Genomic DNA, 1,134,319 nt, shown 5'->3' with positions numbered 1-1,134,319 from the left:
CCTTTCTCAACAATGTGCAAACAAATCCCAACAGTGCTCGTTGCACAGGGGTGGAAAAGAACCAGTATATCCCACTCTCCTGACAAAAGCACACTTGAGAAAGCCCCACATATAAGGTTCAGGCGCACAGGACTGACTCCACAAGAGAGAGCCAAGGAACGTCAAGACACCCCTGCCCCATCCGCTAGCCCTTCTGTGAGCCTGCCCCAGTCCAGCAGCAGCCTAGCCCGCAAGCGGGCTAGGAGACGAATGTAGACAATGACCCTGTCCCCCTTCATGCGGGCACACAAGAAAGCAGCCCCAGGCCCTCCTGAAAGCAGGAACACAGAAGAGCCTTCCAGCACTCCGGGCCCCATACTAGTGCGAGGGAGCCGTGCCCACCACTCAGCTCCCACTGGGGCTGGCTCAACACTCCACACTCATGACCTGGTAGAATAAACAGCATGAGCTTTCTAGGCATAAATACTGTTTGCCTCAGTCACTACTATCCTGTTACACACAAGGTCCTGCATTCAGTAAATTTGGGAGATACAGAGGAAGAGCAGGGGAGGGTGGTGATGGAGGACCCTGAGTTCACCTTATCGCATAGACACACGGGGGCAGTGAGGACAGAGTGCAGCCTGCTCTGAAAAACCACCCGAAGAGTGGCAGAGTGGCTATTCCACAGCTAAAACCATACAGAAGACCCCTTCAAGAAGGGGCAGAGAGGCCGGCAGGGACCAATATCCTGGCACCGCGGTGGGTTTCCTGCCACAAGGAGAAGACTGTCACAAGCACCGTGGTCCTCCCTGAGGAGCCAGGGACCAAACCTCACATGGGGCACCCCCCCCCATCCTGGGGATCTGCACTGGGAAGATGAGCCCCCATGATGTATGGCTTTGAAAATCCGTGAGGCAGAACTCTGGGAGAGCTGGAGGGCCGAAGGAAACCAAGGGTCCACCTTTAAAGGGCCAGTGTGCTGTATCACTCAGTCTCAGGCCCCTGCATGGGAGCAACAGTTGGAAGAGCACCTAGCCTATACATGAAGATGTACTGACTACTTTTAGCATGTTTGCTAAGCCAGCAGGGATCTGCAGGAGATTTCTCCAGGTACAGAAGTGCTGGTGATGCCCTTTTTCTTGTCCTTCAGCCTGCTGGATGTGTGAGAGCCACTTCTGATACTTCCTCTACCCCCCCACCAGCATTCCCCTGGAGACCCACACCACTCAGCCCACCTGTCCTAGCACGTATCCTCCAAAGTGGCGCCTGTCCCAGCACTCCCAGCAGGTGGCCTCGGCTGGGACTGGCACCCTTCCAAAGTGACTCTTGCCTTGGGGAAGCAGAGAGCCAGCACCATACCCCAGCATGCCTGCAGTGGCTACAGCTAGGCCCTTCAGCCAGCTGTGCCAGGAGCTAACCCCATACACCAGCATACCTGCAGCAGCTACACTGGGCTTTCTTAGCCAGCTGTACCGGGTCTAAGCCAGCCCGCCTCACCAGTGTGCCTGTGTAGCCAGTGGGGCTGGCCCATCTGTGCACCTGCAGCAGCTATGACCAGGCCACTCAGGCAGCCACACAAGTTGTGGCCAATCACAACAGTAAGGTACAAACAGCCCACATAAGGGACACCCCTTGAATGCCTGGTTCTGGTGAGCAGGAGAGATTGTACTACTAGGTCCTATAGGTGCCTTCTACAAAAGGCCCTACTGAATACACAGAAGCCAACAGAGTCATAAGCCAACAGAGACATAATGAAGATACAGAAGAATGTACTCCAAACCAAAGAAGATGACAGGACCTCAGAAAAAGAACTAAGCAAAGAACTAAGATCGGCAATCTACCTGCTAAGGAGTTCAAAGTAACAGTCATAGGATGCTCACTGAGAAGAATGGGTGAGCTCAGAGACAATGTTACCAAAGAGAAAATACAAAAAGGCACAAATTAGAGCAGAATAATCACTGAAAAATACAATAGAGGAAATCAACAGGGGATTAGAGGATGCAAAAGAACAGATCAGCAATCTGGAAGACAAGGTAGTGGAAAGCACCCACACTGAACAGCAAAAAGAAAAAGAAGTTTAAAAATGAGGATAGATTAATGGACCTCTGAAACAACATCAAGTGTACCAACATTCACATTAAAGGGGTGCCCGAGGGGCACCTGAGTGGCTTAGTGGGTTAAAGCCTCTACCTTCGGCTCAGGTCATGATCCCAGGGTCCTGGGATCGAGCCCCATGTCGGGCTCTCTGCTCAGCAGGGAGCCTGTTTCCCTTCCTCTCTCTCTGCCTGCCTCTCTGCCTACTTGTGATCTCTGTCAAATAAATAAAATCTTTATTTTAAAAAAGGGGGGGGTGCCTAAAAGAGAGGAGAGAATGGGGCAGAAGACTTATTTGAAGAAATAGTAGCTGAAAATTTCCCTAACCTGGGGAAGAAAACAGACATCCAAGGTCCAGGAAGCTCAAAAAGTCCCTAACGAGAGGCACCCAGAATGTTCACATAAAGGCACATAATAATTGAAATGGCAAAAATTAAAGAGAATCATAAAAGCAGGAAGAAAAAAGCAAATAGTTACATAAAAGGAGAAATCCCACAAAGCTATTACCAGATTTTTCAGCAGAAATTTTGCAGAAAGAAGGGAGTGACATGATACTTTCAAAGTGTTGAAAGGAAAAACCTACAACCAAGAATACTCTATCTGGCAAGGTTATTGTTCAGAATTAAAGGAGAGTTGGTTTCTCAGGCAAATAAAAGTTGAAAATGGGGGCGCCTGGGTGGCTCAGTGGGTTGAGCCACTGCCTTTGGCTCGGGTCATGATCTCTGGGTCCTGGGATCGAGTCCCGCATCGGGCTCTCTGCTCGGCAGGGAGCCTGCTTCCCTCTCTCTCTCTGCCTGCCTCTCCATCTACTTGTGATTTCTCTCTGTCAAATAAATATATAAAATCTTAAAAAAAAAAAAAAGTTGAAAATGTTTATCACCTCTAGGCCAACCTCGTTAAAGGGATCTCTTTAAGAGGAAAATAAAAGGTCATAACTAGAAGAATATTATAAAGGAAACAGTATCACTGGTAAAAGCAAACAGAAAGGTAGAAATCACTTATAAAGCTAGTATGAAGGTAAACGACAAAATTAACAAAATCAATTATATCTACAAAAATTAGTTAAGGGATACACAAAAAGATATAAAATACGATGTCCTATACATTAAAAGATGGAGGAGGGGAGTAAAAATGTAATTTCAGAATATGTTCAAAGTTAAGTGGCCACCAACTTAGTATAGATTGTTACATACATAGGATGTTATATATAAGCTTTACGTAACCACAAACCAAAAATGTATAATACACAAAAATAAGCACAAAGGCATCTAAGTATAACACTAAAAAAGAAGTCATCAAATTACAAGGGAAGAGAGCAAGAGAAAAAAGAGAGAAGAACTACCAAAACAACCAGAAAATAATTGACAAAGTGGCAACGAGTGCACACCTATCAATAATTACTTTAAATGTAAGTGTGTAAATGCTTCAGTGAAAAGGTACAGGATGACTGAATGGGTCAAAAGCATAAGACCCGTCTATACGCTATCTACAACAGACTCACTTCAGACCTAAAGACCCATGCAGACTAAAAGTGAACGGGTGGAAAAAGGTATTTCATGAGAATGGAAGAAGAGAGAGAGAGAAAGAAAGAGAGAGGAGAGGAAAGGAAGGAAGAAAGGAAGGGGGAAAGGGGGAAAGCCAGGGCAGCAATACTTCCATTAGACAAAATGGACTTTAAAACAAGGACTATAACAAGAGAAAGCATTACTTAGTGACAAAGGGATCAATCCAACAAGAGAATGTAAAAATATCTAAGCATGATATAGGAGGACCTAAATATATGAAACAAATATTAACAAAGAGGGAGAAACTGACAGTAATGCCATAATAACAGAAGACTTTACAATCCCACTTACACCAATGGAGAGATCATCCATGCAAAAGATCAATAAAGAAACAGTGATTTTTATTATTTTTTTTTAATTTTAAAGATTTTATTTATTTAGTTGACAGAGACACAGTGAGAGAGGAAACACAAGCGGGGAGTGGGAAAGGGAGAAGCAGGCTTCCCGCCAAGCAGGGAGCCCCATGCGGGGTTTGATCCCAGGACCCTGGGACCCTGACCTGAGCCGAAGGCAGATGCCCAATGACTGAGCCATGCAGGCACCCCAGGAAAGTGGTTTTTAGTGGCACATTAGACCAGATAGACTTAACAGATATATACAGAACATCCCATCCAAAACCAACAGAATACACATTCTTTTCAGGTGCACATGGAATGTTCTCCAAGACAGTTCTCACATTAGGCCACAAAATAAGTTTCAATTAAGGGATGCCTGGGTGGCGCAGTTGGTTGGACGACTGCCTTCGGCTCAGGGCGTGATCCTGGAGTCCCGGAATCGAGTCCCACATCAGGCTCCCAGCTCCATGGGGAGTCTGCTTCGCTCTCTGACCTTCTCCTCGCTCATGCTCTCTCTCACTGTCTCTCTCTCAAATAAATAAATAAAAATCTTTAAAAAAAAAAAATCCTATCAAGCATCTTTTCTAACCATGATGGTATGGCACTAGAAATCAATTAAGAAAAGTCTGGAAGGGTGCCTGGGTGGCTCAGCTCGTTAAATGACTGCCTTCCACTCAAGTCCTGATCCTGGAGTCCCGAATCAGGCTCCCTACTCGGAGGGGAGCCTGCTTCTCCCCCTGACCTTTCCCCTCTCATGCTCTTTCTCTCTCAAATAAATAAATAAATAAATAAATCTTTAAAAGATTTTTTTTCCTTGTCTGGTAGAAAGACAACCATCGTGACTAAATAACAGGCTAGTAAACAACCAATAGGTCAATGAAGAAATAAAAGAGGAAATTAAAAAAAAAAACAAAAAACCCAGAGACGAATGAAAATGGACACACAATGGTTCAAAATCTTTGGGGCTTAGCAAAAGCAGTTCTAAGAGGGAAGTTCATAGCAATACAGTCCTACCTCAAGAAACAAAAAAATCTCAAATAACCAATCTAACTAGAAAAAGAAGAAGCCCAAAGTCAATAGAAGAAAGGAATTAATAAATACCAGAGCAGAAATAAATAAAATAAAGCCTTGAAAGAAAAGAAAAGATCAGTGAAAGTAGGAGCTGGTTCTTCAAAAAGATAAAATTGATAAACCTTTAGCCAGATTCATCAAGAAAAAAGCAAACAAAATCACAAATGAAAGAGAAATTTCAACAAACACTACAGAATACAAAGGATTATGAGGCCACTATGAAAAATCATACGCCTGCAAATTGAAACACCTAGAAGTGGGTAAGTTCCTTAGAAACATACAATTTTGCAAGACTGACTCAGGAAGAAAAAAGAAGTCTGAACAGACCTATTACCAGTAATGAAATCAAATCAGTAATGACAAAACTCTCAACAAACAAAAGTACAGGACCAGATATTTTCACAGGTGAATTCTAACCAGAATTCTAACCAGATAATACCTATCCTTCTCAAACTATTCCAAAAAACAGAAGAGAAAGGAATGCTTCCAAATTCATTCTATGAAGCCAGCATTACCCTGATACCAAAACCAGACAAAGATACTATAAGAAGATTATAGACCAGGGACGCCTGGGTGGCTCAGTTGGTTAAGCAGCTGCCTTCGGCTGAGGTCATGATCCCAGTGTCTTGGGATCGAGTCCCACGTTGGGCTCCTTGCTCAGCAGGAAGCCTGCTTCTCCCTCTGCCTCTGCCTGCCATTCTGTCTGCCTGTGCTCGCGCTCTCTCCCTCTCTCTCTCTGATAAATAAATAAAATCTTTAAAAAAAAAAAAGATTATAAACCAATATCCCTGATGAACATATATGCAAAAATCCTCAACAAAATATTAGCAAACAATATACTAAAAGGATCATTCACCATAATCAAGCGGGATATATCCCAGGGATGTAAGGCTAGTTCAATATTTACAAATCAGTTAACCTGAAACACCGTATTAACAAAATGAAGGATAAAAATCATACGATCATCTCAAAAGATGCAGAAAAAAAATTTAACAAAACTCAACATCTACTCATGATGAAAAAAACAAAACTCAACAAAGTGGGTATAGGGGGAACATACCTCAAGATAATAATAGCTGTATATGACGCACCCACAGCTAACATCATATCAATGGTGAAAAGCTGAACACTTGCCCTCTCAGATGAGAAACAAAAGATGTCCACTCTTACCACTTTTACTAAACATAGTACCAGAAGTCCTAGCCATAGCACTCAGATTTAAAAAAGAAAGAAAGAAAAAAAAGAAAAGAAAGAAAAGGCACCCAAATCAGTAAAGAAAAAGTATAACTGTCACGATTTGCAGATGGCATGATAATACGTACAGGAAACCCTAAAGATTAAAACACCCTATTAGAACTAATAAATGAATTCGAAACCCTATTAGAACTGATAAATGAATTCTGTAAAGTTTCAGGATACAAAAATTACTATACAGAACGCTGTTGAGTTTCTATACACTAATAATGAACTGGCAGAAAGAGAAATTAAGAAAACAATTGCATCAAAAAGAATAAGATACCTAGGAATAAACTTAATCAAGGAGCTCAAAGACCTGTACTCTGAACTATAAGATCTCAATGAAAGAAACTGGAGATGACACAGAGAAATGGAAAAAGATATACCATGGTCATGGGTTTGAAGAATTAATATCCTTAAAATGTTCATGCATCCCAAAGCAATCTGCAGATTTAGTGCAATCCCTACCAAAGTAACAGTAGCATTTTTTACAGAACTAGAACAAATAATCCTCACATTTGTAGGGGACCATAAAAGATCCTGAATACTCAAAGCAAAACTGAGAAAGAACAAAAAGCTGGAGGTATCATGGGTCCAGATTTCAAACTATACTACAAAGCCAGAGTAATGAGAACAGGATGGTACCGGTACAAAAACACATAGATCAGTGGAACAGAATAGAGAGCCCAGAAATAAAACTATGTTTATGGTCAATTTGTCTATGACAAAGGAGTCAAAAATATCCAATATACAAAAAAATAATAAATAGTGTTGAGGGGGGTGCCTGGGTGGCTCAGTGGGTTAATGCCTCTGCCTTCAGCTCAGGTCATGATCCCGGGGTCCTGGGATTGAGCCCCGCATTGGGCTCTCTGCTCAGCAGGGAGCTTGCTTCCCCCCGCTCTCTGTCTGCCTCTCTGCCTACTTGTGATCTCTGTCAAATAAATAAATAAAATCTTTAAAAATAAACAAATAGTGTTGGGAAAATGGGGCAGCCACATTGAAAAGAATGGAACTGGGCTACTTTCTTACACCATACACAAAAATAAACTCAAAATGGATCAGAGACCTAAATGTAAGATGTAAAACCATAAGAAAAAGTACAGCATAGGAAATATAGTCAATAATACTGCGATAACTTTGTATGAAAGTTGATGAAAACCAGAGGACACTGAAAACCACCATGAGCATTCTGTGATGAGTTAATTCTTGAATCAACATACAGTAAATCTGAAACTAGTATTGTATACTTACAACTAAAATTAAAAATAATAAATATTGAGACAGAAAAGAACAAGAAAAGGAAATGACTCATTATCAAAAGATAAAGTAGTTGACAGAACCAGACCAAGGTAGGACCCATCCAGATATCAGAACTGTCAAACAAAGACATCAAAATAACCAAGTTTCACATTTTACAAGACTTAGTTGAAAAGGTGGGCGACATGTTGAGCAGATAGGGGATTGCAGCAAAAATTGGAAACTTAGAAATGCTAAAAAAAAAAAAAAATGATCAGAGGGGCGCCTGGGTGGCTCTATCAGTTAAGCATCTGCCTTTGGCTCAGGCCATGATCCCAGGGTCCTGGGATGGAGACCAGAAGCAGGCTCTCTGTTCAGTGGGGAGCCTGCTTCTTCCGTCCCTCTGGTTACTGCTCTGCCTACTTATCCTCTCTCTCTGTCAAATAAATAAAATCTTAAAAAAAAAAAAAGTGATCAGAAATGAATAATTTGGTTACAGCAGAAAAGAATGCAAATTTGAGGGACGCCTGGGTGGCTCAGTTGGTTAAGCAGCTGCCTTCGGCTCAGGTCATGATCCCGGCGTCCTGGGGTCGAGTCCCGCATCGGGCTCCTTGCTCGGCGGGGAGCCTGCTTCTCCCTCTGCCTCTGCCTGCCTCTCTGTCTGCCTGTGCTCGCTCTCTCTCTCTCCCTCTCTCTCTGACAAATAAATAAATAAAATCTTAAAAAGAAAAAAAAAGAATGCAAATTTGAAAATGCAAATTAGGTTAATAGGACTTACCCAAATGGAAATAATATAAAGGGGAGAAAGAGTGAGAGAGTAAGGAGAAAAGAGAAGAGCTAACAGCCACAGGATGATATCAAACTATCTAGAGTTAAGATCACTGGAATCCCAGTAGGGAGAGGTATACAAGGAAAAAGGAGACAGGAAAGGTGGGGGGCAGGGTGAAAGGAAGAAAGGGAGAGAGAGAGAGAAGGGCAAAGAGAAAACAGAGGAGAAAAATATTTAAAGAGATCATTGCTGAGACGCTTCCAAAATTAATCTAAGATAAAACATCACAGATCCAAGAAGCTTAGAGCACCCCATGCAAAATTTAAAAAACAAAACAAAACACATCTAAGTACATGATAGTCAAATTGCAGAAATCCCAAGAAAAAATCATCAAGACAGCCAGCCAAAAAAAGAAACATACACAGAAGGGACGCCTGGGTGGCGCAGTTGGTTGGACGACTGCCTCCGGCTCAGGGCGTGATCCTGGAGTCCCGGGATCGAGTCCCACATCGGGCTCCCAGCTCCATGGGGAGTCTGCTTCGCTCTCTGACCTTCTCCTCGCTCATGCTCTCTCTCACTGTCTCTCTCTCTCAAATAAATAAATAAAATCTTTAAAAAAAAAAAAAAAAAAAAAAAAAGAAACATACACAGAAGAAAAAATACAAGAGTGACAACAAACTTCTCATCAAAAAACATGCAATCCAGAAGCTAATGGAAGGACAACTGTGAAGCATTGAAATGGTGGGGGAGAAATCCAGTAAACTTATTAACTCTCTCTCCCCAGTGAACCTGTCTTTCAAATATGAAGGAGAATTACATCTTCAGAGAAACAAAAGCTGATGATATCTATTGCCCATGGATCCGCACTGCAAGATACGTTAAAGGAAGTTCTTCAGGCAAAAGAAGTACAACACCAGCTAGAAATGTCAATCTATTCCAAAAAGAGAGAGAGAGAGAGAGAGAGCAATGGAAATGGTAAAAATGTGCGCGTATGAATTTCTGATGACTGTTGTAACAAATGACCATAAACTTCGTGGCTTAAAACAACACAAATTTATTCCCCTCCAGTTCTGGAGGCTGACAGTTTGAAAGTAGTTTGAAACCCTTTCACTGGGTTAAAGTCAAGGTGTCAGCAGGACTAGCTCCTTCTAAAAGCTTCTAAGAGCTAGAACATGGGTATCATGGGAGGCAACTGTGAAGCCTACCATAGGGGGTAAATACAACACACTTTCCCCCCTTTGTTTTCATTTGTCTTTTTTAATCTGGGAATTATTATATTTTTATTCAAATATAACATACAGTGTTACATTAGTTTCAGGTGTCCAGTACAATGACTCAACAATTCTATACCTTTCACTTGACGACAGAGAACTGAGTGTTGATGGAAGGAGGGGTGTGGTGGATGGGTCAGATGGTGATGGGTATTTAGGAGGGCACTTGTTATGATGAGAACTGGGTGTTACATGTAACTGACGAACCCCTAAATTCAACTCCTATACACTGTATGTTAACGAGAATTTCAATAAAAATTGAACAAAAAGAAAAAAAATTAAATGTAATCCTACTCAGAATCTAGTTTACAGCAGTTATAAAGAATTTTTATAATAAAAGCTTCCCTTAAAAAGAGTAAGTGTACTCTTAATCTCCTTTATCTTTTTCACCCATGCCCCCACCCACCTCCCTTCTTACATATAAAATGGGATATTACTCAGCCGTAAAAAAGGATAAAATCTTGCCATTGGCAACAACATGGAGGAATCGAGAGGGTAGGATGCAAAGTGAAACAAGACAGAGAAAGATAGGGACCATATAATTTCACTAATATGTGGAATTTAAGAAACAAAACAAATGAACAAAGAAAAAAAGAAGCGAAATCCAGACTCCCCTTATTTTTAATCTCTTTGGAATATAATTGACTGTCTAAAGCTAAAATAGTAAATATACAATAGGATTTATAATATATGTGACATTAAAATGTACATAACAGGGGCGCCTGGGTGACTCAGTGGGTTAAGCCTCTGCCTTCAGCTCGGGTTATGATCCCGGGGTCCTGGGATGGAGCCCCGCATCGGGCTCTCTGCTCAGCAGGGAGCCTGCTTCCCCTTCTCTCTCTGCCTGCCTCTCTGCCTACTTGTAATCTCTGTCAAATAGGTGAATAAAATCTTTTAAAAAAATAAAATGTACATAACGATAACAACACCAAGAGTAGAATATTTTCATAAGGCATTTATACCATACACAAAGAGGCACGACATTTGTTGAAGGTGTACTGTGGTAAGTGAAAGATATAACTGTAAACCTTACCACAATCATTAAAAACTAAATAAATCAGACAATAATTGCAGCTAATAAGACAACAGTGGAGATAAAATATTGTAAAATAATCAAAAGAGATCATAAAAGAAAATAAAAAGAGGAAAACTCAAATATATGCTGTCTGCACCAAAAAACTACTTTCAATATACAGACATAATAAAAAATGGAAAAAAAAGATGCACCACATAAAAAGCATATCAAAACAGTATACAAGGGGCACTTGGGTGGCTCAGTGGGTCGGCTCAGGTCATGATCTCAGGATCCATGGATCGAGCCCCGAATTGGGCTCTCTGTTCAGCAGGGAGCCTGCTTCCCCGTTTCTCTCTGCCTGCCTCAGTGCCTACTTGTGATCTCTGTCAAATAAATAAATAAAATCTTTTTTAAAAAGTATACAAAAAAAAAAGAATTAGCATGACTACATCAATATCAGACAATGTAGACTTCATTTTACCAAGGTTAAAAAGACATTTCAAGATGATAAAGGGGCCAATTTGTCATAAAGACAAAATAATTCTAAATATGTAAGCGCCTCATAGAGCTTCAAAATCATGAAGCACAAATTGATAGAACTGAAAGGAGAAATGAATAAATAATCACATTTGGAGACTTCAACACTCCCTATTCTCAATAAGAAATAAACCCAGGCAAAAAATCAGTAAGAATACAGAAAAATCAACATTAGGTACAAATTGATCTAATTAACACTTATTATTGAACACCAAACAACAGCAGAACACATGATCTTTCCAAATATACCTCACTAAGGGAGACCTGATTCTGGGCCATGATAAAACTCTCAACAAATGTAAAAGGCTGAAGTGATACAAAGTGTGTTCTCTGTCCACAAAAACAAAACAGAACAAAACAAAAACACTGATTCAGAAATAAATAAAAAATCTGTATCTGAAAAATCTGTAAGAAATTAAGCGATACACTTCTACATAATTCATGAGTCAAAGAAGACATCACAAGAAAAATTAAAATTTTGCCCTGAATGAAAATGAAAACACAAGAGACCAAAATGAGTGGAATTCAGGTGAAGCCGAGCTTTGACAAACTATATGGCATTACAATGCTTATATTAGGAAAGTCAGAGCTCAAATTTATGACCTATACTTTTACCTTTAAAAAATATCAGAAAGAAAATCAATCCCCCAGTCATCATAGAAATAAATAACAGAAATAAGATTGAAAACATGTTTAAAAGTAGGGGCGTCTGGTTGGCTCAGTGGGTTAAAGCCTCTGCCTTTAGCTCAGGTCATGATCCCAGGGTCCTAGGATCGAGCCCGGCATCAGGCTCTCTGCTCGGCAGGGAGCCTACTTCCCCCTCTCTCTCTGCCTGCCTCTCTGCCTACTTGTGATCTCTGTCTGTCAAATAAATAAAATCTTTAAAGAAAAAGAAAACGTGTTTAAAAGTAAAAAAATAAATAAATAAACCCAAAATTTGGTTCTTTAAAACAGTAAGATAATAAACCTCTGCCCAAAGAAAAGAGAAGTGACACAAATTACCAACATTGGCAATGACAGAGGAGGAATCACTTGCTACCTATTCTACAGACAACTATAAGACAATAACTATAAGACAATATAAGGATAACGTGGAAATTTTGTGCCCAAAAAAAATGTGATAACTGAAAGACAGATTCTCAGAGCTGACTCAAGAACTATGTTACCTCAATAGCTATACATATCTATTAGAGACTGAATTCATTATCTAAACTCTTCTCACAGAGAAAACTTTAGACTTCATTGGTAAAATCTAAGAAACAGCCAAGATGGAATAATACCAATTCTATAGAAAACAGAAGAATAGAGAACCGTCTCCCACTTATTTTTAGAACACCAGCATTAACCTGTTACCAAAACCAAACACGTCACAAGAAGGCGACAGACCAACATCCATCATGAACAGAGATGCAAACATCCTTAACAAAATTTCAGCAAATCCAGTCCATCAACATACACCGTGACCACCCAGAGTTTAACCCAGTGATGTGAAGTCGGCTCAACAGGAGAAAATTAATCAATGTATTCTGTCATATTAAGAAACCAAAAGAGAAAAACCATGTGATCATCTTATTGCAGAAAGTGTTTGGTGATATTCCATATTCCGTCCATAAAGTCTCTGTGTACTCAAGGAATCAAAGAGAACTTCCTGATAAGGAACATCTGTGAGATACCTATTGCTAGCTTTGTGCTAAACAGCGTAAGGCCAAAAGCTTTCCCCCTGAGATCAGGAACAAGGCAAGTATATTCGCTGTCACCACTTATTCAACACTGTGTGAAGGTTCTAACCAGCACTTTTTTAAAAGATTTTATTTATTTATTTGACAGACAGAGATCACAAGTAGGCAGAGAGGCAGGCAGAGAGAGGAGGAAGCAGGCTCCCCGCTGAGCAGAGAGCCCGATGTGGAGCTTGATCCCAGGACCCTGAGATCATGACCTGAGCCGAAGGCAGAGGCTTTAACCCACTGAGCCACCCAGGCACCCTCTAACCAGCATTTTAAGGTTAATTAATTACTATAAAAGTAAAAGGCATACAGATTAGAAAGAATTAGAAATGTCCTTTTTTACAAATAACATGATCATCTACATAGAAATCCCCAAGAAATTTACAAAGGCGACTGGAATAAGTGAATTTAGCAAGGTCACAGGATACAAGGTCAACATACAAAAGCAACTGTATTTTTATATACTATTAATGACTGGCAGTTTAAATGTAAAAAGCGGGTGCGCCTGGGTGACTCAGTCATTAAGCGTCTGCCTTCGGCTCAGGTCATGATCCCAGGGTCCTGGGATCGAGCCCCACATCAGGCTCCCTGCTCGGCGGGAAGCCTGCTTCTCCCTCTCCCGCTTCCCCTGCTTGTGTTCCCTCTCTCTCTCTCTCTCTCTGTCAAATAAATAAAAATCTTTTAAAATAAATAAATAAAAATTTTTAAATGTAAAAAGTGTAATAAAGACTGAGTTTATTTTTGATGCTTGATCACTGATAGCTTTAAGCTCCATGCCTCTCCCTTTCCCTGTATCTGAGCAAGTCAGTAAGAAAGCCCCGCCATTCCTGTGCTGTGGGGGCAGGGAGGGGGCCTTTCAAATCTGGCAACTCCAGCCCACCTTGGTTCCACACCCACACCACAGTAAAAACCAGAGCCATCCAGCCTTCCCTTCACTCAGGCTATCCCAGACCAACTTGGGTTTGTCTGCACTGCTCTCCCCCAGAAAACCCCATTATGGAAAAATACGGCTTTTCAGAGAGCTACTTGATATATGTGTGGTATCATCAGCCTCCAATTTCTAACACATTCTGGGTGGTGGTAGGGTACGGTTGATACCGTGGGGTAACAACAAAACAAAACAATACCATTTACAAGAGCACCAAGAAATACGAAATACTTAGGAGCAGATGTAACAAAATACGTGCAAGACTTATACAATGAGAACTACAACACGGTTGATAAAAAGTCAAGATAACCTAAATAAACAGAAAGAGACAGCATGAACAGGAAGACCTAACCTTGCTATGATGTCAATACTCTCGAAACTGATTTATAGATAAGATGTAATGCCAATCAAATATCGGGATTTTTTTTTCTAGAAATTGATATGCTGACTCCCACATGTATATGGAAATTATCAAGGCCACAGAAAGTTGTAGGAGGGTCATACAAAGAAATGCCATAGAACAGTGAAGATGAAGGGACCCAGAAACTCACATCAACACAAATGAATCTTGGAAATATACTCAACTATAAAAAGCAAACTATGCACAGTAGGACCTAAAGAAAACCTTTATATAAATACAGGGTTTTTTTTAAAGATTTTATTTATTTATTTGCCAGAGAGAGAGAGAGAAATCAAAATAGGCAGAGAGGCAGGCAGAGAAGGGGGTGGGGGAGAAGCAGGCTTCCTGCTGAGCAAAGAGCCCCACGTGGGGCTTGATCCCAGGAGCCTGAGATCATGACCTAAGCCGAAGGCAGAGGCTTAACCCACTGAGCCACCCGGGCGCCCCTATAAGTACGGTTTTAAAATGTGTAATTCATACGTGTACCTAATACCAGAGCCCCAAAATATCTGAAGCAAACGCTAACGGATCTGAAGGGAATAATAGACAATTCTACCGTAGTAAGGGGCAATTTCTGTACTCGGATTTCAATGACCAACAGGATACCTAGATAGATCAACAGGCAGTGGCTGACTTGATTAACGCTACAACCCCACTGGCCCTAGGACACTCCACCGAACAATGGCAGGTCAGACGTTCTTCTCAAGTACTCATGGAACCTTCTTCCAGGACAGACATATAATAGGCCACAAATCTTAAAAATTTAAAAAGACTGAAATCACACAAAGTATCTTTTCTAATCATAATGGAATGAAAATAGAAATCAACATCCAAAGGAAAACTAGAAAATTCACAAATATGTAGAAATTGAACAACACTCTTAAAACAACCACTTTGTCGAAGAAAAAATCGCAAGGGATATTAGAGACCAATGAGGAAAACAACACATGGAAACTTATGAGATGGAACAAAAGCAGCATGAAGAGGGAAATTTTTAGTTGCAAATGCATATGTTAAAAAAGAAGAAAGTTCTCAAAAAAAGAAAACCCAAAAAACCCTAATTTTACATCTTAAGGTACTAGAAAAAGAAGAGCAAAGTCAGCCCAGAGTTATCAGAAGGAAGGAAATAATAGATTAGAACAGAGATAAATTAAATAAGGAACGAAAAAGCAATAGAGAAAATCAAGCCAAAAGTTGTTCTTCAAACTAACAAAACAAAATAACAAAGGACAAGCCTTTAAGTTGACTGGATAAGAAAAAAGAGAGAAGGCTCCAATTAGTAAAATCAGCAATGAAAGCAGGGACATGGCTATTGTCTTACAGAAATAAAAAGGACCATAAGAGCACTAGGAATAACGATGCCAACAAATTAGATGACCTAGATGAAAATTCCAAACCAACTCCCAGAAATACAGCATCTCCCCGAACTGAGTTATAAAGAAATAGAAAATAAGAATACAGTTAGAATTAGGATGTCTGAACTAAAATTTAAAGAAAGGAAAAGAATGAGTGTTGACAAGGATATAGAGAAATTCGAACTCCTGGGCGCTATTGGCTGAAGCGTAAAATGGTCCAGTCACTACGGAAAAACAAAAAAAAAACTAGTTTGACGGTTCCTCAAAAAGTTAAACACAGAATTACCATACGGTCTGGCAGTTCCATTTCCAGATATACACCCAAAAGAACGGACAGCAGGGTCTCAGATATTGGCGATATTCCATATTCCGTCCATAAAATCTGTGTGTGCACCTGCACTGCAGTGTTTCCAGCAGAATCATTCACAACAGCAGAAAGGGAGGAACAAGGCAAGCGCCAGCCAAGAGGTAACTGAAGGAACAAGGTGCGGGAGATCCGTGAAACGGAGTATTACTCAGCCTTCAATAGGAACAGGATCCTAATACATGCTACGACATGGACGAATCTTCTTCTTTTTTTTTTTAAGGTTTTATTTATTGATTTGAGAGAGCGTGTATATGAGAGAGGGGAGGGGCAGAGAGAGAAGCGGCCTCCCCGAGCTGAGCTGGGAGCTGGACGTGGGACTCGATCCTGAGACTCCAGGATCATGACCTGAGCTGAGGGGGCAGTCACTTAACCAACAGAGCCGACCAGGAGCCCTAACATGGATGAATCTTGAAAACCCTATGTGAAGTGAAATCAGTCCGTCATAAAAATACGGCTGCTGTGTGGTTCCGCTTATATGAGAGAAATGCAAAGAGAGAGAAAGGAGATTCGAGGTGACCAGAGGTTGGGAGAGAGGAAATGGCGAGTCACAAGCATGCCTCTCAGATATGGCAGGTTTGGTTCCAGGTCGACACAATAAAGCAAATTTCACAATAAAGTGAGTCAAATGAAGCTTTCGGTTTCCCAGTGCGTGTTAAAGTGCTGTTCAGGGCGCCTGGGTGGCTCAGTAGTTAAACCTCTGCCTTCGGCTCAGGTCGTGATCTCAGGGTCCTGGGATCGAGTCCCGCATCAGGCTCTCTGCTCAGTGGGGAGCCTGCTTCTCCCTCTCCCACTCCCCCTGCTTATGTTCCCTCTCTCGCTGTGTCTCTGTCAAATAAATAAATAAAATCTTAAAAAAAAAAAGTGCTGTTCACCCTGTATTATAGTCTGTGAAGTATGTAATAGCATTATGCTTTTAAAAAACCAATGTATACACCTTAATTTAAAAATATTTTTTTAACTAAAAAATGCTAACCATCATCTGAGTTTACGGAGAGTCATCCTCTCTGGGCTGGCGGAGGGCCCTGCCTCCACATGGACGGCTGCTGACCACTCAGGGCGGTGGTTCCCCACCTTGAGGGGTGGCTGTGGCGATTTCTTAAGTAGGACAAGAGAGAAGTTTGCCGCACTGAGTGACTCTCGCTTTCACAAATGGTTTCCCCGTAGCATGCGACGCGTCTGGTGGCATTTCACCCACAGCAGAACCTCTCTGAAAACTGGAGTCGATCTTCTCACACCCCACTGCTGCTTATCAACTAAGTGTACGTGATATTCTAAGTCCTTTGTGGTCACTTCAAAAATCATCATGGCACCCTCCCCTGGAAGGGATTCCAGCTCAAGAAACCACTTTCTTTGCTCACCCCTGAGAGGCAACTCCTCATCCATTCAAGGTGTTTTGTTTTGTTTTATTTGACAGAGAGAGACACAGCAAGAGAAGGAACAAAAGCAGAGGGAGAGGGAGAAGCAGGCTCCCCGCTGAGCAGGGAACCCGATGCGGGGCTCGATCCCAGGACCCTGAGATCATGACCTGAGCCGAAGGCAGAGGCTTAACCCACTGAGCCACCCAGGCGCCCCTCATCTGTTCATGTTTCGTCGTGAGAGGGCAGCGATGCTGCGCCATCTCCAGGCTCCACTTCTAACTCTGGGTCTCCTGCTGCTTCCACTACATCTCAAGTCACTTCCTCCACAGAACTCTCGAGGCCCTCAAAGTCTTCAAAGTCGAGGGCAGGAATCCGCTTCTTCCAACTCCCACTCAGCAGCTGATATTCTGACCTCCTCTCATGCCTCGCACATGTTCTTCATGGCGTCTAGACGGTGAATTCTTTCCAGAGGACTTTTTAATTGACTTTGCCAGATCCATCAGGGGAATCACGGTCTCTGGCAGCTTCCGACTTAGGAAACACAGTTCTTAAATAATAAGACTCAACCGTTGAAATTGCTCCGCGAACCAGGGGCTGAAGAATAGACGTCGTGTTAGTGGACAGCAAAACGCCATGAATCTTGGTGTGTGTCTCCATGAGGATTCCCGGGTGACCGGGCACTTTGTCAGTGAGCAGCCATGTTTTGAAAAGAATTTTCTTTTTCAGGGCACTAGGGTCTCAATCGTGGGATTAAAATATTCAGTAAACCATGTCGTAAACAGAGAAGTGGACATCCAGGCTTTGCTGTTTCCTTCCAGAGCACAGACAAGCATTATTCTTCGGGACCCTGGGACTTTCCAAAGGGAAAATGAGCATCAGCTTCACCTTCGAGTGCCGGGTACATTCACCACTAAAAAGAGAGTCGGCTTAGAAGCTTAGAAGCCAGGCATTGACTTCTCTTCTCCAGCCATGAAAGCCCTAGATGGCATCTTCTCCCAACAGGAGGCTGTTACATCTACGCTGAAACCCTGTTGTTGGGTGTCGCTGCCTTTCTGAATTCGCTGAGCTGGACCTTCCGGATAATTTGCTGCTGCTTCTCCGTCAGCACCGGCTGCTTCTTGTACTTTCATGTTCTTCCCTTCTGCCTCGTGAACCCACCTGGGCGAGCTTCGGACCGTTCTCCTGCAGCCTGCCCGCCCGGCTCAGCCTCCACAGAACGGAAGAGAAGGTGGGCCTTGCTCTGGCTTGGGCTTTGGCGTAAGGGAATGTGGTGGCTGCCTTGATCTCCTCTCCAGGCCCCTCAGACCTTCTCCATCACAGCGAGAAGGCTGTGTCGCTTTCTTAGCACTCGCGTGTTCACCGAAGAAGCACTTCTAACATATGGTTTTTAAAAAAGATCTTATTGATTTACTTGACAGAGATCAGAAGCAGGCACAGAGGCAGGCAGAGGGAGAGGAAGCAGGTTCCCCGATGAGCAGAGAGCCCGACGCGGAACTCGATCCCAGGACCCTGAGACCATGACCTGAGCCGAAGGCAGAGGCTTTAACCCACTGAGCCACCCAGGCGCCCCGAAGGAGCACTTTTAATCTCCCTCAAGGACCTCCTCTGTGCTCACAACGTGGCTGGCAGTTTGGCTCACGGGCCTAGCTTCCGGGCCGTCTCAGCTTGCAGTAGGCCTTCCTCGCTGAGCTCCATCCTTCCTGGCTTTTGATTTAAACTGAGGAGGGACGTGGATCTCTTCCTTTCAGAGGCCATTGGGGGGTTATGAATTGGCCTGAGTTCCCTAGCGTTTGTCTCAAGGAATGGGAAGCGCCAAGGAGAGAGTGGGAGAAGGGGAACTGGGGCGGGCCACTGGGGCGGTCAGGCCACGCCACGTTCATGGGCGGAGTTCACGGCCTCACAGCGCGGCTCGTGGAAGTCCAAGACAAAGACAACAGCACATCAGAGAGCCCGGGCCACAGATCACCGTAAGGGACATGGAAATTGGGAATCCTGCAGGAATTAGCCAACAGTGACACAGAGACATGTGGCGAACAGATGCTGTTGGAAAAAGGGCATCAAAAGACGTCGCCTGCCGCGGGGTTGCCGCAAACTTCCATTTTTGAGAACCGAATCTGCGAAGCACCAAAATTAGAGCAAAGCCCGTACTGTTTGGCGGGTATGGAACCTCTGTTTGAGGTGCTGGAACATTCCGGGAATGGACAGCAGTGATGGTTGCACAGCATTAATGTACTTAATTTCACTTAACTATATACACTTACAAATGGTTATACCGGTCATTTTTGTGTTAGTATATTTTGTCATAATAAATTAAAAAAAGAAACTGCAAAAAACTCTCCCGTATCATATACAGTACAATTCTGGATGTTGCTGAGGGATGCAAACCTGTGACTGAGGAAAGTATAAAGAAGTCCAGGATCCTGCCCCAGGTGTCCTCCCTTGTACCTGCCTCGCTCTGTGTCTTGATCCAGCCCACAGCTCCACTGAAGGTTGGAAATACGTGAGAACAGAGGTCAACAGGATTAGGAAGCAATGCGGTGCCTTGACCAGGAGGCACTGAGCCTACTGTGGAGCAGTGAAGACAGGGCCCTTATTCATGGGGTGAGAGCAGGTCACTTACTCTCCTGGACCCCCGTCACTCCAAACCCCATCTCCTACCACAGCTCTGCCTCCAACACCCCCTCCATGTGCTCCCCCACAGAGGAACCTTTCACTGCTCTCAAAGCTCTGGGTCTGACCTTCAAGTCAGCACACATGTCTCCGGCCTCTGGGCAGGGGCAGACTGAACTGGGATCCATCTGGTCCCCACCTCTGTTGAAATCGGGAAAGTCCCTTGGGCACCTCTGCCTCCCACCCCTGCCTCCTCCAAGAATCCCTGGCCCAGACTTTGCTGAATAATGGGGACAGGAAAGTGCAATGCACTCTCACTTCCCCTTCTCAGGAGGCATGTGGTCCAGCTGTCTGCCCCACGGCCAGGGCTGGGGCGGGCTGGGCTTCCCTCTCTTCTGCAGGCAGACAGGCTTAGTGCCCAGGCCCTAGGCCGCTCCTGCCCTAGAGCAACATGTCCCTGTTCCTGAGACCCATCTGAGGGGGCCGGCTCCCTCCCCTCAGAGGGCAGGTCAGGGCTGGGGGCACAGAGGAGACACAGCTCCTGGCTCACAGTGTTGGAAAGTGACAGGTCCTCCAACACACTCACTGCATGCAAGAGAATAAGGGTGTAGTGGGAATGGAGGTGCAGAGGGAGGGCTCACTACCCAAACGGAGCTCCTTAGGGACAGGGACCCCCTCATCCCCTACAGTGCCCTCAGGTTTCCAGACCAAGTGGGTGGACAGACGGACCAACAAGGGAAGTAGCCCTTCCTACTTTGCTACCTGGGGCGGGGGGGGGTCCCTGGTATTGGCCATGTGGAGAGTGAGGGGTGGGGTGGAGAAAGCCAGGATAGCACGTGTGTCCATTTGAGGAAGCGGGGAGAGTGTGTGTGTGTGTGTGTGTGTGTGTGCATACTGGGGGGTGGGTGTGGAGTCCTACCACAGGTCGGTGGCATCTAAGGCTTCCTTCTGAGTCTGGGGGCCTACACCCCTGACCCACCTGTTTCCCGGGACAAAACCCTGGCTCTGTTTAGGGCCCTCCCTGTCCACTCTTGGGCTCCGAACAGGAGAGGAAAGGGCAAGCGGAGACGTCCATCTGTTCTGCCTCCCAGTCCAGGGGAGAAGACCCGGGGCACAGGGCGGTCACACCGAGCCAGCCCCTCCATTGGGCCCGTCAGCCTGGGACTGGCCCTGTGGCACTTCTGCCAGCGAAGCGAGGTCCTGGTCGGTTCAGACCCCCACCCCCAGCCCGTGACGGCCACAGCAGACAGGCCGAGCGCAGAGACGACACTTGGTGAGGAGGGCAGCGAATGCAGGAGCCAGCCCCCCTGTGAAGTCTCACTAGAAACCTTCATCACCGTGGTACTTGGTGCCAACTAACGACTCTCATTTCAAGTTCTAAAACCAGCCGGTGGCTATGTGTGTTGAGTAACTTGCCAAATTTCACCATCAGAATTTCTGGTAGAACAACAAATTTCCATGTAATTTTGAGCTCGTGACCAAGTGTCCAGCGAGTTCGATCATTTTGGTGGCACCAAACTGCCACGGAAGTCTTCCCAGAGTAAAATGCTTACCTGGCACCTCAGGAGTGCCCACACTGGGGACAGAGTCTACCTCCAAAGTCACATGGCTGGAGAACCAACCAAACTTTCTGAAACAACACTTCTAACGGGTTCTTCACGATTTCCTAACATGCATGTTTGTGTGTGTGTGTGTGTGTGTGTGTGTCCATTCCAGCCTCTGGCCTGTGCGGTGTACTGGGCTAGGACCAGGCTCTTTGGGCCACCGAAGTCCTGGTTTTCGTTGGTAACCCAGGAAGAGATGACCATTCTGGGGAGGGAGCAAGCAGTTCCAGGCTACTCCGGCCTTCGAGAAGCTCCACCGGGGCAAGGCCAATGACAGTGAATCTGCTTTGGGCACAGGTACGGAGTGTGCAAACCTTTCCGGAAGGGAATGGACACATCCGGGCTTTAAAGGGCCGCCTTTCATCTCCACGATCTCACTTCTTGGAATTTAACCAGAAGAGAAGTCTTCACGACTACAAAAAGGCAAGCAGAAGAGGTCCGACCCAAGCGGTTTCCGCCGCCAGCAAGCAATGATAAAACCTAACTGTCAGGGCGCCTGGGTGGCTCAGTGGGTTAAGCCTCTGCCTTCGGCTCAGGTCATGATCCCAGGGTCTTGGAATCGAGCCCCACATCGGGCTCTCTGCTCAGCAGGAGCCTGCTTCCCTTCCTCTCTCTCTGCCTGCTCCTCTGCCTGCCTCTGATCTCTATCTGTCAAATTAATAAATTAAAAAAAAAATCTTAAAAAACAAAAACAAAAACCTAACCGTCTACCAAGAGGGGATGGTGGAGTGAAAGAATGGGCCCAGCCACAGCAAAGGACCTGTTAATCTTTTAAACAGTGACCGTGTAGACACAGCCTGAGCAGACCCGAGCACGAAGCTCGGCTCCTAGGGACCGTGGAGGCCCTTAGTGCCCCACGGGAGGCACTGTCCCTGGAGGTACCCCCTTCACACCTGGTTCTGTGCCCTCAGATGCCAGGAGGTAACAGCAGTCACCCCATATCTGGGGGGGGTCCCCCATCCGATCAGGAGAGACACCACACCGACGAAATCCCCTTGCCTAAACACTCAAACCTGAATCTGCTCACATTTCTCGATCCAACCACCAATTCAGAAGAAAGTCAGAGGAGCACCGAAAAGGCCACCTAGAAACACGGTCAGGGGAATGCCACACATCTCTTCAAGAACAGATTCCAGTGAAAAATAAGTGAGACTAGGGGAGAGGAGTGAAGAAATCTCAAGACTAACTCATGATCTTACTTAGATCCTGGGAACGTGAACACCGGCTGAATTTTTGAGGAGGGTAAGAAAATCCCTGCTTGTTGGATGGGACACTGACAACAGTTATGGCATCTGAAACCCACCTCCCACCCAGATATGACCGGATGCAGGAGAGCCAGCCCACACGCTGCTGCCGATGGTCTGGGGAAGATAAGCACAGAATCGGAAGTCAGAGTTTAGAAACCTTCAGCAATTTCACACAGTGACTTTGTCTGTGGGGTCCCCTCGTATAATGATGGGCTTTCTGAAAAGGAAAGGAGCTGCTGGCCAAGGTCCTTGGGTTCCAGCCCCAAAGCGGTCACTGCACTTGGCTTATTTAGCCCCTCTGGATCTCAGTTTTCCCATCTATACAATGGGAACAGAGCCATGTCTTTCTCAGGTTTGCTGGGAGAGCAAAAGTTAGTAAGAGCCAAAAAACACCCTTCAAAAAATGAAAAGTGCCAAACCAAAGCCCATGGCGACTTTGTCACACCCCAGTGTGGCCAGGGTCCTGTCCTCGCCCCAATCCCCACATAACCCCACTCGCCCTGCCTCCTCCTCCGTCAGGTGCCACCAGGGCCAATAATAATACCACTGATAATAGATTAATTCATGTATCACCAGTCAAAACATAGATCATCAACCCTGCTCTGTGCACCCGGAGTCTCCAGTAATCCTCCCAAGAGCACCCCGTGGACAGATGGGGCTTGGGGAGAACAGCGGTCCCTGCCCCCGTGTCCCAACCAGCTTCAGGCTGCCGGGTGACAACACAGGCCAACACCGTGCAGGTGCACATGGGCCGGGACCTCACGGGCCTTCCTCCTGGGACAGGCCCAAGTCCTAGTGCACTGTTCTGGGCCCACCCCTCCTCATAGCAGCAGAGCAGGTCATCTCCGCTGTGTGGCCCTGCGGGGAACAGTGGGGTGCGGTGAGAGCCTTCCGTGTGGCTTCCCGTTGACTCAAAGCAGACTTTGACCCTGCAAAGCTCAACCAGCCGGAGCAGAGGGGTCAGAGGGCTACCGAGGGCAGGGGTGCGCCCAACGGCCACAGGTCCCAGCTCAGGTGGGCCGCTGAGGCCCTGGGAAGCTGCCAGAAACTGCTTGCTCTTCACGAGACAATGAGTCCACTGTTGACTGGCCGAGGCCTTGATTAATATTTGCAAAAGGAGCACAGTGGAAAATTCCATCTGGGCGGAGGCGGGCCACAGGGCATGTCAACAACCTCAACGGCCTTGTTCTCGCAGGGATGGATGAGGCTGAGAAAACAAAGGCCTGACAGAGGTGACAGGACCTGAGCTGTCAGGGCCCTTGGGTCCAGAGGAAGTCCCTTACTTGGGTCCCAGAGGCACTAATGTGGTTTTTTGTCCTGCCTTCCCTGACCCCAAATTTACACGGCATCTTGAAACCCTTCAACTTTCTTCCTATCTCCTCAGAGTCTCCAACAGACCTGCCCCCGCCCGGAGAGGAGATGTGTCTGCCCCAGGTCACAGACAGGGAAACTGGGGCTCCACGGGCAGCAGCTGGTGCACAGCACAGCCAGGCAAGCCCTGGCCTCCCAGAGCCTGTCCCGGGGAGTCTGGGGTCAGGACCCCCAGGCACGAGTGGCCGTCTTGCGGGCTCCGGGAGGGGCCCTGACCATCAGTCCGGCAGAGGAGGAGGAAGAGGCGAAAGAGGAAGAAGCCCAGAGCGGCTCTCCTGGGTAGCCAGGTTCGTAAGCACCACCTGGGGGGAAGGGGTGCATCCACAGGGCCTCCTAAATCCCTTGCACTGACGCCCTTTGACAAACCCCAAACAGGCAGAATTCCTGGCTGAAGGGCCCCGGGCCCGAGGACGTGCAAGGTTCCTTCCCTCCCAGGCTCGGCTCACCTCTCCAGCGGACGGCACTTCACTCTCTTCTCCGCCCCATGGTACAGGAAAGGAAAGTGGGGCTCTGGGAAGAGCAGTGACTTGCCACAGGTCACAGAGAGAAAGGGGACATGGAGACCACTGGGGATTCAGTGGCCCTGCCTCTGGTTTATAAAACCCTCACGTGGGGCGCCTGGGTGGCTCAGTCGTTAAGCGTCTGCCTTCCGCTCAGGTCAGGATCCCAGGGTTCTGGGATCAAGCCCTGCCTCAGGCTCCTTGCTCAGCCGGAAGCCTGCTTCTCCCTCTCCCACTCCCCCTGCTTGTGTTCCCTCTCTCGCTATCTCTCTGTCAAATAAATAAATAAAAATAAAATAAAGCCACAGCGTTTTTGGACCTATGTAGCCAAACAAATGGTGTCCCTTTCAGCAGGGCCCTCAAAGGCTCCATGCTTGATCCACAAGGACACTTTTTGGAATGACCTTCCAAGCCAGTGTGGACCCCCGGCCCCTGCCCAAGAAAACAGGCAGCCATAGCTTGCTTGCCCACAGGGAACATCAGCTGTGGCTGCGGGGCCTTCCTCTCCACACCTCACCCCGCAGTCCTGTGTGCAGAGCCGGCCGTGGGCATCCACACCATCCGGGAGCCCCAGAGGGTCAGGGCGGTGTCGGCACCATGCCCCAGACCTCCTCCCCCAGGGCCCCTCCATCCAACCCCTCCACCCCATGCTCAGTGACCTCCACACCAAACTCACCTCCCCCCCTTCAGCCACCAGCTCCTTCCCCTGTACAAGGAACCCCCACCTCTTCTTTTCTTAAAACCACCCCTACCCCACTCCCATCTCTGAACCCACTTTCTCCCCTTCTTGCCAAAGCCACCCCTGATGGCCAGTGATATAAGTCAGGCCAACCCTGACCATTTGATCCAGGGGGACTGCTCCCTCACCCCTGGATTTGCTCCCCCCAAATACGTCTGACTCATAAACCCTACCTCCCGGTTTCATCTCTGTAACCCTGCTTGTCCCCGAAACCCTCGCACTCAGCCCCGCGCTCCCACAGCAAGGCTTGCTGGGGCACACAGCTGTATACAGCCGGCGCAGCTCAGAGCCTGGCGCATGACACTCAGCTGTTCACCAAGGGAATATGTACCTTCTTGCTGGTCTCGGGAGGGGCAGGCCCCCCATGGCCCTGCACAGCCACCCAGGTGGCCTTTATAAGGCTTAAAACTGTCCCCCCACCTAAAACTCGGCTGTCGCTCCTTGGCACCACGGGACAAAGTTCATGATCTCCACCTGGCCTGTGAGGCGGTCTCCAACAGCAATTTCACGGCAGGGCAGGAACACATGCCCTTGAACGTGCACTCATCTCATTCATTCTTGGCCCGAGGGTGCCCATCTGCCAGCAACTGTGTGTCATTCACCTTTGCACCCCAGGACTGGCACCCTACTGGTGTTTGCTGAGAAGACAGATAATTATCGGGGCTGGAAATGGTCTCACGGACCACAGGGCTCAGAGCAATTCGGAGAGGTTGAGTAAGGGGCGGAGGGTGAGGCAGCCCCAGGCAAGGATGAGCCAACGGCCTCACCTGAACCCTTCCCCCTGGTCAGGAATTAGACCAGTCCTCTAGAGACATCACCTGGAGCCCCGCACGGACGCAGGCGAGAGCCTCAGGTGACCTTGAGGCTGGGTCCAGTCCACGCAGGCCCAAATCTGAACCCCACAGGTGAGCCAGGCTTGGCACACAGTAGGACCGCAGCAAAGAGAAACAAACAAAAAACAGCTGTTTGACAAAGTCAACCTCTCCCCAGCTCACAGCTCCCTCCAGAAGTCTCACTGCCCTCCCTAGGCCTTGGTCTCTTCATCTGTAGAATGGCACTAACAAGGCCTGCAAGTTCAAGTGGCCTTGAGTGGGTCCCCCTAACCTTGTCCTTTGCAAGCAGAGGGGACCGAAGCAGCAGAGTTTCGAGCTCTGCGATCCACTGGCAGCCTAATTTTTGTTAACCTGTCCTCACATCACTGTGTCTCAAAGGATGGTTTCAGCAGCCTGCTGGCGTCAAAACAGCGGAACCCAGGGGTCCCCTCGGAATCTGAGGGCGGGCCCGGGTTTTGCATTTAAGGCGGCGCGGAGACTCCTGGGCGCAGTGAAACCCGCGCGGCGGCGCGGCTGCAAGCCCACAGCAGCCCCGGCTTCCGCCTTCCGAGACCCAAGAGTTCGTGTCAGACCTCGTTTTGTGGACATAAACACACACCAGAGAAGCTGGGGGTGGGGAAGGGGGGATTTCGATCACCCGAACAACACACAACTTAGTTCCTGCGAAGAACTAGTTCTCCAAAGAACTCCACGAGGCTTCGGATGCCCGCGTCCCCCGCCCCCCCCCCGGCAGCCCTTTGGTTTCGGGGGCTGGGCCTCTGCGTAAAGTGGGGCTCCAGCCTCGGCGGCCAGCCCGGCTCTTCCCGACTCCCCCGCTCCCCGGCCCGAGGCCGCCCGGGGCTCCCGGACTGCGGTCAGGCCAGAGGGCGGGCGGCCGGCGGGTCGGAGGGTCGGGGCATGTCCCCCGCTACTTACCCTCGGCGGCCGGAACGGGGGACTGCGGCGGAGCGGGCTGCGGCGGAGCGGGCGGCAGCGAAGCGGCCCCGAGCCCCGCTCCCCTCTAACTGGCGGCGCCGGCGTCCAGCGCGCTCTCCGCGGCCTGCAGGGGAACCGCGGGCGGGCTGGCGGGCGGTTCGGCTCGGGCCCGCCCGAGGGCGCGTGTGCAATCGCGCACCTGGCTCAGTGCTCGCACGTGTGCGCGGGGCCCCGGGAGCGCCGCGCCGTCTGGTGCTGGGCCCGTCAGGTGCCCCGCGGTGCTGGGACGCGGCCCATCCCGGCGAGCCCCGGCAGGCCTGGGCGCTCCTGCGTTCCCCACCCAGGGAGGGGTCCGCCCTCGGCCCCGAGCGTCGGGCCGGGGCGGTGCTGTGGGAGGCGGGGCCCCCGAGGGGTGGCCCGGGGCGCCGAGTTAAGAGCGCGGCCGCCTGGAGGCTGGCCGGGGCTTCGCGATGTCGCTCGTGCTGCTGAGCCTGGCTACGCTGTGCTGGGGAGCGGCGTCCCCGGAGCCGGTAAGCCTCCGCCCGTGCCCCTTTCCTGCGTTCGGTCCCTCCAGCCCGGACCTCGACGGCGTCCGATGCCCCCCGCCCTCCCCCGCGCGCCCCAACTCATGCTGGTTTACGGAGGGCCGCCTGGAGGGGGCACGTCCGCATCTCCTGGGGCGGCCCGAAGGGTCCTGGCCAGGCTGCCCTGGGCTTCAGGTTGCTGGAGCTAGGGGCGTCGTCAGATGGACCCGGACTCAAATAACAGCCAGCGTTCTAGACTCAGTCATTCATGCTCCCCGAGGCTCCGTGTCCTCGTCTATAAAGGGAAGAGCCCTACCCAGCTCACTCGGATCTAGTGAGAAACAGCAACAGGGCGTGCAAGACGGCCGCAAAGAGCGTGGCACGTAGTAGGTGCTCAACATTGTTATTGTTCGCAGTCTTGAGGGCTGCCCAACTTTGGACGCAAGAACCTTATCTCCATCACCACTTGCCCTTTTTGCCATGTTGATGCCCGCTGGGGTAATATGACCCTGGAGCTGGGGAGCTTTCAGACTCTGGCCGGGTTTCCTTTCTTCCCCAGTGCCCTGAAGGATTGAGGGAACTTTCTGGGTTACCAATGAAGGAGAATCTCCCAAAGAGCGTTTCAACGTATATCTCTGCCCTCCTAGCATAGCATAGCGCATAAAAGCTGGTGGTAACTTGTTGATGGTTATGGAAAGATAAGCCGCATTCATGTTACCTGATGTCTCCCCCTACTATCCTTGTTGCTTTGCTTCTTCCAAAATTTGTCTCTCCAGCCCTTTGAACTCAGCTCCCACTATAGTGGCTTGTTCTAAAAAAAAAAAAAAAAAAAGTCTGATATTACATGGAATTCAGCTGTAAAAAGACAAAGATGAGGGACTAACAAACCCAGATTACTCAAACCGTCAAAAGTCTTGCCTTCTTTCATACAAGATTTTGGAAATGTTCAGGCTGAGAGGTATCAGATAGCAAATCGGTGGCCTTTTAGCCTATAGGGTTGTATTATTGGAACTTGCTGCTGCCTGAAAGTTAACTATTTTAGGTCCAGCATTTTATTCCAAAACGAAAGTACTAATTATTATTATTATTACTATTATTATTATTATTAATTTTTATTTATTTATTTGTTGTTTAAAAAGACATGAGCCATTACCTCCAAGGGATGTAGTACTGGCCTTTCTTGTACACTAATGATACATACTTATTTTTTAAAAGCTCTTTTATCTTTTAAAAAGATAACAGGATGAAATCAGTCACAGCTGAGTTCGTATCAGAGGAGGACTATTTTAAAGGCCCTGGGAAGGCACCATGGCCTGCCTGCATTTATGGCTTGCTTCTGTTTATCTTCTTCACACAGCTTGGTCCTTAACCTGGGGAGAATCAATAAATACTCTAGATGGTCCTGAAAATCTGCAGTTGAACAACAGAGTGTGAAGGGGTCTTCATGACAGTCCAGAGTCACCCCTGCTTATAGCAGGGGAAGTGGGGTGAGGCACAGAGAGGGGCGGAGACCCATCTCTAGTTTTTAAGTGAGGTGATGAGCAGGCTTGAAGATCAAGTACGTAATAGCTAATGTCAGGTTCATCGTAGCCCACAAAGCTTAGCTCAGTCTCCCCCAAACTGAAGTGGAATCACCCCAGCTTTTCTCCAAAAGTTTGCCATTTATATATGCATTTTAAGAAAAAAGATGGTTTTAGGGCCCCCCTGGGTGGCTCAGTCGGTTATGTGTCTGCCTCAGCTCAGGTCATGATCCCAGAGTCCTGGGATCAAGTCCCGCATTGGCTCTCTGCTCAGTGGGGAGTCTGCTTCTCCCTCTGCCTCTGCCTGCTGCTCCCCTACTTGTGCTCTGTCAAATAAATAAAATCTTTAAAAAAGAAAAGGAAAAAGATGGTGTTTTGTCTAATTTGGCAAATGAAGGCTTAGGGTTTGCTAGCATTCAACATGACACTTTCTTTCTCTCTTGCAGACGATTCAGTGTGGCTCTGAGCCCGGTAGGTGTGCTAGGGAATGGGTATTTGGGGCTTTACACTGACAGAGCCGTTGGACTTTTAGGGGGTCCAAGTCCAGGCAATGGGTCATTGGAGACCAGGTACAGAGTGAAACATTGCTTCGTTAGCTGATGTGGGCGAAGTGTCTCCCTGGCAAGGCAGAGCTCCCAGTGTTTCATATGGGCTGGCTCCCTGGCCAATAAGAGGGGCACGGGCAGCAGCAATCACCATTTAGGGGGGAAGGAAGCGGGCCACTTCTGGGAGATCAAATGCTGTGATAGGCAGTCACTTACAGTTGAGAACAGGAAGCCAGTGTTTCAGAGAAGAAGGAGTGTTTGAGATGGTGGTATTTGAAGGGTGGGTGGGGTCTTGCCCAAGAAATATGGATAGGAAGGATGAGCTGGAGGAGAGATGGTACCGGCGAGGATTAGGAGGTAGGAAGGGCAGGTGTGCGCCAGCTGGCCGGAGTGCAGGCTGAGGTGCTCCGAAGGCAGGACCGACCTAACAAGCAGGTCAGATTCATGGGACAGGCCTGTGGAGCGGTCCTGAGTGCCCTGTGGGCTGGAGCCTGAAATCTCCGCTATAAATCAGGCAAGCGCTAAGAAAGATCAGGCCTGGCCTGCCTTAGCAGCAGGAAGAGATGAATCATGACTGAAGGACGGGTCAGGGTGGGTCGCTGAGATGAGATGGCACTGGACGGGGCCAGGAGAAGAGTGTCCCAAGCAGTTTTGCCTCTTCCCAGGACCATCTCCAGAGTGGATGGTCCAACACACTCTGACCCCAGGAGACTTGGGGGACCTCCGAGTGGAGCCCGTTACAAGCGGCGTTGCAATGGACAACTATTCCATCTCGATGAACATCAGCTGGAGACTCCGGGCTGATGGTAAGTTGGTACCAAGCAATAAAGCCTGAAGCATCTAGTAGAGCAGAGAAGTGCAGACTGTGCAGCCCAGTAAGCCCACCCCTGGCAGAAACCCAATAATACAGACAACGGCGCACCCAACGCCTCCTACCGTGGTCTCCCCTCATCCGTGGTCTTGCTTTCCGTGGCTAAATGTGGGGCCAGCCGGAGTCTGGAAGCGATGAGCCTCCTTCTGACCTGCCTTCTGCGGGTCCACAGGGGCCTAACGCTCTGTCACCGGGTATCTGCCATTCACCTCCTTTACCTCCTTGCGCAGAAGGGCAAGCACAGCACAATCAGACCGTTTCAGAGAGACCACATTCACGAAACTTCTATTACCGTCTGTTGTTAGAACGGTTCTATTGTTATTAATGCTCACTCTTGCTGCGTGGGGTTTATAAACTTTAGCAGAGGTATGTATGTGGAGGAAAACACGGAGTATATTTTAGAGTTCGGGACTTCCCACGGCTTCAGGCCTCCACTGTGGGTCTTGGAACATGTGCCCTGCAGACAAGAGGGGACTACTGTTCTAGGTGATTCCTGGTAGCATTATTCTAATAACAGTCCCAGACTGGGACACATCAGAGGCCTGCCGACAGGAGAATTACAAAACCAATCCAGGGCAGCGATGAGCGTGAACGACCTGTAGCTAAACCCAGTGCGGGTGAATCTCACAGACCAGAGGGGCCAGACCCAAGAGTCCACACGCACATCTGAACGCAAACCCGAGCGGCTAGAAGTCACGGCCGTGGTGACTCTTGGCTCGGGAGCATTGCAGGAAGCATGAAGGGCACTCCTAGGCTGTTTCTTGGCCTCGGTGCTGACTGCAGGAGTGCGATCCCTCACCATGGGGTCTACTTTGGATCTGTGTTCTCTCCTGTATGTCCTTTTACTTCATGGAGGAAAACAGAGTAAGTGCTGAGATGATCGCCCCTGAGTTTAGGGCAAGTGCTGGCTCAGCTTCATTACTCTTCCGTTTCCCACATGGCATCGTGAAGGTTCTGGCATTGCCCCAAGGCAGCTTGTGAGTTCCTCCCGTGAACCAGCCCTGCGGACCGAGAGCCCGTTACCCTGGTTTCCACTGGCTTGATTCTGTTAAAATCCACCGCGTCAGGCATCCAGGAGGGCCTGGCACAGACAGGGGAGGCGGCTACTGTTACCACGCCGGAGGGCTCTCAGGGGGCTGGGGGCGGCACGCTCAGCCACAGGGGCACAGGGGCACAGGGGCATGCGCTCCTTGTCCCGGGCACCTGGAAAGGGGCTGTGCTCCATCTGAGTGGGACAGGGCCAGGGCGAGCAGGAGAGGGCCCTCAGGAGGGGCAGGAGGGCAGGGGCCCCGTGCCTCGCACAGGGCAGGCACCAGCATTTGTTAGCTGCTGTTCCTGGGGAGCTGGGCCCTGAAGGAGTAGTGAGCCTTAGGCAGGGAATGGGGGAGAGCAGGGGTGCTCAGAACTGGCATGGTCTGGGGGTGCCGCTCTGGGCGGGGAGCCTGTTCTCCCTGACAGACTCCCACAGTAGTGCAGAGCTGGAGTCCCCTTGGCAGGACCCTGTGAGACTGGGGCTTCCCTGTGAGGAGAAAAGAGTGTGGTCTTTTTTAAAAGAGTTTATTTATTTATTTGACAGACAGAGATCACAAGAAGGCAGAGAGGCAGGCAGGGAGTTGGGGGAGCAGACTCCCTGCTGATCCCTCGATCCCAGGACTCTGAGATCATGACCTGAGCCGAAGGCAAAGGCTTAACCCACTGAGCCACCCAGGCGCCCCAAGAGTGTGGTCTTGAGAGCTGAGTCCACGTCTACTGCTGAGGAGCTCTGTAAGCTTAGGCAGGGCTCCCCGAAATCCCCCCACGCCTCCCGCACCTCCCTTGTTACACGGGCACTGGGGCGCCTGCCTTCCGGGCCCGTTGTATGAACTGAGATGGGTGGTGAGGCGTTCTAGCATCCGGCGGGCCAGGAGTAGCTGCTCCATCAACAACAGCCCTCTTGCCTTTCCCTACAGCCAGCATTCGCTTTCTGAAGGCCACCAAGATCTGCGTGACAGGCAAGAGCAGCGCGCAGTCCTACAGCTGCGTGAGATGCAATTACACGGAAGCTTTCCAGACTCAGACCCCACGGACCGGCGGCAGGGTGAGCACGTGGAGGGAGGCCCTGGCTAACCGTCCTTTTGGCCGGCCCCATCGCTTGGTGGGGAGGCGGTGACCACCTGGAGCTGGCTGCCTGACCACTTCCGGCCTGTATGCCTTGGGCAAGTCAGCGTCTCCGGGCCTCAGTTTCCCCATCAGCAAAGTGAGGGGTGCTGAACTTAAATTCGATCCTGGCTCTAAAAGCTTACGCTTTTCTGATTCTGCGACTTACCCTGGCAAACTGTGCGGGCTACGTTCCCATAGCAGACCTCGGCTGGAGACCTCAGTGTCAGCAGTAGGTTCAGGACAGGCAATTATAAATGAGAAGGGCAGCACACGAAGGTGCTGTGTCTCTGCGTGGCGGTGTTTCGGAAATTCAGGGGCTCTTTGCTTTGCCTTTCAGTGGACGTTTTCCTACACAGGCTTCCCTGTAGAGCCAAACACAGTCTATTTCATCGGGGCCCACAATATCCCCAATGCCAATATGAATGAAGACCCCCCCTCCGTGTCTGTGAACTTCACCTCGCCAGGTAAGCCCCCTCTTCCCTCTGTCTGGCTGGGATGCCTGCCGCGGGGCGTGTGGTTTGGTTCAGAGAGGCTGGGGGGCCTTGGAAAAAGCCTTTGGCCCCGCCGAGTCTGGTTTCCTCATCTGTGATGTACAGACGTAGTAACCGCACAGTAACTGTGTCTCCCTCTCAGAGCGGGGGAGAGGAGTAAGTCCGATCAGACGTAGGGGACAGCCCATTCCTGCGTCGGACCCCGTGCTGAGCGTCTGACATGCAGCCTCTCACCGAAGCTTCCAACAACCCTGAAACGGGGAGAGCCCCATTGCACAGATAAAGACCCGGAGAGCTTCAGAAATTTGCCCTGGGTCACACATACACAGCCCAAGTGATGCTGGCATTCCCACGCTGGTCGTTCTCAGTCAATGACTTTCCCTGCTCTTAACGTTGAGGCAAAATGTTTCCTGCACAAAGTCTGTTCAGTCTGGGTTAGCAGGCTGTGGGGTCTGAGGAGCGGCTGGGTCTCAGCCTCCAGAGGACCCGGGGCTGTCAGCGAGAGGCAGAGTGGCACCGAGCTGAACACTGAGTCATCTCCGCTACCCCACAGCCCACAAGCAACCCTCGAGTGTCACACCTGCAGCGTCACACATGGGGCTGCCAGGAGCGAGACAGACCATCACGTGTCATGTGGGGAGGGTCCAGCACGGTGCCTGGCTACAGCAGTCCCCATGTCACCCTCACCTAGGCTGGGTCACTTCTTCTGTCCTCCAGTCCTGTCCTCTGTCCCTGGCGAAGCATCTAAGCCAAAGGGGGGCAATTCCCAATTCCTTGCTGTTCTTTGAACTTGAGGCCCAGGGTGTTCCAGATTTCTTGATGAGACCAAACCTCATTTTAAAAAATAGAAATGTCTGATTTTGGAATAAATTTGCAAAGATAGTACCAAGAGTGGTGTAGATGTCTAAAGCCTTCCCACAGGGCTCTCACCCCGTGTCCCGCATCATAACCTGTCACATTACTGTGGTTACATGTGTCAAAACTAAGAAACCCACAGGGGTACACTTCCATTAACTAAACTCCAGACTTTATTGGGATGTCACCTGCTTTTCCGTGAATGCCCGCTTTCTGCTCCAGTCACATTTAGTCCTTGCATCACCTGTCTCCTCTGGTTGTGACAGGCTTCGAGTCTTAAGTCCTCGTGACCTTGACAATCTGGAGGGGTGGCCGGGCATCCTAAGAATGTCCCCTAGTCTGGGTCTGTCTGATGTTCGTCTGCTGATGAGTCTGGGGATGTGGGTTTTTGGAGACCGTGCAGAGGTGGAGTGTCCTTCCCACTGCCTCCTAGCAGGGGTGGGTGACGTCACCACGATGTCGCTGCTATCTGCCTGCCAGCCATCTCCACTGACATCTACTGGCTTTCCATTTCTCTACTCCAGTGTTTGAAGACAAGTGACTCAATCTGCCCCACTCTGGGGTTGTGGGTGTGGCATGTGGGTTAAGCTCCACCTCCTGGAAGGGGCAGTAGTTTCATATATTGTCAAGGTTGAGTCTTCTCCTGGGGCTCACAGGTACTATTCTGATAAAGATTGTTTTAAAATCAGACTCTGGCTATCACTTTGTGGGTGATCTGCTTAACAGTCAAATGTGAACGTCCCATTTAAATTCGCTTTCTGAACCTCGCATCTTGAACGTTCTGGTCGTGCGTTGCAAGTGTGGCAAGACTGTGTTGTGTGTACTTGTTGGCAAGGAAGTGGGGCAGAGATACCTTTTTCTAAAACAAAACTTTCATTCAAATCTCCAGGCTGCCTAAGCCGCATAATGAGATACAAAAAAAAGTGCGTCGAGGCAGGTAAGTAAATATAGCATTTGCCTTTGTTACTAGAAGAAACTGGAGCCCACACAGCTCAGTCCATCTTCCACGAAGAAACTGAGGCCTAGAGTTGCACAGAGCAGTCTGCCCCCCGGCCGGCACTGAGCCCACTGAATCAGCCTGTCCAGAGAAGGGCCGACTCTGAGTAGGTGTAGGCAGTGAGCGGCGGTCATAGGAGAACACCCACCGCCTTGGCGGAATGATAATTTCTGTCCCAACTGCACTGCTGGTGGTGCTGGCAGAAGGCCCTCCTGGTTGGAAGGGAATCCCCGAGTCCTTGCCCCTTCTCAAACAGCAACACCACTGACCTCTGGCCACGGGGGGGCCTGGGAGCCCCCTGCTTGGATTAGCCAACATTCAAGGTGGGCGTGTTAGCTCAAGTCATGACCCAGAAGCGTATTCATCATCCGGGCTTCCCCTCTCACATGCTAGGCTATTAGAATCTGCCACTACCCTTTGAATTTTGGAGTAAGTCCCTTCAGGATAACCAGTCCCGAGTGTCTCATTCCCAAGGGTCTTACAAGGGTGTGTGTAAATTTCTGAGAAACAGGGTCTTGGGACGCTCAGGAGGCTGGTGGGATATGAGGGATCCATCCCTATCTTTTAGGTACCCCAACCCCACAAGGCATCCCCGCGCACCCTGTCAGACTGAGCCCCATGTGGCCTCCTCGGCGCAAGGCCGACTTGGAGCTTTGTGTCTCTGCTCTGGCCCCCCACCAGGAGACATCTGGACTGTGGGGGGCACGGTGAGTGTGAGGAGCTCTGAGGACCTGCAGTCAGTCCTAGAGTCCCCACTCCTAAAGACAGTTCTGAGCTAGGGCCCGAAATGCTCTCCCAGGTGGGGGAAACAATCCATGCTATCATCTCTCATGTTCCTGGAAATGAACCTGGTGCTGATTTGCAAGTCACAACAATCAACTTTTTCCCACAGAGCAGGCTTGTCCAAGTACCTGCTAAGCGAGGAGGCATTTCCTTATTTCTTCACATTCAGTATGAACCCAGAATGTTCTAGTAGCTGCAGTTCTGACCCTGAATTCACTTGCTCTATAATCTTAGCCCTATCTTGTGGCCTGTGGCTCCTCCTCCCCATCCTGGAAAGGAGAAAACGCTGACCCTACCCTTGACTCAAAATGGATGTTGAGAATAGAAGTGAGTAGTAGAACCGGATCTGTGGCTCCCACCACCCCCAGCCCACGGAAGCTATCTTATGCAAAGCAGTGACATGGGGCCCCTAAACTTTCGTGGGCAGCAGGTACTTTGAGGTTCTGGGAGCAAGGATTAGTATAAAGTACACTGCGCAGTCAAGCCCGTATCTCTTGGCTGCAAGTACGCCTGAGAACTTAGATTTTTGTCAAGCCCTTTGGGGGCTTCAATGAGCGACGCTTTGCAACTCCATCCCTGTGGTTCTCTCTTGACTCAGGAAGTCTGTGGGATCCCAACATCACCGCTTGCAAGAAGAACGGGACAGCAGTAGAAGTGAATTTTACAACCAGCCCCCTTGGAAACAAATACATGGCTCTCATCCAAAATAACATTGTAATTGGGTTTTCTAACGTGCTGGAGGTACTTCTTCCCTTCATTTCCTAACACCACCCCCGTCCTCGACCTCCAACCTTCCTCACCTTGGTGATGAAAAATGTAGAAACTCTAGGATGCCCTGGACAGGCTCTCAATGCCAACTGAGCGCAGACAGGACTGTCCGTTGTCCTAACGTGCTGGGCTCTTTAGATTGTTAGAGAAACAAGTCCTGGGGAACATCCCTGGAAATGGCCCCAAGAATCCAAAACCAACAAAAGCAGACATTTTCTAAGTAGGAAGTGGATGCTTGTTCACATGGTCTAGTGAACTGAGAGTCTGGGAAGAGCAGTTCCCTCACTGGCTGGTTGCTGTCCTCATTCATATGCTTCACGATGATTCTCCATTTTGTCTCATGTCACCTGCACCAGAACACACCCCCAAGTCGCACTTCGGTGGTGATCCCAGTGACCGGGGAAAGTGAAGGTGCTGCGGTCCAGGTAAGGCTTAAGGAGGTGTTGTGGGGCGGGGCGTGGGGGGAGCTGGACACACAGAGCTGGGCTGCTGTACATTGCTGCTTCCAGCGGCTTCCATGAGCTCCCTCCTGCAACACTCTCCTGCCCACCACCTGGCACTCAGGGACCTCTGCAGGGGTCCCTGTCTCGGGGGCTACAGAAGTGAGGGTGGGGCCAGAGCCAGGTCACGGTCCCTTTTGCTTTTATTCCTGGCTGTTGACTTTCCGTTTTTAGTCACTGAGCCTCACAGTCATTCTGAAACAGGAGTACCATTTAATTGTCCCAACTGCAAAACGAAGCAACAAAGCATTGGAAAGCAGAGGGTTTGGGTTGCAATCAGTGTAGGAACTTTGAAGGGCAGCTGCCACCTTTGACTCTGCTGGGAACAGGATGTTGGACTAGCAGATGCTCTCGGGTCTCTTTCAGCTCCAGGTTTATGACGTGGGGACATGGAGGGTCATAGTGGGACACAGCCATGCCCAAGATCGAAGGAGCTTTTTTTTCTCATCCCTGGAATATAAAGGCAGTACTCAGACGCGCCGGAGGGAGCAGGTTCCTGTCAGCATATTATGACCGCATGACCGCGCCCCTTTTCCCGGGAACTAGACTTTCCTAGTCCCCGGGGAGGTGTCTGTCTCTAGGAGCTCTGCTGCTCTGGGTTTTTTTAGAGGAAGTATTTGCATATGAATTAGGATGTGACCAACCCTTTTAGATAAGGAAACCAGCATGGTAGCAACACGTACAAAGTTTAGGTTCACTATTCAGGAGTCGGAAGGTGTTCCGTCTTGGGTCCCTAGTTTAGATTTTAGGGCTTTGTTATGAAAGTGTGCCCAAGGGAAAAATACCTCATTACCATGCTGGGGTGGGGGCCCCGTTCAAACCAGAAGAGAAGGAGTTTTGGTGGGAAAAGGCATCGGGCTGAGGTTTTGCTCTGAAGCATGATGGGAACCTCCTGAGCCTCTTGTGTTTCCCTCAGCTGACTCCGTACTTCCACACTTGTGGCAATGACTGCATCAGACGCAAAGGAACAGTTGTGCTCTGCCCGTCAGCAGGCACGTCCTTCCCCTGGGATAGTCGTAAGTGCCCAGCCTTTTCTGCAGGGTTGCCAGAGAGGTTCAGGGCCCGAGGGGCCCCACCAGTGGCGCCCTATTCGCTGTGTACCATGGCGTGCACCAGCCCCACGGGAGGGTGAGGGAATCCTGCCCGGGCACACAGGGTTGGGGTGCGGGGCCAGAGGTCGAAGCTGCCCCAGACTGAGAATGAAGGCTTGGTGTATGAATTCACCGCAGGATCCTTTACGAAACAGGGTACACACAGGAAGGGGGTGGGGAATAAACAGCGCAAAATGGATGTGCGGAGTGCTACAGGGACGGGCCGGAAAGTCAGCGGCCTTAGAGGACTGAGTGCGGAGGAGAAGGGACCTTTCATGGCACTGTGGTTTTCTGACCAGACTCAGTGGCCCTGGCCTGCCTGTGACAGTAGCATGGTGTGGTCACATAGCCAACATTTGGATGACAAATGAGGACTATGAGCCCCAAAAGACACGCCTCACTGATGCCTGACAGCAGTAGTTTGGCAAAATGTCTCTCTGCATTCAGAGGTGTCAGTTCTCTCGCTACAGATAGGCAAATTATAAAAATGTTCCCAGAACTAGCTTTTTTTGACACCGGGTAGAGTCAAAAGTTAGAGAGTGGTATTCTGAGAAACTCAGCCGCATGAACTGACAACCCAGGTGCCTGATAATCCTGACTTCGGTGTGGGCACAGTGCCTGGGAGTTCCTGAGCTTACCTGACCCACAAGCCTGTGGGGGTGCCACTACCCCCCAGGTTTGTCCTACAAAACAGCCTTTAAAAACAGCATGCACACGTACTATGTATTACGTAATCGTGCCCACAACATCAATTCATCAAAGAACAAAAAAACCGAATGCGAACTCTGTTACCATGGTGAAAATGCCTGCGTGTATGTGGAGTAAAAAGCCAAAATGATTTTGGGGGAACTTTCTTAAACCTCCTGGGTCCCCTATCCCTTTTGAGAATCTGATGCATGGCCTGCACACTCTGTGGGAAAACGCACCAATCTGCAGACCCCCTAGAGATAATACCAGCCCTTGGTTTTATAGGAATCTAAACTTTTACAAAGTATAGAGTGAAAATCTTAAGCTTCAGAAAAAGGAGATAAATTTGGTTTTGTTTTGCTGAAGGTAAATAAACTTTGTTTTCTCCAGGCAGAGGCATGCTGGGTGGCTGGCTGCCTCTCCTCTCCGCTCTGCTGGTGGCCACATGGGTGCTGGCCGCTGGGATCTGTCTCATGTGGAGGCGCGGTAAGTGGTACAATTCCATTCTTTAAAGAAATCCAAAGGAGCAAATAAGACTTGGAACCTTTTTTTTAAAGGCAATCACATTTTGGTGTTAGGACAAGAGTCAGGTCGCCCTGATGTAATGCCGAGGAGCTCTCCAAAAATACTGGTAAGATGCCAGGGCCACACCTCCCAAGGCAAAGCAGGGATGGGGGCCTCCCAATCTGGTGATGACCACTGGTTTCATTTTTACCACTGAGGCATCTACAAGGACTGCAATGGGCAAAAGATAGCTAATAACAAATTGCATTTTGCCTCTAATGGGTACTCCAAAGCTAGTTCCTAGTTTTTAAAAATAATTCTTCCGTGGTCTAAGAACAACACTCGCTTGAATTCATATACTCTAGGGAGCTTGCCAGCTCTAAAATATCAAGGATTTGAATATGGAATCAGAGTATTTATACCGATACACTGAAAACCTCTGCTTTTCCTTTCCTCCACATGGAGACAAAATATAAATGCACCCTTTGGGTCATTTGTGATGTTGTTGATAGAACAAAATCAGTATCCTAACCTAAGTAAGAAAACCATGTGGAACCTTGACCTTGGGAATACCACTATTTAGGGGATATGGTTTGGCCTGTTAATAGTTACAATACTTTCATAGGTAGTTTCTGTTCTAGAGCACACACAGCATTCCAGTTCGGTTCCAGCTGAAATGGGGTACCGGCTAATCTTATGCAACTATAAAAAACACCTTTACCACCTGCAGATAGAAGTTGGTCCAATCACTGAGCTGACCTGACTCAAAACATGATGTGAAGGACAAGTCAGTGGCCCTGTTTGTATAGGACACTAAGGGTAGGACAATTATAACCACCCACCTAAAACAAAGTACCTCAAACCTAAACCTCCTCAATGAATTTACTTGAAAAGATAAGGCTGAAGAGGACCTATTTAGTATAGAAACTTGGAAAACACATCTTTTAAAGCATCTCTAAGGTTTAGACATCAGTGTGTTTCCGGTGATATGTTTAAAAGGAACACTAGGGACATTTTCCTTTGACAGGAACAATGTCCCTGGTGCTCCGCCAGCCTTTCCTAGCAAGGGATCATTTATTGTTGGTGGTTCAGACCAGAGTGAAAGCCTGCTATTTGCTGTGCACAAATTTGCTGACAACAAATGCTTTCTCTCCCCACAGAAAGCACCAGGAAGGCTCCCTTCCCTACTACCACACTCCTGCCCCCCATTAAGGTTCTTGTGGTCTACCCATGTGAAATATGTTTCCATCACACGGTTTGTCACTTCACTGAGTTTCTTCAGAACCACTGCAGAAGTGAGGTTATCCTTGAAGAGTGGCAGAAAAAGAAAATAGCAGAGATGGGTCCGGTGCAATGGCTCACCACTCAGAAGAAAGCAGTGGATAAAGTCATCTTCCTCCTTTCCAATGACGTCAGCCCCAGGTGCGATGGCACCTGTGGCAGGAGTGATGGCAGCCTCCATGAGAATTCCCAAGACCTGTTCCCCCTGGCCTTTAACCTCTTCTGTAGTGATCTGAGAAGCCAGACTCCCCTTCACAAATACATGGTGGTCTATTTTAGAGAGGCTGATACCAAAGACGAATACAGCGCGCTCAGCGTCTGCCCTAGGTACCACCTCATGAAGGATGCGCCTGCTTTCTGTACAGAACTACTCCGTGTCAAGCAGGAGGTGTCAGCAGGAAAGAGGCTGACGGCCTGTTCCCTGTAGCCCACCCGTGAGAAGTGAGGGGCCTTGAAGCCTTCCTACTCCTCCAGTTACAGGTGGAAAGTATCTCAGATGATTGTGAAGTTTCCTGGGTGGGCTATGTGCAGGGAGACGTCACAGACACCTGCTGTATTTAGCATCAGGAGCAGGAAGGATTCCTAAATGAATACATACGTCAAAACGTTTATGCCTGGAAAAACTGTTACAAATACTACTAACTACTGTAGCATTAACTGAAGACAGAAACTAAATTTACAAAGCTAAATCAACTTCACTCCTAAAAGTCAAGGAGAACTGTAAGGCAGAACTATAAGCATTCTGACAACACAATGATAAACACCCTCCAGCTGACCATCCAGTCCTGAATAGCCCATGCACTGCACAGTAACTAGAACTACTTATTTCTCGGACACTCTAAACTTGGTAAATACCGAAGTAAAGCCTTTGTTCATTCACTCAGTAAGTTCATGGGTAAAAAAAACCTTCTATTAGATCCAAAAGCCATTTTTAAAACAGAATAGGGAGTAACAAGCCAAAATCCTCTCTGCTGACCAGATGATGCAGGATACGTGCAGCCACTTGTATTATTGGGGCTTGCAGAGGACCTGCTCCCTCTGAACTAGATTCATGTCTTAGCCAAATCTTGTACAGGTGACTTTTAACGTAGATACCGACACCCATTACCTGCAGACCTGATGTCTACTTTTGCCCAAAGTTACCTATTAAAGGTTATTATCAAGAAATCAGAGTTTCTTGTTTACTATGCGACTTCTCATGTTCAAAACACAAATAATTCCTGCTCTGTTCAAAGTCAGCCCTCTTGGGGAGCCTGGGTGGCTCAGTGGGTTAAGCCGCTGCCTTCCGCTTGGGTCATGATCTCGGGGTCCTGGGATCGAGTCCCGCATCAGGCTCTCTGCTCAGCGGGGAGCCTGCTTCCCTCTCTCTCTCTCTGCCTGACTCTCCATCTACTTGTGATTTCTCTCTGTCAAATAAATAAAATCTTAAAAAAAAAAAAAAAGTCAGCCCTCTTGAAGTAATCTTTTTATAAATAAGTTATAGTAATAGTTTACTTAAATAAAAAATTACCAGAACTAGATATGTATGGTATTTTATGTCTTCCAACTTTTTCCTTTAAAAGTATCTTTTTTGGGGCACCTGAGTGGCTCAGTGGGTTAAAGCCTCTGCCTTCAGCTCCGGTCATGATCCCAGGGTCCTAGGACCAAGCCCCCTATCAGGCTTTCTGCTCAGCAGGGAGCCTGCTTCCCCTCCTCTTTCTCTGCCTGCCTCTCTGCCTACTTTTGATCTCTGTCAAATAAATAAATAAAATCTTAAAAAAAAAAAAAAGTATCTTTTTCTCTGAATGCTTGTCTCTCTCAAACAGTACAATACTGAATCTGCCCTAGAATGTGGGTCAGCTTCCTTGGATGCCTGTCAGTATGTATTTGTAAAGGGTTAAAACTATCCTTAAAGAACCAGGTCTTATGGATAAAATAAAAACCAAAATAAGGAAGCACAGAGTAAAAACTCACCATGTCCAACTTCAGAAGTAGACACTTAGTAATGGCTGAGGCAGTATGTTTAATGTGGTTAAGATCATTTACTTGCATGACCAGTTTTCACATTTATAAGCGCTGGTAACAGAAAGACAAGGCTTATGTCAAAACTTGGACCAGAAACCAACTTCCTCTGAATCAACACCTACCAGTTATAAGAACAATAGGTTGGTTACACTATGTTTAAACACACACACACACACACACACACACACACACACACACACAAAAATACATTTTGCTTTTGGAACTAGGGAGCCATGAATAAATTGTGTTGAAACAGCCCAGAAACAAAATCAATATTGTATAAATTTATTTTGTTAAAAAGCTAAAAAAATAAAGAGCATACAATCTTCAGATTGAAGGCACATATCTTCCATAGTACCCACAAGGTAAAATCCTTTTGTTATTGGGATGGACTCTTCTTCGTTCCTCGCCTACTGATCACATACGTGGGAAACTCATATGCTAATGCCCCAGGACCAGCGTTTCTCCAAGCCCTGAGACTTCCAGCCATCCTGTTCTTTCTATATTCCACTCTTACCTCCATCTCTTTTCAGCCCTACTTTTGTCAACCTCCCTCCCCCTCTGCCACTCCCATTCCACTCCCGTTATCTCCAGTATCTCCAGTTTGGGATGTGCAGATGGTGGACGCAGATGCCCAGCAGGGAGTGGCAGGAATCAGGCATCCCCCCGGTGCTCCCAGCTCTCTGAGCCCATGGGCTGTGCTCACTGACAGCTTCTGTCTCCAGGCAATGGTGTCTCTTCCTCTGACCAGGGGCTCGGAAAGCTTCATCAGAGCCTGGACCACAGGAGCCAGGACCACAGGAGCTAATAGCTGTCTGTAGTTAGATTTTGCTTCAGATCTTTCGCAGATGAAGGTCAAATGAGCTTATTGAGCACAAAGAGTTCCAGAACTTTTCTCTTGGTTCTTCAGAAAAAGGAAAATTGGGGGCTTGATGACTAAGCTGGTAAGCAGCAGCCACCTTATTTATTAGGTAAGGTACGGACGGCAGTCACCTTATTTACCTGCACAAGTGAACAATTACACCTGAATTGTTTCTATTTGGCTTTAGGAAGGAAATGGGTTTTCCTTTTCAGTTTTTGTTCTGTTTTGGTCAGATACGGACTGTCCTCTTTCCCCAAGCCCACCCTGAAGCATGTCGAGTAACAAAGTCAGCCAGCTCAGCCTTAAGTCTTTGCCTCTGGAAATCCAGAGCTCAACTGGTCACCGTCATTTTTATAATCCAACAAAAAAAGAAAAAAAGGACCTTTTCTCTCCCCATTTAGAATTCTAAGAGCACACGAGTCAAAAACAATGTGTACCTGCTGTTAACACACGAGGAAAATGGCACGGCCGGACAGTGAGTCACACACCCACCCTTTGTGGCTGTGTAAGACTGTCTGATGACACTGAGGTCAACCTAAACCAAGGCATGCCAAAACATTTCACATCATCAGGGAGCTCCTGCGACCCTGAGAAAGGGGCAGGAGAATTTACCACTGAAAACTAAGTTCATATTTATTGGTAAATGACCTGGCTACAAAAGCAGGTTATAATTTCACACCAATATCCTGTTGTCAACGTAAAAGTTAAAATTCATTTATTTTCCATGAAACATAAGCATCTAAGTCAATAAATTAAAATATATATATTCTTTAAGAGTCTTTTATACCAGGAGGCCTGTTTTTGGTCTTCTAGTGACTTCCTACCCATTTTTACCAGACGAAAGCAGCTCGCTCTCGTAACATGCGGACACCAAAGCGCTGCCACTCTCTCTGGTAGATCCACAGTTCCTGTGTGGTGTCCAAACAAGCCAGCACGGCCCCTCCTTTCCATGCGATCAGCCGGGGATCCATGTCCTAGGGAAGTGAAGAAAATATTTCAGCAAAAGTAGACAAGACGTATACTTAATCATTTCCTTGAATTTGGGGGCTAAAAAACCCCTGCTGAGTCAATACCTCAAAAGCCGGATTTTTCAACCTGCATTAAAGACTCATCCATAGAGGACCAATGAACTACAGACAACTTTCTGTTCCAACTGATAAGAGAACTTCAGTGTTTATTACTGAAAATGCTACTATTCACTGTTATTCCACAAACAGGCGCCCATATGCAGGAACATACATAAGGAAATCATTATTCTGAAGTTAGAATGGAATAAATATATCCCATTACCCCTTCCTCAGGATTAAAATTAAATAAGAACATCCCCAGGAACTGTTTGTGGGATATAATGAGATACAGACAACAGTCTCTTTCTAAATTCCAGGGTCTGTGTTTCTTTCCGAGATAGTTCAAGCCAGAAGGATCTGTAAATATGCCCTGGTCCAGGACCAGCAACAAATCCTTGATATGAAAGCGAAAACTGGAGTTGTTCTGGCTGACGGGAGACCAGCCAGTCTTCTTGCCCCTACCCAGTTCTTTCCAAAGGCATGGCTTTTGGAAGTCAGTCATGCGAGTCTTGAAGAGCACAGGAGGGACACCCAGGGGTCTGGAGTCCTGGGAACACCCAGGACTCCGGGCCCCTAGCCCAAAGCTCCTTGCACCAAATCTGTGACCTACTGAAATTTTTCCACTTGCCCAAACCTTTAATTAAGAGCTGCCCAGATGCAAGCTCATGGCTCCCAGGATTTTATCTGTCCACATACAACATTATAATTAGAAAGAATCAGTCCTGGTTTCATGTACATATAATTCAACTGCACCATGAACAACAGACCTTGGGCCTTGTGATCACATCCACATTCTCAATAATTCGCCTGAATGAAGGTGGCATTTTGTTGAGAATTCTGTGTTGCAGAAATTCTTGAGCTTTATGAAACATCAAACCACCTCCCACCACGAGGATGGAACTGTACATCTTCTTTTTGGTATCATCAGATGCTGAAAAGACAATGATATTCCTTCAACTTTTTCTCTCCATATCCACCACCACCCTGGGCCAAGTCACCACCATCTTTTGCTTGTTTAAGAGCCTCCTCAAAGATCTCTCTCCAACCCATCCTCAGCAATGCAGACAGAAGAATCTGGCAAAACACCAACGTGAACAAGTTGCTACCATACCACACCCTGCTACTTGCAGGATTAGGACCAAAATCTCCACAGGGACCTACGACATCCAATGTGGCACGTATACATGGCTTCTCTAGCTCCATCCTGGCCCCAGCCCCCCAGCCACACTGCCTCCACACAGGCCTCTTCCTCTGCCCGGAATGCCATCCTGTCTGTGACAGGCTAACCCCCATTCACCTCCTAGATCTCTCAAGTGGCTCTTCCCCAAGGAAGGCTTCCCTGGCAAGCCTCCCACCTTCCACACTTCTTTCTCCTAATAAAAATCCCTTACTAAATCCTATCAGAAGCTCTGAAAGCCAGTATCCTTTAGTTCGACTTTGCAGCCCCTGCTACAGTTGTAATTTCCAATTTGTGCGGCAATTTAACTTCTTCGGTCTCCTCTAGTAGGCTATATGCCCAACAAGGCCAGGAACCAACTCCTAATACCAGACAATGCGAGCACAAAGCAGGAGCTCCACAGTTTTTCAATGCATATGCAATGCTGCAAAACCACACTCTAGCTTGGCCGCCTTCACCCAACCAGCTTCCAAACCATACTTACAACAGCAGTCAATGCTGTGAAGAATGGCTTTATCCAGGCCCAGGGCTTTCCCTTCAAATAGCGAGATGGCAGTCTTCCTGGACATCAGTGCTGTGAGAGCCTCCTCAGATTCATTGCCAGCCATCAGACAGTCTCCCTGGGAGGATCCCAAATCCACCTCCTGGGCATGGAGTCTTTCTGGAAGATCGGAAGACTGGCCACGAAGATCCCCCTCAAATCCAATGGGTTTGGATGCAGACTTTCGGTCAGCAGTAGCTTTGGCAGACTTTAAATCAAGCAAAAGGACAATCAAGTGGATGGTTGGACTGTAACAGAACAGTGTGGATGTTTCCCAGCTAGACGCCACCCCTCCCTGGGGCACTATTTACACCACCATAAAACAAAGGTGCATCACTGTGGTGCAAGGGAACGGCATATCAGTTCATAGCCAACCACCCAGACCCACTCCCAGCTTGCCTGGTACTGAAACGTGGTGTGCAAAAGAGGAGGATGTGCTGACAATTCCAAAGTAGTCAATAACAGTCAGGGCAAGTCTCATGACCTTACTATCACCCATTGGATTTTAAAATTGATACGTCAGCGTACATGGGCATTTCCCCCTTGAACAGAATTTTTAAGTGGTGTATTTCAGTAGGATTCTTGCGCCTGTAGCTACTGTGGAACCCTCATTTTCAGATCTTATCTAACCACCTCATGCTCAGGGACAAGGTCTAGAAAAGGTTTAGAGCTCTCCTCTCTCCATCATGAGCTGCTGTTTCATTGGCAGGGAAGAGCTTTTTGTGCCCCTATATCAGACATCCTATTACTGGGACCATTAGCTCTGGACAAAAGAATTCAGTTTTGTGCCTAGACCACATACTGTTTAAGTTATAATTTTTAAAATAGGTGAGATTTTACTGAGAACATGCCCTACTGAATAAAAAAGAAATAATGTATACACCAAAAAGAAGTATCTTCATTAAACTAACTTTTAAATGTATGAACTGGTATTCTGAAAATTGAATTAATGTCTGCTGAAGGAAGAAATCTGTCATCTGGATTTTAAATTTGGACTTCATTTCATATACAGTTCTAAAAACAGTATTAGCTTTAGCATGCAGTCATATTGCAGTGACTGCCAATGATCCATTAATGACAGGCAAACTGCTGCAGCGGCAAGACTGTCCCCTCTCACACTGGAATCACTGCAGACCTGTTCCTGCTTGCTCTGCGTGGCTAGCAGGTAATGCTCATCATGAGGATCCTCAGGGTCTCCCTGGGATCTGTGCTGCAAAGTTGTCATTTTCTGTCCCACAATTCCAAAAGTTGCAGGGTAAAACAAAGCCATTGGAGCCTGTGCAAGGAAGGAAAAAAGAATGATCAACCAAGGACACTGCCTTCTGAAAAAACTGATCCATTAAATTCTGTTCTTCCCAAAACAAAACTGGCAGATCAGATCCTAGAAGGCAGACTAAATAAGCATTTGCTTTTGGGAGTAGCATTATTTCCTCATTGCACAAGAGGCCAGAAAACTTACAGAAATCATCCAACTGAGTGAGTGATATGACACCAGAGAGAAATGTCAAAGCAAATGTAATGCAAGTGCTGGGATGCCTGGGTGGCTCAGATGTCTGCCTTCTGCTCAGGTCATAACTCAGGGGTCCCAGGATCGAACCCCACATGTGGCTCCTTGAGTAGGAAGTCTGCTTCTCCCGCTCCCTGCTCCTTCTCTCTCAATAAATAAAATTTTTTAAAAAATGTAATGCAAGTACACAATAAGCTACTTTATAATTTCTTAGAACAGTACTCCTCTCTCTAAATAATAACTAATCATGTAGTGGCTAATTAAAAAGTCGATCCTCGGAACTATTCTAATCTGTATTCTACTGGTGGCTTAAAAGCTGGTTTAGTGAACAATCTAAGCCAGTCAGCACTCCGACTTCATGAGGTTTCAGACAAGTACACTTTCTCTCAGTCTCATTGAACCTGGCTGGCTTTCTTTCTGTCCATGAAAATATACAGCCATATATTACCTGGAGTTTTTCATCTCCTAATCGAAACTGGTAAAGTAGGGCAGGGGAATCTGGATGGCGAATCTGAAACTCGTGATCCTGAAGTCCAGAGATGTCCTGATTCCAGGAAAAGATGCTATCAGTGAAGAGTGCATGTAAACTCCTCAAATGACAGTTAAGCCTCTCCACCATCTGAATTACCTACATCAAGGCTGCCCTGCAATTTTCTGCCATCCGCCCCCCCCGCCCCCCGGTACAACTGGAACTTAATAAAACAAGAGTCCAAAAATACCCTGCTTCCCTTTCAACGTTTCTGAAATTTCTACCATCTTCAACAAGGACCCAAATCAGTAAGTCAATTCCCTTAGTAACTGGGAAATGATACCCAGTCTTAGGTTTCTCAAAATTTTGTTATTTAGAATTAGATTGCTTGAAAAGTGTCAGGGAAAAGAAAAGACCTGAAATAGAGAGCATAAGAAGGTAGGAGTACACATATGGCAATGGTAACATGTTGACTGTTCACAACACTAAGAAAGTGCTTCAACTGATGCCATTCTTTTAAATGTCCATACCTATGCATTCATTACACCTGACATCTTCTAAAGAGAGACAAATTTGCTAAATACTTTCTCTTTGAAAAGCCAGCTGTATTTTCCAGAACCTGAGACTACCTAACAGCGCTGACCTTACCAAAACACTCTCACTCCTTAAGAACTTCAAGTCCCTCTCAACTTAAGTTGAAAGGTTAGCATAATACTATTACATTTTTAATTGCCTTTGAATTATCTTAAAATTTTCCCAGAAACAAAAATAACCAGCACTTTTGATTTTGCTCTCACCTGATCTAAATGACAGAAAGTTTCTTTAAGGTGCTGCAGAAGAAGACAATCCATTTTGTTCGTTAGCTGGCATTCTCGGTAAGGGAACCCGGCTCGCTGCATCAGCCAGTAGAAACACCTCGACACGTCAGACCCCCCATAGGCCAGACAGAGTCTAGAGTTAGAAGAAAAGGCAGGTGGGTAATCTGTTGGTCAAGAAGGTACAAAGGGCATTTCAAAAACTCAATCCGGCACAGTGAAACATGACAAGTCTCAAAAGATGTTTACAGTAGGAATAAAAATGAAAGGACAGGGGGCGCCTGAGTGGCTCACTGGGTTGAGCCTCTGCCTTCGGCTCGGGTCATGATCTCAGGGTTCTGGGATCGAGCCCCACATCAGGTTCTCTGCTCAGCGGGGAGTCTGCTTCCTCCTCTCCCTCTACCTGCCTCTCTACCTTCTCATGATCTCTCTGTCAAACAAATAAATAAAATCTTTAAAAAAAAAAGAAAGGACAGGATGGATGGATGGGAGGTAGAAATGGAACTCTGGCAAGCGACCAGTGGTGGGCATCTAGCAGCAGTCATGCTATTTGCAAAAAAGTTTCCAAGAAACAGAATACTCACAACTAAATGCAACTCATTTCTAAGACACTCTGTTTACTGTATGAGAGTTGTCTGCCTGTCCATACTCACCAGTATATCAAGTTGACAGGCAATAACACCACAAGACAAACTCATAGGAGAAAACTTTAAAAAGAGTATACTACCCACTAACTGAATGCGTCTAGGGTTTGGGAAAAGCCCTGCATGTTATTTTAGAGGTGGGAGACCCAGGCCCAGTGTTTTCTCCATGTTCTGAGAACCAATAGCATTAAGTAACACATAAGCAATGGACGAGCCAAATGAATGTATGCTGGATTTTAGAATGCATCATAATCTGGGGTGCGAGGCAACAGATCAACCTTTCTTATGAACTGCTTAGCTCCTCTTTTAAATGTTTCTATACCCTGCATCTCGAACTATCAACGTGAGGGATAGGAAGAACTCAGCATCCTGAAGAAGCCTTCCTGGGAGCACAAAATTACTGCAGAGATCTTGTGCACTGCCTGAGTGTGCTCACCTGTGCTGGGCTTGTCGCAGGAAGGAGAAGCAGCAAACCTGCTCCTGAGAGTTATTTTATTACCTCAGTGATGGTATCAGTGATGACATCACGAAGGGACTTGACCAGAAAGCTACTAATCACTCACCGAATAACTACAACAAAAGCAAATACTCACAATGCTAGAAAGAGAATTCGGAAAACCTCTTTTCCCCGACATGACCTGCCTAAATGAAGCTTTGCTATGAGCAAACTGGTATGTCTACAGCAGACCACAGCAAGACAAAGAGCTGCTTCTGTGGGAAAGCACACAATGCAAGCCAGGATTTTCAGGAGCTGCTGATGTGAACTCACAGTGGAGAGTTCTAACAGGAAGGATAAAATCAGTGGTTTATAGAATTTGCACTTCCACAATCTGGGTATACTATGCAAACTTTGAATATATAATTCCTTATAAAAATTTTCTTTTTAGCTTCTGATTCTTTATAGCAGAACAGGCTGTAAGGGGAAAAGGAGCAGAGAACGCAACTTTCCAAGGTTCTTACCGAGTATTCCGATGCGAGACCCCATCCTCCACACAGCACACACTTGTCTTCTGGTCTCCAACATCTACGATACATGTGCTGCTTAAACCACTTCCGAAGGTGGCACAGACAGACTCCTGATGGACCACAATCCCTGAAACACAAAGGCAGAGGAACAATCAGCTAGGGAGCAGTAAAGAGCTGAGGACGAATCATCAGTTAAATTCTGGGAACACCTGGGCAATTGTCTAAGCAAGACTGAGACACTCAGAATAAGCATTTCAATACAGCACTGACTTAAATTAATGTCAGTAAAAAAGAAAAACAAATCTCATTTCAAGCAGCTTTCTCTGGAATATCCAGACTTACCTGAAAAACCCATCTTCATTAGGATCATATTCACTAATTCTTTCACGTGCTGTTTATTATAGATATCAGGAATTAGCAAGATACATCTATAATACTTAAAAAGAAGAAGAACAACAAAAAAAGTTAATATTAAAATCCGGCCAAAATAAATGTCATTATACTGATCTTCAGAGAGAATTCTCTCTAAAGGATGGCAGCAATGGTTAGAGGCCCAGAACAAAAGCTCAAACCTCTCTGCTATCTTATAGGTTTAACAAAAAAATAGAAAAATTTGAAATTGTGTGGGTTTTTCCCCCCTTTAAATTATTAAAAACTTGTGAAATGGTATCACAATCCCAGATTTCAAGATATACTACAAAGCTATAATAATCAAAACAGTATGGTAAAGGCACAAAAATACACAGATCAATGGAACACAACAGAGCCCAAAAACAGATCCACACTTAAGCAATAAATTGATCTCCGACAAAGGCAGCAAGAATATGCAATGGGAAAGACAGTGTCTTCAATAAATGGTGCTGGGAAAACTGGACAGCTACATGAAAAAGAATGAAAGTAGACCACTTTCTCACACCATGACAAAAATAAACTCAAAATGGGTTAAACACATAAGTATGAGACCTGAATCCATAAACTCCTAGAAGAAAACATAGGCAAGTTCTTTGACAACAGCCCCAATTTTTCTAGAGATGTCTCCTGAGACAAGGAAACAAAAACAAAAATAAACTAGTAGGACTACACCAAAACAAAAAGTTTGCACAGAGAAGGAAACCATCAACAAAATAAAAAGACGACCTACTTAGTTGGAGAAGATATCTGCAAATGATATTTGATAAGAGATTAATATATTGTCAAAATATATAAAGAACTTACATAACTCAACCAGAAAAACAAATAATCCAATTAAAAATACAGGCAGAGGATCTGAATAGACATTTCCCAAAGAACATAGGCAGATGGCCAACAGACACGGAGAGATGCTCAACATCACTTATTAACAGGGAAATGCAAGCTCAAAACCACAATGAGGGGGCGCCTGGGTGGCTCAGTGGGTTAAGCCGCTGCCTTCGGCTCAGGTCATGATTTCAGGGTCCTGGGATCGAGTCCCGCATCGGGCCCTCTGCTCAGCAGGGAGCCTGCTTCCTTCTCTCTCTCTGCCTGCCTCTCCATCTACTTGTGATTTCTCTCTGTCAAATAAATAAATAAAATCTTTAAAAAAAAAAAAACAAAAACACCACAATGAGCTATCACCTCGCACCTGTCAGAATGATTACTACCAAACAAACAAGAAATAGTAAGTGTTGGGGAGGATGTGGAGAAAAAGTGGGAAGGTAAATTGGTATAGCTACTATGGAAAACAGAATGGAGAGTCCTAAAAAATTAAAAATAGAAATAATACATGACCCAGTAATTCCACTACTGGCTATTACCCAAAGAAAATTAAAACAGTAATTTGAAAGAATACATGTACAGCCATGTTCACTGCAACAGTGTTTACAACAGCCCAGATATGGAAGAAACCTCAGTGTACGTCAATAGATTAATGGGTATAGAAGATGTGGTATGGGACGACTGGGTGATTCAATGGGTTAAAGCCTCTGCCTTCAGCTCAGGTCATGATCTCAGGGTCCTGGGATCGAGTCCCACATCGGGCTCTCTGCTGAACAGGGAGCCTGCTTCCCCCTCTCGCTGCCTGTCTCTCTCTGTCAAATAAATAAATAAAATCTTAAAAAAAAAAAGATGTGGTATGTATATACAATGGAATATGACTCAACCATAAAAAGTAGTAAGATCTTGCCATTTGCAACAACTTGGGTGGACCTTATGCTAAGTGAAATTGGTCAGAGAAAAACAATTACCACACAAATTCACTTATATGCGGAATCCAAAAAAAAAAAAAAAACAAAAACAAAAAAAGCAGAAACAGACCCATAAATACAGAGAATAAACTGGGGGCTGTCAGAGTGGAGAAAGGGAGGGAGATGGGCAAAATGGGTGAAAGGGAGTTGGAGGTAACGGCCAGTTATGGAATGAATAAGCCATGGGGATGAAAGATACCTCAGCACAAGGAGTACAGTCAATAGTACTGTAATAGCACTGTGTGGTGACAGATGGTAACTACACTTGGGGCAACAACATTATGTACAAGGTTGTCCAATCACTGTGTTTGACACCTAAAACTGATAAAACCTTGTGTCTCATCTGTATTTCAGCCAAAAAAGAAAAAAAAAACAAAACCCAAAAAACCTTGTGAAATTAAAAATAAGACAACAAATGTGAACTGAAAAAGGTCCAAAGAGAAGATATAAACATGAGCAAGGCTTCTGGTTGCAGAGCAGTAGATAGGCCACAACAGAAAAAAACAAAATAAGAAAAAGAGAAATCACCAGAGATGAAGTCAGTGAAGAAGGAAAGCTATCCTCAACACCTTAGGATGAGAATGCTTCAAGGACACTAGATTACAAACAACTCACTAATATGTACTTTTACTGATCAAGACTCTTTTTTTTTTTTTCCAGTTTATTTATTTTCAGAAAAACAGTATCTGATCAAGACTCTTAACGTCAGTTCAGGTAACTGAATTTAGCTCACCTTTAAATCTTTCAGCGGGATTTCCAAGTATTTTTGGATTGCATGAGACCATATTACTTCAATATCTGCCAGAACAGCAGTAAGGGAGCCCCCAGGTCCTGGGTGAATATTTAACTGACCTCTTCTGATAGGCCAGTGAATATTGTAACAGTCCAATGGATTAACGTACAAGGCCTAGAAAAGACAGGGAGATGAATACATTATTAAAACTTCTCTTGGGCATTTTCTGGATCCACATTAAAAAAATCTAGGGCCAGAGTTATGATTTACATTTGCTGACTATTCCAAATGTTGAGAGTGGAGTATCTAACATCACAGGAGCCAGTGTGAGTATCTGGGCCTGCAAGAGAGATTATGAACTCTAGGAAACAACTAGAACTGGACGGCACTGCAAATGTGCCTACCTCTTCTCCCACCAAAAACTCCGGATGATGAGATGTGTTTGTCCACTTATTTCCAGAACAGTGATCTAAAATTGCAGGTCGCATCTGCTTGTTGTAGGAGCGTGCCTGAAACAACAAAATTATCTGAATTTATGTAAGAAAAAGGAGGGAGGAGAAGAGAAATGTAGTATGAATCCTCTTTTCTCCGCTCTCATAGACCAGATACAGTAGCAAAACTAAATCACAAATCCTAAATATTTGGCAAAATAATAACTATTCACAAAAAGATTCTTTTGGCCTTTTCCAAAATTGTGATTTTTTTTCCCCTGTGGTTTTAATATCTAGGCTGTGATTCATAGCCAGTCCAAAATTAATACTGCACTCTGTTTAAAGCTGAATATACATTTATGTATCATACCAACTCATGTCCATTTCTTTTTCTTTTTTTTAAAAGATTTTATTTATTTATTTGACAGATAGAGATCACAAGTAGGCAGAGAGGCAGGCAGAGAGAGAGGAGGAAGCAGGCTCCCTGCTGAGCAGAGAGCCTGATGCGGGGCTCGATCCCAGGACCCTGGGATCATGACCTAAGCCGAAGGCAGAGGCTTTAACCCACTGAGCCACCCAGGCACCCCCTCATGTCCATTTCTAATAGTATTTTTTATCATATTAAAATGGCACATGTAGTAAGAATATTGCTTCCCACCAAGATCCTGGAATTACACACTTTTAAGACTCTCAAGTACACTATAAATTTTTATCAACTTGCCAAAGAAACACCATCTTTTAAATTATTCATCTTGCCCAAGCATTTGTGACACCGATTTGGTTATTATGTAGGTGGTTAAGAATGGTTTTCTTCCTTTTTTAAAGAAATCTCATCTTTAGTTTGCATAATGAAATCATGAATAGCACTTATAGACAGAACAGCGGTGACAGAATGAATATGAAGAAAGAGTGAAGACTGAACCTGTTCAGGGGACACGGGAATCCGTCTTGTACCATTTGACATCTTTTTAGACCATATTGCTTGATCCACCATTTTAAGGCCATTTTGTCTTTGTTCATTACTTTCTGGTTTCTGGGGAGAAAAGTGAAAGATGAGCGGCACAAAGGATTTAGTGAAAAAAGAACACAATGTGGCAAACTACTGACTTAATCCATCAAGAGGAAATGTCTGCTCATAAACAAGTAGCTGCATTTCCTTAATTTCTGCCATATATATCAATCTTTAGGATTCAAAGTAATCTTTTTATTATTTATAAATAAAAAATCAGAAAGGAACCCTTACCATAAACCAACTATTTGCAAAAATCTACAACAACCTTAAGTGAAGTTTGAGTGATAAAACTGTTCATGGCACTAAGCACTGGATAGCTACTGAGTATTTACAGAGTATTTTAGAGACTTTTCCAAACATTTCCATAATTCTCATATATAATTCTCATATAATTTTGTAACAATGTTTTATTCACTCAGGTTATTTTGTTTATTCAGCAGGTATTCCACTCCCTGTAAAGAACACATCTATAAATATCTCCATGGAAAAGTTACTGTTTTCTATCAACTTTTACTCCTGAGATTTATGTCCTATTGTAGAAGTGTAAGATCCAAAGACAGAAATGGATTTAGACTCTTACACCCTCAAGTTACACTTAAGCTTAGAGATGGACTTAGGTAGTCTTGCTAAAAAAAGTGGAACCTTAAAGCTTACTAACAGAAGTACAGAAACTTCAAGTTCCTAAAACTATCATTTAAAACTTAAATGTGGATTACAAAGCAATACGCATATTTTCACATCTACCATGAAAAATGTTTCTGATAATTACTATCTGCAAGGTAGGATAAAGTAAATGCTAACTGCAAGGATATATACAGTCTTGCCTTTATATTATAATTTGATCTAAAACTGGAGAAGGCAATTATAACAATTCAATTTGCTTATGGACTGAAAATACAAACTCAATATAAATTCTAAGTATCTGAAAGAGAAAAATATGTCTGTTAAGAGACCTTAATACATCAGTAAGTGAGTGACAATTCTATACCTTCCATTAAAAATCACCTTCATCAATACCCAATTCACACTGATGGGTTAAAATAATTTGATTTGCTTTTGTCATAATTATTTCTCTACAATCTAAAACCACTAGCTCACATGAAAAATGCTACTTGTAACCCTGAATGTTATTATTGTGAAGCACATTAAAGCTATGAAGATGTTAATTCAAGTATACACAGCATACTTGAAAGTCCAAGCTCTCCCAGGAAAATCACCTTGGGCTTTCTCTCCAGATCCTTCATTTCTTTTCTTTTTCTTTCTTTCTTTCTTTCTTTTTTAAGATTTTATTTATTTGAGAGAGAGAGAGAATGAGAGAACCAGAGAGAGAGAGAGTGAGCGAGCATGAGAAGGGGGAGAGTCAGAGGGAGAAGCAGACTTTCTGCTGAGCAGGGAGCCTGATATAGGACTCCTGATCCTGGGACTCCAGGATCACGACCTGAGCCAAAGGCAGTCGCTTAACAAACTGAGCCACCCAGGTGCTCCAGATCCTCCAGTTCTGACTTACATTTAATCCTTCCCTTAGGAGCCAGCTGTCCTTATATAGTGGCTGCCCTTGTTGTTTGTGCCTTCGTGCGATGACATGAGGAATGCTGGCAGGAAGTGTGTCTGTGGCTCGACCAATCCTTAAGGTTGTTGAACCTGGATGTATGACAACAATGAAGTTGCTCTGGATTTGCTGCGAATATAAAACATGGGAGCGTGACCTTAGTAAATAACATACAGGTAACAGGCTAGACTAACAAGTGAGTCTCCTGTAAAGACTATCAGACTCAGGTATCAAAATAATTCAGTGAAGGTAGCTCTCTGAGAGGCAACCAATTACTGCTCTCTGCAGAATGCAAACTCTTTTCCAGTATCTGTGCTCCCAGGATCTGACTCACAGTACACAGGTCAACATCTGTTCAAATGAACAGAACGATAAATATCCAATATAAGTTAACTTACAATTACTGAGCATTTCTGTGCCAGTACTGGGGGTACAATGGTGAACCAAGACAAAATCCCAACCACCAGAGACCTTTTACTCTACTAGGGGAAACAGACAAGGAGTAAGCATAGGGAATACTATGACTAGCAAAATACTAGTTATATCTGAATCACCTAAAGATGCTTGTAGATTTAAAAAAAAAAAAAAGCTAGACTCTAAGCATACACTACAAATTTTCTGATTCAGAATTTTCAGAGAGGGAACCTAAGTATCTGCAACTTTCAAAAGTTCCTGAGGTGATCATCATGACCACTCAGGTTTACCAACCACTGATCAAACAGGTTAGGGAAGAAATTCACATAAGCACAGAATTATTATTTTGTAATGCTGGAAAGTAAGGCGTTATACTTCAACTACTTCTGAGTGTATGCATAAACCACATTTTGGTCATTGTTTTGTTTTTGTTTTTGTTTTTTTATTTGACAGAAATCATAAGCAGGGAGGGAGGCAGGCCCCCCGCCGAGCAGAGAGCCTGACTCGGGGCTTTCTGGTCTCTTTAACCTTCTTAATCTAGAACTCTCTCGATATCTTAACTCACCATCATGACTTCTAGGTCCGCACACAGGTTAACTCCCTTTGCCTGCCATGTCCTTTCTCCCTGGTAAACCTTACTTCTCCCTTCAGTTCTGAAGTTAAATGTTATTAGACTAGGGTTGTTTTCCCTGTGCAATATAATTTTCACGGCAACTGTCATGCTTGTAATTAGTTACTGTCTGCCCCCCCAACAGACAAAAACCTTCATGTAAGAAGGGATCACCTGTGTCTTGTTCACTACTCTGTGCCTAGCAGAAGACACACAGGAGCCTAGAAAGTGTCTGCTGAATGCACCTCTTCCGTGGGGTTGGCATGATGTTAAATAGGACTTCCCGAGCTTTTCTGGAATATGGCTGACATCTGTCCAGTAGACTGCAGTAAAAAGATGAAGCCGCTTGCCATCAGGGACACCTGTACCTCATTTACAGCACATAGGCTGCAGCACATTGACTGGAAAGTTCTGGGGTTAGGAATGGCAGTTTCCCAAAAGTGTGGACAAATAATTTTTAATAATTCCATATTTATATTAACAAATTAGGAAAAAAACTAGCTGGTAGGTCCCACAAATCATTTCCCAGAATAGTACCGCTTAAATAAGACTGAGTAAAAAGGTACTAACTAACAAAAGGATGTTTAACAACAAACTAACTAAACTAACTAACAAACTAAAGGGTATTCTAAAACGACTGAGGAAATGCCGCTACAGTGATTAAGGGCCCAGGCTATGGATTCACAGACTTGGCTTCCAATTCATACTGCAGCACTTTCTTCCTCTGGATGAAGCTCCCACCTCACCGTTATTGCGAGGATTCAGCCAGTTTATCAGTCTGGCTAGCTCTTCCAAAGTTCTCCACCGCCTTCCAGAAGAGACCCGACTCTGGCTTTGAGACTCTTGTGATAGGCTCTGCTAAGATCTCCAGCGTCACCTTTTGCACCTTCTTCCTCACTTCCAGACATCCTGATCGCCAAAACTTCGTATGATCACCAAAACTTCACATTCTCTCCTGGCCCAGGTCACTTCCACACTGTTCTCCTTCCCTGAGATTCCCCCTGACTCCTGATCATTCTTCAGGTCTTGGTCCTGAGGTCACTTCCTTTTCAACCACCCCAGGCCATCAGGGCTAAGGGGGTACCGGCGGTGCATGCCCAACACCTCCCTATGGCCTTCCGCACTAGCCGGTCCCACGCCATGCCCTCATACCTGCTGCCCCCTGCCCAACTGTGAGCTCTACCCTCCAGCCTCCCACTCACAGAATGAGAGAATCCTAGAGGGTGAGAACCGGCAAGGCCCTACAGACCAGCCACTCTGCTGCCTCAACTCCATGGGTGGAGAAACTGAGGCCTGTACCACAGGAAGAACCACCCTGGGGGGTTTACGGGGACAGGGTGCTGTATATATCCTACTGCTGCCTGGCCGGCGGGGTGTTATGCTTAACCCACCCACCAGTTAGGGAACTGCCTGAGACGTCAACATGAAACTGAACATTTCAATGCCTTCTTACTTTTGCTGTGAATTTGCCCATTTTCCTACGGGAACGTTGATTTTTCTCACTGATCAGTAAGCACACACACGCGCACGCGCGCACACACACGTGCTCCGTGCCTGCCCTGCAACTCCAAATAATTCTTTCTGGTGAGCAGGATTTGCTCTTGCTCTGTCTGGTTCTGACACACAAACTCTTCACGTCTACTCAGACAGTCGCCTGCCTTGGATTTTCCTAGCGTTCTGCTTGAACTGGACTCCACGCCCTGACGTCTCTCCTTCACAAAGGAATACGCCTGCCCCGCCAACTGTCTCTGCCGGGTGCCAAACTACCTGCGGTCAAGGACACCCCACGGCAGCGTGGAAGGCGGGTGAAAGCCCGGTCCCGGTTCCGGTTCCGCGGCCGGCCGGCGACGGAACTACCCCGTGCACGAGCCACCAAGGTGTGTGTGTGTGTGTGTCGGGGGGAGGCCCGGAAGCCTCGCGTCACCACCTCCCTCCCTTCCCCCGCCTGCCTCCCCTCCCCCGCCTGCCTCCCCTCCCCCGCCTGCCTCCCCTCCCCCGCCTGCCTCCCCTCCCCCGCCCGCCCGGAAGGCCCTCAGCGAGACCCGCCCCCGGCGCCGCGTCTCACCTCCTGCAGCGACTCCGGCACTAGAGCGGGCACGATGGGCCTTTTCACACCGCGCTGCTCCTTCTCCTTCTCCCCGCCCTTCTCCTTCCCGTTCTCCCCGTCCCCCTTCTCCGCCTGGGTCATTGCGGCGGCGGACGCCTACCGGCTTCCACCCTCAGGGACGCGCCGCGCCGCGCCGCTGGAGCTGGAGGGCCCCCGCGCACGCGCAACCTGCCAGCCGGCTTCTCGGCAACCAAGATGGCCGCCGGGCAGCTACCCCGGAGACTTCCGAGAAAGCGGAGGGGCGGAGCCACCCGGAGGAGGGGGCGGGGAGGGGGTGGGGCGTGATGGGTGAGTGTTGCTGCGATTGGTCCTGGCGGTAGCATGCCCACTGCCGACTTGTTATTATTTCGAGGGCTTACGCAGAAGCAGCGGGTACGCGGCTTTTGGCTTAGCTCACGGCTTCTTTACTGGCTTCCAAGACCCCACGCATATTCTAGTTCTCATACAGCGCTGGTGATGCTCAGTCCAGCCTCTGATGTTAAGGTGTTCTTGAATTAGGGCGCCTCACTCCACATCCCTTGCGCCAATTTATCCAGTTTCGTGGCTTTACATATGAAGATAACTCCCAAATACGTGATTCCCGTCTGGAAGTCTCCCTGAGATCCGGACTGACAACCAGTTGCCTGGTATCTCCATTTGGATATCCACAAGGCATTGGAAACTTAAATGAGCCCAAACTGACTCTTGATCCGTTCGCCCCCACACCCCAACACAACGGTCTCTCTCACCATCTCAGTAAATAACACTTCGATTCTTCAGTTGTCCAATCCATCAGCAAATCCTGTTGTCGCTAAAATACATCTTGAGCGAACGCACTTTTCCATTCCTACTGCTACTACTTAGCCCAAACTACCATCTCACCGGGTAACAGCCTTTTAACCCAACTCTCTGCTTGGTCTTGTCCTCCCCTTCAGTCTGTTCTTCAGTCGGTCGCCCAAGTGTCAAGTTTTAAAGTATGTAGTTAAGACAATCAGTACTACATACCCAGCACTCCATATAATAGCACCAATGAGTATTCTCAAAAATTAAACCCATGCTTTGTTTCTTGGCTCATGGAACAGAATCTAAACTAACTACAGCCTAGAAAGCCATTCTTAATCCAGTCCCTGCTACATCACTAAATTCACCTCATCTCTCTCCTTCTGTTGGCATTTCCAGCTACACTTACTTTCAGCCTCTCAGATATGTCAAGCCCCTCCCATCACTGAGCCACCACTCATGCTGTTGCCTTTTGCCTGGGGTTCTCTTCCTTCAGTGTGCTCATTTTCAGCCCGTCTCAACCCAAATGTCACCTCAGAGAAGCCTCCCTGTTATCTTACTACCTCTGAACCAGATTAAGTCTGTACTTGCCTGCTCACCGTTTCCCACACTAAAAAGTAAGTTCCATGAGGAGGAACTTTGTCTTACTCTCCACCATCATCTTCAGCACATAGTAGGCACCCAATAAATATTGGTGGACTAAATACTGCTGAATGAAGAATCCCTTGAAGAAGGAATTTAATCCCACTTCATAGAGGAGTACACTGGGATAGAACGACATGACTTAGTCAAGAACATAAGCTATTGAGTAGCAAAGACAATAAGTGAACACTGGCCACTTAACAGGCTACTTTCTGCCCTACAGTGGTCTACCTCATGCTCAGAGAGAGAGAGCTAAATACCAGAGGCAGTCGGGACTGTAGAATAGCCCTAAAAAAAATAGAGTCCTGCAGAGGAGTTAGGGGGAGGGGGAGGAGCACAGGATCATGAATCACATGCACAGAGAAGCCATCACGTCCTGAGACTACCCAGGTCTTCTCCCCACTTAAGTGCTTTGACAGAATGACCTCTGCCATTCGCTAGCCACACAATCACAAAACTTTGCTGAGTCCTTGCTTGTTATCTGTATAATGCAAGTATCCTCTACCTACTGTAGTGTCAGAATATGTAAAAGATAAAATGTCTGACACAGACTTGAATGATCAATAACTGTCTCTATTATCCTTAACCTGAAAATTGTAATTGCCCCTTCCCTTATGTTGGAAGATCAGTAGCTCATGCCACCACATCTCCACTTCCTGGCAAACAGGGTTGAATAAATACATCCAAGTAAATATAAAAATGCCTTTACCCAGGGTACCTGGGTGCCTCAGTTGGCTAAGCCTCTGCTTTCAGCTCAGGTCATGATCCCAGGGTCCAGGGTTTGAGCCCAGTGTTAGGGTCCCTCCTCTTCCTTTGCACAACCAGCCACCCCCCCCACCAAGTTGTGTGCTCATTCATTCTCTCAAAATCTTAAAAAAAATGCTTTTACCTGAACACTTTGGTTCAAAGACTGTTAAACACAAAGCAGAATTATCTGTATTATTCATCTTTCCAACAGATAATTTAGTGCCTATCACATGCAGTCACTATTCACAGCACTTCGGTAAAAAAGACAAAATCCCAACCTCATCGAGCTTCCATTCTAGTCATAGAATGTGAGTTATCAGCATTCACAGGGTGTGTGTATGTGTGTGTGTGAAAGCTAACAGGCAGTATCTTAAGCAATGTTTTAGAATTCAAATTTGTCAGTATAACACAGAAGTCTATGATTTTAAAGACCACCTAGCCAATCTTCATTTTGTAACTCAGGTTTGTCGATTATGGCTTTATAATTACCCCGATAATTATATATGATAGCAAATCTGATACTCTGTATTAAAGATTCATAGGACAAATACGTTTCAAGATAAAATTGTATGCATACTACTGGAATAAATACAATGTGATTTATTTATAAATGAGAACAAATTAACAATGAATACTATTTCAAGTTAAAAAGGTGACACTATATTCAATACAGAATACACAACCTTTTATTTTTCTTCAAATTTGGAGTTTTTTAATTATACAAAGATGAGAAGTCAAGGTCTGTAACCTAAAAATATTTACTTATTAAAACTATATTAATACTTTCATAAACTATACAAAAAAGATAATGAGACAAACATGTACATTTATAGAAGAACTGCATGTCAGTCATGCCAGATCCCTGGGAAGGGAATTCCCAGCACAACCTCATTCGTCTGTGAGGACACAGAGCAATCCCTGTCAGGCACACACATTCAATTCCTTGTTCAGCATGGTGAGCACTCTACTTCTTGATGGTTTCCCTCTGTTACGAATGTGCATGTCCAGTTGTCTGCTTCTTAGAGCAGACATTTACCTAAAAGAAAGTGTCATAACAATCAGTTACTAGTTATTAATTTGGGTTTGCACCAAAAAATCCAACAATCCCATTTTTTTTAACTGTTTTTCAAAAGACACTTTGATAATAAAATACAATAAATTTTTCAAGGGTTAAGATATAATTATTTTTCCACATAAGATGTCTGAATAGTAACAAAATATTGGATAAGTTCTGTTTTCTTAAAAAAAACTTTCCCTAAGAGGATATTTCAAAATGAAATCTTTGCAGAGTAATTTCAAATATTAAGTTACCTTCCTCATCCACCAGCCATTGGAGGAGGACTAGGGCCACGCAGATGATTAATTCGACCCATTCTTCTGGGAGGGTTGCCTGGTGGCCTAATAAAAGAAAATTTAATTTCTGCTGTTTAGTAGACATCAAGCGATTCCTTCCAAACACTCGAACAGACTATTTAAAATAGGAACTGCCAATTAGGTCAGGAGTTGAGAACATTCAAATACAGGGTCCCAACACTTAATGCACATGAGAAAAGTGAGTCAAGCAAGGAACTGTGATGATCTGAATAGTCCTCCCTGTAAATGAAAGCCCAAATGAAACCCAGCTCCCTGGAAATGTAAGCCCAACTTCATGCCGCTTCATCTTCTCTGGTTTTCTTTACCAGTGGGAATCCAGATTCTAAAGTAAAATCTCTAGATTTAAGGGTTGTCATCAGTTTTCATCCTCTAATTTGGACTTTTCCCATAGGATATTTGATACACATTTTAGCTTTGTCAAAGTGACTCTAATGATCAAATCAGAAGCAACTTGACTTAATTTACAGCAATGCATTAATTTTATGAAATAGAATTTAAACCTTTATTTCCATGAGCCTATGCCTATCCACCTATAATTTTAACTTAATTAAAATTACAGAGTGGTAAAAATATCTATTATCAATTTAAAAAGCTCTACCCTCTTCCATCATCGTATCTGGAATCAGAGGAACTTCCATAGCCTCTTCTCTTTTTCACATCTTGCTGAAGCAGAGTCTTGAAACTGAAACAAGGGGCAGAAAACAAAAATATCACTTTCAACATTATAAAATGTATCTCCATAGTTTCAGTTATGTATGTGAGCAATGACTAAAGTAAACCAACTTAGTTCCAACCCCACATTTCTTGAAGCCACCTGGACAACAGCACGTAGCACGTATCCACACAGGTGCCATGTTGTGTGGAAGGAAGCCCCCATTCCTTGTCTTTCTTACATGCTAATAACTCTCCTTGACGGAGTCTAGGAGTGACTCTGAAACCAGAGCCATCCCCAACTTCCTTTCTCCACTTTACATCAGCTGTCAGGCCTCAGTGTCTGTTCCTACAGCACTGCACATTCATTTCCCCCACATTTCCCCTGTCAACAGTCTGTCCAATGTTACCCTGCTGAGGGAGGAGCCTAGGGTGGTGTGCCAGAAGCACAGGGCTTCTGGGAAACCATCTGTATGGAATTTTCTTTACTTGTGGAGGGGGAAGAAGTTAAAACAATGTTTTAAAAAAAATAATAGGGAGTAGGTGAGATGTGCGAGACTTTAAGGAAGTTTTGTATTGGGTAACTTAATGCCCCTCTGTCCCACTGTATTTTTCTACAGAACGATCTCTTCCATCCACCCCCCCTCTACTTATGCTACATGCAGCCTTCAGATTAAATCACAGTGACAATTCAATTAAGTATAAAGATCGCAGTCTGCTATTCAAACCTCTCTGCCATCTTTCCTGTGTTTCCTCCACTTGGAGTAACTTGCTCTGATGTCCACCTCCCACAGTCATGCCCAGCCCAACACCCACTGTAATACGAATTAAAGTAAATGAAGGGGCAGTCTCCCACATCTCTGCATCCATGCAGCTCTCTGCCATGTGACGTTCAAATATATACATATATTCCAACTTAGCATGAGTAAGACTTGTCGATAGGTGATGAATAATTTTCACAAAACAAATAGTATGGGAAAGACCAAAAAATGCATTTAACTAAAAGTTGCTTGAAATTATGGTAAAGTTTAAATTTTTGGCTTCTGTGTCAATTCTAACAATTTAAAAAACAATTTTATTACTTGGGATATTTTGTATCAAGATCAAATACCCCTCCTTGGCTTATTGTATAATCTGGAGTAACAGCTGCACATACACACTAGAGCTGAAACAGCAGAGAGAAAGTGGGGCACTGTCATTTGGCATTAGAATGGGGAGGCCCAGCCCCATAGATGCAGACTGAAATGGTGACAACACCAAGGCTAAGCCACAGTCAAGCTTCTAAACTATCATATTCATACTTGTTAGATGTATAAGTCAGCTTTACCACCACAAAAGTCTTCATTTTCCTTAGCAAAGCTAATAATTAAAAAATATATATTATAATTAAAAACTGTTTTGGAAAAGCTCAGCTTAAGAACCTCAACATAACGTACCTAATGTACTTCCGTTAACTTAAATAACAGGGCTATTAAGAGCACTGTTAACACTTACAACAAAACCACGAACTCTGCTATTCCCCAGAAGAAATCTGTTATCAAAGATAATCTCCATGGGGACTGACTCCGGCTGTCCAATACTTGTCCTACAGACAAAAAAAAAAAGAAACTTCAGTTAGTACTATAAATCTCTGACACAAGATGTATTACCATTCTTAGGGCATTACCATTGAATTACCATTGCTTAGGGAACAGTAAGACTCAGTTTTCAACTTGTTCGCTGTTCCAGATGGCCAACACAAGGAAAGGTTTGTTATCTGTGCGTCCTTCAAAAGAAGGGTTCAGGGAAGTAAATAAAGCTCTTTGATCTATGGGTCTTTTAATATGTCAAATGTTTTCCTATGTTCCTAATTTTGGTGAGCGGCAATTCAAGTATTTTTTTCCTCTTTCTAAATTGTGGTAAAATACAAATTAAAAATTCCCATTTTAACCATCTTTAAGTGTATAGTTCTATGGTATTAAGTACATTCACACTGTTGTACAACCGTCACCATCATCCATCTCCAGACCTTTCTGAATCTTCCCCTAACTGAAACTCACTCTCATTCAGCACTAACTCCCCTTTTCTCCCTTCCCCTACTTCCTGGCAACCACCCTTTTACTTTCTGTCTCTATGAATTTGACTGCTCTAGGAACCTCATGTGAGGAATCACACATTATTTTTACTTTGATGACAGGCTTATGTCTTCATGTCTCACCCATGTTACATTGCAGGTATGTCAAACTTACCCCCACCTTTTTTAAGGCTAATATTCCATCATGTGTATATGCCGCATTTTGTTATGCATACATCTGTTGATAGGACACCTGGGTTCCTTCCACCCATTGGCTATTGTGACAATGCTGGTATGAATGCCAGTGCATGAATCTCTGTTTATTCAAGTATTTTGAGGAAACAAATGGAACGAGTAAATATAAAAGAATATTCACACCACTTGAATGTGAAATTGTAAAATATTTCACAATGTGAAATGTGAAAACATTTTTCACCTGCAAAGTCTCTTTCCTGTATAAAAAAAAGTTGTTTATACACACCCTTAAGATCTTTACAGTTACGGGGCACCTGGGTGGTTTAGTGGGATAAAGCCTCGCCTTCGGCTCAGGTCATGATCTCAGGATCCTGGGATCAAGCCCCAAATGGGGTTCTCTGCTCAGCAGGGAGCCTGCTCCCGCCCCCACGCCTGTCTCTCTGCCTACTTGTGATCTCTGAAAATAAAGAAATAAAATCTTTAAAAATAATCTTTATAGTTATGTTAAAATTTCCATAAATCAAAGAGTCTGGGTATTCTAAGTACTGAAGAGAACTTGCCCTGTTCATTAAAATAGCCACAATTTTTCTGTAATTCCACTGTAATGGGATGCTGTTGATTCTAATTATGGATTCCATGTTTGTTTGTTTTTTAAGAGTTATTTATTTACTTGAGAGAAGGAGAAAGGAACAAGCAGACTCCCCACTAAGCGTGGAGCCTGACACGCTAAACCCAGGATCCTCAGATCATGACTTAAGCCAAAATCAAGACTTGGACACCTAACTGACTGAGCCAGCCAGGCGCCCCTATGGACTCGTTTTATCTTAAGCAAAAATGAGGATCTGTTTTTCAAACCACTTTAAATAGTGGAAGCTACAACATGAAAAGTTAGAGCTCTAGAGTTTTAGCCTTGATAATTAAGAGGTCAGAATATTTTGAAAGAACAGCTGTCAAACACCTCTCCTCTCCATTTTCTCAAGGGCTTCACCACACTGACGTCCGCCCCCTCAGTCAGGGTCTACAATTCCTCTTTTGACTGCCTTACTTCCAAGGATCCATCTGGATCTGAGCTCTCAACAGAGCTATTGACAAAAAAGGGATAAACTTCAAGCCAATGTGTGGGTGATACGCTCTGGTTCTGCCTCTTACTAGCTCTGCTTCATTGGCTGATGTGATATTTTCCTGCTCTGAGAAAAAGTATTTCAAAGCTCGTCAACATTTAGGATTGCTGAAGAAAAAGTCATGTGATAGCAAGAGAAATGTTCTGTCACTGTGAAGTGCTAATAAATTCAATCCTCCAAAGAGAGATCTAACCAGAACACAACAATTTTTCTTTGGGACTCTAAAGAATCCTCTGCATGCACTTGCACTGTTCTATCTTGCTTTAGCATTTTTCCCTCCTAGCTTCTGAAGGCAGAAAGCTCCCCTCCCAATATCTGCAGAGGGAAGTAAGTTGCTTGGATATAACTGGCATTTCTCAACTATAAAGGTGAGATAAAAGGCCTTAATAGAACCTTTATGTTATTTATGTGGATCCACTACTGAGTAAGGGACAGGTGAGGCTAGGTCGGGAGAGGTAGGTAGCGAGCTACGGGATCAGACTCACAAAAATCACAAAAAATGTGGAGGTGTGAGGGAACCAGAGAGAAGGGAACAAACTTGACCACCCTGCCCTAGGTGTCAGAAGTGGGGTCTTGTTATAACAGCTACTTGTGACCAACAAAGAATTACCTGACCCTAAAAAGAAAGTAAGCCATTGAAGGTGTTCTTACTAGTCCTTATTCTATGGTGTTATCAATAGAGATGTTAGAAGGATTTAAGTTCCCTGGTTAGCTTTCTATAAAAGAGCAGCCCTAAAACCCCTCAGTGGCAACCCTGTTGGGACCCCTCTCACTCCTGAAAGCTTTTTCTGTATCCTCACTTAATGAAACTCCTATCACTTGACTCATTCTTCTATGTCCACGATTCAATTTTCAACTGCGTGAGATACAAACCTCACTCTCCCACTTCACTATGACAATGCACGTACTACAAAAGACGTACTACAAAGAACAACTCCATAATGCATACATAGAAGCTGCCAGCCTTACCAATAAAGGATATAGCACAAAGTATGCTAAAAAAAAGTGCTCCAAATAAGATGAAACTCTGATGCTTTTGGGTAGTGTTCATCACCCCACTTGTTTCTGAGATTTTTAATTGGAGGAGGCAGCGGGAAGGCATATTTGAAGAGAAATGCAAAATGCACTCAGACAGAAGACTTCTCCCTCGTCACCTGCATCCTCTCTGAAGATAAACAGATGATTCAAATAGAACAAGGACCTAGCTCCAGGGATCCTGCTTGCTAAGACTGCACCAAATATCACATGATTCCACCTGAGTCAACCAGGTGGCAGAGGGTTTTGGCATTGGTCTGACTCAGTCATATTGTGTCTTTCCTTTTCAAACACTTAACTATTATTAAGATTCATTTGTTTTGGGGTGCCTGGGTGGCTCAGTGGATTAAGCCTCTGCCTTTGGCCCAAGTCATGATCTCAGGGTCCTGAGATCCAGTCCTGCATCGGGCTCTCTGCTCAGCGGGCTCTCTGCTCAGCAGGGAGCCTGCTTCTCCCTCTCTCTCTGCCTGCCTCTCTGCCTACTTGTGATCTCTGTCTGTCAAATAAATAAATAAAAATTAAAAAAAAAAAGATTCATTTGTTTTGTTGAAAGGGCGAGCTAGCAAGCGAGCGCAGAGGGTAGGGACAAAGGGAGTGAGAATTCCAAGCCAACTCCCCGCTGAGCGCGGAGCCCCGGGCAGGGCAGATCCCACCACCCTCAGTTCATAACATGAGTCAAATCAAGTGTCCGGTAACGCTCAACCGACTGAGCCACCCAGGCGACACTTTCTTTGTGGAATCGCAGAACGAAGTCACTTTCAGATTCTCTACTCCAGGAATAGTTACCTTTGTTCCTACAGGGGGCGGTGCTTCTTCCTGCGCCCCCTGGAATTAGGGCAAAGAAAAAAATTGCGTGTATGACTAGCTACCTACTCCTGGGGGCGGGAGAGGGGGGAAGGGAAGGCTATCCCATTTATTTAATTCTCCTTATACATTATAAAGACCGTCTAGTAGGTAACAGCAAGGACGCGGACAACAGTCATCTCCGCTCGAAAGCCGACTGAGCCATCCTTAACTACCTTCGTGCGGCCAGGCAACCTACTGGACCTAGCTGCGTCTCAGAATCTCCGCCCCTAAAATCAGGTAACTAAATAACGACCTGAACAGGGCTGCTGCAGAGACGGAATGGGTTAATAGCGCGAAAGTTACAACAGCGCCCAGACACAGGCGCTACGCAGACAGACGGCGCTAACCCTGTTGTCATTACTAGCTAAGGACGCGGGCGCTCGAGAGCAAAGAGCGCGTTAGCGACGAAGCTGGGCGAGGGCGCCGGGCAGCCGGCACCGTCGTCAGCACCGGGACCTCGGCCCCCCGCCTCCGACCTCAGAGACGCTCGGCTGACGCGGCGCGGGGCCCAGCGACTTCGGGAAATAGGTGCTGCGCCGGCGCGCGAGGATGGAAGAAACCCGGGTCCGGCCTCCCAGGCCAGCGGCCGCCCCCCAAGACCCTGCAACTCACCATTCGAGATGTAAACCATCTTCGCCGCTTGTTGCCGGCTTCCGGAGCGACTGAGGGGCTTGGCTCCTCTCGGCCTCGGTATCTCCCTCTGCGCCACGCCCTTGAACGTCACAGTCCGCGGTTAGACCAACCAGCGACGGAGGAAGGAGGTGGACAGAACCCATTGGCTGCTGGGAGGGACACGCACACGACTGCCGCTTTTTGCGTCGTCACGCGGGCGACTTCCGGTCGAGCGAAGGCTGCGGGGCAGGTGACCGGAAGTGATGTTTGGGATTTAACCCGTAAGCGCGCGCTTACCTGCCAGTTTTTTGGGAATGGAGCCTGAAGGGTTCGTATTCACCGCCCGGTGAAGAGAAACTGTTTTCTGGTTGCTTGCTGGACCCAGGGACGGGAAGGCGAAGCTGTACAGTGGCTTGAAGAAGTGCTGGCAGGAGGAAGTTCCTGAGAATATTCCAGAAGTGTTGATATTTGAGGGTGTGGAGGGCAGTGCTCTCGGGCCCAGGCGGTGACCAAACCCGACGGAGCTTTAGTGTCCTGTTTTCGGAATACATAGACAGGCACCCGTTAGATGTTCATTATTTGTAAAACCAGTGTTTCTGCTCTCGGTTGCCCAGAAGCGAATGGGGTTCCTAGCTCTTGTGAGGCAACCGTGGAAATAAATATGTAGCGCGAGACCATTCTCTTGTTCTTCCTGGTGGCCACGTGGCAATCTCAGTCCTGTCTCAAGACCTTTGTACTTGGCTGCCCTACCCCAAGTCATAATGACTGTGACACCTCCTCCCACCCCCACCTTTCCCCCACTCCCAGGTCCCAAGTGCTCAAGCCACGTGTCAGCTCGAAAAGGTTACCCCCTCCGGATAATTAGTAGTGTTGGTTAAGATTTTAAGTATGTCCTCAAGCCAAGAGCAAACATTTAATTTAATATTGACTTTTTGAGGAGCAATTACCCCCCTCCAAATTGTGTAATAGGACGATATCCTTTACTTTTTTTGAGATTATTTTTTAAAATATTTTTATTTATTCGACACAGAGAGCGAGCGAGAACAAGTAGGCAGAGCAGCAGGCAGAGGGAGAAGCAGACTCCCCACTGAGCTGGGAGCCCTGTGTGGCTCTTGATCTCAGGACTCTGACCTGAGCGGAAGGGCCACACAAATGTCCCTTCTTTTGAGACTTTTGCAGCACAATCATAAAGGATCATTTTTGCAAAAATAGTGGGGAAGGTCATTAATTGTACCAAAGACCGTTTTTTGTTGTTTTGTTTTGTTTTTGTTTTTTTAAAGATTTTTATTATTTATTTGACAGAGATCACAAGTAGGCAGAGAAGCAGGCAGAGAGAGAGGAGGAAGCAGGCTCCCTGCTGAGCAGAGAGCCCCATGCAGTGCTTGATCCCAGGACCCTGGGATCATGACCTGAGCAGAGGCTTTAACCCACTGAGCCACCCAGGCGACATTTTTTAACCTGGACCATGTCCCTATCATCCCTGACCTGCTCTACTCTCCTTGCCTTCTAATTGAAATTCCAGCTTCCACCTTTGACAGCCTTAACCAGTTTTTCAAACTGCAGCAGGAATGCTTTTTTTTTTTTTTTTTTTAAAGATTTTTATTTATTTATTTGAGAGAGAGACAGTGAGAGAGAGCATGAGTGAGGAGAAGGTCAGAGAGTGAAGCAGACTCCCCATGGAGCTGGGAGCCTGATGTGGGACTCGATCCCGGGACTCCAGGATCACGCCCTGAGCCGGAGGCAGTTGTCCAACCAACTGCGCCACCCAGGCGTCCCAGCAGGAATGCTTTTTTAAAAAATAAAAATCATCTCATTCCCTTGTAGCTTTAAGACGCTAAGATTTAGTGATTTCCTATTGCTCTTAGAATGAAATCCAGTTTCTTTTTATGGCCTACAGTCTCTTCACGACCTGTCCACTTGCTCACGCCTTTCGCTGTACCTTCTGCCCCAGTCCCCACCCATATTGTGCTCTCCCAACATTGTTCTTTTAGTTTCTGGAGCCACCCCCATGTTCTTTCATGCCTCCAAGACCTTGCATGCGCTTTTCCCTCCACCTGGAGTACTCTTCCCCTGGTTCCTCGCATTCCTCACAGATAGCTCCTTTTATCCTTTTGATCTCAGTGTACGTGTCACCACTTCTGAGTACCTTTTCCTGGTCATTCATCTCCATGATCATTTTCTCCATAGTGCTTAACAATGGGAAATTATTTTATTTATCTGATCATTGATTTTTGTCTCTTTTGAGAAAATAAAGGATCTAAGAAGTCAGGAACCCCACCTACCTTGTTGCCTTTTAGACCTTCAATTTCTATCATGACCCTTGGCAGATAGAAGGTACTCAAATATTTGTTGGTTGACCTGGGGGTAGGGGGGATTGGTGGGATTGCTGTCTTTCTAAAAGTTCCCTGAAAAATTCACCAGTCAAGAAAGGAGGAAGGGAACTAACATCGGGATCTCTTGAGTACCAGACTCTGCTAAGTTACTCTTCCTTTCCATTTCTCTGTCTTGATCATTTCTTCCCGAGATTTAATGCAGTGATCTCCTAGTGAACTACCTTTAGCTTGTCCCACTCCATTTTATGGTGTACGTAACTGCCAGTTTAATCCAATTTTGCCTCCTTCCTTCTACCAACCTTCACTTTCTCCCATCCCTGCCACCTAATAATGCCCAGCCTCCCTGGTGTAGCACTGATGGATTCCCTGATGGAGCTCACATTTATCTTCCTGACTTCTAATTTCCTGATAGACCCCTTGTTGTCCGGCCTGTTGCTCCTGCTCATGTGTTTCTTCTTGATGAAAATTTTCCCCACTTCGTAAAATCTAATCCGTCCTTCAAAGTGAGACATGTTCCTATCAAATGACATAATGAATGTGAAGGGACTTTGCAAATTGAAAAAAAAAAAGTGTAATTAGTAGCAAGGTGGGTGGGGGACAAAGATAAGATTTCCTCTACTTCCCTAACCTACAATGTCTAGAACTGTATGTTTGCTAGCCACATGTGGCTGTTGAGCAGCTGAAATGTGGTTAGGCTGAATTCATATGTGCTGTGCATACAAAATACACAGTAGATTATAAGGATTTAAAAGGAAAAAAAGGCAAAGCATCTTATCTTCTTTCTAATATTGATTACATGTTGAAATTATATTATTTTGGCTATCAGATTACATAAGATATTTTAAGATATTTTATTAAGAGTCCCTTTGCCTGTTTCTTTTTGCTTCTTTAATGTGACTGCTAGAAAATTTTAAATTACATACTTGGCTTACATTTATGGTTCACATTACATTTCTGTTGGATACTGCTGGTCTAGAATGAAGATAATTGGCTTGGCGCAGAAAAGGCACCCAGTGGGGCACCTTGGTGGCTCAGTGGGTTAAAGCCTCTGCCTTCAGCTCAGGTCATGATCTCAGGGTCCTGGGATCGAGCCCCACATTGGGCTCTCTGCTCCGAAGGGAGACTGCCTCCCCCACCTCTCTGCCTGCCTCTCTGCCTACTTGTGATCTCTGTCTGTCAAGTAAATAAGTAAAATCTTAAAAGAAAAGAAAAGAAAAGGCATCTGATGAGGGACCAGGAGGCTGGCTGAGGACAAAGCAAAAGCTGGCACCTTGCATCCCCTCTCCACCCACTCCCCTCAGTAATATGTGTCACATTCCTCAGGCACCCCTGACTGCCCTAAAAGAAAAACAAATAGTTAACTTGTGGAGATCACAATCCTGCAAGGCAGGAGTCTTCCTTGGTTTACAAATGACCTTGAGATTTACAACAAAGAAGTTACCTTATCAATAGCCCAATTTCCAAAGGCACATAACTCAATTTCTCAAGCCCTAATGTCACCCTTTTCCATAAAAACTGAAGGAGGCTGAGGTAGAAGGAAAAGTAAATAAAGTTAAATTTCTTCTAAACCCAAATCTCACTAACAAGGACACTTGATAGGAGAAATGTGAAGCTTTATCTCTGGATCTCCAAGATAGTGTTGAGAATCATTCCCAAGCATATGGCCCACTGATAGACATCTAAAGGGACTCACAAGAAGATTTTTACTACTAGTAATGAATAACCTTCCTCCCAACAATAGCTAGCCCCTCAAGGTCCTGGAGACCTTGCTACCAAAATTCCTTAGAGAATAACATCACCCTCTTTGTCCTCACCTACCCAACTCCTGTGTATATAATCAGCCATTCCTCAGGATAACGGCGCAGCACCATCTCCGTCTGCCCACGGGTCCTGTCCCCGTGTTCTAATAAACCACCTTTTTGCCCCAAAGAAATCTTAAGAATTCTTTCTTAGCGGTTGGCTCCGAACCTCACCCCATTGAACTTCACTTGGGTTCAAGAACTTCATCAGCACCCAGTAAATATTTGTTGAATGAATGAATGGTCTTAATACTGGATAATATTTTAGTCTATGTGCTGCCAATGTCAGCATCACAATGAATAATACACAGGGTTTTATATATTCTGTATGTCAGACACTGTTCTATGCACTTTATTTATTACTTCATTTAATCCTTACAATAATAATGATAGCTAACATTTATATAGCACTTACCCTGTGCCATGCAATATTCTAAGTGCTTTTCATGTATTTATTCATTTACACTTCAATCTTATTAAGTGGGTTCTACTCTAATTCCCATTTACAGATGAGGAAACTGAGTCACAAATAGCCCAAGTGATCTGTCAAGGTCATACAGCTAGTTAAGCAAAGCAGAGGTTAAGACCAAGAGTGTGGCTCTGTAGCTTGTGCTCTTGACTCCTGTACTATAATATGTCTCCACTCAGTAACAGTTATTAAAACAGTAGTACACAGCATAGAAGGGGAGGTGGTTTCTGGAGATTGAATGTGTCTCAGTTTTCTCGAAGTTGCAAAGTAGCTTCCCCTGGGTTTTCTTTTCTAAACATCCCAATGCATAAAATTCCCTGGGGCATCAAAGTTAATCACCTTCCCATCTCTGCACCAATCCCCTGGCCAGAGGGCTGGGCTGTTGTGAAAGACAGCTACCTGAGGAGCTGGGGTCAATCCCACTGAAACTATGTGGTTTGGGAATTGAAGAGGGGTATGTTTACCACAAGGTAGTGAAGGGAAGCTGGGTTGCATCAAAACAACAAGACGCCCTCAATACTGCCTTTAGGGAACATGGAAGATACTTGACAGATATATTCATTATTAACTTTTTATGGGTTTATTTTTACAGTTAATGTCTTGTATTCTTTATTGCGTTCAGGCTCAGAAATCTTAGCTCTTTCATTGTCTCATTTTTTGACTAATCCTTAAAAGCAGATTTTTGGTATTTTTAGACTTGCATTCCCTAGTACAAAAAAAGTATTGCTTTCTCAGCCTTATCTCTAGATCCTGAAAAATGGAGTAAAGAAATGGAAATGTGCATTCTATTGTGTTTATACCTCTCAAGATATCATTGACTTTTTTATTAATTATTTTATTAACATATAATGTATTATTTGTCCCAGGGGTACAGGTCTGTGAATTGTCAGGCTTACACACTTCACAGCGCTCACCATATCACATACCCTCCCCAATGTCCATCACCCCACCACCCTCTCCCTAACCTCCTCCCCCCAGCAACCCTCAGTTTGTTTTGTGAGATTAAAAGTCTGTTATGGTTTGCCTTGAAAAATAGATATAGGCCCATTGATTTCAAGGAACATATGATTCATTATTCTTCTTCACTAAATGGGTCAGAACAGAGCATTTAATAATAGTCCTTAGATTTGTTTTTGTTTTAATGTGATTCCTGAGCGGGGCACCTGGGTAGCTCAGCTGGTTAAGCGTCTGCCTAGGGCTCAGGTCATGACCTGGGATCTAGCCCCACTTTGTGCTCCCTCCTCAGTGGAGAGTCCTCCCTTTCTGCTTCTGCCCCTTCCCTATGCCCCGCTTGTGCACGCATGTTGGTGCATACTCTCTCTCTCAAGTAAAATCTTAAAAAAAAAAAAAAAAAGTGATACCTGAGCATGATATAAAAAAATCAAAAGATACAGATACTCCATGAAGAACACGTCTCCTTTCTTCCCCTGTAACTCAGGATGCTAAACTTTGATCCCCCAGGTTAGCAAGGATGTTGTAAGCACTGCTCGGCAAATTCCTCTGGGGCAGTAGTAACCTTCATGGCAGACTCACCTTTCTCAAGTTCATCTCTTAGATCTTTATCGAGAAATTCCTCACTCAATTATTAGCTCTCTTTTAAGTTTTGAAGATGTCTTTTTTTTATTATTATTACTTCAGCCAGATTCTTTTTAGTTATCCTCTGAAGGAATTTCATAGCAAATTACTTAATCCTCCATAGCAGAAGTCCCGTCGATGCATTTATTTAACCAATCAAAGGGACAATTTAGGTTAAGTCGTAAACTCTGCTTTGCCTTTGAGTTTAAAGATTCTCTGATGGATGTATAAATAAATTTTTTAGAACAACTGTTTTCCTAATATAGTCAAAACACATTATTTCTCGTGAGCAGAAAGGGCCATTATAAATAGTAAGTTAAATGTGTGGGTGATTAAAAAAATTATTTTGCCAATAAACATACTGCTTTTCGTCTTTCCACAACCAAACAGATAAATAAAACCATACTAAACTTGACATTCTTGGTTCCTTCATTGGCAGATTCATTGGAAAAGGGTTTATTTTGTAGCCTCTTTTTAAAAAAATTTTTTAAATATATTTTTAAAATATTTTATTTATTTATTTGACGGAGATTGCAAGTAGGCAGAGAGGCAGGCAGAGAGAGAGAGAGGTGGAAGCAGCTCCCTGTTGAGCAGAGATCCCAGTTGGGGGGCTCGATCCCAGGACCCTGGGATCATGACCTGAGTGGAAGGCAGAGGTTTTAACCCACTGAGCCACACAGGTGCCCCGATTTTGTAGCCTCTTAAAGGAAATTTCTTTATGGCCCAGTGATGAATGTCCTTTGGAAAGATTGTTAGCCAGGCTCAAAAGGATACTGAAGGAGGTCGTTGTCACCTCAACTCAGTGGCCAGACAGTCTATTGCTGATGTCTCAACATCTTTTTTCCTTACTAATTGTATAACACATTAGCTTGGTTCCTATCACCCAAGGTCAATATAGAGCTTAACTTCACAAATTCATCTTTCACAATGATCAGTAATTCATCTCTTTTGCTATAAAACCCTAACTCGTTTTTGATGGGAAGTATGAAACAGAGACTCTGAAAATGGAATCTGGCAACTGAAGAAGTGTTGCTTGATATTATTTTCTCATTTCAATTTGAATGTATTTAGCTTCTTCTTAGTGGCACCCAGTCTTTCACGTTCAGACTGAGACATTTCACAAGTGTGCTGAAGACCATATGCCCAGAAAAGTAGAGAAGCAAGCAGAAATGGATAGAGTGACCTTGGGTCTCTGACCCGTTTGATCTCTGCAGTTCCTGTGCCATAGTCAGCTGGCTGGCAGGGGAGCCGAGCAGATGTCGATGCTGCCAGCAGGGCTGACACACGAGACTGAGGGGCTGTCGCACAGGCTTACAGCTGCAGCAGAAGTGGCAGAACAAACAGGTCACACTGGGGCTTAATCAGCTAACCAGGTACCGGGGAGTTCAGCTTCGGGACGGAGGGAAGCCTAGTGACTAGTGATTTCACGGGAGTCACTGCTTTTAGACATGCAAAATTCCAAAGAAACCAAGCTCAATTATATTTTCCATCGGAAGATTCGAAAATGTTCATATCCTTAACCCAACATTTCCATGGCTGGAATTTCTAAAGAAACGATGAGAGTTCAGATTTATGTGCAAGGATCTTTACCCCCGGTTATTTGGAATGAAGAAATGGAAACCACTGACTGCCACAATGGGGACTGGCTAGGTTTTAGAATACAATAGCATATTGTCCATCAAGGTAATGGGAAACCATTCATGCCATGTTCAGTGAAAAAAGCATATTACAAAGTATGTACAGTATATTAGTGCAAAAAAAAAGAGAGAGAAAGAAATGCATGTATATGGAAATACACTAAAAATGGGATTATGAGAGCTCTAATATTTTAAAAAAGATTTTATTTATTTGACAGATGGAGATCACAAGTATGCAGAGAGGCAGGCAGAGAGAGAGAGAGGAGGAAGCAGGCTCCCTGCTGAGTGAAGAGCCTGATGTGGAGCTCCATCCCAGGACCCTGGGAACATGACCTGAGCTGAAGGCAGAGGCTTTAACTCACTGAGCCACCCAGGCATCCTGAGAGCTCTAATTTTTAAATTTTTTTCTTTGTGCTTTTCTCTAGCTCTCAAATTTTTGACAATACATTTTTTTGTTATTAGAAATAAAAATATCAAATAGCAATAAAAATCAATCAAAATATCCATAATTTTTAAAAGTTAAACATTTGTTAGAAAGTGAGGGTTCATCTTTGGTTTCATTGAATGGTTTGGGCAATTCTTTAAAAATTGCCCCAATTATTTTTTTCTCTCCGAGAAAAAAAGTGATAGGCAATTAATAACTAAAGGATTTTCTCAGGTAGTTGTTAACTTTTGGAGTACAACTTAAAGGACATTTTATTTAATAAAGTTGTGTTTGCTATCCCTAAGTGCTCTCATACACAAAAGTATATGCAGAATACCTGTGAAAGTCCACACCTGGGATAAATTCCCAGCAAGTGAGAGAATTTGCAAAGGATCCACAAAATCTGGGTTTAGAGAATACCAACTCAGATTTTGCAGGACTATAGGTAAGAAGTTTTCCAGTCCTCTTTGCTTCCCTTCCCATCGCTGGGTGAGTCTGTGACCACAGTAAGCCAGCTCCAGGAGGTGGAGGAAAAAGCTGGACTATGGACAAGAAGGAACCACCTAGTCACAGACACTTCCTGCCTACAGCAAACCTCATGTGTTTGTCAATATTTTTTGGTTTCCCTTGAGTCCCAACAGAGTCTGGCAAGAATCAAGTAAACATAGTTTCAAAGTCCGTGCTAGTTAGCTCAAAATAATCCTGACAGCTGATCAAAGTGGAGACCAATCTGCACGTCCAAATTGTGCGAATGATCCACTGGCAAGGTTACTGAACAGAAACGTTGGTTTTAAACATGTGTTTTTTCAGAGTCCTCACATACTACTAAATAAAAAAGAAAACTTAAAAAAAAATCTTATTTATTTATTTGACAGAGAGAGAGAGAGATCACAAGTAGGCAGAGAGGCAGGCAGAGAGAGAGAGAAAGAGAAGCAGGCTCCCTGCTGAGCAGAGAGCGGATGCGGGGCTTGATCCCAGGACCCTGAGACCATGACCTGAGCCAAAGACAGAGGCTTAACCCCCTGAGCCACCCAGGCACCCCAAGAAATTTTTTTTAAAGCATTCAAAAGGGGTTATGGCCCTTTATAGACCTTGAACCCTTCTTTTGGGTAGCTGATTGTTGACAGACAGTAGAATCATCCTACCAGTGTTTGGACCATACTGGAAAAAAAAAAATGGACTGTTAATCTAGAAAATTTATGGAATTTTATATAATGGCAAATGACTTGAACCCTGCCCCCCCATCAAAGCCTCAAAAACAAAACAAAACAAACTCAAAAGTTTGTTGTATCAGAGTTTGATCTAACAACCTTTCCTTTGATAGAATTGAGATGTTATAAAAAATATGCTGTGGCAACTTTCTTACTTTCAGGGGAATAAATCAGAATTCAGCTCAATGATTTTTGCCTCCGAGCTAGAAGGCACTCTCTGGAAATAGCATACTGGGAGTCGACACTGAAAATAAGCCAAGTTCTTTTAAATTCATATACAGTAAAATGCAAGACTTAAGCTGCCTTCTAAAACAGAGCAGAGGAGGGCTGCAGAGACCGTGGGTTGTGCCTACGTTCTACAAAAGTCCAAGAAATCTGGCAGGTTCTGTCTGCGCAGTGCCCACCAAGTGTGCTCTGGAATATTCTCTATGGGCAGTTCGTTTTCTTTAGTTCTCTCACAAATAAGCAGTGTTTCAGTCTTAGGGCTAAAGAAATTACTGTTGATGGGGCGCCTGGATGGCTCAGTCATTAAGCATCTGCCTTTGGCTCAGGTCATGATCTCAGGGTCCTGGGATTGAGCCCCGCATGGGCTCCCTGCTCAGCTGGAAGCCAGCTTCTCCCTCTCCCACTCCCCCTGCTTTTGTTCCCTCTTGCTGTCTCTCTCTGTCAAATAAATAAATAAATAAATAAAATCTTTTAAAAAATGACTGTTGAAATTTAAGACTAGTGAAGCAAATGATTTCCTTTGATCCTCTGGGTGATGTGGAGCCTATTTTAGGGCCTGTCTAGTTTTTATGATATAAGCCAGAAAAAAAAGACCTTGGGATGCCATAGGGTATTCTCTTTTTATCCTTTTTAATGAGCTGTAGATTTCAGGAGAGGCCCTCAGAAAAGTTCTGGACCCTTTACTTTTTGCTCTAGATCTTAAAGATCCATTAAGTTATTCAATTACCACTACTATGAGTTCAGTTTAACTTGATAAAACATTTATTAGGCTCTTACTGTGTACAAATCATTATGCTAGGCAACGGCACAGGTAGTAATAATAGCTCATATTTATTTAGGACTTGCTATATGCCAGGTACTATTCTGAGCACTTCTGATAAGTATCATTGTATTGAGCAAGCTCGATCTATGGGTCCTGATAATAATTTTATTTTTGTCTCTCAATACTTTACATTTTCTTCAGTGGGGCTAGTTCTTCTCTGTGCATAAATGAAAATTTGGGTGTGTCCCATAACTTCTTCAGTTTCTCACAGGTCACACTATCCAAATTTAATAAGAAAAATGTCCATTTATAAGTAATAGTAAAACCCCTGATCTCGATGGAAAATTAAGGCTTTTCCCTTCCTCAGGTGAGGTTTGCTATAGGCAGGAAATGTCTATGACTTGGTGTTCCCTCTTCTTGTTATCAGTCCAGCTTTTTCCTCCACCTCTTGGAGCTGCTTACTGTGACTTCAGACGCATCTAAGGATGGGAGAGGAAGCAAAGAGGACCAGAAAACCTCTTACTTATGGTCCTCCATAATCTGAGTTGGTGTTTTCTAAACCCAGATTTTGTGGGTCCTTTGGAAATTCTTTCAATTGAATCACAAAAAAACCCTTGATAAGACCAAAAACATTGGGGTGCATGGGTGCTTCAGTGGGTTAAATCCTTTGCCTTCAGCTCAGGTCCTGATCCCAGGATCCTGGAATCAAGCCCCACACCAGGCTCCCTGCTCAGGGAGTCTGTGCTTCTCCCTCTGCCTCTGCTGCTCCCCATGCTTGTGCTCTCTCTCTCTCTGGCTTTCTCTCTCTTTCACTCAAATAAATAAAAAACAAAAACAATAACAATAACAAAACAAACAAACAAGACGAAAACATCTCAATTTCTGATATCAGCTTGCTCAGAGCTCATTCCTCTGCTTCGGATAATCTATGTTTTACCTCCAGCCTTTTCTGCTGATGGCCCTGCTCCCTGCCAGGCTACCAGGTCAACATAATCCCAGGCCCTTCCCACATCCTTTGCTTGCCACATTTTGGGAGTGCCAGCCCAGTCAACATAGGAGCAACAATGCCTTCAGTCCTGCTTTTAAGGCAGCCATCCAGACCATTCCTCCACTTTTAGGTTTTCCAGGCAGAAATCGGATACTGTTATGTGAGAAATTACCTTGATGCAGAGATAGCTTCTGGTATACCATCCGGCAAAGCTATCTCAGAGGTTACAAAATAGAATCACTCATAGATAAAAATAGGCTCCTCAAACGACATGATTTAGTCAATCAATCTAAAACACACAATGAAGGACAAAGGAAACACATGGGTAGGTTTATCACACCTCGGGGCAGTGTACAAGCAGGGAAGAAAGACTGCATGATCTGAATCTTCTGTTTCTCATCATTCATCTGTCCCCTCTCAGCCCCAGTTCTCTTGCCACGTAAGTTTCGCCATTGGTGGTGTGGTTATAAGAACCAGATCTGAAAATGAGCAAAGAGGCTCAGTGCTTAGAGCCAAGATGCTTGCTCTGTCAGAGACACACTTGAGCCATTAGCTTGCCACTTAGCTTGTTGAGCAGCACTGGGTTCTACGTGCACATCTTGGGAAGAACACTGGGTTCACAGTAGGACCAAAAAGGGTATCACCAGTGGATGAACAATTTAGGGGTAACACAGTTGTCAGTCTGGAGATGGTATGATCCACTCCCTACCTTACAACTTGGCCTTTCCAACCTTTTCTATCCTAAGATGTATTCTTGTATATTTCATTAAAAAAATGATATAGTCCGTTATTCCCTTTATCTTTAACACATTTTAGATGTTACTAACATACTATCTTTCTAACAGACACCCTGTTTGTTTTTCTTGTCTTTTATCAGAGAACTGCAACTTTTTAATATAATCAACACACCTAACAGTCTTTCCCAGAACTCAGGGGGTACATCTGCATCTTTCTAGGTGGTTTCCTTAAAGCCTCCCTCTGGTGACTCGAGATGAAAGAAGGGAAGCTCCCTACCCATTCTCCTTGGAATGGGAATCACAGAATAACTAATCCCAAAGAAATTCACCTTTTAAAAATTTCCTCCCTGAACCCTTTTGCATTCTTATGTGAAGAAAGGCGAGGGAGTTCAGAACTGGTTGTCAGACACATTCAGGGTGACATGGCTGGCAGCAGCAGCTGACAAGGAGCTGGTTTTCAGATGGCTACTTTGAAAAGATACATCTTGCTCTAGTTCCTTTTGCAAAATGTTATGTTTGTTCTATCCAGACACTGAAGTCAAAATTTCCATCTTAACATGTCTGACTTCAGCGAATCCTCCTAATAACGCTTTGAAATTGGGTGATTATCATGTCCATTTCATAAATGAGGACACTGAGGCTTAGAGAGATTTAGTAATTTGTTCACAGGTAACAAGTGGTTGAGCAGGACTAGAAACCAAGGCAGTCTGGCTGCAGAGTCTCTGCCCCTAAGGACCTTCCATTCTCTGCAGGGAAAAGGGGATTAATGAAAGCACAAATAACTCCTGTAAGATGGTCACGTGCCCTAGAACCACACAGGAAGTGCCCCTGGGATGTGGTGGAGGGAGAGTGCCTGTTCCCTGGCTGGAGTCAGAGAAGAATTCCAGAGAAGTGGCAGCTGACGTTAATCTTGTAAAGAGTATCTTGGGAGGAACAGTAGGAGCTAGAGATGAAATGAAGGATGCCCGAGATTGCGAATGTCACTCAGAAATCCTCCCACTTTAGCCCGATCTCTAAGTGTTCACATGCCTTAAACCTAGGAAGATTTATGGTTGGTGAGTTAACTGTATTTTGAAGTTTTAATTTAGGGGTTTGGACTGGGTGGCTCAGTCTGTTAAATGGCTGGCTGCCTTTGGGTCAGGTCATGATCCTAGGGTCCTGGGATGGAGCCCCATATCGGGCTCCCAGCTGAGCAGAGAGCCTGCTCTTCCCTCTCCCTCTGCCTGCCACTCTGCCTACTTTCTGTCAAATAAATAAATAAAATCCTTTTTTAAAAAATAACATTTTGAGAAGGCACCTGGGTGGCTCAGAGGATTAAGCCTCTGCCTTCGGCTCAGGTCATGATCTCAGGGTCCTGGGATCGAACCCCGAATCAGGCTCTCTGCTCAGCGGGGAGCCTGCTTCCCCTCCACCCTCTCCCTCCCTGCCTCTCTGCCTACTTGTGATCTCTATCAAATAAATAAATAAAATCTTTAAAAAATAATTAAAAATAACATTTTTGTTTAAATTCCAGTTAGTTAACATACAATATAATATTGTATATATTAGGTTTATAATACAACGATTAAACACTTCCATATAACACCCCATGATCACAGAAAGTGCACTTCTTAACTGAATTGACTTTTTTAAAGCACCTGTTTCCATAGTTTATCTTATGAAAGACAATTGCTCTGTCATTGACGTAGCTTTGCTGTCTGCCTGTTGAAGCCTAGCTGATAGACTGTCACCTTAGAAGTGTTGTAACTGGCATCAAGTCTTACATAAGATATTTTCCTGTCTCGTTCAAATTTTTTGTACATGGGTGAAATGTTACATCTTAAACCATTTTTGTTCTTCAGAACAAAGTGTCTAGCTCCATCGTACATTGATTAAACTCAAGTAAATTAATTTTTTTAAATTTTTAGATTTTATTTATTTATTTGACAGAGAGAGACACAGGGAGAGAGAGAGAGGGAGCACAAGCAGGGGGAGTGGGAGAGGGAAAAGCAGGCTTCCTGCTGAGTAGGGAGCCCAGTGCAGGACTCGATCCCAGGACCCTGGGATCATGACATGAGCCAAAGGCAGACAGACACTGGCTGAGCCACCCAAGTGCCCCTCAAGTAAATTACTGATTACTTTTCATTTCATCCCCCATTGTCAACAAGGTTTTGAAGCACCGCAAGACAGAAATGGCACATTTGGGTGACTGCAAAGGCCAGGAAAATGGGACCTATGGCAAATGGAGAGTCCCTTTCCTCTCTAAAGGGTACAGAAACTTTTCCATTCCAGCCAGTTGTCACTGTGTGGGATGTAGGTCCAGTGCAGCCGGAACTTCTGATGGCTTCAAGACAAGCTTGAAATCTGGATGATTATCTGAAATTTCCATGTCTAAAGCATTAGAATGTTGGTAACTAATTCATATCTTTTAAAAAAAAAGATTTTATTTGTTTATTTGACACACAGAGATCACAAGTAGGCAGAGAGACGGGGGTGGGGGAAAGCTTTCCCCCTTTGAGCAGAAAGCCCGATGCGGGACTTGATCCCAGGCCCTTGGGATCATGACCCAAGCTGAAGGCAGAGGCTTTAACCCGCTGAGCCACCCAGAAGCCCAACTAATTCATCTTAAAAACAAAACAAAACCAGTGCTAGCTACACAAAACATGGCTCTGGGTCAAATATAACCCAAGGACCACCAGTTTACAAGGTTTGTTTTAAGATATATCCCCTAGAAATGGCTAAAATTCCTCACAGGTTCAGGCTTGAAGAAATGTCACATTACAAACAACAATAACAACAACGTGCCAAGTCTTTTATGATGGAAGCTTCAAACAATGAAAAGCAGATTAGTATAACTTGGTATCCATTACCCAGTTTAGACAATTATCAGCTCATAGTTAGTCTTGCTTCATGAATACTTTCATCTACTTTCCTTGTTTTCCTCAGATTATTTTGAAATAATTCCTAGACATGATGTAGTTTTATTTGAAATACTTCAGTGTGGGGGCGTTTGGCTGGTTCAGTGGGTTAAAGCCTCTACCTTCGGCTCAGGTCATGGTCTCAGGGTCCTGGGATTGAGCCAGGACAGATTTTAAATAAAATCTTAAAAAAAAAAAAGAAATACTTCAGTGTGCATTTCTAAAAGACAAGAGCTTTTAAAAATACAAATAACTGCAATGTTAATTTCCCACCAACAAAAAATTAATGATTTCTCAACATCATTAAACATCCAATGTTCAAAATCCCCTCCTAATTGTCACTTTTCTTTTTCAGTTTTCATTTTTCAAATCAGGATTGATATACATTGTAGTTAGTTGGTCTTTCTTGATAAATCTCTTTTAATCTATCAAACACAACATTTTTTTTTAAAGATTTTATTTATTTATTTGACAGACAGAGATCACAAGTAGGCAGAGAGGCAAGCAGAGAGAGAGAGGAGGAAGCAGGCTCCCCACGGAGCAGAGAGCCCGATACGGGACTCGATCCCAGAACCCTGGGATCATGACCTGAGCGGAAGGCAGAGGCTTTAACCCACTGAGCCACCCAGGCGCCCCTCAAACACAACATTTAATAAAAATAAAAATTTAATAAAGAAGAGAAAACAACAAAACTTATACCCATGGGAGAAAAATCCGCTGTTCTGGTAATGTGATGAATGATAATGTGATAAGATTTCCAGGAATTAGGGAAATATCAAATACCATGTAGATAGCCCCACATCCCTTTATTACCACAGTACTTTTTAAGAAGTACTTTTTAACTTAAAAAAATCATAAAAATAGGGGCGCCTGGGTGGCTCAGTGTGTTAAGCCGCTGCCTTCGGCTCAGGTCATGATCTCAGGGTCCTGGGATCGAGTCCGCATCGGGCTCTCTGCTCAGCGGGGAACCTGCTTCCCTTCCTCTCTCTCTGCCTGCCTCTCTGCTACTTGTGGTCTCTCTCTGTCAATAAATAAATAAATAAATCTTTAAAAAAAATCATAAAAATAATACACTTTCTAGAAAGGCATCAGCCAAAATAGTGAAGTAAGAATCTCTAAAAATTCTCTTCAACTTGAAAGCAATGAGAAAACTAGCCAAAACGGGCAGAATCAACTTTTTCAGAACTGTGTGGAAATTAACCAAAGGCTTGCAGCAATCTGGAGAGCATGTAATCAAGAAAAGTGAGTGAATCTTAGTAAGAATAGCAATCTTTCTGGCATGTTAACTTGTCCTATTTCCATCCTTCCTCTCGAGCTCTGCCGTTAGTCTGGGGAGATGAGAGCCTGACCACCATACAGGGTTGGGATGGGGTTGGTGCTTCATTATGGCCTCATTCATAGAAAATGGTCGTTGTTTGACCCGTCTGGAGGTTCCCTATAAAACACCAATTGCGGGGCGCCTGGGTGGCTCAGTGGGTTAAGCCCTCTGCCTTCGACTCAGGTCATGATCCCAGGGTCCTGGGACTGAGCCCCGCATCGGGGTTCTCTGCTCAGCAGGAAGCCTACCTACACCCCTCTCCCTGCCTGCCTCTCTGCCTACTTGTGATCTGTCAAATAAATAAATAAAATATTTTTTTTAAAAAAAACCACCAATTGCAAGGCTGCTGGAACTCAGAGAGTATAGGAAAGACTTTCCCTGGGGGCATTTGTTGAAAACAGTTAAAAGTAATGCCTTAATTTTGTGACCACCTGTGTCAGCAAATAACAGTTGGGACAAACAATAGGCTAACCAAAAACTTAAAGGGAAAAACCGGGGAGCGAGATGACCATAGGGGCTTTGAAGAGCCCTGACAGGTTCTTGGCAATCTAGAAGGTCACCTTGTATGACGAGGGCTGTGCCCATGCCCATGCCCACGTGCGGTCAGGAAACACCCCAGAAGGCCCTAAGTTCTCAGCCCTCAATGATCTTGAGACCCCGCACAAGCAGGAAGTAAAGGGTAAGGCAGAACCACCGACTGCCTGACTGAATGCTGAAGACAGGCCCCAACACACAGAGGGCTTCGGCACAGTGGGAAACTTAACGGGTTTCAAACATTGAAAAAAATGTCTAATCACTAAGCTAACTGGTCAGGGACGTCAGTGATGTCACATGACAAAGGATAAAGCCTTTACAGGATTCCTTCCAGAAAGTCACTAAACAAACAACAAACAGCAACAACAAAGTAGAGGAAGGAGAAGAAGCATGTTTGTGGAGTTGCCACGGTATATTATTGGAAATGTCTGGTTTCCAACAAAAAAAAATTGGTGGCTTATGGCCATATTTAACCTGCAAACTGGAACGGGATAAAAATTCACAGGTCAACGCACTCAGACAACTCATGGATCTGAACAGCTGGAGATACCAAGGGTTTTGCAGTCAGCCGGAGTCTGCTTCATGGGACCCAATGACGTTTGGCAGATTCATTATCAGGGTTATGATAAAATCTTCAGATGTATTGAGGCAAAATCAGATTTCAATCACCACATTTATTGTACATCGACTATATGTGAGACACTATGTTGTAGTTCAAAACTGATTTTGCTGAGGCTGATTATGTTTATAATGAGACTCGACAGGAAACAGAGTAAAAGGAAAATTAGGAATGTCTTGAAATGTATCATATCACTGAAGATAGTTTTATTTTTTTAATTTGAATTTTCTGAAAAATTCTTTTTTTTTTTTTAAGTTTATTTGAGAGAGAGTGAACAAGTGGGGGAAGGGGCAGAGGACAAAGCAGATTCCCTGCAGAGCAGGGAGCCCAATGTGGGCTTGGATCCCAGGTCCCTGGGATCATGACCTGAGCTGGAAGCAGATGCTTAACCGACTGAGACACCCAGGCGTCCCCTGAATATAGTTTAAGAACACATAAATTTCTTATTGTGGGTTAAATTTTGTACCTCTCAAAATTCGTATTTTTAAGTTCTAACCCCCAGCATCTCAGAATGTGACCTTATTTGGAGATGGGGCCTTTACAGAGAGAATTAAATTAAAGTGAGGTAATTAGAGTGGGACCTTATTTATTTATTTATTTAGAAGGGTTTTTTGTTGTTGTTGTTGTTGTTTTTGTTTTTTAATTTATTTGACAGACAGAGATCACAAGTAGGTAGAGAGGCAGACAGAGAGAGAGGGGAAAACAGGCTCCCCACTCAGCAGAGAGCTGATGCAGGGTTCCATCCCAGGACCCTGATATCATGACCTGAGCCGAAGGCAGAGGCTTAACCCACTGAGCCACCCAGGCACCCCAAGGAGTGGGTCCTAATTTAATGTGACCGGTGCTCTTACAAAAAGGGGGCAACTGGGCACAGAGATACACACAGAGAGAAGATGGCATGAAGATACATAGGAAAAAAATAGCCATCACCAGCCAAGGGGAAAAGGCTCCGAACAGATCCTTCTCTCGAAAGAAACCAGCTCTTCTAATGTCCTGATTCTGGACCTTAAGCTTCCTGAACAGTGAGACGGTCCATTTTTGCTGTCTAAGCCCCGCAGTGTGTGATACTTTGTTATGACAGCCCTAGCAAACCGACACATTACTCACAAGCCAACCAACTCTTCAACAATGCTCTAGAAGGCTACAAGAAATGGGAATATTTTGTGACTATTTTCATTTTGCCACTTTTAAAGTTGATGAGAATTTACAGATCACTTCTGTGTCGGGCATCTTTTCCCAGTGGAGATCTACTTTCATGCAATGAGGAAATAAATACCACCTTTGCCTCCTTTCTTCCCATTATTTACAGAGTCCTGTGACATAATGCCACTGGCTAAGCTTCTCCTTGAACGTGTCCCACGCAGGAGGAAGCTCACTTTTGATGTTGTTCTACTTATGGCTCATCAAAGGTCTCAGAGCTTCTGTACATTACGGCTCTCAGCAGAATTCACCTGCAACGTAGCTGAGGCCTGAAAGCCATCTTCCCTCGCAGGGCCTTGCAGACTGATTTGTAGGTTGCTGAATGTAGCTAAATTGAAAACTGCTCTATTTGAAAGGTAATGGATGCCGTCAATCCTTCCAGAATAGCAAGAGCCACAGGATAGATTGCTCACAAAATACAGCGACTGCCTAGAAAACCACCTGTAGAATGGCGGCAAGGACATCCTACTGAATTTTAATCATCCACTTGGCCTATTTGCTATGGAATCATTTAATTTTGAGAGCCACTTTCTTCACTTCACAGCCCGTGGGATAACTTGCACAGACAAAGAAAGAGACAAAGAGACAAAGAAAGAGACAAAGAAAGACCTCCCAGCCTTGTGGAACTTCTCCGTGATACTTTCACTAAATTGTGGCCCACATTCTATTATATTTCTCAGAGCCAAATAGACAGACAGACAGACAGGAAGAAATGAGCTTCTTCCAACATTATGTGACTCAAGTGGATGGCTGTGGCCTGAGCTTTTTAATTTTTTTAATTAAATCATTTTTAATTTATTTTCAGCATAACAGTATTCATTGTTTTTGTACCACACCCAGTGCTCCATGCAATCCGTGCCCTCTCTAATACCCACCACCAGTGCTCGCTTCGGCAGCACATATACTCTAATACCCACCACCTGGTTCCCCCAACTTCCCACGCCCCACCACTTCAAACCCCTCAGAATGTTTTTCAGAGTCCATAGTCTCTCATGGTTCACGTCCACTTCCAATTTCCCCCAACTCCCTTCTTGAGTCTCCTATTTCCAGGTTCTTTGATGGAATGGTGCCTCCAAAATTTTTTGGTGTATCCGAGTCTCCTGAATTCCTAAGTTCACCCAGAGATACATGCTTTTGGGGGGAAATGTGGGTTTGCCAACTCCTTTCAAATGTGTTGAGATTATTATCAAGCTGCAGAGGGAACTTCACTTGTGGGAGGACTTGGAATTTTTATGCAATGACTAAGAGAATCAAATCTTCTGTTGAAATGCCCAGGATGAGGTTGTGGTATGTGAACACTGTTTGCTATGGAGATGAGTGACTTAGAGGTACAGATATGGCTTGATATCTCTTGGGAAGACTTGGGACAGGACTCGGAGGCAGACAAGGGAGCTTCCTCATCTTACCCTATCTGTTTCAATTTGGTTTGGGTATTTTTTTTTTTTTTTAATGAAGAGTATGTGTTATGTCATTTAAACTCTTCGGCAGCACATATACTAAACTCAATGGAGATAAAAAATATAAATCTTGAACTAAAATGAAAACAACCCCCCACATACTTGGCTAATTAACACCAAACATTTTGGACACTTTTTGGGAAAATGAGAAGTGGGTGTGGACTGATGAACAGAAACATAATTTTCTTGTTTTCTCTTTCCTGATTCTCATGCTACACTTTTAAAAAGTCTGTCGCCACAATCCATAAAAAGTAACAGTGGCCTGCACTTCACGGAGCACTTACTAAATGTGCTGGAAACTGTGTGTTAAAAAAGTCTTTACCTCCAGTCCTCACCAGAATCTTAGGAAGGAAAAAGGGTGAATGTCAGAGGGTTAACCACATAGGTATTATCTACAACTACTGTACCAAATGCGTTATTTTTATTTTATTTTTATTTCTTGTCAGAGAGACAGAGCACACAAGCAGGGGGAGCAGCAGGGAGAGGAAGAAGCAGAACTGACCCCTCCCCACCCCACTGAGCAGGGAGCCCAAAGCAGGACTCGATTCCAGGACTATGGGATCACGACCTGAGCCGAAGGCAGATGCTCAACCGATTGAGCCACTCAGGGGCCCCTCAAATATGTTATTCTTAGGAATAGGTCATAAATACCAAACTCCACAAAACACCGTTTGGTCTTTCATTGGGTTTACTACTCATTTCATGGACTGTTCAAACAGAAATAGACATAATTTTCTTTTTCCCTTTTAGTCATTCTGTCGCTGCTACATCATAAATCCCTGATGGGCGCATCAGGAGGTCTCTCATACACCTCTAGAAATAATGGATGTTTTGGAGTCTCGGCTTGAAGATCATATTCCAGGCTAAAAGAAACGAAATGTCAAGATGTATTCAGAAGTGAATTTAATAATATATGAAATTCTGAAAGAGACGGAGCTGTCCCACATGGTAAATTCTTCAGATAACTGATATTCCAACACCAGCACTTTTAAAGATTTATTCTTTCTATTGGAAGTCTTTGAAATTATTTATAATGCCTTGTAGTAAACAGTATACTGCTTGTAATTTAATCTTTTTGTACTTTAAAAAAAAAAAGATTTTATTTATTTATTTGACAGAGATTGCCAGTAGGCAGAGAGGCAGGCGGGGGCAGGGGGAGCAGCCTCCCTGCTGAACTGAGAGTCTGATTTGGGACTTGATCCCAGGACCCTGAGATCATGACCTGAGCAGAAGGCAGAGGCCTTAACCTACTGAGCTACCCAGGCACCCTTATAATTTAATCTTGATAACACAAGCTTATCATTATGAACATCCATTATTGTTCTCTGCCAGAATGGGAAAGAACATAATTACTTTAGAAGGCTCTTTTAATGTCTACCTCCAGTTGCATAAGGTCCTTTTCAAAATAGTTGGTTATCTTGTGAGCTTTTATATTATTCTGGCAATGCTGTTCCTGTGTACAACATGTTTGAAATTCTTCCTTTCAATTGCCCTACTTAGCCTTAGTCATATTGCTTCAAATGTCCGTAGTGATGGAATGATCTCATCTGTTGAAGGTAAACTTGATTTTTGGAAGTCCATTGTACTGATTGGAACCAAGTCTAAATTACCATCTGAGGTCAGAAACAAACTGTAATTATCAAGAGAAGAATGCAATTGGTTTCTTGCCTTAGGTTTTTGTATTTTTAGTCACTTCTACCTTTGATATCTACATTTAAGATCTCCCTTTTTATTAGAAAAAAGCAGATACATTTCCTCACATTCTGGAACAGGAGAACAATGCATGAGTATAGTGACAAGTTAGGTGTGGGACTTAAGGAACTAGAAGAGTAGAGGTTTTTTTAGAAGGTTTTTCTGTATGCTGTGTCTTTATTTTGTATTTTTTTGTTGATAATTTTTAAAAAAGATTTTTCTTTATTTATTCAACAGACAGAGATCACAAGTAGGCAGAGAGGCAGGCAGAGAGAGAGGAGGAAGCAGGCTCCCCACTGAGCAGAGAGCCCGATGCAGGGCTCATTCCCAAGACCCTGAGATCATGACCCAAGCCGAAGGCAGAGGCTTAACCCACTGAGCCACCCAGGTGCCCCTCTGTGTGCTGTGTCTTAAGTGGTCCCTCCCAAAAGATCTTCAATAAAGACTCATACAATTTTCCTCAACATTTTATGATGACATTTTTCAAATGTACAGAAAAGTCTAAAGAATGCTAGAGTGAACACCCATATATCTACTGCCTATTTTCAACTGTTAATATTTTATTATACTTGCTTTGTCTTTCCACCAATCTCTTCGTTCCTGGACCCATCCATCAGCATTTCATTTTTTTTTATTCATTTCAAACTTCCAATTTTGTTCTTCCTTTTCAAGATTTATTCGGATATTCTAGGTCCTTTCCACTTCTTCTTCTTTTTTTTTTTAGATTCTATTTATTTATTTGACAGAGAGAAATCACAAGTAGATGGAGAGGCAGGCAGAGAGAGAGGGAAGCAGGCTCCCTGCTGAGCAGAAAGCCCGATGCGGGACTCGATCCCAGGACCCTGAGATCATGACCTGAGCGAAGGCAGTGGCTTAACCCACTGAGCCACCCAGGCGCCCTGGTCCTTTCCACTTCTATATACATTTTAGACTCAGCTTTTCAATTTCTACAAAAAAAAAAAAAGGCTGCTGGAACTATAACTGAAATTGTGTTAAATCTATAGATCAGTGTGGGAAGAATTCACATGCTAATAAGACTGAATCCTCCAATCTGCTGAGCATGGTACAGTTATCTTTAAATTCTCTCAGAGTGTGTCATGGTTGTCACTATAGAGATCATACAAGAAGTCTTCCTTTTACCCTCTTAGGTTCTGTGCTGGACCTAAGGATTAAACTGATAGAAGACAAATTAACAGGAAAAAACCCCACATTATATTTCATATTTTTAGGTATATACAAGTATCTTCAGGAGGAAAATGAAGACTTGAGGAAGCCATTAGAACCCAACTATTGCATACCCTTTTAAAGAAAAACAATAAATTGTGGGGTTGTAATAAGGCAAAGGGGCTTGGTGAAGGGACAGTAAATTGTGGGAGAGTGACTATGGGATATTTGGAGGGAAGCGACTAGAAGATAAGCTTGTTTTAGTAGGGTTTTGTTTTTTTTTTTTAAGATTTTATTTATTTGTCAGAGAGAGAGAGAGAGAGCACAAGCAGGCGGAGTGGCAGGCAGAGGTAGAGAGAGAAGCAGGACTCCATCCCAGTACGCTGGGATCATGAACTGAGCCGAAGGCAACGGCTTAACCGACTGAGCCACCCAGGCACCCCGTTAGTAGGTTTTTATTTGTGGTCCATCCCAGTGTCTGGTAATAAGCATGCTTTCTTCCTGACATAGGGTAGTCTTACTGGAAAATTTATAACGTGCTTTTAGATACAAAGAGAGAGGTCAGAGAACGCTTCCCACATCTGTTGTTTCTCGAAAGTGTTCAGCTCAAAATAGTCAATATAGCAAAGTGGCGTAGTTTGGGGCAGCATGTTCTGAACTCCTTCGTAAACAAGCATGGTATGTAGAGACAGTTTCGCTTCTTCCCTTCCAATCTATGCCTTTTAATTTCTTTTTCCTTGCCTTATTGCACAGGCTAGGACTTCTGGTACGTTGATGAATAGATGTGAGAAGACACATCCTTATTTTGTTCATAATCTTAGTCTTAATATTTCACTACTAAGAATGATCTGAAACCTTGCGGTACACTATCAACAATGGTCAAATTATGAAAAGAGCCCAAATGTCCATTGACGGATGAATGGATAAAGGGGACACACACACACACACACACACACACACTCTGGACTATTACTTGGCAATCAACAAAGAATGAAATCTTGCCATTTGCAACACCCCAAAAGGTATTATGCTAATCAAAGTCGGTCAGTCAGAGAAAGACAAATACCATATGATTTCACTCATGTGTGGAATTTAAGAAACAAAACAGATGAACACAGGGGAAGGGAGGGAAAAATAAAATAAGATAAAAACAAAGAGGGAGGCAAGCCATAAGAGACTTAAATACAGAGAACAGACAGAGGTGAGTGGGAGAAAGGGCTAAATGGGTGATGGGCATTAAAGAAGGCACTTGTTGGGAGGGGCACTGGGTGTTGCATGTGAGTAGTGAGCCACTGGATTCTGCTCCTGAAATCAGTGCTGCACTGTATGTTAATGATCTTGAAATTAAATAAAAAAGAAGGAAAGAAGAAAAGAAAAAAAGAAAGTAGTAAAGAAAGAAGTAAAGGAAGAGAAGATATAAAAAAGTAGTGCACAGAAAAATAAGTAAATTGTTAAGAAACTTGAAAAAAAAAGAATGATCTTATCTGTAGGTTTATTGTAGATAAACTTTATTTTCTCTTGATAAAATAGAACAGAAGCCCACTTGAGAAAGTGGGGTTCTATCCCTAATTTTCTGAGTTGTTAAAAAAAACCATGAATTGGATTTTGTTGAGGGCTTTTTCTACCTATGTTGAAATGATTATATGGATTTTCTCTCTTATTATCTTAATTATCTATTAAGATAGTTATCTCTTATTATTTCTTATTATCTTAATATTGTGAATTACATCGATTAATTTTGTATTTTTTTTAGGAAGACTTATTTATTTATTTGGCAGAGGGAAAGAGAGCACAAGAAGGCAGAGTGGCAGGCGGAGGGAGAGGGAGAGGGAGAAGCAGACTCTCCACTAAGCAGGCAGCCTGAGGTGGGGCTTGATCCCAGGACCCTGAGATCATGACCTGAGGAGAAGGCAGCCGCTTAATCAACTGAGCCACCCAGGCACCCCTGATTTTTGTATGTTAAGACAAACTTGCATCTTGAGAGAAATCACCTTTGATCATGATATATTTTTCTTTTATATATTTTCAGACTCAAATATTTCATACAATTCACAGGTCTATTGTAAAAATGGGCACCTAAGTGGTTCAGTAGCTTAAAGCCTGTGCCTTCAGCTCAGATCATGATCCCAGGGTCCTGAGATCGAGCCCCACATTGGGCTCTCTGCTCAGCGGGAAGCCTGCTTCCTCCTTTCTCTCTGCCTGCCTCTCTGCCCACTTGTGATCTGTCTAAATAAATAAAATCTTAAAAAAAAAAGAGAGAGATTTCAAAATAGAGCAAGCAAATCTAGCTACATGTCTTTTAAAAGAGGGTCAGGAGGCCGTAAGGGAAGATGGAGTTTTGCCTGTCCCCGTCAGAGGAACAGGAACTTCTTGCCCTGGCCAACCCTGGACTCCCTCCACCCCTTAACACCTGGATCTTTGGTATTCTATGGAGTTGGCTTCTTTTGCCTTTTTCACTCGGAAAAGAGCCAATTCGATTTGACAATTTTCAGTCTCTCATTTGCAAATGAACCCAACCAATCCCCATTAACTGAGTTTCGATCCCTGGTTTACAGAGAGGATCATTCCTCTGTAACTCCATCCCTTCTTTGTCTTTCCTGGTTTCTCCCAGACCTCAAGTCTCCTGAATTGCAATTCTCATTGCCCAAATAATGCCTCGTCGCTTAAATGGTCCACGAATTCTTTCTGGGGTGATGATACGCTTCAGTTTCTGAAGGACATTTTTCTGTTTTTATAAATAAATAAAGGGGTCCGCTGAATAGTTTGGATCTTCCAAAATTCACTGTAATAGTTTTGTTTTTTTGTTTTTTTAAAAACAACTATCTTGGAGTACTTTAAAGTTGGAACCTGAGTGGGACTGTGAGGAGGTGTGATATAATAACAAATAAATGACTGAGCTTCGTCCCAACTTTCTGGCACACAGCTCCTCAAACCTTTGGAATCTCAGGAGCGACAACGATGTAGGGAAGACCTTAGGGTTTGAAGCCCAGGGCCCAGAAAGAATTCTTGAGATGTCTTTGGTGCAAAAAGGTGGTTTTCTTAAAGCACAGGGACAGGACCCATGGGCAGAAAGAGATGCACTGGGATCCTGATGAAGCGCCAGGGCTAGGTGCTTGTCTTACAGAATTAAAGAATGAAACCTCGTGGACAAAGGAGAGTGAATAAAGTGATACAGTTTTTATTAAACAAGGGTACAGGGGGGAGAAAAGCCCTCAGGAGTGACAGGGGTCCCCACAGGGTTGTCACTGAGGGCTTTTGGGGTTGGTCTTTTATTGAAGGCTAGCCCCGGACCTTAAATCCTTCTAACATCTGTATTGATAGCACCATTGAGGAAGGACTAATGATAAGACCTTCACTGGCTTACTTTCTTTTTAGGGTACGGTAATTCTTTGTCTGTCACAAGTAGCTGTTATAACAAGCCCACACCTCTGACACCTAGGGCAGGGTCTTCAGGTTTGTTCCCTTATCTCTGGTTCTCTCATACCTTCACATTTTTGTGGTTTTTGTGAGCCTGATCACCTAGTCCTCTACCTAGCCCTGCCTGTCCCCTACTCCAGGAGGAGTGGACAATTACAGACTTTCAAGCTGGGAGGAGATTAGGGAGGATGAACATTTCTAAGGAGTTTTGGAAGCAAAGTTTCCTGGACCTTGAGGGGACTAGTTGTTGATAGGAAAAGGTCGTTTATTGTTATCTAATAAAGCCTTAGTCACAAGACCCTTCAGATGTATATCGGTGGTCACGTTCTTGGGGTATGACTGACAACATATATCTCAGGGAGTAGCGATAAAGGAAGTTTCCAAAGGGATTCTTATAGGTTAAAATAGACTTACAGGGAGTAAGTCTAACTTACTGGGGGTTGGTCTAAGATTGCCTTTGCCCTTAGCAAAATTTTAACATTGAGGCAGCTGCGTTCCTAGAGGAATGTCAACTCTGCCTGTTTCCAGTTCTTGTCAGTGGGTTAGAGGTAGTAAGGAAATTTAATTTTTCCTTTGTCTTTGTTTCCCACCTCAACAAGAGTGTCCTTTGTACGCTGTTGAGATGACTGGTGGCTGGGGGCTCCTACATCACGTCCGTACGAGAGCTGGTCTTCATACCCGAAAGACCAGACACGATGAGAGGATTGGAGGTTTCAGTCCCCCTCCCTGACCTCTAGAGATTGAGCTTAATCACTGATGGCCAATGATAGCCAATGACTGATTAATCAGATGTGCTTATGTAAGAGAACCTTCGTAAAGCTCCCTAAAAATGGGGCTCAGAGAACCTCTGGATTGGTGAACTTGGCCGCATGCTGGGAGGGTGGCCTGCCCCAACTCCACGGGAAACTGAGACATGGGCTCCAGCCCCTTCTAGACCTGGTCATACATACTCCTTCATCTGCCTGTTCATTTATATTATAAAAGCTGTATCCTCTATAATATCCTTTATAATAAAAGTGTTTTATAATAAAAGTAAGTAAAGTGTTTCCTGAGTTCTGCAAGATGTTCTGGTGAGTTATTGAGCCTGAGGAGAGGTTGTGGGAACCCCAGAATATATTGTCAGTTGGTTGGAAGTGATAACCCGGGACTTGACTGGCATCTGAAGTGGGGTAGTCTTGTGGGACGGATACTACTCCAGGTAGACAGGGTGAGAATTGAGTGGAATTACAGGACACTTAGCTGGTCTCAGGGAGCTGGAAAAGTGTTATTTAAAAGGTAGTATGTGTTTGGTGTCCAAAGTGCTATGCGTGACCACAGTCTGGAGATGACAAAGGGTCTTGAGTTCCTCCTACCTTTCCTCTCATTTTAATTCTCGTCCTTCCCACCCCCAGGCTCTATCTTTCTCCCCACCACTGTGTTTGCTCCATTTTTCTCAGAGTCTAGACCTCCTCTAGTTGCTGTAACCATACGAGGAACTCTTGAGGTCATCCAGTTTGGATCCCATGTCTCAGTTCCCCTTCTAGCTTCTTTGTAAGTCAGTTGGTCTCAGCTCTACCTTCCTCAGAAGGTCAGCATGGCTCTAACTATTACCCGTGTCAGTGATTTGCACTTGGCCTGTGTTATTAAGGGCTGCGGAAAGTCTTCCAGTGCCAAAGGAATGAGCTACAAAGATGGAAATCCAGGCACTGATATATAGGGGCGAGGAAAAGAAATATTTGAGAAGCAGAGAAGTTTTTCCAGCTTCCCTAGTATGCGACTAAATAGGCTGTTTCTTAGCACGCCTCTCCTTAATCCCCCTGGCCAGCAGCGGGGCTACTTGCTTTACCTGCCTTAGGCATTCCAGTCTTTGCATGGCTGGATTCCGGGCTTCTCCTGGGCCTCAGAGGAGTGTCATTTCTGTGGGGGTGGTGTTTTGGACAGAGCAGGGTTTACCGACATCACACCTCTCCACCTTATTCAGATCGTAAATATTTTAAAAGGAGAAAAGGCTCCATTTGTTACCAGCAAGGAAGGAAACTCACAAGAACTTTTAAACGGGACCTCGTGCCCCACCCCAAGGTGCATTTTCTGTAACCTTCATCCGAAGAGTCACCCAAAGCACAAATGTTGTCAGGTTCCTGCTCCCCTTCTTTCTCCCACTAGGTGTCGCTACATGACACAGCAACGCCAGGAAACGACCGTGGAGCATGACAGGCTTCCAGACCTGGGAGCAATGGTTGCATTTAGGTTAGCAGCACAGTGGGCATACTTGGTTTATTTAATAAACTGTACCTTTAAGATAGGAAAGTCCCATAAAATCAGGCCAGAGAGTCAGTTTACCTCTTTTCATTCACTCTCTTAAAATGTGATCAGTCCCAGAAACCCCAGCTGAGAGCCGTTTAGAGTGACTTACTCGATCTGTCCACAGGCTTGGCTGGATTAGATCCGCTGATGACCCTGCACGGCTGAGTGGATCTCACCCCTCAGGTTGGCAAGTCTCTTTGTTGAGAGGCTGGATTACCGCTAGATCTCTTTTTTATCACTAGCGCTGAGCTCTTGCGGCTGCTGGGGATTAGACACAATCCTTCTCCATCCACGGGGCTTTAGCTCCCGCCGGCCTCCTGGCATATCCTTTGTGGTCACTCTTCTGTGAAGGCGAAGATAAGATGCTGGAGATAAGGGAGGAGTGAACACGGCAGCCTCCGCAGCATCTCATTTCCAACACCCCGTTCGCCAAGCTGTCCCGCTGGAAATATAAAATATCCTTCCTATTCCCTGAGCATCCGCTCTGCCGGCCCAGGCCCGTGGATATCAGCTTGACCTCCAGTCTAATTTAGGATATTGGGATGCTCGCTGAAAAGCAAAACACAGCTCATTCTAGGTATCACACAGGATGAGTGATAAATGCTTGTGAATGTACCTTAGTCTAATGAAGCTAAGCTCCGCTAAGCTGACCCCTTCTATCTCCAAGACAGGGCTCTCTGGGCACCACCATCTAACTTCCTGTGGATGATGATTTAACATCCAGGGTTCAAAAGCTGGTAGAGTCAGTGATCACTCTGCGTTCTGTTCTTTGGCAAGGACGAGATGCCACGAACATCTGGCCTTCCTGTTGGTGCAAGGTTTAACGTTGGCATTTCAGCCGGGTCATCTGAGATTGCTGTAAGAATGTCCTGGAAGTTTGCAGGCTCTCAGAAGGAAAGCCAATGAGCATCAGGAGCATCAATAAGTTACTCCCTGTTTTTACTGTGGGGCCGGAGGGGTCTTAAATATATTTTGCATGAAATAGAACATCTTCTCTCTCACACTTCTAAATGAAATCTCAAGCAGAACCAGGGCCGCCGCATACACTTGTGCACAACTCCAGGGGGTGCTGTCTGCCTTTGTTGGCCGCGTGACTGGTCAGTGGGAAATACCCTTTTGATGAAAATAAAAATCTGAATTCACGAGCTATGCTTTTGTCAGCATCTCAGGCCATGCAGATAAGCAGTGGAAATTTTAAGGACACTTTAATCAAACAGATCCAGACGCTCATAAATAAGAATAACAGGGATTACATATTTTGAAATTTGGGTGTTCTTTGCAGAGGGGAAGAAGACAATACCTAGCAAATACACATAGTGTTTAACACAGAAATCCACTTCTGGGATGTTATCAGATGTAGTCTCAAACATGAAAAATAACCTACAGACAGTTATTCATGGCTGCATTATTGGTAACAATCTAAATATCTGTGGGGGACAAATCACACAATGGAGTATGTGGCCGCCCTCACAAAGAAATGAGGAAGCTGTGTATGTGGGGTGGTTTCTAGGACAGGGTCCCGGGAGAAGAGCAAGGTGCAGATATGTGTGAATAACATATAACCTTGAATCTCTGTGTGTGTGTGTGTGTGTGTTTCTCTGCTTGTATATGCATGAGAAATTTCTGGAAAGATATCCAAGAAACTAATAGCACACTTTTCTCCAGGGCAAGATGCTGACTGCATGGGCAGAGATAGAAGGTGCTTATTGGATACCTATTGTACCTTCTGAATTTTGAACTACACAAATGTATTACCTAGTCCAATAACAATAATAATAGTAATATTTACAGTGGCCAGATTTCTCTTGTGACCCTCCCCATCCCCTCCCCTCAAGACGTGTCATAATCACTATAGAAATCTCACATATAGTATTCTCCCAGAGTGGCCAACCCATTGCTGATTCACATGCGTGGTACAGCTTCTTGACTAACATGACCATGTAATTTAGTGCTGGGGTTAAATTCTGCCTCTGTTACTTATTAGTTGTGTGACCCAGGGCAGATCTACTTAGTTTCTCTGTGCCTCGGTTCTCTGTTTAATAGATGATGACAAATCCTACGTTGAAGGGTTATTGAGAGAAATTGACGAGTTGGGCTCTGTTAAGTGTTCAAAGAAATGTTTCAAAAGATCCAAAGAGAACAAAGAGCCCCACGGTGCCTGGCTTTAGTTGTGATGTGCCTGGACCTGGTGATCGGACTGGTAAGCCAGAGAATACAAGTGTAGTCCTTGGCGCTTAACAAACATCTATTCCCTCCTCACCCGCAATTAACTGGGCTGCCAGGAGCTTTATAGACTCTCTCTGAGCAGACTGAGTAGTAATTTTCTACTGGACATATTTGTGATCTCTTCACTTTAGTCTGCAGATGGACCCTTTGAGCTGTCTCAGACTGGGTCAGGTGCTTTTAAAATGGAGAAACTGTTTTCCTCTATTATTTTCATGTCAGTTTCATCTAAGCAAACATCTCTCTCTCTCTCTCTCTCCATATATATATATATATATATATATATATATATATATATATATTTTTTTTTTTTCCTTCCTACCCAAGATTACGTGGCTTAAGTTGTTGCAGTGGAAATGTGCCAGGCTGTGAAATGGAAAAATCTTTAGGCATAAATTGAAAGAAAGGTACAAGGTAATTATATGAATAATTCTCAGGAAAATGGAAATAAAACCAAAGGTAAATAGCCAACATTTTTAGAATGTTAGGGATCATGCCAAATATTTCACAAATTTTATCATTAACCCCTTTGAGTTAATTACTACTACGAGTCCTAGTGTACACTTGAGGAAACTGAGGCAACTTGTTCAAGGTTACAAGGAAGTGAATAACAGACATAGGATTTAAATCTAAATTGGGATAATTTCATGTTCCAGGTTTTGTGTACACTCTTTTTCCCCGGAGCCAAATTATCATCGAATGAAATTCATAAGCCTTAAGCGGAAATTGCTAATTGATTTTAGGATGCAGTTTTCTTTTCCTTTTTTAAAAATTTATTTATTTATTTGAGAGGAAGAGAGAGAGAGAGAGAGAGAGCAGGGCAGGGAGGGGCAGAGGGAGAGGGAGGGGGAGAATCTTAAGCAGACTCCCCACTGAGTGCAGAGCCCAACACCTGGTTCCATCTCGTGACCTTGAGATCATGTCCTGAGTCGAAATCAAGAGTTGGACACTTAACCAACTGAGCAACTCAGGTGCCCAGAGATGTAGTTTTCTAAGTAAGGAAGAGGCTATCATATATATACTGTTTTTTATAATTCTTACATTTACTCTGTGAGTTAGGGATTGTCCTCATCATTCATGTAAGGAATCCAAGACTCAGAGAAGTTAGGTAACTTGCCTATGGTTACACAGCAAGTAAAGAAGAGGGTGTTTAAACCGAAGTCTCTCTACATCCATAGCCCTGAGACTTAACAGTTCTTAAGAACTTCAAGTCACCTTTAGTCTTGTCTTGTTTTCTCTCACCCCCCTGCTGAGGCACAAGTTCAAAGAACAGTTTATGCATGGTCCCAGTGCCTGAAATCGGTCTCATGGAATTCTGTTTCTCCTTGTCTGACGCCCCTGTGACTCAGAGTAAAAAACAAACCTTCACATGGAAGTAAATCTGTCTTGCTGTGTCTTGATTCTCTCTCTTCTCTTTCGATCTGATACAATATTTCTTTTTAGAACACAGATTTGTGACATGATTCTTAAAACAATGCAATAGTTTTACTTTGTCAGTGCCTTCAATTAGGTGGAACCCAGACTTCCTTTCAGATTAGGAGTATCTGACGGGGTTTGTTTGGATTTCCTTGACGCGGCTGTTCCCAGCCAGATTCTCTCTGTCTGAGCACCCAGCACCTAAGGGCACTGACAAGGGACAAGAGAGACCCCCGCAGGCACCCTCGTTCAGAAGATACTGGAGCGGGGAGGTGGGGGGAGAGGTCCCTGAAGGTGTAGAGGGAGACCAGAATGGTTGGAGCTCTGGGCTCTGGACTGAGTTTCACCATCGTGGTTCTGGAACTCCACAGCTGGAGAAGGAGGGTGGGTCAAGTGGTCTGTAAAGGAGGTATGAAACCAGGAATTATGGTCTCTCACTGGATTATGGTCTCTCACAGAAGGGAGAGGAATTCTTCCCATATACTAACTGAGTGCTCGCCACGGGGCCAAACACAGTTGAGCCCACTTCAGGGACAACTGCTAGAATCCTCCTAACAACCCAATGAGAGTGGTTTTGCAAGTACCCTTATGTCACAGATGAAAACCCCGAGACCCTGAGAGCTTCAGTCATCTCACTGATGTCCTACAAGCCAAGAAGAGGCAGAGTGAGGACTCAGAAGCAGGCCAGCTGGCACGGGGCCTTGGGTCTTAACCCCCTAGCTCCACAGCGCTGCAGCCAGTAGAATTACCCATCATTCCATTGCCCGGAGAGAGCCCATTCTTTGTGCAAACGCATCCACGTGCACACAGTAGCCAAAACCGGATCCTTCTACGTGTGCTGTTTGTAACGGGTTTTTCTCTTAACAATATGCTCACAAGTTTATCTCCCTTTTCAAGGTAAATCCCTCACCCCCCCCCCCCCACCTCCTGTGGGGTTCTCCGTGTACAACGAGGTAGACGGAAGGGTGGAATGCCGAGAAGGGCTCAAGGGCGGTGTGGGACTCGTGCTAACGGTCCGTGCCAGAGCCTTTCAGTGACCCCCAAGCAGCCAGATCCTATTTAGCAAAGGGAGTGAAAAAGAATTTTCTTGGCTTTGTTTTATAGCTTCCATTAGCTTAACTGTCATCAAGAACAATGCTGAGTCAGGGCCCGAATTATCTTTTCCTCTGCTTAGGTTCTTGCCTTTGGCGTGCTGCCATTCTCTGCGTGCTACGAGGGATGAAGACAGGTCTCACCACCTCATCCATCTCCCAAGAAAGCGGATAGGTATTCTCTATAATTTAATGGGAGAGCAGCAGAACATACGAGTTAGAGGGATGTGTTCCAGTCCTCATTCCAACTGCTGTCGAGCAGTGTGTCCTTGAGCCCGTCATTTACTTCAGAGCCCGGGTTTCTTCATGCATTCAGTACAGATCCGGACACTGCCTCCGTCCTCGGGCCATTGTCCCCCGGGGGGATGAGCTAGGCATGGAGGATGCTCGGCTCAGTGTCCGTACACCAGTCCCACACTTGGCTGGGGACATTACACCTCTGTGTCCTTCAGAGCCACCTGGGATCATGTTGCTGTTCCAAGCCACTGGGTAAGGATCACTCTGTCCAGACAAACCTTGCCACACGAGCCCTGGGGAACTCTGGGTTTTGTGACCTATGAGCTCCCTGGGGACAAGGGCATCGCTCTTCCTTTCTCAAATATCCTAAATTATCTAGAGGAGATCCGTCTTCCTCTTCACCAGGCATTTGGTCACAATGATGGGGTACAGGGCCCCCTTCTCAAGGGATGTATCGGCACCTACCCCACCCCCCCCCCATCTTTTTCCCACTTGCTCCTTCCCTCCCAGCTTGGGGGATTTTGGAGCAGGAGAGAGCGAGTACTATTGGACGGGATAAGCCATTCCCTTGTTCCCTACCATACGTTCTTGCAAATCTTTTGACTAATGTAAGGAGATGTTTTTGAAACTCAAAAGCCAAATATTGATCCCTATTTTTGTTATGTTCTACTGTTTCAAAATGGTATCCTGACATAGGATTAGGGCTTTACTTTATGGAGAATGCTAAGAACTCCCTACTTTTGGTTGCCTGGCTAATACCAGTACAGGTTAGCTTTTAAAACTTTCATGTGAGCACTGCCATGAGAAGCCTTTGAACTCCTCAATCTTTGGCACCCAGCATAGTGTCTGGTATACAGTAAGCACTTCATACATGCCTGTTAAATGACAGCCTATCTAAACCAAGAGATATACTTCTCCTACTTGTTAAATGTGATTTTAAAGGTCCTCAGTGGTAGTTTTTATGCACAAAGGAGATTATTGATAAGTAGCATGATTTTTAATCTTTGATACATTAAAGTAAGAATAAAAATAACTCTTGTATTTCTTAGGCTTTTAAGTTTATATTAGAAATCTTATTATTTTGCATATAAGCCTATTTTGCATATAAGTCACTTTTAAGGGGCCTTTGATTAATGTTTGGTCCTATTTACAAACTTGGTTAAACTCTTTTTAAACTGTTTTTAAAAATTTAATATATTCAATTTCCTTTTAAGTACTATAACTGTCTGGCTTAACAAAATCTTCTTAAATACTTAAATAACTCTTTTAAATCTAATACATTAAACTTATAAATATGTTCAGCCTTCAGTTCTATTGAATTATTCAGTTCCATAATAAACTTACTATGATTTGAACTTAAAATCACAAGCTTAAATCAAGCACACATTTAAAATTAGAATCACAAGGATGACCTCTCGCTTCATTAGGCTGAATTCTCTTAAACATAAATACATAAAAGACCAAAAATGCACAGACCTCTTAACCTGAAAAATATTAATACTATATATTTGAGATTCTTAAATATGCCTATAGCTATTTTAAAATCATCCCAGAGATAAAAGACAGTGATGCACCGAGAAAATAACCATGCCATCCTGAACAACTTTCCTTGTCTTTTTTCTCCTCCATACATCTGTTTTCCTGACTACCTTTCAGTGAAGACCTTGCCATCAAGTGCCTCGGTGACCTTCACAAAAGCCATTTCCATCTCACGGTTTTTGTTCTCTTTATCTATTAAAAATAGAATTAGCTTAGATGGTCTTTAATGTCTTAACCGCAAAATTCTGGAATTTGTATTTTTCCGTTTACTTACAAGTAGGTTTTTTCCATTTAGGTAATGGGAATGCAGAAAACTACTAAACATAGGAGCATATACTGCCCATGGAAAGTCCTCATCACAGACAATGCTCACTATTGCACATATTATGTTTGAACTCCACTCCTGCTCAATGACACCCATTTGGTTGCATGGACCCTAATGATTTTTGGACTTTTTGACTTCAGAGGATAGTCAAGAAGTCACATTGGAAAACATCTAGGAAGAATTTTAAAGCCAAGAGGATCCATTTGTAAAGTATATGTTCCAGTTTATTTTGCACATCATGTGCCTGGTAGATGGATGATGTCATTGCTATGACTTCTGAGAACTGGGCTGAATGAACATCGTCATGCCTGCCATTGGATGCCTGGTTTCTCCACCAGCATATTGAGTAAGAAATGAATGGGAGGCACATGCATCATAGTAAAGGTTGAAGGTATGAACTAGACCTTCTTTTGTTTAAATCCAAGAGTCACTCCTTAAAATCACGTGACTTTGAGGGCCAATTTTATACAAACGAATTTGATAAATTGGATGAAAAGGACAAATTCCTAGATAGACACAAGCTAACTGTCTGAAGTAGAAATTTTAAAAAACAAAATGAACCTATAATAAGTAAATAAATTGAATGAGTGATCAAAAATTTTTGCACAGAAAAAATCCTGGGCTAGACAGTTTCACTGGTGAATTTTCAATTTCACTATTTGCAGAAAAAATAATCCCCATACTGCACAAACTCTTCTAGAAAATAAAAGACAATGAAATCTTCCCAACTCACTCTTTGAAACCAGTATCACACAAATGCCATGGCATGAAAAAGACATCATAAGAAAGGAAACCTAAAGACCGATACTGCATATAAATACAGATTTGAAAATCCTCAATAAAATATTAGCCAAATCCAACAATATACCAAAAAGATTATGCACCATGATCAAGTAGGAGTTATCCCAGGAATGCAAGGTTGGTTTAAGACCTAAAAATCAACAAAGGTAATACAGAAAAAAACATATGATCATCTCAGTGGGCACAGAAAATACATTTGCCAATATTCAATATCCTATGTGATAAAGCAAACAAATAAAACTCTTAGTGAACTTGGAGTATAAGGGAACTTCTTCAGTCTGTTAAAGGGCATCTAGGAAGAAAAAAATCAATGAAAAGGGCATCATTGAAAAATCACACTAAATGGTGAAAGACTGAATGCTTTCTTCCTAACATGAGGACCAAAGCAATGATATCTGTTGTCAGTTTTTTTTTTTTAACATGGTCTTGGCAGTTCTAGTCAGTGAAACCAGGGAAGAAAAAGAAATAAAAGACATGCAGATTGGAAGGAAAGAAGTAAAAATTTTTTTTAATTGACAGATGATGTGACCCTGTATTTAGAATATTCTATATAACTACACATTCTACACACACACACACACACACACACACGTGCGTGCACACTCACGCACACACACATGCATGCACGCATTATTAGAACTAATAAACAAGTACAGCAAGGTTGCAGGATATAAGATCAACGTATAGAAATCAATTTTTGTGTATACAAGCAAGCAATGAGCAGTCCAAAAATGAAATTAGAACACACTTTAATATCAAAAATAGTAAAATACTAAGCAATAAATTTTTAAAAAGAAATTCAACAGTTATATGCTGAAAATAATAAAACTTTGCTGAAGAAAATTAAAGAAGATTTAAGTAAATGGAGAGACATTTCATGTCCATGAGTTGGAAGACACAATATTGTTAAGATGTCAATTATCTCTAAATTGGTCTGTAGATACAGTGCAATTTTTGTCAAAATCCCAGCACACCTTTTGGGAGCAAAATTGACAAAGGGATCCTAAACTTTATATGGAAAGACTTAGACTAGCCAAAGCAAATTTGAGGAAGAAGAATGAAATTGAAGGATTTTCATCCCCCGATTTCAAAACTTACTATTAAGCTACAGTTATCAATAAACTGTGATATTATTACAAGGATAGATATATAAATCAAAGGAATAGAATTGAGAGTCTAGAAATAAATCTTTATATCTATAATCAATTATTTTTTTGTTTTTTACAGATGCCAAGGAAATTTACTGGGAAGTGGATAGTCTGTTCAACAAAAGGGACCAAGATAAGTAGATATCCACATGCAGGAGATAAGCTTAGACTTTCACCTAATATCATACACAAAAATTAACTTAAAATGGATTAGAGACTTAAATGCAAGGGTTAAAACAATAAAACTCTTAGGAAAAAAAATGTGCAAGAGGATCGTCAAGACCATGAGTGAGGCAAAGATTTCTTAGGTACAATACAAAGAAAACATAGTCAGTAAAAGGAAAAAAATGATAATTTAGATCTCATCAAAATTCAAAAATTTTTTTGCCCTTCAAAAAAGACACCATTAAGAAAATGAAAAGACAGGAATCAGACTGGGAGAAAATATTGGCAAAACGCATATCCAATCAAGGACTTGTATTAAGAATTTGCAAACATCCATTTGCAAAGAGGTGGACGGAACTAGAGGGTGTATGCTAAGTGAAATAAGTCAGTTGATCAGAAAGGGACAATTATCAAATGATCTCAGTGATTTGAGGCATTTGAGAAATAAGACAGAGGATCGTAGGGGAAGGGAGGGAAAAATGAAACAAGAGGAAACCAGAGAGGGAGACAAAGCTTAAGAGACTCCTGGTCTCAGAAAACCAACTGAGGGTTGCTGGGAAGTGGCGGGGGAGGGAGAGGGTGGCTGGGTGATGGACACTGGGGAGGGTATGTGCTATGGTGAGAGCTGTGAATTGTGTAAGCCTGATGATTCACAGACCTGTACCTCTGGGGCAAATAATACATTATATGCTAAATTAAAAAAAAAGAATTTACAAACCTACAAGCATGCTTGAGTTATAAGATAAATAACCAAATCAAAAAAGAAAGGGCAAAGATATAAACAAGCATCACACACACACCCCTACACACACACAGAGAAGAATGACTAAGCAAAGATGCTCAACATGATTAGTCATTAGGGAAATGCAAATACAAACCACACTGAGACCCCATTTCACACTCGCCAGAAGGGCTGTAAGAAAGAAGACAGTAACAAATGCTGGTGAAGGTGGGGAGAGATAGGAGCGCTCACACACTGCCGATGGAATGTAAAATAGTACAGTCCCTTTGAAAACCTTCTGGCAGTTTCAAAAAGATAAATAGAAAACCAATGTAGAATATGCAGTTCCACTCCTAGGTAGAGAGAAAGGAAAAGGAAAACAAAAAAAAAAATACGCATGAATGTTCATATTTGTGTTATTCATAATAGCCCTGAATTGGAGCAACCAAAACATCTATCAGCTGGAGAGTGGGAAAGATAAAAGAGACATTTATATAAAATCTTTGTAAATATATATATATGTATGTATACATAATGTATATACACACACACAATGGAATACTGTTCAGCAATAAAAAACAGTGAACTACTGACATATGCTAATTGTGAGTGAACTTCAAACACATTATGCTAAATGAAAGAAGCCAGACACAAGAGGCCACATATGGTATGATTTCACTTACAAGAAATGTTCAGAAATACAGAAGCAGAAACTAGATGAGTGCTTGCCTGTGGTTCAGGATAATAACAAGGATTAACTACAAATGGGCAGGAGGGATGTTACTGGGAGGATGGAGATGTTCCAGAACATTATGGTGATGGTGGCACCACTTTGTAAAGTTAACTAAAAATTATTGAACACTTGAATGGAGACAATTTTATGATATGTGGAATATACCTCAATAAAGTTGTTTAAGAAAAAACACATGACCTTGGAGAGGAAAGTAACTTCTCAATGCTTTAGCTTGTCATCTGTAAAACAAAAACAATGAGATTACTTACCTTGCAGATCATTGGACAGGTCCAATGAGAAAATATGTATGTAATGTGTAAAGTTACAGTGCCTGGCACATAGTAAACACTCTTTTAAATATGAGCTTCTATGATTATTTTCAAACATCAGAACAAGGGTCTGAAAGAATAAGAAGTTTGTTCCTTTTATGGATGATACTGGTGTATTAAAAACCACTTGAAAAGACAGGCAGTAACCTTAAATGCCTATTACTAGGTGAAAGAAGCCAATTTGGAAAGACTGCATATTGTCTAATTCCAACCACATGACATTCTGGAAAAGACAAAGTATAGAGACATCAGTGGTTGCCCGAGGGCGGAGGGTGGGGTAAAGGGGATGAGTCACTGGACCACAGAGGATTTTTTTAAGTCAGTGAAAATACTCTTACGATAGCATAATGATGGATCTATGTCAGACATTTGTCCAAACCTATGGGATGTATAACACCAGGAGTGAACCATAATGTGAACTGTGGATTTGGGGTGAATGTGGTGTCAATGTAGGTTCATCCATTGGAACAACTGTACCTCTGTGCTGGGGGTTGTTGATGATAGGGGGGCTGTGGATCTGTATGCAGCCCAAGGGTATGTGGGAATTCTATACCTTCTTCTCAGTTTTCCTGAGAAAACTATTCTTAATAATAAAAGAACAACTCCCCAAAACCCACATTTTTTCCCCCAACACTAAGCTATCTGTAGCACAGAAAACCTGGAAGGTGAGGAACGAACACTTGTGATAAATACAAATTTTTGGCTTAACAGATCAAATAGGTAAAAAAATTCAGTTTCAGGAATAATGAAACCAGATTCATCCTTTCCATTGATGAGATTCCAAGGTAGGTAAAGTGAAAGATTTTGTTAGCTAAAGTAAACTTCCATCAAGACCCAGGGAATGTTTTTGTTTTTGTCTAAAACATTTAAGTATGCAAAACATTCATAGGGTTCCCGAGTCCAAAACTACCCAGTAAAGTAGTTCTAGAAATCTAGCTTCTATCCCCATCGCCGTTTACTCCTCCTTGTCCCCTTCCTTCTTCTCGAGGTAATCACTTAAAAAAATTTGGGGGGGGGATTATTCTATTTCAATTATTCATTTTCACTTCAATCACTTCATTTTTTAAAAAGGTTTTTATATATTTATTTATTTTTTTGTCAGAGAGAGAGAGAGAGCGAGCACAAGCAGGCAGAATTGTAGGCAGAGGCAGAGAAAGAAGCAGGCTCCTGGCTGAGCAGAGAGCCCAATGTGGGACTCAATCTCAGGACCCTGGGATCATGACCTGAGCCAAAGGCAACTGAGCCACCCAGGTGTCCCCAATCCTTTCATTTTTTGACAATTTAAGTTAACATGTACTTTTTACTTTTTTCCTCCTCCTTTCTTGCCAAAAGGTGCCATACTATAAACCTTGTCTCCCTGCTCCTTTTGTCCCCCCTTTGTCCTAGTGATTATGCTATGGGGGGGAAACGTGGTGCCCATTCCTTTGTCACTGGCATAGTACGCCCTGGTATAGATGCACTGTGGTTTTATCCGGCCAGTTTCTTGGTTGTGATCATTTGGATTGTTTCCAGTCTTTTGCTATTATACATAATGCGCAGTGCATAGCCTTGAAGTTGCAGTAAATTTAAGGTGTAAACTACAAACATCCCTTGGCATCTGAACACATTTGTCCTTTGGCAAGCCAAATCGGCTATAGCTTATATAACGAACTCAGTACTGTTCGTGAAGAAATTCCACTTGGGGTACGTGTTGGTTTAAATCACTTTAAAATTATTCATTTTCCTAAGCTCCTAAAATATTTTGGGAGCAAGTCCTTGATAGCAAAGTACCCTTCTTATTAACTATCACAGGCAAATACTGAATTGTTTAATACCTACAACCAAACTGCTTGATTATCTTGAATATTTCTGGGAACTTCCATTTTATTGGACGAGTTATCAATTCTGTGAGCCATCTTTCACTTGTTAAAGTGTGGAAATTTGGGGTCTAACAAAATCGACCAAGTTCAATGTTGGGTACTTGCAGTTTGACAGAACCTTAGATATATTTTGCAAAGACTTTCAAATATCTTGAGTCTTTTACAAACATTTATATTTTTAACTTTATTGATTTTTTAAAAATAAGGTATCTCTGATCAGTAGAGAAAAATTAGGAAGTTCAGACAAGCAGAATGAAAAAAAAAACCAAAAACCAAAAAGCTACCTATAATCCCCAACCCCCAGTGATAACAATATTTCGTAGACTTTTTCAGTGAGCACAAACAACTTGCCTCCCCTAACATATACATGCACATGTAATTTCTTCTCTCTTACGCATTATGTAATCCAAGATTTCAACTTTTCTATTTATTACCTATTATCCTTTAACTTTTTTGTTTGCTTTGTATACCATATAAATGTTTTTTTCTATTTCTCCATCAAAGTTAGTCATTTTGCATTTCTCTCTATAGTGTATACCTTAGAAACAAAAAAATCAAGTTTTTCTTTTTTTTTTCCCTGGGTAAATAAGTTAAAAATCTGCAAGATTTGTCTCCATGGTGCTCTAAGGCCTTGAACTGCCCTCTGTGTGTTTGCCCAGGGCAGTTTACTGACTTCTAAAGGGACATAAGGATATGAGATGGCTGGAGCCCTGTCCTTGGAGAGACTGGTTATGCAGAAATGAAGGTCAAACAGATGCTCCTTGCTTATTATTTTGCTATTCAAAATATTTGCTGGGGAAAAAAAAACCCCAACAATTCTTGCAAGTGCTTTCTGTGATCATGATAGCTTTATATCTTTTTCTAACTACTGACATTGCATTTCTAAAACTTGAAAAGTTTAAATATCTGGATGTTTCAGTGTCATGTCCCCAAAATAGTTTCTGATAATGAAATGAATTTAACATTTTCTATGTGGTTGTATTTTGACATTTTGTACCCTAGAGTTGTGTATCTGGGGTGAAAGTGAAACATTTTTCCCTGCCATGGGTCACTGAAATCAAAGGTCACATGAAAGTAACTTAATATTGTGTTTTATGACTTTTTTTTTTCCTTAGAAAGTAGGACATAAGAAAGATAAAGTTAAAAAAAAAGAAAAAAAGATAAAACTATCTGATTATTTATTTAATATGTGGAAACAGAGAACTTCATTCATAATGAGTTAAAATTTTAAATATGCCTTTATGTCATGTTATAGTCAGGTAAACTGGTGGTAAAATGATGTTGGGGTAAATGTAGTCTGAGGTGGGGGTGGGTAGACAAGGAAGATAGAAGAATGAAAAGGAGGAGGGAAAGGTGAAGAAGACAGATAAGATGGGGAGAGGGTAGGGAGACAGCTGAAACACCAGTTCCAAAGCAAGAAAGGAACACTGGCAGAGCAGAAGAAATGGATTATGAAAGTCAGTTTGAGGGCTATTGGGCAGTGTCTATCAAATATTTGCCTTCCTAGTTCTTCAACCCCCGCAGCAGTACTTCTGGGCATTTTCACTCCAGGAGTACTTACTCATACAAGGATGTTTCCAGCAGTGTCCTTACAACAGCAAAAAAACTGTAACAGCCAAAAATGGTACACAAAATGTGGCACAGTGGGAAAAAGGTTAAATAGATAAAAGAACATTTATTCAGTGACATTCTAGGCAGTCTTCAAAAAGAATAAGGATGGGGCACCTGGGTGGCTCTGTGGGCTAATGCCTCTGCCTTCAGCTCAGGTCGTGATCCCAGGGTCCTGGGATAGAGCCCCGTATCGGGCTTCCTGCTCAGCGGGGATCCTGCTTCCCTTCCCCTCTCTCTGCCTACCTCTCTGCCTACTTGTGATCTCTGTCAAATAAATAAATAAAATCTTAAAAAAAAACCCAAAAAGAATAAGGAAGAATAGTAGCAATATCCACTGTAGCCAGACTGTGGAAGGAGCCAAGATGCCCTTCCACAGATGAATGGACAAAGAAGATGTGGTCCATATACAGAATGGAATATTATTCAGCCACCAGAAAGGATGAATACCCAACTTTTGTGTCAGCATGGATGGGACTGGAGGGGATTATGCTGAGTGAAATAAGTCAAGCAGAGAAAGGCAATTATCATACGGTTTCACTCATGTGTGGAACATAAGGACTAGTGAAGAGGACCACGGAAGGGAGGGAAAACTCAATGGGAAGAAATCAGAGAGAAAGACAAACCATGAGAGACTCTGGACTCTGGGAGACAAACTGAGGGTTACACAAGGGAAGGGGGTGGAGGGATGGGGTAACCAGGTGATGGGTACTAAGGAGGGCATGTGTGGTGATGAGCAACTAATGAATCGTTGAACACTTCATCAAAAACTAATGATGTGCCATTATATATATCCTGGCTAACTGAACATAGCAATAATAATAAAAAAAATAAGGAAGAGTTATGTATACTGATGTGGAAAGATAGGCACTCTGATCAAACAATAATAGTGTGTTGCAGATCATGGACTGTGTGATTCCAGCTTTGTGAAAACAAGAAGTGTGCGTGTATGTGAGTATACTTTGAAACACAGTCCAGACGGATACATGCTAAACTGTGGATCTGGAAGGGAACGTTTGACTTTTGCAATGCTATTTATTAGTCTCCTGAGAAGACGAAAATGAGAGAATAAGTCATGTGTCTGGATGCATGAAGAGATTTTGCAGATGGAATGGGGCTGGTAGGAGCCCAGACAGATTCAGTTGAGGGCTGAGCCAAACCTGTGGCTCTCTTGTTTCCCGAATCTCATGGACACCATAGAGCTCACTGGACAGACAGCCCAGACTCACGTAATTCTGTTCCTGGATATTTACAGGCTATTTTCATTACAGTTGTGGGATTTGGGAGTGTGTCTCTGAAGGAAAGGAGATTTCCTCATCTATCATTTGAGGACAACAATAATCCTTGCCTTCAAGGATTATTTTGAGTGTTAAATGTAGTAACATGTTAAAAAAATGCTTAGCTCAGTGCTTGGGACATGGTCAGGATTCATAAATGGAAGTCACTACTACTATCAACATTTTAGAAAGATTCAGAATCAAATCTCCATTTTTTAAGCCTTCATTTTCTTTATTTATGCTTCCCACTCTTGTAGCATTAGAAAGCAATTTGATATACGGAATTGGAAGTAGACAAAATACCTAAGATTTTATGCTAAGCCATCACAGCTATGTTCTAAGTCTGTACGAGGAAGAATCTTTTGTTCATTTTGACTCCTCTCTCATCACAGCCCAATTACTTATCTGATCCTTTGTATTTGTCATTAAGGCTTCCCTTCCCACCCCAAAGGATCTGTTCCTTTCCCAAGCATAGACTTTTAATTTTAAAATGTCTTATATAATCTTTGGACATTTTTGTTATTTTTAAATGAAACAACTTTTGACACATTAAATTCATTCCGGGAGATGGCATTAGGCCGTGTTCCTGCGTCTGCCCTCTTGGGTAGAATTAATGCACTTCCATCTTCTTCAAACGTTTTTATAATAGCTTCGTAATTACAAGTGATGCTTTTGCAAAGTGTCGTCCTACCAAAACAGAGTTACTCTGACTTGCAGTTTTTACGAATTTTGCTAGCTCCTTAATGCTTCAGCTTTAACCAGAATGTAGGAAGGAAAAGGTCACATCACACAAGCAGCCAGTTCAGCTGTAAAAGTTCAGAGAGTCAGGAAGCATTTATATACAGGGTTACTGTGTATCCTAGCAAGGAGGCTGTTGTGTTCTTTCCTTGATTTATTTAATCATTTCATTTAATCATGGAGAAGACTAGGTACTTAGAAAAACAATTGCCCTTCAGCGAAGAAATGTAAATAGTACATTTGTACTTTTGAAACCATTTGTTTCCAACAAAGGACTAAGGATTTCTTTAAGTGTAACAATTATCCGGTACCCTTTCTCCAATATTATCAACATCAGATGCATTATCATTGGTTTGATGCCTAAGAGGTACTGGTTCTTGGCCCCTCCAATCCTACTCCCACCCACTCCTTACCCCACATACCCCTGCACCGTCCCCCACCACCCCCACTCCCCTGCCACACATCCATGACGGGCATCACCAAACAGTCAGTAACTCTTTTCCCACTGAGCTAAGTATGATCTCAGAAGACCTTTAAATAGGGGAGCTCCTGGGGCGCCTGCGTGGCTCAGTTGGTTAAGTGGGTGACTCAGTCGGTTAAGTGGCTGCCTTCAGCTCTTAAGGCATGATCCTAGGGTTCTGGGATCGAGTCCCACCCTAACTCAGCGGGGAGCCTGCTTCTCCCTGTTCTCTGCCGCTCCCCCTGCTTGTGCTCTCTCTCTCTCTCTCTGTCAAATAAATAAATAAAACCTTAAAAATAAATAAATAAATAGGGGACCTCCTGGGACTTGCAGTCAGCTGCTACAGAGGAGGAAACTCGTCAAACTTCCAAGATTTATCAAATACTGACAACATAACTAGCCAGTTCAGGCAGGTCAGTTCATTAAAAAAAAATAGCCAAATTATTTTGGGCACCATGTAAACAAAAATAATTGATTTTGGGGCAAAGACATTTACTTTCCAAATGAGTGTTTCAGTGCAACATTGGTAAAGTCCAAACAACAAACTCTATCATTAAATACAATGTATGAGGAGCATTACATGAAATAAAGTTAATTGCAAAACAGCTGATGTTTAGGCAGGCTCTTATCGGCAAGTGTGAATGTGCCCTGAACTTCTCTTGCTTTGAAACAGATTTCTCACTGACCTTCGTTCTTTGCTGTCCTCCTGGTGTATATAGGATAGTTGTTCTTTTCCGTCCCATGAAAATTCATCACCATGTCCCAGCGTTGTGGCAGATGGGAGATCTGTGGCCCGGCATCTTTTTTGGAGATCTTCCCTGTCTATTCAGTACTGCTGAGTAGTTTTACAATGTGGGATCATTTAGGATGGAAGGGGAAATAAATCTGACTCTCATGCCATATACCAATCATGGGCATGAAAACACCTTCGATCCATCTCTAGCAGCATGGTGCATGGTACCTTCGGCGTAGCTCGTTTGTGCAGCACATCCTGAACGCTCCTGTTAATGAGAAGGTAGAGATCCTCTCCTCTCACTCTATTTGCATCCAGCCGAATGTGCAGAAGAACATGCTGTTCAGTGTTCAAGGTCAGGGGCTCTGGGGTGGTGGAAGTATCTCCTCTGAAACAGAGTGTCCGGATGGCAGGCCTTGATCTCCTAGGCATGCTGGCTGTGCAAGGAAAGGAAGAGCTACAGATAGTTGCTAAGCTAGTTGCTATGATAGAAGAACTTGCTCCCCATAGATCCCAGCAATGGATGCTTTGTCCAGCCGTCCAGTCAGCTGCTCCTGGACTCCCAGTATAAGAGTAAGTTCCCCCAAGAAATGTATGTCTCCATCACCGTCTCTGAGTCTTGTCTTTTCTTCTTCTTTTTTATTTTTTGTAATAGATTTTATTTGAGAGAGAGAGTGAGCAGGAGAGAGAGCTCACAGGAGTAGCAGGCAGAGGGAGAGAGAGAGTCAGGCTCTTTTGCTGAGCAGGGAGCCCAACACGGGGCTCGATCCCAGGACCCTGAGATCATGACCTGAGCAGAAAGCAGACGCTTAACGACTAAGCCACTCAGGTACCCCTCTCTGAGTCTTTTCTTTGGCCTTACCAGACTGTCATCCACCTAGGCTTAAGAGGCCGCTGGGGTGTGGCTGTACATATGGTCAAGGTAAGCGGCACTTGGGAGCTATGGCATGTGTTTTGTCCTTTTCTTCCAACACTCTGTTGGCTTTGTACTAGGATTTACAAAAACTAGGTGTCCTAGAGTGGACACCTGGGGATTCAGACTCCCCGCTGTTCCCCTTTGGCTCTGCCCTCTCAGTCTCCTTTGATAGGGACAGAAACTGAGTTAGGAGGCCAGGGGTGCTGCTGTTCCCCCAAGCACAGTCTCTCGACTTTAGACCATGGGGAAAGGATGAAGAGAAATAGTACGAAATAAACACATGAAATGAAGAGAGAAGATGTTCAAAAGAGGGGTTCCATTTTTAGATGCTTGCTTCTTTACCACCTCTGGGGCCTGTCCCTGTCCTCAGAGTCCCCATCCCAGGGCATAATCACCTTAGTCTTAGCCCCTGGCTATGCCTCTGACTGACCTTTTTGTATGGATGTGCACCACCTGCCTATTCCTGAACTGGAGACCTACTGCAGGTATAGACACGGCCCAGCAGATCTCGGGACCAGTGCACTGAGTACACTGTGTTCCTTCTGCAAGAGCTGCCAATTCCTCTCTTCTTCCCTGCCCCCTAAGGTGCCCTGGCAGCCTAAAGCTTGAAGACAGCACCCCAGTTTGTGAATTGAGTTTGTGGCTCAATTTCTCAGGCAATGAAGGGCATGTATGACAATTAATTCTCTTTTATTTTGAAAATTAGAGAATTTTTTTAAAAAGATTTTATTTATTTACTTGACAGACAGATCACAAGTAGGCAGAGAGTCAGGCAGAGAGATGGGGAAACAGGCTCTCCACTGAGCAGAAAGCCCAACGCAGGGCTTGATCCCAGCACCCCGGGATCATGACCCAAGCAGAAGGCAAAGGCCCAACCCACTGAGCCACCCAGGTACCCCCAAAACTAGAGAATTTTTAAAAAGATTTTTAAAATTATTCATTTGACAGAGAAACACAGCAAGAGAGGGAACACAAGCAGGGGGAGTGGGAGAGGGAGAAGCAGGCTTTCTGCAGAGCAGGGAGCCTGATGCGGGGCTCGATCCCAGGACCCTGGGATCATGACCCAAGCTGAAGGCAGATGTTTAACGACTGAGCCACCCAGGCACCCGAGACATTTTTATTAAAGTAAATTTCATGCAACAGGACTTTGGTCTCAATTGTGTCTTAGTCTTGTGTTTGATAAATAATTAATGGTCCATTGTTCACACAAGTCTATGATTACTAATGCATCATTTGCCTATGGAATTAATATGCCCTGTGATTGGTCCAAACATTTAAGCCTAAGGCAACAGGAGGAGGCATGTTGATTTGAGCAGAAGTTTAGGTTGCCATGGGATAAACTACTGGGTTTGTATTTGTATTTTGATGCTCTAATGGCAGGGCTGAGGGCAAGGAACAAGGACAAATTTGGGGGGAATAAAAAAATGTAGTAAGAGACTTGTCCTGAATATCAGGTGCCATGAAGATCAACCTATCATTCAACAAATATTTATTAAATTCCTCCTGTGCACATACCACTGGGTCGAGAGCACCTGTGCCCAAAGCACCAGCTATCCTAATGGTTGTTAGGAATACAGTAAAGAAAACGAAAATGTAACCCCACTTTAATATGGAATTGTTTCCTAGATCCCAATCACAGACTATTATCAGTGCTTTCAAATTCTCTGGCTGCGGGACATTTGCCAGCATTTGACAGTGAGCCCGTTAACCAAAACCTTTTCCCCCTGGATCTTAGTGTGTCTTCAATAAGGATTATCAATTATGATTAAGTCCATCATCAGTATTCTGTTAACAAGCAAACCATTTTGTTATATAATTCAAATTCTAAAGCTCATTTTTTTAAATTAATGTAAGAATTATACATCAAGGGCACCTAGGTGGCTCAGTCGGTTAAACATCTGCCTTTGGCTCAGGTCATGATCTCAGGGTCCTGGGATCAAGTCCTGCATCGGGCTCCCTGCTCAGCAGGAAGCCTGATTCTCCATCTCTATCTGCTGCTCCCCCTGCTTCTGCTCTCTCATTCTCTGTCAAATAAATAAACAAATCTTAAAAAAAAAACATATAGATTAGTATTCATTCCTTACCATATTGTGGTGGACTTCTATAAATCTTTCAAAAGTAGAACCTGACGGGTTAGGAAGTACATCAAATAAACTCCAGCTTGAGTGTTAATGCCAGTCATCTCCTTAAACAATAATGTTATTATTTCTTCTTTTGGTGGGGGCATTGAGGAGGATACTTTCAGTTTTAAGAGGGCCATGTACCAGTCATAGCAGGCAATATTATGCTGTGGCAACTATAGGAATAATTCTCCCCTTACCCTTTTGAGTTCTTGGTTGAGACCCCAGTAATAAAAGACAAATTCACAAGAGAAGAACAGACAAGTTCATTGGCATGTATATGGGAGATACCCTGGAAAATGAGTAGCTCTCTGAGGTGGCTTAGAATTTGGGATTAAATATCATCTTAATAGGGAAAGAGGGGGCATTTTGGCCTCTTAGGGGGACTAAATGACTTTTACGAAAGATAAGCGGGCCCTTAGAAGAGTAAGTGGGAGGTATGGAAGTTTGTAGCTAAGTTTGTCTGGGTATGATACTGACCATGAGTCTCCTCTCCTGGGATAAGAGTCAGTTTTTCCTGTTTTCCCAGGGAGGGGATTTATGATCACTGGGTTTCTTTTGGAGGCTCTGTCTTTGGGAAGATAAGGGGAGATCAGAGAGAGCCTCTCCTTGTACATACTGTTTTCAGATGACTACATTTCAAAATAATCCATATACAAAGGAGGCATATTCCAGAATGACATGTCAATTCCTACGGTCATATATTAGGATGACATATTCTGTTACTGTCCATAATAAGTAGTCCCCAGTATCACTGGCTTAGCATAACAAAACTTTCTTTCTTTTTAAAGTTTTATTTATGTATATGACGAAGAGAGACACAGTGAGAGAGGGAACACTAGCAGGGGGAGTGGGAGAGGGAGAGGGAGAAGCAGGCTTCCTGCTTAGTAGGGAGTCTGATGCGGGGCTCGGTCCCAGGACCCTGGGATCCTGACCCGAGCAGAAGGCAGATGCCCAACGACTGAACCACCCAGGCACCCCAAAATTTTATTTCTCACTCATGCAAAATCTGTGGTAAGTCAGAGCAACTTTCCAAAGCAGCTGCCCTCAGTGTGTTGACTCATCATTCATCATTCCAGAAAGTGTCAATCTTTTGCCACATCCGTGCTAATATGCTCTTCTGTGATCACTGTGTCAGGGAAAGGAGGTCTGGGGAGCGGAGCAATAATGTTGCATGCTCTTAGCAATGAAATGCAGCAGAAGAGCTGTGTGCCACTTCCGGGCTTATGGAAGAATTGCAGGTCCCGTTCATCTCCCGTTGGCCACGTTCATCTTCCGGGAGTGAGATGTTGTCCTTCCATGAAACTGAAAATAGGTGATGTCCGGACATTGACGGGCAGGATGCTTGTCAATTGGCCTCCTTCAGGTCATTAGAAAAATTCAGGAGAACTTTTGTTTCTCCTTTGATTAGTAAACTGGAAAAACAAATAAATATCCCTGATGAGATTTTCTTTATCGCGATGGTGATGAAATAAGTGAGAAATTCTTCTCAATTCTTTTTTTTTTTTTAAGATTTATTTATTTATTTTAGAGAGAGAGTGCACATACAAGTTGCAGGGGGGCAGAGGGAAAGAGAAGCTCAAGTTCTGCTGAGCACAGAGCCTGATGTGGGTTCTATCTCAGGACCCTGAGATCATGATCTGAGCTGAATCCCAGAGTCAGACACTTTAACTGATTGAGCCACTCAGGTGCCCCAATGCTTCTCGATTTCCAAAGTGGCTGTGCCACAGAAGTCAAAAGTAATTCCTGATTATCTACATATTTGGATATCTTCAGAACTCATGGACTTCCTCTTAGAGGGCTCATGTGTTGTTGTTTGCAGAATGATGGATCCATACCCACACACACACACCCCATGCCCATGCCCCAGTCTGTGGAAGCTGTGAATTTGTTGTATGTGTTATAGGGTAAGGAGGACTTTGGGCTGCAGACAGAACGTCATCAGGTGACTTTAAGATAAGGAAATCATCCTGGCTTACTTGGATGGGGCCACTATAATCACAAGGATCATTTAGGGTAGAAGAGGGAGGTCAGGAGCAGAGAGATGACAGCATGAAGAAGACTTAGACTGATATGGCTGGTTTTGAAGATGGAGGAAGGGGGGCCACAAGCCAAGGAATGTGGGTAGGCTCTAGAACCTGGCAAAAGGCCAGGAAGTCGATTCTCCCCAACAGCCTCCAGAAATAATGCAGCCCTTCTGATACCTTGATTTAGTCCAGGGAGACACTGATATCAGACTTCTGACACTTATAACTATCACACAATGAACCTGTTGATTTAAGCCACTAACCCTACAGTAGTGGGAAACTAATAGATGTCCCAAGTTCTCCAGAAGGATTGGGGCAAAGGTTGGCATTTCCTGGAAAGCTATGCATGGAAACTGTGGAATTATATTCTCTTCTTGTCCATATCTCTCCAAGCAGCCTCAAACAGCCTTCTTCCTGGAGGAAGGAGAGAAAGCTGGAAAAGCACATTTTCTGGGAAAATTATAAAGCTGAATCTTTTCTATTTTCCTCTAAGTAGGCTCATCGATTTGCTGAGAAATGTCTGCAGAATGTCAGGAAAAAAAGGAGAAAGGAAAGCACTGATTTTGTAAGAATTTCACATGGCATTGGAAGAACTAAGCTTGGGGCTAAAATTGAGCAGATGTTCAGTGGAATGCCTATTAGGGGGCTTTGAGGGCTGGGGTGGATAAACCAGAAAATGACTTCATGGGAGATGCTTTATTTGGTTTAGGAAAGAAAAGTGTAGGATTATGGATCATGTGCACAACCTGTCTGTCTTGAACCTAAGGTGTAGCCAAGGTGAATGGCAGAGTTCCTAGTTTCCAAAGAAGATTGGGTATGCCAAAAAACCCTATCTTTGCATTAATGCATGACTATCTAGTTTATATATGTGAATATATATGACTATATAAAAGTATATATAATAAATACATACAATAACTAATATATATAAACTTTACATAAAGTTTATATATATTAATTATTGTATATATTTATACAAACTTTATATATGTAAAGTTTATATATATATATATATATATTCCTAAACAAAGAAAAATATATATATATATTCCTAAACAAAGAATGGAAAAATACAGCAAAGCTGTTACTTGGCATATACATGTATAGTGAGACAAGAATTTGACCCAGCATAAAAAACTATTGAAGACTGTTCGTTGAGTGGCTCTGAAGATCAATGCTAGACATCAATGCTATGCTAGACATCCAGCTAGTTTGGTTGTAACAGTCATTTATCTTTTACCAGGTCCTGATATACAAGCATCATTATCTATTCTAGTTGCTAAAACGCTGCCTTGAACAGAATTAGAAAATACTCCTAAAGCTCCTTTCTGTCCATGCTAACGTAGACCGCTTGTCATTTTCTCCCCCCTGCTTCCTATCCTAGTTAGCGGGAGCCGTGTTCTACTCGAGAGTGTTATTTTTTTTTTTTTAAAGATTTTATTTATTTATTTGAGAGAGAGAGACAGTGAGAGAGCATGAGCGAGGAGAAGGTCAGAGAGCGAAGCAGACTCCCCATGGAGCTGGGAGCCTGATGTGGGACTCGATCCCGGGACTCCAGGATCACGCCCTGAGCCGGAGGCAGTCGTCCAACCAACTGCGCCACCCAGGCATCCCGAGAGTGTTATATTTTAGTCATTAGTAGCTGCTTTACTATAATTATGGCAAGAGATAGCTAATAGTTCTATTATGTATTTATTTCCATCCCTGACTTGTTCCAAATAGGATTGAAGGGGGGTTGCATATGCCCTACAACAAGATGAAATGAAGATTAGCAAAGTGAGGAAATCAGGGTAAAGGAAGATAAAGGTGGGAAAATAAGAAAATGGGAGTATAAAATGTACATGTTCCATGAGGCTCTGAGCCTTGGCCAGGGGTGGACCCCAACTTTGGCCCTGGCTTCCTAGCAACCAGTTCAAAAAGAGGAAATGATGGGTCCCATGAGTCACGCGTCAGTCGGTCAGAAGCAGCTCAGTAATTCCTGGAACTTCGACCAGAGAAAAATTTCTTCCACCAGGCTGCACAAAGAGGACCCCTGTGGAATTCTGCCAGCTGAATCCTTAGCAACATCCTCCCGAAAGAAATGACAAATTCCCTGGGGCTGTGTCTTATCACTTGTATCTGCCTGCAACATTATTCCCCAGTCAGAATTCAGCAGAAACTCCCTGCAGAGATCAAAGGGAGGTATTTCAGGTTCTCTGTGCATTGCTGGTTGCAACAGAGGCGTAGATGAAGAGATGGGGAAGCAATGCTCCATAGACACTGTTTCTTCTCAGCCGAGCCCTAAAGGAGTGAAATGTGTGTGTGTGCACATTCTTTCCTGTGCTTTTGTGAAGGGGTAAGTGGTCAAAGGCATTTACAGAGAGAATCAAGGTCTGGGAAAGAGCTTCATTCTCCCTTTTTGTGTTTGAGAGCTTTAAAAGGAGAACCCATCAGGCCCGGCAGAAGATGCTGGGAGGAAGGAAGGGTGCCTGGGCATATGTGATGTGTTGCAAGGGGTTGGAGGTGGTCTTGTGGTAGCTGGCTCTCGTGCTTCTCCAAGGTCAGTCCTCTTCCAGCACCAAGGTCATTCAGGTCTTCACAGTTGCCTTGAAGGTTGCCTGGGTCCACGACTCAGAAGGCTGAGCAAGTTGGCTCGGTGTGCTGAGGATCCTGATGGGTGACACATGAGCCTGGTTGGCTGGTGCCCATTGGCCATCAGCAAGGGCCGGAGGTCCTCATCTCAGACTCCCTCCTACAGGCAGGCCTACTCTGAGGCCCTGGGTGTTCATCTGATGTCCTGACATGTTGTAAACCAAGACCACCAATGCTGTCCTCCAGCAGCCTAGCACCTGCTTCTCAAGACCTCCTGAAGCCTTCATGGGGTTTGGGGCCCCTCCGCGCTCCAGCAGTAGGGCCACTCACATCTCTCCAGTGGCATTGTCCTTGTACATTTCTGGCAGGAAGAGGACAAAATGAACATGTGTTTCTTCCAAGAAGACTCTAATGCACTCTCCACACTCCAGGCACCATGGTCATTCTAAATCGTCAAGTCTCACCATGTCACTTCCTTAATGAAAACCTGTGCCCCTCAGGAGGAAGCCGCAGGTCTGAGTATGCTTACTGGCCCCTCAGCTGCTCTCCAGACTCGACCCTCCCCATGGCTCACCGCTGCAGCTCTGCACTTGTCCATGCTTTTCCGTTCCTTGAGCTTCCCAAATGCTCCTTCTTCTTCTGGGCCCAGGCATGTGCTATTCCTTCCTTTAGGAAAACTGTTGTTAGCCTTTTTCACCCATTAAATTGGCCTCTGCCTCCTTATGTTTCAGGTTCCATCCCAGAAATCAATCCCTTGGGGAGTGGTCCCGGTGGCACGCCATAGCTTCCTTTGATTTCCCCAACCCTAGCATTGTAGGAGTTTGGCAAATGCCAGTGGCAAAGACAAATCTCAAGACCTCAGTGGCTTTGTGCAATAGAATTTTATTTCTCCCTCATCTAAACATGTGGTGCAGGTGATCCTGGCTGTTAGGCCGGGGTGATTCAAAGCATCATGCTCGAAGCCAGGGTGATTCCTGGCTGTTCTCTCCAGGGTGATTTGAAGCCTCAAGCTCTTTCCATATTATGGCCCTGCCATGTTCCAGAGGCTCCAGTCCTCAGCATCCAGCCAGGGCAGAAGGAGTGAGAGGGGCTTGCGGGCACATGTGCTCCCTCGTGCCTCGCTACAAAGGCCCCCTGAGTTCCATCTGTCCCCCTTCTGTTGGCATGATCATGCTGTTGCCTCGTTGCCAGGGGCAGCTGCCATTCAGGGACAGTTATAACACAGAAGGAACGGTATGGATTTTGGTAGACACACAAGCTCCTGGAGCATTTATTTTAATGACCTGTGATTCCACTCGACTCCGAGCTCAGTGAGGGGAAAGAAGGAGGCAGGACTGCTCACTCTTCTGCCCTTTGCCAGTGCCGTGCCTGGCCCTGGGGAGAGGGGATCGCCTGATGAGTAAGAGCGGCCTGTCGTGCTTGGCTGGAGGGGGGGAGGGGGTCACAGAGACCAGTGTCCTCTTGAAGCCCCCTTCCCCCCACCCCACACAGGGGCAGGACAGGCGGGGAGAGAGCCAACAAGCAGTTAGGGTTCCCTCGCTGTCTCTGCCAACCAAGCCCCTCTGAGCGCACTGCTTCCTTCCACAGAAAGGCATTCACTGAGCGCAGAGAGGGTCGTCATCACAGGTGCCCGTAAAGGCATGAGCCTCCTTTGAGCTGATGAGGCTTTCTGATTAGAGACTTGTTATTGGTACTTTGTGGGGCAGAGAGAAAACGCGCTGCCATCCGTCCTGGCACAGCGGTTCCCTAGCACATCTGGCACCTGTCTCCGAGTCCAAGGAGATGGGCGCTGAATGCATGTTTTTCCCTCTTTAGAAGCCAGCTATGTCTTTATAAAGTGTCTCTTCTCAAGTCTGTTTTTGTGCATATATTGGTGTGAGCACATCATGGCAAGAAAGCAATCACCTATCAGATTGTCTGGGGAGAAAAGAAGGAATGAATAGACATGATGTCTAATTGATTTGTGAAATTGGGGAACGAGAATTCACTGTTCTTAAGCAGTGTGGTTCTAGTTCGGACAATCCTCAGATAGGAGCATAGCGCCTTGACTTGTGAAATGGGGGCCTGGCACTTTATATGGTCCAAGACCCCCCCCCCCAAAAAAAGTGACCCAAGGTAGTCAGTGGAAACTCTGGAGCACTCCAAACCCACAGTCCCATATGGGGAGGGAGTCTGGTACTTCTCTTCCCAAGGCCCTGCTCTTCCAGTAAGTCCAAGAATCCTACGGCTGACTCAGTTCAAAGGGTTCAAAATGATCAGTCTCCATTGCCTTTGGTGTTTCTGCAGCAAACTGACAGTCCAGGGACCCTAGTGGTAGAGTCCAGGAACCGTGATCTAAAATATAGCATGCAAACATGTTGACTATTTCAAGCAGGAGGGTCACTCTGACCTCCTCCCCACTCTTGCCCTCCACCCCTGGAACAGGTCATAAACCTTCCATCTGACAGGGGTACCCGGAGGAAAGGAGCATCATTACCCGCGAAAACCAAGGGGTCCCAAGAAGGGTCTGAACGAAACTCTGGGTTAGAGCCCTGACTTCCTACTCCACTTTTCATCCAACGTATACATATACAGGTCTCACGGATTCCTAAGGTTTTCATCTCCTTATGAAGCCTTTTGTGTCCTGTAAAACTTACATTAAATAGCTTTGTATGCTCTTGTCCCGTTTACCTGTCTTTGTCAATTTACTTCTCAGACCCAGCCAGGGGCTCTCAGAGGATCAAGGGAACTGTCTTCCCCCCTACATTGGGCAGCTTCTCCCCAGGGCAGGGGGCAAGGCAGGGACCCAGCTGCAAGTTGCTGCGTCTGGTCTTGCCAGTTCGCTCCGGGTTTGAGAAAGGAGGAAGCCTCCCCTCTCCCGGGCCGGTGGTCCGCTCCTCCGTGGGCACTGCAGGCCACGTGGACAGCAGGGAGTTTCCAGCTCTCTAGTGAGACCATCCTGTTCAGGACAGTCCCATCTCTGCCTCCAGGGGAGCCAGAGCAGTGCAGAAAGACATCGCTTTGGTAATGGAAAAACTGTTTGGCGGACCAAACCAGCAAGGGAATTCCAGTTCCCGTGTGTCTCAAGGCCCATCTGGGTTCTTCGTCGCTGCTCCCTTCACGCATGCGCACAAGGTATCGCGTATGCGGAAGTAGAAGGGGGTAAATCACCTTCCTTGCTCGTGCTCTGGGCTCAGACCTTTTGAGAACTCTCTCTTCTGAACCTGGTGGTGTTAAATCAACCTCCGATCCTCCAAAGTCTCCGCGTGCTGCTTGCCTCTTCCGTCAAGGATCCAGTCCAGGTCCCCTGACCAGGACACCCACCCGCACTGGTCCATTGGGTGATGGAGTGGAGCGGAGAAGGTGCACCCTGCCTGATCTTCGGCTGTCTCCCACCTGGTCGCCTCGAATGGGCCCTGCTCCGCTCTTCCCGCCTGGACTCAAAGGAGACTTGGCAGGTGAGGACCTGGTCCTGACATCGGATTCTGGTAAGCAAACCCCCCCCCCCCCGCCCCTCGCCCCTCGCCCCGGGGCCCAGTCAGGCCCACCCATCAGGCTGGAAGGGGAAACTGATCACCTCCCAGAGACCTCTTAGCGGTGTCACAGCGGGGGAGATTCCTCAGGTCAGGAATCCCCCCCCCCCAAAGGGGGGACAGGAAGGAATTTCCAAAAGGAATTCCCCAGGTCAGGGCCTCCTGGGGTGCCCAGGTAGGGGAGGAACTGAAGTAACTTCGGTGTGAATGCGTGAGTGAATGTGCAGTTTGACCTGGCTTGTCAGGCAGGCTGAATCTGTGGCTCCACAGTGGGGACCTTTAAGGTCCCCAGAGGCCTACAGAGTCAAGTGGGCCCTAACCTTTAACGTGGTAACCTCATAAGGTCTAAAGCGAGTCCTTCCGGGCACCAGTCCTGGGGTTTATACAGACTCACAAGAGGCACCCAGGTCTCCTCCAGGAGGGCGGACCGGTGGTTATCTGACTGGTCTCTCCTCTGGAGGGACACCTACCCTTTATCTTTAGGCCAGTGACACAGGGAGGGAACACACAGGGTGGACAGGAGAACCCCTGCTGATCATGGGTGGGAACTCTTCAAAGCCTATGGTCTTGACTGTGTGCTCGAAAAGTTTAAGAAGGGATTCTTAGGAGACTATGGGATCAAAACATCTTCTAGAAAATTAGGCACATTATGTGAACTGGAATGGGCCGCCTTTGGGGTCGACTGGCCCTCTGGGGGTGCCCTGAGATCTACCCACTGTCCAGGCCATTTACAAAATTATGTTCGGGACTCCAGACACCCTGATCAATTCCCATATATTGATTCTTGGATTCAGGTGGCCCAAACTCCCCCCCGCCAACGGGTCTGATTCTGTGCTAATAGGAAGGACCAAAGTAGGGTATTTGTAATCCAAGTAAATGAGCCCAAAGGCTGTAAAGGAAGCAAAGCCTGTCAGGGAGGCACCTTCCGGGAGCATCACAGGTAGCAACTCGGATGAGCTCTGCACAAGGATGAGCCCGTCAGGAAGTGCAGGGACCGCAGGCCTCTGACCTGTGGCCTAAAGCTGAGCTGCAGGAAGACAGTGCTCCTGCTGCTTCTAAGTGGCAAGTGTGGTGAGATATCTAATTTAGCAGCTCCAACAGCCCACAGGAAACCTGATCCAGACAGAAACGGGATGTAAAATAATAGGAGCTCTTGTACTTATGTTTAAGAGAAAGGTGTGGGGGGGCTTGGGGGTTCAGTTGGTTAAGCATCTGCCTTCCACTCAGGTCACGATCCCAGGAGTCCTTCAGGAAAGGGACTTTAAGGAATAGTCCCAAGCAGCTGTCAAAACTCCCTTTGCTTCCAGGAAATTCCCTATCTTCTCTGGCCTGACAGGGACTGCCTATCCCCACCCCACCCCCGTTGGCGGGAAAATATGGCATCGGCTCCTCTGTTGGAGATAATGAACTCCTGAACCAGCAATCCTTTTTCCCTTTTTCCTCTGGCAGCACTTTGTCTCTTTCGCCTCCCCCTCCCCCTTTTCCTGGGTTCTGGACCACCTTAGGTGTGGCCTGCATTATGGCTTCTAGACCATTGTTGGAGCCTCAGGCATCATGGCTCCTCCCTTCACCATCAAGGGGTAAGAAGAGCATCAACCACCCCCAGCCTAGCACCACCCACTCCAGATTTCCCCACTGTCTCAGGTAAAAATTGACCTTGGGGAAGATCCAGGTGGAACATGATTCAGTATTCAAATTAAGTTAAGTGTGTTGGTTTAATTAAGATAGATGTGTCTTTTAAGTTATCAGCAGTAAACAGGAAACTTTTATTCTATCAAGGTTTACTGAAGGTCAAATAAGCTCATGTTATCTCTGTTGCAATTTGTAAGCAAAAAAATGACTAAACTAATAGTTAATTGTCTCAAAGTTTTCTTGGGTAATTAAAATAGCTTTCAAAGTCTTTGGTAAACTAAATTTGGTAAACTAAATCCAAGTTTTGCTTGGATGATAAATGGAATTAAATTCACAGGACATCTAGGTCTTTTCCAAATAGTGCTAAGTCATTAATTACTGGATATAGGGTTGTGCTTTTGACTTCTTACTGCAAAGAAACTAAGGATATTTAAATCTGTTGGTAAACATGTTTTATGCTTAACTGAATCATAAATTTGCCATCTAAAGAATTCTGTTGTAATAGTTCACAACTGGTTACTCCTTAGTGTTCACTGGAGATTAAGGTTTCCAAAGAGTGCAAAAGTCTGCTCACCTCACTGTAGCTAAGACTGATGGAAATAATGAAACAACTCTGTATGTAGAAAAGTAGGAGATATGTAAGAAAGATAAGGAATGAGAATGCATTTTGTTGAAGGTAAAAGAAGGTAATTTTGTCCTAAATGAGATGGCTTTTTGGAAAGAAATGGCTTGGGACAAAGTCAGACTTCGACAAAATCAGAATGCGAGGGAAAGTTGTAGGTTTATGGAGGGAAAACTTTAGAATGGAATTTTAGATGTGGTCCGGACGGACCAAGATTGAAATGAATGGATTTTAAAGTACATCGGTATAAGATTGAAAGTCTGCTTTCTCTCTGTTCAAAAACACAAAGCATTCTCCAGTTGTTGCTCTGCTCTTGATAAGAAAATGCAAATAGCTGTCTTCTCTCCACCTGCCCAGAAAAAACAGTTTCTATGTCTTGCCTTTATTAGGTCTTTAACATCCCTAATCCTATTAAGGCATGTGCTTTAAAACCTTCCCAAAACAAAAATAAACTTCCCCAAGATTTGAATCATGAACAAAGTCTTGTTGACTAATTAGGCTTGCTTGTTTGGTATGTTACCTTCTGGTTCTGGCTATTGAAGTGTTATGTGTCAGAGAATAACTGAGTTTCCTTGTTAATCGTATCATAGTGACTCTCCTATCAGCTCATTAACAATGCCCATTTCTGAATTTTGTTGTCATTTATAATTCTTGTAATTCTCTTGGAAAATGAGATTCATATTCAAGGAAGTTCATAAAAAGGACTCTTAAGACAAATACAGGTGTTTGATATCTTTAAAATCCTAAAACTGAAATCAGTAAGAATTTCCAGAACTAACTAAAGCTGCATTCCAACTGAACAAAAATCAGTAACATGGGACTAAATGAACTAAAAATACAATTATAGTTTTGTGGTTCTTGTTAGAAATATTGCTGGTCTTCTAACGTTTACTCCCTTTCCCGCATGCACCAAAAGTACCAAGTAGACGGAAGTAGAAGGGTATAAATTACCCTCCTTGCTTGTGCTCTGGGCTTAGACCTTTGGAGAACTCTCTCCTCTGAGCCTATCAGTTTAAATCAAGCTCTGATCCTCCAAAGTCTCTGAGTGCTGCTTGGTTCTTCCATCAGGATCCAGTCCAGGTTCCATAGCAGCTTGATGCCCACTCTGCTCATAGCTGGAGAGCCAGCCCTCTGGACCTGGTTCAGTGGACTCTGAGGTCAAGCTGATGCTCATCTCCCTGGCCCTCCCTGGCCCTGAACCGTAGTTATAGCCCCTCCAGGCCCCAATATGCACCTGTGGCTTTGAACCTCAGAGGCTTTCTTGGTTCTTTCTCTGCAGGAAGTCTCAGTCATCTTGATCTTGGACATCTGAATCTCCAGAATTATGAGGAATAAAAGTTTGTTGCTTAACCCACCCAGGCTGTGGTATTTTTGTTAAACAAGCCTGAAGGAACTAGGAGAACTACCTTTTATCCTTATAGCCTCTCAAGACCCTGCATGTTTCCTTTGTTTTGTTGGATTGGTGGGTGTTTGGCTTTGAAATGGCTTCCCAGGGACTAGCTCTCTCTGAACAAGGGGTTCCCGCAGGCACAACCACTAATATTCCTAATATTTATGAGCATTTACTATGTGCAGGCCTTGTCTTCAGTCTTTTATATGGATTGGTTCACTTAATCTTCACACATACTCTATCAAGTTGGCCTTAATAGCATCTTCATTTTCTGTAGGAGGAAATTAAGGCACAGAGAAAGTAATTGCCCAAAATCATGTAGTGCCTGGCTTGAACCCACCCTGCCCATGATGGCTTCTTAGAGATTCCTTGCTGGTCCATTTACAGCAAGTGCTGATTCTTAGAACACAGATGGGCTCCAAAGCCACTGGACCAGCTGCTATCATTATTGAAAATGTAAATGATGAAGTTTAAAAGTATTATGAAGTATTTTTTCTTCCCTGGCAAGAGTAAATCCTCCCAACCCCTACTTATTCATTTCTCATGCAAAAGCCCTCGCACCTTCCTGGGCACCTTCCTGGGCTCATAAGTCAGAGAGGTCTTCCCTGACCATCTTCCCAAAGGTAGCAGTCCTGCTTGGGACTGGATGTTTGTATCCCCTCCCATATATATGTTGAAATCCTAGTCCCTAAGGTGGTGGTATTAAGAGGCAAGTTCTTTGGGAGGTGGTTAGGTCGAGAGGGTGGAGTCTTGATGAATAATGGGATTAGGGCCCTTCTTCACCCCTTCCATTGAGAGGACACAGTTGGGAGGATGGCATTCTATGAACCAGGAAGCAGACTCTCATTAGACAGGGAGTGGACTGGCATCTTGATCTTGGACTCTCCGACCTCCAGAACTATGAGGAATAAAAGTTTGTTGTTTAACCCACTCAGGCTCTGGTATTTTTGTACACAAGCCTGGAGGAACAAGAAGAACCCCTTCCCATCTTTACAACCTCTTAAGACCCTGTGTTTCCTTTGTTATATGGGATTGGTGGGTGTTTGGCTTTGAAATGGACCTACCGACAAATTAATTCCACGCGACACCCTGGGGGTGGCTCACTAGCATATGAGGAGTCCTACTCAGAATCAGCCCCTTAGGCCTGGTTAATAAGCATAGGAAGATTAGAAGTAATGTTTGGGGTGAAAACTGTGGTCGTTAGGCTATGCCAGATGGGCTACACAGTTTGCTGAGTTCAGCACAAAATGAAAATATAGGGCCCCTTGTTTAAAAAAGCAGGGGAAAGTGCCGTTAAAGATACCGAGACATAATGCTTGTTCCTTTTGCCCATTGTCTGTCTCTTGACCTGTCATGGTATTTTACAAATTTCTTATTTAATTCTGTACTCCCTCAACAACAGGTACATGTAGAGGGGTGCCAACCCACACGGGCACCCAGGTGGGGGTGAGCGGTCTCCCTCTATGACTCAGTTTGCTCAGAGGGCCCACTGACTTCTCGTTTCCTTTCCTGCCAATCTCTGTCCCAGTGCACTGTGCCACTGGGAGCCAGACATCTCCTCTTTCCATGGACCTACTGCCTAGCCCACACTGGGTGAGTGCCCTCCTCTGAAGTATTACAACTGCTGGCCAGCACATGCTAGGTATCTGATTGGGCTGGGCAAAAAGCTTGCCCCAGTGACATTACCAACTTGGGATAGGGACAGTCATGCCATGTTCCAAGCAGAAACACTGCAGGGCACCTACACCTATCCCAACAATCTCCACACTCTTACCCTGAATCCCCAGTGGAGGCAAAGGGTGGCAATAGTCATAGGGTGGGACGAGTCCTGGAGGAGGAGGCCAGGGCTGAGAACCTGTCCTCAGGAGGCAATAGGAGGTCCGACCATGGCTCTAAGCCTCTGGCATCTATTCCATTGTCCTTTTACACTTCACTTGCCAAACACAAATACTAAGATAAAAATATTGGGAATTCAGTATGGTGACTGCAGAACATTAAGCCCAAGTGTGAGCTCTCCTCTGCGTGCTTGCACTGTTGGCCCACCTATGATGCTGGCCCTGAGGTCCCGATAGCTCAGGAGTAAGGTGGCCAGGCAGGATAAGGTGTGGGAAGTGGGAAGCCCAGCACCTGGATCCACTCAGGGCTTCAGGGGTCCTGTTGCAAAGTCTACAGATCTTGCCCTAAGTCTCCTAAGTGTCTTTCACAGCAAAGTGCTGCCCCCCATACCAGAGGCAGAAAGGGGGCTCTCCTTGCCTACTAACAGGCTGGGGAGTCTTCCTGCTTGGCAAGAAAAAGTCTATTCATGCTCTGAATTTGATCTAGATTTGTTCTCAGTGTACCTAGTAGCAAGGTTGTAGCAGTGGGGGTTCGCAGCACACCCCGCTGTGTTTAACCACCCAAAGTCACTGATATTCCCAAAAGGAACTTGAGGCAGCTTTGCCACATCTTTCTAGTCCTTCTCCTGATTGGTGATTACATTAGGTAACTTCTTAACTTAGCTATTGTCAGTCTGTCCTTTGTATTGTAAACATCCTGAAGGCAGTGGCTTTGGCTGCTTCCCATTGTCTCTTCAGGGCTCGGCAATCTGTCTGGCCCTGATTATGGCTCTGTACAATGCCGGGGGGTCCTCCAGTATGAAGCCAGGTAGTCAGACACTCAGTTTGTCATGGGGAGAAAGGAGGGGAGGCCGGTTTCGTGAATGTCCTTAATTAAGGACTGTCCAGCCTACCAGTTGTCTGTTTGGCTCTGTCTACTTGTTCACGCTAGTATTGCCTTTAGGTTGTATATTTACGCTTTTGAATATTCTAGGCAGAGATCAAAATAATGTTTGCTTCCATATATAGAATTCTCCTGCCTTCATCCTTTTCCGAGACTTAAATTTTTCTGAGATGGAACAAAATGCTGACAAATTTCTGTGTGCTGTGATAGGACCCAGCAGGAGGAACAGGGATATAATATCAGACAGACAAAAATTTGTATTCTGTCCTTTCCATTAAACTTAACAACAGCATCTTGCGTGCGTGTGTGTATAGCTTTTTTTGAATCCAGAATCCCTTTGTAAAGTAGGGATAATGACACTATTTTGGAGGAAGATTAAACAAGATCATGCATATTAAGATACCACTACAGTTCCTGGTACACAGCAGGCCATCTGTATACAGAGCAGCTCATATTACCTTTGGCATAAGGAAAACTAAGTGACATTTGATTTGTATTTTCCATTCGTTGCTCTCTTGCTCTCATTACTGATATTAGCACCATAAATGGAAAGCAGAGAAATAAGCCTAAAATATTAACAGCCTAAGATAAGATGGTTTTCTCCCTGTCCTACATGTCCAGGGTTGGTGGACTGAGTACAGTCCTTCATGTCTAGGGTTGGGGGACGGAGTACTCTGCTCCACATCACTGTCATCCTCTCTCAGACCCAGGCCAGGGGAACTTAGCAGGTTGCTGTGTGGCAGAGCGAGCTCTGGAGGGTCTCATAGCAGCAACCAATACTCGGCCTGAGAGTCATTGCTCTCACAGATCATTGACTAAAACTGGTCACGTGTTTTCACTCAGTGGCAGGAGAACAGGAAGTATAAACTTCCCATGTGCTCAGAAGGTAGAAAAACAGAATACTCAGTGAGCAGCATTAATGACAACTACGTAACAGTAACCACTACTTATTGAGTGCTTCTGCTAAGGACTGAATGTTTCTGTCACCTTCCATCTCTAATTCATGCATAGAAACCTAATCTCCTAATAATGATATTAGGAGGTGGGGCCTTTGGGAGGTAATTAGGTCACCATGTATTAGGGAAGAGCCCTCCTGAATGGGATTAGTACCCTTGACTCTCCTGCCATGAAAGGTCATGGAGAAGATGACCACTTATGGAGCATGAAGTGGGTTCTCATTAGATACCGAATCTGCTGGTACCTTTACCTTGGGTTTCCTAGCCTCCAGAACTGTGAGGGAAAAAAGTTGGTCCTTAGGCCACTCAGTCTAGGGTATCCTGTTACAGCAGGCAGAACCAAGACAGCCTCCTGCATGCCAGGTACCGTACGATGTACTTGACACCCACAGAACCACAGACTCCCCTGAGTTTATTGCCAGTGAGAGAAGGGCTTTGGTTTTGCTCCGTGGCTTATGCTCTGCACCGCTGTGGAAGGAATCACAAGCTCTGTGAGGCACTGCATCAAACCAGGGTACCCATGTGCTCTCTCCTCTCTTTGCCCAGCGTTTCCTGCAGGAGGAGGGAAGATCTTCCTTGCTATGTCTGCCTCAGGGGCTTCTCTCTCAAGAGCAACTTGTCTCCAGTAGTGTACTTTCCCTGTGAGATGTTCCAGTGAGACCTAAAATGGTGGAAGCCTGGACAATGAGACCATTTGCTTCCTGGTCACTGGAACTTCAGGTGTTAGGAAGGGTTACCCCCTGCCCTGGACAGCAGATTTTTGGATTATAATTCTCCCGTGTGCATTTTGAGTATTTCATGGTTGGCAGAGTTTCTCACCAGCATCCAGGGGCTGAGAACAGCTCTGGGGGGTTGAGAGAGGGAGGCAGCATCAGTATGGTTCCTGTGGTTCAGGCAACTGGGTAAGTCAGGGAGGGCAGAGCAATGTGGTTGTGTTCGGCCCCTCCCTCCTCACGCACACCCCCAAGCCCTCTACTGATGAGGTATTTTAAATGCAGCTAAGGAAGCTCTCAAGGGAAAATTCCTCCTCTTAAAGTTTATTCTGTTCCCCCATACTTGGTCATTCTGGCTCTTTAGAATGTAATACAATTGTGATCTGCTTTGTGGAAGGAAAGATTATTTTATTTAAGTGTCAGATTTACAAAAGAATTAAATTAGGAATTGATTTTAAGAAGACTTACCTGCAAGCTTTCTTTAAACAGAAAGGTACCTTGGAGGCATTTCAAATGATTTAATTTGCACACAACCTTTCAGGAAGGTATAAGGCAGAGAGAGGAAGGTAGACACCCTGTGATTTGTGTGGGCACAAATCGGTACAGCTTCTAAACCTTGTACATATTTCTGTGATTCAATCTATCGTACTCTATATGTTGTGATCATTTGTTCTCATGTCTATTATTACCGTTATAATGTGAGTCCCTTGCTTGTAGGGAGCCCATCTCCATCATCTGTGTATCTCCAATATCCAGCAGGGTGGTTGACAGCGGGACTCGTGCCTTACTTTCTTTCTATCCTTGGCACCTGGTTTAGGGACTGGCATTTGGGGACATTCGGAAAATATTTGTTGAATTGAAATGGCTAAAGATAAGCTTCCCTCTTTGGAAATAGTGTGGATGTTTTTGCCCTTGTAAAAATCCTCTGTTGGTATAGTCTGTGAAAACAATTGCTGTATTTAATGTCCCCAGTCATTGGCTGTCTGCTGGCACTCTGGCTTCCCACTGATGAGTTCATTTGTTGCATGCCTATGACATGCCAGACACTGAACTAGTAGCTGGGGATATGGTGAGCAAGGCAGATTGGGTTTCTGACCTTGTGGTGCTCACGGTCAAGGCCAGGCAGAGGAATAAGAAATAACAAGACTGTGGTACGTGCCAATATGGTGGAGAGCAGGACAAGAACAGAAGTGATATTTGACCTAAGATCTGAAGGACAAGGAAGCATTAGTCAGGTAATATGGATGAGAAAGAGGTTCCAGGTGCAAGGTTTCAGGTTCTGAAATGAGGTAGAGCCAGAGCCTAGAGAGAAATGTGCAGAGAAGTGAGAGGCAGCAGTGGAAGTTGACCAGGGTAGGTTGGGAGAGGCCATGTTTCCTCGGTGGTCATGTTTGAAATGGATATTGAGGAGGGGAAGCAGGAAGGTGGCTCTGACCACAGAATGGAAGATGAATTGGAGATACCAACACCTCGGGCAGGTGGGATTCTTAGTATCCAGGGAGCACTTAATTAATTAATTAATTAGTTTTTTAAGATTCCATTTATTTATTTGACAGAGAGAGAGATCCCAAGTAGGCAGAGAGGCAGGCAGAGAGAGAGGGGGAAGCAGGCTCCTCGCTGACCAGAGAGCGGGTCTCGATCCCGGGACCCTGGGATCATTTCTTCAGAGTTTCCTATATAAGGGGGTCTTCCACTATGACTTGTGTTTCCACAGATGCTCAATGGCAGGCAGAGGAATGGGAAAGCTTTGGAGTGGGAATAAGGGGAAGAGGCTTTAGATAAATCCTGAGCCACCACAGTTGGCATGGGGAGCTGTAGATAGATCAACTAGAAGGGGGCTGTCCTATAGGACTGGTTAGGGGTGCATATTTGTTTTTTTTCTAGTTAGTCTTATATTGGAAGCAGAAACAAGCATCAGGAAAGCTATCAGTGATTCATTGCATCCTGGCCACTTTGGGTTGATTGTTACAGAAGTTATTGTTTGACTTCTTGGATTGTTACTAGAGATAGCAGTCTGACCTAGAAGTCTCATTCCTAGGAGGCCAGTCTGCTTGGCTGGTTATTGCAGAGAAGGTGTTGTTTTTCTGGGCAGGTGACTGCAGATTATGGATCGAAGTCCCATTTTTATAAAAACATATCTATTTTTATGTATGGTGTGAACGTTTTCTGTGTATAGAGTGTCTTGTTATCCTTAGGGGAACCTATTTACAGTCGCAGGTATTTAAATTAGAGTTGCAAATAAGAGCAATCACTTTCATTAATGTGTGTTAAATTCTCCTAAACATTTATCCCTAATTATACCATTCACCAATTAAATGGTCTTAAACACATTATACTACATGCGTAGATTTATTTAATGCATTTTACTTCTTTCAAGCATTCCAAATGCCTGATTGGGAAGACTTACACCCCTCACAGGCAACAGCTTCTTGAGCATTGAAGCATTTCTTGCAAGTATAATAAAATAAAATCTTAAGTATCACAGGCCATATTATTTTAAGCCATTCTAAAAACCTTTATCAGCCTGGTCAAATTTTAATGCATCTTTTAAAGTTAAAAAAAATCGGGGCGCCTGGGTGGCTCAGTGGGTTGGGCCGCTGCCGTCGGCTCAGGTCATGATCTCAGAGTCCTGGGATCGAGTCCCGCATCGGGCTCTCTGCTCAGCAGGGAGCCTGCTTCCCTCTCTCTCTCTCTGCCTGCCTCTCTGCCTACTTGTGATTTCTCTCTGTCAAATAAATAAATAAAATCTTTAAAAAAAAAAAAATCTCCCATCTGTAGTAAATTAATTGCATAGGTCCACCAATATGCCATATCAGTCATTGCATTTTAAATAACAAATAACATCTTGTCCTGAAGATGATAAGACTTAGTCCTCTTAGTAGCATTAAATTATGGGGTTAAGGTACTTCTTTCAAAACTATCTCAGTTTGTAAAGTCACTTACTCAAGTTAAGAGAAGCAGTTTTGCCACCTTAGGCAGGCTTGGGTGCTAGGTCAAAAAAATCATGACCAAAATATTGTTACTTCTCAGTCATAGGGACCTGGTACTATAGACCTTCTAGATGATTCTACCCATAGCACTGAGGAACACACTGGGTGGGCCCTTTCTTAGAGGAGTTTCTGATTTCTGTTGTTGGTGGATGCTTTCCATGGCCATACCTTCCACTGGGATTTATTGTAACCTAGTGCATTTCATTTCTCATGGGAGGCTCTCACCATTGCTCATGATTTCCCTTCACTTCCTTTTAACTCATTACCTGTGCAGTGGCTAATTTGTTATCACTTGATTGGATTAAATTATTCTTTTTACAGTCCCATTGGATTCTGAATTCCTTGTATGTTTTGCTTGGCAGTCTCTTCAGGGAGTCAGGTTAGGAGGCTGCCATGGTCAGAGGCAGCTATGGTGGGTGGCCTGGATTGGTGGGTGGATCTAGGCAATCTCAAAGGTACTTAGAGGACAGATAAGATGTATTTATTTTTTACAAAAGATTTTATTTATTTGAAAGAAAGAGAGAGAGAGAGAGCACACAGGGGGAAGAGCAGAAGGAAAGGGAGAAGCAGGCTCTGTGTTGAGTGTGGAGCCTGATGTGGGGCTCGATCCCACAACCCTGAGATCTATGATCTGAGCTGAAATCAAGAGTCAGATGCTTACCCAACTGAGCCACCCAGGTGCCCCAGAACAGGTAAGATTTAATGACTGATTAGATGTTGGGAAAGGGGGTGTTGAAGGGAGAGGAAGGAACCAGAGATGTTGCCCAGATTTCTGGTTTGGACAACTGAGTAGAAATATGTTTTACATAAAAAATCCCTGACCACTTATTGAATATTAACTCCTTATGTAAGACTGATATAATTAGCTAAACATGTGGTAATTTGTCAACAGGCAGATGCTAATGGCAACGAGTTGGGGCAAAGACACCCAGAGTGGGAATCAGGCAACTAGGCTCTTTTCCCAGTTTGGCTACTGATTTTCTAGTTACGTGCTGGACAGATCCTGCCTCTTCCCCAGGCTTTCCTTCTCTTGAATAAGCATGTGCATGAAAAGTCAGAGTCCTCTTAGCTCTAAAATGCATGAATTTGCCAAATGAAAGAGTTGGATTAGACAAAGGTTCACAAGTTTCTTTGATAATTAGATGAACACCAAGGACCCTCTCCCTAGGAAAATGCATGAAGTGTTCACACGCTCTTTCATGGAATTTACCCCTTCTCACACTCAACACTCATGGATTAGATGGTCTCCCAAGCTCTTTGTCAGGTTCTTAAATTCTCTGATTTTATGATTCTGTGAACAAAGGCATGCCTCTTCAGCATTTTAAATCACCTTACCTCTTCCAAAGAAACAAAGATAAAAATGGTTCTGCTTTTCTTAGCTTCTAGGTTCTTGCTTTCTCCTTTGAATTACCCGGCCATCTATTTGGAGTGGAGTCCCAGGGGCAGAGGCTGTCTTTCTCTGTCTTTGTATTTGTTCCAGTGGCTAGAGTGCAGTTGGATGCTTAATAATGCCTAATTATAATACTATGGCTTACAGTGTAATGTCATCTGAAAACCACGATAAATTCAGCACAGATTCTTAATATCTTAAAAACCTGCACAGAATAGGTGGACGGGGCACCTGGGTGGCTCAGTGGGTTAAGCCACTGCCTTCAGCTCAGGTCATGATCCTGGAGTTTCTGGATCAAGTCCCGCTTCGGGCTCTCAGCTCCGAGAGGAGTTTGCTTCTCTCTCTGACCTTCTCCCTTTTCATGCTCTCTCTCACTCTCAAATAAATAAATAATATATAAGAAAAAAATAGGTGGACAACATGTAAAGGGTGTATATATATACATATGTATATATAAGCTCCTGAGAATGTCCCAGTAACCCTATATTGTAACATGGAATATTTACAATGTAGGGTTACTAGTACATTCCCAGAGCTTATCTCTAGGAACCTATGTGTCACAGAATATCAGAATATATTTAAGAATATATAAGTATATATATATATATATATATGTATATGGAGAGAGAGAGAGAGAGCGAGCGAGAGAATATATTCATGGGTTATATATTGAATATATATATATATCCCAGAATTATTTGAAGATATCCAGATTAATCATTAAACTTACTGTTCTTTAAAACCCTTTCATATTCAAGGTTGGCTTTCTATATACTACTGGAACCTTATGGAAATACTCAGCTTAGATCATCTAATTTGCTGAGAATTTACCTCTTGGAGTGTGAAATCTTTTCTTTTTCTTTAACTATTTTACAGAGATATCTTTCTGAAATGTACTATTTACTTAAGTGGCTTCTTAAAACATTATCTGAAACATACCCCCCCATAGCATTCATTATTATATTATGTGCCAGTCTTTAATAATCTGTAGTCTTAGGTAATCTTACTGCCTACTGAATTATATGCAGAATTGTTTGCCCCTGGGCAACAGATTTTTTAGTTTCATTCAAGTTCCAAAGACACTTATTTCAAAGAGACAAGTTCTGTAAGGTTTGTTAGGAAAAACACTGGTCCCCAGCCTGCCTTGCCCCTAGTGCCCCACCCCCATAGGGAAGCACTTTTAAATGTTTTAGCTGACTTAAAAGTTTCCTTCCAGATCTGTAAATAACATGGTTGTATGCTCCTTGTTTATTTTTCTTTTTTTGGCTCTCTCTACTGCCTTCCCATGGCGGAAGATGAGGATTTAACTCTTGCTTTTTCTCATTCCTACCACACATGCTCACTTCCCATCCTCCAAAGATCATTTATCATAATTTCAGTTAAATCAACATTCAGTGTTTACATTATTATGACTCTATATGCTATTCACGGCTCAACCATGGAGAAAACAATAATTGCTTTTCCTTTCCTGTGCAATTTTGTTTTCTTTCAAGTCAATAATTGTCTTTTTTTTTATAATTTGCTTCAGTTTCCTGTGTATTTATTTCTGATTCAACCTATTGTGTAAATTAGTGCTTCTCAAACTGTGATGAAGGACTAGCTCTTTTTTTTAAAATTTCTAATCTGTCACAGATAGATACTTATAAAATACAACAACCACAAAAATACATTTCTGGAACAGTTCATAGATCACACCAGTCCACCCACCATGCTTTGTGTGGCATGGAAAGATCTCTTATTATCATATTTAAACACACTGAGCATTCTGTCAGTTTTGCCTTCTTGAAAGAGCCTCTTCAAAGCCTTCTGACATGCCGGTATGGACTAATACCAGCTTTCTGTATACCAGGTATGCAGCTGTTCGTGGATCTGAGTTCTCCTCCTTAAGCCTCAGTCAACCTTTTTATTCTGGTTCCCGTGCCCTCCTCATTCTTGATTTCCTCCCTTGTTTTTATGGAGCATATCCTCCCATAGCTTCCTGGAAAAGGGTGTGTGGAAAATAAATATCGAGACCTCAAATGTCAAAGACTGAGAAAATTCCTGTTTTCTCAGGAATTTGTTTTACTCTTTCAGCCTATTCATTTGGCTGCGTATGGAATTCTTGGGTGGAACTCCCTTTTCTTCAGAAAACCTTTCTTGTCTTCCAGCTCCCAGTGGCCTAAAACCATGCTGTTTCCAGAACCTTTTGATATGCTCTGTTTTTATTTGTGGAAGTCTGTAAGATACTTCACGCATGGTATGGATTTATTTGTGTTCATTATGGTGGGCCCTTGGTGAACCGTTTTGGTGGTAGGAAACATTCCCGATTGATTTCTTTCATTCTCCTTCCTTTGTTTCCTCTTGCTGGCAGTGTCATTATTTGGGTGTTGGCTCTGCAACAAGCTCTGTCCAGATGGGGATTCTCCATGCAAACGGACAGAGTTCTCTGCCGACATGGGAATCAGCATTCTCCCAGCTGCTAAGTGACTTGCCCTTCTGACTTCCCAAATTATGTGTTCTTGTCTCCTCTCCTGTCCTCCAGATCCAGGTAGTAATTCTTTTAATGATAATTTTAGTGGGGATTCAGAAGGAAGCAAAATTAGAGAGGTGTGTTCAGTCGGCTGCCTTTCCCCAGTACCTGCTGTCTGCTTTCTAAATACTGGTGTCTGCTTTGCATGGTGCTCCAGCTGCCGGCGGTGCCTTCCCTTCTGCCCAGGAACATATTGGTTGAGGATGCAGCTGTTGGCTTTCAAAGACCTTGGTGGCCAGCCTCACTGACTTCACCTACCAGTTGTGTGACTTTGGCCGAATCACTTCACTTTCACAAAATCACTTACTTCATATGTCTGATGGGAAGAATAATCCTACCTACCCCATGTGATTATAGTGGGGACTGGAGAACTGGACATGGCACTCGGGACAAGGTCACCTCTCCGTAAATGGCAGCTGGTATTGCTGCTACTGCTAAGGCTTGACCCTTCTCCCTTCCTCCTCTCTATCACAAATAGTCTGTGAACTAGAAAATTGAACTGCCATTCATGTTAGACTGAAGTAAGACTCCCAGGGGGGCTCTCCTAAGGTATAAGGGAAAATGTTATTCCGTGGACTTGGTGGCATCTAGTTTGGCTGCCTAGAGACTCAGATATTGGCTTTCGCTATTCTTCCCAGTTCATCCAGGGTCTTTTCTCCCAGATGCAGATCTTTTTTTTTTTTTTTTAAGATTATTTATTTATTTATTTGACAGAGAGAGAGAGAGAGAGAGATAACAAGTAGGCAGAGAGGCAGGCAGAGAGAGGAGGAAGCAGTCTCCTCACTGAGCAGAGAGCCTGATGCGGGGCTCAATCCCAGGACCCTGAGATCATGACCTAAGCCAAAGGCAGAGGCTTAACCCACTAAGCCACCCAGGTGCTCCCCAGATGCAAATCTTATTACTGAGTCTCCTGAGCCTTTATGATGCAGGCCAACTCTTCCCAAGATGGCCACAGGTCTTCCTGGATCTCTAGCACCTTGTCTCTACCTCCCCCACCGGTGGTTCATAGTAATTACATCCTTGTCCTCCGAGTTCTGCTTGGCAGCCCTGTAGACCCCAAAGCCTATCCTGTTCTTCCAACAAGAATTAGATCAGCTCTCAGCCTTTTCGGGAAGCTTTTCCTGGCTTCTCCTGGCCGCCCCTCCCTGACAGCTGTCTCTCAGAGCCCACTTTGGGTTAGTGAGTTTTATGTGCCTCATCATATCTGTCATACCTCCATCAAAACATTTGTGAATCTCTACTGTATATTTCTCATCTACAAAACTGTAAGTGCTCTGTAGCCAGAGGACGTGATTTTCTTATTATCTCAATCTTGGCACCCAAAATGGTGCTGGTACATCCTAAGTGTACACAGTTTTTGAAGTGAAATAATATTTGTTGAGCAAATGAATGAAAAGATCTCGAATAATAGTTTGGCATGCACATCCTTAAAGAATGAAATCCTCGAATCAAGGAACTTAAAAATGTAATTCTCTTCGCAAGTCTTCAGGGTTTAAAACCTCCCCCCACACAGCAATCTTTACTTGGCATTGCCCTTAAAAGCCTTGAGCAGTGAAATCCTTTGGGTACCAAAATTGTAGTTTCAGGTGCTCTAAATGCTCTTATCCTCTTCTTCCTACTCCCTAGCGGCTGGGTGCAGCTATCACGAGAGCAATCACCCTATTACAATTGTCCAAAAGCAGACACAGGCAGCTTTGTAACGTCTCTAATCAGTCCAGCAATAATATTTCGGTCACATTCCTGGGTGCTCATTGCCCTTCCTAAAATACAAACGATCTGCATGCTGTTTCTAGCCAAATTAAGACGGGGCAAGCTTTACATGTCTAATGAAGGAACAGCTCAAAAGATTAGGAACAAAGCATTTCGGTCTCACCAACATGCATGGCAGACATGTGAGGGCAGGGAGTTCTGTTCCTCCACCAATAGGGTCTGTCAGCCCCGGCTTTTATCCTCCTTGCTCCTGAAGGAATCTGGATTAACATAATGAGGGGGCTCATGAACCAGCTCATTATCATTTTAGAAAACTTCAGGGCCGAATAAAACACCAGACTTTATGTTCAAGCTGTACTACCGGCAGACATTTATTTAATGAACTATTTTCCGCTTACAGATGGAGGTTGAAGTAGCACTCACATGCTCTGAATGTCAGCCTACGTCTTTAGACTTGGAGGGAGGAGGAAAAGACAAAACAGGGCACTCTGAACTTCGCTATGTTATCCCAAAGATGGGCATCCAGCTTCTGGTAGCATACCCTTATTTCTTTCTTGGCCTCACTGATGGAGGAGAAGCCAAGACAGGGATTCTGCAAACGGAGGCAGAAGCAAGTCACCCATCAGAGGTCTGATTAGGGCTGTCATTTCAAATGTAAATAATACCAAGCAGCCCTCTGGATTTGAGGTGAGAACGACACTCTTCACAGATACGGGTTTTATCCGCGGCTGTACTCAGCAAATTGGACAATCTCGAATTGTATATCGTCGGGAAATGTTTCATCTCTCAACATGTATTCATGTTTTACCCAAAGAGCGGGAAGATCCATCCGTAGCCATCATTTAGGAAGGTCACAGGAAACTGGCAAAGCAAGACGCAAATTGCAAAATTGACATTGAGGAACAATGTGAAGCAGCCTTATCATTATTAAAAAGAATAAAAAGTCATTAAATGCATAAAAACCCAAAGCTAAATTGATCAGAAGAGTTAATCACCCTCATCAAGTTACATTTCTGGAAGTGCCCTCTGGGCGCAAGTTATCACTGCTGTTGGACACTGGCTGTTCCTCTCTTCAAGGGCAGAACACTCAGAGCCCTGAGCCCCCCTGATCTTCGGTTGGGGCTCAGGAGGAGGAGAGAGAAGAGGATCATTGGCCAGATGGATTCCATTTATGCTGCTCAAGATGTCCGTGGTTCCACTGACTCCAACCAGTTTGCACCCATAGGTATTAAAAAATAATCTCTGTGTTTAAAGGGCTTTTAGTGTCTTCTGGGGAGGTGTGACATGTCTTTGTATTTCAGGTAAATTGGATTTAGTTGTTGAGTCTGTGAGCCACGTGCAGACAGGGAGCTTTATTGAAGAGTGACGTTGATTGATTCACAATCCCTTGGCCTCAGGAAAGGCATGAGGGAGAGCTAATGACGGCCAGCCAAGTGTGTCCTTCGCACTCTCTGCTGCCCTGGGCAGGAGCTGGTGGAGTATGGATCCAGCTCTCCTTAAGGCATTCAGAGTCCCCAGACTTGTCCTAATGTTGCGCTATTTTTGCTCCTCTCCTATGAACTGGATGTAAAGTAGCATTATATCTTAGACATTTAAAATACAGTATTCTGTTGTTTTAGAAAACTGAGAGAATAGTTACTATTTATCCATTGCCTATAGTCCAGGCGCTTGCTCATCGTCATGTGCATCTGTAATCAAATCTTCACATCCTCAAGATAGATTTTATTCTTTCCATTTCATAGACGAGGAAACTGGAGCTCAGTGAGATGAAGTGATTTGCCCAAGATCTAGTAGGTGTTGCAGCCAGGATTTATACCTAGGTCTGTCTGAATTGAAGGGCCTTCTCTTTCCACACTGGTTCAATAAAAGATCATGTGTGAGTGTGTGTGTGTGTGTGTGTGTGGTGTGTCTATATATTTATTTATATAAAATTGGGGCCATAGTTTATATACAGAGAAAGTCTAGATTTCTTACAAAGTCAAACACAGAATTACCATATGACCCAGCAATTCCACTCCTAAGTATAGACCCAAAAGAACCAAGAATAGGGACTCAGATACTTACATACTAATGTTCGTTGCAGCATTATTCACAGTGGCCAAAAGGTGGAAATAACCCAAATGTCCACTGATGGACGAATGGCTAAACAAAATATGGTATAGACATGCAATGTAAGATTATCCAACTTTAAAAAGGGGTGACGTTCTGATACGTGTACCATGTGGATGAACCTTGAAGACATTATGCTAAGTGAAAGAAACCAGTTACAAGAGGAAAATATTGTGTAATTCTACTTTCATGAGGTATCCAGAATAGGAAAATCCATAGAGAGAGAAAGCAGAATAGAGGATATCAGGGGCAAGGGGAGGGGGACTATGGGATCATTGGATTATAGAATTTCCATTTTGAGCCTTGAAAAAGTTTTGGAAATAGATGGCGGTGATAGTTACACAACATTGTGAGTGGCCTTGATGATACTGAATTGTATACTTAAAAATGGTTAACATGGTAAACTTCTTGTTATATCTATTTTTACTATAATAAAAAAAGAAAGTTCTGGCAGGATGGAAAGAGTCAAGCAGACATAGGTGTGAATCACAGATTGTCCTCCTACCTGTATGAATTGGGCAAGGGACTTGGTATCTCTGAATCTTTATTTTCTCATTTTAAAATGGAGACGATAATGCCTAGCTCAGGAGGTGGGTAGGATGTGAACTATGTAGCCAATATTTAGCACAAAGTATGATTTTCAGCTCTGGAGTTGCATACCAGAACCCCAGACACATGGGTGGCGAGCATTTCCCACTACACACACCGAGGAATGGTTAAATGATAACTGGGATTTTGTTCTTATTTTGGAAGAACTTTTAAAGACAGGATGCCAATAAAGAACCAGGTGTTTGAGAAATGTGGCTGTGTTAAGTTAAATGAGTCCCCCCCCCTTGAACACTAGATAGGATCATAAAGCTATTTGAAACCCCAATGCTCTTTCCTGGTTGATGCTCAGATAACTGAGAAATGACCGGCCACAGCGCAGAGGAGCTGCCCACATGCTTGGGCTGCTGGCTCCTTTGCTGCTGTTTCGGAAAAGAAGAGAAGTTAGAGCAAAAACTCATAACCTTTGAAAAGAAGAGGCTTGTGATAAGAGGCCCCTGAGATAGCCTTTCATCATGGCTTTGCTGAGGCGCTAGGCTAATCACAGGGCTTGTGGATGACTCCCTTCTGCTGAATGGAGTCCTCCTTTGCCTCTTGTATCAGGAAATGGACCTCTGGGGTGACAGAAGAGGAGATATCTACCTAATTAGGGAAGACCCACAGAAAGCTTTTAAATACAGCTGTTAGACTGTTGAATTTTTGTGTCCTGTGAAGTGGATGATCAGTCTCCCCTTTCCATATATATTAAATCTCCTTTCCACGTACGTTAGCATTTTCTTGAATAAGTTCACGCCAAATTCTTACAGATATTGACTGTAGCTCCCTAATAAAGCACAGCTGTAGACCTGGAAACTTGTCCTTTGAACATTTGGAAACAGCTCTGCAGGCTCTTTACTTTGCTTGAGACACATATGGCCCCTGGAAAATAATACGCCTTTGTATTTAACCCTTAGGGTCTTAAAGGAACGGTTTTGTGGAGTTGAGCTTTAATTTATTTAGCCATTCCCTAATGATCTGCAAGAGTGAATATAGCCTCCTAAACGTCCCCTTAGGTCCTTCCGTGCTCCCCGTGTGCCATGTAGCCTTCAGGGATGGCTAGCTATTCCTTTCTGTTTCTCCCTGCTCAGCTGGAAGCGAAGGTGTTTAGGTCGTACTTAGTGTCTCACACAGGTCAGATGCATAATAGCTGTTCATGATATGAAATCAATCAGATATTCTGCATAGAAAACACAGGCTAAGGAAGCCTGCTGATACCTATAAGTAATTCGACTACTTCTAGACAACTACTGTTACATTTTGGGGTATAACTCTTCAGACTTTTTTCAATACATAAAGATCAATTTTCATCTTTTAAAAAAATGAGATTATACTGTGCACAGCACTTTTAAACCTGCTTTTTATCAAATACCAATATATTGTAACCCCTATCTGTATAGTATAAATAGTATAAATGGCTACTTAGATTTTATCATGTGAATTGAAAAGTCCTGTTGGACTTTTAGGTTGTTAATCCCATGTACAAGCTAGAAGTCAGCTCAGCTTTATTTACAGAAAATTCCAAACAGCAGACGCTTAAACAAGGTGGGTGTTTTTCCTTCTTAATGCAAAAAATAGTCCAGCGGTGGCTGGTATGGGAGCCATCCAGAGATTCAGGCTTCTTTCCCCTTTTCACCCTATCATTTTTCTGGATAGCTTCCATCCTTAGGGTCACTTCTTGGCCCAAAATGACTACAGGAGCTCTGGACATCACATCCAAATTCTAAGTAGCACAGACGAGAAAGGAAGGCAGGCTCCAAAAGGCTCCTCCCCAACCTTTAAATAGCCTCCCTAGAAGTTCCATCTAACACTTCCACTTTCTCAAAGTTGGGCTGATTCATCTGCAGGTGGACTGAAGGGGAGTCAAAGAGTTCTGCGAAAAGGAAAAAAAAAATGGTGCAGCAACCAGTGGTTCCTGCAACACCACTTTGTGCCCTTGCAATTGATGCTGTCGTGTATGCCCTCTAGCTAAATGCTTTCACACACCTGTGACTATTAGAATTTATGCTAAGGAAATATTCATGCTAGGTCAAGGGGGAGCACGTTAAAAATATAAAAATATTTTCTATTTTTTTAAAAGATTTTATTTATTTGACACAAAGAGAGATCACAAGTAGGCAGACCAGCAGGCAGAGAGAGGGGGTGGGAAGCAGGCTCCCTGCTGAGTAGAGAGCCCGAAGTGGGGCTCGATCCCAGGACCCTGAGATCATAACCTGAGCTGAAGGCAGAGGCTTAATCCACTGAGCCACCCAGGCGCCCGTTCTATTTTTTTTTTTAATTGTTGCACCCAGGCGCCCCATGTCTCCTGTTTTAATACACATCACCACTCTGAAATGTGCCAATCCAATTTAATTAGCAGCATAGGAAAGAGTCAATGTCAGTATATTCTCACCACTTTCCTGTGGCCCTGTTGTCTTATCAACTGGTCTAATAAGTTTAAAAATGTATTAATTTGTACTTTTTTGGTGGCTCACCAATTGCCTATTGAGATCCTTTGCCCACTTTTTTAAAAAATTGTGACACTCATTTAAAAAATAGTTTTAAAAAGGTTCTTTCCATATTTAATATTTACTTGATGATTATTATGTGTTCTAATGCTCTTCCAAATGGTCGCCTTCTTTTAACTTCATTTACAGTGTTTTTGCCATGTGAAAAATGTAAGCTTTATGCACTCAAATCTGTTTCTCTTTTCTCACAAGGCTTACCCTGTGGTGTAAGCACTAACACTCAAATACAATGTTTTTTGTTTTCTTGGGGAAAATTAGAAAGCTCTGCGTTGGATTTGGACTTAAGGTCTAAGTGTGGAGAGCCAGGCAGGGTAAGATGGGCAGCTGGAGAAGAGGTACTCTTCCCCCTTGCTCCCAAGCACGGAGCCTTGTATGGATCACCCGAGGGGCCAAAATCCAAGGGTGTCTCCACAATAACGCAGTACAGGTGAGCCTCGTTTTCTGCAATACTCAGGTTTCTGAGGCCTGGAATGTAAACGATGTCTTTGTTTCGCTAGAATGCTATTTTTCCTTTAACCTACATTATACCTAATTTCAGGGAAATAGTTCACAAATGAGCTCCCTAAATATTTATTAATTTAAATCGAGCCTCCCTGTGCCTGAGAAGGGTGTGGGAATGCGAGAAAGACAGGAGCCTGGAAACCTCCACGTCAAACTCCTGGGTTGAAATCTTACCAGTTCTTACCACTTCTGGAACCTCAGGCAGGTCACGTGACCTGCAAGGGCTTCAGGCAAGCAGGAGGATGTGGAGAAATAATTGATGTGAAAGCACCTAACCCCAACATTAGCTCATAGTGATGGATGTGGCACCCTTCTGCCCAGAAACAAGTTTATGTGTATTGCTGCTTGATAATCTCTTTGGTACAAGAATTCCTTTATAGGGGGCGCCTGGGTGGCTCAGTGGGTTAAGCCTCTGCCTTTAGCTCAGGTCAAGGTCTCAGGGTCCTGGGATCAAGCCCCGCATCCAGCTCTCTGCTCAGCAGGGAGCCTGCTTTCTCCTCTTTCTCTGCCTGCCTCTCTGTTGTGATCTCTCTCTCTCTGTCAAATAAATAAATAAAATAAAATAAAAAAGAATTTCTTTATAATGCAAATAATCACCTCTTACTTTTTCTGCTTGGTGGTTCACATTTTTAAAATTTATTTATTTTTAAATTTTTTTAAAGATTTTACTTATTTATTTGACAGAGAGAGAGACACAGGGAGAGGGAACAGAAGCAGGGTGGGTGGGAGAGAGAGAAGCAGGCTTCCCGCAGAGCAGGGAGCCCAATGCGGGGCTCGATCCCAGGACCCTGGGATCATGACCCGAGCTGAAGGCAGAGGCTTTAACCCACTGAGCCACCCAGGTGCCCCATTTTTTATTTTTATTTTTTAATTTTTTTTATTTTTTAGTTTTTGTTTTTTTAAGGATTTTATTTATTTATTTACTTGTCAGAGAGAGAGAGAGAGTACACACAAGCAGGCAGAGTGGCAGGCAGAGGCAACGAGAGAAGCAGGCTTCCTGCTGAGCAAGGAACCCGATTGTGGGACTCAATCCCAGGATCCTGGGATCATGACCCAAGCTGAAGGCAGCGGCTTAATCTACAGATCCACCCAGGCGTCCTGGGCCAGGAGTTTTTGTGGATGCTCTGGACCTGGAGAAACTGAGGCGCAGGGACAGAAAGAACCTGTGTAGTTAGTGGTGGGCCTGGACGCAGGCCTGCAGCTTTATCAACCCCTCCCTGCCCTCCCGGTCCCTTGCTGCTGATGACCTGACTTGGTGAATAGCTCCCAAGTTTGCACATCAGAGGTCAAGATATCCATTAGATGCAACCTTGAGAAGAGCCATTTCACATCCAAGGGGAATAATATGCCAGATGAATAGGAACATTAGTGATTTTCATTTGCTATGCACTAATTTCTCTTGAGAAAGGTGAGCGGATTTTTTAAAGCCACAAGCTGGCAGATCTCACTCTGTGCTATTTCTGAGGTCTTGGCAGCAGAGCTGACTCTCCATCCCAGATCTCTGAGAACTCCAAAGAATCTGGTGCAGGGTGTTCCTGTGAATTAAGATTTTGACAAGCGTCAACAGAATCTGGGTGAGTGGAGTGGAACGGGAACGCTTGGTCAGCTGCTCAGGCCCCCGAGCCCACAGAGTCTTCCGGCGAATGAGCAACAGCCAAAGGACTCAGGAAAACCATCTGTGGGGCTCTTACTGCCGAGATGGGCATGGAGGGGGCGTGGGAGTGGGGCCCGCTGGAGTGGGTGACCTGCCATGAGCCACCCAGGTTTCCCCAGCTGTGGAAAGCATTTTCATAAATATCAATTACCAATTTTCCATCAGTGCCTGGCAGGTTCCATGAATTTACAAGCAAAATAGCTTTAATAATTTCATGTCTGGAATTCACTCACCTGGAGCTTTTGTTTATTCTCCAGGAAGGTCATACACATTTGTGTGAGAAGTGGGTGGGTTGACCCCAGAATTTATTAGTAAATTCAGGATTGTAAACCAACGACTCAGACCCTAGCACAGTCTTCTCTGTGGCTCTTGCATCGTTTTGGAATGCCCACGCTGTGGAGTTGGTTCAGGTCATCCTGACTCTATGCCCTACATCTCTAGCTCCGTCTGCTTGGGGGTATATGGGGTAAAGCCTCTTGGAAACAGCCCAGAGGTCATGTTCCCTCTCTCTGTTTCAGAGGGGGGCCTTCTGAACTACTCTCCCCTTGTACCCCTGTCCCTTGTATTTTATCAAGGTGCCTAGCCTCACAATGGTGGTGGCTAACTGAGGAGCAGGAGTCCAGGCTGGGCCGGTGGTGGGGATTCTGACCGTTCCGGGTGTATCTGATGAGTTAGTGGGGCAGGTGGCCAGCCTGTGTCTCTCTGAGGAAATTAATTTACACAGGCAAGGCAGACTTGCTCAGGGAGGAAGTTGTACAGCTGGGAAGAGATGGGGAGGACAGGAGAACAGCATGTTGTATGTTTTAAGCGTGAGTCCTCCCACAGGGCCCCTGGGCCTCATCAGTGCCCTTTGGAGTGGCCTACAGGCCCAAGCCAAGCAGCAGTTTTCATTAGGACGGTGGCCTGTGGCAGCACCAGCATGCCCCTTCGAGGCCCAGGAGACTCAGGACAGCACAGAATGGGACAGAGGGGTGCCGTGGAGAGCTGCTTTGCTGTGATGAAAATGCCGTGAAACTAGCTTGCATTGGTGCCTGCAGGAGTGTCCCTCCGGGACGGTCTCAGTGAGCACTTGGGGCATGGTCACATTCCCATGGCGAGTGGGCAGCGACAATAGGACAGCTGGCATCATCGGGGGGCTCAAGTATGACTCCAAAGGGCTGATAGTGATTCAGGCAAGACACCTGAGGATGTCTTAGAAGTCTCTGGATAAGACTTTGTGTGGGACAAGGGCCAGTGAATTTGGGACCCTATTCATATGAGTTGCAAGGTGCCTGGGAAATCTCAGGCTACTCAGAAGTCTCTCCCTTCCTCAAGAAGAACAGCCAGTGAGTGTGGGGTGTGGTGGCCATGATAACAGTCTCTGGCTTTGACTCCCCATCCACAGTCTTTGGAACCCAATACCCTCAAGCCCTGTCCTTGCCTTCCTTTCCCAGGTTTCTGGAACTTTCTTCAAGTTGTCATTAAAGTTTTCTGCCTGCCACGTTCTGCTGCTCACTCTTTCTCACCGCCTTCTACACTGTCCTTCTACACTGTCCTTCTACACTGGCTTCTTGATGGTGTCGTCAAGGTTTTACCTAATTGCTTTTTCCTGCTGCGCTGACTCCAGTTTCTTGAACCTGTGTTGGTGTTTCTACCATTGTAGACCTTGATGCCAAAGCCATCCCTGATGAGGCAGGGAGTCCTCTAGAGCCATCAGAGTTAAACTTTTCCTGGGTTCTTCAAAATAAGCTCTTTTGCCCCAAATCATCTCCTCCTCCTCCCTCTCCTTCTTCTTTGTCTCTGTCTTCATCTTCTTCTTCCTCCTCTCCCTCACCATTCTCCTCCCCCTCGCCCTCCTCCTCCTCCTTCCTCCTCCTCTTACTCCCTCCTCCTCCTTTTCCTCCTTCTCCTTCTTTAAAGATTTATTTATTTATTTTAGAGAGAGAGCACACAAGTGGGAAGGGCAGAGGAAGAGAAACTCTGAAGCAGACTCTGCTGAGCACAAATCAAACTCAGGCCATAATCTCAGGATCCCAAGATCATGACCTGAGCCAAAACCAAGAGTTAGCTGCTTAATAAACTGAGCCACCCAGCACTCCTGCTCCCACGTCCTCTGATAGCCTCCCCATGCAATGGACTTAAGAGCAAGTTACCACCAAGAGTGGTTGCACAACACGTGAACAGCTTTGCAGTGTCTCATGGAAAAGTTCTCTGCACACTCATAGTTCGAGAGGGTCATCTCAAGTTCCCTCTGCTATGGGAGAATTCTCTACTCACGCCCCTCTGCTCATTGCTCATTTTTCACATTCATTTTATGAATTCACGATTCTAAACCTTTGGCATTTCTCCTTCCAGACTGGAATTCCATGAAACAGTCTAGTGCTCTGCTTCAGAAGATTTTCCTTATGAAATATCTGGCAGTTGTTTCTGTTTGTTTAAACTTCGAAAAATCAATGATTTCAAATTGTAAATTCAGTTAAGATCTACTTTGTGATAATGTTGTAGGATAATATTGCCAGAGTTTGGAAGCAGAAAGCAAATGAGGCAGGAAAACAAGATAATCGAGAGGATGATAGAACAGGATCTCTGATTAGTGAAGCACAATTACACGGAATAAATACGATATCGATTTTTGTGTAAAAATCACCCACAGAAGGGAAGAAAAAGGAGGATGTTTGTCATCTTTCCTTTTTTTAATTTCCACTTTTTGAGACATTTTCGACTTTTCTGAACTGGATGAGGTGGGTTTTTCTTTTTTTAAACACAATTCTGATTTAGATGATTGATAACTGCTTTAAATGCCTTTGGTATTCCCTATTTGGAAATATGTTTCATCAGAACCCCCACAACTCTGTGTCAGTTCTACTCTTTGGCCGTTCCTCACTTCCTACATGGTGTTACTGGTATTTGTGTCTGTGACTTCACTCCTTTGCTAGATTGTGAATTTATTGAGAGTAGACACAGACTTGTATGTGCTTTATCAACAGTGAATTCTCCAGTGGCATGAGTAGGTGGAGTTTTTATTTTAAGAATATGATTTTTTAAATTGAACTGTAAAATAATTTTATAATGAGAAAATGTCTCACGGAATGCATGTTTTGGTGACTCTGAGATAGAGAATTCAAAGTCCATTTATATCTTTAATAATTTGTAGGAGGAAGAGAAGGATGTTTCATCGGTAAGCCATTTTTTTTTTTACTTATGTTTGTTTATGATTCCCAGGAAATATGTAAAATTTAAAGAGACACAGAAACACACTTATACACACACACACACACACACACACACACACCCTGACCTTTGAAGAGAGTGGGGATCCTATGGTGCTCTGTGGGAGGAGAACAGATGTGTTCGTAATTCCGACACTGAGTAGAAGGTTTGCCATTCCCAGAGGGCTAGGGAATCACGGCTCCCCAGGGATGAGTTTGATTACAGGGCTGTGCTGGTGTCTAGAGGTAAGAACCTCCTGGGAAAAAGGGAGGGCTGGCTGTGGCTTTGGTTGACCAGAAAGCCCATTTGTGTTCCAAATGAGAACACCAAAAAAAAAATGCAGAGTTAGTCCTACTTCTTTTCTCTGTTTATATTTTGACATTTGATGTTTTTGAATTTGTCTGAGGACTCTTCACCTGGTTTTTAGCTTAGCCTTTTTGAACTCACGGTTTCTGTGGAAATTTTATTGGGTAAGTGACTTTACAGAAAGCATCTTGGGTATACTTTTGGCATCTTTATGGAAGACCATTGCTAGAGGAGAATACCTCACTTAACTGGAATTGTACACTCCAATGTGTTAATTTCTTAAGTAGACAGTATGAAGAGTGGAGGTCAATCAGGTGCTCAGGGCCTAGAGCCAATCAATTTTTGGATTAGGGCTTCCCCACACAATAGCTCTGCCCACACCTGTTTATCAGGAGCTGGGAATAATTCAAGTTTAGGGTGCCTCCTTCCCTGGAGGAGAGGTGGATACTGAGCAGCAAATTGTAACAAAAAGTTTCAGGTCATATCAAATGAACTCAGTAACGGAAAGATCAATCTTATTCATTCATTTAGCAAAAAGGAAATATCAACTAGAAATAATGAAGAAGCACTTGGAATTTTGATAATTCAGTTAATGAAGAGGAGAGAATCAAATAGCATGTTGGGCAAATATTTATTTATTTATTTTAAAAGATTTTATTTATTTATTTGACAGACAGCGATCACAAGTAGGCAGAGAAGCAGGCAGAGAGAGAGGGGAAAGCGAGCTCCCTGCTGAGCAGAGAGTCTGATGCAGGACTCGATCCCAGGACCTGGGATCATGACCTGAGCCCAGGGCAGAGGCTTAACCCACTGAGCCCCACAGGCGCCCCATTGGGAGAATATTTAAATTACTTGTTGATTTGACATAGAACAAAGATAACATAAAATTCATACATACATCATTTAAGTGATGATGTCTTTTGACAGCAAACAGGTTGATTGGTGTTGTCAGCTCAGTGGTATTGATTCAAGATTGGTCATTGACAAGGAAAGTTAAAGTGCCCTGAAATGTTTATGGCTCAGATACGAAAGAGACTCAATAGAGCTTTTACCCAAATTTGATGACAACCGTAAGGAATTTCCTACAATCATCTATAATGAATCATGAAGCTAAAAGGTATTTCCTCATCTATCAATTAAAAAAGAAAATTTTGATCAACCACAATACAGGAAAGATAAATCATCTTTTCTCTTTATAGAAAAAATACAGTCAACAAATGCAGGGGATAATATGATAGAGCTATGTCAGGCAGATGATAAAAATTAGTTATTTTTCCAGATTTCATGATACTTATAATACTTTTACTTTTGTGATTTGTTGCAATTTCTTTCCTCATCTTAAGTAAATACTCTCTTATATACCTAAATTTTTTTTAAAAAATTTCATTTATTTATTTGACAGAGAGAGAGAGAGATCACAAGCAGGCAGAGAGGCAGGCGGGGGGCCTGGTTGGGGAGCAGGCTCCCCACTGAGCAGAAAGCCTGATGCGGGGCCCAATCCCAGGACCCCGAGATCATGACCTGAGCCAAAGGCAGAGGCTTAACCCACTGAGCCACCCAGGTGCCCCTATACCTAAATTTATATTTGGAGTTTTGTGTTCCTTTCCTTAAATCAGGGATCCTCAAACTGTATCAGTTTCAGGTTCTATAAAACCTGAATCTGCCTTATAGCTAGCTAACCCTGGAGAAATGATGCCAGTGTTTGAATCTCAGTTTTCTCATAACAGCGAGGATCGTATGGATTCCCAGTTATCAGGTCAAGAAGCTTATGTGAGATAACGAGGATGAAGAATTTAGCACAGAATCTGGAATGTGGCAAACACTCCTTATCAGTACATCCATCCATTAGTTGAGTAGACTAATTCAGCACCTGAATGTTCAGGTACCACGGATTCAGCAGGGAACAAGATAGACAAAGTATCTGCTCTTAAAAAGGTTCTAGTTTATTCTAATCATTTTTTTTTTAAACTACTCTTGTTACTGGGTCTCTTTGTGGTCTTACTAGAAATGTTATTGGCTCCTTACCTTTTTCACATGATGTGGATTGAAGTTCGTTTGTTTTGAAAATTATACGCCACCCTTTAGACATCTGGTCCTTCCAGTGATGTTGCAAAACCAGTGTTGGAAACTGACAACTCAGGGTTCTTTCTAATCCTGCGGTAGGGTGGGGGGGGCATTCACAGTTTGTGACTTGGCCTTCTGAGTGGTTAATGATGGAGACGGAGCGGAGCGGCTCACAGGGGCGCTCATCAGAGCATCTTGAAAGAGGGCTGTGGCTCTCACTCCCAGCTTCCCTTAGAACCTCAGGGTAGAAGAGACTTCTTGGAACTAGGACAAAGCACTCGTTCACTTCTCTATGGGACTACCTATTTTTGCATAGTTTTCTGGGGTAACTCATCATTTTGAAAATACTGTTTTCTGCACTAATAGCTTCCCAAAGCACAGCTTTCTAAAGCTGGAGAGAGGTCAGGGAAGAAGGCAGCATGCAGATTCTGAGGACCAGAGGGTTGGCTTTCCACTTGGACTCTGAGTCCAAGCATCTGCTGGAATTTATTTATAGGTTTACAGAAAGGGTCTTAGTTATTCTACTGCAGAAGCCCAGTGTACTGGCTTTGGTCCAGTTTTGGAAAGCTAAAATGTTTGACTCTTTTTGTTTTATTTTAGGCGTGTACTATACTGGTGGAATCAAACGAGGAAGGAGTGAGTTGTGAACACCATGTGGGGGTTTTGTTTTTTGTTTTTGCTTTTTTTTTTTGTTTTGTTTTTTGTTTTTAATATGGATGACTTGCTCAGAGGTCTGATAATCATTTGGTCATTTAGTGGCAGCTACACTGAGTTCTTAAGAGAATCTATTCAATCTCTTCTTGTGCTGAGATTCTGTTTTTGACACCTGAGATTTGACTAATAGATGGTATTCTGGGTGCCTTCTTTTGAACAACCTTGGATACAGACTGTGAGCCCCTTCAGAGAAGGAACCTCATGTGCCAAACCCTCGGAAGCAGCAGGATGTCTGGTACTTAATAGGTCCTCAATAAATTTTTCTAAGTGAAGGAATGAATGATGAATGAATAAAGGAGTGTGTAAAGTGAACAGCATTTCCATGACAGAGAAGGCCTCTTCCACCAGAATAAGTCATATGGTATTCATTTAAAGCATGCTAAGAAAACTCTGTTAAATACAAAGTTCCCTTCAAAAATCAATGTTGTGTTTTGAGAATAAATCGCTTCTTGTATTGGTAGGTAACAAACTGCTTTGCAGCTCCAGCTACATTTCTCCAAACAGGAAACATTCAAATATGTGTCAGAGTATCTGAACTGTTTGCTAGGGCTTGGTATACAGGCCTCTGACTCGGGTCATGGGATTTAAGTCAGAGAACTTGGGCTCTAAAGCTAGTTCTGACACACACCAGCTCCCTGGTCTTGGCTACGCTACCTAAGCTCTCTGAGTTTTCTCATCTGTATAATGGGGGTAATAAGAACGACTTCATAAAGTTCTTGGAAAGATTGAATGGACAGTGGTTGCACAAAGTAAGTGTCCAGTAAAAAGTTCTCCCCCTCCACCTTCCTCCTATTCCTTCCTCTTTCTCATCCCTTCCCTCCTGCTAACTAAGCTGGCCAGAGGCAATTTCTCCTGCTTACTTCCTCAGCCGATCTGCCCTGGAAGCAAGGTAGAGTATGGAGAAACTTCCTGGAGGCCACCATTCAGTCCCACCTGGCAGTAACATTTTGGCATTGCTTTTGAATGTTCAGAGAGGAAGCACATAGAGATTTTGTATCCCTAGATTTTATAAAAGAGTTCAGCACTTAGATTTTTGCTCATTTACTTAGTGGCTGTCCCCCTCCTACATCCACCCTCCCCGCCAAGTTGGATCTCACCAGCATTCCAAATCCCCTGGGATTGCTCTGAGCTCCTTTTTCTTCTTGGAAGTTAAGCCTGCTTTTATTTTCCTTTTCAGGGATTTTACTAGGTGAGAAATTGACATTGAAGACAGTTTCCTTAGGGCTTCGGCCTTGAAGGTGACTGACTTCTTACAAGCTATTAGTGATGTAGAGAAGCCAAGCAAAACCTGCCCTTCTGGAGAGAGCCCACACCTCTCCAAAGCTGCCCTTTCTCCTGGCTCCACCCACCGTGACAGTCCAAGGTCAAGCTCATCCATGGCAGCGGCTTGATTTTGCTCATTTTGTACATTATTTATGTAACATGCGGGTTGCGAGGGAGTGTGGATGTAGATGATTCATAGGCACAAGCAGTTGGAAACAGATTGCAGAGGCCCGACTCCTTCACTTGGGTGTCCCCCCACCCCCTGCCCCCCGAGTTGCTTCATGTGCTACCTCCTGCCTGCCCTGCCCTGGCTGCTCAGGCTAGATGCCGTCCTGGGCCCCCACAGCCCTTAAGGAGCAGGGAGCACGCTGGCCCTTTAAGGCGCTAAACCTGCGACAGATTCTGGGGACACACCCACTTCCTCAGATGTAATTCTCATTAAAAAAAAAACCCTACACCATAAAATAGCATAAGGAATTCTGAAAAAGTTAGGATGACTACTTCAGTGCCTATTTTTTGAAATATCAAGTTCTTTAAAAAAATTTTCATTTTCATGTTGCTGCCCCTCCTTTCTTGGCATGCCTGGCGCAATGCTTTGCTTGCCTCTTGGGCAGCCCCATGACAGTAGGCATGCTGTTCTCTACAGCTAAACTGCAAGGGAACCCTTTCTTAACTTGCTAAGAGCTCTGTCCCACCTGGGAGACCTGCCCTCTGGTGACATCTAACACAGTGTGGTGCATTGTGGGGCACAGACTGTGAAGTCAGACAGGTTTTGTCAGACGACTCGTTAGTTCTGTATATCAACCAGCAATTGTGAAAATAATGCCTAGGAACAATACCTCATAGAACAAAACCTCTATGACACACAAAGCATTTATCACTCACACTTCAGGGATGGTTAGCTAGGGAGCTCTGTTGATCTTAATAATCTTCGCATTTAGGATGGCCTAGGCCAGGGTAATGGGATGTCTTGACTCTGTGCCACTTACCTCCCAGCCTCCAGAAGGCTAGCCTGGGAATGCTGTCATGGCAGTGGTAGACTAGGACTGAGAATATCCCCAGTCACTCAGGCACTGCGTAAGCATCACATTTGCTAACATCTCAGAGGCTGAAGCAAGCCATGTGGCTGAACCCAGCTTTGGGGTAGATGGAACCCTACAAAGTTAGGTGGCTAAGAGCTTAGAAACAGAAAGAGGTGAAGAATTTGGATCATTTTTCCAATCTACTATACTGTGTGACCTTGGGAAGGTTAATTGACCTCTCTGAATGTGACTTTCCTTTTCTTTTGAAATAGAACACTCACGATCCCTAAGCCATCAAGGCTGTGTGGGGATCAAAGGAGGGTTCTGGATTGAATGGGTGTGATTCATAGCTATTTAAGCTCACAGAAGTGCAATGAAACTGGTATTAGCCAAGTTTCCAGGCTAAAGAGGGTACATACATACTGCTGTGGCTAGTTTCTCCATTAGCAGCTCAGGTGCTATATTATTCAGGGTTGTTCTGAGAAACAGAAACAACAGGATGTATATATACAGGGAGAGTGAAGTTTATTTTAAAGGAAGTGTATCATGTGATTGCAGAGGCTTGGAGGGTCTAAAATCTGTAGGGCAGGTAGGCAGGAGATTTAGGGGACAGTTGTAGTCAAGTCCAAGGGCAGTGTGCTGGCAGAATTCCTTCTTGTTCAGGGGAGGTCAGTCTTTTTTTAAATTTTTTTAAAAAGATTTTATTTATTTGTCAGAGAGAGAGGGAGAGAGAGCAAGCACAGGCAGACAGAATGGCAGGCAGAGGCAGAGGGAGAAGCAGGCTCCCTGCCGAGCAAGGAGCCCAATGTGGGACTCGATCCCAGGATGCTGGGATCATGACCTGAGCCGAAGGCAGCTGCTTAACCAACTGAGCCACCCAGGCGTTCCAGAGAAGGTCAGTCTTATTCTATGAATAGGGTCTTCAACTGATTGGTTGCGGCCCATCCACTTAATGGAGGGCAAGTTACTTTACTCAAGGTCCACAGATTTAAATGTTCATTTCATCCAAAAACACTCCAAAAAAACACAGGAACATCCGAATAATGTTAGCAAATACCTGTGTGCCATGGCCCAGCCAAGTTGATACCTAAAATTAACTATATATATATATGCACTATGGGTCTGGGTCTAACTTAATTATGAGTTCAATGAATATTTAAGGAGTGCCTACTGTGTGCCTGGAACTGGGTGTTACCCACTGGAATAAAGCAGGTAATAAGCTGCCAATCCCGTCTTCAAAGAATTGGCAATCTTGTAAGCAGTAACTAGGCAGGTAAGATAATGAGCCCGGTGAATGCTGTGGAGAGCTTGTGGGGGAGTGTGCTTCTGCTCTGAAGGAAGCTTTTGGCGTGCATCATCTCATTCAACCCCCTCAGCAAGCCCAGGAGGCAGGCATTGTCGTCCCTAGGGTGCAGATGAGGAAGAGGAGGCCTGGAAGGATCCGGCGAGCTGTGCAGCGGGTCACTTAGCTAGTGCGTGTGGAGCCCAGACTGAGGCCATCCCTCCCCGCTGCCCTGATGGAACCCTGAGGACACCAGGAGAAGCTGGGGGAGCTCAGCTGTTCTCCGGAAGCCCAGGCCTCCCGCCCCAGCGGGCTGGTTTGCCTTGCCACTTCCTGAGCCTCTGGGATGTGGGCGGCAAACAGGCCACCAGTATTCTCCTGGAGTCTGCAAGTCCATCTTGGGAAACAACCCTCTCAGTATCCTCGTCTTTAAAGGGACAAATGAGCATGTGTCTGTGTGTAGGTAGGGAGAGGGACGATCTGAGCTTTTTCCAGGAAAGCCACCCCTTCATGCATTCCGCTCAGGGACATGCTCTGGGTGAGTGTGTGTACAGACATACATATGTAATATTTTCAGACTTTATCCACTTCCAAACTGCTCCCAGCAGGGGTGCAGATGGAGCTATATGCTAATGGACGTGGGAGAAACACGCTTCCCACAAGAGGACTGCTCCTATGTATGTCGAAAGCAAGCTCGCCTCCAAGGGGCTTTTCTCCCCTAGTGGTTAGCGGGCCCTCCGTGGTTATGCACACACTGGCTGCTGGTTTGGTGCTTGCTGGCCCGAAGCCTGACCCGACCCGCAGATGAGGAACCTGTGGAGGCGAGGGAGAAGGGGGCGCTTTATGTAAGTGGTTTTTAGACAGATGGAAGGCTCATTTTAATTGCATAAGAAGCAATCTTTCCTAAGTAGAGATGTAGGTCCTCTTGCAGACCTGTGCTAGACAAATCTTTGCTGCGGCATCTTTTCGAAATGCACCTTTCTTTCCATGAGGGTTGCTCATTGGTGTGCTGAGTTGTATCTGGGGCGTTTGCTGCTCCTAGAGGCTCAGCAGCCCTCCACATGCCCCCTACTCAGTGCAAGTTCACCCCAGTGCTGATGATGTCTTCTCAAGAGTCTGGAGCCTGGGAGGAACCAAAATGGTGGTTTTTGAGAATGGACGGGTGGATGTTCATAACATGGGCCAGTGGGCTGTTTGAACAAAACAAGGTCAGAGTGATGGTTTTCAAGTCATGGTCCTGTGGGTGGCCCAGCTTCCGGGAACCCATCAGGTTCTTTATCTTTGCCCCATTAGAGTCCACCATCGACAGAGCGTCCACGTTCTCCCAGAATAGGCCCCCGAGACCGAGAGGACTCTGGGTCTCAGCATCTCCATCTTCAGAGCTCATGCTGGAAGCCAACGTCAGGGCCCTCAACTCAGGGACCTAAAAGGAGAGCCTGGCTTCCTGGATATACAGTTGGGCTGAAGAATTATGAGTATAACAAGAAAAATACCAGCTTCGATCTTGGGTTTCCTAGGCAGCTGTACTCAAGCTTGAAATCATGTGTCCCGGCTGTTTATTTTATCAGCGGCAAGTGAGTAAAACCTGGTCTTCTTCAGCAGGAAGCAGCTCATGCAAGCTCATGCTCTGTGGGATGAGATTTTCTCAAGAAAGGACAAACCAGTTTGAGGTAGCTTAGAGGGAGAGCCTGTCCCCAAGGTCATTGCATGCGCGAGGGACAGGAAGGAAGTTCATCTCAGGTGCGGATTTTGGCCGGCACTGTGCCATTTGTTAATCTCTGGCTAGCTGGTGGGCTTCATTGAGAGGCACACAATAGATGTTTGATAGGAGGGTGAATGATTCTGTTGAGAGCAGCTGGAACGGAGGCGGTCTCAACCAAAATAATCCTTCCCAACTATAAACCAGCGCGCGAAACCAAAGTTCCTGTGCAGGTTACTGGCGTTGGCTGTCTCGGGGAAGAAGGAGGGGAGCAGAGCTTCCTGGCCAATGTCACCAGCCCCTCCATACTGCCAGTCCGAGATCTGACGAAGTCGAAATGTCCTTCTCTGGCCTGTGCATCCGTACCAGGTTATTTCTTCCTTGGAACTTTGGCTTCCCCCGTAAGTAGCACATGGTTTTTTCTCTCCAAGTCTTTGCACGCATTGTTACCTCTTCCAGGAATGCCTCCCCCAACCTGGTGGTCCCTGACCTGGCCTCCATCACACACCTCATGCTTCTGTGCAGGTGGGCCGGTGTGGACGGGGGCCCTCAGGCTCAGGAGCCGGCTGCTTGGACTTTCGTGATGGGGTTGCTACTTCTTACTTGTGACCTTGGCCGATTGTCCAAGCCACCCAATCATTCTGGACCTCCATTTTTTTTTTTTTTTTTTTTTGGTCTGGAAAATAGGAATTCTAGTACCCAAGGCAGAGGACTGTTTTAGGATTGAATTAGTGAGTACACAGAACAGAGCCTGGAACATGGCTCCTAGTTCCCATCAGCCTCCATGTCTCTTGACTTCGGTACCCGTGTTTGAGTTGTTTTCTCCTTTACCTCCACCATTTTGTTCTCCCCTCTTTCCAAATGGGCACCTTGGCTGGCCCACTTCCTTATTCAGTGACTCGCAGGGGCCCTCCAACACCTACCCAATGACGCTCAAAATCTCCTTAGCAGAGTCCAAGGCTTTCCATTTTCCAGGCCAGCCAATTTTGCTGATCTCCTTCCTCTACGTTTCCTGCCCCACACCTAATGTTTCTGCCTAATTGCACTTTAGCTTTATTCCTACACAGGCTCTGCTCTCTTTCACGTCCTTGCTCTGGCTGGCCCTGTTCTCGTCCTGCCTCTGCCTGCTCAGACCTTGGCACATGGGAGGGAGAAGCAGCAGGCCAAATTTCAGGGCTCACCTTCCTTGACCTGCAGGCTTCAGATACTCTTAGCTTGTCTTTGGAGGTCAGATTCCGCACTCACATTAGAAAGGTAGTACGTCCTGGGATCATATTCAGAGGTACATCTGTACATTGTAGCAAACTGAACTCCATCATTTTTCACGCTTATAAAAGGTTAATGTTCCCTCATCACCCAAAGTACCCTGATTTGCTTGCCTCCGCGTGACATGGGTTTTATTACACCAAATTTGGTTACTTCCAGGGCCAGGATTGGTCATCTTGAGGGATTTTAATTTAGAAAATATGGAGGAGGCAACTTAGGCTATAGAGAGGGTCACTGAACCCTATTTGTCCCTGCATATGTACGGCTTTGGAAATCACCATTTAGTAATTCCTTTATTGCAGAAAATGCTTATTATATGATGTTAGCTGAAAAAACCCAGAATACAAAATTGCATTTACAATATGATTATAACTGTACAAATCATGTGGGTCAGGACTGGAAGAAGCTATGGTCAAATGACAATAGTTTGATTTTTGGGGGAAATGGGATGAGAGACAACTTTTTTTTTTTTTACCATCACTGTGTTAATGTTTCTACTATTATGCAAAATGGAAAGTACCAACTAATGTTGATAGCTACCATTTGTTCTTATATGAGTAATACAGTATAAATGTATGTTCGAGCTGAGCCACTGAATTCTGCATTTTCTCATTTAATCTTCCTGGCACATCTGTGAGGTGGGATATGTATCTCTGGCTTGTGGACAAGAGCTAAAAGGGTCTCCCAAGTGGCACAGCCAGTGTGGACACTGACGAGCAAACCTTCCACACCATGGCTTCTCTCACTTTAAACTTTCTTATTAAAATAAAACCAAACAACTTGCCACGAATCAATTTAGAACAGTTACAGAAGGAAGAAATTTACAAAGGAAAAAAAAAACCCACTTTGAAATAAAGAGTAGCCTGTAATGTCAACACTGGGAAATCCGTGTGTACGTCTTGGACGTACACTCTAGGGCATTTTTTCCCATGGCTGCCATGGTGATTCTCCCGCACATCTCTCACTGGGAGCTGTTAGTATGTTTCCCCCATTTGGGAAGTACAGAAAAAGGAGAAATACTTGTTCCAGAGGCTAGAGCCTAGAAAAATCATGAAAATACTGTTGGAAGGCAGAATTTCCTAAAGTCTAATAAGATAAGAATGGCTGAGGAATTGGAGCTTTGGATGGAATGAATCAACTCTACAAGATAGAATGAGGCAGGTGATAGTGTCCATGGGGCTGTTCTAACTCTCATATTTCCAAGGGGAGCAGATATATTCCAGAAACTCATGAAAATCTTTTTAAACTAAAATTTGATCTTTAAACAACGTAGGCATATCAGGATGAAGAATGGAGACCATGTCATACTTTTTTTTTTTTTAAAGATTTTATTTATTTATTTGTCAGAGACAGAGGGAGAGAGAATGAGCAAGCACAGGCAGACAGAGAGGCAGGCAGAAGCAGAGGGAGAAGCAGGCTCCCTGCTGAGCAAGGAGCCTGATGTGGGACTCGATCCCAGGACCCCGGGATCATGACCTGAGCCGAAGGCAGCCACTTAACCAACTGAGCCACCCAGGCGTCCCATTTCATACTTTTTTTAAATAACTTTTTATTTTTTTATGAACACATAATGTATTATTAGCCCCAGGGGTACAGGTCTGTGAATCGCCAGGTTTACACACTTCACAGCACTCACCATAACACATACCCTCCCCAATGTCCATAACCCACCACCCTCTCCCTACTTCCCTCCCCCCGGCAACCTTCAGTTTGTTTTGTGAGATTAAGAGTCTCTTATGGTTTGCCTCCCTCCCCATCCCATCTTGTTTCCTACCCCCCAAACTCCCCACGTTGCATTTCCACTTCCTCATATCAGGGAGATCATATGATAGTTGTCTTTCTCTGACTGACTTATTTCGCTAAGCATGATACCCTCTAGTTCCATCCACGTCATCGCGAATGGCAAGATTTCATTTCTTTTGATGTCTGCATCGTATTCCATTGTGTGTGTGTATGTGTGTGTGTGTGTGTGTGTGTATATATATATATATAACATCTTCTTTATCCATTCGTCTGTTGATGGACATCTGGGTTCTTTCCATAGTTTGGCTATTGTGGACATTGCTGCTATAAACATTCGGGTACACATGCCCCTTTGGATCACTACATTTGTATCTTTAGGGTAAATACCCAGTAGTGCAATTGCTGGGTCGTAGGGAAGCTCTATTTTCAACGTTTTGAGGAACCTCCATGCTGTTTTCCAGAGTGGTTGCCCCAGCTTGCATTCCCACCAACAGTGTAGGAGGGTGCCCCTTTCTCCGCATCCTCGCCAGCATCTGTCATTTCCTAATTTGTTAATTTGAGCCATTCTGACTGGTGTGAGATGGTTTCTCATTGTGGTTTTGATTTGTATTTCCCTGATGCCGAGTGATGTGGAGCACTTTTTCATGTGTCTGTTGGCCATCTGGATGTCTTCTTTGCAGAAATGTCTGTTCATGTCCCTGCCCATTTCTTGATTGGATTATTTGTTCTTTGGGTGTTGAGTTTGATAAGTTCTTTATAGATTTTGGATCTATTCGATATGTCATTTATCTGATATGTCGTTTGCAAATATCTTCTCCCATTCTGTCAGTTGTCTTTTGGTTTTGTTAACTGTTTCCTTTGCTGTGCAAAAGCTTTTGATCTTGATGAAGTCCCAATAGTTCACTTTTGCCCTTGCTTCCCTTGCCTTTGGCAATGTTCCTAGGAAGAAGTTGCTGTGGCTGAGGTTGAAGAGGTTGTTGCCTGTGTTCTCCTTAAGGATTTTGATGGATTCCTTTCTCACATTGAGGTCCTTCATCTATTTTGAGTCTATTTTCATGTGTGATGTAAGGAAATGAGACCATGTCATTCTAAAAACTCCATAAAATTGTAAGCGATTAAGTAGCACTCAAGGACTCATGGTTTTCCTATATTGCTGGTGCCATCAGGAGATAATCTTGACTTTCCTAATATTTTCATTTGATTAAAAAAAGCTAATATCTTCTGTACTGTTTAGGTTTATGTAAAAAGAATTTCTTTATTGGTCCAGCAATGATTGCCATCTTCACTGGGCATTTAGTTCTATCATTCCAACAAGTTTATGAAGGGTTGTGTGTTGGCAATGTGACTGAGCTGTTAGAGATTTATCTTTTATTCATTCATTTATTCATTTACTTATTAATTCATCTAGTAAATATTTGTTGAAAAACAACCACATAAAAACCTTTCCTTGTGCATTCATTATAAAAATTATGGTCAAGGGCATTTCCACATGAAAAGTTTCTTCAAGGATTAAGTTCCAGAAAAACACTTTAAGCTCTTCTGAGTTATACAAGCTTTCTCCTTTCTGATAATAGCCATTTATTGCTATGTTTCCCACTTTGCCCCAGCTGTCAGGAAGTTGAGAGATACTCGTAATGTTCAGTCATAAACATTGTATTAACCTCGTGGTTGGTATATTTATCCCTTTTTCTTTTCCTGGCCCTGATTTTCTGCTTTATTAACTTTAGTATATATCTATTCCTTTGACAGGCCACCTCAATTCTTTTTGGAAAAAGTTGGGGAGTGGGGCATAGCTCAAGGCAGTGCTAGACATCCACTTCAGATGCCTTTCAGTTGGGACTTAGGTGGAAGGGATGGTTGCACAAGACTGTGAATGAAATAAATGCCACTGACCTGTACACATTAAAATGGTTGATTTTATATTAGGTGAATTTTACCCTAATAAAAAAAAATTTGAAAACTCCTATCAGTGACTTTGATGACAATAATGCTGATGTTGATGACTAGGCATGAATTGAAGTCAGAATGTTTTCCATAATGGCCAGTGGGAACCCTGGGAAAGTCATCCAAGGAATCTGCCTCATCGCTTTAGAAGAGCAGTAATTAACACTGGCGTGTGTACAAGGCATTTGCACAGCTGGCTTTGAGAACGAGAACTCCCTTTCCCATCCCCATCCCTTCTCCGGCCATCTTTTAAAAAAAAAAAAAAGTAACAGAAGAGTTTTGTTATTTTAAAATTACATAAAAAGAAATGTTCATTGTGGGAGAAATCACAGATAATAATAATGATAAAGATAACCATAAAGGTCACCTGTATTTTTTTTTAAGATTTTATTTATTTATTTGACAGATGGAGATCACAAATAGGCAGAGAGGCAGGCAGAGAGAGAGGAGGAAGCAGGCTCCCCGCTGAGCAGAGTGCCTGATGCGGGGCTCTATCCCAGGACCCTGAGATCATGACCTGAGCTGAAGGCAGAGGCTTAACCCACTGAGCCACCCAGGCACCCCCACCTGTATTTTTAATAGCCAGAAAGAACCCCTGTTAACATTTCGTGCATACCTTCTAGACATCTGTATTTGTTCCTTGATGCATCCCTTCAATCATCCCTCTGTCTACCTTTTCCAGAGTATGGTCCCTGGAACACCCATCTCATGATTAATGAAGCCTACAGATGGGTCACTGAAGCACCTCCTCTTGGAGGTTCATGGTGGACTTTAGCATGCTCTAAGATTTGAGAAATGGAGTAGCTAGAACAGCATTCACTATGATTAATCTAGAGTTTTTCCAATGTGCTTGGACGTGGAATCCTTCTTTTCTGCAACTCAAGGCATGAATGTGATGTTTCGCTGAAACTGAGGGAGCTAAGGTACACTTGACTGTTAAAGTCCTAGTTCATATTTAGTCTATGTAGTCATACTAGAGGGACTGCCTGTGTTGATTCTATGGAGTAAATTTCTCTCCGTGTCAGTTCCATACTCCTGAAACATCATTCTTAATGGCTGCATAGAATTCTGTTGTATGGGTGTCCCATGGCTTCCAGAATCAATATCTCATTGCTGAGATTTGGATTTTTCCCATTTTGGGACTTATAATGAACATTATTATTGCTAAGGTCCACCTCTAGAACATTGCTTCCTATGAAGTTTGGTTTTCCTGGGGAGTATCTGCAGATTCTCCATGAGCATTTTTTTGTTTTTTTTGCTTTTATCTCTACTTTATTTATTTATTTTATTTTTAAAAAAGGTTTTATTTATTTATTTATTTGACAGGGAGATAGAGAGCACAAGCAGTCAGAGTGGCAGGAAGAGGGAGAGGGAGAAGCAGGCTCTCTGTTGAGCAGGGAGTCTGATGTGGAGCTCGATCCCAGGGCCCTGGGATCATGACCTGAACCGAAGGCAGCTGCTTAACCCATTGAGCCACCCAGGCACTCCTTTGCCTCTATTTAAAGGAAAACTTTGGAAAGAGAGAAAGGGGTAAAATAGGAGGAGTAGAAGGGTAGGAAGAGGGGATGGTTTGCCACCAAATTGGATTTTTAAAAGCTTTCTAGAAAATGTGTATTTTTACATCTTGTATGTCTATGGCCAGAATTCTAGTCTAGCTCCTACCCAGTCCAGGAAGGGCCTGATGTTCTGGGACAGCTGAGCTTAGATTTTCTGGATTTTCTAGTTTAGATTTGTAGGTCTAGAGCTTCAAGTAAGGGTTAGGCACTCATGGAATGGGGGAACAATTTGTGAGTAGTGTGATATGAACCTTTCAATGAGCACACACCCAATGTTTAGAGAGTGGCATTAGCCACACTGGTATATAGAGGGATCGCTGGTATAGAAGATGAGTTTTCAGTGGGGGTCTGTGTGCATGGATCATGTGATGCAAGGAGAATAATTTCCTTTTTTCTTTTTTAAAGATTTATTTATTTGGGAGAGAGAGAGAGAGAGAGAGAGAGCAAGTGAGCATGAGCAGGGGGTGGAGGGGCAGAAGGAGAGAGAGAGAAGCAGACTCCCCACTGAGCAGGGAGCCCAATGTGGGGCTCGACCCCAGGACTCTGGGATCATGATCTGAGCGGAAGGCAGACGCTTACTACTGACCCAGGAGCCCCTTTATTTTATTTTATTTTTTTTAGAGAGAGAGAAAGTGCAAGTTGTCAGGGCAGAGGGAGAGGGAGAGAATCTTAAGCAGGCTCCATGCTGGGAGCCTGGGCATGGAGCCCAGTGATGTAGGGGTCAATGTCACAACCCTGAGATCATGACCTGAGATGAAATCAAGAGTTGGACACTTAGCCAACTGAGCCACCCAGGGGCCCAACAGTGTGAGCTCTTTATAACTGTATCTTTGTATGATTATCACTCAGGAATCCATTTTGGGTCATCAGTCTGGTTTTCTTCCTTCTTTCTCATCTACTTCCAACTGCCTGGGGGAGCCAAGGAAAACTTTGCACAGTAGGGACATGTAGCTGGGTGAGTGAGCATTTGCCATGTAATAAAGAGTGGGCACACAGACCCCTTGAGTGGCCGACCTCCACTGCAGGGCACTGTCAGCCTTTCCTTTATCACAAGGGAAATTGCTTATAATGGGAAGTATTAGCACTTGGAGCTAAGAAGTAGAGAAGAATTCACTGAAAAACAGTTTGGCCAATGAAACTATTTGGGAATTGGAGAAATATTTTTCCCTTCTCCTCTGGTAGCTGGGACAGCAAATAGCCCTAGCAGAGATCTACAAATAACAGTAATAACAACTAAAGCCCTCGCACAAGACCAAAGGAGGATACCAGCTTTAAGAAGGGAAAGACAAAGGGCTAAGAGTGGAACAAAGCAAAGAAATGTAGGTTTAAGCCCATGAGGCACAGGTGGGATTTTTATATTAAGTGAGTGAAAGACTACAGGGGGTGGGGAGAGCAGGAGGACTTTATTTTTTTACGACAGAATCAATACAATCTAATCAAGTTTTGAATGCAATCAGAGTAAGACAAGAAATACCAAGTAGGTTCCCAGAGGCAGTAACCAGAAGAATCATGTCCAGAAGGGATTACCAGAGTGATAGTCCACATTTCTCTCCAAGCCCTGCTGGGGAGACTCTGAAATTAAGGAAAGGTGACACGAATTCAAGTTCATGGCCCCAGAATTTTGATGCCCTGTTTTATGTTGGATTCTTCTTCCTCAGAGAACTCCTCTGGGACCAGGCTTTCCACTACCAAAGTAAAGAGAGGTGTCCTTTTGAAGGAAGGGAGTGGTGACTGTCACAGGTCACATTGTAGGGTGCACAGACTCAGACTACAGACCCTCAACTGGAAGGTAATGAGAACTGGGGACTCCACAAACTCCTTTATAATCTCCACACACACTGAGCCCGAGTCACCCCATATACCAATAATCCCAGCAAAGACAGACCACCTACTATGCTAATAATGCCGCTTCGAGCTCCTGCTAACAGTCACGCAAGAGCAGACTACTTGAAACAAGCCTGCTGATCTCCATGGGCTGTTCTGAAGCACTCGGGTGCCCCTCTGAAGCACCCACCATAGAGGAATTCTGAAACCACCATTGGGAGGTGATTAAGGTCCGAAATTTGTTAAATCTGTTGATTACATGAAAAACAGGAGAAAAAAATGTAAAACTACATACGGACACTGGTTCCAATAGCTACTTTAATCATACAGGATCTGGCTTATGAGGATTCGCTGCCAGGTCCTGGGAGATAGGGCTGGGGTAGGAGCCATCCTCATCCTGGGGAGCCCTGTCAGAGTCTAAGTGAGCGACAGACACATAGTCAATGACGTGATGCGATCCAATCAGACTGTGATCGCGGACCTTGGCCCAGGGCTGTCCAAGTCAGAGGAGGCTATATCCAGCTGTGGTTGGGGCAGGGAGCAGGGAAGGGAAGGAAGGATTATGAGTGGGCATAAATTTCCTCCATGTTTTATTCCCAACAGTGGTCTCAGGCCACACAACCCTATAAGGGAGGTGTTGCTACTTTAGACACATAGCAGTTGTTCAAGAAACATTTGTGACTATTTGCATGAATGAAGAAACAATGTCTCCAGGAAAGAAACTGGGCCTCTGAGAAGAAATACCTTATCTAAATCACACAGTTTATCAATAGCAAAACTAAAGTTCAGACCTAAGAACCTCTTTCTCTTTCAATCACACAGCATTTGCCGGGTGCCAGTGTGGAAAGAGCTAGAAAACCCAGGCAACCATAGGGAGAACTCAATAGGAACCATCCAAGATTAGGATTTGCAGAAGACAGGGTATCAGCCGTTACTCACAGAAGTCTGATTCCCTCTTACGGGCAAGTTCATGAGAGCCAGTAAGCACACTGCTGATGCATATTAACGTTTGTCTCTAAAAAGACAAAAACAAAAAATGATGGTATTCTATCTTCACTCTCCATGGACAGCTCTGGTGCTATAAATCCGAATTAGTCCTTTAAAAATAAGCCCCTTTCAGCCCACCTCGTTTGGATATTTGATATAGAAACAACTAATGAAGTCCATTTGCCATATGGGTAAGGGAACTTTTTTTTAAAGTAGGTGTTTTGCCTCCCTGCAGCTCCGGGATCTGTTGTCATAGTAACATTTCCCCCTCTGCTTGCAGAATGCACGGTCCCCGGGAGCCAATGGCGATGTAGGTCATGAATGAAAAGGGGTTCAGTGGCTTTGCCTCAGTTTGGCAGAGCTGGGGATTGTTCACACTCGGGGCTCCAGGGGGGCTCACATTCCTCAGAATGCTGTGTAGTAGGACTGAGTCAGAAGAGATACAGGGGATGGAGGGTAGTGGTGGAAACAGGAGGCCGAAGTGGTGAAAGGAGGCTAGCAGAAACTCTGCCCCTGCGTGGAGATCCAGAAAGTCCCAAGGGCCCAGGAGGACCTGAGACAGGTCACCAAGGAAGAGGGGACCATGTGAGGCTCTGGGGGCTGACTGTCCCAGCCGCCTAGTGGGAATTGGTGCCTCTGCAATCCAGAACCTTCCAGAATTGTGTATGAAGACCCACATCAATTACCGATACAGAAATTGTGGCTGCAGGAGACCTCCGCTTTATATACAGTTTATATACCCGTTGGAATGTGTTCCAGAAACTTGTATTTATTCATCTATGCATGTAGCAAACACTTGCCAGGCCCCTCTTCTGTACCAGGCAGTCCCTGCTTCTTGGGTGAGCACCCCGTGCCCTTGAACAAGGAGGACCCCATGCTCTTAGTTTAATCACGCTTAGTCTAATGCTCTGCTGTTGCTGTCTTGAAATTCATAATCATTTCCAAACTAGGGCCCGCTGAAAGTGAGTGTTGTGGAAGACCTGTGCAGGCTTTCGAGAAAGGAGGGCAATTTCCCCCTCAAGGTTATGAAGATTAGAAGGGTATCTACTTGTCAAAGCGAGTGCTTTGGGTGCAACCCTGTTTCTCTTTTCCTTTTCTAGAGTTTTCTCTTTTAACTTATTAGTTTGACATAATTTCAGTCTTACAGACATGTAGAAAGAAGAGTACAAAGTGTTTCTATAGATCCTTCATCCAAGATGTTACATTTTATTATGTTGGTCTTATCTCTGTATCCAGCCACCATCCACCCATCCTCAGAAGGAAATCCAGAGAGCTTTACTAGATATGAATATTTTGATTGAGAAACAAAGTGTTCCTGGACATGGAGATGTCAAACCCACAGGTATGAAGCACAGCAGTATGACATTATGGGCTGGCTTACATAGTGAAAATAAGGAAGTTGCTTCAAATTTAGAATGATGGGCTATTTCAGTGGAGTTTTTCAGATGGAGGGATCGGTGAAAGTGATTATCTTATATAATTTTAGGGAGAGGCCTTAAGTGTTGTTATGATTATCAGAGGCATTGACAACAGATGACCCAAGTTAAGTTTTGCTTACATTGATGAAATAAACTAGAATAAGCTTTGCCTATGTGGCTTACCTGCTTTTGTCTGCTAGAGGGTTGGCAAGCCCGGTCTCCACTTTATTTTAAATACTATCCATCCATCCAGCCGTTCATTCATCCATTTTTCCAATCTCTCTATCCATTTACTGTTTGATCTTAAGTTGTAGACATGATAAAATGTCCCTTTGCTGCTCAATACCAGTTTCTATTTCCTGAAAACTTCTCTTCCATAAGCATAGTATAGTTATCAAAATCAGGAAATTAACATTTACACCATATTATTCATTTACACAAATCTTATTCAGATTTCACCCATTGTCCCAATAATGTCCTTTATAGCAAAAAGAAATAATCTGGGCACCTGGGTGGCTCAGTGGGTTAAGCCTCTGCCTTCAGCTCAGGTCATGATCTCAGGGTCCTAGGATTGAGTCCCTCATCGGGCTCACTGCTCAGGGGGGAGCCTGCTTCTCCTTCTCTCTCTGCCTGCCTCTCTGCCTACTTGTGATCTTTCTGTCAAATAAATAAATAAAATCTTTAACAACAACAACAACAAAAAAGGAAATAATCTATCCCATGTTGTATTCACAGTCTCCTATGATCTGGAATATTTCCTAATCTTTGTTTTCTCTGACATTGCCACCTGGAGGGAGTTCAGGTCAGTTATTTTTTAAAAATCAGGTGTATCAAAGTGTCATTTTTATACATTAAAATTCATCCTTTTAGATGTATACTTCTCAGGCCAGTTATCTTACAGAAGGGCCTTTACACTGGATCTGTCTGATGTTTCCCCATGATTGGATTCAGACTATGATTCCTTTAGCAGAAATACCCCAGAAAGGATGTTGCATTTTTCTCAATGCATCACATCAAGAAGCCCATAGTTTGGTTCCCCCAGTACAACTGATGCTATTGGAGACTGTGCAAATATTCTGCTACTCCTCAAACTTTCACCCACTTTCACCTCCAAAACTTTCACCTCAAACTTTTCATTCAATGATAGCTTTTGCTTGAACGTGACTAGTATGGTAGTTGCCTAATGGTGTTGTCTTAAGTCCTTTGTTCCTTTTACATTACATTATTGTCTTTCTACTGTAAGGTAGACAACATCTCCCCCAACTAATTAATAAATTAAGTGTGGGCTTACTCATTTTTATTTTATGCAAAATAAAAGGTTCAACTCTTCTCTTATCATTACTTGTTGTGATGTTTGCATTGTCTCAAATTTGGCCCCTTCAAGCTGGGCCATGTTTTGACCCGTCCCCCATCATTCTTTGATTCTCCCTTCTAGCACAAGATGTTCCAAGTTCCTTTTGTACTTCCTGTGCCCCAGCCTTGGAGTCAACTGCTTCTCCAGGGAAGGGTGAAACTCTGGGAAGGTGCACATGTTGCCTGAATCATTTCAATCTCGAAATGCTTTCCAAGTCATGTGGTATAAACAGAAAGGGGAGGACTCTCCATGTACAGTTTTTTTTTTTTTAATATTTTATTTATTTATTTCACAGAGAGGGAGAGCAAGCACAAACAGGGGGAGGAGCAGGCAGAGAGAGAGGGAGAAGCAGGCTCCCAGCTGAGCAAGGAGCCTGATGCGGGGCTTGATCCCAGGACCCTGAGATCATGACCTGAGCCAAAGGCAGAGGCTCCACTGACTGAGCCACCCAGGTGCCCTCAATGTACAGTTTTATTCAGGATATTTGTCTGGCTCTTCCCCGCTCCTTCTTGATTGAATTTCAAGGAACTTACCAAAAAACTCATGCAAAAAAATTATGAAATAAGAATTTTCAAAGGGGAAAAAAGTGGTAGAAAAAGGAGGAAAATAGATATGCCAGTAACAAAAGTTGCTGGGCTTGCCCAGAATAACTTGGTGTTCAACACTCTGGCATCTGAGTTAAAGAAGAAACTGCATGGGGAGAAGATGAGATGCCCAGTGCTCACAGAACACCTTCTGGGACTCTGACCTGCTGGCAAAGGCACACGTGGCAGCAAAGGGCTGGGCTGGCACTGCGCTGGGGGAGTGAAGAGGCTTTCACAATGACATTCCAACCAGGCAGACATGGGCTAGGCTATGGAGAGGATGCAGCAGGGCCAGGATTTTTTTTTATTATTTTCCTCTTGAAAGCAATGTAGGGTATATTTTAGCTCTTGGACCCGAAATCAGTGAGACCCGACAGCTAGGAAAGAATGGGTATTTAAGAGCCCTACAATTACTCCTTCACTCATTCACTGTCTCATTTGGTGATGTTCTAGCAAATATTTATTAGGAGCTGTGTAGGTATCAATCCTGGGGGAAACAGAGACAACTAAGGTTTAGACCCTGCCCAACAGGTCCACTAGGCAGGGAAGCTTGACCGTGAATGATGGCATATGTGATGAAACACTGACCGGGGGCTGTAGGGGCATGCACCAGCAAGGCATCTCTTCTAGCTGAAGGGACCGTTCTGAAGGAGCTGCTATGTTGTTAAAACCTGGAGCTTCTGATCTGCAAAAGCGCCTTACAGGGTATCCTGGCCAGTGGCCCCATTAGGTGTTTGAATTTATTCAGCCACCGGACCTTCTGGGTGAATTGCCATTTGATAGAGGTAGGGGTCTAGATCCTTCACTTACTAATTCATTTACTCAGTGACTGTCTACTGAGGCCCTATTATGTTGTTGGCACTGGGTTAGATGCTGGTGAGCAAAAGTGCACTCACTATCTGCCCTCCTGGCACTTGAGATCTAATGGGAAAGTGGAAATTAATTAGATCAATCAAAATATATGTTTATTATTACAAATTGCTCCAAGGGCTTGGATTAGGTGGGGTCAAGGAAGAATTTCAGCTTTATCTGTAATGTCTTAATTTTACTACGTGAACTTTCAAACATATACAAAAATAGGATGCTGTAGTCAACTCCCAAGTACCTGTTACCCACACAGTCCCTCCTCCAGGATTATTTGTAAGCACCTTCCAGACAATGTATTCCATTCATGAATATTTCTGTAAGTATCTCCAATAGATAAAGACTCGTTGAGAAAGCATAACTATAATGCCAGGATCACACCTAAGAATACCACTAATAATTCCTTAGAATGATCAGATACCCAACCAGTGTTCACATATCCCTGTCTTGTAATTACTATTTGTTCAGATTCGGACCCAAATAAGGTTCATACATTGCAATTGGTTTAGAGTCTCTTCCTGTGTCTCTTGATGTGCAATCTTGGCAGTGTGTGTCCAGGACAGGTTGCTTGAAGTGACTTTTTTGGGTCATGTGTGATTTTGCGGTTCTAAGAGGCCCCACTACAGAGCTGTAGCAGTTCCTGCTCCCCCCCACCCCCCACCCCCGCCACTGAAGGGCCTGCCCATTTCCCCTGAGCCTAACCCACAGATACTACTATCAAACTTTGGGACTTTTGCCAATCTGATAGATGAGATGTGGTATCTCATTGTAATTTTCATTTCTTTAAATTAAATTTCAAAAGAAAATGGGCTCAGGGTGGATTCTGAGCCTGCAGAGGAAAGAAGCAATTTGCATAGAAATAATAATATTGCCAACTACCATCCAGCACCCCTGTTATTTTATTTTACTTAATCCTCAATCCTCCAAGGATGAAAAGTCCTAGTACCCTTTACGGGGACGAAATGTCTAGGGTCCCACGGCAAGGAAGTGGAGGCCAGACGTGAGCCATGGTGGTGTGTCTGGGGAGGGTTTCTGAGCTGCTCGGCTAACCTGATGTGCCTAACCTGAAGGACTGCACAACCCCAGGGTGTGAACCTCCCCCGAGGTCCGGTTCTTTTTTCTTACTTGAGGCCACTTTACAGAGCTCCTGGCAACAGCAGTCATCTGTCCCAGCAGCTTGAAGGGCCAGGAGAGGACATCACAGGCAATTTCTGGATGGTAGCGGCTAGGTCCATGGCGGCCTGGACCAGCTTGCGGTCAGCGGGGCTCAGGCCCAGGAGGATGAGGCCTGGGTTTTGGGAAATGGGGAGCCACCCCTGCGAAGGTTCCGGGGTACACTTTGGAACCCCTGTTATTATATTAGAATGCGTGTTTCTACCCCCCCTTTTTTTAAGAAGACATGAAAATAAAGCAAGAATGAATTTTAGAAAAGAGAAACCAGCTCAGAAATGCAAACGTACCAAATCCGGACTTCTAAGTGAGTGCCCTTCTGCCTGGTGCCTTTTGTTTCCCGAAATACTGCTTCGTGCACCTCACTCTCCACATACACTATCTGGTTTTAATGTTAGAGAATTCCTCCAGCGGGCGAGAATGGCTGCCCCTTCTGGATCCTTCTGACTTTCCAGCTCCTTCCAGCTCCTTCCGGCTCCTTCCAGCAAATTCTGCCCGTGCTGTAGAGGGAGACTGAGTTAAAGGTGTTCTCAGGGGCTCTGCTGGCCAGAAGCGGACCAAATGCAGCCCCTCTAGGGAGTGCCAGCCAGGGTTCTCCACAACATGGATTTTGATCTGAGTTGGGCTATTAGAGAAAACAAGCCTCCTTGCCTGCTTCATTTAGCACCGGGAGGGTGCTATAGGGATTTCTGCAACGTCGTCATCTGTCTTGAGTCCTCAGGACCAGGCTGGGTTTGAGGGATACAGTGGGGATCGGTGCACAGGCCAGCCTTCCAGGGCTGGGGTGGGGGAAGGGTGGGCATAGGAGGGGGTGATAAAGTAGAAGACAGTCATAACCCTAGCTCCCTCCGGTACATCCACATGCCGGCATGCACGGTACCAACATGCTAGAGGAGCCTCAGGAGAGGAGGGATTGAGCTCTGAGCTGTCGCTTCCTGGCTCTGTGGTTTGGGGCCAAGTCCCTTACCCATCTAAGTCCCAGTCACTTCCTCTGGAAGATAGACTTTCTGCCCCGGGGGTGCTGTGAGAGGAGACTAAATAAAGTAGAGGAGGGCCAGAGGGCATGGTTAGGACAGGGCCTGGTGCACTGGACATGCAAGCGGAGTGCCACCCAGGGAGCCTTGTAACTGCTGGAAGCCAAGGGCTCTTGCAGGTCCAGTAGTCATGCTCCTCTTTATCATCGGGAGGTGTGTGTGGGGAGGAGCCGGTGCCTTGCCTGGCTCTGGGGCTCTAGAAAGCCGCCTTCCGACCCTCATTCCAGGCCTACATTGCCAGGCCAGACCTGGCTCCTCAGCACACATGGCCTTTGTGTGAGTGTGTTCACACCGCACTCCCATCTCTGTTCTCTGGGTGCCAAGCCCTCACCCCCAACGCACAGACCTTTCAGCAGCCTAACAGAGGATGGCTCGGCGCTTTTGTCTTTGAATATGTTTTGAATCATTTGCTTGTCTTTACCAGGTGGGATTTGGGTGTTTTGTCCACTTCCCACTTCTATCTATCAATCATGAATGCTAGCAAAAATTCATTTCTGGGTTGTAAAGAGAGAGAGTTAGTGGGTAAACCTCAACAACCATACTACCTCCCTCCCAAATCCTCAACAACAGTGACCCTCCCTCTCCCAAGTGGACAAACCAGGCCCTTCCCTCTCCAAGGGCTCTAGGAGAAAGAGCCGGAGAATTACTCTGGGTTCTGGCAGGACTTCAGATTCTTTTGTTTTTTCCCAGTCAAAGCTCAATAATTCTTGAGATCCAAATTTAGAAGCCTGTATGGAGAGCCCTGAGAAATCAGTAGTAAGACAGCCAGCCTAACTTTTTTTTCCCCAAGCAATCTAATAAAGCTATTGCACAATCATTTCCCAAGGTCAATTTTCTGCTTTTAATAGTTTTAATGAGCTGTTTAAAAGGCTCCTCAACTTGTGTTCATCCAAGCTTGCACGTGTTTGGGTGTAAGGAGAAAAGGAAGGGACAAAGAGAGAAGGATGAGGAGGGCACAGGAGAGGGGGTTCTGGCCCACTAACTGGGGTGCAGGAAAGGGACCAGCTTGCAGGTGAGTGTCCTTCTAGGATGTCCCCAGGATGCTCAGGGAGTACTGTCTCAGCCTTGAGATCAGATCTAAGTAACTCAGACACCTGAGGGCCAATCACCACTTCTCCTGGGAAGCGGGACCCCTGAGTGCCCCCCAACCCTAGAAATAATGCAGGAAGGTGAGTGAGATCTTAGAGTTGGAGGGAGGTGAGGAACACAGAGGAGGAGCGGAGAGAGAAGAGCCTTCAGTGTTCAGTGAATGCTTGCGTTTGATAAGGGACTGAGGATGAGGAAGAAGGCCCTGCTCAGGGGGAGTGGTGCTCCCTGCACACCGAGGCCCCTGTGTGAAGCGGTCTGATGCTAATAGTCACCATCGCCTCTGTGTGACGCTAGTGAGGCCCCGTGCTCTCCACCCTGGTCCCCATGGACCGGGCCCGAGGCTACACACGTTGCAGGTTTTTGCTCCCTCGATGCTCAAGCTGCTGGCGAGGTAGGTTCTGCTGCTCCCATGACACAGCTTGGGAGAAGGCCTGTCACGCAGGAGAAAGCATTGGTCCAAGGTCATCCAGTTTGTAAGGCTGATCCACACCGAGACAGCCTGGCTCCAAATCTGGGATCATTATATCCTCCACCCTTATTTTGCATATCACCTGAGGACAATATGGAAATTTCCAGAAAATCCAGATACCAATATAAAGAAGGAAATTAAAATACCCCTAAGCTGACTTCATGTCATTGTCACAGCCACTTGAGAATTTCGGTGCAGCTGGCCAGTACCTCAGACTGTCCACCAAAAGCCATTCTTTTTCTGTAGCAATGAATTGATGGCCAGTCCTCACCCATTCAGCTGGACAGCCTTGCCCAGCCTCTCTGGCAGTTAAGTGATGCAATTATCAGCTCTGGAGCCTGAGTGGAGGTGATATAGACCATCCACGGGCCTGGGGGTGACAGCGGGGCTAAGTCCTCTGCGCTCATCCCCCTTCCTGCTGGCTCGATACCCGCACGCCCGGCCCTCCAGCTTCAGCTGTGTTTGTGATGGCAGCACCAGGGCGGGGGCCCACAGTGCACAGAGAGATGCCCACCTCGTGCGTGCACTGCCCACCTTCACCTTGACACTGTTACAACAGCGAGAGAGAAATACAATTCTTTGTTCTTCAGGTCACGGTATGATTGCCTCCCTCTGTTACAGCAGCTTTCTCTGATGATGATGGTATGTTTCTTTCTAATGTTCTTCCTTTGGAATATGCACCGTCATTTTTCACATGCCGGCCCCCTTAGGGATTTGTTCTTTTGCTCATATTTTATGACCCTCGTTAGGGACCAATGGGCCCAGACGCACCATCAAATTCCAGTATAATAATAATTAAAAATGACGCTCAAGCTACAAACCACCCATTGTACGCCTCTCCTCTGGTTGGAGAAGTCCTTCCAACCTCGGGTGCTCAGTGGGCGGAATGCAGTTCCCCCAGGATCATCAGGTACATCTGAGGTTAAGAGTCTAGCATAGCGCAGCCATCTCTCAGCGATGTGCGAGCCTGAAACCTGGTCCTTTTGTCTGTGCCATGGTGGGCAAGGCCCTGGGAACACCGGTTTCCTCATGTTGAGTCTCCCGTCAGCACTACCCTAGTTAGGTCCCAGTATTTCTGTTTAGAGGTGAGGGCACAAAGGTTCAGGGAGAATCTGTTTTTCTGGCTCTACGTCTGGTCCAGAATCCATGCCTGGCCAGGAATGAACCATGAAGGCCAGATCCCATACTTTGCAGCGTTGATCCCCAAACTAGGACCTTGAAAAAATGTTTTAAAAAATTCTTTTCCTTACATTTTCAAAACTGATTTGTGTTCAGTGTGCACACTATCTCAACAGAGGCCGAAAGAGGCCGAAAGAGGCCTTTTTATGTAATAAAAAGACAAATAACCTGGTTTTTAAAGACAGGTAGAGATTTGAAAGGCATTTTTTCATGGACACATTTTTTTTTAAATAAAATTAAAAATCACCAGACTTCAAACTCTATTACAAAGCTGTCATCATCAAGACAGTATGGTACTGACACAAAAACAGACACATAGATCAATGGAACAGAACAGAGAGCCCAGAAATAGACCCTCAACTCTATGGTCAAGTAATCTTCAACAAAGCAGGAAAGAATATCCAATGGAAAAAAGACAGCCTCTTCAACAAATGGTGTTGGGAAAATTGGACAACCACATGCAGAAAAATGAAACTGGATCATTTCCTCATACCACACATGAAAATAGACTCAAAATGGATGAAGGACCTCAAAGTGAGACAGGAATCCATCAAAATCCTTAAGGAGAACACAGGCAGCAACCTCTTCAACCTCAGCCACAGCAACTTCTTCCTAGGAACATCACCAAAGGCAAGGGAAGCAAGGGCAAAAATGAACTATTGGGACTTCATCAAGATCAAAAGCTTTTGCACAGCAAAGGAAACGGTTAACAAAACCAAAAGACAACTGACAGAATGGGAGAAGATATTTGCGAATGACGTATCAGATGAAGGTCTAGTATCCAAACTCTATAAAGAGCTGATCAAACTCAACACCCAAAGAACAAATAATCCAATCAAGAAATGGGCAGGGAAGGGCACCTGGGTGGCTCAGTGGGTTAAGCCGCTGCCTTCGGCTCAGGTCATGATCTCAGGGTCCTGGGATCGAGTCCCGCATCGGGCTCTCTGCTCGGTGGGGAGCCTGCTTCCTCCTCTCTCTCTCTCTGTCTGCCTCTCTGCCTACTTGTGATCTCTCTGTCAAATAAATAAATAAAATCTTAAAAAAAAAAAAAAGAAATGGGCAGGGACATGAACAGACATTTCTGCAAAGAAGACATCCAGATGGCCAACAGACACATGAAAAAGTGCTCCACATCACTCGGCATCAGGGAAATACGAATCGAAACCACGATGAGATAACACCTCACACCAGTCAGAATGGCTCAAATTAACAAGTCAGGAAATGACAGATGCTGGCGAGGATACAGAGAAAGGGGAACCCTCCTACACTGTTGGTGGGAATGCAAGCTGGTGCAACCACTCTGGAAAACAACATGGAGGTTCCTCAAAACGTTGAAAATAGAGCTACCTTACGACCCAGCAATTGCACTACTGGGTATTTACCCTAAAGATACAAACGTAGTGGTCCGAAGTGCCACGTGCACAAGAATATTTGTAGCAGCAATGTCCACAGTAGCTAAACTATGGAAAAAACCTAAATGTCCATCAACAGATGAATGGATAAAGAAGATGCGGTGTATATATACAATGGAATACTATGCAAGCATCAAAAGAAATGAAATCCTGCCATTTGTGACAACGTGGATGGAACTAGAGGGTATTATGGTTATCAAAAAAGTCAATCGGAGAAAGACAACTATCATATGATCTCCCTGATATGAGGAAGTGGAAATGCAACGTGGGGGTTTTTGGGGGTAGGAAAAGAATAAATGAAACAAGATGGGATCGGGAGGGAGGCAAACCATAAGAGACTCTTAATCTCACAAAACAAACTGAGGGTTACTAGGGGGAGGTGGGTAGGGAGAGGGTGGTGGGGTTATAGACACTGGGGAGGGTATGTGCTATGGTAAGGGCTGTGAAGTATAAACCTGGCGATTCACAGACTTGTACCCCTGGGGCTAATAATACATTATATGTTTATTAAAAAATATATTAAAAAAATTAAATAAAAAATCAGTTTATTCTTTTTACACACTTTGCAAATTGACTCCCCCTCCCCCCAACGTGTCATGGACATCTAGACGCGTCTGTGACCTTCACCTCCTGAGGGAGAGCTCACTTTGCTGGTGTTTATTTACTCCTTCAGCACTTACTTAGTGAGCCCCAGCTATAATGACAGCTATAATGATCATGGACAGGACAGACCAAAAACAGGGGTGTGTCCTGGTTCACAGGGGATGGGAGAGGATGAGGAAAGCCCAGTCCTGACCTCAGGAAAAGCTTGGAATCTGTCTGGGGATCTCTAGGAGAGGGATTTCAGGACCTACTCTCAGAAGCAGGGTGGCCCCAGGGGTCAGGAGGCTGCAGACCCCCAGGCACCCTTTGTAATCAAACTCTAACGGCTCTGATTACAGCTGCTGGCTCTACGTCTGCCTCTACCAAGGGCTGGCTTGCTGGCGACAATGCCTACCTCCGATTCTGCGTGGGGTGGTTCCATTCTTGGGCTCTGCACATAATGTAAATGTAATTAATCATGTCTATGGTGGTTTATAATTTAGTATTTTTTTTCATTTTTAGCAGTCTAATTAAATTCGTTTGAGCTTTATAAGTAGTTATTTTAGAATTTTTCTTTGTACCCCCACTGTTGGAGTGCTGGAAACTCACAATAAATATGTCTCAAGGTGGCTACTGCTGTTTTCAAAATGAATCTTAGAGGCTATTCAAGTGAAAAGTATTTTTGTGTTACTACAACTTAAATTAGTCACAGAAAAAAACTGGAGGACTGCTTCTTGTTTTTTTCTCCTTAAAAACTTTACAGTGCTTTTAAGAATTAGGATGGGAGCTGCTAGGAGCTGAGGGAACAGTTTGGCGAGGTCCTTACCCACCCAGGATGAGTGGGGACACAGAGGTGATACGAGCTTCTAGGAGGTGGCCTTGGCTTTCAGCTTCGACTTTAAAAAAGAAACTACACACGCTCTTCTCTGTCTGTCAGACAAAAGCCCATTTCCAGAAACATTGTGCGGAGCTCATTTTAATGGCATAGTAATTAAGTTAGAAATATGTCGTGCTTATCCCTTTTCTGAATGTCCTACTCACTGATGACAAATTCTCTCTTAAAGTCATAGAAAAGTTATTTAAAATAAGGATTTTTAAGAACTCTAGTAATAATTTAGAAATGCAAAGGAAGGCAACAGCAAGATGCCATTTTTCTCCCACCCGACTCTCAAAAATTCGTATCAATGATTAATACTCTGGAATCGGCAGAAGTTTGCATAGCTGCAATCTTTGTGGGAATAATTCAAACAGTAACAAGATCCGTACTTTTGGGTAAGGTTTTTGGGGGGTTTTTTGTTTTGTTTTGTTTTTGCGTAACCTTTGATCCAGAAACCCCACCCTTCAGTCTGCATCCTAATGAAGTACGCAGTTTTTGAAGGGTGATCGAAGGAGGTGCGTGGGGCATGGGCTAAATGGGTGATGGGCATTAAGGAGGGCACATGACATGATGAGCACTGGGTGTTGTGTGTAAGTGATGAATCACTGATTTCTGCTCCTGAAACCAATAGTGCATTGTATGTGAACTGGCTAGGACTTGAATAAAAATTAGAAAAGAAAAAGAAAACAAAGTACAGAGTTTAGGGAAATATGTAGATCAGAGGATTCTTATTCATCCATTATTATTATTCTGTATTTTCTAAAAGTTTTTTTTTTTAACAGTTTATTTATTTGTTAGACAGAGGTCACAAGTAGGCAGAGATGCAGGCAGAGAGCGAGAGGGAAACAGGCTCCCCCGCTGAGCAGAGGACCTCCTGGGATCATGACCTGAGCCGAAGGGAGAGGCTTCAGCCCACTGAGCCACTCATGTACCCCTGCTAAAAGTTTTTAAAAAGAAAGTTGTTGTTGTTGTTGTTTTAATTCTTCTTTTCTGTGTTATCTTGTAAGTAATTCATGCCAGTTCCCCCAGAGGAGCCAGGTTGGAAATGACGGGTGAGCCCCTTTGAGAACCACCCAGATTCTGGCCCTGGGAACCGTGATGTGACTTTGGACAAGATGGACGAGTCTTCTCCACTTGATTTCTTCACTGCTGTTATTTGTTCCTGAAAGTATCTTGTTCATTCTTTTACTCATTTTCTGGGTACCTGTTCTAGAAAGGTCAGCCCTGTAAGGGTAGGGACCGGTCAGGGCTGCTGATCACTGAGTTTGTGGAGCTCAGGTGCAGTGGCAGTATCGTAGCCAATGAGGTTTATCTGAGGCGCGATTATTGCTAATTGTGGAGCTCAGGTTATTGACTCCTTGACAGTGCTGGGCCTCCGTTTCCTCAGACACAAATAGGGGTAGTGACAATACCTACTTACCCCGTGTCATAGGAGTTTAATACATGCAGAATGCGCGGAACAGTGTCCCTAAGCGCTCGATGAACAGTGGGTAGGACTGAATTTTGTAGTCTCCCAAATTACTGAGAAAAACCTGGTGGGGAATGAAGTTAATGGAGATAAAAGGAGAGATGAAAGCATTTCTAAGGAGATTATCATTTCTGCAGCCTTGGATGCTGAATCCCCGTTGCTGTCTGGCTCTCTCTACACAATGAATCAAGCTTTGCTGGGAGCTGGGGTGTGGGGGTGGGGGCTTCCTGTCCCACGGTCCATGGTGACTCCGGTCTCCTGGGAGCCTAAGCTCATTGACATTCAACTTCATGTAGAATCAGTACTTGGGGTAAAGATTTTGTGAAGTCATCATGTCTGGTGTGGGAGGCACTGCAGCCCTTCACCAGCCTTGCTTAGAAGGATTCCCTCCCACCCCCACCATGAATCTGTTTTGGTACCTCAGTAAGGAAAGGCATCGCTTGAAGCAAATTCTGGCTCTTTCCCTTGGCTTCTATGACTCAAGCAGTCAAGTGCCATTGGGTTAGACCTTGGCATCAATCCCCAGAGGAGGAAGGACAGGAGGGGTGCTTGGCAGCTTGTTTGGCCTTTCACGGAGGCAGCTGACTTTGGTGCTAGATGGGAAGCTAGAGATCTTGTTAGTCCCCCATTAGCAGAGTGGGACACCGAGGACAAAGCAATGGCTTGTCCAGGGGTATTCAGTTGGCTTGGGGCAGAATGGCCCCAACTCCTCAGAGGCTGAGCTAATCTACTTCCCACCAAGTCTAGCTTCCTCATTTTGTCGGCAGGAGAGATGAGGGCAAGGGAAGCAGCCTGCTGGTACAGGAAAGGCTCTAGCCAGAGAGGAGCTGCTGGATTTGGGAATGTTCTCTGGACAATGACCTCAGCCCTTGGCCTTACACACCTGTATGTACCCTGAATGCTAGAAAGGCACTTCGTCATGGTTTCGTCGGTATCGTTTCAGCATGTTGAAATTCAAATTTCTGGTTCTGTCTAAGAATAATGCAAATTTATTTTGCTTTTAGACTCAGGTGGTATCAAAAGGTAACACCAGAATTCAGTCTTGTGTATCATGTTAAAATGGATTCGTGTTAACTGGGATTCCATTTTCTTTTGTGTGGAAGAAAATTGTGCCTATGTGAATCCATTCCTGTGTTTCTTCAGCAAAGATTTTTTAGACTTAAAAATGGTCCCTTTTCTACTCCCAGCTTTTCTATTCTCTCTCTCCCAACTGTTCTCATTGATGCATTTGTCTGTTCTTTTTTTTTTTTTTTGTATTTTTCCCCATTCAGTAAAATTAGTGGAGAACCTCCCATGTGCCAGGAACTGTGGCTGGTCCTGGTGATGCAGGGCTGAAATAAACATTTAGAAACACATCTTGCCTTCAGCACACCTTGCCTCATTCTAAGGAAGGAAGAAAGACATTGAACGAGTTAAATAATTTCAAAATATCAAGCACCATGAAGGAAACGAGTATTTCTAAGTATCTTTGAGACAAGTCCTCCTAGATGACTGTCTACAACCTCACAATAGTCAGTCAAAATAAAACTCGTTTTTTCCCCCCTCAGTCTGATTTCCCTCCCTGACTGCTAGGTGTTTATTAGCAATGTTAGCACATAAGAGTGATTTTTTAACATTTTCAAACACTTTTGAGAACCCACTGAAGGGTATGGAGGCTCATGGTCTTGTGCATATATAGTCACAGGAAGCTTCCCGGTTCCTAGTTAAGGATTCCTATCCTGGAGGATGACATGGGGAATGGAGCCCAGCTCAGCCAGAGCATCTGTTCCCTGGGGCTGAACACTGGTGGGAGAGAGTACTTACGCTGACTTCCCGCTATAGCACTTAAAATTCCTTGAACTCTTGGTATTGAAAAACTTTTCTCCATCTCACAGATTTCTCAACCCCTTCATATTTAGAAATGATTTTCATATGTCCCACAGATGATTTACTCGGTACAAACAGGAACAAGTAACTTCACGGTGGAGAAGTCATGGTTAGCCCTTTCACCAAGTAATCCAACTTGTTGGAGCAGGAGGACGGGCGCCTCCTGATGTCAGGGACTGAGAAAAAACCCAGCAGCTGTGGTGCCATGCTCTTGCCAGAAAGTGTCACCTAAATCTAACGATGAGGAATAACTCAGGCAAATACAAATCGAAGGGTATTATGTAAAACAACTAGCTTGAATTCTTTTAAAATATTGATGTCATGAAAAGCAATGCGAAACAAAGATGGGGAACTGTTCCAGACTAGAGAGGCAGATAAGTAACTGCCATATTGATTGGGTCCTGGATCAAAACAAAAACAAAAAATAAAAGCCAACCCTGACATAAAAGACACTGAGGGAAAGAACAGCTCACAGTTTTTTTTTCTGGGCAGTGTTTAATGATGTCATGTATTAGGAATTTGATTTGCAAACCCTAAGCCTTAGAAAAGTGTGAGCTTCTTTAGAATAATTTGTATTGTATTTCTGTTGACCTTAAGAAGAATAGACACAAAATAGGTCCATATCATATTAATTAATTCTTTTATTCATTCAATATGTATTTATTGGTCTGAGGTGCAAAGGAGTACATTGACTTGCCCAAGGTCACCAGTTCAATTACTAAGCAGAAGCAGAACTATAGCCCAGGTCTTCTTGTCCTCTAGAGAACATGGGGCAATGTTCATGGAAGATCGTGGGTGTTGTTCATGCGGATGGTAGTAGGTAAGGTGATGGTGTTGATGATGGTAGTGGCAACAATAGTGTTAGTGGTGTTGGTAACTGTGGAATGATGAGGTTGGTGGTGCTGGTCGTGGCCGTGATGGGATTGGTGGTGGTGATGCTGTAGGGTAATATGGCAGAATAATGATGGGCATTGGAGATGAACCTGAATGCGATCAATAAGATAGAAAGGTAAAGTTTAGGAAATGCAAAAGCAGGTATTCTTGCTGCTTTTCCAGAACTTTCTTTGCATTTCCTGTTTTTTCTTTCTTTCTTTATCTCCCACATTCTTGGTATCACAGGTATCTGATTTCATCTAGGAGTTCTCTTTACTCTTTACTGAGATTTGCTTATTATGCCTAGAATAAAAGTATACGTTATTAGGATGGTGGACCATGTATCTTCGCTTTGCTTTATAAATCATGACAGTGTTCTATTGTTCTGGAACAAATGGCTGCATTCTATAAAATGCAGTCTTTTCAGGACAAAGCTCTTAAATCTCCAGGACTTCCTTTCCACTTGTGTTTTGTTGTACATAACCTAACAAGCTGCAATTGGAGGGCACTCAAATGGGGAGGCTGATAGCTGCCATAATAATGACCCACGGGGTATGTCAGACACCCTTTACTATTCCCTCCGCATCAGTGTTAACACTTGTGGGATGAATCTGCCCTTCTTCTCCGGCTGGCATTAATACCAGGAAAGGTTCAAACCAAATGGCTATCAAGTTGGTATATTTTTGGAGACACTGGTAGGTCTGTTATCATTGTCAGACCAACTGCTAGTATTGTGTTTGCATTTAGTCTCTAGTTGCTGTCTTATTCAGTGTTGTTTTCTTTCTTTTTTTTTTTTGGAGCTGAGTGGGTGAGTACATTGATGGCATGCTGATCAGATTTCCAGGCTGCCATGGGGCTGTGAGTAGAGCTAATAGACTGGATGAAAGAATAATGAGCCAAAACAATGTTTTTAGGCTGGGATGCAATCCGATCCATGGCAGGGACAAAGTGTAGCACTTGGGTCCGAATGGCAGGTATGGGATGCAGCCTAGGCATCTGGGAAGGAATCATACATGGTAGCCAACGGCAACCTCGAAGTAAGGTGGGTGCCAAGAAAGTGAAGTTGGGGGTGTGACAATGGAGAGGACACAGCTCTGTTTTGAGCAGCTTTCAAAGGGCGCACGGGGCGGCATGTGGGGTTTTCTTCACTGCACCTGACTAACAGGGATTGTGTTGAGGAGACAGGTTAGGATGGTGGGGCTGAGGTCGGGGCTCAAAATGTCATACCAATCTAGGCAGATGGAACCTACAGCTCTGGTGAGCAGTTACTGGTTAAGATGTGTTCCATTACAGCTTACAGAAAGCTCAGCTCCCAGTGGTTAGATCATCTAATGCTGCTCCAGGGTGAGCAGTGGCTTACTGGTATCTTCTAAAGCCTAGGCTCCTTCTAGGCTTACATTTTGCATTCTTGACATGTTGGCTTCTTGAACTTAAGTTTGTCACCTCATGGAACCAAGATGGTTGCCAGAAACCCAAGCATCATACTTCACGCAACAGCATTCAAGGGAGGAGTGGGAAGAGGCAGAGCCAGTGGGCTCTTTCAAATCATCAGGGACCCAAAACATTCTCAGAATTTTCTTAACAGGCTTCCCTTCTATCTCTAGCTAGGTTGTTTCAGATGCCTATCCCTTTGGTCCTTCAGTTTCAAAGACAGACTAAACCTCATCTGTGGGGCTGGAAAAGGGATGTCTTTTTGCATGGGTGTATTTCTGCCATATCATAAGGAAATGAAACTGGTGTTCTCTTAGCTCAGATAGAGGAGGTGTGAGAAATGGCAGTCAGGTGGGCAACTGAGTGTATCTGTCACTGGGTATAGCTTACTTTGCAAATATGAAAAGATACTTCTCCTTGGTATGCAGAAAAGGGTTTCTAAGGTTGCAGACACAAAGTCTGGGTAGGTGTTGTGTCAAGTGGTGGACTTAAGGAGGAAGCCAATTTTTAGTCCTACTTGGGTCAAGATTTCTTGATGGCTATAGTTATCCAGAAATGGTAGGCGCTGCTTTAATGGAGGTGGGATGCAGAATCAGCATCTACTTGGTAGGCACACAGTAAAGGGGATTCCTATACTGGTTGGGGGTTGGGGAGGACAAGGGGAGAGGGTGGGCATTTATACTGACCTGTGAGTTTCCTTGCAACCCAGAGAACCTGGGATCCTAGTAATTAGTTTTTTCCCTTTGAATGTTCATTGGTTAATTATGCTAATTTGATATAATGTTTCTACTAAGTGAAGTACAGTTTCAAGTTGAAAGTATTTTTTATCTTTAGCATCACTGCATGAGGTGCAGAGTTTGCCTTGGACCTGGACCCGCACTTTGTTTGAAATTCTTACTTTTATGAGGACAAAGCAAGAGGGACACATTTTTGAGTAAGGTTATAGATAATGTGCACACTGGCCCACAGACTGGCACCGTAAGTACCAATACCCATGGCCCCACAAACGTTGTTGGACTTGCCACACTGAGGCTGAGTATCAACTGGGCAATATGGCCTTCTTTCACTTTCACTATCCTCTGTCTAATAGGATAGCAACAACCTCATATGGATTAGGGTATCAAGGAGAAAAGGTTGAATCCAACCCTTTAAAAGGACTTGTTAAATCCATTTCCAAATGAGATATTTCTAGTGGTTTCCAGTATTCATGGCAAACACCATCTCTTGTCTGAAGCTTCTGGAAGCTTCTTGAACATTGTTCTCAATTCCCTTGCTGTTCCTTAGTAAGAAGAAGGGATGAACTTGATTTAGACACTCTTTGGGCATGCTCTTTCCCCATCCTCTTGGAAACTAATCCTTCTACTGCCTGATGTAGTCTTAACTATTCATTCTGTATTGAGGGGGCTGCTCCCTTCTCATGATCATTGCTGGTGGGACCATGGGTGTTCATCTGACCAATCAGATTTTCTTCTCAGGGAATTTGGAAATGGAACAAGAAGTAGTTAATCAGTTATGTTGGATGTCTGGTCATAGAAACAACATGGGTCACCACCTCCTACTCTGAACTGAGAGAAGCCAAAAGGAAAGGTTCAGGGAGAGATCCGGTGGCCAAAGAGAGGCTGAGGCCTTCCCTGCCGCATCCGCCATACTAGCTGGCTCCAGCCCAGCTTCCCCCAAGGCCCCTGGACATTTACTAGCCTCCTATTCTGTGCTGCACTCAGAGTCCATTCTATAACCCCTTCCCCGTTTTGTTTAAGCTGGTTTGCACAGATATTTGTCGTTTATAGCAACCTGAGAGGATCCCAACCTCAGAAGGGCCCGATAGAAAGTTAATATGAACTTTAAAAAGAACTTTGCTCCTTTCTGCAAATATAAAATTATAAATGCTTATTGTAAAAAAATAGAAAAGTTTTATCTTTGAATGTGCAAATTCCCACAACACTCCCAAAAGGTGATTGCTCCCAGTATTTTGGAGGCAAGAGCAAGGAGCATGACCAGGCACAAACCAGCAAGCACCCATCTTTGTTGGGCCCTGAGGAGACACACATTGTTTCAAGCCCTTTGTTTGCATTAACTCTTAGGGTCCTTATTATGAGGCAGGGGTGGGTGTGGGGGTCTAGTCCTATCCTTGTGTTAAAGCTGAAGAACTGTAGTATTAGAGAGGTCAGGTAGAGAGCTGGGGAGCAGAATTCGAGCCCAGGCAGTTGGACTCCAGAGCCTGGGCCCTTAACCACCAGACAGTATAGCCTCTTGTTTTATTACTGTTGCTGCTTACTTTTGTTTTCTGTTGCTGTGTAACAAATTACCATAAACTTCAGGACTTAAGGAAACACGCATTTATCATCTCACATGTTCTGCAGGTCGGGAGCCCATGTGTAGCCTGCTGGACCCTTCCCTCAGGGTCTTGCCAGCCCATAACGAAGGTGTTGTGTGGGACTCCCCTGAGACGGGGCTGGGGATGGACCCACTTCCAAGTGCACATGGTTGTTGGCGGTCCCTGTGAACCCCTGGACTGAGGATGGCCTCAGACCCTCACTGGCTATTGGCAGAGGCTGCTCGCAGTTCCTTGCTGCGTGGGCTTCTCCCTGGCGACTGGCTTCATCAGAGCCAGCAAGAGAGAGAGCCTGCCAGTCTGGACGTTACTATCTGATGTCACCTAATCACAAAGGGACATCCCATTACTCTTGCCTTATTCTACTGGTTGTAAGCAAGTCCCCAGGCGAGACTGCATTCAAGGGGACTAGCCTATATTCAATCACACAATTGAATTGGTATTTGTATTTGGTTAAAGTTATACAAATATCAATTATTAATACCTTTAACTTTTATATTTTTCACAGCTTTCTGGTAATGGCTGGATTGGAGCAGTTGGTTCAGGTTAAGGCCAAATGGCAACTAGGAGTAATGAGACTCATAGCAGGGCAAGGCTGGCCTGATCCCCACTCCCTGGTGCAGGAGGAGGTCGAGCTGAACAGAGAGAGAGAGAGAAAGAGAGAGAAGGGTAGGTCTGCTTCCCTCTCCTTGCCCCATCCTAGTGGTTTCCCACCTAGGGATAGGAAGCCTAGGGAAGGGGCCGAGAGGTAACCTGAGAGGGGGTGACCACCTGCCACACCCGAGAGCAGGTGGCTCAAGATCCGGGAGGACTTGGGTTCTTTTCCTCACTTCCCTGCTCTTTAGGAAACATGGCGCAGGGCATGGCCAGCTGTCTTGGAGAGGCACAAGCCAGGGGCAAGTCGGGGATGGAGACAGAACTGCGAGGTATTTGCTACAGGACTCCTCCCTGCATGTAGAGTGAAGAGGAGGAGGAGAGGATCCCTGACCTGGATCCCGCGGCGAATCTTGCACCTTGCTTTTCTCAATAAGCCATACATTTGGGTGTCTTTCTGTGTCAAAACATGCGGATCTGATTCATGCCTTTTTGTGGCTGCTCAGTATTCCACTGTGTGGGTGGCCTGGTGGAACCTGATCTCTAGAGCTTTGGACGCTCACCCAACTCCATTTGAAGACTGTCATTTCTGGGGGGAGGGGCTCAGGGTGCTCTGTCATTGTTGCATTGTGTGCTCTAAGCAGAAGCCCCCTCCAAATTAGTCTTTCTGAGTTTGGTGTGTGTGTGTCCTCCACGGGCTCTCACAGCCAAAGGGGGCTGCTGAGGCATTCCATTAACAGGCAGGCTGCAGGAGTGTCTCGGTAGAGGCCCTGGGGCCATTGAAGGAAACACAGCCAAGCCCTCACCCCTTTTAGAGGGCTGAGGAACTCTGCATCTGAAAAGGCTGGTATGTGAAACCAAGGTTAACATCCCTGTATTAGCTCCTCTTGCACCAAGTGAAAGGAGGTGTTATTTCCTTTCAAGCAGCTTTACCTTTAGCCCCCCTACACTTGCTTCCATTCCATGCTCAGCACACTCTTTCCCTGGGCTTGGCGCAATTAGCAATGTCTGTTTCATGAGTGCCACTCCAGTAACAAGCTGCAGATAGGCTCTCATCTCCCCTTGGCTTTGTTCAGAGTTCTCATCAATAACCTATTCCTTCACTTATCTTTTCTTCCCTACAAAATCCAGAATCCTCTAATGTGACTTCTGCATACCACTCAGCTCCCTTTCACTGCTCTCCTCTTGTTCATTTCAAGTAGCTGGAGTGTTGCCTTCATTAGTCGCAATAGTTGGTGGTTATTTAGTGAGGTTTTAGCGTGCACGGGGCCATGTGCTAAATGCTGTGTAGGAGAAAGCTCTTGGAGCTTCACTACAGATAGCCCTCTGAGATGATGTTGTCATCCCTGGGTTACAGAGGAGGAGACCACGGTGGTGGCGCTGTCTCCTTCAAAGACAGCTTGCTAGAAAGTGGCTGGATGGAGCTACACCACTTAGAAAACCAAACTCTGAAGCCCTCTGCCATTCAGAATTATGGCCCTGACTCCTCCGCGGGTTCACAGTGGGTCCCTCTAAGAACAAGGTTATTCAGCTTCTCAGGAGGACGAGGAGAAATTGGAGAGCCTCCAGGGAAGGTCTTGGAAAGTGATTAAGAGGACAAGAATAGCACTGGTGAGAAGGCTCAGAGGAATAAGAGTAATTTAATCTGGAGGAATAAATTCCAGGGCCTAATTAATGGCAGTCTACTGATGTCTTCATGAGAATCAATTAAAAATATTTTAAAACAGAAGCCAGTCTGCTGGCTTTATTATACAATGTCAGAGGAATGATTTAACTATTATTTTATTTAATGAATTCAACAAATCTATAGTAAGCAGTCCCCATGGCTTCCATGCACAGTCGGCAAGACAGGCAAGGACCCTCCTCTGGTAAGACTTAGAGTTTGGTGGCAGGGGTGGGGAGAGAGGGAAGAGGGATGGGCTATAAACCTAGGAAACCATACAGAGAGAGGATCATGCTAGTCAATGATAAATGCAGTGAAGACATCAAGGCAAGACGATGGGCAGCAAATGTTAGAGGTGAGCTTCTCTGCGTGGGGTGAGGGGTTGGCATTTGAGCTGAGGCTGTATGTGAGCCTATGGGGATGGAGTGGTCTGGACAGAGGGGACCTTGGGGTGGGAACGAGTTTGGCAGATACAAGGGATAAAAAACAAGAGGGTAAGTCTGGCAGTGGAGAGTGGTGAGCGATGGGCTGGGAGATCCCATGGGCAGTGGAGGGTAGGCCTGTTTAGCTCTCCTTGCCGCTTCCTACTGGTTTCCCTTCTCACCCTTTGGTGAGGGCTGCCATGTGGCTTGGAGTAGGTGGGAGGTGGGTCAGGTGGAAAGAAATGGACCTTTGCATCTCTCTCTCTTGTGCTCAAATGACAGGTAATCATGGCGGATGAGGTGTGGGGTTGGGGTAGAGATGAGAGGAAGAGAAGACTCAAGAATGGCCATGAGAGCTTTAGAAAAAGAATCAACTATTTATTTTGCTGTCATTTTACTGGGAGAAGGAGGATTTGAGGTACCTTGCTTGGCAGTTTTAAGCTGATATTCCTGGACCATCAATTCTAAGTAGTATTTTGGATCTCAGTATACTTTCTAGCGAGAAGGTCCACACCTCCCCTCTGTTTCTTAAAGGGGAAAGCCTCCCATTCCCCACATCCCAACAATGAGAAGGTTGAGTCTGATCTAGGCCAAGCTGTCCACATTCCATCTCATTTTGCAAGCAGGGAAACCAAGCCTTTGAGACTAGTTTGCAGCCTTCATACCCCATCTAGCTCTTGGTGGAGTCTCGGGTCTCCTGACTCCTCAGCCAGGACACTCTCTACCATTTGAGCTGTCTTGTGGCACAGGGAAGCAGAGATTTGAACAAACAATTCCGTCCCTCCTAACCTGGACAAAACCGACAGTCCTTGCTATTATTAGGAGTCTGTTCTCGGAATTGGTGGCCTCATAACCCTCTCTTTGGCCAACCTAGTAAAACAGGTCAGTTTCTAGAAAATGTCCTCAATATTCAAGTGTCTATAAAATGCAAAAGATCCAGGTGTGACTGGGACTGAAACCGAGCAGCAGTGAGGTATGTGTGCTGATCTATTTCGGGGTGCAGGTCACCAAGGTTTGGGACCCTGGGCAGGGGGAGGGTAAGCTCCTCTGGGACATGATCCCTCAGTGGTTTTTCAGTAAGCCCTGTATTATAGTCCATCAGACAGGATCTTGAACAGAACACTCCATGGTGGTAATATTGCTCTGCACCTTTCAAAAGCAGGAGGTAGAGTGTTGGGAGTAACCCAAGGTGAAATGAATACCCGATTTTTTTTTTTTTTTCCATCTGGGCTTTGCATACATCAGGCACACTTTTATGGGTCAGTCTCTGAAGGTCAGCTAAAGAAAACAGAAGAGAAAAAAGAAGTTCCTTTAAAAAGCTTGGAGCCATAATGTTTCTAAAAGTGTAGATTGATAAAATAGGGACTTCCAGAAATTTCCAAAAAAAAAGAACTTTATAATGATGTTTTTATGCAGCCTGGTGAGAAAATGCACAACATGATGAAAGCATTGCAATTAAAATTCCCCCTACCCAGAAGCTTAATGCAACATGGCAGGAATTCAGATGTATCTACAGCCACATTTCTTGTGGAATCCTAGCTGTCTCAAGACCCAAGGCCAATGTTTATGGTATGGTGTACTTTTAGCCAAACTGAAACTGATAGGATTTCTAGGACAAAGACATAACTTCTCAACCAAACTTACTCCACCAGAATTTTTAGATGTACTTCTTTTGTGTTGAGGCAGATAGATTGTCTCAAAGAGGCCTCTGCTTAAATAATACACATTATTTGGGAAATGCTGTGATGGACAAGCATGAGTGACATTATCAGGTTAGTTAGTTGACTGGGTGGTTGGCAAAGATCTGAGGGAATAGGCCATACAACAGATAAGCTTTGATACATTAAGGAAGGGAAGAAAAACCCCGAGGTTGGAGGTCTACTTGGGTTGGAGAGCTTCTGTAGTGAGGAGCACTGGAGAGGCTATTGCTATAACTGGAAATCAAGCCAGTCTCCTGGTCTAGCCCTGTTGGGACTGGTCAAAGCATTGTCTTTGCCAACAGCTTAGTTCCTTTTGAAAGGACACGGAAGCTTGGAGTTAGACGGTTTGCTTAAAGCTTCAGGCATGGTGTTTACCACTCCGGGAGTGTGGGTTAGGGTATAACATGCTCGAATGGCAATTGGCATGTCTCCTGCTGGGTGGCAGTCTACCAGGCATGAGCTGGAGGAGCACCTAGAATTAAGTCACCTCCCCAAACGGGGCCACTTCATCCCGTGAAAAGATTGCTATCCTCATTCGGGTGCTGGAGAGAAGCTAGTCAATCTCCACTTCTCCATTTTTAGCTTAGTTCACTGAGTAGTAGAACAGGGATGACTGTGTCAGCAAAATATATTCTGGGAGTAAAATGTTTACTACACGAAGGCAAATTTACCTCTAAAAAGGGATGGTTTCTCTTAGTCTCAGAGCTTGTACAGTTGAGTTGTAGTGTTCCAGCCACAAAATGCTGGGAAACCATATTATACCCCTAGGACCCCTGGATGACTATCAGTCATGCCTAGAAAACTCAAGGTATTACTGGTGTTGCAATAAGAAATAATGAGAAGATCACAGGAGTCTAATGCTTGTTGAATGTTTACTCTGAATGGATAAGTAAACCATGATTCAGAGAGTTTAACTGTTCATTCAATCCAGAAACCAATGCAACTAGGGTTTGAACTCAGATCCATCTGCTATAAAACCAACCCCATTTTCACTATCCTGTGTTTGATAAGATCAAATAGCAGGGAGCTGGTAGCTATGGTGGGGGCAGGACAGGAAGATATGCCAGAGGATTTATAAGCAATTTGGTCCTGACCTATCAGAGCATTGCATTCTTCCCAGCTACAGCCATTGGTTTGGAAATGGGCATTTGAGCCAAGCAGTGCCCTTGGGGAAAGCGCTCTCTCTCTCTCTCTCTCTCTTTCTTTCTTTCTTTTTTTTTTTTTTTTTAGATTTTATTTAAATAAAAGTAGGCAGAGAGGCAGGCAGAGAGACCTGCTGAGCAGAGAGACCAGATGTGGGGCTCAATCCCGGGGCTCTGAGATCACGACCTAAGCTGTAGGCAGAGGTTTAACACACTGAGCCACCCAGGTGCCCCGGGAAAGGCTCTTTTCTGCTAGATTTGAAGCTGTGATTAGCACACAAGCTGCTGAGGGCAATCACATAAGAAGAGAGCGGCATAGAGATTAGAACCATGACACAGGGAGCTTGAGGCTGGGTGATCTGCTGGCACTTCCCAAGCCCTGGGTCCAATCACACTTGACCTTTCCAGGATGGATCAGTTCCTCAGCCATTCTATTATCTCCCTCTTTTGATTATGTCATGGGTGGGGTACAGTTTTTCACTTGTCACCAAAAGAATACTGACTCATATAAGCAATCAGAATGAAGAAGGACTGAATGAAACAAAATGAAAGCAACTACAGGTTCAATGGCATGCTTGCTACCACATGTCCTGTTGCAATTTTCTACGTCATCAATCTTTACCCACTCAATTTTAGAATGAACGAATCAATAAGCAGTCGTGGGGGCCAGAGACATGGGGAGAGTGAACCAAGATTCAGCCAAAATACAAGAACAACTGGTGAAAGGTCTTAGGGTTACACCACCAGCTGAGCTAGAGCTACATGTTGTTTTCCATATAATGTTTAAGTTAATGTAACCATAACTTACATTATGAGTATATATCACAATGAGTATATATCACAATGCAATTTTTGCAAATAAACGCATTACCTGTAAATTATTTTTCGTTCAGCTGTGGTCCAGCTTGAATTCTTCCCGAATGCCGAGGCTCAATTATCATTGCAGGAGTGATTGTACCATTATAGCTAGGCTTGGTTTGGAAGCTTTATACTAGTTGTGAAGAAGAAAAAAAGAAACACATTTCATAAGACAGACAATAACATGAACATTTCAATAAGTATTTTCAGTATTGAGTTTTCTTTGCTTCATTTTCAAATTCATAGTAATTATTATACTCCCTTACTCAACTGAATTCAGAAAGAATGAATGAATAGAAAATTTACATAATTTAGGACTGAAAACTCAACTCAAAATGGTTGAACTATCAGAGAGTAATGGCTCTAGAAAACTGAGAAGTCCGGAAGACCAGATGTGCAGTCAATGTTGATTTAGATAGTAAGATGAAGTCCTTCATGATGTTCCCCATCATGAAATGACCCATTTCCCCCCAGTTTTCCCCATGGAGCAGTATCTCCAACCATAGACTTCACACAGCAGAACTGGCCACCCAGTTTCTCTTGGGGAGAGCAAAATAGCCACAGAACACCTCACCAAAGAAGATACATAGATGGCCAATAAGCATATGGCAAGACGATCTATGTATCGCTTGGTGTTACAAATCATCACGGAAATGTGAATTAGAACAGCAATGAGATCCCACTACACACCTATTAGAATGGCCAAAGTTTGGAACACTGACAACACCGAATCCTGGAGAGAATGTGGAGCAACAGGAACTCTAATTCATTGTTGGTAAGAATCCAAAATGGCCCAAACCACTTTGGAATATAGTTTGACAATGTCTTACAAACCTAAACACTCTTATTACACAATCCAGCAATGACACTTCTTGGTATCTACCCAAAGATGTTGAAAACTGGTGTTCACATGAAAACCTGCACATGGATGTTTATAGGAGCTTTATTCATAATTGCCAGAACTTGAAAACGACCAAGATGTCTATCAGTAGGTGAATGGATACCCTGTGGTGCATTCAGACAGTAGGAATATTATTTAGCTCTAAAAAGAAGCACTGTCAAGCCATGAAAAGCCATGAAAAACTTGAATGCATCTTCCTAAGTGAAAGAAGCCAATGTGAAAACTGTATGATTCTAACTATAGAACATTCTGGAAAAGCCAAAACTATAGTGGCAATAACACGATCAGTGGTTGCTGGGGGTCGGTGGGGAGGGAGAGATGATAGGAGAGATATGGAGGATTTTTAGGGTGGTGAAACTGTTCTGTATGATATATTACTCTGAATGATGTAATAGTAGATACCTGTCATTATACATGTGTCCAAACCCATGTAGTGGACAATACCAAGAGTAACCTGTAATGTCGGCTATGAACTTTAGTAATTGACGTTGTCAGTGTAGGTTCATTGTTCATAAAAAATGTACTGCTCTGGTGTGGAATGTTGATAATGGGTGAGGCTGAGTATGTATGGGGCCAGGGGTACAGGGGAAATCTCTGTCTCTTCTCAATTTTGCAGAGAACCTAAAACAGTTCTTAAAAAAAAAAAAGCTGTGATCTCCAGGCTGAGTGAGAGGGTCTTTTGAGGAATCAATCCTTTGTTTGCTAGAAGCACTGCCTCCTCCTGTGTGCCAGTGGCCAGTCACTGGAGCCAGAGGGTCAGGAGTATTTATCGGCCTAAGCCAATCTGGGCTCCCACACTGATGGGCTTTCTGTCTCCACTACATCACATGGCTGGCTCTAGAATCTAAGTTTCTAACCACGCATTGAGGGTTGCTGGAGGGGAGGTGGGTGGGGAAGGGGTAACTGGGTGATGGTCATTAAGGAGGACATGTGATGTGTTGAGCACTGGGCATTAAATGCAACTGATGAACCACAGAGCTCTACCTCTAAAAATACACTATATGTTGATTAAATTTAAATAAAATTAAAGAAATAATAAGAAAATAATTTTAAAAAATAAATCACATAGCTGGGCTCAGAGGAGGGTGGTTTCCCAAAGGAAATGTGGGAAGATTATTCCAAGGAAGTGGGTGAATGAATGATGGGTCACAGATGGCCTCTGTAAATGGGCAGTTTATTTTCTGAATATCCCCATTTCTCAAGAGTGGCATTTCTCTCAAGAGTCCTTCGTTTAATTTTGGCAAGTTGAGCTGGTCTGTAAGGGATGTAGACAATCCGCAACAGATATTGCTGAAAGACAGAAAGGTAAAGAAAGACAGACTATTGATAAAATAGCACTAGTTTTAGCATCAAATCCCCATGTTTCAGTGGCTTAACACCATGAGTGAGTCCCTTCTCCTCTAAAGGTGCTCATGCTCTGATTCAGAGACCCAGGTTTTTCTGCCTTGTACCTCATCAAAGACCTCAGAACTCTTCAGTTCCACATGTAGATGGGAAAAAGAGTGGAAGAGTCTTGAGGTTTTGACATACATCACTTCTGCTCACATTCTGTTGGGCAGAACCCAGTCACGAGGCTGTGTCCTGCCCGCAGGGGAGACCGGGAGATGTAGTCCAGCTGGGTGTTGGCGATGGGGGCCCAACCTAGAAGAAAGGGAAAGAAGCAAGGCATTGAAAGCAATTCCATTCACCTAGTGCATTTACTGGTACAGAAAATCTTCCACCTCAGTTAAAAATCCTAGAACAGAAGGTGAAGATTGTTGTAGATTATATGGCGTAAGCATGTTAACGCTATTTTAAGACTTTTTTTTTCCAATTTATTTATTTTCAGAAAAACAGTATTCATTATTTTTTCACCACACCCAGTGCTCCATGCAAGCCGTGCCCTCTATAAAAGTCGACCTCTAGGGAGCTGACACGGACAAGAGGCAATTTCTCAGAGTTCAATTAAGAATAATTCAACTTGAAATCTAGGACATGGTGAAGCCAAAAACATATTGGGAGCATTGAATGTCATGGTATTTTATTTTTTTAAGATTTTATTTATTCATTTGACAGAGAGAGAGAGAGAGAGGCGCAGAGAGAGGGAAGCAGGCTCCCCGCTGAGCAGAGAGCCCAATGTGGGGCTCAATCCCAGGACGCTGAGATCATGACCTGAGCTGAAGACAGAGGCTTAACCCACTGAGCCACCCAGGCTCCACATGATATTTTATTTTTGAAACAATTTGTTCTGAGATATAATTTACATATGATAAGATGCTGGCATCTTTGATGTAGAGTTTGATGGGTTTCAATAACCCTATTATTGCATCTTTGATGTGGAAAATGGAGAGGGAAGGAGGCCCATACTACCACTCTGCAAAGGCAGTATGTAGGGAATGTCTGGAAACAAAACAATTTCTGTTTCTTTGAATTAATTAATAGTTAAAAAGGAATTTTGTCCAAAACAATGAGTTTATCACTTTGATTTGTTTAACCAGGACAGATGTGACTTCAGCCTTTGATAGCAAGAATATGCATGTAAATAACAGGTTCCTCGTAAGCACGTGGGCCACAGATGATGAACCACAGAGCCTGGCCTTTGGCTTTAGATGACCTGGGGTTGGGTTCTGGCTCAGGCACTTTCAACCTGTGTTGATCTTGGGTATTTTAAACCTCAGGTTTTTCTTCCGTGAAATAGAACTTAAACTGTCACTTACTTTGTAAGGTTGGTTTGAAGCTTAAGAGAAATAAAGCATGAAAGCATTTGGTATATGGCTGGAAAACAGTAAGTGCTCAATTTGCATTAGCTGCTATTATTAATTATTTATCACCCATGAGAAGATACCCACTCCTGCAGAACCTCTGATTTTATACATTACATGCCACTCGAAGGCTCCCAAAGAAATCATGTTCAACTTGACTTTCTGCATCGCTTTTTATTCACCACCCCATTATTTTTTATCAGATATTCTGAATTCCCCCTGGAAGCAAGAACCATAGTAACAAGCTTTCAGCTTCATTTTGCTTCTGAGATGATCATTAAAGGAGTTATTTTGATACTTTTTTTTTTTTACAAGACAGCTTTAAGCTTAACTACAAATGCCTTTAAAAACTCCTTGATTTATTTAAAAAAAAAAAAAAAACCAAAAAACTCTCCCTGATTTATTTTTCTGTTCAGCTGAACTCTTATGTTTTTGTCTTCATATGTTTTTGATGAATGGATGATGCTGTCTTTAGATGTTCTCAACCATCCTGGTGGGCACATTAAAATCACCCAATGACTCTCATCAAATGAAAGACAAGAAGGAGAAATCCAAGAAAAAGCGCAGGCTCTGTTTTCTGGGACATACATGCACCTGCTAAGGGACTAGTGTTAGGAAACTTACAAAGTCAGCCTCTGATTATAAAGATTCTTCCTTAAGGAGAAAAGGAAAAAAAAAAAAAAGCAAAAAAACACATTTACTTCAAAGAACTCCTGTCTGATTGAGCGGAGAAAAAGTAGCCTCATTGCTTTGATCCTTTCACTGGGAGAAACAACATGAAAAGAAAAGAGAAAACAAGGCTCAAAATATGGGCTTTTGTTGAGAGTATCATTAGGAGTGTTTATTGGCTGCAGCAAACACACATCACAGCTCTGGAACATTCCGTAGGGCTTTGCCAGCTTCTGCCTGGAAGGCCAGCCAGTTGATTCTGGGCCACATTCTTTTTTCAGTGAGGGAGCAGGGACTGTAAGTCTCAAACCCCCTTGACCTTTAGCGAGTTCAGGCTTTAGAAATAAACTTAATTTTTTTTTTTTTTAAGGCTTGGGTTTGTTTACCTTTGGTAAACACTGTCTGATTCTTTTTTCCCCTTGAAGAGAAAAGCTCTTCACAAAACTGATGAAAAGGCTTTTTGCACATCAGCTTCTTCAAAACAACATTGTGATGAGTTAAGTGCAAACAAATCAGGATCAGATGAATTGCATTTTCCCTTTAAAATACAGAGTTGAACAGATTTAAGGTGGTGGGGAAGTGTTTTTGCAAAAGTACTCTTCACATCCAGAATACTGAGCGGTAGTCGATTTCAGAGTATGGACAGAAATTTGCCTTCCTACTCTTCTGGGACGTTATTTCTTAGATGGTGTGCATGGCCTCGGTCCTTTACAGGTGAACCGTCGGATTTTGATGAATGCATGAAGTCAATTTGTTCTAACAGGAAATTCCCAGCATAGCAACTGGGCGGATGGAGTGCAAAGCTGAGTACAGGTCTACTGTCTGCTATGAGGTGGTAAAAGGTACAATTTAATTGTAAATGGCACCAAAGAAAGATGGTGTAATATGGGGAAGGTATGAGGTTTGGGCTTCATGAGCATATAAAATAGTGTGGTCAGAGCAAGAAACAATTCTATGAAAACAGCTTTGCTGTAAATTCCATGAAGGCTGACTGAAGCTCAAGGTTTCCCGTAGAACTGGGTGTCCACTGCCTAGCACGGGTTTAGCATAGTAACCACGCAGGCCCCGTCAAGTGGAGCCAAAATTAACCATCCCAGTCGCCAGGAGACAAGGCTCTGTTGAGAGGCCTGCTCTGAAACTAGGCCAGAAAAGCAAAAGGCTAAGAACCTTCGTTTTGAGCAGGACTAAGCCCTGTCTTTTCTACAGTCTTCTCCTGGAATGGTGTATTTTCTTGTTTTGCCTCCCTCCTGGCCTGGAAGCTCCCTGCTTGTCTCACCAGGGTTTTCTACTCCCCGGAGTGGTGCAGGACACGTGACACCACGTAACTGTGAACCCAGGAAGAATCCAGCCTGTCGTCCCCTTCATCACCGGCACAATCCTCTTTCTTCTCTTTCGTTGATTTCATTTTGCATTGAGACAGCGTTGTGCTGATTTCTAAGTTCTTGCATATGCATGGTCCTGCTGTTGGGGGACATATTCGCACTCTGGTCCGATGTGGTTGGCATTTAGGGACTGGTCTGCACTGGCCCCTCTTTTACAGCATCGGCCACTGGTTCCACTAGTGCTCTAGGCACATCTTTAGGCACAAGTAGCTTAGGTGTAGTGAGGAAACCTATCTCGGGAAACAAAAGCTAATGTTCATTAGTTAAATGGTTTACAAAAATAAATGATTCAAACAGTCTCTAATAAAAATGGGACTAGAGCTGATTTGTGTCTGGTTGGACTGTTCTGCTTTGACCCTCTTGTGGCCAGCGCTTTCCATGGAGAATGCCCCAATTCTTAAATATCACATTAATCCCTTCTTGCTCTTAACAAGGTAACAAAGAACGATGCCTGTAAAGATGGTGAGAGCAACCTTCCAGTCCCACTGACATCAGTGTAAGGAAAGATACCTTTTGCTGCAATGGATCTTGCCTTTGAAAAGTGCCACAAATGCCTTCATTTCATCCTTTTGGATTCTTTTCTGGTTTTTGGAGCTCCCGTCTTTTTTCTTTTTCTCTCTGGTTAGTTCTGTCAAAAGCATGAAGTGGAGATTCGTGGAAACTTAGAGCAAGTTCTTTTGCTTTTGGGTAAATTCTGTGGGTAGATTTGGGGGGAAGAAATTCAAGTAACTCAACCTCTTACCCCAAGAGGGAGAACTGCTTTGAGACTGGTCTAAAATGAACAATATTTGGGACCCTTTACAAAATTTAATTAAATTGGGGCACCTGGATGGCTCAGTCAGTAAGTGCCTGCCTTTGGCTCAGGTCATGATCCTAGGGTCTTGAGATCAAGTCCTGCAACAGGCTCCCTGCTCAGTGGGGAGCCTGCTTCTCCCTCTCCCTCTGTTTGTGTTTTCTCTGTGTCAAATAAATAAAATCTTTAAAAATTTTTAAATTAAATTAATTGCTTTTTTTTTTAATGGGCCTTTTAAAGGAAGAATGATCCTAGAACCACACCCCTACCCCCACCCAAGTGTGGACTTTTACTCTTTGTATTGTAAGAGTACTTAAACATATATTGCAGAAAAGTAGGTAGACATATGTTTGTAGTTCTTATAAAACTGTAAAAGAAAAATAAAGTGAATTTATAGGTCACATTAAAACCAAACAATAAAATCAGTAAAATTCAAATTGACAACTTTAATGTTAAAGAGGATGTGGTTTTTCTGGAACTAAATCCTTGCTCGGAACAAGATGCTGACCACCCTGGCTTCTTGAGAGCTCCTTTGGCACACAAGCAACACTCCAGTGTTTCAACCAATTCTGTTCTTTACTCCCTAGCCCTTGACAAAGCACTACCATTGGGTGCCAAGAGAAATGGAAATACTGATGTAAACTTGGTCTTTGGCATTGCCTCCCATGTGCTGGCCGTCCAAGTTATACAGACTATGCTAATATTGATTGATTTTTTTTAATCATCAACATGAAAACCCCAAATTAAAAACTCCCCTTTAGAAACTTCACAGCTACCCATAAATTCATCCCAGTAACCCAGTAAATATGGGGTTAGAGTTCAACTACTTAACCCAGGTTTATAATGAAAAGGTTTTGATTATCACACCATGACCTTTAAGCATTTCTAGGGTGATTTTGTACTTTTATGTGGGGCCATTAAGTTTACTTACACTTTACCAAATGCGGAATGATTGTCTCAACAGGAACACAAAGGCCTTTGAATGAATTCAAAGTCTCTTCTTTTTTTTTTTTCCCCCCTTCTGTATAGTCAGTATAGGCTGGTTATGCTGCAGTAACAACAACCCCAAATCACAGTGGCTTGACTTACCGAAGGGCATCTCTCCAGTGCTGTTTAGGAGTAGACCTCTGCTCATGGTGTTCACTTAAGGACTCACAGTGATGGAGCTTTGACCTTGACATGTGCTTCCACCACCTCCTTGGCTGCAGAAGGGGGTGTAATGACCTGGATGTAGCTCTCTAAACTTCTACTTGGAGGTGATACGTCACTTGTATATACGAAGCATAGGCCACGGGCAGTCATATAACCATCCTATTTCAAAGAAGTGCAGTCTCCCCACATGCTCACAGAGGAGAACCAGAACATTTGTGTCCCATCCTAGGGCCTGCTACCTCGTCCTTTAGCATCTCTCACTTATCCCAGAGGCAGAACCTGCAGGGGGAGATATCACCTCTGATGTATCTATTAGGTTGTCTGGCTTTATTAATCTACAAGTGCCCTTGCCATTTTAAAGAGTAAATGAGTAATGTGAAATAAGATCAATTTATTACTTTTGGGGGGGGAAGAAAAGGAAGAAGTATATAGGTGAGCAAAGCATGAACAAAAATTGTAAATTTTATGTTTAAATGTAATTAATAAAAATGATACCATCTTCCTTCCTGCCATAAAACTTCTCTCAAATGGGTCTGATTGCAGGAAGGTTATCTTTGGAATTTTAATCCTATTGTAGATCCTCTAGTAGAGGAAACAGGACCCTCCAACATGTAAGGGGTACACGAACCATTTAGGGGTTACTTGATAATTTTTACTTTTTTTGGTAACTGTAGTTATGGAGAAAGAAAAACTTTGTGAGTATTTCATATTTTCACTTTTTAATTTTATTTTTAAGTGGCAGTGGAGATCAAGGGTAATTATGCATGTAGTTTGTATTTAAATAAAGCATGTGAGTGGAAATATCACTTAATTTTCCTCTCAGAAATCAGTTTTCACTCTCGATGTTGGAATGTGCCATTAAAAGTACCTCATGCTATGATAATTAAGTATTATGTTTTCCAAAGATGCTAAATGATATCTCCTGAGGGTCTCACAATTTGCAAGTGTTTCTATTTTATATAATGGGACTTGAAAATGAGCAAGAATAACTATTTCATAAACTGAGGATTTAGAACAAACATTGGACATACTCGTGCTCTCAAGATATTCTGTTCTATTACATGACCAATGAAAAATCCATAACTACAGGGATATAGCACATAAAGACTAGAAATGTTCATCTTTTCCAATAGAGTATGTTAGATATGCTACTTCTAGTTTTCTTTGGACCATTATATTAAACAAATTAAAAAGCCTCTTTTGTGACAGGAAGTGTAAAGATGGAAATGTGTATAAATGGAAAACACACCTATTGCCTTTGATGTCTAATCATAACAAGTAAAATATATTCATTGTAGGAAAGTCAGGAAGTACTGAAGAACATAAAACACCAAATCCAACCGAACTGAACAGAATTGAAACTCTAGTAATAACCCCCACCTAGAAGCAAGCTTTTAACTTTGTACTTTTCTTGCCAGTCTTTCCTTAAATGTGTGTGTGTGTGTGTGTGTGTGTGCGCGTGCGTGTGCATATATGGGTGTTTCACTCAGTTGGCATCATGTATAAGGAATTTTATTTTCTGCATTTTTCAACTGACATTAGAATATTTGGGGGGCAGTGATGGTAAAGAATATATCAGCCCCTGTTCCTAAAGTTTTTCTCAGAATTAAGTATTCATCACCCAGATTCCAGAACAATATTCTACCTGGGATAAAGGCAATAATCCTTAGGCACAAGGAAGTATCCAGCATGTTGCTTTTGGAAGCAGATGTCAGAAAACCTGGCTCAAAATGGCTTGAACAAAAAGGAAATTTATGATCTCGCTTTATAAGAAGTCCAGAGGTAATTCCGGGTTGCTTGATCTAGTGACATAACAAATATGGTCAAGGACCAAGTTTTTTCCCATCTGGTCTCTTTGCTGTCCACCCAACTGGCTTCATCCCATGGCTGACAGCAGCAATTAGGTCAACAGGCTTCCTTTTTTATGCCTAGAGGGAGAGAAAGACCTCTCCCCATTGTAGGGTGAACTTCCTCCCATCCTTTAGGGGTCTGACTGGTCTAGTTTAAGTTGCATTCCTAGTCTGGTCCTTCTGCAGTACTTAAACCAGGGATCTGGAAGGATTGAGGTAGACCTATTGGAACCTACCCCTGGAGCTGGGGGTGGTGTCCTCTTTTCCTGCATTACATAAGCTGTATGGAGGAGGTTGAATACCCATACAAAATTAGAATTCTATTGAGAAAGTTGGGTTAGATGCTGGATAGGCATCCAACGTTGTCTAGCAAAAAAAGTCCCTTACAGTATTACTCCTGTCTACCCAGACCTTCTAGTTTCACTTCGTACTATTTTCCCCATTCTTTTTTGATTTCAGTTTCTACTCTTGTGGTCATTTTCTCCACCTCAGGGCCTTTGTACAAGCTGTCTCCCTTCTTGGGCTGCTATTCCCTCCTCTCCTCTTTTTTCTTAGTTAAAATCCTACTCCTCTTTCAAATGTCAGCTTAGTTTCCATTTACTTCAACTAGGCGAAATCCCTGCTTTTCTTTCTAGCATGTGTTAGCCTCAGTCTTTAGTGAATAGAGTCTTTTTAAAAAAGATTTTATTAATTTACTTGTCAGAGAGAGAGAGAGAGAATACAAGCAGGGGGAGTGGCAGACAGAGGGAGAAGCGGGTTCCCCGCTGAGCAAGGAGACTAATGTAGAACTCAGTACCAGGACCCTGGGATCATGACCTGAGCTAAAGACAGATGCTTAACCAACTGAACCACCCAGGTGTCCCAATAGTCTTTTTTTTTTAAATAACATGTTTCCCTCCCTGCCACCCCACCACTAACTCTGGGCTCCCCTCTGGGCAGAGATTACCTCAACATCATTTTTATTTTTTGGCCCTAATACAGTGCTTGAAATGCGTAAAGTATAAATAATTTTTCTAAATTAAAAATGAGAGACTGAAGCTCGTTCTAAACAGAGGTTAGATGTCAGTGTATCAGGATGAAATACAACGTTCAAAGTATAAAATAAGTGTTTATCCTGTTCCCTGCAAGTATTTTCTTATAGAGTAATAGAAATGATATTTCACAGTTGACAGCACTGGAGGGACTCAGAACATGGAGGCAGGGAAAGGAGAGGATGTAGTAATTGCTTGCGATACCACGTGGTTAAATGACACTTACCACACTATCCTGGCAGCTCTCACGGGGACAGAAGATAACCCTATTCCCCCTTTCTCTTTCTTACTTTGTCACCTGATGAAGGTAGATGTCTTTTTTATTCCTGTGAAGAAAGAGAAAGTCAGGGATATAGATTTTTTTTTAAAGATTTTTATTTATTTATTTGAGAAAGAGAGACAGTGAGAGAGAGCACGAGCGAGGAGAAGGTCAGAGAGCGAAGCAGACTCCCCATGGAGCTGGGAGCCTGATGCGGGACTCGATCCCGGGACTCCAGGATCACGCCCTGAGCCGAAGGCAGTCGTCCAGCCAACTGAGCCACCCAGGCGTCCCAGGGATATAGATTTTGATGAGAAATGAGAATATAGTCAAGATAGGGGATTTCTTGGGTGTAGTATTTTTGTTTTATTCAGTGCAGAAATGTAGATGCTGTGTTCAGAAAAAAGACAGGGGTGTTTGGGTGGCTCAGTCGGTTAAGCATCTGGCTCTTGATTTTGGCTCAGGTCCTGATCTCACGGTTATGAGATCGAGCCCTGCTCAGGGTCTGTGCTCAGTTGTGGGAGTCTGTTTAAGATTCTCCCTCTTCCTCTCTCACTGCCCCTCCCCCCACCCAGTTGTACAGTACACATGCACTCTCTCTCAAATAAAATATGTTTTTAAAAAAATTAACGAGTTTATGTGATTTGAACCTTTAATATATGTGAAGAGTATTTATGAAAATACTAGTAACTCACTAGGTTTCAAAGAATTAATAACAAACTTCTATCAGTAAAAATACTAATACAAATGGTCATGGGTGTAATAGATAAAAGAAGTTAATTCTGCACAGAAAAGCCATTCATCGATAGTTTTCCTATATACCTAAACACTCTTGTTTATATTATCTTTTTTTTTTTTTAAAGATTTTATTTATTTATTTGACAGAGAGAAATCACAAGTAGATGGAGAGGCAGGCAGAGAGAGAGGGAAGCAGGCTCCCTACTGAGCAGAGAGCCCGATGCGGGACTCGATCCCAGGACCCTGAGATCATGACCCGAGCCGAAGGCAGCGGCTCAACCCACTGAGCCACCCAGGCGCCCTTGTTTATATTATCTTAATGTTTGCCTACTATCTCGTGTCTGGACATGCCATATCAAGCTTTACTTGTTAGGACATTTCATTCCCCTCCCCATCTCTTGCTATAATAAGAAATGCTCAGATAACCTTGTCGCACCTAAATCTCAAGGAAAATTCACATTCCAGGTTATGTCCTCCAGATTCCCAGAAATAGTGTTACTGGGATCTCCACTTTTAACCTCCACTTTGAAAGCCTTCTGTGAATTCAATATTCTAAAAGTGTGCTGGCTTACCACAGTTCTGAAATTGGAGAAGAGAAAACAGGAGATGAGGTGTCTAGCTCAGGGCATGGCACGGATTCACTGGCGATACTCAACAACGGGGGACTCTAAAAATGTGCCAGAGGCAGGGGCATTGGGACCCAGCCAGATACGTGGATTGTCATTCAGAAAGGTGGGGAAATTTCTCGCTCAGACTCAAGGGTGTGAGAGCCCTGAGGGAAACCCAGGTGGAGTCTGTGTCAGCAGCCCACCTTTGAGTATTGGACTTGGGATGTGATCAATCAGCAAGCCACGAGGGAGGAAGTATAAATAAAACATGTCCCTCGCAAAGAGGGCAAAGCTGCAATTTGCCAAGTGCACTGTAATTGCTTCTGGTTAATTATCTCAGTGGTGAGCTGGGAGCACCAAAGGCACACATTTACATCCACATTGTGGATAAAAATAATGCCACTCCTTGGATAATTCTGATTTTGTCGTTGAGATGTGGACAATGCATACCCGGTTCTCTTGGATGGTGAGAGACAGAGAGTGACTTTATATGCTCTCCTTTTTGGGCCATCAATTCTTATCATCATAGTAATTACTTTTAATCATTTTAGTAATATGGTTATTAATAATAAGTCCTAATAATTACAATAATCCTTACCAAACTGTAGTTGCTGGGCTATCTACTTCACAGGCAAGAGTTGACTGAATGTTCCCAACAACCCTATGAGGGAGGATTATTCTCTTAATGTTCAGACTTGGGAACTAAGGCTTTGAGAGGTTGAGGGACTTGCTCAAGGTCACACAACTGACATTAAATCCCAGCTGTTGGGCCCCCTGGGTGGCTCAGTCGGTTAAGCATCTGACTTTGGCTCAGGTCCTGACTCTGGGGTCCTGGGCTAGAGCCCCATGTTGGGCTCCCTGCTCAGCCAGGAGTCTGCTGCTCTCTCTTAAACAAACAAACAAACAAACAAACAAATAAATCTTTTTAAAAAATCCCAGTTGTTATGCTAGGATCTAGAGAACTTTCTCTTAACCACCATAGCAGACATCTTGGTGCCCCTTCTAGATCTCTTGGGACCCCTTTGACCATTCAGTGCAGCCATCCTGCAATGCTTGAGTGTTGGTGTTAACAGCTCGCCCCTGAAGCCCTTTGGGGAGTATGGCTTTTCAGAGACTAGACCCACTTGGCTTGGAAGTACCTGGGAGTAATGACACCTGTCCTGGACCAGCCTGTAGCTAATAACTAGGTGCAGCAAAAGCTTGAAAGCCCAGAAACCTTGTCCTAAGGGGACTCAAGACCTGTGATACAGATGTGCTCTACTCTAGAGCTCTCTCCAGAATCAGGTTATGGCCAGACACTACCATCAGCTGAACTCCATTCTTGCTTAATTTCTCTTCCTTCTTATCCTATTTCCCTCCCCACCATACAGCATCTCCTGACATCATTCCCTTAATAAAAACCTTTTAAACAAACCCTCTCTTGGGTTTTGCTTCTAGGGAACCTAACCAAGGACAGCACACTATGCTAAGTGTACTGATTTGCTGAAGGAGTTTTTTCCAAGGAAGCAGTATCACCATGCCTTTTCTACATGACCTTGTGTGAGTCCCTGACATTACAGGGCCTCACATCCCTTCTCTACAAGATGAGCAGAATAGACTGGAGTGTCCCCAGAGCCTCTTCTGGTCCTGAGAGCCACTGACATTTCCACCTTCTAAAAATCCATTTGTTTGTAGATAGCTTTATGACTGTGTCCAAAAAGGGACAGTTGGTTTGGCAGTTTGCCCTGGTGGGATGACTCCCAGGGAGTGTGAGCTTGTTTTTCTCCACCTTTTTCCATCCCTACTGCAGGAGACTCCTGAAGAGAGTGGAACCCACTAGCCCACTAGGTCTTTGTGTGTGTGACCCTAAATGCTGGAGTATTCTGTAAAACCTGAAATGTCTTTAGGAAGAAATGGTATTCCTAAGGTTAGGCAATAAGATCAGCATCCCCCAGGGCAGGAAAGTTACTGACTCGGGTGGGTGCAGGGTCAAGCATTCCATGTCTGGAATGGGTAAGGTGAGCACAGTGGGTGTATTGTTGGATTTATCAAGATGGAGGTCACTGGTGTCTTTGACAAGAGTAGATTCAGTGGAGTGAGTTAAATAGAGAAAAGGAGGTGAAGAAGTGGAGTAGGTCAGATAGCAGGGAGACAGGCCATCCATGGAAGGAGGAAGGCAGTGTACATGGTCTAGCTAACAAGATTGGTGGACTCATTGGAGTAATGACAGAGTCCCATCTTCTAAATGCTCTTCTAAACAGGCATAAATTGGGGGTGAGAAAAGGCAGAAAGTGGAGTGATTTAAGGAGAAAGGACTTAACAAAATTTTCCTAGTTGTGGCCAGTTGGGGTTCTGAGGTTGAGAGGTATATGGACTCCTTTGGGGTATCTGGGTGTGCACAGGGGAGTCATAACTGGAACTTGTAAGGAAAACAGTTCAGTCATTACTTATATGCTGATGCTTCCCAGTCTACCTGTAATCCAAAGACAACTTTTAAGCCCAGAGTTGTATATTCAAGTGCCCATTAGATCCCTCCATATCCTCTAGGCAAACCTGACTCAAAATCTCCAAAATTGAACTCATCATTTCCCCCTTAAAATCCACTATAAAAAAATTAAGATAGGGGCACCTAGGTGGCTCAGTTGATTAAGTGTCCAACTCTTGATCTCAGTTCGGGTCTTGATCTCAGGGTCATGAGTTCAAACCCCACATTTGACTCCATGCTTGGCGTAGAGCCTACTTTAAAAAAAAATAAAGAGAAAGGAGAAGTTCTGATAATAGTCTTGAGGGCTTGGAAGCAGATTTCCTAGGGAAATTTCTAGGCACCTCAAAGATACAGAGCTATGTAGTTAAAGTGAGACCTGTTAGTATGGTATATTACCCTGTAGCCAAATTCAGTAGCTCACATGCAGAGTTGGGTGGTTTGGGCTTAACTAGGATTGGCTTTTGCTGAAGTGATTTGATAAGCAGGCTAGAGAGGTAGGAAGTTGAGAACAGAGTGAAGGAATTAGTGAAGTGATGGGCTGTGGTATCTAAGCAGAGAAATGAAAGCAGAAAGGACCTGATGAATAATCAAAAGCTAAAAGGTTAATGGACTTCAGCTCCTGGTAGATTCAAAGAATGTGGGTATCATTGAGTAAGTGAGCTGGAGACTCTGGAAGTGGTGTTCAGCAAGCAGACTGGATGCTGCTGAGGCATTGAGGGGGTGCTAATATTGGAAACGTCAAGGTCTAGGGCATGCTGAGAGAAGGTGGCTGAGATGGGGTGGAGGAACAGATGTACAGGTCAAGGAACAATGCTAAGGTGCTAGACAGTCATTTGTGCAAATGTTGAAGTCACTGAGGATGATGAGGAGAGGAGATGTGGGGAGGAAGACAGTGATCAAGGGGATTACAATCTCTAATGAAGTAATAATTGTCTAAAAAATTCAAAAGATTCTGAAAAAAAAAAGCTGTCTAAAAATGGAGAGAGAGAATGGTCTAGGCTTCAGAGGAGTTGGGAATTTTGAGAGAAAGGAGGGGAAATGGTCTAGATGTGGCAATGAGGAGCAAAGAGGATACCGGCCCCATCTTTGGGAAATAAAGCAGATCTCACCTTGAGAGACCTGCGGGAAAGGTGTGCTTTCAGAAGCAGACAGTGTTCATAGATTCCCTTAGCTCCCACTTAGTGCTCTTAGGAGGGAAAGAGCAGTTGATCAGGGCACCATGTTGGAGAATTTCTACCAGAAGATCACTTGCCAGGCTGTTGTGGAAATGGAAGACTGGCTCTCTGCATCAATTCTGACCTCCTTACAGTATGTCTTCCTGTACTGGGGGGGCTGGAAAGGTGAAGAAGGAATTTCCCAGACTCCCTTGCAGCTAGGTTTCCAGATGTGCTCCAACTTCAGCTAAGCACACAAGCTTAAGTAGAATCCAGGAGGTAGAAATGAGGCAGAGGCCATGTTTCCATAGCGTCTGCTGACAGCACCGGTGATGGAGCTGTGGAGGATGGTGAGGGAGGCGTCAGGTTACCATGGGCTTTGAGTATATTAAGAGGCATTGCATGGGGCACTCATTTCAGCACTGCAGGTTGTAGTGGGCAGTGAGGTTGTAGAGTTGGCAGCAGCAGTGGAAACTTCCTGACTACAGTGGTTCTCTGATCATGGTAGTGGTTCCATGGCTATGGGCCCAACAGTTAGAATGGAGGTTTCTGGATTAAGCAGGATTTCCTTGTCATGGAAGAGGCAGCAGTCATTGGGATGGTCCATTTCTGCCATTTGAGAAAACTTAAGCTATTTTCTTCAAGTCTCTAGTGATTCTGTAAGCCATTCCGTACCCTGAAATAAATTGCTTCTACTTAAGGATTGCCAGAGTATGTTCACTATTCTACCACTGAACTCTGATGGGAACATGGAACCAAGTTAAATAGTGGAAACAAAGATGCCCTACAAACATAAAGTCATGCCTCAATATAAACCACTGGATCCCTAGGGAATAGGAATTTCCCAAGAGCAGGTCTTCTTAGTGTGCCCGGCATCATTTTGATGTCTCACATAGCTGTATGGTGCAGACTTGGTCATTGCATTGTGTAAATGAGGAAATTACAGCACAAAGAAGCTGCTTCTTTTTAAGGTCACACAGCAGGGAGATAGCAAAACCAGGTCTGATAAATTGTCATTATACTATGCTGTCCCATTGGGTAGGGACTGCTCTCTCTCAGAAACAAATACCTGAAAAAGTTCCTAAGTACAGAAAGGTGTTTTGTTTTGTTTTGTGCTAAGAAATATCTCTGGGGGTGCATTCTTATCTCTAAAAAACTTCAGTAAATTGGAGTAACTTTATTATGTGAAAGGTTAGATGTGCTTCCTTTTGGCCAACTTACTAACTCACAACGATTCCTAGATGGTAAGGATTTGAAGATGAGAAGGGATGTGGGAATCCTCGGCTCCCAAGAACGGAGAGGAAAAGAGAGGGCTATTTTAGTAAAGGAAAGTAAAGGTGCTGAGCTCGGCTGTACAGAGGGGTGATGTGACAGATGTTCAGTTAAGCTTGAAGTCTGAGGCAGAAGTAGAAGAAGTCATGGGCTCAGCGAAGAAATGGAAGATGGTAGGGGGAGAAGAGCCAGCACCACCTCTCAGAAGGTGTTCTGCACAAGGTCACCATCCCAGCTCCAGAGTGAGGAGAGTCCTACAGACGCAGGGTTGGCTGCAGTTTCTTGGGGGGAAGGGGAGGAGAGAAACCTACTTAGAACAGATGACAGGAAAGGAAAGCAAAATCAGGAAGCGGAGGAGAAAGTGACCAAGAACAAAGGCCCTTGCGGTGTGGTGAAGCTTTAATTGGCCCTTCTCAGCATTTTTCTCGACTCTGACCCGTCTGGTTCAGCCATCCCTGGACCTGATTGTCATGACCTTAATCTTGACACGGTCCTCCGGAGGCCACACGCCTTCCTTCAAGGCAGCACTTCCCTGTCACCCAGCTCGTGATTTTCTGTTTCTTTCGCTGCTAATGACACAGAGGCTTGGACCCAGGGTGTGTGAGGCTGGGCCAGCCGTGCAACTTTGGGAGAGTTACCCAACTTCTCTGAACCTGTTTCCCATCAGGAAAATGAGAAATATAATCATACTCATCGTATAGCTTATTTTATTTTATTTAAAGATTTTATTTATTTATCAGAGAGAGAATGTGAGAGAAAGAGCACAAGCAGGGGGAGCGGCAGGTAGAGGAAGAGAGGCTCCCCGCTGAGCAAGGACTTCCCCCCTCCAATGTGGGGGGCTATTGCAGGACCCTGGGGTCATGACCTGAGTCCAAGGCAGATGCTTAACCGACTGAGCCACCCAGGCACCCCATTTTCAATGAGATAATACATGAGAAAGGCCCATCAAAGGGCTTGGTACCCAGGAAGTTCTCAATCAACGCTAACTTTTGTTATCATTATTTAGTGCCCTATACTTTCTCTCTATACTCTTAGCTGGCAAGCTAGAAAATATTAAGATGAAAGAATCTGGATTCCTACTTGTTTCTCCCACTTACTTGCTATATGCTTTGGGAAAGTCTCCAGACCTCTTTTGGCCTCAATTTTCTTATCTCTGAAAGAGCACAGATGAAAAAGTTGAAATGAATGAGGTCTGTCCTTGGCAGGGTTTTGTAATTTATATTCCGAAGAGACACCCTTGGAAAGTCAGAGTTAATGCCTACCTTCCGCGAAGGTGGAGGCAGTATTCTGGGGCTCTGCGCCGAACCGGTGCAGAGCCTGGCTTCGCTTGTACCAGGCATGGGGTCAGATGCTGAGGGTAGGAGTGGAGAGGTTGATCTCAAGTCGCTGCCCTTCAGGTGCTCATGTCTAGTGGAAAAAATAGGAAGAAATACAAGGCTAATTTCTACCCACGGTGGTGCAGGCAGTAATGGCCGTGGCACAAGACAGAGATGGAGTGTGGAAAATCGATAGATTTGCTTGCTGCAGGGGTGGGAAAGGGCTTCACAGAGAAAATGAGAAAGAGCCCCTTTGCTGTTTGGTGGGAAAAAATATAGAACAAATAGAAAAACATACGGAGGAAAAAAAATCCTGTTTTGGCGCACGTGTGTTCTTCCGGTCCTATGTGTGACAAGACGGGGGACATAACCAAATGGAGATTAAAATTTGCATAGTGTGTTGTCGCTTGTTTTTCAGGTTTTAGCAAAATGCCCTGAAAATGAACAGGAGTTCATTGAAGGCAAGCAGGGAAATGGGGAGAAGGGGGCGGCAACCTTCCAAGCAGCCAGGACAGCATGGGAGATAGTAGCTTTCGCTTCGTACTTAAAAGTTGGTGCATTTCTTTGCCGCCTACAGTGCAGTAGTGACGGGCAATGATGCATTTTATCTGCACGGGTCTGAGTTTCAGGTTATAGGGACTCTGGCAGCAACTGGCTCTCTACTTACTCAGCACTAGAGAAGAACCTAGTTCAAAATCAAATAAGCCACCATGCTTCAAAGAGCCCCATAGCTCTTCCCTAGCACGGCGAGATGAAGGAGCTTCCGTGCAAGACAGGATTTGTGGCCCTCCAAAGGCCTGCTGTGCCCACATCATGTTTCAAGGAAGGACATTCCAAGAGGCTCCCTCTCCTTCGGGTTGTTAGACTCCGGCTATGTATGTCTCTGGGAACTCTGCAATTTCAGGCACAACCAGCTGGACCAGGGAGTATAGCCTGAGCTGTGACCGTCAGATGTGGGCTGGTCCCAAGGGAGGCCAGCTCAGGCCCAGCTTGTCTTGGTGCAAACCTTCCATGTTCCATGATGCTGGGTGTTCGGAGCTGGGTCACAGCAGGGTCAGACTGTCTCCACAACCAAGCATATCATTCCAGTTCTTCAAAGGACTCAATATCTGTTCTTTCCCTAAAAAGTAAGCCTCTGACTGATGCGGGGCTACCCCACTTCCTAGCCCGTCATTACACTGAATCCCCACCCCTGGGATGATCCATGTCTGATTCTTGCTTGAAATCCAAATGACTCAGTTACAACTGTTTTTCCTGACCTGACTTAATGGGGTGCTGGCCTGGCTTATACTGGCTTGTAAGAGCTGATAGTTAGGTTTTGGGGACTCTGATAAGGTAGTTATTACACACAGTCATTATTAAACATTGAATTATATATGTGTGTATGTATGGGTGTGTGTAACTAAATTATATTAAAACAAAAGTAATACATATTCAAAATTCATTTCTACCCAGTTATTTTATACATTTCGCTCTTATCTATGCCTTTGAGGTTATTTATATGTATTCCTATCTATATGTTATCTATATAATGGTGTGCTATGGCACAGGTCTCTTCCCAAGGTCTCTTCAGTGACTTCATGTCGGTAGCTTGCAATCAGGCATGGTGGGAGTATGGACCCCTCTGAAATCAGCAAATGTTACAAATCACGGCTTTCCCCCTTGCGAGCTGGTTGTTAGACCTTTACCAGCACACCGCTGCCTGCAGGCACTGGAGGAAAGTGGGCTTCCCGAAGGTGCATTATCAGAGAACACGGAAACCGTGCTCAATGCCCCGGCCAGTCAGCAGGGCCCGCAGGCAGGAAGCTGTTCTGTATTTGTCACCCACGTATTAATACAATTTGCCCACAGCAAAGGTTTCCCAGTCCGTTTCTAAGAGGCAGATACACTTGATTCGCCCGTGGGACTGTTATCAGCACGGCATTGCTGTTTGGCTTTTTACAATTTAATGAACGCGGAGCAGCCAGGATACCTCTTCTCGCTATCTGCTTGCTCCCCTGAAGCACTGTCTGAGCAGAAACTAGGGAAGTGCTCAGTGCCTGGGCCACTTGCTGCTAAGGGCAGGACGGCGTGTGGACCCAAGCAGACTTCATGGGGAAACAATTCCACACCGCCCCTCCCCGCCCCAGCTCCATGGAGAAGATAGTGCTGAGACCCCCCCTGCCCTGCCTTGCCAGCTGTGCACCAGATGCCAGGCAGTCCATGGGCTGGCCCTTTCTCCCCAGAGGTGTAGGATGGGATTACTTGTGATGTCACAGAGAACATTAGTTAACTGCTCTGTTGTAATCTCCCATATCCACACCCGGGCTGCTGGCATGGGTGGAGGTAGCGAAGCGACCGGCAGCCTTTAAATAAGACCCTGGTTATCACTGCAGAACAGTATATCCCCCGAGCAATGGACGGGGAAGCCTCACAGTGCTGCCATGTGTCCGCTCGCCCCTGAGCTGGTCGGTGTGGACCAAGGAAGGGAACAGACCTGGCTTGGAGTGAGGAGTGGAGAATGGCAGGAGGTGGGCTGGGAAACTTTCAGGGGCAGTGGGAAGCACTTTGCTTTTATTTCTGAAATAAACCCACAGAATCCAAGTGACCCTGAGGCTTAGGAGTACTTTTTGTAAACAGGATCCCAGGTGGGGAAAGGTCCTGGCCTAAGTGTGAGGGGCCTCAGTATGCAGACAAGGTCAAGGGGACGGGCTTGGAGGCCAGCATTTAGGTTCATATCCCAACTCTGTCCTCACCATCTCAGTCAGGTTCAGCTTCATCATCTCAACCAGGGAGGAGAATAGTAATCCTGGCCACATAGGGTTGTTCTGTGGATTAAATACAGAATGTAAAAAGCCTGGCCCCTTGTCAGTGCTCAATAAATAGTGGGGCCAATGGACAGGGATGGGAGAAGAACATTTCACAGTAAATTCTTTCATATTGGTTGCATTTTTTTTTTGAAGATTTTATGTTTATAGTACCTATTTTTTAAGGTGAGAAAAATAATGCTCCACAAGAAAAGTTGTCATGGATTGGAAAAAGGATGAGAAAGTTCCACAAATCTCCCTCCTAAGAGTCATTTTACCTGACCTGTAAAAGAACAGCACCAGTATCACTGGGTGTTTGTGAAGAAGGTTCAGCCCAGTGCCTGACATGTGGTTTGCTTGCCCTTATTAATGAAAAGCCCATGACCCGAGGTCCTGCATATAGCCTGCTCTTCTAGCCTTATGTCTGCCTTCCTCAGAACCAGTATTAGGGAAATCTCTACAGAGTGGGGAGCCAGTTCTTAGCAGGGGAACCCCTGCAACTGGTCTTGGCAGGAACCTCAGGGCTCATTGCTGAGTCTGAGCCTCCTAGACGGGATGGCTGAAGTCCCTAGGGTCACCAGTTTCTCGAAGGTTCCAGAGGTGCTTCTGGCTTGTCCCGACTCTGGTAACCTGTAGGCAAGAGTGCAGGATTTAGGAAGACAAAGGGAGCTCTGGGATCTTTTTGTTGGGCAGGAATGAAAGGTCTGGCAGGGAAGTTAGGAGGCATGGGCTAATTGTGGGAGGGAAGGCTTAAGTGGTTGAGAAGCTTTCCACTGCAATTCCACTGTAACCTCCTTGAGGTAACTGAGAAATCCAGGGGCATTGGGTTTCAGGCTCAGCTGGATCCAGGGATTCAAACAATGTTACCATTTCTCAGTTCCATTCTCCTTATTGGCCTCCTTCCCAGAGAAGGTGACTGCCCGGGGCTCTATGTGTGTACCCTGGCAGGTTCAAGCCCAGTGAGAGGTGAAAGGTCATTTCTCTGCCAGCCACCATGGAAATCCCAACACAACTTTTTGACTTAATCAGGTCCCAAGCCCATTCTTGAACCAATCATGCTGTCAGGGGAATTTAATCAGAGGTAACTGAATTCTACCCAAAACCCATGGGGCAGTAGGAGAGAGCAGCATTCACCAGAGGGAAATTGAGGCACCATCAGCAAAGTGGATAAAGAGGTGGAAACGCAGCCATGTCCACTGCACAGGGAAGCCCCAAAAGTCAGAAGTTAATGGTGGTGGTTCAGTAACAAGTCCCAGAGCCTCCTGGGCTTTCTCTCTGTGGGGCTCTTTGACCAGTAGTTTTGGATTGGCTTCTGGCTTCAGGGTTGTTTTCAGGTCATAAAAGCACTACCCTCCTCCACCCTGCGGAGGCAACTAAGAACCTCACCTCCCAGTAGGCTCTTAAGAATAGCCTCACTATTCCCCCTACTGTATCAGCGGGGGCTTGTGTCCAGTTCCCAGAAGGACACATGGAAATGACAGAGCCATAGACGGGAAGGACTGCATGGAGGTCCCACCCAGGCACTGTGACTCTCCTCCTCAGCTAAGATCCCTAGACCCAGAGAAGCAGAAGAGCCTCTAGCTCCCATGCAGCATGCTGGCTTGGCTCTGAAGAGCAGCAGTGATCAATGGTGGCCAAAGGCAGGAAGGCCCTCACCAAAATGTTCCAGACCAGACATGATCGGAACCTTCAAATGGCTCCAGTGGAAGGAGGGAGGTTCCTGAGAACAAGCCTTCAGGATGGCTTAAATTGAATTTGCCATATTTCTCACCATCTTGGTGATTGGGAAGTTGGAGTTAGATTTCATTTGATTGAGCAAAACAAAATCATGTGATGTTTACTTCAGAGCATTTGAGTGGAATGAAAATCAAACCTACCTGACCAGTATTTACAGAGCTCATCCTTCACTACAAGGCTGGATCAGCTTTTACATAAAGGATCCTGTTGAAGGGTCTTTGGAGATGGGGAGGCCTTCTCTTTTGTGACTATTTCCCTTTGTTTCTCAGCCTTCCTGAAAAGGGAGTTATCCTGCAGTGTTACATGCAATCTTCCCCTTTGCTCTTAGCCTGTCCTCATTGGGGACGGAGATCGATTCTTTACTTTTAGTCATCCTGCTTAAATTCTTCTGTTCCTCTCCTAGGCTGCAGAAGCAGGATCTTGTTATGGGTTGAACTGTATTCCTCACGTCACACCCTCCCACTGAAAAAAAGATACACAGTAGCCCTCATGCCCAGTATCTCAGAAAGTGGCCTTATTTGGAGATAGGATCTTTACAGAGGGAAGGAGTCAAAATGAGGGTCCTAATCCAACAGACTGATGTCTTTATAAGGAGGGGAATTTGGCTACAAAGACAGTCACTCAGGCACACAGGGAGCACCATGTGAAGAGACATGGGTGAAGATGACCTGCTCTTCCCTCACAACCCTCAGAAGGGACCAACCCTGTCGATGCCTTGGTCTTGAACTTCTAGACTCCATAATTGTGAGATCATGAATGTTTATTGTTTAAGTACTTTATAGCACTTTGGTGTGTGGTACTACACATGATGTTTGTAAAACTTTGTTACAGCAGTGCTAGCACACTGACAGAGAGTGCAGTGTCCTTGAAGATCTTTACTTGAAGAGCACCTTTCTTTTTCATTTTTTTTTTAGATTTTATTTATTTATTTGACAGAGAGAGAGAGAGAGAGAGTGGGAGATCACAAGCAGACAGGAGGAGAGAGGGGGAAGCAGGCTCCCTGCTGAGCAGAGAGCCTGATGCAGGGCTCAATCCCAGGACCCCCCGAGATCATGACCTGAGCTGAAGGCAGAGGCTTAACCCACTGAGCCACCCAGGCGCCCCCAAAGAGCACCTTTCTTATTCTAATCTCTGTTGGTTGTAAGAGAGGAAACCTAACTCAAATTGGCATACACATAAGGGAATCGAGTGATGCCGGTCATTGAAAAGCTGATTCCTGCCAGGGTGTCCCAACTTCAGGTGTGGCTGGGTCAAGTGTTAATATTCCACCCGTCTCTCTTTGCATCCCTTGGGCAGGCTTTTTCCATGATGGCTGCTGGCAGCCTGAGCCTTGCCTCCTATGAGCTTGGTAATGACAGTGGAAAATGCTGGCAGGAGAATCCAGGGGAGAGCAGTTGATTGGCCCAGCTTAGGCCAGGTGCCCATGATGGGACATTTCCGCTTAGCCCCATATTGAGTGTGTTCTCTCTGGAAAAGAAGTTCTGTTCCCCAGTGAAGGGGCATGATTTGCTGGCCAGGGAAAACCAGCACGTGTCCCACCAAAGTGCTTCGTGATGGTTGTTTGGCTAAGCACGTGGGCCCCGGAAGCAGGTGGCCTGGGTGCCAGCCTCGGTGCCATCAATTACCAGCTGGGGGAGTTCCTTGGCCTTAAACAAAAATGAGAGCATTCCTCTGTTTGGAGGTTATGGGGAACACTGACTCTGTGTAACCACGTACAGCACTCCACAGCACTTGGCACGCAGAGCCTTCCTAATGCCTGTGTTTTCTTCTCCAGGTTCTCTAGTATGTCTTGACTGTGGGGCCCTGTGTTAGTCTGGATTCTTCCAGAAACAGATGCCAAGATGGGATTAAACATGCAGGGATTTTATTATGGTAAACATTTGTGAGAGAAGTTGGGAAGGGAGCTAAGGTGCCTAGGGAGCCCTCAGACCATGAGCCAGTCTGGCCCAGAGAGGAGGAGAAAAAAGAGGGAAGGAGTGTGGAGTGGCCCCCTTTTAGACCTCCGTGTTGTAGCAGAGTCCTCTAGACGCAGTAGGCCATCCAGGGAGTCCACAGGGTCTCCCTGGCACGGGCCTGCGTTGGTATGCTGGTCACACTGACTGGAGGCTGGGAGCAGGCTTATCTTCACAGCCCTGGAGATCCCTCTAGGCCTTGAGTTCCTTGCGGGGCCCTGCCTTCCCCCACTTGCTGTTAACTCTGAGACCCACATAAATATTCCTAGTGTTTGTGACCAGCAAGCAGGAGCGGTTTGTAGCCCAGATGTGGGGCCAGCGGAGTTTCGAGGCTGGTTTGCTTACAGGGACGAGAGCTCCAGAGTATTCTTCTCAATGTCCTTTCTTTGTAGAAATTAATGAAATGGCTCCATCTGAGCTTGGCCAGCTGCTCCACACTTTTCTCTCTGAGCAGAAAGTCCTTTCATGTGGAAACTGCCCCCAATGCCTTCCCAACTTTGTACCCCCCTCCCCAGCATCTAAGAATCAGTCCCCTGCAATGAATGGCTCTCTTGCCAATAAACCACCAAAGCTACAAGTGAAAATCAAAGAACATTTTTAATGAAAAAGAACCCTTTACATCCCTTTTTCTGCAAACCCACTGCAATAACTTTGAGCTCGTTAGTGACATTTAAACCCTTCTAGATATTCCGAGGCTAGAGGGAGGCTGTTCTTGCAACATAGTCTCAAATAGTAAAATCTCTTTACATTTTACCTGTGACCTTTCCTTTCACATAATGTCAACAATATATAAAACAAATGTTTGAAGTTGCCAAGACAGGTCTGGGCGCTTGGGTAACCAGTGTTTCTTGCCATTATCCACTTTCATTATTCAGTAAGTGTCTTTGGAGTACCTTTTTTTTTTTTTTTTTTACAAGGTTAATTTGCCTATGTATGTCTCTTTTGTACTTCATGCTATCCAAGCATGGCTCAAACTCACTTTTCTTTTTTAAATAACTATCCTCTCACATTATGATAGCATTAAGAGGGATTTCTTAAATTAAGCATCCTGACTTCCTTGGTGAAGCATGGGAGGGATGGCTGGTATTTGAAAAACAAGTCAGTCCAGAACAAAGAAAGCAAGGTTCTCTTCTGCATGGATGAGTAATAGGCAATAGATTGCTTCTTGGCAATCTTGTTTGGAACCGACATCTAAGCATTTCTAAGCATCTACGAGTGCAAGAATTTTGTCTGCCTTATTTTGTTTCTTCCTCACAGCATCCCTGGATATTAAGGGTTAAGGTTCCCATTTTCCAGATGAGGAAAGTGAGGCTCAGAGAGATGGGTTAACTGGTCTATTGTCTTTGGGTTAGTAAGTCGCAGGGCGGCATCCTGCTCTCAGCACTGCCTGAATGCTCAGTCTTCCTCTCCCTCTCCCTCTGCCCCTTCTCCCTGCTCTCTCTCTCTCTCTCTCTCAAAATAAATAAATAAATCTTAAAAAAAAAAAAAAAAAAAAAGCCCTCCTCATCCCACATGATCCCCTTGTGCAGCTAGGGGTGTTGGGGAATGATGGCTCTGAGAGACGTAAACCCAGCTCCGGAGGCAGAACTTGGCTGGAGCTTGGAGGTTTAGTTTGAAACATTATATCTTCTGCACATGGACTGGGCTACAGTTGTGCTGCTTAGGGAGGGAGAGAAAACAAAGGTGTTGATGGTTAAAAGGGGATGGGTTAAGTTTGGGCTGGAGAAATAAGCAAGATGTGCTTCCTGCCAGGAAGGGAAAGTTAATAGACGTGATTTGTGTTATTCCCCAAATCCACCCATCCTTTTGGTAAGGGCACTCTGATCGTGTTTAGGGGGGAGCCAAAACCCCTCCCTCACTCTGTGGAAGACATAGTCATGTGACCCAGGCCTGGCCGGTCAGGACATGGTATCCCCCAGCTCAGTGATTTGTTCAGGATGGACACAGGACCCAAGCCAACCAGCCAGGTCTCATCAGCCCAACTGGATGCTTTGGTTGGATTTCCAAAGAGATGTACTCTTTCTTTTTTCCCCTGAGACTTGGATCTGCAAGAGCGTGGAGCTGTCGGGAGGCATCTTGGTTTCATAAGGGAAGAGTGTGTCTAACAATGGAGTCAACACAGATATGAGAGAGAGCTGAGAGATAGAGGGAGACCAACTCCTGCATTGTTTGGGTTTTGGACCAGTTGAAACTCTGCTTATAAACTTCATAGTTATGAAAGACAGTAATCTCCCTTTGTGCTCAAGACAGTTTGCTTTGCCTTTTTTTTTTTTTTTTTTTTTTTTGTCACTTACATCTGAAAAGAATTCCAACTGACCCAGGATATCAGACATCAGACTCACATGAATCTAAATAAAGGAAATACGCTTTTCTGGTAGCAATTACATCTACTCATTCATTCCATAAATATTTATTGAGCTTCTGCTATGTGCCATTCACTCTCCTACGTGCTGTGGGAGATTCAGGAGCAGCTCTCAAGGGACAGATGGCCTGATTGAAAGAGGATTTCAAGCAGAAGACAAGGGTAAAACAAGGTGGGAAGGGAAGATGTCCCAAGAGTTGTAGATCATATGCTAGAGGGATCCAGTGGGGGAGCACCCACACCAAGGGAGGGCTTCTCTTCCAATCACGGGACCATTTCTTACGTCCTCTGAATCCAGATGCTTAGCTCAGCACTTGGCACAGGATGAGTGCTCAGTGAATCCTCAAAGGATGAATGGCTTTGTGGAGGGTGTAACACTAAGCAAGAGGACAGCTGAACTCTTGATCCAGGCAACAAGGCAGCAAGGTGGGAAGTCACAGACCCCTGCCCGTGGTTCCTGTTGACTCAGTGCTCCGGTGGAAGAGGGGAAGCTTTACTAATCAAAGGGCAGAGGAGCTAATACACTTCCAACTGCGTGTTCAGCAGCCAACTGATTTTTATCTTCAGGTTGTATGGGAACTTCCCAGGATTAATCTTTGTCCTTGGGTTTCTTGATAAATATCCCCCCCCTCCACTTTTTTTAAGAAAGAGAATTGTCATGATTGATTCTTTTCTTGATTATCATTTTTCTGTGCTTACAAAATTTTCACTGAGTACGTACAAGTATAAAGAAGAAACAAAGTCATAATTCTGCCACTAAGAGATAACCACTGCTAACGCGTGCACACACAGAGATGGAACTGTACTGATTTAATCCACTTTCCCATTATGTCATATCTTTCCTTGTCAACAAACAGAGCTGTACATTATTGTTTTAATGGCCACTGAGTATTCCATTATAGGGACGAACCAAAATTAATTGAACCAATTTTCTGCTGTTGGACATCTAGGTTGATTCTAGTTGTACGCTATTATAAAAACACTGAGTGAATGAACATCCTCATAGCTTAAATAGTGTACATTTTAAATCATTTCTTTTGGATAAATTCCTAGAAGTGGAATTGCTAGGTCAAATGAAATGAATGCTTTTAAAACTCTGTGACACACTCTGCCAGTCTGACTTCTGGATTTTACTCTCAAAAGGGCCTACTCCTCTACTCTCTCCAATACTGGTTGTTACCATTTTTCTTTCTCTTTTGTGCCTCTGAAGGGCAAGAAGGTGTAACCTTGCCAACAGTGTTGGGCAGAGGGTCATGATGGTCCGTCCTGTCCCTTCCCATACAGCTCCCTGACAAGGAGACCTTTCTCCTAGACATGGGTCTGATGAGAACAGCAGGCGCCCCCTGTAGGAGCCCAGCCCTTAGGTTTAGAGAGGCCAGGAGCCTCAGTTTCCCAGTTTCAGTTTCCAGGAAAATTACCTCCTTCTTCCATTAGTACCAGGACACTATTCTTCTGAGAGCTCAGGGTTCCAAGTTCCTGACACAGTGTAGATACTAGAGAAGGGTAAACGTGAGGACCCAGGAGCTGACGGGGAAGAACTGGGAGTTTTCAAGTGACACGGTGACAGTAAAGTCTTTCATCATGCCACAGTCCCACCTGCTTTCAAGAGATGCAAGCAGATCAGGCATGATTGCAGCATGAGTTTTGTTAGAACAAAGCCTAGTTTATTCTTGCCCTAATTACTATTTTTCCCTCTTTCTCACCATGAAAATTTAATGCTACACTCTCAGCAAGGAGGCTTTTTCTTAATTGATGGGCACTCCATTAAGTGAACCATCTCAGGGGATGCCAGATGATAGCCACGAACAGACTCAGTGTGAACAAGCCCCCTTAACCAAGAGGTGTTCTCCTGGAAGTCTGAAGGCCAAATCTGGAACCAGTATCCCTTGATCATCTGACAACTAATGACTGAAGGCCCGTGTTGAGTCATACCATGAGCTGGCACAGAGTTAGTTCAGGAAGATCATCGTTGTCCATGTTCTCTTTTTTATTTTTAAAAAATTCAATTTATTTATTTGAGAGGGAAAAAGAGAGAGAATGAGCTGGGGGTGGGGGTGGTCAGAGGAAGGGGAAGGGAGAAGGGGGAAGCAGACTCCGTGCTGAGTGGTGGAGCCTGATGCCCACCCATTCCAGGACCTGAGATCATGACCTGAGCCAAAGTCAGATGCTCAATCCACTAAGGCAGCTAGGCACCCCACCCATGTTCTTTTAAAAGAATGTTCTCCAAATTTCTGGAGCGCCATCATACCGAAGTTCTACGGTATAGGGAAAAATCCCAGTCCTTGGAGTTATGTGGACCTGGACTTCATTCTTGTTTGGATGGAGTTGCTGACATTCATCATTTCTCCTCTTGGAAACACAGCCTCCTCATCTGTGAAATGGGGATGGTAATGATCTCAACTTTGTAGAGATGTGAGGACTGAGCAAGGTGACCTGTGCAAAGTGCTTAGCATAGACCTTCATGCATAGTCGGTACTCAGTCAATCTTAGCTCTGTACAGGTGATTATCATCTGTAAAATGGAGAAAATGATGCTAATCATAGAGAGCGATTTTAAAGATGAAAGGAAACAAAGCTTGTTAAGAATGTGGAACCTGGAAAGTTTCATGAAATGGCCTTTTTGGGTTAATTCTCTGTGATAGAAATATCACCCTCAAGAAGTGAGGAATGTAGAGGGACAGGAAGATGCAGGTCTAAGGGAGCAGTTGAATTTTTTTCTTAAAAGATTTTATTTATTCATTTGACAGAGAGAAATCACAAGTAGATGGAAAGGCAGGCAGAGAGAGAGAGGGGGAAGCAGGCTCCCTGCTGAGCTGAGAGCCCAATGCAGGGCTCGATCCCAGGACCCTGAGATAATGACCTGAGCCGAAGGCAGCGGCTTAACCCACTGAGCCACCCAGGCGCCCAGCAGTTGAATTTTTGAAACAGAAGTTGTAGATGTTACCTTTAAAGTAGGCTCCTCTTCTTGAAGAGTTTCCAGTAAATGTGCAACTGGGAGGAAATAACTGCTATTTGAGAACACGAAATATCTGTAGTTGCTTTTTGGATGATAGAGTAACAGTGGAATTCATGTGGCGAAAAAGAGGAAGTCTTTTAGTGATGAGAGAAAAGGGACCAGTGACCCAAGGCCTCAAACAGATGACAACTAGTACGGGAGTCTTAGTCAGGGGCCAGCTGATGGATTCTCAGTAACCATCCCTGCCCCGCATTCTGCTGGTGTCCCTCTCCGACCTCTCCCACCTCTGTTTAGTGCTGTGGTTACCTTCTGTTGACTCCAGATTCGAGGCAGGTCTAGTATACACAGAGTCTGGATTGATGGCACCTGGGAAATGAAAGTGACGTAGCTTTGCTCATGCTTGAGAAGAAGGGGCTGGATGTGTGAGTTCCAAGCAGGAACTCAGAGCAAGAGGAGACCAGAACCTGTGTCCTTGAACTGTTGGGAAAGCTTTGGGCCTGTCACCAACAGGGGAAGGACACTGTAGGTCATCATAGTTGGCTGTTAAAATAAAGGGTGACTATCCCAGAAGGTTGAGGAAATTCGAATAAATTCAGATAAACCTTCAGGACAAGTTATTTTATTAAGTAGGTTTTTAGGAAGGTCTCCTGGAATCCAAAGTACTTGAAAACAAAACAAAACAACATGCAACATATGCACAAGTGTCTGGAGAGTACCAGGCGCCAATTTTTTTTGAGAAGCCAAAGCTATTGGCGATTTCTGCCATAATAGAGAGATGAGTTTTGAGGACTCAAAAATGTGTGTACATCAGCCTCAAACATGGTTTCCAAAATGCTTTTCTACTCACAGAGGGACCAATTTGGCACCCGGGACACACATTTTCTGTGTGCTACCCCAAGCTTTGGCATCATAATTAATGAAGAGGAGCTCAATGATGAATTAGAACATTCCCTTTGGGGATAAATTACCTGTCATTTAAAACACAAACTAGAAAGTCCTTATTTTGCCAGTTGGTTGTGTAAAAGCCACCAGCCTTCTCCAGATTTGAGCCAGGCTGGAGTGAATGGATATTTGTTGAAGAGGCAAGAGTGTCCTGGATTTTTTCCCCTTAGTAATCTAGCTGGATGATTTCCTCCTTCCGCTTGGCACTGCAAGGGATTGTTAAATATATCACATGGCAAAATGGGAAGGAGGAGGAGGGAAGAATATGGGAATTGAGAGAAACCTCACGAATCCACGACCTACAAGTCAGAAAGAGAAACGTGGGGAAAACGGGAGCAACACTTAGTTTCAAGCAGGGAAGAAGAGAAGAAGTAGGATAATTAAGCATAAAGATTTGTAACAATAATGTGCAAATAGCTGATGTTTTACTAGAACCTACTATTTCTAGCACTGGGCTAGCAAAGTCGGCCATGTAGAGCATGATTGTTCCCTGTTCTGCTGGAGCTGCCCCTCTTGGCTCTACTTCATTGAGGTAGGTAGCTGCGGCAAAGGTCATGTCCACTGCCAGGCTGGGACATCCCCAACTTCACCTGGCATGACTCTCTTGCCTATCTTTCCCCTTCGGTCATTCTGGAATCATCTCAGTTCTTCCATCCTGCCAGGTTGTCCTCATCCCTGCTGGTCTTCATTCCTACTCTCCATGGCCTAGATGTTCTTTGTGTGGCTCTCTCCATTTCAACTCCCTTCGCTGGGGAAGCTTCGCTGGGGAAACTCTCCCTTCGCTGGGGAAGCTTCCCTAATCCCAGACTGGGTTTGATCCTCCTGCTAGATGTTCCCATATTCTCCTGTATTGTTTAATTCATAATTAGTAACTATTGGCCTCAGATCTGTCTTCCCTACTGCTCTGTGGGTCCATGAAGGCTGGTACAGAGTCTATTTCCTTCTTTAGCTCCTCGGCCTGGGCCTGGTTCATATTAGAGACTTGATAAACATGGGAAAGCAAAAGGTTAATTCCTTATAGCCTAGAAGATACAAGTCTTAATTGAATTTCATTTTTAATCTTTGATTATCAGTCCTTTTTTTTCCTGCTTCTGGGACATCTAGCTTTTTCTTTATTAGTACATCTAGTTTTTACCCACATCACTCAGGCAAAACAAAGGAGAAATGCAGCCAAAGAAATAAGCAAATTTTCTTCTGACATAATAAGCAGGTCTTAAGAGGATGGAAAATTTTCTGGAGAATCGGTAAAGATGTTGCTCTAAATCTGAGACTTGGACAGACACTTCATTTTAAACCTCGTATTATTAATCTATGATGATGACTTTTCTCATTTCTCACATTTGAGAAGGAAATACCCATTGTTATTGTGACTTTAGATTACATGCAAGAAAATCTTCGCTAGAAGAATGTAAGCAAGAAAATATGCTTTCATGATGCTGTTGTGTGAGGCTGGATCAGTGAGGGGAGGTGATTTCTATGTAAAGGGCACACACTTGAGTGCCAGGCAGCACCTAGATTTACTAGCCTGAAGGAAAATTAACCAGTGCCAGAGTCTATTCTACCACAGAGTGTCAACAGAATGAAATGCAATCTTCTTTAACATGGCCTTCCAGAAACTACAGCTCCCTGCTGATGGTTAACATAGGCACTGACCGAAAATGGCGGTCACCGTGTTTGCAGGTGATTTCATTAAACTGAGCAGTGGCTAAAATTGCTGGTAACCACGTGAGGATCTAATGGGGCAGGAGAAGAGGTTCAAGAGCATTTGAAGACCCACAGGCCAGGATTTCACTGTACAGCCTACAACAGAGGGGACCTTGGGCAGGTCGCTCATCTGCAGACTTCACTTTCCTCTCTGCAAATGGGTTTAATAATACCTCCAGGCACAGGGTTGCTCCGTAGAACACGCAGGAGGACCTGGCTCTAGTAAATGCTCAGCAGGGGAAATGGGTATGCCCCTCTGTTCCCTCAGCTGTCCTGGAAGGCCACAGGTCCCTAACCCAGAGGCATGTGGTGAGGGAGTCAGGAGAAAGTCCAAGCTGGGCTCTCCAGTTGAGTCTCAATTTTAAAGACAGTCAGCAGAGTTAGGAAACTGTTTTCTTCCACTTTCCAGGTTTGGTTTATTAGGAGCAGGACCCTCAGAGGATTCCTAGGGCCATTAGGAAGTTCAAATACTGTCTTGAGAACAATGCAAAGACTTGTGTGTGTCAATTTTTCCTCCAACTAAATGCACTTAAGAGAGCATGGGGCGGGCAAGGAGACTACAATGAGAAAAACATTGAAAGGAAAAGCGGGGGAAGGTTGTGAACCAGGCTGACCAGAGATTACTTAAAAAATTTTTTTTTTCTTTAAATCAGTTAGATCACCAGCCGCTTTGTTCGCCTGGCAGCTCAGAGGGGAAGCATGTTTCTGTGGACAGTCAGGGCGTCCACACCCGCGGCTGTGAGTCCACAGGGTGCGCGGGGGACCCGGGACCTGGGTGTGCGAGCTCAGGGGTGACCCTACACGACCTCCAGATGCCCCCTTGGGTGGCCCCTGGAGCCTGGGCGCTGAGCTTGCTCTCTGGAATCGCCAGCCCGCCACTAGTTGCGCCACATCCTTGCTGATGGCTTTTCTTCCCCGCGCCCCCTGCGACAGGGCACCGCCCGGCTCTCTCCGCTGCTCCCACCTGGGTCCCGAGACCCGGTTTCTGAACCCCGACGTCCCGTCCAGCGAAAAACCAAAGCGTTCCAACATGTGGCCAAACGGCCACCCGGCAAGCCCGCGACAGGCCCCCTGCAGGTCCGGAGATGGGAGGCACTAAGCGCTCTTGAGGGCAGCAGTGAGTGCCCCAAGCCCATCCCCTGCCCCGCCTCCCAGCCCCGGCCCCCCCCCCCCGCCCCGCCCTGCCCAACCCCGAGTCCCTGGTTTCTAGCAGCGGACGTGTGTGTGTGCAGTCTGCCGGCAGTTCTAGGCGATTTGGAGCTACCACCCCAGCGTTTGTTAAATGAAGGAAGCTTTGCATCCCGTAAAGCGCAGACAGCAGCAAGTGACTGCAGCCAGCCTGGGAGAATTCGTGCGTCTCTGGTTGAACCCAGTCTTCGGAGCACCTTCCTGGCGCCAGACTCTGGGGTGTGACTTGCATGTGTCTCATGCAGCCCTCCTGGTACACCTCGCAGGTGGGTGCATCACGCCGCCGCCGCCCCCCCCCCACCAACGCCGGCGTCACAATGAACAGGGAGGGGCTCAGGAACTAATACCTGGTTTTCCCAGCGGCCATCCCTCTAACTTTTCTCTTGGGGAATTTTCTTCCCTTACTCCCAGCAGGTTTGCATGGGGGCAAGCTCATTCCCATGAGGATCAGATGGGTAAGGGGCTCCATTGACCCAAGTCCATCCATACATCCTACCCAGGCCATGGGGACTGGGGCAGGGCAGGAGTGTCACTGGCAGGGGCTGCGGAGCGCTAACCAAGCAATGGCCCTTCTGTTGGAGGAGAGTCGTTTCCTTTGACTCAACTGGGATAGGGGATGAGATGCTGTGTTTGGAGGCGGAGGGAGGTGAGGAGAAAGCCAGCCCAGGGTGAGAGACTCCGGACTTAATTTATTTAAAGCTTCCCAGCTTTTTAAAGAAAGGAAATTTTATATCCTTGTCATAAAAAACAAAACTGAATGGCTTGTCATACATGACTATATTGAAAATAAAACCATATCCTTAAATTCTTGTTTGATCATGCTGCTAACTACAGTTGAACCTAAGGCTCATTTTCTCTCTCCCTCCCTTTCTTTCTTTCCTCCTTCCTTCCTTCTTTCCTTTCTTTCATCTGATTATTTGAGAGAGAGAGAGAGAGCTAACAGGGACAGTAGCAGAGGGAGAAAGGACAAGCAGACTCCCTACTGAGCACAGAGCTCGACTTGGGGCTTAATCATGACCCTGAGATTATGACCTCAGATGAAATCAAGAGTCAGTGGCTTGGTGGCTTAACTGACTGAGCCACCCAGGTGCCCCGTTCTCTCTTTCTGAAGATTAGATTCTACAAGTTATTAGAGAGATGTCAAAGACTATCCCCAAATGAGGCTTGTTCCTGGAGTAATATGAAGGATTAAAAGAGAATCCATTTAGTGACATGTTCACCTTCCACCCAAATCTTCTCACAGGTCTCCCTTGGTAGGTGTCTCACACCAGAGGCAAAGTATCCATACTTAGTAGAGATGATATACATTAAGAAACACATCAGGGGCACCTGGGTGGCTCAGTTGGTTCGGCATGTTCCTTCGGCTCATGTCATGATCCCGGGATCCTGGGATTGAGCCTCGTGTGGGGCTCCCTGTGCAGTGGGGAACCTGCTGCTGCTTCTCCCTTTGCCCCTCTCCCTGGTCTCTGTCTCTCTCAAATAAATAAATACATAGAATCTTAAAGAAAGAATGAAACACATTAAACATGGAAGGTTCTAGAAAGATCGTTTTATGAAGGATCTATTGCAGATAGAATTCTCCTACCTCTGGCCATTTGGAATGGCCACCCAAGACCATACCCTACAGCTTATAAAATTAAAAAAATATTTAAAAAAAATTCATTGTATATTGAATGCCTAGATGCAAAGCAGAACTATAGCCCTATGTTTAATGTTTTTTTTCCTAAGTAAGTAATTTAGCCCCTTAGTCATAGATTCTTTTTCTGTATATTATTAATAATAGACTAGTAGCCTGTGCTAGACACAGGCTACCACAACCCTCTAATTTACTAGTGGGGACACCCACTAGTAAAATCTAGTGAGCCTACTGGACTGGTGGGGGGGTGGATACAGTTTTAAGGTAGAAGAGACAAAGAGGTGGCACTTTCTTCATGTATCTCTCATGACCTCCACCATAGCCTCCTTCTGCACCAGTTCCTGGTACTGACTGCTTTAACAGTTGACTGGTTAGCATTATTTTAGCATGAAGGCCATATCGTCTGAAATAATTCTGAGTTATCTGCTAGATAGAGCTGAGGCATTTCAATAGGAATGCGTCCATGGGAGACATGCTCTGTCATGAATGAATTTATTGGTTAGTGTATAGTCATATATTGCTGTGTAACAAATCATCCCAAAATTAGGGGCTTTAAAAAACAACAACGTCGAAGTTTCTGCGAATCAGAAATCTGGGCACAGCTCAGGTCCCGCCCACGCTGCAGTCAAGGGGTTGGCTGAGGCTGTGGTCATCTCAGGGCTCCACAGTAGAAGAATCTACTTCCCAATCTCACTGACTTAGTGGGTGGGAGGACTCAGTTTCCTGTGGGCTGTGGGCTGTGGGCTATAGGCCAGTTCTTTACTGGCTGTTGGGTAGAGAACACCTTTAGTTCCTGGCCTTTCCATAAGGACCTTTCCATAGTGTAGCTCAGAACAGCTTGCTTTATCAGAACAAGTGAGAGAGAAGACAAGAGAAGTATCAACAGACCAAAGTTATGGTCTTGTGTGAGTTTGAGAAGTGACATTCCATCACTCTTGCCACATTCTTTGCCCAAGAAACGAGTCCCCATGTCCAGCCCATATCCAAGGGGTGGGGATCAAAGACGAGTATGAATACCAGGGCAGAGATCACTGAAGCCAACAGAAGGCTGTCTATCACATTTAGTTCATTCATTCAATCTAGAGCTCTCCGGGCACTGGACATTCACCTTTTTCAACGCATAAAGCTAAACTAGTTTATCTCGGTCACTCAGATCTAAACTTCATGTTCCATGGGAATTTTTTAAGGATTAGAAATTGGGATTAGAACTATTGCTACTTTCCTATTTTATAATTTCTCACCCTGTTTGAGAAAAAAACACATGAATTAATTTTTCTTTCCATGTATATAAAAAATACTTTTCCTGACTTAAAAAAAAATGTTTCTCTGATTCACTCTGTGAAGCTAAGACATTTACTGAAGGAATAAAAAACACAATTCCATACATGAAAACTGAATAAGGAGAGAAATCTGTTTAAATAAATAAGATGATGTAGGTTGATTCACTTAACTAAATTATGGTTATTTCATTAACTCTTCAATTGAATTCCAAGTCCCCATTCTATTTGCTGAGGTAAATTTGTTTAACATGAAGCCTTGACATCCTTTAAAATAATTACGCTTCTAAATGAAAGTTTAATTTTTAATCATTTGCTTTGCTAAAATAGAAGCAAATGAGAGGATAATATGACAATTTAAAGGATTTGCAATAGATCCCCTTGAGCTGGAAGAGACATGAATTTTTCCTGATGCTGCTGACTAGTGGAGGAATTTTAAATACTGTAATAGAACTGCTTCCACCCAATGTTTGCTTCTTTGATGGAAATGAAACCAAAGGGAATAGAAACCAACAGGGGTGAGGCAGGGCAATGCTACCCGATCAATGGCTGACCTTAATGGGAACTCCCATCTCCCATCCAGAAGACTTTCTCCTTATAGACTCAGGGACTACCATGCCAGTCCCAGGATGAAAAAGAGCCAATTCCCAGCAAAACAAGTGAAAACAATTTTCAACTTAGAATGGGAGAGGCAAGCACTACAGTGCATTTGCAAACACTGAAATCTACACAGAGGAGAGACAGGTAGGTTAGTTTCAACTTTTGGATAAAGGGCCTGATTTTTCCTTTGTTTGCTCTTTAAATCACATCTCAGCATTTGAATGTATCATCTACCCAGTTCAGGTTAGGAATGTGAGTTTTTGTAAGATGTTTTTAAGCAGAATTACCAAGTGGTCAATGAAAAAGGAAGCTCCTCTCTCTTTTTTTTTTTTTAAGATTTTTAAATTTATTTGACAGACAGAGAGCACTAGTAGGCAGAGAGGCAGGTAGGGGGTGGGGGGGGAGGTGGGGGGTTGTGGGGAGCAGGCTTCCCACCGAAGCAGAGAGGCCGATGTGGGACTACAAGGATCCGAGGACCCCAGGATCACGACCCGAGTCAAAGGCAGCAGCTTAACCCACTGAGCCACCCAGGTGCCCCAAAGCTTCTCTTAATAGCTCTCTAGATGATGGGCCCCATCAAGGAGGAGTGACTCCCTCCTTCACTGAAATATAATCTTGCGGGGGCACCTGGGTGGCTCAGTGGGTTAAAGCCTCTGCCTTCAGCTCAGGTCATGATCTTAGGGTCCTGGGATCGAGCCCCGCATTGGGCTCTCTGCTCAGCAGAGAGCCTGCTTCCTCCTCTCTCTCTCTGCCTGCCTCTCTGCCTAAATGTGATCTCTGTCTGTCAAATAAATAAATAAAATCTTTAAAAAAAAAAGAAATACAATCTTGCAGATAACCAAATTTTTTTTTTTGTCTCCGGAAACTGTGAATTGTGAGGATTCTCTTTACCTCCTCCAAGTCCTCATTGGGTTACATGGTAGAGGGTAAGATTTTCAATAATACCTCACGTGCTTATTTCCTTTAAGTAAAATGGACAAAGGCATAGAAGGTAAATGTAATTGTGATTCTGTTTTATTCTGGGGGGTAGGGGTGGCCGGGGGGATGGGGTTGAGGCATTGAGCTCAGAGGTGAGGGTTCTTTTTGCAATGGCCTTGACTTTGTAGTCTGTGTTTTGTTTGTTTGATTAATTTTCTCTGGTCTTTTTAGAACCAGTGAGGGTGCAATGACATTCATGGTAGTCAGAGTTTTTTAGAATTCATATATGATTTTTTAAAAAAGCTTACTATTATTATTTATTGAACAATCTTATAGTACTATTAATATAAATCAAAATGAAAAAAGTTCATTCATTATCCTACTAAAATTTTTTCCATTTTTCAAGTTCCCTCCCAAATCTTGGTTATGTACAGTATTTTTCACACAGTTGCAATAGAAAGGTAGGTAAAGTTTTGCATTTTACTTTTAAATGGAAAGTAGCATACACATTTTTCAGTATTTCATTTTGTTCTTCACAATTAAAATGCTAATATCTGAATAATATTCCTTTGAATGGTGGAGCCATAATTGTACTAATCATTTTTCAATTATGAATATTTAGATGAAATATATTGTAGTATATAAATATTGCTACAAAGTGTATTTTTATTGCATAATTTAGAAAAGTTCTTTTGGATTATCTCCTTGGTGTAAAGTCCCCAAAGTCAAAGGATATGAATATTTTTATCCTTTTTAGAATATTGCAAATTTGTGTCCTTAATGAGTTGTATTCATTTACACTGCAATTTTTGACCATATCAGTTTTACTAGTTAGCATTGGGAATTCTCATTAAAATTTTTTTTTCTTTTTGAATGGCTGGAAAGTGGGCACCTTTTGATGTCATTGTATCATTCTTTGTCGGTAGACAAAGGATATTATTTCCAAGTCTTCACTCTTGCTCTCTGGGGAAAGAATATGATGATGGTTTCCTCAATTCTTTACTCATCATTTCTTAAACTAATAATTAGAACACAACCCAGGGAAATACTATTTAGATGTATTAGCATAATTTAATTTCTCATATTCCCTCACTTTCTTTTGTCTGTTGTTAGCTGGAACATTAGAAGTAGAAAGAGGCCACAGCTGGGACTGAAGGGGGAGGCAGTGTTGATCTTCCCCAAGGTGTTCACTCGTTGCTCTGTCATTTCCCCGTATCTTTGCTTACTTTCTCCATTTGCCTGGAAAGTTCTTTCCTTCCATCTCCATTTTAATGACTGTGGCAGGGGGAATGCTAAAAATGGCTCCCAAGACTCCAGTGCTCTAATCCCTAGAACCTATGAATATGATGAATTATCACTCCCATGACTGTGCAGCATTTGAATGTATTTGAATGTCATATGGCACAGTTAACTTTGGTAGGTTTCTCTGGGTTGAATCTGAGCTAATCACATGAGCTCTTTTAAAAGCAGACTTTTCTGGTAGCAGAAGAGGAGGTCATGGATTTGAAGCATGAGGGGAATTTGACACATCATTGCTGGTGTGAAATGGAGAAGACTGCACGCCAAGGAATATGGACAGCTTTTGGGAGTAATCCCAGCTGACATCTAGCAAGGAAATGGGGACTTCAGACCTACGACTGCAAGGAACAGCATTTGACCAACAACTTGAAGGAGTATGGAAGCAGAGTCTTCCCTAGAACTTCTGTAATGGTGAGCACTCTGGACTCTGAACTTCTGGATAAGAGACCAGCTTGCCCACGCCTTGATTTTGGTAATATCTTTGTGAGACCCTAAAGGGAGGACCCAGTTGAGCCCACCTAGGACTTCTGATCTTCCAATCTGTGAGATAAATCGTGGGGGCTACTTTAAGCTGCTGAGTTGTGGTAATTTGCTATAGCAACAATAGAAAATGAATCCCATGACATAGGAAGAAGGTTGTTGAGCACAGTAGGTATCACTTTTAACCAACTTGTTGGGCTTAATAGATTCCATGTGTAAGAATTGCTTCTGGAGGGACGCCTGGGTGGCTCAGTTGGTTGGGCAGCTGCCTTCGGCTCGGGTCATGATCCCGGCGTCCTGGGATCAAGTCCCGCATCGGGCTCCTTGCTCAGCGGGGAGCCTGCTTCTCCCTCTGCCTCTGCCTGCCATTCTGTCTGCCTGTGCTCGCTCGCTCTCCCTCTCTCTCTCTGATAAATAAATAAAATCTTTAAAAAAAAAAAAAAAAAAAAGAATTGTTCTGGAAGCCCTCAGCAGGCAGCCAGAACACTTCCACTGCGGGCCACCAGAAGATACTCCTGTCCTCTCTACAGCTGCTGGGTGAGTCATCGGCTCCCCAAACTCTGGACAGGTTATTGTAGTTACATGTTTATATGTGTTTAAGTATTATGTCAACTGGGATGTAAGAGTGAACGTGAAAAGTGTCCAACTTTCTACCAAGATAAAATTCAATGTTTTGTAGTGACTGGATACATGGGAGAGTCCCTAAAAAATGCTATGCAATTAGGTGCACGAGGTAGAAGACCAGAAAAGAATAGTAAGGTTCTAGAAGGTTTTTCCAAATTCTTTGTCCTGGGTAAAGAGTTTTGAAACTAGGAGTTGTTCCTAATGCTTTCAGAGGATGGTTTATGCAAGAATACTGGTGTGGCACTCTCTCGGCAATGTCACACCTGAAGGAAAGGCCTTGGCCCTACACCAGAAGAGTGGCAAATGAAGGAACATGACTTTTTAATAAAAATAAGGATTTTAGGCATTGGTTTTTATTATATTTGAAGATTCCTCCCTTTGACTGATTTTTTTTTTTTCTTCTTAAAGTAGGGGAGCCCAACACAGGGCTTGAACTCATGACCCAGATCAGGACTGGAGCTGAGATCAAGACTCAGACATTTAACTGACTGAGCCATCCAGGCATCCCTGATTGATCTTTCTTTCTTTCTTTCTTTCTTTCTTTCTTTCTCTCTCACCTTCTTTCTTTCTTTCTCTTTTGTTACTGATGGACTAGCTAGTACTTCTGATTATGTCAGATAAGAGACTCTCTGTTGTAATGTTAGGTGTGTACATGCACACATACACACACACACACACATACACCCAGTGGGGTAAGCAGGTTGCAACTCAAATCATGAAGTATGATCCCTTCATGTTTTTTGTATGGGGTGTGTGTGTGTGTGTGTGTGTATGTGAAAAACCCATATTCCTAGGAAAAAATGGTACTACCCTTGATAGTTATATCTGAGTTATAGAATTATGGGAAGTTTGCTTATGTATATTTTCTATAATACAAACGTATTTCCTTTGAAATAAGGCAATAAAAGAAAATAATGATAATAGAGGAATAACTCCTAGTTATCCTTCAAAGTCAGGGTCCAAAAAAGCCAAAAAAACAAAAAACAAAAACTCCTCCCTAGGGCACCTGGGTGACTCAGTCAAATAAGCATCTGCCTTTGGCTCAGGTCATGATCCCAACGTCCTGGGATGGAGTCCCGAGTCAAGCTCTCTGCTGCTCCCCCTGCTTGTGCTCTTTCTTGCTCCCTCTCAAATAAATACATAAAATCTCAAAGACTTCCTTCCTCCCTGAATTTTCAGGATCCATACGAGGCTCACCTTTTCGGGCTCCTGTAGCTCCTCACTTGGACTTCTGGCTGCACACTCCAGTAGTTGTGATGTTTAGCTTGGCCAACTGTACCTTTCCCTCTCATATGAGAGCAGGGACCATGGTTTATGACTACCCATGATCCATCAGGCCGAGCACCCTGCTGTCGTCATAAATATGCCAGAATGTTGAAAACGACCACCCAGGACTCTCTCAGCGTCTGCTGGTAAGTAGTTTTACCATCGCGCTCTGGCCCCTGTGATCCAGGTCGTGTGTTTTAGCATCTTGTATCATTGGAAAGTGAAGGCGACACACCCGGGCCTTGAGCAGAGCCTTGCTGTACAAAATGAGAACAGCTTCATCACAAACAAAGGCACACTTGGCACTGGGTGCTCAGGCCCCATGCCAGATGTTTGCCAGGCTCTGGACGAATCTACAGGTGGGATGCTCTCTTGACATTGCCCTCCTGTTCTTCGTCTAGACTGCCCGGTACACAAACCCCCTGGGCGTGTAGGAGAACATTTGCGAAGCGTTTTCCAGTTTGCCTCTCCTGTGAGCAGACTGGGCTGTGTCCTCATTGTGTTCATCACGATGGCTGAAAACGGAGGGGTCAATTAACAGGCAGCGTCACTGCCTCCTGACGGATCTGCTTCTCCCAACACGAGTGCCATGGTGATGGACTGGCAGAATCTTGAACGTGCAAAGGTGTGTTTCCACAAATATTTTGCATAAACAGGAATTTGCTTGCAAATGTGACTCATTTTCCTTCGTGTTTTTTATTTGTTATCCTGTACTGTTTGCCATGCATCTTTCGGCACACGTGGGGCCCTCCCTGGAGGGCTCTGATCAGTGATTCCGTGGGGAAGCCAGAGGAAGCTTGGGGTTGTCTCTGTGCCCGCCCACCCGTGTTTCTAGAGTTATCCCTCTGCTTCTAAGCTCCTGCAGAAGGGGAGGAGAAGGGGCAAAATCCTCAACGGAGAACCAAACATCCCACTGGGGCGAGGAAAGCTCTGGGCCTGGGGCGAGGGTAGTTCTTTTTTTACTAGAAAGACGTCTGTTTAGTGACTTTAAAACTCCCTGCCATGGGGGGTTCAAGAGAGGGGAGATGCTGGAGATGAATAGGCAGACCACAAAGAGTTTAGGGCAATGCAAATGCTGTCTGTGATATAATAATGGATTTATGTCACTACCCTCTTGTCCAAATCCATAGAATGTACACCACCAGGAAGATGGGAACAACACCGACCATGGTGAATATTGTGTAATGTATGGAATTGTTAAATCATTTTGTTGTATACCTGAAACTAATATACATTTTGTGTTTACTATACTTTAGCTTTAAAAAAGAGTTGAAATAGAAAGAAAAGAAGGGACGTCTGGGTGGCTCAGTGCCTTCGGCTCAGGTCATAATCCCGGGGCCTGGGATCGAGTCCCGCATCGGGCTCCTTGCTCGGCAGGGAGCCTGCTTCTCTCTCCACCTTTGCCTGACTCTCTGCCTGCTTGTGTGGACTCTCTCTTTCTTTCTCTCTGGCAAATAAATAAATAAAATCTTAAAAAAAAAAAAAAAGAAAGAAAAGAAAAAGAGTGAACTCTAAGGTAAATGATGGACTTTGGGTGATTCATGTGTGTCAATGTAGGTTCTTTTTTGGCAAAAAAATGTACCATTCTGGTGGAGGATACATTTCACAGAGATAGCTAGGTGCATATATGGGCAGGGGGTACTTCCTCTCAATTTTGTTGTAAGCCTAAAACTGATCTTAAAAATGAAGTATTTTGGGAATGCCTGGGTGTCTCAGTCAGTTAAGCATCTGCCTTAGGCTCAGGTCGTGATTCCGGGGTCCTGGGATCAAGTCCCGCTTCTCCGTCTTCCTCTGCCTGCCACTCCCCTCTCCTGTGTGCATACTTTCTCTTTCTCTCTTTCTGTCAAATAAAATCTTTTAAAAAATGAAATCTTTTTGAAAAGTTTTTATTTTACCTTTTTTATGGAGATATAATAGACATTAGTTTCAAGTATAAGACATCATGATTCAATGTGTGTATGTATTGCAAAATGATCACTCCAGTAAACCTTGTTAATATCACTGTATATAACTACATTTTTTTCCCTGTGATAAGAACTTGTAAGATTTACTCTTTTAGTGGGGCCCTTGGGTGGCTCAGTTGGTTAAGTGTCTGTCTGTTGCTCCTATCATGATCTCAGGATTCTGGGATGGAGGTCTGCATCAGGCTCCATACTGGGCGTGGAGCCTGCTTAAAGACTCTCTCTCTTCCTCTGCCCCTTCCCAACTCATTTTCTCTCTCAAATAAATAAATAGAACTATAAAAAAAAAAACCAAACATACAAATGTTTACTCTCTTAGTAACTTATAAATACGTAATATTGTATTATTAACTATAGTCACCATGCTGATCAGATATCTGTATGATTTATTTATTTTATAACAGGAATTTTGGAACTTTTCACCACCTTTACCATTCTGCCCACCCTGCCCCTCTCTTCCCTCAGAATAAAGTCTTTTTTTTTTTTAAAGATTTTATTTATTTCTTTGACAGAGAGAGAGAGAGAGATCACAAGTAGGCAGAGAAGCAGGCAGATAGGGAGGGAAAGCAGGTTCCCCACCGAGCAGAGAACCTGACACAGGGCTCAATCCCAGGACCCTGGGATCATGACCTGAGCCAAAGGCAGAGGCTTAACCCACTGAGCCACCCAGGCGCCCCAGAATAAAGTCTTTAAAAACACCTCCCTGCCTTCTTTCCCTTTGTCATTGAAACATTAAATGACTGCTCCTTACATTGCCTCCCAATGTCTAGAAAAACCAGATCCAGAGTGAATGGTTTTACCCACTAACCACTGGACCCAACACCCTAGATAGCTGAACCGTGATGTGTTTCCAGGGATTGGAACCCAAACATTCTAGTACAGCATTCCAATAAGAACTTTAGGAAATGCACTCAGCTGGAGATAATGTCTCCCTAGGAGAGGAGATGCATTAAGAACCTTGCCCAACAGGTCAACAAACCTGATGGATTCCTAAGAGAATGGGATGCCACTGGGAGAAGGGCCAAGATTAGTTACTTATGAGATATTAGGAACCAAGGCATTTGAATGGAGAGAGAGCACCACACACCACCAATGACCACCCCTTCTCCATGACTGTAGAGTCCTATTCTCATTTACTCCGGCCCTATAGATGCCCATCTGTTGGTTCTACCTGCCCCAATATCTGTTCCTCCTCCTGCTAGTGGTTGCTCTGATTTTCCTTGGGGAAGGCTCTGCTCAGCACTCTTAGATTTAGGTTTGGATGAAGTTGACTTCACCTCTGACCTCTGGGGTGGGCCTGTGATCCAGGTCTAGCAAGGAGGGCCACACTCTCTCCCCGACCAATATAGAGATGCGTGTCTGACCCTATCAGCAGATGTTCAATTATTATACATTGGGTGATTTAAAAATTCTGCCAGAATTCTATATATGGAGGACTTTCTTGGTTGTATCATGTAAAAATCTCCCTAGCAACATTCCTTTCATTATGCTTAATATTTGTCTCTTTGGTTGTTGTTCTTGTTGTTCAATATTAGAGAATTTGTAATGCTTTGAGTTAACACACACAATACTTAGCAGCCTGGGGGCGGGGGTTAAAGATAGTTAACCAGCTGGGAGAAGAACTCATTGTCTAGCTTAATATTCAGAAAATGTGAAGACGGGGTACTTTTGGTGGTGGAGCATTCTAAGATAAATGGACCTTGTAAGAAATGAGACTTGCAAACTCAAGGCCAGCAGATTGCTTCAACCAGATCTGGTTAGCTGTAAACATCATTAGCTTAAAATGTTCTCTCCTACCCCTGGTGCCTGTGATAAGATAGGCCTCTTAAAAGGAAAAGTGCTGTTCTTTCACATTTTAACTCCTTCTGGGGGTGTTAAAGCTAGCTGAAATCAGGCTTCCTGCAAGCTACATTAAACTTGTGTTCCTCCTCCAGGCCAGAAGGGAAATCGTGATGTCTCTTCCGGGCTTGGAGGTTCCAGCAGCGGGGCAGCTTTCTTCGCCATCTCAGGTCTTAGATAACCAAAGTGAGCCGATCTGGGTCCATCTACCTGTATTATAGTTTCAAGACATTTTTCTACTATTCCCTCCACCCCACCTTATACCCCCACCCCCATTACCTTCTTGATGTCCAAAATCAAGATTTGCAAAATTTTGGTGTTTAAAGATGAATCTGACGTTGTGTTTGGGAATGATGATTTTTTTGCTGTGAGTTCTTTGGTGGTTTTCTCAAACCATTGTTTAAATTGTCAGGAAACACTTCCAGAACAGCTGACCAAATGTCTTTCAGTCAATACATTATGAAAAAAAATTTAAAGAAAATAGTGATGGTGATGATGGGAACTGTTCTAGATTTTAAAATGATTAGGTTTTAGAAATTCATTTAATTTAAGGTCAGTTGGACCTTATGTGGATCCCAGTTTAAACAAATAACTGCAAAATGCATTTTGAGGATACATAAGGTAAATGTGAATGTGGTCTAAGTATTTGATGATATTAAGAAATTATATTTAATATTCTAAAGTACAAAAATAGTTTTGTGGTTATGTAAGAAGATGTCCTTTTTTAAAAGAAATGCATGCTGAAGTATTTGGGGATGAAATCGCATAATGTTTATTTACTTTTTTTTAATTTAAGATTTTATTTATTTATTTATTTATTTGACACAGAGAGAGAGAGAGAGATCACAAGTAGGCAGAGAGGCAGGCAGAGGGGAAGGGGGAAGCAGGGTCCCTGCTGAGCAGAGAGCCCCATGTGGGGCTTGATCCCAGGACCCTAGGATCATGACCTGAGCCAGAGGCAGAAGCTTAACCCACTAAGCCACCCTGACCCCCCCCAAGATTTTATTCATTTATTTGAGAGGCAGAGAAAGAGCATGAGTGTGAGCAGCAGGGGCAAAGGGAGAAGCAGACTCCTCCCTGCGCCGGGAGCTCATGCAGGGCTTGGTCCCAAAACTCTGGGATGGTGACCTAAGTAGAAGGCAAATGCTTAATGGACTGAGCATCCCTCATAACCTTTAATTGATTTTTTTAAGAGCTGAAGCAAATATGGCAAAATGTTTGTTAAATCTAGGTTATGGTTACACAAAGTCCACTAAAGAATTCTCTATTTTTATATGTGCTTGAAATATAATACAAAGGCTTCTTTTAAAGGACAAATAAATTTTCCATGGATTCCTCTTCTACATGTATTTTAAGAAACCAATATAAACACCATCTCTGATGGAAACTATAGAATAAATCTCCAAATGTAAGTTAGTTGGATTGAAACGACTTTAAAGACATTCTCTGCTTTTGGAATATAAAATTATGCAGCATTTATAAGTAAAAGTTCATGAAGCTCTCTTAATTCATCCATGTTCTGTGGGTGGGTGGGGATAAATGAATAATAAGAGCACTGCCTGTTGAAGGAATAACATTTCAACTCATAAATTGAACTCCATGAAAATTATTTAAAGTACTTGTAAGTATAATAGGTTCACCAGAAATAGTTCTCATTTGCATGATAGCATTTCCTATAAATGAGCAGAAAGTAATATACAGTCATTGTAAAAAAAAAAAAAAAAACCAGATAATCCATGAAAAGGAAAAAATCTCCCATACTTTCACCCCCTGTTACAAATATGTTGACATGCTTTTATCCAGTATATTTTGGAGCATAGGTATGTATCTGTCTTCTTTCTTTACTTTCTTCCCTCCATTTCTTACTGATCTTTTCCCTTCTGTCTCTATTTTCCCAGACTACCATTAGACATGGCAATAAAACTAGAAACAGGAAAAGTGGCTACACCTGAGTATTGAGTCCACTTGTGACAAGAGCATTCCACTCCTAGAGTAAAGGCTGTCTTCACTTTGCTGATTTAGGGCATTAAAAAAAAAGTTCTTAAGAATTTTTTTTAAAAGACTATTTATTTATTTATTTATTTATTTGACAGACAGAGAGATCACAAGTAGACAGAGAGGCAGGCAGAGAGAGGAGGGAGGCAGGCTCCCTGCTGAGCAGAGAGCTCGAATTGGGGCTCAATCCCAGGACCCTGAGATCATGACCTGAGCTGAAGGCAGAGGCTTAACCCGCTGAGCCACCCAGGCACCCCGTTTTTAAGAATTCTTATGTATAAGGGCGATCAGCCCTTTGTCAGAAAGATGAGTTACAAATATTTCCCCAGTCTGCTGATTGTCATTTTTAAATGTTTCACAACTTTATTATTGGAATTGATCACATTTATGAAGATTGCATAAAGTTACAAGCAATTATAATATAAAAAAACCCACAAAAACCAGTTACCATAATGCAAGGGAGTCCATCAGCATCTTTTTTTTTTTTTTTAACAGATATTTATTTATTTATTTATTTGAGAGAGTGAGAGCAAGAGAGGTGACAAAGGGAGAGGTAGAAACAGACTTGCCACTGAGCAGAAAGCCTGATGCGGGGGCTCAATGCCAAGACCCCCAGATCATGAGCCAAAGGCATCTGTTTAACTGACTGAGCCACCCACGTACCCCCCAACAGCATCTCTTAAAAACAAGGGTATAATTGCTGAGTAACAATATTGCACAAAGAAATCTATTAATCATTTTTTTTCATTGAGGCATAATTGACATGCAATAAAATGCACGGGTTTTAACTGCTCCATTTTATGAGTTTTGGCAATAGTATTCACCACCCAAAACAAAATGTGGCGTATTTTCATCACCCCACAAAGTATCTTTGTGCCCTTTCCAGAAAATTACCCAATGTCTCCCAACTGGGCAAGCGTTCTATTTGTCACCACTGACTAGTTTTTATTTGCTTCTGGACTTCGCAAAGAGTATCTATACTCTTTTGTACCCAGCTTTTCTCACCCAAGCGTAATGTTTTTGAGGTTCATTTATGTCGTTTGCACTTGTCTTTGTAATTGACGTTCAGTGCTGAGTAGTATTTCAGTGTACTAATATACTACTGTTTGTGTATCGAATGACCTATTAACCGACACTTGGGCTGTTTTCAGTTAGGGGCTAGGAGCATTTGTGTATAATTTGTAGGTGTTTGTTTTTATTTTTGTCAAGTAAATACTTAGGAATTTCTAGGCTACAGGGAGGGCTTATGTTTATAAGGAATTGTTTAAGTATTTTTCAAAATGATTGTACTCAGGAGACTTCCATTTTCTCTACACCCTCACCAACACTTAGTACTGTCTGGCTTTTCAATTCTAACTCTTCCAGTGATGTGTGGTGTTCTTATCGTGCTTTCAAATTTATATTTCCCTGTTGATAATGGCAATGAGTTAATGTTCAGATGTTTTCTTTGCCATCCATAAATCTTCATTTGTGAAGTGTCTGCTCAAATCTTTTGTCCATTCATAAACTATGTATCTTCTTAATATTGAGATGTAGAAATTCTAAATATATTCTAGATACTTCTGTTATATGCTGTCATCTCATTTTCTTGTCTTTCAAGCAGTAGGTGTTTTTAATTTTGATGAAGTCAAAACCATTGTATTTTTCTTTTTTTGGTTAGTGCTTGTTGGGTGCATTAAGTGAGGTTTGCCTAAGCCAGGGTAATAAAATTTTTCTTATATTCTAGAAATTTTAGTTTTAGTTTTTCGACTTATATGTATGATTGACTCGAGTTAATTCTTATGTATAGTGGGATGCAAGGGCTGTGTTCCTTTTTTTCCATATGGATTCCAGGGGTGCAAGGAACTCTTCTTTCTCCCATTGAATTACCTTGGAATCTTTTTTGAAAATCAATTGACCTTGTAAGTATGGGTCTATTTCCAGGTTCTCTGTTTATTCTATTTGTGTCTACACCTGTACCAGTACAACATTGTCTTGAACTGAACCTTTAGAATAAGTTTTTTTTTTTTAAGATTTTATTTATTTATTTAACAGAGATACTCACAGCGAGAGAGGGAACACAAGCAGGGCGAGTGGGAGAGGGAGAAGCAGGTTTCCCACCAAGCAGGGAGCCCCATGTGGGGGCTGGATCCCAGGACCCTGAGATCATGACCTGAGCCAAAGGTAGTGGCTTAATGACTGAGCCACCAAGGCGCCCCTAGAATAAGTTTTAAAATTGGACTATATAAGTTTTCTACCTTTGTTCTCTTTCAAAATCTATTATAGTTTTTTATGTTTGTATTTTTAGAATCAGCTTTTCAACTTCGGTTAAAGTGTCTTCTGAGATTTTGTTTGGGCCTAGGATTTCATGCAAGAACGTTTTGTTGTTTTCAGTACAGAGGCTTTACACATCTTTTCTTAGATTTATTATTAGCTATTTTTGTTACTTTTTAAATTTCATTTTTAATTGTTTACTAGTAATATATAGAAATGCCAGGGCGCCTGGGTGGTTCAGTGGGATAAGCCTCTGCCTTTGGCCCAGGTTGTGATCCCAGGGTCCTGGGATGGAGCCCCGCATCGGGCTCTCTGCTCAGTGGGGAGCCTGCTTCCCCCTCTCTCTCCACCTGCCTCTCTGTCTACTTGTGATCTCTCTCTCTGTCAAATAAATTAAAAAAAAAAAAGAAATGCAGTTGATTTTTATATGTTGACTTTGTGTCTGTCACCTTGATAAGTTCACTTATTAGTTTTGGTACTTTTTATTATACATCTATATGCATATTTTTAGATTTTATATGTATATAACCAATATATATGCAAATCATGAACATTTTACTTCTTTCTTTCCAGTATTTTTCTTGCCTTATTGCATTGGTTGAGAATGCCAATACAGTGTTAAGTAGAAATGGTGAGAATGGACATCCTTGCCCATTCCCAGTTGGAAGGGGAAAGTGTTTGATATTTCACCATTTATCTGTTATCTGTAGTTGTTTAAAAGAAAAAATTTTTTTAATTTATCAAGTTTTTATTTAGATTATAGTTAGTTAACATATAGTGTATTTTAGCTTCAGGAGTAGAATTTAGTGGTTCATCACTCACATATAACACCAGTGCTTGTCACAACAAGTGCACTCCTTAATACCCATTGTCTATGTAACCCATCCCCCATTTGACCCATGCCCCACCCACCACCCTTGCCCATAGTTTTTCCTAGAGAATCTTTATCGTGCCCATTTACACATGCCCATATCAGGCCCTATAAATGCTCCTAATGTTTCTGCCCCTTTGGCCCTTACTTGTATTTTATAGTCTGTACACTACATCTGACTTTAAGTTTTGATGAAAATAAGTTTGTGGATTTTTAAAAATCTTTGTTGCTTTTTTATGATTCCTCTTTGAAAGAAAAAAAAGGGTGAATTGATATAGCCATGTTCCTACCTAAAGTCTGTTTTCTCTGTGAGTCCAGACACCCTGCCTGGTTTCACAGAGACTGATTATAATAAAGTACATAGCCATCTGTTATTGTAAATGTGACTTTTGGGTCTCGGTTTTTATAATTAATCTGTAAATAAAGCCTGGAAGAATGACTTCTGAGGTGCAAACATTATAAACCTCGACAAGGTAAAAATTGTTATATATATATATATATTTGCAAATATTCCTATTTGAAGAGGAGAGAGTGCAAAAGGGAGGGTAAGTGCATGAACTTGAAAGCCCTCTTTCACTGTGGTGTGTCCAACGATACTGGGTAGAGCAGCATCCCTTGGACACTAAACTCTGCCAGGCACAGGCTGCCTCATACGCCCTCACATCCATGGCATTTGGAGTCACAGCAGCACATGTTAAGGATTCTGCAAAAACAGCTAAGCTGATGACTACATAAATAAAAAATGCTGAAATACAGATATACTCTTTAAAGTTCCAATGAGAATCACAAAAATCATTAAAAATAGAAATTGTGAACAATGATTTCTTTGAGTCTTTTTGTTTTTAGTTTTTTATTTCAAGAGAAGGGAGACTTTGCATATCATTACTTTTCTGTACTGGTTGAAGTCTTTTAAAAACTGTTCGCCCATCGCTTCTATAATTTAAAAGAAATGATTGCATAAAAAAGAGAGAAAAGCCAAAGGAGTTTTCACCAACAATAATTACTTTCAAGAGCTTTTTATTGTTTATGCTTTCATTGGTAGTAACTATTCTGAAGCACTGGATTGTTACACACATGTTTATAAGATTTTTAAAGTTATTTTTTCATAATTAAGGTGTCAACATCATTTTTAAAATCAGCTGCATAATATTACATGAATCAACTGTGATTTATTTAACCAATACCCTGTGTTTAGGCATTTCAGTGGTTTCTTATTTTTTCTCTTAGATAATATAGCGGCACATATTCTCATAGCTAAATATTTTTATGCTCATGAATTATTTCTCTAAGATAAATTCTTAAGATTCAGATGTGCAAAGCGTTTACAAAATTTTGATTAATTGATATTGTCACTTTAATTTACATCCTAACAAGCAATTTTGTCAAATGAAATTTAATTATTCAAGTTAGTGTGAGATTAGGCCCCATGGTCCTTAACTTTAAACATTTCTCCTTAAATATATGATTCCTACGATCTGCTACAGAAATGACTCTGTTTATCTGACCACTTAGAATATTTGAATAATTGGCTTATTTTCATGTGATGAGGGATCACCCCTCCCCAAACCATATAATAGGAAATGCTTTGAAGCAAAGTCATGACAGAATGAAATGCTCATCCAGTGAAGGGACTTTATGCTCTCTAAGTGAGCTGAAGAATAAGAGTTCCTGTGCCTGCAAGAGGAAGTTACTGCCAGCTCTAGTCCATGAGAAAAAGAGCTATAGACAATGAGCACTCAAAAACTCAAACCCAGGGGCACCTGGGTGGCTCAGTGGGTTAAGCCGCTGCCTTCGGCTCAGGTCATGATCTCGGGGTCCTGGGATCGAGTCCCGCATCAGGTTCTCTGCTCAGCAGGGAGCCTGCTTCTCTCTCTCTCTGCCTGCCTCTCCATCTACTTGTGATTTCTCTCTGTCAAATAAATAAATAAAATCTTTAAAAAAACAAAAAAAACTCAAACCCATACTTGATATTTGCTTTCAGAACATATGTGTGTTTAAATAGATCATTTACCAACCTAAAGGAATTTTACTGATCCTATTTAAAAATTAAATTTTAAGTTAAATTTTACTGATCCTATTAAAAAATTTTCCAAAGTGTAGCCTTACTGAATCATGGGGGGAAGTTGCTAGCCCTCGGGAAGCTAACCTGGGATGTGAAGTTGGGGTAAATCATCCAAAAATTGGCTTCAAACAGAAGGTTTAGAACATCTATACTTGAAACCTGATTATTTCATGCCAACTTTCAAATGCTATATTTATCTTTACTATAAAATAGTAAAATAGCAGAAAACAATGTCTCGCTTTGATTATTATTGAAATTCCTGGAATCTAAATACCTTATGGCCCTCCCCAAAACACAGTTGGTGAAACAATTGTTTTCACGTGTAACAGATACTTGCATAATTGCAAGTCAGCATTTCAAGAACAGTTGTTAGCAGTGAAAGCCACAAATGCATACACTGCCTTGGAGGGTGGGGGGCCTTGCCACTCTACCATCTGTGCCTGCTGACGGGGTCACGTTTCTCAGTTGAGAAGACATGTATCATTTCCTCAAGAGAGGACTTGGCTCTGAGGATCGACCTCTTCTCCTCCTGCTCATTCATTAACAATGACGGGTCTTCCTTCCTGCCTCGTCAGGATACTGAAAACAGGTGATCACACACAAGGCATCTTGGAAAATCTGTTGTTTGGAAGTTTCCTGTAATAACATCTACAGTCATACTATCTTCTACTCTCCATGCTTTTGTAAAGATTCAAACAATAACGAAATATTGAAATTAAAAAAAAAAAAGAAATGTTGAAATTAGAAAGTGAAATGTTTCCTTTCCCAAACGTATCACAATTTTCCCGATCCTGTTGTCTAGAGGAAACCAAGCATTAACAGTTTAGTGTGTGACCTTCCAATCTGTTCCATGCTTCCACACTCAGAAGGCATAGAGTGATATATCTACACCTTTACTTAGATCTATACCTATATTTATGTTTCTAAAAAACAAAAATGGGTTTATACTACACATTCTGCTCTACAACCTATTGTTTTTTTTCCATTTAACGCTTTCGCTTATCATGGACAGCTTGCCGCGTGGGCATGTCAGTTCATAGAAGTCACCTTGTCCTTTTTAAAGGCTTTATGAAATTCCATTATATGATAAACTGTGATTAATTTAACCAGTTCCCATTTGATGGACACTTGGAGACCTTGTAATTTCTTAACGGTATTCTCAAAGAAATGGATCCAATCCCAGAAGGACCTTTTCTTCTAGCCCTCAACTCTAGAAGGCAGCCTGCCCTCTCTGAAAACAGGCAACTTCGGATTCAGAGAGGTAGCAGTGTGTTATGTGGGAACACTTTCCTCTTCTTCCCCATCTTGCTCAATGTTTTGGATGTAAAACAAAACCAGAAGAGTAGCCATGGCATACAGTAGCCATGACGTATGTCGCAACTGTTCATTTAAGGGCTCCTCTTGCCACACTTTCTTCTTTTGACCAGAGAGTGGCTGCTGAAAGTCTGTGTCACTGTGTGTGCAAGGGTGGTTGTGTGAGTATGAAGCCACCATTCTCCAGGGATGAGGGTAGAGGTTGCTTTAAAGGGCTCCCCTCAATTGAATGCTAGAGCTGTCTTACCCTAGAACAGACTACCTTTTGCAAACAAGACAACTGCAAGGCTAGGGTAACTGCATTCGCACACACACTTATGCATGCAGCGCACATATATGTGCAAAAAAAAATCACAATTATATACTCACACATTCACATACGCATACAGGCACTCACACGGTCACATACACAGATCCTCACATACACACTCATACCTTATATACTCATACCGACACATAGAGACATATTCTCATGGATGTGTGTATATGCATTATATGTAACGTGTATATATTATATACAAACGTATATACATGACTTATAATGGATATATATTATATACAAAGGTGTATATACATTCTGTGTATATACGTGTATATATGTACATTCAATATATACATTCTATGTGTATATACATTGCATGTAATATATACCATATTATATACACACAGGATATGTACACATACACACACACACACACACACAGAAACACTTTATTCAATAAAAAGTTATGAGGGTTCACAGTGTGCTAGGGTGTGGGTTTGGGGACAGGGAGGGGAGGAGAGGGCTGGAGGAGCACATAGCCTCCAAAGCTCAGTTCCTGCCCGAGTAGGATAGTAAGAGGGACAAGCTGCCTACAATATCTGTGGGCCAAAAGATCGCTAGGCTTGGGTGAGCTGCTCTGTGGCCTGCTGATCCCTTCAGGTCCTTCCCTTCTCAGATTTGGGATCGGCTCTTGGATGGTGGGGGGACATCTAATGCAAAGTACTTCCCCATCCGTTGCCTTTTCCTGTGTCAACTCAAGAGCCCTCCTTTTTCAGTGGAAGATTTAGAAATGTTTGAAAGGTCATCCAGTTTGGCTGAAGTCAGGTGAAGCAGGCTTCACATCCACTCCCTGCAGGGAGCTTTGGCAGAGTAAATGGACACTATCTTTCCCAACGACTGCATTTCAGACATATTCAAACCGTTCCCAAAAGCAGAACATTCTTCAGTGCTCTTGGTGGTCTCTCTTGCATCTGTGTCCTGAGCAGCACTGTGGGGCTAGAAATTATGTCACTGTTATACGGTCAATAGAATTTTTCTTTTTTTTTTTGAGAGACTGAGAATGAGAGAGAGAGCATGAGAGGGGGGAGGGCCAGAGGCAGAAGCAGACTCCCTGCTGAGCAGGGAGCCTGATGTGGGACTCGATCCTGGGACTCCAGGATCATGACCTGAGCCAAAGGCAGTTGCTTAACCAACTGAGCCACCCAGGCGCCCCGGTCAATAGAATTTTGAAGACAACTAAGTTTCTTTCTGCTAATTGTTTAAAATACAGCATTCTGTATGGTGTGTTCCCAGTGTCTTTAAAACTTGGAGACATCTTCCTTATTTCTCTTCTTCTTTCTCCAATCAGCATCTTCCTACAGAGCTGTGACCGAGAAATTTGCAGAAAAACGGTTTCCTCGATTCTCTCCTTAGCAAATCTAGTGCTTATTAAAAGACTCTGTGTCTTGGGTGAGGTGAATGCTGGAGCCCGAGAAAGAAGGAAACAGGCGGAATCCTACACTTGATCTTAGCCAAAAGGCCGAGAAACGATTAGGCGGGATCCTAAGAGAAAGGAATTTCAGGCTGACATCCATTCTGGCCGTTCCATTGATGTTTATGGAGCCCTGGTAATATCAAAGGCCTTGCTGAAGCCATTACAGTCACAATGATGAAAAGTTGGACACGACCCATCCAATGGGGGAGGCGCAATGGAAACAAATAAATCACTCTATCGGTTAGTGATAACTGCTAGGAAGAAAAATGGAGAAAGGTAAAAGCATAGGGCTATATGGGTGTGTGTGTGAGAGTGCGTGTATGTGTTTCTCTTTTACCTGGTGTGGTCAGGGCAGTTCTCCCCATAGAGGGGATATTTGAACAGAAGCCTGAGCACAGTACAAAACAGCCCTGGGGCCATCTGGGGGAAGAGTGATCCAGGCAGAGGGCACAGCACACACGGAGGCCCAAGGTGGAAACAAGCTCAGCATTTTCCAGTAATTCCAAGGAGACAGGTGGGAGCACAGTGAGCAGTGGGGAGAGGGAGGGGAAATGAGGCTTCTGGGGGTGGGAATCAAGGGCCTTGTGTGCCTTGGTGGAGAGTCTGCATTTTAATTTAAAACAGAAACCGCTAGAGGATTTTTGGGCAGGGGGATGCTTATAGTCTGATTTTTGTTTTTAAAAAGAGAGCTCTGGTTACTGGAAGAAGAGGAATGTGTTCGAAAGGGGCAAGAGAAGAAGGGATGTCTTATTAGGAGTTGGTCATAGGAGTTTAGGGAGGAGATGATAGAGGTTGGGCTAGGCCAAGTGTGGTGGGATGGAGAGATGGGGTGTGTGGGGGTGGGGGTGAGCAGGAAGCTGGGTTTCAGCTGAGGACTCTGTGGCTTTGACACTCTGAGGCATAGTGAGAGCAGAGCAATAGCCCAGGTGTGGGAACACTTGCTGTGTCTGCAGAACGGAAGTCGTAGCCAACGCTGGTTGAATACTGAGCTGTACTCCCCATTCCACCTTCTTCAAGGCTCAGTTTTCCATCTTTTGCAGTTGGGAAAAGGCTGGCTCCAAGAGGACAGACAACCTGCTCAATTCTCACAGAGGGCATGAGGGTGAGCTGATGGCCTGAACCTCGGTTTGTTTGACCCTGAAGTTTATAATATGACCAGGCTTGCCGTGACACTTCATGTATGAAATACCTTGTGCTCAGGGCACCTGAGTGGCTCAGTGGGTTAAAGCCTCTGCCTTCGGCTCAGGTCGTGATCCCAGAGTCCTCAGAATGAGCCCTGCATCAGGCTCTCTGCTCGGCAGGGAGCCTGCTTCCTCCTCTCTCTCTCTCTCTCTCTCTCTGCCTGCCTCTCTATTTGTGATCTCTGTCAAATAAATAAAATCTTTTTAAAAAAGAAAAAGAAATGCCTTGTGCTTGCAAAAAGTGGTCCATGGCCACCTGCAGCAGAATCCTTGGATGGGCTTATCAGAAAGAAAGATCCCCTTCCACCTCCTGCCCCAACTTGAACTTACTGAATCAGAACCACTGAGGGTTTGAGATCCACTTCTGTAGGGGATCAAGGGCTTGAATTCTGCTCCACATTTCCTCCCAAAGACCTTTCCCTCTACCCCAGTTTAGGCCCCAGTATCTAAACTGTTATAAGAGCTATTGAATATTTACAATCTTACTGTTTTGAATAAGTGATACATTCACAAGGCTCAAAAATCAAAATGATTTAAAGCGATAAACATTGTGAAACGTCACTTTCAGTCCTGTCCCCATTTGCCTGTTCCTCCTAACCCCCTAACAAGTACTACCTATTGTAGTTTCTTGTGTATTTTCCATGTTTTAAGCAAATAAAAATACATATCCTTTTCTACCTTTCTTAGAAAAAAAATATGTATATATCCTCGAGATCTTTTCACAACCATATATAGAAAGCATCCTTGTTTTTTAAATAGTTGCATAATAACTCTATTGTGTGGATGCATACTTAACTAATGGCCACCTGGGTGGTTTCCAGTCTTCTGCTTTTATTTTATTTTTATTATTTTTTAAAAGATTTTATTTATTTATTTGATAGACAGAGATCACAAGTAGGCAGAGAGGTAGGCAGAGAGAGAGGAAGGGAAGCAGGCTCCCCGCTGAGCAGAGAGCCCGATGCGGGGCTCGATCCCAGGACCCTGGGATCATGACCTGAGCCGAAGGTAGAGGCTTAACTGAGCCACCCAGGTACCCCCAGTCTTCTGCTTTTAGAGATAATGCAGAAATGAATAACTGTATATGTATGCAATTACTAACTGCAAGATAAATTCCTATAAAAGGGATCAGTAGGTCAAAGTTTAATGCAGGGTGAAGCATTTTGTATCCCTCTCTGAGCAACAGCACAGCCTTTTAGCCCATCTCCCTTTCTGATCTGGAGCAGATCTTTACCCAGGTAGACCCAACACCCTCTTTGCCATCTCGATTTGAAATTCTGAGACACTGTAACCTACTCAGTCAGAATTTTTTCTTAAAAAAAAAAAAATCAATATGATGATTTATCTGGTAATATCCAAGAGAAATACAAGTAATTTATAATAAAACAAGAGATATTTCACTATGTGAAGCACTCATGCAAGATTACACTGCAAGATGTTATGAATTCATTAGAAGCTCGCACCTGTATGCAGACCAACTGTGACTGCCACACTCGAATGCTGACCAATACAGCTGGTCTCCGCTGGTGACTCAGGGCCTGGGAGCAGAGCTGCCACTGCAGGATTGATTTTCCAAAATGGTACAACAAACAAACAAACACACACCTCTGGCTAATCTTCTATATGATAGGGATGACAAGCCTCCCTTTATTTACACAGGAGTTGCCTTTCTGAAAAATTCAGAGATTGCGAAAGCCATGCATAAGCTCCTTTGTATTTTTATATAAAATGGGTTTAGGATCTAGATTCAGATAATGATGACCAGGTTTTTCTCCTACCTGAATGTCTAGGTATTTGACATTCCTCCTATTTGAAAGTCCTGTGGGGACACAGGACAGTTCTTCCCTGCGTGGGACTGTCCTCTCTCCATCTACTAAATGCCAGTAGGATTCCAAGTCATTGTGACAAAGAGAAAAAATGTTCAATTTTTTGAATTGAATGTTCAATTTGCTGCTGGGGGCATTGTCCTCTCCTGTCCTGAGAACTGCTTTGGGGTCTCCTCTGGAGTCCATTCCATAGACCAGGACCCGGTGAACATTTCTGAAACATTTCACCATGTTTCATTTCTGTTCAAAGCCCTACAGCCGCTCCACATTGTAAGACTAATACAGCATCCTCTGCCGATGGGGACAGAGCATGCAAGTCAGCCAGTGGAGGGTTCATCTGGCTGGATTCAATGCTTCAACTGAGAGCGGGGTGTTGAAATACAGGCTTTTGGGTGAGAATGGCAAGTAGGACCCAGTGCCTAATGCTGCAATTGGTATGTTGCAAGGTGCCTCTGGTTCCTTACCCTGGCATAGCTCACAAATCCCAAATCCTCTGACACTTTGAGCTCTGAATTTATTGGTATTAGAGTTTGATACACGAAATATTTTTATTTTTGACAGTAAGAAATGTTCAGTGGGATTCATCTTAAACATATTGTGCATCATGCTGTTTACACTGGTTCATGTTATAATAAGATAGTTCAAGGTTATAAATGCTAAGATGCCACCTCTTGGGACTGTGATTCCATGTGCCAGGGCTCCTCTCCTGGCTACACTCCAGTTGCCCAGAATGCCTGTGAAATTCAGGGTGACAGAGCATAATAACTTTATAAAATATCATCTTGACTTTGGTGTTCAAGTGGCCCTCAATATAGCCCAGATGTCCAGGGGTTGCTCATATACGCCTAAGCTGTGCCTCAGTTCTCCCATCAGTTAATAGGGAAAACAATACTATGGATGCTACAGGTACTTTTTTTTTTATATATGCACTGTAATTGATCTCTTATCAAAGTTTATTATCATGCATTCACCATTTCTGGCTTTTTGAATAAAGCCTGCATCCCTTGCTAGGTAGCCTATGAGGCAGGTGTCATGTTTTGCCTGCTGGGTCTCCAGCATATATCCTATCACACAGATACTGACAATTCCCTGGATGACTGAGTGAATGCGTGAAGGGCTATTATCATATAGCTTCCATATAGCTAACAACAGCTGAGGGCTAGTATGGTCCCCTCCTTTCCTCACTCATTCTTTCATTTAGAAAGAAGGGTCCTGGGCTGACAGGAGAAATAATTTTCTCCCAGCCCCCAGTCTGAGCAGCAAAGCCATCCGGACCACTTGCCCCGAGGTCAGGCCACGCTTGGCTCGATTTGGAACTGCTAGCACGCTTCCAATGACGGGAGGTGTGCACAGAAGCGGAGAATTCATTATAACCGGTTAGTCATCCGTAGAGGGTGGGGGTCGGCGTGGACGCTGCCCGTGGGCGGGACGCACCTGGCGTTTCCCCGGTGGGGCCTGTTTCGGGCGCGGAGCCCCAGGTGGGAGCGCGACCGGCCCACGGGAGCCCGGGGTCTGATCAAGCCAAGCCCGATCAAGCCCAGCATCGGCTGGCGTGATTGTTTCGAGGGGACACGGGCCAGGAGGGCCGGCTTGGGTTCTCGCCCGACCACCCCCGGGCGGCTGGGGCAGCCCACTGTCACTCGCTCCCCCGCCGCCCGAGGTCGCCGAGGCTGCAGGCGGCCCGCGCGCAGGAGCGCACGCCCGGGTTGCGGAGGCACGCGAACCAGCCCGGCCCGGGCGGTGGACGCACGAGAGACCCCGCGGCGTCGGGAGCGCGCGACTCGCCAGGGGCCACTCGAGGTGCGCTCGGCAGGTCGAGGATGACTCAGCCTCCCTCGGGTCGGTCTTCACTGCCGGTCGGCGCGAGCGCCCCGTAAAGTTCCCAGTCACACCCCTGACGTCGCGCGCGGGCCGGGGGCTCCTACAGCCAGGTTCTGGGGGGAGGGCGGCCGAAAAGGCCAGGGGGCAAGCCGGGTCCTCTGAGCGCCCAGGGCTTCCCCGACTTCCTCTGGTCTCGCCCGTTCTTCAGCGCGCGGCCGGAAAGCGCCGCCGGCCCAAGGGGGTGGGGGTCGGCGTGGGAGAGCGGGTGGCCTCCGGGCCTCCGAGGAATCTCGCCTTCCCGAAATCTAGGGGGTCCGCCGGTCAGGAGAGACCGGGCGCCGCAGTGGCTTCCCTTCCCGGCCCTGACAGCCCGGCCGCCGCCGCAGTCGCGCGGACCCCGGGCTGCGGCGCGCTCGAGCGCCAGCAGCTCGGAAGCCCGGGCCGGGCTCCGGGCGCTTCAGGGGCGGCCCCGCTGCGGCCGGAGCCGGAGCCCAGCGCTCGCGAGCCAGCGCCGCCCTTCGCGCCCTCCCCTGTCAGGCGCCGCGGCCGGGGGAGCAGCCGCGGGCGGCCACGCAGCAGCGCCCTAGCCGGGACCCGCGGAGCCCCCAGTCCCGTCCCCGCCCCGGCCCCTGCCCCTTCCGCAGACTTTTGCCTCTCCGCCGGCCCCTTCCCTCCCGAGAATCCTCTGAGGCTCGCCGGCACCCGCCCCCGCCGCCCCCGCCTCAGTCGCCCGCGTGCGCACCCCCTCCTCCCACCCCCCGTCCCCCCACAAGCAACCCCGGCCGCCGGGGTCGGGGCACAGCCCGGGGCCAGTCCGAGAGTCGCTCCCGCGGCGGCGGACTGCGGAGTTGTAAAGAACTCGGCGGCCGCAGTGGCCGGGCGGGGCAGGGCGCGCTCCGCCGCCGCCAAGGACACTGGAGTTTGCGAGTCCCCGCCCGCGCGGCGCCTCCCGCCCTCCCGCCGGGGCCAGCCGGACTCCCCCGGGCCGCCGAGGCGGGGCCGGGCGGCCGCTGTGCGAGAGGCGCGGCTCCCTCCCTCCTCCCCCGCCTGCCTCCCTCTCCCCTCCCTTCGCTCCCTCCTCCTCCTCCCCGCCCTCCCCCACCCCCCGCTCCTTTTTCTGCTCCCCAAGTGAGCCCGGCGCGCGAGAGGCAGGCGGGGCGGCGCGGAGCAGGCAGCCCAGCGCGCTCGCCCACCGCCCGCTCCGCGCAGCTCGCCGTGGCCGCTCTTGTCGCCGCCGCCGGCGCGTCGGAGGGAGCCCAGCATGGCCGGGCCGGGTTCGCAGCGGCGCGCGTCCCGGGGGGCCTCGGCGCTCCTCGCCGCCGCGCTTCTCTACGCAGCGCTGGGGGCCGTGGTGCGCTCGGAGCAGCAGATCCCGCTCTCCGTGTAAGTGCCGGCTCCTGCGCCGCCCGGGGAGGGGACCCGGCCGCCCGCGACCCGCCGTGCCCAAGTTTGGGCGCCTGCAGGTGCGGCCCGGCAGGACCTGCCGCGGGCGTCGGCCTCGCCTCTCGAACCTATCTTCCAGGACGGGCATGGGGCTGCGAGGCTGGGGTGGGATGCTCTAGCCTCCTCGCTCGGGTCGGCGAGGGAGACCTGGAGAGGTTCACCTCAAGTGACAGCTCCAACTTTGAAGCCTGTTTACCGAATCCAACTTCCACGGGCCGTTTATTTATTCCCGCTTCGCTGTCTTGCCATCTCACTTCTTTTTGGGGAGGGGGGGGATGGGTGGGTTTCTTCCGACTAGTGTTTGCCAGGTGATGCCCGGTTTGGGTGATCAAGTTCTCACACAATTATTCACATAAAACCCGGTGATCTTTTCAGAGGGCTTGGGAGACTTTGCGCATTTTGAACTGTGTGACCCCCCTCGAGCCCCCTCCCGCGTTGCGCTCTGCAGTTTGGTGCTGGCAGTTTCTACCCAGCCGCTTTTTCCATCTTTTTTTTTTTTTTTCCCCCTCCAATGTTGCATCGCCCGGCTCCTTCAGCCACAGCCCCGTGTGTGCGTGCGTGTTGACTGTGACAGGGGTGTTACATTTGTTCCTGTGCCCTTTCTCACTGTAGGGTGAAGCTCTGGGCCTCCGCTTTTGGTGGGGAGATAAAATCCATTGCTGCTAAGTACTCCGGCTCCCAGCTTCTGCAAAAGGTAAGGTTTCTGTGGTGGCAGGAAGCGATGATTTTTTCCAGCACAGAAAATGGAGGCAGATTGAGTTTTCCAAACAAACGTGAACCCCGAGCAGCATCAGTTATCAGAGGTGTCTCTGATCCCCTGGTGTCTTGGTAGTGTACCGGGCAATGATTTCTCCCTACCAACCGGTTATTTTTAGATGACACTTGATTCTAAACACAAAGAAAAGCAGGATCCTCACTAGCACTGTCCTGGCTGAGGCTCGGAAACTGAGTGTGTTTGCACGGCTCTCCTTCCAGTGTCGGTATTGCTGTTCCTGTGTGAGAGCAGATGCTTCTCTGGCCAAAAAAACGCTAACTTCATCCAAGGGGCAGCCTCGGTGCCTGTTTTAAGATATCTTTCACCTTGCCTGGCTTGGAGACTGGGGTTCAGCGTATCTGAGAAAGACGCTGCACTATTGTTTGTCATCCCTGCGGTTGTACAATCCCATTATTCCCCAATCATCTAGACCCAGGGCTGGGATGCATTACATCATTACAGATAAGGAGAATGAATGTGGTTATCTTTCCACTCAGCTGCACTGCCGGGTAATAACCTATGAGAGTAGTCCACAAACTTAAGAAATTGGTCTGCGTCCATATAATTCTGGAGAGTAATGAGAATGGAGAATTGATTATTAGGCTTTTATCAGAAACTGCATCAATTTTAATTTAAACAGGCAGCATTATGCTTAAAATTACCTTGTGAGATATATGGTCCTTTGCCCTCCCCTTCAAGAAAAAAAAAAAAGAAAGAAAGAAAGAAAAAAAAAACAGGCTGGGAAGGAAAGAGTACAAGGGCTCAAAGAATTTCAAGTTAAGAAATCAACAGGATCAATCCAAGTATTCTCTCAAAGATAGAAAATAAAATTGGCCTTTAGGGGATAATTCTCTGAAAATGGGTACAAACAGATTAAATTGTCAAGTTAACTTTTCAGCATTTTTAAATGTGCTTTTTGGGCCAATGTAACATATGTGTTAATGTATGCTGCCTGGTAACCAAGTACGTATTTTATTTATGGCATTCAGCTTCAGAGAGTCGCGTTTTTGGGGACATTATATGAAACAGTTTGTCACATGAAATCCAAATATCGTAATAAGGCATCAGCCCACCATGGAATGAGGGAAGTTATTCTTAAAAATTGCCAATAGCTATATTCTTTGAAACTGTGGAAGGACTGTTTGCTCCACTCTGTTAATTGGGGAAGGAGTTCATTGAATTCGGGGCAGCTGATAAAAACTTGAGGCTGCGATGTGCCTTTATGGAAAATGATGATTTACATACCTGAGACCCACCTGTCAGTTTATAGGACTTGCCTCTTCTGCTAGTATTTGAATCTGGACCAGTCTGTATCCTGCTCTGGCATCTTGCCTGCGTGTCAGATGTTTCCTGTGAAGAGTTTTGGACTGTCGCTGCTGTCTGCATTGCATTGATTGTGTATTTTCCTTATGCTTTTAAAGAAGAGAACATTTTTGTATAACTTTAAAGGAATATTTTTCATCTGCATGTTGTCGTTTAGTTGTAGCAACTCTGAAACTATCCCTTCAGAGCCTGTGAATGTTGTTTCTGTTGTGCTTACATAGCTCTTATCTCACATTTTGTAGGAGCGCAGGAGATGGGCCCTCCGAAGTTAGCACACACACACACACAGTGCACAAAGCCCCATCAGTCATATTATTGGCTACGCTATAATAGCAAATTGGAAACAGCTAAAATGCTCCTCTTACCTTCTCATCAGCATCCTTTCTGATATTGAATTCACAAGCCTAGCTTTGCTTTTGCCCTGTTTGCAGCTTGACAATTGTGTAATTATTTCCAGCTGTTTATGGCTTTGTTGTCGTTCCTTGCTGTTGCCTGGCATTTTGTAATCTGATGCAAGGGGAAGGTGGGGTGTTGCTCTGCATTTGGTTCTGGGGTGGATACCTGCTCTTCTTGCATTTCCAAAGCAGTCTTCTGCCCAGGAGTCCTGAGGCACCTATGGCTTTGGATTGATAGGCAAGGACTTCCATGAATGATGGGCAGGACATGTCAGGCAAATTGGGGAGTACTTTTGCAGGTACCTTTTGGCCATCTTGGTCCATTGCCTCCAAATATGATGGATTTTTTTTTTAATTAGCAAAAAACATTGATTTAGATAGTTCAGAGTAGAAGAAAGTATAAGAAATGATCTAAGGTGCTCAGAGTGACATCATTTGGAAAAGCAAGGAGACTGTTGCCTTTCCCTCGCTTATTTTCAAGTTTCTGACCATTTGCCTGAAGAGATACTCCTCTAAGTCAAAACTCTGTGCATCTTCCCGTCACATCGCTGCATCCTTAACAATCCAGAGACTTTGAAAGTGAGTTAAAAAGAAAACACTTGGCTGAAAAACGAAGTTAACACTGTATTAAGGGGACTCAAAGGTGACGATACCATGTTGCATAACAGACTGTAATGACACTTTTAAGGCACGGACATTTAAATTTGATTTTCAGTGAAGTAGGCATACTGTATACCACTGTATAATTTTACATATTCTATGTAGTTTCTCTAGTTAACACTTCATTGTGTTGTGAATTAATGTAGTATGTCCATTTTTAGAATGGGGGTTTAGTAATTTCTGCACTAAGGCAAAAACTTTTCAAAACAGCTATTGTGACTATGAGTTAAATAACAATTGGCCATTTATTTTAAGGTGTTTGGAGACTGGGAAAACTGCCATTTTGGTAAGGTTTTTTATTAGCTCATATAATTGGAGTGGTAGAATTATCACCAACTTCATCAACATAAATACGAGTGCTTAACAATGTACCTCACTGTCATGGCTTCAAAAAGGAGAGTATTGCCCCAATTGTTTCTATGTTTCATACCATGGCTTTTGCTACTTTACCTTATGACAATATGTTAGGTATTCTCTGCCAGACTCCCCCCTCCCCCCGCCTTTTTTTCCCCTCCTTTTTGTCTTTGCTGAGCACAGGAATAGGAACCTATTCGTTTCTTTAAAAAAGGATATTTGAATTTGTAGAACGCCATTGTCGTGCATTAGCAAAGTGGTATGTTTTCAGGATGGTGTGGAAGAACCTGAGACTTGTACGTTGGACTCAGAGTCAATCTTGAAAGGTTGTTCCAGAACAACGGCCCGGAAAGGGATGCTCTGGTGAGCTGCTGTGTGTCTGTCTCCCGCCTTCCTCGGCCGGCAGATACTGCAGAGCTTTAAATTGACTTCAACTTTTAATTAACTTTCCTATTTGACATATCCATGCCAGTATCCAGCTGCCTCTATCTTGCTTCATTTTCCTCAGAGAATGCACATTGTTTGGATTCTTTTGCAGAGGCATAGTTTTATTACCTCTCTATTTTGGGATTTAGTGTCCAGCGTTCCAGTAGGTCCCGTAGCCTAAGCTGTTAAACTCATGGGCTCCACACCCCAAACGCTCACAGTAAAAGGTATTAAAGTGTGGTGATTCTCATTTCCATCCTCCTTAGGAAGACTCTGGCAGAAGCTGGGTTTTTTCATTCTGTTTAGTACCGCATTCAGAGATTGCTGTGTTTTGGGGGGACGAAGGGTTCCAATGACATTTTCCAGCATCGGGATGGTAAATACACAGCGGAAATACAGGTTCTGTGGTCCTGTATGTCTCTGCCATTAATGCGAGGAAAATAATGGACCTTTACCTTGGATGCCTCATGCAACATTTACCAAACATGCATTTCTTGGAATGCACAGCCAGGTTTTTGCGTTATCAACTATTTATTGAGAGGGCGGCTTTCATACATAAACGTGCTGTCTCTTTCCACAAGACAGAGTCAGCAAAGTAAAAGGTTGGTTCTTTAACCCATTTTGATAATTATGACTTTTCATCAATGTGGAAATCGATGGACTTTTAAATAATTAAATAGGAGTATTCACTTATCAGGAACAGTGCTGTGCTGCCCTAGGAAGCCTGATACTCTACAGATCGCTTTTCTAGGGGAGGTGCTCCTTCGCTGAACATTTTTGTTGAGTAAACACGGTTTTTTGTCATTCTGCAAGATTAATGCATTCAGCCCACACCACCAATGGCCAAGGCTTTACTTCACAGCAACACTTCAATTACTGGACTTTTCTCTGGCAGCTTATTTTTAAAAGTCTTGAAATCTCAGAAATGACAGTTTTCAGTGTTTCGGGACAGTTTATTGGTCTCATTATCACAGTCAGCAGCACATTAGCAGGACAGGGCGAACCAGCTGGAATTCAGTGATGCATCTTACCCTTACATGTATCTAACTGCATTTGTAAACTCACACTCTGTGCCTCTCGGACCCAATGAAGTCCTTTTTGTGTGGCTTCACTAAATTTTTGTCTGAGCTCCTTTTGTTCATGTCTTTTTCCTTCTTCCAAAATTTCTTTGCTGCCGGATATATTTCTGCTTTGCTTTTTTCTCTCATTGGGAGCTGCTGCAGCCTCTGTTGCTCGATTTACAGATGCTAGTCAAAATTAAGGGGAATGAAAATAGAGACATTGTTTTCCTGTCGGAGGCAAACTCAGATGTTTATTTCAATGTGGTTATAATTTTGATCAATTACTATGGGGAATCTCATGCTGGCTTTTTATTTCATTTTGTGTTTTATCTTATTCTAATACCAGTGTGCTTTGAGGCACACACACGAGTACCCAATCACCTAATAATTATGAAATCTGTCGGGCGTGTGCAAGCGCAATTAATGTTTCCATTTCGTGTTGAAGACCTAGCCGTGTACGCGGATGAACCAAAGTAAAAGAAAAGTGGAATCCTTACCCCAAGCACCTGTGGTCCCGCCGGGGGTTGAACTGTCCTGCAGGCTAAGGACATATTCACAGAAGTGCACGTTTGAGGTTTGAGCCCTTTTCCAGTCTTGGATGGCTCCTCAGTTTGGGGCAGGGGGCGGTACTCACACTTGTGCCCATCAATACATGACTTGGTGTGCTGAGCTTCCTTAAAGAAGGGTACATTCTCTCCAGGATCTTTTTTTTGTCCGGTGTGTCACTCATCCAGATTTACCATTGTAGATGCCAACAAATAGGCTTTTTCTTTATCCACGTTCACGTCTGTCAAGGGTCCCCCATCTTCTGCAGTCACAGTGTTTTACTGAAATTGCCTCGTTTGCTGAGACCCAGAGCATCTTCTAGACAGAGGCTTTGAGCAGATTGTGTTCCCCCGGGACACTGGGATCTGACTGGGAGGTTTGCTATGGCTGAGACTGAGGAAAAAAAAAAAAAAAAAAAGAAAGAAACATGTGTTGTCAATGCCAGCCTCTGGATTAACCTATGAGATCCTTTTAATGAAGTTTTTATACAAGAGACATAATGTCTCTGTGTTTTCTGTCAAGTGAGTGCAGTCCTGCTATTGTGTATCATTCAAAAAGTGAAAAAGTTCTCATGTCAGGCTTCTGGAAACATTGATAGGATCTTTATCAGCCCTCTTTGGTCCATGAAACAAAAGTTAGCCTCTCCTTCAAAGGAGGGAAAGGATATAGAGGGAGAGGAGGGTTGCTTGATCTCCTTCGATTTTCCTGAGTATTTAGTGACCAGAAGATTGAGGTGGTTGTTCCTGAAATGTCAAGCCAGGCTCAAAGACCCCTCCGTGACGCAGTCCTCTGCCTGGCCATGGCTCCCCCCCGACAGAGTAGGCGTCTGCATAGCTGCTGTATTTTCAGGAGATTTGTGTGTGCATAGCCAGCATGTCTGCTTTTCAGAAGAAAGTTATTTTACCGACACAGCTTTGAAAAGAGTCCAGTGCGTTTTCAATAAACGGTAAACATTTCAATTTCCATTTGCTTTGAACAACACTCATTGGGTGTTCATTCCAAGGCTGTTTAAATAAGGCATTAAATTTATAAGGTGTATTAAATTTGTATGTTACATAGCTTCCTGGTGACCTCAAATCAAGATTATGAAAATAACTCCAAAGCCAAACTAGTAATGGGCATTTCAAGGCCATATTGGAAAGGAGAGCATTATCTCTTGACAAGAAATAGATGGCTATTTCTTCACTTTGTGTGCTTCAGAGTGTTTATCTTGGCACTTGATATTGGAAAACAGTACCCTTCCAAGGTTAAAAGAGCTGTTATCCATGTAAATGATGGGGACAGGGAAGCTGGGCAGGGCCACGAGTGGCTGTGGGTTCACAGAGCAGACCTCTGGTTATGCATTTTAGGAGAAGTGACCACCCCCTGCTATCAGAGCTCGCACGTGTTATTACCATTGTACTTACTAACTGCGTGCACGGGTGCGTATGCCCATAGAAACAGATGCTGCTCATCACAGAGTCTGCCAGATGCCGCCTGCTGATGGAGAAGACAGTGCTTGTCCTCTTGGTCTTCTGGAGAGCGTGGCTTGAGGGACCCAACCAGGTCTGCTGGGACAGGACCGGTCCACCGGGCACCTGAGATCCTACAGACGGTTGGAAGCTGAGGATCTGCTGGGACCAGGACCAGCTCCGTAATTGGCAGGGCCCCGTGAGTGAGGAGAATATGGGACTCTTTGTTCAAAAACTATGAAGAATGTGAAGATGATGACAGCAGAGCATTAAAGCACAGCGCCTGTCGGCCCAGGGCAAAGTCCCCTATGGGGCTGCCCATCCTCATTTTGGCTTTCCCCTGCCGAGGTGGGGGGGTTGTCCTCTCGGCCTGATTGAACATTCAGGCCACACTCAGTCTATGAGGCATCCTTTGCCCCTCTTTGTTCATCGTCATAGTAGGTGGAGAGCTTGGGGCATTTTCAGAGACGCACATCTTTGGAGAGGTGGTGTTGTTAAAGGAGAGGTCATTGGCCTAGAAGCTGTGGCATCTGCGTTTTTATCTTTTCTGTAGGTGTTTCCTGAGTGGATTTGGGAAAATTGCTTAATCTCTTAGTAAAAACAGGTGGCCTTCACTCATTCACTCTGGTTCCTACATTCCAGGTACCGTGATAAAGATTTTATGTGTGCCATCCCATTATATTCTCCCAACAACCTAATAAGTCAGGGACTACAACCCACCAACCCCCCCAACCCCTTTTACAGATTTGGAAGTTGAGACTCCCAGAAGTTAAGCAGCCGTTCCAAGGGGACTGAGTCTGTTTACGCGGTCACTGTGCTGCAGTGTCCCCTCCTCTCTGTGTGATCTTTTCTGGCCTCCGTTCCTGTTTGAGAAAAGTGTGGTTAATACCTGTGTTTCTCTAGCTCACGGGTATTTGGGAGGATTCAATGAGGCAGCAGCTGAGAGGTTCCTTCAGAAGCTGAAAGCTTGAGCTAACAGCAGAGAAGACAGGTGTGGAGTCGGAGGGACTTGGATTAGAGTCCCAGATCTGCCATTCCCTACCCGGGTTGTCTTGTTTGTTTGACATTTCTGAACCTCGCCTGTGAAAGGAGACCAATACCTTCTACCTTGGAGGCTGTGATGAAGATGAAATGAAATAATGTACAAAAAGCACTTAGCATGGTGCCTGGCACCTGAAAGCCTCCTGCCAGGGAGTTGCCGAGGTCATTACTGGCTGCATGATACAACTAGAAGGTTTTTAGTTAACCTTCGCTGAGCACCTGTGGGCACCGGCTGCACAGAACTGTGTGACCGCGAGAATGAGCAAAGGCACGGATGGGTGGGTGCGTTGGCAGCTGGTCCCACCAGGCACCTGACAGGAGGGAGCTTGTGGACCCAAGCGGGAGGAGGCAGTATGGACACAACCTCTGCCCAGACATTTCCCTCTCCTCCTTGAGGTCAGCTCTCTGGTCCCTGAGGGTCAGGAGAAGAACCCCTCGCACGAGGAATCAGGCTGGAAAAACTATGTCCGGGTACCCCTGTTCCCTCCTCCCTGACTCTGCCCTGCCATGGGGGCGGTGGGTCAGGCTGCAGAGTGGCTGGGTGTGCCGCCAGGTTCCCAGTGCGGCTGGTGCTGCGGGAGAGCACAGGCATCCAGCGAGCCCCCTGCTATGGGGGTGCATCCAGGAGCCAGCCCTGGGCACTCATGAATCCAGGTGCCCCCTTGGACAGCATTCCAGGCATTTCCTCCCATGAATATCCCATCTGCTGGACTTCTCCCAATGACTTCCCGGGCGGGGGGGGGGGGTCTTGGGGGTGGTCCTGGAGACCAACAGGAGACAGGGCATCTCACTGGGTGGGGAGAGGGAGTTCTTTCCTCCAGCACGGATAGGGAGGTGCAGTGGTGCATGGGGACTGCCATCTGCCCCCAAGTCTCAGGAGGCACTGAAGGGCATCCTGTGTCCCTTGGCCCTTCTCACTGGCCCTGCCTGCCTCTGCTTCAAGGCTTGCTTGGCACATTCTGTTGTGTTTGGCTTGGGAGCATCTGCAGTTCTCTGCTGATCTCCTTGAAGATGTTGAAGGAGTGACATGGGCTACCCTTGTTGGTGGCAAACATAGGCACCAGTACTTGGAAATCATGCTGGAGGGGGTGCTAGTGTAGCTGCACACATTAGGAACATTGTTTATGTATGAAGCCGTTATAATCAGCAGTGAAAGTCCGTAAGAAGTCAGGAATGAAAGGAGACATGCAAATCTGTGCTGGTACCACTTGGGCCGGGTAGTTTAGACAAGTGCCCAAGAACCGTCTGTGCCCAGGAATGTTACAGAACATCAGAGTCTGACTGTACTGGCAGCTTCTTAAAATCCACCAAGGTCATAACCAGCTTAGGTAAACAGATGGTTGATGGGGGCTGGATAGGAAGGAAATGGACTTTTTTCTTTCGGTGTTCAGTATGAGCCAAGCATTCTTCGTAGGAAAATAGATCACGTTAGGCATCTGATGTGGTCCTTGGTTCTCTCTGGAGCTGGCCCCCATTACCTATCGCTCGCAGGGAACTCTTGCGGCTCAGGGAGATGGGGCAGCTGGCCACGTCGTGGGGCTGGGACTCACACTGGCTTGTTTCGACCCCCCAAAGCCTGGGATTATCCTTTAATAGGACAGACCACCTGTGTGGTCTGATCCCACCTGAGCTCGGTCTTCAGTGGGGTCTGCAGGACTGCAGCAGGAAGGGAAGGGCTGGGTAGTCTGGGGTTCCCAGAGCCCTCGCCTCTTTCTTTCCCCCAGACATGTTTCCTCAGGTGGGGTATCGGGATGTGTACTTTTTGGGCAGCGAGGCTAGGAAGGACTCTAAACTCCGGTGTGGGCTTGTGCCTGCGGGGGGACAAAAAATGGTCCCTAGAGGAGAGCGGGCAGCGTTGGCTGGTCTGGCCCTGGCTGTTGGGAGAGGGGGCAGTATGGGGCGGGCACCTTCACCCCTCTTCTCAGCCTGGAGGGCGGAGCTGCCAGGGAGAGAACAGTCTGGTGGGATCCCCAGGCAGGATGCTGTCTCAGCTAAGATGAGAGGATTCAGCCGTCCATGAAAAAGTGGGAAGCATTTCCCTTCATGTTTTCCCTGAAAAGTCAAACCTGCTCTTCTCTGTTTGCTCAGGTCTCTCACTATGGCAAATACGGTGTCATACACTTAACGATTTGACATCTTTTCCCAAGACTTTCACATTTTGCATGAAAATAGAATGAAAGGTGTAATCTGGCCTGTTGGAATTCCACCGAGTCTAGACCTTCCCATGATGTAACTTGACCCTGCATTTCCTTCTTGATAGATGCTAACTCTTGGCTCCCAGGAGGGAATGAAGTGTCTGGTTTTCGAAAAATCTAGATTTCTTTTTTTTTTTTTTAACATTTTATTTATTTGTTTGACAGAGATCACGAGTAGAGAGGCAGGCAGAGAGAGGGGGGAAGCAGGCTCCCCACTGAGCAGGGAGCCCGATGTGGGGCTCCATCCCAGGACTCTGAGGCCATGACCTGAGCTAAAGGCAGGTTTTTAACCCACTGAGCCTCCCAGGCGCCCCCCAAAATCTAGATTTCTATTACAGGGAACATGCACAGCTGAAGAGAGATTTTTAAAAAGAGCACGGGCCTTGGAGGTGAAGTCTGCTCTGCCAGTCACTGTTTCTACCTCCCTAGGGCTTGGTTTGCTCATCGGCAAACTAGAACTACTAATAAAAGCACCCGTGTTATAGGGCATCGGGGAGCGTTAAGTGATATAACCCATATGAAGTAGTTTAGAACAATATGTGGCACATGGGAAGGCTTACTTCTCTGGCTACCCTCTCATTTATGGTGTCCAACTTCATTTTTAATGAAGAGCAAAAGAGATTCTTGGAATTTTAGTCACTTAGACCACATGATGGGTTCATAAAATAGAGACAATGAATGGCACACTCATTTAACGTTGACAAAGGCATGATGGCAAACAAAAGCATTCATGTTTTCCCCCAAGGAGGTGGGTTTCTCTTGCTTTCTTTCCCAAATTCTTCTAATCTGGTCCCTTGTACGGTAAAGGTGGGCAGTTTGGGGATTCAAGTTCGTTCTTGCTATAATATTGTGCGGTAATTTGCAAAGCAAGGGGAGAGTCGGAAACACCGGGTGGGGTTTTGGGTCTTTGTACCTGCACCACCAGTAATGCCTTTCCTATTGTGCTTTGTTGAGGCAGAGGCGGAAAAATGTTGTAAAAAGAACAATGGGTGTGGGAGGCGATAAATCCATGAGAAGTAGGTAATCTTTGGCCCCAAGTCATAACATATAGCTTTACTCTTTGCTTCCTACCACTTTCCATTATCTGTGAAATTTCTATGAACACAACATGATCACGTCGTGTATCAGCAGCTCAGTGGGCAAGGGTTTTGCCCCACTGACAGTTCTTTGGCTTCTCAGAGGCTAATGCTGAAGGCTGAGTGTTCTTCTTGGTTTTGGCCTGTGCCCCTCAGAAGGCTGTTCATTGGCAAATCAGCACAGAGGACCCTGTTTCAGGGAATCGCCTTCAGACAACCAGTAAAAGAGAGAGAGAGAGAGAGAGAGAGAGTGTGTGTGTGTGTGTATGTGTATGTGTTTTAATATACATGGGCTGTTTCCTTTTGTAAATAAAAACTGAGGTCTGCTTTAAAATCCCAAGGTCTGTGGCCAAGTTTGAGTTTTTCAGAGCATCAGGATCATCTGATGGTCACCCCGAAACTTCTTTCCTCTGTAATCCTCTCAGGAAAAGGGCTCGCAGCTCACTAATCTTTTGAAAAAAGCCAACAGTATACATTTCCCAGGACAGGCATTTTAGAATTATGGAGCCATAGCTGGATTTTCTACTTAAATAGCAAGATTTTCATGTTGGTTTTTTTTTTTGTTTCTGTTTTTTGGTTTTAGTTTTTGCATGAAGCAAATGTCCTAGGAATGTTAGGAAAAATATATAGACTTAGAAATCAGGGGATTATTGATCTTCAAAAGTTTACTTTTAAGGCAGGCGGTTGGTCTCGGGAAGGCAGAAATGTGTAGGGGAAGGTCAGGATTTGACTCAGGCTAATTCACATTTGAATCCAGGGCTACCCTGAGAAGTCAGTTGTGAAACCTCACAGTTTCTATCTGCCAAATGGACACGATGATAATAACTTCTAGGCTGGATCTGAGAAGTCCAAATGACAAGATGGACGTAGGATACTTAGCAATCAGTGGCTCACGGGAAGTGTTTAGAAAAGGTGGGCTTGGGGTGCCTGGGTGGCTCAGTTGGTTAAGCAACTGCCTTCGGCTCTGGTCATGATCCCAGAGTCCTGGGATCGAACCTCGCATCGGGCTCTCTGCTCAGCGAGAGGCATGCTTCTCCCTCTCCCACTCCCTTTGCTTGTGTTCTCTCTCTCACTATCTCTCTCTCTCTGTCAAATAAATAAAATCTTAAGAAAAAAAAAAAAAGGTAGGCTCCAGCCGTCATTCCTCAGGAGCTGTTCCCACATCCTGGTCTTGTTGGCTGCTGCAGAGAGTTGTCCGTCTGCTGTGGGGAGAGCTAACATCAGGCCACCTGGAGACCTTCTCTGGAGACCTCCATTAAAGCTGCCCAGCACTGAGCTCCACAAAGGCATCTTGGACAGTCATTGTAATGATGCAGGCGCTTGGTGTGTTGTGCTGTGTTTTGTTTGTATTCTTTAAGTCCTCATAATCACTCCTGAGGTCAGTTCTGTCATCCCCTCCATTTTAGACAGACAGAAACCAAAACAGAGGATATAGATTTGCCCAAGGTTACCCAGCTCCAAGTGGCAAAGGCAGGCTTGGAGCCTGGGTCTTGAGCGTCCTGTTCAGGTGCCTGGGCTGGGGCTCCTGATAATTCCAGAACCAGCATGTTTTGGGCAGGACTGGTGGTAGAAACTTCTTCTTCATCCTTAATCCTTTCCCCTTTGGAATTCTTTGTCTTATTTGGATTCATTGTCATTTACTTTTATAATACAGAATTAGGGGCACCTGGATGGCTCAGTGGGTTAAAGCCTCTGCCTTCGGCTCAAGTCATAAGCTCAGGGTCCTGGGATTGAGCCCCGCATTGGGCTCCCTGCTCAGCAGGGAGCTTGCTTCCCGTCCTCTCTCTCTGCCTGCCTCTCTGCCTACTTGTGATCTCTGTCTGTCAAATAAAAAAATTCTTTTTATAATACAGAATTAAAGGGGAGGGGGCAATGATGAGGGGAGGGCCCAGTAACCCTTTTAGCTTTCTGCAGTTTTCTCTTTTATTATAATAACACGATGCTGCTGGTCTTTGGTTCCTTTGAGGGTCAGCCAGCCCTCTCCACATCAGCCCTGAATCTTAAGAAGCCTTTCTGAGAACCTCATTGAATTTGGTTTGGTTTCCCTTTTTGTATTCCCCATGATGGTAACGGGGGGTCATGGGGAGGACCCTGGTACAAGATGGATCTGGCTGGAGACCCAGTTGTCTTCCTTACCTTTAGTTCTGGGCCTCAGGTTCCTTACCTGTAAAATGGGGTCATGGGGAAGATTAGCTGTGTCAGCCTGTGATGGTCTTCATGACCCGTAAATTTCGGCTCCTTGGTTTTTGATATGCTCATTCTTTGTCTCTCTTCCCTGGGTGTTTGTTGGTGCTTATTTTTTATCTTTTTTTTTCAAGGAAGAAACACAGTTCTGTTTTTTTGCTTGATTGACAGCCAGCTTGAAGGCCACAGCCCTTGGACCCAATAGGGTCAGTTTTATTTTGCATGGAATGAGTCTGGCAGATCTCTTCATGCCCCTGGCAGTCCTGGGGATCTGTGATATCCTGAGGACCCCTTATCTCTTTCTGTATGGGGTGTCAGGAAGGAGACAGGCAAATAGACCTTAAATTGTCCAAGGGCAGACTTGCTCTTTCTGACTGGAGAGGTTCCTCCCTTGACACTTGGAACAGAGCCACCTTTGGGTGGGGTTCAGTGGTCATTTGTGGGATGTACAGATTAAAACAAAGGAGGAACCTTGCTGTATCTTTTTTCCTGGTGCTCCTGTGCTGGTGATCAGAGTAAGAACAGTGTGGCATACAGGCCAAGAACTAGGTCCTTCACATCTCTTTCTGCACTTACTCTCTAGCACTGGGTTTTATGAATCCCTGGAATCAGGCGCCGATGCCTGCTGGCTGCAGCAATCCGGCTCTGAAGCCCTGCGGGTGGGTCCCTCGCCCACAACCCTCTTGGTGCCCACAGGGACAGCCAAACATCCGAGCCAGCTGGTCCTTACCCTTCTAGCTAGCCAGCCCCCCTCGCCCCCAGGGAGCATCCCGGCAGCATCCCCAACACACGACTGAGTCTCTCCCAGAAGCCTCCCAGCCTGGCGGAGGGGTCCCGGCACCTCCGCGGCGCGGAGCGCAGCTGCTGCGGCGGGAGCACCGCAGTGTCGCGCGGGAGCACCGCAGTGCCGCGCGGGTGCACGAGGAGCACCAAGCGAGACTGATGGGGCCTCCGCCGCAGCCGCCACCATCAACCTGGGGGAGGCAACTCGGCAGAGGCAATTAGGGAGCTGCTACAGCTAATTCCATGAAGTGCTCGGATGCCACATTCCCAGTGACATCAGGGAGAGATGAGAATTTTAATTTTATCCCTTTCACCACCTCCAAGGCCCCGCTGGCGTGGGGATGCCACATAGCCTTTGCTGGGCTTGATTTCACTTTCTCTGTGCAGCTTGCTGTATTTTATATTTGTCTGTTTATTCTTTATGTCCCCGGAATGGGTCTGTGCGTGTGCACTGAGGGCTGTCCGCTGCGGGCCTCCGTGCCAAACTGCAGCATCCACGGGGCACTGTTCCTGCTCCTGGACAGCGTCCTGGCTGCAGCCTGCAAGGCTGGTTCCCCCACCTCCACGGAGCAGGAAACTGTGCAGGAGGCCATACAGCCAGTGGGGGAGGGGGGCTCTTTGCATTTGCTTTTTTGTACTGTAGGTGCGGTTGTCTGCCTTCTTCCCCAGGCCTGGCCCGTGGATATGCGGAAAGCTCGCACCAAGCACAGCTCCTCTGAGATGAGGGGAGCAGCTGGTTGGGAAGTGGGAATTAAATGATGTGGCTTTAATGGGGGGCAGTTTTGCCAGAAGACGTTCAGCTCCGGCCCCACTAGCTCTAGTATCAGGCCCAACAGTATTGCATTGGGAGGCTCACGGAGGAGTCTCTGTCCAGCTCCTGCTCGAATGTCCCTGTGCGGAGGCTGCAAGGCTTCCTCGGATGGGCTTTGCTCCACGTAGCCCCACAATGACCATAATCTGATGCCCGCTTTCTCCCTTCCTGCTGAGCCTGACCACTCAGAGGGGAGGGAGAGAGCCTCCACCTGGGAGAGATCTTGGGAACCCAGGCCCTCTAGCTCTGGGTGCTGGGGCCTGGAGGCATGTCCCGTGGCACAGTGGATCAGGAACAGGCCAGGCCGGGAGCACGGGCCGTTTTGACTGCCAGCTCTTGCATTCATGAGGGCATTGAGACCGCAGAGGGAAGGAAAGCTCTGCGTCCCATAGTAGGCTTCTTAGAGGAGGGGGAGAGAGAGCCGCTAGCCCCAGGCTGCCCCGGACCTGTCAGAGCTCCCCTGCTGGATCCCACAGGAACCTTGCTTTGTGCAGCCTGTCCTCCAGTCCAGCCACACTGAAGCCTGAGTTTCACCTGGTGAAAATGTTCCCCAATGTGTCTGTGTTAAATAAATTATTTTTAAATTTATTTTGAGCAAGAGACTGTGCACAGTGCACGTGCATGAATTGGGGGAGGGGCAGAGAGAGAGAGGGAGGGAGGGAGTGGAGTCCAAAGGAGGCTCAATCTCAGGACCCCGAGATCATGACCTGAGCCGAAATCAAGAGTCAGACATTTAACCCACTGTACCATCCAGGTGCCCCAATGTGTCTGTTTTTAACAGTCAGAATATTTTGTCCCAGTGCGTCTTGGGGAATAGTCCCCTTATTAGCATGATCTACGTTGATTTGCAGGGAGCAGGAGACAGAACAATTAGTCAACAAATTGTTGACTAATTTATTCAACATTGAGAAGCCTGTCTGAAAACCCAAGGCCTCATCCTTCTCCTTTTTCCACAACAGAGGTGCACATGACCAACTGCTTCATTTTGGGTAGAACACCATGGTTTGGGAAAATCTTCAGCTGTCTTAACAGACCCACAAGAACACATTTGCTTTTGACCAAATGTTGGAAATGTTTTCTTCCTTCCTTCCCTCACTCTCTTCCTGCCTCAACAAACACCCATGGAACACGCAGGGCCACATGTGGGCTGTGTTAGGTGCCCAAATCCCCTTGCTGGTGTGACCACCTTCAGTGACATCACCCTGAATGCTTCAGTGACAGCACACGCTCACACTCCCCAAGCTCGTCAGGCGGTGTCACGCCTCTGTGCCTCGGGCCATGCCAGTCCCGCTGTCCACACTGCTGACCCCGTTGCCCTTGGCTGACTGCTGAGCCCTGCCTCTCATGGATGTCAAGACTGTTGCCTGCTGAAGTATCACCTGGGGGCCTTCTGCAATGCGTTCTTTCAGGGTTGCTCCCCAGGTGATTCAGATTCTGTAAGTCTGGCGCAGGGCCCGGGCACCTGCTTCCTAACAAACATCTGAGGTCATTCTGATGCCAGTGGTCCAGGGACCATGCTTGGAGAAACACTGCTTGTATCCCAGCTCTGGGAAGGCTTCTGGATTCCCCTAAAGAGACCGAATTATTCCTTCTCTTTCCCACTGAGAGGAAAGGTGCAGATCTTCTCGCCGTAGTTTGCTTAAGTATCCGCGTGCATAAAGTCTGTGCTGGCCTGGGCCAGAGGCTGTGGCTGCTCAGTTCCCAAACCCAGCTTCCTCGGTGTGGATGGCATGAATGGAGATTTTCTCTGCAGTAGGACTGGGGGCTTTGGAACAAGTCAGGCATTTTATCTTTTAAGTGAGAAGGTACCCAGGAGCATGTCTGATTGTTGAAGCAGTTTATTTAGAAATCACTAAGCAGAGTTGAAGAGGCCATTCTCCAATTTGTAAGATGGAGAGAAATTTGTTGATCTGTCACCAATGGCTTTTCTTCCTACCAAATAGGTTACTGGGACCTTTAAAAGAAAATTGTTTGGTGAACATCAGTATGAAAGATGCCATCTGCTTCCCATAAAAGGGCTGCTCCTAATCTCCCTGGTACAAAAATTGCTCCCCCAGGGACCTGTTGGGCACAAGACTGCATTTTTCCTAAGTCAGCGGCTTTCATACTTTTTTGACCATGACCCAAAGTAAGAAATACATGGTTCAGTGCAACCGATTGCCTACACCTTCACATGTGCAATGCAAGTTTCATGCAGCATTACTTAGCTTTTTTTTTTTTTAAAGATTTTATTTATTTATTTGATAGAGAGAGGTCACAAGTAGATGGAGAGGCAGGCAGAGAGAGAGAGAGATGGAAGCAGGCTCCCTGCTGAGCAGAGAGCCCGATGCGGGACTCGATCCCAGGACCCTGAGATCATGACCTGAGCCGAAGGCAGCGGCTTAACCCACTGAGCCACCCAGGTGCCCATTTTACTTAGCTTTCTTCTCTGCAATGCAATCTGGTCTATTTGTTCAACTGGACTGGACTCTTATTAGATTTTTTTCTATTCTGTTCTATTCTATTCCACTCTCTTTTACTCATTTCTAACCTACTCTGCTCCTTCTATTCATTTTGGAAGTCTGGCTGTGGCCAATACATTGTTTTTACAGTGTCATAAATATGTTAAGAGAGGAACTGTGCCCTCAGTGTTACCAGAGTAAATTATAGGCTAGTTCATTTTCATTCTGGGAGGTGCGGCATTGATTTGGAGATTAAAGCTATATTTTCCTTAATAATAATGATAGTGGAGGATAACATTGGTAAGCCAGTTGCGATGCTAAGCTTCTCATCTATCCCATGACACAGGAACTTTGACAGCACCATTTCCTAGATAAGGACACTGAGGTTCAAGGAGGTGAAGTGAATTGACCAATGTCACATAGTTCACGAGTGGTGGCATTGGTTCCTGAATTCAGGGCTGTCTGACCGTGACCCTGTTCTTACCAGTTTGCACTTGCCTTTCCTCTTGCCAGCAGCGAGCTTAGTTGGTCACAGATGTTACACTATGGGTAGCCCAGCTAGAGGCAATATGTGGATGGCATGATGGGGAGCAATGGGGAGGAAATGTGAGAGACAGGGAGGAGAGGAGAAAAGGCAGGTTTGGGAAGCACAGGGTGAGCACTGGGCTTCAAGACACCCGATATTTTGCTTAGCACTTAGTGGAATTTACAAGGAGTTTGCCCATCTATGTTATATTGGCCTCGGAGTTTGCCCATCTATGTTATATTGGCCTCGGAGTTTGCCCATCTATGTTATATTGGCCTCGGAGTTTGCCCATCTATGTTATATTGGCCTCCTGCTCTTAGAGCATCCCTGCATCTGGTGTTTGTTAGTGTACCTGCCAGGCATTTACTTGTTTTCTCATCATCTTCTCTGACCAGGTGTTGATTGTCTCTCTGAGGCCGGGAATGATGCCTTTTCCTTCTTGGCACAGCCAGGACCTGGCCTGGGGAGATGCTCCGCGAGTGTTTGGGGAATGAGCCAGTGCATAAAGAGACCCTGTGACTTCATCCTCACAACTAGCCCATGAGTAGAACCTCGTCCTCATGTTGTATTTGAGAAAACAGAGCCCAAGATCATGAAGCTAATGATGGAGGAGCCAGGTGGAGGGCACCCCCCGCCCCATGCAGCTATGACTGTTAAGTTCATATTTGTCTGTTGAAGATTGATTTGGTGATTCCACCTCCTCCCAAGAATTTTTCCTACCATTTGGATTTGGCTTTTCTGAGCTTGGTTTCTAGTTCTGCTTCTGCCCTCCCCCCCGCCCCTTTTGGTTATTTGGCTGGGATGTGGTTGGAGCAGAGGGTCACAGGGCTGGAGAGGGCAGGACCCTGCCTGGAAGCGGGAGGTCCAGGTTCCAGCCTGGGCTGTGATGCTGCTGAGTTCGCAGACTGGGAGCAGCGTGCTTCATCTCCCTGTGCGTGATAGAGCTCAAAGGTCCCTTCATGCTAAGACTCAGCATGCTTCCGGAGGAGGGCAGAGCCCACCTCATTTCCCAGTATGCTCCACCATGAGATGCATGGGTGCTCTGTCCATGTTGTGCCAGCATCTGTACATCCTGCCCATGTGGGCTGCCCTGCCTCTGTCCCCAGCAGGTGCCTGTGGGGGGAGGGCGTACCGTGATCTCCTGGCCACACCAGGGTACTTGGAGTCTAGCAGGGCCAGTGATGCACACCAGCGCAGACTCTTGTAGGTGATGAGACAGACTTAGCCGAATAGCCAAGGGAAGACAGTGGTGTCGAGGTCAGAGGAGACCAAAATGACATCCCATCCTGGTAAAATCCTCCTCTCCATTTTTGCCAGTGTATTTCCCAAGTGTTCTTGTACCACAGACTCATTCTGAAAGTCGTGTCAGGGAAGGGAGTCATCCTTGGATATAAAAAGCAAAAATAAAAGGGACTAAAATATTTGACATATGATGAAGTTCTGTGATATTTTAGACAGTGAGTAAATTGACATTTATGTAACCCGGTATATTCATTTCCCCCTATCCACCCTCCCTTGAATGGTGACTTAATAACACGCCCGACTAAATGACGTTAATTGCTTTAAACTGCCAAATTAAAAAAAAAAAAAAAAAAAAGCTAGCATTCATTCAACAAGTGTGCTGTGTTCTTTTCAGGCTGCAGCCAGGAGAGGAGCTGGGGTCTCTTGGGGGAGGGAAGGCTGAGATGGAACCTGAGCAACATGGGGAAAGCGGGCTTGTACGTTCTAGAAACCCCGAGCAGATGGGCGCCACGTAAGTGGTGGAGCTGAGAGTTCGGGTCCTGGCACTGGAGCTACCTGTGGATGGTTGATGGCCTTGTGCGGCCACTTCATTTCAGGGTTCCCTCTTCTTTAAGTGATCCCTATCTCACTGGACAGTTGTAAAGATTTTTTTTTTTTAAACAAGATTTTATTTATTTATTTGAGAGAGAGAGAGTGAGAGAGCTTGAGAAGCAAGAAGGTCAGAGGGAGAAGCAGACTCCCCATGGAGCTGGGAGCCTGATGCGGGACTCGATCCTGGGACTGCGGGATCATGACCCGAGCCCGAAGGCAGTTGCTCAACCAACTGGGCCACCCAGATGCCCCCTGTTGTAAAGATATTTACCTTAGCTCACGACTGCAAAATTGAGCTCTGTATCTGGCAGTCGTAGGAATTCAATGGAAGGCAGCAACCATTATGGTAATTCTTACTTTCTTGGAGTCATATACTCAACCCCTTGGGTTGGTGGTGCTGCCTCCCCCGGAGGACATTCACGCTCCAGGGCAAGACCTGTGGCTTGTTCGTTCTTCTCTTTCTGGCTCCCATGCTAGTCTCTATCAGTAAACATTTGTGGAGTACACGAGTGAGTGCCGGCAACGAGTGAACTTGGTAGGCTGAGAAAACGGAGGCCCCGAGAGGCCAGCCAGATCCTAAAACGGATCAGAGGTGCACACCAGCTCTCCTCTGTCCTCAGCTACGACCCTCATTGAATAGCGGCTGTCGTCTCCCCAGTAAAGAGTTACCTAAATTTGCAGGAGAAACACCACTTGTTCCCCTGCTCTCTGAAGGTGAGGCAGGTGGGGATATGCTCACGTGTGTGTGCGTGCCCGTAAACTTTCCAGGATGGCATCCCAAGAAGTTAGGTCATATTAGAGGTAGCCTCATGGCTGTGTAGAAACTAATGATTTGGTTAGTGTTCATTTTGGGGCAAAATGACAGACTGCTAAACCTTTATCTCCTTAGGAAGAAAGCTCCTTAAAAGTGCTTACATTCTGAATTAGCTGCGAAGACCCACTACGATGTTGAAAGAGCCTAGACCCATCAAGCCCCATTCAAAGTGCTTTATCTGAGAGAAAGCTTTCCCTGCTGATCTATGCTGATCTGCCTGTGTGTGTGTGTGTGTGTGTGTGTGTGTCCTCTTTCTCATGTGTGTTGCAGAGGAGATTAAACCTCTCAGCTCAGCCCCAAAGCCATGGACACTCCTACTGCAATGGGCTAGGAAGCTTCACGGTGCCCTCTCTTTCTTAGATCTGGTTTGTGGGCAAGCTTCTGGGTTGAGAGAGCAGGAGAGAGAGCAACAGAGGGGCTGAAGAGTGGAGAGAGTCCCTTTCTGTTCTCTTTTGAAAAGTCCTTGAATTCAGCCCTTGGATAGTGCAGTATAAATTTGAGAGATGATGGCTATTAATACTTTGCTTCTTGTGCAGCAGCTTTTAGGCCAGGATGTCAAAATACATCAATAACACATTTTTTCTCCATTTCTCCGTTTCACGTGGAGGGAGGAAGTGGAGAGCATCTCCAGAGAGCACATGGCTGCCTTGGACCATGACTGGTCCCTGGCAGGAGCACAAGAAAACAGTCTGAATTTGATGATTTCAATCATTCATTCATCATTCAACAGAACAGGTGTTTTGGTGTCTTGTTACTCCATCTCAGGTATTGTGCTGGCTTTGGGGATATAGGACAAGAAGAATCAGAAAGTCAGCACCTTCATGGAGATGACAGTCTTGTGCAGAAATCAGGCATTTCTCAAAGAATTAGAGTTAGAGGACCACATGCAAGTCTCCCTGCGGTGACAGCATGGGACCTGAAGACCTGCTCTGGCCCGGGGTCAGAGGAGGCTTGGTGAAAGGGACCAACTTTAGCTGAGACCAGAAGACTGGCGGGAATTAATATGACAAAGAAGTAGAGGAAGGGACCCTGGGTCCTTGGTGCTGCCTCCTCACCCATCCTGGCCCAGCCTTACCCTCACCACCCTGAGCACACCCATGCCTCACCTCCTACTTGAGTTCTGGATCCCAAAAACTCATCCCCTACTTTTCTCTTGGTCTTTGCTTTCCCCGCTCCTACCTGCGGACAAGCTGCTCAATTATGATCCTTAACCGATGAAGAAACTGAGGCACAGAGACTATTAATTAACCTTCTCAAAGTCACTTGGCTAAGAAGTGATAGAGCCAGGATTCCAGGCAAGCCTTGCACCATCCTTCCTTCCTGGCATGGTGTGCACCTGTCGGGGGACCCTCGGGAACTGACTGTGCTAGTTAGTGACAGGTGCGAGGTGCCCTTCTCCAAGAGTGTGCGCCAGGACAGTGGCCCTGAGTGGTAAAGGAGCAACCAGTTACCACTGGTCCTCCGAGTATCACGAGAAGACAGTGGTGACTAGATTCCTTGCCCCAGAATTTGTTCCCATCACAGGAAGTAGGGAGCTGATGTGCGCATCAGTCATCCCAGGAGCCCTGCTGGGATCTGGCCAGATTCTTTCTCCCTAGTTGCTTTTCTTCCCAGGATCGAAGAAATCCCTAGACCAGACCAAGTTGTCGGGTAGGTGACTTCTCAACAGAAATGCCCAGTTCACACTCACAGGTGCAGATGCTTGGTGCAACCACATGACCTTCAAAAGGGGGCAGAGACAAGCTTTCCTTCCCCTACAGTGTTCCAGATTTTATGCTGGATGACCACGAGGAAGAAAGTATAACTTAGGACAAACGATTGCCTTTTACATTACAAAGCATTATCTGTTTATTATGGAAATTTTTTGAAATACAGATAAATAAAGAGCCAATATAAACAATTGCGATTCCTGCCCTATCAATGTTAAGTTTTGGGTGCATTTCTTCTAGTCTTTTTTCCTTTGAATATGTGTGTGTATGCATACCTGTGTATTTACTTTACATAAATGGGATCGTAGTGTACCAACTATTTCATAATGACAAGACGTTTTCAAGTGGATTCAGGCAGGGTAGGGGCCACTTGAAATGATTCTTTTCCCAAGAAAAATAAAATTCATTCTCTTCTTTGAAAACTTGGAAAGTACCAAATGACATAAGAAGAAAAGAATTCTTCCTAATCTCATGCTGTATGAATAACCACATTAAAATTTTTTAACATTTCTTTTGGGCTGCTTGAAGTTGGAATTAAACTGTAGATACGAAATTCTTTTTCCCTCCTAACTTTATAGCAGGAACTTGTCCTCTTATCATTTAGCCTTCTTTAGAGTGATTTGTCTTCTGGCTACAAAACCTTTCATCATGCGAACATGGGGTGATATGTCACTTTCCCCCAATTCCAACATGAAGGTTTTCTAGCACAGGTTTCCCTCCCAGTGTGAATAATACTTGCATGAACATCCCTGTCTGTCTGCCCGTCCCGGTTTTGACTATGCCCTTGGAGCTGTCATTTCAAGGGGAGTCACCGTGCCAGAGCACGTGAGCTTTGCCAGCGATCTCCTTTCTTGCTGCCGTGCGAGTGTGTCTTTGCACGTACTGTGTGCGTGTGCTTATTTGCCTTCTTTGTTTCTCCTGTAGCCTTCAGCTCTGTTCCATGCCCAGGCTTGCCTGGGAGACCAGATGGCATCGGTTGGACTAAGTGACCTTTGTTTTTCCCTACATGTGCGGGACAAATGACTTGGGGCTCAAAGCAAGGCTCTGCGGTCAGACGTACCTGGGCTCAAGTCTGTGCTGCTTATTGGATGTGCGGGCTTGAGTAAGAGATTCAGCCTCCCTGAGTCTCCATTTACTAAGAGAAAAATAATATCCCCTTATTAGTTGTATTAGGAGGATTACGTAAAATAATATGTAAGTGTAGCATGTAGAAAGGACTCAGTAATGGCAAATGTCATTATGATTATTTTTACTATTTATTCTAACAGTCAGAGTTTAGGACTATAGGAATTTGATTCAGTGTAAAAAGCATTCATACAGCTAGAGCTTTGAAACATCCCAGAGATCAGTTGCATGTGTATTTTAGAGATCCTGTGTGTGGGTTAGAGGGAGGTGTTGGGATATTCAGTGTCATTTTAAATATCATCATTTGGGATACCCCAAATAATTTGAGATTTTGGATTGGCTCCTACCCTAAAAGACTGGCTTTAAAAAAATAGACCAGGATCTAAGTGTTGGCTGGGGGAGAGAAAACTGCCTCCTTAATCTCCCAAATGCAGTTGTTTAGAAGTCAAATAAATTAAGGGTAGCAGTAATAATAGGAATTAACAATGACTAATTATGAAATGAGTTATATTGCCAATTATGGAGCGGTATCTAAACCCGAGAGGAAATGGAGGTATTTGCAGATGCGAGCTTGCACTGCACGGCGTCAGGAGACGGAGGGGTTGCCTTTGGGTAATGAAAGCACAGACTTCTGGAAACCGGGTGCCACACCAGAAACTGTTCACTCCTCACTTGAAAAACTGGGACTCCACTGTTGTAAAGAGTTACATTTTTTTTTTCTTTTAGGGAACTGTCCGCTTTATTCATTTATTCATTTAGTATCACGAAAATGTATAAGAAAGAAGAGAGACAATCCAAACATTTTCTGAATGCGAGTGGTCCTGAATAGCAGAGCCTAGTTCTGCCGCGGGATATCCCTGTACCCCGGGGGCCTCTCCAGGGAAGCATGTGACATAGCAGAGCACCCCAACACTGGTGGGAAGAGAGACGTCACCGTGTGGCGGGCGGAGAGGGTGAGGCTGCAGGACGGTGCGGGGTTGGTGCCTGTTCCTGATCTTTGATCTTCGTGTGGCTGTGGCGGGGGTGGGAGGGTGGGGTTGGGGGGTGCTGCTGTGGTCAGGTGATGATAGTCCCTTTCCACGCGTGAGCTCTGTTCACCCCCAGCACCTCAAACACCCAGCAGGGCCCAAGGGAGCCAGCGCGAAGGTGGTGTCTGTCTTCAGATGACACTGAATCTCGAGCCCTGTTTCTCTCTTATCTCCAGAAATAAGGGGCAGGTTGCACCTGCCCGGAAGGGGGTTGTTAGGAGGATGAAGTGACTCAGTGGTGTTTTGTGAGCTGCCCTTGGGGGCAAAGATCTCGGTGGCAGTCGTCCACATCTGTAGCCCTTGGGGACTCGTGTGGCTGCTTTGGAAAGGCTTGGAGGCAGCCACTGGACACCCAGAACATGTCAAAGCCTTCACCTTTCCTGTTGTTCAGAGTCCTTGGCTGCTTCTCAAACCATTGCCGTGGATCAATTAGCAGAAGTCCTGGGAGTAGGAGACCAATAGTTTTGATTGCCACCCCTTGGTCCCCTCCAGGTGACCGATGCCTTTTGCTGCTTGGATCAGCCTTTGACTGTTCTCTGTTCCCATCGATGTTTTGCTGTTCTGTTGTGGAAATCTCTTTTCTCAAAGGAGACATCCGGTGAGATGGTTTGTAGCCTGGTGGGAGATGCTGGGAGATGGTTCTCTGTTCTTCCGCTGAGGACAAATCCAGGATCCCGTGGTTAGCTCGGTGGGAGCCCCTTTTGGAGGAGACAAGAAGCTGGAGCCCCGCTTCCCCTGCTGTGGAGTTTTGGTGAGGCACGTTTGGGGATGCCTGGCCTGAGGCTCTCCTCCACCATGGGCAGGAGTCAAGCTTGCATCCCTCTCCAGCAGCCTGCCTTTTGGAGGGGGCAGCATTCTCCGTCAGTGAGCATTTATCCGCTAAGTCTTCTCTGAGCAGGACGGTGTGCTCAGCCCTCCACTTGCATGTTGAATAGACATCCCCCTGAGAGAGATGTACTCCTATCCGACCTTCCTTATAGATGGGAAACTGAGGCAGGAGCCTCCAAGTAACTTGCTCAATGTCCCGCAGTCAGTAAGTGACTCTGGAGAAACAGAAGCAAGAGGGGAGCTTGATTAGCTCAAACCTGGAGCATGTGGAGTCTGAGGGAGGTACCGTGCTCAGGGTAACTAGCCAGCGATGGCCAGCCTGTAATTGCTCACCACTGCGCAGGAGGGATCCACATTCTTCTCACTGAGTCCTCCTGAGGACCCGGGGAGCAGGTGTGGTGACTCCCAGCAAAGAGACCAGGAGCTGTGCTTCGGGAGGACAGTTGGCCGGTCTGGGTCCCCCACGGAAGGAGCTGCAGGGGGGGTTTATATGCGCATCTGTGCAATTGTTCTATGCTCTGTCTATACCCAAGATGAAGCCTCTGGGTTTTCCCCTATGACTCCAAAGTCTTGCTGTGAAAAATAAGTCTGCACCACAGAGTGCATTTACGAGAGAGTGTGGCCGGAGAGTTTGGCTTCCAGAAAGGTATGGGCCCAGTCGGAGGTGCATTCTCTGTGGCCATCATGTCCTGTGGGGCTCATGGGGGTCTTTTCCCTCCCCCATAGGACAGGTGGGAGCAGGGTCAGTGAGTCTCCAAGGTCTTGGTGATGGCGTCTGGTGGGGCACCCAGAAACTGGCCCTGGAGCCTTGGGACATCACTCCTTGGAGGACTTAAGTCCATGTGCCCCCACAGAGGAGGCTAGGGCTTCCTTGGGGCCTATGGCTCTCTTGTCTTCCTTGGTCCCCATACCCTGCTTGGCCATGTGGCTTTCCCACCCACAGCTGGGATCTGCAGGGGGAGACGCTAAGGGCTCCTGCAGGGGAGTCCTTGTGGGGGACCACCCTGTCTGTCCCTGACCCACTGGTCCTCCGTGCTCCCTGCCTGTGATTGCCGCAGTTGGTCACAGGGTGGCAGCAAGAGTCAGATGCCGAGGCTGCAGCTGGGCTCTGGGTAGCCCTGGACAGAACCCGGCTCCCACTGTCCTAGGCCCAGCCTCTTCTTGGGGCCTTTTCTTGCCTGCATCTCAGGTTCAGGGAAGAATGAAAATATACCCTTTTTAGTGAATGATGCTAATAATAGATTTGATTTCTAATTAGTCTTTTCTGCCTCCCAAACCCGTCCTTTTCTGGGAAAGCCAGTGCATAGCTACCAGAAAAGGCGGAAAGCGAATGTCAGGGTAAGAGGGAACAGCTGCGCGCATCCCCTGCATTGTTGGCTGGCTCGTCCCTTGGACATGTGGTTTTGCTCCTCAGGGCCTTGGGGTCTCCATCTGTAAAATGGGGAATTAGCTTCAGCATCATGAGGTCATGGTGAGGAGTACATGAATTTAAGGCAATTGCCATAGTGCTTGGCGTAGAAGAATCATTAACTAACTTCCCTGATTCTTTAAGAACTAGTGTTTGATTGGGACGCCTGGGTGGCTTAGTTGGTTAAGTGTCTGCCTGTGGCTCAGGTCATGATCTCAGGGTCCTGGGATCAAACCCTGTGTCAGGGTCTACACTCAGTGGGAAGTCTGCTTCTACCCCTGCTCATGCTCTCTCTCCCTCTCTCTCAAGTAAATAAGTAAAATCTTTTAAAAAATTAAAAAAAACAAAAAACAAAAACACCTCATCTTTGGTGAATATAACATTAGCATGTGAATAACATCACAGGAGCCCTTGCTTGGAGCATTTCCCAGTAAGGTCCAGTAAAGAAAGGACCAAAACAGATCCTTCCCTGTTCTTCTCCACTACTGTCAGTGGTTTTGTATAGAAGAAAATGCAACAGGCTTTGGAGCCAAATGACCTGGATTAGATCCTGACTCTTCCAGCCTCTGTGTGATCTTGTGCAAGTTACACAACCACTTGGTGCCCCTGTTTTCCTCATCTGTGAAATGGGCATAGCTGTAAGACTTCTGTGAGGATTACGGTGTTAATGCAGGTGCATCTGGCACGTGGTGAACACTGTGTTGCTGTTTGCTTTCATCGTCCTGCTTGGTGTCTGCTTGAGGGTCAAGGCGAGCTTTTCCGAAGGTTTCAGGAATAGTTATGATTAGAATGCTCTTATACCCCTAGCTTCCACGGAGTAGGATCCTTGAAGTGTCCAGGGACTCTCGGCCTCAAATATCTCCTCCATTCTGCACATGGGCTGGGAGGCAGAGACCAGGCTGGGGCTCACAGGGCAGTAGGACAGGTGGATACAAAATCTGACTTTGGAATAGTCAGAAATGTCTCCCAGTACAGATGGCAGCCCCAGAGAGAAAAGCCACCTGATTAAATTTTCCTGAGAGGCCTTGGGGTGTAGGAGACTCAAAAAGGGGGTGACGGTTGAGCCAACAAAGTCTTGGCAGCTGGAATGGGCTTGCCAAATGGAAGTTGCATTTGGGCTGGGGGTGGGGGCAGCGTGGGGCACTGCCATGTTTGCAGGAGGTGGGGTGGGATGGGGATAAGGAGTCTGCCGTGGTCCGAGCCCTGCCTCTGGGTCCAGAAAAAAAGAGATGGAGCCGGCAGGGTGAGAGGGTAAGCGGGAACAGCTGCACGCATCCCCTGCATTGTTGGCTGGCTCGTCCCTTGGGCATGTGGCTTTGCTCTTCAGGGCCTTGGGATCTCCATCTGTAAAATGGGGATGCAACCTAGGCATCATGAGGTCATGGTGAGGAGTCCATGAATTTAAGGCAATCGCCATAGTGCTTGGCATAGAGGAATCATTAACTTCTCTGATTCTTGAAGAACTAGTGTTTGATTGGGACGCCTGGGTGGCTTCGTGGGTTAGGTGTCTGCCTTTGGCTCAGGTCGTGATATCAGGGTCCTGGGATCAAACCTCTCTAGTTGGTACTAGAACAGGTCATAAGAAGACATGGGGAGACCTGGGGAGAGCCAGGAGGTCTGGTGATGAAGGTTTTATACCAGGGCAACAAGGACTGGGAGAATGGGCACCAGTGAGATGTGTCAAAGGCAGAATCCACATCGGTCCTTAGCATTTGTGGACTCAGGGATGGAGCAGAAATGGAGGGTCTGTGGCCTCTTTTCTTCCCCTACCCCCTCCTGGCTCTCATTGGCTGTGTGTGGGGTCTCACACAAACATGTGGGGACACCCCAGCTGGAACATCTGTGCCCGCCCCCCTTTCTGCAACCAGCACCTCTTGGCTACCCTGGGGCTGCTGCACACTAGGCTAGTGGCTGCCCTCAGAAGGACCACTTGGGGAAGGGACCCACACAGATCCTGGAAGCAGGCTCAGGGAAGACATTTGGGGCAGGGAATTTCAGGATCCCAGGTACGTGGAACTGAGTATAAAAGGGGAAGAATGTTGGTTTTGGGTGGGCACAATCCCTTGGTTTTTTAAATTTTTATTTTTTAATTTCTAAAGATTTATTTATTTATTAAATATTTTATTTATTTGTCAGAGAGAGAGGGAGAGAGAGCGAGCACAGGCAGACAGAATGGCAGGCAGAGGCAGAGGCAGAGGGAGAAGCAGGCTCCCTGCCGAGCAAGGAGCCCGATGTGGGACTCGATCCCAGGATGCTGGGATCATGACCTGAGCCGAAGACAGCTGCTTAACCAACTGAGCCACCCAGGCGTCCCTAAGATTTATTTATTTAACAGAGACAGAGGGAGAGGGAACACAAGCAGGGGGAACTGGAGTGGGAGAAGCAGGCTTCCCGCTGAGCAGGGAACCTGATGTGGGGCTCGATCCCAGGACCCTGGGATCATGACGTGAGCCGAAGACAGGCGCTTAACGACTGAGCCACCCAGGCGCCCCTCCCTTGGGTCTTTAGAACCTTCTCTGCTTTGGAAGGACACGGCTTCGGGAAGGCTAGAGAGAGACCCTGTGATGCTTGGGGCCCAGTGCAGGGCCTTCACTGTTGGATGGTCTCAGGAGCCAACCAAGGAACGTAGGAGGAGAGCAGATTGTAGAGTGAGGATGACAAGCTTGGCTCCGAGCCGATGCGTCTGGGTTGCCCATCGGACGTTCTCGGATGCTTGCTGGTGCTCTGGGTTTGTCCGAAGTCTGGTTACGGGGAAGGTGGATTTGGTGTCTGGCTCTTAAATGGGTGTTGCACTTCTTATTATTTTATTAACATGCAGTAAGATTTCCTAAAGGTAATTCCCTCCCTCCCTCTCCCCTCCTCACAGCGGTCGTGTGTGTCTCCTAGGCAGATACGTAACAACACACACAGAGATTTGCTCTTCTCTGTGGAACTTCAGGTTTGAGGGTCTCCTTCCCTCCATAGGAATAGAAAAGATTTCTGATGGTCCTTGGGGAGAAAAAAACCCAAAACCCAAACCCTGGAATATCCCTAAAACTCTGATGAATTAATATGCAGCTTTCCTGTTGGCAACTGAATTTATCATTTTCTAGTGTCTAGTTTCCTCCTTTCAGTTTTAACTTTAAGTGCGCATGGCCTAAGCTTTCCAGGAAGTGCTTTGATAATTTTAAAGGAAAAATAGAGTGAAAAAAGAAGGCAGATGGGATAGCTTTATTCCCTGGGCAGGAGGAGAGTAGGAATGAATGAGAGCCAGGCATTCCTGCCCAGCTCCCTCCCCTCTCCTGAGAACATGGGTAGGAGCTGGGCAAGCCTGGCCCCTCCATTCTGGCCTTGCTTCTTCAACACAGTGTGCCCATGGCATCTAAGCTGGGGATGAGTCTGGTGTCTCTAGGAACCCTTCGGAAGCTTCACCAGATAATCTGGGATAAGGTCAATTCTCTGCAAATGGTAACATCATTAGTATTTCTACTATTGTAATTACTATAACTTAGTTCCCTTATATAGTAGAGTTTATTGTCACATTACTCTGGGAGATGCATGCGTCATATAGGAAAACAAAAATATTACAGAGGAATAAATCAAAGGATAATTAAAATTCAGCCAGACTTGGAGAGTATTCTACAACGAGATAGCTCTTGAAGTAGCTGCTTTGTGGGTGCTTAAGATATGATGGGTAAGTGGATGGGGGAAGGGAGGGAGGGAGAGACAGAGGAATGAGTGAATGGGTGGATGGAGCGAGGGAGGGAGGGAGGGAGAGAGGGAATACATGGGTGGAGAAATGAATGGATGCAGAGGAGAGGAAGGGAGGGAGGGTGGATGCAGGATGGAGGGTTGGATGAAGAGCTAGATGGATGGATGGGGAGATGGATGATTGGGAAGGCAGACGGATGGATGGAGGAAGGGGTACATGGTGGAGAAGTGAATGGTTGGAGCAGAGAGGAAGAAAGGGAAGATGGATGGACGGATGGAAGGAGGGAGGGAGGGATGCAGCCAAAATGGTTTTGAACACAAGTAGTTCTTCTATTCCCAGGGGCTTTGGAATTCTTGGCCCTTCTCCTGGGAAGTTGTTCTGTTCCCCCATCCAAGTTGATATATCCACCTACTTGGCCAGTGCTGGTCCATGGGGGCTGGGTGACACCCATGAAAAGGGGTGTTTTGTTGAGTCCATGCTGAGAAAATGACCAGTCCAGGGACCAGGAACATGCTTGGCTTCAGCCCCGGCATAATGCTGTGGTGTGGTCTGCAGTGTGCTTCCTATTCCTGTGTCGTCAGGGTGTCACACACAACACTCCCCACAACTTTCTTTTCTTACTTCCTTACCCCCTCTCCTATCCCCAGGAAGAAACTCCTTTCCCTTAAAAGGTTATATACTTTTCCCTCTTCTCGTTGTCATCCATCCAGTTCCCTGGCAAACCCGCTCAGAGTTATTAATATTCCTGACACCTTTGTAGGCTCTGCTCCAGTATTACCTTTTCTATGAAACCTTTGATAGGCTCCTTGAAGGGGTTAGAATTAGAAGTGTGTTTATACCACTGTGCTTCTGCAGGACCCATCTACACCACTGTCGCAGACACTCATGAGCATTGATTCAAGGTTGCCTGATGTTTGGCTATTTCTGTCCTTGGCATCTCTTTCAAGACACTGAGATCTGGAGGGAAGGACCCCTCTGGTTCACTCCTGTCTCTCAAAGGGCCTGGCACCAACCTGTAGTGGTTAATATTCCATCCTTGAAGCAAATGACATTCAAAGAAACATTGTCATCTCAGGAGAGGGGCTGCTGTGCTGAGGCTGAGTTTATATCAAATGCCACACCTGGGATGTTTTGGCCATTGAGCTCATGTCTGTTTCTTTAAAAGTATTTCTGTTGGGTGCCTGGGTGGTTCAGTGGGTTAAAGCCTCTGCCTTCAGCTTGGGTCATGATCCCAGGATCCTGGGATCAAGTCCCACATTGGGCTCTCTGCTCAGTGGGGAGCCTGCTTCTCCCTCTCTCTCTCTGCCTGCCTCTCTGCCTACTCGTGATCTCTGTTTGTCCAATAAATCAATAAATAAAATCTTTTTAAAAATAAATATATTTCTATTGATGGATCCCTCTTATTTGGTGGAACTTTTAAGTGATGCTCACATAAAAAAAATCCATTAGAGAGTTCAACTTCCTTTCAAAACCCTCATCGATTAAATGCATACAAACTCAAATCTCACACAATCTAGCACCTAGTAGGTACCTCAGATATTTCTCTGAAGTTGATTATTTGTCTACTCTGTGGGCCAGGGAACCATGGGTTGGGAGATGGATAAACCGAGGGAGATATGAATCCCTCAAGGCTCAAGAGAGAGGAGAGACAAAGGCAAAATGAAACCTCAGAAGGTCATTGTCCCATCTTCCCTTCTTAATTTTTAATAGTGTTTCTAGAAGAAACCCATGGGAAGGTATTTTTAAAGAGACATTTGTAGACATTTTTAACTGTAACCTATGATTGCTCTTTTTAATACTTGAATTTTTATCTAAGTATGAGGACAACCAAGTGTGGTTGTGTGACTTGGTGCTTATTTATCGTAAGTAGACTGTTGAGGCAGCTTCTGTTCCCTGAACTGCCGGTGAAGCAAAGATGTCCCATGGGAAGGAGCTTTTATTGACATTCAGCTCATCCGGGTGACACTAGGGATGGGGTCAGGAATCCGGGGTCTTGGGAAAGCCTCCTAACACTGAGTCTGCTCATGAGTTCATTGTGTATATAAATGGGCCACAGGCTCGCTGAGACCCCAGTGTCCCTTTGGAGGAGAAGATAGGGAGTTTCCTATGGGTTGAATACCCATAGACCATAGACAATGCAGGGTGTAGTGTACTATACATGTAAAGGGACATGGGGTAGCTCTATGACCTCAAGCAGGTTAAGTCACTACTCCGGGCCTCAAGGATCACATCTGTGACAAGAGGACATTGATCATTGGGGGAAGGTTAGGATTACAGATGTAAGTGCTGGTTCTGTACTTGATAGAGCCACGGGTCAATGTCTGCAGCCCACCTGAATCCTGTAGTTGAAAACACTGAAAGGAAACTGCAAAGGAGAAGTGCGTATAATTTACTTTGGAGTCAGAATAAATATGCTAACTGAAAAATGGGTCGGATCTCTCTTTTTTTTTTTTTAAGATTTTATTTATTTGACAGAGATCACAAGTAGGCAGAGAGGCAGGCAGAGAGGAGGAAGCAGGCTCCCTGCTGAGCAAAGAGCCCAATGTCGGGCTCGATCCCAGAACCCTGGGATCATGACTCGAGCTGAAGGCAGAGGCTTTAACCCACTGAGTCACCCAAGCGCCCCTCGTTCTTTTTTTTTTTTTAAGATTTTTCTTTCTTTCTTTCTTTTTTAATTTGACAGAGATCACAAGTAGGCAGAGAGAGGAGGAAGCAGGCTCCCCACCGAGCAGAGAGCCTGGTGTGGGACTTGATCCAGGACCTAGGGATCATGACCTGGGCTGAAGGCAGAGGCTTTAACCCACTGAGCCACCCAGGCGCCCCCGGGCCTCGTTCTTGTGGGACTTGTGAAATAAGTTAAGTCTCCTTTATTGAATCAACATTACAGAGTACGGGCTGTGTGTCCGCACTATGCTTGTGCCGTAGTTTATAAATGGCGAACAAGGCAGAGGTGACCTCAAGACATTGGGTTGGGTGCGGGTGGCAGGCTGGACAGGTGCTAAGTCAAGGAATACACATAGAACGACATCACGATGAAGAGAAAAAAGGGGCTGGAGTCTTTCTTTAGAACTTTTTAACATGACCCACAGTAAGAAATGTATTTACATGGCAAATGTGTGTGTGTGCTCAGTAATTGTTTTTCATTATATACATTACATCGATGTTTTCATTCTACTTATTTAGAAACTGGTCGTTCCAACCCACTAAATTAATTTTATTACCCGTTGTTGGATTGCCACTTGCAGCCTGAAAAACTTGTGTAGAAAAAGCCTTAACATTTTTTTGCCGGCACTTGGCTCTGGTGTATGCGTCCCTCACTGTAAAATGAAATGCAACCTAAAATCCTTTCGGATCCTCTGTATTGCATCACGTGGGCCTTTAGCCAGTGAAGAATCAGAGGCTAAGTAATGGGGTAGATTATAATCAAATCCTGAGTTTTAGACCTAGTTTCCAGCTTTTTAGCTGCAAAATATGGGGATTTGTATCAGCCTAAGATTGTTAGCAGGGGTGTGTGTGTGTGTGTGTGTGTTAGATCTCTGGAATGGATGCCCCAAATGGCTCTTTTTAAAAATAAAGCAATTTATTTATTTGAGGGAGAACACGAGAGAGCACATGCATGGTGGGGAGGGATAGAGGGAGAAGGGGAGGGAGAATCTTCAGCAGACACCCCACTGAGCATGGAGCCTGAGGCCAGTCTTGATCTCACCATCCTGAGATTATGACCTGAACCCAAATCAAGAGTCAGACCCTCGGCTGACTGAGCCACCCAGATGCCCCCCAAATGTCTCTTTTAACCCAAGGAGCTAATTTGAATGCTGTTTCCATTTTAGTCCTTATTTTCTTTCATTCAAATTCAAATTTTACTAAGGTCCTACCATGTATCAGGGTTTTATTTATTTATTTATTTATTAAAAGATTTATTTATTTATTTATTTGACAGACAGAGATCACAAGTAGGCAGAGAGGCAGGCAGAGATGAGGAAGCAGGCTCCCTGCTGAGCAGAGAGCCTGATGCGGGGCTCAATCCCAGGACCCTGGGATCATGACCTGAGCTGAAGGCAGAGGCTTTAACCCTCTGAGCCACCCAGACGCCCCTCGTTTTTTTTTTTAATGAAAAATGTGAAGTTAATATTTCCTAGCATTTGTTATGTGCAAGGCACTAAAGAAAGCACTTTTATGTAATTACTCATTTGATGCTCTGGATAACCTGATTAGGGAGATACTCTTGTTACCCCCATTTTACAGGTGAGAACCGAGCTCAGGGAGGTAAAACAAAGGGCCTAACATCACGTGATGCAGTTACATTTGAGTCCAGAGCTCTTGGGCCCAGGATTGTGTTTTTAACCCTCTGTTGTTTGCTAGTGTGTTTGTTAAAGCAGTACATGTACATTCTATGCCTTGAATGCCCCTTACTATTTTTTTCCCTCCAAATTATTATTATTTCCTCAATTATAATTTGAATATGCCTGTTTAATTTTTTTTCTCTTACAGGTTGCCTGTCCCAAGGACAGCCCCTCTTCTTGAATTCTGCACTCTGGCCTTATTTACTCAGTTTACCCCGTAGTGCCTGGCCAAACGAGGTTTTGCCCCACCTGATTCTGAGCTCATGTGACATGATGCCCTACGGTCACATTAAAATACCCGTGATCTTTTTGCTGATATACAGTTCAGACCCGCAAAAAAAAGAACATGCTTCTGTGATTCCCTCTCCCTCTGCAAGGTCAAAGCCATGTTCCCGGGGCGCCTGGGTGGCTCAGTGGGTTAAGCCTCTGCCTTCAGGTCAGGTCATGATCTAGGGTCCTGGGATTGAGCCCCGCATCAGGCTCTCTGCTCAGCAGGGAGCCTGCTTCCCCCCCCCTTCTCTTTCCTGCCTCTCTGCCTACTTGTGATCTCTGTCAAATAAATAAAATCTTCAATTAAAAAAAAAAAAGCCATGTTCCCTACATTTCAGTTATTTGGTTTCTTGCCTTTTCCTGATAGTTGCTATTTTTCCATAAATTGACTTCCTTTTTTTAACTTTAATAAAATTAGTCAAATAGAGATCTTGCATCAGTGCTATAAATACATAGCAAACTATTATCACCTGCCACAGTGTGAGTAGCTGCTGTGAAAACAAAACAATTGTATTAGATTCTGTTTTTGCCCGCTGAAGGCACTGTGCTGGAGGCCTGTTCTATCTTTTAGGAAGGGCCTTTAGAGAGGTGGTTTTATGGGTCAGGCTATGCTACACTCTGTTGCAATAATAAATATGCCTTGGAATCTCACGGCGTACTCTTAACACAGCTTTGCCTGTGGTGCACACACAGCCTGCTGAGAGCCGATGAGCCTCCAGGCAGTGTCCATCCTGAATCTCCACTCAGGCCTCTGGGCCACTTCCGTCCTGGCTCTACCTGCACACCTCGTGGCCTGTCTGGTTGCTGTAGGAGGAGGAGAGAGAGGGAAGGGATGCTCCCTGGCTGTATCTGCCTGGGCTTGGATGGGATACACATAACTTCTTCTCAACTCCATTGTCCAGAACCAATTCTGTGGCCTCAGCCTAGTGACAAGAGATGTGCATATGTTGTTAAAGCTAACCTTGGATACAGCATTGTTGTTTGTTTGTTTGTTTCTTTCTTTCTTTTTCTTAATGTGAGCAAAAGAATTCAAAGCAAGTTGAGAGGAAACTGCCTCGTGGTGTGGATGAATGACATTTCACGTCGGCTCATCACTCCTGCCCAATGTGCCGGAAGATGCTGTGCGCAGATCCCAGCGCCAGAGATGGGGCTATGGGGTCGTTGAAGGAAGGTCATTCAGGTGGAGGGCTGTTTCCTAGAGCAGAGGTTCAACACGAACGCATTTTTATTCAAATGGTTTGTTTGAGAAATAGATACATTTCAGAACTTTTATTTATTGTAGTTTAAAAATACGCAGAATGTCATTTTTATTGTTACTCTACTGAAAATCCTCTGCTTTTCATGTTATCTTGTCCAATGTATTCTCTTTCGGAACATAATTGCTAGTATAAGTCTCTAGCTTGTTTTTCGAGGCTGTGCAGCCTGATGTAGGTGCCTACGTGATGTCTCCCCAGCTAAAAGAAAGCTCCAAGGATACAGGAAACTTTTTAGTCTCCTCGTTGCCTTAGGTTGGGTTCCAGCGGCAGACCCTGGGTTAGTGATAGGAGAGCAAATAGCTTCTTTGTAAGAGGCACCTAGGAGACACCATCTCTGGGGTACAGAAGTGAGGAAGAGATGTGAAAGCATGCAGGAAAGGGGGCTTTCTCAAGCCAGTCACCACGGGAACGTGGTTGGCTGGGGGACTCTGGCAGTCAGTGCAGCGCACCCAACTGTGGAATTTTCCATCTCAGAGGGTGATGGAACAGAGGCCTTTGTGTCCTAGTGCCTACCAGCCTTTTGAGGGCTGCTCCCAGGATGCAATCAGTCCTTAGAACTTCCCGCCATTTGGGATTTGGGGGGGATTGTGGGTGAGGGACCAGTTATATCTGCCATACTCGTAGTGCCTAACGGTCAGTCTCTTTGACTCCCCGGGAGTCAAGACTCCAAGAGGTCCCCCTTGCTTCCTGACCTTCAGGCTCTTAAACAATCTTTTCCCACCCTGAATCAGGGTGGGCCTTTCCTGGTGGACGTGGTGATGTGTGACCTCCGAGGCTTGGTCTCTACTTCGGTGTCCTGGTTGTCTTGCCCTGGGAGAGCTAGGCCCCTGCCATGCAGGGCCGGAGTAGAGGGGAGCTAAAGCCCCTGGCCAACAGCGGACACAGCCTTGGTAGCCAGGGCCCATGAGCCCAGCCATGAGCCCCATCGAAAGTGCAGCCTCTTGCATAGTCTTTGAGCGAGGGCACCCCCGCTGAGAACGGATGGCACCCACTTGGGAGACCCCACATGAGACCTGCTCAGCTGAACCCTTCCCTGTTCCCAACCCACAGAAATTGCGAGACACAAGAAGTTATCATTACTGTTTCAGTCCAGTAGGTTTTAGGGTGACTTGTTGAACAGCCAGAGATAATGTCTGTGCTCACCAAAGTCTCGGAGTGCTTTGCAAGCCCCCCGTGCTGGGGTGATTTCTTCTTTCACTGAGGAATGACACATGTGTTGAATAAAGCTGGTGATTTAGGAGGGAACAGACAGAAGAAAGGAGAAATTCTCTGTGCAGAGGCTCTTGCCAGTTAGCAACTTGCTAGTAATCATTGCATTCAAAAATTTTCTGGGGAAAACGGAGAACTACAAATAATTTTAAAAGGAACTGCAGAAGGAAATTACCACCAGGGTGGGGAACAGAGCAGCTCTAGGATGCTGGAAGCCCCAGAGATTGTCTCTTGTGCTGCTGTTGTCAGTAATCTCGGCTGCAAATTTCCAGTTTCCCCAGCGGGGCTGCTAGAGCTCTGTGATTCTCTTGCAGGGGGTAGGATGGGATTAGGAGCCCCCTAGCTTGCAATTTCTGTGGGCTTTTATTTGGTCTCTCTAGGGGGTGTGTTTTCCAGTGACAGCTCTGAGGTCAGGCTGGGCGAGGGAGGAAGATCCCCTAGTTGTTAATTTAGCTCCCTTTGTGAGCTGTTTTGTTTCAGATGTCTCCTGTGGAAACTTCGTTCCAGACCAACTTGAACAGGTTTTCAGTATCCATTCTGTCTTTGAACAATATATGGAGTCCATCACTTGCCAGGAAAGAGGGAGCCGGTATGAGCTTTCAGAACAGGGGTGGGGTCTTCTCTGCATCCAGCCTTGCCCAGGCAGAATCAAGTGGTAGAGCTCCTTTCCAGGATAAACCGACTCTTCCTTTTTGCATAAAACCTAATCTCTTGAATAACAAGAGAGTGGCAGCTGTATTGGCTTCTTGGAATTGGATGGCCTTGCTGTTTTCCCAAAGTTAGTGGTGGTTTTTCTCTCAGTTTCCTTCCTTCCTTCCTTCCTTCCTTCCTTCCTTCCTTTCTTTCTTTCTTTCTTTCTTTCTTTCTTTCTTTCTTTCTTTCTTTCTTTCTTTTTTCCTGAAGGTTTGATGGAGGTCCCACCTGCTGTGCTTGCTTCTGTGTTCTTTGAGGGCGTGGAGAGAGGGTGCTTCCTTTTGTGGAAATATTTCTTATGTGTTAACTCAGCAAAAACTTCTGGAATTTGTGCCACTCAAGCTTTGGGCAGACTCACTCATGTGCATAAATGTGAAAGAAATCGGCCTTCTGGATCCTCCCCCTGTGATGGTCCCCAGTGATGTTTGCAGATGGTTCATGTGTCCTTCCTCAGGTGGCACGATGAATCGTTCTTCCCGTGCTGTTGATGTGAAGTGTGGCCATGTCACGGCTTTTGGCCAGTGGAATAGGAGTGGAGATGATGTGTGCTGCTTCCAGGGAGAAGCCTGTAGGAATCACATGTCTGATGAGCCAGCACAGCAACTGTAGGGTTTCTGTCTTAGAGGCTCTGTCAATCTGTCCCTTTCAAATCATCCCTCTGACCTGAGTCCTCTTCAGACCATCCCCTCTGCCTGGACAGAGTCCTGGCTGGTTCAGACACCATCAAACTAGTACGTGATTGTTCATGAAAATCTGAAAAATGGGGAAACAGAGAAAAAAAAACCCATAATTTTATACCCAGACATCACTATTATTAACATGTCTTTTTTGTCCCCCATATACTTTGTTCCTTGCCCAGTGCAGATTTTTTTTTTTAACTCAGATACAGTCATTTGGTATCTACAATCTTGTCTCCTTTCTCATTCTCAGAGTTATTTTTAAGATGTACTTATTTATTTTCGAGAGAGATAAGTAATCGTTAAAATTTGTTTATTTTAGAGAGAGAGAGAGGGGACTCAGCAGAGAGTCTGCTTGAGATTCTCTCCCTCCCCCTCTGCCCCTTCCCTGCTTGGGAGTGTGGAGACCTAACATAGGGCTTGATCCCACAACCCTGAGATCATGACCTGAGCCAAAATCAAGAGTCAGACCTTAACCGAATGAGTCATCTGGGCATCCCCATCCTCAGTGTTCTTATACACTTTTCTTAAGAGTCCTTCTTGGGTGCCTGGATGGCTCAGTGGGTTAAAGCCTCTGCCTTTGGCACGGGTCATGATCTTAGGGTCCTGGGATCGAGTCCATCATTGGGCTCTCTGCTCAGCAGGGAGCCTGCTCCCCCCCCCCGCCTCTCTGCCTGCCTCTCTGTCTACTTGTGATCTCTGTCAAATAAATAAATAAAATCTTCAAAAAAATAAAAAGAGTCCTTCTTAATGACAGGGAGTAAGGGATATAGTTTAAATAAAAAAGACTTTTTAAATTTCAAAGTCATAAAATTACATTTTGCATAATCGTCATATATCCAGTGGTAGAGGAGGAGGCAAGTGAAAAATAAAAAAACAAATAAAATAGATTTAACGCATTTCTCACACATGCCTCTTGTGGATCAGGACTGTGCTGGGTATGGAGGCCAACATGGCAGAATACTCACATTCCTACAGGCCTGATGCTGATAAACGTTGATTCTATTTCTTTCTTTCTTTTTTTTTTTAAAAAAATTTGTTTATTTGACAGACAGAGATCACAAGTAGGCAGAGAGGCAGGCAGATGGAGAGGGGGAAGCAGGCTCCCTGCTCGATTCCAGGACCCTGGATCGACCCTGGGATCATGACCTGAGCCGAAAGCAGAGGCTTCAAACCACCGAGCCACCCAGGCGCCCCAATCTATTTCTAATCCTTTTCTTTTTTTTGACTAGTTTGGATTCATTGCCCAGTGAGTTCTTTGTCTTCCTTGGCTAATGGAATCTACCTGTTTTGAAAAACAACACGCACAGAAATTCTGGAGGACCCCAGAATATATGGTTTGGGGAGTACACTTTATGAAAAAGAACACAAAGTGGCAAATAGAAAAGAAATCACCGCAGTTTGTTTACTTGAAAAGTTGAAAGTGTCATTTGTGTAACAAACATACCACAAACGTAACAAAACCCAGAAAATGACACAAAATTATTCTTATTATTCTTGTCATTTTAATTAACTGCCTGACGGGCTCCGTAATCTCCTTACGGTTTTTGGCTGAATGCTCGTTGATCAACGGGCTCTTCATATGATGATGACTTTGTAATACCGTTTTCTATGGAGAGAATGGAAAGATGATTCAATCTTGTTGGCAGGGGTTCTTTACACAGGATGCCCCATAGAATAATTTGGGAACTATTAAGATTCCTGAAGCTCACGTTGCTCCCTAGACCAATGGAGTCAGAATTGCTGGGACACGGGCATTAGTCTTCGGTAAAACCACGGGTGAGAACCTCAGCTCTGGACAGATGGTGGAAATTCGACTTTTATTTATTTATTTATTTTAAAAAAGATTTTATTTATTCATTGGACAGAGAGACAGATCACAAGTAGGCAGAGAGGCAGGGAGAGAGAGGGGGAAGCAGGCTCCCCACTGAGCAGAGAGCCTGGTGCAGGGCTCAATCCTGGGACTCTTGAGACCATGACCTGAGCCGAAGGCAGAGGCTTAACCCACTGAGCCACCCAGGCACCCCAACATTCGACTTTTATTATTGACGGCTTAGCAAACCTTCTTTCAACTTCACTGCTTGTTACTGGTATGGTCGCGTATATTTTTAGGCCTGTTGTCCAATCTGGGAAAAGCCCCATCACATCTCTCTCATCCGCGTGCTGTGAGGCCGCCGTAGGGCATTTCAGACTTTCCGTGCCGTGGCTAGTCTTAAATGTTCTTTGAATGGAAGACACTCATTCACCGGTTTGTCATCGGTGTCCTCATTTCATCCAGGCATTTAGCGAGATGTATGCTATTTTTCAATGAGGTCAGTATTTCGTGTCAAAGGAATAAGAAATCAAATGGCCTGAAGCAGTGTGATTGGATGAGAGCGTCGCAGCTGAAGGAAGAAAGTGTGCAAAGGCCAAGTCCAGCTGGCGAGTGCGGTGTAGATAGAGGGCAGTGGGTCGGTGGGGCAGCTGGGGGCCCTGCAATTAGGCCAGGGAGCCCAGGCACAGGTGGGAAAGTGCCACTTGCTGGCAAGTGCTGGAGGATGGACCCTCTGCTTTTTAGTGAAGGGATCAATAAGCATATGGAAGATAGTCCCTTGGAGGGCTAATATTATTCCCTTCAGAGACATTGCAAAGCTTTGTGTGAATGCCACAATATTACTAATTACTAAACACTAATGATTATCCACGGAAACTAGACATATGTATAGTCCCCTTCACGGGATCTCCCAACACCACTTGCCCTTCACTGCACCCCTGCAAACCCTTGGCCACACCAGTGCCCCGTGCCAGGAGGAGTGGTGTTCCCGAGGGTAAATTGGTAGAAAGAAGACAGTGGTCTTAACCAGTTGAGGTTAAAACCTCTTTTTTGTTAACTTGGCAAACACATATGAATGTGAACACAGTCCTGAGTTTTCTGGAGGGCACCCCTGCCAGGGAGGGCTCCTGGAGGTTGAGTCGTAGCTTCCCAGTGTACCCACTCGTCCTTTAGCATGTGAATTAGTGACTTAATGTCATGTGGGAGGGTTTATGAGGGAATGACAGAGCAGCTGATGACCAAGTTTCAGCCCTAGGACCTTAAAGAACCATTCAGACTTTTGTGTCTGTCCTTCCATTTTCATTATAGGAGAAAAGATTGTTGCTTTTTGAGGCAGCAGCCTCACACAGTCTGTAGATACCATGATATGAAAATCATCACTCTTAGGATGCCATCCTGTTTCCATTGTGGACCTTGACTAGAGGCTCCTTTAGGAAGTAGAGCAAAGGCTGAACCAAAGCCAGGCTGGCTAGGGGTTCTGAGTGTTGTTATTCCCTGACATTAAGACAGGGATGATCACTCCTTGGGGAGTAGCCACTCTGTGGTTTCGTACCCTACTAGCCACAGGTGCAGAGGTTCATTGGCTCATAATCTGGGCTCACATCCATGGTCATGGCTGTTTCTGGGATGTTCCCTGGAGCCCCAGGAGTCCTGGAGGGGCTCAGATCACAGACAGCACTCTTCCCCAGCTCTTGTTGGAGACAGGCAAAGGATGGAAGTTAGCCTAATCTGAAAGCAAGGACACTGAGCCAGAGCTGTCTTCCACGCAGGGTTATTGATTATGTGCCCACTGTATGCTGGTTTTGGGTCATATGCTCGGCATGGAGATATTTTGGTTACTATTTTGCTGAGTGACAACAGTACCCCAGAACTTCATGGTACAAAACAGCATTTTGTCCTACTCATGGATTCTGGAGTAAGGAATTTGAACATAGCAGAGTCACTTGTTTTTTGCTGGGACCTCATCTGGGAAGACTGGGGATGACTTGGTGGCTGAGGGTTGGAGTTTTCTGGAGTCAGCTCCACTCTTGTGTGTATCCCAGCACCTCAGTTGGCCTCTGGGAGCCCTACATGTGGCCCATCCGTGGGGTCTCTCTGCATAGAATGGATTGGACTCCCTTAGAATGTGACAGTTGAGTTCCAAAAGAATAAGAAGTGAATGGTACCTTAGGACCTCATTTGAAAAATCTTGATTGGCCTCAGTTGGCTTCACTTCTGCCACATTGGTTGACTCAGTAAAGGTCTGTCCACATTCAAGATGAAGGAGTGGTAAGATTTTTTAAAAAAACATGTGGGATGGGAAATATTGTTGGGGGCCATCTTTGGAAAATGCAGTCTGTCTCAGAGGGGCCCAGGTGCTGGCCTCATGGAGCTTATAACTTGGTGGGTAAGGCAGCCAGTCATTGAATTATTCAACAAATATTTATTGAGTACCTGAAATCTGCCAGGTTCTGTCCTGAGTGATGGGGATTCAGAGATAAATAAGATGGATGTACTCTCTGACAATGGAGTCTAACTGCTGATGGTAGAAACTGTTAAGAAATAGTTAAAATTAATACATAATGTAATGTCATGTAGTGATTAATTGAAATAAAATGTACGTTGGGTAAGGGGACAGGACACAATGGGAGGGGCTGTGTTAGGGCAACTAGAGAAGTAGAGAAGACTTAGTGATTAGGCGTTTCCTAGGCTGAGGGAAGAAGAAGTGCAAGGTCCAGAGGCAGAAATACCATCGACATGTTTGAAAAATGTTCAGAAGGCTGGCATAGTTGGAGCAGAATGAGTAAGGACAAGAGTGGCTAAAATGAAGTTGGAGAAATAGTCAAGGGTCAGATGTTATGGGGCCCAGCTGTGGTGCTGACTGTGGGTTTGTCATTGAGTGCAATGGGAGCTTGTAACAGTTAGCTTTTGCTGGGTTATGCTGCAGTAACAACCAAATCTCGGTGACCTACGACAACTAATTGTGAGAAGTTCTGGGATTGGCTATAGTTCACCTTTTAAACACTTAACCAAGACTGTTATGGTTAACTTCATGGGTCAGCCATGGCTCTGCTCCACGTCCTCTTCATCCCAGGATCCAGGCTGAGTCATCCTTCTCTGGGAAAGTGCTATCCTGGTGGTAGAAGGAGAAAGCAGTAGTGGAATCTGTGACGGCTCATAGAGCTATTGCTTTGAAGTAGGCATGTCACTTCCTTTGACATTTCATTGGCCAAAGGAAGTCATATAGTCAAGCCTGATGTCAGTGGGATGGGAGTGACAGTCCTCCCAGAGGAAGGGGTAGAAATCAGTTATGAACAAACAATACGCTTTACCTAAGCCATTGGAGGCTTTGAGTGAGCAATGACATCTTGCTGTTTCAGAAGATTCCCTGGAGAAACAAATGTAACACTGCTGTTGAAATGAGAGCTGGATAGGATAGAGTGCGGTGCTGTAAATCCTGGAGTGACAGCTGAGCAGAGATCTGCAGGAAGAGGAAGTGTCAATGGATCTATGTAGCCCGCATGGTGGGCACGATGTCAGATGCTGCAAGAAGTGCTCAGCCCCTTCCCACACGGACCACATGGTCTAGCTGGGGAAAAGACTAGTGAACAGTCAATTTCAGTATAGTGTGGTCGGTTCCTGGCTCAAAGGTCAGGCCAGAGGGCTATGGCAGCACCCAGTAGGGTGTCTAATCCAATCAGGATGTCAGGGCAGGAGATGACTCCTTGACTGAGACTCAACATTAAGTAGGAGTTGGCCAAGTGAGGAGACAGGAACAGGGGATAGACAGAGGGACCAGCATCAGCAAAGTTTCCTAGGTGAGAAGGATGGCTTTGTGTCGCCTGCTCTTAGGGGAGCAGGCGAATAAGGGGAATTAGCTAAGATCTGAGTGTCGCTGCCCTTCCTCATCCTTCATCTCTCCAGGAGCCCCACATGTCTGTCTGGTAGGTATCCTGGTTCCACGGGTATTAAAGCTGTAAGTCTCAACCTTAGGAGTACCTCCACACTAACGATGTGTGAACAAATAGCTCTCCGCCCATGGCTGGGATTAACACACTGAGCAAGCTGTGAGAGCTCATCCCAAGACTGGGCTTTCTACCATATTCTCCTCCTCCTGGAGGTGCAGTTGGAATTTTGTCATTTTGTTTTCTTGGCTCTGCAGGTTCCATTCAGACTTGTGTACCTGACCTTTGTCCATTCAGCTCCTGAGCCTCTGAAAGAGCTTTTTCCTCCTCTGGATTCAATTTTCAAACCCTTTGAAGGGAAGGGAAGACTTGGTAATCTTCTAGTCCTTGCTTTTTTCCCAAAGGTCTTAGGAGGTGGGTAATTTGCAGTGAGGGGAGGGATGGCTGGGTGTATCCTCAGCCTCTCCTCAAAAGTCCTTTATGTGGTGTGGACTGTGGTGCCCAGTTTGCCACTTCCAGGCTCTGCAGCCTCTGACAAGTTAGTTACCCTCTCTCTGATTTTGATTCCCTTCTCAGGAACCTTGTGCAGGTTCAGTGAAGTAAAGTATGCAAAGCACTTAACCTAGGACCATGGTAAAGGCTCAGTAAACAATGCCTACCACCTCTGTTACAGCCGTGTCTAGCTTTCCTAGTGGCAGAATAGGGAGAAGCAGCCAGAAAACCCGAGTTCTGCTCCCAACTGGCTTTCTTTCTTTCTTTTTTTTTTTTTTAAGATTTTATTTATTTATTTGACAGAGAGAGATTACAAGTAGGCAGAGAGGCAGGTAGAGAGAGAAGGAGGAGGAAGCAGGCTCCCTGCTGAGCAGAGAGACCGATGCGGGACTCGATCCCAGGACCCCGAGATCATGACCTGAGCCGAAGGCAGCGGCTTAACCCACTGAGCGACCCAGGCGCCCCCCAACTGGCTTTCTTAACCAGCTGGCTGAACTAGGGTAAGGGTCTCAACTTCTCTGAATCGTCTCTTTCTTTTGTATCAAACAAGATGAATGAAGATCAGTCTTTTTTAACGGAAACTTTAATGGCATTTGAGGAGGGACAGGAGTTGGTTCTGTGTTCACGCTAAATGCCGGTGGCCTCCCTGCACTGTAACAATCCCAAATAGCACCCCACCAAATATTTCTGAGTGTCCCCTGGAGGGGGTGATGGTACTGGCCCTTAAGAAGTACTAAGGAAACAAGCTCGTCCTGAGCCTAGGTTCTGGCAAAGTGAGGATCTTCTAGGGCGGTTAGACGAGAAGTAGTCCACAGGTGCCCTCTGCTCTGATGATTCTGAGATGGTTTCATTTCCTCTGATTCCAAAGCTCCTGGACCCCCATAAATAGAGGAAAGAAGGGGTCTCCAAGAAATGAAAACACAAACCAGATTTTGTTCTAAGAATGCCTCTTTGTCCCTAGTCACATTCTTGGCAATTGATAAATGAGGTCCTCCTGGGACAGTTGGGGAGGTGACTGTGTGATCACCAAAAATACATTTGACCTCCAGTGGTGTAACTTGGAGTATGCATCTCAGAAAAAGGAACCACGGCAGGATGGGGTTTGGGGCGGTGGGGGGAAGTCTGGTGTGCTCTGTTAAGAGGGGAGCCCAGGCATGTGGACCACAGCCTAGTTCCTGAATTCCTGCTTGCCCTGTTTGCCAAGAATCATCGAGATGGGCAGTGTGGATCCCAGTGGCGCTGGCCATGTTTCTGTTCAGAATGTCTCCATATTTCATACAGGACGTCCGAGGCTGGAAATTTGACCGTGGTGGACTTTCCTTTTCCAGCCGGTGTTTTGTGGTCTTGTGGACCACTGGCAGCTTGAGTCCCTCATGTCCCTTTGCCCAATTATTCTCCTGAGGTTGACAGTCCTAAATTATAATGCTCCTTGCTGTGTGCCATTAATCTTAAGCAAGCAACTTACTGCAAGTTATTAGCTGCTCACCTTGAAATCCTGTGAATAGAGAAGAAAATTACCCTACTGTCCAGAGCCCTTTATTAATTGAATGTGCGGCAGAAGACTACAGAGAGTGCCATTAATTTCGAGATATGGGAGTTTGTTGTCCCTTTTTATTTTTATTTTGTCCCTGGATGTTCATCTAATTAAAATATTTAAATTTGGTAGTTTGGAGAAAGGTTTTCCTTTCTTCCCTGGTACCTTTATCACAAACGTCTCCAGCGATGTCCTGCCTCTGCTTATTTTATAGATGATGAATTTTGAAGTTTGTTGCCTTTATCAGATAATTTTATGAACCTTTTGGAACGTTTTTAATGAGTTTTTATGAGACTTTCTTTGACACTATTCTGAACATCTCTTTAGTGCAGAGAGATGAAGATTGCTGACTTGATGGCCTGAAAAATTCTGACATTTTTATTTACATTTGACTGGTGATAGATTTTAGGTCATTTCTTCTATCAAAGATATCCTGACAAAAGTTAACATTTGGTGGAAGGTTTTATGAGTTATTACCTGGATTACTACTTACCTGGTAAGAAAGGTTTGGGGGAAAAAGTTGTGATTTGGTCTTTGGTTTAGGGGGAATTTTCTCTCATTCCCTATAAAGAACGAGCATTCCTACTTACACAGTACATGCTGGTTCCTGTCTTACACGTACTTCTCTTACGTTGAGTTATTTCCTCATCCCTTTCATTATGGAGACCCACTAGGGGGTAAGCTCTCTGATAGTGTGTAGACGTTCCCAAACCAGGCACACAGTTGGCCCATGGTCGAATGTTTCCAGTAAAGGTTTGATTAAGTGCAGAGCCAACTTTTAGCATCAGAGAGTGTGGGAGGCAAGGGATGGGCTCTTGAGCTCATCTTGTTCATCACTTCCATTGTGGGTGGGGAATGGATGTCCAGTAGCGGTAAGTTGGACAGAGCGACCTGGTGGGAGAGTGAGTCTCTCTCCCTGGAGAGGCTCAGGCAGAAACTGGAATGGAAGCCCATTTGGTTGTGTCTGTTATAAGAAGTTTCAGGTGTTGGGGTGAGGCAGTCTGGGGAGGGTGTTGGAGCAGAGGACCTTAAAGGATTCCCTTTAGATTCTGAACAATTGGCTCACGTTTTTCTTAATTAGAGGATGAGGACTGGGTTTCTAGATTTTTTTTGGCTTTTACTTTCTCCTATGTCTGGCAGTCTTTTCTTTGTCTTCTTCTTCTTCTATTTTTTAAACCAGGACTTTCTTCTTCAGTCCACCCTCTTCTCATTTTACTCTCATCCCTTTCAGTCACTTCTTTTTAATTTTTTTTTTTTTTTAATGTACATTTCTTTCTCTCCTTTCCTATATTTGGCTTGTTAGTGAGCCCTTCCACCGGGCACAGCGAGACTGTTCTCTTTGGCTCCTGGTGATTGACGGAATAGTCTTGCGGAGGGGGAAGAATCGGAGCAAGTGGTGGTGAAAACCAGGTCAGTGGGAGCCTCCGGCACCGAATCTGGGACACGCAGGTTCTCCGTAAAGGCTTGTGGAGTGAATGAGTTTGTAACTTTTATTCACTTCCGCTGACATTATTTCACATTTGCAACAGGGGGAGTGTATTTTGTTTTGTCGATTCATGCAAAAATACCCTTTGACTTCTCTTTCTGATCGGGGTACTTATGAAATGAGAAGATCAGTGAATAATCGGAAGGCAATGTGGAACAGGTTAGGGTGTTTTGGGGTAGAAGTTGTTCAGAGCCTTAAGTGGAGAGCCTGGATTTGGAATGCAAGGATGCTCACCTCCCTCAGAGCTGTGGGTGCTGAGAAGCCATTTGATGAAGGCTGGTCGAATTCTATTTACAATCAAAATGAACTTCCAGACACATTTGCCAAGGTCCGCAGCCTTCTCCGCATTCCTGCCCATGTTACTGTGGCCGGCCCAGGAGCACCTGGCCAAGGCCAGACTTCTAGAGCATGATTGTCGACTCTCTGGAGTTTGCTTATGCAAATGAATTCATGAATTGATGCAAATGAGAAAGGAAGGAAAGGCCCTGTCTGGCGGCTTGGGCCAGCACTCCCTCCGGAGTCCGAGGCTCAGCAGACCAGATTGGGGGGGCCTTACCTATTTTACTGTTCAGTGTCGGGAACTCTGATGTTCCGAGAGCGGCTTCCCCAGGACTTGAAGCTCAACAGTCGCTGCCTTGCCAGGATGTGCGTCTGTGCGTTGGCCTGAAATTCCCTCTCAGTTTGGGTTTATGTTGTGTCATGTCCGAGACACAGATTGAAACGGACATTTCAGGACCATCAGGAATCTGATCAGGAAGGTGCTTCAAAACCTGCAGAGGGGAAGTTGCTTATTATAGGAGATGGGTCATAAGCGGTTGGTGTGCTGTGGGAAAAGAGTCCTTAAGAGACACTGGTCTTAAAAACACAAAACTGAAAAGCTAACAAACAAACAAAAACACGGTTCTTCAGATTTCAGCGGAAGTATCAGGGCCCGTAAAGAGAACAGTAGCCTGTGGGGGGAGTGGGGGTGTTCTCTGGGGGGAGGGGCAGAGCCCTGAATGTGCCCAGCTCAAATAAAGCAGATTTATTTTTAGGATATAGAGCTTTTTTTCTAGACTCTAAAGACTGAAAATTGTGCCTCATGGTCTGTGAAAAGGAATCAGGAACCAAGTTACATTTTGCTCAGTGGACCGTGGTCTCTCATTTCTGGTTGTTCTTCATGCATTTATTTTGCAGTTTATTATTGTATTTTTACCATGGAGGAGACCCATGCCCTCAAGGAGCTTACAGTCTTTTGGCAGAAACAGAAAATAAGTAAATAAAAATTTGAAATTAAATTGTGACAAACGCAATAAAGGTAATAAGGAATAGTGATAGAGAATGTGTGTGTGTGTATGTGTGTGTTGATGGTGTGTTAAAGGAAGATGCATTTTCTTATATTAGGTAGTGAAGGAAGACCTCTCTCTGGGGAGCAAAAACTCAGCTAAGACTAGAAGGATGAGAATGAGCTATCCAGGTAGAAAGTAGGGAGAGAAGGTGGTCTGGGTATAGCCACAGGTTTTGCTAGAGACCCAGAGGGAAAGGGACCTGGGCCATCTGCCTTCACATAGAGGTTTTCACATCGTACGCATTAGAAGCAGACATTTTCTGATTCCTGATACAAAATAGATCATGAATAAAATTCAAATCACGATTAAAAATTAAACAACATGATGAACAACATGGTAAACATATTCCTTATTCACGTAAGTCTTAATGATCAAATTTGGGGGCGCTCTGAGGCACAGTTTGGAATTTCAGAATATTGCTGGTGTGGACTTCTTCCGTATTGACTTTTTGCTCTGAGAGAGTCAAGAAATGTCCCCCCCCTTCCCTCCTCCTTGTTGCCGTTCACCGATATTGCCCCAGGGTGGATCAGTGAGAAAACCTTTCTCATATCGGAATCAATTTTGTTCAGTAAAAGCTTTTTATATGAAGTCTGGCAAGTGTACATTTTAAAGCTTCTGTTCTACTTAAGAAACCAAATTTTTGTCAGACTTGAACTCAGCTGGAAAGATGAGTAGATTTTATAATTTTTGCTATACCAGTAGATTTCAGTCTTGCTGTAGGCTTTAATTTAAAATTAAATTTAAAAAAAGGATAGATGGAGTCATTTCATGAAAACCTTAGACAAAGTAATCAGAGACTCTACATACTGATGGAAAGACTTTGGACAGCTGATCTGACAGTGTAGCGGGCGGGGGGCAGAGAGAGAAGGTGTGTGGACCAGAAACTCTTTTTTTTTTTTAAGATTTTATTTATTTATTTGAGAGAGAGAGTATGAGAGGGGAGATGGCCAGAGGGAGAAGCAGACTCCCCAGTGAGCAGGGAGCCTGATGTGGGACTCAATCCTGGGACTCCAGGATCATGGCCTGAGCTGAAAGCAACTGCTTAACCAACTAAGCCACCAAGGCACCCCAGAAACTCTTAAAGGACCTTATAGTAGTCTGGAGCTTTGAGGATTCTCTATTTTGGGCATGTTTGTGGAACTGTTTAAGGAAACTTGTGTTTACTTTCTAAGATGATAGCCATTTCTTAGGAGTAGCTAAATGTTGGGTGAACTTACTGGTTGAGGGCTTTTCTGAACTGTCTAATTATCTTTTACAAAAGGGTAACTTCCACTCAGTTGTCTGACCTTCTCTTGTGTCTGTGGTTTCTTAAAAATAATGAGCCTAAAATAATTAATACGCCAAGCATATTTTGGGGTGTCAGAATTTGCTTCCCAATACCCACATTCTAGATGTGAAATATCTTCTGTCCAAACTGATCCAAGAAATGACCACCTAAAATGAAGGTTAGGGTCACCTGGGTAGCTCATTTGTTAAGTGTCTGCCTTTGGCTCAGGTCATGATCTCGGGGTCCTGGGATCGAGCCCCGCATCGGGCTCCCTGCTCCGTGGGAAGCCTGCTTCTCCTTCTTGCACTCCCCCTGCTTGTGCTCCCTCTCTCGCTGTCTCTCTCTCTCTCTGTCAAATAAATAAATAAAACCTTAAAAAAAATAAAATGAAGGTTAATTAAGGAAACTCAGATGTCCCTTGGCACTTAGAAACACAGATGATTAGGTAAGGTGAACTCCCCAGCAGCTCAAAGGCTTGAAGGCAGCACTTGTAGGCCAGCAGAGTTTGAGGAGGGCAGCTCCTTCTCTACACTTCAAAATGTTTAGCCAGCGTGGTCAAGGACTGTTGGCTGTTGAAGAAAGAAAAGGCATGTTATTTCCCTAAGTCTTTCTGTTAAAATCTGAATGATTCTAGGCTGAAATCCTTGCGTCTATCTCTCCCTATGTATCTGTCTAGTCTTCCTTCTCTCTTTCTGTCCGTCTCCCTCTCTCTTCTGTTCTTGTCTGTTTGCATGTCTAACCCTCATTTCTGTCTGTTGTTGGGTGTTCTTCCTTCCTCAACCAGAGTCCAGAGAGCCTCCTTTCCCCTCTCCCGTATCCTCTAAATTGTCAGTCAATGAGAAAGCTCCCTCTTGCCTCCACAAATGACCAGTCTTTGGAGAAAGCACCACCGATCCATCAGACATTCCCACTGCCCCCATGCCTTTGCACAGCAAAGTGACCTAGCCGTTCTGCCCCCGTGCCTCTCTTGAGGCATTCTCTGCTTCCACTCCTCTTTCCGGATGCAGTACTGCACTTAAATCCATATTGAAAGGTGTTCATTTGAACAAGATGGGATCAGGAGGGAGACAAACCATAAGCGACTCTTAATCTCGGGAAAACAAACTGAGGACTGCTGGAGGGGAAGGGAATGGGAGGGAGAGGATGGCTGGGTTATGGACCTTGGGGAGGGTATGTGCTATGATGAGTGCTGTGAAGTGTGTAAGCCTAATGATTCACAGACCTCTACCCCTGGGACAAATAATACATTATATGTTAATAAAAAAAAGAAAAAAAAAAAAGAAAGGTGTTCATTTGATTTGGCAGAGGATGTGTTAACTCATATAGGGTCCTTATACTTATTTTCTATTGAGCCTTTGACATGTCGTCTTTGACACGCCCTGGTTCTACACACAGCAACATTTGGGTATGGCAATAGCATGGGATTTTCCTCTCTGGCCTGTGAATGTTGGCCTCCTCTCCATACTTGGCATAGTAAAGGGTGGTCTCACTGTGGGTGTGGCCCTTTAAATCTTGGTTAAGGGGATGTAAACCCAGTGGGGCAAAGCTTTTGACATGTAATTGTGGGCTTAGTACCTAATGGTGAGTATGTGGGTGGAGGAAGTGGCTACAAACTGTAAATATTTTGCACATGAAAACCTCACTTCTAGAGTAAAACTGTGTACATTAGGTTGAAACTTGAAATTCCCAATATAGGACTATTTCTGACCTATAAAAATGGTGATTTTTTATGGCTCAACCTAGTAGTATTGAATGAATAGGGAAAATGTGCCTATTTAAAGGATTCTCTGATTTCGGTTTCATTAAGGGGTTTATTCAAGACACGCCCGTGTAGCACATTTCCCATTCTAAGCATTTTGGTAGGTGTTGCGGTTACAAAAGGAAATTGATCTGTCCCCTGCCCTCTATCCAAGAAAGCCACACTCAACTAACTCTCCTCCAGGTGTCAGGGGTTCTGAGGAAAGTCTTTTCGTGTCTGAGGGCACAGTGGGGTGACCGTCTGGGTTTGCCGCAGACTGTCCTGGTTTTAACTGAAAGTCCCGGAGAATTGGATCAGATTACTGTAGGTCATGAGGGCGGGAGTGTGGAATGGCAGTTATGGTTCTGTGTTTAGGACTGGAAATGAAGCCCACCCCTCCAGAGAGAGTCAAGAAGCGTATTAGGAAAATAAAGGCTCTGTGAAGTCTCCGCTTAGAGAACTGTTTAATTTATTTAATCAGGATTTCTCCAACTTATTTGACTTTGGAACTCTTTTTTGTATTTAACATCCTGTGAACCTCTTTGGGTTCTCTCCTCTTTGTCCTTTGGGGAAAAAATTGCATCATTCTCCTTCCTAAAGTGCACATTATTGCCTTATATTATTAGTCTTATCCATGATTCGGGCAACAATTAGTATTTAAATAGCCCATCACGAGGAAATGTAATAATAATGCAATCTTGGGATTAAAAGGTTTTTCAGAAGGGTTGCTAATGTGCTGTGGCGGGTCGTGAGGTACCGCGAGGCTATTTTTTTCTGGCTGACATGCACAGAGCCTGGCTGGCTGCTCACCTCTTTCTGCAAGTGGGTTTTTTGCACCGGATGCTGAACCAAGTTGTTATGGAAACAGAAACTGTCTCCCCTGCCTGAGAATGGTGCCTTGCTAATAATTAGAGAGCATGGCTGAGCAAACTTTAGTGGAAATGATTAATCTTTGCAAAGCACAGGTAAGCCTAAAAGATTGAACAGGTGTTTTTTGGCCTTTGCACTGTACAGCCCTAGAAAATTTTAATTTGGAAATAGCCCAGCAAGTCCAGCCTTTGAGTTTTTCCTTCCTTCCAAAAGGAAAGCCACTCTTTAATATTATGGTAATTGGCCTTTAATATTAAACACTTTAAAGGCGTCTCTTAAGCCTGTAGAGTTTTTCAGAAGGTTTTGTCACCTTCTTCCAGCTCGTGAAAATGCAGACCACAACTCTCGAGACCCACTCAGTCCAACCATCATGGGGAGGTCCCAGAATTTGATTCTGTAACGAGCCCTCTATAGAATTTGATGCTTGCTTGTGAAAGTTAGGTTTGCTTTAGGATCGGGCAAACTTTCTCTATAAAGTAGAGAGAGAGTAGCTTAGGCTTTGCAGCTCTGTCCTTGTAACTTGAAATGATATGTAAGGAAACAGGCATGGCCGAGTTTCACTACCGCCTGCGTCAGGCAGTGGCGGATTTGGACCTCGGCTGTCATTTATGGACCGTTGCTCCAGAATCTTCCAAGTGCTGTGCACTTAATGGGACTCCTGCTTTCAAGGGTGTTTGTGCTAGAAGTCAGCCACTCGTCCAGATACCCCCCCTTCCTTTCTGGCTTGAAGACAGGCAGAAGGAGAATATGCGTTTGACGGGGAGTGGCAGGGAGGGAATCAAAACAATTTGCTGGTCCCTTGGGTTCTGATAACCACATTTGCTGACACGAGTTTTGGGGTGGGATAGGACTCTCCTTCACACCCATCTGGATTGTGGATAAGGTGATTTCCTGGTTGGGGGGCTAGCATAGAAGGGAACAGATGAACTTGGATCTGTTTTGAAGCAGAGCTTCGGGTTTCTCCCGAGGGAGGAGACGGGAGGTTTGGTGTTGGTGGGGGCTGGTTTGAGAGGGACGGTTTCAACTTCTTGTTCTCGGCCCTGCTCGCTGCTTCGGTCCCTTCTGTGGGAATTCCTGCTGTGTCTCTTGGACCTGGCCTTTGGAGCCAAGGCAAAGCTGCCCTCATCCTCAGAGCGATGCTGGACTTCAGGTAACATTGAACTCTTCTTTGAGAGTACACCTAAGGCCAGCGACCTGTGTTTCCCTTATTCCTTTCAAGTGCCACCCTGGCCTGCTCTGTGTTACATTTTTGCAGCTAAGTTTAAGAACTTAAAAGGCTTTCGATGTGGAAGGGGGCTCTGTTGGGTCAGTGTCAGTCCTGAGCACCAGGGAATGGACTCACCTTGCACACTTCCTTGTGTTGTGCGGGGCCAGGGGTTTCACTGTCCCAGCTGCGTCCATCCAGCCAGATTCTGAGCTCTCCTGCTTCCCTTGTTCCAGGATTCTGTTTTCCCCAAAGAGTTTGCTTTGTTTCAAGTTTTCTTTTTCTGTGTTTAAGGAAGAAATTGCTCCTCTGGACCACAGCCACGAACGCATGGGCTAATATGGCTCTCAGAGTGTGTGTCTGTTCACATCCCCGAAGCCTCGCTTCTTTGTGCTGCTGCAATCCCTTGCTATTATCTTATTTTCTGATTTCTTTTGAAGGGGTAATGATGGTGGCCAATTTGTGCATTTTATGATTTTAATTCAGTTACGCTCACACTGCAGCTGGAAACATAATGGCACACACACCTGAGTTGTTCTCTTTGATTCAGCCTTAAAATCTGTGGCCCACGTGATTCCAGTCTGTATATTATGGTGTCATTAGCTCGTGTCGCTTTGGGATGTCATTGTCATCGTGTGTTATCAAATACAAGAACATTTTCTTTCAGTATATTTGTACCCACTTCCAAAACAACTTTGCATTCACATATCACAAAGCGATTTGAAGACTTCTCTAGTTCATTGTTGTTTATTTTTTCAAAAGCTTTGGCTTTTATATATTTTTTAAATATGAAAATTTATGCTTTGCATCTGTTGTATGTCATTTTCTCTCTTGATTTTTTAGAAAAATGTCTTCTTTCCGATAGATTTTTACTTTCCATCCAGAAAACATTTACACAGTGCTTTCTATGGGCAACAAATGTTCTTCAAGTCATTGACACAGACGTTTTCCTAGAGGTTGTACCTTCTCCTTTGGTTGGTGGCCTTTGGGGTGAGCATTTCTACAACCTGGTGAGGGCTTAGGAGGCTTGGAGTCAGCAGTGGGAAGGGTCTGGGTTTTCAGTGCAACCCTGATTCCCTGGCAGGTGACCTGGAGCCTCAGGCCCCTTGTCTGTAATGGCAAAGGTGATAATACCTTTCTCGGAGGGTATCACACTTCATGCCTGTAAAATGTTAGCTTATGCCTGCCAGGGAGTCAGTGCCCTAGAAGCAGGAGCTGTTACCATGATAACGAGGAGAGGTGGATGAATCCTTTCTATCTGCTCCACAACCAAGTCCCTTCCCATCTCCTGAGGAAGAAATGCCATCTCTCTGAATATGCCAGTTCCTATGAGCCCTGCCTGTTCTCAACCGGGATGCTGTGATTCGTTACATTTTCAGCTTGCAAATTCAGGATCTTTCTCTGTGGCTCGCTATTTTGGGTATTGGACCCACAGTTATTTCACAAGAAGGATTTGGCAGAATGTGTTCAGTTTCCTCAGTTTCACTCCTTGTAACAGAAACGGTAGGTGCAATAGTCACATTTCATGGCCAGGTCAGTCTAGGGCGAGGCTGGGCAGGGGGTGTGGGGTAGGGAGTGGGGGCTGGGGACAGGTTCCATCACGTCAGCGATGGAGGCTCATTGGGCCCTTTTATGGGATAGTCAGCTTTGAGATTTCCTGCCTTCGGAAGATAATCCTATTGCTGCACTTCATTCTTCCCATTGTAAAGCTTCTGAAGTTTTTAGGAAACATCTTTACTTTTTGTTGTGCAAACTGTGCAACATGTAACAATGCCTTTACAAAGTTGATGAAGGACCCAAGACCAAACCATGGGGTGGGCGCGGCCGATCCTACTTCAGGCTCTTGTGATAGCTGCTGAGGTGGCCTTTTCTTAATTTCACCAGTTTCCTGTGGGGCTGGCTTCTTGCTTCTTGGTCCCAACATTTATCTTGAACCTCAAGAGTATGTTGTTGCTTGTGTAACTTACGGGCCACGTACACTCTCAAGTTTCAGCTCTGTGAAAGTGGTGGAAAATTAGGTGAAAAGAATTTTTTTTTTAGACGATTACCTTATTTAAAAATATTACCTTATTTCCGCTGATCTGTCATCTGTTTCCATGGAAATAGAATTAGGAGATAGTTTCTGACGATCGCTTTCGGGGCTGGCTTCTCATTCCCACTCCAGTTTCCATAGAGATGGAAGCAAACGGGTGAAGACAAGGTAGAAAAGATTCTATCAAGTGAGGAGATGCCGTGGAACTGTGGCCCGGACCTTCCTCTGGAGGTTCCTGTGTGCTCAGTTGGGTCATGAACTCTCTGTGATGCTGATATTTGCTGCAAGCTCAGGAAATACCCAGAAAATAGCCTTCACCCTAGCAGGAGAGGCTCTGATGTTTTCCACATTTCCTTTGTCTTCTAGAAGCTTTAGAGACAGCTTTGCCTTTCCTGGATACTTACGATTGCCTTCTTCTTCTTCTTCTTTATTTTTCTTTTTAAATTATTTATTTATTTTAAAATTTCTTTTCAGTGCTCCAGAATTCCATTGTTTATGATATGATTGCCTTCTTTTTAGACTCGTCTCTAGAGCAGTTGACATAATCGGGTATTACTTGCCTGGCAGTCTTGGTATCTCTGGTCTCCCAAGGCAGACAGAAGGAGAGAAACCAGCTTTTGTCTGCCAGGAGTTCAGCCTCCTTGAGTCCACACCTGGGCAGAAGCTTTCAGATTTTCTGTCTGCTTTAGTGAAGCAGACGCAGGAACAAAAAGGCGAGGTCAAGTAGCGCTGTCACAAACAGCCTATTGCTATTTCTGGGGGCTGTTCTGTTTCGGTTGTTTACCTGGAAATGATGAAATTACTGTTATGCTTTTACTTAAATTCAGTTGATCTGCACTTTGACCAGAACAGTTGGTCAGGAGCCCACTAACTGATACCATTAGCAGAAATTATCTGTCAAAAAAAAAAAAAAAAGATGTCTTTGAAGAAAACAGTTTAAAAATAAGTAAGGATAAAATGGGATGTTTGAATGGGCTTCTCCTCTTCTGGATCTTGGGCTTTTGGCTCTGGGCTACAGAGGGGCAGGGTCTGGGACCTTAACCCATGAGGCTACTTGGTGAGGGTTTGGTTTCCAGGATCTCTTGATTCTTCTGTTGGGAAGGCACTTTAGGTCCTGGTCTGGAAGTGTTTGCACAGCAAGCTCGTTTCTTAAACTTCCGCGTGGAGATTGGTTTGAGTTGCTGGCTGATGGTACCTGCACTGTGTCCCCCTGCATGGTCACCCCTTTTTGGGAGAGGAGGAGAGAGAGCAATGGCTTGAAGTGCTCCCCTGGGAGGCTGTACACAGGTCATCCCTGGGAAGGCAGTAACAAACAGCCATTGAGTCTAGTGAGGATTAAACTGCTTGACCCAAAGCAGGAATGCTAAGGTGCATGTTCTGTCAGCACCTTGGTAGCTGTGTGCACAGGACTGATGAGCAGAGAAACTGAGAAAGCCAGGCCTTCAGGCAGCCTAGCTCTCTTCTTGCTCCCCAGGGAAGCTCTTTCTGTAGGAACACTGCTGCTGCTCTTGGGGCACATGTTCCCCATTCTTCAACTTGGACCCAGGTTGATCTTGACTTTCCAGTTTGCTTGTCTGAATGGTCTGGACCTCCACTTCTCTGATGGCGGAGGAACCTCACCTCGGTGGAGTTTTGCTGAGGTTCTCCGAAGTTCTTCATCTGGGTCTGGTTGGGGCCCCTTTCAGACCAGGCCCATCTTTATCTGTGCCATGGATTTTCTTCACTTTTGTTTCTGAGAGGTTCTTTCTTTTCCTTTTCTTCCCATTCTATGTTTTAACTTTTTTTTTTTTTTTTTTTTTGGCTTTTTGTTAAGACTTGATTAGGAGAGGAGAAGGAAAATCATTCCTAAATATGGATGGAACGTGAAGAACAGCTTTAGCTTGGCACAGTGACTACGTTTCTGAGGCTTGGCCAACAGTGCTGGGAGCTGGGGAGAGTGTGGAGGTTCTCAGGTTAACAGATGGGGCCATGCCTAGGTGTGTGTGTTGCACACTTGCTCTCGGCCAGGTGGGATACAGAGTGTGACCTCACTTAATGCCCAGGACCTTGAGTGAGTGTGCGACAAAGACGTGTCCTGTGGGGGCATGAATGTTAGCATCTGCATTTCACAGACAGAGTGACTAACGCTCCTGACTGGCATGAGACCAGCTCTATAAACCCCAAAACCACACAGTCCCTGAAATATGTGAACTCACTTCTGAAGTGAGGGGCCCACCCAGGGCTCCTTCAGTCTAAGAAGGCCCCAGCTCCTTGTGTCCACAGCGGCTGCTCCCACCCTCCAGCCTCATGAGCAGCTCCCTGTGAAGCTATCGCCCTGTCTTCCTTCAAGACCCAGGTCATACGTTGCTTCCTCTCTGGTGTCGTCCAAGAACCATGTTTGCCTCCTGCGTCAGCAGGCCCGTCGGCTCCCCTGCTGATGTCTTGGGGTCTCTGCGGTCAGTGAGCCTAGAGCAGTGGGGTATGCCCTGCACTAAGCCTGTACTTGTCTGTCCAGCCTCCTAGCCAGGGAGGTCCTTGAGGGCCAGGCTGGCATCTTCCACCCCCACATCCAGCAGGTGCTCAGGAAATGTTTGTGGAAGGAAGGGACCCTATAGGTGTTAACTCTGAGTAGATTCTGGAAGCCGGCAAGCCATCTGATTGACCCCATAGTGATACACAAAGGCGGTTTCCTATAGCCCCTGCCCCTTCCACATATAGCTGGAGTGGTCCCTTTTCTCTGTGACCAGTGGATGGTCCTAGCCTAAGTGGAAACAGCAGAACAGCTGACACTTACAATATTCACCCTTCACTTACTATGTAAAAGGGTTTGATTGTAGGGTCATTAATCACGCTGTCAGGTAGAACATGAAGGTCTTATTTATTCTATAAGGGGGTACTTTATAAAGAAATTGAGCTGCAGTGATGAATAGGTATTGGACACCAATTATGTTGCTGCTATTAATCAAGATATTCATATTTAGCAGTAACAGCTACCGTGAGGGGTTGTAAAAGTAAATAAACTTCCCCAAGGATGAATTATACCATTTAATGATTAACATTCTATTAAGGACACTGGTTGTTTACAATTAAACTTTTAAAAAAGTAATAACTCTGCATTTAAACAATAGTTCTGGTTGGGCATACCGACAGAAGGAGACATTGCTAATTACTTTCAGTTAATTATAAATAAATTATTGGATTTAAAACGTATGCTCCTGTGAAAATCTGTCCTAGAAAGTCACATGACTTGCCTCAGTGTCACAGCCGATGAGCAGGGTCAGGATTGGAGCCCATCACCTTTAATTAATAATGTTTTTCAAGTGCTTTGCCATATTTACTTTGTAAGCAATTCTTGGGAGCTGGCCCGAGTTTCACATGCGTTTTATTGAGGAGGAAGTGGGTTGTCTGTGGACACGGGGGCTGGAGCTGATTCTTCTGTCCTTGTGTTCTGGTGTTAGGTGCCCCTCGGGGCATGAGGGGAGGGGAAACCGTGGATGTCCTGGGCACAGAGTCTGGCACATAGTAAACTGTCAGAACATGTGAGCTGCTTTTTTAAATGATGTTTTTAGTGGTTTGAAGCAAAGATCTAAATTTGGAAGCTGGTTTTGATACCTCAAATAATCCAGTGGGCTTGAAATGGTCGATAAATAAACCCTTCTGGAAATGTGTTTAGAGGCAACAATATTTATCAAACGTAGGCTTTATTTTGCCCCCAAACTGAAGTTATAAAGTAATTTTAGTGCAAATACTTTCTATGCCAGGAACTGATGAAAAATGAGGGTGTTTCGTGTAAGCCACTTAGCAGTACAACTTTCTCCAGCCGTCACGGAGGAGAGCTCATCAGCATTCAATAACCCCGTCAGACTGGAAGAGTCTATTTGCTTTAAATGAGATTTTGCTTGATTGCTATTTTTATTTTGAAAATCCAATTTTAGCTTTTTTGTCTCACATAATAATGAGTTTTTTGATAAATATTGTCACCCTTTATTATAAGTGTAAAGGAGAGGTAACAAACAGCTTTCTGCAATGAGACTGGGTGATAAATAAAATCAGATGCTGGGAATCCGCTTGTCCCCAGCGTAAGTAAATACATTCTTTCTTAATGGACAGAGGGGAAGAGCGTGCTAGTGTAACTCGGGAGAAATTTGATGCTGCCTTGGAAAATCCAGAGGCTGAAGTCTGCAGTGAATGCTCCTACCTTATTTGATTTAGAGTGGCTAAATTAGATAAGTTTCACAATTAATTCTGCTTGGGTTTCTGGTTACTATGGCTGAGTGCTCTTCGTAGGCTGGCAGTGCTTACCCGGGAAGTGGGCCCTTGGCGATCCCTTCCTCGCTGTAGGTTTCCTTTGGGATGGCAGAGACTGCTTATCGTAGCACAGGACAGAAAATAAATCCTGGAAGCCCCATAGAGCTCAAGTGACAATTCGAAAATAACAATCAGAGCAGTGAATAGAGGCTGAGACACAAATTCAGTTAACAGAGGAGCTAATCTGTCGGGCATTGGTAGGAAAGCCTATTTCTGAGTTTATTTCACAGCCCATTATGACAACAGTTCTTTAAATCACAATTCATCTCCATTAAAAAAAAAATAATCTACATGTCATTATGGGAAATAATCAGAGATGAAGCTTCCCTATTCTTTTCCCCCCCTGAAGTTGACCTTGTCCTCCCAAAGAACATTTTTGCACTGCGAAATGTAATTTACTTATACCCAACGAAATTGAAATAAAAACCACCACAGTTACCGGGGAGCAAGAGAGTGAAATTGGGTTTTGGAGAATCGGAGATTAAAAAACGAATTATTTTTTGCCGTTCAGAAAATAAATATACCCAAAGAAAAGCAAGGAAACTCCACCTTTCCATAGTAGTTCATACCCATTTCTGGGTCATAGCATGGTGTATGTTGAGGGTAATGGGTAGTCCTGGAGCTTTTGGTGGTCTCCCTCCTGGCTCAGCTGCGGGGACCGTGGATCCCAGGAAGGAGAGGCAGCTGCTAAGGGTCACATGGCTGCTCTGGGAGCAGGGCTGGATCTGCACACTGGTTCCGGTACTCAAGGCTCTTTGCTAAGATACCCTTTGCCTTGCTAGAGCTTTTCTTTTGAGGAAGCCTGTAGGGCTTTGTTGTTGTTGTTGTTGTTTGTTTGTTTGTTTTTTTATACCTTGGTGCATTGTGTTCTCTGTTTCTACGTTCACATTTACCGGAGTTTAACAGGAGCCACAAAATAAGAAACTCTTCAGCAAAGCCTTCCAGCAGTGACTGATGGAAGCACTTCTCTTGTCTTGGACTGACTTCCTTTCAGTTCAGGGAAATGCCTCAGACTGTAGAGTCACCTGCTTTTCTCAGGTCATCTGTCCTTGTGCATTTGTGATGGTCGTAGATGAGACTCCTCTGTCAGAGGTCAAGTTCAAAGGGGGCGTAGTTGTTGTGAGCACAAGAACATGTAGTTGTCAGTCTCTTTGAGTGCAGGACGCAAGTGTGCTTACAGAGCTAGGGGATCAGAGTGACCAGAGGTTCTGGCTAGTTGGGAAAAGCCAGAGCCCCAAAAGAGTCGGTCTGAACATTTTTCACACGCAACAGACCCTTGAGGGCAGATGCTGGGGCCTTGGCATTTGCTCCATCCCCAGAGTGTGCTAGGCGTTCATCCCTCATCTGAGTGGATATCATCCACCTCTGTGATTACTTACTGTGTACCAGGCTCTGTGCTAAAGCCTTATGGTCCCCCTCCCCTTCTCCAATTTCAGAGGCATAGACACAGGGTCTAAGAGTCTGTGTCACCAGCCCCAAGTCTGTATATCTGGATTCTAATTTGCATTGTGCCCTGTATCAGGAATAGGAGAACAGGGCATTTGTGCCCCCTAGCACAGTTGTCTCCCCTCCCAGCCTTATTTCCCCCCTTACCTTCATAGTCGATTCCTCTGTGAAATGAGCCATCCCCTGTGGAAGCTCTTTATGGTTTATACAGGTTATTATTACACCAGATGGAATTGAATCCATTTTGGGAGATGAGCGCCTCTCCTAACCGTGTTTCATGTTCTCATCCCTTCTTGGCTTGCATTTCTATTTTTCCTTTGATTGAGAGTAGTGAATGTGGGCGAGAACGGAGAGAGGTTTTCTCTGGAACTGGGATTCCGGAGTTTTCCAGAGCTCATAGCGGCGTGCTACAGTGTTTTTTTCTGTCAGCAAGATTCTGTGCGAGGTGAGAATCCCAGCCATTACCACCGGTTCCATTCAATGAGGAAAATGACTTTCGCGGGTGCCGTGGGGTGGAGACCATTCATGTGTTCACTGGGTATTGTATTCTTAATACACCGAGGGCCCGAGCCAGAGGGCCCCACGCCTTGGATGTGGGAGGGTTTTGTTTGTTTTCTGTTTGTTTTAATTTTTATTTCTGGTAGGTTCTATTCATAAATGTTGGGATTCTGTTCACAGGGCAGTAATGAGCCCATTGGTTTGAGAGGTGAAGTAATGGAAAAACCTGTTTCAGTACTACAAAGTTGTGATTCTTGTACTTTTTAGGTTAGTTTTTCCAAATGGCTCACTGAGTCCAGAGGTTTCCAAGCTATGTTTTATCCTGAACATAGTTTCTTTTGGATACAAAAAGAAATACATATGTTAGAATTAAATGGCTTTCTTGGGGCGCCTGGGTGGCTCAGTGGGTTGAGGCCTCTGCCTTCAGCCGGGTCATGTTCCCAGGGTCCTGGGATCGAGCCCCACATTGAGCCCCACATCAGGCTCTCTGCTCAGCAGGGAGCCTGCTTCCCTTCCTCTCTCTGCCTGCCTCTCTGCCTACTTGTGATCTCTTTCTCTGTCAAATAAATAAATAAAATCTTAAAAAAAAATTAAATGGCTTTCTTGCAAAAGAGAGGATCTTCACAAAAGGAGTTTTTTGAAAGATGACTTTGGGAAATTCTACTTTCTCAGTTTTTTTCTTGGCAATTGTGCATTTGCATATTAAAGTCTCTGAAAAGTCCTGAGGAAAGAAACCTGTTTAATTTTGTCTCCTGGCATTTTCCAATCTTATTTACCACCCCAAATTTTAATTTGTTTGAAGCACACCTCTAGAAATGGGGTTTTAAATACTCAGAAGTCAGTCACACAACATCTAAAGGTTAAATTATATTCGCAAGCCTTTTAGTCTAGGTATTCAAAGCCAGATCCTTTACAATAGGGATCAACAAACTTTTTCTTTAAAGGTCCAAATTTTAAGTATCTTGGACTTTGTAGGCTGTGAGGCCTCTGTTGCAATTCTGCCATTATAGGGTGAAAGCAGTAAATAAATGAATGGACATAGTTGTATTCCAATAGAACTTTATTTATAAAAACACAGGTGGCAGCCTGGATTTGGCCTGTTGGTCATAGTTTGCCCATCCATAGTAGATCCCTGATCTCCAATTACTTTATTGCACATTCTGTGCTGTCCCTCTGGCTGTAAAGCATGCCTTGATTTAATAGCTCCTACTCAGTCTCCCTCCTAGAAGCCTTCTTGGAGTCCCAGGACAGCTTGAGACCTGCCCTCCATGGCCTCCTCTATCATAGCCCTAAGGAATGTGCTGTCGTCACTCATTCCCTTCCCTCCCGTCTCTGGTCCAACTTCCAGCTCTTGGGGCAAAGACCTTTTTGCTCGTGTGTATCTTCAGCTCAGACAATGAGGACAGTGTATCAGGCACACTGCAGGACCTCCCTGGGAGCTTATTGGATAAATAGGGTGTTGTGATAGCTTGATACAGCGTTTTGTTTGGGAAACTCTTAGAGTTCATCGTAAGTACAGCAGGAGGAAATGCTCTTTCCCAACAAAAATTTCAAGTTTCCTCAAGGACATGGATCATTTGAATGAAGCTGGGGATGAATTTCACATCCTCCCAGAATATAAGCTTCTCAAGCAAAGAAAGGAAGAAATGAGGCTCCTGTGCACTGTGGTAAATTATGCATGTGGAACAGAAAAGCTGAGTGAAAATGATAATTTAGGGGGCAGTGGGGAAGTATTTGAAAGATCTGAAGGCGTATTTTTCTCCTTCTTTCTTCATGTATTAGAGATTAAGTGATATAGACCTTTTTCTCTTTTCACCCAGGTCTTTAAAATATTTTTTTCCTGGTAATTTCTCTTCATATTACATGACTGCTCTAATTACATCTCTAGTTTTAAGATAATAGAACTGCATTTTTAATGTGCTCTCTGCTGTATCTGGATTTATGAGATCTCTCCTTCCTTACACCTTCTGGAAAAAAATTTAACTGAGTTAATATTAAAATAAAGTAGGTGAATTAAAAGGGAATGAGCCTTTAAAAATCTCAGATCCAGCCCAAGTGCTCATTCAATGACTGTCCTCTCCATCTCTGAAATCATGATAGCCTCACTCTCACCTGCCTCCTTGATGAGAAGCTCTGCTGACTTCTAGGCATGGTTGTGATCCTGAGCTAGCCTGGTGAGTGGGGGGGAGGAAGGCTGGCCTGACATTCCCTAGAGTCTAAAGTGCCTTCATCTAGAAAAGACATCATGGCTGTCCCAGAGTCCACTGGTGGGAATCCAATAATCTCTCAGCATTTTGACCCCCTTTTGCTGCTGTCTCTAGGAACACTGCGGGGTGTAGTGACTTTCCATGTCCTGGCGAGCTGGGCGGGTCCTATCTTGATGCCACTGCTGATGAATAGGGTGACCTTGGGAGAGTCATCTGACATCTTGGCCTTCAGCCTCCAGATGACTCCATCTGTGTCTACAGTGATTGATTGCCCTTCTTGTTTGTTTTCGATGTTAGCAAATAAAACTCCATGTACCCAGTTGAATATTAAATACCATCATGTCTGTGTCTCACTTTGATCTTATAGGAACTAGGTAGAAGGAAACTAGAGATTTTAAAGCCTTGACAATTGAAATAATTGGATACCATTTTGTGTTCTTATAAGTCCTTTCTTCAAGGAGCTAATATTGGAATAAAGGAAGTAGACACACAAACTCAGAACTTCAGGGCTAGGGGATAACAATGTATAAATCACTGTGGGGGTGTGGAGGAAGGCATCACTGTGTGTCTGTCTGGAAATGGCAACTAGGCAGTCAGGAAAGGCTTCCCAGGTGAGGTCACGATTGACTTGGATGTTTAAGGAAGACCTGATGTTCACTATATAGAGGGGCAGGGTACCAGACATTCCTCACAAAGAAAGTAGAACTCCCAAATAACTGTAAGGTCCACTGATACAGCACCAGGGTAATAATGGGGTGGGGGGCTCGTGCTTTCCCAGTCAGCCACTTAGAAGAACATTTATAGCTATGGAGCATATGTCCTGAGAACTCATTATGTAGGTTGCTAAACATAGGTCATGGTTATGCTTGTTCCATTTTTTCCCCCATTGTTACATCCACTTTTATCAAGTGTAAAAGATGAACTAAGAAAAACTGGGAGTAGCTGCTGAGGACGTGCAGGAATTACCCTGAAGGAACAAGGCTGCCAGGTGACAGTTCAGCACCAAGGACAGCGACACACAACCCAGCTGAACCTAGCAAAGCCTCTGTTGATGATGCCATAGGTGTTGAATACAAGAATGGCATTCTTTGCAAAGAGTCTGTGTTTACCATGCACTCAGGACTGTACTCAAGCCACCTTTGACCATCTGTCATAGATTAGGATGTGATCACCCTCTGATGGAAGCCAAGTATCAGAGTCTACATTCCTTTGGTAAGGCTGCTTGGAGTTAGAATGAGACCATAAGTGTTCTCCTGCTCCTGAAACAAATGAAAGGTCATACTTGCTGTTTTCTGCCAGACAGTAGTCCCAAGATAATACTTTTACTCTCTATTCCTTTTCCAGGTCATAGATAATGGACAGATCCCAAATTTCCAAAATGGCTAGTTTCTCTGTTTATCAGTTGAGTGACATTAGTAGAGATATTAACCACCAAAATGTGTGGAGTGCCACTCATTTAGTTGTTGGCAGGCCACTCTGTTGTCATTTGTGGTGTTTGTCCCCCCAGCAACTTAAGATAATGGATTTGGCCTTTTACTGACTTTGATAGGTCAGTAGAATTTTCTCCACCCTTCCCTCAATACATCTAGCCTCAGCCAGAAGTGAAACCAAGGTGTCTGAGCCTTTGGCATGCCTCTGCATATTTTATTGGAAACCGTAGCTAATGGAACCCCTTTACATTTTACTTTGGAAATGAGGACTCAAACTTGTTGAAAGAATCCTTAGATTTTATGATCAGAAACTTTGATTTTTCCATTCCACCTGGCCAGGTTGTCAACTGGGAAGCCTTTGGATAAGGACTGGGTTCCCCGAAGAGACCCAGTGGAAAGTTATATTTGTATAATCATAGCTAAAAGGATTAAAAAGAGGCTTTCCTTGAAACCAGCCTGCTGATCCCATATGTGGTATCTCTAGTCCAAACGGGTTTGTGTCTTTAATACACAATTTTATATGAATATTTCAAAACAAGAGAGAATTGCACTCATGGACTTTTATAGTTTGGTGTAATCAGGACAGCTTCACGAACGTGTGTCCTGTGCAGTCACAGAGGGCCCCACACTGAGAGGGACCCACCTTTGCTTTAATACTCTACTGCCACCTTCTTGAAATTCTTCATCACTTTTGAATAAGGGGCTCTACATTTTCATTTCACATGCAGTTCCATAAATTATGAAGTCAGTCCTGGGCATAATCTAGTGAGGAAAGAGAATAACAACTAGAATACCAGGACCTTGTAGAGACTTGATGAGTTCTGAGTCCATAGAGGTACAAGGGATTTTAATAGATGTTCTATCCATTATAAAGATTACGTAACTGTTCACCTTGATAGATAGCTTTAGCGTAAGACCAGGGAAGGGTAGAACCAAATTTGAACACAAAGGCAGTTAGTGGTCTGTGGATCTCCAGCTGGCCTTATTCCTCACTCCCCCATACCTCCAACCATCTTTTGAGATCTAGAGCCCAGGAGGCAACAAGGAGGAGGAGTCCTCGCTCTCCCAGGGGGCACGCACTAGACCAATGTGCCATGTGAGGTGGGATGAGGGCTGCTTCTCACCCAGCTTTAGGAGGAAGTTGTGTGGGGCTGTGAGAGTTTGAGGTGGCCTGGTGGAAGCTCTTCCCACCCCACTGAGTGTGAAACAAAGGCAAGAAAGCCAGACGCCCAATCTCAGCAGCTGGATTCCACGGGGCAGGCCTGTCTTCCCTATTAGCAGAATTCAAGCCCTCTACACCTTCACCTTAGAAGTTTTGCAAAGGGAACTTTTTATTCTTGTGTCATGAAGGCTAATGCACACAGATAATTTTCTACTTTTCAGTCTTTACATACAGCAATCCATCCTCCTAAAATCTAGAGGTAGGTTATTACAAAGCGTTAGTGGCAGGTAAAGGACAAGTGTTTCTGAAAATCCTCTTCCCTGTAGAGAAGGCAGAGAGGTAAAGGCGGTGGATACAAGATTTAGGACCTCCTGCCAGTGCTTCGAAGGTTATGTTCTAGGTGAGTGACGCTTCTCTCAGCCCTTCCACTGGCCCCCGTGCCACTTTCCTCCTTCCTGAAATCTAGGGATTTAAAACCTCAAATCCTTATAACTTTGATTTTCACTCCAGCTTAAATCTCAAGCCTGTCACTCTCAGAGATCCCGTCTGTAGAAAGCTTTGAATGTGGACCTCAAAGTGATCCTCCTGGTGTGTTTTCTCATCTTTTTCACAATGACGCCACTGACAGTAAAAGCCACTGTGCTTCCAGGGAAAGCAAATTTCTTTCTTCCTACTCTCCCTGTAAGATCATATAGGATTCTAAGTAAAATGTTCTAGCAACATTTTCCCAGCATCTCTTATGACATCAGAGGTGTTACAGTCCAGCAGGCAGAACACAGGGTTAGAATCTGTAGAGCTGCTTTCGAATTCCGACGCTGCCATTTGGTAGTCCTACGATCTTGAACAAAACATTGAACCTCTTTGAGCCTCAGTTTTTCTCATCTGTAAAATGGGGACCACTATCTAAAATGACAGAAAGCCCTTCAAGGACTGTCCCTGGGACCAAGGCAAATAATATCAGAACCTGGTGTGGTGTGTGCTGCTTGACCAAGGTTGGTGGAAGCTGAAGGAAACGTTCCCTTTGTTGAGTTGGATTTGCCTCAGTTACAGTGAACCAACTCAGAGGCAGTTGTGGAGAACTCCCGTGGAGTTCACATCCTGCTTTGGGGAAATGGAGGGTAGCCCCAAAGCTTAGACACAGCAGCCATTCCGTCCCCTGAATGACAAACAGAATTCAAGCGGCTTCAACAAGCTGGGTTAGGGGACAAACATGTAATCGTCAATGTCTTTTTGTAATGAGAGATCACATCAGATTAATGATTTTAAAATGAGAATTGTTCTGCCTTCTGGCCATATTTAATGTTCTAACGCCTTTTTCTTTTTTTTTTAAAACATCATCAGCAATGATATTATCATAATATTACTTTGCTTAGTATTTTTGGTTTTATAATCATGCTGAACCATCCAAACCGTTAAATGGACTTCTAATCTGGTATCCAGGGAGCTCCTTGGAAAGAGATGGGCTGTTTTTTTGTCTGTGTTTTCACATTGAACTGACCGAGTATGTGGAACTGGGTGACATGGTCTCTGCCCGTGTGTGTGTGTGTGTGTGTGTGTGTGTGTGTTTAGTCCTACTCTGGACAGTTTGATTTTAAAGAGCTAGGCTTGGGAAAAGTTATGTAATTTCTCTGGGATTCTGTTTTCTGATATTTGGGGATAATGATGGATAATGACACCGGCCTCCACAGGGCTGTGGCAGAAAGGAAGAGAGAACGTAGGTAGAACGCAGAGCTGGAGGGCAAGGAAGTTCTCTGTAAACATGAACTGCTGCTCTTGCCAGTATTCTTGTACATGGATACCTCCTCTGCTGTTTCTACCCTGAATTTGAAAGTGGAAGGTTCTGGGATACATTGACATTGAGGGACTTTGTTTGGAGATTTGGGTTTATTGGGGATGTGACAGCTGCCTTTGAGTGCATTCATGTTCTCCCTGCAACTTGTCTTTAGAAAGTTGTATGCCATTGATGATGATAAAACCTGGTATGCTGTGTTTTTTTTTTTAATTCCCTGTCAGTCAGGAGTGCCAAGTGATTCAAGAGTGGGTGGCCCTTCATCCTCCCACTTCCAGAAAGTTCTTTTAGAGATTGCTTGGGGGTGGAGGGGAAGACTTCTCTTTTTAACATAAATGATGTGTTTTGACAAAAATATATGCCCGTGGTGAGTTTATGCTAAATGGGAAATGCTTGCTGTTACAAACAGTGGTTATTTTTTCTTCTGCAAAGAGGACTTGACACTTGTTTCCCCATGCAACCTGTGGGTGACAAGTTCTGACTGAGGCAGGGTGAGTGTGATCTGTACACACATCTCTGGCAAAGTCATGGAAACCACAGCAATGCCCAGACAGACTCCTGAGACCTACAGGAGTGTGCAGGAGCCCACTGTGAACACATGCTTCAGAATGTCGGTGTCTTAGGTCCTGGCACTGCCTCCACTGTGGGGTCTTTGGTTATGTGGCCATGGGGAAGTTACTGCCTTTTTGTGCCCTCTTATCTAAGATGGGAGAAGGGTATCTACCTCACTGGGATGTTGAGCTCTTAGGGTCTGACCGACAGTCAGCTCACAATATGTAGGAACTATCACTAAATTCACAACTGAGAAGCAGAGACCTGATGGTGGGAATATCTTCCAGTTGCCTCAGCTAGAAACCCAAACCCTGTTTTCTTTCCTGCATCTCTTCTACTTTATCTTTCCAACGTTTTGTCTGGAATATTTCTCCTGGCTGTTTACCATATGGAGGGGGCCCTTACCAGTTAAGTCGAACTGCCTCCTACCCAGCCTCCCTGTCTCTGCTTGTGCCTCCTCTGACCCATTTACCATATGACCACCAGGTTGCTCTGCCAGCAAAGCACACCTGACCTGGTCACTTAACAGCCAGCTGTTGTGGAACCTCACAGGACTTCAGAATCCATGGGGGAAGTCACCTAATCCACACATTCTGGGGCCTCCCCCACTGCAGACTTCTAGTTCAGCACATCTGGGTTAGGCTGTCCACCTGCTGTCCCAGGTGGTTCTGATGCATGAGATCTGGGCTGGAACACTGACCCATGAGGATCAAGTCCAAGGTCCTAAACACACTTCCTCAGCCTGGCTTATTTCTGTCCACATGCCTTTGCTAGGCCATCTACTCTGTTCCCTGCCTCTGCTTCCCCTTCCATCTGGCTTTAGATTTAGCTCTGAGAGAGACTGACACAAAGACGCAGTGATAATCATGGTGGCTAGTATTTATGGAAGCCTCATTGTGTGCTGGTGGAAGCTTTTAAAAGTAGTAAACCATTGGGGCCTCACAGCCCTCTGAGCTCCACGCAGTTCTTGTCCCCACTTCCACAGATGTCAAAAGTGATATGTCCAAAGGTGGGTAATGAGGAAAGGAGGAGACTGGGCTGTCCAGCTCTTAGCCAGGTGGGTGGGGGAGGCACCTTCTGTTGGCCAACTCTATAGCCCTGGCTCAGCATGTCAGCCCTGTTTCTGGAGACATTGTCCCCTGTCCCTCATGACTAGCAGATAGTCTGCTGGATGTTCATGCAGGTGAAAAACCTGTTCATAATCGAATTTGAGCCTCGAATCTAATCTAAACACACTTTTTTTTTTTTTAAGATTTTATTTGTTTATTTGACAGGGAGGGAGATCACAAGCAGGCAGAGAGGCAGGCAGAGAGAGATGTGAGGAAGCAGGCTCCCTGCTGAGCAGAGAGCCTGACTCAGGGCTCAATCACAGGACCCTGAGATCACGACCCTAGTCAAAGGCAGAGTCTTAATCCACTGAGCCACCCAGGTGCCCCTAAACACACTTTTGAAAGAAGTTTTCTGGCATTCCTACACACGGAGTTTTCCTGGGGCATGAACACCATGAGTCATCAGTAGCTCTTTGTGTTTTGGGGCAGTCACATCTCCGAGGACAATATTAATAGTCATAAAGACACATCCGCGTCCACCTGCACGGGGAGCAGTCGCATTTTTGGTGATTCCTAGTAGAGATACAAGCATTTGATTGTTTCCGTTTTTTAGTGTGGCTGTGCCTAAGTGTTTAACTACCTTAATACATAGTGCTTTACCATAAACCACTTGCCTTTGATTCTCTTTTATGAGACAGGTCAGGAATATTACCAATTAAAAAAAATATGTTGATATTATCTGAATTTCATTTCAGGATAGTAAAGGAGGTGGTGATTCCCAAGTGGTGATTTAAAAAGGGGGGCTTTTGTTTTATCAGATTAAGAATGCATAATCTGGCCTCTGAAGGGAGGGGTGGGCAATGAGTTCCCAGGACAGACGCCTGGACACTTCCGGGGTAGATCCTCACAGGAGAGTTGTTCAAATACGCCTTTGCTAGACCTCAGCTTGCCTCCTGCCTACACATCATTGCCCTCCCTGTTCTTTTTGAGATGTTAATTTGTTGCTCTGAAAATTATCTTGTCACTGACAAACCGAATCTGGAAGAATCAGCTCTTCTTATAAAGCGGTTCCTATGGCGTCTGCAGGGCTTTGTCAGTTGGTGAGTTATGAATATTTATGTCTCGGAAAAAATTCCTCATTTAAATTGCATTTTCGGTAATTTCCCACTTAATTTGCCACAGAAAATAATGACATTTCCAGCCTCTGCCCAGGCGAATGTCTTCAGAGATGGCCATTTTTGCATGTGGGATCAAGGTGGTATCGGGATTTACTGAATTCCAAACCCGGATGAGGGGCTGCTGCCTTGCAGTTGCGTCCGTGGAATAATGCAAGTGCCCGATACATTATCGACAAATGCCAGGCGTGATTATGGTAAATTAGACCTTTTGCATTATTTATGAGATCCACAGTAAAACGTGTTTCACTTTTCCCCATTAAAGTTTATATAAAACCTGTTGTGGGACTTATTAGTAAACAATTTTAAAATTTATTATACAAAGGGCCAAGTCTGAAAGGCTGTTCTAGCTCAGGTTTTCCTCATCTTCATTCATGAGCTGTTAAGGCAGAATAGAGTATCTGTTAACAGGGTTCGTCAGGTCCTGGAGAAGCTAAACATGTGTATGGTGGGAAATAAGTTCACTGCAGACCCAAGTCCGCCAGCCCCGGCCACGGGCACTTGAGCGTCTGCAGGATGGTGATGGCATCTGCCTCATGTCCTTGTCCCTTCTCAGTGCCCAGAAAACATGGTATGCCAGAACCCAGTGTGGAACCACCTTAAGCACTTTTTCCATTTCAAAACTTATCAGAAGCTCTTTTCATTCATTCGTGCACTCATCATTCATTGTGGTACCACTCTCCCCTCGCCCTCCCTGTCTGGTCTTACACTGATGTCTTAGGGGAGCCGAGGAGGAGGAGCTGGTGGATACAGTTCCTTCCTTGAGCTGTGTGTCATCACAATGGAAGTCATCACCGTGATGGCTTCCACTTGTTTCGGATCTTACAGCTTCAGAACTTCTGTGTGTGAGCATCTCTGATGCACAGGGCGTTGAGAGGAGCTGTCCCGTGAGTGGAAAGGGACCATTGAGGGACTGGCTGAACAGGGACGGTCACTGAGCCCATCCTTTCCGTATTCATTCCTCCATTTCCTGGTTTCCTGAACATTCTTTGGTGGGCCATGTCTGAAACCCCTCCTTTCCCATTTCCTCACCGTCTCCAACCTGGAGTTAAATGTGTCTAGCCTTTGAGGTGTCAGAGACCCACTTGAGAACCACTTTCTCTAAAGAAGTGAGAATCTTGGGTTTGGGCTTTGATTAGGGAAGTGATATTGTGTGTATCTTTGGACACCTTCACGATGAAAGTCAGAACAGCGTGTATGAAGTTCTAAGGAAGGAGAGGGACCAGAGGCTACATTGGTGACTCTTATCAGACTTTTCTTTTTTTAACCTTTAAGATCTAAAAAGCTGGTTCTGTTCTGTACCTGTGCATAACAAAGAAGAGGGGCCTTTTGTGATTCTTTGTGTGTCTTTGTCTTTGTAATACCTAAAAGAGCCTCCATCCTAATAGGCTCCTTGTGGCCCCACCCGAGAGGTCTCCTGCAGTGAACCCACTGTTGCCAGAAAGGCCTGACTTCTGTTTGCCTGGTAGAGCCTCTCCGAGAGCATTTTAACGTGCATTGAACCCTCTTCTTGCGAACCAGCGAGGGCCAGCAGCCTGGTGTGAGGCCAGAGCCTCCGGCTTCCTGTGGCCCAGGGTATTTCTGTAAACCAGCTGGCAGCGTCTGGCCAGGCTCCCTCAATACGATGTTGATGGGCCAGTGGCTCTGCGGGGCTCTCTTTGCTCATTTATACCATTTGCTCACTTTTTATGCTTCAGTTCCAGTATGTCTGGACAATGAAATTAAACCGGCCCATTTCTAGCGCATTAAAAGGCTTTGTTCTCCTGCTTTGGCACTGAGCCTCACGTGGAATTGTATAAAAGGAAGACACTCTGCTTGGGAGCTCCGTGGAATTCAAGGTTTCCTATCTGTCCGTTCAAGGCTGTGGTTTTGTCCCTCAGGCTCCGGGGGGTGACGGGCTCTCTGGGTTTGCCTGGTGGCATCATCCGCAGCCCAGGCTTAGAGAGGCCTCCCTGCGCTAGACCCCGAGTGCATGGGTCTGGCAGGGACCATCCATCAAAACCTCTATTCTTTGGCTGATTTTCCTGTACTAAGTAGTGGCCAAGAGCTCCTAAGTACCTGGCTCCTTACGTTTGTCGTGGAATAGAAGGCCATTGGCTTTCTGAGATTTATTGCATTTTTCTTATTCCCGTTCCCCTTTGTTTTCGCCCCTCTCCTTCCTTTTAAACCCTTACGTTCCTTCTTTACCTTCTTCTTGACCCCCCTCCTCAGCCTAACGATCATATTCCCTGTTTTGGTTTTACTTATGGATTTCTTTTTATTGTGGACATCTTACAACACATACAAAACAGAATAATAAAATCTTCCAAGTTCAACGGTTCAACTCTTGGCCAAGTCTGGTTTCATCTGTACCCCTGCCGTTCCCCTCCTCTGCCTCCTGCATTATTTTGAGGCAGTTTTCACATATCACATCACTTTATCTCTCAGTATTTCAGAGGGCATCTCTAAGAGTCTCTTGCTCTCTCTCTTTTTTATGACAAAAGAATCTTAAAGGAGGACACCAGAGAAACTTGATTCTTCCGAGGCTGTTAACTGTCATTAAAAGCAGCATTTCTCCAAGTGCAGTGTACAAGACCACTGAGGTGGTCTGTGATCGTTTAAAAATTATCATATATTGGGGCGCCTGGGTGGCTCAGTGGGTTGAGCCGCTGCCTTCGGCTCAGGTCATGATCTCAGGGTCCTGGGATCGAGTCCCGCATCGGGCTCTCTGCTCAGCAGGGAGCCTGCTTCCTCCTCTCTCTCTCTCTCTCTGCCTGCCTCTCTGCCTACTTGTGACCTCTCTCTGTCAAATAAATAAATAAAATCTTAAAAAAAAAATTATCATATATTTGTGTTCCTGAATATATTCTATATATAGAAAGTGATACTGCTATTCCCTTAGTGATATTAACATTAATAAAGTGAATCAATTTGAAAGTAAAAATACAGGTACATAGTAGCAGAGGACAGGGGGTCAGAATCTATGATCTGAGGATTAAATCCAGCCTGGTGCTTGTGCTTTGTAAATAAAGTTTTATTGGAACAAAGTTTCTCTCATCTGTTTACATATTGTTTATGGCTGCTTTCATTCAGCGATGACGGAGTTGAGCAGCTGTGACAGAGATTATCCTACAAAGTTGAAAACATTTACTACTGGCTCTTCACAGGAAGATGTTTGCTGACCCATGGTATAGGAAGTAGGTGGATACAGCTTCCATCACAACCTGGGCCCATAAATAGTGAAGTGTGGGAAATGCCCGTCAGACCCAACCACCCGCTTGCTTTGTGTCTGATGCAGCTGAGCAGGCAGGGATTTGCTGTGAGTCACACAATTGGGAGCCCGGTGGGGACATTGACTGTACCGCCCACACTCTAAGCTCCCATCCCTGGCCTTTTCCCACCTTAAGATCCCGCCCCAGGCTTTGTGCTAATATCTCTAAGCATTCTGCATTGGCTTCTTGTTGGGCAGTTGTTTATTTCAGAGCAGACATAATTTCTCATTTTCAGTAATTTAGTATAAAATGCTTTGTACTAAGTCTATGTTGCTGTAGCCCCTCAAATTATTGTACTGACTAGGAGAAAAATAATTTCAAAAATGTAAGAAGGGTGTTTGTGAAGTTGAATAATTTGCCACCAAATAAAATACACCGAGGGTTTCTGAGCATAGAATGCTGAGCTGATGTTCTCTGTGATACCAATTTCATTTCCTAGCTTTCGTGGAGGATATCCAGCTGGGAGGAAAGCACCAGGTAAAATAAAATGTAAAAGATCTCTAGTATGTACTTGTGATTTTTCTCATTTCAGTATCCACTCCTGCCTTAATTGTCAGAGCAGGTGCAATGCTGTAGGGAGAGCTGTTCTTGGGTGCTATAGTTCATATTATTCTGTGACTTAGGGTCCAATGGCTGTGAGATTTTATTGACCCATAGATTTTTCTGATGTTTTCCCATTTTTTCCCCCCATTTTAGGCAAGTGTTTAGGAAAATAGGAATATTTTCTGGCTGGGATGTCAGGATTTTGGTGTGAAAGTATTTTCCTTATTGATAGTTCAAAATTATTATTATTGTATTTCATGGGAGACACAATTTGCTAAAATGAGTCTGTGGTTTACTTAGTACTGCACAGTCTTATTTCATAGCCATGGGGCCACTGCTCACTACAGAGTACTTGAAATATGACTGGTGTCCGTGGAGATATTGTTTAAATGTGAAATAAACCATAGATTTTGAAAACATAGTACCACTAAAAGAATGTGAACTATCTCATAATTTAAAGATATTGATTACATGTTGAAATGATAACATTTTGGATGTATTTGATTAAACCAGGTGTGTTATTGAAATTGATTTCACTTTTTTTTTCTTAACTTTTAAATGTGGCTACTAGAAAATTAAAAATTACACATGTAATTATCAGATATTTATCTTGGAACATGCTGAGAATTAAGGTGAGAATAAGTACATTTTGAACAATTCAGGCAATGATGAGGAAGCTTGAGTTATTTGATACTGAAGACTATTGCCATAGTGTTTGAAACTACAGTAACAAAAATGGTATAGCATTGGCTCAGGAATCATAGATTGATGGAATAAAGTATCTAGCTTAGAAACCAACTCTTGCATTTGTGTTTAGTAAAGGTAAATGTGGTCTGAGATCACTAGGAAAGTGTAAGGTTATTAATAAACAGTGCACAACTGGTTAACTATTGGGTAAAAGATTTGAGTTTCAGCCTCCTGTTAATTTAATCCAAAATAAATTCTAGATAGATTAAGGAAGTAAATGTAAGAAATGGAACTATTAAATAGAGCCGGAACATCATCTAGTCAGATGTGTTTTTGATTTCAGAATTAAAGCAGTAGAAGAAGTTGTAAAGGAAAAAACTGACTTGACAACAGAGAAATTGGGTTCCATTCTTTAGAAGAAATCAAATAGAATTAAAAAGTTGAACAGGGGTGCCTGGGTGGCTCAGTGGGTTAAAGCCTCTGCCTTCGGCTCAGGTCATGATCCCAGGGTCCTGGGATCGAGCCCCGCCATCGGGCTCTCTGCTCAGCAGGGAGCCTGCTTCCTCTTCTCTCTCTGGCTGCCTCTCTGCCTACTTGTGATCTCTGTCAAATAAATAAATAAAATATTAAAAAAGAAAAAAGTTGAACAAGTCAGGTGTAAAAACAGGGGACTCATCTCAGCTTCTCCTGACCACCCTTAGTGGACATCAGGATGCTGTGAATTTCAAGTATTTTCCCCCCAGTCCTCTGTTCATCAGGTGATCAGATTTAACAAATAAAAATATGGCACTCTCCATTAAATTCGAATTTCAGATGAACAACGAACAATTTTTAGTGTATAAGCATGTCTCACACAGTATTTGGGACATAGTTTTACTAAAAAATTTTTGTTATTTATCTGAAATTCAAATTTAACTAGGCATCCTCTGTTTTATTTGGCAATCCTAAGTTGGAGGGTTTCAACCCCCAGTATACAGAAGGAGGAGGGAGGGTCAGAACATGGTGGGCGTGGGGGAAGAAAGGACCTGGGGTCCCAGGGCTCTGTAACTAGGCTTTCAGTGGATTGCCTTTTTGAGCTCTGCATTTCATCTCTGGCTCCTGGAAAACAGGACACCTTTGTGTTTTTTGTTTTAAGGTTGTATTTATTTATTTGTCAGAGAGAGAGAGATTGAGAGAGAGAGAGAGAGAGGGAGGGAGAGGGAGAGAGAACACAAGCAGGGGGAGCAGCAGGCAGGGAGGAAGCAGGCTCCCCGCTGAGCAAGGAGCCCGATGCAGGACTCCATCCCAGGACCCAGGGATCATGACCAGAGCTGAAGGCAGATGCTAAACTGCCTGAGCCATCCAGGCATCCCTCTGTGTTTTAAACCTACCCAGGATTCTACATGATCAGCTGGGTGCAACTTCTGCAGGCAGTTAAGAGAGTGGAGGGATCCAGCCCTAAGGCCCAGTTACCATGGCATCTTCTAAAATACATGAATCTTGTTGCTCTAGCCCCTCCCCATCCCATACCCTTAAGTTTATAGACTCACTTTATTCCTTTACTATCTTCTAATGTGGTTTGAGAAAGAGGAGAAAAGGGCATGTGGTCTATTTACTGTGGTTAATAGAAAGGCAGCCTTAATCAGAACATGTATTTTAATTATCCAGTTATACATGGATTCACTTTTGTTGAAAGAAAAATAATACGTACAAAGTGAGAGTTCTGTTGATTCCTCAGTTCCTGGCAGACAATCAGGAAATAGGAAAAGAGATCTGGGTAAGTCCTGGGATAGTCCTAGGATAGTCCTGGTCTATGCCTGATGTCCCTGTGGTTATGAATGGTTATTAATTGTAGGCATTAATAGTGTCACTTTTCTTCCCTGAACTTTATTCTCTAAGGGGTCTCTGTTTGGATAGGAAATTATACCATCAAGTTAGTCCTAGGAGAGAGTGCATGTGAAGTGCAGAGAATGTGCTCACCAGGTAGAAGGTGCAAAGGTTGCTTTCTGGTGAAAAGACTGGCTCTGAGGAAACCCAGTAGCTCACACACACCTAGAGAGCTTCCATTTGGTTTTAGGGGTCCAGTCCTTTATGAATAGACATTCAAGGATAACCAGAGTTAAAACAACTAACCTGAAGGAGACAGGACAAACAACGGAGAAGGAGAAATCCCAGAGAAATGCAGAAACAGAAGACAAAAAAAATTTTTAAAAACTTACCATAAAAATTAAAAAAAAGCCACATTGAGGATAAATAGCAAGATTAGAAAACTATAAAAGAATATGAAGAAAAAGGAAAAAGTCCTTAGAATTGAAAAGGGATAGCCAAGATGAAAAATTCAATAGATGGTTTGGAAGACAATATTTTTTTTTTTTAAATTTTATTTATTTTATTTGACAGAGAGAGAGATCGCAAGTAGGCAGAGAGGCAGGCAGAGACTGAGGGGGAAGCAGGCTCCCCGCTGAGCAGAGAGCCTGATGCGGGGCTCGATCCCAGGACACTGAGATCATGACCCGAGCCGAAGGCAGCGGCTTAATCCACTGAGCCACCCAGGCGCCCCTGTTTGGAAGACAGTATTAAGAACATTACTTATAAGTAGAGTAAAATGTCAAAGACCTAGAAACAGATAGGAAAAGAATAGAAAGGGGACACGTGGGTGGCACAGTCCGTGAAGCATCCAACTCTTGGTTTTGGCTCAGGTTGTGACCTCAGGATCATGATCTCAGGGTTGTGGATGAATAACATGGATGCGTCTTGGAACATTGTCCTAGGGACGCCTGGCTGGCTTAGTTGGTAGGGCATGAGACTCTTGATCTCAGGGTTATGAGTTCAGACCACACACTGGGTGTGATACCTACTTAAAAAAAAAAAAAAGGAGGGGTGCCTGGGTGGCTTAGTTGGTTGAATATCTGACCCTTGGTTTCATCTCAGGTCGTGATCTTGGGGTTATGGGATCTGGTCCTATGTTGGGCTCCATGATTGGCTGGGCATCTGCTTAAGACTTTCTCTCCCTCTCTCTCAGTCCCTCTCTCCCCCAACTGCTCAAATAAATAAACAAATAAATAATAAATCTTAAAAAAAGAGAAAGAGATAGAAAATCAGGAGATTGATCTAGGTGGTATAACATTTCACCATTCATAGGCCCACAAAACAGAAGGGTGGAAATTATTACAGCTATAAAAGACAGTTTTTTAGAACTGAAGACAGAGTCTCAAGATGGGAAAATCTCACCTAGCATAATGGGGGACAGTGATAAGTGAGGAGCCCATACCTAGGCACATGAGAGTGAGATTTGAAACACTGGAGATAGAAAGACCATTCTTATGTTTGGCATCAAAGTTTTCAGTAGTAACAGTGGGCAGCTAATAGATCATCTACTCGGAATGTAATTTCCAATTTCATGTCTGTGCTCTAATAAACTCTCAGTCAAGAGCAGGGGTAGAGTAGTAATAGAAGTGACTAGAGCAAAAACTCACCCTTTTTCTTCTTTGTCAAGTGGAGGATATCTCATCTAGTGGACATCCAGTCCAATGTAGGCCCCAGGAAGCTCCGTCATGATGGGCTGGAGATGCCATTTTGGCTGGAGCAGGAAGAAGGAGGGAACCAGAGTGAAGTCTTCAGGAGAAAAAGGAAATGGGGCTGGTAAATCATATGATGTGATAGGAGCAATAAAATCCTTCTTTGACTTAGCAGTGAGTAGTGTGTTCATGGTCAGTGTTTTCAAGGAGTGAGTTGGGACCTCCACTCTTCTCTTCTGGAGGCTCTCCTCCTCCCAAAAGACTACCAGAGCCCTTACTTCAGCAGGACCCACTCTATGGACCAGCTGTGGACAAAGAGACCTAGACACAGGGTACAAGAGATGTTTCAGGGGCCAGGACAGAATGTGATATACATCGTGTCTGCTCCCATTCAATGGCCAGAATGTGGCCATATGGCCCCGACTTCATTGCAGAGGAGGCTGGGAAATATGGTCCTCTTGAGTTCCTAGGAAGAAGAATAGGTTTAACCAAGCTTGTAGGCACTGTCTGCATAAGAGCTATTGTGTGCTGAGTTCTCACTGTAACATATGAACTATATACTAAATCATTTATATACACCATCTCACTGATCCTGGGAGATCTGTTCTAAGGTCTCTCTTCCTCACCAGGAAAGTGAAGTTCAGAAATGTTGCCATTTGCCACAGTCGCACACCTAGCAAGTGGGACTTGCTAGGGACTTCATCTATTTGCATTTTAATCATTTATTTAAAAAGAAAGTGCACCGAGCGTGAATTTAGGACATGTTCAAAAATCTCTCTTGGTTGAATTCTTTTGCTCTTTTCCATACCGTGTCTGAAGCTTGGAACAATGCATCTCTCTCCCTTGCAACCAACCCACTGCCAACTTTTCTGGATGAATGGATATTGTTGTAAGATTCCTGGTGATAGTCTTCCTGGCCAGCAGAGAGGAGAAACTTGCATCTGTCTGAGTTCCCTCAGGAATGTCAGGTACCAGGCTCTGCACGTTGCACCAAATGGGGAGTGGGCCCTGGAGCGTGGTCACTAGAGAGTGAGGAACAGTGCTGGTGGCATGAAGGGAAAGTGACAAATCTCTTCTCTCTGTAACTTCATCACGAGGGTGGTGAGATGGAGCCCCTTGACAGAAAGCATTTCCACAAGATTACTTTGGATTAACTTCCCTGGGTGCAAATGTACCCACGACACTTATCCATTATCCAGAAAAGTGATCTATAGCCCAGCTGGCTGAATGGCTGCCTAGGTGTGAGTTCTGCTTCTCATGTCCTCCTCGGTCAATCCGGCCCAGTGATTCACAGCCCCTTTTGACACTGGGGTAGTTCAGCGTCATTGACTTGTTTTGGTGATGCCTTTCCTCTCCTTTTTTTTCCTGAAAAAGTCTGAGTGGTGAGTGTGTTCTGGAACTTCTGTAGTAGGTTGTTCTTGTCTACCAACTGCCTTTCAAGATGTTGGTCTGCCTTGAGGATCTTCTAGGAGGAGCTGGCTCTCCAGCAAGCCCACTTAAATGGTTTAGGAAGGTTCCAGCTTGGTGGCATGGGTTGGTCCCTGAATATCCCCCACATTGGCCCTGGATAGCCTGCAGTGCTGACCGGGGACTTGGGTGGCACCTTCCCCTTCCTCCAGGTAGGGGCTATCTGGTCCTGGTTCTAGACTGGGCTTGCTTGTGTCCATCCCCTCTCACTCCACGAGTGTCTCTGCTTTTGGTGGTAAGTGGCATCTGGGGCCCCTCCAGTGGGCTCCTCCATGCCTCTTTCCTTTTGGAGTGGCATATCCAGTTCTGGTCTATACAGGTTTTCCTTCCTTGTGCAAGAGCATCACTGTATGGTGGTAGTATAATTTCCCCTCCAATTATACCAATATATTTAGTGTAGAGAATGAGGTGGGGAGGAAAGTTTCAGTGTATATTGGGTTCACCATCTTGAACCGAGGGCTCATACACTTTCTAGAGAATTTCAAGATACGCATTGAAATAATTGGCAACCCCTGAAGATGCAGCAAGAGAAGATTGGAGATAATTTTGGCCCCTTACAAGCCCTTTAATAAGGTCAGTTGTCCATCATGCCTCACCCGCCCATCCCTTTGTTTATACCTGGTGATCTTGCGGCAGACTGGAGATCTGACTGGGGCTGCATCTCAGGGGATATGAAAACTTTGCATGGAACTTTTAACTAATGAAAATAGAGGTCAGAAGTAATTATTCCTGTATCCATTCTGTACTGAGTGAAGCTGGAGGGAGTTCACCCATTAAATTACATTTCCAGTGCTCTGTTCCAATGTATGCTCTTTTACAACTTTATTTAAAGAAAGCGTAATGTGAAAGGCTTTTAACTCTGATGGAAGAAAGACAGGGCCTTAGTCAGTAATGGTAGAATCTCTCATCGCATCGTCTGTTCTGAGAACAAAGATCTTTTTAAAACCTGGTCCCAGGCCATCCCGTGGATTATATTAATGGAACATACCTTAATAGATCCCTCCAGGGGATAATCTGAAGTCTGAGTTCGCTTTCTCTAAACACCTCTGATCTTAAACTTTCTATTATTTTGTTGCAGAAGTTTTCTGTGCTCTTCTTGCCTTTATTACTTTATCAAATGTCTAAGTGTGTTTGAAAAGTCAGAATCCCTTTAGAGATGAATGGTGCATGTGAGTTATCCTTTACCCAGTGGAGATTTTTGATCTTTGAGTTTGAAATGCATTTAGCAAGTTATTTCTTGAGCCTCTGCTATGTTCCATGTCCTGTTTGAGACCCTTAGGATTCACCAGTGGACAGGAAAGAAGATCCATGCCCTGGTAGGGCTTACAGTCTAGTGAGGGGATGCCTGACAATAAAGATAAGCATAATAAGTAAGAAAAACACAAAGAACACAAAGTTTGTTAGCAGGGGGTAGGTGATGTGGAAACACAAAAGTAGAGACGTAAGGAAGAATTGAAGTCCTTGAGGGTAGGATGGTGGTGGGCATAGGAACACACGAGGCCAGAGGCAGCCCCTGTGGTCAGCCCTTAACTTTCCATCATGTAACATTAGAATGTTGAGACATGACTTCGAAATTTACTTTAACAACGAGGTAGCTTCTAAAAACAAATTGTCCTGTGAGGTTAACTAGACACCTAGGTAAAAGGACCTAGTGTATTTCTTTGTAGGAAAATCAACAAATAGAGTTTAAAAATCTATTCAAATACCATGCAAAAATATGTAGCCCATGGTATAAGACAGCTGAAATTGGCCAAAGAATAAAGTCTGTGTTTTTTTTAAATATGGGTTTATGTGTCAATGTGAGAAGGACACCGGACTTCTGTAGACCCAGTTTCCTCATATGTCAGGTATGACTCAGGTTTTGTAAGAGTACATGAGGTAAAGGACATGAAAAGACTGTGAAATACAGCTCATCGGGTCCTGGAGTGAAGCTGTGTGGGGATTCACAGCCATTCATGAAAGCCTCTGGGGGAGGATGGAGTAAACTCATCAGGTTTCTCTGCTCAGGACCTGGTGTCCATTGCCAGATTCCCCTGTGTGCCCTCCCCCCAGGCCTGCCAGCCCCCTGAAGCTTCCCATCCAGGTTTACCTTCCCACCTTCCAACCTTTGCTGAGGCCCTGAGTCAGGCAGAAGAGAGAGGTAGTGAATTCCAGTAGTTCTTGATAGTGTGTAAATGACTGATAGACTGTACCCTGAGAAGGGGGACTAAGTACTGATAATTTAGAAAGGGGATTTGTTAATAGAAACATATATATAATGATGGGGGATTCTAGACTACATTCAGTGTTTGAAATAGGCAATGCACTTGACGAAAACATCAAAAAAGCATAAAGTGGCACACAGAAAACGTTTATTTCTTACCTGTGTTTTCCATTTGCCCAGTTTCTACCTCCCAGCCATATAGGTAATAACTGCTGTTAATTTGTCCTTCTAGATATATGCTCGTGCATATATACAAGTCACCACAAGTATCTATTCTTAATTTCCCTCTTTTTTACATAAACAACAGCACAGTATACATGTTGCTATCTGCCCTACTTTTTTCCATTTAAGAATGCATTTTGTATTGCTCAGCCTTCAAAAAGAATGAAGTCTTGCCATTTGCAACATTGTGGGTGGAACTAGAGGGTATTATGCTAAGTGAAATAAGTCAGTCATGGGGCACGTGGGTGGCTCAGTGGGGTAAGCCTCTGCCTTTGGCTTAGGTCATGATCCCAGGGTCCCGGGATAGAGCCCCACATCGGGTTCTCTGCTCAGCAGGGAGCCTGCTTCCCCATCTCTCTCTCTCTGCCTGCCTCTCTGCCTACTTGTGATCTCTGTCAAATAAATAAATAAAATCTAAAAAATATATATTAAAAAAAAGAAATAAGTCAAAGACAAGTATCATATGATTTTACTCATGTGGAATTTAAGAAACAAAACTGATGAACACAGGGGAGGGGAAGGGAAACTAAGACAAAAGATAGGGAGAAAAACCACAAGAGACTCTTAATCACAGGAAACAAACTGAGGGTTGCTGGAGGGGAGATGGGTGGGGGGTGGGGTAACTGGGTGACGGGCATTAAGGAGGACAGATGATGGGATGAGCACTGGGTGTCATATGTAACTGACAAGTCCCAGTATTCTACCCCTGAAGTGAATAATACATGTTAAACTAAAATTGAGTTTAAAAAAATGTTAAAGTAAACTAAATTGAATTAAAAAAAAATGTATTTTGGAAGCTTTCCCATATTAAAGCACAAATACTTCCTCGGTTCTTTTTATAGCTATACAGTAGGGCATTGTACGAACGGGTCATTATCATTTTTTTTTTTAAAGATTTTTTATTTATTTATTTGACAGAGAGAGATCACAAGTAGGCAGAGAGGCAGGCAGAGAGAGAGAGGAGGAAGCAGGCTCCCTGCTGAGCAGAGAGCCCGATGCGGGACTTGATCCCAGGACCCTGAGATCAGGACCCTGAGATCATGACCCGAGCCGAAGGCAGCGGCTTAACCCACTGAGCCACCCAGGCGCCCGGGTCATTATCATTTTAACCAGGTCCCTCTGAGAGACCTACCTTCTGCTGTCATCCACACACACTGCTGTGACTACCTTGCACAGACATCATCTCACATGTGGCACCTCTAGTTTAAGTAGAAGTGGATGTGTAGGAAGGAAGGCTGAATGCATTGGTAGTGTTGATAGATTTTGCTAAATTAACCAATTTATACCCCACCGGCCATGAAGGCTATCATATGTTTCCCCACCGTCCTGCCAGGATTGAATGCTAGCGAGCTTTTGGACTTTTGGCCTCCTGCTTTATAAAAAGGGAAGCAGTTTTTAGAAGGAGGGGTTTCCTGAATCCCTCCTGCCCTCTGGACTGCCAGCTTCTCTTTGTTCTGCATCCCCGCCAGGAAGGGCAGGTTACCAGCACCTCGGAACCCTACCCCCGAACCCCATAATCTGCTCTGTGATACATATATTCCTTGAATTTGTATGCAAAACTCAGACCCATTTATTTTTTACATGCTGCTTACTTTCCTCCTCCTGTCGAGGTGTTCTTAATTGCTGTCTTAGTTGACAATGACTGAATTCTTTCATTTTCTCTGCCATTAGTCTCTTCGCTGCAGTTGATAGTCATCTATGAATTAATGACTAATTAATGAAAGGGAACCTGTTATTTAAAATTACTTACAAATTGTTTCATGAAAATATGTAAGATACAGATTATTTTGCTCTTTTTCTTTCCTTTTTTTCTTTTATATTTTTCTTTCTTTCTTTCTTTCTTTCTTTCTTTCTTTCTTTCTTTCTTTCTTTTACATCATAGGCCCTTAGGCATTGTATTTGTTACAAAATGGAGGTGAGGTGCCCAATGAGGCAAAGGTACCATGGAAGTCAGATGAGTTTATTCAACTAGGAAGACCACAGCAAACACTGCAGAGATCTTGGCTCTACTCACTTCTGTCTTGCCAAGGTATCCTCCAGACACTTTGAGGAATTCTACACTTTTAAGGCTCAGGGAATGGGAAAACCCTCTCACCAACAGTGCTGAGATAAGCCAGCTTAGAGCCCAGAGTGTGTGTTCTGTGCTCAGATAGGTTTGGGGGTAAGGGAGGTCTCAGCCTCTGGCTCCAGGCCTCAGTGTCCTCATCTGTGAAATGGGGATGATAATAGTAACTTCCTCAGGGGCTGTTCTCCTTGGATAAATGAGGTGACATGTGATGCCCTTAGAGCAGGGCGTGGGATCAGGAGATACTTCCAGGCCTCCTTATTACCCCTCCTTGTAAACTGGCCACTTGGATCTCCATGATTTCTCACAAGGAGTCTCTAACCTGTGCATACAATGTAGATGTTGTTGATCTAAGGTCAGAGTGTCCACTGTCCCCTGTTCTTGTGAAGTCTGCAGGGGACCTGCTTCAGGGGCTGGGAAGAGGGCCCAGAGCTCACAAATGCATCCACACATGGCTGTTGGTGGCTGAAACTGGGTCACATTTCCTTCCTTTAGGAAAATGCTCAGGCCATTTGCTTCCTGAAAACCTGATTTTTCACCCCTTTGAAAGGTTGTTAATGGGACTGTTTGAATAGAAATGAGAAAACCTCTTTTCTTCAGGCCCTCTCTGGCTGTATTAATTAGTATATTTCTATAATGTTAATGTAGCTATTTACCTGGGTTTGGGCCATTAAATCCCCCCCCCCACCTCAGGGAACATCAATAATACAGGAACAGTTGCTCCCTTGGTCTTTTTCCTGGGTCACAGCTTATTGTTCCTTTAATGGATGTCTCCGTCAGAGTCTGCTTGTGGAAGATAATAACATTCTTCTGTCCTCTGTGGCCCTCGCCTTAAGGATGGTCCCTGTCCTTGTGCTGCTCAGACTTTGTAGGCTGAATTAAGGGATTTCTGGAGACAGGATGCTAAATCGGCGGGGTGGCTTGCTACTGTTGCATGGCCAAATGCAGGGACTGGATGCGGAACACGGTCCGCGACAGAATCAAACAGCATACAGTTGTCAGGTTTTCCTCTAATAAGGGGGGAAAGATAGGCATGAGGACCTATGTTAATGGCAGAAGACATTAGGATAGAAGTAAAAGTGGAATCCAAGTGGATATTTATTTTCCTCGGTGTCCTGCTTGGATCAGGTGGGAGAGGGGTGGGGAGGAACCTTAAGCCTTTGATGCCTCTGGCCTGGATTTCCGCTTGGTCCCTGCTGTTGACAGAGCCCGTTCAGTAGCAGAGTGCCAGAAGAAGAGAGGCCCCAAGAATCAGATGAGTGGCTGGTCCACCCACTGGCTCAACCCTTCCTTGCTGGGAGTGCTCTGAGTCTTGGCATTTTAAATGGGAATACTGTGATAAAGGTGTTTGCTGAGATCCTTTGGGTCCTGGAGTGTAAGCCTGTTGGAATGGTGCCTTGGAGCCTCTAGTGATGTCTCATAAAGACTTGAGAGGCCTCTGGCAGGGAGAAAACTGGCATTTAAATAATTCTCATGGGGGAAATTCTTATATTCCAGGAGACTCCGGCTGAGTTAATCAATTCGTTAGAGCGGTCGTTTATCCTGACTCAAGGATCCAGCATTAACATTTTGTCTCTCCCAAGTATTTCCAAGTGCCACAATATTAATATTTTCTATACCTTTCTTTTGATTAGTAAACACACAGAGGAGCTCTGAAATTCATCTTGAAGTCACAGCCATCAAGAGAGACAAGTGGGAGGTCCAGCCTCTCTGGTCTCTAAGCCGCACAATCTGGAGGAAAAGGCAGGGCCTGGTTAGTACCTAGTGGGTGGTCACTAAAGGCAAATTGGAGAAGCGAGTGGGTGTAATCTGCTGTGGCCCTTGTCACTGATGACCAGTGCGTTCTGCTATAGGTCTTAGGGGGATGTACACAAGGTGCCTGTATTAGAGCTTTGAGAGGAGGGGGTTGGTTCTCCTGTTAACACTAAACAGTTCACAGTTACAGAACCCTGTAACGTCCCGGGGCACGAGAAGGCCATCCCAGCACAATCAGAAAGAAGCAGCTCTGATCTGTGTCCCATGCCAGTGTCTAGAGATGACAATTCCAGATCAAAATGGCAACACTAGTGTTTTTATGTCTCGTAATCCCTAACTGCTAGTAATAATGACCCAATAATGGTCAGAATGGTGAGAATCAGTCCCCATGGTTTTGGGGTTCAGATGGTAACCCCAACAAGGGCTGGGGTGCAGGACCCAGACCCTCTGTCCTTTGGCTGGAGTCTTTTCACAAGCCTGATGGGAGCAGGCAGTCTGCAGAAAGCATAGTGCCCTGGAGGAGGGATCCTCAGAGGTGACATCTGCCAAGCATCCATCAGTGGGCTTGTGGCTGGGACGTCATCCCACCCACTCACGTCCCCTCCCGTGCACGCTGCATCCTCCCTACCCTCTCTCTCCGCCCGTGTCAGCTCCCCAGAGTAGCCACAGTCCTCCCAAGGCCCTGGGTTGATGTGGGAGTGAAAGGTTCTGCCCCACTTCGTCTCCCTTCAAATACTCTTATGTACATGTAGACTTGACCTTTTGATTTTAGAAGGCAAGATGTATTTTGTCTTTGTTTGCTGGGTTTACCTTGCCTTCCTGGGGGTAGACGTCCCTCTTTTCCAAGTGAGTAAAGCTGGTGGGGGATGGGAGCTCGGACTACCACATTCTTTACTTTACTGTCACTCGGGTTTTCACAAGTAATTTCCAAACTCAGGTCCATAGGCCAGCTCCTGCTGGTATGAAAAATATTTCCGCTGGTCTCAATGAACCAAAAAGAAAAATGAATAGTGCAGGGGTGTGGGGGGTGTGTACATACATGCAAACATACCCCGTTGGAGGGCTAAGCTTATTTATTTTGAGCTTGCTCTTCTTTTTGATTTAAAAAAAAAAAAAATCAAAGGGTGCCTCGGTGGCTCAGTGGGTTAAGCCTCTGTCTTCGGCTCAGGTCATGATCCCCGTGTCCTGGGATTGAGCCCGCATCGGGCTCTCTGCTCAGTAAGGGAGCCTGCTTCCCCCTCTTCACTCTGCCTGCTGCTCTGCTTACGTGTGATCTCTCTCTCACTGTCCAGTAAATAAATAAAATCTTAAAAAAATAAAATAAAAAAATAAAATAAAATTAGAGAAATGATCATAATAATAGGCAGTAGGGGTGTGTGTGCATTCCCTTTTTAATTTACCTACTTTGTTAAATAAAATCTCAGTAGTCCTGGGCTGGGCCACTAAATAAGGTGATCTTCACCTTTTTGGGTTGTGGACTCTTTTGATATCTGTGCCTCTGTTCTTCTCTGTTTTATATTCCCTTTCCCACTTTTAATTTCCAGGAGGTTGGGAGGGGCATACAATTTAAGAAGCCTGACACCTACCCTTTGCAGAAGATATTTTAGAGCTGAGGAAGCAGAGGCCTTGAAAGATGGGACTCTTTGTATTCCAAACTTAACAACTTCTTAGTATTGATCTTCTTGCAATAAAACATTGTTTCACATTTTAATGATTTTTAAAAATTCATGTTTTCATGATGTTTAAGGAGTCCAAGTACAGATGTATTTCATATAATCTAGACAAAAGCTAATATTTGTTGAATTGTTGAAATATCCCGTTTTCCTTTGAAGTTTGCACGGATAGGTTGCCGTCCCCCAAGAGGGACGGGGGTTGGCTGTGAGTACCCCAGGGCCACACCTGCAATCGAGCTTCTGGATTAATATCAACATTTGAAACTAATTAGGTAAGGAAAAAGCGTTTCAAAGAAAACATAATGGCTTTTGCACTCCAGCTGGAAGGCAGCACCATATAATTGTCTGGTTAGAAAAGCTTTTTAACATTAGTGCTTTAACGGAGCACATTTGAAGGAAACCCAGGAATAATGTATTAACTATTTTATTTTTGTCAAAAATGAGCCCAGGTGGAAGACAGCAGTACCCAGGCAGGACTTGAAATCATCCTCGTGGTGTGAAATGGGGAAACCATTCATTTGCCTTTGATTATTTGGAGCACCAGCCCTGTGGGCCTGGAGGCCGCAGCAAGATTAAGCTGGACAAGGTCCCCTGGTTTCCTGGAGCTTCTGTTTGGTGGAGGGGGACAAAGAGGGACAAGGTAGAACAAGAAGAGTAATTCTAGGTAGTGACAAGGGGCAAAAGGGAGGGAAGATAAGATAGCTCTGATGTTAGGTAGCAGGTTGGGGAAGGCCTTTTCAAAGATGTCCTTTCTGGGCTGAGAAAGGGGAGCCCATCCTGTAGGGGAGTAAAAGGAGGCAGTGGGTGGGTGAGGGGAGGGGAGGGGAGAGGGCAGCCCTGCGGTCTGAGAGGGATGCAGGGTTGTATTTCTGGTGTGATGGGGAAGCAGCCAGAGGATTTTCCAACAGGGCAATGACTGAGAGGGCAAGAGGGGTCTCTGGGCACGGGGAGCCTGGCTCCTAAGTCTCTCCTACCCCCTCATATTGGCAGCCTCCGTCTGTGATGGGGTTCCTTCCCCTGGCTCTTCCCTGGGCTAGGGGGTTAATGGACACTGAAGTAGGTTGAATAATGGACACCAAGGATAACAAGTCTTAATCCCTGGCATTTGTAAATGTCACCAAATTTGGAAAAAGGGTCTTTGTAGGTGTAGTGAAGGGTTTTAAGATGAGGAGATGGCCCTGGATTATTCAAATGGGCCCTAAATGCCATCACAAGTGTCCTTATGAGAGAGAGGCAAAGGGAGATACAGACATCCAAGGAGGGGAGGAGGTGAAGACAGAGCCAAGAAATGCCGATAGCCACCAGAAGCTGGAGGGGGCAAGGACTGGATTCTCTTCGAGAGCCTTTGGAGGGAACGTGGCCCTATTGACATCTGGATTTCAGGCTTCTGGTCTCCAGAACGGCGAGAGAGTAAGTGTCTTGTTTTGAGCCACAAGTTGGGGCAGCTTGTTACGGCAGACCCAGCAAACTAACACAGGCTCCTGGGAGAAATGGGGGGATGGAGGTGTGCGTCCCCTCCTCTCTTCTTTGGAACTCTCAACACTCATGTGGGGATGGAAGGGGAGGAAGGGTTGAGGGTGATGAGAGACCACCTTCCCACTTTGTGGGACTTTCCTCTCATCTCTGCCTTCTTTATGTGCCAGCCAAGTTCAGTGTAGAGCAGGGGTTTCCTACTTTCATACACCAGGGACCAGACAGGCCATTCCTTGTTGATGAAGGTAGCAGGTAGGGGAACTACATCTCCCCTCTGCTGATGTGTTGCCCTATGAGTTGTGGGGTCAGTGGGTTTAGATGTCCTGATTTTCTCAGACAAGCCTGAAAAAAAACTGCTTTTTTTTTTTTAAAAAAAGCATGAAATTTCCTGCTGTGGAAAGCTGTTTTTCATACTTGCAGGTCTGAGTTGACTCTGGGGTGAGGTGAAAGGCTCTATTTTTGTGACTTTTGTCTTACAGTTTGTATTTGTCCCCAGTATTAGCATATGGATTTCTACCTGTATTTTTATGAGTCTGGGGTTTTAGTCAGCATATTAGTTTCTTACTGCTATTGTAACAAATAACCACAAAACTACTTGCTTAAAACAATACAGATTTCGTATTTTATAGTTCTAGAGGTCAGAAGTCGAAAATAGTTGTTATAGGGCTCAAATCAAGGTGTTTGCAGAGCTATGCTCCTGCTGGTGGCTCTGGGGAAAATCTGATCCTTGCCTTTTCAGCTCCCAGAGGTCATCCTTGACTCATGGTTCCTTTCCATGGCACACTCTGACCTCTGTCATATCTCCTCTGTCATCTCGCTTTCTCCCCTTAAGGACCCTTGTGACTCCATAATCCAGGATAATCTCCCCATCTCAAGATCCTTAACTTAATCATATCTGGGGAGTCTATTTTGCCATGTGAGGTGACATATTTATAGGTTCTGGGATTAGGATGTGGACATCTTTGAGTGCCATTATAATGCCTTCCAGATAGGTAAGTAACCAGTACTTACCTGTAGATCTGCATATGAAAGACCTCTGTGACTGCCTTGTCTCCCTCTTACCCATTCCAGTTTGTGCTGAAGCTGACTGATACCAGGTCTTAAGAGCCCACTGTGCTTGTCGGTTCCCAGTTTCATGTTTAGTGACTTCATGGTGGAAGCTTGCAGTTGACTGGGGTAGTGTATTTACACCGTGGAAATTGGCAAATGTTATAATTCAGGGCTCTCCACCCAGCCTCCTTCCATTCTTTGTCCTGGGGAGCTGGATGTTTAACATTTATCATTCCCCCAGTGACTTCCACATCCTCCATTTGGTCTAAGATTCCTGTTTTCTGGGACACCCTTCCCATTTTTCCATGGATACGTTTGGAGAGATGGATAAGGATGCCTCAGAAGCTTTACAGGGATCTCGGTATGAAAACCGTTATTGACACCTGTTGGAACTCTGTAAGTTTGGGTAATAAACCATGGGCCCTTTGGGTTTTCCTTCCTTCAAAGGAATCTGGAGGATTTATGCTCATTCCTAGCAGGCATTACAACCCTCCATTCTTCACAGAAAGGAAATATTAAATATTTGCTGTCTTTGAATAAATGACCTCCTCCTTCATAAGCATTTTGGACCTATTTCCTGTGTGTCCCAATATTAAGGGACTGTCAGTATCCCTACTAGTGTTTTGACTTTGATAGATGAATGCAGTCCTGCTGAAAATTTGGTGATTGTGCTCCTTAGTCATCCACAGAGCCTGGTAGAATAGGGCACATCTTGAAGCATGCTGACAAGTTGGGGGAATTAATTAAGGATTCTTCTTATTAAAACTCTCTCTCTTTCCTGAAAGATTCTTGTAAATATTCTAACAAAACCTCAATCTTGTTTTGCACTTGGCATTTTACCATGCTAACTATGCCTTTTGAGTCTCTAAAATTGTTTTTGCTATTTTCTTTTCTAATGGGATTTCAAGCAGGTTTTTTATCAAGAACTTTCATACAGTGGCCTATCTGAAATATTACAAAATTACAGTTTTCTCCTATTATGTCAGTATTTGGATAATTGTTTCTTGGTGACTTCTATGAAAATTTCTTCCATCTTTGTTTTTGGTCAGGGCTCTGATAGGACCAGTATCTTCATTATACACATGGCTAGCATGTTTGGGACACAATTGCTCTTATCAGTTAGGTTCTTAGGAAAGCCTGTTAATTAGGTGTGTGATTATTGTATAATATTCCCTTTGTAGATAGTTTCTTTCTTGTTTTTTTTTTTTACCTTTTTTTAATGGCAGCAATATTTGTTTTATTTTATTTTACTTTTATATTTTTATTAATTATGTTAGTCACCATACAGTTTGTTCCAGGAACTCTTTGTGCCTTCTCTTTTATTTTGGTTTAAAATGTATGTGATTTAGGGGCACCTTGGTGGCTCAGTGGGTTAAGCCTCTGCCTTCAACTCAGGTCTTGATCTCAGGATTCTGGGATCGAGTCCCGCATCGGGCTCTCTGCTCGGCGGGGAGCCTGCTTCCTCCTTTCTCTCTCTCTCTGCTTGCCTCTCTGCCTATTTGTGATCTTTCTCTGTCAAATAAATAAAATCTTTAAAAAAAAATTAAAAATGAAAAATAAAAAATAAAATGTATGTGATTTGGAAGATACCATGTGACCTTTGCCAGAACTGAATTTCTACCTGGAGCTCAGACACCAGGGACAATAGAATAATGCACTCTCAGAACTTCAAGGGCGTAAAGAGATTTGGTTCATTCTCCTGATTTTATAGTTCAAAAGTGGAGACCTGTTTAGAGGTCTACATTTTGAGCCTTAACAGATCTGCCATTTGGTTTCCTTAGCAGGATGGATGGGGGAACAGAAGCCTGGGTTCAAAACTTCGCTCTGCCACTTAACTGGGTGTGATTTTATGGAGAGATCTGACATCTTTGAGTTTTTATTCATCACTTGCGAAATGGGGATAATACTTGCCTTCCACTGAGAATTAGACATAATGTACATCAGTCACCTGGCCCAGGGCACCACTAAATGATGTTAGAGTGATTGAACAAATATTTATGGACTCTGACCGGATTCTTTGGTGGGAACATGGGTTCTATGTTTGAGGAGGTAGCCACAGTGTAGCAGTGATCTCTTTATTAATTTCATAAGGATTTGAGTCTATTTCAAGTCTTTTTATTTCACACTTGGAATTCAGACCTTGATCAGAACCCTAAGAACAAGAACCTGTGACCTATTTTACCTGCAATTTTATTCTATCCCCATTATTGCTCTCAGCAGGTCCCTCCTGATTTGTACTAAGGTGTTCACTGTGGTGACCAGACAATATCCTCACAGTCTGAGTTGAGAGATGGCAGAATCACTGTTTCACAGATGGGGGATAAAGATGAAGCATTACTGCCTGTATTGTCTTAAGAGGAGATTAGGTTTTCAGTTTGGGCTTTCACATATGGGTTTCAGATATGCCACTAGGAGCTTGCTTTTTTGTTTCTTTGTTTTAATGGAAGAACTTGACATCTTTCTAGAGGCCACTGGCCCCTAAAGATTTGTGTGTCTTGGGCACCTCTGGGGGCCAAATTTGTTTCTTCCACTGTGCCAGACCTATCTTTGTGCTATGTTGAAACATCAGAAACGGATCAGACATTTCTTGAACTGACAATGCGGCTGTGTCCAGTCTGGGCAGAATTGATTCTCTTTCTTGTTTGGGCCTTTTGTTCTATAACATTTGTGGGTTCTCATGCCACAAAGCTTTCGGGGAACAAAAGCTACTGAGAGCAAACCTAAGCAGATTACTTAGCCTGGCCCCAGCAAGGGTGGTGCAGTTCTGCCTCGGGTAAAGACATTTGAGAATCACAGCAACAGGCCCCTCTCACAGAAGATCAGCAAGAACATCCAGGCAAGATCAAGTTTACCATTCAAAGAGAACTGCAGAACTAACGCTCTAGGGGAATACAGCATATAGAATTCATAGCTTTTTCCCCCTTTAGTTTTTCAAAGTTGAAATCTTAGCATTTTATTTCTTTTTCTTTTTTTCTAATTTTTCCTCTTTCCTATTTTAACCAACATCTTACCTTATAAATACCTTTTTAAAAATCTTTTTTAAAATTTTCATTTCTACAGTCATATGCCATCACTTCATCATATTTACCCTTATTTGTATGTGTGTGTATGTTTTTCTTTCTTTAAAATTTTGAGAGGCAGTTTCTTCTAATAGACCTAAATATACCCAAAATCAAGTGTGTAGCTCTGTTCTATTCACCAGCCTAATCAGTTTTTTCCCCTTCTTTCCCCGCCCTGGTTTCTGGTCCCTTATGATTCATTTAATTATATTTTTCTGGGGTTGTGGATACCCTTTTAGCATTTTGTTCTTTCATTGATCTATTCTTCTCTGGACAAAATGTCAATCCAGAAAAACTTACCTCAAAAAAAAAAAAAAAAAAAAAGAGGCAGTACTAACTGCTAGGAACCTAAACAATATGGACATTAGTAAGATATTGGAACTAGAGTTCAGAATGGTGATTATAAAGATATTAGCTGGGCTTCAAAAAAGCATAGAAGATACTAGAGAAACCCTTTCTGGAGAAAATAAGAACTAAAATCTAACCAAGTTGAAATCAAAAAAGCTATTAATGAGGAACAACCAAAAATGGAGACTCTTACTGCTCAGCTAAATGAGGCAGAAGAGAGAATTAGTGATATAGAAGACCAAATGATGGAGAATAAAGAAGCTGAGAAAAAGAAAGGTAAACAACTACTGGATCATGAGGGGAGAATTCAAGAGATAAGTGATACCGTAAGACAAAACAATATTAAAATATTGGGGCCCCAGAAGAAGAAGGACAGAAGGGACAGAAGGTATATTGAAGCAAATTATAGTGGAAAACTTCCCTTAATCTGGGGGAGGAAATTGGCATCAATATCAAGGAGACATAGAGAACCCCCCCCACAAATCAATAAAAATAGGTCCACACCCTGTCATCTACTAGGAAAACTTACAAGTCTCAGAGACCAAGAGAAAATCCTGAAAGTAGCTTGGGACAAGAGGTCAGTAACCTACAATGGTAGAAATATTAGAATTCTTTTTTTTTTTTTAAGATTTTATTTATTTATTTGGCAGACAGAGATCACAAGTAGGCAGAGAAGCAGGCAGAGAGAGAGGAGGAAGCAGGCTCCCTGCTGAGCAGAGAGTCCGATGTGGGGCTCGATCCCAGGACCCTGGGATCATGACCTGAGCAGAAGACAGAGGCTTTAACCCACTGAGCCACCCAGGTGCCCCGAAATATTAGAATTCTAATAGCAGACCTATTCACAGAGACCTGGCAGGCCAGAAAGTCCTGGCATGAAATATTTAGAGCATTAACAAGAAAAATATGCAGCCAAGAATACTACATCCAGATAGGCTCTCATTGAAAATAGAAGGAGAAATAAAAAGCTTCCAGGACAAACAAAAACTAAAAGAATTTGCAAACACCAAACCTGCCCTACAGGAAATATTGAAAGGGGTCCTCTAAGCAAAGAGAGAGTCTAAAAATAATACAGACCAGAAATGAACAGAGACAATGTGCAATAACAGTCACCTTACAGACAATACAATGGCATTAAATTCATATCTTTCAATAGTTACCCTGACTGTAAATGGGCTAAATGCCCCAATAAAAAGACACAGGGTCAGAATGGATGGGAAAAAAAACCAAAAAACAAAACAAAAAACAAACAAAACAAACCAACCAAGACTCATCGATATGCTGTTTGCAAGAAACTCATTTTACACCCAAAGACACTACCAGATTTAAAGTGGGGGTTTGGATTGGAAAATAATTTACCATGCTAAAGAACATCAAAAGAAAGCTGGGGTGGCAATCCTTATATCAGACAAATTATACTTTAAGCCAAAGACTATAATAAGAGATGAGGAAGGACACTGTATCATACTTAAAGGGTCTGTACAACAAAAGATTGAACAATTTTAAATGTCTATGCCCCTAACATGGGAGTAGCCAATTATATAAACCAATTAATAACAAAAACAAAGAGACACATTGACAATAACACAATAATAGTAGGGGACTTTAACACCCCCCTCACTGAAACAGAAGATCACCTAAGCAAAAGATCAACAAGGAAATAAATGACACCCTGGACCAGATGGACATCATAGATATATTCAGAACATTCCATCCCAAAGCAACAAAATACACATTCTTCTCTAGTAAACATGGAACATTCTTTAGAATAGATCGCATCCTGGGTCACAAATCAGGTCTCAACTGGTACCAAAAGATTAGGATCATTCCCTGCATATTTTCAGACCACAGTGCTTTGCAACTAGAGGTCAACCACAAGGGGAAAGTCGGAAAGAACTCAAATACATGGAAGCTAAAGAGCATCCTACCAAAGAATGAATGGGTCAACCAGGAACTTAAAGAAGAATTTCAGAAATTCATGGAAACAAGTGAAAATGATAACACAACTGTTCAAAACCTTTGGGAAGCAGCAATGGTGGTCCTGAGAGGAAGTATATAGCAATACAAGCCTTTCTTAAGAAACAAGAAACTTCTTAAATACACAACCTAACCCTACACCTAAAAGAGCTGGAGAAAGAACAGCAAAGAAAGCCTAAATCCAGCAGGAGAAGAGAAATAATAAAGATCAGAGCAGAAATCAATGAAATAGAAACCAAAAGAACAGTAGAACAGATCAGTGAAACTAGGAGCTGGTTCTTTGAAAGAATTAATAAGATTGGTAAACCTCTGGGCAGACTTATCAAAAAGAAAAGAGAAAGGACCCAAATAAATAAAATCATGAATGAAAGACGGGAGATCACAACCAACACCAAAAAAATATAAACAATTATAAGAAGAACATATTATGAGCAACTATACACCAGCAAATTAGACAATCTGGAAGAAATGGATGTATTCCTAGAGATGTATAAACAACCAAAACTGAACCAGGAAGAAATAGGAAACCTGAACAGATCCATAACAAGTATGGAAATTGAAAGAGTAATCAAAAAAAATCTCCCAACAAAAGAGTCCAGGGCCAGACAACTTCCCAGTGGAATTCTACCAAACATTTCAAGAAGAATTAATACCTATATTCTTGAAATTGTTCCAAAAAATAGAAATGGAAGGAAAATCTCCAAATACATTCTATGAGGCAAGCATTACCTTGATCCCAAAACGAAACAAAGACCCCATCAAAACAGAGAACTACAGACCAATATCCCTGATGAACATGGTGCAAAAATTCTCACCAAAATACTAGCCAATAGGATCCAACAGTACATTAAAAGGATTATTTACCACAACCAAGTGGGATTTTTTCCTGGGCTGCAAAGTGGGTTCAACATCCACAGCAATCAAACAATGTGATACAATACATTAATAAGAGAAAGAACAAGAGCTATATGATACTCTCAATAGATGCTGAAAAAGCATTTGACAAAGTACAGCATCCTTTCTTGATCAAAACTCTTCATAGTATAGGGATAGAGGATACATACCCCAATATCATAAATGCCATCTGTGAAAAACCCACAGCAAATATCATTCTCAAATGGCAAAAAACTGAAAGCTTTTCCCCTAAGGTCAGGAACACAACAGGGCTGTCCACTATCACCACTGCTATTCAACATAGTACTAGAAGTCCTAGACTCAGCAATCAGACGACAAAAAGAAATAAAAGGCATCCAAATTGACAAAGAAGTCAAACTCTCATCTTTGCAGATGATGTGATACTTCATGTGAATCATCCAAAATTCTCTGCTCCAAAACTGTAAAAACTCATACAGGAATTCAGTAAAGTGTCAGGATATAAAATCAATGCACAGAAATCAGGTGCATTTCTGTACACCAAGACAGAAGAAAGAGAAATTAAGGAGTCGATTCCACTTACAATTTCACCCAAAACTGTAAGATACCTAGGAATAATTCTAACCAAAGAGGCAAAGAATCTGGACTCAGAAAACTATAGAATACTCATGAAAGAAATTGAGGAAGACACAAAGAAATGGAAAAATGGAGGGGCGCCTGGGTGGCTCAGTGGGTTAAAGCCTCTGCCTTCGGCTAAGGTCATGATCCCAGGGTCCTGGGATCGAGCCCCGCATCAGGCTCTCTGCTCAGCAGGGAACCTGCTTCCTCCTCTCTGCCTGACTCTCTTCCTACTTGTGATCTCTGTCTATCAAATAAATAAATAAATAAAATCTTAAAAAAAAAAAAAAAAAGAAATGGAAAAATGGAGAAGCTTGCCAGGCACTGAATGTGCTGGAATTTTGATCTTGGACTCTTCAGGCTCTAGGACTGTGAGAAATCAGTATCTGTGGTTTAAGTCACCCAGTTTATGGTGGTTTTTGCAATAGCATTCCAAACTGACTGAGACACTGACGAACCTTACTTACGTTCAAGAAAATGTTTCCCAGTTCTCACAAGAATTAACTAAGCCAATACATGTTTAAATTGGTAAGTTGTGAGGGTCATTAATTTCTGAAAAGGCATAATAATTTTTGTAGATAATTTTTGAAGTGTATATCTTATCATCTATGAATGAAAAACTCATCTTAGCATGTAAATCGTTTCTGAGCCACAGCTAGACACAGGAGATTCTAAAGGCAAGCTCTGCCGGACTCTGTGGGAGACAGGTTGCCAATGTAGAGCTTCATTAAGCATGTTATACTTACAGCTCAAGAAATGCAATAAATTTGTATGAGAGATTATTCAGGCCGCATGTCACCTCCACAGTCTTATAAAATCCCTTCTATCTTGCCAAAGAATCTTGATTTGACATTTTTATTTCAACAGTATTTTATACAGATAGATGTACACAAATCTCTCTGCAAAAGGAAGAATTATATATGCTAATTCATTCAATTGAGCTGTAAACATTTTCTTTGCTGCTTAATAGGACAAAATACATAAAGATTAATTAAATGATCTGGAATTTCCAAGCTTCTTTTTAATTGCATAAATTGAGTCTGTTGCCAAAAGATATCCAGCTCTGGTAAACATGATGGATGGTGATGGAGACACGTGGTGACTTGGATAGACTTCACTTCTGGATTCTGCCTGAGGATGTTGGCCACAGGCTGCAGTTTACAAGAAAATATCCACTCCAATAATGGAGAAACCAGGCCTCCGTGGTCAGTGGTTTCATATGATGTCTTTTGGGTGTCACCACGTTGAAATGATAATGGAGAATGCTCACTGGTTGGGGGCTTGGGTCTTTGGGAAATGTGTGGCTCCAGTGTTTCAGCTGCCAAATATCTGGGTGTTGATAAGGGTTTCTGTTTGTTGAAACGCAGTACCTCAGTTGAGTGGAAGAGGTTCTTAAATCAGAATTAAAAAGCCTACTTCTGATCCTTGATCTGATAGCTAACTAAATGAAACCATAGAGCTACCATCTGTAAGGTAGGGGCCCTGTGACTTGTTTCTACCTTTCTGGATAAGGGTAAGGAGCCCTCCGAAGTGATGATTGTCAGAGCTCCTTGAAAAATCTAAAGCAATATATTTATTAATATGTTAGCGTCTGCTAGAGAAGCAGGCCTTGTACTGGGCTAGCCTTGTTGCATACATATGTAATTAATATGTGGCTTTGTTGTAAGAATTCTTCTAGATGCTGTTAGAATGCTGTCTTGGAGCTGAAAGGGATTTTTGTCCAGTTTGTTCACCTGTGTATTTCCAGTGTATAATAAAGTATCTGGCCTATAAATTGTGTTGAATGAATGAATGAATGAATGAATGAATGGTTTTCACAGGCATTAGAGTTAATAGTACATGGATTTATCAAGGGCAAGGCTACAAGTTTCATGGCTATAAAGATGTATTTGTTTTATTTCATTCCACGGAGAGAGGTAGCTGCCTAATATCACACAGCTGTCTGATGAATGGAAGGGGTAGTCCTGGGCTGGGGTGGGAGGAGAGATCACACAAACTCAGGTAGCAGGACCAAAGCTGTGGCTCTAGATGTGACCCTTGTCCTTTGGCACACCTGGGGTTGCTTTTTCCCATGTGGAATGGCATGACAACCCCAGGCCTTGGGTCCAGTGCTTTGTCATCTAAGCATAGCACAAGTGTGTTTCCCAGGAGTGGCCTCTTCTGTGCTATGGGGTATCAGCTTTGTAAATACATGCGTGTGTATATGTATACAACATATGCATGATGTGTGTGTGTGTGTGTGTGTACACCATGCAGGTGTACTGTATGTGTGTATCTGACATGAAGAGCTGAGCTACAGAGTCAGTCAATTCAGGGATTTCAATTCTAGATCAGTCATTTGCTGGTTTTATGCTCTTGGGACAATTATTGAGCCTCTTGGAGCTTGGGGTTTTTGGCTACAAGGAGATGGTGGTTGCACCTCACTCCTAGGGTTACTGTGAGCATGAAATGAGTTCGTGCATAAAAGGGTTTAGCAAACTGGGTGGTAGTCTATACAAGAGTGTGTTAGTTGTCACTGTTCTTATGTCAGTACCATTTACGCTAGAATTACTAGGAGCCGGGTCCTGGTCGTAGAATCATGCACGCAATCTTTTTACATTTTCTTAGCAATACTATGAGGAGAGTTTTTGAGCCCAGGAAACATGTCACAAGTGGTGAATTGAATGAGGATTTTTTAAAAAAAGATTTTATTTATTTATTTGACAGAGAGAGAGAGATCCCAAGTAGGCAGAGAGGCAGGCAGAGAGAGAGAGAGAGGGAAGCAGGCTCCCCGCTGAGCAGAGAGCCAGATGTGGGGCTCGATCTCAGGACCCTGGGGTCATGACTTGAGCCAAAAGCAGAGGCTTAACCCACTGAGCCACCCAGGAGCCCCTTGAATGAGGATTTTTGTTCTTGGTTTTGGCCAAAAGGGCTTCCTTTCTAGACACGTCATATTCAGACAATCTCTGACCCTCACCCCCATACTGCACAAATTTCCCCAGTCCTGCCCTGTGTTCAAGGACTGTTCCTTTCACATCATTGTTTTGGATTTTTCCATGTGTCGCTCTTCATAAATCTTTGACTAATACTGAATGGTTTATTCTTTGAGATGCAGATGTAGAACACACAGGGATTTTTGATTTACGATAACAAGAGATGCAGCCTTCAAATTATTTAATTAGGTGACAAAGCTGTGTTGCAGTTCATGCCCTCATTGTTTGCAGAATCTCATGCCCATCAATTGCCTTGGAGTTTGTCTGATGCTTTCTGGGGGCTGGCTTTCCACACCGCGCTGCACCAGTGAGATAACCCTCATCATCTCTGCTCCCAAGGAGTCGTCAGTCCACGGGGGGAGACAGACAAGCCGTTACACTCAACCTAGTAAATGACAGGTAGTGCTAGAAACACAAATAGAGCAGGCTAAGGTGAGGGAGAGTGGTGGGGATACGTTCAGGAAGGTTCTCTGATGAAACCTTGGTCCAGAGACTGGGCATCCTTCCTCATTGGCTCCAGTGTTCTTCTTAGCACTTATGACCACCTGCCATTTTTCTGCTGCCCTGCGTCCCTGTGGAGTATCAGCTCGGAGTATGGAGCGTTCGTCTATTAGCGTTCACTCTTATGTATCTCAGATCCCAGGGCCTGGGCCAGCCTGGCGCAGTGTGGAATGGATGAATGATAGATGGACCCATTAGCTGGGAACCACAGAGCAATCATTTATAGGCTGTGGACAGTCTGTGAGAGGTTACCCATTAGACAAGGATGAGCCCCACACAGAGGGTAGGAAAAGGCAGTAGAGGACACGGGGTCAGCTTATCCTACAGAGCCTGGAGACACCCTAGGTGCACATGTCCTGACCACATGTTTTTAAGGAGGCTGCCTTGCTTTTTTGGCCCCTGTGGCCTTCTGCACCCTTAGAAACACATGAAATGATATGGCACTGGTGAAGAAGGGCAGGCTCTTTGTGCTCCATTTTCTGAAGATGTTTGGGAATGTTCATTCTTTGGGACAAAATTCTCAGAGTATTGAGAAAATGAAAAATTTGAACCTGGCAGGCTACTTGACAATCTGATCTAAGGAGGAGTTGTGGATCCCTTCTCAGCTCAAAGGGATGCTGGGAGTCATTCGGCATGGAGGATTTAAGTTCTCTGTTTATCAAACAGTTTGTTTTCAGTTGTCTTGTATGGTTGCCTAGACAGGGATTGATTCTGTTTAGAAGATTGAGGATGGGCTATTGGTAAAAGGTAAAAGGTTTTTATGAACATTAATAAAAATTCTTTCCCGGATCTTGGTTTCTAATACTGTTTCCCAGTAAAAGGAACTAGGGCTCCTTGGAGAAATGGCAGATTCTTGGACTGGGACAGGGAATTCATAAGAGTCTGGAGAATTTGTCTTGTCAGAAAGTAATCAGCAAGTGCTCAGTGCACAAACAACAAAAACACAATGGTGGGATTCTGCCAAAAACACAGAGAAAGAGCTCCCAATGGCCACACTGGAATCATTTGAATAACAAAATACAGCAGTACTGGATTGCAATCTAAAGGATAAAATAAACTAAAAGTCAAAGAAGTAAGTGATATGTACAAATGGGTGGGGGCAGAGATAGATCTCCCATGTAGAAGAATTCAACATAATGTCTATAGCTACTCTCCCTTCAAGGAGGTGGACTGTAACTCCCACTCTTCAAATGTGGTCTATACATAGTGACTTCCTTCCAAGAGTACAGTACAGAAAGGGAGGGAACACGGAATAGCTATTCAGTGGAGAAGCTTGATCACCACCTCAGCCAGAGGATCAAGGTTAGCATCAACAGGGATAAGTCATGTGAAATGATAGGAATGGCACTTCCTCTTTAAAACACCCATCATCCCAGTCTAACCATGAGAAAAAAACATCAGAAAAATCCCGTTTTAAGTACATTCCAGGAGATACCAAACCAGGACTCTGCACAACTGCCAACATCCTCATAACAAGGAGGGTCTCAGAGAAGCTGTCACAGCCAAGGGGAACCCATGGAGACACGATGAGTGAATAAGATCCCGGAACAGAAAGAGGACATTAGGTGAGAACTCAGGAAATCTGGATCAAGTGTGGATTTTAGTTAATAATAATAATAATAAAAAAAATATATCCATATTTGTTGATTAGTTGGGACACATATACCATGATAGTTTAAGAGAATAGGAATAGGAGAAGCCAGTCAGGGGGTATATAGGAACTCTGTACCATTGTAGCATTCGTTCTGTAATCTAAAACCATTCTAAGACAAAAAGTTTATTGAAAATTACCTATTGAGCTAAACCCTGGAGTATCGTCACTTTTGATTGAAGAGCAGGATGCCATTTCAGCATGCCAATATGTTCTATAGATGAAGGTTGAGGGGTGGTTTCGAAGACCTAGCCCGCCAAATAGACTCTGCATGGAAGTTGTTAGGGATGTGGAAACGTCTTGCCAGAACCAGTTGGGTGGCACGTAGAGTAATGCAAATGTCATATGAAATACCATTGTTGCAAGTGGCCCAGACCAAGAGGGCTATCCAACATAGCAGCTGAGCCATACTGCCTTGGATTCAAATCCAGCCTTGAAGTATACCAGCCATGGGATTTTTGCAGAAGTGGTTTTATGCTCTGAACCTTGGTTTCCTCCTCAATAGAATGAATATCATGGCAACACCAAATCAACAATAAAATGAGGGGGCTGATGCGTATAAAGCACTTAGCACAGTACTTGGTACTCATTAGCTGTGCTATAATTGGCAGCTTCTGTTGTCGCTGATAAACTTCTCTCTCTGTCTGTCTGTCTCTCTCCTTTTCTTTCTTCTTCTTCTTTTTTTTTTAATGGGCAAAATATATTCCATTAACACAGTCTGCGTAATTCTGCTTAATGGCAGAGATGATGCAGTGGCTACTTTGATCTGATTTCAAGGGTAGGAGGAAGTTCTTTCCTTGCAAAATACCTGTTATCAATGCCTCTATCCCCCCCTGGAAGAATTAATTATGTTAAATAACTTGTATTAAACATTATCATACCTCTTTCAAGCTGCTCATGTCCCTAGAAGGGATAACACATCTGGCATGAAAGGGCTTACAAGATTTGCCGTGTGGGAGAAACCAAGTGCACTGGGACCTTGGAACAAGAGGAGAAAGTGCTCAGAAAAGAGAGCAAAGGCACCCCACTGGCCTACGAAACCCACCTACATATATACCCAGGGATGGTCCTATTGCTGTTTATCTACAAGTCAGTATTTTCCATTTCCTGTTAATCTAGGTATCCATGCAGTTTGGATTTGTCTAAATTGTACAAATGAAATGTAGGTAAAAACATTTTTATAGATTTTCATGGTAAAGATTAATCTTCACTCAAGCAGCTGGATCTCTGGAACTTGACTGTCATGAAGAGGAACACCAGCTGACCCACCAAGACTTCATTTAATGGATTCAACTTTCTAATTGCCTTTTTTCTGCCTCTCAGGAATTATTACATCAACATCTTTTACCCTGATTGAAAACCCGAATGTGTCTGCTGTTGGCATGTACCACAGCAAAAGCATGCTGGCTTTGGCTTACTTCCCCCTTGGCTACATTTCCCAGTGTTTTCCCCTTTCGACTGCAGGATTTCTGCAAAGCCACAGAAGTTTAATATGTTTTTGTAGATGCTCAGTAGAAAAATAAAAATGGCTTCATGAGTAACTAAGGTTAGGAAATACAGAGTTAAACCAAGTTAAGCAAGTTACCTTACTTGCAGACCTTTTCAGAGCCTAGATTTTCCTGATGCACCTTGGGAGTCTCTGAGAATGTGTGTGGTATAGGTTATCTCTAAACTTTCATGAAACCTACCTTTTTGCAGTGTCTCTCGAGCCTGATGCTGAGAGATCAGAGGTTGGAGGTACATATTCAAAAAACACCATTCCCATTCTACACTATTTTTCAATTTATTTGCACTCATCAGATTTGTCTTTTTAATGGCTACAGTCATCTGTAGCAAAATTTACACACTTATTAATTTTTCTATCATCCCTCTGCCCCATATAATATCATATTTGTAATTTTTTAAATAGCATAGCTGAGACTCTGTAGAACTTCGGGTTTTATTTTAGTGACATAATTGCCGACATTGGCATTAGTGAGTTGTCAGTCATTGGTGCATATTAGGAGGTAGAAGCAAATTGCTGCTGAACCCAGAGTTAGAGCAAATCACCTCAAATGATTATGCAAAAAATCCAATTTGCGTCTTATAATTGTTTTCGTATGGCAGTCCCTCATTGTGGACTTATTTTAGTAGGAAAAAACCTTGAAACATTGTTGCAATTGCTAAGATATTTTCATTTGTCATCAGAGAGCTTCTTATTTAGTGGGGAGAAAACAGTAAATCTCAAGACATCTAGTTTTTATGGTGTCAGTTTTCATGAGGCAGTACCTGGTGGAGAAGTGCATACAATGAAGCAAATATATCCTGCTTTTCCTTCTTATTCCTCATTTAAGTTAAAAAAAAAAAAAAGTTTGCAAGAGCTGCTGAGAAGAAGACTGACTCCCAAACAGGAGGCACTTTCCTCCCCAATGCAGTCTGTACTGTTCAGGATGGGCCAGCCAGGACATGGCATAGTGATTCACATCAACTCTCTTTCTTTCTGTGGTCCAAGGAAATTAACTTGTGTTGTTTGCCAAAAACATAAGCCACAGCACTCATAAACTCATTTGAGGTCTTTAAATCGTTGTGAATATTTTATTTATTAGCAACTTATAAGCCAACAGATGTGTTTATTATTGTAAACCATACACATACTGGGGAAGTAATGTTCATAAACTCATTATCAGTCATTCTTCCTTATCCTTGTCAAAATATTATTATTTGATATGTAAAAAGGAGTGGGTGTCTGGCCCTGTGGCTAGAATATAGGACACAAGGCAGTATTGGACAATAATTATCGAGTCAGCTGAGTGCTATTCTGGGGTAGGGCTTGACTGGGAGTGTGGTCAAGACCTTTCAAAGATTCTTGAAGAAAAGGAGAAAAAGAAGGGATTGAATTTTTTCCATGCTTTGCATTCAGCCCTAGAAGCAAGAATGCAGTTATTGCATGAGTTAAATGTGGAAATCAATCAGTTAGTGGGTATTTATAGGGTAGCCCCCGTGCCAAAGGAAGGGTATAGAGCGATAAACCTAGTGGCTCTAGCCTTTAGAGATTTTGTAATTCAGACCGACAGATGAGATAGAAACTCATTGACGAAGTTCATTGCCAATGGAAGATTCTCAGAGAACAGTGAAGCAGCCCCAGGTTTTTAGTAACTGCACTGGAAAAGCATTATGGTGCATGTTGTGGTTCCAGTTGCCGAATGTGGAGTGGGGTCAAAAGGGCTGCGTCACGGTAAGCTGAAGAAGTTTGGGAAGGGCAGGTGTGGCTTGACTGGCTGCCGTGGTTCAGAATGCAGAAAATCTGTCTAAAAGCAGAAAATCTGAGCCTTGCTCACAAGAATGGCATAGGTGGTAATAGAGTCGAGTGAGTAAACACGAGGGCTTCAAGGCAAACTTACATGGCATTTGAGGCAGGCCCTCTGAGTCTCCGATCCTCCTTTTATTCAGCATTAGAATAGGGATAGTGAAAATATAATATCACTGTATTAACTGCCAACATAGTTTCTATGAAATAAAATAACACTTTTATTTTTATTTTTTAAAATTTTTCATTTATTTATTTGACAGAGAAATAGAGATCACAAGTAGGCAGAGCGGCAGGCAGAGAGAGAGGGGAAGCATGCTCCCTGCTGAGCTGAGAGCGCGATGTGGGGCTCAATTCCAGGACCCTGGGATCATGACCTGAGCCGAAGGCAGAGGCTTTAACCCACTGATCCACCCAGGTGCCCCAGATAACACTTTTACAAGAAAACGATTTTACATGATGCTGGACACTTGAAAGGTCCCACATTAGCTGCTGTACGAATCACTGTAAACAATGCCTGCGGACTCTTCTTTGGGGCCAGGAACAAAGTTTATAGGACAGATAGTAGAATAAATGGCTAAAGAACTGAACTTCTAATTTTTAATTATCAAACATCCCTTTGGCATTCATGCCAGGACTATCTGGAACAGTGCAACATGTTAAAGGGGACTCTCTGTGTAAGAGGGAGCGTGTGGTGTTCAACCCATCAAGATAGGAGAAAAGAATTAAGTAGTAGTGATCATATTAGGTGGATTTTTTTTTTCCTGTTAAATGAAAACAAACCTAGACAGGGGCCAGAAAGGAGGCTAGCCAATCCTGTAGGTTGGTTGCTGTGGGTCAGAAGCTCTGCGGCTTAGGTTAAGAGATCGGCCACGATAAGCTTGTCTGTTTTGTTCCAACCAACCCAAGAGAACAGTAATTACCAGATATAATAATGCTTGTCAGAGGCGGTTCCTGAAAACCCTCTGCTGCTTCAGCATAATCAGAACGACAGAAGTTGCAGGATGATTTTCCTTGTGAGAGGCATCCACTCAGAATGCTAATTAGGGCAAGTATAAGGAATATGGATCAGCAGCTGAGCGATGCATTTCCCTCCAGTCCATGGAGACGAGACGGGAAGCGGGCTGCGGAAGAATTTGACTTACCTGATTTATGGTTCATGATGTGATTCTGTACATTGATTTCTGGCTCTTAATTCTTCTTATCTGCTACTTCGTGAAGAGATGGTTGGAGGAAGCACACCCGAGAGTAGGTTGGCTTCTCCCTTGGAAACTTTGGAGGTGCCGTTATGCTTGGAAATATCTTGGTACAAAGCAAAAAATAAAATAAAATAAAATAAAAAAGGACCCGGTGCCAGTTGTTATCATCCGAGTTCTGGGAAAAAAAACTATCTAAAAATGAAGTTTGGAGTCTTGACTCTTTTATCCAGTTCTGCTTTCTCTTGGGTGACCTTAAAGTAGAACTTGAATGTAGTGGCAAGTGGGTCCAATCTCTGAAAAACAGCCCCTTGGGTCACTCTCTATCTTTGCTTTTATTTGCTGCCAAGCATTTAGTTTGTAAGAAAAATCTAAACATTTATCCAGAAGCTCCCAGTGCTGATTCGCACCTGGCTGTGGTCTCGGCGACCGTAGCGGAGGGCTTCTTTCTTGCTAGGCACTACGGTGAGCGCTTCACAAGGAGAATTTATATAATCCTCATAGCATACTGAGTGGCGGGTCCTGTACTATAGTGAGTACCTGTGTTAGAGATGAGAAAAAGCACCCTGAGGCTAAGTGTGTTGCCCAAGGCCACACAGCTCCTAAATTGGGGAGCCAGGGATTTAAACTCTGGCCATCTGACTCCAGAGTCCACGGTCTGAGAAAGTATATGAATCACAAAGGGGCTTTTGGACAACTTTGAGGTGAAGGTGTGGTCTGCAGAACAGAGTCTGAGCAGACTGGGCCTTACAGAGGTCAAGCTGGGCATGTCCTATTCAGACATCACTCAGGACCATGGGCTGGTGTATGAACCTCATGCTGGTCCCATGGCTGCTTTGGAGGTGCGAGGTGGACACACTGCATGACAGGTTGGCAATTTCTAGGGTGCTTCTGTGGTTGAAGGTACCAATGAGGGGCAATGATTAAGAGCTTGGTTTCTGGAGACGCATACACCCAGCTCCAAATGTGGAGGGTGTCAGTGGTGGTCACTGGATGGCAGTTCTAAGACTTGCTTCCAGGGTGATCTTGGGCAAGTTACGTTGACTTCCTAACCCTCAGTCTCTCCATCCAAACTATGATGATAAGACTACCTATGAAATAGGGTTGCGGCAAAGATGAAGTGAGAGAAAACGTGTAAAAGCTTTAATGCAGGGCCCGGAACATGGTAAGTGTGTCATCTGTGGTGGCTGGCGTTGTTTGGTTGCTCCTAGGGCAAGGAGGATGTTTTAAAGATCATGGGCAGGAAGGCATTTCCCTCCAGTTGCCAAAATGCAGAAGTGTCCTCTGCCGACAGAGATGCTGGAGGAGGTCGGGGCTCGAGAGAATTGCCATCAGCTTCCTCAGTTAGCCTGAGCCCCCGTGGCAGGTCATAAACCAGGTGCTGTCTGATTCTAAGGCACAAGACCGTGCCTTCTGCCTCTGGTTTATTTATTCCATCGCTTGGCCGTGATTGTCCCTTTATCCCACGTCCTCATGGAATCGGGGAAACCCAAGCCTGTGGAGACTTTGGGTTCACCAGCCAGGAAGACAAGAATGTGGTGCGGGAAGCCTTGAGACCCCAGGAGCCGTTCAAGGCTTGACAAATGCCAGTTGAAGCTGGATAAATCTGGCCAAAAAGGGAGTGGGTCCTCTTGATTATATTCGGGGTTTTATCTTGTGTGATGGGCTCACGTGGTTCCCTTCTTCTTAGCACTCCCACACTTGAGGGCCGGTGGCTGTTCCCATCACACGGGGAGCTGTGCGCCCTGTCTCCACAGACTTGCTGTGTGAACGATAGAGGTTTTTTTTCATTATACTTATTCTTAAGGTCAGTGAAGCATTTGATACTTCTGACTAAAAAAAGATTAATTAGAATCCAAAGGGAGAAAGAACCAACCAAACAAAGCATCCTTTCCTGCGCACACATAAAGCACCCCGTGGGGTAGGGGGTGGGGCTCAAAGTTAACTACCTATTGCCAGGCTCCAGAATTCAGACCTTTTTTTTTTTTTTTTTAAAGATTTTATTTATTTATTTGAAAGAGAGAGAGACAAGAGATAGTGACAGAGAGCAGGCACAGGGAGGAGAGGGAGGAGGAGGCTCCCCCCGAGCAGGGAGCCGATGCGGGACTTGATCCCAGGACCCTGAGATCATGACCTGACCTGAAGGCTAGATGCTTAACTGACTGCACCGCCCAGGTGCCCCCAGACTCCAGACTTAAGACAACCAGGCAGAACGTTCTTGAGCTCTGAGGCAGGTGGGCTCAGCAGCATGACTTTGGACAAGTCACCAATCCCTCTCAACCTCATTTTCCTTAATTGTGAGTATGGGTGATGACACCTGCCCTGTCTTCCTCATTAGATTCATAGATAGTGAAATTGCAATGTTTCTGGAGGCCCTTTCCAAATCGTACAATACTAGTTTGGGTTTCTTTTGTTTTGTTTTGTTTTGTTTTTTCCCCCAAGGTCACAGAGCTTAGTGCAATCATGATGTGCATCTGGGTGGCACAGGTGACATAGAGTCAGCCAGTCATAGTGCATGGAAAAGATACTGGTCATGATCGATGCCTATGTCTTAGATACACCACGTGGGAAGACCTTTGAGCTTCTGCTTTCCTTCTTTTGGGTGTAGAGGGTCAGGGGCCATTACCCCCCCCCCCCCGGCGCCTCTGCTGGAGAGCAGCCTGACAAATTCTACAGCACATTCTCCCTAGAGCCTCCCAGGGCTCCTTAGTCCTTTTCAACCTAGGATGCAGTGAGGACGAACGGAGAAACCACGGAGTCCAAGCTCCGGTGTGTCCTTCGAGTAAACACTTAGCTGCTGAGAAAAATGGCCCCAACGGCTACAGATGAACAAAACTAATTTGGACAAGGGAGTGGAAAATGCCTGGAATTTTGACCCTGGGGAGAGCAGCCAGTGACCCAGACGCAGATGGCATTAGAGGTGATCTTGAAAACAAACATTTCCTCTTGGACTTTAAACTGATAACTATTTAGTTGAATGAGACTATGTTAAAATTGTTAACTATAAAACACAGTCTTCCACATTATTAAATCAAACTATCAAATGCCTCATTGTCTTTAAAAATAGCATCATTTGTGCCAAAGACTCACTGGATAGCAAGTTCCCTGTGGAGAGACCAAAGTCACCGCCGTGGCCCTAGGATCCGAGATAATGCCCTGCTTGTAGTAAGGTTTCAGCAAAGATTTGTTGACCGATGGGCTGAAGGGAAAAAAGAAGCATGCATTGAAGTTGTGGAGGGATCGACCCGTTTTTAATTTAAATCGGTGGATATTTTGGAAGACTTTAGTTTCATTGTAAACAATAAAATATGTGAAATCATGTGTTTAAGATGCTACCTACACATTATTCAATTCACATTGAAATAGTTGACTAATAAACACAAAAATGTCCATATACCTCTTAAAATCATCTTCTTCCTACCCTTGGGGATGCTTTGATAGTCTGGTAATCATATGGTGCATATTGTTTGTGTGGAGGCTGGGACAAGAATTCTGGAAGGATTTAGGTGACCTATGAGCAGTTTAATATCTGTTGGGTGGTCATTACCTGGGGTAACCTTTTGTCCTGTTTTTGGCCAGGACAGTGCCATTTATACCAGTTGTCTGGCATAATTATTAATGTCACTCCTTTTTTTTTTAATATTTTATTTATTTGTCAGAGAGAGAGTGCACAAGCAGGGGGAGGGAGAAGCAGAGTCCCTGCTGAGCGGGGAGCCTGATGCGGGACTTGATCCCAGCACCCTGGGATCATGGCCCAAGCTGAAGGCAGATGCTTAACTGACTGAGCCCCCCAGGCGTCCCTATTCATGTCACTCTTTATCAAGCTCAGCAGTGTCTTCATTTGAGCATAAATGCTTTGGTCATAGCTTGTAAGTGGCTGGGTTGTCAAAGAACACAGGTTTTTGTTGGTTGGTTTGTGTTGGTTTGTTTTAATAGTTGTCAATGAGTGAGAGTGTGAATGAGGGAGTAGGAATAATCATTCCCCTGGGGACTCAAAAGGTAGCTTGTACTGAACAGAGAGAAAGGTCTAGACTCCTGGTTCCAAGGTTGGCTTCTGTTTGAGGACTAGGGCCTTTGACCTTAAGGCAGGCCTCCCCTTCCATCCTGCATCGAGAGATTGGTGGTTAGGATTGCTTCCCACTCCAGTGATGTGGCAGTTGGCCTGAGATGTGGGTTCCAACAGCCAACTTTTGATCCTCTGTGTAACGCAATTGTTAATTAGCATAATGCAGAGACTGAGAAACAGCTTCTATTCAAAAAGCCTCCTTTTGGAGGTTGACGCTGTTCTCTCTCAGACCCTCACTGCTGTTACCATAAGGGAATGTTAATTGTGGGAAATCAGGAGCTGTCCCCAGTGCCCCTGCCCCTTGTTAATTCTCCAAATGGAAATGGAACAAAAGAGTGGATACTTTGAAAAAGTGTATGCTCATGATTAGTTTGGGGTTTGCTTGTCTGTGGTCACCTGATCATTCCTGGCAGGGATTTTTTTATAAGTTAACCTGATTGCTTTGGGAATTTATGTGTTTTTTAATTTATTTTTGTTTGTCTTCCTCTCCCCCACATGAAGGGCACAGATATTTTCTATCTCATTTTTTTTATCATCTTAATTTTATTTTATTTTATTTTTTTCAGTGTTCCAAGATTCATTGTTTATGCAGCACACCCAGTGCTCCTTAATACCCACCACCTGGCTCACCCAACCTCCCAGCCCCCTCCCCTCCAAAACCCTCAGCTTGTTTCTCAGAGTCCACAGTCTCTCATGCTTCGTCTCTTCTTCCAATTTCCCCCAATTCACTTTTCCTTTCCCTCTCCCTATGTCTTCTGAGTTATTCCTTATGCTCCGCAAGTAAGTGAGACCATATGATAATTGATTCTCTCTGCTTGACTTATTTCACTCAGCATAATCTCTTCCAGTCCCATCCATATTGATACAAAAGTTGGGTATTCATCCTTTCTGATGGAGGCATAATGTTCCATTGTATATGTGGACCGTATCTTCTTTATCCATCCATCTGTTGAAGGGCATTGTGGCTCTTTCCACAGTTTGGCGACTGTGGCCATTGCTGCTATAAACATTGGGGTACAGATGGCCCTTTTCACTACATCTGTATCTTTGGGGTAAATACCCAGGAGTGCAATTGCAGGGTCATAGGGAAGCTCTATTTTTAATTTCTTAAGGAATCTCCACACTGTTCTCCAAAGTGGCTGCACAGCGTGCATTCCCACCAACAGTGTAAGAGGGTTCCCCTTTCTCCACATCTTCTCCAACACATGTTGTTTCCTGTCCTGTTGATTTTGGCCCATCTTTCTGTCTCATTTTAATTGCCTTCTTGTGTTTCTTTGCAGTTTGACCACTCAAGTGTGTACATCCCAGACACTACCTTTCGTTTCAGTCATTTTCTTTTTTTTTTTTTTCTTTTTAAGATTTTATTTATTTATTTGACAGACAGAGATCACAAGTAGGCAGAGAGGCAGGCAGAGAGAGAGAGGAGGAAGCAGGCTCCCTGCTGAGCAGAAAGCCCGATGTGGGGCTCGATCCCAGGACTCTGGGATCATGACCTGAGCTGAAGGCAGAGGCTTTAACCCATTGAGCCACCGAGGCGCCCCATTTCAGTCATTTTCTTAACTTTGATACCTCTTACACCTTTTTTTAATCTGCATGCTCCTCCTCCATCCCTCTTCCCCTGCCCCTTACAATTTATCAGTTAAAATGAGGTCATCTAACTTGCAGAGTTTCCCACAGTTTGCGTTTTGCTTATTGCTCAGTCGTAATGGAGTTCACCCTGTTCTTCTGTCCTTGGAATTTCCTATAAATTACTTGGGAGCTGCAGTCTACAGGTTTGACTGGCCTCAGGTCTGATTCCTTGGCAGGACTCTGGGTAGTGGCAGAGTGTTCTTCCCTTGGGGGGCACATGGCACCTGTGGCTCTCTCTGCTATTGGTGCTCTTTGCCTAGAGTCATCAGTCCTCTAGGATTGCAAAGCAGGGCACATCATTGGTTTTTCATTTGTTAGCTGGAATATTTCTATAATGAAGTGTTTCCTCATCTCCTTTGGTTTCTCACCCAGCATAATTCATAAAAGGTAAGGAGGATAAATCCTTGATTGTTTGCTTTTATTCATCAGGTTCATAGTAGGAATCTTTCCCCTACCATCCTTTCACAGCAACCGGTGAGTTGTGTGCTTTTTTTTTTTTCTTTTCTTGTTTTTTGGTATTATTGCAAACAAGTGGATTTAAATATATTTTATGGGTTTCAGTCAATTGCAATTATCACCTTTCTTTTTTTTTTTTTTTTAAGATTTTATTTATTTATTTGACATACAGAGATCACAAGTAGGCAGAGAAGCAGGCGGGGTGGTGGGGAAGGGGGGAGGACCCTGGGATCATGACCTGAGCTGAAGGCAGAGACTTTAACCCATTGAGCCACCCAGGTGCCCCTGCAGTTATTATCTTTATTGAAGTGCAAATCTTTGCCTTGGGAGAGCCTCTTCAAGTTGGCTCTATTTGACATGACCCTAAGAGTCTTTGACAGCTTCCCTGCTACATGGAATGACAAGATTCTAGACTTTTCTTATACATTTCCTGCCCCAGACCAGGAAGCAGCCATTTCTCTAAGATATTCTGATTTCTTTCAGTGAGAAATTAGTATATCAAGGCCACACTCTGGGTGCTAGAAATGCTCAATGTTACTTGGTTAGACTTTGTTTCTAGTTGTTTAGAAGAAAAGCTAGAAGCTGGCTAGGATACAGATGTATAAATATAGCTCTGTGTGTGTGTGTCTAAAAAATGCCTTATAATTTCATATTGATACTTTTAATTCAAATACCATATATGTATAGTGTGTGTGTGTATATATATGTATAATATATATATGTATTTTATATATTTGAATATATTGATACATCTGTATCTTTCACATGAAGAAACTTGGTTCTAAGGACAAAGGGATGATAAAATTAGAATATCTCATAACTTTTAATAACTTGTACTTGGATCTCATATATAAAACATCTCAAGAATAATATTATTTCACAAATATGGTTTCTCAAAATACTTAAAACATTTAAAAAAATTTATTTTTCCTATTCTCTTTATTTAAAAACAATAATTTTACTACATTTTGAGACCATGCATCCATTTCTTTTTTAAGATTTTATTATTATTTTAGAGAGAGAGAGAGAGAGAGAGCACTTGAGTGGGGGGAGGGAGAAGGAGAGAGAGAGAATCCCAAGCAGACTCCCTGCTGAATGCAGAGCCTGACACAGGACTTGATCTCACAACCTTGAGATTATGACTGCTGAGATTATGACCTGAGCCGAAACCAACTCAGTTAACGAACTGAGCCACCCAGGTGCCCCAGCATGTTTCCATTTCATACTAGACTTTCCCTTGTAACCCTCATTCAGTCTTACTTTTTTAAAGCATCTATATATTTAATCTTCACCACCAGTCCAATCTCTTCTCTTTAGCCATTTTGGTTGAATCTTATTTTCTAGCACATTCCTCAGAAATGGCTCAAGGAGACCATATTCCCTGAAGTTTTATATGTAACTGTGTCCCTTACACTTGAAAATAGTTTTGCTTAATATAAAAGCCTTGGCTTATATTTTATTTCCTTGAGTTTTGAAAATGTTACTTTCAAAGCCTGATTATAACATTTTTTTCTCTTGTAAATCACTTGTTCTTTTGCCCAGATGCTCAGATAATTTTTTCCTTTTCTTTAAAAGTAACAAAAGTGAACATGAAGGTAGAAGTAGAGCCAGGATATATCTCAGAAAGCATCCAACATATATTTTTTTTCTCAACATAATGTGAAAACAACAGAAGAGGGAGCTCTGCAGTGAGAAAAGCTACTATGAACCATGCTTCCTAAAAGTTTAGGAGAATTAATTTCACATAAATATAAGCCACAGAAAAGGACGGAGGTAAAATCTCATATGAAGACAAAGTAAGATAAAAAGAATAAAGAGCAGAGTAATGTCTTTACATATAACACACTAAATAGATTAATCCATTCAACAGGTTAAATCTGTAATTTTCTCTTGTCAAAATGAACTAAAATTCATTAAGAAGGTGATAAAAGAGATGAAAAATGAGGTGACAAGTAAGGAAAAGCATTGGAAATAAAGGAAAATCTTTTTAGAAATGAAGATTAAATAAGAAAATAAACACAACAGGTGATGCCTTAAAAGAATGAGAGAAGGTGAAAATTAGGAACATTTTAAGCAGAAAAAAACTAGAAAAAGAATTCAAGAGACAGGGACAAACATTGAAGACAGGCAAAAGAGGTCTAACATATATCTAAGTGGAGCCCCTGAAAAAGAAAAGTAAAGCAAGGAACAGAACTAACGCTGAATCTATAATTCAAGAAAAATTACCTGAAATGAAAAGGATTTGAAGTTCCTTTCTGGAACCTCATGTCTGAGAACAGTGGCCCACAGTGACTAACAGCCAGGACATTTGCTGGTGTCTCATTTGATCACTGCTTATATCTGCTGCCATGCCTAGAACAGTGCCTGGGACACGGTAAGTGCTCAAATGATTGACCAAATGTATTGATGTTGAGTAAATACATAATATACTTTTTAAAATGCCTAGAACGTGTCATAATTTTATTTCCCTTAACTATTACTTATTTCATATGGCCCTGGATGAGACTAGGGATAGTATTACAAGCTTTTATGTATTGAATTGTTTTTCCCCTCACCCAAATTCATGGGTTGAAGCCATAACCAATGATTCTATTTGGAAATAGGGCCTTTAAGGAGATAATCAAAGGTAAATGAGGGCAATAGGACTGGTGCCTTTATAAAAAGTAGAAGAGACACCAGGAGTGTGCAGACACAGAGAAGAGGCTGTGTGAGGACAGAACAAGAAGCAGCCACCTGCCGGCTGGAAAGAGAGCCCTGCCTGTACCTTCATCTTGGACTTCCAGCCTCTAGAACTATTGGAAAATACATTCCTGATGTGTAAGCTGCCCAGTCTGTGGCATTTTGTTAGGACTGCCCTAGTGTTGAGATTTTAAGGTTTGGGTCACTCTGTCTGGAAAAGAACCACAGCATTAGGTACTTGCTAAAGGCAAAGGGAAGAGAGAATGGGTATTGGAAAAGGGTGGATATAAATACCAACTATGACCACCTGACTGGTTACAGAAGAAAAGACTATACTAGTCATGAGTATGTCCTCCTTATTTGGTTATGAATGTGTGTATGTGTGTAGCAGATGTCTTTGTTTTCTTCCCTGTGTTCTTCTCCTATAATGTAACCTAAGGTGTGTTGACTTTATATCATAGTATTTAAGTATTGTTGACTTCACATCATGGTATTTAAATTACTGGATATTAAAGAGAAGAGTCAACATCATCCAAGGATTTCATGCCCTCTCCTGGGGAAAGGTTTATTAGTACATTTTGGTTGTATGTGTATTAGTACATTTTGGTTGGAGTAGTTTTTATCATTTGTATCATGTGTGGTGGAAGTATGACCTTGTTATTGCCTTTATTTGGAGATTAGGTATGATTTAAGAAGATGCATCTGGGCACCAAGTTGACCAGGGGTGGACTTGTGATGGTTAATTTTCTATTCAACTTGGAGACTTTTTTTGGAGGGGAGTAACATTTAAACTGGTGAACTTTGAGTAGGTAGATTATCTTCATTGATGGGGTGGGTCTCATCCAATCAGTCGAAGGCCCAAATAGAATAAAAAGACTGGCCTCATGGAGCAAGAGTGAACTTTTCAGGAGACTGTCTTTACACTTCATCTGTACCATTGGCTCTCCTTGGGTCTCCACCTGCTGGCTTTGGAACTGAAACTGTGCCCCTGGCTTTCCTGGGTCTACTGCAAATTTAGACTTAGTATTCTCTGTAATTGTGTGAGCTGATTCATTACAGTAGATCTTTCACTTTCTACATCTATACATTCCTATTGTTTTGTACCTCTGGAGAACCCTGATGAATATACACATATTCAACATTGTGTACCAAAACACTGGATTTGGGGGGGTTGAGTAGGACCATTCTTTTTCTTGTCTTTTACTAATATAAAGGTGGTCGAGAGTGACTCCAAATAACTACAGATGACTTTTTCATCACCTTTTTGGTGTCTGAAAATATTATATTATGATGCTTTTGACACTGTGGAGTCAGTGCCCTGAGTCTTAGTTAGTGGTGGAGTGTTCAGGACTTCTCTGAAATGCAGTGAGCATGTGCATCTGGTAGGGGCCCTCAGAGAACCCTGCTTTTCTCTAAATTGTCATGTGCTCTTGGAACACAATCTTTGTGATGTCTGAAGTTTGAAAGAAAGCAGCCAAGTTCAGCAAGAGTTTACGAGCCCAGTGGCTGTTTCTACTACTTTTCTTATTTGATTTTCATGACCAGTTACTTTATTCTGATACATACACTGGGATTGGCAGAATTCCTTTTTGTGGTCCGTGGTGAACACATGGTTTCATAGAACTATAACCCCATTTTATTGATGAAGGTTATCAAAGTGCTGCTTCTAGGAAGCTTAAGTCTTGTAGGGGGCGGGCAAGAGACAAGTGAGCAAGAAAGTATCAGTCGCAGGTCAGAACGGGGCAGAGCAACAGGCCGTCTGCTATACAGCAGCTAGGTAGTGACTGATGTTCAGGGAAAGTATCATTTACTTTGCAATGAGGGTAACATTCACTCTGTGACCTGATGATGAGAGGAAGTGGAGATGGGAGCAAAGAGCACTCTAGCTAGAAGCAGCAGCAGGTGCAAATGTTCCGAGGCATCACAGTTTGCAGATTGTGAGGTGCGGACAGTGTGAGCCAAAGAATGTAGACAGGACAGTGGGGAGGGGTAAGGTAGGTGTGGGCAGAGCCAGATGAAGTACAGAGGCTGGGACATAGGAACCTGGGAGGGAAATCAAGCCAGGTTTGGCTCCTGCAATGGTACAGATCCTGCTGCAGCATTTTGAAAAGGGGCGTGGGGTGCCCTTGGGGCAAAGGAGGAAAGCACGGAGTACAATGAAGAGGATTCCTCTGAAGGTGGAAGAGGATAGACTCCAGTCACTGGAAGAGGTCGGGGAAGTAGCGTCAGCCCCTGATGCACAATTGCAGGACATCTCTAGCTCTGCTGTGATGATCAGTAGCTCCGGATTTTGATGGTAAGAGATGACAAGAATATCTGCATAACCAACTTAATTTGAAACCCTACATTATTTAGGATGGAATAAGGTAACAGTTGTAGAATTCTTTGTGGAAGCATCATTACTGCCATCTGCCACTATTTATTTAGAATCTGCAGACCATGGCATTGTAGTGAGTGCAAACGAGTGGAAAATTCAAATGTCAACCGATTTTGGTCAAAAAGGACTCTTGGAGCCTCCCCCCTCCCCGCCCCCGCCACTGATCCCATCCCATCTAGCTCTTAGAGCAATTTCAGAAATGGAGTAGCTTTATTGCCTCCCTAAGCGATGTTTGCCTTGCATCTGCCCTGGCCCTTGGAATCTCTATCTTCTCTTGAATCTAAATAAATATTGTTCCTTTGGAACATGAGTGTGGCACTGATAAGAAGCAGAAACACTGTTAGGTGTCCTGGCTCCAAGGGGCTAGTTAGATAACTATCAAAATGATATTGTCATAAAATGATGCCACTGATAAGGCAGAACAATAGCGTGAAATTTGAGGACCTGCTGGGTTATAGCGAGGCCCTGGTGTTTTACTGTTCCAGCTCTCCTGTTGAACCCTGCTTGCTTCTCGTATTTATGTACTATCTATTAGCAGCTTTTGAAATATTTTATTCATGCAGTAATATCTCTAGAAATCCTCCTTAATTGGGACCTCGAGATAAATGTATGTAAAGTGCCCTGTATCCCAGTGGTTCCAATTTTGGTTTTTGCAGAGCTGCCTTTTTAATACAATAATCTCATTTTTAAAAAAAAATTCCTTTATACAGTTCTGCTAAAGGACAAGCAGGTCTTACAGGAGAAGCCTCTGCTTTCTCAGAGGATGGTCTGGATGATGCACCTGTCAGAAAATTAGCACTAGATTGGGTTGGAGCTCCTTGTAGTGGATTTCACACCAAATATAATGTGAGAATACCTTCATTATACTGTGGTCTATATGGATTTGCTAGTAGATAACATAAGCTACCTGTTATGGAAATGTCTTTCTTATGGGATCAGGAATGAACAGGCAGTGGTCTCATCTCTGGGGTCCAGGGCAGTGGGCTGCTGTCTTGTCTCTCTCCTATCCACTAGGATTTATTTTTACTTTTTCTTTGTTGTAGAAGTCTTTTAGGCCCTTCTGAAAGACTTCCCTGGACTGTGGCTTTGTAACTAGGACTTGGCTGCAATTCTTTAAAAGTAGACCTTTTTTGTCTTCCAGAGTTTCTCCTCCCCTGACTCCCCCTGCCAGTGCTTCTGTTGTCCTGCTCCTGTCTCTGGTGCCCTCGTATAAGCTGCCCACCCTGGGACACAGAACCGGATTTCTCTGCCCTCTCTTCCACTGTCACCCAGGACCAGGCGTTTGGCATCTGTGCCCCGTTGTCTGTCTGGGGTGGCCCTGCTCATTTGTGCCAGGCATCCGGGTGACCCTTCCCACGTCTCTCTTATTCCAGCACCCGCTGTGACCGAGGGTTCCGTGAGAGGGTGGAGAGGTCTTGGGGTGGCTAGAGGAGCAGAGCCAGCAGGGAGAGCCGGCTCCAAGAAAACACAGTGGATCCTAGCTGCGCAGGCATCACGATTCTTACCTGCCCTCGCTTCCTGGCTTCGGCAAGCTGTCTGTGCTCTCCGACACTTTGCTGGCCATCCTAGAGTCACACAACGTTTGCCTTTTCTATGACCCTGTGGTTCTGGCTGCTCTTTTAAGGTCAGGATTTGATTCTCACTGAATCCTTCTTTGCCCTTCTCTTTTTACACGTGGCTCTGAAATGAGACCTTTGACCCACGGAGCCACCCAGGTGCCCTGAACTTAGACCTTTAATAGTGAAGTTTCAGAACGGCACTGAGTTTGATCAGCTGTTTCAGGCAGTGTTGCCCAGAGCCTCTTTGTGTCAGTGTGACGTTATTCCAAAATACTAGAACAACAGTGTGGCTTTGAGGTGTTTCTTTGTTTAGTCCAAGGAGCTTTATGGTATTAATTCTTCTGCGGATAAGAGGTTGGGGGTGGGTCTCTTTATTCCTGTTACACATGTTTGATTGGGAGGGAGGTATGTGCACGTTTGTGTATGTGTGCGTGTGTGTTGGAGGAGTCCACGGTAGCGAGATCGGGATGACTTCAGTTTCTAATCCAGGAATCTCCCTAAAATCATGCAGGGATCTTGTTTAAGACGCAGTTCCTTGTGTTTGGTCGCAGCGAGTCCCTGGGCTGGGACTGGGCTCCGAAATACAGATTTTTTTTTTTTTCCACTTTCCCAGACGATGTCGATGCAGTTGGAGACCACTTGAGAAGCACTTCTCTGAGGAGGGATGCTCTCCCACCAAATGACAGGTTTGGGTTTGTCAGGAACGTGTCCGATCTCTGAAGGTCATTTTCCATTTCCAGATAGGGGATGAATTAAGTGGTGGTTCTTTATCTCACAACTGGCTTCCTCTCTAGCCTTTCATTTCCCCTTCCGGGGGCTGGAGTGGGGGGGGGAGCAGCTGAAACCTTTAGCTTGGAATAAACCACTGTTGCTTTTGGGAACAATACAGCGTATTCACTCTGTGCGAGTGCAATGAGGTATCCGTCAAATGCAATCTTCTGGTAGCTACCAGGTAGTTTCGTGTGTGTATGCCTGTGAGTGTGAATGGGAAAGACAAGGATTTGGGCAGATGACTGAACTTCACTGAGTTTCAGTTCCCCTGCATGAAAGCGGAGGTCGTAATAGCCGCTTATGCACAGGGTGGTTGTATAGATTCCATCCTGAATGTTAAGAATACAGCCTAGCTTGTAATAAGTGCTCTATCAGTGTCAGTTGTTATTAGTATTATTGTCGTTACTAATTGTTACAAACATGAACTGAAGTAAAACTCTTCCATGTCAGGAATTTCTAGAAATCAACAAGGAGGGTATGGGAGAATCCTATTCATAGTGGCTTGCGTGCCCTAAGGGAGTCAGTGGATTTCTAGCAGGAACACAGCCCTGATCTGCAACGTAGAAGCTTTATCAACCTCTCTACCTGCAGAGCATCAATAGGGCAATTTCCCATCCTCCAGCCCCAGCTAAGGTGCCCCCAATTGCAGATAAAAGAACTGGAATAATCTCCGTTGACTATTGTCTGCCTCCTTAATCTCACCATCAGTGAAATGAATATTTGGTTGCTGAGGGAAGACAGACATCTGAAACTTTTTCCTGGTGGAATGGCTGTTCGGTTTCTACTGCACATGGGTTTCGTCCTCTCTGGTTAAAAATTGTCGAAACCTGATTTCCCCCTTTTAAGATGGAATCCTGTTTGAGTCAACAGTAATGTTTATAGTGCTAAGGAGAGTTAAGAGTCATTCTGGGCTTAAAACCTTGTAAGCCTTTATGTAAATAGATTGTTATCTTGAAACTCTCCAAACTGAACTCAGAATTCACTCCGGCATCTCGTAGAGCTTCGATAAATAAGGGGAGAACAGCTAATGATCCTGTCAATTCCTAGCAGCGTCGTGGACCCTCTCGCAGTGTGCAAACGACAGAACAGAAAGCAGGGAGATGAAGCCCACGGGTGGACGTCCAGGGAGCATTTGTCAACTTGCTATGGAAAATAGTGTCCCAATTACAGAAGATTTGTTTCGGAAGAGTTTGGTGTTTCATTATCATCTGTCTTCCTCACTGGCCTTCGGGCTCCTTTTCCCTTTTCAGTTCCTCTTGCACAAGGATTCTGGCTTACCTTTTGAACAATAGTGTTCCCATCAGCTGGCCCCCCGCTGCCTCTAACAAAGTGTAATTCTTAAAGCAGCTCTGTATGGCAGGCCCGTCTTGGCATGCTTCCCAGCCTACATGGGCCATCTCTGCCTCAACGCTATTATGCTGTAGATGACACTGGCAACCCCCTGGTTGCCTGGCTGGCCTTTGCTGATGTTTATGCTGCCAGAAAACTCTTCCCCTACCTCCCCTGCCAGGTACTCTGGTACTTTGGGAATCCCTCAAGTCATCTTGAATGTCTTTCTGTGTGCCTTTTCTAAACCGTCTCCCCTCAGCCTTAATCATTTCCTCCCCCTTTATCGGAGTGTAAATGGGTGTTGGGAGGCACAGAGAGGTTAAGTGTCAGAGCTGGATGGACAATGAAATACTTAATGAAAAAAGGAATATGCAAAAGCATAGTGGGAAAGAGAATGTCAATGTCAAATGTAGGGACAAGACGTAAGGCTTTGTGAGGACAGATCATTGGGACTGCACCCAGAAAGAAGATTGCACAGGCTGAGTCCTGGAAAGGGGACTGGAAAGGACCACCTCTAAAGGTGAGGTAGCCACACCTTTCCTGGTGGGTCTTTGATCTTGTCTGGAGGGAGGTGTACAATCTGTGCTTTGGGGGCGGTGGGTGGGGAGTGCTCAGCCAGGTCTTGCTAGGACTGGGAAAGGAAATCCTCAAGATTGAGCTGCTACCCTTTTTCCAACTGTGCTGGTCAATGGGGATCTTCCTAGTCCATGTAGGGCTGCCCCAGGGATGGCCTGATTATAAATCAAAAGGCATTTGAGTGAGAGAAAAAGGAAGGAGGTTTATTAGGCTCATGTGGTACTGTGAGTAGCCGCAAGTTTATGTGGCTGTCCAGAGGCTCCAGATTTTCCCACATGAGCTAGGAAATGACGAAGGGTACATGCACGAGAATTTCACATTAATGATGTTGTGTTACCCCGTGACCAATGCCATCCATATCGAAGTGTAGAACTTCCTGCTGTCGGGGACCTCTGTAAGAGCAGCAACCATAAAGAACACTGGTTTCTGTCTCACCCAGAAACTGTGTAAAAAGAAATAATGATCTTCTCCGATTAGCAGGACATGATAAAATTATTGAAGATAGTTTTCCACGTTATTTGTTCTGCTTTTTTGGGTCAATGCTGGCCTTTCCTTCATCCACTAGGACCGACTTTCAGGCTACAATAAGCAGGGTCTAGTTATGAGCACTGAAGCAGAAATGCAGATTCAATGAGTAATTATTAGGAACTTTCCAGAATATTAGCTGTTTCAGTTGCTGCAGTGACTAGTGATGGAATAGTCCATTAGACATTTCTGTTCCCAGCAACTCCTGAGAATTGATTCCAATCTGAGGCAGCCAACCGCTTTGATCAATACCATAATTACTCTTATTGATGGATTGTTTTACAATGGTAGCCATCAAGGTAGTCGGTCAGCTCAGGAGGCACCAGAACTGTCCCCTGCAAGCCGTAATGTACCGCAAATATTTGATTCAAATCAACTTACTATTGAGGCCAGGATGACAAGCGTGAAATTAATTGTTCCACTTCATGTAAGACCTGCATTCTTCTTTTCAGAGAGTAATTGGTTGCCGCATGTAGCACGGGAGCTGGGGGAGTCTTGCTTCTCTGCAATGTTTATGGACTCGTTTTTTTTTTTTTTTTCCCCCACCAGCTATTTTTTTTCCCTGACTCTTTGAGGTGTCAGCGGTATCGTACAAGCTGCTGTTCCTGCCGTGGTTGTTTTTTAGTGGCTCTTGTCATGTCAGAGAGAATGGTTTCCTTCTAGAAAGGTTGATTGCCCCTGGAGTAAATTTCTTATCTGAAAAGCTTGTTTATAAAAAGAGAGGGTTTGTTGGCCAGCACAAAAGCAAGGAAACCTCAAAGCGTTTCGGTGAAGATGTAAAAATAAAATATTTTATTATTACTGAATATATAAATATATATTATTGAAGATATAAAATAGATCCATTATATATTATGTATCTATATATGCGTTATAAAAATAAAATATAAAAATAATTAGGCAAATGGCAGTGGGTCAGGTGTTCTGTCATGGTTGCAATAGGTGAATTCAACAGCTGTGCTCATTTTGCTGAGCATCTTCTGAAGAGGGTTGCCATCAGAGTCCTGTAGCTGGTGAAAGGATGAGGGCATTGCAGATGGCAAGTCAAGGACAACTGAGGAAACTGGAGAGTAGGGATAGTCCCAGCAGTGGCTGGTCATCCAGTCCTCATCAACCAACCAGTCTGTGTTGGAGAAATTCAACATAATTCTCAATACAATCTGAGAGAAATGTCATAAAATATTTTTTATAAGAAAATCAAGTATGCATGGGACGTCGGTCGGTTAAGCATGTGACTCTTGGTTTCGGTTCCAGTCATAATCTCAGGGTCCTGGGATCGAGCCCTGTGTCAGGCTCCGCACTGGGGGTGGGATCTGCTTACGTTTCTCTCTCCCTCCCTCTCTCTCTGACCTTCTCCGTGCCAGAAAGAAAGAGAAAAAGAACATCAAGTATGCAAGTTCATAGCTGGTCCCAGGAAGGGTTAAAGAGCTGTAGAAACAGAGAGGCATCAAGGAACAGTCGCCTTCATGGCCTCAAGGGCTTTCTGAAACCCTGGTGAGGGGATTTCCTAACCAGGGTGTCCTACTGAAGACGATGAGTATCGCTTGGATACTAGGGGTAAGTCAGAAGCCAGTTCTTCTGGACATGGCAATGCTTTTTAATTTTAAAAAGTTGTTTATTATAGCATTTCCAAGTTGGATGCTGAAGGGCTTGATGGCACAAGAGGGGACTCTGTGACAAGCAGTCCTGGAGCCAACCAGTCATTTTGAGTGCCGGCGATGTGCAAGTACTATGTAGGCCCTGGAGCTACCCCAGTACCTAAGAGCCTGGATCCCTGAGGCGTACATTCCTGTGGGACAGGCAATAACTATATGCCCAGCCATGGCAGGTGCTGGCAGATCACGTCTGGGATGACGGATGATGGAAGGTGGCAACTCTGCCGGGTGTTGGAAAACAGAGGCCAAGAAAGAGGAAGTAAGGCAGGTTTGATTCCAGTCCTGTTGAAGAGCTTGAAGCCACCTTCACCATCACACCCAATGCGTCTTTGACAGGTTCTAGTGGCAGAGCTTACCTTTCACAGCTGGGGAGCGGGAGAGTCTATGCCTTCGGAGGTCAGGGCGGGGGAAAGAGCCGCTTTAAAGTGCCCAATTGAGGATGTTGGGGATGGCTCCAGAGGTAAGTGATTCTATTTCTGCTCAGTCATGTAAGTGTTTGAAAGTATTGATTGAACACTTTCACAACACCTGAAGGGACCAGGAGTGATTAATAATAAATAACCTCGGAAAGCGGAACACTGAGAATTCTAAAGCAAGCTCCGGATGATGCTGGCCCAGGAAGAGGACTCCACATTCCTGTTGGACGTGCTCAGATGCAGCACAGAACCTCAGTAACTCACATCTCTGCCAGAGGTTGACTGAGGTGTCTGAAGGCCATCACGCTTTCTTACTTCCCAGTGCTGGGTGTCTTTGGGGATCGTCCCCTTCTTCCTGTTGATACCGGAGCCCTATAAGCTCCAGCTGCAAGGTGGAAAGAATGCCCAGGCTTGGCTCACCAGGGTCCTAGGTCCCCCTGGAAACGGGAGTTGCCTCAGAAGAGGGCTTGTGACCTACACTCGGCCAATTCGAGCTGACCTTGGACTTCTTTTGGGGAGCCAATGAGAAAGACATTCTTTCCACAAGGGTGGTTAAACTGATGGAATGAGTCTGACGTGGGGACATGAACCTAACAGACCTCTTGGGGAGTGGTTCTGTGGAAGCAAGTGAGGCCGGGCTGAGAGCAGCCTAGAGTGGAGGGAGAAACAGAGCAGGTGTAGATTTCATCCACACTCGTGGGTTCTTGATTCTTTAGACTGCCTTGCTTAAACCAATATGCATTTTCTTTTTTTTTTTAAATTTTATTTATTTATTTGACAGACTGAGATCACAAATAGGCAGAGAGCGGGGAAAGCAGACTCCCTGCTGGGCAGAGAGCCCAATATGGGGCTCGATCCCAGGACCCCGGGATCAAGACCTGAGCTGAAGGCAGAGGCTTTAACCCACTGAGCCACCCAGGCGCCCCCCGATATGCATTTTTAATAGGAAAAAAAATCCTCCAAAAACAAAAAAATGGAAATATGCTTTCACTTCATTGAGCCACACGGGTGAGATTTCATTTCTGTTGTATGGAGAGCCTGGCAGAAGTGTTTTTCCTGTACAACAGGACCGAAAGACCTTCTCCAGGAGGGAAGGGCTGAGTCAACTCCTGGCCTCCGGTTCCCAGGACTTGCTGGTCGTCACCCTGGAGGCACTTAACCCTCCTAAGTAACTTTTATGATGACGGTATCATAAATACATATTGTAAAGGCTTTCTTTGAAGGACACATCTACAATTTAAAAAGTCCATTTCATTAAAACCGAAGTCTGCCCATACATTTATGTAGCTGCAAAATAGGGGCTTCTGAGAAAAGACAAAATTTGCAGCTGCTTACGCCAAGCGCGGGGGTCTAACTGCTCGGCTTTTGCGGTGCTCAGGGATTTTTCCGTGGTGTCTGTGGACCAGCTGTTCTGCCTGAGATTCAGTAACGGATGGGCAGAAAGTTCTCAAGTTAATGTGTTTCCTCCTTCTCCTCCTTGGGAATCCAGCGTCTTCTGCCCTCCCGGTAATGTTTGATGTTTGTGAATGAGTCAGCTAGCTATTCCCTTAGTTATGTGAGCCATTCCTTGCATGGAGCCCGCACATGACCCATTTGTCTGCTTTCTATTTATTGTATCCACGCTGAGCTGTCACTCCCTGGAACTGCTCATATTGCTATTTGTTTTTGTTTTTGTTTTTTTTCCCCTCCCCCTCTGGGGAGCAGACTCATAGAATCGAGTGCCTCACATTCCCACCTTGGGGTACAAAGCCTCCAGGATGTGTTTCCCCCACACCCATCCTCCCAGCGTCCAACAAGGCTTCGCCACATCCCCCTTCTTTGTCCTCTCTTAGTCAGGTCAACCTCTTTTCCGCTCGGACTTTGACTCTCACGTTCCCTCTGTCTGGAACACTGTTCCCTCACTTTCCTTTGCATACCTGGCTTATCACAACGGTCTCAGCTCATATGTCTGCGGAGGAGCTGGCACTGGAGCGGGGGACCTAACCGTTACCTTTGCCCAGTAACTAACTCTGTGATGTCGAACCCTCTTTCCTTTTCTCCTTAATAGCTTTCTCGGAGACCTGAACTCAGTGCTTGCTTGTTCCGTCTTTCTGTCCACTAGAATATAAGCATCATGAGAGTGAGGGCATAGCCCGTCCCTTTCCCTGTTGTATTTTTTGGCACCTATGTCCTGGCACGTAGTAGATGCTCAGTTATATTTCCAGAAAGGATAAATGGCTGAGTAGTCTACTCATTCCTCTGAACAGTGAGCTCATTCAGGGAAGTCGAGCGCTTTAGTTTCGCATCTCTGTCCAGCTTCTCTGATCTAGAGAGGGAGGTGGAATAGGGTTTGAGATTTCCACATTAAGCTGGATTCTGTAATGATCTCATTTAATCCCTGTGAGAGCCTTAGGAACCTACAGTACTGAAGCCCGTCTTCCCTCTGTATCCGGGGTCTCGTTTCACTTTTTGGCCCCTAGAGTTCTATCCTGGCACTTGCTACTGTGTGTATTAACTGAATTTGTGATTATATGTATTTTGTCTTCTTTACCTGCTGAACCCTTCAGTGTTGTCCTTAGGACTGCTATGTCCACTCTTGAACCCTCTGATCCTTGCTAAGGGCTTGGCACAGAGTGGACTTTCTGGGCCTTGGGGCTAATGACGAGGGTAGAGGGAGATTTCTGGCTGAACTCCTTACTCTGCCGGGTCTGGGGACAGCATTTTGCGACCACGGAACTTCTTCTCAACAAATTTGTGATCCCTCATGGTTAGAAGGACATTAAAAAAGATTCCTTGTTCACCCATTCTTTGCAGAGGTTGAAGGAAATACAAAATGTTTCTCACTGGCCCAGGCAGGCCAAGTTCAGAAAGATCCCTGGTCTTGTGGGTTTAGTGATACTAGATGTTAGAGTCTACCTGCCCCGCCTGCCACCAGCCACGCCCCCCTACCCGCCTTATAGGTTTACAGGGGCAAGTGTTTGAAAGCCCTGCCCTCACCTAAGAATTGTACAGCGCCCTCCATGCTGCTTTAATAATGACCCCCCCAATTAGATAAGGGGAGGGAGGTTCTCTGCAGATCCACAGGGTTGGGTTTTTTCTTTTCTTTTCTTTTCTTTTCTTTTCTTTTCTTTTTAATTAGGGGGTGGGAGGGATGACCTCAGTCTAGGAAGAGAGGGGGTTGGAGTGGAGGGGGCAGGAGTTTCTATTTTTTGCTGCTACTCTCTGAGGAGTTCTATATTTCACTGTAGCCTGTTCCCCAAACCTGTGACAGCCTATGTAATTGCTGGACCGACATAAATCTGTAGCAACGATGGGTAGATTTTGCTGACGCATTTGCTTCGGGCTGCAAGACTTGGTAGACCATGTCTGCAGAGCGTATCACAACCTCCAGCCTTGTGGGATCCACAACGAAAGCTCTTTGTTGTGCCTCTGAGGTCATGACGTGTGATTGGGTTGGGGAGAGGGTGAGGGGAGACCAGGAGAGCATAATAAAAAGAGCACCATTTTGACAGGGAGAGTTCCCCACATATCTGTGATTTAAACATGCTCGTTAAACCTCTGACGGACCAGAAGTGTTTTCTCGTTCTTTGCAAGGTAAATAAGCAGACTTAGACTTTCAAAACAGATCCTGAAAAATGAAAGACCTTCTCCAGTTGCTTAAAAGATTTTGGACTTTTTCTCTTAAATGCATCCTTTCCGTCTGTGGATACACGCTGAGCACCCACTGTGTGCCAAGTGCTTTGATCAGTGCTGGGGACACACGTGTAATGACAAGGCAAATGGGTTTCTTGCCAGACAGCCTGCCATCCAGCCAAGAAGAAGGTATTACTTAAGTAATTACAGTTCCCTCCTCCAGCAACCACATGGGGAGCTCCCTCCTGGCGCGGCCAAGGGAGACAAGTCTTCTTCTTCTTCTTCTTCTTTTTCTTTTTTTTTGTTTCATTTTTGTGTTTATTTTTGGTGTACATTTTACATATTTGTTTTCCAATGTTTCATGATAGCTTAAGAAAATAATTCAGGAATCCACTTGCTTTAGCATTGGAACATTGCAAATAAAACGTAAGCTCCTTTTGACTTTCCCCAACCCGGGTAAGCACTATGATAGATGGAGCTCTGCAGAGAATTTTTGTTATATTTATTTATTTATGTATATTTATTTATATATATATTTATGTTATATCTCCACACGTGTGTGTGTGTGTGTGTGTGTGTGTTTACCCCCTTGAAAGCTACTCCCATTCTTCGAACACAAATGCCAACACATGATGTGCATATGGATATGACGTTTGCTTCTTCTATTCTGTAGTACATTTTTACATTAGTTTACATTCATTCCTGGAAAAACAACTCATTAATTTTAATTACTGAGAGTTGTGTTTATTTACATTCCTCCTTGGAAGCTTGTATGTTGGTGACTGGTGACCTACAAGGGTGCAAGTAATTGAAATAGTTGGCATTTATTGAGTGCTTAATGTTTGCTTGACTGTCCTAAGTCCCTTATGTGCATTATCTCATTTAATCACCAGAGCACCTCCATGCGCTGTGTCGTTTTTGCAGGAGAGGGTGTTTGAAGTAAGGAGAGAGCAGGTAATTTGCATACAGCTAAAAAGGGATGCCGAGCTTAGCAGCCAGGTAGCACAACACAGGGAGCTGTTCTCTTGAGGACTCCTGGTTTCCGGGAATTTTGCTGCCAGCTGCAACCTTTGAAACAGTATGTGGCAGGATGGGAAGGTGCTCCCTGAGGACTCACGGCAGGGGGCAGGGGCAGTGACTGGTTTGCACATTTGTCTATTCATTGATTCAGCAAACACCTGTTGAGCACCTTTGGCTTGCCAGGTTCTTTGTGTGTCCTGTGTAAGAGAGTCCGTGCAAGGACAGCACACAGTCCTGTCTCACGAAGCTCCCAGAGATCCAGGATGATGTTGGGACCAGCTGTGCAAGGGCAAGCATGGTCTGTCCCTGGTAGAGTGGGACTCTTGTCCCCTCTGGGGTTATAGGATCTGGGCGCTGTGCTGTGTTCTGTTTCATTTTCTTGCACATTAGATGGCATTTGTTAAATGCCATCTATGCAATATGACGGTGGGTCCGTTGATGGATTGGGCAGGAGACTCGCCTTTCTGTAGTGACATTGTTGCCTTCTGTGTTATGCCGCAGTACATCCTGGATGCTGGTGTTTTATCCCCACTTGGTGCCCAGCCACAATATGACAGATTTGCTATTCATCCAGCTCAATCATAGTTAGCATAATGGGCTCTGGTGCCCACCCAGATGCGGTGGGCGGTGTCCTCAGCTGATTACAAAGATTGTAGCCCAGGCATTTCAGGAAACCGCTCTTCCTTCCTGTCCTCGTATCACTTCTGGGGGTTGATTTTTCTGCTCTTGTGTTGAGAAATGCAGTAAGGGAAAGGTTCTCTTATATTTAATGTGTCTTGTATAATGATGAAAGATAATCACAGTGCCTAGGATTTTTTTTTCTTTGAAAATCAGAACAATTATGGATAGAAGGAAGTGTAAGCCACTTGACTTTGAACTCGGAGATGCATTAATTGTCCCAGAGGCTCAGATGAAGGAGGCGTGCTCCTCTTTTTCTCTTCATTTCGATCTATGATAATCTTTTAGTTTAGGAGTGGAAAAGGTTTCAAGTCCTCACTCTTTTCCTTTTCTTGACTATATTTTTTCCCCCTAAAAATGTAGTGGAAGGGCAGCCTAAAGGTGATGTTGGCCAGACTTTTTATCTAGCATTTTAGTTTATGATGGACTCGTTGTGCTGGTGGGTTTATATCCACTGACTCTTATGTATCTGGTCATACTTGTTGATTTACTTATTTATTTGGGTCTATTTGGCTCCATAAAATTATAGTCATCTACTTTTTAGTCTGTTGAACCAAAAACTATCAAGTTTTCTTTCATCACGTAAAGACAACAGTTTTTTTTAGAGAGACATCATCTTCTTAAGTGTTGTACTTCTCATTTTGGTATGTGTCTGAAGGGAAGAATGAGAAAAACATATATAGGAGAAGAAAGCACAGTTTTTATCTTGGGTTAGTACTTTAAGGAGGTTCAAATTTCAGACCGACCTAAAATGTTTTGAGGATCAAATTTAGTTTGCTCTTAGCAAAAAAGGCGCTTCCTAGCTCAAAGAGGAGGGAATTTCAAAGACTTACAAGATACTCCAATGCCTTCTTAGGTATCAGATAGCTCTCAGAGAAAGCATCTGATGGGTGGAGGATGTAGGAATTAGAAAAAAAATGTGGGCTATTTTTTTCTTGACATATAATCATATTTAAAAGCAGTGGAAAAAGTTCTTAGGTCTTTGAGAACTGGGGCTTAAATCAGTGACTCTTGGAAAATTTTGGTTGTTGCCAAACCCAGAAAATGGTCCGGTTTGGCCTGAGCCTCGTAGAATTGAAAAGTCCCTTAGCTGTCTCTGTGATGTATGAAATGAACCCAAGAGATGTTGGAACATAGGGTTGCGGTTAATACTTCTTGAAGCTAGAATTGGATCGCCCGCTAGCCGCTGTCAGTAATAGATGTACTTTTTGGCTATTATGCCAGATAACTGAAAGGCAAAATAAGGTCGAGAGAGGTGAGAAGGGGCATCCAGGAGTCCTCTCAACTTTCCTCAGAGTGCCTGTTTCCTGAATTCCCATGTTTTGGATTTGGGAGTTTAATGTTGCCTGAAGTTTCTCTGCCTTCTGGCTGAAAGAGCTGGATTATGGCTGCAGAGAACAGAGGCCTCTGCTGTTGCATGATCAGCTCAAAGCGGGCTGTTTCTTCGGGAACGGAAGCCCGGGGATGGGGGTGGGGGGGGGAGCGTGGACCGGCTTCCTCTCCCACATTGCAGGGCGTGGGGGCTTTTCATGGGACAATGATTTCTGCTGTATTGAGTGAGTGCCCGGCTGTCGGAGGGTTGTGACAGCGGCCTGGTCCATGCTGAAGGAACAGGATGCGAGGATGGGGGAGTGATATTGGCAGGCTCAGTCTGTGCTCTTTGGGTTCCAGTGTGGGAAGGGCACCGTGGACAACAGGGCAGGGTGATGACACCCAGCCTGACCTGACCTCTTGTTCACCCTCTGGTACCGGGGGTCTGTGACCAGCTTACCCCACTGCCATTTCAGTGGCCCTTGGCACCAAGGGACCCCATCAGCAGAAATCACATTTAGATGGTTTAGGAGAGCAGGCAGGGCAGGCCGTTGCACAGAGAGCACGGAGAGCGTCCACGGGCTTCTTTTTTTTTTTTTTTAGCAACACTGTGTGATCCTTGACACACTTCCTCTTCACGTTGCCTTGAGCATGAACCACTGATGGCTTATGTTTCGGTGGTTTATCAGCGCCAAGTGAGGGCACGTCAACAGCACAACCATGACGTCAGTGTCATTTGGGCTGGAGGATGAGGGTAATATAGGCAGTAAGAAGAAACCATGAGTTTATTAAGAAATATTGCAGGTGGTGTTTGGGCATGATCATGGTCATGGTACAACTCTGATAGTTTGGAAACAGTATCTTTGCATACGGACTCACACTCGATGGTGTGTTTCTATCTCGTAGAGCTAGAGTCTTGTGAAGTGATATTTTCAGTGGGGAATATGTACTCAGCCTCCTCAAACGGCCCTCCGTGCCTACTCTTTAATGGCAATGGGGTTGGGGTTGTTGTTGGGGTTGCAGAGGACACTCTGGCAAACTGGAACCTCCTGTCCTGGGTTGCTCATCCATGAGTAGATGGTTTTAGGAACTTCATAGGTATCCACTGGAGGTGCAGGGAGGACCCCCTCCCACAGTCACAGGGAGGGGGTCCGTCAAGTTTCGGAAATGTGGTTAGGGTATAGTACTCAACTTGGTACTTAGTACTCAACTTGGTATAGTACTTGGTTTTTAAAAAACCGAAATAAAATTCTCCTTTCTGAATCAGAAAGTATTTAGTCACTGTTTCTCAGGAGTCAAACGCTGGATGTGAGTCTGAGCTCATTTGGTGCTTTTTATACTGAAGGCTGATGTTGAGGGCAAAGAACTCCTAATCCCGACTGTTCTAAGCTTTTTCATAAGCTTTAGAAAGTCTATCCTCGATGAAATATAAGAGATGAGTACCTATAATATTTTGGTGTCTATGGGGCAGAGTATTTAAGTGATTATTCCAGAGCCCACTGCTCTCGAGTTATTTTTTCCATCATAAACATTCGGGGTTTGCAAATTCATTCCTATACTGATTTGGGGGCTTAAGGTAATGGCACAAAAAGGTTTCAGCTTGGGAGCAAGGGATGTTTTAAGGGTGTTTTTTATGTTTAAAATATAAATCTCCTCGGTTGCTCCAAGTTAGAAATGATAAAATGAAGAGGAAAAGGAAAGAAGTTAATGGTCTGAAACATAGGACTGGTATGTGTTTATATTCAGAATCAGAACAGTGCACTGGCTTTGGCGTTTGGGAAATATTAATATTCTGAATTGGGCATGGGAACTTGGAGAAGAGGTTTGAAGAAAAAGCTCATATGACAAATTTTTAATAGGAAGGATGTTGTTGCTCATGTATAAGAAGTACTGCTCATCTGTTCTGGGTGGGACAGCCCTCATGGAGTGGCCATTAGGAGATGAGAAAACCGAGGTTTGGAGAAGGGAAAAAGAACTTGTCCATGGTCTCTGAGCTTGGCAAAGCTGGAACTGGAAGCCAGGCCTGTCTTTGTATTCTGACAACTATGGAATAGGATAAAGGAAGCAGGGTATTTGGGAATGGCAACCTTGAAAGGAGTGGTTCTGGAACCATTTATTTTTTGTATGAATTTGATTGATGAAAGACGCTTAAAACAATGTCAGATATTTTGTAAAGTGCCTGGCACAAGTGGAAAGACCTCAATATATGGTATCTATTGTGTTGTCATTGTTTACAGCTAATAATATTAGTATTGATCAAATATCAGTCCTCGAGAACAGACACATAAAAGCTTTTCTTGGCTTGATATACCAGAAGTGGACACAGCTAGTCTGAATTTGAGGTTGAGGAAGGCCCTATGTGGATACCATTTAATTCATACCTCGTGATCCTAAGCTTGAAAGTGTTCTCGAAATTGCCTTATTCTCCTTATATTTAGCAACCTCCTCCCATGGACTGCAGATTTAATTGTTAAAGCAGCCTTTAGCAAACTTATGTGCTGAATTTGCAAATATGAATGAGAAAAAGAGTTTTCTTCTTCTTTTTTCTTTTTTTTGGGGGGGGGTCCTGTTTAGCCTCCCCTTTGAAGATTATTTAGTATTGATGATTGCTGTGGTCATACAGACCTTGGTTTCTTTCCATAGAGAGTCTAGAAATACTGTGTGTTGGGTCTCCCAGGAATTAACTGGCCTGGTCCAGCCATGACCTCAACACTTCTCTTGAGCTTACCACACGAGTTGCTTTTCACCATTGCCACTACTCAACAAGATGTTTGACAGTCCTCATTTCTCAATCGTGGCCTTGCCAGCCATCCACAAGAGGCCCATTTCAGCTGCCAACTCTGTTGGCTTTCTCTTCTTGCTTAACCATTTACCAGAAACCAAGAGGCTTAAAACAGCTCCCATTTATGATCTCATAGTTCTGCAGGCCAGCAGTCCAAGCGAGTTCTGGGAGGTCCACGTTCATCTCACTATGGGCTGAAATCAAGGTGCCTCCTGGGTTAGGTCACGATCTGGAGGTTCTGGGGAAGAACGCTCTTCCATGCTCAGTCAGGTTGCTGGCTGGACACAGTGCCTTACGCCATAATGCTGAGGTCTCTACTTCTTGGCTGGCTATCAGGTGAGGATGTGTCTCAGCTCCCTAAGGGCACCCTCAATACTTCTTCTGTGATCCCTCCATCATCAGAGACAGCAGTCGTGTCCAAAGGACTTGCCAAGTTTGGGTCTCTCTAGCTTTGCCACCAGTCAGAGGAAGTTGTCTTCTTTTAAGAGATTATTCAGTTTTATGTATGATTTTACTATAAAATCAGGAACAGTGGGCTACCAAGAGACACTGGAGAAAAGCATTTGCATTTTTTAGAAGTAATTATTTCTAAGCTGCCGCTTGTGATTATAGAACTATAATACATAGGAATAGAGTTCATGGGAGTTCAAGTCTTGGTTCTGGGACCGTGAATCTGGAGAGTTTGGGGCATGTTATCTGGGACTTGGTTTCACCATCTGTAAAATGAGAGAGCTGGGTTCTTAGGGTCAGGTTGTTTTTTCTTCTTTTTCCTTTTTTCCCCTCTGTTCTCCTTCTGCCTTCCCCTGGCAGACCTCATTAATCAGCCATCTTACTTTTCCCTGCTGAGCTTGGACGCTGTCCTAGAATCCTTTTGACGTGGCCCTCCAGGGAGTCACCAGCAATCTACTGGAGTTGGCACTGCAGATGAAACCGGTGTGTCATCCTCGCACTTGGAGGTCCCGTTTCATCTGAAATGCGATGATTGTCTGAAAAGAGAAATTATCAACTCCCTTGGCCAAATTGCAGACAGCCAGAGAAGAGCCGGTTGGCCTTGGCTTGGCTTATCATACAGACATCTGGGGAGTGGGTTCAGTTTTCAAGCCACAAATTGAGGTGTGCAGAAAAAGTCACTTTTTCTCTTTCTAATTGAGCTTCATTTCTAGAGTGAGCCCCTTGTCCTGCCAAGTCGTTGCAATGAATCCCAGTCAACTCGCCATACTTCTTTTGGCTCTCCTTGGGTTTGTTCTAAGTTCCATGGACCCACATAGGTCCCAGGCATGGAGGTGGAGGGGCTGCTGGTACGTTGCTGTCACCTGCTTCTGGAGACATCCTTGCTCCCAGTTGTCTTTGATTTTGTTTGGGAGAGACCAGGCCAACAGATTAACCCCCCAAACTCAGTGAAACACAAGTTATTTTCTTATTCAGACCAAGTCCTTCATGTCTTAGGCAATTATACAGGACATCTTTCATCTCCATGGTGATCAACGAATTATCTGTCTGTCTTATTTTAGCATGAAGCCTCTGTCCGTCAGGCAGACAAGACAGAGCTGGGAGGTTGCTGGGTGGCTCTTAACTGTGTTGGTCTCAGTGTGACCCATGCCTTCCCATATCCATTGGCTAGGGCTGGACACATGGCCTTACCCATCCCCAGGGGGCTGGAAAATGTGTGCATGGGGGCAGTACGTAGATATCCAGCAAGCATTGCTGTAGTGTACCACAGTTGTCCATTCATTTTGGGTTGCTTCTGCATGTTCTCATCCTGCCTGCCAGTCTTGAGCAGGATGCTAGCTCTCTGTGCTATGCTCAAGCTGCTTTCGGCCAGTGAGGGAACTTTCCTATCCCTCCTGTGCCTCTGGGCTTGGGGAAGTGCTGGGGTTGTCCTGCTCTTCCGCCCACCTGCACCATACATGTATGTATGCCTTTTGCCCCCTTTCTTGACAATAAGGATGCTTAGTACTTTATGTCGAGCTGATTTTGAGGCCCATCACATTCCCCGGAGCAGGCTGGGAAAATCAGGCAGATGCTAGTGATTTTAATACCACTGCATCTTGATAGAGACCCACCTCAGAAACAGCCTTCTTCATACCAGAGATTTGTAGTTATTCCAGCCTTTGTTTCAAGGGCTTCCTGAGGGGTTTACCTGCCATACCGGGTCTGAGACCTCTGCAGAGGCCGTGTCAAAGATGGTCACTGAGATTAAGAAGATGTCTGCTATTTCTTGAAGAATTATGTATGAGTTAACATCAAAGCCCCTAGAAACTACTGAGCCAGAATGGTAAACATCTTATTCTATTAAAAAAGAAAAAAATGCTGGTATGGGGTCGCTGTGGGACCCTGCTGGCTTTCTGCAGTGCTGTGAGAACAGAAAGTGTGGGTGTTTTCAGGTTCCGGGGCTTCTTCTCTTCCTGTCCTCTATCTCTGCCCATGTGGGGTGATGAGCACTCAAGGCTCCTCCCCACAGAGCCTTCCTAGGGACACTCCTTGGTTTCTCCTGAGAACTCGCCAACATTTTCAGCCTGCGAAGACAGGCTCTCGCCCTGGGCACCGGGGAGTGTGGGTGAGCAGAATGAGTGGGCAGAAGCGCTTCCAGCTGTCTCTGACCCCATTCTTCCCACACTTAGTTTATCCCAAGCTCTACGTTAGAGAAAGTTTAAAACCAAGCCTTATAGTCCATTGTTCTGGGTCCTGGTGTGGACTAGGAGGAGAACCAGTTTCTCCTCCTGGTTAATCCATTAAAATATTACTCTGAGTCATCATATTCTTACTCTGTCTTGCTTGCTGTAAACATGTCACTTGAGAAGGGAAAGCAGATTTTTGTGGTTCCACATACCCAACACAAGGATCTCTTTTGGTGAGGAGACTTGCTGTGGAATTTGTGAAGGTCTCAGCTTTGTTCTTTCCTCTCATCCAGCTGGGCTTCTTGGCTGGGAAGAGGGTTTGGATTTGTCTCATTACTCTTGGCTGCTGGGTTCTCCCTTTCTCAACTGTTCCTAAGTTGATAGAGATTTTGTCTTCATTTTTCTCTCTCTGTCTCTGTTTATCTCCATTTCTTTGTCTCTCTGTCTCTGTCTGTCTTTCACACACAAGCCCTCCACCCCACCCAGATCCTGTTCTAGCTTCCCTAATTTATTTCCCACTGCTTTCTCTAACCTATCAATCATTCGGATAGATTAAATCACTTTCTGTGCTTGCTTCGTTCCTCTTTGTGTTATTCAGTCTATTGGAAACGACCTCTTATGAGAAGGTCTTATGACCTCTAAAGTGTAAGTCTTTCCTCATTTTTTAAAAACATTTTGTATGAAGCAATATGTATAAGTGTAGAACATCTGAAAATTGTATAAATATATATTTCTGTATTTATAGAATTATTTCTATCTTTATAGAAACATTTAAGAAATACAGAGACGTATCAGGTCGAAAGCAAAACCCCATTAACTTTATCATCTAGTTATAAGCATTTTGATTTTTCTTTTCTTTCCTCCCCGCCTGCCTGCCTGCCTTCCTTCTTTCCTTCCTTCCTCCATTTTTAAAACTTCCTGAGGGATATCCTTGATTTTGAAGTCTACCTCAGGTGCAGGTCTTTCCAGATTCCTTTGTTTATAGTCACTCCCAGCTAAGAGGGATGATGTCTTCCTCAGCATCACTAGAAGGTTGGCGTGTGTCCCTGCTCATCACTGTGTACTCTGGCTCACTGTATAGCAGATGACCCTAAGATAAAGTAGCGTAAGACAACAAAAAAATTATTATCATGCAGTATCTGTAAGTCAGGAGTCAGAGCAGAGCCTGGGTCCTCTGGATCTCTTAGAGGCTACAATCAAATTATCAGTTGGCTATAGTCTGCTCCGAGGACTCGACTGGGGGAGGGTCTGCCCCTGAGCTTACTTGCGTGGTTCTTGGACCAAAGGCCTCAGTTCCTTGCTGGATGTCAGCTGGAGGCTTCACTCAGGTGTTTGTCCTGTAAGCCTCTCTGTAGAGCACCTTACATCGTGGTGGCTCGCTGGCTTCCATCAGAGGGAGCATGGGCGAGAGCAAGACAGGCAAGCAAGAGAGGATCTGGAGCCCTTTTATAATCTAATTCTGGAAGCGGCATTTCATTACTTTTGTCATACCTTGTTCATTAGAAAGAAGTCACCCGATCTAGCCACACTCCTGGGAGAGGAATTCCACAAAGGCATTAATACCAGGAAGCAGGATTGGGTGCCCCCCCCCCCCAAGCGGCCCACTGCAGACAAGCTAATTTATGAGCTGCTGTCTCTCCCACACTGGACTCTGTGGCATCTTGGGCAGAGCCCTGCCTGATCATGTTCAAACTCTGCCCTCCCCAGGGTAGTCAGATATTGCGTCTTGCACGTGATATAGGCACTTGGAATCCTGACCCTTTGGACTCAGAACATAGGCCTTCTTCTTTGCGGTCTCTGCCCCATCCTACCTCTGTACCTTGCTGGGAAATGCTTCTCAGGCTCTCGGGTCTCAGCTCATGTACCCCTTTCCCAGGTGGGAGGTTCTGACTTCTTTCGTGCCATTGAGTAGTACTTGGACAGTCTGACACTTATTCTTTCTTGGAAGAGTACATTTTCAAGTTCATAAAATAAAATGAATAGAATTATAAGAAAGCCCAATCATAATGAAATGCAGTTATCAAAATATAATCTCCTGGATATATGATATAGTAATTTATGTGCTTTTTAAAGAACATCCTAGATAGCAAGATCCAGCGGCAGGCTTAATTTCAACATGGTGACGATAGTGAATGCAGTTTGGATAAAGCAGCGACAACTGAAATGTGGTAGGAAAGCATCTGATTTCTATTGGTGATGAAGTCTCGGGTTCTTCAATATGACTTTTTTTTTATGTTCAGCATTCAAGGCAATGGTAAATTTCAGTGACACATAATTAAAAATCAAGTTATGATTCTTTTTTGAACATCCTGAACCCCTGAATAAGAACTCCCACCTGAAAAAATGGGTCAGCTGCCTCTGTGTACCCCTCAGTCTCTTTTCCTCCCATGTGCACCCCGCCTACCGTCCCAGATTAAGGGGTCCTTGCTTGACCTCTTGCTGCAAAGTGGAATGCCCAGTGGGGTTCCCACTGGCAACATGAGGCTGACCTGAGAGAAGAGGAAGGAGCAGTTTGATGAGAAGATGAAAGGGGACACAGTGAGTAAGGGAGTCCTTCCTGATCATGGAGCAGGGAGTCTGGTGTTCTGCAGCCAGGAAAGCAGAGCCTGGGGTGGGCTGGAACAGAGTGGCAGGGCTTGTGTGTGAGAGACAGGGTTTGAGGCGATGTGGAAGGCATTGACTAAGTATTTCTGTCACATTGAAGTAAAGATTCAAATTGTGTGTTTTCTGGCTACCCAACTGTTGTGTCTGCAAACTCATCTCGAAGCTAGAGTAAGACCATCCCCAGGCATGCTTGGACTGGATTTGTTCACTGACGACCCTGTGCCTTGATTATTTATGGAGACCAGGGTTGACGTACCAAATCTGGCCAGCTCCAGTTCTCAAATTTGGGGCATGGTTCTTTCCCGGAGGGTATATCACTTAGGGGCTGCTCCGTGGCTTGGAAGTGTGGCTTGAAGACGGAGACCCCCTGGGAAACTTCCTGCACTGCCCTCCCCTTCTGATCATGCCCCAGCACAGGGCCACCTTGCAGGACTGTGCCACTGCCATTTACAAAAGCCTGGGCACTTTTCTTACCTCTTTGAAACATGCTGGTATTGACAGCCCAGCCACGGAGCCGACAGAATCAAATTAGCATTCGTTAATGTACACGGATTCTGTGAAGATATCTAATTCAGTGCTATAAATGGACTTGTTTCCTCCTTCCTCAAAGCTTTGCCCCTCCCCTGTGAGGCTCTGGCGATGAAGAGATTGGCTGTGTCACTTTGATGACTCATTTAATTTCTAGCTACATGAGTGGAATGCACAAGTCCAAGGCCAGGGTGAGGTGTGGATTCTGACGAAGGAATTGAAACATCACAAGTAACTTCCGGGGCACCTCTCAGACCAGGCAGGCAGACCTCACTTTCTCTGTGTGTGCACGGCGGGGGGGCGGGGGGGGGCAAACAGGAGGGCCCTGCGATTATGCATCCCCAAGTAGAGCTAAGTAATTTCCCCAGGGACAGTGGATTTATTAAATATTGGAATCCTGACAAGCTCTGTTGCTCCCCATCTCTCTGGTGATGTGCCCTGCCCAGAGATGACCTTGACTGTGTTGAGACTATGCAAAGCTTGCACCTTGCAAGTGGGGCTTTCACAGAGAAGCCTTATCTGCATGTAGCAAGAGGAGATTTGATTTTCTAGAACTTTTCTTCTCCTTCTTGCTGTCTTTGGTACTGGAGAGCACCAGGTAGCGTGAGCAACGCTACAGCCACAGGAGTGAGCAGAGCTCTGGGTTAGTCCTAATAATTGAAACTCCTTTGAGCCATAGAATCTTGAGTAGGCAGCTGTCTCTGCCTTCAAACATTGGTCTGAGGACCCCGGCTCGGGGCCTTGTGTTTTATGCAGCTGTCTCAACTACTCAATGCAGTAGGAGAGAGGATTAGGGTCCGTCTGTTTAGTGATCCGTTTTGGTGCAGCCTGAAGCAGAGGTACCCGAAATTACATTTCATACCGAGTTTTCAGTAGTAGAAGCCATGAGAGGCTAGCCTCACCTGTAGAGCATTTCAACAGTGATTTCTTTAATATAACAAGTAGGAATATGAGAAACTAGCAAAGATGACTTGTTTGTTCATCTAATTCATATCCGTTGCACCCCGGTGCCTCTTGGAACTCCGGCGTGGTGCTGGTGTGCAGTGGGGAGAAACACACCAATAACTCTTGCTTGCTTGTGAAAGTTCTGAGCTAGTGGAGGGGACACGAGTGAATGGGGAAATACGACGCATGCGGTGCTTTGCAGCCCGTAAGCAACCGTTCTAAGAGAGCGAAGAGGGAAGGAGTCATGGCAGGCTTCTGAGAGGAGGTGACGTGGAAGGTGAGACCTGATTGAAATCCCAGGCTGGGCCTTGCCTGCCTCAAAGCCTCTCGCTGACAGGGTCCCCCCAAGTTCAGAGAGAATAGCCCTCACGGCCTGCTTTCTCTCATGTGCCCCTCAGTCTCTTGCCTGTTTGGTTTGCCTTTGCATTGCCGAGCCATGCGCGTGATCCGCTCATCTGATCCTGTTCCCCAAGTGCTCGTCATCCTTTGAGTGTCGGCATAGGCATCCTTCCCCTGGACAGCCCTTCATGACTCTCGAGCCCGGAATGGGTACCACACCCGGACGTTGTCTGCACATCCCGAGCTTCCCTCATCATGCCGTTGAACACACCAAAGTCTTGATTTCCTCCCTTATGAGGCTGTGAACTCCAGAAGGCACGGACCCCTCCCTGGTGGCCAGCACACAGAGACGCATGGGAATGGGTGCTGGATGAGGCTATGGCTCCTGAAGGTCTTGGAGTTGAGAGGAGAAAGGAGCACACGGGGGATGGTGGGAAGCAGGACGGCACATGCCGATAACTCACCAATCTCAATCAGGCATGGGAAGAGCAAGGTAGAATAAAACAGCGTCAGTGTCCATGCCTCTGTCTCTGGCTTTGAGCCAGTGGGAGTGTTTCATGATCTCTGAAACAGCAAGGCATCTCTGTCTGTGTGTACTTTCTTCATATATTCTGTGACCCCCCCTTTTTTTTTAAGATTTTATTTATTTGACAGACAGAGATCACAAGTAGGCAGAGAGGCAGGCAGAGAGAGAGAGAGAGAGGGAAGCAGGCTCCCTGCAGAGCAGAGAGCCTGATGCGGGGCTCAATCCAGGACTCTGAGATCATGACCTGAGCCAAAGGCAGAAGCTTTAACCCACTGAGCCACCCAGGTGCCCCATATTTTGTGACTCTTAATTTCTTCCATTGTCCATCCAAGTCACCAAAAAGCACATGGCTGCTTACTGCTACTTACTGTGTTAGATAAACTGGGTGGCGGGTGTGTAGGGAGTTCTGGTAGACCTACTCCTGTCCCTCCCTGTGTCGTGATGGACCATAAGGGGAGTGAATGGCCAGGCTCCGAAGGAGAGGAGGTGGACCCCAGACTCCAGACCCCAGAGCTCACTCACACATGGCAATTCTGTAACGAGGTAATTCTTCACTCCTTAAACTACCGGACATGCAGTGTGCTCCTGGCAGTCACGGGGAAACTCGCACACCTCAGAGAACCCATGGAACGTCCACTTGGTGTGGTTATGTGTTACTGGTGTCTTCCCTCCTCTGCAGATTCTTGCTGGGAATTGATGAATTTGTTGTATGGAATTAAAGCCTTAGATGAGAAGCTTAAGCCCTGTGTTAGTGCAACAGATCAAGAGGTGAGGCGGGTCTGAATCAGTAGAATTTCCTGGCAGTTAGGAATAGATATTTGCCTCTGAAGGATGTGCAGTCCCGGTGCATCTTATGTGAACATCTGACAGGTGGTTTCTGCCATGTTGTCTGGACCCAGCATTGCTCACCAAATTTTACAGGGTGGAAGCCTGCTTCCATGTGTTAAAGAAAACCATCCATGGGGCGCCTCGGTGGTACAGTTGGGTGAGTGTCCAACTCTTGGTTTCAGTTCAGGCCATGATCTCAGGGTTGTGAGCAAGTCCTACATCAGTCTCCGTGCTCAGCTCAGAGTCTGTTTAAGACTCTCTCTCCCTTTCCCTCTGCCCCTCCCCTCCCAAACAAATAAATCTTTAAAAAAAGAAAAGAAAAGAAAAGGAACCATTCATTGCTCTCGGTGTTTCTCTCTCAGCATTTACAATATTAAACAGAAAGGGCTTATGCCGTAGGTGGTCTCAGTAAACTGGAGTAAGACTAGTAAAAGCTGTAGTAACAGACATGTATTTTTTGACATACAAAATGTTTCATCACATAATATGTAAAAATACTTCATAAAGTGGCATATTTCCAATTGATTAAAATATATATTCAATGCAGAGGAAAAAAAATGAAGGACCCATCCAAATATTATTTTGTTGGTGGTGGGACGGGGTGGGGGGGAAGGGTTGGTGGAATTATCACTGGATTTCCTATTTTGATTATCTGTAACTTTTTTTCAGTGGATGTTTATTAAGTTTTTAATAAGCAAATAATATCAGATATGGAGAATGGGACCGTGGAACTGAATAAATATAAGGTCTTCATCCTGCCTTGTAAGACCAGGTGGACATGCTTATAGCCCTTGTGGATAGTAGTCATTAGTGAAATAAGAGACCATTAGGTATGAAGAACAGATGTGTCAGTGTGGAGGCAAAGGGGTGCTGCGTGCATGCTGCTGGGGCACGCGCACCCTCACGGAGAGTGGTCATATGCGCGTGTGGAGCTGAGGAGTGGGAGCTTATGGGTCTTCCTGCCAATATCATGTGCATTTCTAGACCTCACATGGGATCTGGGGAAGGAAGTGATTGTGCTAAGGGACATACTCTCCTCCCAGTTCTGAAGCCACCGATCTGTGTGCTGGGCTCTGGGGAGGCAGGGGTCATTGATACCTTCCTGAGCAACAGTGTAACGAATGAAAATACACAATACACTAAACAAATAAATACGTGAACCTAGCACAAACCGCAAGGTTGCAAGCTGAGGGGATGAGAGCTATCTCTTTCCCTGGGAATTAGCCCACTAAGATGAGCGCAGACTTTTCAGTTTTGGCTTCTTTGCAATTGAATGCAGTCATTATTAGCTGAATCAAAAGCCATATCAGGATGCCTTAGCCTTGTTGGTGCCTGTAGATTAAAGTCTGTTATCAGACTGGGAGCCATGTATGCGAGAAATAGGTCCTTATTTCTGAAACAGTTGTGTGCTGAAGGATGTAGTTTTACAGGACCCTCGAGTCATTTCTGCCTTAAGAAAAGAAAGGGATTGATTTATCCTGTGAGCAAGCAGGACTTAGAAATGTGATTATAATGACAGGATGCAGGCTGCAACATTTCTGTGAGAAGAAATCTTGCCCAAAGGGAATTAATAGGAAAGGCGGAGTCAGGTAGTGGCAAAGATGCCAGTCCAGCTGTCCCAGGTTCTGGGTGTGCATCCAGGCAGGCATCCCAGCTGTCGACTGCTTTCCTGTGCCCTGGGCTGGAATCCTTCCTCTGATGAGTTCAAGGTAGACTTTCAGGTAACTCACAGTGTAAGGTGTTTATGGTCACAGAATATCATGTGAAGGTTGGGTTTCGAAGTAAGTGTATCTAAAATATTAAACATGAGAACAAGATTCTTCATGGGTGTCTTGGGTTTAGATACTTATTAGCTATAGGGGAAGGCAAAGTGTTTTGAGGAAGCGTTCATGGCAAGGGAAAGAAATTGCTCTAGTGGCTTACTGTAATGTCCCTGGCTTTCACTGTCCAGAGCGATGTTTTGAAGACAGGATTTAATCAGTGTTACAAGTGTTGTGTATGTGCCCAGTTCCACGAACTGGCTGACTCACTGGTGAACAAACTTCCTTTGTACATTGTGGATCATAACGGTGTGGTTCCTGATCTTCCAACACCAGACGGGTTTCTGTGTGGAGATGTATCTCCAGACGGATACACTACTGATTTCTTCACTCCTGCTCTGAGATGGGAATGCCCATAGATATCGGCTGTATGAAAACTTTCCTTGTTTTTTCTTTTAAATCATAAAAAGTTTGATTAAGTTTTATACCAATGTTAATTTTTAAATTTTAACCAATGTGACACAGGTTGATAGAATGTTACATTAGAGGAAGTTGGTTAAAGGGTAGAGGGGACTCTGCTTCCTAGATAACTTCTCTGTAAATCTAGAAATTTTTTCAGAATTAGTCTGTTTTAAGGAATGCATTTTATTAAAATGTCTTTTAGTTGTAAGAATGATATCTAACATACTCTGAGCAGTAAACATCCCTGTCTTGATGAACAACTTCACTGTGAACCTAAAGCATAAAAATTAAATTTGGGGGCACCTGGGTGGCTCAGTGGGTTAAAGCCTGTGTCTTCAGCTCAGGTCATGATCTCAGGGTCCTGGGATCGAGCCTCGAGTCAGACTCTGCTCAGCAGGGAGCCTGCTTCCATCTCTCTCTCTCTGCCTGCCTCTCTACCTACTTGTGATCTCTGTTGTCTGTCATATAAATAAATAAGATATTTAAAAAAATTTTTGTCGGAAGAAAGCTCCTTCAACACTAGAGCATCCTAACGAAAATAGTCATCCAATTGCCTCAGTAATTTTTCCAAAATCAGAATCAGAAGAGGATGCTCATTGCGGTACTGTTTACTAGAGTAAAACATGTTTCCAGATATTTGAGTCCCTTCTTTCATTTCTTTTGGGTATTTATGAAGGAGTGGAATCAGTGGGTCATATGGTTAATTCTATGTTTAACTTTTGGAGGAAATACCACACCCTTTCCAGATAAAGGATTGATTAAATAAACAGTGGCCTTTCAATATCCTGGAATGCTATGCAGCAAAAACGATGATGGTGTGGAATATGGTTGACCTTAATAACGTTCTTGATATGGGGAAAAGGTAGGTCATAAAGGAGTATGTGAATAAAATATGTAACTACATACAAATGAGGATAGAAAATGTTCTGACACGCTACGTACCAAATACAAATGTTGTTTATAACTAGCATGTGGGATATGAATGATTCTTATTAATATTTTTGCTTATGTTAATTTCCCGCTTTACCTGCTGTGAACACGTATTAGTTATTTAATAAAGACAAAAAAATTAATCGCCCCTACCATCAGTACACACATTTTTAAAAAGCAGCTGTAGGTATGATTAATATCCTCTACCTCAGACAGTGAAAGTGACATGCCCATATGTAAACACTGTCAGAATTTTGTCCCTTAAATATAACCGTTAAGGTGCCTTTTGCTTGAAACACATCTTTTTTCTTTTGGCTCCATTTCTTATCCCTGAAAACTCAAACCACAGTTCATCAAAACCTCCTGTCCTTTTAGCCAATGATGTTTTATGTCACTAAATGAGCTGAATCTGTAATCTTTTTTTTAATGTATAGACTTGTCAAATCACTCAGTTGTACACCTGAAACTAATATAACATTGTGTGTCAAGAATGCTTCAATGAATCCGTAATCTTTTTTTTTTTTTTTTTAAAGAGTAAACATAGCACACAACGAAATCAGGATGGAGCAGGTGGCTTTCTGTAACTTTTATTCACAGTGTATCCTATCTATGTGATTCAGCTTGTTGGTAGGTTTCTGACTTGTTGGTAGGTTTCTGACATTGACCAGAACCTAAATTATGATATGTCCCTGGAGCAGAGGATGTTTGGTGGAAATGGTTAACTCCAAGCAGTTTGTTGGACAGATTCATCATAATGTCTAGGAAAAAAGCATTGATTATTAATTAATTTGTTTGCTCAACTACTGAATGAATCCATGATATGTGCAGGATGCTGGACTAGAAATTATAGAATAAAACACAATCCAGGAAGGGAGATAGCATGCAGATAATTTGTAAAGGAGAGTGATTATTGATCAAAAATTATTAAAAAATTAGTTTACTACAGAGGCCAGAGAAACAACCCTCATACAGGTGGGCAACTGACTTTCAACAAGGCTGCCATGATCTTTCTCAATGGAGGAAAAACAGTCTTTTCAACACACAGTGCTGGGACCCCTGGATACTCACATTTAGAAGAATGGAGTTAGAACCTTGCCTCACACCAAATATAAAAACCTGCTCAAAATGGATCAAAGACCTAAATGGAAGCACTAAAACTATAATACTCTTAGAAGAAAATGTAGGGCTAAATATTCATAACCTCAGATTCTTCAGTGGCTTCTTAGGTATGATACCCAAAAGAACAACAAAATAAAAAATAGATAAATTGCACTTCATTGTAATTAAAACCTTTTGTACATCAAAGAACATCATCAAGAAAGTGAAAAGACAACCCATAGAATGGGAGTATATATTTGCCAATCATGTATCTTATAAAGAGCTTATATCTAGAATATATAAAGAAGTCTTAAAACTCAATAATATGAAGATAAATAACCCAATTAAAATGGACAAAGGATCTGAATAGATGTTTCTCAAAGAAGATACACAAAATGGCAATTGCATACATGAAAATGTTACATGAAATGATGCTCAAAATCTTGAGTCATTAGGAAAGCATAAAACAAAAGCACAGGGAGATACAACTTCACACCTATGAGGATGGCTAGAACCAAAATGTCAGATAGTAAGTGTTGGTTAGGGTATAAGATGTCAGAATGTTCCTACATTGCTGGTGGGAATGTAAAATGGTGCCGCTGCTATGGGAAACGGTGTGGTGTGTCCTCCAAAAGTTAAGCATAGCATTAACCATATGACCCATTGATTCCTCTCCTTCGTAAATACCCAAAAGAAATGAAAGAAGGAACTCAAATAGATATTTGTACATCAATGTTCATAAAAGGATTACTCACAATTGCCAAAATGTAGAAACAACCCAAATATTCATCAACAGATGAGTGGATAAAATGTGGCAAATACATACAATGGAATAGTATTTCACCTTAAAAAGCAATGACATTTTGACACCTGCTACAATGTGGGTGAAGCTTGAAAACATTCTTCTGGGTCAAATAAGCCAGGTATAGAAGCACAAATACTGCATGATTTCACTTATGTGAAGTACCTGGTAAAAGCAAATTCATAGAGATTTAAAGTGGAGTAGAGTTTCTCGGGGAATGGGGGAGGTGGGAATGGGGCTTTATTGTTTAATGGGTATAGGGTTTCAGTTTGGGATGATAAAATATGCTGGAGATGGATACTTCTGGATGATGGTCGCACAACATTATGAATGTACTCACTGCCCCTGAATGGTACCCTTAAAAATGGCTAAAATGAGGGGCTCCTGGGTGGCTTAGTTGGTTGGACATCTACCTCTTGGTTTTGGCTCAGGTCATGATCTCAGGGATGTGAGATTGGGCCCTGAGTTGGGCTCCACACTGGGTATGGAGACTGCCTGAGATGCTCTCTCTCCTTCTGCCCAGCCCCGCCCCACCCCCTCCCTCTCTAAAAAAGAAAAAGTGGCTACAGTGGTAAATTTTATATTATGTTTATTTTACTACACACACACAAAGAATAACCTGTAAAATCTCATCTTAAGGAATGAGAGAAATTTTGAGTTTTCCAAGACAAATTTTTGTCCCAAATTCTCTCACTTTACTTAACACAGTTAATTTGTTAGTAATTATAAGAATTTTTGTTGTTAATTTTATTTTCTAACAAATGTGAACTGTTGTTATTAATGTGCTAACATTAAATTTTGTAATGCACTCAATGCATTAGTTTGTAAAAATGAGGCTTGAATAATCAGATATCCATATATAAAATGAATGAACCTCAACCTTCACATCTTTTGCAAAAATTAAGTAAAAATGGTTGGTACATCTAAGTGTAAAGTGTAAAATGTTAAAACTTTCAGAAGAAAACAGAGGAGGAAATCTTTGTAACTGTGGATTTGGAACAAAGGTGTTACACGTGACACTGAAACAGCCATAAGAAAAAAAAAAGAAATTGAAATTCATTAAAATTCAAAGTTTTTTCTCTGTGAAAGTCACCATTAAGAGAGTGAAAAGACAAACCACAGATTGGGAAAAATATTTGCAATTCATGTGTATGACAGAAGACTTGTATCTAGAATATATAAAGAACTCTCAAAACTCAAGAATGAGAAAAAAAAAAAAACCAATCCAGTAAAATTAGGCAAGATTTGAACAGACATTTCACCAGAGAAGCTATATAGAAGGCAGATAAGCATATGAAAAGGAGCTTAACATCAAAGCCCTGGGAGAAATGCAAGTTAATAACCCAGAGAGATATTACTCTACACCTGTGAGAAGGGCTGATATTCTCTCCCTCCCCTCCAAAGCCAAAACAGCAACCCTTGGGGCACCTGGGTGGCTCAGTCAGTTAAGAGTCTGCCTTCAGCTGAGGTCATGATCTCAGGGTCCTGGGATCGAGCCCCCCATCGGGCTCTCTGCTCAGTGCGGAGCCTGCTCCCCCCACCCCTTCCTGCCTCCGCCCCTCCCCATTGCTCGTTTTCTCTCTCTCAAATAAATACATAAAATCTTTTTAAAAAATAGCAAATCCTGATAACACGAATGTTAGAGACGATGCAGACCGAATGGGACTAACACACATGGCTGGTGGGTCTGTGAAATGGCGTGATCACTTTGGAAGACAGTGGGGCAGTTTCTTGTAAGTTAGGCATACGCCTGCCTTACGACCTAGCCATTCTACGCCTAGGCAGGTACTCAAGAGAAACAGAAACTTACATTCACATAAATATCTGTACCTGAGTGGTCATAGCAGCTTTATTATTATTTACTACTCATAATAGCCCCAGATTCTATAAGGTGGCGAGGACTGTGATGAGTCAGAAGAGTCAGGGTCCCCAGGGGCGCGTGGTCACGCAGCAGGCTTCATCGAGTTTGGGTGCAAGGAGCCTTGTGTGGAGGGAGTGGTGCTCCAGGGTACACCTGACTTGTAGGAGACAGCTAGGTGACGGGGGAGTGTGGTGCATGAACATTCCAGCTGCAGTCAGCTGGATAGGCTCCGTGCCACCCCCCCCTTCCCCACCCCGCCCTGAGGTTCAAGGAATTCTTAGGCTTTGGAACAAGAGGAAAGGGTTGAGTGTGGCCGGAGCCCTGGTACAAGATGGTGTGATGATGGATGAGGGGGACATTGGCGGGGTTCAGGTGGAGGACGTCTCCTGGGCTGCCTCTGTGCAACCTTGGAGGGGCATGTGTTCTCAGGTGCACATTCCAGGGGCCCAAAGGCAGAAGGCCTGGACACAGCAAGGCTGGAAGGACCCTGGGGAGGTCTCTAAGGCACCGAGGCAGTGACATGGGTGTGAATGGGACTTGGCTTGCTTGGAATGGTTTAAAGTGAACACATCTCAGCAAAATCCAAGGGGAAGGTCAACCAGACCTTTTCCAGAAGATTGCTTTGGCTTTCTCCCTTCCCCTCCCCTTCTTTCTTGGCAGTTTCTCAGGAAGGTACAGTCCGTCTGGTTGCTTTCTCTTTTCTTCCCCTCAGCACCCCCCCACCAACACACCGACTCAGGTCTGTTGGAGAAGGGAGTCTTACTAACAGAAGATGGATGGGTTTGGCCACAGGGCGTTCTGCATTTCCCAGGATAACATTTGTCTTTATTTTAAATCATCAAAACAGCATTTAAGGGAGAACAGGGATCTGTGCATGCTTTTATTCACCGTGTTTTCCAATTGCTGGCATTATTCTCTAATAACAGGATGTGTACATGATATGATGTAGAGGCCACTGGGCTGCAGAGCAGTCATTAGCTTTCCCTCAAAAATAAAAAGAGAGGCTGCCGTTTGAATAATGATCCCTGGCTGTTTTCTTTGTACATGGGCCATTTCCTTAATTAGGTTTCAAGCTTCATCTCTCTTGTTTTTAACTAAAAAGCCAAGTGAGGGAGAGACAAATTGCATTGTGGGGGAAAGGGACAGGAGTGCGTTTCACGCACAGCGAGGGGCAAAGGAGTAAACCGGGAGCTCCGCGGACACTCCAGCGGTCAGGCTGTCCCGGGCAGACCTGGACTCCTATCTGGGTTTGATTCAGAATTTTTTTGAGGTTGGGGGACCTTTGTGCCCATGCCTGGGAATACCTCCCCTGCTTCCTATCTAGAGTTCGTGATCCAAGTCTGAGCATTTGTCCTGAGGGTCACCTTTTTTCCTTCATTCTGCCTTGAAATGACCTTGAGAGAGTATCTCACAGATGATCGCTTTAGGAATTGAACAGCCCGTGTTCAAATGATGCCCCACTGTGAACCAGCTCTGTGACCGGGGCATTCCTCATAGCCCCAGGTAAAATGTGGTAATGATAGTCACCACTTCACAGGGTTGTTCTGGGATGAAACTGCTGGCTTTTTTTTTTTTTTTTTAAGATTTTATTTATTTATTTGACAGACAAAGATCACAGGTAGGCAGAGAGGCAAGCAGAGAGAGAGGAGGAAACGGGCTCCCTGCTGAGCAGAGAGCTCAATCCCAGGACCCTGGGATCATGAACCGAGCCAAAGGCAGAGGCTTTAACCCACTGGGCCAACCAGGCATCGGAAACTACAGGCTTCTTAAGGAAAGTGCTTAGAAGGTGCCTGGGGCAGTTAAGCTAAGGGCTGGTGCTCCTGCTTCGTTATTATTGCTATTATTATTAGCCTCTGCAAGAGTCCTAGCCAAGGCTTGAGGACAGATGCAGATTGCTATTTCATCACCCAGTGAGGGGAAAGGAGTCCGCACGTCGGAGCCGCAAATTACAGAGAACACTGACAGCCTCATTTATTCCCCCTCCCCCGAGTGTTGTGTTTTCTCACCTGTTGTTCCGAGCTCCTGGAGATGCCAAAAATGCTGTCATAGTTTGAGTCCATTGAATATGCTAGGATGTAACGTTGAACTTAGCACCATTAAACAGTGTTCCTGATCAATGTAGGCAGGAGTTCCTCTTTATTCCCTCAACGAGGCTCCCCTCTCGCCCCCTTTCCCGCGGTTCCATGCATGGGGAATAGGGAGATGCCGTCCGCAGTCTCTTTCCTTTAGAACTCAGATTGGAGTCCGTGAACTGATAGCGTCAGCATTGCGTGGGGACTTGTTAGAAATGCAGAGTCTCTAGCCCCACCCTTGATCTGAATCAGAACCCCCATTTTAACCAACCCCCCTGGGAGATTCATGTGCATATTAAAATGCATCCAGTGCTGTGATATTTTGCTTTCATTGGGAAGATGGACCAGTAAATCAAAATATAAGTACCAGTGAGGGAGACTAAATTCTGGTCCTGGGGGACGAGGGCATTTGCTATAGGTAGTGACCCCGATCAGGGTGTTGACTGAGGAGTACGAGTTGGGTGGGAGAGGGGGGGAGGAGGGCAAATAGAGGAGGGAGGGGCCTCTAAAAGAAAAAAAATGGGGTGTACAAAGCCGGTGATGGCAAGATCTTAGCACCTGCCAACCCTTTTCTCAATTTGGTATTTATCATTCACCGGATCCTTTTTAGCGCTCACACAGGGCATATGTCTGGGTCATGGGATACAGTTTTTGAAGAATGCAGAAGTGCTTTGATTCCCTGGGAATGAGAAAGAAAGAGTACGGGTGGGCTTTAGAGTCCTGCATCTGGGTCCGGATCCAGACTCGGCCTCTTGTGGGAAGAAACTTGGGCCAAATAATAGCCTCTGCAAGTCTTGGAGTCTTCCTTTGTGACATGTAGCTTTGGATACTGCCTGGTTTGTTGGGAAAACTTGGTTTGTAATAAGAATCATGAAATTCATGATTTTTGACCTTCAGGTATGTGGTTTCCTTTTTTTTTTTTTTTTTTAAGGTAGTGCTTTATATCTGAAACTTAATAAAGGTGGGGAGGGAGACACGCACTGGCTTTCCTGGTCTGGGGCCATGGAGAGCTACTCTCCATTCATTCATTTGCAAGGAGAGTTTTTGCCCAAGTACGTACTTGATGATGGGTACACTCTACATGGGTATATCCTGTTTTCAGAGCTCATTTTCACTTCTTGTTTTTGGTTGATAGTCCAGTTTTTTCCCTCTTGCTTTCCTTTTTGTGGTTAATTTTAGGTAGCCCACCACCATATTTAATAAAAGATGAATAGGTCAAAGGAGGCTCAGTGATGACCAGACAATGGAAGAGCTCAACAAGCATTCAGTTAAGGAGTGAGGCCACAGCATGCAAAACGAATGCAGGAAAAGGCAGATAAATTCGGGACGCCTGGGTGGCTCAGTTGGTTGGGCAGCTGCCTTCGGCTCAGGTCATGATCCCAGCGTCCTGGGATCGAGTCCCACATCGGGCTCCTTGCTCGGCAGGGAGCCTGCTTCTCCCTCCGCCTGCCTCTCTGCCTGCCTGTGCTCGCTCTCTCTCCCTCTCTCTCTGACAAATAAATAAATAAAATCTTAAAAAAAAAAAAATTCAAGGCTCGTTTATTAAGTACAATTCACCTTGAATTCAGAAAAGAGAACTTTTTCAGTAAAGGATAAGTGACAAGATTTAAAAAGATTCCCCCAGGGAAAGAGGATTAACAAAGGAGACATTATACAATGAAATAGAAGTGAATTAGCAAGTCGATTTTTTTGTTCAGGGTTCGAAGACACAAGATTTATTTGGAAGATAAATATTTGGTAATTGAAACCGGCAAGTATTTTGTTGCTGGTTTTTACCCAGGGAAGCTTTCCCCGCGGTGAAAATCTCATGGCCGATGAGCACAGAGTGGGGTAGAGACTGTAAAAAGGATCCTGGACTCTCTTGCTCTCATTATTTGTCTCATATTTGTCTCTACATTTTATCCCCTCCTTTAGTGATTCAGAGGATTTCTCTTCTAATCAAAGGAGTTAGTTTAAAACTTACTGAGAATAATCCAGAACCAGAAACTTAAATCATATTTTTAACAGAGGTCGTTCTTTTACGAAGGGCTTTGTATTAGATTTTTGTTCATTTCTCCGTGCACTTCCCCGGAATTCCATGAAAGCGTTTCTGTGGGTTGCAGAGAAGCGTCCCGAGACCCATCTTGCCTGTTGACAGCAGAACATGGCAGTTTACCTGATGGAGGTTTTATAGAATGTGATGCCCTGTCGCCCGGTGATGGACTTGATATAGGAGATGCCACCGGCAATCTCTGCCACGTGGCCCGTTCTCTGAAACGGCCCTTGCGTGCCTCCCCATCTCTGACCCTTGCACAGAATGTTGGGTTGGATTGCTTGACTCATTAATTCACAAAGGATTATTGATTTTCTGATGATCTATAGCTTCTTCGCCTTCAGGATACAGAGAGGGAGCGGAGGTTGTTTGGAGGTTGTTAGAAGACAAAAGTGACTGTGTGCACCAGCCCCTGACTTCATTCCAGTCCCCTACCATTATCCTTGATTCATGCTCCTTCCCCCCCTCGTTCTGCTAATGGAAGGAATGGATCTCTGATTGCATATTTGGCTTTCGACTATGCTGCTTACAGGGTACCCGTACTACCAATCCTGTTATTGTTACCAGTTCTTATTTTTTAAATTTTTTAATTTTTTAAAAAGATTTTATTTATTTGACAGAGAGAGAGAGATCACAATTAGGCAGAGAGGCAGGCAGAGAGAAGGGGGGAAGCAGGCTCCCCACTGAGCAGAGAGCCCGATGCAGGGCTCGATCCCAGGACCCTGAGACCATGACCTGAGCTGAAGGCAGAGGCTTAACCCACTGAGCCACCCAGGTGCCCACCAGTTCTTATTTTTAATGGCCCATTGGGTGAATTGGTCTCTTTAAAGTAAGTTGCAGTTATTGGTGGTCAGAGACAGGAAAAGGGAAAATAAGACATATTTTAAAAAGATGGATTATAATTATAGACCTAATAATCAATGCAGATATTATACAGATATAGTAATTTTTATAGGAAATTACTGCATATGACAGCAGTGCCCTCCCTCCCTCCCCTCCATACACAGCTTTGCCTTCTGTGGTTTCAGTTATCTGTGCTCAACCATAGTTTGGGAGTAGGCACTCCTCCGCCTGACGTTTTGTTGGAAGGTCAGTAACCTAACGCTACGTCACGATGCCTCTGTCACTCACGTCACTTCATCTCATCGTGTAGGCATTTTATCTCATATCATGAAAGCCAAGTGCAGCCCAAGAGGGATATTTTGAGAGAGACCACACCCACATAACTTGTTACAGTATGTTATTACAATTGTTCTATTTTGTTATTATTTTGTTAATTTCTTACTGTGCTTAACTTCTAAAGTTTATCATAGGTAGGTATGTGTAGGAAGAAAAAAACATAGTATATAGTATTCGTAGGGTTTGACGCTATCTGTGGTTTGGTTTCAGACACCCCCTGTGGATAAGGGGTGACCCTTGTATTGAAGTTGCAAAGATACTGCATATGTTAGCTTGGGATTTTCAACAAAACTTCGTCATTGGACCAGTTGAAACAATCCTAATTTCCTTTACTTGTTCTAGTTTTCTTTGCTCCCAAAATGGATCCCTCTTTACCCCATGAAACACAGTGTGCTCATGTACACGGACAGACACACACAGACACAGACATTCCAGGTCTTGGGGAGAAGGGAAGAGAAGAGTGATTCCCATGGAACCGTATCTGTTGGATCAAACCTTGTTTGGGAAAGATGAGTCATAGGACTCAAGCAGACATAGGTCTCCCACCTGACTGTTGTTTAAGATTCCTTTTGTAGATCTGACATACATTACAGAGTATGTAATTTAAGAGAAGAAAATACTTTCCTAAAGTTGAACTTGAGAAGCCTGTGGAACAAATCTACACACAACTAGAGTAGTTCTTGTTGTACTTTGTCACTGTTTTGATACCTGGTCTATCATGTAAGGTTAGCATTGACATCTGACTGCACAAGCTCAGATTTCCCGAAAGCCCTTAGTGTTCCAGTCAGTTTTATACCAAACCTCTTTACTTGAACAGCAGATTCTCCTCTCACTGGTAAACTCTTTCAGTCAAGGCTTCTAGCCTTATAATTTCTCTGCCAAGAACAGTTCCAGCAGCTCCCAGGTGCAGTAAAATTGATGAACGGCCCCCAGAAAGTGAAATCTCTATACGAGAGCCGGGGAATGGAGATACGGACGTGGTTGGCACGGTTCTAGGGGTCTGTTTTAAGAACAACTTTTGCTTGTGGAGAAGATTCTCCACCACATCTCTCCGATGTCAGGAAGGTGGCGTTTTCAGCAGAACGTGCTTCTCGGAACATCACTAAACTTCTATGGAGAAAGTTCTGAAGAGCGTCGAGTACGGAATAGAGACAGCACTTGGTGGATCTTTTAATTCTCCATGCTGAGTTTAGTTTTTCCGGGCCGTTTGCCAAGAGCATTGCTCAGGCTGAACATGCACTCTTCACCTACATACGTATTCTCCCACTCACCAGGATCGTCTAATAATTGCAAATGCTTAAAACGAGACTGGCGTTCACAAAGTCTAATGAGCTATGAGGAAACTATGTCCACGTACCAGTGGCTATCAGGGTGGATGGCCTTCCATGGCTCATCTCCATGACCTCATCCTATCTTGCCTGTCCTCTCTTCCTTCATCCATTTCCCTTGTCTTCCTCCTCGTCCAGTTGTACACAGAGGCATTTGCTTGGGCTTTGTACTGGGTTTGGGTTCCTCTCCTCTCCTTTGTCCTGCCTGCCGTTCCTGTGAGTGAGCTCACGCATTCCCGCGCTGTCTTTTTTCATGGTTCCCCCTAGCTTAGGGTGTGGGGACATGCCATTCTCTTTGCCTGCTGGTTTCTCCTCTTCAGTTCCCCCTCCCCTCTTAACATGATCATTCCTTACCCCCCCCCCACCCATTCTCACAGCGGTTCCTCAGAGAAGTCTTTTCTCTCAGTCTCATTTTGGTCTCCCTTGTTGGATGCTAGTTGTTGAGGTATATAATGGCACGTGTGCTCTATACTTTTATCTGATGAGTATCTCCCCGATAGACTCTTAGCTCTATGGGGGAGGGAGAGGATGTCGCTTCTGCTCTTTAGAATGGTTCCACCATTTAGCACAGTACCTGGCACATAGTATTTCCTAAATATTTAAGACAATCTGTAGTTATTGTTCAGTAGCTTAATAGTCTTTTCCTGGCAATGTCACGATCTGGTTGAAAGCATCGTTTTTCTTCTAATGATACTGGATTTCCTAATGGATGCTGCTTCGTTGGCTTGTTTCCTGAAAAGAAATGGATTCCGAATTCCTTATTCTACTGAAGACTTACTTGTGTGAAATCTCTCATTGGGCACCATGTACAAAACCCTGGTTTTCGTGGCAGAGTGTGTTCACGTATATGCAACTGTGCTATGGAATGTGTTGCTGAGTCTGTGCAATTTGGTGGCCCTTCTGAAGTTTCACATTGGGATGTTCACACCCAGGGTCTTGGCTCCTGGACCCTCAGGAAGCCTAGCGCAGAGGACATGCTCAGCTGTTGTTAGCTGCTAACATGATTGAGTAGGTGGTTGGCTTGGGCTGAAAAGTCAGCTCTTCTGCTGTCAGCCTCATTGGTGACTTCAGGTTCTCCACCCCAGGAATCCAGGCACTCCTGGTCCTGTTTCCACCATTCATGGTCCTCATCATAAGAGCCTGTCTAAGGGCAGTTCCCTTCAAGAAGCCTTGGCCTAATAGCTTACCTGTCTCTGGAGGTTGCGTGCAGCTCACCTGTTTTCTGGTGGGCTGATCCTGTGCCCACACAGGGCCATAACGTGGTGAGGCCAGTGGCTCCCCTAGAGCTAGTGCTGTCCCAGGGGGCGTGAGGGCGCTGACGGGGTAGAGCAGAGAAGACAGTGCTGTACTGGGCCCTGTAGCAGTCAGACCAGACCTGAGGAGTACAGTCAGAAGGTGCAGGCTGCAACTTTGAGGAGGAACAGGGACAAACAGGGGGTTAAGAGGAGTCATTGTTCCCTGAGAGATCACAGGGAGTATATTTACCCTGAAAAAACAGGTGTGACCCAGGCAGCAGGTGATGCCAAGCCCTGCTTTAAAGACTATACAGAAAGAAGCCCCTACCATGGTCATAGCAACCTCATGAGGTCATTGGTATTATCAACCCCGCATTTCTCAGATGAAAAGACTGAAGCAGGGGATACCTGTGACACCTTCTCCAAGGGGCCCTGGAGAGGAAGTGGAGAGGAAGTGGTGGACTTGGGATTCCCATCCAGGCAGTCCATGGTCTTACCCCTATGCTGTATGGCCTCCCCATCTCTCTTACCATATGTCAAGCCAGGATGAGACTTGGTTTGTATGGCACAACTGGGTTCCAAGGGCAGCTGTGTACAGAGGGGCCGAGAGAGTTCAAGTTGAGTGTGTTTTCTGTTGCTTGGCCCTACCCAGCCGTGAGACTGCAGGAGCCTCCCTGGAGGGGTCTAGGGGTTCCTTGTCCAGATGGGTAGAAGTTCCCCTTTTGGAGGGAGATTGGGCTTGATGGTCATTAGGATTTGTGTTGTATGCATTCGGTATTGAAAACAATTCTCTAACCCAGGCCTTAGCAACATCTGCACATGGACGTATTTGTTTGGATAATCCTTTGTCGTAGGGACAATTCTGTACTTTGTAGGATGTTTAGCGGCATCCTAGTTGTACCTCTGGATACCAGAAGCAGCCTCCTCCTCCAACCTGCTTTCATTTTGTGAAAACCCAAAATGTCTCCAGACGCTATTAGATGTTCCTGGGGAGACATTGAGAACCACTGCTCTAAACGTACCTCTCCTCTTTTGTGGCAGTCCTGTATTGTGTTATTTTGACCACATCCACCCCAAGGGCTGCAGGGTAACCTGGTGAGGGCCCTGGGGTTATCCGACCCTTGAACACTCCCCTTCTTTATTTTGGTGGTCCAAAGGATGAACCGTTTTGTGCTTAAGCCTCCTGAAGGAATAATGAGAAGATATATCCCGTTGTCATCTATAGAATGATCTCATTGTGATTAGAAAGAAACAGTTATAATTTTACATTAAAAAAAAAAAAGCTGTGTGGATATAATCCACAAGGTAAATACCATTATTTGGGGGAAGTGGGATTAAGGGTTTTCTTTTTGTTGTTATTTTCTGTTTGCTTCTATCTATGTTCTGATAGTTCTTCCTACAGTGAGAACAATTTGCTTTCATAATAAGAAAAATTCTCATTTTACCAGAACTTGGGTTCTGGAGCCAGCCTTCCTAGACTTGAATCCATCCTTACCTACTTTCTCTTTTCACCATCTCAGACCTTGCTTCTTCCTGTTTTAAAAGAAGCATCACGGGGCACCTGGGTGGCTCAGTGGGTTAAAGCCCCTGCCTTCAGCTCAGGTCATGATCCCAGATCCTGGGATCGAGCCCCACATCGGGCTCTCTGCTCAGCCGGGAGCCTGCTTCCTTCTCTTTCTCTGCCTGCCTCTCTGCCTACTTGTATTCTGTGTCTGTCAAATAAATAAATAAATAATCTTAAAAAAAAAAAAAGAAGCATCACATAACAAATTTAGAAAACTGGAAAAATTGAACCCAAATTCTGCTACCATACCCCAGCTATGGTCTTAAGAATTTTTTGGTGACCCCACCCACTGTCTTTTGCTTTGGGTTTTGACATAGCTTTAGTTATAAACTTAACGCACTTCACTTAGCATTATTTTTTTTTTTAAGATTTTATTTATTTATTTGACAGAGAGAGATCACAAGTAGGCAGAGAGGCAGGCAGAGAAAGAGAGAGAGGGGGAAGCAGGCTCCCTGCTGAGCAGAGAGCCTGATGAGAGGCTCTATCCCAGGACCCTGAGATCATGACCTGAGCCGAAGGCAGAAGCTTTAACCCACTGAGTCACCCAGGTGCTGCCACTTAGCATTACTTGATGAGCAGATTTCTCTGATGGCAGACAATGTGTGAACCATTTTTTGATATGGACAACTAGTAGCTGTGGGGAAAGTCTGGGCTTGTTCAGTGGGTTGTTTAATTTATGTCTCAAGTGTAGCCTTCTGAGTTAGTCCTATTTCTCTTTGCATGTTATGAGGCATTTATTATACTTTTATGTCAGTGATTACTAAATTTCTTTGAACTCGACACGTTATATATTTTTAATCACACAAATAATACATGAATGTATGGTCTTTGTGAAGAATTCTAATAACCCAGTGGTATAAAGGGAAGAAAATGATCGTGCCCGTCAATTCTGCTCTAACACCATGGCCTGAGATAAATGTTTTTTCCAGTTTAGTGTTTACCATTCCCTGAAACATTTGAGAAATCATCGTTTATTGACAGAGCACCCAGAGAAACTCATCAACTACGAGCTTCACTTACACAGATAGCAGGGCCATCTGGGAGAATTAATTATTGCAGGAAATGTCCGCAATTTGATGTATATGTTTAATATAGAAAAATCTTACATTGGATTGTGAATGTGTGTTAGTGACTGGACGATCCACATGACAGAGACTAGCAGTCAACAGGCAGATGCCCTTCACCCTCCATACATCGGCTGTCATTTTCTGGGACCTCTTGCTATTCTTGGGGAGTGTGTAGGGATGCTGAACCTGTGTCCATGCCTTGGGAAGAGCACGGGGGGCTCTGAACCAAGGTGGGAAGAAGAGACATCTTTTATTCTTACTAACCTCTAACCGTAATGTATGACTTTATCTTAGAAATGTAGGTAACAAGCCACAATGGCGGCTGTGACTTTGTCACTGCCGGAAAGCACAGATACCTTCATATAGTACCAGAGCTGATACAGGCAGCTCCTGGCCACGGGCACTCAGGCCTTGGCACTGGGCATGTGGCGGCTACAGACTCACTACGAGATCTTGCCATTCCGTGAGCCCATGAAGAAAGACCGACATTACCGCATCACAAATTTATGTTGTAGACATTTTGAAAACTGAATTTCAGTATAACTGGTTTCTTTTCCTGTGTGTTTTCTTTTCTCTTTGAAAGGTCTCCTTCCAGGGTACCTGGGTGGCTCAGTTGGTTAAGTGTCTGTCTTTGGCTCAGGTCATGATGCCGGGGTCCTGGGATTGAGTCCCATGTTGGGCTCCCTGCTCAGTGGGGAACTTCCTTTCCTTCTCCCTCTGCTCCTTCCTTCCCTCCCCCTTTTCTCTCTCTCTCTGTCTCAAGTAAATAAATAAAAATATTTTTTTAAAAAAAGTATCATTCTGAGAAGGGGTCAGTGGGATTCACCAGATGCCAGAGTAGTGCCCCCAACCACCCCAAATCCCCATCTTAAAGGCACTTCATAGCATGTTGATAAGAATAAAATGGATGTATTGGTTAATTTCCTTATATTTTCCTATGTACATATTAGGAGAAAAAATACTGGTAGCATAGTGATTTTGTGTGTATGAGAGAGAGAGAGAGAGAGAAACGGAAACCTTAGTTAACATTCCCTAGGACACTAGAATTCTTCAAACCACCACAGAAAAAACCCTATTTCGGGAATAATGTGTGGGCTTCTTTCCGCCTGTCTAGATTTCTCAGTTTTAGGGCTTTATTTCCATGCCTAGCAACCCCGAATGCCCGAGGAATCCAGTGCTTCTGCCTGTAAGTCGGTGGGGGGGGGGTTTGTCTGTCGGGGAAGCCGGCATCAGGGGACCCAAACGGTGAGGAGGACCCTGGCTCTGTCCACACTGGCTGGGATGCTGGGAAGACAGGAGGGGGACATCTGTCCCTTATTGGCCCAGGCTAGCGGCCTCCCTCTTGGTGCCTCCCACTCATATTATAGTAAAGATCGTAGCAGCGCCTGCTTTAGGAGTTCGTGGCAGATGCCAGGAAACCGTCCACACCCTCCAGCACATCTCTGCCTGCGGGAGAGGGGAGCCCTGTTCTTCTGTCTTGGGCTCCTCATGTGAAGGTGTATGAGGAAGATGTTGAGACATGATTGGTATCTGGGTCCCAGAGTGTTCAAAGAGGCAGGCTCAGCGACAGATTTTATATGAAACATAGATTGCTGGCACCTCTTAACACATGGAAGGTTGGGGGCTCACTGGCTGCCCCTCACCCCACAAAGATCAGCAGCAGTGGAAAAGTAGCCACCATTGAAGGGTGGGACAGAAGCTCTGCTCTTTGCCAAAGGCTCCAGCCCAGCTTCATTCCCTTACTGGGTACGACCCACCTAGCCTCGGGAAGCATTGGAGTTAGAACATTTCTAAGTTCCCATCGGATTCTAATAGCATGAGCTGAAAGATGCTGGGGAGGAGTGCTCTATGCTGGGCTTGGGGAATTCCATCAGGAAATCTCTGGATTCTGCAGTGAGGGACCGCTGAACCCCTGAAGGCTCCGATTCTGCTTTGCATCTCAGCATCGGGGCGGCTCTGCTCTAACACCTTCATTTTTGGACACTGTTTATGGTAGACAAAATGGGGTGTCCCCTGCTGCAACCTCCTGCAGCTCCTCTGGGCACACATGAGGCAAGGGATTGTTTGCCGGGAGGATGCTGGTGCCGTGGACTGTTTCCTCGTAGCTTCTGATGTCGGCATCCGGTAACAGAATCTCCCCCCCACCTTTGTACAGGGGAGACTGAGTTTTCAGCTCTTCCTTTCAGTAGGACGGAGAGCAGGTTCATACTATTGGCCATGGTCCCACCACAGTTCACGATTCCCCCAGGAAAAGCTAGGGTCCAGCTGCACCGTAAACCAGGACCTCTCTGTTCAGCTTGGGATGGATGGAGTTAAAGTTCTGTTCAGCTGCAGGGTCCTATCCTTCATTCCAGCTTCTGGCTCTGTAGGTACAGAAACCACTTGAGTAGCTGCAAATAGTATTAGCTCTAAGCTTGTTACGGATCTCGCAGACTCATTCATCGATTGCCTTCGATTTCCAGGACATCTTGGATATGGAATTAAAGAGACTTTAGTTAAGCCAATTAACTTTTGTGGCGCCTGGGCACCTCATACGCATGCTGGAGAAGGTCACTGATGTTACTCAAATAGCAGTTTTATTTGAGTGGGGATTAAGGAAATCGGACAGAAGGTCTAAGAATTGTTTATCATGGGTTCCTTTCTGGGTTGCATATCTTGGCCTTTAACATCCGAGCCTGACCGTAATTACACACACAAATGATTGGATCGTATTATCCTTTCTGTAGCTGGTGACTTGATTGTCCGAGCTCTAAATTATCCATCTTGCAGATGCTTCCCAGCCAAATTTTAATCGAAGGTTTTCCTCTACCTACAGCTTATCAAGCTTTTCCACTGAAGTGTGGCGGTTAAGAGTATAGACTCCAAGGCCATGCTGTCTGGGTTCGAGTCCCAGCTCTGGGATAGCAGCACCGACAGCTCGCTGGTCCTGGATGATTTCAGTCTCCATTGGCACAGTGTGGCCTTAGAGCCTGGACATGGCTCCCCAGCCTCCTGTTCCCTTTCCTGCGCCCTGGTATGTTGGGTTGGGCCCAGCGGCTTGCGAGGGTTCCTGGAATGTGGGCAGAGTGGCCGCATGTCGCTTCCAGGCTGAGGAAGCAGGTGTGTCTTCTCCTCCCCCTCACTCCCCACCTGCTTGCTGAATGCAGAAGCCTCCAAGGCCCGAGGGAGAGCAGAGGCCCGTGATGGGACGATCCTGGGTCCCTGAATCACCATGTGGAAGGCTGCAGGCAAGAATGGGGTCGCTGTAGGAATGAGGAATAAAGGTCTATTGTGTGAGACCACTGAGACGTGGGGATATTTTTGTTATAGTGGCTACTGCTCCCATAATGAATAAAATAACCAGTACCAGGTACTGGTAGTGTACCCTGGGTAACTTGGCTAATCTCTCTGTGCCTCAGTCCCTATTCTGTAGAATGGGAGGGAACAGTATCTCTCTGACCCGAAGTTAAGTGCTGGTTATTATTAAAAATAAATTATATAATAATAATCATAAAATTATTATTATTGTCATTGTTGCTATTCCCTTGGATCCTTGGGGAGCAAGACGGGTGAATTATTTTACAATGGAACACCAGAGAAATGTGTTTGGAAAGAGTAGGCTGGAGAAAATAAACCATTTCAAGTCATCTGGGCTTTGTAAAGTAATGTTTTATTATTTGCAGTTTGGCTGTGTTTAAATTTGCTGGTGTATATAAAATGCACTCGTAAATGCATACAATGAAATTATTCCTCTCCAACACATGTGGACCTGTAGTCATTATTTTGGCTTTTAGTGTTGTGAGGATGTAGGTACAGCCTAAAAATGTGCATTTCAGAGCCTCAGATCCCATGCAGTAATCCAGAAAATACCCAGGAATTGGATTTTTTTTTTTTTTTTATATAAGAAGCCTCAAGATCATTTGGTTTTGTTCAGTAGGAAGATGAGTCCCTGTTTTAAAGCAGTATAGAATGTCACCACGTTTGGGCAAGGATGGTTGTATCAACAGCGGGTTGTGTAGCTTGCCTCTGATGGAACTTCCCTCGTGTAAAACAGGAATCGAATGCAACACTCACACTCAGTTTTATCTCCAGAGCTAAAATGTATCAGTAACATTTGTCCAGTTGACTGTGTTGAACAGTAAAAGCTTATGAGACTTATCAAGGTTAGAAAAAAAAAAAAAAAGGCAGATAGACAGTAAAACAGGGAGAGGAGAGATACCTATCTTCTTCAATTCAGGACCTGACAATACGAGAGTACTAGAAATCTGTGAGAGACCACCCACCGCCAAGCCAGCTGCCCTGAAGGGTAGTGTCCCTGGAACCCTGTGATTTAGGAGCGCACTCCAGAAAGCAAGTGGGGAACAAGGATGCTAGGGCCATAAGGGCCAGGGGGCCCCGGTAACTCCCATTGTAGTGCTCCTTCGAGGTGAGGACCAGAAGGCACCTGGAAAAGTCATTTAGACCAGACTACGACCTCCATCTCCAGCTGGAAGATCTTAGTAACCTTTTGAGCAAACTCTGCTCCCTTCAGTGGTGGCCCGTATCCGTGCTTTTCTCCCCATGGAGCAAGAACTGCTTACAGGTGGTTGTCCAGGTCCCACAGGTGGTGTCCACGTGCCGCAGCCCTGCAGAGGTTGGAGCCCAGCTGCTTCCTCCCCACTGTCTGTTTGTTCTTTGAGTTGTAACGTGGTACCCCCCCCATCTTTTCTCCTTCGTTTCTTCCTCCCTAGGGTCTCTATTTCTCCTGCAAACTGTCTCTTATTCTGATGGCTTTGACAGAGAAGAACTGCATTCCGTAAAGTTTTTCCCCACCTACCTAGATCTGGAAGAGCACCGGATGAATTGTGGGTGGTTTTTGGACCTTGGAGACCCTTGATTGGAATTACCTGTGTGAAGCAGAATTATTTGTACAAAACGGCACTTTTCATTTTCAAATAGAAAAGTATTCCTCTGTGACCTACAGTGCTGTGCATTCAGTTAGGTTCGTTGTTATGGTTAAGAAGAAGCGTTCCTAACATCAGCTTAAAGGATTTGGAAGTATATTTACTTGAAACATAATTGCTTTGGAGTGTTGTATTTTGAAGTGACACTTCTGTATGCAATAATTGAGTCGAGAGGAATACTAAGTGCATTTATGTCATAATAAGAAAATGACACTGCCTATAAGAAGAGAATCCAAAAATTGTAGATGATTAGTTTTTACTGCAACACCTTTAGTGCCATATCTAAAAACTGTCATTTCTACTGTGTAAATAGAGACTTCTAGCATCCGGTTCCTGCCAGCAGAGAGCCATTCCCCAAAGAGTTACTGTTGAAGACCCCTCAGTGCCTTGGGAATGTATTTGAAAAATACCATTGCCCAGAGCACCGTTCAGGGCTCGTTCATCAGTAAGACTGTGAACGTTGGTTCAGAGTATCTTCTGGTTGAGGCAAGATTCTCAGATGCTATAGGACAAATGTCAGAATTTATGACCACCTCCGCCAACACCATCACCATTTGGGAGGGCACTACGCCATATCCAGCATTCTGCTGGGTACTTTACACACTTGACCCCCTTTGATCATCCTAAGCACACTGTGAGGTCTGATGTCATCCCGTTTACTGATGAAGGAAAGGAGGCTGATGGAAGCTGAGCAGCTTGTCACATAGCTCGTGAGTGGTGATGCTTGAACTTAGTGTGCCTAGCTGAGAAGTCCCTGCTCTTAGCACATTACCAAGCTGCTTAGCAAATGGGATGCCTGTTGTTGATCTTCCTGTATCTTGAACCCCAGCCAGTGATTCTAAACCAAGCAGGATGCTGCTACCAGGTTTCAAATCAGTAGTATTCCAGCAAAATCCATGGGGATTCTTTCCCACCCATCCCATCGTGGTCAGCCACCTCTGCTAGGAATGAGACAGAGCAGGAACTGCATTACCTTCTCCCCGTTGGAGGGGTAGCTCATGAGTTTACACATGTCTAAAGAGACTTCTCCTCCCCTTCTACCCTTTCTCCCCATCCTACCCTTGTTCCCACTGTCCACCAAGCCTTGATCAAGCCTATGCCCTGCCTCTGTGTATCAGCCACCTTGTGATGGTTCATGACTGTCTCGGGAGATTAATAGCATATTTCATAGACTTCATCTCCCAGGAGGCAGGGAATTATATGTGGTGTACGGTCATCCCCTTTTCTTTGCCCCTTGGCAAATTCATTGTTTTATATCCTTCCCTGGAACCTTTTACCTCCCTGGTGACTGTGATGTCCTTCCTGTTCCTGGCCAAGTTTTCACTGTTTATAGGACTGTTGATTTGCCCATAACTCCTAGTCCTCAACCCTCCCTACTCAAGGAGAAATATATGTCTGTGCTTTATAGACTGTTACGCACTCAGTAGAAGACACACAATGCCTTCCCACAGATGGCAGATGTGATCAACCTGCACGGCACACAGGTGTGACCTTGGAAGGAGAACTATGCAGAATGGCCAGGTGGGATATCAGGGCTCAAGTTTAGATAGAGGTGATCCAAGCATCTCTGTTCCAACTTGCTTATTACCTATTTTTAACAAAATAGACCACAAATTGGCTTCTGTCTACCCCTGGGGAATACACGTGTTTGCCAATAGTCCCCTGTTCCCTCCACCCGCCTGGCACATGTAGGCTATTTCCAAATATTTGTTGGATGAATGAAAATAGCAGTGAGTTCAATTTAGGTTCTGTGTGTGTGTGTGTGTGTGTGTGTGTGTGTGTGTGAGAGAGAGAGAGAGAGATCCTTATTTAAATGATGGGTTTAATGAGTTCAGCTTCTGTATTGTGGCTCCTTCAGAGCTAGAAGGAATGAGAATAAGATTGAAAATTGAACCTTAAAGTAGGAACATGAAGTATCTTAAGCTCTTATGTGAACGAGCCACCTTTCAGGTTCTGAGCTGCGCCTGTCTCCAGAGTTTCCCAGGAACAGGGTTTATTGCAGGGATCGGGGTCAGGGGGTTTCTAGGGAAGTGCTGGAGGCTTAGGAGAGGGATGGAGAAGCAGGCTGATTTCTCACCATTTCTCTCACGTCATGGGCATTGAGGCAGGCTCCCCGGATTCTACTTGGGGATGGGCAGGTCTTTGCTTTGCCATCTCCTCCCCTGGACCTTCTGTCGGTCTTCATCTCGTGATTTAATGATGCTGAATCTAGAGATGTAATTTCAGGTTTTGCTGAGAAAATTTGGCCAAGAGACCATGTTCAGATGCAGCAGCTCTTTGGCTAAGGGTAATGCCTGCGTCCATCTTCAGCGGGAGGCACTTTGTTCCTGCTGTAGCCGCACAGGTCCTCGGAGCCTCTCTCCCATGTTTGGCTTTTATCCCAATTAACTGCGATTGGCCAGAATTCTCCGGACCGGAGTCCCCTCTTTAGGATCTGTTCCAGGTGACTCACTTGTAGATACGTAGTCATCACGTAGGAAAAAAAAAAAATGACCCAAATGTATGAACAGCATTAAGTGTTCTGACAGTGAAGTAGTGCTTTTCTCTTCCTGGTGTTTGTGTGAAATGATCTGGCAAAAGAGACGCTGCAGAAATAATGCATTTCTGTGTCTCCCTTCTCAAATGATGAATGTTCTTGGCTCATCATAAGATTTCTTGCCAAATGCTGATTCTGCTAACAGAAGGGATGGAAGCTTCAGATGTTCTCTTGTGACAGAGGGAAGAAAAAGTCCCCAGCTTGCCCTCCTTCTGTGTTGTGAATGCAGGGAGGTGTTCTTGGGAAGGGCCGTGCTCTGCTCCACCCTGGTCTGGGCTGTGGGGCTCCGGTCTCTCTCTGGCCACTACTTTGAGCCCCGGGGAGCAGCCAACTGAAGTGTACCGGTGTCCTCAGCCAACCTGTTGGAATTAGTCTCTTACATTAAGAGCTTCACTTCGGGAAGGGTTAGCACGAACTTAACAGAACTCACTAGAATCCTCCCTGGCAGAAAGGCCAAGAGGGAAGCACCAGAGCTTGAGGATTTGGAGCGGGCATTCCGTGCAGGCTCTGTGCTGGGGCTTTCACAGATGTCCTCCTCCCACTCCCACTCCCCAGGCCCTGGAAGAGGGCCTCGTGACCCCTGGTGCTCTGACTGACAAAACCGAGGCCCCGGAGGTTCAGTAACATGGCCAGCCAGCCGGCCAGCCCAGACTGCTGTCGTGTCCCCCTGTCAGCCCTCTCGATGTCTTCCAGGGAGCCCTAGAAGGGCTCTGACCCTTGTGGCCTCCCCACTGTGCCATCTCCGGAATCCTGACCACTCAGGCCCCTCAGCAACTTTTCTCCATCCGGTATTCTTCCCTCCTCCCCTTTCTGCACACTGAGGTTTCTCTAAAAGCACACGAGGGATTACCGAGTCCCTCCCACCCTTGAACCCTTCCATGGCTCTGACTGTTGCCTATCTCCATAACCCACCCACCTCCATACCCCACCCACCTACCCAAATCAGGAAAAGGTCCAAAAATCTTAATCCTAACCCACTCCCTGATGGCCTGGCCCGCTAACTTCTTTGGCCTCGGCTCTCAGCAGAGTCCCTACCTTGGGCATCTGCGCACCAGTGAAGTGGAACAGGGGGGAGTTCCTTGAGCCCCAGACAGCCTCTTGTCCCTGAACCTCTGTCCCTGCTATTCCCTCTGCCTGGCATGTTCCCTGTTTTGTCTCCCCCCTTCCCAACCCTGTCATCCGTTTAAGGGTCCAGGAAGCAGGGAGGCACTGTCTTGACCACCCCATCAGGGCACATACCATGATGCTGTATCTTCTCAGCCCGTTCACTTATAAGAACACTCCTGACCAATAGACCACCAGCTTTCTTCAACCTGGCTTGTGCCTAGTACCTTGCCTGGTAGAGAGGAGACACAGTATAGAAGTGACACGTGCCGGGGACAGGGTTCAAATCCCAACCGGCCTGACTCTTTCATGAGGTGCTGCGGTATCGCCTGCATGTCCTTTCTTCTGCCTCTTTTTCTGTGTTTACGGGGGCCTGCTGATTCCTTCCTGACTTCTTTTCCTGGTTGAAGGGCTGCTGCTGTTTTATGAAGCAGAGAAAATTGCTAGTACAGTCCTGGAAGCCTTAGGAAAGAAAGCGCCACTGCCTACCCAGCAGTGGGGGGAGGCAAATCCTGAGGGAAGAAGAGCGTGGGGTGATTTGCCTCCAGGTCTTTCTTGGTACCTTGGAGAACAAAAGACATTTTGTAGCTCAAACACAGCCAGGGAGTGATTTATAATTAAGGCTCCACTTCTCCTTTCAGAGCGGGCTTGCTCTTTTCTCTCTGGATGTTTTTATTCTCAGGAGCTATGTTTGCTCCTCTGAGGCCAGGCTCCAAGCCCAGCCCCTCAGTGGCCCTCGGAGGGGCAGAGTCCCCTGCTGCGACGTCCCATGTGCCCCAGCTGTGGGAGCAGCTGCCGCACTCCTTGAACAGGTGCTGTCTCTGGCTTTTGGTAATTGACTCTCTTGGTGAGTCCAAGCCAAGACAAGAACAAGAAGACGGGTCATGAAGGCAGTGAAATGGGCCCTCTGAAACAAATCTGCAAATGTTTGGACTGTTGGTCCCTTACCCCCCTGCCCCTGAGTTCAAAAAACCTAGCGATTAGAAGTCAGACCTTAATGGGTTTAAAAGCTCACTCTAACCATTTGACTTCCAACGACTGTCTAAAACCTCTCTGTGCCTCAGTTCCCCGTCTGCAATTTGGGGATAATACCTACCTCTCGGGGTGGCTGTGGCTGTGAGGATTAGACAAATTAATATGTGAAAAGCTTCCGGCACCGTGCTGAGCCCGTGGTACACGGAGGACTCGTTTTACTGACTTCCTCAGGCTCTGCTAATGAAGACATGCTGCTTAATTACACAGATTCTAATTGGGACCGCATTTCCCTAAAGAAATCTGTTTATTAGGTGCCCATATGCTATTCGCACATAACTACAACTTTTATATTTTCTAATTTCCAAAATAGTATGCTCATTGTAAAAATTAGGAAATACAGGTAAACACAGAAAGAAAGAGAAAAATCCTGGGCGATTGTATGGCCAGCTGTGAACATTTGGCATATGTTCCTTCTAGCTTGGTGTTCCTGGGTATGGGTGTATACGGCAGATTAGTAGTTTAAAACAAAAAGTGACGGACTACTATCTGTAACGTATTGTAACATCCTGTGTGTGTGCACACTTCTTAGGTTCTTTTACACAATGTGGGATGGCTTTGTGGAATTCTGGTACTGTTGTAGCTTCCTTTATCTGGTTGCTGGAAGTTTAAAAAAAAAATTGCTTGGGTTTTTTTTTTTTTTTTAAGATTATTTATTTATTTATTTTGACAGAGATCACAAGTAGGCAGAGAGGCAGGCAGAGAGAGAGAGGAAGGGAAGCAGGCTCCCCACTGAGGAGGGAGCCCGATGTGGGGCTCGATCCCAGGACCCTGAGATCATGACCTGATCCGAAGGCAGAGGCTTAACCCACTGAGCCACCCAGGCGCCCCATATTGCTTGGTTTTGTACACTAGGCACATTTTTAAAGGTTCTAGGCGGCTATCACTATCCCAAGCCATTAAGGGCTTGCATTTGACCCATGGCTATCACTGTGTTACTCTCTCTGTTCCTCAATTTCTTGATTCCAGCAAAGTGGAACATTTCCTGGTAAGAGTAAGGCATTAAGCTGTTCGACCCCATTCCAAGAGGCATTAACACATCTTGAAAAGCAGGGTGATTTTTGCTTACGGGATAACTTCCCCAGGGTAGGGAGAAAGTAGTACAGGCTTGGCTCATTGGCAAAGGAGGACCCATTGCCCCATGTCCTGGGGGGAGGGGATTTCGGCTGGCAGAGGACTAGAACTGGTGAGTGGTTACATTTTGTCCCAGATCTGGGACTCCTAGCTTGGCAAGGAGGTTTGTATTGAGATTCTGATTAGCGGGCACCTGGGTGGCTCAGTGGGTTAAGCCGCTGCCTTTGGCTCAGGTCATGATCTCAGGGTCCTGGGATCGAGTCCCGCATCGGGCTCTCTGCTCAGCAGGGAGCCTGCTCCCTCCTCTCTTTCTCTGCCTGCCTCTCTGCCTACTTGTAATCTCTCTCTGTCAAATAAATGAATAAAATCTTTTAAAAAAAAAAAAAAGATTCTGATTAGCTAGGTCACCAGGCACAAGTAGGCCTGGGAGACTAGCCCTCTGTCAAGTCACTGGCTCATTTTCACAGAGGAGACTCATAGACAGGCTGCAGGGAGATCTCCCTGAAAACTTGGAGGACGGTTATAGTGAAATAAATGGATTCCTTTCTAGAGGAAAAATACAGGCAAGAACGGATATGACCAGAATAATGGGGCCCTATCTAGAAACCAGGAGATTCAGGTAAAGGCACATTGTGAAATGCATTTTATTTTTCTTTATCTTACACCTCTAGATCACCTTTCATTACAGAATTACTTAAGACAGAGACGTATTATATCGACTCTGTAAATATTAGACTGGCAGTTTTGTTTTGTTTTACTCACTTCTTGAACTTGGTAGTTTGGGTAGTGAATCTGCCTTGGGTATAGGCTGGCCTCAGCTGCTGGCTTTTGGAACACATCTGGCAGGCAGCAGAGAACCCCCAGGATTTTTGGCTCCAAAGACATTGGCTTGCATTCGAACTTAGGGAACATTTCCAGTGATTGTCCTTGAAGTTTTATTCACACACCAGAGGACGCTGTTAGCTTGAGCTATGGTTGGTCTGGCTGGAGCTCCACATCTCAAGCCCACCCAGTCAACCTCTCAAGGGGTAGAGGTCACCACGATGGGTCCCAGAATAATGTAGCTGCGTCCCTACTTGCACCCTCCTAATACTGTAACATTGACATGGTTTTGCCGTGAGCCTCATTCAGAGAAGTCCTATGACAGTCTGCTGTGGGTGAGCACAAGGACATGTCCTTGTCTCCAGGCCACACAAGCTACAGGGCCAGGAGAGAGGAGCACAGGGTGTCCTGGAGTGTCATTTACAACCCATAGCCCATTGACAATGTGGAGCAGCTCGGACGGTCCTACGAATAACGTAGCAGATGTCTGTCTTGGTCCAGACTCAGGCAGCCTAGAATAACATTTTGTATATTTCCTTAGACTCCCCTTAATTCTCAGAAATACCAAGTCCTCAGGCCCGACGTTTCAGCCGGAGGCCCCGATGCCCAGTCTGGGAGTCCCTTCCTGCCCTTCTCACATCTGCTCGGTCAGTGCCGGGCTCTGAGAGCTCTAGGCAGAATGCCCTCGGATACCAGGGATTTCACTGGAGTCGCAGGGGTCGGAAGGATCTCTCTTACGTTCATTCCGGTACGGTCCTTCTCCCTGTCCTCAAACCCTCCTCCTCTCTCTCTAAGACACCCAGTATTACTGCCTCAGTGGCCTTGGACATCTGAGCTCGGAAGGGAAGTGCTTTGTGTGTCACACACACACACACACACACACACACACACACACCCTTCCTCAGGGCAAGGAAAAACAGTTTCCTCTCAGTTTACATTTTTTAAAGTAAAGAAGGGGAAATGGGGAGAAAACACAAATTTTTACTGTAACCATGATCTTTCCATTAAAAAGCCATTACATTTTCCACTTCAAAACTGATGCTCAAGGTCTTTAGAGCCAAGATAAGATGTGGAGCCCCTCATTCTTTCTGAGGAGGAGGTGGCGGTGAGGGGTCAGTAAGAGGTTCGGGTTCTCCGAACAAATAAGGGTTAATATCAAGGCCCCAGTAGTTTCAGTTCCTCAGCCTTTCATTAGCGACACAAATGTAAGGGATTTCTGTCAACACTGAAAGTATTCAAACTCCACTTGGGAGGTACTTACTAATAAACAATGTTTCTTTCCCATGGGAACACAACTAAATCCTTAGTAACCCACACTTTTGGGTCTCAGGATCCCTTCACACTCTTACAAAATACTGAGGACCCCCCCAAAGGCTTCTGCTCATGGGGGTTGCATCTATTGACATTTGCCGTGTTCGAAATTAAAATGCAAATGTTTAAAAATTAATTCAGGCATGAAAACACGGTTATCATAAGTAGGTGCTTTATGAAAAATAACTGTATTTTCCAAAACAAACAAACAGAAAAAGTGGAGTGATACTTTTTTTGGGTGGTGGGGGGCAGTCTTTTTAATGGTTAAAGAGAAGACAGGTGGATCCTCGTATCTGCTTCTGTGCTGTCTGTTGTGATTTTTTGAAATCTAGGAAGAAAATCTGGTTTCCTGGAGATATGCTGTTGGGGAAAAGGAGCACTTGGTGGGCCCCTGGAAGGGTCTTAGGGAACCCTCAGTGGATCATGGGTCACTTTGAGAACGGCTGGTGAAACGAGATACGTCACTAGCTAGATAAGTCACTAGGGTGTGGTAGGTTTCAAATGAAAGATTGGCTTGGAGAATTTGAGTAAATTATGGGTCAGATCAGTCTCTTATGAACAGATGAACCTGTTATGGAATATACAAAGTATTTGTTTTTATGGGTTTTGTACTTACTGTACATTTTCTTTTCTGTGAGCTCATTGAGGGTACATAGGAGGTCCTCAAAGAGCATTTAGTGGATTGAAATGAAACATTAAAATCCATAGCAAGGACTCTCATTATAAAATGTTTATGAGATGCTCTGCCATATGACTTTCTTCAGTATCCATTCCACCGTATGAGTTGGCAAACTTTTTCTATAAAAGAAAGTAAATATTTTAGTCTTTGTGGGTTAACCAGTCTCTGTTGTGACTACTAAACTTATTGAATATATAAACAAATGGGTGTGGTTTTGTCCCAATAAAACTTTATTTATAAAAATAGGTGATGGATTGGATTTGGCCCAAGGATTATAGATTGCCTACTCCTGCTATAATTATACATTATAGTCATAGCATTGAAACTAATTTTCCCTAGGTCCCCAGTGATTGGCCATGAAAAAATTAAGTTAGTGATGTTCAAGGAGAAAAAAAAACCACACACACACACAAGTTAAATTTCTTCATTTTTATTTTATGACACATTTGGAATAGTCAGTTTCTAGTGGCACTGGCTGTGGATAACTAATGAATCTGGGGCTATCCTCCAAAAGAAAGGCTGAGGGTGGTCAAGTTGGAAGTGTAGAGTGTTGATTTCAAGAGCTGAAGAGGACAGATGATGAATAGTTTGATTGCTATAGGGTTTTTCTTTTTTTCCTTTCCTGGGTGCTCATTAAGTTTCTAAGAGATCCAGAGCCAATTTTCACATTTCTCCCTAGCTGGTTTAATAATTTTGAAGTACAGTCCCATATCTCCAAATCCAACAGAGGGAGTAACTAGAAGTGCTTCAATATCATGGGTATGGTGTCTCATGCCTTTCCTGTTGCCCTCCCTCCTTACAGAAATACAAAGAGTATGAGAAAGACGTTGCCATAGAAGAAATTGATGGCCTCCAACTGGTGAAAAAGCTGGCAAAGAACATGGAAGAGATGTTTCACAAAAAGTCAGAAGCTGTGCGGGTAAGTGTCTCTGGTTTCTACTCTGTGTTGCCCAAAGACAAGGAGGTACCTTCAGAAAACTGGCATTGATGATTCCAGCTCTCAAAGATCAGAGTTGCCTCATCTCTTCTGGTAACACTTTATTTCTTTAGTTAGCCAGCAAGGGCAGTTACTAGGGGCACAAATGCCCTTTCTGGATAGGGTTCAGGTGCCAGTTTTCATCTTATAATCTTATGCCTTCGGTGGAAGTGCCACCAAGTATACAGCCTCAGAGGATGGCTTGTGACTGTGTGATATGTTCACTCATTGTCAAAAGTCATTCAAAGGTACATTGTGGTTCGACTAAGCAACTATAAAAAATGTAAGCCATGATTGCCAAAATGTGGAGATGAGAATTCAATGGAATGAATGAGTCCAGATGAAGCTGGAGGTTCTCCTCACCTCTGTTGGAATATTATTATAATTGTGATGAATGTCTTCTCCAGCAGGAGCTTCCTGAAATTTCATATTGTCAGCAGGATGAATCCAAATGTATCTTTTTGGATTTACAAGATGGCATCCAACTCTGTTCCTTCTTGTCCGCTAAATGGTGCGTCTTAGGTTCTTGCTTTAGAACATGTGAATGTCGTAACATCCCACGTTTGTGCCACATTGGCACAGGAGTATGGGAAAGAATTGGAATCTGAAGAGCTCTTGATTTCTAACCTTTGGTCTGCTTACCTTTCGGTTTCAGTAGTTAACACTTTGCTCTAAGTGGCCATTTCCTACATGAGCTTCTCTCACAATTCATTGGCCCATCAAAATTTTCACATGTTATTTCTGCTTTGGGCCTGACAGTGCCACGTATCTGCTTGTCTCTAAAATAATTTTTGTGCTATTTTGATTCAGGGGACGAGGGCTGTAGTTTAGTAGTTAAGAGTGTGAAACTGGCTTGGGTTCAGTACCTGCCTTGGTCACTTTCTGAGCTTTGACCTTTAGTAAAACTGCCCTGCGTGCTTCAGTTTCCTCATGTGTAAATGGAAGAACACACAGGCTGTGTGACGATCAAATAGTCAGGATTTCGAGCTACTTAGTACAGATCCTGGCACCTACACAGTGCTCAGTAAATGACAGCTTCGTACTGCCACTATGACTATTAACCAAATAAGTTGAGACATTTTGGGGGGAACTCTGAAGTATCTTAGAAGAAAAAAAAAAACTTTTTTGCTACAGAAATACTGCTCTGACATCCAGCCCTGGTCACTTCATGGTGATTCCTGTGTGGTGTCCCTATGTCTCTACCTTAAAGCATGTGATAATCCTTTTTTTTTTTTTTTTTTGTAAGGAGTCATTTGTTTTATTTTTTAGAGAGAGAGAGAGTGGAAAGGACAGAGGGAGAGGGAGAGAGAATCTCAAGCAGACTCCCCTTTGACCATAGAGCCCCAAGCAGGGCTCGAATCCATGATCCCAAGATCAGGGGCCCGAGATCAGGACGTGAGTCAAAACCAAGAGTCAGGTGCTTAACTCACTCTGCCACTCAGGGGCCCCAAAGCGAGTGATATTCTTTACAGACACGGTCGCCATTCATATCTAACACTCAGAACCTGAAATTAAAATGCAACAGCTGCCCCCCACCACCGAAACCCACCATAATTACTATTTTCTATTTATACAATGAACGCCCCTTTGGTGGAACTTTAGGAATATACTGAAAAATGTCAAACAGAAAAATAGCACCTGAAAGGCAGGCTTGTGTTCTTGTGTTTCTTTCCTTCTAGTTTTTTAAATTTGCAAGTCTATGAGTGTCCTTGGGTGTTTTTCTTTTTCAAATTTGCAGGTGCATTGCCTGTTTGCTTTTGTGTCCAGCTTCTTTCCACTTCTCTACACCATTGCAGTGGGAGCTGCTCTTGGCATCACTCTAGTGAAGGATTTCCTTAAATGGCTGCATCCCATTCCAGTCTATGGGTGTGTCATGAAGGATTTTACTGTTCCTCCAAATATGGATGTTTAAGTTGTTTGCAAGTCTTGATATAAATAATGCTGCGGTGAATCTTCTTGTGTATTAATAATAGATCAAATGACTCAGCACCACTACCCTTGGTGTTCCTCTAAGGATTTTCCATGCACTCTCTTGTCCTTAGAACAGCCCCCAGAGGGAGGGATTATATTATTCCACTTTTACAAAAAAAGATGAGAGAGGCGTAAGTTAAGTCGCTTCTCCAGGGTCACATGGGGAATGAGGGACAAGCTCCAGGCACAGGGACCCAAGTCCACATTTCATCACCTACCTGCCCTCAGCATCCTGCACGGTAATCCCTGAGTGCAGAAGCCAGTTCAGAGACTTGCTAATCTCATCTTCCCAGCTCTTTCTGCATGCGAGGACATTTCTCCCCAGATCAGGTCCTGCCTCTTCCCAGTTCCTCCAGCAGCAGGGGCACGTGAGGGCTCAATTTGCCTGAATCCTCCCCCCCAAATTGAAATGTTTTATTTTGTTTTCAATAGTCATAACAATGTTGTCAAATTGAGGGAAGGAAATGCTATTTTTGTTTCAACTCGGGTTTCCTTGTAAATCAAAGAACTTCAGAGCAGAAAAGGACACAAATTTCCTTAGTTTCTGCCTCTGCAATTGACAGATGAGGAAGCCTCCAGACCTGGCATTCCAGGGTGGGGTGGGGGTGGGACTTACGCAACACAGCAGGATGACACAGAGGTCCAGCCAGCTCCAGAACGTGGACTTGGCACTCAGAGGCAGGGGGCCCACATGGCAGCTGAAAGGTTGTTGAGAAGAGCTAAGGGACCAGTGGACCTCTTTTCCTCACTTCCCTCCGTGGACATGCTAGGAGGAGCAGGAGATTAACTACCCTGTGCTTAGTGAGTCTCGATTGCACCAGGTCATGTGCTAAGTAAGCACTCTGTATATGTTATCTCATTTTGCCCTGGCATCCTCCCTGGCAGGGAGATGCTGTTCCTGTATCATGGGCTTAGAGATGAGCATGCAGGCTTGGCAGGGGGGAGTCACTGGCCCAAGTCACATGGGCAGGCTCAGGGGAGTTCCTTTTGCTCCCCACAGGTAGGATTACGGCGCCTCTGGGTGTATCTGTGCCAAGTGTTTTGCACTTAGGAAAGTGTTTGCTCTTACATTGCTGGTGAAGGGAACTTAGAGTTTGTAAGTATTTCATAATGAGAGAGTCTTAAAGCTTTAAAAAGCTTCAAGGATGATGACAGGAAGGAACTTAATTTTGAATCCTTTTGTTTTAAGTGCATGATGTTTAAAAAAACCCAAAAAGATATGGTTGGTGCAGTTCCTTGAGAAGGAAAAAAAAAGGTACTTTATTTGGATTGAAATGTACCCAGACTGAAGGCATCCAGGTTCTCTGAACTGTGTATTTTAAAGTAGTTGTATGAGGGCCTTTGGAAACACAGTTGATACCATAAAATCTGGGTTAACTGGTCCAGGGGTTTGTGGCACTCCCTGCTCCCAGTCTTTAAGTGGGAAAGACGGCTTATATGTCAAGTTGGGTTTGGTTTGGAGGCAGTTTTGCTGTTGAGATGGACCTGGTCCCATTGTGGGCCAGGAACGCTACTGGCAACAGTCATGCGCCTTGTGGCACTGGGACTGAGAGGAGGTGGCCATGGAGAGACCCCCTGGATATTGCTTTATGTGGAGGCCAAGGAATAGTAGGTGTGACTGTTTTTCATACGATAATGAGACCTCAACTAGGAGAGGTTGGTCTTTGCCTCTGGGATTGGTGAGCTTTTGAAGAGCAAACACTTCAAGTGAACATTTGCCATTTGGGTTTTCAATGGAGTCCTGATTTGCTGCGTGGCACTAGAGTGGACCACAGTGCACCGGGGCCTTTCCTGTCCCATCCCATGCCACCCACTGAGTAGGTGCCCCTTTCTCAAATGGCCCAAGAAAAGAATGGAGTTTAGAATTTGCACCATCATTCTGATGCCCCAGAAATCTTGTACTGCAGCCTCCATCCCAGCAGCCCAAGTCAGGTCAGAGGTCTTGGTGCCTTCCTGGCCATCCCCGATCCAGTGGCAAGGGCTCACCGGCGGTGGGTGCGTGGGAGGACTCAGGAACACACATGAGAAAGAACTGGCTGACAAACAACATAGATGGTTAAAATTTCCATGGATGTCTATAAAATATTTATGAGACTGGCAGTTGCAATTTAGAAAGCGACTCTAACTGCTCCGGTCTGTGAAGGTCGGTACAGTTAGCCAATCACTGCTGGGAAAGGGAGCAGGACTAGTGATCCGGCCATCCAAGCCTGTCATCTCTTGGCTGTGAAACAATGTTGATCTTTTCTCTGTCTCTTCTGGCTTGATTTCATCATTTTCCCCCATCACTTTTCCCAGTGATTAGTTGAATCAGAGTGATTTTTATCATACTCGTCCCCTGTTTGAATTACTCTTCACTATGCAATTATCCTATCACAGAAAGTCCTATTTTCTCCCTGTCAGATGTCTGGAGTAAATGTGAAACCCAAAGTGGCCTGCCCATTACATAACCTCTGTCATCTGGTTGGTAATGGACTATATGTAACTTTTTTTTTTTTTTCTAGCCTAGCAAATTACAAATAACCTTAGCTTCCATAATTGCCATTAACATAATGGTGCCATCATTATGGTAGCATATCTTAACTAATATTTTTTAGCACTTTTTAACGCCATTGGTGGTTTAAATAATTTTTTCACACCCACTCAGAGGGTTGATGTGCAGGTTATTTTAACTTAAAAGCCAGATTTGTGGGGGGGGGGAGGTGACACAGCGATGCTGTCATTTGCTTGTGTGCAGGATATTTGTGCCCAAAGCATTCTCTCCCACCTTCTTTGCTGGAAAATATTCATGCTTACCTAGCCCTCCATTGATGTTGCCGAGCAGTTTATCAAGTTTGAAGTCCCCACAAATGGACAAGAAATGGATTCAGTTTGCTTTTTAGTTCATTAACATTTCAAGGAAGACAGTCCACATGCTGGACAAGGAGGACATCATGCCCATTGTTCTCTTCCAGCAGTGGACCCCTGCGGCGGTGGGGGGGGCGCGACACCCTCATTCCTAAGTGACACCTGGAAATGCTCAACTTGGTGACCAGTCAGAGCTCATCTGAAATATTGAGGGGAAGCACATTTGACCCAGCTCCCCTTCCTCCTGAGTTGTTGATGATTCGAGGTGTCTTTAAAATCCAGTCCTCCCCTGGGAGAAGCACACACCATTACACAGCTGACAGGATCATCAACCCCGGGGAGCTCTGCATGAGCACAGACAAACCTGCAGGTGGAGAAGAATCTGTAGGAAGGCATTCTGCATAACTGTGGGCATCTCTGATTCCAGGCATATACTTTTAGGACGGATTCCAACACAGCCGGGGGATGTCGTGATCCTGTGATTGCGGAATCGTCCGTATAATCGAGATGAGCAGTCCGGCTGGAAAGAAGTAGATAAGCCTGGAAATAACAAACAGAAGGACTTTGGAGAGTTTATAAATGTATCCTAGTACTCTCTAGAGTGGCTTTCTAAGAATGAGTTCTCCAGAATGGTGATTGCCTTTGATCTTGTGGAACAGGTTGGGGGCAGGCCCTGCCTTCGGTGTACCGACCTTGGCCAGAATTATAGCCTCCTTCCAGCTTCAAAGTTTGTTCCCACTTTCGGGGCCAGGAGCCCATCCGCAGGGCTTTCACTGCTGTGCTGGACAGAGTTCAGGCCTCCACAAACTTAAACACATCTCAGGCACAGAGAGAGGATTATAGGATGCTATCTATTTGGGTAGCCGATCAGGTAAAACATGAAGTATTTCATTTGCCATTCAAGTTCCTCTTCTCTCCCAAACAATTAATGAGAAATGTCCAAAAGAACAAATTTTCTTGGGGACTATGAAGACACCAAACACAACTTGGCCCTAAACTTTGTAAGCCAAGAGTCTGTTGTTTTCCAACCTTGGATGAGAGTATGGGATGCATTTTGCTCATGCTCTCACGCTCAATCCTGTAAATAATCTGGTTTTACTTACTTTCCGATTTACATTGATAAAATGATAAATCAGGTACTTGAAAAAAGAGTGTTTTGCTCAAAAATAAACATCCTTGCTTCTTGGGAAAAGCTGAGAGAGACCAGATTATATATTAAGTTTCTCTCCTCTCCTATAGCTACCTGCTGTTGGCTGCCGAGCCGATTCCCATTATAGCTGTACTGTGGGAAGTAATTGCTGTTGTACAGTAATTCAATTTCGGTGCATTCACGCATCAGTTCACCGATAGGGGTTTATCTGGACAAACCCGGGACTTGAAAGCTTTTTATCGAGAAATTCCACATGCCGCAAGACGTTTTTCCTAGGTAACGAATATCAGTATTTGCATTTAATAAACATTTACCTTCTCAGAAAAATGGATGTCTTCCCCCTGCCGAAGAGATTTACGCCAGTCTTCCAGAAAGCTGGAGGGTACTATTAAAGTAACTTTCTCTGGCTGTTTTTTGACTGGTGTGTGTCTACATATGTATGACTATAAAACACGTCTACGTCTTTATGTAAATATACCCAGTGAAGCATGGAGAGCAGGAGGCACTCCAGGAAAGCATGATTGGTACCAAACATATATGTGTTAGAAGGGATTCAGGGTGACGGAGATTCTACGAATACTTCCGGCTTCAAAACTCATCTGTACCCGCGGGCGTGGTGGAAATTGTTGGTGAGGAATATTTTCAAAAGGATACCCATGAAGTTAGAAATGAAGTCAACCATTTTGTTGGTAAATTTCTAAAGTAAGGGAAGGTTCTTAAGACAGCTGGTTCTTCCTGTATACAAGGACTCTTGGAGCCTGAGGACTCTTCGGATACTCAGTCCAGAAGGAGCTGCGGAAGTCTTGGAAGCCAATGTTCCTAGCGTTCCTAGGAGGACCTTCAGTGCTCAGCCAGTTGAGGCGACTGGACACATCCAGAAGATGTTTCTGCCTTTGTTCATTTCTCATCTCACTCAGAGTTTCATAACATGTTCCCTGAAAGAGAAGTCAGTTTGTTTGAGACAGTAAAAACAATGTTTTAAGTCACAAATGAAAAGACTTTTATTTTATGATGTTGCTGTATCTTCTGGCCTGTTTGCTTTTTCACCCTTCCCTCTGTCCTTCTGTTCCTTCCCTTTGTTTCTTCCTCCCTCCCCTCCCTTTCCCTCCCACCTCCCTCTCCTCTGCCTTTCTTCTATCCCCTCCCCTCCCTTCCTCTCCCTTCCCCTCCCCTCCCCTCCCCTTCCTTTCCTTTCCCTTTCATTCCTTTCCATCCCCTTCCCTTCTCTCCCCTTACTTCCACTTCCCCCCTCCCCTCCCCTCCCCTCCCCTCCCCTCCCTTCCCCTCCCCTCCCCTCCCCTCCCCTCTCCTCTCCTCTCCTCCCTCCTTCCCTCCCTCACCTCTTCCCCCCTTCCTTCCTTCTGCAAACTGGGTTGCAAAACCCCATACATATGTGTAAGAAAATTTACAGCAGAAACCTCAAACCAGAAGAAACTTAAAAAATAGCACCGATCTGGATTCACTAGTTTTATGAGGTCCGGGAACCATTCTTGGTTAATGGGTGAGATCACAACCTCCCGGAACCCTGTGGGTGGTCTTCTTGGGTTTCCCTCCAGAAGGGGTTGGGTTTCCTCTAACAAAGGTTAGATGGTATCCACAGGAGCCTCATCTCAGAGAGGCCCACAGGGCTGTTCTCCCACCTACACTCAGAGTGAGCTACTCGCCTGCCTCCTGGGGGAATGAGCTTCTGCTAAGAGAGGGGAGAACTTCTGGACATTTCTTAGGGGACGTTTTATCTCCTGTCTCCTCAAGCCTGTCCCGTCAGCCTTGTGCTGAAGTTGGGTTGGCTTTGTGAACCATATTCAGGTTTTCCTGCTTACTCTGCACCTGTTGGCCTGTAGAGGGAGTTCTTCTTTGTGGGTCGAGCCACTGTACCAAAGGCCTGCCTGCTTCGTGGTTATTTGTCCCATTTTTAACTGGCTAAAATCTCTCCGTTTTTAAAGCTTTGTAGAAGACTTAGTTTTGGATTTTCTGTATAACTCACTTCACCCGTATTTGCTTTGTTTTAGTTTTTCTTTTCCCGGATTATACATATTCATTTTTTTTTTTTTTTAAACCTTAAGTCCTATAACAATTGTTTGTTATAAAGGCAGACCCTGATCCATATTCATTGCAAAAGAAAGAAGAACTTGCAGAAAATGATAAAGGAGAGAGTAAAGATCACAGCATCGAGAGGTGTTAAAAGGTACTTGACATTTAAAAAAAATTTTTTTTTTAAAGATTTTATTTATTTATTTGACAGAGATCACAAGCAGGCAGAGAGGCAGGCAGAGAGGGGGAGGCAGGCTCCCTGCTGAGCAGAGAGCCCAATGCAGGACTCGATCCCAGGACCCTGAGATCATGACCTGAGCTGAAAGCAGAAGCTTTAACCCACTGAGCCATCCAGACGCCCCGGCACTTGACATTTTTAAGTGCTGTTTCTTTTTAAACATCATAGTTTCTATTTTCCTAGATATCTTTTCTATTTGTACATATATGTATACACACACACACACACACACACATAAACTTCTAAAACATTGGATTATTCTTGTAACTAGCCAACTGATTTTTACAAAACTAATTTTATATGTTGTGGACATCATTCCACATCAGTGAATATATATAGTTCTGTTATTTTTCATGACTATAGTATAGTCTGCATTCTGGTTGTTCCAATCAAGAAATTCTCTTTTGGTGAACATTGATATTATTTACAGTGTTTCGCTATGAAAAGCAATGTTGTGGAAAACTCTTGCGGAGAAATTTGGCCTTTTATGTGATGCATGTATTAGGACGTATTCCTAGGAATTAAAAGAAGGCTTTTGGCATCCTTGCCAGCTTGTCCTCCAGACAGCATCTCCCTGTGAGGCTGGAGAGGCTCTTTTTCTTCACTGTCCTCTCTGACATTTGGCCATTACTTTTGATTTTTGTCAGTCTTACAGGCACAGAGTAGTATCTCATTTTATTTGTTTTCTTTAATTGCTTACTGTTTAGCATGGTGGATCTTTTCTGGCTCCCCACCTATGCTGTAATGAGGTTTGTGGCAAATTATACCACGTCTTAAAGCATTATTGTCACAACCCAGAGAAGGTCTAGGTGCGGGGCCCCCAGCACACCTCAAAGACAGGTGTGAGCTCAGGAGCTCACTTGGACACACTTGGAGGGCCCTCCCTACCCCTTCTGTCTTCCTTCCTGGACAGTATCATAAGAACAGCCTAGTTGTGGGGGGAGAGATGAGGAACAATGACAGGCACCAAGCTGCCTGGCTTTGGGGTGCTGGTTTGGAAGAGTTTTCTGGGAATACCAGTGACTCAGCACCTGAAGAATATGGTGTCTGGGTGTTTTAGACCCTCCTACTACAGGAGAAAGTCACTGGTCCCAAGAGAAGTTGAGTGCGGTATATCCCTTCTCACTGAGAAAGGACTCCCATTTCCAGCCCGCTCATTGTTAGACACCTAGACTAAGGCCCAGGGTCACTTTGGGTCTCTTCCCCTTATGGTGCCATCTTTCTGTCTGTTCATCGATCATTTCTTCTTCCTTTTTTCTTATAAGTCACCTGTTAATGCCCTTTCCCATTGTCCATACTATAGTGTTTCTTTGTCCCAGCTGGTCTCCACTGCAGCCCCGGTACCTGTCACAGTGTCAGAGTCTTTAGTTAAGTGCTCGTTACGCATTTGGTGATTGACTCACAGATCTTCATCTTGGAGTCAGGATAACTTAAAGTCAGACTGATAATAGGTTACACCTCTTCGTTCAGAAAACTCCTGAATGATGATGGGGAGAGAAAAGGTTTTGATCTAAACTGCAGAGAAGCCACATAGCTCATGATCCTTCCAGAACCCTTGACCATCTCTTCCAAGTAAATGGGTCCTTTGCATGCCGTCTCAAGTCAGACTACTGCCTTCTTAGACTCCACGCTTCAGCCTCAGCCCAGTCCCTCCCTACAGGGCTCTCCTCCCAGAACAAGGTGAATGGGGTACCTGAAGTGGGCAGAAATCAGGCCAGCTGCTCAGGGTGGAAATAAAAGTTAGTGATTTCTATAGAGGGAATCAAAGAACGGCTTCCCTCCTTCTCTTCTTCCCCCCCCCCTCCTTCTTTCCTTTCTTTCTTCCCTCTTTCCTATTTGGTTGGAACTGATGAAGGAAAACTTGACTGGGGATAGGGGAGGGAGGAGGAAGTCTGCGTTCTGAGGCTGTGACTTAGCAGAATGGCCGTGGGTTTCCCTGGTGTTCTTGGAGCCTGGCTGAGAGATCTTCTGGTCGTAGTACAGGCTGGAGGCTAGAGCTGGGGTGTGTGCCTCCAGGTTTGGCAGACGTTGCTCTTCATGTGGCATGTGTGGTGAACACAGGCATCTCCCTACCCCCTAGAAATGGAACACACTGATGTCTGAGCAGTTTCAAGGGGATTCTTCGTAAATTTGAGCAAGATGTCGTGAAGGAGAATTTGGGAGTGGTGCTGAGAGCAGTTGTCAAGCTCCCCACTTCTGGGCTTGGTGTTGTCCCGGTTATAGCATGGCCGGGTCAGGGCACCTGTCCAGAGCCCCACCTCACCCCGCCACCGTGGTCTGTAATACCATCTTGCTTACTTCCTTTATGAACTTTTGGGTGTTGTACTTAACTTCTGTTTAGCTCAGTGTTGACTTGATGGTGGCTGTCTCTCCACTAGGACCCTGGTGTCATGAGGGCAGGGACCATGGTCATCTTGCTTCCCCTTACAGCCCTGGGACCCAGCCTTGGGCATTTGGCAAGTATCGGTGAACGAATGGACCCACCACCCCGGTAATGACGCTGTCATGGGCAGACCATCTGGTCGCCAGGACGTGGTGCTGGGTAAGGTTTCCTGGGTGTTTTCTGTTTGCTCGTTCTTGCCCTGGCCCCTGTTCCCCACCAAATGATCCATTTCTCCTCTGTCTCAGAAGTCCAGATTTGATTTCGGTTGTGCGATGATAAAGAAAAAGAAAAAGAAAAGTTTCTTTCCCCTCGGAAGTGGAATATCATTTAAAATCGTCTTTCCCATTTTCACTGCCTATTTTTATTCTCCATCTATAAAGCCCAGTTTTGAAAGATTTCCTGTCGCTTTGGTCAAGACCAAGTGGACCAAACAGCCCGGAGAAGAGAGGCTCGTGGCCATGGAGACTCGTGTGAAATTATAGTGCTGATCCCTGCCTTTAACCCGTAGCAATTACGCCCATCAGGGCACCCACTTGGAAGCTCTGAGCTCGCCTCGCTGTCTTCTCTGCCTGCATCGCCCACTAGAACGGAACGAGAGCGAGGTGTCCTCTGCAGGTGGGAGACATGCAGGACACTTGTCCGAGCCAGAGTGGGTGGGTGGGGACCATTCAGCACAGCAGTGTTACACCAACCGACTGCTTGCTCCGTTGATTTCTCCAAAGACTGGTGTTGTTTCCATACCAGATCAGGTAGAAAAATAATGCCACTTAGTTTATACTCAGGTGAGGCAAAAGAAATCTTAAAAGGTTTGTGGGTGGGAGGAAATTATGGTGAATCACTGAAGTGTCACCATCAATAGATCAAACTGACAGAATAAAGCCATAATAATAATAATAATAATAATAATAATAATAATAAAAGACCACTGGCTATAATTGTATGAATGGCAACAAATTAGGGGTTTTCAGCAATATTTTGAATGCGTAGTTATGGGAGGGAGGTGTTCGGTGGCATGGGTTGTCTGGTTTTGGTCTTTGCTCAGTTTCCCTCGTGGCGGTAAGGAGCCGCTGGGCCCACAGACACAGCGAGACTATTTACGTTTTGTAAATTAGGTTATGAGGGGAAAATGAAAAGGTGGCTGGGAATTCATTGGCATTTCATTTACATTGCATTCAGCAGAGGGATGCCGGCCCTCTTGAGTAATCAGAGTCTTTGTTGAGAATCAGCTGGGATATCACTGACTGCATGTCCCGAGCTGTACTGGCTGCTTGAACACACAACAGATAATGCTTTTGTGCGATCAGGGGCAAATGGGATTTTTTTTTTTTTTTTTTCTGGTGTGCTTTTTAATTGATTTTATGTGTCAGTGGGGGAGGAGAATCATATCCTGGGGAATACACGTAGCCTTTCTCACTGTTCACCCAGTGATTCTGGAGCATCTCATCGGGTTGTTTGATGCGCTTCAATGAGAGGAACGTCTTGGGGCCCCTGGAAGGCTGCGGTGGTCGTCAGAAAGCAGACCGTCATCTTGGTCTTGTTGGGGAGCCGTTCATTCGCACCCCAACACCAGCCAGTGAGGGGGTGTCTCCTCTCTTCCAGCAGGATTCTCTGGAAGAACTTCAGGCCAGGCAGCGGTACCGGCCCTCCACACGGTTGCTGAGACGTGTGCTGACAGGGACCAGCTGCGGAGGGGCAGTGGAAGGAGCCCAAGGCAGGAGCAAGGCCAGACCCGAGGAGGGGGGCAGGGCCTGCAGGCCACAGTTTGGATGGCTTGTGGTAGCCTCTGGTAGAGGAGTCTTGTGGGGCCAGGCAGCTTGTCTCCAGGAGGACGTCCCCCAAAGCCTTGGGGGACGTCCTCCCTTACTGTGCCAGGTGTCTGTCACTGCAGTCCCTATGGTCATCATCTGGGGACAGTGAAGTCCCCATTTGGAAATCAGAGGTGGCCGCTTGAGGCCAGACACGGTAGACATGATTTTACTCCAAGGAAGTGTGTTGAGCCTTCTTCACTTGGCAAAAAGGAATGTGGAGGGGAAGTCCTTGGGTGTTCTCCTCAAGCTGTGTGTGTGTGCGCGCATGCGTGTGTGTGTGCATGTCTCTTTAAGTCTATGAAACACTGGAAGGCTCTTTCTGAGATTTTCTTCACCTCTAACATTTCAAAATTTCAGCTCTTGTGTTAGGCTTTTATAAACAAGAAGTCTTATTTCTCTGGTGTATTTTCTCTCATCTCAAAGAAGACCTGATCTATGTAAATAACTCCCCATCTGGTCTCATTCACAGAATTGGGAAACAAAAATCAGAGGGCACCCCCCCCCCTCCACTGTCCCTCCCCACAGCACACACTTTTCTACTAGAATGATGACTGAGACAATATCTCTCACGGGGAGAAGGGAATGAAAAATGCTGAAAGTGGTTACATTTGAATGTGTGGCACTTATCTCTCTGTGCAGACACCTTATAGAAAAATAATTCATCAAACTTCGTTCGAGAAGAAAAGAACATTACATCTTCATCAACAACAACATCAAGAGCTCACCGTGGTAGGAACGGGACAATAAAGGAGTTATTTTAGCAGAATTAACAGTAAGAAATGAGCCCCATGTATCCTTCCTTTTTATCATGGTGTGGTGCATTTGCATATTCTGAAATTTCACATTTGCATAGTCAATGATTTTAAATTAGAGTCTCACATCGCCTCTCTGATGTTTGTCATGTGTGTAACTCGTCTTAATAACTGAGTTGTTAGCATTTGAAGAGCAGCTCATCTTTGGCCCAACCCTGAACATATCGCACTGAGTTACCTCTGCAAATTTTTGACAGCTTTACTAAGATACAATTCCCATACAATACTATTCACTCATTTAAAGTGTACAGTTTTTTAGTGTATCCACAGGATTGTAGAACCATCCCCTCAGTCACCCACAGAAGCTTTTCAGCACCCAAGGGAAAAATCCCAAACCCACCGGCAGTCACCCTCCATTGCCAACCCCACCTCCCCAAATCTCCTTCCTTCACAGAGAACAGGGAAACGCTCTTCTACTTTCTGTTTCTATAGATTTACGTATTCTGGAGATTCCATTTAAATGGAAGCATCCAGTTGATGGTCTTTGGTGACTGCCTTCACTGAGCGTAATGTTTTCCGGGCTTACCCATATTATAACATGTGCCAATAGTTCATTCTTTGTTATGGTCCAGTAACATTCTACGGGATGTGACCACGCTCTGCGTATCTGTTCACCAGCTGGTGGTCACTTGTGCTCTTTCCACTTTTTGCCTGTATTGACTATGCTGCTGTGAATATTTTTATCCATGTTTTTGCATGGAAGTATATTTTTATTTCTCTTGGGAACATGTAGGAATGGAGTTGCTAGTCATATGGTAACTCTATGATTAACCTTTTGAGGAACTGCCAGGCTGCTTTCACACATGGCTGTGCCATTTTGTGTTCCCATCAGCAGTGTTGGAGAGGTCTGAGTTCTCCATATTCTCACCAACACTTGTTACCTGTCACACACATTCATGATTGAGAAGTGGTAGCAGTTTGACTTGCAGTTCCCTGATGACTAATAATGTTGAGCATCTTTCTAGCTACTTATTGGCTGTTTGTATATCTTCCTTGGAGAAGTGCCCAGTCAGATCCTTTGCCAATTTAAAAACTGTCATTTGTCTATCTGTTACTAAGTTGTAAATGTTCTTTATATGTTCTAGATACTAGTTCCTTATCAAATACATGATTTGAACATATTTTCTTCCATTCCATATGTTGTCTTTTCTCTCTCTTGATGGTGTCCTTTGTAGCCCAAAGTTTTAATTTTGATAACGTCCAACCAATTTTTTTTTCCTTTCTGATGCCTGTACTTTGGGTGTCATATCTAAGATGTCACTACCTAATCCAGGGTCACAGAGATTTGTGCCTATGTTGTTTTCTAAGAGTCTTACAGTTTTAGCTCTTATATATAGGTCTTTGACCCAGGTTGAGTTAGTTTTTGTACACGGTGGGAGGTGGGGGTCTGATTTCGTTCTTTGCATGTGGAAATCACCTGTCTCTGGACCATCTGCTGAAAAGTACCCTTGCCACTCAGAGTGAGTTCCTTTCAGCTCTGACATGTAATTAACCAAATGTTATCTTCGGAAGAGTTGATCCCTCTAGCTGTGATCAGAATGGCACTGTTGCGCTGACTCTGGCAAGCAGGTATTAAGCATTCTTCGTGTCTTATCTGATTTAATGCTTACAAGCCTCTTTCGAGTTGGGTAGCGTTATTACTGGTTAGGAACTGGAGAAGCAGCTGAGGCCCAGTTTCTCACTGTAGGTAGCTGAGACTCCAGCCCAGACCATCTTCCCCCTCTACCCACCTGTTGTACTGTCCTTCCTGGAGTTTTTATTAAGATCCTGTAGACCGTGGCTGTCAGAGGTCAAGGACCCAGCTAAGCACTCAAGGTGAAACATTTGCGCACTTTTCAGAGTATACGGTTCATCGGAAGAGCTCAGGAGTATTGTTAGGGTGAAGAGTCCATTTCAGTGGGTTGAGAGTCTGCATTTCCAAAGAACTCACAGAAGCAGACACCACTGCTCAGGGAAATCACATTCCAAGCAGAAAGATTTCGCTTGCTGGCTTTCAAGCTTGGGAGGTGAGGAGGTACATTGGAATCACCTAGAGGCTTAAAAAAAATACAAATGTCCCGCCTCTCTTCCTGGGATTCTAGTTGTCTCCGTCTGGGGTGTGGCCTGGGTGTGGGGGTTTCCAAAAACTCCTCAGGCTGTCTAATGTTCAGCTGAGAGTGAGCAGCACTGAGTTACCTCATCCCACCCCGCAGGGAGCCCCCACCAGGAGGCGCTTCAGTGTGCTCTGGGAGGTGAGGCTTCTAGCTTTCTGGGGCTAGCTAACTGGCCTACAGTCCCACAACGACGGGGCAGGAGAGCTGGCAGTCCAGTTCAGGCCTGATTGCAGGGGCAGCTCCGAGCTCTCTCCTCGTGCTCCATGGTGGCCCCCCTGTTGCAGTCCATTTGTAGAGGAGTGAAGTGGGTGACTTCCTCTGGCCTGAGAAGGTGGTCTGACCCCCGCTCCCTGCTGCTGGGCCCCTTCTCCATCTTCCGACACAGGGACCCCTGTTCTCTCATAGGGTGCCAGTGGGACTTGCATGCATCGTTCGCTTCCTGCGGCTCTGAAACACCCAGAGGTGGGGGTCCCAGTCCCTAGAACTCAAGTTCAGGTTCTCTCATGTCTCTGGTTCCTTCCTCAGGGAATCCGACAGGGTGAGCAATGCTTTGACCTAATGCCTGTTGGAAGTGAGGAAAAGTGCTCATTCTTTTTAGAATTCCTGCCATTTTAAGGAGAAAATAGAAGTTGAGGGTAGTGGTGCAGTCTGTTTGTGGGCTCTTCCTGTCCTAAGCTGCCTTCATTCCTGTAAGGCTGAATGGCTGTGGGCGTTCACCACACTGTGACCATCCTGTCTGTGCTGTGGACTGTGAGCTGTGTTTCCTAAAACGGACAGCCTGGGCCTCCGCGTGGGCTGCTGTGGGAACCAGGTTGTAGCCACGAGAAGGAAGCCAGTACCCTCCCCACGTGGCCTTTCCTGCTTCTTGGGGGGAGTCAGATGCTGAATCCAAAGTTAGGGGAGTGGGACAGGCCTAGAAGCTGGCAGTCCCGGCCACCCAGGTGGGGCCCACGGAGGTGGAGGGACTGAGCCCTGGTGAGGAGCCGAGTCTGGGGCCCAGAGATGGCAGGGGATGGCCCCAGCAGAAGGAACAGCTGGAGAGGGGGGGAGCAGGGAGAGCGGGGCAAGTTGACGGGATTGAAAGGAGGACAGAGCTGGGAGGGTCTGGAGTGGGGAGAGCAAGACAAGGGGCCCTCTGAGATGTATGAGGTGAGAGGTCAAGGCCTCAGGGCCTGGTGCATTTCTGGGGTCCACGCACCAGGGCGCTCCCTGTGTTGCTTGCCCCCAGCACCTTTCGCCCATGGGCTCTGTGGCCAGAGGTGTTCAGGTCAGGGTCTGGGAGTCACACCAAGGATGCAGGAAGTCAAGGGAGTGTTTGCATTTCTCATTTTCATTGTCTCTCTTTCCCGGTGTCCCCAGGGCAATGCTGCCATGTTCCCCTCTTTTCTCTGAGCCTCTGATTGATATCCACCCACCCCTCCCCTCAGAAATGTTTTTGTCCTCTCAGTAATCGGAAGCAGCTCCTCCAGATCTCAGCGGGAGGCTCAGCTGCCCCTCTCCCCTGGCTGAGTGCACTTGGAGGAGTAGAGAGAACAGGTCCTTCGTACCACCGCAGGAGCCCGGAAGCCCCCGGAGCACTCAGGAGGAGGGGGCCGAGAAGTCCCTGTAGCCTCTGTTGTGCTGGGAGAAACCATCCGGGCTGTGTTCAGTGGAGGCGATGAGCCCCACTTCTGAAAAATTTCAGCTACATTTAGCAGATGGATCTGTTCTGGATTGTCCTGTTTTGGTGAGTCTGACCCACCACTCAGGCCGTAAGTGGGTGGGGGTACCTTGTAGGGGCGCTCACCCATTAATTCTTCAATCTTGTCTCCCAGGGAGGCTCAGCTCTCTTCATAAAACTGAAGGCAGTTTTATGGAGTCAAGTGTGTAATTACCTTCCTTCGTCAGTGGCTTCTGGAAGCATGCCCCCTTTGTCTCAGTGACCCCAGCAACTGAAGAAGGCTGGCCTTGGGAATTATCCTCTCTTGTAGAAGTGGGAGCGTGGGGCCTTTGCCCACACCATTTGCTTTGCCATAGAGTTGAGAGGCACTGGATATTCAGTTGGCCCTCAGGAAACTGGTTCCTCTCTTCTTCTAGCATGTCTGCCTGGGCTTTGGAGGCTTGGAGTCCTGGGGCTGGCCATCATTTACTGAGTGTGATGCCTTTCCCTTCTAAGCCTCAGTTTTGACATCTTTGAAATCGACACGATGACATGTCTGACATCGCACTCTTAGGATAGGGGCAAGGCTGGCTTTATTATGGGTTCCATCAGAATCTGGGCCCAGATTTCTCCCTCCTTGAAATGGAGACACTGAGGTAGCCGATCTCAGAACTGATGTGAAGGTCCAATGAGAAACACGTGTGCAGCCTTAGCCTGGTGTCTGGGAGGAGGCAAAGCTGCAGATTAAACAGAACAGTTTAAATAAGAGAACTAGATTGATAGATTGATAACCTGAGCTCGTCAGTCCCTGCCTTTCAGCTAAGGGTAGGGTGGTTGTCCAGTGTGGGCAACATTAGGCCAGCCTCTAGTGGGGTGATGTGAATAGGGGAGTCTAGGGGCCATGCAGACAATTTTAATAGCTGTACATATATTTTAATCCATATTAGATAAAATATAATCACCTTTTAAAGCAAAATTACATAAGCTGTGTCCGTTGATTTAAACCAATGAAATAAGGAAGGATGAAATGAAGCCAGATGCAGAATGTTTTTTGGGGGCAGTTGGAGACCCCCTGGGCCCCACCATTACAGAAGGAGACAGGTCAGATGTGTGGATGTGGTCATGGGAAGTGAACTGGATGAATACAAGGCAGCAAGGTTGAGCTTGAATGAAGCAATGTATAAGAAACAGAATCAGATTTATAACATCGTAACACCTGTGTAAATTAAAAGCATGTAAGACTGATGAAGTCCCAGAACCTAGGTCGGGTTCGGTGGGGTGAGGTTCGGAACCGACGGCTAAAGAAAAAATTCTTAAGACATCGCTGGTGCAAAAGGTGGTTTATTAGAGCACAGGGACAGGACCCATGGGCAGGCAGAGATGCGGCTGCCCAGGGCCTGTGAGCAGTGTCTGGTTATATACACAGGAGTTGGGTAGGTGAGGAAAAAGGCGTGTTCAGAAGAGCTATTGGGGCAAAGAATACTATCAGGATATTGAAGGCCTGGTTACTATCAAGTCAAGGCATTTCCCCTCTAAAGAGGCATTAACATAAAGACAATTGGGAGTTTCCTGGTGGAATGTTACATTCCTGCTATCAAGAGTCCTTGTGAGTGAGATTTAGGTTTAGAAGAAATTTAACTTTATTTACTTTTCTTTTTACCTCCGCCTCCTTTGGTTTCTTATGGAGGGGAGGGTGGCATTAGAGCTTGAGGAACTGAGTTATGTGTCCTTGGAAATTGGGCTATTGATAAGGTAACTTCTTTGTTGTAAATCTCAAGGACATTTGCAAACCAAGGAAGACTCCTGCCTTACAGGACTGTGATCTCTGCAATATAACCATTTGTTCTTCTTTCAGGGCAGTCAGGGGTGCCTGAGGAATGTCACACATATTACTAAGGGGAGTGGGTCGAGAGGGGGTGCAAGGCGCCAGCCCCTGCTCCCTCCTCAGCCAGCCTCCTGCTCCCTCATCAAGACCATGTGCACAGTTAAGACTGTCTATCAAATAGAGTGGGTGCCAGCGGGGGTGGGGGGTGAGAGTGTAGGGGCCTTTCATGGACCAGGGACAGTTCTATGCTGAGTGTGAACAACTCTGCCTTCCGTTTGAGTGGTAGCTGCCCATGCACACGTGGTGTGAGCCGCAGAGGAACATACCCTTGTCCATCTGCACACAGGATGGTCGGCTGAGCAGGCAGATCGCGATGGTGGGATGCAGATGTGTGAAGTGGGAGCCGTGGTGCCAAGGTAGAATGCTAACCATGACAGTGAGTTTCTCTTAACCTTTCTTCCCAGTGCCCCCTCTTCCCCGTGTACTATACACACAGGATTGCACTCCTTTTTCTCAACAACCTTGTGAGGCAAGCCCAAGGTCATGGAGGGAGAGCATGGTAGAGCAGGCACTGACCCAGTCCCTCGGACCCCAAAGCCCATGGCTACCATTCACGTTGTGCACAAACAACATTAGCATAAAGATTCCTTTAAAATGGGCACACTTTTACCTCCCCCACCATCCTGTTAATCCGTGCATTGCTTGAGTTCTGTTGGTTCTACATTAGTTGAATATGGTCATCCCATAGTAGTTGAAGGCCGTGTTAGCAATATTAGGTTGAATTTTTTCCTTTTTTTAAAGATTTTGTTTGTCAGAGAGAGAGCACGCACAAGCACAGGGAGCAGCAGAGGGAAAAGGAGAAGCAGGCTCCCTGTGAGCAGGAAGCCTGATGCTGGACTCAATCCCAGGGTCCTGGGATCATGACTTGAGCCTAAGGCAGATGTTTAACTGACCAAGCCACCCAGGGCACCCCTGGGTTCGACCTTCTTGTGTGGAGGAAGATTTGTTGATGCAGCCATTTCACGACTCCTGATACTTAGTTTTGTGCCTCTGAAGTCCAATGTCTTACCACCTCATTTCTTCCTTTCTTTTTTGTCATTTGCATTTTGGCAACAATAATGCTGTCGCCCCCCTCCCTCCCCAGCCATGAGCCAGCCAGGCAAATGGCCTTGTTCCAAATGGCATCTTCATGCTTACTGCTGCTAGCAGGCAGGTGTGTAACGTTGGGCTTCCACCTGTGTACCTGCAGAATGATTTACCAGGAAGAGGCATGACTTCTACGGCAGACAGCCGAATTACCTGGAATGCTTTATGGTTCATTTCACTGTCCACACAAGTAGATCAAGCCGGGGAGCCCTTCCTGGTCCTGAGGATGTCTTCTGGCTTGTGCATCCAAAGCGTTCGGGTGCCTTAAGAGAGCAGCGGGTCTGGTGGATGGCTGTTGGCTGGGCTCTGAGTGCTCCCAGGGGCAGACAACGCCCATAAATCGTAATCACAATGGAGCACAATGGAAGAGGTAAACAGCTCTGAAACTGTGCTGTAAATCGTTGTCCAGGGATGATTGTGTTTTATTATGGAGGTTAAATTACAGCAATCATCATTGCACAAAGGCGCTGCAGTAAGAAAACATTTGGGAACAATGTGTTCCTCCCTTGGCTTGGGTGATGGGTACACAGGAATAAAACACCATCACTTGATTACCGTAAGGCCAGGAGGGAAAATAGGAGCAGGAGCCCACTGCAAGGTGGGTGCTCTCTTTTTCTTTTATGAACCAAGCAGGTTGTGAGTGCATGGCAGTTTCCCCAGGAGACGATCAACTGGAAGATGACTTCCAGCTATGTTGGACTTCTTTCCTTATCTTCTCCCAGTGTGTGTCTGTATGTCTGTCTGTCTACTCAGGCTCAGATGGGCTAAGATAAACCTAACGGTAGAACAACGTCTGCCCCACTGGTCACCAGTTTACAGATGCTGTTCTTCTGAAGCTCCCCACCTCGCCATCCTGCAGGGACTGTGTGTATTCTGGGCCACTAGGTTCCGTGGTGAAGGAGATGGGCTTCAGAGCTCCCCGAATCCAGGTTCCAATCCCGATTCTGCCTCCTGACAGCTGTGTGACACAGGGACCATCATTTCTCTGTTTGAGCCCCAGGATAGCCAACTGTAAAACGAGAGTGGTGATTTCCCTCCCTCACGGGGGCCTGTGAAACACACGTCTCCATTCTGGACACACAGTAGGTGCTCAATGATTGCTCCCTGCCATTATTCCTATTATGCCCCAATAATGGGTGCGTGGTTAAAGGAGCAAGACTGATACAAAGCGAAGGTCAAGCAAAGCTTTATTTCGCGCCAAGCATCAAGAATCTAACCACACGTTCAGGGCCGCACCTCTTACAAGAGAGGGTGACCCCCCCGCCCCTCTGTTTCACAGTCTAGCTTTTAAGGGCAAAGGCCATGCAGTCGAGCCTGGCCACGCACAGTGACCAATGAGATTGTAACACACACAGGAAACTCCATACTGATGCTAGGTGACCAATTGAGTTACAATTTACCCTAGTAGACATTTGATCCAGCCTATTATACCTTGATTAGGCGCCAAAAAGTGTTTCCAAAGGGTGGGGGCCCCTACTCCTTGGTAGCTAGGGAGACAGTATGCAGCCCCCTGCTGATCAGAAGTCTCCACCTGGCCTGACCCTCTGGGACTTGTTTTTAAGTGAATCCCCTGGGGCAAGGGAAGCAGGGACAGTTTAACTTTAATGAAAGCTCTTGCTAAATAGGTCCTTATAATTCCCATACATATTCCCAGAGCCCAGAGCTCCCACTCGGACCTCCCTCTGCTCCTCAACCAGGCCTAGCCTCTTCTATCCTCATTGCCTCATTGCCCTTGTGTGCAATCGTCTTTGCCAAGAGCTGGCTCCTCCGTGTCCCTCAGGGTTCAGCTTATCTCCCAGGTTCTCCCTTATCTCCCCGGAGATTCCCTTTCTTAAAGCCGCCCTCCCTTGGCTGCCTCATCCAAGACAGAACCCTCCCCTCACAAACCACCCTGATTCCCCTTCTCCCCCTCCCAGGCTGCAGCATGCCTTTTTGATGGAAGGCGCCCGTCACCTTTTTGTGTATCTGACCGACTTGTTCCCCCAGAAGCCCCAAGAGGAGGAGTTCACCCAGCAGAGCGCCTCCCTTGGCAAAAAGTCTTCTTCAAAGGAGGAATGAACAGATGTTTTCCTGATGCACAGGCGATCAGATCCTAATATTTTGTCTCTGAGAATATTGGAAACTCAGGCAGGTGAAACAAATCGCCATTAATTAATAGCCTTTGAGCGTATTACGCAACAAAACCGTTCTCTGGGAGTGGGTTGCAGGTTGTACCCGAGTGGGTGGAATTCCAGCTCATGGTAATTACAGGGTGGAGAGGAATATAAGATTTAATCGTCAAACCCTAATTTTCTCATGGCTTTAAACAGTATAATTTGCGACAACCTGTAAATATTTATTGAGTAGATCATTATGAATTTTACATGGGTTTATTGGATGATGCCATAGGGTTATTTTTTGGAGGAAAGATTTCCCCGGAGGTGTTGAGTCACATGGGGATCTCACTCTTGAGGGTGACGGAGGAGGACACAGAAAAGTGGCAATATCAGGAAAGAAATGATTTTAGAAAACTTAGGTAATAGGCAGGCTCATCCTGCTCATTTTTTTAAAAAACACTTAAGAAAATCATATTGCCACCCGTGTTCTTCTTTGGGTGTGGGTTGATACCATTCCCTTCCCTACCCCCGGCACTTCATTATGAAAATGTTCAAACGTAGGACGAACTCGAATAGTTTAACCGTGAGCATCCGTCTACCCACCACTCATTTCCTACCACTGACATGAAGTATATTCACGTCATCCCGTCTCTGCCCATCTCCCCGTCCCTCTAGCCATCCACCAACACGTGTGACTTTTGATGCATTTCGAAGCGCGCCGCAGACTTGTTGACAGCATTTGCAGTACTCCATTTGTCATTGAAAAAGAAACCTGATTTGTAGAAGCTGGGCTGATACCCAAGCCGAATACAGCTAATGCAAAAACCTTGAAGTGGACTTAGTAAAATATTCAGCCCACTTAGACAGAACCCTGAGAATCTTCCCGGGCCCTAACCTTAGGCTGGATGTGACTTGTCATTTTCTGTATACTCTTTTTGACAAAGACACTGTTGACAGATTTTTGAAGCTGTTATAGTATGAAGAAAGGTGCAGAAATCCAGGCAGGTATTTCAGACAGGAAGGGCTTTTCCATGGAGAATTCACGGCTCTCAGAGGAAGGACTGAGGGAACCGACACCAAGGAAAGCTTGCTCTAGCTTTTAGGAAACCAGGAAGTGGGGGAATCCCAGGGGACTCTCTGGCTGTGATTTGAGCTGTCTGCGAGGCGGAAGGGGGCAGTTGGCTGGAGTCCGTCCGAAGCTGCTGGCAGAGACCAAGCACACATTTCTCAGCTGAAGCGCACGTTTCCGCTCCTCACCAGGAGCCAAAGTGCCTGCTCTGCTTCTCCAGCTCTCCCTTATCTTCCCGGAGGGCCTCTCACTGGCTGAACGTAACCCGGACCCGCCTGGAGGAAACGTCATTCCCGGACCTCCGGCCTCTGCGATCTAGGGGTAAGCAAATTACCCACCAATCTGCACCAGCGTGTTTACTGGATCTTTGATCAGAAACATAGAACTTGTATACCGACAACTCTCTCTAGAATATCTATGTGTGGTACTTTATATATTTATGTATTTTTTTTAACATATTCTGCACAATATTCTAGTTTGGAGACCCAGATAATAGTATTTTGTTTTTACAAATGTTTGGAATTAAAATTCACCCACTTGTCTTCTGTCATTTTGAACTTTAATAAATTCACCCTGACCGAAAGCAAATGTGTTTGGACAGATGGATGAGTGACTTGTGAAAGAAGACCTCGTGTAACGATGCCTCTCCAAAATCTATGTATTTTCAAATGGTCCCTCAAGGGGCCAGGGGCGGGGATCCTTCCAACATGCAAAGGAATGAAGTGGAAATGATGTAGTGACAACATGAGGTTGTGTTTCCTGGGGGGTGTGGGGGGGAGTGTCTGGCTTGGAGCCCTGTGTAATCATTTATGTGGCTTTGGACTGCAGTCCCCCACCACTATCCCCAAGAGTTCCCCAGGATTCTGTGTTAGAGCTGCACACTCAGGTTAATGCATGTTTTGAAAGGATTGGAGCTCAAAAGACACTTGACCCTTCTGGCATGGACATCAGCTATGTTCTGCCTTCCCAGTGTGCATCCCCCCTTACTCAGCTGTCCACACCCTGACTCTCTATCCTCCTTCTAGACTGTGGGTGGGGGCAGGGATGGGGATGATGTGTGACCCACATACCCGGTCGGAGCAGTCTGTATACTTTCTCTGACTTGGTCATTTGTCTCAGGATGGGCGCTTGACCTGGGTCAGTCCCAGGAAACCCCCTGCAGGAACTTGTCTTGGAAAGACGAGGACAAAGGCATTCTTTTCACCCGGGCAGGCTGAGCTGTGAGGATAGAAGTTTAAGGTACCACTGTTCTGTTCCCTGATGGGGACTGCCCCAGAACAAATTGCACCACCAATCCAGACCGTGTGTGTGTGTGTGTGTAGTCTCACATGTGCTCATGTGGGGTGCACGGTGATGCGGCATGGCGTTCTGAATCCAGCTATGCCTGCAATTCATGTTTGCCTGGACGTTGTGCTCTCATGTCATCTCATCCTCATCGAGGAGCCCCGTGCAGATCCCTGAGCTCGTGCCGGAGTCAGAGCCGTTTGACTCTGAGGCCCCTTGCTGGGGCCTGATTGCTCCCAGCAAGGTCACTCAGTGGAGAGCTGGTGGGAGGTTGTGCAGAGAGAAGATGAGATCTGGAGGTGTGGTGTGGACCAGGAAGGTTGGTTCACCCTCTTATCTGCTACACACACACACAGGATGACGGTACATAGGGGAAAACAGGGGAAGGGAGCCCCGTGTCATTAGCGCTGGCATCCCCTTCTCTAGGAGCTCAAAATGCTGACAGGCTGAAGGGGCTGGACCGTCTCCAGCAATTAATAGCCACTAGATACTGAGAACTTTTTCCATTCATCCACCTGCTGATCCTGTAGATTCAAAATGCCTGTGTCGTCTTAGTTCCCGATCTGACACCGGCTTAGTGGACATCATTGATCAGTTTGCTGTATCTGTTACTGGTGATTCAGTATGTCCTATGCACCCTGCACTGAAAACAACCACCACCACCACCTGAGACCATTCTATGATTTTACACTGGGGCACCTCTTAGGGACTTGCTCTGATGTTCACTCATCTACCTCCCACTTGGGTGTCCACTTGGACTGTAATCCCCTGAGAACAGGCTTGGCCCTTTTCTCTTCAATACCTGATAAAACCGTAAGCTCCACAGGGCAGGAATTGAAACTGCTTTAAATGCATGATGGTCCTTCGCCTCCTTTCTATTCCTCCTTGCTTTGAGGATTCATTGCTGGGATGTGAGTACGTAAAGCTCAGTAAAGATTAGGGGTCCTACCGACTGACCCTCACCTGCATGAGGGTCTGCTGCCTCCTCAGCCTTAGAGTGTGTGTAAGGTGTGTCAACCTCCTGGTTTCATTGTGAACACCAAGCTAACAGGACATTCCGTCAACCTTTAGCTGTTTGATGCCTCTGGCTTAGATCTCTCTTTCTTTCTCTCTCTCTCTCTCTCTCACACACAAAGACGAGCGTGAGCGTGCGCGCACACACACACACACACAGTTTCATTTCTAATCTCTAGTGTAGAACCTCTCCATGATCGGCTCATCTCCTAAGCAGTGCCCAAATTGAAACAGACATAAATATATGTTGTTTCCAGTCCTCTATAAAGGGGTTGCAATGTAATTACAGGCATGCAAGAATCACTGTGTGGTTTTATTAATGTCTTTCACCAAGTTATTTTTGTCAGACTGTGTATGTGTTTGTTTTCCATTTAGGGCAGTAGAGCTGGTTCATTCAGATTTGGGTTACAGAGGGAGAGCTTTCGGTTAGTGCAATGACTCCAAGACCCTCAAATCCCGTGTTGCTCTGGCCACATTACCCCCTGATCACACTGCCAGCCATTTTCTCCTTCCCTCCCTGAGCGCCGTCTCCTGCCTCTGAGCCTTTGTGCCTGCTGCCCCCTGGCCCAGACTGTTCTCTCCCCACAGAGCCAGCTGGCTTACCCCGCACTTCATTCTGGTCTCTGTTCAAATGTCACTTCTCAGAGACACTTTTCCTGCTCATCTGCAGGAAGAGCATCCCTGATCCTTTTCATCACTGAGCTAATACGGCCCCTGTGTTGTGTAAGCACCTTTGAGTCAGGCTTTGGTTGCTTCCTCCTGAAGAGGTCCGGGTGAGAATGCTGCCTTTGCTCAGGCTCCTTCAGCATGTGTTCTCACTATCCTCTGAGATTCCTGGGGCTCAGACCCCCCCATGGCGGATCCCACAACCTCCTCGAGGAGCCCCGTGCAGATCCCTGAGCTCGTGCCTGAATCAGAGCCATAGGGCCTGATTGCTCCCAGCAAGGTCACTCAGTGGAGATCTGGTGGGAGGTTGTGCAGAGAGATGAGACCCAGAGGTGTGGTGTGGCCCAACTAGAGTAGGATGGTGTGGACCAGGAAGGTTGGTTCACCCTCTTATCTGCTACACACACACACACACACGGGATAACAGTACATAGGGGAAACAGGGGAAGGAGCCCCGTGTCATTGCCACTGGCATCCCCTTCTCTAGGAGCTCAAAACGCTGAGAAGCTGAAGGGGCTGGACTGTCTCCAGCAATTAATAGCCACTAGATACTGAGAACTTTTCCCATTCATCCACCTGCTGATCCTGTAGATTCAAAATGCTTGTGTCTGACATCTGTATAGTGGACATCATTAACCGGATTCCCTCTGTCTTCCAAGCTAGAGTGGGGTCTTTTTTGTTCTGTTTTGTTTCTGGGTTTTTTTTTTTTTTTGTAGTCTTAGTCCATAGCATAGTGCCTTAGTCAACAATAATCCTCAATAATGGTCAAATTAATAGAATAATAAACATTTATTGTTTATGATGCTCAGGCATCACTCTAATCACATTGCGTATATAACCTTATTTAATGTTGCAGCAATATTAAGCAGGTAGCTAGTCCTATTTCCCTATCCTGTCGATGAGGAAACTGGCTCACAGAGGTGTTATGTGACTTACCAAAGATCACACAGCAGGCAAGTGGTTGAGCTTGGACTTGAGCCAATATCCACATAATATTCATCCATATGCAGAGAATATTTATATTTATTTTTATAATCTGCAGAAATAGATCGTCATAATCTCATAGTCTATAATGTTCCTGTGTTACCTACACGTGGATGAGAATGCTTGGAATGGAGTATCACGGGCTGCATAGCCACGGACCACCTACTAAACCATGCTTTTATGTCAATGGTCAGCATTAGAGAGATTGAAAGATGAGTAAGGCAGTTTGAGGATCTTCGAAGTTTATAGTCTTGAGTAAGTGATAGACAGCTCTGCACAAAGCTGTCCTGGGAGGTGACGGGACTGAGTCTTGCGATAAAGACATCACATTCTGCTGAAATACACAGGCGATGGTGGTAGGTGCTGGTCTATGCAGCAGGAGAGGGATCTGAGAAGAGGTGTGGGTAGGCGGGTTGGGGGCACTGCCGGAGGTGGGAATGGTGGGGTAGGAGGAGGCAGAAGCGTAGGCAGTGATCTGGGAGCAGGATGTCTTCCTTTGGGAATCTCTGATGCTTCAGAACCTGGAGCTTGTGTTTCCTCCAGGACCAGAAGCTTAGATGACGAATCAGTGATAAAAACGCATTGAACAAATGACCGACCGCTTTAAGCTTTGAAAATGCTCTTGGGTCCCAGGAAAGAAAACTGACATCAGGAAAGAGTGTCTGAGGTGGCCGACCAGGACGGGCTTGAGGTTGACAAGGTGGATAATTGGCTTCTGGCGAAGGTGGAGAGGTGCTCCCTGAAGCCTGATCTGGGCTGGGGCCACCTTGAAGGGGAGCCTCTCTGCTGCCTGGGGCTTGGCAGGCAGCCTTCTCCAGCCAGAGAAGCCTGGGGGTTGGGGGGGAGCTGGAGCATCTTCCTGTGCGGCTGCCCGCCGACAGATGCTGCCACACATCAAAACAATTTATTGTCTCTGCTCTTTGCATCGTTGTTCCTGGATAGTGAGCGCTTGAAAGTAGGTTTATTGCATTAAAGAACTTCTTTCAACATTTTTTTTTTTTCTTCTTGGGAAAATGTATTTAAGTGAATGTAAGTCACCTGAGAAGCCTGCTGAATGCAGGTTCACGGACTACACTCCCAGGATTGATTCTGCGTGCGGGGAGGACCACTGGGAGGCTCCTGATCCCACTGCTGATCCACCCCCAACCCCCAGGCACGTTCCAGCCTGGAGGTCACAGGATCTCATTTTGACGAGACCCAGAGCCGAGACAGTCATTTCTAAAGGAGAGTGTATAAAATGTTCCTCTGTGGTGCAGAAAGAAACTATTAGATTATCTCTTATAAAATACCTATTTTTGTGCATCTTTTATAATGTGCATAGTCGAGCCTTCTATTAAGTAGTAGTACTAAGCAGTACTCCATAGTAGAATAGTCCATTAAGGTGATGTACCCAGTAGTGATGTTTATATAATATGTATATAAATGTATCTGTTAGCAGGCATAGGCTCACCTTTTATGCCAATAAGAAAATGCTTTTTTTTTTTTTTTTTAAATGCAGATAATTGGAAGGAAGGTCTTAGGATTTATCTTGCTGAAATAGACCAGGGATATGTGTCCAGGATAATTAGAAGAAGTAGTAATGAAGTATTACATCTCACTTATAGTGAGTGAACAATCCGTTTTCTATTAAGGTGCACTACTAGGTAGGCTCCTGAGACCTCTTTCTCACTGAGGTTTCCAGGAGCTCCCCAGGCCCTCTCCCTGTAGTTAGGCCTCCAGGGCTTCATTATCTGACAGCAGGGACCCCTGATGAGATTAGGAATTTCTCCGGAGTAGAGCCAACGTGTTTTTTTTCCTACTTTGTGTCTCTGCCCCCACCATGGTGCCTGGCTTCCCAAATGTTTGGGGTGTGGGGGGGGGATGGCATGAGGGGCGGAAGGGGACAGGCAGGGAAGATGGGAGGGGAGGTGGCGAGGTCTCTATTCACTGTACGCAGTATGCTGGGAACCATTAACAAGAGCAACTGCATTTTGGCAATGACAATCATTTATCTCTATCCAACTCCTTTCTGCCTTAATATGCCATCTGACCAGAAGATGCCTGTTCCTTAGATAACATCTCTTTGGCTGGATACGTAGAGGATCTGGTTTGGGTTCCAGCTTGGCTGCTGATTATCTCTGTGGCCTCTAGATAAATTTTCCCTCCTTTGGGGAGTCTCGGTGTCCCTAGTAGTGAAAAGTGGGAGCTGGAGCCACCCACACTCCGGCTTTTGCTACTTTGCCTTTATGAATTTTTGCCTTATTTGAGTAGAACCTACAGAAATGTTTAACAAGGTGTTTTTCTTCACATTGGCTTTCTTTTTCCTTAATTTTATTTAAAAAGTAGAGTTTAGATCCCAACCGTTGAAAGAAAACCAGCTGGCCCTACAGGAAGGTGGTTGAGGAGTAGCATGAACCCCAAACAGCCTTGCTTAGCTCTTCACTGGGGCCTGTGGGGCTTTGAGCCCAAGGCCCGTGGTGCGAGGGGGCATGAGTCCAGATTGGAGAGGCATTTGAGTCCCAGAATGGCCAGCAGACATCTTTCTTCCCCTTGTCCCAATCCCAAGGCTTGCAAGAGAGCTGGAAAAGAAATAACCTTACTGTGAAGTTCAGTGTCCTCAATAGGGTGGCTAGTGGCTACCCACTGTCCTTCACACGGAGCCTCTGTACCATATGGGTCCCCACTGACTTCTACCTCTGGCCATGGAAGATTCCAAGTTAGTTACTTGGTCTCTCTTACTGCCCTTTTAAATTTATTTCATAGAAGTGCAAGTGCGGTGTTCGAATCACAGCTTCCTGGGAAACCAGGTGTCTCTTACAACTGTTTTCACTTTAAATAAATATAAGGGACTGGGAGGATCCCACTGGCATCATAAATCTGTCCACTCATGCCAGGACTCAAAGGGCGCTGCCCCGTATTTATAGGCTGAGCTAACCTCCTGCCTTAGACCCCTACTGGGGGGTGGGAATAAGCAATAGGGAAAAAAAAAAAAAAAAAAAAGAAGAAGAAGAAAAGAAAAGAAAGAGATTCCCATTCTTAATTAAAGAGGGGGAAGCCAAATACTGGCTTAAGAGGTTGGATGACTCTGTCTCCATTAGTTCAGGCTTGATTTATAGCAACCCCTTCATAAGTGTCACTTTCTGAGATGACCATAAAATGCATGGCAGTGGGGAGAGATGGTGCGACCCAGAAGTCTCCTTCTCAGTGACATGCACCTCCACTGTCTGGTCCAGCTCAATGCCAGGGAGGACAGCTGTCTGAAGAGATCCTTCTGGGCTTTCAGAACAGACTGCATCCGGAAGCATGGCATGGGATCTCTTTCTGCTTTCGAATACCAAAGAGCTTCACCAGAGTTTTCTGTATTCTGTTTGTAATATGTAGAGGTTAATTACACTTGAATTGGTTGAGATAGCATAATTGCTGTTCTTCTCAAGCATCTTCTTAAATTCATAAACATTCTGTTTTAGAAAAGTTTTAGGGTTACAGAAAAATGGAGCAGGAAGTACAGAGTGTTCCCCTATACCTATTTTCTCCTCTGTTACCCCGCACGATTTTGCAGTTTTTCCTTTTATTAACGTCTTGTGTTAGTGCAGTACATTTGTTAAAATTGATGAAGATGGACACATTGTTATTAACTAAAGTCAATAGTTTCTGTTAGGGGTCACTCTGTGTAACACAGTGTCTTAGTTCAGGCCGCTGTAACAAAGAGCCATAGACTAAGAGTCTTATAAACAATGGAGTCTATTCCCCTGGAGCTGGAGGATGGAGATCCCAGATCAGGGTGCCAGCAAGGTCAGGTTCTTGTGAGGACCCTCTTCCGGGCTTCGGACTGCCGACTTCTCGCTGTATCCTCGTGTGGCAGAAAGAGAGCGAGCTAGCTCTCTGGTCTCTTCTTATAAGGGCACTAAACCTAATAGTTATTACTCCGTCTCACATTTACCAATAAGGAGGAAGAGGCTGGGAGGCCAGTAGCTGAGCTGGTAAATGGCAAAGCTGGGATTAAATTTCCATCTGCCCAACTTGAGGGCTCCTTCTCTTCATGAGTGCACTTTCCTGCTGGCGTGGGGACTTGAGGAAGAAACTGTTTAGATGCTCTTTTAGGATTGTGATACTCACTCCCTTTGTTGGAGACCAGCTGGAATGGAGATCTTCATTCTACCTTACTAATAAGTCTGGTAGATGATAATTTAAGATGATACTTGTCTTTCTTCTGCTTGTTTTTCTATTAGATTTGACAGATGCCTTGTAATAAATACCCTTAACACAGAACCTGCTTATTTCTGTATTTAACATCAGAGGTTTGGGAGGGCACCAAATGAAGAATAAGATTATTCTGGGTCAGGATCAGAAATAACTTGTTTGGGCTGATTTTTTTTTTTTTTTCCCTTTAGTCTCTGCACCTCTTTTGGGGTCTTTGCCAGGTGATCCCATGGATCTGGTAAGATGATTTAGGGCTCTGCTCTACCCTATCCCAGGTAGAACAGGGAGACACCTCCTTGCCTGGGGGTCCACTGTGCGGTTTCACAAATAACCTTAGGGCCCTTGCATGTGCTGAGTGGTCTGGGCCCACCTTCCTATTGCAGATAGGAAGCCCCTGGAAGATAGGAAATCACAAGGGGACTTGCACCCTAGAGGAACTTGCAAATGCTTATTTAGTAATTGCAATTGTGTGGGGCTCTATGCTTTCCAAAGCAGGCCCGTGTACAGAAAATCACATCATAGCATTTATTTGACTCTCATGTATGAAGGTGAAGAAGTTAATATTTCTTGATAGAAAACTCCTGGACTCTTCTGCTTTCAGGTTTGTTGGACTGATGAACTGACAGCAACACATGGCTTGATCGAAAACACACAATGTAGCAGCCGGGGGTGAAACGGCATCTCGACTATAATCCAGTTCTCGAACCGTAGACCCCTTTGCTGCCTTGTGAATGGGTTCAACATCACCAATTATTGTTCTTTCTGAAGTGTGGCCATCTTTCTCAGCCCGAGCAAGCATTTTGAAGGGTTTCTTCTTTATCTCATTGGCTGGCATTGCTGCTAAAAGAACCGTGACCCATCACTCATTGAAACATTTTAACGGCAAGATAAAATAGATTTTAATTGACAGGATCTCCATAGTCAAGTCAAAATGGGTAATTTTCTGGTAATTTTATTGCCAATGCTCTGATATCTACAATATTATGTTTCAGTTAGAAAATGCTCGATACAATGAACTCAACAGAGACATCTATTTCCGTTGAAATGGAAATTCAAGGCACGTTATCAGGAGCCTCTTGTTCTCCAAGAAGCGCTGCTATTTCTTTACCCATAACTCAACTTTGCCTCCTTCTGTGGATTATTGCAAATGGCCCTAAAATTACTGGCTCATCTTTCTTTTCTGTTAAGAAGAGAGATGCTCACTTCAGAAACACCTAATTGCGACTGTGGCTTTTTTGATTAGCATCCTGCAGTCCTAGTGAGAAGCTCATGGATCTGTCTCAGAGAGGGAGGAGCAACACGGTTCTGGGGATGGTGGTGGGGCGGTGGGATGGGGGTAGGGTGGCCAAAACAGACAGGCATCTCAGAGAGTGCGGTGCTGAGTTTCTGAGTCGCTCTCTCAGTTGTAGCTCCCAACTCTGCAGTCACACTGTGGGGCTCAAGGAGAGAGACAGGACGATGGCAGCAAGCGGGGGGGGGGGGGGGCACCCATCCTGAGCACACGGAGCCGATGCATTGAATCTGTCCCGGCCTGGCTTTCTGCAGCCATTCGTTCTGAACATTGCACTTTCTCATTTGGAATCTCTCATTAGGAGACATTCCTAAGAGGCAGCTCCTTTTAGGAATTTCAAAGCAAAGACTTCATGGAGCCCATCAACACTACCAGCCCCATCTGTCACTCCTCCTCGCCACAGCCCTTAATGGCTCCCCTGACTCTGCGCCAAGCTGTTTCCTCCTTATCTTTCCAGAGCATTGCTGTGTTTATCTTTATTTCACTCTGCTCCTTTAATTTTTGTCTGTCTAACTTTTCATTATTTGCTTCCTTATCTTTAAAATCACCAATAAGCTCCTTTTTTTTTTCCTCCCTTTTTAATTAGGTTTAAGCCTCTTTTGTCCTCAAACCTTCCTGAAAAATCACACTGCCAGGGCGAGCCATCCACCAAGGACAGCCCACAGCTTGGCTTTGTTAGGGGACGGTCCTCCCGTTCAGCATCTCTCCTTTGTTAGGACGCATGTCCTGCTCTGTCTGATCCCGACTTCTTTAAATTCTCATCTCATTTCCCAGTCTCCTTTCTGCATCTAAGCATCAGGAACCTCTGTTCTTTACCCCGGTGTCCAGAGTGGTGCTTGCCTTCTGTGATGTGTCTGTGAATGCTGGTTGCCATGATGTAAATTCTCTCTAACACATTCCTTGGACACGGAGCTCTTCGGTTCAGATGTCGCCTGGACCTTTGTCTTGTATTTCGTCTATTGGTGCAGCATCTGACACTTTGCAACCAAAGTAGCTGAATTCAGTTATACCTTCCTAAGAGTAGACTTGGCCGCCCGCTGGGCGGTGCCTCCTTCCCCCTTGCTGCTCAGTGTCTGTCCTTCCACAGCTTGTATACTGAGGGGATAGAGAGACTAGCCTTTGAAGGGGAAATGGACTGACTTCCTGCCCATTTTTTAAAGATTTTTTAAAAAAATTTTCTTTTTTGAGAAAGAGCGAGCACACATAAGTGTTGGGAAAGGGCAGAGGGAGAGGAAGAAGCAGACTCCCCACAGAGCAGGAAGCCCGTGGTGGGACTCGATCCCAGGACCCCGGGATCATGACCTGAGGGGAAGGCAAATGCTTAACTGACTGAGCCACCCAGGTGCCCCCCCCTTATTAAAGATGTTCAAATAACTACATTCTTGCTAGACATTCCAAATGGGTTACTAGCTGTATAGTTTAACTTCAGTGCTCGTTTTATTTAAATGAACATTTCAGGGAAATGTAGTATTTTCCTGATTGAGGCTAATCAATTTTCTATTTATTTTTTTTTTATTAATGCAGCATTTATTAAGCATCTGTTACACTTCAGGTGCAGCGCCAGGTCCCGAGATGGAGAAGTGAGCAAGACAGATGCGGTCTTTCTCCCACTGCGTTTGAGGTCTGGGTGTGTTGGGAGAGTCCATGACTTTATTAGGATTAGGAATAGATAGTAATAGATTAGATAGAGACTTTACCCCAAAGTTGTGGACTATTTTAGGTTCTTCTAAAATAATTCACTTTTACATTTTGTGCATGCTTTACTTAAGTGCAGTCGGAAGCATCTAGAAGTTTCAGGATGACCGGTTGAACACTTCAGCTTTTAGCTAGCCACCTGGTGCCCTCTCGCTCACATCCCAGGTGATCACTGTGCAGGAGAGAGCTTTCCAGATACCTGAAGCATCAAGCCTTGTAAAGTAGGGTGAGTCTCACGGGACCTGTGTTTTGAGTGTGTTCTCTACCTGACTGCCTATCTGAATGGCATCATAATTTAATATTTCCTTTGTGGTCTCCTCAATGACATTTTTTTTTTTTTAAAGATTTCATTTATTTGTCAGAGAGAGGGAGAGAGAGCGAGCACAGGCAGACAGAGAGGCAGGCAGAGGCAGAGGGAGAAGCAGGCTCCCCCCCCGCTCCCCGAGCAAGGAGCCCCATGTGGGACTCGATCCCAAGACACTGGGATCATGACCTGAGCCAAAGGCAGCTGCTTAACCAACTGAGCCACCCAGGCGTCCCTCCTCAATGACATTTAACGTCCATTAGTCATGGCATAGTTATTTAGTAAAGCATTCAGAGCTTGTTTGCTTCCAGGACAAATGTTTCCAGGCTGCTATGGATTTTGAGGTTTTGAGTTTGATTTTTTTTTTTTTTAGATTTTTAATCTTTTTTTAAAAATTTCTTTTCAGCATAACAGTATTCATTGTTTTTACACCACACCCAGTGCTCCATGCAATCCGTGTCTTCACTAATACCCACCACCTGGTTCCCCCAACCTCCCACCCCCCACCCCTTCAGACTCCTCTGATTGTTTTTCAGAGTCCATAGTCTGTCATGGTTCACCCCCCCTTCCAATTTCCTTCAACTCCCTTCTCCTCTCCATCTCCCCTTGTCCTCCATGCTATTTGTTATGCTCCACAAAGAAGTGAAACCATATGATAATTGACTCTCTCTGCTTGACTTATTTCACTCAGCATAATCTCTTCCAGTCCCGTCCATGTTGCTACAAAAGTTGGGTATTCATCCTTTCTGATGGAGGCATAATACTCCATAGTGTATATGGAGCACATCTTCCTTATCCATTCGTCTGTTGAAGGGCATCTTGGTTCTTTCCACAGTTTGGTGACTGTGGACATTGCTGCTATAAACATTGGGGTACAGATGGCCCTTCTTTTCTCTACATCTGTATCTTTGGGGTAAATACCCAGGAGTGCAATTGCAGGGTCATAGGGAAGCTCTATTTTTAATTTCTTGAGGAATCTCCACACTGTTTTCCAAAGAGGCTGCACCAACTTGCATTCCCACCAACAGTGTAAGAGGGTTCCCCTTGCTCCACATCCCCTCCAACACATGTTGTTTCCTGTCTTGCTAATTTTGGCCATTCTAAGAGTTTGATTTTTAACCATTTTCTGTCTCCTTTTTCTCATCTGATGGCCCTTGGTGGCTTACTGCTGAGGCTCACTGCCATTTTGTATTTTGTTACAGTGGTGTTTAAGCTATAAGTCAAAAAGCCTTCAGACATTTATGTCCCCTGCTTTGTACTCTTTAGTTCTGAGCTGTTTCTCCATGTTTGAACATTCTAGGTAACCAAGGGGAGTTGGGATGTGATGCCTTTAAAGAGTGATTGATCACTGCAGGTTCCTGTGGTTCCACCTTGTGTAACAGGGGGAGAAGCTCTTTCAACATGACCATGGGTAGCCTCCTTTTTAGACTCGCTGTCATCCCCACGCACATTACTTTTTGTGGAGACAGTTCTTGGAAAGTGAGCACTGGCCCCCCTGCCTACTGCCCCATATTCAAGGCTCAGCCCTGCCACCAGATGACTTTTCCAAAGCACGTTCCAGTTTTACACCCGTTGCTCAGCTCCCTCTTGGCATCCCACAGACTGGTCCCAAGCTACTCTTCTGGTTCACCTTCACTTGTACTGAATCCCTCCTTTTCAGAGTCAGTCTGATTCTGCCTTTGCTACACTGATTCTGCAGCTACGTCTCCTTCCTCCTGGTTCTCATGGCTCTTGATGCTTTGCTGTTGATGACCTATACTGCATTGACACAGGGTGCAGATGCTGGTCTAACTTCCCCAGTCCGGATGACATGCCCTAGATGAGCCAAAGCATTCTTTTTTGTTCTGGCAATCCCCTTGCACTTGGCATAATGGAAGGTCATATAGCACCGAAGTCAGAGCACAGAGGATGTACCTGATTTCTGGTTTTGGCTCTGCCTCTTTGCCCCCACCATCCAAGCTCCTTAACATTTCCATGAACTACTGAGCCATTTGCAAAAACAGAAGTGAGAGTTAACACCTACCTCATAGGATTATTGTCAAGGGAGAGTCCCAGGGTTCAGTACAATTGAAAGACAGTGGTGTGGTGTTGGTGGTTGTGTTACTGTTACTCCTCCTAGGGGTACTTTTACTGGTACTCATAGAAGATATTTGATAAACACTTGTTAAAGGTATTTCAACGTGAACAAATTGATCTGTGCAAATCATAGGCATAAACTTGGGGGAAAGTCGATTATAACTCATGGGTTCAACAGCACATAATGCATGTGTGGAAAGGTCGCAAACAAAAAAGCAGCATCTGCTGAGGTTTTTTTTTTTAAAGATTTTATTTATTTATTTGACAGAGAGAGATCACAAGCAGGCATAGAGGCAGGCAGAGAGAGGGAGGAGGAAGCAGGCTCCCCGCTGAGCAGAGAGCCCGATGCGGGACTCGATCCCAAAACCCTGAGACCATGACCTGAGCCGAAGGCAACGGCCCAACCCACTGAGCCACCCAGGCGCCCCTCTGCTGAGGTTTTTAAAAGCTATTCCCAAACAGATCAGACACCTGATGGTTCCTGGGGTGACAAGAGAGCCAGCTAATCCTGGGTGACACACAGCTCCAGCAATCTGAGGTAATGTGTAGGTAGGAAGGCAATGGTACTTTATTCCAGGGACATATCTGCAAATGTTAGAAATAGTCACTTCTAGGACTTTGGGGATGCAGCTGTGGTTGTAAATCCTGATAAATTCTGGCCAGTTTATCTGGTGGTTTTCTAGTCACTTCCTTTAAGTCCTGTGACCAATTTAACTGATACAGCAGCTTCCTCAGAGTCAGAAACAGCAGGACAATTAGGGCAGCAGAATTTCTCGGTAGCTCTTAAAAAATGAAACAAAACCAAACCCAGAGATTGAAATTTGAAATTATTGGGGGGCACAGAGCCATCGCCTCGTGGTCTGTGACCAACAGCTCAGTGGTGGGTCTCAAGGTTTGAATGTGGCAAGTTTGAATCCCACTTCTGCCCCATACCAGTGTATGCCGTGTAGACTTGGTTCAGCAGGTGTGGGTGTAAGGAAGTCCAGGAATGGTATTTTTATAAAACCAACACCCTGCTCCTGCTTCCCAGGTGGTTTTGATTATCAGCTGAGCCTAGGAACCACCGCTGTCCACAAACGTGGCATGGGAGGCTGGGTATTCTGATGGGTCAGTCAGCATCCCCTCTCCCTCAGCAATGGAGGACACTAGAGTGATGTACCAAAATGCCAGCCTCCACTCAGGGACCTGAAGGGACCCCTTGGAAATACCCTCCTCTCCCCCAGCAGGTTTTAGGGAGGACAGTGGCATTTCCAAGGCAACCTCCCCGCAGACACAGGCTTCTTGCCACCCTGGCCTGATTTGAAAGTCAGGCCAACCAGCCCTGCTCTGGGTGAGGCCAGGGAGCCCCAGGAGAGGCCCCTCTGGGGCAAGGCTGTGTCCCGGACTCAGCAGAACTATTTTCCCATCTAGAAGGTCTTCCCACCAGGACATTTTTTATCCACTTTGCCTGAGATTCCTTTTACCCCTAATTACCTCCTCTGTCTAGCTCTGGTCATTATTTTCTTTCCCCTTCAGTGTTTGCTCTGTCAAAAATTTAAGGGCAGTTATCATGTCTCCTTAGCCAAACTATACACATTCAGAGCTTTCTCATTTTTGCACATAAATCTCAGCCTTCCAGCCCCTCAACACCTACCCGTACGTGCTGTGCAGTGTTTGCTTTGGATTAGATCTCGGAAGTGGAGGAATTTCTCTCCTTAGAATTATTGGCTTTGGTGCGCACTTTCTAAGTCCGCCGCAGACACACTCACACGGGGAATTAAGGGGACACGATCCAGTTTACTGTTGTTTTAAGTACGGCACAGGGCCCTTTAGCCCCCCCCCCCACCATGGTATCTCCTTAAATTGAATTTGAGGCATGGGCAAAAGTCAACAATGACTAGTGTTTCCATTACTTTAAAGCTTATACAATATGAAGGGTTTTTCTTTTTAAAGGCCTAAAACCAAAAAAGAAAAAAAGCACGTATAATAAAAACTGACAAGCAGTGCCGTGGTGAGCTGCAAGTTTAATGGGGTTCCAGTGGTTTCCATCCATGGGCCCCTCCTGAGTGTCTTTGAGTCTCTTTATGGTGCATTCAGAGTTTTCTGTCAATGCTTTTACTTCTCAGCAGAATCATGCAAAATCAGCCAAAAGGAACAACAACAACAAAAAGAAGGGCAAAACTATTTCAATATTAAATTTAATTCCACTTGTCATTCTGTCCAGTGGCTGGAGTGTGAGCTCGAAGACCTGTGTCTGCTGGACCCCTCAGGCTCCTTGGTTCCCACGTGTCTCTCCTCAGGCTTGAGTAGGATTCCAGTGTTTAATGATACGGATCTTTTTTGTACAACCTGGTCTGCACATCTAAGCCAATTACTTCATCTTTTCCTCAACAGCAGTAACAAAAACAAAAAATCATCTACAACAGCTGAGAGGAGAATGATTATATGGGAATTATTGAATGATGGCTTTTCAGTTTCCATTCCTTCCACAGAATATTTGCTGGGGACATTCTCCATCCTGGGCGGTGCAGATACTGTTATCAACAGACCCTGCAACTGTGTGTGCGGGTGCGTATAGGAAGAATGGTAGGTCCGCAGCAGAGAATGGAAGTGACAGGCTATGGAAGGGTGTTCTCTTTAGAGCAGGAGTCAGGGACAGTCTCTGTCAAAGTAACGGTGTGATGCCGGGATCTGTACGAAGGATGAGGTTGAGGAAAGGGGTGGGGTCAGGTTATACACAGCTTGGCAGGCAAGGGCTGGGAGTAGAGACTTTCCTTAAAGTGCAACTGGAGGCCGTCGAGGGATTTCAAGCAGGAAGAGAAGTAATCTGATTTATGCCCTGGTTGCTCCCCCTGGTGCAGGGAGACTAGCCTGCAACCAGTGAAAGAGGGAATGAAGCCAGCAAGGGGGCTTTTATGTTTGTCAGTTTCCAATGAGTTGAAAACTAACATTGACACTCATCAGTGAAGAGATCAGGGAACAGGGTTTATCAGGAGAGATGGGGAGAGGTACGGTCAGGGTACATTTGACATTAGAGTCTTCTGGAGTTGCACATAGATTGGCCGTGGGGGAGTGATTGTATGTTGGAAGGTAGAGGGAAGGAGAGAAAGGAATGATTAACTCCTAGATTTTGCCTTACAGCCTTTAGTTCCCTTCTGCCCCCCGCACCCCAAGTTTGAGAAGTCTGTTAGACGTGCAAGTGGAGATATATAAGATGCCGTTTGCTCCATGAGCATTAAGCCCAAGGCTGGAGTCCAAGTTGGAGAGGAAGGCTTGGGAGGATTGTCATAGAGATGGTCTGTCATAGTAACATAGTCATGTCACCAGGAAGACTCTGGGGACTCCCTCCCTCTGGGGAGGGAGCCCAGTTGGAATGCAGACGCTTTTTACTTTGCTTACTCTTTAGACTGGGGAAGTCCATTGTACAAGTACATGCATAGCCACCCTGCTTACTGCTCTGCTCTCGGTGACTGCTCTGGAAGCTGGGGCCAGTGACTGTGGAATTGCTCCGTTCTTTGTCAGCAGGACGTTTGGAGATCCGCGGGCTGGCTGGATCATCCTGGCCTGATTTCCTTACAGACAGCAGAGGTTGCTCCTGATGTGTTCTGGGATGACCAACCCGCACCCCCGCCCCCCAGTGTCCAGACCTGGGGTGGGGGCAGGAGGCTCTCAGAATGGAATCTGGGAAAGTCTTTACAAGATGAAGGTCAATGTAGGTTAGTCGCCATTCTCCAGAGAGAGAGAGAGAGAGAAGAAGAGAGAAAGAGCACTCATTTAAGGAACCTGAGCTGAGCTAATGGGGTGGTGTTTCCTTAGTCATTTTAATCTTATTTTTTGGTTTTCCATGTTTGTGTGGTCTGCTCTTCCCTATCTTTGTCATGTGGTATATGAATTAAAAACTGTCTTTTCCTCTTACTTTTTGCCAAGAACTTCCTGAGCTCTCTGCCAACCTGTGTGTTCAGGTCACTGCAAAGACACTGCTGATTCAGTTTTTTGAACCTAATGAATCTTTATTGGCATCAAGGTCTAACCTTGACACAGTGCGGTGAGTTATGCCTTGGCAACCACTGTCAGGCCCTGTGTTCCCGTCTCTGTGAAACCCTTGTAAATAATGTGGGCTGGCTTGGAGATGCTCCCAGCACAGTAGAGTCTATGAGTAGTCTTAAAGAATAGAGGATGGATAAAATGGTAACCTTAAAATATAAGGAGTGCTCAGGATTAAATGTTAACAAGTACCCCCCCCCAAAAAAAAAATACTGATCAATTTTGTTAGTGCAATTCATTGAAAATAGACCAAATGGGTCTAAAAAGTCTGTTCAGAGTGGTATTAATTTTAAAAAATTACATTTCTGACATTAGTGTTATCAGAACACTTTCAGAGATGATACACATACTCTCACTCTTTTTCTCTCTCATTTTATGTTATGTTAGTCACCATACAGTACATCATTAGTTTTTGAAGTAGTGTTCCATATTTCATTGTTTGTGTATAACACCAGTGTTCCATGCAGTCTGTGCCCTCCCTAATACCCATCACCAGGCTCACCCATCCCCCCAACATTCTCCCTTCTAAAACCCTCAGTTTGCTTCCTGGAGTCTATAGACTCTCATGATTCATCTCTGCCTCTGATTTACCCCCCATTCATTTTCCCCTTCCTTCTCCTGATGTTCTCCATGCTGTTCCTTATGTTACACAAGTAAGTGAAACCATATGATGATTGACTTTCTCTGCTTGACTTATTTCACTCAGCATTATCTCCTCCAGTCCCATCCATGTTGATGTAAAAGCTGGGTATTCATTCTTTCTAATGGCTGAGTAATATTCCATTTGTATATATGGACTACAGAATAGGAGGAGATATTTGCTAGTGACACTACAGATAAGGGGCTGATGTCCAAGATCTATAAAGAACTTCTCAAATGCAACACCCCCCTCCAAAAAAAATAATCAAATCAAAAAGTGGGCAGAAGACATGAACAGACACTTCTCAAAAGAAGACTTACAGATGGCTAACAGACCCATGAAAAAATGTTCATCATCTTTACCATCAGGGAGATTCAAATCAAAACCACACTGAAATACCACCTTACACCAGCTAGAATGGCGAAAATTGACAAGGCAAGAAACATCAAATGTTAGAGAGGTTGTGAAGAAAGGGGAACCTTCTTACACTATTGGTGAGAATGCAAGTTGGTACAGCCACTCTGGAAAACAGTGTGGAGGTTCCTCAAAAAGTGAAAAATAGAGCTACCCTAGGACCCAGGAATTGCAGTACTGAGTATTTACCCCAAAGATACAGATGCAGTGAAAAGAAGGGCCATCTCTACCCCAGTGTTCATAGCAGCAATGGCCACGGTCGCCAAACTGTGGAAAGAACAGAGATGCCCTTCAACGGACCAATGGATAAAGAAGATGTGGACCATATATACGATGATAGACACTCTTGATTCAGAAACTCCCAGAAGCACTTCTTTATTTTAGATTTTGTGTCACCTTTCTCCCTGGTTTTTCTGGCAGAGCACATTCTTCCTGGCAACTTTGCAAAAACACAGTTGCAGGAAATTTAGACCCTTTGTTTTGTCATCCTGGGTATGAATGTAGGACCCCTTCCTTGTGGGCTGTTGTGACTGTGGGCTCACCATGAGGCTCACATTTGCCTCGTGTACCTTTGGTTTATCTTGATGGGAGGTGACCGTGAGTGGCACCTCCCTGGTGTGTGCCATGCTGTGCAAGCTGTGAGTACAGGAACAATATGTCTTGTTAATCACTCTGTCCTTAGCGCCTCCGCATTGCTCAGGGTGTAGGAGACCCTCATTTATTGTTTTATTAATAATTTAAAAAAAGATTTTATTTATTTATTTAACAGACAGATTATGAGTAGACAGAGAGGCAGGCAGAGAGAGAGGAAGAGAAGCAGGCTCCCTGCTGAGCGGAGAGCCCAATGCGGGGCTCGATCCCAGAACCCTGGGATCATGACCTGAGCCAAAGGCAGAGGCTTTAACCTACTGAGCCACCCCGTGCCCCAAGTTTTATTAATAATTATTAATTATTTATTAAGTGAGTGCAGTGTGGTCAATGAATACAATTAGCCCTATAGGAACCTGGGATGATGGATTTAGGTATCTTAACTAGCCAGTCATGTCCCTTGGGACACAACAGCTATGTTCCATAAAAGTTGTTGTAAATTGAGGCGGTCACATTTACATCTTTTATAAAAATGTAATATGCTTAACATCAAATGCTGGAGAGGGTATGGAGCAACAGGAACGTTCATTCATTGCTGGTGGGAATGAATAATGGTGTAGTCATTTCGGAAGATAGTTTGGTGGCTTTTTATAAAAGGAAAAATACTCTTTCTCTACAATCTAGGAATTGTGTTTCTTAGTATTTAGTCAAGTGAGTTAAAAACTTACGGGTACACAAAAGGCTGTCCATGAATATTTATAACAGCTTTATTCATAATTGCCAAAACTTGGAAGCAACCAAGATGTTGTTCAACAGTGAATGGATAAATGGTGGTATATTCAGACAATGGAATATTATTTAGTGGTTTAAAAAATGAGCTGTCAAGCTGTGCACAGGCACAGAGGAACTTGCATAAGAAGCACAATGCATAAGAAGAAGCCAGTATGGAAGAACTCTATACTGCATGATTTCAGCTATATGACATTTTAGAAAAACCCAAACTATGGAGACAGGAAGGTAATCATAGGTTGCTAGGTGTTTGGAGAAGTGTGGATGAACAGGGGAGTACAGGGCATTTTTGGAGCAGGGAGACTACTCTGTATGATATTCTAATGGTGGGCGCATGCCATTATATTCATAAAATGTACAAAAAAAGGATGAACCCTAATGTAAACCTGTGTACTTTAGTTAACGGTATATTGTCTTGTCGATTGCAACATATGTAGCACGGTAATGCAGATGTAGTATTATGGGATGTGGGGCGTGTGTGTCTATGTGTGGTGGGGGTTGAGGTGGTATGTGGGAGTCCTCCTTACTTTCCCCTCAATTTCTCTGTAAACTTAAAACTGCTCTAAAACATAAAGTCTTGGGGCACCTGAGTGGCTCAGTTGGTTAAGCATCTGGCTCTGGCTCAGGTCATGATCTCAGGGCTGTGGGATTGAGCCCCATGCTCAGCATGGAACCTGCTTGAGGTTCTCTTTCTGTCCCTCTCCCTCTGCCCCTTCCACCTTGCTCATGCTCTCTCTCTAAAAAAAAAAAAAAAAGTAAATAAAGTCTATTTTTAAAAAAAATAATACACTGTAGAAACAAGGGATTGGAAGGAGAGGGTTGATCCTGTCTTTTTGTCATTGCTGTTTATCAATATAAGTATTACTTATATTGGAATCCAGAATTCATAAAATTGTTTCTTTGTGAAAGGAACATGTGGTTTCATTTATGTTGTCTCTCTGAAGCCATGACAGGAGGAAGCACCGATTTGTGGCATCTCGGCATTAACATTCGGTGTTCAAGGGAGCCGCTTGGGCAGGCCACTCAATTTCTCCTGGCTCTAGTTTCATCAGCTGTAAAATTAGGATGGTAATGCCTGAGGATACTTAAAATCAGAGGCCTGGGGAAGGATAGGAGGGGTGCCTCATGGCCCTTGAACAATCTCCTGAAATGTGAGGCATCCGTGGGAGAGCTGCTGGGGCGAGGCGCCTCCCTGCTGGCCCGTGGCTTTTTTCCTTGAAAAATGATTGTGCTGTTCTCTCTAGCCCTGGCCATTCAGTCATTCCTATCCTGGTACCTAGTGTGTGAAATTGCCTGTGAATCAACAACACGGCAAATTGGGATTCAACCAGAAACGAGCGAGAAGACCAATATTCCCATTATTAAAAGTCAAAGGGTAGAGGGAAAAGTTGGGGAGTCGAATGAGAAAACTAATTTCAATAGTTTATATTTGGTATTTCTTGGATGTGTTTTAGGATAATTTCTTTCTTTCCTGCCCTCCTTTGCTTCCTCCCCTAAATATTCCCCATATCCTCCTACTCAGTCATCCCTTTGTATTGTCTGGTGAGTCCTCAGTAAATAATATGGGGCAGAGAGAAAGAGGGGGGTGTGTATTTAACATAATCATAACATACCTTATGGGAAAAAAATCACCTCTTATTAAACTGAATGCATTGCCCCAAATTAGAGGAACTTAGTAGACAAAGACTTGAGGTCTTTCCTCAAATTAGTCATTCAAGGTCATAAGTTCCAAGGAGGCATATCACTTCCTCTAGGATTACGTTGCTCACCATCAGGTTAGGAGTAAATCACACTGTACCGAATAATTGAGTTATTATTTCCAATATTCTCTGGGCATCAAGACCTGGGAAATAAATAAATAGATAGATAGATAGATAGATAGATAGTAGCCTGGGAAAGGCTTCTTAAACATGGCATTGGTCCCTATAGTACAGGATTGGGTTGGCAGATTGCGTTTCGGCATGTGGTGCAGTGTAGAGATGTGAAAAACTCCCTGCGTGTTGGGGATGTGGAGCACAGCTCCTGTGACAAGGGTAGAGGATATGTTGGGTGGGTCCTGGCAGGTGCAGAACAGGAACTCTGTGCAGCTTCGAGCCAGATTATAAAAAGACACTCACGTCATGTTAAGGACTGTGTCATGTGGGAGCGTGTGCCAAGGTGTACCCCCTGGAGTGCAAGTTCCTGGTGATACTCTTGGAACAAAGAGTTCCGTAGTCAAGCATGTTTGAGGAAAGACTGTAGCTCCTGTATGACTGTAGGATGCCATTCGTGTGTAATCCTTAGATGTCCTGCAGTAAAGGTACCTTTAACTTTGCTAGAGAAGCTGGTACTTCTCAAACACATGGTAATGATGATAGTACCCTTGTGTGGATAACTCCGCCATGAGTGTCTGGACTCATGTCACGGTATCCCTGGTGTAGATCTGGAGTGCTACTCCAGACCATGGTGGGGCACACAAAAAGGTTGACAGAAGAGGGACGTGCTCAGATCTGTGCTCTAGACCTTTCCAGTGGTGGGTGGAGGATGGAGTGGGAGGAATGACAAGCATTGGAATACCAGTATGTGAACCAAAGAATGTGTCAATGGAAAAATTATGAGTGTCCTGGGCATGTTTTCAGAGACCTAGGTCAGGAGTCAGCCAATGATGGCCGGTGGGCCAAGTCTGGTTGATCTGCCACCTATTTTTGTAAATAAAGTTTTATTGGAACACAACCACACCTGTTCCTTTACATGTGGCCTTTGCATTATAACAATAATATTGAATAATTGTGGCAGAGACCACGTGGCCTGCAAAGCCAAAAGTATTGACCATCTGGCCCTTTGTAGAAACATTTGTTGACTCTTAATCTGGGTGGTTGATTGGATTTTGGTGGTTTTGTTTTGGCAAGGGTAAGAGAACCATTTGGGTTTTCAGTTCCATTTTCTTCAGACGGATGGATGAAAAAAATATATACCAACAGGATCCCTAATATCACATTCTGGGAGTCAGCCCTAACTTGAACGTTGCATAAAAAACCTCAGCTCTGCGAAGGTCCTAGAGAACCCTAGACCTGCCTTCATCTATGGTGGGCTCTGTTATCCCTCGCCTGGTGGGACCCAGGCCACAGGGCATCAGGAGGCCACAGGTTGAGCCCGTAAACTCTCAGTCATTACCCTTGGCACTATCTCAGTCCAGGTCACAACCTGAAAGGATCTAACTGCTGTTTCTGGTTCCTCCAAGCCCAGTTGCCTCTACATAATGTAGATACTGGCAGATTTTGCCTGCTCTCCCTTGGAGAGAAACTTTCTACCCATATTTCTTGGGGCACTTATATTTATAGACCATTTATAAGGTAAAGTCTCATGATGATGGAGTATGTGTTGTTCCAAAAGGTAGAGTGTTCAGTAGAGGTAAGTGCCATTCAACTCCATCATTCCCACAAGACAGATTGATGTGGTCCATTCAAGGCCGGGGCTACCCAACGCCCTGTATGTATTTTATTTCATTTTGTCTCATCCACACAGCTATCTAGAAACTCGAAAATGTTTTGTTTTCAGTGAGTGCTTGAGAGTCTATGAAAGTTAACAAAAGAAAAGGAAGGAGATGATGATCTATAAGAATTGCTAATATTTGTCACTTTATTTGTGGCTGCAGGTACTTTAAAAAATCCCATATTCTCAGGGAGCTGCACACAAACCATAAAATATCTAATATTTCTCAGCTGTGAAACACGCCAGTGAAAATGGTCACCATCCAATCATGATTTGAATATTTGTTTTTACGGCAAGTTAAGTACCGGCAAAGAATTCCACAGCTTGTAAAACAGGTGGTCATAAATGAAATGCAAAAGTTGACGCAGAACCAGTGGTGTGAATGGAAAACGTTGCATACCTGGCTAGAAAGTCTGAAATCACTCACAGGTCAGACACGGAGCAGCTTTGGTCTGCGAACCCCGTGTCTTCATATCACAACACGGTTGGGCTGGTTTTTAACTCGCCCTGCAAAAGGCAGACTCTAAGAATGATGAATGTTAGGCCCAATTCAACTTCTGGGATTTTGCTTATGGGAATATCCCCTTTATTTATTTATTTATTTATTTTCATTCGAGAACCAGAAAATGCAGTTTACTCTGGGATTTCAGGATGGGCAGAGATCTACATTATAAATCAATGGCATCCGTGATGTTTGTAAAATTTATTTTTAAAAAACTGTAGGAGGCAGCTTATTGTAGCTAAAGAAATCTTTGCATTTGAAAATAAAGCTGCTGTAGATTATTTTTAAAAGATGAGGCTTGCGGTCTGGTTCTTTCATGAGCCACCTGGCTATGTGAGGGGTTGGGTGGAGTGGAGCCTCCGATATTTTGCTGGTCTAATGCAAATTGTAGTATTTGCCTTACCAACATCCCAGGCTTATCACAAGTATCAGGAAGGACAGACACAAGGGGGTACCTAAGGGTGGTAAGCTAGTTTTTGAAAATGTTAGGCAGATTGTTCTCTGTGGGAAGGCTTATGACGTCTGTTGGAATTTAATGTATGGGAATGTGGGTGCTTGTCCATACATACAATTTAATTACTGTGTAAGTAGGCTTACTCTGGCTTATGAAAACCAATCATCAATATGATATGGCTGCCTCTGTGACCTGAACAACGAGGACATGCTCGCCACCAAGCAGAGATGATTTCTAACCTTTGCAACAAACCTGTGATTAGTAGGTATGACCCTCTGTATTAGTTTTTTATTGCTGCATAACAAAGCATCACCTTTGTTGATATTATTATCTGCAGGTCAGAGGTCTGGGCACAGCATGGCTGGCTTCTGGGCACAGCATCTCACCAGGCTGAAATAAAAATGTTGGCAGGGACGTCAGTGTCACTGGGGATTCAGGGTCCTCTTCCAAGTGCATTCAAGTTGTGGATCGAACCCAGTCCCTGGAGGTGACAGGACCAAAGTGTGCATTTCTTTCTGGCTGTTAGCCAGGGTTGATCTTGGCTCCTGGAGGTCACCCTCAGGTCTAGCCGCCTGCCCTGCTCACACTGTGACAGCTTACTTCTTCAAAGCTGGCAGTGACTCCATCTCTCCCATTTCTGCTGACAAAACATCTTATATAATGTCACCTCCTTAAGCCAGTGACTCTCCCGCATATTTACCCATGTCGCTCACGCTCAAGGGGAGGGGGTTAGGCAGGGTGTGTTAACCAGAGAATGGGCATCTTCAGGGAGTGTCTTAGAATTCTGCCTATCATACATTCCCATTTTGCAGATGGGGAGAAATTCTCAGAGAGGTGACGTTCCTAGCCCAGAGTCACCAAGCTGGCAATGACAATGCAGGTACTTGATTACTAATAGCCTTTGAGGCAGGGTGCACCTACATATTCTACCAGGTGGGCTGTCACAGTGTCTTCAGGAAAGCACTGAGTAAGGCTGCCCGAACAGCTGTGCAGATTGAACCCCAAGACAACTGCAGGGTAGACCAGAACTCCTCGCCTTGTGGACCATGGGCTGGTTGTTGTATCAGGAGCTGTTTATCACCGCAGTGAGTTAAGAAATTGAGAGCAAGTGTTTAGAAATATTTATAACAATATGACATTGCTGGGACATCAAGCATAGTGTACTTTTTTGTGCTTTATAGGAGTACTGGACTTCAACAGACTAGAAAACACACACACACACACACACACACACACACACACCCCAGAATAAAGATAAAACCAAAAATAGCCCAAAGCTGACCTTTAACCACTGATAGTGGGAGGAATCTTGGCATCAGGGCACAGCTTGTAGGACATGTTGTGATCAGAGGGGGCCCGATGCCATTCACTTTAGAACGCACCTGGGCAATAGGACCACCTCGGCCTCCTGGGTTAAAGTAGTAGCTGAGATCTTTGAAACTATTCTGGCCAGTGCTCTTGTCCATTGTTTCTAGCTAACCACACCTAAAAATACTCCAGCTGAATTTCCAACATTTTTGGGTGCCTTCTGAGTCAGATCATTCAGAAGGCTGCGATAGTCGTTACTGTGTCATTGTTTTAGAGGCTATAGAAAAACTCTCTTGCAGGCCTGCCCCAATGGCCAGGGTTGGCTGACAAGATTGTGTCAAGGTTCTTTTGATGACAGATCATTAGAACCCATGGGAAACAGTGCTGGTGGAAATGAGGATTTCATGGCAAAACAACAGAGGGGTGTGGTGCAGCCTGCAGAGAGAGAGAGGTTGGGGCTGGGAGGTGACCAGGAACTGAGGCAGCTGCCCTCTTCCTCTCACCTCTGCTGCTCTGCCTCGGGTGGCACTGTCCTCTTCGAAGCCTGGCTGTCTTCGGGTCTCTGGACACTGTGCACGATGACAGCCACGACCCCTTGCCAATTCACATGCCTTCCATTTAATGTCCCGTAGGGGTGGTTGAAGGTCTCTAGCCTCCAATTCCAAATTCTCAGAGGGGAGCATCTGAAGAGCCCAATTTGGTCAGATGTCCACTCTTGAGACAAGATCGGTCAGGACAGTATGACATCTGGGCCCCCTCAGCAGGGTGCCCGAGTGGCTCTCAGAGGAGAAGTGCGGGCTAGGCAGCCCGGCCGAAGCCTTTTAAAGGGCCCATGTGTAGCCTTCAAGAGGACACATTAACATTCTCTCCATGTAGAGTATGTTGATTAGCTTCCTAAAAAAAAAATAATTAGTGAAGACCTTTTTGACAGTCTGTAGCTCAATCATTGTCTGAAACATGGTCCTGTTTTCATTAAGACCAAATATCAAAACAACAGGGACACACAATTTTATCTTCCTGAAAAATCTCTCCCTTCAGAATAGAAAGACCTTGGGCGACTTCTAATTATTCCTGCGCCTGTTAATTTGATAGCTTGAAAAATGTTTGTAGTCTTTAAGAATGTCTATGGAAATTTCCTGTCCCTGCCACAGATCAAATTGTTTAAATGATGGACGGCAATTTTATATTGAACTGTGATAATAGTATCTCATTTGCTGCTACTTAAGTGATTTCTTTTCCTCTTAACACATGTAGGTCAAGTTACTCCTTCAGTATAAAAAAATTGTGAATAAAAAAGGATGGCAGATGGAAGAAAGCCAATTATACAACAATTTTAGATGTTTGAAGTAAGACCATTGCATTTCCCAATATTGATTATTTTTTTTTTCGCTTGATTACAGTGACTCTCCTTGGCTCTTTATTACAATATAGATCATAGTTCACAGACTGCATTTGTTCTAAACTAAAAATAAGTGCAAGGAAGTGGAATGAGGAAGGCGGTGAATGAAAAGTAGCATTTTTGACATCAATGAATAACCATTGAGTAAATAATCATATTTAGCTTTTCTGAGCATTATGTTTGACTAATAACATATTGAACTCCCCTTGTCAGAGAAACTTGAATTTCTTACTGTGTATCATCTCATGCATCATCCCCTTTATTTTTCTATAGTAGATGGAAGATAAATTTTATGTTATTTCTGTCTGAGAGGAGAGGAATGGAGCACTGAGGGACCTGGCAACACTCGCTACATGTTGTGATATGTAATTAGATAGTGACACGTGTGTTTCACAAACCTCAACTCACCAACTTATATTGTTGGACCTTCTTTGAGGGAAGGGGGGTTATCCCAAATATCCTACAACCCCATGTGCTATTTGCTGAATAGTCAATAGGCACGGGAGTGGTTTCTGAGTTCAGGATGCTGCACTATATGCACTGAGTCATCAAGCAAGTTCTAGACCTCAGAGGGCCTCTATTCCAGGAGATGAGAGTTGTCCATAAATCTCTAAAACACAAGATCGAAGACGTGGAGTGACAGGAGGGATAGGCAGATAAAGAAGTTCTGAGAAGGGAACCATTAATTCAACATGCATGTTGAATGGTCATTGGAGACTGGGCACTGTAGGCTTTTACATTTTTTGACTCCTTCCCTCGCTGATGCAGTCAGCGCAGGCTAACTGAGTAATCACTGTGTGCTAGAGGTTGGCAAAACCTGCATCCCAGAGATTAGCCCAATAGGAGAGGGATGGGCTAGAGAAAGATGAGAGAAACCATTCATTGCTGAACAGTTGCTGTTCAATGCTGACGTTGCTGGGGCCTCACCAGGCAGGGGGTACTCCCGCTAAACCTGAGCACCCACCTGTGGACAAGCCCAGGGTATCCAGGAATGGGAGGAGGGATGGGTCAGCTCTGTGGCTGATGTTTACAGTACAATACGGATGAAGCATGCCTCTCAGCTCAATATAGATTGGTCAAATACTCCATGGAAAGTGTTCCAGGACCAAAGAGTAAGGAGCTAGTCATTCTGCTTTGGAGTGTTTAACAAAAGTTTCTTGGGACAGGGGTATTCAGTGAAGGGTGTTGAAGGAGAAATAGGAGCTTGCTGGGCAGGGATGAGATGAGGCTAGCCAGAGGCACCACCTATGGAGAACACACACCTGCTTGTTACTGGCTTGGATAACACCCAGAGTTCAATGATTTTGACACAGGACTTACTTTTTCCACGACTCTGCACTTTATTTAGGAAACCTATCAAAGTGAAAGAGGAGTTAGGCTTTCCTTTCGAGAATCAGTAACCCTAGGGCTAGAAAACGCCTAGCTCCGAAACCTGGAAAGCAGATGTAAACACATTTTTCCCCTCATCAGAAAATGTTTAAACCCATTAGGATGCAAAGATAAGGGGCTTACATTGGATTCGCAGGAGATATGCCAGCTCCACATATGTGTTAGATTATTATTATTATTTTAAAATGATACAGGCTTTTTGCCCCTAAAGTAGAGTAAGGCTTCTTGATACAACTCCAAAACCAAGAGAGGAAACTCGGAGGAAGACAGAGGGACTCCAGTCTGGAAACCACTAGTGGAAACATCCAGTAGGCACGGACCCTGGATTTTAGATTCAGCTTCCCTTGACTTTCCTTCTTTTTTTCCGAGTTGCCTCTTGATGAGAAAAAGGCAGCCATTTCACTGCATACACATTTGCCTTATCCAGAAGGATCTCACAATTATGGTTAAGGTTCTTAGAAGAGGCTGCTGTGCTTAGAAAGAGAAGAGTAACCTCCCAATGGAAGGGTGCTGTAGATCCAAAGCAGAGGGCAGAGAAAACGGGGAGACAAAGCAAGTGCCTTTCATAGAGCAAATGTTGTGGCAGGAATCCAGGCACCTGCCAGGTGGAAGTCCTCGGGAGTGATTGAAGCGGCTGTTGACTTAGAATTCATGCATCCTCCCCTGTTCGCACTTGATAAACCGCCAAGTCCAATTCTGTGACAACCAGCGCACCTTTTCCAATAATTTCGTCCTCCTATAGCTATCCTAAGTCGTATTGCTAAGAGTTTTTTTTTTTTTTAACTGCAGACTAAACCAATATTTCTGCACAATAAATTGTCTTCAGTGAAGTCACTCCCTTGACCCTTCAGTAAGGAAGATATCTCTTTAAAATCAATAACATCACCGGAGAGCAGAGCACTCCAGTTGAGTCTGTGTTCTGCCCCCAACCTGCTGTGGGTACTGGGGTGGGGGGGATTTTCTGCCCATTGGCACTCATGTATCCGTATCTTTGTTCCCACCTAATTGTGTCCAGCCCCGAGTGGCCTCCCTGAGGGCCAGCATCTAGAGAGAGGGAGGCCGCCGTGTCTAGTTCTGACCACCTCCAATCTGATCACCAGAAGTAGCCCCAGTGCAGGTCTCATGGGAAATGCGGCTTAAAATCATCATCCCAGGGGAGTATTGTAAGACAGGTACAGGCTTAGAGGGTCTGGAACGAGCACCGACCGCAACCCTTGCCCCCTAACTTGGTACTAGAGGAGCTTCTTCTAGTCTTTTAGTCCCTTTATAAACCATGCCAGCTTGCCTTTCTGTCTGAACCCACCTTGAGTGGGCCGGAATCTGGCCTCGGCATCATGTCTTCCCAAACTGCAGTTATGTCCCCACTGACCCTTTGGGGCTTCAGAACACTGTTTTGCTCTTTCCTTGTCCCTGACCTAGTAAAACATTACCTGCCACTTGCATGGTCTAGATGGATGTCCTCGCCGACCTCCAATACTGGTCTCTCCCCGGTGACTCAACATCCATTGCTGGATGTGGTTACATGTTAGTTACTAGCTCTGTCCATAGTATGTGTTGAATTAGCATGTTAAAAGCCATGACTTAATAAACAATAAATTAAGTGGTTCGCCTTCAGGAAGTATTGGCAAATGAGGGAAGTTTTATGAAGAACAAGATTTTATTAGAATATGTAGGCACAGGCTGCTGTTCTTGTTTTGACTTACTTTACTGGCATTTGTTTTTATTTAAATGTTTATTTAAAGTTGCCACATGTGAATTATTTGTAACATTCATCATATCCCATAGTAGGTACTTGACTAGATATTTGTCTCCTTTACAGTTTTGTGCAATGGTGTTCTCCAAGAAGAGGAAACGTGTCTTACTAGTTTTCGCTTAATAAATAATGGTTGAGGGGCGCCTGGGTGGCTCAGTGGGTTAAGCCGCTGCCTTCGGCTCAGGTCATGATCTCAGGGTCCTGGGATCGAGTCCCACATCGGGCTCTCTGCTCGGCAGGGAGCCTGCTTCCTCCTCTCTCTCTCTCTGCCTGCCTCTCTGCCTACTTGTGGTCTCTCTCTCTGTCAAATAAATAAATAAATAATCTTTTAAAAAAAAATAAATAAATAATGGTTGAACTTAATTTCTTTTGAGAGTCGGGGGTGGGGGTAGGAGAGAGAGGGAGAGAGAGAGAAAGACAGAACCCAGGAAGGTCACTGGTCTCTTCTGGTGTATATAAACCTTAATTCTCAGCACAGAACCAGCTTATATGATATAATCAGCTTCCTAATCAGTGTCTGTGTGCTGAGGCAAGCTAATATTTGGAGGTGTGGTTCCCTCGTAACCTTTCTTGCTTATGTTATTTACCCTGTTTACATTCTCCCCATATAGTGGCACTAAATTCACAGCATAGAAATAATCACAGATACGTATACCTGTAACATCAATATACTCAGGGCTGTGATAGGTCACTGAAAGTGTTATCTTTCTTTTTTTGCCCCCCAGGCCTGAGACGACTAAGGAACACTGTTCTTTAAAAAAACAAAACAAACAAACAAACAACAACAAAACGCCACTGTTAATATAATTTAATGACACAATTTTTTTTTAAGATTTTATTTATTTATTTGACAGACAGAGATCACAAGTAGGCAGAGAGGCAGGCAGAGAGAGAGGAGGAAGCAGGCTCCCCGCTGAGCAGAGAGCCTGATGCAGGGCTCGATCCCAGGACCCCGAGATCATGACCTGAGCTAAAGGCAGAGGCTTAACCCACTGAGCCACCCAGGCGCCCCAATTTTTTTTTTTTTTAATAGCAGCTTAGAATGGGAACAGGTTCCTTCTGTTGGTGGGTGTGGCCAGCCTCTGCCATGACAGTGGAGAGCCAAGCTGGGGAGCCCTCTGCATGGTGTTCAGAGCTGCACACACCACCCCAGGGGGCCGTGGGACAAGACAAAGACTTGTCCCGGGGACCCTGGCCTCTCACGACCCTGGGTCACTTTTCCTCCAGCACCTCTTTGAACTGATGTAGGATGAAGTCCAGTCCATACACCGATGGTCCGGACATTGCCCCGCACTGGACCTGCTGTGCTGTCTGGCCTTCCTTAGCTCTCTGCCTGGACTGTTGTGCGCTCTGTTCCCGAAGCATATCCCTCTTCTCTCCTCGGAACCTGTGTACGTCCTAAACACCTTTTAGCCTTAGATCAGAATCCATCTGCTCTGTCTTCCTGGCCTCGGGAGGGGGAGTCAGCTCTCCTGCCCTCAACTTCCTCCACCTCTCGAATTTGAAATCTGCAAATAGCATCGGGATAATTATTTATGATTGCCAGATATGACTCTAAGATCCCATGGGACAGAGACTGTCACAAGTATTTTTTTTTTTTTTTTTTTTTAGTTCCCTCCAGTGCCTGGCCACTGTCTGATTCTTTGTATACAGCAGATGCTTAATAAATATTTGCTGACCAAGAAAATAATGAAATAAATGTCTTGACTTATTAATTTCATTTCCCTTAAGATGGTCTGTTCTTAATTAATTTAATAATAGAGGCCTTCTTTTTTTTTTTTTTTCTTAATGTTGAGCGTAAAAACAAGAAAATCTTTTTGGAATGAGGTGGGATATAAATAAACAGTAAAAAATTATTATAAGCCTTCCAAAACATTATTACTAACCTATGATCTTTTCCTCCATTTGGTGTTTTCTTTCCCAAGAAGTGAGAAAATTTTTAATTAGTGCTATTTGTGGGTTGGCTCTGGATCGACCTTAGAATTCTGCTAGATGGCATCAAAGCTGTAATTCCTAGACACCAGGGGTTGAATGTTCAAAACAGTGCATGTCTAAGGATCGTTTTAATATATTTAACTTACTTTTTATCTGAATAATATTTATTTAGTGTTTCTTGTCACGCTTATTGCAAGTGGTAGTAATTTAGCTAGTTAATCGGAAATGGGTTGTTGTGTTAAGACATATAAAAGATCCTAATTAAGAACCAAGTAAATACGTAAGTCTTTAAAGGAGATTGACATCTCTCTGCAGACTTGCCCAGGATGAGAACTTTCCCTCTGTTGATGGTGATTGACAGGTTGTTCTCGCTTAACGTGACAGGTGCCAAGGGGCTGTTATACGCTTTGAAGAAGATCAGACAACAATACATATTTAATTCCACCCTAGTATACTAAAAAAACTTTTTTTGGGAGGGCCAACAGTTTTGTTGAAATATAATTCACATGCCGTATAATTTGCCCATTTATAAAGTGCATAATTCCTTAGATTTTAGTTTATTTATAGGTTCAATCATCTCCATTATCAATTTTAGAACATTTTTATCAGCCCATAAAGAAACCCAATACCTTTAGTTATATAATACGCAGTCTTTTGTGACCGATTTGCTTTATTTAGCATGTTTCCAAGGTTGTTCTCTGTAGTGGCACGAAGCAGTACTTCATCCCTTTTTATTGCCAAATAATATTCCATTATGTGGCTACACCACCTTTTATCCATTCATTGCTTGATGGACATTTGGGTTATTTCCACATTTTTGGCTATTAATGAGTAGCATGGCTAAGAATGTGTAGTGTATAAACTTTTGTGTGGACTTAGTTCTTTTTCTTGTGTGCCTACATAGGAGTGGATTAACTGAACCATATGGCAAGTCTATGTTTAGCCTTTCAAGAGAACTGCCAGATTGTCTTCCGAAGTGACTGTATTATTTTACATTACTTAGGCACGTGTTTAATGTGAGAAAATAGGATCGTGTAATATGTAAGAGGGTTTCTACATTTGCAAAATAGACCATTAGTTCACATTTCAGTTTCTCCCATTGATATATTTTTCTTAACAACTTAATTGATGTTTAATTGGCATCCAGTACGATTCACCCGTTTTCAGTGTACAACTCAGTGATTTTAGTAAATTTGCCAAGTTCTGTGTATGTATCACCATAACATGATGATTGATGCACACATCACATTGTCTGGGCATTTTCATCATGGCGATAAGACCTCTCTTCCCATTCCCATTTATTTGATCTGTCCTTACTCATTTAATGTTGTGGTTTGCTGGCCCAGGTGATAGTTGAGCCAAGGGCTAAGAAAAACTTTATGGCTAACAACAGAAAACCGAGACCCTTTTATCAATTTAATTTTTTTTTCAAGCCTGAGTAGGTTCACAATCTCACACTGCAATTTTGAAATCGAGAACATTTCAAAAATTGAGAATTTTTCATTATTCATTTGGTGGAAAAGCTTCATCTGAACTGACATATAGATAGGTATAATAAATTTTTGTTCTATTTAATGTAAATAATCATATCTTACTATAGAAATATTTATCTTTGATTATGGGGTGCTGCTCCAGCTTTCACTGAAGATTTATAATAAATATGGATAATAAGCATGCATCATTTTCTTTTTTTTAAAGATTTTATTTATTTATTTATTTATTTAACAAAGAGAGACACAGTGAGAGTGGCAACACAAGCAGGGGAAATGGGAGAGGGAGAAGCAGACGTCCCCCCTGAGCCGGGACTGTAATGGGAGGCTTGATCCCAGGACCCTGGGATCATGACCAGAGCTGCAGGCAGATGTTTAACAATTGAGCCACCCAGGCACCCCAAGTAAGCATCATTTTCTTTCAAAAACCTAAATAAACTGAACTAGCATAGGATACCTGGCCCCAGCAATTTTAGATATGGTTTCATGGACCTATTTTTGGTTTTAGCAACCAGCACCTCAGGGCCTTTGCACTCGCTGTTCTGCTGCTCTTCTTCCTGGAACGTTCTTCTTTCAGACGACCTCTAGCTTCCTCCTTATTTTTCAGGTATCAACTTTGCAGGGATTCCTTTCCTGACCACTCCACACATCTATACAGCTGTCTCCCCTGACTGCGTTGCCTTGTTTTATAATCTTTAGGATACTTATTCTCACCTGATGTGATCTAATACATTTGTTTCCTTGCTTGCTTCCTATGTCTCTCCAACATAAGCCCCATGAAAGCAGAGATCCTGGCTATTGATTCACTGCGATGCGGCTGACAAGGCACGGAGTGCTGCGGTGTGGGGACCACGCCTCCTGGCTGCGGCAGTGTGTCCCCATGGACAGGTCTCCTGCTACAGAGCCAATTCCATGCAGCTCACCCCTGGGGAGCGAACTGGTCTTCACCTAACGGGCACCACTGAGTGGCTGCTACCCAAGCTTTCTGCTTCTCCCAGCGCATCGAAAACTAAACGTTCGGTCCTCACTCTTGTGCCAACCTCCTGTCACCATGGTGATGGAGACAGGAAGTTCTCTGAGTGGTTTCCAGGCCCAAAAGGGGGGACCACTCAGCAGTGAGAGATAGTACACAACCATCACCACCAGCCTGCCAATGATCTTTTTTCCTCAAAGTTGATTTTCATCCATGTTTGTGGGACAGGAGGACGTCGAAACCAAAATCAGTTTGTTCTTCTCTTATCAGATAACTAGCTGACCGGAGTGCTTTCTGATAAGGATGCTCAAGATAAGAGAACATGCCATTTCCTCTGTTTTAGCTCTTTGCCCTCTCTTTACTCCTGGTTTTAAAGCAAAATACTCTTGAAAGTCAAGGTCCAGACAAGTCATCCTGGCCTCAGTTTATTTGATTGTTAGCTGTGTCTTTGCTGAAGGATGTTGAGACAGCTGCTCCTGGCCATGGTTCCAAGGGCATTTGGAGGTTACTCCAGAGGGAATTCATGTTGGCATCAATGGTTTGAATCTTCGTAAAATTCAACCACGTGAGTTCCATTCCTAACCTTATACCTCATCTGCTGGGTCACTATATGGGGTGGTCTCGTCATGCCTCTGAGACTATACCCAATGGGTGCAATGGGGAAGTGCTAGGACCCAAGGGCTTATGATAAAGCTGAAATGGACAAACACCTGTAACGTTTGGCCCAGAGGCGGACCTTGATCCCGCCCATTCCCTTAGCATCTCCTAGGATTGCTTGATCTGCTTGACCTCATTTCATCCTTTGGAATATTAACGGGAAATTAAAAACCAGTGAAGCTCAAATATATTTTTTGAATTTACTTCAGCTTTCTAGAATGGCTGATGTCCTTTGATTCACAAAGTGGAAATTTGGTAAGGTTGACCCTACTCCTTCTCTCCTTCACAGTAAAAGAAGGGGAGTAGGCAGACGAACGGTGAACATTGGGGGGGGGGTGCGTGGTCAGTGCATTGTGCCCAACCTAAGACTCCATTCTGTTTGGTCCTTTGAGAGCACTGGAAAGTTACAAGAATGTGAGCTGGGGATGAGGAGGGGTGTACGTGTGAGCAAAACATGATGAATGTCAAGTGCAAACTTGGTTTACAAAAATGAGGTGTTGCATGAACAATAAACATTGAGAGAACTTAAGGTTTTGGTCCTGGTGTACTTTTATGTAAAATGGACCTAGTCCTTCAGGGGTTCTGTCTTTTCTTCATCAATAATAATAATAATAAATCTTCAAATCTTGTACCACTACCACGTGTTTCTATATCTGCTTCGTTCTTTGCCATTTTGAAATAAAGTTATGATTAGGGGTCGACAGAGCAGAGAGTTGAAACTGAGAGAGAATAAAGGATAAGAATAACTTCCCATAAAAATTCAAACTTTGTATGTAATTTCAGTTCATTACCTGGGTATTAAAAAGGGGGAGAGCCAGCTTATCTTTTAAGCTAGCATCTCATCCTTAGAAATTTAAAAAATGTGAAGTTCAGTTCTGGAGGGCGAAAATGTCATTTCTTGAACACAAATGAACATAAGGAGAGTTAGAAGGGGAAAATAACAGAAAATGAGCTAAAGGTACACACATTCTGTTCCGAACCCAGTCCCTTGGTTGTTCAGCTCCCCGTAGACTCAAATGCTCACACACACAGTATCGTGCCACAGGGCGGGTCCCCTGCCACCCCACATTTTGAGTTGGAGCTGTCCTCTTCTTGCAAGTATTGGGCGAGGTTCAGAATATTGGCATCAGGTATTTCTGTGTTGTGGGAGGACGGCCTCTCCTGAAGACATTGATGGAAGGCAGGGGGCTTGTGTAAAATGTTTGGGGCCTAGGATCATGGGATTAGTTTTATTTTTCACATCATTCTTGATTTCATTTGGAATAAGCTTCCCACATAAGTACATGTGGTTTACTTTAGCGGAGAGGAGTAAAAGCCAGCTTGGCCCTGTTTCCCAAGGTCCTCCAAAAGTCAAGGATGACCCAGGCCATTTGGATTCTTTTTTCCCTCAAGGCGCCCAGTATGTTAGGAAGTAAAGAAATGACAAAGCGTAGTTCAAGTTGTGGTATGTTTTAAATATTTACTTTGAACAAATTATGGCTTTTTAACAAAGAGTACCTATACAGTATAGTTGAGCTCTTCCCAAGAAAATAAAGGATACAGCAAAAAAAAGTTGTGATGTCCCATAGGCTATGTGGTCCAGGAGGGGGATGGCAAGAAATAGCCTTTGCCCTCCAGGCCAGTGGTTTTTCTGTGACCCGTAATCTCCTTAGGAGATAAACTAGAAAGTCTTAAGTTTAAGGACCTTTGAATTGGAGCCCTGGGCCCAATGGCTGGTCCCTGGAAAGGATCCTAGAGCTCCTGGAGCTGAGTAGGCCTTCAGGGAGCTTCCCAGGACAGTTATTATTACTTTTTTTTTTTTTTGCAATAAGCATGTTTTTGTCCTAAAGCCTTCCTTCCCCCTGCATTCCCTTCGTGCTATGCCCAAATCTCTCCTCCCTCCCTCTTTCCTTCTTTTCTCTCCTCCTTCCCTTCCTTTCTTCCTTCCTTCTTAGTATTTTGATACAAAGAGTCTGGTTTTTTTCTCCCAAACTCCTGTCCTTCCCACTTTTCTGCTCTCTGCACGTTGTCCCTTGCCCCTACCTCTGCTATGAAATGGTTCTTATGCAGTCTTCCTCTAGTTCGCTCATTCAGGTTTGGTCAGAAAAGTCAAAAAACTTTTAGGTATTCAAGTAGGCAAGGACTAATAGAGGGAATGAAAAGCTCACCTGATAGTTGGAGGAACCGTGGGCGTGAGGCCAGGGAAGCTGCTGTCCAAGTGCGTGGAGTCAGGAAGTGCCGTGGTCCCAGGGAGAACCACCCCCAGCCTTAGCCTCTGTAGACTCCGTGGGTGGTCCTCAGGAGGGCATTGGATGAGTCCAGCCAAAGACAAGTGTCATTTACCAGTGCCCACCCACCTGGCCGTAGCTTCAGTTGGAGAATATTGGCGTCTCCCTCTTTGCCTCCCTGGTCTCTCCAGGATCTAATCTGAAGCCCTGCGGGCAAGGGATTCTCAAACATGTAGTTTTCAGGCTTCTGGACCCTGCCATAGAAGGGGTTGCTTATAGGTGTCATCCAACACATATCCTTACCCAGGAGATTTTCCGTCTTTACATTCCTTGGTGTTACTGTGAGCTTTTGCAGCACCTGCTACCCTCCTTTCCCCGAATGTTCCTCCTGAGCTCCGAATCCCTTTCTGACCATTCCTTGGATTCCTGGTGGTACTAGGTAGTGGTTCACAGTCCTAAGCGAGTTACCATGACTCTGTCCAACTCCTTCTCTCTGTCCTGTTGGCCTCTGAGTCTTACAGATTTCTTTCCTAAATAGCTTTAATGTGCCTTTTGTATCATCTTTCTCTTTATTGCCTTGGATCACCCTCTGAAAAAGTTTTTAAAAAATCTGGATAACTTCAATAATATTAAAACTCTCCAGCTTCCTTTTGTGCTACCGCCCTCCATGCATGTGCCTCTATACTGCATGTGCCCCTATACTGAATTCCTTGTGGTTGCCTGAATGTCATGTTCTCTTTTGCTCTAGGGTCTTTGTACGTGTGGTGTCTTCGTCCTGGAAGGACCTTCCTGTTGTCTGGGCTGGTTCTTATCCTTTAGGTCTCAACATAGACGAGAAGCCTCCTTGTACCTTGTACCTCTTAAACCTAGTCCAATTGATCCCCTCAGTGGGTTTCCTCCTCTTGGAGCCTTTATCACATCGAGTGTGGTTGCCTATTCCTTTGTCTCCTTTGCTAGACTATAATGTCCTCGAAGGAAGGAGATGCATCTTGTAAATTTTATATTCCCAGCTAAACACTGTGGCTGGCACATAGTAGGGTGAATAAGAGATCGTTTTTCATTTGTGCCATGGCTGTGTTTTGAGCACTGGCCTTGTGCCTCGGTCCTGTTTTTAAAGACCAAAGCATGTCACCATTCTGTGGGAGGTGGGATGGTGATGGTGACCCCGAGGAGGGGTCATTGGACCTGCAGCAAGAATGACAAGGAAGAGGAGGCAAATATTCGGGGACCTGGGAGAACGTCACTGGCCAAGAATACAGGAAAGGTGCAGGCAGAGATGAGTCTGGTGGTTTGGAGTTAGACAGATGGCTGGAAGTCTGGGGCCCGGGCAGGAGGGAGCCTTGGAGCACGCAGGACCAAATCGTGAAGAGCCTGTGAGTCATGGTCACGAGTGATCAGTCATCAGAGGGTTTCAACAGAGGAAGGACACCATCAAAATTATTCTTAAAAGCTCCTTCTGGCAGCCATGTAGGTGGTAGGACTTGTCTGACTCCAGATCCTGTTCTCTGGACCAAAATATGTTGCCTCCCGACCCCCAGCTGGAGTTGCCTTTAACCACTTGGGTGGATGGTTAGAAAGAAAGAATAAAAAAAAGAATTAGAATAGCGTTTTCATGCATCAGATGTATGTAGAAATCCGTCTGGAGAAGGTAAAGTCTGAATGGACTTGGAAATTGCTCTGTGTTCTTCCACTTTGAAGGAGAGAGAGGATTTCCCTCCTCTGGCTGTGGTTGGGGTACAGGGGTTGGGAGTTGCCTGCCGTACTCACTGGTCTATTCCATCTCTCAGGTGCCATCCGTCAAAGGAGGCTGCTTTGGCAAACAGCTTAATTTCTGTGTTTGTGCCATTCTGAGGACATCAGTCCAACCTTTCGCTGAAGAACCTGGCTTCGTTCCATTTTTCAGTCTCACTGATCACAGATTTTGGTGCTGAAGCTGGAAAAGGCTGGTGGATTCTGAAAACCAGTCATGGAGCAGGTGCACACACATCCTTGTGTTTGTGAACATGAGATCTTGGAGTCCTTTCCTTGGCAGCAGAATTAGCGTTCATATAACCTTCCTGTAACTGTGATCTTGGGGAGCTGTTCCAAGTTCCCCCCACGTGAGCACCAACCGTGGGAGGCATAGGCTTTGTGAGCTGTCCTTGTTACAATCAAGCCATGTTATGCCTGAACATCTTTTGTCTCCCCCTGCCCCATCATAATAATTTCTTGCACCTGTGCAGAATTCTTTAGGAAATAATTTGTGTCTACATCCTCATCTTGAAGTCGAGAGCAAAGAGGGTATTATTTTGGTGCCTCAGATAAGAAAGCTGAGGCTTAGAGAAGTGGTTTTCCCCAGATCAAGCAGCTAGTGGGTAGGATGATCTAGATTCAAACTCTTGTTCTTAGGCTCTGAGACCCATTTTCATTCTACTGGACCAAAAGCTTTCTGCAGGGTCAGGACTAAGTTATTGCTTGGTGTCCCACTCAGTTCTTGGTGCCATTCTGATTACTTAATGGGTTATTATCAAATACTTATTAAACTAAGTTGAACAGAGGTGGTTGACAACTCAGAATAGAAACTCTGTAAGACAGATTTTCGCACTGACCACAAGACCTTGTTACCTTGGCTGTGTCTTATATAGATGTTCCTATCTCCCTTAGCTAGCTGGATGGTACCTTCTGTGCTCTACCAGTGGGGGTTCCAGGCCACACTTCTGAGTAAGTCCTGGAAAAGATGTAATTAAGGGCTGGAACAGAATTTTATTCACCGCCGTCAGAGCCTTCATGGATAGGTGATTTCTTTTGTGGAAAACAAATGTCTATCTTCAAGCTGACATAGTCCCATTCATCCTGGACTATCCTTTCAAGAAGTTAATGACAGTTCCATGGCCCAGGAAGGAAATCGCCCAGTTATTCTCCCCCAGCTGAAGCGTCCTGAGAGGACTTTTTAAGCTTTATGGTTCAGTAGACTTGATTCTGTTATTCAACGAAGCCATTCCCAAGAAGGCTACATGAGCGGGAGCCCATGCCATCAACTGTGGGATTTTTTGGAAAAGATCTTGTCTTCTCTTCCTTGCTCCCCGCCAGACTTCGTGGTCCTCGGGCAGCCCCTGGAGCAAACTTTGGTTCTTTCCATCTGCAGTAGCTTTGCACGGGTTGCACTTGGGCAAATGTAGCCTTAGCTGTAGAATGAGGTGGCTTTGGTTTGGAAATTGACCATTCCTGTTGATAACAGGCACTGATTTAATCAGCCTCAAATTGATAATAGCTATCTCTCGTGGAAACAAAGATAGTTTGTTATTCATTCTGATCCTGTCTTCTGATGTAAGCTCTAGGCTTATTTTGTCTTGTAAAAGTCTGATGTGGGCTTTGGTAACCTGAAGGAGCGGGGGAAGGGGGAGGAGTGAAGGAAGGGGAGAGAGCCCCAGGTACTGGCTGGATGTGTTTGCTCTTTTGTTCCGTTACCTGCTTTCTCTGGAAACTTTATAGATTAGCTTTTATAATCCACTTTGAAATGTTTGCCGTTTTGAAAGCAGAAGCAATCTTTGCAGCTTTCAGGCAGAAGGTCATTTTATACAAAATGTTCATTGGTGTGCAACAAAGCTTATTTCTTCTACAGGAACAAAGAAATAATGAAGGCTCCTTAAAAGCTGTTTTTCTCTAAAGAAATGATCGTCTTGATAGTTGGTGATTTATATGTGTCATTTCTATCGGAACTGAAAAGTAAAAACATTTGTATCAATAAGGATTACTGAATATTAGGAAGCTCTCAGATAGGACTCTGTGGATTTCAGGGTTCCATGGTGGGATGGAAAAGAGTTCCCTGTTTAATTGTGTCCATCTTTCCAGGTTCTTGACTTTTGCCCTGGCTTCTTGCCTGCTGGTCCTTGGTTGATGTGGTCCTCTGTCTAGGTCTCTGAGATCTGCTTGTTTCTCTAACATTTTCTTGCCGCCAGAAGTTTGTTTGCAATGTTCCCATGGGCTGGAACACTGGCTCAACACCTTTCCTTGTTCTGCAAGAGCCTTCTGTTCTCCTTAGCAGCACAACTTTGATGTCACTTCCTTTTGGGAAGCATCCTAGCTTACTGCCAGCATTCTTTGTCATTTGCCCCTTTATGATGAAATCACTCTTTCCCTTGTGTGTGACTCTTACCCTTCTGCAAAGCTTCATGTTGCCTCATGGCTCCCTGGTGGTTCAAGTCCCACGTTTTGGAAAATAGTGATCTGAGTGTTCCAGCTACAAAAGCAGCAAAGATGAATCTACACAGAGTAATACAAATAATCTCTTGAGAACAAATGGGAAGGGATTTCCATGCAGAAGGAATGGAAATGTAAATTTGAACATCCTCCTCTTCCCGTCCCCCCCCCCCCGCCCAATGGTTCACAAACTGTTGGTTTCTGACCCTTCATATAAGAAAGGAGTGTTTGAAATTAGCCCTGGGAACAAATCAATCTCATTTTGTCCAGATTCCCAGAGACATCTTTTTATGTGCTGGCAGCATTTTAATGAGGATAGAGATTTTTCGTTTTATTTCTGGGATCAATTGAGTTTGAAATCTGGGATGCAGAGACAACCAGGGTCTCCTCTGCCCTCACTCCTGTAGATGGTCAACATGTTGCGTTCAAACCCTGCCACATAACAGGGTGCTAGGATAGCATTAACCCCAGGCACACACTGCTGGGCAGAAGGTGTAACTCGTCCTCCATCAAACTGCAGCCCTTTAAGCAAAGGCTGGTGAATTTAGTGTAAGGAAAAGATGAATCGTGCCACACTGGGTATGGTTGTGACCTCAATTATCACTCTTGATTGATCTATTTGGTTGTTCTTCTACACTGTTTAGTGCTTGCTAGATTTGAAAAAAGACTCATGTGATTTCTCTGATATTTTTGACAATTCAATCATTAGCTCCGAGTGAACCATTGGTGCAACCCAAAGCCATGTTAATGGTTATGGATTTTCCTTAGAATCACCTCAGTTGAGCTTAACCCCCCCCCCCCGCTTTTTTTTTGGGGGGGGGGAGAAAGAATTATGTATTCATTCCAGAAAAAAAATGGCAGTAAAAATGCTGACCTGATTATTAAATGTGTTGTTGCAAAACGTTAAATGAAAACCACAAAATGTATTAAGTACTTTGAAATCTTTGTTAAATTCCAATATCCCATTATAACAGCAATTACAAGCCAAAGCTTTTTAGTTTTAACATGAGAAATAAAAATAACGTTTTTCTTTCCTGCTCCATATGGTTTTTATATTTCTGTTTTGCTTTAAGGATTTTCGTCTGTAATTGCTCCCTTCCCCGCCTTTTCCCCTTTCTTATTAAGAAACTTTTTTCACTTGTACATAATTTGTTCATTCTGATAGAATTAGTAGGAGTCTAGTAGTAGGTTATTTTGTTGCATATCACATTTTCTGTTACTTTCACCCATCCCCTCACTGTACCATCCTTTCTTTCTTTTCTTCTGTTAAGCCGACATGATCAGGAATAAAGAAATAATAATAAAAAATAAAATAAAATACAAGTAGGACAAACAAAATCGTTTTCTTTTTCTGATCTAATTTATACTGTGACTTGGTGTCCCATTTTCCCCCTCCTGAACCATGATGGAAAGCTTGACCTCTACGATGTCTTTAGCTGTAGTCTTGATTTAAGTGTTTTTGGGGGAGGAGACAGGAGACTGCATTCTGTAGCATCGTACTGATTATACGTGGGTCATTCTAACAAGAAATAAGATGTGATCTTAAATGAAATGCTTTAATATCCCACTATTCCCCTTGGCAGTTTTGCCTTCACCATGGCTATAAATAGTGTCCATGGTCCATGGCTTCTAGCATTTCTTATTTATAAAGATAGTTTTGTTTGTGTTTATTTCACTAAAAGGGAAGAGTTATTTGGAAATATTAAAAGTCGCTGAAACATACATCAACTCATGAACTGCAACTTTTTGGCTCATAGATGCTTTGTTCCAAAGCCAGGATGTATATTCTAGTACACTGTTATCATTTTTGTTGAGTGACGGATAGCTCTGGCATCAGAGTGGGGAGGATCTGTGGACAACACTGCTGTTTCCTTGCCTTAGAGCTCAGTTTTGAATGCTAGTCTTCAAAACCATTTTTATTTCCAGTGTTCAGTTTTAATTAAAAACCACATTCACAATTCTATAATCCCATCTGCAGATCCGAAAGGAGAATTCATACAAAAGAAAATTAACTTATTATTATTAAAAGCACACTGCCTTTCCAATAGGTATAATTGAGGAACAGTTTCCCTCGGGCTCAGTGGTTCCTTATATAATAACTAAAATATTAGCAAATTTTAATTGATTTTCCTTACCTGCAAGTGGTAATCAAACTTATTTTTAAAACGTACTTAATTTGACTTAGATGATAAGGGTATTTGCTCAGGAAGGAGAGATGAGAGGCTGTTCTTTTCTGCTGGCAAACGTCAGAGGTGGAAGTTGAGGGGTCTTGACTTTTAAATGGTGATTCAATTTATTTTCATTTTATCAACAGTAGGAATTTCTGTCCTCAGGACTCTGTTTTAGATAAATTGATAGCACATGATATCCTTCTTAAATCGCATTTCTTAAATCGCACCTGGGTGGCTCAGTGGGTTAAAGCCTCTGCCTTCAGTTTAGGTCATGAACCCAGGGTCCTGGTATCAAGCCCCACATGGGGCTCTCTGCTCAGCAGGGAGCCTGCTTCCTCCTCTCTCTCTGCCTGCCTCACTGTACTTGTGATCTCTGTCTGTCTAATAAATAAATAAAATTGTTTAAAAAAATAACATTTCTTTTTACTCGTGTATCTTTTTAAGAATATTTCAGAAGAGCATCTGCCCTTCATTCTTTCCCATTGGGGTACAGATCTTGATGTGCTGTTTGTCATTACTGTTGTGCACCAGAGATGCACTTGTTTTGGGGGATTTGCCCCCGAATTTCCCCATAAAATGTGGGCCTGTCTTCTGGCAGCATCACAGGGCAGATTGGGATAGCCCCGTGGTCCATTGCAGCAAGTGTGAATCCTTTCAAAGAGCCCTACTCCAGAGTACTTCCTTCCTTTACATGAGATAACTAGTACGTATTGCTGCCGGCGGACCATCTTTTTTTGAATCTTATTTCTTAAGGCTTTGTAGTAAGCTTGATGGGAAAATATCTTCGTGGAAACAAAAAAACCCACATATGAATTAAATCAAGTTAAAATTTAAAAAAAGCATGTGGCAAATTTAACTTGAGAATGAACATAATAAAAGTTGGCTAGCTGGCTAGCAGGGTACCCACTGCTCCACACAGAAAACAGGGTTCTGGCTGATCTTAGTAGTTAGTGCAATGGTATTGAATTATTTTCAATATATTACCTTCTTGTGCCCCATTGTTACAGGATTTGTGTCCCCTTGGTGCCCAGGTTCTTGGTCCCACTGCTTTGAAGAACGAAGACGTAGACCAGATGAAGAGTGGTGGGCAGCAAAGCAAAGTTTATTGAGCAAGAGTACAAAAGCGTACAAAGGAGGGAGACCTGAGTGGGTTTATTGAGCCGAGTACAAAGATTCTGGAGAGGGAGGGAGACCTGAGTGGGTTGCGTCAGAGTTTCTAAGTTTAGGGTTTATACCAGCTCTTTTGCAGAACTTTCTTAAGCAATCAGGGTGTGCTGAGTTGTGCCGATCAGGGCTTTGGTCATGTATCTGTCTACCTATTAGGTTCATGTCCACATGCTGATGGTCTTTTTTGGATCACGTCTGGGGGTTTAGGTCTTAACTGCCCCTTGCTTTGATATTGACAAATGCTTTTGTAGTTAATTGTCTTATTTTTTTAAAAGATTTTATTTATTTATTTGACAGAGAGAGATTACAAGTAGGCAGAGAGGTAGGCAGAGAGAGAGAGAGGAGGAAGCAGGCTCCCTGCTGAGCAGAGAGCCGGATGCGGGACTCGATCCCAGGACCCTGAGATCATGACCTGAGCCGAAGGCAGCAGTTTAACCCACTGAGCCACCCAGGCGCCCACTAATTGTCTTATTTTAGGAGGTTTTGTCACTGTGGTCTTGTCTAAGCTGCAGAACAGGATGTCAGTGCTATTTTCTCTTAGCTGTCGTGATCTCATATTTTCTTGTCGGGGATGCTGGCCCTGACTATCTAACCACCTAACCCTCTAACTAACTCCTAACACCATGACGTGTATTACAGTGGTTGAAATACATTTCATGTTATGTTATATGTGAATTTTGTATGGTGTATATGATATGCATATACATATATACACACAAAGGCAAATGAAGTGCATTTTTCTAGATACACGAGATACATATCGTGCTGTGCTATTTCATGATAATTTCAACTACCTATTATTTCCATCTTGTTCTCTTATTTCTTGATGTTATGCTGCTTCATTGTTTCCCTCATTTCCAACTGTTCACTTCTTCCAATACTATCTGTCTTGGTCATCCTGAAGTTTTATCCTCTTCTTATCTCTCAATTGTTTGTACATGTCATCCCCATTCCTTCTCTGGGTTTTCAGAGTACTCAGACACCCCGAAACAGCAACCTCTGTGTGTTTAGGTAACTATCTAAAATATATATGACTTTTAAATATATCTGACATGACTTTTTTTGATAATGTAAGTGTCCAGACGTGTATAATATTTATAACCATTCTGTAAACCTCAGTATGTAACTGATTTCGTGACACATACATCAACATTCTAAATCTGTTACAAAGATGAAGGGAATAAGCTCTCAGAAATACGTAGGTTCCTTGCACCACTGTCAGTTGCTCATCTGTCAAGGTCCACCTGGATCCATTTGCCGATTGGATCATGTGATCCCAGGAGGCTGCAAACGCCATTATTGAGGATGACTCTAGGAAGACTGTGACCCAATGAAAGCTTGGAGTCAGCGGATCCAATCTACATAGACTGTGTCTCCTTATTTTTCCTTTTCCCTGTTTCTCATCCTCTCCGTGGTATGCTTCTCTTCTAGAAAGCATTTAATGTCTTCTAGTGAAGATACTTATATACCCAGATTTTAAAAAGACGAATGAAAGTTGAAAAGCCTTGGAGGGCTGGGGGATATCATTAATCAAGGCAGCAGGAATGAGTTCAGCTCTAGGATGAGGGCGGCTGTTTTTTTTGCCACCGGTTCTCAAACTTTAGTGGCTTCTGAATCCCCTGGAGGGCTTGTTAAAGCAGATTGCTGGGCCCACTGCAAGGGCTTCTGATTCTGTAAGATGGGATGGGGCTTGAGAACACTCATTTGCAACATGTTCACAGATGAAACCACTGCTTCTGGAAGGGGACAGCCCTCAGAGAAGCACTACTCTAGGGTCACTGTTTCAGCGGTTTCAGATGAAGAAACTGAGGCCTGAGAGGGGAAGGGGCTTGCCTAAGATGTAGTGGGTTGCATCTAGGCTAGAATTAGAACTGGGTCTTCTGGCTCTGAACCTGTAATGTTCTCCTGGGGTCTGTTCTTTGATTGACCAGAGAAGGGAAAATCTCTTCCCGACCACCTGAAGGAAGTGTGGGAAACCCAGATTTGCTACCCCTCCCTGATTCCTGTTTGTGGGCAGCACTGTCCTGGCTGGCCTCTCTCTTTCTCTGTATGTTCTATGGAGAGAGAAAATTTAATGGTCTGTATTGGTGTATTAATGTTACCCACATATATTTCAACCTCTTCATTCTCATCTCCAATTTAGTAATTATTCATGGAACATTTGTCTGTTGATTTGTAATCATTTAGAGATGATGAGTACCCATGTCATCATGTTTCAAACATGACCTTAGATTAAACTCAGGTCTGTATTATGTCAATGAAAAACAAGTTAAAGATAGCCTAGACTACAAGAGTAACCAGGAGAAAAATGGAAACGGCTGAATTTTTACCTGGATCTGAAGGTTTTGCTTTTAGTTCGATGAAATTTCAGTAAGCTATTATCTCACTAAATGAGTTTTCTTCCATATTCTCTAGCCTATGTTTTCAACTTAATGTTGGCAAATTCAAATCAAAGTAAAAATGATTTCGACAGGTGACTAATGGCCTTTAAATGGAATTTTATGAAAGTGCTTTCATAAGAATATGGATTGGTTGAATTTATTTGGCTAAGAAGAATAACAAGAGTTGTGTATTTATGGGTACTGCTTATTGATTTAATTTCAGCAATTTTCTTATTGGAATGCAGATTGTCAAATGGCATTGAGGTGCCATAAATTCAAATAATTGTTGGCTGATAATTACACCCTAGAACTGGATACAGAAAGAACTGCTTTGAATGATTGAGGGAATTCACATAAGCAGTGTTTCCCAAACCAAAGGGGAAGAAAGTTAGCCCACTTAGTGTTGGGCTTAATTTAATGAATCCTGACCGAGAGCCTTCTGTACCTAAGGAAGACACTCTTCTAGGTTGATTTCAGCATCCACATATGGGGCCTCAAGGGCCAGTGTCTTTGAATTGTTACAAATTGCTATGAAAATGGATGCAGAATTTGTGTGCATGTATACACACATACCATACTGGAAAAACGCTGGTTGAACGATGAAGGCAAAAACCAGATTTGGACACTGATGTTGCTTTTCTCAGTTTCGTGGGCACAAAGGCTCCAAGTCACAGTGCGCGTGCCGTGACACAGTCTGTCATCTTGGGGCAATGGAGAAATAATCCGTCTTTTCACATCGTTGGCAAGGGGTCCGGGCCACAGTTCTGATCTTCCGTGTTGCCTTCTCTCTTTTCAGCGTCTTGTGGAGGCTGCAGAAGAGGCACACCTGAAACATGAATTTGACGCAGACTTGCAGGTAACCGATTCTGGTTGAGTTAAATTTTTCATGTGTTGGCTGCCGAATGAGAAACATGAAGTGTGCTGGAAAAACCTGCTTTCAGTACCTGGGATGGAGGGGCTCTCAGGAGAGTGGTACAGAGTTGGAATAAATGTGCCTATTTCTTGATGAGGCAGGGTGGTGATCCCCAACCGTTTTCCACCATGACAATTATAGTTGGTAACGACACCCACTCATGCACAAGCTTAGAACCAGATCTGGATGAACTCCTCCCCAGTTCTGGAGGACGTAACCAGTCAACTAACAATAATCATCAGGACTCCTAATGGCATATTGATAAGATAGACAGCAGAATATGTGTAAATCCCGCTTCCCTGACTGAAAGCAAAATTGTGATGGATGTAATCTTGAATTGACTGTTAATTGTATCTAAAAATTAAAGCATTCACTGAAATGGGGTTAGAACATCTACTTAATAAACTTCTGCAGTAGATCTTTTATCCGACTATGGCATATCTGTGTTCGGCTGAGAAGGATTTTGATGTTGCCATGTGCATAGGAAACATTTTAAAAGGTAACAAATGAATCGAATAATACTTGGAGGTTCTTTTGAGTTCCTCTTCCTCTTGAAGGAAATCTTATCTGTATTCTCATTTTGAGTTCTGTGGTGTTTCCTCACTGCTAGGTAAACAGAAGGAGTGAATCTTAATCTTTAAGTCTGTGCTTTGCTAGAATGTATCTCTTCTAGTGGCGTGTGGTCACAGTTAGGAAGTAGTGTTTATTTTGCTGTGTTTTCATTTATTGGAAATGATAAAGGCAGACATAAATATTCAAGCACAAAGAAGGTGGTGTTACAAAAATAGCCTTTGGTGTCTTCATTCCATGGATGAACCTCTTCTCATCCCTCCCCATCTATATTTTTTGCCATCTATATTTTATGGGTAAAAGAATGCTCACCCAAATGGGGGTAGTTGAAGAAAGTTTAATAAAGGGAATATTTACAAAGGTATGGTTAGAGAAACCAAGAAACCAACAAGTGATGGTGTTAACCCAGGGCAAGCCACACTCCTGGCCTGAGGAGCAAGAGGAAGGAGTGGTTTCCAGAACCAAGGTAGAGTTGCTATCTGGAAAGGGTATTTGGATAGAGATGCACAGCCAATCCTGGTGAACTAGAAAGATGAAATTTAGGGGGATAATATCCTGATCATGGTGTCTAGCCTTCTGATATCTTGCTGTACCCACCATTGGCTGAAGCCAACTACTGGTGGGGTTGATGTAGTTCAGTCTTCTGAAGTTGAGCTATGTGCAGAAGGATGAAGAATGGGTCTGGAGAGGGAAGAGAAACTGTCAAACCCACCATTTGGTGGTCCTTCTTAGGCATAAACACCAACATATGAAGCAAAGAGAACCAGGACTGTAGCCAAGCACAAGAGCTTCTGGGGGTAGGGGTGGGTGGAGAAGTGCCAGGGACTATTGGTAACATCAGGAGAGGGGCAGGGAGGCCAGCCCAGCTCTTTGAACAAAAGCACAGGAGAAGGGGCAGAGGAGTCAGCTGAAGAAGCACCTTGCTGCCTCCAGCCAGGTCTACATGGTGGCTGTAGGAAGATCCAGGGGCCCTGTACTGGCCTTATTTTGAGTGTGCCTCCTCTTCAGAGCATTTGGAGTTCTTAGAGTGGGACAGAGATTTTGAATGGAAGCATCAGGAAGCAACTTTGTGACTATGAGGGTTGTAAGGACCTCTTGAATGTGTTGCCAAGAGAAACCTTCTCCTTCTCCTGGTGGAATACTCTTGTTGTAAGTTACCAAAGCCCAACTCAGAGAAACTCAAATGAGATTATAATGTTGAGTAAAATAAGAATCCCTCTAGTTCTAAGGGTCCACTCAAATAAGATACAAATAAATAGACATAGATGATAAATAAGTATATACATAAATAAGAAGTGAAAGCTCAGGGCACCTGGGTGGCTCAGTCAGTTAAGTGTCCGACTCGCGATCTCTCAGCTCAGGTCTTGATCTCAGGGTTGGAATTCAAACCCCACATTGGGCTCCAAGCTGGGCATGGAGCCTATTTTTTTTTAAAAATGACAAAGAATAGGGAAAGCTCTTATAGTAGCATGTCGATTAATAAATACAGGAGAGATGGTGGAGATAGAAGATTCGGGTAATAATTCAGGCAAAAATCTTCAGTGGATACTAAAACTAGTAGGAAAGAATTCGTTGAAGAACAGAACATTGATAGTTTCAATGTAACTGCCCACAAGTTACTTATTAATTACAAAGGTGAATATAGCAACTTTACCATGGGAGAAACCTGGAAGATGCCACTTTAAAAAAGTAATCCAAGTTAGTGTCACCGGTGATGAGACAAAGGGACATCAAATGCCTCCGGATGTGTGTTGAGCTTTAGGACAGCATCCTGATGTAGAATTCTTGCCCAGTATGTGTAGCCTGAATTTAATCATGATAAAACATCAGACAAGGGGCACCTGGGTAGCTCAGTGGGTTAAGCCTTAGCCTTCGGCTCAGGTCATGATCTCAGGGTCTTGGGATCGAGTCCCGCATCGGGCTCTCTGCTCATTGGGGAGCCTCCTTCTCCCTCTCTCTGCCTGGCTCTCTGCCTACTTGTGATCTCTGTCTGTCAAATAAATAAATAAAATCTTAAAAAGAAATCAGACAAGTCTGGATTGAGGAATTTTCTACAGAGTAACTGGCTGGACTCCTCTTCAAACCTTCCAAGGTCAAGAAAGAGAAAGAAACATTGAGGACCTGTTCTAGACTACAGAATACAAGATATGTGTAACAATGAAATGTGACAGATCCAGAACCAGAAGCTAAGATTTGAAAATGGACTCTGCTTTAGATAATAATGATGGATTAATGTTGAATTTCCTGATTTCCTTATATTATACTTATGGGAGAGACTGTCCTTGTTCTTGGATTTTCCTGGACCAAATATTTGCATCCACTGGTCCAACAGGAAGCAGTGAGTTTATAGGAGAGTGAAAAAGATTATTGGAAAAATCTGGTGGTGTTTAGGGATCATCTAGTCAATTTTATTCTGAGATCAGTTGTCTACAAAACATGAATGGGCAAGGGAGGTAATGATGTAATGACCCATCATTTATTCTTCAGCAGAGGACAAATGTTCTGTGGTTTAACTCAGCTAACCTAGAACCATCCTTTTTTGTCCCTAAGAAGTGAGTGTTACTTTCAAGAATGTTCTGATTTCCTATTACTGAAGCTTTTAGTGGAATTCTGGTGTAGTGCAGCTGATTCCCTTGTCAAATGTGGTGTTATAGGCGTAAATGCAGCATTAGCATCTCTCTCCAAAGGAGAGAGACAGACAGAGAGAGAGACTGAGAAAACGAGTTGCAGTTTTTGTTCTCTTGGGCACAAAGAAGGGGAGCCCAATTTATATCAGAGGCTATAGCTATGGTCTGAATGAGAGTAGAGGTTGAAATAATCTGTCAGTATTACAGACTGCCATTTACTACCTGGACCTCAGACCTTGGCGAAGTCTTCTTTGGGTCAGAGTAAACCATGTGTGTTTTTGTGAGAACCTGTGAAAGAGAAGGCTTTGAGAAAATGAATGTGCGTGGAAGAACGCAGGTCTTCTCCGATGAAGGTTTTGAAGCCGCAGAGCTTCAATGCTATTAAATGCAAGTCTTAACAGCTTGGATGTCAGCCCCATCGCTGTCACTGGGATAGCAGGTCTGCGCACGGGCTCTGGGTTTATTGCTACAACAGTCCATTAGAGCTGATCAATTGTTAATCTGGGTTCCACTGACCTCTTGACAACCCCTGCCAGTGGATTGTTTTTATGAAAAAAATTTCAGACTACCATCTGCTCGTAGGGAGCTAATGCGGAGGGTGTCCCTGTGCTATTAGCTCTGAGAGAGCTGGGAGTCTGTTTCCGTACAGAAACAAACAAACAAACCAAACAAAACGGTGCTTTTGTAAAATTTCCTGAACTTTTTAGCTTCGAGTCTTAGACCCCTCTCCCCAAAAGGGAAAAGAAATGATGGGTCTGCCTCTTTCCATTTAGATGGGAGTCTGCATCAGTGCTTTGAAAGTGAAGGATTTGCTTCTCATTGGTAGAATCATCAAGAGTTGTGGGAAGAAAGTTATGCCTCCTTGATGGGCAGGATTTTATTTTTCATTTAAATGTTGTCTTACAGTCTCTTTAGAGGTTGATGTTTTTCTCATGGGCTTCTGGCCTTGATATCAGCAGTCCCCTTTGTAAGATCCTCTAACACGGTATTAGCTTATTCTGAATAAATACTATATGGGGGCAACAAGCCGAATCCAGCCTTGGAAGGGTAGCCCACGTAATCAGCCCACCATACAGCACCCTCCATGGAAACCGGAACTGCCTGGTCCTCTTTGTTGGCCGGGAAACTTTATTGTTAGCACGAGGGGCGGTTCAGCATTCTCTCTGACTTGTCCCTCTCCACGGGTGACCTGAGGGTTCCAAGATGGGTCTTCTCTTGGTTTTGTTCTTTACCCTCTGATATCTCTCCATTTGGGCAATTTATAGTTATAACTGAACAGAACAGCCCTTATTAAAGGGCATCTTTGGTTTTTTATTCTGTGCTTTGAATTAACATAGGGTTTTTTTTTTTTAATGTAAAGCTTATATGAGATGGATAATTATAATAATAACAATTGAAAAAAAAACCTGTGTCTTGATTATAACGTACGATTACTTTGCTGTTTTGCCCTCATTCAACCCAACGAGAGTGGTTGGGAGCAGACGCTGGCCCCGATTATCCTATCCATTGATGAATTTCCAGAAAACTAGGTCTATACATATAGCATAACTTGGAGAGAATGCTTTCCCCCTCTTACATACTCCTTCTTTTTGGGTTTTTCCATTGGCAGTGAAGAAGATGAAAAAAAAGTCCTTTTGACAGTTTACTAAAAACCTGCTTATCTTTGAACCGCAAACATATTTTCTTTGAAAGCTGTCTCCAGTAAGTGCCAATTGCACAGAGCTGGTGCACAGCAGAAAAAAAAAAAAAAAAAAAAAAAAACCAAACGTGGTTTTGAATTGTGTAGCCTACAGAAGCCTTTGCAGTTGCAAAGTTTTCTATAATAATTTTTCTTTGTTATTTTGTAAGTAATAGGAAAATAAAAAGCCTGGGGACATGCAGAGGGATAACAAAAGTGTGAGTGGGAAGGAACTGGGGAATGGAGTATCTCGAACGTCCCCTCCTGGTCATCCCCAAGTCAGACCTACCTTGCAAATGCAGTGGCCTAACTGCAATGTTGGGGTCAGGCGTTTGGAGGGAAGGAGTCGGACACCATGATGGGGAATCTCCACGTGGTGATACATCACCCTCCCGGGGGCAGCCTCCCACCGCTGTCTCCTGGCCAGACCTGTTAGAGTGGGAAGGTCCTTGCTGAGGGGGGCCCTGGTGAAGGGAGGGGCTGGCTTAGGAGCTCCAGGGTCTGCCACTGTAGGAGCCTGTATCAGCATTCACAGGGAGAAGAAAGTCTTTTCCCGGAAAGACTGAGAAAGGGCAGTGGAGCGGAGAGCAGGAGAGCAGAGCTGTCCTTTTCCCTGGCAGCACCTTCCGGCCCGTCAGTGAGGCTTTGCCCTGGGGAAACTCGCATGTTCTGGGTATAACCATAGGAGGGGTTTAGTAGAAGTTCTTTCTGAGCAGAGGAAATCACGATCCTCACAAGATTTTTCATGCCCTCCTGTCAAAATCCAATCCATCCTTGTCCTCTCTGCCTCAGTGAGGCATCGAGCTCCTTGGAGGGAGGAGCAGAGCACAGAAGACCCCGTCCCCAGAATTAGAAATGATGCTTTTCCTAGAGGTAGTGAATCTGCTTTTTGTGCATTATCAAGAAACACAGGGGTCACATCTACAAGAAATTAAATGACAAGAGAAGGAGGTTTGCACTTTTTCTATTAAAGTAACACCCCTCCCTTTCTGATCTAACTTATGAGACCATGCCCATTTTTTTTCCTTTTTATCAGCATGCTGGTGGTGGGGTAATCACGTTAGTCCTCTGCATTTTAAGATATTACATTTGGATATTTCTTAGTTAGGCGCCACAGGTCATATATGCTCAAGACTGACATGTAAATGTTCCCCCAGAATCTCTGTGCATGCACATTTAAAAATGAAAGCCATTTCTCAGTTGCCACATACACACTCTCTGTGTACACACACTATTGTTTTTGTTCATTTGGCTAGAATGTTGCAGCTGTTCATAAGGTCCATGCAGGACTGGGCTTTGTGTTAATGAGTTGTCTGGTGGTCCCCTGTGAGACACGGGACCCTGACTGTTGGTCATGTGAAAGTTTAAGAAGGGGTGGCAGATGGAACTTCTACTTGACCCAACCCAGAGAGCCTTGGTCTAGAGGTCTGGAAATGTGGGTTCCAGTAGATCCCATCTACCTGGACCATTTATGTGTTTCAGAGATCTGCCATTGTGGTCTCTTTGATCCTCCATGAAATGATGCACTTGTAGCATCTAGACAGTTTCTAAGATTTCATCCATCTCCCAAGTGCAGCGGCCATGCAACGCGTAGTTGTCCTTAACCTCCTCTGTGTCCAGTGTCTGTTGTGGGTATGACCGTGAGCTTAGCGGATGCTGTCTTTTCTCACAATATGCACCATCTAACAGTAGTGATGTATATTAAAGCCACAGTGAAGTAAATAATTATTACATTTCAATCATGATCAGCGACATGACCGAGAGGGACAGGGCATTATCACGATGCACAACTAGCAGAACCTGGGAGTTCAAGGCACCTTGGAGCAAAGCCCCCAGTAGTGAGCCTTAGCAGAGTAGGGAGTCTAGAGTTCACTGCCACCACAGCTAGAAGAAATGACCCCAGACATAGAGAACCCATAATTTATTTATTTCCCATAAGTGCAAAACTTTTATCAGCTTTCCATATAATAATTTTTCTCACCTCTAAACTCTAGTGACATTTTCTTTCTGCTTCTTTTCTGATGCTCACCATTTTCTATGCTGTTAATTTTATTCACATATGTCTATGTATTGCTTAATTTAACATTTATCCAGGACTCAGTACATGTTAGGCTCTGTTCTAGAATGTTCTCAGTATATATTAAGCACTGTTCTAGGTTGTGGGTCTTCCACAAACTGAGATGTGACCCCTGCCCCCAGGAAAGTTCTAATCTGCCTTTTAAAGTATATTTTTTAAGTTGTTCCTTTAAGGATTACAGTGAGCATCCTTAACTTAAGTGTACAGTGTATCTAGACTTAATTTAGTGTATGAAGTACCACTTCATGTGGAACAAAAACTTTGTGGTATTATGGTATATTGTACTTCCGTACATGTTATAAATAACACAAAAGCGTTATTTTTATTTGGCTTTATGTTTGATTTAATCAGCGGTTTTCTAAGAAATGAAATAGGAAAAAAAGATAGCAATATATTTACCCACACATTTGCCATTTCTGGCGCTCTTCATCCCTTCCTATGGATTTAAGTTTCCATCTGTTACCGTTTCTCTTCAGCCTGAAGAACCTCTCTTAGCATTTTTATTTATTTTACTATTATATTTTTACATTGCACGTCTGGGAACCACAACTTCTCTCAGCTTTTGTTTACCTAAAAATATCTTTATTTCACCTTCATTTTTGAGGGGTAATTTTGCTGGTTATAGAATTTTTACTTGACAGTTTATGATTTTTTTTAGCACTTGGAAGATATAATCCCATTCTCTACTGATCTTTAATGTTTCTGATGAGATGTCAGCCATCATATTTATCTTTATTCCTCTGTATACAGTAAGTCATTTTTCTTTGCTATTTTTATGACTTTTCTCCTTATCTCTGATTTTCAGTATACTGTATAGTGTGATAAGTAAAGGGTATTTCTAGATGTGATTTTCTTTATATTGTACTTGGAGGTTGCTGAGACTGTTGAATATTCTTAACATATTTGGAAATGTTCTGACAGTGGGGAGCCTGGGTGGCTCAGTTGGTTAAGTGTTGGGTCCCACACTCAAGGTGGAGTCTACTGGAGGGTTTGCTCTCTCCCTCTACCCATCCCCTGCTCACATGCATGTTCTCTGTCTCTAAAATAAATGAATCATATGGTTTTACTTACTTGTGGAACATAAGAAATAAGATGGAGGACATTGGGAGAAGGAGAGGAGAAGGGAGTTGGAGGAAATCAGAGGGGGAGATGAACCATGAGAGATGGTGGACTCTGAGTAACAAACAGAGGGCTTTGGAGGGGAGGGGGATAGGGGGTTGGGATGGCCTAGTGGTGGATATTAAGGAGGACACGTATTGCATGGAGCACTAGGTGTGGTGCATAAATAATGAATCTTGGAACACTGAAAAAGTAAAATAAAATAAAATAAATAAAATAAATGAATAAATAAAAAAAATTTAACAATGATTTCTTAAAAATTTTATTGCCTCATTCTTTTTAAATTTCCTTCTAGAAATTTAAGTCACACCTATGTTAGACAGCTTCACCTTGTCCCACAGGTCCCTGTGGCTCTGTTTTGTTTGTTTCCAACCTATATCCTGTTAATTAGTTTCCAGGTTTACTGACCTGTTCTTCTTCTGTTAAACTCATTCAGTGAATGTTTTATTTTATATATTGCACTTTTAGTTTGAGGATTTTTATTAAATCTTTTTTATAGTTTCTATTTCTGGCTGAAATTCCTTGTCTGTGAACTGATTATAGTTATATTGTTGTTTTATTTAAGTACTTGAACACAGCTACAAAATTTTAAAATTTCTTCTCTGATAATTCCAGCACCTGTATCATTTCTGTGTCTGTTGACTCCTTTTTTATTTTGAAGTGACTTTTCTTTCCATTATTCATGTGTCTAGTAATTTTTTCTTGTATGATGGGCATCATAATCATAGCTTTGACTGATTTTTATAAATTTCTTCATTATATTTTAATATAGTTCCATCCATGTTCTAGGTGTTCTAAAAATACCAAGTTTATTGAATTTGATTAATTCGTAGTAGGAAACACTTACTTATGGCATGAAGAGACAGAAATGATACATCATATATAGCAGGATATCCTCCAGTGTTTTGATATTCTGCATTCTAACATTACATAAATATTGACTTCTTTGTTCCAAAAGTACCAAACAGGGCCATTTTCTGGCTGAAAGAAAGAGAAAAGTGCATTTTCGTTAAAATGGAAACACTGTTTCTTAAAAAGTTATCATTTCTACAGCTTAGTTATATTAGTACCATCATGTATTCTAAATCCCAATAGAGGGATTAATATTAACAAATTTGGACAAAAATTGCAACTTAATAGTGAGAATAATTGATTTGGTTTTATTTGACCAGTCATCTTACTTTATAGATCAGAGGGGGAAAATTGTATTATTTGCTCCTTTCAAAGTTAATTTTTATGTGTCTGTACAACATTTACATATTAGTGACCTTTTTTCTATGCTACTTTTGTGTTTAGAAACTCTGGATCTTGTATCTAATTTCATTAACAAATGCAATTTGGTAAAATGCCTAAGTGTTTTCCTCACTGTCCTAGTTTTCTTGCTACTATATATATATATATATATATATATATATATATATTTTTTTTTTTTTTTTTTTTTTTTAAATCATGACCATGTCTATTTCAATTTGTAGCTAATAGTGGTTGTAGAAGTCTGAGTTATTGCTTTTGAGAGCATTTTCTTTCTTAACAAACTTATTGGTTCTTTTGTGTTTCTTTTAACTTCTGGGTTTTCCCAATCAGGCTTTCTCAAAGCTGGGAATACTTATTTAAAATAAATATTTGTTTAAAACACATTTGTTTTAAATAATATATTTTAAACACAATGAAACATTACCAGTTTAAACTTTATTGAATGTTCCAATTTACAAATACTTTTAAAATTTAGTTTTATGGTTTTCATATACACAGTGTGCTTGTAGTGTTTTGGACATCAGCCATTTTGGCTAACAGGGGCATTTTGGGACACCAGGACCACTGTGGAATATCTACAGTAATGTTAGGTAAACCCTTAGTGGCTCTTTAATTGTAATATTCAGAGTTCCCACAGTACATTTTAGAAACCGTAATGTCTTTTGTGAAGAGAGCTAACTGCAGAGGTCATTGGCAGACCCCTGAAATTAACCTTGAATCTTTCTCTAGAAAATTGTTTGGCAGCAGTGGCAGTGTCCTTAAGTTGCTGATTTTTCACCAAGTATCTATGTGGTCTGGGGATTTGGCAACTGCTATTGATTTTTTTTTTTTTTTGAGTAAAACTTGAACTTGCTGGCAATCCACAAAGTAGACAACTCAACAGAAATTTTCTGTTCTCACTTAAGCCTATTCATAAAGCACCTAATATGTACTCAGATGAATTAATCCTCATCTTTCATAGTTTCAGGTTAGTTTGTGATGTAGATGTTTATAATGCCTACAATATGTCTTTGGTATGGTAATCCTAATTCTTCACATTAGAACTTCTTTCATAGGATATTTCTCTTTGTTGATTAGTTAATATGAAGAGACTAGAGTAACAATGATAAGAATAATAGGCACCCTTATCAAAAATGTATTAAGTGGAACGATGGAACTAGAGGGTATCATGCTTAGTGAAATAAGATCTCCCTGATATGAGGAAGTGGAGATGCAACATGGGTTAAGGGGGTAGGAGAAGAATAAATGAAACAAGATGGGATTGGGAGGGAGACAAACCATAAGGGACTCTTAATCTCACAAAACAAACTGAGGGTTGCTGAGGGGAGGGGGGTTTGGAGAGGGGGGTGAGGTTATGGATATTGGGGAGGGTATGTGCTATGGTGAGTGCTGTGAAGTGTGTAAACCTGGCGATTCACAGACATGTACCCCTGGGGATAAAAACATATTATATGTTTATGTTTATAAAAAATAAAAAAATAAAATAAAATAAAAAAATGTATTAAGTGCAGGCAGTGGCTTAAACACTTAACAGACATTATTTCATTTATTTCCTCTTCATGATCCTATGAAATAGATACTGTTATTATCTCTGTTTGACACATGGAGAAACAAGATTGAGAGACCCTGTGATGTGCCCAAGGTTTAACAGCAGTGGGTGGATGAGTCAGAATTCATACCCAAGTCTGATGGCTTCAAAGACCAATAACTTATGTTGGGTCATGGAGCCACAAGTTGTAATATGAACCTTAATTTACACTGGACAAAATCTTGTAAGGCAAGAAATTTAAGATGATAGTTATCATGGGTTATTGAAAAGGTCTATCAAATTCTTCAAGAAGAAATTCTTTAAAGTGGTAAATTCTGACCCAGAAACCCATAAAATGAAAAACTCTTCTTAAAAAAAATTTTATTTATATATTTGTCAGAGAGAGAGGGCACAAGTAGGCAGAGAGGCAGGCAGAGGCAGAGAGAGAAGCAGGCTCCTCGCTGGACAAGGAGCCTAAGGTGGCACTTGATCCCAGGACCCTCGGATCATGACCTGAGCCAAAGGCAGTGGTTTACCGACTGAGCCATCCAGGCATCCCCAAAAACTCTTAAAAAAAAAAAAAAAAGATTGTATTTTTAAGTAATCTCTACAGTCAACATGGGGCTTGAACCGACAACCCAGTGATCAAGAAGAGTTGCATGCTCTACTGACTGCGCCAGCCAGGTGCCCTGAAAAAAAAAAAAAATCTCTTAATAAAATACAAGGACTTTGTAAAAATGATTACACATAGCTTTACTGATATTATTAGAATCATAAACATAAGGGAGACCCTTCCTCAGTTGGAAATTACATCTGTCTTCTCTATAGTAACAAGTGTGACCTTTCAAAACGTAAACAGGGTTGGGTTACGTATTTGCTTACACTCATACTTCACTCATTCTGAGAACAAAAAATGAACTCCCCATGTACCTACAGAGTACTACACAGCCTGCTCAAAATGTGGATTAACAGCTGCCTCCAACTCTTTGTGTCTCCTCTGCTCCTGACTCACTTTCTCCTGTTCATTGAGCACACCAGTAGGGTTTGCTTGTTTATTTTCTGTCTCCATCGGCAAAATGTAAGCTCCATGAGGGCAGGCACCTGACATGTGGTGGACGTCCACGAGTACTTATTAGAATTAATTGAAATTCACAATGGTGATATAATTACTAAAATCCATAGTTGACTGATGAGCACCTCAGTGCATTGTGAGTAATTTATGAAGTTGTCATCTGTTTATTTTAATTGGGAAAACATCTGATCCTTTCTTCAAATAAATACAAATGGCTTGACCAGAAGTGATTCAGTTATTGCTGTAATAGTCAAAGACATTTTCATATATTAATGGCAGCCTTTTATTGAAAGAGTTGGCTTTTGTTGTCACTTGTAATAAATTCATGAATTTGCTAATTTTCCTCACCCCAAAATATTTTTCTGCTACTCAGTATGTAGTTACAAATATATGAATATACTAATTAATTATAAACAAATTAATTATGCTTAATGAATATTATATTAAATGAATATTTATCAAGTTGTTTTATTTAACAGATATATACCTATAGAGAACATGTTTAAAATTGGAAAGGAGAAAAATTAGAAGGGAAACATGCTCTTACAACTTGGGTTTCCTCTTTTGGGCAGGTGCCCACCTACCTTCCTATTTGGCATAATCAGAGCCAGATGTAGTATGTCTGTATTAGGGGTAGCCTCTCACATTACAAGCAGGAGTTCTGGGGGAGACATGATCAGTTTCTAAGAGTGACTGTTCAGCAGCAAAATGGTTGTGATTGGAAGTCATCTGAATCTTTGTATCTACTAAGAAGGGAATTTCCAACAGTGTCATCCCCTTAGAATACCGTTAAAATCTTTAAGAATCTGCCAGTCCCTCATGGAAAATCTTAGATATTACATTGCACTTGTTTGTCCATAGCAAAATCAAACAACAGACAAAATAAGCAAATAACATTGAAAACAAAACAGCCTTTCTCATGCTGGTAGTCGTTAAAGGGGGAAAGATAATTTTCTTCCTTGAAGTATTTCATTAGGTAGCCTGGGGCCTGAAGTTTTGCTAATCAGCTGTGTGACCTTGGGAAAGTCATGTGATCTGTCAGACTTCATGTTACTTCAGGCCACTGGGGAGTTGGAGTGTGGGGGGAGAGCTAGTTTGATTTTCCTCCCTGATCTAGAGCTACCTAAGTCTGCGAGGTTGTGACATTTCGCATGGGAAGGATAGCAATCATTTCTCCATAGGTTATATGCTCATTCTTGAAGGAAATCCAGCAACTTCTACTCAGGGAAACATCTCTGAGAAAAAAATTCTCTTTCTTCCTCCACCTTCCTTCTAAGTAGATAATATACTTCCTATTTTAAACTTGAAAAAGGGAGATTTCAAGAAAAGATTCCGTGATTGTATTATTTTCAGACACCCCCATCAACAACTTTATTATTTTAGGTTTAAAGAGATTCTTATGAGTAATATAGAAGGACCTATGTGTTCATGTGTGTATGTGCATGTGTTTGAGTGAGTGTACACGTGTGTGTATGTATGTGCATATGTGTGTGTATGTGAGTGTTTTATGTATATATGTGTGTGTGTATGCATGTGTCCGTTTGTGTGCAGTGTGTGTGTGATTTTAAGAACTTAACTGTGGAAATGAAATGACTTGCTTTGCTCCAAACCTTTGTTTGCTGTATAGTTAAATTCAGAACCAAATCAAACCTTTGCTTTGACTTATTTGGAAGTGATTATGTTGTGCATATGAATGTATTCATAATATAGGCTTCTTCCTATAAAAACCTTCCAAAAAAGGTTTCAGGTGACTGAGAACATACAACCACCACGAGGAAACATTTTTTTCTAGGTTTAAAGCCTTTTGTCATTTCACTCCATGAGACGGGCTGAAATGTAGAGGTGGTTCTGATGAAAAGAAGCAAGAATGGAGAGGAGAAGGTTTTACAGCTTGATATAATATTTTCTGAAACTCAGGTCAAGAGCACAGAGGACCAAGGCTGGCTTTAGTCTGTTCAAAATGCTTTTTTTTGATTATGAGGCAATGAAAGAGGATTCATTATATCTGTTGATTAACATTCTGGATGAGGAGGTATTAGTTATCCAGAGAATGTCTTCTAAAGGTTGAAAGGTGCTGGGTTGACCCTTGGCTTTTTTCCTGGCTCGTGGCGAGACCCAGGGCAAATTTCTTTGCCTGTCGGAGTCCTAGTTTCTTCTGTGTAATTAGGTTGGTGATACTCTCCCATATGGGTGTCAAGCTCCCACGGGGTTTTTGGCCATATGGAGTATTCGGCACACTGTCTAGTACAGAAGATGATCCCAGTTTGACGTAACCATCGTCACCATTGTGATGATTATTTTAACCAATAGTCTCGATATGCAGAGACGTTGATTACACTTATAATTGCATATTTAGTCTCTGCCTCCTTTGCGGACTGCAAGCTCCGTGAGGCAGACTCCACATCTGGATTTTGGCATTGCAATTGGGGCTTAGGCACATGACTGGGACTCAGTGAATATCTTAAGAGGGACTGAATGACTGGGGGAGAAAAATGAAGGATCACCTCAAGAGTTAGATACCCATGAGGAAGGAGGTTAAAAAGCATCATTTGCCAAAGAGAAGAGAGGTGATGCTTCTGGAATTGGTAGTCACTTCTGCAGCAGGGGGGCTGCCCAGGCTTAGCATGTGAGCCATTTCATGCTTCTTTGGGAACGTGGTGGGCCTCATGAGTGGGTGTTTCATGTCCAAAGGTGGGCTGAACTCAAACCACCTTTGGCCATGCCTGTACCCTCCTAGGTGTGCGTGGCAGATATTCAATCAGAGGCCTCTCCTCCAAGTAAGCAGAGAGAGCAAAACCTGGAACAATTTCCCCGCATCATCATCAGCCAGCGTTGGAACACGAGGCTAGCTAGTTGCTCAGTCTGGTTTCCTTGTTTAAACAGGTTTCTTTCTGTGTCGGACAAGGCGCACAAACAGGAGACTCCTGCTAGGACATATTTTCTCTTCCTGTTCCAGTTTCAGGAAGGGCTCTAAGGGCAATCTCTCTTGTAATTGCCTGAAGTATTCTGTCTTCATTATTAAATACCAGGCATTTATTATATTCTACACTTCTTTTTGACTCTCTGTGCCAAATTTTTCTGTGACCTTCTGAATAAATAATGACCTTGAACGGCAGAGCAGGTGGTTCTGGGAGCATGCCTTCCCATTTAAATTTCCAGGAGCACCACCGCGCTCTTAGAAATGTCTTAGCGGGGACAGATGTCTGGAACTTAACTGTCTCTGGCTTTATTTATTCCACTCCAGAGACAACATTAACTATCAGGTTAAACTCAGCAAAATTCCCTTTGGTGTGGAGACACCAAGATAGACTTTATGGGTCTCTTATGCCATAATCCCAACTGCAGGTTTCATATATTTTATTTTTATTTTTTTAAGATTTTATTTATTTATTTATTTGACAAGGAGGCAGCGAGGCAGGCAGAGAGAGGCGGGGGGAAGCAGGCTCCTTGCTGAGCAGAGAGCCCGATGCGGGGCTCGATCCCAGGACCTTGGGATCATGACCTGAGCCAAAGGCAGAAGCTTAACCCACTGAGCCACCCAGGCGCCCCCCAGCTGCAGGTTTTAACCTTGAATCTTAATCATACCTTCTGCCAGGTCCCTCTCCTGCCTCAGGGTATCATTTGAGAGGAGTTGCGGGATCTTGACTCAGAATCCCAAGGTGTGTCTTATAATTTAGACTGTCGGGCGAGGTAGTGGTTGGTGGGAACCTCACCGTCACATTTAACCCTCACACCAGTCTGGTGGAGGTGGGTATTATTATTGCTTCCACTTCACAAATGATAAAACTGACACTTAGAAAAGGTAGCTACGTTCCCCAAAGTTCCACGGGACCCAGTGATAGGCCTAGGGTCGGCAATGAACTGGTTTCGATTCCATGAATGAGGCTTACGTCTTAACGCGTTCTAGAAAGCCTCCTCTGTTTATGGATGCTCATTTCCCTGGCCTTTCTCAGAGCTGGTGTTGATGAGCGATTGGAGGTTGTAATGAACTTGGAAAGCAGACTGTCAGAGGTATGGGTTGCGCGCAGTCGAGTTGAGTAGGTCTTGTTTTCATTCTCCTACTCCACTGGGCCACAGCATTGTCTCCTGCCATGTTTAATGCTACTGCTTCTACATTGTCCCAAGTCCCCCTTTACAGGCCACAGGATGCTCTTCCCAGGGCACGGGGGGCTCTGCTCTCAGAGGAAGCCAGAGGCACCTTGTGAGATACGATCCTGCAGCGAGCTTGTGAGTGGTGTGTGGGGAGAGCTGTCATCTGCAGCATTTGCATACCAAGGGGATACCCTGAGTATTCATTCATTAATTTCTTCATTCATTCATTCATTCATTCATTCATTCTTTTCTTGGATTTACCTATAAAGGAAAAGATTCCAGAATATTTCCCCGAGCTTGTGGGGGCATGCAGGAAGCCAGTAGCAATTGGAGGTGCCTGGCACCATGAGTCAAGCACCCAGGGCTCTCTCTTTGTTTCTTTCCCTTGCTTTTCTCCTCTTACCTTTAAGTCAAAAAGATTAAAAATGGGTAAAAGGCGAGCAGGTGACTCCTGCACTTGAGCAAGGAGGTCCTGGGGGATCCCTTGGGAGTGTCTGCTGGTGGGATTCAAGTTACTGATGTATGTTCTTCCCATGTGGCAGAATCCAGCTCTGATTTGGAAAGTTCACCTGGCCTCTGTGGGGGGAGAGCTGTTGTTGTATTTGCTTTTCTGGGAGAGGTAACTATTTCCTGCTGCACGGTTATCATGTTGAGGGTTGGGAATCAGGGCCCACTGGCGATAAGGATTTAATGAATACATATGAGAAGAAGAGACTCAGGCCACTGAGCAGAACGGTGCCCCAGGCCACTTCTCATTTCAGGATGATAAGATATTTAGGGGAGTAAATTTCAGACGATCACGGAAGAAAAAAATATTCGAGGGGCCTTGGGGTGAGAGATGCATTCTCATCCGTGTTTTCAACAGCAGATAAGTGGTCCACATCACTGAGAACCTTGTGAACCACCTCTTGGTTTTGTCCATTGTCTTTTTTTTTTTTTTTTTAATAATTCACTTATAGCTTTAAAGAATATGAATAAGTCTGCCCCGGTGCTCATTATTCCACATGGCAGAGAAGATGTGCTTTTAATTTATTCTTTGCTTCTAATTGTAGTGTCTGCCTGTCAGGGTTCACTGGCTAGAGAGAGAATGAGCCCTGCTTTTGTAAAGCAGATAATTGAACCTCGTAACGATTACTGTCAGAAATCCCCTGGGGTTGTGCCGGTCACCGTGCAGCAACCCTCATGGTGATTTCCAGCATCTTGTCTGCTGGGACGCTGAGGATTTTTTTTTTTTTTTGCAAAGGAAATAGCAAATTGGAGTTTGTGCACCGAAGCCCCCAAGGGCTGTAACGTTAGTGCCTTTTTCTGGGTTTGTACCGGTCTCCACGGACTCTGGTGCTAGGGACTTCTGAAGAGAATGTTGCCAGTGTTGAAATGTTTCAAGAAATGTTTGCAACAGACAAAGGACTAGTACCTGGGATAGAAACAGAGCCCCTCATACCAATAACAAAGATCCTATAATTAAAAACTCCTTCATATCAATCCGCCACAAAGAAGCGGTAGAAAAATGGGCAAAGGACATGAACAGTCCGTTGACGGGAGAAGAATTACACGGACAAAGAAGAGCTGCTCAATTTCAACTAAGAATCAAGGGAAAACCAATGAAAGCAGTGACATATTTGTACTGATCGGCTGGCAAAATAATGGCGGTGCCGATGGCTGATGGTGACGACGGTGATGATCTCAGATGTTGGTGAGGCCGGGGGAGGTGGCCCTCTGCCGGTACAGCCACCCTGTGGGTCAGGTTTACAGAAGTTTATAAAACTGAAAATGCACAGACCCTAAGAACCATCAACCCCACATCCTGCATCCGCCTGCGGAAACACTCTCAGGTCAACTAGTGTGGGAGAGGCGGAGGAGACTGGGGCAGCGGCATGGAATGGGATACTAGGGAGTCGCTAAAAGGGAGAAAGCACATACGCAGGGAATTGCTAGGATGTTGCCCAGAACATATATTAACTTTAAAAATCAAAGGCAGGATTAAGAATTACATGGACAATGTGATCTAATTTAGATTAAAAAAAGATCACGCAGAGGGGCACCTGGGGGGCTCAGTGGGGAGCCTGCTTTTTCCTCTCTCCCTCTCTGCCTGCCTCTCTGCCTACTTGTGATCTCTGTCTGTCAAATAAATAAATAAAATCTTAAAAAAAAAAAAAGATCACGCAGAGAGAGAGTGAGTGCTTATGTATGTCTATCATTACAGAGGACAAGGTCTGTCAGTAGCATCTGGGGAGGGGGCTAGTATTCACAGTGGAGGCAAAGGGGATGTGAGTCTCATCTGGGATGCTTCTTAGAGAGTTACCAAAGAAATATGTGGGGTCATCAAAATTTAACTTTTCTAGGTATTCTTTGAAGAGAAAAAGAAGTGGTGGTTTGGTGGGTAAATATCCATTCTGTCTGCCGCTTGCCTTATGGTAGCCTCCCCAGGAAGCCAGAGACCAGAGCCTGTGGCAGCAGACTGATTGCACCCATGCCTTTTCATTCTCTTATTAGGCCTCAGGATCACACTGTTCAGAGGGGTTCCGGGGAAGATCAAGTGGGTCTTGTATGCATCTTGTGCTGGGCCCTGAGCATGATACCTGGCATAAGGCTGGCACTGAAAAATTAGGTATTGCGTTGGCATCGAACGCGGAGATCTGGTGTGGTCAGCCTCTGTCGACTGTGGCTACCGGCATGTCACTGGTGACAGATTGTTGTCCAGTGCCTGATTGTCAGAAATGTCCTGGTTTCTGATTCTGGGGCGTGTGCTCTGTGCCCAGGCCCAGGGTTTATATCGCCTGATATGTACTCGCTTTCCTGAGCAGAAAGTCCCTTAGTCTGTGTCACAGAGAGACTTTCAGTCCCCTGGCCTGAGGCTTCTCTCTGACCCACCTGGGAATATTAGAGCCAGGACTGAATTCTTGGGCCTGCGTCTTATATGGGGATACAGGGCCCCAAGCTTGGTTTAACACTCTGGGCTGTTGCCATATTGAAATTATTTTTTAAAATTAATTAATTTTTGAGGCCATAACACTTTCTTTTTCTTAACAGTACATTTGACACTGCTTTGCTTTATTGTATAAAAGTTAATACATCAACTTACATAAAGGAGAAAGGAGGGGTGCCTGGGTGGCTCAGTGGGTTAAACCGCTGCCTTCGGCTCAGGTCATGATCTCAGGGTCCTGGGATCGAGCCCCGCATCGGGCTCTCTGCTCAGCTGCTCAGCAGGGAGCCTGCTTCCTCCTCTCTCTCTGCCTGCCTCTCTGCCTACTTGTGATCTCCGTCTGTCAAATAAATAAATAAAATCTTTAAAAAAAAAAATCCAGATAATCTAAATGGGAAGACATGGTTTCCAAAAAAAAAAAAAAACTTAAAAAAAAAAAAAAGAGAAAGGAAAAATAGGATATGGAGACTTACGTGAAAGTATACTGAAAATACTAACTTCGGTTCTGCACTTTGGCAAATATGTTACATTTTGCATTTTTTTCAGCTTTCCTGATAATTTCCGTACTTCACTGTATACGTTTGAGGGCTATAGCGCGATGATTTGACTTACACGTATTGTGACATGATTAGCACAATCGCTTCAGCTAACATCCATTTGATTCTTTACGGTCCTCGATTCCTTTCATTGGTATCTGCGCGTTTGAGTAGTGGGGCTCATCTTTGAGAGTTTGTAGGTTTGTCTCAGCAGAGACAGCTCTTCGCTAGTCAGCCCAGTATGGGTTTCTGTGTGTGTCTGCTGGTAACGTGTTTGGGCAGGTGGGACCTGCTATTATGGTCCATTTGTAGGCACGACAACTCTGAGGACAGGGACACAGGTGTGCCTGGCTGGGAACAGCTGGGCAAGACTGTTGTCTCAGCCCCCCCTCCCCCACACCCTAAGTGAGGCTGTAGGATGGGCTCCGCAGTGGCCTGGATTCTCTGCCAGGCTGCCAGCATGGTCCGGACTGGGCGCTGTATTCAGTGTGAGGTGAGGCCGTGAATTAGCTGCCCATGCTCATTGTTTGGGGGCCCAGATTGGGCTGAGTGTGCGCTGAAGTCCCTGGTTAGGGGAGGCCACCAGGGCTCCTCTGTAGACAGCGGAGAGGCCACAGGCTGCGCTCTCTGTTCCAAGTGCCACTGTGTATAGGGCTGCTGAGTGGGCTCTGGAGCTCCCCCTGTGCTTTCAGACGTCCCCCATCAGACAGCCTGGAGACTGGAACCTGCAAGGGTCACAGCTACAAAGTAGGTTCCCTGCCCGAATGCAATGGGAGAAGTGGCTCTAAACCCAGTGAAGCAATTTGTTGTCTCAACTCAAGCCTGTGGTACCCCCAGCTCTGGGCTGCACAGGGCCCCCGGCTTCACTCCGTCTGCTCATCTCTCGGCTCGAGGGCCACTAGGCCTCACAGCTCCCAGGAATCATGGCCAGCTACCTGGTCACATGGGGTCTCCATAGGGGTACAGCTAGGGCTCAGCCCCCTGGCCCGGCTCAGGGGTGGCAGGGAGCAATGCAGCCTACCTCAGTCTCCCAAACAGGCTCTGGGGATAGGAGGGGCCGGGAGCTACTTCAGCCTTGGCTGTGAATCACCTTCTCGCTTGCGCAGAGCCTGGGAAGTCTGCACGCCCAGTCCTGGCTTCACTCTGGGGGAGCATCTCCGCCATCCTGCCCCTTAAACACAGCTTCCAGGAGCCTGGGCCAGCCCCTCTGCTCAGAGGGGGCCAGGACGCACTCTCCAAGCAGGTGGGACTGTGACTCAGCACTTGTCTGAGTGCGGACCAACTGGTCTCCAGAGCAGAGCTGCACCCCCTGCCCCAAGTTCTCTGATCAGAGTACACCCTGACTTGGTTGTGCAGGGGAGCAAAGCCGCTGGTTGGGGGGCCCAGCTGGATGCTGCAGGTGTGAACTCAGTCTGCCAAGCCCCAGTGCTGGTTGTGGCAAGCCCCTCCCCCTTCTTCATGACAGTCAGATTGCCAGGGGCTGGGCCCCAAGAGTCCCCTGCAGCCCCCGTGGTGTGGCGTGAGATCAGAGGAGGGGCTCCCACAGAGCGGCTCCCAATGCTGGGGAAGGTTGGCCGTCACCCCAGGCTCCCTTTTCTGGCTGGAAGAAGTGGGTGTTCAAGGGGACCTCTTGGCTGGGTGCTGCACTGGCTTGGGGGAGGGAGTGTAGCTGCTTCTCCTTCCCCCAGTGCTGTCTGCCTGGGTCTCTGGGCTGCAGGGGGTGCTTCTGCCTCACCTCCACTTCTAGGTTTCTCTCAGTGGTGTCCTGTCCTTGAATGCACACTAGTTGTTCTCATGACGGGGAGAAAGTCAGGAACCGCCTATGTCACCGGCTTGGTAACATCACTACCCTTGAATATCTTAATAATTTTTGAACAAGGGGATTTGCACTTTCATTTTGCCCTGGGCCCTACAAATGATGTAGCCAGTCATGGTTAGAGTGACGTATGGTTCTTACCTGTGGCCAGGCAGTGAGTACAGATGATAGGATCCTGGGACCCTGGTTGGAAGAGAAGAGAAGCTTCTGGCTCATGGCCCCAGGAAAGCAGACAGGTCTGATGTTGAAGCAACAAAAGGAGCTCTTTATGACAGACTTTCATGTTGTTCAGAGGAGGCCATGAATCTATTTGTGTTTTTACCCTGAGGGCAACAACCACTTTCTCCCTTTGTGCCCAGAAGCGTATTAGATGATCCCTGTTCCTGATGGACCAGCACCTCTCTGAAGCCAGCCTTTACTACATGACTGATGAGCATGGTGAAGCTTTCATCCCAGCGGGGGAGGGCTCTGTTTTGCATTTCAGTCAGGTCTGGAGCTGCAGATGGAGCCAGGACCTCTGGTGGGCTCTGCACCCTGGGTGATGGGACACGCAGCCAGGAGGCAGCCTCTGCCACATGCCCATAGCTTCTGGACTGCTGTGGTCCATGGCACTGGGTTCCTCCACCCTGCCTTTGCTTCCCGCTTCCATCTTCTTCCCACATTCCTGCCTCTCTGCATCCCATCTGCCTTGTTCACAGAGCTGAACGAGGAGATGCAGGAGGAAGAGATGAGAAGTACCCAGAGTTGCTTCTCCTCCTTGAAGGAACCTCCACTAATAAAGGATTGTAAATCTAGGAGTCAGGCTGATCTAATTTCAAAGCCCAGTGCAATTTAATAGCTGGGCAAATTCTTGGGCAAGTTCTTTAATTCCTCTGAGCCACAGATTAAGGATTACATGAGAAAGAAACCAGGCTCAAGAGTTGTTTAAGCACCTTCCCATTCTGCTGCTCTTTTCCTTCTCAGGAATTTGCCACTGGTATCACTTTCATCCCCTCTCCCATCTTAGCTCTATCCCATCTGAACTGCTCTGGGGATACTAGAAATGGCCAAGGCAGAGCAAATCTGGCTTTTCCTCTAAAATGTAGAAAAATCAATGTGCTTACCTCTCCTCCATTATCAGGCACAGGGAAGCCCCAGGGTTCCCTGTGGTTTCCTTGAGCAAGCCCTGAGCTGCAAATAACTGAGACCCCAAGCCCAGGGTCAAGTGCTGGGGATGTGGGGAGGAGCTAGTCCCCAGCCCTTGAGCATCTCATAGTTCTGCTTTGTTAACCAGCACAGAGTATAGCCTTTGGGAGACATGATTCAATGAGTGGTCTTGCTGCTTTTCTAGAGACCTAGACGGGCGATGGACATGTCATCTCTTTGCAACCAAGGAGTTAAAATCGGCATATTCGGAGCCTTGGAGACACGAGCCACTTCAGGGCACACTGGAGGTTGATGGGTTTCCATGAGAGTTGAGTTAGTCCTCTGGGTCAGACAGTTGGATTACTAACTACAACCTGAACGTGTACTCTGGGTGACTTTCCAGGCGGCTGTTGATCTCTTGCTTATCTAGGTCAAGAGAAGGCAAGAAGATGCCTGTGTCGTCAGTTTGCTGGTTGGAGAGAGCTTGGGACACACATTTTTATTTATATTCTAAAGATACAGGATGTCTGCAAACCGTACATCAGGCCCCAAAGCCTTATTTAAAATATACTTACTTTTCAAGAATCCCATAAAACAGCAATAATTTTTATAGCTCCAAATTATTTTGATCTTTTTCAGCCTTCCATCTTTGTCGTAAACTGTACTTTACGGGTCTGTCATAATATTTGCCTTTTCCACTCCTTTTCATGGGTTGGGATATTTTGGAATTAATTACACAGTGCTTTTGTTTCTCACGTTAAATAACCACCAACTCTCCCCTTAAATATTTTGAATGTTGAAAATAATTTCTTAGGTGACATTAATTATGATGCACATCCCTGCTGAGCCGTTCTTCCCCGGTGATATTAGTGATGGTGTTTTGGCATTCCTGACCGACTCTGTCATTAGCCCATCATAAATACCAGCCCCAATTAGCGTGCAGAAGTGAGATCAGTCGAGGAGTGAAACGTATGTGCCACACATAGAGAGTAGGTGCCGTGTCCCCACAGAACAACTGAATTTGTCAACTGTCAGATCTGAATGCTTAATGGTTCTCTTTGTGAAGAAATGCATTCTTTGATTTTTTTTTTCATTTTACAAAATAATCTGTAACCACCGTTGGCGGCGGTGTCTGTTTGCAAAATCTTACACTTTGATTTCTTTCCATTCCATTAAGTCAGAAAATCCTCTCTTTCATTCAAAGATATTACGCCGAAGATACTATGTCTGCTTGTACTGGCTACCTCTGTGTCTTCCTTTACTCTGCATTTTGTTTTTCCTTTTCTACCCTCTCTCTTCCCTCCTCAGTCCTTTATTGTTTGCTCTCTGCTTCTGAACCTCCGGTCCCTCCTTCCTTCCTTCTTCCCTCCCTCCCTCTTCCCTTCCTTTCTTTATGTTCTCTTGTCCTCTGTATTTGTTTTGGAATGTGCTACCGGAAGTCAGCACTGCGACTGTTTCTTTATGTGTGGACTGGGCTCAGCTAAGAAAGAGCTGGAAATGCTTCCTGCCTTGTCACGTGGCAGTGTCGAGTGCGGGAAAGTCCCCACAAGTGGGTCATCAATATGGATCTATCAGCAAATAACCTTTCTCATAAAACAGATTTTTCTGAGTATGTAGCAGAGGGTGGTTTTTCAGATTAACAACCCATCTCAGACACTTGTGCTTCCCTTGGGTTTCCGTCCAGAAAAGAGCCTTTCCTTTGGTCAAATAAGATGCATGGTAGAGGGGCGCCTGGGTGGCTCAGTGGGTTAAGCCGCTGCCTTCGGCTCAGGTCATGATCTCAGGGTCCTGGGATTGAGTCCCGCATTGGGCTCTCTGCTCAGCAGGGAGCCTGCTTCCTCCTCCTCTCTCTCTCTCTCTGCCTGCCTCTCTGCCTACTTGTGATCTCTCTCTGTCAAATAAATAAATAAAATCTTTAAAAAAAAAAAAAAAGAGTCTCTTCCGTTATTGGCAAGTGCTTGGTGTGGGCTTGGAGTCAGGGATCCACAAGTAGTTATCTCCACATCAAGAGACTTTTGAAAGTGAAAGAGGAGCTCTTGATAATTACTGTTGGACTACTCTGGGCAAATGGAAGGACTGCCAGGTAAAATACAGAATACCCGGTTAAATTTGAAATTTAAATTCAACCGGACGTCCTTTGTTTTTATTTGTTCTCCTGGCAACCCTCTTTGTACTCCGAAACACACAAGACATGCTTGTTGCCAGCCCCGAGTTTACAATCTAGTGACCCTAACTCCAGACTTGACCTTGGGCACCATGCTGATTACTTCACCTGTCATGACAATGCTGGGAGGTGGGTGGTGCTTTCCAACTTGGCCATGGTGGGGGGACTGGCAGGTCGGTGCCATCCCCAAGGTCAGACATTAGGACCTGGGCAGGCGAGGTAGGGAATGGGAACCAGGAGCTCAGAACCTGCCAAGGCTTTGTCCTTCCTCGAATACCCTCCTGCCTTCTGACCAGCTTTTGACAGCAGCGAGCTCCTTTTGCAGGGTTTTAAAGAGATCCTGCAGGAAAGTGAGGAGCCTTCAACATTACTTCTCTGCTGCTGCATTTTTAGGCAGCAGGAGGCAACCAGCTGTTTTCACTGTATCAAACCCAAAACATGTCACGCAGAAAAAATGTCAAGTCATTTTGAAAAATGTCTGAAGCATAATATGCTTGGCAGGGGTGAAATAGCATTGGCCATAGTCACATAATTACTACCTCCGTGTTTGTTTACGGTGCAACCCTTTCTTCTTGCACTTGAATTATTTAAATCAATCAGAGTAACAATGTAGCTTTATAAAACCCAGGCCTCCTCATGAACAACAGTTAGATTTTTCTCAGGTCCTTCCCAACCATGCTCCTCGCCAGGTTGGCTAAACAACTTAACAGTTTCTTCCGTGTTCATATCTTTAGACTAAACTCAGACAGACTTACTGAATTAAAGCAAATCAAGGTCACCTTTTTTTTTTTTTTTTTTTTTTCTGCATACAGAAAATATTAAGATAGGGGTGAGGCACTGAGGTCCAAGATCTGGTGTGAATTCAAACAGCGGCTAGACACCATAACGCTACGATCCACTAGATGTCGCTGATGATTCACACCAGTGCCAGTGTGAGCCCATTTATGGATGTTAAAAAAAGTCCTTAAAAATGGCCAGCCACAGTTAAAAATATGGAACTCCCAAGTATTTCTTTTTTTTTTTTTTTGTCTTTTTACCTTTGACTTTTTTATATCGTCTTTGTGTTCATCCAAACGAGTCTTCTTTGACCTGTCGGTTATCTCTTTCTACCTTTCTTAATTTACCAAACAGCAAGTTGAGGATACCAAAGGCTGTTTTACTGAAACCATCTTGCTCTTGGTGTATGTTGCTTTCTTTCAAACTTTTGTGAAGTTCCTCAATTTGGTTAGTTTGTATTCACATAACACATCTCATTAATGCAGATCTATACTTGATTTACTTTGAGAAAGGAAAATTATGTCTTTTCCGTTGGGGATTTGCCTCTGATAATAGGGGGGATTCGATGCCTCTTGCAGTCCAAAGAGGTGACTCTTTGGTTAGCCATTCTGGCTGAAAGACTCGGGCTGGAAGGATGGATGCTCCTGGAGGCAGATGAGATGATTGGTTGTAGGGGTTATAAAGCCAGTCCCTCTAGTACACAGAGTAAGTTCTAGGCTGGGCAACAACAAAGGCAGAAAGATTGGCAGCTGCTATAGATTTCCACTCCTAATGAGCTACATTTTTCTCCCAGAGCATGGCTAATATGGCATGGGATCCTCAAATTTAAAAAAGGAATGTTAAAAGTGAGTAAGGTTAGCTTTAATCAATCAAAAAAAAAAAATCATAAAACGAATTTTCAGAAAAGCTTGAGGCCCATGGAAAGTTCTTTTGTAACTATCATAATGGCAAGCAGTTTTTTTCCTTTTTAAATTTTCGAATGTTTTGTTTTGTTTTGTTAAAGAGAAGGCTCCTCTCTTTTAAACAGCAAACCGTGTGATTGAGGGGGATGTTAGAACCCTATATTAGATTGGGAATTGGTCTAGATCCTGTCTTTACAAGAGAGCCCTGATATTGTAATACCTTTTGTAAGAGGCGTCTGATGCTTCTCAGCTGTAGCTGGGATTTCATAGTTTAAAGGGACTAGGACATCTCCTGGGGGTTATACTGATGGTCCTTCACAGATAACTATATAGTGAATGGCACTTGGCTAACCCTCTTCTCCCCATCTCCCCTGCCTACCTTGGTACTCAGCAATATGAAGTCCCCTAAAGTGGGAAGTAGTTGTCTTTTGCCATGACCTTTACTTGGATGGTGGAATGAAATATTTGCTTGAGTTGATTTTTACATAATTTTCTATGGATATCATTATATTGCAGGAAATTTAACATCCATGAAATAAGAATAATGTAATCGTAAGAGGGTTAGATTTCCCAGTCACTGGAAGAGAAAGGCCCAAGTTCCCTGATTATAATCTGAGATTCTGTGTAGAATTTCAGGGAATGAATGCTCTATAAATGTCTCCTTAACTGTGCTGTGGACGGAGATTGGGGAAAAAGAAGCCGCAATACGGTATCAAAACACAAAACACTTCCTGAGTTTCCCCACAGTATGAATTAATCATATTTAATACTAATTATGTCCTTGCTACACAACAACTTCCTGCGTAAATTGTGGGAAAATGTGAAAACATTTCCAAGCCCCAAGCAAGTTTTAAAATGAGCTTGTACATGTGAATTAGTTATTTGCTACATGTCCCTTTCGATACAAATTGTTCTCTGCGGATTTACCAAGATGCAGTGTCGCTATTTTTCACTTTCAGAAAAATTCCTGATATTTTACCTCCCCTTCAATCAAAGTGTTAAAAGTATTGGGGTTGGGTCAACAATACAGCTTTGATCGAGTTGTTGGGCTCATTTAGAATTATTTGTGCATCTATTACAAAGATCCCCAGTGAATCGTTTGACTTTGGTAATTTATAACTTTGTCCCCAGAGGCAACATTTGGAATTTAAACGAGCAAGTAACCATTTTTTTTTTTTTAAATGTCTTTGATTAAAGCTCCTCTTCCTAGTAAACGAACTCAGGAGTTGACCTAGTCCTGAATATGGTTTGGTTTCTTGACAGGTCTTGGGTAGTCTGGGTCCCTTAGATGTGCCTAGGGTCCATGCTACAAAAGTTCCCAAATCAGCCAGACCCTTGAGTGTCCTCCAGATCTGTAATAACTTTGGCAAGACCAGCACTTTCAGATCAGAGTGAACACCTTGAGTCATGAAGACTTTGTCAGTGGGGGATTTCTCTGCATTTATTTAAGTCGTGTGAAAATTTGAGAACAAATTCTTTCATACAATAGCATATACGTGTTTAAATGCAGATGCATTTCTGTATACCGAATACAGTGTCATTCTCTAAAATATAATTTAGGGGCACCTGGGTGGCTCAGTGGGTTAAAGCCTCTGCCTTCAACTCAGGTCACGATCTCAGGGTCCTGGGATCGAGTCCCGCATCGGGATCTCTGCTCAGCAGGGAGCCTGCTTCCCTCTCTCTCTCTCTCTGCCTGCTGCTCTGCCTGCTTATGATCTCTCTCTCTCAAATAAATAAATAAAATCTAAAAAAAATAAATAAAATATTTTAATTTAAATTTATGTCCTTGAAATAAACCTAACCTTGTAGTTTTATCAAAATATGTGCTTATAAAATGGGTTAATAAAGTCGATTGTTCAAACTGAATGTCCATCCATAAGGGACTCAGAATAAATTACAGACGTAAAAACTGTTATGAAGGTCCATGTTTGTTAATGTGGGAAGATGGCCATGCCACATGCTCGGGCAAAACAAAATAAAATAAAAACTGCAAAGTACCCTGTACTTTTGTGGTCCCATTTTTATGAATGTGTGTATTCATAGATACATATCTAAAAGACTGTATGTCACCAGACTAGTAGAAATATAGCTACTTAAATATTTTTGATCCTCTTGTGCCATCTGATTTTTATGATGAAATTATATTACTTTTATTATCAGAAAATCAATAGGAAACTCTTTTCTGTTGGGGATAAACAAAGGTCATATCGTTTTAGATCTTTTAATTGTGTGTTTTCAGATACAGATACCAAAATGTATAACTAAGGCAAAAGAAAATGCAGATGCATTTCAGTAATAAACTGAATTCTAGAATACAGTGTCATTCTCCAAAATAATGTAATTCATTTCAAAGAAGGGCATTTTCTTTTCCTAATGATCTGTGAGTTTTTACTTGAGAACAACAGCATTGAGATCACTTTCTCTAAGTGTTTGGTGCTAGTAGACCCATTTCATGTGTCTCTTTCCATCCAGGCTTGGATTCTGTTAAGGTTTTATCGAAACATTACAAATTTATTAGGAATGTAAGACTTTTGGCATATGTGCACTGCTGTTGCTGTTTATTATGGTTTTTTTTTTCCCCTAAATCACTTCAGGCATTAATTTTAAGAAAGCCTGCCTGGATTCAATTTATTTTAATTAAAATATAAAATGAGAAAGAAGTAAAGGTTGACACTTTGGGAAGTTCTCTGAACAGACTGTCTGCATTGTATCTTCTGCATTCCAATTATAAATGGAGACCAAGGATTACTGGGTCTTGCTTGATGTCATGGCCTTTTCACCATGCCTTTTGCTTGGGCTAAAATAATTAAGCAGAGGAATTCTTAAAAAAAAATCAAAAGGTTTTAATTTGGATAGGCTAACACATTTTAATCAGAATATTATGGAGCCGATGTTTTGATTCAAAGCAAAAAAAAATGCACACAAATCCACTTATGAAATCGATAATAAGATGACTCTGTGTTGAGCTTAATTTGACATTGGAGATTGAGCTGAGGGAAGAAGGAATATAGCTCAGTGGGACGGTTACCACTGTTGCGAGTAGCCAAGTACTCATATACTTGGTCAGTGTCTAGCTCCCTTTCCGGGTACCTAAGCTCTGTGAGAATGGAGACAGTGTCTGTTATGTTCTTTATTGTTGTAACTCTGAGAACTAGCTAGTGTCTGCAGCTTAGTAGATGTGTAATAATTAAATACTGAAAGAAAATATTCTGGAACCGGTGGAGTTGTCATCTTCAGATATTTTTGCCAGTGGTTAGGTTTCCTTTGATAAAATATTCTTCAGCCTTTGAAGACTTAAACTTTGAACTGTGCAAAGTAATACCTGAATCCATCCTCCTTAAGAAATTTTAGAATATTACTGATCCATCCGTTTCCAGCAAAGATGGAATAGCCTCATTACACCCAGGCCCTCCCTCTTACCACTAAAAGACTCTAGAAATCATATAAAAAATGAATATAGGAAGACTTTGAAGGGTCAAAAGAAGAAGACAGATGGCCTCACACATGAGGAACCACATGGTTGTGAGTCCCCTGAGTTTCCTTATTACTTGTCATACATCATGTACAGAGCACTCCAGAAGCTTCCCACCTGGACCTCCAGTAAGCACAGACTATAAGAAAAGTCAGTTTCCCCTAGGCAGAGGACCAGGAAAAGGATGGCCTAATAACAGAAAACCTTTTTGGCAATATTCACCCTACATCAGCCAGATACCCATGGCAAAAATAATCCTCCACCTTCCTATAGTTTTAATAGGACCAAACAGAGAGCTAATCCCCCCTCATACCTGACCCCCATGCTCCTCGCCAGCAGAATCAATCAGCAGTGTTTCAGTCCCCCTTCTGATGGTGTCAGAAGAACTAGGCAAGGAGCTAATCTCTCATTCCCTGCCTGACTGAAGAAGGCAGTGTCAGCTTCCCTCACTGGTTGATATTTGGGTAGCTGAGCAGGGATCTTGCCTCCCATCTCCCACTTGGTGCAGCAGAATGAGCTAAGCCTCAGAGTGAGCTGAGCCTCCACCCTTGCCTGGCATCAACAAGACCTAATGAGGCAATACAAACAGAGGGTTGTTAGCATTCTCCACAGCTACTCCAGTGTGAAGCTGAATCTCTACCCTCCACACCCATGCAGCCCCAATGAGACCGGATGAGATGGTGTGAAGCGGAGCTACTTGGCATTCCTGTCTGGCCAACCTCCATCCCCCACACATATGGCACCAGTGAGACAGGTCAAGATGGTATGAGGTGGGGCTGTGAGCAGTTCAGTGTCTCCAGGCCTAGTGTAAGTAGGCCCCGGTGGGAAGCTGAGTGTCCATGTCCATTCTGTAGCAGAAAAGCATTATGCCATTTCTCTCTCCAGTCTTTCACTCCTCCAATGGCAGTTGGAGTCCAACAGGGAATTGTGCTGACATGCCTACTCAGAGGCAACAGGGTGATGTGAGCTGAGTATCACTTTGGCCAGAGAGATGTCAGCAGGGCTGAGAGGAGATCTGAACTGCCACCTCATGTGAACATAATAAAATAACTCAGTATATATCTTTTGCCAAGATAGTGTTGACAGGGCCCAGTGGGAAGCTAACACATACTCAGCTAGCCTCCTGCTACAGCTCAACAGGGGGATGACCACTAAATAAGAAGAGTAAATAGGAGCCAGTGTCCAGGATGTCCAGGACATAGTGGAGATTACCCATTTTATGAAGAACCAGGAAAAATTACAACTTGAATGAGAAAAGGCAGTTAGTGAATTAAGAATGGAAATGGATGTTGGAATTCTTTAACAAGGATGTTAAAGAAGTCATCATTAAAAAAAAGCAATTGCAAATTCTTTTAAAGGAAAATTAGAAAATTTTCCAAGAAGCAGAAGTTCTCATAAAATAACTAAATGAAAATAGTGGAACAGAAAAATACAGTGTCTTTCTCTGTCTCTCTCACACACACACAAACTTGCTGGATGGACACAGTAGTCCAGTGGAAATGACAGAGGATAGAATGAGTGAACTTAAGAACAAATCAGTAGAATTCATCCAGGAATTTACACAATCTGAAAAGCAGAAATAGATTGGGGAAAAGAGGAAGACTAGAGCCTGGGGGTGGGGAGTATCTGTGGGACAAAAACAGAAGAACATAATATAATACAGCATGTATAATAACATTCATATCAGCAGAGACTGAGAAGGAAAAGAGAGACTTTCACTGAAAAAGTATTCAAAGAAATAATGGCCTAAAACCGCTTAAATTTGTTGAAAGACATAAACCTACAGATCCAAGGAGCTGAAGATGAGAAATCCCAGATAGGCTAAATCCAAAGAAATTCAAACGGAGACTCATCAAAATTGAACTTCTGATCACTAAAGGCAAAAACAAAATGGACTCATTACTTATAGGGGAATTACCTATTTGAATTACTATAGGTTTCTCATCTGAAACCAGACAGGCCAGAAGAAGTGGTGTAATACTTTCTATGAATCAGAAGAATGAGACTGTCAATTATAGCAAGAATATCCTTCTTGGATATGAATGGAGCAAAGTACAGGGATTCTCAGACTAAGGAATTCTCAAAGAATTTGTTGCCATCAGGTCTACTTTTAAAGAATGGCTGAAGGAAGTTCTCTAAATGAAAGGAAATGGTAGCAGAAGAAGGGCTTGAATTCAGAAAGGAAAAAAAAATGTTGGAGTGGGTAAAAACAGGTGTGAATATATGAGGCTGTCCTTTCTAAAATGATGTTTTCGAGTTGAAGCAAAAATTATTAACCTTATTGTGGTGCTCAGTGTAGATGGAGGCACATTGAAGACAGTTCAACTTAAAAGGTGGGGAGGGTAGAGAGCCATAAATGCTACATGCAAGTAAGTTTCCCATACCTCATGAGAAATATCTCTACAAGTGGACTCTGACAAATCGTGTATCCATATTGTAATACCCGGAACAACTATTATTTCAAATTGGGTATTCTCTGATTACACACCTGTGTACGTACCTTAAAAAAGGCACAGCATTGGCTTAGGATGATTTTACATAATTGGTTCCATATTCTACATGGTATTCTGCAATTTGCTTCCTATTTTTTTAGTCCTTGTGGGTTTTTTGTTTGTTTGTTTGTTTTTTACAGTGATTCCTCATAACTACTGTGCTAGCTATGAATGCACCACTTTATTTTTCTGTTCTTTTACCGAGATAATTTTCAAGGCATTTTTTTCAGTTTAGCCATTATGGGCAATGCAAAATGGGCATGCTTGTTGGAGGCTCTCCAACCCAATACCTTGGGTATTTCTTGTGTGTTGTTTCCTTGGTTCACTCTGGCCCATTTTAGATTCTTAGACTCCTGCAGATCCTAGTTAGATTCTTGCCAAGTTAGATTCTTGCAGATCTTATTTTACATGGAGTTGCTTTCCTGGAAATGCAAGGAAACAGAAGAGAATCACAAGATGGGTGCCTATTATGAATCATAGTAGGCCTTAGCTAACAGGTTTAGACCTTGCTGGTTGCTCCTCACAGATCACAAAGATGTTCAAGAAATCTTTTCAGTATATCCAAGGATCCCTGATTGCCTATAGGTCCATTTTCTGGAGGATTCCTAGGTGCACTAGAAACCGTGTTCTCTTCTTTTCTTGATTTCTTACAGCATGGGTGGACATGACCCCTTGTACCTCTCTGGGCAGCTGAGATAGTTAAACTAGCTAGTCAGTACGTCAAGTGAATGGCAACCAGAGATGCCAACACTGCATACAGGTAGCAAGGGAAACAGTCTGTGGCTAAGAGCGTTTGCGGGTTGATATACCACCACTCACTGGCCACAAGTGGACAAACAGTATGGCTGCCCTGCAGCTCATTGGTAGGGTGGGGAGAGGATACATAGATGTAAATTGTACACATTGTGTATATATCAGTTTTGTGGTGGTTGTATTCATGAAAGTATCAGAGACAAAAAGAATTATAATGAATTAGTGATGATTGAATGCCTAACTAAAATTTTTCTGAGGATGAGAAGGCTTTGTTAACTCTCTGGGAAGGGGATAGGAAGTGAGGCAGTCTCTCCTTTATGATCATAATGCCCTTTGCATGAGGAAAATCTGTTGGTTTCTAAGTGATTTTTTAAAAAATATTTTAATTATTTATTTGTCAGAGAGAGTGAGCACAGGCAGACAGAGTGGCAGGCAGAGGCAGAGGGAGAAGCAGGCTCCTTGCTGAGCAAGACACTGGATGTGGGACTCGATCCCAGGATGCTGGGATCATGACCTGAGCCAAAGGCAGCCACTTAACCAACTGAGCCACCCAGATGTCCCATAAGTGATTTTTTTTTTAACTTCCTTGTGGGTTACTCCTCAAGTGTGATAATAAAATAATTTTGCAGGCTGACGTGTAGGAGATTTTAGTCCCTAATTTGTGTTTCATGATATGACTTAGGATGGGTGACTTATCATTATTAGCTCCCGTAGAAGGAGCATGAAGACTTTTATAAATAATTTTAAGTTCTGAAAATTTTTCTAAGAAAATGTTGCTTTGGGAAATAAGGATGACCTCTTATTGCAGATCTTCAGAGCAGCTCTCTGGGAGATCGAAAAACTCTTTGAGAGATCAATGTATAAAATTGATGCATATTTCTTTGTTCAGAGAAAAAACTGCACTGGATTATTGGGTTATTATTAAAAGCATTTAAGGTGACCTGTCTTTTGTAGTAAGGGCATTTAGATGGCTAAATCATGACAAAGGGGACATCGTGTTTGCCAGCTATTATCAGTCAAATTTGCATAAAAGGAATCATTATGGTGAGAGGCATTAAATGCATTAATTATCTATTAAAGGGGTAATTTAACAATCATTAAGGGAGGCACTAGTAGATTGGTGATCACTTATATAAATGATGTACTTGATCTAAGCTTTATATAACACCACAAAGATTAATCTGCCATATTTACTTTGGTAAAACATACATTTTGTTTCCATTTTCTGGTAGCTTCTGTTAAGAATTGAATATTGGAATGAAAGAGCAAACATAAATTTGGTGCCTGTGCTATAACTTCACACAAGATACATTGGAATATCAATGGGTTGACCAGGTATGGGTTGACGGCACTGGTTGACTGCCGCCATATTTCCACCCGCCACAGATGAGAAACCTTGCCATTGTCCAAAGATCAACAGCATCACTCTCCCCACTGCCCCCATCATGCTGGTCTTGTGGCAGTTGGAGGTGCCTCCCTCCCATCTTCTGGACATCACAGCTAACAGTCTGGAGTCACCTTTGTCCAGCCCTTCTCATGTCTTATTTTGGAATGTCTTTGCCTCCACTGGGGGACACTGTGATTGCAAATGAAGGAAAAACACTCAAGCTAGCCTCCAAAGAAGAGATTAATTTTTTTTTTTAAACCAAGATAGAGAATAAGCTTATGGAACCAAGGGCAACAAAATAGCAAGGTCTGCTGAAGGGCTGGGGAAGGACAAGGGGAGCTCTTAGTAACTTCATTAGGTGCTTTCTCTCCCACCCACTAGTGTCTGCTGCTTCTCCTTTCAACTTCTTTGTAGCACTGGTTTCTGGGATTTGCCAATAACACAAGTCCCAGTCCTGAACTCGAGCCTTTGTGAAGCCAGTGCTGGTTTGAATCCCAACCCCAGATTCCTGGGAGGGAGAAACTGGCTGTATTTTCATCATGCTGTGGTTCACAGCCCTGGTTCATGGGCTGTGGCCAGGGGACAGGTTCTTTCACAAAACATGCAAAGAAGGTGGGTGGCTGGCAAACCACCCAAGTAAGTCTGCCCTTGACCCCTGGGAGTACCCTTTCCTTGTGTGGTGAGATCATGTTCTCACTCTCTTGAATTTTCTTCCCCTCCCGTCTGCCTCTCCTCTCTTCCCTGCCACACAGCTGTCTGATAGGATTTTCCAGTGTGACAGTGACATCATATTATCACACTGAGTCACTAGGGTCTTTCTGTTACTCTGATACCCTCAAGTCCAGACCTCCTCTCAGATTCAGATGGCTCTCTGACCTTGTCTGTCCAGACTGTGCTTCACTCCCCTGTGGCCCTTTCCAGCACCCAGCAGGCTTGTGACCCACCCTTTCCTTACTCACACCCTGAACCTATGTTCCTTCTTCGCTCCTTCTCTGGGGTGCTCCCAATCTCTCGTCTCTCCATTTCCAGAGATCCAGCTCAGACCTGGGTTTAAGCATCTGGAGTGTGTGTATGGTCAGGGGATGAGGGGTGTTATCATACAGACTTGAGGGACTTGAGGGTTAATATGAAAAGCAGCCAGCACTGAGCCTTCCTCCTGGGGGCCGATGGTGGTGTTAACAGTGACATCAGCCATGGTAGGTGTTTTTCTGACAGGTCCAGATCAAACGCCACCCTAAGCATGCTTCCCTTTCCTACCTTCAAGCTGCCTATCTCATTACCATAGCTTCGGAAGTGACTCTCCTACAGTCCGCGCTTGTGTTCCAGAGCTCTCTTGCTGGATTACAGACTCTTTAAGGGTGGGAATTTCATCTTCTGTTTCTTTTGAATTGTTGCATCCAGCACTAAGGAAACATTTTCTTCTTCATTATTAGACAAATATGATCTATTTTAATTTAATACTCCTTTCTAAGTGCCTTTTATGTGCCAGATATCATTCATCGAAAAAAAATTATCCTTGACCCAACAAGGGCTCGTGGGGTGAATGAATTATGAAGGATGATATATTTGATTGGCATGGTAATAGCACAAAAACTTTTACTTTCAAGTCTCTAATTATGCATGGTTTTATATTGGCTCTTGAACTAAGAAAACCAGACTATTCCCTTTGCTTGAATTTGATTAAATTATTGGTAGGGACTTAAGTAATGGACCCGTCACGGTAGGCTCTGTAGGAGGACCCGCAGAGCCTATGTCAAGCCCCGTCTGCCTTGTCTTCTCCAGGATTTCTCAGTTGTGCACTTGTGAATGGCTACATCACCTAGTTCTGACCAATGGCAAATTGACAGGTACTCCTAGAGACAGTTTCTCCTACCACTTAACAGCATAAAGATTTGCAAAGAGAAGGCTTTTCTTATTCTCTCTTCTTCCTGCCTGAAACACAGATACTGCGCTTAGAGATGTAGCGGGCATTCTGCCACCATGAAGATGAAAGCCATTGGCTAAGCATGGTAGCCTAGGAAGATGGGAGAAGCTGGTACTTCAGTGGCCTTCTTGAGCGGCTCTATCTGTTCTTAACTGCCCACTTCTGGACATCGTTACACATGAAAAAAAGCAAAGCTCTTACTTATTTAAGTCATTGTTGGGTGGTTTTTTTGGTGGGTTTTTTTTTGTTTGTTTGTTTTGTTTTTGTTTTTGTTTTTTTTGCAATTGAATGCACTGTCAGTGGATTAAAATCCACACAGCATCGTCAACTCTTCAGCTGAAAAGTGATAGGAATCATACGGCGTGGGCACCTGGGTGGCTTATATGGTGAAGCATCTGCCTTCGGCGCAGGTAGTGATCCCAGAGTTCTGGGATCGAGTCCCACATCGGGCACGCTGCTCAGCAAGGAGATTGCCTCTCCCTTTCCCTCTGCCCCTTCCACCTGCAGGTGCGAGTGCTCTCTCTCTCTCTCTCTCTCCCTCATGTTCTCTCTCTTTCAAATAAATAAATAAAATTTTTTTAAAAAGAAGAATCATACCGCTTGGTTGATCTGGCTTAATTTAGTTGCTCCCTCAATAATCATTTATTCATCCATTAATCCAATCAAGCATCTCTATGTGCAGCATTGGGCCAGCCCTCTGAGAAACTGGGTTCTGGACTTACTTATGGCCAGTCACAAGTGAAGGTCAGAGACCTCGTGGAGAAAGAGCTTGGGCTTTGGTGAATTTTGGAGCCATCCCAGGATTTGCTTGCTGCCTGGGAACATGATCTACATCTCCCCGAGCCTGCCTTGCCTGTAGAAATGGCTCTCAGTGGACAATACCCATAGGGAAGGTCTGTGTGGAACATTTAAAGACGTAACGTGCGTCCACTCATGCCATGCAGGTGCTGAACAAAAGTAAGGAAGAAGGCAAAGGGAAATGGTTGATGAGGAAAAAGTGCCTTGAATCCACGTCTTTTATTTTATTGGCAAAAGAGACTACCTACAGATAGGGAGAAAAGGGATAGCTTCATGCGCCAGAACCAGTCTCTGGGGAATCCAGGCTAGACCAGGAGTTCTTGCATACCACCAGCTATCTGCCTTTTCCCGGGTTGTTTAGTTTTGTCCTCTGAGCATATGTGTGTCTGTGTGTGGTGGGCAGGTGGGCAGGCGGGCATGGTGATGAGGCATAGTTCATTTTAGGCAGTGTCAGGTTGTGGCGAATTTGTTGCAAAACTCCTAACGGGCAGGCTCCAGTTTCTGTATATTGGCTCACCATAGAAGCTATCCCTGTCTGTGACTGTTAATTGCTTAAGGCTTCTTTGCTCGGAGAAATTAGGTGGCTGGGAAGGGGAAGGACCCTTTGCTCTGGGATGCTCTCTTGCCCTCGTCTGACGTGTCTGCTCTGTGTTTACCGGGAAGAGAGAGACCGAGCTTCCGCAGTCCACGTGGCACCAGACTCCGGACCCTGCTGTCCATCGGTAGCCAGCCGGCAGGGATTTGGGACCTTTTCCTCGAAGGGTTGGTCACGTTGTGTTCAGCCTTCCTGTTTGTTTCTTGCCGTCTCTTGTCTTTAATACAGGCAGATAGAAGAGATTGGGAAGGAAAATGACTTTCATGGTCTCTTCCTTTGATCTGAGTCACGGGTCATAGATCAAAGTGGCCACAAAGTCATCTTCACTTTATAGTGTTCTAAAACATGCTGTCGTTTTATTTTGGTGGGGAGAGCACGCTGAAGATCCTGTTTTTATGTACGGCAATTCCCTTCACTTCTGGGCTTCCTCCTTGTGCTGCCCAGTGTTGAAGGTGGACACGAAACCACTAGATGATGCCCAGTCTCTGCCAGCCAGGAGGGAGGAGAGACCTGTCCACATGTAGTGTAGCAAAGACGCTGAGTATGACACGCTGTTTCCCCCTTATCATCTGTTCTCATCTTCTTCTGGATGCTTCCTCAATGAATGCCCTTGGTTGAATGTTGTTAACCAGCTTCCCAGCTTTCTCCAAACCAGAGGGAAACCCCCGGCCCACACCTGGCTGTCGGACTCTCCCAGGATTTCAGTTTCTGCAGAATGTCCCTGACTCTCTTCCTCTGCCGTTCCCCTGACCATAATGTGTATAATTTTTGCCACTTGGAAATCCATGGTGGCCCTCAGTCCTTCTTTCTCAAATCTTATTCTACAGTCTTCCTGTTGATTCTCTGAGGTCTTGTATGCTTTAAAACATTCCCTCTTGGTTTAAATCACTCATTGCTTGCAACCAGAGAATGCTGCCTGGTGCCTTTTCATAAACTAGCCTATTTCTTCGCTTGCACATTTCCAGCTCCTTTGGTCCACAGACAACTACCCCCTGAAATGGGAAACAAACCAAGGGGACCAAGTAACATGAGTTGAGGCTCTTAGAGCTGCCCCTCTCCTCCCCGGGGGGCACTCAGCTGCCAGATGCATGCAGCTCTCACTTTTGTTGACTTGAGGTGAGTGGCCTGAATTTTGAGATCCTCAGAGCTGTATATTTGTATATAACATGGCTGTACGGGCTAACGAATCCTTACTCAGAACTTGGCTTATTGCTCAGAACTACTTCTAGGATTTTCATATTAAAAAATAACAGTCTGGGGGCATCTGGATGGCTCAGTGGGTTAAAGCCTCTGCCTTCGGCTCAGGTCATGATCCCAGGGTTCTGGGATGGAGCCCCGCATCGGGCTGTCTGCTCAGTGGGGAACCTGTTTCTCTCTCTCTCTCTCTCTCTCTGCCTGCCTCTCTGCCTACTTGTGATCTCTGTCTGTCAAATTAATTAAAACTCTTGGGTAACAAGGCCTGAACTTTGTTAATTCATAGGGGAAAAAAAAACCCCATCTTTCTAAGTAAAACACAGAAGAGTACATATAGGCTGTATGTATACGTATATGAATATGCATATATAGATATGCGTGTGTAGAAGTATCTGTAGATATAGGTATAGATAACTATAAACGTGTACATGTATATAAATACACATGCACACACACATATACGTTTGTATACGAATGGGGAGAAAGTAGAGAATCCACATCAGTGATTGTCATGGCCAGTGATGATGATCTCCTCGAGGGAGGAGGTGGGGAGTGTTGGGACACTCAGAGCTTTCAGGTCTCATTTCTGTTATGTGTACAAACAACTTGGATAGTTGGAAGAACCAAAAATGATACAACTAAATTAGGAGGAGAAGAAGTAGGGGCCCAACGGTGCTATATTCTTGTGGTTTCCATAGCCACGCCCTTGCTCCATAGAGTGTGTGTCTACAGGGCCTCTGGCCTGCTTGTCCTGGAGCTCCCTGAAGGCAGGAATTGCCTTATCCATGTTGTCTCCAGTGCCCATCACAGAAGCCGTCGGGGCATGTGACTGACCATCAGGGTGCTCTGAGTGGACCGAATGGGCGGATGCAATGGGTTGCTAGGAGCAGCTCTGGTAATGACAAAGAAGGTCAGGGGCAAGTTTGGGCTGCCTCGATGCTGGGTTCCATCCATCTGTGTTCATAGAAGGGGAGACATTTTCATGTCTTGCTCAAGATGTCTTTGCCAACCTGTGGTTTTGCAAGATGCTTCGAGTTTGACGCCTTCCGTGTCTCCCAACTGACCTGCTGTCGTCTTCCTTTGATATCCTTGTCAGAATCAATGCCTTTACCCATTCAGGCTCTCTGTTCCCAAACTGGCCAGTTTGGTCAAGAACTGTCATAGGGGAACATGTGTGGAGCGTAGAGAGGAGAAGGACACAGATGGGAACAAGGAGGCCTCCAGGAGGAGCTGATTCAGGTGAGGCCTCACGGGTGGTAAGAGAGAGGGAAGAGGCCAGAGGCCGGAGTTCCGGGCCCACCAGTCAGGTCTCTTCCACATGTGCTGTCGCCTTTTCTTTAAAAACTTTCAGAAAAAGACAGTGAGTAATGTATCCATCACTGATTACCACCCAGAATTAATGGGTATTTATTCACCTTTTGTCAAGTTTCCTTTTTTGGATATCCTTCTGTCTCTTTTCCTTGAGGAGGATGGTATCTTCTCAGTCAGATCATATTTGTGGCATTGTCCAAATGACTGGATTCCTAACTGATGATATCTTAGGAGGCATCACGATGGTGGGTCCAAGCCATGCCTGAATGCAGGCCGAGGATGACGTTCTCATCCCTCCTGCCCACAGCACTGGGGCGCCTGCGGTGTGGGGGGTCTGGTGTGACTGCCCGAGCTTGCCCATGCCAGCCCCTTCCAGCATTCTCTGCACCTTGGACTCCTCTGGAACGGCATGTCTCTGAACCCTATGCTCCAGAGATGAGGTTTCTTCCACATTCCAGATTCTTCAAGGTGGGATCTGGGAAAAGGACCCCTCAGGAGGAACATTTTTCAAACCAAATGCTGACATCTCAGCTAATGACACAATAGGGGCTTTTTATTCAGCCAATGCGATGGTCCTTGTTTGCAAATGTTGTGAACCAGATGACCCAAGCTCATTTTCCCTTTGATCCATGTTACACAATTTCTCTCAGTGCTAATCTGTTCCAATTCAAAATAGATTATAACTGCCTCATGAGTGGCAACTGCTTGGTTTTTGTTTTTCTTAAAAAATCATCTATCTGAGGTGTGTGGGGGGCATATCTGAGAAATTCCATTATGCTGGGTGAACGTATTAATGATGACTTCCTTGCCAAGACGATTAACATGAGGAAAGTATGGAAGGAGAACAAAAGAGGAATCCTGGAAAAGCAACTTTGGGGAGAACATCAGGCGTTTCAGATGTTATTTCAGGAGGGGGACTGGTTCAAATCTAAGAACCTCAAATGGCTCTGAGAGGAAGTTTCCAGAAAATGAACTATTTCCAGTGTTTTGTGTTCATGGCAGTCAAACATAGAATATACAAGGCTGGTGAGCCAGACCACAGAAGCGAAGAAGACTCGGCATCTCGTGTGGTGTGGCAGGGCCTGGGAGCTTGGGAACCACACGGTGCTTTTGTTTGTTTAGATTGTCTTTGGCCTTGAACGATGACAGGAGAGCATCCATCTGTTGCTTCTGCTGACACTCAGGCAAGACACTGCTTAGCTCTTAAGAAGTCACAGTTATACAGCAGAGCAAATATGGGCTGGAGAGTTCAGCTTGCCTATTCTTTTGACGGTGATGCCTAGGCAATCGTGGAAGAAAGCCATGAGGGTTCATCTTTCTTGTAATGAATGGCATATATACTGAGAACTCGCCTTTTGAGTTTTTTTGTTTTTGTTTTTGTTTTTTTTTTAGAAAGGGAGGCGGGATGGGCTGAGGGAGAGGAGAGCGAGAATCCTAAGCAGGCTCCAAGTCCAGGGCTGAGCCCAACGTGGGGCTTGATCTCATAACCCTGAGATCATGACCTGAGCTGAAATAAAGAGTTAGACACTTAACCAGCTAAGCAGCTCTGGTGCCTCGCCTTTGAGCTATTTTAGAAGATACTTTGGAGCATTCTAAAAAGGAGGATTCTGATCTTGGCCTTGGAGTCCTTGGTAATGGGTGCCTTGGTAATGAGTCCTTGGCCCTTGGTAATGAGTCCATTACCTGAATCAAAGGTAATGGATTCAAGTCCGTCAATAATTCCTCTGAGAGAAGGTTCCAGAAATGACCAGCTCATACTGAATTTAACAGTAGAAAAGGCCTTGTTTATTGATTATGTAAAACAGAAAACTCAACCCAAAGGAACATAGCAAACAAAAAAATTACAAAAATGTTCCAGGGGAGATGTGTCTCCAGGGAGGGTGAGTAGAGGGTCTCAGAATAGGTCATAAGAACAGTTGAATCAGTTTTCATGGTTGAGTCCCATATTCCTGGGCTATAGTCCAGTCCCAAAGCCAAGTGGAAAAGAAGAATTGCTTCCCTAGAACCTCAACATAAGTACCTCAACTGAAGCTCGTTGCGTCTACTTGGCCTGACAAATTTAGCCCGGGTCACATGTCCCACTCTGAATTGGCCACTGAGCACTGGTTGCTGAGGCCGGAGTCAGGAGCTTCTCCCCTGGAGCAGGAGGAACCATCTTTTCTAGACCCAGAGTCCAGACCATGCTCCATCCAGTGATTCAAACAACGTCATCAGGACCTGGGCACATTTGAACAATGTCACCAGGAACTGTCTCTCAGGTTCTTCTCCGTGTGGGTTGTCTTCACTCCCAGTAAGTTATGTCCTCCTTAGGTCAAAAGTAGAGGAGAGGTCTGCTTCCACTCAAATACTGGGGGACGGAGCAAGAGGTAGAGCAGGGCTGCTGAAAGGCCCACACCTTGCAGGAAAGTGCCAGCGAGCTCAGAAGAAGAAAAACGAGTGAGCAGACCTCATGTTCTCAGCAGTGCGGTCTGTCTGCACCTCATTGGTCACCACTGAACCGTGTATCAAACCACCCCAGACTTCCAGTTTGCTTGCAGAGAGACGGATTCAGCTGTCTCTGTTGTCCAGAACGCAGGACTCTGCGACAGGTGCTTGGCTTCTGCGTTCTTTCATCATCACGGCGTCTTAACTTTCCAAGTGCAAGGCGAACTGTGTTCCTCTGTTTCTCAGGGGGGCCATACATCATCTCTGCAGAGACTCATTCCTCTGTAGTTATTTCGCAGCTCTTCACGTCTCACTTTGACTCAAGATGAACTTAATCATGGGTACTTGGGAACCACAGGAGACTTTATCTCATACTTATTTATTTTAGAGTGGTCAGGATCACTCAATCAGCCTTTCAGTGAAAAACAAGAAAAGGCAAACTACTTCTAATGTGATAGTTGAACTGTATTTTTGAATCCCTCGGTCCTGCGTGCTACGTTGGAATAACAGAGAGCAGAGGGGCTGGATCCAAGAATCAGTATGTATTCTGTATTAATCACACTCGGTTCCTGCTTCTTAGAGAGTGGATGATACAAAACACAGGAGAAACAGAGCTCTAGGTTCTTCTGATATACACAGCAGAAAGGAAAAGAATTGCTCTCCTTGGTTGATACTGAAGATTTGGCTAAATAAATATAGGAATTTGTCTCTCATGTAGCTGAATATATAGGGCAAGTCAGATTCACTCTGTTGAATGAACATAGTGTCTTCGTGGTTTTGACGGAAAAGATTTGCTAATTCACCCTTTTAAGTTTTGTTTCAAGTTTTTGTTTCTTTATATTAAGGAAAGTAATAAACTCACTGTCGATTTTATGTCACTCCGTATCTAAATAAATAAATATAAATAAATACACACCCATAGGCTCTACTATAATTTGTTTCCTCTTTGAGAATCCTATCTATAAATGCAGTAATTGTAACAACTAGTTGTTTTTGGAAGAAATGGTTGTTAAAGTATACTTATTTAATTCCTTTTTTTTTTTTTTCTTTGTAAGCCGAATCAATCTAAAAATCAGGGTCACAGTTCACAGATTTGCCGTCGATTGGCTCTGGGGGGCTGGGTTAGTCTTCATCTGCATTCGTTTCTTAGGGATACCATAGCAAAGGACCACACACTGGATTAACAAAGCAGGGATTTGTTATCCCATGATTCTGGAGGACAGAAGTCACATTATCAGCTACCTGTGGTTAGGACTTCAACATATCTTTTGAGGGGACACAATTCAATCCATAACAGCCCGCCCTCTGAACCCCCCAAATTTACGTCCTTCCCACGTACAAAAGATTTTCAACTCCATCCCAGCTCCACCAAATCTTAACCCATTCCAGCATCAACTGTAAGTCAGAAATCTCATCTAAACATCATCAATCCAAATAGGCCCGAAACCTCCTCTTCTAAATCATCTACATCAGGTATGGGTGAGACTCCAGGTCGACCCATCCTGGAACAAAATTCCTCTCCATCTGCGGACCCGTGCGAGAAGTCACCTGCCTCCAAAAATAGAATGGTGGGGCCGGCATAAGGTGGATAGTCCCATTCCAAATAGGAGAAAATCGAAGTCTCAAGCAGGTTTGCAACCCAGCAGGGCAAGTTCCATTAAGTTTCAGGGCTTGAGAATAATCATCTGGGGCTCCAGGTCCACCTTCTGGGCCCCAGGTGGCAGCCCCGACCCTTTGGGTCCCACCTCTGGCCTCGGAATTTGTGGCTCTGCCCTCAGACGCTTTCTTCCTTCCCTTTGGCTCTTCTCTGTCTCTTTCAGGCCAGGCTGACTGTGTTTCTGCTGACGTAACAGTTTTCCACGAATGTCAGGGGCATCCGCAGCAACAAGCTGGAGGGTTCTCCACGGATTCTTCCTGGAATCCCTTGCTCCTGCAGAAATGGCTGATTGGATGCGGCGGGAGTCACACCTCTCATCTCTCTACCTGAAGTGGACTCACCCACATTCTTAGTGTTCTCTCCAGAGCCCACTTTCTCATTTTTTGGTATCTGGGTGGGCAAAAAATTTTCCTTATCGCCAAGTGCGAGTTCTTTTTTTGCTTAACAATGCTCTCAATTTCTCTCTTTCCTCTGGAATTCGACTGTAAGCAGCAAGCAGAAACCAGGCCACCACTTCCATACTTTGCTTTGAATTCTCTTCAGCGAAAGAATCCGGGTTCATCATTCACAAGCTCTACTTTCCACCCCACAGCAGGACAGAACTTCAGCCAAGTTTTCTGCCATTTTATAAATAAGAATCACCTTTCCTCCACTGTCCATAACACATGCACAATTGCCTTTTAAGGCCTCACCAGAAGAATCTCTACCATTCCTATTTCCAGCGACATTCCATTCCTAAGAGCATAGTATTCTCGAAGATGAACAGAGCTTTCCTGTAGCCCTCTTCTCCTTTGTGAGCCCTTCCTGAAATTGCTTGTAATGTCCTTACTTCTACTGACAGCCTCCTCAAAGCAATCCAGGCTTTTTCTCATGTGCCTCAAAATTCTTCCAACCTCAACCCATGACCCCATTCCAAAGCCACTTCCACATTTTTAAGTGTTTGTTACATCAACTCTCTATTTCCTGGTACCAGGATCAGTCTTAGTTTCCTAGGGCTGCCGTAGCAAAGTACCACACACAGGTGGCTTAAAACATAGGAACTTACTATCCCACGGTTCTGGAGGCTCAAGTCTGAAATCCAGTTGTTGGCAGGGCTAATCACCCTCTACAGGCTCTGGAGATGAGTCCTTCCTTGCCTCTTCTAGCTTCTGGGGGTTTACGGCAATCCTTGGCATTGTTGGGCTTGTAGCTGCAAAATTTCCATCTTTGCCTCTGTGTGGGTCCATTTCCCCCATATGAGTCCATGTCTCTGCATTTCTTCTGACACGGACACAGGTCATATTGCGTGTAGGGCCCTCTCGGCCTTATCTTAACTTACTACACCTGCAAAGACTCTTTTTCCAAATAAGGACATATTCGCAGGTAGCTGGGATTAGAACGTCAATGTATCTTTTGGAGGGACATAATTCAACTCAGAACCCTCTCCTTCTGAGGGTTTTCACATCCCCCGTTCACACGAACAGGACCTTTTTGGTTGCACATTGACAGAACACACAAAGCCAACTGGCTTAGGCCAGAAGAGCCTGTCTGACTCTTATAGCTCATCTATTCATGGGTAGTTCCCATATAAAGGCTGGGGCACTCCTGCTCTCCCCACCTGGGCCCAGTACCTGCCCTGCTCATGGGGGTGCCCTGCCCATGGGGGTGCTTTGCTGCATGGCGTGTGTCTGAGTTCTATCCTGGATCCAGCGCTGGGGTCAGCACCTTGAGCCGAGATCACGGAAATCAGGATGCCATGACCCAAAGGTGCGGGGGAGGGAGAGCCTGCCAGGCCAGGCTGACACAGGAAGATGGCCATCCGGGAAGATGGCCGTCAGTACGTGAAGGAGCTGAACCAACAGCCCTCCAGGGGCCCCTCAGCGCTAACTTTGCTGTCTTGCTGCATGTCTTCCCCTGATTCTTGGCCAAGTAGTTGTACATGGAAGCTTTAGCTTCTTTGTCAATAAAACACCACTTCATCTGGTGGTTTATTTTTTTAATTTAATTGTTTGGAGGGTCAGCTTTGATGAAGTATCATTTACATACAAGAGAATCTAAATGATAACCGTTCAGTCTGATGAATTTGTTTAGACAAATGCTGTGTTTAGTTGTGTAACCACCACCACAATCACTGTGGAGAACATTTCCTTCACCCCCAGATGTCCTCTTATACCCTTTATCACCAGTCTCCTTATGCTGTCCCTCATCCCCGATAAACTCTGGTCCACTTTCCAATATTACAGTTTTGCATGTTGTTTTTTTTTTCTTTTAAAGTTAATCCATTAACATACTTGGTATTTAATTTTTAGGGCTAGAATTAAAGCCCTGGTCCAAGTTCTACATCAATACCAGCATTTATTCCTATGAACAGGTCTGCTGAAATTAGAATCCGCTCATCATTTTAGGAGGAATTGGATGCCAATGCTGATATTTGAGGGTGTTTAACGTATGAAAAATGGGAATTTTGTGAGGTTCAGTCTGATAAGATTAGGATAAAGAAGTCATTTAAACTCTTCCTATTCCTCCTGGTTGCTGTACAGGGAATTCGGCGTCCACCAGCTCTGTCCCTTGCCTTTTCCTTGTTTGATACATGTGGCTTTCTACTTGCTGATGTGCTGACATGATAGGATTAAGAATGGGTTATCACTGTAAGAAGATATGCTGTCTTCTGAAGGTGATTTGCCCACTCCATCTCTATTCTTCCTCTTTTAGTAATGTCCCCTGATTTTTGTTGGGGATCCATCAGCCCTCAGGGTTTACGCCCTGCCCCATGCCTTGTCAAAGAGTGGTATCTTCCTGGTCACAGTGAGTGGCTCAAGGATGAACCCACGGCCCTCCCAGAGCCAATCAGAGCCCAAGCCTGGGGCTTTGCTGGAGCTGCAGAAGAAGACTGACTCTTTTCTCCTGCAGAGGTTTCAGCCCTGGGCTATGAAAGCCCTCCTGCCACATGGTGGAGAGAGCCCAACTGAGAATAGAGCTTACAGAGAAGAAAGCAGAGCTGAGAGACAGAGTGAGACAGAATCCAGATGACATTATTTGAGGCTCTGTCATATCCAGCTGTGCCTTAGACTCCTGTTTCTAGATATCTCACTTCCAGAAGCCGGTACTGTACTCTGCTTTAAGCAGTTGGACTTGCTTTTTTGTCGCCCTCGGCCCGCAAGAACGACAACCAGCCTGGCATGGTGTTAATGCTTCGTCTCTTTATTTCAACAACTTTCTTAGCTTATATGTGTCAGGGTGACCAATAAGGGGCCAAACAATGGGGAGAGCCAATGAGAGTCCTGTTACTATGCTGATTAAATTTGAAACAGCCAATGACTATGTCCTCCTTCAGGTGGGCTTCACCAGAAAGTTCGGTGTTCACTTGCAGCGTATTTTGCTGGCAGTGAGCCAAGCACCATCGTGTAATGGTGGGGACTTTCCCGGCCGGAGGCGGTCCCCGACACTTTTTTCTGTCCCTTGCGACTGAAAATTCCCGTCTGTGACAGCATGCCATCCCAAAGAGATGAGTGCATGATCCATGTCTCTGGAAACTATTTAAAATGTGTACTCAATGGACATCAAAACCAAAACTGTTTTTAAGAATATATCCCTTTTAATCCAAACAAACAAAAAAAAGGAAATCTTTTATCTTGGTTGAACCTCATAATGAAGAGAAAATCTAGCACTTTCTGTCCTTTTTCTGTCTCTCTCATTTCTGAGACACAAACATTTAAAGAAAAAAATACCTTTTGGTTTCAATCTCTTGTTAAGCTATAATAATAATTTGGAGAAACATTGGAACATCAGTAGCAGAAGAAAAACATCTGGTGCTATGGACTTTATCTCCTATTTTACAAGGGCAAGATAGGATCAAGGAAGCAGTCTCCAGAAGCCCCGGGTTCCACCTGGGAGTGATTTGTGCCCACGAAGATTGTATTTTCCCCTTTCAGTCTGTTCTAGTGTGCTCTTCTTTTGAGGAGGCTGGGTGTGTGTCAGGGGTCCTCACCAGTGTCCTGTTCCCACTTACTAGTCCTAATTCTCAACCAGATTTGTGTCATAGTCACCCAGTCTGGTTAAAAGAGACTAGACAGATTTACACTAGAAACTTGGGGTTACAGTTTTCCAGCAGAGCCAATAACTTCCAAATCAGTTAGCGTCAACTGGGTTCTGGTCTGAATCCTGGTTCTGCTACATATTAGGAGTGTTTCCTTAAAGACTGTCCTTTAGGATCACTATGAGGATTAAGTGAGATAAGGCACAAATAATGAACATTACAGCCAACATTCGAGCACATCATTTATCCCAATCCTGTGCTAAGAGCTTCTACACTGGATGCTACTGGTAGTCCACCCAGCCTCCTTGCCCCTCACTTCCATCCTAATAGAACCCTGATTTGGTTTATGAGCCTACACCTTCTCTGGAGAGCTCTGTGTGTTTTTCCAGGGGTCTCTTTCCTTTGGGGGAAGCTTATCTTCCTCTATTTCCTTTGCACATGATTGTTTCAGGTTTGGGCATGTGACCAAACTCTGGACAATGAAACTGGAGGGGAATCCTATTTGGGGGCCTCTGGGGAAAATGTTCCCTTGATCCTAATCTGCTTCTGGACAGCCTTGTTTTTGAATGCAAAGACCAAAACAGCTACAGCTATCTTCCACCAAGTAGAATACAAAATCATCACAGATTGGCAGAGCAAAGAGGTGGAAAGAATCTGGGTCTTTCAAGTCACTGTCAATCAAGCCAGTCATGCCCTTCCCTACCATAGGACTTCCTGTTGTGTCCCATAATGCAGTTCCCTATTGTTTAAGTCAGTTAGAATCTAATTACTGATGCATCTTTATTTATTTAATTTATTTATTTTTAAATATTTTATTTCCTTATTTGAGAGAGAGAGAATGAGAGAGAAAACATGAGAAGGGGGAGGGTCAGAGGGAGAAGTAGACTCCCTGCCGAGCAGGGAGCTTGATGTGGGACTTGATCCCAGGACTCCAGGATCATGACCTGACTCAAAGGCAGTCGCTTAACCAACATAGCCACCCAGGCGCCCCTATTTTATTTTTTATTTGATCCTTAAATAGCCCTGTAAGGAACCTGGTTGTTCAGTGCACACTTTCCCAGGATGTTCTTCCATCCTCCAATCTGCTCAGTCCTAGAGGGCTTTCAATCTGTTATTTGTCATCTGATTGTACCTCTCCCTGTTGTTCATTTGTGCCTGACTTTTCACAAAAGGACTTGATGCCACGTAGCTTGGTGGACTTATAAAAGAAAGAGATGCTCTTAGCTTATGTTCTGGGAGAAAGACTGCTCAGTAACTGACCACATAAGTGAATACACTTCCTCTTGGAATCTTCTAGCGGAGAGCCATGCACAGGGTAGGTGTGTTGCTATTTATTTTATTTAATTTATTTATTTTGTGTGTGTGCCTGTTGCTATTTTTGAGCTGCTTAACAAATTGCCACATATCTAGCTGCTTACAATAATACCAGTTTATTTTCTCACATTCCTGTAGTCAGATATTTGGATAGGCTTGACTTGGTTTCTGGGTCTCACAAGTCTGAAACTAAGGTGTAGGCTGGGCTAGGTTCTCATCTAGAGGCTCTGGGAAGAATCTGCTTTCCATTTCTTTCATGTTGTTGGCAGAATTCAGTTCCATGTGGCTGTCGGACTGTGGTCCCCACTGCTTAGCTGGTTGTTGGCTGGGGGTTGCTCTTGGTCCCTAGAAACTGCCTTCTGGCCCTAATATGTGGCCCTACCATCCTCAGAGCCATCAAGGACACACTGAATCCTTCTGGTGCTTCAAATATGTCTTATTTCCTCTTTGGTCAACAGCAGGAAAAAAAAAACCCAAACAGAAAAATAACTTTCTGCTTTTAAAGCTTGATCAGACCCAGATCTCATATTTTTAGGTCAACTGACTTGAGACTTCATTGCCATCAGCTAATAGCTCCAGATTAATGTGTAACTGAATAATTAAGGTACAGGAATTTTGGGTAGGAGGCATCTTTAGAACTCTGATGACCATAGTAATGTTGTATAAAATTATTATTATTATTATTATTATTTTGGTATTGGATCAAGGAGAGGACAGAAAAAATTGTTAAAGTATCAGATTAATTGAGTTGTACCTCTGTTAATTTCAGGATTCCTTTAATATGATATTAGTGTTACTCTGGTTATTCTGCTCATTGTTGTAACCAAGAAAACCACAACCTAACAGGAAAAAAAAAAACCAAACAAACAAACCCAAAACAAACCAGTAATTATGCTGATGTTGTTGCCTTTTTATTTTTGGAAGGAAGAGAATTTGCTGATCTGGGCCAACATTTTCCCCTCAATGGCTGGCACTGCTCAGTAACATTCCAAATGTTATTCATATATTGTGTTTATTTATTTTGGGGTCCTGGGAAAAATTACTTATTTTTTTAAATAAAAATGGATTTAAACATGTGGAAAAGTTTAGAAGAAGAAGGTTAGTACAATCAATATAAAATGGTTGTAAAAAGGGACCTGCTTCATTATAATGTGATTTTTGAGCTGCGTTGAGTTTCGATAGTTGCCCAACACTATAATTACAAGTAGAGCTAGGAAAGTAGGTGCCCTTCAAAAGTTTGGGACAGTTGATTGGGATTTTATAGGCAATCCAGTGTCAAAAGGTTTGCTTCATCATTTTGTGGTGTTATCTTTGGGCTGAGAAACAAGGATCATATAAAAAGAAAAGTTCAGAGATTCCTGGTGGATTTTGCCATACTATGGTTTGTAGCCTATTTGCTGGAAGCACCATCAAGTCCTCAGCACTAAAAATCAACTTTAATTAACTTTCTAACAGAAAAGCAGCTGGAGTGTGTGTGTGTGTGTGTGTGTTGTTGTTGTTGTTGTTGTAAAGTGAGAGGTCCAGGGCTGCATTTTCCCCATACTGAATAAACAAGAGGAGTCCTAGCTGGCAAAAGGGTACAGACCACTACCTCAGTTGATCTGTCTCCAGGAAAATAAGTACAAAATAAAGCCCCAAATGGCATCTGAATGGGGGTGTAGCTCTGTGGGTTACCCGTGACAGCCCCTGTGGGCTCCCTTCTGTGCTTGAACTGTAAACCTAGGAAGAGTTTTGGAAATTCATCAGTACTGCGTGAACCCACTTGGGCTTATGGAAAAGGAGAAGGGAGGAGGTAGAAGAGAAAGAAGCTTGGTGGTTTAGGGGGAACCATTATGGAGTCAGCCAGATGGGGTAGTTTGAAGGAGCCAAGTCATATTTTTTTTTAAAAGATATTATTTATTTCAATCTTAAGTAGGTGGAGAGGCAGGCAGAGAGAGAGAGAGAGAGGGGGAGGAGGAAGCAAGCTCCCCACTGAGCAGAGAGCCCGATGCAGGGCTCGATCCCAGGACCCTGAGATCATGACCTGAGCCGAAGGCAGAGGTTTAACCCACTGAGCCACCCAGGTGCCCCGCCAAGTTGTAGTTTGGAGAGTTGGGAGAGTTATTGTGAGACTCTGGGAAAGTTGCCTCATCTTTCGAACTCTGGGGTCTTCATCTGTGAAATAGAGATGATGCCGATGATGATGGTGATAAAATACTGATGTGGGCTGAATATTTGTGCCCTTCCCCTCCAAATTCATAGTTTGAAATCCTAACCCCCAGTGTGATGGTGTTTGGAGGTGGGGCCTTTGGGAGGTAATCAGGTCATGAGGTGAGAACCTCATGAATGTGATTAGTGCCCTTATAAGAGACCCCAGAGAACTTCCTTACCTCTTCTGCCATGCAAAGTTAAAGCAAAAAGGTAGTCTGCCTAGGAAGCAAGTTCTCACCAGACACTGCATCTGCTGGCACTTTGACCTTCTTGGAATTCCCAGTCTCCAGGACTCTAAGAAATAAATTTCTGTTGTTTATAAGCCAGCTGGTCTTATGAAAGGTATTTTGCTATAGTGGTCCAAAGGAACTAAGACCATACCTCTTATCTTTGCATAAGGTAAGTGATGCACGAAAGCATTTAGCCCAGGACCTGGCTTGCAACTGCTTAGCGAATGTTGGCTGTAACTGAAGGAGATTCATGAAAGAAGGAAGCAGGAAAGATTGAGAGAAAGAGAGAAGAGAAGGAAGAAAGGGAATATGAAAAAATGAGACTGTTGGGGGCAGACAGAAGGAGGAGGGTGGTCTGGGTCACCAGTATTTGATGCATTTAGAAGAATATGTTTAAATTAAATATTCCATTGCCCTCATGAGGCTGAGTTCCAGGGATGAACGCTGTTTACTGCATACATCCTTTGGAGATGCTGCGTTTCTCCAGTCTTTGATTGTAGCTTTAAGGGACTGGCCAACATAGCCCACAGGACGCCTCTATAATCCAGTGGTGATATTAGTGGAGCTCAGGAAATATTTTGTAACCACCAGTCTTTATTTGTAAACTTAATCTATACCAAAACTGTTGGCATCAAACTTTTCTCTGGGACTCTGAGCACGGAATCTTAGGAGAACTGCGATCTAAGTAAAATATTATCCTGAATAGTGGGGCAGGTTGGGAATGAGTGAAGGAGCTCGGGGGAGAGATGGTCCCTGTGGTGCTTGAGACTGAAGCAGTGGCCTGTGCTTCTCTCCCAGTGCTTAGCTTTGTTCCTGGGGTCCACTTCCACTGCCGCTGTCCTTTTGTGAGTTGTAAAGGAAAGAGCACACTTTACATGAGCAACAGGGTCCTGATTTAATCTGGAACAGAGGATCTCCCAGGTCTGCCAGTGATTCGGCTTTTTGGAGAATAACATAATTGAATCACTTCCTTCAGCAAAATTGCAAAGGGCACGGAAAGTCTCAGTTGCAGCAAGGGAAGAGACAGGGCTGGAGGGCTGTTTGCTGTGTTTTGCTTTGACATGTTGGTACTGAAATCCATTCATTTAGGATAGATGAAGAACTCTCCTTTTAAGAGAGTTAGCCAACATGCTTGGGAGGTCCTGTCGGTTTCCTTGGGCTCTTCCTGGGGTCTTGGGGGAGCCACAAGTTCACTGCTATTCTCTACCTCTAGTTTTGTCTCCCATTCAACCCTATTTTGAGAGTCAAGCCAAATAAAAAGCGGGCTTTTTAGTTTGCAACTAATGCTTTGCCTAAATCGGAAGGCAGCTTTATAGTTTCCTAAGGCTCCAATAGCCCCTTCCCTTGGCTGTTGAAGATGTTGGTGGGTGTACATAGGAACATAAGTGTGTCTCTCAAGTTGGCCTCAGAGGAAGCCATAGATGGGGCCACCTGGTGGCTCCGTCAGTTGAGGGTCCGACTTTTGGTTTCAGCTCTGGTTGTGATCTCAGGGTCTTGGGATTGAGCCCTGTGTCGGGCTTCATGCTCCATGTCTGCTTGAGATTCTCTCCCACTCCCTCTCCCCACTGCTCCCTTTCTCTCTCAAATAAATAAATAAAATTTGAAAAAAAAATAGAAGCAGTACATAAGACTGCAATTTAGTGGCTGGATGTCCCGTCAGGGGCAACACAGGGGACGCTGGGTCTTTTTGGAGACTGTCAGCAGAGACTAGCCCAGGGCCTGGCTCATATTGGTCACTCTAAGGATGTTCGTTGATCAACAGATATGTGGATAAAATTGGGCTTCTAGGAATGATACTGATAGCTAATTCTTAGAGCTCAGAGTGACCTGCCCCGTAGGCAAAGTGATTAGCTGGCATGGAGTTCCTCACCCTGTGAGGAAAGAGCTACCCTTGGTTTATTTGAGATGGGGAAACTGAGGCACAAGATGAATTAGCAGCTTGACCAAGGTCATTACAGTAATGCCTAGTAAGTGGTGGAATAGGGATTCCACACCATTCAGCTCAACTCCAGAGCCTGCCTGGTTATCCACCTTGCCAGGCTGTCTGTCTCCCATTACTGCTGATTTAAAACCGAACAGCCATCTTGCCCCCCACTCACCTCCACCTGCTTCTCTTGTTGCGGTTCCTCTCTCTGAGAATAGTCCCACTATCCACTCACTGACACCGGCCATCCGTCTAAGGAGCACCCTTGACTTGTTGCCTACCATGTGCCCATGTCAGCCAGTCACCACATTTTGTCAGACTCCGGATCCTTTCTAAGGTGTCCTGGTCCCCTGCCTGGGTTTCTGTCTCAGTCGGCTAGCTTTGGTTGTCCCTTCTCTAGTCTAATCTCCATAGTGCCTAGAGATTCCTGGACTTCATATCAGACCCTTCCTGAGGTTGAAAGCCCTCAGTGGCTCCCTTATCGCGTGACATAGAGCCGTCTTCCCCACATGGGTGTGTCCTCTGGATGCCCCTGGAGAGGAGTTTTCAGGGACGTTCACAGACCGGGAACTTGGACTGGCATCGATAGACTTATTCGCTTCAGTTAATGCCTCTGACAACAGGAAGAAAGTCTCAATTTAACATTGATATATCTTCAAGATCTTTCAAATTCTTGATTATCTTCCATTTTTAACCAAGAGAGAGCAAGCAGCTGTAGTTAGTTAGAATTTAATACCCCTGCTTCTTTTTATTGTATTTTTAAGGTTTCTTTCTACTTCATGGCGTAGGATGCAAGTTTTTCCAGTTAGAGTAGTGATACAAAGTGATCTTTTCAGAAGGATATACTTACGTTTTAAAATAACAGTGTGATCAAAATGATTAATTAATGAACACAACAGGTGGTAGAGGACAGCGGAAGCTGATCGTAGCGGAAGAAAGCCTGGAGTTGGGGGAACCTTAATTATAGCACTTTCTGGAGCCTTCTCCCTGCCTGTGTTGCAGGATTCAGCTCTCCCATGTTTGGATTGTTTCTTGACAATGGAGTCCTGTGTGCCTTCCCACCTCCTCACCTTGCCTTCTCAGAGCCTCCAGAGCTCAGTAGAAGAGAGGGTCCCGTATCAGTCCCCGTGTCCTGCAGCCACAGTGCCGTCATTGACAGACATTATTTTACTAAAACATTTCATTACAGGAAGAAGTGGTGTAAGCCATGTTTTTTAAACATGAGGCCAGGTTGAGAGCAAATGATTGAACACTGTATTTTCATATCTTAGAGGACTAAATGCTCTAGGAGGCCCAGTGGGCGGCTGTTAGTCAAGCTCTTGATGGGTCATTATCCAGTGGCACATCCTATCTCCAGAAGCGGGGACATCCGGCTCTGCCTGGGCAGGCTGTCTTATCTCTTCCAGGGTGAATTCTGTAAACTGCCGGGAGAATCTCTTCTCCCCTTAATTGTTCATCAGAACATGAGACTCCCAGGAGACTACTTGCCCTAAATCTCACCACTGCGCGGGTTTAGACATGTCACATCTGTAATGGACTTCACACTTCCTCCGCGCCTCTCAGCTTATACCCCGGGCACTCCTTCTGCAGAGATCATGCGGAGTTTGCTGACCCGGAGAAAGCATTTCTTTGCTCTTGCATCATACCTCTTCTTGAAGTTATTATTATTATTATTAACATATAATATATTACTTATTTCAGGGGTACAGGTCTGTGATTCATCAGTCTTACACAATACACAGCCCTCACCACAGCACATGCCCTCCCCAGTGTCCATCACTCAGCCACCCCATCCCTCCCACCCCCCTCCACTCCAGCAACCCTTGGTTTTTTTCCCGAGATTAAGAGTCTCTTATGGTTTGTCTCCCTCCCCGGTCCCATCTCGTTTCATTTTTTCCTTCCCTTTCCCCCACCCCCACCCTGCCTCTGAAATTCCTCATATCAGAGAGATCATAGGAAAATTGTCTTTCTCTGACTGACTTATTTCTCTCAGCGTAATACCCCTTAGTTCCATCCACATCTTGCAAATGGCAAGATTTTTGGGGGGTGGGGTCAATGGCTGCATAATATTCCATTGTGTATATATACCACATCTTCTTTATCCATTCATCTGGACATCTAGGCTCTTTCCATAGTTGGCTATTGTGGACATTGCTGCTATAAACATCTGGGTGCATGTGCCCCTTCAGGGCCAGGAGAATCTCTTCTTCCCTTAATTGTTCATCAGAACACAAGACTCCCAGGAGACTACTTGCCCTAAATCTCACTACATTTGTATCTTTAAGGTAAATACCCAGTAGTGCGATTGCTGGGTCAGAGGGTAGCTCTGTTTTCCAACTTTTTGAGGAACCTCCGTGCTGTTTTCCAGAGTGGCTGCACCAGCTTGCATTCCCACCAGCAGTGTAGGAGGGTTCCCCTTTCTCCACAACCTCTCCAAGATCTGGCGTTTCCTGACGTTAATTTTAGCCATTCTAACTGGTGTGAGGTGGTATCTCATTGTGGTGTTGATTTGTATTTCCCTGATGCCTCTTTGTGGAATTTTGAAGATAGAATCCTTTTGCTGAGATCATTGCTTGCTACAGAGCCATGTGACTTTGCAGCCACTGAGCCTGCATCCCGTAATCAAAAACGTTTTCCTACATCTTGGGTCACCTCATTATGCTTTCTTATCCCATTTTGCTGCCTTGCCCCACTAACAGTGTTGCTTTACAACAACTGGGTAGAGGTCAATACACATTTCAGTTGCCGAAATAGGGGTGGTCTAATAAGAAAAAGCATAAAAGCAGGGTTGCAAACAAGTTAGAGAAAAAATAGGTATGAAAATTTTAAGCTTCCATATGAAACTTTCAGGAATTTAATGATTGTGACTGGTCACCTTGGGCTGCCTCCTGAGTTCCGAAAATACTTTAATTCCTTCTCCATTTGGGGCACTTTTGATGGGAAACATGGACTTCTGCTTCCATATACCACTGTAATGGGTGGTGTTCAAAGCCTGAAAATCATGGGAACAAACTCCAGAATCTGAAGTGTTTGGAAGCAGGGAGGTGAACCCTGGGGCCATCTGGTGGAAATGCCTTGCTGACAGATGTGGGAGACGAGGCTCCAAAAGTTGAAGACTCATGCAGGTGTAAAAGCAATCCCGAGCAGAAGATCTAGGCCTTCTGACTCAGGCCTGAGATCATCCCTCTCTGTCATGATCACAGGCGTTCCTGGGTCCTGAGACACTCTCTGATCCTGTGTATGGCTTCGCCTCTGTCAGGAGAACCAGAGAGGTCTGGAGGTGCTCGTTTCCCTGCGGCCTCCCGGAATTCAAGATCGCTGGAGATATCCAGCACTAACACTCTTGCTTCTGGAAAGGAGAATGTAGAGGTCAAACATGAAAGAGTGGCCTCTGGCTGGGCCACCCTTGGGTAATGAAACAGGAAGGACCATCTGATGAGAAGCCACACATGTATTTTGTCTTCCAAGGCTTTGGGACAATCACCAGCTTCTCCCCAAAACTTCACTTGCCTTTGGTGTCTCCTTTGCAAAGCCAAAGTAGAGTTGTGTTTTCAATGTGTTCTGGGTTGCCTGCAGGATTTCTCAGAAACCTCAAGCAGTTGGATAAGCTGTGTGATCTCCATTACCACCCTCTGGAAAACCTTTGGCTAATATTTCAAAATGGCCCTGGAATCTGGGGTAGCTTAGCTTCTCAGTGACCTGGCTTCCGTGGCTTCTCTGGGGGTAGATCAAAGACTTCAGAACAGCCCGAGCATGTGAAATGATGGCTAACTGTTCTCGGTTCTTCCACAGCTATTTGTTCTTGAAAGCCCAGCCTTTACATCTTTTTCCAAAAACTGTACACGGCATTCATTCTCCAAAGCAGCTGAAAAGCTAATAGACATTCTCATTTTATTCCACCCCCGACTACAGGCAAATCTACTGCTAGATGAGTTTATCTGAATTCCATTTGCTTAGACCTTCTGAAATGAATACATTTGAATTCATTTGTAGCTTTCCGAGGAGAGGGAAGTGATGCTTTGAGGGGTGAAGCAATGTCTGTGTTAGTTTATATAAATGGGTCTTTACGAGAACAAACATCCTCACACCACGTTACCATATCAGGTCTATTGGTTTATACAGAATTTTCATTAAGTGATGCTAAAATATACACAAGGGGATTTTCAAAAATGAGTTTTTCCCTTTGAACAGCCATATATTTATGTTTCTTTGGGTTGCGTTGGCGGATTAAATATATTTTTCCTTTTAAAGCTAACACTGGGGAGAAATATGCATCAATAAGTATGTAAGTTATAACTCCAATTCCCAACAAACTGCATTTGCTGTATTTGGTAACTCTCTAATACTGTTTCTTTCCATAATAATTAGAGCAGAATTGAGATGCCATAAAAGAAACTCCAGACTTTGCTGTCATTTGTTGGAGGGGGTGGGGAATTCAGAAGCGTTTGGCTTCTTTGTAAGTTGAAATTTTTTATTATTGTATTTGTATTTCTAAATGACTGTGAATAGGACAGTGGTGGGTAAACTCATGAAAGTTAATCTGGCTCTAGCTTCCGCTTTCATAACACTTAGTTATTCCGTCCTTTATTACACTCTTATAGATGTTGATGGTTCAACAATTGGAGCTTTTAAACTAATGGAAGGCTTTCAACCAAATAGAATGCCTTCATTACTAGTGAGCAGGGAGATCTGAATGTGAATTGAGGTGGTTTAAACTAATCTAACATTTTGATAAAAGACTGATACCCATAATTTATGTTTATTTTCAGTTTTCTTTGATTTGAATAAACGAGGGCAGGGATTTATATTATTTCTCATCTTTTCAAAAACGTGCCTAGCCTGGGGCCCAACTGCATTAGTCGGTGTAACAAACAAACCCGAAATGTCAGCGGATTAACACACGGAAGTTTATTTTTTGCTTATGTAAATGCCGCTGTGTGTCGGTGAGTGATCTAGGGCATTTCTCTTCCAGTGGGAAACTCAGGGACCCAGGCACCTTCCATTATCTGGAATATGAAGCTTCCGTTATATTATCTGGATTATGATTCCAGTGGGAGACTCGGGGACCCAGGCACCTTCCGTTATCTGGAACATGAAGCTTCCATTATATTATCTGGATTATGATTCCAGTGGTAGATTCGGGGACCCAGGCACCTTCCGTTATCTGGAATATGAAGCTTCTGTTACATTATCTGAAATATGATTCCAGTGGACAACTCCAGGGCCCAGGCACCTTCCATTATCTGGAAAATGAAGCTACTAAAATTGCCACAAGAGGGAAAGACAGTGTGTAATACTGAGCCCTCTCTCAAGTTCTTTAGATGTTGAGTGACACCTGTCACATACAGTCTTTGCCTATTGGCCAAACTAGTTACATGGCCCACAGGACCTGCAAAGGATATTAGGGCATGGAGGAGACTACATGGGATCCTCTGCACTGCCGTTTTAGCCACCCCAACACATCACAGGTGCCTGGCAAGTGTTAATTGAGAGAGCGAATGAATGAATCATGAATCCTGTTAAACTGCCTGGCAGCCAGAGAAAGTTATTGCTATTGAAAAGCACTGGAGAAATATTAACCTTAAATAGGTTTTTGTGTGTATTTGCATTGTCAACAGCTTGAAGATTTGGTTGCTGGGTTTAAGTCTAGGTATCTTGGCTCTGCCCCACAATAATTTTTTTTTTCAAGGTCCCGACACAGCAGCCTGAAAACATTCCATTTTTTTGATCCGAAAGGCCTCTAAAGAAAACAGCATCTTGCGGTTTATTAGGTGGAAGTGTTTCAGAGCCTTTGCAGTGTGCTTGGTAGAATGGACCTTGTTAAGGTTACAGAGAAGGTTAACCTCCATTGACAAGATGAAATTGAAGCCGTTTTTGTCGCCACAGAGCAGTTCCCGATCTGTATTGTCAGCACGGGAGAGTTTATCCATTTTCTCCAAAACATTATCTCAAATGAAGTGTCAGGGCACTAAATGGATTTACCGGCTTCTCTTATTTGTTATTTTGATGTTCATTTTTTTTTATCCCATTTATTTATTGTCATATGAAGTTAAAACCATAACAGAAATAAACAGGGGAGGCCGAGCAAGAAAAAGATCACAACCTTACAATCTTCCACCTTATTCTTGAGTAATTGTCGCAGAATCCTTAAGGAATGTCATTGTGTTTAATTTCTAGTTTTCCTTTTCTTGACTCATGACATCTCATTTCCTCAACTTATTGTAATTCAAACGGGTCAGCTCACTCAAACGTATTCAGAACGCCCACGAAATGCAAGACGATGTATAATATAGGTATGTTGCAATGGAAGCATGCTTTTCCATGATACCTTGTTAAGTTGCAATTCTGGAAAGCAGCCCAGGGCAACCAAAAATGGCATAGGTGTTGGACTGGATCACATCGGGTTTCCAATGTAGATTTTGCTACCTCCTAGCTGTAGAACCCTCAGACAATTACATAGTCATGCCCAGCTGCAGTTTCCTCATGGGATCATAAGGGTGCAGGAGAGTATGTGGGAGAACTTAAGAGATACTAAGCAAGGACACAGTATAATATCTGGACATACCACCCTTGCTGTAGCTTCAGATAATACTGGTATTTTATGAAATGACATTGAACTTTGTGTTGAAAATACAGTAACATTTTTCTAGATTTTACAAAATTCTGTATATTCTCGATGTGTCTAGAAAAGCTTATAGTTGCTCTTCATTCCATTCTTTACCCTGACCCCCAACAATATCCCCACCCCAAGCGTATACTAGGTCAGTCTTTGGAAACCTAGCCCTGCACATTAGGCACCCTAGTGGTCACTGCACTAAGGATCACTTATTTTTTCTTCATCTGAGAAGCTGTTCATAAGATGTCAAGTAGTGATGGAAAAGACATTCTACTTTGTTATCTTGGTAACTGGCAGTGGCTGTCCCCTCCTTTTGTGGTATGTATGCTGTGGTCTTGAACGTCTCTTCCTCTAATTAACATCCTGTGAGAAATGCAGAAGTAAATCATCAGAGCAACTGGACTACTGTGATAGTAAGTGCTAGAACATTCTAAATTGCAGTATTCACCATGATAATAAGGCCACATATTCTGTGTCTCCCTTTTAATTGCTTCTTCACTCTTCTCAGCAAGCATGGCAAACTTATCATGATATAGAGACTAGAGGGGGATTTATTTCTTACTTAAATTGGGCTTTATGAAGAAGTTTTTTTAAGTCTATTGGGAATTGAAGAAGAACAATTTAGGTATATAATTTAAAGACAGTTTAATATTCTAATAGGCAGCCCTGCGAATATGGATTTACCTTAGAGGCAGAGGATGTCGTCTTGCATAAAGGCATCATGCTCTAAAACCCAAGCACCCTGGTTGAGTTTTGCTCTTTCGCATTTTTCTATTCCGTTAGGAAATTTTTTTTTTTTTACTTGAACCAGAACGTCTATTTATTAGACACTTAAGGAGCTTGTTATAGGATGATTTGTTAGACTTGTAAGCTGTTGTGTTGGTTTGGACCTTGAAGTCACATATTCTGATTCAACCTACAGTTCTTAAATGTGAGCCATGAAACAATTAATGATTTCTCACTGATGATTTCATATACAGTATGTTAGGTCAGTAAGTCCTTATAAAATCTTCTGTAGTATAGTATAGTAGACACATTTTGAGGTCTCTGCCAGGCTCAAAATGACCCTCCCTGCCATCGTAGCCCCTTCGTTTATGAGGATGGGCTCTAAGAACGATGTTTATGTTGCTTGACCTTATTACCGTTCCACTCACCCAGGACTACTTGACACATGGTGGACCAGTCACATTTCCTTACCCTGGATTTGGGAATTGGGTACAAAGTTTCAGTTTATTCTGGGCTAATCTCTGAGTAGAAAGGTGCACGTAGGTCTTTCTCTTTGCTCTGTGAACCCATGGGCCAAGAAAACCAGCCTTTAGAGAGGAGACTGGAAAGGGACAGAAAGGAGAAGTGAGAGAACTTGGCCCAGGAGGCTGGTGGCTTTTTTAATCCCAGTTCCAAGCCTTTCCTAAGGCCAGGCTGCTTGCAGTCCCTTGAATTCCATCAAGCACTTCTGTATCTTGGGATAAATTTTGTTACTTCTAAAAAAAAAAAAATAACATAAGTAGTTGTTTCTGTTTCTCTTTCACTTGTGGAAAAGGCTGAGGCTCAGGGAAGTTAATCTTATGGCAAGCGTTGATGGCAGTGTTTTTCAGCTCTCGGTCAGGGTCCAGCAACCCAAGCAAAATGAGAATCAAAAACTGAAAGGGGATCTTTGGCTCACTTATCTGGGTATTCTAGGGTATAACTCTGCCTTTAAGCATGACTAGAGTCAAGATTCGACTCAAATCATTTCATCAAATTTCTTTCCTTGCCAGCTCTTGTTCTGTTTGTTTCTGTGTGGCTTTGTTCTCAGGAGAGTGATCTCTGAGTGTGGGGCAAGATGGCCGTTGGCAGCCCCGAGCAGTGGCACTGCAACTTGTGACCCATGTTAAAAAGTATGTCAGAGGGTGCCTGGGTGGCTCAGTGGGTTAAGCCGCTGCCTTCAGCTCAGGTCATGATCTCTGGGTCCTGGGATGGAGTCCCGCATCGGGCTCTCTGCTCAGCAGGGAGCCTGCTTCCTCCTCTTTCTTTGCCTGCCTCTCTGCCTACTTGTGATCTCTCTCTGTCAAATAAATAAATAAAATCTTAAAAAAAAAAAAAAAAAGTATGTCAGAGTCAGTCTCCCGGCATCCATTGCATTGCCTGAAAAAGGACTCTGATTGGTCAGCCTGGGTCATGTGCTGGAGTGTGAGGGTCCCTTTGATTGATATCTCCCCCTATATCAGAAGTTTGGGGTTCCGTTACTGAAATAAGGGAGAAGAGATGCTGAACAGACCAAAGCAATCTTATTCGTCACTTACTGTTTCTTCCCACCTGAGTAGAAGAGACAGCTGATGCTTATCAGTGTGATAGACTCCCATATGTAGTTTTTCTCCTCCAAGCTGCTAGTCACCTCCACTCCATCTCACTCAAGAAAATCAATCTGGATACAGATGATTACAGCTTATTATTCAGATAACCTTAAATCTACTCTAACTAATTGGAAAAAGGCGGTCCTTTGCAAATGTGAGTATTTCCACCATTTGTTGTAACAAGTCTGACACATCCCCCACTTGCATGGGGTACAGATCCTGGGGTGGAAACCCCCTACTTTCAGATGAATATTATCTAGATCCATCTGAGATTGATGGTGAGGATAATTATATCAATATCTTTTTTGACACAAGCCTACATATTAAAAGCACATTTGAGTGCATTCCAACAGCCAGACCCTGTTGTGGACTCTGGGCTTCAAGCTATGAACAAGAAAGAAAAAATTACTATATTCGTATGGAGCTCGAGTTTTGAATGAGGGGAGATGGACATAAATTTATGAACAAATAAAAAGAACTTGAGCTACTAAGTGCAATAAAGAAAATAAAACAGGGTATTGGACCTGTTGTTGTCCAGTATGGTAGTCACTAGGCATGTACAGCTAGTTAAAGTCAGATTAAAGTTTATTAAAATGAAATCAAGTTAAAAAAATAAGTTCTTCAGTCACACCAGTGACATTTCGTGTGCTTAATGACCACAAGTAGCTCATGGCTGTTGTATAGATAGTGCAGATACAGAGTATGTCCATCATTGCTTAAAGTTCTGTGGCATTGGTCTTGACAGTGACTACAAAGATATAGCCAGGGGTGCTTAGGAAGGCTTGCTGCAAAGCTGGAATTTATGTTCAGACCTAAAGTGACCCATACCAAGGTCTCGGGAAATAGCATTCCAGGCAGACCAGAGAGTAAATGGAAAGACCCTGGGATGGAAGTAAACTTGGCCTATTTCAAGATCCAGTTCATGGCCAATGTGTTTGATTGAGCTGGGGGTGGGGGAGAGTTTGATCAAGTATGATCTTGGGTTTTATCCTGCACTAATGGAAACCATTGCTTAAACAAAGTAGTGACAGCTTTGTTTAATTTCTGAAGAATGAACAAATAATGTTCTGGCTGCTGGTGGGGAAGGGGAGTGGCAAGGTTAGAAGCAGCACACAGAAAGCCTTCAGAATCATTTGATGAATGAAAAACCTGATGAAAGGGCCTAGCCAAGCTAGGGTATCCATTAGTCTGACATCTCTTTGCTAGAGCTTGGGCCATGATAGAGCTCACAGAGCTCACAGCTGTCCAGCTGCCTTGAAAGTTCTCCTATCATGATGTCAGATCGAGAGGTCCACCAAATAGACCCTAGAGTATCCTGTGCCCTAGATCATGCAAGTTCCCCCTACAGCATGCTCTGTCTTTCAAGGCCAGGGCTTGGCTCACTGCTGGCTGCCCTCAGCTCTTCTGAGCTCCCACCATGTTCTTGGGGACCACTTCCTGGCATTGTTGCTATGGGATATTCATCCCTCCTTATTTCTTCATTGATCTATTGTGCTTCCCTCTGTCCTTTGTCTACCAGTCATCTCCATCATGATAGCGGCTTCTACCATCTATCAAAACCCTGTTAGCTAGAACTCTATGAAATTACCAATCAAGACCCACAAAAAAGGCAGCCTTCTGCAAGACAACCCAATACTCTGAGTCAAGCACGAAACTAAGTGCTTTTTGTTCTTGACCCTTTCTTTCTTTCTTTATTCCTCACAGTGACTCCTCTCTCATGTGTATGGTTGTAATTCCATTTTATGGATGACCTAATGGAGAGACTGTGGCAAAGCAGCAGAGCTGGGATTTGAACCCAGCATGCTGGAGTTAAATGCTCCCACTCCAGGGCTCTTAAAACTAAATGCCATGAGGTCAGTGAGCTTGCAGGAAGCCGCAGTCCAAGGCCTGCGTAAGTAGCTTGTGAAGTAGGCCGTTAATACTTGTACTAGAGTATTCTCAAGTGGCCAGAGATTCCAGATGGCTAGGAGTGGGATATTCATTATCTGTTTTTTTTTTTTTTTTTAAAGAACTGTGACACTTGGGGAATTATAAGTGAGTTAATGTAACATTAGTACCTAGAAATATTCTGGAACAGATCATTAAAAAATCAATTTTCACACATGCGGAGAAGATGAGATTATTAAGTAGTAATCAGACAGCACTAGACCTTCGGAGAGGGGCATGGATCAGTAGCCATGTAGGTCGCTCCCCCACAGGGCCCACATGCACTGGGAGTTTGGTATTTGCTTGGCTCATTTGGAACTAATATTCCTAGTAATTTTTATTTTTTAATCTAAGTTGTAAAAAGCTGGCCATCATCCCAGAGCAGGGAAGGGGGGAAAAATAAAGAAAAGAGGAGAGAACCAAAACACATGAACAGCCTGCTCTGGGCGCCGTGCCCATTGCTTTTGTACGTTTCATCTCTTTCAATCGGCAGAAAGACCTAAAGAGGTGGGTGGCACCATTGCCCTTTCATAGACAAGGAAACTGAGTCACAGAACTGGTAGAGTGCCCTTTGGAAACCAACATGGTTTCAACCTTCGGCATCAGGCACTGAAGCCCCTCCTCTTCTTCCCACACCTGGCTGGTTTCCTGCTTTGCAAGTGGAGCATAGGGTAGAATTGAGGCGGAGCGGTCTCTGGGATGGGAATCAGGAGGCCTGCCCAGATCACTCCCTGGCTGGGAATGAAGTTCCAGGTGGGAGGTGGGAAGGGTCTTCCCAATGGGTTAGTGAAACATGAAAACGTAAGTGGTGCAGACAAGGAGAATTGTGTCCATTCATTCATCCCAACGCCTGACTGAGGATGTCCAGGCGCTGTGCTTGGTGCTGGGGACGTGGGGATGAGGAAGGTGCCGGGTCTCTGGGAAGGACAGAAGCTCCTGAAATCCTGGGATACATGAGAGCCTCTGTGCCCTTAGGGGGCTTACCTCCCTCAAACAAGCCCTCTAAGGGCCTCCAGAGGAAGAATAAGAGCAAATGCTGTGAAGGAAAGAGCCAAACCCCCCACTGATTTCCTGAGTGGGGAGAGCAGATCAGAGCAGGTGGGGTGTCTGGGAAGAGAAAGACGACAGGGTAGTGGGAGAGGCCTGGACCTTAACCTCGACTGCCTTTGACTGAGGTGTCACGTGTGAGAGGACCTTGATGGGCCGCTGTGAGGGAGTTCATAGTCTCCTCACTTTATAGGGGAGGGCGTTGAGGCACATAAAGATCAGGTAGGGAGAGAGGGATGATTGGATGGACAGGACAGGGGCTGGGTAGAGGCTGAAGTCAGTCATGGGGCCGGTGGTGAGGGGGGTGGGGAAATGCACACAGGACAGGGACCGGACCAGGCTGGAGGTGAGCATCCCTGTGGGGCCTGGGTGATGAGGCGAGTCCTCCTGATAGGTTCTCGGGATTCTTCATCATCAAGATGTGATGAGTGTGCCAGTTAGGACTCAGTGCTTGCCAGTAACAGAAACCCAGTCAAGGGAGCTCCACGGAGTTTACTACAAAGACTGAGAGGGGGGACCGCCTCAGGGAGTCCCAGGGCATTGCTTCTGCCTGCCTGGAAGGGTGGGAACTAGGGCAAAAGCCTTCTGTGGAGACAAGCCTGTTGTTCCAACAGTAACGAGAGGGCTGTGTGGCAAGAGTGGGGTGAGAGCTGTTCCATGCAGGAGACCAGGTGGCAAGGTGGGCAGCGGCCGGACCACAGAGACTTTCAGACCTGGGGAAGGGCTGCTTTTTTTTGGCGGGGCGGGGGGGGGGGCACAGAAAACTGCTGCAGAGTGCCGTCTGATTCTCATTTCTCAATAGTCGCCGGCTGCCACCTGGATGGATGGCAGGGGACAGGGAGTCGGCCGGAAGCCCAGCCGGTCGCAGCTGCCACAGCCCACCATGAGGGGACAGTCACTGTGACGGTTAATTTTCTGTGTCAGCTTGGCTGGGCCACGGTGCCCAGCTGTTTGTTTGGTCGAACTCCAGTTGCAGTGTTGCCATGAAGGTATTTTTCAGATGTGATTAACATTTACAGTCAGTAGACTTGGAGTAAAACAGATGACCCTCCCTAACGAGGGGCACCTTGTCCAATCAGCTGAAAACCTTAAGAAGCAAAGACAGATTCTGTGAGGAAGAAGCAAGTCTGCCTCAAGATGGCAACATGAAAGCCCTGCCCGAGTTTCCAGCCTGCCTGACCCACCCCCTGGAACGTAGGCTCAAGACTGCAGTAGCTTATTCTACAGATTTGGGACTTGCGAGTCCCCACAGCCAAACAAGCCGATTCCTTCAATTAATCAGTATCTCCCTCTCTTTTTTTGGAGTTCTCCTGGAGAACCCAGGCTAATCCAGACATTTCTTGTGTGGGTTCTTGCTTTGCTTGACCATGGGTTGTGGATTTTACCAGTTGGAGTCGTCCTCAGGATCAGGGGCCAGAAATGAGAGAGGCAGAAGCCCAGTTCCCAGGGAGTTCGGTGCTGGTTGGTTGGACAGGACACATATATAGGAAACAACTGTAGAACCATAGAGGCAGGATTTAATTAGAGCCCAAATGTGTGGAACAGATACTTCCCGCCCATGAAGCAGGCCCTCTGGGGTGAGGCCTTGTAGTTCTGTTATGCAACTTATCCTGCCGGAAGGGGAAACGGAAGTCACCCTTGGAAAGAGTGTGTCTCGGCCTGGGCCCCACGTTGTGATCACTTGGGAGAGGCTAAAAAAAAAAATACCGCCTTGGGATTCGGATGTAATTGCTCTGAGGTTTGGCTTAGACATCTGGATGTCGCCAGGCTCCCCAGCTGGACTTGAAAGGCATTGCCTTAGGACATCTTGACTGGGAAATGAGGTGCCCCTCACCTGGAAAGAGTAAAGGGGGAACCAGGGCCCCAGGTTCAGAGCACTGCATGGCCGACCAGCTGCCTGTTTTTATAAATAAAGTTTTATTGGAACACAGCCACACCCATTTGTTTATGTATTATAGTTGGTTCCTTTTGCTAAAGCAGCAGAATTGAGTATTGTGACAGAGACTGCCTGGCCTGCAAAACCTAAAATATTTACTATCTGGCTCATTACAGAAACAGTTTGCCAACCCCTAAACTAGGAAGTGATGAGTTTTCGAGGATGTGGGTGGTTTCTGGGGGGAGGCTGGGCCACCATTACCGAGAGAGCATATGTCCTTGGGTTGAGATACAGCGCTCTCTGCACATATAGGCAGTCACCACCAACCAGTCAAAGAGCTCACATAGACTGAAGGCGTTTTGCCGCCTAGTGATCATTCCTGTTGAAACTTCACTCTACATGGTGACTGGAATCTGGTTGAGTCAATGAGATGGCCTGAGCTGTTGGATTCTACAGCTTTTAACAGAGGGGTAGAGTGATGAAGTGTTTTCCCCTTGGCCTCCTCTAGCTTCCTTTCCCCCCCGCCATGGGAGACATTGCTTACAGCACGATCGTCCTCACCTGCTGAGAACATTCCCTGGGAGCCCTACCTGCAAAGATGAGTCTTAGGATACCTCCAGTGGGACACCTGGTGACCACATGGATTCTGACTGTCATTTGAACTGTTATTCAGCCTACAGGTGCTAGGTGCTGGGCATACAACAGTGAGCAAACACAGGTTCCTGTGGCTGCAGAACTAGTCCCGTGGGGCGGGGAGCTCCATTAACAAAGCATTAATGAGGGCTTGTAAAGCCAGCCCCTCCCCCCAACCAACCCCCACCCCCCAGTAAATGCTGAGAAGGACACCTACCTGATCAAAAGATCCTTTGAGGACTGGTGCATATAATGCCCCCCAGATATTCCAAGTGCACATAGTATACTCTCAGAATGAGTTAAAGGCCCTGAGAAGTCCCGAAATGAAGACATCTCTTGGCTCTTCCTTAAACCCCAGCTCTTCCTGCGTTTCCCAAACTTGGCTCACCCTGACCCACATTTAAAAAAAAGAAAATCCCTTACCCCATCCCTTACCATGGGGTGGCTTTCTGTTGCTCAGGTCGTCATTTGGAAATGCTGCTGTGGAGCCCTGCTGAGAAGTGCTGCCCCCCAGGGGTTACACAGAGTGAGCCCCTGGGATGCCCAGGGGGTATATGTCACATTATTCCTATTTGCTTTTATGATTATTTTTGTAGTTTGTCCGATAGGGTGCACATGCCAGTATTTATAATAATTGGTAGGTAGTACCCATGAGTTATAAATATAGAAGGAGCTGGTACTCAAACACTTTTTTGAAAAAGAATTTTTTTTAGAGCAGTTTTAGGTTTGTGACAAAATTAAGGGGAAAGTACAGAGATTTTGCACACACCCCTATATGTGCCAGGCCTCCTGTATTAGCAGTATCCCCCATCAGGATGGTGCATTTTACCAACAATGAACCTGCATGGGTACCTCATCACCCAGAACCCATAGTTTATCTTGGGGTTCACTTGTGGTGCCTCTCATTCTCTGGGTTTGGACCCATGTGTAATGATACGTATTTATCATTATAATAGCATATAGACCATTTTCAGTGTCTTTAAAAACCTCCATGCTCTGCTTTTTCATCCTTCTCGCCCCTATTCTTGGCAACCATTTACCTCATTATCGCCTCCAGAGTTTTGCCTTTTCCAGAATGTAATATGGTTGGAATTATGTGGTACTTAGCCTTCTCAGACTGTCTTCTTTCACTTTGTGATATGCATTATCGTTCCTCCTGGTCTTTTTGTGGCTTGCGAGCTCATTTCTTTTTAGTGCTGAATAATATTCCAGTGTTTGGATGTATTACAGTTTAATTGTCCACCTACTGAAGGTCGTCTTGGTTGTTCCCAAGTTTGGGCAGTTATGAATGAACCGGCTATATAAACATTCGTGTGCAGGTTTTAACGTGGACATCAGTTTTCTTTTCTTTAGGGTAAATGCCAAGGAGCAGGGTTGCTGGATCATATGGTAAGGGTATGTTTAGTTTTTTGTTTTTTAATTTTTAAAAGATTTTATTTATTTATTTGACGGGGAGGGAGACAGCAAGAGAGGGAACACAAGCAGGGGGAGTGGGAGAGGGAGAAGCAGGGCTTCCTACTGAGCAGGGAGTCTGATGCAGGGCTCGATCCCAGGATCCCGGGATCATGACCTAAGTCAAAGCAGACACTTAATGACTGAGCCACCCAGGCATCCCAGGTATGTTTAGTTTTGTTTAAAAACAAAACAAAACAAAAACCCACCAAACTGTTTTGCACACTGGCTGTTGCCTTTTGCATGCCCACCAGTAACTTTTGAGGGTGTCTGCTGCTCCACACCCTTCGCAGCATTTGGTGTTGTCCGAATTCTGGATTTTGGCCACTCTACTAGGCATGTAGTGGTGTCTCGTTGTTGTTTTCTTTTGCATTTCTCTGATGACACATGATGGAGAGTATCTTTCCACATGCTTTCTTGCCATCTGTATATATCCTATGTGGAAGTGTCTATTGAGGTCTTTAGCCCATTTTTTAATCCAGTTGTTTGTTTTCTTATTGTTGAGTTTTAAGAGTTTTTGGTCTATTTTGGATAACAGTCCTTTATTAATGTGTCTTTTGCGAATGTTTCTTCCCAGTATGTGGCTTATCTTCTCATTCTGTTGATGTTGTCTTTCATGGAGCAGAAGTTTTTAATTTTAAGGAGGTCCAGTGTATCAAGTACTTTTTTCATGGATTGTGTCTTTGACTTTGTACCTAAAAGAGCATCACTGAACCCAGGGTCATCTAGTTTTCTCCTGTGTTACCTTCAGGAGTTTTGTAATTTTGCATTTTATATTTAGGTTTCTTATCCATTTGGAGGTAATTTTTGTGAAGGGTATAAGATCTGTATATAGTTTTTTGGGTTTTTTTTTTTTTTGCACGTGGATATCCAGTGGTTCCAACACCATTTGTGGAAGAGACTGTATTTGTTTCTTTATCAAAGATCAGTTTTTATATCAGATCCACTGTATTTATGTGGATCTATTTCTGGGCTCTCTTCTACTGATCTGTTTGTCTATTCTTTCTCCAATACTGCACTGTCTTGATTACTGTTGTTTTAGGGAAAGCCTTGAGGTTGGGTAGTGTCAGTCCTCCGACTTTGTTCAATATTGTGCTCCTAAATTTTAGTGAGAGAAATGATTGATTTATTCCAGCCAGAAATTTATTCCAGCCAGAAAATCTTATTTTTATTTACTATGGAAAATCTTATTATTATCATTTTTTTAAATCTCATAACACCCTACTGCAGGGGTTGGCAAACTATAGCCCGCAGACCAGATCTTTTTTGTCATTGTGTAAAGTTTTGGGAAATAGAGTTTGAATGAAGCACAGCCAGGCTCATTCTTTTATGTATTGTCTGTGGCTGCTGTCCAGTTACAACAGCAGGGTTGAGGAGATGCGGTAAAGACTCCAGAGGTCCCAAAGCCTAAAATATTTACTCTCTGACCCTTTACAGAGAAATGTATGCCTACGCCTATCCCTGTCTTACTGACTCACTTTAAGACTCTTACTCAGTGGACCATTGCATTCTGAGCTGGTGCGTGCTAGGTGCTGGGCAACAGCGCACCCGCCATTTTGCCTCTGGTATATATTTGCCACATTTTGTCCCCTGGTTTAGTGTCCTGTGTGCCCCGTCACACTTAGTAGGTTATCGGATTTACTCACAAAAGAATTAATTTACTCTGACCCCATGGGTGACAGGGATTCAGAAATACTGAGATGGAGTAATATATCTTTTCCTTGATCATATAGACAAAGCCACTGAGCCCCGTAATTATAGCAATGAATTCCAAGGACCAAGAGACGATTCTTCTTGTTTGCACTGAGTCAGCCTTTTCAAAATCAATACAGAATGGACAAATGGATTTGGGTAGGAGGCACAGAACTCCCAGTCATCCGTGGTGAATGATAAGCAGAATCCTGCTGTACTTTCATCCCTCCTTCATTTGCATTCTGGTCTGTGAGGATTATTCCATTAAATGGCAGTTTAGAAGCTGCCTCCAGAGAGCCCGTAGGTGAACCGTGATTGTATTGGCCTTCACCAAGCTGGCTGAGGCTTTGTGTGTTAATTTAGCATTCAGTTATAATGAAAGAATGGCATTAGAGGCTTGCATTTTTATAAGCATCATAATATTATGTCAAGCACTTGGGTCTGTGGAAAGTTGAGACTTCAGTTACATGGAGCTGTGCAAGGGTTCCCCAAGGACACGTTTCCTACAAAGCAGAGCCCTTGAGAAGAAGGGGCCTTCCCCTACTTGGCCAGTTCATGGGCTGGTCAAGGTGTCTCTGCCTAGTAGGGTGTTGTCTTGGTTCATGTTTCAGCAGAAAGGGCTGATTTCTTTTGTTTTGGGGTGTCCTATCGTAGTAAATAATTTTTCAAAAATAGTTGTGGGTGGAATGTATTAAACTGAGTTTTGTTTCTCTCAAGTTTTTGATTTAATAATTTAAAAAAGTTAAAATCTTTTGTGACATGATTATCTGTTTTCTGTGTGTTGGGTTTGAGGAGTTCTTTATAGATCTTGGAGATCAGCCGTTTGTCTGTACTGTCATTTGCAAATATCTTCTCCCATTCCATGGGTTGCCTCTTTGCTTTGTTGATGGTTTCCTTTGCTGTGCAGAAGCTTTTGATCTTGATGAAGTCCCAAAAGTTCATTTTTGCTTTTGTTTCCTTTGCCTTTGGAGACATATCTTCAAAGAAGTTGCTGTGGCCGATGTCGAAGAGGTTACTGCCTATGTTCTCCTCTAGGATTCTGATGGATTCCTGCCTCATGTTGAGGTCTTTTATCCATTTTGAGTTTATCTTTGTGTGTGGTGTAAGAGAATGGTCGAATTTCATTCTACACATAGCCTTACACCAGTTAGAATGGCCAAAATTAACAAGACAGTAAACAACATGTGTTGGAGAGGATGTGGAGAAAGAGGAGCCCTCTTACACTGTTGGTGGGAATGCAAGTTGGTGCAGCCCACTTTGTAAAACAGTGTGGAGATTCCTTAAGAAATTAAAAACAGAGCTTCCCTATGACCCTGCAATTGCACTATTGGGTATTTACCCTAAAGATACAGATGTAGTGAAAAGAAGGGCCGTATGTATCCCAATGTTCATAGCAGCAATGGCCACAGTCACCAAACTGTGGAAAGAACCAAGATGCTTTTTAACGGACAAATGGTTAAAGAAGATACGGTCCATATATATACAATGGAGTATTATGCTTCCATCAGAAAGGATGAATACCCAACTCTTGTAACAACTTGGACGGGACAGGAAGAGATTATGCTGAGTGAAATAAGTCAAGCAGAGAGAGTCAATTATCATATGGCTTTGCTTATTTGTGGAGCATAAGGAATAGCACGGAGGACATGGGGAGATGAAGAGGAGAAGGGAGTTGGGGGAAATTGGAGGGGGAGATGAAGCATGAGAGACTGTGGACTTTGAGAAACAAACTGAGGGTTTTGGAGGGGCGGGGAGTGGGAGGTTGGATGAGGCTGGTGGTTGGTATTATGGAGGGCATGTATTGCATGGAGCACTGGGTGTGGTGTCTAAACAATGAATTCTGGAGCACTGAAAAGGAATTTTAAAAAATAAATAAAAATTTAAAAAATCTTTTGTGACTTAATTTTTTTATTGAAGCATAAATTTCTATGTAGTAAAATACACAGCTCTTTAGCAAATAATTCAGTGAGCACTGACAAATGAATATACCTGAGTAATTCATACTTCATCACGATATAGAACATTTCCAGCAACCCAGAATGTTCTCTCATGTCTCTTTGAAGTGGAAACCCCCCTCCCCTCGGAGAAGCTCTCACTATTGAATAATAATTTTGCCTGTTTAGAACTTCATATAAATGGGATTGCACATATGTTCATTTTTTTGTTTCTGGCTTGTTTCACTCAAGATGTTTGTTAAAACCAACCATATTTTGAGTGTATCTATAGTTTGTTCCCTAGTAATAATCCACTATATGAATATATCACAGATTTATTTATCCTTTCATCTATCGATGAACCAGTGGGCTTCTAGTTTTTGGCTATTGTAAATGGGGCTTCCGTGAACATTCACACCACATTTTTGTGGCTATATTTCCATTGGATAGATACCTAGGGGTGGAATTACTGGATCATAGGGTAGATAAAAGAACTGGTAAAATGGTTTTCCAAAGTTTTTTATATTTCCATGAGTAATGTATGGGATTTCTGCTTACTCTGTGTTCTTGCCAACATTTAGTATTTTCAGAAATTTTAATGTTAGCTATGCTAGTGAATGTAAAATTGTATCTGGTTGGACTTTTAGTTTGAGTTTCCCTGATGACTAATCTTGTTGAACCCTCTTTGGCTTGCATATTAGTCATTCATACACTTTCTTTGGAAAGTGTTCAAATCTTTTGCCTTATATTTTTCTTTTTTTTAGAGAGGGGAGAGAGAGAGGAGTGGGGAGAGGCAGCTGGGTGGGGGGAGAGAGAGAATCTTAAGCAGGCTCCATGCTCCCCACGGAGCCTGACACAAGGCTTGATCTCACAACCCTGAGATCACAGCCTGCACACAAATCAAGAGTTGGACACTTAACTGACTGAGCCACCTAGGTGCCCCAGTTGCCTTATATTTTCACCGATGTTTTGAGTTATAGGAATTCTTTACATATTCTGGGCACAAGTCATTGGTCAGATGTGTATCATGAATTGTTTTTCCTCAATAATGGTTTTTCTATTTCTTTTAATAATAGTGAATTTAATGATCAAGATTTTTGAAAATTTTAAAGTCTAAATTATCAATTTTTAAAATTGTATAAGTGCTTTGTATGTCCTAAGAAGCCATTGCCTACCTGAAGACTACAAAGAAATTTATCTTTTTTTTTTTTTGAGAAGTATTACAGGTTTTTTGTTTTTTTTTTGAGAAGTATTACATCAAACTCTGTCATCCATCTTGAATTACTATGTTTGTGTTGTGAATTAGGTGTGAGGATGTTGTTTTCATATGCTTAGTATTTGTCCCAGCACAATTCATTGAAAATATTTTCCCCATTCAATTATGGGGCACCTTCATTGAAACTCAGTTAACTCTGTGTGTATGGCTTAATTTCTGGATTCTCTATGCTGCATAGAATATGCAATATACAATAGAATATGTCTATTCTAATGCCAATACCACACTGTTTTGATGAATTACATTTATAGTAAGACTTAAAATCAGGAAATGTGACTCCTTGGATGATTTTTTCCTTTTTCAAAATTGTTTTTCATATTCTAGATCTCTTTCATTTCTGTATAAAATTTATAATTAACCTGGCACCTCCTAGAAAAAGCCCACTGAGATTTTGATTGGGATTTCATTGAATTTGTAGATCAATTTGGGAAGAATTAACATCTTAATACCAAGTTCTCTAATCCTTAAATAAGGCATCTCTTACCATCTGTGTAAACCTGTTTAAATTTCTCATAGCAATACTTTGTAGGTTTTAGTATACAGGTATTACACATAATTTTAAAAATTTATACTTAAGGATTTCATGTTTTTTATATTATTGTAAATGTTACTGTTCTTGCAATTTCGAATTCCAATTGTTCTTTGTTAGTCTGTTAAAATACAGTTGATTTTTGTATATTGATCTTATATCATGTGATCTTGCAAAGTAAACTCACTAGTTGTTGGTTTTTTTTTCCAAGATTTTATTTATTTATTTGACAGAGAGAGAGAGAGAAACAGAGAGAGATCACAAGTAGACAGAGCAGCAGGCAGAGAGAGGAGGAGAAGCAGGTTCCCCACCAAGCAGAGAGCCCAATGTGGGGCTCAATTTCAGGACCCCAGGATCATGACCCCAGCCAAAGGCAGAGCCTTAACCCACTGAGCCACCCAGGTGCCCCAACTCACTAGTTGTAATAGATTATGTGGATTCCTTAGGGTTTTCTAACATAGATAGTCGTGTTATCTGCAAATAAAGACAGCTTTTTCCTATCCGATTCCTAAGGCATCCATCCATCCATTCATTCATTTATTCATTCGTCCTACTCTAATTACTGGGACCACCAGTATAATGTTGCATAGAAATGGTAACCCATCCTTGCCTTGTTCTAGATCCAGGGGGAAAATATTCAGTGTTTCATAAGAAATATAATATCAGCTATAGGTATTTTTTGTAAGGTGTTCTTTTTAGACTGAGGACATTTTATGCTATGTCAAATTTCCTATAAATTTTTATGATGAGCAGAAATTGAATTCTTTCAAAAGTTTTTTCTGCATTGATTTGGTAATGTGATTTTTTTCTTCTTCATTCTTTTAATGTGGTGAACTGTGTTGATTGATTTTTCAGATAAACCAACCTTGAATTCCTAGTATAAGTATTGCTTAGTCATGATGTATTATCCTTTTAATTATAATTGGATTTGATTCAGAATTGTATTAGCATTTTTCCCTCTAGGTTAATGTAAGATATTGGTGTATAACATATATATTTTTAAAGATTTAATTTATTAATATGAGGAAGAGAGAGAGAGAGAGCACAAGTGAAGGGCAAAGGCAGAAAGAAAGGGAGAAACGGGCTTCCTGCTGAGCAGAGAGCCCAATGTGGGGCTCGATCCCAGGACCCTGGGATCATGACCTGAGTTGAAGGTAGACACTTAACTGACTGAGCCACCCACTTGCCCCTGTAATATATTCTTTTTAAAGTTCATGTCTGATTTGGATTCAGAGTTATGCTACCCTCATTAAATAAGTTGAGAAATAGTTGCTATAAGATAGTTCTTTTTTTTTTTTCCTTATACATTTGATAGAATTCATCATGTAAGGCATCTGAGCCTAGAGCTGTTTATTTTAGCATGGCTAGTAATTGTGAACTCAATTTTGTCTGTATATATAAAGCCAGTCATATTTTATATTTCTTCTTGTGTCCATTTTGGTAGTTTATATGTTTCAAGGAATTAGCACTTAAGTTATCAAATATTAGCATTAAGTTGTTTGTAATATTTCCTTATCCTTTCATTATCTGTAGGATCTATAATGTTGTTTCTTCTTTTATTCCTGGTACTAGTATTTTGTACTTTCTTTTAAAATTTCATTAATCCTTTTAATGAACCAAATTTTGATATCTTTGATTTTTTTCCCATTATTTTTTTCTATTTTTATCATTTCTGCTTTTATCTCTATTATTTCATTCCTTCTTTTAACATTGAGTTTCATTTCCTCTTTTTACAGGAATAACTTAGACTATTCATCTTAAAGCTTTCTACTTTTCTATTATAAGACTTTAAATTTGTAAATTTTTCTGCATTTCTCTAAACTGCTAATCTGGCAAATATTGGTTTTTTTTTTTTCATTACCATTCATTTCACAATATTTTCCAATTTCTCATGTCATTTTCTTCCTTGACTCATGTATTATGAAGCAGTGTGCTGTTTAATTTCTAGATCTTTGGGGTTTTTCTAGATATCACCTTTTCTTAGATATCATTGGTATTTTTCATGTCATTGTCATATAATGACCTCTAAAATGAGCCCATTGTTATCAGAGAACATACTATGTGGGTTTTAGCTATTTTAAACTGATACTTGTTTTGTGGCCTAGTGTGTAATCTGGAAAAGAATGTGTGCTCTTCAGTTGTTAGGTGTAGAATTCTATAAATTCAATGAGGTTATGTTGGTAGATAGTGTTGTCCCATGACCACCCCCCAGTAAATGTCCTTAGCAATGTGTCTTTATCAAGCCTCCTGGTGGGCAGCATTGCAAATGTGTTGTCAGAGTTAATTGCTGGAAGAATTAGGGCATCTTATGTGATTGCCCCAGAAGATAACTCTTGGAAATCTGAATCTGGATTCCTGGGGACTTTATCCCATGTGGTCTCTTGGCTGATTTGCTTAACTATTTTCACTGTAAGGAATCTTTTCAAACAACCAACTTTGGTTTCATTCATTTTTCTCTATTGATTTCCTGTTTTCAATTTCGTTGACTTCTGCTCTGCAAATAAAACAGTTTGATTTTTTCTTCTGGTTATTTTGGATTTAATTTGCTCTTCTTTTTTTAGCTTTCTAAAGTATAAACTTAGATGATTAATTATTTTCCTTTATTAGGAACATTTGTTCAATGTATAAATTTTCTTCTAAGTTCTGCTTTTGCTATGTCTCACAAATTTAGTAAGTTGTATTTTAACTTTTAGTTTATAATTTCTCAAGACTTCTTTTTTGACCTATGTGTTATTTAGAAGTATGTTCTTTGCTCTCTAAATATTTTGGGATTTGTCCGTCTATCCTTTTGTTATTGATGCCTGGTTTAATTCCAGTATAATATAGAAGCAGAAACTGTATGATTCCTATTCTTTTTAATTTGTTAAGGTGTGCTTTATGGCCCAGAATGTGATCTGTCTTGGTGATTGTTCCATAAGAGCTTAAGAAGAATGTATATTCTATTGTTGGATGAAGTATTCTATATATGTCAATTAGATCTCATTGATGGGGTTATTCAGTTTAACTATATTTTTACTAATTTTCTGCTTGCTGGATTTGTCCGTTAGTGATAGAGGGGTATTGAAGTATTCAAATATAATATTGAATTCATTTATTTCTCCTTGTAGTTCTATCAGTTTTTACCTCACATATTTTAACACCCTGTTGTTATAATTTTAACATTATACATGTTAAGAATTGTTGTCTTCCTGGAGAATTGACCCTTTTATCATTATGTAATGCCTGTCGTCTTTTTCCCTAATAAATTGCCTTACTTTGAAGTCTGCTTGGTCTGAAATTAAATGTCTACTCTTTCTTTTCATTAGTGTTGCAATGGTATATCTTTCTCTGTCTCTTTACTTCTAATCTATATGTTCTTTATATATACAGTGAGTTTTTTTGTAGAAAACTTACAGTAGGGTCTTGTTTTTTCATCTACTTTTAGTTTTTGCTTTTTAATTAGTGTATTTAGACCATTCACATTTAAAGTGATTATCAATATAGTTGGATTGATATTACCATATTTGAACATGTTTTTTATTTGTTGATCTTGTCTCTCTTCCTCCCTCCTTCCTTCCTGCCTGTCTTCTACTCTTTCTTTGCCTTTTCTGGATTTAATTAATTATTATTAATTAATATTAATTATATATTATTATATATAACATCTATTTTTATATATGCCTTTTCTGGATTTATTTTTTATTAATCATTATTAATTAATACTATATATAATTACATATTATTAGATATTATTATTAGTTAATATTAATTAAATATTCTTTGCCTTTTCTGGATTTAATTATTTTTTTCTTCTTGCTTAGCATGTGAATTATACTTCCTTTGAATATTATTTTAGTGGTTACCTCATAGTTTGCAATATACCTTTACAACTAATTCAAGTCCAATTTCAAATAGTCTTGTACCACTTCATGGGTACCGTAGGTAGCTTTTAACAGTATTCCCAGTTCCCCACTCTTGATTCCAACACTGCTGTAATTCCTTTCACTTATCCATAAAGTATAATTACCCAACAATTTGTATTGTTATTTTGAATGAACTTATCTGTTAGGTCAGTTAGGAATAAAATGATTTCTAAATCTTCGATTTCTGCTCTTATCTTTATTATTTCTCTTCTCCTGCTGGATTTAAGTTTATGTGCTGTTCTTTTTCCAGCTTCTTTAGGTGTAAGGTTAGATTGTGTATTTAAGACTGGTAGTTTCTTTTCATTTTTTATTTTTTTAGAAGATTTTATTCATTTATTTGACAGAAAGACAGAGATCACAAGCAGGCAGAGAGGCAGGCAGAGAGAGAGGGGGAAGCAGGCGTCCCGCCGAGCAGAGAGCCCGATGTAGGTATTGATCCCAGGACCCTGAGACCATGACCTGAGCCGAAGGCAGAGGCTTAACCCACTGAGCCATCCAGGTACCCCTAAGACTTGTAGTTTCTTGAGAAAGGCCTGTATTGCTATATACTTCCCTCATAGATCTGCCTTTGCTTCATCCCAAAGGTTTTGAACACTTGTATTTTCATTTTCATTTTTTTCCATGAATTTTTTCAATTCTTCTTTAATTTCCTGGTTGACCCATTCATTCTTTAGTAGGATGCTCTCTAGCTTCCTGTATTTGAGTTCTTTCCAACTTTCCTCTTGTGATTGAGTTTGTGTTTTAAAGCACTGTGGTCTGAAAATATGCATGGTATAATCTCGGTCTTTTTGTTGTATGCAACGGATGAATCATTAAATTCTACTTCTGAAACTAATAAAAAAAAGAATAAAATGATTATTTTATTTTACTTTCATTTATTCCTGCTGTAATAGTCTTCTTTATGTAGATCAGAGTTTCTGACCTATAACATTTTCATTTTCTTAAAGGACTTTTAATATTTTTTGCAAGTCAAGTCTAGTCCCAAAAAATTTCTTCAAATTTTATTTATATGAAAAGGCATTTAGTCTCTTTCAATTTTGAAAGACAATTTTGCTGGATACAGAGTTCTAGGTTGGTGGGCCTTTTCTCTGAACAGTATTACTCCACTGTCTTCTTGCTTGCCTAGTTTCTGAAGAGAAAGCTGATACAATCCTTATCCTTGTTCTTCTAAGACCCCCCCCCCATTTCTGACTTTTTAAAGATTTTCTTTTGTTCTTTGTTGTTGTTGTTGTTTTTTCAGTTTGGTATTATATGCCAAGGTGTACATTTCTTTATATTCATGTACTTTGTGGTCTTTGAGCTTTTTGGATCTGTGGTTTGCCATGCGTCATTAATTTTGGAAAATTCTTAGCCATTATCACTTCAGATATTTCTTCTATTCCTTTCTCTCTTTCTTCTCCTTCTGGTAATCCCATTACATATCTGTTACACTTTTTGTAATCATACCATAGTTCTTGAATGTTCCGTTCCCTCTTTTTTTTTTTTTCCTTGCTTTTCAAATTAGAAAGTGTCTTTTGACATATCTCCAAGCTCACTCATTATGTTCTTGGCCATGTCCAGTCTGCTGATGAGCCATCAAAGGCATTCCTCATTTATGTTATAGTGTTTTTGATTTCTTGCATTTCCTTTTGTTTCTTTCTTAGACTATCCATCTCTCTGTTTCTTACCCATCTGTTCTTACCTGTTTTGTGCTTTTTCTATTCATGCCCTTACCATATTAATCATAGATCTTTTAAATTCTCAGTCTGCTAAATCCAATACACTTGCCATCTTGGAATACTGCTCAGTAGATAAGCACACAGACTCTGGAAGTAGACGGCCTGTGTTTGAATTCTGGCTCTGCTCATCATCTGTGTAGTCTTTCACAATGTCCCTCTGTTCTTTCTACCTCTGTTTCTTCATTGCTGAAGTGGGACTCCTCATAAAACCTACCTCATAGAATTGTTAGGAGAAATGAAGCACATGAAAAGCACTTTGGGGGAGCCTGAGTGACTCAGTCAACTAAGCCTCTGACTCTTGATTTCCACTCAGGTCATGATCTCAGGGTTATGGGATCAAGCGCTGCATTGGGCTCTGTGCTGAGCCTGGAACCTGCTTAGGGATCTCTCTCTTCCTCAGCTCCTCCCCACCCAGATAAATAAATAAAACACTTAGAATAATGTCTGTCACAAAGTCAGCCTTCTGTGTATGTTAGATGATGATCATGACCGTGATGAGGTTGATGATGAAACAGCCATTTGTGCCATGTGGCCGGCACACTCCCATGAGAGGCCCTTGGCCTGTGTTGTCTCCTCTGCCTGGGGTGTTTCTACCAAGATGCCCACATAGCTTGTTCGTTCTGTCCTTCAGTCTCTGCCTGAGTGTCCCCACAGCACTGAGGCCTTTGCTGAGCACCGTATGTAAACACAGCCCTTCCGCTGCTGTTCTCCCTGCCTGCCCCGTCTTTGCTATTTTCCCTAACAAGCATGGTTATAAGACACATTACAGATTTACTATTTTATTTTTTTGTTGACTTCATAGTCTCCTTCAACTTCAATGTCATCTCCTTCAACTTAAGGGCAGGGTTTGTCTTCAAAATTTAAAGAATTAAAATATCCTTAGGGCAGTTTTCTCTAGTTATAAAAAGAAGTACTGTGTGGCTCCTTACAATAAGGTTTTGAAGAATATTTAATGATATGGAGAAATATTTATCTGGTGCTATCACGCGTGTGCAGGAGCAGCCACAGATGACAGGGAAGACTAAAGGAGATGGTGCGACTAAGGCAGGGTCCACGCCTGTAGGGGACGCCCCGCAGCCTGTGCCCAGGTCTGTCTGAGTTCGCAGCCTCCAGCCCTAAGCCACAAGTAATGCTTTTTGACTTTCTCTTTCAGTATGAATACTTCAATGCTGTGCTGATAAACGAAAGGGACAAAGATGGGAATTTTTTGGAGCTGGGGAAGGAATTCATCTTAGCCCCAAATGACCATTTTAATAATTTGCCTGTGAACATCAGTCTGAGTGACGTCCAAGTGCCCACGAACATGTACAACAAAGGTAAGACTCACTGCTGGCGCTCCTTGTAGAGGGTGGCGAGCAGGGGCTGCGAGGGACGGCTCCGGCTGGTTTGGGGTAGTGTGTTTTTTGAAAACTACCGTTGCAAGCTGGGTGTGTCAGCATCAGCGGGATTGGTGAGGTGTGCCTGTTCTGCCTGGAGACGGCTTGCTGTTGTGCCAGCTGGTGTTCGCATCAAGCCATCTAACATGTAATCCAGGGGCTGGCAAGCCTTTTCTGTGAAGGGCCAGCTACTAACTAACTTGGGCTGTGCGGGCCACAGTGTCTCTGTTGTAGCTTCTCAGCTCTGCTCTTCTGGCACAAAGTCAGCCTTAGACACCGCATCAATCAGTGGCTTCGGCCGTGTGCCAGGCCACTTTTTTATCTACCAAAACAGATGGCTGGGTTTGACCCGCAGGCTGGAGTTTATGACCCCTGCTGTAGTCTTGTTCTCTTCTCTTCCATTCCTTATCATGCTTTTATGGGTTTGGGAGCCCCCAGGGTTGCAGCAGAATCAGCTGTGGTCTTTTCTTGGAGTACAAAGCAGGATGGACCTCCGTGGGGCCCCCTGTTTCAGACTTGAATGGAGAATCCATTCAAATCCAGCCTTCTCATCGACCCCCAGTTCTTTCCCCCAAATTCTCATCTGTCTGTGCGAGCTGGGATTATAATGGCTGGGGATGGGGCTCTGGCCTCAGACTGTCTCTGGTTGGTCCGTATTCCATCTCTCACTGGCTGTGCCTTTCGTGCACCCCCTTGTCTCTTTAGAACTCTGTTTCCACATACCTAGGATGTGGATAATAATTGTGTCCACTGCATGGGGTGATTGTGAGGGCCACACCTCACGAGTTGTTGGGAATGTTGCGTCAAGTGAAGGATGTTGCCCTCATTATCCCCACCGTCAAAGAGTAGGACTTTGCTCTGCTTTGTCAGACCTGACCAGCAAAGAGCCATCCTCCCCAAAATAAATCGGAAAGCCGTGGCATGTTCAACGCAAAATGCCACCCCGTTGTCTGTCAAGGTTTCAAAGACATCATGGGGAGCTTGTTTCCTCCCCCGCACCCCTACCCCTAGTTTCAGCGTCATATCCAGAGTGCAGCAGTCAGGAGAAGAGCCCTGGGTATGAGTCCCACTCTTCCCCTTGCTGGCTCTGGGATCCTGACCAGGAAACTTTGTCTCTCCAAGCCTCGGTTTCCCATCCTATAAGAGAGGGATAAGGATACCACCTCCTTCTGGGGTTATTGCAAGGCTTTGGAGTGAAGTGTGCACAGCTTTAGCAATAAGATTTGCTCCCAGAAAGCGCTCAGTGCATTTGAGCTGCCATGGTTATTACTGTAAATACCGTGAATACACATTGCATTTCTAAATTATCCTAGGTCACCATTTCAAGAGCTTGGTCAATGATTAAAGAGTTCCCAGCTCACGGCCTGAAACGCTCTTGTGCTTCTCTGTTGTGTCTGGATACCTAATGTCTCCCTTTCCGGGTTACCCATTGCCTATGCTTAAAATTTAGAGGAGACAGTATCCTATCCATGAACGTCTCTGATGGTTATTGGGGACCCCGTGGTGAACCAGGCACAGCCTCTCCCTCAAGAGGGCCACCGTTTATTTGGGGGAACAGGTAGGTAAAGAGATCAGTAGAAAACCCTGTGTGTCACCTGCTGGCCACAGTTACAGACTGGGGGGGGCGGGTGCAGTGGGAGCTCCAAGGAGGGAGCCCGACCATAGACTCACGTGGACAGCCATGTGTTTATCTCTCTCTCTTCCCTTCTCTCTCTTTGAGAGAGTCATACCGATCTGAACCGTCTCTCGTGGGCTCTGCACTGGACCATGTCCTGTGGCTGAATCCTCACTTTGGACTCTTCCTGAGGGCAGATCCCTGAGGACCCAGAGGGCTCAGCCCCACCTCGTCGGGTACAGTTTGCTCTAGTCCCCAAGGGTGAGCCTGTCAGCTGAGGAAGGAAACCCCCTTCTGTGCGTGTGGCTGGAAGAAAGCCATCCTCTCAGCATTAAATGCATTCTCAAGTGAAGATGAAAAATTCACAAGACTTTACAGAGCAATTTCAGACATAAAACAATTGAGACTGATCTTTTAAAATGTGGCAGCTCGAGCCATTAGTACCGTTAACGAGATTTAATTGCACCTTGAGCTTTAAAGGCATAATTGTACCTTTCAAAGGCGGCAGCACGTTAAGGGACCAGCCCTGCCATTGATCACATGGGCTGCAGAGTCAGGGCTCTGAGGCTCACAGAATCCTAACAGATCACTTGAGCCGTGGAAGTAGGTAATAATATTTAAAGCCAACCTCCAGGGGCGCCTGGATGGCTCAGTGGGTTAAGCCTCTGCCTTCAGCTCAGGTCATGGTCTCAGGGTCCTGGGATTGAGCCTCACATCAGGTTCTCGGCTCAGCAGGGAGTCTGCTTCCCCCTCTGTCTTCCTCTCTGCCTACTTGTGATCTCTCTCTCTCTCTCTATCAGGTGAATGAATAAAATCTTAAAAAAATAAATAAATAAAGCCAACTTCCACAGCCCTTGTGGGACCTGCCTACCACCCCTACACCAGACTCAATGCTCCCTCAGCGAGGCTGTGGGGTCATGGACCAAGGTCAGCCAGGCGCTGTGTCCTGTTTCTGCCAAGCAGTGAGTAGCCTCACAAGGGAGAGAGGAAGGGACTTCAGGAGAATTCCTGTCTCCATTCCACCTAATTCAAACCAGCCTTAGTCTTTTTTCTTTTCAAGCTGCAGAAATGTATTTCATGTTAAGAGGACCCGCCAGCCCAGATCTGGTTACTGATGACATGTACTCGGAACACATGCTCCAGGCTTGGTCGCTGGCTGGCTGTGCCGTCCCCGTGTTAGAGATCTTGCCCCAACAGAGGAAACCGGTACAGGATCTGCTTTCTGGACAGAGCAGAGTGGGTACATGGGAGAGCAGGTACTTAGGAGAGAGGGTACATAGGAGAAGGGTCTGATATTTGCCTGGGAGCTGCAGTTCCCTGTGCTTTGGGGCATAATGGCTGGAAGCAGCTGAATGTAGCCAGTAAAATCTGTTTTCTGCGACCTGCTCTTCGTCTCCTCGGCCAGGTCAACATCTGCCTCTGCTCATGGTGCCTTTTTCGTGGGCGCTACAGGAGACTGGAGCTTCAGAGGTCATGGCCTGGGGGCAAGCAGGCGCACTGACCAGGAGAATTCAAAGAGTCCCACCCCAGAGTCCTGAGAAATGTGTCTTAGGGTCCCGCTAGCTTCTTCATGAAACCTCTTCTGTAGATGTTTGCCGAGCGGCTGCCTTGGCACCTAGCTGGGGCCCCGTGTCATCTGTGACACTCCTGGGAAGACTAGCTGAAGCCCAGAGAGAGGCACTGCCTCGATGAGGAAAGCATGGAGTGTGTGCTTCTGTGTGGACCATCGATGGTCTGCCCGTGGGTTCAGATAATACCAAAGTCGGTTTTATGTCCTTCCTGGGCTAAAGTGGTGTAAAATACACACACACACACACACACACACACACACACACACACCCCTCTGGACATGGACACATACCTACATAGGTGCACCTGTTTGCGTGTCTGTATCTACACACGTGTGTTTGTATATGTGTCATGAAACCTACCCCTTTATTCCCGCATGTGCCTCTGCACCCAGAAGAGAGCCCCTCTTCTCGTTCACAGTACACCCTTCTCTTTCCTCCCTGGTACCCTGTTTCTCTCCATTTCTCTTATCCTTGCCTCCCCTTTCCTGCTTATCCAAATGCTCCTCTCAAAAGCCAGCCCAGGAAACTGCTATCATTCACTCTTTCCTTAAGGGACTTCAGTTTATTCCTTTGTTCTAGGATTGCTTTGTTCCAGAAGTGCATTGCATGTCTTGTTGTTGTTATTTGTTTGTTTGTTTGTTTTTTGTTTTTTGTTTTCCTTTTCCACTTGGAGTTTTCTGAGGGCAGGGGACTCTGCTGCTTCAACCCAGTGCCCCACTTTCTCCCAACACCATGCTCTTTACTTACTGGGTTTTCCAGAGATGGGGGGTGAGCTGGGAGAGAGCAGTGCCCCTGCCTGCTGGGCTGTGAGAAGTCAAGCCTGCCTGTAGTGTTCTCATGGTGTTGCAAGCAACGAAAACATATCCCGGCTGATTTAAATGGAAAAGAAACTTTTTGAAAGGACGTTGGTTGGCTCACAGACTCTCCAAGAAAGCTGGAGAATAAGGCTTGGAAAATGGTGGGGAAGGAGGGCGGCCAGGGGCCAGAGCCACACCCAGAGACTGCCTGGCAAGGCTCCCGCACCACGGCTTTGCTTCACCAATGCCTCTGTGACTGCGAAAAATGTCTGTGCCCCCTTTTCCTCAAACAGACTTCGGAGATGGTCATGCCAGTGGCCTGCCTCAGCGGGTTGCCGTGTGGATTAAGCATGTAGAAGGATGCCTGGTGTACGGTGACCGCCCGGTACCCGAGCTTGAGCAAGTTTCTCTTCCCCTCCCACCCTCGGTATCCTTAGCTATAAAATGGGTATAATATCAATATTGACCTTGTGGGATTTGCGGTCAGTGCTGTAAGAATATGCCCGTGTAGGCTGGGGAGCCGTGGCTAGCCCACTGATGTTGGCTCCTGTCCCCTGCTGGAGGGAAAAATAAAACCCATGTGTGAGGTTGGGGTCCGATATCCCAGGGAAAGCATGTGGCCCATCAGGGAACCTGGTCCTTGACATGGGCCGAGGCACCCTGCTCTTGTTATGACCCTATGACTTTGTTCAGTTCTCAGGGGCAGTGATGGTTAAGGCAGGAGGGACTTCCAGAGGAGGCAGGATTAGAAGCTGGTGTTTTCATCGTGTCCTCTCTGGCCCACATGCCACCTCTGTGCTGCAGCTGGTGGATGGGGAGCCACTTCTCTCAAGTGCTTGAAACCCACGAACTGGAAATAGACCAGACTTTGGATGGAAAGCGTCTGCTTCTCTCTTCTCTCAGAGCTGGTGCAGAACAGCAACGGGTGTTCTGTGATTCTGTGTTTTTAGGGTTTTCGGCTGCTAATCTGAGGGTTTTCCCCTTACTTCCTTGTCCCACTTTGTTCCTCTGCTTTCCTCTTCCCCATCGCCATGATGCCTGGGCTCTGCTGGGAAGACAGAAGGCCGCCCGGTGATAATAGTGGGCTAGAAGAGGTGATGGGTTACAAATATGCCCGGAGGAAACACAAACGACTATAATTTGGCTGGTGGGGGGGGGGTTAGTGGGGAGAGAAAGAAGCCTGTAGCCTCTGAGTATTTTTAGACCCCAGAGAAAAGAGGCGGCAGTTTTAGGCTGGAAAAAGAAAAACGAGGATTTTAGACATGATCCGTTTAAACTTCTGCATCATTTTACCACATTGGCCTTGTTTTCTTCCCTCTTCAGCCCCATGAGAGTGGTTAGGCAGTGTTCTTGCCTCTGTTTTTCGGATGACTTCACTAAAGCTCAGAGAAGGGGGGCGCCTGGGTGGCTCATTCGGTGAAGCATCGGCCTTCAGCTCAGCTTGTGATCTCAGGGTCCTGGGATCGAGCCCTGTTTCGGGTTCCCTGCTCCGTGGGGAGTCCCCTTATCCCTCTTCTCCTGACCCTCCCTCTCCCCCTACTCATGTTCTCTCTCTTGCTCTCGCTATCAAATAAATAAATAAAATCTTAAAAAAAAACCAACAACAACAAGAAAACAAAGGTCATAGTAGTGCAATGACTTACTCCAGCTCACACAGGTAGGAAGGCTCGTGCCAGGGTCGACCTTGATTCTCTGATGAGCATTCTAGCTTACTCTGCTGCCTCTCTGGACCGGAGTACTGGGAGAAGACCCTGGTCCCTCAGATCCCCTGCGTCTGGGGCTTGGTTACTTCCTGGCCACCTTGGGATATTTTGCTCAGGCTGAGAACCTCAGCCCTAGGCTCATCGCCAGCCTTCCTATGATGCTCTGACTCTCCCTGGGCACTGCCAGGGCACAAGGCCCCACTGTCGCAAGATCCTAGAACCTGCTCCAGAGTCTAGTCTCTGGCCACTTTCTGGCCGGCCCTCCTTTCCCTTTCCTCCATGACACGCAGTCTAATCATTTCAATGACCCGAGGTTCCTGCATGGGCTGGGGGAGAGGGTGCAGTGCTGCTGACTCATGGAGCTTCTGCATATGAGCCCTGCAAATGCTTTTGGACCCAAGAAAAACAAAGGCTCCAATGTTGGCTTAGGACAGAAACAGGGAGAGAGCAGGGAGAGGTGGACTGCCTGGCAGAAGAGAGAGGAGGTTGAACTGCTGGACATGACCGAGGCCACCCCTTCCCCTTCCTGACTTCACCCAGCAGAGAGCCCAGGCAGGCTGACTGGGCGGCAAAGCTCTCCTGCATGCAGGGTTAGGTGGGCGTGGGGTGGTGGCACACAGCCCCCGAAATTGAAACAGGCCTGAGGAAGGGGAGAACCATAACCACCACTCAGCTCAGCCCAAGGATTCAGTCTGTCTGCTACAATCTCATGGGTTCTTCTAAAAAGCCCAGGGAAGGGCAGAGGTGGGGGGGGGTGGCGGATAAGGGTCCCCTGCGTGGGGCATGGGCGGCATGGCTGGATTAGGCTTTGTTAGATGTCCCAATCTATTTTTCAAACATTGGGTTTGATAAATCGTAAAACACGCTTTGCCAAGCATTTGTTTCTGATTTGTTGACACGGAAATCTTTAAACTGGTCTTGTCTAAGAGCCATTTGATGGGTAAGAAGGCTCATGAGCCTTTTAAGGAGCTGTTTAAAAGTGCCATCACCAAGACGGTGACATAGGCTGTTCCTGACTTTCTCCCCATCATGAGAACAACTAGTGTGCATTCAAGGACAGGACGCCACTGAGAGAAACCTGGAAGCGGAGGTGAGGCAGAAGCACCCCCTGCAGCCCAGAGACCCAGGCAGACAGCACTGGGGGGAAGAGATGCAGCGACACAGCCACCCCATTTCCCCTTCCCCAGGCCAGTGCAGCACCCAGCCAAGAGGTCCCACTGAACACCCACTTCTTCCAGCCAGAAAAGGGAGCCTGGGGTGACCGCCAACCTTCCCCAGCATTGGGAGCCGCTCTGTGGGAGCCCCTCCTCTGATCTCACGCCACACCACGGGGGCTGCAGGGGACTCTTGGGGCCCAACCCCTGGCAATCTGACTGTCATGAAGAAGGGGGAGGGGCTTGCCACAACCAGCACTGGGGCTTGGCAGACTGAGTTCACACCTGCAGCGTCCGACTGGGCCCCCCAACCAGTGGCTTTGCTCCCCTGCACAACCAAGTCAGGGTGTACTCTGATCAGAGAACTTGGGGTGGGGGGTGCAGCTCTGCTCTGGAGACCAGTTGGTCCGCACTCAGACAAGTGCTGAGTCACAGTCCCACCTGCTTGGAGAGTGCGTCCTGGCCCCCTCTAAGCAGAGGGGCTGGCCCCGGCTCCTGGAAGCTGTGTTCAAGGGGCAGGATGGCAGAGCTGTCCCCCCGCCCCAGAGCAAAGCCAGGACTGGGCATGCAGACTTCCTAGGCTCTGCGCAAGCGAGAAGGTGATTCACAGCCAAGGCTGAAGTAGCTCCCGGCCCCTCCTATCCCCAGAGCCTGTTTGGGAGACTGAGGTAGGCTGCATTGCTCCCTGCCACCCCCGAGCCGGGCCAGGGGGCTGAGTCCTAGCTGTACCCCTATGGAGACCCCATGTGACCGGGTGGCTGGCCATGACTCCTGGGAGCTGTGAGGCCCAGTGGCCCTAGAGCCGAGAGATGAGCAGAGGGAGTGAAGCCGGGGGCCCTGTGCAGCCCAGAGCCCTGTGCAGCCCAGAGCTGGGGGTACCACAGGCTTGAGTTGGGATGACAAAGTGCTTTGCTGGGTTTAGAGACACTTTTCTCACTGCATTCCGGCAGGGAACCTACTTTGTAGCTGTGGCCCTTGTGGGTTCCAGTCTCCAGCCTGTTTGACCGGGGATGTTCCAGAGCATGGGGTGGAGCTCCGGAGCCCACTCAGCAGCGCTGTGTGTGTGTGTGTGTGTGTGTGTGTGTGAGACACAAACCTAGGTCTGCATAGGTATTCACGTGTGTATGATGGGTTTGTGTCTGTATTTTCTCAGAAGAGGTGTTAGTGGAAGGAGGGTGTCCCATGCCCACAATGGACCCTTAATGCTTAGGCTTATGCTTAGGCCAGAAGCAGGGCTGGTTGAATGAATGAGTGAATGAATGAATGAATGAATGGGTGAGTCAGTTCCTCTGTCCTGAGCAGTTTGTAAAGCTTAGCTTATGTGCTACTGAGCATTTTAGATGAGGTCATCTGCCACTACCCCGAGTGCTGTAAGCGGTGGGGGTCTGCCGTCCCTCACAGCCTGCTAGGAAGGAAATCAGAGGCACACCGTCTCCACGCCCGAGTCCTGTCTGGCACACTGAACAGGGTAAAACTCAGTGCACGACTTTAGGTGCGAGTGAGCAATTTCCTAAGAAGCGAGTGAGAAAGGAGTTTATGGCCCCTGCCTGAGGATCTCCGAAACACTGTGTGTTCCCCCCTTTTCCTGCACCCTGGGCAGTGACCCAGGCGGAAGCCACTGTCTCCATGCTTGTCCATTCCCAGGCTCTTTCCAGACCATCAGGCATCTAGGAATACCAGCTTGGTGGAAGAGCACTGAACTCTGTGAGCCTCAGTTTCCCCATCTGTAAGCGTGGGGAACATGGAGCGTCCCTAAGAGCATTACAGGAGATAAAGTTGCAGCGCCCGGCACAGCACTTGGCACACAGAGACACTTGTTGGGATGCACTCTGTCTCCTCACACCAGAGCCCTTCCCAGCTCCCCGTTCTGTGGTGGGTTCCCAGTGTGGCCCCCAAACCCAGGCACAGCCTGGCCCTTCTCTTTAGCTCTGTTTCTGGATGAAATGCAAACACACCCACAGACACCTGTTACCCACCCCCTCCTCCTGCTCATAGTCTTAGGACTCCTGGCAGCCTTCCCTTAGGCTTTGCCCTTGACCTCAGTCTGCTCTCCGTGTACCCCCTGGCCAGGCTTGTCCTTTCCAGAGAGCTTCACCGGTGCCTTGCCTTCTTTTCTCAGTCCTCCTCTCCAGAACAGCCACCTATCTTTATGCCTCACAGTGTAGTGGTTTCTTTTACATTTGTCTCCCTCCCCTGGAAACTGAAAATAGGGGCTGTTCAATTTTTTTTGCTTTTCCATCCCCTTGGGAACCCAGCAGAGGGGATGGAATAGGAAAGATTACCCACTGAACGGAACTGAGTCCTAGATTACTATATTACTACCCGAATCCTGCATTACCATTATATTACTCCTGAATCCTACTCTTCTACATTACTACCTGAATCCTACGTTACTACATTACTATATGAAGATTACATGACTACCTGAATCTTACTTTACTACATTATTCCCTAAATCCTACATTACTACATTACTCCCCAAATGCTACATTTCTACATTACTCCCTGAATCCTACATTACTACATCACTCTCTGAATCCTGCATTACTACATTACGCCCTGAATCCTACATCCTAAATCTTACTTTCCTACATTGCCACCTGAATTCTACATTACTACAGGTCATCACAAATGGATTGGTGTATGGTGGTGGTTGTTTTTTTTTTTAATTGGTCTGTCCGTTCTACTTCTATTTGAATTTGATATTTGGGAGGGAATGTTGCTTTTGAAGACAGTCGTTTTAGAAGTATGCTTAATAAAATAATAATTCCATGGTCTTTTAATTTGTTTGCATTTTGTAATACATAGAATAATAAAAACTGAGATAATAGAAATTGAGATGGAGGCTTACAATGGGATAGGAACTGAATCTGGGCTAAGAAGAATTTAAAAGACAGTGCCCAGGCAGTTAAGGACAATGTTAGAACAGTAATGTTTGCTAATAGTGTTCTTTTTTTTGTTTTGTTTTGTTTAGTTTTCACCTGGTGTCTCCACATTTGTGAATTGTCACAGCAATAGTAGAGAGCCAGAGTTTGTTGCTGATTTGCTTAAAAAAAAAATTAATGACTTAGAGGGAATTCAAAGTCATTCCTATGATAACATCACTCGTAGGAACTTGCTTTCTGATCTTGGATTGGGAGGGAGAGCGGGAACCACCTTGAGCACTCTGGAAATGATAGCAGGGGTAGTGCAGCCTGGGCTGGCGGTCAGGTGTGTTCCAGAAAGGGAAGTGGGGTAGGAAACTCTGTCCCTGGACTGACGCAGCCAACCTCAATATGCCACAGGTCCCCAAGAGTGAGAAAGGGACCACTTTGTTGGAAATGCATGCCAGGCCTTCCAGGATTTGGGAAGAACGGGGAGACATGTGGATAAGTGGACAGTCCTATGGTTGCTGCCAGTGTCCTCAGCAGCCCTCCCTGGGAGGCCCTGGGTCACGGTGTGGCTTGTTCGGGGCCATGTGATCTGAGTGAGACAGATGCTTGTTGCCCCAGGGCTGACCCAGGCCACCATCCATAAAGTGGTCATTATGGCAGCACCTCTCTCCTGCGGGTTTGTGGGGGTTGAATGAAGTGCTGCTCTACCATCAGCATTGCAGCCAGTATGTCGTAAAAGCTTAGTAAGTGTCACTTTTGTGACATATACATGGAACATAAGGAATAGTGCAGAGGATCCTAGGGATGGGGAGGGAAAACGGAATGGGAAGAAAACAGAGAGGGAGACAAATTGTAAGAGACTCTTGACTCTGGGAAACAAAATGAGGGTTGCTGGAGGGGAGGTGGGTGGGGGGCTGGGGTCAGTGGGTGATGGGCATTAAGGAGGGCATGTGATGTGATGAGCACTGGGTTTTATACTGAACTGGTGAATTATTGAACAGTATATAAAAAACCAGTGATGTACTGTATCTTGGCTAATTGAATTTAAATTAAAAAAAAATATATAGCACCCCTCCCCCCAAGAGTGATACTGAAAAGTCCCCAGTGGTGTGGCTTCTTCCTGGGAATGTCTCTGACACTGAATAAGGTAACATTCTCTTTTCTCCTGCACCTTGCGAACCCCGTTATTACTGGAGTTTATACCAAGAAATTCAGTGAATAGCAAAGTGTGTGCAGCCAGAGTTGCTGGTAGGCGTTGGAAGCCAACGAGCACCTTCTGTAAGCAGGGGGATCCCCAGTCCACACACCTGCCCTCCTCTCCCTCATCGTGTTCAGACATTCGGGCAGCCTCTGTCCATTCAGGTCCTGCCGTTCAGGCCACATGGCTGCTGGGAACCTTGGTGTCCATGTCAGTTGTTGATGTCAACGATAGGGCTCCAAATAATGTTCTTTGCTTTCCTTTTGTCTGGGATGGGGACTCTCAGGAGGGCACTGTCCTTGGCAGGGACATGAAGGACACTTTCTTCCTTTTCACTTCTCGCACTGCTTCCCCTCTTTGTAGCTCCAAACTCATGGAAACTTCTGTCCAGGATGTACTACCCATTGTCCTTGGAGACACTCACCTGCTCATTAGTCCACAATGTCTCCCTGTATCGGTTTTCACCCTCTAGATAACATGCTATGTGCAGGCACAAGCATGATCTAATACAATCCAGTTCTGCCTACAACCCAGCGAAGCAGGGGCCCTCATTGTTCCCATTTCACAGATGAGAATACTGACGATTTGGGACCTGTTGAGGACGCCTCACCTAGTAACATGGGCAAATCAGCAGGCAGCCCTGACACTGACTTTGCAACCCCTGGGATCTCTGCCTCTTTATTCTGTGTCCTGTGCACGGCCAATGTTCCCCACCTGCCATGCCCGAGTACTCCGTTAGCCGCGTCACGCCCGTTCACAGGCGCACTTCACACGTGTGGCAGCGGAAGGCCCTGGTTTGTCAGACTGTGCTATTTTCTTCTCAGCATGCAAAAATCCATCATAAATGAAAACTAGTCTTATTTTACATAAACACTCCCAAGCTCTTCCCCGGATCAAGATAAATGTTGCGGCAGAAAGCCTTTTTTTAAAATGTAAAGCAAATTCTGCATCAGAATGTCAGTGGGTACCAACTGCTCACACGTTGGGGATATTTCTGTCGGGAGATGAGACGATTCCACATTTAATCCTGCAAACCTGCCATACCAGAACACACACCAGGGAGTAAGGGGGTGATGACTCACGGTGCAGAAAGGCTCTTCGCCTCACAAGAAGATTCCCTGCAGTGTGTTCAGGAGAAATACGTCCTCCACTGTGGCGGCTGGAGTGACATTTGCAGAGCTCGACTCCAGAGACCCCACTACCGTATATTGATTTAATAGACATCCACAGAGCCCCTCTTGGGTGTGGACCTACTACGTTAGCATGAGGAGGTGTGGTGATGAATGGGCAGAAGCTCTCCATGCTCTCGTATTGCTTAGAGGCCGGCAGGGAGGCAGATGGGAAGGAAGCACACCAGGGAACGTTTGTTGAGACCAGCGGGCTGGTGTGCAGGAGAGGGTTGTGGCCTGGTGGCAACATGGCCCGGGGTGGGGGACACGCTGGGCTCAGGGCGATCTAGGATTGGGGGATGGCCATGATCAGAGGGCATTTTCCTGAGGAATGATGGGTAGGAAATGATTTGGTCTAGGGCTGGGGTGGGAGGGGGTGCACAATACATTGTTAAGGGGCCCTTAAAAAAATGTCCTGGGATGAAACAAGGGAAGGAGATGCCGATGCCATGTGACGCTTGAGGGTCAACTGTGTGCATGAAATACTCCAGGAACACGTGTTTCTACCATAGAGAAGGCCTTTTAGTTGTATGAATCTGCTCTCTCCAGACTTACTTGATTCTATTCTTCTATTACCTATTACCTATTCTCTAATACCACTATCTCAGAAGGCACAGGATTTCCCAAGATTAGGACGGCTGGGACACTGGAGCTCTCTGGGCTCAGGTAGCTGGGTCCAGAGGTAAATCCACAAATGATCAAGATGAGGAAAAGATATAGAAGAAAATGCATAGTACAATATGTGTGTGTGTGTGTGTGTGTGTGTGAATGTGTATGCATGTGTGTGTGTGTGTGTGTGTGTGTATGAAGGATATACATAAATGACTGTATACACAGAACATTTCTGGAGGCATGTAGAAGAAATTAAAGTACATACTTTCCACTTTCCACCTTTCTGTTCAGTTTGAATGTTTTATCATGAACATCTGTTTTTTTGGAGGGCATGAAAAGCCAAAGAAAAAAAGAACTTGATTTACAAAAGCTACTCATCTTCAAGTAATTTTCAGGTGCAGAGGAGAACACCTGTGTGTCAAAGGTTACTGGCTTTCCTGCTGATGGTTCTTCTGGCTTCCTAGTGGCCATGGTTGATGATGGTTTTGTTCAAGGCGGGAGGACTGTTGAGTATGCCTTGCACGGATGCTGCCTTCGCTGGAGGTTGTAGTTAGTGTCATGTTGTGTCCTGATGGTAGTGGTTATTGTCATACAAACAATGTTGGCCTAGGAAAAGAGAAATGGGTTCTCTCTAAAGTGGTTCCATAATGTTCCCGTCACCCGCTGATGGGTGTTACAGACATGGGAATGCCCTGCCTCAAATATGAAGAACATTGTGCCCTTGGAAAAGAAATGTGTCAGTGCTTCCAAGGGTCAGATAGAAAACCGGGATTAGAAGTGAGGGTTTCTGGTTTCCAGCCAAAGGCAGGCAGTGTGCAATCTCGCTCTCTCTTTGGCATTATCTCAGAGAACTTGCAGAAGGGCCATGGAGATCATCTGTCTCTGGGCTTCAGTGATCCCTTCAGACGTGAGGAAGTACCTGGTAGAGCCCAAGGACTAAGGTGCGTAAGAACATGTCCCAGCCAGCCCCTGTTGCTTTACCCTCTGTGTCAGGCCCCCTCGACAAGCCTGGCCTGCATCAGTGACATGTGTCATGGGGGACTGGAGCCAGAGGTGACATTTTCACTACCTGAAAGATGCCTGACAGCACAGGGAGGTCTTGGGGACAGGACTCCCAGGTCTGTTCTCTGCTCAGGGCCACTAGGTCCTCAAAACACTTGCTAGTGAAAGCTGTGATGTCCAAAAATTTGTGCCTCAGATATTTGGGGTGAATTTCAAGTAAAAACAACCTTGGTTACCTTGCTTATTTTTCAACACATCAGACTCTGGGCAAGGGGGGGCAGTTCCATTTTCTAATCTCCAAAGGCCACCATCTTATATTCTTGCAGTCTGAAGCGGGAGAGCTACTTTCCTGATCTTCTTCTTTTCCCCCTCTTATTTCGGGATGGTACAGCCCCTTGGTGTTCCGTGCCCCCTCAACTGCCACCACCCTGTTTCATGTAGATGTTTGCGTATCTCCATATGCAGATGGGCGCAGTACACTCTGGCTATACCTTTTGGCAGATGGATTAACCCACATCTTAGAGAGACTGAAGCCACACAACTCAACATGGTAGAACCTGGACTGGAGTTAAAACGTCTTCCAGCTCACGGGGCATCTGGGTGCCCTGTTGGTTAAGCATCCAGCTCTTGATTTCAGCTCCAATCTTGATCTCAAGGGTCTTGATCTCAGAGTCATGATTTCAAGCCCTGAGTTGGGCTTCCAACATGGAGACTATTTTAAAAAAGGATTCTTGAGCACCTGGGTGGCTCAGATGGTTAAGGGTCTGCCTTCGGCTCAAGTCATGATTCTGGGGTTCTGGGGTGGAGTCCCGCATCAGGCTCCCTGCTCAGTGGGGAGCCTGCTTCTCCCTCCGCTTCTCTCTCTCTCTGTGTCCCTCATGAATAAGTAAATAAAAATCTTAAAAAATAAAAAAATAAAAAAAGAATTCTTCCAGCTTACAATGTGGATTTTTTTCACTAGAACTTGAAGCAGAGCCTCTGTTGTTGAATCTATGTGGACATGTCTTCACTTGGTCCATTTTATTCAAGGCACAGTGCTAGGTTCAAGGAAGCTGGATCATTCTCCTCCTTCAGAGACTTTTCTCGGGTGGGTTTTCCTGTCCTCCGTTCACTGCCATCAAAGGCAGAATGGGGGTGGGAAATAGGGCAAAGTGCTTCAGGACCCCAGAGGAAGCAGAGAGGAGGGGCTCACTTTTGGGGGGCAGGTTGGAGACCAGTCAGATGCGCACGAGGGGCCAGCATTAGGGAGATGGTGGGTGGGTTTCCTTGGCTGGAGCAGGAGCCCTGAGAAAAGGTTGTGCCCTCCTCAGATACACACAGAATGGGCAGCTGGTTTGCTTTTTCACAAACCAGACTTTAAAGAATGTCTAGAAACTGTTTGCTCAGTAAGGTTTGACAGTGTTCCTGGAATAATCTCTTGGATTTCAAGAACAAGTTGTCACACTCTCTGTTCTCATCTTTTTCATCCACCCCCCACCCCGCCCCCCGCCCGCCATCCTTTGGCAGCACCTTCTTCAGGATCCTTCCCCATCCTTCACTCATGAATATCTCCTCCCCGTCCTTCACTCAGGAGCCACGGACTATCTCCCTTCACAGGATATCTGAGTGACTCAAATGGATCAACTTAGAAGGCTTTATTTTTGTTTTTAATTGCCAGTTTATTCTCCTTCCAAAGATTTTCAGTAAAAAAGTGGCCAAATCATCCTTCTCCCCCTGAGCCCAGATGGTCTTTCTTCCTTGCCCTTCTCGCCCCATCCTCTCTTCTGTGAACTGAGTCTAGCAAATGGCTGAGTGACCTTCACATGCTGCCGAAAGCTCTCATTAAATAAGCACTCTCGGGGGCAAAGGTCGCTATAGAACAGAACTGTCAGTTTTGTGTGCAGGGGCCGCGGAACTCACAGGGAAGGTTCATTCTCGTCATTCCGTTGGAGGGAAAGACCCAACAAGTATCAACATAATCTCCATCAAGTCGCTCCTGTTTCCCAAGGGATAGTGACAGATAAGGAGGACCGCGGTGTCCTTGTCTGCGCGCGGGGGGACCTGTGCTGCCTGAAGCGCTCTGTCTACACTGTCTCCCTGGATGGCTCAGCCACCCCCGTGGGCAGGAGATCATCAAGCGGAGGGTCCGTGGATGAGCCGAGAGGCCAGACAGCCATGTTAGAACCAAGGCTGCACCGTTCAGCTGCTGTGGGATTTCAGACAGCATGTCTAACCACTCTGGGTCTCCGGGGAGAATAACCATACCCAGCTCATTACAAGTTGAAGTTTTTGGGAGGACTGATGGGACAGAGACAGATAGATACACTCTGGCCTATCAGAAGGCTCAGAAAGTGTTGGCCACCCTGATGACCACGGCTTACCCATGTTGCAGATGACAAGCCTGGGGCTCAAGGAGGGGAAGCCTTGTTCAAGTCTGAGTTCAGATCCAGCTCTGCCAGACTCCAGTCCGTTGTCTTATCTGCCGTGCTTTCACGAGCACCGGGAGTCTCCCAGCAGAGGGGCCCGGGGGAAGCCCAGCACCCAGGCTGCTCCTCACAGACCACGAGCCTGGACACAAGTGGATCGGGATGGCTCCACGGCTCATCCCCTCCATCCCAGTTTCCGTAGCTGGGCTGTCCTCCAGCTGAGGAGCCTCAGTGTGGCTGAGTTGGTGGTTCAAATGCGGGAGCGATGTGTGGAGTTGGTGCCTAGCCCCGAGAGCCGAGGCTTCTGCCCATCCTCCTTGGTTGGCACCTGCCGGGTTGCAGCAGACACAGAGTGTCACCCAGGTGCAGCGGCTCTGCATTCCGTTGGCTGCAGTTTAACATGGTTCATTGAGTGACCTCGGTGGTGGGCAAATGTGTGTCTTCTTGGAGCCCTGGGGGTTCTTACTGTCCTCTGTGGGGTCCAGGCCTCTGTGTGTCATTTCTCCTGAGGTAGCCCTGGGCCGCCTGGCCGTGGTCCCGGGTTCTAGCGACTCTGCCTCCCTGCGAGGGGAGGAGCTGGTGAAGGACCTTTGGGGCTTTCCCGCAGCCAGGGGACCAGGACCCCATTCAGCTGAGGAGCCAGCCTAGGGTTTCCCTGGGCGTCCTAGCAGAGAGGATGAGGATGGCAGCCTCCACCCCAGCCTGTAGCCCTCGGAATCCCTGGGTTCTCATTCTCATGCGGCTCTTCCTGGGGTCCTTCTAATGAAACACAGTGGCTCCCATAAGTGTCCTTGCTACAGTCTTTGCAGGGGCTGCGGAGACTTCCTGGTTTTCTGCCAGGGGGTAGGTAGGGAGGGGTGGAATCGCTCAGCAGCAGGGGTCGAGCCAAGCCTGCAGCTGTTGTCTATTTGGGTGGTTATGAGGGGAGGCTTGGGGTCCTGTCCCTGCCCCTCCGCTTGCTGGCTGCCAGACTGGACCAGTCGTTACTCTCTGTGAGAGCAAGTCCGCTACTGTAGGGCCCATGATCCCCACAGTGTGGTGGCCAGAAGCTTACCTGAGAGAATGGAAAAGGACAGTAGAGAGGGTGGAGGGAAGAAAGGAGTGGAAGAGGGAAGGGGCTCAGGAAGGAGAGCATGGGGCAGGAGGGAGGGAGGGAGCAGGAGGGAGGAGGCTGAGAGTATGGGAGGGACGGGGAGAGGGGAAGGAGGGGAGAGACACAGGGCCAGCTCCCCTTGGCCTCAGCCACCTGGCTAATTATTTTATTTTTTTTAATTTTTAAAAAGATTTTATGAGAGAGTATGATTAAGTGGGAATGGGGGAGAGACAGGGGGTGGGGGGAGAAGCAGGCTCCGCACTGAGCAGGGAAGCCAAGGAGGTGGGGCTCCATCCCAGGACCCTAAGATCATGACCTGAGCTGAAGGCAGACACTTAACGGACTGGACCACCCCGGCGTCCCCTGGCTAGTCATTTTAGTGGCTGGTATTAGGATAGCCTGACTCCAGAAATGTTCTCCGTTTATCCTGACACACTTCCTTCTGGAGGTGAGATTTCTTTCCCCCTGTAGCTCGTTCTACAGAGTTTGAAGAAGACGATATGATGAGAAGTGGTTTCAGCTGTCAAGATATGAAATGTCTTTTGACACTTTTTCACCCGTTATTCCCCTCCCAAGTCTCACTCAAGTTAGTAAAAAAAAAAAAAAAAAGGAGACAGGAGCGGGGGTTTGGTGGTTATTTTTTACTTAGACAGGAAAAGCCACCTTCTTCCTTCAAATTCAGGGTTGCATAAAGCCCTTGGAAATGACATGTATTAGCTCGTATTAGGAATTAACAAGTATATTGTCACTTGAGCAAAAGAAGGACGTGGAGGATGCGGGCGGAAGTCTAAGGAGTCGGCCTGGGTGCGGGCACCGGTGTGCTGCCGGAGCGAGGAAGACCCTTTGACCTGGCTCCGAACCAGCGTGTCTGCGGGGAGGGATGGCACCTGCCCGCTTCCATCGGGTGGCTGGTGCGAGGAGTGAAATGCCCACATGCGTTCTCAGCGTGGGCATTATGAAGGTCAGTTGTTTCCCACTTGCCAGCTTACCACGCAAGAGGGGTGCTCCTTAAGGGCCATTTATGATTAGAGGTTCATCTCCAGGTGTTAGCCGTGGACATGCTTGGTAAGGAAAGGGGCTTCGCAGATAGGGCTGGACCTGGACTGCCATCAGCCTGGATGCGATCGAGGGAACACGTCCACCCACCCTCCAGGATCTCCATATGTTCTTGGTCATACGTACTAGCGTTTGAAAGGTAGGGATGACCCTTTCCATGGAATCAAAGTCTAGAGACTAGCAGCCCACAGCAGAGTGTGTCTGAGGATAAAGTCAGACCTTCCAATGGTCTGGTGTGGCATCTATGCTGAGCTTTGTCCCCTTTGCAGATAATGCGTTAACAGAGATAATGTGCTTTTCCCATTTTAAGCAGTGTCTTTCCTTAATAAATAGCTCAGTCATAGGAGATACGTAACACACTTTCAGGGTGTGCCAGAAAGAGCTTTATCTTCCATTTCCAGGCCGATGGCATATATTTCTGGATAACGGATGGCCAAGTTAGGAGGAAGTGTTTCGGAGATTCTCCGTCTCTGGAGGGATGTGGTTTATATTAGCTCAACTGGTAGAAATCTAAGTCAGACGTTCTGTTGACAAAGGATGGAGATCAAGGACTGATTTTAAACGGGTGGTGATTATTATTTGCTGCGAAGTACAACTGTATGTTGGTGCTGAGTTGCTTCACGCGAAGGCCACCGGAGGCTCGTCCAGCCTCAGATGGTGGAGGAAAGAGTCCTGGGGTCAGGGCGATGCCCGCCGGGAAGTGAAGCAAGGAGTTTGAACGCATCTCTTATGTGTCCGTGTGTCCGAGTTAAAAAGAAACATGCCAGGATGAAGGATCTCAATACTACGGAAGTTGCAACAGCTAACAGCTAGGAGGCCGGTCCACGAAAGTACGCGTGAAATTCCCAAGCGCCTCAGTAACCCTCTGCATCGCCATTTCCCTGTGCAGCTGCTGATGGCTCAGGAGTGTTCATGCAACCCTGCCTTTCTCAGATGGCGGCATGCTCAGTGCCCACGAAGAGCTAAATTTCTTCCATGCGAGGTGCTGGGCTGACACTTGTCCCAGCCTGAGAGCCGAGGGGTCAGCGTCTGAGCCCAGAGGCTGGGGGACTGGCCTTTGTGTGGAATCTGAGAAGTAGAGAAGGCTGGAGCTTCACAAAGCTACTCTGTCCGTGTTGTTAACCCAGACCCATGAGCTGTTCACAAAGCCCAGAAGCACTTAGTCCAGAGCCAGCATCATGAAGGTATAAAGGAACCAGAAGTGACTTTCCATGCTATACAGAAAACCTGGGGACGCGGGACAGCAGACGGTGGGGCAGTGTTTCTCATCTCAGACCATTTACTGATCATGACCACTCAGAGAGCTTCCTTAAAACAACCACCAACAACAGCTATATTGAGATACAGTTTGCTGACTCAAACTGTACACTTCTCTGTTTTAAATATCTTCACAGAGTTGTGCAGTCGGCATCTCAGCCAATGTTAGAATGTTTTCCTCACCTCAGAACCATGAGAGACTGAGGACTCTGAGAAACAAACTGAGGGGTTTGGAGGGGAGGGGGTGGGGGGGTGGGGGGAGCCTGGTGGTGGATATTAAGGAAGGCACATATTGCACGAAGCACTGGATGTGGTGCAGAAACAATGAATTTTGGAACACTGGAAGAATAAAATAAAATTTTTTAAAAAAGGGAAAAAAAGAAGCCCTGAACCCTTTAGACATCACCCACCTGTTTCCTTCCCTATTCTTCCCAGCTGGAAGCCACTGCTAGTCTATGTCCTATCTCTATAGATTTGCCTTTTTGGAGCATTTCATATAAATGTAATTCTATAATATGTGCTCTTTCGTGACTGGTTTATTTCACCTGGCATTTTTTTCAGGATCCTTCCATGTTGTAGCAAGCATCAGTATCTGTTCCTTTTCAGGGCTGAATAATACTCCTCTGTAGGATAGACTACAAATTATTTATCCATTCATCAGTTGATAGATATTTAGGTTGCTCTTATCTTTGGACTATTATGAATAATACTGCCACAAATATTCAAGTGCAAGTTTTTGTGTGGGTATGTTTTGATTTCCTTCAAGCATATGCCTAGGAGTGGAATTGCTGGGTCATATGGTAACTCTATGCTTAACAATGTGAAGAACAGCCAGACTGTTTTCCACAGTAGCTGTACCATTTTCCCACCCGCGATATATGAGGGCTCTGATTACTCTATGTTCTTGCTAACATTTGTCATTATCACTTTCCTTGCTGTCATTTGAAACCACGTGGTATGTGAGAACTGTCTCATTGTGGTTTTGATGTACATTTCCCTGATGACTAATGATTTTAAGCATCTTTTCCTTAATTTTCCTTTAATTTCCTTATTGACCATTTATATATCTTCTTTAGACAGATGTTTATTTAGATCCTTTTTAAAAAATATATTTTATTTATTTATTTGACAGAGAGAGAGAGAGAGAGAGAGAGAGATCACAAGTAGGCAGAGAGGCAGGCAGAGAGAGAGGAGGAAGCAGGCTCCCTGCTGAGCAGGGAGCCCGACGCAGGACTTGATCCCAGGACCCTGAGACCATGACCTGAGCCGAAGGCAGCGGCCTAACCCACTGAGCCACCCAGGCACCCCACATCCTTTGTTTTTAATTGGATTGTCTTTTTATTATGGAGTTCTAAGAGATGTTCATTTAATCTAGATACAGCATATGGTTTGCTTATCATACATCAGATATATGATTAGCAAATATTTTCTCCCATTCTGTGGGTTACCTTTTCACTCTTTTGATGGCGTTCTTTGAAACACAAAAGCTTCTAATTTTGATGAAGTCCAATTTATGTATTTTCAAAAATTCTGTTGCTCAACTTAGGTTATGAAGAGTTAGCGCTGTGTTTTCTCCTAAGAGTCATATAGTTTTAGCCCTTCCTTTTAGATCTTTGATCTATTTTTAGTTCTTTTTTTTTTTTAGTTCATTTTTTAATATGGTGTAGGGTGAGGGTCCAACTTCCTTCTTTTGCATGTTGCTATCCAGTTGTCTTAGACTATTTGTTGAAAAGATTATCTTTCTTGCATTGAATGGTCATGGCTCCCTGTAAAAAATAATTCACATGGACACACAGGCTTAATTCTGGATCTTCACTTTTGTTTAATTTCTCTATATGTCTATCCTTATGCCAGTCTTAATTAATGTTGCTTCCTAATAAGCTTTGAAATAAGCAAGTGTGAATCCACCAACATTTCCTTCTTTCTCAAGATTGTTTTGGCTATTCTGGGTTTCTCGCAACTCTATCTGAATTACAGAATTAGCTTGTCAATTTCTACAAAAAAATCATCTGGGATTCTGATAGAGTTTGCTGAACTTGTAGATTGCTTTGGAGCACATTACCATCTTAACAATATTAAGTTTTCCAATCCAGGCAAATTGATATTTTTCCATTTATGTGGATTTTTAATTTCTTTCAACACAGTTTTATAGTTTTCAGAGTACAGGTTCTGCATTTATTTGTAAACTGTATTTTAAAGTATTTACTTTTTTGATGCTATTGTAAATGAAATTGCTTTCTTAGTTCATTTTTGGGTTGTTTATTATAAGCTAATAGAAATTTAATTAACCATTAAGTAAATTGAATCCATAATTAAATACCTTCCCTGAAAGGAAAAAGAAAAAAAAAAACACAAGTATATAGAAATTCAATTTATTTTTATATATTTGATCTTATATTCTGAAACTTGCTCAACTTATTTTCTAATAGTTTTTTTTAACTGTTTTTTTAGGGTTTTCAATGGCTCATGCCGTCAGCAAAGAGATACTTTTACTTCATCCTTTCCAATCAGGATTCTCTCCCTCTCTTTCTTCTTCCCTTCTTCCCTCCCTCCCTCCCTCATGCTCTCCCTCTTTCTTTTCCTTCCTTCCCTCCCTCTTTCCTTCCCTCCCTCCTTCCTTCCCTCCCTCTCTCTCTTTTTCCTATTTACTTGCCTAATCACTCTGAGTAGAGCTTTCAGTACAATACTGTACTGAAAAAAAAAATGCTGGGAGAAGACATTGTTATTTTGTTCCTGATCTTAAGAGAAAGCATCCCATGTTTCACCGTTAAGTGTGATATTAGCTGTAGATTTTATGTTGATGGTCTTTATCCAGTTGAGGAAGTTCTTTTTTATTTCTACTTGATTAGTTTCTTTCCTTTTTTAAAATCACAAAACAGTGTTGGGTTTTGTCAAATGCTTTCCCCTCGTGTGTTGAGATGATCGTGTGGCTTTTGTTTTCTATTCTGCTGATATGGTATATTACATTAATTGATTTTCAGGTATTAAGCCAATCTGGCATTTCTGGGATAGATGTCCGTCAGTCATGATGTATCATTCTTTCTGTGTATGTCTGGATTTGTATTTGGTTTTAAAATCCATATTAATAAGAGATAACAGTCTATAGTATTCTTTTCTTGTGATGTCTTTGGTTACTACTGGTCTCACGGGATGTGTTGGGACGTGTTCCTCCCCTTTTCTATTATTTTGGAAGAGTCTGTGAAGAATTGGTATTCTTTTTCAGATGTTTCACCAGTGAAGACATCTTGGCCATGGCTTTTCCTTATGAAGTATATTTTTGATTAATAATTCAGTCTCTTTACTAGGTACAAATCTGTTCAAACTGTCTGGTTTTTTTTTTTTTTTGAGTGGTTTCAGTAGTATATGACCTTTTAGGTATTTGTCCATTTCATCGAAGTTATCCATTTTATTGGTATATAATTATTCATAGTATTTTTTCTTATTCTTTTTGTTTCTATAAGATTGATAGTACTGTCCCCTCTTTCATTTATGTTTCTAATAATTTGACTTACTCTTTCTCTTTTTCTTGTTCAGTCTAGCTAAAAATCTTCAGCTTTATTGATCACTTTAAAGAATATTCTTTTAGTCTTACTGATTTTCTCAATCATTTTTCTATTCTCTGTTTTAAGAATTCCTAATCTAACTTTGATTATTTCCTTCTCTCTACTTGCTTTAGGTTTAGTTTGCTTTTCTTTTTGCATTGTGTTAGGGTAGGAATTTAGATTTAAGATTCTTTCCTCCCAAAAATAAAAAATTAAAAAAAAAAAAGATTCTTTCCTCCCTTCCTTCCTCCCTGTAACTTGGCTGTCCCTCCCTCGAGAGACAGTCTCTCTCTTTCTTAATATATGCATTTGCACATATAAATTTCCCTCTAGTGCTGATTTAGCTGCACCCCATGAGTGTTGGTCTGTTGTATATTCACTTTCCTTCATCTCAAAACATTGTTTTGATCCTTTGGTCATTTCAAAGTATATTATTTGTTTTCCACATATATGTGAATATTCTGAATTTCTTCTTGTTACTGATTTGTAATTTCATTTCATTATGGTAATAAAATAGATTCTTTATTATTTATACCCTTTTAAATTTATGATATTTGTTTTCCTGCCTAGCCTATGGTTTATTCTGGAGAATGTTCCATGGGCACTTGGGAAGAGTAGGTACCTGGCTGGTGTTGGTTGGAGTGTTCTACAGATTTCTGTTAGATTTAATTATTTTATCAAGGTGTTTAACTCTTATTTACCTTTCAGTCTTCTGCCTAGTTGTCCTATGCTTTATTCAAAGTGACACTGAAGTCTCCAGCTATTATCGTTATCTATTTTCCCTTTCATTTCTATCAGTTTTTACTTAATGAAATTTGGCGCTCTGTTTTCAACGTGTGTATGTGTACATTTTTTTGCATCTTCCTAATGGATTTATTCTTTTATCATCATGGAATGTTCCTCTTTATCTCTAGTAACATTTTTTTGCTCCAAAGTCTATTAATTTGTCTGATAGGAGTGTGGCGATTCCAGCTTTTTGTGGTTGTTACGCATGAAGTAGCTTTTTCATCATTTTACTTTTAATCTGCTGGCATTTTTAAATTTTTTTAAAGATTTATTTATTTATGAGAGAAAGAGGGCAGGGGAGGGGCAGAGGGAGAGAGAGAGAATCTCAGGCAAACTCCCTGCTGAGCGCAGAGCCCAATGCAGGGCTTGATCTCATGCACGACCCTGAGATCATGAGCTAAGCTGGAACCAAGAGCTGGACAATTAACCAATTGAGCCCCCCAGGTGCCCCACTGCATCGTTAAATGTAAAGTGTATCTCCTATGGACAGCAAGTCAGTATTTGAGACCGTTTCCCCCCCAGTGACCCCTTCCTCAGATTTTCTCCAGCAAACTTGCCAGGCTGCCCTTTAGTTCGTATCTCCAGTGAGTCTGTCCGTCTCCTGTCTCCTCCCAACTATAACCTCTAGGGGTTTTGAGACCTCCCTTAGGTTTGAACTCCTCCACCCTTGGTTGCAAATGAAGTCAGTTCCTTTGGGAAGAGATTTCTAGCTCTCTGTTTTGTGACCTGCTTTGCTGTAGCTTTTCTCCCCTGGGCATGATCTCTGAGTCACGGCTTTGGGGCTGGTGGTGGGGACAAGAGCATGATTCTCTCTTGAGTGACACCTAGGCTTGAGGAGCTAAATGCTCACTGGAAAGGGAAGCAGTATCCTCAAGGGTTTTCAGCTTGCCTCTCCTAGCATGGAACCTTCACCTTTCAAGTCCAGTCAAGGACAGTCAGAGCCCCAGTTTTCTCTGCATGCTGAGTTCAAGGTAAGCCTTCATCCTGTGGGTGCTGTAGGCAGTGTGGAAGAAAGGACCCCTTACCGACCAGCTGTACATGCTCAGCACTTGCCTTCGAAACAGGTGAGCTGATACTCTGCCCCTTCAAGGCTGAATGCCTTGCAACTGCCAGTTTGGGAGAGAGAGAGAGTGAGACAAGACAATACCCTGTATCTTGGCTGTTCCACTCTGCAGTGGAGTTTGTTGTGTCTTCCTGAGCTGGGACAGGAGAGAGAGGAAGCACATCTTGGTTCAAACATAGTAGATACCTGCTGTTCTTCCCGAGTTTTAGTTGATTTTCTTTAACAGCTGTTTCTTAATTTCCTGTATACCACTAGGACAATTTCTAGACCCTTTAAATGATTTTTAAAAAGATTTTTTTTTTTAATTTGACAGAGATCACAAGTAGGCAGACAGGAAGGCAGAGGTGGGGGGAAGCTCTCTGCTGAGCAGAGAGCCTGATGTGGAACTTGATCCCAGGACCCTGAGATCATAACCTGAGCCAAAGGCAGAGGCTTAACCTGCTGAGCCACCCAGGTGCCCCAAATGATTATTTTTAAACATAGTTTATACCAATTTCCTTGGGGAGCAGGGCTGAGCGGCTCCATGTGGTGTTGTGCCAACAGTGGGACCTCTCAGGGTACTTCTTAAACACTCAGATGCCCAGTCCCCCTCAGAAAGTCTGAGATGTGGATAGGGCCTGGAAAAACCCCGGGGGATCTGGGTGCACATCCAGAGTTAGGATTCCCAGTGTCAGGTGAATGGGAGTGTGGGCCTTGGAGAGGAGTCACAGCCCCGACATTCAGCAGTTAGCAATCTTAGGCAACATATCACTTCTAGATCAGTTTCTTTTTTTTTTTTAAGATTTTATTTATTTATTTGACAGAGATCACAAGTAGGCAGAGAGGCAGGCAGAGAGAGAGAGGAGGAAGCAGGCTCCCTGCTGAGCAGAGAGCCCGTGTGGGGCTCAATCCCAGGACCCTGAGACCATGACCTGAGCCAAAGGCAGCGGCCCAACCCACTGAGCCACCCAGGCGCCCTATAGATCAGTTTCTTGATCTATGAAATAGGGATGAGAATGGCTCCCAGCTCAGAAGCTTGCAGCACAACATAAGTAATGCAGTAAAACATGGAAATAGAAAAATAAAAATATAATCATATATCATATAGTAATAGCTCAACTATGATTATTTCTCCAAAGTGGTAGATTTCGAGCTTAAAGAAAAGGTCATATTCTTAGAGTTGGTTATCTTACCTTATTTGTAACTCTTATTTTTGTTTTTTCTTACCCAGTTTGGGATATTCACTGATGTGATTTTTTTTTTTTTTAATTGCTTTACTTCAGATGTTTTAGATTTCACAGGCTGTCATCAGGAATACAGTGTGTGCATTTGGGCATGGGGGGTGGGGGGGGACAGGGCGGGGATGGCCTCACTGACTGCCAGACCTCTTCGGTGCTGCCTGTAGATGCTGTCCCTTGGCCTTGGGTGAGGTCCTGGATTCGTAGCAGGCTTCAGGGAAGGGCTGTCAGTGCCCAGGCAAAGACCTCATTGAGAATGAGAGGATTTTTTTTTTTTTAAAGATTTTATTTATTTATCTGACAGAGAAATCACAAGTAGGCAGAGAGGCAGGCAGAGAGAGAAGGGGAAGCAGGCTCCCTGATGAGCAGAGAGCCCGACGTGGGGCTCGATTCCAGGACCCTGGGATCATGACCTGAGCCGAAGGCAGAGGCTTTAACCCACTGAGCCACCCAGGCGCCCCAAGAATGAGAGGATCTTAAGCTGAAGTTCCTTTTGGGAGGCTTCCCTTCTGGGCGTGTCTCAGCACAGTTCAGTTTGTCGGTCAGCTCCTTCAGAAAGACCCTCCTCATTGCACAGATGAGACCAGGGGTCCCTCTGGGCCACCTCCAGGGCCCCAGTCTTGCAGGCACTATGCTTTGTGTTACCACCTCTGGGGCTGCTCAGCCACCCCCCTCTCCAGCCAGGCACTGGCTGGGAGCTCCGTAGTTGTCGGCTAAAGGAAGCAGGTAGATTCCACAAGCCCCTTGAAGCTGGAAATGGGGGCTGTTCCATACATGTGATTCAGTAGGAAGGGAATAAGAAAGGAGTGTTGGTCTCTCCTCTGAAAGGCATTGGATACAGCTATGTAGAGCGCAAAATAGAAGCAACCCCAGGAAAATTCTTCCTTCCTTTCTTGAGCGTCTCGCAAGAACAGCTTGGACCATGCCTTGTTGTGTCTTCCAAGGAAGATAGGAAATCCAGGCTCAACGTATATAATACTAACATTTTTGAAGTACTGACGGTGGACCAGGCACTGGGGCTAAGTGTTTTATTTTATTTTATATTTTAAAAATTAAATTTAATTAGCCAACATACAGTAATTAGTTTCCAATGTAGAGTTTAGTAATTCATCAGTTGTGTATGACACCCAGTGCTCATCACATCACGTGCCCTCTTTAATGCCCAACACCCAGTTACCTCATCCCCCACCCATCTCCCCTCTGGCAACCCTCAGTTTGTTTCCTAAAGTTAAGTGTTTTAAATGTACATTTCCTTTAATCTTCACAGCAATCCTATGAAGATCAGCTCTGTTTTTATCCCCATTTTATAGGTGAAGAATGGTGCTCAGAGATACCCAGCAACTTGCCTGGGGTCACACAGCCCATTAATATACTCAGCCATATGTAATATTGCCTGCATGTGAAATCTTTTGTGGACATCTGGAAAATTCTGTTGTGTTGTCCAAGCTGAAAAAGGAATAGTTGTGCCCTGCAGTGGCCCCTGCCCCAAACACACACTCCAGCATCGCCTGGATCAGCCAAATGGGCTGAGCAGGCCAGAGAATACTTTCCTTCTGTGCTGTAGTCCTGGAGAGATGGATCCTCTTCTGAGTTAACAGAGTTCAGGACACCAGAATTAAAACCCTTGAAGAGCCTAGAAGAGCCTAGAGACATAGGCTGGCAGCCTCCATGGCTTTCAAGATGTCATTGCTCTGCCTTGTGTTTTTTTTTTTTTTAATTTAATTTAATTTTTTCAGTGTTCCAAGATTCATTGTTTAGGCACCACGCCCATGTTCATAGCAGCAATGGCCACAATCACCAAACTCTGGAAAGAGCCAAGATGCCCTTCAACAGACGAATGGATAAGGAAGATGTGGTCCATATATACTATCGAGTATTATGCCTCCATCAGAAAGGATGAATGCTCAACTTTTGTATCAACATGGATGGGACTGGAGGAGATTATGCTGAGTAAAACAAGTCAAGCAGAGAAAGTCAATTATTCACTTTGTGTTCTGGTTGCAGATGGGTTATGAGAGGCTGTGGGAGCAGAGGACATGCTCTAGCAGTTGGTTTGATTCTCATTTCTGCATTCTGTACCTTTCAGAAGAGGAGCTTTACCCATCTGCTCTTTGTCGATTCTCATCTCCCCACACCTGTTGGGGATAAACTTGGGCTGGGAGTTCTAGTGCTTCAGAATTGCAGATATCCTTGGCCCAGTTGCCTTTTGGACCAAGCTGATAGGGGTGTGCGATTGAAGGATATTCACAACTCCCTTTAAGTGGCAAATTGAAAAACCCTACTTATTCAAAATAAAATGGCAGTGGTTCACCACATTTCAGTCTCATTTTGAGCTGCCTCTATACCCTCATAAGACTTTCCCCCTCCCCGTGCCAGTAGAACTTTTGATTACTGCCCGGGCTTGTCAAGTTGGAGCAAATTAGCTTGTCTTTGAGCACGACAGTGAGAGCCAGATTCTGGAAATGCATTCGGGGGCTGAAGGCATTGCTTTCTGTGCTGCAGAGTTCAAGGGGAGCAGAGTTAAATGTGTGTCTGTGAAGTCCACATCGGGAATGTCAGATGTCACTCTTCAAAGGCCGAGGGATCGGCAAGCCGCTGAGAAACTTGAATTGCTGGGTGGGACACGGACCAAGAGCACTTTGAGGCAGAGGAGATAATATTAGAAATTTGCAACATGGGAAAATGTAAGGAAGGGAATTGTGGCCAATTTGTTTGCCTTCTGGCCACTGTCCTTGTCATGCTAATTTTCCTCTTCAACATATAGGGTCCTTCCATCAGTGATCAGAGTGCCAGGAACTAGCAGACCCGAGCTGCCACCTTTCTGAGTTCATCCCTGGGCTGCCTCTCCTGTCTTTTCTCTCTAATGTGCCCATCCTCCCTCCCTGACCTCATTTCGTACCTCTGCCATCAAGTTCCTGCCAGCAGGAGGCGGCCTTCTGTCTAGCACTCCTGTGTGCCATACCTATTTTCTCCTCAGGATCTGTGCAGGCTGCCTTCCCCACTGCCCCGCATTCCTTCCTTTCTCTCCTCTGTCTGTCGAAATCCTGTCCCCACATAGCCTCATCTCCGGCTGCGCTACGTTCTGAAAACCTCCTGCATCCTGTTGACCTCGGAGCTCTTGTACAACTTAGTGGACTCCCACAATCCAGGGCTTAGTGGCTTTTTTGCATTGTTCCCATGGTGCCGGTCCCTCGCGGGGCTGGGTCATGAGCTGATATTGTGTCTTCTGTTGAACCCAGTGTCGTGACCACTCCAACTAGCCACACACATACAACTGCACAGACCAGGCTGGGAACGCTGTGGTTCTGAGGTATTTAGGGAGGAAAGGCCACAAATGTGTGTGGCTTGTTCTCAAGTGGTTTGGAAAGGAAAAGCATGTGTGTGTGTCTGTGTGTGTGTCTGTGTGTGTGTATCTGTGGGGAGGGTGTGCAAGTGTTAAAGCAAATGGGGTAGTGTTAAGGGTAGGAGCATCTCAAAGGACATATAGGTGTACTCCGTGCTATTTTTATTCTTGCAACTTTTCTGTAGGCTCGAGAATGTTTCCAAATAAATGTTTTCTTTCCACCCACCCTCCCTCAGCCCCAGTAAAAACAAGACAAAGCACTGTGGTCATCCTTGCTTCTTTTTCCCCCCAACTCACTTCACATCCCACAAGAAGTGGGTCAGCGCCCCCTGCAGGACGTCTTCTACCTTCCTGAACTGGCCTGCACTGGTGGTGACCACCTGCGTCCAAGCATTCATCATCTCTAGGTGCCTCCCATCTGGACTTCTCTTTTCCATCTTTGTCTCCGGACAGTCCCCTCTCTCCCCACCTCAAAATAGTCCAGGCTGCTACTGTTGCTGCTGCTGCTGTTGTTATTATTATTATTATTATTATCAGCAATCACATCTCATCACTTTTGCACCCATCCCCTTCCAATACTCATTTTGTCATTCTACTCCACCCTCTGCCCGCTTGGAACGCCTCTCCTGCGTGTCTCTGTCTAGACGGGTCTTGCAGTTCTGGAATGTCTGACGCTCACTACCACACAGGGTTCTTCCCGTGAAATGCTCCCTTTGTCTGAGGCACCTTCCCCTCTGATTTTGCCTGGCCTCCTCTCTCTTCATTCGCTTCATTTGTTTGAATGATGCCTTCTCGACCCATCTTCTTTAAAACAAAACAAAACAAAACAAAAAAATCCCTACTTCCTCCCTCATCCTCGGTTCTTTTCTGACTTTATCTTTCAGGGTAAAGATAAGTTTGCTAGCAAAGAAATTATGTTATGCCTAATTGTTATCATGGCCAGTAGAATGTAAGCTTTGGGGGGAAGGACTTTGAAATATTTGTTCTCTGCTGTATTTGCATAGCTTGGCCCATTGTTCTTCATCCTGCAGTCCCAGAACAGCAGCCTCAGGATCCTCTTGGGGCCTTGTTAGACATGAAAATTCCTGGCTCCTTCCCAGATCCACTGAATTGGGTGCTCCAGTCGGGAGGGGAGAGTAGCAGTCTGTGTTCTAGAAGTCCCTCAATTGATTCTGATACATTTTAAATTACGAGAATCACTGCTTTCAAATGATACCTCACAGAAGTTACATTCTAAGAAGTATTCATTTTTTTAAAAGATTTTATTTGAGAGAAAGCATGGACACACGTGTGCATACAGGGGCACGTGCCCACGTGAGTGGGGGAGGGGCAGAGGGAGAGAGAATCTCAAGCAGACTCTGTGCCGAATGCGGAGCCTGATGTGGGTCTTGATCCCATGACCCCGAGATTATGATCTGAACCCAAACCAGGAGTTGTTTACTTAACCGACTGAGCCACCCAGGAGTCCCCAAAATATTCAAATGAATAGACAAGCATTTGGGGCCTGTATGTGTCACAATGTCCGCTTCCTGTTACCTTCTTGATTTGGAACTTTAAAATGCTAGTCTAATGAAAAACCTAAGTTTTTCATCATAAAAATGTTAATGTTTCATCTTTGGCTTTGTGAGGACTCATGGTTAAAATAGGACTTCTGTATTTATTCTCTCTGTCCCTCTTTTTGCCTCCTTTGTATTATGTTGATGCTAAGCTGTTAATTTATTTCTTGATTTACATTTCTGATAATGGTTGCTATTGGAGGAAACAATACAGAGAGTTCCAAATTATACAATAAATATAGGAATAGCAGTTTGTGCTACCAAATGTTTGTTGAAAGGATATAGGATGACAGACTGTGTCCTGAGCCAGTGAATGGCCCAAGTCAGGATTCATATCAGGCCTCATCGCTCAGCTCAAAGTCGAAGTTTTGAGGTGGACAGGTCACCTGTCAGGATGCTGAGTAATGTCTGGTATGACCAGAACCTCTGCCAGTCAATTTGTCATTGTCAGCTCTGAATTCTTTCTTGTCTAGAGAACAGATGAGGTGGCCACCAAGTAGAACAGCCCAAAGAAAATGGACTAAAAGGTGATTTGTTGAAAAATGGGAAGTTTCAACCTTAAGAGAATCTCTGAGAGATTTTACTGCTAAGAGCTATTTATACACAAGTATTCATGATCACACTTAAGTAATCCATATAAAAATGTGGGCTTTCCACTTGAACTACCCCAGAGCAGAAAAGAGTTATTAAGGCATCTAGTTTTCAGCCTCCATCTCTGGCCTATGGTAGAGAGCTAATGAAGAATTGCCAGGCTGTTGCTGGTACTGTTCTGTGTGTGGGACAGGGTGCGTGGTAGGATAGATGGGCATTTCCCAGTGCTACCAACAATCATCGTGGGTCACCAGATTGTGGGTTGCTTTTTTTGGTTGTTTTTTTCTGTTCTCTGTCTCTGTCTGGATTTTCTACAGTGAACATTTATAAAAATTTTAATTCCAGTTAGTTAACATACAGTGTTGCATTACTTCCAGGTGTATAGTATAGTGCTTCAGCCCTTCCATACATCATGAAAGGTGCATTCCTTAATCCTTATCATCTATTTTCCCCATCACTCTCTCCCCTCCCCTCTGATCAGTTTGTTTTCTATAGTTAAGAGGCAATTATATCTCGGTATCTCTCTCTCTCTCTCTCTCCCCACCCCTTCTCCTTTGCTTGTTTGTTTTGATTCTTAAATTTCGCATATGAATGAAATCATACAGTGAGCCTCATTTAAAGATCTTGTGAGTGTTTTTTGGAAAATTAGTTGGGGAGGCTGGGCCACTTCCCATTTGTACATAAACTGAGATATTCAAAGAGCGAGCTGGGTAATCATAAGGACCCTTTGGACCCTCCCCACCGGGGATCATCCGAGATCCCCTGATTGAAACCACTCCAGAAACCGTCTCTGTCTGCAGACCAGCAGTAAGCAAGTGTGTTTTGCACAGGGTGGCCGTTTGTCCTGATATCATGTGTTTCCAGAGCGCACGTTGCTGCGGCTCTGTGACCGGCTTAGGGTAGGTGGCCAGGGCGGAGGCCGCGTCCTGGAGGCGGAGATCCTGGCCAAGAACAGACCACAAGATGAGGACCCTGGGCATTTCTGAGAAGGATCTTCCTGTTTTCCTTTCTCTCACGTGGTAGAATAGTTAAAGTCTATTCCTCCAAGATCATTATTATTTTATTTATTAATATTATAAGAGCAACTGCTACACATGGAGTGTTTGTGGGTGGGCGTGCAGTGCTGAGCTGACTCTGGAGAAGCACTTACGGTCACTCACCTGTGAAATGGGGCTGTCAGCACCACCCCTCGGCCACAGAGACAGAGCGCTGGCACCAAAGACGCTGGCGTGCATTAGCAGAGGCTCAACAGACGGGTAGGGCTCTTGTTAACAACGGTTCTCTCTCTCCAATCCTACCAGCTATGCATTGTTCTCCTGGTTTTACAGATGAGGAACTTGAGGCAGAGAGAGAGATGGAAGGAGGAAGGGACAGACGGGCAGAGAGCGATGGAGAGACAGGGATGCCCGCGTGTGGCTCAGCACGTGTGGGGAGTTCCTGGATTGGCCACACGGGTGGTGAGGGTGACCTTGTCTGGGCACGCCCATGCATGGTAGGGAAGAAAGTGGGTCATTCTTACTCTCTCATTCCTATGTTGTCTGACCTTGGGAGATGACGTCCCCGGCGCTATCCCTCACCTGCCCCCTGACAAATGGGGTGTTAATAATACCATTTCAGAGGAGTCACCTAGTTAACACTGTTTATCGAACCCTTACTATGTGCCCTGCACATTCAGGGGAACAGCCCCACCGGGGAGTCCTGGTGACTTCATTTGTTATCTGAATAGACCACATTAGCGGATCCTTGAACCACCCTGAGTCTGAAGCTTGGCGGATGCCTTGGGATCCTGCTGGAACAGGAGAGGACTGGGAGGGCTTAAGAGGGCTGCATTCTTCCCTGGGAGGCTGTCCTGTGAGAGTTGCCCCTCCCCCTCGGTTCCAGTGACGGTAAGGGCTCTCGGCCCCACCCGCCCAGAACAGAGCTGCAGCCGCCCAGAACAGAGCTGCAGGATTCAAAGCCGCTGGGCTGCAGCCTGGCTTGGGCTCCCGGCTGTCCCACCACTCACACTGCAGTTCTCCTGGGGTCCCTGTCGTTGCGTGGGACAAGAAGCACAGGCACCCAGCTGGCGTGGTGGCTCCCTTCCTTTCTCTGTCTAGGGAATCCACACATTGCCCAGATCTGAAAGTGTCTCTTCATGTCTCCTCCTTTGGGGTCCAGCAGGTCCTGGCTTTGACCTGTTATGTCTGTTTGTGGAGCTGGACTGTGCTGGCAAATACAGTGGCCATGCTTCTCTGCTTTCCGGGCATTTCCAGCCTCACAGGGAGGATGGAAGACAAACAAGTAAACACACACAGACGTGCATAAGTCCCAAATGAGGCAGGTGCTTGGCGAGGTGATGTGTGGAAAGCAAGTCCCGTTGTGTGCAAGCACTCAGCAGAGGGATCCTTCGACTCCCCTCACCTGCTCCCCCAGCCCTTTTGCCACCCCTGGTTCTGGAATTTCAAAACATGGTCTAGAGCACACTTCATGTGAAGGGTTTTTTCCCAAGGGGCTCCTTTGGGCTTTGCACTGTGCCCCGAGCGTGTGGACCAGGGATGCCTGACACCACGCGGCCTGGTATCTGGGCTGTCTCGCTTTCCCGATGGCCCTAAGACTGTGAGCAGACGGCACAAGCTGGTGATGACAGCAACACCTCATGGGGGTCCAGGCTCCTGCAGGTGGGTTTGTGTGCCTGAAGGCCAGGGTCGGGCCTTTCCCTCGACCTGAACAAGAGCTCCTCGGGAGGGAGCCTTTCCTGACTTTCCTGACCGTGGGGAGGGTTACAGCCGGTGCCATGGAACCAAGCGTCCTCCATCCCAGCTGGCATCTTCTGTCTTCCCTTGGGTCTGCTCTGCAACCCTGGCCCTGAGCAGACAGCTCTGCCCTCTCTTTGCGCCTCCCATGGGGAAGCTCAGCATGTGGCAATTATTCCCTCGGGGAGGGTAAACGATCCCTTGGGCCCCACCTCAGAAGCCAGAGATTAAAAGTGGATGACATTCTGAGTGCCTGCTCTGGGCTGGGTCCCGAGCGAGCACTTTCCCCCGCAGCGTCCCTGATGCTCGTGGTCACGGTGGAAGGAAGACACGGGGTGCTCGGTTTGGCAGGGATTCAGGAGGCTCACACCAGAACTGAGTGGAGGTTTCTTCTCAGATACGTGAGGTCCCTGCTTCTTGTGGTAAGGGACTAGGCAGACAGAGACAGAGCTCATGGGGACTGTGCTGGTGGCAGAGTTGAGCTCTGGTCTGTGTCCCTAGGAAAGCAGGGCCTCTGCCTTGTGCTGTGGCTGGGTCTAGAGCCGCTGTGGCTTCCCTTTGCTGAGAAGCAGTGTGGCGACCCCCTGCTCTGGTCCTCTGGTGCAGAGGTGTGCAGTGGGTGGCCCTAGTTCCTTTCTGTGACCCACGCCCGTGACCGTGGCTGTGCTCTTCTTGCATCCATCCTTCACACCCACACATGTCCCATCCAGTCTCTGTCCACCTCTTGTGGACTTGAACCTAGGAGGAGGTCTGGACTCTGGTCTCCGAGTTGCTGAGAACTGGCTCTGGACGGGTCCATCACCTCCCGGGCCTTTCAGATAATTCAGGACCTGCCAGCCCTCTCTCTGTCCTCCCCTGGGTCTACCCTGTGGCGCTCCAAGAGGCTTGACTTGGAGCGACAACAGGAAAGTTAAATGGCGTGGACACGGATCTCAGCTCATCCCCGGATGCACTGAGCACGGACGTGCTGTGTACACATTCCAAGGCACACAGCCGTCTTCCTTTTCCTTTAGTTCCTCTGTCCCCCTTCCCTCCGCGTCCTCTGAGCTCCCCGGGAGGAGTCCTCTGTCATCAGGACACCCTGTCATGGCTCTGATCCCCTTCTGACAATGAGAAGGGGATTTGTGCATTCAGGGGAGCAGGCAAGTTTCTGGGCGTTCATCACTGCTCTCCCTCCAGGGAAGACCGGCTCGTTCTGAGCACACTTAGCCAGTGTTCTGCGGAATTTGCTGTCATCCCATGTGGCTTTGTTCTTATTCCCCCGGCCGTGGTATAGAGATGCATGGAAGTCTCAGGGTCCTCCATCTGCTTCTGATCGAGGCACCCCCAGGTGCGTGGGAGACCCCAGGCCCACCTCTCCTGAGGCTGGCGCTTTATCTGTGCAGCAGGACCAGAGGGAACCCCGTTCTGTGTGCGTAGGTTGTTTTGAGCTCATGGAAATGTGACCTCTGGAATTGACTTCTTCTCTTTGCATTGGTGTCTGCCGATAAAACATGGTCCAGGAGACCTACCTACAGGGCTTTGCTCCTAGCTGTGCAACCTTGGGTGTGGTATTCAGCAGCGTATGCTCAGTTTCCCCATAGGTCAAGTGGGAATTACAGGGGTACCTACCTAACCGTCGTTTGGAGAATTAAATGTTAAATATCTTCGGATAATTCCTGGCTCATCCTGAAGGTCAGGAGTTGTCGACCGTGTGGATTTTCCACCACCTTTTTAAAGGTGCCTCTGGGGGTTAAATGACTTCAGTTCTCTATTGCCCCAGCCTCCTCGTTTGCGAATGTGCACACAGGGCCTAGAATAGACAGAATGAAGTGGACCGAAGCCTGAAAAGTGCTTAGACACATGCAAGGTGTGCATACATGGCCGTCGTCCGTCATTACTTTTAGTGTGATCTGTTTTTGAAATTAAACCCACTTTTCCCTTTTCCTGTGTTCATTCTTACTCAAACAAAGCCTAGTGAACAGGTATGAGTATCCTTCCCAGGACTACCAGTATTGCTCATATTCCCTTGTATTTTGCGCGTGTGCGTGTGTGACGTAGGTGTGTCTTCCTGGCTTTTCTTCTGCATGGCTTTGTGTGTGGTTGTGCACCCAGTTCCCATGGGAAGGTTCGTGTCTCTTTGCCTTGCCCGACCAAGGACATCCCAACCGGAATTCACCTCCCTCGGGGCCACGTGGACAACGGTGCTTGTGCGGGTTTAGTGTGTGCGCGTATGCTATGAATATTCTTCTGTCTCTCCAAAGCTTTCTCTTTTTGAAATTGGGATACTTGAGCCTGAGGCTGTGGCTTGCAGAATGGGAGCCTGAGGGTTCTCCTCTGCTTGAATGAGGAAATTGCCAAGGAAGAAATATGTTCAACTGTGAGACTAGCGAGATGTGCCGGAGAGCCTCTGTAAGGTCAGCCAGCTTGTGGCCGGGCACCTCAGGACCAGGGGTGCAGACCTGGCAAGGAGCAGGCTCTGCTGCCTTGCTGGAGAAGAGGAACCATGGTCCATTTTACTCAGACAGAGAAAAAGAGGTGAGCCTCGAAAGCCTACACGTAGTAGCGAAATCACCGCCAACTCAATTTGCAATCATCTTGGAAAGGACAAGCGGCTGTCTCTCCCTTCATGAATTTCTGCAGGGAACAGACCCTGCCAAGCCAGCCTCATCTCCTTCCCTAATCAAGTGGCAACCGGGCTCTTGAGCATGATGATTGTCCCAATTGTCCTTTTTGCTTGGCCCGTGAGGCAGAGGTAGAGTCTTGGCAGTTCTTGGAAATAATGACCTCCTACAAGAACACCCAATTCAGAAGCAGCTTCAAACTCCTGTTGCCTTCGTAGACAAAAGTGTTGACGTTTCTCCTCTCATCAACAGACTGATTGCTGGTCCATTTTCAGCGAGAATAAGAAACAGTAGTGAACTGGGAGCCCGCTGCTGAGTTGTAGCGGTAATTGAAATGCCAAATGCAAAACTAAATATAATTTGCCATTATCCTCCCCGGGATACTGTGGGTGTTTTGACTTTGTATGAAACTAGTCTAAGAAATAAAATAATCCTCTCACCAGCTCCTGCTGTCTTATATTTAGGTGATACGAGAAATTGTTGAACAGGACTAAGCCTACTTATTGTCCAAAAATATTTTAAAACAACTGATTTGAAGAGCCTGGAGAGGCTGAACAGGACTCCTCTCAAAAATTATTATCTACTTGGAACCTCAGCCTGTGACCTTATTTGGAAATGGGGTCTTGACAGATACAATTTGTTAAGGATCTGGAGGTCATATTGGAGTTTAGGGTAGACCCTAAATCCAGTGGCAGGTGTCCCTATAAGAAGAGGAAGGCACACAGAAGCACACAGAGAGGAAAGCCACATAGAGAGAGAAGTTGAGATTGAACCTTTGTGTAGACACAACAATGGATGCCATGAAGGTAGGGCAAGACCATGAGTCCGTTTCTTCCTTAGAGAATTCAGAAGGAACCAGCCCTCTGATGCCTAATTTCAGACCTGGGGCCTCCAGAAGTGTGAGAGGCAGGACTAGGAAAGTAGCTCACCAGCCAGGGCCCTTCTGGCCCCAGGGGTGGAGGTGGGGCTGCCTGGGGAAGTGGAAGGCATCAGGGTCAGGAAAGAGAGAGGAAGGCTGAGGAACCCTGCTGAATTAGAGACTGAAGGGACCACACAGTGAACGTCGTGTGTGATCCTGGATCGGTTCCAGGCCCAGACAAAGGACAGCGGTGGGGCTGTTGATACAGTTTAACTCAGATCTGTGGTTGAGTGCTGGTATTGTCGGCCTGCCTGTTGTGGTTTTGGCTATTGGACTACGGTTAAGTAAGAGCTTAACATTTGGGGAAGCTGGGTGAAGGGTATATGGTTGGGTTTTTTTGTTTGTTTGTTTTTCATTTTTGCAACGGCTTTAAAGTGAAAGTATTTCATAATGAAAATTTCGAACAGGGACACCACGTATAGGAGCAGGGATGATTTGGGACCCGGTCAGGACTGTGAGCTAGCTCCCGTGCACATTTCTGTCAGAAGATGCAGCCATTGTTTCTCAGTACGCTCACACTTTTCTTGTTACCCTTGTGAGGAAGGCCTGTTTATTCATTTTAAAGCAAGTCCCTCCAAATACTCTGGGTGCAAAGAATGTCACCCATGAAAACAGACCCCTTGGGGTCTGTCTCCTCACTTGAAATGGGATGCCATGCTGCTATTCCAGAAGAGTGTAATGTGTGTGACCCAGGAAACCCATATGTGGAACAGAGAGGGAGGGTTTCGGGTGGAAAGGGGTGCGTACCGCACAATCCCGTGTTACATAGATAGAACATAGGGACGGGGCAGTACGTGGCCTCCTGTCAGGATATCAACAGAACTGGGGTGAATTTCATTTTCTTTTTGGTCATGTGGGGGTTTTTTGGTTCATTAAGTATGAAGCTATTTTTTTATTCAGGAAAAAAAAACAAGACTATTTTTAGAGGGTGTTCTCCTCTCTCTTCCCCCTAAAAAAGAATTTTATGTTTGGTCGAAGATGAAAAGCCCTAAGTGGAAACTTCTTGCGGAATACATTTATTATTCCACTCTCTCCCCACGGAAGACTGAGGCTGGGGCTCTGTCGCTGTTTTCAGAGGTGGCCCACAGGACAGCACAGTCTGTTTTGGTGGTCTGTTAGAGTCTGAAATATCCAGCCTGAGGAATAGGCTTGGCTCAAGACCTCAAGACTTTTCTTCTCATTTTTTCTTTTTGAAACACTGTCTGCATTTTGTTTATCAAAAGGTCTTTCTTTTTGGCACAATTAAATAGACTTGAGAATTTGCAGTTGTGGGTCCTTAATATATTCATCCCAAGATGCCTTTGTGCATCTGTTCTATATTTCCATATTGTTTTTGCTAATAGTTTTGGAGAGATTTTAAACATTTGAACCTCTTCTTCCCCCCCTTGCTTTAAAGACAATGTCTGGAGAAAGTTAAGGGCCCAGAAAGTTATTAATTTTTTTGTACTCCTCAGTGCACTGTAGTCAGCTACTTTCAAGACGAAAGGGCCCATTTTTCCTTGCCATTCCTCCCTGTCTCCTTAAATAGACTTTGCATTCTTCAAAAGGATTGGATTGGCCCTCTGGTATGAATTTGTACTGATCCCATATGCTAACTAACTATATCTTGTCCCTAACTCAATTGTGAGAGATAAGATCTCCACATATATATGGTAAATTACATAATATATCTTAAAGAACAAATATTGAACAATTTAAAAATTGAATATGTTTTAAGTAAAGTGTTTTTTTCTTAAATATTTTTATCTTTTATGATGGGCTGTTATTGTGGAAAAAGCTTTATCATCTTCTCTTCACATCTATTGTTGTTGTTGGTACTGATTCTACCCATCCCGGGGCCACACAGTGACCAAGCTGGCCTTCTTTATTTTGACCTGGTAAACTCTGACCTGACATCATGGATATCCTTACTTGCTTTGGGACACTCTATGAGTGACACAGCTTTTTGCTCTGACCAACACTTTGTTATATGTTAATCACAGGAACGTACTGGAATAGCAACACCTTTAAATTTACATGTCCTCTAGCTCACATACAAAATAGAACCAAGCTATTTAAAGAGAATCAAACAGACCAAAGGGTGAAATCATGGTGGATAAAATAAGAAAGTGGAATTGGATTCTAGCTGCAGAGATGGCTTGTTTTATTTCTAGGGAACTGCTGTAATAAAATCAGTCATCAAATGTGTTAGGACTCCGAAATGTTATTGGAGTTTCGATTTGCTCTGTACTTCTGGCAGTCTAAACGATGTTCCAAACTGTTTAATCAAACCAGTTACATCTTTACTACTAGAAGATTTTTCCAAACAAGTATTTCTACAAATAGGAAAATAATGAAGTTTGGACTACTGAAACTTTTAAAGATTTTATTTATTTGACAAACAGAGATCACAATCAGGCAGAGAGGCAGGCGGTGGGGGGGTGGGGGAGCAGGCTTCCTGCTGAGCAGAGAGCCTGATGCGGGGCTCCATCCCAGGACCCTGAGATCATGACCTGAGCCAAAGGCAGAGGCTCAACCCACTGAGCCACCCAGGAGCCCCTGGACTACTAAAAATTCTAAAAGATTTTTCAGACTTTGACTTAAAAGTATGCTTTTATGAAAACAATTCCAGCTAAACATCTGTAAGTAGCTCTGTCCTTGAAGGTTTTGGAGCTCAACCTCCATTTCTGAAGGTTTGTCCTTGTCATACATCATTTTTGTAGCCGCTGACTTCTTCCTCTTTTGGTGCAGTTACTGTTAAATATGTCTGGTCTTTTTGGTCTTATCTTAGTAGCAATATTTTCTTCTTTTTCCTTGTTATTTGTAGCATGTAATCTGCTGGTTTTGTAGCATTGTTTCCCATGAAATACTTCTTTCTCTCTTCTTTGTTGTTTTTTTTTTTCTTTGCATCCCAAGAGATCTATCCTTTTTGCACTAAACTTCCCTTGATAAAGTTCCTTCAGTCTGCCATGCAGTTATAGAATGCTCAACAGACCTCTTGTGCATAGGTGTGGTGTGGAAATGCTTCACTTGGGGAATGGTCCTGCCAAATCCAAATTCTTTAAGTGAATTAGTGCTTGGGGAAATAGTCGCATGGGTTTTGTGGCCTCTGAGATGATATTTTGGGTGTTTGTGACCATATTGGAAACTTGGAGGATGTGTTTATGGTTTGGCACGTTTACCTTTTTCTTCTTGCCAGTGGCACCCTGGATTTCTTTTAGGGACCCATTCTTTATGGAGGCTAGGCTTGAAATAGGACCCAGGACTCAGCAGGTTTACATGGGTTGGTCAGCCTGCCCCATCCCCATCCTGTGCTGACTAGCTCAGAGATGGGTTTACAACGGTCAAAGTCAATAAACGCAAGGAAACATTTGGAGATCGCACATCCTACCCCTGAGTAGAGTGGGAAAAAGATTTGTGGCTCCAAATGCTGCAGCAGTCTTGTGACCAGCTAGAGGAACAGCTAGAGATGCTGGCACAGAGGCTGTTGGGGGAAAGGCCGGGTGTGTGAAAAAGAGGCTCTGAAGATACAGCCAACTCAGCAGGTTGCCAGATAGAAAGAAAGCTAGTACCTCAGTCCTTGGTGCAACCATTGGCAATCTTGGGATCAAGCTTCTCCTTAACCATCCCTACCCCTCATCTTTTTAGTTCTATAGACCCTTAACTTTTCAGGTATTTTGAGTAGGATGTTTGGTTCTTCACGCTGAAAAGATTCCCAACTTGAAGTAGTAGAGGCTGCTTTGAATCAATTGTAGTGAACACGCTTAAGTAATCTCCAGTTAAGCGATGTAGTGGGTTAATTAATATTCTTCATTTCTGCTCCTGTCGGTTAAACACTTTGGCTGGTGTCAAGAGTGTGCTGAATGCCCACAGCTAGCAAACTGCCCCAGTGCTCAAAAGGCCATGATCGTACACGCGATGACTGGCCAAGTGTTAAAAGTAGGCGTTCGATGTATTATTTTAGAAATGATTTCTTGTGTCTAACCCCCCCCCTTTTTTTTTCATTTATTGATTTTCAGCATAACAGTATCATGATTTTTTCACCACCCTTTTTGGTTAACCAGCCAACTGCACGTCATGATCATGTCAGAGATTAAAGCGTGCACACACAAGCATATATACATACAGTCATTGAGCTGCATTCCTTGTGGAGTGGGGTGAGTTATAAATGGGGTGCTTGTCCATTTTGGTTTGCTAAGGAGAGACCTGTTTTATACTGCTTATCTCTATATATTAATTAAAAAGGACCCCCTTCTCAAAGTGACCTGGTTTGGATGATGAATTATATGGTCGTCCTCATTAAAAGTCACATAATGGAATTATGGTGAATTAGTGAATTACGCCCTGTGATTTTTCATGGCAAGAGGAGGGCATGGCGCTTGGGTGTCAGTGAGCACTGGCTACTGAAGGTCCGTACACTCAATCATTTGGTCTCAATTAATTGGGTCTCAGTGCTGTTGTTCAGCAAAAAATAGTTGATGGAAGTATTTGCAGGATGAGCGTGACCTCGTGGAAAGACAGCTGGAAGCTTATTGCTAATAGTGCTTGGTCAGCGTGACTGGCATCTGGCATCCTTCTCAGTGTGCGTCATGCTTTTCAGGAGTAGCGTGAACTTCCAGTAGTAGAGTCCAGGGGAGGTTACGACCTACAGATCTTCACGTGGAATTGGGCATCAGAAGCAAATTTCTATAATGTTCTGGCCCTGTGAACCCAGCCCCCCGGTGCCATATCTGTCACAACTACCTTGGCATGACATTGGCTTCCTCCCAGGGGCTCTGGGAGCGGGGGCAGATCTTCCTGCAGTTTACTAGCGGAGAACATGATCTGCTTCTTGGGACTTCTTCTTGCACTTTCTCAGGTGACTTCTAAGTCCGGCTTACGTGCTCTCAGGGCGCAGACCTAGAAATGCCCTTTGTGATGTGACCACATTTACCTTTTTATGTTCTTGGGTCTGAGTAGCTTCAGGAATTGGTCAGTTTCAGAGCAGGAATACATAGAGGATGTATGTATATTTTATTGAAGAAAAAACACAATTTTCTTTGTACAAGGAACGGATGCCTTTGTTCCCTGTCATCCCACACACTGTCAAGACTTGGAGGTGAATTTCCTGCATGGGAAGCTGTGGGAGGGGATGGCGCGGACATTGCTATACGAGCCACTGGGATGCATTTTCCCAGCCCCTGTAGCTCATAGGCTACACTCGTGATGTCACCTGATTCTGCCCAATACCTCTATGTTGCCTTCATGCTTTCCTTTAAAACGACGCTTATTTCTACCTAAATGAAAATAGCCTCCTTCTGAGCAATGATCTGAGTACCCATTGTTCCATGTGTTGATTAGAATTCTCTAATATCATGAAATACATAACTACTAAAGTCTTTATAAGTTTCTTCGTGTTCTACCTGAAAGCACTTGCCTAGAATGGGTTGTGGTGTGTGTGTGTGTGTGTGTGTGTGTACACGTTTGTGTTGGGAAGGGGTGTGGGCAAGGCATGAACCCCTTTTCAACCGTGGTTCCGGAAAGAAGAGAGCACACCCAGATCTCTGGCAGTAGCGTTCCATTTGAAAAGGTGTTCTCTCATCAGAATTTAAAAGTAAATGATGACACAAATGATTCTATTACTAAACCTGGGCCTTCGGATCCCCAAACCCAGGCCATTCATTAGACACCACCCCCTTCCTCACCCCAGGTCTTCTGGTTACAAACCAAGACCCCCAGGGCATCTCAAAAGATGACTAGAGATTGTGTCTGTACCTCCTTCCCCATGACCATCCCCATCCCCACCCTGGGGGTTGCCTGTGAAATCAGCAACAGCAACGGGAACTAACACACAGTCCTTCGTTGGTCCTTCTCAAGGCTCATCTCGGATCCCCCTTCTGCTGACCCCAGCCCTCCAGCTGACCCGTCTTTCCTTCTTCCTCACTCACAACTCACCTTTCAACCCTATGCACCCCATCTTTCTTACCCACAGCCAGTTTTTCAGGCTCCTACCACTGTGGCAGCCCTTAAAAGCAGTGCAGAGCAGAATACAGATTCCTTCCCATGCCCTGCCCTGGTGCCCCCCTACCCAAGCCAGACTCGAGGCTGCGTGTTGTGTCTTCAGTATAAAGCTCATAGCAGAGACAGAAGAGCCTACTCTTGCTTGGTCTCCGCGTGTTGAGAACAAACACCCAAGTGCGGCTCAGCTGCATTTCTGCTTGTAAATGTCCATAATCCCCTTATCTCCCTGTGTGGGATTTCTGGGCTCTCTGCAGGAGGGGTGTGCGAGCCTGCCGCCCCACTGCCTTCCCCCAGCCCTCTGTTCCCTCTGCTTCCCTGCTCACACGCACCCCCCACTTTCTCCAGCCTGCAGCTCTGTGTCTGCCCCAGCAGTATCCCTGACAGCTCCTTAATTGCTACACGCATTTGTGTGGTTCCCTGGCAATTATATTTCAGACCCTGTCAGGGTACCTGCTGCCTCGGGCTTCTGTTTATATTAAATATCAATAAAAAGCAGATAGCATCAGTGTAGATGGCAGGCTCACAAAATCGTATTTTCCTGGGAGCCAGGCCTGTCCAGAAGATGGAAGGAAGGAATGTTTAAATTTTGTTCTCTCTTCTAAAAGGTTAAAATGAGGGGAGACGTTCTGAGTGACTATCAGGGACCGGTTCTTACTGAATGATGATGGCCCTCTCATCTCTACCTGGGTCTTGTCCTTTATTGCGTGTGACTTGTCATAATATCAGTTTTCTCCAGAATTAATTCTTTCTGTCCCCCTTGCCCTCCCTGGAACATAGGACAAGGCATCACATACCCTAAATATTGTTAAGGGCTTATTGACAAAACGGGTGAGATTCCATTTGGCTTTCCTTTGAAGAGGAGTGTGTTTGGGGCGGAGGTCCAGGCCTGCGTGCCTCTGAGTCCCACATCCCCTGCCCCGTTCTCCCCTACGGACCACCTTAGTCCCTCAAGGTTGTGTGGCCTCCCCGTCACTAGACACGTCGGCTCATCTTTTGGAAGGAGCACAGGCACTCCCAGGAGCTGTGAATGTGCTGGAGGATGAGGCCGTAGGGCAGCTGGCCCCTGTGGGCGCTTAGCGGCACCCAGAGGGAAAGCCTTGCCGAGGGTGTGTCATACCCAGATGTGGGGGCGAGGGGTTCCTGTTCTTACGGTTGCCGTTCTTTCATGCCGCTTAGGAATAACTTCTCTCAGTGAGAGGCGCCCTGCAAGGATGGCTGGCAGGGATGTACGTGCTGAGGACTCTTCAGTGTTAGCAAATCTGTGGCAGGCTGGTTATCTGGGGACACACTTTTCTCTGTTGCCGTCAATAGAGTCTCCTGTTTGTGCGCGATCTGAGGAGCATGCCAGCTCCTCGGGGGGGGTGGGGGTGGGGGGGACACTCCTTCCTGCCTCGGAGTTCAGGAGGACTGTTGTCAGGGTGCTCTGCTGTTGGCCATGCCCCGCAGGGATCCTGGGACAGGGAAGAAGAGGGTTCCCGGCTTGGCTGTCTGGGCTTAAAACCTGGCCCTCCCATGTTTGCTGAGCCTGTTCTCGGTCCATACCACTGGCTTTCTCTCTCACGGCCATCCTAGTGCAGGCCCCATTATGGCCCCCTTGAAGGACAGCAGGAGCCTCGACACACTCATTCCACCCTTGCTTACTTGCCCCTGCTTGGTCGGTCTCCAGAAGGCGAGGTGTTACCACCCTCTCTTCAAACCCTCCAGGGATCACCACTGTTCTTGAGATCCACAGCAGACTGCAGACGGGGTCTTCAAGACCCTGCTGGGTCCCCTATGGGTGGGAGTCCCTTGACTCCTCCCACCCATTGTGGGTATTTATTATTATTTTTTTAAATTTTTTTTTTATTCGACAGACAGAGATCACAAGTAGGCAGAGAGGCAGGCAGAGAGAGAGGGGAGGAAGCAGGCTCCCCACAGAGCAGAGAGCCCGAGGCGGGACTTGATCCCAGGACGCTGGGATCATGACCTGAGCCGAAGGCAGAGGCTTTAACCCACTGAGCCACCCAGGCACCCCCATTGTGGGTATTTAAACTTGCAGCTGACAATCCCAGCATCAGCTTGCCCCTCCCCCTCTGAACGCCTATTCATTCTGAAGATTCCAGCTTCGCCAAATCGGTGCTACAGGACCTTCCCTAAAAGCACGTTTCCTAACATGGTGCTTTGCCCCTTCCTATACTAATCATAACTATAGTTTCATCCATAATAAGATAATTATTGGGTTCTCTGCTTTTCGCACTGGTCTGTATGCTTCATTGGGTTAAAGGCCATGACTGGTTTTGCCCATTGCTATATCCCCAAATCCTAGCATAATGCCTGGGCAGTCAGCAAATATTTTCTGAATGAATGAGTGAATGCAGCCATGCTATACCTAGTGCATGATTTGTGCCCTTTAGCCAGCTTGTCCAATGGTAGTAGAACTAGCTACTACAAGTGGAATAATTAAAAGAGAAGAAAGGAGAAGCCTCAGTGAGCTTGACCAGGGTGCGGATGTTGGTGGATGCTGGAGGCTGGACAGGAAGTGGATTTGAAAAGGGATCCTGGGCCAGAACAGAGCATCGTGGGGCACCAGGCAGTGGGGTGCATCTCTGTGTGATGGGTTAGCAGTAACTGCTGATGCTTCCAGAGCAGGCTGAATGGTCGGGCCGTGTTCTGCGGCACAGATTTTTGAGTGAGATGCTGAGTTTCGGAGAGCTGCTCTGAGGGTCTTGCAAGGCTGGTGTTGTTCTAGTACGTTCTGGTGGAAAAAGGGTAACTCTGTGCTGACCCCATCTCTGAACCTGTCAGCCATGAGCTTGTTCCCTTGCCAACCAGAGCAAATCCTCAGGAAGGAACCAGGCTCTGGTTCTTCAGCTTTTTGTTAGAGACCTGAAGGGAGACTCGGTTGGTAGGAAAGTAATCTTTGACACACCCATCAAAGGAGGGGTTTTGAATTAGTCAACACCAGCTTAACTGCGATCTATAAGAAAATGCTGCTTTAAAATCAGAAGTCCCTTGAGATGTGCTTATCTTCACTCTACAATGTCTTATCCAAGATTTTATGTCTTGTAAGTGTCTCCTCTGTGAGCAGACCCCAAATCCAAATGTTGATGGTGACGGAAGACCTTTCCTGGTGGCTGGGCAACAGAGAACCCAAGGTGGATGGTTAGGGAGCTCTTGTAGAGGGCTCCGAATTGGCCCCCAGCACCACCTTCTCTTCATTCACCATGTCCTCTTCAGCTCATGCACAGGTCCTGAGCATGAGATGCAAAGATGCTATGTCTGGGCAGGAAGACACCCTGATCCCAGCCACTTTCTCCAGAGACCAGCCACTGCATTCATTTGCTGACCTCTGGGGACAGGCAGCCTGTGGTAAGCCACATATTACCTGGTGTCTAGAGCAGGAGTTCCGTGCTTCCCCTTTCTCCCACCCTCTACCACTGTCTGGGAGGCAGTAAATGAAGCTCAAGGCCTCTGTGCAAGTCAACCTTCACTTAACAGTTTAGACAAGGAACTTAGCTAATCTCTCCCTTGGACAAGGCAATGTACTGGGGAAATGGACTCTGGTGCTCTGAGGGTCAGTCGGTTTCCATAGGTGGAAAATGGGGGTAGGAAGAGCAATTTGTGGCTGTCCTTCCTGGGACACGGCACATTGCAAATGTTTCAGAAATGGCAACCTCTGCTGCTGTCATCATCATCGTGATACTTGGATTTCTATCATATAATGTTCCTCTTCTTACCATCTCCAACAAAGACTTGGGAATGGTTTATTCCAGAAGGATAAAGAGTGACAAGGAAAAAGAAAGGCGAGTTTCACCACAAAATTTAAAATATGTTAAGGAGCACCTGGGTGGCTCAGAGGGTTAAGCCTCTGCCTTCGGCTCAGGTCATGATCTCAGGGTCGTGGGATCGAGCCCCATATCGGGCTCTCTGCTCAGCAGGGAGCCTGCTTCCCCCTCTCTCTCTGCCTGCCTCTCTGCCTACTTGTGATCTCTCTCTCTGTCAAATAAACAAATAAAATCTTTAGACAATTATTTCACATAGCAATGTTATTAAGGCAGTCATTTACTCTTAAGAATATGTCTTCTCCAGTACCACCTACCTCCAGTAGCTCACAAAAGATGTAATTTTTAAAAAGTTAAAATATGTTAAAAGAGAAGGGCTAGTTAAAGTGGATAGATTTAAGGCAAAACAAGCAAAATCAAACAAGTGGAGTCACTGATGTGAAATCTCCGTGGAGAATTAACCCTGATATCTAGCACATGGAGACGACAGTCTGAGGGAGTCTAGAGTACCTTCTGGCGTTTGCCAAAGTGGTAGGTTTGTTTTCCTTTCCCTTAGCTTTCCAGATCCATGCAGAGTGGCTCAGTATTGGACCATCAATCCCCCGCATCCCTTTGGTTTTGGAGTTGCCCGCAGTTGGCTCCAGCTTTGTGAAGAACAACCTGCATTTAATATCTAGCACGTCACTAAGTTTAGAGGAAGGGGAAATGTTTGGCAATAAATCTATTTTATAATTCAACACACATTAATGGCTATTTTCCAATACATATAAGTGCTTGATAATTAGCATCAAAAATAATCATTATTTAATCTGTGATCTATTTAGAATAAATGAGAGAGATGTCACTTACTTGCTGAAAAGGGAGACTCTGCAGACATTCTCCTCTTGTACAGGGTCCGATGTGCAGCACTGAGCAAGGCTCCTGTGTGGGCTCTGTACACCCAGCCCTCCCTGTGCCTGTTGTAATGTCACTTCCAGGAGACACACATCTTCAAAGACCTTTAGGAAAGCCTCAGACCCTTCCTCCAAGTTTGTTCTAGGCAGGAAATAACCCTTTTTACAAGGGCCAACTTTAGAAACCCCGTTGAACGTGAATTCAGACCCTTCAAACAATGGTTTTGGGGTGAACAGTAGTTTATAATTCTATATTAGCCTATAATTATTCACGGACACTCAAATTCACTAGAAAGGATCTGTATTTTGTGATAGAAAATGTCAAGTTTAAATTAATGCAGTGCTGCTCATTCCTGGAGAGTAAATGATACCGAGAATCAAGATGGCATGCGTATCTGGGGACTAAGGTCTGGAGGAGAAACTCAAGTGCCAAGGCATCCATAAAGATCCTGACTGCTTGAAGGAAGTAGGCTATCATGGCTGTAGATTTCAGAAGATAAGAAATTTGATTTTTGAACCATGAAAAAAAATGTGGTGGGCCTTGGCATTGGCAGAGCACAGATTACGGCTGGAAAATATATGCCTGACCGGAAACTCTCTATCTGCTGACTTTCACCATGGCCTGCCCGTCTTGCCAGCTCCACCTGGAATGTTGTCCCCTTGCTTATGGGACTCCAGGGGCACTCACTGCCTTGCTGGTCCCCAGGACCCAGGTTTCTTCCTGCCTCAGGGCCTTTGCACTTGCTCCTCTGCCTTGAAGCTTTTGCCAGCCAGTGTGTTTTTGAACTGACACCTTCTCAGCATTTGGGTCTGTCCTCAAAGTGGTCATCTTGGACCACCCAATTAGATTAATTCCCCTTCTCCTTCCCACACGTAGTGACTTTCAGCCTCCTGTCCCTTTTTATTTTCTTCATCCACACTCATTTCTATCCGGAGTCCTCAGTTATTTGCCCACTGTCACCCTCCTCAGACGGAATTGTCAGCGTCATGCTCTGTCTGGTTCACTGCTGGATGCCTGATGTAGGAGGTGCTCAGTGCATGGTCGTTGAGTGAACATGATAATTGGAGAAAGGGACAAAGTGGCATAGGTTGAAGTCTCACCTGGATAGCCGTGGGGCAGCTGAACTGCCTTGGGTGGGGAGTTGGGGAGTCACCCCAGAGCTGGTGTGACTGCTCACGGTAATGGAGTCCTCCCACAGCTGAGTACCCTCTGTGCCTTGTCTCAGAAGCCTTTGAGCAAGAGCTTCTCTGATTCCCCTTCTGCCAATAAAGACACTGGGGCTTGTGGAAGGTAAGTCACAAGCCCAGGGCCACTGACTAACACATGCCAAGCGAGGTCTCATATCCCAGACTCCCAACTCCAAAGCCTGCATTTCAGACTGGTGTTCTGCACGACCAGGGTGCTGCCCAGGGATTCTTGCTGCAGAGAACAGGGATGGAAGAAGTGGGGAGCTCTTCTTGGGACTTTACTTATTTATTTGCTTGTGCATGGTGTAAGTAATGGCCATGTTTATGGACAATTTTTGGATGTGCCAATTGCAGTGCTAAGTGCTTTACATCCATTAATTTGCTTCAACCCAAAGAGCTGATTGACTCAGGAGGGTGGACCTTCGGATGACAAAAGGGGCTGCTCATCCGAAGATACAGAACTGAAATGGAAAGGTGTGTGAGTGTGCAGGGGAGTGTGCAGAGAGAACATCAGCCTTCCGTAACATCAGGCAACCCCCATGTAGCAAATGCAAACTTGTTGGGGGATGGGGAAGCACAGGTGAGAGCAGTTCTTTGGGTGGAAATAAAAGAAGGGAACTATAAGTGTGATTTGGGGGTGGGTTGTAGGATACATCGTAAAGACAAAGCAGGCACGTGTGAGCTACTTTTCAGATACAAATTACAAATTGATCACAAAGGTGGTGTGGGACTTTGGTCTCTAAACATCTGCTAGTCGTCTGTTCTACTAAAAGCTGAACATCTGATAAATCTCTGACTGGCGTCAGAGGTAATTTAATGTCTCAGAAGGTAGAGGAAGCAGAAAGCAGAAGTGCTATTCCTGAACCTCATTTGACCACCATGAATAATAAGTTGGTGCTGAAAGGACAGGGATGTTGGAGGAAATGGCCAACTGACTTGGAGTTCACTTTACTGAGCAAAGAACACTGGGCATTGACATATACTGGCCATTCAGGGAAATGATTTTAACCCATGTGAGAGCATTGAAGGTAGGAGCCATTGACAGAGACTGGGGAGAATGGTAAGCTTATAAAAATATAATGCAGACATGAGAATCCAAATTGTTTCCATTAAAAGGCTTTTAAACATCCTTCACTAAGAAAAAGGCATACAGCCTATTAAACTCTAATTTTAAAAAGAATACATACAAACTATAAAATATGGGTATATAGTTATGTACTATAATTGAGGGAGTATGAACCATGGAGTGGGTCTAATGGTGGCCCCAGAAGATATGCCCAACTCCTAACCTCCAGTTCATCCTGCAGATGTGACTTTATTTGGACATGGTGTCTCGCAGATATAACGAAGTTAAAGATTTTGAGATGAGATCATCTTGGATTTAGGGTGAACCCTAAATCCAGTGACCGATTTCTTTAAAGAAAAGAAGATGTGACACAGAGGTACACAGAGCGAAGGCCACGTGTAGATGGAGGAAGAAACTGAAGTGATTTCTCCAAAGCAAGAAAAACTAATGGCTGCTGGTGACCACCAGAGGCCAGGAGAGAGGCTTGGAACAGAATCTCCTTCAGAGCCGCAGAAGGAACCCATCCTGCCAATACCTTGATTTTGAACTTCTGGTCTCTTGAATAAATTTCTGTTGTTTTGAGTCACCAAGCATGTGGTAATTTGTTACAGCAGCCACAGGAAGCTCATACAGTACATTGACCCCCTAAGCAGATTAGCAGTGGAAGTGGACCCAAAGCTCGGATTAGTCTAAGACTCCTGAAAAACCCTAAATGAGACAGCGGGGAGCAGGGCATTTTAAACAAAGTTTGACACAAAATACAACCAAGGAAAAAGGCAAACTTGCTGTTTAGGAGGATGCTGATGTTTTTGCAAGTGACCTTAAGAAAGCACATCTGCTCAGCAGCCGTAGAGGGAACATGCAGCCAGGGTGCTGGTCCAATGTCATGTTCACCTTCCCCACAGTAGAGAGTGGAAGGAACTGGGGACCTGGCCACATGTGATGTGATATGAGGCACTGAGCCTTTGGACTATGTCATTTCTGCTTTCTCTCAACCATGTTGGGAAAATGATTTTTAACTTCTTTAAAAACCCAGATATTTAGATGAAGTCCTCATTTTATAGCGTTAGCATTTTCCTGTTTCTCTTTTTCATCTCTCTCTCTCTCTTTCTTTTTAAAAGGTTTATTTATTTTAGAGCGAGAGAAAGAATAAGTGAGCAGGGAGAGGAGCAGAGGGAGAGGGAGAGGGAGAGAGAATCTCAAGCAGACTCCTGGCTGAGCACAGAGCCTTTCAGAGGGACTGTGTCTCAGGACCCTGGGATCATGATCTGAGCCGAAGTGAGGAGTCGGCCACTCCACTGAGTGAGCCACCTCGGTGCTCCTCTTTTTTCATCTCTTAGAGGACTAATAATCAATAGGAGTTCAGGATTTTCCATTTTATTAAAATGGCTTGCTAAGCAAAATTGTGAAATGAGCACCCTGTGATTACCTCACGAGCCAGAGGACATGTTATCTCAAATAACTGATCAAATAGGTGTGTGTCACACAGCCCTCATTTTAACTAGACCATATATTTTTAGTGATTCTACTTCCTTTGTTCACCATGCCCTGGGAAGATCAAAGCCCCCTTTTCCTTAAAAGGCATAATTTCAGAGGGAGATTTAGGGTCCAGATGATTGGTGAAATAATCCTCTGACCATTACCATTCCTTTTGTATTTCTGAAGGAGCTCACAGTTCCCCAAGGGGCAGTCTTAGGTTTCTAGGACCATCTGAGGGCATGGGTAGCCTTCTACTACCCCCAAAGAAACCACAGTCAAGAAAATAAATGCTTTAACTAGAAACTGTTTGACTCCTTAACATGTCGAGACAGTGAGTGAGTGAAATGGAATTTTTGCTTCTAATTGTGGAAAGTTTTTATATGATGGCAACATAATTGAGGCCATTGATGGAGGAGGCAAGAACCATGGAGTTTTCAGTGTCATTACTGTATTTACCTCTTTGTGGATTAATTTAAGTGGATTTTGAAGCAACGAGTGAGTCATAATAATTATTGTCAAGCTTGCACAGGAACAATAAAGGGTTCCATTTTCCAGGATTGTGAGGATAAAATCTTTCTCAAAATTACTTTGTGGTCAAGGGTTGAATTGGTTATTTTCACTCTCCCAGCCAAAGATGTGGTTTATTATAGTTTATAAGAGTTTGAGCACTTACCTTTGAGATAAGAGTCAGAATCCCACTTGTCTATGGAATCTGGGTAAGTGATCTAAAAGAATAGTCAGGTTAGAGGTAAGACAATACAAGACATCATGTTTCTCCACTGGGTCAGGCACCATTTTGTGGACTCTGTCTCATACAACTTCTGATGAGCATCATGGGGCAGTAGGCTGGCAATGGGCAGGCCACTGTGGAAGAGGGATGGGGTACACTGGCCAACAGTGAGTTTTCTTGTTACTATACCCAATGCACTTGAACATTTCCAGCATTATTTTGCTCATTGATTTACTATGCCACTTGAGGAGTAGAGTGACCAAATCTGTCTTCATCTCCCCCTCTCCCACCCCCGTGTAGAATAGGAGAATCTTTGGAATAAAGATGCTCAGGTGGGATTGCTATGATGTAGAAGCCCACAGGGAATCCAGGTGAATGGAATTGCTACACAGATGACTCTGTGAAGGCCTTTTGCCATTTGTCCTCTTCTGTAGATGTGCTTAACCTTCCAAACAGCCCTTTAAGATGGGTATTATTATACTATTTTACAAATCACAGATCAGAAGCTTTGGCATTGATCAGTGGGTGCTTTTAGGAAAGAACCTAACCTCCTGATACCCTGTTTCCACCTGTGACGTATGGAGGACAGCAGTGGAACCTGTCTTGGAGGGCTGTGTTAGGGGTGATAGGAGGTGAGCTAAGCACAGTGCTTGCACCACAGCAAAGACTCAGTAAAGGTTTCTGCTCCTCTTCCTCATCATTAACATGCTCACCTTGTCATTTTTACCCTCATCATGCTGGGACTGGGTAATGATCTCCCCTCTTAAAGGAATGTTGCTTTACGTGGCATCATTTTGAAATAGGATCTCCAGTAGTTTAAAAAAAAAAAAAAAGGTGGATGATCATAAAGCGTCCTTAGTGATTCATTCAACCAGTATGCAAACAGTACAGTACAGGCTTATTTTCCTTCTTTGTCTTTGCCCTTCTTTCTTATCAATGGGCAGAAGGCAAGGGGTTCTCTTTCAGCTACCAAGGGTGAGGAAAGATTTGTTCAGGGGATCACAAGAGTAGAAGAATAGACAGTTGTCTGGAATCTGGTGAACAACCTTTGTTTTCATCCATTCATCCATTCATCCATCCATCCATCCATCTCTTCATGCATCCATCAATGTTTGCAATCTCTGCCACGTACTGGTCAAAGGGGTACAGGAGAAGACTGAGGGAACTGGTTCCTGCCTTCCTGGAGCTCACTATCTGTTGAACAAAAGAAGTAGAGAGATGTAGTTATGTAATTCCAATTTACTTACTTATTTAATTTTTTTTAAAAGAAAACGTTTAAGTCAGAGGTGGAGAGAATTGGAACCAGGACAGTATTGGCTGAGGTCATCGCAGTGAGAGAAGACACATTTTTCCAGTTTTTAATGCTGGGTTCTGACTCAGGAGAAGAAAAGGTGGAAAATAATGCTGAGAAGGCCTCTCTTCACTTTCTCAAGAACTCTGTGCCCTGCAAGGTTGAAAGTTACAAATGGTAGGGATGGGTGTTTCAAGTAAGGAGTCACGAATAAAGGCTCCTGGGTGGCTGTGGGGGCTTGGGCAGGATAAGGAAGTGCCAATGTATGGAATGCCCAGGAGCTGAACATTGGGGAAGCTACATCTTTCTTCACAGATTTCTGTAAGATGAACCTCATGCTGGTATCGGCCAGCTCTGAGAGATGCTGGCCGGGTTCTCTTTCGCTCTGGTTTGTAACATCTGTCTTCCCTTTCTTTTTCAGACCCAGCAATCGTCAACGGGGTTTATTGGTCGGAATCCCTAAACAAAGTTTTCGTGGATAACTTTGATCGTGACCCATCCCTCATATGGCAGTACTTTGGAAGCGCAAAGGGCTTCTTCAGGCAGTATCCAGGTGAGTATCCCTGCCTTGAGACTTATGATGGAGATTAATGATCTTGTGATAGTTTTCTTTCGTGCTCAGGGTTAAATGTTTTTCCCTCCCGTTAAGAGAAAATGAAAGATTAAATTCTAATCAATTAAATCTCTTGTTAGGGTGCAGATAGGCATGGGAACATGGCATTTGCACGCGCATGCGTGTACATGCGCAGGAGAGTGAGCACGTGTATGTGCGCAGGAGAGTGCGCATGTGCACGCGCGCCGTGCCCCGCGCACGCGCGCGCGCACACACAGGCATTTAGATCTGCATATGGTTTTCACATCTTTCTCAATAGAGCAGTTTATAGAGCTGCCACTAAAAATGAGGCATTAGAGCGTGAAACGCACCATATTTGATCTTTCTGGAGGAGAGTTTGCTTGTATTAGTATGAAACTACTACAAATTCCTCTTGTCGTCGTCGTCGTTCCTATGGAAAAGAACAAGTCATCATTGGGCTGAATTAAATTCTAACCCAAGGTGTAAGAAATGGAAAATTGGAACTTGAGTTTCCCCACTCCAGAGCTGGCCGCCCTCGGAGGAAGACCTTGTGATGACCAAAGCACCGCTGGGGTCAGCGACTCATCCTTGGGACCACCAGTCGCACCTTCAGATGGGTTTGTCTGTCAGTTTGTCCCTCATACCTTTGGAGCAGGTGTTCTTCGGAGGCCTCCCCAGGCCTCTGCTTTGCAATAAGAATTTAATTCTGGCTTGGTTTGAATTTTAATTAAGAGAGGAAGTTTTAATTTTGCTCACAAGTTGTGAAAACAGGACTCGAGGCTACAATCGTGCCAGCATCACAGCTGCAGAAATTAACAAGCTCAACCTAAAAGAAGGAAAAGACGCCCTGCATAATCTTGGAGCAATTAAGTGGAGTCTTTTATGTTTTCATTAAGTAAGACTAGGCACCTGATGTCTTCCCACTTTGAGGCACAGAGACCGTCAGCCTCCGCCTCGAGGAGCTGTTTGCCCTGCACACAGCATCTGTCCCCCAAGACTTGCCTGCCAAGTGTCTGCTTTGCCAGATTACTCAACATTTCCCAAGAGCCTTGTTCAGCAGGGCATGCGTGGTTCCTCCTGGAGCTCACGGAAATTTAAGCGATAAGCATCCTAGTAGAGATAATGTTATAATAAACAGTGGTCTATTAAAGTTTCAGTGTCACCAAATTGCAGTCTGCTTTGATACCTTCAACAGAGTAAATTCGATGCTGATGTTGCTGAAAATCAAGTGTGGTAGGGGGCTGATCCATTGAGGGAGCCACAGGGAACTCTTACCATCCTACCATGGGGCGTTTGGATCGAGGGGGGAACTGATAAGAAGAAACCACAGATCATCCGTTGTCTCCATTAGCAGGAAGTCCTCAAACTGGTCATGAGGAAATTTGAAAAAAAAAAAAAGAAAAAGAAAAAGAAAATAAGAAGGTGCATTAGTCATCTCAGACTGCCATAATAAAATACCAGAGACTGGATGGTTTAAACAACAGACATTCATCTGTCATAGTCTGGGGGCTGCTAAGTCTAAGATCAAGGTGCTGGCGGATTTGGTTCTCAGTGAGAGCCCTCTTTCTGGCTTATAGATGACCACCTTCTCCCTGTCTCCCCGCATGGTAGATAGTAGAAGCTCAGGTATTTCTTACTCTTTGTAGGAGGGCTCTAATCCTACCATGGGGGCTCCATCTTTGTAACCTCATCTAAACCTAATTATCTCCCCAAAGGCCCCACCTCTTCACACCACCAAATAGGGTAATGTTAGTCTTCAGCCTATGAATTTTGGGGTGGGGTAGGGTGGGGGTGTGTGTGACAAACTTCACTCCATAACCAAAAGGAATCCTCATGAAGGTTGTATGTAACAAGGGAGACTGATTTAATTTATATATAAGGTTTTTATCAGTCAGAACAGTGGACTGAGAAATGCTTCCCATTTTTATGATATTTGTAGCAGAGTTTTCACTTTATAAAATTCTTGTATCTTTTCTATGTTAATAAGGACATGAGTCACTGCCCTTCTAAGGGGTTTCACTGCCCTGATAATGCCTTGTGCTTACCTGGTGCTTGATTCTGAACAGAGAACACACCTCTTGTCTCTTGGACATAAGTTGATCATTAGAAGAGTGATCCGTGGACATTTTTTGCTTGGATTTCTTATTTTCAGGATACTTCTTTCCATGTTTAGAGTGGTATAATATTGTGAATCAATGGTAAGGGTGCATGTCCTTAAACAGAAGGTATAGTTCTTCATTCTTACATAAGTATGTCCTGAGTTCTTATTTTGTTCCAAGCACTATGTGAGGCCCAGAGGAGAAAATGGTGAAACTGAACAGCTAAGATCTCTGCCCTCATGTAGCTCCCGTTTGTGGGGAAATGCATTCCTTCCCATTCCAGCTAGATCTGGCAAGGAATGCATTCATTGGCCCATGTAACTTGAAATCTAGGAAATGTGTTGTTTTGAGACACAGCTGGGTCCCAGTATTCAGCATTGTCATTTGGATTGTGAATATTTCCTTCCCCCTTTCATCTCCACCGTTCTCTATTCTGACCGTGTTTCACTGGCAGGTGATCTCCTATTGATGGCGAACATGGCTGTGTGTGTTTGCAGGAATAGTTTTCAATTATGGTCACAGAGGAAGTGAGAGTATCTGACCCAATGTCTCAGATGAAAGTCCTGGGATTAGTCTGGTCTGTGTCCCATGCCCCCACCTCCTCAAGTGAGGGAGCCTGGGCAGTGGGAAGCTTAGCCATCTGAAACCATGGGGAATGGTCGGGATTACTATGGCCTTGCCTGGAAGGGATTCTAAAGGAAGGAACAAGGACCACCAGGGAGACAGAGATAGGTGAGCAGGTCATGATGATACAGTGTGTTTCATGCTAAGATTGGGGAAATAGAAGATGCTAGGAGATCACTAAGGAGGACAGTCTCGGCTTCTGGAAGTAGGAAGATGGAGTTCCTGGAATGGGAATTCTAGTAAACATCAGCCTAGTAGCATACCTGTCATGATGATTTGTCTTTCTGTATAGATTTACCTAGGCCTCCACAAACTCACCGTAGGTTCTAGGGGCATGTGGCAACACCTCCATGTGCTGCCTTTTGGATGATGTCGTGTTCTATGTCTACAATGTCTGATATGGTCATGAGCATGAGAGATGTGCCTGATGAGACTGAAAAACTAAAATGAGAATTTTATTGAACTTGAATTAATTTAAATCTAAAATTAAATTACCACATGTGGCTTGTAGCTATCCCATTGAACAGTGTAACTTATGGGAAGAGGCTATTGTGGGTCTGATACCCAGTTTCTGAGGTACTGGTCTACCTTTCAGTACCTATGTTACTGAAAGGTCTCACCAGAGAGAAAACTTCGGGGAAGCTCTTCTGAACACCAGCAACCACCACAGCACCAAAATACTAGTAAAGGGCCTGTGAGCTCTACAGGATTGGTTACTCAGGCCTTATCAAAGCTCTGTTTATTTGCGTGTCATCCTTGGGAGTCTTTGCTGGTGCTGACAGTATTAATGTCATATTAATACTCATGCTGATGATAGTTGATAGTGGCCCCCATTTATTAAGCACTGTGCTGGGTGCTTACACAAGCATTGTCTGGTTTAATCCTCACGATGATCCTGTGAGCTAGAGTTATTATAATCTGCATTTTACCAATGAAGAAACAGACCAAGAGGTTAACTGACTGACCAAGTCATACCAGCGGATTGGGAGGGAGTTGGTGATGGTGTTAATATTTTCACCACTTCTCTCATGCTTTGTTCTCATGGCAGTTCTTACTCTATAAAATAGGAACTCTTCCCTGTAATCCTGAGCCATCAGGCTTTCAATCCCATGTCCTTTGCTAGGATATCTGCCCCAGGAGAGTGTTATATGGCTATTACTCTGTTACCATCTTTAAGCCTATATATTTGTATGTATTTGTTGAATGAATGAATCACTCAGTAGATCAAAGTTTACCAGATCAATTGACCTGTCACTGGTAGCAACAGCCCAGCCTCTGCAGATATGGTAGAGCCACTGCTTCTCTGGGAAGCTGATCACCGGCTACTCTCTGGTGGGACTCAGTGACCAAGGGGGGAACTGGCATAAACACAGTATAGAGTTATGGTCCCTTTCTTTTCTCTACTGCTCCCTTTCCTCCATGTCTTCCCAAGCCAATGAGTGCATCATGCCTTTTACTTTGAGATTCATGCCCCAGCCAACCTGATGGCATCCCAAAAAGGCATATTGTCAATTCTAGAAACTATATAGCTCATGCTGGTGCTTCCTGGTTAAGTGTTGATTTCCTGGTTCTGAAGGATTTAGGATGAGCCAACTATTATTTCTCTGGAATTTGAAGTTACTTGGACACATTCAAAATACCTGTGTTTACAAAAAATTATTTACTGGAAAATCGATATGTCCTAGGGGAGATAGTACCACCTGGGACAGGGTTTCCTGAAGTCTGTCTCCTGAAATATTTTGTTGTGAAATTGGAAAAGGAAGAGCTCAGTGGTCAGTTAGCTTGTTCAATGCTGCCTCTGTGGATCCAGTTGCAGAGATTCAAGATGACGTCAACAGATTAAAGGCCCTTAGGTATTTTACCATGCAGGGCATAGAAACCAGTTTTTATTCATGTAACTCATGCTAACACCCAGAGAACTTCTCATGGGACCACTTCATGGAAATGCCTATATAAGGAAAATCACAGTGGGTGGAGACTTGGGAGACAAGTCCTAGTCACAATTGGGAATCTCAGGAAAATCTTTTGAACTCTGAGAGCCTAGAATCCCTGCTATGTGTTGTAGATTTTGACCCAAGAGTCAGGTTTGGGCAACATGGCCTTTCACGGCCCATCCAGTCCTGACTTGAGTCAAGGTGTGTGACCTTTGCCACCTTAGGCAGCTATGCCTAAAAATGTCTCAAGGTGCTGTCTTCATCCCCACTCAATGTATACCTCAAATCCTCACCAGGAAGCACCTGGGTCTCATGGTTCCTGCTGCCACCCAGTCTCCTTTCCTCTGGCATAGACATTCTCTATGCACAGCCATACCAGAATTACTCTAGTTCCTTGAACTTGATATGATCTCTCAACCTCAGGACCTTTGCACATGTCATTCTCTATGCCTGGGGTATTCTTATTCACCCTGTGGCCACCATTTATTTTTGTTTTATAAGCACTACCTATCTGCAGTAGGTTGAGAAGTGTCTCCCCCCAAATTTATGTCCACCTGGAGCCTCAGAATATGACCTAACTTGGAAATAGGAGTGGTATGTTGGGGTGAAATCACAGTGAATTAGGGTGGGCCCTCAGTACAGTATGAATGATGTCCTTATAAGAGGAGAGGAGAGACACAGAAGGAAGACAGAGACAGAGACTGGGGTGATGCAGCTACAAGTCAAGGAGCACCAAGGATTGCTAGGAACCAGCAGAAGTTGAGAAGAAGTGAAGAAGTATTCTTCTCTAGAGCTTTAGAGGGAGTGTGGCCCTGCCAAGACCTTGATTTTAGACTTCTTTTCTCCAGAACTATGAGAGAGTTCTTTCCTGGTAAGCCACCCAATTTGTAGGACTTTTGTTATATCGGCTCTAGAAAACTGATACACCTTCCTTCTGCTCTCAGTTGAAAGAAGATCCTTCTTCCCGTTAGAGATTGGAATCACCTTTTGCATCCTACCGTAGCCTCAGGCACTTCTCCTCTGTGACATCTCTGGTGCATGTGATTTCTCTTCGTATGCCAGCTGGCCTGCTTGGCATGAGGCCTCCTGAGGGCAGGCAGGGGCCAGGCCCGTGTTTCTCAGTCCATCGCCCGGCAGAGTACTGGAGTTTGATGAACATTGTGATGACTAGGCGAAAAGCTCTGGGGTTGTCCCATCTGCTCCACTTTCCTCTGGAATTGTATCCTTTCCCAGTTTGCCCAACAGACAAATTTCCCGTCAGCTTTTCAAAAAGCGCCAAGTACAGCAGTGCCTGGGAGGAGTTGCAAGCCCAGTTGCAGGGGAATGATCTCAGTCCAGAAGAAGAGTGTTGAATGTCATTAATCCCTTCCCTCCAGGCCCTAGGCTAAATGCTGGGGCTATAAGAAAGAATTGCACCTACCTACCTATCTATCTTTCTTTCTTTCTTTCTTCTTTCTTTCTTTCTTTCTTTCTAGATTTTATTTATTTATTAGACAGAAAGAGAGAGATCACAAGTAGGCAGAGATGCAGGCAGAGAGAGGGGGAAGCAGGCTCCCTGCTGAGCAGAGACCGCCCCCCTTCCAATGCTGTGCTTGATTCCAGGACCCTGAGACCACGACCTGAGCCAAAGGCAGGGGCTTAACCCAGTGAGCCACCCAGGCGCCCCAGAATTGCACCTTTTCTTGTCCCAATGCAGCACACAGGGATGGGGCTGTGATGGGGAGGAAGGATGGCCCAGTGGGGAGGGGTGGAGCAGGATCGGGTACAGTCCTGGTCTAAGAACACTTACCACAATTCAAGAAATGAGCATCCACTGAAGGTTTACCATGGGCCAACACATTAAAAAAGAATTCCCTTTATTGGGGTTCAAACCAGTGCTTTGTGAAATTGGAACATTACCTAGCCTTACCATGGGTGTAATTTTATTATGTGTTAAGACCTTGCTACCCTAACTATACTTGGGTTTTATACAAAGCAGTGTATTTGTTATTTTTAAATAAACTGTATTCTTGTCCCTTAGTGCACAAAATCATGTCAGATTTATTTTGTCTTCATTGCCGAATGACCTTCAATTCTCTTACTTCTGGTTTCTGATTTGCTATAGGAAACTCTGTAAATTAGGTCCATTTGTAGGTGGGGCATGTAGGTACAAGGAGAACAGAATAAAATAATTCTCTGGGTAGCAAACTGCCATTTCATAGTTTTCTGAATACTAATTTGGGGGGTGACATCTCAAGCACATATTATTTTGACATGGTCCAAAAGTTGGTCATCAGTGATTGGATGGAAGACTTCCAGTGTTACCATCTGAGTCAGGATTTCCTCCTGTGAAAATCATTTTTCCATTTTTATTTTCTTCCCTCTAAAGTCTGTATTTTAAATCCTCCATCCCTGGCAGCACTGACGGCTGAAAACAATGATTCGCTATCTTATTTTCCAGGCAGCAGCCCCTTTTCTTTTTAAATGAAATTTTATTCTTAACAGCCGGGTTGCAAATAGAGAATGTCAACCTTGGACCTATCCTGACCAATCTGCAAACCACAAGACGAAGGATATGGGATCCCATCTTACACAAGGGGAAAACTCCCCAGGATTCAAAGCCTGAAATTCAAGCTTCTGCAGCATAATTAGGGTCATTTTTTTTCTCCGTCTCAGTCTGGAAAGCCAGGCCAGTATTCCTGATTATAAATACAGAAGCGAGGGGAGAACAGACCTACGTAAATTCTGGGATGGAAACGTAGCGAGGCTTTCTACCCACCATGTGGCACACATTGCTTTGTCCAGACACAGGGACGTGGCCTGATTCTACCCAGAAGTCTGTGAACGATGCTACCAGGTCTAGCAATTTACTGGACAGTGAGAAAGACCACTGGCCACGGGAAGGGGCTAGAGTCACGTCCTTTGTTGACAGACAGCACATTACTGAAGATGTGCCCACTCTCCATCAGGTCTTGGACCAAATGGGCTAAGGCCTTGTTTGCAATACTGTTCTGCCCGAAAACACCTTCCCAGAGCTGGCGACGGGGTATGTGATGAGCTCTAATGCTGGTCGTTGCTTGTGATTTTTCACCTTGTCTGTTCAGTCAGCAAAGCAGAGCAGCCTTGAAATGCTACAAATAAATATTTGAAGTTTCTGGGTTTCTCATAACTCCATTTTTCTTTTAGGGATTAAATGGGAACCAGATGAGAACGGAGTCATTGCCTTTGACTGCAGGAACCGAAAATGGTAGGGAATGGTCACTCCTCTTAGTTAACATTTTAAAGAGAGAGCTCATGGAGAAGTTTATTTTTATGTCATTTACACTTAATTTTCCCCTGTCCTAGGTACATCCAGGCGGCGACTTCTCCGAAAGATGTGGTCATTTTAGTGGACGTCAGTGGCAGCATGAAAGGCCTCCGTCTCACTATTGCAAAGCAGACCGTCTCATCTATTCTGGATACGCTGGGAGATGATGACTTTTTCAACATAATTGCTGTGAGTGCAGCTGTTTTGTGCTTTTTCTGTACTCTGGGTTCATCCACTCTTTTAGCAGAAACCGGTTCCCATTCTTATTGCTTTTGTACACACAGCATTGGCTGTCCCACCCAAGATGAGGGCTGGTTAGTCCCTTGGGGGTTCACTGAATCAGGAAGTTGGAATGGCTTTCAGAGCCTAGGAGAGCAGTGGAGCACCATTTCCCTTCTGTACCTGGCACTCCGGCACTGCCGTCTGGAAGAGTAGCACCAGATTTGGTTTTCCTTGGGGGTCAACCTTTTTGGAACCTTGGGGAATTAGACCTTGCAAGATGGTCCTTAAACGGCTAGTGGAAATTAACTTTAAGCTAGATGAGTCCGATGACAATGATAGTAATAATAATCATGAGGCTGAAGCAAGTAAACTGAGTTGTCTAAGGCTCCCCTAACACTTGATCTCAGCTTTGGAAACAGAAGGGTCATTTATTAAGCGCCTACTGAATGCACTTTGCATTTCTTTGTTCCTCACAGCAGCTCTCAGAGGCAGGAGGTGGTTTTTGGCATTTTCTCAGATGCAGCTGCTGGGGTTGAGAGGGTCAGTGTCTTGCCTGAAGTCCTACAGCAGGGATGTGGGAGACCCAGAGCCAAGCAGGGCAGCAGTTTGCTTCCTGGAAAGAAGCAGCGATTTCTGGTTTCCATCTTCGGTTCTTTTTCCTCTTCTCCCCAGTTCTGTGGTATGAAGTCTTTCCCACTCTTTTCCCAAAGATTAGAGTCACCATGAGCCTGCTTCTTTTCGCTGGGTGCTTCACCAGGTTCTGGTGTCTGGTGGTCAGCTGCGCTTTGCCCATCACCTCTACCGAGGACGCCGACAGGCTGCAGCAGGTAGCCGAGGCAGCGCACAAGGGGATGGTCCTTGGGCTTTGGGGTCAGGACTTAGTTTGAACCCTAGTTCTGCCACACATAGCTAGCAGCACATCTTGGGGCAAACCACATGCGTCTGAGCCATCAGCCCATCCCCTGAAGCTTGAGTGCTCCCCTTGCCCACACAGTTGCTGCCAGATTACCTGAACCCGGGCACAGGAGGTCCCATACTGAGAGCAGGATATGAAGGAAGGGGTGTTATTTGAAGAGCCAGGCAGACGGGCTCCAAGAGCCAGGCAGACGGGCTCCAAGCGTATGGTCCGTGTGGCTTCCCCAGGCTCCTGAGCAGAGTGCATCATCACGATACCCTCTCTCTGCGAGGTCTCTGCATGGGCACAATAGCTGCTTTTACTTGCGGGGCAGAGTTTGCAAGGGGAAGGGCTCGGGGGTTTAAAGGACATCGGATTTCTATTGCATTGAGATTGCTTGATTTAGTGTCCCGCCTGCATGTTTCTGATCAGACTGAGCAAGAAGGCACAGCTGCAGACTGCCTGTGATTTGTAACTCTCAATTAAAAAAAAAAAAAAAAAACCTAAAGAAGAAAAGGAAGAGAGACAGAAGAAATTCCGCAGGAGCAGGGGTTAGTTTATTTATTGTTTATTTATTCAGCTAGACCCGGTGCCTGGGCCAGTGCCTGGCCACGAGTGAGGGTTCAAATATGTGTTAAAAGAATCATCTCTACAGCCGCCTTGCCTACTCCTCCTTAGCATCCTATGTGGATGATCTCGTGGGGGCTTCCCCCCAGCTCCATGCCACGTGGAGTGGAGGCGGAGACACCACGAGGCAGAAGCCACCAGCTTGAGGTCACACAGCTGGAAGAAGTGGCCCAGGAAGAACTCAGAACCTGCCTGGCTTTCCCTCATTCTGCTTCGTGAGCAGAAGTGGAGACGCCTGCTCGCCCTGAACCTGGATGGCCCCAGGGCACCATTCCTGGGTCAGGGGCGGGGGGGAGGACGGGACTGTTCAGACAGAACTTCGGGTTTCTAAATCAAGCCAAGTTGCTCTAGTTACCAGTCTCCTTGTGAATATGCAAATGTAGCTTGATCCCCCACATATCCTGAAGCATTTCCAGATAAGCAGCAGCTAATTTGGGACTATCTTTCTTATTAATCTTTAATTACTCATTACAGAAGTATCAGAAATTAGCATAGTAAGAAGTGCTAACTAATTACATTGTGGGTCCTTTATCAGTCAGGATTTATTGTTCTGTTAACAAAACCAATCGATTGAAATAATCTCTGTAAGTTCATTAAGATATACAAACAGTGTCAACTCCATAATGAAGACAGAGTGATTAAGATAATTGAAAGTAGACATGCTAGTTATTTTAGAATAGTTAAGGGAAAAAAAGTATTTTTTTTTTTTTTGCTCCAAATTGTCCCCTTATATAAAGAAACCCATTAGAGGTCCCATTAACCCTCACCGTACATCTGCTTGTTAGTTTTCAACATAAATGATCAGCTTCATGACTATTTACATAATTATTTTGATGAATAGGAAGATACACTGAACTTTTTAAATTTTAAGCCTCTATAGTAAAATCCATGAACTCTGTCCCCCTAATGGGTAAAAGAATGGATCAAGTTTGTTCATGAATTTGTATGTAAAGGCCTAGGTGGTAAAAAGCACCACTAATTAATAGTAACGTTTACACATTGATTGTTTTATTATAGGCAACGTATGCAAAAATTTTAAAGAACTCTGAAAAGTTTCCCTTCCTTTGCTGTTTGCCATTGTTCCAAGTTCTAACATGTATATGAACATACGTAATTTTTCCACAGCAATAGAATCCTATTTTCTGGGATAGTCAGCAACTTGCTTCTATACTCATATCATAAGCAAGTATATTTGAAGAACAGAGCATTTCTTTTCTTTTTTTTTTTTTAAGATTTTATTTATTTATTTGACACAGAGAGAGAGATCACAACTAGGCAGAGAGGGAGAAGGAAGCAGGCTTCCCGCTGAGCAGAGAGCCTGATGTGGAGCTCGATCCCAGGACCCTGAGACCATGACCTGAGCTGAAGACAGAAGCTTAACCCTCTGAGCCACCCAGGTGCCCCGAGAACAGGGCATTTCATCACCTCTAGTTGACATTAGTTATTTAACCAGTCCTCCTTTGCTGCTGTTATGGGTCTGTTTTCCACTTGAGAGTGCTGCAGAGAATGAACTTGGGCGTGTGTTTTTGTAGTGTTGGGTATGCTTCTACTGAATAAAATCCAGAAGTGGCATTGCTGCCCCAAAGGGTATGCACATACTTAGGTATTACGAGGATGTCCCTTAAGTAGGCTGGTGTAATGCTTACACACTGAGAAAGCATACAGGCATACGTTGGAGATATGGCAGCTTTGGAACCAGCCCACCAAAATTTAGTGGGTATTCTGATAAAGTAAGACAAGTGAAGTTTTTTGTTTCCAGTGCATATAAAAGTTATGTTTACACTATACTGTAGTCTGTATGTGTGCAGTAGCATTATGCCTAAAAACAACATATGCACCTGAATTTTAAAATACTTTATTGCTTAAAAATGCTAACCATCATCTGAGCTTTTAGTGCTGATCCCAGAGCACCATCACAAATATAATAATGAAAACGTTGAAATATTTGAGAATTACCGAAATGTGACAGAGAGACACAAAGTCAGTAATCACTGTTTAAAAAATGTTGCCAATAGCCTTGCTCTGCAGAAAGTTGCCACAACCTTTAAAAAGTAATCTTGTAAAAAATCACAGTATCTGGGAAGCACAATGAAACAATGTATCCCTGTATTAATCAGCTCTACCTGCTATAACAAAATATCATAAACTGGGTGGCTGACACACAGAAATGTATTTTCTTACAGTTGGAGAGGCTGGAAGGTCCAAGATCAAGGTCCAGTAGGGTTTGTTTCCTGTGAGGATTCCCTTCCTGACTTGTAGACAGCACCCTTCTCACTGTGTGGGAGGGAGGGAGAAAGAGAGAGGGAGTAGGCTCCGTAATGTCTCTCCTTCTACGAGTGCTAATCCCATCATGAGCCTGGACCTTCGTGACCACAGCTAGCCCTAATCACCTGCAAAAGGCCACATCTCCAAATATCACCACACCATGGGATAAGGCTTCAACATGAAGTTGGGGAGAGGGGTGGACACAAGCAGTCCATTACATCAATTGACGATTCTAGATAGTGGGTTGATAATTGGGGGATCTCCATGTGTATTCCCTGGAATTGTCTCTTCTCAAAGCTAAGTATGTTTCACCAGTGATACCTTGCCACATCATGGTGGTTTGTTTGTTTGTTTGTTTTTGCCACTACCTTATATTTCTACACTGACAACATTGCTCTGGTAATATGGTGTATGTAGGTATTTCTGCCTATTTAAATGGTTACTTGCCTCCGTCTAGAGGGATACCCCACTGCAGTCTCTTATAAGGGCAGGGGGATGGGCGGTCTGAAGCTCCGTCCAGAATGCCCTGGAAATGTTTGAGGGGCATTGTTCTTGTCGGCTGGATTCCATTTACGGGAGAGGACATTATCATTTCACCCTTCATTACACCGTCAACTTTCTCCTGCTGGCTGGGTAGATGTGTGAGGAGACATTTCAGAGTTTTAGGGAGAAAGTAAAGAATACATTCTTGTTTTTCCATGGTGGAAGCCCCTTGTGCTTTGTAGGTATTTGTTTATACAAACGTACTTCATCATTGCCTCTTGGTTTTCAGGGCCATAATAGAGAAGGGAAGAGAGGGGGGTAAATAGTGAAAAAGCCTTTCCTTGGCCATTTCAGTCATTTTTGCATGTTTGCATGTTTGTGTGAAGCTCATTGACTAAATGCATCTTACATATATTATACTGAAAAGCTTCCAATTCAGGTCTTTCCAGAGAATAAACATGAAACGATAATGTTAAAAACTGTTTTAGCTTTCATGGGCAGGGTATTGCAAAGTCTAAGACTGATGAACTAAATGATCGAATTATAGAAGAATAGAAGAAATATGAGAGTGATTTTGTGCAGCCGAAGTTAAAATTTAAGGTCAAACCACTGGTGCATGAAGAGAGATGTCACTGACAAGAGAAAAGGCATATTTTTCTGATTTGCTTTGAAGTCTAACTACAAGCCATGCATTAAATTAACAATATTATCATAAAAATGAGGGTGCTAATTCTGTCCAATGCTGAAATTTGAAAAATGATTTTACGGAAGCCTAAGCCATGCATTAAATGAACACAGTATTAACTGGACTGATATTGTTAAATCAATTTAAATGCCTCCTACAGCCTGTGTTTGTGCAGAGCTGAATAGAGAAGAGCATCATTTGTTAGTTCAACCCAGAACTTTCTGGTGCCCTGGTTTTAATTTGCAGGATTTTCTTTAGAACCGTTTCTCCAGTGCTTTGTCTGCTATGGATTTGCTTTTTAAAGTAATCGATTCCGTATTAAAAGTATGAGGATGGTATTTTCTTGCAGTGCTCATTTGTTCTGTACTACTAATTATGTCCAGTCGTGTTTCAAATTACACAAGAAGCTTTTGTAATGCAGAAGATCCCTGGGATGCCTGTGTTGGTGAAAATATTGTGGGTTCATCTGCTTCGTTACATAAGCCCTACACATTTTCATTCTAAAGGTTGTTTAATCAAAAGCGCACCGATAAAACCATATAAATATTTAATGGGGTTCCAGTAATTCTTCATCACTTTCCAGCATTGCATGAGCATGCCAGCACTTTAATTCTATGTGCTTTTTGTTTTGTTTTGTTTTTTGGTTTTTTTTTTTGTTTTTTTTTTTTTGAACTTAGGATTCTCTATAACGTCCCCACTTACTTCATTTACTTTTTATTTATCTGTTTTTTGAAAGGGGTGGAGAGTCTCTTATTTTTCTTCTTTCCTCTGTGTCAATTTGTGTGTGTGTGTGTGTGTAGGCTTTGTTTCTCTTCTTTTCCCTCTGTAATCTTATCTATAACTTTTCTTTTCATTTCTTTGTTCTGATTATTCATTAACAAATTCTGTTCAATGCCGAGAATTGAGTATTATACTAGGGCTGCCTCTGTACATAAGGAAGACAGGTTGTCCTCCCTCCCCCTTCGTGGAACTTGAGGTTTTGTGTGTGTGTGAGTGTTGGGAACAAGTGAGAAGCTGGTGCTCACCACAGAGTGGGGGGCTGTGCTGTCTTGGAGGGGGCGGGGAGGGCAAGTAACCAGCTGGGAGGCTGGGGGCATCGACAGGAGGAACGGGCTATTTGCCGGTGGTGGTCACTCCTCTCCACCCACCCCCGGAAGTACAAGCCTGGTTGGACTGACTGAAAGGTGTTCATTGTCTGGAGTTAGGGGTGAATGATGGAGTAGACATGGAGGTGGTTGATGATAAAAGGAGGGGCTAGACGGAGGGAGGCGGGCTAGACCAGCAAGTCTGCTCAGCCACATAGAACAATTGGGACTTCATCTACAGACAGGGGGAGACATGGAGGGGTCAGTTGCAGGGTGATCTGTGGGGATGTCCCCCTAAAGTTTCTCCCTTCTTAGGTCTCCCCTCATTCTCTTTCTTAGGCAACTAATGGTCTTCTTGTTAGGTCTGAAAACTCCGCTGCTTCCAACCTGAAGTGGGGCTGAGTTCTCACCATCACCCAGAGCCCAGAGTCAGCTGGTTTTCACTCTTGGCCTTTAGACTTTGATTTACGTGAACCAGCATGTGACACAATACTACACCAATGCCAAAGCTTGTGAGAGCCTTGGTGGGTGAGCCCAGCCCATTTATTCTTTGTGTTTAGAGCCTTCTCCAACATGTTCTGGCCATTCATTGAATGAAACTTGAAGCTTGGCTTTCCTATTTTAGATTTTCATTAAAATTCCTATTGAGGATTTTGGCGTGTCCTTAAAACGGTAGATGTAGGGAATGGTTACAAGGATTTCACAGAAGGAAGGAAAAAGCAGATGATGACGTGTCCTTGCTGTCGGAGTGCAGAGTGTGTGGTTGGCGTGGGAGAGAGAGAGGGATAATTCCCGAGAGAGGAGACGGGTGGGATGTAATCTAATCCCTGAAGATCGTGAGTTTACCTCAAGTCTGCTTTTGTTTTTCAGATGGACCATGGTAGCATCCTAGATGAGCACTTTTTATCATGAAAAGGAAAAACAGTCATTATCTTTAGATGTAATGAGCATATTCTTCTATGGAGAAATGTAGGAGACAGTGGTTCATGGTCATTCCCCAGTGAAGGTCATGTGCCAGTTTAGCCAGTGTTTTATGTCCCTGAACATAGTGGTGCTTAGTTGATACTCGGTAGACAAACTAAGGACCAAAGAGCTCCATGGCGGATCCTTCCTGGGAGGGGATTTGGTAGTAAGCTGGATGCACTGTCTTGACTCTATATCTGCTGAAGACCTGGTCACTGAGAGGGTTCAGAGTGTGACATAGAGTGGGACAGTGGGCAGCCACACACACTGGTGGTTTCTGTCTTGGATATTTAGACAGTCCCCCGTGCTTATGGGTGTATCCCTTCCATCCAGTGAAGACAGAGTCTGTACTCTCCAGAGGTGGTCAGGGGCAGATGACCCCTGTCCTCACCAGCCCCTTCCTACTTAGTAAATGCCAGCTCCAGGTGGAGGGCGTGTTTGCTGGTCTTTCTCTCTAGCTAGCACACATGACATTCGCATATATATTTTCTTTCTTACTTGTGCATGTGCATCCAGATGCCTTCTTTCTCTTTCTTACATGCCGAGCTCTGTGTTGACACTTCACCAGATTACCTTGTTTCATCCTCTTGGTGACTTCACAATAGAAGCTCAGTTACCGTTTCAACACAAAGTCCAACAGTCCTCACCATGAAGCCTGAGACTCAGGAGAGAGGCCTTGGCCAAGGTCACGCAGGTGGTGTATGACAGAGCCAGGATTTGAACCCAGGCCTTTCTGCCTCCATTGCTTTAGGTTCACTGCTCTACCTTTGTGTGGATTAGAAGAGGAGAGGCAGCCAGAAAGAAGAAGGGGAGAAGGAGACAGACCTTGACCATGTGGCAGTCCTAGGTCTTGAAGGGGTGAAAGTTCTTTGCCCATCTTCTTACCAAGTGGTTGGTGGGCTGGCTGGACCATCTCTGGGGATGCCTGAGCCCTCTTCTGTCCTGTGAGGAGACTCTTCTCATTTCCCAGAAATTTGTAGGAAGGACCACCCACTTCAGGGTGGAGACGGAGATGACTGAGTCCCTCTCTGGGGTTCATTCTTGGTAGTGAGATGGAGCAAAAGCAGATGGTGGAAGAAAATTCCACCTGGACAGTGCGGATGGTGTGCACTGCATCCTTTCCTTTTTTAGACAACTGATATCTGATTGTTGACCTAGGGATGAAGGAGAGCTGTTTATTGGGCTACTGTATCTTAGGGCTGGAGGAGATCAGATCGTCAGCTCTGAATTGATATGGCCATCCCGCATCATTGTTTCACAAAGTAGAAATATAGAGAACATCCATTAAAATGTAGAGACTGGAAGGTTTCCAAATGGAGAGCTGCCGGGAGCTTGGAAACAGTTTCACGTCCAGGGTGCCTTTGGTGCTCCCTAGGGAGGAGCACAGGGTAGTGTGGTGAGCACGCACAGCTGCTGGGCCTCCTTGGCACATCCGCCCTGTGCGCACCTCTCCTCACAGGGACGGCTGAGCCCAACTCCCTCTGGTGATCCAGACCAGATTGCTCAGCATAGCTTTATCCTGATGCAGTCAAGGGAAATTAGTCAACTGCAAGCTTGGATGATGCCACTAACAAGCTGGCGGGGGTTCAGAAGAGCAGATTCCTCCACTGTGGCCACGGCTCACACAGTGATGGGGAGCATGGTTTTGATTACTGCACATGTTCCTCCCTGATGAGGGCAAGAACATCTTGGTTCTCTTTCCTTTCCAGCCCCCACGGCAGTCCCCCAACGTGTACAGGCCTTCGTACTAGCAAAGCAATTTCTAGTCTGTTGCCTCGTGGGACCCTCACAGGAGTCCCTGGAGGGTAAACAGAAGATCATTTAGCACCTTCTGTTGGAGAAGAAAGCAGGACTTGAGGTACAGTGGCTTTCCCAAGGCCACACAGGGAGTACGTGGCAGAGGCAAAATGTGGACCTGAGGGTCCTGACTCTCAACTCAGATTCCGCAACCCCAGGAATCAATATTGATAGTGTATATTGGGCAGAATGTAGATAAAATTTAAAATTTTCCTGGCAAATGGAATTGGGAAGTTTGGGAGTGCAGGGTACAAAGCGACCAGGCGTTTCATGATGTCATGGATGGGAGCAGGGCTGCTGCAGGTTTGGTTTGATGCTTCAGCAGCTCGGTCTTTCTGTGTGTTGCTCTCCATGCTTAACGTTGTTACCTCATGGTTGCAAAATGGCTGCTGAACAGTGAGATGTGTCCCAAATGGGAGAGAAGGAAGGCAGTGGGTAGAGAAGAGTTTTCCTCTAATGGCAAGAAAAAAAATTCCCTGAAACTGCCCAGAAAACCACCCCTTATGTTTTGTTGGCTGGGAATGGGTCACATGACCACCCCTAGCTTCAAGGCAGGGTGTAAGCATGCAGCCAGCAGAGGAGGGAGTGGCTGTGATTGGCTCAGTCCGCTTCTGCTTCCGGCTTTAGGAATGGGCATCTTGTCACCCTTGACCAGCTCGGTCAGCAAGGGAGGTGGAGGACAGGGGAATAGCTGTCTTTTTCTCCAGCAACTTCCAGCGTCAGCCCCATACGGACTGAGAACCCTGGAGTTCTTCTTCAGATTGGACTGTGACGTGCTTCCTGAACCCTCAGATGGTGTCCCATTTGTTGACTGGAAGTCATGTTCTCTTTTGTCAATTGCTAATTTCCAGAATCACATAAACGTGTTTTTCTTCCATGCCTCTTCAGAGGAGAGCCAAGCTATATGATCATGGAGCTGTAATTTTTTCAAATGCTCTGTGTGACCATGAACAAAGACTAATGAGGGAGCCAAAGTCAGACTGATGAGAAGCACAGAGGCTTTGGGGGCCGGAGCGGACAAATTGGGGGCTTTGAGATCCTGAGGTCATTGGCTGTGAGGTCAGACTGCCTGGGTTTGTATCTGGACTCCACCCCTTGTGGACTCCCCAGTGGTGGGGGCAAGGTGATCATCCTTGCTCTGCTTTGGTTTGCGCATCTGTAAAGGGGGTGTGGTTGGAAGGGCTTGCTATGTGAGGTTAAGGTATGCCGTGAATGAAATATAGCCTGAGCCTAGATGAAGTGAGTGCTCAGTAACAGTGAGCTGAGGTCATGATTATCACTGCTCCAGCCTGCTTAGCCAGCACCTTAGCACCGAAACAGGCTGTGTCTCTGTCACTGTTCAAGCAGCTGCGTGTCTGGCCCCCTTCAGTCTGTCCCAGCAGTATGCCCAGAGCAGTGGGCCTACGCTCATCCCGTTAGTCACTTACTTCCCTGTGCACAGCCCTCTGTGGTCCTCCTGGTGCACACACTTAAAGTCTGAACTTCTTAGCCAGACTTTGCTGGAGAGCTGGAGCTTTGAGAGTTGGTTCTGGTTCCTTTTCTCTGGAGCTCTGGGCTGGGCTCTTGATAGCTGAAGTGGATGACATGTGATGACATGCTTTGAACACATTGTTCTTGGGCACTGACTGCAGGCCCAGCCCTGTGCCTGTCACAGGCAACACATGGAGGAACCAAGTATGGACCCTGACAATGTGGGCCCACCCATGGTAAGGGATCCAGGCACCAGGCTGTCAGAATTTGGGAGTTTACAGGAAAGGAGCCTCAGCTACACTAGAGGCATCTTCTGACAAGAGGCAGGAATGAGCTTGCCCGGAGGATGGATAAGAGTCTTGCTTGCCAGAGCAAGACTCCAGACAGAGGGTCCTGTGTGGGAGGAGAAGATGGGATAGCCCAGAGGACAAGAAGGGAATCAGGGCTGGCTGGTGCTAAGTTTCTGGGGAGAACTAATGAGTGAGTGAATTTGGAAAGGTCAATAGGGCCAAGTGTTCAGAGCCCTGCCACACCCTGAGAAGGTTTATCTGCAGAACAGTGGAAAGTGTGAATGGGTTGGCAGGAAGCAGCATGACCTGATTGGCATTTTATTTTATTATTATTTTTTTTGCTATTATTATTGTTGTTGTTGTTATTCTTTTTTTTTTTCCAATTTATTTATTTTCAGAAAAACAGTATTCATTATTTTTTCACCACACCCAGTGCTCCATGCAAGCTGTGCCCTCTATAATACCCACCACCTGGTACCCCAACCTCCCACCCCCCCCGCCACTTCAAACCCCTCAGACTGTTTTTCAGAGTCCATAGTCTCTCATGGTTCATCTCCCCTTCCAATTTACCCAAAAGCACATACCCTCCCCAATGTCCATAACCTACCCCCTTCTCCCAACCCCCCTCCCCCCAGCAACCCACAGTTTGTTTCGTGAGATTAAGAGTCACTTATGGTTTGTCTCCCTCCCTATCCCATCTTGTTTCATGGATTCTTCTCCTACCCACTTAAGCCCCCATGTTGCATCACCACTCCCTCATATCAGGGAGATCATATGATAGTTGTCTTTCTCCGCTTGACTTATTTCGCTAAGCATGATACGCTCTAGTTCCATCCATGTTGTTGCAAATGGCAAGATTTCGTTTCTTTTGATGGCTGCATAGTATTCCATTGTGTATATATACCACATCTTCTTGATCCATTCATCTGTTGATGGACATCTAGGTTCTTTCCATAGTTTGGCTATTGTGGACATTGCTGCTATAAACATTCGGGTGCACGTGCCCCTTTGGATCACTACGTTTGTATCTTTAGGGTAAATTCCCAGTAGTTCAATTGCTGGGTCATAGGGCAGTTCTATTTTCAACATTTTGAGGAATCTCCATGCTGTTTTCCAGAGTGGTTGCACCAGCTTGCATTCCCACCAACAGTGTAGGAGTGTTCCCCTTTCTCCGCATCCTCACCAGCATCTGTCATTTCCTGACTTGTTGATTTTAGCCATTCTGACTGGTGTGAGGTGATATCTCATTGTGGTTTTGATTTGTATTTCCCTGATGCCGAGTGATATGGAGCACTTTTTCATGTGTCTGTTGGCCATCTGGATGTCTTCTTGGCAGAAACGTCTGTTCATGTCCTCTGCCCATTTCTTGATTGGATTATTTGTTCTTTGGGTGTTGAGTTTGTTAAGTTCTTTATAGATTTTGGACACTAGTCCTTTATCTGATATGTCGTTTGCAAATATCTTCTCCCATTCTGTCAGTTGTCTTTTGGTTTTGTTAACTGTTTCCTTTGCTGTGCAAAAGCTTTTGATTTTGATGAAATCCCAAAAGTTCATTTTTGCCCTTGCTTCCCTTGCCTTTGGCGATGTTCCTAGGAAGATGTTGCTGCGGCTGAGGTCGAAGAGGTTGCTGCCTGTGTTCTCCTCAAGGATTTTGATGGATTCCTTTCTCACATTGAGGTCCTTAATCCATTTTGAATCTATTTTTGTGTGTGGTGTAAGGAAATGGTCCAATTTCATTTTTCTGCACGTGGCTGTCCAATTTTCCCAACACCATTTATTGAAGAGGCTGTCTTTTTTCCATTGGACATTCTTTCCTGCTTTGTCGAAGATTAGTTGACCATAGAGTTGAGGGTCTATTTCTGGGCTCTCTATTCTGTTCCATTGGTCTATGTGTCTGTTTTTGTGCCAGTACCATGCTGTCTTGATGATGACAGCTTTGTAATAAAGCTTGAAGTCCGGAATTGTGATGCCACCAACTTTGGCTTTGTTTTTCAATATTCCTTTGGCTATTCGAGGACTTTTCTGGTTCCATATAAATTTTAAAATTATTTGTTCCATTTCTTTGAAAAAGATGGATGGTACTTTGATAGGAATTGCATTATATGTGTAGATTGCTTTAGGTAGCATAGACATTTTCACAATATTTATTCTTCCAATCCAGGAGCATGGAACATTTTTTCCATTTCTTTGTGTCTTCCTCAATTTCTTTCATGAGTACTTTATAGTTTTCTGAGTATAGATTCTTAGCCTCTTTGGTTAGGTTTATTCCTAGGTATCTTATGGTTTGGGGTGCAATTGTAAATGGGATTGACTCCTTAATTTCTCTTTCTTCTGTCTTGTTGTTGGTGTAGAGAAATGCAACTGATTTCTGTGCATTGATCTTATATCCTGACACTTTATGAATTCCTGTATAAGTTCTAGCAGTTTTGGAGTGGAGTCTTTTGGGTTTTCCACATAGAGTATCATATCATCTGCGAAGAGTGATAATTTGACTTCTTCTTTGCCGATTTGGATGCCTTTAATTTCCTTTTGTTGTCTGATTGCTGAGGCTAGGACTTCTAGTACTATGTTGAATAGCAGTGGTGATAATGGACATCCCTGCCGTGTTCCTGACCTTAGTGGAAAAGCTTTCAGTTTTTCTCCATTGAGAATGATATTTGCAGTGGGTTTTTCATAGATGGCTTTGATGATATTGAGGTATGTGCCCTCTATCCCTACACTTTGAAGGGTTTTGATCAGGAAGGGATGCTGTACTTTGTCAAATGCTTTTTCAGCATCTATTGAGAGTATCATATGGTTCTTGTTCTTTCCTTTATTGATGTGTTGTATCACATTGACTGATTTGCGGATGTTGAACCAACCTTGCAGCCCTGGAATAAATCCCACTTGGTCGTGGTGAATAATCCTTTTAATGTACTGTTGAATCCTATTGGCTAGTATTTTGGTGAGAATTTTTGCATCTGTGTTCATCAAGGATGTTGGTCTATAGCTCTCTTTTTTGATGGGATCCTTGTCTGGTTTTGGGATCAAGGTGATGCTGGCCTCATAAAATGAGTTTGGGAGTTTTCCTTCCATTTCTATTTTTTGGAACAGTTTCAGGAGAATAGGAATTAGTTCCTCTTTAAATGTTTGGTAGAATTCCCCCGGGAAGCCATCTGGCCCTGGGCTTTTGTTTGTTTGGAGATTTTTAATGACTGTTTCAATCTCCTTACTGGTTATGGGTCTGTTCAGGCTTTCTATTTCTTCCTGGTTCAATTTTGGTAGTTTATATGTTTCTAGGAATGCATCCATTTCTTCCAGATTGTCAAATTTGTTGGCGTAGAGTTGCTCATAGTATGTTCTTATAATAGTTTGTATTTCTTTGGTGTTAGTTGTGATCTCTCCTCTTTCATTCATGATTTTATTTATTTGGGTCCTTTCTCTTTTCTTTTTGATAAGTCTGGCCAAGGGTTTATCAATTTTATTAATTCTTTCAAAGAACCAGCTCCTAGTTTGGTTGATTTGTTCTATTGTTTTTTTGGTTTCTATTTCATTGATTTCTGCTCTGATCTTTATGATTTCTCTTCTCCTGCTGGGCTTAGGGTTTCTTTCTTGTTCTTTCTCCAGCTCCTTTAGGTGTAGGGTTAGGTTGTGTACCTGAGACCTTTCTTGTTTCTTGAGAAAAGCTTGTACCGCTATATATTTTCCTCTCAGGACTGCCTTTGTTGTGTCCCACAGATTTTGAACCGTTGTATTTTCATTATCATTTGTTTCCATGATTTTTTTCAATTCTTCTTTAATTTCCCGGTTGACCCATTCATTCTTTAGAAGGATGCTGTTTAGTCTCCATGTATTTGTGTTCTTTCCAAACTTCCTGTTGTGGTTGAGTTCTAGCTTCAGAGCATTGTGGTCTGAAAATATGCAGGGAATGATCCCAATCTTTTGATACCGGTTGAGTCCTGATTTAGGACCGAGGATGTGATCTATTCTGGAGAATGTTCCATGTGCACTAGAGAAGAATGTGTATTCTGTTGCTTTGGGATGAAATGTTCTGAATATATCTGTGATGTCCATCTCATCCAGTGTATCATTTAAGGCCTTTATTTCCCTGTTGATCTTTTGCTTGGATGATCTGTCCATTTCAGTGAGGGGAGTGTTAAAGTCCCCTACTATTATTGTATTATTGTTGATGTGTTTCTTTGATTTTGTTATTAATTGGTTTATATAGTTGGCTGCTCCCACGTTGGGGGCATAGATATTTAAAATTGTTAGATCTTCTTGTTGGACAGACCCTTTGAGTATGATATAGTGTCCTTCCTCATCTCTTATTATAGTCTTTGGCTTAAAATCTAATTGATCTGATATAAGGATTACCACTCCTGCTTTTTTCTGATGTCCATTAGCATGGTAAATTCTTTTCCACCCCCTCACTTTAAGTCTGGAGGTGTCTTCGGGTTTAAAATGAGTTTCTTGGAGGCAACATATAGATGGGTTTTGTTTTTTTATCCATTCTGATACCCTGTGTCTTTTGATTGGGGCATTTAGCCCATTAACATTCAGGGTAACTATTGAGAGATATGATTTTAGTGCCATTGTATTGCCTGTAAGGTGACTGTTACTGTATATTGTCTCTGTTCCTTTCTGATCTACCACTTGTAGGCTCTCTCTTTGCTTAGAGGACCCCTTTCAGTATTTCCTGTAGAGCTGGTTTGGTGTTTGCAAATTCTTTCAGTTTTTGTTTGTCCTGGAAGCTTTTAATCTCTCCTTCTATTTTCAATGATAGCCTAGCTGGATATAGTATTCTTGGCTGCATGTTTTTCTCGTTTAGTGCTCTGAAAATGTCATGCCAGCTCTTTCTGGCCTGCCAGGTCTCTGTGGATAAGTCAGCTGCCAATCTAATACTTTTACCATTGTATGTTACAGACTTCTTTTCCCGGGCTGCTTTCAGGATTTTCTCTTTGTCACTAAGGCTTGTAAATTTTACTATTAGGTGACGGGGTGTGGGCCTATTCTTATTGATTTTGAGGGGCGTTCTCTGAACCTCCTGAATTTTGATACTCGTTCCCTTTGCCATATTGGGGAAATTCTCCCCAATAATTCTCTCCAGTATACCTTCGCTCCCCTCTCTCTTTCTTCTTCTTCTGGAATCCCAATTATTCTAATGTTGTTTCGTCTTATGGTGTCACTTATCTCTCGAATTCTCCCCTCATGGTCCAGTAGCTGTTTGTCCCTCTTTTGCTCAGCTTCTTTATTCTCTGTCATTTGGTCTTCTATATCGCTAATTCTTTCTTCTGCCTCATTTATCCTAGCAGTGAGAGCCTCCATTTTTGATTGAACTTCATTAATAATTTTGATTTCAACTTGGTTAGATTTTAGTTCTTTTATTTCTCCAGAAAGGGCTTTTATATCTCTGGAGAGGGTTTCTCTAATATCTTCCATGCCTTTTTCAAGCCCGGCTATAACCTTGAGAATTGTCATTTTGAACTCTAGATCTGACATATTACCAATGTCTGTATTGATTAGGTCCCTAGCCTTCGGTACTGCCTCTTGTTCTTTTTTTTGTTGTGAATTTTTCCGCCTTGTCATTTTGTCCAGCTAAGAGTATATGAAGGAGCAAGTAAAATACTAAAAGGGTGGCAACAATCCCAGGAAAATATGCTTTAACCAAATCAGAAGAGATCCCAAATCATGCGGGGGGATTTCTCCCCCCTCACGATTGGGTGAGGGATCTCCTCTGATTGGGATCTCCTTTGATTGGGATCTCCCAATCTCTTCTGATTGGGATCTCCCAATCTCTTCTGATTGGGATCTCTTCTGATTTGGGGATAAAAAGAGGTTCAAAAAGAAAGAAAAAAAAAAGAAAAAAAGAATAAAAAAAAAGAGATTGAATTAAAAATTCAATCAAGAATTTAAAAAAGAATTAAGAAAAAAAAGATTGAAGAGATTAGGATCTCTTCTGATTTGGGGATAAAAAAAGGTTCAAAAAGAAAGAAAGAAAAAAAGAAAAAAAAAGAATTAAAAAAAAAGAAAATGAATAAACAAAAGTATAAAAAAGAAAAATATATATATTAGATAATCTAGTTAAAAAACGTTAAAAGAGAAAAGGGTAAAAGTTATAAAAAATTTTAGCAGAAGAAGAGAAAAAAAATGAAAAAGAAAAAAATTAAATTAACTGCAAGACTGAAAAATCACAGGCAGAAAGCCATGAGTTCCGTGGTTTGTTTTCTCCTCCTCTGGAATTCTGCTGCTCTCTCCTTGGTATTGAAACTGCACTCCTTGGTAGGTGAACTTGGTCTTGCCTGGATTTCTTGTTGATCTTCTGGGGGAGGGGCCTGGTGTAGTGATTCTCAAGTGTCTTTGTCCCAGGCGGAATTACACCGCCCTTACCAGGGGCCGGGCTGAGTGATCTGCTCGGCTTTGCTTTCAGGAGCTTTTGTTCCCTGAGCGCTTTCTGTAGAGTTCCGGAGGACGGGAATACAAATGGCGGCCTCCTGGTCTCCGGCCCGGAGGAGCCGAGAGCCCGGGGCCCCGCTCCCCTGTGCGCCCTCAGCGAACAGCTCCAGTAACTCGCGTCTGCCCAACCTCCGGCCGCTCTCCGAGCTCACCGAGCTTGCGACCGGTTCAAGGCAACTCCAAGCTGCGAGCTTACTGTCGGCTCTGTCTCTGCAGCCGGCTTTCCCGTTCCAATATCCGCAAGCTCTGCGACACTCGGACACCCCCGATCCTTCTGTGACCCCGCAGGACCTGAGGTCACGCCGACCCTGTGTGGGCTTCGCCCCGGTTTAGCCTCCGGAGCGATGTCCCTCAGCGGAAGAGACTTAAAAGTCCTGATTTTGTGCTCCGTTGCTCCGCCGCTTGCCGGGAGCTGGCCCCTCCCCCCGGGGTCTATCTTCCCGTCGCTTTGGATTCACTTCTCCGCCAGTCCTACCTTTCAGAAAGTGGTTGTTTTTCTGTTTCTAGAATTGCTGTTCTTCTCCTCGATCTGCCGATGGATTTGCAGGTGTTTGCAATCTTTAGATAAGCTCTCTAGCTGATCTCCTGCTAGCTGAGGTAGTCTCAGCCTGCTACTTCTCTGCCATCTTGACTCCTCTCTCCTGATTGGCATTTTAGAAGGACCCAGCCTAGCTCCAGTGCAGAGAATCATACTTAAATTTCCACTTCCTTATTGTTAGCTTTGGACAAAAACAAATGGTCATATTCTGGGTATTCTTGGATAAAAAGTAATGGGAAGGCTGGCATTGGCCTGTGTGGAAGGTGGCTCGTGGGTAGTGCTCTCACCAAAAGCCACAGAGCCTCCCAGAATGATGGGGGAACACCAAGGCTTCTCCTTTCCTCCATTCTTTGGTCACTCATGTGCAACCCACGCACAGGTCCTTGTGCTCCAGAAAACCAAAGACAGAGGCTGCAGCTGTGTTTGCCCAAGTCTGGGATGCTCTTTAGGTTCCACCTGGGTCACGCACTGTCCAGCATGGCCACAGAGCCCCAGTGTTCAGAGTCACACCTAAAGGATTGTCAGTTAATTGTGTTTGCCCTTAACACTGCTATCTACCAGCACATGCTCTAGAACTTTCTCCCTCAAACAAGAGAAGACTATCGGGTGCTTCAGCACGATCTTATATAAGGGCACCAATGAGAAAGCCACCTAAGAGAATGAACTGAGCCCATAGTTCTGTTGCTTTTCTGTTTGTTTGCATGTGTCCTTCAATTGCCTAGTAGACCTCAAGTGATTAATTATGTGTGCCCTCTTGGCTGTTTCATCTCTTTGCAGTATAATGAGGAGCTTCACTACGTGGAACCCTGCCTGAATGGGACGTTGGTGCAAGCTGACAGGACAAACAAGGAGGTAGGGCCTGCCGCCAGGCAGGTGAATCAGGGGTGGGGGCATGGTCTCGTCCCCCTCACAGTGCTGGCTGACAGTAATTCCATTCTAATTTTTAGAAACTCATCAAAGTATTGGCCTTTTGTTGAGGGCCTTGGAACCCTAGTGCATAGGACAGTTATGAAGAGGCATAAATAAAATCCTTGCAACAAAATAATGACATTGAGGGCAGAAGCTCCATAGTTCTGAAATACTTGTACTGTTTACTTTTTTCCTTGCTCTGTGCACATCCTGTGTTACACCTGATACCTGTGTTGACACCGTTGGAAGGTTATGGCTTTTGCTGAGATTTCAAAGAAAATTGAACCTACTTGCTAAATCTCTTGTTGCTCTTACTATAATTGATTAAATAATCTTTGAGGTAGCTATTGAGGTAACTTGTCTCTTGGTTGGAAGGTAAGCTTTATGAGGATAAGGATGATATCTGCTCCCTGCTGTATATCCAAGGCTCTGAAGCATTGCCTGTTATATAAATATTGTGAAACAAAATGAAGATGTATTAAAGGAGGACCTTAGGAAGCGGGGTAGAAATTGTCCTTCTAGTTGGAGCATTCTAGGAAAATTCACTGAACAGATTTCAATAAAATCTGTTTCCCCTTAGCCATATTCGTTGTTTATTTTTATTTATCTTTTTTTAGAGAGAGAAAGCAAGAGAGAGAGAGAGAGCACACAAGTATGAGGGGAAGGGCAGAGGGAGAGAGAGAGAGAGAACCTTAAGCAGACTCCATGCTCAGGGCAGAGCCTGATGTGGGGCTCAATGTCACGACCCTGAGATCATGAACTGAGCTGAGATCAAAAGTCGGACACTTAACCGACTGAGCCACCTGGGTGTCCCCTCCCCTTAGCCATCTTTAAACTTGTCAGTGCAAAACACCTCAGCTACCACCATACCACCCCTTACAGGTCTGGATAACGATTTAGGTCGAAGGTGTGGCTGTGGCAGCAACAATATCGCACCTTCTGAGACACAGAGCTGCCACTTTGTGTCATTTTGCTTTGTTATATTTGCCATGCAGGGCTGCTCCTCCCCCTGAAGAGCATGCTCCCATGAGGTGGCTGAGGACAGTGGCAAGGCAGATTCTTATGAGGCACTGTGCCTGTGCTGAGGAGATCCTGTTGGCTCAAAGGGGCAGGAAGTGGCATTGGTACTATCTTAGGTGCAAATGGTAGAAGCATTTGCTTGGGATGGGCATCTCTGAAGGAGTGACCAGCAGAGGATTGAGAGAAATTTCTTCCAGCTAGAATACAAAGTGAGAAAGAAAAATTATACCAGAGTTAATATCCAAGCTTCAATTCAAGGGGAAAAGAAATACCATAATAAGCTTTATGTTTGGAAGGAGAAAGAAGTACATGGTAGTTCAAAGAACAAGTGTATCTAGAGAATGTTTATTCATGGTCATTTTGTGGGGTAAGGTAGAAAAGAATGACTTAGACCTCCATTTATCTTTTTAAATAATTTAAATTGTTTAAAATTTATCACCAAATTTTCCTAGGGACCTTCCCCTTGTTTGATCATTGCCTGGGTCTGTATTCCACCCCCTTCCCCATAGTGTAGCCTTGAAATATCCTCCAAAGCCTCAGATAGGTGTTCAGTGATAGTGTCTGCAACATGAGATAGAAAAGATGCTTTAAATGATCAAAACCTCCCTTCAGGTTGCATCCCAGATAAACAGGGAGCAGTGTGACAATTAGATATCTGAGGTCTTATGAAGGGAAAAAAAAGTGTTAGGGAAAGTGGAATGAGCATTTATTTAAAATTGTCTTTGAAAATGTATGGCTATTAAAGACTGGAGGGCTTTTGAATATAAAAATTTACCCGGCCATCTGATTCTGCCAATGGGGAGTAGCCACATTCCAATCTGATTCTCCTCCTTACAACTAAAACACCCTGGATTGAAGCCTACAACCAATTATAGGAATGCTGCAAGGTGAGCTGTCTTGACCTAAAGACATGGAGCTGGGTTCCTTGGGTCTCTTGTTGATTCCCACCATATGTCTGAATGGAGCACTCCAGAAGCCTCCATCCTGTACCTTCAATAGGCAGAGACCAAAAATAATAATTAAAAAAAAAATTGAAGAAAAGCCTGTCCCTTCTAGCCAAACAACCAGGGAAGGGGTAACCTTGTAACAGAAAACCTTTGTGACAGTACCTTTCCTACTCCAGATGGATACCAGTGGAACAAATATAGAGCAATCCTCCACAGTTTCAGCAGGGCTGAATGATAAATTGACCTTCCAGCCCACCCCACCCACTTGACCCTCAGCTCAACACAGAGACCAGTGGCTAAGAACAAGATTGTTTAGGATCTGGAGTCTCACAGTGTAAAACCCAAAATGCCCAGTATGCAATAGAAAACCCCTTGTCATTCCCCCAAACCAGAAAAATCACAACATGAATGAGAAAAGACAATCAACAGAAGCCAATATTGACATGAATCAGATGTTGAAATTATAAAATTGCTTCAACAAGCAATTAGGAATTCTCATGAAACAAATGAAAAAAAATAGAAAATCTCAAAAAAGAAATAGAAGTTGTTAAACAGAGCCAAGTGGAAATTATAGAACTGGAAAATACAGTCACCAAAATAGAAAGCTCACTGGACCAGCTCAATAGTAGAGTGGAGATGACAGAAGATAAAATCAGTGAACTCCAAGACAGATCAATAGAAATTACCCAATTGAACAACAGAGAGAAAATAGACTGAAACAAAATGAACAGGGTCTCAGGCACATGTGGGACAATAACAGAAGAGCTAACATTCATATCACAAAAGTTCTGGGAGAGAAGAGGAAGATGAGGACTAGATATATATTTGAAGATGTATTGGCTGAAACTTCCTACTTCCTGAAATTGGTGAAAGTCATAAACATATATATTCAAGAGCTGAACAAATTTCAAATAGGTAAACGTGAGTCACTCCATGGCAGGACACATCACAAACATAATTAGACAAGGGGAAAAAGTAACTTGATAGCAACAGAGAAAAAAGGGCACATTGCTTAGACTACATATTTGAATGACAGCAGACTTCTCCTATGAAATCATGGTGGCCAGAAGGAAGTGGCAGAGCATTTTTTTTTTTTTTTAAGTATTGAAAGAAAACAACTGTATATTCAGTGTAAATGTCCTTAATAAATGAAGGGGATATAAAGACATATTCAGATGAAGGAAAACTATACAAATTTCTTACCAGCAAATCTACTTATAAAAAATGGCTAGAGGAGTTCCCTAAATAGAAAGGGAAAAACAGAAAAAGGCAAAAAGGAAAGAATATCAGACTGGGTAAAAATAGGAGTAAGTATAATAGAGTATCCTAATTATCACATTATTAAGTCCTATTGGATATTTGAAGCAAAAATTGTAGCATTGTTTCATGTAGAGCCCACAGTTGCTGAGGAAACAAGCCAATTATATTTTAAAAGTATGGAGGGTAAAAAGACCTAATTAGAAATAATATTTACACCTCTTACTGGAAGTGGTAAATGCTGATACCAGTAGACTGTGATAAATTCCATATTTACAGTATGACACCCAGAGCAACCATTAAGGAAATAGTGAGAGGATGCATATGGGTATCTCTCAGTTTTTGAAAGTTCACTTTATACCACCTTGCTTTTACAAAAGACGTACATTAGCACCTGTTTTTGCTAACTGAAAGATAGCTGAACAGGATTTTCACTTTTATGGAAAAAAAGGCAAAAAGCAAAAATAGCATCCAGCATTTTTTTGCAGTGAGCCATTATCGAGACAGGATGCACCCTGAGCAGTGACAGTGTCCCTGCCAAACTCCTTCCCCAGGAACCACACTCTGCAACATAGAATGAAGCCTCCATAGCTTTGAACTGTGTCTGTGAGCATCTGTGCTTTATCTCCATTTATTTTCTGCGTCACTTAGCAAGATGTGTCCTAAGGTATCAGAAAAGCCTAAGAGAGATTATTTTTGGGTCCAGGAATGCACAACCATTTTTCCATACGAATTACTGGTAATTGCTTCTTTGCTTTATGCCATTTCAGTTTATGATAAGTTCCATAGGAATGTTCTACTTTCAGATAGTGGGGGGAAATGTACTTAACAAGTAATTCATGAGAATGTAAGAAATAAGACACAGAGGAAATGAATAGGAAAAAAAAAAAGATAAATTGGCAGACTTAAGCCCTAATATGTGACTAATTATCTTAAATGTAAATGGTCTGAGCACAGCAATTAAAAGACAGAGATTGGCAAGTGGATTTAAAAAAAGAAGTCTAACCATATGCTGAATACTAGAATTTCACTTAAAATACAATGACACAGGTATGTTAAAAGTAAAAGGATGGGAAAAGAAATACTATGCAAACTTTTTTTTTTTTTAAATCAGGATTGGCTATATCAATGTCAGATAAAGTCATCTTCAGAGCAAAGAAAATTACTATCACTAGAGACAAAGAAGGACACTACATAAGAATAAAAGAACCCATCCATCAGGAAGACATAACAAAGCTAAATGTGTTTGGACCAAACTACAGAGCTTCAAAATACATGAAACAAAAACTAATAGAACTGAGAGCCGAAATAGATAAACCTACAATTATAGTTGGGGACTTGGACGCTTCACAGACAGTAACTAAAAAGAAAGTCAGCAAGGTTATAGAAGAACTGAACCACATCATCAACCGATAAGATCTAAATAACATTTATAGGACACTCTACCCAACAACAACAGAATACACATTCTTTTCAAGCACTCATGGAACATTAACCAGGATAAAGAATATTTGGGGTCAAAATACAAACCTTAATAACTTACCCAGAGTTGTGAAATCATACAGAGCATGTTTTCTGTTGATAACGGAATCAAATGAGAAATCAATAACAGAAAGACAACAGAACAATCTCCAAACACTTAGAAACTAAGTATAATACTAAATAACGCATGGCCTAAGAGGAAGTCTTGAAGGAAATTTTAAAAATATGAAAATGAAAACATAATATATCAAAATATGTGGGACAAAGCCATCACAGTGTTGAGGTGGAAAGTTATAGAACTAAATGCTTATATTAAAAAGAGGAAACCCTCAAATTCATAATCTAACTTCCTACCACAAGACATTAGAAAAAGGAGAGGAAAATAAACCCATAGCAAGCAGAAGGAAGGAAATAATAAAGAGCAGAAATCAGTTAAATTGAAGCAGAAAAACCACAGAGAAAAATCAATAGCACCAAAACCTGGTCCTTCCAAAAAATTTATTAATAAAACTAATAAATCTCTAGAGAGACTGACATAAAAGGAGAGAAATCACAAGTCATCAACAATAGGCATGAAACAGATTATTACTATAAAACTGAGGTCATTAAAAGGATAATAAGGGAATATTACAAATAACTTTACACTCATAAATTTGATAACTTAGAAGAAATGAACCAAATTCTTAAAAACTATAAGCTACCAAAATCCAACCAAGATGAAATAGATAACTTGAATAGTCCTATAAATATTAAAGACATTGAATTCATAATTTAAAATTTCCAAAAATACACTCAAGTTCCAGATGTTTCTCTGGACAACTCTACTGAACATTTAAAGAAGAATTAATATGAATTTTACAGAATCTCTTCCAGAAAAATAGAAGAGAAGGGAAATCCCTCCAGCTAATTTTATGAGGCTAGTGGTTCCCCAATAAACCATACAAAAATAGTACAAAAGAAGAAACCTATACTTTCCTGGCAGGGGAGATACCATATCAGCTATAACCCTCATGAAGGTCCTCATGAGGAACCTTACAGCAAGAGTCCTCAACAAGATTTTAGCACATCAAATCTAACAATATTTATCTATTTCTGCACATCAAATCTAACAATATTTATCTATTTCTACAGAATAATACAACACCACAAAGTAGGATTTATTCCAAATATGCAAGACTGGCTTGACCCTGGTGTCAAATCAATCCATGTAATTCACCACATCAACAGGCTAAAGATGAAAAATCATATGATCATAGCAATTAACTCAGAAAAAAAATTTGATAAAATCCAACACACAGTCATGGTTTAAAAAAACCCCAAAAAACAACTCAGCAAAATAAGAACAGAGGTAACTTCCTCAAATTGGTAAAGACCATCTACAAAAACCTACAGCTAATATCCAACTTAACAGTAAAGGTTTAAAAAACTTTTGTATTATGGTCGGGAACCTGTAAGCCTGTCCACACTCACCACTCTTCTTCAACATAGCATTATAATTTCTAGTCAGTACAATAAAGTTAGAAAAAGAAATACATAGCATACAGTTCTGGAAAGAAGAAATTAAACTCTCCCTATTTTCAGATGATATGATTATATGTGTAGAAAATTCCCAAGACTCTACCGAAAGCAAAACCTGAACTAATAACTGCGTTAGGCAAAATCACATATACAAGATCAACACACAAAAACCAGCCACATTTCTATATACTAACAATAAACACATGGAAATAGAAATTTATAAACCAATACCATTTATAATTGCTTCAGAGAAATAAACTTAATGAAACATGTAGCTTCTATGTGATGAAAGCAAAGGAGGCCTAATTAAATGGAAGGACTTACCATGTTCATGGATAGAAAGACTCAATATAGTCAAGATGTTCATTCTTGTCTAATTGATCTATAACTGTAATGCAATTCCTATCATTCCAGCAAGGTTTTTGTAGACATAGATAAGGGTAGACTAAAATTTATATAGGCACAGGACCTAGAATAGAAAAACTACATGAAAACAAAGAATAAAAGTAGGAGGAATCAATTTACCCTATGTTAAGGCCTATTATGTAGTTAGAGTATCAAGACAGTGTGCTGTTGATGGAGAAGTAAGCATATAGATCAGTGGAATAGAAGAAAAGAATGCAGAAATATACCCACACAAATATGCCCAACTGATTTTTGACACAGGTGCAAAAGCAATTCATTGGAGGAAAAAATACCATTTTCTAAAAAATGGTGCTGGAGAAATTGAACATCCATAAACAAAAAACAAACAAACAAACAAAAACTACCTTGACCCAAACCTCCCCACTTGAACAAAATTTACCTGAGATGGGTCAAAGATTTAAATAAAAGTGGACAACTTTGACACTCTTTAAAAAACATAGGAAAAAAATCTTTAGAATCTGGGCCTAAATAGAGTTCTTAGGCTTGATAGCGAAAGCACAATCCATAAAAGGGAAATGTGATAAAATAAATCTCATTAATATCAGGGAAAAAAAGAAAAAACCAAAACCTTCTGCCATGTGAAAGACCCTGATGGAAGGATGAATAGATATGTGGCTTGCAAATATCTTCTCCCAAGTTACATTTGCAAGCTACATATCTGAAAAAGAATGAGCATATAGGGAATATAAATAACTCAAACTCAACAGCAAAGACAAATAACCTGATTAGAAAAGGGTGCAAAGACATGAAGATACACTTTACTGGATAGGGTAAACAGATGGCAGGTAAGTACATGAAAAGATATTCAACATCCTCAGCTAGGAAAATGCCAGTTAAAACCCCAATGAGATATCAGAAAGGCTAGGACAAAAAAAGGAATAAAAGAATAATAGAACACCAAATGTTGATAAGGACATGGAGAAACCAGGCTGATGGGAAAGCAAAACGGTATGGCCATTCTATTTTTTTTTTTTTAAAGATTTTATTTATTTATTTGACAGACAGAGATCACAAGTAGGTAGAGAGGCAGGCAGAGAGAGAGAGAGAGGAGGAAGCAGGCTCCCTGCTGAGCAGAGAGCCCGATGTGGGGCTCGATCCCAGGACCCTGGGATCATGACCTGACCCGAAGGCAGAGGCTTTAACCCACTGAGCCACCCAGGCGCCACCACGGTATGGCCATTCTAAAAAACATTTGGTAGTTTCTCAGAAAACCATACATGTAGTTATTTTGTGTTTTCAGCAATCACACTCTTGGGCATTTATCTCAGAGAAATGTAAATTTAATGTTCACACAAAAACCTGTATGCACATGTTCATAGCAGCTTTGATTCATTGTAGCCCCTGACTGGAAACCACCCAGCTATCCTTCAGGAGGTGATTGGTTAAACAAAGTGATATTACCTTCCCGCAGAATGAGTCTTTGAATCTTTGGAGAATTATCTTGAGAAAAAAAAAAAAAGCCAATTCCCAAATAATATATACTGCATGACTTCATTCGTATACTGTTCTTGAAATGACAAAATTATAGAAATGGAGAGTAGATTAGTTGTGGTCAGGGGTGAGGCGTGGGAACGGGAAGGGGTGAGAGGCTAATAGAAGGGCAGCTGGAGGGATCCTTCTGGTGGGAGAAGCATTCTGTCACGTGACTGTGTCAGTGTCCACATCCCCGTTGTGCTGTTGTTTTGCAAGATGTAATTGGAGAATGCTAGGTGAAGGGTTTGTGGTGTCTCTCTGTTATTCTGACAATGGCTATGGATCTCTAATTACCTTAAAATGAGAGTTGAATTAAAAATAATCTGAAATCTATGTGGAAATATTTAAAAGGGACTTCATCAAATCAGTGTGAATCAAATTTAGGTTGCTTTGGTTATCTCTTAAAAAGTACTAACTGTAGTGCAGTTTCTGATAGCAAGAGAGTTTCATGTCTTACCTTGTGGGCCTTTTTTTTTTTTTAAGATTTTATTTACTTACTGGAGAGAGAGAGAGAGAAAGAAAGCAGGGGGAGTTGCAGAGGGAGAGGGACAAGCAGACTCCATGCTGAGCACTGAGACCACATAGAGTCTGATCTCAGGACCCCAAGATCATAACCTGGGTCTAAACCAAGTGTTGGACATCTTACCAACTAAGCCATCCAGGTGCCCCTTATGGGCCTTTTAATTTGGAAGAAATCTCAGAAGACAAACATTTATTTTCCATTGAAACATTGGGACATTTTAAAAACCAAGGTGTGCTCCTTTGGCTATTTTTTTTTTAAGATTTTATTTATTTATTTGAGAGAGAGAAAGAGTTTGCATAAGCCAGGTGGGGGAGAATGGGGGGTAGGTAGAGGGAGAAGGAGGGGCAAGCTCCCTGCTCAGCAGGTGGTCCAATGTGGGACTCAATCCCGGTATGCTGGGATCATGACCTGAGCTGAAGGGAGATGTTTAACCAACTGAGCTACCCAGGTGCCCCTCCTCTGGCTCTTTTGAACCAATTTCCAGGTCATCATCAAATTGATGTTAAGGCAATGTATATTTAGGACTCAGTGTCATGTAACAAAGACTGGTGTGTTCATATAAAACAAAATGAGAATTTACATCAACTCACCTAACTGCAAAGTCCTTGGGTGGAAAGACTGTATCCGTCACACCTCACACATGATGTCGAGGGTCACCCCCCTCTCCCCAGCTGCCTCCCTTATGTGCCTTCTGCGGACTCTGATGGGTTCTGCGAGGCCAGATGCCCATTCTGGACCCGTAACCGCGTCTCCAGAGTGTGGAACAGCCCAGCTAGCAGCCTGGGCCAGGTGTCTGGAACTGTGGCCAGAAGGCAGGCCTGTGTTGGAAGAGCTTCTTGGTATTCCCGAAGGAAAGAACTCTGCATACCCAGGCCAGGACCTAGGAGGGAGATGCTCCGGGGAAGCATTCATGCATGAAGGAAGGAGTCGATGGGCCACCTGAGGGAGGCTTCTGGTTGCAAATCAAATTTTTCCATTTTGTTTGTTTCAACAGAAGATCCACAAAACATTAAAAACAAAGCATGAAGCTCATTACTTTTTTTTTTTTTTTTTAGATTTTATTTTATTTTATTTTCAGTGTTCCAAAATTCATTGCTTATGCATCACACCCAGTGCTCCATTCAATACATTTCAATATAACTAGCACACTCTGAATTAGACTGTGGGTGAAATGATCGGATTCCGGCCTTGGCTGTCCTCGTGAGTGAAGGTCACATCCCCGGAATGGCAGCTTGGAAGCCATTTTCTTGTGTTGTCTGTGAAATGGGGGACGGGGAATTGTAGCCTTCTGTATAAGCCTGTCCGGAACTGGCGGAGTGCGTGGTGACGCTAGCCTTCCTTCCTCTGTGCTCAGTAATTCTGACTGCAGTATGCCCCATCCTGTGGGAGCCTTCATCCTTCACTCAGAATTGTCCATGTGTATCCTGACAAGCTCTCCTGACAGCCAAATAACCAAGATCCTTTCCTACCCATCCCTTTTCATCTTGTGACGGTTTCCCTGGTGGCTGCCGTAATGTTACTTCCAGTTAATGAAAGGGCTTCTGGAAAGTGACACAGGGGATTATTATGTCATGTCCCTTTAGTTCAATGGTATCGTGCTCTGGTTTTATAATATTCTGGTGACCCCCTGAAAAATCAGAGCTAGGTAATTTTAGGTAAAACAGTATTTGTTAAAATTCATTTAAAAAACTTGAAAACAGGAGTGGGGGCATCTCATTGTGTTGTAAACTAGAAGAAAAGGTTAGGGTAAAGATGCTGGCCTCTGTCAGACTAAATTGTCCTGGTTCAAAGATTTCCTGTGATTTTGCTTGAAATAGCCTATGACACATCATCCCTGAACAAGTGACCTCCAGGTTCTAAGTTTTTGTTTTTGTCTTTTAAGGGTATTGTTTACTCTCGGGAGAGAATTTTACTTTGTTGCTTTATGTACCAGATAATCGACTTATTTTTTTTTTTTTTTCTTTAAGAAGAAAAGAACCAAGACAAATTGAGTGAACCTGGAACTCAAATATAGAATTCAAACGAGTAAACTCTCATCCTAATCTACTTCAGACCTTCTGAACCATTCATCAGACCTAAAAATGAACTTCTGTGGTCTCTCTGGGTGGGTGGGGAGGGAGAAAGGAGGGTGCTATGGTTTTTCCCCGGTTTTATAATGAAGCTGTTCTGAAATTCACTGAATTTCATGGCTCTGTTTAAGATTCTTGTGTGAATATTTGTTGCAAAATCAACCAATCTTAGCAATCCACGTAACTCTCAACTTTCTTGGTAGTTTTGATCTTTTCCTGTGGAATCAAGAGACATTGAACCTCTGTGAATTGACAAAAGTGCACATCCGAGTTTCTGGGTTTTTCACAGTCCTGCTATTTTCTAGCCTGAGTTCTGTCAAAAGAGACACCCTACATTCTAAGACTTGCCACCCATGGCGTTACGGGCATCTAGTGTACATGCCATTTATACAGAGGTAAGAGATATGGGATGAACTGAAGCAGGAAGTAGCCCTCCGCCCATCACTGAGTGTTGGCTGCCCACGCGCCAAGAGAGAACAGACACCAACCCACTTTTATTCAACTCAGTACTAACAAACATGAGTACTTTAGAAATAACTCACATAGAGAAAAATTTGGAACAACTCAATGTAAATAAATTCTTCTAGATCCAATATAGCTTCACTGCCTGCAACGTTAAACAAGAATAAGGTATGTTTATGTATGTTACCATGAAAGAGTAATAGGGGTATGTCATTAGATTAATTATAAACGTGCCGTTCTGCAGCGGATTTCTAGACCTTATTCATCTTGCGTCACTGAAACTTTATACCCATTGAATAGCAAATGTCTACACTGAGCCCCTTTTGCAATCAGAAATAAAATATTTTTTAATAATTACTTTCTTATTCTTGAAATTAATGCAGATGTTTTACAAAAAAAATATATTTCTGTAGGTTTCTGAATACTAACCCAGTTGTTTCCCTGTGGTTGTAAGAATGTCTCTTCTGCTAATTTCCAGATAGGTTTTTCTGCAAAAAAAAAAAAAGAAAATGAACTGATTTCTGCTTATCAAGAGGAAGAGATATAGCCATATTTTAATTCCATATCACCTTGTGGGTTTACATGAATTAGAATACTGTCACTAATTTTCCATTTTCCTTATGTAGTAGCCTTGTAGAGTTAAAGTTATCAAAATGAGGATCTAGGGACTGTTTCTAGAGGAAATGTGTCCTAGAAATAGTGCTCAACTATTTCCCCCTTTATATCTTATTACACATTTATGTTATTTGGTAAAATTCACTTGTTTGAAAATAGTCAAACTACTACTACATAGTTTGGGTTAAAATCATTAACATAGTACAAACATATTTTTGTTAATCTCCACTGTAGTATAGTGTGCTGATGGTGAGTTCCTTATATGAGTCTAGATCAGGGGTCAGCAAACATTTTTTGTTCGGGGCCAGATAGTAAATATTTTAGGCTTTGTGGGTCATGGGGGACCTGCTGTAACTACTCAGCTTTGACACTGTGAAACATAGCCAATACATCAATAAAGAGGGCAAGGTTCTGTTCCAATAAAGCTTTATTTACAAAAATTGGCACAGGTTCATATGGATAATGGGCTATAGTTTGCTGATCACTGGTCTAGACTGTGGCCAAGACTAGAGGGAGAAATCTATTATTAAATAAAGAACATACATTACAGTCAGGTTAAAATTTTTGTGGAGTGGCCACACTGAAATTTGTATTTGAGAGCTAGAGTAAAGTGTGTCATATTCCTTTACTCTTCTCATTTAACTTTTATGGCCAGTGAAGGTTTGGGCAGATCTGAACCTTAGACTGATTTTTTTTTTTACTTTGAATAGACTAGCCAGTTTACTGATTACTGATTTTCTAATTCTGTGTGAGCAGAGAACTACTTAAGGGCAAGAAGCTGTTGTGAATCGTGGTGGGTAAAAAAATAGTACCATCCATAATACAGCATTTTAAAATTCAGAAACTACTTCTCATTTGATTCTCCTGGTTATTTCCATTGTTATTCCCAACTTGCACATCTGGAGTCCTGGGCCCAGATGCTTACAGTCAGCTGAGTGGGTAGAGGACTGAGGGACGGAGATGCAGAGTAGCGTGAAGGATTTGGGCAGGTGGACGCAATCAGTGTGTGCAGAATCCCATCACTAGTACCCATCTTGGGTTCCAGATGATATCCTCCCATTCCCCTCACTCTCTGAGCAAGTAAGGTCACTTCCTCACACGGCTCATCACTACTTCCTTCTACTACAGTCATACCGTAGAGAGAAAGCCTCATTCAGATATAGGTTGTAAGAGAAAGCCATTGAGTACGATGTGTTGGGGATGTCTATGTGATGAGGATACCCTTACTCAGCAGCAGTGTCCTCCCTACTAGAAAGGGCTGAACCGCGTGCCTGTGAACGATAATCCAGACATTTGTCCACCATTTTTCTCTCTCTGCGTGGGAGTTCATTGACTTCTTTATCTTGAACTTCGCTGTGGCTGCACATGGCAGGTCTGCTGCAAGCCTTGTGTGTGTGTGTGTGTGTGTGTGTGTGTATCTGGTCGTCTTGGTTCTACCATTCAGCTAACAAGGTGACTATCGAAGCAGAATGCTGTCCTGTGGTTGCTTTGTGGTGGGGAGATGATGGTTGTGCTTCTGCCATTTTCCCCAGTGCCTAGCCAGGAAACACTATGGAGACTACCTTTTATAAACCCTGTCCTCTAGAGTCCATGCCTTGATTTGCCCGGTGACAGCTGTTCAGGCCTGGTAGCCTTGCCCATGTTTCATCTCAGCATCCCATCGAACACTCAGATGACCCTCCTCCTGAGCCTGGAGCTTCCTCTCTAGTGCCCTGTCTTGATGTCTCAAGTTCCGTGGGGCTTTGGGGTGACAGAGATAAACAATGATCAAACCCAGAGACTACAGGAGGCAGTTTCCCAGATGCACTCAGATATCTTATCCTAAATGTTCACATGTCATTCACCCAGAGAACACAGATCCAATCACTACTTAGACTCCAGTGGGGGGAGAAAAGCTACTTAACCTCTGTGGGGCCCCTTCAACTCTCAGAGACTGTTGACTCTTACCTGACACACAGTTTTAAGCAAATTGTGCATTAGCTGACACTGAAGGGAAAGAAGCTGGGTAAGGAGGACAGGGCAGGAAGAACTATCTGGAGACACTTTTTTCCTCTCAGCATTCTCCATCCTGGGCATGGTTCCCACGTTTATCCAGATGCCCAAAATGTAAACCTCCAAGTCTCACTGGGTCCCTTCCTCAGTCTCCAAACCCGACTGATTCTTCCTCTTCAAAGTCTCCAGGCTCTCTCACACCTCTGCTCCAGGTTCCCCTCTCCTGGTCCTGCGCCCCATTGGTGCCAACTTCCCCTGCCTCCCACCAAAGGCCTCCATACAGAAATCCCTGCCTGAGGTCCTGCCCCACAGCCCATCTGCTTCTGCGCTGGAGGCAGAGGGTCCTGGCGAAGCTGCTCTGTGCCTTCCCTGCATATCTTCCTTCATTGCCTCCCTGTTGCTCATGGAATAAGGGTAAACTCCCTATTAATAACTGGGAGGCATACGTCCCCCTAGTATTAAGGGCCAGATAGTAATATCTACCCCACTGGGGCCATCCCCTTGTATGCTTACTGTCAAGGTTTAATTGGTAAGAAACATCCCAACTTGGATAATTGCATTATGAGATTTATCTGTCTATCTATGTGTTTTCCTCTCTTGCTGTTATGGCATTTTCCCTCCAATCCCTATCCTTGGTTGTGTCCCTTTCTCTCCCTCCTTCTTTCCCTTTCTTTCCTGATCCAGCCATGCTGAAATCTCTCTCATCGTGAGGCCATTGTGCACTCTCTTAGAACCAGGCCTTTACACAGGTTCTGTTTCCCCCATCTGAGACATACTGCTTCTCTCCCCTTACATGCCCCCTTTGCCCAGTGAACTGGTTTTCATCCTCTGATCCCAGATAAAATACCATTGCCTCTAGAACACCTTCCTTCCCACCCACAGGAGGGCTCGGTGCCCCTGTGGTTTCCCCACAAGGCTGTGTGGTGACCTGGCTTCTCTCTGCCCTCCCCACTGGCTGGGGCCTCCTCGATGATGTCCTATTGTCCCTGTTCCCAGCTCATCCAGTGCAGCAACAGGCCAGCCCTGAAAGGGCACTGAAGGAAAGAAGGAGCAAACCAGATCAAGTCAGTCTCTGGGTCAAAACCCTTTCATGATGCAGCTAGAATGAGGGAGCATCGGCCTTGGGGGATCTCGCCCTGCTGGTCTGTGCTCCCCCGTCCTCTGGACACACAGGGCTTCCTGTCCCTTTCTTTGCCTGCCCTCCACCTCGGCCCCCTTCCCAGCAGCTCTTCCGCTAGGAAGAAGGAGACATGCTCCGTCATTTCTGCTAGATCTCAGTGCAAAGGCCACCTTCCTGACCTACCCCCTCATTCATGCTTCTCTGCTCCCACTCTTGCAGCTCTCGTGAGAGGTGTTTCTTTCTCTTTCCTCTACTTTCTCTTACTGTCTCTTACATGCCTTTACCACAACTTGAGAGTCTACTCTGTAGCCTCTGACACTCTGCATTTTATTTAAGAGCTGCATCTCTTAGGAGGGTCTCGGTCCCAAGGATGTGAGTAAAGGGATAAAGGAATACAGGTTTTCTCATCTGCTGTAGTTTAAAATGGAGCCTCAAGGGGAACCTGGGTGGTGCATTTGGTAAAGTGTCTGACTCTTGGTTTTGGCTCAGGTCATGATCTTGGGGTCCTGGGAATGAGCCCCATATCAGGCTCCACACTCTGCATGGAGTCTGCTTGGGACTTTCTCTCCCTTGGCCCCTCCCTCTCCTTCTGAAATAATTACATCTTTAAAATAAAGTAAAATAAAATAAAATTTATAAAAGCCTTAAGTCTTTAGTAAAAGGAAAAGCTAAAAGTAGGCAAACCGACGTTCGAAAATGGGAGCTGAGAGCCTGATATTTGTGGGCAGGGCAGAGGGGCGGGAACAAAAAGCCACTCAGGTATAATGGCAGGAGCATATAGGCAGAAACTTGGGGTGTCTGGAATTTGGGGAAAATTGACAGCAATGTATATATATCCAGTAGTGTTACTGTGTGGCCTGGCAATTTGAGTCACTGGGATGAATTCAAATTATCCTCAGTCGTCTCTGTTTCAGAGAGAGGAGGTAGCTTTAATGCATGGTGGGTAAGAACTAGGCAAACGTGGCTGTCAGTGGTGTCCTCCCTTCCTACACCTGTCACCCCAAATGGTTGACATACAGAAAGACGGAGTGTATGAAGGATAAACTGAACTTTCCACAATAAGCCACTTTCTGGAGCATCGCTCCTAGAGGAACCAGCCTTCTGCATCAGGTTCTCACATGCATAAGTGACCTCCAAGCCACCCACCCTTTCACATTTCTAATGGGAGCATCCACTAAGCGAAAATGTGCTGTCCATGATTTCACAAATATTCAGTTAATCACGATGGGAATTTTGCCTTAGAATGTGATACAGAAATAGGCTGACCCTTGGAGGTACACAAGCTTTTGGTCATCAGTAAATGTAATGATCTTTGAGTAAAATGTGACCAAATGTCCCAGGGCATCTAGCCCACACCATAGACCACTCCTGAGATGTGTTCGAATAATAATCATGGGGGACTGTGGTCAAGAGGCTGGAGTTTTGATCAGCATCAAATGTCTGAGAAACCCCTGTCTTACATGAGCATCCATGTGATTTTTTTATGACAGGTGGACAGGAAGATAGGAAGAAAAGTGCCAACAGGCAAGAGGTCCCACTGTGCATTTTAAAACCCTGCCCTATCGAGTGGCTCGATGGTACAGCCAGCTTGGCTCCTGTCTTGCTAACTGGCTAGAACATCGTGAGTGTGGTCAAGATAATGGGAAGGCAGGCATGCCTCCTTCGTGCTTGGGTTATGACTCCTCACTCACTAAAGCCTTGTCTTATCTCTTCTTTTATTTGGATATCACTGACTCTGTGGGAGAGGAAATCATGCCTTGCGATCTCATTTTTTTTAAAAGATTTTATTTATTTATTTGACAGACGGAGATCACAAGTAGGCAAAGAGGCAGGCAGAGAGAGAGAGGAGGAAGCAGGCTCCCTGCTGAGCAGAGAGTCCGATGCGGGGCTCGATCCCAGGACGTTGGGATCATGACCCAAGCTGAAGGCAGAGGCTTTAACCCACTGAGCCACCCAGGCGCCCTCATTTTTTTTTTTTTTAATTGTATGAAATGAATCCTGGGAGACTTGCTCAGAATAAAAAGCCAGTAGGAGGAACCATCTTACATTGCTCTTTTTGTAAATCAAAACATGTTCAAATGTTAGACATTTCCTGGGAGTGCAGTCAATAGTTCAGTGTTTCTCTTACATATGACTGTGGCCCGTCCTTGTTAATTTGAGGTGAACTCAGATGTCACCCATTAGCCCGTGTGCTCCCAATTTGGTTGTATTGCCAATTCCATTAATATCACTATTAGTTGTATTAATGAACTGTGCAGGAGTCTACAAGGACATAAAAAAAATTCATTAATAATTTGAAAAGCCAACCTGGCAGGCAAAATGAAGGGCTTTCATGGGAAGATTACCCCATTGGTATGGGAAAGATCGAGAGGTCTGCCCTCTATCTTCAGTGCTTTCTGGGGTGGGGATCAAAGCTGTTGTTTTTGCCAAACCTGGTTAAAGTGAGCTATGAGAAATCACTGAGGGTTTTGATGCCACAGGACTGTACCCCGTGCTTGTTCCTGAGGTCTGGGTCTGGATGCAGTGTGAGCATTAACTATACTGCCCACTAGCCAGCCTGGGGAGGGACTGGCTGTCAGGGTCCTTGGTTCAGCCAAGAGCACAACCTCTGAGCCTGGGGAGGACCCCGATGCCAGGCCCAGACCCTCTGCCCCGTCCGCCGAGGGCCCTGGAGGAGGTGTTGGCCAACGGGCATGGGCTCTGCACAGCCCCAGGCTTTGTGGTTTTTAGTCACCCCAAAGAGTTGAGGGTCAGGTGGAGCTGAATACATTTCCCAGAGCAGAAGCTGCTGTCTCACCTGAACCTTGCCAGCTCTGCCTTTCCAAGCCTTTGGGGGATACAGCCTGTCATCTCCCGGGAGAGGAGGGGTGATATAATCAAATGGCATGCTTGGATAGAGGGCCTACAGAGAAGGGAAGGAACCGCCTCCTGCCTAGCTCCCTCTGGCCTGAGCCCGCTGAGCTTCCCTCCTTGGGTCCTGCGGCTACTCCAGCCACTGTCTCTTCCCCATGAAACACACTCGCTGCACGAAGCAGCAGATATTTCCCCCTGGGCCACTACCTCTTCCTTATCTTTACGGAGAGAAGATGTAACTTACAAAATCTGCCTTCAGTCCCGCAGCTTCCGTGGGTGTTTGCTGCGAGCTCTTGCTGGGTTGCACTGGACTGACCTCATCTAGCAGCTAGCTGGGTCCCTCTGGGGTGCATCCAGCACAGATCAGCGGGCCCCAGTGGGAGCTGAGTTTTCATGATCCTTCCACGGGTGGGGTCAGAAGCCACGTGCCTGGCTTTTCCTCAAGGACAGGTTTGTGAAAGTGCAGGTGGCCAAGTACCCAAGGAGTGCTGTGAACTATCCGGGGGGACACCTTGTAAATGGAACCTCCCGCCGCACTTGTTTCCGGCTTTCCTTGCTCACCAGCTCTCAGAGCCTGCCCATGAAGGCTTCACTGTGCGTCCATCTAATGAGCCGGGCTTGGAGGCTGCAGGTCTTAGAACGAGTAGCTCACTTAGTCCAGCCCAGACCCGCCATCTGGAGCCTTCCCTGTCATCACACTCTGGGATGCTGCATGTGATCTTCCTGCCCCTGGGTTTTCCAACTTCTGATGCATGGTCACTGGTAATCCAAAGGGTGTCTCTTTTTTTTTGGTGACTCTCAGGTCACATGCCCAAAGCCTGGCACTTAGAATTGTGTGATCCAGAGTAGCTAACCAACCCCACACACTCACCGTATGTGAATTCTAGACATGTCCTGCCGCATGAGATTGGTTACATTTGGCTAAAAGCACGTTGATTTAGATATTTTCTAAATTCCCATTCTGGTCTTGGAGGTAGTGGATGATCAGAACTTGGCAGCTGGGCCTAAGAATCTCATGTGTGGATTTCTGAGACACCCTGAATCTTCTAGATCAGAGCCTTTCAGCCTGGAGCCCCAGGATGTTTCTAAAAAAAGTATCCAGGGGCACCTGGGTAACTCAGTTAGTTAAGCATCTGCCTTCAGCTCAGGTCATGATCCTGGAGTCCTGGGATCGAGTCCCTTGTCAGGCTCCTTGCTCAGTGGGGAGCCTGCTTCTCCCTCTCCCCAGTCCCTCCCCCAACTCGTTCTCTCTCTCTCTCTCAAATTAATAGTAATAAATAAAAGCTGGAAAAAAAAAAAAAAGTTTCCAGGGAATTCTGTTATAGTCAGTCCACAAGCCTACCATTAGATATAGTTGCAATCTGGTATGAGCCCAAATCACTTGCTTGGGTCACTCTACAGAAATCAGCAAGTCTGCTTGGATCTGTTTGAGTATAAGAACCTCATGAGCCCACGCACACCTTCTGATCTCGCACTGCCATTGCCGATCCAAGTTTTGGAGCTTTATTTAAATGTATGACTCAGTTTTGGAGTGAAAATGTTAAATGTGAAATTCCATGGCTATGACTTGCTTTCTAAATAAATATCTTCCTTTTTTACTGGTGTTCAACATCAGCTAATGTTAATGGTCAGCACATCAAACGTACAGTCATGAAGGACTCTGTGAGCAGTTCCCAGTTAAGGAAAAAAATGCTGTACTCTTATTTTAGCTTCTCAGGACATTGCAAAATAAACCCAGGCGTTGGTGCACATGGGTGGCCTTTATACAGGACAGAAATTCCATGAATGGAGACAGTCTTCTAACATAATGTCAGGCTTCTGTCCCTCTGTCTGCCCAAGCCACAGCTGTCATCAGGACTGGGTACATAATTTGCAGCCCTGGTAAAAAGAAAATGCAGGGCCCCTTGTTCAAACATTAAAAATTTCAGGATGGTGACAACAGAGCATTAAACCAAGAATGGGACTCCTCTGCAGATGGGTTCATCTGTTAAGACCAACCCTGGGATTTGTCTCAAATGTATTCGCTCTGAAAATCAATAGTTCCTTTTCCCTACCTGTTCCTAAGACGCCTTCGAAAGAGCATTTATGTCAAAAATAAGAGAAGAGTCTTGAGTTACCCTGGAAGTAGGTAGACTGAGTTTTAGGGTTGTGTCTGTATTGTGATTTTACGCAGTATAACATTTGTTTCCACTTCGCTTGCCGTGCTGTGAAAGTTCATCAGGCCACCAGAGGAGACAACTCTCCTACCCCCGCGCAGGCGGGGTTCTGGATTGGGACCCTTTATAGCACCAGCCCCATAATTGGGGATTTGAAGCAGTGCAGTGTCTGGGGTTGTTTACGTATGGCTGTTGTCTGAAGTTGAAAGTGTTGGTGGGTGGTCCCCCTCTGTTCCCTGTCACTAGCGACAAACGTGTGCAGGGAAGAAATCACCAGGGGATGCGGACAAGCTTCAGTCAGCTCTGCCTTAATGGGCGAGTCCGCCCCATTTGCAGCACTGGCAGAATGAATTAGGGAGCTGGCCCCGCAGCCCGCCAGGCCCACAGAGCTCCCGCCGGTGGCTCCTCCCCCGAGGAAGAGGTGCTGTCCCTGCTCCCTCCTAAACAAGGCTCCAGGGCTGCTGGTTTCATGACTGTGTCCAGTTCTTTTATTTTCTGAGAATTCCTCCCATCCCTCTGTCCAGTCTCCCTTTCACTCAAGGGCCTGCCCCTCCCAGGTTAGCACTGGAGGTCTTCCTGGCTCCCTCAGAGGCAGGCACAGTCTTTTCTTTCACTGTCCCCACTGCTCCAGGCCCAGGGTCATACGGACACCCAGCCGGCCATTGATAGCATGCTTATCATCCCAAGGGGCAAGCTGGTGTCGCTGGCCACTTGGAAAGAAGCTTTGAGTCCAAGATTCCAAAATACGGCATTGTTCCGCAAATACAGACAGGCTGAGAAGAGAGGGTCACCCACAGCCATGAGGCTTTGCTGTATAATGATGCCTTCACAGTATTTGTTAATTATTTTTATCACTGATCAGTATACAAAATTTCAAAGTCACATTATAGTCCTGTTATAAAAACAAAACAAAACAAACTTGTAATTTTTTTTTAAAGATTTTATTTATTTATTTGACAGAGATCACAAGTAGGCAGAGAGGCAGACAGAGAGAGTGAGAGGGAAGCAGGCTCCCTGCTGAGCAGAGAGCCCAATGCGGGACTCTATCCCAGGACCCTGAGATCATGACCTGAGCCCAAGGCAGCGGCTTAACCCACTGAGCCACCCAGGCACCCCAAACCTGTAATATTTTTGTGTTTATCCTGAAGGTCATCCTATCGAGTGTATGTGCTTAAAATAAAAAGGTAGATTGTTGGTTCTTTAAGTGCCTTTTAAAACTAACAGTAAACGGGGCACCTGGGTGGCTCAGTGGGTTAAAGCCTCTGCTTTCGGCTCAGGTCATGATCCCAGGGTCCTGGGATCGAGCCCCGCATCAGGCTCTTTACTCAGCGGGGAGCCTGCTTCCCCCTCTCTCCCTGCCTGCCTCTCTGCCTACTTGTGATCTCTGTCTGTCAAATAAATAATAAACAAAATCTTAAAAAAAAAATTAACAGTAAGTTGTGATAACCCTTCAGACCCAGAAATGGGCTTCCTCAAAATTTTAGATGGCTACGCAGCATCCCAGCCTCCCCCATTGTTGAAAAATATAGCTTGCTTTCTTTTTCCTTTCTTTCTTTCTTTCTTTTTTTTTTTTTTTGCTATTTTAAACAGTGCTGTGATATAGATATTTGTATTTAAATCTATATATGAACATTGGAGTATTTGCTTAATTAATTCCTTAGAATAAGTTTGTAGAATTGAAATTGGGTCAAATAATATTTAACTTCCACATACATGTAAGGCTTTTTATATGAATGAGTTTGTTCAACAAATATTTAAGTGTCTGCCTTGGGCTGGGCCCCATTTGGGCATTGGGGTGTCCCGTGGGCAAACTCATGAAGTCCCTTCTGTGGAGATGTTACGTTCTGGTGTGAGGAGACTGATAATAACTAAAGCGATTATTCAACCAGAGCTGTAGACCCCAGTAATAGCAGCGTTCACACCACTAGCAATGATCTCAGCCCCGCCTTTGGAGCATCTGCCAGGAGTCTTAGGTTTCTGGCATCCAAACCCACCTTCCTTGCCGCCTCTTCCTAATCTCAGCATAGGACAGCCCCGGACTCTCAACAGTCAGGCCTCCAAACCTGCCATCCTCCTTGTGTTTTCTCCTTCCTCCCTCCTCCAGCAAGTCCTGTCACCTCTGTCTTCCTCAGAACCAGAATCTGCTTTACCTCATGTCTTCCTTCATGGCGCCCTGGCCGAGCCACTATGCTGTTCCCTGGAGTGTGGCAGCGGTCTCCTGACCGGTCTCCCTGCCGACACTGTTCTCCACCCCCCTGCAACTCCTCATGGATAGTCCATTCTTCACTCAACGGGCAGAGTGGTGCTTTATCTTTTGAAAACAAAGGTCAAGTCATGCCTCTTGTGTAGGTAACATCCTGAAGTGGCTCAGGGTCTTAGACTAACAGCTATGAGGACCTACGTTACTGGTCACCCAGCTGTCTCAGACCTCATCTCTTCGTTACCTCCCGCTCACCCAGCTCCAGCCACACTGGCCTCCATGCTGTTCCTTGGACCCACAGAACGTGCTGCCATCCTGGGGGTCTTGGCACTTGTGTTCCTTGTGCTTGGAGGGATGTGCCCATATAGTCATGTGACAAGCTCACTCATTGCCTGTCTCTGGTCAAGAGCTACCTCCCCAGAGCCACCTTCCCAGCCTTTTTGTTGGAAACTGTAGCCTTGTCATCCTCTTTCCCCATGTCACCGTCATCTAGGGCCCTTACCCTAGGAATTCTGTCTTACACTGGGTCACTGAGTGTCTACCTCATATATTCGAGTACAAATTCCGTGATGGTCTGGCTCATAACAGGTACTAATATATGTCTGTTGAAGTGATCAAACAAGCACAGAAGTAAAGAGCTGAGTGTTGTAAAAGAAGTTAGTGGAATAAGGTGGTGGAGAGCAACTGGGTGGGGATGGGTTGGCAGTCAAGGAGGGCCTCTCGGAGGAGCTGCCCGTTGGAAGGGGATCAGCGTGAGAGAAGGCTGCATCACACTGCCTTGCCAGAGGCTGGCTGAAGCCACGTCGTGGCAGTTCTGAGGAGGTCACGTTCTGCATACAAAGCTTCTGGAAGCCAGTGGAATGCATTACATAGGGGAATGGCATGATGTGATGTACATTAAAACAAACAAACAAACAAACAGAAAAACAACTCTGAGTGCTGAGGAGAATGGTCATATCGTGTAGAAAAGCAGAGGTTCTTCTCCAAGTGTCAGTGCAGGAGAGGGGTGCCTTGGAGGGAGCAAAAACTGAATGGGTTTGAAGCATATTCTGGAAATAGAATTGGATTGAATGAGGTCAATGATGGAAAGAAATTAGATACTCTTCAAGGGGACAGTACTAATTTCGGTGGTCATACAGTAGGGGTGCCCAGGACCGAGTGAGGTTGACTATTCATGCATATTATATGAACATATATTGCACAGTATCCATATTCTTTATGAAATACTGTGTCTACAGTGCACTATGTGACGACATACAAAGGGATGTCAAACTAGATTAGCCTGGTTATAAAGTTGGATGGACTGAGGGAGATTCTCCTGTTTCTTCCTCAGAGGGGTTTGAATTGTTCTGAAGAGTTCATGTTAGCCTCATTCCAGGGAGAAGAGGACCCGTCCAGATAGATTGCAGCACTCCCAAAGTTTTCTGTGAAGAGGAAAGGATTTAGCAAGTAATATGGGTTTAGCAAGTAATATAACTCTTTTTCTATGTAAATAGAAAATGAAAGAAGGAGGAAAATATTGAAGGAAAGTAATGAGTTAATAAGATAATAATAATAATATCTGGTTCTTTGAGGGACACAAAGTGTCACAGAGGGATCTTGAAAGGACCAGATGTGTGAAAGGATATTCTAAATCATAAAGAACTATACTCACGCAAATCACTGCTTTTGCAATTTTGGGGGCGGGACATTCCTTGTTGGAAGTAATCAATGGTGGTGATTTCACTACTTGTGCTTCTCCATGAGAGACAGCTTCCAACACTGAAATATCTATTGCCATGATTGCAACTAAATTTGGGTTTGTAGAAGGGATTTCAGAAACAGCTATGATACATCAAACACTTAAATTTTACCCTGCTAAGTCAGAATAAGATTCATTTTTATCGACGAAAACAGTTGAAAAAATCTCTCAATTTGTTGTATGTGTGAGCTGCAGTACTATTAATTAGAACAACCATGCTCATTTGTAACAAGCTAGCAATGACTTCTGAAAATCTCTGTAGGTTTCTAGAAAAGTGATCACCAGGGTTGTGGAAAAAAGTTCACTGACTTGAAGATTTTAAACAAAAATGTTCCCATTCATTGCAGATCCATATGCAGGAAGAAACGAGAGGCTGACTGGCGAGGGGCTAGGACCACCCCACCTCTGACCTTGACATACAATCTCCAGGTTCTCCTTAATACATGTAGATGAGCTGAGCTGACCGGCTGCTCCCAGGAATCTGTTAAAATAGGCAGGGAAGGAAGGGCCTTACATCCACTGGGAAGCAGGCTTCAAGGAGTTACACGCTTGAAAAGAGATTCAGAGGACTATTTTTTAAAAATAAGGGGAATCAGAGTAGTAGGGAGTTTGGGTAAATTGGAAGGGGAGGTGAACCATGAGAGACTATGGACTCTGAAAAACAGTCTGAGGGGTTTGAAGTGGCGGGGGGGTGGGAGGTTGGGGTACCAGGTGGTGGGTATTATAGAGGGCACAGCTTGCATGGAGCACTGGGTGTGGTGAAAAAATAATGAATACTGTTTTTCTGAAAATAAATAAATTGGGAGAAAAAAAAATAAGGGGAATCCCCAAAAAGAATGCCCTGTAACATTCATGCAGAAGAACAGAAGACATGTGATGTAACAGATGTGTAATGGAGCTATGGTGGTTGCTCAAGAGAGTTAAATTTTAGGGATGCTTTTTACTTCGTTGAGTTGTTGACTTGAGGAATGAGCATTCCCAAGGTCTGTTGAGTAGGGAGCCAGCCAGAGGACCCTGCGAGCCCTGGCCTGTGCTCCTTTCCAAACTACGTTCTGTTCCTCTGGGGGTGTTGGGCTGTTCTGCATGCATGATCCTTCTTTGCAGCACACCGAGTTTAAAATCTTGGCAGGATCAATTGATAAATCCAGGTGTGCTCCTCCTTATAGCGGTTGATGAGATTTCTGTTCAGGACTCTGAGAAGTCAGGACAGGGAAGAGCCGTTGGAAGCAGCTGACCATGGCCAGTACCCTGACTCTTCCCGGAGATTCCAAAAGCTATCTGACACAAGCTGGACCGAGTTCATTTCTGTTGCTTGCAACTCTAGAATGCTGGGGCGTCAGCAAGTAAGTGTGTTAGTATGTTTGAGTGTATGTACTGTTATCACAAGTGTCATGTAGTCGGGAGTGGGGTGGGCTCCAGGTCCCTGCGTGTGTGCCTTAGCACGGGCACGAGTGTGGCTCGTGAAGATGCGGGACTTGGGCTTCTCCCAGGTAAAACCTATAAGACGACTGCTGACACATACAGAATATAACGAGATGTCTCAAGCTGTGTGACTTTCAAGGCATCGGAGAAATATAAGCTAGTGGCGTTTGTCAGCAGAGTTCATGGAATTTGAATTTCTTGGAGACCTTGAAAATCATGCAGCCTGAGCCACGCTGCATGGTGGTCTGCTAGGGCCACGTGACAAAGCACCACAGACTGGGTGGCTTGTGACAGTGGGGATGGATGGTGTCACAGCGGCCGAGGCTAGAAGTCTAGGAAGGAAAAAACAAAAACAAAAACAAAAACAAACCCAGAGCATCTGCAGGGCCATGCTTCCCCTGACATCTGGAAGGGACTCTGTCCTCATGGCCGCTGGCTCACCAGCAGTCTCTACAGCGACATCCCTTCCTTCCTGTCCTTACGGGCTGCTCTCCCGATGCTTCCGTCTTCACGTGAGGGGTCTTCCTCTGGGCTGCTCTAATGAATACCGTAGACTGAGTGACCTCAGGAACCAAGGTGTATTAGGTCAAGGTGGGGGCAGACTGAGTCTGGTTGAGAGCCCTCTTCCCGGTTCACAGATGGTGGAAGGGCTAAGGGAGCTCTCGGTGGCCTCCTTCATAAGGCTTTTAAACACCTCCCCAAGGTCCTGCCTCCACATATTTCCCATTGGGGATTGTTCCAATGTGCAGATCTGGGGGAGATACAAGCATTCCGTCTATAGCATAAAGATACCAGTCATATCAAATTGGGGGCCACCCGACTCCACTATGACCATATCCTAACTAATTACATCTGCAATGACCCTTGTGCTTAAGGTTCTGAGGTAGTGTGGTTAGGACTTCAACACATCTCTTTTGAGGGCCACCGTTCAACCGCTGTCACTGGCTTGACAGTGACTGGAACGTTCAAGCTCTTCGCCACGTACGTTGTCCCCATGTGGATGCACCTTCTAATCTCATTTAGTGCCAGCCTCTGCCGTTCGTACTAGTTCAAACAGACACTTTACTGTAGGACCCAGCAAGCCCACTTATGGGAACCCGGCCCAGGGAAGTGAAAACGTATGTCCAGAAAAACCTGTTTGTGAATGTTCGTAAGAGTTTTCATTATAATTGCCAACAACCCAAACTGGGTTATTATAATTGGGAACAACCCAAATGTCCTTCAGCAGGCAAAGAAATAAACAAGGGCTCGTCCAGCCATGTAGTGGGGTGAAAAGGAAGACCTGTAGATACATCTGACAACTTGGATAGATGAATAGTAAGGTGATGATGTTGCTGAAACAGTCTTAAAAGGTTACATACTGCATGTTTTCCTTTGTATGACATTCTCAAAATAAAATTACAGTGATAGAAAACCATCAGTGGCTGCCAGAGGTTAGGAGAGTGGTAAGGATGTGAAGTTAAAGGGCCGGGACCAGGGAGTTTGTTTGCGGGTCTGGGACAGCTCTGTACTCTGATTAGGGGGGTGGTGACAGGAGTTTACTCGTGTGATAAAGTTCCTTAAAGCTATACACACAATTAAAATAATGTGCGTAAAAAGTGATGAACCCCAAATAGTCTGTGGTTTTGTTTAATAGTATTATCCCTCTTGTCCATTTTCTGGTTTTGATAATCATATGGGGCAGATATTATCATTGGGGGAGGCTATGGAAATTCTCTGTTGCTAATTTTTGCAATTTCCATGTGTGTCTGGAAGTAGCTTGCTGGGGGTAGGGGGCTAAGCGGTGGAGAGAAGGGAAAGGAGACCTTGAGTTTGAGGCTGTTGAGTTGCAATCTAGGCTCTGATACTTGCTGGTGACCATGAGCAACTTACTTAACCTCTCTTCTCTGTTTTCTTACCTGCAAAACAGAGATCTATGTCCGCTGACTGAGCAGCTGGAAGAGGGGAACGGACTGAATTGTGTTTCCCTAAAGTCCATATGTATGAAGCCCTAACCCCCAGTCTAACTGTATTTTCAGGTGGGGCTTTTAAAGAGGTAATTAAAGTAATTGAATGAAGTCAGGCGAGTGGGGCCATAAGCTGCTACGAGGGCTGTTTTTGTACAAGGAGGAAAAGACACAGGGACGCTGCACAGGGAAAAGGCCATGTGAGGACACAGCAAGAAGGCACCAGCCGCAAGTCAATGAGAGTGGCCCCAGGAGAATCCAGCCTCGCTCACACAATGATCTAGGACTTCCAACTTCCACATCTACAATTGTGCAAAAATACATTTTTGTTACTGAAACTGCCCAGTCTGTGCTCCTTTGTCACAGCAGCCCCTGACCTGTATTTTCCCATCAGCACCAAGCGGCGCTCCAGTTCTCAGTGGACACTGACTGGGTGTCCCACAGATTTCACTCTGTTCTCACATAGTCTATCCAGAGATAGCCTCAGATCCGTTAGGTTAAGGCTCAATCCCATAAGACCGCCCACCCCACCCCCACGCCATCCTGTTCAGACACCTGTTTGCACGTCCAGGCTGGACCTATGCTTCTGACCGACTGGCCAGAAAGACAAGTTTCCCAAGACATCTGCCTTGGATTCATTTAATTTGTTAGGGTGGTTCACAGAACTCAGAGAAACAGCTTCTTTATGGTGTTACTGGTTCTGAGAAAGGATACCACTCAGGAAGAGCCAGATGGAAGAGATGCACAGGGCCAAGTATGTGGAAAGGGGCGCAGAACTTCCATGCTCCCCCTCTCTCTGGGGACACCAACGAGATCACCAACTCAGAAGCTCTCCAAGTCTTGTCCTTTTGTGCTTTTATGGAGGATTCATTATATAGGTAACTTGATTAAATCACTGGCTATTGGGTGATTGAACTGGAGGTCTTGGGGGTGGAGGGCTGAAGTGCCAACCATCTAATCTTGTTTGGTTTCTCTGACAACCAGCCCCCATCTTTTGGGGCTTTCCAAAAGATACCATGTTAACGTAAACTCTCAGATGTGGTTGAAAGGGGCTTGCCGTGGAGAATAAAAGGATGCTCCTTTTACTTTGTAGCTCTTATCACATAGGAAATCCCAAGGGCTTTAGGAGATCTATGCCAAAAAAGGTGATGAATGAAGATCAAATATGTATTTCTTACTATAAGTCACAATATCACACAGCCCTAGCAAACAAATACAGAGGATAACTCAGATAGGATCTGAAAGTGTTAGGAAAGTCTTAAGTGCTGATTGCCTATCAGGCAGGCAGGTGGCATGGAAATCTACATCCGGTTGTGTTTAGCAAGTCTGGACCACACTGCCCCACCCCCGCCCCGGCCTTTTTTAATTGTCCTAGCCAGTGTTTCTTAAAAATATATTTGAAGAAACAGTAGTTCCAGGATGAGACGTGAATAGATGTGCTGATGGCTAACAGGGGGAGGAGGTTTTGTGATCAAATAAAGCTTAGTAATGGCAGATTCAATATATTTAAATAAACTTCTTTGCTGTAGGACTGCCCAGGGATCTTTAAAGATTCATTTACTTTAGAGAGAGAATGAGTGAGTGTGGGGCAGGGTGGGGTGTTAGAGGGAGAAGGAGGGAGACAGTCTCAAGCAGACTCCCCTGCTGAGAGCATGGAGCCGTGGGGGGCTCAATCTCACAACCCCGAGATCATGACCTGAGTCAAAATCAGGAGTTGGAGACTCAACCTCCTGAGCCATCCAAGCACCCCTAAAGCAGCAGATTTTAATCAGCTGTGCATAGAATAATCACACGTACACTTAGAAAGTTTCTTTCCACTCCCTGCCCACCTCAAGATTCCGATCCAGTGCAGGTGGCCGATAGACTTTAACACAGGCTCGTTTGAAAGCTGCTGCATTTGAGAGACTAGATGTGACTGTCTGGCTTCTGTGTTCTAGACTTTTCCAGGGCCCACATTTAGATCTTCTCTTTAAATACCTCTAATACCTCAGTTTCGTAGTTTCCCCTTGACCAAAAAGTCATGGCGCCCTCTTTGCAAGTATGTGGTCGTGACACATGAGATATCCCAGTCTCATCCTAGAACCCAAGGAGGGACGTGTAGCGAGGGCTGCATCTGGGGAACTGATCCCACGTCTTGGCCAAGCCTCTTGCAGCAATAACCTTGGAGAGCTTTCCCTCCAAGTCTCCTGGGCCTGGGCAAAGTATGGACGCAACCAGGCTGGACTGAAAAACATGTTAAAGTTGTGCTCTGTGCGTGGTGTTTCTTGTGTGGGAGTTACATGGAGCTGAGCTGGGGTTTTGAGTCTCGTGACATTTCTAACTGTTGACCGTTTCTCAGACTCTATTTCTGCTTTAGGAAGTGATTTGAAAGCTCATTGTTAAGCAGCTTTGAAATGACTCTCTCTAAATTCTCGACACTTAGCGGGGTGGTCTTCTGTCTTTGTCCTCAAGATCCTCAGGATGCTACTTTGACCCCCAACATTCAGCAGTGAAATCAGTTTCCATCTAACGTGCTGACCAGAAGAGGTTATTTTACTCAGTTGGTATGCCTGCTCCTGTGCTCCAAGGAGAGGTTTCCACGAAACTAGGAATGTGGAAGATGAAGACTGGGACACACGGCCATCATTCTTTTCTCTAACTTGGTACCAGACAAGGGATGGAATCCTCAAGAATCTTTGCAGACTTGGACCAGAATCACTGTCTTAGGAAAGGTTGTATTTAATACATGGTGCTACCCTGAAAATGACATTCAGATTCTGGCAGGGAGAGGAAGGAGAAGAGTCCAAAAAAAAAAAAAAAAAAAGTCAGTGCCTATTGCAGAATTCCATATGCGAGTCGTGTGGCATTTTCTTTTTGAAATAAAGGAATTTCAGCACACAGAATGTTAGAGGAGTGTTTGTGTTTTATCTCTTTTTAGAAGATCAGGCATTGTATTGACCTACTCCTAGTGCTGCAACATATTCCCGGGAGGAGCACATTAAAAGGACAGGTTTAAAGAAAGCGTGCTGGTGTCCTCACGGTCTTGCCCTGTTGTTGAGATCACTCCAGCAGCCTGCTCCCTCTCCCAGCGGGCCGCCTTCTCCTTCCTCTGCTCTCTTCAGGGAGGGAGGCAGGCTCAGAGCCTGACCAGCTGTGGAGCTCATAGAGTAACTTCACAAAGCACTGCTCCCTGTTGGGGGAGAGTCTCTGTTTTTCTTTAATGCCTGAACCTGTCCTGACGGGGACACCCGTTACGCAGGCGGACTGCAGGGCGCTTCTCCACATGGATCCCGGAGACCCTCCCCTGGACTGCCAACACTTTAATCACCCTGCTGGTGATGTGTCACCGTAGCTCACCTGGAAACAGAAGCAGCCCAGAGACCTGGCACCAACAGAGGAAGAGGACAGATCGACTTTGTGCGGGTGAAGTCAGGGGCGGCCCAGAGAGGGCTTGAACCCCAAATAACAGACCTACTTCTGCTCCTGCCTTTATTAGATTTGTGAAGAGCGTTATCCAGAAGTCAGATGACTATTTGGCTGTTTTTCTCCACCTGAAGGAAATAATGATGTTCTTCCTAAAGTCCCTTTAATTTCAGTGAGAGGTGAGTAGAGATTAATCTAAATGCATCCACCTACTGGCTACCAGGCGAAGGAGCAGATAGCCTCCAGGGCACCGGGAAGATGCCCTGAAAACTGGGGAGGCCAACTGACTGCGGGAAAGGATCAGGTCAGCTAACCCGTTGGAGGACACCGAGTGGCTGATCAGCATGCAAAAACCTGGTTTGGGGGCCAGTTGAAATGACTGGCACCCTAGCAGTGGCCAGGACGTGGGAGCAACCCTTGCCTTCCTCAGACTGGCAGTCTCCGTGCTGAAGCAGGGCCCCTGCGTCCCGGGGGCTGGCAGACGCCGGGGGCGGTGGGGGCGGGGGGTGTTGAAGGGAACCGCTGTGAACGTACGCTGCCTCGGTGGCTGGAGGTGAAGATGAGCAGCGCGGGTGACCTGCACAGGTGGATACAAATAAGGAACCTTATGAGACTGTCCCCTGTCAGTAGGTCAAACCAGCAGGACTTAGCACAGTTGATGTTCAGTTGATCTATGACTTGGAGACATGGGGTTTCTTATAATGTACATGCTTATGGATGTGCACTTGCACTTGTCAGGTAGACTGCGCATTTGCGAAGAGGCATTTTCCTTCGGAAAAACAACTGGGATATTTATAGGGGTTGTATCTTTAATCTTACAATGACAGTGAATCAAAAATAATTCCTTTATTCCCCTGTCGGACAATTCTTTGTTGGAGAGATTTCTTCTGCTATGTTGTGTACCTTGCTAGTGACTGAATCTTAAATTGTCTGGAATGAGAGCATGCCTGTGGTCGGTGAAGCTTTCTGTTGACTTCGTGTCCTGTGATTGAGGATCCGTGCATCCATCCCTGTCGATTACTGCAGGTTTGCTTTGCAGGGTGTGGATGGCCCTGGGCTTCTGTCCCCAGTTTGGTGAAGTCTGTGCTCTAGTTGACTCTCATGGCCCTTCTGCTGCTGATCTAGGAGTCCCTGCAAAAGGCTTCTTGTTGGGTGTGATGTCATTCTGTCTTAGCTCTGAGTCTTAAGCCTCTTGAGCCTTAACAGCTTACAATTAATAACATTAAAAATAGTCCTGAATGTTGCCTGCAAGTTCCTACCACGTCTGCTTCCTTCCTATCTCTCCAGGCCTGTGTTTCCTTCCTCTCTCTATGCTCAGTGACCTTATTACAGTCATTTATGTGTGCTGTTTCTTCCTCCCACAGGACCTTGGCACACGCTATTTCTCTACCTACAGCTCTCATGTCCTACTCTCCTTGTCTTTGCCTACTTGATCTCCCTGCTTGATCTACTTGCACACTCCCTCAGTCCTCTGATGCTGTACTATCAAACCACCATGAGCATTTCCTTGATGGCTCTTATAAGTCTTGCAGATACCTGGATACTCATTGATTACAGTCTATACTCCAGATCTACTCTTTCTTAATCAATCAGGTAGAGTATGTGATATTTCATGGATTCTTCATCAGTATTTGGTGACTTATTGAATGGCTATGAGCCAGCAGAAGGCTAAGGATAATTGAGATAAAATGTATACCATGGGCAAAGGGAAGAAGAGTCTGTAATAAGAAAGATGTGGGGTCAATATAGTCAGACTTCACTTATGCAGTACTGATGGGGGTTAGATCAAATGGATGCCTTTGGAGGCCACTTCCATCCTGAGGTAGTGGAATTTGGGGTCTCACTGTGGTCCCGGCCAAGCACAGAGCCCACTCTAGTTAAGCATGCAGATACTGCCTCTTTCATAAAATTTGTCTTCTGGCTCCACTTTTTAAAAATTTTCTCACCATGTTTTCTATACCTGGAATAAATTCCTGACTTGTGTCTAGGAGGTACTTCCCCACCTTATTTCCTTGTCCTTTGCCCACCACATTTTATGCCCTTCATGGGCTTCTATGGTGACTTTTCTCAGAGTCTTCAGTCAGCCTATTTTGGCTTTTTCAACTGTTTCTCCTTCCCTCTCATTTTCCAGGTGTTACCCAAGAAAAACAAAGGCTGTAGAGTGTGAGTGGTTAAGAACGGGGTTTTTATTGGGCTCCTTGGAAAAATGGCCCATTCTAGGTCAGGATAGGAAATGAACAGGATGAGCCTGAAAATACCAACTCCTATAAAAGGACTTGGTTGTAACCCTAAAGGGAAGAAGCTCCTACTGGCCAAAGATGAGGCAAATTGAGCATCTCTCCCTAAAAAATTATCAACAGATTGAAATGCGTGATGTATGTTACAATCCATGCTGATGATAAAATTATGAGGCAGTAAAACTACAAGTTCATAATGCTACTCAAAAAAGAGGGAGGGAACTCCTTATAGGTCACCTTTAGACAAATGTTTATTTTGAAAACCAGTAAGCGAATGAAGAACAGCAAGCATTTATCCAAATTTTCTCTACAAATGGTTCCTCAGGCAGCTCAGTAGTGCAAGAAGGGAAGCTTCTCTTTCTAGAAATTTCTAGAAACTTTAAATTTAATAAATGGTGAGTGCTGATAGAATTAAAGTATGTTCCCCTAATAAATTAGTGAAGCTAAGCATTGAGCATCAATGGCTGTCAGCATCACAAGACAACTACCAGACATTTGTCTGAGGGAAGTGACAATAGCATAAAGGAAGTAAATATATCTGTCCCTCCATTAGTAGTCATCCCTGAAGCTGATCAAGCCCTAAATCTAACTATCAGTTTACTAATATGTAAGGGACAGAGGAACAAGTTAAGTGACACCTCAGAATAGCACTCAGTAAAATTTGGATTCTGAGACACTCTTCGTGAAGCAACTTGGTTTCTTCAATGAAAAATTGTGAGAATAGGGAAAAGAAAACTCTGGAATGAGAGATTTAAGACGCCCCCTTTCAACAAAGCACAACATGGGGACTTTATTTGAATCCTGATTCAAACTGTGACTGTGACCATGACTGACATAATGTAGAATGCCTATTATGCTTTTGGTTTTAAAAGTCTTTTTCTTTCAGAGACACGTATTATATTGACATGATCACAGATGAAATAATGTGACGACTGGGATAGGCTTCAAAATAATCTGGATGAAAGTGTGTTAGTTATCTGTTGTTGTAAAATGAATTACCCCAAAAAGTAACATCTTAAGACAAGAAATGTTTGTTATTTCACACATTTTCTGAGGGTCAGGAACCTGAGAGTGGCCCAGCTGGATGGTCCTGGGTCAGAGTCTCTCATAAGGTTGCATGCAGGATCCTGGCTAAGGGCCGCAATCATCTGAAGGCTTGACTAGGATGGAAGATCTACTTGTAAGCTCATTTATGTGGCTGTTGGGAAGAGATCTCCGTTCCTTGATAGCTATATGGTTGGAAGATTCAGTGTCTTACCATGTGGGCAACTCCATAGGGCTGTTCCCATCAAAGCGGTTGCTCTCCCTAGAGTGAATTATTCGATAGGGATTGGGAAGGCAACCATAACAGAAGCCAGAGTGTCATTTGCAGCCTCACCTTACAAGTGGCTTATGATCACTGCTGTATTCTCTTGGTCATAGAGACTAACTCTGGATCACAGAGCCACAACCCTGGGTGGGCCCCACACAAGGGTGTAAATATCAGGAGGAGAGGATTGTTGGAGGCCATCTTGGAGGCTGGCTCCCATAAGGGAGATGGAAGAGAGTAGTAGTGGGATATTGATAAAATAAGATTCACCATGAGTTGGTAACTGAAGTTTTCTATAACGAAAAGATTTTTGTGGGGAGGGAGGCTGGTGACAATATATATTTTAAAGACAGGGAAAAAAAAAAAAAAAAAGGATGCTTGGATTTAAATCTCAGCCCCGCCATTCATTAGCTGGGAGATCTTGTCAAGTGATGTGAACCATCTGAAACTGTTTCTCCATTTATAAAAGGAGAGTAATGAGAATGCTCTATCTTTGGGGCTTGTTGTAAGGCTTGAAGGACACACCACTTGTGAGTGCTCAAGCCAAGGCTAGTACACAGAAAGCGCCCAATAAATACTAGTTATCAGCAGTGTTATCTTTTCTTCTGTCGCAGGCATTCTTTCCACTAGACCTCAAACCATTCACAGGACCACCTATTTTCTAGAAATCCTTTACTCTCACTTTTTAGAGGCCCATTGCGATTTTCTCTGGGGAAAGCTGCCATTTGTTTCTTATCTCCTCTCTACATGTGTTTGCCTGTCAGTATGCTGCAGAGTAAAGCCCTTGCTCACTGTAGAAGTGTGTGTGTGTGTGTGTGTGTGTGTGTATTTGGACACATCTTTGCTTCCCCCGCTGTGTCAGCACATTGAGAATGTGAACTAAGCCAGTGAAGGGCTACACCTCGCCCACAAGTTGCTTATACATCAGTTCTTCTCTGTCCCAAATCCCCCTCCTTCCTCCCCTCAGTGAAATCCCTCTGTCTGTACCAAAACTGTCTGGTAGAGTTCAGGTGGGACTTTCCCCAGATCTTGCCACTACAACCTCAAGTTCAGATCATGGGCACATGATCCAGACCTGGGTAAGCCGACGGTCCCATTCTCTGGTCACCCGATGAGCACAGGCCCAACCACATACCGTGGCTGGGTTAATCAGAGTGTTTCTGGGGGCTCTTCTGATAGAAATATTGTGGAAGTTGGTCTGTGTAGAGGTGCCAGATTTAGCAAAACAAAAAACAAACAGGGCACCCACTTAACTTTGAATTTCAGATAAACATTGGATACATTTCCAACATGATGGCTTATCTGAAATTCAAAGTTGATTGGGCATTCTGATTTTATCTGGCAGCCTTGGCTCTGGCCACTGGGCAGGCTGAGCCAGGTACACGTGCCACTACTGATGTAGGCAGCTGTGTGGTCAAGAGCCCACTGGCAGAATAAAGCCAAGTGATTCCAGGCGAGAGACACACAGAGATCCAGCCCGGAATGCGTCACTGAGCCATTGTTCCCAGTTGTCCCCTAATAGGAGCCAATGACTTTGCTTTCGCTACAGATAGACTTATTTTTTTAATTTATTTTTTATTTATTTTCAGCATAACAGTATTCATTATTTTTGCACCACACCCAATGCTCCATGCAATCCGTGCCCTCTCTAATACCCACCACCTGGTACCCCAACCTCCCACCCCCCGCCCCTTCAAAACCCTCACATTGTTTTTCAGAGTCCATAGTCTCTCATGGTTCACCTCCCCTTCCAATTTCCTCGAACTCCCTTCTCCTCTCTAACTCCCCATGTCCTCCATGCTATTTGTTATGCTCCACAAATAAGTGAAACCATATGCACTACTGGGTATTTACCCCAAAGATACAGATGTAGTGAAAAGAAGGGCCATCTATACCCCAATGTTTATAGCAGCAATGGCCACGGTTGCCAAACTGTGGAAAGAACCAAGATGCCCTTTAACAGACAAATGGATAAGGAAGATGTGCTCCATATACACTATGGAGTATTATGCCTCCATCAGAAAGGATGAATACCCAACTTTTGTAGCAACATGGACGGAACTGGAGGAGATTATGCTGAGTGAAATAAGTCATACAGATAGACTTTTAGTGGTTTTCTGTTTTTGTTCTCAGAATTTCACTTTGTGTACTTGAATAGCCTCAAAAATAACAGTGCCGTCAGTGTCCTAGTGGTTAACACCTAGCCTTTATTGACTGTTTGATATATGTGCTGGGCTGTTCTAAGCCCTTGGTCTACATTATCTCATTAAATTCTCATTGTAACCCTGCATGGTATAAATGAAGAAATTATTGACCTGGAACTTTCAGTGAAGTCGCTATGCTGGTATTACTGTAAGCATATGCATTGTGACGCTATAATGTGTGTACGAATGTATAAATATGTTGACCGTAGTAATGTCTGAAACAATAAGACAGTAAAAAATTAAACTTTCATCAGTAGGGGACTGGTCAAATATTGATACATCCCTTAAAAAAAAAAATCACAGGGCCATGCAGAGTATTTGTTTATTTGCTGACTTGAATGAGAATGGATTCTTCCATTAGACAATTAAATTTGATATCCATATGTAATTAATTTGGCAAAATAGAGGTCACTGAAACAGGTACGTTTTAATTGAGTACAAGTTTTATAAAACTATGAAAATCTTCCAAGTGATTATACGAAGAAAGTTCTCATTTAGTCGTCCCTGGGGTCCCGCATCTTTGCCAGGCTGTTCCAGAAATGAGTGTTGCTGTCACTGAGTGGACGAGCAGGGGCTGGGTCAGGGAGCATCCTTCACCTCTTCCCCCACCCCCCGGACCATGACTCCAGATGTGTGTTCCTGGCATCTACCACCTTCCAGTCCAGACTGTAGCTTTGCATCTGTGTCCTCCTGACCCTGACTGTGAGGGGATGGCTTGATGGAGAAGAGCCCTCTGCCTCCCCAGGGCTGCCTCTGCATTCCGTTCCCCCTGGATGCAGGCTCTATATACACATGTCTTCAGAGTCAAAGCTTCCACAGAGCTTGGCACGGTGCTCGGCATGAACTCAAACTGTGACTTCTGTCTGCTCTTGTCACTGAACTGATGAAAGCATTCTTCCTCCAAGAAGCGGATTTGAATCCAATCATGGTCTTCCTAAAGTTTATAGAGGATGAACTTGGACCTTCAGAAATGTCCAAAAGATGGGAATGAAGGGTAGGGCCTACTGTTGAGACACATACTGTTGCAGAGTTGAGACACATAGTCGACATATCTGTCCTGGTAGCATTTGGGCCGTGGCTTCTGTCTCTCAGAGGGGCCCAGAGCACGTTCCCTCCAACACCTGACAGAGAGGACAGTGATCTCACAGGCTCTAGCTGTGAGTCTTCTGGGACACAGCCTTGCCCCCCCCCCCAACCATGGACAGCTTTGGTGGAGGCACCTGTCCCACTGGAGGTACTTTCCCATCCTAGAGACCCGCCAGCTCTGGGCTCGTTGCCGCTGTCTCACCTGGTGTAAGTAGTGCCTTTGCCATCAAAATGACGTTGTTATGAACGTAACCACCTGGTGTGGGACAGTGTTGGTTGTTCACATCCAGGAGATTGTCCCGGTCTCCAATTTGGCGTCAGCACGAAACAGCTGCTGCCTTCAGACACTTCAGTGTGTTACAGACGGCACAGAGGAGAAAGCGGGCCTGGTCCAGACAAAGTTCTCTCCCTGTCTGTACTTTCTCCCCCAAACTGCAAACATCTGGGCCTGCTCGTTAATTCCACCAGCCTCTTGGGCCATTCTGTTGTCATGTTTGAGAAAGACCACGTCACTGTCTCTTTCCCCCACTGGAATCAAATGCCAGACTGATGCCCCAGAGCCTGGACCATGAAGCGTGTGCCCTTCCTGAGCACTGCCCTAGGTCATTGGTGTTGTGTGTGTGAGTGTGTGTGTGTGTGTGTGTGTGTGTGTGTGTAGCCCCCAAAGACGCAGTCAGGTTCAGCCGGGGGAGCCTGGGAAGAGGATCCCAGGGTTGGCGTTGCCGGGGTGTGGTCAGGAGGAATGACATCCGTGTTTACACTAATCATCATGTGCCCTAGCTTCTTCTACCCTAGTCCGGTCAGAAGAAGGTACGGACGCCTTCTGGGTCTCTGGCCAACGAGCCTCTGCACTTTGTTTTTGCAAAGGGGACCACAGAGCTCTCTGCCCTCAGAATGAGACAGACACTTGTCTGTTTGGGCTCACTTCATTGACACAGGCCATTTCCCTATTTGAGAAGGCAAGTGGGAGCATGCCTATTACTAATAGACTGGCAGTGGGAGGGCCTATACAGGGCTTGTTTAGTTTGTTTAGTTTTTATCTGGCAGCCTTGGCTCTGGCCCCTGGGCAGGTTGAGCCAGGTACACATGACCCTAGTTTGTCAGTAAACATGTCCCTTAAGCCACTGGACAGCACGGGGCTAAGTAGTTCCGTTTCTTCTCAAGTTTAGTTTGTCAGTAAACATGTCCCTTAAGCCACTGGACAGCACAGTGCTAAGTAGCTATAAAGTCAAGCGTGTCTGATGAAGGCCTGCACTGTCGCTCTTGCCCAGGATTCTGGGTTCCCGGCCCTGGGGGGTAGAGGGGTGCTGGGTGTGAACACGCAGGGAGACACACGGGGGCCATGCAGAGCCCCCTGTACCTGCTCCGCTCACATGTATGAACTTGTTCCAGGGGACTGCGTTTGCTAGTTACACGTTCACAAGTAAAATTACTACAAATCTCAAGCCAGGGATAGTGAAGCATGAAACCAAGCCCGGGGGCCTCCTGAGCACGGGGCCCTGGGTGACTGCACAGGCCACACGCCCAGGCAGCCAGCCCTGAATGGGATTGCGACTTTGCCCCCCAGACTCTAGATGCCCCCCCGCAGGCTGGACTGTGTCCGGAATGTGGAGAGCTGTGCTCTGAGTGTTCAGAGGGACTGTGTGGCACAGGGGTTCAGGGATGGGGCCCAGCATTTGGAGACTCCCTCTCCTCATACTTCCTCGCCCACCTTGGGCAAACATAACACCTTTCGGAGACTCGATTGGCCCTTACATCAAACAGGATCCCAATGGTACTTTTTAAGGATGTTAGGAGGACCAGGCGAGGTGATGCACGAAAGGCCCACAGCGCCCGGCATGCGGTTGTCCTTTGGCCAGTGTTGGCCACCGTTGGAGGACTTGGGTGAGAATTTCTGAAAGCCTTCCTGTGGCTGAGATGCTGCTGTGACCGTCCTCCACACCTAGTGGGCGTCAAATTCAGGTCTGCTGAATGCCAGTGACCAGGTTGAGGATCGTGGACGGGGGCGGGGGACGTTAGCCTGGCCACCCCCCCCACCCCCGACAGCCTCCCAGCCAGGACCGCCAGCTCGGCGGATGGGGGATGGTTTTGTCTCCCGATGTCCACTTTTCCCTTCAGTCCCTTGCTTCTTATTGGGAGGACTCAAGCATTCGTTCTAATTATGTCGACAGGAGAAAACATGATTGCTGTTATCACAGAGAGCGCTATCAGTGTGGACTCAACCAAATCAAATGCTGGTGGAGGGAGAGGGTTATTTCTCCAGGCCCTTCTGCTGGCCTGGACGTTGTGACTGTTGTGCGGAGATAAGCAGCCGCTCTGGGGCTGCTGGCACTCGGGCGCTCCCCGTTATCTCCCCAGACATTAAGCCGTGCTAATTGCTTTGGAAGCCAGGCCTCTTCCTGGGCAGCAGCATATGCTGCCTGAGTGCATGAAGCAGAGATAAAAAGCCACTCTCCTCCTCCTTTACTGAAGTTTAATAATAAAATGGAACTGTCCCCATTTCCAATAAATTGTTTATTTTAATTTAGGAAAAAATAATGGAAACGGGCCACCTTCTGGCACACGGTTGGGGTGCATCTTCCTGGCTCGAGCTGTCTTGAACCTTCGGTTCTCTGGAGCAGGCTCTGGAAGGCACTCGGGTCTCGGTGTCATGAAATCAACCACACGTCTTCCTCCGTATAATAAAATCTGGCCCTCACAGGGCAATAGAAGTCATTTTCCAAGGCCTGTGTTAGACGGTAAAGCTGCAAAGCAGGAATTTGGCTTAGAATGTATTGGTGGTATAAAGTTTTGTAGGATTTTTTTTTCCACATATTTATTTTAGTGAATAGGAAATTGACACCGTCTCCCATTTCTCTGCATCCCTGTTCTTTCCGATGACTTCTTTCCCGTCCTCTCAGCAAGAGGTCAGCCCAAGATGCCTCGTGTTAAGAGAGAGATCAAGGCCCCCTGTGAAGGCAGCGTCTTACCCAGGTGTTGAGAGAGGGTGGGAGGCAGCCCTGGAATTCAGGCTTGTTGGCTTCTGTCTGCTGCTCCGAGGTCTGCGGTGTCCTCACTCTCCCACCACTGTGCAGCCACGTTCCGATCCCCATGTCACCGGGAGCGAAACTGAGGCCCGAGAGCCAAAGCTACTTGCCTCAGGTTCTCATATCTGGTAAATAGCATAACCAGAAACTAGGACTCAGTCTCAGTCTCCTACTTCAGTTTGGTTTTTTTTCCTTCCAGAGTCCATGGAGTATAATAGCAATAGCTTACGTACAACAATGACAATGTGCTGGCATCAGATAGGGCACATTTTGAACCTCAGAGCCACCACAACTGAGAGCAGAGATGCAGAAGAATGTATTGATGGAGAGGCTGCAGAGCGGTGGGCCAGGCCCCTTCCTTCTCTTCCACACTCTACCCTTGGAGTGCACATCCTTAGGGTTCCTCCTTGGCAGATCACTCTGTGTCATGAACAGTGAATGCAGGGGGTGTTCAATGCATGCGGTGAAATGCTTTACTCTGTTGGCAGGAGCACAGGACAGTAAACCACTTGATGTGGTGCAGTGATTAGAAAGGGATGGGGAGATGGAGATGTCGAGGATCCTTGTACCCCAGGGCGGGGGCTTTGGAGGCATTGTCCTGGCCAGGGTCCTTGGGATGGTTGTAGTCATCAAGGTCCTTTCCTTTCAGTTAAGTGGCCCAAATCCAGCTAGATCTGGGCAGGCAAAGGAGCAAATTTATTGGCTCACTTACCTGAAAAAGCTGGGCGTGCTTGGTTCTAGGAGCTCCAACCATGCTGTCGTGATACTGTCTTGCCCCCTCCATTATGTTCTCTGTTACCTTGGCCATTACCTTTATTCAGGGGAGCTCTTCCTGCCCAGTGGCTTGATGACTGTTGGCAGCCCCAGACTTCTTCCCCACCTCTCATAGAGAATCTCAGGGGAGAGAGAGTTTTCTTCTCCACATTTTGGTAGAGGAACTGGGTCATATGCCCATGCCTGATGGTGCCTTGTAGAAGTTGGGATGGAATTCACAAATTGATCAAGCCTGATAAATGGGCTCGCCCCTTGATCTGGGAAGGAGGAAGAGAGTTGTTAGCCTCACCCAAACCGTAGGAATGATGAGGTGCTGGAGGAGAAGGAAAATCAGAAAAAGGGGAATGGGTGTTAAACAGACAAAAATCACACATATCCACTGTGTACAAGCCTTAGAGTTTCCTCCGACTCATCCTTGGTCAGTGGCTTGGTGAGAAGGAAGAACGCCTCTAGCCTGAGTCTCTCCAGGTGAGTTCTGTCCATTAGAACTTGATGTGATGATGGAGAACATCTCTGATCTTCACTCTCCAGCGCAATAGCCACCAGACATGGGGCTACTGAGCACTTGAAATGTGGCTGAGGGATGAAACAACTTTTTTCATTTTATGTAAAATTTGGATGGCTACGTTTAGCTCATGGCTGCCATAGGGGACAGGGCAGCTCTTGGTGGAACCACATCTCTGGAGGTGGTTCCCCGAAGCCAAGACCCTGGTTTTGTGTAAGACAAGAGGTGGGCCAAAGGTAAACACAGCCTGGAAGACCAGGGTGATGTAGCAGATTTGGTCCAGGTGTGATGGAGGAGAAAACGGAATCTGGACATGAGGGAGAGGAGAGGGAAAGAAAGAGACAGTGTGTGTTCTTCATCTGTGATGGCATTTGGAACCCCTTAACCTGGGGACATATTTTTCCCATGTACTCTAGAGACCATATTTGTCCCAGGAAGAAATAAAATCAGAACTGACTTTGTTATAAAATTGAGTCGTGGGGAACTCCATGGCATTGTTGCGTTTTCCTCTAAGTGTCCGGCAATAAAAGCAACCGTTGCCTGAAGCCTTCTTTCTCCATGACACATGGATTAAAAGACAAATTAAATGGGGTTTCTATGTTATTAATAAAAAACAATACTGTGTAAACTTGTGTGGCTGAGCACAATTAAATGCCGTTGACAGAAATGACATCAGATGAATAGAATGAACTTTGTCAAAGCAGGCTCTGGCCACAGCAATGTGAACCTGGGGCCCTTTAAAGTCCAGCCTCCCCACAGGCTGCGTGATGGGCATGTCACAATGTCCTGTGGGGTGTGTGGGATCTGCCCTGAGGTGCCTGCAGAGCCTTCCTGGTGGTGGTTACTCGCCCATGAGTCAGGTCTCCGAAGGTGGAGATTTGTGGAGAAGGCAGACTGATCTGGTTTGATCCCCTCCCACCCACCTGCAGCCAGGACACCAGGGCATCCTCGGATTTATTGACTGTCTGGATTTGTTCACCTGGTGCTCATGAAGGACATGCCATGTGCTTAGCATCCTGTTGGGGCTTGGACATCCAGCAGGAAGAGCAAAGGAGTGTAAGGCTTGGTTCCCCCCTGTGTGGTTTGCTTGGGTACCTGGCCATTGACATTTTTCTCCCCCATGGTTCAAGCCTACTGATTCAGATAGTCACCCGTAGACTCTGCTGTAGTCCAGGTGTAGAGATGAAGAGCTTATGGCCAGTGCCTGGCTTACAAAGTACTAAAAAACAAACAAAATAATAGCAGGTGTATAGGAGAAAGAAGGAGGCATTAGAATGGGTGAAGCAGACCTGGGGTGGAACCTGGGCCAGGCAGCTAGGAGATATGTGAACTGAGGTGCAGGGCTGAGCCTCTCTTCCCATCTGCAAAGTGGGTTGATGGAACCTTACAAGGTTGTTGTGAGGACACAATTGCATGATATTAGCTAGGGACCTAACATGAAGCAGGTTTCCATAACCGTGGCTGCTCTGGTGAGCATGAGGGCATGATCGCTGTGAGGGAGGGGTGGGCCCAGGAAGGGGTCTTGTGGGTGACATGAATATTCCCAGTGTGAGCAGCCAACTTCAAATCCAGTCTTGATTCATGTTAGGTCTGGTTGTCATTAAAGCTGAATCACTGTGAGGAGCCCACCAAAACTTTCCAGTCCAGTTTGCCAGGAAACCTGCAGCCCACCCACCCCCATGACCAGTGTGGTTCCTGCTGCTCCCTAAGGAGAGCCTGGGAGAGAAGCATCTTAGAACCATTGGCCATGTCCAAGGATTGATCTCTCTATTCTTACTCCACAGTCAGTTTTGGGGTTCTAAGGCAGACACATCATAAGTAGATGTCACCATGCTGATAGACTGTTTGGGGTGTTGATGGGCCCCAGGGCATGGAAGAGAGAGAAAGCCATTCCACAGCCTGGAAATCACCAGCCAGCATTTTCCATGAGCACACCCTTCCTGCCCCTCTCCCTCCTCGTGACTCCTCTGTCCAGTTTCTCCAGCAGACAAGGGCGTGGATACCTTTGAGGAGAGAGAAATTCATTTCCGTAGAAGAGAAGTGGTTTTGGAATAGGGCAGTTGGAAAGTAATGCCAAGCAGCTGTGCCACTGTGGACATGAGCTTTGGGTCAGTGGACATCCCACTGGCTCATGTGTCCCTGGGCACATGCCTAGACCACTCTTGCCTCTTTGCTGAGAAGCAGAAATGTAATGAGCTCCACAGTTACTTCCCTTTGCTGCCTTTACTCTCCAACTCATGCCGGGCTTCTGTGGAACCAACTAGGCAGATGGCCCTGGGAGATGTCTCTGAAGAGACTTGTTCCCATTTTGCATATCACATAAAGCTCTTCTGAGTTCACAAGTCTTACCTTGTGATCCAATTTTTTAAATTAACATATAATGCATTATTTGTTTCTGGGGTACAGGTCTGTGACTCATCAGTCTCACACAATTTACAGCACTCACCATAGCACATACCCTCCCCAAAGTCCATCACCCAGCCACCCCATCCCTCCCATTCCCCTCCCCTCCAGCAGTCCTCAGTTTGTTTCCTGAGATTAAGAGTCTCTTATGGTTTGTCTCCCTCTCTGGTTTCATCTCGTTTCATTTTTCCTTCCTTTCCCCTATGATTCTCTGTCTTGTTTCTCAATTCCTCTTATCAGTGAGATCGTGTGATAATTGTCTTTCTCTGATTGACTTCTTTCGCTTAGCATAATACCCTCTCGTTCCATTCACCTCATTGCAGAAGGCAAGATTTTGGGTTTCTTTGATGGCTGCATAATATTCCACTGTATGTATGTATACACACACACACACCCCACATCTTCTTTTTTTTTTAATTTTTGATTTTTAATTTTTTATAAACATATATTTTTATCCCCAGGGGTACAGGTCTGTGAATCTCCAGGTTTACACACTTCACAGCACTCACCAAAGCACATACCCTCCCCAATGTCCATAACCCCACCCCACTACACCACATCTTCATCCATTCATCTGTTGATGGACATTTAGGTTCTTTCCATAGTTTGGCTATTGCAGACATTGCTGCCATAGACATTTGGGTGCATGTGCCCCTTCAGATCACTACATTTATATCTTTAGGGTAAATACCCAGTAGCACAATTGCTGGGTCATAGGGTAGCTCTATTTTCAACCTTTTGAGGAACCTCTGTACTGTTTTCTGAGTGACTGCACCAGATGGCATTCTCACCAACAGTGTAGGAGGATTTCCTTTCTCCACATCCTCTCTAACACCTGTAGTTTCCTTACTTGTTAATTTTATCCATTCTGAGTGGTGTGAAGTGATATCTCACTGTGGTTTTGATATGTATTTCCCTGATGCCAAGTGATGTGGAACACTTTTTCATGTGTCTGTTGGCCATTTGGATGTCTTCTTTGCAGAAATATCTGTTCACCTCTTCTGCCCATTTCTTGATTGGATTCTTTGTTCTTTGGGTGTTGACTTTGGTAAATTCTTTATAGATTTTGGATACCTTTGTCTGATATGTCATTTGCAAATATCTTCTCCCATTCTGTGGGTTGTCTTTTGGTTTTGTTGAGTGTTTCCTTTGTTGTGCAAAAGCTTTTGATCTTGATGGAGTCCCAATAGTTCATTTTTGCCCTTGCTTCCCTTGCCTTTGGTGATGTTTCTAGGGAGAAGTTGCTGCAGCTGAGGTCAAAGAGGTTGCTGCCTATATTCTCCTCAAGGATTTTGATGGATTCCTGTCTCACACTGAGGTCTTTCTTCCATTTTGAGTCTATTTTTGTGGTATAAGGAAATGGTCCAGCTTCATTCTTCTGCATTCTTCTGGCTGTCCAATTTTCCCACACCACTTGTTGAAGAGACTGTCTTTCTTCCATTGGACATTCTTTCCTGCTTTGTTGAAGATTAGTTGCCCATAGAGTTGAGGGACCATTTCTGGGATCTCTGTTCTGTTCCATTGATCTATGTGTCTGTTTTTGTGCCAGTACCATACTGTCTTGATTACAGCTTTGTAATAGAGCTTGAAGTCTGGAATTGTGATGATCCCAGATTTGGTTTTCAACATTCCTCTGGCTATTCAGGGTATTTTCTGGTTCCATATAAGTTTTAGGATTATTTGTTCCATTTCTTTGAAAAAAGTTGATGGTATTTTGATAAGGATTGCATTAAATGTGTAGATTGCTCTAGGTAGCATGGACATTTTCACAATATTTGTTCTTCGAATCCATGATCATGGAACATTTTTCCATTTCATTGTGTTTTCCTCAGTTTCTTTCATGAGTATTTTATAGTTTTCTGAGTATAGGTTCTTTGCCTCTTTGGTTAGATTTATTCCTGGGTATCTTATGGATTGGGGTGAAATTATAAATGGGATCAACTCATTAATTTTTCTTTCTTCTGTCTTATTGTTGGTGTGTAGAAATACAACTGATTTCTGTGCGTTGATTTTATATCCTGATACTTTACTGAATTCCTGTATGAGTTCTTGCAGTTTTGGGGTGTAGTCTTTTGGGTTTTCCATATAAAGTTTCATATAATCTATAAAGAATAAGAGTTTGACTTCTTCTTTGCTGATCTGGACACATTTTATTTCTTTTTGTTGTCTGATTGCTAAGACTAGAATGTCTAGTACTACATTGAATAGCAGTGGTGATAATGGACATCCCTGTGGTGTTCCTGACCTTAGGAGAGAAGCTTTCAACTTTTCTCCTTTGAGAATGATATTCGCTGTAGGTTTTACACAGATGGCTTTGATCATATGAGGTGTGTACCCTCTATCTCTATACTGTGAAGAGTTTTGATCAAGAAAAGATGCTGTACTTTGTCAAATGCTTTTTCAGCATCTATTGAGAATATCATACACGTTTGTTCTTCCTTTAATAATATATTGTATCACATTAATTGATTTGCAGATGTCGAACCAACCTTGCAGTCCAGGAATAAATCCCACTTGGTCATGGTGAATAATCCTTTAATGTACTGTTGGATCCTATTGGCTAGTATTTTGTTGAGCATTTTTGCATCCATGTTCATCAGGGATATTGGTCTGTAGCTTTCCTTTTTGATGGGATCTTTGTCTGGCTTTGGGATCAAGGTAATCCTGGACTCATAAAATGAGTTTGGAAGTTTTCCTTCCATTTCTATTTTTTGGAACAGTTTCAGGAAAATAGGTATGAATTCTTTTTTAAATGTTTGGTAGAAGCCATGTGGCCCTGGGCTGTTTTTTGTTGAGAGATTTTTGATGACTGCTTCAATCTCCTTACTGGTTATGGGTCTGTTCAGGTTTCCTATTTCTTCCTGGTTCAGTTTCAGTTGTTTATATGTTTTGAGGAATGCATCTGTTTCTTCCAGATTGTCTAATTTGCTGGCATATAGTTGCTCATAATATGTTATTATAATTGTTTGTATTTCTTTGGTGTGGGTTGTGATCTCTCCTCTTTCATTCCTGAGTTTATTACTTTGAGTCCTTTCTCTTTTCTTTTTGATAAGTCTGGCCAGGGGTTTATCAATCTTATTCTTTCAAAGAACCAGCTCCTAGTTTCCTTGATATGTTCTGCTCTTTTGGTTTCTATTTCATTGATTTGTGCTCTGATCTTTATTATTTTTCTTCTTCTTATAGGTTTAGGCTTTGTTTGCTGTATTTTCTCCAGTTCCTTTAGGTGTAGGATTAAGTTGTGCATTTGAGACCTTTCTTGTTTCTTGAGAAAGTCTCGTATTGCTATATACTTTGCTTTAGAACCACCTTTGCTGCATCCCAAAGATTTTGAAACAGTTGTGTTTTCATTTTCATTTGTCTTCATGAATTTTTAAAAATTCTTATTTAATTTCCTGGTTGACCCACTCATTCTTTAGTAGGATGCTCTTTAGCTTCCATGTATTTGAGTTCTTTCCAACTTTCCTCTTGTGGTTGAGTTCTAGTTTCAAAGCATTGTGGTCTGAAAACATGCATGGAATGATCCCAATCTTTTGGTACCAGTTGAGATCTGACTTGTGACCCAGGATGTGATCAATTCTGGAGAATGTTTCATGTGTGGAGAATGTTTCAATGTTTCATTCTAGAGAAGAATGTGTATTCTGTTGCTTTGGGATGGAATGTTCTGAATATATCTGTGATATCCATCTGGTCCAGTGTGTCATTTAAAGCCTTTGTTTCCTTGTTGATAATTTGCTTAGATGATCTGTCCCATTTCAGTAAAGGGGGTGTTAACGTCCCCTACAATTATTGTATTATTGTCATTGTGTTTCTTTGATTTTGTTATTAATTGGTTTATATAGTTGGCTGCTCCCATGTTAGGGGAATAGATATTTAAAATTGTTAGATCTTCTTGTTGGACAGAGCCTTTGAGTATGATACAGTGTCTTTCCTCATCTCTTATTGTAGTCTTTGGCTTAAAATCTAGTTTGTCTGATATAAGGATTGCCACCCCAGCTTTCTTTTTATGTCCATTAGCATGGTAAATTGTTTTCCACCCCTTACCTTAAATCTGGAGGTGTCTTTAGGTGTAAAATGAGTTTCTTGCAGACAGCATATTGATGGGTCTTGATTTTTTATCCATTCTGATACCCTGTGTCTTTTGATTGGGGCATTCAGCCCATTTACATTCAGGATAACTATTGAAAGATATGAAATTAGTGCCATTGTATTGCCTGTATGGTGACTGTTACTGTATATTTTCTCTGTTCATTTCCAGTCTATGTTACTTTTAAGCTCTCTTTTTGCTTAGGGCTGTTTGCAAATTCTTTTAGTCTTTGTTTGTCCTGGTAGCTTTTTATTTCTCCTTCTATTTTCAGTGACAGCCTATCTGGATATAATATTCTTGGCTGCATATTTTTCTCATATAGTGCTCTGAATATATCATGCAGTCCTTTCTGGCATTCCAGGTCTCTGTGGATAGATCTGCTGCCAATCTAATATTTCGACCATTGTAGGTTACAGACTTCTTGTCCTGAGCTGCTTCCAGGATTTTCACTTTGTCTCTGAGACTTTTAAGTTTTACTATTAGATGACGGGGTGTTGACCTATTTTTATTGATTTTGAGGGAGATTCTCTGTGCCTGCTGGATTTTGATAACTGTTTCCTTCCCCAAATTAGGGAAGTTCTTATTTATAACTTGCCCCAATATACCATCGCCCCTCTCTCTCTCTTTCATCTTCTTCTGGGATCCCAATCATTCTAATATTGTTTTGTCTATGCTATTACTTATTTCTTGAATTCTCCCCTCTTGATCCAGTAGTTATTTCTCTTTTTCTCAGTTTCTTTATTCTCCATCACTTAGTCATCTGTATCACCAATTCTGTCTTTTGCCTCATTTATCCTAGCAGTAAGAGCCTCCACTTTTTATTGCACCTCATTAGTAGCTTTTTAAAATTTCAACTTGGTTAGATTTTAGTTCTTTTATTTCCCCAGAAAGGATCCTTTAGCATCTTCTATGCTTTTTTCAAGCCCAGCTAGTATCTTTATAATCGTCATTCTGAACTCTACTTCCAACATTTTACTAATGTCCATACAGATTGTGTCCCTAGGGTACTACCTCTTGTTCTTTCTTTCTTTCTTTTTTTTGAGGTGAGTTTTTCTGCCTTGTCATTTTGTCCAGAGAAGAATAGATGAATGAGAGAACAAAATGCTAAAAGGGTAACAACAACGCCAGAAAAATATACACTAAACAAATCAGAAGAGACCCTAAACTGGGGAAAAAAGAGAAAAAAAAGAAAAAAAAATATGATCAGGCTATTGAACAGAACAGAGCCAAACACTTGATTTTGGGTGTATTTTGGTCTGTTAGAAGTAACTGCTTCTCAAAAGTTTCAAGAAAGAAAAATGTGCACGCGTGCGCGCAGACACACACACACACACACATACATATATACCAAAAAAAAATGGGTAAATATGATGAAAGGATAGTACATGATTATAAAGATGAAAAGTAGAAAAGATTTTTAAAAAACAAATTGATAAGTTGAAAAAAAAACAAAGAAAAATAGTAAAAAAAAGAAGAAGAAGAAGAAGAAAGAAAAGAAAAGAAAAAAAGGAGAGAATGTGATCAGGCAGGAGACCAGAACAAAGCCATATACTAGATTTAGGGTGTATTTTGGTCTATTAGAAGAACCTGTATCCCAAAATTTTAAAGAAAGAAAAACTTATATGTATATAAATAATAAGTTTAAATACAATGAAGGGATAGAATATGACTATAAAAAATTTAAAAATATTTTTTAAATGATATTGATAAAATGGTTAAAATAGGAAAGAGGGGAAAAATTTTTTAAACTAGAATAAGAAAAAATAAAATTAAAAAATTTTAACTTTGAAAGGCTATAGAATCATGAGGAAAAAGCCATAAATTCTATGTGCTATATTCCTGGAGCTCTGAAGTTTTGCAGTTCTCATTGATCAATAAACTTGGTCTTGGCTGGATGTTCTTGCTGATCTTCTGTGGGAGGGGCCTATTGCCATGATTCTCAAATGTCTTTGCCCGAGATGGAATTGTGCCACCCTTGCTGGAGGCTGGGCTCAGTAATCTGCTCAGGTTTGTTCTCAGGAGTTTTTATTCCCTGAACTCTAGCTCTGGAGGACAGGAATGAAAATGGCGGCCTCCCAATCTCCTGCCCGGAGGAGCCAGAGCTCGGGGCCCCACTCCTCAGAGCACCCTTGGAGAAAAGCAGTCAATCCAGTCTCCCTGATCTCCGGCCGTACTCTGAGCTCACTTGGCCTGTGACTGGTCTTTCCCATCTCTGGCGCATAGCCCTGTTTGGGGTCTCCAGCTGATTCCTGCTGTGTGCTCCCGCACTACTCCTCCCAGAGGAGGAAGGAGAGGGTCTCCCTGGACCTGCCACTTATGGGGTCCCTGCTCAAAGAGCAATGGTCCAACTGTGCCTCGGATCATAGTTTAAGGTAACACCAAGCTGAGAGTCCACTGCTCAGCTCAGTCTCTACTGCAGGCTTCCCTGCTCTGATACCTGGTAGCTCTGCCGCAGACACCCCCGATCTTTCTTAAAGATGAAAAGTAGAAAAGATTTTTAAAAAACAAATTGATAAGTTAAGAAAAATAGTAAAAAAAAAAAAAAAAAAAAAAAAAGGTCCCCCTCCCACCCCATGGGACCTGAGAGTACATTGTCCCAGCAAGGGTTCCACCCCATTTAGTTACTGGAGTGATGCCTCTCAGTGGAGCAGACTTATAAAAGTTCCGATTTTGTGCTCCATTGCCCTCTCACTTGCCGGGAGCCGGCTGGCAGAGGCTCCCTCCCCCTGTGGTCTATCTTTCCAAATATTGCCTTGGATTCACTTCTCTGCACATCCTACCTTCCAGAATGTGGTTGCTTTTCTGCTCCTGGAATTGCTGCTCTTCTCTTCAATCTCCTGTTGAGTTTGTAGGTGTTCAGAATGGTTTGATAACTATCTAGCTGAATTCCTGGGACCAGATGAAATTTAGGTCTACTCCTCTGCCATCTTGCTCGCTTGTGATCCAGTCTTTATTCTTGCTCTTTGGAAAGCTTTTGTGTATCAGATGTGTGGTCATCAAGGGAGACAGAGTAGGCCACTGGACATGCCTAGTCTCTGGAATGTCATAGTCTTGGATGGGGGCAGAATCTAACTGGCCCATGCAAAGTACTAAGTGCATGGGATGCATCATGGGGTAGGATTCTGGAAGCATTCTGAGGCGGTCTCAGAGATAGGGGTCTGGGAGGTTCCCCTAGGCCAGAAGGGGGTGATGTCCAAACTGAGGTCCCAAAGGTAGGTGGGGGAAAAATGTGGCAGGAGAGCTAGGAAATGGATGGAGAGGGGATTCCCAGTAGAGGAGAGCATGTGTAGAGTCCCAGGTGTGATCAGGAGCAGGAAACTCGAGAGTCAAAGGGGATAGTGTGGGTCATGAAAGCTGAAACTAGAAAGAAAAGTAGGAACTTCAGATAAATTAAGTGCTTTCTACCAGAATTTTCTAGAATGTAATCAAAGCTGAAAATGCATATGGAAGGTAAATTTTATATTGACTAGGTTCTTATGTTTTGAATGCTGAAGGATAAAAACACATTATGACCATTTTGGTCCAAGACTCGTTGGTCTTAGTGTGCACCTGTTCGTTAGAGAATGGCATTTCATGTAACAATTTGGATGCTAATGTATTCTCTACTCTGTTGTTCCAGCATTTCCGGGAGCATCTGGACAAACTTTTTGCCAAAGGAATTGGAATGCTGGATATAGCTCTGAACGAGGCCTTCAACATTCTCAGTGACGTAAGCTCCTCTTTAATTTGCCTTTCTTATGTCTGGGAGAAGAGATGGAATTTTATTTTATTTTATTAAGTTTATTTTATTTATCTATCTATCTATTTATTTATTTATTTATTTATGGTGGACCAGCACTACTATTGACCCTGGCTGTCACTGAGTGATATCTATAGGCACCAGGTGGGAGGGCGAGGCTGGCCATTTGAGTCATCTGGGGAACCAGATCCAGCCAGTGAGGCCAGACCAATCCCCCCACCCCAGACAGACAGAGCCACTCATGCCCTCTGATTGGGGCTCTCACCCGCCGTGCTTGTTGACTCTGGGACCACCCCCACTTGAATACCTTCCAATGCAGATCTCGTCTCAGAAACTTTCAGTTTCTTCATAGTGTGGACTCATTCTCATTGTGTTTCACACTGGATCCCTGCCTGTGGCAATGTTTAGCAGAAGGGCTTTCTCTGTGCAGTAGGCTTAGGGAGCGCCCTACCCATCCTTCCCTCTCTTCTGGCCCCTTGCAGATTCATGATCCGCAGTAACATAATCAAGTTTCCAGGAAGCACAACAGGAAGGAATGCTGCTCAACCGACCGTTCCTTACACCTCTTAGAACAAGAATCTGATTTTCAAGTAGCACCTGTTAACGTTCCATGAAAACCTCTGGGGGTCCTGGGCTGGTGACTCTGCCCTTTGAATCCAAATGTGTTAAGCTAAAAGAATATGCATGTGTGACTTTTGTGTTCTTTTTAGTCTGGCATAGTATTAGGAACACAATGACTCTCTTTATTAATACAGGTACTGTATCATTTAATGCCAAACACTGAGAACACATCAGAGAACAGACTAGACAAAGTGTTTGCCTTAATAGAGCTCATGTTCCAGTGCAAAAGCTTGGAAAGTATGGCCCATGAGCCAAATCCAGCCTGCATCTTGTTTTTGTAAAAATTGTTTTATGGGACTGCATGCATGCACACCTGGTTACCTATCCTCTTTGGCTGCTTTTGCATTACAAGGGCGGAGTTGATTAGTTCTGACAGAGACCATATGGTCTGTAAAACGTAAAATAGTTACCGTGTGGCCCTTTACAGAGGAAGTTTACTGACCCCAGATCTAATGGGAAGAGGCAGATGAAGTGTGTCGTCTTATGGAGAACAACAGCCCCATTGTTCTAGCGTAATAAGAACTTGCTGCTTTATACAGCGCAGTCGCGAAAGAGCTCTCCTAGGTGCCCTTGGGGGGAGTAGAGACCTTAAAGAAGTGAGGGAGCAGCGATTTCATTTTGGGGAAGAAGTTTCCAGCAAGAGGAACAGGTACAAAGGCCCTGAGGCAGAGCTGTTTGGCATATGTGCCATACAGCAAGGAGAGCAGTGTTAGGAGCCAAGTTGGGGAGAGAAGGCTAGGGAATGAGATCAGGGAGGGAGCAGGGACCAGACCTCATGACTCCTGTGGGGACTTGGGCTCTTGCTCTGTGTGGGATGGACAGTCCCTGGAGTCTGAGCAGGGGAAGACGTGACCAACTTGAGTTTTAGCAGGATTTCTCTGACTGTTATACTGAGAAACAAAGACAGCCACAGGGAGGCCTTGACATTATCTGGGTGACACGTACTGATGTCTTGGACTGGGGAGGAAGGTTAGGATATTAAGAAGTAAAAAAAAAAAAAGAAAAAGAAAAAGAAATGGCTCTAGGTGTGTCCAACAGCATGGGTTTACTTCAGGGTTTTGTCTGCATAAGGGATGGAAAAGGTCAGAAACCAAACAGAGAACGAAACCATCTTGGAATTAGCACCAGCAGGAGGGAGGGACTCCATTGGAGCCTCCGCCCCGTGACCATCCAGATGGGAATCGAACCGTGGAGGGGCTGCCCAGCGAGAGCTGGGTCACAGGGGGAAGGCCTGCCCTGTGGAAGCTGGTGTCTTGGAAAAGATGCAGCCATTGCCAGAAAGCGCCCACGCCCCTGAATCCGAGAAAGAGAGACTTAGCTGAGGAAAGCCTTGGCTTCTCCCTTGTACCCTCTAGTATTCTCCTTTGGGTGAACCTGGTCAAAACTCCTGGGGAGCCTGGAGACTGTGGCATCCTGGGGAGAGGCATGGGGGAGAACTGAGTGCAAACAGGCACTAAACGGAGCCACAGTCCCGTTGCGGTGTTATGGGACTTGGGAGAGCCCCTAGAGGCTCAGCGGCCTCATGGCACTCAGTCTCCAGGCTGCTGTGGGGGGCCCCAGTGTTAGTGTGCAGGAGAGCTCCCACCCACCGTCACATGGCTCATCCCGGCGGTCAATTGTGCCCAACTCCAAAACTCGAGCTTTAGTTACTCAGCGACGCTGGCCTCTCCAGCAGAGGGTAAGCCCTGATTCTCGACTCCCTTTTACCATTAATATCTATGCGCAGACGGAAGGCCGTTTAGGTTTCGGTCTTGAGCCAGTGTCCAGAGGGTAGGGGAGGAAAAAATCAGGAGGTAAGGTGCCACATCAGCATCTTGAATTAAACTCAAGTTAAACCCATGGCTATTGCCTCCTACTTTGCTGCCCCGGGGCTGCTGGCTGCAGAGAATTCACACGTAGGTGAGGTTCAGTGTTTGGGACAGCCCATCCCTGTTAACAGCTTATGAATAATGTATCAACATAGCTGAATAGGGCAAGGGACCAAGCTGCACCTTTAAATTCTGAGTTGAACTCTGGATAGGGCTTGGAACCTTCTCCAGGCTTGGAGATACCAAGCTCTGCATCTTCACAGTCTCTTTCCAGAGGGTCGTATTGGAAGGACTTGTCACAATGATAAAATTGATTCTGTTTTTTCATCTCAAGAGCCTCTTGTCTACAGCAGGGGGAGGCTACTCTGAGCTGGTGAGTCTCTTGCGTGGAGAGCTGCCCTGCAGCAAATTTCTGTTTCCTGGCTCTTTGGCAGAAGCAGGAAGGAGCAAGTTTGGGGGATGCTTGTCATGTGAAGTCTGTGGTCTCTGGAGTCAGGCAGGTTGGGCTGAGAAGCCTGACTTGGTCAGAGCTTGCTGTGTGACCTTGAGAAAACTCTGCTTAGCCTCACCTTTATTTTCCTCTTCTGTAAAATGGAAACAGGAATAGACAGAGCATTGGCCACATAATTGGTGAAGTCCAGGGCAAAATGAAGTTGCAGGTCCATTGTCCAAAAGTCATTAAGCCTCTTAAGAGAAAGGGAGCAAAGTGTTAAATGGAGCGAGGGGTCCTGTACAACATCACATGCCCATGAACCTGACCCTGGTAGACCAGGGTTGAGGATTCAGCAACAATGAAGCCATACCTGCATCCCTTTCAGCAGGGCTGGGGTGGGTGGGGAGAGCCATCTCTGTGACCATGGAGACAGTGGGCAACCTCCACTCTAGCCGGGCTGCTTTTGGCTTCTAGAAGCAACTCGAGCTCCTGATGCTTCGGTCTTACTTCCTGCCCCCGTCCTCAGGATCATCTGCTTGCCTTCATTGTCCCCTCTCTCTTTTTCCTTGCCCTCTGACCTTCTCTCTGCCCATCCTGTCCACTTATTGGTTTTGTTCCCAGACCCTTCCAAGCCAGTGTTTCCCACCACATGCCCAGCTCATGCTGGTCTGCGAGGTAGTCCAGCATAAGTGTTGTCACGGTGGCTAGATGCCATCCTCCTTTCTCAGAGACTCACAGTGCGCCTGTGCATAACAGACCTGTTCAAGATGTATTTATGCTGGTACCCAAACACATTGGCTCAAGAACTCTTTATATCATATCAGAACCTCACAGTTAGACTCTTGTAGAAGTCACAGCTCACCAAGTCCACCTTCAGGCATAATATGTTTGTATGCTCCAAGATACTAACCTCCCAGCACCTCTCAGATCCAGAGAAATCACCAACACGTGGCAGATTTCTTTCCTTAAATCCTGGTTACAAAAATAGTTTTGAACCAGGGAAACCTTCCGCATGCCTCCCTGCTCTGCCTTTGCCTATAAAATCCCTCTGGGGGATTTTTCTGGGGTCTGGCCAATCAGAAAACCCAGTGGATCTAGTGTAAATTCCAGATAGCAAGAAATGGAAGGAACACAAATGTTACAGAATATCTTTGATGGAGGTTGGTGGGTGGGTGGCACCCTATTTTCAGTGCTCGTTTATTTCATAGAGAGAAACATTTCCATCTCATCACTTGCCACTGGGCTTTTAAATAGCCAAACATTCTGAAAAACACAGAGATGGTTAATCTCCCATGAAAATGAAGCTTTAGCTATTTTCCACTTCATCAATATGACCTTTAAGTGGTATAATTCTCTTCTATGTATTAAGCCTGCCCTTGGAAGCCAATATGAATAGTTAATTCCCAACCACATAAGCATACCTTCTCCCTGTGTGTGTGTGTGTGTGTGTGTGTGTGTCTTTCTCTCTCTCTCTCTCTCTCTCACACACACACACACACACACACACACATAATCGCAAGTGTGATTGTGGCTGGGGCTCAGAATGGTTCAGAGGTTACTCTAACTGAATCAAGCAAATTTGATTTTGCAATTACCTGCATTTCAGTGTCAGTATTTGCTCCAATGACTTAAAGGCTTACAGTTGTTGTACAAATGGCTTTGAAAGGAGTATTCGAATAAACTTCTAAGACCCTTCTAGCTCTTGATCTCTGCTGCATTCATTAGTTTCTGTAAGAACACAGAGCCAGTCTGCTACAGTAGTTAGCATCTACTTTGTCATGTGACAGCCGCAATTATCTTTTTTGGCGATGAATATGATCTTTGCGGTGATTACCTTTTAAAAATTTTTCTTAGCCAATTAAATAAAATTCGGTGACATTTCAAAGACTGTTAATCACAACCAAATGCTCTAAATGTCAGGATGCATTGAAATTTTCGCTGCTAACTGATGAATCACTGAGCTAATTGTAGTTCATCATCAGGCCCTTGTCATTGTTATTATTATGGAAAACACTTTCATCACTCCCGCTATTCAATAAAAAAAAAAGTTCTAGACAAATATGAAGAGAAGAGATATTACTCATCAAAGCATTTGAATTTAATTGCATTCTTCAAAATTCTCCAACTGCAGATTGCCGCAGAGAATACCAGGGACTCAGCCAGAGAGGAAAGTGATGTTTTTAAATAAACAGCTCAGGGCAGCCCCTTCTTCCAGTCTGCATTATTCAGATATCTTCATTTCCCTTTCTTTCTTGCCTTTCATTTGGAAGAATGTTGCCAACATGCTTTCCAATAAGTTGCATGCACAACAGTTGCAAGGTGTCTTGATTCCCCCCCCCCCTTTCTTTAGCCTCTGCAAACTGAAGCAAAGATCACTTTTATTCAGTGGTCCACTGCTGGGTTTAGTCAATGATCTGAAGATGTGTTGAACGTAGGCTCCCCCCAAACACTGCCAGAAAAACTTGTTGATAAGACAGGACCACGGGGTACGTTTCTTTCTACCACAGCAAGGAAGAAAATACACTATGACGATAGAATCTTAGCAGTGTCTCAGAGTGGAAGGGACAATGTCAGTTATTGAGACTATGAAGCTTAGTGAAGGTGGGTCTTTCAGAGGGGAGGGGAAGGAAGGAAGAAAGGAAAGGAAGGAGGGAGGAAGGAAGGAGGGAGGGAGAAAAGAAAGGAGGAGGGATGGAGGAAGGAAAGGAAGGAGGGAGAGAGTGAGGAAGAGAGGAAGGAAGAAAGGAAAACAGGGAGGGAGGGAGGAAGGAATTGCTCAGGGCCATATTGGGGCAGAGCAAAGCTTCCCTCCCTAACATCCATCCTTCTATCCATTCATTCATGCGGTTAGTTGCAGTTTTCTCTCTTGAGTTGAAATCAATCTCTAACATCCGAATTCTAAGTACGCAGAGACGAGGCATTAAATCTCACCTTGAATGCTTTACTACCCCTCTGCTTCAGCAGCACCCAGCAGCAAATCCAGGAATGGACTCCATCCTTCCCCAGTGTCTTGGTCAACAGATCGAATGTGCCCACTCAGTGCCTTTGCGTGTGCTCTTGGCCCTCTCTGGGACGTCCCTCCCGCAGATGCTCAACTCCTGCAGGAGTCACTCATACGTCACCTTCTCAGGGAGATCTTCTCTAGTTTTTTCTAAAGTTGCTCTCTCCCGTTTCTTATCCCCCTGCTCTTTTTTCTTGCTGCTTCTTCTTCTTCTTCTTTTTTTTTTTTTTTTGGTTCCTTACCATCACTGTTATCACACATACAACAAAATTGACTTATTTTCTTTGTTCTGTATATCTCCCCACATAGAATTATGAACAACAGGAGGGAAGGGATTTTTGCATGTTTCAGCTCCAGCTCTGTGTGGGCACTTAGTAAATAACGTTAGAGTTAATAAAGAAATGTCACCACTTAAAATGGTCGGAGTTTTCACTGCTGAATGTTAAAGACTTCTTGTATGCTTTCATGCCTTGGCATTGTCATGTTAATTGTGGGGGGGTTCAATTTTGATTATTTATTTATTCAATTTATTTAAGATTTTATTTATTTGAAAAAGAGAGAGAGTGTGAGTAGAGGGGAGGGAAGAGGGAGTAGGAGAAGCAGACTCCCCACTGAGCAGGGAGCCCGATGTGGGACTCTATCCCAGGACTCTGAGCTAAACGCAGACACTTAACTGACTGAACCACCATGTGCTCCAATTGTAGGGTTTTTAAAGGACCTGGTGTTGCTTTGAATTGCAGCATTGATAGTATTCTTTAAGAGAATTCTTCACCCCTGATTCAAGGGATGGACATCGACTTCTGGTGACCAGTCTAACCCGGTCTACCACTCACAAAGCCTGGGAACTTTTACAATGCCACATAAAACTGAAAGTTGAAGATATTTAGGGTCTTGCACACCAGTGGGCACAATCTTAGAATTTCAGTCTGCTATCCCTTATAAGCCATATAAACTAATATGTAATGTTACATGCTAACAAATATATATTTAAAACAAACCCTACAAAAAGAGTGCTTAGGCTTCTAGTCTGAATTGACACGTTCCTGACTCTATTCTCCATGTGTCCAATACCTCACTGATTGTATCCTATATCACATCAAACCAGACTCCTTTAGATTTTGAAAGAGACGTTGCCTGCCTCTTATTCTGCGGCTCATGTGTCCCTAAAGGGTGACTGTGCCAATGCTTTAGGGGCTTACATTCTGAGGCACTATCTGTGCCTGAAGGAAAGAGAGGTTATTTGTCCTAGAGTCTCACTTCCCATCTTGCGTGTGTTTTTCAGAAATTCCCTCCATGGCCAGTGTTTAGTTCCAGTTTGTCAAAGCAAATTGGGTGAATGCATAGGGAGGAGATTATGGTATAGGTTCTGTTTTGCAGAACGAGCTCTTGTTTGGGGAGGCTTCCTGAGCCCCCTGTCTCTGAAGTCTTGTGGAAGTACAGACGTCTCTAGTGTGTTTTTTAATTTGAACTTGTTTCTTCTCCCAGTTCAACCACACAGGACAAGGAAGCATCTGCAGCCAGGCCATCATGCTCATCACCGACGGGGCGGTGGACACCTATGATACCATCTTTGCCAAATACAACTGGCCAGATCGCAAGGTGAGGTACCTGTGCCGCCATGCAGCACAGTTGACAGAGAACCTGTGTTGTGCTGTGACCCCCAGGTTGTCCAGGGTTAGGTGCCCCATCTAGACTCCATCTCACAATGACCTATGGTTTTTCAGTCTCGTGTCTTCTGGTTGACCAAACCAAATCTGACGACTTTCCTTGTTTCAAAATGAAATCTTTTGGGGGGAGAGAAGAAACCCATAAAGACATGGTAGATGTGTTCAGTGGAATGTTTCATTGAGAAAAGTGCTTTGTCCATATTGGGCAGCACATTGGTTTTCCATGGAGCCAGAGCTGCTCGGTGAGTCCAGCATCTGTAGATGGTGAAGTCAGCCATGGTGGCCACACAGTCATCTCCTGGATGCTTCTCGACTTCTGTGGTTCCTCCTTCTGTACCCTCGTGATCACCCGGAAGCTTCTCTCAGCTTCTCTCTGTCCCCCAGGGCTGTTCCCCACCCTGTCAAAGCTTGTTCTCTATTCTAATTCCTTCTTTGCTTTCCAGGTTAACATTTATTTATCTGATGAATCCATATGTTAGGATATCAGTGATGAATATTAACATTTTTGGTGTATCTGAGTGCCTAAACCCAGATGTTCCTTAAGCTGTTAGCTAGTTTGGATTCTCTGGGGAGATTTTTAGATTATGGATACTTGTACTCTATCCCATACCTACAGAATCAAATTGTCTAAGGATGTGGTGTAGTAATCCATGTTTTTAATAAATTCCTCTGGTGGGCACCAATTAGTAGATTAGCAGTCCATCATCCCCTTCTCACCTGAATGGTGGAATTTTCACAGGAAAAAGGTCAGTCAGAGAGGGTGCTATCTCGGGGACATCACAAAGGCTCTCTCATGTCCCATGAGCCAATAGCATTACTCTGTGTCTGTAAGATCCTTCAAACCAAGTCCATCCTACTTTTTCTACTTTGTGTATTTAATTTCTCGGAACTGAACTAACCATACATACTCGGCAAAAAGAAAGAGAAGACAAATGACAGCTGTGTCCTCGGCTGTATCCAAAGAGTACATACCCTTGAGGGAACCTGATATGTCATTCCAAGTTCCCTTAGTCATTCGTGGTCCCTGCAATTTCTCTGCTAACACTGACATCTCACCTCATCAAGTGTACGTCTGCTTTTTAAAGACACATCCGTTTTGTACAACATGGTCCCTAAAGGGATGCCTAATCCTTGCTCTGGTGCCCAGCCATCACTGCTGAAGCTGGAGGAAAAGTTAGTCATGCCAGGCTTCCTAAGACAATGTGGGACTCTGCCATGGCACCTGCCTAAGTGATGTCCAGGAATAAATCTGGCTGATGGCAGCTCCCACAATAAGCACTGCCTTTAGAACCCAACCCTTGAATAAGATGGGAATTCTCTATTAGACAAGGTATTTTAGATGTGGGATTTTGGGTGATGATTTCCGGGGACTTAATTCTTGGGTGGACATATGTCATGTGGAGGGAGGAACATGCTAGATATGTGTGGACCCTGTGGATCATATGTCACAGTGCTAGGCTCATGACCAGTGCCTAATGCACAATCCTAAGGTGTGTCTGAATGACGGAGAGGCCCAGTGGGGTGGGAGGCCACAGCACTAGTAAACATGGGTAGGGCCATTGACATTCTGTGGTCATGTAGAATGTTTGCAGATGCCATGACATTGCATAGCATGTTGGAAGGTATTTTGAATTATTTAGGACCATCTGACATAAAAAGAAGAAAGTGAAGGGGCTTTTTATAAGCAGCTCCATTAAGGCCAAATAAATTATCAGACAAGTCCTCCTATACTGAACTCTATGACTTCTTCCCACATGGTGATACTTGGTGGAGAGCAGTTGCCCAGTAATATTGGTATTTAAACATCCAGTCCTTACCTGCGGTAAGAGGCAGAGGACAAGGGCTTCAAATAAAAGACAAATTTTTTAAAAAATTTCTTTTTGGTGTAACAGTATTTGTTGTTTTTGCACCATACCCAGTGCTCCATGCAATACGTGCCCTCCTTAATACCCACCACCTGGCTCCCCCAACCTCCCACCTCTGCCCCTTCAAAACCCTCAGGTTGTTTTTCAGAGTCCATAGTCTCTCATGGTTCACCTTCCCTTCCAATTTCCCTCAACTCCCTTCTCCTCTCATCTCCCCATGTCCTCCATGTTATTTCTTATGCTCCACAAATAAGTGAAACCGTATGATAATTGACTCTCTCTGCTTGACTTACTTCACTCAGCATAATCTCTTCTAGTCCCGTCCATATTGATACAAAAGTTGGGTATTCATCCTTTCTGATGGAAGCACAATACTCCATAGTGTATATGGACCATATCTTCCTTATCCATTCGTTCGTTGAAGGGCATCTTGGTTCTTTCCACAGTTTGGTGACCATGGCCATTGCTGCTATAAACATTGGGGTACAGATGGCCCTTCTTTTCACTACATCTGTATCTTTGGGGTAAATACCCAGGAGTGCAATTACAGGGTCATAGGGAAGCTATTTTTAATTTCTTGAGGAATCGCCACACTGTTCTCCAAAGTGGCTGCACCAACTTGCATTCCCACCAACAGAGTGAGAGGGTTCCCCTTTCTCCACATCCTCTCCAACACACGTTGTTTCCTGTCTTGCTAATTTTGGCCATCCTAACTGGTGTAAGGTGGTATCTCAATGTGGTTTTAATATGAATCTCCCTGATGGCTAGTGATGATGAACAATTTTTCATATGTCAGATAGCCATTTGTATGTCTTCATTGGAGATGTGTCTGTTCATATCTTCTGCCCATTTTTTTGATATGATTATCTGTTTTGTGTGTGTTGAGTTTGAGAAGTTCTTTATAGATCCTGGATATCAGCCTTTTGTCTGTACTGTCATTTGCAAATATCTTCTCCCATTCCGTGGGTTGCCTCTTTGTTTTGTTGACTGTTTTCTTTGCTGTGCAGAAGCTTTTGATCTTGATGAAGTCCCAAAAGTTCATTTTTGCTTTTGTTTCCTTTCCCTTTGGAGACATATCTTGAAAGAAGTTGCTCTGGCTGATATCAAAGAGGTTACTACCTCTGTTCTCCTCTAGGATTCTGATGGATTCCTGTCTCACATTGAGGTCTTTTATCCATTTCAAGTTTATCTTTATGTATGGTGTAATAGAATGGTCTAGTTTCATTCTTCTACATATAGCTGTCCAATTTTCCCAGCACCATTTATTGAAGAGACTGTAGATAAAAGACAAATTTAAACATATCTTGCCAAAAATACAATATTGATTTTAGGCCTGGTGCTTTCTTGGATTAATTGGAACCAGATCTTGGAGATTTCAACATTACATCAAGGAGCTTCATCTACTTACAAAGTATTATCAAGTCAAAGCAGATTTGCTTTTATAACAAGAAAGTCTTCTATGATTGGAAATTCATAGCAGGATCCTGTCCCTCCTGTTCCATTCTGGAGAGTTCTATGCTGTTCATATACATACACACACACATTCTTCTTGATGACTTCTCTGTGGAAATGCAGGTAGTGAGGCTGCATGGATCCCCGTGTGTTGATTCTACACATTAGATATTTGGTAGAGGGTTATGTCATGCTATATTTGGCAATCTTCAAGATTATAGAAACAGGAAGTAAACTCAGAAGAAAGGAAAATGGTCTTAAGGCTGAAAGGTGATTCCCATTAAGACCATGGTTCTCAAGCTTGAGCAAGCATCAGAATCATCTGGAGGACTTGTTCCAACACCAACTGCTTACCCCACACTAGGAGTTTCTGATCCAGTAGGGCTAGGGCCTGAGAATGTGCATTTCTCACAAGTTCCCAGGTGATGTGGGTGCCGCACACTTGGGGAACGACTCCTGTAAGTAAGAAGCAACCCAAGGAATAGCGTTTGGTTCCTCTGTGGGCTCGGCTACTTTTGTTCCCGCTATTTATAAGAACCTATTCCCTTAGTCAAATGCAGCACACAACTTTGTGTTTCCTGGCTCATACTTTTGTTTTAAAATTGCTATTTACTGATCGTCATTTAAAAGTCTGGAGAGAGTATATAAAATTTTTGTTTTAGTTTCTCTCATAAATGGGTATACTTGGCACTTGGGAGCTAACATTCTTATATGGAAAAAAAAAAAAAAAAAAAGCCTGGAGCTGAGATATGGCTGCCCCTGAGATGGCAGGTGTATGCTGCTTTTGACCATGATCTCACCATTCTGTCTTCCCCTTCTTCTCTCCTCCTCCCTCCCACTGCCTTACTGCCCACCGCCACACCAAACGCACCAGCCTAGTTCCCTAGTCTGGGTTTGAAGTTCACAGCCCCCCGGCACCTCATACTCAGCCATGCCCAGAGCCCCAGCCGGGCCCTGTGTTCATGTTCAGCACTGTAAATACTTCTAGGCCTGTCTTTCATCTTCACTGGTTTGGTGAGTTCTTGGGGACAGATTCTGTATCTCTGAACAGTACCTCTACCATGCAGCATATCCCAGCGCTGCTGAGAAATGTGGCATAGAGACACCTGCCTCTGGGTGTTTACCGCCTGTATAATCTCCTCACCTTGAGTATGAGTGGACCTTGTGACTTGATTCTAACCAATAGAATATAAGGTCAGGGGATTTTGTAGATATCATTAAGGTCTCAAGTTAGTTGGTTTGAGTTCATCAAAAAGGATATCCTGGGGGAGCCTTACTTAGAAGATCTTTAAAAAAGGGGCCTGCACCCTTCCTGAAGGCAGAGGGGTTCTCCTTTCCAGTTAGATGAAGTAAGCAGCTTTTGGAGAAGCCCATGGGCAAGGAACTGGGGGCATCTTTTGGGACCGAGGACATCCTCCAGCTAACAGCCAGCAAAAAGCTGAGCCCTCAGTCTTGCAGCCACAAGGAAAGGAATCCTGCCAATGATTTGAATGGGCTTGGAGGCAGGTTTTTCCCCAGCTGAGCCCCCAGATAAAAGTGCAGCCCAGTCCATACCTTGATGGCAGCTTCGTGAGATCCCAGACAGAAGGCTAAGCTAAGTTGTGCCCAGATTCCTGACCCAGAGGGGGGTTGCAAGTGTGTGTTTTAAGCCACGACATTTGTGGTAACTTGTGAAGCAACAATAGAAAACTAATAGGAGAGACGAGGAGAAGGGGAGAAAGAGAGGAAATCATTCATCTTAACAATCCAATTAAACATCCCCAAACTGAATGGCTTAAGAGAACACTTTATCATCTCTTGCAAATCTGTGGGTTAACTGGGTGGTGATTGTGCTCCATGTGGTGTCAGGTCGAGTCCCTGATGAAGCGGAATGAGGTTGGGAGCTTGTCTGGGCTGTCTGGGTTCTCCTCCAGAAGACCTGCCTATGTGATGTCTCACCCTCCGGAGCCACACTGGGAGGCCTCTCCCCTCAGTTCAGTAGCCTGGACTTGCTTACAGTATGGCAGTGGGATGCCAAAAGGGGAAAGCAGAAGTAAGTGGGGAGCAGGCCAGAAGGGCACTTGTGGGTGTCATTTTTTAAAGCTGTCTATCACCTAACCAGGACCTCGTTCAAGGCGCCCGCTTAATAAAACATTTTAGAATGAGTTGGAAGAAGGAATCCATTATTGATGATTTAACTGTGAGTCCAAAGACGGCATCATGATTGCCATGCAATGTGTCCCTTGCCAGCATTTTCTTTCCGAGGGCAGAAATGAGGAACTATTTATTCATTTATTGGATGCCATTTACTTTTGCTTAATATCCATTGGTTAGCAGCTTAACAGCCACTCTTGCATACTTGGAATAAAATATGAACTTCTCTCCATGGAAGGGACTCATTCCAGGATCTGCTCAAGAAATAAAACTGCCTGCATTTAAGTTAGAAAAATGGTCATACCTGCCACCTATATAGTTGCTCTTCCAAGTGAACTAAAAAAAAAAAAAGAAGAAGAAGAAGAAGAAGGTCATGGAATGATTTATCATTACCTTCCCTGTTGCGTAAGACAGAGGGGAGAGTGGATAGGTAAGGAAAGTGGGAAAGTGATTTAAGGAATCTAGCCTTTTAGCAAGTTTGTCAACCCCTGATTTAAAGGAATCAATCAGTGGGTGGTTAAAAGTCATTGAGATGCCCTTGGAAATCCGTGCATTTGCTGAATTCAACAGAATTCTTGGTGGTTTTTCCACCTCCTTTCCACTCCTCTTTTCCACTTGAATGAACTATACTAGCCATATAACCAGTGGCTGAGGGGTGGAAGTCTTGATGAGAAATCCCTCTCTCTGTGCCTTGGGGTCTCTCCCACGTTTGGAGCAGTGCTTTCTGCTCTCCTGGCCTGAGTAGTTTTCTGTTTTTTCCGCCTTTTCCATCAGCGCTGCCACCAGGGCCAAGATAGAGGGCTGATCCTGGGGCAGTTCAGGAAGGGGCTGTGCTGCGGGGCCCCAGCCTGGGGCTGGACCCAGCGCCCAGCACGTAGAGTCTTCCTAACCATCAGGCTTGACTGCCCCTTGAATCCTATTTTGGTGGTGATGGGAGCATGTGGCAGTGTCACAGTTTTCGTATCACCTGAGTAACAAAGGGAACACCCCAGAGAGAATCACATTCCCTCTTTGCTGAGACCCAGGAAGCCAGAGACTCCTCGAATCCAAGGACAGCAGGATCCCCAGGATGCCTGTCAGAATCCACCTGCCCAGGGGATGAATCACTCCCTCTGCTGTGTGTGATACCCCCGGGGAGTGAGATGGGGCTGCAGCCGCCGCACAACACATGGAGGAATCTCCATTCGCTTCTGCTGCCGGTAAAGTGGTAGAAACTTGCCGGAGCATGCAGCGTGGATAGTGACCCTTCTGTGCCCATTAGACATCCCTGCATAATCTGTCCTTCATGTGGGTCTGCACCAAGATGCTCCCTACACTTCCCTGAGCCTGAGTCTCTCTCAATGAGAGAATGCCTCCAACAAATTTCTTGTGCAGAAATCTATATACAGAACTCAGGACAGCTCATCCTTATCAAATGCCAAGGGACAGGTGCCATTCTCAATGGTACACATACATTTAATTTGCATGGAACCCCAGGAGGCGAGCTGTCCTCTATCCCCTTTATACAAAGGAGGAGACTGAAGCCACGTAATTGAGTCAGGGCTTTGCGACTAGCGTTTGGAGCGGAACTGGCAGGCCAGCATCAAACAAGGAGGCTGTCCCCTGAACTGGGATGCGGACAAGCTGAAGGGGAAAGCAAACCAAACGGCAGTAGGACTCCGGAAGAGCTGCTTGTCCATACCACCGCACTGTCACCCAGGAAACGAGTTCTTGTCCTTGAAACCTTCCCACCCCCAAGTGTGTGTGGGGGGGTGCTGGTCTGCGGAATGTCAAAGGTTTGGGACCCCTTGAGGCTGCAGGCAGAGAGTAACTGGATGGCAAATGGGTGGCTTTAGGTCGAGGCTGTCTGGGCATGATTAAGTGGTTTTCCTCTTTTAGAAAGAACCTGAAAGGTGCTTGCTATTTTGGTTATGTGTGCTCTGTGTCCTATTATCAGTTACATCCAGAATGAAAGCGAGGACAGGAGCTGTGGTGAGGTCCTTGGACAGACAAGCAGGGCTTAGGGTTCCTGAAGGATCCTTGGTGAGCTGTTGGCGATGGCACAGAGGGTTGCAGCTAGATCCGCAACCCTGGTTTGGGGTCCAGGGGAAGCCTTTGATACTGAATGGTTTGGGGGTCTGGATTTGGAGCACTTTTGGAAATGCTTCACTTTTGGAAGTCACTCTCCTTTGACCTATGTCACAGAGATCCCAAGAAGGAGCTCTCTGGGGGTTTCTGCCCCCGGCCTCCCCGGCTTGGCATAATTTGAGAGCTGAAACCTCAAACCAGCCATGTCTTTGTGGCCTCAAGGAGGTATTAGAAGGCTGAGCTCTGTCTTAGTGCCCCTGGGGTGGTTTGGGAAAGCTCAAGTACTCCTCCCTCTGCCTCTTTCCACAGGACATGTACCCCTCTGGAGCAGAGTTTCTGAGCTGAGTCCGTGCTCATCCTTCTAAGAACCCAGGCCTTAAATAGTCTCAAACAATCGAAAAGGGAGATTTTGTTCTTACCTTTTTTCCTAAACTACATTGTTTCCTTTTCTGATTTTCCAATGATTTTACAAAGCTCCTTCTCTGCCTTCCCTTGAGCTGGTCAGGAGGAGAAGGGATTTACCCAAAACAGAGGGACTGGGGAAGGAGTTTAGGTCATACTGCTTGTAGGCGAGGGGTCTCTGCTCCCCCCACCCCACCTGTATTCTGGCTCTCTCCCTCATGCCACAGAACCAGATGAATGTGGGGGCTTGAGAGTGGCAGAGGACATTGGCAAGGGAAGGAGAGGGAAGTGGAGGGAAGGGAGTAGCCATATGGTTTGTGAGTGTGTGTGTGGGGGGGTTGATTCATTCATTCAACAGATTTGTACTGAGGACCTGCTGTGTCCCAGGCCACTGTACCAGAGCCCAGGAGCATGGGGCTGACGTGACAGCTCCAAGCAGACCCCAGGCAGCAGACAGCAGCTCACAGATAACAAACAAGTGAAAAGACCACTTGGTTAGGATCCATAATGAATCTTCTGAAGGAGACAGACAACAGCCCGAGACAGAGAACGGGGTGGTCCGGGCAGGTCTCCCTGCAAAGACTTCACAAACGTGTGAGTCAGGGGGGCTGGGCAGGGAAGGGCCGAGGGAACGGAACTGGACGAAGCGCAGGTGGCTGGAGGCTGGTGGGTACAGGGGGCAGCGCCGAGCAGGAAAGGGGCTGGCAGGACAGGCGGGTGTTAGCTCCTCCATGCTGAGATGGGCCCAGCACAGAGCTTTGACTGTGACCCAAGGGCCATGGGGAGCCATGGGAGTCTCTTGAACAGGGGAGAGACGTGAGCAGACGGTTTTCTGCAGTGCTGACTGCTGCTGCATGGGGAACCAGCCGGCGAGGCACGACCTGGCTGGGCATGACTCTTCATCATAGTTGACATCAGCGGGGCCAGGCAGTAGGTAATAGAGGAAGTAGAGTTTTCTTTTTCTTGTTCTTGTTCTTTTTTTTTCTTTTCTTTTCCTTTTTTTTTAGCTTCCTTCGAATGCTCCGAGACACCCCGGTGTCCCTCAGCTGTTTGATTTCAGGGCTCAGTTGTGTGGTTACATCTCTCTGTCCCCCCCCCCCCGACTTCCTCCCTCCCTCCCTTTCTTGCCCCTTCCCTGACAGCAGTCACATTTTGGTCCGAAAGTTTCAAGTCGGTGGGTGTCGTTGCTGTATTTTTTCAAGGGTGATAAATCCTACAGCTGTCTTGGGAAAATAGCAGGAACATTCATTTCTCGTGGTCAGCCAACGGTAGGACAGGAAAAGGCATTTTCAGTCACTGTGGGGAGAGCTCACGCAGGCCCTCCTTGCTGTTAAAGGGAGGGTTGAAGTGGTTCACTGTCTCCCGGTTTATTTTTAATTACTTCTGCTGGTGTTAGACATCTTGAGACTCCAGCAAGAAGAACACGAGGAGACAAGTCAGGAACGAGGCCCACTGATGCGTGCCTGCTGCCGCCCATTGAAAATCACTCCACGTCAGGGGCTCCGACTTTTCCTGCGGCAGCAGGTGCTGCTTCTCTTCGCAGGCTCTGCCTTGGGGCTTTGGCCTCCACCTGGGTGCCACTGTCCTCAGGAGACAGGTGGGCGACAGTGTGCATTTCTTCCTGTCCTGCTCGACCCCCACCGTCTCATGCTAGGCCCAGAGTCCAATGCTTTCTCTGTGCCTTTCATTCTTAGCTCCGCGCTGTGGGTAGACTCTCCTAGTGCCATCCTTACCGCACAGGGGAGGGAGCTCAGGCTCAGAGAGATCTGTTTACTTGTCCAGAGTGCACAGCTAGGAACCTGGGGTTCCTTGATCCTGACTCACATCAGACTGTCTCTATACCTGTGCGTCCAAACGAAGGGGTTGGCGGTTGGGGGCACTTGCAAAAAAAAAAAAAAAAAAAAATGTTTCCTAGGTCCTGTTCTCTGCAGGTGCAGCCCTGGGATTGACATTTTGGTCGGTGGCTCAGGGACCACATGTTGTGAGTTAGGAGGGTCTTTGTGGCCCCTCCGTGGCCTGGCAGGGTGAAGACCATCCACGCTGGAGCCTGCTGAGGGATGTCACACGGCACAGTAGTGTTCCCAATGGATCAGGCAGGGTCCGCTCAGGGGCAGAAACCCTCAAGTTATTCTAACAGAGAGAATTTGATGTTAAGAGCTGTTGACCAGAGAGGGCAAAAGGAGAGGTATAAGGTGTCATGGAAGTAGCAGCTTTACTACCCCATGGCTGGTGGGAGCAGGCGGGAGAGAGGAAGGGAGGAGGAGAGGTCATTAGTAAAACTTGAAGCTGGGAGGAGAGGCCTCGGGAGCTGGGACCCAGACCTCTGAGAAGGGCACACTGGTTGGGAAGGCGGGCAGGCTTTTGGGGAGGGGTGCTGCGGTCTTTGGAGGGAATAGTCGTGATTCCGTGAGTGTTGGAAAAACTATAAACAAACTTTGTTCGCTGCTATGGGGATGAACTGTCCCTGGCCGGGGCAAGGAGACTTGATGGAGTGATGGCACGGGGAACCAGAAGCCCGCAGGAGCCGAACAGGAGGGAGTGAGTGCCATGTCCCTCCTCCATCCTTGTACCCCCCTCCCCACCCCCCAGTGACCCTTCGGCAGAACCTGGCCAGAAACAGCTGGCAAAGTGGAAAGGTGGTTTGCAGAGTCCAAGCCCCGGCCTCATAAAGCCAGGCGGGTTTGGGGCTGGGGCAACTCTAGCTTGTTAACCGTCACCCCCAGGAAGAGCTAGAAGCTTTTTTTTTTTTTAAAGATTTTATTTATTTATTTGACAGACAGCGATCACAAGTATGCAGAGAGGCAGGCAGACAGTGATGGGGGAAGCAGGCTCCCTGCGGAGCAGAGAACCCGATGCGGGGCTCGATCCCAGGACCCTGGGATCATGACCTGAGCTGAAGGCAGAGGCTTTAACCCACTGAGCCACCCAGGCTCCCCGAGCTAGAAGCTTCTTGAATGAGTTCAGCCTTGTTTGCAGGGTAAGGACACTTCAAGGTCTTATTTCCTGGGTTTTATTCCTCTTGGTCTATTTTTTTTTTTTAAGATTTTATTTATTTATTTGACAGATAGAGATCACAAGTAGGCAGAGAGGCAAGCAGAGAGGGGGGAGGCAGGCTCCCTGCTGAGCAGAGAACCCGATGCGGGGCTCTATCCCAGGACCCTGAGATCATGACCTGAGCTGAAGGTAGAGGCTTTTTAACCCACTGAGCCACCCAGGCGCCCGCCTCTTGGTCTACTGAGTAGGACTCTTGGTAGGTGGGCAAGGGTAGGGAAGCAGCATTGTCTAATGCAAAGAGGGTGGTGTCTGGACGCTGACAATTCTGTCCCCCACATGTGTCTATCGGGGTTAATTATACACACCTTGCAGCGTTGTTCAGAATGAAATGAGATGATGTGCTGGCAAGATCAGTGCTGGGCACAGAGGAGGCGGGGAACGTGATGCTATATTCTCATCATTGTCACCGTGACTGACAAGCACCGGTATTGTTAAAATCTTGTTATAGTTAGAATGCAGTAGTACTGGCTGAATTCAAGATGGGGTAGCAATAGTTTTTCAGATGTGGAAAATAGAAAGTACATTTTTATCCCTGAATATGGATTAATCTTATGCAGTGTCTTGGTTGACTTATAAGAAGATTAAAGTATTCAGAGGCATTTTAAAAGCATTTTTAAGCCTTTCCTTTTACCTGTCTCATGAATAAACATACATAGAGAAGTAAACTTCTGACACTCTGTAAAATACACTGAGATCTGTTTGGTCATTCACTATCATTGATTAATTAGTCTACATCACAGCTAATATACCTCAATTCAGACAAACAGCTTATCTGTATTAGTGAAACGTGAAAAGGAGATTTGCAAAGTAGTGCTGCTTTTATATGAGTTCTCTCTTCTCTTGAGTGGTGGTTAAGGCTCCAGGCTTCACTGGGCAAGTGACTGACGCTCCCATGCTTAGTATCCTCATCTAGGGGATAGGAGGGGGCAGCACGCTCTTTGGGCAGGGCTGTCGTGGGGTGGGGGGCAGGTGTCTCAGGTCCTGGGAGGTGGGGAAGGGGGCAGCAAATTCTTGGCAAACGTCAGTGCTGGAGAAGAGACAGCCGTCTGCAGGATTCCGGGCCGGGTCCCACGGGCGCGTCCTCGGACGGCCGGCTCTGCCAGGAAGTAGAAGGGGATGTGGGCTTGGCATGGCGGGTTTGTGAAGGTGGCAGGTTTGGGAACGCATGTGGGTTTGCAAGTGCCTGGTTCTCGTAAGTGGCCTTGGATCTTCTCCTTTCATCATTGGCTCCCTCCAAAAAACTACCCCCATAGATGGTTTGGCGGGAAGCCTCACAAGCAGGTGCTTGTGGGGGACCTGGGCTTGCGAGCTGGTCAGGCCAAGTCAACAGAGGAGCCCCCAGCAGAGGCTCCGTGGCTCTGCTAACGGAAGCTGTCCGGAGGCCGTCTGGGAGAGCCCTGCTCACACTCAGCCCATCTTGCAGGTTCGCCGCCTCGTCAGGTGAGCTCTTGCCCACTTCGCTGCACGTCTGTCCTCAGATGGGCTGAAGGGGGTGCTTAGCAGGACTGAGAGGACGGCAGAGCACACGTCTACTATCTGGCAATGTGCCCCGGGGGGCGGGGGTCAGGAGCCTCCAGGTCTAGAAACCACCTGTACTCCCCCAGCCTCGGTTGTTCTCACACCTGCACGTAAATTTCAATCAAAGCCCATTTCATCCCGGGCTTCAGATCGATCGGCTTCCTCGGGGCGCCCTCCACAGGCAGTCAAGCACATTGTAAACCAGAGGCTGGTTGTGCCCGTGAACTCCCCCCAAACGTGACCGGCTCCCTGCGCTGTGCTATCTCAGCTGAAGTCCCAAGAGAGGTCCAGAGGGCCTGGCCCGATGGGTGCCCCGTCATCCCAGACTCCTCTCCACTGCTGTGGCCTCCTGCCCTCCACACAGCCCGTGGCTCTCAGCCATGCCTGGTGCACCGTCACCTTAGGGCATGAGCACAGGCTGTTTTCTCTGACCGGGGCACCCTGCCCCCAGATTTCTAGGTGGCTCACCCCTCACTTTCTTCATGTCCTTGTCCAGACATCACCTTTCAATGAGACCTACTCTGACTCTGACTCTCTGATTTAAAGTTATCCCCGGCCCTGACCCCCAGCCATCTTAGATACTGCTTCCCTCTTAATGGTAGCATTTGGGGTCTGGTCTATATAACATAATTAAGTAACCACCCCAAGGAATTGTGCCCCCCAAATCCCCCCAGATTGTGGAATTTTTCTAATTTCCATTAGAAACATGACCGTACATATGAAACAGAGCGGGTGCTATGTCTGGTTTGGCCGTCGGTGTGCCTGAAGCGCCCGGAGCAATGGGCCAGCACACCGTGTGGGCTCAGAGAGCCTTCCCAGCAGGAACTGTCCTGTGCAAGTGAGGCACTTTGCTGAGCGCTTTCCAAGAATCATCTCATTTGACCCTGGCAGCACCTTTATATATGGATATTTATAGAACATCCCTTTTATAAGTGGGGAAACGGACTTGACAGCAGATTAAGTAACTGGGCTGCAAAGTCCTAGCTTTAACCTGCTCGCCAGCACCCCCTTCTGGTCTGAGGCCATGGGGTGGATGAAGTGTAGAAGCCTCCTGAGTACTTCCCAGGGGAGGGTCTCTGGGACCCGGTGAAAGGCCTCCTCCAGGTAATGCAGTTTCTAGCGCCTTGAACATTTGGGCAGCATCTCGTCCCGAGCTGGTCGATGATGATGGTGTCATTATCTCTGCAATGGTCATCTTTCCAGTAGAGGCCAGACTGGCTCCTGTTTCATTCTCTCCTGAAGCTTAGTACTTGATGCCATGATGGATATGTACTAGGTGCTCATTAAACAGCTGGGGAGAGGAGGGAAGAACAACTAGATTTAGGTCAGGACGGGATTTCTGCATCCCCTTGTAAATCCTCACCTGCTTTGAGTTTTGAATGTCGTGCCCACAGAGGTCTGACTTGCCCTTTGAACTTGATCCCAACAGCCCACAGAAAGCCTCCCCAGCTCCAACCTGACCCTGAGCCTTGCACCCCTTGGTATCTCTTGCTTGTTTTCACATTGTGGGATCTTCCTCATAGATGAGCGCTTCGCTTTTTTAGCTAACTTTACTGGTAGAGAAACCCCTGAAATCACCTTTATTCCTCATAAATGAAATTCCTTTTTCCAGTAGATTTCAGGAAATCCAATATTCTTTGTAGGCTGACCCTTGTATGCCCTCTTCGAACATCTGGGGATAAAACCTGAAGCTCCCAGTGCCAAACGGTTCTGGCTGTCGAACTGGTATCCGCCTGGCCAGCCTTATGTTAATCATTCCCATAAAAAATATGAAGGGAGGAGATGGATAGAGCTTACTGAACATGTTCCATCCCTGCTCTCAGCTCCCAGCCTCCCAAGAGGTCTCTTCCCTCCCTTTTCACATTGTAGGGAAGTTGGCCTTGCTTCATTGTTCACTGGTCCATAATCTAATCATAGTTTCTGAGTGATACTCTTCACCCCCCAGGGTGAACTAATCTACCCACATGGGGGTGACCAGTGGGTCCTCTCCGGGGTAGACTAGTATGGACTGCATGCTCATTGCCCAGGGGGAAGCCTGCTGCCTTATTATAAAGCAAGAAGCCCAGTCTAGGAAGGTGTGGTGTACAGGGAAGTTTAGCTAACCAGCCCCGCAGGCTCCTGGGGCCACCTCAGGCCCTGCAACAGATTTCCACGGTACCCTCTGATGTGGAGAGGGTGAATCTAGTTGGGGCCAAGATTCTGGTGCCTTTTGGATCAGGAACCTGATTTTTTGGCACTCCCCGATCCTTGGGTCCATGAATCTGATCCTTCAAACTTGTAGAAACATTAAGACTTTCAGTTTTTGGATCATTTTCATTTTGCTTTCGCCTGATTTGTTTCTGTGCCTCCATGGGACAGAAAAATGATGGTTTTAGAATTTCAAAGAAGAGTGCTCCGACTCCAAATGAAAGGATCTCTGTGTAAGCCAAAGAAAGATACTTACTGAAATGTATTTTCTTCGCACAGAATAATTATCTGAACCCTGCTGAAAATCCGGATCCGGATCCTTTCTCTTCCTCTGGACTTAGGAAATGATCCGTTATGAGCTCGTCTTATTAAAAACAATCGGGGCCTGCTTTAAAAGACAATATCCAGTGGAGAGTTGTCTTGAGTTAGGGATGGACAGCTGGTCCCCCGCCATTGGAGGAAAGATGTGAAATGCCGCGAGCTTCTGATTTGTAAAATGGCCTTACCAGTAGTAGCTCCTTTCCAGTTTTCTTGCAAACACCATGAGAAAAAGCACCTGGCAGTAGCTTCTGGTTCACAGACCCAGTGAGGGACATGGGACAGAATTCTTGAAGAAGGGAACAGAGTGAATGAGACAGGATCCTTGAAGAGACCTAGATAGAACCTGAGATCTTGAGAATGCAAAAACACTTAAGAGGAGTCCTCTAGACCTTTCTGGGAGGATTGCTCTCTGCCCTTGCTGTGGCCCCTGTTTTCACCGACTGAATTCTGCTCTGTTACCTCTGCAACCTTGCCTGCTTTATCGCGGGCATGGGGCTCTGTGAGCCTCGACGTCTGTGAGCTTGAGAGGATGTTGGCTTGCGATTAGGGACAGTGCGGGTCCCCCTGTCCTCCTTTGCCCCATCTCAGTACAAGGAGCGAGTGTGGGTTAACATGTCCATGCCTCATGTGAAGCCCAGACTTCTTTCTGAGCTATCGGTGTGATGACTTGGTCTTTAGGACTCACAGACTTTGATCAACCTGTGGCAGAAGGTTTGTGTGAAACCCTTCCTGGTTTTCTTTCTTTCTTTCCTTCTTCTTGTTCTTCTTCTTCTTTTTTTTTTTTTTAACAGACAGAGGATCTGGAATTGATCCCAGATAATACATCTGCCTCTTCATTTCACTTCAGAGGGGCAGGATAACAGGAAAGGCAATGAAGACAACTAAATGCATTTATGATTTATGCCCCTGTGATAAATCAATGGGTGATTTCTCCCCAAAATGTGGTCACTGCCCGGCTAACTCACACCAGCTGCCGCATCTGTGAGATGCAAAAGGGGTTGGGGGCCGAGCCTGCCCCATGCCATGTGCACACCAGGCCTGCAACCCGCACCCTACGGGTGGGATTGGGACATGGGAGCGGGGCTGGCTCTATTCAGTTAGGAAGATGGCTCTCTCGCCTGCCACCTTTCCCTCTCCCTCCGGTCCCTGTGCGCCTCCCTTGCGGCCTGCCCATGCAGTTCCATGCTGGCTGGCCTTGTCTCATCTCCAGCGTTCCTTTCAGTGCTTGCCTTCATGTGTGGGGAGTTAGATTTTTCCATTCCCTAAAGGTGATTCGATCAGGCCAGTTCTCACCAGAGTCCCTCAAAGCAAGCAGGGAGAGTGGAAAATCACATTAACTCTTTCATTAACTCCAGCTGTTTTGCACCGATTGGGAGATAGCAGAGAGCTTTCCTCTGGAGGGTCAGCCCCAGGCCTGGGGAGGGGCTCCCTGGAGCGCTGGCTTGGGAAGGGATGCAGGGACCCATCTAGCTGGGAAGGGAAAGGACCATGGCCAGAGGGCAGTGTCTGCCCATGAGAAGGCCGGTGGAAGCCCTGGGACCATGCATCTGCCCTTCCTCAACTCCATGGTCTCTCTGCCTCCTGAAGGCCCAGCCTTGCCTTTCTGAACCTGGGAAGCTAAATCTACATGTTCCAAAAAATTCTGTCACTAGAAATTTTCAAAAATCTCTTTTTGGCTGCTTGCAGTCACATAGCAGCTGGATTACTTACTTCTCCACCTTTTTTTTTTTTTTTTTTTTAAGCATCATCTGAAGCTAATTTATCCAGGAGTAACTTGGGCTTTGGGGGGGGGAAAGTCACATTCGTTTTATAAGTTACCTGCAAATGAAACTGCCTGGTTTTGCCTCTCATTTTCCTCTTGTTGAAAAATGTCTTTGTTACTCCATTTTTGCCTTTTATTACACGAACTTGAGAAACTCTCAGGAATGCAGTTTAAAGAGTTCTGCAACATTATTGTCCTCAACTTGCTTTCTGGGGGAAAAAAAAAAAAAGTGCCCAAGCCATTTCCTGGGCCTAGACTAGGGGGTGAGATTCCCCTGGAGATGAAAAGGCAGAACAGGACAGTCCAGAGGTCAGCGAGATGGCTGATGGCCCTTGTCACGGCCAATGGCTGAAGATGGAGAGACGCCGGCTGTGGCCGGGGACATGGGACTCCAGCTGGAACCTTGGCCTCTGGGCCAGATCTCCCTGCTCCATACAGACTAAGTATAGAAAGGAGAAATGAGCCAGCTAGTAAAGGTTGTTCATTTGATGTCTCTGCTGATACTTCACATTACCATTGTCCCAGCCAGAAATAATATACCTGCAGCCGTGTTTCTGTAGGACAACGGGGACATCTAATAATACATCGGGCTGATCTAAGCTGCCTTTTCTCCAGCAATGACCCAAGGGGAAGATAGATACTCTACCTTTATGTTATCCAGTGGTACTAATCAGAAACCATTGCCGTGGAAACGACTTGTCCTGTTCGGTTCCCTTCTAATAGGAAATCATAAATTAAAACAGAGTTTGATAGATTCTGCTTAAGGCCAAAATGAAATCCTCACATATTTTGTTGGATATTACATAATGAGTTGACTTCTCAAAGGAGTTCTAATTATGCCTATGGAATCAGCTCCAGATAATGAAATGCATTCATCTCTCTGGCAAGCTGTCTGTTGCTTAGCACTGAGCTCCGAGTCAGTCCTCTGGGGTTCGCCTTCTCGCTCTGAGAGCAAAAGCTTTATTTACAGCCACAGAACTTGGAAATGAAATACAAAGTTATTTGGTTATGTACTTCTTTCTTTATTCCTCCTTAGGAAATCAGTTTCCTTAGCTCCATAGACTGCATAAATGGCCTTGTGTAAAATAGCGGTACTAATCCCCAAACATAAAGATTCCCCCACACACACCCCGAAATGCATCGCTAAGATTCGTAATACCAGAAAAACTGCCAGAGATAGGAAGAGAATAATGACAGGGCCAAAGGGAATTACTGCTTTGACTCTGAATTGTATTATCTGTAACATTAGTCCTTGGGAAAAGAGTTAAATACATGGGTGGGTGGGTGGGCGGGTGAAGAAGCAAGTGGATGGTGAAACGGGAGGGCAGGTGTCTATTTGAACAGATGGATGAATATTTAATCAGGAAGGGACGTAGATGGGACAGAGCTAGTGCACAAAAATCCACCTTTGCATATGTTATTTCGAACTTGATTGTTAGAGAAAATTATGAAGAGGGAGAGGGCATTTTTTTTTTCTAATAATTTCTTATCGGTAAAAGGAGAGCTCAAAATTCTTTTAATTGCGCAGCAGACAGCTCTGAAATGTGACAGCAAAGATGTAGGGAAAGTTGGCTTGGGAGGGACGTAAAAGAAACGTCTCTGAAACAAACCAGGTGAGAGAGAGTATTACGTTCCAAGAGCAGAAAATATCAGATAGAAATTTATTCTCTATAAATAAGTCATTCATAGCCAAAATTAGAACAAAGCTCTGCTTAAATTTCACTGGAAAGTAGACTGTTCCAAATCACATTAGTGAACGAAACCCAAGCCAAGAAGGAGGCATTCAGAGTGACATTTATGGAGTGTTTCTGCCTCAATTTTTACATTTAATAATGAGGATGCCCTGTCCAATGCTATTGTTGACCCAGCCCTAGAGAAAGTGCAGGGATGCCCACTGGTTTTCCTCCCCCAATATAAGCAGTCATGAATCTCTTCTGATGGGCATAAGCACCAAAGGCATTTTTGCTATTTGCTGTGAAGTCACCTCCTTTCCAAATATGCCTTAAAAACAAAACAAAACAAAACAAAAAAACATGTAGCAAGAAAGCACTGGAAAGGTGTTAGACCAGGTTTTCCTAAGACAAAAGATGTCTTGGTTTATGACACGTGATTCAGGGTGACTAGGGAATTACCTAGCAGTGAGAGGACCACGTAGGCTTACGTTCTCCCCGGTACACTGGGAAATACTTTGTGCCATCAAATGCCTTCCATCCAGCCTAGCACCTGGGGCAAGAGAGAGGAATCCCTCCCAGACCCTGTCTGCATGCTTGGTGACTGAATGCCTGTGGAGCACTTGTGGGCTATTCTTCAGCTCTAGGGTTGGATTCTCTTCCCATCCAATGCACCATCCATGAACTCTCCACTGCCCAAAGCATTTGTTCTTTCATGTTTTCAGCAGAAGCAACTCACCTTGGCTTAAATTCCCAAAGATCAAGTCCCATTGTGTTACTCACTCATCTGTGTTCCAACTGGCACAACACTGTAGCTCCATGAACATTGTTTTAAAAACCTTGCATAGGGTGGAGGGGGGTGCCTGGGTGGGTTAAGCCTCTGTCTTTGGCTCAGATCATGATCCCATGGTCCTGGTATCCAGCCCCGCATCGGGCTCTCTCCTCAGCGGGAAACCTGCTTCCCCTTCTCTCTCTGCCTACTTGTGATCTCTCTCTCTCAAATAAATAAATAAAAATCTTAAAAAAAAAAACCCCCAAAACCCTGCATGGGGTCCTTTCATGAGATAGTCACACAAAAGGACCTTTCCTTGAACTATTCTTTCAGATATAACGTTGGGATCCTAGAACCTCAGGAATGCTAGGACCTCATTTGATGTAATGAAAGATAGGAATTGGTCCTGAAGACTAAACCATGACATTTACAGTTTTGTTTTGTGCCAATTGGACATATAATCAGTAACCACGATTGAGCATCATCATGAAGGCAGAGGCTGAAAGAAGCAGTAATAGGTCAGGCGGCATTTGTCCTGGATGCATGTGTGTGCATTGATTACATGAACAGGTTTCCATTTAATCTCTGTTCCTTCAGAGACAGCAGCCATACTCTCAACCAAGCCAAGGTGTTGAGCCCCGATAATTGATGCACTGCCTGTTACCAACAGACCACTTTGTGCTGAGTTCTAGGGAGAGATACAGTCTAGGTTTTTGAACAATTGTGCTAAATATTTGGACCCTGTATTAAGAGTCAAAATGGGCATTATTCATTTTGACTTTTCTAACCGACTTCAGATGGCAAAGAAAAAATGCAGATTTGGCATGAAAAAAGCATTTCTTATTCAAACATTCAAAGGGCTGTTGATTTCTTATAACTATTACACCATATTTAAACACAACTTTATTTTAAGAACAAATATCATTAGTAGGTCTCAAAAAAAGCAAACCCTCTGAGTGTGGGAGGGGATGCTTTATATATTAGTAATAAATTAGGTCCTATATAAAAAAAAGTGGGTCAATCCAACATATACCCCTTGAGTTCCCACTCTTTTTCCAAGTTGAGTCATTACTATGTGGCTGAGAGGCAGAAGACCCTAGCCTTTGTTCTCCCTTCTCCTACTAATATTTAATCAAGCCTGGCAGAGTCCAGGAAGCCAGGATTTGGACTGAAATCAAGAATCAGACGCTTGAGCGCCTGGGTGGTTCAGTCAGTTAAGACTCTCCCTTCAGCTCAGGTCATGATCCCGGGGTCCTAGGATCGAGACTCTAGGCGGGCTCCCCGCTCAGCAGGGAGTCTGCTTGTCCCTCTGCCCCTTCCCCCTTGCTTGTGCTCTCTCATTCGTTCTCTCTCAAATAATTAAATAAAATCTTCAAACAAACGAACAAACAAAATATAACCGAGCTGGATGCTTAACCAGCTGAGCCTCGCAGGCTCCCCTGCTCGTCTTTTGAATTAGAAACAGAATCACTCGTTCCTTCTGGGGTTGTGAAAGCAAACACCATCATCGAGCCCACCCAGATTGCTCTGGGGTAAATCAGTTTGTCATTCCAGTCACCTAAGGTGGGGGACTGGACCCTGGGTCATGTGAATGAGAGAGAACCAGTCGACTCTGGGCTCACCGCCAGCGTGCCTTCAAGACTGGTCTGCAGGGACCTGCAGAGGGCAGGCATCTGCTCAGCTTTGGGCTTGACCCCAAACCTGGGCTTTTTCTGCACCCTCCCCCAGAGGGCATTTGCATATGCCGCTCCATCCCTTGCCGTGCTGCCCTTCCTGTTTCTTTTTTTTTTTTTTTTTAAGATTTTATTTATTTGTTTGACAGAGAGAGATCACAAGTAGGCAGAGAGGCAGGCAGAGAGAGAGGGAGAAGCAGGCTCCCTGCTGAGCAGAGAGCCCTATGCGGGACTCGATCCCAGGACCCTGAGATCATGACCTGAGCCGAAGGCAGCAGCTCAACCCACTGAGCCACCCAGGCGCCCCAGCCCTTCCTGTTTCTTGACTCAATAGCCCGCACACCTCCGGTCGTTAAGCCTTCACATGGGACACAGCATTCCTTTCCCTCTGAGCACCAGTGTCTGCCTCTTCTCCCCTCATCAGAGGTGTTGTCTTACTGTTTCCCTTCCTCATTAAGCTATACTCTCTGCAGGGCCATCTGCCTGGGCGTGCTACAGCATCATCGCTCAGAACTCCATGTTTAGAAGGGCCCTGGGCTCGTCCTGATGCTCTGCTCTTGCTGTCCTGAACTCCTTCACACGTTTCGAACCAGGGACCTATAATTTCATTTTGCAGTAGGCCCCACGAATCATGTCGTCGGTCCTGGGTTGGGCCGTATCTATTTCTCTCGGATCTCCAACCCATGGTGTACATTCAAGAAGTATTTTTTTTTTAAAGATTTTCTTTATTTATTTGACAGAGAGATCACAAGTAGGCAGAGAGGCAGGCAGAGAGAGAGAGGGGTAAGCAGGCTCCCTGCTGAGCAGAGAGCCCGATGCGGAACTTGATCCCAGGACCCTGAGATCATGACCTGAGCTGAAGGCAGAGGCTTAACCCACTGAGCCACCCAGGTGCCCCATTCATTCAAGAAGTATTTTGTAAATGAATGTTTCATTGACAAAAGATGATGTCTACTCATGAGCGCATGAAGTAGACAAGGCCTGATACCTAATTTCAAGTCAGGATGTTATATATTTTCCTGGCAGCTCACTACCTGCTCTTATTCTTTTCATAAAGTCTGGCGCACGCAACCAAAATTGAATTAAAGAGACATGCATATTATAATCTAAGAACAAAAACGGGTTGTCAACCATAGGAAGTATTAAAACTGGGCTGATGCGTTGTTCGTTTTTGTTCTAAATTTAGAACGGAAAGGGTGCTGTTCAGAGAGCAAAAACGCTAATTGTCTTCCAAAGGGTGCTGTGGTAAGCTGGGGCCAACACCACATTGGAGACCGTATCCTTCACATGATAGAGGACGTTGAGACAGTGGCTGGGGCTCCTCAGAAGCAGATATAAGCACTTTCCCCGGTGCGCATGGAGGGCCAAGGAAACACTGAAATAACAAAATGTCCAGTTTGATCTTCCCATTACCCAGCTGGGAAACTTTGCTCTCTTGCACGGTAAGCTTGGCCAAAAGTCGGCCGAGGAGTTGAGGAAAAAAATGTAAGCCTTCCCCGTGTTAAGCAGAGTGTCCACACATTCTCTGTCAATTGTCTGGGCCGGACGCATTTCCCGGTTTCCCCCTTGCCCACCGCAAAGGTGACTGCCACAGACTGTGGAGTTGGCAGGATTTTCCAGGCTGTGCCGGCACACGCTGTTAATAAATTAGGTGCACAGAAGTGTGATGGCAAGGCGTTTCCTCCCGGAGTTCATAGGCCTTCCAGAACATTTATGTCTCATTACAGCCCGTACAGCAGTTTATGCCCTAATAAATCAGAGACGCTTTCCAGAGATGGGCTGGACGGTAATGAATCTTTCTGCTGGCGTTTTCCCTTTACAGGCGCAAATAATGGAGCAAAACCGCCCCATCTGGCCACTCTGTAAGAGAGAACTCACAGTGGGAGCAGTTTTCTCAAGCATGACAAAGGTCATTGCAGGTAGCAGGAGCAGGGGGGGCGGCAGCCTAGGCTGGGGCTGACAGGGTGGAATAAAGCCGTTTACAAGCCTTTATCACTGCGATTATAGGCATTAGCTGGACTGTCAGAGCCCTGTTCTCCCTTCCTGTGACGGGCCTCGGGTCTTCCCTGATTTTTCACATTTAATTTCCAGACCTGTTTGCTGTCTTACAAGCAGTGCAAGACAACACACGCCCTCAGCATGACATGTGGGCCAACTCACTTTGATTTACATTCCATTATCTTAATAAGGTGTGCTCTCCGCTAACCGGAAATGGTGGCCAAGCTGGGGGTGTGGCGGTGGGGGGTCATCTTCTCTCTCTCTGCCTTCCCTCACCAGTGCAAAGAGATGTGTGTGAAGAGCCAAGTAACTGTGGAAATTATTGCTAATTACATAGTGATGGACAGAAATACGTTATTCTGGCTGGGAGATCAACTTATCTCTGGTGGAGGTTTACCAGATGTACAATAAATAAATAGATGAATGCATAAATAAAGAACTAAATCTAAATCTATGTATGTACATATGTATGAATCATACTAACAGCAGTGCCTAGAAATAAGTGAGAAACTTATTTTTTGATGCTTAGGCATTTTCACATAGGAATCTGTCACCCATTTGGGAAGTAAACAAAGATCAGTCATTTCCTTAGAACCTAGTAGCTGAGGTCTCATTCATGGAAGGAAAAAGTTACATCTAGTTACGTCAAGGCGACCATTTTGTTTTTCCTGCGTTTTCATGTGCTCCATGCTCTTGCCCTTCGCCGGGCTGTGGAGGAGCTCTAAATGTGCCTGGGCTTCTTGTCTGGGGGCCGTCAGACAGCAGACTGTATCCAGCAACACCTATTCTATTCCATAAAGGCTCGCCTGGTGCGTCTGGGAAGGCAGAGGAGAAGCAAGTGAGGGAGTGCACGATTTATCAAAAGTGACAAGGAGAACAGAGCTCCTCCATCAGCCTCAGCTACCCTCATACTTACATAACACCTTCCTTCCAGTGTTTTCCCCAGCAGATGGCCAGGTAAGGTTCACAGACTCTGCACGGAAATACAGCTGCCCCGGAGCACGCACAGGGGATATTTCGAGCTCTTGCTCAGCAGAATTATGCAATGGTCCATGGAGGGAGGGAGGAGACAAAGTCACTCCCTAGTTGAAGAAGCCCTGGAAATAGATAGTCAAAGCCAAGTGCCGCTTTGCAAATTAGGAGGTGGCTGAGGCCTGGTCCCCCAGGACTCAGGGAGAAAGCCAAATCCTGGGAGAGTAAGCAATCGACTGTCAGTGGGTCTGCCTATCTGCTCTGCTGTAATGGGAAAGTTAGCAAGACTTGATGGGGTCACAGAGGGACGTTAATGTGTTGACCGAGATGATCACACTCTGGCCGAGGGGAAGAGTGGTCGACCCTCCAAAGGGATTCTCCAGTTGGAATGAAAGCGTCCTCATCGTCCTGCTTCATCAAGCTCCCAGCACCAAGGGAAGGACTTTGGGACTTCACTCTAGGACTGAGCATGTGTCAGGAGATCTCATCTGCAGGATATTGAACCCACACAGCTGCTTTTGCTTAAGGTTTCTTTTTGAAACTGGCTGAACTCTAGCAGGTGATCAGCACCTTTGCTGTTGGAGCAAATGGTACTAGTGTTGGGTTGGGGTTTCCTAATGGAGTTCTTGGTAAGAGAGTCAAGAGAGAAGGAGAGAGAGAGAATGCCAGAGTGGGCTGGGCATGCTGGCGTGTCCCAAGGGATGAAGCCAAGATGAGAAAACAGCCAAAGAGTCTTGATTCAACACCCTGCCTCTAGTGCCATGTTCTAACCCCACTTGGGCCTTTTCCTTCCCCCTGAGATCTGGGCAGACTCCAGAACTTGTTCATATATCGCATTTCTCTTCTCTAAAATCTGCTGATGGAGACTATGAGGTGGTTGTTTCCAGAATAAAAATTATAGAGAAAAAGTGTTTGTTGGGAATAGTCTGCTTTCCCAGAGCCGAACATCTTGGTTGTTTAAGTCGGTATCACACTTATGACTTAGACAGGACTGAGGCAGCACCCTGGGGGTGTAGCTAAGATGCCAGATAAGCCACTTCCAAACTGGGTGACCTTGTGCGAGATGCGAAAGGTATCCTTGCCTCAGCTCAGATGTGTGAATAGAGATTGTCGTGTGAACTCTTTCAAGGTTGTTGAAGCAGACAGCTGTGTAAAGCCATAGCATGGTGCTAGCACAAAGTCAGTACTCAAGAGGTGACAGTTGTGGTGATGATGATGGGGCAACAACAAGGATGGTGATGTTGTTACCTTGGACACTCACAGCCTGAAGACCTGGCAGCTAGTTTACAGATGAACAATGGATTTCATGCCACATGCCATTGTCTACTAGTGGGATGACTGTGTTGAGCAAAATGCTGAGAAATCAGTTAGGGATGTTTGCCTTTAGAGGTGGAACCAAGGTGGGTGACACACTCTGGGAATTTGTTGTCTCTTTAATGTTTCATTACAGCCCTCAATAGCTGTGTGATCCAGGGTACATCTACCTCTCTTGGAATCATTTTTTTAACCCATACATAGAATGGGGAGGCTGGGCCAGATCGGTTTTCCTGGAAGTGTTCAGCTGGATGTTAGAAGATGGTGGGAGCAGGTGTAGAAAATCTTCTTTGGGTAGGTTTTGGAAATGCTGTGGATAATTGAACAAGTCAAGGTAGGTCTCCTTATTGCAGGACTTCTCAGAACCTTTAATGTGCCAAAAATTCCAAGAGGGGACATGCTTCCCAAACTTACCTGATCATGAGCACATTTGTTTTCATAACAGTAGCAAGTGGTGAGGCTTGTGTGCACACATAAGCCAAATGAGACAATCCCTGAGGTCCATTCTTGCTCTACAGAGTCTGGAAAGCTGTTAAGTCTCAAAATCTCAGATAATTTAATGACTGCCTCTCCCCACCATGAGTTTTTCATATTTTATAAAATATGCAACTCTTTCGTAAAAGCCACATTTAAATGATGATTCTCCATTGGCTTGGAACACCTTTGAAAAATACCAAAGGTGATACTTAGGAAAACACTAAGCCTTAACATTTACAAACACTTCGTTCTGAATCTCCACTTCAGGTAGAGGTCATTCTGAAGGGTTTGGTTCACTCTTTGACTTCTTTCTCAGTATTTGACTTTCCTCTTTTTTTTTTTTTTTTAAGATTTTATTTAGTTATTTGACAGAGAGAGAGATCACAAGTAGGCAGAGGGCAGGGGCAGGCAGAGGTGGGGGGAAGCAGCCTCCCCGCTGAGCAGAGAGCCCAATGTGGGACTCGATCCCAGGACCCTGAGATCATGACCCGAGCCAAAGGCAGAGGCCTAACCCACTGAGCCACCCAGGTGCCCCTTGACTTTCCTCTTTGGGCTGGTCTATACTGAGGACCTGTGGAGTGAGACACGGCACCCTCTCCTCTCCACCTTAGACCCCTGTCACCTCATCATCCTGTCTGCGCTATCTAAGAGGCAAAGGAAAGCCCCAGTCTGTCTTTTACACTTGCTTTGGTCAGTGTGTTTTCCACTGCAGGGGAGGAATAACAAGGATGTGCCCTGATGGCATCAGAAATTTAAGGGTTTGTGTTGATTTCTCACTTGTCATCAATAAATAACGTTCTCTTTTGTATCATCTCCAAAGGTGGTTGAAATTATTTTCTTGGTATCAATAATGCTGTGCTGTAATTTTGCGTAATCAGCAAGCAAAACCTGAGAACGTTAGAATGTAGATATGGTCCCCAGTGTTCTTTTCTTCTGCTTGGCAGCACAGAGCATTATTTCCCTGAAGGGTTCCTGCAGAGCATTCATTCACTTACTCATTCATGAGTGAGAGAGGCAGGGGGCCGGGTGGCTGGGGTGGGGAGTGTTGGAGGTCAAGAGTGAAAAAGGGGAGGAGGATGGAGAGTGGGGCAGGGAAGAGGTGAAATAGTTGTTTCAGGAGGCTTGGGCAGAGACTAGACCAGTGGTAAACTAGAAGGAGACCCTGAAATGGGAGGACCCACTTGAGATTTTTAATTATCAATATATTTATTTATTTTTAAAGACTTTATTTCTTCATTTTAGAGAGAGAGAGAGAGAGCATGTGTGCCAGGCATGAGTGGGAGGAGGGGTGGAAGGGGAAGGAGAGGAACAAACAGATTCTTTGCTGAGCATGGAGCCCTATGCTGGACTCTATCTCAGAACCCTGAGATCATAACCTGAGCTGAAACCAAGATTTGGATGCCTAACCAACTGAGTCACGCAGGCACCCCTTTAATTATCAAATTTAAAGTGGGACTGGTCAACACTTTGGTGTGTTTTTCTCCAGCTATATTTAGCTGCTTTGTTTTGGGCCAGAGGAGGTGAAAAGTCGGATCTAATCAGGGATGGAGTGCGAGCTAGATGGAGGGAGAGTTTAATGGAATTGAGATTTCACTCAACGGGAATGAAATGAGCCTAGAATCTAAAGTGGGTCAGGAAGGAAGCGACACTAAGAGGCAGGTGATGGAGAATGGGTCTACTACGCTGAGGTCCCAGTGGAGGAAAGTGAGCTGGTGGCATGATAACTGAGTAGAGGAAAAATTGAGATTTTGGAGGTAACATAGTATTGGCAGTAATAAAATGTGGACAGTGATAACGACTTTCCATCAGCCTAGACCATCCAGGCGCCCTCTTGTTGCTCCCATGATCTCCTGATCACTCATGAGTACTTCAGCAGTGGGCTCACTGCCTCTGTCCCCACCATCTTCCTGTTGTCATTCTTGGTGGCATGAACATCCAAACAGTTGGGTCATCTGACATCCCGGTTTCTGAATTGCTTAACACCATCCCTCCCAAAGGTGGTGTCTTCTACCCACTTCAACCACCTGCTTCTGTGGTTGTTGCCTAGATTTTTGGATCAGGTTTTCTTTCTTCCACAGAACCCTCATTGATAATCTGGAGAGGTAGCCTTCTCTGGGTCATGCTTCTGAAGGTGCCGGCTTTGAATCCCAGTACAACCACAAGCCGCCCATCACTTATTTTCTTGAGCCTCTAGTGTCTCACCTTTGGTAACATGGATCACGTGCAGACTGGTTGTGGCAGTTGTGAATGAACACATGTAAAAGCCTTGACTCAAGGCTTGGCGTATAGCCCGTCCTCAGTAAATGAGCATCCTCTTCTTTACTGCCCCCCACCCCAGCAGCTTCTGGGTGATCTTGATATTGGAACTTGAGCCACAAATTCTGTCTGTTAAAGAAGTCATGCTTTTCACACATAACAACAATGATTGAGGAGTTGGTAAATGGGGGCTTGGAATAGGCGCATTGATTTCATCATCCTATAGTCTTGCTAGGACCTTGGTGGATGCTGACTCTGTCCTGGGCATTGCTGGGCTGCCCCGTGCCTCCTGCAGCAGAGTGTATGCTGTGAGGCAGAGAACACAGGTGCATGCTGGGTCCTACATGTTGAACTGTTTGTGGGACAGAAGGGTTCAGATAAATGAGCCAGGTGGATGGAATCTGAGGAAATGACCTTCTGTTTTATCCTGATAACCCGATCATTAGACTGTTCTTCCCACGGGGCTGGCAAGAATTCCAATGTTCAGAGACCCAACCCACTTTTTCCAAGGAGTCTTCCTGATGTTCTGTTAACTGGAGAAGGTCAGAGGAGTGTTGCCAGCTGTCTGCCAAAGAGAGGGCAGAGTGGATTAATTAAAACTAAAAATAAACCTTGACTGGAATTATGCTTGTAGGTGGAGGGAAGATGGATTGTCCAGAACTAAGAATTTTGAGACTGTCTCCTTTGCATTTAACTTTGACCCCTTAAAATGACTGAAGAAGAGGAATTGTTTTTGGCACAGGTAGGTGATCTGACATCCACACCCTCTTAGTTCCGGCTCAGCACATTCAAGGAGGTGGTAGTTACAGCTTTTTTTTTTCTTTTCTTTTTAAACTCGAATGTGTGGTATTTGAGAACCAGAAAGGAGCCGTTATATTTTGGCCCTTGAGCATAGCCCCCAACCACATAAATAGATATTGTCCCTGGATGAAAACTTATCCAATCTACTTTAGAAGCTTGGGTTTTCTTTTGTAGTACCCCAAAATAACTTTATGTACTAAACTTAAAACCATTGTAATGTTGGTTATTCTTGAATGGGAAATTGTAGAAGCATTTGGTACCATGAGCCTTCTAGGCAGTTGTTAGAAATTCATCTGGCTTTTCTGATAAAAAGAAGCCTAATTTTGGTAGTTCTACAGGGGGTAAAAAATGAGAAGAAAAGAAAGACCTAAGTGTATGCAGTATCTTCCAAGTTTCTCTTATTTCATGGCCAAGAGCTGTAAATGGCAAGATTGATATGATATTTGAACTAAGGAAAAAATTAGCTCTCATCACCTGAGCTAACAAATGGTAATCTTTAGTAAAAAGAATTGGCCTCATTGGCCTATTTCAAGACACATAGATTTAAATTCTCTTCAAATACACATCATGGTTTAACATACCTTCAAAAGCCAGCCATTAATTATGAACTGTATAGAGTGACTGGATGAAAATTCAATGAACAGTTTGAGACAACTTAGTGGTATTTGAAGAATTGCCTTATGTAGCCAAAGTACTTTCTCTTTTACTCTTCTGTCCCAGGGATATGTTATAAACTATGTTTTATTATTATGAAATATTGACATTTCTACCCCAGTTGATTCCTTATTTGGGTGGGAAAAAAGTCAAATCTCTGAACCAAAGAGAATATTGAAATCATGTCATCGTGGCCATAGAAGTCAAGTTTAGTTGTTTAAGCTAGGGAGATGCCAGGGAGAAGGAATTTTAGTCTTAAAAAAATAGATCTCATCAGAGACAGGGGGAGGGCAATAGTCCACAGTATTTAGAAGGGAAAGTTACGTTCCGAGAAATTCACAGAATTCTAAAAAAGACTCAAGGGATAGAGAAGGTAGCTCTAGATGGACCTTGTTTTTGAAGACTTCCATTGCATATAATAATCTAAATCTGAGGAATTTAAGAAAAGTTTGAGGGGCTTAGATCAGTGGCGGTGGTGGGATATGAGAGAATCCTAGGACAGTAGGCTTGCCTCCTATTTTAGATGGGTCTTTCTAACTTGGCTAGAGGTCTCCAAGAGTGACATGCTCTGCCCATGGCAAGAGTTGAAATCTTTTTGAGCTAACTTTTGGTGTCTGTATGATTTCAAATTTGCTGCCCATGTAGAATAATGAAGCAAGAAGGGAGACTTCCCGTAAAAGAATTCAAGAGAGATTTTAGTAGGAAAGGAGGGACATATAGGAAATCCCAGAAAACCAATCACACATGAGGGCAAAGAGCAAATTAAAAAAAAAAAATAGATCAACAAGTCTGTTAATTGCATAAATATATCTGTGTTCAGGAAAATTTGCTTTTTTCTTAAGTTTAAAAATATAAATGATGACATTTCCTGCAATTGTCAGAGAACTGCCGGCAAAAACACTGACTTTATGATCAGATGGGAAAAATACACAGTGGCAGCTCAGTAAGGGGCTGCATGGGAATCCCAAGGAAACTGGTTCTTTCAAACACAGGTGTTAAGAATCCATTGCAGGATGGTACAAGTGATGATTAAAGACCCTTATATTTGGCTAGCCCAGTACACAGAGTCCAGAAGATGGATAAAAAAGGCTCAACACTTACCTGTTGACCATAATCTGTAGAGAATACCTTCAGGCTCACAGAGAAACCAAATCCCTCTTTCTCTGGGTCCCTTTCCATTAGCGTCCCATCAGTCTTTTTCCTTGGCCTTCCTAAGGCTCCCTTGGGCTCCACTCCAGAAGGGAAGGGACCTTGGGGCCCTTTGAATCCCAAGGTTGTGACAACTACAAAATAATAAGACCTTCAAGGCTCGTATTTTTGGGTATTATTATATTCAAAGAGGCTTGGCTCTTCCTAGGTCTTCTCAAAGTACACTTTTCTTACCCTGCCTTAGACAAATGCCAAGGAAAGAGGTTGAAGGGATAGGAAGAAGTTAAGTGACCATCGAGGCAGAGACCAGGAACTCCAAGCCCAGAGCTAGGAGCTTCTCAAGATGCATCAACCCCTCAAGGAGTTGGAGCAGCAAGAGAGCCAAGGCTTGCCCAAGTGCTTTGTGGTTTCCCAAAATGTGGTATACTTCCATACATTTGCTCAATGCTGAACCCTCGCAGAGGATGGCCCCTTATCTGTCTGTCACATTCCGTCTCATCTTTAAAGACCCTGTTCAGGGGCGCCTGGGTGGCTCAGTGGGTTAAAGCCTCTGCCTTCGGCTCAGGTCATGATCCCAGGGTCCTGGGATCGAGCACCACATCGGGCTCTCTGCTCAGCTTGCTTCCTCCTCTCTCTCTGCCTGCTCGTGATCTCTGTCAAATTAAGACAAAACAAAACAAAAACAAACAAACAAAAAAACGCTGTTCAGAATTGCCCTCGTTGCTGGTTATTGCTGACTTAAACGTATTCAGGAGTCCCTGCAGACCATTCCTTCAAAATGTGCTTCATGGTGGGTTTAAGGTCAACAAAATGAGACCCAGAGCATCAAGAAGGTGAATTAGATTCAAAGGAGAACCTATTTCTTATTTTGAAATAAAATGGCAAATCACAGCTAAATATTTCCTCTAGTGAATAAAAGTACCTTTTGGCAATTGCCAAATTTTTAATCCATTTGAAACTTCTAAGATGCAGAATCCAATCTTTTATTGCCTCTCTGACCCCGAACCGGTATAATAGATCTGAGAGAAGCTTTTTCTTGCTGTGAATTTAAATTCTAAAACCTATACTCCATGAACATTGATAGCAGTAGAAAGAGATACTTTAGTTCATCTTTCACGTAAGGACAAAAGATAATTTTCTCATGCAAATCACCTTTGTAAGGGTGGGTGTAGGGCATGGCTAGGGAAGACTGGGATTGTAAAATAGCCTCCCAATTCACTTAGAGGCTAAAAAAAAAATTGTTTACAGGGGTGGGGGGTGGGGAGGGGGGTGGGGTAGGGGGTGGGGTGGGGGTGGGGGAAGTCTCCCACTATGCCCCAGGATCAAATGTATAGATACTTCTAAAGATATGCCTCACATAATTGTGGAGAAGGAGAAGCTGATAATCTTACCCAGCTCAACCACATTTCCTTTTTATTTTAAGGTTTTGTTCTGTTGGCGACCCAGATGTTTTTAATTTTTCCGGGTGTGTTTATATGTTTGCAAGTTTCTGAGGCTGTGCTGATGAATGGAGTTTTTATTGAATTTATATATAGCTGCTTTCAGATAGTAAAAATAAGCGTAAGCTTCTTCAGCTTGCTCTGTACCCCCAGTTTGGGTCTTATCTGAAGAAACTCATTCTACTGTCTTAGTATCCTCAGGGTTCCCCAGGGTTTCCCTGATCTTTGCCTCCACAGGCTACTGTAATTAAAATACGTGAAAAAGGAAAAATGGCGCCCGTAAGCTTAGTGTCAGGACCACAAGATGGTGGATTCAATCGTGATGGTTTTCCCCTCGCATGGCAAAAACTGACCCAGCCGAGGTGGTCCTCGGTGAGTATCCACTAACACATTGTCCACAGAGAAGAGCATTGATTTTCAGAGTGCAGCCAAGACCTTTGAATGACTGGGAGGTTTGGGAAATGATAGCTTTGTTGTTACATTTTTTAAGTGGGGTTCTGTGCAACAGGGGGTAGAGGTAGGAGAGCCCGTCCTGGGAGTCTGTTAACTCCCAAGCATGTGGTGAGCACTCACTCCCTATGTGGCCACGGGGGGCATGGGACAACAGCTCAGGGGAAGTGTAGATGCCTTGGTTTATGGAATGTTACTTCTAAGTGAGAGAGCTCTGCTGTCAAGAGAGAACATATTTGGGTTATTTGTTTGGTTATTAGCTAATGGCTTTTTGTCCCCTCAAACCATATAGCTGTATCAAGTCCTTATTTTTGAGCATTTCCCTTTCTATTCTAGTATATAAGAGGGTGAGAGGGAAAATAAAGACAAGAGCCCCGATTACTCCTGACCATATCTGTTACGTCTATGACACTATGTGATCATGTATACAGATAGAAAAGGATGGTTACGGGGCGCCTGGGTGGCTCAGTGGGTTAAGCCGCTGCCTTCAGCTCAGGTCATGATCTGAGGGTCCTGGGATTGAGTCCCGCATCAGGCTCTCTGCTCAGCAGGGAGCCTGCTTCCCTCTTTCTCTCTCTCTCTGCCTGCCTCTCCATCTACTTGTGATCTCTCTCTGTCAAATAAATAAATAAAATCTTTTAAAAAAGAAAGAAAAGGATGGTTACGATAGGAAACAGGAGCAAATAGAGAAGAAGGTGGAAGGTTGAATGGGCAGGAGAAGGTGAGTTAACATTTAAATGCTTGTATGATCCAAGTTTCTAACTCATGAACAATTTAGGGGCAGAGAAAATAAGTCATTTGCCCAAGGCTGCAGATAATATGCAGGGGCTCAGAATTTGAATCCATGTTGGTGTAATTGTGAAGTGTTATGTGGCCACTGTGCTGTGCTGCTTCCTTGTCGGGTCTCGTTTACACAAAACAACACAAAAACACTATACACACATACCCGCTCCCCAAAACCCTAGTAATGTAAGATAACAAAGAAAAGTATTTCCATAGAGAGATGAGAAGATAATGGAGGAGCATAATTATGTGTGTGGACCCAAATCTCTTCTATTTTATACTGCTAGTGCATAGGGAATGAAATCAGCAAGGAGTAGAATTAAAGAATTTTTTTAAAAGATTTTATTTATTATTTATTTGACAGGCAGAGATCACAAGTAGGCAGAGAGAGAGAAGTGGAAGCAGGCTCCCTGCTGAGCAGAGAGCCTGATGCGGGGCTCGATCCCAGGACCCTGGGATCATGACCTGAGCTGAAGGCAGAGGCTTTAACCCCCTGAGCCACCCAGGCGCCCCAGGATTAAAGAATTTTGAGTTCGGAAGGCGAATGTTCATGCTCAGAGAATGGTCTTAAAATATACCCCTTTTCATAAACGTGCCTGGAAACCTGAAAATGCATATTTATTTTCTCACAAGGTCATCAGTACTGATGCCAAAGCAGTGGGCACCAGCAGCAGCCAGAGGTGTTGGGCTGGGCTGGGCTCCCACTGCCTGGGGACACGGACTGGGAACCAACTGTGTTCTTACCACCCCAAGATGTGCTGCCTGCCTCACCGCTGGGCTTGGCCTGACGGCATCTCTGAAGCGGAGTTATTAATTTTAACTTCTGAGCTGATTAAATTGTGTGACAACACAGTGCTGTGAAAGTATGAAAAATGAAAATTGAATCCTGGTTATCTTGCCAAGGCAACTAGATAAAGGTCCCTATAAACAAACCAATAGAGATGGTATCTTCTCCATTTGCACTCTCTTCCCAAAGTTTCTCACTGACAGGAATGAAAAGGAAATAGAACCGGAAGTTCATTTCTGAGATGAAACACTGCGCATTCGATTTCTACACAAGTTTCACAGGTGTCCCCCGCCTTCTCCGGCTTCATTCCTGGGAGTTTGCATGTGAGGTGGAGTCTTCCATTGCTTAAGAGTTCTGAGTCTTGTGTCCTACTGGGAGCGGGCTCCTGGAGCCAGCTTCACCATGTGCACCAGCTTGCTAGGTCCCCAAATGAAAACACAAAGACAGACACACAAAAACCTTCCATGTGGGCATGGGCAGCAGTATGAAGTAGTGGTTTCGGTGTCCAGCGACCGATGTTCGAATCCAGACCTTGCTACTCTCTAGCCCTGAGACTGTGGACAAGCTCTCCAGGAGTTTCTTCAACTGTAACATGGAAATAACCAATGCTTATCTCAAAACTGGTAAGGTTTATGATCATGTACACAACCCAGCTAGCGTGGTACTTGGGGCGTGAAAATCTGTCTCTGTATGTTCACTGCCATTTTCCCTCTCCTCCATACACATTACCATGTGTAGTTTCTTGGGCTGCTGTCACAAAATTCCACAGACTAGAAGGTCTAAGACACCAAAAATGTATTCTCTCATGGTTCTGGAGGCTACGAGTCTGAAATTAGGGTGTCGGCAGGGTCTGCTATTTCTGGAGGCTCTGGAGAGGAATCTCTTCCATGCCTCCCCACTAGCTTCTGGTGGTTGCCATCAGTCCTTGGTGCTAATTGGCCTGGGCCAGCATAATTCCAGTCTCTACCTCTGTCTTAACAAGGCTGTCTTTTCTCCGGGCCCAAATTCCTCTTTTCCTAGAAGATGATGGGATTAGCCCACCTTATCCAGTATGACCTCACCTTAGCTTGATTACATTGCAAAGACCCTGTTTCCAGCAAAGGCCACAACCACAGATACCAGGGCTTAGGACTTTGACATACCTTTTTGGGATATAGAATTCAGTCCACAACAAATACTACCTTTATTTTAGAACCAAGGAAGCCCTGACTTTGTCCTAGATCAGGTACATCTGTCAAGTCACCTGCTTTGTCAGCTGTTGTATCTTCTCTTCTCCCATGAGTGGGCCTTGCTGTTGGCACTAACATTTGTTCAGGAACTGCTTCATGGGACTTGTTCTATCTTGTGTTCCCCTGATGCATTTCGTGGCTTGAGATATTGTAGATGTTTAATAAAATGGCAGGAGATACTCTTACCTTCCTCATTTCTTGTGAGGCCCAGGACACAGCACACAAAATTGAAAACCATTATTAAATGTTTGTCATGTTCATTAAAAAAAAAAAATCTCTGCATTGAGAAGCTCTTAGCGGATCACAGAACCGTGCATGCAGCCCCGTGGGTCCTGTCTGATAAGGGTGGGTATTGGCGGAATGGTAGGAAACTCAGCCAGATAAGAGAAGGGTCTACAAAGTTGCCTCACCCTTCAAGCCCTTCTGTTCGCTTGACGCACGCATCCCACCTGCTTGGAGCATAGGAATCAGCAGAGATGTCTGTTTACTTCAAATTTAGCAAGACTGGAAAGCCCTGACTTTGATTCAATGTCACCTCACCATCTATCAGCTTCTGCATGTGCATCATGGCAGCTGGGCCAAATGTGGAGAATGACAGCATTCCCGGGGAACAGAGGCAGGTGGAGTGGATCTCAGAGAACAGCTCCACAGCTGGAAGTTCAGAGGGACAGACCCCGGAAGTGGAGAACGTATGGACTGGCTCTGAAATATGCGAAAGAACAGAAACAACTAAAGCAAACAAGCAAACAGAACAAAACAAGGAAGCAAACAGAAACCTTGAATTGAGTGAATGAATCAGTGGTCTTCAGTATTTTTATGCAAAGTACCAGAGAGTAAATGTTTTAGGCTTCATAGGCCATGACAGTTTCTGTTGTGCTTATCAACTCTACTACTGTCCCAGGAGAGCAGCCACAGACCATATGTAAATAAAGGGACATGGTAGTGTTCCAATAAAACTTTATTTGCCAAAACAGGGAGGGGGCCAGATTTGGCACATCAGCCCTAGATTGCCAAATCCTGGAATGACTCAATCTGATTATTTTGCTTCTGATTTCTAGAAGCTCTTTCCTATATTCAATATTTTAGGAGCTCATTTCCTTCCTTTCTCTTGAAGCTATGTAGGGCAGTGATGAAGAGTGAGATTCTAGAGGAACAACACCTGGATTCATATCCTGCTGTTGCCATTGACTTGCAAAGTAACCATTACCTTATGTTTTTTCCTCTGGGAAAATGATATAATACATAGAAAGTGCTTAGTATGGTTGCTGGCCCATAATAACTACTCAATAATAGTTTGTGTTAAGCTATTACTTACAAATAAGCCTAGAAAGACTTCTTGGACATAAAACCCACGCTGGATGGTCATTTTGTGTTTTGTGAGTTGTTTTGTTTTTGTTTTTTCAGTTGCTGTCACATGATTCCTTCCACTGCCTCAGCAGGTCAAAATCATCACACCCTTATGTGCTTTTAAGCTATAGTTATTAACTTACACTTGTGCAACATAGTAGTCTGTGAGATTAGAGAGGGCAAGGAGTGCCCTCATGTTTCTGTATCCCACTCCAGTACCTGCCTCAAATAGTGATAAGCAAATGCTTGTGGAGTACCTGTCGAGTACAGAAATGCTTTTTATTGTGACATTTTCAATTGTCCTATTTCTCATAAGCACCACTGTATTAATTCAAATCAGGAAAGTGCCATCTCCTCATCTAGCTAGACCAGAGTTGACCCGAATACAACCAATGGGCCAAATCTGGCCCCCAACCTGTTCTTTGTAAGTAAAGTCTTTTTGGAACACAGCGATGCTCATTCATTCACATATTGTCTGTGGCTGCTTTTTTCACCATGCTACTGAGTTGAGTCGTTGCAACAGAGAACAAAAAAGCTTGTTGACTCCCGGCTTACTCTTCATCAGTACCCTAACATTTGTCTTTAAACTGCAGGTGGTTTTGATCTACAACTTCAGACTGTGTGTGCAGAGATAGAGTGCTGTTTGCCTATTATAAGACTCGTGGTCAAGTGTTCAAGTAATATGAAGATTGAATCTACAAACCAACAGAAGGAAGTTTCAATTACTGGATTAAGTTTAGATGTCTTCCCAATTTACATCATATCAGGTTTCAGATATGCTAAAATTTAAGCATAGTACATGGCTGCGGTTCCCAAATTATGTCCCAGGCACCCCAGGGCATGGCAGCAAAATCCCAGGAGCCCTACAGGAGATTTCAAATTTCCAGGGTAAGCCCAGTAACCTTCAACACGGACATGTTGCGTGAACCACTAGCTTCAGTAGATCATGCAGCTCCCTCTTGGTGATGTCACATCTTTGTGAGGATGGGATTTGGCAGTTGCTGTGACTAAAAAAGCAAGTACCATGTGAAAATCAGGGTGGAACAGGAAATGAGTGTGTCACTATCCAGGGTGATGGCTTCAGGGCTTGAGAATGTGTGCCTGGTCTATCAGGTATAAATATCCTTGTTTAGGAACGCTATAAAATACTCTTCTTTCAAATGGCAGTTCAGTTATTAGGACAGAGGTCCTTACTGAACAGGGCTATTAGATATTTTGGCCTGGAGTTATTGTAAATGAAGGAAGTTTTGGCACTTGGATCTGTGGTCTTTACAAGTAGGTATCTGAGTATCAAGAAGAAGCACTCAATATATTTTGATATTCAAGTGGGACTTTTTCTTTTTCTTGGGAAAATGAAGGCTATAAAACACGCTGGAAGAAGGGAAAACAGGAAATTGATCATCTTAAAACTTGCTGGTTAATATATCCCAAAGTATAATGTATCCCGAAGTATCTAAACCGAAAGGAATCACTTGGGTTCAGCTTCTTTAATAAATAATACTTTAATGCGTACTCTTATGTTGGCGAAATGACACCGAACAGAAAGGCAGGTGCTTGCAGGAGTCTTTGTAGGAATCATTTTGACAAAGCAATTTGGCTTCTAAATGTCGTGAGTCTGTTCCCCACTCAGCTGCATTGGATTTTCAAAGGGAACATTGAGTGCAGTGCTTTCGCAAGAGAAATCACACTGGTGTTAGGTTCATGCAGTGGCTAGAAGATCTTCATTATTGAGAATGATTCTTCTATAAACAGACCTCCACAGATACCCTTTGTCTCAACACCTTGCCCAACAGATACTTTGTAACCCATGAGAAACACTGGATTTTTGTTTTGCACAGCCATTAACCAGAATGTTCTCCCTCCGTGATACACATTGAGTTCCTTCTCAGTTTTATTAGCCATTAACCAGAATGTTTTCCCTCCGTGATACACATTGAGTTCCTTCTCAGTTTTATTATCTTCCGTGTCATATAGGCAACTTCTTATGTTTCATATTTTCTTATTGTTTACTAGAAACACACTGGCCTTTAAAAACCAAAGAAAAGGATTAGCCGATAAATCTTTAATTAATGGCAAAAATGGGTCTTTGTCTCTAAGAGCATGGAACTCTTATTCCTTACTTTCTATTAACTGGCCAACTACTCATTATAAATATTCTGTGTCTTCCAAATTACCTGCTGATGTTAACCCAAATAGACACCATTTGTATCCATAAAGAGACTTTCATTTATTTCCTTCTTTTCTCCTTCTTCTCCATACTCATTTTTTATTTGCTACCTTTTTAACTTTTCTTTTTCTTCTTTACTCCTGTCTCCTTTCCTGTGAACATTGGAAGGACAGGGAGGAGGGGGAGGATGGAGGCTTCACAGCTGCTAAGAGCACCCATGGTAGATGGCATGAGGTGTGCCCTGACATCTGCTCTCTCCGCCTTGGCTGCACACGCTTCCCTCCTCCAGACCTCAGTTTTCAGCCTGTGTCATGCTGTCAGTAAGGTGGGCTCTGTGGATGGTTGTAAGGGTTAACGGAGGTAATATCCATAAAGCACTTGACCTACACCCTGACAAAGAGAAGGAGCTGCACAGTCATAGCTGCTCTTGGCAGTGCTAGTAATTTGGTGATCCTTGTTAAATCTTGCCGTTTGTAGCCTTTCCCTTGCTTCCTTAGTGGCAGCATTTGATACAGTTGATCTCCCCTCTTGGATGTTTTCTTCACTGGGCTGCCAGGAAGTTCAGGTGTCTTGGTTTCCACCAAGCCTCTCCTCCAAGCCTTTCCTTCTTGATGTCCTTTCTGGTTCCATATCATATCCATATCCATATACTTGTACCCTGAATGTTCCAGGTGCATGCTTGATGCTGGTTTCTCTTTCCATGCACTTCCTTGGGTGGGGATCTCCCCCGCTGTGTGTTTTGTTCGATTCTGCATACATGTTAACAGCTCCCAAACCTGTGTACCCAGGGGTACACCTCTTCTGAGACTCAGACCTGTTTGTCCAGCCATTGCCCCGCCTCCCCACTTAGGTGTCTCCTGGGCATCTTGGATCCTGCCTGCCCACAGCTCCATTCCTCACCAGCCTGCTGCCCTCTCTCAGGCACCGCCCTCATGTCAGACAGTAATGCTGTCCTTCTGGTTGCACAGCCAGAAGCTCGGAGTCACCACTGATACCCCCCTTTCTCTCATACCTCTTATCCATTTAATCCCCACATCCTGTTGGCTCTGCCTCCGTGATACCCAGACTCCAACACACACACACACTCACACACATCCCACCTCCATGCCTGCCTCCCGGCTTCCTTGGCACCATCATGTGTTCTCAACACAGCAGCCAAAGCGAGTCTTTGAAAATGTATGTCAGCTCACGTTTCTTCTCCTTTCACAATCCTCTGGTGGTTCCCATTCTCTAGGAGAGAAAACCAATTACGTATTAAAAAAACAAAACAAAACAAAACAAAAAACCCATCTCTACTTTCCCTGCTCTACCTGCCCACCTGGTAGCTCTCTGTCTTCTCCCATTCCCCTCTTAATTCCTGTGCTTCCAGCCCAGCTGGCCTCCTTAGTACTATGAGACAAGGCAGATACTCTTTCCTGCCTCAGGACCTTTACACTGGCTGCTCTCTCTGCTGGGACATTTTCCTTCAGATATGTGCCCAGCGAACTATCTCACCTCCTTTAAGTCTTGGCTCAGATGTCCCTATCTCCAGAAAGCCTGTTTATAATTGCATCTCCCCACTAACTCTGCTTCAGTACTTCTTAGTTTGCTTTAGGGTTTGTTTTTTCTCTCTCTAGCATTTGACATATTACCATCTCACATACTACACCATTTATTTACTTATTTGTAGGGTTTATTGTTTATTCCTGTCCCACAGAATGTTAGCATCATAGGAATGAAGGACTTTGTAGCTTAATCATTCAAGAATCCATGCGCTCCAAACATTGGATACAGACTTGTATCTGTATAGTAAACATTGGATACAGACTTGCTGAAGCAATCACCGTCACCATCATCCCTCTTATCATTGCATCTGTGCCGACCGACACTCACTTGGGCCACACACTCCGTGGAGCGGGTGCCCTGCCCAGTGGTATTAGGACTGAATAGTCATTGTTTTATGAACAGCTAATTAGACCTAGTATATGTTTCCTTCAGGCAGCTTGTGATTTGATAGCAAAATTAGAGCTGATTGAGGAACAAACATGAATGATGAGAAATTGTATGGAAAATTAGGAAAACATGACTTCATAGGTACCATTTGTGTGAGGGCGTGATGAACAGATTTTGTATTGTTTAATTTCTTTGTCTTGCTTTTTCATTTCCGTTGTGTCTAGATTAAGGGGAAAAACTGAAACTGGCTCTGGAAGGATTTGGGCTAGTCTCCTGGAGAAGGTTACCTTTTAGGGGTAAGGCAGCAAAGCCACACTCAGGTGAGAGGTCGCCCTTCCTGCTCACCAATGACTGATGATATTTGATGGTATTGTATGGCCTACAAATGGCGAGAAAGTATAAAGTTTGTCGATGAAGTTTTTCTCTATTTTGTTTGCTTGGTGTGTTTGAAGATGATTCTATACATATTGTAGCCCTCAACTCTACTGGGCTGGGCTCTGTCAGTTCTTGGAGAAGAGAGACCTGGGTGCCAGCCATCCAGAGCCCTCTCTAGCCCTGTGTGGCTGACCCCGAAATGAAAGAAAGTGAAGCTGTCCCCCGACAGAGTTGTACATGTGTTTGAAATATCCATTGTAGGCCACAGAAATAGTCTCCCTGTCAGCTCAAAGTGGGGTCCCTCTCTGGACTGACTCTCCTGCCCTCTCGCTTGGGTATCCTGTCCAGATTTCCACAGCAGCTGGTCACTTAGCTACCAGGGGACTTTCCATGGGCTCCAGGAGGCCATATAAATAGCCCAGTGTGTATAATCAGCAAAGGAACATACTGTGGAAGATTCAGTTGCTTACCTTCCAGTCACAAAATGGCGGTGGTGTTCAGCAAGAAGTGGGGGCAGGGGGCTGCTGCGGGAGGGAGGCCTGGCCACATTAGCTCGCCTTGCTGGGAAGAGGTTATCAGAACGCCAGGAGAAGGTGCTGGACACGTATTCCCAGCAGACAGCTTAGAAAGAAAAGTAATTACGGTAATCTCTAGCTCGAAGTCCTTAGTTTATTAACATGAAAATGAGCAAATGCTGAATTCCTTCAGACTTCAGTGGTATGGAGAAGGGCCAGCCCCAGGCTCTGTGCGAGTGGGGGTGCGGTTGCCTTTGCCTGAAGGACATAGTTTTAATTTATTTACAATGTGCTTAGTAAGGTGTTCACATTGGCAATATTTTTGGGGTTTTGGTTTTGTTTCTTGTTTTTTGTTGTTGTTGTTGTTAAGCTTCAGGAGCTAACTTTAAAGTAAGAATGCAGTGGAGGCCTCCAGCAATCTCTCTGTATCTTTTAATTTTGACTCTGTGAACATCCCACAAGCTACCATGACGTCACTCATCACACACAGCTGATGATAGCTAGTTAGGTTAGTAATCCTCGTTTCTGGGGAGGCTGTACACAAACTTGTTCTCCCCACTCCCCCCCTCTCCCCCACTAAGAATCCTTTTCCAGCCATGCTGTCTCCTGAGAAGCACATTCTGGGAGAAAGCCAGCTCACACATCCCCTGTCCCAGGTCCCCAAGCAGTGTCAGGCCCCCTGCCTGTAGAGTGAGCAGGGTCCCAGGGGCAGATCTGGGCGCCAAGACTCCCAGGCTCCCTGCTTTCTTTCTTCCCTGCTCAGTCAGGTGACTCTTATGGACAGTAATTGCAAGGAAGTAAGCTTCCATCAGGAAGCCAGTGGGGTGGGGGTGGGGGTGCTCGGTTGGTGAAGTGTCTGTCTTCATCTCAGGTCGTGATCCCTGGGTCGTGGGATGGAGCCCTGTGTCTGTCCGGTATCAGGCAGGGCTCCCTTCTCAGTGGGGAGTCTGCTTCTCCCTCTGCCCTCTGCCCCTCCCACTTTATGCTAGATCTCTCTCTCTCTCTCTCTGTCACAAATAAATAAATACAATCTCTAAAAAAAAAAAAAAAAGAGAGAGAGAGAAGAAGAAGAAGAAGAAGAAGTAAACTTCCATCTTCACAATGGAACCTCCCAAAATTTCTTAGAAACTCCTAGCCATCAGCTCTCTGAGTACAACCCACAGACAAGCAGGATATACTCCAGCCCAGTGAACGGTTTCAACTTGCCCATGGCCAGGATGGGCTGCAGTCCAGTCAACCGTTCCTGTCATTCTGCAGGCAGCTTTGCGTGCCTCTAGAAGCCTTTTCTGGAAAGAGTCACTCTTATTTTACATGTGTCTCTGCCCAGCCAAATCGTGATACTCTGACATGGCTATCTCCCATCCTCGGCTGAGACTGTATTCAGCAAGGGCCTGAAGAAAAAAGCCATGTGGGTTTTGTTCCCATGAATGAAATTGGCAATTCTTTTTAATTAGGGCTTATAAGTTGGGGAGTTGGCTGCTGGATATCTGGATTTCATGGACCAATAAAACGTCAGAAGGAAAAAAATATGCGGTAGCATGAGGTTGTTGGCACGTGGATATTGTGCTTGGTCAGGATGTGAAGAGAAACAACACGGGACAGCTATTTTCTAGTGTTTATCATCTCATGGAAGAATGGACATTCTTATTTTTTTAAAGATTTTATTTATTTATCTGAGAGAGATAGAGAGAGAGAGCAAGCACAAGCAGGGGGAGTGGCAGAGGGAGAAGGAGAAGCAGACTTCCTGCTGAGCAGGAAGCTGGACACAGAGTTCAATCCCAGGACCCTGGAATCATGACCTGAGCCGAAGGTGAATGCTTCAAGGCTGAGCCACCCAGGTGCCTAAGAATGGACATTTTAATACTAAATGATAGGCAGGACGTTATCTCAGAATGAAAGATCATCCTCTGAACAGAATGCATTTAACTTTATGGAAAAGTGTGCACACTTACTATTTTGCCCGAACCTGGTAGTAATGGGTTCTCAGAGAGGGCCTCCTCTACCTACCAGCATTTGGTGACACCAGGACCCGTTAATGAAAGGATTTAGTGGGTCCACAGCTCAGGTCCTGTGACAGGATAGCTGGGGGATGCTTTGTGGTCCACAGACTCAAAATACCACAATTCACAGCCTCAACCAGCTACGGTGAGAAAGAATCCGAGACTCTGTTAGCTGAGTTGGGGTCCCTTCCCTTTGAGGATCCATTCTGCCCATCCACTACTCGGCCTCTGCGTGCTGATGCCACTCCCTTCTCTTTCTTGCTGTAGCTTCATACCTTTGCCATATTATTTTTGTTCAAAGAAAAACAGAAAAATAGTAAGAGAAAAACAAATTTTTTTTTCCCTAGGGGGTAAGTATACCCCCCTAGAGAAAACATGGCCAAATTTCTGTTGTAGTTTTCCCAGCCTTTTCCCACAGAATGGAGAGCCTGCCATCTTTCCAGTCATTTTGCATTTTGACCCCTTTCCTTTCTCTTGCATCATTACCACTTTGTCACGTGATGCAGTGGTTTATAAAAATGTAATTTCAATGAAGGAGGAGTATTCAAGTTCAGATTTTTCCTTTTTCTCTTTGCTTTTTTTTTTCAAAGCAAAAACTGTAATCTTGGTGCCAACCAAGTTGTTTTTAGGATGCATTGTAGTGCCGCGAGCGGATCCAGGGTTCAGAGCACTTTCAAGCTGTGATTCCCTGCTTCTAGCTGGCCCTCAAAGGGCGTCCGAGCAGTGCACGTGTCCACTTGCTCAACGCTGGTGTTGCTCTCCCACCACCCGCCAGCCGTGGCTTGAGAGGAGCCGTGGGACTTGTCGGTTACCTTGATGATGCTGATAGTATCTTGGGTGTTTGCAAATGTCCAAACTCACCAAATTGTATGTGTGAAATATAGGCAGCTCTCTGAATATCAGCAATACCTCAGGAAAGCTATTAAAAATAAAACACCTTAGTGTGCCTGCGGGGCTCAGGTGGTTAAACATCTGCCTTCGACTCAGGTCATGATCTCAGGGTCCTGGAATGGAGCCTGATGATGGGCTCCCTGGTCAGCAGGAAGTCGGCTTCTATCCTCTGCCTCCCCCACCCCCCATCTCCTGAGCTTGCTCTTCTGCTCTCTCTCTCACATAAATAAATAAAATCTTTAAAAAAAAAAATAAATAAAATGCCTTAGCCAATCAGTTGCAGAATAAATGGAACTGTCTCTTATGTTGTAATTCTTTTATTACTAATAAGATTTCATATAGTCATTTGTATTTCCTTCTCTGTGAACGACTTACCGGGGCCCGGGCTTTCTTTTATTTCAAATCAAGGAATTCAGCATTTCCCTTATTGGTTTGTAAGGGATCTTTTTATACAAGTTTATTAAATTTTGCCATCATCCACAAATATTCTTCTCACTTCTTTATTTGCCTCTGATCTTCATGGTTGCTTCTGCTATGTCAGTGTTTAAAACTTGTGTTAAGTCAGGTGATCAATTAATTTCCTTTACGGCTTCTGCTTTGGCTAATGCTCCTGAAAAGGACAACTTTGCTTTCCTATTTCCTCTTCTTATTGCCCCGTTTTCTCTTCTCTCTCTTCACTTGTGTTCCTAAGTGGTCCGAGGGGCTGGGGAGAGAAGTGGGAGCCATGGCCAATGTTGGCGTGGCAGGGGGGGTTCCTGCTTCTTATTTTTCTCTCTGGTTTGACTCCTATACGATTTTGGGATTTGCTTCTTCTCAAATCTTGTGGTCTGGCTTCTAGTAACTCCATCATTATCATCAGATGAAGATTTCTTAGTAGCGTCAATGACAGCTGTTGACAGCTGGAAGTTAATAATGACTGGTGTCATTCTGGGCTAGTCCCTCCCCATGTCAACAGACGGCTTCTACTGAGGTGGTTGGTGAGAGGGTCCCTGTCCCGGGAGCAGTGACGTCCCTTGTGGTCAGGGAAGAGTCCATTTTGGCTGCACTGACATGAGGGAACTCTTGCCCAAAGCCTCCGAGGCTTGATGCTATCAGCAAAGCATTTCTATGCTTTGAAATGCATTTGTCTTCTTTCATCAGTTGATTTTGTAATTCCCGTTGTTTGCTTTTTCTTGTTGTAGGTTGTTTCCTTGGGTGAAGGGTTTTGTTTCTCTGGTGGGATTCATTCTGCCTGTGGCACAACGAGCACTTACTGTCATCACATCACTGGGCGGACCGTGTCTTCCTGTTCTTCCATCTCATGGAAGACCCCAATTCTCTGCCCATGACTAGACTCCAGATGACATTTTTAAAAGATTTTATTGATTTATTTGAGAGAGAGACCCCAATTCTCTGCCCATGACTTGACTCCAGATGACATTTTTAAAAGATTTTATTGATTTATTTGAGAGAGAGAGAGAGACCGCAGAAACAGGAAGAGCGGCAGGCAGAGGGAGAAGCAGTCTCCCTACTGAACAGGGAGCCCAGGACCCTGGGATCATGATCTGAGCCGAACGCGGTCTCTTAACCGACTGGAGCCACCCAGGTGTCCTTCTAGATGACATTTCAAAGGATGCTAAAATGAGTGTGGTCTCTTCAATAAGCTGGCAGTATATGTTAAAAGTCATCCTTTCTTACTTTCCATTGTCTCTCGGCCTGTTTCCTACAGGCCCAAGAGTGTACGCAGAGTTCTTCTGCTTGGGAGAAGCTGAGGAGAAGCAGCATTCCTGCCCGTGTGACTTGAGGCCTCCTGGCTTTGGGGTTTCCCGGAGTCTCTTGACAGAAGTCAGATTCCAGGTCCCATCCCCTAAGCTTCTACCTCTGCGTCTGGGGTCAGTCCCAGCTCTCTGCACTTGAACAGGTACCCATGGTGATAATTATCCACAATGAAGCATGAGACCCTCTGCTTCAGATAAGTCCCCTCAAACTCCCGTCTGTGTCCCTGCTGTCTCGGGGAAGGCAGGCAGGGGATGAGGACTTGCAGAGGGTCAGAGCACACTCTGGGAGGGCAGCTGGGTGGCACAACGCTTCTCAGGTCATGTGGCTCTTCTCATGCTTCCTTTCTGCATTTACGAGTACGTGGAACCCTAGAAGAAGGTCAGGGGACCACCTCTTGGGCACAGTGACTAAGTGGTTCAGCCGTATTGGCCAGTGCAGTCCCTTTCTCACACATTCCTCAGGACGGGGCGTAGGCCATGGACTTGGGGGAATAGACAGCCTCACAGGAGAGAGAGGCTCTGATCTTGTCTGATTTTGGAGGACGGAGGGGCCTCCTGTGAGAGCCCAATCCCATGACCTCCTCCGTGAATCCCCGCTGAGACTCAGAAGAGTGTGTGCCTCCACAAGATTCTTAAGCTCTGCCGAATTTCCTCGAAGTAGGCCTTCGAACAGCCTTGCGTTCAAAGGCGGGCTCTTGGTAACAGCAGCGGCAGCAATTCCTGAGCTCTCCCGTTTGAGGGGCGAGGAAGGAGTCCGAGTATGTGGAGAAAAGTCCCTCTCTGACCCGTTTGCATGGAAACCCAGCTCGCAGTCATGCGTGTCTGCTACCCTTGCTGGCCTCTCCTCTTTCCTGCTCCTTCCCTCCCTGGCTGCGAGGTGCCCCCCACCCCCAGCTCCCTCCTATGGCCTGGAAGGGAGTGGAGCAGTGCGCACACTTAACTTATTTTTCATGCATTCCAGAGAGAGGGAGTCAGAGCAAGAGTGCTGTAGGCAAGATACTTCTGGTCCTTTCCTAACTACCTTCCATGAATTCAAATCACCCGTTTTAAGGGATGCCAAAGCCATGGCTGAGAAGGGAGTGGGGGAGGGGAGTGGGAAGGGTGTTTGCTAAATATCTTTAAGATGGAACAGCTAATTCCTTTTTCCCTTAGCCAGACGTAGTTTTTTCCTTCCAGAGTCTCATTTCACTGATGGGCATGGGGATCTGTATTGTTGGCCTGTTCATTCTTATTTTCTAAATTACGCCCAATATGTTATCTTAGCAACCCTTTCCACAAACAGAAAATAATGTGCATTGCCCCTTTTTAACTCTGCTGTTGCTGCCGCTGCTCGCTCCTTACCTCCATTGAAAACAACCAACTGCAGACAATCCAAATAACAATATTTTCAAGCTATTGTTAGAAGCATAGCGACAATTGATTCCTTGCAGTGCTTCCCGGGAAACTGCCCCAGGGATGTAGAATTAAATGCCAACAATAGCGGATTTGTAACCAAGGAGCAGGCTCAGGAATGCAAGTGGCAAATGAGGGGTTGGGGGGGAGAGGTTTGGACACCAGGAGCTGGGGGAAAGGTTAACTTATTGACAGACAGAGATGATGTTGTTTGTTTAGAAGATGAATCACGATCCCGTTTTCCTTTGAACTCCTTCAAAAGAACTGGCTTCCAGACAAAGGGAAATAGAATACGGCGAGCACTGTCTGTTTTCATAAACTTTCAGCTTGCTTTGTGGCCCGTCCTGTGCTTAAAAGTTGCCGTAGAAAAACATTAAGACATGTTTAATATTCCGCTCCAAACGATCTGATACTCATTCTGATACGTTTTCGGTCCCCATTGATTTTGAAAATGCTGAACACAAATACTTGACATGCGGGAGGGCAAGCAAAGGATTAAAACGGAATCTCTGCTCCCTGCTTGCCTTTGTCTTTGAAGACATGAAAACATTCAAGTGAGCAGAATTCCTACAGTCAGAATAAAACATGATTAGAACACTTGGGGAGGGAGATGCGATGTGACTGGGGAAAATGTTAACGGCGGAGAGATGCTAAATACATTTGCCTAAGACTTTTCATCTCTTAGGATGCATTTTATACGTTGAAACACAGCCAGTGGCCTGCATATATTCTTCCCCCACCCTGTGGTCCCCCCCCCACCAAAATAGAGCCGTTTAGACCAGTGCAAGGATGTATGGGCTGGGGTGGAGGGCGGTGAGAGCTTGCGCAAATCACTAACATCCACGTACATGCAGACAGCTCCGCCAGGGCTGCAGACTGATAGCGAAGATTATTGAAACCATAGGAAGCATTTGGGTAAGAAGGGTGTACTTACTGTTATTATTTAACAGTTACTGAATACTGACAGCGCGCTTCCTAGCAACAACAGAAGACCTCGAACTTCCTCAAAAGACTTAAGATAAAAGTAAGACAAAGGCATCAAGGAAGCACAAAATCCAAGGGTGTAAAAAAGGAACTGGAACAAGTCATAAGTAGTTGGTGGTATCTGGTTTCCAGTTTTTAAAGTTTTGTACCTTCTTATGGACCCCAGACCAGCCGGTCTCTGAGAGCGCCAGATAGTGGATGGGGTGCCGGGGAGAAGCAGCAGGCAGGAGAGGACCAGAAGGAGGGGGAGGACCGGTCCAGATGCTGGAGGAGTGAGGGGGAGAGGGGCTGAGACATGAAGGTCCATGGGATAGAGTGTCCTCATCTTGTCATGATGAATCAAAGCCTCCTCTGGAAAATGACTCGCTTACTCACTTAGCCACTGGCTCCGCATCCAAACTGCCCAGAAGCCAACATTTCCTTGTGGTCTCTTCTCTTCTCCCCAAGACATCATTTGTACAACTTTTGACCTTGTCTTTGGTCCAACGTACCTTCCTGTTAGGCAAGAAGCATCATGTTCTAAGTCATACTCCTTATAGGTGTGGTTAAAGGTTAAAGGCGCTTCTTTTGAAGGGCGTCTTTCTACCAGGCTGGATTTGAGCTCCTGCCTGTTGTGTGCCTTTGGGTAAGCTCTCTAACCATTCCACTCTGGGCCTCAGTTTATAGTCTGGGTAAAATCCAAATTGCCATACAGCTTTCCTCCTGGGTCGCCAGGAGATTAAAGGAGGAGATGTATGAACTGTACTTAGCTTGTGTTAAGTCATGATAATTTAGCTATTCCTCTATCCCCGTAAGTCCTCCCCCGCCACACAGAATTCTGCTTAATGAGACCTCTCATGCCCTAGTTGAATGAATGATCAGAAATAGGCCAACCCAAACCATCACATTAGCCATGATGTTAAATTGTGTGTTTATGGGGATGCCTGTGTGCACAGGTATGGTCCTTAAGGGGAGAACCCATCCCTAGTCTTTATGATGTCCCTCGCCATCTAATCACACAGCCAGGGGCAACCAAGGAAAGGGGCAATCAAGGAAGCTCATAGATTGACCCTGACTCACACAGCCTATAAGTAGCAGATCCAGTATTTGGACACACACACACCCCACACCCGCTGCCTAACCCCATGTGACCCCTCAAATGTTTGCCAGGTGAGTGCTAAGTAATCATTCTCATCTAAACATGGCTTTTCCCACTGATGCTTATTTCTTTGTTGATTTGTGGTCTTCAGCCTGTTTTCTCTCACTCCGGGGCTGACTGTGCTGTCCAGTTGGGTGGCTGGGAGCCATGTACACCTACTCAAATTGACGCTTAAGTAAATGAGAATTAAATAAAATTCAAAGTTTAATTCCTCAGTCACAGTGGCCACATTTCTAATGTTTAGCAGTTACATTGAGTTCATGGCCATCATGTTATCCGAGATATATAATGTTTTCCTCACTACAGAAAGGTCTCTTGGCCAGCACTGCTCCACAGAACGCCTCAAATAAATAACAGTCAAGATGCAGAGTTTTTTTTTTATTTTTAATTTTTTTTTTCTGATACACATGGTTTTATCCTTAGTGTTTTGTAATGTGTAAGACATTGACTAACCAGCTGGTAGAAGAATGGCAATAGTTATAAGATTACATTTTGGTTTAATGGACTTTATAGTGCTTTTTGGGTTTTGTGAAGAGTGCTTTCTGTGAGTTGTCTTACTTATTTCTTGTAGCAGCCCAGTGAGGTAGGCACTGTCAACAACCTCTTTAAAATAGCATTGGAGGGGCGCCTGGGTGGCTCAGTCGTTAAGCATCTGCCTTCCGCTCTCATGATCTCAGGGTCCTGGGATCGAGCCCCACATCAGGCTCCCTGCTCAGCAGGAAGTCTGCTCTTCCCTCTCCCAGTCCCCCTGCTTGTGTTCCCTCTCTCACTGTCTCTCTCTCTCTCTGTCAAATAAATAAATAAAATTTTTGGTGGTGGGTATTGGAGAGGGCACGGATTGCATGGAGCACTGGATGTGGTGCAAAAACAATGAATACTGTTATGCTGAAAATAAATTTTAAAAAATAAAAAAAAATAAAAAATTTTTAAAAATAAAATAGGGTTGGAAAGTAACTGTTCTGAGGTCTCAGAACTGGTCGGTGGAAGCCTGTGAACCTAACACAACCCAGGGGACTCCAGGGCACTTGCTCTTAGCTGCTGCATTTCCTCCCACAAAGTTACCTCAAGTTCTCGAAAGTATGAGCTCTCAATTGTAAAGGTGGAGGCAGCAGGATTCTCTGTTCTGAATTTAAGTGGAACTGGGCCATGATGGGGCAAAGAAGTCAGAATCTTTTCATAGGGCCCTTTTAGCCACTGAACTGAAGTTTTTCTCTAGGTCTTAAAAAAAAGTCATCTCTGGTCCTATACATTGGCTTTATTTCTACCAACAAAAATATGTGCAGTCCATCAGAAAAAGATCATCTGATAGTCAAAAGTGGATCAGAGATAAAGAGAATGAAGAGGTACAAAGCTCCATTATAAATAAGTCACAGAGATGAAAAGGACAATGTAGAAAATATAGGCAGTAATATTGTAATAATGTTGTATGGTGATTACACTTATCATGGTGATCACTGACTCATGTGCAGAATTGTCAAATCAGTATGTTGTACACCTGAAACTAATATAACACTGTATGACAATTATGTTTCAATAGTAATTTTTTTAAATCAAAAAATGCAAAAGTAGTGCAACAGTGCTAAAAGCTAAAAAAAAAATAATAAAGAAAGCATTCAGTGTATAGATGGGCAGAGAGACAAATTGAGTAAGAACACATTTTGAGAATTAGTCTTTAAATATTGACTGCACCCCTTAGCTACTTCTATGACCTTGCGTGAATTAGCTGCTCTAACCTTCATCTGTAAAATGGGAATAGCTATACTATGTACCTTATAGATCACTGGGTATATTTAATAAAATAATTCATACCAATCACACATAAGAATATTCTGTAAGTGTTAGTGACCACTAAAAAGAATGGGTCAGAAACAAATTATATGAGAAACTGGTATGTCATCAAGGTTTTAAAAACTAGTGATCTTAAGGAAAAGAAAATGAGCCCCACTGACTGCAAGAAGCTGAGAGTTGTTTGCAAAAAAGTATAGGACTTCTCCTGGGCTTCGTTCCCCATTCTCTCTGTACCCAGCACAACTAGCTCCTGTTCAGAGCATGTGCTTAAAAGATGTGAATACATCTTGCGGAGCTTCACTCTGTATAAAAGGTCATTTAAAAGTTTTAGGTTGGACAAGTACCATGGAGTTTGCCTTGTTCAAAGCCACCTACACAAAATTCATTTTAGCCTTTGGGGGCTAGAATTTACCTTTAAGAATCTTATAGGACTGGGGGCGCCTGGGTGGCTCAGTGGGTTAAAGCCTCTGCCTTCGGCTCAGGTCATGATCCCGGGGTCCTGGGATCGAGCCCTACATCGGGCTCTCTGCTCAGCAGGGAGCCTGCTTCCCTTCCTCTGTCTCTGCCTGCTTCTCTGCCCACTTGCAATCTCTGTCTGTCAAATAAATAAATAAAATCTTAAAAAAAAAAAAAAGAATCTTATAGTACCAACTCAGTTCCAGGAAAATACATGTATAAGTAGTTTCCAGATTCATGAGTACTATTATGTTTTCTTCAAAATACCTAGTGTCTCTACAATTGGAATGGTGGCTTCTTGTTTTGATTTAAAAAAAAAAAAAAAAAAGGGACAAAACTGAATCCCTGTACCATGTTCCCATTTCTGCAAGGGTCTCTTTTTCTCCTTGATATTTAGGAAGGAGATGTCATATAAAAAGTGGTCGAGTTCACAGTGTGTACCTATCTCCACACCAAAGTTTCATCCTGAGTGTCCCTCATGCTCCAGGTTGGAAAACGTGCCAGTCGGAGACTCACAACAGAGCCCAAAGGGAAGTGATGGCTAGAGATAAAGAAACAGGGGCTTTGGGGTATAGACAAAGTTATTAACCGAGGGCCACGTGTGTTTGCAGCACTTTTAACTACTTCAGGAATCTTGAAGTGACTTAATTCGTTATCCAAATCCCTACCTCAGCCCCCAGGTAATCACCAGAGCAATGAAAAATACTACATTCTCTCTCTCTTTTCCTAAGCTCGCTTTAATCTTGATCTTTGAAAAGTAAATGGTTTTTCTTGTGCAAACAGCTTCATAGAAATGTCAAATCTGGCACCCACAGTCTGTGCTGAAGGGGGGAGCCTGGGTACAAAAGGCTCAGTGCTCAGGGCCTGGGCTTTGAAATGACTCCAGCTGTATTGCCAATGCAAATGCAGGAGGGGAAAAAATTACTGGAACAAATTGAAAGGTTATTCAGACTGGAATTTAGAATCTCAATAAAAAGGGCTTTTTATAAGCCAAAGCCCTCGGAGTAACCGGATCATTTAAAAATACATCTTTTCTGCATTAAATGTAGTGTGACAGCCGCATTAGAAATATTGCAGTCCAAGTACGTTCCTTCAACATTTTTAACTGACTTGTAAGGACAGCTAAAATCTTCTAATGGGGGTGGGGGAAGGGTGCGGAGATGCCAGATCCCCTGTCTGTAAATGGTTTCCATTTCTTTAGTTTTGCCTAATTTTTGATACCTGGCAAATGGGTTTTCGCCTTTTCCCCCTGTTGCTTCCTGCAGGCTCGGTGATCTCTGTGGGCTGTGTGTCTTGATAAAAATTTGTTGAGCTAGTCATTTCCTTTTTTGACTTAGTAGAAACAGTCTTTCTGATTGCCCAGATGTTGGTGATCAGAAATAGCACATAGTCGTACTGGGGTGGAATCCTTTTAACGAGCGGCGTTTAGGCCAAGAGACACAAACATAACTCACCTAATGTAAGGCAAGGACCCAAATGTGGGACTCCCTTCCCATTGTTTAAAACCTGGAAAGAGATGATCCAAACCCACTTGTTGTTGAAGTGCATGGCAGTCCTCCCCACCAACCCCACCCCAGCAACTTTTATTTCTTTGAACCCCTGGAAGACCATTTCCAGGGGAAAGATCTCTGTGGAGTGTGGAGAATGAGTTGGAGTCAAAGCATGGGACATTCCTGAGGGGGAGGGGAGGCCCCTGAGTCCCGCCTGCTGCTGGGCTCAGGGCTACCACGGACCCTTTGAGTGTCTCAGGCACAGCTCCTGATCGGCCACCCTCATGGGGACCTCTTCCCATTTCTAAAGGTGGCTCTGTCTCCGAAAGATTGAGCTTGTGGTTTTAATTGAAATCAGTATTTCAAAGGTACTGAATAGTCACTGAAACTAGCAAATATTCACAGGACCATTTTTTATTTCAGCCCTTTGGCCTTATTTTAAGCCCTTCCTTTCTCCTTCTCCAGGAGTCAAGTCGTTTCCTTTCCCCTAGGCAGGGTTAGCTCTTCGTGCGACCAAATGTTACTGTCTGATCGGTGTCTTAGGAATTCTGCTGTTGAATCAGACTTACAAGGTAGCTTCTCTGGAAGGTCCCTCGAGATCCCAAGTTACCCGAGCACAATCACTTCATCTTTTTCTCCCTCTGATAATGGTTAGCGCTGCAGGGAGTTCTCACAAGGTTTTTGTTGCCATTGTTTCTTTGTGTGTGTGTGTGTTCTGAGGGAGTGGATGGATGCAGAATTTAAAAAAAAAAAAAAAAAATTGATGATCTCAAGAGTTTCAGAGAGCACATGGACAGCCTCTCTTCTCACAGATGACCAGTATCCATACTGGGTGTTTTAGCACAGGTTCATTATTTCATTCAACAGTTTGAGTCTCCCCCAAAGATGTCTCTGTAACTAAAACCTTTGCATTAACCCTTTTTGAATGATCTGATACAATTTGTAAAATAAGAAGGCATCTTCCTGGTTAGAAGAATGTAGGTTGCTCCAAATGACGAGCGGGCCCTTACTTAATGTGTTTGTGATCTGGTGTGACGAACTTTGCCTGAAGGCCATAGCTTTGTTCATACCCGAAAATGGACAGTGTCCTGAACAAGCACTTGAGTGGTACTGGGCATTCATCCTCAATGATGGACCATGGCCTCTTTTCCCAGTCCATAATCCTCATGCGAGAATAGACTGATCTGCTCTGTACTCTGCCTCTCTCGAGCACCTGTAGCTCATTCCCATGAGCAAGGCAACCTCCTGTTCCCATACTCTAAAGTCAAGTGACCTAGATCCTTATTCCTCCTTTAAGTCCAGTTCTTTCACCATCCAGCATCTCCTTGACTAGTAGCATGCCCAGGAAGATCCAGCAAGGCCTTGTTTCATTATATCCAGTAAAGCTAACTTTTGACACAAGGAGATAGCATCCTCCATTGTTTTTAACTGGACTGCAGTTTGAGTCACGCCATGCACTGGTTCTGTTCCTGACACTGACATTTCAACAGATGGTTGGCATAGGGTGCCTCACCCCCCTAAAGCTACATTTTCTTCTCAAAGTATTGGCAGGGCTCAACAACCTTGTTCATCAGGAAATAAATAGTGCGTGATGTTTCCATGTTTTGACACGTACCAGTGCCCGCCTGGCATGAGGCCGTCCCTTCTTTCCCTCCCACTCAGGAACATCCTTTAGAATACAAGTGAGTACAGTGACATTATTAATAGTAGGACTAGAATCTGTACTTACTTAAAATATTCTCTATTCTCAGACTTAGGTTCTTGGACTTTCATTAGCTACTAATCACCCCTGACCCACAGCAGGTTGACGCTGAGACTAACCACCCTTGAGGGGCAATGCCTCTGGAGACTGTATCTTTATCTGAACTGCTGTGCGACTGTTTGCCTTTAAAAATGATCTTGTAACTGTTCGTTGGGGGCACTGTGAGAACTGAAGTTCTCTAGCTTTAGACCTTCATTCTCAGGGTAAAGAGCAGTGGGAGGCTTTGACAACTTTTACAGCACACACAGGGAAGCATTTTTGTGCGGACTGTGCCAGAATCCCATGCTCTGTGGGCAACATAATGGATTTCATTCAGAACCCTGCACAGGCCAACTGTCATGATATGGTTGGGAAGCTTTCCATCAGCTACTGTGAGCTCCATCACTCTGTTCCCTACCTCCGTTTTTGGCTTCTCCATTCCTGGTCACATTTTACGAAGCAGCCAACCATCCAGATTGGGATTTCATGCTCTGCTGCACTGTTGCCTGGGTTATTTCTCTTACAAAGACCTCCTTTACAAAGTCCTTAATCTAAGTAATGCATAGAAGGTGTATGAAGGGGTAACAAGTGAAAGAAGGCAAGAACCAGCAACTTCCTGAAAATTGTTGTCGTTAGAGCATTTCCATGAAGGCCCAACGATTCATTAGAGTGAGCCCAGACAAAAGCCCCCCCCCCAAAACATATGTACTGAATTCAGACCTAATTGGCCATGGTCCAGTCCGGTTCTAAGGGGGACATTCTTGGCATTTTGGAGGTCAGAGGGGAGATTTGATTTGAAACTTGTCATGTGTGTTTCCCACATGCTGTATTTAAGTTTGTTCATTACGTTTATTGGGTGTGCCTGTTGCCTCTTAATTTCTGGGCAAAGTTAATGTAAATTGGTCAACCCTGGCTTTTATGCCATCAGTCTAATACCTCAATGCAAAAGATACCTACACCTTTGTGCCAATATATGAAAAGCCTTCATAGGGCAACCTAGAGTTTAGGAAAGAGACCCTACGTTATGACTTAAGATTGACATTGGGTTTGTTGGCTGGAAAAGAACCCTGACTCTGTCTTTCATCTGTGGAATTTTCTTTGCAGTGTCAATAGTAGGTATGGCTAGTGTTTCCAAAGCTTACCTGGAAGCTGTATTATGAAAAAGCCTGTGAGTGAGGGCAGCTTTCCCTAGGATTCTTGCAAATCTGTTGAATTTCCTTGGCCAGAATTTCACTGTGTGAGGTAGATAGAATGTGTGTGTGTGTGGGGGGGAGTTCTGGGGCATACTGTAGCCTGAGTTTTTGTTTGCTTATCTGACTTCAGCAGGGAGGTGAGGTGAGAATACTGAGTAGTGTGTTCTATTTGTCTATCAGGGGAAACATTCATCTGATGGAAAGGCACCTTAAATCCTGTTTTCATTACCTTTTTCCAATTGGAATCAGATCCCACCTATAATAATCAAAGGTTGGGTGTGTGACTTCAGTCCACCTGTATCCACACAGAAGCTTTGGGTATGCATTGTTTAAAGCTTTGAAATACTACTCATGTTGAAAAATGGAGAAGGGTTAAGGTCTGAAAAGGTAATTATTTATATGAAGCCAAAAGTCAGGGATGTGGGAGTCAATTTAAGGAGCCCAGGGGCCTTATATTCTTTGTCTTGATTCAGTTGAAGGACCTATAAAACCATCAAGTGAAACTTTTCTGGGCTTGGAACTGAGTAATTTGTTTCAACTCACTGATCTATTATCTCTGAGAATAAGAAGTGGCCGGATAGTATCATATTTTATATACAAAGGTGTTATCTAATTTGATAGCAGGCTACCACTGTTCAACCAGCATATTCTAATAAAAAGTAGAAATTTCAATGCGATGAGGTGAGTTTTAAGGTTTAGGTTATTAGTCATTGGTTTACTCTGTAGGGCTACCCAAGACAAAGTGACAGAAAAATAACCCAAATGAACACTTCTTCCAAAGGATGGAATTGAATAAGATCCTTTTGATTGGAGACCTTGGGATTACTGCCAAATTAGACTTTGGGTAGTTTATAATAGGTACATGTGAACTGAGCAAGATGCATGAAATATGGGACCCTAACTTGGATACCCATACCCTTGGCACAAATATGCCAGAGGCAGAGAGCAGGGACTATTTGGGAAAGAGACAGGTAGCTATCTCTTTTAAAGAATGCTTTTAAATGCAAACATGTAAATTAAGCCATAATTTAAGAGCCCACATCCCAAGAGGCCCAACAATTTCCTCCAACTCCTTAGTTCTTGGTGGAGGAGTGAGATCCTGACAAGCTTACCTTGAGTTTTAGTTAACAGATTTTCTTTCTCCTAACCTAATTTGGTTTTGACTAAAATCTTGGATCTTAATACTTCCCCTTCTGTGTAACTTCATCAGTTGAAAAGACATGTTTTTTTTTTTCTCACTATGTCAAGTATGATGAAATTAGACCGATCTTAACTATTGTTTACATCTATGCATCAGAATCTAAAATCTCATCCTGCCCCATCCTCATTGTTAAGCTCCAGTTACAGACTGCTTAAAAATTTATCGAGGAAAAAAAAAAAATCCAAATGCTTAGCACCTGGTACAGGTGCTATCTTCCAACAAGAAAATATGCCTTTGCTTTTTACTAAGAAAAAGGGCAAAATCTGTCTCTCTTTTGTGAGAGATAAAAATCATAGAGTAGGTTTATTCATTTGCTAAACATCCATTTATTCATGCATTGAACAAGTACTTGTCAAGTATCTATTGTGTATCAGACACCGAATTACCACCTGGCTAATTATAACACAGGTGACCAGTGGTTACCAAGGAGTCAAGAGATAAGCAAGCTCCAAGTGATATATTTCATAACAAATATGGTAAGCGTGAAGAAGAAAAAGCAAATGTCTTGATGAAAGATTTGTGTTAATAAAGTTAGGCTGGACTGTGTTGCAATAGCTATGTGTACTACATTCAAATGGCTTAAAACACACACAAACACACACACACACACACAAAACCAGTTTTATTTCTTCCCACATCCCAAGTGATAAGATTGGTTAGTTCTTTTGGGAGGAAGTGTCTCTCCATCTTCCATTATTGCTAGCATTGACTTCAACATGTGGTTTCCATAATTGTGTCGAGAGAAAAAGATTGAGGAGTATTAAATAGGCATGGTTTTGGCCAGCTAGGAAGAGAGTATATCATTTCTGCTTGTATTACATTGGCCAGAACCTAACCACATGGACCCAACTTACCTTTGAGTGAGACTGGGAAACACAGTCCTCCTGAGTGCCCAGAAAGAAGAAATGGAAATGATGAGCATCTTTATTCAAATGGAAGACTTCAGACTAGAAGCTCCAGAAGATCTCTATGCAAATAATTTTTTACCAGTAATTAGAATATTAAATATAGCCACATTAGCAGAATGTACATTCTTCTCAAGTGCACATGGAACATTCTCCAGGATAAATCACATGACAGGTCACAGAATAAGTCTTAACAAATTTAAGAAGATTGAAATCATAACAAGGAGCATTTGACTGAAATCATAACAAGGATCTTTTCCAACCACAATGGAATGATAGTAGGAATCAACAGCTGAAGGAAAACTAGAAAATTCACAAATGTGTGGAAACTAAACATACTTTGAACAACTAAACATACTTTGAACAGTGGGTCAAAGAAGAAATCAAAAAATAAATAAGAAAATATCTTGAGGGTGCCTGGGTGGCTCAGTGGGTTAAGCCACTGCCTTCAGCTCAGGTCATGATCCCAGGGTCCTGGGATCGAGTCCCGCATCGGGCTCTCTGCTCAGCAGGGAGCCTGCTTCCCTCTCTCTCTCTCTCTGCCTGCCTCTCTGTCTACTTGTGATCTCTGTCTGTCAAATAAACAAATAAAATCTTAAAAAAAAAATCTTGAGACAAATGAAAATGAAAATACAACACACCAAAACCTATGGGATATAGCAAAAGCAGTATTAAGCAGGAATTTTACGGCAATAGATATTTACATCAAAAAAGAAGATTTCAAATTACCTAACAACACCTCAAGCAACTAGAAAAAAAAAAAAAAGAACTAAGCTCAAAGTTAGCAAAAGGGAAGAAATAATAAAGATTCAAGCAGAAATGAGAGATAATGGAAAAAACCAGTGAGACTAGGAGTTGATTTTTGGAAAAGATAAAATTGAAATGACTAAGGAAAAAAAGAGAATTAAGAGAGATTTAAAAAGAAAAAAAAGATTTAAAAAGAAAAAAGAATTAAGAGAGAGAAAAGAGAGAATTAAGATCAGAAATGAAAAAAGGAGACGTAATTGATGTCATTGGGGGGGCAGGGAGAAGGGCCCTAAGACGTTCCTATGAACAGTGATCCTTTATCAAAGTGTATAGCTGAGATGAAATTAATGAATTCTGAAAAGCATACAACTACCAAGACTGAATCATGACTAAAAAGTCTGAATAAACCGATAATTGGTAAAGAGATTGAATCAGTCATCCAAAGCTTCCCTGCAAAGAAACACCCAAGGTCAGAGAACTTCACTAGCAAATTCTATCAAACATTTAAAGAAAAGTTAATGTCATTTTTTTTCAGGAATCAGGGACAAAGAAAGAATGTGAATTCTCAGCCGTTGTATTCAGCATGTGCTAGAAGCCCTAGCCAGAGAAATTACGCAGGAAAAAGAAATGAAAGGCATTCAAATCAGAATGGAAGAAGTAAAATTATCTGTGTGTAGAAGACATAGCCTTATGCAGAAAACCCTTCTTAAGACTCTCTACTCCCCCCCCAAATCCTCTTAGTACTAATAAGTGAGTTCAACAAGGTTGCAGGAGACAGAATCAAAATACAAAAATAAGTTATGTTTTTATACGTTGAAAACAAACTTTGTGAAAGAGAAATAAGCAACCCCATTTATAATAACATAAAAGCGAATAAAGTACTTAGGAATAAACTTAACTGAGGTGATGGAAGACTTGCATGCTGAAAAGTGGATAAAGATTGTTTCTTTCTTCCTCCTTCCACACAATAAGTATTAAACTTGTTAAAAAAAAAACCTCTGTTTTAATGAAAGAAATAATGGGGATGATTTTGATAATAGGAGGGGTGGCTTTGGCAGGAAGGTAAAATGTAATGAGTGTGGGCTCTCATCAGCATGGTTCAAATTCTGACTCTGTTACTTGCCAGTTGGATGGCTGTGGGCAGTACTCTAAAATGCTCAGTGCCTCAGTTTCTTCATCTGTAAAATAGAGATTATGATCATAATAAACCTACCTGTATTAGTTGTACATTTCTGTTGTAACAGATTACCACAAATGCAGTGGCTTAAACAACTCGCATTTCTATAGGTCAGAAATCTGACATGGGTCTCATTGGGCTAAATTCAAAGGATTAGCATGGCTGTATTCCTTTCTGGAGGCTCTAAAACATAATTTGTTCTCTTGCCTTTCCCAGTTTCTAGAAGTTGCTTTCTTTCTTAACTCATGGCCTTCTTCCATCTGAAAAGCCAGAGTGGCCAGTTCAGTCTTCCTCACGTTATAGCACTGACTTTGATGCCTTCTTCCGCTTCAAGGGACCGCTGGGGTTCCATTGATTCAGCAGGATAATTCAGAATAATTTCTTTATTTTAAGACCATCGGATTAACAATTTTAATTTCACATACCCCTTTAATTCCCCTTCATCATGTAACATAACAATAATCATCAATTCCAGGGGTTAGGATATAGACACCTTATTGGGGGTAGGGGAAGGAGTGGCATTACTCTGCCGATCACAGTATCATGGGAATGTTATGACAGTTAAATAAGATTGCTTCTATAATGGCTTAGAACAGAGCCAGTCATGTAAGTACATGCTCCATAAATGCCAGACATAACCCCATTATGTGGTACGTTTTCATGAAGTTGTTTTGCAGAGGGGCAAGCTTCTGGCAGTTGGGTCTTGAGGAAGAATCCCATGCTTCCTCCCTCTTACTGGTAGAAGTGATGATAAAAGGGAATAGATAGGAAAAAGAGTCAGTTCCTCCTTAAGGCCCGCACTCTGCTTTCCAAAGCCAAAACTTAAAGCCTGAAATCCCTTTGGAATTGTATGATTCTCCAAAGAAAACGTGTGGTTTGGGGAAAGGGAATTTTATGAATAACAAGAATGAAACAAATGGGGTTAGGTCCAAGTAGATAGCATTATCCTCAAAGAAAAATAGCCAGTGGAAAGGCAAAGAGCCATGCTCTCCAGGATGTTATTAGCCCATGTGGGAGCCGGAGTCCAGGGTGTGTTTAAGATAATGGACTCTTGAGTTGGAATCCCTTCTCTTCTCACTAGTTGAGTGACCTCAAGCCTTAGTTTCCCCATTTATTTTATGTGAATAAAAATAATACCTACCTTAACATGAGATGAAGACTTACACAGCTGAAGTATTTGGCACAAGGAGGGCCTGGCAGTAAGTGCTAAATCAGGGATAGATCTGGGATGTTTTGTAAGTACTCCGGACCTTGTTGAAAATAATTAGAATTGAAAGAGCTGTTCTGCTAGTCTGGGGCCAGGCTAGCAGGATTCTGAGCATCATTTTCAAAATCCTATTCCCATGTAGTTAAATCTCAGAGTGAATGTTTATTCCATTAAACATTCCTCCCCAGATTGCATCATATGTAATTATGAGATGAAAATGTTGTCTGGAGAATGAAAGTAGCCATTGTTCAAGTTTTTTTTTTTTGCAGGTGATGATAGTTTTTGAATCTTCTTTGTGGGGAGGTGGATGGATTTGTTGGTTACGGTGGATTATGACAAATGGGCCAAGGGACAGAGAGCAGAGAGCCCCAATTTCTTGGCTGGAAAGAAATAACGTTGTAGGACCTGGACTCAGCAGGAGTAATATCTTGGGCTCTTTTCATCCCATGGCAGGAGTGAGTGAAGATAAAGACAAAGATGATGAAAGAGAAGATGATATTTAATATCACCAGCCAGGAAACAAGAGTGCTGTTGTTTGCACACAGTCTTTATTCATCGGTGTGAGATGAGCGATGGCATTAATTTATTCAAGGTTGTTGTTCAAAAGGAGAGTTAACAAAGGTAGAGCTCTTTCACTTAAGGAGCACATTGTACTGGCTCTGGCTCTGGAGTGGAGGGGGGTTGGCTGAGTACACCGTGGCCAAGGATCCTTCCAAGTGAGCTGTCTTCACTGGATGGCTTGCCCAGAGGACAAACTTTAGAAGCCACCCTTGCCTGCCTCTTAGCTTCTGTCAGGCTTGATGGACCCCAAGATTCTTTAGATCTTGAACAGCAAGAGCAATGACTATGCTTAGAAAGTGGAAACCGGGAAGGTCAATGAGTCTCATCTAGAACTACTGTGATTCAGCCCCAATTGTCCAGGTCCCAGACGTCCACACTTTTGGCAAAAAATACTGCAACCATAGGCCAGTAGGCCAGCGTCTTAGCTCTAGAGCACTTAACGCTTATCATCACGTGGATGACGGCAGTGCTGTGTTATCACACAGACAATTAAGAGTAAACAAAACAAAAAATAACACCTGAACTTAGGAAAACTTTTTACTAGGAGTAGACTCCTAATAAGTGAAAAATAGTTCAAAGTGCTCCCATGTACCCTTCCCCTAACTTCCTCCAGTGATATAATCTTACATAAGCACAGTTAATTAACTTTTGAATGACCTTATGTACTCAAAGTTTCAAAAATACGTGTGATAAGACATGAAAAGCTTAAGTGTACAACTCTTATGATTTCTTTTTTCTTTTTTTAATTTATTTTTATTTATTTATTTTTAAGATTTTATTTATTTATTTGACAGGCAGAGATTACAAGTAGGCAGAGAGGCAGGCAGAGAGAGAGAAGTTGAAGCAGGCTCCCCGCTGAGCAGAGAGCTGGATGCGGGACTCGATCCCAGGACCCTGGGATCATGACCTGAGCTGAAAGCAGAGGCTTTAACCCACTGAGTCACCCAGGTGCCCCTGACTTCTTTTTTTAAACCAAGTGACCACTCTCATGTAAACATCACAGACATCAAAATAACCTACCGGCACCTCTAAAGCTTCCCTCATCACACATCCTTACAGTCATTCTGTGCCCTGAACATAATTACTTTTCTGAAGTCTGTCACCCTGGATGTTTTACCTATTACTGATATATACTGGTGTAAATATACTCTTCTGTGTTTAGCCGGTATCTACTCCCATATATACTCTTATGTGTTTGGCTTCTTTTGATCAGTATTTTGCTGTGAGTTTCATCCAGGTTGCTATGGGGGTCAGTGGTTAGTTCTTTTTTTTTTTTTTGACAGAGAGAGAGAGAGATCATAAGCAGGCAGAGAGGCAGGTGGGGCGGGGTGGGGGGGAGCAGGCTCCCTGCTGAGCAGAAAGCCCTATGAGAGGCTGGATCCCAGGACCCTGAGATCATGACCTAGCTGAAGGCAGAGGCTTAACCCACTGAGTCACTCAGGCGCCCCCAGTGGTTGGTTCTTATCATCGTGGTGTTGTACTCTGTTGTATGGATAGACCATGGTTTACTTATATCTTCTAGTGTAGATGGATACACAGATTATTTCCAATTTTGGCTATTTCCAATGATGCTCCTATAAAAATTATTCCACTCGCCTTTATTGCACACTTGGTCACACGTTTATGTTGGGGATGTCCCTAAGAGTGGAATTGCTGGCTCATCAGGTAGGCATATGTTAGGCATTAGTAGATACTGCCAAAGAGTTTTCCAGAGTGATAGCAACAATGAGAGTTCTAGTTCTTCTCTGCCAACACCTAATATCCCCAGTGTTTTTAATTTTAGGCATTCTGGTGTGTCTGTGTTTTAGTAACTAAGGGTCATTTTGTTTCACTTTTCTGTGATGACTCGTATTTATCAGCTTTACATATGTTCTTAGCTATTTGAAAGCTTTTGTGAAGTTTCTGTTCAGGTTTTTTGCCCATTTAAAAATTTATTTTTTTACTTTTTGTTGTTTTATAATGGCTTCTTTATATGCTGTAGACATTAGTTATTTATTACAAATGCATACTGCAGATATCTTCTCCCACTCTGTGGCTTCTTCTCTATTATAATGCTATCTTTTGATAAACAAAGTTTTAAATTTTGATGAAGTTCAATGTACCATTCTTTCCCTTTATGGATACCTACAGAAATGAACTTTTTTATGTGCAATTTAAGATATTTCCTCACCCCAAAGGTGGATGATTTTCCCCATACTATCTTCTAGAAGCTTTATTATTAAGCTTATTATCAAAGTTTGCTAGTAAGAGTCATATGGAATTAGTTAAGGTTAATTTTTCTCCAGATGGATAGAATGCATTCCTATACAAATTTTGGAACCAATCTATTGATTTGTATAAAATACCCTGCTGGGACTTTGAGATCAAGTTGAGTGTGAAAATCAACTTAAGAACTGACACATTTTTACAGTATCGAGTCTTCTAATCTGTGGATTGGGTCCATCCCTTTCCTATTTTATTTCTGCGATATTTTGTAGTTTCTTGTGTTAACAGGTCTTACACATCTTTTCTTTTTTCTTTTTTTAGGGTTATTACCAAGTATTTGAGGAATATTGCTATAACTATAAACAATATAGTTTAAAGATATTTTCTATTGACCATGTGTCCCAGGACTTCATTAAGTTCATTTACTAACTCTAATTGTTATGATCTCTATATCCTTTTTGTTTTTCTGGGTGCATAGCCATTTTATTTTGAATAATGTCTGTTTTATTTCCTCCTTTTCAATCAATATACCTTTATTTCGTTGCCTTGCCTTGTTGCCTGGCTAGGAGCACCAGCACAATGCTGCCAGGACAGGGATTAGGAGATGAATGGGGTAAACATTAATGGTCATTTTTTCATCATTAAATATTATATTGCTGTTTATTTTTTGTACATCTTCTTTTTGAGGTTGGAGGTATTATTCTATTCCTAACTTGGTAAGAATTCAGTTTTATAGCTGTTGAATTTTATCTAGTACTTCTTTGGCATCTATTGAAATTACCATATTATTTTTTTCTCCTTAATCTTTTAATGCCTTGGATTACATTGTTTGATTTTTCAAATGTTAAACTAACCTTGCATTTGTGGCATAAAACCAAGTTGATCATATTAAGCTTTTATCTTTCACTGAATTAGATTTGCTGTCATTTTAAGAACTTTGTATCTATCTTCAGGAAAGATACTGGTCTGAAATTTTCTTTTCTGTAAAGCTTTTTTCAGATTTTTGATTAGAGTATCCTGGCCTCAAATTGGGCTGGGCAGTGTTTCTTCTTTTTCTGTTCTCTGGAAGGATTTGTATAAGATTATTCTTTCTTCCTTAATTGTATGGAAGAATTCAATGTTGAGACCACAAGGGGCTGTAGTTTACTTTGAGGGAAGATTTTTCATTATAGATTCAATCACTTTAATAGATGTAAGGCTATTCCAATTTTTAAATTTCTTCTTTAATCGGTTTTGGTAACTTGTACTTTTGAAGGAATGTGTCCATTTCTCTCAAATTCTCTTATTTATTGACCTAAAGTTGTTTATAAAGTCCCTTCATTTTTTAAAAAATATAAAAGATCTATAGAACTTTCCTTTTTCCATTCTTAGTGTGGTTAGCTTATGTTTTCACTCATTTTTTCTTAACCTCTCTTTTTAAGGATTCATTAATTATTGGATTTTCAAGAAGCAACTTTTGGTATTGTACATCTGTTTCCTGTGTCATTGACTCTATTCTTATTTTTTGTTTCCTTTCCACTTTCTTTGGGTTCAGTTTGACACTTGTTGAAATGGAATCTTAGATCATTGATTTTCAGCCTTTTGTCTTTTTATCATATGCATATAGAGCTATCCTTTAGTTGCTTTAGCAATCTCCTGCATGTTTTTAGATACCACATTTCCATTATCTTTGAACTAAAACTATTTTCTAATTTTCATTGTGAACGTTTTTTTAGTTCCATGGGCTATTTAAAGCATATTACTTAATTTTAAATCTATTTGGATTCCAAATTTTCTAGTTAATATTTTATGATTTTTAGCTTATTCCACTGAAATATGGAATAGCTTCTGTATGATTTTCATCCTTTTAAATACATTTAGACTTGCTTTAGAGACAAGCATATGATATATTTTGGTTAATGAACTTGAGAACTTGTAAAAAAAAATGCATTCTGCAGTTGTTGGATATACTGTTCTCTATATGTCAATTTGGGTCCAATTGGCTAATGGTGATATTCAGATCTTCCGTGTTTCTATGGATTGCTTTGGTTGCTTATTCTGTCAGTCACAGAGAAGTGTTTTAAAGTCCCCCATTTTGACATCTTTCTCTATTTCTCCCTTTCGTTCAGTTTTTGTTTAATACATTACTAAGTCTCAGTTATTCTCAGTATATAAATGTAGGATTGTTGTATTTTCCTGTTACATTTATTAAAAAATAGTTATTGCTATTTATAATCACATTGGATCACAAGGCTTGAAAGTGAAAACATGATGCATGATATACTAAAAGATAGTTAACATTCAATGTAACTATTGATATATGTGAGCTTAATGTACCATCTTGCTTATTTGTCCAATCTATGCTTAGCTTCTTTTTTCTTCTTTAGTTAATTAATCTGAAAAAAGGCAAAAAATGTTTTATTTTTCTGCTTTCTTCTCTATTAGCTTGCTAGTAATGCATTACTGTATATTTATTTTGCTGTTATCCTAAACATTGCAACACTGATTCTTAATTTATTAGACGCTAACTTAAATGATGACTGCTACCATTTTCCAGATAATGTACCTACCTAAGAGTAGTTTAACTCTATTTTACCCCTCCTGCCCTTCATGATGCTATTTAACCACAAAACCATGATTATTGTCATTTTAATTACTTAGATTTACTCATATAGTTCCTCCCCCCTTTCTGTGTTATTAATTGCTTCCTACATTATCATGCTAACTACTGGGATCATTTTTCTTTCTGCTTGAAGCATTTGAATTCTGCTGATAACAAGTTGTCTGAAGATGTTCAAGTTTTTGCTTTCATTTTAAAGGATGCTTTTATTGACTATAAAATTCTTGTTGAGACTTAGACTCTTTTAGTCCTTTAAATACATGTGCTGTTTCTCTCTACCCTTCTTTGTTTCTGTTGAGAAGCCCATTGTGTCTTATTATTGCTCTGTAGAGAGTTCTCTCTTCTTTAGCTGGGTTGGAGATTTTTATCTCTAGTTTTTAGAATTTTAATTATGTTATGTATAAATATATTTTCATTTTTTACTCATTCTACTTGGAGTGTGTGTATCTTCTTGAATCTATAGCTGTATGTTTATCATCAGTTATGTAAAGTTTGGGCCCATTTTCTACAAATATTTCCTTTGTCCCATTATTTCTCTTACTTCCTTTGGAATTCCAATTACATCTCAAAATGTTTAACCAGATCATACTTGCTTTTTTGCTCTCTCTTTATTTTCCATCATTTTTCCCTCTCTGCCATTCAGTCTGGATATTTTCTACTGACTTATTCTTCAGTTCATTAATCTTCTTTTGCAGAGTGTCTAATCTTCTATTAAACCCGAATGTGGAATTCTTAATTTCAGTTTTCAGTTCTAGAATTCCATTTTTACACTTAATCTTTTCATTTGTTTTCTTTGATATTTTAATCATAGATATTTTAGAGTCCATGCCTGATTAAAGTCTGTATTACCTTTAAGTCATTTTTTTCTCTCTTGATTTTCAGTTATTTGACTATTTCTTGGCATGCCTGACCATTGTTGAGGGTTTAGATATCCTTACCTTCCTCTTAAAAGGAGTAAATACGCTGGTAGGCAGACAGAATATAGAGTACCTAGGTCCAGTTATGACTAGCTCATTTATGATTTGTCCTTACTTTAAAGGCATAGCCCTTTTAGGGGTTTCACGTGAAAGCCTGTGTTTTCTACCTGTGCCCCTCCTTTTTGGTGAACACTTAACTTCAATTTTTGATTTCCTAGCATTTGGCAACTGCCAAATTCTCTGCTTAATATTTCAAACTCTAATCAGCTGTTCTTTGCTTGGTTTCATGAAGTCTTGTCTCACACATGTCCAACTTAGGGGTTAGCAAATGCCTCAAGGAGATATTGCCTGCATCATATGGAATTACTTCTATAGGGTTCCATTTTATGTGGGATCTTTTCCTCATGTTACGGCTTTCTCTCTGGCACTGAAACCAGTTTTGTATCCCAGTGAGCCTTCCACTAACTCTAGTTTACTGTTTTCTGTTTGGCTTCCCTGTCCTGGTCCAGGAATTGGTAAATAACACAGTGAGGGAAAGGACAGTAAATGTAGGACTTTGCTCCATGTAATTCCCTTCCCTCTAGGATCTGGAACCTTCTAGTTCTGGTTGCCATAGTTGTTCTCTGATTCCTCCATGCAGGTGTTTGTGGTTACAGTTTACCCAGTCTTAATGGATGTTCTTGGTGTTAGGGTTCATCTGACCATATCTAGTCTATCGTAGCTATCAGTAGATCTTTCTCTAGTTATGCTTTTTAATTTGGTTATGAAAGTTGTTCTCTCAGGAAGCTAGACTCAATCTGTTGATGCTGTTTGATTGTGTACAGAGTCACCAAGTAGTGCTGAGTGTCAGATGCAGCTCTGTTGATGAAATGCTTAGCACAGAGATGCCAGCTTCTTCCATTCGGGGATTGTCAATAGGAGTACTGCCTTTACCTCAGCATGACCAAGAGGTAGTTCTTTCTAGTATACAAAAGTCTATGAATGCCAGTTTTTCAAGGTGCTCTACATCTTAAAAATTAATGTTCATAGAATCTTTTTAAAATTTTTTACTGACTATGTGTGGGCAGCTTAGGAAGCTTAGAAAGACCTACTTCTTATTTGAAAAAAATATACACTCTATAGTATTAGCATAGTAAAGGCATAGACAGCATTTTCCATACTAATGCATTCAGTTTTGCTGTTCTAAATGTTGAGAGTATAGTAATGAACAAGACAGAGAAAATCCTTTGAGGGGACTGAAATTTCCTGTGTAATCCACACTAGGGACACCAGAACCATGTACAGAAGACACATTTGTGAAACACTGAGTTGGATTAACCTCTATGGACAACTGTTGGGTCTTATTTCTGCTCCCAGTGGTCACTGACTCTATTTTTAAGAGGCTAGCTAGAGCATGTAGATATGAAAGAGTGTCTAATGGAAATGGTCATTTTGGAGTGTTTTGCTTCCTCTTGGGAATATATCAGATTGAAACAGAATATTTAACTTACTGCAGTGAGTCTGACTCTTGGCTATGCATTGTCACACTTTTCAACAACTATTGCTGCATTACTGAAACAAAATTAATTTAAATTCTCTTCAAACCCATCATTTGGTTTGATTTTCTAAATTGAAACTGTCAAGAGATCAAATACCAGTGTCATTGCATTGAAAGATAGAGTACTATGCTTTAAAAACTATCAGTCCATTTGATCTACCATACAGAACTTGGTTGGCAATTATCCTAAAAGAGTCAACGTGGCAAAAAATAAAAAAATCTAGAGAGTAAAAAAAAAAAAAATCTAGAGAGTCAATGATTGCATGTAAATCTGTCTTGTGATTTGATGTAGCTATGTATTTAAATGACTGTGTACATAGCCATATCCATATACCTGTTTGTACATTTTTTTCATATTCCTGGACTGATATTTCTCTTAGATAATTAAGAAAGGTATGCCTTTCTGCACAATCATACTGCCTTCTGAAATAAATGAACACTTAGAACCTATGACATTTTATACTACTACCCATGGCAGTGTCGACTATTACCAGCGTCGATAATTGAAACTTGATTTTATCTTTCTCACTTAATGGGTTCAATGGACTTGATTCATCAGAGCTATTTTTGGACACTCTATATAAACCCAAAAGTTGTTGAGGACCACTTTTGTGTTTATACTATAGTGTGATAAAGGCAAGATGACAAGATAACATGTAAATGTGTTTTTTTCAGGTCATGGTCATTTACATCTACTCTTTCTTTAAGGTCAGACTATGTGTGCTGATTTTGCCTTTGATACAGAACATGTCCAGGGCCCATAGTGGACCTAGAAGAGTCAGAAGGGTCTGTGGTAGTGAAGGATTTTGGAGAATTCTATATTTGGGGGGAGGAGTATGCCACTCATCCTAGGAAAATAACTACAAAGCCCACATCTCTAAATTTTTTTATTTTTATCAGGACCCAGGACTCTGTGACTATGAGTTAAAATGTTTTGAGTCCTCAGACTCTAAATGAGGCAGGACTGTTTAAAGGCAGGTAGTGCCTTCTTTGGAGATACTCGGGTATTTAGGCAAACATTTCAGTACAAGCAAAAGTGTGTATGGCTATGGCATGGATCAAAACCATCACCATGTAATTGAAACTGACTTTGTATTGGGCTCCTTCAGTGTCAAGGCTCTCTTTTTTTTTCTTCTTCTTCTTTTTGAGAACAGCATTTTCCCTCTTATCTTCATTTATGTCTGTGTTTCCTTAATCATCTTCAAATGTTTGTGAGTTGATGTTCACATGTCCCCATTCTGTTTTTTAAATCTCATTTGTTGCCATTTCCCTTTTACAGAGAGAGGAAGCATTCTGTTTAGGCTACGTGTTTAAGGGCGAAAAGTGTTTATAGAATCTTCATCTGTTTCCCCTGAGCCTGATCTATCTGATGACATCACTCTATAATTTTACATGATTTGGACAATGCGAAGTGCACGGGGTAGAATATTCAGGCTGGCAAACAGGACATGTTTTTATAATTAGACAGAGGAATCAGGCTATAGCCTGTGATTCTTTAACAAAAAACAAAAAACAAAAAACAAAAAACCCACCTACAAATCCCATGGGAACAGATGGTCCCCTCTGATCCATCCTTTGGTGGCCCAAGACTGACTTTGAGGGGTTGCCTAAATGCTTGAGGTTCAGCCTTTGAACTCTGGGTTACATTTTTTGATCTGGATTAGGTCATTGATAATATCAATGATCAAAGATTTTGGAGGCAATTGAATTAAATCCCCTCTCATCTGGAATTTTGAGACAATAAGGGAAGAAGTCCCACACTGTCTCATTCTTTTCGTCTGAATTGGTTATTCAGGGTTCTCTTTGCAAACTCCCACCGAATGGTGAAAACTTCCATTTGAGATGCAATCCATTGACTGCTGACCCTTGGGACATCATTTCTTTAGACCTCCATGTCTTAGTCATCTGAAGTGTATTGGGCCTTTTAAACAATTAAGAGGTCAAAGCACCGAAGAGAGAATCTTGCTGAAGATTTACAAAACATCAACATTTAACACATGTAAGATTTACATTTAATTTTAGTACACATAAAAGCTCTGACTGGCTTGTAGGAAGACACCAAAAGAAGTAAAACTGATTAGAACTTTCCGAAATGGAGACAAACTGTTCTCCCCATGTAAATACTTAGGGGTCTGTCCTGGGGTAGGGGGTAGTGGGGGGTGCTCAGAAATCATGGTAAAAAACTTTGTGTTTCTGCCCCACTATGTGAAGACATTTGCACCTTGAGGGTCCTGGACAAATAAAAGGGTTAACCCAAGTATCAAACACTGTTTAGCTGTCTTGGGACATTTGTTCTGTGTTCATGGATTTAGTAAATTTAATGTAAATAGGCACCCCAGCAGCTGTGTCCCCTTAAGCATATTTTATTTAGCAGCTGAGTAATCCACATCACTTGGCAGCCATAGATTTTCAATTTTTTCTTGTGCCAAGAGGGCAGCTGGAATAATTTGAGTACTCATTAATTTGGGAAAAATATGAGCTGTGTATAGCAGACAGCACGAGTCTTCTGTATGGTGTTGTACCAGGATAAGCAGATCAGAATAGAAGCAATTTGCCCTATCCCAATGGGGCCCTAGGATTTTAATAAGCTGGTTATGAAAATTCTATTTCTTTGCAATTTGAAGCATCTAATTAGAGCCTGTAATTTCTCTCCTAGAATGAGAGTGGATGAAGGTTAACGGTAGGCCTCCCGGGCCCTTTCACATTCATTTACAGAGAGAAATCAGGTAACAGTTGTAGCTAATTAGTACAGGGTATTAAATATTTAGTCCATCCTGATTGAACTTGGAGAACACATGCGTGTTTTTGGAGTATGGAAAATGATAAAGGGAAGTTAAATTTAATTTTTAATCAAAGATAAACTTAAAGGCAGTATAATAATTTTCGTACTGACTATCCTAACCCGACAGCCAGAGCAGCAATTGCTTCCTGTCGTCTGAACTGTCAAGATAAAGGAAGATGATGTCGATTTAATTTCATCACTGAACACATTTCCCAAGTTCAAACAGCTGGGATTTATGCAATCTGCATCGAGTACAAAGGACTCCATGATTTTTATCACAGCAGCGACATAAAAAAAAAAAAAAACACACAAAAAAACACCTTCTTGATGTTTCAGAGTTTGGGTTTGGAGTTTGGATATGAGTGCGTTTTGGGGAACTATCCTAGGGAGATGTATCATTCACCAGCGTTTCTTTTAAGCGGGGACTCACATGTAACAAAACTACTCTCTGAAAGGAAATGCTCCGAGAGGCAGGGCCCCCTTGGTAAGGGGTAGCAATCGCATCTGACTTGGCCATTGATTGATTCCCTAACTCCTGCAGGTAGACGACAGTGTTATTCTTCTTTTGTCATAACCTGACCCAAATTACCTTCCTAACGTGGCATTTCAGTTAAGTCAGAACGTGCAGATCAGAAAGAAACCCCTCAGGATCAAGGCCATGACTGGTCTGCCCTCCAGGACCCTCTGGGGCCGGACCCAGGGGTGAAAGTTCCCAGGAAAGCTCTCAGGACTTCTGTACCCTTCCCGAAATCAGGCATTTAAACACACCAGAATATTACAAAAGGTCAAAGAGGATTACAAAATACACAGGTTTCAAAGAGTAAATCTAAGGCCTGGGGAGGGGGTTTCTCTTGCCCTAGGAAAACTATCACAATTCTATTCATCTCATTTAGGGGCTGCTTGAAGCGTCTTTGCAGATACGTGCAAAATATATGGCGATTCCCAAAGACCATCTTACTTTTTGCTACATTGGCTTCTAGTTGCCAGTTATTATAAAATAGTTTCTGACGGCAATAATCCTTTGAAAATCGCCTGTTATTGGGGATAATAGCTGGTTGTCAAAGCATTAACCACCCTCGACTTCACTTTGGGCTATTACATAACGAAAGAATGAACTGGTGGTGAGTCTGCCAGGTGTGTTAAATTATATCACGCATTATAGAAGTTCTGTGATGGGGATTAGCGTCCAGAAAAAAGACGATCAGAGATTGCCAGACTCATTATCTGCTGAGGCAGGAGGCTGGCCTCAGGCCTGGGGATGCAAGATGTCGTTGTTTGGAACTCTGAAGCCACTAGCTGCTAGTCCATCCTTCCTAGCATGGACATAGACAAGAATCATACCAGCCTTTCTGCTGGCCTTCCACCTCCAAAGAAAATCAAATTATGCTGTATTGATTATAGTGAGCTACAAAGCTGCATTGAAATGGACTTCTTCATTTCCTGATTTCTTGATGACAGACGTACCTCTTTGGCAGGAAGCTATCATCATGGAATTGGTGATTCCACTTTTTGGAAATCAAGATTTTGTTCTCTAGTTCCCTTTGGACAAAATGAGGATGGAAGACTTTCAGAGGGCATGGCCATGCTGTAGGCACCTGTTTGCTTGATTCACATTGGGTTCAAGACATCAGATGTTTTCCAAAGGGGAGAAGCATGACATGAAAGGATGATTTAATACCCGTAGAAATAAGATTTCAGCTGCAAACATTCAGACAAAGCGTGGCTTGCCAGTTCTCACCAAGCCTGTGTGATCCTTCACATAGCTCCTGGCCTGGTCCATTCTTGATGACCTGGAGAACAGGACCCATTTTAATTTCCCATGGAATGTCACTATGAGACTTGTTTAGTCATTTCCACAATCCTGAAGTCCTAACCTGCATTTTCCTACCTGAATCTTTTCTGCATGGAGCTGGGTACTGGAGCAATATTGCATCCTTCCTGCCTTGCACAGACCCTGACGTGTACTGGGTGCTCTGTAAATATCAGCTGAGTGGAATTGAATAGAAATTTCTTATGGTCTCTTTCTGAAAAATATTTTCCTACAACCGAAGTGTTTCATGTCCATTGGAGAAAATTTTTCAAAAAACAGATAACGAGAAAGAAAAAAGTATCATCTGCTAGCCAACCACCAGAGATTAGGTACTTTTTGCATATAATGGAAAGATATATGCAAAAAGTATCTCATGCCATAATATACATTATTATGTACATATTACATATGTATATAGTTTATATATGTATATATACATACATATATATGTATATATATTAGATTGGATAAGACTATACATGGCATTTTGGAGCCCATTTTGTTCTTTTAGTAGGGTCTTTCCAAATCATTAAGTGATCAACTTTATCATTATTTGTAATGGCTTCATGAAAGTTAATTGAATGAATGCACTATAATTTAGTCCCCTTTCTGTGGGTACATTTAGATGGTTATAATTTTTCTCTAATACAAATGGCATTGAAACATATATCCTTTATGTTAAATCATTTCACTGAATGTTGGTTTCCTTGGGCAACATGGAGAGTCAAACAAAGAAAACATCCATCAGGACTTTTGAAAAGACAAATTACTTTGGTGGGTAGAAAGAAAGGCAGACTATCAGAGATCTGAACTTGCTCTGAACAATGGAGGGCAACAGCATCTTATGGAAATCATCAATGGATAAACGTTTAGAAACTGTAGAATGTGGACTATTATATTAATTTGATTTGTATATTTTAGCAAAATGAAAAAATTCAACTTGCTGGTTAAAAAAAAAAAAAAAAAGTATTTGGGGATGATTTCCTAGAAGTGGATTGCCATGTCAAAGGTTATATGCATTTTAAATGTTTGAAAGATTTGGCCAAGTTATTGTCAGAAAGCTTATGCCAATTTATATTCCCACCGGTAGAAAGGCTATTTCCCAATAGTCTCATTGTCATTAACAAGTCATTTTTAATTCCCTAGCAAAAAAAAACAAAAATACCCCAAAATTCCTAATTGTATTTGTATTTGTAATTGTCCTTTAAAGAACATTCCATTCTCTGGAGTTTCTGTTTGTTTGTTGGTTAGTGTTGCCATGAGTATCTCTTTCTCTTCTATGATCCAGCAGTTCCTGATCTTTGGTCCATTATTTTGCTCTCATGTAAAGTGCTGCAATTAAGAAAATGAGCTTTGGGGGCACCTGGGTGGCTCCATCATTAAGCATCTGCCTTTGGCTCGAGTCATGATCCTGGGGTCCTGGGATCAAGCCCCACATGGGGCTCCCTGCTCTGCAGGAAGCCTGCTTCTCCCTCTCCCACTCCCCCTGCTGTGTTCCCTCTCTCTGTCAAATAAATAAATAAAATCTTTAAAAAAAAAATGAGCTTTGGAGTCCCATAGGCCTCAAAAGGGTTTGACAGCTGTCACTTACCAGCTGTGTGACCTAAGACAGATTCTTACCTTTTCCAAACCTCAGTTTGCTCATCTGTTAAAGGAGAATAATGCTAATGCCTGTCTTATGGCAATCCTACCATGTATGATAAATGGCAATGAACCAGTGTTCAACATAGTTTTAGTGCTTCCTACTCCATTATTTTTCTTAGCATCTTCCGACTGCCTCCATCATGATGGACTGTCCCTACTTACCTTGTTTGTATCTTATAATTGCTTGCAATAACGACATTTATTCATTTATTTGACAAATATTTGGGGGCAATGGCCATGAGTCAGGTTCTGGATTAGGAGTTAAACAATAGTGAACAAAACTGATTACCACCATGAAGATTACAGGTGTGTGTGTGTGTGTGTGTGTGTGTGTGTGTGAAATAGAACATCACCAAGTGACAGGCAAATAAACCAACTGTAACTTGCACTGATTACATGCAGAAAAAGAATAGAGGCTGAGACCAGCCATAAAAGGATATAGATAACAGGATGAGGGAGGGACTTTGGGAGGTGGAAAGTTGGTGATAAGACCAGAAGGATGGGTAGGAGATAGCAATGCTAGACTATTTCAATGTTGTGACAGCAGCGTGTGCAAAGGCCCTGTAGCAGGAAAAAACTTTAGGTGTTGGATGAATTGGAAAAAAGTCATCCTGAGAGGAAGTGGCTGGGTGGGAATTTGGCAATGGTAGGGTCAACCTAAAGTGGGATTGTGGAACAAGTCAGGGGCCAGAGCACGGGTTGGGATGGCCTTTCGTTCTTATTCTAGATGAAAGCAATGCCCTTGAAGAACTTCCAGCAAAGGAGGGACACGCTCTGATTCTTACTGCAAGAAGCTTTCCCTGGGACCAGAGAGCAATGGAAAAGCTCAGATAAGACGCCTGGTGGGTTACCCAGTTGAGAGGTATTAGTGGCTTGGACTAAGTGTTGGCAGAGGAGATGAAAATCACTTTTGCAAGAAACTTCCAAAGAAATTATTTCCCCATCCCATGCCATTAATTAGGATCTTTTAACACTGAAGTCACTAGAAGTCACCAGCACTCTGGAAGAGTGGGTTTCCAGGCTGCAGCAGATACTCTGGCCCCTTTCTCTTGTGCAGCCTCATGTCCTCAAACTTGATCCTCCAGAAAAAGCCCTAATCTCCCAGAAGGTGATGTTTAAGACGGAAGACTGGAGAACTTCCTTGCTGACATTAGAGCCAGCAGCTTTGACCAATCCTGAGGATCCCAAGTGGGAGATACATATTTTGGAAAAACAAACAACTCAGCTCTAGGATATAGGGTCTGTCGTTCTCTTCCCTTGATCCCCGCCCCCCCCCACCATGAAAAGTGCTCACCTCAGAAAAACAACAAACCAACAAATAAATAAAACCACGATGGTGAGGAACTCAAACAGGTTCTAGCTCTCAGGACTACCAACTTCGTGTGACTTTATGAATTTTGTTGAATTAAAATGAATTATCGCTCTTCCTGGTTGACATTTCGTTAAGCTGTCCAGTGCCTCCCAGGTCACCTTTTTCCACCATCCCCATGCATCCCATGGTGATTCTTCTGGGTTTGTGGCTTCTCCCCACAACAAGAAAGCTCCTGCAAGACAGAGGTGGTCTCTCAGCCCACATGACCTCCCCTTCCTGAGTACTTCTTGGTCACAATACTTTTTACACCAACTTATTTGCATGACCAATACTAACTTTCAGTTGTTTTTCTCTAACACGTAAAACCTGGGAGGAAAAAAGGAAAAAAAAATGTGGGAAATGCCTAAGGGTTCATTTCCAGGAGCCAAGAGTTGGGGGAAAAATCAAGAAGGATTCTTTTGGCTCAAATATCCCTCCAACCAGTGCACAAAGCTACGAGAAGGAATATAAGGACTTTATAGTTACAAGCATTTGACAAAATTTAATCCCCTTTCATGATAAAAGCACTGAAAAACTTTATGACCTAATCATAATAGAGCCAATAATAATAAAAGCAGAGCCAAAAAAACACTTACTCTCTGTTGGAGGTGTTTGAGCCCCTGGCTTGAGGGCGACCAGTGCCAAGAAGGAACCCCGGACAGCTGTAAGGCTTACAGTCTGTAAGATTAAAACATAACAATTCTTAGGATAAATACAACTCCTACTGATTGAAGAAAAGAAATAAATCTTCTTCTGGGGTTTCTCAGAAAGAAGCGATGTGCCCCTGGTTGCCCTCTGGAAGTCTAACTCCCTTTCCTGCCCCAAAACAGTGGCTCTCAACAGTACGGTCTTCAGCTGGGGGCATGATCCCATGGTGAGCATTTGGAGTCTTGGGAGCACTGGAATCCCTGTAGGGAGCAGAGGTCGGGGTACAGGTAATGAGCATATATTGATTGCCAAAACCCCACAGGTGATTCTGATTCACCACCACCCACCCCACACACACACTCCCCCACCCCCAGAGTCCTGCCCCTACCTGTCTGCCTCTTGGAGAACCACAGGTAAACTGGAATGAACACTGTCCTCAACAATATCCTTGTTGAGGATATTGACTGAGTCCTTGACTTTTCTTCCTGACAGTAAACCCCAGAAGGTGGCAGGTGATTTGACAGCAGAAACTGCTATTTTAGACTAATTCTTAGTGACAGGGAGTATTGGTTGAGAAAATAGAAGTGACAAGAACTGTACTAGCTCAGAATTCACAACAGCTGTTGGTTTTAATGAGTTTGAGAATGATTTGGGCAGAATTCCAAACTCCTAAATCCTCGACCTATAACCTGCACGGTGCTGATTCACTAGGGTGGTCTGTGGAGGGAGTGTTCTATTCAAACGCATGCTGCTTCTTACTGTGGGTCTTTGGCCCACATCCAACATGAGGACCACATTTGTGCCCAGGACCAAGTGAGTCTCGGTCCTGCACCCTGATCTGGAAGGCAAACACAAATTTGGGGGGAACATTAAGGGAAAAGGAGCTTTTCTCTAATGTCCAGACCGGCAGGCCAAGTCGTGCCTTCAAGCTTCACACCTCTGGGCCTTTACCTGCACATTTTCTCTTTAGGGTCCAGGCAAGATGCCCCACTGGAGATCTCCTCTTAGAAAGGACCCCCCACATATACATTCTTTAGTAGCAAAAACCCTGCTCCAACCCCTACCATCTTCGTTCCATTTAAGAGCAATCTTGCCATATGGGTATGATTACGTTAACCATAGTGTCTTGCAGGTAAGGAAAATAAGGCTCAGAGAGATCAAGTAACTCACCCCAGGTTACCTAGTTCCCTTTGGGAAGATCCAGATTCTAAAACTGGGTGTGTCCAGTTCTCAACCCTGCCTTATATCTACTGGTTCTGCTCACCTGTCCACCTAGCCTTTCCTGTTTTTCATGAAACTGCCATCTGTTCAAACTGTTCTAAGGCATGAGGGGAAGGAGAAACTTCACTGAGAGTTGCTTGAATAGCAAACTTCCCATTACCATTGGGAGATGTCCTCTTTTCCCTGCAAGGTAATACCTTAACCAAGCAGTTATTTAAAATACAAATGACGGGGCACCTGGGTGGCTTAGTGGGTTAAGGCCTCTGCCTTCGGCTCAGGTCATGATACCAGGGTCCTGGTATCGATCCCTACATCGGGCTTTCTGCTCAGCAGGGAACCTGCTTCTCTCTCTCTCTCTCTCTCTGACTGCCTCTCTGCCTGCTTCTGATCTCTGTCAAATAAATAAATAATCTTTTAAAAAAAATAAATAAAATACAAATGACTTCAGGCTTTGCATGGCTTCCATCTGGAATGAAAGGGCAGCACCTAGGGAAAAAACCATGCTATAAAACTGTTGATCTACGCATGCAAGGCCTCAACTAAGACACCATTTTCTGGCTCCTGAAGATGAGATGGTAATAGCAAAGACCAGAGCTTTTCAAACCACCCCCTCCCCATTTATTACTATTTATCGGTGAGCTTCAGTGTAAAAAAAAATTCATAGGGGAAGGTGAAATTTCAGTTGGTTGATAGCAGATCAGTCTGGGAAAATAGGAAAGCATTTAAAATGAAGTTGGCAATGAAGGAAAGAGCTCTAACCCTGACAAATTAACGTGTGTCCCATGCTGACTTATTTTGACCTGTAAAATTTGTGAAAACAGAAGGAGAGAAAGTGGGTGACTGATACTCTCTGAAAATCTGCTACATCCCAGGTGCCGAGTTGGGTACAGTTTGCCTCATTCTGCCCCCACAACATCCTCATTTCTGTTGGGAGGGAGAAGTCAATGTAATTCAAGAAAAAAAAAAGTCATTAAGATAACTACAAAATGTACCAAATATCATGAAGGAGACAAATGGGATGAGAGGGAGTTAGCTATAGAAAATGAGAGAGTGAAGAACATTCCAGGCAATGGGACTGATAGATGATTGATAGATTTAAAGCTGAATGAGGTTGTCATGTTTCTGAGTCTTCTGGGCATCTTAGCTGTGATCAGGGATTGGGAATATTTTCCAAGTGCAATGGAAAGACATCAGAGGGTTCCAAGGTAGGGAATGACATGATCCCAGGATGTTTCACGAATGTAACTATCAGTATGCCAATGTGTAATTAGTATCCCTTTTTCATAAGTAGATCTTCTGATCTGTTCCACTAAATTTAATGGCTTTACACACATCAGTTTGTATTTTTGTTCATGGTGTTGAATGTGTAAGTTTTCTTGGAAGAAGGGGCATGCCTGTGAACAAATCACCGTCACCGCTCAATTTCTCTAGGTCTGAGAAGGCAAGGGAAGCAGGCAGGGACCTCCCAGCCCTACAGATCTGTAGGCCCTAAGGTGGTCAGCAGTCTGAACCTTGGCAATGAATTTGTTTTAAGAGCCCTCATATCAGCAGAAAAGGATTTTTATGGTATGGCCAGTCAAGATAATGTTTGAGTGCTAGCTCCATGCCAAACACTGCATTGGATTCTATGGATTAAAAAATGAATGAGATGGGGGTTCTATCTGTCCATTCTATCCCTCCTCCTTTATTTAGATGTGGTCATCCAAAGGCCCCATGATGTAATGTGCAAACTCGGGATCTGTAGTGGTGCCTCTTCCTGGCATGTCCACCTTGTTCTTACATATTGAGGACTCATTCCCAATGTGAACTCTGGATCTGGTCATGGATGGCCAATATCTGGGGCTCACCAATCATTGGAGAAGGGGTGTATAAATGAACAAATGAACTTCTCTCTCAATTTGCAAGCACTGAAGATGAACAGCCCATTTTGATTGTCCAAAGAACACAATTTGCTTTTGAGAAATTGCGAGTACAGAATACAAGAAGTATATAAAACAGAGGTTCTTGACCTGGGATCCAAATGTGCCTTGGGAATCTGGGTCTTTGGTAGAGGAGATGCCCCATATCTCATGACTCTTATTTGAAATAGTAAATGTACAACTTTAGGCATTTTTTGTAGGGGTAAAGTCCACAGCCTTTGCCAAAGTCTCAATGGCTCTTACAACTCTGCCAAGGTTAATAGAAGTTGTCATCACTGTGATTCCACTATTAGGGACTGTCAGTCCCATTATCCTTGGTAACGGCAGATATCAGTGATAACTCCTTAACACCCTCCCCTGGGAGGGATCCTCTTCTTCACCCACAATAGTGCATTTCCTCTTTAACCAGACCTCTGGGCAGGGTTGGGTAGGGGGTGTCTGTGGATGGGAAATTTGGCTTTCCTCAGCTCACTTTGTTGAGTTTTACTGCAGCAAATTGTCTCAAATATACTTAGATGCAACTCTCTGCCTGGAATTCACTGCTTCTGACCTGCACTTGCAACCATTACCAGGTTTGCTCTCACCCACCAGGAGTGGGTGGATGATCCACATGCTAGCCACACATAAGGGTAGTACAGCCTGAGGGTTTAACTAACTTGCTCAAGTTCACCAAGCCAGTAAGTGTGGTGCTGGCCGACCTGGATCCCAGGTCTCCTGATTCCCAGCTGTTTTGAGGGTACTCAGTATTTATTTGAATCAGACATGGTAAGGCGCACAGACGTAGAAATGCCTGATGTGAAGGAAATTTGTTATCCTGGTAGTCCCCTAGAAGCGAGGGGCATGCCTTACCCCATGGAGCTGCACCAAGGGGAAGGACCAAGGCAAGGTGAGTGGGCAAAGAGAGAGAGGGAGAGGGAACTAGAGGGCTGAAGGCTTGTCGTGATTTCCATGGGAAGAAAGAGGCAAAGCAGGGCAAGCAGGCTTAGGGTTGAATAATACTGGTGGGTATCGGAGCACTGGGGCTTTCCCTTGCTGTCTGGTACCAGGCCATGGAGCAATTAGGGTAGGCGGCTAAATGGTGAGAATGTAAACAGCTGGTAAAAAGAGGAGTTGGCTTTGGTTTGTTTGCATTCACAGATGCACTCACCGCCAAGTCATTTGTTACCTATAGGAATTAGCGAACCCTCGGAGAGGTACTTCCTCCAAGGCAGCAAGGTCCCAGGTGTCAGAGCCTCAAAAATACAGAACCAAAAAAGACATAATTAATATTCTGGCTTTGCCTCCTGGATGAAGTCCATGGGGCTAGACAGTTGAGTGAATTGTGTCACTCCCTTTGAGGATGTTTGTCACTTGGCTCCTCGCTGCTCCGTGAAACAGTGTCATAGCCTGTGTTCTCCCACGCGAACTCAGCTCACGTCTCTGAGCAACTCAGAGACACCTTCTCCTTCACCTTGACAAAACGCGTGGGCATGACGCTGGACTTGAGTCTTCCTGCTCAGAAGATCACACATGGCGTTTTTTTCTGAATTGGGATATTTTTAATACCACACATGAAGTATCAGGCACTGTGCTGGAGAGGAAAGAGATTATACAGACTCATAGAGCATCCCCCCCAATGACAGTCCATTTATCATAATGATCTATGATATTCATTTGTTGAGATTTTATTACTTTTGTAATCTAATTCAATTTGTCCCATCTTACTGTGGCTCAGGGCAGTGTTCCCTTATGTGCTTCTCCTCATCATTTGGATAAGGTTGTTTCTTCTTTTATTTTGAGCATGATGGCTTCTAGATTAAAACGGCCTGCTCAATATAACTGTTTCCATTGGCATCGACCTTCTTTGGGGCTACCTCTGCCCTTGCAGTGCTTTTGTGAAGACGTTATTGGCAGTAATTGATGGAGCATTGGGGCAATAATCATACAAGTTCCAGCCCTGGTCTTCTACTTTGAGTTTAACGATTTTATTCAGGGGTGCTTCTCTGCACTGGAATTCATTGAAACGAGCAAATGGGAAAAGTAGGTTAGGAATATCTTTTGTGAAGATACAGATTAAGAACATACTCAGTAATAGTAAATTGGTCTTTAAGACATAAAGACAGGGGACGTATTTCTAAAGTCGACATTGCACACCGTTTTTGAGAAATCCTGGAGGTGTTTTAGGGAATAATTGAGTTGGGCAGTGAGTCTGAAGGGCCATGAGCAGGTAGGAGAACATGAAAGTGAGTCACATGCTTATTTAAAGAGGCTGCCTCTCGGCTGAATGAAAATTTGGGACCCATGGATGTGGGCCCTCAGAGGTTCTAGGCCATTCTTTTAACAAGTCCCATTTATATGTATAATCCATTTAAATTGCATGTTTAATAAGGTGTAAATATTAGATTTATAGTTAAACATTATTTTTAAATGAAAGGTTTTTTTTTTTTTAATAAATGTAAAGACTATATATTTGGAGGCTTCTAAGTGTTCTGTCCTCAGCCCTTTCCTCGGTATGTGGGAGCAAGAGTGGGGTAATCGTCACTTCAGGGAGCAGCTTTGGGTGTGTAGATTCGGCTCTAGCTGCAGACATGTGGGTACAGATCTGCCCTTTCATAGAGGGACAAAGAAGGGCAGATGGCAGACCCTGCTTACCCAGTCTGGTTGATGTGTGATGTTCATGCCTAATTGGAAGAAAAAAGTTTGTGCCTAAACTTTAAAAAAGAAAAAAATGTCCTTTTGATCCATCACTTCTTTTTCTTTTTTTTTTTTTTTTAAACCACATGTAGGATTATAAATTCCTGGAAGGTTACCCTCAATCCTTAGCAATCTATAGAAACACACTTGTTTGAAATGGTTTTAATGGTTTCTTAATTCCTGGTTCCATTTGCCTTTGCTGAGCCCTCATCTTCTCAGTGTTTTTTTTTTATAACATGTTGGCGTCAGTCTTACCTATGTCAGACCCACCATGGGTGCTTTGTAAAAATGTAGATCCGTGACCTACTTAGTCTAAGTCTCTGGAAGGGGGTGTTGGAGTAATGTATGATTCAAGGTCCCTGGCAGTTTTGATGTCCAGTGAAGTCTAAGAGCTCTCCCGACCCTGGCCAGAGCTACTGTCATCTCTTATCTGGAACACATCAGTGGCCTCCTACTTCAAGTGTCTCTGCTTCTACCCTGTCTCTCTCTGCCTGTGGTCTTCAAACTTAGTTGCACACTGGAACCAAGGGAGATTAAGAGACCGTCTGCTCCCGAGGATCTGATTTATTTACACTTGGATGAGACCTGGGCATTCAGAATTGTAAGAACATCACAGGAAAATCAAATGGGCAGCCAAGTTAAGCATGACTTGTTCTCCACATTGTAGACAGACTTATCCTTTTACAAGATCATGTGTGACTCACGTCAGGCTTCTAGGCAGTCTCTTCTGTGGTTCTGTTCTCTACCAGTGGTTGCAAGGGCCCTATTGTCTGTCCACATTCATTCTCCATGACTTGTCCTGGTTGACTGCACTCCATTTCCATTGGTTTCTTCAGTATCCCTTGAGCATGCCTATCTCAAGGGTTTCAGACCTTCTGTTCCCTTCACCTGGAACATTCTTCCCCAATAGCCATGTGTCTTGTTCCGCCCCACCCCCTGCCCCTGTTTTGTTCAGATCCCTAATCACATGTCACCTTATCAGGGAGGGGGTTCCTTCCTCTCTTCCTAAAGTAGCAGCTTTCATCCCTCTCCATTGCCTTACCCTGCTTTATTCTCTTCATAAGCATTAAGTCTTACAAATAAATGTTAGATACAAATTTGCCATTAATTATCTGTCTCACCTTCATGAAAATGTAAACTCCCTGAAGACAGAGTGTTTGTCTTGTTTATCCATTTTATTCCCAACACCAAACCCCATTATGAGCACAATGGCTTCTAGAATAAAGCCAAGAATGGTCCCTGGTTCATAGTAGGTGCTCAGAAGCTACTTGTGACAGATGGGTGAGGACTTGCTACTCTTGGACTGTCTCAAAAGCATGATCGTCAGTGATACCCTGTTCATTACCAAAGGGAACGTGTGTGGGGGGGTGGCAATCTGCTTTCTGGTTGTGCTGTGCCCATGATAGTTCTGTTGGCACGCACTCTTTTTCCTCTATTTTAATGACTATAGAAAGAATAAATTTGGTTCATTATTAAAAACTCAAACTACCTCTATTCACCCACGTTGAGAGGAATGGTACCCCTCAAATTTCTGGTGAGAACAACATCTACATGAGTCACAGCATCATTTGTTTTTTTTGGAAAAACAGGATTGAGTTTTTTGTTTGTTTCACTTGGGAAATTTTATACTAAGTAGATTAAATTAAGTGACTTTGAACTTTGAAATGTCCACATTCTAACATTTTATTAAGCTTAATTGGGTTTACAGAACATTTAAAGACCATACAAAATTACATGGGAGATCAAAATGAACTAATAGGTTGATGCAGACTTTTTTCCCCCTGCCTTTGTGCTGCTTTAACAAAAGTGGTGCCTTCATGCCTACAGAAAATGGGCACAAAGGCCTGACTTTCTGGGGAGCTTTGGTGTGTCCTGTTCCTGCTGTGGTCTGAACCGTGCCACAGTTCTGTTCTTGATATTCGGTGCTGTGAACTTGGCTTCCGGAATGACCTCTGACCTGAGAAGTATTCGGGCTCGAGGCGGACTTGTGACTATGTCTTTAGCGGTGCTTCTTGGGGAAGAAATCTCTGATTGTTGGAAATAAAATCTATCAGGTTACAGAATCTGCTAGTGATAGAAGTGAGGAGCAATTTGATTATGTTACTCCTGAAGGTTTTGCACTGAGTTAATTGAGTCGTGGAGCATGGCCGCCCACCAGGGAAGATGCAGGGCTGGGTAGTAATGTCTCTTCCAGTGTGACATTTTCACCACTATGGTGATTCTTCCTAGATCCTTACAGAATAGTTGAGGAAGTTGCAGTGTGATTACTTTCTCCTCATTTAAAATGATCTTTCAGGGACGCCTGGGTGGCTCAGTGGGTTGAGCATCTGCCTTTGACTCAGGTCATGATCTCAGGGTTCTGGGATCGAGACCCGCATCAGGTTCTCTGCTCATCAGGAAGCCTGCTTCCCCCTCTTTCTCTGCCTGCCTCTCTGCATACCTGTGATCTCTCTCTCTCTGTCAAATAAATAAAATCGTTTTAAAAAACATTTTAGGGCACCTGGGTGGCTCAGTAAGTTAGGCTCACTGAGTTAGACCTCAGTGCCTTCGGCTCAGGTCATGGTCTCAGAGTCCTGGGATCAAGCCCTGCATAGGGCTCTCTGCTCAGCATGGGGCCTGTTTCCCCCTCTCTCTCTGCCTGCCATTCTGCCTACTTGTGTTCTCTCTTTGTCAAGGAAATAAATAAAATCTTTAATAAATAAAGTAAAAAAGTAACATCTTTCATTATTAAAGCAATACTTGTTCACTTGTAAAAACACTGAAGAGGTAAAAAGTGACACAAAAAGTCTAAATCCCCTTGAAGAAAAATAGGGTTTTATGTTCTCCAATATCCTACAACTTTCTTTTCTCCCCTTACTAATTGATAATGGATGCCTTTCTACATAAGTATATGGCTACATGGTATTCCACTCCGTGAATACACTATAACCTTTTTAGCCAATCAGCTGTCAAGAGACACTCAAGCTCTAACACTTTTCGACTATTACAGATCACGAGGAGGAGCATTCTTTTTCTGTGTATTTGTGAAATGTATAAAATGAAATTACAGGGTTTTAAGAAGCTGTGCAACTCTATTATTTTTTCCATATGCCTACCACTTCCTGTCATCTTTAATACCCACTTGGCCCCTCCAGACATTTTATTTGGTATCTGGGTTATAAGATAAATGCCTAGAGGTAGAATTACTGGGCCTGAAAAAATTACAAATATAAATAGCTTTGGATATTGTTAAATTGCTCTCCAAAATATTTATTTTGGAGTAAAATGCCTTCTCTTTTGTTGCCAGTTGAAAGGCATCATTGTGAGAAATCCAGGGCGTGAACCGAGTATCATTTGATGATGTTTATTTTATAGGCAGAGATGTGACAAGTCATTCCCCTGCCGTTTCAACTCAGATAAGGAGGCCAGTCCGCTGGGAGCCAAGGGCGCCACATAAATGGAAATATTGAACGTGATTCTGATTCTCTTTCATAAGCAATACAATAAAATGCAAACCAACAAAATAAATATGATGTGTATAAATCCCTTAGCATGCACCTGACCCCGGGGGATGGTGCTAGCTGTGGGGAGCCAGGGCAGTGGTGTAGGAACATGGTGGGGGTGTGGGGGCAGGGATGCTGGTATCCGTTATTGTGGTTATTGTTAGCACAATTATTCTTGAGCAGTCATGTCTGGTCGGAAGTTTGGCACAATCCTACTGGTTTTCCAAACGGGTTGCCATCTATTTAAGTGAGGAATTATAGATGTTTGGCCAATGATTCCCAGCACTGTTCTGGAGTTTTAACTATGCTGCTGAGAGAGAACTCAGTTCATCCTGAGCTGCTGCTTCTGGATGGCAGGGGAGATTTGGTATGTGTAGGTAGCTTTCCTTGAAAACCAGTGGGCTGCTCTGTGCCAGATCTTTTCCTCTTTGCCCACAAAGGTAGACTCCTGGCTTCATCTGCTAATAGCTGTCCTTTAAGCCTTCTGCTTTGTTAAGAACCAGTGGAGATGCAAGATTTGATAGGTTTTGTGTTTTCCCTTTATTAAATAGCTTAAATTTGAAAGAAAGGTGAAGATGTATGAAAAAAACAGTGGTCTGGGTCTTTTGAGACCAAAAGACCAAAGGTCTTTTGAGACTTTTGAGACTCAAAAGACCCAGACCACTTTGCATGCATGCTCTGGACCATGGGGCTGGTTGGGGTTTTCTAAATGGACAGACACAGCATCTTCAGGAGATTGAGAGGAGGCCCCAGTGTTATCCTGAGGTCGCTGAAGACCTTTCCCATTGAATCAGAACTTGATGAAATTAAGCAAATCATTTTATTTAACTGAACCTCAGTTTCCCCCTTAATCAAACATCTTCAGCTAAATGCCAACAGTGGCCAGGCAGGAAAAGTAAGTAGGGAAGTGACTTCTTTTGGGTGGTGGGGAAGTCAGTGATAACTACCTTTGGCCAAATAAGGCTTCCTCTTTTCTCTCTCTCTCTTTTTTTTTTCCCCTGAAAGAAACCAGAATCTCCCAATTAAAAATAATAATAAATAAATAAATAAATAAATAAATAACATATCCTTTCTCTGTCAGTGTGACTCCATTAGGAATAGTGTGGAAAAGAGTGAAGGGAATAAAGAGAAGCAAAGTTCTCTTTGCCTGCTCAGTGACCCAGGAAGTCCCCTAGGAGCTGTGGTGGATGGAAGGTCTGCTTTGGTGCACACAAAGGAGAACTGGCCAAGGTGACATCATGACAATGTGTATTTCAACATTTCTCTCTAAGCTAACTCCCAAGTTACGATGCCCAGATAAGAGAAGATTTATAGTTAAAATCGGGGGCACCTGGCCAGCTCAGTCAGTAGAGCACACAGATCTTGAACTTGGGGTTGTGAGTTCAAGCCCCACATTGAGTGTGGAGCCTACTTTTTTTTTTTTAAAAGATTTTATTTATTTATTTGACAGAGATCACAAGCCGGCAGAGAGGCAGGCAGAGAGAAAGGAGGGAACAGGCTCCCTGATGAGCAGAGAACCCAATGCGGGGCTCGATCCCAGGACCCTGGGATCATGACCTGAGCTGAGGGCAGAGGCTTTAACCCACTGAGCTACCTAGGGGCCCCATGGAGCCTACTTTTAAAAATATTCATTCATTCATTCATTCATTCATTCATCCATTCACTAAAGCAAAATCTGCCTTTTTTATACTCAGCTAGGAACATTCATATGTTTGTACCAATTCATGTATTGAGCTTTAACGTTCCAAGCACTGTTCTCCATTAGGACACAGCCAGGAGAAAGAGACATCCCCACCCTTCCCTGGGTCAGGGGCACAGTCTGTGGAGATCAACCTCACAGATGTAATTGCACAAGATACTACTTCACAACAACTATAGTAAAGGCCCTGAAGGAGCAGTGGCTCCTTCACAACAACTATAGTAAAGGCCCTGAACCAGTCTCGGTGGGCTGGACATCAGCTGGGGTCACATGCCTAGCATCTTCATCTGATGGCATGTCTTCCTTTAACTTGGCCACAGGGAGGTAGTCATGGGGCTGTGCATGGCCTCCAGCAGAGTTTTGCTTGGACTGGGTACTGTTGGCCTACGTACTGTTTTAACTTTGAATTCAAGGGCTGCACCCCTTTTAATCCCCTATCTTTCTTCCATCTAACCCTCAAGTACTACTTTGGGAGAGGGGTGGTGCTTTGTTTCAAAGGATTCTGGCCTCATGAGAGAGAGTTGAGAAAGCAATAGAAAATGAGAGAGCCAAGGTTTTACACGTGCTCTCTGCTCTTCGGGAGCCAAAAGCTTAAGAAGGTTAGAAAGAGTCCCCATTGGTCTCCTGGCTACAGGCCATGCCTCTGGACCCAGTTAATTACCTTCTAAAATCGTGCCAGACACCACAGATGGTAAGAGTGTCTGCAGCTTGTCCTCACCATTGCGGGGGAACGTTGAGGGTCTTTTGGTGGCGTTTGTATTCCCAAGAAGAGCACACTGTGCGTTTCCTGTGTGGATGAGGAAAATGATTACGGATTCGGTCCAGACCGAGATGGTCCTTGTCCATATGTGTGCACCCCACCCCTCCCCCGGGCCCACGCTGCTGCCCATTTCCTATTTCAAGTCGCTCTCCTCTGTCGTGAGTTGCACACCGAAAAACGACCATGGCCAGTGCCATATGGTTGAAAAGATCAAAGCCTCCACTTTTGAATATATTTCTAGCTGACTGTGCTTCAAATGTCTTAAATATGTTCCTACAGATGGGAAGCCTGGGGCATTGAAGAGGAAAAGCACATGTGCGGGAGCCCCGCATGTGGTCTGGGCAGCACGGTGAAAGGTGCATATCGCTGATGCCTGTGCTCCTCTTCCTCCCAGGTCCGCATCTTCACCTACCTCATTGGGCGAGAGGCTGCTTTTGCAGACAATCTCAAGTGGATGGCTTGTGCCAACAAAGGTAGGTTCTCCCCATGTGCTGGACACCCAAGAACTTCCCCTTGAGTGCACCAAAGATGGGATAGTCAAGAGAAAACAGTAAGTTCTCAGATGAGGCTATGAGTTCTAAGATAAGATTTGGGTATTTCTAAGTGGTATGTGATAGACTTGAAACAACTTCTCCCAAAATATGTTGACAGATTTTGAGGACATCGTCAAGTGGAGTGGTTAAGCCTCTGCACTCTGCCGCGTAGTAGCTGGGTGAGCTTGGGAGAATTACTGTCCATCAGCAATTAACTGTCCATAAAATATATCTATGTGCTCACTCCCCATTCTCCGTCCCCTTGCAGTTAGGTGGGGCCTGCAGTTAGGTGGGGCCTCAAGACGGGTTCTGGCCAGTAGGCTGTGAACAAAACCGAGCTGGGTCATTTCTGGGCTAAAGCTTTTCGGAACTGGTGTGATAGTGTCCATACTCTGTTCTCCTGCTGTTGTGAACTCTAAAAACTCCGTGTTCCAGATGGAGTAGTCATGGAATGACTTCAGCCTGGTTCCCTGAGTGACCACCAGGAACTGTTGCCCTTCTACTCCTCCTGCCAGCCCACATGGATATATATATGTGTAATCAATAACCCTTTGCGCGAAGCCACTGAGATTTCCAGTTTGATACGTTCCCATAGCGTAACTTAGCCTACTTAACCTGATTAAATTCATTAACTTTAAACAGCCTCAATGTTCTGATCTTTGAAATCAGGATGTTGAGAATACTTCTCCCTTTGATTCCTACTAAATATCAAGATTAATGAAATAGTGTAGATTAGGTGCCTGGTCCAGTGCTGGGACATGGTAAGTGCTCAGTAACCATTGCCTTTTCCATATTCTGGAGTCTATTGATTAAGAATCCCCTGTTGTGTGTTGGAAACAACGGTTTGGGGAAGGCAGAGGGAGGAAAAGAATAGGGCTTTCTCATTTATGAAGGGCTTCCTTCCTTTCATGCTACACACGACCAAGAAGGCAAAGCATAGGCGGCAAATAGGTGGTAGAGTCCAGGCTACTGGAGTCTTGACCCAGACTCCTGGAGTTCAAATCCAGCCTCCACCGTCCACCACCCACATACAAGTTACCAAACCTCTCTGTACCTACTTTGTGTCACCTACAGAAGAGGGGTAGTGATGACACGTGCCCCAGCTGTTGTTAGCCTGAAATGAGGCTGTGCAGGTCAAGCTGGGAGCACAGTGCCTGGCACATGAATGCCTCATTATTTCCTGGTGCCATTTTGATCTGCAAGCATGTCCTCTTTCTTCCTCAGAGGCTACATGCTCCATGAGAGTAGCCTTTAGCTCTGATTACATCATGAGCACCGGAGGAGCGCCCAGCCTCCTGTCTTACTCAGAATGAGTGCTCATTTAATGTTTGAAAAATGAGTAAATTTCTGTAAACACTAATAAAGGAAGACATGTCCTATCGCAAGGTACACTGGTTGTGATGGACATAGGTGGTCTTTTTTTTAATATTGTCTCCTAAGCCATCCATTATTTTTAAAAGTTCCAGAGTTTGTGCCTCCGTGGAGGAAAGAGGATTCCATGAAGAGTTTGCACATCTCAGCTCTTAAGAAAAAGTTATTTCAGTTGCAAGCAAGCAAAGTTGCTCTCTGAAATTAAAAAGAGGAGTGTTTTTGGAGAGGAAAAGAAGCGACTCAAGAGCCCAGAGTGGGAAGAGAAGCTCACGTCTCATGAGGAACCAGGGAGCTGAGTTTCAGTTCTTTTCCTCCTTGATTTCTTTCATTGCTCTTTGGCATTCTTCCTCTCTGTAGACAGACCCCCCACCACATGGTACAATCTAGAAATGACCACCCCATGCCATGCACACTCATCTGTCCACACAACACACTGTGGGCAGGAAATGGTATTAGGACAAAGAGTTTGTATCTTCTCTACTTGAGACTGATCAGCACTTTATTATTTTTTTTAATTTTAATTTTATTTTTTTAATTTTTTTAAATTTATTTTTTAAATTAATTTATTTATTTTCAGAATAACAGTATTCATTATTTTTTCACCACACCCAGTGCTCCATGCAATCTGTGCCCTCTATAATACCCACCACCTGGTACCCTAACCTCCCACCCCCCCGCCACTTCAAACCCCTCAGATTGTTTTTCAGAGTCCATAGTCTCTCATGATTCACCTCCTCTTCCAATATACCCCAACTCCCTTCTCCTCTCTAACTCCCCATGTCCTCCATGCTATTTGTTATGCTCCACAAATAAGTGAAACCATATGATAATTGACTCTCTCTGCTTGACTTATTTCATTCAGTATAATCTCTTCCAGTCCCGCCAATGTTGCTACAAAATTTGGGTATTCATCCTTTTTGATGGAGGCATAATACTCCATAGTGTATATGGACCACATCTTCCTTATCCATTCGTCCGTTGAAGGGCATCTTGTTTTTTTCCACAGTTTGGCGACCGTGGCCGTTGCTGCTATAAACATTGGGGTACAGATGGCCCTTCTTTTCACTACATCTGTATCTTTGGGGTAAATACCCAGGAGTGCAATTGCAGGGTCATAGGGAAGTTCTGTTTTTAATTTCTTGAGGAATCTCCACACTATTCTCCAAAGTGGCTGCACCAACTTGCATTCCCACCAACAGTGTAAGAGGGTTCCCCTTTCTCCACATCCTCTCCAACACATGTTGTTTCCTGTCTTGTTAATTTTGGCCATTCTAACTGGTGTAAGGTGATATCTCAATGTGGTTTTAATTTGAATCTCCCTAATGGCTAGTGATGATGAACATTTTTTCATGTGTCTGATAGCCATTTGTATGTCTTCATTGGAGAAGTGTCTGTTCATATCTTCTGCCCATTTTTTGGTATGATTGCCTGTTTTGTGTGTGTTGAGTTTGAGGAGTTTATTATAGATCCTGGATATCAACCTTTTGTCTGCACTGTCATTTGCAAATATCTTCTCCCATTCTGTGGGTTGCCTCTTTGTTTTCTTGACCGTTTCCTTTGCTGTGCAGAAGCTTTTGATTTTGATGAAGTCCCAAAAGTTCAGCACTTTAAATTCAATTTCAAGTCCCTTCCTTCTCCCAGAAAAGATGATGACCCCCGCCCCCAAGCTTGGGGTAGGACTCCCCACTGCTGAACTGGGTGTGGGCGAAGGTAAGCCCATGGAGAAAAACAGATGCATCCTGGCAGGGTCTCAGCGCCCTGGTTGGGTGGACATAAGAAGTGAGTCGTGAAAACATACGTGGCCAAGCAAATGAACATTGCTCACCTTCCCTTTGCTCGACACTGTTTTGAATTATCTGCTTCTACTTGGAACCATCTTTTAAGCTAGTGTCAGTTTCCTCCATCTAAAAAGTAGACAGCTGCATGGGAGGTCTTAATGTTTCCTTGAAGGGCTAACGTAACTCCTTTTACGATGATTTCAGTTTATTGGCCGGCTGGCCTCACCAAAAGGTATCAGCAATTTGGATCGTCTCAGAATAATGCATCTGGCTTCACTTCAGGCCAAAGTTCAGGGCCAAAGTACAAAGTACAGATTTCCTTTGAGTGAAGAGACCATTGTTGAAATAGGTTTTGGAACTTTGTTGACATTTAAAAACCTTGAGCGAGCTATACACTTCTCCCCATTTTTTCCTTTATTTTGTGGTCTTGAAAAGAAGGAGTTCCTTTCCATTTTCAAATTTTTAAAAATGTTGCTGTTATTCCTGCCACATCAGATTTGCCATCCTTCCCCACCAGCTAGTATGCCTTTAGTCATGGGTTCTTGTTTTTACCACTGTCTGTGTCCAGCTGATGAAAATTACTCAAATTGAAGTCTTGTCTTAATCAACTAATATTACACCATAATTTAGTTTTAGTCATTGTTTATAAGAATCTTCGAAGCATCCTTTTGAAGACAATTTGGTCAACTCTGAGTATTCCAGGGCCTGGCTATAGAATGGAGCCCTTTAGATTTAGAAAGTCTGAGTGCAGCAGCTTGGAAAACCCAAGGAGGTAATAGTAGATGCTTAGCTGGCCAGGCCATTGGATTCCACAGTGATCCTCCTTCTCTTCCTGTATAAATCCGGTCATCGCCTTCCCTGCCAAAGCAAGTCTCTCTGAAGAGGTCTGCCTTCCTTACTCTGCTTCTTTTCTGAAGGGCCTTGGGAATAAAATGTCATTGTTTGCCACTCTTCAAAGTAACAGTTGCCATCAAAATGTTAGGTTCCAGTCATCTGTGCCCATATAAACATTGGCTTCACGTTGCGTCAGTTATGGGGTTTTGGACCACGTAACATCGGTGAGCAAGTATTCTTCTATGGTCATTAATTAAATCATTGTTTATAGTCTCAGATTGTTATAGTATAGAGGCAGCATAACATTTTTCATCTCAAGTGACATGAGGTCCAGAGGGGGCTCCCCCCCTTACATATTTTCTCCCTGAGTCAGCCAAGTTCTTCAGTGAAATGAAGCATTAGCGCTCGGGGACCAAAACAGACCCAGGGAGAGCCCAGGGGAGCCCAAGGAGAAGCCTGCTGGCTCACCGGCCAAAGTGACTCAGGAGTCATAGGACCAGCACCGACCTTTCCCCTGGTTCGGTGGCTGAGAACCCACGATCGGTAGAGGTCCTCTCACTGGGAAGTCTGGTAGCCAAGGACACAGTTCTCAGCCAGTGCGCCTCAGACACTGTCCCCTGGAAACGGATTCCTGGGGACTCCCACAGCCGTGGCAGGGGTTCTCTGCCTTGTCCAATCTCCTAGCAAAAACCAGAGAGGCCTGGAGCTCATGGGTTTGTTTCATTTTATGCATAACTAGGTCCTATCATGAGGGAGCCAGCCCTAATGAGGCAAAGCAGCAAGCCATTTTAAATACATTAAAACAATCATTGCCACTGTAGAATGGCTCGTGGAATTTAAAGCTCTGCTTTCACACTATTGGATAAACAAGTGAACTGGGGAAGCAGAAGAGAGGGGCTGACTAGCCCAGATATTCCATAAAGCCATGATGACCTTCTCTAACGTTCAGTGTGCCAAGATTTTAAATAAGCACTGCCTGATTCTCCTTCAGAAATCATGGTGAAGGGAGTGTTTTCCAGCTGTGCAAATAAAGAAGGGCCTCTGTGTTTGGGTTCTCAACCAATCCGTCATCGTTAGGTCAAATGGAAACACCACATGAGTCTCTCTTGGTTGTCTGCTCAGCTTGTCCCTTCTTGATGGGTTAATGGTCATTTTCTCATTTGAAAGAGCTCTGGTGGACTGAGCCCTCCTCAGAAGTTCAGACCCACATTCTTTATCAAAAAATTATGAACTACACTCTACCTTTCCAACTGTCTTGTTGCCTCACTAAATTTATGAGGCCAGAATGGTTGTAGGTAGGGTTGAGTGAAAAGTGGAGATTAAAACATTTTGCCATTTTGGAACAGGTGGGAGAAGGCAAAAATGCCATTCCGATATATTTGTGTAATGCTTTTTAAAAATTTTTGTACCTTTTGACTAATATCTCCGTGATTCCTCAAAAACTCCCCCTCCCTTTCATCCCTGGTAACCCCATTCTACTCTCTGGTTCTATACCATGTTTGGATTTTTTTGATTCCATGTAGAGTTCACATATAAGTGATATCATATAGTATTAGTATTTCTTTGTCTGACTTATCTCATTTAACATGGTGGCCTCAGTGTCCATCCGTGTTGTCCCAATGGCAGGACTTCCTTCTTTCTCATGGCTCCGTAATACTCCAGGGGGTACATTCTGTATAACACGAGGATTGGAGTGGAGAGGACGATGGTGATGAAGCTGAAGATGGGGGTGTGTTGTCAGTCACAGCTAGGCATGCTCAGTGATAGGTAGAGTGCCAAGGACATCTGTATATTATCTCTTTTTACCTCTTAGTCCTTTTAGAGGGGCATGAGCAGGGAACAGACCCAGAGCAACTGGCACCTTGCCCCAGGTTAGCAGCCCACGGATGGCAGAGCCAGGATTCAGGCCCAACAGATCCGAAGCCTAAGCTTACCTCCTCATCAGGCCCTGAGGTCACCTCTCTCTGGGACGAAGAAAGACCTGTTTCAAGGAAGAATTTTGCATGCGTCCCATAATAGGAGAGAATCTAGAACATGACATTTAGATATTGAGGCAGGATTTTAATATGCCATAGCTAATAAAGGCTGGACGAGGATTTACACCCAGCTGATGTGACCCACAAGTGGTCGTGCCCCCGCCTGTGTAGGCCTGTGGTCCAGTTGCTGACATTTTACAAATGGGGACACTCGGGCTCTGAGAGGAGACGAGGTAGGGGCATTTGGCTCAGCGACAGAGCTGCACACAGGCCAGCATTCCTAGCTCTACTGCCTGATCCTTCAAATTATTTTTTCTAGCATACCATTTGAAATTAAAAGTGTCCTCTTATTCACCAAGAAAAAGGTTTGCCCCTAAGGGGGAGGTTTGGGGATGACTCTGATAGCTTCATGCTCAGGAGAGATGCCCACAGAGGCATCTGGGTGCCCTGCCCTGGGGTGGGGGGACGTCCTCTCCCAGTGGGTTCTTTCCAACTCACCGAACATGCACCCCTCAGCTCTCAGGGCCAGTAGACTTCTTCCTCAGTCTCTATGAAATGATCAGGAATCGTAGAGACAGAAACCTGTTTGCAAGCTGTGCATTTCTCTACAGAAATAAGTGCTTTTTCAGTAGTGCATGCTGTTGACAGGGAGGAGGAATTGGGAGGACTGGGAGGGTCTTCCAAGTACACTGCTGCTCCCTTAGCGAATGCAAATCCGCCCCCCCACCCCGCCCTGGCCCACGCCATTGCCCTGGCAAGACTGAAATCTGGGTACCGGCTTGCTTGTTTCAGGCGGGTCTTCCTTAAGAGGGCAAAAGCCTTTGGGAAGACTCACCAGGAGCAGTGTCCATTGCACCCAAGGTGGAAAGAGGACCTTGGCCTGTAAGTTGAGGTGCCCAGCCAGAGACTCCCACCGAGGAGCGGCCTCGTGAGGCCCTCAGCTCCAGCCCGGCTGCAGAGCTGAATATCAAATGACATGCTGGGGGGCATCGTCTGCCGAGGCCTCTTTTAGACAAGGGCCCTTAGGACATCTCGAACTGAGGGCGGTAAAATCTCAGAAACACGAAACACCAGGCTGCACGTGGTTGATCTCACTGAAGAGTGGTAACCCAGAGTTCACAGAAGGCTCTGCGAGGGAATAAGGTAAATAAATCGATGTTAGGTAGAAAAATGAGCAGACCACTTGTTATTACAAGTAGATGGCTAATTCCAGCATTAATTAGTCCTTGGTAATTACCAAATGATTGCTGATTCTGTTTTCTTGCATGATCTATGAAGTCCAAAAAGGCACATTAAAGAAGAGAATAAACATTTAAGAGCTAGAATTTAAAAGAAATGAAAGTGAGGGGCGGGAGGAGGGAAGGTGGCCAGTCCGGAGAGTGCAGAGGGAAAATAAGGGGGATACCTCCAGTTGCAGCCAAGGCGTCCAGCCCTCAGGGACTTCCTGTTATCCATCAAAAGGTACATTTGTTAACTAAAACTTCTATGAAAATATTGAAACACAAAAAAGAGCCTTTCCAAAAGGTTTTAGGTTTTAATGGATTGGGGTTAGATGATAAATTTGCAGTGTACAGTACTCATAGCATTTTTGTAACTTCAGCTTCTTTTTTATACATCTGCATCTCTGAGATAAAACTCAGAACTGTGATCTGGATTTTCAGTAGATCTTCAGTGCTAATTACTGAGCATTTCCCAGGAACCTCAGAGAGCCCCACATTTCCCAACCCCATCCTCAACCTTCTCAGTTACCCAGACACAAACAGCCCATGAGGGGTGCCCTCCTGGGACAGGACCTCCAAACAGCCGTGCGTGACCCTTCCCAATAAATGTTTCTGGTGGTTAAGAGCAGAGACTTTGGAATCTGATGGACTTAGATTTGAATCGATCCAGGTTAAATTACTGTGGTTTCTTTCCTGTCTATACAGTGAGCACACAAGTTGGGCTCTTGCGTGGCCCCGGTTCAGAGAGGCAAGGTGAATCACAGTCAGACCTCATGACTGTTCTTGCATTCCTCTTGGCTCCCCCGGACCTCTGGGCCTGGTTCTGAAAATGGCACTCTGGACAAGATGGGCACCAGCTTTTTGTAGATGTCATGGAGCTAATACTCCAGTGAAAGAGAGCAGAGTAAACAAAGAACGTGGTGGTGGGGTGAGGGGAATGAGTTCCGACAGCTGATCTCTGAACGATAGCAGAAGCCAGCCACGCTGGATAGAAGGAAGGTGTGCAGGGCCACCTGGATAGAAGGTGTGCAGGGCCAAGGGGGCAGCAAGGCCGAGGGGGCAGCAAGTGCTAAGGCCTGGGGTGGGGGTTAGGGGAGGAGCATGGCCTATGAGAGGAAGCAAAAGGCCAGGGAGCTGGGACAGTGAACAGGTGTGGGAGTGCAGAAGGGGATTTCGTCATGCAGGTGGAGAGGGGCCGGTTGAGGGAGATTCTTGGCGGTCAGGGTTAGAAGTTTGGATTTTATTCTAACTCTGAACAGAAGGTGTTTTAGGGTTTTAAGCAGGGAGGTGGTGATCTGCTTTATACTTTCAGATGATCCGTCTGACTGCCCAGAGGAGCCTAGATAACAAGGAGGGAGAGGGGCACGGAAGCTCTGGGGAAAAGATGGTGGAGTCTTGGGTTAGCTGGGAGCCATGGAGATGGGAGAGAGGATTTTCAATGTATCATAGAGGTAGGGCCAGAGGGACATGCCATTGGATTAGCTATGGGGTGGGGTGAGGAAATGATGACTATCAAAGATAATTCTTAAGTTTTTGGCCTAACTGGGCAGTGGCGCCATTTATTAAGATGAGAAAGACCCACCGGGGAAGGAATGGGTTTGGACAGGGAAACTGGGAGTTGGCTTTGGACAAGTTGAGTCTGAGAATCCCGTTACTCATCCCCATTGGAGGTGTCAGGTATACAGTTGGCTGTGGGTTTGTAGCTCTGGGGAGAAGCCAGCTTTTCAGAGCTCTGAACATGATAAGCAAGGCCAAATGAGGGTAGTGTCCCAGTTCAGTCTCCTTCCAAATGCATGATTGTGTTTCCTTCCTACTCCCCTCCACCCCCGCCATGTAATGATCCATCTCTCCCATCCTCCTCCTTACATTCATTCCCTTTCTTCTCTTGGCCCCGTGTTAGGAAACCCAAGTCAGGGATTTTTACTGTTGGCTTTGAGCATGAGAATAAAAATGCAGACAAGCAAGAAAATTCCCACCGTCTTCAGTGCCCATTTGGTACAGGATCCTCCATTGGGGTTGCTCCACACTGTGAATGGTTCACCCACGTACCCTGATGGTCCAGAACTTTCAGCTTTCTTTTTCTCCGCTCAACAGGGCAGCACCTGTCTTGGCTTGTCCTTTATGCCTGGGCTGTGGCTCTAAGACCCTTCCTCCAGAGCCTAGATTCGCCTACTAGAGAAGCAATGGAATGTTTTCTTGCTGATTCACACACTGACTGTAGATGCCATGAAGGAAGGATGATAACTACGGATGGTCCCCATCACCCAGCAGTGCTCTTGCAACTTGCCTCCCCTCCCTTGCCTCCCAGAAAGGGGTCTCCTGGAAGCCTTGGGAGAGCCCTGTCCCAGATGGGTGTCCCTCTCTGGGATGCCTGGCTTCAGGGAGATGGGCCCCCTCCCAGGCTACAAACTAGAACAGGCACTCACAGCCTGCTCCTTTGGGGCCCCATTTCCCCTGAGATGGGTGAGGCCCTGGCCCTGGACAGGAGTGACAATGCATGTTAATTAGCACTGTGCAGAGCTGTCATCAGGAAGCCAGAAGCCACATGGTCCCAACCTGGTTTGGGGTTGGCACAGCAAATTCAAACCAGCTGGCCTTTGTTTGGAAATGCCCTGGGAGGGCCCTGCCCCTTTTCTGGACAACAGAAGGGCTGGCATTTCCTTGCCCAGAGCATGCTTTTAGACAGAAGGTTTCACAAACACTGTAGCAAGTGCTGTGTGGTATCTGGCTTCAGGGGCACATGTATCCTTCTCTAGTTTGTTGGCAAGTAGGACACGCCATGAGCTTAGTTATAAGGGTCCTTATGTGAAGGCATAGGGAGGAAACGTGAATTTTGTCCATCCAGTGTTCCCCTTATTAAAATCCTCCCAAAGCTCCCTGACTGATAAAGGAGGTTAAAGTCTAAACTGCTTCCCAAGGTCTTGTGGGACGGGCTGCTCATCCTGATTTACAGCATCTGATTTCCAGCCCCTCTCCCCCAGCTTCCTCCAGCCATTCCGAGCTCTTTTCAGTTTCTAGAGGAAGCGCGACTCTCACCATGGGCCTTTACTCACACTTTGTGGGATATATAGCTCCTCTAGCTACCTGGCCCTCATCCCTTAGGGGTCAGCTGCCCTGACCCTTTCTCAGGGTAGCTGGGTTGGATCGGCTGTCCTTGCTGTGATTTTCAGCATCATATTCATTGTGCTACTTTGCAGTAGTCTGTTTACTCAGACCTGCCAGGCCCCCGGAGGCAGGCGCAGTGCTTACCTTGTTAATCCCTGCTTCTCCAGTGCTGGGCCCCAGGAAACCCTTCCATAAGTGAATGAAAGCGCCTCGCTACCCCACCAGGGATCCAGACCTTGCTCAGTGCATGCCTTCCCTTCTCACATCTCTTAACCCAGGGCGAAGCCAACGGGACCCCGCACGAAAGAGGAACTCAAGATCAAAACGGTGTCCCCATCCGGGAGATGATAGCATGTTTAGGACTTTTAATGTTACTGAGAAACCATGTCAACCCAGCATATTGAAAAGGCAGGTCTGGTAACCACATGAGGGGTGTGAGCTGGAGTTTCCACCTCAAACACACAAAGGGCAAAAGAATTCCGGGGGAGCAAAAGGCGCAGTTGAAGAGACCCCTACGCATGGGTGACCTTCGCTGTTTGATGCCTGATACCTGCGAGAACGTGGGCGAAACCCGTCTCTCATCTGCCTGCGGCATCTTACCTTGCGAGTGGGCGTTGTATCTGCTTCATTGTGTTCTCAAGAACAAATGGGACTAAGCGTATCCACTGTTCAGCAGATTTTGTGCCCCTTCGAGTTAATCATAGCTATTGTTAGGTATTCAAAAAGAGAGAGAGAGAGAGAGAGAGGTGGCCTTTACATTTCGTGGTTCATAGTTTTCCTATTGGAAATAAACACACTGAAGTAAAAAAAAAAAAAAAAAAGTTCCAGGATGGCATGTAAAGAGGAGCCCCCCGCCGTTTCTGCCAGAAAAGGTGTAGATGTATGTGTAAGTGTATGTGTCCACGTGTATGTATTGAAACAAATTTGGGAGGACGTTCTCTAAAGGGTTAGCAAGGGGCTTCCTCGGAGAGGTGGCTTTCTGGTTGACCTTACTATGATTCCTTTTGCCTGATTATATTTTCAGTCCCGTGAACGGGTGACTCATGCAGTGGGTGATGGTAAAGAGGAGATACAATGTTTAAAAAAGATAGGGAAAGAAACAAAAGAAGTTAAACAGAGGCCAAGAAGGCGTGGCATATGCACGTTCTGCCGTTGCCAGTCTTTCTGTTACTAAGCTTGGTTCTCCCTTGGCAGGATTTTTCACTCAGATCTCCACCTTGGCCGACGTGCAGGAAAATGTCATGGAGTACCTACACGTCCTCAGCCGGCCCAAAGTCATCGACCAGGAGCACGACGTGGTATGGACTGAAGCTTACATCGACAGCACTGTGAGTCCTTGGGGGTCGCTGGGGGTGGCCTGAGGGTTGTCCTGTGTTCATTCCAGAAGACAGTGTTAACTTTAAAAACAAAACTGTCAGTTTATTTTTCCTTGCAAAAATGGGTTTATTCAGGAATAGCAGAGAATTGCAATCCAGGACAGGCAAGCTACAGCAAAACCATAGGCAAATCCAACAAACGAAAGAGAGGAATATTTTATGGGAAGAAGGAGAAAGTTGGAAGGAGCTGTTTTGAACAAAAACCCAGTTCAAGAGTTCAAGATGATGATGGTTTCCTGTGGGCCGAGTTGCAAGGGTGCTTGATTTCTTGTAGAAGCTGCAGTGTACATCTTTTCCTGTTGGGGCCTGTACCTGATGCTTCTTTCCCGTTGAACATTCTTCCATTGGGTCTGTACTTGACAGAGCTGCCCACCGGCCTCCCTTCTGGCCTTCACTTTAGTGAGGTTTCCCTTTCCTGATTTTTCCAATGGCATTTCTGTCACTCTTCTTCCATGATAGGGCCCAATGACATTTTCCCTTTGTGGTGCCGTTTGTGTTGGTCTTCTCGACAAGCAAGTTGGGTGAAAAATCACAGTATCAGAATGTAGCTGGCACTTCTGGAAGGAGTTCGGTGGGCAGAGGAAAGTCCCTTTTTTTACCGCGTCTTCTCTAGTTACTTTGCTTTCCTCCTTGTGTCCAGGTTCCGCTGGGACACAAGTCATGATTGTGGTCACGTTAGAGTCCGTCCTCACCCTCTGAGATGCCCGCTCCTGGTGGTGAATCTTGGGGGCTCAGCTTTCGGGAGGGTAACCAAAGCTCGGCTCCAGCAGCAAGCGGGAGCCACGGTAAAGGCCGGCAGGTGCACTTTCTTCCCACAGACAAGCGAGAGTGTGCTCCCGCGGTGCTGATATCCGCACAGCACTGCTGTTGGAAGTCTGGCCATGGGCTCATTCTAACTCCGACTTCCAAGCAAAAGAATCTATTGCTGAATTAGCGTAGAAGTCGCTTTGCCAATCATCCTGCGATGGCTCAATGGCCGGGTTTCTTGTGTGATGTCAGGGTGATTTTTCATAGTGATAATGAGTCTGATGGGAGTGGCGTTTTTCATTTATTGATTGTAAATGTTCTCACGGGGCCTCTCTCCCATCATTTTTGTTGGGATTAACATCACATTAATCACTGTAACCCAGACACAGCTGTCCCCCGGAGTGATCTCAATGGCTGTGGTGGGCCGGCTTTTCTCTTGCTGGGCTTTCTCACTCCGGCTGCAGTTCTGGCAGCTGCAGGCAAACGCACGGCGGGAACAGCATTTGGGAACCCATCTTGGAGGCCACTGCGGCCGCCTGCCCCACCTTGGCCTAAATAAAGGACACGGTGGGACTCCGGAAATAGGAACTGGTCAGTCGCCCTGCATAGAAATGGATGTTAAGCTGAAAAACCCTCTCTGGTTGCCAGGGAGACCTGGGGCTCTCATTTTCACAGTCTGTCCCCAGGCTTGTTTAGAAGCAGGGCAACAAAATAACCATAATTCCTGTGGGCATCAGCTACCAGTCACAGCCATAGCATTGGCATGGGTGGGTTCCCCCTCTTCCTGCGTGTGGCTGAGTAAGGCAGGAAAGGCAGGTAGGAAGAGGGGCAGCAGGACTGGGGTTAAGAACAAAGCGAGCCTGTCACCCAGTGGTTTGTGTGCAAACCCTAAACGACCACTTTGATCAAGCGTTCTATTTGTTTCATCAATTTAAAACCTATAAAACAGAGCGTCTGTGATTAAAACACACCTGGAGAGACAGACAGGTCCCTCTCGACTAGGAGGTCCAAGAAAAAGGATCCAACTGCATAGAGAAATTCAGTAGAGATAACGGTGGCTTCTCCGGTCTGTGGGGTTAGCGTGGTCTTCGTAACAAATGCTTTTGAGAAAACTAGGTAGCCATTTAGAAAAAAATAAAATTAGCTCTATTCATCGGGCCATAGCCAAGAAAGAAATCCGAGTGGATCTGTAAAAAATGAAACCATAGAAGCACTAGAACAAAAACCTCTATGACCTGGATTCAGAGAAAACCTTTCTAACAACGACTCTAAAATCCAGATGCAATGAAAAGACTAATAAATTTGACTACATAAAGGCAAAACAAAATGAAAACCAACTTTATCAGTCAAAATCCACGATAAGCAAAGTCAAAGGCACAGGGTAACATGGGAGGAAATATTGGCAATGCAGAGCACACAGAAACCATTAATAATCTTAATACATAAAGACCTTTTCAAAATTGAGGGCAAAACCTTAGAATTTCTGTAGAAAAAGCAAAAGACATGAGCAGACCATTCACAAAAATAATAAAAATGGCTTTCGACAAATGAAAGATGTATAGCTTCACTCATAGAAAGAGAAGAAAAATGAAAATTATACTCTAGTAAAATACGATTTCACACCTATCAGAGTGGCAAAAATTAGAAGCCTATCCATACACACTATATACTCTGTTGGTAAGGCTATGGGGAAAAGAACACCATAGACACGTGTGGGAAGACGGAATGGGACAATGTCTATGAAGGGCAGTTTGCACGTACGCAGTTTGCATGTCCAGCAACTCCACATGTAGGGATGAACTCTGAAGGTGAATCTCCGACAGTTAGAAAATACAGATGATACAACAGGTCTGCTCATTATGGAAACGCATGTCCTTTCAAAATACTGAAAGTTACCTAAGTACACAAACATAACAGAGAGATCATGATAAAGCTGTGGTATACACACATCATGGATCTTAATGTAAAAGAAGGAATGAGGATGACGTATTGCTCCTGGTTGATGTGGAATGATTTCCAGGATGTATTGCTAAGGAGGGGGAACAAAATGGAAGAGGATTAATAGAATGCCACTTTTTGTATAAGAAAGAAGAGGAACTCAAGATATGCATGTACCTGCTTCTTTTTACGAAAAGGAACACAGCCAGGAGACACCGGAAACCAATAGAATCCCTTACCTATGAGAAGTAGGAGGAAGGACGGAGGAGGAGATAGAGAAGGACGTGGGGCGGCTCTGGGTAGACCTTTTTGAATAGTTTGGACTTTTTGAAAGCAGCTTCATGTTCTATGCATGCAAAAATTAAAATCACTAAGAACAGGGGGAAAAACCCATAGTGAATGCAAACAGAACCAAATGAATCTGATGGCATTTCAGAAGAACTATAAAAATTATCAAGAAAGGGAGAAAAAACAGTGTATATCTTGAATATAACCATGATGCACTATATTAAAGCTCAAACATAGTTCTTTGACTATCCTTAGTCTAGGTGGGAGAGAGGATGGGGAATAATTTTAAACTCCTTTTGGTGTCATTTGGAGTTCTATGGGTCCAGCAATTCTGAATCAGTTTTGCAAGCATGGTAGAATTGAGCAAAGGCATAAATGAGGAAGACAAGGTGCCGACCCATGGGATGAGACTAGGTCAGAGGTGTCAGAATGAAACCCCAACTAGGTCCTTTGAAAGGGCCCAGAAGCAGTGGTGCCCCAGTAACAATGAGCACATCTAGAACCCAGAGCCCAGCTTCTAAAAACATTCCCCACCAACAGAAACCAGGGTTCCTTAGAGAAATTGCTAATTCCAGGGCTTGGGCTGGGAAGGTGCCCCTTCTCTGCCCCCGCCAAAAAACCCCCAAAAACCTGGAATATTTTAACCCACTGAGCCACCCAGGCACCCAAAAACCTTGAATATTTTATGAAACTAAGAAGTGCCAAAAACAACAATGAGGTCATACCAAAGGACACAAGAGTCAGTATGAAGGGGCCCTTACTGGTCAACTCTGGGACAGTAATGGGTTACAGCCTGTGGAATAAAACAGAAATCCATGTGTTCTTACCGATAGTGAGCAGATCAACACATGTCAAAGAGGTGAACTAAAGAGATGATGAGATGAGTGGGCAGGGTTGCAGTTGACAGCAGGCTGCTGACTAGTCAATGGGAGGAGAGTCATGGAAATGGAAAAATCACCACTTTTTAAGCAGTTTGGGAAAGACTGGTTAGGACAAAGGTCATCAGTAGATGCTAAACTAACAGGGAGATTTGGTACAGGGTATTTTCATGGTCTCAAAGATCTTCCCCAAAGATCTTTGACTAGTTCTCAGGGGGAAAAGTAGTGTCTCCACCGTGGAAGAATCCAGTCAAAATCTAGAGTGGGTCCTCAAAATCAGTGTCACGGATGGGAAGCAGATGGGCATGGTATGCTTTTGGAGAAGGACGTGGCCGACTTACAGAGGATTCTGGCTGGGATGCGTAACCTGAAGGTCATGGTGAAGGATGGTCATGGAAGAGGATAAAGCTTGGTATTAATAGGTTGTCTTGCCTTAGATAACGTTAATCACTTGAATCGATTGTTTTAGATTTACTAAATTACATACACACATGCACATGTATGTACGTATGCATGTTTACATTTGTAGGGACGTTTAGAGCTAAGGAGCTCCCATCCCTACTCCACTTTTCCACTAAAGAATTCTCAAGAGCAGAGGCAACATAGAGGTCTGGGAGCAACTCTGGACATGAAGTTTTAGAGAAAATGTCTTTGAACAGCCTTGTGCTTTATCTTCAATACTTGATGAAGTTTACCTTCTGTTCCATAATCATCTTTCCTTACTTTAAAATGAAGTAATGCTTTTAAGTGGTTCGTAATTGAGTAAAAGTGTATGCCAAGATAACAGAGCTCATTTATTCCACCTCTTTGAGAATCCTTTGATAGAAATCCTTTGACATAAAACTAGCCCCCCAGAATCTGTCCTTGAAATGAATGATCACTCAGCACCTCATTTCCACCTTCTGTTGTATCTTTGCAAATAGCCCTGGTAAATAAATCCCCTAGTAGAATGTTCTGAGAGCCCCTTCTCGTCTTGGTGGTGCTGAGAAACCTGCTGGTTGGGGGCGGACTCTGGGGTTTCCCTCCATCTTCTTTCTAGGCCTGTTCAGTGAGGACAGGCAGTTGCTGCTCCAACAGATCCTTCTCTGGCCAGGAAGCAAGAATCTTTCCAAAGTCTTTATCTATAAATAGATAAATGTATGTATATATGTATGTATGTATGTATGTATGCATTTACCTGGGCCTGGATTCTGCCAGGTCAAGGGCAAAAGCCCTCTGTTGTTTCTGCGGGCTTAAAATAGGATTTGTATGCCCACCAACATTGGAACCCCCCCACAACATGAATGGGGGAAGGGATCAGCAATTGCAAATTTATGACCATCTTGACACATTCTGGAAAGTCCCAAGCCAGCATTGCCCTAATGTGTTCCACCTTGAAATAATGAAAGAGACCAAATTTAGAAGCATTTGACATTGGGACTGGTGACCCCATTTTCATAATGTCCTGGTTTAGTGATGTCAGCTTTGGATTTTTTTTTTTATTATTATTGAAGCATTTATAACCTACCTTAGTTTATTAACTGATAGCATTGAATTTAGAGTTAGGGCTGCTTCAGTTTGAATTCCATGTCTATGCCCTACTAGCTATGTGACCATAAGCAAGTCACTTAACTTCTCTGAGTGTTCTTTTCTGTATTTACAAAATGGAGATAAAACCTGCCTTCCAGGGTTGACATTAAGGATTAAATGTCTGCATGGTGAGAGCACAGTAAATAATGCCTGTCACCCTTCCCAACCCTCAGGAAATCGGTGGGAATTTTTCTTCTTGGCTGTGGGGAGTTTTGGAAATCTTCTCCTTTTTTGGGCTGGATTTCGCATGGTGACTACACCATGGCTTATACCACTTTGATACTAGAATCCGGCACTTAGGTATAATGAGTACCTTGGAAGCACTCACTATTTGTCTAGAGATGCGCTTTAGTCCTTTGGAATTCATTTTGCTGTAATCACCTGTTGTGGGCGGGGCACTAAAGTCTGGGGCTGGTACCTAGTGTCCCCAAGAAGGACGGCTGCACCATCCAGGCAGAGCTCCCGTAGCCTCACAGACTGCCCAAGGCAAGGCATACATGGTAGGAGCCCTCTTAACTACCTGCCATGTGAAGGACTTGGTGCCCTCCCTTTGCCTTGACACACTTCGTACCGATTGCCCAAAGCACCCTGGAGGTTGGATCCGGAGGGCCATGCTGGTACCACGAGTTGATGTACACGTACGGCTGTGCCAGGTTGAGGTGTGAACTTACTCAAAGTTAGTTGTCTTCATACTTAGACTTCCCAAGCCTGTTGATGCCCATTGTGATTTTATCATAATTGTATAATTAATTAAATATTATTGAAACCAATAACTTAGGAGTGTTAAAAGAAAGCTGTTACTTCTGGGGATATGTAAATGAATGCATTGGAAAAACTCTAAAGAAAATGGCTAAAAATTTACCAGTATGTTAACTATGGGCAAAGCCTCTGTAAGGCTGGGGAGCACAGCTTTCCATGCATTCAGAAGAAATTAATATTTTGCCTGCCTGCCTTCCTTCCTTCCTTCCTTCTTAACTTCCTTCCTTCCTTTCTTTTTGGTAAGGTTGGTTTACCTAGATTTGTTTGTTCCATCTTAGGTTGATGGGGAATTCTGGTGGCTGGGTTAGTATCTGCTTCTTGTCTTATTGCCTCTTGGTGGCCTCCGGGAGCTGGGAGCTCTGTGGACAATGACCTTACCAAAAGACCCTCAGCTCAGAGTCTTGCAAGGCCACACTGCAGTTCTCTGCAGCTCAGGGACCTTTTCCAGGCTCCTTCAGATTGTTGGCAGAATTCAGTCCCTTGTAATGGTAGGACTGAAGTCCCCATTTTCTTGTGTGCTGTCACCTAGGGATTGCTCTTGGCTCCTAGCACTGAAAGTTCCTGCCACATGGCCAACAGTAGGCAGTCATGCAGGACTGTTTGCTTTCTCCCAGACCAGCAAGAGTGCATCCCTCTAAAGTCTTGCCTGCTTTTGAAAGCTTCTGATTAGGTCAGGCCCACCCGAGATAATCTGTCTTTTAATTAACTCAGTCAAGTGATAGTAATCATGTTAGTGATATCCCATGCTACTCATAGTCAAGGGGAGGGGAGTGTAAGGGTCATGTACCTACTGAGGCAGACATCTTGGGAGCCCTTTTAGAATCCTGCCTATTACAACAGCTTCTGTCCACGCGCTGTGGTCTGAGAGGGAAAGAGAATGCCGGAAGGGAACACAAGCACCACCTCCTGCTCCTTGCCAACTCTCCCTTGAGGGCCAGTCTGAGGGCAGCCATGCCTGTTCAGCATAACAGAGCTGCTTACCGCTGGTGTCTCTAGGAGCCTGCTTCTTTTTGTGACATTGGAGTCTGAAAGTGGCTTTATTTCTGGGCATCAGAAGACTTGTGACCCTGCTGGTGTAAGTCTACCACTGCTAAGGGATTAGGTATTCATCAGTTATCTAGTAAATGTAGAGGCTTGATTCCACAAGCAGGCTTAACATGGTCTGAGCAGCCTTCTTTCTTTTTAATTATCTGGTGGTTAAGGCGAAAGGAATTCCTATTTGCTTGACTCATCAGTCATTATGGCTGAAGATCCAGCAGCAACAAATACAATTATATAATTGATTTAATACTTAAATGAATAGCTTGAAATGATCCTGAGTATGGTACTTTCCCTTTTTATGAATTACATATTGATTCCTACGTTTCTGGGTCTGGGCAAGCTCAAGATAAAAGTTTGTAAAGGCCAAATACAGAGTCTGGCACGTGAGTCAAAGATTGCGTTTCACTAAGCCTGATCTAGACTTGGGACTGACAAAATTTTCCTTTCAGGGCCCATCCTCCCTGCCTATTATCACCAGTCTGATTAAATATTCTGCTTCCTGCCTGGCTGTTCTATTCAATTTGCTTTCCTGGTGAAGCCCAAATAAATGAATTAATGTTAACAACGTTAATTATGTTTAATCTAATAAGATGTCATTATTAATTGACAAAACAGCAAACACCAGAATTCTGAAATTCATGGGCTTCTTATCTGAATACAAGTTGTGTACAGTCATTATCTCTTAGGTGCAGAGCAAAAAATCATTAACAATGGAATTTGTTCCATTTTGTAAGCAAATGGCTTGTGCTTTCCAGTTGGGATTTAATCATCTCTGGAATGCTACCCAGCTTGCTGTGCAGGGTAGAACCTGTATTAAACCAAGGAAGCATCAGCATCCCTGATCAGCCCCTCCAGGGGGGTTTACACAGACCATGGTGATGCGCAGAAGGGAAGCAAAGAAGTCTTTTAGAAACAGTGGGAATGTGACCATTTAAAATAATGAGAATTCATTACCAAGCCCGCTGCCCCTCCCTGTTGCTGGTAATGCAATTCAGAATGCAATTTGCAGGAGCTTTCAAACCAATTTAGTTGCATTTGCAAATTGGACATGTATCCTTCCTCCTCACCCCCCACCAAGTCCAACTTGGAGAAAATGCTTTGCATTTGATGAATTGCACATTTGTTTCGGTTTCCCACCTAGGAATGGTACCTAGGTCGTTTAGGAGTCCTTTGGGTGATTGCTTTAAGGTACAACATCTTACTGCCTAAAAGCAATTACTCAGGGGGTCGAAGCCATCATAAGGAAGTTGTCCGGGCTTGGAAGCTGAATTTACAGTATTTTTCCCAAGACACCGCTGCATATCAAAGAAGTTCAAATCGTCAAAACAAAAGACACACGTATAGAGAAACAAACCATCCTGCTGGGTCGTGGAACAGAGAATGCCATCTGCATTACATGGCATGGAGGAAACTGATTACGTTGGGACCTCTATTTCATAGCAGATGGGTTCATTAAATTTAATAGCCTCCAGAGCCTTTAGAAACCGTGTTAAAAACATGTGGAGCATGCTGTGACACTTCACTTCTGCCCCTACAGTCATTATAACTCTGGCACAGACTATAAATATTATAGTACTTTATTTCCATTGAAACAGATTACTATTATAATTATATGTGTGTGTGTGTGTGTATTTTTTTTTTTGTATTTTTTTTTAATTTTTTTTTTTTTTGCCAGGAGATGGTGACATTAAAGAGAATGTATTCCTGATTTCTGGCACCACTTACATTTATCCAAATATTTTCCTTTTCTATTTGATTCTAGATTCTCTATTAAATAGTGGGGTTTTTTTAGCTCAACTTTTTTTTTTCCTTTGAGTTCATGTTATAAAACTATGAATTGAAAGTATTAAAGTATCTTCAGGAGAGATATTCTAATACATTACGGATGACTGTCAGCTAATAGAAAAGCTTAGGGCTGAAAATGAAAAAAAAATTAGATTCCAGGTTTTTTGTTGTTGTTGTTTTTTTTTAGATTTTTAGATTTATGGTGGTTTCTGCTATTATGGTGTAATAATTTGTAACTGTCTCTAATGAAAGAAAAAAGCCTCTAGAAATAGATAAGACCTTATAGAAATGGATAAGAACATTAAGAATCCTGAATAATCATTTAGCATAATGGATTATTCAGGATTCTTTGTTTACAAGTGACAGCACTCAGTTCAGAGGAGTGAAGGTCAGAATATCTATGTAGTTCTGTGTTGAGGCATGACTAGCTTCGGGAATCACTCCAATGTTATCAACTTCCAATTAATCCTATGAGTTCCTTGATTTCTTGGTTTCGTTCCCAGGCAGGCGGGTTCCCACTCTGTAGCGTGGCAAACATGACCTCAACCACCCACCCGCTTTTATTACTTTAGGCCCTTGATTTCTCCCTTTCTCTTCCAGCACCTGTATCAAATCCATAATAGTCCTCTTAGGCCTGCAGCCCTATACTGAGAGGTGAGGCAGAGCCAACTGATGGAGCTAACTCACAGAGAGGGGAAGAAACCAGTTCCAAAGGTCATTGATACTGGGAGGGCTACAAGGTCACAGTGCCCTCCATAGAGCTTGTTTACAGAACCCAAAACTAACCCATGCCCAAGACGGTGTATTCCATCAGTATGGTATCATGGTACCATGTTTTTAAGCAATAGCACTCTTTATCTAGTGAAATGTTTCCAAGGACACTTGGTGTATGAAGCATACAGAAGCACAGCTACTCTGGTGGATGTGGGGAGTGGGGGCATGGAGCCCCGGTCGCTTGGCCACCTCCAGAATGACTAGGGAAGCTCTGCAGCACTTTTTTGCTTCCCCTTGGCATTGTAGAGGAGCTTAGATAATATTCTCAGTAAACAGTGAGTTAACCTCTGAGAATGGTAAAATGGGATTTTCGGTTCTGGGTTATCTGCTATGCCCTTAAGTTTGTAGCAAGGTAATGGGTTGGGTCCATTTAGGAAAGATGGTTACGGGGATTGGGAGGTTGTGTCCATGATTGTATTAGAAAGCCAAATTGCATGTGCTTCTACCCTCAAGTATCTGTACTTCTTATATTCTCTGGAGACCAGTTTTCTTGGCAACCCTCATTCCTGAAACATGGTCTCCTCCAAGTCCTGCTTAATATGGTGTCCCAATTCAAAGCCAACAGAGATGAACTCAGTGTCTGTGAATCTGAGTTCAGTTCTGAGCAAATTTCGTAATTTACTCTAGCCCACCATCCCACTGAGGTCAGATGTATACCACTTAGCCAATCAGCTGTGGCTGGGGAAGGGTCGTGTGATGGTTACAGGTTAGCCAGGGCTGTGGATCACAGATTCAGTAAGAAAGAGGTATGAGCAGGAGGCAATGACCGGAGTCTAGAGTAGGTGACTTTCTAGACCTCTGTCTCTCTATCCAAGGCTTCTATAAATTGCATCCCTAGCTAGCTTCTAATAATAACTCTTGGGACCGTGGCTTCCTGTTCACTCCAGCTGCTCCAACAAGTATCCCCCAGTCCTCTCCCTGCCTCCTACCTCTTGACATTGCACTTTCTTCATCCACCCATCTGCTACACAGGAGATAGGAATTCCTCTCCCTTGTGCCTTCAGAGAGTGGAGGGAGGTGTTTTGGCCACCACAACTAAATCTGTGCTGGGTTTTTTTCCTCCCTTAATGGCCCAGATATTTGGGCAACTTAGATTCTCAGAGCTGATTCTCATGCTCTGACCTGGTTTAAACTAAAATGAATGCATTCCTTTTATTACCAGCATGAAGAACAATTAAAATAATCCCAAAAAATCAGCCTGTGGTTTGATATCAGCTGCCAGTTTCTCTTCTCTTGCTGTACACAGAATTTTCTCCATGTAAAAGATGTAATTCTTCTACTCTGATTCCATGAGGATTGCTGTGCCAACTATAAATGGATGGTCTGTGAGACCATGGCTCAAAGATACCATAGATGAGAGTGTTTCACCTAACTGGGCTCTTCAGCTGCTTCCACTGAAACATGGCAGAGGACCATTCTTTTGCCTCCGCTTGGCTTTCAAAGATCATTCCTTCCTGGTTTTTCACACCTGCTGTGAGTCATATAGCAACTGGAGGCTCCTTCATCATGATTCTGCTGATGGTATGCACTACTGTTAACTATCCAGACCAAGCAGGGTGCTCAGTGCCTTGAGGGAAATTCTCTCTTGTTCTGAACAAATAAAGGAAAATCAAAGACATGGTTTATTCGGGCAAAAGGAACATGTTTTCAAATCAATTTCCATTGTGTTTACTCAAAAAATCTGGAATATCAACATTTTTGCTGGTTGATGGAAACGATTAAACACTCTTGTAACTGATTTCTCCTGTGAGGTGATGAGACTGACAGTGACCTAAGAGGGAACAGGCACAGGTGTTCATCTCTCTCGTTCTCACTTAGCATCTTTCACCAGTTGTGAAAGATCCTTCCTGTGAGGACGGAGTCAAATAAACTGCTTGTTCATCCGTTTACCTCCAGTGGCCTTCTAAGAAGGGACCCAGGGACAGGACTGGCCTCACACCTTACAAGACCATTTGATAACCTGACCCCTGTTCACCTCTCAGTCTTCCCTTTCAACCTGGCTTTTTTCCATTCAGTCCAGACTCATGTGACCCACAAATTCATAGTCTTAAAGATTTTTTATCATACTTAACCACTGCACATACTCCCTCCACAAGAAGCAGCCTTTTCCTCCCACTGCATCTTGGAGCCTCTGGGCTTATCCCTTGCCTTGACTGTCTCCTTTGCAAAGCGCCCCCTGATCTCCTCAGATCCATCTCCCAGTCTTGAACCAGGCTCTCGTGATATGCTCTTAAAGCATTTAGCACAATCCTAGAATCTTGTGCTATATCAAAAATTCCATTTAAAAAAATTGCATTTTTTTCATCTCACTGAACTATAAACTCCTTGAGGAAATGGATGATATTTGTTCTCTGATATCCTCAGTACAGCACTGGGGACATAGTAGGTGCTCAAGAAAGATTCAGCTGTATGAGTCCCATAGAATCAGACCTCTCAAAGCTGGAAAGCATCTGACAATATCTTTGTTTTCTAGATGTTAGGTAAGAACGGCATCATCTCCAACATTTCATTGAGTATGCTTCACACTTGCTCAAGGCCATGTCTGTTATATAAATGATAAGTGGATTCACCTTCACCGTATGACTGGGATTCTCATTCAGGTACTCAACACCACCAACCCAAGGAACCATTCACCACATACATCAAAGAGGTCTGAAGTCGTGTGTCCATGCTGTGGGGAGCTAGGGTGATGACATTCTGAAATGGAAAGCTGGTTTAATATCAGCCACCACGTTGTTAAGATAAAATCTATCGTAGATTTGCTATATACATTTCTTTGCCACAGAACTCACCTTACTCTTAAAATCAAGGAAAGTTTTTTAAAAGGCTTTGGCACTGTCAGAATCCTATCTGGTTGCTGGGCATGTAATGGGCATTCTTAAAATCCTTAAAAAGAATCCTTTACATTTGTTTTTCATTTCCTGGCTTTCAATGTGCTTTCCTAATATTGCCTCTAAGTATCTTACCATGTGCAACAGAGCCCCACCATTGCTGGCCACTCTCCTCCTTCTCGACACACCAGCCATGCTGCTTACCCTTTTGTTGCTTGAACATCACCAAACTTTCTCCCTCCCTGGGTCTCTTGAACATGCTTCTCCTTCTGGCCTCCCTCTCTGCTCCTTTACTGAGGGAGAGGCTCCTTCCCACTCTCTGTGTCTCTGCCAAAATGTCACCTCCCCTGTACACGTTGGCTTTTATCTCTATTGCCTTCCTTCATAGAAATTATGATCGTTTGTAACTATTACAATTGTTTCAGTTAGGCACTCTGAGATTTTTCCCCCTCTTTAAATATTCTTCTTAGACTGTCTTCCCAGAAATAGCATAAGGACTGGGGCAAAGTCTGTCTTGCAACCTTATATCCTAGTCCTGTGCCTGGCACATAGTACCACACACTCAGTATTAGCTCCGAGACATGAAGTGTCTTGTTCCTCATCACACCAGTCTCTTATGACTACACTCTAGAGCTTGTTTCTCCCTCTCTACACTATATTTCTCCTAAAAAAAAAAAATGTACAATGAGACACCAAGAATTAGGGAAGAAGTAGTCCAGAATATTAGCTACAAAGTGGATGGTGGTGCCAAGGAGAGTTTAAAATACTGTCCCCCAAATACAGCTGTCATATTTGTCAAGTTCAGGTCTGAAGCAGCTGGTTTTTACGAATGCCCGCCTTATTTATTCAGGGACAGTCACTGATTTTTAGATGGAGGAACAGGGAACTTTCAAGAGTGAAGCAGATTTCCGCAATGTTCCCTTTCTCTGCGTGTTGTTAAAAGCAATAGTTTGGGAAAAGGGTTGATTGCTTAAGGCACACTGTTTATACTACATTACTTAGGTCTGATGGAAAAGTTCCTAACGGTGGTTTTCTTGCTAAAGATATGGTCTATGGATGAAGAGTGGAATGTGATTTTTTTGGTAGGGCATCATCGTAATTTAGGTGGACTCCAGAGAAATTTGATATTGGGAGAGGCTGGGAAAAATAGGCCCGTGGAGCTTCTTTAACGTGAGCATTGAATTCTTCATCAAAATACAAATGCTGTCTGCTTTTAATTACCGTCCTTCTTCAGGCCAAGTTAATTACTCTGGGCCAGACTGGAAAGGAAAATTCCCAGAAAGTCTGATATGATAGAATGGTAGTGTGTTTTCTGAAGAAGATGCTGAGAAATTCTTAATGGATTACTCTTTTAGTATCACTTTTGCAACAGAATACTAAGGGAAGGAGAGAGGGGGAAGGAAATTTTAGATTTTCCACAGCTGTTCACCATCATAGCACTTGACAATCTGCTTCTTATTTAGTTTTCTGTTATGTAAAAGCATGGACTTCTCAAGTTAAGAAATATTGATCGCTGCATGACAATACATACATAACAAAACCCGATTGTGTTGAAAAAGCTCACCTTTTAAAGCGAGATCCTCTGACTCTCTTCATTTTGTTATGAACACGTGTGGGTCTCCTTACTTGGGAAAATAATGTGGTTTTGTTAAGCGTAAGTTATTTAAAGGTTAAAATAATCTTAATTTTAACTATTAATATTATTAGGAACAGATTTTCAACCAAGCACAGCTGAAGGCAAACAAGGACACACTTGGAAAAGAAAATAAATGGGTGGCTGGGAATGCAGAGACGCACAGAGAGCTGTGTCTTGGCCACAGTGAGTAGGTTCGCAGCGGCCCTTTGCTATATTGGCAGAACCATACATTTTTGTAAGGTCTGCTGATTTCCCCAGACTTCATGGAATCTAGATCAAGTTTGTCAATTTCGCATTTCTCTTGCGAGGAGAATCCAACCTGGGGCTGAATTGGGAGCACTGAGGGTGTGTGGGCTTCATGGCCCTGGGACCCAGCTGGATGGCTCCTTCTCTGTAGTGTCAGTAAGTAAGAGTCTATTCTCTGGCCATCAGTGCTTTGGGAAGCTTCTGAAGCCAGATGTATGGTTATCTAGTTCATTTACCGAATCCCTAAGCTGAGGGTCAGTCTCTATGCTAGGCAACAGGGTATCATTTTCAGGAAATACGGTTTAAGTCCCTGATGTGAACAATCCAAGCCAATGAGGTCATTTCAGATTATTAGGATTTGTTTGTTTGTTTGTTTTTTAATAGCTATCGGTAGCTTCCCACCTTGAGCGGGAAGGGCCGTATGCCGCCTTTCTCAGGATCTTATTAGCGGGTCACGGTGAAAACACGTCTTAGACAAATTCTGCCATCCACACAAACGTTTATTCGCAGCCTGCCCGAAAGTCAGCTAAGCGTTCTAAAAGCCCAGGGAAGCCGCGGCTCTCTATGCTTTCAGACGTTCCGATGGCATCTTGCATCAGAACAAACATTATTTGAAGGGGTCAGTTAACCCTCTCTTTGGACTCAGGTGACTCAGAAGCCTGCTGAGCCGCGAGGCCTGGCGCAGGATTTCTCAGGATGGAGGCTGCAGAGTTCCCAAAGCCCTCCGTGGGGCTCTGCGGTCTGCTGAACCCATCCGCTTAGAGTGGACACCCGCTCACCACTGAAAAATCCTTTCTATCTCTGAGCAACACCAGAGGGTTTGTCAGTTACAGTAACAATACTGTAACTGACAAACCCTCTGGTGTTGCTCAGAGATACACACCTGTAGCACACGTTGCTTTTTGCTTCATACTAGCCAGAGCCTGGACTCCTGATTAAGGCAGCTGACTGCCTCTTAGACATAGATTAAAATCAGCGTAGGCTTTTATATCCTATCGTCTGTGCTGAAGTCGTTTACAGTAAACTGCCTGCCACTAATAGCGTTGTATATCGGTGACCCTTGAACAATGTGGGGTTAGAGGCACCCACCCCTGTGCCGCCATGAATCCACGTATAACTTTTGACTCCGCAAAACTCTAAGGACTACTGGCCTGCTGTTGACCAGAAGCCTTACTTACAACTTAGTTAACATGTATTTTTTTGTGTTGTATATATTTTGTACTATATTCTCACAGTACAATAAACTAAAGAAAAGAAAATATTAATAGGAAAATCATGAGAAAGAGAAGATACAGGACTCCTGGGTGGCTCAGTCGGTTAAGTGTCTGTCTCTAGCTCAGGTCATGATTCCAGGGTCTTGGGATCGAGTCCCCTATCGGGCTCCCTGATCAGCGGGAAACCTGCTTCTCCCACTGCCTCTGCTGCTCTTCCTGCTTGTGCTCTCTCTCTCTTTCTGACAAATAAACAAACAAAATTTTCTTTAAAAAACGGAAGAGAAGATACATTTATTGTACTCTACTGTATTCATCAAAAATTTCCGTGTATCAGTGGACCCATGTAGCACAAATCCGTGTTGTTCAAGCATCAACTGTTCAATCAAGGTTTCTTCCTTGTGGAATGGGAATAATAATGGTGCTGATCTCAGAGACTGTGAAGATGAAAAAACAAAAAAGATGATGCTGCTTAACATCATGTCAGACACATATCAAGTGCTTCACGTAAACGCTCATCCGTTTTATCTAGACACTCAGAATAGCATTATTTATTCTTCCAGACACAAGGGCTTGTGGAATGAATTCGGCCTTCTTTTTATGTTAGACTTGCCAAATTCTGACACTCTCCAAAAGAAAGGGGATAGAGAAGGTCATGCAGATTTGTCCCTTCCATGCAGCAGAGGGATGTCCCCGAGTTGCTCCTATTCTTTGCAACCACACTTTCTGCTCTAAGTGGTAGATCCACGTATCCTGTTTGGAAGCTCCATTTCATGCTCGGGAATGAGAAAGGGGGGAAAATGTCCACAGATGCCCTTGGCCATCACTGTCGCAGACGTGTGTAGGGCAGCGTCCTAGAGCAGCAACCAGAGTGAGCGTAATTCCGGGGCTGGAGTCAGCCGCCGTCCCGTTCTTGTGCTGTGGCCAGCAGGTGTGAGCCAAGAAGCCTGGGAGGAATGGCTGAGCCGTGAAAGCTCCTGGAGATCTTCGGAAACATCCTTTTCAGTGCCTTTGCTCTTCGGTAGGCCAGGCCTCCCCTGCAGCACAGTGAGGATAATGGGTGCCAGATCCACCCGTGTGGGGCAGTCCCCATGCACCCCACATTGTGCCAAGTGCTTTTGCATCCCCGGCCAGCGAGTCTTATTGCCTCATTCTCTAAAGGAGGAAGGCAAGGCTTAGGGAGGTTGGGAGGAATTTGCCTGAAGAGTTGGGATAATCAGTGGAACAAAAGAACTTCAACCCTCATGTGCCTGCCTGGGTGGGATGCCTGTGCTCTCGATGGGGTGCGGGCAGGTGTCTTGCGTATACGTATGTGCTCTGATGATGGGCGCACGCCCAACGGGGTGTCTTACAGAGTGCCCGAGTCTTTAAAGTGCTTGATGTGAGATTAGAAATGGCCTTTCCATTGCCGTCAGCCTGAGTGACATCGCTTCTCCTGAATTTTGAAAAGCTCATGGTACTTGCTTTGAGATGCAAAGAACCAGAGCCTGACTTGTCCTGAATCGTGTTTCATAGCACTGCAGCATGAGATAGGAAACTTGAAATTTTGCGACATGTGTGTCTCACGTGGCCACTTCTCTGTGCTCTATTAAGCAACAGAAGGAAAAACCCAGCTCATCCTACTTATATTAAAAAAAAAAAGAAACAGCATTCCTGGGCTTAAAATGAGTCCTAACAATTCTATTTGATGGGCTTTTAAATACCCTGGAATTTACATTTTAAATGTGTTACGCATCACAAAAGGATTTCCATAGTGTTATCACAGCAAACACTGTAATCACACCCTATAATTTATATCACTCCAACTGCCTGTTGTCAAAAATCATAATACGCTGTTGCTGATTGGCACACAGCTTCTCTCCTGAAGGAAATTAAGGGTCCTGAATCAAACTCCTTGGGGGCATTTTTGATAACTTTGTATGGAAAGTCTGGCCACCTTGATGGGTAGTCAGGTGAGTCAAGCAGTGGGTTAATAAGAAGATCTAAACCTCAAACACGAAAGTGAACAAGCCAACGTGTCCCCAGGGCAAGCCATCTCAGAGTTCTATGCTTGGATCCCAAGGAATCTGAGCGATCTGGGAGCCCCTGCACTGCCCGGAGCAGCCAGGACCTGTGGCTTCTGCTGGAGGCCTTCCAAGAGAGGGTGCAGTTCACCTTGGGATTCAGAGACCTTGCCCTAGTCCAAACCTTTGCTCCCATTCTGCTTTGGATAGGGCCAGAAGGGAAAGTGGTGACATCCCCAGGCATTTCATTTATGAACTCTGCTTTTTCTTCTCACAAATAACCAACTTCAGTGTTTTTCTTTTTTAAGAATAGAAAGTCAGATTTAACCTCTTCCCTCCATACTCAATCACTGCCAAATGTTCACCTCCAAATCAGAATTCCTCAGGAAAGGTTTGGGGCCATGAGGATGTGAAAGAACAGCCCCCGGTCAGTGCCTGGCATGAAGGGACAGAACAAAATTGCCCTGTGTAAGAAAATAGGACAAATGCAAAAAAAAAAAAAAAAAAAAAGCAGACTTGCTTCCTGAGAGAAGACAGGGAACATCAAGCTTATTAGTAAGAGGGCAGGGGCCTGACCCCAGTGGCACAAAGCAACTGAAGACCTTCACAATGGCAGGGCTAGCTCTTACTGAATTTGATGTTATTTTCTATTCTGCTGCCCATCACATTTGCTCAAAGGCCTCAGAGGAGTAGTGTTGGAGGGCAAGCTGTGGGAAAGTTCCAGTTTTTTACATGTCTACGTTCTTGGAAGGGGACGGAGGGGTGTGCATATAGGGTGATGGGGTCGTCGGCAATGGAATGAGCTCCGCAGGAGCAGAAGATGAGAACCAGTGGTGGCTGGAGACCTGGAGGTCCCATCCTTCCCTAAGATCCCAGCTGCCTCCAACAGAACCATGGGGCTTCCCCTACCATGGGATCAGTCTGGGTCAGGTATATCTAAGTCCTGCTATTCGAATATCTTGACTGAAATGTGTGTTTCTGCCAGAAGCTCCATAGATTACAAAATTCAGAGAAAGGATCAGGCGATAACACTTCTGGGCTTCTCTCTTTTGCAATGTTACAGAATGTTCACTCCTGAGTTTCTCCTATTGAAACAGGGGAGGACTGGTCTAAAACAGGGGGATCTCAAAATCTGACATCTAGCCATGTGTGAATTTCGGGCAGTGTGTGATCCCTCCCACAGAAATGTGTACATGAACAGGTACAATTTTCCATCGTTCCCCACCACTGTTGAGAACCACTAGAATAGATCTCTAAGGTCTGGTCTAGCTATATGGGCCTGTTTTTGTTATGTTTTGTTGTAAACTGCCTCACTCCACTTAAATGGCAAGCAAAATACATTAATCATTTATTGTGGGAACGTTCAGAAGCCAATAAGCCCAAACACAGATCCTGCTTCGCACGTCATAATATACGAAGACGTCATTGACTTAGGAGAGAAATGGGCCTACTGGACACAGTGGTGATGGATACGGAAAAATAGTGACCCCGAAATCCAGCAAACCTTGCCATCTTTTTCTTGGTAAATGAGGCAGCACCTGGGTCACTGGGTTTGAGATGCAAGTCTTACTGATTCTGCTCCCAAAATGCATCTCTTCTTGCCATTTTCAATGTGCATCTCTCCTGCTTCTACCACGCCTGTTGACTTCCGGCTCTACTCTTACACCTCCAGGCTCCCTTCCTGCCTTTGTCTCAGTTCCTTGGAGGTGAGAACCCACCACCTCCCACCATTAGGGCCCTCACTTTTTTCCTGGCTGACTCCCACTTTGTCTTCGGGTCTTAAATTACAGATTCCTTCCCTGACTCAACCGCCAAATAGAAAAGGACCACCTACTATTCTCTCATAAAATCTGTTCTTGTTCTCAATAGTATTGCACACAGCTTATTACTACATATTGCTCGGACTATTTTAAAAATTACGTCTCTCTCAGGCTTGCTCTAAATTATGCATGGTAGGGGCGCCTGGGTGGCTCAGTGAGTTAAAACCTCTGCCTTTGGCTCAGGTCATGATCCTGGGGTCCTGGGATCGAGCCCCACATCGGGCTCTCTGCTCAGTGGGGAGCCGGCTTCCTCCTCTCTCTCTCTCTGCCTGCCTCTCTGCCTACTTGTGATCTCTGTCAAACAAATAAATAAAATCTTAAAAAAAAAAAAAAGACAACTTTAAATTATGCATGGTAATGACATAATTTTTTTTTGTCAATTATATTCCCAATATCCAACACAATACCATTATATTCCTAATATCCAACATGTTACCATACAAATAGTAGGAGGGATACACTATTTGGTATCTACACAATGGTAAAGAGGAGAGGAAAAGTACTTTCTACGCTGTACTCAGGTTTAATGACATGGACCCTGCAAATTAAACTGACAAAAGATAAACCAGTAGGAAGAAAGGTTCATTCTGTGCCCATGTGAAGGCCTCCAAACAGAAGAAATGAAAACTCAGAGGCAGTGAGGCCCAGGGGTGGGAAGACGGGGATCGGGCTTACACACCATCTTAACAATGAGCGATACATTTGTGGAGAAGTGATAAGACAGAGGAAAATGACTTTGGGCTTCTACAGGTGGTAAATTGTGGAAAGGTAAATATATTGGGGAACAAATGGAAGTTTGGGTTATTTTAGTAAAGCTTGTTTTGCAGACTCAAGCTTATGCAGTCTCTGGAGTGATGAGAGCGTCTCCCATGATTAAGAGTCACTCTCCTGTTACTGGTATGGGAGAAGAAAGGAGGGTACCTTCACAGAGGGAATTTTATACCCTACGTTTAGGCAGCAAGGGGGAAGGGGGAGAGCTCTCTCCGCATCTGCTCTTTCTCAAGTGACTTCAGCCCAAAATAAAAACTGCCAAAGGGGCATACTTTGGGGTGGCATGTTCTATTACCCTTCTGGTAAAATAATATCTACCTGGGGTAACACGATTTGATTTTTGTTATAGTTGAAGCTGTTTGCCCAACACGCATTCATCTGTCAAATCTCTTTCTAAGCACTGCCTCCTCGGAGACCTGTCCCTGCTCTGGATTCATGGCCCACTTAACACAGTACGATTATCTTTGATTTACCTTCATGTCTTCCCGATTTGTTCCACCTAAGACAGAGTAAGAAGTATGCCCAGTATTCTTCCTTGGCTCTGGGCTGATGCTTAGTGGATATTTAGTAAGTAAATAAAAAGCAAAGAACTGCATGGGCTTAAAACTAAAAAGATGTGAAGGTGGTGACTTTATGACTCAGTTTTAACATTGGGGATAAAATGTTTGCAAGTTCACATTCATATGACCCATGCATGGTTAAACACCCATGTGCATGGTTAAACACACACACACACACACACACACACACACCCCTACCTGATTTTACATGCAAATACTAACACTGGGGCCACATACGGTGGGTGATACCTCAAGGAGCCTGAATCTCATTTATCTTTGCATGTGGTCTGCATACCCAGTATCCCTGTGGATACTCATTGTGTGCTTGAGCAGATGAGTTCCTCAATATATGACTTAATCATGCTATCTTTTATTATATTTTCAGATTTCCACATATGGAGATGCAGAAGCCATTGTTATTTGAAAGAAATATAGGTTGTATTCATTCATTTCAGTTAATGGGAAGAAAGATGAAAACACCCAAATCTTACCATTCCCACTTGTCTCTGAGCCCTTCTCTTATGGTGGGTGTTTCTTGCACACACATAGCTGAATGAGTATGCAAAATTCACAGCACCTTTCATGATGGTCGCCTTGCACTTCAGAGCAGCTGAGTTCGGGGATAGCTCACTGGGGCTACTTATGGCTGACACACTATCAAGGTAACAATATGAGCTGAATCTCTTGGGTTAAACTACCTTATCAGCTCAAATCCATTGCTTCATGAAATCTTTTAAGCCCCTCTTATTAATTAACTGAGGGCACCATTAGATATTTTTAAGAAATCTAAATCACTGTGAATCTTTCCTTTCCTCTTAAAAAATTCGGGCCAGGGGAGGAGTCAAGATGGCGGAGAAGTAGCAGGCTGAGACTACTTCAGGTAGTGGGAGAACAGCTAGATAGCTTATCTAAAGATTGCAAACACCTACAAATCCAACGGAAGATCGAAAAGAACAGCAAAAAAAAAAAAAAATTCGGGCCAGAAGCACAACTGATTTCTGTCTATGAAACTGGAAGGCAGCTGTTGATGGTCTTCCTTGTACTTAGCAGTTCCCTACTCTTTACTATGGGCTTCCAGTGGCAACCACTGTAGACTGCTCTGTCCCCAACACACTTACTGCAGTCGCCTGAATGTCCTCATTACGGGAACTCTGTGATATTCTCTGACTCCATATTTTCCATCTTCCTTTAACCATCTGATCTCACGTGTCAGTCATGACATAGCTGTGGGTCAGAAGGGCTTTGAGAATCCTTTTATTTTTTTTGTACTAGGGCTGGACTTTTAGGATCGTGAGGAAGTCTGCTGCTTGACATAGTGAATCATGTCTACCGCTTCTCCATCTGTTGAGGTGACTGTGTTTGGCTAGTTCTCCATATGGGCTTTACCCAGGGTATTCCTTCCCTGATTGTCCAGGAAGCTCCCACCTCCTCAAATACTCAGTGTCCAAGTGCGGGGAGACAACTGTTGTGGTGCCTAGACAGGAGTACCCTCAAGACTCCTTGATGTCTCTGTACCAACTGCCTTCTTCTTCTTCTTCTTTTTTCTTTTTTAGTATTTTATTTATTTATTTATGTGACAGACAGAGAGATCACAAGTAGGCAGAGAGGCAGGCAGAGGGGGAGGGGGGAAGTCCAAGGTCCTCGGATTGAGCCCCACATTGGGCTCTCTGCTCCTCTGCAGAGCAGAGAGCCCAATGTGGGGCTCAATCCGAGGACCTTGGGATATGACCTGAGCTGGGGCCAGAGGTTTTAACCCACTGAGCCACCCAGGTGCCCCACCCAACTGCCTTATTCTTAGTATCTGTTGGGGGAACAGTCAGCAGTGTCTCAAAAACTCACTTTTGAAATTCCCCAAATGAGAAGGAATGGGAAGTGTGGGGATATGGAGAAACTGACCTATGTCCTTCTCAACACTGTGTTATCACTGACCCCCCAGAATTGCTGTGGCTTTTGACAACTGAAGGGACACTGGGGAAAGAACCACTGAGTCACTGAAGGCTGAGGTCAAGTCTCTGCTCGACCCCTCCTTGGCCATGTAGCCAGTGTAAATCACTTCCCTCTTCTGGACCGCAGTTTTCCCACTTGGTAGGGCCAGATGCTATATAAACTATAATATGTAATAAAAATTAGCATGGTGATGCTATGGATATTGAAAATATTCACATTAAAATAGCATTGCAGTCATGACTCAATGCACTGATTTTACCCCTAGTATTTCCAGATATTTAGTGCTAAAAACTTTCTCCATCAATTCTCAGTTTCTCTTGTGTAGGAGACTGTGGAATGAGTTTTGTGGAGTGAAGAAGAACACCATCGTTGCCTCGATCCATCAATACTGATTAATCAACACAAAATAAGGCTAATAATTGCATCTATATTTATTGGCTGCTTACTGTTGACCAGGCACAGTTCAAAAGCTGGACAGATAACTCTGTGTCAAATTATCTCTAAATAATGTGACATTAATATGGATTTAAATATAAAATTAAATCTGTCATTAGGTTTAAATATATAACAGTCTTACAAGACAGGTGCTGCTGTGGACCTCCGTTTGCAGACGGGGGAGCAGGACACCAAAACATGGGATGACTTTTCCAAATATCCATTAGAGATCTTTAACACAAGCCAACAAACAACTGTCCTTTCTCAGGTAGAATGGGAATGTTTTAAGATAAAACCAGTGAGTTATTTGAGCATTAAGACACTCGCCTTGAGCCCAAACATCCTTGGGTTGCTCTGCCTAGAAGAGCGGTGTGATATAGGAATTCCTTTATCATCACCACGTGGGGACTCCTGACACCGTGAAGTTACCCTGGGCTTGGTCCTGAAGGAAGTTTGTGAGCCCATTCAAGGGTTCTCCCGGACCCGGGTGCACTGCTGTATTCAGTGAGCAAGCTGTGAAAATCCTCGTGGCAATGGCCGACGTCAGACTGTTGGGCCAAGCACGCTTTCTCCCCTCTTCATTGAGAAACCTATGGTTATTTGGATGGAAATTTAATCTGTGCCCCTGGTTCATTTACTCATTACTCATTAAGTTGCTGTTTAGTTCTAGCTATATGAGCTGTTAGAGCTTTCCCTAAAGCTCCTCTAAACCAAAAGCGGATTATGGCCACGTTCGTCGAAGCCAGTCTGAGTCACTTCTAAAGTGAACGGAGCCTGGGCTTGTGAGTTCCGTGAGGCTGAGTAAGTGAAGGCACGCCGGCTGTGTCGGGTATCGGCACCTGTTCCTCTGCATTTTGACGCCCCCCGCTTTGTTCTGAAAAAAAAAAAAAAAAAAAAAGAAAAGAAAAAGAAAAAAATTACAATATGGAGTTTTTGGAGAAAGAGTCCAACTTCTTGTATAGTGAGAAATTGGTGCCCTTTCCTTCCTAATAAGGTATTTGTGCCACTTACAGAGGTAAGTGTCTCCTCCTGGTTAAGGACGCAGCCCTGGAGCCAGTGGACCTGGCTTTGAACACCCCAGGCCGCTTAAGATGTGTCATCTGGGACTGTTGGCTTAACCCTTCCTTCTGTGTTTCTAGTTTCATCATGTATGAAAGGGATCAAGAGGGATTCTGAGCCACTGGGATATTGTAGGAGTAGCTGATGGGGCGTCCTCCCTTAGGGACCTGCCTCCTCCACTCACCGGCTGGTTTCCTGGCTGCCGAAGCAGAGCTCCTAGTGCAAGCCAAGGATGTAGCATGCACGTGTTGTTTATCATCCAGGGACGCGATGTCAGTGTGTGGAGGGGCTCAACTGGGGAAGCAAGCGTGGAGGACGCTGGGTATAAAAAAAAGAGTGGTTGGGGTCAGGACATGGTAGTGACCTAGAGCATGTATGCACCACCTAAAGGCTGGCATGTCCACACTGTAAAAGTAGCTAATGGCCAAAGGAAACTACAGGAATAATCTGTGAGAGGCTAGAAATGTCTTTTGCCTGATATGCCATTTCCAATTTTGCTTGGCCCCCTTCTCCTGACCTCCAGAATCCACTTCGATCCTCAATTTTTAGAAGCCCCTGGGAAGCTTTAGAAGCTTCCTGTGCACAAGGACTCCAGCAGCTAGAAAAGCATCTCAGTCTCTACAACGAGGGCTCTCCCTTCGTGTCCCCCCGTGCTTGCCCCTACGTCTCTCACTGCCGTGGAGAGCTGACACTGCACTGTGTGGCCTGCAGTCCTGTGGCCACAGAGCATCACCTAGAAGGGGCTTCCCTCTCTTGGCCATGCTTCAGGGTGTATGCTGCTGGGCAGTGCCAGACACAGTAAAAAGGGATTGTGGAATCTCAGGCTGTCTCACCTGAAAACCCTCGCCTGAAGCCTAAGATCCTAGCTTCTGTGGTGTTTCCCCCTGATCACTGCCTCTGGGCCCTGGAAGATTTTATTGTCTCCTCTTAGCTCTACTCACTCAGCAGCGTGCCTGCACACAGTAGATGCTCGGGGAACATGTTCCAGGCTCTTGATTCTGTTCGGTCTCCATCACCAAATATTGGCTAATGTTCATCCAGACGTGGCATGAATAGGGCACAGCACGAAGCTGTTCTCACCCATTTCTTGGTCTCGCTCAGTGTTTAATGAGAGTATGAGGAATTAGCAGAGGATGTAAGAACCACTGAGACCATGGTGAGTGAGGACAGGCATTGTTTCTACTCAGAGCAGGTGGGAAGACAGAAACATGGTGACGAAGAAGCAAGGAAGAGAAATCCAAGTTCAATTCACACGTGATTAGACACTTTCCATTTTTAGCTTCGTGGCTTAGATTTGCATAAATCTTTTAAAAAGAAAAATTAATTATTTATGACTGTAGCTTTTAACCAAACTGTGCATTTAAAGTAATCACTCTGGGTAATTTAAATAAAATCTTTTCTGTAAGCAGTTTATGCTCATTAGAATGAGAAAACTGTTGGTTTATTCAATTAAAAGGACATTATTGCCAGTTTGGATTCTCTCTCTCTCTCTGTTTTTTTTTTTTTCCCCCACTTCAAAATAGAGGGCAGCCACATGGAGGCAGATGGGACTTAATTAACTTGTCTCAAAAGTGACCAGATTTTGCTTTTTATTTATTTATTTTTTTAATTTTCAAGATGATAGATTCCAAAAGCCTTTTCAAAAACCGACCCACTATTTTAGAACACTGAAAAGAAGTTCTACCCTTCACTCTGACAGGCAGTGGGTATGGAAATAAGTTTGTTCCCTGGCCAATGGCATGACTTCCTCCCAAGCCTGGCCCAAGGCAAAGAAGGTCAAAGGTCAAAGGTCTCCCATATGGTGATCTTTAAAAATACAAAACCATTGCACCTGCTTGGTGCTTTCGTAGGTGACACCCTTTGCTGTAGTTAAAGGGGCTCGTCCCGTGAAGCCTACCCCAATTCCAGGATGTGACTGGTTAGTTTCCTGAAAGTCTGTGATCCATGATACACTCTGAGAAACATGCCACCTGGGCTCTCTGCCCAGAGCATGAGGTATGGAGCGGTGACTCAAGGATGTGTACGTTAATACCACCGGTCCCTCCTACATGTTGGGATGAAGTGCCTAGAAGCCACAGATCTGGATGGATCCCAGAAGCAAGATGTAAAGCTGATACAGTGTCAACCGCCTTGGCTTTGGGGGACCATGGGGAGTGCACTGGATGGCCCAGGCGAGCTTCTGTCACAGACTTGCTTTGTCAAAGTCCTTTGGGTCTTCTGGACCTCTAACATAAGGTGGTTGAATTGAATAGCTATCTTTTATTTTCTTCTTTTTCTTAATTAGAAAAACTCTTTCATTTAAATGAAATCCTAACACAGCCATTACCTATAAAATATAGAGCAGCTCTGACTTAGTGTCAGAAACCCCTGTCGATTGGAATTTTGGGGCTCCACACACCTGAGTTCATAAACCACTGGTATAGATAGTTCATAATACGCTTAGTTAATCAGGTTTCTTTGGCTGTGAATCATGTCTCAGCCCAGCCAGACTTACATGATTAAGGAGAATCTATTTGATCATAAAACTGAAGTGTTGATGTGTAATGTCTTCAGGCATGACCGGATCTAGGTGCCCAGCTGCTGTCAGAAACCTGCCTCTCACCATCTGTGGGCTCTGTTTTCCTCTGTGGGGCTTTATTCTCAGGTGAGACATCCCCTTCTGATGTCAAGACAGTCTGCAACAGCTCCAGATTTTTATCCTACTGGTGAAGTCCCTTGTGTCCAGAAGAAAGAAATCTCTCTGTGGTTCTAGCTAAGGCTTGGGAGCTGACTCTCAGGGCTTCAGGTGTGTACTTACTGCTCCCTGAACCATTCACAGTGGTCAACAGGATGGAATGTTCTGATTGGCCAGGTGTGAGTCACATTGGATGGGGGGGCAGGAGGGTGGAGTCAGCCCTCCACAAGACCTGAGAATAGGAGATGGTTTTTGTCTCCTAGGCAAATCAAATTTCTGTTACTGAAAGAAGGGAGAGCTTTTGTTTAGGCAAGAAGCCTCTAGTCTATCTAGCTCCCTTCTAGATCTAAGAGTCTGTGCTCCTTTCTTCTTCATCTATGGAAATTTTGTTCGGGTCCTGGTGATAGAGGACTTGTAGCTCTGCAGAGAATAAACCAGTGCTTGCACAAAGGGGAAGAGGACTAGTGGGGCTGGGCAGGAACAGAGGAGAAGACAACAGAAAATAGAAAACACCAACTGATCTTAACCATTCTGAGTGTAGTCATCTTTCTAGGAAGGAAATGAGTCAATTACATTTGTTCTGTTATCATAAATATTTGCTGGTTCCCCCCACCCACCCCCCGCCATATCTCCTGAGCTGCACCGGAGTGGGAGCCAAGGTTGTAACAGGTTTTAGTCCTCTACTTCCTGCACTCTTTGCAGCTGTTTGGCAAGAGTTCCTGAAGCTCGTGTTTCAACCAACTCTTGTATAAATGCCCAGAATTCATGGCTGACTGAACTACTTGAGCTTTGCAAATGTAGACATTGGGGATATATCTTTGCAAAAGGTTTCATAGTGAGATGGCTTTGGCTGTGTGACCTGAACATACCAAACCCTCACCTCAGATGTCTTCCTGAGAGAAGCAGACTCACTGGGGATAGGTCATCATTTTGTGAAGATGGCAGCAGAGCCTCCTTAGATGTTCCAGCCCAGGGCCAGAACTCTGGTAAATGGCCTGGTTCCGCACTCAGGATGCCTTTTGTCTAGGTCAGTGCATGTGCCGTCTTTGCAGGGAATGGTGGGTTGACACCCCAGCTTGGCCACTCACCACCCACATGAACTTGTCCCGGTCCCCCTCATGAGGTGTGGTTTCCACTTCTGTAAAACAGGTATTATGATATTTACTTGCAGTTACTACTGTTGTGTACCAAACACCCTCGAACATAATGGTGTGAAACCACTTTCCTATGTTCACAAGTGCTGTGGCAGGAATCTGGACGTGGAACACCAGGGCTGACTTGCCGCTATACTCCACAACAAATTAAGCCTGGTCTTTTTTGTTTGTTTGTTTTTAAAGATTTTATTTATTTGACAGACGGAGATCACAAGTAGGCAGAGAGGCAGGCAGAGAGAGAGGAGGAAGCAGGCTCCCTGCTAAGCAGAGAGCCCGATGCGGGGCTCGATCCCAGGACCCTGGGATCATGACCTGAGCCGAAGGCAGAGGCTCAATCCACTGAGCCACCCAGGCACCCTAATTTCTCACTTTTAAGAGTTCTGCCAATGTTGGGTTTTAAAATTATTCAGACTTACCTCAGGACATTACGGTTAGACTTTGGAGGTCTTTGTTGGGAAGATGAACCGTGTGCAACCGGAGCTGTGGAGCTGCTCGTGGACGTGGGAAGAAGACTCGGGGTAGTCTTTCCCGGGCGGTCATCCCACGCGCGAGACCCTAGGGCTCCCTGCAGAGCAACTGGGGGCTATCTGTGATAGAAAGTTAATGTGATGTGATGTGTGCACTCTGTGATCGGGCAATTCCTTTTCTAAAAACATACCCTAGCACAGGGGTCGGAAAACTTCTTCTGTAGGTGGTCAACCAGCAGATCTATTCGGCTTTCATAGCCCAAGCGATTCGTGGAAGCCTCCCAACTCTGGCGTAGCCATGTGGTGGCAGTTGGAACAGATGTCATAGGCAAGCATGGCGGACATCCGATTAAGATTTATTTATAAAAACGACCGGGCTTAATTGGCTATACTCCACAACAAATTAAGGGTCCTCACTATGAAGACTCAACCACAAGGGCAGCTCAGTGGCTAGGGACTAGATCACCTGGAAATACCTGTATTCACATGTCAGGTGGTTCATACTGGCTGTTGGTTAGGACTTTGGGTGTGCTGTCTGCAGGATACCTATACTGGCCACACCTACACTGACTTCCCATGAGGTTGCCTTGCATGAGTTGCTTTGAACTTCCTCACCACATGCAGGCTGGGTTTCCAGAGCAAGGCAGAAGTGCCAATGTTATGCTTATAATCTGTCCCTGGAAGTCACTGGTACCATTTCCCCCATATTCTCTATTGAGGCAATCACAAAGGGGTGGAGACGTAGACTTTATAGGAGGAGTGTCAACATGGCACCGTAAGTATGGTGTGGGAAGTATAGTTATGGTCCACTTTGGAAAATGTAGTCTTCCATACGACAAATTAATACCGATTGATATAAGTTGTGAGAATATCATAGTAACTTTGCCTTCCTGTAATAAACACTATTGGCCAAGATGTTTTTTTCCTTTTTGTATGTTGCTGGATCTTTGCTTTTGTGTTCACAAAGGATATCAATCTGTAGTTTGGTGGTGGTGGTGGTGGTGGTGGTTTTTATTTTTATAATTTGTCAAGTTTTAACAATGACCACCTAATAAAATGATTTAAGAGATATTTCCTTCTTTATCTTTGGAATAGTTTGTGTAAGATTGCTCTGTTTGTCCTTGAACACTGTTAGCAGTCACTAATGAAACCATTTGGGCCCGGACCTTTCTTTGTGCGGAAGTTTATTTATTTAGTTTTTTTTAAAGATTTTATTTATTTATTTGACAAAGAGAGAGATCACAAGCAGGCAAAGAGGCGGGCAGGGGTCGGTGCGGGGGGGGGGGAGCAGGCTCCCCGCTGAGCAGAGAATCCAACGCGGGTCTCTATCTCAGGACCCTGAGACCCTGAGACCCTCATGACCTGAGCTGAAGGCAGAGGCTTAACCCACTGAGCCCCCAGGCGCCCCAGTAAGTTTTTCATTCCCAATTCATTTTCTTTTACAGAACTATAGCTTTTTAGGTTTTCTATTTCTTATGTTAATTTTGCTCATTTGCTTTTTAAGGAACCTGTCTACTTCATCTAAGTTGCTGAATTTATTAGCATCAGGATTTTCATAATATTCTCTTATCCCTTTAATGGATTTAGGATCTATGGTACTATCCCCTCTTTCCTTCCCGATATTAGCAATCTGTAATCAGTCTAGCTCTATATTTTTCAACGTTGGGGGCTATTTTCAAAGAACCAGCTTTCGGTTTCATCAATTTCACTCTTCTGTTTGTTCATTTTCTGTTGCATTGTATTTTGCTTTTCTTTTTCAATTTTTAAAAAAATTTCCTCTGATTATATTGTGTTCAATTTGTTCTTTTTCTTTCTTAAGGTAAAGCTTCGACTATCTATAGTATACTCTTCATATTACATCCGAAGATGTATGTATCTGTCTAAGAACTATTTGAGCCACCTATCACAACTTTTGAGATTTTGACGTTCATTTTTATTCAGTTCAAAATATTTTCTAATATTGCTTGGGATGATGAGGGGATTTTGTGATACGCTGGTTATTTAGAAGTGTGTTATTTTCTAAATACCTCCAGATTTTATTAGATACATTATTGTTACTGATTTCTAACTTGATTCTCTTGTGTTCAGAGAATATACCCTATTATTCAATAATTTTCCTTCTTGACACTTATTTTATAGCCCAGCATATGGACTATGGTGACTATTTCATATTTGTCCTTGAAAAGAATGTGCTTCTGTAGTTATTATGCCCCTTGTTCTAAATATCAATTGGGTGAAATCATTTGATAATGCTGTTCATGTCTTTTATATCTTTACTATCTTTCTGTCTAGTTGTTTTATCAATTACTGAGAGGATTGTTGAAACCACCAGTGAAAATTCTAAATTTATCTGTTTCAGTTTTTGATTCAGCCAATTTTGCAGTGTTTATTTTGAAGCCTTATTAGGAGCACACATTATGTCTTCTTGATAAGACATTTTATTATTATGAACTATTTTTAATCTCATAACATTTCTTGTCTTGAAGTCTGTTTTGTTTGATAGTAATATAGCCACCTAACTTCATATGATATTGTTCTATTTTGTTTATATTGTGGTATATATTTCCCTTTTTTTCTTTACCTACGTATCTTTTTACATAAAAGGTATTTTTGGTAGGCAAAATATTTGGATCTCTTTTTCTTTCTATCCAGTCTGACAGTTTTTACTTTTTAAATGGTATATTTAATCCACTTACTTTTTTTTTTTTTTAAGATCCATTTATTTACTTTAGAGAGAGAACACACAGGAATAGGGGCAGAGGCAGAGAGAGAGAGAGAATCTCAGTCAGATTCCCCACTGAGCATGGAGCACAACATGGCTCTTGATCTCCGGACCCTGAGATCATGATCTGAGGTGAAATCAAGAGTTGGATGCTTAACGGACTGAGCCACCCAAGTGCCCCTTATCCATTTACATTTAAAGTAGTTATCTCAGTCCAGTGGCTCAGTCCATTAAGCATCTGCCTGCAGCTCGGGTAATGATCCTGGGTCCTGGTTCGAGTCCCACCTTGGGCTTCTCGCTCAGTCGGGACTCTGCTTCCCTCTCTCCATCTGCTTGCCACCCCCCACCCCCGGCTTGTAATCTCTCTCTCTGTCAAGTAAACAAATAAAAATATTTTTTAAAAAAGTAATTATCTATTGTTTGGGTTTAAGTTTACCATATTATTAGAAATAGCTATCTAATCTCTTATTTTTCTTTTTATTTAACTCTACCATAGTTTCATTAAAAAGTTATGCATTATATGTATTTGTGTATATATATGCATATATATTTACACATAAATATACACACATATGTATGTATTTAGCCCTTGAACAACATGGGTTTCAACTACACAGGTCCACTTCTATGCAGACTTTTTCCCAATAAATACATTACAGTACCATAATACTGTATGTAATACTATCATACTGTTATGATTTCCTTAATAACATTTTCTTTTCTCTAGCTTGCCTTATTGTAAGAATCCAGAATATAATACATACAACATACAAAATATGTGTTAATCAACTGTTTATGTGACTGATAAGGCTTCCAGTCAATAGTTGACAATTTGTATTTAGGTTTCTTGGTAGTCAAAAGTTACATATGGATTTCTGATTGCATGGGACTTGGTGCCCCTAACCACTGTGTTTCCACTACTAACTTAGTAGCAAATTTGTACCTCTTAGTTGCATCCTTCCAGTGGTTGCTATAGTGTAACAATTTGCATCTTCAACTTTTCACATCTCCCTCTCTCATAAGGGAAGCAACTTACAACAGTAGACTCCCATGCTCTCCTTCCGTCCTCTGTGCTACTATTATCATGCTCTTTACTCCTACGTATACTATAAACCCCGCACAATACATTGTTTTTTATTTAGCTTAAAATAGTTAATTAAACAGTGAGGAAAAAAATCTCATGTTTACCCACATAGTTTCCATTTCTGGTCCCATTTATTCTTTTGTATAGAATCAAGCTTGCATCTGGAATCATTTTCCTTCAGCTTGAAGAACTTTTAAAAAAATCTTTTCTAAAGTGCAACTCTGCTGACAGTGAATTCTCTCAGATTGTGTGTGTGTGTGTGTGTGTGTGTGTGAGTGTCTGAAATGTTTTATTTCTTCTTCTTTGGAAGGATATTTTCACTGGATATAGAATTTTAAATGTACCTTTTTTTTTTTTTTTTTAATTACAGTACTTTAAACCAGTAGTTCTATTATCATCTGGCTTGCATTTTTTCTGGTGGGAAGTCATTGATAATTCTTACTTTTGTACTGTATATGTGTACTTTTATTGCTTGCTTTTAAGATTTTGTTGTTTTGATTGATTTTCAGCAATTTTATTGTACTGTGCCTTGGTATTGGGTTTTGGCATGTGATTTTCTTGCTTGTGGCTTATTAAGCTTCTTAGGTTGGCGTGTTTATAAATTTTATCAAATTTGAGATATGTAGCCACTATGTTTTCATTTCTTTTCAGTCTCTCCCCTACTACACGTGATTCTGGAATTTCATTTGCACATACATTAATCTGCTGGATATTTTCCTACTGGTTACTAAAATTCTCTTTCAAAGCTCCTTTCTCTCTCTCTCTCTCCCCCCTCTTTTTTTCTCTCTTTCAATTTCAATGATTTCCATTACTATATCTTTAGGTTCACTGATCTTTCCTTCTGGAATGTCTAAATTGCAACTGAGCCAAACCCATCCATCCTGTGCCCCCCCCTTTAAATTTTTAAGTAATAATTTTCAACCCTGTGGGTTTTATTTGGTTTTGATTTTTTACTCAGTTTGGCATTTGTTTTTAGTTGTTAGTCCTGTCTTCATAATGTTAAAGTTTCCTTTAAATTCTTGACTATATCTTTAATAATCAATTTAAAGTCATGGTTTCCAGTTGCATCATTTCTGGGTATTTTTCTACTAATTGATTATTCTCCCTTCTTAAGAGTCACATTTTCATGTTTCTACATCTAGTAATTTTTTTCTACTAAGTGTTGGCCATAATGATTTCATGATTGTGGGCATTGTGGTAAGTATCTAAATTTGCTGTCTTCCTTTAAAGAGTATTGAGTTCTGTTCTGGTGGCTGGTTAATTTACTTATGTATGAGCTTGGCCCTTTAAATGCTTGGTTTCAAGCTTTGGTTAGGCAGGTATGGTGTATCTTTCAGTCTAACAGCTAGTTTAGTTGTAACTAGGAACTAGATTCCTAACTAGGTTGTCCTAGGAACAACCTTCCTGGGGTTCCTACCAAATGCTCCAGGTGTTTTACAGAGAACTCTTTTCTGACTGGTGGGAACTTGTAAATTCCCAGCCATAGTTGGAGCCCAATGGATTTTTTTTAGATTACAGCTTTATTGAAGTTCTCCACCCCACCCCTCCCTGGCCCCTATAATTGTGCTTTTCCCAGTCTTGTGGACTCTCACCCTATGCATAATCATTTTAGTATTACACCAAAGACTCAAGAAGTCCTCCCTCTGAATTTCTGGAGCCCTTTCTCTGTAGAGCTTTCTCTCTCCAGTGCTCTCCTTGAAAAATTTCAGTCACGTTAGCCTCCATAAATTCTGATCAATTCCTCCTCAATTCAGCATAGCTACTAGGGCTTTGCATGGGCTCAGCCTCCCTACACTAGGGTCTTGTAGCTGCCTCTGGGCAGACTATCATGAATCTCACCTCACTTTTGTGCCTTCTAGGAAGTGAAGTCTGTATTGATTGTTGATCAATATGAAAGGACTTTTTGGTGTGTGTTCTGTCCACTTATTTCCTTGTTTGTGTCAAGAGGGCTAATCCAATACTAGTTATTCTATTGTGACCACAGTAGAAATTTAGAAATAAAAGATGATGATGATTAGTTGATTAGTTTGTTTTATCTTCAAGATTATTTAATTATATTGTTTCACTTATTTATTCATATTCAAAATTAACAAACATATTGGGTTTAAAGATTACTGCACCAAAGAATAATGCTAATCTCTCTTTTTTTAACTTTTTGAGACAGTGACAGTTTACTGGATATGATACTGAAACAATTTTTATTTAAATGTAATACTATACTTAGTCAGTTTATTTACAAGATAACCCTATTTATGCTTCTTTTTTTGTTCCTTGATCATGTTCCCTAACTTATGAATTCAATATAAATGACAGTATTTTGTAGCTCAGGTTTTGGCATTTGGATTCCGTTGAAGTATATGTTTTAAAGTGAACTTCCGAAGCATATTAGCCTCTTTGAGGTTTGAGCCCAAGTGTCACTGGTGAGATCTGACTTTTTTAACTAAGAGAAAGAAAATCCTGTAATAACAAAAAAAGAACTAGGAAATAAAGATATTTGTTAAGAGTTACTCTAGTTTTATGACTTAGTTATAAACTAATCAAGACCATGAGAAAATTCCACTGTAAATACACATGGACTTCAAAATTTTAGGAACATGTGTTTGGCAAAATGTGCCTAAAGATTGCCAACCACCAGATTTGGGGGGTGGGGAGCAAAATGTATTTTGAGAGGTCAGCAGTTCTTGCGTTATTAATAGGTCTCCTCCTTTCTAGGTATGACCAAAACAAGCCTGAAGTAGTGTGGTAGTCAGTGTGTCAGCGGGCTTGAGGGAAGGACAGAGCTCTCTTCTATTCTACTGCCAAGTAAACCACTTAAATTTTAGTTTTATATTGGATTCCCTTCATTAACCACTCATAGGTTATTCTAAGTTGCTGTTGTTTTGTTTTGTTTTGTTTTTAGAAAAAAGACTAATTGGATTGTATGACTTGTTTATCCCATTGGGTCAGAAAACATGGTCTAGAGTCAGTCTTACTTTCCCCATATTTGGGATGTAAATGACTGTATCTGGTCCCTGGAGTTATGTGAGAATTTCTCATGAGGGAGGATGCGTTCAGAGGCCTTAACTCCTGGCCTGGCTTAGAGTAAGGCCTCAGTATGTGCAAGTTCTCATTGTTAGTAAACAGCAACAACTCTTGACTTGCAGATGCACCAAGAGAACTAGTATCATTCAACTCATGGCTTTGCCAGTTCTTTCTCTTTCCAGGGGAACATAAAATATATTCATTGATGGACCAAGGTGAAAACAACATCAAATAGAAGGAAATACTCATAGCTTTTTCCTAGAAAAGAACTCATGAACTGGAATTACAGATAAGAATCACAGGGCGGGAAGTTTCCCGAAGGATCTCCTAACTGAGAACATCAACAGAGGATTGATTATCTGTTACCCACAACCTATACCTTGACCCGCAAATGTTTATTTAACGTGTTCACTTCTGTGAGGTACAAGCTTGACAGATAAACTACATAGTCTCTTGCTAGTACTTAATAGATTATAATGGTTTTCATAAGCAGCAGGAAAGGGAAGGACCTTTAAGCTGTAGATACCGAGATAGAGATCATCTGTCAGTAAACGTATAACTTACCAGGTTGGCCACTAAAGACTATGGCATTGACACGGTTGCCCATCCTTTGTGAGTATGCAGAATTATGTGTGCACTTTCTCTCCTGGCCCCTTTGATTTTTTTCTGTGTAAAATTCTGTCTATATAGATCTTTTCCCACTGGAGACATGGAGGGTGACTGGAGATTCATTCACTTTATAATTAACAAAGGATGTGTATTGAGGGGAGGGTTCAACTGGTCATCTTTCTTAGAGGCCTAATATTTCTAGTTAAGTTGCTACACAGACTTCTTTGTGGTTCAACAGTTTGGCAAATCCCTGCAAACTCTCTCTTGGAAGACATCTGTTGAGTGAAGTAATGGTTTCATTGCAAACTCTTGAGTTTTCATTAATTTTCCTCTGTGGGTTTTCGGTGTCTCCTTTTGTGGGGAGAGTGGGAACCCATTCATCTCTTTTGGAGGGTTTCAAGTTCTTTGGCTCATCATCTCCCTTGGTAAGACCTTCCTTGGAGGACCATTCTGGCCACTACTGACCCTTCTGGTTCTCTGAGTCTGTGACTGCCAGATGGGCTCTCCGCTTCCAGACATCAAGGCCCATATCTCTCCCAGGTGGCTGCAGATCCAGGTGATGGAAAGCTGAAAGAAAGCATCATTACCTTCCTGTGTTGCACCCCTGTTGGTACTTCTTCTCCTACATCCCTTTCTCCCCCAACCTTCTCGGTACAGTGTCTCCTTATAAGGCCCTGAGTTGGCTCCAAGTTCACAGTCTCAGAGGAATTATATGACATGCATAAATTATGAAACATTTTTGCAAATTAAGTTTTAATTAAAACCAGCAGCTTAGAGCATCCAACTGGAAGCAGTCACTATGTTGAAAAGTGACACTGGTAGGGTGGGAGTTCAGGAGAAGGTCTGAGTGGGTTTGCTTCCTGTTCAGATAGTTCCAAAATGAATCCTGCAAAAAAGAGCTTCCTTCCCTATCAGATCCTCCTAAATCTGCACTGATCCCTGGACTGCCCTGTGGACCAACGTGGTTTTCAAACAGCAAAGACAAATGCATCATGGTGGTGGTTTTATCTGGACTTTGCCAAATCCCCTTTAGATTCTACCAATGCATGTTCTCACAGGAAACCGGCAGGACCTTGGGCTCCCCCACATTGCCAGAACTCCAGATAATTTTTCAGCAAGATGACCACACAAAATAAAGCTTGAAGGATGACAATTTTAATTGGAAACTTATTTTTCCGATACAATGCAGAGTTCGAGCCTGATGAGAAATGACTTCTTATTGTGAGAATTTTTAGAACATTATAACAAGCAAAATGTCTGGGGCTTTCCCCCAGCTGATAGTCCTTAGCTATATGTAATGTGAGAATTGTTCTGGTCTGCCCATTAATAATCCACGTTTTCCAGCGTCCCCAAAAATGTCTGCCATCAAGTGAATAATTTATGCAGGATTGCTTTTCATCTAGGCAGGACTCTACTGCTGGAACAAAAACACGGTGTTTTTTTTTTTTTTTATCCAAAATTAAGTTTGAAAAATCTGACCTTTAGTTATCAATCTACTTCTTTTCCACTAAATAACCTGGAGGTGCGAGTCTATAGTAAGCAACGCACTGCTATCTGGAGGCCCACAACAGAGTGAACCCTTTGGCCATTTGGGGATTTTAAAGTTGATTATCCTCTCTCTCTCTCTAACTCATTTGAATTATGGAAAAAGTTCATCCATATAATCTAACCTTTAAAAATTAGCAGAAGATTTTTTAAGATGATAATTCATAGCTCTGGCTTAGGGGTGGCGAAGTGAACATTGGAAAAAGAGAATCCTGCTCAGAGTGTAAATTAGGAAAGCATTCTAGAAAGCACATGGACTGAAATATGCAATGCCCTTTAACTAATAATTCAGCTTCTTGGAAAGTTGAGAGTGTGTGCAACAGTTTTACTACAAAGATGTTTATTACAAGCATGTGTCCACTACAAGGATGTTTATTGCAATCATTTACTTTAGTGACAAGGAAAATACAGCATACATCGCTCATAAGTCATTTATCATATATTCTAATACTGGAATACTGTGTAGTCATTTAACATAATATTAACTGAGGACAACAGTGGATGTCAGGGGGACGAATGGATGCTAGTGTCAGAGGTGGCCTTAAATTCTCCTTTTTGCCTCCCTTCTACATCTGATTTTCTCCAGGGAACATGCTTTACTGATATGATTTTTGTTTAAAGAAACATTTTGAAAAGCAAAAGCAAGTGTGTTGCAAAGAAAGGTCTTTCTATTCATACTTTTTTTTTTTTTTGCTTTTAAATGCACTCCTGGAAAAACAAGTTAAAATTCTATTTGTACCCCAAACTAGATATTTAGAAATCATTAGTAAATTGTATGTGGTCAGATCAAAGAACACTCAAACTGACAAAAGCAACACAATTTGGATTACGGAGATAATCATTCTCCCTGTGAGTCGTTCTAACAGGGCTTAAAGGACTTCCAGGATGTGAAGCAAAAATTCCAATGGGAACTTGAATAGGAAAATCGGTTATGTTTGTTTTCTTATTGACCCTCTTTTTATTCCTGCTTCAGTCTGCAGGGTTGTCTACGTCTACCCCTGTCCTTCTTCCCACCCTCTCCCCTCTCAGCACCACCATGAGCAGGGGAGCACCACCATGACTTGAAGCCATGAGCCCGGAGAGGAGTGGCCTCACTGAGGGGATTGTAGAATGAGCAGAAGGGTGCCCACATTTCAGGAGGAAGAGAAGTAGAGGAAATAGGACCCTAAAAAATGTAAGAAGTAGAGGAAGTAGATGAACTGAAAGCCAGGGGAGGAAGAGATTCTGAGGAGCAGGACAATGACACAAAGAGACACCATTTTGTCTCCTGACTCATCTAACATTGTCATAAAGATCAAAACACGAAGCTGTGTTTTTGTGAGGAACTTTCACATATGCCATCGGAAATCTTTTGAGGCAGTTACTTCTGAGAATTTTTGAAGTTGAGCAAAAATACAGAACTTTCTGAGGAATCCCTTGATTTGTGCAAGTAAAATCTAGTCGTGAGCAGCCGTGGTGTATCCTAGAGATGACCAGCTACATGTATCTACGGGAATAATGGGAACCCCGGTCTCTTAGGTTGTCCCTATGGTTTCTACTAAGCTGGAAGCCACTAGAAGCTAAGTCCCCTGGATAGACATGGGGCTCAAATGATGCCATGGGCCCTGAGTTCTGCCTCTGTAACTCCCACCTTTCATACTGTTGGCCTTACTCTCTGGTCCCATTTGGTGCACTGTTCCCAGAGGTGCATCCCCTCAGACTCTAGTTGAGAGAGGAGAGGGACGAGGAGAGACATGGGAAGAGGGATATAATTATTGATTACTCCTATAAAAGTCCTCACTAGATCAGTTTATGTCATATGTCCACTCTTAGCCATTTGCTGTAGCCAGGGGAGAGCAATGAGTTGGTTGGCTTAGGTCTTGGCACTGTCTACATCAAGGAGCTTGGAACAGAGCTTTACCCAAAATGTGGGAACTACTACAAAAAGAAGGGGCTTATGTTGAGAGCAAAGAGACGCAATCCATTGTAAGAGTTACATACTGCGTAAGACACCTCCTCCAGGCTTTGTCACTCCTCTACATAACCACTGTGAAAAAGCGACGGCCCATTGGGGGAAGACTGTGACTTCAGGTCCGTGGGCTCGTTATGGACCATGAGGTACTTGGTTATTAGTGTAATCTCTCATATACTGTAAGATTGGGGCCCACTCTGAAAACCACAGAGGTTACAAGGTCAAGGTCAAGGGGTAAAAAGAGTAACATTATGGGCCAGTGGCTGTTGTAGGTTCTCAACAGGTATTTATCTCATGTAATCCTCCCATGAATTCCTTGTAGTAGTGTTACCATTACAGTCTCACAGATGAGAAATCCAGAGCCCTAAGACAATATATCATTGCCCAAGTCCTCACAGCTAGGAAATGGTAGAGGGAGGATTTGATACCTGGCCTACCAGACTCTAAGGCTCTCCCCGCTTCACCCCTTCCTTCCTGCTCCCTTTCCTTATCTCCTTTTTCCTCTCCCCCTTCCAGCCTCCCTTCCTTCCTTCTTTCTTTCCTTCCTTCTCTCCTTCCGCTATCCTCCAACAAATAGGTACTAAGTGATTAACAAGGGCCAGTTACCATACAGGTGTAGTCTGCGGTGATCAAACCATGAATACATTAGATGTGGGTCCTGGATAAATCTTAAAATCTTATGTGGAGAGGTAATTAAAATGTCAACAGGAAGATTCCAGAAGGTGATACATGCTAAGGCAGGAATCAACAAGATGAAGTCATAGAAAGATGCTTGGTTGAGACAGGGTCTTCAGTCAGGGGAGCGGCCACCAGGGGAGCTGCCGTTGGACAGATGGGTAAGAATTGGTGAGGCCAGGCTTGTTAGGGGTGTCAGGGAATTGGCATGGCCAAGGGACAGAGCATTAGGTCACCAGAGAAAATAGGCACACACGGCCTCTGAGGCAAGCGAGGGCTGGCAGAGTACCAGGTTTATACGTTTAGATTATTCTGGATGTAGTATAGAGATGGGGCTCGGGGGAGGAGTTGGAGCAAGGGGACGGGAGAGCCACGGCGGTGGCTTGGCATGGGTGGGACAGAAACCACCCAGCCAGACCTCAGCTCATCAGAGCCCTTCCGTCCTTGGTGTACAGGTTTTTGAGTTTGAGCCAATTAGCAGAACTTCCTCTGATACATACGAGGAATAGGGATCTTTACCCACATTGCTTAATGAAGAAGAATGGAAGATTGTAAATGCAAACACGCACAAGAAAAATAAATGAACACAAGGAAACTTTGCAGCAAGCATGGATTTATCGCTCATTCATAAGGCCTGAGGCAAAGGGCCAGTTTTACAAATGGAATAAACATATGTAGACCAGGCTTTTTTCCTTTTCTTTCTTTTCTTTTCTTTTCTTTCTTTCTTTTTTTTTTTACACAGTTGGCAGGAAAATACTTTGTTTCCCATTTGGTCTTTACATATTTCACAGTGGAATGTGTTGTTTTGATCAATAGTTCTTTAATTGGAGTTTTATTTTTGAAAAGGAGTCCATTCAACTCTGGAACTTCATTGAGCGAGAATGATGGCTGGATGTCCCCTCCGTTGCCCCCATGACTCTGAGCAGAACTCTGAGATAGAACTGAAGTGAACAAGGATAGTTAAAACAAAAGCACGCCCTTCCCTTGGTGGAGGCACTGTCTCACTTAGAAGCACTTTTATTGAGCGTCAGGGACTCAGGGCTCTCTGATCTCCCACTTCCCCCATGGCTCCTCACCGCTTTTTTTACTGGTTCCCTTCAGCTTCCAGACCTCTACCTGGTGGGATGTTCCTGTTCTGTCCCTGACACAAGCTCTCCTCTATCTGTGTGCACTCCCTGAGTGACCTCGTCGGAATACTGATGGTGACCATGCTCCCCACCCTACGCTTCTGCCTGCAAGTCTAAAAGACATCCCCAAATTGTCAGTTGTAGACAAAACCCAACTCTGGAGAACTTCCCTCAAATATTCTCCCCCTTTTGTCTTCCTCTTTTCAGTAAATGGCTGTTCCATTTTTGCATTCGCATAGACAGAAACCTGTGGATGCACTCTTGATGTCTCTCCTTTCATATTACCATATCATTCTCTATTGAGTCTACTCTGAAATAGATCTAAGGTCAGACCACTGCCCATCACCTCCACCACCAGCACCTTGATTCGGTTCTCCATTATTTCTCATCTGGGTTATTCACTGCCCTTCCTACTGGTCTCCCTTTTTAAATCCTATCTTTGCTGTTTTCTGGCCATATGATGTTGTAGTTCCATCATCTATAAAACTGAGGTAATGATAGAACTTACCTAATAAGGTTCCTGCGAGTTTTCAATAAATTAACATAGGTGAAGCAGTTAGAATGGTGGATAGCTGGCCGTAGCTGTTATAATTACCTGTCGCTACTGCTGTCCTCACCATCCTAGTGTGTGGTTTTCATCCTCAAGATAACCTCATAGCCCAGAATGACTGCTGGAGCACCAGCCATCACAGGTGCCTTACTGGCAGCAGGATGGAGGGAATCCTTTTAAGGACACTATCTGGAAAAGCCATATCCATGAATATCTCACTGACCACAGCTGAACTACTTAGCCACACCAAACTCTAACAGGGTCATATAGCTATCCTGGCTAAAAGTTTGGTTCCTGTTACCAAAAAAAGAAGGGCAGAATGGCAGTTACCACAAGTAGGAGTCACTATACCATGAATGGGAGGCGTGTGGTATTATGAGGGCATGTGATGAGGGCATATGATACAAGAGGTCAGACAAAGCTTTTCTGAGGCAATGATAACTGACCAGAGAAGTAGGCATTTGCTAGGCAAGCAGGGAGGGGTATGAGGGAGAGTCCCAGGATGAGGAGAGAGTAAGTGCAAATGTCTGCAACAGGAGAGGGCATGGTAAATATTTATGCTACATGGTTACATCATGCACCACATGCCGAGAACTGTGGTAAGCTGGATTTTCTGTCTCCATCCAGACTCTCCCACGAGGGGTGGTGCTGGAATTTCTCATTCCCCTTTCCATTATGGGAGATGCCCAGATGGAATGGCCTGAGAAGTCCCCAAGTCCTTCAGGAGCTTGGGTTGGTGCTAGTACCCTTGGTCTGCAGGAGATGGGACCTTGAGCCTGATGTTAGAGGAGAGGTGGGGCTGCCGAGAGGCTTGACTTTGACCCTCAGCTCAAGCATTTCCTGCCTCAGTGACCTTGGCAAGGTACTTAGCTATTTTAACTATTATCTTTTCCTTATCTATAAATGGGATGATACTATTGTCTAACCTGGAGGTCTGCTGTGAGGACCAACATCCCTCAAGATGAAAAGCGCTTAGCCAAGTCCCTGGTCCGTTGAGAGTGTCCACTGAAGAGTGGCTTGTGCTGTTTTTATGTCTTCTTCATCTTCATCACCTCCCCTCTCTGTTCTCTTCCAAGTGACACTTTCTCAGTTTTTCCACATTCAAGTTAGGTATCTCATGGAGGCATCCAGCACCCAGCTTTTCTTCGGGAATGTGGGAGTCCAGAGCCTACCACTACTTCTTTCTTCCTTTACCCTTCCTTTTAAAAAGTTAATGAAGGGTGTGCACTTGGATAGAGAATAGTGCAACTTGGGGCTGTTCAGCCTGGAAGGAACCTGAAGCTGCCCACGCAGACCCTTCTATAGTGTGAAGAAACAGGTCCAGAGACAGGGAGCCTGGCTAGCCATGCCAAGGTAGCTTTTGTGAAAGAGATGTTGCCTCAGCCTAGGGAAGTTCCCAGGCTGGTTTTATGTGCATCCCTGGGTCCGTGAGATGGTCTGCCCATGTATAGACATCCATGTCAGACGTGGGAATCTGAGAGTTCACATCCATCCTTCGGTCAGAGACATTTCTTTTTCTCTTGACAGCTGTCAGGGTTCTCAACATGGTGTGTTTGTGGAGGTGTGTGGATTCAAGGTGGTTCACCCAGTTCTCTTTCGCTAGCATGGGCATGCTAGGGAACAAGGTACCTTCTTAAGCGAGGCAGACACCAGTTACAGGCAGAGCTTAGAGAATGTTGTAGACTTAGACACAACGGAAATTCCCTCCTGCCCTTGTGGAGCTTATGACCTAGCAGGGGAGAGACATGAAACAAATAAATGACATAGAAATCATAGATGTGCTCAGAACTACAAAGAAAAAGTACAGGAAGACCTTGAGAGATCATCATGTCCAGCGATAAGGTCTGCCATTCCTTGGTTTTTAGCCCACAAAGGACATTGCTATGTGGCTCTCACATTCTTTCCAACAAAACTCAGACATAACTTCAGAATCCTTCTCAACACGGCCCTCCAGACAGCCATTACTAATCACTCAGACTTGGCTCTCAAGACAAAATCCATTGGCCATTCAAGATTTGGCCCATTTCCCAGCCCTCCCTCCACCATCCTTTTTTACAGACAAGCATCTGGCCAAAGGCTGGAAGGCACATGGCTCAAGACTCCAGCCAGAGGCCCCCAAGTGTCCAGCCGTCAGGTTCCCAGTTCAGGCTCGTGGACACCGTTGGTGGCCATTGGGTGGATGCCCCCAAGTAGTAGCGTCTGTGGCTGCTAGCGATCTAATCTAAATTTGCTGTGTTCTATTCTGAAGCTCCTTCTCAGAGGTCCAACCTGTTGAGGGCACTGCAAGCTGTAATTTCTGTTCCTTCAGAGCTCCGATAGGAAAGTGATTCTTTGTTCTCATGAGTTATTTCTTGAGGAAAATATATGTTTTGTGGAGAGTTTGAGGACAAGGACATCACCACAAAGGCCTACTCTCTCATTTTCCTTCTCATGGGCTTAAATGGGTGAGTCAAAAAGAGGTGTTTCCGGCTTGACTGAGATGAAGCTTCCAGAAAGAGAGAGAAAGGTTAGCTCTCCTTTCAGGGGCTTGTCAAGTCGGGCAGTTTGTGCAGGACTGAACCTTTGGTATTTATTTTACAGTTCATCAAACATTTGTAATTCTCAGCCCCCCACCGCCCCGCATTTCAGATGACAAGCTGTGATTCAACACAAATGCTTTCCTAAGGAAACGTGCATTTATCATTCCCTTAATGTTCGTGTCTCTAACATTTCTTTTCTATCGTATGAAAAAAATGTTTACTATTTAAGAGATCTTGAAGTGATCCCTCATTTTAGGCTGGATTTCTCACCTCTTGATACATATTTTCTGAACTCTTAAGAAGCACTAGAGGAAGGGCGCCTGGGTGGCCAGGGGGTTAAAGCCTCTGCCTTCGGCTCAGGTCATGATCTCAGAGTCCTGAGATCGAGCCCCGCATCGGGCTCTCTGCTCAGCAGGGAGCCTGCTTCCCTCTCTCTCTCTCTCTGACTGCCTCTCTGCCTACTTGTGATCTCTGTCTGTCAAATAAATAAATAAAATCTTTTTAAAAAAGAAGCACTGGAGGAACTCACAGGCTTCCTTTTTGAGTAGTGTTCACCATAACCTTGACTAGAATGAAAGAATCAGAAAAGCATGCTTGTACTATTCCTGTTTCCTTAAATTGGGAGACCTTTTGGGATAAAATTGCTTGAAAAACGAGTGTTGGAGAGGTTGGGTCTGCCCTTCATGGACATCCTCCAAATTATTCTGGAGTTGTCTCTGAGAATCAAGGCATTTTGTTGGCTTGGGTCTATCCCTTCTGCCCTTTGCTGGATTCTGTCCACAGGTTCAGGGCCTTAGGAAGCCCTGGGCTGGCTTAGTGCATATGAAGAAAGAACATTCTTCCCAGGACTAAATGAATGGGAAAGGCAAAAGGTTCAAACGGGCCCCCAAAGTATCTGGTTTAGTTATCTTGCATCTTCCAACACTTCCAATGTTATAAACTCCAGAGAGACAGAAAAGTCTGCTAATTTCCTAGTGCTCGTGGCCTTTGCTGTGTGAGTTTGGTCGAATTTGCACCTCCTAAGGCATCCCCGCTCTACAACTTATTATCTATGGAACATTATATAATCACTTAACCCTCTAAGTTCCATTTTATTTTTCATCTATAAAATGAAGATAATGAAGGCACCTCTATCGGGTTGCTTGGATTTGCTGGGGTAATGCAAACAAAAGGCTTTAAACGGTTCCTGGTGACGATTTCACACACAATAAATGTTAGTCTCTACAATGAGAAGTCGGTCTTGAAAATGATGCAACTCCTAAGCTTGGTACTTAACACATGGATAATGGAATTTCCATTTCAGATTAGAAAAATGCTTTTCAAAACACTGTATGCTCTCATGGCAGGCACAAATACAGTGGCATTAAACCACAGCCTAATCGTCTCAAGGTTGAAAAATAGACAAGTATGTCTCATAAATGTTCATCTTTTCCCACATACCTATAATTTCAGTTTCTTGCCTCTACCATTGGGAAAGCCATTATGTCTTATTTTATGGATTAACTGACTGCCTTTTCATTGTTCTTCGAATATCGTCTTTATTTCAAATGCACAAACCCTTGTGCATGCTTTCTTAAGCACCAATAAAAAGAACAGTTAATGTGCGACAAAGCAAGAAAAAATGACTTTAAAAACAGAACATTCTTCGGATGGTCTTACCTTTATGTACAGAAGGGTTTCTCAACGTTGGCACAATCGGCATGTGGGCTGAGTAATTCTTTCCCGCGGGGACTGTCCCCTGCGTTGTAAGGTGTAGAAGCAACCCTGGTCTTTACCCACTAGAAGCCAATAGCTCTCGCTCCCTCCCCTCACCAGTTGTGACAACTGCAGGTGTCTCCAGGCTGTCCGTCTCCACTAGGAAACCACTGGTGTGCAAGAAGGAGGAACTGGGTCTTGGAAATGAGTGTTTGGGGCCCCTGAACAGAAGAGCCTCAGGTCAAGCATGGCGGGAAGTTGCCAAACTGCCGGCCTGGGCGTGGTGATTCCTAAAACATGTGCTCACGGATTGTGTGTTGAGATTACGGATACAGACAGCGGGTTGAATAATCAGCCCCATAGCATAATTTCGGGGAAATGACCCAGCTTTAGTTTTATTTCCCTTGTTTTTCTCCCAGTTTTGGTTTTTCCATTTGCTAATGGTGATCAAATGAAGTTTTACAGTTAATCTTGACTTTTAATGTAATGATTGCCTTTTTCTTTTCTTTTTGTCTTGTTTTCCTGTTGTTTTTCAGCTCCCTCAGGCACAAAAGGTAAACTGTTTTCTGTCACATTGCAGTCACCCCCGGAACTCGCAAAATGTGCATGTCTCCATGATTTTGTGCATTCAGTGCTGTTCGTGACCAGTGAAATGGTTTTCCTCTTAAGATTTCAAAAGCCTGAGGTTGGGCAGGAGCAGAAAGGCCTCCAGACTCATCTGTCCATTGTCTCCCTGCCAAGTTTGTCCCATCAAAGAACCCTCTCGTGGCCAGTAGTTTGGGGACAACTCTGCACCCAAACATTTTGCTAAGAATTCTCAAATAATAGGTCCAGAGTAAGTTCAGCACATTCCTTCAAACACAGCATTCCAGGTCTTCCCTGAGGTTCTTTCCTAGGGATACAGTTAATGTGAATAATTTGTGAGACCCGGTGACTAAGTTTAGATGCTGGGCTGTTGAGTCAAATCTCTGAAGACTCGTGTGGGCTTCATTAATTGCAAACTCAATAGCTCCTTTGCTTGTCTCATTGCCTGTACCACCTGGAGAGCATTAGAGCAAAGTTCTTGCCAAAGCCAGACCCTTTCACTGGTCCTCATTGTCTGTCTGAGATGATCTGGTTTCACCACGTAGAATGTTCTCTGTCTAGTAAGAGTCCATGTGATTGCCCTGCTGGCTTTGCTGTGTCGTCCCCATGGCATGTCATTGTATCCTAAGGACAGTTACAGAAGAAAACATGACACATGATGCCTGCTGACTTGTTCTGGGATATTTCACAAACACAAGCAAGATTTCCAGAAGACACAGTGATTTCTGGGGGCCAGATGTGGGTTGGTTTGGTTTCAAGAGTTGAGGTAAGGCACCTCCCGGAAATGTAAGCAGTACCTCCCAAGCTTTCCAGTTTGGAGCAAAGATGATTTGATTCCTTCCCGTTGAGAGAGATAGCACAACTGCTCTACAAAAGACAGTCTGTTCAGACCATATGGACAACCAGAGGCCTAGAAATCATTACACAATTACTCAAATATATTTGAGATATTTAAACAAGGCGAGACATGCTAGTGTGTGACTTGGCTTGTGGTAACGTTTGATTACACTTCAGTGGCATCACAAAAAGACTGAATACTTCATGAAAAGTTAAAGGATTTGAGAAGAACAACAGCTTCCAGAGTAAATACATGGTCAGAATTCCGCATTATCGGGAAGGATCGGCATCTTTAATAGGTCATACTTTCTTAATTGCCCACGTTTGAAATTTCTTTGTAAAGAGACTTAACGACGTCAGTGCCTAAAACTGGACCGTCCTCAATGTACTGGCATTTTTTCATCAAGTTTCCACTGACCCATATACAGAAGTACTCTGTCGTAGAAGATTCCTCATGAATTTGAGGTGCTGTCAGCCATGGGATTTTTAAAACAAGGTTCAAAACAAACCAACACAGGACTATGGTAAGAACAAAGGTTGCTGGGACATACGGTTCTTCAGTAGCACTTGGTTCCCTGCTCTCTTCCCTCTTGTCACTCACATCACATGCCATACATGTAGAAAGTTTGCAATTGAGGAGGATGCCCCAGTGCCTTTGCAAAAGACGTTGAACTATTCAAGGACTTGCTGTGCAGCCCTCTGTCACAAGGAGTAGCTCTGCTTTCCCCCCCTCCCCCGCAATTCCTCACCAGGGATACAAACTGTCTTTTTATTAAAACAGAGAAAGGTACTTACCTTAAAAATTATTAAGAGCCCTGCATGAAATGGTCTCAGAACTCCCTGGAGTCATTTCTGGGCAATTCAGCTCTTTGGAGAAGGAGTTTAAATATAATAAACCTTGGGGATCTGGGCTGGAAGGTGGTGGGCAGCTGAGGAGGGTCTCAGTGCAGGTGGAAGGCACCTCACCTCAGGACAGCTAGTCTCAGTGGCTGGTGGATGAGTGTATGTTCCTCTCATACCCTTCCCTTCTCCATCCCCAGTGTTACTTCAGTGACAGTTGCAGAACACTCTTCTGGAAAGATAGCTTCCTACAAGCATCAGCCCCCACCCCCACCACCCCCGCCACCTCAAACTCATTGTCCTGCCGGTTGACCAGCAAAGAACATGGCGGGTGGCATCCCAGCGCCATCCATTTGTGACCATGGGCGAGTTAATTGACTTCTCAAATCTTTAGGATTCTCTTTATTTAACAGGAACAATAGACTCGTTTTCCAGTTGTGTAATGAGACTAGAACTGGCCATATGCTAAACACTCATAAAACTTAAGAGTTTCCACGGCTATTTTCGTGTCTTGGCTTCTGATGCTTTTGAGCAGCAATCAAGGGAACATATGAGCAGATCCCATGGGATGTGGTAGTCTGGGGGGTCTGCAGTGATTTGTGGTCCTGACTCAGGCCTAATGAATAATCAGGAGACAACAGAAATGCTGGGAAGATACGTGATGCTTCTCTGGTTCACGAAAAACTCTGCGTTACCTGACTTCACCTTTTACGTGGTGTCAGAGGGAAATGCAGATTGGGCTTGAAACCCCAACAAAGTGAACGCTTCCAGGGACAACTGTTTTGAAAACTTTCTTCCCAAAGCCTTTGACGTTACCCATAGATTTTACCCAGCCATGGACATGATTATGATGAGCCCCTTCCAAACCCAAGAGCTGTTGTTCCGGGGGTAAAAGGGAGGCACCTCCAGCTGTTATGTCTTTGGCCTGCTTTTCACATGAGGTCATGGGTGCATACATTGGACCATATGGTGTCTGCATTTGTGCTGTGTTTTTGTTGGAATCTCTCTTAGTATCATCTGCAACTGTTTTCTCCATAAATATTTTAAATAGTTATGTCTCTGTAAACATGCTTACTTTAATCTCTTAGCTGATCTATCTCTAAAAATGTCCCATTTGGGTATCCCTCATGTGTATGGTAGTCATTAATGATGGTTGGCTAGAAGTTATGGCTTTCATAATTCTGATATTTTGAGGGTCTTTCAAAACTTATCTTCTAACGTATGACTACTTTCTAGAACAATGGTTTGCAAAAAGAATTCCATTTTGTTTTTGCTGTGATTCCTTTCTAGAGTCTATAAATTTCAACCCTTGCTATCACCTTGGGATAACACTAACTGGTAATATGTCTCATCGGTATTAAATATTTTCACCAAATGCAGCGAAGTGTCCTGAAGTTTTGGTTAAAAAACCATGTAGCAATACAGACTTGTTGCCCTCAAACCATCATGAGTCTGTTCTTTATAGTGGAAATTGCCCCACTTTCTCCAGGGGGTTGATTGTCCTACATTGAACCATGAAGAAAGGTCCATATGTAAGATAGGTTTGCCTTTTTTTTTTTTTTCCTCACATGGAACTTCTTGGCTTCTACAGAAATATCTGGGAGATCCCATTTTATGATAATGACACAGCAGAATTACCCAAAGCCATTTACAAGCCTACATTCAGTTGCCATTCTTGGCACAAATAATCCATTTTTTTCAAACTGCATATTCATTCAGATGGGTTTTGTCTCTGGGAATGAAACCGGGGTTGTTCACCACACAGCTAATCACTGTGGAGTGGGACCTTGAATACTTAAAGGCAAAAATACTCTTGGGGGAATTCCAAATTTCGCTGTGTATAGGCGTTAACGTCCCCTCCCACCCGCATCGGGACCCTCTCTCCTTTCTGTTGTGCTGCCTTCCCACAACTTTGGAGTATGTCCGAGACCGTTCCGTGGAGGTTTCGAGAGGGTGCTGTCTGGCCCGGCACTAGATTAGTTAATATCAGTCTGAGAATTCTGAGCAGCATAAGCATTTTTCTCAAAACTGTAGTTAAAGGAAACCACATCTCTAATCCTGTTTGGGACAGCAATTGATGCATTCAGGGCTGCACAGTATGGCAAAAAGACCCCTGTTTAATAGCCCCACGACATGTTTTGTTTCCTGTTAGGAAGAGCTAACTTGCCTCCTTGAACAAACACAGCAGGGCTCAGGTCTGTTGTTCTATGCCTGCTGTGATACTCTGGGCTGCTTAACTTGTATGAGGACCCAGGAGTGCATAAATTAGCTTCTTAAATGGAGGTCGATTTGGGGGTTTTCTTTCAGGATGGAACTGGCTTATTAATATCCCCCCCGAGTGTCCATGGGATCCGGAATGCATTTGCATATTCTTTGTGTCCTTGTTTATATTATATTTAGGAGGAATAAATGGAAGCATTCATTTCCCTAAAGTTTTTCTTCCCTTTTTGCTTTTTTTTTTTTTTTCCCCTCCCCTTCTTTCTTTCATTGGTCTCATGCCTTAGGTCCAAACTTGTGCAAGTAGAATCTGGCCCGTTCTTATCTCTGGGTAATCAGATTTCAGCAATCGTGGGGCATCATTTATCATTCTTCGCCTCATTTAACTTCTGTACTTTGAAATGTTGAATTAACTGTCATTGAAAATAGAAAATTGAGAGTTTGCAAAGCTGCTGTTTTCATAGGACTCTAGGTCTAGTGATTTTCCTGTTCCATTACAGTTATATAACCAGCAAAATCCGTGCAAATCAAGTGTGAAACTGAGAGGTGGTAACTATTTACATTTGGTTCTGGTTTATGACTCATTTGCTTTTACCTTTACTTGCTCTGTGTGTGAATTATTGTATCTTGTTTTGATAACCCCGTTTCCCCCCCTTATCATTTACTGTTTTATAGGAACATGTACAGGCATCTTTTATAGGCGTCCCTGAGCTGGGGCTGTTGTGATTGCGTACACCAAGTCTGTAAGATGGTAGCTGACACTCGAATTAGTAGATCCTCTCTGTGAATAAGGCCAGGGAGGAAGAAACCAGAACGAGTCTAGCCACTACAGCTCTCGCGTGACCTGTGCACTAGAACTCTGGAGATCAGAGTCACTGCATGTTGCTGAACCAGAATGATGATCACAGAGCCCCATACTTTATTCCCCACTGTAGTTCTGTGTGGGTAGATTGGTGGCAGTCCAGATCAGCTGACAAAGAAGGTATAGTTTTCCTGTTTCATATCCATGTGCGTCTTGGCCAAACCCTCACCCATGGCCCTCTCCAACACTGTGTTTGAGACCATTAGTATAGGCATGCAAGACCCCCAGATTCAAAGGGCATGGCTCCCAGTGGCAGGAGGGCTGGCAGAACAGCACGGAAGGACTGCAAACCCGTATGGATTGGTGGGGGACCATGGAGTTCCATGCAGAAGCAGGATGCTATTCACCTTGCTTGTTTGCAAAAGTTAATTGGTTAATTTTAAACTCATAATGTGTGTTTACTTGTATATCTGGAAAAAAATCTTCAAGTTTCACCACATTTTTATATAAATTGGAACTTTCATAAGATTTTATAACAAGGATAAAAGCAAGGTAAGAACCAGAATCCAATTATGAAAAGATGGATATATATATATATATATATATATATAGTTTACTTTTTAGCTTTTACACTGTTAGACATGAAAATCGGTTTAAAAAAAAAACACAAAACAAAACCAAAACAAAATGAAAAACTTCGAAGACTACATTGCTAGTACATATGAAGAACTTACATACTTGCATGTTTTAACCCAGTAATCCTCCTTCATAGAAAGAATGTAACCTAAACAGGTCAGTGACTTGCAATTTTACCTATAACGAGGAAAAGAAGAACCAACATATCCAGCAATAATAAAGTGGTGGCGAAAGTCACCCAAGTTCGAAAGGATGGGAAGCTATTATAAAATTGTGGTCAAAATGAAATTGAATAATATAAGAACATAGTTTTAAAATCAGAATATAACATTTTATGAACAATATGTTCTCTCTCTCTGTGTGTGTGTGTGTGTGTGTGTGTATGCATATAGTTGTATAAAACAATACTGGAAAGAAATACATAGGCATGCCTCATAGTAGCTATTCCCTTCTGAAAGGAGAACAAGTATTTTGTTTTATTCTTTTTTTTATATATTTTTTAAGATTTTATTTATTTATTTGAGAGAGAGAGAATGAGAGGGAGAGAGAGAGCCTGAGAAGTAGGAGGGTCAGAGGGAGAAGCAGACTCCCTGATGAACAGGGAGCCCAATGCGGGACTCAATCTCAGGGCTCCAGGATCATGATCTGAGCTGAAGGCAGTTGCTTAACCAACTGAGCCACCCAGGCATCTCTATTTTGTTTTATTCTTAATAGAGTTCTGTACTTTTCATACCCTGGGTGGTGAACATGTATTTTTATAAGTAACTGGTTTTATTTATAATAAGAGTGAACTAAGCCTATTTCTCATAGTGAACTAAATGTATTACTCATAAATGGACAAATAAGGCTTAGCCTAATAATTGCTGAGCCTAACTCCAAAAACAAATGAAAAACTGGGAAAATCCAAACTCAGTTTTAAAAACACATAAATTACATAGATTCTTGGTACAGATAGCTCTGAACAGAAGATATGCTGTCTTACATGTGACAAATCTAAAAGCACCTTTGTTTATCCAAACTCTTCATTTTCTAACAGAGAAATCATCTGTGATCTTTAGTCAAAGTCCCAGTCCACATGAGATCCTTAGAGCAACATGGACCTAACCTGGGTGGTCCACGGAAGTGCAGGGGCACGGTCGAACCCGGGGGCTACCTCCCCTACTACACACACCTCATTTGGAGGTGTCACCTGTCCTACTCAGGGGTCAGTGCAGGGCTGGTCGGAAGGAAAGGCTACAGCGGCTTTCAAATGGGAAGAAGGGAGCAGACGAGTGACCTTTGCCTGGCTGCTATTTGGAAAGTACTGTTCCCACACAGTCCAGCCCTTTGTGGTGTGCACGAGTAACAGAATGGGGCTGTCCCACTCTTAGGGTAGAAGGAAGAGAGCCCAGTTGTCTAAGGACCAACTATAAGGTTGGCGGGAGGTGGAGTGGAGGCCCCGCCCTGCCAGCCCTGCCTGGCAGACTTGGGCACAGGATGCCAACCCCCTGAGCCTTGGTTTTCTCCTTGTTGTAACATCCCTTTTACACAACTCTCCTGAGAAGCACATGAACAGTGCTTGCCAGGACCATCCACACTGAGTGGCCAACTGGAGGGGAAGCCGGTCATGGAAGGAGCAATGCTACCCATCATACTAGTAGTATATTTTGTTTAATAGAAACAAATTTGACATAAATAAATTAGGAATGGTTTTGAAACACTGAGGTAATCTGATGTTCTCAAAAAAAAAAAAAATTAGGTATTTTTGTTAAAGCCAAAAACCAAGAATTGATTTAAAGATCCCTTGTATCTCAGTGCTTTCTTGTCCCAGACTTAATGTTTAGTGTCTTAGGAATTCAAAGTCTTTAAAAAATTCTCATGGATTTAAGATATGTGAATGTTTTCTACTATTTCTTTAAATCAAGCATAACTATAAAATATGACTGTCTTGAGGTGTTAAAACAATTCAAACCCTTCTCATAACATTACTAAAATGAAACTGCCTTTTCTTTTGAAAGTCAAAGAAACATCTGAGTAAAAACAATGAAATTTGAAGAAATTGTTTTTCATTGCCATTTTCTTAGCTCCCCCAAATAAATATATACACCCTTTTTTCTTCTACACAGAAAGGAAGGCAGAGGATTGAGGAGAGCTGTTTCACAAAGCCAATGAATTTGTCTGTGGTAGCATTAATGTCAGCATGACTTATGTCAAGCTTAGAGACTGTTTTGAGAGGACATCAGAGGACACCTGATGTTCTGATTTCCTTGTTTCTAGATGCCAAGGCTTGCTTATTGACCCAAGGGTGATCATGAGCTCAAAGGATTGCTATTTTGAGGGTTCCTCTGTATTTATGGAAAGATTTAGAACAACTGTATCTATCATGTGACACACTAAGATGTGTTTCCTCAAAGCAGCCCATGAATCTACCCCTTATTGGTCAAGACCCTGGAAGAGAGAGTATCATTTAAGGGATACCTGCATGGAATCTATTCATGAAGAAAAGAATCAGAGAACCCAGAAAGTGTGGGGTTCCATGAGGAAAGCATTTATTTTGTGATTGCATTACTGTGTTTCTGTGAGTTCTGTAAGAGAGAAGTGAGAAGGTATGCACCATAAAGAACACCATTCATTTTGACACGGGGCTAATGAAACTCAGTGCATTCATTGACTCATCCGGAAACCAAATCTACGTCAAAATGTAAACTATGCCAAGTCTATATGAAATCAATGCCAAATCACCGTCAATGATATTAACCTGACTTTATGTGTCCTCATCGGTGGAGATTTCCTGTGTGGCAGGTGTGGTACGAAAATGCCATGAATTACTCAAGAGAACATACACACACACAGACAAACACACAGACACACACACACGCGCGCACCATATACTCATAGGCAGAGCCTTGCCTTTCTCAAGTTTTTTTTTTAGCATAATATTTTCATACGCACTATTCTCGTTTTTGCTGGCAGAATTTATCTACCTTATCCTTTCTTCCCATTGCAATGAGATTTTAATGTTAATGAAGCAACTGCCTTTACAGTGTGGTTTTTTGTTTGTTTGTTTGTTTTTTTCCTAAACGAGTCCTGTATTTGTTGGGCTGGTCATAGTTCAGCTGCCCGATCCTTTTCCCCGTCATGATATTCGCTGGTCAGACCCCCAATTAATGGCTCTAGAGTCATTACAAATCCTAATGTAGCCAGGTTCCCGGAGAACTGCAGGGATGGCTCTGTTCGAGCTTCCAGACCACTCACGCCGGAGGGTTCGACTGGAATGACCCTCTGGGGTTAAGCCGGAGCAGTTGTGCAATCCTGTACAGCCACACGACTAACAAGTTCAAAAACGGAAAGCTAGATGTTTATCCCTTCAAATTAACTGGAAGGATTTTGGAAAACCCAGCCTAGTTTCATGAGGTAGAAAAATGTCAGGCGAAGGACGAATGCCATGGTATGGACTTTCTTTTTCCAGAAATGACTCACAGGACGGAACCACTTGCTGAGTCAGGAGCCCTTGTGTGCTTGGATTGGCCCCATCCATGTTGGCCCAGGCCTGGGAGGCAGTAACTCCTCTGCAGGCTGGGTGCTTCTGCAGCCTCTGTCCCTTCTTTCCCAGCCCCTTCCCCCCCACCCCCCGCAATTCCCTTCCCAGTCTGCTTCCTTCCTAACCTCCTTCCATTTCACAGTTACAATAACCAGCCCACGCCCCACCCCAGCTGCTTCCTAAGGCCTTTTGTTGGCCTAGTAAAGCCACGATGTTCTATCGTGGGATAAAGGAATCATATTTTTCTATTTTGTTTATGCAGTTCAAATGGAGAGATGGATGGAGTGTTCTAATTTGGTAGAGTAGGGGGTGAGTTCCAGAGGAGCTCATCGGTTCCTCTCCCCTCCCCTAGAATGGTCCTGATGAGAGCCTATGTCCTTGTGGGATGTGCCAGGAACTGTAGTGGAGGCTTTATATCTATAATTCTACTTAATCCTCCCAAGAACTGTGGACGATAGTCCTACTTTAGCAATGATTAGCGTGGTTCACTGCACTCCACGATCCTTAAGGCAAAAAAGAGTCCCCAGGAGAGAAAAGGACAGGCTTGCCCAAATCCTGGTACCACATCGCTGTGACTCCTTTTCCTCCTTGGAAAATTGTAAAATAAACAAAAGGGCAGGACCAGAATCCATTCTTTCCAGGATCATTCACTGAGGGCTTCCTAGGTACCAGACCTATGCTAAATGCTATGGATAAAATGCTCATCTTTGTCCTTCACAGAAAGGAGGTTGAGGGCCCAGTGATTGGGACAGGGCCTCTAGCATCGATGGTCCAAGGCCTAAATCCCCACCCTGATCTCTGAATGGGTGCCAGATCCTTTGTGCCTTTATTTCTTCACCCACCCGATGCTCATGGACACTTTGCAAGGTCTATGTCAGGGTTAAATCTGAGACTACAAAAATATAAAAACATTTAAAGCAGTGCTTAGTGCTAGCAGGTTGTGCTTGGGAATAGATACAGATGGATGGATGGATGGATGGATGGAGAGAAGGATGCATAAATAAAAATGACTCAATAAGTTTGGGTAACCTGCACTGGGATTTAATTCCAGATGCTTCTACAGCTGGTTCTCCTCCCTGTGCTGCTTTCCAGAGAAGTCATAGTGTTCATCTAAGTTGTTACATGAGCCTCTGTCCCTACCAGCGGCAGCGGCATGTAAGCACCAGCTGCTCAGAGACCCCTTACGGTCTCACCATGCAGGGGCAGGCCCCACATACTCAGATACTGAGCGAAGGAGGGAGGAGTGAGCAGAGGCCCCAGGAGAGAAAAGGACAGGCTTGCCCAAATCCTGGTACCAAATCGCTGTGACTCCTTTTCCTCCTTGGGCCTCAATTATAAAATAAATAAAAGGGCAGGATCGGAATCTGTTCTTTCCAGGATCATTCGCTGAGGGCTTCCTAGGTACCAGATCTATGCTAAATGCTGTGGATAAAAAGAAGGATCATTCCCTGCTTCTGCCCTTATAGTTTACAAGCCCTCCAGAATTTTCAGTTTTTCTTCCAGCGATGGTGTTCAGTGACTGCTGTATTAACAGTTTGCACAAATTCAGTCCTAGATGGTATCTTAGGTTGTAGAGTAAATATGATTATCTTTGTAGTAAAGTTTGAGAACATCTGGTTCCCATTTCCACTTCGTTAGGGAAGGTTTTATGGAGGAAGCGATGTTTCAGGGGGTCTTTAAACAGGGGGAAGGTTTTATTCCGGGGCCTTAGAGCTCCAAGAGTTGACCGTATGTTCAAGCATCTATTTGGGAGGTGTCTAAACCACATTTGTGAAAATATAAATGCTCTGCTATACTCAGGGGTGGGGGCCAGTCATGTGTCGTAGCCCATCATGAATATTAGCCAAAATCCAGTGCCCTATGGTAATTTGTATTGTCATTATTCTGGGACGGTCTTGAAATAAGCATGTTGTACCCTAATCACCAAACAAAGCAGTCTCCTAAAACAACTTTCAGATATGTCGATCTGTAATATTATCTTGCCCATGAGTTTCCTTACATAATGTGGCCATGGCCAAAGACCACATCTCCCCTCTGTCTGAATGTTTCCTAAATAAAATGTATTCTCTGCTCAATGACATATCTCAGAAACGCTGGGAAGAGAGGAAACAACATAAAATCTTCCCCGAATAGTAACAACTTTATTAGAAAAAATTCATTCTGAGATTCTCATACGGATGTTCCAACATTATCCAACACTATCACTCACAAAGCTGTCTTCAGGTTGTTAAGAAGAGAAAGAGAGGACAAACAATTGAGTTCATACAGGATACAAAGTTCAAAGAGGGAAATCTGTTTGCTTTTGAATTGAGACAACTTAAAATACAGTAAATCTCATAAGAATTTAGGGTCTCCAAATCTCAGATGTGAGTAATAATAATGATTCAGTAAGAAACGAATATGTCTTGGCTAAAAGCAAAATATCATTTATGAGCATCCTCGAGGACTGAGGACTGACCTTTACCAAGACAATCAAATGCAAAGTGAGGGGGAAATATTACTTGGAAGAGTCACGTATTCTTGTTTCTTCTAATTTTCCACTTTCTTCTTATTCTTCTACTTTCTACTTTGTAATGCCTTATATTATTTAGAATCCAGGCATCTTCCACAAATGCTGAAAGATGCCAGTACAAATGAGAATCTAAACAATGGTTGGTGTTCTCAAATTGTCTAGATTTTAAAGGGTCACAGTTAATCTGAGTGGCACCATAAAAGATAATCCACATTGCTTACATTGAAAGAACCAGCTCTTCAATTAAAAATAGTAATGCCTGGGGGCACCTGGGTGGCTCAGTGGGTTAACCTCTGCCTTCGGTTCAGGTTATGATCTCAGTGTCCTGGGATGGAGCCCTGCATCAGGCTCTCTGCTCAGTGGGGAGCCTGCTTCCCTCTCTCTCTGCCTGCCTTTCTGCCTACTTGTGATCTCTCTGTCAAATAAATACATAAAATCTTTTAAAAAAATAGTAATACCTGCTTTTTTAAACCTCTTACTATAAAGAACACCTAAAATGCTGATAACCAAAAATATGTTTATAGCTCAGAATATAAAAACTTTATCCTCATAGCATTTTCATGTCAAAGTATTACCATAGTTTGTTTAAAGAAGTATTTTGATCTTTATGCAAAAAGATTTGTTTGAATAGGATTACTATTACTATTTATTCTAAGGCATTAATATTCATTGCAAACATATGCTGTTCGGTGATTTTATTTATAAAATGCTGTCTGTAGATGAAAATTAATGGGAATGTTCTTTCTGTTAAAATTTTCAACCATACAGAAAGGAGATTAAAGAAAAAAAAATCAAAGATACAGAGATAGACTACCGAAGATGATTTAGAAATCTTTTGGCTTTATCACTGGAACAAGTTATTCTTTCTTTCTCTTCTCATTTCAACGTGGCTTTTTAGGTTACTAAGCAAATGTATTTTTAAATATGCATAGTTGTGTAGAGCCTGTCACTTAAAACTGACCACTACTGAAACAGCTAGTAAACTTCATGATTATTACTAACAACTGTGGAGATCTAAATGAGAGTAAAATTCAGAGTCAGATGATGTTAACATCAGCTAAGCAGATAATGCTGATACAGTGCACAGATACTTTTCAAGCATAAGGTGCACCAACAGGGTTTAGTTTCCACATTTCAGTGGCTTTCACTTGTTCTTCCTCTGGAGCATGTCTGCATCTCCAGCAGATGTCTCCAGGACAGAAAATCAACACTCTTCTTTGAGTATGGCTGTTACTAGATTACTTTCCCTGGTCTCTGTTCAATATTGAAGATAAGGGATGTTGGGATGAGGGAAGGAGTGGGAAAATTGGGGCAGGGACTGTAGATGGGCATCAAAAGGATAGGTATAAAGGACTTTTTGGTCTGGGAATAGGAGGGAAGGTCCAGGGATTTGTTCCTGTGGAACAAATAGCCACATACTCTGCTCATGTGCCCTCTTCCAGGCCTCTGCTTCCCTGTTGCCCTCCCTGGTGCTCTCACTAATCTGCAGTTTTATTCTCTGGCTTTCTACTGTTGGCCCTCCCCTTGCCACAGTGTGAAAACTGAAGGACCTGGCTGCCATCTGTTCCCATCTTGTTCCCTTTGCCCCTCATCATATGCTACCAAAAGAATGGCTCTTGGGGATTCCCAGATCATTGGTGAACTTAAACTAATGGAGAGAGGAAAGATAAAACCTCCCCCTTCCTGCACTCCCTTGTCATATTCTCAGAACCTGCACACCTTGAAGAATTAACTTCTATTTAAAGATGTACGCAGCTGTGTTTTTTCACCTCTTGGTCCCATTTTTTTTTCTCTGTCAAGCAACAGGTTATTAACAGAACCATGAGTTTATATAGCCTGTCTTTTCTCCCTCTGGGTGGGGAACTAAGTGACATCACCTGCCTTTTAAGTACATTTTTATTGCTAACTAAGGCTATCCTCTGGAAAAGGCTCATCTTCCAGGACCTTGTGCCTGCAATTCATATGAAGTGCCACTAGATGGCGGCAGTGTCTGTTCATGGAGTGCAGGTTGCTGTTCATGCCAGGTGTTGGAAGGAAGACACAGCAGAAACCCAGCTGTGTACTCACAAATTATGTACACATGTATCAAATATTTAAGTATTATGGTATACATTTATATGATGTACTCCATTAACATAGCCAATATGTTGATTGACTTTAATAAGAAATAAAAACATATAAAAGGGGTAACATAGAGAAGAAATATAATCTTTGAGAAGAGTTGGTGAGTTGGCCTTTGTCCTTGGCTTGGAGCCATTCTCTTCCTGAGCTGAGTTCCCCATTTCTGCACAAACTTCTCTTTGAGCCCAAGCCTCCAGGGCTGAGCAGTGATGGCAGGAAGCTCTGCTGAAAACCACCTGTCAGCCCTCAAATGTGCCATCAGTCACGCTGCCCCTACCTCATTCAGATCCCTTCTGAGGGCCTGGCTACAGCTCACCTCCTTTCTCTAGAGCTTGGCCCTCATTCCCAGAGGCCTCCAGCTGCTGGGGACTCAGGTCCTGCCACTGGTCCTGGCAAGCTTCCTGTGAGTGGAGATCCCTCATGGGCATCCCTGAAGCCACAGCTGGTCCCAATGGAAAGGGCCCTGCCAGGGACCCAGCAGTGGCTGCAACCTGCCTCCATTCTTGTCCTCTTTCCTGGCAGGTTCTAGCATCCCTGCTGGAGCAGACTCAGGCTTTGCAACTCCTCACTCAAGTACTCAAAGCAGGCAAATGTCTATTCGTTATTAAAGTTTTACACAAAGTCATAATGACAATAGTTTTGATGTTATCATAAAGAGTCCTCGTTTCCCCCAGAATACTGCCCATTGCTATTCAGTAGGAATTTCCTCCGTTGTGGAAACAACATGCAACCACACATCTTGAGGTTGTTGGGACCATCTTCCCTTTGGCCTTTCTGGCTTCAGCAGTGTCTCCCTGTGTGGGTTGTACAAGGTACCTGGGACCAGATCAGTGGGCATCTAGAGCTACTTGTGTCATTTATGGTCAAGATGGGCACTTGCACGAGTTAGGATTCTTCTGTTATAAGAGTTACAAATTCAATCCATGCTCATTTGCACAAAAAGGGAAAACAAAAAACAAAAAAAAAAACATGGCTACAAGGAACCCAATAATGGAAAACAGCATGGTGGAGTTGAGCTTAGGGATGAAGGCATCCAGGGACTGGTTCTCTCCCTCCCTGCCCCTCCTACCTCACTCCCTCTCCCTCCTTCCTCTCCCCTCCTTCTCTCCCATCACACATACACACACACACACACACACACACACTTCTCCTCCTGTCTCTGGGTTGACTTTATTTCCCAGCCCCTTATCTATGGGGAAAGGACTTGGTTGTCAGGCTTACCTTCTTCTAATTATCTGCAAAGGGAAGGAGAAAGTTTTTCCTGTTAAGTCTGGATGGGAAAAAAGAAAAAAAAAAAATGGGTGGCCTGGGCAGGGTGTGTGTGTGTGTGTGTGTGTGTCTAGTGCCCTGGCTGGCTCAGCCTGGGTGTGATGCCCAGTAACATGCAGGATGGGAGAGGTTAGTTGCCAAGAGAACCTTGTGGAAGAAAGAGATAAAGAGGATTTCTCTAAAGAAAGGGAGTAATATTTCAAAAAAAAAAAAAGGAGGGGTGAGTACTGGGCAGTTTTAAAAAATAAAAAATAAAAAAGTAGAACAGGATGAACACCAAATAGATAGATAGATAGATATCTCCCCCTTCATTGTTCCATTGATACATATTCTTAAGTTATGTATCAAATGGATGAACAGCTCTATCACAGGGAACTTGTCCCTGCTGTCATTACACAGGTTTCCAGGAAGCATTCTGAATCTGTCATAAAAACCCCAACAGATGTCAGGAGCTCCTGGATGTTTTTACTTTAGTCCCAGCTAGTCCTGAAGAAAAGCGCTCCCCTGGTCACGTGTCTAGAGCCAGTGCACCCCGCCGCCCCCCCACCCCCCCACCCCCCGCCAGGCCAGCATTTCTCTCTCTGTCCCATTGCTTTTCGGTCTCCTCTGGGGGACTTGGGGTTTCTGGCGGGTAAGACCTATGTCTCCTGCCTGGGTATCTTCCAGAACATGGCATGGAGCGTGGCACAGAAGCTGGTGCCCAAGAAACATTTCCCAAGGGAATCAATGAAAGGTCATGACCAGAAGAGAAGTACGGCAACACGGACGGACCACAGCTCTGGTGGTCCTCCCATCTGGGCCCACACTGGAGGGCGGTCCGGGCGGTCAACCCCGGCAGTCGGCAGGAAACGAATCGAGCATCAGGAGTAGAAGGAGCCCCAGCCCCACCGCATATACCTCACACATGACTCCAAATGCATATTCATACAAGCCCACATGCATGATTAACTTGGGAAGCTGACAGGAAGCAGTCAGTCTGTCGAGCAAGTTTGTGCTTTATAAACCAGATGTTTGGTATTATTATTCCTCATTTCCTTTGATACCAGAACGGACCCCATTATGTAGCAGAGGAAATGAAGGATATGGAGGAACATACAGTATTATCCAACAGAGCAGCACCACCAAGCATTTTGGAGGCCTGCTCAGAGCCTGGGCAAATGCCATTGAATGGCAGTTCATTTTAGGATTCCCACTTGGACTTAAGTTAATAGGATTTTTCCCAGATGGACCATGGTGACCTCCCTCCCCCATTGCTACCCTCTGGAACATGAATGTTGACTCTGTGTCTGCGTTTTTCTTGGAAGCCACGTGCATGAATCATAAGCAGCTCTTGCCTCAGCAGCCACTACAGGTTGGGGGGCACAGAAAAGCAGGGACCCCCTAGCGTGTGGGGACAGAGGGTGTCTGGCTGCGGCTGGCTCCGTAACTCCTGCTTGGTGGTCTGGACACAGCGCCTTGGCCGCTGACTGCTGTTGCCTGTGGCAGGAGTGCAGAATGCGTTTCGATCGTAAAGTGTTCACAGTGCACATTAACATCCAAGCTCATGTTTCTCCTCCATGGACTGCTCAAGCTTCGCAGAACCCAGATCTGCGGAGACTGGAAGAGATGGAGCTCGTGGGTGCAGAAGAACATCTTAACGTCACACACTAATATTCCCAGGCCCCGCCAGCCCTCATGGCCATGCTGGTGAGCTGTATACATCGAGAAGGCTCGGGGTTCAGGTTCTGGCCAAGCCAGTCCAGATCGGGGCCAGAACTGCCCCAGGAGAGAGCACATGTCCTCCCAGCACAGTGGCTAGACCGAGCTCATGGCAGTTCCTTTGTTTACCGGAGGCTGAGTGGTTTAAGTACACGTGTAACATAATGGGGATTTTTTTTTTTTTTTTGGTAAGGTAATGACGAGCCGTAATTACTTATAGAATTAGCTTCTGGGTAAAGCTGATACTGTATGCTGGCTTAATATTTGGAAGTCAGTTTCCCGTGATCTTGAACCTGTGCCAGAACAATTACCAGTGAGTTATAACTGATTCTTACTGGTTGCAGGAACAAGCTTCATTTCTCATTACTGTCAGTGGTACGTTTTGATTTCATCCATGATACATGTTGGCATCGCTTGAAATTTTGATTGCGAAGTGGAAGTTGCCCAGGGTTCTGGATCAGCTCAAATCAGTTTTCTGTATAGTATTGAGGATTAATCAAGGAGTCGGAATATGGGGAGATCTCCCGTCCTAAGAAAGGTGTTTACTGTGGGTTGGTTCTGCCTTTGAAAATGGCCCTCCCTACCCCCAACAGTGGCCATAGGATACTTAAAGTACTTTTTGCAAGATGTTGGAACCATGTCTTCACAAACTATCATTATCATCTCATGGTTAATTTTATTTAGCTATTAATAGTATGATGTAGTAGTAAGTTTGTTGTCTTATTCTCAGACCCAAATTAGCTGGCCCAGATAATGGATTACATGATTACCATATGTATCAGTCAGGGCTCTCCAGAGAAAGAGAAGCATAGGGGATAGATACATTTTTCTCTCTGTAGGATATACATCATATATATGCAGTGGGGGAGAGAGAGAGAGATTGACTATAAGGAATTTCCTCGCACAGTCGTGGGGGCTGGCACATCAGAAATCTGTAGGGTGGATTGGCAGACTGGAAGGTCCAGCAGGAGGGGATGAGGGGAGTCAGGAAGTGGAATTCCTTCTTCCTTCAGGGACCTGTTTTTTCCTCCTAAAGCCTTGAACTGATCAGAGGAGACATACTCACGTTATAGAGGGTCATCTGCTTAATCAAAGGTTGCTTATTTAAATGTGAGTCACATCTAGAAAGATACATTCAGGGCAACATGTAGACAGGTATTTGATCAAAACATTGGGCATGATGGCCAAGTTGATACGTAAAAATTAACCATCACCACCATAAACTCCCAGCCCAGTCATGCCGCTGTTCTGTGAGCCATATTATATTCTACAGCTCGAAGAATTTGTTGAAAGAACAAATGGGAGGAAGATGGCTTGAGTTCTATGACCTTTTTTCCAAAGGGCAGCCAGTCCATGGACATCTAAGTTGATGGGGACCCTTGGGTTTTAGAATCTTCTCTTTAAAATGTCTCTTCCCAAGAGGATTGAGGGAACAATACCTGATTTTTCTAGTCTAAAGGTATGGTATGAAGTACCTGAAGTCTAAAGGTATGAAGTACTCAGACATCAGAATATACTGTACATCGGACATAGTGCAGTCTCATTCACAGATTGCTTCAAGTGAGGCCAGAATGGGCCACGAAACTAGAAAGACTCTCTCCCCCACCAGACTTGCCATGGTAATTTTGGTCCCTGTGGGAAGTGTCACATGCCTTGGTCTCACTCTGGACTCTCTTACTTACTAGCCACATGACCTTGCAGGGATGGAAAAGAAGCCAACATCCTTTGAGCACGTCCTCATGCCAGACACCGGGCTGGGCAGTGTCACATTTTATCTTCATGGCAACAATGCTGGGGAATAATTGGCATTATTTCCTATGAGGATATGGAGGCTTAACAAATACAGTTAATAAAGATTCAAAGCTGAGAATTAAAACCAGGATTGTCTTGGACCCAAGCCTACTGTGGTGCAGGACTCTGTTTCCCCTTTTGTTATTGGGGCAGAGTGGAGTTCCTGCCTATCTCCAAACCCTGTGTGAAAAGCAGATGTGACTCTGGGTCTCAATACATTTGTATGCAATTCAGATGGTCCCAGAAGGATATCGTTTGCCCTCCTTCAAGGGCTGTTGTTCCAGGAGAAATGTTTAGCTTCTTAGCAGTGATTTTGGGATCAGATGATAAAGTTATTTGTTGTGTTTTGTTTTTCTTTTGTTTCCTGTCTGGGACTGGCGCACAGAGATGTGTAGAGGTACCAGAAGACCTTGACTCAGCTACCTTGGGGAGAATAAATGATTCCAGATTCCATTGTTTCCAGCAGGGGCAACTCGTAAAACCCCTTATGCTCATATTTTCTGATCCTCAATTTTCAGCTTAAGGAGAAGCATTCTTATTGCACATAAATGTCTGCAAAGCAAAAGGATAAAATCAATCTGTGATCATAAAACGGAGTGAATCACTAAGCTGCAAACCAGGCTTTCTCTGACTGGCGGTGACTGACTTTGTTTCCCCAGCCATGGATGGGATCCTTATCTGCTAGTTAGAGTAGAGGGACATTGTACTCTTCCTAGGCTACTAGCCTGAGTGGGCAGTGGTCCATTCCCAATGGCCCTGGTCAGGAAAGGAGGAGATGGTCAAGGGCCATGGCCACCAGCCATCTGTGGTTTCCAGAGCATTCCCGGGTAACTGACTTCTCTCTCCCTCCAGCTTGCCGATGATCAGGGCCTCGTCCTGATGACCACGGTTGCCATGCCTGTGTTTAGTAAGCAGAACGAAACCGTGAGTACAGCAGCTGTGTTCCTGCGTGATGTTAGGAGGGTTGCCATCTCAGACACTCTGGTGACCTTTCTATGTTTGTGTTAAGTAAGGTTAGGGGATCGATCACTTGTCCTCACTTTTAATTCTGTTGTTAGGATCACGACAGCAAGAATAGAGGAGAGGACTTCCGACAGGTGTCACATGACAGTGTGAAGCACTTTTCCCAAAATTAGGTGTGAAGTGACCAGAGGAAGGCAAAACCCAGAAAGAATCCTCGTGTATGGTGGGATGACCCCCGCTGATGTTTAGTGACCAGCCTTGTGTTTGTTTCCTTGGGCTGTGGTAACAGAGGATCACAAATGGGGTGGCTTAAAACAATAGAAATTTATTATCACAATTCTGGAGTCCAGAAGCCCCAAATCGTGGTGTTGGCAGGACCGTGCTTCCTCAGAAGGATCTAGAATATCCTCCCAGTGCCCAGATGTTCCTCAGTCGGTGGCAGCTCTGCCTCCTTCTCCACGTGGCCTTCTCCTCTTGTGGGTTTCTCTGTCCTCTTATAAGGACGCCAGTTGTTGGATACAGGGCCCATCCTTAATGCAGGATGGTTTGGCCTCAAAGTGATTACACGCTGTTTCTAAAAAGGGTCACCTTCCAAGGTTCAGGGCAGATTTGAACTGGAGGGAAACAATGGACAGTAGCAATTTGTGTCTTCTTCCGGGAGGTCTCTCTGACCCTGACAGCTTCAACACATCATGTAGACTTTGGAAACTGGGACCCTCCGTGGAGGCCTATTCCTTCTCCTTGGGCATTGGTTCCAACACAGGTGTGAGGGTTATTGCATTTTTCCCCTGGGCACCAGGTGGCAGTGTAAGTTGAGAGAGCAGTTATGCTCTCTGGAGAAAGCTTCCATAAAATTAACTGGCTAATGCTCATAGCCGTTAGCTGCTAAAACTTTTGTGTTTCTTCACATTAATTTTGAATTTTCAGAAGGGAGAAGAGATGTCTGTTTGGGCATCTTGGTATGGGTGTGTGTGTGTGTGGAAAGGTACTGTGGTGCGTGTTTGGCCTGAGAAGCTACCATTCTTGTCTAGCAATATTTGTGGGTGGGGGTGGGAGCTAGAAGAGAGGCCTCATGGAAACCTGGGTTAATCTCTAGAATTCCTTGTGGAACCTGAGTTAACCTCAATCTCTAGAATCTTCGAAAAGACACTAGAGGGTGACCTGTGGTGTGCTGGTTTCTCACTCAATTCTATTCCTTCCCCCAAAGTAACTCATGATTGTCATTGTTACTTGCTGTTTGTTTTTCAACAGAGATCAAAGGGCATTCTTCTGGGTGTGGTCGGCACGGATGTCCCAGTGAAAGAGCTTCTGAAGACCATTCCCAAATACAAGGTAATGCGTCACCTAACAGTCAAGGGCCAGGTGTCTAAGATACTTTCACAATCTAACACAGTGGTAATGAAAACAGGAATTAAAGAGGCCCCTTTACTCTCTTTCTGGCAGGAGCTGCCTTTTTTTTTTTTTTTTTTTTTTTTTTAAAGAATAGTAATAGTTCAGGCAGATCTGAGTAGGTCTACACGTGCCCAAGTTTTAATGGGTCCGTGTCTATATGCTTATGTGGGTCTACACAGGTCCTGTATCTCTGATAGTCCTCTATACCAGTCCTAACTCACCCCAATCTGAGGAGCCCCTAAAATGTGTTACTTTTTAACATTGAAACCCAACGAGGCACAAAGAGAAATGGTCTCTGACTCTGTTGCTTGCACATTCCCTCTAACTTGGAAGGTAATGATGTACATGCAAATTAATACACTTTTCCTCATTCTAAATTAAAATCCACTAAGAAAATTGTAAGTTTCTTTTTTTAACTCTGGGGACAATCAAGGGGGTGGAGTGGGTAATTTTGGAAGAAAGAGGACGTAGTAAGCTTTAGTGGGCCACTGCTTTGGGAGCCTAGACCAGCATAAGAGTGTTGCAAGGAGTAAGAGCACAGAAGGAAGGAACTTGGAAACAGAATGGAAATGCCAGAACTCTGCTCTGTGTGCAAGGCCAGCTCTGCGTCGGGGAGAGAGGGAGGCCACACTTGCCCCTTTATCCAGCCTACGCTGCCTTCCCGGTACTCTGTTCCCAGCACTGTTCCTTCAGTTCTTTTAGTTTTGCATTTGGGGACAGAGGCGGCTCTTGTGGGCCATCCCAATGCACAAGGGTTGAAACCACACCCGTGCCCTCAGCACCCGGCAAACGGGCCTGCTCATGTCTTCTTTGGCCCACTCTCGGATGGACAAGCACTCCCTTTGACCCCAACTGGAGGCGGGCGAGCTCCTTTGGGCCAGGAATCTGAGATTGCTGACTGGCTCACAGAGCCCCCTTCCTTACCACCTCCCTCCCTGACGTGCCGAGCCTGATTCGCCGCAGTTGTGGAGGGATCCGGGACCTTCTTGGGCCTCGGCAGGAGGAAGACAAGGGTTAGTGCTCTGGAAGCAGATAACACTGGGATCCCAGCTCCATCCCTGAGGAGCTCTGAGTGGACAAGTCTCTCAAATCCTTAGTTCTTCCGTCCAGTGGTGACAACAGTCCAACCTGCTCACAGACAGGCAGGAAGAATTGACCATTACCATTATCATTAACTGGGAATGATGGCGACACACTGACCAAGGGGACGGGTATGACTCACAGCCTCGGGCCCTCTTCCGTGTGGGATGCTACCAGCAGAGAGCTGGTAATACCTTCCCCATGCCAAGCACGGGCACCCGTGGGCTTCACGTCCGCTGAACCCTCGCTAAAATAGAAGGTCCAACCAACCAATCTGTGAATCGAATGACTAGCTGACCACATTCTGGGATCTTCTGCCACTTTTAAAATTGGGGTTTTCCAAGAATTTTGAAAGACACGAGGAAAGGCTTATAATACAAGATGTATGTGATAGGCAGTTGACAAGGACAGGCTTACCTTTGGACAGAGGGTCAGGACAAGAGGAAGCCAATGGCTCAGCCCATCACCAGGAACTCAGCTGAGCAGACAGCTGCGGCCAAATCAGGTCTCTCAGCTGGTTGGAGGCAAAGTGAGAGATGCATAAAATGGCTATTTAGAAAAGACACACACTGTGTCTTGTGCTGTAGGATTAGCAGATAGCATTTGCCAGGACCTGGCACTGTGCAAAGTGCGTGACCCACATCATGGTACCCGGTGTCCCTTAGGCAAGTTCGGTGCTGTTGTATCCATCCTACTCCTAAGGAAACTCTGGTTCCTGTGGCTTCTGTCCACTGAGCCTGGGGCCACATCAGTAGGAAGTGGTGAATGTGATGCGAGCCAGGTCTGTGTAACTCCTAGACCCATGAGCTTAAGGAATATCTAAGCCATTCACACAACACTGCATGATTTGTTGTCGGGCTTCTGTGCCATCCCTACCGTCATTTACATAATAGTTCATTTGCAAATCAATTTGAAACTTTCTACACTTAACTAAATTTTAATGGGAAATGCCCTATCACCATTTTATCACCATTTTCAAAGGAAAGCCAGTGTCCTCAGCCTCTCTAGAATTGTAAAAGTATATATATATAAATTTAAAAATAAGGAAAGAGTATTAAATAAGGAAAGAGTATTAAAGAGTATAATCTAAGGTTCTGAGCGTGAGGTCTGTTCTCTCATTTTTACGGTAATATAAAAGGCAAGTGTGAAAGATAGACAAAGTGGAAACTTTTCTTTTTTATATAATTGGAAGGACGGAAGAAATTTAAAAAGAGCTGGCTCTCGCTAGGGATCCTGGCTGATGCATTCAATACCAGGCCCACGTGCCACCGAAAATCATCTTTGCTGGTTTTGTTTTGGGTCTGTTTTTTGTTTGTTTGTTTGTTTAAGAAAGCTAAACAGTGCACGGGAAGATGATGGACCGCTAGAGTGAGGACCATGGGATGGTTCAGCCTGGGGCGATGGGCGCCCCTGCCTTCTGGGGCTCCTCCCAGCACCATGGCCACCATCCAGAAGATCAGGGCCACCCCTACATAATGGCCCAGGCATCTCAGAGTCCTCAGAGTCTGATTCTTCCCAGCACTTTCTGTCTGGCCCTTAGCACCTGCTCCACCCGTAGGAAAAGAAACATCTTAGAACAAGCAAGTCTTGTCTATTCCCATATGCCCATGCCATGTAGCTGATCAGATTAGAAGGCCAGCTTCATAACAAGAGGACGTGCGTGAACTCTAAGCTAAAATCAGGTGTCTAGGCTCCCAAAAGGTGGTCTCTCTAGCAAAAGAACATTCCTGGTTGGGTTCACTGAGATGACAAAGGCCCTCTGTCTTCCTGCTGCCCTAGGCCTCTGACAACCCGAGTCATCTACCCACAAGGCTTCTACAGTTGGGAGTTAAGTTCCAGAGGCACGATAGGACAGCTGGCTGACCCTAACCCACATAGTCAAGGTTTGGAAACTATGGAGCTCCCCCGGGAGCGAAAGGCCCCAGGAATGAGCGAGGGATCTCAAGATAGCGGACCTTACTTGTATTGAAATGCTCAAACCCAGATGTCCAGGGCTCCTGGCTCAGTGTTGAAGGAAGGGCAGCCCATCTTTAGAGAATGTTTCCAAACATCTCTTCAGCCTCTTATTTCCTATGAGAAGATGTAGAAACCCAAGTACAGAGCCACCCTTGGATACGTGCCCAACACGCCAGCCAGTAGGAACATGATAGGGAAATGATACTGATGACCCCGTACACCTGTCTGTCCTCAGAGTTTCCTCTACCGGTCAACGTGCCAAGCTCTTTACAGCATCATCTCCCTTAATCATAGGTGAATTCTGGCATCACCCCCGTATATAGCTAAGGAAACTGAGGCACCCAAAGCTTAAATAGCATGCCAAGTCTCACAACTAGCTATGTAGGATTTCAACCGCTATTACCCTGAAGCCATTAGGAACAATAAACGGCAGTAATAATAGTAGCAGTTGAAATGATAGTTAAAATACTAAAAATAATACAAGAGTTAGAATCAAATAAGGCAATAAAACATTCAATGAGCTTTTTACTGTGTGTTTGGTATGGTAAAAGGGCTTTAAAGGGCCCATTCCCGTTGAATCATTACTACGCTCCCCTGAAGTGGGTGTTACTCAGCCCTACTCTTAGTTGAGGATCCTTAAAAATGACTTTCTCAACATAACTCAGCTGATCCAAGATGAGTGGAATAAAGTCTAACCACAGAGCAGAGGACAATGGGCCACAGAAAATTCACCAGCCAGTGCCTGACTTAGAGGCCTTTCTGCCGCGTGCTTTCCCATGGGTCAGGCTGGGAAGTGGAGACGCAGGTATGACCTACCTGAGCCCGAGTCAGCCCTCCTAGGTTCCCACAGAGAGGCTTGGGAAAGGGGGTGCACGTCAGCCAGGGACAGCCACGGTGGAGCACGCTTCTCTCATCCAGGAGAAGAGGGCTCCAGGGAGCCGAGTGTGGATCACACCTTTTCCTCCTGATTAACACCTTGTAAAGATGAGTCAGCTCTTGGCTCTTGGGGTTTTCCCAGAAGATAGAATTCTTTCTTTTCCCTTAGCTTCATAGATTTTCCCACAAGCAATCAGACTTCCTGTAATTTTTATTAAGAATTCCAGACACCCCAGCAATAACTTCCAGACACCACAGCCTCTGTTAACATAATGAGCCATTTTATAATTGGAGTCACTTCATTAGGCCAAAGGCTCTGCACTTGGAAGGGAAGCACCTCCTTCCCTGGGGTGTTGGACCACGAGGCTCCCGGCCTCCAGGAGAACATGCTTCGGGACGAGGGCCCTTTTGGCCAACCCCAGTGCTGGAAGGTCTTGTGTCTGATTTGTTCCTATTACTCTGTGGGATTGCACAGTAGAATGGACAGGAAGACTGGTTCTAGTTCAAATGAAACAAAAATGAGAGATTTGATCGTGATACTGATGTGTGGCCAACAACAAAGGTTGGGCATTGTCTTACTGTAAGCTTTTGGTTTTCCGAAAGGTTCATCCCCAGAGTGTGTTTTGAGGCTTACTCGGGATTTCTCTTCTTACGTCTCCATTAGGTTATGTCCATGTGCCACCAACCAAGCAACACAACATTGTGATGTTTTGTCCTCCTGGGGAAGACTTCAGCCAGATAGTTTCTGAATGTCAGGAGGACTTTCTCAGGTCCAGCCTTTCCCGAGGGCCCACTGTGCACCTGCCATGGCTCCCCTTTTCGGCTCATTTGTAGTACTTACTTTAGTGCAAGCTTTAAAGATAGACTAGACAATATTTGGGTAAAGCAACGAATGTCTTAAATACTCACGATCCTTCCCGGAGCACCTGCCACGTGCCAGATGTTAGGCGAAGGACTGTAGCAGTCAAAGAGGAGTGAGATGCTCCATGCCTACAAGGAGCCCGTTTCGATGGGGCAGGCACTGCCTCATGGAGAACAAGGCAGAGGAGAGAAAGAACCAGCTGGGGCTGAGAAGCGGAGAAGTAGGTGTCCCGTTTTCACGCATTAGGATGAAGATAGTAGTGGAAAAATGCTCAGGCTTTTATGGAAACATGGTATGGAAAGGAGGGAGCAGTGGGAAGAGTCAGGAGAGGCTTTATATAGGACATGGTCCTGATGCTGAGCTTGGGCGAGAATTAGCTGGGGGAGAGGTGCTCTAGACAGCTGGTGTTTATGAGTAAAGGTGTGGGTGGGAGAGAAAACTGCAAGGGGGTTGTTGTCACGGCCGTGTGCCCTAAGATGTAAAGCGTGGAAGGAGATAGAGGAGGGTACTTAGGTCGGGACCAGGACCAGGGCACCTGACGGATAGCCCTATGGATTTTATCTTGCATGTGAAAGAGATCTTTAGTGGCTTTTATACAGGGGAGCTACGGGGTCACAGTTGTTTTTGACCTTGATCAATCTGGAGGATGGCTTTGTTGGGGCCTCTGTTTGAGACATGAAGGGCATTTAGGACCATTGTGGAAATCTATTACATTAAATTGACGTGGATGATGGGGTTGGGAAGCAGCAACGAAACTGAGTAATTTCTGCAAGAAAAAGTAGCGATCACTTGGATTAAGAAGTTGGGAATGAAAGAAAGGAAGAAGTCCAAGGCTGATGCTCTGGCTTCTAACTTGGGAGTCTGGGTGGATGGGTGGTTCTCCCACAGAGAGGAGCAGAAGGAGCAGCACCCAGCATGTTGGGCTGGGTGAGTCTGAGGCACCTGGGGGATGTCCAGGTAGAGATGCCCAACACATTGTTGGACACTTGGACCTGCCAATGAGGGGAGAGGCTACGGCTGGAGCCCCGACCCGGAATCAGCAGCATCCGGGTGCTTGCTGAGGCATACTGGGGGAGAGAGCCAAAGCAGATGATGGGTCCTGGGGATAGAAGCTTGGGGAGAAAGAGTGCTTGAGGGTGGGCAGAGGATGGGGATCCTATGAAAAGGGGGATACCTGGGTGTATGGGGCCTGGAAGCTGAGGAAATCGGGAGTGTAGGGAGGGAGGGCAGTTGGTCAATAAAACTGGGAAGATTCAAGAGAGCTTTCTGTAGGGCATGGCCAGCCATCAGGTGGCCAGTGGCCACAGTAGAGAAGGGAGTTCTATTCTGGTGGCATCTTGGTGGGGGGCAGGGGCACAGCAAAGGCAGATTCCAGAAGGGGCACCAATGGGCAGCGGGGAGGCGGGGATAGTGGTTCCACAATGAGCAGAGGACACTGGGTGGGAAGTCAGCTCAGCCTTTGCATTCCAGGGGAGGAAGCGGGGTTTCGGTCAGCTGTGTGGGATCTGTGCTTGAGTCCATTCCCTTCATTGTTTGCCATTTCCTGCTTTTCCACTTTGTCCCGTCCCTGCCCCTCGTCCTTCCATCCCAACCACAAGTTTGACCACATGGTATGACCTTGGCCATCATGGAACCTTATACTCGGGTGGAGAGGCAGGCATGAAATAAGCAAAGGCCTTGCTTGATGGATATCTTGATTCCTTATCATCAACCTCACAAACAATAGTCATCATTTTGATTCGTACCGTACAAGAAAATTAGAGAGTTTAAAGAGAGCATATGCAAGGAGTTCTACCTTCTTCTGAGTATTACTTCCTACAAGCAAACCAAGAACTGAAGTAAAATGCATTCGAAGGCCCTGCATATATTAGCAACTATAAAATATTACTTGTTTGGTCGAATTTTGAGTTTGCATTTCCAATCAAATACCACTCTTGCCTTTAATGGAAAAAAGTCAGTCTCTCGGAGTCCTTTTTGACCCCGCAGGTCTGTATTAAACTGGGACATAATAATGGTAATTAATGCAGTGTTGACTGTGTCTGACATTTTTCCAAGAGACAAGATGAAAGAGACGATATACATCTCAAAGGATAGGAAATCTCTGGTTTATCTTTCACAGCATAATGAAATACACTTTATCATTAGAGTCTTGTAGAATCTTATTAAGACTTGCTGGGCAAGGTAACTCCAGGAGAGAATGTCTGTTGCCCTTGACGACCACGTGCATATTTGCCTTATGTAATGCAAGGGAAACTTTTAATTGTCGGTGTTAAATTCTCTGAAGTTAATTCCACATCACCTTGACATTAAGCTAACAAGCAGACAGGGTCATTCTTGGTTTGTAAACTCTGTTGTCTGGATCATTTAATAGTATCATATTCAAGAATGTGAGTGGCAGAGAATTTGAAAGAAAAAGAACTCTGAAGGCTCAGAACTATGAAATAACTTGTCAGAAAAAATACAGGGTCCCCCCCCCCTTTCACGACTCTGGCAAAGTGGGTTACATTTTCTTTCTTCTGTGAGAGAGAGAGCAGTATGGGTTTTATGCCAGGGGCCATTTGAATACATGAATGATTTGTAGGTAAATTTATTGTAGCCAATGGGTGCAGTCAACTGTGTAATAGAAATATTGTCAAAAAGCTGGGATTATTATTTAAATAAGTGCAGTGTTAAATTTGATTACATACTTTTTAAAGCTAATAAAACATTTCATTGCTCTCAAACTATTTCCCATAGTCCCATTTAGTCAGAAAACATAAATTAAGTGAGGCTCTGCATAGAAAATGACCCAGGCTTTGTGTCGATGGAAGCATGCATGGAAAAGCTTGGCAGCCTCCAAAGTTAAAGACGAAAGGATATAAAAAGGGGTTGGCAGGCTCCTGTCTGGGCTGGTGGGGACACTTTTATCCCTGAAGAATTATGGAAAAATGACTGTCTCGTGCATACTCAAGATGGCCCTTACGGGTGTGGACTTGTAGGAAGTCTAGATGTGAATCAGAGGAGGCCTCCTCTTTGCTTTCCTTATCACGGGGAGATGGAAGACACAGGGAGATGGATAAGACTCTGTTCGCGTCGACAGAGGGTATGACCAGAAATGTCAGCTACTTTCTTAAAAGAAAAAAAAAAAAAAAAGAATTGTTTTTGTTTTAAATAAATCAAAGGAAGGCCCTTGGATACCAACACGGGGATGTGACATTTTAAATTGTGCTATTTGCTGAGCTTATCCCGGGACAGGTCTTCATTTCTACCAAATGTCAAGGATCAGCGCCTTGCATTCATTTTAATGAAATATTGTGCTGATAAGGGTTATGAATGCCAAGTTTAAGCTGTAAATTACTGAATGTCGGGCTGCTTTATGCTTTGTGAATTCACCGGGGAGCCAGCTAATGAAGGTTCCTTTCTCACTTCTTCTTACAGTTAGGGATTCACGGTTATGCCTTTGCAATCACAAATAATGGATATATCCTGACGCATCCAGAACTCAGACCACTGGTAAGAGAAATGCCTATTTCTATGTTTCTCCTTTGATGATTTTAAGAGATTTTCTTCGGTTCTACAGAGAAGACACTTTGCAGCAGCGTTTGCCTTGGAAGTTCAATTTATATTATTTTGACACAGAACGCGTAAGTGATGGAGGATAAATATATTTACTATCATTCTCTGATACAGAAATCAATATATATCTATGTGCCTTTATTTATTTATTTCACATCTGCCAACACATGCAAAAAATATTTTAATTCCAGACGTTTAAGCCCATCATAACGGGTACCTTTATGTAACAAATGATCCCTCACCCTCCAACGAGACCCATTTATTACAAGTTACATTGGACACAACAAATTAGACCCAGGATCCCTGGTAATTCATTACGGTGGGATTTGCCCCTGAATTCCATGGCCTAAGCTCTGTGCCTCCTGCGTCGAAGATATTCAACAATACCTTTTTTTGTTTAATTTGAACCGTGGCAATTTTCTCCACTCCCTAAGCCATATCCAATAGCATTGTTTGATGACCTGATGTGTAAACCATTTTCCTTCTGAAGTGAGTCGGGAGGATCTAGGACAGGCTGTGGTGTCCTTGTCCACCCTGCCCCCTGGGGAGCGCCTGCCCGGAGCGTTCAGAGGAATCCGAGGGGCAGGCCGGCTCGGTGGGTGGGAGGAACCAGGCTGCTGATGGTCTCCTCTATGGATTCTGGAGGGGCACTGCAGGGAGCGTGTCTGTTGTCTATGCCCGAGTGGCAACGTGTTGAAAGAAGGACCACCCTTTGGGTTTGAGTGTGTTTAGCTAATTTTACAGAAGATACAAAATCATATAAAACAATTATCGTACGCTTTGCTTTTGCGAGTTAAGAAAGTGTCAGTGGTTTTCTATAGCCACCCACACCCGTGTTTGCTCACACTCTCCCGCCCCACACATCCTTGTTTCTCTCATTGTGGGCAGAAAATAGGGGCTCGGGGTCTGCCGGGCAAATGTCAGCTGGTGTGGCATCGCGAGGACCGGTTTGCTTCTCGCCGGGGTCGTTGTCTAGAAAGAGCTCATCCTCGAAGGGCGTCATCATCTGACTTTGCTCTAGTCGCCCTGCTGCCATCGGAGTCGTGGCCACACCATGTGGATCCCACGTGCATGTTTTCAGATGGGACTTAGGATAATATTTGATTTCGCCAATCTTTGTATCAGAAAGGGGTTGGGGTAACTGCTCAGCGAACTGTAATATAACTCAGAATTATTGAAAAGTTTGAATGGAAAAGGCTACTAATTTCTGGAGGATGTTTAGGTCTAAACATATATTTAAGTCTAAAAAGCTCTGCCTGTTCCCCGTGTCCAAGCCACTTGGTGAGGCTTGTCTGTTGGGGGTGGGAGGAGTTATGTGTCTGGGGGGGTGTATGGGCTCCTAGTGCTTATTCATTCCAAGTTGGAATGGATCAGAGTCAGTAAAACAATCAAGCCTGGATCCTTCCTATGAATTTCCTTCCTATTCATCAGCTTTTTAAAAGGGAAGGAAATGGAACCAGGCATCGGAAGTCACCAAGGTAACTTTTCTCTGCAGCAGTGGACATGAGTATCTCCTCTCTGCACAGTGGACTGACAGTGCCTTCCGGGTCTGTTACGTGTCCTGGTCATGCAGCAGCTGGCTTGTTTGCAAATAGTCCATTCGATGCACTTTCCAGAGATGTGGCCACTGAGGGGGCAGACGGAAGGCTTCTAGAAAAGCAGGGCAAGCAACGAGAGCCCATCATCCCATGACAGCACAAGTGCTCACCAATACAAGTCCTTTCTGTTCTTCATACAGTTACGGATGGTTTCACCAGAAGTGATGGCCACGGTCAAGTTCCCATAAATGGGATGGCCCAGGCCAGGACCCCAGCATCTCACCTGTGCAAATCCAAACCAGATGTATCATTTTGCAACTGATCCATGGTAAGAACATACGGGTTCCGCCCCGGGGGGCTCGGTCAGTTGAGCCTCTGACTCTCGGTTTCTGCTCAGGTGATGATCTCATGGGTCGTGAGATGGAACCCCACATCAGGCTCCAGGCTCGGTGGGGACTCTGCTTGAGGATTCTCTCCCTCGGCTCCTCCCCTCACTCTCTCATGCACATGCTCTCTCTCTCCCTCTCTAAAATATAAAATAAATCTTAAAAAAAAAAAAAAAGAACATAAGGAATGACCAGGCTGTTTATCTATCCATGACCCTGACTTCGTGCCGTACTTACTTGGCGTGATGCCAGCTGTCGAGGGTTACGTGAATGCATCCACCTGAGTGTGGTCCATAAGTGGTGTGGACTCTGCCTTGAGTCTGATGTTTTCCTCTTGGGCAAAAGACAGTGGTGAAGCGGGAGGAACTCAGCTTCGGCAACACACAGCTGACCCTTGACTCTCATCCTGCCACGTCCTAGCTGTGTGACCCGGGATCACGTAGCCTCTCTGAGCTTCATGTTCTCTTGGATCCTGCCCTAGCCCTCACGCAGAGACCATAGCTTTGTTGTCAGAGTAAAAGGGGTCATGCGTGCAATAAGCCTTGTGTGACAAAGCAGGCCCCAGGACGTCATGGGGCCCGAGGTGGTTATCCCTGCCTCCTGTTTCTGTTCCGTTGGCTCTGTCGATCTGTGCTCAGCTTCTATAAAGGTTGGAGAATGTAGTGGTGGTGGCAGCTTAGGAGGATCCAAAGGATCTTTTTTGATGATTCGGTTGCTTTGATTCCCATGATAAACATTGGTGAGGGATTATACACACACACACACACACACACACACAAGGTGTCTGTTTTCTAGGCCAACTGGGGTCTGGAAGACGGTAGATGACAACTCTACAAGAGGTTCTCTGGCAGCGGTGCCATGTGAGGAAACTGAAGTTCGTTGTTGCTGTTTGTCTGCTTTTAAACTATCAGTAAAAGTGAGAGTAGGAATTGTGGCAACAGGAGAGTGATAGGTAATAGTGATAAAAACGGTAGCTAAGCGTCTGTCTGTGTGGGTGGACCACTTCTGGCGCTGACATGCACGAGTGTTAGTTCATCTCGGTTTTGCTTACCTTGACAACAAGGGCAGGACGTTCGTCCCCCTCCTTCCCCCTAAGCACCGGCTCCCTCTGCACTCAGCAGGGACTCAGGAGATGAGCCATAGAAGGGGCCCTCCAAAGCTACTGTTCATTTCCACTTATTTTGGGTCCTTCTGGAAAACGTAACTTGTGGGCTTGCCCTGGAAACCTGGTATCTGCTCCGGACATCAGTCTCCCCTGCCCAGGCCCCTCCTGCACCTCCAGGGACAGCCAGCCATGCTCCCTGACTCCCTGGGGGCAGGGGACCCTCCTTCCAGCCTGACTCGCCTCTCCCACACCCAGCTGTATCATCGAGTCCTGATGATCAGTGGACGTTCCCCGTGGTTCTGGCCAGGTATGCCAGAGTTGCACAGCGGGGATGAGTGTGGGGCTCTGGGCAGCACGGGGGAAGGGTGCACGCTCGCGTCGGATAACTCCGATTCCCTCTCCCTCCACCACTGGGGCTGCTTCTTGCCCCTGCAGCCAGAGGAAAGAAGTGGGTTTCTCTGAAGCACAATACCAATATTTTTCTAATTTGTTCAATAAAGTCTTTCCCTTGAACTTCATGTTTGGCTTGATTTTATCCAGTATTTTCTTTAATCTTGGGTGACTTGGGTGTGAATCACGAGGCGTCTCCAAAAACAACTCAGACACAGGCACTCTCGCTCAGCAGACTTGCTTTGGTTTCATTGGCAAAACTGCTAAAATAATACTTTTCTGTTGATAGCTGGGCTCTCCATAGTCTTTTTCCAAGTGTCTCTCGACCTCTCTATCCTTGCTAGCACCTGGTGACTTCTGGAAGACTGGCGTTCACGCAGCACACCTTTACCTGGGTCCAGGTCTGCTGGGTCCCGTGCTGGCCTGGGGGACACATCGCCAGTCCTCGGAGTTGGGGAGTGGGGGAGTAGGGCAACATCACAGCAAGAGGGACTCAAATTAGACCTTGAGGAATGCTGTTCGGGTAGTTCTTAGACATCTGGAAGTTCTCTTCTGGACCTATACCACTCGCGAGCATTCAGGTTAAAAATATTTCAGAGTATAGGTACTGTTAGATTTCGTTTTCTCATACTTTATTTTCCCCCATGTCTTCCAAATATCTATGGGTTTTATTTTTTCTTAAAATACGGAGCCCTGACTGTATCTCTTTTTCTCTTGCCCAACAGGGCATTGAGGGAAATAAAACCGGGAAGGCACCCCTGTTAGCATGATCTGCTTTTGTTGGAAGCGTAGTGATCCATCTGCCCCTGCTTCTTAGAAGGGAGGGTCATCTGAGTTGATTTCCTTCCCCAAGGAGGCCCGGAATGTGGACCTGGTCAAACCACCAAAAGAACACAAATCAGTCTCCTTCCCGGGAGCCACAACACAGGCAGGGCTCCACCGAGAAGCCTGGGGCAGGACTCATTTCCACGGAGACAGCATTGACATCTGCCAAAAGCTGCTTGCTCTGCGTCTGCAAGCGGGGGAGATGGGGAAGGATGCTGGAGGTTTTCTATTCTGGACGAAAATTTGCCAGTCGCATCAGCTGCCGGGTGCTGTGGGTGGATGAGACGGGAGGTGGGGATGAAGGAGAGAAAACTCCATTCATTCCTTCCATGTTTGCGGGGCGGCCCACTGAGTTCTAGACCCAGCCAAGGGCTCGAGGTGGTTGCAGAGATGTGCCCGGCCTCAAAGAACTCAACATCTAAAAGGATGGATAAGGGGCGCCTGGGTGGCTCAATGGGTTAAGCCTCTGCCTTCAGCTCAGGTCATGATCCCAGGGTCCTGGGATCGAGGCCCGTGTCCTGCTCTCTGTTCTGCAGGGAGCCTGCTTCCCCCTCTCTCTCTTTGCCTGCCTCTCTGCCTACTTGTGATCTCTGTCTGTCAAATAAATAAATAAAATCTTAAAAAATAATAAAAAAAAATAAAAGGATGGGTAAGTTTTTGCACTTTGGGTGCATACAGGACTGTAGACATTACTAGGGAGGGTGCATTTCTATGTGTTTGTTAATCCCGTTGTTGCGTTTAGCGTGCTCTTACGTCCGTTGATGACTACTGCTATGACAGGCATGGTACTAGCTGTTCTGCATGCGTGAAGACTTTCAATCATTAACTAATAGAATAGGAAACCTAGCAGTCGGTGCTGTGCAAGGGCCCGGAGGCTCAAAGGAAGGGCGCCTGTGGGTTCAGGCCTGGGCAGAAGGTGTGTGGAGAAGGCATTCTGCAGTCAGAGTGTAAATCGATGTGTATGCCAGGCGGAGGAGGTACAGATCTCTGTGGGGAAGGCAGCTATCCCCCAGGGATAAAGGGATAAGGTGACTAGGAAGTTTCAGAACCAGGAGCCCTAACCCAGAGCAAGTGCCATGCGCTCAGTTCAGCTCTGCTGGCTGGTGATCTTCAGGAGGTGGGAGGCAGAGTGAGGCTCAGTCTCTGCAGCTACGTGAGTGAACAACAGGGTCCTCACTGGATGATGGCTGTTAGGATCTGTCTAGACTACCACCATCCAGTAAAGATATAACGTCAGCCACAAACATGAGCTGCTCTGTCATATAGAATTTTCTGGTGGCCACATCTGAAAAAAAGCAAAAGAGAAACAGGTGGAATGGAGTTTAAGAATATATTTTGGCTACCCCGTATATCCAGAATCACAGAGTTTCAACATAAAACCAATAAAAAATAACTCATGCGCTATTTTCCATTATTTTCTTCACTAACCTTTGAAATCGGGTGTCTTTCGTGTTTTCACATCTCATTTAGACCTAGCCACATTTCAGGTGTTCCAGAGCCACGTGTGGCTCGATGCTAGCAGATGGGACAGCGCAGGTCAAGAGTGTGATCAGACATTTTGGACCCTTTCTTTAAAGTGGGCTGGAACCAACTCCACCACCAGTCCTGGTAGTCTGTGCAAATGGTGGGTGGCTAGTTAGTCCCTCCCTTGTGGCCTCCTTCCCACCCTCACAGGCTGCGGGGTGGAAGCTGGGAGTTGTTCGGAATTCAGGAGCGTAAGGTCAACGGCCAGAGCAGATGGGCTCCTGGCTTTGGTCATGCGGCTCTGGCGGTTTCAGCCACGTGAGTTCACTCCTAAGCCACGCAGCCTTCCTCCACCAAGCTGCCCGGCCCCGGCCAGCAGCGGGGAAGCCTTAGCCGCCTGGGGGGAGCCCGCGCTCTCGGGTTTTCTAAAATCAGAATACTCAGACCCCCCAGCTATGTCTGTAGTTCTACCAAACTCACGTCCACTCTTGCAGGAGCCCCAGGGGTGCAGTACATGTGCCGTCTTCTCACCGAAGTGCAGCCCTCTGGGGTGCAGCGTTGCCATGCCAGCCCCTGGCTGTCCACAGCCTGTGTTCTGTCTGACCTCACCAGCCTTTCCCGTGAGGCACTCCTTGACTGTCCCACTCATTCTGCCACTTTGTTCTTGTGGACCTCTGGAAGGGTCATTTGTCTTTGTCCTCCTGCTATTGCCCATGGGTTCTAGATGGGCTGTCGCAGAAGATCATAGAACATGTGAGTTAACACGTGGACGTGCTGATAAGTACATTCTTATGCTGGATTCCTCTCCTGTGGAATTAAGTGGACATTCCCATCGGCGCATGTAAATGTATGTTAAATGTGAGGGAGACTATACGTATCAAACACCGTTTAAAGAGGAACTTAGAAATTGGGGGCACTGGTAGAATCCTTGTCCAGATCCGACTGATTTAGCTGAAGCAGTGGACCGCGTGAAGAGCCTTTGTATCGTTGCCAGAACTGTTGATGTGGGGCTGAGATGCGATCTTCATCACATCTGGGTAGATCTTTGGGTTATGCAGGGGCCGGCTCCCCTCCCACACATCTCATGGTTTTCTTGTTTTGGTCATCCCTGCTCTGGAGACACCTCGGTTCATCGTCCTTTGTTTCTTCCCTCATCCACACCCACTCAGGGCAAATGGGAAGGGTTCTTTCTTGGTCAACAGGTGTGGGCGTGGCCACCCCCATCCCCATGCCCATGCCCATCCCCCCGCTGCCACGTTCGATTGGATGTGGCTGCAGAATGTGCCCAGAGCCCTCCCACCTCTCCGGTCTCTACACCCTGGCCAGGGGGACCCTTCTTCTGTGTCTCCCAGATGGCTGCAGTCTCCTCTCTGCTCCTCTGTGGACACCTGGCTTTGCCCCGCCCCCTCCCCCCGCCCTGGCATTATTCACTCTGCAGGTCAGATGGCAATCTGACAATCAGATGGCAGGGCCCCTGACTGCCATTTAGTGTGAAACCCAAACTCCTGGCTGGGAGCCACCCCCTTCCCTCTCACCCCCCATCATATCCCTTGCTCTCGTTTCCTTGCATCACTAATCACCCCTGGGAAATGTTGATGTGTTCACATTTTCCCCTCCTGTCGCGTGTGGGTTCCTGGGATTTTGCTACTGCACAGAAGAGAGTCAGTAGATATTTGTTGAATGATTTTGATGATGTTTGAATGATGTTGATGACTACATGTCTGGGTACCAATTTCCCACAATACACGAGAAGTGCAGGTGCCACACATTCACTCCTCAAACGTATATTGAGTGCTTGCCCTATCAGGTACAGAAACTGAATTACACATGATTGGCCAGTCCCTCCTCTTTCTGCCTCTCCCTCTGCCCTCCCACCGGCCTGCAACGGTTCATCAGATGCTCCTAGAGTCCAGCACTGTGCTAGCTCATCGGGACGTAGAAGTAGGTAGAAGGGTGTCTCTCCCCACAGAAGCTCACAGCACAAAGCAAGAGTTCTCTGACAGCAAGAGAAAGGCCAAGAGGAGCTACAGGCTCACAGTGGCAGTTAAATGCTAAGTTAAATGTTTCTCTTGAGGAAAGGTGCCTTGAAATGCAGGAGGGCTTCCCAGAGGAGGTGGCATGCACACCAACTGCATCCACCTATCCCCTAGAGGATATCCCTCCCCCACCCCCCCACCCCCTGCTCAGGAGAGTCCCCACGCTCTCCTCAGGATGGCTGTCCTCAGCCCTGACTTCTTTACTTTTTTTAAAGATTTTATTTATTTTTTTGACAGACAGAGATCACAAGTAGGCAGAGAGGCAGGCAGAGAGGGAGGAGGAAGCAGGCTCCCCGCAGAGCAGAGAGCCCGATGCAGGGCTCTATCCCAGGACCCTGGGATCATGACCCGAGCCAAAGGCAGAGGCTTTAACCCACGGAGCCACCCAGGCACCCCCCACACACAACTTCTTGCTCTGGTCTCAGAACCATGCAGGAGCCTGTCAGGGGTTTCACGTCCCTTCCAAACCTTTCTCTCACGGTCTAGGTAGAATTCCCTCTCACCCTCCTCTCAGGCTGCTGAGGAACTGAAGAAGACTCCCCAGTAGGTGGCGCCCGGGCACCGCCGTGTGCCGTGTCCCCGCGCAGATGGTGTCCCTGCTAGGGCACCTTCTCAGAACGAAACCCAGGCGACGCCAGCTCAGGCCTGGTCTGAATCCATTCCATTTCGTTTCAGAGAAAGAATTAAGTGATGCCCAGTAAGTGTATCTGCTCAGAGGAGTGTGTTCTCTGAGAAAAAATAAACAAGGCTGCGGGACCCCCGTGTAGCAAGCCTGTTCCTTTTTAAATCCATCATTTGGCAAAGGAGAAGACAGAGCCTTGCATGCCTTCCTCTGGAGGAAATTGCTGAAGGCACTGTTTGCGCGGCCCTGGTCTGGACACTTGGGTGCCAGGAGCAGCCCCGAGCAGGGAGCGTTCTCACCTTGAGAGCCCCGGGAGGAGGCAAGGTCGTGGTGTGCCGGGATCTGGTGGCCAGAAGCTACCCTGTGTCCTGGAAATAGCTGCCGGGTCCCCACGTTCTGTGCTGGGCGTGTGCTTGGGCACTCAAGACGTAGACGGAGTTGAGCAGAGCAGGTGGGGGAACTGGCAGCAAGGGCATGGGGTTACCTAGTGGGTCCACTCTCAGACTCCAGGAGAGCATCTGTGTGTGTTTTGTCTTCTTAAGTGTCCTGCGGGGTGGTGCCCACCCTAGAGGGAGTAGCTAATGCCTTGGCCAAAACTATCGGTCAGAAAGCAAATTTGGGCCCGTTTTCTGGGGAAAGGGGAAAAAAAAAAGGATGATGATAGACAATGACATCTGGTCATTTTTCAGAAAGTTAAATCCATTCCATTGAAAGGAGGTCCTTAATTAGGAAGCAGGGTTATAAGGTTCTTGGGCAGCGTGCAGTTTGGGCTGGAGAGCCTCCCCCTTAGCTCCTGCAGACACTTTTCCCCTTCTGCTCTGCTCTCTGCCCCGGCACACTGGTCCGGACGGCACTCAGCAGCGGATCCTCTACGCTGGGCACGGGGTGGGGTTTGGCGAGTGAGCCACTCCCCCTGCAAGAGGGAGAGAAAGGCCGTTGGGGTGGGGTACACATTCAGCCCTGTGCCCCCGGAACCCGCTGCACCCAGTCTAAAGCCCCATCAGCCTGGCCGTCTCTGTAGCTCGCTCTCTCGCTCTCTCTCTGGGGGCTCTGTCCCTTCAGGCAGAAGGCTGGAAGGGCCCCACTGCTCCTGGGGAGCAGAGTGCACCGTTTCTTCTCGTCTCCCTCAGCCTGCCCACACTGCCTGCTACAATAGCCTCTTTATTAAACCTTCCTTAATTAGCCAGTGTGACTATGCCATGTGCTTCCTGCTGGGGGCCTGACTGATACAAAGCTAAGAGTAGACCGAAGGTTTGCTTTTCTTAAGCTCTGACTCTGCCGAAAAAGAAAGCAAGAAGGCAGGATGGAAGGATGGCAGGAAAGCAATGGGAAGGAGGAGAGAAGAAGGAAGGGAAGGAAGAGCAAGAGACGCCCCATTAGTGCCTTGATTATTCATGTAGGTAGTTTATCTCTCAGAGCAGTGGGAGCAGAGAGCTTCCATATACCCTTCCAGTAAATTCCCCTTTTGCTCGAGGGATTAAGAGACTGAGACCTGTTGCTTACAACCACAGCAGCCCTGAAATCCCCAAGTCTGGGAGCCTCTGCTGGGTGTGGTTCTGACCCCAGCTCTCAGGGACCCCAGTCTGCACCCCTTCCACCCGCCACCCACCTCCTTCCCCAGAGAGGTTTCTCCCCATCCAACCAGGCTTCTTGCATAGGACTTGGAGTTTGGCCTCTGCACTGCATTATAGAAATATCCTGACGCATCTGCCCCTGACGGCAGGGCAAGCCACCTGAATGCGGATCAGATTGTGTTCTGCTCCCCCGTGTATATCCATGGCCTGGTGAGGTACCACCCAGCGGAAGAGAGAGAGTGGTGAGTCGGTGGGGAGACAAGACTCACATCTAGGAAACCGATGACAGGCTGTATTCTTAAGCACCGGGGTGGAAATACCAATAAGAAGTAGACTTTGTAAAAGGACTTGGTGTCCTGCTATGGAAGGGGTGGCTGGAGGAGGCCTCGGGGAGCTGGTGTGCAGCCTAGAAGCTTGAGGTCACCGTCTGCAATCCAGGCCAGCACAGCTGGGAGCAGCAAAGGGCCCTTCAGACGCCAGATGCATAACCAGCTCCTTCTCCCACTGCTGATGCGTTGAGCCTGCCCTCCCTCCCTCCTTCCCTCTCCTCCTCCCCTCCCTCCCTCCCTCCCTCCCACCCACGATCCCTCCCTCACCTGGCATGTATTCACTGGGCACATCTCACGTGCTCTATCAGATGCTGGAGATCTGGCCGTAAGACAAGACAGACATAATTCCCCTTCATTTCCTGTTTATAATCTCCTGCAGATTTTTTTAAAGCTCCTAAGTAAACAAACAAATAAAAAAGCACTACACATTTTGGATCAACTCTCCAAAAGAAACAAGGATCTGAGAAAACAAAAATGTAGGGAGAGGCCCCTCCCTTAGCTGGATGATCAGGGAGAGCCCTTCCTGGGAATGGCATGTTTAGCTCAGCCTTGAGGGAGGGGGGAAAACAAAATCACCATGCAAAGCTGTTCGGAGACTCACTGAGGCTGAAGGAACAGTGTAAACAAAGACACTGAGGCTTGGGATGTTCAAGATGTCGCGTGTCTGGAACCTGTTGGTACATCTAGGACAGACTTCTGAAGCACCAGGGGAGGTGACTGGAGCTTCTTTTGATAGGGTCCTACTTGGGAAGAAGCTTAGCGAAGCATGTGACACTCTGCCCTTGTCCCTTCGGTCCCTGCCATTTTCCACACACACACACCAGCCTGGCTTGCAGCTGCCAGCACCCCGCTGAAGACTTCCCCCAGCTTCTGGAGTGCGTTCCTCTGAGGCACACAGCAGGCCAGAGGTGCCAGGGAATTAGAAGCCTGGCGAGCACTCCCACCCTCCCAAGCCGGCGATCTCCAGGTGCCTCTTTGGCAGCGCCCCCTGGAGCCCTGCGTGGGACTGCGATGCAGCTACCCACAGCGCCAGGGGGCTTGACGATGCCCCTAGTGTCAGCCACCTGTCTCCCTTGGTGTCTGAGTCCCTTGGCCACGTCCCCACAGGCATTTCCGTGGAACCCCTCCCAAGTGAATACCTTGCTCTTGAATCCTGGTCTCTGGGGCGGCTTCAGAGGGAAAACTCAATTCGCAACCCCAGCGGACCCGTGTTTCTCTGCAAAAACTGATTTGCGGTAGCCTAGCGCGTCAGATGCAATTTTGTGTGCCCCCACTCCACCCTTGGCATTAACATGATGCCATCCGCCACATTCTCCGTTCCTTTCGGACCCCTGTGCGTGAACTCACATCATACCAGCCTACTTGGAGAATCCGCATTTGCGCTCAGAAGTACCAGGGAGCACGGGCTTTGTGCCGTTAATAATCAAGGGCAGGCGTTTTAAGGAAATCTGGTTTAGAGATAACATCCACTGCTGCTTTATTGTTTGGCGAAAAGATGTGATTGAGGACAAAGCCTTTCTTTACACTGGACGCACTCTGACCTTTGTTTTACTAGATTAATTTCATATCTAGAGTGTCCCATCTTGGATGATGAATTAGCAATAAAAAGCTCATCAAAATGTAATTACATGCAATGTGTTGAATAATGATCTCTTAAAAATTCCTATAGATTTGTCTGCACCTCCTTCCCCTCCTGGGGGAAATGAGCCTCAGCTGCTTGCTACTAGCCCCAGCTCAGGAATGCAAACCCTGGCCCTATGGAGGGTCTGAGATGGGAGAGCTGGCTTCCATCATTGCCCAGTGTCATCCGTTGATCAATTGCTTTTCTGCATGGGATGCACATCTTTATATGATTTAAAGGACCATCTCCGCGGGGGTAGGAATACACAGGAAGTGGAAGCCCTCACCTCCTCCATCTGCAGCAGCCTGTCGCAGGGAGGGAGTTGTTAATTAAAATGTTAACTGCCCCGACAATAGCGGGCAGACCAGCATGGAGAAGGCCTGCAAAGCAAGCCTTAAAGCTTTCATAAGTGTAAATTCCAGGAAAGTTTGCTCCTCCTTAAAATAGGAAAACAGAACCATCTGTGTCTCAGAGGAGACTTAACTGAGCTGTGCGAGTGTTGCTAGGCTTTCCCCAGGAGCCCGGCTGGTTTCTCTCCAGGGGCTGGTCTTGGACAGGGAGAAAGCTGAGCCTTACCCCAGCTTGCTTGAGGAGCCCTGTAAACCCTACAGCTGGGGCTGACGGCAGACTATTCAGATGATTCCAACAGTGAAAATGCCCACACTCATTTGAATAACTGAAGAATTCAATCATTTGAATGCCGATGATTATTCCTCCCGGAGTTTACATTTTAGAAAGATAGTGCATCTGAATCCCCATGAGGGCATTAAATTGCTATCTAATTAGCAGTCCCAAATTATATATATTTAAAAGATAATTAAAGGTTTGAAGGCTGTTGGAATAACTGGTTATACATTTAAATGAATCACGAGAAATTTGTTAGTAATGTGCGGAGTTTTTCTTTTATTTCTTGCTTCCCTCTTTGAAGTTCAGTAGACCCAACCTCTCGGGGTTAAGTTTGGTAGCGGTAAGATAAAGGCAGATGGTTTTAATTATTGCAATCCAACCTCCAAATAATTATAAGCAGCTGTCATTTTTACATAATCCTAAATGATAAGACCCAAAGAATGCAAGTAGAAAGGTTGACACCATGGGCTCTTGGGCACCTTAATTTAATTATGCCCACCGCGCTGCCGGGCTGACCACTGCACTTTGCCGAGAGGGTGCCTGAACCTTTCCGATCCTTGGTTGACTTTTAAAACCAAGCGGTGGGCACGTGTATTTCTGAACAGGCTCCCCAGGTGCCACTTCTGCATTCTCTGTGGGTGTTTGCAGGGCAGAGGGGAGCCCTGATATGCTTGGAATATGGAGACAAGAAAGTAGTTTGACTCAGCCAGATGGGGCTTTGGCTGCAAGTCCTCCTCAGCCTCTTTGCCCCTTTCTCCTCGGGATGGGGTCTTCCCCTGTTCTTGTGCCACTGAGCCCCTCCTAGAGGTGATGGCCTGGTAGAAGGCCACCCAGCAGCTGGCATTTCTCTGGGCTGTGGCTGGGGATTTTTCAGGGAGGAGCACTCACGCAGAGGGCCAGAGTCAGAAATCCCAAATGACTGGCTGACCTGCCGGCCTCTGCCCAGGAGGCTCCGGGATCCCATTTACACTTACATTTTGGGCGTGTCTCTCTTCCGAAGGACAGAGACCCCCCTGAGGAGCAAGTCAGGGAGATACTTAGCATAGCCGCAGTGGCTGCTCCCTATTGGACCCAATGACTACAAAACCAAAGTCTGACAAAAGCACACCATTCACCCTAGGCAGCCCTATGGTTGCACTTTGCCAGAGACAAGTCTAGAGCATCATCTAGAAGGAAGACACACCAACACACACACACACACACACACACACCCCAAATTGAATCAAAAGCCCAAGGACCCAAATGCCTGCTTGCTTCTCCCAGAAAGCCTCTCCTGGGGCATCTCAGTTTCTAGCTACATTCCAGGAAGAGGGTGTGGTGGGAACTGGGACAGGTGAAGGGAATTCCCGGACTCCTACCATTGTAGCAGGAGATTGGGGGTCCTATGACTAGAATGTTCGTGTCGGGAAATGGAGCCTACTTCATCCAGGCTCAGATACAAATATAAACAGTACCTTCCTGTAGAGTTAGTGGAAAGAGACCTTTGAGAGTTAATCACCAAGGTTCACCTCTGCTCAGGGTGGAATGGCAGGGAGATGGCTGACTGTGATCCCAGGTCACCTCGTGGTCATCCCTTCCTGTGCCCTCGCAGGACACATCACAGGCAAGCACCTGTCCACTGAGGGCAGCCTCAGGGCCACCAGGATATGTCAGTCCATGAGCCAGAGCAGTCTCTGAGGCTAGGTCAGTCTCTGCTTCAGCCTCCCTGGTCAGCTGTGTGACCTTGGACAAGTCACTCAACCTCCCTGACCTCAGTTTCCTGTGCTGAAAAATGAATGCAAAAATAGGGCCTCTGGAGGGGATTGTTCTGAGGATAAAATGAGCTCATGTTCCCGTAAGGTCTGGAACTGGCCAGGCACGTAATGTGTGTTATACACGTGCTCGTGAAATGAATATAGGTCCCGATGTATTCGCTTACTCTGTTCACTCATTCGACTATTCAACTATTCGTGGTGAACCTTCTGCCAGGTACTCTCCTGGCACTGGCAGGTTTGATGCCAAAGGAGAAGCAGCCTCTTTCTGGAAGATCTTGGGACCTAGTGGGGGACATAGGCAAGTAAGCAACAAACTTGCAGTATGCTGTGTTGGATGTGGAAATGGAGAGACTGCAGGAGGCTTAGGAGAGCACAGGAAGGACCTGAACCAACTCCGCACCGGGCAGCAGACGTCCCGGAGGAGCTGCTGCCTCCTCTGGGTCCTGGGAGACACTGGACTTTGAGCTGGGGTGAAGACTGCTGGGAACAGTTGGAGTGGGGGAGGGATGCAGGGGCCTGAAGGCAAGGATGGTGATAACATTGTTAGCAGCTGGCTGGATCTAGCCGGAGAGCAGTACAGAGGGAGTTGGGAAGTGGTGAGAGGGAGGTCCGAGCCACAGGCAGAGGCCGACTGTTGGGGACTGTGGCATTCTGGAACACTGGACATCATCCTAGAGGGCATGGGGAGAGGAGCTGTGAGGATTCCAGGCCAAGTGGTGGTTTTGGTGGCAGAAGAACCCCCTTGGCTGGACCCTGAACAGTGGATGGCGGGGACACAGAACATGCAGGGGGGCTTAGGAGATGCTCACCCTGGTCGGGGGGAGGGAGGATATTGTGGTAGCTGAAACTAACTTGGTAGCGAGAAGGATGGAGAGATGTGACTCAATTTCAAGATACACATTGAAGATAAAAGCAATGGACATGGTGTTTTGATAAGCCCTGGTTGACTGGCCTGGCCCACTGGCCTCTTTCTCGGACTATTCGCCTCTCCAGCCTCTGCCCAACATCTTCATGATCACAGACAAACATAAGACTCAGAGGACTTAGTCAGCCTTGCAGGGGACCTTTGGTTTTCCTATGAGTCATGGGTGACATCAGAAGTCTTTTGGGCATATTCAAACCAGCATGCATCCAGAATTTTTTTTTTTTTTAGATAGATCAGTGTATTTCAGAATCACCTGCAAAAAAAAAAAAGAATCAAACCAAAATATTTTGCTGGACAGAGCAGTGACAGATGAGAGCCTACTCAGTTTGGTGGTCAAGATGTGGCCAGGGCAGAGAGCAGGTGAGTGGGAAAGATGATCGTAGGCATATTGATGTTACAATACTGTGTGTCCTTGGGAAGGTGCAGAGCAAGGGCCACCCCAGGGGAGAAGGGAGATAGACTCTAACAAAGAATCAGAGAAACATCCTTGGAAGATGTGGGCATAGAGGATTGATCCCTTTATGTCTTCTCTTCCTTCACAAATATCTTGAAAACTTTAAGCAGAAAAAGAGAAACAAGATGAAGACATCCTGCCAAGCATTCTGCTAGATAAAATCACGTGCATGCGTGTGCACACACACTCGTGCGCACATGCAGACACACACACACACACACACACACACATTCATCTACGTTTGAGGAAGGCTCAGCTTTCTGATTTAGGTTGATCCCATCACAGGCATAAACCAGAGTCCGGGGTAGTGATAGCTGGCTTGGAAGAAGGGATTCCTTTCCCTCTTTCCTTCCTCTCTCTCCTTCCTTCACTTTCAAATTCATTGCCCACTTCCTGCCATCATACCAGTTAGCACAGAAACCTGAACATGGAGAGAGGTATCTCCGTTCCAAGCACTGTCCCTCTGAGGGGAACCAGTAAGACTAGAGACTTCTCCCGGGAGCTGAGCCAGGAGAGGCACTGGGAACGGGGTGGGTGGCAGGTGAGGAAGGCGTGGAGAGGTGCTGGCCACAGGAGGAAACTCCCAGAAGAGAGCTCGGTCTGTGTGGACGCTCAGCTACAGCACCCCTGGACAGGAAACGTGTCTCATTGCTCTGTCGATTGGTGCGTTTTTCTGATCTCACCTGAGTGAATAAGAAAATTCATTGGGGGCGCCTGGGTGGCTCAGTGGGTTAAGCCTCTGCATTCGGCTCAGGTCATGATCTCAGGGTCCTGGGATCGAGTCCCACATCAGGCTCTCTGCTCAGCAGGGAGCCTGCTTCCCTCTCTCTCTCTGCCTGCCTCTCTGTCTATTTGTGATTTCTCTCTGTCAAATAAATAAATAAAATCTTTAAAAAAAAAAAAAAAGAAAATTCATTGTCTTGGGAGTTCCAAAATTGGGAGTCTCCTTGTGGTGCCCAATTATAGTGCATGTTCAAAATAGCCTGATACATTTCAATTCCCAAGGGTCTCTTGCTCGAGGGAATAATGCCAACTAAAGTTCTGTAAATGCGCAGAAAACTTGCCTTGGCAAATGTCACATACTTTCAACTTATAGAGGTCCTCTTGTTATCCTAGATGTTATTTCCTAATGACTCAGGTATCTCCAACCTTTGTATGAAATCAGCTTTGGGATATGGCACTGGGTGCTTAAGATCCTGGTGCAACTGTGTTTGGAACTTTGAAATTCATTCTTTTCTCTTTCTTTTCTTTTCTTTTCTTTTTTTTAGAGCAGTGGAGGGTGAGCAAGCAGTGGGGGCTTGTGGGGTGGGCAAAGGGAGAGGGAGGGAGTGAATCCCAGGCAGACTCCACGCCCAGCACAAGCCCCACTCAGGGCTCCATCTCACGACCCCGAGATCATGACCTGAACTGAAATCGAGTCAGACACTGAAACAGTTGAGCCTTGCCCCTCTTGTCCTTGCCCCTGAAATTCATTTTGAAGGCTGATCTGCATCTAAGCTTTGCCCAGAAAGCCATAGTGTGGGTTTTGTCCAAAGTGTTCTAACCTATCAGAGGGGTTGCCTTCCAAGCACCCACAGGCGTCTTTCCTTTGCTAGTGGCATTCGGGTTCTGCCTTCTCTGCTACAGGCTGCTCCCCCCACACACCCCCGAATGGGCCCTTCCCCTGACTCAGGTCCTGCACTCCCTTCTCCGGGTCAGCGTCCCTGCTTCCCAGGCCCGTTGCTGGCACAAAAGCTCCTCCTGCCCCCGCCGCTCAGCCCGATTTTCATTTTTATGACTCGCCGGCTATGACAAGACAGACCGGCTTCCTGGGAATGGGAATTTCAGCCCAGCCGTCATGGAGAAGCCACACTGAAGGTCAAAACCGCTGGCAGAGCTGGGCCGCTTCCTCCCCACACACCATGTGGGTGACTCATGGCGACTTGGAGGACACCGATGAAGATAAAGGTCATTTGGGTTTTCAAAGCAGCCTGTTAATTGTTGTTTTTTTTAAAAATACCAAAGCTGTTGGAGTTTACAACTATCAAAAGGATTTGGTAATCACACTAAGAGAGCACGGGGAACTTTTCATCTTTGAGACTCTTAAAAACATTAATTAGTAAGAGCACGGTACCTGGTGGAAAAAGGAAAAGCCTTGTTGTCTGAACATGCCCAGTTGTGTCTCTCCCACCTTCCGGCTGCTTTGGGACACACCCACCGGGCTTCCCTCCTGCGTATCTGGACTTCTCATCTTCCCATGCGCAGGAAGGATTTTATCTCCATATACAGGCTCATGGGGACATCGCCGTGCTTGTCCCTGCCATCCCGTCATCTAGCTTACCTAGCAAGGTCTGAGCCCCATGGCGGCGCACCACTAGAGGGCCAGCACCATTCTGATGGAGATCCCAGCTACCACGGTGCCCTCAGATGCTGCCAGGATTGTCTGAGGCTCTGAGTCAGATACTGGCTAATGGGCCTGGCATTGCCTGTCCTGTATATGTGGCCCGATGCCAGCTCTGTGTATGCCTTCAGTGCGTCCTTACTTGTTCTCAATCTGAAACTGACTCTTGCGTGGGCTTCCGCCATGGTTCTGCACCCGCTTAACATGCCTGCTGTGTGCGGCGCAGTGGGTGGTCGCCGTCGGAGCCGAGACCCCCTCCAGGGAGGCAGTGCAGACAGTGGTGAGGACCCAAGGCTGAGCTACCGAGCAGAGGTGGGGTTGAATCTCTCAGTCCTAACGTCGATCAGCTGTGCCGCCGCCACATGGTCTGCATCCCTGGATTCCGCATTTGCCTGTCTGTGGGGGCGATCAACCCTCCAAGGAGGTACACGCTGCGTTTAGCACCGTGCCTGGAAAGAGAGCATTCACTCTTCCTGACCAATGATAGGAGGGGAGGGAGACGCTGGCCAGCAGAAAACTCTCTCTCTCTCTCTCTCTCTTTTTTTTTTTTTTTTGCTAAAGGCAGTCACTTGGAAAGCAGAACAGATTGGTTGCTACATTTTATAAATTCCTTGTGGGAGAAACAATGAACTTAGAGAGCTGGAAGCAGTAACTGCTTCCAAGGACTTACCTTTGGGCCAGCTAGTCGAATAGTGGGTGGCGATGCCCTTGTTGCATGTTTTGTGATAGCAAGGGCAATATTTTGTTTTCCATTCTTGCCCTTTTTAGTATTTTCCAGATTTTCTGCAGTGAGCAGTTTTTGCATGGAAAATTGGGGATCGGGGTGGGGGGTACTTAAAAAACAGCAAAAGCTTAAACTAAACGTGGACTCTCGCTGGGCGAGCAGTGTCTGATACTCTGCTTCTACTGAGTCTCCACTGACTGGGGCTACCCCCTCTGAGGCTGGATCTTGCATGACAGCCAGAGAACTTGACTTGCAAGCTCTAGGGGACAAAGCTATAGCCCTGTCTCAGGCCTACCTGGCCACATGGCCTTGGGGCCACATCCTATTTGTGACCCTTCCCTTTGACCTTGAGAATGGGCTGCAACACCAGGTTGAACGGCCACTTTCAAAGTCTAGAAATATGATTAAACAGCCACACTGTAAAGAAACATTGTATTCCATGAGCTTCAGCACTGGGTGGAGGCAGGAGCTGCCACATCCCTGAATCCGTAATGACGTTAGCATTTACTGGTGTTGGCCTAGTGGGTGTTTCTCGAGACTGTTTGCTAGAACATACCCTGTGCTGTGCCACATTTGTGCCCATTTGCTTCCCACGCCAGCCCTGTGAGCTGAATGCTATTACCCCACCCTGCAGATGAGCAGCACGGGGCTCAGAGAAATGCACGCCCGCCACGGAACATACAGCCTGTGTGTGATTCAGAGATCCAGGCTGCTACCTGCTCTTCCAACCGCCCTGATGGGCAAGCAGTGGGTCATGACCTACACCCTGAGTGCAGGAGACGACCCTGCTCAGACAGCTTCTCCATGCTTTGCTGAGGCTTCCCCAGGCCTGGCTCAGTGCCTGATAAGTATATTTGGGGGGGATGTAGGTGAGTATAGGAGCAAATAAGGGACTAGATGGAGGCAGGAGGGAAGGAATGAGGTGCGCAGGAGCCATTAGGCCATGCTGTCTTGTGCGCAGAGGAGAGAAGATGTGCCTCCTTTCCTTCTCCTGAAAAGACTACTTCAGCCCCTGGGACGAGAGGAGACTCAGGCCTTGGGGGAGGTGGCAAAGGTGTTCACCAGCCAAGGGCCTTGCCAGCCCTGGGAGAGAACATCTGCCCAGACAGTGGCTGGCTCCCCGCCCTTGGCCATACTCCTGCACCAGATGGCATTAGCTCTGGGCAAATTTTCTTCCTCTCCAGTTGTGGGCCTCCCAGCCCCATCTCCTTCCTTCCTGTTGGCAGCGTGGAGCGGCACGTACAATTTATCAATTATTAGCATACACAATATGCGTCTCACGGAGGCTGTATGGCTGTATGTAGATGATTTTCTCTGGCCCTTCCAAAAAACGCTCAGGAAAAGCAAAGGCGTTTTTGGTTTTTTCGAATGAACGTGAACGTGACCATCACCTTAGTCCATCCCGTCGTGCTTCTGGAAGTCGGTCTGTAGGTAACCCCAGCGAGCACACTCACGGAATCCAGGAAACACCACCTGGCGGGTTCAGGCGCGGAAGGCGTGCCCCCCCGATGGCTCCAGCTAGCCCCTCAGATGGATGCCCATCCTGTCCCGTCCTCCCGGGCCACAGGCTGGTTTGTGTGTTCACCACATCTGGCCTTTATTTGAAACCCCACCTCAAAGTATTTCATAGCACAGAATATCTTTCCTTATTAAATTCTCCCCCACATATTTTTTTCATAAAACAGGCACCAAAAACTACAAACCTACCCGTGGCTCTCAAAGTATCTGTTTATAAACCTTTGGAAACCGTTCGCAATTCGTTAATCACATTTTCAAAGGAAGTTACAGTTTATAGATACACTAACAAATGCCATATCCGATGCCTCAGCCCCAGTAACGAGATCCTCACGCAGGGAGAGAGGGAGTGAAGCTGTGGATGTGTCAGAGGCTAAATCCGGAGGGACAGGGGAGAGCTGGCCCAGGAGGCTGAGGTTTACTTCTGTTTCTGTCACTCTTACTCTGTGGCCTCACATCTCTTCTCTCGTGGGAAGAGCAGAGAGAGGGGATCAGCCGTACTCAAACACAGTAGTCTATCTATAGTGACAGTGAGATAGATATTTTTCAGGTCACATGCTCCTAAAACACAGTTAGGAACACGTCACTTAAAATGTACTTTAAAAGTGGTTCATTTACAAGGGAAAATGTTAAAGCCATTAAATATATCCAAGTCAGAACTCTAAAGTTCCTTATGCTTAAAACCCAAGCCAGCTTTAAAAATAAATAAATAAATAAATCTTTAAGAAGGAAAAGAGGTAATGTGGAGAGCATATATTTGGTACCTGAAACATTCAAGGGCATGAAGCTTTCAGGTGCAGCTTGATCCAGGCACACACACCATGTTTTCAGGACTCTCTCCTGTTTTTTCTCTGCTTGCTCTGCGCTGGCTTCATTCTCAGGAAGGCTCTCTCCAAGCAGAAGCAGAGATAGTTAAGAGGAGCTTAAGTTCACATCCTACCACCTTAATGGTGCTAGCAGATGTGCACTCCTCCATGGCTGGAGGCCCTGCACAGCTCAAGTGTCTTCCTTGTGGAGGTCTCATCTCTAGGCTTCCCATACGCTCTCCTAATGGGAGAGAAGATAAAGGTGGACCTCAGGTCCTTATGCTGGAGTTTACTCATCACCCTCAGCCTGTCTTACTTTATGCAACAGCCACTGATTTTTCCTTCTCTCATTCAAAATAACCACTCTGTTACATTACTGCTTGCACTCTTAAGGAGCTCAGCCATTAATAAAGACCCCCCATGGGAAGCGTTTTAGACTGGTCTCCCAAACCCGGTTAAGCAGACATTGTAGAGGGCCATTCCCACAATGGCGTTCTAGAATAGGTATCCCCAGCCATGCCTGTTTCCTTCCGTGAAATGAAATTACTTAGACTCACTGGCTTGTGGACCAGCCCACTGTGAATGCCTCTTTACCTCCAGGTTTCCTGAATATCAAAAGTGCAAAGTACTGAATTCCTTCCATAGTTATAAGAAAAGAAATGAAGAAGGACATCCAAGAGTGGTCAGAAGTCAAGGGTTCACTTACAGATCTGTGGATTACAGAATTGCCAAGTACCATCTGAAAGGACTTGGGGCTTTGAGCACAGGTATGAGTTTTTCTGCTGGGACAGTCTCGAGTCCCAGCTGAGCTATAGTCCACAAGTCTTGGTGCATCATAGATGTGGCTTCTGTGAATCACTGAATGGGTCACCTTCATTTCAAGGAAATGACCTGTTAGCCAACTGTATAAGATGAGCCTGTGTCTTGGCCAGCAAGCTCACGGCTCTCAGGAGTCATGCTAGCTATATATTAAGGCTTGATTCTGTGCCAGGAATGGCTTTGTCCATTTGCATACAGTATCTAGTTAATCTCTCAACCTACCATTGCCTGGGAGGTACTATTGCTTTTCCTATTTTGCAACTGAGAAAAGAGGACCATGGAGGAACTTGGCGCCCTGCTCAGGATCACAGGCCCACTAAGTGGCAAAACTACTCTCATAAAGACAAATGGACACTTTCTGAGGCTAAGGGAACATTGGGTGCTTGGGACTTAGGGAGGCTTTTTAAATTTCTTTAGGAGTGTTTGAAATAACGTGAGGTTCAGCCATGAAACTTGAGTCAGGGGCTGGTGATGGGTGGGGTATGCCTTGCCCCACGCTGGCTGTGGGATTTTTTTTTTTTTAAGATTTTATTTATTATTTATTTGACAGAGAGAGATCACAGTAGACAGAGAGGCAGGCAGAGAGAGAGGAAGGGAAGCAGGCCCCCTGCTGAGCAGAGAGCCCCATGCGGGACTCGATCCCAGGACCCTGGGATCATGACCTGAGCTGAAGGCAGCGGCTTAACCCACTGAGCCACCCAGGCGCCCTGGCTGTGGGATCTTATCTAAAGTGTCCTTTTACCCATTATTTAGCTTGTGACCGCCTCTTTTCATGTATGCATGGTGGGCAATAAACTGACCTTGAAAAGGCAAAATTAAGGGTGATAACCTGCAAGCAGGTCCTTGGAGAAGGAAGACAGACTGCTTCATTGGCTTTATTTATAGTACTGGGTCCTTTCTAGGTATCTGATAAGTGTATTTGAATAAATTAATAAAGGAGCATTTTGAAATAACCAAAGGAAGTACTTCTCACCAAAAAACAAAACAAAACAAAAAAACGAACAACAACAAAAACCATTTTAGACCTAGCATTGTGCCACCCACGAAAGCTCTGCCTTTAATGCCCAGAAGCTGGGGTGTGTGGGCTTCTGGGGGCAACTAGCAGCTCTCAGTAAGGCTCTTGCCCAAATGGAGCTTGGAGGCCATTAGGCAGTAAACAGAGGTCCGAGAGCATCTGACTCTGCCTTCTTGAAGGGATGTGGCAAGTCTTTTAGCATCATGTGGCCCCTTCCCCATCGCACCTCCTCCCTGTGAGACATGGGTGACAGCTCCACTCGCCTCCTTCTGTTCCTTCCACTCAGCCCCCGCCTGGCTCTCGCAAGGGCTGGAGCTTCCATGAACACACAAAGTTTCCATAACGGGATCCAACTGCAAATCTGCTGTCATTTACGGCGGCCTCTCAGGCAGCCACTTCCCCTCCTCTTTGTCTGCGATGGATCCGATGTCCTAAAACTGACCTTGAACATCTGTGAGTTGGAAAACCTGAGCGAAGGGAGTGGCCAGGTGGCTGACCCAGGTGACCCGAGCCCACTGCCCTTCAGGGACAGTGCAGCCTTCCTGGGTGGGGGCGGGGTGGAGTGGGCACACTCCAGAGGCGCCCCAGGTCTCCCGAAATGCACTTGACAGGAAGAATTAGAGGGCGGGAAAACCACTAGACCCTGTTTGGCCCCACAGTGGCCAAGATCTACCCTGTCTGGCCTCTGTCCCCTTGGTCCTACTGGGGGCCCATTCAGATCTGTGTGGTTCAGCATCTCGGCAGTGACCTTCTCCTTCACAACGATGTGCCTTTAGCACCTGTGTCCACAGCAGCCAAGCAGCGTCCAAAATAGTAACCTGTGCTTTGGGGGTCTGAAAACACAATGACACTGTCCCTTCTCAAATCTAACCAATTCAATCCAAAGATGACCAACTGAGGGACCGAAAAAGAAAAAAACTGTACATACATAGGTATTTTTTCCAAGATGCCATTGGCCGTAGCTTATGAACTTAAAAGGGGCTGCTTATCTTCAGCCCGCAGTAGAGGGCAGACTTTCCTACATTATAAACATCCCAACCACCAGCATTAAAGGCCCTGAGACACAGGAACGTCCGAACATACACCCGTCCAGCGGATAAAATGGTAGTCTTGTGGGGTGACTAACACCAGTGATTTAGGGTGAAAAAAGAAAAACCACTCTCCAGTTCTTAAGACACTTATGAGCTTTTCCAGAGAAATGCCCTCATGGTCATTAAATCTGGCAATGACTCCCAGCACCCACAACCACTCTGGGCACAGAGGCTGTACTCAGTTCAGTCCTGCTGCGGCCTGTGTGATAGCAAGTAGTAGGCTCCGTGTGTCTACAAAATGTCGCCAGGATGTTGAGCCCAACTGTGGAGACCAGTGCTTTTTGTTTCCTTGCCGAAGGGTATGGCATGGGTTTGAGACTGGATGGGGGGGACAAAGGGATAGCGCTACATTTTTGGTAAACTATGAAAAGCCCTTTCCTGTGTCACAGAGGGATGGCTTTTAAAACTTGGGGGCAGAGAAGGAGCTCCCCTATTCCACAAAGGTGCCATCCAGGCACGGGAAATCTTCGCTTTGCTTCTGGTGGATTCGGAGGCAACGAGTCCAGTAGGTAAATTCACATCAAGGAACATCAGCTCGTTATCCCCCCAGCTCGGGCCAACTGGCCTGGGCTTTCCTGCTTTTACAGTCCGTCGGATTGTACCCCGCTGGGTTCTCTCCAGTGTCTCTTCACTCTGTCCCCAGCCAAGAACCAGGGCTTGGGGAGGTAAAGCCTGTCCTGGCAGATGATTCATGGAAATTTTTTTTTTCTTTTCTTTTTTTTTTCTTTTTCTTTATCTTCTTTTGCTGCCAGTATGAAGAAGGAAAAAAGCGAAGGAAACCTAACTACAGTAGCGTTGACCTCTCTGAGGTGGAGTGGGAAGACCGGGACGATGTGGTAAGTGACTTGATTTCCAAGCCCAGTGAGGCGGGAGCGCTCCAGGGGACCCACTTCTATACCTGGCGGCCACCTGAGGAGCTGGCCGAGCCCCCCCACCCCCACCCCAGAGGACACCTGTCCCCCAGCGGGATGTGAAGACAATGGGCTCTTCTCATGGCATTGGGAGTTTATAAGTCTCCTGCTGGCTGGGACAGTTATGGCTCGGCCAGCCACCTGCCTGCTTTGTGCCGTCGGCTGACACCATTCCTGCCGGGTTCTGGTCCCTTCTGCTGTGGGTTCATCCAGACCCTTCCTCAGTGCAGTTTAAGGGATCTGCCACCTCAGGGGAGCATGGCCCGAGCCCAGCTGGGCAGCAGAAGGCTGTGCCCACCATCCAGTCAAGGGCAGACGAACTTGCCAGGATGCCATGGGCACAACCCTTACTTTCAGAGAGTCACTCAGGACCCCTCTGCATGGATGGCAGTCTGTGTCCTGGGCTGTCCCCCTTCCGGCCACACTGCATGTGAGGGCACACTCGCTCCTTCCCCACCCAGACTCAGACTTTGGCACTGTATCAAAAGCCTTCCTCCTGCCCATGACTTAACCCCATCCGTCTCCTTGTTATTTCCTCAATAAATCAGATTTGTTCGACATGGCTGACTTTGCGTGAATGTAGGCAGACTGTCCTTAATTAAATTGTCACTTCCCGTGAGTTCCTGCCTGGATCCTTGCTCTTGACTTTCTCTGTGGTCCACCCATGCCAGGACCACAGCTCTCTGCCCGCATCCTCCCTGACTTGTCCTGGGTCCTTTCTTCAGTTTGACCGCAGAGAGAGCCGTGGGTCTTTCGCTCAGTCTGTCCTGCTTTCCCAAGAGTTGTTGAGGGGAACCATTTGGACTCTCCAGCTGGGTTCTCTTGCTGTCGTTTTCTTCTCTTTGTGTCTGTGCTCTCTGGACGTCTCAGCTAGCGTAAATCTTGGCGTTTCTTCCTGCCCTGTGAAAGAAGCAAGAAGCATATCTGAGAAGTGTAGCTGATTTCCTTCATCTGTACTAGGACTCTTGGAACTCAAGTTCAGAAAAAATAACTACTGTTTGGTAAAAAACCACTCCCTCACCTGCCCTCTTTCCCCTCCTGCTGCTGGCCTGACGTCGGGTCAGCTCAATGACCTGGGAGGGTTTTACATCTTGTTCCTTAAACAGGGTCATCAGAGTCTTTCGGTTGTGCCATGCCCAGTCCATGCTCTCCCCTTTCCTCCTGCTCTTACCGTGAAGCAGGCTGGCGCAGCTGGGAGGGGCACTGCCGGGGCATTAGCCCGCCTGGGTTCCAATCCCAAGATGGCGATCTGCGGGCTGTTGGGCTCAAGCACACAGTTATTCTCTCTGTGCCCCAATTTTGGTTTGGGTCCTTCTTTTCCCAGTAAAGTGAGGATGATGATGATCCTGCGTACATCGGACCTGCTGTGACTCTTAAATGTGTTAACATGCTGAAAGATGAAAATGCCTGTCCACCACAGTGTGGACATGGGGAGTGTCTGTGACCGTGGCTGGTCTCTGTACTATTGTCATCAGCATTCATCCTCGGGTAACCCGTTCGTGAATGAATGCCCCCATGGTTTTGCAGCTGCTAAATTGTCTCTTGAGTGTCTGAAGGGGGTGTTCCACTGTTTTCCTTTCTCTTCCATCTTCACTTTATCAGTTGCTTTATTTTGACTCCACTGGACCTTTTGGTTTCCTTTCCCAGAAGGCTGGAACCTTGCCGTCAACATGCCTCCCCCTCCCTTCATCCCATCCATTTGGATCAATAGGGGAGGAAAACTGCTTTACGCTCGTTCTCACTTCGGAGCCCTCACATCATGTTACTGGAAGAGATTTATGTCTTGGCTCACTCTAGCCATTGCCGGCATGCCAGTTAATTTTCGAGGAGCTAGTATCTCCTTTTATTAATGGTGGCTTCCTTGCTCTAACCTCTTTTCTCATCGGAGCTGCGAGCATCGGATTCCCAGCCTCTTACATGTTCTTCACCTCCATCCAACTCGCAGCACTGGGTTTTCCGTGTCCACCTGCAGAGTTCCCACATCTCCTGCAAGTTCACTGCTCTTACTCCACTCCAGCTGGTCTCTCGTGGTCTCTCTGGTTTGGGTCTCTTGTCTTACTTCCTTGAGGAACATGGTACACTCCACGTGTGAATTCCTTCACCTCCAACACATTTGCGGAAGGTCGCCATTTCTCTCCTAGAGATTTGCACTCTCTTGACTGGAGAATACTGGAACCTATACAGAGAAGCTTTGTAACATTGACATGTCATCCCACATGCCCATGTGTGCACCACTGGGGTTGGCATGTAAGTGACAGAAGGCGGGCTTTGGGTCAAGATCTAGGAAAGACCGTGAAGCAGAGCCTGCCCAGCTGCAGAGAACTCCTTGGAAGGAGCTTCCTACTTCTCTTGGCAGCCCGACTCTTGTTGAATGTAATGATGGTATTTATAACATAGACCCTGTGTCCTTCCAAAAAAGATGTGAGGTCACAAATACTCTTAAAACATGTGCAAAATAGACGGGCTAAAATTAGAATCTTAAAAAGAAGGAGAAAATTAGAAGCCGTTTAGAGGTGTATGAACAGGACATCTGGGCCAGTCTCCAGGCGACTTAGGCATCACATCAGAATACAATGAGTAAGGAGGCTCTTTGGAAACCCAGAAGCCAGGAAGGGAACCCAAGACACCCATAGGCTGACCTGAATCACCAGTGTTGGTCACCTCTGGGAAGGAAAAAAAAAAAAATCTTTTAAAATGGAGTTTATCCTTTGGTTATAAATTCCTACAGATGGTTGAAGGACTTAAGGATGGCATCTTCCTTCTTTTACCTTTTAGTCATTTCTAAAACTTTCCACTGTGAACATGATTATTTCTGTGAAAAAAAAAATGTGGATAATCATAACTGATGTAGCGAGTCCTTCCTATATGCCAGCACTGTTCCCGGTGCTATGTGTGGAGGAACTTGCCGAGTCTACACAGCAGTTTTACAAAGTCAGTGTTACTGCTGTCCTCATCTTGCTGTAAGGAAACTGAGGCAGAGAACGGATTGGTCCACGGGCACGCCGTGTGGATTCCAGCCCAGGCCGCCTGGCTCCAAAGCTCTTGATCAACTTTGTTATGCCACTGAGTCCAGGAGTCCTTAAAGACTCTGTGTCAGTGCCCTCACAGCATTCCCACAGCACCCTCCCCTGAGGGGTGCAGCAGAAATGGGGAGTCCTTGCAGCCAGCTGCTGAGCAAATGCTCGCCATGGGGTGGCGCTGTAAACACCCGCCAGAGTTGGCCTCGGCCCCTGAAAACCCTTCTGCTGCCCTGTGAGCCTTTTCTGCGGCTCTGCAGTCAACTCACATTTTGCCTTCCCCACGGTGATTCTGTGGAAAATTTCCTTCGAGTCTTTTCTTTCTAAAGCTCCATAAACCTCTTGTCCTGGGGTAAATTGATGGGAACTTGCCCCATTAGTCTGTTCTTCACACCCACTCCAGTGTCTCTGCAGCTCATGCTTGAGCCCTGGGTGGCCAAACCAAGTGCAGCCCCCCCCACACCCCCTGCCCCCGAAACAGAGAGAGAGAGAAAGAGAGAGAGAGAGAGGATTTTGATTTTGTTGTACGGATACTCTGTGCCCGAGTCTGTTTTCATATCCTGGTTAAACGCTTGCTTGGAAATGACAGACCTGTTTATCTCCTGCTTCTCCCTTCCCCTTTCATGTCTTGGCTTGACCCACATGGCTTGACCTTGGGGGCCTGGAAGTGCGTGCCACCTGCGCCCCAGGAAAGGTGAGGCTCGTGTTCTGATGTGGAGAGCAAATCACTGTCAGCAGAATGAGGATCATTACACACTTACGCGTAAAACCCAAGGCGGCCAGTGAACCTCTGGGGGAGAGCTTCCTTCACAAGCTCTAGCACAGGAGGAAGAGCCAGAGGCTGTGATGGAACCAGAAGCGTGACCAGCAGCTTGTCATAGGGGTGCTCTGAATGGTCCGCGAGGCTGTTGCAGCTCTGGGGTGTGGGCGAGAGAGAGACAGTCTCACTGGGGGCTCCGCGGAAACGCGTCCGATCTGGATAGCGCAGGACCCGGGAGAAGGAGGGTGGTTCCCAGAGAGGCCGGGGAGCTGATCACCATCCCCAGAAAACTATTTCTAACCAAGAGGTTAAGTAAATCTTTCTTTTATCAACCCCGCTGTGGCGAGAGCTGCTTTAATGTCCGCTGCATTATCACGCTTGCATCAGATGGGGAGAAATAAAGGCGTATTGTTGATGTTTAATTTGCTCTCCTTTGGCGCTGTGAAGTTGAACATGGGCACATGTGATTTTTTTACTGACTACGTAATATGCTAACATTGGGGCACACCCAGACTTGCTTGGGAATATTCCTCCGCCAGGCCATTTTCATTTCTCCAGGTACTCACTGCTGTAATCCAGGTGGTGGAAATTTGAGGGCCATTTGGCTAGTTCTGAAGAGCACCATCGATCTTTGCCCTTCCTGGCTTGGTGGGGACCGCGAGCTTCAAGACTCCGTCACTATTCTGGTCTCTGCTCTGGGTCCCTCCACCATCTTGTCTTATAAACTGACCCCTGGGGCAGTGTTGCCACTGATTGACCATAGTGGTTGGGGCAAGTTGCTCCCCTTCTCAAACCTCAGTTTCCTCCAATGGAAAAGTGACATTTCTAGATCGTTCTGGTCTCATGGTGCTGTATTCTCACCACACAGTCTGTTGAAAAGGCGCAAAATCCCCGTTTCCTCCCATGATCACGAGGTCAGAAACCACCTTCCTCTCAGCCCCAGTTCACAAAACCCAGAACCTGTAGGAAAGTTAAAAGCTAAGACTGTTGCCTGGTCAAATTTAAAACCTTTTCTTTCATAAAAAAAAAAAAAATCCAGAAATACCAATACATTCTTTTTGTATTCATGCTGTACCGTTGTTATATTAATGCTTTAAATTTGTCTAAATGCTTTCTCTCCTGATTTGGGAAGCAAAACTAACAGCACGGGCTTAAGGGGCAGAGAGCCTGTGTGACTATAGGCAGGTTTCTTAACTCTGTGCCTCAGTTTCTCCACTTGTAAAATAAGGAAAATGATGCCTTATTTTGAGGGTTTTAAAACCTGTGTCTGGCACATTGTAAAAGCTCAAAAGATGGTATCTGTCCGTATTATCTGGGCTTTATAAGACCGATCAACACAATTACATAGAACCTGACACAATCCCTGGGGTCTGGGAGTCCTCGCTCAGGACACTTTTGATGGACTGAATGTAAAGGAGGAAATGGAGCCACGGAGTGGTCACGGAACAAGGGTGTCCTGGGTAAGACTTGAGTCTTGACACCCCGGGTTATTTCCTCTTTGGTGGCCTGCCTCTTTTTTGGTCTGTGCCCACCCACAGGGGGTGAAGAGCAGCAGTTTTAGTGCAGGAGTTGGGGGGAGGTCACAAAGTCTGTGACTGGTCCATGAGCAGCACTTACAGGCAATGGAATCTATGAAAAGAGGAGACAGCGGCGAGCATCCCAGAGGATGATCTATTTCTCATGTGCCTCCTAGTCGAAGTCTGAAGAATGTTGGTTTAGAGCATGGGCATCCGTGTCAAGCAAACTCGAGCTTGAATCCTGGTCTGGCATTTGAAGTGGGGGAGGGCAGTAGTGACGATGATGGTGGTGGGGACGATGGTGGGGACAGCTAACATCTACTGAGTGCTTAGGGTGGATGAGGCACTCTTCTAAATATCAGCTCATCTACTTCTCACAGCAGCTCTGTGACATGCGTGCTGTCAGTAGTTCCATTTTGCGGAGAAGGAAACTGAGGCATAGAGAGAGAGTAAGTGCTTCTTTCATAAGCTCTGGCTGCAGAGTCCTTCACTACAGCACCGTCCTGCCCCACATGTAGGTGGTTAGTAAGTGTAGTCCAAAAGAGAAAGACTGGACTCGTCAGTGACCGTGGCCTTGGAGCCGCCCAGCCCTCACCACCCCCCCACCACCAGCCCTCACCCCCCCACCACGCTGCTTGTTCGGTGCTACTGGGAGTTGGGGGCAGGGTGGTACGGACTCTCCGAGAAGCTTACCTAATCTCCAACCCGCCTGGGGAATGTGAGAGGGGAAGGTCCCAAATGGCTTTAGGCAGGCACCAGAAAGAGGAAAAATGAAAACCATGTTCAAGATAAATCGAGCCGTTCTTAAAAGTTAGAAAGTAGACTTAATTAGGACCAGCTCTCCCCATCCAAAACCACAAAAGTTAAAATGGGAAAATATTTCCAGAAATGCCCATTATGTGTTGTTAAAAAATATCTAGAGTAAAATATATGTTTTATTTTATACATGCCTCCAGCTAAAAATTATGCTTTTTTACTCTCTCTCTCCCTCTCTCACAGAAGATGGGAATGTGAACCCAAAGCTAGACGGCCCCGAATCAAATTTAGGTTGCTTGCAAGCTTTGCAGTTTTCTATCGGCCAGATCTTAGTCAAGCTCCTCAGAGGAGAGAAGAGGGAAGAGGATGGGGGGGAGGGGAAGCCATGGGGCTGGGAAAGAGCCTTTCCCGACAGGCTGTGGCCTGTCAGCATTTGCTCCTCCTCCACTCACTGGCATCCCCCTCGTCTCCCATTGGTGCCTACGACGGCCCATCTCTCATCACGGCGTCTGCGGTCCATCTCTGAAGCCCACAGAAGGGCCGCATGTAATTAGAAGAGGTCAGCCAGGGAAGGGGGGAGGGCACGAGGCTTGGTGTCCTTAGATGGAACCTCCAAAACTCAATTACCGGGTCCCCCCGCTCGGCTGCCTGTCGCTGTAAAGCAAGACTGTTAACCTCACCGGGTTTCTCCAGGAGCATCTGAAGATGCTTCGTGCTATAGGAAGCGAGTCCCTGTCTTCCAGGTGGTTGGTCTTTAAGAAAGCAAAGAAGAGAAAAGAAAAACTTACTGTGTAGAAAAACACCTTTGACTTGGTACTGTTTTGAAAAATGATTTCTTCATGACAAATGAATACCCTTTTTGGAAAATGTGACTTGTCCCAGAAACGTTCTTGCTTCTAGAGTGTTTTCACGCTGGGGGGGGGGGCTCGGTTCCCGGACCCTCGGGCTTCATCCACATCATGGGTGCTGCCCTGAGGTTCCCAGGAGCACCCCCAAATGGAAGTTGACAGTCATTTATTGTTGTTAGCCTCTCTCCCCCGGCAGGGCAGCTGGATGTTTATTCTGCAGGAACCATGTTTCAGAGGACCGAGCCCAGCATGCTGACTTGGAGCCATTGTGCCCAGCCTTTGGTGGGGACACAACCCAGCCCTGTCATAGCTCTGTTTTGCACAAACCACCAAATGTCTCCCGAGCTGGAGGACACAAGATGTCCAGATAACTTGCAACCGGGGGAAGAGCTAATACCGAACTTTCTTTGATCATTTTAGTTAAGAAATGCCATGGTAAACCGGAAGACTGGGAAGTTCTCCATGGAGGTGAAGAAGACAGTGGACAAAGGGGTACATTTTTTTTTTTCTCAAACCTTCTTGCCTCTTAATTTAAAACAACCCACTGTGAAAAATTAGCTTTGAAAGCTCTATCTGGAATAAATATCTTTCGCTGAGATCATTTTTCTCTTGTCTTTACTTATCTCAAATGAGATTCATGTAGTACTGTTAACCTGATCATAGTGTGTCCATTTGTTTTTATTTGTTTCTGAAAGCTTCACCTAGCAGACTAACCGTATTTTCTTCTCTCTACGACTTTTTTTTTTTTTTCAATCTAGAAACGGGTTTTGGTGATGACAAATGACTACTATTATACAGACATCAAGGGTACTCCTTTCAGGTAGAGCTGACCATAATACATGGACATTCCATCAGATCCATCAGTTGTGTTTGTACAAAACCTGCTGAGGCTCTCAGAGCTCATCATCTGAAGAGAACCAAACACCCTGCCGAAAGGCTGGAAAGAGTGAGGAAGGGGCTTTTCCCAGGCTGCTTTTGTTTCTGTTTTCCAGAAGGGGGAAGATGGTTCAGGCTCACCTAGGAGAACTCACTCGATTGGTCATGGCTTTTGCATCTCATTATCAAGCAAGTCAGCTTTGGGGGTTCCAGCTAAGGGCGGAGTGGGGGCGTTCAGAGGGCTGCCAGGTCCTTAAACCATCTGGCTCACTTGCTGCCCAGTGAGCTCCATTTCACCTTTTATTTCCATGATCAAGCAAGCAAGCCTGTGCACGAGGAGGTAGCATACCCATCCCTCCATGTTGTGCGTCCATTTTAATTTCTCCAAACTGTCCTTCTGTGCCTGTCTACCTCTGGATCCTGTTATCGCTCTGTGACTGTCCTGAAAGATGGCTTGGCCTCACTGCCTGCTTTCAGACATGCATGTGGCCTCCTAGAGGCTCCTGCTACGATGCCCTTAGTCCTGTAACACCTATTTAAGAAGTTATTTCTGTGGGGCTGCTTCACTCCCGAACCGAAGACTCACAGAGCTGAGGAAAGAAAGAATTTCCTGACTCTCGATGAATCAGAAAAATAAATTAGGGCATTGTGTTGCCGTAGACTGCCAGGGATCCTGAGTTTGATTCCATTTGGAAGCAGAGTAGTCGAGGGAACCCATGACCGCTAAGTGGGTTTGTCACACGAAGAGACTATGTTTCCAAAATACATTCTCTTCCTTTAGAAAGGAGCTTAAATCAAGCCCAAGAGAAGGGTCAGGGGAGCATCTATTAGACTAGAAGCCCAGAACACGTTAATGTGGCCACACCCTAGTATTGGGAAAGTTTTCATTTCGTCCTAGACAGGGGATTCATTTTCCCCAGTCGTAAACTCTAGGGTCTGAAAAGCCCCATGTGAGGCTGACTGGGAGGCAGGAGCGCATAAGGTAGTGGTGAAGAGTAGGGCATTTGGTTCTCCCCAGGGCATCTGAGAGAAGGGCGAGAGCAGTTAGTCCCATCTCTGAAAATGCATGTGGGCAGCAAAGGGCTGCCGGCGCGTCCCGGAAGACATGGCTTTGAAGCAGCTGATTGAACCTCAGAAAAACCAACACCAATGATGACCAGTGGGGTTTTGAAAGTAAACTGTTGGGACAGTTGTTGACAGAACGTGAGATGGAAATGTGAACATGGAAAATAAAAAGTGAAATCACAAGTCTATTCCAGTCGATGCCATGGGTTTCAAGGTCTGTTTTGTTTCTCTGCACAGCTTAGGGGTGGCGCTCTCCAGAGGTCACGGGAAATACTTCTTCCGAGGGAATGTGACCATTGAAGAAGGTAAGATGCCGTCTTGACCTGTCTTATCCTTCCGTCCTGGCCATTTCACTCAACTAGCTGTCCGCTTGATGGGAGCTGGCCTTCCAGATGGTGGGACACCCCAACCCCCCAACTCGTGGTGGCCTTCCTGATGATTTCATTTCTTTCTCTTCTGCTTCAATTCACAAAACTGCTGAACCAACCCAGGGTATTATCCACCGACTATATTCTTCCTAGGCATAAAAATCGCTCTCAAGAAAAATACAAAATAGTGTAAAAATTCAAGCCCAGGGAGAATAGCATGGAAACAAAGATATGCAAGCCTTAGTCTCCTACACAGCTGAGCCACAAGTCTTGTTTCTGCTTCAAGCAGTTCAAGTCCAAGGGGAAATAGGATCATTTGGATGATATACACAGGTCCGAAGGAATAAAGAACATTTTGAGATTCCCAAATCCTCTTGTCTTCATAAAGCTCAGGCACATCTAAACTCCCAACAAGTGGTAGCTGTCATTCTAGTATTTTAAACTTTAAAACCACTGTCATGCCCACAGTGTCCTTTGCCACAAGCCAGTAACTCAGTGCCTCAGAGAAGGGACCTTCCCTGGTATCACTGGCTCATGGGGAGGGTGAAGCTGACCTCTGAAAGTCTCTGCTCCCTGAGTGGCCCCGGTAAGTCACTCACCCAGTGTGGGTGTAGATTTTATATCTCCACGAAGAGGAGCAAGACCAGACCAGGGCTCTTCCTGAGTGTCCCCAGAAATTCTGGCCAAGAGCAGGAAGGTCGGTTATGAGCCAGTTTTAATTAGTTAGACCTGATTACAAGTGCATGGGGTGAACTTCCAGAAGCTAGACCCTCTCGGGGCTTACTCTGATGATGTAGTGGAGAATGAAGAGATTGGCACTCCCTGAGATGCCAAGTTCCACAGCCAGCTTTCTGGGGGTACTGTCAACCAGTGTGCATTATTTTACAGGTGTTAGTTTTTGTCTCCCAAATAATCATAAGGTCTTAAGGACAAGGAAGGAGATTGAAAGGTTTTGTTGTGCCCACTAATCCGTCACGTGGTATCTCTTCCCAGAGACTAGAAGGAGGGAGCAGGTAGCTTTGTAACCTGGGCAACAAGATACTCAACAAGATGTGTTCTCAGAAATCTTTTTTTTTTTTTAACTTCTAGAATTTTCTGGATGAACGAGCCGTGTGTAGCTCATGTGAGCCATGTGTAGCTCTGCAGATTATCACTGCCCATGTGGCCAGAAAATTCATGTCTGAGCTATCTGAGGTCAAGCTGAGGAAACAGCTCATGGTCAAAACAATAGAAAGAGAGTTACTAGTGGACTGTTGGCTTCTCATGCATCCATTCCCTTAGCCAATCCTCAATACAGAGGCCTGCCTCTCTCTCTCTCTTTCTCTCCCCGCCTCACCGCCACACACATTGTTTCACACTGTCGTTTGAGTCATTCTTCATTCACTGTCTTTTACGCTGTTCCATAGCTGTTATCCTGAGAGGTCACAGAGAGAATTTCAGAACGCACTGTAGTTACCATGTTAGAAATTGGTTTGAATCCCAGCAAGGAGAAGAGTATCTGGTTTTCCATACCAGCGAGGTCAGATCTTCCTCTGTCGGTCCTCTCTCAGTCCTGACAACCTGGAGAGCTGGACCTGAGAAAGCAGCTTCCTCTTGGACTATCTGATCGAGGCTCTTGTTCTCATAAGGGCCACAGCACGGTCATTGTTCTGCTCTGTTCTGGGAAAAGTTAGGCTTTCCTGGGGATGGCAGCCACACTTCTGTAGGATCTTCTGTAACGAACAGTACTCCACAGAATGTGGGCATTCTCAGCATGGTTTGCCATCGTATGTACTACAGAGATGGTCAACAAGCAGTCAGATTGCCGACAGTGTAAGGAGTTGCTACTAAAGCTGAAGGTATGGGCTGCAGTCTACTTGCTGAAATTGTTTCTCTTCCGAATCTCCTTGACACTTTGTATCATATATATGTACATATATATGTATATATGTGTAATGGTATACATATGTGTGTGTATATATATATGATATGTGTTTGTGTATATATATGTGTGTGTATATATGTATATACACTGTTACATATGTATATACATATATATATATCATTATATATATATATAGAGAGAGAGAGAGCATAGTAGTTCAGTGAATTAGAGCTTATGTCATTATTGTCTGCATTATCAGTCATCAGTAGATGTCGTGTCAGGAGAACCAAAATCAGAGGTGAGCAGCTTAGAGAAAAATTCCATTTCCTCGGTTCCCTGGGAACTCAGAGAGGAAACAATCAGAAAGATCTCCCTTCTGGGGATTCATCTGTAGGACCTATGAAACAGAGCCAGAGAGGGCTTTGTGGATGAGAACAGATACTAGAGAAATTCATAGAGTTGACATCATTAACCCAATATTCCAGGAAGGTAAGACCTCAGGGCCTTTGCACTGGTTATTCCTTCTGTAGAGCTCTCTCTCCCAGTTATCTGTATGGCTCTGTCTCTCACCTCCTTCAGGTCTTTGCTTAAAAGTCCCTTCCTCACTGAAGCCTTCCCTGACTACCCTACTTAAAAGGGGAATTCTTTCTCCTTTATTTCCTATCTCTGGCTTGGCTCTTTTCCTTCACAGCTCCCATCACTAACTGATATGCTATGTATTTTAATCTTATTTGTGTATCTCTTCCCACCACTAGAAGACAAATACCATGAGGGTGGTGATTTTGTTGTGTTCACGGCTGTAGTCTCAGGGCCCAGAACAGCATCCAGCATACATTTGATGTCGGGAGGGAAGGCAGGAAAGGGAGCAGGCAGGGAGAAAGGGAAGAAAGGATGGACAGAGGCAGGCAGGGATGGCTGCATAGATTACCCTGGGGACTCATCACTGTCCCATTTAACCCTCTCAAGGAGTCCATGGGTAAGGCTCTATAATCCACAACTTCCGACTAATCGAACTGAAAGAGTTGAAATGACACCCCCAAAATCATTCAGCCAGTGGGTGTTGGAGCCAGGAAATGACACTTGGCTCCCATATGATGATATTCTGTCCAATGTGCTCCCTACTTCCTATAAAATCAAGCAGGAGTGTGCAATATTAGGTCTAGTGTTTTGCTATTTGTGTTATACATTTGTATTTGAGGAGGAAATTGGCATCCTGAGTCCAGTAGGATACTGTGGGCCATTTGGGAAACCCTGACCCCCTCCAACAGGCTGTATGCACCATCCAAGTTCCCGCGGTCATTACTCAGAAGTGTGTGTCTGCTGATGAACCTTCAAAGTGATTTCACGTGAAGCTATAATGAAAGAAAGTGATTCCACAGAGTTAGAGTGGTCTAGAATGTTCTGTTAAAAACTCCCCAATTCCCTGCAAACCCCAGTGGTCCCAGCTACCTTTGTGGACCCATGGCTCATTTTTACTTAGGATCTTGTAACAACTAGCAACGTTTCCTGGTCAAAACCAGTTGAGTCTTGGCAATTTCCTATCGTTCAACCTATCGTTTTGCCCTCACAACCACAAAGCAGTTAGGGACTTTGATTATTCCTGTTTTGCACATGAAGAAACTGACATGCGGAAAAACAAAGTAACCTGCTGACCTCACGCCTGTGTTAAGCGGCCCAGTCCAGCTCCCTGCACGGGCTGGGCGGGGCTCCAGCATCAGCGTTTGCACCATCATACTAAGCTCGTCTCCTGGACTCGCTGGTGTATTGTGAGTTCACGGAGTTCAGCCTTTCCTGGGTTACTCAGCCTGGGAAGGCTCCAGGTGGTGGGCGAGGGAGATGGAAGTGGGGAGAGAGTTCCGCGTCCTTTCCTTTGTTTGGAGTCCTGCCTGCAGAACCGGATCTCTTTGGGGTTGATACCTACTTGTCACTGCTCGGCGGCCCGTCCCTCAAACACTTGAAGCACAAGAAGATAAGGGCTGTCGGTGACCCATGCAGGTGGTCCTTACTCATTAACCCTTTCTCCTTGACCTCCAGGCCTGCATGACTTAGAACACCCTGACGTGTCCTTGGCAGATGAATGGTAAGAACTAAACCATCCTTCATCAGCACGGGTGTTGCTTGCCGTCTTTGATTTCGAGTCCTCTGTACTCTCTTCCAAACCCTCCTGGCTCAAAGGCGAAGGAAGGTGATGCAGCAAATCCTCCTATGTTCTTGTTTTGGCCCCTGTCACGGCCTTAGGTCCTACTGCAACACTGACCTACACCCGGAGCACCGTCATCTGTCTCAATTAGAAGCTATTAAGCTCTACCTCAAAGGCAAAGAACCTCTGCTCCAATGTGAGTGTGCTTTTAACACGTCCTGTCCGGGTATGCGGCCATAGTAGGGGGGGCGGTTCTCTTTTTTTTTTTTTTCTTCAAAGATTTTATTTATTCATCAGAGAGAGAGAGAGGGAGAGAGAGCGAGCACTGGCAGGCAGAGTCAGAGGGAGGAGCAGGCTCCCTGCCGAGCAAGGAGCCCGATGTGGGACTCGATCCCAGGACGCTGGGATCATGACCTGAGCTGAAGGCAGCTGCTTAACCCACTGAGCCACCCAAGCGTCCGGGGGGTGCGGTTCTTAAAGCTACACTTCCCCTCAGCTTTCACAGGAAGCTTTGCTTTGTCTGGGATTATCAGCCCCATGAGAGCCACCCAAATGTCCGCTTCCTGTAGGAACAGGAGGAAGAGTGAGGGCTCCTGAAAGTTACGCAGAGCCCCCAATCCTAGTCCAACCCTTCGCATTGGATTTGTCCCCCTACCGGACCATTTTAGTGGAGCACCTGAGTGGCATGGAAATGTTATCACTGGGAAGGGACTGTGAATATGTGCTCCGTTATTTTACAAATGAGAGATGAGGGCAGGGCATAGGACTCCTCTCGGGCCATACTCTAGGTCTGGTTCTCTCTGGAGCGGGATCACCACGTTGAGGTGTTGCCTCCCAAGGCATAGAGGCTGCTGCCTGTGCTCCTACCAAAGGCCCTTGAGGGCGCTCACTAAGTCAGGAATGGCCCGTGGCTGGTGCAGAGGGGGCAGGGAGAGAGCTCAGTTCTGACACGCATCGAGTGCATGAGCAGCCCCTGGACGGGCAGATGAGTTCCAGCAGCTGGTCTGGTCAAGGAGAGATTGGCCACCGGTGAGCCCAGCCCCTGGACGGGCAGATGAATTCCAGCAGCTGGTCTGGTCAAGGAGAGATTGGCCACTGGTGAGCCCAGCAGCTGCTCCTTCCGCTAGCCGGTACCACTTCCGTAGTGACGGGTGCAGTCCTTTATGGGTATTCCCTCACAGAATCCCCACAGCAGCCCTGTGAGAGATGCAGCGAGGTTCGTCCAGCTTCTAAACTACAGCTCTGTGGAATGGATTGACTTTTTGGCACAGGCTCCAGAAGAGAAGAGATCAGATGAACATCACATAAGCCTCATGTTTCATTGTCTTGGACTGTCTGAATGGCATATTTAAAAAACAAAGGTACAGGGGTGCCTGGGTGGCTCAGTCTGTTAAGCATCTGCCTTAAACTCAGGTCATGATCCCAGGGTGCTGGGCTCGAGCCCTGTGTCAGGCTCCCTGCTCAGCGGGAAGCCTGCTTCTCCCTCTCCCTCTGCTGCTCCTCCTGCTAGTGCTTGCCCCCTCTTTCTCCTTCTCTGTCAGATAAATAAATAAAATCTTTTTTAAAAAGTTTAAAAAATAAAAAATAAATAGAAAACAAAGATATAGAGATAATATTAAAAATTTGCCTTTACCCTTCAGCTTTATGAAATCTTAATATTTTGCCATATTTCCTTTGGGTACTTTTAAAGGAATGAAACATTACAGATAATATTAAAGCCCCCGAGTACAGTTCCATTTGCCTCCCAAAGAGAATCACCCCCACCCCGAACTGGTCTCTTACCTCCCACGGATCTATACTGTTACTTTCTCTCTACAGCTATCTCTAAACAGGATGTACCATTATTTTCATTATTTTGCGTATTAACATTTATATATGGTATACTATTTGTATTACCTATGGTATAATATATGTATTGCTCTACAAGTTGTGTTTCACTCATGGCATTTTGAGATTTATGTGTTGCTCATTTACCTCTGATGCATTTATTTGGATTACTCTCCGGTATCCCACTACAAAACACTATTTCAGTCTATCCGTTGTCTTTCTGATGATGAGTTGTTTTCAGTGTTTGCTTTTATAGCAAAATGCCACTTCCTGTGGGACCCCAGCCGAGGGGAGGAAGTGATAATTAGTTGGCCCCTGGTCTGGACTCCTGATATCCCCCAGACTCCTTAACATCGCCGGCAAGAGTCCTTTTGGATAGGGTCAGATTCCCCACTTTAGATTGGGGTGGGGGAAACCACAAAAACAAAAACGTTTTATTTATTAGAGAGAGAGAGTGAGCAAGAGAGCACAAGCCAGGCAGAGAGGGAGAGGGAGAAGCAGGCTCCCCACTGAGCAGGGAGCCCGATGCAGGGCTCGACCCCAGGACCCTGGGATCATGACCTGAGTTGAAGGCAGACGCTCTGCTGAGTGAGCCACCCAGGTGTCCCAACAAGAACCTTCTAAATGGAAGGAATCACAAAATAGGAGTGTTTCATTATCACATCCCTTCCTCTTCTTACAAATGACGGGAGCAGGGCCCTGAAGAATTGCAGATTATGACAGGACAGAAATGAGGACAAACAGAGCGAATTTCTAAGGCACGCTGGTCTGCGGCGCGAACTACTGCGCCGATGAGACTATCCATTTACCGTCATCTCCCTCGAACGCTTTGGGGGCCCCCGTGGTGCTGGCCTATCAGGTGTCAGAACTGTTCCGTATTTTCAGCTGGTGGGAGGTAAATGCATAAAGTGGGAGAAAGCCGCCTGCAGTTCCTATAAGTGAGCGAGGCGAGCCCCTCGTGTTCCCCCTGCGGGGACCCCAGCCACAGCCATCTTCTCAAGTCTGCCCCTCCCAACAGGTGATAAAGAATTGATACAAGAGGTCCTGTTCGATGCCGTGGTGAGCGCTCCCATTGAAGCCTATTGGACCAGTCTCGCCCTCAACAAATCTGAGTAAGTGTTTGCACGTGTCCCCCTTTCATGGTCATTTCCCCACAAGCCGTCCGAAATATGGTTATGGTTTAAAGAACTAAACTGTTTTAGGAACTTGGTGTTAAAGTGCTTTAATTTTCCCCAAAGCTCCAAACCACAAGAGCTCGAGCAGATTAGCGGCTCGGGCTTGGGTGGCAAGCTCCTGGGTTTGACATATAATTTGAGTTTTAGCGTTACATGAAATTTCGTGTGCTGAGGTGGGGGGTGCTTCCCAGGGAGCAGGAGGCAGAAGGAGCACTTAGCTTCTTGCCTGCCGTGGCTCCTGCTGCTTCACAGTCTGGAGGGGACTTGGGATCTGGGCCAGGCTGGGTTGTAAGTAGGATGGGAAAGTAGGAGCTCTGATTCGTGAGGGTGTCAAGATAGAACCCTGTGGTTTTAGTGTTGAAGCGGAGGATGTGGGGAGAGGGGGCTGGGCAATGGTCATTGTTATCAAAGGCTTTTGGCTCCATTCCTTTCTTCACCTTCCCTTTTGTATATTCTCTTCTATCCTATCTATCATTCATTCTGTTCTCATTCATTCATTCATGTTCATCCATTCATTCATTCACTCACTCATCAGATACTGATTGAGTGTCTGTTTACAAGCCAGGCACTGGAATAGATGTTGGTGAAATGGAGCTAACTCAATCAAACATAGTCCTTGCCATCAGGGTGTCTGTGGTGTGTAGTATGCCAGATTATTAAGAATTGTGATAACTACCTTGAAAGAAGTATAGGAACATGTAGAGTATGACAGGGCCTAGAGTGGAGATGAAAGACAAAAGGTTTTTCTGGGCAGAAACCAGTTCAAGGGTTGGGGAGCATTCTAAGGAAAATGGAGCAGCATGTGCAAAGGTCCTGAGGTACAATAGTACTTGACACATTTGAGGAATTTAAAGAAGGCCAATGGAACTAAAATATAGAAGGTAAACTGGAAGATGTAAGGAGATGAGGTCGTAGAGGGGCCAGATGTCTCAGGCCCTTGGGAGTCAGGTGAGGGATTCTGGATTCAATGCTATGAGATTTGTAAAGTCATTGAATGGTTTTAAGAAAGACGTTTTAAGATTTTAAGAAGGATATGATCATTATTGCATCATTAAAGAATATCCCTCTACTGCTATGCGAAGAATAGAGTTTAGTGGTGTAAGAACAGTAATAAAGTCTTCTACAGCATTTCAAGGGATTTTCCACTTGGACCAAGGCAGGGGCACAGAGAGGAAAGATCTTCTTGTGGCATGCTTCAGAAATGAGACCCCCCACTCTGACCCCCCCCAACCCCGATTTGATGATGGGTCTGCTGAGTGAGGGGAGGAAGGCTGAGCTGTCAAGGATCATTCTCGGGTTTACAACACGAACACCTATATAGATAGTGGTTCCATTTCCTAGGACAGGAGACAATGAAAGAAGACTAGGTTTGGGATATTCAGGCATGTCCAGAGCTCTCTTCTAGATGTTTTAAGCTCAAACCTCCCAAGTGGAGATGTAAGACAGGCCGTTTACTCCAGGAGTCTGAAACCCCAAAGAGAGATTACCATTCTTATTATACTCGGGGGTGTCCTTGGACTGCTTACCTATGTGGTTCTTATTCCCTGGGTAGGTTGGGGAAGAATCAGAATCTTTCCTGCAATTGCATTCTCTGGTGGATGTGGAAATGTTTCTTTTAAGCTCTCATGAAACTCAAAATCCTGTGCAAAGATTGCTGATTCACTCCTAACACATGCTAAAGATTTCCAAAATGGTAGCTTACTTTGTAGTCCACATCTGTAACTGATTGGACAGCCTGGCTTTCCAATATGGGTAGGCTGCAAACAGAAACAAACGCATAGTGTTGGTTTTTATTCACCCCTTAAACACTAAAAGGTAGTATTGGCCACTTTGACTCCCATCAAAGATCAAGAAACCAAATTATTTTATATTAAAGATGACATGGATAGTGCTTCAAGTGAAATTGCTACTAGCATTTAGGGAAGTGAGGCAAAGTCAAGAAACAGTATTCTCTCCATACTTTCATCGTAGAATGAAATTTTGTATGTGTGGACGAGGACCATTTGCTTTTTTGTGAAAAAGCAAAAAAGTGGCGGGCATTGTGAACATCCTGAACTTGCTCAAACATACTCAGTTTGCCTTGAAAGTGGAAGAAAATATCTTCAGTGAATTTTAAAATAAGTTTGCTTTGAGAAGGCCATTCTTAGGGGTCCTGTGCATGGTATCCTACAGGGCCATTTGAAGAAATCATTTTTTTTACTCATCTCTTTGGGGGTGGTGGTAAGACTAAGTCTATGCTCTGGTAGAAGGTATAAGATGGTGACCTGAAATGGTTTAGAATTCAGGTCCTAGACATTTCTAGGCTGTAGAACCTGCAGACTGGATTCCGTGGCTCAGTTGCTATTGTCACTAATGACGGATTCCACTAATAAGATTCGATTTATTTGGTCAATGCAAAAAGCTTCCTCTAAGCATTTTCATCCTCTCCTTTAAGTTTTTCCCATTCCAGCCCACTGTCCTGAGTTTGCACCCAGAACCCTCAGATAGTGTGTTTATTTAGTCTGGGCATGCATTCTGTTATGGTGCTTTGGTGTTCTTAGGGTTTTTTTTTGTTGTTGTTGTTGTTGTTTTTTAAGATTTTACTTATTTATTTGATAGAGATCACAAGTAGGCAGAGAGGCAGGCAGAGAGAGAGAGGGAGAAGCAGACTCCCTGCTGAGCAGAGAGCCTGAGGCAGGGCTCGATCCCAGAACCCCGGGATCATGACCTGAGCTGAAGGCAGAGGCTTTAACCCACTGAGCCACCCAGACGCCCCAAAGGAGCTCTTAGTTTTTGTGCAACAATTACCACAGTACTTCTGTGGGGGGTGAGTTTGCCTTCTGTCCTTGGTGCATGTGCACATCTGTGTGGGTGTGTTTCTATAATTTCTTTTTAAAGTTCAGGTTTCAAAACTATTTCATACAACATTCCATCAGTCTTAAAATGCAAAAGCCATTATCTGCACATTGTCTGGAAGCATCCCCTCTCCCCCAACCCGTTGTCTGCTGCTGTGTTTCAGAAATTCTGACAAGGGCGTGGAGGTTGCCTTCCTCGGCACTCGGACCGGCCTCTCGAGGATCAACCTGTTCGTCGGGGCTGAGCAGCTCACCAATCAGTAAGTAGGAAGTCTCCTCCGCAGGGGCCCCGGGAGCCGCTGAAATGGGAAATTCAAAGGGATGCTTGTGTTTCTTGATTCCACTGTAGAAATAAAATTCAGGCCGCCCTGGGCCTGCTGACATTGTTCCCCCTCTGTTCTACCATGGGGGCCCCAGTGTGTGTGTTCACCTGCCTATTGGCCTTTCCACAACCCTTTGTTCTTCACGCTCGCTGGCTTCTGTCCACCGTCCTGGAGTCCTCTCCCGCGCTGGTGAGTCATTGCAGGATCTGGCGATGGTGGGGCGGCTGGGGCAGCAGCCAGGAGGAGGACTCCTGATGAACGGCTCCAGGGCATTCAGCTGCTCCGCGGTTGTGCAGAGGAATTCCTGCCTGTCCAAGAATCAGGATTTCAAGTCTGTTGTTTATTTGTTTGTGTATATGCTTTCATAAACCTCGGAGCCTCTGCGTGGGCCTGAGGGCCGCGGAGTCCCACACCCGGGAGTGGGCAGTCTGGTGGGACTTGGGTTGGACAGCGTTTCCTTGTGCTTCCAAAGAGACCCAGATGGACAGCGGGCTGGGCTTCCCCGAGTCCAGGACCCAGATGCCCTTGGAAAGCACTGCTCAGGCTCTGTGTCTACTTCGAACATCAGGGTCTTACCACTTCAAACTGGTGTTGGAGCGGAGCTGGAGGGAGCTTGGGAAGTCTTTTCTGACCCTATTAATGTTTCTCAGTTTTGTTTTGTTTTGTTTTGTTTTGTTTCTCTGAAGTAAGTGGCAATTTTAGGCCAGGGACAAATCTAGTCCAAGATTCAGAAAGTTTGCCAAGTATGGATGGGAGGGTTCAGACATCACCATAGGACCTCACACACCCTGACCTAGGGATACCTGGGGGTGAATAACGAAGCCGCAGGCCGGCCACTGATCTTACAGGGGCTGGCCCCATGGAGACCCGAGCAGGAGGTGCTCCTGCCCCAGCAAGCCCCGTTCAGCAGTGCTCTGCCTCTTAGCCGAGACCCTGACTGCAACCACATAAGATTATAAACCAAGTCTGGTAAACGGCATATCAGTAGATCTGGAGATGGCTTGTGACCTGGCTTTCAATTCCTGCTCTTTCTTAGCATCTCAGATTTGTCATTTAGGAGGTTGGCTGCAGTTATGACTCGATTTTTTCCAAGCCCTCTCTAGCTTTTAGCTCCGCCCAATTGTTTTTCCAGAGGGCAAGTTCTTAGAAGGACTAGAAGTGTCAAGACACACATCACCTTCTCCTTTGGGGACCTAGAGAGACAGAAGGAAACACAGAAACTGACTTTCTCATGCTCAGGAGAAAGGCTGTTGTTTGTCTTGAGATTAAAAACAGACAAACCAGAAGAACCACCACCACGATAAAACAGAACACCTTGCTAGTCTGACCTGTAGATCACACTCAGAACTGTTGGCGGAGAGCACCTGGCTCGGCCCACTGGTTTGCCCCTGAGAAACGGCAGTGGTGATCTCCCTGGGTTCTTGTGAGCATCAAAAGAACTATAGACATAGAACCATGTTGAGAAGCTAAAAATACCTGCGGGTACAGGTTAGCTCTGCTCCCTGTGACATTACTACTGTGACCTGGAGTGAGTAGTCATTGGATATCTGGATGGATGAGATCATGTTCCGTCTTCAAGAAACCGATACCATTGGGGGGCAGCCAGGTGGCTCAGTGGGTTAAGCCTCTGCCTTCAGCTCAGGTCATGATCTCAGGGTCCTGGGATTGAGCCCCGCATCAGGCTCTCTGCTCAGCAGGGAGCCTGCTTCCCTCCCTCTCTCTCTGCCTGCCTCTCTGCCTACTTGTGATCTCTCTCTCTCTCTCTCTGTCAAATAAATAAAATATTAAAAAAAAAAAAAGAAAAAAAGAAACCGATACCATTGGTTCATATGGAGGCATCTTGCGGTATATTGTGCCTCTCTGTGTCCATATATATTTATATAGAGGCACAATGGAATTGAGTTCTGTTGTCTTAGGGTCTCGTACCTGTCTACCCCATTCAAGTAAGTGGCATTTTTTAAAAGTTAGATTTATTTATTTGAGAGAGAGAGAGCGCGTGCGCGCACGCCAGCATGGGGGAGGGGAGAGTGGGGCAGCGGGAGAGGGAGAGAGAGGATCGCAGGGGGACTCCCCACCGAGTGCGGAGCCCGATGCGGGGCTTAATCTGACAACCCTGAGCCAAAATCAAGAGTTGGACACTTAACCAACTGTGCCACCCCAGTGGCAAATGGCATTCATTAAGACCCAACTGTTCAGATACACTCTTAGCCAGGGCTAGAAGGCTTTTAGATGTTCTGTGTTTTCAAAGAAGGCATACGGAAAAGAGTGCAAAGCGACGGGGTGGGGGAGGACTAGAGACTCTGAAGCCCCGCGCCAGGACTAACTGGTCCTAGCGTCCGTCCCTTACACCGCGGTTCCATCTCCCAGCACCACCACCACCTGCTTTTAGAAGCACATTGATTCTCGCTCATGGCCCCTGGACTTGAGTTCATGGCCCCATGTCAGCAGCGAATCTTGCGCCTTCAACCTGGCCTCTTAGAGCACGTGTAGGACACATGTAGACGCAGCGATGTCAGCCTCCGCAGGGTGGCTCTGCTCCTCCCAGAGTTCTGAGTCTAAGAGATGACTGCTTCATACCTTCCTTGTGAACCACAGAGAATGCAAGTATACGGGATTCTCCTGAGCTCTGAGAATCCCGTATACTTGTGGGAGCCATTTTCAGTTTCTAGCCTGTGTTCCGTAACTCTGATAGAATCGTGGTAAGTGTATTTTTTTTAAGGTTTTATTTATTTATTTGACAGAGATCACAAGTAGCAGAGAGGCAGGCAGAGAGAGAGGAGGAAGCAGGCTCCCTGCTGAGCAGAGAGCCCGATGTGGGGCTCGATCCCAGGACCTGAGATCATGACCTGAGCCGAAGGCAGAGGCTTTAACCCACTGAGCACCCAGGCGCCCCAAGTGTATTTTTTATTCCCAACTTGTACATGAGGAAATGGGGCTCAGAGACTCAACCTGTCTCACACACCACCACAAGAGCCCCTAGTATCCAGATGTAGGCTTTCCTCCTCCCCAGAGGAATCACTGCTTGGTACTTGTCAGGAACCCGCAAGGTTTCCTGGCAACCAGACCCTCTGCTGTTAACACCAAAGCCAATGGAGATGGAGCACTGCAGACTCCCGCTGGCTGCCCTGGGTGCCAGCAGGGGCTGGTCGTGGGCAGCAAGCACTGGGCCCTCATTACAGTGTTCCAAGCCTATCACCTGCTGTCCTCAAATGTGCCCATCAGTCTAAGCTATTTTCCCACCTTCCGGGCCTGGAAAAGGGCTCCCTGTAGCACCGTTAACTGCTGAATGAGAAAGGTGCCTTCCTCCCCGTGGTTATATGCATCCTGTCATTGAACAGGACCATCGCAAGTGAAAACGCATGGTTGTGCCATGGTGCGGTGTGGGAGGCGGCTGTCCCTTCTTCCCGGGGCTGGGCAGTAGAGTCTCCTTCACACACCTGTCCAAGTCAGGTTTAGGAAGAATCTCATGTGTAAAGAAAAAAAAAATGCAAAAGCTTACATTTCACGGTTTGTGAGTCTTATGGGTTTTAGGATCAGAAAGCATTACCACTGAACGGATCCGTGCCAGGGGGAGCTGGTCTATAACCTCAGTCCTGGGACTTCCCAGGCCCCACAGTCAGAATAATTCAGGTCTGTGCACCATCTCAGCCCCACTCACGACTCCACAGATGGTCTTCTGAATGACAGCAGAGAACCTTTACATGGGAACATGGCCATATGGACGAGGAAATTTGAAAGAATTGAGAAATCCTGTTTAGAAAAGATGTAGCGGACCACTTTGAATACTTGAGGAGATCGTATCAGAATATGAGATTTGACTTATCATGTGATCATTAAGCATACGATGGGTGTCTGATGAGTGCCAGGCCCTGGCAATGTCAAGAAAAATAAGGTCTCTATCCTTAGAGAGGAATTAGGACATAGTAGTGCAAGTTAAAAGGAGGCATATGTCCATGCTAAGAACTTTAAGGGTGGCCTTCAATGGTATGGGTTTCCTCTGGGAGTGAGCTTTGCATCTTAGGAAAAGATCAAGGGACCACTCTTTGGCCATACCCTAAAACTACAGAAAGCTTTCCTGAATTAGAAGCCAATTCAAGTAGTTTCCAAGAACCAAATAATTGTAACTTAGCATATAAATTCAGCCACGCTGTAACAATGTAGAATAGTTGAGTATTTGTCTCCCTTGTCTGTGGGATCCAACTCCGCACTGCGAAATGCTAGGTAGAAAGTAGTGCCATTTCTGATTTCATGAGTAGCCTCTTCCCTGCACACACACTGTCCCCTGATTATTCTCCCTTCCTGCAAGCCCTCTGCAGACTGTGGGCTAGCCAGGCAGTTCCTTCCTCCCCTGAGTCCTACGGTATGTGTGTCTGGAGAGTAGGTAAGGGAGGAAGGAAGGGAGCAAGGATCTCTACACGGCCAACTCCTACCTCTGTTACACTTTTTCTAAGAAAAGTAAAAATCTACTTAAGAAGTTGCTCTTCCCAAGGATATGTGATCAAGTGTGAATTTTAAGGCAAGACAGAGCTTTCTGAATTCCTTTATCTTTGGATATGATTTCTGGAGGCTTTGATTGTTTGCTTGTTTTAGATGCTAAGATAGTCCGTTCACTAGATATACTAGGAAAAATCATTTCCCCCGCTGGCAGTCTGATTGCTGGAGTTCTACAAGGTATTTGGGTAATTTGGGGTGCATGTGCATGGTGTTAGGCTCCCTCTGCACTGGGAAAGGCAGGCTGGGGTTCTGGAAGCCAACACCATTTTTACCCCAAAAAGGTGACTGGGATGCGTTGGCATCTGGCTTTTCCTTATTGAGTGATGCCAGGATCCTCCCCTCCCTCCCCTCCTCCTCCTCCTCCTCTCCCTTCCATTTCCTCTCTTCCAGTTTTATTGAGAAATAATTGGCAAACACAACTGTAAAACCTTCAGATGTACAGCATGATGGTTTGGGTTATGTATATGGTAAAATGATTGCCACAGTAGGCTGATTTAACATATCTCATGAAGATAAATTAACGAACAGGAGAAAAATCCCCCTGTGATGAGAACTCTTAGGATTTAGTCTCTTCACACCTTGACTGTGGGTCCTGCAGCCGTGTTAGCTGTAGTCCCCTTGTGCCATGACAGCCATAAGGACCCACCTGCATTATCCCTGGACGTTTGGACCTTCTCACCACCATCCTCTAATTCCCCTTGCCCCCACTCCCTGCCTCTGGTGACCACAACTCTGATCTCTTTTTCTGAGTTTGGTTGGGGGGGGGTTGTGTTGTTTGTTTGTTTGTTTGTTTGTGTTTCTTTGTGTTCCATTTCCACGTATAAGTGAGCTCATACAGGATTTGTCTATGTGTGTCTGATTATTTCACGTAATACTTTCAAGTTCCATCTGTGTTGTTGCACATAGTAGAACTCTATCATTTTTTATGGCTGAGTAATATTCCATTGTGTGTATTTGTACCACCATTTCTCTTTCCATTCATCCACTGATGGACACTTAGACTGTTTCCCTATCTTGGCTGTTGTAAATAATGCTGCAGTAAGCAGCAAATATCATTTTGAGTAAGTGTTCTCATTCCCTTTGCATGTATTCCCAGCAGCAGAATGGCTGAGTCAGACGGTAGTCTTATTTTTAAGTTTTTGAGGATCCTCCATACTGTTCTCCACAGTGGCTGTTCCAGTTTCCATTCCCACCAACAGTGCACAAGGGTTCCCTTTTCTTTGTGCCTTTGCCAACACTTGCTATCCCTTATTTTTTGATGACAGCGTCCGAACCCGTGGGAGGTGATATCTCACTCTGCTTTTGATTTACATTTCCCTAATGACCAGTGGTGTCGAGCATCTTTTTGTGTATCTGTTGGCCATTGGTATGTCTTTTTGGGAAAATTGTTTATGCAGGTACATTGCTCATTTTTAAATTGGGTTATCTGTGGCTTTTTGATGTGTTCTTATTCCTTTCCATTTCAAGGGACTTCCTGAAAGCTGGAGACAAGGAAAACATTTTTAATGCAGACCATTTTCCTCTCTGGTACCGAAGAGCTGCTGAGCAAATCCCTGGGAGTTTCGTCTACTCCATCCCATTCAGCACAGGTGGGTGTCCTTGTTAGAGGTGGGGGGTCTGTCTGTCTGGTCCTGCTGACCCAGGCATTGCATGCAGGGTGTAGGGGAGCTGTCTGAATGCTGGAGTGAGGCAAGTTCTGTCTTGACAGTGAATGCTGAATATTGGCCAAGCAGTGAACCATCGACCTGTCCCATAAGTATAATGACCCCAAGTAAAATGGAGCTTTTGCTTAACTCGAGTGTGCAAAGAGTGTTTCAGGAAGTAGGATGGGTATTTTTTTACTGTGTGGAATTGGAGTGTAGACATCTCAGTAGATTTTTTTTAATGTTGTCATGGCCCCACTTAGAGAAGATTCAAGGAGGCATAACATCCTTTGCCAGAACCTTCAGTGAGTCACACTACTTTGGAGGCCCACAGTTCCCCCATCAGAAACTAAATTGATTCAGATGCAGGAGGGAAGACTTAGAGATTGTCTGTGTGTAGCCTTGTGCTCTCCTGACAGAGGGTTATGACCAAGGAAAAGCACATAGCCAGTGATTCTTCTAGTCCTAAGATTTTATAATATTAAAAAAAAATTAAGGTTGCCTCCCTCCAAAAAAGAACCGAACACCATCTTATTTCAACCAGGTTTAGAAGCAAAATAAACTGAAAATAGTTTTTAATTGCCCTTGGCTTTTTCTTATCTCTCATAGCTGATACTTTTTGGTGCCCATTTTCTTTAAGACTCTGACTATGCTTTGTAGTTAACTTTGGAGGTGGATAAGACCTAATTCTATAAGCTTGGATTGCTTTGGACTGTTCAAACTATACTTATGTTTTATCTTAGAGCCTCTCAACTTAGTCTTCTGCAAACATTCCTAAATCAACCCTAATGGGGGTTCTCTAGTGCTTCGTGTCCAAGTCCCCTCCCTGACTCTTAATGTCGCTCATTTCCATGAATGAACACATCTTCAGAAAGAGCACTTTCAAAAAGTTTGCAGAAGACATGTTGTTGACAAGAGTTCTCAAATAATTAGGTGAATAGACTCATTAGGAAGAGGGTCATTAATGAAGCTGGTCAAGGAAAGGCTAAATGTTACTGTAGAAATTCCCTGAGCAGGTGTAATTTTAGAAGCAATTATCTTGGATTCTTTCCAGGATGGAGATTCTTGGAGTCTACTCCTTTGTATCCACACCCACACACGTGTGTGTTCTCATAGACAAATGTCCAGGTGACTAAAGCTCTTTCTTTGTGTTTGTTTGTATGATGCTTTATTGTAAAAAATATCAACTGGGAGACAGCGAACTTTCTCATTCTGCTGCAAACCTATCCAGGTCTTCTTTTATCATGTAATGTCATGATACTTTCTCTTTCTTGGTCTTCTAAGAAAAAAATAGAACTTGGCTTGCTAGAATTGGGTTGGAAGCATCAAGTTATCCTTTTTTCTCACAGGATGGGTTTTGCTCCAAGCTGGACAGGGAGAAGGAGCCTTGGGAAATCAGAGTTATGAGCGATCAGCCCCTGTGTATATTTGCTTTGTTACTTTTCACCATTTTCCCTATAGAAACTTACATCTGAGAAAAACAAATTCTGGTTAATTGGGACTGGTGTAGAATTGGTTTTCGGTAAGTGGGATTTTCATTGAACTTTCAATGAAATCCTATAATCAAGAGGAATTTACCTTGTTCATGGTAAAGTTAAGGATGACTTATCTTAGGAGATTTTATTCTTCCTTTGGATTTGGAGAGAATGCTAAACATTAAGTTCAAGTGTTGTGGTGGGGCTCTTCCTCATTTTTTTTGGAGATTTTCTACTGTGTGTTGATTACCTGAATGCACTGGAAAAGAAACTAGTCTTTATTACTGCTTAGACTTGAGCCAGGAGAAAATTCTCAATTGCTTTGGTCATAAGTATATTCAGATTCAGGTCTGCCTTCTCCCTGTTTCCCAATTCAACTGGATCCCATTCCTCAAAACCTTTTATAAGGCAAGCATTGTACTAACAATGATTAACCCAGAGGGTTTGAGATTTCTGCTCAGTGTCTTCTAATTTATGGGTATTAGAATCATTGTTCGTAAATGAAAATCTCTTAGTAGTAATGCCATATTATTACCACATTAATAAAAGTTTGAAACGGAGATGCCATTCTGAGTCTATCTCTGATTGGAATGGGTTTTGCTAAGAAAAACTGAGCTTGAAATTAGAATTTTATAAGTCAGTAAAGTCATAACCAACAAATGAGAGCTGAAGTTCCCAATGCGTGGAACCATTTCAAAACCTTATCTCATGTAGCCCTCCGCGGCTGTATTCAGAGAAGCAGTGTAAATATGTCACTGACAAGAGTAAACACTGTAATTAGGAACCACAAATCATAAAAAGATGTGTTCCCTCCAAGGGTGAGTAATAATTTTGATGTGAAGAGGCTGGACACCCCCACCCACTCGGTACACTAATTCCCCTAACTGAAAGGACTGTCTCCGCAGCACCTGTGGCCTCACAGAGTTGGTCTACTCTGGGTTCTGGGAACCAAGCACCAGTACCCTCTGCTGAGTTGGTGACCGTAGGCCAATAAGATTATCCTCTTAACCTGTGCACGCGACTCTCTCTAGTTTTGTGGTGATGGTTTCTCTTCTTTCAGGAATCGTCAACAAAAGCAACGTGGTGACAGCGAGTACCTCCATCCAGCTCCTGGATGAACGGAAATCTCCTGTGGTGGCAGGTAAAGGATGGATTTTAGTCAATTAATTTAATAAGCATGGCCTCCATTCGATCTGGCCAATCAACGGCTTCTATGCGGTGTGTCCGTTCTTCACAGAGTAAATTTTCAAAGGAAACAAAAATGACAAATTATTTCTTCCTTAGCTTGGTGTCATCGTTACAATTCCAGGTTCTGACAGCTGGCTGTGTTGGATGGAACAACGGGAATCTTTCCCAGCACCCTTCCTCTTAAACTCTGAGCCAGTAAGAAACTGTTGGTACACACAGAGGAGAATTTCTTGGACGTAGGCAGCATGCTCGTTTTAAGTAAGCTCCAGAGCTGAAATGTGCCTTCTGTGGAGAGCCCGAGATTTTCACCCCTCTCCTCCTGCTAAGGATTTGGAGTTAGGTGTATATGCAGGGGCCAGGTTTGGGACCTGGAGAAAGCCGAAATGTTTCATGAGGTAGTCTTGAGTTGTCAAAGAAATCCTGTCTCTGGCTTTTGCCATCTCTTTCACTCTCCAGGGTGGCAGTAGATGTCTGTGGTGCCTGGGGGCTTTCGTTGCTAACCTTTTGGACTGACCAAAAGTCAGACCTAGGGTCTGACTGACTGACCTAGGGTCTGAAACTGCCCCAAGTGTTCCTTGGAGGACAGCTGATGACAAAAATGGAGTCTGTAAGTCTGTCCAGCACATCGTCTATTTCTGACATTGGTGGAGCCATTCATTGGTGGACAGGATGGGCAAGACCCTCCAAGCACCATCGTGATGCTGGTTCGATTTACCAAAGGGAGTTGTTCCATTTCTGGGCAGCCTCCCTGAATGAGCTGTACTTAGGGGGACATTGAACATCAGATATTGTGTCTTTGCACACTGTGAATATTTGTGGGAAGGACTACGAATGGAGCAGACATGTTTGAAGTGGTTGTTCTCTGGCTGGGAAACACTGGGCTCCTTTCCCCACTTTATTTCTGACTTAGCCTATGCATCATAATTGTATTAGTAGGGATTGAAAGAGCTGGGGACAGTTGCCCTGGTTATTCCTGGCTTGTTGGATAGGGGAAAGAAGACGGTCTTATATATCTGACTTGTATAGCCTCTTGAACTAGATAGACCTGTAACTAATCAGCCAGGAGATAAGAACTCTGGGGATTCAGGGCAGCTGTCTTCAAATTTTGTACCTAGCATCTCCTTGAAGAAGAAAGTAGGAGACAGGATCATTTAACTCAGTAGGGTTTACTTTTCTCAAAGGAGGTGAGCCTTGCTTACTAGGGTGACCCTTCCAGCTATTTCTGGCGGCTCGTTATCTCCTTGGATTGGGGCCACTCCCGCAGCAGCTGTCAAAGACATGGTCTGACCAAAGTGACTATGCGTCTGTTTGGAATTTTCTGAAAACATTTTCGTTAGATTTCTGATTCAGTCATCGTGAAGAATGTTCTGTGTGGGCCGTAAGATCACCGTGCCCAGCCCAGCCACCCCAGTCCAGGCTGGCAAACCCAGCTCAAATGTTTCCAAACACCTATTATTTCATAAATGTCTGACTGAGTATGGGTGAAATGGGAACTCAGCCTGGTACTGTGCATGTAGTGTGGAGGAGAACATGAGTTTTCCAGATGGTTTGCTGATCTAAACTGGTCTACTGTGGAGTGACATGGCTGCCCAGAGACCACAGGCAGGTCCTGAGACATGCTTTGGCCAACCGTGAGTGGGTGGAAGAGAGATCCTGCTGTTTACTGCTACTCAGTGTGCATCAACCGGTCCCCATCTTCAGAAGATAATTACAGAGCAAGACAAAGAAGCAAGGTTACCCAAGGAACTGTATTTAATACTTACCTTTCAAAACTGGTGGTGATTAACCTTCTTTTGAAGAGTGTGTTTGGTAGACATAAGTAAAACAGATTTGATCGGTCTGCTCTTGAAGGCCGCTGGGGATGAGGCACCATGAAGGCAATGACCTGAGGAGGACCCCTCCGTCTCCAAGAGCAGAGAGGCCTCTCCAGCTCTCCCCGCAGATGCTGTTGACTCTGACTCACCCATCATGTCACTGTGTGATTAGGTTCAGTAACTTTCTTCTGTGTATTTTCCTCAAGTTAAGTAGACATTGTTTACTCCTCTAAAATAAAAAAAAAGGTCATTTTAATTGGGGAAGAAGCCTTGTTTTGGCAAGGGAAGCTGAATATGTGAGCAGGCTTGCCCCCACCAGTGTGCCTCCCACAGCAGAGGGAAAATAGCCAACTGGCAGTAATTTGGGGTTTCAACGAAATCCTTGTGTTAAATGGAAATGTCTCTGGAAGGAAAGGTGTACAACTTTGCAAACAGGTATCAAGGATGACTTTGAAAGTCCTGTGCTTCTCTCAGGCCTGATCTGGCGTTCTTGCGTTCATTGGCTCTGTGTGTCTGTTTGGGACAGAAAGAGTTGCTTATTTTGTTTTGGTTTTGCTTTATTCTTTTTTTTCCTTTCTTTCTCTTGTTTTTTTCTTGTCTTTTTTTTTTTTTTAAACAAAAACATGTAGATACTCATCTGTCAATGACATCTTTGAAGAAAGGGCAGTCCAAGTGGGCAGGATGCCATCTGTGCGTCAGCCTTTGGTGCATAAATGGGCCCCATCCATCTTCTTGGCTGAGGACGTTGCTTACAGTCCTTCTCTTGAGGGACCTGCCAGCTTTCCAGCTGCCACTAGTGTGCTGGATTTTCTTAATGGCTTTCCCACTGCAATGGAAGAGGTGGTAGGACTTTCTCTTTGGCCTACCAAAAATCTCTCCAGAGCCCTGGAACTTTCTGTGAGTGTCAGGCCCCTCATTCGTTTTTCTGTTGTTACTAGGAACACAAACTTCAGACTATAAAGTCCACATAGGTTTGTCACTCCCTCTGTCACCAGCTAAATGTGTGGTCTTGGGTCTCTGAAGGTCTATCTAAAATAAGATCAGGATCATTGCCTCCCTCACCTTACTCTGGCTTGATTTGGGGATAAAATGAAAAAAAATTAGAATATGAAAAAGTACAAAAATGCTAGGATTTGGGGAGACCTATTTTTATCTTCAAGTAGGCAGCATATTCATTGACTCATTTATCACTATTTCCTGACCCCCTTCTTTTACCAGGAGCTCTAGATATACTCAAGTTCAAGAACCAGGCTCCACAATGACATTCCCTCCCTCCCCTAGAGACCTGTAAAATAGCAGTTATTTTTAAAGCCATGTCCACAAAGGGCAGGTGAATAGAAAAGCTGGACAATTATCTAGAAGGTCCCGGAAGTCAAAGTCTTCGCTCTTTTTCTCTCCCGTCACTCAAAACAGAACCCTATAGAGTGCCTGAGGCACGGTGGTGTGATCTTCAATAAGAATTCTATAAAATGAATTGAACTTGTAGAAACCTGTTTTGCCCTCACTTAGTTATTATTAACTTGAGTTCCATAAGTCATGTAGATCATGTGTTAATTCTCTACTGTGCTCTTAATGAGGAGACTGGGCCCTATTGACCAAAGACTGCTTCTACCACGAGAGGACAGAAATGACATGGAGAGAAAAAGAGATGCACAGAGGGAAGACCTGAGTCCCCAGGGAAGGTGGAACTGTGTGGGGAACTTCTCCCCTCCTTGGATCATTTGTCTACCCCCCACCCCCCATTCTCCTTCTGGACTCACTCTGACAAATACACAATACAGCATCTTGGTTTTCCCGAATGAAGTTCAGATTTCAGGATTTTTTAAATAACAGATAATAAATTTCGATTTTTTTTGCATTTGCTTTACAATGTAAATTTTAGCATATCAAAATCTAGAACCTCTTCTACAAGTGTTCCAGGTGGATTTCTGAAGTAAAATTTAAAAACTCTCCAAAGACAAGGACAGTCGCGATTATCTTTGTATTCCCAGTACTAAGCACCAAGATTGATAGGTGACAAAATTGTCAAAGATTGTGGCAGAATAAATAACTCACAGGAGATGGGCTTCATTTTCTTCTGTCCTGTGTAGGTACGTAAGTGCAAATTGTACTGTCCAGACAAGGAGAACACAGTATTTGACAAAAACTCTAAGAGGCACAGTTAGCAGCTACAACTCCAATCCATGCCCTAGTAATCGGACACAGACCACTATGGATATTTTAAGGAATCGAAGAACTGTATAGTGCCCTAACCTAATGGCAGCTGTGCTGGCCCAGTAGTTATCTCTGCATCAGTAAATGTCTTTTCTGAGGTCTGAGTGTTGAAGGGATGCTTAGAATAGCTAATCTCATCAGCAGCAGAAAAAAAAAAAAAAAAGAAAAAAGCATATGAGAGATCCTAGAGGCATTGTTTTCCTACAGAAGCAATTTTTTTAAGCAGATTTTTTTGAGATGTGATTTACACACCAAAAATTCACCTATTTAAAGTGTAAAATTCAATTATTTTTTGTAAATTTGGCAGAGCTGTGATATGCCAGTCTGTTTCTTCAAAAGAAACATGTTAAAAAATAAAAAGAAACATAAAAATATAAAAAAATATTAAAAATATTTAAAAAAGTAAAAAGAAAGACATTAAACCCATTCATTGGGGGGAATTTGAAAATGGGGTGATGTGGCCTCATTTGCATAATTCTAGGCAGTTCAGTGAAGGGGAATGCTTGATGTTAGGACAGATCTCACTTTAATCAGCTAATTAGGGAACAGATGAACACTGTGGGCCACTAGCTATTGTCAGGTATGTGATATTTAAACTGAGTCTACTGCTTCATATGAACCTTTCATTAGAAATGGGTGAATAATGGTTGGCAAGATGTAGGCAAGTCATCAGATTAACAATATTCCTTTGGTGGCATTTCACGTATTTGGGGCATACTAGCTAACTAGTATGGCAGGAATTACTGCATACTTGTTAGTCTGCATTGCTAAGCTTCTAGTTTGTCAGATATGAGCAATAGGAGTATTTCATCTTGGCAGAAATGAATACTTACTCATTAAACCAGTAGTTCTCCACCAGGGGCAATTCCATCCCACCCAGGGGACATTTGGTAGCCCGCGGCAACATTTTTGTCCCAACTGGGTAAGAGGGGATGCTATTGGCATCTAGTGGCTAGAGGTCAGGGATTCTGCTAAACATCCTGTAAGACACAGGACAGACCCTGAAAACATGAAGAATTATCTGGCCCAAAATGTCAGTAGGGGAGAAATTGAGAAAATGACAGGCAAACTCCAACTTTTAGCACTTTCAAATTCAAATTCAAGGAGTTAGCTCAGTGGGTTAAGCCTCTGCATTCAGCTCAGATCATTATCTCAGAGTCCTGGGATCTAGCCCCATATTGGGCTCTCTGCTCAGTAGGGAGCCTGCTCCCCCCCTCTACCCCCCCCAAGTCTGCCTCTGCCTACTTGTGATCTTTGTCTGTCAAATAAACAAATAAAATCTTTAAAAAAAAAAATTCAGATTCAAAATGTTTTCCCTTATAGGCCCATTTATTAAAAAAAAAAAAAAAACTTGTTCCATTTCTTCATTCTGTAATTAAATCATTCAATACATGTAAATCTAGCACGTCCCCTAGTGCTGGGGACATAGCTGGGAATAAGCACTCTCGAGGTCATTGCCGAGAGTCTGGAGGGTTGTTGGCTGATACACTAGGAGGGCGCTGTTGGCATGGCGTCGCACCTGGAGGCTGGGGTGACAGCTGCCCAGTGAAGAATCCTTCCACCCAAATGCCACAGCACTCCCCAAAAACACTGAGAAAGACCCAGCTGCTGCCAATGGAGAGCTCCGTTTGTGTGGGATGCACAGAAACAGACACGTATTGCAGGGATGGGAGAAATGGGAGGAGGAGGGCGAGAGGAAGGGCCCCAGAGTGGTAAATACTATAGAAAATTGACCGTGTTAGGGCGCCTAATGGCTCAACCAGTGAAGCTTCTGCCTTCAGCTCCAATCGTGATCTCGGAGTCGTGGGATGGAGTCCCCCATCAGGCTCCCTGCTCAGCAGAGGAGTCCGCTTCGCCCTCTGCCCCTCCCCCCTGCGCATGCGCACGCTCGCTCTCTCGCGCACGAGCAAATGAGTAAGTAACTTTTAAAAATCTTAAAAAAGAAAACAGAGCAGGGTAAAGAGAGGAGGTGATGCTGGCTGTGGCAAAGGCAGAGATGCGTGCTCTACTTCACCCACGTCTGTTTGGCTGTGTGGCGGAGCTGTGCCTCTCCAGCCTGGGACGGTTGGGGCAGGTCAGGGAAGGCCTGACCTGAGCAGCGCGTTGCAGCGGGTGAGATGCAGCCACCATGCCCAGATCCGTGGGAAGGGCATTCCAGGCACACGGAACCACTTCAAGAATCTTGAGTGAAATCTCTCCTACATGTTGTAGCCACGTTCCAGGTGGGTGCTGTGAGACGCAGATGAGCATCTCAGGTGTCAGGGGTATTTAGTGCCATCTTGAAGCAGGACCAACAGGCAGGTGGGCAGATGACCCAGGGAGAGGTGGGGCACCCAAGGCAGGTCTGTGTTCTAAATGTCAGCTACGAGGTGAGGCTTTTTATGTGTTTGGTATTTGGTTTTCTGCTTTTTTTTTTTTAAGCTGACAAATAGCAGCAATGCAAGGGCACAAAGAGGTCTAAGCCAGTATGACTGACAACAGCAAACATCACAGAAATGGGTTAATGGCGGGGCTGCCAATTGTGCTGTATTTCAAGTTGCCACATAGAACAGCTGCTCCGCATACCACCGTAGGCAGGGGGCGGGGCACGGTAAAGATTCCTGTTCCAGGAATAAAAATAGCCCAGAGTTTTGAGAAACCAGATCCCGTTGTGCTAACTCCCCAGGATACTCACTGCCAGGAGTCGCTGTCCTTTTATAAACCTTATCAAAAGCTCCAGCGTATCCTCCACCCAAAAATCAGTGGCAGAATTTTCAGATAACAGGTCCTCATGCCCGGCTTGTGCATTCTGTATTGGCAAGTTGAGACCCCTCTCTTCGAGGTCAGGGTGTGAGTTGGGCATTAAATCCAACGTGAACCAAGGCTTTGGAAGTGAGCCCAGGGCCTTTTCACCTCTCTTATAAAATGAGGTTGATGGGGGCTTCAGTTGGGTTTCTAAAGCAACCTCGTTTTTGAAGAGGGAGATTAGTTTTATCATCACAGAGATTTACCAATAATGGGGAAGAGATTTACCAATAATGGGGAATAACTTACACCCAGGTTCTATCTGGTTTTAGGAGACCCTGTCAAGGGGATTCCTGTCAAGAGAAATAAATTTGCTATAAATATAGATACAGGGCTTGACCATGAGTAGCAGCTAAATTATCATTGTGGTTGTTTCTGTTGTACTGCTGGCTCCCACCACTACTCACTCGCCCGTACTTACAGCCACGTGCTGTTCTCTGTGAAAACTTGCACAGGAAATGCCGTTCCGTTATCTTGACATGTTTCACAAAACTTTGAGACATGCATTTTCAGGTACCTGTGCCTCAGAGCAGAGGATGGCCAACTATAGCCCATGGGACCACATCTGGGCTGCAGCCAATTTTGCTTTGTTTTTTTATAGTTTTATTGAGATATATTTCCCACTATAAAATTCACCCATGTAAAGGATACAGTTTATTGGACTTTAGTGTATTCACAGAGTTGTGCAACCATCACCACAATCTAATTTTAGAACAATTTCAGGGTGCCTGGAGGGCTCAGTTGGTTAAGCCTCCGACGCTTGGTTTCAGCTCAGGTTATGATCTCACCATTGGGAGATGGATCCTTGCATTGGGCTCCATGGTCAGTGCAGAGTCTGCCTCTCTCTCCCTCTCCCTCTGCTTCAACCCCTGCTGTGCTGTCTCTGTTTCTCAAATAAATAAATAAATAAATAAAATTTAGAATAATTTCAGCATTCCAGAAAGAGCCCCTTGTACATACACACTCTTATTCTTGATATCCTATTCCCTATCCCAGCCACAGGATACCACAAATTTACTTTCTGTCATTATGGATTTGCCTATTCTGGACATCGCAGATACAGGGAAACACACAGGCCATGGCCTTGTGTGATTGGCTTCTTTTACTTAGCTTAATGCTTTCAAGGTCAGTCCATATTATAGTATATGTCAATACTTTGTTTCTTTACTGCCAAATGGTATTCCATCATGTGTACATACGCCATTTTGTTTATCCATTCACCAGCTGATGGACATTTGGGTTCCCGTTTTTTAGCTATTATTACCAATGTTGATATGAACATTCATATGCACGTTTTTGTGTTGCTATCTATTTCCATTTCTCTTGGGTAGTAGACACCAAAGAGTGGCATTTTGATGTCATGTGGTAACTCTGTATTTGATATTTTCTAGAACTACCAAGCTGTTTTCCAAAGTGGCTGCATCATCTTACAGTCCCATCAGCAATGTATAAGGGTTCCAATTTTTCCACACCTTCAGCAGTACTTGCTGTTATCTTTCTTATTGATTTTAGCCATCCTAGTGGGTGTGAAGTGATTTGCATTTCCCTAATAACTAGTTATGCTGAGCATTTTTCCTGTGCTACTTGGATTTGTTCATTGGAGGATGTCTTTTTAGATCCTTTACCCATATTTCAATTATGTTATGTGTCTTTTTATTGTTGAGATATGAGTTCTTTACATATTCTGGATATAAGAAGTTTTCTGATATCTACCAGCTGTTTTTGTAAACAACATTTTATTGAAATACAGTTATGCCCTTACTGTCTTTGTACTCTTTCCTGTTAAAATGGCAGAGGTCGGTAGTTGGATAGAAACCATTCAGACTACTACGCCAGGAATGCTGACTACCTGGACCCTTATAGGAAAAGGTTGCCAACTTCTGCTTTGATGAAAATATGCCATAATCTATTTAAAAAACAAAACAAAACATAAAACACTAATTTGTTGACTCACTTATTTCACCATCTTTTTATCTTATCAAAATGAAGTGGATATTTAAATCAGAGGCTATGTAAATAAATGTTGAAGACAGAGATTCATGTTATCAGAAGGTGCCTATCCGTTGTGCCTAATGTTTTTGTATATGCGGTTACACAGAAATCCCAATCAAAGATCCCAAGCCTTCTAAAAATACATGCTTTCATTGTCAGTCAAGATAGTGATTTACTTAATCTTTGCTCTAGTTTATAAACCTCTGAACAGTGTAATCAGCATAATGCTTGGTAGAGCATTGGAGGTGCCCTCACATGCTTTGGTGGAAAACAGTTTATGGGATTGTTTTTTTCCCAGCATGGCTCATGAGAGATTTGGGGATTTATTTAGAGGCCTTTATCCAGGCAAATCTCCTAGTGACCTTGTTGGGATCTTGATCTTGTTTAAGACTAGAATATATGTGACTCATGCTAAGTGATGTGCCCACAGAGGATAAATGAGCTGATGTGAAACTCCCCTCCCCGGAAGAGAGGGACAGGCATCAGCAGAGTCCTCAGCGGGAGTATAAATACTCTGACAGTCAGTCTGAGAATTCTCCTATTCATGAAAAATGCTTTGGCCAGTTGATGGTGGGCAAGGGACAGTGCTGGTCAAAGACTTGGAATTCCCATGGCCTCCCAAAGTCTGTGCCCACCTTGAGCTCCTGGGTTCTATTCTGGATAAAAAGTTCTGCATGAGACCAGCTTGTCATTCCTACTTCAAGACCAAATTATATGTGAACAGGCTGAGGCAGATGGGAGTATACGATGGTCTTCAAACAAACAAAAAAAAAAAAAAAAGAAAGAAAGAAAAGAAATTTTGGAATGAATCCGTAGTTTATGGTCCTTTTTTATGCTTTTGATCCACTAACTTACTCCTACCAACTCCTAGATTTGTACTGATACAGTCAGGATTTAAAGCCAAAATTATTTTGTTACTGAATTATTTTATTTGTCTCATGCATTTCTTGCTCTATTGTCCTGTAGGATCATCCCACACCCCCCACCCCGACCCCATATTCTCTCCAGAACCCACCCCAGACAGGTTTCATCCACAGTGAAGCGCTTCTCTTTGATGCTACCTATAACTTCTACATTATGGAATCCAAACTGCAAATATTCATTATCTCACAGTTTCTCTGAGTCAGGGATCTGGGTCAAGTTTAGATGGGTCCTCAGATTCAGGGTCCCTCACAAAGGCTACAGTCCAAGTACTGTGCCAGGGTCTCTCATGGGGCTGCAGTGAAAATGTTGTCGGAGCTGTGGTCTCATCCGAAGGCTCAACAAACAGAGGAAATGCTTCCACATTCACTCCTGAGAAGCAGAGCAGCATTCAGTTCTCACGGGTTGTTGGTCAGCAGCCTCCCTTACTTCCTTGCCATGTGGCTGTCTCCACAGGTCAACTCACGATGCACAGGGGGTCCTATATCATTCGCCTTCTCATTACTCTGTAACCTCAGCTCTTTCTACTTCTGCCTTTACTCACTCAGCCACACTGCCCTTTTTTGTTCTTCAAGTGCATTAAACTTCTATGTCAGGGCCTTTGCACCTGATGTGCCTTCTCCCTGGGACATTTTCCCCTAGATATCTTCACCACTGACTCCATCTTTTCCTTCAAGTTTCTGCTCAACTGTTTAATGAGAGGGATTTCCTGATCACCACGTATCAAGTAGAAACTCTTCTTCTCCCATATCTCCAGTACTCTGTGCCCCATACACCTGCTTTTCCACCACCTGATATATATTTTATATGTCTTTATCTTCTCCTTCTGTGAGATGTTAGGTTCCATGGAGCATATACTTTATATTTGTTATTATCTGCTTCATCTCTGATACTTAGAAAATTGACTGGCATGCAGAAGGTGCTTAGAAATGTGTCAAATTATTGACTTTGCATTGTTTTGTAACCATATTAGCTAAATCTCTCAGACTTAACTCTGACTTTAACTGACTTTAGTGCTTATCGCTGGCACTTGAATGGCATGTCTCCCACGTTTTTAAGATCTTCTTGCTCTCCTTCTCCTCCTCCCCTTTCCTCTTGCTTTTCATAATTTGTCCTTCAATCAATTAAAGTAGATCTTGAGTCATTTTTCGTCAAAAGCCATGTGTAGGTGGCACGCTCCCTGAACCATTATGTATTTGAGAACTGCAATCTTAGTTTTGTTCCTTGTTAAGTTTCATTTTTTATTTGTTTGGTTGCTTTCTAGATTCCAGAAATTTTAATTTGTTCCTTAAAACTTGAAAATTTTTACCAGGATCTATTTATTTTGTTTATGTGTTTTTTTCTAATATACACTGATTGAAACTTTCATGTACCAAGCACTAAGCTAGATTAATTTATAAGATTTTTTCCATTAATCTCTCTTATAGGAAGCTTTTCTTTATCTATATAATTGAAGTTTTTCTTTAGCTCAGGAAAGATACCTCCTCAGACTTTCTTTCCTTCTCTGATAAATTATAATCTATTTATCAGGAAAACTAACTATCCATATGTTAGTTCTTCACATTTGCTCCTTCATTTCCATCATCATCTATTGCTTTCAGCTCGGTTTCTTTCTTCCCATATTCCTGGAGTTAATATTCTCTATTAGGTATTCTGTATCACTGATTCAATATGTTGCAATGTTTCCTTTGTACCTCTGATGGTGGCCGTGGTCTATTTTATTCATTTACTACTTAGTTATGTATTTATTTTTATTTATTACTTACTATTATTCATCATTATTATTTTATTATTCATTAGTATTTTATGATTGTTTGCAATTATTTACTCCTTTTTTCTTATAAAGGCACCTAATATCCTTGCCCATTGCCATGTCAATCACTGTGCCTTCCTATTGGAGCTGTATGCTTCTGTGCTTCCTTAACTTTGAACTTAGCCAGATGCTTGTTGTTGCCAATGGAATGTGAGTGGGTATAATGACAACAAATCTAATCAGAAACTTAAAAATTTTACTAGGGTATGTTTTTAAAATAGATATTTCATGCTTCTTCTGCATCTTGTGGGCAGTGCTGCCTTTGTTCTCTCTTTCTCTCTCTCTCTCTTTCAATATCTTTTAGGAGGGTCTATTTACGTTTCTTTCTTAATTTTCACCACCATTACAATGTGGGATGGTTGCCACTGAACAAGATGAATGACTTCCCCTTACGTGTCCCTTATCGTTGACTTCAGATTACTCCTTGGAGGCTAAGATTTGCACAGCCTCTAAACAAACATCCAGTGTTTAAATATCTTCCATCTAGAGTGGCATTGCTGGATGGGTAAGAGATCCCATATGATCTGACTACTCAGGTGAACCAAAGTTATCTGTTGTTTTCATTCCTTGTAAGAAACAGTAGATAAAAACTGTCGCCTCTAAACTGTGCTTATCTTACTGTCCTCCCTTCCTTGTATCATCCTATTATACGCTATTATTGTTGAGATTCTTCCTCTCTCGTGGAGGAATACAGCAAGATCTTCATGGCAGATATTGTAGGAGTTAAATGTCCACAGACTTCTTCCATGAGAGGAAATGGTTTCCCTCTGGTTTGTGAGTCCTCTGTCTCAGAGGAAAAACACCAGAGTAAAACTGGGTGGTGTTGACTTTCCTCCTTTGCATCCCTCTCATCTATCTCATGGTCCTATCTCTTCTTTGGAGAGTGGGCATCCCTCCTGGAGACTTGGATATCATGAGCAGCATTCCCAATTTCTAGACCCTCATAACTTTTTTTCTTCTGTGTATTCATGAGAAACACTACTTAATAGGCAGTACTCAATTTCGTCATTTTCTCAAGTAGCTGCAGGAGAATACAGCTGAATTTCTACTCTTCCCATTCTAAGAACATCTTTACCAGCTCAGTAGGGTCATGGGTGATATAAGAACCTTCATTTTTCTTGGCTTTTCATCTGGTTTCCTGGGTCTTGGTGAGACCAGAGTCCTGACAGTAACACACTGGCTGGTGGTTGGGTTTCTTTTCTCTGCCATATTTTAAGGTAGTTGTTGGCAGTGCTAGGAAAGAATCCCAACTCTGACTTCTTCAAACCTGTCACATCCCATAAAGTGTTATTGGGTGTTGGCCTTAGAAAGACCCACATCCAAATTCCTACTCCACTACTTACTAGTGTTACAACCTTGAACACATAAACCAAATCCAGTGATTGTCTTTCTTCTGTAATGTAGCCATGAAATACCTGCATGATTTGGTTAATACGAGGCTTAGAAAAAATGAAAATATTACACTTGGGGAAAAACTGGCACAAAATTGGGTGTTTAATAAACATTGAATGTGTTATTACAATTAATATAATAATGCCATAATCCTGAGACTGTGGTTCACACAGAATGCATGAAGAATGGTGGAGGGGGTTGTATTATTCTTGTATTATCCTGCAGCTGCACTTGTCAAGCCTATACCCAATTACCTGTATGACTTTGGAAAAGTCCTGTTCCATTTCCATGCTTCTCTTTGTAAAATAAACATAGAAATATATCAGAGTAAGAGATAGTTTTAATCTTTATTGTTAACTCCAGTTGGTTGGTACTGGGAACCCAGAAAACAGAACTGAAATGATTTTGAGGCCATAGTTGGGCTCAGAAGATCAATTTGCCATAACCTATTAGCAATGTCTAACATGGGTAGGGAGGCTGGTTCTCACACTGTCCCAAATTTGCCAAGCCTGAGCTCAATGCTCTTGAGGGATTTTCTCAGTGCCCAATCGTCTGGGTCTTCTTGATGGACCTTTGTAATTCAGTGACGTCCTGTCCATCTAAATGAATATTTAGTGTCAGTGGAGTCAAAAGTATGTGTGGGTATTCCAGTTAAGAATCTGAAAGGGGCATGTGGGTAGCACAGTTGGTTAAGTATCCGACTTCTGGTTTTGGCTCAGGTCATGATCCCAGGGTCCTGGCATCGAGCCTCACAACAGGCTCCACACTCAGAGGGAAGTCGGCTTGAGATTCCCTCTCCCTCTGCCTCTCCCGCTTGTGCTCTCTGTCTCTCTCAAATAAATAAATATAATCTTAAAAAAAAAAAAAAAAGAATCTGAAAGGAGAGTGGTAGACCATGAAGCTGGTTCTCCAAATGGAATGAGGTTTTGAGACTTCATTGCAATTAAAGAAAGAAAGAAAGGCAAGCATTTTCATCAAAACAGAAAACAAAATAGTTCCCTAAAGCTATGCATATAAACCACATCCCAGTGATGCCATATAGGGTTTGGAATATCATTTGCTGGTAGAGTTCTGTCCAATAACATTTAGCAGTGGATTTAGCAATGGTAGGTTTGACCAAACCAGAAACAGTTATTTCCTGATTTCCAATTGAAAGTTATAGGTTTCTAACAGTTGTATGATCATATTAATGTGTGCTGCAGACAGATTATTTTAGAAACTGATTTGTCCACTTCCTTTGACATTTAGGATCTAAGACAATAGTGTCTTATTTCTGGGTTAACTTGGTTAACACAGGTAGTGAGATTCGATTTTTATGAACCTCCAGGAGGAGATCATGTGAATCACTTCTCAGTCTTGCATTTTTGCAAGGAAAAATTAAACACCCAGTTGTCCGTTGGTGTTCTATGCATCTTAAGCACAGCATTCTTCTTGCAAGTCAGGGATACTCGCCTCAGTTTTAAAAGCTTTGGGGGCGCCTGGGTGGCTCAGTGGGTTAAAGCCTCTGCCCTCGGCTCGGGTCATGATCCCAGGGTCCTGGGATCAAGCCCTGCATCGAGCTCTGCTCAGCAGGGAGCCTGCTTCCCTCTCTCTCTTTGCCTGCCTCTCTGCCTACTTGTGATCTCTGTCAAATAAATAAATAAAATCTTTAAAAAAAAAACGTTTTTCAGGTATCGATTTGACACTTTCTCTACAATTTCTGTGGCAGGGTATGTTCTTCCTACTTCCTTTTTATATGCCTCACTTCAGACAGTTACAACATCTGTTGGGGCCGGCTGTTGTGAGTTTGTGATCTCTGGCAAAACAAAAATCACCAGTCTATAGTCATGCTGTTCTACTAAATATGATTTTAAAAAAAACAACAGTATTTTAGATGATTTTCTCAGAGACTATCAATACTCTACACAAATTTTGTTCACAGTGATTGCTCAGCAATGCTCTATAGTAGAAGGGCATTTGTCAAGGGGAATTTATGAATATGACAGCAGCGATAAGCAGCTGAAAATAATCTATGAGACGTTTTCAAATTACCCCTCATGAGCTGTAGTCCTTGTGAAAGATAATTTGCGGTTCTCACAGAATACCCTGCAAATTGGGTCTTTCATCTGCGATGTTTTTTATAGTTAAAACATTTCATTTCTCATATTAACAAGTGATAACTCTGCATTTGTTCGTCTAAACAATTTGATTTCTATTTTTCTGTGCCGAGAGGCTGTTGATATTTCAGGGTACGTAATTATTTTCATTGCCAACTGCTGTTTGTGGTGACTATAGGCAAAAGATAGAAATCTGAATATACTTCGGCATTGTTTTAAATCATTTTCCGTAAAGACTCGTCCTAAAACAGGCATCTATTTGCCTGAGTTATCATCTGTACTTAGAAACCTAACAGGACATGGGTGTTGATGAGCAAGGAGTCTAGCCTCACTCCAGGTTTTCTGCGGTGTACTGGAAGGTCTCTCATATACCCGCTGCGGGCAGAGGGAGGGGGTTGACCTGCGGTATCACCAGACCTCTGGCAGAGCCCTGTGCACTCACCATCTGAAGTCTCAGTAGCAAAAGGGAACATGTGTTATTGGCCTTGGTAGCTCCCAGTTTACGTAATACCTGGTCAAGGATCTTAGCGCTGGTTGCCAGGATTACATGACAAATGCTCATGGGAACACCTCTCACCATGCCTGGTACCTAGCATGAGATCTGGAAACATTTGGTGAAATGAGGACATGGGGATGACATATAAAAAGATCTTCTAAATTTCCTTTGTCATGTTGCCTTCTTGGCCAAGGACTTACAGTCTGGGACAAAGGAAAGAAAGATTTTTTTTTTCCCCCAACCTGGAAAGCAGCCATTCTGTCCTGAGACTGGATGTTCAGCCATACTTACAGAAGAGCCACCCAACACAGAGCAGAAAGGAGGCACCAGTGCTTGGGACCATATTCTCTGGGATCTGGGCTTGATCTGAAAACATGCTAATTTTTTCAATCTACTCCTCAACATATCAAAGTTTATTTTAACATTCAGAAAAAAATGAACACCAATGTTGATACTGCCCATTCCACCCCCCACCCCCCAAATCATGTATCAAAATTGCTATCTTTAGCTTGCAGTGTGCAGTGCCCACACTAGTTGTGAGGCCCTGTGGACAGGTGTAGATGGCCTGTCTGATGTTTAGGGGCGCATCTGTGTGCGTCCCGTGGAGTAGACTGTGGTGAGTTCCTCTGTGTTTCCCACAGCCTTTTTATATTATTGGCTGAGGCTCTGGCTTCATCCGACAGGGAGAAAATGCTGCTTGTGTGGACCTCCCATTTACATTCCTGGTTAGGGAATGGACTACTAATTTAGGATCCAAACTGATTTTTACATGGCCTGAAGGAGTGAATGTAGAGCCAGCACCCTGAATGACAAATGTGTTTTATCCTTTGAACCGATTCCAATTGATTAGTTCTGGTTGCCTATAGTGCTGTCTTAAGAAGGCATCTGTGTTGCATCAGGGCTCAGCTGGGAGGAGTGCTGGGATTGATTAGCGATGTCTGTCAAGGCCTCTGGAGGGACCGCTGACCCTATATTTGCCATTCTTTGCTTTTGACGTGTCCTTAACTCCTCTCTGTGAAATGATTTTAATACTAACAGGTGACTCTAAGTATGAGACAGGGCATCATGAAAGAGAGCAGGTAGATGACATTTCAAGAAAACCTAGCATGAGAAAATGCACATTTACAAAATGCAGAAATCTGGAGCCAATTATTGCCATTACAGAAAGATTCCATGAAAGGCTCCTTTAAATAGCGAGCTCCCCTACTGCATTAAAATGATGATTTAATTTACAAAAATTCACTTCTCATGCAACTCTTCAGGACTGCGCCTGTGGAGAAAAGCAAGCCACACCTGATTTTTTTTTTTTTTTTTAAACCTCAACCTAAATAATGTTCAGGATGCCTGCTGCCACCTATCCTGAGTCTCTTGATAATTTCCACTCTCTGCAGACTTCCTTCCTACTTCCTCTCCCGGAGTGTTGAGTAGACAGTCTGGGTGGTGGTCAACAGCGCCGGCTTCTACCGTGCCCACGGCTGCATTTCATTAGTGGGTAAACTGATTGCTCCCAGTATGTTTATGTGTGGGTGCGGCTGTACAAGTCTGTGCCCTCCGTGCCCTGTGTGTGTAGATAGAGATACACACAAGCCATTATCTTGCTCTCAGCCCAACCTAAATTCATTCCTGCTGTAAGAGTTATAAATGGAAGGTTCCAATAGCCCGGTGGATACAGCCTTTCAGAACATGTGCCCCGGATTCCAACTCCCCGTCCTGTTTGTGTTTGTTTATATGTTATTTACCCTTGCATCAGAAAACTTCCCCAGACCCTGGGCCTGAGTCCCATTATCCAGACATGGAACCCTCCTCTTCCTCTGTGGCCTAGAAAGCCCCAAATGGTTTTCTGATTTAGAAAATTAAATATAATCTGACTCTTGTGGCAAGCTTTGCAATTCCCAACCAACAGACTCTCCCATTAAATATATAACATACACAACATCTAAAAGTATCACCAATCTCACATGAATTTGAATTATAGAAGCATTCAGTGCCCCTCGGGTAAGATTGCCAGCTTCTTCCCAGGCACTCAAAATTGGGCACTTTTCCAAAAGACCATAACGCTCCCAGGAATGCCGACTAGCACGTGTGTTTGTGTTTCTGTTGTTCTTTTAAAGCAGCTTAATGCAGGGGAGAGTACCTGAGAGGGGGATCTCCCCTCCCCCCTACCCCCGTCCTGCCTTCCCGCACATAGAGTAACTGCAGTGACTTCTCAGACACAGAGCACAAGTGTCATCTCTATTTCAAATGCGGTATTTTAAAAATCGCAATATAATTTTTTTCCCCGGGGAATATTTATGCAGACGGGTCTTTTTTTTTTTTTTCTTTTTTCTTTTTTTCTTTTGAGAAAAGCAAGATGAGATCTTAGCATCAGCCGTATTCAGACTCGTTCTCTGGCAGGAGATGATGCTTCCCTTCTGAGACGGAGGTTCTCAGGCTGGTGAGCTGGCGTACAGCTCTTTTCCTTCCATCTTCACAGGCTCATTGGTCTGAGCCAAGCGTCCCCCGTGGTACTGGGCTGTGATGGCCGCATAGGTGCAGCCGTAGATGGCTGCAGCCAACATCATGAGACATACGATCCCGCACACAACCCCTGTGATGATGACGGTGGCTACCGCGTGACGCAGGCTGGCCGGCCTCGGCTTGGGTTTGAGCTCACACTCTGAGGGGTCTCGCTCCCCCAAACTGTGGCTCTCGGGAGACGCAGGAATAGGCTGGTGGGCAGAACCCAGCTGCTGCCCCCTGGAGGAGCCTACGTCCGGAGAAGGGAAAGGGCAGGGCTGGTACAGCTCATGAGGGATCTTCAGGAGGTCCTCTCCCTTCCAGGGATCTGGTGACGCACAGATGACACTGTCTGTTACTCCCCCTTTAAAAAACAAAAGCAAATAAGGATGGCAGATGTCCTCTGTTGTGATGTTGTGCCCTGATCATGAGGACCCTGTGTGTCTACCAACATTCTTGGGTGATGCCAGGTGGGGAGGTCAATGGCCTTTTGAGTGTGTGTGTATCTTTGACGGTAATATTAGTTTAGTTTGTGGGATTAAGTACAATTAACATGTCTCCTCAGGCCTTGGAACGTTCAGTAATTTGAGCTCCGAACTTTCCAACACGTTATTGGAGTAGTTTCCACTGTCTGTAAAGTGATTGATTTCCTCAGGTGTGTAGACTCATGCTGTTCAAGGGTGGATTTGGGTGCTTAGTAGTTGTTTTCTAGAAAGAACACTGAACTAACAGATTTTGTTCTAGCCGCATAGGACCACTGATTTACTATCTCAGGCAAATTAACTTCTCTGACTACATTTTTTTTTGGCCATAAAAACACTGTGTTTGTATCTGACTTGAGAGTTTACAGAGCGCTGTTTGATAAGTCCTCACAGCTCTGCTCTAATGGGTAATTATTGTCCAGGGTCACCCAGGTAGGTCATTAGTGGGCAGATCAGCACTCAAACCCATCCCATCCCCTTGATCCCAGTTTTCCCACTGTGCTCACTGCCTCTCTGCCCTTCTTCTCCTTTCCCCCTCCACCCTGGAGCCTCTTGAGGTCAGCAGAGTTAACACAAGGACCCTCAGTGTAGCCCTTTGACTGGGCAGAACCCGGACTGCATGACCTGTGGCTCAGCTCCCCTGGTGGCCATGAACTCCTTCTCCAGGAGGACTGTGAAGCCTGGAACCGCTTTTAGCCAAGTCAGATTGGAGGCCTTTGTCCACACCACAGGTGGATTATGAAATTATACCACAAAGGCCCATGCGGGAGATGGTCACAGCAGTTACTATCACCTTCCTTTGCACAGCTCTTCAGTTTGTGGAATGCCTTCTGTCTATCATCTGAGCCTCCTAAGCTGAGGCCCTCTGACAAGATGGGGCCACTTTGTAGTACCATCATTATCATGGTCCAGGTCCCGCCGGGATTAGCGGCTTGGTGATATTTAACCCACACCTTTTTGTCACCACTGCTTGGAACTGAATCGCCTACTGCTAGAATCACTTGGGCCCCTTCTGGTTTCTTCAGTGATTTCCTTGAGGCAGGAGCTCCAACTCAAAAGCAAAAACGTAACTGAGGATTTCTCTCCTTTCCTGAGCTGACGTGCGGGAGGCCAGAGGTGCGGGGTGGCCCTAGGTGTCGTCAGGCTATGCTGAGACTAAGGATCTCTTCCTCAGGGACCATTTCATGCGTCTGCCCAGGAATCTGTTGTAAGGCAGAAGACCAGAGAAACTGAAATGGAGTGTGGGGCTTGAGAAGAAGTGACGATATTCAACATGGCCAGAGAACACAGAGACTCCCCCAAGGGGAAGAAAGGCTGTGTGCTCTGGGGCCAGCATTTCTGCCGTTGACTCATTCCTAGATTGGGGTGGTTCACCCAATCACTCTGGGCTTAAGCACTATCTTCTCCAGTTTCAAGCTTCCTGCTGATCAGTATTAGGGTGGGAGACGTGGCCTTGGGACCCACAGTGCCGACGAAGTACATAGACTAGAGCCTGGGGCATAGCTGGAAGTCAGGGGCTGTGGCCACCAAGAGCTCCACGACCACCTGTGGATTCACCTCAGGATTCACCTCTCCGCCTTGCACCACCATCTCCTCAGCCACGATCCCAGCTTGTGGGCCCCCTTCCCTTCTAGAACCATGGAAGCTGATAATGAAAGAAGTCCCAGCTTACTGAGCCCTCGTTATTCCCCATCTGGCCACTGGTAGCTCTTTACCAGCATCTTGGCAGAAACTGGATTCAGTTTCTTGAGTCTATTACTTGAGTCTATTACTTAGCTGTGCAACCCTAAGCAAGATACTTGACCATCCTTGGTCTCTGCTTCCCATCTGGAAAGTGGGAGAGGAGGTGATAATGAAAAATCATCTCACGAGATCACCCCAAGGTTCAGCTAGGTGAAGCAGGTCAGGTACTCAGCACAATGACTAGCTAAACGTGTTCAATATAGTCAGCTTTGACATGAAGAGGATTTGTTTACTCTTGAATGGAGAGAGAGCAATACTTATCACAAAATCTCTATGCATGCTTTTGTAAAGGAGTCATTTAGTGGGTATTCATCAGAGCATGTGTTTTGGCTGTTGGGCCCACAGGAAGGCAAAATTTCCCCACTCTCTGTAGTCAGGTTGGAGACGGAGCTGTGGCCCATGGAACCAAGAAATGCCACTTTCAGACCACAAAACCCCCCTTGCTTCATCCTCCATGTGATCTGTGCCCACTTGGTGGTGACCTTAGAGGCCATGCGGTAAAGGGGCAGCATCAGAAGCTGGAAGGGGCTTATGTCCTTGAACGACTGCGTGGGACCCAGCCCTAATCCTCAGTTTCCCTTGGATCTAACACGAGTGAGCAACAGACATTTATTGTGCCCATCACCGACACGGGTGTCATACCAGCCAGCCTGTCTTGACTAATACTGTTACTATTTGTATTTATTTATGGATCCTTTAAAAGAACAAGGTCTTGACCAATACCTATTTTTGCTTTACGTGGTATATATTGTTCCTCGGGGAGTCTGAGAACCAGAATGGGCCTCAGATCTCTCTAGCTTCACCCTGTCACCTTCCACCCGTGACGCTGAGAGCTGGGTAGTAGGGGGAAATATTCATTTGTCTGAAGGTCACCAGTGAGTTTGTGGCAGAGTAGGGGAACGATCTCCTATCTTCTAGCTCATGTTGCTTCTAGTGTCTTGGACCTGGAAATGGTCTTTTGTAAAGAAATGTTCCTCTGTGAAAGCTCTTTCTGCAATGGTTTGACTTATGCTTAGCGTTTAGTCAGAACACAACAGCTAAACCCACTCCACCTCTAGGTGGGAAAAGTTTTATTGGCAATGCCCTACAAGAATGATTTTTGCCACAGTCTATGCATCCCCTTTGTAGGTCAGCTTGAAGATTAGTTGGCTAGGGATAGGCTATTTGCTATTATTTTGTTGAGAGGGACTCTTAACTCAATATTGAATATCTGGGGCCCCTGGGTGGCTCAGTGGGTTTAGCCTCTGCCTTCAGCTCCGGTCGTGATCTCAGGGTCCTGGGATTGAGTCCTGCATCGGGCTCTCTGCTCAGCGGGGAGCCTGCTTCTCCGCCCCCTCTGCCTGCCTCTCTGCCTGTCAGTGTGTCAAATAAATAAATAAAATCTTTAAAAAATATATTGAATATCTGAGCTCACATTGCTGCAACCGTCCAGTCTCTAATGACTCCCTAATTCATGTCGTTAGCTCTGAGATCTTCCTGAGTTACAGGCTCAAACATACAGCCAGCAACTCAGCAGCACCCCGTGGAAAAGGAAGGGGCACCCCGAACTTGACTTGCCCCAGATTCAACTCTCGATTTACCATCTCCCCCATGCACTTGCCCACTTGCCAAAGAATGCAGGACCAAGACCCCACCTCCCAGTCCGCCCCTGCTCAGCTCCTGACATCACTCTTTATGTGGTTAATCCTTGCAGGACCAAATAAATCTGAGTTTCCCATGATAGACTCTTTTCTTTTTTCCTTCATTTCCCATTCCAAGCCATTCCCAATTGCTATCCGTTCAGTATTCCAGATACATCCACAAAGATGATCATTTCTCATGACCCTGATCTGAGCTGCCATTTTGTCTTCCCTGGGTGACTGAAATCCGTTTCTCCCCGTATTCCCTTGCTGCTTCTCCGGTAGCCTATCGTCTGCTCTCCCTCGAGTCGCCAGAGTCGCCTTCTGAAATGTAATTAGATCTTGTTCCCTGGACTAAAATTCTTCAAGAGATTTCCATTTCACCTAAAATGAGACCCGAATGACTCCCCCTGCTCTTCACGTGCCTATGTGAACCTGTGCTGCCTCCTCTCTGCCCGCTCGTTCTGTCCCTTCTCTTCTCACCACTTTGCGTGCCTCTTTCTGTCCCTCAGTCAAGCCAAGCTTCGCCGCCTGTCAGGCCCTTCGCAATTTCTGTCCTTTCCCCCTGTTATCTCATGGCTCATTTCTCCGCATTGTTCAGGGGCTGCTCACCCATGTTATGTCCTCGGAGAAGTCTTCCCTGCCCTTCCTATCTGAAACCGAACTCCCGTCCTGCCACTGTCTCTCCCCTCACTCTGCCTCCTTGGATCCTTAGCACCAAGTGATGTCCGAACTTGGGTATTGATTGGCTGTCTTATTTAATGCCATTTTCTGCTACCAGAGTGTCACCTTCATGTTGGTAGAGATTTTCTTGTTCACCTTTTCTCGTTGTCTAGAAAAGCACCTGGCTGATAAGTGGCATTCAAGCCCAGGAATGAATGAATGATGCTTGAAAATTAAGAGGAAAGAAGCACTTTGATGTACAGGGAAGAATGTGGGGCCCAGGTCCAACAGTCATTCATTCTATTCTTGTCTGTGCTTCTATTCTGCCACCCTGAGGAAGCCACTGATCATCTCTGGGCTTCCATTTCCCGTTGGTTATAGACTAGCATTGAGTTAGAAGGGGGTTGGAAGACTTTTCTATAAAGAGCCAAGTAGTTAATATTTTAAGCTTTACCATACACAACCATTCAGCTTTACCCTGGTGACAATACATGATATAAGTCAGCGTAGATGTGTTCTGATAAATATTTGCAAAAACAGGAGATGGGCTGGATTTGGTTCTTGGGTTGTAGTTTGGTGACTCCTGGGTGATTTCCAGAACCCTCATCTTTAATACTCTAGATTCTTTTGCTTTGATTTGTATCATCTGATTAAAGAAATAGTAAGCAACTTTAGAGAGTACAGCCAATTTCAGTAACAGTGGTATTGGCTAAAGCAGAAGGGATAATCTCAGGGAAGATTTGTAGCTATCAAATTGGTAGAAGCATACACAGGGGGAGAAATCCCAAGGAGAGAGACCATGCTGGATCACACCTGAACATTAGAATTTTGTGCCCCTTTGGAGCCAAGCAATTATTCAAGGGGTGAATTTCCCTCCTTCTTAAGGGCCTGCGACTCTCAGATAAATAATGTGGTTAATCACTAAGTGGAAAGTTGTCTCCGTGAATCGTATTTGTAGATGAATTATGAATTTAAACACCCTCTAATGACTCACTGCCTCCCTTGCCATGCCCTGAAATGACCTCGGTGTGGAAAAGCTTACATGGGCCCCTCGCACACTCCTCAACGTCCCTTCTAATGCTGACAAGAGATGAGGTTCATCCTAGGCTGCTAACACACAGATGGAGGGTTCCAAATGGACGGGACTGACCTTTATAGATAAATTTCTCCAGCCAGAGTTTAAGACTGAGCAAGCGGCAATTGCATTTCCAGAGGTTGTCCTTGAGACGTAAAAGCCTCACTCTGGGCATGGATTCCAGGAGCGCTCGATCAAGGTGCTGAAGCTGGTTTTGTTGAACTGCAAATACGGTCAGGTTCTGCCAAGGCTTCCCGGGGGATGTGGGAAGGTGCCTGATGTCGTTTGATGACAAATCAAGCTCCCTCAGCTGTGAGAGGGAGTGGAAAAGCCTGCTTTCCAGAAAATGCAGGGAGTTCTGGGTCAGGTTCAAAACCTGCAAGTGCTGGAGTCCATGGAAAACCCCGGCGGCCAGATGCGAAAGGGAATTGTTGCCCAAGTTCAGGGTCGTGAGCTGGGGCACCGACCTAAACGCAAATGCAGGAAGCTGGCCTATCTGGTTGTCGTGCAAGAGCAGCGTTTGAGTCTGCGGAGGCAAATCCTGAGGGACCTCAGCCAGCCCCTGCCGGCTGCAGTCTACGGATCGTGAGGAGGAGTGGCAGCGGCACTTCTCTGGGCAGCTGCCTGCCAGCCGGAGCAGGGCCAACGCGCCCCAAAGCAGAAGCAGTTCACCTACGACCGACAAAAAGGAACGGAGATGTGAAGCCAGTTTGTAAGCGGTGTCTGCGTGTGTGTTCCCCTTTAAAATCACAAGTAAGGTGACTCTGGGACGGCGAACACCTTCTACAACCTGTAGGAGAGCTTCTTTCATTCCCATCCTTAGGAAAGTCAGGCTGGCCAGGGTACATCCCCATGGGGTCAATAACACAGAGAAAGATGAAAAATATCTTGGTGTGGGGGGGCCATGCCTGTTGTAGGATGCAGCAGAGTTATTTGAGGCCAGGGGTTTGGAAAAATGATAGGCCCATCGGAGAGTCACATTTCTGGAAAAGGAAGCTCCAGAGCAGTGCTGTCCAGTAGAACCTGCTGTGGGGATGGAAATGATTTCATCTGCTGTCCAGGATGGCAGTCGTTAGCTATGTGTGGCGACTGAGGTCTTGAAATGTAACTACTGCAACCAAAGAACTGAATTTGTATTTGCATTTAATTTTAATTAATTTTAAATTTAAATTTGCTACATGGTGCTAATGGTTGCCATCTTGCATTGGGCAGGCTTAAAGATTTTTTTTTTTTTAATTTATTTGACAGAGAGAGATCACAAGTAGGCAGAGAGGCAGGCAGGGGCAGGGGGAAGTGGGAAACAGGCTCCCTGCCTAGCAGAGAATGGATTGGGCAGGTTTAAAATATTCCTACGATTTGACATGCATCTTCGCAGGTTTGATAATTCTGTGAATAGTGACCGTCTCCCTTTTTATTCAAGAGATTTTAAAAAGGCAAAAAAAAAAAAATTAAAAGCACAGAAAAGCATGTAATAAACACCCATATTCCTATAACACAGTTCTGTCAATCATTCATAGGTTGGCATATTTTTCATCTTTTTTTCTTTTAACTCAAAGAAACAAAGCATTTCTGATACAGTTGCAATCCCTTTGATTAGCTCCCAAGTTATGTTTTCCAATATGAAGCCCCCTCCCCTCTACCATTACTGATCTATCCCTCTAGGCCTATTAGAAAAAAGCAACAACAATGCTTAATAACAGCAATAGGGGCACCTGGGTGGTTCAGTGGGTTAAGCCTCTGCCTTCAGCTCAGGTTATGATCTCAGGGTCCTGGGATTGAGCCCCGCCTCCAGCTCTCTGCTCAGCAGGGAGCCTGCTTCCCCGCCCCCCCGCCTGCCTCTCTGCGTACTCGTGATCTCTCTCTCTGTCAAATAAATAAATAAAATCTTAAAAAATAATAATAATAACAGCAATAGAAGATAGTCATGTAGCAAGGGTTTTGAACCAGGCACCATTATAAGGACATTATAATGTTATATTACTTGTATATATGTAACTAATTAATATTATATATAATTATATATTATTTATAATGATATATTATATATATATTGTAATATATATTTAAAATATATAATTATATATCACTATTTATTATATATTATAATAGCAGTTAATGCATTTATTATTATAATTATATATAATGTTATAATATATTATGTATATTAATTTAATCCTCATAACCTTGTAAATCTGGTTCCATTATGTCTGCATTACAAAGGTGAGGGAACTGAGGCACAGAGAAGCTAAACCACTTGTCCAAGGTTGTATAGGTGGTGAATAGTAGAATCCTGATTTGAACCAATTCGGCTTCCAGAGTCTGTCAGGATCCTTTCGGGCTGTGCTTTACCACCCGTCAAATTTCTACACACACAAGCAGAGTACATAATGTTTCATGTAGTGGCTTTTAAAACTTGACACATATATAGTCACTGGCATGTCTCATTTTGCCATGTATTCTGTTCACTCAAACTGATCTATCCACCTAGATCCAGAGAGAGTTCATTTATTCCTTTTAAATACTATAGGTCACTCCATGGTGACACCGTGCCAGATTTAATATTTAGCCCCCTTACTGATGGACGTTTGAGTTGCTGCCATTTTCCTTCACTACAAGCGATGCTGCAGAGGACATCCTCGCCCAGGACAACTTGCCCATGCAGAAATTACAAAGAGGGTATCCAGCGTCAACAGGAGCCTCCTGGCAGGGCTCAGAGAGGACACTGAGTTGACCTTTTTTTTTTTTGATACTTCTAGATCATTCTCTGGAGTAGCTACATGACATCCTGCTTTTTTCCTGGGATTTGAATTTCAAAATATGGCAAATATCTGTCAAGAACATTTTGTGAAATTGGTAGAAGAATTCACAAGGCCATGCAATAATAATTAAAACTCAAGATAGTTATCTACTCATGAAGAAAGCACTCAGAAGAGGTTGTTTGTGCGGTTTTGGTCTTAATGAGGGAAATAGATAAGGTGGCCATCCAATGCCCTAGACCGTTTAATTCTCTACGGATGGGAAACGGCACTGAAGGCAACAGAGAAGATACCTGGAGAGCCTTCTGAAGATTCTGCTCTGTTTAGTTTAGCTCAAGGGATGCGGAACATCACAGTCCCCTTCCCTGTTACAAAATACAAAGGAGCAAAGTCCTTGTTTTCCTTTCTATAATTTTGCAAATAACCTAAACGACGGCTTTCAGAGCCAGTGCACCTTCCTGGCTGTGGGTCTCAAGCATCAGTTATCTGCATGAAATCAAATCTTAACCAGAGAACTAGTTTTCCACAGAATCCACTAATCTATTAATGACAGGCTTTGTCTTTGTAAGCTGGGGCCAGTTTGCTCATTCTTCCTTTAGTTCCACTCCCCCCGCCTGACCAACGGGATGATATATGAACTCCAACTTGAAGCTCTGGATTTTTTATGAAATGGCCCATGACATGCCAACTGCGTATCCCATCGTGGCTGGGGACATTTGTCCTCACACCCTTCTTCTGACCCAACATGGCACAGACATAAATTCCCTCACTAAAGACATTTTTAATATGTTTGGTCTTTAGAGAAAGAAAACCTCACGATTGAGTTTCCCACAGATACCTTGTTGAGGGGACCCCATTCTGCACTCCCCCCCCAATTCCTCTCAGGGACAGAGAACTTTTCTAAGGCGCGAGGGGACTAATCATGGCTCACCTTTCATGGCTGAGTCTCCACAGGCTTTCTCATGGAAGGCGTAGCCCACCTCTCTTAATCTGCAGATCCACACGCGGAGGGCATGGAGAGCTCAGAGCCCAGCTTGTCATTCCAGCACAAGCTTTGCTGTCACGCTGAACGCTGTTGTCGCTTTCAGGGACCACGTATTTAAGCAATCCCGCCCCTGTCTCCATCTGGCTGGGATTGTTTTCCATAAGAGGGCCTTTTGACAGTGTCCCCTCTTCTTTCTTAAAGTGTCAGCCTCCCCAGGATCATCCTGGCCTCTCCCATTCAGACGACGAGCCCCAGAAAGAATGTTTGTCAAACCTCCGTGAACAGCTGTAGCATTCAAACGTGACCCCGATGGCTCGGCCTTTCTGATTATTTAATCTGCTTGGAGTCCAGGGCACCAAAAAAAAAAAAAAAACCAATCAAACAAACAAAAAAAAAAACCTGCCTTCCTAATCCGGTGGTGGTTTCTGAATTCTGTTGACTTATTAACCATGCTGTGTTAGCCCTCGCCGGGCTGGGGGACACTTGTCGTAGATTCTCAATCAGGGTGTCTAGCAACAGGGCCAGCAGAGTGTGTAATGTGAGGACAAATTGGCCTGCTGGAGGCTGACACGGTTTGCACAGGGCACTTGTTTGGTCATCGAAGGCGCATTCAGTCAGCATCCGTAGGGATTAGCTGTGTTGACAGGGTCTTGATGCCCTGAAATTCATAGTCATGGTTTCCTTCAGTGGACATTGCAGGCTCTTCTCGCCAATGCCACAAATACTTCTCAGCTGCTTCTTTGCTTACCCCCCGCCTTCCCACCTGCCCCCCCCCCCGCCCCGCATTGACCTTTGGGTTCACATGACTTTGGAAATGCTTCTCAGTCTTTCATCGTTTCCCTGATGCGGAAGTTCCAACCCTTTCCTCGTTTTCCACATATAAAACAGTAAGCCTGCCCCATGAGCATCAGGCATCGAGGTACTGCAACTGTTGCCTAATTGAAGCTGCTGGGGACATTTCTAGCAGGGACTGGAGCATTTCTCTGAATGTGCAAATCCCCCGTCATCTGCTGTGGTGGGTTGTCAGTGCCCGAAGCTGCTCCTTGAAATGTCCCTATGCTCCTGGACCCAGGGCCACCCCAAGGAAGGCAAAAACCTGGCTTTTATTGAGGCAGCTTGGGAAGGGGCATCCCTGGCCCCAGGCAGTGCAGTGGAGCAGGGGAGTGTGGGATTTGGAATCAGATGGGCCTGGATTTGAATTCAGTTTCACCAGTCACCAGCTTGATGTCTCCGGGTGAGCAGCTCGCTCCCTGGGATCCTCATAGCCCATGTCTAACACGTAGACGGTGGTATTTTTTTGCTTCATGGAATTGTTACCAGGATTAAATTAAAGCAAGCCATATATGCCATGGTCCAGGATTGTCTTCATAAATGTTCACAGTTACCCATAAGAACGCCTCCCATGACTCCTGTGCTGCTAGAATTTGAAGGGCAGCCTTGACTCGACAGGTAGGAGCAAGATCCTGGCAAAAGCCTGGGACACCCAGCCCCTCAGGCCACTCGGGTGGTACCAGACCCTTATGAATGAAGCTGAAGAACTGGATGGTGACTCTCCTTCAGAGCCTGCTCTTTGGAATCCCTTATGGCCTTTGGCCATGCCCCTTCCAACCTCACAGAACCCATCCTGCCCCCTTTCTGAAAAATCTGCTTTACCCAGTCTTCTACATTTTGTCCTCTTCTCCAGCATCCTTTGAGTACTGGTGATACCATGGAGAAAAGGCTGGTATAGGTGACAGAGGCCATTCAAGTCTTTATAGCAGCTAAATAAAGGAAGGACTCCTTCCTTCCTCCTTTCCCTCCTTTCTCTCTATCTCCCAGTGTGCAGAACTTAATCAAAATCATTCCTTGGTGATACATGACCAGTGATAACCCATTCATAGCCTTCGGTCATTCATGCATCATACTATAGCAAACACCTATGAACCTGACCCTCGCTCTAAGAACTAGAAAGTTATCAACAATGTATACCAACCTGTGAGTCTCTGTCTTTCCATGGGGTTGGCAAACATTTTTGTGTAAAGGGCCAGATCGTGAATATTTTAGACTCCAAGGGCCATATGGTTTCTGTCACAACTGCTCAACCCTGATGTTGTAGGGCAGAGCCAGCCGTAGTCAATCCATAAACAATGGATGGGCCTGTGCGCCAATAAAACTTTATTTATAAAAACAGATGGAGGACTGGGTCAGTCCACAGGCCATAGCTGGCAAGCCTTGCTCCATCCCATTCCCTAGCCACTGCGGCCATTCTCCTCCACCACCACTGGTCACTCCATCAGCTAGACATACCCACCAGCCTATCTCCTCATCTACAAACTGAGAGGGCTGGAAAGGAGGATCTTAGGGTATTCTTAAAGCCTAAAACCTTGTCATTCTCATTAGAATGCTTGAGTGGACTTGAAAGAGTCTTACAGACTTTATGGGACCTTAGGCAAAGACTGTCTCTTTGGGTTGCAGCAGAGCAGATGTTACAGGATCCACCCAAGGTCTTAGTATCATGGACTCCAGAGGCCTGGGAAAGATGAATCCATTGACAGCATGGCTGAGTGCAGGAGGCCCGGACAGAGAAACTGTAGACAGCCATGACACCTGCAGGTAGAGCCAGGTCGTGAGGCTAACTGAGGAAGCCCACTTTCCTGCCACATATACTCGGAAGCTGGATGACCTTGGGCAAACCACAGGCTCTCTCTAAGCCTCAGCTTCCTCCTCCATAGAATGCAGATAGTAGCTACCTCATATGACCCAAGAAGGATCAAGGGCTGTATGTTAAGTGCACAGCCCAGTTCTGATGGAGCAAATGATCACAACTGACATCTCCTATTATCCCCAAAGAGTCTGGACTGGCTGTTCTCACCTAAAACATGGATAACCTGGGAACACGCAGAGAACCCACACAGCTGAGGGTTTCCTAGGAGACAAGCCTTACTACCCAAAGGGGCTTTTTGGTTCTGTTTTGCTCCTGCTGACTCTAACAGGCGATGAAAAGATGGGCAGTGCACGCCTGGGGGAGACACCTCCTGGATGTGGAAGGACTTGGATGTGGAGGCTAATTGATTTATTCCATCTGACCTCAGCCCAGAGAACAAAGGCAGTTTGCTAATGCCTGCGGCGCCTTCTCTCTCTCCTTCCCTTGGTGAGCCAGATCTGAGAAGTGGCAAGACAACTGTGCATGCAGGAGGGAAACAGAGATGCCAAATGTCAGGTCAGGCCAAGGCGCTGTAGAGGAGAGAAGGCTCTGCTATGAAGGCTCCTAGCACTGAGACCTGGTCAAGAGCCCAGTGTCTCATTCAGGCTTAAGTCAGAACGTTTCCTAATATAAATGGGTCTCTTTAACATTTCACCTTCCTCAAAAAAATCGTCAACTATTATTAACATTTAAAAGTGACGATGTTTTGAAATCTAGCAAATGTGTGTTAGCAGGTAATACACAGGTAAATGAAACTATTAAAAAAAAAAAGTTAAATACACTCACCTGGGAGGGCATTCATAATAAATTGTTAGGTTAGATAAAGCAATTTGAATAGGAATATACATTGTGTAATCTTATTTATACTGCCAAAAAAAAAAAAATTAAAAAGTCAGAGGTGCAGAGCTGGAATGTATGTTGGTTGGTCTGAAGATGGAAGAAGTGGGGAAGGGCAAAACACCAAAAATACTGATTACCCAGAAGACAGGGGTAATTTAAGAAGAGAGGGAAAGTAACTTCTTTTTTTTTTTTCTTTAAGATTTTATTTATTTATTTGAGAGAGATCACAAGTAGGCAGACAGGCAGACAGAGAGAGAGAGAGAGAGAGAGAGAGGGAAGCAGGCTCCCTGGTGAGCAGAGAGCCTGATGCGGGACTCAATCCCAGGACCGTGAGATCATGACCTGAGCCGAAAGGCAGCGGCTTAACCCACTGAGCCACCCAGGTGCCCCAAAAGTAACTTCTTTTGTTTACATCTCTGCATATTCAACCTACTCCAACAAACGTTATAGCTATAATTTCAAAAATACAAAGGAGGAGAAGAGTTAACTTCTGTTAAGTAGAAAGAGGTGCATTTCCTTTACTGGAATATTGGACATGACGGCTTCTGAGTAACTAGCTGAGTTTTATGTGTCCGTATGGTGTCCTGGAGTTCCCGTTGTCTCACTCCATGAGGATTAGTCCCCAAAGTGACACACGTCTTTCTCTGCCAAATGATCGCCACATGTGAACAGACCTCATACCGTGTGGAATATTTCTCCCAGTTTTAATAACTGCATTGGTGAAGTCGTGGTAAATGACTCCCCCATCCTTACCAGCGGGCCCCCATCCAAAGCAGGTGCTGTAGTGATCGGACGCGGGGGACGCCAGGCCAAGTGACAGCTGCTGCCCAGTATAGCTCAGAGAAAGACCTTGGCATCGTAAATCCATGCAGAAATTTCATTTGGTGGTGGAGGAAATTTGGCATTTGGAAATATTTCCCCAGGGTTGTAGATGACCAAATGGCACTCCAGCATAAAGTTTATACAGAGCTATTTAAAAGTCCTCAATATTCTTTCCTTCCTTCCTTGTTTCTTTTTTTTTTTTTTCTTTTTCTCTTTGGTCTTATAAAACATACAGTGAGTGAGCTAGGAATATATTTTCCAGTGGCTCTAGTATTATGTATTTAGTGCTTACGATGGGCCAGATGTTGCTGAGGATTTGTATTGGTTAGATACAAATCCTTAATGTCACTACTATAATGAGTAAATTTCCAATTTTTTGCTCTTATCACAGTCTAGTTGAGGTTGACAGGGGGCCAGTCTTCATCCGGTTGTTCAGGGTCCCTCCATCTTGCCCCTGTCCTTTCCTCCTAGTTCATAGTATCCTCTCCATCAGCTGTAGATGGAAAAAGATGGAAATGGTACTTATCACTGGGCTTACATTCCATTGGCCAAGATGAAATCACATGACCATATCTAACAGCAAGGGAAGCTGGGAAATGTAGTCTGACTGTGTACCTTGGAAGAATGGAGTCCTAGAATATTAGCAATCTCTGCCTCTACTCTTTATTTACATTATCTCACTTAAAGCTGACAACAGCTCTCTAGCCTATAAGCTTAAGATGGTTTCTTTTATTTCTTCTCATGATTTCCATAATACCATGTAGAACAGCCATTGAATAAATGTTGAATGTTAAAGGAATACATGAATGACAGATCTGAAGCCCAGAAAAGTTAAAATAACTTGCCTAAGGTGTCCAGCCTATTTATTGCAAATATGTGCATCGTGAGTCCCCACAGTAAGGACAATATTCAGGGAACTTATAGTTCTATTTATTTCATGTCTTAAGTTTTTTTCATACAGTCCATTCTGACAGGAAGCTACAAATTTAATTATCTGGTTGCTCTCCCTAACTCAGAAGATAGAAACACAGTTTCCTTTTGAGCCACTCAATGGAAAATCAAGGCTGTCATAGGATTTCTGTAATGAGAAGGTGGGAAGGAGATGTACCTCTCCTCATTCTGTCTTGCCTTTTTGGTAAAGTAAAAATTCCTAGCTAGGGCTACCTAGGATCATTCAGTTTATATGACTATCTAGAGAATTTAAACTCCCTTGACATGGTCTCAAGATATCTGATAAAATTTGTGGAGTAGCGGATAGGAAATGTGTGCCTTCAACCTCTCTAAAACTAAGAAAGTCAATGGCCTAAGTATATGTGACTGCTTCCCAGTCCCCACTTGTCTATGGAGCACCTGAACTAGGTGCTGTGGGAACTAGAAACGACACAGAACACTGGCCCTTGGCCTTCTAAGAACGTATATGTCTGCCGGGTGCTACTTAGCAATCTTTATTTATTATATCAGAGTCCATGCGGATCATCTCATCACCTTGAATCTGCTACCCATGAGAAGACTGCCCATGACTTTGTTGGACACTAGCACTGCCCGCCTCTCCAAGAGCCAAGTCTCAGAAATCCTTTGGCTAGTAGAGGAGACAGGTCTAGATTGGTTTTTGTTTTTTTATTTGTTTTTTTCAGTTTGCTTGTCTTTTATTTGTTTTTATGGGGTTTGTTTTTTGTTTGTTTGTTTGTTTTTTAATCCACCCACTCTGCATTGTTAAGGTTAGAGGAAGTACAGACTTCACATCCCAGTGTCTTCCCAACCTCAGCCTTCCAACACTTGGTTTCCCTGCCTAGAAGATGTACGTAAAGATAAAGATGCATTGGAGATACGTATGATTAGAGGTAATTAGTGAGCTCATGTGCCTGCTGGAATAAACATAGACAGATGCTGGTTGATATAAAGCTAACAATGAAACAAAAAGATCGAGAAGCATGGCAGCTTAGGAAGCTTGGCCAAGGCCTCACACTGACACACTGTTTTACTTAGATCTTTTGACTGGCTGCTTTGGTCTTTGCCCCAGGAATAGAAACTGGAATCAAATTTACATTCATGGTTGATTGTTGACTCATGTTACACATAAATTGAGTGTTTTGTGCAGCTCTTTGTGGTGAATATATATTTGCATTTGTGCTTTTATGATAACATGATGGTCCGGTTTCTGTAATAGATGACGATGTGTTTTCATATTTTCAAGTTACAGTTTAGTATGTGTGTCTTGTGATGCACTAGTGAATCTATGTTTTGCCTTTTCCTCCTTTAAATTTGCTCTATGTGAGCTGTTTGATACATGTAGCTTGGAAATGTCGTAGAAAACACAACTGTCTCGGGCAGAACTTACATTGTAACCCACCAGTTACAGATCCAAGACAGCTGAGGATTCCTTTTCATTATTCCAGACTTCCTCTGTCCCACCATTTCATTCTAGAACAGTGTCCCTGTTAAAAGCATGGGAAATGGGCTGAACCCATCGAAGTTCAAAGACTGCCTCCAACATTTACTGGCTCTGAGAACTTAAAGACATTATTTAACCTTTCTGATCTTCAGTTTTGTCATCTGTACAAAGGAACCCAATGGGCAGGTTTGCAGGGTGGGTTAAATAATATTTTTATGTAGAGTCTGAGCAGAAAACAAAACAGAAACCTGTCTTTGCACATGGCAATATGCATGAGCTAGGATCGTCTCCATCATTCTATCCGTACGGCTTGTGTCAGCTAAGCACCTAGGCTGCATGTACTTAATACGAATCAGGAACAAAAATGAGCAAGTTAAAGCAAGGGAGCATTTTGCCCATGTGACAGAGTTCACCATCTTTTGGGACTGTAAAGCAGGTGCATGTAGGTGTTATCTGGCAGAATCAGTTCTATCTAAGTGAATTCATGCTCAACCCATCTGATTGTCATCCAAATAGTTGCCCAGACAAAAGAAAGTTGGCTGCTGGTGTCATGTAACCCCACCTTCACATGGGACATTCGTTTTCAAGATAAAGGTCCTGTGTTGGCATGGACACAGCCTCCATCCTCATCGATAATGGCAGCTGCCCATTCTGGTGCAAGAGTCATGTTCTGTTCATTTCGCTTCATCTGAGAAGCCTATTGGGCCACCTGCTTGTGCTGTTGCTTCTTCAAGGTTTCCCCACGACTCTTTCCTCTAGCCTGCACATCCCTGGTAGGAGGCCCCTTTCCTCATCCTTGCGTAATTAGAGAAAGCATGTCATCAGCTCCCCAGAGCCGGTCCGCTTTCATCAGGAAGTAGGACTCGTGGAGTTTCGAGGTTGATAGGAGTGGAAACATTTGTGTTCGACAAGCAGGCTCCTTCATGTGTTGTCAGCATTTCATTTGTGATCGTAATGAGGGCCAAGAAGAAAATAAACTCAGCATACTGCTCTCCGCTACTACCGCTGATGTCTGTAAGTTTCTATCCGTGGCCTCCACGTGCTCCTACCAGAAAGGCATTTGGAAATGCGGCAGTGTGTCACTGCTGGGTGTGACCCAGAGCTCAGATGATTGAATCGACCGAGGCAGTCTTGAGAATGGGTAAGGCTTACCCCTTAGAGACTAGAATTTCTGCTCTTATTTGATGCTTTAAATGTCTCCTAAAGGTGAAAACACTCTTAGAGAAGAACAGGGTGTATTGGAGGGACTCTCATTCTTGATCACCAACTCGTCACGTCTCTGAAAGTCTGCTGTAGATTCCGTTGTGTATTCTTTGAGCCATCTGTTGAGTGCTCCTTACCTTTTCAGCTCTGCATTGGGGGATGTTATGAGCATGGAAATAATACACAGAAAACTAAGTGGACCTGTAATCCACATGGCCCCTTTCATCTCACGAGGAGATAGACACGCATGATATAGCCACACAACCCTCGGCAAAATCACAGCCCTGCAAAGTGCTAGGAAGAGGAGGAAGTGCGTGGTGCTGTCCTAGATGACAGTCAGGGAATCTGACGGGGAACCAAGTGGCAGTCACCCTAGGGTTGTTGTAACTAAGCTGCAGTGTGAAGAATGGACCAGAGTTTACTGCAGAGAAGGGAAGGGACAAGGGCCATTCCTGGGAAAGACAATCCAGGAAGAGGCTGAGAGACCAGAGAGATGGCATGGTGCCTGCGGAGCTCCCAGAAGCCAGTGTGGCTACAGCACAGAGGGGAGGAGGGGGACTCCGGCAAGCAGATGCTGGAAGACAGGTGAAGGAGCCCGTTGTGGAGCTCCCATACCCCCATCTTCCACTGTGAGTGTTTTGTTACTATTGAAAAGCTGTGTCTCGGACACACAGCCCTCTGTAAGAATGCTGCTGCCTGGCATTGGGGGCAGGATCAGAGAACTGCCATGTAAAGTCCTTTGGGAGGTGCTGTCACCTCACAGGCGGGTCCTGTGCCAGCTCCCCACCTCCCCATAACTAGAGAGATGCATCTTGCCATCCTCAGAATGCTTCCTGGAGGAGGTGGAAGGACTGTAAGTTTGCAAATGTTACGAAATAGTACGTGTTCCTCACATGCTGAGCTGTTACTTACAGTGCGGGGCTATGGCAAACCCATTCCACACATGCCTGAGAGGCAGCAGAATGAAATGGCCATCTCCCACCCCCCAGGTGCTGAGTCCGGTGTGGTTGGGGGCGAGCCAGCCCTGCTGACACTCATAGGCTACATCGGTGCAACAGAACTTTCCCTCCTGAGCGTTCGAGGGTATGTTGGACGTAATACGCAGCACACCGGGAGTGGTCCATAAGTGCTTTGTAGGGCCAAGTGGCCCCACCAGCAACCCCATGGGGCCCATCCTGGCCTCACGGCCTCAGAATCCTTTTCAGCCCAGGGTTCAAGGCAGACAACCGCAGACAGTGGTGGCATCGTGCTGAACAATCCTGGTTGCTGCTCCCGGAGTAGATGCTTGCTGTTTGCAAATTTGACCATGTCTGGCATTCAAAGCCAAGCGCCATTTTGCTGAAGGGAGAGTTGGAATCATGACCTGGGGAGTTACTGACTGAGCCCCCTACCACCCACCGCTGCCCCCCATCCCCCTGCCCCTGCCCCCAGCCGGACTTCTAAGTCTTGATGTAAACTTGCTGTTTTCTCCTTGTCCTCGGAAGAATGGTACTTTTTCTCCAGTGATAAAAATAAGTTCTTTATTTCCTAATAATGCCTTTCTAAAAAGAGAAACACGATTTTAGGACATAGTGGGCAGGGGCTAAGCTGTGGCCTGTGCATTTGCACAGACAAACGATGGCTTGCACTAGAAATAGGATTTCAGAAAAGATGGGGGGGTGGGGTGGCGGGGTTAATGGCAGGGACATTTCGTGTTCCCACATTTGGACACCCAGGCGACCCCCGGGTGGACCTCTCTGTGATTGCCGAGGGTTTGCTGGGAGCGGCAGGCCAGTAGGGAGCCTCATGCCTGTTGTGTTACGAGACACTCTAGCAGAGCCCGTCCACTGGCTTAAGACAGTGACGCCGGGTCCAGAGGAAGTCCGTCTGCAGGGGAGACTGACTCTGGTTCCCCAATTTGTTCTCCTGCTTCCATCCCGTTTGCAGTGACAGGCCCTGTGAGTGAGCAGCTGATTTCTTTGTTTAGTTCTTTCTCTGTCTGGAAGTCTGAGTGCCCTGACTTGACACCAGAAGTCCCTAAATTCCCAGGGCTGAAAGAAAACCTCCAAGCCCACAGAACACACCGGCAAGCCCCAGACTCAGGGTGCTTACCTGGAGATGATCACAGGTTCTTCCACCAGCAGTGGCAGTGATGGAGTATCAATGTTATTTTCTACGTCTGATTGTGGAAAAACTCGAGTTCTTGGGAAGAGCAGGTCACTTTCCAGAAATCAGTTTCTAAGGAGCTGAGCTGGGACTTGAACCCCTGGCTGCCTGATTTCAAAGCCTTTCAAGTCCTGTGTCCTTTACCCCTCCCTTCATCAGGGGAGAAGCCAAAGAAGGACCCCCAAAAGAGATAGCCCCCACAAAACAGACTGGGTGGAAAGAATGCATCCACCCCGCCTGGGAAGATTTACTCCCCTGGAGGTCCCCAGTGCCTGCTAACTTCTCAAGGCTGAGAGCCACCAAGAGCAGGGGAGAGCCTGCCGCCTGTCTGCCAGGGCTGCGGGCAGGAAAGACATCCCTGGGCCAGCAGTGAAGAAAGTGGGGCACTTGGTGCATGGAGTTAGCACTAATCTGGTCCATCCCCAGCACGCTGCTATCAGTCAGATCTCGGACATATTTGTCATGGCTGTTCCCCTGCCCAGAAGCTGCCCCCACAAGCCCACCCTCCCTTTGTGGCTGTGCAGGAAGGGGAGAGCTCCCTTTGATCTGGAAACCGGTAGCCGGAGAAGCATGGCCGTTGGCAGACCTGCTCCTTCCCCTCTACCCGACTGAGTGTGTGGACAGCCATGCGAACAAAGCCCCTTGGCCATGCTCGCTTTGAGAACAGCCAGACTCAGGACAGAACATCTGCCCGGGAGCTGCCCGGGAACGGCAGCCCGCTTCATACTGAGAAATTCTAGGTTACGGTGCCCAGGAGAGGATGCTCGGACTGGGATAAGCAGCCCAGCAAGAGAGCAGAAGACAGAGGGGATGGGACCAGCCCAACGGCCATCCCACAGGACAGCTAGACTCCCGTGGTCAGGAAGGAACCCCACACTCACCGTGCGGGTTTCTGTTCCATCTGAAACCACACTCCGGGAGCAAAAGGCATCAGCCTGGAGACAGATCAGCTAGCTTTTGAGATCTAAGGAGTTGAAAAAAGTAAGACAGGTAGCTCGGGGGAGAGCATAACTGTTTTCTACTTACCCTCCTTCAGAAAGCAAAGTTTTTGAGTCAAGTAATTCTGAGTAGAGAATGTATGTCTCTTAAAAATAGATTCGGCTTCCCTGTAGTATAGTATACTTTGATGTATTGAAATACAGCTCGCCCCACTCAAATTACTGCCTCGGTGCCTAATGCTGTAAAATTAAACTATTCCTTGCTGATATTTTATTAAGCCTCAGCAGCATTTCAGACTCAGACATCTCACGGAGCTTCGGGCCATATGTTTTATATGCTGTCATGGTGAACTCTGACTTCAGCCCGCAGAGTCCCCTTCCCCCCATGTCTGTATATAGTGCAGGATTTTCAAAAACACTCATGCAGGCCATTTCCAAATTGTGGACTGTTGCGAGTAAATATTTCAGGTCATGTGGGTGTTAATGCTTAAAAAGACAACAACAAAAACAAAAATAAATAAAAAGAAAGGAAATGAGTTGTTTTATGAGAAGTTCTTATTTCCTGGACATCATTTTTGCATTTCTTCTAAGCTTGATTATTTTTTTTTTCCACCATTGTGGGGGTGGGGGAGAGGGAGGATTTGTGGGGGCGTGTGGAATATTTCCCAAAATCCATATGCAGAAAGGGTCTGCGTTTACACCCCATGAGTTCACCTCTCTAGCAGGGAGCCAAAGGTACCTGTAGGTTTGCATTTTGAGAAATAAATGGATATAGCCGTAAATGACGATCCCCTTAGCAAGACTAACTTTGTCATTTAATAAGGGAGATTATTTCATAGATTTAAAACCAGTTAGCACATTTAAAACTTGATAAGACAAGGCAATCCTGGTATGTTTCCTGTTCTCCCGTGATTAAAGCAATTCAAATGCTGGACGAGGGGAGGTTCTCCATGGTACGAGTAATGCCGTGAATGTTTCTCCTGGTAATGCAATTAGGAAATATTGGCCCCAGTTAATGAAACTTAAACAAAACATGTTGCCCTCGTCAAACTTGTTCAAGTTGTTAAACAGGCAAAGCCTTGTCCAAAAAGTTAAAAAACAGGGGCATATAGTGTTTCCATGGAAACTCTGCTAAAATACTGATTTGTGGATATGATCATAATCAGCCCCATAATCTAATATGACTGAATTAAATGAAAAAGAATCTCAGTTATGAAGTAAGCCCCCTGTGTGAGAGTATTCTTATATATGCAGAAAACATATGGATCCTGATGGACACTGTTTTCAAACTACTTATTGGCACAGGGATGGAGCTTTAAGACTTGGGTTTTGTCCATCTGTTTCCCCCAACTCCATTCATTGTTCGTCGTTTTTATAATGCCGGGATTATGTGGGTGAGCAGTAAATAAAGTCTTGATGACATTTGGATTTTTCAATATAGATCACTGCTCCCCACACAACACCCCATATTGTTTTCATTGTCTTTTGTGACAAGAGAAGGTAACCCGTAATATTTAATGGTTTGTGGGACGTTACAAGATTAAGTTTTATTAAGGTAATAATTTCTCCCTGCTAATAGGATCTTGGTAGAATTCTAACTATGTGGTTTCCAGTGGATGTCCTTGACCTCTAGAGGAAAGGGCACAATGCCGAGGCTGGTTTGAGTGCCCCTGGGACCCGGGGCAGAAGCTTCAAGGGCGTGCACTGGCTTCCCCACCACACAGCCCTGTGGCTCACCCTTGCACCTGCTTGGGCTGTAGCAAAAATGGAAACTGCTCACCGTAGGATACACTTCAGCCTGGTGGAATGGCGAAGGCAGCTGTCTTTCAGCAATCTTACTTGATTTATTTGGAAACCCTTCCATCCAGAGAAGATCACAGGTGCTGTTCGTGGAATCAGTTTCCCTCTTGCAAAAATATGTCCTCAGTCACGTACGAAGATCAGATAGGATTTGCCGCGTGATTGTTAGTTAGCAAGAGTCTGGCAATTCCTTGCATCTTAGCCATGGCATCCCAGAGCATTTGCAGAAGGACTTCTGCGAATGGACCCTACCCAGGTGCATCCACACATCTTCTGCCAGCCTGGTTCCCCAGAGTGGGGGGCCTATGGGTCCTAAGGTCACAGTGTGTCTGAGACTCACTGTCTGGACCCAGCCGTGCTACAGAGTCAGACAAAGCTCAAAGATTCAGAACCTAATGCAGGGAGCAAGAGTGGACTTCTCCCTGCATTCTTCCAACCACCTTCCAGAGCATCTGGGCTTTCCATTTTTATCTGGGCACAGAGAAGAATGCACATGAGAGACATGGGCTGAAGCCTGAGTCTGGCTCCAGGAGCTTGAATCTGCTGATTATTTATTCCCCTTAAGGCCTCACTTTCTAATTAACTTGGTTTTGTAGCAAAGTCATCTATGAATACAGATTTTAAAAATTAAATAGTATTTTTAAAAAGTTTACAAAGATAAAAGGAGGCCCCGGACCCACCAGCACCCCCTGCTCTCATCCCCCCCACCTCTCTTGGTAGCTGTATTTTTCGTTGGCAAGTGGAGTTTGCTAGGTTTTGTTGAATTTCAGACTTCACTTGCTTACTTCCTTGAAAACGTGGCACTTTGGACTTTTTTTTTTTTTTTTAAAGATTTTATCCATTTATTTGACAGAGAGAGAGACCACGAGTAGGCAGAGAGGCAGACAGAGAGAGAGGGGAGGAAGCAGGCTCCCTGCAGAGCAGAGAGCCCGATGCGGGGCTCGATCCCAGGACCCTGAGACCACGACCTGAGCCGAAGGCAGAGGCTTTAACCCACTGAGCCACCCAGGCGCCCCGACTTTGGACTTTTTATATCAGCCCATCTTGCCTTGTCCATGTTCTGCAGCTGCACACCTATCCCATGGCTTTGTGTTAATTAGACAGCGATGACGTCATGAGGACTATCCGTGTGTATCCGCCACTGTGTTAAATAGGATGTCACTGTGAGTTTCCCTTTTCATGGTTTCTTTCCCCTGGACCGAAAATTCCTTGCCTCTTTTTATTTGCTTTGTTTTCCTTCTATCTAGGTATTTTTTCTTTTCCCCTGTGTTTCACCAACCATCTCAGATGCCTGTTATGACTGCTAGGAAGCAGAGACCTTGCTGGAGAGGTCTCTGCTATTTGCAAAGACCTCACTTCCAGCACCCGTGGCCGGCCTGTGCCAAGCTGGACGGTTGGTCCCCTGCTGCTGGGCTCCAAGGTCTCCTCTCCACGTCCCTCTATTAATCGTCCTCTTTCTTTCTCCCAGACCCACGCCTTCCTTTTCCCTGACTTCGTTCCTCATTTTGCTTATATTCTCAGCTCACTTTCTGGAAAAGGGAGGTAAAAATGTTTTCAGTCCTCATAGCTCTGGAAATGCCTTAACTCTGCCCTTACACGTAACGATTCCTGGGCTGGATAGAGAATTTGGGGCTGGAGATCATTTCCTCTCAGAATTGTGAAAGCATGGCTCCCTTGTCTCCCGCCTTCCTGTGTTAACTTGTTAAAAAGTCTGATGCCTCATTCCAGACCCTTTGTTATGATCACGTTTGCCCAGCCTCCATCCCAGAAGCTTTCAGAATGTATGTTCTTTCTCTAGGGTCCTGAGATTCCTTGATGCTGTGAATCTTCCTCATTAATTATGCTGGGCATTTTACTGACTCTTGAATTAGAAATGCGTAAACCTCAGCTCTAGGAAATGTTCCCCTATTGTTTTCCCAAGTGTTTTTATTTTGTTTTCCAGAAGATTTTCTTTTTCTAAGTTATCTCTGTTCTTCAATGTATGTGTTGATTTTGATGCTTTTATCTTCCATTTACAACAGTTCCTATTATTATTATTATTTTAATTTATTTATTTATTTTTTTGGTCAGCTTTTGTCTTTCTTTTTTGTGCCGAAGTCCCCTCCGGCTGATGTGTGTCTTAATTCTTTTTTTAAAAGTGGGGCTCTTAAAATCTAAGTCTAAAATGTTGTTTGGAAACTTCCCCACAAATGGGCTTTACTGTTGGGTGAATCAGTGGGAGCCCAGCCAGCTGGGAGGGTGGAGGTTTTGTGAAAATGTTGGTAACTCTAAGGCCTCGTTGTTGGCAGCTGAAAGCAGCACAGGGAGAGAGTCTTATCGAGAGCAGGTGCGTTTTCATTCTTCTGGTTCAGCTCCTCACCCCGACCTCATCTGGACATTTGCATTTTTCAGGGACTGTAAGACAATGCTTGTGACATGTGAGCAGAATAGTTCTGGTGGTCACGGCTCATTCTGGGCCCTCCAGCCTATCCATGGCAGTGATTAACATTGCTAGGGGGTTGAAGCCACTCAGTGGCTCAGTCGGGTAAGTGTCCAACTCTTGACCTTGGCTCAGGTCATGATCTCAGGGTCGTGAGATAGAGCCCCGCATCGGGCTGTGCTCTATGGGGAGTTTGCTCGAGACCCTCTCTCTCCCTCTGCCTCTCTACCCCTGTTCATCAGTACCACAACCTGGGGCAGTTTATTTATCCACTGTAATCTCTGGTGTCCCTAACTTGTCCCCCAGCCCAGGGGTCTCAGTCAAGTGTATCCAGGTTGACCACTGCCTCCCCTGCCAGGATAGGTGTCAAATGCTTCCTTATCACTGCTCCATTAGGGGTCTAGAGTCACTCTTCCCTTCTCTTAAGATGATGTCCTGGTGCATTACGAGGATGTCAGGAATCCGACAGGGACCAGGTGGGCTTTGCAGCATGGACAGAAGTTACCCCTCAGCAGCCAGTGGGCGCTGCAGCAAGGCTGGGCTGTCCTTGGTGGTGGTCCTCCTTACTGGCATGAAGCAGGGGCCAGACTCCCTGTTCCAGCTCATCCTCCCCACAGAGGTCCTTCCCCACTGCCATTCACCAGCTCTTTCCAAGTAGCAAGAAGATTTGTACCCTGCCCCCATGACCACACTTCCTTGATTCTAAGTTGCCATGAATACAAGGGGGAACTTCCCAACAAGTAAAAAGCAACACACATGGATGAGTATGTGCGGAAAGCCTCGTGCTTCTTCAAGCCTCCCCCCGGGATCTTTGCCTCAAATGTTCCCCTTCATTTCCCTTTGCCTGTGAATGCTTTACCTCCCACCCAGGCTGCAGGCAGCAGACTGAAATTCATCTCTCCTGGGAACCCCCAGGGACTCACTTGGGTGCCCCCTTGGACTCTCCTGAGTCACCCTGTAAATGTCTTTGGAATCACTCACAATGGTCGCTAAGTGTGTATTATCTATACAGTGTTCGACATTTTCAGCCCTGAGAACACAAGGGCTGTACAAGTCCTGCCCTTCACTTCATCCCCCAGCACAGGCGATGCTCTGTGAGTATCTATCAAGTGAAAAGAAGTAGAGGAGGGGAAGAAAGTGTAAGGTAGAGCCGATGTGAGCAACTATTAAGAGCGGGGAAGATGTAGCCTTCTAGTAGGTACGAAAAATTAGAAGTCTGATTTCACAAAGAGGCAAAGCAGGTTCACCTGCACAGATGCCTTGTTCCAGAATCCCAAATAATGACAGGGGGCCACGGACCTTCATGGGAACCCACTCCAGACTTAGAGGGGAGCAAGCATTCTGCCCAGCACTGGAAAAAACACTTTGCTCTGCCTCTTCTCCACCGACTGAAAAGAGCCCAGTTGTTTCTGAAACACGTGAAACAAAGAGATAAAAGGTTAGAAATGCAACTTTGGAAGCAGACGCTGTTTGTAAAAACAATCCCTGGGACCATTGGGTCCCCAGCTGAGATTACTGTTAAGGCACAGAGCTCTAGCGTGCATGATCTTGAGCTGTAACTGTAATACTCTGTTGATAAAAATAGTTAAGCATTGTGAGAAATTAATCTGCCTGTGACCATAGTGCTTTTATGATGATTAGAGTTACCCAGGGAGCCTCAGGCAGGGAGTCGGCTGCTCTCTGCTGTTGCTGTCTCTAAGCAGCACCAGTTCAAGGAGGATTTCACTTCTCTGTTCCAGGAGCCGCTGGTGAGAGAGAGGTGAGAGAGTGAGCCCTCTCCGAGGGGAGTCTGTGGGTCTGAGAGCCTGTTGCTCAGGAGGGGACAGTAAATTGCTGACTCTGGGTGACAGAGGGTCATTATTAATCCTTCCTGGAACCCCTTCAGGAAAATGGTCTTCTATTCTAGGGAAATGTTATAATACCCGAGGTAGCAGTTACTGCGTTCTCACTGTGTGCAGGTGCTGTACTAGATCTAACGTGACAACACAGCGTTCACGGGCCAGCCCAGAGAGCCTGGGTGCTGGGTTCGAATCCTGAGTCTACCGTTACTCCCTGCAGCCTCTCGACTTTCCAGTAGACTAAGAAACAGCAAATGGGTGGAGTCATCTCCCAAGCATTGCTAAAGCAGACCTAGGAGATTCAGAAGACAATGGACATGAGAGACTCTAGCCAGGACTCGCTGGACAGGGAGGAAAGAAAGGATTCCCAGAGTCAGGCTGGGATTCCAGTGCAGGATGCAATCTGACAGGAGTCACTAGGGGGTTCCCCCAAAGAGCTGCAGGAGACCATTGAGTCTGTGGGAAGGTCACATGGATCCAAAGCGTCCTGAGTGCTGGGTGGCTCCCCGTACACTGGGGAAGGGCCCTACCGACAGCATGGAGGCAGCAGACATGTAGCAGAGTGAGCACTGGCTATGCCCTGTGAAAGTAGGACGTCCTGACTCTATCAGCCCGGACGCGGTCCTGGGAACGCGGGCTACTCTAGGTATCCCAGCTATTAAGGGCTTGAATACAGGGAAGCAGAAGCCTTCACCATCACCGAAGGGCGGGGAGCGTGGGTCATGAAGCACTGATCCTGGCCATTTAAGAGCCCCTTTGGGAGCTGCTTCAGATGGTACCTCTGCCTGCACCTGCCTCCAGAGCCCCCTGGCTGCTGTCTCGTTGCTCCCTCCCACATCCAGCTCCGCAGCTCTCATGGGCAAAGTCTCAGCTGGCACCACACCTGGGGGAGGTTCAGCAAAGGCACTTCTAGCTTCTCTTCTTCGATGCAGGATGGGTCCCCTGAGGAGGAGGAGGTGGTGTCATTCGGAAGAAATGAAGATACTCTGCAAAAGTTAGCCACCAGGCCCTTCATGGAGACACATCCGTCTGCCTTCTCCGTGGTCCACGGAACGTTTACTAAGAGCAGTTAAAGGGCTTAGGTGTGTCTGCCTGACCACGTTTCCCACAAGCTTCTGTCACAAGCAGCAGTGTTGGTCATGCCGAATGGTGGCCACAGTTGCCTCGGGAGTTGGACTGTGAGCATCCCTAGGAAGGAGGACCAGGCTTCACGACGGATGCCTGACATGAAGTCAGGAAGGGCAGCCTGCATGATGCCGATTTGCCCTCCTCCTCCCGGGCTGGCGTCTGCTGCTGTCTGCGTGGAGCGGCTTCTGGGATCGATCTCCATACAGGAAGATGAGTTGCCCATCTCCTCTCAGAAGGAGCCGCCAACCTGGATAGCAACTACATTTGTCAGGATGCCATCCACGGCAAGCGACAGAAACCAAACTCCAAGAGGCTTACGCAAAAGAGGCTAATTAAAGGAAGTTAATAATTTGGTTGGTTTGGATCGGTGGAAATTCATTGTCTCAACTAAAATGTCTAAGAGCTCTTTCTGGTTTCAGGTACAGTTGGATCTAGGCTCAGCTGAACTCACCGGAATTCCCAGTCTCTTATTTTGTCTTTGCGTCCGCCCTGTTCTCAAGCAGACCCTCATCAGATAGTGCCCCGGTGTGGCAAACTCCATGGAAAGAAGCCTCCTTTTTCCTGAAGGTCTCCAAAGTCCTAGGAGCTGGCTCTCATTCCCAAAGCTGGGATCGGTGCCCGTCGCTATGAAGATGAAGGGCAGATGCGTTCCTATGCCTGTGGGGTAGGGGAGCAAACCTACAAAAAGCACATGGTCAGAAATTGGGGCAGGACAGCTGCCTCCAGAAAATGGTGTGACTGGGGGGGAAGGGGAGGTCTCTGCCAGCCGAAAAAGGGGACACACATGCCCAGCTGACAAAAGCAACAGCTGTTATTCGAGCGCAACTGGAGTTAGTGTCAGTCTGAGCCATCTCTGAATCATCTGAGGCAAGTTGCTAACTCCTTTGGACCTCCGGTTACTCATCTGCGTAATAAGCAGGTTGGGTTCAATGGTTCACGCCACCATGCCAGCTCTCAACTTGCCCAGATCTACCCATCATCTGCAAACAGATGGACCACATTGGGGTCCCTCAGCGACAGGCTCAGCAAATGGGTCAGTTACTTATCTCAAGACTAATTGTGCTGGAAAGCAACAAAAAGCAGCCTGAAGAACCACCCAGCCCTGTCCATCAGGGTCTCAGAAAAATGAAGAACCGATTCCAGAGAGGCACGCTCCCCAGAAGGGACCACGGTCTCCGCCGCAGCAAGAACACCTTGTTTGGATCCTCCGTGGAAGATTCCTTCTGCCCGAAGTTCTCTTGGCAACGGGGCCTCCGCCAAACCCATCTGCTGTGCTGTGCTGTGCTCTGGGTAGAAGTAATTATGTTTACGAGGCATTATTCACGTCTCGTCTACCTGAGGGCCACCCCAAATAATGCTTCTCTAGCTATTAAAGGCTTTATCAGGCACGCAGAGTCTCTAGCAGTTTCCTTCAGGGGAGAAGAAAAAGATCCCTCTTGAAGTTTACCACCTCCCGCGGCAATTTGCTGCCCATTTCAGGGCCATGTTAAGTGGTTGGCACCCGACAAAAGGGCCGTCTTTTTCTTTTAAGTGCGGCCGGAAAATGGGAGTCATAAGTGAAAGTAGGGAACCGGGAGACGCATTTCCACTCAGCCAAGGCTAGTAGCTTTCTTGTCTGTTGTGAGCTGGCGAACTTCAACATGCTGAAGCAATGTTTTGTCAAATTTCTTAAATGCTGAGCGTGGCACCGGCCCAAATGAATGTAGATGTTATTTTAGTGCTAAGAGAGATTTATTTTAATGTACAGTTGTAGCCACTACAAAGGCCCCTTTTAATCTACTGGGGGTTCTTTTCCTTGCTTTTTCCCTCTGCTCTCCCCACCCCATGCTAGGGTCCTGGTGTACGCTGTGAAATTGCAAAGGATCCCCCTGCCCCCCTTCATCTCCTAAGACAGTGACTAAAGGGCTGACAATCATGGTAATTAAGAAAAAGTAGCCTGCAAGGCTCTGGTGCTTTTCACAGCCGGCCCCTGGGATGCAGAGACAGTGCTGCTTGATAGTAGAGAAGGCACCAGCGACAGAACTGACTTGCCTAGCTCCCCACTCAAGCATAAGCAGTCCCAAGACAAGCTTTGCCTTATCTAGGACCCGGATGCTCCAAGCACGGAGAGGAGCTGTCCCTTCGCCGCTCACCTCTGCGATGGGAAATCCATCCCTTGAGTTAAATCTCAGATACCAATGTCTTGCACCTTGATGGAGGCCAAAATAAACGGGAAGGGAGACGCAGAGGAAGCCATGGCTACAAGTGAGGTTTGAACCAGCCAAATCTATGCTTTCAAGGCAAGGGGAGCAGAGGGGAGCTACAGACAAAATGGTCACAGGGGGCTGGGGTGAGGGAGAGAAAAGGGGGAATGCTCACCAGACCCGGTGGCAGAAGGGAAACTAAAACCAGCTCTCATTTCTGGCCTCTTTGGTCTATCCAAGGCCCTCTTTTAATAATAATTCGTAATATTCTCTATACTATCCCAAAAGTAGATCCATAGAAAATAGAACCTGTTTCCCTATATGGTGTCAAACAAACAAAAATGAAAAGAATGCCCCAACTCCCATCAAGCAAACAAAGAAGGGTCGTTTATAGAAGGATAATATATATCTTGGGATGTGAATGTTTGGGCACAATGCCAAGAGGAGACGGAATGAACTAGCCAGAAGCTGGCATGGCATCTCTGCCGTATGGACACCTCAGCCCCAAACCAAACCTGGCTGGTGATGGGGGTCTCTAGTGAAGCAGCTGGCAAAGCAAAGTACACTCGTCTTTCTCTTTCACAGGACAGTAGCTACATTTCTAGAAAATTCCATGCGGAAGCCATAGCTTGTGTTTAGATGTATAACAGAATCCAGTTCAAGACCCAGATATGGATCCTGCTTTCCAAGCACATCAATCACAGCAGAGCACTTGAAAGCACTGGGGGATTGAGCCATGAACTGTGGGCCTTCCATTATTGGTGACAAACTGCAAACTTCCAAAACAGCCCCCTAGGGGGTGACACAATCCTGTTGAGAACCGAGAGGAAAGGACTGCAGGTTTCTGGGTCAGGTGTGTGGGCTCCCATCCTGGGTCCACCAAGTCCTCCCAGCAGCTGTGTGGGCCTGTTTAAATCACTTCCCTGCTAGCATCTTGTCTTTAAAATGGACAGAACATCCCCTCCCTTATGAGATTGCTGGGAAAGTTAAGGAGGATGATGTTAATGGAGTTTTAAGTCATTTCAGGCCATTCTCTCTGGTTCATTTATTTTATTTTATTTTTTTAAAGATTGTATTTATTTATTTGACATACAGAGATCACAAGTAGGCAGAGAGGCAGGCAGAGAGAGAGGAGGAAGCAGGCTCCCTGCTGAGCAGAGAGCCCGATGTGGGACTCGATCCCAGGATCCTGGGATCATGACCTGAGCCGAAAGGCAGAGGCTTAACCCACTGAGCCACCCAGGCGCCCCTGGTTCATTTATTTTAGATATTTGTTTCCTACCTTGAAATCACAAAGATCCGAGTTCAAATCCTAGTTCCCCCCGAGGCCCTCCCAGCTTCCAAATTGGAAATTTCTATCATGAGTTTTCCAGCGTGGTTACTCAGAAACCGCCACGCCCTCAGCTATAAACTGGAGGTGATGATAAGGACAGTATCTACCCAGGAGGATTATAATCAGATCCGCAGATGTTATAAACTCACAGCAGAGCTGAGAATATTCTGGGTAGTTGTGATCATACCGGGTCCAACTTGCTCAGTCTTAGCAAGAGAGACGAAACATTAGATGGTGGTTTGAAACTCAGTGTTGCTGTAGGCAACAAGGAATTTGCAAGCCTAGGCCAGCAAATGGGATGAATCCGGGGCCTCTGCTGGAGGGATCTGGGCTCCTTGACAGACAGTGCTGAATGACGGCAGTGTGTCGGTCCTGGAAAACCTGTGTGGAGACAGCTCTAAGGGAGGAAAACGGGTTACGTACCATATGAAATGGTGCATCTGTGGATCGCTGTTACTGTATGTGTGTCTGTCTGTGACTTTTACTGAATAGTTACTGTGTGCCTGGCACTGTACCAGGCTCATGACCTGCGCGAGCCCATTCCCTAAGTCTTACTTCCATCCTATGCAGCGTGCGCGACTCCAGTCCCATTGTGCAGACGAGGAGCCGGACTGGGAGGGCACCCTGCTTGAACAGGAGACAGGCAGGACTCAGACCCAAGTTCTTCTGACATTTCCCAATCTGGAAGCAAGTATAAGGAAACAGAATCAGATGGCAAGTAAGAAAACACCAGAACTGTGGGGCCTATTCCCAAGGCAGAGGCTTCTCTCCTACAGAGGTGGGATTCATGAGCTACCTCACCCCTAAAACCGATGGGAGGGGGCCCGGACCACAGGGCGGTGCTGAGTCCACAGCCCAAGGTAGGCTGGGGGCCCACAGTGCGGGGAGAGAAGAGGAGCTGGCCGTTACAGCGGGGCCCCCAGAGGACCCTCTTCTCCCAATGCCACTTGCTGTGAGCAGCACATCCGTAATCCTTTCAGGGAAAGACTTTTCATCCGTATCAGAAGGTCCAGTTTCCACTGAGCAGGGCAGAGGCAGGGATGACAGGGCTGTGTCCCTCGCTCCCCTTGCCTGTGGAGAAAGCTGCTGGGAAGTTCAGGGTAGCTCGGACACCGGCCCCTGCCAGCATCGCAGGTGCAGGGGTGTGTGAGAGGGGGCCAAGTCCTGCCCTGCACGGGCGTGGGGGAAAGACCTCCCACCCGCATCTGATTGCACTCCTGAGGAACCCCGCTTTTGTTGTCTGTGCTCTTGAGTGGTGAACAAGGAAGGGATGGGAAAGTCAGCCAGTGCATTGCGGGTGGGCCAGGGGGGCAGCTTTATCTGGACAGAAGCCTCAGATACCCCACAGGATGTGGTCTCTCGCTGCTCTCCACCAGGGCTCACCCGAGGCGGAAGGCTGGGGGACACACGTACTCCTTGAATCCTGCAGGCGTTTCCTCATGGGTCCTCTGTCACGGGCCTGTGCATGGGTTAGTGCCATGGCCCCGCCTTGTTCCTCTCGAGGGTCACCCTGGAGTCCAGCAGCTCCCTGAGCCCTGCGGGGACCTGCAGGGAGCCTCAGGCTGGGCTGTCCAAGGCCTCTGTCAGGACCTCCCGTTCCCAGCAGCAGCAGGGATGGAGAAGGCCGGGCTCCTATGTCCTGCCACTTCCCAGGCCGACTCAAGACAGGAGCATGTGCTGGGGAGTCCCCGCCTCGTCGCGGGGAGTCCCCTTGGCTTTAGGACCACGGCAGGGGAAGGGAAGGCAGACACCTGCAGGGACACGATGGTGCCAGCCTTTCCCTCAGGCCGCCGGGACCTTGGATTCTCCTCCCTTTCCAGTCGAGGCAGCTTTCCGGAGAGAGGTCTGTTTAGGGGACTGGAGGCAGGGTGGAAAGGAGAAGCACCAGCCCAGGCAGTTCCCCAGTCGTCCCTCCCGCCCTGGGATTCCCTGAGGCCTCCATTTTTGAGACTCCAAATCAGAATTAACTCCTTTGTTCTCCGAGTTCATCCATGCCCTCCCTTCCCTGAGGCCCTACGCATGGAATGCTTTAGCTGAGGGAACGAGAAGAGCCAGGGGGTGCCAGGAAACTGGGAAGAATGTTGGTAACAACTGTGTTTCAAACTGTTATCCCTCCAAGAAAGCATGAAAGGCAACTGATTAACTGCCTAGTGCCCGGAGATACCATGTATTTGCTCGCTCACTCATTCACTGATCATTCCCTTTCCCGACTGAAAGCTTACAAGGCCCCACAGAACCTTTGTAGCGTGTTGATGGACGGTGGGCCAGACAGGCCGGGCGTGCCACAGAGGCCTCCGTCTACACAGAGGGCTTCGGGATGTGGGCCCTGCGGAGAAGGATTTGCACTTCTCTCCCAAGTCAGAAAAGGGGGTACCTACCCTCACCCCCAGCCTCTCCAGCTCAACCCTTGCCATGTACAGGGATCGGACCAGCGCAGCCTGTTGTGAAAGCCTGTCCGGGAGCCCAGGGAGGAGACTCAGGTGTAGCCCGGCCACACATTTGGAGGCAATCACTTCATGATGGAAGATAGCTTTTCCATCCTCAGCCTCCACCTGATTAACTGGTGGAAGAAAACGGGTCTCCTTCAGGGCGAGACTGATTTCCAAACATTCCAAGATCCTGACATTCCAAGAGGTTGGAGAGCCAGAAGGGCTTCGTTATTCCAGAGTACCGCCCGAGTCCTGGTTCTCTTCTCCCGGTCCCTGTATCACCACCTTGCATGCAGCTGTTCCGCAAGCACCTCTGCCTTGGGCCAAGTCTGATAGCGCCAGGCACAGCTGCTGCCCAGGTGTCTGACTGTGGCATCAGCACCTACACGGTCAGAGGGACTCGGGCCCAGCCGCCTGCTGGACTCGCTTTCCCAGGCTGCCTTGCGGCAGGAGCGCCCCCATTAGCACGTGGTCTTCCTTTGACTGCTTCCGTTATTGTCCTTCTCGTGTCAGATGACGTGGAGACACTGGATACAGGTTGAGAAGGATGGTCTTGTTGGCCCACCACGAAGAAGAGGGCAGTTGTGCTTGTGAGGAGCTATTCCCAGAACAATCACAGCCTTGGTTTGAATGTCCTCTTTGAGTCCTGGTGGTTGTCTCGTAAAGGCTAGGGACGTTCAGCTTCTTGGCTTGCGCTGGCCATGCAGGTGGTCTCTTGGAGTTCTCGGACTCAGCCGGGGATCTTGCAGGTGGCCTAAAGTGCTCTCTCCATCCTCCGTCTTCACCTGATCGTGAGGTCCTCATCAATTTCTGCCCATCCTCGGGGCTGGCCTCTTTCCTGAATCCTTCACCAACTACCTGCAGAGCAGACAGACAATGTGTTCTCAGAGTTGTCATTTAAGGTGATGGGCCAATCACCTCAACAAACCAGTCATCCATTTCTGGAAAAGACAGAACCAGCTGGCGTATGCTGCTAATTGGTGCCGACAGTCTGGATGATTTAAACAGAGAATGATGTGTAACTTATCTTAAAACCTCCAGTCGGCATTTTATCTGCCAGAAAACCCACAGAGAGCATGCTAGGGCTCATGATGGTGGAAACCTCTTCGCCTTTGCTCTCGGAGATGAAAACAAGGGTGAAGATTGCTTCCTGACAGGGAGACCTTAGGCTTATAACTTGTGTCTCTGGTCCTTGGTCTTCTTACACATAGAGTGTGGCTAGGAAGACTGCCCACCTCGCACAGTGTTGGGAGGAATGTCTGGATAGTATCTAAAGCTTCCAAGGTGTACCCGGCACATAGTAGGAGGCCTAATAAACAGTATTAATTACTGACATTAATGTTACTATGACTATGTGATATGATTCCTGTGATCCAATTTATAAAATAGTTCCCATCGTGGAATATGTTGTATATAATTCCAAGACATGTCTGGTGAGCAGGGAGACGTGGTTCATGAAATAATTCACATGGAAACCAAGTCAGAGCATGCTGAAATTTACTAAGCAAAAAGGACAGAGCCTCAAGGTGCAGGGGTGATGGTATCTGGTAAGGTGTAGCTGAGATTAAATGTACTGATGGCAGAACTCGGGTCCCAGGCTTCACTCGGTCGGAACAGCGAGACCAAGAGCACACGTCTCCTCTCCTCTCCCTCCCGGGTGCCCCTTGCACAGTGAAACTGCATCATCCCTCACCTTCTCACACAAACCATGCAGCCCCCCACCTTCTCCTCCAGATATTTGCCAAATTTGTTCATGTGTCACACCTGTACCTTGCTGAGAAACTTTCTGCGGCTCTCTGTTTCCCTGAGGATGGTCGGCAACCACCCGAAAGCCAGGGCGGGTCCCCAGAGAGAGATGATCTGGGAACAGCTGACATCACCATCAGCCCCCCGTCAAGCTGTCCAGTCTTTCATTCACGTGCCTGCCCAAGCTGGGCACTTGTTCTAGTTACAAGGGAATATAGATGTTCACATCCTCTGCCCTCAGCAGACTTACACCCCCCGAGTCTGATGGGAATGAAACACCATCAATAATACGTAATATCATTTAACGCCAACTATTGATAAACGCTTTGAAGAAAAATAAAGCAGGTGTGACTGTTGTTAAGAAAACCATTAGACCAAGCAAGGTCATGATTGTTTCTTCTTGGAGTGAAGGTGAATACCACCCTGCCAGGGTGTATGTCCTTGCAGGGGAAGGTCAGCAGATACTGGTGGGGTCCTGGGGTCTAGTGGATCTCTCAGCATGGGGATCCGACTGGGATTGGGCTGCTTTAAGAATGGTGGACCTCTCAAATCTTGGTTTGATAAATGAGCATTTTCCCCTATTGTCCTAAGCAGCCTGCTGTTCAGATAAATGGCTTTGGGAGAAGTTTCCCAAGTAAATCATGAGGTACTTTTACTCGTTGACAGCCTTGTATTTCTGGGCAAGAATTTTCTGGAACAAATAGCAAAGTCACGAAAGTCATGTTGATGGAGGCAGCCTTGGTTCCTAGTCCTGATATTTTGCTGCAAGACCCAAGCTACCTCAGGGTTCTCAGAGCTCCTCGTGCCACAGAGGTCACCCCAGGTCCTTGCCTGGACTGTGCTGCCATGTGACCCTCGGGAGAGGGTTGCCAGATTTAACAAATCAGAAGTATTTTACCTGGCAACCCTATGGGAGTGCTGTGAATTTTTCAGTGACTCGTCTGCGTATGAAATCTAGATTTTTCAGTTTCTCCTGCATGCATCAGAATAATGGGCAGCCTCCAGACCCCATTCCCACAAGGCGTCCACTGAGCCTAGCGGCTCCCTTGATGCCTGTGCAGGGCGGTTTCTCATTCCCTGTGTTTCCCACCCAGCCCTGGAAAGATCCGAGATGGCGGGCTCTGGAATGGACGTGGGCTCCCTTGAATGAGCTGGGTGTGCTTGCACGAGTCCCCTTCCCTCTCTGTGCCTTGGAACATGAGCTAAAGAATAAGAGGGACGGGGTGCATCCGGGCCCGTTCCCCACGCCCACCCCCAGCCAAGCCCTGTGAGCCACCCACTTGGATGTTATAGTGCTGCTTTGCATTAAGTACACTCACAAACTTCCAGCTCAGAGGTGTTTGGCAAGTAAATGTGACCATTCGATTATGGGTTTTGAAATGTTTGGAAATCTGACCCCTGATTTTGTTATAATCTCTTCGGTAACTGTTATTAGGTGGTGACCTAATAAGAAATTATTAACTGGGGAGCTATAATTTGGAAGCTTATAATTTTCTTAATGGACATTGATTTGTGTAACCCTGATTAAAATACAATGAGGCCTGAGGCTTAAATGTTTTATTCTGAAAGGCTGAAAAGATGGGAATGGACTCTAGAAATGTATTGGCTCAAAAACTTTATTGAAATAATATTATTTGAAGAGTTTTGTGAGCCTAAAACGATGTGACAAAAACTATTCGATGCCAGCTCCCATGGCCTCGGGAAGCTGAGGGAATATAGGTTTCTTCAGATGAAGTCTGGAAAAATGCTTCCAGATTACCTCAGGAGTGGAAAGAAAATTATTATTCCATCCCACGGCCCCGCTAATTCTCTTCAGCGTTGATTCTGTCAAGTAATTAGAATCCAAATGAAGGAAACATTCATAATTGTCACTTATTACACTCTACCAGAGGTGACTGCTCCCGAGAAGCTCCAGCAGGACAAAAACAAAGCGATTACCAGAGAAAACTCAACTCAGGCAGACTGTGGGGCCTTCCTCACACATTTCCAGAAGCCAGAAGCCAGTCACAGGCTAGGTGGGGATGATTGTGGATTAGAATACCCCCCCACAGCTAGGAGTCTTCAAAGAACATCTTTCGCTGTCGTGGTGTTAGTCACGAGATAATGAGTCCTGTTTCCCCTCCCTCTCTCACCACAGACATCCATGGTGTAGCCTTTGTCACTTGAAAGCATGTATAAGACAGTCTACACTATCCGCCCCTCTCCCACCATGTACCACATGGAATACTTCACAAGTGAAATATGCCCTCAGTTGGGGGGGTTTATTTAAAACACCTACCCCCTTTTATTGTTGTATTTCTTCACTTGGTGTAGACGAAAATACAAGGGGTGTCTGCTGTTGTGAAGATGCCCCCCCCCCCGCCATTTCCGAAATAATACCATACCTTGGAGATTAATGTTCAGGCTTTACCAAGATTACAATAAACGAATATTGCTTTGATCTGAATATTTTTCGAACGGTGGTTGCTGATCGCTCTCTCTCCCCTGTAATCTTTTAAGAAAGCCTTTGGACTTGCCAGTCTGACACCCAGGGGGACATGAGTGCAGCTGCCTTTCCTTCCCCTCATCGTGAGGATAGCTCTGTTCTCGGTTTCACCCAAATTAGTCCCAGGATTTCAGTTGTCTTTTTTGTCCAACATTCCATCATGCAATTCATTAAAATCTTCACATGAAATATTTAACAGATGAGTTATGTCATAATTCACATTACGGTTTTCAGTTGTTATTCATGTGGTAAGTCATTTATCCTGGACATTAGCAGACCTCTGGAATGGGCTTCTATTTGATGTGAGGAAGGTTAGGATTCTTTTCCTCAACACCCCAGAACAGTGGCCTGACTCCAAACCCCCGGTTGATCATGAAATATTCCCCGAAAAGTGACATTCAGACCCATTGTTAGTTCAACTTGCAATTAACTATGTTGAAAACAAACAGAGGAAAACATTTAAACAAATGTGGCCTGGCTCTCAGCTTTTACAGTTGACCGTTAATTAGGCCAAGTTGGAATTCAAATGTGCCAGGCCTTGTTACTATCACCGCTGGGAATCATTGCCATTGTACACAAAGGAACGAAAATTCAGGGGCTCTGTCAAAGGGGGGCTGAGGACGGGATGGGAGATACGAAACCAGTAAAGCTCAGTAAAAAGAGCCACGACTCAGCTTGAGAAATATGACCCGTAGGAGCTCATTTTCTGGGTGAGATAACTCACGTATGGCCAGCATTTATTTGTAGAATTTAGGTTTTAAGAAAACTTGTCCCACTCTTAAGTGATGAATTACATGGGATATTCTTAGCAGATATTTTATTTATTAACTTTAATTAGAGTTTCATTTTCTCTAATAAAGATGCCGTTTTCTACCACATCCCATGGATTGGAATCTATTAGAAAACGCTGTTTGTGGGCCCGAGCACTGGGCTGAAATAATGGTCACATGCTGCCCGCAGTGACTAGTCTGCTGAGAAGCTTTGATAGGGACGTTGGCTGGTGAGCACATGGAACTGGGGGTGTCAGTACTGGGGACAATAACCTTCTTGGATTCTGTATGTGTGCTTGTCTAGCCTTGTCCCGAGGGTGGGTACCTGATCACGGTTCCAGAAGGGGCACGTGATGGTGTTTGAATGGTAGGGCACCACTTTCCTTAATTCTAAGGGGAAAAAAAAATTCCATTCTGAAAGTTGGCTCAAGTGAAAAAGAATCCTCACCTTCTATTCTCTGCTTCATCTTGCTAGTGCTTGTATGGTCTCTATCCCCCTTTGGTGCCATCATTTAGTTGGGCATTGATCCACCAATATTGTACCATATACATCACTAGCAGTGAAGAGTATGGATTCATCATGGATGCATTTTTTGTTCAGCCTCAGTATCTTGGCACGAAAGATTGTATGTGGTGGTGAAATCCAAGAATAAAGGCTAAAAACTCTAGGAAGAAATCATCATAGCAGGAATGTTGACAACACTATCAAGCCTTTAGAGTGCTCTAAGGACCACCATTTTATTTTGTGTCATGTGTCCCCAGCCCACAACAGTTCTGTTCAGAAGTTAAAGCTAGTATGACTCTCTTTGCAGGGACAGGGAGGGGAAGCGATGTATCCTTCTCACACATCCTTAGCCGTCTTAGAAACAGGGTTCGAATCCTGTTCTCTTGGTAAGAATGTTCCTGGTTATGATTCTCTGATGGTGGCTGGATTGCTATTCTGTCTCCTGGATGAGCTCTTAGGGTGTTTGGGAATATAGTGTACGGCTAGAGGAGTGGGCAAATGGAAGCAGGGGTGTTTGTGCGAGCTTGCGTGCCAGGCATGGTGAGCACTATTTTACAAACCGGATTTGTGCTCCTAGGGGTATGTTGCAAGTTGAGGCCAAGCCCACAGAAAATTATTTCTAAATGAATACAATATGAAAAAGTTATTTTATTTCTAATTTTACATGTAACATTGTTCTTTGGCGAGTCTCAGATTACACTTGAATGCATGTCTATTAACCTGATATGAGATGCATGCATGATTTCATCTTGAATGTATTTGAATATAATAGCACTGGAAATGTAATTTGTATTCTCAAATTTTATAAAGCAAAATAAATAAATCTTGAGGGTGGTAGCCACATTGAGCATATTGCATTGATTTCTTTGGGTCTCTCTCAAACTAATTACCAACTTCCCCTTGCAAATCCAGGTCTTCTCACACTGGCAGTTCTATCTGATCTAAATCCTCTGTACCTAAGTCATCCTCATTTTTTGGCACCTCTGGGGAGTAGGTAGCATGGACAGGTCTGTGGAGAACTTTACTGTTGATCCTTAAGGAGTGCCAATACCCAGTTTCTCTCTGTGGTTGCTCCTGTTACCACTGCTCCCTGTCCAATAGAACTCTCTGTGATGATGAGAATGTTCTAGATCTTCATGATCCACTACAGTAGCCAGTAGCCCCATGTGGCTACTGAGCATTGAAAATGTGACTAGGACAACTGTGGAACTAAATTATTAATTTCATTCTATTTGAATTTAAATAGTCACTAACTTGGAAAGCACAGGACTGGAGCATTTGAGGTCGGCTGTCTGTCCTGATCCAAGCAACAATAGTCATGGACATTCTGTGCATGAGATGACTCCGTGGTTAGGTGGGTGAGGCTCTGTGCTTATCTCTGTCTGCTCTGGGAATCCTGAAGAGCTGTCCTGTTTTCAGTGATCCGACTGCCCTCTGCAGGTCCCCATGCCTGGCTGTATCGTCGTCATCTTAGTATACCCACTACCTCGCACATACCAGGTTTCTGCTAAACATGGAAGAGGAAGATGGGGGGTGGGGTGGGGAAAGAAGATTGTAAGGAAGTTAGAGAGTTGAGGAAAGAAAAAACCAGGCACATACTTCATTGAAGTTACGTGGTCTGCGTTGCTGAGCTAAAAATCTGTACTGAGGCCCTCCTTGAGTATCGAGGAGAATTCCAGGAACAGTAACCTGAACAATTTAAAACCAGAAGTGATGTCAGTGCTCCAGGAGCCTGAGTAGTCTCTATGGGACTCTTTGGGATGGGAATTCTCATAACAATGAGTTTGTTGTTTTGCTGGTTTCCAAAGACCACTCTAGTATCTCAGAGTCACGGTCCTAGAGGCTCACACAGTACCGGCCCATTGAGAGGGTTGTATTTTTCTGGGTCTACTCCACTCCTGGAAGGTGAGTAAGATGCTGGGTTGGAAAGGGAGCTCTTGCTCCATCCTCAAAGTAAAAGCCCTTAGCAGGGACTCTGAGAGCATTTGTAATCAAATGGAAGTAAGGAGCACCGTGAACTCCAGGAGAAAAATGTTGATGATTTTCTGGACTGTCTAAAAAATTTCAAACCCCAGGAATGGTGTTTTTATTTTCTGCATTCTCTTTGGGACTTGGGTTTCACTAAAGCATTTTCTGTCCTTGTTTTCCTTATTAAATTAGCAAGATTGACTTGAATCAGAATACACTGTTATGGCTTAAAATGTTGTTGAAAGAACAAAATAGACAGGCATGACAAATATCTCAGGTTCCATTTGGGATATGTGGGGGTCGGGAAGAGAGTGGGACTGAAGGAATAGATGAGTTTTCTTCTGATGAAACATGAAAAAAGAAAAAAAAAGGAAAATAATGAAAGGAATCTAAATTTCTGTTTGTGGAAGCTCATGTTTGTTTTCTTGAATAGAACTGTCCAGAGGATGCTCTTAGGCATTTTTTGTTTGTTTGGCCATGGTGGTGGTGGAAGGATTTTAATTCCTTTTTTTTTTTTTAATTTTTTATTTTTTGGTGTGTTTTTCTCACTTTAAATCATTTTCATGCTTAAGAGATGATTAGCCAAATGCATTAGCCAAATGCAGCAAGGGGCTGTGGCTGCTTAACCCCTCAGGTTCTGGTCTCCCCCCAGCTGGGCCATTTCCCTCGTACTTCCTCTTCAAGGCTTCCATCGTGGACATTCTGAAATGTCCACTTAGGGTCAAACCTAATTGGCTCTTTAGATCCTGTAGCAGTCTCAACACACTTTTTCTGAAAAGGGGCAAATAGTATTTTTAGGCTTTGTGGGCCTTTCAGGCGCTGTTGCAAAAACTCAGCTCTGCTGTTATGCCATAGACAGTATAGAAACAAATGAGTGTGGCTGTGTTCAAATAAAACTTTATTTTAAAAGGAAGCTGGATCTGGCCCAAGGGCCTATGGGATACTCTTAAGACGTGTTGGCCCGACATTCAAGTCCTTTAGCCGTTTGACCTCAGTCTGTACCATGATGTCCCCCGGCCCCATTCCTTCAGAAGGCACTATGGTCTTTCATTTTTTTTTATTATTTTACTTTTTTAAAATTTCATTTATTTATTTGACAGACAGAGATCTCAAGGAGGGGGAGAGGCAGGCAGAGAGAGAGAGAGGAGGAAGCAGGCTCCCTGCTGAGCAGAGAGCCCAATGCAAGGTTCAATCCCAGGACCCTGGGACCATGACCTGAGCTGAAGGCAGAGGCTTAACCCACTGAGCCACCCAAGCGCCCCGGCACTAGGGTCTTTTAAAAAGCTGCATCCTTTTGTCTGTGCTGTGTCTGGACTTGGAGTACCATCTTTCCTCTGTTCTTCCTTTTCCTGCCAGCGGGGTCTCCAGGTGTAACCTTACACGAAGCGCCTGCCAGCTCATCCCCTCCATCCTCTGTGCCCCAGATTCCTCTGGGGGGTGGGGAGCCTCTGACATTGCATTTAACACGTGGCTACTCCCCAGCTAGACACCGCGCGAGCGTGTGCTCTCGTTCCCCTTAGCACCCAGCTGAGAGTCCGGCACCGGGAAGGCCACTGAGCAAACGGCCATGAAGCGGACTTGCCCATGGGCTCGTGATTCTCTCTCCATCATGGAGAAGCATGTCAGCTTGGAGGTGGAAAGGCTACACATCCAGATGTGCCACAGGGAGTCAGGGGCCAGAGTGGCTGGGAGGGGCAGCGGGGTCAGCCAGCAAAAACACAGCCGGGGTAGAGCCAAGCAGAAGAGGCCGTCGGGACTGTGAGGAAGCCCTTGTGGCATCGACCTCCCCACCCAGAGGGGGGTGAGTGAGGAGCGAGGAAAGCCGTGTCTCGTTTAGGGCATCGGGCGCAGGGAGGGGACGCAGCCCGCTGGAGGGGGATCAGAGAGAAGCAGCCTGCATGATTAATGGGACGGAGGGGCTGACTCAGGAGGAAAGGAAAGATTAAAGCGCTCTGAGGAGCTGGGGTACAGGCTGGAAGGGACAGATGATAGCAGGCTTCAGGAATGTAAGATGGATAAACACCCAGGAGGGAGCAGCGAGCTTCATTAGGGAGGTGAAAATTGGGGGGCGGGGGATGCAGAGGGCTCCATCCAAGAATGGAAGGGGTTCTCAGAAAGGGCACGGGCCGCTGATGGGGAACTCCACTGATGATGGGTGGGCAGACCTCTGGGCTGCTGGAACAAGAAACACCATGGAAAGGCCACTGTAAGATGACGCTTTTAAGAAACCCTCTGCTTTCTGCTTTAGTGTCTGAAAGCCTGCCATGGCTGTTGACCATAGCCCTCAGAAGTGACCTGAGAATTACTCTGACTGCCAGGCTGGGAAGAGCTGGTTGGGGAGCCCTGCAGGGGGTAAGCTGCACGGAGAAAACATGCAAACATTGAGAGAGAAGCTCATCTCCACCCTCCTCCTTGATACCAAGGAGTGGATGTCACAATAATTTGAGGCCATCCGTCCTGAAGTCAACTTTCTGCCATCCTTCCCTGTCTTTGGTGGATCCAGAGATAGTCCTTGCAAGCCCTTCTTAAGGGCAGGCTCTCACCTCTGCCCACTGGGGGATCTGAGCAAAACCCAAACTGTAGCCTGGTCCACAGCTTCCTCTGTTGGCTCATCCCCAACAAGGATACGGCCTATCAGGAGTGTTGGAAGACACGATTTATTTGAAACCATAGTAAGCAGCCGTCAGCCTCCAGAATCAGGTTCCTTCAGGTTATTCTCCGAGATTTTCTCCAGGGCTAGAAAGAGCAACTTGTGTCATCATCTGACAAAGTGGGCCACATTGTGGCAGGTCCTCGACAGCCAGTTGACTAAGGCCTTATCCCAGAGTTTGACATGCTAAGTCCAAAGATAGAAGATGAGTCCCTCCAAATGGACATCTGTATTCTCAGCATCTTGCTGAGAGCAGGGATCCAGTGGGAAGCAAGAACAGGGGCTGCCCTTGGAGAGCTTGTGGTCCAGAGGGTGGAGGACACTTTGAGCAAAGCGGGATGAATCCAGAGTGCTGAAATTGTGCATTTCAGAGACTTCCCATTCTGCATATGGCATCCATGGCTGGCTCTAACCTCCTAGAGTTTGATATGCAAAGTCCAAAGGTAGAACATGAGTCCCTCCAAATGTGCATACCCCAGTCAACCTTAAGTCTCAGGGCTTGCTTCAACAATTCCAGGAAGTAGAAATGCACTTAAAAGTTACAAAACTGACAGCCCAACGCTTTATGAATCTGCAGCTTCCTGACGTCGGCATGGCAATGGTTACCTAAGTGGGTGGGGGTGGGGGAATCAAACATGGCAGCATGCAAGATTTTAAGCATCTTGAGTGAACTTTTTCCTTTCATAATTGTGTATTTCCTTCAGTAGGAACTATTGTTTAGGTTGAAGCTACTTTAGGTATTTTAGTAAAAGAAAAAAGTGTTGCAAAGATAAATAACAATACTGGTGGTACGCAGATGTGGCAGGGACTGGAGAGGTTGTGTGCAACGGACTGAAGTTTGCAAAATGGCCCTGGGATAAGGGGTGTCCCGTGTGAGGTCCAGTGTTTCCAGCCCAGAGTCTCACTCTGTCTTTCCAGACTCCTCTAACATCTTCTCACCATCTGATGAGCTTTGTGCTCTGCCTTGAGCACTTTCCGAAATGGTTTCAAGAGTTACCTCATTTTGGCTTCGTCGAGAGAAGCACTGTGAGCTTGTCCATATCCCAGCTCTAAGGCTCCACCAAATGCCTCTTCCCAAAGTTTCAAGTCACTTTCTCAACTTCTTCTTTCTGTACATTTTTCTCACTGGAACTAGCATGTACTGTTGCTCGAGGGAGCCCTTCACGGTCAACCAGAATTGCAAAATTCCGCCAAAGTTCCTGGGGAGGGAAAATCATCTTCATCGAGATGTGGATATTGGGGGCCAGTTTAAACTAACTAAAAGTCACATCACAGCAAAGTGACTCACTTCCAAACACCAGCCTCATGACAAGCGCTTTCCAAACGTTCTATCTCAAAAACACATACATAATATACATTTTAGACATGCGGGTTCATAGATTAATAACTAGAACAGGAACTCCGAAGAAGCAGTAGTTTTCTAAATACACTTTTTTGTTGTTGTTGTTCCTGTCTCTAGCCTGGGTTGGGGAGGGGAGTGATCCCAAGTGTATGGATTTGAGAAACACACAGATAACTTGTCTCCAAAGAGTCATCGACACTGTTCAGTTCGTTCTGTGTCAAAAGCTCTGCGAGTGTAATTAACCTTGAGAATTCCTTACCTGAAAGATGAAATGTCTTCGTTTGTAGGCTTCACTGTAAATTTAGTTTTTAAGTGTTCTTATCTGATAGGCTCGCATTAGTTTCTTGCCAGGACAGATAGCTTTCCATGATAATCTTAAATAATTGTGTGAAGGAATCTCTAATGCCTTGTTTTATTTATAATGTGTCCCAGCTGTAGGCATTCAGATGAAACTTGAATTTTTCCAGAGGAAGTTCTGGACCGCCAGCAGACAGGTAAGGTATAATCAGCGTATTGAAGCATTAGAGGGACTGTTATTACACAGGTGTTTGCGTTTGGGTACCCAGAGCCTGAAAGTGCCCAATTTCCGATGAATGTTTGTCAGATGAACCGCTGGCTGCTCAGATTACCTTTCATTTCACTGCGAAATAAAAGGCTGTCAGCACGTTAGACACCCCATGCCGGGAAAGCAGGCAGTTTGCTCCTACAAACAGTTTTGATTGTGAAATCGAGATAGTGACCTTCCAAAGGAGAAGTTTCCCCTTTATCTATAGGGGACTTTTGTGAATTTCCATAGCGACTTTTTTTCTAATCTTGTGACGCCTGGTAATTTATTTGTGAATTTCTTTATTGCACTTTGGAAGGCCTTTGCGTAACTGGATCTGACTAAGCCTGCATCTGCCCTCTCTGACCAGAGGGCTTCTCTGCTTTGGAGAATCTGGGAACCTTCTTTCCTTGCACTGTATTCTCTGGAATACCACTGAGTAGTCTCAGTGGTATTTGCTTAGTAATTCAGCAGAGATGGCAATTTTGCCTGATTCTAGTTGTTGGAATGATATATTATTTCGTAAACACTTTAAGAAACTACAGACTAAGAACACAGGAGTTTTGTTTTTTTTTTAAGTCATTGGGATTAATTTAAAATTAAATAATGTCACAATTATACTTCTTATTGTTTAAAGATTTGAGATCTTAAGAAGATATCAATATGGCATGTCCATGTAAATTAAAGTAGACAACATAAATTAAAATGAAAAAGAGCCAGTTACCCCCAAAATTGTCTTCTTTATTACTATTTGGAGTTGGTGTTGATCCTGGGGAAGGTAGATGAGACACATCTTGGACCATTCCCTTTGGATGAAAATTGGTATTTGCATAAAGGGCAAGAACTTCTTATAACTTGTCCTTCAGTAATTAAGTGGCAGCCATAGCAGACGCTGGAATGTCCAACTAACACATTTCCCCTTGCTTCCTCCCCACCCCACAGTGTGCTTCTTTGGATGGCAAATGCTCCATCAGCTGTGATGATGAGGTAAGATAGCCCCTTGGCCCTGTTTCTGACCTGGTCAAGGGGAGGTGACACAGGGCACCTTCTTACAGAGGGTATGCTGCTGTAAATGCAGCCAGGTCTGACAGATTGTCTTTGATCAAGCTCCAAGCTCCAGAACACATAAGGGCATTTTTTTTCTCTCTTCCTCTTCTTTCTTTCCTTCCTTCCTTCCTTTTTTCCTCTCTCTCCCTCCCTCCCTCTCCCTTCTCTTCCCTTCCCTTCCCCAGCTAGTTTATGAGAGCTGAGAAAATGTGCTTTAAGTGTCCCTCTGAGGGATGCTTGGGTGGCTCAGTTGGTTAAACATCTGATTCGTGATTTGGGCTAAGGTCATGATCTCAGGGTCCTAGGATTGAGCCCTGCATCAGGCTCCATGCTCAGCAGGGAGTCTGCTGGAGATTTTCTCTCTCTCTCTCTCTCTCACTCTCTCTCTCTCTCTCTGCTGTTCCCCCTTCTCTTATGCACTCCCCATCCACCCACACTCTCTCTCTGTCAAAAAATTAAAAATAAATAAGTAAATAAATCACAAATGTCCCATGGACAGCACTATTGGAATTTTGGCACTTTTAAAGAAATAATAGAAGTCATTGCCATTTGAAGCTCACATTAGTTCTCAAAGCTTTTGCCCATATGTTATCTCTTCTCATCCTGATAACAACTCAAGGAAATGGGGAGGAATGATCATCCCATTTGGCAGAGGGGGAAATAGAAGATGAGAGAAATGAAATGACTTGCTTAATTTCATGTAATAAATGGGCTGAAAATCTAAGGAGTTGAAAACTCAGCATTTTGCATTCTATCATAATATTCCCTCCCACAACTCTTTCCCTCCCTTCCTTTCTTTTTTTTAATCTCTCTGACACTCTTTGGGAAGATGAATTCGAATCCCACACATGAGAAATAGAAGAAAAAAATGTACCCTTATCAGAGGTCTACCCATCCGATTTATGTTTTTACAGTATTCAATCTCCTACGCCCTCTGCCCTGAGATTTAGAGCAAGCAGGTGGGTCGTGGTCTTTCATTATGGCTCAGGTAGTCTTTCTTTCTCTACATCAGCTAAAACATTAGTACATAAACTGGAACTTACAAATAATCATATTTGTATCTCTTCTGGCTACCATAGGAATTCAAGAAATCCTAACCAAATTTCATTTCAACATAGAAATCATAAATTAGAGGGGCATCTGGAAGGCTCAGTTGGTTAAGTGGTCAACTCTTGATTTTGGCTCAGGTCATGATCTCAGGGTCCTGAGATCGAGCCCCACATCAAACTCTGCATTCAGCACAGAGTCTGCTTGAGATTCTGTCCCTCTCCTTGTGCCCCTCCCCTCACTTGGGTGCACACGCTCTCTCTCTCTCTCAAATAAATGAATAAATAAATAAATCTTTTTTAAAAAGAAAGCATAAATGATAAATATATTTCAAAAAAGTAGGTAAAAAAAGGAGAGAAATATAAAAGGGAGCCCAGGATGGAGTTAAAACATGAAATGCTGAGTCCCCAAAGATCATAATTGTGTGAATCACTATCCAAAGAGGAAAAGCCAATTAGCTTTTCAACAGAAGCCCAATTTTCTCTGGCCATCAGATCAAAAATAATGTTCCCTTAGGAAAGAGGATCCTGTGCTATTTTATGATCAATTTCTTTTCATTAAGTTCGAGAATGCCATTCCTAAGTCAGTCAGGCAGCCTCAAACCTCTCCTCCCCCTTTCGAGACATTTATTATCCTATTGGAGCACTCAGCTTAAGACAACACAGCTCAGTGATAGTATTCAATAATCAATGTTAGGAGGCCCTGCGTTAAGCCCTGCCCTAGTACAGGAGGTACGATGACTAATCCCAGTTCACGACAAGAGAAGGAAGGATAGTTCATTGGCTAGTTGGTGACTGTGTATGGTTTGTTGGCTGGTGGGATGGACAATGTTTTGGATAGCTGATGGGTTGATCAGTTACTAGTTGGTTGGATGGGTAGAGAGATGAAAACTGAAGACTAGGTTAAACAGGTTGATGAGTAAAACCAGAGAGGGTAATTTTCCTATATCCATACGCACATATAAAAGTAAATGGGAATGGGTGCCACTTAGAGTTAGAAACACCCAGTATATATTTGTTGTTTAGTGGCTGATTTTGCAGATGATACAGCATGGAGGTTCAAAGGGGCAGGCTATGGAGTTAGAGTAACTAGCTTCAGAGTGTGAGTCTGACAGCCTTGAGACCCTGGGTAAGCATCTGAACCTCTCTGTGGGGAAAGGAATATCTATCTCACAGGGCAATGGTGAGGAATGAATGAAATAATATATTTTAAAAATTCATGGGGGCACCTAGGTGGCTCAGTGGGTTAAAGCCTCTGCCTTCAGCTCAGGTCATGATCTCAGGGTCCTGGGATCGAGCCCTCCATCGGGCTCTCTGCTCGGCTGGGAGCCTGCTTCCCTCCCCGCACCCCTGCCTGCCTCTCTGCCTACTTGTGATCTCTGCCTGTCAAATAAATTTTTTAAAAAATGCATGGCACAGTTCCTGGCAAATGGTAAGCACTCAGTAAGGGTCAGCTGTAAACCAAAAATGTCTGCAGACTCTTGCTTCCCTCTGAGAGTTAGTGATTCCCCTGAGTCTGAAACTCAGACAGCAATGGCATATACACACTAGGCATTTTGTAGTCTCCACCAGGTATAGTGAGCACAAGACGCACACCTTCCCCACTACTAACGATCTTCGTCAGTAGTTGTTGGGATAAGCCCACATACAAATGGTCATGGAAATGTTCACACACTTGGGAAATTAAGCATTGAGTTTGCTCTGATTTCTGAACTTGATCTGATGCTCAAATGTCCTCATTTTGCACTTGCAAAACTATCATCCATCTCCCATTTTGGCTCTTAAGTTTGGCTTCAGGCAACCAGTGGACAGAGTTCAAAATGGGAATGCCAGTCCTGCCTTCCCTCCAAAGCGCCTTCCCACCCTTTCAGCAGACTCTTTTCATGTGTCATTCACTTTCAGGACTTTTAATTAAGCCTTTGAGACCGTGTCCCTCCTTCTCCCCCAACTTCCCTCAAGTGATCAGGGCCCCATTAAAAACAGCTGTGGGGGCTCATTAAGTTCACATGCTCTGGATTCTCCACTGTGCTGAAGAGCTAGCCCAACTCCCTCGGACTTATCAGACATGCTCTGCATTGGACCCATCCCAGCCCCTCTGTCTCCCCCATCAGTGGACTCCCCGGCCCCTGACTGGAGTGCCGTAGGCTGCTGGGTGGAGTCACTGTGGCCAGATGGCTTCCCATCTTGAAGAGTATACATCTTGGGTTGATCCAGGCAGGACCTGAGCCATGTGCCTTGGAGAGCTTGGCAGTGGGCCTGACTGAAGGCTTTGAAGGGGCTCCGTTCCATCCAGGGCGAATGTCAACTTCAGAGACTCACTCATTCCCTCAAAGCATGTTTACTGAGCCCGCCTGTGCCTGCTAGCTGGCGGACCCCTGGGGATTCAGTCAGAAGTAGAGTCAGAAGTGGCTCCTTTCCTACTGGAACTGGCTAGCAGGGGAGATAAGTGTAGGTGATTATCTACTGTGAATTAATCCATGAAACAAACATGGGGCAGTGGGGGAAGACTTCCCTGAAGAGATAACTTGTAGGTCAACTGAAGAGGGAGAAGGAGAAGATGGCATTGAAAACAGTGCCTGAAGCATGAGAAGAGCTTCACCGGCAGAGAACACCACGTATAAGGCACAGAGGCAGCCAAGGTTACTGCCGTTTATGGACACGTGGTTGGCATTCGGATGGAAGTGGAGAAAGAAAGTGGTGCCCACCTCTCATCTCAGTCTGGCCTGGGGTACTACTGTCTCTGCCTCTTCTTTCCTTCTCCCACTCACCTTTCCAACAGCCACCATCTCCTGATGAGTGCACCAGAATTTTGCAGGGAGACTGGAAGATGAGAAAGTTCTCTTCTACTGGGACGTTTGGAGGAGCTATTGAGGGCAGCGAGTGGATCTAAAACTTCATATTCAAATGCAGCTTCCACCCTTGCTTGTCCCAAAGGAATCGAGCGTAATAATCATGCCTAGACTTCGTAAGGCCTTACAGGCATTTCCTCTGGAATCTGAAGGACCTCCTTGAAGGAGGACAGGCTGGAGAAGGGCTAAATCCTAGCAACCAGGTGCCTCTAGCTCTGGAACCATTCAGCCCAGCGTGGAGGGGGTTTGAGTATCAGTGCAGTAGCTCTTGAGGGCAAAGGCACAAAAGATCCTACCAAGTACTTCTTTCCAAAATAACAGATTTGCAACAAAGTTTTTAAAAGACAGTATCTTGATAGCCTAGTTGACCAACGATGAATAGGACCATCATGTGGTGTGAAGTTAGGGTCAGCCTGTTCCACAGTCAAATATCAGAGCTGAAAGTGTGAGACCTGGAGAAAAGTCAGAAAGTCAGAAGGAGTGGCACTTTTGTGGGCCTGTATAAGGCAGAGACCCAGACACCACCCTCAGGTGAAAGAACGAGCCCTCCCCTGCTCTATCTCTGTCTTTCCCCCACTCCTCACAAATGAAAACAAGAAGCAGGATGATACTGAGCTTCTAAGGGAGCTGTTTCAAATCATTGCTCAGCCTGCACCAGTCAAAGCCAGCAGAAGGCATCCCCCCAAAAGAAAAGGCAAAACAGAAAGCACAAAGTTCAGCCAGCCTTGCCTATACAACCTCTTGCAATGAACTGTGGAACAGCTTCCCTTTCTGAGAAACTCTGAATCTGTAGCATGAGGATACTTACAAAGATGGCACGTAGTAGTTGATCAATGGCCACAGGTTCTCGGCTTACTATGCCCTGTGCCCCTTACACTGTGCTCAGCCCTCTACTCCTCATTCCATTTAATCCTCCCAACAACCCCATGAAAGAGTTGTTCCTACTTATCTTTCAGTTAAGAAAACTGAGACAGTACTAAAAGACTTCGCTCAAGGCCACACTGATAGCAATTGTCAGAGTCTCTGATCCCAAACCAGGAATGTCAGCAGCTTCAGGGCTAAAACCACCTTCCAGGTAACATAAGTGTGGTGCTGTGTTTCTTGCTCCCAAGTGCCCTTCCTCAGTGGCTTTCATTACCACCCGGGGCTGCCCGGTTCCCATGGCCTAACTATGGGCTCTAACCCAGGTCTCTACCTGATCTGCCTTTGGGGCAAGAATCAGACTTCTCAGAGCAGTCTTGAGCTATCCAGTAGTTGAAGAAAGACTTTTTTTTTTTTTTAAATCAAGTTCTCTCTGCCTCTTTTTTTCCTTTGTCTTTGCATTTCTTTTCCCTCAAACAACCTCATCCCTACATGTTTTATCAAAGGTGGCTGTGGACTAGACACTTCCAATACCTATCAGTTTGAGAGCTCCTCCAAGCCCCTCTGCCTATCTGCCCTCCTTTGGGACAGGGCGGGAAGTGGGCCCCTTCCAAGATGCTTGGTTTCATTGGGCGGGGGTCGGGGTAGATAGCATAGGAAGGGAACTGAAAAATCTCCTCTATTTTCTTTTATTGGGGGTAGGTGGGGTAGAATATGGAAAAGACCACATTGAATGTAATTTATTGTAAAGAGACACAGTGGAAACAGCTGGTCAGCCTGGAATCTGGCAATTCTGTCCTGACCATTCCATAACCTGGAACTGTGCTCACCTATTGCCACGGGCTTACTCAACTCCACTGCCCTCGCCAGTAATCATTTAATTGAAGCACTTGTTGGCAGGGAGGTCCATTCAGGAAATCATCATGGTCACTAAATTGACCTAACACAACAGCATTGCCTGTCATGAAAACCAAATGACACATTTCAGATTCAGTGATCCAGGTGTCCATCAATGACACAGCATCCTGAATTTGACCTTGGTTTTCACAGTGATGTGTAAATCATGATATCAGCAGTTATCTACTTCTTGCTTAATAGGCAACCACGTCGCTTTATGATCAGTGTAAACTTGAAATTCCAAGCTACCCATAAATAAGCATGGTACAGCACTGTGCCTCTTCTCTGCCACCAGGTTTTTGTTGTGGAATCCTAATTTTTTTTTTAAGATTTTATTCATTTATTTGACAGACAGAGATCACAAGTAGGCAGAGAGGCAGGCAGAGAGAGAGAGGAGGAAGCAGGCTCCCCGCCAAGCAGGGAACCCGATGCGGGACTCTATCCCAGGACCCCGAGATCATGACCCGAGCCGAAGGCAGCGGCTTAACCCACTGAGCCACCCAGGCGCCCGTGGAATCCTAATTTAAGGGGGAGTAGGGGACGGAGAAGTGAATTTAAAAAAACGTTAAGTGGAAGCATAGCCCAAAAAGTAAATGTCAACCAGTACTCAGTATAGAAGAAACCAAAGCTGTATTTCTTAGTCCTTACCCAGGAGACCATGCCGGCTTATAGAGCAAAATCTGAAGCATTTTTGGAGAAAGTGGAAGCCTAGGCATATAATGCCCCAGGAGCCTTGGCTGGCCCTTCGCTTCCTCTTCCCATCATTTCTGGTACGATGTAGCCTAATCTGACCCACACGAGTGGATCGCTAGTTTATGTTTAAACTACAGCCCAGCAGAGCTCCACGAGACGGAGGTCTGATGGGCACACACGATGTGCCTGTGTCTTCCCCTGATCAGAGCTGATCTCCAGCACCATTCTCATGGACTTCATGGCATCTTCCCCTTCCTCGAGATTTTCAGTTGACTTTTTAATCTATTTGCCTTGTACCTGCTTTGTATTATCCAGTATTTACAATATTAGATGGAGAGATAGTGACCAAATATGTAGAGGTCTAGCCAGAGGACTAACTGACCAGGCATGTTTGTTTAGGGACTAATTTTATAATTTGGGAAAGAGGTGGTATGATGACTTTGATTCTCTAAACAACTGGGAGGATTTAGTCAATATGCAAATGTGGAGGTCACTCCTGTCCTTGTGCATTTATTGATTGAGTGGAGGTTAACCTCCTTTTGCTTCAGAGTCTGTACCTGCAAAACGAGGATCATGACCTTCAAATAAGCAAAGATACGGATTTGTCTAACACGACCCAGTGTGGGCTGGATTAAATCGTGCAGGAATACTAATATAACCTAAAAGATTGCTGTCCCGTCCAAGAGAACTTTCTAGAGCAATGGAAATGTCCACAAAGATAATCACCAGCCAAGGTAGAGCAGAACACTTGAAATGTGACTGTGCACCCAAAGAACTAGATTTTTAATGCTGTTGAGTTTTAATTCACATAAAATTTAATTTAAATCTGCACGTGGCTGGCAGCTGCCACGTTGAACTGCCCAGCGCTGGGGGATCACGTTCATCATGCTGTCTCCTAAAAATGGGGAGGGTTTGTCAAGGTTCCCACCCAGTAGGGCCTGAGTAGTGTCCATACAGCTAAGAGCTTCTTCAGATAGCAGGGGTGGAACCAGTTTACTTAAGTTATTCACTCCAGCTCCTCCGGATAACCGGGAAAAACCCTGTGGCTCACCAGAGCAGCCAATTCCTTTATAAAAGGTGACAATGGGACTTTTTACTCTTCTGATGATTCTTCACTACAATCTAGTAATAAAGGGTGAATCTTTTGGACCAACTCACTGCTGGATTTTCGTCCCCGACTAAAACAAGCTCCTTGGATAGGTAGCAAACAGTGCTGCGGTGGCCCAGACCTAGGGGGAACGTAGCTCTGGGTAAAGATATGGTACACATTATATGTTGCAGTTAGTATGCAAAGCTGCAATAAATAGAAACTGAGTTACATCAAGGATAGAATTAAACCTGAAGTTTAAACTCCACAGCACTATAATTAAAACTTAGCCTGTAGCAAATCATTCACTTGAGATTAAAGTAGTGTGGGGAAGCAGAGGTTTGGGTTTACCTTGCTTTCTACAATTTATAAGTCTGAGCTACCAAAAGCTAACAGCCCTGCCCCCAAATCCAGCTCCCAATTAAAAACACAGTTTGAAAACCTTTAGGGGACCTGAGGGGCCCTTTTAACAGAAGTCTGCCCCTTCCCCCCTGCCTAAGTCTATGAACAAATTAAAAAATATTACCTGGTCCCCTGATGGTCTTCTGAGCTGACACAGTGTTTTCATTAATACATCATTAGGGTAATGACATTGTGCTGGCGTTTTGCTTTCAAAACAGCCTGTACTTCAACGACCAGGAATACAGGCTCGGGGCCTGTGAACACTTTGTTCCTGGGAAATAGTCTTCTGGTCCTAGAAAGGGGAAAACAAAACAAACAAACAAACCAAAACAAAACAAAACAAGAAAGACTAAATGTAATTAATGTTTTAATGTGTGTTCTCTTTATCCTAATCTGGGATGTTCAAGGCTTGCTTCGTGTTTGATTTTTGTTTGTTATTTTAACAAAGTAGACACTGGGGTTAGCTTAACCATGGCCCGAACTCCTAGAGCCAACAAGCATTTCCAGTTCCCCCAAAAACAACCTCAGAGAGGTTTCTCTCAGGTTGGAAGTACGTCATCTTGTGTAAAAGAGGTTTGAGGATCCGAAGTTGAAACTGTGGTCTTTTTTTATTTTCTAGACTGTGAACTGTTACCTCATAGACAATAATGGGTTTATTCTGGTGTCTGAAGACTATACACAGGTGAGTGAGAAATTTCTACCGGCTCTGAGTAAAGAGTGGGGGTGAGCAAAGGACAGTGTTAAAACTTTGAGTCAATGATCTATATTTAAGAGGTAATAGTAGGAGATTATAAAACCTGATTTCTATCCCTCTAAAAATGTCATAGCCTACTTCTCAGCAGGCCCCAAAGAGTTTTTACCTCCCAGTTGGGGGGTGGAGAGGTGGGGGCAGAACCCAGGGTCTGCTTTCTCACTCATAAAATGTTCAATTTATAGGAACTCTTTGCCTCAAGGGTAGAGGTGCCTCAAAGAGTTTGGGCAGTTTTAAGGAGGTTTCCTTCTTTTGATATTTAGATATTTTTCCATATATCACACACACACACACACACACACACACACGTATACAAACACACACACACACACACACACATATATATTACAACATAATTATTCTTTATGGCTTCTTTCTGGTTTTTGCCTTTTAAAAATCAGTTACCTGAGTTCAGGGATTAACTTGGGCTCTCACACTGAGGGACAAGGTTCCAGAAATAGGCAAAGAATGTCCTTCCTTCCTTTGAGCTGTATGCACAGTGTGGGGGCAGGAGGGAAAGAAATGGGAGGAAACCAAGCCATGGGGCCACGCACAGAAATCTCTACTGTGTTTGGAAACCAAAATAGGAGTTCAAACCAATAGCATTGTCCTAGAGAAAACAGGTTTCTCCTTTAAAACTTTGTGCATAGAAACCTTGTCTGGAATTACAAATTAAAATGAGCATATTGGGGGTGCCTGGGTGGCTCAGTGAGTTAAGCCGCTGCCTTCGGCTCAGGTCATGATCTCAGGGTCCTGGAATCGAGTCCCGCATCGGGCTCTCTGCTCAGCAGGGAGCCTGCTTCCTCCTCTCTCTCTGTCTGCCTCTCTGCCTTCTTGTGATCTCTCTCTGCCAAATAAATAAATAAAATCTTTTTTAAAAAATGAGCATATTAGGGCGCCTGGGTGGCTCAGTGGGTTAAGCCGCTACCTTCAGCTCAGGTCATGATCTCGGGGTCCTGGGATCGAGTCCCGCATCAGGCTCTCTGCTCAGCAGGGAGCCTACTTCCCTCTATCTCCCTCTCTGCCTGCCTCTCCGTCTGCTTGTGATCTCTCTCTGTCAAATAAAAAAATAAAATCTTTTAAAAAAATAAAATAAAATAAAATGAGCATATTCAAAGAAGGTAAAATACAGGTGTGCTTAGTAGTATGACGTGATGAAGTAGCACTAGAGAAGGAGGCACGTGGTCTCTGGTGCTTGTTCTCTTACTTGCCTAGTTTGGGGAGGGAGGGCATATCACGTGACCTGCCCAAGCCTCCTGGCGGGCTCTGTAAAAGGAGGGGTTGAGGACCATTTTATAATGAAGTCCTATTTAAATCATTTGAGGGGCACCTGAGGGGCTCAGTCAGATAAGCGTCTGCCTTCAGCTCAGGTCGTGATCCTGGAGTCCTGGGTTCGAGCCCCATGTCAGGTTCCCTGCTCAGCAGGGAGCCTGCTTCTCCCTCTGTCTGCTGCTCCCCTTGCTTGTGCATGCTCGCTCTCTCTCGCTCTCTCAAATAAATAAATAAAGTCTTAAAAAAATAAATCATTTGAAATTCTTTAGCAGTCAACAGTATGATAGGCCCTATTAATGCCAAATAAATTAGTTAATTGTCCTTAAGTCCCTAAGGAGTCTGAGCTTAATGCCTTGTTAATTGATCGATGCTGGCTCCGGGTCACGTGTGGAATCGTACTTCAGTTTTCCTTCTTATCCAGGAAAAGCTTGTGGAGTTTTTAAATGCACTTGTGGTGGGTGGAAAACATACAGGGTCAGAAATCACACTTGCCCCACCCTGTCTCCTCGGATGCTGACCATCACTGGACACGGGACCGTTGGTAAAGATGAGATAGCAGTGAGCCCAGAGGTCCATGGTAATGTGTCTGTTCAGCTGGGAGAAGAAACCCCCAGACATCCAGGAGTCCATGGAGGGGGAACCCAAATTAACCACCTGTGAGGAGGAGCCCTGACCTCCTGCCATGATGGTGGAATGGGGAGATGAGAACCTGGTCCCATGCCGGGGTGGGGAAGGGCATGATGGATATCTTCCATGGTCAGTCCTCATCTAGCCAACAGTGCAAAGTGCTCGGACCCGGAGAGACATGCATGCAGGCTCTGCTGCCGGCTGTGTCTCTCCAGGGTGCAGACCCCACAGCCTGGCCCAGGGAGCCTGTCTGCCAGCTCTGCCCCAGCTTGTTTAATGTTGTCTGGTTTCCTGCACCCCAATTAGGATAATTCTTCTTCGTCTAACAACCAGTTCCATTGACCCTGGCATATTTACACACACGAGATACAAACGTCCTAGCTCCTAGCACCAGCACACACCCACGGGGTTTGCAAAAGACTCAAATGGCCCCCGGAATGAGACTGGCAATGCTCCACGTTCAGTCAGTGAAATATCATCTCCTTCTTCCTCCTCTCTTTCTTGACTTTTTGGCAAAGTCTTTATATGCCCTTCTGCCTGAAAATTCCCTGGAGCGTGGTCGAGGTCACTCCGTGGTAATCTGAATCAGGATTTAACGAACACAAAGCCTATGGAATTTACTAATTCAGCCTCTTAGAAGGATGTATTCCACCCACCCACACGTGAGCTATAAATCCTTAGTGCACCCACAGCAGTCATAGGGGGGCTTCCTCCTAGTCTACACCGGCTCAGTCCAGGGTGTTGGCTGAGGAAGGCCGTTGCCCCAAGCTCTGTGCTGCTGTAGGGCTACACCCTCCCCCATGAGACCCGGATGCTAGCGGTTCCAAGAGACTGGAAGGATCGACCAGGATGTTAATCCTTCATCCCACCATTCAGAGTCTGCAAATCTCAGCCAGCATCAAGACCTAGTCTAAGGCCCAAACATCAGCCAGGTTGTGGGGAAAGGACTGCTCAGTCCCAGATGCCCTGCAGACGACCCCACTGTGAGGGAGCTGGCCTGGCCGTGCTGCCTCCTCCAGGGCCGGACTCTGGACTGCCTTGTTTGTCAACATAGACACTGCCAGGGAAAAAATTGCACATGATCCTCAGAAAGTGATTGGGAGAAAGGATCTATATCCTCAACAGCAGGAGATTTATAGGGCCGATGAAGAGGACTGCTGTATTTCCCTAAACAGGTCACCCAGGAATTATAAACAATCCTCTTTATTACTGCTTAGGAAGCCCTTTCTCTGACTGTTCCTGTCTATGAAGTAGTGTTTTAATCACAGGGGACTGAGTGCAGATTAATGCTTACTCCACGCAAGCATGTGTGTGTGTGTGTATGTCTATGCACACGCATGCACGGGTGTCCAATTCCAGCGCTCGGCGTCTGTTACTCAATGCCTCTCTGCCCCTCTGCCCCTGCCATGTCCTGTGGAACATTCCCATCTGCTTACTAGTCTGCTCTGTAATCCCATAACCTCTCCTGACTATCAAGACATTTTCCACTTTTAATGTAGCCTGAACACCGGCCCTTTGCTTCCGTCAGATCCAGAATACAGACGGCGTCCGTTTCTGATTCTCCTCTGGTATTTGAGCGCATTGTTGATCTCTGCTTCCTCCTGGGTTCTTCTTTTCTTCCCCGCAGACTGGAGACTTTTTTGGTGAGGTCGAGGGAGCGGTGATGAACAAACTGTTAACAATGGGCTCCTTTAAAAGGTAAGGATTTTATGGTCCCCCACGCCCCCTGAAAACGTTTGCCTAAATAAAATAAAACAAACCAAGGTCAAATAAAGCAAGCCCAGACTTGACCCCGTGGCTGGTTTGTACTTGGGTCCCTGCTCCAGAAGATCTTGCTGAAATTCGATGCCTCTTGCATGAGTGTTAAGAGTCACAGAAACTCAGCTCACAATGAGTTTCCTGTTCGCCCAGCACAGGGTTTATTGGAGGCCAATATTAAAGTCAGAGTCTGCCTTGGGACGCGATTATAACAGTCTTGAGCAAGTGATTGCAAAGAAGTAGGAAATGTTTTCCCCTGGCTAAAAACGAGAAGTGTATTTTGTCTCATATTGGCAAACTGGGGGAAGCTTGCTAGGAATCTGCAAATCGAGGATGAAAAGTGTCATGTAGAGACCTGGAGAAATAATTTTAGAAAATCAAGTGAAAGGTCCCCAAGCCTGCTCCCAGATGGTGGGGAGTTTAAAGTGCGCTAGGAGAAAACCCAGATGGTGCCAGATGCCAGTGGAAGTAGGTGCTCCACACCTGGGCCAGGAGAAGGAGGCTTATGTGTGATCACGTCTTCGTGACCCCACGCCTCTCCCAGGCAGGCCAGTCGTGCGCCTGGGGACACCAAAGCCTGTGGGAGAAGCCGTCTCCCCTTGAGATCGGGATGTCAGTTATGTCCCCGCCAGGAGTCAACATGTCTCCCCTCCCGTGGCCTCCCAGGAAAGAGCAGCCTTTGAAGTGCTGCTTCGGTGGACATATTTGATGCTGTTCCGTGCGTAATAGCAGACACGACTATGGACCGGGCTCGCCTGTGAGAACCGCTGCTGCTGGTGGGAACGGCAGGCCCCTCCCGGCTCAATGGCCAGGAAGTGTTAGCTCAGGAAATCGGACTTTTAAGCCAGTGAACAAGACCCACGGAGGGCCGTGCTGAAAGCAGGGAATTCAAAAATGATGACCCAATTTTTGAGATTCCATAGCTTGTTTGTGCCAGAAGGAGGAGGAAAAAAAAAAAATGATATAAAAAAACTTGGCCTCACTCCAGCCGTTCTGCAATCTCTGACACACTCGCCTACCCCCCAGCCCGCCCGCAGCAGTGTGTTCAATTCCCTTTTTAAAATTCAAGTGCAGTTTTGTCTTTTTTTTCCGCCAGGAGTCATTGGACACGTGCTTGAAAACTCAGCTCGGAGCTGGGATGGGGTTGCTATGGAGTTTTCCACGACCTCTTTAGGCTTCCCAGGGCAGCTTCTGGATTGTCTGCCGTCCGGGGCTCCCCTGGCCGTTCCTATCTCTACATGGTTGTGTGCCTTTGTACCTCGTTCGCTTGTTTTCGACTCAGTGGAGGGGGAGACAGAAGACGAGAAGAATCACACACGTGTTTCTCATTCGAAAGCGTATTTTCCAACTTCTTTAACAAAATCAGTGGGGTTTTTTGTGTTTTTTTCTTTTTTTTTCCCCTCTCGGACAGTCCTTTCAAACAGCTTGGTGGGAGAAGGAGGAAGGTTGTAGTGGGATTTTAGATTGCCAGTCTTCTCCTTGATGTGAGCGAAGTGTGGCTGGCATGAATCTAGAACTTTCTTTGACTCTGAGAATAGCTAACATATTTGAGGAAAGGGAAGGACCGGGGACTTGACTCAAGTTTAAAAGCATCTGTTGTCATTGCGGGAATTGGCCGACAACGCTCATGGGCCTCTTCGAAGGGGGCCATCGCTGGGACCACGAGAGCAAGGAGGGTTTACGTTTTGGAGTCAGATGGTTTGGATTCAAATTCAGACTCCGACAATTGCTAGCTTCGTGCCTGAGAATGAGTCAAGTGACCTCTCCGAGCTTCGGTTTCCTTACGTGGAAAATGAAGGTGATAATTACAGTTGCTTCCACGGGCTGCCGTCGGAGTTAATGAGATAATAATGAGCAGAAAGTTCGTACACAGTGCCTGGCATATATTAAGGGCTCAATGATTGCTAGCTGCTTGCTGTGATTCACATTGTTGGAGGTCTTCGCTCGGGCTTGGCTTTGCTGTCTGCCTGGCACCAGGTGGTGCTCCTTCTGCATTCCCATACCTCCCAGCAGGCTTCCCGCGAGGGACATCTGGCCAGGGGACCTCCAGTGTTGGGGCCCTGCGGTGCAGCCTCAGAGCCCAAGGGTGACAGTCCTTTCATTCAGAGAAGACCTGTATTTCAGAAACACCGAAAGGAGGTAGCCCAAAGTACCTGGTGGTGCACTGGGACGGAAGTCATCCCCACAACACTGGATGCCTGGAGGCTGAGTTGCTCTGGGGACATGGCTGAGCCCAGGGAAAGCTCAGGACTGGTTCCCTGCTCTGCCCTCACATCATCTCTCCTCCCACTGTCTTGGACACTTCTGGAATGGCACCAGGTTTCTTAATTTGATCTGCTTATATCCAGTCTTCAAGAATGAGTTTTTAGAGATAAGAACCACCCAAACCATCTTCTCCAGAAAGAGCTCACAGAGAATAGCATCTCTGTTTGTCCTTCTTCCTTTCTCCCTCTCCCATGGTCCAGATTTGCTGCCCCTCTCTCTAAAGCAAGATGGTGCTTGTTTACATGGCAGTGGACCCTTTCCTGGATTGGCTGGTCACTTACCTAGTGACCTGATGGTCATTTTACTTAGCAAGGGAGGGAGGGACAGAATATCTACTTCTAGGTCTATAGTGCCATGGGGAAGAGAGGGAAGCCAAAGACTTGTGCCAATCACCAACTTGAGGGAGCTTTGAGAAAGTTCTGCTGCAGTGTGTGCAAACAGTCTAAGAGACAAGATGGTCTCTCTTGGTGACTTTAGCTCAGTCTTCGACTTGACTCTGTTTACCCTGCTTACCTGTGACATTAGTATCCAGGGTCCAAATAACATACCAATAGCTTCAGCAGTGTGAAAGCAATGATCACAATGGCTCCTTCCCTGAGTCACCTACCCCACACCAGGCCTGGGCTGCCCCCGACACATCTTAACCTCTTGCCGTACTTTCCAGCAACTCCGTGGGACAGGTATAAACAGGACCTGCTGCATAACTTGCAGGGCCCAGTGCAAACTGAAAATCTAGGGTCCCTTGTTCAGAACATTTCAAGAATTTCAAGGCAGTGACACCAGAGCCTTCCACCAAGTATGAGGTTCTGTGAAATTACACAGGGTGCATACCCGTGCCCCTGGCCCTGGGTGTAAATATACCCATTTTATAGATGGTAGTGATGAGGCTTGGAAAGGTTAAGAACTTGCCCTAAGTCTCTGTGTAAGAGAGCTGTACTCTGAGCACAGAGAGAATGTCTAGCTCTGCCCTTCACCTGGTTCAGAGCACGATAGCATTGTGCTGTGCTTGGAGCTTCTTCCAGTTCTGTTTGAGAAGGGAAAGGTAGCTGAGGAAGATGTTGGCTCAGCAGTGTCTTATCTGGGCGAGCAGAACTTGCGGGACTTGCGGGAGGGGAGGCCAACCATGCGATAACATCGCCCAGATTTCCTCCAGCTGAAGCTGATACCTCTTTGAACCAAGCGCGTTCCCAGGCTCTCTGTGATTTCTCATGAGATTCCGTCCGCCCGGTCAGCTTTCTGTATTTCTCAAACCGAGAGCTCCAAGTGCTTCTTCATTCTTACAACGAGAGTAAGTGGACTCCCTGGGTGGTGACTCATTTAGGGTTTTTCAGTTTAGCTATTTTTCTTTTTCACTCGCATTCACATCCCGGAAGAGTCTTGTTTTCATATTTCTCAAAATCCACACTCCATGGGTTCTCTCTGCTGTCATTGGCAGTGACATCACCCCCTCTCATGATTACTAAGAGAACATCTAGTTTCAAAATATTTTTCTTAGAGTTCTTGTAAGAGCAATTTCTTAGAATTCATTTATCTCCCCCACCCCTTGCTGGTCCCTAGTGATTCAAATTCAATGTCAAATATCCAGGAAAAGTGAAAATCTATGTATGTATGTTTTAATTATATATAAAGTGAAAAACGTGTGTGTGTGTGTGCGTGTGTGTGTGTGTAGCCAGTCACAGGAGAGTATCCACAGTTCCTGAGAGGGTCTCCTTGATACACTGGGCTTAAGCTATGGGCACTCCGGGTTGGGCACCAGAATCGTACTGTGTGGCGTTGTCCAGACTTCCCATCTCTCCCAGCCTCCTTTTTTTTCGTCACCCAAATACGGACCGCAGGATTTTGTGAGAATTAGCTAAAACAAAGTATAGGGAACTGCTCTGCAAATGGCCAAGTTAGTGCAGCTAGAAGGGGAGATTAGCTCTTGGATAAGAGCTCCAAATGTCTGAGATCTTTTTTTTTTTTCTTTTCATTTTCTTCTTCTCTTTATTTTAATCCCTAAGGTCCCCCCAAAGTGGTTCCTTAGCAACAGTTACCTCCACGGCACAGCCTTGGGGGTGGGCCTGGGGGCCTGGGCTCAACCAGCATCCCTGGAGAGCTTTTAAAACATGCCTGTGCTCAGGCGGCAACCCCAGGAGATTCATGGGAAATCCGGCTGGGGTTTTTATGCCTTGTTGAGAGCATCCCCGTGCTTCTCGTGCACAGTCAGGGTCAAGGAACATTAAGTCAAGAGCACCAGGGTACCGGTCTAGATGAGGTCCACTTTGGAGCAGTCTGACGTTGGGCCACGTTAACTCACTAAATTGCAGTTTTCTCAGCAGCAAAACAGACCTGAAAGAATTATTCACATACCTGCTGGTGGGGGTTAAATGGAATAACGCATGCTTATACCAAACGTCCTGGTAGGTTCTGCCAAAAGGTCTTCCCTTGTTCTTTGTGGATCTGATTAAGCTTGAGGAAGCAAAGACCAACTGGGCACACCTGGCCTTTGGCTTGCAGAGAAACGGTCTGCCTGCTAATCTGTTTTTGCTTTGGGAGCTACTGATAGTTCCTCTCTGTCTGGACTATGTGTTTTTTGCTTTTTTCGGTTTTGTTTATTTTATGCACTTAGTGCCACATGCCTGAGCTCTCACTCCTTCATGACCGTGTTTTCCCCAGGGGGCCTGGTGAATGTCTTCTGCACCTCGCCCCACACATTCATTAACATAGCTGACTTGTGTAGAATTCCCCGCAGTGGCTCCTTCTGCCCTTGAAATTGCCTTTCTAGAAAGGTGACACATCAGGCAGAATTTGGGGCTTGGACCATTTCTTCTCCTATCTCTGCGGGATGGAACTATACAAGGCTCTATTTAGGTTCCATGGCCAGTGAGGGGAGCTCTCCCTGTCCTTGGTCATCACATCACATTTCGGCCAATGTCTTGGCCTTGGAGTCTCGAGAGTGTCAAAGGAGACGTCGGTTACGTCTGAGGGCTGCTCTCTCCTGCCGACTGCTCCCCCAGTGTCTAATACTCAACACTCATGCCGTGAGTGTAATGGCTTCTTGGCTTCCTGTTGACCCGACCGTTTCCACAGAGGTATGCTTTGTCAGAGGTGGCACTGAAAGGAACAAGAAGACAGATCGACTTGAACAAGTGTGTTTCTGAGCCAAACTTTCTGGAATGTGGAGACATGAAGATTCCAGGGCCCTGCACTTTAAAGCTGCTGCTTGAGCATCCCCCATGACAGCAGTAAGAATCACAGCCCTCCTCTTCATCGTAATAGCAGCACGCCTCATTTATTAAATACCAGGTACCGAGGCCCGACATCATTCTAGGTAGTTTACATGTATAACCTTCACGCATCCCCATAACAATTCCGAGACATAACTACCACCATTATTTCCATTTGACAAAGGAGGACCTTTGACGTGGAGGCTCTGAGCATCTGAGGGCCTTGTCTGAGTTCACCCACAGCAGTGAGTGGGGGAGATGGAATTTGCACTGATGTCTCTCAGATTCTGAATTGCAGACCATATTGATCCAATCCTCCCTCATCTTCTCCCCTAGTCAGAGTAGATTGAAGTATTTCTTTTAGAGATACTTGTTCACATTTATGCTCATTTGGCTTTAGGAGATAGAGAAAGAAAGTTTCTCAATCCAACGTTGAGTCCAATATACCAGTTAGTTTTTCTAAAAACAATAGGAAATTTCAGAATAACAAGGGGCTAAAGAACATAGCAGTTTTTTTTCTCTTTTATATGAAGGAAGTCTAAAAATACCAATTTGTTGTTGTCATGGACTCACAACCACATCTTTTTTTTCCTCTACCTTCTTCTGTTGGCATTTAAACTCAAGGTTACTTCATGGTCCAAGATAGCTGCTTAGTTCCAGCCATCACATCTGCTGTCTAGGCTGGCAGAAGGAGGAGGATCCAGGGAGGTCCAAAAAAGTCCAATTAAAATTTCTTGATTGTAATTTATTTTAACAAGTAATTCTATTGATTTATTAAAGTAAATTAAGGTTTATTTATTCAAGTGTTTAGTCCCATACAATATTTCTGCTTCATTGCACAGCCTCTCCTAGCTACAAAGGAACCTGGGAAATGTGCATACCAAAAAGTCAGGGTTCTGCTTGGCAGAAGAGGAAAATGGACTTTGGGAGACTATAATAATCTCTGCCACATGCATCATGCCTTCTGGCTTCAGAACACACTTGTCCTCTAAATATTGAATCTGATTTCCTGTGATACGCACTTGGAAAAGCTTCTAGAGATAGGGCTGTGTTCACAGCACCCAGTTCCCCCCACACCCCACCTACCCATTGCAGTCCTGAACACAAATGGTCATGGGCACCGACTAACTCATCTGTCCACGATGCTGGACCCCAAGCAGCACAGGAAGGAACACTCAATAACACCCGTGGGGGTGACCAATAGCAATAATGGCACCAGCAACACCAGCGTCCCTAGGTACTGGCACGCTGAGCCTCAGTTACATGCCTTGCACCGTGTTGAGCCCTGCACAGGCATCGTGGTGGTGCAGTGCTGTGAAATGTAGACATGAACTTGGCAGAGCCTAAGGAAGCTCCCCCAGCATCCAGGTTTCTTGCCTCAAGTGGGTTTTACATGAACTCATTCCCCAAGCAGAATTCCACTGTTTCCTTCTATTTCTTACTCAAACAAAGAGGCAAAAAAAATTTAATGTTTTCTACGTGGCATTAATCAGGATTCCATTTTCCCCTTCAGTTAAGCTCATTTTTGCGGAAGGGGCAGGTGAACGGACAGTCAGACTGCCAGCTAGGTGCTCTTATCCCCATGCATGCATATTATCCTTAGCCTTAAGATCCAAGCAGCCGGTCCACTCAGGGCTGTAATAACCTTGGAGCAGTGATTTCACCTTCTGAGCCTGTTTCTTTTCCTATAACATGTCACCGTGCCCCGAACACAAGAGCTAATGCCTGCATGCTGGCAGAAAGTAATTGGTTATTATTGTTACTGCTTTTATTACCAGGGTGAGATGCTGACATGACCACTCTCTGAAACTTTGCTTTGTTTTATATTATCAGCACCTGCTGATGAAAAGCATTTGGTGCTCCAAGTATACGGTGAGGGAGGCGTTTTCCCATGGCTCACTCCTCAGGGTTCTGCACTAGACCCCCAGTAGCCCCAGGGCCTTGTGTGTGGCCACATGGTGCTTCTTCTCTGCTAAGGAAGGATGCTCATTCACTAGATTTGTGCCAGGGATTCCCAGGCAGGGCCTCAAAGCGGGCAGGGCCAGGATCATGTAAATTCCGCATCTCTGCTGTATTCTTTGTGCTGGGCTGACCCTGAAAAGTGGTACCGTCTCTGTGAGAAGTTGCTCTGGGATGATATGGCCACCAGTGTGAGAAGGAGCAAAGGGATAGCACCTGTTGGATTTCCTGTTAACACTCAGATCAACAGATGGAGCTTCTCCCCTCTCTTGGTTTTCTGAGATGTAAGAACAAGTAAGGCTTCCCTTCGTGACAATGGCTTTGTTAAGAATTTTCTGTGTTCCTGGGCCCTGTCCTATCCCTTGCAAGTTGAAAGCTGCCCCAGAGAGTACATTTTATAGCTCGACGAAAGAACACGTATTTTTACATGCTACCCTAGGGAGTCACTTTACTTCTCGTACTTGCAGATTCAAAAACGCTTAAATAGGTCCCATGGTGAGTTTCTGCGTCAGATGCCTCCCTGTCCCATTTTTAGGACTGTATTTACAAACATTACGCGGTTTCAAGATTGGTTTTTGGGCAAATTGCTTAAGCAGCCCTCATCCAGTGAGTCATTGTAGAGAAAGGACCTGACCTTGTGGGCACACAGTAGGTGTTTAATAAATGCTGGTCCCCGCCGTTACTCACAAGTCGAAACAAGCTGAGCTCATGCCTTTGAAATTGAACCTTCTAATTCTTAGCAGAAATATTTTTCTTGGTCATGATTTTTGTCTCGTTGGAAAAGCGCAGTAAAATCGCTTTCTGCAAGTCCCAGTGCCCTGGGCCTGTCCTCCGCGGGGCACACAGGGCTGTCTAGGTTTTCTTTTCAGCACTTTGAGTTTCTCCTCACTGTATCTGCCTTCCGTCAGTTTCAAAGAGACCCGTCTGGGGAGCGCGGAGATGTTAATGATAAGGTCTCAGCGGCAGCCTGCGGCTGGAGTGGCCTGGTGGGGATGTCATGGGGATTAAGCCATGTTATCTGTAATAAGGATAAACTCCCACTGCTGAGGGCAGCCGTGCTGCACCAGTCTTGGGCCGGGCATGTGGCTCAGGGCTTATTTTAGAGCCGAATGAAAGCAGGCAATTATCATGTTCTTTAACTATAATCAGCCAAACAGGATACAGGTAGCCACAAAATGGAGTTATTTAAAACAGTAACAAAATCACTTCAAAAAGGGTAATAATCTGGAAGTCTCTCTTTCTGCAACATCTAGTTAAAGCTGTCTAAGCGTGGAGAAGACAGGGAAGGCTTGTTCTCTAACCTCCTCGATGGCAATGGGATCAGGAAAGCTTCCTTGGGAAACGAAAGGCAGGATTCCTGGCCCGGAGGCTGCCCCCCAGCCATTGAGTTTGGCCTCACTGTGTAAACTCCAGCCTTTGAAGATGGTCCCAGGAGAATCCTGCACTTTCCTGGGAGGGTAGCTGTTGAGGGGCTCTGCTGGCCCAGCCAGCTGGTCCCTCCTGGCCCACTGACCACAGACTTGAAAGCTGATTCAGGACTTGGGCTATGAGACCTTATGTTAGGCAGCATTTTCTGTGACATCCCATTCTGGGATGGGGCACGGGGCGGGATTCTAAGCATGTCCCAGAATCTGTCAGAGCCGGCTCATGGGCAGAAGGCAGAGTGAGGGGGATTCCTGGAATTCTGGCTCTGCCGTTGGTTAGGAGTGTGAACTCAGACGCACTGCTGCAGCTGGCTAAGACTCAGTTTAGCCCTCTGTGAAATGGGGATGATTAGAATTATCTTGTAGGGCTTTGCTTCCTGGAGTCCCTTGCTCACAGTTGCTAAAGAGCGCTCAGAAGACATGAGCTCTTGTTATCATGGTCCTCAGCTCTGAAACCCATGGATAGAAGTTCCCATGTCACGTCTCCGTAACCCCAGAGCGACTCCTGAAGGTGTCTTGTACCGCAGTAACAGACGTGAATTTTACGCTGCATCCTTTGTGCCAATGAGCTAAGAAAATCAGGAGGCCTGTGCATCCTCCAGCCAGCTGGGGAAAGCTGAGTCAGTTCCCATTGCATTAAACACGACCCCCATTAATTAATAATGACAATGAAAACCAGACTAATAAATTCTAACAGCCACGGCAGCCCTGCCTTCTGTTGAAAGCTTCCTCTGGACCAGATCCTGTGCTAAATGCGATACGTATGTAACCTCCGGTAATCCCACAACCAACCCATGACGTAGCCATTTTTCTCACCATATGACAGAGGAAATTGGGGTGCCCAAAGAGTAAAACAAAACAAGCAAAACAGCGGTAATAAGTGGACGGGTAAGGATGGAGCTTCTAACTGGCTTCTAACTGGCCTCGAAGCTGCTGCTGTCGAGGCCACAGGACCAGTCAGTTGAGGCCTTGGGAATGGGGTAGCTTGGAGATTCCAAACTCCAACAAAGAACAAAATGAGGCTTTCTGTTATAAGAATCATATTTAGCCAGCATGCTAAGTAGTGTATTTCAGTGTATTTCCACGTCTGATTATTTAAATCTTAGGACATCTTTGTGAGTCATTTTACAAGGGAGAAAATGAAATTTCAGAAGAGGGTTATCATCTTGCTCAAAATTATACCCTAGAGGGACGCCTGGGTGGCTCAGTCGGTTAAGTGTCCTATTTCAACTCAGGTCACTATCTCAGGGACCTGGGATTGATCCCGTGTCGGGCACTGGACTCCTTCTTCCTCTGCTTCTGCCCTCCCCCTGCTTGTGCATGTTCTCTCTCTCAAATAAATAAATAAGTAAATAAATAAAATCTTAAAAAAAATGCACCCTAGATAATGGCACCTGGATAATAACCATCCAAACCAAGGCCATATCCACGTCCGCACGACTCTAAGCACAGGCACGTTCCACTCAGCCCATGCCGCCTCTCACCACGCTCTGGCCCACATTTCCACTGTGGAGACAGAGTTGAGCAGTATGAAAAGGACGGAGCCAATCACAATTCTTGTCAAGTCCTAGAAAGCCCTTCCAGGGGCACAAACAGATATCCCCTGGATGAGGTGGAGACTGGTGTGGTGGGGCAATCAAGGACCGAATAGAGCTGTCCTGTGCGGTCTGCAGTTGGTTCCATGGCTGGGGTAGCAGCAGGGCTATGCCAGTGATGAGCATTTCAGTGGAGATTTGTTTAGGGGACTTCCCTGAGCCAGATGCTTGGCTGGCTCATGGGCTACGTTTCTGTCTCAATAAACTCAGATTCTCCTGGCATCTGCCAGGAAGGAAAAAGCCAGAGGACAGGGAATGAGACCAGAAGAAATGTTCTGATGAGGGAGAGGCTTTGGGGATTTGCTGGGAGATCGTGTGACCACTGGAGCTCTCCTGGGCTCTGCTACCAAAGTCACCTATATGGTTCTGGTTAGGAGCTGGTTTCCATCTTGACCTGGTCAAGCATGGTTAGTTTTCTACTTGGTGCCCGTAGATGGTTCTTTGTTCAACCCATTTGTGTGATGCCTCTAGCTTATTGTCCAGAGGAGGAGGTCTTCACCCCTTATTTGAATTTGACCTCTTCTGTCTAGTTGTGACATCTTCCTGTCAAGATTCAAGCAATCAGGCAATCATTCATGCTTTCAACTTTTGGCAGCCGAATGCTTTCTTCATGCTGGGTGTTGGGCTAATGCGCAGGGTCCAACACCAGTCCTGCTCCATTGAACTTTGCTAAGCACTGTATTATTCTAGAAAGGAACTCCTTCAGAGAGAATTCCTTGCAATCATTTAGGAGTTCATGTATCTCAGTATTAACACGTCATCTGGTAGTTACGTAATTCAGACCAGACTTCAAGTGCCTCTTCTTTGGGGTGCCAGAGTAATGGGATGGGGGGCTGGTGGGAGGATGGAAGGCATGCTGCCTCTGGGATAAGGTGTTTACTCCTTCTAGAACCTTCAACTGGCTACCATTCTCCATTCTCTGTAAAATTGTTGATGAGTATTAAAATATCTGCAACAATTATAAAGTGAAATGTCTTGGCCATTGAGAGAAGGTTGTAATTGGAAATGAGAGCTCTACTTTCATCCTTGGTGGAGAAAAAAAATATATCCATTTTCTTGTTTCATAAGTGGCACTCTTTTTTTTTTTTTTAAGATTTTATTTTATTTATTTGAGAGAGAGAGACAGTGAGAGAGAGAATGAGCGAGGAGAAGGTCAGAGAGCGAAGCAGACTCCCCATGGAGCTGGGAGCCTGATGTGGGACTCGATCCCGGGACTCCAGGATCACGCCCTGAGCCGGAGGCAGTCGTTTAACCAACTGCGCCACCCAGGCGTCCCCATAAGTGGCACTCTTTTCAAAAGCAAAATATAGTCACCATGATGGTGGTGGTAGCTGGGAGTGGGGATTACAACCGATAAGCCAACTGATTTCCAAAAAATTGTCAAAGCGCCTGGCTGATCTTGGTGTAGGATTGCTTCCTAGTGCTTGAGAGAGAGTGGATCCTGCCAATTCCAAACTCAAAATGGCCCTTCCCAGCTCTCCTCCATCCTGGAGACATGGCCCAAGCAAACTCCCTCCAGGGCCCAGAATCCAGTTCAGAACAGCAACATCCCTCTGGAGTATACTCATCAATGCACATCAACCTTGTTTAAACCAAAATGATTGTTTCATCAAGCTGGTGGGCTTCCATCCCTCTCTCCTTACCTAACCCCAATACCTTTACTCCCTTGGCTCTGCAGGTTCCAAGTGTGACGTGGCCCTGTCTCCAGTCCTAGACTTTGCATGTTCCTCATTTGTCATCTTTGTTAGACCTGTGTTTGTTTGTGTTTGTCACTGCTGTACTTGGTGGTGGTGCGGTGACCATTCACCATGCTGGTTCGCCTGTAGCTTCCCATTTAGTGATCCTCCTTTCTATTCTTTCCTATAGAATTACCCTTTATGACTATCAAGCCATGTGCAGGGCCAACAAGGACAGCAGTGATGGCGCCAGCAGGCTACTGGATGTAAGTATGGTGCAATCACCCAAAAAGACAGGGACACGTTTCTATCTGCCTCTCAGTGTGAGCATGTTTTTACCTTTGGAGTAATCAAGTGTATCTTTTTCAAAACCATGAATGTTTTAACCAATGTTTAACCCAATGTTTAAACCATTAATGTTTTAAAGTGTCTCCAATTTTACTGGTTAAGAAAAACCACTTCCATTCAAACCCAAATCCACTGATTATATGAATGATAAGTGGGTCTTACTTACATCTTTGATGGACAGATGTGCCCCCTTCTGATGGACAGAAAAGGGGAAACGTTTTGGCGATTCTCTGATTCTCATATTAAAGAGAATTTGGGTTGGCTCATCAGAAGTCTTCCCTTTGGTTTGTAAGAAACTGATTAGTCCAAGAACAAATTCACATGTGGATACTAGATTCTCTACCCTAATCAGGGTTCTGCTGAGCTTTGGTGGTGGGTCATTTTCGCTGGAGCTGGTTCCATCAGTGATGTCACAATGATGTCATATCAACATAGATATCGTATCATTAGAAACAGGCTTTCAGACTGCCGGAAATTAACTGTTATAATTTGCTGCCAGTTAAAAAAATATAATTTACAATGTATAAGCAATGTAAGTGTGGCCATCCGTCACCTGAAAACCCAGGAAAAACAGTTACAGTATACTTTGATGTAACCCTGCATGTGTGTATAATAAATATAATCTTTGCGTGTTATCGTTTTGGAAATTCCAAAAATTAACCTGAAATCTGGTTTGAAACACAAAATTTATGAGCTATTTTGGCTTTTAAAATATAAACACACACCTTCTCATTTGCAGATGTAAGATCTTTAGGGGAGATTATTTAAAATCCAAATATTTAACGTGGTTCTCCTCCACTGAGGGGGCAAGAAGTGATTTGGAGCTGGAAAATCTCTGAAAGGCAGCTAGGAAGTGAAAGTTGAATGTTTTTGAAAAATACCGCTTTTTAATGAGAATCAACATGCCTTCCCAAATCCAACTTCCCTAGACTTAGCATGAATATTTCTAGACTTAAAATGTTCCCAAGATATGTTTTCATCATCAGGCTTAAGAGCTCAATGGCTTTACTCTTCTGAATGATAATGTACATTTAAATTTTTAATCCTGTATTTACATAATCCCTTTGTATACCCATACATTGAGTCAGTGTCTGGCACAGAATGCTTGAGTGCCCTTCACTTCCACCCCCACCAACCCCCTTGGCCCCAAGGGAGCTGCCTGGGTGCCTGCCCCTCCCCACCTCCAGAGCTGCCCTAATCTCTCTATTCATTCCCTCCTCCCAGGGACCCACACTACCCAGGACTCCCAAAATGTCACTACACCCATCCCGGCAGGTACAAAGGCTCAGAACAGTCCCAGGGTCTGACCACCAGGGTCTTTTTGAAAGAAAGATGGTTCTTTTCCAAGCAATAAGAAATAGAATGGCAGAACCCCAGGGCGGCGGGTTGCGTTGGGTTTTAGGAAATAGTTAATAATTCACATCCTTATCTGAATCTAATCCCGAGGGCTCTGTGATTCAGGCCATGATGTTGACACACTCAATTAAATCAGAGCCAGAGAACCAGTCTGAAATTTGTGTGGGCGGAGAATAACCCCAGTAGACTGTTATTACTGTTGTTTTGTTCATTGAGTTACTGACTTGAAAAGGGAAATGTCGAGAATGGTTAGAGGTATATAAATTAGTTTTTGTTTTATTTAAAACGGGATCATCCCCCCATTCCTGGTTCTCATCTTTATCATCAAAATGCTCAGAAGGTAGGATTAAATACCCATAACTTTGGAGACCAGGCTTTGGCATTTCAGTTCTCTGATAACCTAAAGGCAACCACAAGAGGTTCTGAGATTTTTCTGGACCTGCCATCTGGGGGAGGGCTTTGCCAAAGTCAGTGTCTCTCTCAAGTGCACCTTCTACTAGAATATCTGGCATATGTAGATTCAAAGAACCAACGGAGGGGGAGACTTGCTATTTTCCCAGAATTCAGGAAATTGAATTATCCACATAGAAAGGATCATAGAATAAACAATCCAGCTGCTTTTTTAAATTAAAATATTCTAAAATAAAGATTAGGCTGTCAATGCCTTCTTTTATAGAGTTGAAGGGGATTTTCTGCAAGGATAAAATCACATGTTTTTATGGTTGTCTTTCTTTCCCCAACCCATCCCCCCCAAATCTAAATATGTCTGCGGGAGAAAAGGCAGCTTAAATCCTCCATAACTCATGGGCAACATTAAAATCAAGTATATGCAACTTGTGCTTATTTCAGTGAATGACATGCAGTGATGGAGAACAGGGAATCACCTTTCTGAGAGGTGGATCTGTGAATTACCATTTGAAATTAGTTATATGATTTTAGCCCCTCAGCATTAGGCTGCAAAATATTAGCCCCTGGAGGGTAAAGGTTTAAACATCGTTTGCTGAACTTCCTTTTTCCTCCCAGAGATAACCCCTGTATTAGATCATGTTTATTTTACTTGTAAATCACATCTCACTACAGGGGAGTTCAAAGTTTTAAAGTGTTAGTTTTAGGATACAGTATCCAACCATGTCTTCTTTTAGCTAGAGCTTCAATGTTTTTTAACGTGATATCAATCTCTCTTGAAGAATAACATTGTCTTTATGTAAAGCCTTAAGTTAAACTACAAATTTCATGTGTGATGCATTGTTTTCAATGAACTGAATTCTTCTCTTCAGCCTTATAATGCCTTCCTCGCTGCAGTAAAATGGATAATGACAGAACTTGTCTTGTAAGTACAATTGGCCACATTTTTAAATAGTATTGCTTTTCTTTTGTATTATACAGTGAATCGGAAGACTGTGTTTCATGTTTTGAACAACCATTAGATTCAGACTGCTCTGAGATAACCTCACTGAACATCTCGAAATATTGAAAGCTGAGACCAGAAAATTATCTTTCAGTTATTCATGGTCACTGCGTATGCCCTTATGTCATTGCTTAGCAGAATAAGAGCATGCAATATACAAACCAAATTTATTTATTGTGGTTAGTGTTAAATTTAACATAGATGTCTGGCTGTTTTTAATGCAGCCTGGGTGGGCTGTGGTCAGAAGAACAAATTGCCAGTGCTGCCCAGTGTGTTCCTTCGGATGTGTTGGCATGTGCAAGGGGTGGGGGGGAGGGGAGGCCTTGTGCAGGAGACGGGGAGCTTGTGTATTTCATGGGTCAGGAGCTGGGGACTTTTCTCAGGTGTGAATTAACTGTTTACCCTGTCAAGCTATGGTCCTATTTGAAGGGTGCTGGATGCATGTGTGTGACTTAGGTCAGATTGAAATGGGACAAAGATAAAAGGCTTGACTCCCAGAAAAGATACTGGACACATGACAGAAACACTGTATTCTGTGAAAGGGAGGAATTCCATAGACGAGCATGAAAACCAAATTGTTTAACCTACGCCAAATTCTCAGGTTCTGATTTTGCCCACTGCGACTCCAATTCTGAGGGCTGGAGGCAGATCTCTTCCCATTTGACGAAGAGCCATTGTCTTCTTTATTGCTTTTATGTAACCTATATTAATTTCACAACATTATAAATTGAAATTCATTTCTCTTATATACATAAGAGGCAGAAAATACAGTAACAGACAATGGTGAGATTTTGACTGACAGTGAGCTGCTTGAGGTAGTAGCCTAAAAGAAAAATGATGGGATTTTGATCTATTACTATTCATTTGGAGGATGACTTATATTACTTTTGCATTTTTTACCAGCCATGGAGAGATCCTGATTTTTTTTTTTTTTGAAATTGCATTGTGGCAAAAGTTCATCAAGAGAAATTTGTTCCATCTGTGCCTAAACACACACACACACACACACACACACACAGGGCTGTTGCATTGCAGTATAAATCTGGGAAGCATCCTTTATTACTGCAGATCATAGTCCAGGTAAAGAATATGCTATTTGTATCTTAGCATCCAGGCAGAAGAAACACTTTGGAAATTGACTTTGGAAATAGACTCAGACTATAGCTGGAAAACCATTTCTGCTGACAAACAGGGTTATTTCTCAACAGAGTCCTTGAGTCTAGAAGAAACCTAGTTTCAGGGTTTGGCTGGCATTGATGATCAAATAACCTTTCACAAGTAAGATAAAGCCCAGCGAAAATTCAGTGGTCCCAGAACAAACCCTACTGGGTACCTTCTGATCAGGGTGTTATTGTTTCAAAAGCAGTGAGCAATGCTGAAAAGAACAGAATGTCCCTGTTCCGTCCAGGAGGGCAGATGACCAAATAACCCTGGGCTTTTGCATCCCCTGTTTAGGTTCCTGGTGGAATTTAACCTCTGCAGTTGGTGGCACTCAGATATGACAGCCAAAGGTAAGCAGCCACCAATTCCTCTTTCTCAGCTCAGAGTGATAAAGCTAGAGTTCCCTGGCTCCTGTTCATCCAGGATGAGCTCACATACAACTACGCAGGACAAAGTGATGATTTTTCTGCTCTGTCAGTGAAAGGCATCCTCTGCGCCGATTCGGCAGCGCCGTCCAGTCTCACAAAAATTCCAACTTTCATTCTGCCCGCGTGGAACGTACACTTTGACCTGTTTCCTTAACTAAGACTTTGAGGTCATAACATTGCACAGGTGAATTCTTCAAAAAGCTCTTGGGCAGTGCTTAAAATAGAAGGGGGAGACATCGCCTCTTTCAGGAGGAGTGAATGGATAACCACTCTGGTTTTTCGTTTGTTTGATCATTTTGCATGATTATCCTCGTAAAATAGAAATCCAGTCCTATTACTCTCCCTCCTCAAAAGCCTTCAGTGATTTGAGCAGGAATTAGTAGAAACTCTTAGAGGTATGAGTTGCAGAGGTGGATCAGTAGGGATTTCAGTGCTGGTTCCCAGGTTTGCCTTTGGCAAGTTAGCTTATCTCTTCAAGACTCAGTTTCCCCATAGTAAGCAAAATGGGAGGCACAGCACATAATATTTACCTCCTGTCATATGTGTGTTTAACGATAAATCATACTCTATGCTGAGCATGGTGACTGGAACATAATTAGCCCTCAACAAATGACAACTGTAATTAACTTAGGATACCAGCACTGACACCGTTGACCGACGAGTCAAGTCCCCATGCCCTACAAAACCGGGGCTCTTTAATGAGGGCCGTCTCACAGCCATCTGCCCCACCTGCTCCGTCCCACGCTGTTTCTCAGATAACGCTCTGCTCTTTCTTTTCTGTGTGTGTTCATGCATGTTCATTTGCTTACCTGGGATGACGGGAACCGGCAGTAGACCAGACGGCTACCATTTTTATTATTATTATTTTTAAATTATCTTTTTCAAAGAGGTAGATGAAAATTGTCTCAGCCTTCCCCAGATGCTGGATATATTTCAATCTGACATTTCCTCTCCCATCCCTTAAGATCTTGGCCGGGGAGGATTCCCTTGATTCTCCCAGGAAGAGTTAGCAAGCATGTCCTTCTTGCTCCCATCCAGTCAGCTCACCTATTTATGTTGCTAGCTCTTCTGCGCCACTATTGCCTCACTTTGTTGGCTTCACACGAGAGTTTCTTGATGGCCGGAGCTATGCTTTATAGCCACTGTTATCCCTTAGTACCTAATGTTGCTCAGCATATAGCAGGTGCACAGTGTTTGCTTACTGAATACCCTAACTGTTCTTATGTCGGGTATGACCAGTATTGCCACTGTCATCAAGGCTTTATAATTTACAAATAGGCCTCTGTTGCCTAAATTCAGGAACTCCCTCATTTCTTGTTAGAGGATGACATGGAGGGACACCTACAGAGAGGTGTTCTCAGGCACACAGCTGCACCGGATGGACTCTGATTACAGTGAACTGAATCCAAGAGTGTTTGGGGTTGGCCCAACCCTGAAAAGCTGAGAACCCAGCGGAACAGCATCTCTGTGTCCTGTTCTCTCTCATACACACACACACACACACACACACACACAGAGTCCTGGTGACCCTCAATGTGTGAGCTCCATGCTTGCCCCTTCTTGCTGGGTTAGGGCCTGCTTTGAACGTCCACAACCCCACTTTGAGAAAATCTAGCCTAGGAAAATAATTTGGGGTCAGAGCCAAGGGGTCTAGGACAGGATGATTGTCACTAAGGAACAGATGACTGCAAATACTGGTAACTCTTTAAATGCTGAATAATAGAGACAATTCAAAATAAATGACAACCAATCCACAGAGAGGCAGAGAAACCCTTTTAACAAGATTCTGTTTCTGAAAATAGATCTTTTCAACGGGATCAAAAATGTTCATGAAATTAAGTAATAGAGCAAGATAAACAATATACAGAACTGTATATACCCCCAGAAAAGCATCCAGTGATGGGGGAGTAGGGGGTATGGATTTAATTAGGGTCAGCAATCAGTATGGCCAGCGGGGAGTCAATAAGCAGAGAACAAAGTATGAATTAGGAAGGGAAGACTATTATGTCCCCCAAGAAAATTCTACCTATAACACAAACCGACTTTGTTTGAAAACTGCACATGATTTGAAAGTGAGAGCTGGGAAGGGTTCTACCAAATGAGTGCTTGCTTCCTTCTTCTGTTTGCTTTTCTTATTCCACAGGCTTCTGCACAGTTTTACTATTAGGGATGAAAATGTTTAGATGAGATGAAAAGGGAGGGACGGAAGAAGGAAGATCAATAGAGGACAAAAGAATGAACTACAAGCTGGTCATAGGGCTGCTCTCGCTGCAGCCCGAAGTGTCTGGGGACAAGTCCCCTCGACTTCCAAACTAGCTTTGGGCTCTCCAGGCAGCCTTCTTTTGCTGCTTGCTAGCTGCTCCCTCCTGGGCAAGTCTCTTGATCTCCCTGGGCTCTGGTTTCCCAATTAGTCCACAGAAGTTACCACGAACCCAACCGGTGTGAGAGATGGGTTCGGCGGTGCACACACAGCGCATGTGCAGACGAGGCCCGGAGGCAGCGCATGCGCAGACGAGGCCCCGAGGCAGCGCACCCCACGCGGTGGGCGGTGCTTACCTTTGGGCCTCGGTGGCTTTTGTGGCTGAGATCCTGGCTCTGTGGAAGGAGTGTATTCAGTGCGGAGGGCAGCAGGCTGATCATTTTGGCATTCCTCTGCCCAACAGAATGCCTGCCCTCCTTCGGCTGTGGAGCTTCTGTGGTAAGCGTGAGGATGGCCCATCTTCTCATGCCAGCCCGCGTCCCCATTCCCCCCATTCTCCCCCTGGCCTGCTTCCCTTCCCCATAACCTGTTGCCGCAGGCATCTGCCCACGCTCCTGTTTGGGTCCTTTGGATTTGACAATCAGTTTAAAAGTTTTTGTTGATGTGACTTTGCAGTCACTGTGATCTTTGCTCAGATCTGTGGTTTTTAACAGGGGGATTGGAGAAGGCGGGGCGGATTTTTTTCTCCCAGGAGTCATTGCCATGTTTGGAGACATTTTTGGTTGTCACAACTGGGGGCGACGGGGTGGGGGGTGGTGCTACTGACAACCAGCGGGTGGAAGCCAAGGGTGCAGCTAAACATCCTAGGACACAGAGCCCCACATCACAAAGAATGATCCTACTCAAAATGTCAGTAGTGCCACTCTTGGGAAACCCTGGTATAAGACCGAAGAGGATGGGGTAGGGGATGGAGAATAAAGAAGAAGGATATGGGGGCACCTGGGTGGCTCAGTCTGTGAGCGTGTGCTTTCAGCTCAGGTCATGACCCCGGAGTCCCAGGATTAAGTTCCACAGTGCGCTTCCTGCTCTGTGGGGAGCCTGCTTCTCCCTCTGACTCTCCCCCCTTCTTGTGCTTTTCCTCTCACTCTCAAACAAATAAATAACCTTAAAAAAAAAAGAAGAAGAAGAAGGATATGGTCTTTGCATTCATGATGCTTACAGAAATGTATGAAGGCCCCTATTCTGAAGTTTCACATCCCCTCCCCCCAACCCCCCTGTTTCAGCTAAGAGCAATCATGTGATCCTTAAGCTCTCTGTGTTATGTTTTAGAAGCTTTTCTAAAAGTTCCTTAATAGATAATTCCAAGTCATGTTGCCCTTTTGCCACAATGTGCGACCTGCTCCCAGACTGGAGACAGACCTTGTCAGACAACTGTGTCGTCACCACACCAAGTGCTAACATACAGTGAGTGCTTTCCCATTTCCGGAGTGCGGGCCCTTGACCGTCTTCAGATCCCTTCATCATCCCTGAGAGGTAGGGACTGCTGGAATTTGTCACTAACCCTTTCTGAGCTGCATGAGTCAGACAGCTACTAGATGAGGGGCTCAGATGTGAGCCAAGAGCTCAGCTAGATGGCAATGAGCAAGACAGCCTGTCTTCTTGGACCCTGTGTGGTTCTGGCTGCTGTACGCGGACTGTCTCATTCTGCCCTATAGGCCTCGGCTGGGCAGAGCTGCCTTTTTCCATTTCACAGATGGAGAAAAGAATGGAATGGGGGAGCTGTCCTCTGGCTGGCGGGGCTGAGGCTGCTATCAGCTGGGGATCTTTGTTAAAGGAAAATGTAAATTCTCAGACCCAGAGCATAAGGAGAGAAAAGTTTCACAGCGCTATTGACTTGCAAGGTTTCTTCATTCTAATTTTACCATTCCCTCGCTAGATAAAGACCCTGGGCTGAGACATACATCTTTGTTTAGCTAAAAATGGAATCCATAATTACACTGTTTATCTGCTTCATTTCCTTAATGAAGGGGACTGTGGAAGCCCATTTCTGCTTGATTATCACAAAGGTATCATTTTGGCAAAGTTGCACAAAGAACGGAGCTTGCTGGCATGGAGTATGAATGGGGGTGCGTTCACAGAGACAAAAGAAGAGGAAAGCTTTTCAAACGGCAACTCTATTCATTCCCGGTTGTCTGCCCATAATTACTGTGAACCCCAGTCAGTTATTCTCATCAGGGACATTTGTTGCTAAGGGAAAATTAAAGAAATTCAATTGTGTGGCTGCTCCATTGGGTGCTTCATTGTGAGTGAGTGGTAGGTCACAGCTTCGGCCTGGGGCCGCCGGCCTCATGGGGACGGGAGGTAGAGCCGTGGAACGGTGCAGAACGGAGGCCGCACGACGTGACTGTGCACAAGCGGGTCTGGGCTCCCGAGCTCATGGCAACGTGACTTGGGGCGGGCAGTGTCACTTAATTTCTCTGGGCTGTAGTTTGTCCATCTGTGTAGTTTGTCCGGAGAGCGGCAGGCCTTCCTCACTGCCTGGCGGTGAGGACTGGGAGGACTCCTTCCAGGCAAAGGGCCTAGCGGCGTGTTTGGCGTGGGGTGAGGGCTTCGCGGGTACGGGCTGTGAAGGTGGTGATGGCCGTTTTGGTGTTTAAGTAGATGATGGTCATGGTGAGTCTCTCTCTGGGGGATTTCTGGCAGGCCATGTCTGCTTTCTGAACCCCATTTTCCCTACAACAAGGAATCAGCCCAGCTGAACTTCATGACCTCTAGTACCTCCACCTTTGTAAGATAATGTGATGTAAATGCCCAGTGGCTAAAACAGCGCTCAGGAGATCCCTGGCAGCCAGAGCGGTTCAGAATGGCATAGATGAGCAGTAACGACCGACCCGCAAATATATGCGGTGCCCATAGCGCTCCAGACAAAGAAAGGTCTTCATTGTAAACCATGTTATTTCGATTAAATGTGGCCATGGTTTTATATGATAATTCGCATGTGGCCCAGAAGCCCAGCAGACGATCAGCAGCCAGTCTATAGTCGTGTTGCGGACAGAGTCGACGAGGGTTTATCGCCTCATCAGTATGGGTGCCTTGCGAAGGGAACACAGATTTCATCTCCAGGAAGGATCCGAGCCAAATGAGCCTCACCACTGAGCGCGCTGGACTCGTTCCATAGTAACTGGGCCCAGACAATTACAATTAGAGATGGTGCAATTATCGGGCCCGTTTAAGTCATGCATACTGCCTATCTCAGCCCGGCCCAAAGACCGTCCTTCCTTCCTCTCATTGGCCGAACTTCACAGAGCAGTTAAATATATGTGTTCTGGAGCCAGAAGGCCCAAGTTCAAATTTTGGCTCTGCCACATACTCACTGGATGAATTTGGCAATTCATTCAGTTGTCTCCTCCATTCACTAACCTGCAAAAAAAAGATTCCCACTATAAGATTCCCACCTTATAGTTTATTCTTCTTTTTCATTTTGTCATGTTTTACTGTTAAATAAATTAATACATGTAAAGCAGAACAGCATCTGGCATGTAGTGGTTTCTTAATAAACGAGGCCGTTACCAACATGAGCTTATATGTGCCATCTGCATACGAGAGCCGTATCCACTTATAATCCGCATTGTTTGGGTTTTGTTTTGTTTTTTTACTTGATCTTTATTTCATTTTAAGGGACTCACTTTTTTTGAAATTCGAATAATTTAAATATTAAAAGGAAGTTTCCCCAGTGGAAAGTCGCTCTCACTTGCTACTCAAAGGAGTCAATTGGGAACACAAGAACCATGAAAATAAAAAGTGTGACCAAATTGTAGCCAGATGCTCTGAGCTTTATGGGTGGCCTCCCCAAATGAAAAAAAAAAAAAAAAAAAAAAGGCGGGGGTGGGGTGGGGCAGAGCCAATGAAAGAATAATGAAAAAGAAAGAAAGGTGGGAATAACTCCCTAGCATCCGACAAAGCTGTCGTCCTGACAAAATCAGAGGCAGTGGAGAAGAAAGTGGAAGGGAACGATGTTTCCACCAGGTGCCCCCGCTCTGTGCTGGGGCTGTTTAGCCCTGGGCTTCCTAAAACCAGCACCTCAGGGCATGGGGGGGACGGGGCGGCAGGCAGGGTGGGGGACCCTGGCTGTTGGGAGCATGACACTTGCCCATGCTGTTCCTGCAGTGGAGCCAGGACTCTGGGAGGTGGTCACTGGTCTTTTCTAAGCAAAAAGTGATGCTTCAGAAAGGCCCGCCGTTTCTGACGATTCGGCGTAATAACACGCAGTCACGTGGCAGGAAGCGTGTTGGGTTAAAGAGCCCCTCACAGTGCACCGCCTCTTGCCAGGCATGAATTCGTCTGATTCTCACACAACCACGTGAGGTTATTCCGTCTTACTCCCATTTTACCGAGGAGAACACGGAGGCGTCACGAGATTGAACTCACCTGCTGTCCCACAGCGGTGCCAAGATTCGTGCCCTTTAGTTTCTGCCCTTCGCTGCTAAGTGATTAGTCCAGCTCCCGGCACATGGGTGGTGACATGCTCCAGAGCTAGCGTCTGGTGAAGGCTGTTTTGCATGTCTGCACCTGCACGTATGTGGAAGTGAGCACACGCGGCCCTTGGTGAAGAGCCGTGCCTGCCTTGGTCGGTTCATTACTCAGAACAACTCCGAGCCTTGGCGTGGGCATCGTGCCTTTCATGTCAGTGACCAGTTTCTGAAAAATCACAGGTCATACATTTAAAAAAAAAGCTGATTGAATCCACTTCCTTTTTCTCCTTTGAGAGGAGAAAAATGACAATGTATTATGCTTTAACCCCAAACCCCCAATCAATTTCCTCAAAATAATTAACGCTTAGGGAAAATTCTATTAAAAAAAAAAAAGTCACGTTAGAATATACATGCTTGGAACATGGCTTCCTAATCAGCCAACAAATATCTGGTGGTTGCCAGGGGCTCCTTTTGCACTTAGCAATCCTGTGCTGGCCCACTTAGTGCCGGCAGCCTCCCCACGGCCATTTCACAAAATGTGACATGTTTTGTTGGGCTTCTGATGAATGAATGAAATGAAATGTCGCCGGGCTTCTGACATCCAACCAACTGCATTGGGAATATAACTTAAGATTTTGTCAAAACAGCATTTTGTTAAAATCCTACCAAGTTTTGGAGTTGAAAATGTAAATTATATATTCTATATTTATAAATATTCTATATTTATAAATAGGTGTTTATATTTCCATATAAAATATCAGCCAAAAACTTTGTACAAAGTTTGGGTGTTGGAAACCTATGAACATTCTACTGGTAAGATCTCTTTTTTTTTAGAGGAGTGGGAGGGGCAGAGGGGAAGGTGAGAGAGAATCGTGAACGGGCTCCCCTGCAGTGTGGAGCCCAACGCAGGGCTCCGTCTCAGAACACTGAACTGAGTTCATAACCTGAGCGGAAATCAAGTTAGTAACCGACTAAGCCACCCAGGCGCCCCCTACTGGTAAGATATTAATGAATGACCAGTCCTGTGACAAGGACCCATACTCTTGCCATTTCCATTTTGCAGATGAGAATACTGAGGATTAGCCAGAAGCAATGGAGCAGGGGATTTATACTCCAAACTTCTCTTTTAGTCTTCATCCTTAACCACTATGTTACAGTATCTACCATCATCATCATTTCAGTATTACAATGGTGTCATTAGAATGCTAATGTTCTTATTGTTATTGGTTACTGTTGTTACCATTTATTATTATTATTATTAACTGACATTCACGCAGCACTCATTATGTTCCAGGTACTCTACTAAGTACTCAACATATAATGTTTCATTTACTTCTGAAATCGCCCTCTGTTAGAGGGACTGGATTAGCCCCAATTTAGACATCGAAAAAAATGGAAACTTAAAAGAGTTTCTGGAACTTGCCCACTGGACATAACTCGTTTACATTATTTTATCAACCACTGAAACATTACCAAGTGCCTACTAGGTACCCATCCATGTACCAGGGTTATCTAGCTGCATTCGTGGACAAGGAACTTCATAAGAGTAAGATCAGTTATATGGCTGTGGTTCAAAGACATTACGTATTTTACTATTCCATACTTCAATTTTGTTTCTGCCATAAAACCATGCAATTGTATCATGACCTTTGTCTCACCCTAAATAATATGGTGTAACTTCTATTTTATACATTTATTCCAATACACATATGTGTTATTGCTGAGTTCAAGTAAGTCTGAAGTCAGAGACCCGTTGACTGATGTTGTCCCAGAAAGTATTCTTGTGATGCATAAATGATAGTGGATGAAGCCAACACAACGGCTTGAGGAATTATAGCTTATAGAGTTGCTTGGCAGATGAAATCACTTGACTAATTAGAAAATAATGCATTATGCTATGCCTAGAAAAATCACAGCGCGGCAGGAGGAGAACTGTGTTCTGAGTTACTGTGGGCTGCCAGTCACAAGAAAGCTTGTGCCTTTGTTCTTTATCTTTTTTACTTTTTTTTTTTCCCCTATCCCTACAGCCCAGAAATTGAAACAGACCCTGGAGCCTTGTGATACTGAATATCCAGCATTTGTCTCTGAGCGCACCATCAAGGAAACCTCAGGGAACATTGCTTGTGAAGACTGCTCCAAGTAAGCCTCCCGCCTCCTTTCTGCTCAGCGTAGAACTCCCAATGTGTCTGCGTGCTCACGATCACAGTGAGAGATGGAATCATGGTGGCCCTCTTGTGTGAGGAGGTGTTTCTCCTGGCTTGGAAAAAACGTCACTTGGCTTTGTTAGATCATTTAGAACTTGGGAAAGGTTCAAAATGCTTGAGAATGTATCCTAGAATAGACAAGGTTTTTAGCTGAGTTTATTGCTGGTTGGAAAAAGTCCTAATTCGTGTTTTCCCAGTTGATGGTTGGCCATTTCAACCATCTGTTGGGAAAAATCCTTCTGAATCTTTCCTGGAGGCATCAAATCTTTAGGAGTCACTGGAATCTGACATCTGGGGAATGAGTCTTGGTCGCTTACTAGGCATTTCCCTGATTCCTAATGACGTTGGGCTTTTTTTTTTTAATGGTTTTATTGATCATTTGGGTTTCTTTACCCTTCATTTCTGTTGGCAGTTGCCTGTTGGGTGATGAATCCACTCTTACTGGTTTGGTGGTCTAGTTTTTGGGTGCAATTTCTTTCCAGTTGTATGCTTTACATATGTGTCTTCCTAGTCCTTCATCTGACTCCTCATCTTTTGTAATGTCTTTAGATGCATAAATTTTCCTTTGCCTTTATTTTAATGTAGTCTAATTTATTCTTCTGTTCTATGATTTGTGCATTTGTGCTTTAAGAAATTAGTTTGTGCCCTCTTGTCATAATGGTATTCTCAAATCGTTTTATTCCAAATACTTCCAGTGTTGACTTTTACCTTCAGGACTTGAATCTCTCTTGAATTTATTTGTGTGTGCCATAAGGTAGCATCTAATTTCATATTTTTCAATATAGTTCCCTGTCAACCAGCACTGCTTATTGAATGGTCTTTTTATTTTGTTCCAGTTGATTTATTGTGGCACCTGTGTCATATAGGGTGAGTTCCCATCTGTATGTAGGTCTGTTTCCAGGTTTTATGGTTTGTCAGTACTGATGTCAATACCATAGCTCTTTAATTATTAGAGCTTTATAATATGATTTTATATTTAGGAGAACAAATATCTTTTACATATTCTTCTAAGTTGTCATGGCTATTTTTTTCTCTCCTCTTTGATATTAATTCTATAATCAGCTTGTTAATATCCAAGAATTATGACACAGTTTTGATTAAAATTGCTATAAGTTATAGATTAATTTGAAGATAATTGCTATCTTGTATAATACTGGAACTTTACATTTATAAACTATGTCTTTTTATTTACATGTCTTTTCATAGAGTTTTATAATTTTATGTTAGATTTATACCTTGAAAACATATAGTTTTTCCTGCTATCAGAAATGGCATACATTTAAAACTGCATTTTCTAATTAATAATTGTTAAAATATGAGAACAACTCTGTATATGGAATATCTTGTATCCAGTTGCTAAATACTCTTTTAGATTTAATAGTTTGTGTATCGCTTCTCTCGAATTTTTTTTAATTAACATATAATGTATTATTTGCCCCAGGGGTACAAGTCTGTGAATCATCAGTCTTACACAATTCACAGCACTCACCATAGCACATACCCTCCCCAATATCCATAACCCAACCACCCTCTCCATACCGCCTCCCCTGGCAACCTTCACTTTGTTTTGTGAGATTAATAGTCTCTTATGGTTTGTCTCCCTCCCAATCCCATCTATTTCATTTTTTCCTTCCCTACCCCCTAAACCTTCCACCCTGCCTCTCAGATTCCTCATATCAGGGAGATCATATGATAATTGTCTTTCTGATTCACTTATTTCACTCAGCATAATACCCTCTAGTTCCATCCACATCGTTGCAAATAGCAAGATTTCATTTCTTTTGATGGCTGCGTAATATTCCATTGTATGTATATACCACATTCTTTGTCCATTCATCTGTTGATGGACATCTAGGTTCTTTCCGTAGTTTGGCTGTTGTGGACATGGCTGCTATAGATATTGGTGCATGTGCCTCTTCAGATCACTACATTTGTATCTTTAGGTAAATACTCAGTAGTGTGCTTGTTAGGTCATAAGGTAGCTCTATTTTCAGCTTTCTGAGGAACCTCCATGCTCTTTTCCAGAGTGGATACACCAACCTGCATTCCCACCAACAGTGTAGGAGGGTTTGTCTTTCTCTGCATCCTTGTCAGCATCTGTTGTTTCCTGACTTGTTAATTTGAGCCATTCTGACTGGTGTGAGGTGGTATCTCATTGTAGTTTTGATTTGTATTTCCCTGATCCCGAGTGATGTGGAACACTTTTTCATGTGTCTGTTGGCCATCTGGAAGTCTTCTTTGCAGAAATGTCTATTCATGTCCTCTGTCTATTCCTTGATTGGATTATTTGTTCTTTGGGTGTTGAGTTTGTTAAGTTCCTTAGATACTAGCCCTTTATCTGATATGCCGTTTGCAAATATCCTCTCCCATTTTGTCAGTTGTCTTGGTTTTGCTGACTCTTTCCTCTGCTGTGCAAAAACTTTTGATCTTGATGAAGTCCCAATAGTTCATTTTTGCCCTTGTTTCCCTTGCTTTTGATGATGTTTTAGGAAGAAATTGCTGTGGCTGAGGTCGAAGAGGTCACTGTCTGTGTTCTCCTCAAGGATTTTGATGGATTCCTTTCTCACACTGTGGTCTTTCATTCATTTTGAGTCTATTTTCATGTGTGGTATAAGGAAATGGTCCAGTTTCATTCTTCTGCATGTGGCTGTCCAATTTTCCCAACACCGTTTGTTGAAGAGACTTTTTTCCATTGGACATTCCTTCCTGCTTTGTCAAAGATTAGTCGACCATAGAGTTGAGGGTCTATTTCTGGGCTCTCTCTTCTGTTCCATTGATCTGGGTGTCTGTTTTTGTGCCAGTACCATACTGTCTTGATAACGACAGCTTTGTAAAAAAGCTCGAAGTCTGGAATTGTGATGCCACCAACTTTGGCTTTCTTTTTCAACATTCCTCTGGCTGTTCGAGGCCTTTTCTAGTTCCATATAAATTTTAGGGTTATTTGTTCATTTCTTGGGAAAAAAATTGATGGTGTTTTGATAGGGATTGCATTAAACATATAGATTGCTTTAGGTAGCATAGACATTTTCGCAATATTTGTTCTTCCAATCCATGAGCATGGAATGTTTTTCCATATCTTTGTGTCTTCCTCAATTTCTTTCATGAGTACTTTATAGTTTTCTGAGTATAGATTCTTTGCCTCTTTGATTAGGTTTATTCCTAGATGTCTTATGGTTTTGGGTGCAATTGTAAATGGGATCAACTCCTTAATTTCTCTTTCTTCTATGTTAATGTTGGTGTATAGAAATGCAACTGATTTTTGTGCATTGATTTTATATCCTGACACTTTACTGAATTCCTTTGTGAGTTCTTACAGTTTTGCAGTGGAGTCCTTTGGGTTTTCCACATAAAGTATCATACCATCTGCAAAGAGTGATAGTTTGACTTCTTCTTTGCCAATTCAGATGCCTTTAATTTCTTTTTGTTGTCTGATTGCTGAGGCTAGGACTTCTAGTACTATGTTGAATAGCAGTGGTGATAATGGACATCCCTGCCGTGTTCCTGACCTTAGCAGAAAAGCTCTCACTTTTTCTCCATTGAGAATGATATTCGCTGTGGGTTTTTCATGGATGGCTTTGATGATATTGAGGTATGTACCCTCTATCCCTACACTTTAAAGAGTTTTGATCAAGAAAGGATGCTGTACTTTGTGAAATGCTTTTTTAGCATCTATTGAGAATATCATGTGGTTCTTGTCCTTTCTTTTATTAATGTATTGTATCACATTGATTGATTTGCAGATGTTGAACCAACCTTGCAGCCCTGGAATAAATCCCACTTGGTTGTGGTGAATAATCTTTTAATGTACTGCTGGATCTTGTTGGCTAGTATTTTGGTAAGAATTTTCGCATCTGTGTTCATCAAGAATATTGGTCTGTAATTCTCTTTTTTAATGGGGTCTTTGTCTGGTTTTGGCATCAAGGTAATGCTGGCCTCATAAAATGAGTTTGGAAGTTTTCCTTCCATTTCTATTTTTTGAAACAGTTTCAGGAGAATAGGTATTAATTCTTCTTTAAGTGTTTGGTAGAATTCCCCTGGGAAGCTGTCTGTCCCTGGGCTCTTGTTTGTTGGGAGATTTTTGATGACTGCTTCAATCTCCTTACTGGTTATGGGTCTGTTCAGGTTTCCTATTTCTTCCTGGTTCAGTTTTGGTAGTTTATATGTCTCTAGGAATGCATCCATTTCTTCCAGATAGTCAAATTTCCTGGTGTATATTTGCTCATAATATGTTCTTATAATTGTATTTCTTTGGTGTTGGTTGTGATCTCTCTTCTTTCATTAATGATTTTATTTATTTGGGTCCTTCCTCTAGAAAGGACCTGGCCGGGGTTTATCAATCTTATAAATTCTTTCAAAGAAACAGCTCCTAGTTTCATTGATTTGTTCTACTATTCTTTTGGTTTCTATTTCATTGATTTCTGCTCTGATCTTTGTGATTTCTTTTCTACTGGGTTTAGGCTTTCTTTGCTGTTCTTTCTCCAGCTCCTTTTGGTGTAGGGTTAGGTTGTGTATTTGAGACCTTTCTTGTTTCTTGAGAAAGGCTTGTATTGCTATATGTTTTCCTCTCAGGACTGCCTTTGCTATGTCCCATAGATTTCGGACAGTTGTGTTTTCATTATCATTTGTTTCCATCAATTCTTTCAATTCTTTAATTTCTTGGCTGACCCATTCATTCTTTAGTATGATGCTCTTTAGCCTCCACGTATTTGGATTCTTTCCAACTTTCCTCTTGTGATTGAGTTCTAGTTTCAGAGCATTATGGTCTGAAAATATGCAGGGAATGATCCTAATTTTTTGGTACTGATTGAGACCTGCTTTGTGACCCAGGAGGTGATCTATTCTGGAGAATGTTCTATGTGCCTAGAGAAGAATGTGTGTTCTGTTGCTTTGGGATGGAATGTTCTGAATATATCTTTGATGTCCATCTGGTCCAGTGTGTCATTTAAAGCCTTTATTTCCCTGTTGATCTTTGCTTGGATGATCTGTCCATTTCAGTGAGGGGGGGTATTAAAATCCTTGACTGCTATTCTATTATTGTTGATGTGTTTCTTTGATTTTGTTATTATTTGGTTTATATAGTTGGCTGTTCCCATGTTAGGGGCATAGATATTTAAAATTGTTAGATCTTCCTGTTGGACAGACCTTTTGAGAATGATATAGTGTCCTTTCTCATCTCTTATGGCCTTTGGCTTAAAATCTAATTTATCTGATATCAGGATTGCCACCCCAGCTTTCTTTTGATGTTCATTAGCATCAAAATTAGCATCCCAATTGTTTTCCATCCCCTCACTTTAAATATGGAGGTGTCTTTGGGTCTAAAATGTGTTTCTTGTAGACAACATATTGATGGGTTTTGTTTTATTAATCCATTCTAATGCCCTATGTCTTTTGTTTGGGCCATTTAGCCCATTTACATTCAGGGTAACTATTGAAAGATATGAATTTAGTGCCATTGCATTGCCTGTAAGGTGACTGCTACTGTATATTGTCTCTGTTCCTTTCTGCTCTACTACTTTTAGGCCGTCTCTTTGCTTAGAGGACCCCTCTCAATATTTCCTGTAGGGCTGATTTGGTGTTTACAAATTCTTTTACTTTTTGTTTGTCCTGGAAGCTTTTTATCTCTCCTTCTATTTTCAGTGATAGCCTAGCTGGATATAGTATTCTTGGCTGCATGTTTTTCTCATTTAGTGCTCTGAATATATCATGCCTGTTCTTTCTGGCCTGCCAGGTCTCTGTGGATAAGTTTGCTGCCAATCTCATATTTCTACCATAGTATATTACAGACTTCTTGTCCCGAGCTGCTTTCCGGATTTTCTCTTTGTCACTAAGACTTGTAAGTTTTACTATTAGATGATGGGGTGTAGACCTATTTTTATTGATTTTGAGGGGAGTTCTCTGTGCCTCCTGGATTTTGATGCTTGTTCCCCTTGCCATCTTAGGGAAATTCTGTATAATAATTAGCTCCAATATACCTTCTGCCTCCCTCTCTCTTTCTTCTTCTTCTGGAATCCCAATTATTCTAATATTGTTTCATCTTATGGTATCACTCATCTCTCAAATTCTCCCCTTGTGGTCCAGTAGTTGTTTGTCTGTCTTTTGCTCAGCTTCTTCATTCTCCATCATTTGGTCTCCTATATCATTAATCCTCTCTCCTGACTCATTTATCCTAGCAATAAGAGCCTCCTTTTTACCTCATTAATAGCTTTTTTGATTTCAGCTTGGTTAGATTTTAATTCTTGTTATTTCTCCAGAAAGGGCTTTTATTTCTCCAGAAAGGGTTTCTCTAATATCTTCCATGCCTTTTGCAAGCCCAGCTAGCACCTTGAGAATCATCATTCTGAACTCTAGATCTGACATATTACCAATCTGCATATTGACTAGGTACTAGCCTTTAGTACCACCTCTTGTTCTTTTTTTTTGTGGTGAGTTTTTCCACCTTGTCATTTTATCCAGATGAATGAGAGAATAAAATACTAAAAGTGTGGCAAAGACCCCAGAAAAACATACACTAACCAATTCAGAAGAGACTCCAAATCGGGGGCAGAAGAAAGGGTTAAAAAGAAATTTTTAAAAAAATTAATGTGTGTATATATATATATATATATATATATATATATATTTATATATATATATATTAGACTGGTGAATAGAATAGAACTACCCACTTGATTTTGGTCTCTTAGAAGAAACTACCTCCCAAAATTTTAAAGAAAGAAAAACTTATATATATATAAAAATAAGGGTAAACATGATAAAGGGATGGAATATGAATGTAAAGATGAAAATTTAAAAAAAAAATCTAAAAAAGGAATTGATAAGATATGTTGGTTGGAAAAAGAAAGAAAAAGAAAGTGGAGAGAATTTGCTTAGCTAGAGGTAGAACAAAGCCCTGTGCCAGATAGGGTATCTTTCAATCTACTTTTGTATCCCAAATTTTTTTAGAAGAAAAAATCCTATATGTATACACAAAATAAAGTTAGATACAATGAATAATAAAATATGACTATAATAATGAAGATTTAAAAAGATTTTTTTAAAGAAAGGTATTGTTAAGATACACTAGTTAAAAAACGTTAAAAGAGGAAAGAGGAAAAGTTAAAAAAAATTAGAATAAGAAAAAAATAAAATTTAAAAAAATTAATTAACTTAGCAACACTAAGGAATCATGGGGAGAAAGCCATGTATTCCATGCTTTGCTTTCCCCTCCTCTGAAATTCTGCTGTTATCCTTTATCAGTAAGCTTGGTCTTGGCTGGATGTTCTTGTTGATCTTCTGGGGGAGGGGCCTATTGCAGTGATTCTCAAATGTCTTTGCCCGAAGCAGAATTGCCCTGCCCTTGCCAGGGGCCAGGCTAAGTAATCTGTCCAAGTTCGCTCTTGGGAGTTTTTGTTCCCTAAACGCTTTCCATAGAGCTCTGGAGGAGCTCTATGGAATAAAAATAGCGGCCTCCCAATCTCTGGCTGGAGGAGCAGAAAGCTTTGGGCCCCCACTTCTCAGTGCACCCTCAGAGAAAAGCAGTGAATCCCCCCTGTGTCCCTGGTCTCCGGCCATGCTCTAAGCTCACCCGGCCTGTGACCGAGCATTTCTGTCTCTGTTGCATGGCCTTGTTTGGAGTCTCCAAACCCAGCAGATTCCTGCACTGTGCTCCCACACTGCTCTTCCCAGAGGAGGAAGCAGGGGATCTCCTCAGATCTGCCACTTTTGCAGTCCCTGCTCAAAGAGCAGTGGCCCGACTGTGCTGCAGATCACAGTTTAAGGTAATCCCAAGCTGAGAGCCCCTCCTCAGCTCCATCTCTGTAGCTGGCTTCCCCGTTCTGATATGTGCAAACTCAGCTACACTCAGCCACTCCTGATCCTTCCGTGACCCTGTGGGACCTGAGACCACACTGTCCCCTCAAGGGCTCCACCCCCACTTAGCCTCTGGAGTGATGTCCCTCAGTGGAGAAGACTTCTAATGTTCGGATTTTGTGCTCCGTTGCTCTGCCACTGGCCGGGAGCCAGTGGCTCCCACAGTCTGTCTACCTGTTGCTTCGGATTCTCTTCTTTTTCATGTCCTACCTTTCAGAAAGCAGTCGATTTTCTGTTCCTAGAATTGCTGCTTTTCTTCTCTTCAATCTCCTGTTGGGTTTGTAGGTGTTCAGAATGGTTTGGTAACTATCTAGCTGAACTCCTGTAACCTGATGTCCTCTCAGTCTGCTACTCCTCCGCCATCTTGACTCTTCTCCTCTCTCAGACTTTTTTCACACACGGTAACACCATTTGTGAAAATTTTCCTTTATATCCTCCGTACTTACTTTGTTGCATAAAAGTAACCTGGATTGTTGACTAGAAGCAGTGAGAGTAGACAACCGTATCTTGTTCCTAATTTAAAGGAATTTCTTCTAATAATTCCATGTTAACTATGATGTTTGCTTCAGGATTTTTTTTATTGAAGTATAATTCACATACAATATCATATTAGTTTCTGTTATACAGCATAGTGATTCGACATGTGTAGACATTATGAAATGGTCACCACAATAAATCTAACTCCCATCTGTCAACTTATGAAGTTAATACAATGTCAGTGACTCTATGATTTATTAAATCCCCATAAATAAAATAAAATAAAATAAATTAAAAAATTATTTATTTTATTGCTGAAAGTTTATAATTCTTGATCCCCTGCACTCATTTCATCCACCCATCCCCTCCCCTCAGGCAACCACCAACTTTTTTTTTCTCTCCATCTATAAATGTGAGTTTTGTTAATTTATTTTTTAGTTTCTCCATGTAAGTAAAATCATGTGGTATGCTATTGGGTTTTCTGTAGTATTATATTATATTGTATTGTATTGCATTGTATTATGTTACGTTAGTCACCATACAGTACATCATTAGTTTTTGATGTAGTGTTCCATGATTCATTGTTTGCATATAACACCCAGTGCTCCATGTTATCCATGCCCTCCTTGATACCCATCATCGGGCTAACCCATTCCCCCAACCTCCATCCCCTCTGAAACCTTTAATTTGTTTCCCCGGGTCCATAGTCTCTCATGGTTCATGTCATCTTCTGATTCCCTTCTCTTCATTTTTCCCTTCCTTCTCCTAATGTCCTTCTCCTCATGCTATTCCTTATGTTCCACATACAAATGAAACCATATGATAACTGTCTTTCTCTGCTTGACTTATTTCACTCAATATAATCCCCTCCAGTTTCAACCATGTCGGTGAAAATGGTGGGTATTCATCCTTTCTGACGGCTGAGTAATATTCCATTGTATGTACAGAGCACATTTTCTTTATCCATTCATCTGTTGAAGGGCATCTCACCTCTTCCACAGTTTGGCTATTGTGGACATTCCTGTTATGAACATTGGGGTGCATGTGGCCCTTCTTTTCACTATATCTTTGGGGTAAATACCCAGTAGCACAGTTGCTGGGTCACAGAGTAGCTCTATTTTTCACTTTCTGAGGAATCTCCATACTATTTTTCTAAGTGGCTGCATCAACTGGCATTCTTACTACCAGTGTAAGAGGGTTCCCCTTTCTCCATATTCTTTCCAACACTTGCTATTTCTGCCTTGTTAATTTTTGCCATTCTTACTGGTGTAAGGTGGTATCTCAATGTGGTTTTGATTTTAATTTCTCTGATGGCTAATGTAGTTGAACATTTTTTCATGTGTCTGTTAGTCATTCATAGGTCTTCTGTGGAGAAGTGTAGGTTCATGTTTTCTGCTTGTTTTTTGACTCGATTATTTGTTTTTTGGGTGTTGAGTTTGAGAAGTTCTTTATAGAGCTTGGATACCAGCCCTTTATCCATAGTGTCATTTGCAAATATCTTCTCCCATTCTGTGGGTTACCTCTTAGCTTTGTTAACTGTTTCCTTTGCTGTGTGGAAGCTTTTTATCTTGCTGAAGTCCCAAAGGTTCATTTTTGCTTTTGTTTCCTTTGTCTTTGGAGATGAGTCTTGAAAGAAGTTGCTGTGGCGGATATTGAAGAGGTTACTGCCTATGTTCTCCTCTAGGATTTTGATGGATTCTTGTCTCATGTTGAAATCTTTCATCCATTTAGAGTTTATCTTTGTGTATGGTGTAAGAGAATGGTCGAGTTTCATTCTTCTGTTTTCTAAATTATAGTAAAATATTAATAATGTGAAATTTACCTTTGTTACTATTTTTAAGGACATTTTGACAGTGATTTTCTTTTTAAGTTTATTTGTTTGTTTATATACTCTCTAAACCGAGAGTGGGGCTGGAACTCACCACCCCAAGATCAAGAGTTACTTGCTTTCCTAACTGAGCCAGCCAGACCACCCCCATTGTGACTATTTTTAAGTGTACAGTTCAAGAGCATTAAGTAGATTAGCAATGTTGCGTAACCGTAACTGTTATCCATTTCCCGAGTTGCCTTAGATTTTTGATAGTTAACTATTTATTAGGCTATAGAAAACCTCTACAGGGGTATTTGTTGCTCTTGTTGCTATTGTTTGAAATTTGAATGGATGTTGAATTTTATCAAAACATCTTTTGTACATTAATTATGAAAATAATTTTAATTTGTTATTATGTTGAGTTACATTGGTAAATTTTTTAAAAAAATTTAAATCATGAAATAGATCATATATACTTTATCTTTAATGATAGATGGATTCTTTAATGTGAAAACATGCATTTTTTTTCTCAGGATGGTCTTTCATTGCCATGATTACAAAAGACAAAAATCAAAACCATCTTTCTAGGTCCATTTGTTCGTGTTATATTGAAGTTGCTATCTATTCTTAAAAAGAAGAGTGGGTTAGGGGCACCTTTGGTGCTCAATTGGCTAAGCATGATTCTTGATCTCAGCTCAGCTCATAATCTCAGGGTCCTGGGATCAAACCCTGCATCTGGCTCTGCACTCAGCGGGGAGTCTGCCAAAGGTTCTCTCTCCCTCTCCTTCTGCCCTCTCCCCTTCATAAATCAATAAATGGATGTTTAAAAAAAGGAAGAGTGGGCTATGCTTTTCCTTTCATGTACTGTCATTTGGCTTTGTTATTAAGGTCATTTTATTGTCATTAAATTTCCTGGGTCTTATACATTTTGTATGAGATTAAAGTATCTGCTTCTTTTAGGTTTGGTAAAATTTACCCATAAAACAATAAACAAGCGACACGTTATTTATTTATTTATTTATTCCTGTGTGAGTAAATTTTCAACTACTAAATTAATTCCTTCAGTGGTTAGATATCTTTGGTGTTTCTATTTCTTTTTGAAATGATTTTGGTAATTATATTTCTTAGAAAATTGCCTACTTCATCCCACTTTTCATGTTTATTGCATGCATTTGTTAATAGTGTTCTCTGTTGATTAAAAATGCTGCCATATTTGCGATTTTCTCTGCCTTCCCCTCCCATTTCCCCCCATACATGCCTTCTCTTCTCACCCTCTCTTCCCTCTCTCCCTTTCTCTTCCTGTCCCTCTCTCGCACTCTCTCCCTCGTTCTTTCCCTTGTTCCCGCTCTTTCTTGCTCGCTCTCTCCCTTCCTTTTTCTACCTCCCCCTCTCCTTCCATCTCCCCTCTCCCTCTCCTACCCTCTCCCTCTTTCTCTCACTCTCCCTCCTTCTTTCTTTCCCTACCTCTTTCTTCCTCCCCCTCCTTGCTCCCTAATTCTCCTTCCCTCTCCCTGTTTCCTCTTCCTCCCTCTCTCTCTCCTTCCCTAACTCCTTCCTTCCATTGTTTCCTCCTTCCTTCCCTCCCTCTCAGTACTAACAGAGATGTTGTTTTCTTTTCCTTTTCAAAGAACCATAATTTAGTTTGTTAGATTTTCTCTGTTGTTTCTTTGATGTTCTATTTCATTTATTTTGCTTCTTATTATTACCTTTCTTCTATGTTCTCAGGCTTTTCTCTTTATTATTTTCTAACATTTCATGTTTGAAGCTTAGCTTTTGTAACTTCATTCATGTATATATATATAAATATATTTTATATATATGTATAATTTTTCTCTGCATTTCAGTTTATATAGCTTTTTCATTATTATTCAGCTGTGATAATTTTCTAATTTTCACCATATTTTTAACTGGTAAATTTTTAAATACTGTTTTAAGATTTTCTAAAATATGTGGGTTTTGAGACTATTTTTTTTTTCTTATTGACTGCTGGTTAAATGACATTGCTGTCTGCATACCATATGGTCTGTGCAGAGACTTGTTCTGTGTTCTGGTACCTGCATACATCTTTTTGAAAGCAGGTTTCATTCTCTAATAGCTGAGTACTGGGATTTTAATGTGTATCCATTGGATCAAGTGTGTCCATTGTGTTCTAAACTTTTGTCGCTATTGTTCTGTTTTAGATATCAGGCTGTCACCAAACTTATAGATCTTTCCACTCCTTCATGTCATTCATTTTACTTTGCTTTTTATATTTGGAAGCTATGTTACCATTGATATCCCCATTCAAGATTGATATAGCATCCTGATAAATCACTCCTCTGATCAACTGGATAGCCCTCTCTGGGAAAGCGCTTTATGCTTTAATGTCTATTTTGTTTGCTAACAGCACAGATGCAGCATTTCTTTGGTGACATATCCTAGGCCTGTTTTCCCCCTTCCCTCCATTTTCAACTTTCTTTTTTTATCTTATAAATAAAGGATTTTATCTTATAAATAGAATGCAGCTGGCTTTGGCATTTTTATTATCTCCATTATTGGAGATTTATTCTTTTATAATTTACTGTGCTTAGAATTATTTTTACCATCGTTGTATGGGCTGTCTATCCCTGTGCTCTTTCTTCCTTCCTTCCTTCCCTCCCTACCTCACTTCCTTCCTTTCTTTTCCTCCGTTTGGATCTATTGAGTTTTCTCTATTCCTGTTTTCTCCCTTCCTAGTATGTAAGGTATGCACTCTTTTCTTGAAATATTTACCCTTAACCTTGTCCATGTTTCAGGATCTCTTCCCTCCTCCAGAGCAAACTCTTACAACCTCTGACTTGGGTTACCTCCCATCTCTTTCATGTGATATTTCCTGACATTTTAGCTCTGCTGTGTTTCTAATCCACCAAATATGTTATTATTGCTGTTGCTGCCTGTAGTCAATGAGGTGTTTACCAGTTTGTTCACACAGTTTTTTTTTTAAACCATTGCTTCTTATTTTACCATATTTTAGAAGTTTGTTTTGTTTTGGTTTTTTTTTTCAGGAATGATCTAGGAGTGGTAAATGACCCCATTCTTTGTCTGAAATGTTTTATTTGCTATGTACTCTGCAGTGATCATTTAGCTCCACGCTACCTAAATTGAAGTATTGTGAAGATACTGTTCCATGTCTGAGTTTTAGCTTTGCACCTCTGTAGGTGGGTCTGCCCCCGCCCCGCCTAACCGCCCCCCCTGCCCCGTCTCAAGGGGCCTTTAAAGGGCTTTTTTTTAATATTCTGGTTTCAATGACACCTGTCTAGATATAAATTTACTTCTCTGTGTTTATATGCTTTCTTCTGGGTAATTTCCCTAAACTCAAGTTCATTCATTTCCTTCTGGTTGTGTCTAGTCTGATGCTTGGAGCCCATTGAATTTTTAATGTGGCTGTCTTTCTATTTATTTTTAGGTGTATTATTGTCTTCTTTTAAAATCCACGCGTTCTTGGATACTTTAAAGTTGCTAAGAAAGTAGATTTTAAAATATCTGTGTCTCCTTTGTAGAGATTCCTTTTTTTTTTTTAAGATTTTATTTATTTATTTGACAGAGAGAGAGATCACAAGTAGGCAGAGAGGCAGGCAGAGAGAGAGGAGGAAGCAGGCTCCCCGCTGAGCAGAGAGCCCGATGCAGGGCTCGATCCCAGGACCCTGAGATCATGACCTGAGCCGAAGACAGAAGCTTTAACCCACAGAGCCATGCAGGTGCCCTCCTTTGTATAGATTCTTATTCTTAAATTTTCTATCTTTAATTATAAAGCCTTTTAAGGCTGTTTCAGTAGTTTAAATTTTGGGGGGATTTCCTCATCTCTTTTGCCTTGTTTCTTTCCTGGGAGATAATTGGCTCATGCGTTCTGTCATTTTTTGCCATGAACTGATTTTTACTGTTAATTTTTATTTCTGTGGGAACAGAACAGAGCTTGAGTTTTTCTTCACAGTAGATTTATAGTTGGGTTTCAATCATGTATACTATTTGTATTGACTGCCTGGGAATTCTTGTTATGTAAGTTTTTATATTTAGGAGTTTCTGCATCATATAAATTACAGTAAATATTTTTCCTAAGCGGCATGTAGTTTCGACTTAAAGTCTGATTTTTCATACTAATATTGTTTTGCTCGTTCAGACCCCAGATAGCCCCAGATTATCTGCTTCTTTTTTTTTTTTTTTTAAAGATTTTATTTATTTATTTGACAGAGAGAGACCACAAGCAGGCAGAGAGGCAGGCAGAGAGAGAGAGGAGGAAGCAGGCTCCCTGCTGAGCAGAGAGCCCGATGCGGGACTCGATCCCAGGACCCCGAGATCATGACCTGAGCCGAAGGCAGCGGCTTAACCCACTGAGCCACCCAGGCGCCCCGATTATCTGCTTCTTATACTTAGCTATAAATGTACGCGTCGACTTTTAGTGTCTTGTCCTGTAAGTTCTTTTGTTTTCAAACATGCTTGTGCTGTTCTGCTCTTTCATCCAGCATGTCTAAGTGTTTAGAGCAGAATGGCTTCCATATTGGCTTAATCCACCATGCTGTATTTGCACTTCAGACTGAGGACTTTCTAGACTCACCACAAGAAAGCACTGGAGCATAGTGGCTTGGCTCGGGAGCTGGGGCATCAGGGAGTTCAGAGTGCGTGAGCCCCAACTCCAGTAACTGCTAGCTGTGTGACCTTGAGCAGAAACCTAAACTCGCTGAAACTCAGCTCTTTCCGGGTAATTTTGGGGGAATAATAATACTGAATACATCACAGGCTGGTTGTACGAATTAAGTGAGATCTAACTTATGTCGTGGATTTCGCATGATGCCTGGAACAGAGTAAGTTCCCAATAAATGGCCCCATTTCGTACTAGCATAATGCCCTACCAACTTCATATGTAAAGACGATAGCCCCCATTAACCATTCTGTTAAAATGTGCATTTTCCTTTTGATAGTTTCACATCCCTTTGCTACTGTAGAATTCCTGTAGGAAAAGGTGCAACATCTATGTATTTTTGAAGGCCGAAGTTCATGTAACAGGAGGATCGTTGACAGTTCATGGCTCTGTGGCTCCGTGAAGTGGACTCATTGATTTTATAAACACTGCGAACCTTTTTGAGCAGAGGGATATCATATCCTCAGTATCATAACTACAGATTTCCTAAGGTAGTCACTATCTCTTACTGCATAATAGGTAATCAGATTTAGTGGAGTAAATTAGGTTTCTTATTTCATTCTGAATGAGAAAACAGACAGAACCAAGACAGATGATTGCTAAGGCCAGCAATATTTTTTCCTTGTTGACTTGCAATCTGAAGCCAAAAATATGAATGCAGTTTGATTAAAATAAGTAAACTATGATTTTGAGCTAAAGAGAGACTACTTTTCATTCCATGGAGGGTAACTACATTCCTGTTATGGCCCAGGAATTTCAGGTGCATTGGGAAATCCAAGGCTGCATGAGACACGAAGTTGACATTCAAGGTCCTTGCATCCTCTGTGATGAGTCTGCTTTGGGTCTTGACTTCCACACTGGGTTCCAGACTCACAGGAGGCTGGGAAGTTCAGTGGGCCTTATCCCATTTGCCGGCAACACTGAAAAGACAGTGCAGGCTTTGGAGGATTTTTATTTCAAAGCTTCAAGACCACCACCTGGTAACAGTCATATGCAACAGAAGCAAAATAATAAAGGCCCAAGGGTGTGAGTAGGGAGAGGAATGGAGACTTGTGCTTTCTCTTTCTTTTTCAGTAAAGTCTTTATGGAGGTGTAGCACGTACAAGAAAATGTACGAACCATATGTGTGCAGTGTGATTAATTTTCAGGAAGTGGGCATATCTGTATACACAGGACTCAGGTTGAGAAGTGAATGAATGACCATTGTTAGCCCCTTGGAAGCCCCCTTCCTGGCCCTGTGAGGAGCAGCACCCCCACAAACCATAGGACAACCCTCTCGAGTTCTAACATCAGTAACTGGTTTTTCTTGTTTCTAATGTCTAATTTATGAGATGGCAATTAGTTCATAAGATACGAGGGCTGATGTGTTAATGACCTTGAGGGAAGTTTCTAAGGAATCAGCTTAGAGAACAACAACAACGACAACAACAAGGCCTTAGAGAAAAAACATTAAAAAGATAGCTCAGGGCTTCGGTGTACATTTCTTGATTGTCTGTCCTATCAAGTGGCCTAGACACTGGGCCACACTGTTGGGGACCAGAAGGCACACATGGTTCCTGTCTTCATGGAGTTTACAGAGAGATACCTGGATCTTGTCAACACTCCATGTGTAGGGTCAGGATTATAGAGTAAATGCCACATAGAAGCCCAGAAGGGAGGTTTGAGGTATTCAAGAAAGGCTTCCTGGAAGAAGTGACATTTAATGTCCGACCACCAGGATATGAAGGACTTAACAGGTAAGAGTATCCAGGCAGAGGGAAGAGCCCTATGTAGGCAAGAGGAAATTGTGGTTTGTTCAACAGATTTTTTGAAGTTCAGGGAAGCTGGAACCCAGAGCTGGGGGTAGGGAGGGATGGGAGAACAGGCAACAAATGAGTAAGGCTGAATCACGCTTCTCCTTCGATTCTCCTATCAAAGAGAACTAGTCCTGCTGCCTACCCCAGCTCCAGGATGGCACAACAGAAAACTTGTAAAGAAGGGAGAAAAAATGATCAGATTCCAGATGATTGGAGAAATGAACACAGCAGTCAGAGTAATGGCAATGGTCTCTTGAAACAGAAAGTCAGGGGCACCTGGGTGGCTCAGTGGGTTAAGCCTCTGCCTTCCACTCAAGTCATGATCCCAGGGTTGCGGGATCAAGCCCCACATTGGACTCTCTGCTCAGTGGGGAGCCTGCGTCCCCCCCCACCTCTCTGCCTGCCTCTCTGCCTACTGTGATCTCTGTCTGTCAAATAAATAAAATCTTTTTTTTTTTAAAAGATTTTATTTATTTGACAGAGATCACAAGTAGGCAGAGAGGCAGGCAGAGGGAGAGGAAGGGAAGCAGGCTCCCCGCTGAGCAGAGAGCCCAATGCGGGGCTTGATCCCAGGTCCTAATAGGAGTGAAAAACCCATTTGTTTCTCCTCCGCCACCTCCTCCTCTTTTTAAGGTCTAGATATTGACAGATCAGCTAGGGTAACTAGTTGAATGAGAAATCAATTCATGACTTTTTTTTCCTAATCTGAAAATCTTTCTGAGGCTTTGTTATAAAATCATCGTATAATGCTCGTATCATAACAAAATAGGCTCGTGACCTTAGTCTCAGATGCTGTGAAGGCCTGAACCTTTTGGTATCTCTTTCATATCCCTTTCTCTCTTTTCTTGAGCCATTTTATGAAATGAAGTTTATTAGAAGATACATCTGGGTATTTTTCAAAGTATTTATTATGATAACAATTAGAATTTCATACGATCTTTGGATTCTTGGAACAAAATATGTTAAGGAGAAAAATAATGCTGTTTGACTTTTGTCCTCATTCCCTTGTTGATGACTGGTAGATTTTGCAGTACAATTCCCAACATGTTTGGTGGCAACCCGTAAGCCGAATTCACACGTCTGCTTCTTATTTAATTTGTGTAGGAATTTGTCAACCTTTGCTTGGAAAGAGTGAGATTTTGCAGGACTGGTTCTCTAAGACAATTACTAATTTTCAACCCGCTTTGTAGGTAACTTCAGGTCAGGGGCAGTGACATTCAAAAATAACACAATCCTACAGCGTTTGGCCAGGAGCAAGTTGGAAACTGAGTTTGGTGGAAATTATAGCATTTCAGAAATTACGCACTAAGATCTTTTTCAAAGAAAAACATCTCGCCTCCCGCAATGGAACATACAAAGCTGTGTCCGTTACAAACCATTCTGAAGGCAGCGATTACTTTCCTCCACAAGCAACTGCAAACCATAGAGCAAATGTGCGCTTCCCACGGGAACATGCTTCGTGCTGTAGTTTGCTGGGGACTGTCATTAACGATCTGCCCATCTCTTAGACGAAAGCGGATGTCCTCGGTGCCTAACCATTTTGCTAGAACTCAGGAAACCAAGTCAGGTCGTTTTGGCCACATAGTAAAGTCTTTCTGGTCTCCAGTGATCTTTGAAGACTGACTGCTCCTCACTTCCTTTTTATGTCCTGTTTCCAGCATCGCTTGATGGTTTTGTATGGAAAAGACATCAAGAGGTGACTCAGTTGCTCTAAGTAGAAACCTTCAAATTGGCAATTCTAAAAGTGGACATCTATATATCATTGACAGATATAATATAGCCGAGGGACAGTATGCAGTGTTTAAAAAAGGATTTTCAAAAATATAGGGTTTATTAAGAATGCAGGAGCCTAAAAGAAAATAAGAATTTACATAAGAATGTCATTAGGGTTGGTGGTTTGGCTGCTTTAACCAATAATTTTCGTCATTCAATATCCCACTGATTATTAAATTAATCTGTTATTCAAACAGCAATCGAAAAAAACTCAGCCCATATTTTCTGGGCATTTGTGACTGTCAACAAGTTTAACAAAATTGGATATCTAAAAAGAATGCAGTGTTTTATGATTTTCCAATACATTTTTTTCCCTTCCTGATACCCTCTCAACCTTTGCTGAGACAGGGATCCACTTGGAATGAAAACCAATCCCGATGTTAACTACTTTGAGCCCATTAAGAAAAATAATTAATCAAGAATAAAGGGAAACATGTGTACCATGGTCGATGCCAGAGCTTTAAAAATCTTGTCACATTTCAATGCTGGCAAGATATTCATTTGTAAGGCAAATTAGACTTTTTTGTTGGTTGTGTGTGCGTGCGTGTAAATGCGTGCAGATATCATTTTGGGGGGGTTAGTATCACTCATCACTTTTCATAAAAATTATGTTGCCATCAGTTTCACTTTGGGATCAGAACACAAGCTTTGCTCATCTTCTTGGAAGCCCCCAAAAGCTGTGGCTACACTTTGCTTCTCTCATCACTTCTCCCCATGCGCCTTTCATTTGTCCGCTAAGCTGAAAGAAAGTAATTGGTCTCGAAGCTGTGTTGACATGTTTCGTGGGCTACGGTTCAGAGAACCATAGTTCAGGGATTCCATTTTCCTACAAACTACTCCAATTTCCTGTTGAGGTCTCACACTGGGTGGGCGTTTTACCACAAGTCTTCAGACTGTTCCCAGCGAATGCCCTGCAGGTGTTCTTACCAGTGGGCCTTCTGGAAACGACCTGTAAAATGGATCCATGGCACACTGGGGACATGGCGTCTTCCTGAGTCAAGGCTGAGAGGCTGGGCTAGGGCAGCTGGACTAGAGTCTGCGCTACCACCCTTAATCACGTAAAGAGTCTGACCGTTTTATTTAAATATCTGGGTTCTGCTCTGCTTACCTGCCCAAAGGGCATAATACCTGCCTTATAGGCTCTGTACGTGGGTTAAAAAACAAAACAAAACAAAAAGTATAACACGCATACTTAGCCCAGTACCCAGCACAGAGTAAATGCTTCGTGGATGGGCAATGTTTTTATAGAGCACAATCCACAAACCCATCTGTGTTGACAGAGATGTAGGAAAACCACAGAACTCCAGTCAGCCTCCTCTTCCAGATTTCTTCTTAGACTGGAAGGTAAAACTACTGGTTTCAAACGTGAAAAGTAGTTGGTGAGGTTTTTGCTCCAACAAGACTGTCCTAGATAAAGTAGACCTTGGAGTTTTGCCACTTCCTGGATCCCCTTGAGTGCTTCGTTCATAAAAAAAAAAAAAAAAAATTAAAAAAAATTGGAAATATGAATTAGGAACTGCACATACTCAATAGTGATCAGATACTTCATTACACAAATTGGACACAGACTTTGCCAGTGGGAGTACATTAATGTCATGAATAATGTAATTTGTAGGCGTTAAAATGTAGCAGTTTCAACCACTTAATTTGCAAGCGTGCACTAATTTGTTGAAATATTTTTGTATCTCCTGCTCTATAGATTCTTGCCAAACTACTGTACTCAATCTTGTTTAAAATGTGTAAATAAATGTGATTCAATTTCCCATGAAATAGTCATTGGCCCTTTCCAGCGGGCTTAGTTCACTTCTAAACAAGACAGCTTTCTACTCTACAATGAGATTAACACCAAAGGTCAAATCCTTCCCTTTGGAGATCGAGGGCTGCGCAACTCACTTTCCTCCACGTTTTCCCTTGGTGTCATTTACTCACTTATACCTCGCCATGTTGGCTGCCAATGTGCAGGGCTGTAGATCACCCAAATCAACACAGTTCCTGTCCTTTTGAATTTTACAGTGTCACACCCACACTGCCGCGGAGGAAAGCCAGGCTCCTCCTCCTCGCTAAGTTCTTGCTTCCTATTCCGCCTCTTAGAAAGGTGCTAGAAATAACTTCTGGATCCCAAAAGTGATTTCTTTCCATCAGGGAAGACTTAAAACATGATGATCCCATCTGAAAGTTTCCCAACACTTGGTCACTTCCTGTTGAGAACGTGCCGCTCGTCCCTCCATAAACGGCTACCTTCTTTTCATACTATGGGTGTGGTGCCAGGTTTGAATAATTCAGTACTAGCTCTGACAATCAACAACCTAGTTAGTGCTGTATGTGTGTGGTTGCTAAAAACATCTTGGCTTGAAACTTTAAAGAAGAGGGAAGGGGAGGTCAATGCTTTATCTTGGGAGCTGTCTTTTGAATTGTTGAAATCATGCCAGAAGATGAAAACATGTCCCAGAGGAAGGGACAAAGAAGGTTTGCTTTGGAAACTGACAACTGCACTCTTCATTTGACTTATGCGAAGAAATTAGAAACATCCAATTTGACAAGAGCCGTGCACTTCCTGCATTAGAATAATGGGGATTAAAACCTCTGGTTGATTTTCCTCCCAGTTCTTTGGATCTCAGTTCAATGAGGTGTTTTACCAGAGACAGGAGTTTGCTGATTCTCTTCCTCAGATACTCCCAGGAAGAAGGCTCCCTATTCCAAGCGCAAGGACGATTACAATTTTGAGGTTTCAGATAGAACAGGGGTTGTGTAGGTGTTGCTATCTTTACTTGCCCTTTGATAATCAGTGTTTGGAGAGGTTTTAGTACAGGAAATGTTGTAAATTACTGTTTTCCCTCGTGAGTCCGTGATGCAAAATGAGAGGGGCGCATGTCTATAATGACTGGGCAGGTCTCTACCTGACATGAATTAGTCTCACAATTTCCCATTTGTGCGTTTCTTAATGTGTGGGAAAGCAGGGTGGGAGCACATGTAAGTTTGGCTGGGCTCACAACACAGGGAGGCTTTCCTCTTCCATGCCGGAGGGTAGGAGACCAGCATAGCCAAGGAATATTTTTAGAATGTTTATTTGCATGGGGAATGGAGGAGCGCAGAGCTGTATCCACACTATTGACGTTTTCGCGCTGCATTTCTGCGGTGCATTGTCTCCATCCCGATGGCTGTTTGTGCTGTGACGCCCACCATCCCTGCCTCAAAGAGTAGTCTGTGTTCCTCCCTTGGGCTGCCCGGTGCTGCACCTGAAGTGGCTTAGCAAGTTGCCAAAACCCTATAGATGTGTGTTTATTAACTCTCCAGCTTGCCCTCCATTTGTTTAGCTTGGAAAGAGTTTATATATTCCTATGGGTATTAAAAACCCATCTGATGTATTAAAGGAGCTCAAAGGATCAAAGTAGAAATGCTGCTTGAAATGCAGCATATTGAATATAGACATAAAATTTCTAGACACAAACCAGTTTTTCACGGGACATTTTGTGTACTTAAGGGAATTCATTTTATAATGATCAGCTTTTCTTCAGGATTGGCATTTCTCTCTCTCTCTCCCTCTTTTTTTCAGGTGAACTCCAGTTCCGCCTTTTTAGGATTGCTCATGATTTTGACAGGAAAACCCGTGGGCAACCTAGGAGGCAGGCAATAATCTCAGTACCATCTTCATGCCTAGGAAGGTAGAGCCCAAGATCCTTAACAAACACACCAGCCACTGGCTCATGATCAAGGTTCTTCATGATGAGTGGAGAGGTTACAAGATGACAGTCAGAATCACCCGTGATCCCTATAACTGGAGGAGTAACTGATCAGTCAAAAGGAAGTGGGAGAAATTCTCAGCTAGGATCATTGTATCAGATGTTTCACAAACAGTGCACTGCTACACTGACTTTTGGAAAACACTGTGCACATTTCACAAATGATTCCATTTCTGTTGAAGTAGATTGCTCCTGCTGTCTTGCATTATTTCTGTACATCCAAGCCTATCTGAGAATTTATATACGATTGCTGTTTACTGAATGTCTGCTTTTTGCTGAGAGCTTCATGTCTATTTCCATGTGTATCATTGCCATTTTTTCATTCCATCTGCACTTCACCAAGGAGGAACTTAAGGCTCAGAGGTAGGTAGACCCTGACCAGTGCTACAGAGCTGCTAAGTTCTTAATTTCAATTAGGTCGGCGTCTGCCTGACCCTGACCCTGAAGACTGATAGTAAATTCCAGTGGAATCTGGGTGAATGCCTCACTGTCATGGTACCAAGTCACTATGTCAGACTGAGTTCATCTCACCATGAAGGTTTGCTTTGGAAACTGACAACTGCACTCTTCATTTGACTTATGCGAAGAAATTAGAAACATCCAATTTGACAAGAGCCGTGCACTTCCTGTATGCCAGTTTCATGCAAATCTCCGTTGGATCTTCTTGGAGGTTTTCTCACAGCATCTAGGGCATAACTGTTTAAGCATCTGTTTATTTGTCTTTCTTCCCCCACCAAATCAGGTGAAATAGGCTGGAACCATGGTAAAAAGTAGTTCAGGCTTGATATCATGCAAACTTGGGTTTGAATTCTCAAGGCCATTCCTTCCTAATAGGGTGATCTTTGCCAGCCAATGAATTAATTACTCAGCTCAGTTGCCGCTTGTTCGTTTCTAAAAGGACGATGCTAATAGAGCCTGCAGGGGGTTGGCTTGATGTAACATTACAAGGTGCAGTTAAAAGGAAAAAGAGCTTCATCCAGCACCTGGCATTTAGTTGGTGTTCAATGTCTGGGAAGTCTTCTACTGAATTCACTATAGATGGGACATCCTGTTAAATCCCCTATTCTTATAGCTTGCATATAAAACGGTGCTCAGAAAACTGCTGATTGAGACAAACTTTCCCAAGAGAATAAATGTGTAAGTGAGCAACAGGGGAGAGAGTATGTGTAATTCTAGTAGCTGAGACACCTGTTATTTTGTGTGATGTTTGAAAACAAGTATGTATGTGTTTTGAAAACAACTAGAAGGTCAGATTCCCTAGAATGGAAAGAGAATTTTGTGATTTTCCTTAGGAAGAGGGAAGATGGTCCAGAGAAAGGGCTCGTCTAAGGTCCACAGGGAGAGCAGCTGATTCCCATACAAACCCCAGTTGGCAGTTTGTTTAGGAATCTTTCTCTGGGGGCTCCTGGGTGGCACGGTGGGTTAAAGCCTCTGCCTTCGGCTCAGGTCATGCTCCCAGGGTCCTGGGATGGAGCCCCGCTTCGGGCTCTCTACTGGGCAGGGAGCCTGCTCCCCCCGCACCTCCCTCTGCCTGCCTCTCTGCCTACTTGTGATCTCTGTCAAATAAATACATAAAATTTTTTTTAAAAAAGTATCTTTCTCTGTCACATTGTTCCTTCCCCATAGCTGATAATTTTTTAAAAGATTTTATTTATTTATTTGACAGACAGAGATCGCAAGTAGACAGAGATCGCAAGTAGGCAGAGAGGCAAGTAGAGAGAGAGGGGGAAGCAGGCTCCCAGCTGAGCAGAGAGCCCGATGCGGGGCTCAATCCCAGGACCCTGAGACCATGACCTGAGCCGAAGGCAGAGGCTTAACCTACTGAGCCACCCAGGTGCCCGCTGATAATTTTTAAAATAACTATTATCTCACTAACTGAATGCATAAATAAACGGTTATACAAAATATGCTACATGAATATAGTAAATAATTCAAATAGTACATGAGAATATGCAATGAGAATGAAATCTTCCCCGCCCCCATAGCTGATAATTTTTGTAATAACTATTAACTGAACACGTAAATAAGTGATGATACAAATTATGATACACAAATACAGTAAATAATTCAAACAGCATAAGGATATGCAATGAGAATGAAATCTACCACCTGTGTGACTCCCTGTAACCTGTCTAAAGGATAACCAGTGCTTCTGGATGCCTTCTGCAAATACAAACACACAGGCGTGCTCAGCATTGCACCGCTCTTTATTACAGGAATGAGAGCGGCCTGTGCGGACTGAACTTCACCTTTTCTTTTCTGCTTGCTGAAACTGTCTTCACATCATTACCTAGATTTGTCTTTTTATTAAAAATAATCACCTGAGATTCCATTTCGGGGAATATTTTCATTTAACCCAAACTGGACCCAAAACATTGGCTACTTGAAGCAGAGTAGAGAGGAATATTCTCGTAGAATATGTACTTATTTATTCGTATGATAAATGACCAGAAGAATTGATGGGTCAAAGGGTGTGCATATTGATAATTTTGATATCTCCTACAGAAACACACCCTAGAGAAGTTAAACCACTTTGCATTTCTACTAATTTCTGAGGCTTTACCTTAGTTACACTCTTACCAATGCAGTGTGTTATCAAAATGCTGTGTCCTTTGCCAGTCTGGCAGATGAAAAGTAGACTATTATTGTTGTCTTAACTCTTCTATGCATGACTGGGGCTGAACATATTTTCTACATCTTCAAGCCATTTTTATTTTTCTTTCCATGTGTTCTCTAACTAGGTCCTTTCCAGTTGTTTTCCTCTTATTGTTGTTCTCTTCTTTTAAAGTGTTAGACTATTTTTTTAAAGATTTTATTTATTTATTTGACAGAAAGAGAGATCACAAGTAGGCAGAGAGGCAGGCAGAGAGAGAGGGGGAAGCAGGCTCCCCGCTGAGCAGAGAGCCGATGCGGGACTCGATTCCAGGACCCTGAGACCATGACCCGAGCCCAAGGCAGAAGCTTAACCTGCTGAGCCACCCAGGCCCCAAAAGTGTTAGACTTTTATATTAAACTTACATAGTAACAAAATCAACTATTTATCCAAAGCATTATGTGAAAAACAGAGCTTATTATAATTATTTTCTCATTACAAAAGTAATACATGACCTTATGGAAATGGTAGAGAAGTATCTATAGGTGATAGAATTTTGGTGTATTTGCTTTCATTGGAGTTTTCTGTAAGTTATTCTGTTTGTTTTGCTTTCCAAATTTTATGACATGCTTTTTTTTACTTGAAATGCCATGAGCATAGTTCCTTGCCCTTAGTAATTCTGCAGCATAACTTTTTAAAATAACCACACAGTGTGTAGGTTTACTAATTTCCTTAACCAATTCCATTTACACTATTTCTAATATTTGCTATATAAACAACGACATCATAAGTCAATGTCTTTCCTCTTAAAACTCTATGTACCCATGTAATGATACGTTTAGTATCAATTTCTAGAAGTAAAAGAGTCGGGAACCATTCTTTGTTAAGATGTCTTGATAACAGTTAGTTATATAATACAGATATACACGTTTGTTTTTCTTTCCCTTCCCTTTTCTGTTGCTTGTTTTCGGGGAAACAATGTAACTTTTACAAAGAACAGATAATAGGTACAAGTTATTTTCGAAAAAACCTTCTCCAGGAAGACATGGTGCCCGCTGACAGTGGAAATGCAGTTTGTTGTAAGCTTTTATTTCTCATAATAAGGTGATAGAGGAGAAGCCTGTTTGCAATTTAGCCTAAGACATAAGAAAAACAGAAAGTACAGTAGTGATAGACAAGTTTATACATTTAATGCTTTTGTTAGTAATCATTTATAAACCTCCTTAGATGATTTTTTAAAGTCATTTCACAAAGGTATCGACTTCTAGCGGGGTGCCAAGTTAATTATTTCAACTTAATAATAAGCAACACTGAAATGACATTACACAGCCTCATGGAGGGCGTCACAGAGAAATGAGCCTCAGAAACACTTTCCGAATGTGTGAGCATGGCTGTAAGTCCAACTAATTGGGAAAATTAAAGCAACATGAAAAATTGTTGAGATTAATGAGCCCTGATGAAAACAGGATAAAGCGCTCAGGGTGTTGAAAGTCACAGAGTTCTCGGAGCAGGACTGTGTGCTCCAGAATGCTGATTTCAGCCTACAGTCCATGTCTCCAATAAATTATGCTAATGCTATTGATCCTAACCATGTCCTGACTGGGCTTTTCATCTCTTCTTGTGTCTTCACACAGCCTCAGTGCGTGCCTATAAGCTTGAGAAACTGAATTTGGCTTTTAAGAAAGGAGGCCAAACAAATAGCGTACAACCTTGTTTCCTATCATTGAAAACTGCTTGCCAGGAAAGGAAGAATGGAATGGTCAGGGTATCTAGGATCAATATGAGAATGCTCTCAGTGATGTCTCTACATATTATGGGAGGCAGTGAGTGCAGGTGACTGTCTTGTAGTTCATGGGCTAGGAGAGAAGTCAAACCATGTTTGCCCCAGTGATGGAGCAGACTAGGGAGAGAGATCACCAAGGCATATGAGCTCGAATTCTCCACTAACTTCATTGAGAAGATGTAACATTAGTTTCATCAGGGGCTTTCCAAACAGTGGTGTGACGTTGGTTTTCAAGTAAAATTGGACAGGGTAATGATGGCTGTTCTTCAAGGGGCACCGTCATTAAGCCTTTGGCTTAGGCTAATAACCGCATAACAAGCCAGAAAGCCATATTGTGATTATCTCCCATTTTATATTATTAGAAGGTCCCGTATTATTTATTTTTGGAAGTTCTTATTTACTTATTTATTTGTCAGAGACAGAGAGAGCACACAAGCAGGGGGAGCAGCAGGCAGAGGGAGAAGCAGACTCCTTGCTGAGCAAGGAGCCTGATGTGGGACTCAATCCCAGGACTCTGGGATCATGACTTGACTCAAAGGCAGATGCTTAACGAACTGAGCCACCCAAGCACACCCCCCCCCTTTTTTTTTCTCCTTTGGAATACTTAGCAATAGTTTGTTTTTTGTTTTTGTTTTTATTTTTAAGATTTTATTTATTTACTTGACACACAGAGATCACAAGTAGGCAGAGAGGCAGGCAGAGAGAGGGAAGCAAGCTCCCTGCTGAGCAGAGAGCCCAATGCGGGGCTCGATCCCAGGACCCTGAGATCATGACCTGATTTGAAGGCAGATGCTTAACCAACTGAGCCACCCAAACATCCCCCGCTTTCTTTTTTCTCCTTTTGGAATACTTAGCAGTAGTTTTTAAACAGAGGACAAGGCTTGTCAAATCATCTGGGGGGTAACTTGTGGGAACGTATGTTCTTGGGGCTCACCCTGACCCACTGATTCCCAGTCTCCAGGAGGTGGGTCAGAGAACCTGTATTTTGGCTAGTTTCTCCAGACGAGACAGATGTGCAGTCAGGCTGGGAGGCTTCCTGAGCATCTCCTAGGATAAATACAATAGGACTTCATTGCCAAAAGCTTGGCTCTCTCTCTTTTTTTCTTCTTGGCATACACTAAGAAGGGGCCAGACATAACTAAGACAGAGAAAAAGAGGATGAAACCAGGGATGGGGTAACACCGAAAGCTTCATTTGCATTTCACTCTCCCCGAAGATTCAGAGGTTGTTTGCAGGGATGCCCAACCAGCATCTCAAAGGGGTTCTCACCCAACTGGGCTCCAAGAAAGAATCCACCCAGACATCACTGGCATCCTCTGGAGGAGGAATTTTAGAACTTGTATCCTAGGATCTTGGAGAAAGCAGGTAATACCTCCCTGCAAGAGGGTGTGTCCAACTATAAACAGAAGCCAGAATGCAGGAAGTCAGTCATTGCCATCAATTTAGAAAGAGAAGAAAGTAAACAGGAATGGATTTCTCCAAATTACCGCCACAGTGATTTTTAAAGGATGAGAAAATTAACTGCTTAGTGTCTCATGGCAGACGTTTCCCCTCTTGTTTTAGTGTATGTTTTATTTCTTTTCCTAAATTGCCTTCCATGATGTCACTTTCCTCCTCTGAAGTCATCTTTTTTTCCCTCTAGTATTAAACTTATATATTTTTTTAAAGCAAAAAAAGTACAGCTCTGCTGCTTTTAGATTAAAGTAAATATATTTTATTAAATGCATTCGTTTATGTAATAATTTGTTCCCTGTGCACATACGTGGTGACGGACACTGTGGTGAGGGCCCAGGATTTAAAATCAGGTCAGTACCGGGGCGCCGGGGTGGCTCAGTGTGTTAAAGCTTCTGCCTTCGGCTCAGGTCATGATCTCAGGGTCCTGGGATCGAGGCGCACATCAGGCTCTCTGCTCAGCAGGGAGCCTGCTTCCTCCTCTCTCTCTGCCTCCCTCTCTGCCTACTTGTGATCTGTGTGTCAAAAAAAAAAAAAAATCAGGTCAATTGGGCTCTTTGCCCTTGAACTTGTAATCTAGGTCATGGTACTTAGAAGAATCAGAATAAAATCCATACTAAGGTCTATGAATGTGTCCATTTCCTTTTAACCCTTTTATCCCTATGCCCCATACCTTAAGTTATTAAGGGAATCGTACCAGTTGCCATTTTTGAACCTACAGTTTTTTTCATGCTTGGGCTTCTTGAGGCCGTGTTTGTCCAATGAGTTTGAGAAGTACTATATATCCATGTATGAGTATGTATTCACATGTATGATATGAAGTGCTGCATATACACATGTAAGTATTCATCTACAGGCATTCAATAAAATTCACCTACAGGCATCCAATAAAATAAAAATATGTATGGACATATGGACATATGAATACACACCTACAAGCATGAAATTAAGTGATGTGTATGCATATAGGAGTATTTAGAGATATGAAATGTGGCATATGCATATATTAATATGCATTCACAAGTATGAAATACCATTATTCCTTATTCCTCTTTTTTTTTTTTTTTCATTTTTTAGAGAGAAGGAGAGAGAGAATCTTAAGCAGGCTCCATGCCCAATATGGAGCCTGATGCGGAGCTCCATCTCACAACCCAGAGATCATGACCTGAGCTGAAATCAAGTCAGATCCTTAACCAACTGAGCCACCTAGGTGCCTCCTTATTCCTCTTAGATAGTTAGAATTCAGGTGCCTGAGTTGCTCAGTTGTTGAGCATCTGCCTTCAGCTCGGGTCATGATCCCAGGGGCCTAGAATCAAGTCTCCCATGGGCTCCCTGTTCTTCAGGGATCCTGTTTCCCCCTCTGTCTCTGCCACTCTCTCTCTGTCTCTCATAAATAAATAAATAAAATATTCTTTTTTTTTTTTAAGTTAGAATTCATTATAGCCTCTTAAATGCTCTGAGAGGGGCGCCTGGGTGGCTCAGTGGGTTAAAGCCTCTCTCTTCAGCTCAGGTCAAGATCTCAGGGTCCTGGGATCGAGCCCTGCATCGGACTCTCTGCTCAGCAGGGAGCCTGCATCCCTCTCTCTCTGCCTGCCTCTCTGTCTACTTGGGCTCTCTCTCTCTCTCTCTGTCAAATAAATAAATAAATAAAATCTTTAAAAAAATAAAGCAAAATAAATGCTCTGAGAAATCCTACAGTGAACAAAGCTGTTGAGCTCCTTTTAACCAGGAATCTACCAGACATTCTTCAGTATTTGGCAAAATGATCTCATAAAACCCATCTTGAGAGCCATTCTGTTAGGCTAATTTCCATTACAGACCGGGTGAGCTAGAAGTCTGTCATGACGCTTGAGATATTTATAAGATGATGACGTGGACATAATGGTAAGATAAGAAATAGCCGGGGTGCCGCATATATACATCGAATATGTAAATATTAATATATGGGTGCAGTTATGAAGCCAGGAGGTTTTGTGGGATGAACTAGCCTAGAGCCATGTGTCAAAGAGGAGGGAGTCGGCTGCTGTCCGACCGGGTTTGTAAAGTAGAAGTGCTATTCTTGGCTGTTTAGTTAAAAAGAACAGAGAAGAGGGACATGTTGGCTACACTGAAAGATTCTTCTAGCACCTTCCCAAAATACATTTCTTGAAAGTAGGACCATAGGGAAACTTAAAAGAGGCATAAGCATTCATCACTCCACCCTTAGAATTCAAAGAACAGTGAGGGCCAGGCCCAGCACTTTCTCGACCATGTTCGTCTTAAGAAAATGCCCCAGTGCAGACCGCCGTGACTTTCTTTTTATTCATCGTGATAGTTTGCAAATCGACTAAAGGGAAAACATGTAAAAAGTGCCAGAGCTCAGAAAAAAGTTGATACATAAATTATTTTGAACTCTTTTTTTTTAAGGTTTTATTTTATTTATTTGAGAGAGAATGAGAGAGCATGAGTAGGGGGAGGGGCAAAGGGACAAGCAGGCTCCCTACTCCACAGGGACTCCAGGACCATGACCTGAGCCTAAGGCAGTTGCTTAACCAACTGAGCCACCCAGGTGCCCTTTTTTTTTTTCTTTTTTTTAAGATTTTTTATTTATTTATTTGACAGATATCACAGGGAGGCAGAGAGACAGGCAGAGAGAGAGGAGGAAGCAGGTTCCCTGCTGAGCAGAGAGCCTGACGTGGGGCTCGATCCCAGGACCCTGGGATCATGACCTGAGCTGAAGGCAGAGGCTTTAACCCACTGAGCCACCCAGGCGCCCCGACCCAGGTGCCCTTTTTATTGGCCTCTTAATGCTCACTGGTAAAGACTAATTTTTAAGCCTTTTCTTTTTTTTTTCCCTTTTTTTTTTTTTTTAAAGATTTTATTTATTTATTTGACAGATAGGGATCACAAGTAAGCAGAGAGGTAAGCAGAGAGGAGAAAGCAGGTTCCCTGCTGAGCAGAGAGCTTGGTGAGGGGCTTGATCCCAGGACCCTGGGACCATGACCCAAGCTGAAGGCAGAGGCTTTAACCCACTGAGCCACCCAGGTGCCCCAATTTTTAAGCCTTTTCAATGGCAATGTCATAGACATGCAAAATGAGGAATTATGATGTAATGAACTCTATGTACCTAGGACACAGCCTCAAGAATTACCAATGTTTTACCAATCTTGGGCCATTTAACCCAACCTACAGGTTAAATGGTTATGATTATTAAATCATAATTTAATATTATGATTATTAAATCATTAATATTATTATTTCGTATTTTGCTAGAGTGTTTCAAAGCGAATCCCTGATACCACATTTTTTCATCTGTAAATACTTCAGAGTGTTAAGAGTACATTTCTTATATAAAAGGACTTTGAAAAGACTTTGTAACCACAATGCCATTATCACACTCTATAAAATTAAGAGTAATTCTTAAATACTATCTCTACCCCGTCTGTATTCAAGATTCACCAGTTGTTTCAAAGTGTAATATGTTATTTTCATGTAAGTATAAAAGTTAAAAAAGTATAAAAGCTTTTTTTTTTCTTTGTTTGAAGCAAGACCAAATGAATTGCACACATTGGGCTGTGAGGTCATTTGCTTTATAGGATGCCCTATATTTTGGACTTGACCAGTTGCTTCCTGGGGTGTTAACCAGGTTCTCTTTTCCTGGTAGTTTCTGTAAACTGGTGGTTAGATGTTGACACTGATTAGACTCTGATCAAGTTTTTTCAGTGAGAATATTTTATAGACAGTGCCATGTACTTCCTATTACATGGTATCGGGAGGCACACCGGGCCACGGCGCCCTCACACTAGTGTTGCTGAGGGAGGCTAATCCTTGACTCCTGGCAGCCTGGCCCTGTCAAGTTGCCCTCAGTCTCTACCAGGTGCTTTTATACCCACTGATGATCCATTCCTGGATATTATTGCTCCAGAAAACTGGAAAATAACTAGAAAATGGTGATTCCGCCATCTTCTCTGAATGGTTAATGATTTGGTTGCCTCAACAGATCATTTGTCGTGATCAAGGCAGGACAAAGGCTTGACCCTTTCTCAGTATCAATTTTCTAGAATAATGACGTGGTGCCTTAGCAACTTTCAGTGACGAACAACTTGGCTTTTAAAGTAACATATGACAAACTTAAGGACGTAGACGTCTTTATGTGTTTTAATCCTTTGGGGACTTAAAGTCACTTCAATAGGCAACTTTTTCATCTGTAGCCCATGGGAATCCCTTCGGTTTGATCCCGGCGTTGTTTGTGACAGGACCTCCTCTGTCTTTGATAGTTTCCTCGGATTCTGCATAACAAGATATTCTGGGCTTATTTTGTACATTTTATGCCTCAGATCTGGAATCAGCTTTTCCAGGGAGGCTTGGTTCTGTTTATTGGGTGATATTATGTAGAGACCACAGTCTAGGCTCAACCATTCATTCCCGTGGCTTTGCCAAAGTCTTCTAAGTCTTTTCAGGAGTAAGAGCCAGGAAATATCTATCTGTTTTGAAAGAGGAAATAAATCCAGGGCTCCTACCAATTATTCTGATTCCAATTCAAAATTGCGTGATTTTTAATTAGCTACTTTGACTTACTCTTACATTGAAAATCTCCGTCCCTAGCCACATTAACATATTAATCATTTGCTTAAGCTACAATATACATAAAATTACTTTGAAATAGCAATACCAATATTATTGCTAACAATAGCATGACTGTGTGTTGTTTAAGAATTCTTTGCGGTCTTTTTGTTTGTTTGTTTTTAGGCTAGATCCCAAGATGGAATTAGTATGAAAATTCTGTGTTTTAAAGTCAGTGGAAATACTTCTTTTCTTTCTGCAGTAATGCCAACAGTTTCATACACAGTAAGGGATTTTGTTTTTCATTTGAAGAAGATTGCTTTTGTTTTTATTTATGTATTTTTTAATTTTAGTTATGCAAAATGTGCTCAGAAGTTATCAAGGTCACAGCCATGAGATGATGTAATTCAGAGGCACATCCCTTCCATCCCTGATTCCCTATTTTCTCCCTGTCTTGATTGGGGACCATTTTCATTAGCTCTTGGTTTAGCTTTCCACTGCTGTTTTTCGTTTTTTAAAATAAGGAAAAAAAAAAAAAAAGAAAGAAAGAAAAGTCAGGTTTTCTTCTTTCTTTCACAAAAGAACAACATAGCGTATATGCTGTTCGGCCCCTAATTGTTTATATTTTATGTCACTTCTTCATCAGTTTGGGGAGTGAGATCTTCCTCATTCTTTCACACAGCTGCTTAGGAAGACCCCGTTGTGTGGATACAGAAATACACAAGTTTATTCAATCTTCTGTTGATTGACATTTGGGTGGTTTCCAGTCTTTTCTAATTATGCGTAATCTTGCAGTAAGTAGCAGAACCCTTATATAACTTAACTTTTTTTTGCAGAATACTTGGGATTGAATTCATAGAAGTGGCATTGGTGGGTGAAAGTATAAATGCAGCTGTAATTTTCCTTAGATATGGCCAAATTCTCACAGAGGTGGGACCTTTGTCCATTTCTTCCAGCAAAATCTGAGAGTGAGTACCTCTTACTTTTTAGCCTTGCCCGTAAGAGTACTCTCACACTCTTAGATATTCTTCTCAATCCACGTGAGAAGTGTTTTTATTAGAGTTTTAATTTTAATTTCTCTTATTAGATGTGAAATTTGCAGATTTTTACATGTATTAGAAATATTATTTGTAGGGGTGCCTGGGTGTGCTGGGTGGCACAGCTACGGTGATCTCGGCTCCGATGAATAGTTTAGGGTCCTGACATGGAGGTCAATGTGATTGAACTCCAAACTCAGTGTGGAGTTTGCTTAAGATTCTTTCTGCCTCTCTCGGCCCCTGTCCCTACTCATGCTGTTTCTCTCTCTCTAAAGTAAATAAAATATTTTAAAAAAGAAATTTTGGGGTGCCTGGGTGGCTCCGTGGGTTAAAGCCTCTGCCTTCGGCTCAGGTCGTGATCCCAGGGTCCTGGGATCGAGTCCCGCATCGAGCTCTCTGCTCAGCAGGGAGCCTGCTTCCCTTCCTCTCTCTCTGCCTGCCTCTCTGCCTACCTGTGATCTCTGTCAAATAAATAGATAAAATCTTTTAAAAATAATAATAATAAAGAACTATTATTTGTAGTAAAATATGTTGCAAATTATGTTCCAAGGTTTGTCTTTTGCCTTTTTTTAAGGAACCATTTTTTTTTAATTTCTTGGAGATTTTTATTGTTCATTTTCTATTTCATCAATTATTATTTTCATCTTTATATTTACTTTTATTTTCTCCAGTTTTATTTGCTCTTTGGTGTGTGAGTTCTCAAGGTAAAAGCCTAGATCGTTATCTCTGTTTTCTTTATTAATATAAATATTTAAGTCTATAAATTTCCCTCTAAGAATGATAATAGTAGACAGATTTTGAAATGTTGCCTTTTTACTGTCTTCTAGTTAAAAATGTCTCCTAGTCCATGTTATAATTTTCTTTTTGCCTTATATGTTATCTAGAAATAGCCTCCTTAATTTTGCAAATATATGGAGAGTTTTTAGATTTCTTAATATTTGATTCCTACTTAAGTTCTGTTGCAGTTAGAGATAATATATTGTATGATTTCACCCCTTTTAAGCTTATGAAGACTTATTTTATGGCCTCGTGTATTGCCATGTTGGTGACTAGTTTGCAAGTACTTAAAAAGAATGTGTGCTTGGCAATTTGGGTCTGCAGTATTCTCCCTTTACTTTCGAGTGACTTTTTATTTAAATGCATCTCTTGGAAACTACATACATTTTGGTCTTGCTTTTTAGTTCTTTTTTTTTTTTTTGACATTTTATTTTTTTAATGATTTTTTTTTAAATAACTTTTTTATTTTTTATAAACATATATTTTTATCCCCAGGGGTACAGGTCTGTGAATCGCCAGGTTTACACACTTCACAGCACTCACCAAAGCACATACCCTCCCCAATGTCCATAACCCCACCCCCCTTCTCCCAACCCCCCTCCCCCCAGCAACCCTCAGTTTGTTTTGTGAGATTAAGAGTCCCTTATAGTTTGTCTCCCTCCCAATCCCATCTTGTTTCACTTATTCTTCTCCTACCCACTTAAGCCCCCATGTTGCATCTCCACTTCCTCATATCAGGGAGATCATATGATAGTTGTCTTTCTCTGCTTGGCTTTTTAGTTCTTTTGTTGTTGATGTCTATGGTATGTTTTATTGTATTTTTTATTCACATTTTTAATTTACATATGATAAAATTTGACTTTTACTAATAACTGCAGTTGTAGATCTACCATCACAGTCAAACATATAACAGTTCATCACTACAGAAGATTCTTCTGAGGTGCCCCTTGGTGGTCAACCCATCCCCCATGCATAGCTCCCGGCTAACAGGGATGTGTTGTCTATCCCTATAATTGGGCCTTTTCCAGAATGTCATACAAGTGAAATCATTATAGCTTCTTCAGTCCGTTTTCTTTCACTTAGCATAAAGTAATTGAGACCTGTTCAGGTTATTGCTTGTGTTGGAAGCACCTCTTTATCACTGAACAAGATGCCATGGTAGGTCGGGGTGTACCATATTTGTTTATCCATTTTCCAGTCCAGGAACATTTGGGCAGCTTGGGATTTTTAGAGATTATAAATAAAACCACTATAAACATTCACATATAGGTGTTCCTACAGACATAGTTGTCATTTCATTTGAATGAATACCCAGCAATCGGGTTGCTGGATTGGATGGTAAGCATATGTTTAATTTTATTAAAAATAACCAAACTGTTTTGCAAGGTGGCCATGCCACGTTGCCCTCTTGCCAGCAGTGTATGGTGTGTGGGTGTTCCAGTCGCTCCCCATCCCTGCAAGCTCTTGATTTTGTCATTAATATTGATTTATCTTTATTTTAGCCATTCTAAGAAGAGCATGGTTGCATCTCATTGTGGTTTAACATTTCCCTAATGAATAACGACTTTAGGTTCTCTGACATGTGCCGACCTGCTATCCACATGTGCAAGGAAATGTGTGTTCCAGTGTTTTGCCCATTTAACAAAATTGGGTTGTTTTCTTTTTTAACGGAGTGTTTTGAATGCTAAGAATTTTTTGCATAGTCTAGCTACAAGTCTTTTGTAGAAATATGTGATTTGAAAGTATTTTCTTCTAGCCTGTGGTTTGTCTTTTCATTTTCTTAGCGATGTCTTTCACACAACAGAAACCACTTGATTTTGTTGAAATCCCACTAGTTGATTTTTAAAAATGGACTGTGCTTTGCCCCCCCCCCGCCAAGAAATCTTTGCCTAACCCAGGATTACAAAGATTTTTCTCCTAAACTTTCTTCTAAACTTGTTATGATCTTCAGCTTAACATTTAGGTCTGTAATCCATTCTGAATTATTTCACACATGATTACATGATGAGAGGTACAGAGTAAAGTTCTTCTTCTTCTTCTTCTTTTTTTTTTTTTTTTGCATATCCAATTATTTCATTCTCACTTGTTGAGAAGAATCCTCACTCCCTCGAATTGCCTTTGTACATTTTTAGAAATGAAATGACTCTTTGTGTGTCTATGTTTGGACTCTGTATTATTTCATTGATGTATGTGTCTATCTTTTCTATAATCTACAGCTGTTTTGATTATTTTGACAGTATATTAAATCTTAAAATCAGGTAACAAGAATCTTTCACCTTTTTTTTTTTAAACTTTTTCAAAATATCTATGTCCATTCTATACATTCTAGTACATTTACATCCCATGTAAATTTTGAAGTAAACTTGTCAGTTTCTACTAGAAAATCCTGCTGGGATTTTGTTTGAAATTGGATTGACTATATAACCCAGTCTGAGAAGAATTAACATCATTACCCTATTTATGCTTCTAAACCATAGACATTGTGTATCTTCCCAATTATTTAGGTCTTCTTTGATTTCTTTCATAAGTGGTTTATAGTTTTTAGCTTACAGATCTTTTAAATATTTTGTTATAATAATATCAAAATATTTCCCATTTTGCTGCAATGTTAGGTGAGACTTTTTTTCATTTCAATTCCTAACTCTTCATTGCTAGTATATAGAAATATGATTGGTTTTTCAGATTGAGCTTTCATCCTGTCCCATTGGTAAACTAATTTGTTAACTTCCACTTACTCTTTCTGTGGCTTCTTTAGAATTTTTTTTTTAAGGTTTTTATTTATTTATTTGACAGAGACACAGCAAGAGAGAGAGGGAACACAAGCAGGGGGGGCGGGAGAGGAAGAAGCAGGCCTCCCGCCGAACAGGGAGCCCAATGTGGGGCTCGATCCCAAGACTCTGGGATCATGACCTGAGCCAAAGGCAGACACTTAACGACTGAGCCACCCAGGCGCCCCTTCTTTAGAATTTTCTATGCGAACAAAGACGTCATAAGTGCACAGAGACAATTGTATGTGTATAGTTTTTATTTCTTTTCTTGCCCTGTTGTCCTGATTAGGTCTTCCAGAGTGATGTTGAAGAGGAAAGTATGAGCAGACCAACTTGTCATGTCATATCACAGAAGAAAAGTGTTTAGAATTTTATTATTAGGTCTGGTATTAGTTATTAGCTTCATTAGTTATCCTTTATTAGGTTAAAGAAGTTCCATTTTATTCCTAATTTATTATTATGAAAGGATGCAAAGATTTATATTAAAAAATTGTCATCCTTTTATCTAATCAGTCATATAATTTTTCTAGTTTAGTCTTTTAGTATAGTATATTACATTCATTTTTGAATCTTCAACCAACCTTGCATTCCTGGGGTAAACTGTACTTACTCAAAGTAAGTATTATTACTTTGAGTAATAATTTATTACTTTATTAATAATACTAATAATATTAATAATAATAATAACTTTATTACAAAGTAAGTATTATTCTTTTCATATATTGCTGGATTCAGTTTGCTAATATTATGTTGAGGCATTTTTTTCCTCTATGTTAATATGGTCTACTGTCTGGTCATGTCCTTTTCTCATAATATTGTTGTCTAGCTTTGGTATCAGAATAATTCTGGCCTTATAAAATGATGTGTGAGATATTCTCTCTTTCATGTTTTAGAAGATCTTGGTAGAGTCTGATTATTTTTTCTTTAAATGTTGGGTAGAACTTCCCAGTGAAGACTCCTAGGCATGGAGATTTCCTTGTAGAAAAATTTTAACTACAAATTCAATTTATTTAATCAATGTAGCATTCCTGGAATTATCTACTTCTTTTCACATGAACTTCGATAATTTGCATCTTAATCAAGGATTTTGTCTGGTTCATCTACATTGTCGCATTTAGGGCCATGCTATTATTTTTTGTATTCTCTTATTACCCTTTTAACATGTATAAGATCTCCTTTTTCATAGCTAATAGTTTTACTTTGTGTCTTCTCTCTTTTTCACTTGATACTAGGAAAAAAAGACTAGAGATTTATTAGTTTTGCAGACCATTTTAAAGAACCAAGTTTCAGTTTTATTGTTTCTCTTTTGGTTTGGTTTTCAGTTTTATTGTTCTTCTAGTTTTCTTACTTACTTTGTCTTCCTTGTTTTGAAATTTCTCTTCTTTTCCTAGACAGTTTCTTATGACAAAAAAATTAGATTATTGATGTAAGAACGTTTTTCTTTTATAAAATAAGCATTTACTACTAGAAATCTTCCTTGAAGCACTTGTGTAACTGGATCCCACAGATATTTACTTGTGATAAATATTTATGTGTTGTTATTTTATTTTTCATTAAATTCAAAATATTTTCTTATTTTCCCTGCAGCTTCCCTTCTGAACTTAGAGTTATTTAGAAGTGTGTTATTCAATTTCAGAATATGTGGGGATTTTCCAGAAATGTTTCTGTCATTGATTTTGGATTTAATTTCATTATGGTTTGGGAACATTCTTTGTATAATTTTGATTCTTTTAAATTTGCTGAGATTTGCTTTTTGACCCATAACATGATCTAATTTGGTGAATGTTCCATATGCATTTGAAAATACATATATATATATATATATATGTGTGTGTGTGTGTGTGTGTGTGTGTATATATATATATATATATATGGATGTTGTTGATTGGAGTGGCCTATATATGTCAATTAGGTAAAGCTATTTTCTCTACCCTTATTGGATTTCTGTCCTCTTACTCTATTGCTGTGAAGAGAAGGATGTTGCAGTCTCCAACTATAATTAAGATTAGCATTTTTTTTCTTTTCAATGTACATTAGATTTTGCTTCATTTATTTTGACATATTTGGTTGTTAGGTACATACACATATAGGATTGCAGTGAATTCTGGTGAATTGACTTCTGTCATTTTGTGATATCCCTCTTTAAGCCTGTAATATTCCTTGCACTGAAGTATACTTTGTCTGATGTTAATATAACTATCCCATCTTTCTTTTCCTTAGTAGTTTCGCAGTCTATCTTTTTAAATTTCTTCACTTTGAGCTTATCTGTGTGTTTACAATTAAAATGAGTTTCTTGTAGATGGAGTATAGTTGGATCCTACATTTTTATCCAGTGTGTCAGTCTCTATTTTTTAACTGGTGTGTTTCGGTGATTTATCTATTTATTTATTTAACATTTTAATTTTCATTCCAGTTAGTTAACAGAGTGTTTTCTTAGTTTCAGGTGTACAATATAGTGGTTCAACAGTTACACATATCACCTTGTGCTCATCATGACAAGTGCCCTCCTTAAGGCACACCCCCTCCCCTCTGGTAACCATCAGTTTGTTCTCTATAGTTGAAAGTCTATTTCTTGTTTTGCCTCTCCCCCCACCAAGATTGGTGGTTTTATTTCTTAAATTCCACCCGAGTGAAATCATATAATATTTGTCTTTCTCTGACTGACTTCACTTAGCATTATACTCTCTAGCTCCATCCATGTCATTGCAAATGGCAAGATTTCATTATTTTTTATGGCTGAGTAATATTCCATTGTTTGTAAATACTATACCTTCTTTATCCATTCATCAACTGATGGACACTTGGGCTGCTTCCATATCTTGGCCATTGTAAATAATGCTACTATAAACATAGGGGTGCGTGTATTCCTTTGAATTAGTATCCTTGTATTCTTTGGGTAAATACCCAGTAGTGCAATTGCTGGATCATAAGGTAGTTTTTTCTTTCTTCTTCTTTTTTTTAAATCTTTTTGAGGAAACTCCATACTGTTTCCCCAAAGTATGCACCAGTTTGCATTCCCACCAACAGTGCATGAGGGTTCCTTTTTCTCCAGATCCTTGCCGACACTTGTTGTTTCTTGTGTTATTTTAGCCATTCTACCAGGGGTGAGGTGATATCTCCTATGGTTTTGATTTGAATTTTCCTAATAATGAGTGATGTTGAACATCTTTTCACGTGTCTGCTGGCCACAGCATCTTTTCATGTGTCTGTATGTCTTCTTCAAAGGTCTGTTCATGTCTGCTGCCCGTTTCTTAATGGAATAATTCTTTTTTGGGTGTTACATTTTATAAATTCTTTATATATTTTAGATATTAACCCTTTTATCATATCTGTCATTTACAAGTATCTTCTCCTACTCCATAGGTTGCCTTTTAGTTTTGTTGATTGTTTCCTTCACTACACAGAAGCTTTTTATTTAGGTTATTTATTTTTAATGGAGCTATTGATAGTTTTGCTTAAAATATGCCATCTTCCTGGTTGTTTTCTGTTTGTTCCTCTTTGTTTTTTCTTCCTCTTTTCTATTCTACCTTCTTTTATATTATTTTATGAGTCCAATTTTTTCCTACTACTGCCTTATTATTTACACCTTTTTTGGATTTCTAATAGTTGTAGTAAACTTTATAACTTTCTTCTTCAGTTTCTCAGGGACTGCCTTCAAATAATATTAAATGATTTCATGTATAGTGTCCATGCATTATGATAATCTACTCCCAATTCCCCTCTCCTATTGTAAGCCAGTCACTATTTCTTTGTATATTTTCGGACCCATTCCCTCTTTATTTGACTCCAGGATTCCAAATACATGTTTGTTAGACTTCTTGATACTATGTCATCACTTATTCAGGTTCCATTCATTTCAGATATTTTATTCTTTCGATTTTAGGATTTGTATCTGGTTCATTCACGTAGTTTCTATGTTTCTACTGAAATTCCTCCATCTCTTTCCTCAATATATCCATGGAAGGCTTATTAACATATAAGTACCTGTTACATATACTTATACATGTTTGTAGTGTCTAATACATGTGTCATATGTTGGTTTGTATTTAGTGACTAATTTTTTTTTTTTACCTTTTTGTTACATTGTTACATTGTTACATTGTTACTGCTTCTTCACATGTATAGCAAATTTGCACACTGGCTGTTGTGTGTTATGCATTATGGGTGCCCTGGGTTTCGTTATCTTTTTCCAGGAAATGTTATTTTACTGTACTATGTACTTACATTAGCAGTGGATCACCTTGCTCTTTTGATGCTTTGGTTTTAGACTTTCTTGGGTGACTCTATTTCATTTTTGCCCCTAGCCCTGGTATATAGTGTTTACTACTTTAACACTCCTTGCCTTGGTTATCTATAGAGTTTGACTATGCTAGTTAAAAAATGGTATACAGGTGTCACCCTAGGTTAACCAAACATTCAGAATTTGAAAATTCTGGGGTGCCTGGGTGGCTCAGTCAGTTAAGCATCTGCCTCTTGGTTTTGGCTCAGGTTATGATCTTGGGGTCCTGGGATAGGGCCCCACATCAGGCTCCACACTCAGTGTTGGGTCTGCTCATCCCTCTTCCTCTCTCTATGTCTTATAAATAAACTCTTTTTAAAAAGAACTTTTAAGTGTTAACTTCTTGAGTCTAAACAACTCTTTTTCCTTTTACAAGAAATATCCGCTTCCCTTTAGAGTTGGCAGTGGAAGAAGCTAAAGGAGAAAGAAGATGGTCATTACAAATGACCCAAGTCTGTTATCTCAGGCTGGAGAAATTAAAGAGTTTCATACAAGGTGGAAACAATGATGCGATTTTAGAATGTTAGTTTGGGAAGGGAGATCACTTCTGAGATAAGAAAACTAAGGCTGGGGTGCCTGGGTGGCTCAGTGGGTTAAGCCTCTGCCTTTGGCTCAGGTCATTGATCCCAGGGTCCTGGGATCGAGCCCCGCATCGGGCTCTCTACTCAGTGGGGAGCCTGCTTCCTCCTCTCTCTCTGCCTGCCTCTCTGCCTACTTGTGATCTGTCTGTCAAATAAATAATAAGATCTTTAAAAAAAAAAAAAAACTAAGGCTGAGAGAAGGAAGGGTACAATAGGTGACAAATACATGGTTTGCCTACTAGTTTCACATGGGGAACTTGATTCAATTCCACTGACTTTTGAGCCAGTCAGCTTCCCATTATCCCCCATCTCCTCCATTTTATTTCTCCCCTGTATTTCATCTTGCTATTCTCTGTGTGGATATGGGAGATTAGTTCTGATTTTTGTTCTGGGAGACTTTTTTCTCCCCCTCTGTGTTGGAGTATATCACCAATCATCACAAAAATTTGTGTGAACACCAATGTTTAAAATTGAGAACATTGCCTTTCATACAGTGTTTCTGGAATACATCTGTCTCTCTTGAAATTTCCCCATGGCTGTAGGTCTCCACCTCAGTACTTGTTCTCTTCAAAATGAAAAATCTCACTGTGTTGTGATAAGAGAGTGTTGAATAGGCCTGGGAATTATTAGAAACATGGGCTTCAGAAGTTAGATCAGAAAATACAGCACAGTACATAATTTGTCTGACTCTCTCCCTGGGACACTGATTCAAAGCTACAAGATACAGAATTTGGAAAGCTTAGAGTCAGAATAGGAAGATATGGATTCTGCCTCTATTTCAATCAGTGAAAATGTATTGATCTTCACCTGTAGACCAAGCAGTTTTAAAGCTGATATGATAGAAGGATTCAGAAAGGCTTCCTTAATGTCACTATCCCTAAGGATATACAATCACACTGGGCATGTGGAAGAGAACAGCAAGGCTACTAAACTAAGGAGGTATTTCCATGTTCTTTCAATTAAGGATTTTGGAGAAATATTGCCCTGATTTTATCATTTCTAGTAGTTAGCAAGTGAGATTATAGAGCAAAATTCTGATCACTGAGATTTAGTTTTCTAAATAGGTGTGTCTGTAGTCTAAAACATAGAAAGTTATTATTCTGCAGTTATTGGTTCTTATTAAAATGCAATTCCTGGGGTGCCTGGGTGGCTCAGTCAGTTAGACATCTGCCTTTGGCTCAAGTGGTGATCATGGGGTCCTGGGATCTAGTCCCGTGTTGGGCTCTCTTCTCAGCAGGGAGTCTGCTTCCCCTTCTCACTCTCCTTCTATTCCCTTCCTCTTTCTCAAATACGCAAAAAAATTTTTTTTGAAAATGTAATTCCTACTCATTGTAGAGAACTGAACAATAGAGAAACATAGGAAGAAAAAAGTGAAATCGTTCAGTCTTACCATTCAGAACTGAGGCAGAGAAGTAACATGCTTAAACTCTAAAGCCAGATGGCCTGGATTTGAATCACAGCTCCATGTCTGATTAGCCTAATAACCTCTGGGAAGTTACCCGGTTTCCTCATCTGTAAACTGCTGGGGGTAAGGAGAAATATTTAAATTGTGCTATATTTCCTTCCAGTCTCTCTCTCTCTCTCTCTCTCTCTTTTTTCTCTGCAAAATTAGCCCCATACTTAGCTTAATTTTTTCTTGCCCTTAACTTTGTATGCTGGACAAAATGCTTTTTTCAACGCAAGACGTCCAATCTTTTAGAAAGCAAATATTGATGGTCAGAGTCTGACTTTGCCAGATCACTTAGAATCAGATATTTAACCCCCCAGTGAATTCCTTATACTTTTGAGTCTATACAGACCTCCTGGTGGTTCATTATGATGCTGGTCTGTTTTGCTAAATGAATGGGATGATTCACATGGGGATAGTAGAAGACAGTGTAAAGCTTAGGGAGTGGGAAATTATAACTGTAAGCCCAAGGTAATGTTCAAATGGCCCCTGAAGAAATGGGACAGAGTCTCTGCTCTTGGTTTATCTCGGTTTATGCCTACTGTCTCAACACTTCTACGCAGGAGATTTTGTTATTCGATGGATAAGATGGCAATCTATAAAATCTGGCAGCTTAAATCCAGACCGTGGCTCTGACACCTATTACGTGTTCTATCTTAGACCAAGATGGGTCCAGATTACTTAAATTCCTTAAGCCTCAAGTGCCTCTTTGATAATTTAGGAATAGCGTTAACTAGCTCATGGGAGTTGTGCCGTTTTCAGTAAAAGACCTTCGTTCCCTGCATAGCATAAGTGCTCAGTAAGGGGCAGATGCTGATGACTGGACGGCAGTTAAGGATGGTGGTGCTGGTGATCAGTTACAGTGTCATAGTGGACATAAAGCTTTGAGGCTTTGATACTTGATGGCTTTTAGTACTTGGAAACATTGTTTAACATCTCAGAGCTTGCATCAGTGAGGAAGGTAACTCTCTGAGCTGGTGTTAGGATTGAAGGGGACTGCATTGAGAAAGTACTTGGCACAAGGCAAACCTTGTATACAGGTTAGCTCTTACTCTCATTATTTATAACAAAAGACACTGCTAGTTCCAGTGACAATATTTAATAAATTCCTTACTCTTCTTAGGGGATTGGAAGAAATTGGTTCCTATCGTAATTAAGAGGATTTTCTGAAGACCCTAGTACCAAAATAAACCCAAATCAAACCAAACAAACAAACAGACAACAAACCACACACACACACACACACACACACACACACACACAAACAAAAAACAAGATTGGAAAAGAGCTCTTGTTGTTAGCTTTTTTGAGATTCTCTTCTTCTAGAATGAGAAAAGCAAACTGGGTGCCTCTTGCTTTTGACTCCATGGGGCTCTCCCACCCATATTTCAAACCATTTCAAACCAGAATACCATTCCTTGCTACCTGCTTTGTGCTGTTAATGCTAAAGGACTTCCTGCCGAAGTTGTTTTTCTGCTCTGGGTTGGCACCGAAAATCTCAACAAATCACTGATGGGACTGAGGAGTGGAAGGCAATGCTGTGGCTCCTTCTGACTCATTCCGTCAGCAATATGGTAAATACCGGCACCACAGGACACTGTCCCTTGCAGACAAAGCACGCCTTGAGCTTTTTGTGTGCTCTCTCATCAGCAAGTCCCAAATGGAATGCCATAATATGTCCATTGTATATATTTTTTAATAAGTCAGTATAACAAAGATAATATGATTGTTCATCTAATCTCAGCTCCTAACTTTGAAAACATAGCATATTTCTTACACGAGTGAAATGGAGCAGGAGAAGCCTACACCAGTCTGGTTCCTGGTGGGCCATCCAAGATACACTTGGTGGGAATAAAGCTGATGGCTTCTGGGCTCAACTCCTTAAAACCCAAGTTTTCCAACAACGATTCAAGTAGGCAACATGTTGACCATCATAAGAAATTTAGGTGTGCATCTCCTAGTGTTCTTTCCTTACAAATAAAAGAGGCTCCAGCTCCTCTCAAGCAAACTTAATAAAGTGAAAAGTTGAGATGCAGGCTTCAGGAACAGCTTACTCTGGTTTCGCAAAGTCTTGTCACCAAGACTTAGGTTTTCTCTTTGCATTTTCCAGCAAACACCTCCATTCATGAGCACAGGAGAGCTGCCAGTGACCCTAAGGCTGAAAGCTTCCTTGCTTCCCAGTGTTGGGAGTAGAGATAGAGTCCTGGATTTCAGTCTGATTGGAATAACTTAGGTCCAATGCCCATCTCTGAACCACTCGCTTTCTTCAGAAGGAATTGTACCAATCATCTTAGGCTCAGGTAATATGCCTGGGCAGGACTAGCTTTTCAGAAGCACCTGGGCTGCCTGGAGGAAGGGTGGATTCTTGAGCGGAGTAGGATATTGGTATCAAAAGGAGGGAGATTAGATATCAAAGAAAACTGCTTTAGAGCACTTGGGCAGGGCCCTCTTTTTCCTGAAATCAACCAGGAGCAAGGAGGCGTGATCTTCCAGAGTCCTTGGAATTACCCACTCTGGACTGCTGAAACCTTGTACTATACCCTGTATAGTATAAAAATTCATTTGCCAAGGGGCAGGTGAACACATCAGGATGGAGGGACAGCCAGCGGGATCACCCAGGCTCTTGTTTGCTTCCCTCATGGGCATACCATTGCGCAGATGCTAAGGGAGCTGGGGAAGGGTATAAAGACGGGGATGGAGCAGTCAGCCTTGCATTTGGAAGGTATTAGGCCACCTTGGGAGTGGAGAAGGACTTCAGGCAGGAAGCCAGTAGAAAGGTGTGCTAGAAGTGAGACAGGCTGGGAGGGCCAGCCACGTAATGTACAGGGCCCGGTACAAAATGAAAATATGGGCTGTGTCTTTGAAAAGTGGGAGGAAAGTGTCATTTGAGGTCCCTAAACAGTAAAACATTTTCCTTCTTTCTGTGAGCTCTCTTGACCTGTCCTGCTACTCTTTAGGTGCTTTTTAATCTTGGGCTCCCTCAGACACAGGGACTTGGACTGGGTGAGTACAGACCCTCAGAGGCATTCCCAGGTCCTCCCCCCATGACTCCAGGTTGTGCAGCCCACTGGCCGCTGGGCGCTCCCTTCCACTAATCGCTGGGCCGAGGTGCCATGTCCTACTTGGAGAAATAGCTGAAGAAAGCAAATTTAATGATAACTTTAAACATTTCAAGACAGACATGCAGAATAGTAAACCCTCAGTGACAAGAGCTTCTGAGCATAGGCCCCTGTGACTACACTGGGGCTTGCCCATAAGGCTGGCCCTGAGTCGTGGCCAATGGGTGGGTGGGCTCGAGAGGTATCAAGCAGATGGCCAAATCAATGTGTAGTGACCCTCAAAGAGGACCACACTGAGAATCATGGAAAGACCTCTGGCTTGTGGGATCTATACATGCTGGTGCTGTTAAGAGATCCGGGGAAACAGAGGCATTGATTATTGGGATTGGGGGCAGGGGCGACTTTTAGGTACCTGTGAATACTTTCCTTGTTCCGACATTTAATCATCCCTCTTGTCTCTGGTTTAATTTTGTGGGCTGGCACTGTTAGAACAAGAATGAATAGCGGAGGAGACAGTGAGCCCCTATGCCATCTTCTGAGTCTCATTAGACAACTCTGAGCCAGTTGTCCTAAAGCCGATGCTAAATTTGTTTCACAATCGAGTGCCTATTTCTGTTCTCTTAAAGATTGTTTTCAGGAGTAAGACATTCATTAAATGTCTTCTAGGCACCTACAGAACACACCCCCCAGCACTAGTTCTCTTCCAACTCCATACAGGATGCCTCACATGAATACACTCATGGGACAATTCGAACAGGATGTCAGGTGGGGGTTTCCTTATAGACTGGGGTTGAGGTGAGGACAGAGTGGCACTAGGCACCACAGGTTCTAAGGAGAACAGTCTTTGAGCGTCACTAGAGTTGGAAATCCTTCCTCCACTCCCCACCCCCAAACCCACTTGAGGATAGACAATTGGCCCATTTCTCCTTTGCCCTGTGAGCCTTGATGAGGGGCCCAACAGAAGAGACTGGGGTTTGTGGAAAGAGGTTCTTGCCTCCAGGGGGCGCTGTTTCCTGCTGGGAGCCTGATGAGCAGTGGAATAACGCTCCAGGAGACTTTTCTATATTTGGGGGTGGGGGGGGGTGCCTGAAGAAGGGTGAGTCCAGCACTGGTCAACATACCAGAGACATACTAATATGTCCGCGTACCTGTCTGAAAAGGGCAAAGAGACCTGCTGGGAAAGAGTGAAGGTTGGAGAAGGGACAACACTGAAGTGGCCTATGTCAGACCAGCAAAGATCTGTGTTTCCCAAGAGTCAGGTGAGCAGTGTGGAAGAGAGTGGTCATCTCGCTTAAACCCAACAAGATGGCTGCTCTTGGATGAGGTCCACACGAGGGCGAGAAGCTTGCCGTAGCTGCTGATGGCAGTTGCTATGTGGGCGGACCAGTGGAGGCGTGTTGGAGAGCCGTGGCTCCTCTGAAGACTCCATCAGAACCTCACAAGGGAGCCCCATGCAGGTGCTGGGCAGCACCGAAGCACCAGAGGCCAAGCTGTGTTGTAAGTAGACAAAGCACAGTGAGAAGGGCAGCCTGGTAACTGCTTGAAGAGGCTACAACCTAGAAGCTTGAAGGAAAAATCATGTAGAGCTTTGAACTAGATGCAAAATCAGAGTCTCCAGCTAGCCTAGCCTAAGGGTACTAACCTAAAGTTGTCAAAAAGTTAGGGAACCCATACAAGGTACCACGTAGAGATGGGGAAGCAGGAGCTCTGCATAGTGGGCTGAGGACAGAGTCAAGAAAGGAAGGAGGGAAGGAATTGTTTCATGCTTCTACTAAGCCCTGACACGTTTTGGGGGTGAGCTGGTAAGGCCCCAGTATTTATTCTTTGACTTTCTTTGGGCTGAGCATGAGTAGGTCCAGGCACCTTCCCCACGCTGTCTGACAGCATGGCTGTGGAATTATGATAGAACACATCGTCAATGGTTAATTCCTAGCTTGAATTTGAACAGTCCCCACATGTTTGCTCCCCCCAAACTATGGGCCTGGGTCACTGTAGGCCTTCGGGGGCATGGTGGCGGAGGACAACCTTCTTCCTAAAGACAGTAAGATCCCATTGGAGAGCCATGGTTACATACCCAGCCCCTCTGGAGAACAGTACTGCAAAGGACAGGCTCAGTGCTGAATTTAAATCCCCTGTGACTTACTCATTGTCTTTTAGATGATGTTAGGGAAATCTGGGAATTTTATAAATGGTGAAAATCTGTAAAGAGGGAAAGACTTCAAAGTTTTTTTTAGTCCATCCTGCCCTGATTATTTGTTAAGCCACCGTTTTGTACCCAGTTTATAAAAGACAAGCCAACCAACTTCTCCAAATGTGCGTCACCGGGCCTCTGGGTATCTTATCCCTGAGTCCTCCCCGTCACGTGTGTTTGTCCAGGGAGCGGCATGATCTCTTCCCTCATGTGGCCGGTAAAGCCCCTCTTAGTGGATAGCGTGCAGCTAATAGTCTCTCTTGTCAGGGGAGGCCGTCTTGAAATCACATCATTTCCTACCCGCCCCCCCACCCCCCGCTAGTCTTTCTCAGTCTAGATCCAGTGGAAAAGGGAGGACTGGCTTATTTCAGTTCCGGCAATGGACACATCAAAATTGCCTCCCACTTCCCTCCTCTTTCCCTGGAGGACCTAATTTATTTCACGCATTTTGACCTATCCCTGCTTAGAAACCGCCGCTGTGATTCTGTGTTGAGGCATTTCCCTGCTGCCTTTTTTGGCCCCCAGGCAAACCCAGGCCACAGTTCCCCTGCACAATGATGTCAGTCTGGCTGCTGGGCCCAGCTGGATGGAGGTGTGTTTTATGAAGTTCAACCCTGCACCCCGGGCCATAAATACACGTTGTGCACATAAATGTACAGCTAACATTGCCCAGACCCCTCCGAAGCACCATGTTAATAAGCAGACAGTAAGTCTTTAAAATATGGAAAAGTAGTTAATCTTTCCGCTGGCAAATCCTTTGTAGGGGGTGTTTTCCTATGCTTCAGGATAGCTACATGCAAGGCTTTTCATCTCCTAGGATTTGGGGGGTGGGGGAGAGAAGATTGCTGTGGGGCTTCATTGAGAACACTTGGGGAGCTTCTACTAAGAGAAGAAATTAAAATATTAATAAATAATAATAATAAAATGGAAAGCAATAATATCTTGCCCTTCTCCTTAAGTGAGGAATCACTCTGGGTCTGCCCTCCAGGAACTTGAGCACTAATAAGTCCCATGCAAGACAGCACATCTGCTGCCTGCTGTGGTCATGGACCCACAATGGGCTGGGCCTCACAGGCTTGTCTTCTGCCCTGTCGCTCCAGAAAGTCACCCAGCCTCTTGTTTCCCAGTCTCTGAAATGGGCACAAGCGTGTCTTATTCGTGTAGCTTCTGTAAGAGTTTACTTACCCACTCTGAGTCCCAGTTTTCTCTTTTGCAGAAGGAGGAAGTCAGTACTTGCCCCTTAGCATAACACCCCATTTTATAAATATTTGAGGAATACTGGAACACCTTCCTCTAAAGAACTTCAATGTTATGGATTCAGCTCATTTGTTTTGACAATTACTCTCCTGGTCAGTTTCCTCCCTTCCTCCCCTCCGCTGGTCTGCTCCCTGGCTCTCTTTCCCCGGATGACATGGTAGAAGGAGCAGACTTGAGGGTAAGGTTGGGGGCTCAGCAGGCAGAGAGTGCCTTGGGCCAATACCTGCTTGCTTCAGGGGCGAGAGAGCAAGTGTGTAGTTTTCCTCCCACCTGCTGGGCAGCCGTGACTTTTTCCGTGTGTCTCAGGCAGAGAATAGGAGTTGCCAGTGGGTTGATTTAAGGATGACGTAAGTGAGAGCTCTCAGTTTGGAGATGACATAGTCTCTGCCTTATAAATATTTCATTTCATGTAGAACTTTCATTTCTTCTTATTGCTAAGAAGACCCTTCCTATGTTCTGCCTTTCGTTGTGTTCAACTCACATGTGGTCCTGCTGTTGTTTAGTCCATTCATTCTTGCTGTGACTAACCGGAGTCATGATGCATGCGTGGCTTACTGATTTGCCATCCCAAACACAGCTGATACACCTTATCCATCCCACGTATTTTTCTTGTTCTCTGTAGCAGAATTAAATACCCTTAGATGAATATTTCTACATATTCTTAAATATTCATACTTTATTATGGTTTTGAAACATTGTTTTCCCACTTACTGTGTTTGGGGGTATGCTTTGACAGCAATAAACAATTCCCTTTCCCCATACATCTGGTGCCAAGGAGACCACAGAATGGATACACTGTTGCTTACTTAATTCTTCTTTTTTTGATGGACTTTGAGATGGGTTTCCTTTTTTTTTTTCTCTCCTAAATGAACAGTGTTACCAAGAGCATCTTTACACATGACTTCTTAGGTTCCTGAACAGGCGTATATCTTACTGAGAAGTAAAGCTACTGAAAAAAATAGGATCACTAATGATTTCCTCTGGAGTAATGACAGATTGTTCTCATTGTGGTCATATTCACTTTCCCACCAGCAGTGCAGAATAATGTTCAATTTTTCAGACGCCATCATTGGACGTTACCATCGATTAAATTTTGGCTAATCTGCTAGTAAAAAGTGCATTTCATTACTTTAGTCTCATTTTAATGTATCTTTTCTCTAACCTTTAGTGAGATTGAACCCCTTTTACTGTATCAGGTGTCTATCTGTGTTTCCTTTTCTGTAAGTCCTCTTGTGGATTTTGATACTGGTGAGGCACTCCCCTTCCCTTTGCTTCTCTTTCCCTCACACTCAAGTTTATGCCGCTGTCCAGATTATTCTTTATATTTACTCTTCTGAATGAATCTTAGGACCATTACCTCAAATTCCATCAAAAATCCCAATAAGAATCCCTTTGGGGGCTGCCTGTGTGGCTCATGGTTTAAGTCGCTGCCTTTGGCTCAGGTCATGATCTCAGGGTCCTGGGATCGAGTTCCACATCGGGCTCTCTGCTCGGTGGGGAGTCTGCTTCCCTCTCATTCTCTCTGCCTGCCTCCCTGCCTACTTGTTCTCTCTCTCTCTGTCAAATAAATAAATAAATAAATAATCTTAAAAAAAAAAAAAAAAAGAATCCCTTTGAATTCCTTTGCTTGAATTAAAAAGTCCATTGAAAGAGGAATGACATCTTTTGCATAGAAGTGCTCCCTTTGGGGCGCCTGGGTGGCTCAGTGGGTTAAGCCTCTGCCTTCTGCTGAGGTCATGATCTCTGGGTCCTGGGATCGAGCTCTGCATCAGGTTCTCTGCTCTGCGGGGAGCCTGCTTCCCCTTCTCTCTCTGCCTGCCTCTCTGCCTACTTGTATCTCTGTCTGTCAAATAAATAAATAAATAATCCTAAAAAAAAAAAAAAAAAAAAAGAAGTGCTCCCTTCCACCCAATTGTACTTCCCCCCAATTCTTAGTTTGTCTTTTATGTTCAGTAAAATTTGGTCATTTTCCTCATAAAGAAGTCTTTTACTAGATTTATCCTTAGGCATTTCATAGTCATCATTGATGCTCTCAATGGTTCGTTATTTCATAAATATTTTTTTTCCATTGGTTATTGCCTGTGTCCAGGGAGAGGCTATGGTTTCAGATGCTGATTATGTAACTGGTCATCTTGCTGACTTCTTTTATTCTAGTAGTTGGTCAGTGGGTTCACACGGGTTTTCAATGAACACACTAAGATCTGTTCTTCGGGTGACTCGGTCGTATTCACTTGTGGGTAGATTATCAATGAGCATTTCAGGGTTGTTTCCCCCCACACACACACAGCAATTGGTCTGCTTGTGTTTTTACAGCTTGGCCAAGTGTTGATAATTTATACTTTATCCCCAAAGGTGTGTTTGCTCTAGCTTTTCAAATTGTTTGCCATGGTATACATAATAGTCACTTAAAATGCTTAAATGCCTCTGGATCTTTTGGGTTTTAATGTGACTTTGTGATTTCTTTCTTCTGTGCCGAAGGCTGATTTATGTCAATGTTTTTTAAAACCAGAGTTGGGTTCTTTCAATTACCTTCACAGTTTTATTTGCATTTATTCTTTAGCTTTTATCTTTATAAATTCCATTCGTCACTGAGTCAACAAATATTTGCTGAGAACCTGCTCAGTCCCAGGCACACCTTTAGGTGCTGGGGATAGCAGATTGCTGGGGCCAGACAGACGTAGCCTTCCTCCCACGGAAAGCGCAGTCTGTGGAGAGAAGGGTGGACCAGAAGCAATTAAGGAGGGAGCAGAGGCACAGGAGACCAAGAGGAAAGGTAGTCGGGTCCCTGGGTCCTTGACAGGACTGATTCAGTGACGTGGAAAGGACTACAGAAGAATTGCAGTGGATTTGTGAAGAAAGGGGGGGGCGTGGGGAAGTGGGCAGATTGTGGAGAATTCTTTTAGGATTCGTGCTATGAGAGAGGACAGAGAAGTAAGGCGCTAGCTAGAAGCGAGGTCAAGGGAGAGTCTTGTTTGTTTGTGAACTGAGGGCAACTCCGCGATGGTCACTTCCCGTCCCTTCCATCAGCCCATTGTTGGAGAAGCCCGTGAGCTGGTGGGGAGAGTCATCAATACCCAACCCAGAGTACCAGAGGAAGACCAAGATGCAGGCCTGTGCTCTTATTTTTTCCAACTTCTCCATCCAAAAACTTAGTTCATTTATTGGCAAACTGTTTTTCCCCAATAAACATGTTTAAGGTCATACCGCACAGATTGGAGTCTGGGCTGTTCTTAAATTGTCAAGGATTACTTGAATATGTGCTTTTTAAAAAAATTTTTAATTTCCACTGTTTATACATCTTTTACTATTAATTTCTAATTATACCCTATCCTAAAAGAACATATCACTGATGCTTTCGGCTCTTTGGAATGTGTTGCAGGTCCCTGGGTTTGAAAATAGCTCATATTCTGTTGTTTAGATATGAAGAATTTCCACTCTGTTTTAAAATAGATCATGTCTTCATCAATCACTTGTGGCATTTCTATCAGTTTTACACTCTGATCGTATATGTTCATATCATAGCTTGTTTACTACTATACCATTTTTCAGTACGAACTGTTTTCTTTATTACATTTTAATGATTTTCCCTGTGAATATTTGTAGAAGAATACCACGAAACCTGTCCCTCTTTTTTTTTTTTTTTTTTTTTTAAGATTTTATTTGACAGAGAGAGAGTAATCACAAGTAGGCAGAGAGAGAGGGGAGGAAGCAGGATCCCTGCGGAGCAGAGAGCCTGATGCGGGGCTCGATCCCAGGACCTGAGTTCATGACCTGAGCCGAAGGCAGAGGCTTTTACCCACTGAGCCACCCAGGCGCCCCCTGTCCCTCTTTTTTTGTCTTTAGCATTTTCTGATGTCTTTTCGTCCTCTCCTGTCATTCTTTTTTAGAGGTATCTCTTTGCAAATGACATTATGCCAGTGTTTTTATCAACCCAATTTAAGAATCTCTGCCTTTTATTTGAATTAATTCCTTTTTTGAATTTCTGCCTTTGATATGTGAATCTAACCAACAGACATTAATTGTGATTGGTAATAATTTTATCTTATTCCGGTAGTTGGGTGCCTACGCGCATGCACATGTGTGTAATTTACCATGCTCTCTCGGATTAATCAGATTTTCATCCTTCAGCTTATTTTCAATAACTACCCCTAAATTTTAAAGCAAATTTTTTACCTATATCTGCAGCTAGTTAGAATCTATTTTCCTCTGGATTCTGACATACCTTTTATTTCCTTTTTTCCATTCCCTCAAAACTTTAAAGATGTTGCTCCGTTTTCTTCATCTTAAGTCCCCCATTGAGAAGTTTGTGTCATTCTCATTCTTCTTAAAGTAATTTGTTTCTAGAGAAGCTTTTAGGATTGGTATGTATCTTTGATGATCTGAAGTTTCACTCGTGCATGAATGGGCCCTTTTAGTGAAAAAAACAAAGTCAAATTTTTCTTCAATTGGAAAATATTCTTTCCCTTTGGAGCTTCTATTTTATATTTACATCTCTTATTCCTTTATTGGCCATCTGGCAGATTCATTTGGCATAATATTCTAATCAATCACTTGTTCTTTTTTTTAATTTTTAAATTTTTAATAAACATATAATGTATTATTAGCCCCATGGGTACAGGTCTGTGAATCACCAGGTTTACACACTTCACAGCACTCACCATAGCACATACCCTCCCCAATGTCCATAACCCCACCACCCTCTCCCTACCACCCTCCCCTGGGCCACCCTCAGTTTATTTTGTGACTTTAAGAGTCTCTTATGGTTTGCCTCCCTCCCGATCCCATCTTGTTTCATTTATTCTTTTTCTACCCCCCAAACCCCCCACATTGCATCTCCACTTCCTCATATCAGGGAGATCATATGATAGTTGTCTTTCTCCGATTGACTTATTTCACTAAGGATAATACCCTCTAGTTCCATCCACGTCATCGCAAATGAACTATTGGGACTTCATCAAGATCAAAAGCTTTTGCATAGCAAAGGGAACAGTCAACAAAACCAAAAGACAACTGACAGAATGGGAGAAGATATTTGCAGTCACTTATTCTTTAAAGAGTTGTATGATCTTGGTTTCGCATTTGTCTTTGAGACTCTGCGAACGTGGCTTCACCATAGAAACCATTGGATCTCTGATGAGCACCATCTTATTTTCATTCTGATAGGCATAATCCATTCCAAAAAAGCCACCTGCTAGAGCAGTGTCATCGCAGAGGAGAGAGGTTACACGTGCAGAAAGGGGGAGGTAGAGCCAACAATGTTAAAGTCTTAGTGAGACAGCAAGTTTGAAATTTTTTCTCAAGCCAAGTAGAGTTGTGGAGAAGGGTGGGAGGGCAGAGTCCATGTTCCAGAGTATGGATGGTGGTGGAGCACTGAAGAAGCATCTCTGAGCAAAGGTGTGCCTTGTCCCCTGCCAGGGCTTAAAAAAGAAGAAGAAGAAGAAAATAATTGTAGGATATTAGATGACTGGGCATCAGGCATTTGTAGACAAGAAACCAGTTTTGTTATTATCTCTGAACCATTTTTGGATAGCTCAACATAAGAGGTGTTAATTAGTAAAAATAAAAAGGAAGTCCTTTCTTCTCTTTATAATTTCCCACTACACAGAAGGGTCCTTTTTCATGGCATCTTGGCAAGCTGTGGTGATGCACTTCAGAGAATAACAACAAATTTGTGGAGAGAAGGATGAATGAAGGTACCACTTATGGAGAAATGGACCTCTTTGTTCTGTCACAGTCTACCTCATTCAACTGAACAGAATTTAGTGAAATGTCCTGAAAAATTATATGACAGGGATTCAAGGTTTGGGGCTAAACATGGGGCTGATCTGTTTGCTCTGGAAGAATATGGGATTTTGTTTTGTAATTTGTTCCTCCAAAGAATCAGTAGTATTTCTTGCTCCAGGAGTGTTTTGACTTTGTCATTTCACTGCTTCGGGTGATGAGAGAGCAGGTGCCCATTAGGTTTACCTCCGTTAGACTGTCCTGATGGACCTGGCTGTCAGCACAGCCGCACAGCCTGAGCCCTGGCACACGCAGCCCCAACACTGTCTCATGCATTAATCTCATGCAAATATTGAACCTCTCTTTTGGGCAGACATTGTGCAAAGTGGTAGAGCTAAGGGTCTAGAAACTTCATCATTTTGGGAGGAGAGAAACAAAGAACTTTGAATGTCAACTAGGAAGAGGAAGTGAGGCTTGGAAAAGCTGACCCCATAGCCTTGGAAATTGGGCTCATTTAGCCAATCTGACTCTCCTGGTTTGTACGCATAACATTCCAGTCTCCCCAAGGTGAGTTTTATGAGCTATGTGTAGCCGCAGCCATAGGTTATAGACTGTTGTCTTTTCAGTGAAACTCGGTATTTAAAAATGAAAAGCCTCACGGAGGAGGCAACTTTCGCAGTAAGGCAGTCTTTAAAAGCTGTTTCCCAAAATACCAGAGGAGTTAACTCCCCAGGGGAGAAGTTTTCCTCAGGATTCTTGACTTGACAGATGGTAAATGACCGCTCACTGTCTCTGTCCTTCATATTCCCACAGGTCCTTTGTCATCCAGCAAATTCCAAGCAGCAATCTGTTCATGGTGGTGGTGGACAGCAGCTGCCTCTGTGAGTCCATGACCCCCATCACCATGGCACCCATCGAAATCAGGTATATCCTTTTGTGCGTAGGTCCAGCACTGCTGCTGAAGCTGGTGAGGGGAATGGACAGTAAGGAAACCTAGGGGAGAGAGACTAGAGAGGGGGAAATGACAGCCTTTCCACAACTGGAGAGAGAAGAGTCATTAAGGGAGTTCAGTACCAAGGTTTGAGCTCCAACACGCAGAGTAAGGGAAAGTGACATCTGGGCAAAATGTGCCTTAACTACAGTCAACATAACGAATCCCTTAAGTGTGAACGTTTAAAGGCCCAGAAGATCAGAAGGCGTCCGGAGTCTTGTCATGGCTTCCATCCTGAGGTAAGTCTGTGAACCCTTCCTGTTCTCTTTTTCCATCAGATTCACCCTGAGAGTCTCATAATGGTCAAAGAACTGTAGCTTAGAAGTTTACTAGTGAGAAAACAATTCCTTGCCGGCAGATCATTGGAAGCAATGGAAGGCCAACAGGGCTCGCCTTTAGCCCCTCAGTGCCTTCCGTGTTCAGTCTGTGCTTCATGGTCTTATTCTATCTGTGTCTATGGTTAAAGCTTCTTTTTTATCTTCCTTCCCTCTTATGTTGTGCTGTAGTTTTATTACTTTACCTTATTACATACACTGTGGCTCTGGCTATCTTGATTTCCTTATTTCAAATTATAGTTCAGATGATGTTTCCCAGCTGACTTTTCGACAGCCTTTTATTTACAAGAAGTCCATGCAAAGTAGAAGTGGTAATATTGGTATCAGATCAAGAGTGACAGTTTAGGGGCGCCTGGGTGGCTCAGTGGGTTAACCCTCTGCCTTTGGCTCAGGTCATGATCCCAGGGTCCTGTGATGGAGCCCTGCATTGGGCTCTCTGCTCAGCAGGGAGCCTGCCTCCCTTCCTGCCTCTCTACCTACTTGTGATCTCTGTCCCCAGACCTTAAATATTTTAAAATATTTTAAAAAAAGAGTGATAGTTTATATAAGTGGAATGATAAGCCTCCCGTCACCACCTGAAGCCACAACTATAAAGGCACTCCATTCACACCAGAAGTGAGGATCCGAAAAAAAAAAAAATTAAACTTAGCACTGAGAAAGATGAATACCCCCAAAATACCATAGGCAAAAACGCCTTTTTATTCCAGCACAAAGAATGGAAATGTAAAAATTAACTCTACCTCACTTTGAAAAACACAAAGCTTATCTAGACCAATTATTATTAGGGGGAGCCTGGGAAGGTCTCTATTTTTAAAAATGCCACCAACTCCAACTGACTGACATTAAATCCCACCTTTAAATAACAAATAATTTTAAGGTGAAACTCTCCAAGTCCTAGAGAAGATGTTAAAGTCAACAGAGTACCAGTAAGAACTTGGAATTTATTAAGAATGTTTGCTTCCATGTTCAAAGAAGTGTTCAGTAAACATATTATGCAAATATATGCTGGAAATGTCTTTGATCAAATTCAGTGATAAAATTCAAATAAAAAATTCTTTGTGTAAAATTCCAATACAAATAATAGTCCCAAACACAAAGATCACTTCAGTCAAAACCAGAATACCTATGTAGACAACTAAAGCCACTAGAGAAAGAATCTTCTGAAGTTCATCAAATAATTTACTTAGGTAAATAGAAGATCAGCATTCAAAAATTAGGATTTTTTTCTGTAAGAAACTTTTTTCTGTAAGTTTCTAGATTTCGTAAGATGAGGTCATGGTCTTATTCTGAACACGAAGGCGCTAAGGGGCTAAACATGAGCCCTGTTGGCCTTCCGTTGCTTCCAATCTAAATTCTTAGATACGACAAAGGTTCGGTTCAAAGGAGAAAATATGGATTAGATTTAAATGGTGAAATAATAGTCTCACAAGAAATGTTAGGGATTGGAGAAATCTTCCTACCCAAGATCAGATAGCTATGAAAGAAAACCAGAATTTCTTTATAAAAAATTACAATTTTTTATGGAAAAAGATAACTTAAATTCAATAACCAATTTACATAATTCAAAAAATTATTGATAAATCAAATCATGAAGAGCTTTTTACAATTGGTAAGGCAAACAACTATATATAAAAATAAACCAAGGGCAGGGAAGATATAAGTCCCTGGGTGAGCAGGACCTACAGGCAATGAGGCTATCTCCAGCTATAACCATCAAAAGCCAAAACACCCTACACTCCCACTCCTGGGCATCCCCACCACAGTCAGGTGCACGGGCGAGCCTTGTGGACCAGTAAATGACTTGCCCTCAGCACTCTCCATAGCAGCAAAGAACAGAGAAGAAAATCTTTCCCATCGCTAATACAATAGAGCTAGAAATACGGAATTGGAAGAATTTCCATCAACCAGTGGATAAAAAGCATGCTGCAGAAAGGATTACATAATATGGTCTCATTTTAATAAAACAGCCCTCTTACCCCAGATAAAAAGAAGGAAGACACACCCAAAACCTTCTATAACTGTTTCTGCAATGATCAGGCCCCTTAGATGTCAACTTTTACTTACATTCTGACAGGAGAACATTAGACGGCCAGTATTCTGCTGTTCTCATTTGATCGCAGCAGACATCTCTACCAACAGCCTTTACCTCTTGAGCGTTCTGTGTACAGAGTAATTCGGAACATTTTATGCGCTGACAACTAAAATCAGAGATTCTCATCATGAACTCAAAGAAATTTAGACAAGTCCATTTCCTTGCACTATCTAGGTTCCAAAAGACTTGCTTCCTACATTGGAGGGAGGAGGGGAGAGGTCTGGGGACGCAACACAGCTCGGAAAGTTGAAGGCGTCTTGGAATCTGGCTCTAATGGCTCCTGTGTTTCCCTGTAGGAGAATGCAAGGGAGTGTGGAGGGGCGCCAAGTCTGCAGGCCAAGATGGTCCTTGTCCTCTTCCCTCTGCTCTTGATGCTCTTCTCAAGGTGACATTGACTGAGATGTTCTCTTGGCATGCTAAATTATGGATAAACTGTGAACCAAAATATGGTGCGACATAGGGGACATGAAATATAGTCCAACCATCAGCATCTCATGATTCTAAACTGTGCGTGATATAAACTCTTAAAGATATGTTGACAAAAAAGTTATCTTTTTACTTTGCCAGTCATGCAAATGTGAGTTTGCTACATAATCACCCTTCATCAGAAATGGGACTGTGAGTGGGCAGTGTCCCTTCTGCTTGAAACCCATTGAAACCAATTTAAAACTGTGTACTTTTTAAATAAAGTATGTTAAAATCATCACCTTTCGGTTTTTGCTTTATTGCTCAGACTACAGACTGAATATTGCATGGAAAAGTCGCCCGCTCCAGATTCCGGGAAGGGATGGTTGTTGGCAGAGACTTTGTTCTAAAGCAGATTCTAGACAAATATTTCACAATTGTTTAGGTGCTACACTCTCTGTTATAAAAATATTTACAGAAGCAAATCAAAATATCATCTGCATGGGAAGAGTTTATGACAAAGAACCCTGAATATTTTTGAACTAAGCTTCAATAGAAATCATAATTTGGATGAGAACACAAGCTCCAGTAACACTCAAGTGTCCAACTGTTTGGGAGTAGAAAATAAAGCAGTAAATCCTAGGAATTCATTCTGAAAAGACTCGACAGAGGAAAAGAACAATGACTACAAATGACCCTCAAGCTTATTGCTTGAGCATTTGGCTTCTGGCTTCCCCATAAACAAGGGATGAAATCAGATCTCAAATATTACAAGATGTGAAACTACCCAGACGTGTAAGCATTCCTGAAACACAGGATCCTGACCCAAAGAAAATAGATTCCACTGGATCATAGTTACCAAATAAAGTGGAATAATTTCCATGCCTCAGTAGAATTGAGAATGTCTTATTTTATAAGACATCTGAAAGTCGTGGGGAGAATGCCACTGAAATTGAAAACAAAACAAAACAAAAACAAATACATTATGCTGTTGATATTTTAGAAAAACCGATGGAATCATACTGCCGTATCCTAAAGTGATGCCAGTATTTATAAGAATAACAATACTGCATTGCTCTCTTTCTTGAAATTCTAACGCCTCCAGTGATGTTAACAATATAGCAATACTGTAACATGCCAAGCTGTCAAAATTCCAACAAGGATGGGACTATATAGTATTGAAACCACGGTGGTCATTGATATTATTCTCTTCTCTGCACTAAGGAAATGAATGAAATCATTTGTAGCCTACACAAGTACCAAAAATGCATTATATTTACACTAAATAACCATAATTTTTTTTATAAAAAATAACATTATGTGACCTATGATTCTCCTTTATATTTCTGGAGAACTGGCAAGAATAGGTCCAATATATAATAACACCCATAACTGAATACTAATGATACAAACTATGTGTCTGATACATATTTATAATTTTGCTGTCTCTCTAGTCACTCTTCATTACCTATAAATCGACTCCCTGCTCTAAGCAGGGGTGTGGCATCATTTTCAGTACCTTGTGTCATGAAGACGGCATAACTGAGTCACCCTGTTGCTTTGTGATGTTCTTAGGCATCACCTTCAGGTGAATGACCCCCCCCCCCGCCAGAGTCTCTGCTCCCTCAGGGACTCCAACCAACTGGCCATTCCATTTATCTGTTTGGTTATCTAATAGTTTTCTCCAACCTAATGTGTCCAGAGGAGAAATTGATTCCCCCTCCACCAAACTCTTTCCTTCTACCCGACTCAGCTTCTCAGCTCAAACTCCTTGGACACCATCTTGTCTGCTCCTTCCTTCTCAGCCCGTCACTCAGAGACTCTCGTTTCAACAATAATGGGGCGATATGGTATTAGGGCCTTGGGTAAAGAGATGTTCCTCCTCATGTCTTTGTTTCTTCTTCCATAAAAGAGATGGTAATCCCATTTACTCCCTGGGTTGCATGTGAGGGTCACATCGGTTAAGTAAACAGGGAAGGTATTTTTAAAGAGCCCCAGGGTGTGCCTGGGTGGCTCAGTGGGTTAAGCCGCTGCCTTCCACTCAGGTCATGATCTCAGGGTCCTGGGATCGAGCCCCGAGTCGGCCTCTCTGCTCAGCGGGGAGCCTGCTTCCCCCTCTTACTCTGCCAGCCTCTCTGCCTACTTGTGATCTCTGTCTGTCAAATAAATAAAATCTTAAAAAAAAAAAAAAAAAAGATTTAAAGAGCCCCAGGCAGAGAGTGAGATCTCAGGAAACATTCACCACTGGGTCCTCTAGGTTTGTGATAGTTCTTGGTGCTTTTGTTTCTATTATATGCTAAACACTGTTCTAGGAGCTGGACACAAAGCCACAGATGATAGCAGAGAAGTCCTTGCCCTCAAGAGCTACAAGAGAGTAGGAGAAATTTAACAAAAATAAAGCTATTCCAAATACAGTGCAAAGCTCACCTAGTTACTGAAATTTTGGCAGGGACATTCAGTATACACTTGACCCTCGAACAGCATGGGTGTTGGGGGTGTCCCCACCACCTGCGCAGTTGGAATTCTGTGTACAACTCTTGACTTGCCAAAACCTTAACTACCAATGATAGCCTACTATTGACTGGAAGCCTTACAGGAAACATAAACAGCCAACTAACACATATTTTGTGTGTTTTATGTATCATAAACTGTATTCTTACCATAAAGTAAACTAGAGAAAAGAAATGTTATTAGAAAATCATGAAGAAAAGAAAATACATTCACAGTTACATGTTGTATATATATAAAAAAAATCAGTGTGTAAAGGGACCGTGGGGTTCAATCCCATGTTGTTCAGGGGTCCCCTGTAATTGGTAACAACCCAGAGGTGCCCATGACTCATTACAGGGTAACACTGCAGCAATATTCTTCCAAAGAGATAGAAAGCTTTCACATATATATACATGGATATCCATATATAATTATATATGTATGTATGTATAGAATAGGTAAAATTAATAAAAATACAGAAGTATTACAACATTTATTGAGGGTAGAATAGTAATAAAACTTGGGATGCATGGGTGGCTCAGTCAGTTAAGCATCTGCCTTTGGCTCAGGTCATGATTTTGGGTATTGGGTATGAGGCCTGAATCCGGCTTCGGGCTCCCTGCTCAGCGGGACACCTGCTTCTCCTCCCTCTGCCTGCTGCTCCCCATGCTGTGCTCTTTCTCACTCTTCCACTCTTTGTCAAATAAATAAAATCTTCCTTAAAAATTAAAAAAAAAAAACACACAGCACAGACAAAAACACAGTATTAGGACAATGGAGTCCCCTGAAATAAGATAGTTATGGTGGTGGTAAAAACTATGGCTTAATACGTAAAATCGTTTAAGCTCAGGAAACGTGGTATTATTATTTCCATTATGAACAGTATAGCACTATAGAGGATAATGTTATTTCTGTCATAAGAGATTACAATAAAATATAAAAATTATGGGCAGAAGAGCACAATTTTATTACTATCAATATTGGAGGTGGCAATAATTTAACCAACACTCGGGTGTATGACTATCTGTAGTTTGGGAGCTCCTGATTGGTGTGTATGTGCGGGAGAGACAGAAGAGGACATTTCCCATGAATGGCGACCACATACATCTGGCTTGTGGCAACCGTCCTTCTGCTGGGGGCATGGCAAGCATCATTTCCCCTAAGCCAGTGGTGATGAACCTTGGGCAACTTTGCCCCACCCCCTCGGCCCTGGGGACATTTGTCAGTGTTTGGAGACATTTCTTGGTTGTCACGCTTTAGGGCCAGAGAAGGTGCTGCTGGCCTCGTATGGAGAGAGCTAAGGAGGCTTTTAAAGATCCCACCCAGCCCAGGAGAGCTTCCATGACAAAGAGTTGTTCAACCAAGGATTTCGGTAGTGCTCAAGTTGAGAAGTCCCACTCTGATCTTGTCGCAGTTATGAGGTTTTGTTTTTACAGATTAGAAGATGTCATTGCCCTTCTGGATCCCTGCGTGGCATCGATATGGATGTTCGCCCCACCAATGTCAGGAATCCTTACACAGTGGGAGATCCTGTGCTGCGGATTCAGTTCAGCAGACGGCCAGCTAGGTCACCTCCTGAGATGTTCAGGTGCAGCCTCCTCTTTGCCATCCAGACCCCAGCATCCTTCCACTGACCACCCAGCAACGTGTCTCTGTCCACTCACCAACTCGTTCATTGGTGCTCATGAGAGCAGACACGTTCTTGCTGTCAGTTCCCCGCCTCCCACACGCCGGGAACGAGGTCTGTCCTGTTCCCAGCAGTATTCCCAATACTTGGAGTTACTCCTCAACCTCAGTGACCCCCAGAAGTATCTGCTAGATGCCTACATGAGCCACCCCATATCTACCACAGCCTTCTATTTACAAGGTACCATGCGGAGCCCTTGACATCACCGTTTCATGCACCTGCTATTATCCCCATCTCCCGATGAGGAAGCCAAGGCTCCATAAGTGAGTTATTTAAAGGTTGGAGAAGCAGGAGGAGGCAGGGTCGTCTTATTCCACACCTTTGACCTTTCACCTTTGCCATACCGTGCACCATATACATAGACACCAATACCATGTACCATAGGTCTCCCCTGCAGCAAACCCCAGGCAATGCAGGGCTACTTTGGGAGACTATAATTCAGCAACGTTTGGACCCATAGAGGCTATGTGCAATTGCAGATTAGAAGGGTCCTTTGTTAACTACGATTACAAATAGCATATGGTAATAAGACACCGTGGCTCCCCTTTTTCTACACTCCAAGTACAGTACTTTCTACTCCCACGCATACTTCGGGTAATGCAGGATGCTTTAAACCAGGGGTCCGCAAGCTTTTCCTGCAGAGGCCCCAAATAAATACTGGAGGCTTTGCACGCCATGTGGACTCTGGCTCCACTCTTTACCTCTGTCACAGGAGCCAATGGGCACTGAAATTTCAACAGAACCTTCTTTAAGGACACTGATATTTGAATTTCATAAATTTTCACGTGCCACAAAATATTAGTCTTCTTTTGAGGTTTTTTTTCAAACATTGGGAAGTATAACCACTGCTCCTAGCCCACAAACTGTGCAAAACAGGGGCAAGGCCAGACTTGACACGTGGGCCATGGTTTGCCAACCCCCAAATGACAGTGCTGCTGATGTCGATTTTTTGAAACTATCACAGTACGATGAATTAGAACTGTCCTTGCAACTCGCAGACCTCTGTGTGGAGAGACGTGGGGGCTATCGGTATTGGAACTACCAGGCCTCTGGGTGGCTCAGTCAGTTAAGTGTCTGCCTTCAGCTCAGGTCATGATCGCAGGGTTCTGGGATCGAGCCCCGTGTTCATCTCCCTGCTCAGTGGAGAACCTGCTTGACCCTCTCCCCCTACCACTCCCCCTGCTTGCTCTCTTTCTTTCTCAAACAAATAAAATCTTTAAAAATATATTGGAGTTAACGATGGGACACAGATGACTGCATGATTTTTACTTTAACATCATGCGAACTAGCCCTATTTCAAGCCCCATAAGAATCGGAGTATAGGGGCGCCTGGGTGGCTCAGTGGGTTAAGCCGCTGCCTTCGGCTCAGGTCATGATCTTAGGGTCTTGGGATCGAGTCCCGCATCGGGCTCTCTGCTCAGCGGGGAGCCTGCTTCCCTCTCTCTCTCTCTGCCTGCCTCTCCACCTACTTGCGATTTCTCTCTGTCAAATAAATAAATAAAATCTTAAAAAAAAAAAAAAGAATCTGAGTATAATCCAATGTCTTCATACTCCCGTAACCGCAAATATAAAGGGCACAGCTCACCGCAGTGTACGGGCAAACCTGCGACCTGAATTTAAGGCGAAGGTTAGGGGCCGACAATGCAGCTCAGCACAGCGTATTATTGTCTCTGTCCCCACAATTACATGTAGTAAAGTGAAGCATAAAATCACATCGCCCTGCCGTCAGGGGCTGTCTGCAGGGCGGTACCTCCCCTCAGCCAGGCTGAGTCGTGCAGCCCTAAACTCTAAGATTGTGTGTTCTGTGCCGTGACAGCCCGTGTGGTAGGCCACCAAAAATCTTGTTAACGAAAAACCTACCACAGAACCCGACGCCAAACAACACCAAGTTGTAATCATCCCAGCTCCAAATGGTTAATAGTAGTGAGTTGTGAGAGAGAAATACTTGACTGTAGCTTTGTAATAAGATACTGTCCCTATGGCGTGACAGGCCCTTGCTGACCGTAGCATCAAGACAAGGACTCATTGCAGTTACACTGCCCTTGTATTTATTAATACCTCTCCATTGTCCTTGACTGTGCCTTTCAGTTATGCTTCCGTATAACCTTCACATGAGAGCAATGAGCTCTGGGTAGGGATGGGGCAGGCATGGTGTGCTCACCATAGACAGTGCTCCCTGGTGAGCACTGCTCAAACCGTCCCTTACACTATGCGTGGCTGCACGCCACAAACAGATGCACCTCAAAGACCAAAGATCTGAAGTTCAGGGATTACACAACTTGACTGAGTCACGTGGGCAGCCCTGGACAAAGCCAGAATTTGAAGGCAGCTTCCTGGACCCGAGAGCATGTGTTCTGCTCACTTTGCCACCAAGCGAACTTTCATCACATGGCTCTTTTTCATGCCACGTGCCATCGAGGCTCAGTAAGGAACAATTCCAAAGCCCTGCGGCATTGTGTTGTCTGTAATGCTGACCCAGCATGAGTCCTGTGTCATTCTGTTATACTCTTTTAACAGAAAGATTGATGTATCACGATTCCACAATAGGGTGAGTCAATGCCACTGTCCTCAATTTCAGTAGGAACAGCACAGTGACATTCTTTATACTTCTCATAACAATAACACTGCCCCTCCCCCGTACAAAATCCTTCCTTCCTTTCTTCTCCATATGGAACCATACAGCTACTATACTAATGTGGCCTCTAGTTTTAGCAACAACAACAAAAGTGCGTTCATGGAGCCCCAGGGTCTACATTCTCCTGTACCCCGTGTCTGGAAACCCAACAGTTTAGTTTCAAGTTTGCAGTGAACTAGTTAACCACGCATTGCTCTGTCTCAAAGCAGGACTAGGGGGGGTGACAGCCTTGTCTTTGCATCACTACTCCCTTGCAAAGTGCCTGACATTCTCAGCCCTCACTTGGGTTCCATGGCATCTCAGATGCTGAAAGCAATACCCTTGCTGCACATCTGTATCCAGTGGTCCTATAATTTGTGAAGATATTTCTGCCGAGCCATGTCGTCCTTCCAAGCTGGAAGCAATTCTGTCTCAATAATAACTAGTGTGTGATAGCTATAATTTTAGCAAAAATACTAATACAACTTTCTTAACGCTTAATAGCAAGTATTCCCTGATAAGACCCACTATTCAAATTATCTCCGAAATCGATGTACCAGGATGCATTTTGGTTTAGTACGGTGATAAGACAGGCTTCTGATTGACCACACATATTATGAGTGTCCCCATGTTAGTCCTTTATGGTTTTATATGAGTACATATACTACACTGATTGTATTTACAGTCATGGTATTGTCCTCTAATAGATACACTGCATGTAATAGACACAGCGCAATCAGATATAGTGCATAGAAATACAGTTCAGCAAGATATGAACAGTGTGTCCTGATGAGAGATCACATTGTTTTACATCATCACTTAGGGATATCATAAAGTTCTAGTAACAGGTCCTTCCTATAATATCAGGGTGAATAGTTGTCTATAACATGTTTTCTTTTATTTCTATAAATCCAGAAACAACTGATACCATAATAAATCGCTACCCCCAAAATGGGGAGCCATACTTACAGTCAATGGGGCAATTGTACAATTCGTTGCCATCAGTTTGTTACTGGACAACATGTACCAAAATATAACAGGCACCATGTCTTAACTTGTAACAGTAACAGCTGAGTACCAGCCTACCATAAATTGAGTATCATTTCAGTTTTTATTAGTATTACTTTCAGTCCGAGTGTTGCTATCACTACGCTATGCCACATTTTACGTCGCACTCTGACACCATCAAAGAGAATAGAGTGAATATTATATAACACAAGGTCTTTGAAGTTGGATGTAGTCAAACTTAGGCTCAAGTGACAGCTTCCCTGTCTGCTTCTTGTGTGATGATTTCACTCAAAAACTGAGTTTTAGCCCAAAATTTGCAATCTGTGTGGTGCCCTAATCACAGGACCAATGTCCCAGTGTTCTTCTGTGCTTGCTTTATTTATTTATTTATTTATTTATTTCCTGTACTTTAAATGAGACCCTCTATCTAAAGGAGGAATCCTTCCGATTGCCTAGGACATGGCGATTTCCAAAATTAGAAGCCGCTACTGATTAATTGTCTTAGCTAGTAATACCTTATACTCATTCTGGTAATTTTCATACTGCTAGGCTACTTAGCAATAATATTCCTACCAGTGATAATATGCTATGGATTTCTTGAACCCGTTTTGTAAAAGCGAAGCAGCATATTGTTCTTGGCTGTGTTGACCTCTACTTTCTTCTGCTTTGATGCAGTTAATGGTACTTTTAGCTCTTTTCTTTTGCCCATGCTTTAAGCTATTCCATCTGAAATTGGACCAAACCTCCAATGATGCCTGTATGCAGACATTACTGTTCTTCCTGGGTTGTTTGTGACTTGGTCACTTAAAGTTGGCTATTAAGCTGGCAAAAAAAAAAAAAAAAAAGTATTTATACAGCATATCCTACAGCCTGTTTTATTTTAATTTAAATTTAGTGCTGAATAGTAACACTGCCATACCTCTACTATGCCACATTCTATTCTAACCCATGCTGTATCCCACATGGGCCTGGTGACAGGAACAATATTCCATCGTGCACATTGGCAGACCATAACATACGTTACCTCTAAAAGAATAGCTATGATAATTGTATCTCCTACTGCTACTCACGCAACGTCTACAACATACAATGTATACATTTAATCAGAACAGCCTCACACTGAGCTCTACTCTTGGATGTGTTACACCATACTTGTTCCATGCTGTGCTACCTGGAATTACAATAGCAATAATAGCACAACATCACCATAGAGGACTGCCCTGATCTCCCTTGTGGTAGTAATAAAGAGGCTATACTGTAAGCCACTATACTGCCCAGTCGGTGACATAACAATCCATTCTGTTAACTTTCATGCCGTGACATTCTACACCTTCTACCTATAGCTAAATTAACTCAGTAGTGGCAAGTCATTGCCAGCCAATATTGCGCAACGGCACTGTGGGTAGGCTAGCCGCCTGTTAGCAGTCATACCAGTTGGGGATAGTTGCTGTTCTGTGTATAATTCAGTAATAGCATTTCTTTGTATTGCTAATTTTGTAACCAAAAAAAGTTCAATGCTATTCTTTACTCTGCCACGTAATGATGAGATGGCCTTACATATCTTGAAATATCTTAGTTCTCTCAAGTCCCAATGGAGCGCAATTCATTTTAGTTTTGTCCAACGGCTGTCTTAAGCACTTAATGGTCTTCCACACTTAATCCTCACCATTTAAACATCTGATAATTTAGTGAGTCTCCAGAATTGCCCATGCGGTCCCTATGTTGCTGGGTTCCAGGCTAAGATGTCAAAGTTTAGTTACGTACTTGAGCTGGATCATGTTAACGTGATAACCAGTCTTTACCAAACTGACCTCTTATTGGGAAGTGTACACTCAGAGTACTTCTCAATTCTGATCCCACATTCATATCACCGAAGCCTGTGTACAGATCTGACTTTAGTTTTAAGAAGGGAAACAAACTTTTACAGAGCCTGAAGGAGGTATATGTACAAGGAAAACACAGTTCAGGTTTTGACCAAATGGGTCAATGGTTAGTGTTTCAAGACAGTTCTGGAAGTGACTTCGTTAGATATGAGGACATTGTGGAAGATATTGTGAAAGGATCAGAGGGGCAAAGAATAAAAGAAAAATAAACAGTTATTAGGTATTGCAATAACCCAGTAGTGGGCACAGATATAAATGGACACATTTAAAATGTAGTTAGGGGAAGACTTCTTTTTTAAGATTTATTTATTTATTTATTATTAACATATAATGTATTATTTGCCCCAGGGGTACAGGTCTGTAAATTGTCAGGCTTATACACTTCAGAGCACTCACCATAGCACACAACCTCCCCAATATCCATAACCCCACCACCATCTCCCTATCCCCTACCCTCAGCAACCCTCAGTTTGTTTAGTGAGATGAAGAGTCTTTTATGGTTTGTCTCCCTCCCGATCCCATCTTACTTTATTTTTTCCTTCCCTACAACCCAACCCCCCACTTTGCCTCTCACATTCCTCGTATCAGGGAGATCATATGATCATTGTCTTTCTCTGATTGACTTATTTCGCTCAGCATAATACCCTCCAGTTCCATCCACATCATTGCAAATGGCAAGATTTCATTTCTTTTGATAGTTGCATAGTATTCCATTGTATGTATATACCACATCTTCTTTATCCATTCATCTGTTGATGGACATCTAGGTTCTTTCCATAGTTTGGCTATTGTGGCTATTGTGGACATGGCTGCTATAGACATTGGGGTGCATGTGCCCCTTCAGATCTACATTTGTATCTTCAGGGTAAATACCCAGTAGTGTGATTGCTGGGTCATAGGATAGCTCTATTTCCAGCTTTTTGAGGAAACTCCATACTGTTTTCCAGAGTGACTGCACGAGCTTGCATTTCTACCAATAGCATAGGGAGGTTACCCTTTCTCTGAATCCTCGCCAACATCTGTCATTTCCTGACTTGTTAATTTT

General features: G+C 44.5%; 5 protein-coding genes and 2 long non-coding RNA genes across 10 annotated transcripts; 3 read left to right on the top strand and 4 right to left on the bottom strand.

Moving 5' to 3' along the window:
• The first annotated feature begins 27,514 nt into the window (after positions 1 to 27,514).
• On the top strand, positions 27,515 to 41,885 carry IL17RB (interleukin 17 receptor B). 2 transcript variants are annotated; one of them, XM_044253369.1, is made up of 11 exons: positions 27,515 to 27,589; positions 29,550 to 29,574; positions 30,314 to 30,454; positions 32,469 to 32,596; positions 32,996 to 33,122; positions 34,894 to 34,941; positions 36,383 to 36,525; positions 36,909 to 36,977; positions 37,969 to 38,068; positions 39,221 to 39,316; positions 40,495 to 41,885. In XM_044253369.1, the coding sequence occupies exons 1-11, from the start codon at positions 27,530 to 27,532 to the stop codon at positions 41,040 to 41,042; spliced, it is 1,485 nt and encodes a 494-aa protein (XP_044109304.1). In that variant the 5' UTR covers positions 27,515 to 27,529; the 3' UTR covers positions 41,043 to 41,885. The 2 variants fall into 2 exon arrangements, with proteins under 2 accessions (XP_044109304.1, XP_044109305.1); XM_044253370.1 differs by lacking the exon at positions 34,894 to 34,941.
• Positions 37,246 to 42,800, bottom strand: LOC122909337. The gene is made up of 2 exons (XR_006385127.1): positions 42,569 to 42,800; positions 37,246 to 37,502 (listed from the first exon to the last, which is right to left on the bottom strand). It is a non-coding gene; the product is annotated as an uncharacterized LOC122909337 (long non-coding RNA).
• Positions 42,801 to 42,888: 88 nt separating this feature from the next.
• Positions 42,889 to 59,900, bottom strand: ACTR8 (actin related protein 8). The gene is made up of 13 exons (XM_044253368.1): positions 59,683 to 59,900; positions 56,552 to 56,722; positions 54,955 to 55,065; positions 54,006 to 54,110; positions 53,602 to 53,775; positions 51,010 to 51,103; positions 50,662 to 50,794; positions 49,040 to 49,193; positions 48,222 to 48,317; positions 47,402 to 47,542; positions 46,210 to 46,474; positions 45,316 to 45,479; positions 42,889 to 44,455 (listed from the first exon to the last, which is right to left on the bottom strand). Exons 1-13 carry the CDS (start codon positions 59,803 to 59,805, stop codon positions 44,312 to 44,314), a joined length of 1,875 nt encoding a protein of 624 aa, XP_044109303.1. The 5' UTR covers positions 59,806 to 59,900; the 3' UTR covers positions 42,889 to 44,311.
• A 3,279-nt stretch (positions 59,901 to 63,179) lies between these two features.
• Positions 63,180 to 69,865, bottom strand: SELENOK (selenoprotein K). The gene is made up of 4 exons (XM_044253366.1): positions 69,760 to 69,865; positions 65,392 to 65,482; positions 63,845 to 63,928; positions 63,180 to 63,270 (listed from the first exon to the last, which is right to left on the bottom strand). Exons 1-4 carry the CDS (start codon positions 69,776 to 69,778, stop codon positions 63,180 to 63,182), a joined length of 285 nt encoding a protein of 94 aa, XP_044109301.1. The 5' UTR covers positions 69,779 to 69,865.
• Positions 69,866 to 232,272: 162,407 nt separating this feature from the next.
• On the top strand, positions 232,273 to 241,466 carry LOC122910650. Its single transcript, XR_006385260.1, has 3 exons — positions 232,273 to 232,495; positions 238,147 to 238,370; positions 240,243 to 241,466. It is a non-coding gene; the product is annotated as an uncharacterized LOC122910650 (long non-coding RNA).
• An 18,980-nt stretch (positions 241,467 to 260,446) lies between these two features.
• Positions 260,447 to 1,123,893, top strand: CACNA2D3 (calcium voltage-gated channel auxiliary subunit alpha2delta 3). Of its 3 annotated transcripts, XM_044253365.1 has the most exons (38): positions 260,447 to 260,568; positions 261,241 to 261,322; positions 436,648 to 436,764; positions 508,106 to 508,165; positions 590,250 to 590,412; positions 645,138 to 645,269; positions 653,113 to 653,173; positions 653,272 to 653,422; positions 671,763 to 671,837; positions 723,766 to 723,855; positions 731,234 to 731,347; positions 821,206 to 821,284; positions 832,823 to 832,956; positions 879,632 to 879,649; positions 898,776 to 898,847; positions 900,138 to 900,218; positions 908,470 to 908,544; positions 933,360 to 933,443; positions 940,837 to 940,908; positions 941,175 to 941,236; positions 942,595 to 942,662; positions 946,624 to 946,669; positions 946,828 to 946,925; positions 949,575 to 949,668; positions 952,730 to 952,825; positions 958,850 to 958,971; positions 961,561 to 961,641; positions 1,025,081 to 1,025,142; positions 1,026,135 to 1,026,179; positions 1,034,694 to 1,034,756; positions 1,038,352 to 1,038,422; positions 1,050,798 to 1,050,873; positions 1,053,589 to 1,053,641; positions 1,055,175 to 1,055,230; positions 1,064,008 to 1,064,119; positions 1,120,583 to 1,120,695; positions 1,120,917 to 1,120,999; positions 1,123,484 to 1,123,893. In XM_044253365.1, the coding sequence occupies exons 1-38, from the start codon at positions 260,447 to 260,449 to the stop codon at positions 1,123,574 to 1,123,576; spliced, it is 3,276 nt and encodes a 1,091-aa protein (XP_044109300.1). In that variant the 3' UTR covers positions 1,123,577 to 1,123,893. The 3 variants fall into 3 exon arrangements, with proteins under 3 accessions (XP_044109300.1, XP_044109299.1, XP_044109298.1); XM_044253364.1 differs by lacking the exons at positions 260,447 to 260,568; positions 261,241 to 261,322; positions 1,120,917 to 1,120,999; positions 1,123,484 to 1,123,893 and adding an exon at positions 323,324 to 323,365 and having other exon boundaries at positions 1,120,583 to 1,120,776; XM_044253363.1 differs by lacking the exons at positions 260,447 to 260,568; positions 261,241 to 261,322; positions 1,120,917 to 1,120,999; positions 1,123,484 to 1,123,893 and adding an exon at positions 386,616 to 386,670 and having other exon boundaries at positions 1,120,583 to 1,120,776.
• Positions 979,637 to 986,105, bottom strand: LRTM1 (leucine rich repeats and transmembrane domains 1). Its single transcript, XM_044251304.1, has 2 exons — positions 985,364 to 986,105; positions 979,637 to 980,070 (listed from the first exon to the last, which is right to left on the bottom strand). The coding sequence occupies exons 1-2, from the start codon at positions 986,103 to 986,105 to the stop codon at positions 979,637 to 979,639; spliced, it is 1,176 nt and encodes a 391-aa protein (XP_044107239.1).
• Positions 1,123,894 to 1,134,319: the final 10,426 nt, after the last annotated feature.

Source organism: Neovison vison, chromosome 6 (genome assembly GCF_020171115.1).
Source record: "Neovison vison isolate M4711 chromosome 6, ASM_NN_V1, whole genome shotgun sequence".
Taxonomy (NCBI): domain Eukaryota; kingdom Metazoa; phylum Chordata; class Mammalia; order Carnivora; family Mustelidae; genus Neogale; species Neogale vison.
Note: the sequence above shows the minus strand (reverse complement) of the source record. Positions and strands in the feature narration are given on the sequence as shown.

Coding starts and splice junctions, on each gene's coding strand:
- IL17RB (XM_044253369.1), top strand. CDS start 27,530: ATGTCGCTCGTGCTGCTGAGCCTGGCTACGCTGTGCTGGGGAGCGGCG. Junction 33,123..34,893: donor TGTGAACTTCACCTCGCCAG/GTAAGCCCCCTC, acceptor TCAAATCTCCAG/GCTGCCTAAGCCGCATAATG. Junction 36,526..36,908: donor GGTTTTCTAACGTGCTGGAG/GTACTTCTTCCC, acceptor CACCTGCACCAG/AACACACCCCCAAGTCGCAC.
- ACTR8 (XM_044253368.1), bottom strand. CDS start 59,805: ATGACCCAGGCGGAGAAGGGGGACGGGGAGAACGGGAAGGAGAAGGGC. Junction 51,104..53,601: donor TCCCGCTGAAAGATTTAAAG/GTGAGCTAAATT, acceptor CTTCTTTTTAAG/TATTATAGATGTATCTTGCT. Junction 45,480..46,209: donor TCACAGCATTGACTGCTGTT/GTAAGTATGGTT, acceptor TTGTCTTTTCAG/CATCTGATGATACCAAAAAG.
- CACNA2D3 (XM_044253365.1), top strand. CDS start 260,447: ATGGCCGGGCCGGGTTCGCAGCGGCGCGCGTCCCGGGGGGCCTCGGCG. Junction 821,285..832,822: donor GATGGCTTGTGCCAACAAAG/GTAGGTTCTCCC, acceptor CTCCCTTGGCAG/GATTTTTCACTCAGATCTCC. Junction 1,055,231..1,064,007: donor CTCAGATATGACAGCCAAAG/GTAAGCAGCCAC, acceptor CTATCCCTACAG/CCCAGAAATTGAAACAGACC.
- LRTM1 (XM_044251304.1), bottom strand. CDS start 986,105: ATGGGAATGAAAGAAGCTCTCCTACAGGTTGTAGAAGGTGTTCGCCGT. Junction 980,071..985,363: donor GGAGAAATTTATCTATAAAG/GTCAGTCCCGTC, acceptor TGTTTTTTAAAG/GGGGAGTAACAGACAGTGTC.